Source organism: Macaca mulatta, chromosome 7 (genome assembly GCF_049350105.2).
Source record: "Macaca mulatta isolate MMU2019108-1 chromosome 7, T2T-MMU8v2.0, whole genome shotgun sequence".
In the NCBI taxonomy this organism is placed as follows: Eukaryota; Metazoa; Chordata; class Mammalia; order Primates; family Cercopithecidae; genus Macaca; species Macaca mulatta.
This window is the reverse complement of record NC_133412.1, coordinates 2,411,404-3,564,836: the sequence shown is the minus strand read 5'-3', so window position 1 is coordinate 3,564,836 and position 1,153,433 is coordinate 2,411,404. Positions and strand designations below refer to the sequence as shown.

General features: G+C 42.2%; 3 protein-coding genes, 1 long non-coding RNA gene and 1 pseudogene across 12 annotated transcripts; 3 read left to right on the top strand and 2 right to left on the bottom strand.

Annotated features, from left to right (window-relative positions):
- Positions 1-145,315: 145,315 nt before the first annotated feature.
- GABRB3 (gamma-aminobutyric acid type A receptor subunit beta3) lies at positions 145,316-371,655 on the bottom strand. Of its 2 annotated transcripts, none has more exons than XM_015141717.3 (9): positions 371,576-371,655; positions 370,619-370,710; positions 370,340-370,407; positions 217,493-217,713; positions 186,009-186,091; positions 183,009-183,146; positions 169,563-169,715; positions 162,931-163,175; positions 145,316-149,921 (listed from the first exon to the last, which is right to left on the bottom strand). In XM_015141717.3, the coding sequence occupies exons 1-9, from the start codon at positions 371,653-371,655 to the stop codon at positions 149,580-149,582; spliced, it is 1,422 nt and encodes a 473-aa protein (XP_014997203.1). In that variant the 3' UTR covers positions 145,316-149,579.
- Positions 371,656-466,131: 94,476 nt separating this feature from the next.
- On the top strand, positions 466,132-546,967 carry GABRA5 (gamma-aminobutyric acid type A receptor subunit alpha5). 6 transcript variants are annotated; one of them, XM_015141721.3, is made up of 11 exons: positions 466,132-466,181; positions 467,797-467,856; positions 468,238-468,397; positions 480,019-480,140; positions 482,280-482,347; positions 482,451-482,671; positions 512,142-512,224; positions 535,053-535,196; positions 537,777-537,929; positions 541,018-541,229; positions 545,694-546,967. In XM_015141721.3, exons 3-11 carry the CDS (start codon positions 468,312-468,314, stop codon positions 545,991-545,993), a joined length of 1,389 nt encoding a protein of 462 aa, XP_014997207.1. In that variant the 5' UTR covers positions 466,132-466,181; positions 467,797-467,856; positions 468,238-468,311; the 3' UTR covers positions 545,994-546,967. The 6 variants fall into 6 exon arrangements, with proteins under 6 accessions (XP_014997207.1, XP_028706461.1, XP_001109231.2 ...); XM_001109231.5 differs by lacking the exon at positions 466,132-466,181 and adding an exon at positions 466,245-466,454; XM_015141720.3 differs by lacking the exon at positions 466,132-466,181 and adding an exon at positions 466,245-466,488.
- A 15,859-nt stretch (positions 546,968-562,826) lies between these two features.
- Positions 562,827-563,420, top strand: LOC144329713 (Golgi apparatus membrane protein TVP23 homolog B pseudogene; annotated as a pseudogene).
- Positions 563,421-568,920: 5,500 nt separating this feature from the next.
- Positions 568,921-1,131,638, top strand: GABRG3 (gamma-aminobutyric acid type A receptor subunit gamma3). Of its 3 annotated transcripts, XM_028850620.2 has the most exons (10): positions 568,921-569,094; positions 574,748-574,896; positions 624,122-624,189; positions 926,336-926,556; positions 928,306-928,388; positions 1,079,048-1,079,185; positions 1,117,198-1,117,350; positions 1,124,640-1,124,836; positions 1,125,136-1,125,195; positions 1,129,749-1,131,638. In XM_028850620.2, the coding sequence occupies exons 1-10, from the start codon at positions 569,042-569,044 to the stop codon at positions 1,130,028-1,130,030; spliced, it is 1,404 nt and encodes a 467-aa protein (XP_028706453.1). In that variant the 5' UTR covers positions 568,921-569,041; the 3' UTR covers positions 1,130,031-1,131,638. The 3 variants fall into 3 exon arrangements, with proteins under 3 accessions (XP_028706453.1, XP_077794799.1, XP_077794800.1); XM_077938673.1 differs by lacking the exons at positions 568,921-569,094; positions 574,748-574,896; positions 624,122-624,189 and adding an exon at positions 691,597-691,948; XM_077938674.1 differs by lacking the exons at positions 568,921-569,094; positions 574,748-574,896; positions 624,122-624,189 and adding an exon at positions 788,492-788,618.
- LOC106999098 (uncharacterized) lies at positions 760,730-765,318 on the bottom strand. The gene is made up of 3 exons (XR_013395245.1): positions 765,018-765,318; positions 762,237-762,374; positions 760,730-762,123 (listed from the first exon to the last, which is right to left on the bottom strand). It is a non-coding gene; the product is annotated as an uncharacterized LOC106999098 (long non-coding RNA).
- Positions 1,131,639-1,153,433: the final 21,795 nt, after the last annotated feature.

Sequence of the window (1,153,433 nt, the reverse complement as noted above, 5' to 3'; positions counted from 1 at the left end):
ACGTACCTGTGGTGTGGTTAGTTGATCATAAATTCCTTAAGAATTAAAGCATCTTTGACTAGAGTCTTTCTAAGTAGAAATACTCAAGTCTACTAGGCAGAAATGTGACATAAGTTGCTCTATAGGGATTTTTAGATTTATTATTATTTTTTTTTTGCCCAGTTCCTAAACCCAAGGACAGTTCACAAAATGAAAGTTCTCTGATTGAGGGAGACGCTTGTTTGTTTTGAAGGATGACCCTGACTGACAGCTACACATACACATGCGACTCTGTACCTTCCCCAGAAGGACTTGTTGCTATCTGCCAGAGTTACTGTGCACTGGAAAGGAAAATATTCACATGCTAATTTCTAGGTCCCCAGAAAGTCAGTGTGGTCCATGATTCAGAGTACGTGCCATAGTTCCTAGAAGGGAAATACAGTCTTTTTTTTTTTTTTTTTTTGAGACAGACTCTCGCTCTGTGGCCCAGGCTGGAGTGCAGTAGCGTGATCTCGGTTCACTGCAAGCTCCGCCTCCCGGGTTCACCCCATTCTCCTGCCTCAGCCTCCGGAGTAGCTGGGACTACAGGCGCCGCCACCACGCCAGGCTAATTTTTTGTATTTTTAGTACAGACGGGATTTCACTGTCTTAGCCAGGATAGTCTCGATCTCCTGACCTCGTGATCTGCCCATCTCAGCCTCCCAAAGTGCTGGGATTACAGGTGTGAGCCACTGCGCCCGGCCAGGAAATACAGTCTTAACTTGAATTCAACTCATACTGGCTTCTATGGTACACACACCTTGAGATAAGTTTCTGAGCCCAGAATGTAACTGGGACTTGTTATGCTTAGTAACATGCGGAGTTCTCACATTAGCTTCCTGGTGTGTAATGAATGTGATTTTAGTAGGAAAGACCTTTGAATGCCGACTCTCCAAGTTATTAACAAAGCAATACCACATTCCAGGGGAAATTTCGGAGATTAACGCCACCATAAAGCTCTTGAAAAATAAAGGTATTGTGATTCCCAGTATAGTCTATGTAACTCTCCTTTATGACTACCGCAATAAATTGTAAAGATCTTGGAGGGTGATCAGGGACTGCTGGACAATTAATCAGATAGAGATGCTGCTCAGAATATAATATTCTAGCTGGAGTAAATCAGTGAAGTCCCTGGTACCTGCCATTTAGCTATTGACCTAACGTTTCCCCGCCTAAGTCTTATCAGCAAAGATAATTGTTTTATGCAGTTTGCTTGTGACAAGAGCAGCAATATACCTTTGGTGTCTTAACTCCAGGCCAGGTTTGCTCTCCTATTCTCTTTTTGTGTATTGTTTTGAGGGACTCTGATTTTGCTAATTATCCACAAAACCTCACACTGATCCATTACAATAATGTCATCATACTACCTGGATCTTCAAAGTAGGAGGTAGCAAGCAGACTTGGTTAGACCCATGCATATCCCAGGCTGAGAAATAAGTCCTACAAAAGTTTAGGGGTATGACATATTAGTGAGATATCCAGGGACATATGAAAATAAGAATTAAAAGCAAAAATATTTTTTAAAAACTTTTTTTTTTTGCTTCTTTAAAGAAAAGGAAGTGCAAAAGAGTGAGGCTTCAGAAGACTCAGCAAATCAAAACATAACAGGTATTTAAATGGAAAAACTCCTCAAAATCTGTCAAGGTTAATGAGTTTTCACATAACCTGTTTATCATGGAGGAAGTAATTTTCTCACATATTATCATATCCACAAAGACAAGACTTATCTTCAGATATCTTTAGTTACATTAGGGGCCGAGGTTGGAATTATTTTTGTTAGAGAATCAGCAACTGACAGGGAATTCTGATGATTTTATTATTTCTGGTGTACATCAATGTACAACGTATTTTTTTGAAACTCTCTGTGGAATGCTTACCCATGGGGGACATCAGGGGAGATATCAGTTTTGCCCCAAATCGTCCACATCAGGAATTGCTTCCATCTCTGCTTTCTTGGCTTTACTAGGTTTGGAGGCTCTGGTGATAAGGGGAAATGCTTCCAGCAGAGAACAAAGTCATGGCGCTGTGAAACTGAGACCACCCACTTAGGGCTTTATGTGCCCCGGGAACCACATGCAGATGAGGTGGGTGGGTGAACCGTTCAAGGTGCTGTAGCTTTCAGGTAAGTATGACTGAATCGACATCTCCTTGTTATGATCCTGTAGCTGATGGGACTCAGTCATTCCCCTGGGACAGAACCTTGGTTTTTCGTACGAGCACAGAAATACTTGATGTTGACGAAGAAAAGTGGTGGGCTATGCTGGACCATCTGCTTTTGTCCTTCCAGACCCACCCTCCACCGTCAGCATGCGTCTGTCCCCAGGATGGGCTGGGCTTGTGGGTGGTGCAAGGAGAGAGTGGTATTACGCCACTGGACCCCTCCATGCCAGGCTCCTGGGGTGGCAGTGACTTCCTTTCTCTTCTGGAAGCACAGCTTCTTATGTCTTTCTTTTAGAACAGCAGTTTCCTTGCTGAAGTTTTGTGCCCCTCTTTCCAGCTGCTGGCCCTGGAAAAAGTGCCAGCAAACTTCCTCAGGTTCTTTGCTGTTTTCCATTACTGTGCCCGTGTTATTGTAAATTATCGTTGCATTTAAGCTTTTTCTTCAATGTGCCACCTATGTCCTGTCAGGAGACTGAAACAATATCAGAATATCAGAAAATACCAGAATATGAAAGTGACCGTTAACAACAACAATAACAAAACCACTTTCTGACAGCCTGGAATTTTCTGAGCTCTCCTTCACTGGAGGTTTTCATTAAGGTTGGTTTACATATGACCTCAAACCGTAGACGGACTACAGAACTAAATAAATCAGTTGAGCTGGGTGGTTGCCCCCAAGAGCTGCGCGGAGAAACTCAGGTAGCTGATGGTCCATGGACTAAATGAGTTTCACTGTTTTTCTAATGCCAGCACAGACTTTTATGGGTTCCCATCTGGCTCGCGGACTCAAATTTATGAGTTTTCTCTTAACCAAATATGTGTGCTGTAGTCACTTTTGAGACTCTGGTTTTGGTAGTAATAGGCTCTAGTATTTTTTGTAAGGCAGGTAAGACAATGCCATGTCACACCGTGATCCCAAGTCTGAATGAAGAGAATACAGATCCAGAAACAGACATAGCTGATTTATTCTATCTTCATTATAAAATACAGTGCAGAGATGCTGGTCAGGAATGAACAATAAGGCCAGGCACAGTGGCTTATGCCTATAATCCCAGCACTTTGGGAGGCCGAGGTGGGAGGATCGTTTGAGCCCAGGAGTTTGAGAGCAGCCCGGATGGCCTCGAGAGACCTCATCTCCACCAATAAAAAAGTATAATAATCAGCCAGGTACAGTGGCATGCACCTGTAGTTCCAGTTACTAGGGAGGCTGAGGACCCAGAAGTTAGACATTTCAGTGAGCTATGATCACGCCACTCCCCCCCCAGCCTGGGCAACAGAGTGAGACCCTGTCAGCAACAACAAAAAGAATGAATAATAACAGAAATTTAGAAATACATTTAGTAGAGGAGTAGAGACACAATAGCAGTGTGGAAGATGCAGGATGGATCAGACTGTTTGATATGTAATACTTCTATTCTTTCTCCTTAACGGCTTAGGATAAGATAGGGTGGAAGGGGCTAGAAGTGTATTGAAAAGAAAGATTAAGCAAAGCCAGGGTTAGAACCTGTAATACTACAAATCAGGAAGTGAATCTTACGTAATAATATAAGAGTTTGTTGTCTGACCTTTAGTTTTCTATGTCACAAACTATTTTTGCTATTTAGAGCAGTGTCTGATATATGGTAATTCTGAATAGCTATTTGTCTTGTGGAAGAATGATACTTCCACTTGAAATTACAGAAATGAGCTTAGCAATTCCTGTTGTGATCAGCATAGCTATGTCACATTATAGAAAATATTGGCCGGCCACAGTGGCTCACACCTGTAATCCCAGCACTTTGGGAGGCTGAGGCGGGTGGATCATGAGGTCAGGAGTTTGAGACCAGCCTGGCCAACATAGTGAAACACTGTCTCTACTGAAAATGCAAAAAATTAGCCAGGTGTGGTGGTGGGTGCCTGTAATCCCAGCTACTTGGGAGGCTGAAGCAGGAGAATTGCTGGAACCTGGGAGGCGGAGGTTGCAATGAACCCAGATGGCACCACTGCACTCCAGTCCAGGCGAGAGTGGGAGATTCTATCTCAAAAAGAAAGAAAGAAAGAAAGAAAATATTAATGAATATGTGAAGCAGTTGACTTCTGTTTATTATGGCAGAAAGGGTGTCAGAAAGAACTAAACCCTCTCACATGTGTAACCAAAACTCTGGCCCAGGCATATGAGAGGCTCTTCATGTATGCCAGGCACGTGGGGGGAGGGAGGCAGCCAGACAAGGACGGAAAGGTTTCCTCCTGGCTACTCAAAGCCAGATGACCAAGGGAGACTTGAATTTTCTCCAGCTCTTCGAAAGGCTATACTCAATTCCGTTTCTTATTTCATTATACTTTTTCATGCATTAGCCTCATCACCCTGGACAGCACAGTCATTAAGCACTTGTTCAGAGAGCCAAGCAAAGGTTCCTGCATCATACAAAGCCATTGTCTTTGGCCCCAGTGATTCTACAAGGTGGTGGATATTCCTTATTTTTACATTCCATTTGTGTATGTTTTATTTCCGTCATCGTGACTGTACACCATGATTTCACTGGAGCTGCAGGAACCTCTTGTGGATGAGAAGTGCAGCCCTGCAGTGGCTCTCCTCTTTCTCCAGGGAGAGTCGGGTGGCCCACACTGCTTGTCCTGAGATTCCAAGCAGAGCCCACCTCCTGCCGTGTGGTCACTAAGTAGCCTGCCAGGCTCTGCTGCCTTCTCAGTGGTCACACTCATGCGACGACATTTGAGAACAGAAGTGACTAAGCACATTATTTGCCCGCATAAAATTTATTTTGCAATGGGATTGGCAAAAATGTATCTAACTTGCCAAATTTTCTGAAATGGATCTCTTAATTTGAGATGTTTCTGAGTAGCCTGGGAGGTGCAGTTCTATCTGAATCTCAGAGGATTGCGTGCTTACGTCTGTTTTCAGATAAGTAGTAATAATGCCAGGCATTTTAATGGAAAGTCACCTGTCACTAATGAAATGGATGATTTACTCTTTTATCTTTAGCACTGGTAACCATGGCAGTACATCTCAATTCTTGTAGAACAGTATTTCTAAGATAATTCCTCAAGGCTACTTAGACTTAGCACATCTTCCAGACTACAATTTTGTACCATAGTCTTTTAGAGGAATCCGTGCTTAATCATTTTAAAATCCTCAGATCCAGGAGGTATATAGGACCAAACCATAGGAATTAGGGGAATGTCAATAAAAACTGTTGTACATATCTTTTCACAGTTAGAAAATTCTCAGCCATGACTCTGCAATGGACTCTCCTGGGAACTCTAAAAATGCTTACACCTGGGCCCTCACTGTATCAGAATGTCTGAGGTAGGGAGAAGTCTGCCTGTTTTCTCAAAGATCCCCTGGTGATTCTAATGCGCATCCAGGAATAGTACATTTAGCTTTTCTGCAACGAAATGGATCAAGAGATTAAATTGTAACACCCAAAAACCCTTGCCAGTTTTTCCTGAGCATACCACAGTCATCATCTCTTCCATTGTGTCTGTACGGAGACCAGGAGCCAGGCATTTTCTGACAAGCAGTTCCCTTCCACGGAGAAGATAAGGGTGTCAGTAGCGAGACGGTGATGAAGTGAAGGCCAGGGTATCGTGAACACCGTATCTTAGTTCATCTGCGTTCCTCGGCTGTAAGCAGAATGTCGTTCTGAAAATAGCACAATCAAGTGAGATACCTTGAGGGAAAAAAAAAAAAAAAAAAAAAGGAGACTGAACTGCCTTCTCAGCACATCGCCTTTCCTGTACATGATTGCTTTCTATTATCAACTATAAATCAGGTTTGATTTAGAGCTATGTTCTGCTTATATCAGGACTTTTCAGTTACTCCATCAGAATTCCCTAATATGATTTTATTTTTAAAAGTTAATTCAGAAAGTGTGTTTCTGGGAACCTACAGCAATCATTCTTGCTTTTATTGCAAATATGTTTATGTGTATATATATAATTTTTTTCAATTCAAAAGCTCATGGAACTCCCTTTAACTGTAACCACTAAAATGTCAGTAAATGCAGTAACTATCTGAATTGATGAGACTCTCAACGGAAACCCAGTCTTTCTGACATATAAGCTGTCCAATAACAGGACTGATTGACAGCTTTCATAAGAGGAGCTTCCACAACGGGAGCTTCCACATGCATTACCAGGCTGCGCACTTTGAATTGCAGCCTTGTCAAAAGATGCTCTCAAAAGACTGATTGGTTCTGATTCACCTAAAAAAGGAGACTTGCCAGCGTGCATCAAAATACAGAGAAAAGTGGAGTATCCTCACCCAGCACTCTCTATGCTCTATTTTGTAATATTAATACCAAGGAGAGTTTACCCAGAAACTGTCAAAAGTCAAACAGATTTCTTTCTTTTTCCGTTTTTTTTTTTTTTTTTTTTTTTGACTGAGTCTGACTTTGTCGCCCAGGCTGGAATGCAGTGGTGCAATCTCGGCTCACTGCAGCCTTCGCCTCCCGGGTTCAATCAATCCTCCTACCTCAGCCTCCCGAGTAGTTGGGATTACCGGCATGCACCGCCATGCCTGGCTAATTATTTTGTATATTTAGTAGAGATGGGTTTTCACCACATTGGCCAGGCTGGTCTTGAACTCCTGACCTTATGATCCGCCCACCTCAGCCTCCCAAAGTGCTGGGATTACAGGCATGAGCCACCACACTGGCCCTAGATTTCTTAAGACAGACAAGAGTCAGCCTCAGGAGAAAGATTAACCTTTTGAGAAGAACTGCTTGGACTTAACTTAAGGGACTATGGTTACATCCAAACCCCAGTAGAAATATTTCCACTCGATTTTAAAACAGGACTTATTTTGTTTCTTAATTAATCAATATATTCAAAAGAGAACAGGATTATCCTTCCACAAAGAATGAAACGGTGATGCCTCTTGCCTGGCGTTTTCCTCTGGCCTGACACCATGCTATGCAGCAGAGGCTTAAAAATGGTTGGGGCAACTCCTGCTTCAGTGAGAATGTCTGAAATTCATGTCCACAAAAAGGTATACAGACCAGGCATGTACTCTTCACAGAGAGTATGTTATCAAAAATGGGAGTGCCAGGTTTTTCTAAATGTTAATCCTATAAGAAGAAAAAGATTTGGCAGCACCGTGGGTAATATAAAATGAGCGGCGATAGGTGACCCTAGAATAAATGAAAGAAGCAACATTTTTTCCTTAGGGCGGAAGGAGAGTATGCAACTTAACGAATAACAGCAGGGTACCAAAGCAAAGCTCCAAGACCGCATGGAAAGACAGGCTACATTCTGCTTAACAACATTCAGCTCACAGGGCAGACCTATGCAGAGCAGGCAAACTGGGATTGTTTTATGTTCCCAAATTGCCAGGATCTTTGTGTTGTAAAAATAACAAAGATGATGAGGATGATAGTTAACATGTATTAGATACATAATATGCACAGGCTCTGTTCTAAGAACTTCACTGGTGATATCCCTATTTAATCCCATAACAACTGTAGGAGGCAGGTATTATTATCTCCATTTTACAGGTAACTGAGTCTCAGGGACATTAGCTTTTTTTCTTTCACTTTTTTTTTTTTTTCTATCAGAATGCTTTAGCCAAAGCATCGTGACTCACTCCTGTAATCCCAGCACTTTGGGAGGCCAAGGGGGGCAGATCACCTGAGGTTAGGAGTTTGAGACCAGTCTGGCCAACATGGTGAAACCCCATCTCTACTAAAATTCCAAAAATTAGCTGGCTGTGGTGGCACACGCCTGTAATTAGCTGGCTGTGGTGGCACACGCCTGTAATTAGCTGGCTGTGGTGGCACACTCCTCAGCTGCTGGGGAGGCTGAGGTGGGAGAATCACTTGAACCCCGGAGGTGGAGGTTGCAGTGAACCGAGATGGCGTCACTGCACTCCAGCCTGAGTGACAGAGTGAGACTTCATCTCAAAAAAAAAAAAAGAAAGAAAGAAAAAAAAAGGAATGCTTTATTAGTCAAAACCGCATACTATGAAAGTGCTTTAAAACGCAACAGGATGTGATGTGAAGACATAAAGAACAACTGCACAGTGACACATGGCTATCAGAACACACTAAGAATCCACACTGCCTCTACTCTTTACCTGGTAAAGGAAGGACTTAGGCCACCTCCTCCTCAGCACACTCCTCAGACTCTCCCTCCTCCTCAACTGTGGCATCCTGGAACTGTTGGTACACATTAATGTCCCTGAATCTCAGTTACCTGTAAAATACCTACCTGTCCTATCATATAACTAGTAACGATACGAATAGGAATAAAACTCAAATAGAAATCCTGCATCTATGCTAACCTAAATAGCAACTGTATTGTAAAATACCTGCAGTCTACCTTGCTTTCAGGAAATAGAGCAGGCTGGGCATGGTGGCTCATGCTTGTAATCCCAGCACTTTGGGAGGCCAAGACGGGCGGATCATGAGGTCAGGAGATCGAGACCATCCTGGCTAACACAGTGAAACCTCCATCTCTACTAAAAATGAAAAAAAAAAAAAAAAGCCAGGTGGCTGGCACCTGTAGTCCAAGTTACTCCAGAGGCTGAGGCAGGAGAATGGCGTGAACCCGGGAGGCAGAGCTTGCAGAGAGCCCAGATCGCACCACTGCACTCCAGCCTGGGCGACAGAGCGAGACTCCGTCTCAAAAAAAAAAAAAAAAGGAAAAAAGAAATAGAGCAAAATTGTGCACACAAACGAATGGCACTTTCCTGTATGTGCAGCCGGCGTGGCACCTGACCACACTCCCCACAAGTCCTGTCCTTGGCCACTTCTCCCGCCACGTGCCCACGAATCACACAACCTTCTACATAATCATTGTGATGTAAAGATAATCAGTTCCTGAAGCTCAAGTATTTTTCCTGAGAAATGTCTCTCTTGCAGTATTTAGACAGTAGTTATTATTTGTGATCGAATCTGGCATTCTGGTAAAAGTTACTTGACATGCCCCAAGAAGTAAGAAGCATGCGCAGATTAAAGTATTTCTCCTTTGTCCACATTTCAGGTGACGTTTTTCAGATGCCCCACTTAAAGGGACGTGATTAATGCTCTGTGGGTGTATCCTCTGCCTTTCCAGATCAAAAGAAAGGCTGTGCAATCTGTTGCCACCATTATTCTGGGGTCACAGATGTGGCACAGAGCAACGAACTAGATGACCGTGTCACAGAGTGAGGGAAAGAGACTGACCTGCCTGGTCTTCGTCCGTGCACTGCAGGCTGTGCAGGAAGCTGGAGAGCTGTGACCACCTCCAACGCATCAGGCCACGTGCCCCAGAGAGCAAGTGGCAGCTCCCCGGCACATTGTCATCACAGCCTCACTCCAGAGCTGCTTCCTGGGGATTTAAGTCAGGAAAAAAAGCAAACAAAATGATAATCCTATAAGAAGAAAAAGATTTGGCGGCACCATGGGTAATACAAAATGAGTGTCAGTAGGTGACCCTAGAATAAATGGAAGTGCTGTTTTCCCATTTATCCATCCATTCATTCTACAAATATTTACTGACCATGTACCATGAGCCCAGTAGACATAGCTCCTGTCCTCAATATGCTCAAAGATTACTGAGGGCGTAAATAAGAAAATCACCCATGTGATTTACGGGCACAGAAGGGGCACTCCTAACCCAATACCAACAAATCCATTCTTAAAGAGGCCACCTGAGAACTGAATCTTGAGGGACTGGTAGTGGTAGCCAGGACCCCAGGCAGAGGTGCTGTCCAGATGAGGATGGAGCAGGTGAAATGCTTGAACAAACACGGCCTGCTAAAGAAGCTTGTATGAGACTGAGGCTGAAGAGTCATGTGAGGCTGCGTTTGGGGGAGAAGAGAACAGTGGGACCAGATAGTGAAGAGCCTTGTGAAAGACGTCATCTTAAAAACAACCAGGTCGCAGTGAGCCGAGATCGTGCCGCTGCACTCCAGCCTCGGCGACAGAGCAAGACTCTGTCTAAAAAAAAAAAAAAAAAGTCCTGAAGAATATTACAAGGGAGAAGAGCACTATCTAATTTGTACAATTCTGAAATAACTGCAGAGCCTATGCAGAAGCGATTGACAAGTGAGAAACACATTTTAGAGGATTATTACTTTGGCACAGGGAAAAATCCTGTTGAGGGTTGAAACTGGAGAACGTAGTGGTGGTGACGGATTGGAACACGGCAACTGACATGATACGTGGGATCAAAGAGGAAGGTTGACTTACAGGTGGAGCTGGTACCTGAGTGGGAGATGGCGGTGCCAAGGGAAGAAGTATGTGGAGACTGAGGATAGGCAGGATAACACTACAACTTCAGTTTAGGGTAGGATGCTCAAATGGTTTGTAAGAGGTTGAGATGACTCTAAAATACTGTGTCTAAAATTAAAGAAGGAGGACAGAGTTAGAGAAATCTGGATTTTTTTGTTTTTTGCAATAAATCATGGATTAAGTCACGGGGGTGAATATGTTGGACGAAGTAAATGTTTTCTCACACTGTCAAGATCCAAACGCAGAACGCTGAGGAACACCAGCCTTTACGTGGCACCAAGAAAGATGAGGCAAAAGAAAGATTGGTTGAAAAATAATGGCCTGAGTGGTTGGAAGAAAGCCAGCAGAGTGTCACAAAAAGCAGGGGAGGCCTTCCAACTTTTGTTCAACCTTGTAAAGCACTGAGGTCACAAGAACAATCACCACTGCAAAATCAGGACAATCTGGAACATGCCAACAGATACAGGACTCAAGAGTTGCTTACTTGGAGTGAGGGCCTCAGATGCCAGACGCGAGTAGGAACACTTAATAACAATTCAGATGATTTCCCAGAGGCTGAGGCGCTCCCGGGGCCTGCAGTCTGAGGGGAGCTCCGGCACTTTCCCAGATTTTGCCTCTAGGACCTCCACCAGGTTTTCACAGGCGGATCCAAGAGAACTCTCAACGTGACCTGGCGGGGGTGGGAGGACTAGCCATCCTGAACCCTCCCAAATCCTTCCACAAACAAATGGCAGTTCTGAAACCTTGTTTTGGTTGGGGGAGGAAACCTCTTCCCCATCCGGGCTGCTCTAGCCTTCTTGTCACACCAAAGGGAAGAAAAAGCCACAGTCAGTAGAGGAGAGGACATAAAGAAAATAGCCTGGGGATGCTCAGTGCCTTGGGGGCCACTCCTAAGACACTTCTGAGGGACACATCCCTGAGTCGCAGGTCCACTGAAATACCGACATGTAATCAGAAGATGAGAGAACGCCTTTCTCCCTCACATATACCATCAAACCAACAATCCTCCATTAATAACAGTGGATTGCAGTTCAAAGAGCTGCAAGGCACAGAGTCTCTAAAGAGCAGTACGAAGAGAAACCCCAAAGCCAGAAGGAGAAAAAAAGCAAGCCCAGTAGAATCCTTGGAAGGCTCTGCTACTCTACCTACATCAGACATGAACCACAGCCCAGCAGATATTCAAATTACACACTAAAGGCATTCGTCTCCGTAACTGTTACTCTATAAAACATGGGCCAATTTCTGGGCCAGGTGCAGTGGCTCATGCCTGTAATCCCAGCGCTTTGGGAGGTCGAGGCGGGCAAATCACAAGGTTAAGAGATCGAGACCATGCTGGCCTACATGATGAAGCTCCGTCTCTACTAAAAATACAAAAAAAGTAGCCGGGTGCAGTGGTGGGTGCCTGGAGTCCCAGCTATTCAGGAGGCTGAGGCAGGAGAATCGCTTGAACCCGGGAGGCAGAGCTTGCAGTGAGCCGAGATTGTGCCACTGCACTCCAGTCTGGTGAAAGAGCGAGACTGTCTCAAAAAAAAAAAATAAAAAATAAAAATAAATGGGCCAATTTCTCTAAATATTAAAAGCCATGCCAATAGGCAAGAATAAACACAGTCTGATGGCTCTAAGTAATTATCAGAACAAGGCTCAGATAAGACACAGATGTCAGACTTATCAGACGAGGAATTTAAAATTCCTGTGACTGCTACAGTTGAGATACGGTTTGTGCCACCAAATCTCTGTGGAAACTTGATCCCAGACATCGGAGGTGTGGCCAGGTGGGAGGTGTTTGGGCCGTAGAAGCGGATCCCTCATGAATAGATTAGTGCTTTCTTTGAGGATGGGTGGATTGAGTGAGTTCTTTATTAGTTCTCTCAAGAATTGGTTGTTAAAAATACACTGGCCCTCAAAACAACAAAAATAGAGCTACCATATGATCCAGCCATCCCATTGCTAGATATGTAGCCTAAAGAGGAGAAATCAATACATCACAGAGGTATCTGTACTCCAGTGTTCATTGCAGCTCTATTTAGTATAGCCAAGATTTAAAGCAACCTGGCTGGGCACAGTGGCTTACGCCTGTAATCCCAGCACTTTGGGAGGCCAAGGCGGGCGGATCACCTGAGGTCAGGAGTTCGCCACCAGTCTGCCCCACATGGTGAAACCCCATCTCTACTAAAAATACAGAAAATTAGCCAGGTGCATTGGCATGTGCCTGTAATCCCAGCTACTCAGGGGACTGAGGCAGGAGAATCACTTGAACCCAGGAGGTGGAGGTTGCAGTGAGCGGAGATCATGCCATTGTACTCCATCCCAGGCGACAGGGTGAGACTCAGTCTCAAAAAAAAAAAAAAAAAAAAAAAGAAAAATTTAAAGCAACCTAAGTGCCTAAGTGTCCATTAACAGATGAATGGACAAAGAAAATGTGGTATATATACATAATGGAGTGCTATTCAGTCATAAAAAGGAATGAGAGTCTGTCATTTGCAACAACATGGAGGAAACTGGAGGTCATTATGTTAAGTGAAATAAGCCATGCACAGAAGGACAAACCTCACATGTTCTCACTTATTTGTGGGAGCTAAAAATTCAAACAATTGAACTCCTGGGGACAGAGTGTAGAAGGAAGGTTACCAGAGTTTGGGAAGGATAGTGAAGTTGGGGTAAGTGGTGGTGGGGAAAGTGGGGATAGTTAATAGGTATAAAAATATAGTGGCCAGGCGCAGTGACTCCCGCCTGTAATCCCAGCACTCTGGGAGGCCGAGACGGGTAGATCACGAAGTCAGGTCTTCGAGACCATCCTGGCTAACACGGTGAAAACCTGTCTCTACTAAAAAATGTGCCTGTAGTCCCAGCTACTCAGGAGGCTGAGGCAGGAGAATCGCTTGAACCCAGGAGGTGGAGGTTGCAGTGAACAGAGATCACGTCACCATACTCCAGCCCGGGCAACAGAGACTCTGTCCCACCCACCAAAAATATATATATATATATACATACATACATATATATATACACACACACATACATATATATACACACACACACATATATATATATATATATGCATGCATGTATAGTTAGAGGCTGGATGCGGTGGCTCATGCCTGTAATCCCAGCACTTTAGGAGGCCAAGGCGGGCAGTTCACAAGGTCAGGAGTTCAAGACCAACCTGGCCAACATGGTGAAACCCTGTCTCTACTAAAAAAAAAAAAAGAAAAATACAAAAAGATAGGCGTGGTGGCAGGCATCTGTAATCCTAGCTACTCAGGAGGCTGAGGCAGGAGAATCGCTTGAACCTGGGAGGCAGAGGTTGCAGTGAGCCGAGATTGCGCCACTGCACACCAGCCCTGGTGACAGTGAGAGACTCTGTCTCAAAAAAAAAAAAAAAAAATATATATATATATATATATATATATATAGAGAGAGAGAGAGAGAGAGAGAGAGAGAGAGAGAGAATAAGATCTAGTATTTAGTAGCACAATGGGGTGACTATAGTCAATAATAATAATTATATATTTTTAAATAACTGAAAGAGTATAATTCAATTGTTTGTAACACAAAGGATAAATGCTTCAGGTGGTGGATAGCTTATTTACACTGATGTGATTATTACACATTGTATGCCTATATCGAAATATCTCAGGTACCCCATAAATATATACACCTACTATGTACCTGCAAAAAATTAAAAATTAAAAAAATAGCCTGGCACCTCTCCCTCCCACACCAGGTGATCTCCAGATAGACCAGTTTCTATTTGCCTTCCACTATGAGTGGAAGCAGCCTGAGGCCTCGCCAGAAGCAGATGCTGGTGTCATGCTTCTTGTTCAACCTGCAGAACCATGGGCCAAATAAGCCTCTTTATAAATTACCCGGCCTCAGCTATTTCTTTATAGCAACACTAAATGAACTAAGACAAGGACTAATATGGTAAAGGTACTAATGGAAAAAGTAAATAACATAAAAGATGTGATAGGAATGGTAGCAGAGAGATGGAAGCTATAGAAATCAAAAAGAAATGCTAGGAATCAAAAGTAATAGAAATGAAGAATAACTTTGACAGGCTCATCTGCGGACTCAACACAGCTGGAGAAAAAAATCAGCGAACTTGAAGATAGGTCAATAGAAAGTTCACAAATGGAAACATACACACACATACAAATAACAAAAGAAAACTTCCCAGCGCTGTGGCACAATATGAAAAGGTGTGACATGCACATTTTTGGAGCACCAGAAGGAGCAGAAACAGAATGGGGCAGAAGAAATCTTTGAAGAAATTATGACGAAGGAGTTTCAAAATCAGTGACAGGTACCACATCACAGATTCAGGAAGCTCACAGAATAACAAGCACAGTACACAATTTTTTTAAAAAACTAGAAAATACATATTCAAGCCATAAAGAAATAGACAAAATTTTGAAAGAAGACAAGGGACAAAAGTCTACAGAGGAACAAGAATACAAATAACAGCAGACACCATCCAAGAAAGAAAAGATTGGAGTAAAATATTTAAGAAAATAAAAACCCTGCCAATATGGGATTTGATATCCAATAAATGTTATACCTTATTTTTTATTAAAAGCGAAGGAAAAATATTTCTCAGCAAAGAAAATCTGATCCAGTTCATTGAGAGTAGACCTGCCATATAACAGATGTTAAAATGTCTTCAGGCAGAAGGAAAATGATATAGGTCAGAAACTTCTTCTCACAAAAGAGGGAAAGTATCAAAGGAAAGAAATGAAGGTAAAATAAATTATTTCATTTTTCTATTCTTAATTGAGCTAGAAGATAACTGTCTGTTTGAGGCAATAATACTAACATATTAAAGTTGACAGCATATAGATAAGTGAAATGAATAACTTCATAAGGGATGGAAGGGAAATTGGAAATGCTCTGTTATAAGGCACTAGCACTACACATGAAATAATGCTATTTGAAGGTGGACTTAGATTATTTTAAAATGTATGCTATAAACCCTGGAACAATCAATGCAAGACATTTATAAAGAAAGTATCATTGATATATAAAGAAAGGAGGCAAAATGAAACTATATAAAATATGCAATTTAAACCCCTAAACGCAGAAAAATGGGGAGAAGAAAAAAGAACAATGTAATACAAAACAATTACTAAGATTCAGGTTTTAATCCAACTATATTCATTACTACTTTAAATGTTAATGGTGAAAATATACCAGATAAAGGATAGAAATTGTCAGATTGGATATATAAAAAAGACCCAACATGTACTGCTTAAGAAAACTCACATTAAATGTAAAACTCAAACAGGTTACAAGTAAGTGAATTGAGGAACATATACTATGCCAACACTAATCAAAAGAAAGCCAGAATAGTTATACTGCTTTAAGACACAGCTGAGTTTAGAACAATGAAGATTATCAGGGATGAAGAGTGACATTACATAATCATAAATGAGATCAATTCTGCAAGAAGACATAACAGTCCTAAAGTGTATGCACCTAAAAACAAGCACCAAAATATATGAGGCAAAAACTTTCACCACTAAAAAGAAAAACAGACCATTTCACAATTATATTTGGAGACTTCAGTCACTGATAAATCAAGAAAGCAGAAAATGAGTGAGGATGTAAATGATCTGAACAGTACTATTAATCAACTTGATCTAACTGACATTTATAGAAACTTCTTTCAACATCAGCAGCATACATATTCTTTACAAGTGCACCTAGGACATTCACCAAGATGGACCATACTCTGAGTTTAAAACACACCTTAATGCATTAAAAACAACAGAAATCATACAAAGTACAATCTAAGAGCTCAATAGAATTAAACTAGAAATCCACACCAGAAAGATATCTGGAGAATTCCCAAATTCTAGGAAGTTAAAAAATCTATGAGTCGAAGGGGTATCAAGAGAAATTTTTAAAAATATTTTGAACTAAATGAAAATGAAAATGTAGCTTATCAAAATTGATAAAATGCAGCTTAGACCATGATTAGAAGGGATTTGTAGCATTAAGGGTATATATTAGAAAACAGAGATCTAAAATAAATAATCCAAGCTTCTACCTTAGTAATAAGAGACAAAAAAGATCAAATTAAACCTAAAACAAGCAGAAGGAACTAAATAATAAATATTAGAGTTAAAAATCAAAAAACTTGAAAACAAAAGCAATCGAGAAATTCCACGAAACCAAAAGATGGTTGAAAAGATCAATAAAGGCCGGGCGCGGTGGCTCAAGCCTGTAATCCCAGCACTTTGGGAGGCCGAGACGGGTGGATCATTAGGTCAGGAGATCGAGACCATCCTGGCTAACGCGGCGAAACCCCGTCTCTACTAAAAACACAAAAAACTAGCCGGGCGCGGTGGCGGCGCCTGTGGTCCCAGCTACTCGGGAGGCTGAGGCAGGAGAATGGCGGGAACCCGGGAGGCGGAGCTTGCAGTGAGCTGAGATCCGGCCACTGCACTCCAGCCTGGGCGACAGAGCGAGACTCCGTCTCAAAAAAAAAAAAAAAAAAAAAAAGAAAAGATCAATAAAATTGACAGTTCTTTACCCGGACTAATCAAGAAGGAAAATAGAGAAGGCATTAATTACCAATTACTACTGATTCCAGTTATTAGAAGAATAATAATTAAAATAATAATAAAAGCTATCAACAACTTTCATCCCATAATGATAATTTAGATAAAAGGGGCCACTTCCCTAAAAGATGCAAACTACCAGACTCGCATGGAAATAGACAACCTGAATAGCCCACATCTCTCGATGAATTGAATAACCAACATAATGTTTAAAGAAAGGAAGAAAGTTGGAGGATTCACATTACTCGATTTCAATACTTACTGTAAAGCCACAGTAATAAGGACAGCAGGGTGTTGTTATAAAACTAGACGTGTTTATCAACGGAACATAACAGGGAGCCTGTGCAAACAGACCCACATAAATACAGTTAACTGATCTTTTTAGAAGGGCGCTAGAGCACTTCAATGGAAAGGACAGTGTTTTCAACAAATGGTGTTAGGGAAATTGAATGTCCATCTACAAAAATATGAGCCCTGACATGGACCCTATACCTTACACAAAAATCACCCAAAATGGATTATAGACCTAAATTAAAATTGAAAGCTGTAAAATTTATAGAAGAAAATACAGGAGAAAATTAGTATGACCTTGTGTTTGGTGACAAGTTTTTAGATTAGACAACAAATGCATAACCCATGGAAGAAAAAATTAATCAATTAGACTTTACTAAAATTAAAAACTTTTCCAGATTGTGGAGAAAAGAGAAGGCTTATACACTGTTTATGGGAGTGTAAATTAATTCAGCCATTGTGGAAAGCAGTATGGTGATTCCTCAAAAAGTTAAAAACAGGACTACCATTCAACCCAGCCTTCCCATTACTAGGTACATACCCAAAGGGATATAAATCCTTCTGTCATAAAGACACATGCACACGAATGTTCATTGCAGTGCTATTCATAATAGCAAAAACATGGAATCAGTCTAAATGCCCAACAATGATAGATTGGATAAGGAAAATTTGGTACATATACACCATGTAATACTATGCCGTCATAAAAAAGAACAAGATCATATCTTTTGCAGGAACATGGATGGAACTGGAGGTCATTATTCTCAGCAAACTGAGGCAGGAACAGAAAAGCAAATACCACATGTTCTCACTTATAAATGGGAGCTAAATGATAAGGGCACATGGACACAAGAGGGAAAACACAGACACTGGGGTCTAGTGATGAGGGTGGAGGATGGGAAGAGGGAGAGGAGCAGAAAAAAATAACTAATGAGTACTAGGCTTAGTACCTGGGTGATGAAATAATCTGTATAACAAACCCCCATGACACGAATTTACCTATATAACAAACTTGCACATGTACCCCTGAACCTAAAATAAAAGTTAAAAAAGAAAAAGTTTCCACTGCCAAAAGTACTGTTAAGAGAATAAGAAGATAAGGCACGCCGTTGGAGAATGTGTTTGCTAATCACATACCTGACAAAGGTCTTGTATCCAGAATAAATAAAATATCCTCAAAATTAACAATAAGAAAACAATTGAATTAAAAATGAGCTGAAGTCTAAATTATGATGTGTTTTTATATCGATTTCATTGGATTTATCCTATTTGGGATTCTCTAAGCTCCTTGAGTTTCTAGGTTTATGTCTTTTACCAAATTTGGGGAGTTTTCAGCTATTATTTCTTTAAATATTCTTTCAGTTCCACCCTTATTCTTTTCTTCTGCAATTCCAATGATACAAATGCTGGGATATTTATTATTATCTGACAAGCCCAGAGGCTCTACACCTTTTTTCCCAGTCTTTCTTTTGTTCAGATTGGGTGAATCTTTTGATCTTTTTTCATATATACTGTCATCTCCAGTCTACTTTTGAGCACATCTGCCAGCTTTAAAAACATTATTAAATTCTTCAGTTCTATAATTTCCACTTGGTTCTTTTTTATGACTTCTATTTCTCTGCTGACAAATTCTTATTTTTAAAATTTGCCCCAAGATAATTTTGTAATTGCTTATTGAAGCATTTTATGTTGGCTACTTTAAATTCCTTGCCAGATAATTCCAGCTTCTAAGTCGTCTTATTGCTGATATCAGCTGATTGTCTTCTTATTCCGGTTGTGACTTTCCTGGCTTTTGGCATGACAAGTGATCTTTAATTGTGTCCTGGCATTTGAGATTTTGTATTCTGAGACCATAGATGCTATCTTAGCTTCTTCACTGGCAGGCAGTCTCACTCACTGTTCGCTACAGAGGTCGCGGCCTATTTTGGTGGGCCGTGGTTCCAGTGAAAGTAACATTTTCAAAGCCTTTCCCGTGCTATTCCAGTTGGCTTGGTTTATGTGGTGCTGCTGTGGCTCCCATGGGCTCCCCTGGGGCTTCCTGAAGTCACAGAGAGCCCTTCCCAGGCAGGACTTCCTGGAGAAGAAGGGAGTCTCTGGCCTGAGGGAATAAATGGCTTCTGAGGCCACTTGCTCCAGTGGGATTCCCACTGCAGTGCTGCTCACCGTCCAGTGTCCCTGTGGGAGCAAGTGGAGTCTCAGGCCAGGATACAGAGGCTTTCAAGAGGACAGAGGCTTTCTCTTGGGTGATTGCTGTGGCTGAAATTTCTGTGCCAGCACTTCCTGGCCACCTGGTGTCTCTCCATGGCAGAGGGAAGTCTTAATTCTGCCACTGGCAGGAGGCAGGACTTCCTGGGCTGGGCACTTGTGGCAGAATCCCCTTCCCGGGACTTCCTGGCCGTCTGCCCAGAGTCTGCCAGTGGGGAAGGCCCTGTCTGAGAAGGCGTGTCCCCTGGCTGCTTTTTGTTAGCAGGGCTCTTTACAATTGCACCATTCTTACTCTTTATATATCCTATACACAATAAGGTGTTCAAAATAAAGGTAGCCGTTGTACTAACATTGTTCTAATTATCACAAAGTCAACACCTGTGGGAGCACAGGTCATGGATAGAATATTGCCACCAACCTGGAAACCACCAGTGTTTACTATCGATTACTCCTCCACCCCCCACCAGCCCCTCACCTATTTCTGCTAAAAGTTAACTGCTATCCTGATTTTCTGGTAATGACTTTCTTGTTCTTTTTTGTTTTACGGCCTAAGCGTGTATCCCTAAACACTTTATTTAATTTTGCCTGTGTTTTGAACTGCATGTACTCTCTTTTTTTCATGAGGTTTTTGTTCAACATTGTGTTAGTAAAAGGTATGCATATGGATGTTATACCATATATTTTCAGAGGGGATATATACATATTATATACATATATATAGACACACTATATATACGTATGTGAGTGTGTGCATGTGTTTAGAGAATGGTGTGAAAGGATTCATATCATATTGATGATAGTGATACCTCTAAAAAGGGAACTAGAAGTGTCAAAAGCTTTGGATGAACTTCAAGAGCTATGCTTTATCAGTTTTTTTTTTTTTTTTACTGAATGAACTGCTTTACAATACCCAGAAAGATAATAGAACTAAAGTTTAATCTCTTTAATTCTCTTTGAGAGTGTGTCGAGTCTTTGACTTCAGTTACACACCATATCACTGCTTTAAAAGCCGTATGAAACCTCGGCACACTGACGTAAGAGTAAGCTGGTTACTAGCTCTGTACAAGTGGAACCTTCTTCATTTTAATAAGGGTTTTGAGCTCTCCTCAGGCATGTACAGGTGCCAGGGAGAGAATCACATCAGAGAAGCGTCGGAAGAACTGGGAAAGAAGAGTGACACACATGAGCTGGCGTGCAGCCTTGTATTGGGGATGCAAGAGTGAGTAGTGGGCTCTCTGGCAAAGGGGAAAGGCCCTGCCCGTTTGAAGGAGCAGCAGCTACTCAGCTGCAGCCGACTTCGCCTTTAAGAACGTGGACCAATTGTTGCCTGAATCGGATTCTTCTTTCTCCTGATATTTTAGCTGCCAAGGAATCTTGGTACTGACCTGGACCCAGCGTTGCTGGCCCCCCACACTGCTTACTGTTGCTGTTGGCTCCATGGTTAGGTCAGTTTCCTGTGAATTCATTTCCTATCTTCCTCTTTTACGTGTTTCTCCAATAGCCAGGTCTTATCACATCCACAGCTAAGCCTAGTAAAATCCCACATAGGAAAGGGTGTACATATTTCTTTCTTTCCTCTTAAAACCTCCGTTGTACAGTAAAAGTGGGATTAACTACCCTGTCCAGGTGCTAATCTCAGGGCTGGAAGTACAAAGATGGAAACAGCACCCTTTAAGCATGTCATAGTTAACAGTCCTTTTGACAAAGTTTCTCCAGCCATGCTTTGGCTGGATGAACTCGGCTCCTTGGAGAGGGGGTTCATGAGTTCAGTATTCTCTGAGCGCCTACCTATTTAAAACCTTTCTTCTATAGCCTTACTGTTTAAAAGAAAGCTTGACTGGATATAAATCCTTTGTTCACACTTTATTTTCTGGGGTGTCTTAAAAATGCTTCACCTTTATTGCCTTGAGTTGCGTGTTGCTTTTGGAACATCTGGTGCCTGCCTCTTCTATCTTTGTAGGTTATTTGGTCTTTTTCCTGGAGGCCCTGAGATTTCTTTTCTTCTTCATTTTAAAGTCTGAGCATTTTAAAACATGTCTTACAGTTAATCGTCTGAGTTAGTTTTTCCACGTACCTTGAAGCTCTTTTCAGTATGTTGACTCCAGACCTCTTTCTTCTTTCTAAAAATGACCTTGGATTATAGTTTTAAATACTGATTCTATTCTATCTTTTTGTTTTTGATATTCAGGGATTGCAATTATAAGAAGGCAGGAGCTCCTGTACCCATTTTCTATTTCAACTCTTTTGTCTCTGATGCTTTTTACTCCCCCTTATTTTCTGAAATTGAAAATTGACAGATTATGGTTGTATATATTTATGAGGTACAAAGTGATGTTATGATTCATGACTATAATGTCGAATAATTGAATTAAGCTAATTAACATATCTACCACCTCAAATACTTACCATTGTTTGCAGTAAGAACTTTTGAAATGTATTCTCTTAGCAATTTTGTAAGGTAGGATACACTATTATTAGCTACATTTACCACACTACACACAATAAATCTCAACAAAAACCAGTTATTTCTCTTTTCTAACTGAAGTTTTGTACCCTTTGACCAATATCTCCCTATTCCTGCTACCCCCAGCCTCGGGTGACAACCATTCTACTCTCTGCTTGTGTGAGGTTGATTGTTTTAGACTCCACATGTAAGTGAAAGCAATGGGTATTTGTCTTTCTGTGCCTGGCTTATTTCCCTTAGCATAATGTTCTCCAGTTCCATCTATGTTATTGCAAATGACACAATTTATTTCTTTTTTAAGGGTGAATAGTATTCCCTTATGTATATATACCACCTTGTTTTTATCCATTCACCTGGGGATAGACAGAGGTTGATTCCTAACTTAGCTATTTTGAATAATGCTACAATGAAAATGGGAATGCAGAAATACCTTCAACATGCTGATTTCAAATCTTCTGGTTCAACACCCAAAAGTGAGATTGCTGGATCATATAGTAGTTCTAGTTTTATCTTTTTGAGGAACCTCCCTACTGTTTTCAGTAATGGCTATACTAGTTTATATTCTATCAACAGTGTCCAAGAGCTCCCTCTTCCCCATATTGTTGTCAACATTCCTTATCTTTTGTCTTTTGGATGACAGCCATTCTGACAAGTGTAAGGAAATATCTCATTGTGGGTTTAATTTGTATTTCCTTAATTATTAATGATGTTGAGCATTTTTCATATATCTGTTGGCCATTTAGATGTCTTCTTTTGGGAAATGTCTGTTCAGATCACTTGCCCACTTTTTAAGTTGGGTTTTCTTTATTTCTATACAGTTGTTTGCATTTTTTATATATTTGGATTTTTATTAGATGTATGACTTGCAAATATTTTCTTCAAATTCATAGATGGTCTCTTCATTCTGTTATTTTTTTGTTGTTGTACAGAATCTTTTTGTTTTGATGTAATTTCATTTGTCTATTTTTTGCTTTTGCTACTTGTACTTTTGAGGTCAAATCTAAAAACTCATTGCCCAGACCAATGTTGTATAGCTTTTCCCTCATGTTTTCTTCTAGTAGTTTTACAGTTTCAGGTATTTATGTTAAGTCTTTAATCCATTTTGAGTTGTTCAAATATAGGGTATGAGATAAGGATCCAATTTCATTCTTCTGCATATAGATGTGCAGTTTTCCCAATACCATTTATTGAAGAGACTGTTCTTTTTCTATCACATATTCTTGGCACCTTTGTTGAAAATCAATTGACTTCACAAGTGTGGGTTCATTTCTGGGCTCTCTATTCTGTTCCATTGGTTGATGTGTCTATTTTTATGCTAGTATCATGTTCTTTCAATTACAATCACTCTGTAATACAATTTTAAATAAGGTAGTATGATACCTCCAGCTTCGTTCTTTTTGCTCAAGATTATCTTGGCTAGTCAGGGTTTTTGCTGTTCCATACGGATTATAGGATTTTTTTATTTCTATGAAAAGTTACATTGGAATTTTCATGGAGATTGCATTAACTCTGTAGATTACTTTGGATACTATGGACAATTTACCAATATTAATTCTTCCAATACATGAACATGGAATCCTTTCCATTTATTTGAGTCTTCTTCAATTTCTTCAATTACTGTTTTATACTTTTCAATGTATTGGTCTTTCACCTTCTTGGTTAAATTTATTCATAACTATTTTATTTGCAGCTATTGTAAATGGGATTGTTCTCTTTATTATCTTTTCAGATCATTTGTCTTTAGTATATAGAAACATTACTGATTTTTATGTGTTGAATTTATATCCTGCAACTTCACTGTATTTTTTATTAGTTCTAACAGTTTTTTGAGGAATTCTTCAGTGGTCTCCAAATAAAAGATTATGTGTCAGCCATGATAATTTCACTTCTTCCTTTTCTATTTGGATGCCTTTTATTTCTTTTTCTCGCCTAATTGCTCTGCCAAAAACTTCTAATACTATGTTGAATAAAAGTCTTGAAAGTAGGCATCCTCTTGTTCTATATCTTAAAGGGTACCAACTTTTTACCATTGAATATAATGTCAGCTGTTGGTTTATCATATATGGCCTTTATTATGTTGAAGCACATTCCTTCTATTCCTAATTTGTTGAAAGTACTTATCCTGAAAGGATGTTGATACTTGTCAAATGCTTCTTCTGCATCTAGTGAGATGATCATATGGTTTTTGTCCTGGATTTTATTAATATGATATATTATGCTTATTGATTTGCATATGTTGAATCATCCTTGCATCCTTAGGATGAACCCACTTGATCACGGTGAATGATCTTTTTAATGTGTTGTTGAATTCAGTTTGCTGGCATTTTGTTGTTGAGGATTTTTGCATCTACATTCATCAAGGATATTGGCCTATAATTTTCTTTTTTTGTAATGCTCTTTTCTGGCTTTGATATCAGGGTAAAGATGGTCTTGTAAAAAGAGTTTGAAATTATTTCCTCTTTGATTTTTTGGAAGAGTTTGAGAAAGATTGGTATTAGTTCTTCCTTAAATGTTTGGTAGAATTCAGCAGTAAACTCATCAGGTCTGGGGCTTTTTTTAAATTGGAGACTTTGTTGATTCAATCTTTTTACCCATTATTGTTCTGTTCAGATTTTCTACTTTATGGTACAGTCTTGGTGGTTGTATGCATTCAGAAATGTATTTCTTTCTTCTATGTTATCTGTTTTTTGGCATGTAATTATTCTTAGTCATTTCTTATGATCCTTTAAATTTCTGTGGTATCAGTTACATGGTCTTCTCTTTTATTTCTGATTTCATTTATTTATCGTCTTCTCTCTTCTTAGTCTAGCCACATGTTTGTTACAGTTTAATAAAGCAAAATTATAGTTTAAAATTAACACAGGGAAAAGATGCTTGAGGAAAAGTCCAAGAGAAATCGAGTGCAAGCTTCCAGGTGTCCTTTCCAGTAAAGGCGTGCTGATGCAGCTAACTATTCCAGCAACGATGGGTGACAACCGGTACAAAGTGTACTGACCAGGGAACTTCACCTGAGCCTTGAGTTCAGTGTTGTTACTGGAGGTTAGTCATGTAGCCATGCAGCAACTGCATTACATATCTCTGCTACCCAGACTTCAGCCCCCCAGAGCAAAAACAGACAATCGCCCGAAAGCCACAGTTATTAGCATAAAATACCTGATCAAACTTACACAGTGTGGCACAAGGCCTCAGGCATACCAAATCACTCTTATTAGGCCAAATATTCCTAGGGCTCAGAGCTCATCTGCAAGGATATAGCCAAGGGCCAGTTCTTAAAACAGGGTTTTGTTTTTTGGGGTGGGGGCCAGTGAGAATGTGCAAGGTTTGAACAACCTGGGTCTGTTGAGTTAACTCTTGCCTGCACAGGAAGGAATGGACTGTGAGTCCTTTCTATTTTTTCTTTTGTCTGTCACATTCTTAAACTGTTCTTCTTTACCACCCAGTACCCACAGGGCTCATCTTCCTTTTCAACATTTTTATCCATTTCCTACCTCCAGAAGCAATGCATGCATGTTTGGGACTATTATCTCAGACCCCATGGACTTTTAAATCTCCTCCCTGAAATCAATTCTCTGATCTAGGACTGCCCTTCAGGCTGTGATTTCTGTTCCCTTTTAGGCTCTCTTTTGTTTTCTGTCCCCTTCACAGAGTTTAATCAGATTCCTCCTGTTTGCCCCAAATGCCTACAAGTGGAAGCTTCAGCCACAGCTCTGCTGAATTTGGTGTTTATGTTTGGCTTACAAGTACTTTAGAGTTTTTAGTGTTCCCAACCTTCTAGTTATGATTTTTGTGGAATTTTTTTAGTTGCATTTCTTTTTCTTATTGATCTGTATAATTATGTGTTAGTCGATTTTTGTTTGTTTGGGATTTTGAAGAGAGATGGGATAGAGATAGTTGCCATGGTCTTTCTTACTATTCTTTTAGTGGATACCCTCCTTCCTTTGTTTTTTGGTACACAGGCAAGATGTCTTAATTGGATTAGAAAATTAGGAAAATCAAAAATTAAAGAATGCAACACCAAAAATGTAGCATCATATGCATGCATTTATGTTCATGCTTCAGGCCTTCCTGTCCCTCTGTACATATAGATATGGATATAGATATAAATATACTTTTGTATTAAAATACTTTTTTTTTTTTTTTTGAGACAGAGTCTCTGTTGCCCAGGCTGGAGTGCAGTGGCGTGATCTCGGCTCACTGCAAGCTCCGCCTCCCAGGTTCATGCCATTCTCCTGCCTCAGCCTCCTTAGTAGCTGAGACTACAGAAGCCTGCCACCACACCCAGCTAATTTTTTGTAAAATACGTATTTTTAAGAATGGAATTCTTCTACATATCTTGTTTGGTAAAGTGATTATTTTCACTGATTATATTATAAAAACATTTTGCTGTTAAAAAAATGTATATATCCAAATAATCCCATTAAGTGTTTATCTTGTATAAATGCATTTAACATACCATTTGTGGTGGCATATTTACGTTTCCCCAATTTTTCTCAATATTTATTAAAAAATTATAGCTCCTTTAAGAGGTCCTATGTTCTCATAATTTTTATTCCTCTGGCAGGTAATAACATATATATAAAGCAAATGATAATATATTTAAATTTTCATTTAGACTTTGTTAATATGGCTATTAATATGACTTGCTTTCCATACCAGCTTTGTAAGATAACAGGGTAGGCCATTAATTATCACTGCCACTAGACAGTTTGAATAGCTCCTGTTCAGCTTACTCTGCAGTCTTTTTCCCTTGACTTCAGCACCAATGCGGGAGAAAGCAAAAAGCCAAAAGGATCTCTTCTTTGATTTCTGAAATTGAAACTTTAGTGGTTTTAGTAGAGTTCCTGTTAATTTTAGAGTTTTCACTTGTGAAAGAGACCTTATTCAGAAATTCATTTTGAATCTTTTGAGAGCTATTTCAGTAAATGCAAATCAGATAACAGGTAAGAATTTCGCTATTGCATTCAAAATAATGAAAATTATTGCTTGTGAAGTAGTTTCAGTGGCAGGTGCTGTTTTCATATAATTGGATCCTTTGAAAGGAAACAGAAATATGCACAAAGGAGTATATTTTAGAATTAAATAAAAAACTTCAATTCATTACTTATTTCATTTTTCATAATTGCTTATTCAGTTTTGAACTACTGATTGAAGGTTATACATTGTCTTTCTTTCCTTAGTGTTGCCTATAATTTGTTAGCATATGTATTTGAAAAAATAAACAATTAATCAATGTCCGTATCCTTCCAAACAAGGTAATAGTCTCAGTATGAAATCACGCCCTACCTCTGCCTCCACCATTGGTTATAACATTATAACCAATGTTATAATCTGGCATTTTATTGCTGGATTTAGATCGCAAAGTTGAAAAGCAACTCATTTAAGGAAAAATATCTTTCACTAATGTCATTGTTCATTATTTGTTTCTGTTCTGTTTCTTCCTCATGTTATTTTTTCTTGTTGAAATATAATTCTTCCTCATTTTCACAGAGAGAGTATGTCAGGATAAAAATTCTGAATTCTTGATGATCTAAAAGTCATCATTTGCTCTTACATTTGAATGCAATTTTACTGAATATAGAATTCTAGCTTAAAAGGACTTTTCTTCCAGCATCTTAAAAATAGTCTTTCATTATCTTCTTTGGTTCCCTGTTTTTCATGAGAGACTAATTCTTGCAACTTTGTCGGTTATCCTTTTTTCTCTCTCTCTTTGGTAGATTTTAGAATTCTTTGCATACTTTTTGTTAAATTTGATTCTGGAAAATTATCAGCCATTTAAAAATATATATCGACATATGACACACATACATAAAAGTTCAGAAAATATAAATACACAATTGGTGCCTTAGTACAAAGTTCAACAATTTGTGTAGCACTGTGTAACACTACCTAGGAGAAGAAAAAGAAAATGCCAAGACCCCAGAAGCATCACTTACGTCAGGGGTCAGTAAATCAACAAAGAGGAATTACCTCAACTTGACAAAGAAGAGTTACAAAAAACTATGGTGTATGTCATACTTAATGGTGAAAGACTGAATATTTTTCACCTAGATTGGGAATAAGGCAAAGATACCTACTCTCATCACTTTTATTCAACAAAGTACTGGAAGATCTAACCAGTGTAATAAGGCAAGAAAAAGAAATAGAAGGCATACAGATTGAAAAGGAAGAAATGAAACTGTCCTTATTTCAAATGACATAGTGGTGTACATAGAAAATCTCCAGAAATATACCAAAAAAAAACTTCCTTTTAAGTGTTTCAAGCACATCACAGGACACAAGATCAACACACAAAAGTCAATCACATATCTATATAATAGCAGGGAACATACAGAAACCAAAATTGAAAACACAATACCACTCACCATCACTTCAAATTAAATGATATACTTAGATATGCATGTAACAAAGCATGTACAGATCTGTATGATGAAAATCATAAAATGCTGATGAAAGAAATCAAAGACTTAAATAAATATAAAAACACTGTATTCATGGGCTGAAAGACTCAACATATTAAGAGGTCAATTCTCACGAAATTGATCTATAGTTTTCACATAAATACCCATCAAAGTCCTATAAAAGTTATTTATAGACATAGACCAGCTATTCTAATATGTATATGAAAAGAGCAGATCCTAGAATAGCTAAAACAATGTTGGACAAAGAGAAAAAAGCAAGAGGAATTGCTATACCTTGTGTTAAAGCTCACTATAAAGCTACACTGATCATGATAGTGTGGATGTGGATAGACACATAGACACATAGAACAATGGAATAAGATAGCAAACTCAGCAACAGACTCACAAAAGTAAGCTCCACTGATGGTTTTTAAGAGATGGAGTCTTGCTCTGCCACCCAGCCTGGAGTGCAGTAATGCAATCATAGCTCACTGCATCCTAGAACTCCAGGGCTCAAGTGATCCTCCAACCTCAGCCTCCTGAGTAGCTGGTACTACAGGCACACACCACCATGCCTGGCTATTTTTCTTTATTTTTTATTTATTTATTTATTTTTTGTAGAGATGGGTTCTCAGATTCTTGCTATGTTGCTCAGGCTGATCTCAAACTCCTGGGCTCAAGCATTCCTCCTGCCTCAGTCTCCCAAAGTGCTGAGATTGCAAATGCATCTCACTGTGCCTGGCCTTGATTGGTTTTTTAAAAGGTTAATTTTATTTATAATTGACACATAATACCTGTGTATACTTAGTTGATTTTTGACAAAGGTACAAAAGCAATTCAGTGAAGGAAGTATAACCTTTCAACCAATGGCCCTGGATCAATGGGACACCTACAGGCCAAAAAGGAACCTCAACCTAAACTTCACATCTTATACAAAAATTCACTCGAACCATAGACTTAAATTAAAATATAAATCCATAAAAGTCTTAGAAAACAAATACAGCATAAGATCTTTGGGTTCTCTCACCAGGTTGAGTTCCCAGACTTGACATAATAATACTATCTGCAAAAGGAAAAATCAATCCTACCTCATTTAAATGGAATATTTTGCTCTATCAACCCCCATGTGAAAAGGATGTAAAGATAAGCTACACACTGAGAGAAAATATTTGCAAACCACATGTTTGACAAAGGATTAGTATCTAGAACATACAAAGAGCTCTTAAAACTCAGCTCTTAAAACTCAATCAATGTAATTAGAAAATGGGCAAAAGTCATGAAGATAATTTTCACCAAAGAGCATATAGTACAAGTGGCAAATAAGATGAAAAGATGTTTAACTCATTGGGCATCAACAAAATGAAAATTAAAACCACAATGAGAAATCACTGCATATATATAGGAATGGCTAAAAGGAAAAAATCGCTAACGCCACCAAATGCTGGCAAGGATACACACACACGTTGCTAGTGGGAGTATAAATAATACGACCCATCTGAAAAATTGTTTGTCAGTTTCTTATAAAACTAAACATGCAATTACCATGTGAGCCAGCCATTGCACTCCTTGGCATTTATCCCAGAAAAATAAAAATTGTATTCACACCAAAACCTGTAGATGAAAGTAACTTTATCTGTAGTCACCTAAAACTAGAATCAGCCCACATGACCTCCAATAAGTACATTGATAAACAAGGTGTTCTATAAGAATGCCATGGAATCCTACTTGGAAATAAGGAACAAACTATTGATACATGCAACACCTTGGATGAATCTCCAGGGAATTATGCTTTGTGAAGAAGCCAATCCCAAAAAGTTACATACTGTATTTTTCAAGAATATAACATTCTTTTAAATGAAAACATTTTAGAAATGAAGAAAAGATTGTGGTTGCCAGGGAGTTGGGGGAAGGAAGTGGCTGTATTTATAAGAGGGCAACAACAAAAGGGGTCTTTGTGGTGTGGGAACCGTTTGGTGTATGTACTTTTGCAGTGGAGACACAAACCAACACAGGTGAGAATTTGTGTGCAGCCTAATAAACACACACACACACACGCACACACACAAATGAGTATCAGTAAAACTGAGGAAATCTGAATAAGATTGATGGATTACATCAATGTTAATATCCTGATTGTGAAATTATAATTTTGCAAAATGTTGTCATTGGGGAAATTGAGCGGCGTACAAAGGGTTTTTCTATATTCTTTCTACAGCTGCGTGTGAATCTACACTTACCGCAAGAAAATTTTCAATTAAAAAAATGAGTAAAATTGCCGGGCGTGGTGACTTACGCTTGTAATCCCAGTACTTTGGGAGACCGAGGTGGGCGGATCACGAGGTCAGGAGTTCGAGACCAGCCTGGCCAACATAGTGAAACCCCGTCTCTACTAAAAATACAAAAATTAGCCAGGTATTAGCTAAAAATTAGCACACGCCTGTAGTCCCAGCTGCTTGGGAGGCTGATGCAGGAGAATTGCTTGAACTCGGGAGGCAAAGGTTGCAGTGAGCTGAGACCATGTCATTCCACTCCAGCCTGGGTGACTGAGTAAGACTCTGTCTCAAAAAAAGAAAAAAAATTAGTAAAATTGTGCAGATCAGTGCATCCCTCCTAGAAACAACAACTTATTTCTCAGCGAAGGAGCTCTACCTTATGGCAATGCTAAAAAGGGACATTGAGTTAGTCAACCCTCAAGATGAAAACCATTTGTTATTTTCCAGTCGTGATGTACAATACCCTATAGACTAAATACCACATACTGAGCCACATTTCACTTTTGGGAAATGTCATGTCATTCATATGAGTTAAATGCTAAGGATATGTAATTATTTTCTCTCTAAAAGCCAGTCTAAAGCATGCATGGGGAAAGTTATTCTCGGAATGAACAAGCAAAGCAGACACAGAGGAAGGCTCCGGTGCACTTGGTTTTTTCAAGAATCAGACATTCTTGTCCGAGGATGTTCACAGTAAAAGGGGACTTCATTTCTCAATAGTCCAATTTGATTCTGTTAATATGTTAATATCGATCGTATTGGACTTCTTCTCAAATCTGTTAAATCTTTTCATTTTTCTGTCATTCCATAAACGTACTTTCTGTTTGGCATTGAGTCAATGATGTGCTGGACCTGCTGTGCCCACAGACCCCTTGGGAAACCCCTTGTACTTAGGTCACTTTGACTTTTGTGTCTGGACTCCACAGTCCTCATCACAGTCAAGCGGGCAGAGACGGGGACTAAGCCAGGAACTGCTGTCCAGCAACAGCTCCCTGCCCGTGACCACCACAGGCGGGGGTCAGCCTCCACGGGACTTGAGGAGCTGACTCATTCTGATGCCTCGGTGTGAGTCGTAAAAGTAAGCGCCAGATGCCCACGCACAGGTGTCTGCACATGCACAGAAAGCTCTAGAAGAACCCATGAGGCAGTGTGAGCCTGAGAAGCAAGACCACTAAGAGGAGAACAGAGGGAAGTTCACAGGCAATGGTGGGAGAAGCAGAGCCAGTGTGCACAGAGCAGTAGAGGGCAGAGCCAGGAGCCGAGAGGAGTCCTGAAGCCTCAGTGGGGCACCAGGGAGGTCTGCGGCTGGCAGGGAGGGGATCGGTGCCTCTATGGGCTTCCTGAGTTGTTGTGGAGACTGGAGCGGCTGGGGCCCCTCACTCTCACGTTTTCAGTCCTCTATGGGGCCTGAAGGTGTGGCTGCCATGTGGAAATGGACCCAAGTATTTTGGATCCTTGATCAAGGGAAGGTAACAAGGGTATTTGTTCTTGATTTCCCATATCTGCTAATACCGAGCCTCGGCCATGAGACTGACTACATATGTGTGGGTCATGCAGCCAGATGGTGCCCTGGAGTGGCCCCTAAATGAGGTGGTTATCACATCGCTCTTCCAGGGATTAGGAAAAACCTGGGGAAGGAAAGAAACGGGAGACTTTTCTTGGCCCTGCTGAGGTTGAACACTGAGTTGCCTGTGGCCAGCTGGGAAGTTGGAGTGAGCCAGGGAGCTGTGTTGAACAGACCCGAAGAGGACCGGGGCCTGGTCCACGGTGTCAGTCATTCTTCAGAGCACTTGCTTTATTGTTACCGAACTGAACCTGAGTCTGGGGCAGCAAAGCCAAACACTGACATTGGGTTTTGCAGCAAGAGAAAGTGAGGCATTAATGATAGGGCACCAAGCAAGGAGAATCAGGCAGCTCACACTTAAGACCCAAACAGTGGCTTCCAGGTAAGGGTTTTTAATGGCAGGAAATTCAGGAAAGCAGAAGTTACAGGCAAAATTGCAAATCAGTACATGGAGGTTCACTATTGGTTTGAACTGAAAAGGTGGGATATCTTGCCGTGGGGTTTACAGGTCACAGGTAGAAAGAAGGTTTTCTGATTTGCAGTTGGTTAAGGAGGGAAGCTTCGACTAAAGCCTTGGGGTCGGCAGAGAAGAATGTTAGGTCTGGCTTGTGAGCATGACTTCCTCTGGGCCCTCAGAAGAAATTAAGAACAGAGAACCATCCAGTCCTTGGTTGCCCCTCATCTGCCCCTTTGGTGGAGGTCTGGGTTTCTGAAAAACAACTCAGGGATATATGCTAACATGTTACCTTTAGTTTCTATAGGGAACCAAACATCTCCTGACTTTAATTTCCTTGACTATTGTTTTAGGCTTCAATTACCTTTCTGCTTACAAGGTTGCTTTTTAACTTCTCAAGGATAGCTCGGGCCTGGGATTTCCCTTGGAGGAATGCAGGGTTTTACTGTTTTTCCATGCTGTGGGCAGGAGTGGCAGGCCTCTAAGAGAGGTCCCTATGTGTCATACTATTCCTGACTCTTTCGTGATGATGATGATGATGACGACGACGATGATGATGATGATGATTTTGCTCTGTCACCCAGGCTGGAGTGCAGTAGCATGATCTCGGCTCACTGCAACCTCCGCCTTCCGGGTTCAAGTGATTTTCCTGCCTCAGCCTCCTGATGAGCTGGGACTGCAGATGCACACCACCACGCCCAGCTAATTTTTGTATTTTTGGTAGAGAAGGGGTTTTACCGTGTTGGGCGGGATGGTCTCAAGCTCCTGACCTTGTGATCCACCTGCCTCGGCCTCCCAAAGTGCTGGGACTACAGGCGTGAGCCACTGTGCCCGGCCTCGTTATTGTATTTTTAAGGGCAGCTTGTTCTCTCTTGTGCTTTGGGGGCCATGAATGGGTTCGTCCCTGTAAGCGAAGAATAGGGCCCTTGTTTGACTTGCTAGCTTGTCTCAGGCTGATGAGAGACATAATAATCCTACATTATTTTCCTTTCTGGTACTGTAGAATCACATTCACAAAAGTAGCTAGAGACTAACACAGTGGTGATTGTTCTCAACTCACATACATATTATTATGTGAATTTTAAGGGAAGTTTGAGTAAATTAAATCACAACTCAAATCTCATTATTCTTTAAAAACGATTTTTAATACAGATTAGGAAAGTGTTGCATCTGAATTACAAAACAGGTTTAGTAGTATCTTTCTTTGGGTGCTACTGATGTTTCATGATTTCTGTGCTGTTTTGTCTGTCTCTCCCCTAACTGAAAGGCCCTGGGCCCACCATTCATTCATACATGTATGACTTCATCAAAAGTTTTATGGAACACCTATCACGGGCCAGGCACTATTTCCTGTTGGAAAACATGAGCAAATTCTATTCTTGGCCTTTTCGCCATTAAGGCCTTTTGTGTCCATTCTAAACCATAAATTTCTTCAGCAGCATTTTTCTGAATTAAAAAAATGTAAATCACAAACTTGCATGTATCTTACATTTTACAAATGCTTTTTCCTTTGAAATGAGAGATGTGTTTAGCTTTCCTTCTCTCAAAGTTATTTATTGATTTTGTCAACCATTATAACTTGTATTTTTTTCCTTTTAATATCTTTCTGGGAAGATGATGGCTACTGTGCCCACTGAATATGTGTCACACTTCGGAGGGAGGAGTGCTGGAAGTCATGGGTGAACAGAAAGCATCTGAACCTTGGGTTCAGCCTGCATTGTATGTAAATGTTTGTATTACAGGAAAGAAAATAGTATATATCCATCCTGACAAATATATGTGCTAAATGCTGTACAAGAATAAACAGATTGAGGCAGGAGGATAGAAATAGACGGCTGAGTCTAAAGCTGGGAAGCAGAGTTTTCAAAATCCCTTAATACTTTATGGTTTTAAACTATGTGAGTGTTTATTTGCTTACAAATACAATACATTTTTAATTAAGAAAGCTTATGGACTCTTGGGCTCCACATTGCGAGGTGAATCAGAATTCCTCATGTACACAGGAGCTTGCTGTGCCCTGGATCTGAGGCAAAGGGAGGAGAGAGGCGAAGGGAGGAGAGAGGCGAAGGGAGGAGAGAGGCGAAGGGAGGAGGGAGGCGAAGGGAGGAGGGAGGCGAAGGGAGGAGGGAGGCGAAGGGAGGAGGGAGGCGAAGGGAGGAGGGAGGCGAAGGGAGGAGGGAGGCGAAGGGTGGAGGGAGGCGAAGGGAGGAGGGAGGCGAAGGGAGGAGGGAGGCGAAGGGAGGAGGGAGGCGAAGGGAGGAGGGAGGCGAAGGGAGGAGGGAGGCGAAGGGAGGAGGGAGGCGAAGGGAGGAGGGAGGCGAAGGGAGGAGGGAGGCGAAGGGAGGAGGGAGGCGAAGGGTGGAGGGAGGCGAAGGGAGGAGGGAGGCGAAGGGAGGAGGGAGGCGAAGGGAGGAGGGAGGCGAAGGGAGGAGGGAGGCTAAGAGAGGAGAGAGGCTAAGAGAGGAGAGAGGCTAAGAGAGGAGAGCCTGCTGGGCCGCACTAAACCCTTGGACTTCATACTGTGGGCAGAGGGGACAGTGCACACAGGACCCCAGCAGGGTGAGACTGAGCCATCGCCTGAGAGTGTGGAAACCATGTGATAGTGGGTCCGAGGAGCAGAAGACAGACAATGAATGCAAGGGGTATAACTAAGAGCTGTTGTAGACGTAGTCAAAATAGGAGATGATGCTCTGATGGAGGACGTTGGCAGCTCCGGCCTCCACAGCATTTCAGGAATCCATGGAGGAACTAGGCCACACTGATGAGCCCTCCAGCCCTCCCTGATGCCGAACCTGACACGGTGGGGCTCCGGGTTTGTCTCATCACGACACCGGTTCTAATACTTTGGTCCTTACCGGCTCTGCTTCTTCTGCCCCATGACTTTTCCTCTGTTCTCCTCTTTGTAACTGTTTCTCAGGCTCCCACTGCCTTGCAGGTTCTTCTAGAACTTTCTGTGCATGTGTGGACCCAAGTGTGCGTGTGGGTGTCTGACACTTATTTTAGGGCTCACGCTGAGGCATCAGAGTGAGTCAGCTCTTCCAGTCCTGTGCAGGCTGCTCCCTACCTGGGGTGGTGACCTCCAGGGAGCTGTTGCCGGACAGGCAGCTCCTGGCTCGGCCCCAGTCTCTGCCTCCTCATCTGTGATGAGGACTGTGGGTCCTGACAAAGGTCAAAGTGACCCAAGTGCAAGGAGTTCCTGAAGAGGCCGGTGGGCACAGCAGGTCCAGCACATCATTGACTCAACAACAAATGCAAAATCCATTTATGGAACGGCACCTGCACACACACAAAAATAAGATATAAAAATTGTAACATATTTGAGTGAGCTGGACGATTGGCTCTAAAGCTTCTAATTCCCTGCAGCTTGGTCCGTGCCTCTGCGTCTCTCACACATCACATCTTCCTTGCTCTCTCTGTTATAGTATTTATCACATTTTGCCTGGAATCAGGCTCATTTATGTATAGCTCCATTTCACCCACTAGACTGAAACTTTTTTGAGGTTCATAGTGTTGTCATTGTTCCTAGCACCTAGCAAAAGGCATACACACAGCATCAATTCCACAAATATAAATTACATTGAATTATCTTACTCCAGTTGATAGCATTTTGTTATAGCAGTCCAAATGGACTAAGACAATGGGGGAATCATGAAGATTTGGGGACAGGTGAAAGCAACTTCCATCTGCATGGGTTCACTAGCATGCTATCTTCTTTTTTTTTTTTTTTTTTTTTTTGAGACGGAGTCTTGCTCTGTCGCCCAGGCTGGAGTGCAGTGGCCGGATCTCAGCTCACTGCAAGCTCCGCCTCCCGGGTTCCCGCCATTCTCCTGCCTCAGCCTCCCGAGTAGCTGGGACCACAGGCGCCGCCACCTCGCCCGGCTAGTTTTTTGTGTGTTTTTTTTTAGTAGAGACGGGGTTTCACTATGTTAGCCAGGATGGTCTCGATCTCCTGACCTTGTGATCCGCCCGTCTCGGCCTCCCAAAGTGCTGGGATTACAGGCTTGAGCCACCGCGCCCGGCCGCTATCTTCTCTTAATTCTAGTATAGGGAAAGTCCTCGCCTACCCCACATGAAGGCAAGGTAAGGAACAAGGTGCTTCCTGGGCAGGGCCTTTCACATGCGCATAGTCCTTCTGGGACTGATTGCAGTATGTTCCAAAATGGGATTGGTCTGTGTCCACGGAGGGGGACCAGTTCTGTGTGGTTCTTTTATTTGCCGTGGAAACTGAGCAAGGCTCCTTTGTCTTTCCAGTCTTAGGGAAAGGGCACTCTTAGAGAGACCCAGAGACATGGACCTTGCAGGATGTAAACTGAGTGTGAAGGTGCTTTCTGCCTGGAGTGAGTGATAAGGCTCTGCTCTTCCACGGCCCTCTGCACTCTGAAGTGGGCTTAAGGGCTGGGAGTGTCACACATCGGATATCTGTGTGCGCTGAGTAGTAGCCATACATTCTCCTGGTCCTGGTATGCAGGTAGTGGGAGTTTATCCCTCATTCTACCAAAGGTGGATTCTGCCTCACTCCAGCTGGGCTGGCTGTGTGACCTGCTTAGACCAACAAAACGTGGTGGATGTGGTGTTCAAGACTCCTGGGCCTGGGCCTTAGGAGACCCTGCAGTGTCCACTTCTCCCTCGCTGTCCAGAGGTCACTGAAGCATCAGTGGATTTGGTGTCCAGTGAGGGCTCACGTCCCCATTCACAGAAGGGTCTTCATGTCCACATAACGAAAGGAGTGAGGGAGCTCTCTGGGACCTCTATTATAAGGGCACTAATCCCATCACAGGGGCTCCAGCCTCATGACTAATAACCTCCCAAAGGCCCCATCTGCTGACACCATCACACTGGTGATTAGGTTTCAATATATGAATTCGTGGCAGCCACAAGCATTTAGACCCTAGCACTCACAGTGCACAAAACAGCTTTAATGTGGCATTTGCAGACCTCTCCCGCACCCACGCCTCCAGCCCCAGCTCAATTTTCCAACTTATTGCCTGAGGCTTCCCTCATGAGCCTTTATTCAGCCTTAGAGGTTTTTCAACAAGACTTGCTCTGTGCTGTGCTGGTGCCTTCTACTAATTACTGTTTGCTTTTCTCATCCTGTACCAGCAAGAATGCCACCTCCCTGAACACTATAGAATGTATTGTGTACTTTTTCAGTACCCCCTGCCAGAGCTAATCTCTCTCCTCAGTGCCCCCACGCCAAGCCTAATCTTCTGTGTCCCCTCCCACCCAGCACAGTGACTTGAACACAAATTGTGGAAGAGACAGTCCAGGTGAGACTAGTGTCACAGCGAGACCAGGGTCATAGCACCAGGCAAATGAGCTGGGCGGTGTGATTAGACTCTGAAAGCCTTGGCTTCCTTGTGTGTAAAATGGGTCAACAGTAACTTCCTCTTGGGATCCTTATAAGGACTTAGCGAGGCAGTCCATGCAAAGCACACAGCCCAGCAAGCAGCAAGCATTCAGTCCACCGTAGCTGTTAGCAGCCGTCAGAGCAAGAGCAGTAGTACCAGTACAAGTAGTAGTGTTCAAATAGAATTCCGTCCCAGCAAATCTATTAGGGTTTCCCCGCTCCCTCCCCTCACCAGGAACTGGGAATACATGTCATTCCAATTTTTCTCAACGCATGCTTATTTCTTCCTTTGCACCCAAGTCATCTAGGATAGGAAGGCTGTGTAGATTAAAGCAGTTACACACTGAGCACTCCTGCATTCTGTTTATTTGGGTCTCCGGACATTGCATTTGATTTTTACCTGACTGCTGGGCCATGCACCCATCATTTGGAATGGATCGTTTGGATTCTAAGGAAGATGATCAGCCACTTGTAAAGTGACAGCTTCTCTCTTACGGTTTTTCTTTCATTACCCACGAACCTCACTTCTGTTCTTTTTCTTTCTTCCCTATTTTTTGTAAAGCATTGCAAGTAAAAAGGTTAGCATAGTTCTTTTTCTCTTCCTTGATTCTCCATCCTTACCACTTGTGCTTGTCATATATTTCACTTATGTGTATGTAATAAACTTACAGTGCATTGTCATTGGAAGCATATAAAGTTAATGTGTTAGCCGCCTGTTACCATGTAGGGAAACTTAAAATTATAAAAATATTTTATTTCACCTCTATTTATTTCACTTTTTCCTCAAATTTATTTATTTTTTAGAATGACATAAAATTTTTTGTATTTATTGTATATAGCATGATATTTTAAAGTACACATACATGGTGAAGTGGTTAAATCTAGTTCATTAACACAGGTACTGCCTCACAGTTATTTTTGGTTTTTTCGTGGTAAGAACACTTACTGTCCACTCTCCTAGCATTTTTTAACAATATCATATTACTATAGTCACCTTGCTGTATAACAGAGCTCTTGAACTCATTCCTCCTAACTGTATGTATTGTTTGACAAACATCTCCCCAACCACCCTCCACCGTACCCTTCCCAGCCTCTAGTTACCTCCTTCCTACCCTCTGCCTCTATGAGATCAGTATTTTTAGATTACACATATGGCGAGATCATGCGGTTTTTGTCTTTCACTTCTGATGTTCTTTATTTCTTTGTGTAGACCCAAGTTTCTAATCCACATCACCTACCTTCCACCTGAAAAACCTCCTTAACTTTCTCGTAGAATATACCTGGGTGCAGTGAATTCCCTGTGTTTGTCTGACAATATCTTCATTTCTCCACAACTTTTTGAAGCAACTTTATTGAGATATAATTTACATACCATAAGTTTCACCCATTGAAAATGTACAATAGTTTTGGGTATGTTGATAGAGTTTTGCAACCATCTCCATAATGTAATTTTCAAACATGTTCATTCCAAAATGTCCTAAAAGAAACAATGCAGAGTAACTCCCATCATCCCTGCCTTTGGCTCCCCCGACCAGTCACTGGCAACAACGTATTTATTTTCCTCTATGGATTAGCCTGTTCTAACTATTGCATATAAATTAGATCATAAGACAAGTAGTGTCTTGTGATTAGCTTCTTTTACTTAGCACAACATTTTGAGGGTTCATCTGAGTTGTAGCAGGTATCAGAACTTCCTTCCTTTTTTATTGCCAAATAATATTCCATTCTAGATATATTGCATTTTGTTCATCCATTCAAGAACTAATGGGCATTTGGTTTGTTACCACTTTTTGACTACCATGAATAACGCTGCTACAAGTATTCACGTTTAGATTTTTGTGTTGACATTTGTTTTTGTTTCTCTTGGGTGGATATTTAGAGGATAGAAATTACCAGTTTATATAGTACCTGTAGAGTCAACATTTTCAAGAACTACAAAAGAATTCTCCAAGGTTCCCGGACCATTTTACATTCCCATCACCAATGTATAAGAACTTCAATTTCTCCACATTCTCATCAGCACTTATTATTGTCTATCTGTTTTACTTTAGCTATCATAGTGTGTGCAAAACAGCATGGTACTGGCGTAAAAAAAAGACACACGAACCAACGCACTAGGTTAGAAAGCCCAAAAATAAACTCACGCGTTAATGGCCAGTTGATTTTCAACAAAGGTGCTAAGAACACACCGTGGGAAAGGGACAGCCTCTTTAATAAACGGTGTTGGGGAAACCGGAGATCCACAAGCAGAAGAATGAAATGTGACCTTTATCTCACGTCACAAGCAAGAATACACTCAAAGTGGATTAAATACTTACATGTAAGACCTAACACTGTAAAACCACTGAAAGAAAACATAGGGGAAAAGCTCCATGACACTGGTTTGGACAATGATTTTTTGGCTATGACCCCAAAAGCACAGGCAACAAAAGTGAAAATCAGACAAATTGGATTAGGTTGAGCTACAAAGCTTCTGCCTGGTGAAGAAAACAATCAACAGAGTGAAGTGACAACCTACAGAACAGGAGAATATATTAGGACATCAGACATCGGATACAGGGCTGATGACAAATATGTAATAGATAAAAGGCTAATGTCTAATATGTAAAAGAAACCCCAGCAGCTCGATAACAGGAAAATGGATTCTTTTACATGAGGATACCCAATTGCCCCAACAACATTTCTTGAAAAGACTATTCTTTCCACACTGAATTGTCTTGGCTCCTTTGTTGAAAATTAAACGAGTATAAATGTTAAGAGTTTATTTCTGGACTCTGAATTCTATTTATTTGATGTATCTATGTGTGTTTATACCAATGCCACACTGTCTTTGTTACCGCATCTTCATAGTAAATTTTGAAATTGGTAAGCGTGTGTCTACCTACTTCCTTCTTCCCATGATGGCCTGAACTTTTTCAGGTTAACATTGGAATACCCTTGTCAGAGAGGAGGGGTCCATTCAGATGACTGGACATGTGTGCCCAAGGTGGTTGGGCACATGGCAAAGTGGTCTTGATACATGTGCCCAAGGTGGTTGGGGCACGTGTGTAATCCGGCTGTAATCCCAGTATAGCCTCCTGAGTAGCTGGGACTATAGGTACATGCCACCATGAGGGGCCTTAGAATTTTATTTCTGGTTTACACTCAGTTAATTTTTGTATTTTTAATAGCGATGGGGTTTTGCCTTGTTATCCAAAATGGTCTTGAACTCCTGACCTCAGGTGATCCACCCGCCTTGGCCTCCCACAGTGCTGGAATTATAGGCGTGAGCCACTGCGCCTGGCCTGATTCATGTATTGTTTTTGACAATGCCCTGCAGTAGGAATTGTTCCAAAGTCTGATCCAATTGAACCCAGGCTCCTTGGCAAGGGCAAAGAATTAGCCTCCCTGGGGCAGCATCTCTGCACTGTGGCGCAGAACCTAGGTGGAGGGAGGACTTTGCCTTCTTCCAGCTTTCTGTGTGGCAGGAGCTGTGTGTGGCAGAGGCACTGGTGCTGTAACCCAGTTGTTGCCACACCATCCACTATGGATCTTCCACAACCTGGTCAGAGGAGGTGAAATGGGCTGGTGTCCACTGGCTGCCGCATCTGCCTGGAGCAGAGCTTCCACCTTAGGATGCTGGGAGAGACGGGAGGTGTCACTGACAGCCGTGCCTGCTGAAGCGGCTGTCCTGCCACACAGATGTGTGAGGGACGCAAGGGCTGTACCCTTTGCCAGATGCCTCTCCCAAATCCTCCCTACAGAGCAGGAGTTGGGCGTGGGAAACAGGCACCACCAGCTGCTGGTGCTCATGTGATATGGACCTTACTTTGCATGGAGCCGTGAAAAATGGTGTTTCTCATGTTCAAGGGCTGGCAAGACCACCTAAAGTAGCTCTGCCACCTCCAGGAGCTGGGGAGATGAGAACAGCTGCTCGTGTGCTGGGGACACACAGTGACTCCACGAGGCAGAGCTGAGGGAAATGGGTTTAATTCCTTCCCCATATGGCACAGCCTCCCACCGCTCTGTCATCTAAAAGACCATCAGGATGGCTAAATGGTAGAAAGAAGAGCTTGACTGGTGATGTTTATGGAAAGAGTCAAACTCTACCAATCTGAAGAGATTTATGGGTCACCTCAGGAGAACTTGAGAACATGTGCCCAAGGTGGTCAGGCACAGCCTAGTTTTAAACATTTTAGGAGACAATCAAATACATGTAAGATTTACATTGGTTCGATCTGGAAGGATGGGACAACTCAAAGGAAGGAGGGTTCCAGGTCATAGAAAGGAATGTCTGGATTATGATAAAGGGTTGTGGAGAATAAGGTTTTATCATGCAGATGAAGCCTTTAAGTAGCAGGCTTCAAAGGGAATAGATTGTACATGCTGGTTGAATTTTCCTGAATTCCAAAAGGGAGGATGGTGTAATGAGGTATGTTCAAACCTCCTTCCCATCAAGGCCTGAACTACTTTTTCAGGTTACCCGTGCAATGCCCTCGGCCAGGAGGAGGGGTCCTGTCAGATAATTGAGGGGCCTTAGAATGTTATTTCTGGTTTTTAGTGTTATCAGTTTGGAAACTGCGTGGGAAGCAGCAGTCTCAAGCGTGGACCATAGGTGCTCTCTCTTTGAATGGGGGAAGGATAGGTTGGGTTTTACACCTCACAGGTCCCGAATCACACAATAGAGACAAACGTCTTCCGGAGGTTTGGGGAAAAGCTGTACCTATTCCTGAGGGCACCCAAGCACATTTGCAATGGGTAAACATACGTCCCATGCTCACTTTGGGGTGGGTGTTCGCATTAAAGTGAGGTGGAATTTGGGTCTTTATTTAAAAAGGGGTGAACTGTAGACACGGAAAGTTTGTATGCAGTCTCTAAGAGCTGCTGCAGGTGGCTTAAGGTCTACAGTTGCTTATCAGGAAAGAGCATGGGTGAGGCCGGTCCTGTGTCCATTCAGAGCTGTAGTGACCTGGGTTGTAAATCAGGGTTAAGAGGGATCTGATCATTTGCCTGATGGCTCCCATTCTTGGAGAACTTAACACAAGTGCGGTGTCTTGTAGCCATAGGAATTTAGGAAGATGCCACGCCAGCCAGGCTGAACCCTCCAGCCAGCGGTGACCTTTGTGTCCTTAACCTTAGTGTCCATCATGGCTGATGAAGGGGAGTCTGTTTTGGTCTCTCAGATCAATTCTTACTGAGTTTCCATAAGTTTCATTGAATAAGTGGTTCTCAGCTTGCTATATATAGTCGTCAATTAGTTATAATCCCTTGATTAGACCTCCAATGATGTTGAATGATGTCTTTGCTAATTTTGCCAACTTAATATATGTCTCTCCATGGGAGAAGTTTCCCTGAGCCCCTCATACCATCATTGTGGACTGCATTTTGTCTTTATTATGATTTCCTTACGGCACCTTTTAATAGAGTAAGATTAATAAGAGCCAGAAGCATTTGCAAGAACATTTTTAATGTTACTATATAAAGCCTTTATCTCATCCATCTGGCCCACTGCTTCTGGCATTTATTATCCTAAATTGTTACAATTTCCCCCAATCCAACACACAAACCCACATCCACTCCTGATATTTGTAAGCCCTTGTGTTGTATTCCTTGTGTTGTGCGATGTGAATCTTCTCCAGCTCCAGCTGTGGTTTGTCTCTACTTGGGGTACAATTAATAGCAGAGGCAGTCATGTGCTGCCAGCATTCCTTTTATACAGGCTGGATATATGTGTGAGTGTAACCAACTTTTTATTTCATTTTATTTTTGCACAGTGCAGCATTGAGACCTTAGACTTTTTCTGCTAATAACTCTCAAGCCTTCTTTTCACAACTACTTTTAAGATAGCTAAACTATAATTTTTTATCTTTACTGTTATTATTTTTGATAGGATTTAGCATGACTCCCAAAATATATTTTACACTGGCCAAAAAGAAAAAAAATTCCCTCTAAATTGTTATTTTTTAAATATACTTTAAGTTCTAGGGTATATGTGCATAATGTGCAGGTTTGTTACATATGTATACTTGTGCCATGTTGGTGTGCTGCACCCATCAACTCGTCAGCCCCCATCAACTTGTCATTTACATCAGGTATAACTCCCAATGCAATCCCTCCCCCCTCCCCCCTCCCCGTGATAGGCCCCGGTGTGTGATGTTCCCCTTCCCGAGTCCAAGTGATCTCATTGTTCAGTTCCCACCTATGAGTGAGAACATGTGGTGTTTGGTTTTCTGTTCTTGCGATAGTTTGCTGAGAATGATGGTTTCCAGCTACATCCATGTCCCTACAAAGGACACAAACTCATCCTTTTTTATGGCTGCATAGTATTCCATGGTGTATATGTGCCACATTTTCTTAATCCAGTCTTCTAAATTATTTAAGGACAGACATATTTCTAAAAATTTATTTTTCAATTGTTACATTTCTCAGCGTATTCATTTGCTGGGGCTGCCGTACCAAAGTACCACAGACTGGGTGACTCAAACAACAGAACCACATTGTCTTACGGTCCAGACGCCCAAGATGAAGCCGTCCACAGGGTGGTGGTGCCCTCTCAAGACAGTGAGAGGGAATCTATTTCACGCCTGTCTCTCTATTTCTGGTGGTTTCCTGGCAATCTTTGGCATTACTTGGTTTGCAGAAGCATCATTCCCATTGTTGCCTTTATCTTTACATTGTGATCTCCCCTGTGTGGTGTCTGTGTCCAAATCATTTCCTCCTAAAAACACACCAGTCATGTTGGATTAGGGGCCCAGCCTACTCCAGTATGGCCTCATCTTAACTAAAAATGTATTTGCAACGACCCTGTTTCCAAAAAGATCACATTCTGAGGTACTGGGTGTTAGGATGTCAACACACGCATTTTGAAGGGATAAAAATCAAGCCATAAAAATCAGCAACTTCATATATCTATTTTCCTAATTTACTTTGTTTTGTTTTCCAGGTCATTGACTAATAACATCAACAATGAAATGAATCTAAGGAAACAGGAAATTGAGAGCAAGGGGGGGAAAAAAGTGTTAATTATACTGATTTTTTATAAGACCCCTTTGAACACATTTTTTAAAAATCAAATAGAAGGTGCCCAGGTCCACTGTGCCTGTGGGTATTTGTCTTGTGTATCCTAGAGAGCTATGCATTCATGTGGGAATTGAAAAGGACCCACGTTTTTTGCCTCAAAACAAACAATGCCCACATGTCAGAAGAACTTTCACAATTCACAGGAACAGCGACCTAATTCACCAACCATAAAATTGCCAAATCCCTGCTTCTCATTGTTTAATATGCTTAGAAAACCCATTCAGATTGTGAATTATCAAGTGAGCTTACACGGATAAATAGATCCAATATTCAGGAATTTAAAAATCTTCCATTCCTTTTTTCTTTGTCTTTTTAAAAATAGAACATTAGACTGTGTCCTCCAGGTTTTAGAGATGGGGGAGACATGCTTCCCTTTGTTTCTCAGTAACTCAGCCCAAAAAAATCTGGAGAGAATGCAAAGACACCTACTGGAAACTTTGAAAAGTAGACGTGAGCCCATCAGGGAAGAGCTAGAGAATCTGAAATCCACTCAAAAAAGTGAGTTTCATACTTAGTGGGTCTTGTGTTCCTATCCTAACTCAACACAGTCTGAAACTTGGAAATAAGCATGGTGGAGTGGATACAGTGAGATGCAGAAAAAATCCTCCAGTTTGGGCTGGCAGGGAAGAAAGAGACCCCTAAAACTCAGAGATCGTGGCAGAAGTTCCTGCAGCTTTTCCTTCTCTTTTTCTCTGTTCTTCCACGATTTAGTATTGACAATAGGCTCTCCATGTTACAACGATAGCACTGAAATGTTGTAACCATATGGGCTGCAAAGCCAACAATATTTATCTGACCATCTACAGGAAAAGTTTGCTGATCTGAATGAAATATTCTGATATTAAATATTCCATTGTGTGAGTATACCACAACTTCACAATCTACCTCTGGTTGGCTATTTAGGCTTTTGTGTCTTTGTTTGTTTTGTCTGTTTTCTGGTATTATACATTGTGCTGCTATAAGCTGATTTGTGTGTGTCTCTGGATGGATACGAGCAAAGTTTCCTAAGATTGTGTACCCTGAGAAATGCCAAGTCATAGGTATGGCTGTATTGCAGCTTTTCCAATTTTTAATTTCTCTTTTCACATTTTCTACAGTAACTTTTGATAAATAAAAGTTCCCAATTTTAACAGAATATACTTTTTTTTTTTTTTTTTTTTTTTTTTTTGTAAGTGCATTTTGTATCTTCCTTAAGAAATTCTTTTTTTTTGGTCACAAGATCGGGAAGACATTTTGGAATGGTTCATTTGATGTGTCAACTTGACCAGGTTAAGGCATAGCCAGGAAGCTAGTAAACATGATTTGTGGGCGAGGGTATTTCTGCAGCAGGTTAGCATCTGAATCTGGCTGAGTGAAGACAGTTACCCTCCCCAGTGTGGGCGGGGCGGACATCATCCAATTCGTTGAGGGCCTGAATAGAGCAAAAAGGCAGAGGAAGGGGAGATTGGTTCTCTCTGTTTGAGCAGAGACATCATCTTCTCTGGCCCTTGGACATCAGCACCCTTGGTTCTATACTACAGCCCCCTATTCACCCCGACCTCCACTCCCACCTCAGTTCTCAGGCCTCCAGACTTAGACTGAGTAACATGACCAGCCTTTCCCATTCTCCAGCTTGCAACCTGCAAACCCTGGGACTTCTCAACCTTCATACTCAAGTGAGCACATTCCTTTAACAGATCCCCTGTCGGTTCTCTTTCTCAGGAGAACCCTGACTAATATCTATTTATATTCTCATTTGTCACCAAAAATAAACAAGGCTTTGGTGTTCTGAATGGAATTGTTTTGAATTTTAGATTAATTTGGGGAAAATGGCATCATTAAATATTGATTGTTCTCATTCATAAATATGTGATATGTCTCCAATTATAGCTCTTCTTCTCTGCCTTTAACAAGTTTCTTTTTATAATTCAGTGAATATGGAGCTTGGATAGCTTTTGGAAGGTTTTGTAGTTTTACTCTGTCTACTAAAAAGCATAAGAAAATTTGTAAGCCTCAACGCAATTAGAAGAATTAAGCTACTAATGGTGCAACTCTATAAACAGAAGGCATAAAAAACAAGTGTTATGGCCAAGCCACACAGTGAAAGAGGTATGAATCACTGCAAACACCGGTTGAAGGGAAGCTGTCCTCCAAACAGAAGCATCCATTTTTGTACTTTATTTATTTATTTATTTTATTTATTTATTTTGAGACGGAGTCTTGGTCTGTCGCCCAGGCTGGAATGAGTGGCGCCATCTCGGCTCACTGCAAGCTCCGCCTCCCACGTTCGTGCCATTCTCCTGCCTCAGCCTCCCTAGTAGCTGGGACTACAGGCGCCGCCACCACGCCCGGCTACTTTTTTTGTATTTTTAGTAGAGACGGGGTTTCACCGTGTTAGCCAGGATGGTCTCGATCTCCTGACCTCGTGATCTGCCCGCCTCGGCCTCCCAAAATGCTGGGATTACAGGCGTGAGCCACCACGCCCGGCCCCATTTTTGTACTTTTAAGGGAGTGAAAAATAAACTACTTTTGCTTTTAAGCCATTATAAAATTTGGCATGAATTTGCCAAGCAACTCAACATTAATCTACTGTCCTTCAATTATAAAAGCTGCAGACAGTCTTGAACATTTAACAACACAGACACAATTATTCCTGAGGAATTAAAATTGAGAAAAGTTCTAATACTTTTTTTTTGTAAAACATTTTTACTGTTACCGATTTTAAAAAAAGTGGTCATTATAGATTAACTTGAAATCACAATGCAGAATTGTGTTATGCCATAGATCACTCAATAATTTGTTGTCAAATATATGCTTCTCTGCCAATCCTAGCAGACTTCACACCTTGTGCTAAATTATTAGTCTTCCTTTTATGAGGCAGGTAGTACCCATTTCATAAAATATGAAGACTATAGCTTCGGGCCAGAGGATTTGAATTTTCATACTAGAGGTTATAATATGTGATATCATGAGCTTGTTTTTATTGTCCTAGGAGGCTGATATTCCTAATCTATTGATAAGGATGACATATCTACCCAGTGGGCCTGCTGGGACTCCAGTTAACTAGTGCATATACATTGCTTGGGGGTCAGTAAATATTCTTTTGCTCTCTTCATTCCTTTGTGGAAAAATTTCAGGTAGAGAAGAAACCTGAAATAATTTGAAGACCTTTAAAATTTTTTTCACCTACTAATTTATATTCTCATTAGCAAAAAGAACCTAATATTGGTAGTGCTATACTTTAAATAAAGATGTGGAACTTCTCGATTACTCTTTCCTTCTTCTCCATTGACTCATTCTATCACTTAGTAATTCACTCAGGAGATGCTGATTGAGCAGCTCCTTTGTATAAATGTTACTAGCATGGTTGTTGCCATAGGTCAGAGAGGTTGGTTTGCTGAGCAGCTCTGAGAACCCATGTTTAAGTTCCCTGACTCTCCTATTCACTGGAATGGAATGTCTTGCTCTCTGGGCCCTCCTTGCTTCACCTTCCAACGAAGCGAAATCATCACACGGATCATACTGTACTGGAGAGTGTTGTGTTAAAACCACAACCATCACCCCCAGTCTTGAGACCAGCCTTAGCTCTGTCACTTTCTTATCTCCTTGGATGCAGCAGATAGTTACCTCTGACTTTTAGTTCGCCTCAGACATTAAGAATAAAATCATATTCAGCATAATTTAGGTGTCATTGTCCACGTTCCATTGGTGCTAACAAACATTTTTAAACTGTTCCCATGTGTCAACAACAGTAATCTGTGGCTCATTATAAATGGCAGCGACTGTCGACAAGCCTGCCTCCTGGAGATTGTTTGTAAAGAGTCTTTATCAGTGGTTGTTATTTATACCCCTGGCTTCTATACTCATTGATTATTCTATATATTTTCCTCCCTCAAGTGCATGTATAAAGAGACCAAGAAAACCTCAGTCAAACTTGGACATTTCCTTTGTAATATTCTTTTTAAAGTTAGTTATGGTAAGTTCCTTATTATCTGTCTGTTAAGAATTGGGATGCTGAGCTTGGTTTTCTGGTTTGGTTTTCTGGTTAACAAGGAATTAGCCAATCATCAAGAATATAAAGGAAACACTGGTTAGCGAAGAATTAAAATCACAAAAGCAATGAATTTTTACCTAAGTCCTTGAAAGTTACACGGTTTTGATTCACAGGGTGCATCATGCTTCTGGTGTCCAAGTGCAATATTCCAAACGTCAATTATCACCGTACATTGGTTTATCAAATATTTTCTGATTGATTTGCTTTATCTAGATTCTACATAATGCTTTGTACTAAACTATGAATACTTCACATTTATGGAAAAATGTCCAGTTTGAGATCACAGAGCAATTGAAGATTATCTTCCAGAGACTTATTTTTATCCTTAAACTTTTGTTTCCTTAATTTGGCAAACAAAGCTAGTCACTTTCTGTCGCATTTCTTTTTTTTTTTTTTTTGAGACAGAGTCTTGCTCTGTTGCCCAGGCTGGAGTGCAGTGGTGCAAATCTTGGCTCACTGCAAGCTCCGCCTCCCGGGTTCAAGCAATTCTTCTGCCTCAGCTTCCCGAGTAGCTGGGACTACAGGCGCCCACCACCACACCCGGCTAATTTTTGTACTTTTAGTAGAGACGGGATTTCACCATATTGGCCAGGCTGGTCCCAAACTCCTGACCTTGTGATCCACCCGCCTCGGCCTCCCAAAGTGCTGGGATTACAGGCATGAGCCACCGTCCCTGGCCTCTGTCACAAAATTTCTATCCCATCTCATTCTAACCCATATCATCCACTGCCATTGTACCACCAAACTCTACATTGCCCTCTCTCAGAATGTCCTCCTGTTCCTTGGAGATGGCACTATACTGCTGTTACCATAGAGGCAACCCTCAGGCTTCATGCCTGCACGGCTTCTGTACCTGGGTACGTCCTGGAGACCTTTGCAGCCACCTAAACAGACACGCTACCATCTGTTCCAGCACTCTGTGCTTGGTTCTGGTCTTGCTGGCATGTGCTAGTCTGTGTTTAATCTGTTGATATGTGTGTCGCTTCTAGTAAACGCTGAGCTCCTTGGCTTCAAAGTCTTATGTTGTGCCATTTCTTTCAATCGCCAGTATTTGACACATCACTTGGACACTTAAAGAATAAATGAAATAAATAAATGAAGCATTTCTTCCAATGTGCAAAACAATTGAATAAATGAATTAATTCTCAACTAACAAATAGAAGTGCCAAGGAAGTAGTTAGTTAAATGATTTGGTCCTGGTTAACACAGGGCTTGGGATGGCCACCAACTCTCACCTCATCATTCGATCTACTGACTAGTTGGCCTTGAATTTGTTAATCTAAAAAAATTTGAAGTTTCAATGTTCTTGCAGCAAACTCTAACATATATACTTAATGATTAAAGGCAAGACCTCAAGGGTAGCTTGGAAAACTAAGAACAATGCCAAAAAAAAAAAAAAAAAAATTACTTCCAGGGTTTTTACTACTTTCCAAAATTAAGTAACAAATCACTGACTTGAAATATTTTTCACAGCAGCAGTGATATCCTCTAGGTATGGTTTAAAACACAAATCTCAATTTTTCCTTTCCTTTAGCTGAAATAATAAATAAGATAGATTTTGCTATGATTTGAGAGGAAAGATATCAGTGCCTAGATTATCCCATGTAAAGGAGTTCACTCACTTTTAAGATGCAATCTATTTTTGCCTAAAACGTCTTCTGCAAACAGCCTTGCTGCTTCAGTGCTTGCGAGTTGATGTATGTGTCAAGAGGACTGAGCCAGGTCCCGGCTGTGCCGCAAATCATTCACATGGTGCAGCTGGACACATGTTCTGTTAGTCAAATAAGCATATTAGATTCAATGACTGAAACTCTCTTCCAGGTCAAATAGCCTGTTATTTGTGCATTCCAATATGATCACTGCCATTTATTTAAACTATCTCTGCCTATACGGATATTAGGTACTAGCAACTCAAGTACACGTTAGAATTGTTTAAAAGAGCAAATAAACCTTGCACTGCAATGGCAATTAAAGACGCCCGTCCTGCTGTGTGCTTTCTCCATTTGCTTCTAGTGGCAGTTTCATGTGAATTTTTGGTGATGATGCTCCATGGAACCTCTGCAGATGTGCTGTCAATTTGGACAGGTAAGATGGCTTTAGTAATTCAAGATGTCACAACAACTCCTTGACAGTTAATCTCAAGTGAAAAATGGGACAAGGATCTGAGGCCAACAGGAAGACTCATCTGCTTTGCAGGTTTTCTTAGCCAGGATACCCCATTTTGTCAAGATGACTTTGGTTTAGTGAACAGTTCTCATTATGTTTCTAAACAGAGGAATTTTTTAAAATCTACCATTATACCTGAGAAAAAGCAGATGAGAGATTTTATTCGAATACTATTTCATTAATTTTCTAAATTGAGATGGAGGAAAGAACCTAATTTTGACTTTATATTAATTGAAGAGTTTTTCATTATTGATGACTGCTCTTTAAAGATATTTTACATATGGTATTTTAAACACAGCTGAGTGCTTTTGTTATCTAGTTGAGAGAGTTGTATTTTTTTTCCTAATGTAGTTTTCAAAATATTGTCATTGACCGTGAACAACATTAAGAGTGGATAAGGGTAGAGAATAATGATAAAGATGAAGTATACAAGTCACTGAATTCTATTTTGAAAACACTGATATTTTTATTTTCCAAAAAGTCATTGCTCATACTAACATACGCATTACCTTGTTCTTTAATGCCAGCATCACTGCTTGGTTTTATGTTAGGCCCTTAAGGAACATAGTTTTTTCTAACAACTCGTATCAGTAAAGATCTGTAGCAGTGCTAGGTAAAATTGGGAAGATCATAAGATCTGGAGATGACAGTAAAATGTATATTAGGTTCAGCTATGAAGCAATTTATTTTTTCATAAATAATTTACAGTCTAAGTTTAGGCATATAAACGAAATGGAAAGTCCGTTGCGGTAGTCCTCTTTAAGGCTGTGTACCTGCTGTGAAATTGCTGCCTCTATTTACATCATTTTCAGAGGACTGCTTGTGTAATTACTATCTAATCCAGTGCCTACGCTGCACATAAAACAACGGGTCTCAGTCGTTTATTTTCAGATTATGTTTTGAGTAAAGAAAAAAAGAAGAAATGATTCAGATCGAAGAGCATAATTTCAAAACTCGTGTCTCTCAATGTGCAGGATGCTCTTAGAACCTCAAATATTTGCCACCATTAAATGTGACCAGGGCCCTGAAGTCCTCTCAGCTGCCCCAGTGGTACTAGTGCACATGTGTCCGACCATGTTGACCCTCAGGAGGGACAGCGCTTGTCTGGTTGAATGTGCTTGTTAAGTTGCCCAACGAGCAGCCACTAAGAAAAGCTGACACTTAGAACCACTATGCCATGGTTGTGGTGGAGAGAGGAATCTAAAGATTCGAGGTGCATGGCACCTCCAGTCCCTTCAGTAGCAACCCACTGAACCTATGCAGCCAGTAAATGTGTCTCAGATGAGCGCCAGGTGCTGGGCACCACGCTGGGTTCAGACGTACAGCAGTGAGAAGGAAAGACGGTCTCTGCTCTCATGGTGGTGGGAAAGAGACAGTATCCAATAATCCCTGTGACAGCAGCCAGGGCGGGCAATTGTGGAGAAAGAAAGCTGAGAAGTCAGAGATGCTCAGGTCGAGTGACATTCAAGCAGAGCCCCGAAGACAATGAGGGAAAGAACCACGCCAATGTGGGTATTGGAGAGGGGGTTGTGGGGGTCACCTGGGCCAGGTGCTCCCCGAAGATCAAGCAGGAAGAAGGCAGCGGGGTTGGGAAATATGGAGGTGATTGTTTGCTGTGACGAGGCCAGTTGTGGTGGACCGGTGGGGCTAACCCACATGGAGTGGTTCAAGGGAGGACAGGAGGGGGAGACAGAGAGAGTGGGGAGTGCAGACTGGGGAAGAATTCTGCTTCTGGGCCACCAAGCACTGCTACATACCCTGAGCAGCCGGCACAGCTGAACCAGAACCAGCACCCTTAGCAGAAGCAGCCAGAGGATCAGCCCCAAGGACACAGGGAGAATGACGTGGGGAGACAGGCGCAGACCCACCAGAGCCTGCCTTAAGGGCAGTGAAAGACCAGCCACCCCAGCCACATGATGTGTGTCTCCAGAGGCTTTAGATGCCCATGTGTACACAGCACCCTTGATATAGTGGCTCCGTCATCTTACAGTTCACAGGACACTCTGCCAACTGAGAGTTTGCCTAATAAATAAAGCTTGCCTCCAACCAGACAAGGATATAAACACACTCTTCCACTATCGGCCCTCCCCAGAGGACTCTGGCCAAAAAAAAAGAGCAGGACATGAGCTGCTCAAAACGGTCATGTTATTTGACTCCATCTTGCTGTCACTTGTGATAAGCACCCAACATCTGCCCACATCAAAGACTCTTCCTTGCAAGACTGAGGAATCGCTGGGGCCAGACGGGGAGATTCTTTTTATCTTTTTGTCACTCTCCCTGGACTGCCTTGTTAACCCTTTTTCCCATCTTCTTTTTCTTAACGCTAAACGTGACTTTGTTTGTTGTGGACTGTTTCATCTGTAACGTTTCTATATTGATTAACTATACCATTATGTATGGTTTGCAATATTGACTGCCTTATGGAGTGGCTTGAACCTGTGAGCCCGTGGCTGTGACTACTGAGTGAATGGGAAGTACTAAGGAGAACTGCCTGCTTGGGAACTCCATGAAGTTCGTGGCTTTTGTGATTACAATAAAAGGTTGACACTGTGGAACATGGACCTGGTTATCTCTGACCTTGCAGCACTCACAAGACCATACCTGAGCCCTTCTCTGCTTTGGCAGAACTGTTGCATGGCCTGTCTTCGTATAATACCTCTCCGTACACCGCAGCTCAGAGAAAGAACGTATGCTCCCTGTGAAGACGAACGGAACTGTCCCTCCCGGTCCTACAGACTTCCTCTGGCCTAATGCATGTGCCATTGCATTATATCTGCCATCTACATACACATACACCTTTCAACCCTGCACATTCTGAGATGGCTGGACTCATGCCTAAATAACTGATGCTGTCCCTAGTGTAAGGTAAGCACTCAATAGTTTATCAGGAAATGAATATGATACATATTTTGGCTGTTTAGAGGCTTTCCTTCACTTCCTTTATTTTCTGTGTCCCCTTATTTAAAAAGAAGTGCTCACCAGAGGTTACCCGAAGACATGTCTGATCCTTGAAACCTGCAGTAGTCTAACACAGAGGCCAAGACCACAGGTCCTCATAAAAGTAACACTTTCCTCATGACAATGAAGTCCCACAGGGCCAACTCAAAAATTGCGACTCAGCCTGGGAGGCCATGGGGGTCCTTGGCTTTGTGCAGGAAGGCATTCAAGAGCCAGCCAACAGAGTGAAGTGAAAGCAAGTTTACTAAGAAAGTAAAGGAATAACAGGGTGGCTACTCCATAGGCAGAGCAGCCTGAATGCTGCTGGTTGGCTATTTCTTTTTTTTTTTTTGAGACGGAGTCTCGCTGTCGCCCAGGCTGGAGTGCAGTGGTGCAATCTTGGCTCACTGCAAGCTCTGCCTCCCGGGATCACACCATTCTCCTGCCTCAGCCTCCTGATTAGCTGGGACTACAGGCGCCCGCCACCGTGCCCGGCTAATTTTTTGTATTTTTAGTGGAGACGGGGTTTCACCGTGTTAGCCAGGATGGTCTCTATCTCCTGACCTCGTGATCCACCCGCCTCGGCCTCCCAAAGTGCTGGGATTACAGGTGTGAGCCACCACGCCCAGCCCTGGTTGGCTATTTCTATGGTTATTTATTGATCATATGCTAAACAAGGGGTGGATTATTCATGAGTATTTGGGGAAAGGGGAGGACAGTTACGGGAACTAATGGTTCCTCCTCCTTTCAGACCATATAGGGTAATTCCTGGACATTGCCATGGCATTTGTAAATTGCCATGGCATTGGTAGGAGTTTCTTTGAGCAAGTTAATGTATTATAATTAGCATATAATGAGCAGTGAGGATGATCAGAGGTTGCTTGTGTAGCCATCTTGGTTTTGGTGGGTTTTGGCTGGCTTCTTTACTGCATCCTGTTTTATCAGCAGGCTTTTTTTTTTGGTTTTTTGCTTGTTTGTTTGTTTTTTGAGCTGGGTCTTGTAAAACAGTCCTGCCAACTTCCTGTCTCAGAAGCACATATCTCTCATTGTCCTAGCTCATGGTGATAGCACAGGAGGCATGCCAGGTTACTGGTCACCCAACATTCATTCTCCCGTTCTGAGTCAGAAATGAATGAGAGGCTTGGCTGTGATGTTCTCCTCTGGAAAGAGCCCCCACTTCGCAGCTAACTTGAAGCACGTGTGGCCTTGTGTCCAGGTGTGTGGCCAACAGAGATGTAAGTAGAAATCTTACCAATTATTCCAGGGAGTCTTCTCAAAGAGACACTGGATGGCCTTCTTTCTCTCTCCATCCTGATGCTTGGGAAAGGGATGTGACATCTGGGGTCCTGGCAGCCACCTTGGAGCACAAGATTGAAAGCCCCAGCTAAGGCAGGAAGAGCAGCAGGCAGAAGGGGGCAAGCGCCCCTGGGGAACTCACCGCTTACCCTGGGCTTCTTTAAAGTAAAAACAAAAAACAAACAAACAAAAAAAACATGAAATTCCACTTCCTATCAGCTCTTTTATTGTGGATGTCTCAGCCAAACACAACCAAACCCAATACTGACAAAAGTTGTCAGTATTGGCAAATATTTGTAAAGTCTTCACTTTTGAAATTACATATATTCACCGTGCTGCATAAAGTATAATATGAATGCTTTTTTAAAAGCTATTTGTTTACTGGGATTCTATTTGCCTGTGTGAGCCAAAAGAAGCATTTGTGCCCATTACTGTGGGAGTTTTCAGAGTATGGGTCTAAGTGGCGATATAGCCACTGAATCAAAAGGCAGACTCGGACGTGGTTTTACAAAGAGAAATGCGAACGCTTTTCTCATTGAGATAACCATTACATCTCAGTTTAAAGATCCAAAACTAATTTTGGAAATTATTTTTGAGGCACAGAGGAAAAACATCATGTGAGCTCACAGGTCTGACACAGTTGTGAACAGCTTGTTTTCTTATAGAAATGCTGCGGTGGCTGCCCAGGCGGGGGCATTTGCATTTCAACCAAATGTTCTTTCAAAGTCAGAGCCAGAGCAGCTAGAAGCTTCCTTAAAACCAGGTGAACCCTAAACATAGAAACAGGAAAAACAGTGGCCTCCACTGTGCCCTCTCACATCCCAGCCTCTGAACTTCGGCCTGAGACACTGGAAAGCTGCACCCTTCCTCTGTCTCCTCAAATCCTGCAAGACCCAAGGCACATCGCCTGACACCAAAAGGCCATACTCATTTCAGGTGGATGTCCCATTTGATTGACAGCAACTACTTGTGTTTCAGAACAAGATTTGCATAAAAATCACTCGGTATCCTTGTGAACAGGGAGTCTCCCAAGGCCTGACTCCATATTCTGCAGCATTAGGCGAGCACATGACCCAAGAATCTATGTCATTTATGACTTCCCAGGCACATTGACTCAGATGCTCCTTGGACCACTCTGAGGAGTATTGGTGTCAACATTACTGGTCTCAAAATGAAACCATCCCAATTTACCCATAGAAATGATGTTTACCAGGTTTGGAGGGTTCTTTTGAATAAACAGAAATTGATCCTCTGGTCTTAAAACTTGAAACTTACAGTTGTCTTATCTGAGTTCCTTTGTTGGGCAAGGTACTGAAACTCACTAGATCACCACATCGAAGCTCTAAGACACCAGACCCCTCATCCATCATGATTGCTTTCTTATCCCTCCTTAATTTCTGCTTTTCTGCATGTAGTTACATTCCTGCCCACTATATTAACCCCAAGTGTTGGTCAGGTGGGGAGACAGGTTTGAGAATTATCTCTTGTTTTCCTGGCTGACATTACTCAAATAGTGCTTTCTTCCTGGACAATATTTGTCGTCTCAGAGACTGTCTTTCTGTGCAGTGAGCAAAGAGACCTGGACCAAACCCCTGGTGTTTAGGCAACAGAAATTCAAATCTTAAAAGGTGTTATATGTCATACCTTCCTCTCCTATGTCTAAATTTGAGCTCAAAATTAAAGAAATCTTCCTTTGACTCGGTTGGGAGTCCACACTTCCTTGCATGCCCAAACTTTTGGTTGGCATTGGGTGTACTGAAGGGAGAACCCACTGCTGAGCCTGGCTTCCCTGAGGTCAGCTCACCCTCCAGGAATTTATAATCTACTTGGAAAATCAAATGATGGACTACCAAGCACAATCATTAACCTATTCTTAAGCAATTACTTAAAGGCTTGAAGTGTGCATTGAGCGTGTATGTAATTATAAGGCTCTATCACCTGACTTTGCTAGATTTTGATGCATTTTGTACACTATGCCTTAGATCCTAAACATTCTGGCTGTGGTCCTATGACTCCTTTCTCTTCTTGGTTTTGAATGTGGCTCTCCTGGCTGTACCTGAAGAGAGGCTAAGGGTGAAAAGACATAAATATACCATTTGTGAAATTAAATAATTTAAACTTTAAGATGTTGGGATTTTAAATCATTCTGAGCCTCGAGAGGAATGTGGCTATGCAGCCTGAGTCACATAGCAGACAGCCACAACTCCTTTTTTTTTTTCTATAAATTATTAAGATCAAACAGTGCCAGAGGTAAGAACCTCTTGGATCACTGTTCCTCCTCATGGAGGAATAATCCTCCTTGGAATATAGCAATCTGTAAGCAATCAATTGCTACAGTGTATGCACTAGTCTTGTCTGGAAAATGTTCTAATCCTGCTAATAATGTCTACCTACGTGATACTAACTTCTCCACTTCAGAATGCTAACGCCAGTCACGTGGGGTTAGTGTTTCCAGGTGGTTCTCCTCAAGTTTTGCCCTCAAATAAACTCTGTCATCAATCATATTTTCTGAATCTCATTATTTAAAGATGATGTGCTCATGCATGCCTACTCGCATACACGGTGTACTGTGTGTAGAATATTTCCCATTATGGATTCAGTTCTTCAGAGAAGAGATGGACTTGTGCATGCTTGAATTTAGTTCAGGAGAGCACATAACAATCACAAAGATCTCACTCAAATACCTACCTTCCACTGAGGTGGCTTCGTGTCTTTGAAATATGAAAAACAGGCCCAGTGCGATGGCATACACCCGTAATCCCAGTGCTTTGGGAGGCTGATGCAGGAGGGTCACTTGAAGCCAGGAGTTTGAGATCAGCATGGGCAACAATACAAGAGCCAGTCTCTAAAAAAAAAAAAAAAAAAAAAAAAAGATTTTTTTTTTAGTTTAGCTGAGCGTGGTGGCAAGCACCTGTAGATCCAGCTACTTGGGAGGCTGGGGCAGGAGGATGGTTTGAGCCCAGGAGTTTGAGGCTGCAGTGAGCTATGACCATGCCACTGCACTCCAGCCTAGAAAACAGAACAAGACCCTGTCTCTAAAAAAAAAAAAAGAAGGAAAATGAGAAGGAGGAGGAAGAGGAAGAGGAGGAAAGTAAAAGAAATATAAAAACAGAGAAATGAGAGCTGTTTTTACAAAGAGATGTTAAGAAGGTCAGTATTTTTTGGATTCACCCAATCTGGCAGAAGTCCTAGAGAAGGCTGGACATACAAATCATCCTTGGTAGGAGAATGGAGGCTGGTGCTGTGAGATGTAGGGAGTTCTGTTGCAGAGAGAGCCTCTACAGTGTTAAGGGGAAGAAGGTATCCAAGCTACTCCTCAGAGGTCAACCAAAAGGTACAAACAGAGCTTCTATATGGACCCAGAATGGGCATGGGCATGGCCAGTTTGATAGATGCCAGTAGGGACCATTGATCTTGAGAAAAGGTGGTAACTTTTATTTGAGGAATATGAGTCCTTTTAAATTATCAGGCCCAGAGAGACATAAAATGAGATAACAATCACATCCTACTTACACCATGAGCTATGTATTCATTTCTTGCAACTGCTTACTATTGCCACAGGTAGCTATAAATTAACCAAATAAAGCTGCACCAGACACAATGACCCACACTTCACTGTTATCTCAAATTCCTGGACTCAAGCGGTTCTCCCACCTCAGCCTTCTGAGTAGCTGGGACTACAGGCATGCGTCACCACACCTGGCTACTTTTTTTTTTTTTTAATTTTGTAGAGACAGGGTCTCACTGTGTTGCCCAGGCTGGTCTCACACTCCTAACCTCAGGCAGTCCTCCTGCCTCAGCCTCCCAAAGTGCTGGGATTACAGTTGTGAACCACTGTGCTCGGCCCTCTACTTATATTAATTTTGCCTCAGCTTTTTCCTTTTAGGTCAAAAATGTAAGAATGTCTATATAAAATTACCCAGCTGTCCTTTGGGTTTTACATATAAGTTTGTGAGGCTCCAATAGTGTTTTAGGGATGTTGAATGGTCCATAAAACCTCTGTAAATGAGGAGTCTGGATAAGCTATTATCCAAGACCCCTGGCAGCTCTAAAATGTTTTCATTCTAGTTAACAATACAATATACTCTCTCCTGGACTGCCCATCAAACAGTCTTGGCATTTCACTCCCCAGAACTGACTGGGTCCTCTCCCAGGTTGCTGACCTCTGCAGAAGGGTAGGTGGCGTGTTGTGCCGCTGAACTGTGTCAGCAAAGTCAAGCAGCCAAGTGTGCACAGAGATCTTGAGGGTAGTCCGGGTCCAGACACATCCCCTGTCCAGCACCCCACCCTACTCAGTTATCTGGAGAATGCCTACCACTATCCTATGCCTTTCTTCTTATGTTTTCTTTTCATATACTTTATTTTTTAGAGCAGTTTCAGGTTCCCAGCAAATCTGAGCAAAAGGTACCGCGGGTTCCCATCTGCCCACTACCCCTACACATACACAGCCCTCCCCCAGTCAACATCCTGCACCACAGTGGCACATTGGCTCCACTGGAAGAGCCTGCATTGACAGATCATTGTCACCCAGAGTTCATAGCTTACACTGAGGTTCACTCTTGGTGTTGTGCATCCTATGTGTTTGGACAAGTACATAATCACAGGTACCCGCCATTGTAGTATCATAAAGCAGTCTCATAGCCCCCCCAATCCTCTCTGCTCCTCCTGTTCATCCCTCCCTCCCTGTCTGCTCATCAGCTGGCTTTCAGGGACTCAAATGGGGACCCCATGATTTTGTTTTATACACTGCTTATTTGCAGTGCCAGTCCCTAAAACATGGTGTATTGGGAGGTACCACATAACAGTTTGCAGAAGGAATGAATGAATGGGTGAGTGAACAGGCAATGCCAAGCAAAGGTGTAGCCAGGAAGTCCCACTGACACCAACACAGAAGGCAGGGACTGGCAACACCTCAAACTCCTTCATCTCCCTCTTGCTGAGGTGTTGTAATAAAGAAAGCAGGAGACCATCTTGATTTCTGATATGGTTTGGATTTGAGTCATTGCCCAAATCTTATGTCAAATTGTAATCCCCCATGTTGGAGGAGGGGCCTGGTGGGAGGTAATTAGATCATGGGGGTGGACTTCCCCCTTGCTGTTTTCCTGAGAGTGAGTTCTGTTGTGATCTGGTTGTTTACAAATGTGTAGCACCTCCCCCTGCTCTCTCTTCTTCTTCTCTGGTCATGTAAGATGTGTCTGCTTCCCCTTTATTTTCCCCCATGATTGTAAGTTTCCTGAAGCCTCCTCAACAATGCTTCCTGTGCAGCCTACAGACTCATCCCTGGCCCCCAACAACTCTAGGGGAATTGGTAAGTTGGACTGGCAAGGAGCAACCCTGTCTCACCACGAGCCTCTGGAACCTTAGCAGGAGGAAACGCTTTGACCAGCACAGACAGTCCAGTTGGCAGAAAGCTGCTTACAGAAGTGGTAGCGGTGGCATGCCTACTAAAGCAGAGCTCAGAGGCTTTGGAGCTGGAGCATCTGTAGTGGAGCATGGCCAAGGAAGCCCATCCTTTTAGCCTCCACTTGCTCCCATAGGAGATGGTACCCTTAGGGGAACCGTCAGACCTCATCTCTGCAGGGCAGTCTTGTCCATCACATGGGGCCTGTCCAACCTGAGCATCCTTTGGTCTGTTTGTCTCTCCCAGGGCCCCTAACCTACTTGCAGGGCAGCTTTGGATACCCTGGGGACCCGCATCATATCTCCTGCACTGGTAGACTACGCCCATCCAGTGGAGAGCTCCATCAGGGCAGCCCCTATGACCACACACTATACTGCATGCCCCCTCCCCACACTGAAGCTTCCCATGGACCCACAGCCAGTCCCTACATTACTTATGCCAACATGTGTGTGTGCAGATGCATTTGCTTTCCTTGTCTCACCAGCACACACGTGTGTGTGTGCACCCTGCCCTGCCACTGCTGTGGTGGGAGTGCACTCCCTTCACCCTACCCCCACCAGACCAACATTGCAGTTGGAACTTTGACAGGCACAGAGCCAGCCAGCCACACCCCCACCAGCACCCCACCCTTGTGTCAACATTTCTGGGGGACTAAAACTGGACATAGAGAACAGTGGACCCTCCCCTTCCCTGAGTGACCACCCTGACTGCGGTGCACAGAGAACACACACAGACCTGTGCCCACCAGTGCCCCATCCCCTGCTAGTACCACTGCCAACACGACCACATGTACCATCAAGGGCCCCTCACCCTGGAGCTGTGCTGCTTCCCCCGCTGTGGTGAATACCCGCATGGAGGCAGGCATCCTGGCACACGCTAGCACCCCGCTGCAGTTAATGAGTGTGCACCCTGCCGTGTTGCCACTGCTGTTGCTGCTGGCACATGCAAACAAAGACGGATCCAGCTGTCTCCCCACTACAAACATTTTGGCTGACACCACCCACTGGAGTAGTGACCAATGGTCCAGAAGCACCTCGGTCGCCTAGTGCGGTGAATTCACAAACTCAGGGAGCCAGAGAACAAAGTCAGGACCCAATACGAGTCTCCCAGAGTTAGGGCACATAGTGCAAGAGTTGGGAGCTCAGCATTGGCCCCCTAAAATCTTGCAGAAACAAAGCCAGTTGGCTGAATCCACCTTATACCATAATCAAACCCTCAAGGGCATCAGATAGGATAAAAGAGAAAGAATTCCCTCCACAGGTCAGCAACTTCAAAGATGGAAGAAACATCAGTCACAGAGATAAGAACCAATGCAGGAACTCTGATAACTCAAAAAGCCAGAGTCTTCTTTCCTCTAAATGATCACACCACCTCTCCAGCAAAGGTTCTGAACCAGGTTGAGATGGCTAAAATGACAGAAAGAGAATTCAGGATACAGATAGAAATGAAGATAATTGAAATGCAGGAGTACATTGAAAACCAATTCAAGGAAGTTAAAAATCATAATAAAACAATACAGGAGCTGACAGACAAATAGCCAATATAGAAAAGGCTGTAACTGCCCTTATAGAGCTGAAAAACATACTATAAGAATTTCACAGCCGGGCATGGTGGCTCACGCCTGTAATCCCAGCACTTTGGGAGGCTGAGGTGGGTGGATTACCTGAGGTCAGGAGTTCAAGACCAGCCTGGCCAACATGGTGAAACCCCGTCTCTATTAAAAATACAAAAATTAGCTGGGCGTGGTGGCACACGCCTGTAATCCCAGCTACTTGGGAGGCTGAGGCAGGAGAATTGCTTGAGCTTGCGAGGCAGAGGTTGCAGTGAGCAGAGATCGTGCCACTGCACTCTAGCCTGGCCGACAGAGTGAGACTCTGTCTCATAATGCAGTCACAAGTATTAATAACAGATTAGAACAAGGTGAGGAAAGAATTTCAGATCTTGAAAGACTGACTTTCTGAAATAAGACAGACAAGAATATAGAAAAAAAAAAGAAAAACAATGAACAAACCCTGTGAGAAATATGGGATTATATGAAGAGACCAAATCTATGACTCACTGGTGTCCCTGAAAGAGAGGAAGAGAGTGTAAGCAACTTGGAAAGCATATTTCAGGATATCATCTATGAGAAATTCCCCCAACGTAGCTAGAAAGGCCAACACTCAAATTCAGGAAACTTCAAGAACCCCAGTAAAATACTTCACAAGAAAGTCATCCCCAAGACACATAATCATCAGATTCTCCAAGGTCAAAATGAAATAAAAATGTAAAAGGCAGCTAGACAGAAAGGTCAGGTCACCTACAAAGGGAAGCCCATCAGACTAATGGTGGACCTTTCAGCAGAAACCCCACAAGCCAGAAGAGATTAGGGGGCCAATATTCAACATTCTGAAAGAAAAGAAATTCCATCCCAGAATTTCATGTCTGACCAAATTAAGCTTCATAAATGAAGAGAAACATGATCCTTTTCAGAACAGCAAATGCTGAGGAAATTTATTACCACTAGATCTATCTTACGGGAGCTCCTAAAGGAAACAGTAAATATGAAAGACTGTTACCAGACACTACAGAAACACACTTAAGTATACAGACTGGTAACACTATAAGGTAACCATCTAAACAAGTCTGCAAAATAACCAGCTAACATCACAACAGGAACAAATCCACACATATCAATACGAACCTTGAATGTAAACAGGCTACATGCCCTAATTAAAAGGCACAGAGTGGAAAGCTGGATAAAACACCAAGATCCATTAATATGCTGTCTTCAGGAGACCCATCTCACATGCAATGATACCCATGGGCTTAAAATAAAGAGATGGAGGAAAATCTACCAAGCAAATGGAAAACAGAAAAAAGCAAGGGTTGCAATTGTAATTTCAAACAAAACAGACTTTAAACCAACAAAGATCAAAAAAGACAAAGAAGGGCATTACATAATAGTAAAGGGTTCAATTTAACAAGAAGACCTAAGTATTCTAAATATATATGCACCCAACACAGGATCACCCAGATGGATAAAGGAAGTTCTTAGTGACCTTCAAAGAGACTTAGACTCCCATACAGTAACAGTGGGAGACTTCAACACCCCACTGACAGTATTAGATAGATCATCAAGACAGAAAAACAACAAAGATATTCAGAACCTGACCTCAGCACAGGATCAAATGGACTGGATAGATATCTACAGAACTCTTTGCCCAAAAGCAACAGAATACACATTCTTCTCACCACCATGTGGCACATACTCTAAAACTGACCACATAATTGAACATAAAACACTCCTCAGCAAATACAAAAGAACTGAAATTATAACAATCTTTTGACCCACAGCACAAATTAGAAATCAAGACTAAGAAATGTGCTCAAAACCATACATTTACATGGAAATTAAATAATCTGCTCCTGAATGACTTTTGGGTAAATAATGAAATTCAGGCAGAAATCAAGAAGTTTTTTGAAACTAATGAGAACAAAGATACAGCATAATAGAATCTCTGGGACACAGGTAAAGCAGTGTTAAGAGGGAAATTTATAGCACTAAATGCCCACATCAAAAAGTTAGAAAGATCTCAATTTAACAATCTAACATCACAACTAAAAAAACCAGAGAACCACAAGCAAACCAATCCCAAAGCTAGCATAAGACAAGAAATAACCAAAATCAGAGCTGAACTGAAGGAGACTGAGACATACAAAAAAATACTCAAAAGATCAATGAATCCAGGAGTTGTTTTTATGAAAAAAAATAATAAAATACATAGACCACTAGCTAGTCAAATAAAGAAGAAAAGAGAGAAGATCCACATAAACACAATTAGAAACAAAAAAGCTGGCATTACCACTGACCCCACAGAAATACAAATAACCGTCATAGAATATTGTGAACACTTCTATGCACATCAACTAGAAAATATAGAAAAACATAGATAAATTCCTGCATACGTACACCTTCTTATGACTGAGCAAGGAAGAAATTGAATCCCTGAACAGACCAGTAACAAACTCTGAAATTGAATCAGTAATAAATAGCCTGTCAGCCAAAGAAGCCCAGGACAAGACTCATTCACAGCCAAATTCTACCAAATGTGCAAAGAAGAGTTGATACCATTCCAACTGAAACTATTCCAAAAAATTACGGAGAAGGGACTCCTCCCTAACTTCTTCTACAAGGTCAGGATCATCCTGATACCAAAATCTGGAAGGGACACAACAAAAAAAGAAATCTTCCAGCTGATATCCTTGATGAACATTGAAGCAAAATTCCTCAACAAAATATTGGCAAACTGAATCCAGCAGCACATCATAAAAACTTATCCGGCCAGGTAAGGTGGCTCACACCTGTAATCCCAGCATTTTGGGAGGGTGAGGCGGGCAGATCACGAGGTCAGAAGATCGAGACCATCCTGCTTAACACAGTGAAACCCTGTCTCTACTAAAAGAACAAAAAATTAGCCAGGCATGGTGGCGGCGCCTGTAGTCCCAGCTGCTTGGGAGGCTGAGGCAGGAGAATGGCATGAACCCGAAAGGTGGAGCTTGCAGTGAGCCCAGATTGCACCACTGCACTCCAGCCTGGACAACAGAGCAAGATTCTGTCTCAAAAACAAACAAACAAACTTATCCCCCACAATCAAGTAGGTTTTTTTTCCTGGGATGCAAGGTTGATTCAACATACACAAATCAATAAATGTGACTCATCATATAAACTAAATACAAAAAATCCATGATTATCTCAACAGACACAGAAAAGGCATTTGATGAAATGCAACACCCTCTCATGTTAAAAACTCTAAATAAACTAGGTATTGAATAAACATACCTCAAAATAATAAGAGCCATCTATGACAAACTTACAGTTAACATCACATTGAATGGGCAAAAGCTGGAAACATTCCCCTTGAAAACCAGCACAAGACAAGGATCCCCTTTCTCACCACACTCCTACTCAACATAGTAATGGAAGCCCTGGTCAGAGCAATCAGGCAAGAGAAAGGAATAGAGGGCAACCAAATAGTAAGAGAAGAAGTCAAACTATTCCTGTTAGCAGATGACATGATCACATATCTAGAAAATGCCATCGTCTCAGTCCAAAAGCCCCTTAAGCTCATAAACAACTTCAGCAAAGTCTTAGGATACAAAATCAATGTACAAAAATCACTAACATTCCTATACACCAATAACAGGCCAAGGCTGGGCACGGTGGCTCATGCCTGTAATCTCAGCACTTTGGGAGGCTGAGGTAGGCGGATCACTTGAGGCCAAGAGTTTGAGACCAGACTGGTCAACATGGCAAAAACTCATCGCTACTAAAAATACAAAAATTAGTCAGGCATGGTGGTACATGCCTATAATCCCAGCTACTTGGGAGGCTGAGGCATGAGAATCACTTGAGACCTGGAGGCAGAGGTGGCAGCGAGCCATGATTACACCACTGCACTCCAGCATAGGCGAGAGAACAAGACTCTGTCAAAAAAACAAAAAACAAACAAACAAAAAGGCCAAGAGCCAAATTAAGAATAAAATACCAAGAAATACTGCTAGCAGAAAACAAGAAATAAAGCTAGCAGAAGACCAGAAATAACCAGAATTAGAGCTTTCACCAGGGAGGTGAAAGGTCTCTACAAGGAGAACTACAAATACTGCTCAAAGAAATCAGAGATGACACAAACAAATGGAAAAACATACCATGCTCATGGGCAGAAAGAATCAATATTGTTAAAATGGCTATACTGCCCAAAGCAATTTACAGATTCAGTGTTATTCCTATCAAACTACCAATGACATTCTTCACAAAAGAAGAAAAATATATTTTAAAATTCATGTGGAACTGAAAGAGCCTGCAAAACCAAGGCAATCCTAAGTAAAAAGAAGAAAGCTGGAGACATCATGTTACTTGGCTTCAAAATATACTACAGTGTTACAATAACCAAAACAGCATGGTACTGGTACAAAAACAGACACACAGATCAATGGAACAGAAAAGAGAGTTCAAAAATAAGACCACACACCCAAAACCATCTGATCTTCAAAAGCTGACAAAAACAAGCAATGGGGAAAACACTCTCTTTTCAATAAATGATGCTAGGATAACTGGCTAGCCATATGCAGAAGATTGAAAATGGACCCCTTTCTTATACCAGATACAAACATCGACTCAAGATGGATTAAAGACTCAAATGTAAAACCTGAAACTATAAAAAGAGCCTAGAAGAAAACCTAGGCAATACTATTCTAGACATAGGGATAAGCAAAGATTTCATGATGACGACACCAAAAGCAATTGCCACAAAAGCAAAAACTGACAAAAAGGAGCTAATTAAACTAAAGAGCTTCTGCACAGCAAAAGAAACTATCAACAGCATAAACAGACAACCTACAGAATGGAAGAAAATTTTTACAAACTGTGTGTGTGACAAAGGTCTAATATCTGGCATCTATAAACAAATTTACAAGAAAAAACCTCATTAAAAAGGGGCAAAGGATATGAATAGACACTTTTCAAAAAAAAAAAAAAAGACATATGCAGCCAACAAGCATATGAAAAAAAAGCTCGACATCACTATCATTAGAGAAATGCAAATCAAAACCACAATGAGGTATCATCTCACACAAATCAGAATGGCTATAACTAAAAAGTCAAAAAACAAAAAATGACATGATCATGTATCTAGAAAATCCCACAGTCTCAGCCCAAAAGCCCCTAAGCCCATAAACAACTTCAGCAAAGTCTCAGGATATAAAATCAACATACAAAAATCACTAGTATTCCTATATATCAATAACAGTCAGGCCAAGGCTAGCAAGGTTCTGGAGAAAAAGGAATGTTTATACATTGTTGATGGAAGTGTAAATTAATTTAACCATTGTGGAAAACAATGTGGTGATTCCTTAAAGAGCTAAAAACAGAACTACCATTCAACCCAGAAATCCCATTACTGGGAATATACCCAAAGAAATATAAATCTTTCTATCATAAAAACAGATGCACGCATGTATATTCATTGCAGCACTATTCACAATAGCAAAAACATGGAATCAATCTAAATGCCCATCGATGGTAGACTGGATAAAGAAAATGTACCTGTACACCATGGAATACTATTCAGTCATTAAAAGGAACAAGATCACGTCCTTTGCAGTGACAGAGATGGACCTGGAGGCCATTATCCTTAGCAAACAAACATAAGAACAGAAAAGCAAATATCACATGTTCTCACTTATACCTGGAAGCTAAATGATAAGAACACATGGACACAGAGGGCAACCACACATTCTGGGGCCTACTGGAGTGTGGAGGTCGGAAAGAGGGAGAAGATCAGGAAAAATAGCTAATGGGTACTGGTCTTAATACCTAGGTGATGAGATAGTCTGTATAACAAATCCCCATGACACGAGTTTACCCATATAATAAAACTGCACATGTATCCCTGAACTGTCTTCAAGAAAGGGAGAGAGATGAAAGAAAAGAAAAGAAAAGAAAAGAAAAGGAAGGAAGGAAGGAAGGAGGAAGGAAAGGAAGGAAGGAAGGAAGGAGAAAAAGAAAGAAAGAAGGAAGGAAAGAGAAAAAGAAAGAAGGAAGGAAGGAGAAAAAGAAGGAAGGAAGGAGGAAGGAAAGGAAAGGAAGGAAGGAAGGAGAAAAAGAAAGAAAGAAGGAAGGAAAGAGAAAAAGAAAGAAGGAAGGAAGGAAAGAAAGAAAAAGGAAGAAAGAAAGAAAGAAAGAAAAGAGAAAAGAAGAAGAAGAAGAAAGGGAGGGAGGGAGGGAGGAAGGAAGGGAAAGAGAGAGAAGGAGAAAGAAAGTTACCTATAAGGGTTCAGAGCCCAGCTGGCATGGCAAATTTCTAAATTCCTAGGACTACAAGAAAGGCCACACGCTTGCTAAACTTCCTAATGCTACAAGGATAATTTAAACCGAGGTCAACAGAACTCTGTTAGACAGAGACTCGCCCTTACAGATGCTCTTTCCTGATAAGCAACTGCAGACCCTGAGCCAGTTCCCGCAGCTCCTAGAGACTGCATACAAACTGTCCAGTTCCCACAGCTCCTAGAGACTGCATACAAACTGTCCAGTTCCCACAGCTCCTAGAGACTGCATACAAACTGTCCAGTTCCCACAGCTCCTAGAGACTGCATACAAACTGTCCAGTTCCCACAGCTCCTAGAGACTGCATACAAACTGTCCAGTTCCCACAGCTTCTAGAGACTGCATACAAACTGTCCTTGTGTCTACCGTTCACCCCTTCGGAAATAAAGACCCAAATTCCACCTCACTTTAGTGCGAACACCCACCCCAAAGTGAGCATGGGACGTATGTTTACCCATTGCGAATGTGCTTGGCTCCCCTCGGCAACAGGTTCAGCTGTTCCCCAAACCTGCTGAATATGTTTGACTCTATTGTGTGAGTCAGGCCCTGTAAGTGATAAAATCCCTTCTTTGAAAAGAGAACACCTCCAGTATGCTTTGCACACATTTCTCTTCCCAGGTTCCAAACTGCTATCACCAAGAAAGCTTTCCATTTTTTACTATTTAGCCATCCTGGAAGTCTTTTGGATGACACTTAGATGTAATGTTGTTACAACGGGTAGCCAGACAGGCATGAGCAGGGCAGGAGAGGCCCCCATCCCACCAGGAATGTCAGGCGACCATCAGGTGATGGGCAGGCAATTATTAAGCTGTTTCTCCAAAATAATAATTGGTTGCAGCTGGTGCCAGGGAACGGCCATCTCTCAATAGAGAAAACACCTGAAACTGGTGATCGACGTCCAGATAGGATATCAGGATCTGGGGGAGTAGGCTTGAGCAAATGCCAGAGTCTACGTGGTCTATGACCTTCCTCTAGCAGCATTCGACTGGCAATGGGAAAATGCCTCAAGTGAGCATATACAAAATGCCAGTAACACACTGCACCTGCGCCCACTGCCAAGTGCTGGCAGGCCACTGCACATGCGAGAGTCCACCCCAAGGGAAGAATCGGGGGGCGGGGGGAGTGACAGAACCCCAGAAGCATGCCGACGTATGAGACCCCAGGTCAAGGTCAAACCACACGCTTGACACTCGGGTTGCCCATTTGGCCTGTTTCCAAGTGTACACTTCCTTTTGTTCCTATTCTGAAGATTTTTAACAAACGTTCATTCCTGCTATAAAACTTACCTCAGTCTCTCACTTCGGCTTATGCCCCTCAGTCAAATTCTTTCTTCTGGTGAGGACAGAACTGAGGTTGCTGAAGACCTGTACGGATTCGCCGCTGCTTACGATATCCTTGGGTAATTTTGTTTGGCCATTCCCTTAGCACCGGCAACCCACGTCTTTTATAAGGACCACAATGACCACAGCTGAGACTTGAAATCCCAAAGAGCAGGAGCAATAGGCTGCAGGCCTTTCCTCAGCATCTGCCACACTCACTAATTTCTTACCATCACTTAGTTGTTTGGGCACATCCTTATCTTTCTCTCCAGGGCTAGAAGTGGTTTGGAAAGCCCCTGCCAGGGGTGTCTTAAGTGGAGGTTATTTATTTCCAGCCTGTATAGAAGTCCAGGAAAAGCTTCCTCCTCACCCTCTGAAGGTTCAGTGAAAATCAATCCACAAAAGGCAGATTAATAGGAGAAAAAGCATCCAAAATGTCATTTTAATATACATAGCATGGGAGAACCGAAAGAGAACGATTACCCAACACCCCAGTGGGGGAAGAGAAGCATATATACCTTTTTTCATGGCAAAAGGGGCTATCGGGAGTGCAGGCATTCTTTTGAGGGGCAGCAAATCATTAGAGAGAATGAATGGACCCTGGAGATAGAAATTAATTTGTAAAATTTGTCTTTGGAATTTGAAAGCATCTGAGAGGCAGGCATTGTCTTGTGAAAAGTCCTCCCAGGTGTGGCTTCATTCCCCAGTCTTCTTTTCTGAGACAGATAATGAGATTTCAGCCAGAGAACTGAAGGCAACCAGGTTTCCCCTGGAAAGAAGCTTTCTTGGTCAGATAACAAAATCCCAGAGTCCCTCCCTGTGCTTGTGGGTGTGGGCATGGGCACAGGGAGGGACTCTGTTAGCTAATATTATGAAACCATGTTAGCTAAGATGAGAAGTGTTTACCTAAAAGGAAGAAGCAGAGGTGAAATTAATATAAGTAGAGAGTTTATTTGGGCTGAGCTTGAGGATTGCAACCCGGGAGCATAGATTCAAGTTGCCCTGAATCTCCACTGTGATGAGGAGTTTTTTTGGTTTTTTTTTTGAGACAGAGTCTTGTTCTGTTGCCAGGCTGGAGTGCAATGGCGCAATCTTGGCTCACTGCAACCTCCGCCTCCTGGTTTCAAGCAATTCTCCTGCCTCAGCCTCCCGAGTAGCTGGGACTACAGGTGTGTGTCACCACGCCTGGTTAATTTTTGTATTTTTAGTAGAGATGGTGTTTCACCATGTTGTCCAGGATGATCTTGATCTCTTGACCTCATGATCTGCCCACCTCAGTCTCCCAGAGTGCTGGGATTACAGGTGGGAGCCACAACACCTGGCCCCAAGTTGATGTTTAAAGGAAGAGAAGAAGCAGTTCCTGAGCTGTTTACTAAGGTTAGAGGGACTTTGGTTCTGAGGCAGCTCTTAAGGCCTCTTAGCATGGCAAAGCCTCAGCGTTTGGGATATTGCTTTCTGAGCCCCAGCACATGTAACCATTTGAGAAAGAAAAGTAGCTCTGGGCAGTCTGAGCTATGTGAAGTCTGCAAAATTTATCAGGCTCAGAGAGACATGAGCATGAAGCTGCAGTCAAACAGCCCCCATTCCCCAGGGCAATTGTTGAAAGGCATTTTGCTCTTTTTATCCTGCCCTGTAGTTCCCAGGCGAGCTGATAAATTACCCAAAATGTTATCACAATTTGCACAAAGTGACCCTCACCTATTATCTTAATGTTCCTGGAATTTGTGATACAAAGAATAATGTATACCAATCAGTAGCTTATGTTATTTTAATGAACCAGTGTAAGAACTGCCCGTTCGTTCTTCGTTTTAAAAACTCACTTACAATTGTTGCTAATCAGAGTATACATTCAGGGCAACTTGAATCTATGTCTCCCGGGTTGCAGTCCCCAAATAGGGCCTAAATAAACTCTCTACTTGTATTAATTTGCCTCAGTTTCTTCTTTCTTCTGGACCTCACATTTTAAAAATGCCATCGTCTTCCATTTGATAGCATTATATTTGTCTATGGCATCCTCTTCCATAAAACATGCATACACTCCCCCTGTGTTTGACAAAATCTTTCCTAGATGAAGCACAATAGTTTATCACTTATAAACCACATTATTAAGATAGAGGGCTGATGTTAAAGTCTGAAAAGGTCTGACTTCCATAGAATCTTGTTTTGCAAAAATAAAATTCATATTCTTTTCACTTAAATATAGAACAAGTATCCACACTTTAGATCTCATAGAGTGAAAAAAAAAATGTTGCTTTTGCCAAGATCTTTGAAATGAGTACTTTCTTTAACAACTCACAAGAGGATTTAAGTTTCTATTCTTTTTGAAGAATTACAGCTTTCATCAAATCAAATGAAAAGGATTCGTAAAACTGTGCTGGTACAGCACTGATTCAACCAAATGTAACGAAATGATTGAAAATTTCTGTTGACAAAGTGCCAGAGCTAGAGCTAATATTGTGAAACCATGTTACTTAAGATGAGAAGTGTTGACCTAAAAGGAAGAAGCAGAGGTGAAATTAATATAAGTAGAGAGTTTATTTGGACCAAGCTTGATGATTGCAACCTGGGAGCACAGATTCAAGTTGCCCTGAATCTCCACTCTGATTAGGAGTAGTTACTAGTTGATTTTTAAAGGAAAAGAAGAGGCAGTTCCTGAGTTGTTTACCAAGAATTTGCATTAAAATAATATAAGCTATTGATTGGCTGTACACTGTTCTTTGTATCACAAATTCGAGGAACATGAAGATACTACGTGAGGCAGACAGTCAAAAACAAAATGACTTTAAGCAGTTGTCTCCAAGGCAGGAGGAGCGTGATTGAAGTCCCACACTCAGGTTTCCCTGAGCCTGATAAATTTTACATACCTCACATAGCTCACACTGCCGGGAGCTATTTTTCTATTCTCAAAAGGTAGGGAGAAGAGGTTCTAAAATTAATGTGTTATTTAGAATTGTATATTAATTCTTTTCCAATGCCTATAACAACAAAGGATGAGGCATGAAGCCTTGTCAGTTGTCTAGGTGCTATCTAAATGGAGAGGCAAAAATACTTTTAACAGCTTTATAGAGGTGAATTTGATATGCAAAAAAACTGTGCCTATTTAATGTATGCAATTTGATGAGTTTGGACATTTGCAGACACCCGAATACCATCACCACAGCCAAGGTAATAAGCATATCCATCTCCTCCAAACGTTTCCTGTGTCTCTTTCCATGTTTTTTTCTCAGCACATAGTATTTTTCATCAGCACATAGAATTTACATAAATAAAGGGAAGAAAACATTAAAGACATGTGAAAAAATTCTTAGCATTCTATCATAGAAATACTCTTAGCAATCCCTGTCTTCTCATTTTGCATCTGAGTGAACAGGGCACAGGGTGGGAGGTTAAATGGCTTATTTTGGACCCACAGAGAAAGGGACCCAGGTGTTCTGGTTCCAAATGGCAGAGGCTGCTGCTCTTCTCACACGGTAATTTTCCCTCCAGATCACCCCTGCCTGGTCCAGCCTCTAACACAGATCCTCTTTGCCCATTTTATTTAGTTTTTATTCCTATTTACAGTGTTGTTTAAAACAGTGATGACAGAAATGTCCAAATTCTGCCAAAACATGTTCCAGAGGTTTATTCTAAGCCAATAGGAATGGCCGTGGCCCAAGTTACATAATCTCAGGAGGTCCTGAGAAAGCACACCCAAGGCAGTTGGGTTACTTCTTATTCAATCAGTCTTTGTGACTACAGAACAGCAACTAAACCCCAGGCAGTACTTACCATCTATCATCTGTCATCTACAACCTGTCTGTTCCACATGTGCTAAGGCACTGAGTGGGATAGGGCCCCAGTCCAGCACAGGGACCCATCAGGGTGACAATTTGAAGTCTGGTAGGATTGCAGTGATGGTCATCACTATACCCTCGTGACCCAGGGCTTCACTGAGGCCAAGCTCTAGTCCTCATTGGAGTGCTGGGTCAAGGGTCCTAAGGACTTTCCTTTGGTTTTGCTGTTCTGGACTCACTTGGACCAGCTCCCTGCCCATCTCAGCTGCAAGGTTTGCTTGAGAGTCTCTCACACTCATCAGGCCTTTCAGCTTCTTCATTCCCCAAACAGAAAAAGAACTAGATGCTGTGAACCAGTTTGTATCACTACCTTCCACTTGGAGAAGCTGGATAATTAAACACTCTTGTTTCCTGGAGTCTCTTGCAGCTAGGATCTAGGATGCTGATTAGTCCCTGCCAATTAAATTAACGTGCATTATGGTTTCTTTTTAATGTGGTCTGGGGGGGTCTCTCTCCTGAGAGGGCCATAAACCAAGATAGAACCACTTTCTAGGACGGGACTGACAGGGGAAAGTTAAGTTCATGTGAGTCGGTCAGGTAAAACACAATGAGGAAGTAAAACCAAAATGCAGGGAGCAGAAGAAATGTATTACTCCCAGTCCCAGAGAGGCTGGGGGTGGTGACAGGAAGTCTGGAGGGGGAGGGAGCTCAACCAGTGAGAGGAAGAGAGGCGGGAGCTGGGACTAGGCCTTCGTTAAGGTCCATGGGCATTTCCTCAGGCTTTTCCATGGAGTTTTGGGTTGGCTAGTTTTAAAAAAAAAACGCACAAAGCAGGAAGCCTCCTTAAATGATTCTGCTGTTATGGTGGTCAGCAGCTGCAGGTGTGTTGGGTTTTGGGTCAGTGGAACAAGAAGCCAGCAGACGATATTGCAGACAACCACACAGGGCAGGGAAGGCTGAGCTAGGTCAAAAGGGACAGATAGGACTGTTTCAAACAACTTATGTCAAGCCTAAAAATGGGTGCTGAGGCAGCAACTCTATTAAACCAATTCATGACAATTTGCTCAAGATTTGGAAGAGAGGATGCATGGAGGCTGGACTCCCGGACTCCTGTCTTCGTTAGTCGATTCTGTGCACAAGCAACGTCATGGGAACAGGAGGCTTTGGGCAGCAGCTTGCTCCCGGGGACCCTTCTCTTGCTCCCTGAGTGAAAGAGGCAGCCAGTGGGGGACATAGCTTTGTGATGGTTTGTCATCGTAGGAGAGATTTAGAGGCCACATTTCATAGCCTCAGGGGTAGGAACTTCCCTGTGGGTGGGACCTGTGTACTCAGGGCGTTTTCTGGAGGCCAGCATGTCCCCTCCTGCTTTTAGCTCTTCCACCAGCTGTGTGCATATCTACCTCTGTGTACTACATCATTTCCTGACTAATGGCCCTGGAGTGAGTCCTGCGTCCTGCAGTGAGCCCTGACCCCTGCAGGTGGGTCTGGAGGAAACCTGACCATCACCCGTCTTCACTGTGCTAGGCATGGTCTTAGGAAACGTTAAGGGCAGGATTTTTCTCATACATTGGACAGAAAAGACTCCGAGTGTGACAGTTTCTGAGTTAATTACACATAATAGCACACAAACCAGTAAATATCTTCTTCATGTAAAGATATGTTGGGAAATGAATTACAGAAGATTCTGGTCATCTGTTTATGATATACTGCCTAATTTGGCTGTACATATATAGAACTTCTTTAAGCATCTTTCAAGGACACGTTAGAATTTTGTGTTAAAGAAAAACCATAAGATCTACAGGCTCCTCAGGGGAAGTTAGAAGGAGTTTCCTTTCTTCCAGTATTCAGAACATTCAATCATTTTGTTCCAAAATCAGAGAGAAAGAATGGTTTTTACTGAATTCTAGTACTGGGTTTTAAAGCCTGCAAGAGGAGATTAAAGGACAGGCCTAAGCTTTTAAAAACTTGTTTCCTTCGAGGCAACTGGAGATGTTTAGAAGGAAAGACCAATCTGAAGGCCACAGGGGTGTTCAGAGGCCCGAGGCTGGCGGAGGGGCGCCAATGGGCACATACTGGTGGTGAAGCAGAGGCAGGCTGAAGAGAGGTCATTGCCTTGTCCCATGGCTGACACCTTCTAGTGCCCCTCATTAGTCATCTCTTCTCAGAGAGGACTCTGATCAATGGGCAACTTTTTCCCAGAAACTTGTTTCATGTCATGGTGCATTTTCCTCTTCCTGTCCAGATAAAAAGTCTTCTCATCTGTAAACTTAGAAATCTGGGTTCTATAAGAAGCTTTGAAAAGTAGCATAATGGATTTTACTCCGAAATAAAGTTGTCCCTTATTTCCAATGCTTTCTTTTGTCAAGCATGCCAGTGTTGGTAAATGATATGGATGACATGTTCCATCTTTTCTTTGCATCGAGTTCTTGTAAATATCGGTCCTAATCCCTCTGGGAGGGATCACTCTGATGAGAAAGGCACCTGTCTCAGCCCAGGAGTCTAAGTTAGCTGCCTGCTGGGCCAGTCTCCCTGCCACTCTCCCTCACCCCACACACCCTGTCTGCCCCTTGCTCTTCCGTAGAAGCAGTTGTGAGATTGGCCTCATCTGCCGGTGAGTGGAGAAAGAAGCAAATGACATTCTGAAATGGGCTTCAGTATCTGGAGACTTTCTGAGCTCGGGCCTTAAATCTCATTTCAGGCCATGATGAGGTTTCTGGTAGGTTTTCTAGTGAGACTAAACTGTGGCGGCTCCCTACGCTCCTGAGTTCCATTTCCTGGCACTGACACTGCCAAATTTCCTCCCATTTAGGTTTTTTTGAGGCAGAAGGGAAAATGTTCAAGATTATGCACTTTTGTTAAGATGTGCTAAATCCAACCAGGATGTTTTTAAAATGGAAAAGGTAATACAAACACCAAGGCCTGCCAAAGGATGAGCCCTCTTAAGCTCAAGTGAGAGAGCTTTACTAGGCACTATTTTTATCCTATGAGCAAGAGAAACTACATTTGAACCGAAGTAGAATCACATTCACTGCTTGGTATTTTACATATGTTTTTATTTCACTCCAATTAGCTATGTTACCTAACCTCTTGATCCTATGTGAAAATAGACAGTGAATTAGAGGTGCCTCTCGGAATTGGTGGTAACTATTCTTGACAGATGCTGAACAGCAAACCAGCTGCTAAGCGCAAGTGAAATATAGAAGTCCCTGCTGCTGGGCTAATTTAATCTAATTGGTACATTTGTCTTTATTCATGATTTTATGAGGAAAAAAAAGATAATTGACAACAGCATTTCAGATCAACTTTTTTCATTCCTTAGGGCCTTGGAAAGTTTTCCTTAATCTGTTACATTTGCATTGGCAAGCACCTGCACCCCTCTGCCCACACTTGGTGGGGTTCCATGCTATTTGACTAAAAGGAAAAAGTATTTGCTTACCTGCAATGAAGATTTTTCAAGCTTCTTCATCCTTGTTGGTCTGCTGTCCTCCCTTGACAATTTAATACAGTTGCCTTATTTCCTAGCTCTTGAAATAACCACAAAGGCATCTTCCTTTGCTCCTCCTAGCCCAAGACAGATGTTCTTCTTACATGAGCATGAGTTTATCTCCCATGAGGAAGCAGCAAGGAATTAGTCTACAAAGAGAAACAGAGTGAAAATGGACAAGGTACTGATAAGGGCAAGGTTTTAAAAGGAAACAGGTCAGGCAAATTAGAGAAGGGGTGAGGAAGAAGAGAAAATTGAAACGTAGGTTTTCAATCTTCTTCCTGCATCTGTGTGCTCTCCTAGGCTGGCAAGAGGGTTAAATTCATCGTCATGTCCAGCACAGACTTAACCATTCAATCAGTCGCCTGGCTTTCATTGTTTTAATCTACTTATGAGGACTAATTTTTAGTTGATTTCTTTAACTATCAGAATTCTCCAAGATGGAAGAAGAAGTAGCTCTAAATTTAATCCTAAACAATAAGAAATAAAGCCATGTTAAAAATATTTTGACATAATATGCAATTTGCATTTTTAAATGTCTGGAAAAATTGCAGTCATGATATCTCAAGTCCACAGTGAGATTTCTGAAAACCAACTGAGGCATTTAATATAGAAAGTTGTGTGCTTTGCTATATTTGGTTTGTAATTTCATCTAAGGTTGAAAGCTAAAACAACAGGAGAATCAGTTCTTCCCTCATTTATGTATTTGTTTTTCTTTTCTCTTTTTTTCCTTTTTTTGAGATGGAGTTTCACTCTTGTTGCCCAGACTGGAGTGCAATGGTGCAGTCTTGGCTCACCGCAACCTACGCCTCCTGGGTCCAAGCGATTCTCCTGCCTCAGCCTCCTGAGTAGCTGGGATTACAGGCATGTGCCACCATGCCTGGCTAATTTTGTATTTTTAGTAGAGACGGGGTTTCTCCATGTTGGTCAGGCTGGTCTCGGACTCCCGACCTCAGGTGATCCACCCACCTTGGTCTCCTGAAGTGCTGCCATTACAGGCATGAGCCACCACGCCCAGCCTTTTTGTTGTTGTTGTTGTTGTTGTTGGAGAACAGGGTCTTGCTGTGTTGCCCAGGCAGACCTTGAACTCCTGGGCTCAAACTGTCCTCCCGCTTCTGCCTCCCTAAATGCTGATATTGCAGGCATGAGCCACTGCACCTGGCCTTTTCTTTCCTGATTTACATTATTGATGGTAACCATTTGGATCCCTAAAGGGAAAAGAAGCAGCATGCTGAGGACCCAGATAATGCCATGGTTCTGATTAAATGAAGGTGCAAAACAGACACAGAGAGAATTAGAGTGCTCCTCAAGCCTCAGGTTCATCAAGTCCAAGCAGGAAGTGGTCCATACTCAGTCCTCATAAGTTCTTTGTTGGTCTTCCAAACAGTTTTTTTGTTTTTAATTCTATGGGTAGAATTCATTTCTTTTAGCCCTATATCAGATAAATCACATTCTGAAAGAAAGTAAAAAAGAATCTGACAGTAAAACAGCAGAACAGTTTCTTCTCAAAGAAAATAGGTTTACTCCATTATGTTTCTTGAGAAGGAAACTTTCTTTCTTGCAAATCCTTGTAAAATGATCTCTCTAGAGCATGGATCAAGATAGCATCAGTGATCACCTTCACAATTGGTGATCACCTTCACGATCGGTGATCACCTTCATGATCGGCAACGTATTCCGAGTATGACTCTGTGCCAGGTGATGTGAAATAAATATATAGAAACAATCCTGGCCCTGGTTATCATTTATTCATTCAGTCAGTCATTTTTCAACATCTCACACAACAGGACCCCTCTCAGCCCTCTTATGATGCCAGTGGGGTGACAGTCCAATGAAGCTAACATGTTGCAGATGCTACATCTACAGCAATACACATTGCCAAATACTGCAGGAATTCAGGGATGAGAGAGACCACAGTGCACGTTTCTAGGGATGTTTGGACTGAGGCTATGGAACTGGAGATTGGCCCTGAAGGGCAGGTAGGTCCTAGAAGAAAGGACCAAGAGTCAAGGTGGGACCTCAGCACATCAGGGCTCTACTCTCCCCCAAGAGGTTTCCAACACTCTGGATAGGCTATTTTGTCTCAGATTATACTTTGGATCTAAGTGGTCTTTCTCGATACAGGTTTACACAACCTCTAGGGATTTAAATTTTAGGGGATTTGTAAGTGGGGTAGCGGGTTAGGTGTGATTTAATGCATTTGCTTTTTGCCTTTCCTAGAAATTATCCTGGGACAAGCCATCGTGGGAAGTTGAATGACCTAGAACACAACTTCAAGCCAATCTTCATCCGATCTTCTACTCTATATCAGCACAAGGCTCCATGCTGGCACATAAAAAGCTATCGATGCAGGTTTGTTGTAATGTTTTTGAATGAAATTGTGGGCCAGATATAAAGACCTTTCAATGAAGTTGACGTGAAACATGTTAAGACAGCCTTTCTTACCGCTCCTCCCCACTTCTGAACTTCTTTACTTCAACTTTTCCAAAGCTTAATCTTGGCATCCAGTTACAGTTAATCCTATGACTATATTCCAATGATTCTGAGGGGAAACCTTCAACTGCGCATGACTTTTGGAGTGCAGGAATATACTGGCATCAGTAGAGTTAATGCTCCTGGTTTAGGTTACTTTAAAGTATAAATTGCAATATAGTGTCATGACTACCCCAAAAGATCTTTGGAAGCTTGGTGTGAAGGAAGGTGAACAACATGCTTAGAAAAGCTTGCCTTGAAGGTGCCAGTGTGGCTAGTATGCAGTCCAGTAAGTGACGCTCACTGCCTACTTGGAAGACTTCTCAAATGTGGACATTGTTGGAAAGTTCCATGTAACATGCCTAGCGAAGGATGCTTTCCTCTACTTTCATACACTCAAGGAGAATCTATTTACATCCAGGTCCCAGCAAAAAAACAAAAACAAAAACAAAAACAAACAAAAAAACTTAAAATACATATTCATACACATAGATTTTTGTGATTACTGGAGTACAACTTCATGAGTATTACATTAAGCTAACATCCCAATAAACCAGCATTTGTTGGGTATTTATTATTCTCTGCCTGGTGATTTTATACATAATTAGAAATACGATTCACATTTTATGATAGAAGAATCCCAGGCTTAAAGAAGTATGCTCAGAATAACACAATTAATAAATTGGCCAACTAATGAGTAGAGAAATTAGGATCCATTTCCTCAACCATTGTTCAAAATGTTTGTCTAGTACCTACTTTGAGTCAGGCACTGTGCCAGGCACTATATAATGATAAAGAAAATAGAGAAATTGCCCTTGATCTTAGGGACCATTGAGTAAAGGATATAGTTAGGAAGGATTGCAGAAGATTTGAAGAAAAAAGTAATAAAGCTTATTGGAAAAGGGATCAATTAGCAGAAACTAATTAAACCTGAAGCAAGGGAAAGCATCCTTAAGGCAATGACACAGGTAAGTAGAAATTAGCCAGAGGAGCAGTGGATGGGGTGGGGAGAGTGTGCTCTTGAGAAACTGCAGAGAATGTGTGACTAGACAGGCAATGCAGTGGCAGATGACCTAGAGATGCCACCAAACCCCATGTCTCCTTTGTCCTTCCTACCATGCTTCCATTGAGAAAATAAGAAGCTCTCAGCAGGACCATGCTGTCTCTGGCATCGCTGGAAAGATTCCGTTCTGCCTTTTTCTAGTTCCTGGTGCTTGTAGTTCTTTGGAGTTCTTTGGCTTGAGGAATTATCACTCTAGTCTGTGCCTCTGTCATCACATGGAATGATCTCTGTGTATCTGTCTGTCTGTGTCTATTTTCTCCTGTGAGGACACCAGTCACTGGACTAGGACCCATTCTCATCAAGTATGACATCATCTTAACTAATTACATGTGCAAATGTTCTGTATCCAAATGAGACCACATTCTGAGAAATATGAAAACTATAGACCAACATTTCTTCTGAATATGGACACAAAATTCTCAACAACAAAGTAGCAAAAAGTGAATAGAACAATATATAAAAAGAGTTATATACCATGACCAAATTGGATTTATCTTAGGAATTCAAGATTGATTTAACACCCACAAATCAATTAATGTAATACATTATATCAAAAGAATAAAAAACAAAAAAAGAACCTCAATTGACACAGAAAAATCATTTTACAAAATCTGACAGCCTTTCATGATATAAAAATACTGCACAAACTAGGAATCGATGGGACTTCCTCAACCTGATAAAGAAAGTCTATGAAAATCTCCAAGTTAATATCATGCTCAATGATGAAAGATTGGATATTTTCCTCTAACATTAGGAAAGAGACAAGCATGTATGTTCTCACCACCTCTATTCAACATTGTACTAGAGGTTCTAGCCACAGCAGTTCAGCAAGAAAAAAAAAAAAAAAAAAAAAAAAAACTAAAAGAAGAAAGAAAGATAAAAAAGAAAGAAAGAACATGTAGATTAGAAAGGAAGAAGTAAAACTATTTATTTGCAAATGACATAATCTTGTACATAGAAAATCCTGAGACATCTACTAAAAAACTGTAGAACTAAAAAACAAGTTCAGAAAGGTTGAAAAATATAAGATTAATATGCAAATATCAGTTGTATTTCTATACTCCTTTAATGAACAATCTAAAAATGAAATTAAGAAAGCAATTCCACTTACAATGGCATTTAAAAGAATATTTAAGAATAAATTAAACAAAATAAGTGAAATACATCTGCAAAACAATGTTGAAGAAGATCTGATTGGAAAAATATCTCATATTCATGAATTACATAACATTATTACTATGACGATACTCTTTAAATTGATCCATACATTGAATATAATTCCTATTAGAATTCCAGCTGAGTGCTGTATATAAATGACATGATGATTCCAAAATTCATGTGGAATTACAAGGGACCTAGAATATCCAAAACTATGTTGGAAAAGAAAGACAAAGTAGGAAGACTCACACTTTCCATTTTAAACATGTGCTACAAAAGCAATGTCAATTAAGACAGTGTTGCGCTGGTACGAAGATAGACATGAAAATCAGTGGAAGAGAAGTGAGAGTCCAGACATAAGCCCACACAGTTATGGTCAACTGATAAGGGTGCCAAGACCATCCAAGGGAGATAGGATTATCTGTTCAAAAAATTGTGCTGAAACAAGAGATAGCCATATGCAAAAGAATGAATTTTGACCCTACCTCACACTAAATATGGCTGAAAATTTTCCAGATTTGACACAAGCTAACAGATTCAAAAAGATGAGTGATTCTCAAACAAGAGAAAACCAAAGAAATTCACATGAGGACACAAGCTTCTGCAAATGAAAGACAATGCGCATATATTGGAAGCAGTGTGAGAGAAATGATACCTTATCTATTGGGGGAAAAGAGACTGAGTGACAGTGGGCTTCTTATTGGAAGCAGGGAAGCTAGGAAAAAGTGCCACAATATTTTTCAGTGCTTAAAGAAAAGACATGTCATCTCCAAATTTTATATTTGCCAAAATTATCTTTCAGGAATACAGGAAAAGTAAAGACATTTCCAGACCAAAAAAAACCTAAAAGAATTTGTCACCAGCAGATCTGTAAAAGCATGTCTAAGGGAAATCTTGACACATAAACAAAATAATAAAGGAAGAAAATGTGAACCATCAGGAAGGAAGGAAAAACAACAGAAAAAGCAAAAATATGATGGAGAAATACAGGCACCAATCAAGTGATCAAATTTATCAACAGTAAGTGAATAAACCAACATCCATACCTCCTGATAAGATCATTGGAGACGAATACAGCATTGCATCTGGGGCATTTCTGCCAAATGTAAGTGCCATCAATTAAATAATAAGAAAATATCAAACGAACTCAAACTAAGGAGCATTTGACAAAATATCTGATCTATATTCTTCAAAAATTCCAAGGTTGTAAAACACAAGGGAAGAGAAAAGCTAATGAAGGCTAAAGAAATAGTTAAGACTTACGAGATTTACGAAGAGATTGTGGCAATTCTATTACTGACTTGATACTGCCACATAATCTAATTTATTGATTGTCATGCATATAATTGAGTTTTCATATGAGAGTGTATAGTTATTTTTAGGAACTCTGCATGAAAATAATAAGGGATATTTGGGCATATCTGCAATTTACTCTCAAATAATTTTAGATAGATTAGATAGATGTCTACCTAGATGTAGATATCTTTACTGATACACATATATGTGTGTGGGGGGGAAGAGAGAGAGACAAAAAAAATGAAGGAATTATGGTAAATATGGTAATATTTAAGTATGTAAGTATTAAGAAAATGAGTTAAGGTATGTAATAGTTATCTATACTAATCTTGCAACTTTTCTGTAAGTTTGAAATTATTTCAAAATAAAAACGTAAAGACAAAAAAGTGGAGAAAAGATCTGAACAGATACCTTACCAAAGAAGATATACAGGTGACAAGCAAGCATATGAAAAGATGCTCAACTTCATTTATCACAGTAGAAATGCAAGTTAAAACAGTAACAAAATACCACTACACACCCATTAGAATGCCTGAAATAAAATAGAAAAAAATCTGAGCAGTTGTTAGCAAGGATGTAGAGCAATAGAACAATAATAGAATTCATTATTGGTGGGAATGCAAAATTATATAGCTACTTTGGAAGACAGTTTGGCAGCTTCTTCCAAAGCTAAACATAGTCTTACCATGTGATCTAACAATGACAGGTATTTACCCAACTGATTTAAAAACTTATGTTGACACAAAAATCCCATACATGAATATTCATAGCAGCTTTATCTATAATCACCAAAAATTGGAAGCAACCAAGATACCATTTCAATAGGTGAAAGATAAACAAACTAATAGAATATTATTCACTGATAAAGAGGAATAAGCTATTAATCTATGCAGTAACATGGATGAGTATTAAATGTGTATTGCTAAATAAAAGAAGCCAGTCTGAAAAGGCCACATACGATATGATTCATTCATATGACATTCTAGAAATGGCAAAACGACAGAAACAGAAAAGAGATGGGTGGTTCCTGGGCATTTAGGGAAAGAAGGGTTTTGATTATGTGAAGCACGGGAGATTTTATAGAGAGATGAGACTACCTGGTACTGTAATGCAGTGGTAGATAAACAACATTATGCATTCATCAAAACCCTAGAACTTTACAGAACAAAGAGTGAAGCTTAATGTTTACCTTTTTTTAAAAAGTTTTTGGATAAGTGGGGGACCTGCATGGACTACAAACTGATAAAATAATCCAGCAGTACCACAAATGCATATCATAACGTCACTGAAGAGGGTGAGGAAAAGTGATACGAATGTAAGTAACTTTGGAAAGGACCAGTCCACAAGACTGAAAACAAAAGGAACTGTAGAGTAGATTGTGCTAGTTGGTACGGATTTACAATATTGAAACTGCCATAAGTGCATGTGTACTGGGGTTGAACAAATAAGTAACTGAATGGTGGATGGTGGGCATAAGGTTTCTCACTGTTGGGGTGAAAGGTTACAGACATGCAATATAGAAAGACTAGAATGAGGCGTGTGGTACTGGGTTAGTCTGAGACATTAGCATGAACTCATGTTTAGCTTAATATTGATCCAGATGGTTACATATAGAAATGAGTGTGTGTGTACATGGGTTAGTTAGTATGCACACGCATGTCACCTAGCTATGTTCATTGAGAGGGTCTAGAAGCAAGGACATCCCAGTACCGATGAGCGCACCAGTATGCAGATCTCAGTTTTTTGTATTACTTTCCACAAAAAGGAATAAGGGCTCATTCTAGGATTGCAACAGGGAATATACGAGATAAGGCTGGAGGACTTTGTAGTGCCAGAAAATAGAGAAGTGCCCAAAACACAAAAGGATTGGGGCATGTCAAAGGGACACAAGAGTCGACTGAAAGACTCCCAGTGGCCGAAGTTTGGACAATTTGGACAAATAAGTAATGCACTATTGGATTATAATCCAAAGTACAAATTAAAAATGTGTGGACCCATACTGAGATAAATAAACTATTGAATAAATAAATAGGGGAGAAAAACAAATCTTACGGAGAGAGAACTTTGTATAATTTATGCAGGTATTTCCCCATCAAGGTGCTGGAACAGAACTCCCCAACTCTAGCATGGGCGGTGCATAGTGACTTGCTTCCAAAGAAGAGAATATGGAAGGAAGGAAAGCAACTTCGCAGTGGAGAAATCTGGCCAATCTCAGTCACCTGATCAAGGTTAACGTGGCATGTTACTAGTCTGCAGTCTTGGTATATGATGAAAATGGCACTTCACCTCTTTGGTCTTCCTCCAAAAAACCCATACTGTCATCCTGTTATAAGAAAATCATCAGACAAATCCAAACTGAAGGACATTCTGCAAAATGTTACCCAGTACGCCTCAAAATTTTCAGTCATTGAAAATAAGGAAAGGGAGTCACAGTCTACAGAAGCCTAAGGAGATATGGTCACTAATGTAATGTGGTATCCTGGATGGGATTCTGCAGCAGAAGAATGTACTTAATTTTTGTTTTTGCTGCAGTGTCTATAAATATATTGAAAATGCTATAATAGCATATAGTAAATGCAGGAAACTGGAAATAAAAAACATTCTCAATGAAGACCGGCTGCATTACTCAATTCTAAGGCCTCTGTGCAAAACCTTAAGATGTTCCTTAACAAATCTACCAAGATGGAAAAGGCTATATAATTACAACAAACTGTTAAGTCACATTTAAGTTGCAAACTGTTGCTGACTAGACACATCACTTAACTGCGTTTTTCAGAAAAATTTCACCGAAACAAGAGAAAAAAGGGTATTTTAAGTGGTACAGGTGGGTACCAGGACAAAGGGTATAGGACAAGAGACAACATTAATATAATTGCAAAAGAAAAAATGGAAACTTATTTGTAGAACTAAGAAAACTGAATCCTGAGCCTGCCGTGATGACAGCCAAGAAGAAAACCTTGTGTCAGCTCACAATTTCCAGAAATCCCAGGAATTAGAAGCACCCAGATGGCTTTGGAAATGAAAGCAGATTATGAATAGGATTAGTTAAAGGTTATTTGAGAAACTGTTACATTATCAGATATCCCTCCTCCACCATAATCTCACACACACACACACACACACACACACACACGGGCACAGAGAGAGAGAGAGAGAGAGAGCAAGCTGCATGATCCCAGCAGAACTCCTACAGTTTTATCCTCTCTGGAGAGTAACGTAAAGGTCAGTTGACACAGGGCACTCGGAAAAGCTGAGGTGCGGCGGGAAGATGGGTATAGTTCTAAATGCAGGGATATTAAGTGAAAATTTATTTACTGAATGTGAACCCCCTAGTCCTCTTCCCCCACTTGATACTCAGAAATCTACAAGGTACTCTCACAGCTCCAAGAAGGAGATGGGAAGGGACTTCTGCAGAAATCCTGAACAGACTGAGAAGAAGAACCTACAGTAAGATCAGGGCTCCCCAATGGCACTGTCCACCCCATTTGCAATTTGTGAAGCCCACTACTGAGCATTCCACCTGCAGATCTCCCACTCGTTACCCTGGGGGCCCGTCCTTACATCGGAACATCCAGAAAGAACGACTGGATTATCTTAGGGAAGCCTCTTCTATCAAAGTTAACGAGCAAAACCTACCAATGTGGAAAAGGCTACTTGAAGAAAGGAGACAGTATGCAGGGAAATAAAACCTTAATAACTATAAAGCTCTCATTATAGCATCTCCATACTATATTATTATAGTATTCCTATAAAGAAAATGAAAGGGAAGATACTGTATCCAGGAAATAAGAACAGGATGTTGTTTAAAAAATTATTAATTAAAAAAAAGCAATTGCCAATGTGAATGCACAATGATACAGTCACCTTGGAAGACAGTTTGATATTGTCTTACAAAAGGAAACATGCTCTTACCATGTAATCCAGCAATGATGCTCCTTCATATCTACTCGAAGAAGCTTAAAACATGTCCACAAAAACAATCTGTACATATGTCTATAGCAGTTTTATTTATAATTGCCAACCAATATGTTCTTCAGTAGTTGAATACTAAAAAAAGCGTGGAACATTCAGACAATGGAATATTATCCAGCACCAAAAGCTAAGCTATCAAGCTATAAAAAAAACAAGGAGGGAACTTAAAAGCATATTCCTAAGTAAAAGTAGCCAATTTGCAAAGGCCACGTACTGTATCACGACAACCATATAAGATGGTGGGAAATGCAAAACTATGGAGACCGTAAAAAGATCAGTGTTTGACAGGGATTGGTGGGGAATGAGTGGGGAATAGGTGGAGCACAGAGGATTTTAAGGGCAGTGCCATATTCTGCACGATATTGTTATGATGGATACTCGTCCATATAATTTGTCCAAACCCACACAGAATGTACAAGAGTGAACCCTCGTATAAACTACAGACTTTGATGGATAACCATGTAAATGATGGACTTGTATGGATTGTGTTGTGTCAACGTAGGTTCATCAATTGTAATAAACGTACCCGTTTGCTGGGGGATGTCGATAGTGAGGGAGGCTGGTGGAGGGCAGAGAGGGTGTATGTGAACTCTCTGTACCTTACCTTCAATTTTGCCATGAACTTAAAACCACTCTAAAAAAAAATAAAGGAAGGCCGGGCATGGTGGCTCATGCTTGTAATCTCAGCACTTTGGGAGGCTGAGGCGGGCAGATCACTTGAGGTCAGGAGTTTGAGACCAGCCTGGTCAACATGGCAAAACCCCGTCTCTACTAAAAACACAAAAATTAGCCAGGCATGGTGGGTGCCTATAACCCCAACTACTTGGGAGGCTGAGGTAGGAGAATCGCTTGAACCCAGGAGGTGGAGGTTGTAGTGAGCCGAGACCGTGCCACTGCACTCCAGCCTGGGCAACAGAGTGAGACTCCATCTCAAAAAAAAAAAAAAGCAAGGCAAGAAGTTCTGATAAACAAAAACTAAGATAAGATGCGTGCAAAATTCAGTAAATACATTGGAAGGTAAGGTTAGAAAAGTTCCCAAACATAGAACAAAAAGTCAAATACATGAGTAACAAAAAGAAAAGATAGAAAAAATAGAGAATCAGCTCAGGAGATCCAATACTCAAAGCTCGAAAAAGTCTTTCAGAAAGCAAAACACATTAAGAGAGTAAAAAATGATCTTTAAAATCTTCAAGGAGGTTTTCCAAAATTGAAGGACATAAATTTCAAATTTAAAAAGTGGATAGAGTAACTAACACAATACATTTTTTAAATAAAATCAAGCCTAACATTGTGAAATATCATAATTCTGAGAACAAGTATATCTGAAGGTTTAAAGGAAGAAAAACTGTCAGATACGAAAGAATGAGATTCGAAACGTCTTTGTATTTCTCAGTAGCAAAATTGAAAGCTGGAAGCAATGAAACAAAACTTTTAAAGTTCTGATGAGAAATTATTTCCAATCTTAAACCTAGAGAAAAGTTCTGTTAAATGTGAGGGTTGCATAAATGTGCCTCTCTTCTACCTTTTCTTAGGAAGCTGCCTGACGAGGAGCTGCACGGAAATAAGAGTAACTCAGTGATGGGACCCAGGCATCCTAAGCATAAGGGGTCCATGTCAAGAAAGACCCAAAGGGTGTCCTCAGGACATGGAAAAGGGGCATTCCAGGCTGGCAGCTGGGGAGGCCCAGAGAGCCCTGGAGAAGGTCTAAAGTCCCTTGCAGAGCTTTCTTTAAGACTATTGAATTGTACAGGAGAAGCAGAAATGAAAAAAAAAATTGAAACTACACAATTGATGTATTTTAATGAGATTCAAACATCTAGGGGAGAGTTTGGGGTGGGAATGCTGATAAGTTCATAGAAAACTAAGCAAATTTTTAAAAGACAAAAATAATAAAAGCAAAAAGGAAAAGTAATTACACTGTGCTAGTAGATTCAGTTCTGAGTAACATTTCATAATAGTAATAATGTAAACAGTAAATACTGATTTAAACTAAAATGTGTTATAATTATACTGAGAGTATTGAAGATGAGGAAATTTTGTGTGTGTGTGTGTGTGTGTGTGTGTGTGTGTGTGTGTGTGTGTGTGGTGTTGAAAGCAACAGGAACAAGAGATAAAATCTCTTCTCATAATGTCAAACACTGAAAAAATGAAGTGGCAAATATGAGTATCTATCTGGAAATATAAAAATAGAAACCAAAACAAACACTTCGAAATGTCAAAGGCTCTGTTGAAGAGGATTTGGGAAGGTGTTGGAGAGCACTTTTTCAATAATAAACTTTGAAAAACTGATTCTTTTAAAGGATTGAGATGCATTACATGAAAGAAGGTGAAAACTAAAATAGAAAGACTTCTAATGCCTTGCCATGTTTCTTAGATGATGCACCTGAGTGAGGTCACATCGCTCTGCAACTGCACAGCCCTCACCTGAGCGAGGTCACATCGCTCTGCAACTGCACAGCCCTCACCTGAGCGAGGTCACATCGCTCTGCAACTGCACAGCCCTCACCTGAGCGAGGTCACATCGCTCTGCAACTGCACAGCCCTCACCTGAGCGAGGTCACATCGCTCTGCAACTGCACAGCCCTCACCTGAGCGAGGTCACATCGCTCTGCAACTGCACAGCCCTCACCTGAGCGAGGTCACATCGCTCTGCAACTGCACAGCCCTCACCTGAGTGAGGTCACATCGCTCTGCAACTGCACAGCCCTCACCTGAGCGAGGTCACATCGCTCTGCAACTGCACAGCCCTCACCTGAGTGAGGTCACATCGCTCTGCAACCGCACAGCCCTCCAAAAGAAAAGATGAAGTTGTTTTTGCCAGAAGCAGTCCACCTGGAACCCAGTCAAGGGCACTAAGACTTTTTCTCTCTCTCTCTTTTTTTTTTTTTTTTTTTTTTTTTTTTTTTTTTTTTTTTTGAGACAGAGTCTTTGCTCTGTCGCCCAGGCTGGAGTGCAGTGGTGCAATCTCAGCTCACTGTAACTTCTGTCTCCCGGGTTCTAAGTGATTCTCCTTCCTCAGCCTTCAGAGTAGCTGGGATTACAGGTGCGTGCCACCAAGTCCTAGCCGGACATATTTTTAGTAGAAACAGGGTTTCACCGTGTTGGCCAGGCTGTTCTCAAACTCCTGGCCTCAGGTGATCCACTCACCGTGGCCCCCCAAAGTGCTGGGATTACAGGCGTGAACCACCACACCTGGCCTTTTCTCCCTCTTTCATGCCACACCAAATCCTGACTCCTAGAAGGATACCCAGTGTATGGTTAACATATTGGTGGTTGCAACAGACAAATTCTTTACCCAATTATGAAGACAATCACCTTTTCTTCCAAGCTAGTGCCTTCCTTTATATACACCATTATATTCATTTTCACTATAATTTATTAAGGGATATTTTTAATGCACAATCATATATCATCATGGAATAGTGGAAGGTGTAACTAGAAATCAGAATACCAACTTCTATAACAGCTTACTGTGGTTGTCAGTCAAAAGGGTGAAGCTTATACTGCTCTAACAAAGTGCTCTAACAAACTATTTCACAATCTCAGTTGCTTTAACCCATAAACATCTATTTTTCTCTCAAAGTATTCTCTAAAGAAACAGGGAAATTGGAGAATCATGAAAGATTCTTTCACTACTTTAGTTCAAAATTGTCTCTTTTGCAAAATCAAGGGATTAAACTAGCCAGTCACTAGTTTGCAAAAACTTCCAGCTCTATCAACCTCTCTTCTCCTCCTGTGGACTCTGGGATATGTCAGAGATGATGATGTTGATGATGATGATGGGCATTGTCACAAAGAATATAACAACTATAACAATCTGTTTGGCTCTTACTAGATGCCAGGTGCTGTTATGAGCCTTAGATACATTTGATCACAAGAGCATCATGATCAGGTGAATACTGTTAGGAAATAAAAAAGCAAAGGCTCTGATCCTTTTCCAGAACCTGCTCTACATAAAGCCTTTTGCATTTCAGTTGATGACAACTCTGTATTTCCAGCTGCTCAAACCAAAATCTCAATTCAATGTTTCACTTGCCCCACATCTCATCCAGCAAGAAGTGAGGTGCTGCTGGCTCTAAATCAAAATATCTAAAATATCCAGGTCTCTGTGATTACCTCCTTTGCTGCCACCTTAACCTGAACTGCCCTCATCTTTTGCTGGGGTTACTGCAGTCCCCTAACGGTCAACCAACATTTACCCTTGCCATCATACAGTCCATTCTCAATGCAGAAATAAAAAAGCAAAGGCTCTGATCCTTTTCCAGAACCTGCTCTACATAAAGCCTTTTGTGATACCTAAAAACCTACATCAGATCTGGCCATTCCTCTGCTCATAATCTCTGGGTTTACAATGACCTTTAGGGCCCTAAGTTATTTGGCCTTATGTGGTCCTGTCTCTCATCCTGCCTCTTGGGCCTCATCTCCTGCACCTTTTCCTCTAGTCACGTTGACCTATGTCATGTTCCTGGAGCACACAGGCTCTCTTAAGTCTAAAGGCTTTCCACAGACTTTGTCTTCCTTGAATGCACTTTATCCAGAGGTTTGGCAGTCAACTTCTGTAACAAACTGAATGTTTTTGTCCCCCCAAATTCATATGTTGAAGCCCTAACCCATGATGGGACTCATGATGAGATTGGTGCCCTTATTAGAAGAAGAAGATAGATCTCTCTCCACTTGAAGTAACCCCATGTGGGCACACAGTGACCTGGTGACCATCTGCAAGCCAAGGAGAGGGCCCTCACCAAGAACCAAGTAAGTCATCATATTGATCTTGGACTTTGCAGCCTCCAGAACTGTAAGAAACAAATGCCTGTTATTTAAGCCTCCCAGCCTATGGTATTTTGTTGTAGCGGCCCAGATCAATGAAGACAAGTTCTTTCCCCCCTCGAGTCTTTGCTCAAATGTTGCCTTTTCAATGAGGCTCGTCCTAATCTATTTAATTTTGCATTTTGATCTCCATCAGTCTTCCCATTGTCTCCAGCACTTCTTTTTCCTTTCTTCCTGCTGAATTTTACTCTTAGCACTTTGCACCTTCTTTCAAGGTAGATACATCGCTTATTTATTATCATACTGTTTATGCTCCCACACTAGAATGCAAGCTCCAGAAGTGACTGGATATTGGTCTGTTTGCTCACAATTAGTCATCACACTTCCAGAACAGAGCCTAGCACTTAATAAGTGCTCAATACTAGCACCTATATTTAAGTTTTTAATACCATTCTCCAATACAAGAAACTGGGGCTCCTTAGAGAAGTGGTTGATTCCAGGACTGGGACAGCAAAAATATAAGATGAGCTTTGGAGGACCTTGTGGTACCAGAAAGGAAGGAAGTGCTCGAAAAATGATGGTGGCATGTTGAAAGGATGGAGGGGCCAACTTGCAAACGTTCCCAATGGCCAAAGTTGAAACAATCTGATCAAGAAAATGAATAACCATAGCAGGTCATAAGATAAAATAAGAAATATGCTTGAGTTAATACTGATATACAAAAATGATTGGATAAATAAGAAGAGATAGCTCTTCCTTACAGAAGAATTCCAGATAACAAATGTAGAAAGAGTGAGGAAGACACAAAATTATCATTAAGCAAACACAACAGTGAAATTGTAAGCAAGATCCACTAGCAGACGCCAAAATCCATGGGAAAAAAAGGAAAAACTAGACATTTGCATATTTTCAAAGTATCGCTCCCAAAATATTTATTAATTACAAAAAGAAAAATAGTAGCTTTATAGTGAAGAAACCTAGCAGACACCATCCTAGCCAAGTGAGCAAGACATAATCAGACATGCACTGAGAAAAGCACAACACGATTGTCATATTCTTGAAGAAATCAAAAGGGGCAACCTCAATCCAGCCATGAGAAAACATAAATAAACCCAAATTGTCATCAGTCATGAGAGACCAGGGAAGACTAAGGAGCTTCTCCAGATGGGAGGAGACAAGACAACTAAAGGCAGATTGAGGCCCTAGTTGGGCCCTGGGACAGAAGAAGAACATTATGCAACACTGGCAAGGTGTGAATAAAGTATGGAGTTTAGTAATTCGTGATGTACTCTGTTGGTTTTGGTAGATTTACCATGGTCACGTATGAGAACATTCGGGAGAGCTGAGCAAAGGTATACAGGAATCCACTGCACTATCTTTGCAACTTTCTGTAAATCTAAAGCTATTTCAAAAAAGTATTTTAAAAATAGGTACATAATAAGCATGTGCGAATGTTCTCATTTATAAAATTTAAAAGTTGAATTTTAGATCTATTAAATGTTTAATAAATCCATGAAAAAATTACAACATATTATTTTATCGAAAAGAATATTAGGAGAATCAATCAGTCTGGAGAAAATCAGTAAGCACTGTCAGTATAAAATACAGTCAGTAATTGACAGTCTATCAAAATAATTTCACATATAGACAGCATTTGTGATTGTTTAGTCTAAGATGAGCAGCTACTTTGACAGTAAAAAGACAAATACATTGAATGAATCCATAGCTAGCCAAAAGGTTAACAAAATAAATGCTTGGGTAGTGAAATAACATACATTATGAATCTTAAGAACTTTTTGAAAATCATATTATCATCTCAGAGCTAGAAAAGTGTAGCTTGGTGGCTCTGGAAGTACTTGTCTTAATTGCTTAATGATAGCATTCTACAAAAAACACACCGTTTTCACTTGTAAAAGCTGAAGCTGGTCTAGATACGTGGAGAAAGAGGAGAGATGGCATGTACTCCTCTTCTGAACGTTGCAGTGTTTTGGGTTTGAGTCAGGATGTGGAATGGGAAGAGTTTCTTCTATATTTGCCACATACAGCAAGAGTCAGCTTGGGAAGACGGCGTGGTGGGCGTTCATTTGGTCCTGACAAACCTCCACTGTTTTGAATACTCCAGATTGCCAGTAACACATCTGCTAAATGTTTGCTTCTTTGGGGGCTTAGTGGTGAACAATGCATTCAGTTCAAAATGTTTCATTTTTAACGTTAAGATGTTAAAACCATTGAAATTCCCAATTCTATTTTACTTTTTCTCAAAACATTTGAAATTTGAATTTTCACAAAGTTTCAGCACACTTATCATTCTAAGTAGGCCTTTCTATTTGTATAATCCTTTACATTTGTTAGAATTTATAGCCTAGTAGACATAAATTCAGTAACATATGGGGAAATTTGTTAGGAGAGGCCAAGAGATAACTTAGAAGACGTCGCAGGAAAAACTCCTCCGTGTCTGTACATAGTGACTCTGGATTCGCAACTTCCTGAGGATTCTTGACTTCCATTGTTTCACTTCAAACGACCTTCCTCATTCAAGTGATTCAAGTTAGTAAAGAAGAAGAATTTTGAAATTTTACCTCTCGTGCTATATCATATTGAAACAGGTAATCTTGACAAATACAGCACAATCTTTCACAACATGAAACTCAATGTAACCCTTTATTTCTTCTTCATTTTACAGAACCTCACAGACACTGGGGTTTCACTGTGAGACATATGTGTACGTAATATTAACAATTCTAAAATACATTAATTTTTTACTTATGTGCACCAAAGTAGCTACTCGATATACATAATCTTATTATCCTCACAACATTTTTAGATAAAGAAACTGGGGTTGTAAAGGTTCAGTACCCAGTGCAAGGTAGCAATCCCAGATTCAAACAGAGGCGCGTTGATTCTAAGGCCAGAGTCATAAACCATTTAACATGACCACAACTGCCATACAAATATACGTTAAAAAACAGAGAAGAAATATAAAAGGCAGCATAACAACATGTATATTTCCTTTAAAACCCTAAAAGGAAATTAAAAAGATGGGTACACATATTTCTCATGTTTTTCTTGTTTATTTTGTTTTTTTAATATATTTTTTTTTGAGACAGGGTCTTGCTCTGTTGCCCAAATTGGAGGGCAATGGTGCAATCACAGCTCACTGCAACTTTAACCTCTTGGGCTCAAGCAATTCTTCTGCTTCCGCCTCCTGAGTAGCTGGGACCACAGACATGCACCACTGTGCCTGGTTAATTTTTTATTTTTTGTAGAGATGGTGGGTCTCTGTATGTTGCTGAGGCTGGTCTCATGTTCAGGCAATCCCCCTGCCTTGACTTCCCAAAGTGCTGGGATTACAGGGGTGAGTCACCACACTCAGCTTTTTAAAAATTTTTGTAGGTAAATAGTAAGTGTATACATTTATGGAGTACAGGAGTTTTTTTTTTGTTTGTTTGTTTGTTTTTTTGTTTTTTTTTTTTTGACAGGGTCTCGCTCTATCATCCAGGCTGGAGTGCAGTGGCATGACCATGGCTCACTGCAGCCTCAACCTCCTGGTATCAAGGGATCTTCCCCTCTCAGCTTCCCGAGTAGCTGGTACTACAGGACTGTGCCAGCACACCCAACTAATTTCTGTATTGTTTGGAGAGATGGGGCATTGCCATGTTGTCCAGGATGGTCTTGAACTACTGGCCTCAAGTGATCTTCCTGCCTCAGCCTTCCAAAGTGTTGGGACTACAGGCATGACCCACCACCCACCGGCCATGAGAAGTTTTAATACAGGTATGCAAAGCATAATAATCGCATCACGGAAAATGAGGTATCCATCCCCTCAAGCACTTATCCTTCGTGTTACAAACAATCCAGTTATACTCTTTAAGGTGTTTCTTTGTTTGTTTGTTTTTTGAGATGGAGTCTCACTCTGTCACCAGGCTGAAGTGCAGTGGTGCGATTTTGGCTCACTGCAACCTCTGACTCTGTGGTTCAAGCAATTCTCCTGCCTCAGTCTCCTGAGCAGCTGGGATTACAGGCATGCACCACCACGCCCAGCTAATTTCTATATTTTTGGTAGAGATGGAGTTTCACCATGTTGGCCAGGATGGTCTCCATCTCCTGACCTTGTGATCCGTCCCCCTCAGCCTCCCAAAGTGCTGGGATTACAGGCGTGAGCCACCACGCCCGGCCTCTTTAAGTTATTTTTAAATGTACAATGAAATTATTATTGACTATAGTTACCCTGTTGTGCTATCAAATAACTGGGTCTTATTCATTCTTTCTATCTACTTTTTGTACCCATTCCATCCCCACTTGCCTGCCAACTCCTCCTACTATTCTCACACTCTGGTCATCATTTTTTTACTGTCTATCTCCATGAGTACAGTTGTTTTGATTTTTAGATCCCACAAATAATTTACTTATGTGCACCAAAGTAGCTACTCTATATACATAATCTTATTATCCTCACAACATTGTTTAGATAAAGAAACTGGGGTTGTAAAGGTTCAGTACCCAGTGCAAGGTAGCAATCCTAAATTCATGCGATATTTGTCCTCTGTGCATGGCTTATTTCACTGAACATAATGACCTCCAGTTCCATCAATGTTGTTGCAAATAACAATCTCATTCATTTTTGCAGCTGAATTGTACCCCATTGTGTATTAGTACCACATTTTCTTTATACATTTATCTGTTGGTGAACACAGGTTACTTCCAAATCTTGGATATTGTAAACAGTGCTGCAGTGAACATGAGAGTGCAGACATCTCTTCTATATACTGATTTCCTTTGAATATATACCCAGTGGTGGAATTGCTGGATCATATGGTAGTTCTATTTTTAGTTTTTTGAAGAACCTCCAAACTGTTCTCCACAGTGATTGTGCTAATTTACATTCCCAAAAACAGGGTATGAGGGTTGCCTTTTCTCCACATCCTTGCCAGCTTTTATTATTGCCTGTCTTTTGGACCTAAGCCATTTTAACTGGGGTGAGATGATATCTCATTGTTGTTTTGATTTGCATTTTTCTGATGATCAGTGATGTTGAGCACCTCTTCATATGCCTGTTTGCCATTTGTATGCCTTCTTTTGAAAAATGTCTATTCAAGTATTTTGCCATTTTTTAATTAATTTTTTTCTATAGAGTTGTTTGAGCTCCTTATATATTCTGCTCATTAATATCTTGTCAGAACAGTAGTTTGCAAATATTTTCTCCCATTCTATAAATTGTTTTGTCACCTTGTTGATTGTATCCTTTGCTGTGCAGAAGCCTTTTAATTCGATGTGATCTCATTTCTCCATTTTTGCTTTAGTTGTCTGGCTTGTGGGGCATTACTCAAGAAATTTTTTCCCAGATCAGTATCCTGGAGAGTTTCCCGAATGTTTTCCTGTGGTGGTTTCATAGTTTGAGCCTTTAAGTCTTTAATCTATTTTGATTTAATTTTTGCATATGGTGAGAAATAGGGGTCTGGTTTCATTCTTCTGCATGTGAGTGTCAGTTTTCATAGCACCATTTGCTGAAGAGACTGTCTTTTCTCCAGTGTATGTTCTTGGCACCTTTCTCAAAATTGAGTTCACTGTAGATGTATGGGTTTATTTCTGGGTTCTATATTCTATACTATTTGTCTGTTTTTATGCCAGTACTATGCTGTTTTGGTTATTCTACCTCCATAGTATAATTTGAAGTCAGGTAGTGTGATTTCTCCAATTTTGTTCTTTTTGCTTAGGATAGCTTTGGCTATTCTGGGTCTCTTATGATTCCATATAAATTTTAGGATTTTTTTCTATTTCTGTGAAGAATGTCATTGGTATTTCAATTGAGATTGCTTAAGTCTGCAGATTGCTTTGGTAGTGTGGACATTTTAACAATATTGATTCTTCCAATCCATGAACATGGAATATCTTTCCATTTTTGTGTCCTCTTCAACTTCTTTCATCAGTGTTTTATAGTTTTCATTATACAGATCTTTTACTTCTTTGGTTAATTCTGAGTATTTTTATTTGTGGCTATTGTAAACAGAATTACTTTTTCAGATTGTTCACTGTTGGCATATAGAAATGGTACTGACTTTCCGTATGTTGATTTTGTATCCTGAAACTGTAGTGAATTTGTTCATCAGTTCTGATTTTTTTTTGTGTATATAGTCTTGAGGCTTTTCAAGATATAAGATCATATCACATGCTAACAAGGATCATTTGACTTCTTCCTTTCCAATTTGAATGCCCCTTATTTATTTCTGTTTGATTCCTCTAGCTAGGACCTCCAGCACTATGTTGAGTAACAGTGGTGAAAGTGGAAATCCTTGTTGTGTTCCAGATCTTAGAGGAAAAGCTTTCAGTGTTTCCCCATTCGGTATGACACTAAATGTTTGTCTGTCATATATGGGTTTCATTATATTGAGGTATGTTCCTTCTACACCCAGATTTTTGAGGGTTTTTATCATGAAGGGATGTTGAATTTTATTCAATGCTTTTTAAGCATCAATTGAAATGATAATATGGTTTTTGTCCTTCATCTTGTTGATATATGAAATTGATTGATTTGTATATGCTGAACTATTCTTACATCCCAGAGATAAATCCCATTTGTTTATGATGAATGATATTTTTAACATATTGTTGAATTTAGTTTGCTAGTATTTTGTTGAGAATTTTTGTTATTTTGCAAATAACAATCCCATTCATTTTTGCAGCTGAAGAGTACCCCATTGTGTATTAGTACCATATTTTATTTATACATTTATCTGTTGATGAACACAGGTTACTTCCAAATCTTGGATATTGTAAACAGTGCTCATTAGAGATATTGGCCTATAATTTTCTTTTTCTCATGTGTCTTTGTCTGGTTTTGGTATCGCAAAAGCACTGGCCTTGTAGAATTACTCTGGAAGTATTCTATCCTCCTCTATTTTAAAAAATAGTATGAGTAGGATTGGTATTTGTTCTTCTTTAAATATTTGGTAGATTTCAGCAGTTAAGTCATTGGATGCTGGGATTTTCTTTACTGGGAGACTTATTACAGCTTCAATCTCATTTCTTACTGTTCTATTCAGATTTTTGATTTCTTCATGGTTCAGTCTTGGTAGGTTGTATGAATCTAGGAATTTGTCCATTTAGTCTAGGTTTTCCAGTCTTTTGGCATATAGTTGCTCAAAGTAGCCGTAATGATCCTTTGAATTTTTGCAGTAACAGTTGTAATATCTCTTTTTCATCTCTGATTTTATTTATCTGGATCTTCTCTCTTTTTTCTTAGGCTGGCTAAAGGTTGTCAATTTTGTTTAACTTTTCAGAAAACCAACTTTTGTTTCATTGATCTTTTGTATTGTTTTCTTCATTTTCATTCATTTCTTATCATTATTATTTCTTTTATTCTACTAATTTTGGGTTTGGTTTGCTCTTGCTTTTCTAGTTCATTAAGATGTGTCATTAGGCTGTTTATTTGAAGTTTCATTCTTTTTTAAAGTAGGCACTTATAGCTACAGACTTCCCTCTTAATACTGATTTTGCTATATCCCATAGGTTTTAGTATGTTGTGTTTCCATTATCATTTGTTTCAAGAAGTTTTTCAATTTTCTTCTTAATTTCTTTATTGACCCATTGGTCACTCAGGAGCATATTATTTTATTTCCATGTGTTTGTATAGTTTCCAAAATTCCTCTTATTTCTAGTTTTATTCCATTTATGACCAAAGAAGATGCCTCATATTATTTCCATTTTTAAAGATGTTTTAAGACTTGTTTTCTGACCTAACATATGATCTATCCCTGAGAATGACAGAACAATCCATGCGCTGAGAAAAAGACTGTGAATTCTGCAGCTGTTAGATGAAATGCTCTGTAACTATCTAATAGGTTCATTTGTTCTACGTGCAGATGAAGTCCAATATTTCTTTGTTGATTTTCTGTCTGGAAGATCTGTCCAATGCTGAAAGTGGTGTGTTGATGATGTCTCCAGCTATTATTGTACTGGGTCCTATTTATCTCTTTAGTTCTAATAATATTTCCTTTATAATATATCTAAGTGCTCCAGTGCTGGGTGTATATGTATTTAAAATTCTCATATCCTCTTGTCGAATTGAGCCTTCATTATTTTATAGTGACATTCTTTGTCTCTTCTTACATGTTTTGTCTTGAAATCTATTTTGTCTGATATAAGTATAGCTACTCCTGCTCTTGATGGTTTTCATTGGCATGGAATATCTTTGTCCATCCTTTTATTTTCATTCTATGTGTGTCTTTATAGGTGAATTGCATTTATTGCAGGTAACCAATCACTGAGTCTTTTTTTTTTTTTTTAATCCATTTAGCCACTCTCTGTCTTTTGATTAGAGAGTTTAGTCCATTTACATTCAATGTTATTATCCATCAGTCAGGATTTACTCTTGACATTTGGTTATTTGTTTTCTGGTTGTTTTGTGGTCTTTTCTTCTTTCTTGCTTGCTTTCTTGTCTTCTTTAGTGAAGGTGATTTTCCCTGGTGATATGATTTATTCTCTTGCTTCTTATCTTTTTGTGTATCCATTTTGTGTTGTTTGATTTGAGGTTACCATGAGGCTTGCAAATTTTATCCTACAACTCATTATTTTAACCTCATAACACTGTTTGCAAAAACAAACAAACCAGCAAAAAGAAAACGAATAAAGCCTCTGTGCCGTAAATTCATCCCTCTGCTTTTTCACTTTCTGTTGTTTCTATTCAAATATTCTTGTGCTATGTCTTGAGAAGTTGTAGTTATTATTTTTTATTGGATTATCATTTACTACTTTCTACTTAAGTCAAGAGTAATTTACACACCACAGTTACAGTGTGATAATATTCTCTGTTTCTCTGTATATTTACTATTACTCGTGAGTTTTATTCCTCAGATTATTTTTTCTTGCTCATTAACATTCTTTTCTTTCTGATTGAAGAACTTCCTTTAGCATTTCTTGTAGGACAGGTCTGGTGTTCATCAAATTGCTCAGCTTTTGTTTGTCTTGAAAAGTCTTTACTTTTCCTTCATATTGGAAGAATATTTTTGCTGGATATACTATTCTAGAGTAAAAGTTTCTTCCTTGAGCACTTTAAATATGTCATGCTACTCTCTCCTGGCATGTAAGTTTCCACTAAAAAGTCTGCTGCCAGATGTATTGGAGCTTCTTTATATGTCTTTTTTTTTTCTTGCTGCTTTTAAGATTTTCTCTTTATCCTTGACCTTTGGGAGTCTGACTATTAAATACTTTGCAGCAGTCTTCTTAGGGTTAAATCTGCTTGGTGTTCTATAACCTTCTCAAATGTTGGTATCTTTCTCTAGGTTTGGGGAGTTCTCTGATGTTATCCCTTTGAATAAACTTTCCACCACTATCTTTTTCTCTACCTCTTCTTTAATACCAGTAACTTTTAGATTTGCTCTGTTGAGGCTATTTTCTAAGCTCCTGTAGGCATGCTTCATTGTTTTTCATTCTTTTATCTTTTGTCTCCTCTGACTATATTTTCAAAAAGTCTATCTTCAAACTCACTTTTTTTTTGCTGTATCAGTTCTGCTATTAAAAGACTCTGATAAATTCTTCATTATGACAACTACATTTTTCAGCTCCAGAATTTCTGCTTGATTCTTTTTATTTCAATCTTTTTGTTAAATTGACCTGACAGAATTCTGAATTCCTTCTCTATATTATCTTGAATTTCTTTGAGTTTCCTCAAAACAGCTATTCTGAATACTCTGCCTGAAAGATCACATATCACTGTTTCTCCAGGATTGGTCCCTGGTGCCTTACTTAGTTCATTTGGTGAGGTCATATTTTTCTGGGTGGCCTTGATACTTGTAGATGTTTGTCTGTGTCTGGGCATTGAAGAATTATTCATTTATTTTAGTCTTCACAGTCTGGGCTTGTTTGTACCCATCCTTTTGGGGAAGTCTTTCCAGATATTCCAAAGGGCTTAGGTGTGGTGATCTAAGCTGTATCTGCTTTAGGGGGAACCCAAAGTCCGCTAATGCTTCAGTTTTTGCAGACTTACAGAAGTACTGCCTTCATCTTCTTAGACAAGATCCAGCAGAATTCTCTGGATTACCAAGCAGAGACTCCTGTTCTCTTCTCTTACTTTCTCCTTTTCTTTCTTTCTTTCTCCTTTTCTTTTTCTTTCTTTCTTTCTTTCTTTCTTTCTTTCTTTCTTTCTTTCTTTCTTTCTTTCTTTCTTTCTCTTTCTTTCCTTCCTTTCTCTCTCTCTCTCTCTCTCTCTCCCCCTCCCTCTCTGTTCTGAGCCACCTGGAGCTGGGAATGGAGTGACACAAGCATTCCTATGGCCACCACCACTGGGACCGTACTGGGTTAGACCTGAAGCCAGCACAGCACTGGGTCTCACCCAAGGCCTGCTGTAACCACTCCCTGGCTATGCCTATGTTGTTCAAAGCCCTGGAGCTCTACCATTAGCAGGTGGCAAAGCCAGGCAGGCCTGTGTCCTTCCCTTCAGAGTGGTAAGTTCCCTCATGTCCTGAGTGGGTCCAGACGTGCCATCAGGGAGCCAGGGACCACAGTAAAAAGCTCTGGAAATCTTCATGGTGTTCTATTGTACTGACGCTGAGCTAGCCCTCAAACCACAAGATGCTGTCCTTTCCATAATTCCCTTCCCTTTCCAAAGGCAGAGGAGCCTTACCTCCTGGCCACCAGCACTATAGGCCTACAGGAAGTACTGCTAGACTACTGCTAGTGTTCCCTCAAGGCCCAAGGTTTCTTAAGTCAGGTTGTGATTAATGCTGTCTGGGCTGGGACTCACGCTTTGGGGCAGAAGGCTCCTCTCTGACCTAGCGCAGGCCCAGAAATGCCATTCAAGAGCTATGTCTTGTAATCAGGGACCCAAGAGCCTGCCTGTTGCTCTACCCCATGTGGCCATGTTGGTTTCTAAAGTGCAAGACAAAGTCTCTTTTACTTTTCTACTTTTCTCAAGCAGAAAGATTCTTGCCACATAACCACCACAGCTGGTAATGTGTTGAGTCTCACCTGAAGCCAGCAAGTGTCAGAGGCTCACCCAAGGCCCTTGACATAGTACCTGAGTATTGCCGATGGTTATTCAGGGCTCAGGTACTCTTCAGTTAGCAGGTGACTAATCATGCTAGGAATGGGTCTTTCCCTTCAAGGAAGCAGTTTCCCCTCCGGCTCAGGATATGTCTAGAAATGTCATCTGGGAGCTAGGACCTGGACCAGGGGCCTCATGACTCTGACCAGTACCCTATCATGCTGTGGCTGAGCTGATAGCCAAGATGCAAGACAAAATCCTCCCATCTCGCTTCTCCTCTCCTCAAGTGGAAGCAAGGCGTCTCTTTCGGAGCCGTGAGCTGTGCAGCCTGAGATTAGGGGAGGGGTAACGCCAGCACTCTCTTAGCTACCCTGACTGGTGTCTCAGTAGGTTGCATGCCCCCACCCCTCCACTAGCTCTGGGCCTGGTTCAGCCCTAGGACTCACCTAGTCCCTGTGGCCTAGATGACTTTTCAAATTTATTTAGCACCCCAGAGCACTTTGGCCCACAGTGGTGAGGCTTGTACAAACTGAAGTTACAACCACTGAGATCAACAATTCCCCTCTGACTAGGGCTAATTTAAATGCTCCCTCCTTGGGCAGGCATCAGCTGAGTTGGGTCCAGTTTTACTTTCTGCTGTAATGAGGCAGCACTGAGTTCAATGCCTCACTATTGCTGTGCTCTCCCTCTCTCACAACCACACAAAAATGCTCTCTGCATCACGCCGCTGTGGCTGGGGGATGGGAGGGAGTGACGCTGGTGATTCAAGATTGTTTTTTCTACCTCTTCAGTGCATCTTTTAGCAGTATAAAGTTAAAAACAGGTACTGTGAGGGCTCACCTGATTTTTGGTTCTTATGAAGGTACGTTTTTGTGTAGATAGTTGAATTCGTGTTTTTACAGGGAGGACAACTGGTGGAGCCTTCTATTCCACCATCTTGCTCTGCCCCTTCCTCTTCTTGTTTATTTTTATTTATTGGCAGGCAATAGGTAAATATGAGCTCAAATCATTCATTAGAAAAAAAAGTCAATCTATGTATTTATATCAGAAATTCTGACTTTGTGACACAATTATGTTCTAACAAAGTACTCTATAATACTCATTGTGATTCTGAGTGAAGGGAACTTGCATTTCACCTGATTTTACTGATTTTATGTGTCAAGATATCTGAAAAATAGAAAAAGTGGGAAAGTAAAGCAAGATCATATAAATGTTTCAGTGAAGAGGAATCTTAGAAAACCCATGAAGAAAAAATGAAGAATGCATAAATCTAAAAATGAGAAGAATGAGCAGGGCTGACAATTTTCAGTGCCATATTACAATTAGTAATGTCTTCTCCATTATAAAGTAGGTATACCCTCTGATTTTATTATGACCCATAACAACTTTATGAAATATGCATGGCTTTAGGGATTAATAGGATTATATAGCTAGGAAGTGGAGAAACTGAGTAGGATCCAAGTTTCTGATTTTTATGTGTACTTTCCACAAGGCAGGCAGTCCTGCTGAAACCCTTCGTGACTCAAACTTAATGGAGAAGCAAACAAACAAATCTTCCAACTTTTCCTTGTGCTGCATCTCTCTGACTCTAGCCAAAGAAGGTTCTCTGCTTTTAAGGGCTCATGTGATTAGATGGGCCCACTTGGATAATTCAAAATTCATAAAGTTGGTAACCACTTTTGCCATGTAGTGTAACATATCCACAGGGTCCAGGGTTTAGGGTGTAGATATCTTTGAGGGCTCATTCTGCCTGTCGCACTTCATTCTTCTACTTTCTTTTTCTTCTACAACTTTTGCAGCATAGTTGGGAATAATTAATGGGCAATGATGAGATAATTTCTATGATGGCTAAATATAAAAAATATTTCAAGATACAAAAATAACATCACTAAGATCTCATACTGTGTCTTAGGTTTATCAAAAGGTTCAATGGACCCATATAATTGTAAAATAAAATATATTTGATTTTATTTAAAATAAGTAAAATTACTCATTTTTAGAAGACTTCTAAGAAAGAATAAGAGTTTTATAAACATAAATCCTTATAAATAGTTTGAACTTCTTAAAAAAAGAAACTCAAAAACTAAAAGCAGGTCCAATGGAAACTGGTGATTTTCCGAAGACTAATCTTACTAAATTTTAGTACTCCCATCTTCAGCTAAAATAAGCTAGAATAAGCAGTGACTCCTACCTAAATATATTTCTACCTTTTAAGCCATACCATTTCCCACCACACTGATTTTTCAGTACACATACAACATCTCTTGCTACATGGAAGCATCTTTCGGTTTTCTCAGCAAGCCCAGTCCAGCAGAACCCTCTCACATGAGAACTTCCAACACTGTGTCATCTTAATTACCTCCATAGACCACTTTCATCAACATTACCATCTTATCTATGTTAGTGTTCCTAATCTTTTCCACCTGTAATGGATGTTAGCAGGTGTCATTCATGCAAAAGAAATGTTTACTATCAAATAAGCTTAGGCTATGATAGGATGGTAAATAGAGTAGATAGAGATGTCAGTCAACTCCTCTACACTCCAATTCCCATATTTTCCTTTTTTTTCTTCTTTAGAGACAGGGTCTCTCTATGTTGCCCAGGCTGGTTTTGAACTCCTGGGGTCCAGCAGTCCTCCTGTCCCCGCCTCCCAAAGTGCTGGGATAACAGGTGTAAGCCACCATGCCTGGCTTAAAATTCCCATCTTTGAAAACTGATCTTGCCTACAACCCTGAAAAGTCTCATGTTCCACCAGACCTATCAAGGGGAGACTTTGATCCGTGCTGGTATCTGCTGTCTCTGGAGTATCCGAGACAGTGAGAGAATAGGCCAGTTAAACTATGAGAGGAGTTGGAACTAAAATACAGCATATATACTGGGATGGAGTTGTTCTTTCAAAAACAAACTAAAATTCAGTCGAGATGAGCAGTCTAAATAGAAAAAGCCTGTCTGCACGAGGAACAGGAGAAGACAACAGACGAGCAACATGGAAAAGACGTCTCTACCAGAGATGGAAGAAGAGCTTGTTTTTCACTTTTCTGTCCAGTCTTATGTACAGTTTGGGTTTTCTGTAATATTGCCTTTTACATCTTCCCAATCCTTTTTTTTTTTTTGAGACGGAGTCTTGCTCTGTCACCCAGGCTAGAGTGCAGTGGCGAGATCTCTGCTCACCGCAAGCTCCACCTCCTGGGTCCATGCCATTCTCCTGCCTCAGCCTCCCGAGTAGCTGGGACTATAGGCGCCCGCCACCATGCCCAGCTAATTTTTTGTGTATTTAGTAGAGGTGGGGTTTAACCGTGTTAGCCAGGATGGTCTCGATCTCCTGACTTCGTGATCCACCAGCCTTGGCCTCCCAAAGTGCTGGGGTTACAGGCGTGAGCCACTGCACCCAATCCTTTTTTATTTGGACTAACTCAAGTGACAACGAAGTCAAACCACCAAACTGTCACCTAAGTTGTTGTAGCTCTGACAAATACAGTTCTATATTGCTGTGGTAGCTCTGACAAATACAGTTCTATATTGCTGCACCAAATAGAAAAAATTCAAGAAGTCTGCTCACTACAAGGTTTCTCACAGCCTTTATATGATAGTGTGGTTTCTTTACTGCCAATGGTTGATAAACAGAATTATGGACTTACAGGACCTTTCTGTTCCCAGACATAGAGCTCATAGTGGGAAATTCTGATCTAACTTAACTAGTAAATTCATCCTCAGTCTATGCTTATACATTAATGACAGAGTGCATGTATTGGGATTTCAATTTAAAATGTCATAAAGCTGAGAATTCCTGACCACAATCTATTGCTAATATACCTATGAATATCTAGAAACATTACTAAAATAATGTTTAATAAAACATTAATCTTTTTTTTTTTTTTTTTTTTTTTTGAGGTGGAGTCTTCACTCCGTCACCCAGGCTGGAGTGCAGTGGCACCATCTCGGCTCACTGCAAGCTCCGCCTCCCAGGTTCACGCCATTCTCCTGCCTCAGCCTCCTGAGTAGCTGGGACTACAGGCGCCCGCCACCGCGCCCGGCTAATATTAAAACATTAATCTTACTAAAATATTGAAAAATGAGATTGACAATAGAGTGTCAGATCTCCAAGAACTTTATGTTCAAACTATAGTGAAAGGGGAATTGAAAACTGTTAAATGTGCCAAGCTTGTTAAGATGCTGTCTGCCAGCCCTACTGAAAGTATTTAGAAAGTATCCTCTTAGATATGCTACGGAAAACCCAACTCATGCGTCTATATATCAATAGAACAATAGGTGGCTATTGATATGGTTTAGATTTGTGTCCCTGCCCAAATCTCAGTTGAATTATAATCCCCAATAGTGGGAGAAGGGCCTGGTGGGACGTGATTGGATCATGAGGGCAGATTTCCCTCTTGCTGTTCTTGTGATAATGAGCAATTCTTGTGAGAGCTGACTGTTTAAAAGTGTGTCGCACCTCCCCTTTTTCTCTTTTCCTCCTGCTCTAGTTACGTAAGAGGAGCCTGCCTCCCCTTTGCCTTCCACCATGATTGTAAGTTTCCTGAGGCCTCCCAGCCGTGCTTCCTACACAGCCTGAAGAACAGACAGCCAATTAAACCTCTTTTCTTTATAAATTACCCAGTCTCCGGTACTTCTTTATAACCGTGCAAGCACAGACCAATACAGCTGTCCATTTGATCATAAAATATCTCTCTCTCCCTCTCTCTCTGCTTTTTTTTTTTTTTTTGACCAGGAAAGTATTCTCATCCTTCCACCTTTATTATTCAGAGGTTGGGGAGAAGTGAGGGTACATTATACTCCAAAAAATGTAATCTTCACAAATACAATTCCTATAGGAAGGGTGAAGGTGAGGAGAGTGCTAGAGGCAATATATTATGTATCCTTCTATTCAGAGTAACTGAGAGCAAATATAATGCTGACCAGAAGAACTGTGTCAAAAGAAACCTTGCTGAACACTAGGAATCAAGCAAGATGCTGTCTAATTTGTCCTCCTCCTGATAAATCTGATGTGGATTGGACCAGTTTACAAATAGACAAAGAACCCTTAAGGAAGTCTAAAAACCCCTATTGGCAAACAGTGAGTTTGAGGTTTATTAGAGGAAAACAAGGAAAGAGATAGCCAAGAAGAGTCATCCTGGAGACTCCCTCATCCTTGAGGGGCCATAAGAGTGTGCACAGGCACTATCTTGTACCCACTCTGGAATATCAAAGCACAATGTGGTAAAGGCTTGAAAAAATCCCCTCAAGCCATTCACAGATCCCACAGCAAAAAAACTTTGAGCCCTAAAGTCTCCAGGAACTTAAAAACAACCTGTGACCAGACACTGGCAGAAAAATAAGCTACTTAGACCTGGGGCAGCTCATGGGAAGACAAGCTTAAAATGAAATCTCACTCATCCCTGGTCCTCAGGACAACGGTGCACAGACCTAAGGCTGTGCTCTCCCGGGTGTCCCTGGAGATGTCGCCTCAGAATGTTGTCTCTGGATGATCACTGAGGTAGGGGAAGACAAAAACTGTAAATTTCCCAAGCAGAGAAAGCAACCTCCAAGCTGCACTTATTACCAACAGCAAAGGGTGAAAACGTAACAGGTGAAGGGGAGTTAAGCACAACTTTTGACCAAGATGTAGTCAGTACAGACTCCAAGTATGACCCTTAGAAAGCCAGGCCAAAAACAGGAGTGTGGTGGTGCATGCCTGTGTCCCAGCTACTCAGGAGGCTCAGGAAGGGGAATTGCTTATATCAGGGAGGTGGAGGTTGCAGCGAGCAGAGATTCTACCACTGCACTATAACTTGGGTGACAGAATGAGACTCTGTCTAAAAAAGAGAAAAAAAAAAAAAGCCAGGCTAAAAATAAAAATAAAGAAAAAATCCCAAGCAATGACATCAGATTGCTGCATGCTGTGCAGACATCAAAGAGTTGGTCCAACCAAATCAGTAAACACAATGACTGAACAACAAAACCTAAAAACCCCAGGAGGAGGGTGCATGTCCTTATCCAAAATTGCTACAATATATTATCTAAAATTTCCAGTGTTTTTTTTTTTTGAGACGGAGTCTCGCTCTGTCGCCCAGGCTGGAGTGCAGTGGCCGGATCTCAGCTCACTGCAAGCTCCGCCTCCCGGGTTCTCGCCATTCTCCTGCCTCAGCCTCCCGAGTAGCTGGGACTACAGGCGCCTGCCACCTCGCCCGGCTAATTTTTTGTATTTTTTTAGTAGAGACGGGGTTTCACCGTGTTAGCCAGGATGGTCTCAATCTCCTGACCTCGTGATCCGCCCGTCTCGCCTCCCAAAGTGCTGCGATTACAGGCTTGAGCCACCGCGCCCGCCCTCCAAATAACTTCTTAGCTTCATAGTCCTATTGCTGGCCGGGCGCCAGGATGGTCTCGATCTCCTGACCTCGTGATCCACCCGTCTCGGCCTCCCAAAGTGCTGGGATTACAGGCTTGAGCCACCGCGCCCGGCCCAAATTTCCAGTTTTTAACCAAAAAATATGAGACACGGAAAGAACTAGGAAAGTGTAGACCATGCACAGGAAATAAAATAGCCACTAGAAATTACAGTAAAGTTCTGAATACTTTCCTCCTACTGTAGGAAACAAAATTACCAAGATCTTACCAGGGGCGAGATATTGAATTTAATACAGAGAGAGCTAAAAACAACTAAAGAAAATTATATTTACAAAGTCACATATAGATATGAGAACAATAATTCAACAAATAAATAATGTCAATAAAGATATAACAATTCTAAAAATAACCAAACATAAATTCTGGAATCAAAAAATACAATAACTGAGATATAAATTTTACTAGAAGGATTCAACAGTAGATTTTTTTTTTTTTTTTTTTTTTTGAGACGGAGTCTCGCTTTGTCGCCCAGACTGGAGTGCAGTGGCCGGATCTCAGCTCACTGCAAGCTCCGCCTCCTGGGTTCACGCCATTCTCCTGCCTCAGCCTCCCAAGTAGCTGGGACTACAGACACCCGCCACCTCGCCCAGCTAGGTTTTTGTATTTTTTAGTAGAGACGGGGTTTCACCGTGTTAGCCAGGATGGTCTCGATCTCCTGACCTTGTGATCCGCCCGTCTCGGCCTCCCAAAGTGCTGGGATTACGGGCTTGAGCCACCGCGCCCGGCCCTCAACAGTAGATTTAATTTGACAAAAAATATCACTACTGACCTTATGGAAATATAAAGGATTATAAGGGAATAATACGAATGACTGTATGCTGCAAAGTAGATGACAGAGATAAAATGAAAAAATCCTAGAAAGACCAAATTACTGAAACTGACTTAAGAAGAAATATAAAATATAAATAGACAATGAACAAGCAAATAAATAGAATACTTTTACAACTTCTCATTAAAAAAAAAAGCTCAGATGCAGATGGCTTTAGTGGTGAATGCTATGAAACATTTAAAGAACACCAATCCTTTACTAACTTTTCCAGAAAATAAAGGAAAGGAAACACTTTCCCACTTGTTCTTTGAGATCACTATTATCATAATAGCAAAACCAAAAATATATGTATTTTTAAAACTATAAACCAACATCTTTTAGGACTATAGATGCAAAAAATCCTCAATAAAATACAAGCAAACCAAATCTAGTAACATATAAAAAGACATATACAACATGACTGAGTAGGATTTACTAAGAAACGGAAGATTGGTTTAACATCCAAAATCAATGTACTATACGCCGTATTAATAAAGGACAAAATACATGACTATTTAAATAGATGAACAATAACAATTAGACTACCTCAGACACTCTTTCATGATTAAAACCTACCCTAGGAACTAGGACTAGAGGAAAATCTAACTCCAATGAACAGTATCCGTGAAAAGCCTACAGTGAACATCATACTAAACGGTGAAGTTCGGAATGCTTTCCCGCTAATGTAGGAAATACAACACGGATATCTCTTTCCTCTTGCATTCAACATTGCGCTGGAGGTTTTAATAAGGTCAAATGGATTAAAAAATTAAAGAAAAGGAATTTAGATTAGAAAGAAATAATTTTTTTTTTTTTTTATTGAGATGGAGTCTCACTCTGTTGCTCAGACTGGAGTGCAGTGGCACTATCTCGGCGCACTGCAATCTCTGCCTCCCGGGTTCAAGTGATTCTCCTGCCTCAGCCTCCCGAGTAGCTGGGATTACAGGTGTCCACCACCACGCCTGGCTAATTTTTGAATTTTTAGTACAGACGAAGTTTCACCATGTTGGCCAGCCTGGTCTTGAACTCCTGACCAGGTGATCGGCCCACCTCGACCTCCAAAGTCCTGAGATTACAGGTGTGAGCCACCACACCCAGCCTAAATTTTTCTTTATTCATAGATTAAATAATCTTGTTTAGAGAAAAATCCCAGTGAATACACATGTTGGTCCAGGCATTCATATGGAAATGCAGAGAACACAGAACAGTCAAAAAGTTAATGGATTCACATATTCTGATTTCAAAATTTACCATAAAATGTAGTAATCAAGCCAATTTGTACAGATTAATGAAACAAGATTGAGAGTCCAGAAATAAACTCTTAACATTTATGGCTAACTGCTTTTCAATAAAGAGGGCAAGGCAACTCAAAGGGAGAAAAAATAGTCTTTTTGACAAGTGTTTCTGTGACAACTGAATATAGTCATGGAAAAGAATGAGCCTAAGAAGAATGAGTAATCCAGTTTTGTTGGGCAGAGTATTTTAAAATATCAATTAGATTAAGTTGATTGTTAGTGCTTTTCAGGTCATCTTTACTGATTTTCTACCTGCTGGATGTATCAAATTACCGACAGAGATATACGAAAGTTTCCAACTATTATAGTGGATTTACTTATGTCTTCTTTTAGTTCTATCAATTTCTGCCTCATGTATTTTATTGCTCTGTTATCAGGTGCATACACAGGATTGCTTTCTATTCTTGAAGTACTGACCACTTTAACATTAGACAGTACCTTTCTTTACTATTGGTAAGTGTTTTTGTCCTAAAGTGTATTTTTTTCTGAAATTAGTATAGATATTCCAGTCTTCTTTTGATTAGTGTTAGTAGAGTATACCTTTATTCATTCCTTTATTTTTAATCTAGCTGTCTTTATATTGGAAATGAGTTCTTGTAGACAACATACAGTTGGGTCTTGGACTCTATCTATCTATAGATCTACCTTTATCTGTATCTATAAGAAATATATAAAACAGAATATATATATTCTGTTTTAATGGCTGCATTTAGATCATTCACATTTTAAGCAGTTATTTATGTGAATGAATTAAATTCTACCATGCTTCTAATTGTTCTATACTCACTGAATTTATTTTTTCCCTCTTTTTCTGCCTTCTCTGATTTAATTGAGCATTTCATATGATTTCATTTCATCAAAATAATTCATTGTGCTTCATTTAAAAATAATTGTTGCTTTAGAGTTTACAGTATACATTTTAACTAATTTAAGTCTAGCTTTAAATAATGTAAGATACTTACATAACATACTTTACATGAAGTAGTGCAAGTATCTTATGGCACAGTATTCCCAATTCTTCCTTCTCATTCCTTGTGACATTGCTGTCATTCATTTATCCAAATGCTACACTCGCTCAATGCATTGTACTATTATTTAACTATCATCTTTTAGATAAGTTAAGAATAGAAAACTTGAAAACTATTTGATCTACATTTATTCTACCTATGACATGCTTTCTTTATTTACATAGATCTAAATTTATGACTTACCATTTTCCTTCTGCATGGAGAAATTTTAACATTTATTACAGAGGAGGTCTGCTGGTGATGAATTCCCTTAGGCTTTGTATAAAAAGAGTCTTTGTTTCTCCTTCACTTTTGAAGAACCATTGCTCTGGATATAGAGTTATAAATTGGTCTTTTTATTCCTTCAATATCAAGTTTCACTCCACTTTCCTCGTTTGCTCGGTTTCTGATGATATGCTTGTTGTAATTCTAATTCTTGTTCTTCTGTATGTAAAGTGACTTTTTTTCCCTTGTGGCTTCTTTCAAGATTTTTCTCTTCGCTTTTCTGTGGTTTTCATATGATGATATTCCCTGCTGTGGTTTTCCTAAGGCATTTGTCCTCCTGCTTGGTATTCTCAGAGCTCTCTGGCACTGTGATTTGATATCTGTCATTAATTTTAGAAAGTTTTCAGCCATTATTACTTTAAATTTTTCCTCTACTGCATTCTCTATTTTTCTCTTTATGGATTCCAATTATGTATGTGTTGCACCTCTTAAATTTTTCATAGTTCTTGGATGGTCTATGGTGGGATTTTTTTTTTTTTCATTTTTTTTTTTCTCTTTGCTTTTCAGTTTAGGAAGTTACTGTTGACTAATTATCAAGCTCATTGATTCTATCCTTGGCTGTGTCCAGTCTTCTGATGAGCCCATCTAAAGCATTCTTTATTTCTCTTAGTGTGTTTTGATTTCTAGCATTTACTTTCATCTGTGCTTTCATTATGCATCCATTCTGGTATGGTGTCCACTTTTTCCATTACAACCTTTATATGTTAATTATTATTTGAGGTTCCTGCCTGATAATCCCAACATCTGTGTCATATCTGAGTCTGGTTCTGATGGCTATTTTAAAAATCTTTTTGCATGACTTAAATTTTTTTTTCTGAGGAAGCTGAACATGTATCCTGTTTTAGAAACTGAAATCAGCTTTTAGTACACATATTTATGTTACCTGGGCTAGGAGTTGGGATATGTTTAATGTTTGTGTACTTATATGGCACAGTTGCTCAAGTATCCTGGTTTTTTTTTTGTTGTTCGTTTGTTTTTGTTATTTTGTTTATTTTTTCTCAAGTAATCTGTCTTTTATTGGTAATGCCATTCAGACACATTTTTCTTTTGCTACACAACTGAAAATAGATTACAGAAATCATATTTTACCTCTAAATACTTCCGTATGTCATGCATCTTCTCAAGCAGAAGTATTCACTACACCTAAAAAAAAAAACATTATTTCAATATTGTTCATACTCAGATTGCCCCAATCATTCCTGAAATGTCCGTAGCAGTTTTTGTCTTTCCTACTGACTTTAGACTTCCCTAAGTATTCTTCCTAGAAAGAGTCTGTGCCTTGCAGATCTTTCAGCTATCACCCACTGTTATACTGGAACACTTTTGGTGTGGTGATAGGAAATGAACACGCAAAGCATTCTGTAATTTTACGATTAAATCTTAGTCTTTTAGGGAGACCATGTGTCTGGGCTGTGACTTTCACAAGTGTTTCTCCAGTGCCGCAGCTTTTCCCTCCTGGGTTACTTCCCTTCCTGGCTGCAGTGCTCCCCATCTATTTCTTTGCAGTGTTGACTATAGTTCCACCTTTCCCTGCTCCAACCTGCAGGTGAAACAGGAGAGCTAGGGGCATCTGAATAGAGAGAAATGCCTTTCTCCTGGCATTTCTTTCCCCTGGCTTATCACTGCTTCTCTCTGGAGAGCAAGCGTCATGGGGGAAAGGTCTGGGCGTATAACCCAGTGACTCCTCTTCCCCTTTCCATGACGGAGCCATGAGAGGGTCTTTCTGAGATCGTCACCATTCCTGGCAGGATTCCTACGGTGGTTCCTCTAAGACTACATTCCCCGGAGTTTCTCATTATTGGGCTGGTCCATCCTCAGTCTTACTCAATTTATCAAAATTTCCACTAAAGTATCCATACCAGTTTATGGCTCCAGTGGCTTGTTTTTCAGGTAAGAAGATCATGGCTGTGACTCTCTGTATTCACCTGGCTCTCCAGATTGTGGAGTTGTAGTTTGACTTGTGATCTCAGTTTTCTGATATGTGCAGGACATGTCATTGGATTTCAGTTGTCAGCTTTTTCTTGTTTTAAGTATGTGAGTTACAACTTCCAAGTTCTTTGCATAAAACTGGAAATCCCAGTATGGTCTAATTCATCAAATGCTGGCTTGAGAATGAAAGGTGAGGTTCAGTTCTTGCCTATACCAATGTGGGATTCTGGACAGAAAACATCAAGTAGTTTTGCTTTGTCAGAGCACAGCCCATGAGGCAGGAGTACTAAGGCAGGTGGGTCTAACTGCATATTAATCAAAACATATAAAATCACACTCTAAAAAGTGGGCAATAATTTACATTATAGAAGGTTATAATAATTCATTACATGGCTAAAATTCTAGTTTTTTTTTTTTTTAACTGGGTGTTGGTATATTGTATTAAGGAGATAAAAATCCAATAAAAGAAACTTACAATTTCACTTATTAATTCAAGTTGAAACAGAAAGGAAGACAAATTACTACTAAAGCACTGCAAGCTCTAGGCAAATAAAAGAGGTTACAAATGCTCAAATCCTTAGGATTCAAAGAGATGGGAGATTCTGTAATTAGTAATAGAACTAGGATAACTCCACACAAGAAGACTGGAAATTGTTCTAGTATGAATTTGAGTTGAATTTCAAATTTCACATAATTGCCCCATTACTAGTTTTCTTTTTCCAGCATGGGGCAGATGAAGTGTTTAATGAACTCAGTTTTGTTATACCACAGGTTAGATTTACCGAAGAATAAGAACCATGTGATTACTCCATTGGCAAACTACTTGATTTGAAGTACAGGGAGTGTTGACAATATTTTAGCTTCAAGTTAGATTGTGGAAAGTTCACCTAACTGGACATGGTTCTTTTACCTAGTTGGAAATCTAACAGGGAACCTATGAAACACTGAGAACACAGCAGAGAAAGAATAATAATTTTGTTAAAACCACTTTACAAATGGAGGTCTCTTCACATTTGTCTTTATACTTATTTTCCCCCAGCAAAGGGTTTTTCCTTATATTGCTATTGTTACAAAGCTGCTATTCAGAAGAGAAGTCACTGAGCTTTTATCATCAATGTTTGCCACTAGGAAAGAAAAGGAAAGAAAGTTGATATGGGTAGGGCTTGGGTAATCTTATTTTTTTTCCTTTTATGAGATTTGAATGTCTGTACTTATCTTAAAGAATAAAAAAATGGAGGGGAGGAGTTAAATAAAATCATATTCTAAATGCAACTAAATTAAATTACTTCTAATTCAATAAAATTAGAATATCAAAAGATGAAAACTGAAAATTTGTTCTTGTGACCTTTCATGATATTTAGGCATCTGGCTTCTTAGATCAAGTAATCAACACATTAATTAAAACTACATTTTTTTTCGAATGTCAAAACTGTCATCTGCATTTCAATGTTATCATTGTATAAGATTAAAAGAAAAAGAGGTTGCACATCAGTGAGCTCACCATTATAAATTTATCTCAATGACTATGTAGTGGAGACAAAGGCCTTGCAATCCAGGATATGTGGGTACATTTGAGGACGGCTCCAATTTACACATACAATGATCTAGGTCACTGCATTGAAAGTACCTGGTCAGCCTGCACAGCTGTGGGTAACTTAATCAGAAACCAAGAATCCCTACGGGGGACTCCATGCTTCACAAAGAACCACCTGATAGTTTGTTAAACCCATCCCCAGAGAGCCCTGTTCAGTAGGTCTGGGTGGGGCTTGGAGTTTGCCTAAGAGGCTGCAGACCATGCCTGTTGGAGGCAACTTTGCACGGTATTTCTGTGTGTCGTGGCAGCCTTCCTCCTAGGCTGTCTTTTCAAGGGTGACGTTATAGCAAACAGCCTTGGAAGACAGAGATGGTGTCTCCCTTCAGGCCAGAGAACATAGTTGTTTCCTGTCCAGGATAATATATAGTAAGTTCCCTTGGAACTCCCTTATAAGACTGAGGTTTCCTAAGCTCAGATTTGCTTAGCTGTGAAACAGACCCACCCAATATGCGACATCCTCCTGAACCACCCCCACTGCCCTTGAGATAGAGGGCAAGAGAAACTGTGCACATGAAGCTTTGACTTCTGGATTTTTTTTTTTCAGTCATTACTGTTTCGAGGTGAAAGCACTACCGACTGTGAACTCAAGACGTTTCAAACATTCAGATAAACTTAGTCCTTTAACTATAAAGGCACTACTCTCCAGAGGTATTTGGATATTAGACCTCTTAGATAACAAGACAATTCATTACTATGTGGTCTTAGCAACACATAAAGAAATACAAACCAGGAACTCTTCCTTGTCTCCCGGAGGCTGGCGTAGGTGTCCCTCACCTGTGTTCCTCTAATCTCTAACTTTCCAATTACATATGAAATCAGTAGTTAGTCTATAAACCACCTCTAGCCCCCTAGCACCAGCTGATTCAAGTTAAACCCACAGTTCCCTGAGCTCTGCCACTTACTACATAACTAGCACAGCAGCTGCAGTTTCTCCTTTGTCAAGGGGAGCTAGTAACGCTACCTTTCTCTAATTGTCTTAAGCATTTGAGGAAACAATAAAAATGCTTATGAAAGTATCCAGCACAGCATCCAGCCTACAAAAGTGATTATTTTCAAAATTGCTTTTTGACCTTTTGCAACTGAATTGGAAACTGCATCTGAGGCCAAGAAGTGCCCGGTTGCTGCCCCGGCTGGTGAGAGTGAAGCCAGAGCCACCGGGAGCAGTGACCCACATCCCGCTGTGGGATCCCCTGGCCGCTTGCAGAGCACGGGCAAAGCAGAAGGCTGGAGGCGGCTCCTGGAGAAGCAGCATCTGTGGATGTTTGAGTTTTGGCTCTCTGCACACCGGTGGGGATTGCCAGAGAAAGCATGAGGCTCCCTGGTCAGCACTGAGGGCAGCCACTTTGTAAAGATACCCCTTTTGTCTTTTAAAGCTGGGAGCCGAAGAGGATCTCCCCAGGCTGTTCGCTTTGTATTTTTTCAATGCTAATCTCTTCCTAGGAGAGGTTACATCACCTACAACACCAACCTTTATTTAGTGCCTGCTGTTGTCGAATGATGGGCCACATACCCCAGCTCTCCCCTGGAGTGCAGGCGGCCAGTGAAGGACTCAGGGAGCACCTTGGCACTTCTCACATGATGAGAGGAACGGATGCGAATCACACCAGACGAGGATGGGCGTCTGTGAGAAGCCAGGGTCTGGTGGCTCCTGCCCCGCCACTGCCACTGCCAGCATCCTTTCAGTTCTTCCCGCGGGACCTCCCAGGCTCCACAGCACCCTGCACTGAGGGGCCTTCAGAAACCTCCTGCAAGTCACCAGCTCCCCGTCACCTAGAGACGTGGTTTGGATCTGTGTCCCTGCCCAGCTCTCATGTCGAATTGTAATTCCCAACGGTGGGAGGTGGGGCCTGGTGGGGGGTGAATGGATCATGGGGGTGGTTTCTCATTGTTTAATACCATCCCCTTAGCGCTGTGCGAGCCATAGAGTTCTCACGAGATCTGGTGGTTTTAAAGTGGGTGGCACCTGCCGCCTCAATCTCTCTTCTCCAGCCCCTACTTCGCCTTGGGCCCTAAGTGGAAGCTCCCTGAGGCCATTCCAGAAGCAGATGCTGCCATGCTTCCTGCACAGCCTGGAGAACCGTGAGCCCATTAAACTTCGTTTCTTCATACATTGCCCAGTCTCAGCTTTTTATTTTTATTTATTCATTTTTGCGATCTGGGCTCACTGCAAGCTCTGCCTCCCGGGTTCACGCCATTCTCCTGCCTCAGCCTCGAAGGGACTAGCTGGGACCACAGGCGCCACCACCACGCCCGGATAATTTTTTTGTATTTTTAGTAGAGACGGGTTCCACCGTGTTAGCCAGGATGGTCTCGATCTCCTGACCTCGTGATCAGCCCGCCTCGGCCTCCCAATCAGGTATTTCTTCACAGCAGCATGAGAATGGGCTGATCCACCCAGCAAACCCGTTTGCAGTGGTGCTGAGGCCCCAGCCAGGCACATCAGCACTGCCATCTCTGCCTCACGAAACCAGCAGTACTGGGCCCAGCCAGGGACCAGAGAAGGCTGAATGGACCTCAATAGTTGACCCCATGCAGGTGTCCTAGGGAGGAGATGCTGTTTTAAGTGAATCCGTTGAAAATTTGGTGACTTTTTAAAAGCACGTTTTTGGGCAAATTCCTGTCTTGGAAATACGGGAGGCAGGAGTGCAGTGCGGAGTACCCCCCTCCTCTACCCCATCTGGAATTCTGGTTCTACAGTCGCTCCACCTGGTGATAACGTGATCTCCAGGCCCAGGAAACTGTGGAGGGAAACCCCCTTGGGCCTTCCAGGTGACGAGTCAGGGCGGTGGGTCTCTGCTTCCTCCCAACCCCAGAAAAGTGTCAGGTGTCCCCCAGCACCGCAGCTGGAGAACCTTTGCTCAGCAAATAGGGCAAGTTTTCTATGATTCAGGGGACTGAGTCACCTTTTTTCGGTGTTAAGCAATTCCTCCCCGTTTTTGTCATTCTCCTTTTCCCAGTAGTCTTAATTTATGCCCAGGTGTATCACACAAAAAGCTGGCAGGCTCCAGTTTCCCGTGGCTTTTCTGGCACCGTTGGTGTTCACCACCCTAATTGCATTTCTGCAGGCAGAACTTCTGTGGGAATCTCACTCGGGCCTGAACGTTTGTCACCCCACATGGATATGTTGAAATCTTCACCCCCAAAGTGATAATTTTAGGAGGTTGGGCCTTTGAGAGGTGGGTCATGAGGGTGGAACCCACATGAATGGTATTAGTCCTTATGACGGAAACCGCAGAGAGCTCCTTCATACCTACCACCACCTGAGGATGCAGCTACTGTGTCAGGAGTTGGTTCCTTCTGGTGGTTCATGGTCTGGCTGACTTCAAGAATGAAGCCCTGGACCTTCACAGTGTGTGTCACAGCTCTTAAACGTGGCACAGACCCAAAGAGGGAGCAGCAGCAAGATTTATTGTGAGGAGTGAAAGAACAACACTTCCACACCACAGCATAGAAAGGGACCCAAACACTTTGCAGCTGCTGGCTGGAGGTGGCCAGCTTTTATTCCCTTATTTGTCCCCACCCATGTCCTGCTGATTGGTCCATTTTACAGAGCACTGATTGGTCCATTTTACACTGTGCTGATTGATCCATTTTACAAAGCACTGATTGGTCCATTTTACAAACCTGTAGCTAGCCACAGAGAGATGATTGGTGCATTTTTACAGAGTGCTGATTGGCGCAGTTTACAAACCTCTAGCTAGCCTCAGAGCACTGATTGGTGCGTTTTATGATCCTAGCTACAAAGTGCTGATTGGTGCATTTTACAATCCTCTTGTAAGACAGAAAAGTTCTCCAAGTCCCCACCTGACCCAGAAATCCAGCTGGCTTTACCTCTCAACCTCATACCATCTTTGAAGATGACTGCCAGCTACAGCTACTGCTTGAATTCTGCTCACTTCCTGCAGCCAGAGTGACAGCCCAAGCTGTCGTTGGGAGGCTGGGTATCATGGCCAGCGATGACACCCCACTGCCCTTTGGTCTCCAGAGAACTGCCGACTTCCAAACAGGAGCTGTGTCCTCTCTGACCAGGGCCAGTGACTGACATGGGTGCAGAAGCTACCCCAGCAGGGTCCTTCACATGGCTCCCATGGGACAGGACAGAAGCCAGTTTGAGTGTAGACCACCCCCATTCCCCTTTACCTGAGAACATCCCCACTAAATCAGTTGAATTTGAATACCTGCTTCAGGCTCTGCTTCTAGGGCACCTAGCTCAAGACAAGGGCAAGATTATTTTTAAAGGAAAGTAATCTGGATGTGTTATGAGATTTTGTTTCTTTTTTTTTGTGTGTGTGTGTGTGTGGCTGTTTTTCTGCTTCATGTTAACTAATTCTGCAATGTGGGCAACTGGAAAACAAAGGCTGTCATTTTCAGCAGCACCGTGCCATTGTTTCAAAAATTATATTCCTAGCCTTTAACGTTCACTAACAAATAGAAGCTAATATGCTTTCCTGTTAACACAGCACTGATGTAATGACTTTGTTTGAAAAAAGTCATCTACACTAGATAATCACGTGTAAGTCAAATTAAAATGGGTGCATGTATCACATTATACTTACACAACAGTAACATGTTAAACATTTAAAGCAAGGGAAAAATATTGCAACAAACTATTTCAGATGGCATAGTTTGAGCTTTATATTCTGGTTTGAAAGATTTCATTTCTATAATGGAAAACCCCAATGTTAATATTTGTCTTGAAGAAATACGTTAAGTAATTCTCCCATTATCAACAGCAGTGAGAAGAACCTGACATCTGTCAGTCAGGAGGTAATGAGGATGCAGAGCCATTCATATGTCCAGGCTATGGTGATAGGTACACATCCTCTTCCCACTTACAATTCCATATTCAGAGAAATAAATCAGAAGGGAGACCAGACAAAGGCAAGGGAAAACATCCACAGGCGATTGAAAACACCGGTTTAGGCATGACTCCACACACCACCACCCACCTTACCAGCTTTCCCCTTTTCCCCAAGTGGGGGTTTTTCTTTTTTTCCTACCCTTTTGTTCAAAGCTTAAAAAATGACTTGCTTTTAGAAAAAAATTCTGAATGGTAAGGTCAGGTGGGGGGAGAACAAAGGGTTGTAGATTCACACAGGCACTGGATAGGTACAGGGAAAGATGACCTTTAAATTCCCTGGCCGGGCATGGTGACTCAGGCCTGTAATCCCAGCACTTTGGGAGGTTGAGGTGGGGCGGGTCACCCAAGGTCAGGAGTTCGAGACCAGCCTGGCTAACATGGTGAAACCCCATCTCTACTGAAAATACAACAAATTAGCCAGGCATGTGCCTGTAATCCCAGCTACTCAAGAGGCTGAGGCAGAAGAATTCCTTGAACCTGGAAGGTGGAGGTTGCAGGGAGCCAAGATTACACCATTGCACTCCAGCCTGGGCGACAGAGTGAAACTCCATGTAAAAAAAACCACACAATTCTCTTACCACTCAAAGATGCTTTGACTCCAAGAATTGTGTCTAGACAATGTATTTATGCCTCTCTAAATGGTTAGCTCTCTATACTCGTTTATTCTTAGTCATTTGCAGTAGTCATTAAAAAAATTATTAAATACAAATTTCATTATTCATTGAAAACATGAAATAAACACGAGGTGCTTAATATGATGGTAAAAAAATGCCAAGGAAATTTTTTTTATTAATGACATATTTATAGATCATACAAAACCTGAAGAGAATTAGTATTGGTTCAATTAAAAGGTAATTATTTTTGTTTAAAAACTAGGGTTTGCATTAAGAAAAACAGCTAAATTCTTTTCTGACAAGGGGATTTACAGATATTTTTAAACAACCATAAATAGAAATAATTAATATTTGTTGTTCAATGAGATACTATATATGAAAATTCGATACACAGAACCCTTTATTATCCCTTTTTAGGGTTGCTTAGATGGCAACCAAAGTAGCAACTATATCTTTCCTCCTGGGATAAGAGTAACAATCCAAATAGAACCTTTCCCTAGCAGCGTGAAATGTCTGAAATAATGAATCATGCAGATACAGGTCAATGATCTTGATTTGTTTAACATCGGAGTGTGAAATCAGGAGCCCCTGATATTTTGAGCGCACACAACATGTTACGTGAAAGAGGGAAACCACCACGGGCATAGGCTTCCGTAATCCCCCCTCTGTTGGAAACAGATCACAGCACCACTCCGAAAACTGACCTCAGAAGCCAAGGATTGCCCTGGCCTGTGTGTGGCCACTGCAGTGCCACTACACAGCCACCCTCCCAGGTTGTCAGCTGCACACACTCCGACCGCTGCCTCCAGGCCAAGCCCAAGTACCATCCTTTCCTCTGTTCAGTCTTGGATTCTGTAAGGCTGATTCAGACGTCTCCTCCTGTTCTCCACTGCACTTCCCACGAGATACATTTCTTTCTTTCTTATCATGTTTTGCATGTCTCTCTCTTCCTGGGGAGATGCTTGGGTTCCTAAGGTCAACAAATGTATTTTTTCATGTACGTGTGCCCAGCAGCACGTCTGTGGTATACGGGCACTCACTGACAGCTGGAGGAATGAATAACAAACCTACAGCCGAACAAAGATTTCTTGGCAAAGTTCTCCTTGATGTCTTCTGCAGAGCGGGAATGCTGTTATTTTGACTCTTCATGCTTCTGCTGAACTAGAGTAAACAAAGATCTTGTTCATTCCAATAAACTACTTAATTAAGAAGAGCTGTTGAAATGTCAATAAATATTCAAAAGAGAGGCTTTCTGGAGATCATTTGAAATTCAAATTATCTGGCTGTGATAAATGAGAGCTGATGGTGGAGAGATTATTAGTCATTCATCTGCATGTGCTTATTAGTTCCATGGCAGTACTTAGCGTCATGTAGAGAGAGGAAAAGGTGGATAGGAAGGCTCTTGTGAAGCTCATTCGGCCAATGGGCAGGAGAGGAAGGAAATCTGACTCCTGCCCTTCTAACCCAGTCTATTCACCACAAGCTTCCAGAAACCGATTAGATGTGCGTGCACTCAGGACTGGGCAAGAAGATGTGAAATGAAACATCCTGTGATGGATGGGCCAACACTCTGGGATCAGTGTCAGCTGAAAGCCCACTTTGATCATCGCATCTTATATCAGCTGTTGTCCTCAACCAACTTGTAACCTAAATACCAATTTGAGAACCAATTATGGAAAAAATAAATGTCAATGGCCTGTGTAACTGGGCCTTCCCATTTTTCCACTGCCCCACGCTTTATATTCCACTGATGATCTTGATGCGTTTCCATAAAGGAGGAAAGAGGAAGGGTGGGGTAGGGAATATCTCGTACCTAACATAGTCCAAGCACTTCAGTGATCTCTTGATATGAGGTGGGGATTACCATTCTGTACCAGAGGCAACTGAAGCTCAGTAAGGCTAATTAACTTACCCAGGGTAACACAGTTAGGAAGTGATATTAAACCCAGGTTTCTTAGGGTTCATCAAAGGTTCTTAAATGTAATTTCAGTAACATCTTTTTAAAGAAAAGTTGGGCAAATTTGGTTCTTTGTTTTTATGTACACACATTATTTATCTTCTTTTCCAATACACTTGCAAATAAGTTCTATCCATGAATGAGTTCCTTCAATTTCCAAGAATGTCTTTGTAAGCTATTATTTACAATGTTTATAATTATTTAAATTATAGTAGTTATTTTAAATTTATAAGTTTGAGGATACAAATGTATTGGTTTACTCAGTTTAGTGCACAATTAAAAATGTTACCACATTAAATATCAACACCTCCTCTGGCTACTAAATATTTCCTCATGTATTATTTACATTCCTTGACAGAAGTGAGGGCACTGCCAACTCCGCCATGTGAACTAAGATTTGAAGCTAAAGTAAACACCTCTGGCTGCTAAATTTCCTCAACACACCATCAATTGTGCTAATATTCAAAAGCAGGCAACAGTATGGGCTGCAGATTAAATTACCTTGCTGATGGCACTCATATCTGATTTGTTTTGGCTCTCATGCTCTTGTAATAAAAATATTTTGCTCCCAAATATCATCACCCATCAAAACTTTCCTTAATATACATTTCTATTTCATAATAACAAGACAAGGTATAAAAAGGAGACCACCCTTGAACTTTTAATTGATCTGCATGTGCTTTTCTTTACTTGCTTTTTGATGTTGACACTTCAGTAACTTAATTGTCTTGTCTTTCACGGAGAAGCCAAACTTCATCTATCTTCCTATTTCTTCAGTGCTGCCTTAAATCAGATGCTTTCTCGAAGCTTACACTTGGTTATTTGTAGTTTATACAACTTTTATATTTGATATTTGGTTATAAGGATTACATTGCCACTCAGAACCCTTAATACAGAATTTTGACATTATTTTTATATTTTTAGTTAAATATTATCTCTCTCCTCTCCTTCCTTCTCTCGATGCTCAGAATTAAGTCATTTTAGATTTTCATTGAGCATTGCTTTTTATAGCAACCTTGATAAAATTTATTTTATTAACATTGCAAAGATTGCTGATGTCCACTTACAAATGTTCCTCTTCTGTTTGATAAGAATAGTACTACTGGAATAAAGATTATATTTACGGGCCAGGTGCAGTGGCTCACGCCTGTAATCCCAGCACTTTAGGAGGCCGAGGCAGACAGATCACGAGGTTAAGAGTTCGAGACCAGCCTGGCCAATATGGTGAAACCCAGTCTCTACTAAAAATACAAAAACTAGCCGCACATGGTGGTGCATGCCTGTAGTCTCAGCTACTCGGGAGGCTGAGGCAGAAGAATCACTTGAACTCATGAGGCAGAGGTTGCAGTGAGCTGAGATTGCGCCACTGCACTCCAGTCTGGGTGTCAGAGCAAGACTCCGTCTCAAAATAATAATAATAATAAAATAAAAAGATTATATTTACCAGCTTCATTTTCATGCAAGTACAAACATGTGACCAGATTGTGGCCAATTATGATACATGTAATTTTTGGATGTGCCATTAAAAGGGGAGTTGTTTAACGTTCTCCCTTCTTCATTTTTCCTGTTGTTTAACAGTCAGGTTTATGGCTAGCACTCCAGAATCCATTTAGACCATGAGATACCTTGAGAATAATGAAACAGAGGAAGCCAAAGTTCCTGAAACTTTGGACTGCCATATTTGCCATAGGCTGGCAATTTCCAGACCTTCTGAATGTGAGAAAAATTAAACATATCTTATTAAAACCATTGTTTTAATTTTTTTACTACCAACCAACTCAATTTTTAACAGCTTTGTTAAGATATAATTAATATATCATAAAATTCATCAATTTAATGTGTACATTCCAACTTTTAAAATATATTCACAAATATCTGCAACCATGACAACAGTCAGCCCTGAGGAACCATTAATCAATCTACATTTTTTTCCTACAGATTTCCCCATTCTGGACTTCCAGTGAATGTAATCATATACTATGTGGTCTTTTGTATCTGGTTTCTTTCACTTGTCATGTTTTCTAGGTTAATTCATGTTGAAGCATGTATCAGTACTTCACTCCTTTTTATGGCCAAATAATATTCCATTCTATGGCTATATTCCATTTTATCTATTCATCGATGGACATTTGGGTTATTTTCACCTTTGGGCTATTAATGACTAACGCTGCTATAAATATTTATGTACAAGTTTTTGTGTGGGCAAATGTTTTCATATTTCTTGGGCCCATACCTGTGAGTAGAATTGCTGCATCAAATTTGAATTCTCTGTTTAACCACTTGAGAAACTGCCAGACTGCTTTCCAAAGTGGCTACACCACTTAACATTCCTACCAGTAGTGTGTATGGGTTCCGGTTCCCCACATCCTTGCCAGCACTTGCTCTGTGACTTTTTGCTTCTAACTATCCTAGTGCATATGAAGTGGTATTTCGTCGTGGTTTTAGTTTGCATTTCTCTGATGACTAATGATATTGAGCATCTTTTCAAGTGCTTATTGGTCATTTGTATTTCTCTGTAATAGAAGAGTCTATTGAAATGCTTTGTCCATTTTTAAATTAGTTCATTTGTGTTTTTATTATGGAGTTATGACAGCTCTTTATATATTCTGGATACAAGTCCTTTTAGATACAGTATTCGCAAATGTTTTCTTCCATTCTGTGGGTTGTCTATTCACTTTCTTGCTGATGTTCTTTGAGTCACAAGAGTTTTAAACTTAATAGTGCAATTTATCTAATTTTGTTGTTTGTGCTTTTGGTGTCATATCTAAAAATCCTTCAAATACAAGGTTGTAAATATTTATCCCATGTTTCTGCTAAGAGTTTTACAGCTTTAACTCTTATGTTTAGATCTTTGGTCTATTTTTGGTTCATTTTGGCACATGGTGTAAGGTAAGGGTCCATTTTCACTTTTTTTTCATGACAATTCAACTGTTCTCACGCCACTTACTGAAAAGACCATTCTAATTTTTCTAATTTTATTTTCTGAGTTGTTTGTTGCATATATAGAGACATAGAATTAATTTTTGTGTGTTGATCTTGTATCCTATAACCCTGCTGAACTAATTACTAGTTTTATTAATTTTTTAGTGAATTCATTAGGATTCTGGGCATATGATCATGTCATCTGCAAATAAAGTTGCTTTGCTTCTTCTTTTCCAAGCTGGATGTCTTTTATTTTTCACTTGGCTAATTGTCCTGGCTAAAACCTCCTTTACAGTGTTGAATATGTGTAGCAAAAGGAGACATCATAGACTTGCTCCTCATATTAGGGGAAAAGCACCCGCTCTTTTATCATTTAGTCTGATGTTAGCTGTGGGATTTTGTAGATATCGTTTGTCAGGTTGAGGGATTTTCCTTCTTTTTCCGTTTATTGAGTTTTTTTAATATCATGAATAAGTGTTGGATTTTGTCAAATGCTTTTTATACATTTGAGATAATCATGTGATTTTTAAAATTATATTGATATAATCTATTACATTAATTTATTTGTGGGTGTTAAACCAACCTTTGATTTCTGAGATAAATCCCACTTGGTCATGGTGCATTTTTTAAAATAAGCTGCTTGGTTTGGTTTATTAAAATTTTGTTGAGAAATTTTGAATCTATATTCATAAAATATGTTGGTCTATAGTTTTCTTTTAAAATATCTTTCATTTTGGCATCAGGGAAATACTGAAATCATACAATGATTTGGGAAGATTTTCTCCTCTTCTACTTTTTGGAAATGTTGGTAAAATTTTGACATTACTTTTTCTTTAAATGTTTGGTAGAATTCAGCAATGATATACCATCTGGGCCTGGGACTTTTTGTGGGTAATTTTTAAAATTAATAATACAATCTCTTTGCTTGTTATAGGTTTATTCAGATTGTCTGTTTCTTCTTGAGTCACTTTTGGCAGTTTGCTTCTAACAATTTGTCCATTTCATCTAAGTTATCTCATTTTTTAGTGTGCAATTATTCATGGTTTTCCTTTATAATTCTTTTATTTCTGTAAAATAAATAGTAACATCTCCTATTTCATTTCTGATTCTAGTCATTTAACTAGTCTCTCTTTTTTTCTTGGTAAATTCGTCTAAAGTTTTGTCAATTTTGTTGATCTTTTCATAGACCACCTTTTAGTTCCATTGATTTCCCGCATCCAAACTTAATTATTACTAGTGGAGACAATCAGCTTCATTTAATTATTTATAATTGCAGGAGACATATTCAGAGTGAAATCTGATGCTCTGTGAGCTATCTCCACAAATAACCATTTGTGTCTTTAATGGATGGGACAGGAAGCAGGACTTTATCTATCAAAGATGCAAGCTAAAGTTTGTTTCCCTTTAGTTCATGTTTACTTATTATTTGGAGAAATAATACCATTTTTTTCTGTGAAGGTAATGTATATAAAGCTTGTAAATCAGTCAACAGAGTAGATCCCACAAAACAGCTTTTTTTCTCTTTCCATTGGGAGGTTTATTCTTTTGTGAGTGAGGGATTACCAGTGGAATAAGTCCAGCACTGACTCGTGTGCTTTCAGGTCAGTAAGATAACTCCAGTTCCAAAGCACTGATACTAAATTGTTTTGACTTGGGTTATTTTAAAATGTAAAATTGGAATTTTGATTCTAAATCTTGCTTTTAAGCTTATCTTCTAAAGGAACTTTTGACTGCCCTAAAGGAGCTACCAGCTTTAGTTGGGTAAAGCTATGGCCAGATACAGATTTGATGGAAAAAGACCATTCTAACTCAATGTGGTATGGGGGAAAATTTTACTGTGCTCAGTCCACAGTAGTGAAAATAATAATAATTATTCAAAGAGAAAATCCTTTTGGGACTTAAGACTGGAATGTGATTTTACCTAAAAAGCTAGATTCTGAACCATTTGCTTCTGATTACAGGTTCATCTAAATATAGGATCTGAAATTTTTTTCTATAAATGCCAGAAAGTGAATATTTTAGGTTTTACAGGCCATACAATCTCTGAAACAAGTACTCAATTTTGCCATTGTAGCGTAAAGGCAGCTATAGACAAATACATAAATAAGTGAGTAAGGCTGTGTTCCAATAAAACTTTATTTTCAAAAACTGATACTGCTGGACTTGGCTCACTGGCTGTCGTTTGCCAAACCCTAATTTATTGAAATATATAACCAAGGCAAATGTATCAATAAGCCTTCTGGCTTATCCTCAAAAGATGTCTCTTTATAATTTTCTAAAAAATATGTCCAAAACAACCCCAAACAAACATGTAAAATTAAGAGTCTCATTCTCTACCCTTGAATTATGTTTTCTAAAAGTCTCAAATCAATTTGGCAGACCCAGCACAAGTACCTGGGTCCCCTCCTTCATAACACCTCATTAAACTGAGATTATTAAAAGGAATATGCACATCACAGTGAAGTTAACCATCAGTGGCCAACTGATTTCCACTAAACTTTTAGAGGAGAAAAGTGGATGGTAACCTGCTGATGACTAACATGAATAAAATACTCCCAGAACATAAAACAGAGCATTGCATCCAAGAAGAAAACTGATTCAGTCCAAGCATGAACATAAAGAATGTTAGCAGAATGAGAAAGAGGTGTGCAAAAAGCTGAGAAGTAATTGGAGACCTTTGTTTGGAACTATCAGTCCTGTTGGGTCTCCACACTCAACACCATCCTGTCCTCTTCCCTCCAACCCATGCATGATGTATTTTATTACCAGAATGAAAGAAGCAAACAAATAGATCAACAACAACAACAACAAAATCTTCAGACATTTTAAATAAAGACATTTAAATATAATTACCAATGAAGAACTAGCCTTCTAAAGAGGGCTTAAGGAGCCCAGAAAAGAAAGGCCTTTTTTATTCTGAGATAGGGGATCCCCACCACTTAGGTCAGCTTTCTGTTTACTAACCTTAAAATAAAACATGTCTGCTGAAATCCCAGAAACATATCCAGACCTTTTATTTACTCTTAGTAAATTATAAAAGATAACCACACGACATATGATAAAGATCACCACATGTGCTAACACAAAATTATGAGAAAACTACCACAAAAACTCCAACCAGTATGCACTTTAAAATACAAATGGATCACAAAGGTCACCATTCAGTCTTAGAATGAAAACCACTGACAGGAGGGGAATAAAAGACCACAGTGAATTAAATAAAAGAGAAAAATAGCATTAAAAATAAATCCTTTGTGGATAAAAAAAATTATTACTATTCTTGGAGACAGGTAAGAAAATATAGACTACATAAATCAAGAATAGGATAACATTAATTTAGGAGGCCAAGAAAGGAGGCTCACTTGAGGCTAGGAGTTTGAGACCAGCCTGAGCAACATAGCAAGACCCCATTTAGAAAAAAAAAAATTAGCCAGGCATGGTGGCACACCCCTGTCATCTCAGCTACTCAGGAGGCTGAGGTGGGAAAGTCACCTGAGCCCAGGAGTTCAAGGTTAGACAGTGAGCTCTGGTCATGCCACTGCACTCCAGCCAGGACAACAGAGTGAGACACTGCCTCTATAACAAAAGCAAACAAACAAGAACCTACAAAGGGCCACAAAGGATAGGCTGATATAACAACAGCATAATCAGAAAAAATAATTACCTGACCATATCAGCTTTAAATGTGAATGATCTACACATACCAATTAAAAGGCAGATATTGTCACATTGGATTAAAAAAAAAGCAACTGTATGTACCTATGAGACCCAACTGTATGTGCCTACAGGAAATGTACTTTAAAATAAAGACACATATAGCTTCACAGTAAATGGATAGAGACTGCTATAGTGGCTCATGCCTGTAATCCCAGCACTTTGGGAGGCTGAGGCAGGCAGATCACCTGAGGTCAGGAGTTTGAGACCAGCATGGCCAACATGGTGAAACACTGTCTCTACTAAAAATACAAAAATTAGCTAGGCATGGTGGCACACGCCTGTAGTCCCAGCTACCTGGGAGGCTGAGGTAGGAGAAGTGCTCGAAACCAGGAGGCGAAGGATGCAGTGAGCCGAGATCACACCACTGCACTCCAGCGTGGGTGACAGAAAGAGACTCTGTCAAAAAAAAAAAAAAAAAAAAAAGGAATGAATAGAAAAATATATATCATACTAACACTAAGCAAAAGAGAGCTGAAGTGGTCATATCAATATTAGACATTGTACAATTCAGAAAATTGGCAAAGATAAAGGGGGGCATTTTGTAATATTAAATAAGTAAGTCATTAAGAGGATATAATAATCCTAAATGTAAAGCACCTGGTAATAGGACTTCAAAATACATGAAACAAAACCTAATAGAAATGCAATAAGAAATAGCCAAATAAACAATTATAGGCAGAGATTTCAATACAACTCTCTCAACAGTCACAAAGATAAGTTGACAGAAAATCAATAAGGATATAGAAAACTTGAGCAATACTATCACCTAAGGTGACCAAATTGACATTTATAGAACACTCCATCCAACAACAGAATATACATTCTTCTCAAGGGCTGATGAAACATGACCAAGATAGGCCATATTCTGAGCCATAAGACAAACCTTGATACATCTAAAAGCATCCAAGCAATTTCCTGTGTGTTCTCTGACCAAGATGGAACCAAATTAGAAAGATCTGGAAAATGACCAAATATTTGTTAACTACTTAAAACCAATTCAAAATAACTGGTAGATCAATGAGGATGTCGAAAGGTAAATTGGAAAATATTCTGAACAGCATAGAGATGACAATACAACAAACAAAAATGTGTGGGATGCCACTAAAGTAGTACTGAGGGTGGTATTTATAGTCCTAAACATCTATATTAAAAAGGGAGAGAAGTCCCAAATTCAATGTCCTCTGCTTATACTTTAAGAAACTAGAAAAAGAAGAGCAAAATAAATTCAAATTTAAAAGAAAGGAAATAAAGATCAGAGTAGAAATGAATGAAATAGAATACAAAAAATAGAAAAATCAATAAAACCAAAACCTTTTTTGAAAAAAATAAGTAAAATGCTAAATCTTTAGCCAGACTAATCAGAATAAAAAGAGATAAGAGACAGATCACAACATCAATAATGAAAGTAGTAATATCATTACATATTTTATAGATATTTAAAGGATAATCAGGGAATCTTATGAACAACTTCACACCAACAAATTCAACAACCTCAATTAAATGGAAAGATTCCCTGAGAACTACAAACCAGCAAAGCTTATTCAAGAAGAAACAGATTACTTAAGTCGTCTTTTAGCTGTTTAAAAAATTTGAGTTTTGATTCCCTGGGAAAGATGGCTGAATCGGAACTGCTCTGGTCTGTGGCTCCCGGCAAGACCAACTCAGAAAGCAGGTGATTTCTGCCTTTCCAACTGAAGCATCTGGTTCATCTCATTGGGACTGGTTAGACAGTGGATGCAGTTCACAGAGGGCAAGCAGAAGCAGGGTGGGGCATCACCTCACCCAGGAAGTGCAAGGGGTTAGGGAACTTTCTCCCCTAGCCAAGGGAAGCCATGAGGGACTGTGCCTGTCATGAAAGATGGTGTTATCTGGCCCAGATACCAGGCTTTTCCCACAGTCTTCGCAACCCACAGACCCGGAGATTCCCTTGGGTGCCTACATCACCAGGACCCTGGGTTTCAAGCACAAAACTGGGCAGCCATTTGGGCAGATACCAAGCTAGCTGCAGGAGTTTATTTTCATACCCCGGTGGCAGCTGGAACACCAACAAGACAGAACCATTCACTCCCCTGGAAAGCATGTTGAAGCCAGGGAGCCAAGTGTTTTGCTCAGCAGATCCCACCCCCTAGGAGCCCAGCAAGCTAAGATCCACTGACCTGAAATTCTCGCTGCTAGCACAGTACTCTGAAGTTGACCTAGGATGCTCGAGCTTGGTGGGGGGAGGGGTATCTGCCATTACTGAGGCTTGAGTAGGTCGTTTTCCCCTTATAGTGTAAACAAAGCTGCCGGCAGTTTGGACTGGGCAGAGCCCACCGCAGTACCTCAAAGCCGCTGTAGTCAGACTGCCTCTATAGATTCCTCCTCTCTGGGCAGGGCACCTCCGAAAGAAAGGCAGCAACCCCAATCAGGGGCTTATAGATAAAACTCCCAACTCCCTGGGACAGAGCACCTGGGGGAAGGGGTGGCTGTGGGCACAGCTTTAGTAGACTTAAATGTTCCTGCCTGCTGGCTCTGAAGAGAGCAGCGGATATCCCAGCACAGCACTCGAGCTCTGCTAAGGGACAGACTGCTGACTGCCACCTCAAGTGGGTTGCTGACCCCTGTGCCTCCTGACAGGGAGACGCCTCCCAGCAGGGGTTGACAGACACCTCATATAGGAGAGCTCTGGCTGGCATCTGGCGGGTTCCCCTCTGGGATGAAGCTTCCATAGGAAGGAGCAGGCAGCAATCTTTGCTGTTCTGCAGCCTCCGCCGGTGACAGCAAGGCAAACAGGGTCTGGAGTGGACCCCCAGCAAACTCCAGCAGACCTGCAGAAGAGGGGCCTGTTAGAAGGAAAACTAACAGAAAGCAAGAGCATCAACATCAACAAAAAGGATGACCATGCAAAAACTCCATCCGAAGATCACCAACAGAAAAGACCAAAGGTAGATAAATCCACGAAGATGAGGAAAAACCAGCACAAAAAGGCTGAAAATTCCAAAACCAGAATGCTGCTTCTCCTCCAAAGGATCACAACTCCGTGCCAGCAAGGGAACAAAACTGGACAGAGAATGAGTTTGATGGATTGACAGATGTAGGCTTCTGAAGGTTGGTAATAACAAACTCCTTCAAGCTAAAGAAGCATGTTCTAACGCAGTGCAAGGAAGCTAAGGAACTTGATAAAAGGTTAGAGGAATTGCTAACTAGAATAACCAATTTAGAAAAGAACATAAATGACCTGATGAAGCTGAAAAACACAGCACAAGAACTTCATGAAGCATATACAAGTATCAATAGCCAAACTGATCAAGTGGAAGAAAGGATATCAAAGATTGAAAATCAACTTAATGAAATAAAGCATGAAGACAAGATTAGAGAAAAAAAGAACAAAAAGGAATGAACAAAGCCTCCAAGAAATATGGAACTATGTGAAAAGACCAAACCTACATTTGACTGTGTACCTGAAGGTGACGGGGAGAACGGAACCAAGTTGGAAAACACACTTCAGGATACTATTCAGGAAAACTTCCCCAACCTAGCAAGACAGGCCAACATTCAAATTCAGGAAACATGGAGAATACCACAAAGATACTCCTTGAGAAGAGCAACCCCAAGATACATAATCGTCCAATTCACCAAGGTTGAAATGAAACAAAAAATGTTAAGAGCAGCCAGACAGAAAGGTCGGGTTACCCACGGAGGGAAGCCCATCAGACTAACAGTGGATCTCTTGACAGAAACTCTACAAGCCAGAAGAGAGTGGGGGCCAATACTCAACATTCTTAAAGAAAAGAATTTTCGACCCAGAATTTCATATCCAGCCAAACTAAGCTTTACAAGTGAAGGAGAAATAAAATCCTTTACAGACAAGCAAATGCTGAGGGATTCTGTAACCACTAGGCCTGCCTTACAAGAGCTCCTGAAGAAAGCACTAAATACAGAAGGGAAAAACCGGTACCAGCCACTGCAAAACAAACCAAAATGTAAAAGCCATCAACACTATGAAGAAACTGCATCAACTAATGGGCAAAATAACCAGCTAGCATCATAATGACAGGATGGAATTCACACATAACAATACTAATCTTAAATGGAAACAGACTAAATGCCCCAATTAAAAGGTACAGATTGGCAAACTGGATAAAGAGTTAAGACCCATCATTGTGCTGTACTCAGGAGACGCATCTCACATGCAAAGACACACACAGGCTCAAAATAAAGAAATAGAGGAAGATTTACTAAGCACATGGAAAGAAAAAAAAAAGCAGGGGTTGCAATCCTAGTCTCTGATAAAACAGACTTTAAACCAACAAAGATCAAAATAGACAAAGAAGGGCATTACATAATGGTAAAGCAATCAATGCAACAAGAAGAGCTAACTGTCCTAAATATATATGCACCCAACACAGAGCATCCAGGTTCATAAAACAAGTTCGTAAGACCTACAAAGAAACTTAGACTCCCACACAATAATAGTGGGAGACTTTAATACCCCACTGTCAATATTAGATCAATGAGACAGAAAATTAACAAGGATATTCAGGACTTGAACTCATCTCTGGACCAAGCGGACCTAACAGACATCTACAGAGCTCTCCACCTCAAATCAACAGAATATACATTCTTCTCAGCACCACATAGCACTTATTCCAAAATCAACCATGTAATTGGAAGTAAAACACTCCTCAGCAAATGCAATAGAACAGAAATAATATCAGTTTCTTGGACCACAGGGCAATCAAATTAGAACTCAGGATTAAGAAACTCACTCAAAACTGCACAACTACATGGAAACTGAACAACCTCCTCCTGAATGGCTAGTGGGTAAATAATGAAATTAAGGCAGAAATAAATAAGTTCTTTGAAATCAATGACAACAAAGACACAAAGTACCAGAATCTCTGGGACACAGCTAAAGCAGTGTTTAGAGGGAAATTTATAGCACTAAATCCCACAGGAGAAAGTGGAAAAGATCTAAAATCAACACCTTAACATCACAATTAAAAGAACTAAAGAAGCAAGAGCAAACAAATTCAAAAGCTAGCAGAAGACAAGAAATAACTAAGATCAGAGCAGAACTGAAGGAGATAGAGATATGAAAAACCTTTCAAAAAAATCAATGAATCCATGAGCTGGTTTTTTGAAAAGATTAACAAAATAGACCACTAGCCAGAGAAAAGACAGAAAAGGAAGAAAAGAAGAGAATAAAAATAAAAGTAGAGAAAAAAAGAGAAGAAAAGAGAGAAGAATCAAATAGACACAATAAAAAATGATAAAGGGGAGATCACCACTGATCCCACAGAAATACAAACTGCCATCAGAGAATACTGTAAACACCTCCATGTAAATAAAGTAGAAAATCTCGAAGAAAATGGATAAATTCCTGGACTCACACATCCTCCCAAGCTAAACCAGGAAGAAGTCGAATCCCTGAATAGACCAATAACAAGTGAAATTGAGGCAGTAATTAATAGCCTAGCAACCAAAGAAAGCCCAGGACCAGATAGATTCACAGCCAAATTCTACCAGAGGTACAAACAGGAGATGGTACCATTCCTTCTGAAACTATTCCAAATAATAGAAAGAGAAAGACTCCTCCCTAACACATTTCATGAGGCCAGCATCATCCTGATACCAAAACCTGGCAGAGACACATACACAAAAAGAAAATTTCAGGCCAAAATCCCTGATGAACTTTGATGCAAAAATCCTCAATAAAATACTGGCAAACAAAATTCAGCAGCACATCAAAAAGCTTATCTATCCCAATCAAGTCAGCTTCATCCTTAGGATGCAAGGCTGGTTCAACATATGCAAATCAACAAATGTAATTCATCACATAAACAGAACCAGTGACAAAAACCATATGATTATTTCAATAGATGCAGAAAAGGCCTTCCATAAAATTCAACACCCCTTCATGCTAAAAACACTCAATAAACTAGGTATTGATGGAACATATCTCAAAATAATAAGAGCTGTTTATGACAACCCACAGTCAATATCATACTTAATGGGCAAAAGCTGGATGCATTCCCTTTGAAAACCAGCACAATGCTGGGCGCAGTGGTTCAAGCCTGTAATCCCAGCACTTTGGGAGGCAGAGGCGGGCGGATCACGAGGTCAGGAGATTGAGACCATCCTGGCTAACACGGTGAAACCCCGTCTCTACTAAAAAATACCAAAAAAAACACTAGCCGGGCAAGGTGGTGGGCGCCTGTAGTCCCAGCTACTTGGGAGGCTGAGGCAGGAGAATGGCATAAACCCAGGAGGCAGAGCTTGCAGTAAGCTGAGATCCGGCCACTGCACTCCAGCCTGGGTGACAGAGCGAGACTCCATCTCAAAAAAAAAAAAAAAAAAAAAAAAACTGGCACAAGACAAGCATGCCCTCTCTCACCACTCTTATTCAACATAGTATTGGACATTCTGGCCAGGGCATACAGGCATACAGGCAAGAGAAAGAAATAAAGCATATTCAAGTAGGAAGAGAGGAAGTCAAATTATCTTTGTTTGCAGATTACATGATTGTATATTTAGAAAGCTTCATCATCTCAGTCCCAAAACTCCATAAGCTGATAAGCAACTTCAGCAAAGTCTCTGGATACAAATCAATATGCAAAAATCACAAGCATTCCTGTACACCAATAATAGACAAACAGAGAGCCAAATCATGAGCAACCTCCCATTCACAACTGCTACAAAGAGAATAAAATACCTAAAAATACAACTTATGAGGGATGTGAAGGACCTCTTCAAGAACTACAAGCCACTGCTCAAGAAAATAAGAGAGGACACAAACGGAAAAACATTCCATGCTCATGCATAGGAATAATCAATATCGTGAAAATGGCCATACTGCCCAAAGTAATTTATGTATTCAATGCTATTCCCCTCAAGCTACCATTAACTTTCTTCACAGACCTAGAAAAACTACTTTAAATTTCATGTGGAACCAAAAGTTAACCCATATAGCCAAGACAATCTTAAGGAAAAAGAACAAAGCTGGAGACATCACGCTACCTGACTTCAAACTATGCTACAAGGCTACAGTAACCAAAACAGCATGGTACTGGTACCAAAACAGATATATAGACCAATGGAATAGAACAGAGGCCTCAGAAATAACACCACACATCTACAACCATCTGATATTTGACAAATGTGACAAAAACAAGCAATGGAGAAAGGATTCCCTATTTAATAAATGGTGTTGGGAAAACTGGCTAGCCATATGCAGAAAACTGAAACTAAACCCCTTCCTTACACCTTATACAAAAATTAACTCAAGACAGATTAAAGATTTAAATGTAAGACCTAAAACCATAAAAACAAAGAAGAAAACCTAGGCAGTACCATTTAGGACATAGGCATGGGCAAAGAATTCATGACTAACACTGAAAGCAATGGCAACAAAACCCAAATTTGACAAATGGAACCTAATTAAACTAAAGAGCTTCTGCACAGCAAAAGAAACTATCATCAGAGTGAACAGGCAACCTACAGAATTGGGAGAGAATTTTTGCAATCTATCATCCAACAAAGTGCTAATATCCAGAATCTACAAGAAACTTAAAGAAATTTACGAGAAAAAAAAAAAACAAAGAACTCCATCAAAAAGTGGGCAAAAGATATGAACGACACTTTTCAAAAGAGGACATTTGTGCGGCCAATAAGCATATGAGAAAAAGCTCACCAATGGTCATTAGAGAAATGCAAATCAAAACCAAAATGAGGTACCATCTCATGCCAGTTAGTATGGTGATCATTAAAAAGGAAACAACAGATGCTGGAGAGGATGTGGAGAAAGGAAAGCTTTTACACTGTTGGCGGGAGTGTAAATTAGTTCAACCATTGTGGAAGACAGTGTGGTGATTCCTCAAGGATCTAGAACTAGAAATACCATTTGACCCAGCAATTCCATTACTGTGTATATGCCCAAAGGATTATAAATCATTCTACTATAAAGACACATGCACATGTATGTTTATTGCAGCAGTATTCACAATAGCAAAGACTTGGAACCAACCCAAATGCCCATTATTGTTAGACTGGATAAAGAAAATGTGGCACATATGCACCATGGAATACTATGCAGCAATAAAAAACATGAGTTCATGTCCTTTGCAGGGACATGGATGAAGCTGGAAACCATCATTCTCAGCAAACTAACACAGGAACAGAAAGCCAAACACTGCATGTTCTTACTCATAAGTGGGTAAGGACACATGGACACAGGGAGGGGAACATCACACACCAGGGCCTGTCAGGGGGTTGGGGGCTAGTGGAGGGATAGCATTAGGAGAAATACCTAATGTAGATGACGGGTTGATGGGTGCAGCAAACCACCATGGCAAATGTATACCGATGTAACAAACCTGCATGTTCTGCACATGTATCCCAGAACTTAAAGTATATGTACGTGTATGTATATGTGTGTGTGTATATAATGTATATAAACCTTGAGTTTTTGGTTCAAAAGTTTGCCATAGGCTGGGCGCAGTGGCTCACACCTGTAATCCCAGTACTTTGGGAAGCTGAGGTGGGCAGATCACTTAAATTCATGAGTTCAAGACCAATCTGGGCAACATAGTGAAACCTGGTCTCTACCAAAAATACAAAAAATTAGCCAGGTGTGGTGGTGCATGCCTGTAGTCCCAGCTAGTTGGGGGGCTGAGGGAGGGGCATCACTTGAGCCCAGGATGTTGAGCCTGCAGTGAGCCATGATGGTGCCATTGTACTCCACCCTGAGTGATAGAGTGAGAATGTCTCAACAACAACAAAAAAGCTTCCTATAAAGAAAACCCAAGTGATGAGATGGCTTTAATCTACCAAATATTTAAGAAAAAAATACCAATTTTACACAAACATTTCATCAATATTGAAGAGAATTCTCATTGAGAATTCTCAATGCAGTATTTGAAGCCACCATCGGTTGATATTAAAACTGGATATAGACATCACAAGAAAAGAAGTTATAGACCACTGTCACTCATGGACAAGCATTTTTAAAATAAATTTTAACAAACCAAATCCAAAAATATGTAAAAAGGACAATACATCATGACCAACTGGGGTATAGCCCAAGAATGCAAGATGGGCTTTACATTCAAAAACCAATCAATATAATTCATCATATGAAAAAACAGAAAAACAGCTTTGCCATCAACTCATTAGGAGTAGAAGCATTTGAAAAAATCTAAGATGCATTCCTGATGAAATGCACTCAGAAAATTAAGATGAGAAGGGAACTTTCTCAATCTGATAAAGGGCGTGTATGAAAAACCTACAGCAAACACTAACTTAATTGTGGGAGGCAAAATGCTTTCTCTGTCAGGTCAGAAACCCGGCCAGAACATTATTGCCATTTCTATCCAGCATTGTACTGGAGGTTCTTGCTGATGAAATAAAGCAAGAAACAGAAATAAAAGGCATCCAGACTGGCAAGAAAAAATTAAAATTATCTTTATTTAGAGACAACAATACTGTCTTTGTAAAAAATCTGAGGGAGTCACTTTAAAGAGCTACTAGAACTAATTAGTGAGTTTAGTAATATTTCAAAATACAGGCCAATATAGAAAAGTCAACTGCATTTCTACATACCAGCAACAATGAGAAATTGAAATTTTAAAATTAGCATTTACAGTAACACTCCTAAATATAAAATAACAGGAATAAATCTGACAAAAGGTATACAAGGTCTCTACATTGAAAACTGAAAACTAGCTGGGCGCGGTGGCTCACGCCTGTAATCCCAGCACTTTGGGAGGCCAAGGCGGGCAGATCACCTGAGGTCGGGAGTTCGAGACCAGCCTGTCTTTACTAAAAATACAAAATTAACTGGGTGTGGTGGTGCATGCCTGTAATCCCAGCTACTTGAGAGGCTGAGGCAGGAGAATCACTTGAACCCAGGAGGCGGAAGTTGCGGTGAGCCGAGATCGTGCCATTGCACTCTAGTCTGGGCAACGAGAGCAAAACTCCGTCCAAAAAAAAAAAAAAAAAAGAACCCAAAAACTGTTGCTGAAAGAAATGTTAAAACACTTAAACTAGTGGTTTTCAGTCAGTTTTGTTTTTTTGTTTTTTTTTGCTTCAGGGGACATTTGGCAATGTCTGGAAACATTTTTGGTTGTCACACCTGGGGCTGGGGAAAACAAGTTATGCAGCTGGAATCTAATGAGTGGAGGCCAGGGATGCTGCTGAACAGTTCCCCTGAACAAACAGAAGGTTACTCAGTCCAAAATGTCAGCGTGCCACGGCTGAGAAACCCTGGCGTGGTGCCCAGTGGAGAGGTAAATAGTGTTTATGGGCCAGAAGACTTAACAGTGTTAGGGTGTCAGTTCTCCACAAATCTATACATCCAATCCAGTGCCAATCAAATTCCCAGAAGGCTTTTATTTGTGTGTGTATATTACCAAGCCAGTTCTAAATTTCATAGGGAAATGAAAAGGTCCTAAAATAGCTGAAACCGGTTTGAAAAAGAATAACAAATGGGATAAACTAAGACCACATGACTGTAAGCCTTATTCTAAAACCACAGAGGTCGAGACAGTGCGATCTTGACTGCAGCATAGCCATGCGGAACGGGAGAGTCTAGATATGAACCAACACATATATATGGACAATTGATTTCCAGCAACGATGCGAAGTCAATTCAGTAGGGAAAGGAAAGTTGTTTCTTTTTTAACAAATGGTGTTTAACAATTGGGTATGCATATGTCGAAAATGAACTTTCATTTATATCTCACAGTATATGCAAATGTTAACTCAAAATGTATAAGTCTAAATGTGATACCTAAAACTATAAAGCTTCTAGAATAAAACATAAGGAAAATTCTTGGGGACCTTTGGTCAGGAAAAGATTTCTTAAATACAATACCAAATGCATAACCCGTAAGAGAAAAATAATTTGGGCTTCATCAAAATTAAAAACTTATACTCTCTGAAAAACTGTTGAGAGAATAAAAAGAGAAGCCAAGGAACAGGAGGGAAAAGTCACAAAGCAAAGCATATATCTTATAATGGATTTGTATCCAAAATATGTAAAGAACTCTCAAAACACAGTAAGAAACAAACCAATTAAAATGGACAGAAGACGTAAACAGGCAAGTAAACATAAGGAAAGATGCTTAATATCCATTAATAATAAAACACCAATTGCAACTAAAAGAAATGCCACTACACAACTCTTAGAATGGCTAAAATTTGAAAGATTGACCACATCAAGTGTTGGAGAATATGTGGAGGAATTGACATTCTCATACACAAATGATAAAATGTGCAATGGTGAAACTAGTTTGAAAAACAGTTTGGTAGTTTCGTAAAAGGTTAAACATATACCACCATAAGATCCTTTCTTGTGCCTTTACCCTAGAAAAATGAAAGCATTTCACTTCTCAGCCTTTTAGCTAAGATCTAGTGAAAAATGAAAGCACAGAAGTATGCAAAGACTTGTGCATGGATGTTCATAGCAGCTTTATATTGAAGAGTCAAAAAGTAGAAACAACCCAAATGTCTGTCAACAAGTGAATGGGTAACAAATTGTTGTATAGTCATACAATGCAGACAACTCAGTGATAAAACTGAGCTGCTGATCACACAACAACATGGATGAATCTTGAGTGTGTACTATTTGATTTCATTTACATAAGGTTTTAGAAAATGCAAACTTATCCCTAGCGTATTAATTGTTGAAAGCACATGTGTTGTTGCTTGGAGACAGGATTGGGAGGCTTAGAGTGGGGTGGAGATATTATAAAGTGATGCTAGTAAAATTTTGGTGGAGACGAATGTTTTCTATTTTGATTGTGAGGATTGTTTAATGATGTCAAAGTTGATTAAATTGCACACTTTAAATATGTGTGGTTTTTGAGTGTCATTTATAATTTTAAAATGTCATTTAGAAAATAAAATAGAATTGTTGAAAGATAAAAACAATTTCCCAGAAAACATAGCTAACAGAAAAAAAATCTAGAACAGGACAGAAAGACTATGTATTAAGAATCAAACCATAAAGTGCAAAATCAGATTAGTAAGAGGCAGAAAAAATTTTCTAAAAAGTAATAGAAGAAAAATGTTTAGAGCTAAGAGATACAGATCTTTAGGCTGAGAGTTTCACCCAGGATCCAACACCATAAACAAAAGATTCATAGTAAATTCACCTTTATGAAATACCAGAAAAGGCTCACTCAGCCAGGGTCGGCTGGGTGGGGATAGTGAGGAAGTGAGAAGTTGGGGGTGAGTCACCTATAAGCAAATAAGATCATCTGACATCAAGCCTGTTATCAGCATCACTGAATGATAAAATACAATGGTACAATGATTTCAAAGTTCTAGGGAGATTACTTTCTAACACACAAGTCAATGCTTAGCTAATTACCAATTAAACATGAAGGACCAAAAGAAGAGTCAAGAGATGCATGAAGCCTCGAAACCTCTTGTCACCTATGCTCTTCCTGAGACATTAACTGAAGATGAACTTACGCAAAATGGGGACAAAACCAGAAAAAAGGAGAAACATGAACGATATTTAAAAATTATGGAATATGGGAGTTTAGTGAAAATAAGTCTCAGGATGAGATTTATAATGAGGAATTAGTTTGCAGCAATTCTAATTTGTATGGGAAGTTAGTCAATGCCAAGAAGAATATTTTCATGAAGGAAAATGGAAAAGATTCCCAACAATAAATTTAATGACTGAAGTGGTGGTAATATTATGCACACAGTCAAGAAAGCACATACGTCTTTCTTCATTAAAAAGAATGCAAATTAGAAACCCCAGAATATATATTTGTGGGTGATGGAGTGAAATGAAATCTAAGAAGGTCTTGATGCAAACATAAATGTTATGTGGTTTGGATCAATTGAAGGAATGTAAGAAAAACAATTCATTTGACTTGAATCTTAGGAATATTCTCCTTGAAATAGCCCAAAGTTGAGATATTGTACTTCTAAAGGTCAGAAAGAAACCCAAGCAAACTGCTTAGCTCTGCTTTGAATAATATTTATGTAATCTTAATAACATCACAGTTGTTAATTTGTTTTTAACTTTTAGAATTTATTTATAAGTAAACCCCTCAAGGCTGGAGTATAGTTAGAGTGCCAAATGTACAAGTTCTCAATCTTGACAATGAAGTAACAACTGACAGAACATCTCTTTTCTCACATGGCATCAACAAATTCCACTTTCCAGGCTAAAAGCACTACAGTATTTCTGTTATTCTTCTTCTTCTAATGTTTACTTTTACACATTCAAACAACATACTAAACCTTGAACCGTACTTACATAATATAGTTCAATAATGTGGGTTGTTTTTAAGTTTTCAACTTTTAGGATCAATCTGTAAACATAATCTTAAATACTGAAATATAATTTTATGATCCCAGTGTACATGCTTTCCACCTTGATAATGTAAAATTATAGTCACAGAAAACAGAAGATGGGAGGTGGAAAAGGAGAAAGAGAAACACATGGAAGGATGGGGGCATTGTATCTTCATCTAAGAAAATGGGGAGTCAAGAGATAAATGCCCATACCTAGTGAAATAAATGGAGATGTAAGTTGTGAAGACATTTTCCTAAAACTACCTGGCTATGAGAGCCACCAACTAGTTTCCTATTTGGTTTCAAGATGCACAGACCCACACCCACACCCAACATGCCATTTCAGTGAATTGCATTTTACTTACAAGTACCCTCTACACTGCTTGCCTGTTGATTTTAACTGTTTCTATAAAAACCAAGGGCCATGAAGCACAAGTCCCTCTAATGCCAGGAGTACCTCAAACAATAACCATTGCTGGTTTAGCAACATGGGGCTGTATGTCCTACCTTAAAAGTGGTATCACAGGTTCCAAAGTGTCTGTCTTCTTTGAAGAATAATGTTCTTATTCATAGTAGGGTTGATAATCCCTATCCTTTAGAAGCTGGTAAAAAGGAAGTTAGAGCAGGAATTGTAAGAAGGTGTCACACGTGGGTGTGGGCAGGGCAGCTATGAGACAGGAGGGAGGAGACCGTGCAGAGATGGTCTGGGTATCACTGGACCCCACATGCAGGGAGGCTTCCTCCACCAATTAAAAACAGAATACTCTTTAAAGAAAAAGCTTTAAGAAATCCAGTCCTTTGAAAATCCTTTCTTCTGTGGTTATGGCAATTTAAGATTGTCACCTGGGATGGATAAGGTTTTAACCTAGTGAAATGGGTAAGAACTGTCCCCATTCATGATGTGACAGCCTTAGAAGAATTAGTGTGGCATATGTCCAAGTTGCGGTCCCCAAGTAGACCAGAAATGTAAAAAACTTATCCAAACAATGGAAAAAAAAGAATGAAAACAGGACCTGTAAAGAATTCCTAAAGAATCTGCATTATATTGCTTGAGAGTAAGGAAATTTGGAGGTAAATCTGAGGGCATTTTGTGAGACTTAAACCACCATGGGGAACATTCCTTTTAAGGTGTCTGCAGGTGAACCAACAGCTTCTCTGGGGGCCTAGATATAATTTCTCAATAATAATTCTATCTAAAAGTGTCCAAGGATCTGAATTAATTAATTAACTAGTTCTGAGACATTGCTTGGTACTTTCTCACTGGAGAAAAAAAAAAACAAAGAAACTGCCTTATCATACTAAAGAACTCAAGATAAGGATCAATACCACCTTGGCCAGAGCTTATAGGTAGGTTGGCTCCCTGACCTTTAATGTAAAAATATTTCTTGCTTAAAATACCTACATGAAGACAGGGACAAGTTAGAGCTCTGTGTGTCTAGCTGTCCTTTGAAGTTCAGGGTAAATAGTGATTTTCATTTTTTAAAGTCATAGTTCAATTGATCTCACACGCAGTCAATTTCAGGTTTATTTCTTTTTACTTTCAGCATAACCCAAATGGGCATGTGCTACTAAGAATGACTAGAATTAAAATAACCACACCGTCTTCACAAGATAGCCAAGGAAGAAAAAAAAAATCAGCCTTCACATTTAAGTCAGTTAGTCCTTTTTTAATAAATTTGAATTCATTCATCAACAAGTTTCATATTGTATCTATCACTCAATTTTGCTGTTTTTTTCATGTCAAATAATACCAAAAAATTACATCAATGTGCTTAAGCAAAACTGGGTTTAAATTTATCTTTACAATAAAATGAAATCAACATGAGAATTGATTATGACAGCAATCGCCTATTCCTACTAGAATAATCCTGTACTTACCTTAAACACACTCAACTGACTTGTGAAGTAGAAACATGAGACAAGTGTGACAAAACATGTTCACGGGGTTGGTCCTAGGGAGAGGCACACGGGAGCCACTCTCTGGGAGGTCATTGTTTACCCAGGTGTTGGGAATTTAGTATTTCAGCAAAACATGGCACCTTTCAATGCAGTAGAAGAGGTAATCAATCCAAGGCACACTAGCTAGTGTCCTGGAAAAATTTAATTCACCTGGGCAGCTCTTTACCCCAAGATTCGATGTTACTCTAATGGCTCACACTGAGAGCCAGAGTCAATTCCAAGAGTAACAAAATATTTCACCAAGTGTTCGGTTTTGCTTACATAAAATGGCCAGAAATATGAACTGGTTTTCAGGTGGAGAGTTAAAATAAGAATTAAGTGATGGTTTATACTTTCAAGCCAGGAGATTCAAAGTCGGACACATTCTTGTTAGAACACACCACGGTGGGACAAACACCAATGGATTATCTACTAGATGCTGAAAACGAACATCTACAACTGCAATGTGCCTGTCCCCTTAAAACCAGCCCCAGACTTGTTCGGCATCACCTTTGAGATGATCCCCTTGGTGAAAATGTCAGTGCTGTGTTTGGACGAGAGAGACGTGCCTTTGAGGGAGTGACCGAACATGTCAAAGTTCTGGGTGCTGGCATTAAAAACACAAGATATTGCAGATGTACAGGTAGCTTCCACACCTAATGGAAATATTCTCATGACATACCTTCTAGTTCGTTTGAGATTCAGGGGGAAATGGATGTCGCATGGTATAGACAGTGGAACCCCTCCACAGTCCCGGGGTTGGTGAACAGGAGTAACACTTGTTTTAAGGAGCACTCAAGTCTATCAGTCTTTCTCTGTAGGGAGTTATGTAGCAGGGCTCTTCCATGATCTCAAGGATATCTGAATATGGGTAATAACAAACTGTCATAACAAGATTCTTCTGTAGATCTTGAGCCCCTGTGGCGCATTTTGGAAAGACAGGACTACTTAGAAAATTAACTTTTTATTACTTTCAGTTGTTAAGAAAGAAATCTCATTATATCCCCAATGATAATGTTTCTCTCCTTACGCAAGAGGTCTGGGTGTGGGTAGCAGCCACCTCCCAACAACGTCAGAGGTCCGGGTTCAGGATTCCTCAACGCGGCTCAGTCACTGGCTCAAATAACTACTGTGGAGTAATGAGAGGTCATTTGTACACAACAGAGACTCCAATTCAACTCTCTTCTGTTAACACAGAGTTCTCTTCTCAATGTTCTCACAAGTTTTAAAAATGGAGAAGCTATAAAATAATTTTGTTAGAAGAAAAGTAATTTTCTTCTGAAATGGAGTAAAGCAAACACATACCCAAGGATCTTAAAAAGTTTTCTCTTTTTGTTTTTACAGAATATATGTATGTATTTGTGTGTGTGTGTGTTTGTGTGTGTGTGTAGTTACAAACACTATTTATAGTATAGCTAATATGTTAACTTCATCACGGTGTCTACAAAGTTGTGGATCCCAGTCTTGGTGCCAAATGCATATAAAAAGCTCAAAAGCTATTATGACTATACCATGCAAATTTATATCCAGAAAACCTCGGGAAGGAGACTGCAGCTCCTTGGAGCCTCATGGGGTCTCTGCCTGTGATATTTGGGTACCTCAACTATGCATCAAAAAAGTTGTAAATCACTTTTCTCCCAGAAAGAATTAATGTCACAGTTCTGAACAGTATACATTATACACTTAAATAGACCATCGACTGTTTTTGTCCACATCCATGTACATTTTGGGGTCCCTCTTCCGCATGTGGACCTCACACCTTTAATTACTGGATACGGAAAAAGATATACCTGAAGTATTGAAAGGGATAAGGTCTTTGCAAATGTATTTTTTTCTTTAACATGATAATAATGATAAGGCCACTTACAAGGTTTTTCCCAATCTGTTTAACTTTTAGGATCCCCCATTGTTACCGATGGAAAAAACTGTCAGAGAAAAGCCAAAGCCAAAGGAATCCCTGGCTAGTCTCCAGATGAAAATAAAACCAGAGAGCAGTGATTAGGAGGAAAAAGATAGGAATGAAGGAGGGAAAAGGGCCTTAAAGGAGGTAAATGCCTCTAGCGTGAGATTTTGTGGATTATGTTTCGTCTGATGGTGGGTTTTGAACTGTTGCAGATGCCCACAAATTAAAGGTTGTTACAGCCACCAAAGAAAAATCAAGTAGTGGTCAGCTCATGGGGATAGTCCACACCACACGCATCCTCAGGGAAGGTGGTGCCCCTACCTATGTCGAGACAACTGGGGCCAGCCATTGGAGCACTGGGCTAGACTCTGGTCCTTGGTTTTGGATAGAACAGAGAGGGCGAGGCATACGTGGCATTTTGGGATAAAGTATTAATTTAGCAGTTCTTCCTGCAAATTTTGCTTTTTATTTTTTCTCCAAATGCTCAACTTCACTGTGACACCTGTTTGCACAACTGTAGTCATTTCAGTTTATGGATGCCTGTGATAGAAATATTGTTTACAAAAAATATATCATCTCTTTTTTTTTTTCTTTAGAAAGATCTCATCTAAATAGTAAGTTAAGGTTGCGTCTATGAAACCGGTGCACCTTGTCTTGTTTCTACGAGCTTTAAAAAGTCCAAATACTGATGAGGCTGTGGATCAGAAGGAAGCAACAGTGACTGTGTTTGCCGTCAGGTTGCCCTCCTTTGCCTCAGAGAACGGTCATGGGTCGTTGGGTGACGCGTGGTGTGTAGGGGTCATGTTCCTGCAGAATCCTAGTCAGTCTAGGAGTAGTTGGATGTGCTTATGAAGTATGTCAGATACAGAAATAAAGGCATGAGGATGTTTCTTAGTTTCCGAAATTGAACAGAAGTGTTTTAGCTTCAATCTTAATTTCTAGATAACAGAAAGTAGTTACATCACATAAAGGAAAATATGACATCGCATGCTGCCATGATAGCAAGCGTTAAGAAACAGAATCTTGGTAAATATACATATATATGCATATTATGCAAATATATTTTCTATTAACATACAATGTTATAAGAATGATTGATAACATAACTGCAAGGGGGAAAATCATCCTAGATGGTTTTACCTTAGAGTAACGAATAACCTGAGACGTCTATGCTTTCTGTTGGATATCAGGCCTAGAAATCCATACGAGATGTAGAGCACATTTTCAGTGATTGAAATGTCATTGGCAAAACGTGCCACTGTGTTCGCACATGACAGTGAAGCTGGATCCACTCCAAGTGAACAAGAGAAACAAACTACACACTGTATATTAGAGTACTTACAATGAGATGCCATTCACTCCCGATGGGTTTTCAAAAGACGGTCGTTCAGACATCAACGTGGGATCTATCTATGTTTAAGACAACAGGTAAGCACACTGCCAGTGGCTCACCCCAGCCACTAAACCATTACAGAAAACGTATGCCCGATGAAAACAAACCTCATCACCAGAAAAGCCAAGAAGCCTTCGCTTACTAAACTGAACGAGAGGATATGAAGTGAGTGACTCAGTTTAAACTAGCAATACCACTGTATGAGTTTTCAAAGATTAACTAAGAATGTCTTTCTGATTTTTAAACTAAAACATCTAACTTATGGTAATAAAAGACACATTTGGGGATGATATTGTGTTTCACGCCCTCATTCTCAAGGCATAATATTTAGATACTTGTCCCTTTCAATTAAAAAAGAAAAAAACTATGACTTTCTTTAATATGCATCCTGTGGTAAATTGTCCATAGCTGCAAAATGTATATATGTATGTGTATTTGTCTTCCATACACATGGGCACTGACTCCTGTGTGTATAAACATATACACATACATCCTCATATACACGTGTATTTTATATATATGCTGAGAAAGTTCACATATATATACAATTGCGTATGTATATATGTGTGTGTCTGCTTGTGTGTGTGTCTGTGTGTGTACAGGTATAAAAACTTGACAGGCAGAGTAATATTTCACTCGTGTTAAATGAAGTCTTTGAAAAATCAAGTACAGTCACTCAGTTAACATAGTACAGCCAGTAAACTAAGTTGAAAAGAGAAAAAGTGAATGGAAACACGATCCTGGACCATCTGTCTATGGCATTCACATCGGTTAGATCAGGTATTTTAATTTTGAGCTGCGAAGACCTCCTCCGTAGATGGGTCTTCTTGTGCGGGAGGCTTCTGTCCCCCAGGAATCGCCCATGCCCTTCTCGAGGCATGCTCTGTTTCCTGTACTGGATTCCTGAGTTGTCAAAGGATATTGCTGAATTCCTGGTATCGCCAACACCACCTGCGACCTCATTCATTTCGTTGTGAACTTCCAGCGATGTCAACAGAATGTTTCCATGAGCATCCACCTAATTGGAAGGAAAATGCACATGGTTAGACAGCCAGCAGGCCAATGAATCCGATTTCCCTATGCAGATCCCGGACAGAATGATGTCACGCCATCACCTTACGTGTTTTACGAGAAACTGTACATCTGTCAAACCCAGCACTCCGTTTTATTGGAAAATGTCATTTTGGAGGTTAATTGCAGTTGAGAGATTTTTATTTCCTTGATCTAAAAATGCTCGTGTAAGAGATTAGATGCAAGAAGGGGGAGCGGCTTTTTCAAATTGCAATTTCACATTACGGATACAAATCCTTACTGAAAAACTTAAAGTACAAATGACTTTCAAGCTGTTAACTTAGGTGCTCTAACCATTTTCACAACGATGCTTTGAATAAAAACTATATTCTCCCATTTGTCTTTGGAAATCATCTCGTTCCCTTTTCTGATGATCTAACACCCCCAAATTACTACAGAGAAACACATGAATAGTCCCAGGATCGAAAGGCATGCCTGATGACTTCCGTGGAGTAGATACACACACCCCCAACCCCAACTCAAGCAGGCACCCCTTGCCCAATACTGGTCCTGGCAGGAGACTTCCTTTTGAAGGGCTACATATAAAATAGACGAAATTCCCTTCCCACAATGGAGCCAGACTTTACAATGATAGCGTTTTATTCTGTGCCAAATGTAGCTTCAGACGTTTCATGATGATGCCAAAGGTCCACTCTGTTTGTGGGTTGGTCTGCCCTGGAACTTTGAGCCTTTCACAGAACATCCTGGGGCTGGCGGCCCCAGTGGAGTCCTTTCTGAAATGAACTATTAGCATCTGCTTTCTGAGCAGTTCCCATCCCTGCTACAGCGTCAAGGGCCATTCCACGGTCCCCTGGGCTTTCACTCCAGCAAGCCCCACACTTCTCTATTTCTCTTCTCTTTCTTTGCCTGGAGGGCCATTTTCTCTGTCCTGTTTTTGGCTGTGGAAAGCCTACCCCGTGTTCCAGTACTAGATTAAGTGTCTGTGGCTTCCTCCATAACTCTTTCACAAAACACAGTTATTTTGTGTAGGAATAATTTATTGCTGTATTAATTTGTGTCTTCCCGCCTTCTGCAATGTCATCAGTGGCATCCAGCTAGATGAGCAGGAGGTGAGGTGGTGAGAGGAGTCCTGCTCGAGAAGGCGCTGGGCCTGTGTGAAGTTCCAAGTGGGGATAGGACCACTGGTGGGATGACCTCAGACTTCAAGGGGGCTGGGACACAGGAAGGGCTGCACATCCAAGGACCACTCAGACTTTGGTGGAAAGGCACCAAAGAGGACTCTCAGATATCTACAGGTTTGGTAACACCATTCTAGGTCACTTCATTATGCTTGGGGAAAGTGAGGTGGACATCGGGGTAACGTCCCCCAGGGAGGTTGGAACCCTAGGATCAACCCAGTTTGGTTCAACCTTGTGTAATAAAATGGAGAGTTATTTTCAGTTGCCATGAACCCCCAGGTTGAAGGTCATGTAACCTGAGCATGCCCAGATGGACCAAGCACACAACCATAGGTGGAGCCTAACTGCTCAGCAAACACCACATGGCAGGATCCAGCATCCAATCAGATTGAGCCCTTGTGCCACCCCATGGCACGATGCAGCCAGACCACACCTCCCAGCATCACCTCATTGCAAGAGCCAATCAGAACATGCCTCATTACCCTATGCCTATAAAACCTGCCCCAAACCTCAGTTCCACGAAACAGATTTGAGCATTTCCTCCTATCTCCTTGCCAGCTGACTCGCAATAAAACTTTTATTTTCTCAAAATTCGGTGCCATCGTATTGTCTTCCAGCACATCAGGCAGTGAGCCCATTCATCGCTCGGCACCAAGCTCACAATCCTCACCAGATTCCGTGAGTATGTTACCCTATGCAAAAGTGACTTTGTGCTTGTCATTAAGGGCACATACCCCAAGATAGGAAGATGACCCGGGATTGTCCAGGTGGGCCCAATCTCATCACACCTTCAAAAGTAGAGAACTTTCTCCAACAGGAAGCAGGAGAAAAAGTCAGAGAGATAAAAGCAGAGGAACTCAAAGCCTGAGGACTTGAGTCACCCTCGATGGAAAGGCTGCAGGGAAAACATAAGAAGGAACAAGGCAGCTGATAGGAGCAAAGATGGCCCCAGCTGACAGCCCAAAATCAAATAATCCCATTAGAAAATGGACAAAGGATCTGAATACACATGTCTCAAAGGAAGACATACAAATGGCAAACAGGCACATGAAAGAAATACTCAACATCACTAGTCAGGAAAATGCAAATCAAAGCCACATGAGATATCTCACCCCAGTGAGAATGGCTACTATCAAAAAGACAAAAATAACAGGTGCTGGCAAGACAGCCAAGAAACAGGATCTCTTAGACACTGTTGGTGGGAATATAAATTCATACAGCCATTATGGAAACCAGTAGAGAGGTTTCTCAAATAACTAAAAACAGAACAACCGTAAGATCCAGCCAAGGCAATGGGGACCTCAATTCACAACCACAGGGAGTTGTACTTGACCAAGCACCTGAGTGATCCTGGAAGCACAGTTAACCCCAGAGCCTGCAGAAGGGAAAGGAACACAGACTGCCAGTACCTTAATTTCAGCCTCCTGACACCCTAAGGGTAGGACCCAGCCGAGTCTCACTGTACCTGCACGTCTGGCCTAACAGAATCATGAGATAAAACCAGGTGTCATTTAAAGCTACTACATTTGTGGTACTCTGTTACAATGGTAATCAACACTACTATAGGAGGTGAGAGGGAAGGTACATTTGCATTGTGCCTCAAAGAATGAGTAGAAATTTTTCAGACAAAATGCAGCAAAAACATCACAAGTGAAGCTTGAAGAGTACCTGAAATATTTTGAGAAAGGCAAACACTGTTCCCAGCACATACTAAGCCTGAGACAGATGAGGTCACGATCGTCACCGCCATGATCACCTTCGTATCCTCTTATCACAAGAGAAAAGTACACCTCGTGCTGGGTGGAAACAGATTAGATTCAGGCCAGTGAGGTTTTTGTTTTCTGTATGTCAGGTGAAAGGATTTCAATTTAACTCTTTAGGGAACAGGAAGAGTAATTTCTAGGTAGAAAGTCATAGATTTCTGAAGTGCAACTCAAGCTGTAAGAAATTGAATTCGAGAAGAGAGCGTGCAGAGCGGGGCCGCAGGGAGAGCGCCCTGCAATGGTCTGTTTCCTTTAGGGCGGTCCGGAATGGAAATGCCCGAAGCCCATGAATAACTGCTCCCCTGGCGACTGCAACCCATCTTGGGGTTTTCCCTAAGCCTTGAGCCACACACGGCATGCCCACAGCAGCAACGCTGGGCCTCCGCCTGCCCAGTGCTGAATCTCTGTAGCTCAGGGGCTGGGGAAGGAGTGGAGAGTCACTCAGCACCCCAATCCCATTCCGGCCCATGCACTCCTGTTCCCTGTGAGCTCCTAGCAGGAGCGTTCACACGGCAGCAAGTGTGCCATGAGTCCGGGTGGGGCCAGTGCTTCTAAACCAGTGCTACATCCTATAGTGCTAGGATAAACAGTGTCACTGTGGGTCTTCCCTGTCGTTTACGGCCAGCATTGGTTTAGAAGCGGTCAGAGAGTGACCTCATCTGTCCTCCACTGGATGGAGTGGTCTCCTTAGAATGGAGGACGGCCAGGATGAGAGCGCTTGGAGATGGGAATGGACCGAGATCACACCACCCGTGCTGGAAGGCCCTTCATGGAGACACATGATGTGGGAGGTGAGGAGGGCATTTTCTTATATTTTTTTATCCAGCAGAAGGAAAATTCTAATGGAGCTTGTATCTCAAAAGCACTTGGAATGTTAGACCTTGGTAAAATTTTGACTTTTTCTTTTTTTTTTTTTTTGAGGTGGAGTTTCACTCTTGTTGCCCAGACTGGAGTGCAATGGCGTGATCTCAGCTCACCGCAACCTCTTCCTCCTGGGTTCAAGCAATTCTCCTGCCTCAGCCTCCCGAGTAGCTGGGATTACAGGCGTGTGCCACCACGCCCAGCTAATTTTGTATTTTTAGTAGAGATGGGGTTTCTCCATGTTGGTCAGGCTGGTCTCAAACTCCCAATCTCAGGTGATCCTCTTGCCTCAGCCTCCCAAAGTGCTGGGATTACAGGTGTGCACCACCGCACCTGGCCTTCTGTTATATATCTGTCCTTTCTGTTTTCTTTCCATGGGATGATTAGCAGGAAAACTCTTTAAATGACAAAGTATGTCTGCATGTCTTTAAGACAAGGGAAGCATTCCTTGGTTTGGGAGACAGAGTTTCTCATTGTACCAAGAGAATATGGCAGGAGAAGCCCAACAGTTAAATTCAGGTGTGGCTGAAACAGGTGCCCATGGCAGTAGCATGTCCCCTGTGCAGGCCACCTAGGGCTAGCTGTGGGAGTGCTAGGGCCACATCCTCCTGGGGCAAGAGTAGCCATTCACTATCCCTGAGAAGGGGTAACCTGAACCTGCCCTGGATGCTGCAGGGAGGAGGGCTTGGCTGGGCAGCCCAGCTGGTCTTTGCAGGAAGAACGATTCACAGCAAGATTGTCCAGGACAGAAGCTTGTCCTCTGGTCTCTATCTCCTTCCAGCACCTTCTATGGTACCTTGTGCCACAAAGGAAAGACGTGGTGGGGAGAATGAGCTGCCTGGCTCACACTGGGAATCTTGTTGTGGGGAGGGCCTGGGAGGGGGGTTGGCCAGTGTGTTCCTGTTCATTTGGGGTGTTCCATTCATTCCATTTACTGCAACGAATACGCTTGGTACCCCACCAAATACGTCTGATTTTGAATCATGAATCAGAAAGTATATTAGGTTACCATGTAAAGGAATTTGATAAATTGAGGTCATTTATCAAACAAGCTCAATTTGATTTTATTAGAATGTCCAGCATTTTTTTTTTTTTTTTTTTTTTTTTTTTTTTTTTTGAGACAGAGTCTTGCTCTGTCGCCCAGGCTGGAGTGCTGTGGCCGGATCTCAGCTCACTGCAAGCTCCGCCTCCCGGGTTCCCGCCATTCTCCTGCCTCAGCCTCCCGAGTAGCTGGGACTACAGGCGCCCGCCACCTCGCCCGGCTAGTTTTTTGTATTTTTAGTAGAGACGGGGTTTCACCGTGTTAGCCAGGATGGTCTCGATCTCCTGACCTCCTGATCCGCCCGTCTCGGCCTCCCAAAGTGCTGGGATTACAGGCTTGAGCCACCGCGCCCGGCCTAGAATGTCCAGCATTTTAAACAGTTCTACTTAAATGGTAAGCTTATGTGTTTAAAATTTATCTGATGTTGAGTCAGAAGATAATCAAAGGTGGAAGATGCTTGTAGTATTTTTGTTTTGTTTTGTTTTGAGATGGAGTCTCGCTCTGTCGCCCAGGCTGGAGTGCGGTGGCGCGATCTCAGCTCACTGCAAGCTCCGCCTCCCGGGTTCACGCCATTCTCCTGCCTCAGCCTCCCGAGTAGCTGGGACTACAGTCGCCGCCACCACACAGGCTAATTTTTTGTATTTTTGGTAGAGACGGGGTTTCACTGGGTTAGCCAGGATGGTCTCGATCTCCTGACCTTGAGATCCACATGTCATGGCCTCCTAAAGTGCTGGGATTACAGGCGTGAGCCACTGCATAGTAATGCAGAATTTGTTCTTTTCAATAATACTAAGTGGTTTGGGAATTACAGTATCAGAAAAGTGAAATCATTTTCCTGAAGATGGAAAAAACCAGAAAGCATTACTTAGCTTTAGAAAAATGGTCTCTACAGACTATGCAATGTTTTAAATAACAAAACTGTGAGATGAAGAGCCCAGTCGTCCACTTCAGGACGTGGGACGCCTCACTGGAGAATGCACTTCCACGAAGGGGCCGGGATTGTTCAAGACCATTCGTTAAAACATTACCACACGGCTGCTCCGTGTCACCATCTTGCTCTGTCCTTAGGAGCACAAAGTGAACACAAGAAGGTCCTCACCCTCAAAGGCTCTAGCTGATGAGATCTTAAATAATCAACAAGTGCATTTGAAAAAATACTGCAGTTTGCCTTTTAAACACATTGATAATTATTACTTTTCAGAGACAGGGTCTTGCTCTGTTGCCTGGGCTTGAGTCCAGTGTTGGGACCACAGCTCCCTGCAGCCCCAGATTCCTGGGCTCAAGTGATCCTCTTGCTTTAGCCTCCCGAGTAGCTGGGACCACAGGAACTCGCCACACCTGGCTATTTTTTTAATTTTTTCCTTTTTTTTTTTTTTTTTTTTTTTTGTAGAAACAAGGTCTTTCTTTGTTGCCCAGGCTGATCTGGAATTCCCAGGCGTAAGGAATCCTTGTGCCTCTGCCTCCCAAAGTGCTGAGATTACAGGCTTGAGCCACCGCACCTGGCCTAAACACACTTTTAAATACCATCTCTTTCCTAGTTATAAATAACATATAAAAAGCTCCTTTTATCAAAATCTAGTAGACCAGAATTAACAAATTTGTGGAGTGAAATACCAAGGAGAGCAATGTCTTTTCTTAAAGGAAGAAAGGGGAGTATTTTGCAACCTGTTTAGTCAGATGAACTTTGACGATTCTAATGACTCAGTTTTACCCGGCTTTATAAAGATGACATTTATAAGCCTTGTCCTCTCTTCCCACTAGGAAAGTGGAAAAAATACCCCTCCAGTGCGACCAAATCCATGACAACTAGCGCTCATTGATGGACACATGTTACAAGAGCAGGTGTACCACGTCCGTGTCATGGGTGTGCATATTTTGGAAGATGCAGTGAGTCAGATGCTGTCTAGCAGGCAAGGCTTGCTGGGCACATGGGATGTGAGTGATCTGCCATTTTCACAAGCATAAAGCATGTGCCCTGTAAGTTGGCAGAAGAGAAACAAAACCAACTGCTTAGAGCAGGGAGTGATGGGGGCAGGATGCAGATACATGGGAGGCCAAAAAAATCAAGGAAAATGTTGGCCGGGCGCAGTGGCTCACACCTGTAATCCCAGCACTTTGGGAGGCTGAGGGGGGCGGATTACAAGGTCGGGAGATCAAGACCATCCTGGCCAACACGGTGAAACCCTGTCTCTACTAAAAATATATATATAAAACTTAGCCGGGCATGGTGGCTGTAATCCCAGCTACTTGGGATGAAGCAGGAGAATCGCTTAAACCTGGGAGGCAGAGGTTGCAGTGAGCTGAGATCGTGCCACTGCACTCCAGCCTGGGGGACAGAGCGAGACTCCATCTCAAAAAACAAACAAACAAAAAAAGCAATCAAGGAAAATGTCATGGAGGAAAACATCTGGCTTAGATCTTGGAGGGAAATGTGGACCCAGAAGAAAAGCATCCTAGGTAGAGAGGACAGGACAATGGAAAGGGAATGGGTCACCATGTAGGTGGGGACTTCAGGAACTGCACAGGTAGAGTGAAGACGACACAAGACATCGGGTCAAATGAATGTTGAGTTGAGTTTTCAAGATTGAGATACAAATCTGTATGAATCCATGTCCTGTCTTCCCCAGCCCTGTCGCCAGTGTTGTGTCTGGGAAACGATCTCACGAAGGTGGGTCTCTAAGGCTGTGCCCTTGAACTCTAGTGAAGAAAACTTAGCCTGAGAGAAGTCAAACCCACCTCCCCACCTATGTTGTTAATAATTTACAAAACTACAGTGCTCTTGGGGGCTTTGGACATGTATGACTAACTGGTAGCTGTCTCAGGATACAGTGCATGTGAGAAAGAATTCGAGAACCAATACAATTTTACAGTATTCTTATTTCAGAGTGGGTGAACAGTTGTAATGGAAATAACAGTGCAGGTACCTCTCATTCTAGTGTGAAAAGGAACCTGAATATATATTGAATTAATAAGATCTTAGCTTGAAATAGTCTGGCTGCTTTATTTATGGTTTTACATTTGTATGGTTTTCATTTAAGCATGAACCAGTATGTAGAAAATTTCCACCAAAATTACTCATGGATTTTTTTTTCTGAAAGAACTAAAGGGTTATTAAAAATCTGTTAAATCTTAGGAGCCAAATAAACAAATATTTCCAAAAGAGAAAGTCTTTTTCTATTATCTAGAATTTAAGTCTTAAAGTAGAAAGAAGCGATTGTGGGTGAAATCCAAGGCTGAAATGCCCTTCATAGAATGACAGATGACTTGCAATTTTTAAAACATTTCATGAATACTCTTTATTTTGAAGGGTTCATCTCATCTCTACTATAATTAGAACCATTGATTTCAATGAAGTTTTTCTTCCTGCTCTATAACCTTGACAGGTGCAAACATTCAAAGACTAAAAACATCTCATTCAGAATATAGCACAGAGAGATTTTTTGTTTTTTCCTAAAATATGTCACCAGATTGGCACACAGTTGATATCTCATTCTCTAATTTTCTTCCAGCTTCTAGTTAAGTAAAATACTGTCGTTTTAGAGGAATGAGAAAGGACTTGCCACAGGAAGAATGAAATCTTGCTCTTTAATAAGAATGATGTTGAGTCTGCAGCTCTGATTCCTTGCCAAGAATTATGACTCTCTACCACCTCATGAAATTCAAATACTAATTGGTCAACTTGTAAAATATCACAAGGCTTGTAACCATAATGCATGAATTACAACCAAAGATGAACTCTTGGGTATAGAAACAACTCAGGAACAGACGGTATGCACAGGCAAGTGAAGGTCAACGCTTACATGGTACCACTAGTCTGGGGAGATACTAAGTGAATATGCGAATGTCTTAAGTATTCATGAATCAACTACTAAGCTAAAATATGGCATAAATACTAAATATAAGGAAAATCTACTCATGGTTTTACAGTAGGGTCACTAAAACCACAGTATCAACAGGCAGTTGCTGGTGGCCTACAGTGTCCATAGGGTACTGTTTTCTTTTGAGATGCCTTACAGGACACAGAAAGTGGTCTCAGGAAAGACGGTGACAAGCCAAATCCCTGCTGTGGAGCCAGCAGCTGTCAGTCAGGGGAAAGCTGCAGGGTGTTGCTGGCCACACTGAGATGCAATCCCAGGTGCTATCCCTGACACGTCACAGCACTATTCACAATAGTAAAGACAGAGAATCAATCTAAATGCCCATCAGCAGTGGACCAGATAAAGAAAGTGGGGTACATATATACCATGGAATACTATGCAGCCATAAAAAGAAGATCACGTCCTCTGCAACAACATGTATGGAGCCGGAGGACATTATCCTAAGGTAACTAACACAGGAACAGAAACACAAATACTGCACACTCTCACTGACAAGTGGGAGCTAAACACCGAGTATGCATGGATGAAAAGAAGGAAAACAGCAGACACCAGGGACCACTTAGGTGTGAAGGGTGAGAGGAGGAAGAGGATGAAAAACATACCTTTTGGGCACTATGCTCATTACCTGGGTGAGGAAATAATCTGTACAACAAACCCTGTGACATGTACTTTAGCCATATAACAAACCTGCACATGTACCCTTGAAGCTAAAATAATAGTTAAAAAAAGAAACAAAGGACTACGTAAGCTGTTAGGTTGTGTATATAGTACCACTTCTGTTTCACATAAAATTTGATTCTTTTCTCATGTTCCTTTCATTCATCCACATTACTTGATATAAACTTTTTGGGAGGTACATTTCTATTTAAAAATTATCACTAAAGACTTAGGTGTGCTCAGGAACAATTTTTTAATGCTTATCTTTAGGAGCATCAAATATGCATTTAGAATTAGCATACACATAATCATATGTTGACTTCAAACCTTAAGTACGATCTATAATTACAGATTCTTAAACATATGAATATATAAAGGCCTTCCTAAGATTGTTGAGAAAACACAGAAACAGATTTTTGAAAAACCAAACAATAAACACAGACTCATGAATCAACTAAGAATTTCTTCTGCATTTAATTTATAATACACTTTTTCTATATCCCGCTCATTTTCTCTACGGATGCTCGAGTTTTTTTGTCTTTTTGTTTTTATCTTAGATTTTAAGCCTTGTACCCAGAAAGGTATTTCTGCAGCACCACAATTTGACTGTTTTAAACAGTCTCATTTAGAAGAAAAAATTTATGATCTGTTTAAATTAAGAGGAAATTTGGAAAGACAGCATTCGTTGTATGTGTATGTGTGGATACGTGTGCCTCTGTGATGGAAACAATAATGATGTGATGAATTCTAGTTTCCTTGGAAACAGCATGACCAAAGCGTACTGTGTGTTCCTAGTAGGATATGGACCTATTTGGAAATATAACAGTATGATACTAAGTATATTTTCCACTAAGAAATTTAAGATAGTTTTGTCTGTGAAAAACCTCGTTTTATTCACAGATCCTCAGTTTTCTGACCAACTCTATTTATGCTGTGCTGAAAGGAAGGAGCCACTGACATTCACTTAATGTGCTTCCATGGGTTCATGAATGTTGGTGGGCCTCGTACGGGCACAGACAGTCCTCCAAGGAGCTACTGTGTTCGCTGGGAGGTGTGGACCCATAAAGGCATGGAGGGCACAGGATAGAGGAACAAAACCTCCACAGGCTAGAGAAATACGTATGTGATATGGTTTGGATCTGTGTCCCTGCCCGAATCTCATGTTGAACTGTAATCCCCACTATTGGAGGTGGGGCTTGGTGGAAGGTGTATTAGGCCATTCTCCCATTGCTATAAAGAAATACCTGAGACTGAGCTGGGTGTGGTGGCTCATACCTGTAATCAAAGCACTTTGGGAGGCCAAGGCAGGTGGATCATCTGAGGTCAGGAGTTCAAGACCAACCTGGCCAACATGGAGAAACCCCGTCTCTACTAAAAATACAAAATTAGCCGGGTGTGGTGTTACATGCCTGTAACTCCAGCTACTCAGGAGGCTGAGGCAGGAGAATCATTTGAACCTGGGAGGCGGAAGCTGCAGTGAGTCAAGATCACACCATCACACTCCAGCCTGGGCAAGAAGAGCGAAACTCCATCTCAAAAAAAAAAAAGAAAAAGAAAAAAAAAAGAAAAAAGGAAATACCAGAGACTGGGTAATTCATAAAGAAAGAGGTAAGAGGTTTAATTGGCTTACAGTTCTGCAAGCTGTACAGGAAGCATGGTGCTGGCACCTCTCGGCTTCTGGGGAAGCCCCAGGAAACTTATAATCATGGCGGAAGGTAAGGGGGGAGCAGACACATCTCACGAGGACAGCACCAAGCGGGGTGGTGTGGTATTAAACCATTCGTGAGAAACTGCCCTCGTGATCCAATCATCTCCCACCAGGCCCCACCTCCAACAATTTGACACAGTTTCCTCATGAATTGTTTAGCACCATCCCTTTGGTGCTGTCTATGATAGTGAGTGACTTCTCATGAGATGATCTGGCTGTTTAAAAGTATGCGGTATCTTCCCCTCCTCCTTGTTCCTACTTTTGCCATGTAACGTGCCTGCAGCTCCCGATTTGACTTCCACCATGATTGTGAGCTTCCTGAAACCACCTCAGAAACCGAGCAGACATTATTGCCACACTTCCTGTAAAACCTGCAGAACCGTGAACCAATTAAACCTGTTTTCTTTGTAAATTTGCCACTCTCAGGTATTCCTTTATAGCAACACAAGAATGGCCTAACAGTATGTTTAACAAGAAGAATTAAAAAAAAATGTGGTAAGAAACCCAATATGTAAACAGGTAGAAATATATCCTTGAGGATCTGAGGGGATAGAAGACGTGGAAGGATACATTTTAAAAATTATATTGGAACTATAATGTGCTTTCATTCAAATGTTGTTTATAATCACAATAACATACCGCTTTTATATAAGCTGAAATGACATCTAAAGATCAAGTGGCTTTGTGGTTGGAAGGATGTAAGAGCATTGCTGAGTTGAGCTGGGCTGGAGGAGGGTGTGCGAAGTCCATGGACTTCCTAAAACAAAGTGCCTAGGTCTGCCCAACCCTGGCTTTTTGCAGAACACAACTGCGAGGGGCCAGGGCCATGGCAGATCTATGAGAGCTTCCAGAGACAGCACTGCCCGTCTTGTTCGTTCCTTTTGAACTTTGCTTTTTCCCTAGAGGACAGTGGCCAGTGGGCAGGTGGACAAGAGACTGTATGCCTACTCCAGTGCAAAGAATGGCAGCACGCTGGATCCTCAAACTGATAATTTTACAACTAAAGGAATATTGAAACATTTTGGAAAAACGCTTCTACAGATCAGATTCACACACTCCACCCCAGCGTTTCATTCATTCCAGACCCACAGGTTTTGTTCTCTTGATTTTGGCTTCTCCAGCATCAACACTAATGTTGGTTTTATAGGAAACCCGGTAACTTGCACGAGGAAATATTTCAGATTATGATCATCAAGTCTGCCCAAGTCCTACTCAAAGCTCATGCAAGTATATTGAAAAACTATGGCGCCCTGTTACTTCTGTAAGTGGAGAATTCAGAAAGGGCAAGGGAGTCTTTCACTGCCAGCTCCATGTTGATCCTCTCCCTTGTGTTCAACACCAGGCCAGAGATTAACCAGCCCCAGTTCAAATGCCCTCACCCAAATTCAAGAATGAGCTCCACTTCTCAATAGGCTGTCCATCCAGATAGTTGCTGTTTTAAGGGGCTTATTGGTGAGAGGAAGAAGGCCTAGGTCTGTGCCCTGAGGGTAGACTGGAATAATGGAAGCGACTGTTGGGGAATGCATTACCTGAGGGTAGACTGGAATAATGGAAGCGACCGTTGGGGAATGCATTACCTGGGCAAAAAGCAACTGGACCAGGGTCAATGTGCACGGAAACACCAAAAGTGAATTTCGTTGGCCAGGCCAATGGTTCTTTGTGTGTAAGCCTATATCCACTGGTTTCAGTCAACTCTGGCCAGTCCTAGCTAGATGGCCAGAACTCCACTGGACTGGTCTGAATAAAAAACAGCTGGGCACCATGTCATAAGGACTATATCACATGTACGAGAAGGGTGTGTGGCTTGACATACACTACTGGGGAAAAAACAAGGAAAGATCATGCAAGTAAATGCAGTAGCTGCTGAGCTGCAGGGCCCAGGTGGGGTCAAGGCGGTGGAGAGCCTACCCGGTTGCTTTCGCTCTTTGAACGGTCATTCTTTGCCTTGGCTGTCTTTTCCGCAAGCTTCTTCTGCCTTTGAGGGCCTCTTCCAAAGAAGATGTAGTTGACAAAGGCGTACTCCAGAAGGGCCAGGAACACAAAGACGAAGCAGCCCATAAGGTACATGTCGATGGCTTTGACGTAGGGGATTTTGGGCAAGGTCTCCCGAAGGTGGGTGTTGATGGTTGTCATTGTCAGCACAGTTGTGATCCCTAGAAAAGAAACAACGTGGTGAGAGGCTGCAGCTTTGCCACACTGGTCTTCACTGTTCACTGTTCTTTTACGTTTTCTCAAATAGCTTTAAGTAGTCGGAGATGATGGGCCGAATACGGCAGGGTGACTGGAATGCAACAGAGCATACATCGTGTCATCGGGGCCACGCGTCGCCGCTCAGAACAGCGAGCTGACATCTGTACTCTGGGGAAGTGAAGCTGTGCAGGGCATCTCCCTCCCCCACCCAACCCCTGCCCACTGCACCTTGCTATCACACAGGATGGAATTTTGAGAGCAGAAGAAGAGATATGGAGAGCAGAAAAAAAGAATGTGGTTTTTATGAATGCTGGAAAAAATAAAAAGAAACCCAGAATTTAGCATAAATGATGAGAAACCTCCAGGAAAAAGAATGAATTTGAGGGGTCCGTGGCTGCAGAGGCAAGGCTATGAGCGAGAGCTCAGTGAGACAGCCTGTGAGAAGAAAATAATTCCTACTACAATATTGGAAGCGAGAGGAATGAGGCAATGATTTTTAAAATTATTAGCCATGAGATCCAGCCCTGAGCTCAAAGAGAAAGAAATAGCTGAGCTATTCTTCTCAGGGAAGATGATCTCACAGAGCAACTTCCCTCCTCAACTAAGAAAGAATCTGTACAGAAGCTGCTTAGGAAATGTTTGCTCAAGTTAAGGGTTAGTGATTTCATTCATCTTATAGAATCTCACCATACTCCGGGGCAACTCGTCAGATCCTTTTTTTAAAAGTCGTTACGTTGAACTCTTTACATAGTATTGTATGAATGATCTCATTGTTTCCCAAACAGAGCTCAATGTAGTCTAGAACCATGTAAGGACCATATTGTGCAATTCTCCCTCCTATAGCAATAGACAAGATTCCACACTGAATCATCCGAGGCCACAGACACCGGGAGGCAAGTGAGTGACGTGCCCAGAGCTTGTTGAGTTAAGCTAAGCTGCGCTCACAGGAAAGGCACAGATCACTCCCATGCGGTAGGGTGGGATGTTAGTACTGCAGCTGACACGCTGTCTTGGAGACTGTATTTCTGAAATATTAATACGTCTCAAGGATGCAAGACAGCTTTGAGGGCTGAGCTCTTTTCTACCCATGCAACTGATGCCACTGAATATGAAGATGTGGCTTTCAGGACCCAATAAAGTGAACAGGTTTCTCTGCATTGCTTTCTCAGGCTTTCCTCAAAAACGAGACTTTAAAAGGAGACACTCTAACCATAATCCTTCATCCTCAGTCACCCAAAACCTACATGACATCACTGAGGCCAAGAAGTAGTGCCAGCCCTACAGTTCCACACTGCAGGATATGTACTGTGGGATGCAGCCCAGGCCATTCTGTACATGGTCCCAGCCCAGCCCTCCAGGGCAGGGTTTGAATTTACTAAGCATTCCAATTTCATCCCCCTCTGATTTCCCATCCTATCCTAGGAGGCAGCATCTCGAGGCCCACAGGGAGAAACTCGAGACTGCAGAGCTCAGCTGGCCTGGGAATGAGCTGGAGAGCAGGCTAGATAGCCCAGTCTTCCATCTCCAACACAAGCGCTCCCTCCACTGAGCTCTGAACTGCTACTAAAAGCTAAGAAGAGAACTGAAGAGTTGAGGAGCTCTTTTTACATAGAACTGCAAACCATGGTTGCTGATGGAATGTACCGAAATCCAAGATGTCAGAGTATTTTAAGATTCTCTTTTAACATCACATTCATGTGCACCTGGGGACTTTTTAAAATTGAAAATGGCAATGGGATAATTACTGTTTACAAATAAATGTGAAAACACTGTGCAAATGCTACAAAATTAGGCATTCTCACCATTATTCAAAAAGTTTGTAATGTTGTTGCCGCTACTGTGGTTCCCCCTTCAACGTGGATTTGGGAAGACTGAGCACTTTGCTTTAGTCACGGCTTTCCTGCTGGCTATTTTGAATGGACATGTATGACACAGGCCTCAGCAGATGTCCCAGACAATGGGCTGAAAGCACACAGGAATAGGTGCAGCCAGCACATCCCACAGGTACTCAGCCTGGTAAATGAGCTCCAGAAGGACCTGGGCTAGGACCCCGGACCCAGGCCCATCAGCACAGGCTCAGGAATCCCTGACAAAAAGATTCGCAGTGACTGCTCGGGCCTTTCTAGCTTGGACCCACAGGCCACATGAGTTCTTAGCTTAAGAGGCCAACACATTTACTAACTCCTTCTGTTGCTTTACCTCCTATGTAGGAGACCGTGGATGGTGGTGTATTGTGGTGGTCCACAGCCTGTAAAGGGGAGCCACACGGCCCACACCCAAAGCCCTGCTCTGCCTCTGTGGGTCTGTAGCCATCATTTGGAGCTGCTGGAAATCTGATGGCAATGTCTGAAAAGCTCTGATGTGCCAGTAAATAGTAACTGGCACTGTTAACACTAACAACAAATAATCATATGAGTATCATCATTACAGAAACATCATTCTTCGGTAGTCTCTGGGTTTCCTGGCCTTGCCTTGACCTTCTGCTCTCTAAAGGCAAATCATCCAGCTGCGGTACAGAAAATGGCTGGGTGGTGGCTTTCGTGTTGTTTTGTACATTCACTAGGCTTGTAAGTCTTTCTATAAATTGCCAGCCTCAATTTATTTGTCATTTAGATTGTGTATGAAATATTGTATTCGAAAATTGTATTTATAAAAATGAATACGAAATAAAATATAATTTCTTTGCATTGTTTAATCACAATATTTTGTTTCTCCTCCTCATGAAAAAAATAATCTGGCCTAAATTTTATCAGTATACATTTTTACCTTTAGAAGTACCAGTACTTTTGCAGATTGAGCATCCCTCACCTAAAAATCCAAAATCTGAAATGTTCCAAAATCTGGACCGTTTTGAGTGCTTACATGATGCTCAAAGGAAATGCTAATTGGAGCATTTCAGATTTTGAATTTTTGGATTAGAGATGCTCAAACTCTAAGTATAATGCAGATACTCCAAAATTAGAAAAAAATCTGATTTTCAAAACACTTCTGGTACCAGGCATTTTGGATAAGGGACACCAACCAGTATTCACCAAGGGTTTTGAGGGAGGCCATCTAATGACAACTTCCCACTTTAAAGTTTGGTGGTCGTTAACGCAAACAGTTCAACGTATCTGACGGTCAGACCCTGGGCAGCAGAAGCATATCATACTGAAGCCCACAGAGCAGCCGAGGAGCACGGCTGTCGGAAGAGCCAGCGGAACAGGCCCTGAGTCCCTCCCGCGTTGAGTCCAGGTCCAATAGTGCCCACAGCCCAAGGGTGAGCCCTCCACAGAGGCCTCTGCTGAGCCCCGCCCACCCTGTCTGTGCAGAGGCTGCACCTTTATCATGCATTTAGAAGCCATGCGTATTGATCACAGTGCAGCCCCTTCGGATGAATGCAAAAAGCACTGTGAGCATTTCAAAGCTGTGCTACAAGATGAGGTGCTTGGGAAGGGGTGGCAAGAAGGGGGATTTCTCCAGTGAAAGCTCTCCAAACTACAGCTGTATCCTATGGAGCTCGGTAGCATCTTAACAGTTATGAGGGTTTCCTCAATAATAAGAGTTCATAATATTTGGTTAGCTTTCTTCTTTTCTTAAAAAAATCCATGGCTTTTATAACATAGTAGACCAAGTAACTCTTTACTGAAGTTTTATTGACACTTTAGGAATTATATGTAGTAGTTAAGGGAGAAGGTCTGGAAGTTAGACTAACTGGATTGAAATCTTTCTTCTGAAACTTGGTAATTACATGACTTCGTACCAGCTACTGAGCTTCTCTGCATCTCATTTTCGTGCTCTGTAAAACTGGGGCGATAATCCTCCGTACCCTGCTGGAATCTTCTCCAGGACAGATGACTACGTGAATGGCCTTAGCAGAGAAAGTGGCGCCCAACTATGTGATAATTTTCAGCCTTTATTATCCTGGCTGTGGTATTGATGATGATGACGTCATTCAGTGCTCCTGACACTGCGTCATAATTGTCTGAATTCGCCAACTGACGTTTCCCAGTGACTGCAGATCTGGACTCAAGTCTTGTATTGGCAGAAGGGACAGAGGGAATGCATGTGCAGGTGTCATACTCTGAGAGCTGGATTTGTTGGGTTCTTGTCTGGCCAGACCCACAGCCCTAAGATCACAGCTGCCCTCTTGACCTCGGGGTCACGCTAACTCTAATGAATATCCCCTTCACTCTGGCTCTCATGCCTGCCTCCCAGAGCACAAGTGTCAATCCTCCAATGTTGAAGCCTCAGCAACCCTAGCCAGCCCATGCCTTCATCCCAGCAAAGCCACAGAGGCCCGAGTGGTTTATATTAAAAATGCTGTGTCATGAAGAAAAAGTGTGGAATCTACTTTCATATACCTTAATGAAACTGGGTTAAATGGAACTCACTTTCGGGGTAATAACAGTTTAACACCGTAGAAGGCAACACTTTACAATTAGGGCGGGACAGAATCTGTGATGGCTAGGAAATTCACATATGCACATTTTCAGTACACCCCACCCCTTGTGATGTCAGATAATCATGGCTCCTTGGTACTCATATTTCACTAATTATCGCAGTGACTGGCAAATTCTCTGCAGCAGATTCACGGCAAAGCAGTGAAATGTCAGCTTCAGCTCGGTCTCCACTTTCATAGGCCTTTTCTAGGCTTTGGAGGGGTCCCAGCAACTTTGCATTTGTATATTTCATATTATTTTTCTTAAAAGGGGGTGCTTGAAATTGTATACGCTAACAGCTCTGCATAATTTAGATCTGCCCCTACACATGTATTGTATCTCTGAATTTTCCAAGTGAAAAGAGAAAAGAGTTTAACAAAGAGTAATCTAGTAAAACATACATGTATTTTTAAAGTAAGAGCTACATAAAGACTGACATGACTGGGGAAGATCTGCAGGCTGTAGAAAGTCCTGGAGACTTTTTTTTTTTTTTTAAAGAGAACGGTGTTTATGATACCTATTAGAAATACATAACAATTAAAACAGCACTTTCAGTTTTTTGCAGCTTTACTCTTCATAGAGTGGTTTTTTAATCCACTTAACACCCTTAGGAAGAGCTACCTGATTTTCTCAAGTCATAGTTATGTGTTATTTCCTGGGAAATAAATCTAACCTTGATTACAACTATGCAAGTCACATGTTTGTCATGCATATACACACATGTACTCACATTTTATTAGAAAAGAAAACATGTTATTCAACTTAAAGTCCTGGGAAAAGTTGGTAAACAGAAAAAGGGCTGGGTGTGGTGGCTCACGCCTATAATCCTAGTACTCTGGGAGGCTAAGGTGGGCAGATGGCTTGAGGCCAAGAGTTCAAGACCAGTCTGGGAGACATGGCGAAACTCCATCTCTACAAAAAATTAAAACATTAGCCAAGTGTGGTGGTGTGTGTGTCTGTTGTCCCCCGTATCCAGGAGGTAGAGTTGAGAGGATCACTTGAGTTCAGGAGGTTGAGGCTGCAGTGAGCCGTAATCATAATTGTGCCACTGCACTCCAGCTTGGGTGACAGAGTGAGACCCTGTCTCAAAAAAAAAAAAAGAACAGGAAAGAAGGGATAACTGGAACCCTGAATTCTTATGTTTTTTTGTAAGGCGTTTTGCCAGATAATGCGTTGATAATTCTTTTCCATCAATTTTTATAAGTACTATTGACTTTCACTTTCAGGAAATAAATTCAACCCCACCCAAAGGGATGGACAGAAGATTGCCCAACAGCTCTGTACTTATGTAAATGTATTTAAATAATTATTTTGTCTATGCCGTTTCATATTAATCAGCTGAGTAGAGAATAATGTTTCTGAAAATACAAGCCTTCCCTTAATAACCAAAATGCTAAAAATAATATTGGAACCTATAGTACATATTGTACATCAGCTAATAATCCAGTTGTCAAATAACCAACGGTCAGAAAAGATCACCAGAGCCTTTGGGAACCATTCAGAATTGAATTCTACATTTTAGTGCTCATTACATTGTGCAATTCCAATTCTATGCTGTAATATTTGACTATTTTTCTGACTTATAAAAGAAGAATGCACAATTAATCAAGTCTTCTTTCTGGGCCATGGAATAATTTTGAACAGGAGATGTTAATCCTTGCTTTAAAATTAGTGTCAAAACTAGTTTTATCATGCAAATATTCTGCAAGCATATTTTCCCTTTCATGGGCATGAAAATTCACATTTGAGCCTTATAATTAAATTAACACATCAAGGGAATCGTGCGTGAAATTAGTGTTTCAAGATAAAAAGTGACTATATGGGCAACGCTTGTGTCACGATGTCAAAAAATGGTAGTTGAACTACAGCCTTTGAACTGTCTGAATCCTGTAATGATACGGTCACTTTACACTTAAAAATAGCACATACCGAGGGCGACTCTAGCGGCAGATGCATCATAATTGATCCAGAAGGACACCCACGACAGAATTGTTATCAGTATAGAGGGCATGTACGTCTGAAGAATGAAGTATCCAATGTTCCTCTTCAACCGAAAGCTCAGTGACAGTCGAGGATAGGCACCTACGGGAAACAGACAAGGATATTACACCAGAGGAACGACACGGCAGACTAAAGACTTTGCTTTGACTTCCACAGGTCAACAACATGCAATGGAAAAGTCTGTGAATGAAGGGGTGGTCCACCACCAAGCAGTTTGCTTCTGTCTGCTAGCGGTATTTATAGAAGAATCAGGAGGGGGGTGCTATTTGGTCTATTTATAAGATAGTGATGAGGATGCTCTTCTGAGGCTACATACTCAGTTGAGAACCTGGAAAAACTTAGAAGTTTTTAGCTTAGAATCCAGAATAACGCCAAATGTCTTGTTTATTCTTTAATGGATGACTATTCCCTTCTTCCTTGTAGACAGGGGAGATGTGGCTCAAGGCTTTACTGGGCAAGAAAGGCTTTGACCAGTTGTCCTTTCAGCCCACCTGGAGTTCAGCCCTGAACACACATGTTGGAGGCATGGTCCCTAGAGTGACTGGGCTGGCCCAGGGGCACCCTAAGAACAAGAGAGGCAGAGAAGCAAGTCCAGTCCCGGAGAAAGCAGCTGTGCACACTGACGGCGTCCGCTTCGGCCACAGAAAAGGCGTCAACGAGAGCGCGGAGGAGCGCCCATCTGCTTTCTTGTCCACGAGTCCCAGTATTAATTCTCAGATGTGAACATTCCACTCCACACACTTTGGAATCCTACCACACCACCAGGACAGAGTGAGAAAATATCCTGCCACATTCAGCACTGTATTTGCCTTTTCTCTCTTATTTCGTTTTTCTTTCCTTTTGTTTTTTTGAGATGGAGTCTCGCTCTGTCGCCCTGGCTGGAGTGCAGTGGCGTGATCTCGGCTCACTAAAACCTCCACCTCCCTGGTTCAAGCGATTCTCCTGCCTCAGCCTCCCAAGTAGCTGGGACTACGGGTGCCCACCACCATGCCCAGCTAGTTTTTTTGTTGTTGTTGTTTGTTTGTTTGTTTTTGGTATTTTTAGCAGAGACAGGGTTTCACCACATTGGCCAGGCTGGTCTTGAACTCCTGACCTTGTGATCCGCCTGCCTCGGCCTCTCAAAGTTCTGGGATTACAGGTGCGAGCCACTGCACCTGGCCTATTTTGTTTTTCTTAGAGCAAGGCAAGTGTGGCCTTTGTTTCCCCCTGTTCGTTTCAACAGGCCACTTTCTCAGTTCCAATCCTCCCGCTCCTTGTTTTCTGGATTCTGATGGAGCTGCCTGAGAGCCCGCCAGTGAGAACCCAATGACCCTCTCTAATCAGCTCCTCCGACTGCTCCCCGACACTGGCAGGTGCCTTCTTTCTGAAGCCGCCCACACCCTAAACTCCAAGAGGCCTCACCTTTCCTGATCTCCTCCTACTCCAAGCCTGGCAGGCTCCTATTCTCCTCCTGCCCCTAAGTATATGCATTCTTCAGACTTTATTCCACGTCCCTTTCTGTGTCTGTCCCTAGATTATTCTCTTTGGCAGTCTGATTCACTCGTATGACTATTACCATTATGCAGGAGATGAACGATTTTATCTCCAGGCCTCCTACCTTTAGCATCAACCACATTTGCAGCCAGGATTATATAAAAGAGAAAAGAAATCACCAAACATACCCAGCTCTTCAAGGCTGACAGTCTCGGAAATTTCCTCCAGTCTTTGTGTGTGTCTGTGTAGCATTTCTCATACACAGCTCTGATCAAATGCATATATCCCATGTCATCATAGCATACAATTTTTTGGTTTGCTACAAATTATTTGTAAACACAATTTTCGTTTCTTCCTAATGATCCATCAAATATCGACACAAGGACTCTATAAATATAAATTCCTGAATGCTGTAGATTTAGGTGTTTTCAATTTTTATAAAACTATAAATAGTACTCTTAAGGATATATTTGTGCAGAGCTATTTTTCTACATTGAGACTTATTTCTTGAGGATGAATATGCCAAAGGAGGGACTGGTAGGCCAAGGTTTAAAGCTTTTGATAAATATTGTCAAATTACTTTGCAAATGTATCACACCAAGGTATGCCACTGCCACTATCAGCAGATTAATAAAAGTACCTAGTGCACCTTGCAAATACGACAATATCATACATTATCTCTTATAAATGGGCTTTGCTAAATCCCTTGGGAAAACCTTGTGCTTTCAACGACTTTTTAAAAAATTGAATACTTCCTAAATGTTTGTTTGTTCTCTGTATTTAATCTTATAAATTATCTGATTACTCATTTATTTTTCTCATTTCTCTTTCCTCTGATGGCTTTTACCTTTTCATTGAAACACTTTATATGCTAATCCTTGCTTGTATTCTCTGCAAGCATTTTCCCAGTTGTCAGTTTGTAAAGCTTGTAACAGCTTTGAGTGGAGGACATACAGATCCCTAACTTTCTGTATGCAATTACATCTATCCATTTCACTTTTTCCCTCGTGACTGTTAAAACTTGCGTTTAGCCTTCGGTAAGTTCACAATACAGATCTACCTGCAAATCTATTTTTAGGGGTGGCAGTTATTTCAGTGTTTGACATGAGGTGAAAACATACATGGATTTTGGTTCCACAAACAGCAAACCGGTTTCTCCAACACCATCAGTAGAATGAGGCTTCCTTTCATAACACATTTCACACAGTTCTGTTGTTTTTAGACTCCGTTTCTTGTAAATGTGGATCATGGGCATGATGCACCACGCGCGGGTGCCAGACCCTCCTCGCGGGCCTCCTCCCAGTTCTGGGCCTTGTGCAACTTAGGCACATTCAGGAAACACGGAAACGATGCTCACTGTCATGCCACACTCAAAATCTCCTACGGCTCATTACTTCCCACAAACATCAAAACACGCATCCAGGAAATTTAGTTTCTCCATCTTTTCCCAATTTAACTTCAGTTTTATTTTCCACCATGTTTCTGCTTTAAGCATCACATTTCTTCAGTCAAAGAGGTTCTCACTGCCTCAAAATATTCGTCTCTATTTCCTGCCTCTGCTGACTCACATCCCGGTTTTGAAGACGTGTCTTTCCTTATCCACACCTCAAGGTCTTGGTCAAAGCCCCATCTTCCATGAATCCTTTCTTTTTCCTCCTTCCAAATGTAAGTAATCACCCTCTTGAATTTTTTTTCTCATTATTCATATTATTATAATTATAAACATTTACCAAGGTGAGATCTTCCTTAATAAGCCGTACAGTCCCCAGGGCAGAATTTGTGAGGTATTTTTTTTATATACTACAATGCCTAGGTAAATGTCAAAACCATCGTAGGTTCTGAATAAATACTTCTGAATGCTGAATGAATGAAAATAGGAGTATTTAGTTTCTCTATGTGAATCTTTAGTTGAGCTTAATACACAAAATGCTCAACATCGTTATTGAATTGTAGCTTGAAATCCCATGGCAACTTCAATATCTTTACTGAAGTAACTTCAATACTAGCTCTTAATTTGCAATTTCATGGCAACCTCAGACCTTTCTTAGCACTTATTTGCTTCTCTTTGCTTCAAGTACATCTTACTATAATCCACCATACATGGAACAGTCTCTGTATCAGTCAGAACATGATGGCTTATGCTACAGTAACAAATAGCCCCCAAATCTCTATAGTTTGTAACAAAAATTTTTCTTATAAACAATATATCCACTTAGCTCCCTCTGTTTGCAACTCTGTTGGCCTCTGTGGTAGAAGGGCTGTACACACTTCCCGTCATATTTCTGTGGCCAGAGCAAGTCTCATCGCCAACTGTTATGTCAGGAGAATGGGAACGTTTAATCCTCCCCCAGAGAAGAGCAGCAAATATTTTTGAATGATAATGCAATTTACTATATCCTCCAACTTTCCATTTGCCAAGTCAACTTTCTTAAACATTTTCCAAAGTACATCTTCAGGGAAACTGTGGGCAGTAGAAACCAATATTGACACCCATGCAATGCCATGACCATACAGTCAAACACACACTTGGAAGATCATTAGGGATCTTGAGGAAGAGAATACGAAACTGATTTCAAAAACACATTCATCTCTGGAAATTCACCAAGATACTCATTGACACAGAATTTGGAATTAAGAAAATATACCATTTTCTTTTGTATTTATTTAGCAAATACATTCTATTTGTTGAAAGTAAAATGCCTTTGGGAGGCCGAAGTGGGTGGATCGCGAGGTCAGGAGATCGAGACCATCTTGGCCAACATGGTGAAATCCTGTCTCTACTAATAATACAAAAATTAGCTGGGTGTGGTGGTGTATGCCTGTAATCCCAGCTACTCAGGAAGCTGAGGCAAGAGATTGCTTGAACCTGGGAGGCGGAGGTTGCAGTGAGCTGAGATAGAGCTACTGCACTCCAGCTTGGCGAAAGAGTGAGACTCCATCTCAAAAAGAAAAAAAAAAAAAAAAAAAGGAAAATGTCATTTCCAATTAGCAAAATGTTTAGGTATTCAGCATATGCCCCACACATCCCAGTCTCTGAAGTGGAAACAGTGAGTGGGGCAAACAACGAAGATGAATAAAAGCACAGTTCACCCTCCTAACTGTTAGTAGCTCCTGACCCATGTCAGACAGATTCATTCAGAACTGGCCTCCATAAAGCTGTGGCATGCACTATCCTGGAGGTATAAAGATATGCTAGGGCACATGACTTAGTGATTTAGGAGAGGTTTCACGGTGTAGGCACCTCTGGTGTATGAGACAGTCATGGGTGAATAGGACTCCTTCAGGCAGGGAGGAAGGAGAGCTGTCAAGGTAACGGACCCAGCAGAGCCGTCCAAGATGCCATGAGACAGAGACCTCAGAGGGTTAGTCAGCCTAGTAATTATCTGACGTAGTAGATCTACTCTGCTGGGCAAAGGCTCTTCCCATTTGATGTGCATCTTAAAGAGTGCATGAAAGTATTTCTGTAGCTCTGGTAGACAAGGTCCTTACACTGGCAGGATGGAATGCCATGAAATATGCTGTATCTATGTGGAAAACTCCCAAGTGATCACAGCCAGTGGCTAATATTTTAAAGTTGAGAAGTAATGAGTCAGCCGCACTACGACATCCCCTTTAAAACGAAACGGAAGCTTGAATTTACAACTGAAATGCGCTGAAGCCCTAATGTCTGCGTGCCAATGCAGATGTGGTCAGGTCCCCAGGCAGACGCTGAGCCAACAGATAGAGGCACAGTCCCCGGGCACAAGTGCATTGTTCCAACGCAGGGATTCCTTGGCAAAACTACCTAGTGAAGATGCTGATCCCAGCCCTTTCTCCCCATATGCAGTTACCGTTCTGCCAAAAACACGGCTCTGGACCTCTAATCCAGCCTGAATTTATATTATTCTCTAGGCATTAATGTTTTTGAAGAACTCATTAAAAATGCAGACACAGAGGGTCATGGCAGCTTTGTAGAGCGCTAAGAGCCACTCAAATGCATCTGTGAACTAAGAAGCTGGTATTTTAGCAGCTGCAGCAGAGTTCACTCATCACATGTTCCTCTTCCCAGCAAGGCCGCCATGGTGGGGCACTCCCACAGCAGCCCGGGAAGCTTTGTGAGCTCTCACTTAGAGGCTTTCTGGGCCCATTATCATGCTATATGATTCATTTATCATCTAGATGCAGCCTAAAATTTAAAATAGTCTTTCTAATTCTTACTCCCATTACTAGTCACCTTATTATATGTTGAAAAAATCCATTAAGAAAAGGAAATATATGAAATAGAAAAGAGAAAGAAGAAAAATGGGATTGGGGTTTTAAAAAAAAGTGTTTCAAATATTGTCTCAACCAGGCAATGAATCCTTTCTAACCCTCCACAGAAAAACCAGCATTGAACCATATAACAGTGCAGCAAAGAACAGGGATGGTTGTTTGAACAATCCAGCCCCACCGTTATTTGGGATACTCGTTTTTGAGAAGGTTACTATCCTCTCTTTCCTTGTGTGTAAAATCAAGGCAAGAATACCTTAAGTGGCAAAAAATTAAATTACACTTCATAAAAATTAAAAACAGTTAGTTGTGCTCCAAAGTGTACCATCAAGACAACCTACAGAATGGGAGAAAATATTTGCAAATCATGTATCTGATAAGGAACTTATATCCAAAATACATAAAGAATGTGGCTGGGTGGATGGCTCATGCCTGCAATCTCAGCATTTTGGGAGGCCAGGGCAGGAGGATTGCTTGAACCCAGGAGTTCAAGACCAGCCTGGGCAACATAGTGAGACCCCATCTTTACAAAAATAAAAATATAAAACTTAGCTGGGCATGGTGGCACACGCCTATAGTCCCAGGAAATTAGGAGGCTGAGATGAGAGGATCGCTTGAGCCCAGGAGATTGAGGCTGTAGTGAGCCAAGATTGTACCACTGCACTCCAGCCTGGGTGACAGACTAAGACCCTGTCTCGAAGAAAAGAATGCTTACAAAAAAGACAAATAACTGAATTTGTTTAATTGGGAAGAGGTTTTGAATAGATATTTTTCCAAAGATAGAGAAACAGCCAAAAAAGCATAAGAAAAGATGGTCAGCATCATTAGTCATTAGGGAAATGCAAGTCAAGACCACAGTGAGATACCATACCATACCCTCTAGGATGGTCACAATAAAAAAGACAGAAAATAACTAGTGTTTGTGAGGATATGGAGAAATAATTGGAACCCTCCTATACTTCCAGTAGGAATATTATCAGGCCACCACTTTAGAAAATAGTCTGACAGTTCCTCAAAAGGATGTTACCCTATATGACCCAGGAATTCCACTCCTAAGTATATGAGTTAATTTCCTAAAAGAAATGAAAACATATACATACACTAAAACTTATAACTGAATGTTCACAGCAGACTTATAGCTAGTAGCCCAAAGGGGAAACAAGCCAAATGTTCATAAGCTGATGAACGGATAAAGAAATTGCAGTGTATTTCTTCAGCAATAACATGGACTGGAGTACTGACTCATGACACAACACGGATGAACCTTGAAAATGTCATGCTAAGTGAAAGACCCAGACATGCAAGGCCACACGAATGATTCCGCTGACACGGAGTGGAAGAGACTGAAGAGACAAATCCAAAGCGACAGAAAGATTCGTGGTTGTCCAGGGCTGGGAGAAAGGGGAAGAGATTGCTAGTGGATACGGGGCCTTCTTTCTCGGGTGATAAAAATATTCTAAAATCGATTTTGGTCATGGTTGCACAACTCTGCAAATATACTAAACACCACTGAATCTGCCTTTCAAATGGGTGAATTGCATGGCATGTGAATTGTATCTCAATAGATCCGTTACAAGGAAAAAGATGTTTACTACGTGTATTTTTACCGGCAATCAAATTCACATCAACTATGAAACACACTATCTGACCCAAAGTACACACTCGATAAATACAAGTTACTTCTTTCTTTTCTTTTTCTCCTACTTTGGTGCCTTCTCTGTTCATGATTCTGTAATCGGGGCTTTCACCGTTGAGCACGGTTTTCAATGTTTGCTGGAGGTCTTAAAGGCAATTGAAAAGGATGAAGGTAGTTAAAAACTCTTTCTGCAAAAGGATTTAAGGTAATGAATTTCTGAAGAAATCTGTTTTCTGTAATGAGACATGCTTCATATGTCAGGAGCACTTGTAAAGAGTGATGTCACAGCAAAAAGAGTATACAGTTAAGCTCTGCTTTGGCCCTGGGAGTGAGCATGCTCTGGCCCAGCATTTTGGACTGAGAGACTAGGGATTGTAACTGGCCAGGAAGCACAGGTGAATTGTCTCTAAAGATGCCTGTAACCAAAGTCAGTGGGGAAAAAAGAAATAGAATTTTTTCTCTGGAATTTAAGGTCAAATTAAATTACAAATAAAAGACAGATAGTAATTCCTCCTTTTAATGTTTCATCTATCTTTTCTGTACCTCTAGTAGATGGTATTTGCAGACCGAATTGGCAATAATTGGATCCCAGGCTTTAGTTAAGCAGCCTAAAGCCTGGAGTTCACAAATGGACTCTTAAAGAGAAACCTGAGTGCATGTATCAACAAACACCGTGACAGGTGGACTTTTAAAAAAATTTATAATTTGTCATGATCATTAATAAGAAAGTAAAGCAATATTTTGAAAATTGAGTTTTGAAAAAAAAGAGAATTCACATGTCTTAGCTGAAATGCCTCATCATTATCCATTTTGCCTCCTCCTCTTTTTCTTCCAATCTTAGCCAAAGTATTCTGAAATAAAGTTAGAATGTATCACTGTCCAAATGTACCACAGAAAAAAGGAAGAGAAAGACAGACATCACAAAATTAAAGAAGCATACTAAATCATCTGTTCTCCACATATCTTGCGAAAATCTCTATCTTTCCGTTCAAAGACAACTCTGAAGTTACGAGTAAATTTCAGATTTGGCAAAAACCGTATATCCCAAATTTTGCTCGTGAGCACGACGCATTTTCAAGACCCGTACAAAAGCTGAAGTTTCAATCTGTTGATCAGTGTGTTCACAGCGGTATTTGAGGAGCTCTTTGGTTTTCAGCTGAATATGTTTGTTGAAATAAATTTAATTCAGTATTTCTTTTAACCTGATCCCATATCTGTCTGTTATGCAAGCGCTTGGCTCACGTTTTCACAGCTTGAAACTGTTACAGCCAAAGGCTCAAATATCCTGACTGAGCTTTATAGTGCTTTCTTCAACAACAGAGTATTCGAATAAATGTTTCCTCTTTATCATGTTTTCAGAAAATTACAGAATTTCCTGCAATGAAATTTTAAAAAAGGTTTCCTAAATTTTCTTTTTTTTTCACGCTCATGTATTAGTAGCCCAAACGAAGCCAGAATTACATATTGAAACAACTGGAAACTTTTCTGAAAAAAATAAAGAGGGGTGAAAAATAAACCACGGTGTTAGGGTATTATAGAATATACTGAAAATGACTGGAAAAAATGGACAGAATTTAAATAAATCTGCTTGAAGATTTATTTAAATCTGGAGAGATTTCAATGGAGAGATAACAAGCCAGTAAAGAGTCTGTATCAAGATGTGGGAGAGAAAGAAAACAGAGAGAAGAGCCCCATGTTTCACGTACCTGCAGTTTCCATAAGGGAAAGATGAGAAGCGAATTAGGACATCCAAGACTCAGGGGACTAAGGGGGCAGACGCTGGACACAGAGGCCATCAAGGAGGGGCCGCGTTAAACCTCCTACAGCTTGGGTTGGGTATTCTTACACAAAGAGTTTTGCTCAAGATGTGAAGATAAACCAGACGGACTCATGCATGCTCAAAGACTGAGCCTGAACTCAGAATTACTCATACCCCAGAAAGTAGATGAAGCTTATCCTAGATTGCTAATGCCTCCAGCTGTCTACTAGAAGCAAGCACAGATCCTCTCTAAAAGATACACCAAAAGAGCATTGCCAGCATGAAGCTTGAGAAGAAAATGAAAAGCAACATACGGAAAGAAATGAGCAAGATAGACAAGATAGGATGACAAGATCAGATATGTGTGTAATCAGGGTTCTAGAAGAAGAGAGAATGGGGCAGAGGCAGCCCTTGAAGAGATGATGGCCAGTGATGCTCCAAAACCTCCGACAGACATCAAACCAGAGACTCAAGAAGGTCCATAAACTCCAAGAATGGCCAGGTGCAGAGGCTCACGACTGCAATCCTAGCACTTTGGGAGGCTGAGGTGGGCAGATCACTTGAGGTCAGGAGTTCGAGACCAGCCTGGCCAACATGGTGAAACCCCGTCTCTACTAAAAGTACAAAATTTAGCCGGGCCTGGTGGCACATGCTTGCAATTCCAGTTACTAGGGAGGCTGAGGCAGGAGAATAGCTTGAACCCAGGAGGCGGAGTTTGCCGTGAGTGAAGATCATGCCACTGCACTCCAGCCTGAGTGACGGAGTGAGATTTTGTCTGAAAAAAAAAACAAACAAAAACACAAAACAAAACAAAACAAAACAAACAAAAAACTCCAAGAATAATAATCACAGAAAAAGCTGCAACTTGGTACATCATAATGATGCCCATGAAAACCAAAGGCAAAGAGAAAAATCACAAAGTCATCTGCAGGGGGAGAAAAACAAGTTACAGTCATGCCCCTCATAACAACCTGTAGGTCAATGGACGGGATCCCTTAAGATTATAGAGGAGCTGAAAACTTCCTACTGCCTAGTGACATCATAGTCTGGTCCTAATAAACTTTCAGAGTGTTCGTTCTTTTCTAGTTACCCCCCAGCTTTTTTTGGGGAGACAGCATCTTGCAGGCTGCAGTGCAGTGGTACAATCAGAGCTCACTGCAGCCTCAAACTCCTGGGTTCAAGCCGTCCTCCCACTTCAGCCTCCTGAATAGCTGGGACCACAGATGCTGCCACCATGGCCTGACTAATCTTTTATTATTTATTTATTTATTTATAGTTTTTGAGACAGAGTCTCGCTCTGTCGCCCAGGCTGGAGTGCAGTGGCACGATCTTGGCTCACTGCAACCTCCGCCTCCTGGGTTCACGCCATTCTCCTGCCTCAGCCTCCTGAGTAGCTGGGACTACAGGTGCCCGCCACCACGCCTGGCTAATTTTCTGTATTTTTAGTAGAGACGGGGTTTCACCGTGTTAGCCAGGATGGTCTTGATCTCCTGACCTCGTGATCTACCCACCTCAGCCTCCCAAGGTGCTGGGATTACAGGCGTGAGCCACCGTGCCCAGCCTAATCTTCTTTGTTTTTTTTCTAGAGGTGAGTCCTCACTGTGTTTCACAACCTGGGCAGGGTCACCTGTGGCCTCAGGTGACCCTCCTGCCTTGGCCTCCCAAAGCACTGGGATTACTGGTGTGAGCCACTGTGCCCAGCCTCTAATCTCTTTTCCTGGGAATACTCTGTCAGGCCAGAAAGTCCTTCAATCCTGTTTACTAGTCGCATTCTTATTAATTGAGAATACTTGTAGAAAGGAAAATAAATCAGGATAATATTTAACATTAAAATATTTTTAAAACATTGCAACTTAGGCCATTTCTTCATGCGTAGGTGAATTAGAATAATTTTAAAGTGCAAGCTTTTGAAAGTTGGGAGGTTTTGTAACTGACTGATTGGGACCCCTTGGGCTACACCCAGTAAATGCAGGACTCAGTCCGTGCTGGGAGGAAGACGCAATCCTGCATTCTGATGGCCCCATGGGTCTGTGAATAGTTAGGTATTCTGCCACATACCTGTAGTGTCTGTTTTCTCCAGACATTTTTAGGATGTGTTCTAACACATACAGGCTGAAAAGACACGGATTGCACCTGGAGAACGGTGGTTCTAAGTGCTTTCAAGTTAGTGGATTCAGGGTCATTCTAAGTGGCTGTCCCCCTTGGAAGCAGGACACCCTCTACAAACACCTCACCCAGCTTTCTAATGAGGCTGCATGAAAATGCAGTAAGAAATTCGCATGGCAGCACCCTCATGGCCATCTCTGCAACTTTCTAGGCAAAGGCTGCACGGACAGGACTACTCCACAGTGAGTATACTAGTCTCTGTTCTGAACAGACCCTCAGCTCACACCACCCAGGGCATGGAACACTTTGAAACCCAGTTTTCGAAGGAATACACCATTTTTTTCAATGCCTCACAGGCCAGCGTTCTTGGTTGTGGACACTATTTCTTAATGATAAGTCCATGTTCCTGCTGGCTCTCATTCCTCCCTGAGGTCAGCCTCTCAGTGCGTCTTCTCCGGAGAATGCAGGGACATCTGCAAGGCCTCCTGAGGCAGAGGATAAAGTGATGCTGCATTAAAAAAACGACCTGATCGGTGTCTTAAAAATTTGGGCTTTTACATCGACTTATCATGTACTTCGGCTCCTAGGGGCTGGGGTGGAGAGGGAACGCTGGTGACGGCCTTGACTGATCAATTACTTACTCACTGACAACGGCCACACACTCAGGACACACTGGGCATTACTCAAGAGGAGGGCGGGGAGCGGATGAACCACACATGACTGATACGGGTTCCTCCTCAGGGAGGTGTGTCCTTGCAGATGCAGGTGCCGTGAGCTGTGAGCAGAGCTGGAAGGTGGTCAGTACTGCCCTGCGGAGATGCACCCCAGCCACTTAACCCAGCCTGGGGGGCTGTGTGGGGCCAAGCAGGTCGAAAAGGCTTCCCAGAGGAAGTGGCATCAGATGAAGCCTAAGAATGAGTCGGAGCTATAGCCACATGAAGGCGAAGCTGGTGGCCATGGGTCAGGAGCATTCAAGGAGCATTCAAGGCACTCACTGGCTTCATGGCTGCCATCACAGGACTGGGATCAATTTTTATGCACTCTTTGTTCAAGCTACATGGATGGTTCTGCCTTCATTGAGCATTTTCAACCCAGAGTTTGCGGTCTCTGTAATGCTTTACATTTTACAAAGCACTTTCATTTATTATATCAATTACAAGGCACAGCATTCAGTAAGCACAGTCAGCACTGCACACTGCAAAATATACATTTAGTAAAACCTGTGCAAGAATAGACTGAGGAGCAGAAGACGCCGTCTCAATCTTTGGGCAGTTGATATAAAGATGACGAGGAAACCCAGGCTAAGGCAACCCTCATCATAAGGTAACGTCAGGAGAAGATGACCATGTCTAATGGGGCAAGGCAGACTGGAGGTGATGCAAGTTCCTGGACCACCAAGGCTGGCTGCTAACCCCAGTGGAACGAAGGCGGCTTACTCTTGGGAGGAGAACAGCACCTACCTCCTCTGGTCATCCTCTTTCCTTCCTCTTCCTTCCTGCCTCCAAGTTCATCAATGACCTGTTGTCTGCCCAAGGATGGGAGATTCTTATGTTATCAAACATTGATTGGTGAAATTCATCCTCAGTCTTTTCAATAATGTCCCAGAGAGCATCTTCTTCTCAGGTGAGCCTTCCTCCCCACCAAAGCCTACCACTCTCCTTTGATACAGAGAGCAGAGGGGTGTGTGACGTGTGAATGACGACAACACTCCTTCGGATGGTCCCGCGCCGGGGGTCTGCTGCAGCGTATTCTCTCACTCCAGTCACACCCACGGAGTGAATGACGACAACACTCCTTCGGATGATCCCGCGCCGGGGGTCTGCTGCAGCGTATTCTCTCACTCCAGTCACACCCACGGAGTGAATGACGACAACACTCCTTCGGATGATCCCGCGCCGGGAGTCTGCTGCAGCGTATTGTGTCACTCCAGTCACACCCACGGAGTGAATGACGACAACGCTCCTTCGGATGATCCCGCGCCGGGAGTCTGCTGCAGCGTATTGTCTCACTCCAGTCACACCCACGGAGTGAATGACGACAACGCTCCTTCGGAGGATCCCGCGCCGGGGGTCTGCTGCAGCGTATTCTCTCACTCCAGTCACACCCACGGAGCCAGTGCCCCTGAAGGGTCTATAACGGATGCAGGACTCACCTGTAGCGAAGACAACATTCCTCGAGACCAGACGGTGCTCCACGATGGAGAACTGCGGGAGCTCGATCCTTTCCACTCCGGTGACAGCCTTGTCCCCGCCTCGCCAGTAAAACTCAATGTCATCCGTGGTGTAGCCATCTGCCGAGAGAGAAGCAGGGAGACAGGAAACATCACCATTTCGTACAAATGCACGGCTAAATAAACTATCATTAACACGGAGGTTGCGGCTCTGCTATGTTTTGAGTAGATTTGCTTAATGTGCTTGTCTAGGGGAAGCGTCATCAAAGAACTACCTTTCCAGTATTCTCAGTTATCGCTGCCATTTCATGTGTACCGGGTTGGTATTGAGAAGCCGAGAAGCTGGGGAGAATGCGTGCTCTGACCAGAGTTCTGTCTGTGAAGTGCAACTTCAGAGCTGACCCAGACACCACACGGAGATGAATTTAAAATATATCTCAACTGCAATGAATAAGATAGTTTCAAGAGAAAATGACAATTGCAGTACGAAGAATTCTGGAAAGGAAAATCCTCTCGAGAGCTTTTGAGAGAGTTCAAAGACTGACGGTGAATTTCACCAATCGGTGATTGATTAAATGAGGTGAGCTCAGAGCAAAAGGAATGTTCTCCTTAGCATATTTGGATGGTTTTATCAGCTCTTCCTGGCCACAAAGTTTGCCAACCTTAGAAATGCCTGTTCTTGGGATATTCCTGACCCTTAGAGATGTGCACAGGTAGTCTCATCAGAAAGAACAGTGGTCGTTAGCTGGATTATAGCTGCAAATCCAGCTTTAGCGCAGTGTTCACGTTCACGTGGTGATTAATCACGGCTTCTCGAGAATGAGTAAGTGGGGCAATAGAGTCCACTGTTACTTGTAACACCAAGGAGTCTCCTAAAACATTAGGTCAACTTTGTCAATAAGATCAATTAAAACAGAGATTGGGAGAACAATATTATCTCAAGATAAAGGACTTTTTAATTTGAACATAAAATGTAAAAAAAAAATTCACTCAATATTGAATGTTAGTCAAACAAATGGACCAAAACCGTAGGGTGGGGAAGGGATGCTCCCCACAGCTAACGCCACCTTCCTGGTCCTACCTACTGTCCTCTCTTTAATAAAACATGCATCTTTCCACATGGTAAGTGGCATACTCTGCTTAAAACCTGCAAATGCTTCCCAGTGAAATTATTAATAGCAAAACAAGTACAAACTCCTTACAAGAACCTCAAGGACCTACAGACCTGGCCCCTGGGCCTTCGGCTCCCCTTCCTCCTTCACCCAGCCAGGCATCACTGGTCTCTTACTGCAGCTCAGACCAGCGTGCTGTGCCCAGGGCTTCTGGGTCCTGTGCAGGGGCACACCTCCAGATCTTCATGTAGCTCATTCTTTCCCACATTTGCATCTTGGCTGAAATCAAACCTCGCAGAAGCCTTCCCTGGCATTCCATCTCACAGGCAACCTCGCAATCTCTCACTATGCTTTTATCAGACTACTTTCTTCGAAGCACTACCACTAGTTGATTTTGGTCTAAGGGTTTCCTGCCTTCTGTGGACTATAAACTCCACGAAGGCAGGTGTTGTGTCTGTCATCTCTAACTATCCCTGTGCTTACAACCGTGCCTACGCAGAGTTAATGTCCAGTGAGTATTTGTTGGATAAACTTTGGGTTGATGAATTTGACCTCCCATGTGGAAATAAAGACACCACTTTTCTTTTGTCTATTCCCAACATGAAGACATGTGTGGTCAGACCACAAGAGAATCAGGAGAATCCCTTCTTCCACTCAAATGATTAAACCATGGATTCTTTGCAGAGCAGGGACCTCACACATGGCGAGGATCTCTTCTACAGCAGATCTTCCTGCTCATCAAACACCCCTGCCCATACACCACAGCGGCAGAGTCCTCTCCCTCAGGAGTCACTCACTGTGTGACCCGACAGTTGAAATAGGAGCTGCTGCCTTACTTAGATTCCAAATTGCCCTTCCTGAAACTTCCACTGACTCACTGGAGTTGTGCCCTCCGGCCACACTGAAGCCAGTTAACTTCTTCAGATCGTCCTTCAAATACTGGGAAATCATCTTTCCCCTGAGCCTTCTGTCCTCTAAGGTAAACGTCCCCAGAGAATTCAACTACGCATCATTTGACAAGGCTTTACGTCTTTCTTCTCCTGTAAAAGCACAGCTCTCGGAAAACATGACAGTGATGTAGGTGGAAGTGAGGGGCACCGTGGAGCCAGCCTCACCCAAGATCTACACTAGGCTCTACCACCAGGGCAGTTTCTCAACATGGTCATTCACAAAGACACTGGCTTCTTACCACAGTTGTATCAAGTGGGACTGCAAAGTCAAAGTCATTTATCCCCACAAAATTCAGTACAAATATTGACAAGCCTAAATCCAATTGAGACTAGTTATAAACCGGTTTATAATAGGCCAAGATGAGCAACAACGAAAACCGTATCCTGATATGCCAGGAGGTGTAGTTTAGGTAGCAGGAGGCACATTGTTAGATGTTATGGATGCAGCTCTCATCTCTCATATAGGAGTACTCAATGCTGAATTATCAATAAAGCAACTGAATACTACTCAAATTGAAGAAAATTGCCGAGATGCAGAAATAGCCTGCTTGTAAAGCCGAGTTCCTGATGGGAAATGAGTTTTACTCTGACCGCCAGGGTCCCAGCAGTGCAGCCACTCATGCGTGATGAAGCATATTGTAGAAAAATAGCATCTCGGTGTTTGCTCTCCTCTCACTGAATGGACCGAAATGAGGGGCATTTGTTTTCTTCTATTTCAGCACAGCAAACAGACTCTCTCAATCAGATTAGAATGAAGAACTCCTTTATACTGAGTCTCTCTCTCTGTCTTTCTCTCTCTCTGTCTTCCCCTCTTTCCATGTCAAAAAAATTATGGATACCTTGAAAAAAGATGCTAAATAATGACAACAGGATCTAAAATACAAATAGGAGGAGAAAGAAACACAGATACGGATACACACAGCTTTCAATTTCCAGAGTGCAGTTCTGCTCGTCCAGAGGGTATCTCCTGAGGTCCATCATGCATGCTGCTGTCGTGGTGATTCTGAAATACACAGGGTGAGGGAAGATATTAAAGAAGGGCTGAGAAATGTATCAGGGAGACTGCTCCTATATAAACAGCGAGTAAGCACCCCGTGGGACCCCTGCCCAAAGTACAACTGGCTAAACATCGTTCACTATATACAGAGAGAAACCTGAGTAAATAAGAAACTCTTTTCAGCATAATATACAAGAGATTTATCAAGGGAAAAACCACAAAACTTTATTATATATTTTTTAATCATTTATTTTTTGATTCACATAAAAATTGTATCCGTTTGTAATATACAGCATGATGTTTGGAAATATGTATAGACTGTGAAATAGTTAAATTGAGGTAATTAACAAAGGTATTGTATCACCTATTTAGCTCTTTTTATGTGTGATGAAAACGCAAAATCTACCCTCTTGCAATTTTTGAGTATCCAGCACTTTATTATTAGCTATAGTCACCATACTGTACCAAAAACCTTACCATGTCTTATTGACTTTGGATCATCAATGGCAGAGAAAGGGGGTTTCCAAGGAAGTTCTTACCTTCAATTTTTGCTTCTCTTCTTGTCTATAGGCTCTCTTGCCTCTCTAGTACAGAGAGATCCTATGTGTGGGACACCACCAACTAGGTTTTAAGACTGAGTCTTTGACTTTCCACGGGAAGTGTTAAAGTAGCTACAGATGCACTTTGGAACTCTAAACCTCACCTCTGCTTCTTTCAATGTTATTATCGCTGTTTGTTGGGCTGGATTCTAATATTACAGATTTTTTTTTTAACTGTGTAATCATCTCTCTTTTCAAAGAGAATATTTGGCTTCTATTTTATCAATCATGAACCAAACTTGGGTGGGTTAAGTTCCCTTGGGGCCAGCTAAAGCCATGGAAATAATTTCTTCCCCAAAACAGTTAAGGCTCCACCATGCAATGGTTAAACCAGCCCTACACTGACAAACAACACTTCTAGAAACGTCCAGTCCTTTTTCTACTCTGTCTGCAGCCTCCTCTTAGGGAGACCAACTTACTCAAAGCCGCTTCTTTGAAAACGCAACTATTAGGGTCATTATATTTTGCATTATATATCTCTAGAACCCCCCCCTTTTCCCCACCACTGTCAAAGGTGACTGGACTGGAGTGGGTTCCTGAGTCAGAGACAGCAAGCCATTAGTGGGCAAGAGATCCATGACATGGGCTGAGTTGGAAGGCAGAGTGGAGCTAAAGAGACTCTCTTCCATAGGAATGAATTGAACAGCAAAGATAAGAGTGGAAGTGCATCTGCAAGGCCATGGTTTACAGGCCTGTGATGTTGTTTTCAGACTGGAGAGCAAAGGATGAGAAAGCACCACAGAGGACAGAAGGTGCTGCAAGGAGAGTTGAGGATGCAGTCACAGCTGTGCCCTGGGCCGCAGCGGGGGGCCTTGCTGAATGTGTGCTCCACCTCTCCAGGGAGCAGCTTCTCAAAGCCTGTGCAGGCTCTCTGTAACCAGCAGTCCTGGCTATGCCCACTCAACGATGGGGAGGAAGAATGAAAATGTGAGAGTGCTTTCTCCTGAGATCCCTAGAGTCACCTTCAGTCCCCAGCTGTCCTTCAGGTTTCATCTTTCTTGAAGCTCAGTGTTGAGCTTTATCTGAATGGTCTTCATTATTAATATTCACAACAAACCTACTAATGCTGCAGGTAATGAGCAAGCCCGACTCTTACCAACAGATCCTAACCCAAACATCTGTAAAACACTAGACATGTGCCAATTCTGATGGATTTGGCTCACGTACCCTACACGCAGGTGATAAGGAAATAATGGAGTAAGGTATGTCCTTCTATTAGCATCTGGTTAAGCAAGCAGATAGAGCAACGTTCTGCTTTGCAATGATTGACAGAAGCAGTGAGGGAAAATGTCAACGTATTTAGCAAACAGGTCAATGCTTAATTTTTTATGCACACAGCACGCATGCACCATGCAGACAATCAGCAAAATCCATACCAATGGTGACAGTGTGTTCCTTCCAAATGTCGTAACACTTCCCTTTATCCTAGGAGTCAAGGAGTGCACTACGTTCTATGATCCCAAACCAACACATAGCTCTTTGCCACATTTTTCTACAGCATTTAACATTCTAGCCAACTGAAGTTCCAGACTCACACTTTTCAACTGTGGCATGTGTTATGGCAGATTGACAACCCAATGTCCATACAAGATGCCCATAATGCAAAATTAGAACAGAGTTCTGCTAAAATTATGAATCTTTATGAAGAAGAAAAAAACCTTCACTGACAATGTTCAAATTTTTAAATTTCCCCTTTTTTTTTTTTTTTTTTAAAAATACGGAGTCTTGCTCTGTTGCCCAGACTGGAGTGCAGTCGTGTGATCTTGGCTCATGGCAAGCGCCACCTCCCGGGTTCATGCCATTCTCCTGCCTCAGCCTCCTGAGTAGCTGGGATTACAGGCCCCCCACACCATGCCCAGCTAATTTTTTTGTATTTTTAGTAGAAATGGGTTTTCACCGTGTTAGCCAGGATGGTCTCAATCTCCCAACCTCGTGATCTGCCCACCTCGGCCTCCCAAAGTGCTGGGATTACAGGCATGAACTACCACGCCTGGCTTAACTGTCTTATATATTTTGGTACCTATTCACTTGAACTGAGTCAATGATTGAAATTTCTGTTTCTTACTGTTTGTTTTCTTATTCACTCTTCAAACCCCCCCCATACACACACACAGACGCACGCATACACACACATAAACATGCCCAAATTGTTTGGGGACGCCATGGGGATACATTATTGGAGGGAGAAGGGGAACCTGAGGCTAGAAGAACTGGTGACAGCACACCCTTGTCCCACCGAGTACACCAACTACAGCAGCTGTCCAGGTCTTCTCATTCTGTTATAATTCTGGCTATAAAATAGAGGCCTATTTCAGTGAGCTGAGATGGGGCCACTGCACTCCAGTCTGGGTGACAAAGTGAGTGAGACTCCATTTCAAAAAACAAAACAAACAAACAAAAAAAAACAAAAAGAGAAAAACAGAGAGAGAGAAGGGAATTCTGAAATTTGTGACAACATTGATGGAATTGGAGAACATTATGCTAAGTGAAATAAGTCAGGCCCAGAAAGACAAATACCACATGTTCTCACTTATATGTGGAATTAAAACAATTAACTTATAGAAATAGAGAGTAGAATGGTGGTGGCAGAAGCTGGAGGAGGGGAAATAGGGAGGTGATGAGCAAAGGGTAGACAATTTCAAATGGAGAATATGTTTTCTCTTTTTGTGCATTCTACTGCACAGCATGGTGAATACAGTTAGTAGTAGACTGTTGTACATTTCAAATTGCTAAGTAAATTTCAAATGTTCTTGCCACGAAAAAATGTTAATTATTTGAGGTGGTGGATATGTTAACTAGCTTGATTTAATTATTTCACATTGGATTCATAAATCGTAACATCATTTTGTACCCCATACATTTTTTCCCCACGCAACTCCCTCTTCACAGAACCCATAAATCTATACGATTATCATTGTCAATTTACAATAAGAAAAGAAAAAAAATGGAGCCACTTTTTTCTTTTTATGTGAGGAATAAGACAGACACATCTACTCACTACTCTTCCTCATTTGGAAGAAATCCTCAGAAAACACTCTCAGAGTGGAGAGTGAGGCCCAGGAGCTCGCTCTTGCTCATGCTACAAAAGGTAACCATCAAGATAGAAGAAGTAGCTGAATAGCTGGGACAAAAAGGCAAAAGGAGAGAGAGTGGAGGTGAGGGGCAGAGTGATGCAGCCAACTGTGGAGGAGAAGCACGCCCCAACCCCTCCCTAAGCCCCAAAATCCTCATCCAAGTTGACTCAACTCATCAGAGGCTGGCTAAGTGGGCCTTTTGAGTGAATCGATCCTGGGACATGGCAGAAATCATCGAATGTGCGCTCCACCTCTCCGGGGAGCAGCTTCTCAGAGCCTGTGCCGGAGTTGTGTTCGGGCTGACAAGGGTTACAGAAGGGCTGAGGAATTTCACAGATGGCAGAACTGAGTTCAAGCCAAGTGCACGGAGATCAACCAAGGGCAGAGAGGCCACAGTGACATCCGGGCTCCACCTGTGTAATCCCCAACACTCACACACGTGGTTTTATATTTTCCCCAACAAACGTATATATTTTTCGTCCTGACACAATAATTTAACCAACATCTAGCGCCACCTTGTCCAACCCTCTGCGATCTGAGAATTCCACTGTTATTCCTAAGGAATGGTGATGAAGCTCAGCAGTCGGAATCCAGTAGGACTGGGTGAGGCTCTCCCAGTATTACTCTTCAGCAGATTCCCTTTTTTTTCTTTTGGTTGTTTCTTTTTTGTTTTATGATTTGAGAGACAGCAGTGCTTAGGGTCTCTGTGACTACAAGGCATGTCTCTGATAGAGAAGCAGAGAAAGATAATGGCCAAGTGACAGAAGACGTGCCTGTGTCCAACCTATCCTTTCTTTACAGTCATACTTCAAGAACGCTGAAAGTAGAAAGAAAAAACAAACAAAAAAGTTGACGAAGAGACAGAGGAGTGAGGACTAGAGAACCGGACAACATTACAGGGATGGTGCTAAGTCATCATCTGAGTGCCCAGCACACCCACCAGTCACATCTGTACTTCATGGAACACTTGTGGAGCACTTGCTCAATGCCCAGTTCTGTGCCAAGCACTTTAATACACACATGTTTACTCTCACAACAACCATATTATAGAAGTATTATTATCGTTATATCCATTGTGCAGATGAGTGAACCAAGATTCGGAAAGAGTAGGCAGCTCGACCACGTTCCCAATGCCACTGGAAGGCAGACGTGGCATTCAAACCCAGGCAGTTTGAACCCTATGCTCTGCTACATCTGTATTACCTCTTTCACCTTAAACATACAAAATATATTCAACTTTTAAAGGCCTACTCAGGAAATGAGAATCTTGTTTTGAATGAAGAGCAAGAAGGTTGATAAATTTATGTAGACAGATATAAATATTGATACTTATACCCATAATATATACTTTTATACCCATAATATTCTCACTAAATATGTCAAATTGGAAATATAATGAGTAAATGCAGAAAATAAATATTCTACATGCTATTCCTGCGATAACTACAGTGACATTTAATCCAACAGTTTCTCACCCTTTGTGGAATAGGGTCATTTATTAGATCATTCCTGCTTTTACAAACAATATATGTCTAAAGATATGTTTAAGAACTAAAAGTATTAAAATGTAAGAAATAAACTTGAAGTTGTAAGGAGAGCACTATCTCTAGTAAGTGTAAAATCATATTTTGAGATTCTGGTGACACACCGTCTTTGAATGTTGTCTTCAACTACCCTTGGAGACCGTTCCCTGCACACCTAAGTGAGGAAGCCTGGGTCAAGGAGGTCAAGATACACGGATGTCAGTGTGTTGAAGGGTTTTCATTTTGTCTCACTTGTATTAAGCTTGTGAAATACTTTTTGGCATTAGCATTTCCATTTTTAAAATAGTCACACATTGATATAATAAGGGCAGACACAAACTCTTCATGAACTGCATAAATACAAACTTCTCTGCATATCACCTGGTAGGACTGCTGTGGAAATGTTGCTGTCTGATGGTCAAGGACATGCTCGCTTCTGTAAACATTTGTCTGAAATGTCCACCTGTTGACTTAGGTATACAAGTGCTCCTTGTCAGTGTTACTGGAAAAGGCTGGATATGGTCAAGGTCTGGGATTCACGCTTAGAGTGAATCCAGCAATGCACACAGTCTCTTCCTCCATTTGTATGAATAGCTTTGATTCACTGGAAACACTGGAGAGAACAGATTAAAATGTCCATTGCAAGCACCGATTCTGATGTCCCTGGCTGGTCACTGGATGTCAAGGTCCTGGACCAGCTTTCTCAGAGAAGCTTCTGGAACTAAACAATCTTGGTCTCTCTCTCTCCTCAGCTTCCTCCTTTTTAATGTTTTCATTACATTTCATTACACCTACAAATCAGAATGTCCATTATTTGCTAACTTGCTGGCCTTTCGCTCACCCCCAGGTGAGCCCACAAGAGCAGGACTTTATTGCTCCTGTCCACGGTTCTCTCCCCAGTACCTAGAACGGCAGCACCCCCGACCACACATGCAGAGTAAGTGTCCTGTAAATACTCTCAGAACAAATGACTTTCGAGATAAGAGGACCAGGCATGAGCTGAAGTGTGGGACTCGAGCAAAATGTGGAAAGGGAGTTGGTTTAGTCCTTCTTGGCTTTAATGTCCCAAATGTAAGAGTAAGTGGGGACACATGCCTGCTAACAGGCACTCCCAGCATGAGTCCTGGCTGTGCATGGTTATGGACTCTGAGAGCCTCCATGGGCTCACTGGTCAAGAGGCTTGGATAAGAATCCCCTATTTTTATGGTCAAGTGGTCTCGGTGAATCTTTATGTTGCAGAATTCAATTCTTACCTGCAGAATTCAATCCTGCAGAATTGAATCTAATGTTTGTGTGTGAGAGCTTTATGGCTTCAGGTGCAGTGAAGAACACGATGAAATGCTGCCTTCAGGGGAGTCCTAGAACTCTGATCACAATCTTGTTAAGCTGACAGGACCTGGAAGCAAGTTAGTAGCTCCTTTGGTGTGACTTCTGGCTTGCACTCAAGATGCCCAAACGTTCCAGAAATCTGCGCGTGAGTTGTATCTCTGGCCATGGTTAGCACCACAGCCAAGGCATTGCTTCACAGGTAACCATTTGGTCCTTTGCAGTCACCCTACAGCAACTCACTCGCATCTTCATTCCTCATTCCTCTGATGCAGGACGCACTGGCTGGCGGAGGCAGCTATCATGTTACCAAGAAAAGGAACTCAGATGCTAGGATGTAGGACCTAAATCGAATAATTCAGACCAAGAATTTTCCTTGAGCAAGTGCTTATTATTCAATGTGAAGAAGTCACAGGACATAGGTCAATGTTTTGGTTATCCTGATTTTCGTTTTGCTTTTCAAAATATATAAGAAAACACATTCATAGAAACGTCCAAAGGCTTTTGCTATGGGAACTTGTTGAGGATGTTGCTGGGAAAATTCTTGTGCTAAGTTGAGTGTGTTAGAGCCCATTCCTCTCCTCTTTCCAGAATCCACGCTCTAGCCATGTCATTACAACTCTTCTCACCAAAGAGGAGCTGGCTGTTTGCCTACCTCTTGAAGGTGCGCCGACTTTGTGACCTGCTTTATCTAATATAATGGCTGGAAGTGACCATGTGCCAGTCCATGCTTAAGCCCCAAGATGCGTTCTTTTCCTGGGCTTTTCTGCTTCTACCTCTGCTGTGAGAAAGCCATACCCAGAGGAGTCTGCTGGTTTCAGGAGAACGAACACAAAGAGCAGGACTGAGGTGACCATTCATCTTTTCAGAGACTGCCCTGGGTAAGCTAATGGGTCCCCGACACCCAGCCTGTGAGAGCGCCAGCCAGAACCAGCAGAGATGCTCATTAACAACCCAGACACACAGGCAATGAGCACTTTGGGGTTACCGAATGCATCGAGGCTTTCCAGCTGATTGTTACACCGCACTCTTGTGGCAACAGATAACTGATACAGTAGTCAACACAAGTTCACTGCAAACATACAAAAGCATAAATTATCTTATCAATATGTAGGAATCACAACCTGATACTTCTGAGGAGTGTCATAAGACAGCAAAGCCCTCAGCAAAGAGCATTTTTCTAAAATAGGGACATCTGTTTCGATATTGATGCGTAACTCCACCACCATTCAGGAATGCTCATTTCTGGGAGTGAGAAGTCCCATCAGGCGAAGGAGACAGGCCCAACGTACCTCCTCTTGATTTTCAAAGAATTTGGCAACACGCTACACAAAGCCACAAACTGGCAATAGTGCTCCAGCCAGAACAAAAGGTGTATGCCAGATTCTAGAATACCTGAAAGAAAGGAACTGCCCAGAGGGTGGAATGAGAAGTTCTTAAGGACTACACCACAGGTTCAACCCTCTGAAGAGGAACAGAGAAAACAGTTTGAAAGAATCACTAAAGTACCTTTGAGTCACTCCAACTACCTGGATCTAATTATGGCACTTGGGGGTTTCACAATCTAGAAATGCATTGTCCAAAACAGTAACCACCAGCTATGTGTGACTATTTATATCTACATTTAGAATTAATTATTTTAAATTAATTTAAATGAAATAATATTAAAAACGTAGCTCCTCCGATGTTCTCGTCACATACAAAGTGCTCAACAGCCCCCTGTGACTGACTGGTAGCTACTGTACTATGCGGATTATGGATACCCCCATTACCACAGAAAGCTCCATCAGACAGCACAAAAATAATAGCTTGCTATCTGTGTCTCTAGCCTCTGAGAACACGACTCCCTGGATGAATGTAGCTGGGGGGATATGTTCAAATGCATGGAACCCAGAGGCTTGAAGGAAAGCTGTCACAGCTGGAGGAAGCCATGCATGCCGGCGTAGAAAATGTCACTCAAGACTCTACCCAAAGTACCACAAAGTGTGTCTGACTTCATGGTTTAGCTATAACTCAGCAGCCGGACAGGAAGACCTACCCTAATTAACTGACAACTAGGCATAACAACCGGACCACCTTCGCCTGATCTTCACATTTATATCCTAGAGGCTACAGCCTCCAACATGAGAGGGAAACTCAAGTCAAGATCACCATATCCATATTGGCACCAGCAAGTCACTTTGTTTCTATGAGTCTGTCCCACCAAAGCATAAACATTCTGAATGACAGAAGAGATGTCCCATGAAAAGCAATGGAAGCATAGAAAATGAAAGTTGAAAAATTCACATGACATGTGTCTGGTTACTAAAAGGTATGAGTGGATACGGCCTCTTTTCAAGAAGAATGGGGAGGCAAAAGAACATTCTGAAATGAAGGCATAGATAGACAGAAGACGCCGCAACACTGAGAGATGAATGCAAGAAATCCTAGCCACAAATGCCAAATTGAAATCTGTACTGAAGACAAGGCGATAGAATTAACATGGCTGAAAATCCTTTAACAGCATGGAAAGCTTCTTACATTCTAATGGGCACATATGTTACTGAAGGACCTTGTTAAAATTCAGATTCTGTCCCAGCACTTTGGGAGGCCGAGGTGGGTGGATCACAAGGTCAGGAGTTTGAGACCACCCTGGCTAACACAGTGAAACCCCGTCTCTATTAAAAACACAAAAAATTAGTTGGGCGTGGTGGCACATGCCTGTAGTCCCAGCTACTTAGGAGGCTGAGGCAGAATTGCTCAAACCTGGGAGGTGGAGGTTGCAGTGAGCCGAGATCGTGCCACTGCACTCCAGCCTGGGCAACACAGCAAGACTCCGTCAAAAAGAAGAAGAAGAAAAAAAATTCAGATTCTGGAATTGGGCGAGTCTTTCATTCTGAAATTCCCAGATAATGTTCCCAGGTGATGCTGATGCTGGTCTCGGTGACCCTATTTTTAGTAGAAAGGAGAGGGCAAACTTGTAAAACCTACTCAAAGGCAGAGGTAGAAAAAAGAAGCATTGAAAACAGAGGAGATGATAGATATTGAGGGGATAAAATGGGCATGTAACTGAGATTTATTAGAGCAAGACCAAACAGCATCCAAATTAGCAAATTAAACTTAAACGTGAAAAAATAAAAAAACATTTTAAGTCAAATATAATATACACAATATCAATGTACCATTTTAGCTATTTCTTTTTTGTTTGTTTTTGTTTTGTTTTGTTTTGGTTTTTGAGATGGAGTCTCGCTCTGTCACCCAGGCTGGAGTGCAGTGGCGTGATCTCGGCTCACTGCAAGCTCCACCTCCCGGGTTCATGCCATTCTCCTGCCTCAGCCTCCCGAGTAGCTGGGACCACAGGCGCTCACCACCACGCCCGGCTAATTTTTTGTATTTTTGGTAGAGATGGGGTTTCACCGTGTTAGCCAGGATGGTCTCGATCTCCTGACCTCGTGATCCACCCACCTCAGTCTCCCAAAGTGCTGGGATTACAGGCGTGAGCCACCACGCCCGGCCTTTTTTAGCGATTTTTAAGTGTATAATTCAGCACATTCACATTGGTGCGCAACCATCACTACTATCCATTTCCAGAACTTTTTCATCATCTCAAACAGAAACTCTGTACCTTTTAAACAGTAACATTGATGACCCTAACCCCAGCCCCAGTAATCTCTAGTTCACACACTGTCTCTCTGAATTGACCTATTCGATAGGTCACCACATATAAGTGAAATCATATAAGTGAAATAGTTGTCTTTTTCTGCCTAGTTTAGTTCACTTACTATATTGTTTTCAAGGTTCATCCATGGTGTAGCATGTATAAGAATTTCATTACATTTTAAAACTGAAAAATATTCCATTATATGGATATACCATATTTTACTTATCCATTCATCTGTTGGTAGACATTTGGGTTGTTTCTACCTTTTGGTTACTATGAATAATCCTACTATAAACATTGGTGTAAAAATATCTGTTTGGGTCACTTCTTTTGTATCTACCTAGAACTGGAATTGTGGATCATATGTTAATTTTATGTTTAAATTTTGAGGAACCACCATACTGCTTTCCAGTGACTGAATCATTTTATATTCCCATCAGAAATCCCTAAGGTTCCTATTTTTTCTTGATTTTGACAACATTTGTTCTTTTCATTTAAAAAAATATATATATTAAAATGTTACATATATATATATATCTCAGCCATCTCTAACGTGTGTGATGTAGTGTCTCATTGCGGTTTAAGGAAATGCAAGTCAAAACCACAGTGAAGTACTACATCACACACATTAGGATGGCTATTATCTTTTTTCCTATTTCCTTTAGTTCTTTGTCCATATTTTCCTTTACATCTTTGAATAAAGAGATTTAAAGTCTTTATCAAGTAAGCCCAATAATTAGATTTCTGCCAATTTATTTTGTTCCTTTGACTAAGCCATGTTTTCCTCTTTCTTTGTATGCTTTGTGATTTTCTTCCCCTGAAAACTGGGCATTTCATTATTATAATGCGGTCACTCTGAAAATCAGATTCTTTCCTTTGCCCAGGGTTTGCTGCTTTTAACTTTATCAGTCCATTTGTTTTGAGTCATTTCTAAACTGTTTTTGAAAAGATTATTTCTTGTCAAGGTTAATCAGTGAAGTCTCTGTTGCTTTAGCTCATGTTTAGAGAATGTTTTACATTTATTTATCAATGTATGTATTTATTTATTAGAGATGGGATCCCACTCTATTGCGTAGGCTGAGTGTAGTGGCCTGACCATAGCTCACTGTAGCTTCAAACATCTGGGCTCAAGCGACCTTCCTGTGTCAGCCTCCCAAGTAGCTGGGACTACAGTCATGCACCAACATGCCTGGCTAGATTTTTTCTTTCTTTATTGTTATTTACTTATTTATTTGGTAGAGACAGGGTCTTGTTGCATTGCCCAGGCTGGTCTAAAACTCATGATCACGACTGATACTCCCACCTTGGCCTCCTAAAGCACTAAGATTACAGGCATGAGCCACCACGCCTGGAAAATGTTTTAACAAGCATTTCCTTAAGTGCCAAGAGCTGAAGCAAACAAACAAAAAACACACAAACGAAAAAGAGAACAGCATTCTTTCTCAGTCTTTGCAGACCAGCTATGTGCTGGGGTACACTTTCCTCTAAGCCTAGGGATTAACCAAAAGCAAAAACTGGAGGTTCCTAAGGACTTTTCTGTGCATACTTCTTATCTAGGCATGTGCATGGATTTTTAAGTATCTCTATATATGTGGCTGCTTCTGAATGACCTCATTTCTCTAAGAGTCTCATCCCAGCTTCTCTTTTGAGCCTTAGATGGTCTATTTTATGCTTCCATCCAACATCTCCCATCCCAGGCATCTTTAGGTTCGTCTTTACCCTGCAGCCTTAATGAGCACTGCCTGCCCCTTCTCTTACTTGCATTCTGAGTTAGGCAAAACTGAGATGAACATCTTGCTTCAATCCTTCAGGCATTCTCCAGACAGTTTAGAACATATGTACACAATAATTTGCAAATAAGATCTGCTCTGCTCCCTCTGGTAGGAGAGGGAGAACTGGGTATGAGGCTGCTGCCTGCTCAAAACCGAAACAATCCCTGCCCTAGGATGTGGGTGGGGGAAACGGCAAGTGAAAAATGCCACAAAACTTTCCTGTTGTTTTTAATATAGCCTTTTGCTAATTGGGCATTTGACTGATTACTGTGAACCTTAAACTGATTTCCAGAGCTTCTACAAGGTTGGTTCAGACAGCTTCTAGCTTTTGTTCTGTTTTGTTTGGATGTTTTTGTGAGGGGACAAGAGCTTGGAGCTTTTCAGTCTGCAACTTTGCTGATGGTACCATCCAAGTGGAGCCTAAAGCCACCCCATTCTGGATGGTCATCTGCCATTCTGGCTTCTGATTAACCCCTGTTCCAGGAATGCCTCTAAGATTTCTGCTTTTTCTACTGTCACCATAAATCTTGACTTTCGGTCAAAAGAGCCTTGACCATCAATCCTGCCCTTAAGCAGATTCACACAGCATTCTTGCCTCTCCCTGAGAGGTCAACGTCGATGGTCCTACGCATTCCCTCACTAAGGTGTAGAAGCCCTGGATCTTGAGGGTAATTGTGTGAGGATCCACCATCTTGTCTCAATGCTGCCTGAGACAAAGACACGGCGCCTGTTCTTAAGTTCTCATTAAATGTGTCTTTCTAAGAAACTGGATTTGTCAGCCTCCTTCTTTAGCCTCTCAGCTTCCGCAGCCTTTGGGGGTGGGTGCGTACAGACCTGCCCACTGCGGAACAACCCAACACGGGCTGATGGGGGTGGGTGCGGACAGACCTGCCCACTGCGGAACAAGCCAACACAGGAGCTGATGGGGGTGGGTGTGTACAGACCTGCCCACTGCGGAACAACCCAACACAGGGGCTGATGGGGGTGGGTGTGTACAGACCTGCCCACTGCGGAACAACCCAACACGGGCTGATGGGGGTGGGTGCGGACAGACCTGCCCACTGCAGAACAACCCAACACGGGCTGATCACAGCAGGAGAGGGTGGGTGTTTCCAAAGCAAGAGAAGGGTCTTTGCAGGCAAGAGAAGGAGGGTGTTTACAAAGATAGATAGGAAGTTAGTGAATAGAGTTACGATATAAAGTCAAAGCCTAGTTCTTTAAAAATATAAATAAAATAGATATTTCTTGATACAAACAAACACAGCTGTAAATGAAAAAGGTAATATAACAGTTATGTTCTAAAAAGCTTAAAACATAAGAAAAAGCAATGTACATGTGCCTGCTAATGATTAGAAAGGCCAAACAAAAATGACATCTTCCTGAAAAACATGAATTCTCAAGGTTAATGCAAGCAGAAAACGTCGAGACCCATAAGTACTGCGGAAACCGAAGCCCCGCGTGCCGGCGCGGAAACCGAAGCCCCGCGTGCCGGCGCGGAAACTGTTACTCAAGATCCTTTACAAAGCAGCATGTGTTTATAAAACATTCCCCCCAAAATATTTCATATAAATTATATATTTATGGGTAAACCTTTAAATGCTTAAAAGAACGTCAACCCTTTCAGATATAGAAATTTCCCATACAACATGGCACATGTAGACATATGTAATAAACCTGCACGTTGTGCACATGTACCCTAGAACTTAAAGTATAATTAAAAAAAAAAGATATCCGAAAAAATAAAAATTCTATACTGACAGAAAATAGAATGTTTGTTTAGGGATAAGGAGTAAGAGATAAACTGCAAATGAGCAACGGGGAATGTTTTGGGTAATAAAAACATTCTGTTTTGACTGTGGCAGTGATTACATGGGTATATGTATTAGACGAATCTTATCAACCTAGAAATTGGGTATATGTCATTTCATGTAAAATATACCTCAATAAAGTTGATTTTGAATGAATTAAATGATGACAGATTGTAGATTCTCTTAAAGGCTTTGAAAAAATAAAATCAATAAGCCTATCATTCTACAGAAAAAAAAAAAAAGAAATTTCCATACAATATAATCCACTGCAGAACATAAAAAAAGAGAGAAATCTACTTGATTCACGTGAGGACAAAACACACCAAAAAAGAAGACATATATAATCTGTTACTACATTTCAGAGACCGTATATGGTATATATCACAGATAAATGTGTGAGACAACCTTCATTAGTCCATTTTCTGTTGTTTGTAACAGAATACATGAAATTGGGTGATTTATAGGAAATGAAATTTCTTTCTTACAGTGACGGAGATTGGTAAGTCCAATGTAGAGAAGGCGCATTTGAACAAAGTGAGAACCTTGTTGCTGGAGGGAGCTCTCTGAAGAGTCTCAAGGCAGTGTAGTGTGTAATACGGCCGGGGGGGGCAGTATAGTGTGTCATACGGCGAGGGGGGCAGTATAGTATGTAATACGGCCAGGGGGGCAGTGTAGTGTATAATACGGCCGGGGGGGGCAGTATAGTGTGTCATACGGCGAGGGGGGCAGTATAGTATGTAATACGGCCAGGGGGGCAGTGTAGTGTATAATACGGCCGGGGGGGCAGTGTAGTGTGTAATACGGCCGGGGGGGGGCAGTGTAGTGTGTAATACGGCCGGGGGGGGGGTGGGCAGTGTAGTGTGTAATACGGCCGGGGGGGGCAGTGTAGTGTGTAATACGGCCAGGGGGGCAGTGTAGTGTGTAATACGGCCAGGGGGGCAGTGTAGTGTGTAATACGGCCAGGGGGGCAGTGTAGTGTGTAATACGGCCAGGGGGGCAGTGTAGTGTGTAATACGGCCAGGGGGGCAGTGTAGTGTGTAATACGGCCAGGGGGGCAGTGTAGTGTGTCATACGGCCGGGGGGGGGGGGGGGCAGTGTAGTGTGTCATACGGCCGGGGGGGGGGGGGCAGTGTAGTGTGTCATACAGCCAGGGGGCTGAGCAGGCTCACACGCTAGTTCAGATCTCCCTTCCTCTTCTTATAAAGCCACCAGTTCCTCTCCCATGAATGCCCATTACCCATTAATCTATAAATGGATTAATCCATTCATGAGGACAGAGCCATCACGACCCAATCGCCTCTGAAAGGCCCCACCTCTCCATGCTACCACACTGGGGATTCAGTGAGTTTTGGAGTTCAAGGAGTATTGGAGGGGACATTCAAACCATTGCAGGGCTTCCTACGACCACCTCTACACCGGATAGTTTATCTAGGAAACTTCAATAAATTGGCTCGTGTTTCTTGGAAACTTCAGCCAAGCCATGATGCTAGGTGAGAAAGAGGGAACTTGGAAATAGATTTCTTGGGAGAGTTTACACACATCTTGAAGAAAGGCTGGCACCTTCCAAGTGGCATACAAGGAGTAATGGTGCCTACTTTATACCTGAGAAAAGTGCTGTTAATGTGACAAGATACAGGAGACCGAATAGGAATTGGCCTTTCAGATGATGAAAACGCAGGCATATCTCCTGTTGCACACACACGGGCTACATGGATGAAATGGAGGTCCTGGATTTCTCATGGATCCTCTACAACAGGGCTGCCTAGATGAGTACAGCAATGGAAGATGACCATGAAGGATACAGTCCTAGAGCTAACAAAAGTCCCAGGAAATTCCATGGAACAGAAAACTAGTCTACCATCTTCACCACCAATACCCAATTTCAGTCAAGGAATTTGCTGGAAAGCTCTGAGAAGAGTTAATTTTCAATATCTTCCAGGTCAGAGTATGAAGCCACCAACAGTTAATGTAAAACTTATTATCCATTTTTCCCTCCACCCCCAAAATTAAATCTTTACATTAGGGAAGTCATATGTAATTTATCATACTGGGTAGGGGCAGGGAAAAGAGAAAGTAGAAGGCAGAGAGGTTGAGAAGCCCCAAGTCCCTGCTCTTTGCCACTGCAGGCTTCCAGTCTGAAGTACAAATGGGCTGTGTAAAGGGAAAATGTTAATGCTAAATCTGAATTTAGTATTAAACACCGAACTGAGAATACCTGTGTAACATAAAGACAGAAAACAACTTTTACTAAAACATTGGCAGAAAACCATGATATGTGCTCAAATTTCACAAAGGCAGAGAAATTTTATACTTCCCTGAACAAAGTTTAATAGTAGGGTATAACTGCATTATGACTAGATCACAGTTTTTTTTTTTTTAAGCAATAAACTCAAATAAGAATTTTTAAGGAAAAAAAAAAAGGTAAATTAACCAACAGCAAGGCAAAATTAAAAAAATTTTAAGAGGATTACCCATCATCATAAAATAGGACTTATCCCAGAAATTGAATGGATTGGGTCGGGGAAGTGATGTCACCGAGCTGGTGGAATAGGAAGTTAGACTCCACCTTCACCCCTCCACCCCACAAAGAAAGATCAAATAGCCACTGTCTACAGACCAGAACATCCTTTTGAAAATTTCAATATTGAAACAAGCCCGAGACATCCATTGGGTCTGCAGAACTGATTGAAATCCAAATTAGAAGAGTAAAAAGAATGGTCTGTCTTTGACTGCACTCCCCTTCCCCAAGACAGCAGGATGCCAGAAGAAAAGGATTTCTATGGGCACACATATTCTACATGGGGAAAAGAAAACTGGAGGTAGTCATCCAATTTTCCAAGCATTTGGAAAGGCTTCCCAGGAAGCCCACCCCAGTTTCACCTCACTTAGAACATTAGGGGGAAACAACACGGTAGATTGCCCAGGGTTAGATAGAAACAAAGAAAAGATGCAGAAGTCATAGTCACCAGCAAACAAATCTGGGTGGTACTTCTGTTTCTCCCAGCTGTGGCACCAAAATTGAAGGTACAAACCAATCTCACAAACCACCCACGAAGCTGATTCGGCTGCCTTCAGAAACAGAGTGGGAAGTTTCACCTAGCTCGAGTTTCCAGATGGATAGTGAACATGCTCAGCCTCAGGGCCTACCCAGTGACCCTGCCCAGGCAGGGAGACTCTCACCTCTGCACATTTTGGAGAAGTGTGGAAGCTAGACCAGCTTGACCCAGGAAGTCAAGATGATTCCACTCACCAAAGAGCCTGCACAATGACCTTGCCCAGGAAGGGAGACTCCCACTTCTATGCACTTTAGAAAAGTGAAGGGGCTAGACTAGCTTAGACCAGAAAGTCAAGCAGTGTTCCATTTAGCCAAAAGTCCACTCAATGACCCCACCCGGTAAGGAAACTTCTATCTTTGCACATTCCAGAGATGGAAAGGGGCTAAACCTGCTTGAGCTGGGAGGTCAAACAGCTACTGAATTCAACAAAAAGGTGATTCCACATCAGAATGGGCTCCACCCATCCTGAACAGTGACCCCACCTAACCTCAGGGCCTGGCCTGCAGCCCTGCTCAACTACAGATCCCAAATAGCAAAAGTGCCCAGCCAGGGAATATAGTCCATAACCAGCCTGACCAGGAACCATCATAGTACCTGGCCAGCAGCTCTGCCTGATAGCAGAGTCCAGCCAGTAGCCTCACCAGAGAGTAGAGCACAGTCAGCAGCTTCATTCAACATCAAAGCAAAGGCAGTGACCCATCAACCACAGAACTGAAAAGTTCTGCCTGTGCAAGGCTGTCATGAGCTGGCCTTTCAGAATGACAGGCTAGAAGGTAGAGAGGATGAGATAGTGAAGGTCTATCACTGTCAAACAGAAAAACAAACAAAACAACAACAAAAAGAAAAACATCTGTAAAGGCCAGAAGAAGAGCTATCTCCTCAAATGTGCAGACAACAATGGAAGGGCACAAAGATTAAAAAGAATCAGGAAATCATGACACCTCTAAAAGAACTAATAAAGCTCCAACAATGAACCCCCAAGAAATGGAGATTATAAAATGGACTAGTAAAGTATTAAGAATAATATTCAGAAAGAAGTTCAGTGAGCTAAAACAATATATAGAGATAAAATTTACTACAATATGAAAAACAATACTCAGAGCAAAACATTGACAAAGAAGTAGAATGAATAGAAAAGAACCAGATATAAATCTGCGAGATAAAGACTACAATGATTGAACTAAAAAATTTAATAGAAAATTTCAACAGCAGACTCTATCAAGCAGAAGAAAGGATCAGTGAACTGGAAGATAAAATATTTGAAATTATCCAGTCAGATAAACAAGAACAACAAAAGATTTAAAAAGAATGAAGAAAGCTTCTGAGTATCAGAGAACACCATCAAGAGACTAAACAGTCACATAATAGGTTTTGCAGAAGTAGAAGAGAAAAAAAAAGCCAGAAAGCATATTTTAAAAAATAGTGGCTGAAAACTTTCTTAATCTAGTAATAGATATCGATACCCAGTTAAAGGAAACACAGAAGTCATCAAATTCAACTCCAAACAAAAGTACACTAAGACATTAATAATCAAACTACCAATGATCAAACACAAAGAAAAAGAAGAGAAGCATCCGGAGATAAGAAACATATTGCATGTAAGAGGTGCCAATACAACTATCAGCAGACTTATCCACAGAAACCTTGCATTCCACGAAAGAGTGGTGTGATATATTCCAAATGATAAAGGAAGAAAACGGTTAACCAAGAATATTTATCCAGTTAAGCTGTCATTTAGAAATGACAAAGAAATAAAAACTTTCCCAGACAAACCAATGTAAAAGACATCACTGTTCTCTAGATCTGCCTTACAGAAATTGCTACAGCGAATTCTTTAAACTGAAACAACAAGCCAAAAATTAATAATATGCAACATACGAAGGAATAAAACTCAACCATATAAGTAAAACAGTATCAAATTCAGAATACTCTAGGTTAGTAATGATGATGTGTAAGATAATGTTATCTCTAGTATGAGGGTTAAATAAGAAAACTATTAACAACAAGTATAGCTACCATAAATTGTCAGGGAAAACACATCACAAAATGTGGTAACTTCCGACATTAAAATATAAAATGTGTGTGTGGGTGGTAAAAGTATACAGTTGTTGTATGTAATCAAAATTAGCTATTATCAGCTTGAAATGAGATGCTATAAGATGTTCTACATAAGGCTCATGGTAAGCACAAAGCAAAAAGCTTTAGAAGAAACTCAGAATAAAAATAGAAAGGATTCTGCCAGACGCAGTGACTCACACCTGTAATCTCAGCACTTTGGGAGGCCGAGGCGGGCAGATCACCTGAAGTCAAGAGTTTGAAACCAGCCTGACCAACATGGCGAAAACCCGTCCCCACTAAAAATACAAAAATTAGCTGGGTGCCTGTAATCCTAGCTACTCGGGAGTCTGAGGTAGGAGAATTGCTTGAACCCGGGAGGTGGAGGTTACAGTGAGCTGAGATCGCACCATTATACTCCAGCCTATACAAAGCGAAACTCCGCCTCAAAGAAAAAAAAAAATAGAAAGGATTCAAGGCATATTACTACAGAAAGCCGCCACAAAGGAGGACAACAAAAGAGGAAGAAACAAAGTATCCACAAAATAACCAGAAAATAACTAACATGATGATGGTAGTAACATCTTACCTATCAACCACTCAAAGACTGCTGAATGTTCAAACTGCATTCAAATAAGGCAAACGCCCAGCTGTAACCAATCTCGCTGTTTCTGTACCTCACTTCTGATTCCCGTACCTCACTTTACCTTTTTGGTCTATAAATTTGTTCCGACCACGGGGCACCCCTGGAGTCTCTGTGAATCTACTGTGATTCTAGGGGCTGCCCGATTCACGAATTGTTCATTGCTCAATTAAACTCTCTTATATTTAATTCGGCTTAAGTTTTTCTTTTATCTATGTATATATACAGACTCCACCAAAGAACTGATATAACTAATTTAAAAGTAAAATCAATGTGGCAAAAGGATTGTTAAAGGCCAGACATTCTACAGTAATCTGAGCAACATAACAAGACCCATCTCTACAAAAAGTCTTTTTAAGTTAGCCAGGTATGGTGGCACACACCTTTAGTGACAGCCACTATGGAGCCTGAGGTGGGCAGATCCCGTGTGCCCAGGAGTTTGAGGTCACAGTGAACTACGTTACTACGTTACAGCCTGGCTGACAAAGGGAGACCCTGTCTAAAAAAACACTCCCCAAACAAAAAAACAAAACAAAACAAACAAATAAAAAAAACTAGGTAAGTCATGGGATATAAAAACAACTTACAAAAAGCATTAATAGTAGTGTTTCTATAAATTAACACTAAACTATCTGAAAAAAATAAGGGAACAATCCCATTTACAATAGTTTCAAATAAAGTAAAATAAAATACTTAGGAATAAATTTAACCAAGGAAATGAAAGACCTACACACTGCAAACTATAACATTCATGAAAAAAAATTTTTTAAAGATACAAATGAAATATATCTGTATTAGAAGGATTACTATTGTTAAAATGTCCACATTACTCAAAATGATCTATAGATTCATTGTAATCCCTATCAAAATTCTGACGTAGTTTTCCATAGAAATAGAAACAAAAATTATAAAATTCATATGGAACCAAAAAAAAAAAAAAAAAAACCCAAAACCAAGTAATCATAGCAAAAGGAGCAAAGTTGGAGGTATCACACTACCTTATTTCAAATTATACTACAAAGCTATAGCAATTAAAACAGCATGGGACTGGCAAAAAAAAAAAAAAAAAAAAAAGAAAGACAAATCAGCCAATGAAATAGACTAGAGCCCAGAATAAACCCATTCATGTACTTTCAATTGATTTCTGACAACAGTGATAAGAATATGCAATGGGAAAAGGATAATCTCTTCCACAAATGATGTTAAGAAAACTAAATATCCACATTCAGAAGAATGAAATTGGACCCTTAACTCACACCATATACAGAAATCAGCTCAAAATTGATTGAAACTTAAATGTAACTAGGAACTGTTAAACTACTAAAAGAAAACATAGGGGGAAAACCACATGACATTAGGCTGGGTAATGATATTTTAAATTTGATTTGATGCAACAAATGCAAAAATAGACAAATGAGACTACATCAAGCTAAAAAGCTTCTGCACCAAAAACAATTAATACTATACAGAGACAACCAACAGATTGGAAGACATATGTGCAAGCAATCCATCCATTAAGGGGTTAATATCCAAAATATTTAAGGAAGTCAAACAACTCAACAGCAAGAAAACAAAAAAATATCAATTTAAAAAATGAAGAAGGGACCTAAAGAAACATTTCTCAAAAGGAGAAATGCAAACAGCCAACAAGACATGAAAAGAAGTTCAACATCACTAATCATTAGGGAAACACAAATGGAAACTACAATGAGATAACATCTAACACCTGTCAGAATGACTAGTATCAAAAAGATGAAAGATAAGTGTTGGCAAGGATGTGGGAAAAAGGGAACCTTTGTACACTGTTGGTGGGAATGCAAATTAGTGCAGTCATTATGGAAAACATTATGGAAAACTCAAAAAACTTAAAATAGAATTACCATATGCTACAGCAATCCCACTTCTGGGTATTTACCCAAAAGATTTGAAATAAAATTTACTGAAGGGATGTCAGCACCCCCAAGTTCACTGAAGCAGTATTAACAGTAGCCAAATTATGGAATCAACCTAAGTGTGCATCAACAGAAAAATTGATTTTTTAAATGATACACACACACAATGGAATACTATTCATTCTTAATAAAGAAAAAAATTTTGTCAGTTGTGACAACATTGATGGAATTGGAGAACATTATACTAAGTGAATTACGCCAGTCACAGAAAGAAACACCACATATTCTCAGTTATTTGTGGATTCTACAGTCGAACTCACATTAGCAGAGAACAGTGGTTACAGCGAACGGAGGATGGGGGGAATGGGGCAATGATTATCAAATGGTAATTTGTAAGCATGTCTTCGAAGGTAGATTCAGTCTGTGAACAAACTATATCTAGTTTATTTTTGGTTCAATACAATAATTCTTTTAAGAAACCATGAAACAAATCTACTCAATATAAAATGCATTTTAAAACTTCCGTAAATCAGTCAAAACTCATTCCTTTTATCATATAAAGCTAACTACTTGAGTCACTAGTACTGCTATTTCTGAGCCATTTTCCCTATTCATATCTACATTGTGTGGTTAGGCAGCTGCTATATGGTGTCACATAATAAAATAAAGGACTTCCCATATTATTTTTAAAAAATCTGTTAGGCAGGAAGAATATGTTCTTTTTAAGTTCCATTGAAGAGCATGGTGAATACAGTTAATAATAGAGTTTTATACATTTCAAAGTTGCTGAGAGAATACATTTGAAATGTGCTTACCATTAAAAAAAAAAAAGTTTAGTTCAAATACTAGCTAGCTAGATAAATACGTTAGCTCACTTGATTTAATTATTCTGAAACTGACCCAATTGTCCCATAGAACTGTTGTTTACAGTTTCTTTTGAGTGACCATAGAAATTAACCCTTCCCGTCTTCAAACTTGAGAAACTTACATTTGTCTTACCTGAGTTATTTTCTCTGGAAACCAACCATCAGGCCCCGCAGACAGTATCAAGGAACTGACACCTACTGGCTTACCACATCTGGACAATGAGACGCCAGACCCTCACCCATCATGATTGCCTGATCTGCCTCCTGTTGACCAACTCCTCTTCCTTATCCCTCCCTAATTCCTGTTTTCCCATATATAAATTTTTTTTTTCCCGGATAATACATTAGGTTGGTGCAAAAGTAATCGTGTTTTTTTCCGTTAAAGGTAATAGCAAAAACTGTATATAAACCCCTAATTTTTGTTGGTCGAAGAGATGGATTTGAGACTGACCTCCCGTGTCCTCAGCTGAAGCATCTGGAGAAAGCCTTCTTCCTTGGCAACACTCACCTCAGTGATTGGCTTTCTGTGTGGCTTGTAGCCAGACCTAGACCAAACCCCTGGTATTTCAGTAACAGATTTTGGTGCTGTGATCATAAATGTGTTGGTTGTTGCAGCAGTTGGATTGTGTTTTTGGTGACTGATTGTGTATGTATCGACATAGTAATGGGAAATCAGAATTTGATAAGCTGATACTCTTTTATAATACTGTTTGACCCCAGTAATTCTTTAGAATCTGGAGAAGTTTGGGCTCCCTATGGACCTCATTTTGCTGTTCAGTGGGAAAGTGGGATGGAGTTATGTGATGATCTTCTGTAGTGCTGTTTGGCCCCAGTGATCTCTGGAGCCTGGGGAAGTTTGGCCTTTAAAAATAAAACTGGAGGCTGGATGCGGTGGCTGACACCTGTAATTCCACCACTTTGGGAGGCTGAGGTGGACGGATCACGAGGTCAGGAGATCGAGACCATCCTGGCTAACACGGTGAAACCCCGTCTCTACTAAAAATACAAAAAATTAGCTGGGTGAGGTGGCGGGCACCTGTAGTCCCAGTTACTTGAGAGGCTGAGGCAGGAGAATGGCGTGAACCCAGGAGGTGGAGCTTGCAGTGAGCCGAGATCACGCCACTGCACTCCAGCCTGGGCGACAGAGCGAGACTCTGTCTCAAAAATAAATATATAAATAAAAAAATAAATAAATAAAAACTGGAAACTGCTTTACCTAAAACTGTGGTTCCCAGCCTTCATTGGATTACCTATCAGAACAAATTTTAAGCATGTAAACCTGTTCGTAAACTGGTGGGTTTGTATTGCTATCTCATTGCTAGAGTTTCAAAGTAAAAGATGAAAATAGAAATGTCTTCAGAATTGTCGGCATACATTTTTGTCTGGGTTTTATATTTGTCTCTGCTAGATATTTTGAGGTGTCAGGATTTCGCACAGAAGGTTATAAAATTATAACTCAGCCAAAACAAAATGATCTTTGTTTATGTGACATTGTTTGAGAAATGGCTAATTTAGGGTTGTTGGTTTAATGAAAACAGCTGTATCTTCTGAGTTACTGGCCAAAATACCCATGTATTTAACCTTAAGGTCCTTACACAGGTGAACACCTGATATTCACATTTTAAAAAATGGTGGACAAGGAAGTAACTGCAAATGATAAGTAGCTTTGTATAATCTCAGTTCTCAGAATGAATCTAGATAAACTCTTTAAAAAATGAAAGGCCTGAGTAGATGTAAATAGAATAAATCCTGGTAGGTGAACTTTTTGTGTAATTTAAAACCTTAAAATTCTTTTGATGTTCATTGGATGTCTGGGTCATTTCTAGTCAAATGAAAATTGTGAGGAAACATTTCTATAAATTACAGAATGGTTCTCATATGGAAAATGCTAACATTTGATAGGCAGTTCAGGATTTCTTGCTTCGTAGGTTTTCACAAAATTATTATTAACAATAAGAATTACAGTGAAAAGTTTTGTATATAAAATATGCCAAAGTAGATGTGTACTTATTGAATAAAAGAATGTTTTGCTAATTCAGATTTGATCTAAAAGTTGATTCAAATTACGGTCTATGCTAAATTTTTGTCCTAAAGTAAAATGACTGGTTATTTAAAAAACGGAAAATTTATGAAAACACAGAAAGTCCAAGCATGTCTGTGTAAGGCATACATACTTTTTTTTGGTTTCTCTCTATGTCTATCTTCATGCACATGCAGAGGAACTAGCAAGTTGAAAAAATTTAGATAATAATTGTTTTAAAACTAGATAGAAAATTGGAGAAGCTGGTTTAATTAACATTGGTCATAGTTAAAGCTCTTAGCGGTGATTAAAGTAAAATAAGAAGTATTGTAATGAACTACACTGGCAGTTTGACAATTCCTTTTTAATAGAGTTAAGCCTAAAGCCAGATTTAGCATGAATATACATTTCACATAAATGTTTTCATTGCTTTATTTCATACTGTACTTGCTTCTCTGCATAGATAGTATTAGCACTAACATGCTTACTGGTCACATGCCTGAAGTGAATTTCTAAATTGCACAAAATGCATAGTGGTGTTGGTGGACTTACAGATATTAATGTATATATCAGGAACAAAAAATAATGGAAGTAAAAGAATAAGGAATAGTTACATTAAACTAAAAGTGCAGCTCATCCTTCATGGTGGGCCACAAGAAGCACCCATTACAATGAAAAATGTGCTGATATTAACACTGTTAGCACTGGTTATCATTGTTCTGGAAGGTGAAAATACAAAAAAACAGAAATAAGAATAAAAACAATTGAAAATGAAGATAAAAAATCATCCTTATAAGCAATATGACTGTAAGACTAAAATAGTCAGGATTAACTAAACTGTTAAAAATAATGAAACATTAGACTGGCTAGCTATATTATTTGATAGATGCATACTTAAAGATAGTTATGTACAAATTGACCAAGAGCCTTCCCACATACCAGGGAAAGCCAGCTAGAAAAATAAAGGAGCAATAATTCTACTTCTAACAGCATCACACTTTCAAAAAGTGGAGTAAGTTTAGCAAGAAATGTGAAGTTAAAAATGGAAAGTTTAGAAGTCAATGGAGTAAATGACAAAACTTTACTGAAAGCCATAAACAAAGACATGAATGCAAACGTGCCATGCTCATGCAGGAAACATTGAATATAGTGTAGCTTTTGCTCTTGCCGAAGTAGTGCTAAATGAGCATAATTCCAACAAACAACACAAGATATACGTTTAGGAATTTGATAAAATAAATGATTCTAAAGTTAATGTGGAAGAATAAACAAGTATTGGGACAAAGAGCTAAGCATTTAAGAACAAAAAATCGGACAGTGTATGGTGACTCATGCCTGTAATCCCAGCATTTTCGGAGGCCAAGGCCTCCTGGAGGATTGCTTGAAGCTAGAAGTTTGAGACCAGCCTGGGCAACATAATAAAACCCCATCTTTACAAAAAAAAAAAAATAGCTGGGTGTGGTGGCCTGCGCCTTTGGTCACAGCTACGCAGGAGGCTGAGGCAGGAGGATCATAAGAGCCTGGGAGTTGCAGTATCAATGCACCATGATTGTGCCACTCTACTCCAGCCTGAGCAACAGAGCAAGAACCTGTGTCAAAAGAAACAAACAGGCCGGGCGCGGTGGCTCACGCCTGTAATCCCAGCACTTTGGGAGGCCAAGGCGGGTGGATCACGAGGTCAGGAGTTCGAGAGCAGCCTGGTCAACGTAGTGAAACCCCATTTCTACTAAAAATACAAAAATTAGTCATACATGGTAGTGCACACCTGTAATCCCAGCTACTTGGGAGGCTGAGGCAGGAGAATCGCTTGAACCTGGGAGGTGGAGGTTGTGGTGAGCCAAGATCATGCCACTGCACTCCAGCCTGGGTGACAGAGCGAGACTCCGTCTCAAAAAGAAAGAAAGAACAAAGAAGAGGAAAGAAAGAAAGAAAGGAAGGAAGGAAAGAAGGAAAGAAGGGAGGGAGGGAGGGAGGGGATAGCTACATCACATCCTACACCAAGATAAATTCCAAGGGACTGAACACCTAAATGGAAAATATGAAAATATAAGTACTATGGAAAGGCTAAATGGAATTCAAAGTTAACGCTCAGGCCATACTTTTTTTTTTTTTTTTTTTTCCCCATGAAGCACTACTCTAGAATTTGGGGATGGAATAATGAACAAGACAGAAACCATTCTTTTCTCCTAGAGTTTATATTCTCATGGTGGCTTCCCCGTCATCATGGATGGGAACACTGAGTCAATAAATAAGAAATGCAATAAACTGACAGGATAATGTCAGCTCTGGGTAAGTGCTATGATAACAACCCAAAACGTAATGTAATAGAAAGTGAATGAATGATCAGCGAAGGGCTCTCCCTATGAGTGTGACAGCTGAGCAATCCTTAGTTACCTAATTACATTATCATGATGCTGAACACACAACCATCTAGACACAGAGGAGTCCGTGTCCCGCAAGGGCATGTGCAAAGGCCCGAGGATGGGGGCATGCCTGATGTTTCTAAGAGCAGAAGGGAAGTGTGCATACTGGAAGCATGATGAGGGAGGAGGAGAGGAGCAGAAAGGGAGAGGTCAGGACTGCAGGAGCCAAGTCCTCCAGCAGTGACAGGGTGCCAAGGCGAAGCTCATTTTGGAAATGGTCAGGACGCCGAGCTGCTCTCCATTTTGACAGGGGAGGCAAAGAGTGAGCAACAGATAGCTCAGGTGGGCTCTCTGTAACTCAAAGATGAAGTTTTCCAATTAAAGTGTGAAGTAATCTCATCAAATCCAAGTGAGGGGGGAGTCTGCGGAGAAGGTGAGAGAGTCCTTATAAGGAGGAGAAGAATAAAACATGCTGGGGGTGGGGAGCAGAGAAGTGTATGAGCCAGAACTTAAAGCAAGTCAGGCGATCTTCACCGGCCTTGAGAGATGAAGAAAATGGATAGATTACTTACAGTGGCCTCAGTAATAATAAATTCCAAAGCAGGTATCACAGTCCTAAAGCTAATATATACTTTATTGTTGGTGGGAGTGTAAACTGGCATAATCCCATCTGGTAAGAAATTTATCAATATGCTTTTTAGTTGGATAATTTGGGAGATGGTGACAAAACAAGGGTTTGGGAGTTAGGGACGGCTGCATAAAAATCATGCGAGCCCTAATAACTCTGTGCGTTGATATCTTTTCTGAGGAGAAAAGTATTTTAACAGAACCACTGTATAAAATAGTTACAGAATAAGATGCTAGTCAAACGAATTTGATGAGTTCATTTGAATCGTCTGATATAAGTTCTGGCTTCATCTTAATATTGCTTTCAATCTTTAAGTATAGAAATGGCAATTTTGCCAACTTAAAGCAATTTTTAGCCACAAGTGAGAACTTTATCATGTATGGTCCAACAGATTTTGCAATACACTTCTCAGGCAAAATATGGATTATGTTGTTTTGATGACTCAGCCTCAGATTCCCAGGTGCTTTTTGGAGCAAACTGAATACTATTTTGTGAACCCCCCTTGCCAACTCATAGCATCAGAGAAATGATAGGAAGATACAACATGTATGGCACGAAGAAAAGACCACATTACAAAGTATGCTTAATGATGCAAGGTGAAAAGGTCAATGACATACGAGGTCCAAGAGACTGAAAAAGAAAGTTAGGAAAAGGGATGATAATTCTGCCTTCTTACAGACAGAAGAAAACTTCAGTGCAGCATCAAAGAAAACAGAAAAGCTGTGACTGGGACAGGACAAAGGCCCATTAGTTTCTTAGTCAGCCAAGATCTTCCTAGTTCCTTAAAAGGTTTGACTGTCCAAAGGAAACTGTCAAGGATTTACGTTTTATTTTAGGATGGCATGCCCTGTCCAGAGCGTTCTCTCCCATCACATGCTGACTTCAGCTGGTGCAGGGATCTCAGTTCACCGTCGTATTCAGCTGAGCTCAAGCTGCTAAGAAGAGCAAGCTAGTGTTAGCCCATGTTTCAAGTTCAAGGGGCTACAAGAGTCATGGGGAAAATGGCTCATGATTTAAAACAACCTTTTATCACTACAAGAATGTGATCACTCTCAAGCATCTGCATGAGTGGTCAGTGACTACTTTTGCAGAGTCATCAGAGTTAAGGATTAATGATTTCCCAGAATAAGGCTGAGTTGACGTGCAAACCTACGTCATGGACAGCTCATCTACAGCCAAAGGTCTTCATCTAGCCTAGATAAAGCAAAAGCCCACTGATGCTGTTCCCATAACGGCTGGGCATGAGTAACGAAAGAAGCCTAGAGGAGCTAAGTGGTGACTGACCTACCAGTGTAGGCCACTGCTGGACAGACAAGGCGAGAGCCAATCCCAGTGTCCAGGGGTGAGAGAAATTCAAGCTGAAGGTCTCAGTGATACAGCCAGTCCAACCAGTATTTCACGCACATAATGAGTAGGAAAGCAATCTCTGTGGGCAGGACCTTCCCCAGCCGTACGTTACAAGCAGGAGAGCAGGAACAACCCCAGCTCTCTGCAAACCTTCCACCATGGGGAATTTAACTTCAGTGTTCTCAGCTGTGCCAGACCTCCTCCAGGCCAAGGCCATAGTACCCATTTACCGAAAGGATGCAAGGCATTGTTGGGTTACACACACTGGCCCACTCCTGGCCCGCCATGTCACCATCCAACCAGTGCAACAGTAAAAAGACGGGGAGGGAAGGTGGGCCTTGGGGCCAAAGAGAGGATGGAGGGTGGCTGATCCAAGTGAGCGCTCACACCTTGATTTTTATCAAAAGTCACATGTAAAATATATAAATGGTACTGAAGTTTACATAGGATAGCAAAGAATACGTGTATATGAGTTTAATGATCAGTGTTGAGACTTTTTAATTTGCTCTTTTGTCCAGAAGTTCAAATCAATCTCTAGAGCTACGTGTTTTTTAAATATCAAGGCAGAAATTTCTAGAATAGCCAATTTCTAATGAGCAGATGACATAAGTTTAGCTGCTAAACACATGAAGAATGTTGCAGTCAGTCTATACTTTGGAGATTTTCTTTATGATAGCTTATCCAGGTCTATGTAACTCCGAAGAACTGTTTCAAAAATATGATGCTGTAAATAAAGAGCTAAGGAGTATACCTATACCACGCTTGAAAAAAACCCAGCTACTTACTTAAAAATCCATTTCTTGATTTAAGAGACGTTTGAGAGGCATAATGGATATAAATTTGACTAAGGCTTTTTTAGGTTATTGTACAAAGTTTACTACTAAAGGTCCCCATGGCTTATTATTACATTATTATTTAACGTTTACATATAAACTTACAGACCAAGCAATTTTTTTTTCTTGGTTTATCTTATTCTTACCTAAAATCCAACATTTTCCAAGAGTTGGGGAATTTATGACAGAGTTTTTATGTGTATTACATAATTCTATTTTAACAGAGTTAAAGCTCTTTGCTTTTAACAAAGACATACACAGACTGACATACTCTACTTCTGGTAAAAAAAAGAAAAATAAAGAATGCAAAAATAAAGTGGAGAAAACCCAAATAGCACGTTTTGTTTAAAAAGTCAAAAATTCCTACATTAATTTTTATTGATATTTGCTTCTTTTTGCTCTTCCCCATCACACACACACGTGCACACACATACAATACACACATTACCACACAAAACACACACTACACACACATGCACAATGCACGCCAACACAATACATATCACACACACAACAAACCCAACACACACCACACACACACACACACACAAGTACACACCACACACGTCACATACCACACACATACAAAACTCAACCCACACCCACACACACAGACTCACACGCATTTACACACACAGAGCTTCTTTCACTTCAGTTTTTTTGGGGATGGGGGCAGGTAAATGGCTCCTCGTTCTACATTTCCAAGACGTCTGAAGAGTCGGTTCGTGCAGCTGATGCACTTACCAGAACCCGAACCTTCAGAGCCTTACAACCATAGGTCTCATTTTCAGGCAAAAACAGAAAACGCTGAGAACCTCCCAAAGAAACTCCAGGCTAGACTCTCTTTCAAGGAAGACCATGGCTTGGGTGACATGTGCCGCTTACCATTAAAAACATCTGATTTTGCCAAAACCCCAAATTCTACTCTCTAAACTGTGGTTCTGAGAAAATCACTCACACGTTTCTATTTGAGGCAATGTTAAATCATTCACTCTACCCGTCTTGAGGCATGACAGTCACAGGGATGTGGATTTAAATACATACGGTTATGATTTCGCTTATAGCTGTTAGGGTCTTAGCTCGAAGGCTCTGGGTTCACACACTTTCAGATACATCTTTTCTCCAAGCTACCCACAAGTGTCCCACTCAACACCGAGAGCCACGGCTAGAGGGTCTCAAGGGCACTTTTAGGCCAAGAGTTCCAGAAGCAGACACACATACACACAAAACACTGTTCTACAACAAAGCAAACCCCAAATCAGGCAAAATCTATGCAGGGGACAGAAGGTTTTTAAGGGCACCATTTAGCAAGGTGATATTCAAAATAGTTGACCACCAGCTGGGATGGAGCCCCATGGAAAGGCTTGGCGGTTTCCAAGCAACCAGGGAAGCCCAGGGCCTCCTCACTGGGAGTCAGGAAGGCAGCCTGGTTGCCTGATTTGAGTGATTATGAGCGCTGGAGAGAGATGTTTCTCATCAGGAAACCTCTCGCTTAGTCATTCCCATAAATATTCGTGGCACTACCTCAGTAAAGCTCCGTGGAGAGTAAACCCTACAATCTGCGCAACAGACGTTTTTTTTCAACTGTGCAGACAGCTTTGAAAAAAAACTTCGCTGAAGCCACTGCAGTGTCAGGGCGATATTAATTACAGGGCTCTGTGGCTATGATACGGAAAATCCATCCTGAGGGAATCTGTGTTCTTAGACGTGGCAATCCAATTATATACAATTGATCCAAAGGTGGCTGTTTTTCAACTGCTTGATGACTATTTATAGTAACAGTAATGCCCCAAATTTTATGGTTATGAGATTTTTTTGTTTTCTGCAAAGCTTAAAGTGCTTCATAGACGCTTCCTAATTAATCTGAGGTCATTGCCTCACTTACGATAATCATCTCAAGTGAGATATTCCACACCCATGCACCATGCAACAGCAAAATTGGCCCTGAAGAGGCACACAGACCTGAGCCCATACAGCACTGTCCCATCAGGGTGAAGGCGGATCATGCGGTTTTTCACTGTCACTCCATGCACAAATGACTTTTTGTCATTTAAGAAATATGTGTCGGGCACCCATAGCTGGTCAGCCACTCGATTGTCAAGCGTGAGGTTGAGAGGGATCCCAGAATAGGCGAGCCTTTTATCTCTCCAATATTGTTGAAAATACATGGTTAAGGTATAATCCTGGGGGGAAAAGAAAAGAAAGAAAGTTAGTTTGTACTCATCCACAGGCGTATTTCCTCCACGATCAGCCAAATTCAGGTTGCAATCTAGGCTCTACAGCCAATAACCAGGAGAAATGGATGTCATTTTTATGCAGGATAGGAAGCAATGGCTGCTTTCTTGTGAATGCAAATACCAGCTTTAATAGGGACACGAATCTGTGTGTGTCACGTATAGACGTCCTCTGTTTTACTTAGGTAAGAAGCAGACTAGACAAACTGGCATTTAACAGATAACAGCATAGAAATAAAGGGGAAAAAGTCATTGTAAAATCAGATTGCTGGCGGGGAACTAGATTGTTCCCATGGATGTTCCCTCTCCCAGCAGGCAGACAGGTGCTTTAACCACCCACGACAGATGAGCTCTGTCTACAAACTCTCTCTCTGCAATTTGAGCCACTTTCCTCTGGTGCTGCCCTCCACGAGGGTTATAAACACAAACCCGCCATAAACATCCTCCGCAGACGCCAGGGCCTGTGGGAGGTCTCCATGCCCTACCTATCGTACTTCTGTTTTCCTCCAGCTTGCCGTGGCCATTTCTACATTAAGCGGACCATAGAATCACCTGGAGATGATGAGCTATTCACCTGGGGAAAATGGGACCCTGAGGTCAAAGCAGGATATGGGAGGTGGAAGACAGACGGGGCCATGGTGTTGTCCACAGTCTTGCCCACAAAATTACCAAATGTCTACGTGATGGTTCTGCTTTTGTTTTGCCAAAGCAGTTAGTTCAGTGAGAACAAAGTGGAAAAAAAGACGAATCAGAGGCTAGACATGGGGGAACAAAAGAAATTCTCTTTTTGTTGGGGGCAATCACCATTCAGTTCTAGAATGACCAAGTCTAAAACTCTGGTGATATTCACAGGACATTTCGAACCACTCTGTGGAAGGATACAAGCTGGAAAATCAAAAGTTAGGAGGTAAATTCTCCAACCACGGAGGGAAAAAAATCGCTGCCATTCTGCACAAGCCGCGTTCTGAGTTCACACCCTCTAAGATCATGTCTGTAAACATCCTCATCACCTGTAGGCAGCGAGGGGTGGAGAGCTAATCAGCTGAAGAATCCAGCCTAGACACAGCCTCCTGACAACCCTTCCAGTGTTCTCTTTGCTTCTCACAGGGCAGTTCACGGTGTTGCTAACCGATGACTGTCTATGGCTGCTCTCGGTAGTGCTGGAATACAGAGGCTTAGAGACGGATAGGGGACATGGGTTTGTCTTCAGGTGCTTGCCACAAGAGGGGGAAACAAAACCAGCTTGTACTATAGCACTATAAACAAAATACATTTTTAAGCTTCGAGTCTCATAAAAATTAAGAGTAGAAGGAAAGGCAAGAAAGTCCAAATAGGCTGGACAGTCTTTAGAGAGGCCTTGTCTTCAACTGAAGGAGAGGCAGCATTGAAGCAGACGAAAAGAAGCAGGCATTTTTCTCCCCAGACACGGTTGTAGGCAGAGCTCTGTGCCTAGTAATAACCTGTGGGGGTCCTCACCACCACCACCAATGGAAGATTCTCACAGAGCAGATGGCACTAAAGATAAGCCTCGGCTAGGCAGACAGCACACAGGGCACATCGAAAACACACAGGCCGTTGCTTTTAAGGGCCTGATGAAAAAGCCTGTGGAGTGCAGTTTGGCTGGAATGCTGGGTTTATGGGGAGAAGAGAGCAGAGCGATGGGTCGGGCTAGACCCCAGGGCAGTGACCAGAAGGTGGAAACTAGAATGCCACCTTCGCAGCCAATGAAAGCCATGGACAGTTTCCATGGAGCAGAGAGTCATGACCAAGAGTATGAACCGTGTCTTTTATTTCTGTATTCTGATGCTTGGATCTGCGACCCTGTGGACCTTGGAGGGAGGGCCCCTTCCAGGGCTGGCTAACTCCTAGAGATGGTAAACAACTCTCCTAGGAATGTAGCTTTCACATACAAACCAACCAGTCCAGAACCCACACCCCAGCCACCTCTTTTGTTTGTTTTTACAGTCCAGAGGTCTTTTATTTTTTATACCTATTATGCCATAAATTCACAGGGCATAGATTTCAGCGGCTAAGACTCCAACCTCCTCTTTTACTGAGCTTGCACATTCTGGGGTCCCTATCACCTGCCTAAACTGCCCCAGGTCCAGGTACTGGACAACTAAAGACAGCCCCTGTGCCCCATGGGCCTGAAATTATTTAAACCGGCCAATTCTGAGCCTGCTCCCCCCGTGCCACCCATTCCTTCCCAGCAACCACAATAAAGGCATTTCCCCTCCCTCTGCTGCCTGACCCACCCTGGCGCCCCCAGAACAGCCCCCATGGCATGGTGTGGCTCCCCGCTGCCCCGGAACTGGGAGGAACACACTCTTCTCAATGGCAGTCGTCTCCTGATCTGTCGGCCTTGCCTGACCTAAATAATAATAAAACCTCCATCTTAAAACACAAAGCCACTTGTGAGGAAAACTAGCGTAGCAATGGTGAGTTCAAGGGGTAGAGGGGATGGCGTGCAGGGGCCTCTGAGGAGCGGACAGTGCTGAGTGGTGGGTAAAGCAAAGGCCTGAAAGGTTCTCGGACACTGGGCTGATGCGGAACATCAGGAAGAGAATGCACCTTCCCAGGGCATATTCCGCCCCTTCATCACCACTACCTTTCGCTGGTGTGGGTGGTGCGCTGGAACTGAGGCGTGCGAAGCTGTGGTTTCACAACAAAAGGACGCGTGTTAGCAGTGGCAACCACAGGGTTTCTCTACTATCACCCTCCATGTGACATTCGTGTTGAAATAGAAGTTTCCCTTGTTTCTTTCTTTACTCCTAACCCCGCATCCTTAACGCCTGAGTCGCGATGTCTGGCGCCCTTCTCAGAGCCCCTCTGGATGGGCTTGCACGAGGCTTGCCACGAGAAGGGAGAGAACTCGTCCGTCAGCCCTGGGAGCCAGCTGTCACTCACAGCCTGACAGCTTGGGCTCCGCGCCTTATTTTAGACTGTGTCGCTCTCCGCACCATCAGCGGCGCCTCTCAGTTTGGGTCTGGGTCTCGGGTGTTTGCTGAGGTGACTTGAGTGGACTAGGGGGTAAGAGCTTAGGTAACAGCAGGAGGGAAAAGCTGGTATGTAAATCCAAACCCGCTGCATGTGATCAGCCATGTATGGCAAGGACTATCACATCAGTGGGGGCACAAATCAGTGTCCTCCTCCTTTTCTGGGATACTTACTAGCTGGCAAAGAAAGAGAAGGGGATGGTGGAAAGGTCCAAGCCTCCCTCCACTCTCGTGCAGCTGTGAGTAGCAAATGCAGGGTTCTCCTGTTCTGGGGGCCACGGTGCCGCCCCTTGTGACACGCAGTGGTGAGCACTGAGCCAGGAACAGCGGGCAGCTGCTTGTGTGCATGATCCTTCAGCAAACTCCAGGCCCCGTGCTGCCTAGCACCTCATTTAACTACGAAGCAGGTATTATAATTATTATCCTATATCGATGAAGTAACAAAAATTGAAGAGCTGAAGTAACTTGCTCCTCATCCGCTCCCTCCACTCCCTCAAACACAAGTAACCCGGGACAGCGGGACTTGAAGTTCGGGCCACCTCCCTTCAGGGTCTGGCTCTCAATGTGGAAGCTCCAAGAGGTGGGAGCTAACCAGTTCCTCATAATAAAGGGGAGTGAGCTTGGCAGGGTGGCGCTTTGAAAGGATGTCCCTGAGCATGGACAGTCAGGTCATGCAGGGGTTCTTCAAAGAGAGTAATCAGAACTCCGGCACCACCAACTCCTCCTTCCACGCCCAACCCATCACCAAACATTTAGCATAGTTGCTACAGAAAAATGCTTTGTAAAAGTATCCTTTCCTTCAATGCATCCCATGCATCCCAGGGAAGTTACCAATTTTTACATTTGCAGTGATGTGGCATGAACCAAAGAGAAGAGCACAGTCACAAAGAGATGGAATTTGCATGGGATGCAGTGTCTGTCAGAATTTGAATTCCAAGCCCGTCTGCAGAAACGGAAGATCCTTTAGACTTTAAAAGCTCCAAGGATTAAAGGAATATTGGCTGTGGGGAGCAGAGGGGACACTGGACTCCTCACAGAACATGAAATGGAAATTAAGCCTTTGTTCTTTAACCTTAATTAAAGGCTCGAGGTGGACTCAGGTGATGTCTGGGTACAAAAATAAGAAATGACTGGGAAGGGTGGAGCTTCTCAAAGAAGAGCCAAGCTGGCCATTCTGGGGCAGGGTGGGCCCGTTGCTGTGGTTCCTGCTGGCTGACAAGGGGTTGGGGAGGTAGCAGTGGACACCAAATGAGACAGATAGTTGATACCATTTACAGAAGCAGCTTGCGTCCTCCACCAATTGAGTTGCTACCGTTCCCTCTTTTGCCAGACCCCCAGGATGCACAAGAAAGTATCTGTGTCACCAGATACAGGCTTGCCTTACTTTACGGTGCTTCACAGATATTGCATTTTTAACAAATCGAAGGCTTGTGGCAACCCAGCGTTGAGCATGTAAGTCGATCAGCACTGTTTTTCCAACAGCATATCCTCACTTCATGTCTCTGGGTCATATTTCAGTAATTTTCACAAGATTTCAATCTCAGTATTTCATTATTTTTATATTGGTTATGGTGACCTATAATCAGGGACATTTGATATTACTATTATTATCGCTGTGGGGCACCAGGAATAGCACCCACGTAAGACAGCAAACTTACCGTACAGATGTTGTGTGTCCTCTGACTGATCTACCAACTGAATCTTAACCCTGTATCTCTCCCTCTCTTTGGGCCTCCCTATTCCCTGAGACACAACGATATCAAAATGAGGCCAGTTAATAATCCTCCAATGGCCTCTAAGGCTTCAAGTGCAAGGAAGAGTCACCCATCTCTCACGGTAAATGAAAAACTAGAAATGATTAAGCTTAGTGAGGGAGCAGGTCAAATGATTGATGTGCAAAAACGTTTTATAGGCCTAATGTTAGGCCTTTTCTACCAGTTAGCCAAATTGTGAATGCAAATAAAAAGTTTTAGTAGGAAATTCAAAGTGCTACTCCAGTGAATGGTAAGAAAGTCAAACAGCCTTATTGCTGATATGGATAGAATATCAAACCCACCACAACATTCTCTTAAGTCAAAGTTTAATCTAGGGCAAAATCCTAACTCTCTTCAATTCTTTAAAGGCTGAAAGAGGTAAGGCAGCTGCAGAAGAAAAGTTAGAAGACAGGAGAGATTGATTCATGAGGTTTAAGCAAGGAAGCCATTTCCATAACATAAACGTGCAAGGTGAAGGAGCAAGTGCTGATGGAGAAGCTGCAGCAAGCTATCCAGAAGATCCTGCTAAGATCACTGATGAAGGTGGTTACACTCAACAAAAGGTTTTCGTGTAGACTTTGGAAGAAGTCTTTTCTAATGGAAGAAGATGCCATGTAGGGCTTTCATAGCAAGACAGAAGTCAATGTTTGGCTTCGGAGCTTCAAAGGACAGGCTGACTCTCTTGTTAGGGGCTAACTGTAGCTGCTGACTTTACGTTGAAGCCAATGCTCACCGACCCTTTTGAAAATCCTAGGGCCCTTAAGAATTATGCTAAGCTACTCTGCCTATGCTCAATAAATGCAACAATAAAACCTAGGTGTCAACACATATTTACAAAACTGAATATTTTCAACCCACAGTTGAGACCTTCTGCTCAGAAAAAAACATTCCTTTCAAAATGTTACTGCTCATTTTCAATGCCCCTGGTCACTCAAGAGCTCTAATGGATATGTACAAAGAGATGGATGCTGTTTTCAAGTCTGCTAACACAACATCCGTTCCGCAGCCCATAGATCAAGGAGAAGCTGACTTTCAAGCTTTATTATTTAAGAAATACATTTCATAAGGCTATAGCTGCCATAAACAGTGATTCTTTTGATGGATCTGGGCAAACCAAACTGAAAACGTTCTGGAAAGGACTCACCATTCCAGATGTCAGTAAGAACACTCATGATTTATCGGAGGAGGTCAAAATATCAACACCAACAGGAGTTTGGAAGATGTGGATTCCAGCCCTCATGGATGACTTTGAGGAGTTCGAGTCATTGCAGATGCGATGGGAACAGCAAGAGAACTAGAAGTGAAACTTGACGATGTCCCTGAATTTCTGGAATCTAATGATTAAACTTGAATGAATGAGGGGTTGCTTCCTATGGATGAGCAAAGCGTGGTTTCTTGAGATGGAATCTACTCCTGGTGAGGATGTTGTGAACATTGTTGTAATGACAACAAAGGATTTAGAATATTACATAAACTTAGTTGATAAAGCAGTGGCAGGGTTTGAGAGGATTGACTCCAATTTTGAAAGAAGTTCTACTGTGGGTAAAACGCTACCAAACAGCATCCAATGCTGCAGATAAATCTTTCATGAAATGGTCAAAGTAATACATTTCATTGTTGCCTTATTTAAAGAAACTGCCAGAGTTTTCAGCAACCACCACCCTGATCAGTCAGCAGCCATCAACACTGAGGCAAGACACTCCACCTGCAAAAAGATCATGACTCTCTGAAGGCTCAGATGATTGTTAGCATTTTTCGCAACACAGTATTTTTAATTAAGGTATGTACATTTTATAGACACGTTATTGGACAGTTAATAGACTACAATACAGTGTAAACATAACTTTTATATATCTTGGGAAACCAAAAAATTTGTGACTCACTTCATGATATTTGCTTTACAGCAGTGGTCTGGAACAGAACCTGAAGTATCTCTGGAGGTGTATTTACTGGAGGTATGTACCTGTATTTACCTGTACCTTACTTTATCTGGAGGTGTGTACCTGTATTTACTCAATTATTCAGAAAATGTTTATTGAGTGCTTACCGCCTGCTAGACAACTTGAGGGAGGCGAAGATGAACTACAGCCACTATGGGCCCTAAGGGACTGGCCATGTGGCAGACACAATAATTGCAGGTTCCAAGAATTCAAAAGCAATCTAGGTTAAGTGCCATCCTAAACTCGAAGGGATATGGTAATCAGAAAAAGCCACTTCTGGGAAGGATGACTACAGATGAATTCCTGGACAACCAACCATCTGCTCTGAACCTAGAAGTAAAAGATTCAGCTATGTGAAGGGCAGGGGGGCTGCCCCTGGAGGGCCAGTCGTGGGTATGGACATCTGGACGAAGCAGCTCCTGATATCAACTTACCCCACACAGCTATTTTCACAAAAAAGCAGTGCCACAGGGCGAGGCAGAGGAGACAGCTCCACAGGGTGAACCTCACCTTCTACCTAGGTTGGTGACCCCCTAGGGTAGCTGACGGAGCCCTAGAGAGAAGAAAGGGGTCCAGCAGAGGCCTGAAACGGCAGTCCTCAAACAGAGGCTCTGAGGCCTTGGAAATCAGAGCTGGGAGGTGTGGGGGATCAGGTGCAAGAGCGTCCCCACTCCTTGTTACTCTGCAGAGAGCCCGCGTCCCCGACTTTCACCGCTTGTCTGGTAGCTGGCCCACATGGGGACCCGAAGGAGTCTCCTGGTATCCCGGTGCTGAGGTCCCAAAGACCCCGAGAGCCTCCGCCAGGCTAACCCAAGTCGTAACTGTTGCTTCTTCTCCATCTCTGCTCTTTACAGGGGAGGCCAACGCTGGGGGAGGCACAGGGGTGCAGTGTGGGGAGCAGCAGCTGCCTGGAGGCGCAGGGCTTTGCGAAGCAGAGGCAACCAGGGGCGGGGCCTGCGGAGGAGGGCAGCTCCAGGACGCGGGCCCCGGGCGGGAGGAGGCATGGTCTGTGGCTCGAGGGGCGTGGCCCCTAGCGGAAATGACGTGGCCCAGCTCCCGTGCCTGGCCGGCAGGCTCCTCCCCCTGCGCGGTGCGCGGTGCGCCGTGCGGCTGCGTGGTGGGGAACCTCGTCCTGGGAGGGTGGACCTGATTAGCTCAGCACACACTCGGGAGACACAGGCTGAATCCTGGCACTGGCCCTTGGCTGTGGCACAGCCAGCATTATCAGCACCTCTAGACCGAATGTGTTGGCAGGAGGAGGAGGAGGAGCGGGTATTGGTGGAGAGGTCAGAGCTTGCGGAAATCGCTTCCAGTGGGGTTGCAGAGACACAGCCCCGTGTCCAGGGGATGCAGAAGCGTCCTGGGCTGTGGGTGGGCCCCACAGACCCAAGGTGGTAACACTCAACTTCTCACATCACCGAAATCTTCAGCCCTGGTGCAGCTTCTAAGCTCACCGAGCCCCTTCTGGTTATAATTCTATGTAACCTGACTTTAGCAAACTACACTGTTAGTAAGAGTTGAGATTTATAGCCATTCAAGCATTTATAAAATATCCCTCCTGTAAATTAAGACACAATGAATGTGTGTGCACCAATAGTCACTCAACTTATTTTGTTAGCAGGTGTCTCCACAGCCCTGGGCACCCTGAGAACGTTTGGCTTCTGGTTAAGGTGCAGCGCCAGTCCTGAGATGGGGCTGGCCCTGGATGGATACAGTACTCGGAAGGCTCTAGGTATAGGAAATCAGATGTCCCGGCGCCCACCAACCCTCCACGACCTCTGCCACCCCACTTACTCAGCGGTTCAACCCCAAACCCTCACCAGGGAAGGCCGCTGGGGAAGCCCATGTGGAGAAATTATCCCTGGACTCCTGCATTCCTAGGCCAGGCTCCCGGAGGTAAGGCTGTTTCCTCTGGGTGGGCAGGGGCCCAGGGCACCTGCAGAGACCTTCTGGGCCCCTGCTCTACCCAGTCCCTCCGTACCTGAAACAGCTGTCCACAGAAGGGAAAGCTGCCAGCACCTCCAGTTATACCGTGACAGGTTCCTGTGGACATGGAGGCCCTGGGATATGGGAGTTAATGGAGAGTGCTCAGGCAGTGAGGAGGAAAGCACAACGGAATCGTCCAGTCCACTGGGAACTGGACCTCTCTGGAGTATGCTGTATACATGTGAGTTGTTTTGCTGAATTATAGTTAGTTTGAACTATTGTAGTTTGTCAAAATCATTAGATAAGATGTCTTGAATACCTTTCTTTCTCTTATGAAAGCCTTCTGAAGAACTTAGAATCAGCATGAAGAAATATTCGAGTAAGAATTGCATTCACAACAAAGGGTCTTTCTTAAAAACAGGGTCTTTCTTAAAAACAGAACCTTTCTTTAAAAAAGGGGTCTTTCTTAGAAACTTTGCAAACAAAATCCCTTGAATTAAAAAGTTATTTATTCATCTTGGTTTATTTTAGGGATCATAAAGCCCTTTGATAATCTAATGAAATCAGGGGCCCTCTCCACAGACAATACAGTCTCTCGGGATTGGTGTGTGTATCAAACAGCACAAACCCTGAAGTTCATGGGATGCGTGTTTTACAAGCTCAAATTGCTTTCAATACTAGTGGGTAGAGTTCTGCAAATTTGTAATTCATTTGTTTAGGATGTGTGCAATGTTTTCCTATTGAAAAAAATATGACAAAAAGGGTTGTTAGGTTTCACTCCAGATTATCAATTTCACGCAAAGGTTAAGAGGCCATGGTTCCTGGTGAGACACCAGGACTAGCCCAGGCTCCCTGTTTTGGAGCCACAGTGCTGCTGGGAGGTGAGGAAAGTATTGCTGGACCTAGAAGCTGTAGAGGAAGCCCTGAGTGCTGGGAGCAGGCATTCTGGAATATGAGCCACCCACGAGTCAAGCATTTATACATAGTGACTGTCCTTTCAAATTCTCCTGAGAATATACAAGCAGCAGCAACAACCAACCAAAATGAAACCTCAGCTCATCTTTAGGTGTATAATTCAGGCAGCTCAGATGAACTGCAGTAAGACATATAAACAACAAAGTTTCTTCCTGCTTGTGCAAATCTCTTGGCACTTATCACATGAAAATGACAAGAATACACATTTGAAAGTGGAAATATTGCTCATTATTCTGCAATTAAGTAATTGACTACATTCCTTAGCACAGGAAATGAAGAAAAAATTTACTATCCCTGAGAAAGAAATGCAATTTCTAAACCAAATTTAAATATTTAACTGCAGCTGTGAAAACCACAGGACACCTGCATTTGCATCTGGTTCAGCAAGTTTATGATACAAAACCTTGCAGGTAAGTTGTTCTCAGGTCAGGGAAGATGGAAAATTGTTTTGAGAAGCTTACATAAGCCCTAGGTGGTGGTGACTTCCTTTGCAGTAATTCCTACAAGGAAGGTTAGGCTGAGGGAATTGGCACTTTTGTTAACAAAATTTATTTAGGAAATTCCAATCTATTCCATTTAATGACCAAGAACTGAGTATCTAACATTACAACCAACTCTCCTCTGACAACAGACTTCGATGGTATCTAGCTTTCCATTCGCTGACTCTATTTGATGTTTAATAATAAAACAGCTTCCTTCTCTGCCTCCCTCCATCTTGCTTTAAGCATTGATTATCTAGCATAAGCCAAGAACCACGCTTAGTGTTAGGGATCCAGAGATAAGGAAGACAGAATTGATACCTCCATAAAGCTCACTATCTAGTGGGGAGAAAGAAAAATGGATCCAAGTACATTTAGAGTGATTAGGAGAAGCAGCTTTGGAAGCAAACGTGCCCAAGTCTCAAGTCGGCCTCCCATTGGCCCAGCCAGTGACAGGCGACCTCACTGTCCTATGGCTGTCACTGGATGTGTGAAGCCTGCCAGCCACACAATCTGAAGTCCTTAGCAGGGGGAGGACATGGTGTGCTGAGTTAAGTGTACAGCAATACAAAAGAAGTGTGTATGTAAGGGTCCTCTCACTAAGCCTAGGGCTGGCAGGAGAGGAGTCCAGTTACTGAGGCTTTTCAGCCTTTATACCTGCCCAAAGGCAGAGTGTGCATTTATGCACCTCAATGCTGAATGTAGTCAGATGAAGTAGTCACCTCTGTATGAAATCTGAAAGGGCTCGTGAAAAGAGATGTAAGTCTCCCAGGCCCCTAAAGCCATCTGAGAAGCTGGCGTAGGATAGGAATTATTTTGAAAATGTTTTTCTTTATAAGTCTAAAAAGATACTTTTCTGGAGTCAAGTAAGTTTGAAAAGCAAAATGATTGCACTGACCTACATTCAAAGGACAAATAAATTGTACTGTGAGAAGAATCTGGAGAATTCAACCTAAGCCAGTGAGAACCAGGGAAATGTAAGAGAGATGCCCTTCACTAAATAAACTCTTTATGCAGGTGCTGGTTTGCCGATGGTGTGGGGTGTGGTGGAGCAAAATGTGTCAGACTCACTGGGTGACACCCTTGCCATGTGCCTTACTTGGGAAAGTTATCTAATTGTTCTGAGCCTCAGCAACCTCTTGTGTAAAAATGAAACTAAAAATGCTCCTTTTGCAAAAGTGCTGTAGCCATTAATTGATCTAACGATGCTTAACACAGTGCTGGACTCACAACAGGCATTTGGAAAATTCTACCTTCTCTTGTCTCAAAAGCAGGGCCAGTCACCCCTGAAAGAAGACTCTCCAGAACCGAATGAAAAAGGACCCTCTTCATTAGCTGCCCCCAGCCCCACTGTTCCACAGCAAGTACACACCAAACCACAAAGGAAAATGTGCTTGTTTTCCTGAGATGCGGGTGAAGAAATCTCAGTCCAATGGTGTAGAATTCCCAATCCTATCTGGAGCAGGCTTCACCCTTTGCTCTCAAATCCCAAGTTTCATCGACTACTCAATATCCAAATGTAATACAAGCTTGTTTCCTGAAATGTATCCGGTCACGAGCTTTTTTCCATAAAACATTTTTTTCTGCTGTGAATTACTTTGAAGTTACAAATTAAAATTAAACACAAATTTGTAAAATAGCTACAGTGCTAATCAAAATGAAAACACCACCAGCCATCCTACTGCCGCTGACCCTGACAGCCACCCTTCCAGTGCTCCAGGGCTCACCTCCCACCCACCCTCTCTTCCCTGTGCCTTTAGAAAACCCCATCCTATAATCAAGTGATTCCTCCATATAAGGAACTTTTCAATAAACATTCCCTCTGCAGCCCCCTTTAGTTGTAAGTTGGTGACCTACTGTAGCCTTTTTTTGGGGAGGTTACTTCTTCTACCAAACTGGGCACCAAGGAGCTAAGGGAGGGGAGCACCCTGTTTCCCACTCCTGATCAGCCTCTGGGTCTTCGTTCTTCCCCTGCTGTCCCTGGCCCATTCTGCTTCCCTGGGATTTGGATGCACTGATCCCACTGCCTTCTGAACCTTTCCATCCAGATGCTCCACATGCAACCCAAGATCGCCATGTCCAAAATTAACTCACTGTCTTCCTGCCTCAAATGTGTTCGCCCACCCACCCACCCACCCACTCAACCCCACCTACACCAGAAGCAGTATACCAGCCTCTTCTTTCATTCTCACCCTAACCTCCAACAGTCACTCAGCCACTGTGTTCTACTGTAACTAGTTCCTAAAAGTCTTCCATCTCTAGAATGGGATCATGAGGTCAGCTGCAGTGCTGAGGGCTGGAGGGTTTCCACTGATGTCGCCGTGGCAATGGATTAGCGGATGAGTGCCTAGACTCACAAATTGCATCCCAGAAGCAGGCTTACCCATGGTGGCTAGAGTATGGAGGTCAAATACCAGACCTCAGACATGTTCTGGGTTAAACAGAATAATATAGGGAATGACCAGATGTCTCACACTCTATAGGGGGGAAGATGTTCCAACCAACACAATATTATATGAATGAACTTCTGGAATGTGCTGGTAAACGACAGAGTCATTGCATACTCTCCTTTATGTATGTATACATTTAGAGAGAAAAAACTTTAAAAAATTATATATATATATAAAAAAGATAATCTCTAAAGATTAGATAATTTTCCCAAGTAAGAGAGAGGAAGAGAGAAAGACCTTATATGTTGAAACATATGGTTACTAATCAGAGCCATAGTTTTATTTTGCAGCAACTGTCTTCAGTTAAGAGAATTCCCAAAGGGAATGCAATGACTCCCAACGATATTCTTCCAAAGATGCTCTGAGAACTGGCTGTGAAAAACATCCATATTGCTTGGACAAGGCACCCTCAATCTCCATTTTCAAAGCTACTTGAACTGGGTGAACATTGCCCCTGGAGACTGGTGAGTGATTCATCCCCATTCTGACTGTGTGACGTGTATCAGGCTGGATGATCCATGCCTCTGTGCTCTTCCCCTGCTTAAGCAGAGCTCCTGCAGATGGCCATAAGGTTAAGAATTCTATGTTCTTAAATGGTGATGGTCCTCTCTTGGGTGGCATGGTTTATCGAGTTTGTGTTACTAGATTTGCTAAACTGAGTATCACTTAAAATTACTTCTCTGAATCCCTTCAAGAGAACAGACAAGGCAAAAAAAAATGCTGAAACAGAAAGAAGGACGTTTATTTATCAGGAGGAATGATTTCTGATATTTGGCACAAGTGAATGCCAGTGCCGTACCAGTCAACCTTTCTTAATGGGTTTTTTACTCCTTTTCATTTACAGAATGAGTATTTCTGTCTTAAGACTGCTCCCATACCCTTATACTGTGAAAACTGAATTGCCCTTTTATTTCATGTATGTGCATCTAGATCAGGATTTGTCAATGGATTTCCTTACCTCAAAGACAAATCATGTGGATGAGTGATGCCATGCATTTTAGAGTTCTTTCAATGTCTGAGATGTGCTATTTTTAGACAGCAAGGCTATTCATTTCTGAGATCATGCCTATTTCTAGTTTCTGTGCAGAACTTATTAGATTATTGCTGTTAGACAAATCACAATATCAACAGTACTGCACTTGATATAGCTGAGAAATACTAGTTTGATAGTTGTCTTTTCTGAATTGCTATTAATTGGAGAAATATTTGGATGGACGTCTCTGCAAGGCATTGCATAAAGCAGCCCTATCCTCTGGAATACTGTAATCAAAGCCAGGTAGCCAGACAGGAACTGCAATGCAGGTTTCATATACCCAATCAAGCACAGTGCCAAAGGAGGGAAAACACAAGTGTTAACCTTTAGATTGGAGAATAATAGCACCTTATTTCTACTTTTTGAACAAAGGACCTTGCACTTTCATTTTGCCTTAGGACCCTCAAATTATATAGCTGGCCCTGGCTGTGAGTAGTAAACTAACCTTGTCCTTTGTCTCCGACCATTGAGATCCATGTCTTCCTCCAGCATCCATGGCGCCAACCTGCTAGCTTGCAAGAAGGGCAAAACAGACTCTCCACCATTCTGGACACATGCTCTCCTGCATTTTCTCCTACCTAACTGGCTCGTCTTCTTTGCTACTCCCTCCAATGCTGCCTCTTCTTTTTAATGCTAGAGGGCCCCAGGGCTCCTCTTTTGATGCCACCATCCGCCCACTCATTCCACCAGACCTTGGTCTCTTCTCTATCGGCACTCCCTCCCTTAAGTGATTGCCTCTAGCTGCATGGCTGATCCTGATCTTTCCATCTATATGCTTAGAATTCCTCAATGTTGTCTCCAACCAAATTTCTAAATCAAACTCCAGAATCAACTCAACACATTCAAATGGAATTATTGATCTTACCCTCAAAACCAATCCACTTGTGGTTTCCCAGTTCACACAATGGCATTCTCTCCTTGCAGTTACTCAAGCCAACATTTCTGGAGTCATTTTTCACTCATCTCTTCTCTCACATTCTTCATCAATCTGTCTGAAATTCTGTTGACCCCATGTTAAACACAGACACAGGTTCCACCATACCTTACCATCACTGCTGCTACCACCCTTGTCAAACACGCCATCTCTCCCCATTCCTAGTCTAGAGGCCTCCTAACTGGGTCCTTGCACTCTTCTCTTCCACGGTCCTGTTCTCATCAGAGCAACCAGAGTGATTAATGAACAATTGAAGTCAGATCATTTGCTCTCCTGTTCAAAATCCTACAGTGGCTTCCTGCCTAAGTAAAGCCTAAGTCAACATGCTCTGGGCCCACTTAGCACCTCTCTGATCTCACCTCTTGTTATTGTCACCTTTGCTAGCTTAGTTCTGGCAACAATGCCTTCTATGTTGCTCCTCAAACAACCCAGGCATCCTTCCACCTTGCATTCGCTGTTCCTTCTGCCTTGAACTCTTTCCCCTAACAACCTTCTCCTGACTTCCTTACCTTAGTCAACTCTGCTCAGATTCACCCTCCTGACAGTGGCAACCTGCACCTTCTATACGCTCCCATCCTCTTAATCCTAATCATACTCTAGATGATAGTTCTTTCCTTTTTCTCCCTGCTAGAACATCAGCTGCATGAGTGCAGGAAATTCTGTCTCTTTGGTTCATAGATATCTCCACAGCATCTAGGATGGTGCTGAGCACAAATTAGGCATTGCATAAAAAATCTCCTGAACAGTGTGTAGAAGTTCTGTATAACCTGGCTGTTGGTATGTCCCTTCAGAAAAGAGCTATATGTTCTTTCACAGGTGTTCCAGATTGATTGATAGCCTTGGATTACTTCCAGTAAAAACTTCTCTGCAGCTTAAAGTTAAACCCCAAATCCAGATTAGTACAGGAATGTGATACAAATTCTTAGAGCAGATGTTGTCTTGGCCACCTGAAGCATTAGCAAGACACATACATTTCCTCGTTATCTCTCTTTGATAGCTGGGGACCATTGTTCTAGAACACCCTTTTACTATGTACCCCTTTGATTGCACCAGCTCTGTGAGGACTCCATTTCAACCCTCTGCTGGGAGGATTTGCCTAGTCCCTAGTCTCCTGTTTCTGCCTAGCCACTGACACCAAGCCACTTGTTTACCAAGGGCAAAAGACCACAGGCTTTCCATCCTCCAAGTGCAGCTTACAATGCTTTCACTCTTAGCTGGGGCTTCCTATTATTTTCTTATGAATTAAGTAATACATTTAAATACGTGCATTACAATTTATCTGCCATTTCTAGTGCTTTATATGGAGAGTTCTTTAGAATTGGTAGGCAATCATATTTCTGGACACTGAAGTCCCCATCCCTCATCAGCCCACCAGGGTTCTGAACCTGCCGCAAGCCTGGTCAGAGCAAGGTCACACAGTGACTTCCAAAGGGCACTCTTTTCTCTTCATCCTACTCAATATCTAGGCAGATGCAGCAGGGCTGAGAGCTTGTTCTCTTTATGCCTCTGTGCCCAGTCTCTGTGATACCCACTCCTCTTGCCTTTTTACTTCACTGGCTGGCTGCTCTGCTCAGGGCTCCCGGGATAGATGGCACCTGTGTTCTAGGTTTAAAGGTTAGATTACCTCAGTTGAGCCCTGCTCCTTCCTTCCTGTCTTCCAAGGTGATCTCAATCATTCCTAAGATGTTTGACAAAAACCACAGCTGATGACACCCATTTCTGGCTGAAGGCCGGAGAGCCCCCTGAGTGCCGAGTCCTCATCCAGCTGCTCTTCTGACAGCTCTACTTTGTAGTCTCTTTGTCATCTTTATTCCTTCTCTTTCCTTGTTTCCTAATCCAGTTCCAAGATCCACCCCAGCTGCCTTGAGTCAGAATCCCAGGAGGTAAAGCCCAAGGCTGGTATTTTGTTAAAGCTCCATTTGAAATTTTTATTTTTGCATGTAATCAGTCTTTATGACATTAATACATATTCTGGTCACTATTTTGATTTAAACCTTTCAACTTCACCCAAATCAGAAAACTCTATTTCCTAAAATCAACAGTCTATATTTAGAAACATGCACGTGTGTGCTGGGCCACTGGCAGAGGAACAGCCCCCACCACGCTCCGCCGGGAACCAGGAAGAGTCTGTTCCGGTGAGGTGAAAGAAAGAACACAGTCTTCCACTCGCTTCTGGGATTCTAGTGGATGTCAATATGGTCTTGCTGCAAACCGCTTCAAGCGGGTCTCCAAAAATCCATCAATGCCATGTCAACACCTGACATGACAGCAAGAAGACATGGGTCATGGCTCTAACATCACCGGTTTTCAGATGGCACTCCCTGCAACACAGGTGTCTGAGGACGGCCTCGGCATGAGAACCAGCCTTCGTCCAGGGCCTGATGCTATAATAATCATGGCCATCAACCCAATGCCCATTGTTAATTCCAAAATGATGAGGTGTTTCAGTAAAATTAAGAACAGAAATGAATACTTCAGAATACAGTAGACCCCCCGTATCTGTGAATTCTCATCTGTGGAGTCAAACCAAGCTCAGATGGAAAATATTTGAAAAAAAAAATGATGGTTGTGTCTGTACAAAACATGTACACTTTTTTTCTTGTAATTATTCCCTAAACAATACAGTATAACAACTATTTACATGGCATTTACATTTTATTAGGAATTATGAGGACAGAGATGATTTAATGCATACGAGAGGATATGTGTAGGATATATGCAAACACTACATCATTTTATATCAAGGACTTGAGCATCTGTGGGTTTTAGTATGCTCAAGGGGTCCTGGAACCAATCCTTCAAGGATATGGAGGGAAAACTGTACATATCCAGTACATGTTAACTTTGCTTGCTGGTCCCTATCATTTTGTAAAGGATACTTCCGTATCCTACAGCGTATTCACATAGTGTATTCATCTAGAAATCCCTTGCTCTTGTGAAATTCAGACATGCCGGTACATTCGATTTCTTTAAGCTGTTGGGTAATGATTGTGTTTGTTTTAATGCCTCTAATATCTGCTCCTGGTAAATGTAAACAGATGTTTCTAATTATTGCCTTTCAGTGGTGATGCACAGATATCAGGCAGGCACGTGGAAGATTTCGGTTTCACAAAGAGAAGGTGAAATGTCTACGATGCCAACAAGAGTCGTGAATGGATGATTTTCATTGTAAAAATCGCCATATTTTGGTTTGAAAGTTGGTAAACAAGAAGTATTAAATTACTCAAAGCAGACAGCATTGTTTTAATAAAGCAAGGCATTCCCTCAGCTACAAGCTGTAGTCCGGTTAAACTTTAACGTAACATCTTACACTATTCATATTCAAATGAGCTCGAGGGAGTTATGACAGAGGCATGGACCAGCCACGCCAACTTGAGGCCACTGAATGCAAACTTTCCTGTAGCATCCAGATGGTGATTTACAGTAGCAAAAGGTTGGCCGGGCGTGGTGGCTCACTCCTGTAATCCCAGCACTTTGGGAGGCCGAGGCGGGTGGATCACAAGGTCAGGAGATCGAGACCATCCTGGCTAACATGGTGAAAACCTGTCTCTACTAAAAATACAAAAAAAGTAGCTGGGCCTGGTGGCGGCGCCTGTAGTCCCAGCTACTCCAGAGGCTGAGGCAGGAGAATGGCAGGAACCCGGGAGACGGAGCTTGCAGTGAGCCGAGGTGTCTCTATTCACCATGGCACTGGTTAAAGCATCAACTATCAAGTTAATTGTACATTTTCCTGATTCTGTAAGTTGGATATTAAAATACAGGTTTTCCATATGTGAGAGTTGCCTCAAGTTGGATAGCAGCTAGACTATTTTTAGTGTGAGAACAATAATTCAAAGTGTCCTTTATGTTTCTCATTCCTTTGCAGGCCCTGCCCAGCCAGGATTCAGCCACTGCGGAGATGATTACACAGCTTAGAGATACACTGTCCAAACCTCCCATGAGCTTGGAGTTATGCATGCCAGATGCAGTTGTAACATAACCAGAGATGTCAATTCATTAGCTGCTGTGTTAATCAAAATTAGGTTTTATAATTTATAACTGGCAATATAATTAACAGATGGTAATTTAATCAGTCACGATTCACTTGCTTTACGTTCACCTTTAAAACTGTGAAACCGTTGTCGCTTATGATGTATAGGATGTGATGTCACAAAAGCTGCATCCTTTTCCAACGCCCTGTTCTAACCTTGTCCAGGAGCAAGGTTAAACAGAACAGCATGAGGAGTGGCGAACATCTGTAGACTCCCATCTCAGCCGCTACAGCCCATTATCAAATAGACCTTTAGGAACGACAGCCTGCAATGATCAGATCGCCTTCTGACGCAGGACGTGAGGTGGAGAAGTAACACCTAGAACTTGCTCACTGCATGCTACGACTTCCCAGAGCTGGAGCCAATGTTGGGAGGCTCTGCAGAGAAGACTTGTTTCAGCCAGCCGGCATCTCCCCTCACCTCTCTGGGATGCCTTGCCTCCGACACTGGCCAGAGGAAGGCAAGACAGTGAAGGGACAGGAAAGTGAATTGACTGGCATAGCTGACATTCAAAGATGACACTAAAGGAGAAGGGCACTGAGGTGCAGGAGCCAGCATTCCTATGGAATACAAACTTGGTTAGAATGAAGGTTTCCAGCATTCTATTCCACCTCTCAACTGTCCGTGATTGAAGCCTCTGCACCTGACAGGTAGATGACATCTGCCTCTGGTCATTTCCATCAGCACTGCCCGTGGGCCACACTTACCATGCCGACACCACTTTGCCAGTTCATGGCTGGGCCATGGCCAGATGCCCCTTGGCTTCCCTGGCTGTGACGGAGGACAGCTGACAGCAAGACCCGTATTGGTGTCCTGCAGTAATGAAGTGGCTTCAGGAATAAAGAACAGGGATAACAGACAGCCGACCCTTGAACAACACAGGTTCGAACCGTAGGGGCCCATTTATACATAGATTGTTTTATTTTTTCTTTTTTTTCTTCTTTTTTTTTAGAGACAAGGTCTCACTCTCACCCAAGCTGGAGTACAGTGACTGGATCACAGCGCACTGCAGCCTCAAACTCCTGGGTTCAAGCAATCCTCCCGACTCAGCCTCTCAAGTAGCTGGGACTAAAGGCACTCACCTCCATGCCCAGTTAATTTGTTAAAGAAATTTCTGTGAGACAGGGTCTCATCATGTTGCCCAGGCCAGTCTTGAACTCCTGGCTGCAAGCAATCCTTCTGCCTCGGCCTCCCAAAGCTCTGGGATTACAGGCATAAGCCACCAAGCCTGGCCCACAGAGTGTTTTCCGTAAATATAGTTGAACCTCCATATCCACGGGTTCTGAATCTGCAGCCAAATGTGAGTCAAAAATAGAGGATCGACTTTTCGTATATGGTATACTTGGGTTCCATGGGACTGACTGCGGGACTTGAGTATGTGTGGATTTTGGTGTACTTGGAAGTATGGGGGTGGTCCTGGAACCAATCCCCTGAATATACTGAGGGACAACTCAATACACACATTTTCAATCCCAAACTCCTGGAAAGGAAAAACAATGAATCTATAAGTCATGTTAGGTCCACAGTGGCTGAATCCTAGCTGTGCAGTTCCTGCATAGCCTGCAAAGAAATGAGAAACATGAAGGACACTTTGAATTACTGTTCTCTTGCTAAAAAATAGTCTAACTGCTACCCTACACATAATTCCCCCCTCCTCTCTATCTACCTGCATATATATGCATATATGTATGTGTACCCGCCCCGTGCACACACACCAAAGCAGCAATAGAGAGCTGCACTGATACACAATTTTTAAATATTGTGAGTTATTTGCAAGAAAGATTATCACTCAACAGATGAGCATTTATTAAATAAATTCATTTATTTATGAACTCAGTTATTGTGCTTATCCATTCAACATTTTCTATTCATTTATTCATTACATTTGCCTCACCAAGTTTATAAAGGAAATATGTTATGGACTCAGTCCACAGCTTCGGGCTTGATTTCCCTGCTACACCGGTATCGCCAGTCTGAGTCCCTCGGGGCTTCCCTGCTACTCTTCTCACGTGGCTCTCCTCTGTTTTCACCATCTCACAAGTCTTTCCCATCTGTCCCACCAGAGAGCCCTCAGCTGACACCTCCACCCTGACCTTCTTAGACTGTCTCCTCCACTCTGCACTCTGTCAGTTGTTCATCGAACATAAGAAGGTTATCCCTGATGGCCAGCAAGATCCTGTCCATGCGAAGATTTTACATTTCTCCACATCACAGGCCCTATGTAACAGTTCCCCGAGGAGCTGTTCTCCCCTGGTCTCATGCACTGCCCTGTGCCCCCATCCTGGGGGCTAGGTGCCTAACTGCAGTCATGGTGGGACACAGCCTCAGGGTGATGGGACTCCAGAAAGCAGAAGAGCAGGCCATGCAAATAGACAAGGAGCTGTCAGAGATGGCACAGCCCATTTTGACCACATCCACCAGGCAACCTTAAACCTTCAAGATCAGAGTCACTCCATACAGCAAACTCTGAAAACAACAGCTATGGGTACTGGCCAAAGGGTAGTTTTCAACTTCAGGCAGGAGCAATGTTGATGTTGTGGTGTCTTCAGTCTCCAACCCCCCACAACACAGAGGTCAACACTCCTATCATCAGCATTCTCTTTGAACAAGGAGAATGTAATAGAACCAACATGCACCCCAGCTTTCATGACACTGTGTGTGTGTGTGTGCGCGTGCACACGCGCATGCATGCACACACATACACACTGCGGGGGTTCACCCTACTGGTTCTGACACAGGAGCTGTCCCATGGGTGACCTCAGCCTGACCTCCAAAGTACAAACTTTCCTCCTCTTCTGTTACTTTTTCATTTATTCAACAAACACTACTGGTGACCCACCACCTGCCGTCATAGGGGAGACAGTAAGACACTGTGAAGATCTTGCTTATAGGCTAGCAAAGACCGAAACTGTGGATCCTTCCCTTTTCCATTCACTCAACGAGTACTTGTTTAGCACTTCCTATGTTGCAGACGCTGCCTTAGTGGGGCTTCGTGGAATTCAATGAGAGAGGCAGACACTGACAGACATCCACAGAACTATTACACCATGAGAAGTGACGGGGAGGTGGGCAGTGATGACTGAGGGTACCCAGGGCAGGAGGTGAGGGAGGGAATTCCAGGTTGACGGGCGCACCAGGGGTTGCAGGGATGGATGTTCAGACCAGAAGCAGAAGACAGGATTAGTCACTCCGAGATTAGAGGCTCTGGTACGGATTTTTGGTTTTGTTTGGAAAGCACTGAGAAGCTATTGCACATTTTTGGGTTTGCACTAAAAATCTCAGTCGCACTGCTGTACAGAAAACTGCCTTCTCTACAAATTCAATGGTGGGGTGCTGAGCCCTGGTATCTCAAGAATGTGACCTTATTTGGAGATGAAGTGTTTACAGAGATGATTAAATTAAAATGAGGTTGTGAGGGTGAGCCCTTATCCCAGACGACTGGTGTCCTGCTACAAAGAGGAGACTCGGAGACAGACACGCACACAGAGAGAAGGCCTTGTGAAGGAGGAGGCAGAGATCGGGATGATGTTCGTACAAGCCAAGAAACGCCAAAGATGGCCAGCCACCACCACAAGGAGGGGACAGGCCTGGGGCAGATTCTCCTCCAGGTCCTCAGAAGGAGCCAACCCTTCTGGCACCTTGATCTGGGGCTTCCAGCCTCCGGAACTGTGAGGGAATGAACTTCTGTTGTTGAAGACCACGGTCTGTGGTACGTTGCCATGGCAGCCCTAGCAGACGGATACACCGCTGCAGCCCACAAGGTGTGGTGACAACAGTCAGACATGGCTGTGTTGGGGAGAAGTTTAAGCTGCCAAACGACAGGGCCTTCCTGATGATTTGTCCATAGCCTGAGGCGCCGCGGCAAGTCCACGGTGAGTCCACATGAGAACAGTTCCACTCACGGACACGTGAGCATGTGCGGGAGACCCACAGAAAACCTGATAGATCTGTAGTGAAATTTTCAAATGAGCTAAAGGGAGAAAACAAAAAACACTTCCAATGTCTTCAATACAAAGCTACACTTAGTGGCTCACGCCTGTAATTTCAACACTTTTTCTAAGAGGCTAAGGAGGAAGGATGGCTTGAGGCATTTGAGACCAGCCTGGGAAACAGAGTGAGACCCCCTGTCTACAAAATGTGTAACGTGAGCCAGGCCTGGTGGTGTGTGCCCGTAGCCCCAGCGATCTGGAGGCTGAGGCGGGAGGCGCGCTTGAGCCCATGAGTTCCAGGTCACACTGAGCTATGACTGCACCATGCACTACAGCCTAGGTGAAGGAGTGAGACCATATCTCCCCCTCCAAAAAAACAAACAAACAAACAAAAAAAGCCACTTGTTCCTGCTCTGGTGAACTCTTTTGGTCATCTTCTGTGTGACAGTGACAGTGCATATCTGGATGTGTGTATCCAAAGATAGTGACTTGTTAACAGAAATGGAACTATCTTCACATGCCTCATGTTAAGAATATATGAAAAATAATTTTCCACATTTCAGTGATATTTTACCAAATAATGGGACCTATTTCTTAACAGTTTCAGTGAGGTATAATTTACACCCCAAAAATTTCAGTTGTTTTTAAGGGTACAATAAATCATGTATTGTAGCAAACTGATGGTCGTGCATCCATGGCTGCAGTCTAATTTTAGAACATATCCCTCACCCCAGAAATGAACCCGGTGCCCATGTGCAGTGACTCTCCCTTCACAGTCCATCACCCCAAGCAACCCCTAAGCCACTTTCTGGCTCTATGGATTTGCCTATTCTGGACATCTCAGATAAATGGAATCATATAGTACGTGGTATTTGGTGCCTGGCTTCTTTCACTGAGCATCATACTTTTGAGGCACATCCATACGGTAGCATGTATCAGTGTTTCATTTCTTTTTATTGCCAAGCATGATTAAATCGTATGAATAAACTAACTGGTTCATGCATTTACCAGTTAGTGAGCATGTGGGTTATTCCACTTCCGGGAAATTGTGAATACTGCTGCTATACAGACTCATGTCTGAGTCTTTGTGTGGAACAGTGTTCTCATTCTGCTTGGGTATACGCCTAGCAGTGGAATTTCCGGGTCATATGCTAAATAACATCAGAAACTGCCAACATGTTTTTCCAAAGTAGCTGCATTATTTCACCTTCACCCCAGCAACATGCGAAGTTTCCAATTTCCACACATTCTTATCAACACTTACTATTTTCTGTTTTTTAAAATTATGGTCATCCTAGCTGGCATTAAATGGTATCTCATTGTGGTTCTAATTTGCATTTCCCTAGTGACTAACGATGTTAACTGTCTTTTCCCTATCGGCCATCCATATAACTTCTTTTTTTTTGAGACGGAGTCTCGCTCTGTCGCCCAGGCTGGAGTGCAGTGGCCGGATGTCGGCTCACTGCAAGCTCCGCCTCCCGGATTCATGCCATTCACCTGCCTCAGCCAACCCAGTAGCTGGGACTACAGGCGCCCGCCATCACGCCCGGCTAATTTTTTGTATTTTTAGCAGAGACGGGGTTTCACCGTGTTAGCCAGGATGGTCTCGATCTCCTGACCTCGTGATCCGCCCACCTCGGCCTCCCAAAGTGCTGGGATTACAGGCGTGAGCCACCACGCCAGTCCTCATATAACTTCTTTGGAGAAGTATCTATTCAGAGTCTTTGCCCATATATGTTAAAATTTGTTTTTCTTATTTTTAAGTTGTGAGAGTTATTTATATAGTCTGAATACAAGTACCTTGTCAGTTATATGCTTTGCAAATATTTTATTCCTGGCTGTGAATTGTTTTTCAGTCTCTTAACGGTATTTCAAAGAACTGAAGTTTTAAATTTTGATGAAGTCCAAATTATCAATGTTTCCTTTCATCACTTGGGCTTTTGAAGTCATGTCTAAGAAATCTTTGCTGAGCCCAAGATCAGGAAGATTTAGTACTAGGGTTTTTTTCTCCAAATGTTTTATGGTTTTAGCTCTTACATTCAGGTGTAAGATGCATTTTGAGTTTGTTTCTGTGTGCAGATCATTGGTCTGTAAATCTGCTTGTCACAGAAAGGAGACAGTGCAATCAGGCCTGGTAAAGAGACAGCAGGTGCCAAGGCCAGGCATTCTACAGTACGGGGTACAATTTGAATTTTTTTTCAATTTGAAAAAAGACAATTTGGAATGCAGTCTGTAGACTCAACGGAAGTGGTAGACGTTCTCAAGAGATGAAAGCAAACCCAGGCCACAGCGGGACCTGTGGGACTGTTAGAAAAGGCAGGATAAGGCAGGATCCCAGAGTGGGGCTGCCTGGCCAGCACTAGGGATGATCTGAAGTATCCAGGGGCACAGCTGCCTCCCCCACTGCTAGTCAGGGAGGAGAAGCAGTGACCCACAGCCTTCTCAAAACAGACACAACTAACGGGTTCCCTGGTTAGCAAGCGGACAGATCAGAAGAGAAGGGGAAATACTTATTTTTTTTATCCAATTGTGGTAAAACACATCTAACAAGATTTACCACCCTAACCCGTCTGTAAGTGTTCAGTTCAGCGGCATGAAGTACATTCCCATTGTTGCGCTACCGTCATGACCGTCCATCTGCAGAACTCTCCACCTCCCCAACTGGAACTCTGTGCCCATTAAACACCAACCCCCTGCCCCCAGCCCCAGCCCCTGGCCACCTCCATTCTCCTTTCTGTCTCTGAATTTATTGCTCTGGGAACCTCATATGAGTGGAGTCACATAGCGTTTGTCCTTTGTGACTGCTTTTTTCACTTAGCATAATATCCTTAAGGTTCATCCATGTGGAACCATGTCTAAGACTTTTCCTTTTTAAGGCTCAACAATAATTTATCGTAAGAATGTTCTGTTTCGCACAGAGTAATCTGGAGGTGCCTGTGGGGCAAACTAGGGAGGAGCAATCACTGTGCATGTGGAAGAGAAGCGCTAAAGTTCTAAATTTAAAATAAGTGGAGGTTTTGGCATAGAAACACCATGGAGAGGGTGTACAGTGAGAACCTCATGATCCCGGAGAAAGCGGCGAAGAAAGGGTCATCAGTTAAAAATACTGAGGAGGAACAGGGAGCAGCAGGAGAACAAGGCAGCGGGAATCTCAGGTAGCCAAGAATAATGTGGCAAAAAGTTTGGGACAAGACATATGGAAGAGGCCAAGGTCTTGGGGACCCAAGAGGTCACAGGAGAGAAACAGGGTCTGTAAAACCACAGGCAGAAGCCCAGAGGTACCTCGGCAGGGCGAGGCAGGAGACAGAATCACTAGTGTGGAGACCGTGGTTCCTCTCTGATGGGGAAGGAAAGAACTGACAGTGGCTGGGATTTTTAGCAGCAGGTGGGTGGACAGAAGGGGGTGCCTTCAGAATGTGGATGACTGGTGGGGTTCCAGGGAGGCGCTGGAGCCTGTGGGGTGCCTGCAGAGCCGAGAAGCTGAGTCAGGGAGGAGGTAAGCAGAGATGCAAGTGTGGAAATAGCAAAGAGCTAAGAGGTGAGAAGATACAGAGGGTCTGGGCGAGCAAGGAGGCAGCAGAACCATCTACTTCTCTCGCGCTGTTTTCTTGGTGGATCCAGAAGCTGGGTCATTTGCTACGGTGAGAAGCATTGCTATGATCCGCATGTATGCATTTCTGCAAAATTCATATGCCGAAGCCTAATCACCTTGGTGATATGAAGTGGGGCCTTTCAAGGTGATTAGGTCATGAGGGCTTTGCCCTCACAAAAGGGATTAGTGCCCTTGTAAAAGAGCTAGAGGGACATGACATGCCCTTCTGTCTCTTCTTCCATATGAGGACACAGCATTCCTCTCTCTCCTCTCCCTGCACCATGTGAGGACCCAAAAGCAAGTCACCGCAGTCCTCACCAGACACTAAACATGCTGACACCTTGCTCCTGGACTTCCTAGTCTCCAGAACTGTGAGAAGTACATTGCTATTGTTTATAAATTACCTGGTCTGTGGTATTCTGTTATAGCAGCAGGAATGGACCAAGACAGGCATGAATGGAGGTACAGAGACATGTCAGGTTCTTGTAACAGCCACTACAGGGAAAGTGAGCTGATGAGGAGGAAGGAAAATGTGCTGAGCCCATAGAAGAGAGCAGGACAGATACAAGGCTGTGCGTGCATGTGTGTGTGTGTGTGTGTGTGTGTGTGTGTGTGTGTGTGTGTGTGTAATTAGAGAGGACAGGGAGAGAGAGAGAAGATAAGTCGATAAAAGAACGGACGGATGAATGCATAGATAGATGGTAGCTATGGAGACATCAATATCAAAATACACTAAAATATGGAAATATGGAATCATCGCTGTCTCGGGGGGTGGGATCGTGAGTTTTTAATTTCAGTCTTTAATAATGTTTTGTAATTTCCAAATCTCCTACAAAGGGGATATTTTATTAGTGAGATAAAACAGTCCAATTCTATGTTTAGAGATAATTGGGCACAAAACCAAAACAAAATTCTGAGCAGTTCTGAGTGTCCAACAGAGGCTGACACTATGCGTCTGTAGTGGAGCCAGCCAGCAAGTTTATGTGGCTTTGTCCAGCTCCCTCAGCAGCCCAGCAGCAACGAGCTTGGAATAATCACCACGCCAAGGCTGTGCCTCGCTGAAACACTCAGTTCCTGTCTAGAGCTCTGTCGCACGCTTCATGTACATCACCCTGCCGCCTTCCAAGGCTCACATGGCTATCACGCCATTTCTCAGGTGAGAAAGATGAGTATTGGGTTAATGAACTCCCTTAGGATTTCATAGCAGTACAAAAGTAGAGTCAAGTTGGCCTCACCCCAGCCCCACACATATCCTTAGCCCCATCTGAGCAGTGAAGGACTCAGACCTGGGTAACTGGGCTGGCGTGGGTGATGCTGAGAGAAGGACTTAACCTGTAAGAAGGAGAGGTCAGGCTGAAGACCCAGTAGGGCCAAAACAGAAGTAGATTTTCAGAGGATCCCTCTGACTTCAGAAGTAAATGGAAATAGTTCCTTTTGATAGCAACAGGAGGCAGCTAAATGCCTAGAGAGACGGGGCGAGTACCCAGTGAAACCCCACCTCCAAGCCGAAGACAACTGAAAGCCTGAAAGACAAGTTTTAAGTTAAATCCTCAGACTGGATTGAGAACTTGCCTTCCTTCTGATTGATCCCCACCCTTCACCTAGTTTACATATACCTACCCTTTCCTAATTGGTTTTCTACACTGTTGTGCCCACCTTTGAGTGGTGTCTTCGCCTTAACCTATTTTGCATGCTCACAAGCCAATCAGCAGGCACTTCCCATCCTGTGCCTATAAAGACCCCAGACTCAGTTGGTAGATGGGGAGACGGTCGGACTTTGAGGAGACGGACTTCAGAGAAGAGGCAGTCGGACTTCAGGGAAGATGGCCTGCCCGTCCTGTCCCCTCTCCAGCTCCACTCTCTGCTGAGAGCCATGTTCATCGCTTAAGAAAATTCTCCAGCTTCACCATCCTTCAACTGTCTGTGCCACCAACCTGACCTCATTCTTCTTGGATGCCAGACAAGGGCTAGGGACCTATGGAGTATGGGTACCCAGAAAGGCTGTGACACGGGCCCTTTGCCCTCGCTGACAGATGGCAACTGCTCTGGGCACTGCCACAAGGGGCCAGCTGAGCTGCTAACACACTGCCACCTGCAGACAGTGGAGCTAGGACAGCACCGGAACATCCCCTCTGGAGCTTCGGGGTCTCAGGCAACCCCACCTAGGTGCCACCGCAGGCCCCCCACAGAGCTTGCTCCTGCTGGCGCCCAGTGCAGCTGACTGGATCCCTCACCGGCTTGTTCACACACTCCCTCCCACAAGGGGTTGAGCGCATGGACTGAATAAACAGGGGACCCCTGTGGTGTGTCCAGCATGGACTGAATAAACAGGGGACCCCTGTCGTGTGTCCAGCATGGACTGAATAAACAGGGGACTGTGTCCAACATGGACTGAATAAACAGGGGACCCCTGTGGTGTGTCCAGCAAAGGAGCCAAGAAGAATCCTGCATCACTTTAACTTCAGCCTTAGTATCATCCTTCTGCATTCAGCTACTTGCTGATAAAAAACAGAGGGTGTACATAGTGACTTGTGGGAATATTCAACTACGTTCAGAGCTATAAAAATCAGGTGTAAATATCCCTTGTATTAGTGGTTTCTGACTGAGGAAAAATCAGTGGTTAGAGCCCATTCCTAAACGCTAAGAAGATCAGAAAGGGAAATAATTCTTATACATGGTTACTGCTCTCAAGTGAGAACTATACTCTGACCTTTTTTCCCTGGTCAAACTATACTTTGACCTTTTTTGCCAAAATTCATACCTAAGGCACCTGGGGAGTCACACCCTAAAAACCATAACATCTCATTTCGATGGGTTTTTTCTTAACCCGATACGATGTGGCTTGCTCTCCGGCCTCACTCCGATACAGCATCACATGGCACACAGGAGGCCCCAAACGAAATCAAACCATGTTATCCCAAAATATATTTCTTTGACATATTTTGAAATGGCTGCCAAAGGACGAACAGATTGAAATATCCCTTACAAAGCCATCTTTTGTGGTGAAAATTTTCATCTGTAGAGCATCTCCATTCATGCGGCCAGATCTTCCCTTTATGGGCCTTTCCCGGATCTAGGAGAGATTAACTGAGAGCCTGACACCTCTAAGGTCTGAGAAGAGACATTCACCATCTATTCTCTCTGAGGGCTGCCACCTGTGAGCCTTCCTCTACATAACAAAAGCCTTAGCCCTACAACCCCCTTATCTTAACTCAGGCGTTCCTTTCCCCAGGGACTTCAAGTCTTTAGATAACAGCTTAACTCTCAACCAACTGTCAACTAAGAAATCTCTAAAACCCACCTAAGACTTGCAAGCCCCAATGTCCCTCCTTTTGTGGTAGAACCTATGTATACCTTCCAGGTACTGACGATTTTATCTGCAATTCATGTCTTGAACCAAACTGTAAAACCAAACTAACTTAACGGCCTCAGGCACTCTTGCTCAGGACCTCTTCAGTTTGTGTAACCCAGGCCATGGTCACTCCTACTGGCTAAGAATAAACCTCTTTAAATGTATTTTGGCAGAATTTGGTTTTCTTATAATCATGAGGCTAACATCTTATCAGAAACAAAGATGACAAATACAACCAAAGAAAAATCACATGAATTATAACTGCACGATGCAATAGAAACAGCTGGAGCCATAATTCCATCAAAACATAAATGTGTCCTTAATAAAAATATATCAAAAATATAAATATATACGTAGAAGTATAAATAGAGGCCATAAACCTTTCCTGGAAATAGTCAACAGCAAGTTGAGCATTAGCTTAGATAACCCTTAATCCTTTCCAATTTATGGCTTCAAAAAACAAGGGAAGATTTGCAGTTTCCTAGACCACGGAGTTGTACCCTAAAAGGAGGGTAAATCTGTATTTTTGTACTGCAACAATGAAAATGTTTATTCATGCTGATTTATTCTATCTCCAGAATACAGGAAATTGAAAATGAATGATGTGGGGCAGAAAAGGGAGAGTCTGTCAGCCTAAAGTTTTAAGTCCTGCTTTCCTCCTCTTTAAAATAAGGATAACACGAGTATACACCTTAGTGGATTATTCTGAGTACCAAGTAAAACTGAAACTGCCTTTGCAAAAATTACAACAGGGACAAAAATTATGACAGTGAAAGAGTTCTGACCTAATTGCCTCCATCTTGCTTCCAACTTCCAACCTGCCTTCGTTCATTCCGGGGAGTAGGCAGAACTAACTTTGGAAGAAACTTAGTTTAGAGTTTAACTTTAAAATAAGGTGGATAACAGGCCTTTCCCAAAACAAACTCCCTTCTTGCCTGGAGACAAGATTGCCTTTGTAAAACTAGCACATTCACCACAAGATTAGAACACAGGGTTTAGGAGTCAGGCAGAAAGAAGCCAGAAGATTCTGAACCTCCCAATTGCTCTTACGGATAACATCACTATTGTAAAACCTAAGATTGATGTTCAAGATATTTTTCAAACCCTGCATTCTAATGCATCAGGTGGCACCGTCCATACCGGTAATCTGACTCAGCCAGTTCAGCAATCCCACCCAGGAACAGAAGACAGCAAGAACAATCCACTTCAATCACCTATGAGCTCATCTCCAAGCTGACCAATCAGCACTCCCCACTCTCTGGTCCCCTAACCACCAAATTATCCTTTAAAAACTCCAGACTCTGAGTTTTCAGGGAGACTGATTTGACTAATAAAACTCCAGTCTCCCATTTAGCTGGCTCTGCATGAGTTAAACTCTCTATGCAATTCCTCTGTCTTGATATATTGGCCGTATTGGGGCAGCAGGCAAAATGAACCCACTGGGTGGTTATAGTTACGTCAGATCTTTTTCACTGTCACAGTTTTCTTCCTGTCATAATTTTTGCAAAGGCAGTTTCAGAACTATGCATGTAAAGTTCTCAATACATCGAATAAATGTTGGCCTAAATATCTTTTACACAGGAAGCATGTAGAAACCGAGAAGGGATAAACCGCAGTGTTTGAATATTTAGATAAGTTCCTTTTTTCAAGGCTCATGGAAAATTTGGGAAGAAGCTTGGAAAAGTACTCAATCAGATCATGACTATAATGTTTATTCGGACTAATAAACTGCTTGAATGTTAAAACAATAAATCCCAAATGCAAAGAACACCAGGAAATAATACCATCATGAGGTCGGCCCTAGCTATTTCTTGCAATATACAGAAGATGCACTATAAATATAATATTCAAAGTTTGATGACTTCAAATTTTTTAATTTGTGGTAACTAAAGGTGTTTTTCTTTTCTTTTTTTTTTTTTCTGAGACGGAGTCTCACTCTGTCACCCAGGCTGGAGTGCAGTGGCACGATCTCGGCTCACTGCAAGCTCCGCCTCCCGGGTTCACGCCATTCTCCTGCCTCAGCCTCCCGAGTAGCTGGGACTACAGGTGCCCACCATCACGCCCAGCTAATTTTTTGCATTCTTTAGTAGAGACGGGGTTTCACCGTGTTAGCCAGGATGGTCTTGATCTCCTGACTTCGTGATCCGCCCGTCTCGGCCTCCCAAAGTGCTGAGATTACAGGCGTGAGTCACCGCGCCCAGCCAATAAAGGTGCTCTTAAAAATGGGTTTGGCCAAGTGCAGCAGCTCACACCTGTAATCCCAGCACTTTGGGAGGCCAAGGCAGGAGGCCTGCTTGAGGCCAGGAGTTTGTGACCATTCTGAGTAACACAGTGAGACTCCGTCTCTCTAAAAAATAAATTAAAAAAAAAAAATTAGCCAGCCGAGGCGGCACACACCTGTAGTCCCAGCTCCTGGGTAAGCTGATTTAAGAGAAGCATGTGACACCAGGAAGGCTGCAGTGATCTGTGACTGTGCCACTGCACTCCAGCCTGGGTGACAGAGTGAGACCTTGCCTCAAAAAAGGCAAAGGAGGTTCAATTTAATTTATCTTTGTAAATTATTTGTTTGTTTGTTTTTGGTTTTGGTTTTAGTTTTGCCTTTTCTGGAGATGGGGTCTCACTTCCGTTGCCCATGCTGGAGTACAATGGCACAATCACGGCTCACTGTAGCCTTGATTTCCCGGGGTTACGTTATCCTCCCACCTCACTCTCCCAAGTAGCTACGACTGTCGCCATGCTCTGCCTCGCAATTATTTTTAAATAAGTATATTCCTTTCTCTGATTATAACATAATTTCTGTTTATTGTAGAATGTTTATAAAAAATAAAGCAAACAAAACCCCACTATCTTGAGATAAGTATTGTGAATATTTTGGTGAATTGATTTACAAGTTTGTGTTGCACATACGGGTTAATTTAATATAGTAGAGATCATGCTTATATTGAATTTTGTGCTGCGTGCTTCACATTATGTAAAATGTCATGCTGAACATCTTTCCACATTCAAAATTCTTTAATAATCACTTCATTATGTGCAAATCTACTGTCTGATATATCATAATTTATTTAACCCACCTCTCTCTTTTAACTATTGTAAATAACATAATGATGAACACCTCCATAGACATAAAGGCAAGCTTCCACATTATTATTTTGTAGGATGCACACTGGAGGTGAATGCACATTTTATGGCTATGAGCACATGGAAAACCCCTCGGTTTCTGCATACCTGTGTACTTGTACCTGTCGGTGCCTATGTACCTGAACAGCCTCACAACTCAGGCACCTGCTAGTCAGCTCATCAGACAGACCAAAGAGGAAACTCATCATTGTTTTCATTTACATTTTTCATTTTCAAGCACAAGTCATCTGCATCACTGTTTTGTTCAGGGTTGGAGTTATTCCTATCATGGCACTCTTTTTATATTATGGTTATTAAACCTCTGACTAGCATATTTGGGCAAGTTAGTTTTCCATTTCTGTTATTTGCCTCTCATCTCTTCGTTACTTTGGGACATGCATGTTTTGTCAGCCGTCAGATATAGATGCATATTTTCACAGTGGTCAGAGAGCGCTTGCCTCCTCTGTCAGGCCGCGTGGTACAGGGGACAGCCCCAAGCTGAGCTTTGTCACTCTCAGCAGAACTCACCTACCTGGGCTTCCGCCTCCGCACCTGTAAAAAAGGGAGCCAGTTGTCGTCTCTCATTTCCCTCCAGCTCCGGAAAGATAAACTATCTAGTGACTCAGTGCAAGGCAAACTCAGTTCATCCTTCCCAAACTTCATAAATAGCAAATGTTGCCAATAAAGATTAGTTGACACATAAAATCAGAGTCTCTCAGAAAACCTGAGGGGCATGATTTGTTTGCTGCAAACTTACGATTTTTCCTTAAGTACCTTACACATGGCTAACCTTTGTTCATTTTACTCTGACGATCCTAGAACAGAGGTCTTCAGTCCCTGGGCTGTGGACTGGGACCAGTCCATGGCCTGTTAGGAACTGGGCCACACAGCAGCAGGACAGCTGCAGGGGAGTGAGCCTGACCGCCTGAGCCTGGCCTCCCGTCAGATCAGCAGCAGCATTAGATTCTCATAGGAGCGCAAACCCTACTGTGAACTGCACATGTGAGGGATCTAGGTTGCACACACCTTATGAGATCAAATGCCTGATGATCTGAGGTGGAATAGTTTCATCCCGAAACCATGCCCCACCCCCAATCCCCCATCTGCGGGAAAAACTGTCTTCCACGAAACCGGTCCCTGGTGCCCAAAAGATTGGGGGCCCCTGTCCTAAAACGCAGGATTAAAATAAAAAATTCTTGTCTGAGTTTTGAGATCCTTGTTAATCTAAGTCCCAGCAAATGATGTTTCAAACAGAGACTGAAACAGCAATAATGATGCTTTACCTCGTAGCTCCATCTGTCTCAGAGTGGAAAGTAACACCCTTCCTTTCTGTATGTAGGAAGAAGGGAAACGCAATTCACTATTTGGGGAACTTACAGTCTTGATTATGTTCTGCAGCTTTTTCACTGTGGTCTCTGGGAACCAATCCCCTCTCCATTCATCTTAACTCACACCAGAAGCGACCAGTTTCTCGTGAGCAGGAGATGACCTCAGGACCCGCAGCGTGGGCTTCATTAGGGGTTGGCCCTTTGTCTCCTGAGAAGAGGTTTATCTTCTTTAGTGCTTTATTTAATGGAATATTCTTCACCTTTGAGCGGTATCAAATGGTGAGTGGCTTCTCTTCACCAGTTTTCAGATTATTTCAGAGAAAACTGGTGATGAATGGTTGATAATTCTGACTTGAATCCTAACTGCCAAATGCAATCCAAAGTTATTCTGACAACGAAACACTAACATACTAATACTCACTTGCCCTAGTTTAGTAACAGAGACCTGTATGATCTAAATCTATGGATGGATGTTAGGCGACAAGCTAGCCACCCCATATGCTCAAGTGTGGGTAAAATTCTGTTTATTTTCTAAACACAGTGAGCTGAAGACCAGAAAAGGGAGTATTAGTGAGATCATGGCATGTCTCAGACACTGTGTTAGGTGCTTTATACGGGTGGCCTTATTAAATTCTCACAGCAAACATGAGAAGCGGAAGTGTCGTCTCTAGTTCATAGGTAACTGAATTTCAAAGGGTTTTATTCACTTAATGAAACTGCCTTTGGAAAAATTAGGACAGAAAAGTCTGACATAGGAAAATTATGACAGTGAAAGAAATCTGACCTAACTGACTCCATTTTGCTTCTCGGTTCCAAGTGGCCCTTGGTTCACTCCTGGGCCCAGCCATAAGTAACTGTGGGAGGAATTCAGCTTCGAGTTCAACTTTGAAACAAAGACGACAATAGCCCCTCCCCAAACAAACCCCGTCCTTACCTGGAGACCAGACTGCCTTCGCTAAACTAACAAGTTAGCCACAAGATTAGAATTTTTGGCTAGGGAGCCCTGCAGCCAGAGGCCACAGGTTCCAAACTTGCCCAATCGCTCCTATGGATAACGATTGCCATTGTAACACCTGAAACTCATGTTTGTGACATTTTTCAGACTATGCACTGTGATGGACCAGCTGGTGCCACCCAGACCAGTAAACTGGCTCAACTATTTACGTGATCCCACTCAGGAATGAAAAGCAAGAAGAAGACAGTTTTGGTCCCTATGATTTCATCCCCGACTTGACCAGTTAGCATTCCCCAGCCCCTTGCCCACCAAACTATCTCTAAAACACCCCAGCCTTCAAATTTTTTAATTTTGGGGGGAGGCTGATTTGAGGAAATAATAAAACTCTTGTCTCCCGTCTAGCAGGCTCTATGTGCATTAAATTATTTCTCCACTGCAATTCCCCTATCTCAATAAATCAGCTCTATCTAGGCAGCAGTCAAGAACTCGATGGGAGCTTACATTAAGTTATGGCCCTAATATGTACACACTCCAGCCCATACACATCTGTCTGATTCCAAAGAACGCCACTGACTATGGAAATAGTCATAGTTCTTGTAATCAACTGGATATCTGGAGGATCCCAGTGCTGCCACACATTCATCCGCACGTACATTTTCCCTTCTGATGGTCAGGCCTTCTGTTAGTTGCTGCTGCCTGAAGTGTACATTTTAAAGGGATTCCCCCATCATTCCTGACAATGCTGCCATACTATTTGCATGAGGTTTCTTGTCCAGCATTTGCAGGTTTTGTGTAGGTGCTCACACACCTGTGAGGTAATGCTGATTTCCTCATGCATAGTGATTGACATTTGAATGGAAATTGGCCATTTTGATTGCAAACATTCTGGAACTGCTATGTGGCCAGTTGAAATGGAACACTCAGAACCAGAATTCAATAACAAAGAAAGTCACGGCATACCCATTTGGACGACAGGTCACAGGTGAGAATCACCACAGTAAAATACATTGATCAAATTGCTCCTACAAGCAACTCCATTTCAGTCCCTGGAATTTGTTTTCACTTTCCCATTCAGCCACATGAATACAGAGGCTATGTCCACTCTATTTTGTTCTTGAGACCCAGGGGTGAAGATCGTGCCTTCAGATGCCTGCGATGGTTCAGGAAGGGGCCTGGGAGGCTGCTGGAGGCAGCCATGGGACCACTGTCAATGGTTCAAGTCATGCACTATTCTTTAGCTTGTTGAAGTTTCATTTTCTGTTTGAAAAATGAAACCAATAGTTTATTTAAAACAAGTTAAGGCCAGGCACAGTGGCTCATGCCTGTAATCCCAGCACTTCGGGAGGCCGAGGCAGGTGGATCACTTGAGGTCAGGAGTTTGAGACCAGCCTGGCCAACGTGGTGAAACTCCATCTCTATTAAAATACAAAAATTAGCCGGGCGTGGTGGGGAGCACCTTTAATCCCAGCTACTTGGGAGGCTGAGGCAGGACAATCACTTAAACCCGGGAGGCAGAGGTTGCAATGAGCCAAGATCGTGCCACGGCACTCCAGCCTAGGCGACAGAGAGAGACTCTGTCCCCACCCAAAAAAAAAAAAAAAAAAAAATAGTTAAATCTCATGATGATGGCAAATAGAAAGCTGAAAATCTTGAGACTCTTTTCAACAAACTTGACTGAAATATCCTGTTTTCCAAACAGATTCACCTGGTAGTCTGAATAGATAGTAGAAAGAAGAAGATGGAAATGAGGAAGAAATACATGTTCTTTGTCAAGATAGAGGTAGTTTATTAGCATAATCCAGCGCCTTCCTGGCGAGAAAGCACCACCCACCATGGGCGCCAGCCTGCACTGGGCCACCCATGGGGAGGCCCACACAGACAGCTACATTGTAAAAGCATCTTGTTGCCAGTATTGTCAGGAATCAGGCAGGAATCCCTTTAAAAGGCACACTTCAGGGAGTGGCCACTAACAGAAGGCCTGACCATCAGAAGGGAAAATGGGGCCGGGTGCGGTGGCTCACATCTATAATCTCAGCACTTTGGGAGGCCGAGGTGGGCGGATCACAAGGTCAGGAGTTTGAGACCAGCCTGGTCAACATGGTGAAACCCAGTCTCTACTAAAAATACAAAAATTAGCCAGACATGGTGGCGGGCACCTGTAATTCCAGCTACTCAGGAGGCTGAGGCGGGAGAATTGCTTGAACCCGGGAGGCGGAGCTTGCAGTGAGCTGAGATCGCGCCACTGCACTCCAGCCTGGGCGACAGAGCAAGACTCATCTCGAAAAAGAAAAAAGAAAAAGGGAAAATATACGTGTAAATGTGGTGGCACTAGGATCCTCTAGATATTCAGTTGATTAGGACAACTATGGCTATTTCCATAGCAACCAAATGTGTGTAATAAACATTTTGTTACATTGTAGGTAAAACCACAGATCTCAGATGGTGAGGGATTTTTGAAATCCCAAGTCAATTTCCTCGTTTCTCTCCTCTAAGCTTCTATATATAGAGGATAAATACATCAGAGTTAATAGTTGCCTAATTTAGAATGAAAAGCAACTGGCAACTGCCCAAAATGCTTTGACAGTAAGGACTATTCCCAAAATCTGGCAAAAGTCCAGGCCTGTTTATCATACAGAGAACCACCACCACAAAGCAGCCAGATTCTGTGGGATATTTTGGGGAAAGCACCCAGGATACAGACAACCTGGGTTGTAGATCTGGTTTTGCCTCTTCTGGTCACAACTCTTGTGAACCTGTTTCCCCACCTGCAAAGTGAGACAGAACCTGCTCGGTACACCACAAAGAGCTGTTATGACGTTAAAGCGAAATGCCAAGTGCCCACATCCAGAAATGATAATGAATTATAAACATATTTGTTTGGTTTGGTGGGGGCAAGGGGTTTTGAGACAGGGTCTCGCTCTCTCGCCCAGGCTGAAGTGCAGTAGCGTGTGCTCATGGCTCACCACATCCTCCACCTCCTAGGCTCAAATGATCCTCCTACCTCAGACTCCCAAGTAGCTGGGACCACAGGCTTGCATCAGTATACCTGGCTAATTTGTAAATTATTTGTAGCGGTGTGGGGGTCTCCTTATGTTGCCCAGGCTGGTCCCGAACTCCAGGACTCAAGTGATCCTCCCACTTTGGACTCCCAAAATGTTGGGATGAGACAGGTTGGAGCCACTGTGCCCAGCCAACAATAAAAAAAAAATTAAAAGAAATATTCCCTCACTGACAATTAGTGTAGGTAAAAACAGGCAAATTGAGTAGTCTGAGATAGTCACAGTGAAGGAGACTCATGATTCCTGATCACCAGTTGAATTCTCAACACTGATATGCTCAAGAGAAAACTATGACATACCCACATACCTGCACATGCCTACACATACACATACATACAAACCCACACGCAAAGCACATACCCACATACATGCACATGCCTACACATACACATACTCACACAGAGGCATACAAACCCACATGCAAAGCACATACCCACATACATGCACATGCCTACACATACACATACACACATGCATACAAACCCACACACAAAGCACATGCCCACATACATGCACATGCCTACACATGCACATACACACATGCATACAAACCCACAGGCAAAGCACATGTACATGCACACACACGCACACAATTCTTTGCCTCCCCTTAATTATTTGCAAACTCTTCAGTATCTAACACACTTGGCATCTAAGAGCTAAGTCAAATTAAAATTTCCTTTAATTCTCAGCACCTGTATGCAAGACCCCTGGGGGATGTCTACACGGGGTGTCCCTTTTCATCATCATATTCACTCGTCGGCCAGGGAACATTTGCGAGGTGCTTGGGGAACGCAGATAAAAGCAGCACCTCTGGCCTCTGGAGTGGAGCACAGTAGCAAGACGGGGTTTCAGGTGTGGCGAGGGAAATGCGTATGGGATGCAGAGAAGATGAGAGTGGCGATGGGAGGGGGTCTCGCAATGAAGTGAGGGGATACCCAAGGAGATGCAGAGCTCATCCCACTGGAAAGAGCCTGGCTGAGCAGGGGGAAAGCAAGCCAGGACGTGAACCTGGACCTGCACGGAACAGCGTCCTTCCAGTTCTCAGGCCGAAGTACTGCCTAGGAAGGAATTTGGCTACATGAGTGCTAAGCTCTTAATATGGTTGTTATGCCTGACGTGTAGCTCTGATTGCCACAAACCACATGAAAAAAATGCTGCATTATATAACAGACACTGAGTATTCAATTAAACTCAGCCGAGATAGTCAAATTAAAATATAACCCACGGATGACTCATCTCCACTGTACTTCCTAACTTTCCTCAGATGCCATCTTTAATAATCATCAAAACACAATCCCTCTGAATGAACGGAGGCTTCAGAACCTGTGCAGTGCATACAAAGGAAGTATGTTTACCACAAATATATCTTCCCCGCTGATCTATACTTATCCTCTTTCATCTTTATCCACATTTCATACAAAGAAAATAGGCACTGCTGTTACCATAGAAAAGCATGAATGTTACAATTTCCAAAGATTCTATGCTTTCAAAGATAGCTCTAAAAGAACCCTAACAGGATATAAAGTGTTAACTCTCTACTGGGTTGGGCAGAAAAGAAGATTTATCCAAGTTGGGGTAAGCTCAGTCGTCCTCCCCCCCCATCCACAGACACAGCCAACCACGACTTCCTCACTGGGTTACACTGCCCAGTTCACAGCCAGGGGCATTTCCACAGCTGTTACACCTGCATCAGGAAACAAACAGCCTTATTTTTAGCTTTCAATGGTTTGCGTAAAACCCCACAACAATTAGGCCTCATTACTGTGTGCGGCTCCATGCCACGGTGCCCCTGCACAGATGAACAGGGAGAGCCTTGGCCTTAGAAAAAAGGTGCCCACAACCCCGGTCCTCGCATGCACAGCTCGCCCCAGCAATCACAAGAGAAAGGCCCTTCTAGTGCACAGCGCACAGGAGTATGTTTCAGGGCAGTGTCATTACAACTGCAACCCAAATCGGGTCAGGAAAGGAAAACACACTGACATGAGGACAGGAAAAGCATTACCAGGAACACAGAGGCAACTCCAACAGACCCAGCACATCGTTTAGTGTTAGCATTCTTCATTTGCTTTACAGTCCTTTTAAAGTAATTATAGCTTTACAAGATGTTGCAAATGTTTGAAAGCCCGGGATGGTTCCACACGCCCCATGCCCAGTGTCCCCCAAGGCTGTCATCTGGCATAATTCTAGTACAATATCAAAAACCAGGAAATAGTCATTGGTACATTCCACAGACCACATTCAGGTTTCAGTAGCTTTACATATAAGCGTGTGTGTGTGTGTCTGTGTGTAGTTCTGTGCAATCCTATCATAGGTACAGGTGTGTGCAACCACCACAGTTGAGATACAGAACCAATCAGAATCGTTCACTGTGACAGGTCTCCCTCGTGACCCCCTTCAGGGCCACATCAGCCTCCCTCCTCTCTAATCCCAACCCTGGCAACGACTGATGTATTCAACTTTTCAATTGTGCTATTTTTATGAACATTATATGATTTTCTATCTAATAGCTCTACAAATTACTAAACGTAGGGTGCTGAAATCTCCACCTCTAATGGTGAATTTGTTTCTCCTTTAAGCTATTAGTTTTGGTGTCACAAAGTTCACGGTTTTGGTGCATGCGTATTTGGGACTGCTAAGTCTAATCGCTACACTGATGTTTTAAATTGTGATGTGATGTCCTTCTTGTCATTGCTCTTTAATCTCCATTATCTGACATAGTCATGCCTGCTTTTTTAAAAGTTTGTGCCTGCATAATATATCTTTTTTCATCACCTGACTTTCAACTTACCCGTGCTGTCACGTTTGATGTGAGTTTATTGGAAAGCATGCAATGAATCTGCATCCTAGTTTTTATTCATTCTGAAAATCCCTGTCTTTAAATTGCTATGTTTAGACCTTTTATATTTAAAATAGATATTAAGAGGTCAAGGCTAAAGCCTGCCAATTTACTTCTTGTTTTCTGTTTGTTCTGTTTTCTATACCTCTGTTTGCTTTTCCTCTTGCATTCTTATAGATCACATGAACATCTTTTGGAAGTCCATTTTAATTTATCTATAGTGTTTTCCAATGTATATTTTTGTATGATTTTTAGCGATTATTTTAAGTTTTAACATATATGTAAGTCATACATCAGAGCCTACTGGTATCAGCATTTTAACACTTTGAGCAAAATTTAAAAACTTGTCCTCTATTAAGTCTTTATTCTCCCATCTTTTAAAATAGAAATGACTTCAGATTTTCCTTTACATGTTTTTAATAGAGACAGGGTCTCACTCTATTGCCCAGGTGGAAGTGCAGTGGTGATCATAGCTCCCTATAACCTCGGACTCCTGGACTCAAGCAACCCTCACCTCAGCCTCCTGAGTAGCTGGGACTACAGGCACGTGCCACCATACCCAGCTCATTGTTTTTTTAGATTTTGTAGACATGGGGTCTTGCTATGTTGCCCAGGCCTCGTCTGCATTCACTGAGCACTACATCAGATAGTAACATTAATTTTTGTTTCAATCACAAGTTTTTAAAACTCTTGAGGAGAGGGGCAGCCTATTGTGTTTACCAGTCATGTGCTCATCCCACTGTTCTGTCTTCCTTCATGGTTGTCAACCCTCCTTTGTCAGCATTTCCTTTATGTCGAAGAGAACTTATTTTAGACATGCTTTCTAGGTAGGTCTACTGAGGACAAATTCTCTTACATTTCCCTTCATCTTAGAATATCTTGAAGGGAATATCCTTAGAATATCCTGAAAGATATTTTTGCTGGCTATAAAATTCACAGTTGATATTTCTTTCCTTTCAGCACTTGCCAAATTTGGGGAAATTTCCAGCTATTATACCTTGGATTTTTTTTCAGGCCCATACTCCTTTCTTCTAGGTGTCTGGTGATACAGACGTTAGATCTTTTGTGATTACTTTCTTTGTTTCTAAGTCAAGGTGGAGTTTAGCTCCCGACTGGACTTTACTGACACTACCCCACTGGGAGAATTGGATGGAAGATCAATCTCTACTAAGGCCCGTCAGCATGTGCTTGGCAGGAGAGGGATGGAGGATCAGCTCCCTGGTCAGCTCGTCAACACCGCCTGACAAGGGAATCTGAATTTTGCTGCTGTTCCTGCTGTGCTAGTGACAGGTGGATGATTAGTTCCCGGTTCAGCCCCAGGGAACTATGGGTGTGGGAGGGAGATGCAATGTTTCTGTTGGTGTTTGGCTGGACCAGGGCAGGTGTTGTCAAGAATGTCTTCCGTTCTGTTGGGGCGTCCTTTTCTTGGGTTTGCCTGGGAACCGGGCTTTGGTTGGAGCTCTCCATCAGTGCTTCCAGGATGCAACCTTCTCCAGCACCACGTCTGGAAAACAGAGCAGACAACAAAAATCCCGGGAAACCACCACCATGGTGGTCTTCTGTTCTGAGGTCTTATTTTTCCACCTGTCAGAATCCTCCCATGTTTTGTTGTACCACGTTCAGGGTGTTTCAGTTGTGGAAGGGGCATGGGAAGAAGAAGAATATGCCATGTTGGCCAGAATTGTAAGTCTCATCTTCATTTACAATTTCAATCAATCTTGATTGTGTATGTTTTGTGGTGGGAAGGAATCATTTTTTTGCATCTTAAAATCCATTTTTTTAGTATTTATTTTTAATGATTATGGGTACCTCATAGTTGCATATATTTATGGGGTACATGTGATGTTCTGATACAATCATACAGTGTGTAACGATTAAACCAGGGTAATGGGGTACCCATCACCTCAAGCTCTTATCATTTCTTTTTTTTTTTTTTTTTTTTTTTTGAGACGGAGTCTCGCTCTGTCGCCCAGGCTGGAGTGCAGTGGCCGGATCTCAGCTCACTGCAAGCTCCGCCTCCCGGGTTCACGCCATTCTCCTGCCTCAGCCTCCCAAGTAGCTGGGACTACAGGCGCCCGCCACCTCGCCCGGCTAGTTTTTTGTACTTTTTAGTAGAGACGGGGTTTCACCGTATTAACCAGGATGGTCTCGATCTCCTGACCTCGTGATCCGCCCGTCTCGGCCTCCCAAAGTGCTGGGATTACAGGCTTGAGCCACCGCGCCCGGCCCATCATTTCTTTTTGTTGTTGTTTTTTTTTTTAGATGGAGTTTTGCTCTTGCCACCCAGGCTGGAGTGTGATGGCGCAATCTCAGCTCACCACGACCTCCGCACCTCCACCTCCTGGGTTCAAGCAATTCTCCTGCCTCAGCCTCCCAAGTAGCTGGGGTTACAGGCATGTAACACCACGTCCAGCTAATTTTGTATTTTTAATAGAGATGGGGTTTCTCCATGTTGGTCAGGCTGGTCTTGTACTCCCAACCTTGGGTGATCCACCCGCCTTGGCCTCTCAAAGTGCTGGGATTACAGGCGTGAATGCCCTTGTCATTTCTTTGTGTTAAGAACTCTATGAACATTCCAATTCTACTGTTTTAGTTACTTTTTAAAAAACATTATATATATAATATATATATATTATATTTTAGCATTTTAATTATTTATACGTTATTTTAAACTATAGTCACCCTACTGTGCCACCTATCACTAGATCTTCTTCACTGTATCCATCTGTATATTAACCATGCCCACTTTATCCCTCACTCCCCATCACTCTTCCCAGCCTCACCATTCTACTCTCTCTCTCCATGAGTTCCATTTCGGGGGAAGAAATCTTCAAGATCACAGAATTAAATCCTCTCATTTAACACATGCAAAACAAAATCATCACACAAAATTGCAAAGGTAGCAGAGACTACCAAACTGCTATTTGTAAGGCTGGATGTAAACATAAAATTAAAGAATCAAGATTTAAAAACTAAAAGTATCTTTTAAACAGCCGTAGTAATGACAGTAATAATAGCAAATGAACGTTTTCTTTTTGATATTTACCCTCTGTTCCACCTAAAGTGACATTCCGTTTCCCAAGCATGACAAGAGGAGGAATAGGAAATAAGGGAGAAAGAGGAGCTCATGTCAGGCAAAAGGAGACCATCAGTGCTGATGTGGGCACTCATGTCGGAAGGGCTGGGCGCTCCTGACAAGTCATTTCATCTTACTGGGGCACCATTTCCTAATCTTCAAAATGGAAATGATAAAACCTCATCTAACTGCCGTACAGGCTTATGTGCTTTTTTTTTTTTTTTTTTTTTTTCTTTTAAAGTTGCTAATGGGCTACTTCACATGACAGCAATAGGAAAAACTATAAAGTTGTATGGAAGAAAAAGTATAAACCTGGCTATTTATAATGGATGATAGCAATAAAAAGCACGCATTTGTGTTGAAATGGCACATGTGGTAAGCCACCGAGACAAGTAGGTTTACAAGTATAAAACCTTTCTCCACCTCAGATAATTCACAGTGGAAACCCTCTGACCTTAGACTGTTATTTTACCCAGCACACGCACGAACACGCACACACAGAGCTGCTTTTTAGCCTGAAGCCACTGTCTACAGGAAAGCATGCTTACATAAGCGCACCAGCACTGAAAAAAACGGCCTCTGTGAAACTCCTCAATAATCCAGCCAAGTGTGATGCTATTTTTAGGTTTCAGGGGAAATGAATTGTTCAGATGAGAGCATTACTCCTTCATTCTACCCAAGTACCATATTACTTATGGTCAAACAGTTTTTAAGGCACCAACTGAGTAGTGTATTTCTATTACTTGGCAGATGGGAAGCAAGAACAGAATATTTTTATTGCGACTCTTTCTGAAAAGTAATTTGTCAGAGGTAATGTACTTTCCACTCACCAGCAGCATACCCGGCTTCTTGTACGCACTGGAGTCACTCAGGGTGGTGAAGCAGGGGGAGGCCGAGGGCTAAAGTGACCCTGCCAGGCTTGTCACGAGCCATTGGCCGCCTGTGTGAAGCAGTTCAGAAACTAAAGGCGAAGACGGAAGGATACGAAATGGTCTGCAAGCCACTGAGAGCCTGACAGTCATTACTTGTATTGTTAATCATGAGTGCATGTCAAATGCAGGGTAGGGCAGGAAGCAGGAAGGCAATCTAGTGCCTCTTGCCTCTTCAGGGATTCCTATGTTACCCACAGGACTCAGGGTATCTACGGGAATGGAGGTCTGAGGCGCCTCCTGCCTTGAAAGAGGAAGGATTTGTGCAGAAGCGACATTCCATGGTCCTAGGACACATTCAGACGGCCAGAGCTGCTCTCAAAAGGGAAGACGACGTGTCAGGAAGAAGAATCATGAAGCCAGTCACTTCACAGCCCAGACAGCATTGAGCAAGAAGGAACAGGGCTCTCTATTTCCACCACAGCCACCTCTAGATCTGAACACTCATCTCTGCCCTCTTCCCAGGAGGCAAGGGGTTATCCATCCCTTCTGAAAATGACCTCAGCCAGCACAGGAACTGGTGCCCATCCCAGTGCACACCAATTGCAGGGGTTAGGTGCTTTTGGTGTGAAAATAACAGGACAGGGATCGATTGAGAGCACACCACTCCATAATACGTGAATATCACCTCACTTCGGCCCCGAACGCATCCTGGATTACTGTCTCTGTTCTACAGTGAAGGAAAACAGAGGGTCACGGTTGCAGGTTTCACAGCTGGGTTATGGGGCAGCCAGATTCCAGCCAAAGTCTCCAATGCCAGAGCCCGCGGAGTGAACCGCCAAACAGGGGAGCCTTCCAGGACTTGTGGGGACCACAGGTGTTGGCAGCGGAGTTTTCTTATTTCTAGTAGGATCTGGGAGTGACAAAGTCCAGGACATTTTCACCCACCCCCTTTCATCTTAACTGCTCTGACTAAGGCGGCCACAGGATGCAGTGCACAAGAACCAGTTCAGGATGGTAAACTCCTAAAGTGTGACACAGTTCCCCCCGGAGCATGTGGACTCCAGAGGCGGGGTGCTAGCGCTGGCTGTTAGAAAATGCATCAGCCCCTACAAAAGGTGTGGTTTAATCAGGTTTATTTTAAATTCTTAAATTCATAATATGTTCTCTGTATTAAAAGGTGCCCTCCGCTAATCATTGAGTTAAAACAACCTAATGGTAATTCCTTCCGCTGTGGTCTCAGGCACTCATTCCCAGAGTAGGGTCTCCAGACCGGCGGTATCAGCGTCACCTGGGCACTTGTTAGAAATGCACATTCTTGGGCCTCATCCCAGACCAGTTTATTCAGAAACTCTGGGGGTGGGATGCAGCCAGCTGTGTCGAAACAAGCCCTCCACGTGACTCAGAGGCATGCTCAAGCATGAGAACCTTGGGTCTGCAAATCCCATATGAAGTAGGAAGTCCAGATGCAAGCTCAGGGCAGCAGGCCAAGGACTTGCATTTAATGCACTGTAGGGAGGGTGGCCAGAGAAATAAAACAACCAAAACGAGGTTTGAAAAATATAATTCCAGAAATAGGAAACAAGATTCCCTGCATAACACCCGGCATAACAGAGGTTTTAAGACCACAGTTTCTGGAGTCACCCAGACAAGAGTCAGAGTCTCAGCTTTGCTACTTCCTTATAATGCAGGCCATTCTCCATGAACCTCGATTATCTTCCCTGCAGAAAGGGAACAGTAACAGGACCTACCTCACAGGTTTCTTTGCAAGCAAGGAAACGAGGAATATGCCTATTTAAAATGAATGCAATTTACTTAACTTAGCAAAGTAAATTGGAATTAAGATATTTTAAGGTAAATGGTGTTAGCTATTTTAGTGTTTAATGTGGTCTTAAAAATATGAAAATAATATTTGATACTATGATTGGCAGAAAGTAAATAATCTACGACTATCATTTGTATAAACTCTTACATGAGGCTGGGAATGCCTGCAGCCCCTGCCTAGGGCCGAACTGACTCAATCACACCAAGGCTCACTCTTCTTTTCAGAACCCTCAGCCTCATACATATGGTTTTCCCTGTATCTTGGATGCTGTTTATGTGGTTTTTTTTTTTTTTTAATCAATTGGCATGTCAGCTCTTGCTAAGAGCATGTAGTCCATAAATACTCCCTCTTTTCTATCTTTTCTTGAGAAAGTTATTTAATCAGTGCTGTTGAAGAATCAATGTGTACTTGACAAAATAATACATAGCTAAGATTAACTCATATGTAAAGAGAGTTCCCTAATCAAGGGCAGTAAATTGTATGACCATAACATCTGAGGAAGGGAGCAGCAAAACCTCTCTATGCAAAAACTGTACACATTAGGCCCCAAAATACCAAGTCCATTACTCCCAAAGGTTGTAGAGGATTACGATTTAAGAAGCATAATCAACGTTTACATGAATGCATGGGTGATCGATTCATAAATGAACATATTCCCTGCAGAGTACCCTTGGGTGAAAAGCGAGGCTAAGGAGATTAATCACACCATGTCGAACACAACGAGGATGACTATGCGTCCAGATAACTACTGCACCTGCCCCTCCGTGACGGCAGCTGGAAAGTCCTGGTATCAAACTATCCAATTCCCCACAGCAAGGCTCACTGCTCTTCCATAAACAGTCTGTCTGTCTCCTTCTTCTTGTTCTGTCTCCTTTCTTGGTTTATCTCTTTTCCCACCTCTCAAACCCCTGGTGTATCTGCTCTGTGACCCCCCAACAGAATCCTGCCCTCTCCTTCCACAGGAATTTTATCTCTTTAGTTTCAATGATGTCCTTCCTACTTAGGGAAGTATCTTCCTACTTAGGGAAGTATCTCCAAAATTTAGACAGCTTGGATTAAGCCCTGGCTGCATGTTTGCTAAGTGTGTGGCATCCCAAAGCCGCATTTTCCTCATTTGCTTACTGGGGATTATGCTGGTATCTTCCTCATTGATGTGCTGTGAGCAGTGAATCGTATAATCTGTCCAAAGCACCTAGCACATTGTCTGCCATGGGGTAGGTGTTCAACACGTTAACATTATCATTTCACTTCCTTAATTATTGATAGTTCACACCACAACCTGCTTTTCCCTCCAAGAGGCAGTGGCCTATAATCTTGTGAAATCTTGTGATGTTCTCATCACCTGCGGCCTCTTTCCAAGACTCTCTCTCCCCCTGCGCCCCGCCTTCCCCTCTCCATTAACTTGCACTCCCTCAATAGTCCTCCTATTCTGACACAAACATGTCCTTCTCTTTGACCTTTTCTCTTGGCTACTTACATACTGGTCCAAGACTTCCTTTCTATTTCTGCTGTCTTTCCTTTGCTACCTTTTCATTTCTTTCCATCTTCTACAACCACCATCACCCACGCTCTCGAAGAGCTCTGAGTCGTTCCACGATTCTCCTTTTGATCCTGATTCTTTCTCTCCTTTGGGTCAAATTAACCTTTCCTGTGATTCCCTTTCTCAGGATTGAGTGTCACTGTCCTTTGGTCATTCTCCTGATGCTGCGCACTGCACCTGCAGTATGTGTGTCTGAATCCAGTGTCACTTCCAGAGAGGACCTGTCCATCCTCCAAGGCACTCCTCATGCTCTGCAGGAGGTCACAGTCATGATCACGGGCACAGAGCCATGCAAAGGGACCCGCTCGAGGCCACACAGCTGACTACAGGCTCAGCACAGAATAGAGAGAGCACAGACTTTCTAATCAAAGGAAGACACAGTGGACTGAAGCAACGTTACACTGAGTTTTGCAACCCAATATGCTATTAGAGTTTGTACATTATATTTGGAAGGTAGGTGAGGTAAAGTTTACACTTTCATAAACTGTATTATCGTAGCCTATAGCCCCCTTCACGAGCAGTCCTAGGTGAGATGCACATAAGTTTGAAGTATTTCCAAATGATATTTAAACTGAGTCTATGTAGGTGGACTTCTGCAAGTTTATCATAAAACCTAGTTTAAAATTCTCCAACCTAATGTAACCTTAGCCTTCAATGCCTAATATTTCTGACAAGATTTTATTTGGAGCCAAAAGATTAAATTTGTGTTGATTTTCCACATACAGATTTGAGATAATGCTACTGACCCACCTAAACTTCTAGGTTGACCTTGAAAACTTCTTCTAAAGCATATAGAAAAAGCAAAGTGAGCTAATTACAGAAGCAAACACAAGTGATACTCAAAACAATTTCCATTTGCCAGCCCTGAAGCCTCTAACATAAATGGTTTGTAGTTGCTATTGGTGATACTAGACATTAAGAAAAGCTCCAGTGAAGGATCTAGAACCAGAAATACCGTTTGTCCTGGCAATCCCATTGCTGAGTATATACCCAAAGGATTATAAATCATCATTCTACTATAAAGACACATGCACACATAAGTTTAATGCAGCACTGTTCACAATAGCAAAGGCTTGGAACCAACCCAAATGCCCATCAATGATAGACCAGATAAAGAAAATGTGGCACATATACACCATGGAATACTATGCAGCCACAAAAAAAGGATGAGTTCATGTCCTTTGCAGGGACATGGATGAAGCTTGAAATTATCATTCTCAGCAAACTAACACAAGAACAGAAAACCAAACACCACATGTTCTCACCCGTAAGTGGGAGTTGAACAATGAGAACACATGGACACAGGGAGGGGAACATCACACACTGGGGCCTGTCCGGGGATGGGGGATTAGGGGAGGGATAGCATTAGGAGAAATACCTAATGTAGATGATGGGGTGATAAGTTCAGCAAACCACCATGACACGTGTATACCTATGTAACAAACCTGCACGTTCTGCACATGTATCCCAGAACTTAAGGTATAATTTAAAAATATTTTAAAATAATAAACAAAAATTAATAAAGCAGAACAAACAAAACCTCCCTGAATGTTCTGGTGCAACTGAGTACGATCCAAGCTGATGCTACGGCCCCTAGAGAGGGACGTATCTGCTCTTCCTTCAGCATTACTGGTTATTATTTAACAGGCGCTTTATACACAGCCAGTGCTGGGTATATGGGAACAGCACTTGCAAGAACAAATAGCCAGAAGGCGGCTCAGGCAGGAACGATCATCCTAGCCGGCACGCAGCACACGCCCATAGTCCCAGCTACTCGAGAGGCTGAGAGGGGAGGACTCGAGGGGAGGATTCGGTGAGCCCAGGAGTCCCAGGCTGCAGTGAGCCCTGACCGCACCGCTGCACTCCGGCCTGCGCGACGGAGCGAGACCCCTCTCTAGATACATACATAAAAGAATGGCTATTTTTACTTTTTAAAAGAATCTTTAAGAGACGATTTCGCTTCTCTGGTTCATTCTGCGTGTCTGGCCGCAGCGGGAGCGCTCTTGCTTGGAGGAGCAGCCGGAGCGCCCCGAGCCTCACCTGGGAGCCTGCGGGGCTGAGCGCGGAGACCGCTGCGCCCCAACACGGGGTTCCAGCCCAGCGGGGAGCGGGGCGGGGCGGCAGCGGGAGGGAGGCCAGGCCGAGATGTCCAGGACGCCCGGGTGGGCACGGAGGGGCGGGAGAGCTCAGGGTCCAGGACGCCCCGGTGGGCACGGAGGGGCGGGAGAGCTCAGGGTCGGCGGGAAGAGGCCCGGGACGCAGTCTGCAGCGCAGGGCAGGGCAGGGCGCGGAACAGGCCGGTCTAGGCGGCAGCGTGGGCCCGGGAGGCGGCAGGTGCAGGTCTCAGGACGGCAGCGTCATGCTGCCCGCGGAGGGACCGGGAGGCTGGGCGCAGAGTCGGCCGCCAAGGCGCGGCTTCGGGGCGCGCCCGGGAAGGGAGGAAGCGAGGAGAAGAGGCGCCCAGGTCCGTGCCCGCCGCAGCTCCACGCTCCACGCTCCACCCCAGCTCTCCAGCCTCGGGCCGTCACAGGAGCTGACTCCGGCTGGGCCTTCCACACCCCGGCTGCAGCTTTTCCCATAAATATTGACATAGGAAAATTACAATTCTGAGATTTAGGAGGATGATACCATTGACACTGAAAAAATTATGAAGTGTAACTGTACTTTGAGCAATTCGATGAGATTCACATATGCATACAAAAGACACAGCTACAACTTGTAAAAATTTTAAAACTCGCTTTTCCTGTGCCTCTTTCTTTCTTCTTTGAAGCCCTTGCCTTTTCCAAAGACCATTCATAGCTAAACATCCTTATCACGCAGCTACTCTACAAGATATTTACTTTTTAAATAGTTTTCTTTTTGTTTATTTATTTATTTTTATTTTTTCAGAGAAACGTCGCTCAGGTTGGAGTGCAGTGGCACAATCACGGCATCAACATCCCGGTCTCAAGTGATCCTCCTGCCTCAGTCTCCCAAGTAGGTGGGATCACAGGTGTGCACCACCATGCCTGGCTAATCTATGAGATAGTTGACTGCTGAGGGATAAGCCCCAGGCCACTTAAAGAAGTAAGAAATACTGTGATGTATAAAGAAATGACAGTAACAATCTCCCCAACATTATGCCAATCAAGAAGAGAAATAAGGCCTTTTATTTCCAAAAATGTCCTCAGAACAGAATCTGAATAACTGGTCATTTTCCTTTCAGGTTCTTGATTGATTTAAAGTTTTTCCTGTAATAAAATAAATTAGGAGAAACTTCCATCATTAAGTGATTTGAAATAAACAGATTTCATTATGCTACGCAAGTATCTGGCAGACTTGTAGCAAACTCTAAATTCATTTTTCAAATACGTCTAAGAAGACGTGCTGGAGATGGCCTTAGTTGTACCACAGTTGTGCCCGAAGGACAGGAAGACCAGCTGAGGCTGGAGCAGGGACACATTCCTCCAAGTTCCCAGATGAAACCAGTGCCACTAAAAAGAGAATCTCTGGGTGGGGGCTTCCTGTTTCAAGAGTGCTTTAAACATTCATCAAGAGACCAACAGAATCGGTAAGAGAGTTGTGTGCTTTATAAATGCTGGGGGTGCTTTATGGATGAGTCGTATTAAAGAATTATGAATTTCTTATTTGATTAGTTGGGGTAGGCTTTCCTGCTAGAATCTCATTGCGCTTCATCAATTTTATGGTTGACATGTTTTCAATTTACTTTGTACTGTTAAGAAACTGAAATGAGTTTTAGAAGTACATACTCAACCCTTTCCTCCCCTCCCCAGTGCCATGGGGACAAGGTGGTGAGGACTCCGAGCCAGCTGAGCAGACCACACGCAGGGAATTCTGTTTTCTCTCCTAGTCACTGTCTCAAAGAGTTTGAGCTCATTTGATCCCAGGGAAAAAGTTACTTGTCATTTTCACATCTATAAGTTTGCTAATTCACTTTGATATATACCAACAAGTGGTTTCACTATGGAAACAATGGGTCTTATCGAGAAAAATCTGGAATAATTACCCTGTATCCTGCTTGTTTTTTCTTAGTGTTTTTCTCTTTTCCTACAGTTTTCTTTCCCCTCCCTCCTTTTCTTTGGGTGCTTAGAACTTTACTAACTGTAGGAAGGTCCAGAACGTGCCACAGTGACGTAGGGTCATTTTGAGCTGAAGACATTTGAGAATCAAGAAACGCAGGGAGAAGCTTTCTCTAAATTCTCATTTTTGCCCCAAAATAGGGCCCTTCAAAAAGAGCTCAACTGTCATAAATCCCACCTCAGGCGTTTCACAACCAGGGAAGACTGACCCTTATCGCAGGAGAGCAGAGAAGTCAGCACCACACCCAGACATGGTCACAAGCCACCACATGCCCCATTTGTCCTCCCAGGACCCACTTACAGCTCCTACAGATCATCTGCCCTTCTGTGAGGGTGTTTTTCCCTCTCTCTTTCCCCTATGAAGATTGGTATAAGCTCTCAAACCTCACTTCTCCTTTGCACACTTACTTCTTTCCATGATGCCCCTATGCACATAAAATTCAGCAGTAATAAATTAGTAGGCCTTTTCTTCTGTTCACCTGTCTGATGTCGCTTTAATTCGCAGCCCTCCACCCCCAGCCCCTGAACCTGAGTGGAGAAAAAAATATTTTCTTTCCTACACTGTCCAATATCATTGATTTATTTTATTGGCATAATTCTCCATGTACAAACACAAACTAAAGTTTTGATTACGGGAAAGTCTGTGGGCCTCAAATATCATGATCAGAGTGGATGCACGATGTTTATAAGGACAGATGAAAAACATGTGATGGAGGAAGAATGATAAAATGCCATTAAAGAAAGAAAAACGCCAAGAGAAGGGAGACAGCAAAAGAATATGTAGGCCTGTTGGGGTTCGGTAGCTACTTATTTCATGGAGTCAAACTCTATTTCATAAAAACATTAAAAGTGCATGTCATATTTACCTATCTAAAGCCAATGTACAAAATGCCTTTTAAGCAAAAATCCGTATATCATAATGGAGCTACAAATTGACCTCCTATCGTGTTTTCCTGGGGTCACTCTTTCTGGGACTAAATTCCAAACAAGCCAGGCACAGAAAGTGGGCATTTCTTAAAACTCAAGTAACTTCTGAAACTCAGCATTCATTAATTCTGCTAGAAAAAAGTTCCAATTGTAACTTCCTTTGCTCCTTCTTTCCTTCCTCCTTCCTTCCTTTCTTGGAGGCTGGATGCAGGTGACTTAGTAACAAGCCTTATTTTAACACATCATTTTAAACCATAGATGAGTGAGTAGCTGAGTTCAGACTTTCAGCCTGTTCATTTTCTTCACATTCTCTCTGGAAAGTGAGTTCTTGTGGCTACTGCATTTATCTCTATTACTTACCGGACGATGTCAGCAGCTGTACCTGTTCACCTAACATTTTGCTTCATCCCCTAAGGCACTTGGAGTATGTAATAAGATAGAACAGTAACCTCAAAATCCTGGCTACATAATGACACTAGTGATAGGAATTACTCTTCCATTCTTAGACACAGAGCAAAGACTGTATCCAGCATGCCTGCGAAAGCGGTGACTGTGAAAACCACCAGAAGCTCCCCCATTCCGAGCAAATCAGGCAGCTACGTGCATCACAAGACAAAGGTCCCAGGCAGGAGGGAGAGGCCAGCCCCAAACGCCACTCCTCACAGCAGATGCCCACCACACAGAAATCTAGAAATGCACCAGAGTGTTAAAAACTTTGTCCAAAGCTTTTATTCTTAGAATGGAATAGAGCTAGAATGTGACAAGTTAATTAATGACCCATTATGGGGAAAACTCCACATTAAAGCAGATTTCTGTTTCTATTTATATCTTTTACCTTAGCAGTATTGTTATGTAAGTCATCTCTTAAAGATATACACACCTAAAATTGTTAATCTTTAAAACATGTTATCTGGCAGCAAAAGCCAAACTGTTTCAGGAGTGGGTAGGTTAATGTATTAATTCACTCAATCAATCACTTATTCACCCTCCCCCCCCCCTTTTTTTTAGTATTTCCTGAGATGGTGTTTTAGAAACTATGGGCAGAGCTGGCAGAGGGCACAGTGGCTCACACCTGTAATCCCAGCACTTTGGGAGGCCAAGGTGGGCAGATCACCTGAGGTCAGTAGTTCGAGACCAGCCTGGCCAACATGATGAAACCCTGTCTCTACTAAAAATACAAAATTTGCCTGGCGTGGTGGCGGGTCCCTGTAATCCCAGCTTCTTGGGAGGCTGAGGCAGAAGAATCACTTGAACCCAGGAGGTGAACACTGCAGTGAGCCGAGATCGCGCCACTGCACTCCAGCCTGGGTGACAGAGCGACACTCAGACTCAAAAAAAAAAAAAAAAAGACAAGAAAAAGAAAAGGAAAAAAAAGAAACTATGCGCAGACAGAGAGGAGTATAAGACCCTGTACTTGCGACATTGAAATTCCAGAAAAAAATAACAAATCCATATACATTTAATGAAATGAGGGAGACGGATAAGATCCATGAGGAAAAACAGAGCCATGAGAAGGGACAAGAAGTGATGCCACAAGGCTCCTCTGGGGAGCGACGTTGAGCAGAGACCTGAGGGCGTGTGCCCAAACGCAGATCTGAAATCGTGAAATTAGAACCAGGGAGAGTGGCTGCAAAATTCTGGGAAAGGATTTCAACAGAAGATGACCGGTTTTGGGAAGGGCAAGGCTTACAGGGTCAGCAGGACAGTCCTGCGTAGATGGAAGGGATGGCTTGATTTCAGACGCACTGTTTTCTCCTTGAGGTCAAGGGAATAACATGCCAAATAAAACCAAGTTGCCACAAAGAGTTAACCTTATATAATCCAAGTATCTGCCTTCCTTCTCCCTGAGAAGGTAGGATCAAACTGATCAAGCTAGCGGGCCTTCCTATGAAATAATTACTTGTGGTTTCAAAAGTCTCAGGAGTCCCTGGGTCTCTTAATGAGGAACTGAATATTAAATTACACTCGAGAGCTCTGGGTCCAGTTGAGATTGTGGAGCTGATTTCTCATAGCACTGCTATTTCTTTTTCTCAATTTTCTGAACAGCAACAAAATACGTTAAAGATCTTTTGCAGCTTATAAAACCAAAGATTTGATTTGGAATCAGTGCCCTGTTCTACTCAAGAGTGGAGCACTGGCTCGAAAGAGGGAGCTCCACCACCTTCTGTTCATTTCACTTCCACGCTCGGGCCCTTCCAAGAGGACCTAACCCACCCGGGACCCCGCTTAAAGACTGGATGCCTCTGAACGCCCCCTACCTTGTGCGTCTGTGTGTGTGTGTGTGTTGGGAGTTGAGGTAAGCAGTGTTAAAAATTACGAACGACATTTGTTCAAGAAAATAAGGCAGTCTTTATTCAGAACCATTGAGATAGGTATAGGGACTACTGAGATAGTTATAGGGACCTGGGTTCAAGTGATTCTTCTGCCTCAGACTCCCAAGAAGCTGGGATTTTAGGAACCCGCCACCATACCAGGCAAATGTTGTATTTTTAGTGGAGATGGTGTTTCACCATATTGGCCAGGCTGGTCTCAGTGGGTCCTGCGGTTGGGGATGAAGGTCAGGCTCACTTCCCAATACAACAAGGAAAGCTAGGAAAAGAGCAGAGTGTGTTTATGCTGGAGGTGGGGAGGTCAGTCGATAGCAAAATCACTAGGAGGTAAAAGATCAAGGGTAAGGGAGGATCCTGGATAAACTGACCTCACCTTGCTTTTGCTGATGACATGCCAGGGTGATCAAACATTACCAGGCAGATGGTAAATGAGGAAACTGAACAGATACCGAGGAGTCAGATATCCAGCATTAGGGATTCTGGTCAAAATGACTTTGCAGGGTTCTTGCTAAAAGTTTCAATGCAGAGATGAACACTGACACCCAAAGTTCAGGGCCCAGTTGAGAAGTGAGTTCAGAAAGGCCTGATGAGAGTTTGGTCAATGAGAGACTCTTCGTCATCAGGCCTCATGCAGTATGCAAGTGTCCTTAAAAAAGGAACTGAGCTAATTAATCACAGTGCTTAAGGAGTCACCACTAGACCCTCATCTTTGCTTCCATAAGCACAGAGTACACCTTTCAAAGGACCTGAGTTGTTAAGCAATGAATTCTTTAGCACCTGCTTGCAACTATTTATTTTGTTTCAACAGACTTCTCTTTGTGACTAGTACTCGATTAAGTCACACGAAATCAAATTTCTGCAGCTCCCCCCAGGTGTTTTCCTCTCCTCTTTTCATTTCTGACTGTGGTCCTGCCAAGTCCCTGGGGGTGGAAGGTTGGCTCAGGGCATCATCCATCAATCTGTGAGATGGGAATGGACCAACAAGGAGTGGACAGGCTCCCAGACGCGAAACAGAACCCGGTAGGACTAAAACCACCACTTGGGAAGACCACAGAGACTTAAGGCACTGCACTGATGTGTGTGCGCGCACACACACACACACACATACACAAACACACACATACACACACACACACACATACACACAAACACACACAAACACACACACACAAACACACACACACAAACGCGCACACACATACACAAACACACACAAACACAAACGCACACACATACACAAACACACACACACAAACGCACACACATACACAAACACACACAAACACACACACAAACACACATACACACACATACACAAACACACACACAAACACACATATACACAAACACACACAAACGCACACAAACACACACACCCAAACGCAAACACACACACACAAACACACACACACGCACACACACACAAACGCACACACATACACAAATGCACACACATACACAAGCACACACACAAACGCACACACACAAACGCACACAAACACACACACAAACGCACACACATACACAAACGCACACACACACGTACACACACACACAAACACACATACACACACGTGTACAGGGGCAGAACTGCCATTTCTTTATACGTGTTCAATTTCTTATCAGAAATGGCTCAAGTTCAAGCTACTAACATAAGAAGAAAAGAACTTAGTGAGCTATTCTATCTTGCTATCTTAGATTTCAGTTTCTTAGGCATACATACACTCCTAAATTCTCCACGCTTAAACATCTCCATCAGGCTTAAAATAGATCAGTCTTAAATAAATCTTGTTAATTCCATCATTTGCATTACGCTCCCCCACTAGCAGACCTAAGCATGAATGACGTTAATCAAATAATACTTTCAAGATAAAATAAATGATTGATTTCCACATGATACCAGATATTATATATATTTTCTTTCTACGAATTTTTTCTCCCTTAGGTTTTTAAAAATTTACACAGTGACTTTGGTTAAAAAATCGATTTTAGCAATAATATAAACTAGAGAAGTGGCTCATGCCTGCTCATTTTAGGCTTGTCTTTTGAGTGACCTGGGTATGACAGGCCCGGGACCTGTGCTGGGAAGAACTCTTCCATGATTGAAATGGTCGCACATGGAATAACGGATTAGTTGGATCCCGGTTGCCTCTTTTAACTTCTATATTATTTTTATTCTTTGGCCTCGTCTAAAACATCTGAAATTTAAGTCCTTTAGATCAAAAGGGCCAGACTAAAAACAGTTGCAATTTCAGAGATAGGAAGGTTGTTCTGCCCCCCAAATATGTTCCCTGTTAGATGAAAGGTGCCCCAATTCCCAGTTAGAACACCTTTCCCTTCGCTGATTTGAAACACGGACTATTTAAATGCAAATATCCACAGAAGAGGTCATACAAATCTTGTTTATTCATTTGCAATGAGAACTTTTAAAGTCCTCTCATTCATGGACATCTTAGAGATTGAGTTTATCACAGCCTTTCCTAAAAGCTGGTTTCGGGGAGAGAAAATACAGGAAGCAAAGGGCTCTGGCATCCTCTTGGCCATCCCTCGCCACCCGGGAGACACCACGTATGCACTTTACAGAATTCCAGGGCCCAAGCTTGAAAAAAATACCACCCACTCAACTTCTGGGGATCCAGAAGAATAAAGCAAAGGTAGAACAGCCTTCCTTATGCATTCCAAGGAAGGGAAAAGAAAGACAATTTACGGTAAAGGGAACCAAAATTACAATACTACATTGCGATATGGAGGATCAGACTTCTTTTACTATCTCTTTGCTCTGACTTCCTGGTTATTTACTTTGAAGCTGACTCATGAAAATGCTTTAATAGTTTGGGTTCCTGTTTTGTTCATGTTTAGGGCTATCATGAAGTTCCCATAAGAATTTGTAAGTCAGGGAACTAAAACTGTCCTCCCAGTTTCACCAGAGATCAGCACACAGGAGGCGACGAGGGCCTCCAGAAACGCATGACGCAGCCTCCACTACATCTGTGAAAGAGAGGTCAGGGATTTATCTTCCAGTGAGGCGCTGGGGGCCAGCTCTATCTGAAACTACGCTGTGTGGGCATTTTAGCAATTCGACTCGTGCCAGTAACAAATCCAAAGAATAAAACAGAGTGGTGTCGCACCAAAGCAAGGAAAGCCCAAAACAAGAGTGAGAGCAGAACCGTGTGAGGGCTGGGATAGGGCTGCCCCCAAACGCTCCTGAGACGTTTTCATAAGATCCACTCGATCCTTTGTGATTTCCACCTTCACCGACCACGCAACATTCTCATTACGATTTGGCCTCTCAGGAGGCTGACTGCAGGGAGAGAATGAGCTGGCCCTGTGGACTTCTATGCTTAGGCCGCTGACAATTTCTTATTCTAAATTAATTGGTTCACATTCTAGGGCCTCCTTCAGGCTCCCGACAATGTTGTTTCCTGGCCTTCAGCAAGCACGGTGTTGCTAACGCATCTGACTGCACAGTGCAGGGAAGATCCTGGCAACAGCCTGCCCAGGCCCCGTGCTCTTCCATGCTTCTCTGTGAACCTTATTGTATGAGAAAGCACGAGAAAGAAAGCCAGAGGGAGAAAGACAGCAACACGGAGAGACAGAGAATGCGAGTGTGAGAGAGAGGCAAAGAGAGGGGGAGAGACACAGAGAGGAAGAAAAACAGATGGAAAGCCAGAGCAAGAGAAAGAGCAACAGCAAGAGAGATTCTAAAGGAAATACGGATGGATTGACTCTGAGATGACCACGGCTCTCAACCCACCCAGGAAGGTGAGTTCTGAAGGATGGCCAGGCACACACTGGGAAGCTGCTTTTCTGGAGCCCTGGTTGCTAGGAGCAAAAAGGCAGTTGGGGACTGGTGTTCCTCTGTCCCAGATGAATGTGCACCTCACTGAGGCAGGGTTCAGTTCAAGAACCCCAGAGGAGCCCAGTCATTGTACAATTTCCATTAAGTGGGAACCCATGAAATGTTAGTGTGAGTTTCTATGAAGAATGAGGCAAACCTCAACTATGGAGACAGAGTGGGCCAGCTCAAGGGAGGCTGTTTTCCGCGGAGACCCACAGGGCAAGGTCCCTCAAGGCAGATCTCTATGGAACAGGAGGCCCAGAACCTGCAGAATAGACCTCAGCATCCGCCCCGGGGGCACCAACAAGGTCTACCTCATTGGTGATGAAACCAACACTTCAGTCATACCTTATGGGACATGAGATGTGGGCTGTTTTCTTATTTGAATGTGTAAAATCAAAATAAAAACAGTAACTCTTTTTATGGGAAAGTCGCCCTGCCCTCTGGTACTTGCTTCTCAGCCCCTCACTCACTGAACAATGTGGCTACACTGTCCACTGAAATCTGTTTCTGACCTCCTTAGGGTAAGGACAGGCTGGCGTCTACCTTTCTAAAATATCCGCCCTGAACTTTCAGAAGAAAACAGTGAGAATCACACTCACCTGCTGTTGAGACGTCGCACACAGAGGTACGGGCACTTCGCTCTGATCCAGTCACACACATTGCTCTGTGATGGGGTGTGTACCGCACATTCACATCACAAACCCGCATGCTTGTCCCCACCTCACCCCACCTCCCCACTTCCAAGGTCAGGCTGACCATTTGTTTTGGAAAAGACATCATTTTTGATGATCACAGTATCTTAAGTTAAATATTATCTAATAGAGAATAGTACAGAATAGTAGAACTGGATCTAGGAGCACCCAGAGCCAGAAACAGTTCCCTCCACAAAAGCCCAGAGCCGATCTCACTGCTTCCAGAAAGCTTCCGGAGATGGGGGAGTCAGCCCGTCCCGGTGAGCAGGGCGACCTGCTCTCCCCTGCGTCAGACGAAAAGCTGCATCCAACGGCTGGGACCCACTGGATCCACAGCATAAATCTAACTTCTCGCTCTCTAAGGCGCCTGTCCATCATATGTGGAGAGACTTAGCCCTGATCTGTGGCCAGGTTACTCTACAGATTAACTATCTTAGCCTCTTCCCTCTATTTCTTTCATAATCTGGTGTGGTAGTTACTTTCACGTGTCATTCATTTTGTTGGGCAGGCTATGGTGCCCAGATGTTTGTTCAAACACAAGTCTAGATGTTGCTATGGAGCTATTTTTCAGATGGGATTAACAGTTAAATCAATAGACTCTGAGGAAGGCAGACTCCCCTCCACGATGCAGGTGGGCCTCATCCAATCAGTCGAAGGTCCTGAAGAAGCCTGAGGTCCTCCCAGGAGGAAGACTGCCTGTAGGCTAGGGCTGCAGCCTCAGCTCTTTCCTGGGTCTCCAGCCTGCCAGCCTGCACAGAAGATTTCAGAACTGCCGGCCTTCCCAATTGTGTGAGCCGGCTTCTTAAAACGAGTATCTCTCTATACACATCGTATTGGTTCTCTTTCTCTGGAGAAGCCTGACACGTGGTTTTCAGGCACTTGATCACTCCTGCTCCTTTCCTAACACTACACGTGAAGTGAATCCCCACCTTGGAAGAACTGGCCCCCTAGTCCTCCCTTGCTCACACCCTATATCCTACCCTATGGGCACCCTACAGCCTTGTTATGAAATGGACTCTTCTTGATGTAACAGTCAAGTTCTATCGTAGCCAAAAATGACACATGGGAACACTCTTCAACATGTCTTCCGGCATAGACGATGCTTACCTTTCAGAGCAAAAATTCCCAACCTTGTTCTTCTCTTCATTTACTGCATGATGAAAAGCAAAGGTGTGGTAGTCAGATTGACTGCAGTGTTAAGCATTTACTAGGCAGCTAATCTTTGCTAGCTACTGACTCCACAGTATTGGATATGAAAAACACCCAATAAGTAGGCATGGTTAGCCAACATCATCATTAAGAGATACACTACTTTAAACGGTGGCAGCAGTGAGTGGAGAACACAGCACGCTCCCTTTTTGAGGCCCCATAGAGGGGTTTGTTGTCAAACTCAGGTCAAGGAACACCACATTCTTATTGAATAACTACCCTGTCTCCTTTATGCTGCTTGCTAGAAAAAAGGAAGCAAGCTTGTGTCCTTCCTCTTGAAATTGTAGCAGCCATGAACGCATGCATTTTCTAAGATTAACCCTCCTCACGGCTTTATATTACTTCGTTCTAATCCTTGTTTTCCTTTAGGCCTGATTTCAAATCTCTTCCTTTTAAAAATCGTATTGCTCATTATGTATTTTTGTAAGCTGCCTTCAATCTTTTGGACGTAATGCGAAATAAACAAACCAACCAGCAGCATTTCTAATATTAGAAATGGATGTGATCATCCTGGATTCCTTCCTCATTTCATTCAGAACTTAGACTCAAAATGAGTTAAGGTGAAGGGATGATATAATTTGCCTTCCATTTCCTTCCTCAGGGAGAAAATCAATGCAAGTTTCTAAATACCTATTACTTTCCTTCAAAATCAGATTATTAAAAACATAAATAACATCCAAACCGATATTCTGCCCCCTAGTACGGGAAAGGGAACACTGTCAGAACCCAGGCGCTGCACCTGACCATGATGTGGTTCTGCTTCATGCTGTGTCTGTGCTAAGGTATGCAAAGTCAGAGCACCCAGGAAAAGTCCCTTTGTCCTTCCTCCAACAGGCTGTGGATTCCGATCCTTCTCTACGTTTTCGAGAATTGAGATGTATGTAATTTTCCATGTTACAAAACAGAAACTGTAAGTTTCTCTTGGTTCTAATTAATGCCAGACATTCCCAGCTTGGAAATGTATTTCTGGTGATGTAAGAGAATGTTTTTGGTCAGGCACAGTGGCTCGTGCCTGTAATCCCAGCACTTCAGAAGGCCAAGGTGGGTGCATAGCTTGAGGCTAGGAGTTTGAGACTAGCCTGGGAAACATAGTAAGATCCTGGCTCTACAAAAAAAAAGGTTTATAAGAAAAATTAGCCAGGCATGGTGGCCTCTAGTCCCAGCTATTTGGGAGGCGGAGATGGAAGGATCATTTGAGGATGCAGTGGGCTATGACTGAGCCATTGCACTCCAGCCTGGGTGACAGACGGAGTCCCTGTCTCAAAAAAAAAAATATATATATATATATAATCTCATAAAATTATCACAGCATTGCTAACTACTTGCTTCTGTTTACTCTGAATATTTTCTGAGTCTTTTCACTTTTTTTTTTTTTTTTTTTTGGAGGAAGATTACTAAATCTTTAACTCAAATGATTTACCCTTAGGTTTGTCCTTATAAGGCCTGGTGCTAATGTCTGACCATCAGTTTCTTGCATTTCTCAACGGTGCAGCGAGGGCAGTGGTGACTCATCCACAGTGCAGGCAGGTCTACTTTCACCTTCACGTTCACAACGTCCTCAACAAAGGCTGCGTGAAATCCTGGAGTGAGCACTTCAATACCTTCCTCCCTCTCCCTCTCCCTGTGCAACTGGCCCTTTTCACTGTTACATTGAAGGAAAATGCCCGAGCGGGTTTCCATAAGCTTCCCCAGTATTTGCTGGCACAGAGCACATAAAGCCTTATCACGGAACCAAATGAAATCTGAGCAGGGCCCATGAAAAGACCAGTACTGACCTAACCCTACGCAGGGTGTGCAGACACGGAGCCCGGCACAGGACAGCCTCGAGCTTACTGACCTAACCCCACGCAGGGTGTGCAGACACGGAGCCCGACACAGGACAGCCCCAAGCTCACTTAAATGAAACAGCTTCAACACAATGTTACAGAAAACTCACTCTTGTGCTGGAAGGAGCCTGATGCTGAAAGGGAGTTTGGAGTTCTGAGTCCCAGCTTTGCCCCTAACTAGCACGGTGACTTGGGGTAGGTCACATCCCTTGCACCTTAATGTCCTTTGACATAATGATGGATTTGTACCAACTCAGGGATTACACTCCCTCATGCCTGGAGGCCCAGTATTGTTAGACAATGAGGTGGGAGGACTTGAGGCTCTGAAAAGACATCCCTTGTCCTGAATGCATAGGGGGCACTGCCCCTCAGTTCAGGGCCGTCACTACCCTACAAATATATCCATCAGCCTCTCAGAATGCTCGGCAAGCTGGGGACACAGCCGGCCAGCCAGCCTGGAGCCCAAAGAGCAGCTCCTCTCACAGCGCCAGGAGCTCCTGCAGCTGCGGCCTGAACGGCTGTTGGCCACCAGAGTGTTTCCCCCGCCACTGTCCCCAGCAGCAGGCTCACTGGGTTCTAGGAACAAACTCAGGGCCTGCACTTCTGCCTCTGCTTCAAAACAGACTCCCCAGGCCAGCCAGGTGAGAGCTGCTCACAAAAAACTCTTCCATCAACAAGGCTGCTGGCTGCCAACGCTGGATGGTGCTGTGATACGGATTCTAAACACTCTTTTGTCAGCCCTCTAATATAAAATAATAAAAACATTTATAACAAAGGTTTAAGAGAATTGATAAAAGTAATAAATTATATTGTTACAAAATAATAAAAAAACAGCATATGTGAGCTGGAACTTCCCCTAGGTGTCTGAGGGTCAATTTTAATTCAAGACTAGGCACCCACCTGGAGTTTCAGTGCTCTCCCACCACTGGGTTTCCTGGTAGGAAATGGCTCATTGCCAGGTGGGGTGGGGAACAAGGGCTACCCAATTTGTCTGTTCTTTGCTCCATCACCAGCCCCTAGCCCAGTTCCTGATATATGGTAAATGCTTTAAAGGGTTGATGAATAAATCAATGGACGAGATTGAAAACTGTCCATTGACCTGTAGGTGCAGACATGACGGTCGTAGCAGAGAAGACCTAAGTGAACCTGATCTATGTGAGATGTTCTGCCACCCTCCTCTGCTGGAGCTGGAAGACAGGAGGAAACCCAACACAGATCATGAATTTAGACCTGAAAACACTTTGATGGCTTTTCCACCAAATGCTCCCGGAGTGTGGGGGGTGGGGGAGACCAGAACACAACCAACCTGTTAGCCACTCTAAAACTACATAGGATTATACACTCATGAGTGGGGACCTGGCTTGTGGAAAGGGAAGAATGGCATGAAGAATGTCTCCAATCAGAGGACTGGAGACCTCTCTAGGGAGGTAGGGAGATCGCTGTGATGCTTTCATCACCAACACAGGAGGAGGAGGGCACAAATCCACCTCCAGCTTTTCAGATGCTGCTGAGTTATTATAAGGAGAGTAATAGGTTCCCTTCATCCAAGCAATGGGAAAAACCACAGCAGAAGTTTTGAGAGTGAGATTTAGGCATAAGACTGACAGCAGGTGGCACTTCATGGTTAGGCTAATAGACTGACTTACCAAAGGAACAGCTCCACGCTCTCATTTTGCAACCTAGGAAGGGGGTGAGGAATTCTCTCAGGATGTCCCCTGAAGACCTAACGTTTTCTTCAGTCCGAAACGTACACACAAGGCTGGATCCAGCCAGGAGGATGGAAATTGACAACGAAGAGACAACAGGCACACCCCCACATTGCCACCTACACCCAGATGCAGGGTGGAGGTCTGGTGGCCACAGGTAGGGACGGAGAAATGCAGTTGAAGGCAGTCTGTCCAGGTGAGGAGAACAAACGATGGGGAGTACAAGAGAAATGTTCACATATGGGAGGAAAATGCACCGGAGTGCACCAGTGTGTAGCACTTGCAATTTCTTTCAATAACGTTTCCTTTGCACTCACAGCTTGGCTGTTTGGTGCAAGAAGCCTACCTTTCAGCCTGTTTTGGCTTTCAGCATGCCTTTCTTCTAAGCTTACTCATTTCCAGCTTCTGATTTACGGTGAGGCACATGCAACTCCTCCTTGCACTTGAACACTTACAGGCCATGGTAGGGTTATTAACTGGCCTATTTCCAATAGTGCTGGGCGTCAGGGAATAGGAAAGGGAAGCCCAGAAACAGGAGAGGAAAGAGAGAGAAAGAGAGAGGTGGTTGGTGGAGCAGTCAGAACACACACAACACTGACTGATTCTTCTCGCTGTCTTCTATGGGTGCTGTTCCTGGCGCCTCAAAACAATCGCAGTGGTCAGATTGAGGATCGCTGATCACAGGCCACCATGACAGACAGAATAATCACAGAGAAGTTTCAAATATTGCAAGAATTACCAAAATGTAACATGAAGACACTAGATGCGCACATGCTACTGAAAATCTGGCACCAACAGACTCGCTTGACGCGGGGTTGCCACATACCCTCAGTTTGTAAAAAACACAGCATCTACAGCAAAGTGTGATAAAGTCAGATGTGCCTGCACTGTGCCTCCTCCTTTTCTCAGGTGTCAGATGATGCTGAAGCATAGCCTTTTCCCGCAGGTCCCCGTGGGATGAAGCTCCAGGCGGTGACAAGTGAATTAACCATGGGGCGGGTCACTGCCCTACTTCTCCGCCAGCATTCACAACCCTCTCAGATGAAGCCCCTTCCTCTCAGCTCGTCTCCTCCGGGTCTGCTTCCAGGGGAGCCAACTAAGGCAATTCACAGCAGAGCTGAGGGATCTTGCAGCACAGAGGCTAATGCATCTCCCTGTGAGATGGAGCTGGTGATACAGGAATGGAGGCACGAACGGCTGATGATGAGAATGGGAAGACATAAAGATAGGATCCAAGTCTATAACAGCACAATTTCCAAGGGAAAAGAGAATTTGGATTTGTTTTCTATATTTCTGAAAATACTTCACCAAGTATTTGTGTTATGTGTTACCCCATAGATGAGTATAAAAAAGATATAATTTAGAAAAAAAAATGGTTTAGCTACCAGGCAGATGAGATTATCTCAAAAAGTAATGCAGGATGAAAGAAATAGAGATTCAAGAATACTTTCAATACAATTATGAAACAGTTTATTCAAAATACATTATTAAAGGGATGTAGTGATAGTTGGAGTGGGCCTCTTCCTTGTCAAAATGATGGCTATGAAAGACCCGCAACTGTACAGCCGATGGCAGGAATATCGGACTGGTCTCAGGAGGTAAGGTGGTCTTTTGTTTTCTTTTTTTCTAGAGACGGGGTCTCACCCTGTCACCCAGGCTGGAGTACAGTGGTGCCATCATAGCACACTGCAGCCTGAGACTCCTGGGTTCAGGCGTTCCTCCCGCTTCAGCCCCCAGGTAGCTGGGATAAAAGGTGTGCACCACCATGCCTGGCTAATTTTTTTTAATTTAATTTTTTGTAGAGTGGGATCTCTCTATGTTGCTCAGGCTGGTCTCGAATTCCTGGCCTCAGGCTATCTTCCCTCAGCCTCCTGAGTAGCTGGGATGACAAGAGTGTGCCACCACCCCTTACTAATTTTTTATTTTTCGCAGAAACATGGGGTCTTGCTGTGTTTCCTAGGCTAGTCTTGAACTCCTGGCCTCAAGGGATCTTCCTGACTCTACCTCTCAAGTTGCTGGGATTACAGGCGTGAGCCACTGCACCCAGCTCTAAAATGGTTCTTATGTTCCTAAAATATGAATGACTGTTATAAAAATGACTGTCAACTATTTTGAAAAAGGACTGGATATAAAAATAGATTTTCAACAAATGAAGATGAGATGTCATTGAAGTTTCCAGGGGGCATTCCCACCTCTTTGCTGCTTTGCTGTTGCTGAGAATATTCAGTACCCTCAGAAAGTGATACTGATAAATAACTAAGTGATATAAACAACAGTATGAGATCCATTACTACACACAAAGCTCTAAAAATCATGCAACTCCTATCAGACGGCAAGAATAGGTGTTGACAACTCAGAGACATTTTGCTGGTCATACTGTGTGGCTTTAACAATTAATTTGATAATAGTGTCATGGCTCATGGAAATATACCCCAGATCAAAGGGTTTTCACAAAGTTAAGGTAACAGGCCAGCAGTGTTGCCTTGCCTTGCCCTGACAGTGTCCCAGGGAAATGCTGAGACAGCATGAGCACAGCCTCCTTAGCACGCTGACACAGTGACGCTATTGGGCCACAGGGCGCCCGGCGTGGGATGCCATCCAGGAGTCGCTGTCAACGGCCAACTTGCACAAAGTCTGTTTTGGAAGGAATATATTTAACAGAACCTCTACCTAGAGCGTGATGGTTCTCCACAAAACGGAACTTCTTGTATTAATAGTAGCTGCATCTGGGAAAGTGCCAGGGTGAAACTGACAAGCTCAGCAAAACAGGCATAAGCTAGATGACCACGCAGCCACCCGCCAGCTCTGGTGCACACGGGGCTCCATGCCAAGAGGCGCAGAGGGATGGCGTGCTGGCTCTGGGACCTAGGGCCTTCCCCTGCCACTCTGGGAAGTGAGGGTGCCGGGAGAAACCTCTGGGTGTTCCGAACCTCCTCCTGACCCATGTCTTCCTCCTCATCCTACTGTCAGATGACTCTCCACTGCGCTCCAGGGGGCTGGATTGAACACTTACATATGCAGCTTTCTCTTGCAGTTTCATAATTTATTTTAAGGATATTTCACAAGAAATTTATCAATGCCACCTTTTCAAAGACCAAGATTATATATGTATATGTGAGATTTAGAATCTGGTGAAGATTTTAAAATTTCAAAGAGCTTTATTAAATCATAAGTTCACTCATACAAGTAACTGCGTACAGACGCAACTGCCTAGATACAAAAGAGGAGGCGATGCTAACAGGAGACATTTCCGTGCAGTGCCCTAAATCGGCAGGACCTGACACATCTCGACATCATGCTTCTCCTTCTCTTCCTCTTTTCCTCCGCCTGCCTGCCTCTCCCATCCCCTCCCTTCTCTCTTTTCTTCATTCCTTCCTCTCTTCCCTTTTCCCTCTCTCCCTTCCTTCCTTCTCAGTCATTTCTCAGAATGATGAACAATAGTATAATATAAAATATTTACAACCATCGCATTCCTTTTGTTTTTCACTTAATTGAGAAAAGTTTGACTGACAAGAGCAAAATGGGGCAGGTCTTGCATTTTCCACACCGATTGCTTCTGCTGCCCTGTAGCATATCTGGCCCCGTTTAATGACACCTGCTGACTGAGAGTTTTAATAAGTACTTCTGTGACGAACGTTCTTTTCACATCATTAGAAAATGTGTATTTAAAAAGAAGCCCAGCTTCAAACCAAATAACTACCTAGAACAAACACCTATTATTTTCATTTTTAGTCGGTTACAGTTACCGAATTTGAGTAACTTTCATCTTTTCCAGAGAACGCTTTTTGAGCCCAGCGGACAACCCATTACTGAGGAAGACACTCTGACTTTACGACATACCACCTTCAGCCAAAAAGTGTAAGAAACTAAAATTAGAACGTTTTCTCTACTTCATAACGACCACAAGACTGGTCATTTGAGTGGAAAGCTCCAAATCAGTCATTCATTACCATAAACATGGCATGGTTTGGAGTCAACGGCAAGTATATCCAATTTTTTCTCTCTCCAAGTCCTGGTTACTGGATAGATGACTGTGCTGGGCACAGCACAAACACTAAGTGGGAACATCAGCCCGTGATCAATGGGACAGGATGAGCAAATGCCAGCCATGTGCCCTGGAATGACCAGAGGGTGCCCACAACCCATCACCAGTCCTATGACCCCAGCCAGCCCTTCCCACTCTAAACCTCAGCAGGGGCGATGGCTGACTTGAGGCTGAACCAGCACTTTACAGTTATCTCTCCATGGAGTAAGCTTCCAGGACTCTATGCCAATACTGGTTTTGTGGTTGTTTTGTGTTTCTTTGGAGGTGGGGCATAAGGAAATCAGAGAAGCAGAGGACTCTTCGAACATGCTCTGAAGGAATCAATAAAAATGAGAGCCATAGGTGTGTCACTGATGCTATTTGTGGAGTTTCTGTGATCCATCTCCTAAGTTATTGCTTATGTCCATCTAGATTTCAATCATACTGGTTAGAGGCTTCCGTGATCCACATTCACTGCACTGGTTCTATTGGACAGGAATCATAGAAATCACTTTTGAGGAGTAGCTGAGAAATTCTGATGCTACATAAAGCTAGCCACTGACAGCTGGCTACCCAGGCTGAACACTTTAATATTCAAAGAATCCTACAAAGCTTTCCAAAGATGACTTCAGCTGTCTTAGGAGTGGCTGAGCTGTTGACAGGACTGTAAAGCACAAACCTGTGATAAAACTTCAGCTCCTCTTTATTCTGGTTTGTTTAAGCCTCATTTTCTTATGCAGATCCTAAAGCAGGAATAACGTTCCTGGAACAGCCTTTCTTTTCAAAGGTTCACAGAGATTTCAACTCCCATTTGTCTTCACCACGTTCCTGCAGAATAGAGATGGGGTGGTGGAATCACAAGGCCTCTTTATGAAAATAGTTCAGCAGTTTGTAATTTCAGGACTGACCCAGGATGGCCGGGGTTAGTCCCAGGTCCCCCAGCGCCCTGCCTGCGACTGTCTTGGTCTCCTGCACCTGGCTTCCTGAGACCTCCATCGCAGACTTGCCCTGGTGACTCAGAGGCTTCTACACACGCCCACAGGAAAAGCGAGGCCAAACGTGCCCTCAGTCACACCTGTCACCTGGAGAATGACGAGGTTCATAAACCTGAAAGAGAGAGCTTTATTTCTCACAAAGGGTCGCAGCCTGCGTGGCCATTCCGACAGGCTGGGAAGCTTGGCCACCACCAGAGGCTGGAAACAGACACTGCCAGGAAGGGGCAAAGGGAACTGGAATTTATCCAGAGCGAGGTGGGTGAGTAAACATGTTTCTTAAGCTATGAGGAGTCACGAATATTCATGCAAGGAGACACATTACACTTCATGCCACTTCTTGGGACCTACGTTCAGAACACGGTGGTGTTAGCACGATCCGAGAGCGGAGTTTTCAGCCCTCTGACATCAAAAGGTGAGGCAGAGGACACGAAACCCCTCTCTGTGCATCCGTGTGGACCGACCACAACCACTCTGTGCTGGGTGGTCCCCAGTCAGGAAGGAACGCTGGCCGGTTATTCTGCTGAAATGACGCACGAGAGAGGCCGCCTGGGGAGGCTGTGTGCCATCAGCGGTGAAGCCAGCCTTTCCAAAGGGATGGTCTGTTTAACTCTTAGGACAGAAGCCTAATCGTGGTTAGCAAGGGAGGCATGATAAGGAGGCGTGCCTGATCTCCCCTCCTGTCACGGCTGGAAACACAGTTTTCAAGGTGGCTCTAGGATCCTCTTGGCCAAGAGAGTGTCCATTCAGTCAGTTGGAGGGCTTAGAATTGCATTTTTATTTCTCTAACCTAAACCGACAGCTCTAAAATATGTCTAAAACAGGGTATTAGCCATACCCTACTAGATGCAGCTCTTATTTTTACCAATCTGGAGAATGAGAAGGTACATGGAATTTTTTTTTTTTTTTTTTGAGACAAGGTCTCACTCTGTCACCCAGGCTGGAGTGCAGTGGCATGATCATAGCTCAGCGATCCTCCTGCCACAGCATTCTGAGTAACTGGGAATACAGATGCATGCCACGACACCCAGCTTTTTTTTTTTAACTTTTTGTAGTGACAGGGTCTCACTATGTTGCCCAGACTGATCTTGAACTCCTGGCCTCAAGTGACACTCCCACCTAGGCTTCCCAAAGTGCTGGGATTACAGACATAAGCCACCAAGCCAGGACTGAAATTCTTGTACAAAAGCAGTTACAAAGACTTGGGGACAAATAAATTGGAGGCACTAACCATTTCTAGGCAAATAAGAAAGAAATGGTTTCTTGACTATCAATAAGATTAATCCTGAGCCAAGTCAAATTATTACTCAGCCCTGGCATGTTGGTGTCGGCATGAACATTAGTACAAAACGTAGATCAGGCGGGGTCATAGAGCTGGCGATGGGTAGTGGGCATTTGCTCATCCTGTCCCAGTGATCACGGGGCTGACATTCCCACTAGGTGTTTGTGCTGTGCCCAGCACAGTCGTCCATCCAGTAACCACGACTCGGAGGGAGAAAAAGGTATTGGATATACTTGTCATTGACTCCAAACCACGCCATGTTTATGGTAACTAATGGCAGGTTTTGCATAATTCCTTGTACCAGAGATCAAAATTCTTCTGTCTGATCTCTGGTGCAAGGAATTATGCAAAATCTGTCATCATTAGATGCATGATTATATCAGTGGTAATGCAAGATTTCTGCCACTCGCATTTGCTCTACAGATCTCCTCTTTCAAACCCCAGCACGATCCAGCCCTCTTCTCCCCTCCTCGCTCACTCTCCCTCCTCCTGTTAGCAATGCATCTTCCCCATTCCTGGTGCTTATTCCCTCCTCTCCCTCCCCTTCTTTTATTTTTTTCAGGATTCCTTTAGCACAGGTTGGACAGCAAATACCTTCTCAGCTGGTACTGAGACACTGAGACCGTCTTGCTCTCCCTGCTCTGTCTTTCAATTCTATCTTCTCAGACATCCCTTAGGTTCCTCTTGTTTTTTCCCTCTTTTCCCCTTTTTAATATATGAGTTTTATATATGAGTTTTTATGGTAATGTGAAGCAAAGAAATGATTTCTTTATAAATTTCCTAGTAGGGAAGGAAAGAACCATCAAGATGCAAAGATGGGGCAGGAAAAAGCAGCCTGAACAATAGAAAGTAAAAAAGATTAGAGGACTTCACATGGGTGAATCCCAAAAAGGCCACCCCAGGGAGCCTCTGGCCCTATTAGCATCCCTTCCATTCATTACATCCACTGCTTCTGGGCAGCTACCTCAGCTGAGCCAGCAGCCTCTCAGAGTGAGGAGGATAGATAGGAAGTAAATGATCCATGGCGAAGGGAATTTGCAAGCAGGTTCTTCGGGGAAGGGGAGGAAGAAAAAAAAATTGAACCACAATTTGTTTAATGACCTAATCTCATGAAAAAGGAATTACAAGAAATAAGGTTACTTATCTGTTCCTTCCCTTGGGGTTCTTCTCCTATACTTAATTTCCCACCTACTGGTATCAAAACCCAATTTGTAGGTCAATTTCAAAAATTCTCAACAAGTTGAAAAACAAAGAAAGAAAGAAAAGCCTTGCTAGTGACCCAATAATCTGCCCCACACCCCATTCCTTGTGTGCAGCTCATGGATCCTACAAATATATTGGTGTATCTTCCAGTTTTAGCATCCTTAATCAAAATGTATTATTTATATTGTGTCTTAACCAACCTGCTCACTGGAGACGAACACCAGGGTCATGTGTTGGCATAAGTGGCTGTGATTAGAATTTACTGATTCCTCTCAGTAGCTTGCCACAAATCAGTCTATAGTAAATTAGACTAAAGAGAACATAATTATAAAAAAATTAGAATTGAAAATAACCCAAAAGAACATATCAACCTCTGCTTGAATACCTCCTGCATTGATCAACTCAATATTGACTGGCTTCAAGCCAAGTGTCGTCTCTGCCATCCAAACATGAATTAATCTCATGCAGGTGATCTTTCTCTTCGCAGAAATGGTCCCTTTTCTGGTTTGTGGTTGTCTAAGAGACAGGCTATCCAACTGAAGTACACTTTAACATTACACAGAAATAAGAGGCCGAACAGATTGCATGCCGGAGGAAGGCAGTAACAGCTCAATTACCTTTTCTTGGTGGCAGCAGAAACCTTTTCAGATACAAAAGTTCCCATGTTTGAACATCACAAAACTCCCCTTTATATTTCTGTGAAATCTTTAGGTAACAGTTTACAATCAGTTATAAGCCAAAAGTAATTTTCTATCTCTCCAAGACTGTAATCAACTCAAAAAAGCAAGTATTTTGACTCTAGCTTGGACGCTAGGGATGGCATTAAATTGTGATTATTAATTCCCTAAGTTTTGCACTCAAAGGCTTATGTTCTGCATCATGCATGGCTGACTGCTATTTGGAGGTAGCTGACAAGGATACACGCATATTTACTTTAGTCACAAGTCTACATGCGATAATCCCAATAGCTTTTGCAATGAAGGCAGAGAAAAAAACTTTTTCGTATTATTTATACTGTTTTGATAATGGTATACTATAAATGCATGTAAACTAGGGTGCTTTGTGAATCACAACTACACACAATCAGAGTAAGAAATCTCGTGTTACTTAGCCTAGTTCTAATGTTTTCGATTTTGAGTAAAGTTCATTTCTTTTCTATTGGACAAAAATTTTCCCTAAAGAGCAAAGGATTTAGATCCGAACTTTAAGACAACTATAGGTTACACAAAGGATTGAGGGAGAATATATGCAAAAATTGGAGTCCATGAAGACCAGAACTGCACAGGAAGATCTCTCCGGCTCCCAGGCTCAGACGTCTTTCAAATGTTAAGGATCTAATGTCACAACAGTTCCCGCTGGCCAAAATAAATCCACACCGATAATCCAGGAACAGGGATTGCTCATTCTAAAGAGCCTTTGCACACTGTTTTACTTGACTCTGACAAGAATCAGGTGAAGAATACATGTCCCAGTAAATATTTTCACAAGTGAGAAAATCCAAAGCACAGAAAGATTATTGAGTCACCTGAATTCACTCAGCTGATGAATGGCAGAGCCCCAAGCTGGCTCAGTGTTCCTAGCGCAGTCTCCAAACGTCTCCAGAAAAATGAAACGGCAAGAGGAAGCATAAGAGAGGAAATGGAATTTCTCCAATGAGATCATGCTAAATACACGGGCACTTCCTGTGCCCTTGTTGGCCTGGTACGAGGAGCTCCACCAAAGCGGTATTTCCAGCACATGAGAGCTACACTTCACACTCCCAGAGGAGGTGATCGTGAAACCTCTGGCAGATATCTGCTTCCCCCTCCAACATGTAAAGAGCCTGAAGTTCATCACTCCTGTTCTCACAACAAGGGGAAAAAAAGCTGAACAAACAAAACAAAACAACTCTTAGATCCATCCAAGAACAGAATCCATAGGACAAAGCCCTGAAAACTGGAGAGAGAGAGAGACAGATACACACACAGAATCACGGCTCGTTAAGTGGAGAAACTGCCGCCGTAGCCAGCAACTGTTGGGAAAACACAGAGGGCATATTCTGAATACTCGCTGAGATTGTAGATGGAGCACAGTCTACCTTGAGACTTAAAAATTCCTGGGGGCCCAGTCTTAGCAGAGCCCCTATACTTTTGACAGTTTTTCCCAACAATAGGCCCACCAAGTTCTCAGATGAAGACTACAGAAAAATCCCTTTGTCCTTCCAGCAGAAAGAGGGGAAAAGAAACCATCTTCCACTGGGCTCAGTGGCTCACACCTGTTCTCCCAGCTACTCAGGAGGCTGAGGTAGGAGGATCATTTGAGGCCAGGAGTTTGAGAACAGCCTGGGCAACACAGTGAGATCTTGTCTCTTAAAAAAATTTTTATAAAAGAAATCATCTTAAAATTCACCCATTGAGCCTTCTTCCCTTAACAAAGGCCTATCTGCAAGGATAACTACTTTACCAGAGCCTAACCAATATGGGGGAAGGAAAATACCTGATTCCAGACAAATCTCTTCTTCTTGTCTCACTTAAGGGGGAGAAAAAGAGCTGAGAAGCACTTGTGAAGGTCACTGGCCAGGGGCACAGACTTACTAAAAACTGTGACCTAATCACGGAAATATAAAATACTTCTCCCCGATACCTCATTATGACCCCAACAGGGCTCTTGTATAGTAACAAGGAATCACCACTGAAGAACTGAAAGGCTCAGATTCTATTTAAGAAGGAATGTCTAGAGAAACCCAAAGACAAAAGAGAAGACAAAAATAAGAACACTACATGAAACTTTAACCTCTAACATCCATAGCTACAGCAAAGAGCAAATACACTTGAACTCCGAGCCAGATAAATATCAAGCCTCACTCTAAAGACTGATTTAACTTTGTTCTCTTTATCCAATACATCATGTCTGGTTTTCAACAAAAAAATTACAAGAGACACTAAAAGGCAACAAACACAGTCTGGAGACAGAGCCAGCATCAGAGTCAGATTTAGATACAGCAGAGATTTTGTAATTATCAGACAAAAAATAAAAAATAGCTATGACTAATATGCTTAGAGCTCTAACAGAAAAAATGTGCACAGTATGCAAGAACAGATGGGTTACGTAAGCAGAGGGATAGAAACACTAACTAAGGATTGAAAGAAAATGCTAGAAACCAAAAACGCTGTAACATCAATGAAGAATGCCTTTGATAGGCCCATCAGTAGATCAGACATAGCTGGGGAAAGAATCAGCGAGCTCACAAATATGTCAATAGAGACCTTCCATACTGAAAAATAAAGAGAAAAAAAGACACTGACAGAATATCCAAGAACCATGGGGCAGTTATAAAAGGTATAACGAACATATATGTAATGGTAATAACAGAAGAAAGACAGGAACTTAAGAAATAGTCAATGTAACAATGGCTAAGAATTTTCCAAAATTAATGACAGACCAAACAGAATAAATGACCCCCCGAAAATGTACACTTAGGCATATCATATTCAAACTGCAGAAAACCAAGGACCAAGAGAAGATCTTCAAGAAAGTCAAAAGGAAAAAACACTTTGTCTATAGAAGAACAAGGAGAAGATTTATACCAGACTTGCTTCCAGAAACTATGAGAACAAACATACAGTAGAGGGAAGAGCTGAAAAACAGTCAGAGGAAAAAGGGTAAGAACTACATCAAATTTTCTTTCAGAAACCATGAAAACATAGAGTAACGTATTTAAATTGTTGAAAGAAGAAAACTCACAACCTGGAATCTTTTATTCAGCAAAATTATCCCTGCAATGCAAAGGATAAATAGTTTCTCAGACAAACAGAAATTGAGGCAATTTGTTGACAGTAGTTCTGCTTTGCAAGAAATGTTAAAAGAAGTTCTTCAGAGAGAAAAAAAATTTACATAGGTCAGGAACGCAGATCTGTATAAAGAAAGGGAAAGCATTAAAGATAAAAATAAGTGATGGTAACGTAAAATATTTTATTTTCCTAATTCTTAATTGATCTAACAAATAACTGTTCAAACTGATAATAGCAACAATGGGTTTGGTGACTACAGCTTCTCGATAGGTGAAATAAGCAAAGCATCCTGGAAGTTCTTCCCAGATCCTGGAAGCCGACACAGACAACAGAGACGCTTTTCCTTGATACACCGACGGTAAATCCAGGGAAACTGTATCTTCAGTCATGGAGAGGCAATTTGTCTTTTCTTTCTGCCTATGAAAACTCCCAGAAGTCTTTTCTTTCTGCCTATGAAAACTCCCAGAAGTCTTTTCTTTCTGCCTATGAAAACTCCCAGAAGTCTTTTCTTTCTGCCTATGAAAACTCCCAGAAGTCTTTTCTTTCTGCCTATGAAAACTCCCAGAAGTCTTTTCTTTCTGCCTATGAAAACTCCCAGAAGTCTTTTCTTCCATGGTGTAGGTTTAAGTAAGAAATAGTATAAATTCTACATGGGGAACCATGAAACAATACAAAGCAAAACCAGAAACAAAAAGCAACAGGGTTTGGAAGCTGAAATTATTTCTCCCTAAGATGGAAATTTTATACTCTTTGAGGTCTCTTCCCATATTGAACTTACAGGAATCTGGGTTATAAGCATCCTCCTCCAGCTAATTCCCACAGGCGCACACATACTGATAGAGTAAACAGTGCGGTCTCTGTCACTCTGTCACATACTTCATTTATTTTTTTTTATTTTAATAACAGCCACCTGTTTTTAGTGCCTCCTGTGACTAGGCATGGTGTTTAGCATTTTGTATACATTTTCTCATCTAAACCCCACACACCTTTTTAAGATAGGTACTACTGCTATTACTATTACTATCTTATTATTATTATCATTCAAATAATGAATAAAATGAGGCCCAATTACGTACAGCAGAAAGGTGCAGGATTGCACTCCAAACTCTGGGACCTGCAATCTTACCTCCCATATACAGATAATCATCTTTTCTTGGGAATAGAGACATACTATGCCTGGTATAACCCCATGTACTCAGTCAGAATGGATTTTCCATACAGCAAACCTGTATACACTCTTAGCTTGGCACTGGATGAACAGTTACCTGAATCTAGACAGGGGTTTGTCTTCTCAGGGTCCCAAGCAATCTGACTCTTGTCTCCCCAGCAACCAGCAGCCACACTGCCTTTTGCCACATGGACCCATTCACCACACCCAGTCTGGAACCTGCAGAGGCCTCAGGGAGCCACGGTACAATTGAGAGTACCTGAACACCAGTGCGGGTGGGAGACTTTGATGCCAACACGCTCCCACAAAAAGCTCCCATATGAAGCATCTGTGCTCTGTGACCCCTGGCACTGCAACACCGGGCTACTTCTGACATTGCAATATTGCACCCCGATAATGGCCAACATGCAGTGAATTTGAGGGAACGTCAACAAGTGATAAAATCAAAAATTTAGGGAATTTTTTTAAAAAGATGATTTGGGAGGCCGAGACGGGCGGATCATGAGGTCAGGAGATCGACACCATCCTGGCTAACACGGTGAAACCCCGTCTCTACTAAAAAATACAAAAAAACTAGCCGGGCGAGGTCGCGGGCGCCTGTAGTCCCAGCTACTCGGGAGGCTGAGGCAGGAGAATGGCGTGAACCCGGGAGGCGGAGCTTGCAGTGAGCTGAGATCCGGCCACTGCACTCCAGCCTGGGCGACAGAGCGAGACTCCATCTCAAAAAAAAAAAAAAAAAAAAAAAGATGATACATTAAAACTTGTGCTTTAAACACATTTATATCCAAACCCACACAGCTGTTAAGAATCCTTGCAACATACAAGTCTCTTCTGGCTACTCCCACCTACTGGTGGCCTTGCAATTTCAGATCCGTGCAGATTCCTTAGAGTGCTAAATGCATGGAAAGTGTAATTCTAAGATTTCAATTATTTTTAAGCACAAGGTTATGAAAAATGTTTCTTAAGAAACACGTTACCCTAAGTAATGATCTATTCTTAAAGTGTAAGCTTTCCCTTATTATTAAAATAATGTGATTTTCCTTTGAATGCCTTGGAAATAAACATAACCTATATATGCTTTTCTTTTAAAAAGTAAATTACTAGATTTCTGCTTGAGAAAGAACATTTTCTGGAGAGAAGCAAAGGCTATCAGCACAATCTGTTCAATGACCAATGAATGTCTCGATCCCTGACCACCAACGGTAAGCCTCCTACCCCTGCTCAGAGCGGCCTCTCTCCTTCCCTCTGCCCTGGCACACTCTCTCAGGTCCTTCTCAAGTCCTCCCGGAAAGCAGGACCTCAGATAACGCAGGAAGAGGAAGCACATACGCCAATCCATACCCACATTCACCCTTAAAAGCTGCTTTTCAATTCTCAGCCCGTGGCTTCGGAGAGGGTGTGGAAAAGGCCAACCTGTTCCCTGTCCCCTGGGGTTGAAAAAAGGGACTGCAATATATCTTTATATCCCCCACCTCCAATCCAAACATTTTTGAGGTCACTGAGCTGGTAAATCCTGCAAGCCCTCACTGAAGAAAACTGGTCTTAAATACAAGCTTCTTGAGGACCAGCAACCATGCTCTGCTCTCATTTGTTTCTCCACGTTCACTGTTTCTCCCAGCAGAACTCAGGGCTCTTATCAAAAGAGATGCCACCAAATACTTTTATTTTTCCACTGAATTACAGATCCATGAAATAATTTAGAACTCATCTGGCATTTTAACTCACCCCACCTCCCTCATTACCTTAGAGCTGATCAAAGGAGTCCCAGCTCATCAACTAAGCAAGCCTCCGTGAATCATGCCCAGCAAAAGAGACACAACAGCTCCCGTGCAATCTGCACAAAAGACAGACGCAAAGGAAGCTGCCAGGTTAGCCTCCCGGACTGCCAAAGAAATGTCAACTGATTACACCCCAGGAGGAAAGGGGACAGATTTTCAAAGTGAAATCTATTAGAATTCAATGGATCATCGTGTGACCACACTCAGGGAATCACAATTATATACACATTTATAGGGTACTGCTCTGCAAACATAAACAACATTGTGACAAGGGACCTGGAACAAGAAAAAAAAGGAAGAGAGTCTTTAAATGTTCAAAAGGATAAAAACAGAAAAGAGAATAAAAATTAATGACAAAAAGTATACATCCAAGAGAGAAAACAAATGATCAAATAGAATGAAGAGGCAGGGAAGGGGCAATGTTAGGAGAGTTGATGGGAGATGAGCGATATTTATGGGGCTAATCCTCCCTCTTTCGGGCTCAATATTGCCTTTCTCCTGTCACTCCCCAAAGGCTCCCGCCATGTTTATTCTCCCTGCTCTCAGCTGTCAGAAACTACATCTGTTAAAATGTTAGTTTCAAAGACTGTGAAAAAGAAAGCTGATATAGTAAATCTAATTCATCAACCACAACAATGACAAAAACATAACACTTATTTTTGAGTGAGCTATGTCGAACCTCTATAATAGTGACAAAATTGCCCATTTTAGAATAAATAATTAGAATTTTAATAAAACTAAGAAAACCCCACACAACTTTCTAAATATGGTGTGACGAGTGTTTGAGTTCGCATTAAGCTAATGTTATGAGAACAGTGAAAAAAAGGAGAAACAGACACAAAAGTGCATTGAGAAGCAGGTATATAAATATTAGAGGAAAATCTGTCAGAGTTTAAGAAAAAGTTTCCAGAACTGGGAACAGTATCTGTTCCCACAAGAGCAGCATTCATAAGGCTTAACCAATATTAGCAAGACACAAAAGGATACAATGCTTCCAAGTAACTTAACTGCGTCCAAGAACAAAGCACAAGAATATTTCTAGGAAGGCAAAAATATCCAGCACTCAGCAAGTTAAAATTCACAATGTCTGGCATCCAAACAGAGATTACCAAACATGTAAGGAAGCATGAAAATATAACAAATAATACAGAAGTACATCGATGAATCCAAAAAAAACTCAACTTTTTTAAATGTCAGGATTAGCAAAGACATTTTAAAAGTTACTATAAGTCTATTCTCGATATTCAAAAGTTAACTAGATCCGTGAAAGATAACATAAAAGACTAAGATTGAGCTTCTAGAAATAAAATCAATAATATTTGACATGAAATGGAAGATGGAAGTAGCTATACACTAGACCTTGCAGGAGAAAATGTGAGTGTATTTGAGGACATTGCATTACAAACAACTCAAAATACAATACAGAGAGAAAAGGAAAGAAAAAAATAAAAGAGCATAAGTGAGATTTTTGAATTGAATAAAAACGGAAACACAACATTGTGGGCTGCTTAAATAAGAAATATTTAAGAAAATTTACAACCACTGAAAGTCTTTTTTTTTTTTTTTTTTTTTGAGACGGAGTCTCGCTCTGTCCCCGGGCTGGAGTGCAGTGGCCGGATCTCAGCTCACTGCAAGCTCTGCCTCCCGGGTTTACGCCATTCTCCTGCCTCAGCCTCCCGAGTAGCTGGGACTACAGGTGCCCGCCACGTCGCCCGGCTAGCTTTTTGTATTTTTTTTAGTAGAGACGGGGTTTCACCCTGTTAGCCAGGATGGTCTCGATCTCCTGACCTAGTGATCCGCCCGTCTCGGCCTCCCAAAGTGCTGGGATTACAGGCTTGAGCCACCGCGCCCGGCCTGAAAGTCTATTTTTAAAAAAGAAGGTTTCAAACCAATGTCCTTAGCTTCCACTTTATAAAACTGGAAAAATTAGATAATATTAAACCCAAAGTTAGTAGAGGAAAGAAAATAATAAAGATCAGATTAGAAGTCAATGAGAGAGAAAACAAAAACAATACAGAAAAATCAGTGAAACAAAAAGTTAGCTCTTCAAAGATATCAATAAACCTTTACCAGACTGATAAGGAAAAAAACAAACAAAACAGAGAACAAACAAAATTACTAACATTGGGAATAAAAGAAGAGACATCATTTCAGGGCCTACAGATGTCAAAAAGAAAACGAAGGGAATGTTATGAACAACTTTATGCTGATACCTTCTGCAATGCAGATGCAACAGACAAATTCTTCAAAGACGAACTATTGAAGCAAACTCAAGAAACAATAGATAACGTGAATCACCCTATATCTATCAAAGAAATTTAATTTTTAGATAAAAACCTTCCCCCAAACATAATTTCAAGGATAAATTCTACCAAGCATAAAAGGAAGAATTAATATCAATTCTATGTAAGTTCTTCCAGAATACTGACAAGTAGAGAATACTTTCCAGTTTATTCTCAGGTCAAAACTACTGTGACCCCTGAATCACAAGTAAATTTCAAGGAAGGAAAACTGCAGATCAGTATTCCTCATAAACATTTTGGCAGAAGTTTTCAAAAGAATTTTGTAAATCAAATCTAACTACATATAAAAGGATAACACATCTTGTCCAAGTTTCCAACAATTCAAGGAAAGTTTAACTTTTTTTAAGTAAATCAATGTAATTCAACATGCTAAGAAAAAAAATTTGGTTCATCCCAATAGGCTTGGGCAAAACATTTCACAAAAGTCAACATCCTTCCCTTGTTTTAAAAAACTCTGCAAACTAGGAAGAGGATTTTCTCAACTTGAGAAAAAGCATCTGAAACAACTATTACAAACATACCTAACGGTAAAAAGACTGCCCGCTTTCCTTCTAAATCAGGAACAAGACAAGAATATTGCTCTTGCCACTTCTTTTCAACACTTGAGAGATCCGGCCGGGGTGATAAGTTGGGGTGGGGAAGAAAACAGAGATGAAAATCATCTAGATTGGAAAGGATAAGGTAACACTGTCCTTATTCACAGATGACATGAAAATCCAGTGGTATCTAGAGAAAAGCTACTGAAATTAATAAACAATTTTAACAAGATTGTGGGGTATCAAGTCAATGCACAAAACCAATTTTATTTCTGTGTATTAGCAATAAACAATTGAAATTTCACATTAAATACTCCTTATATGATAGCCTACAAAAATAAGAGAGATGAATATGACAAAAGACGTGAATGACCTATGCAATGGAAACCAGCAAATATTTCAGAGAAATTTTAGGAGACCTAAATAAATGGAGAGATATGCCATGTTCACAGGTTAGAAAACTCATATTGTTAAGGCGTCAATTCTCCCCCAAGTTAACTGTATATTCAAATCAATTTTAATCAAAACCTTAACAGGCTTTTTAATGTAGAAATTGACAAACATTGCAAAACTCACATGTAAATGCAAAGAACCAAGCATAGCCAAAACAACATTTTAAAAAATGATACAACTAACATCACCTTATTTAAAGAGTTATTTTAAAGCTACAGTGATTATGATAGTGTGGTATTGGTATAAATATACATGGAGAGATCAATGAAACTGAATATAATGTCCAGAAATAGACTGAAACATACCTGCACAACAGATTTTGACAAAGGTAGGTAGTTCAATGAAAAAGAAACATCAATAAATACTGCTAGCCTAATTTGACATCTATATATCCATAGGTGAAAACATCCATACACCAAAAAATAACTTCAACCCATACCTTCTACTATACATAAAAATCAAGTGGAAAAGAATCACGGACCTAAATGTAAAACCTGAAACTATAAACTTCTAGAAATAAATATAGGAGGAAACCTTTATGACCTTATATTGGGAAAGCATTTCTTTGATTCAATACCAAAAGCACAATATGTAAAAAACACTTCACCACACTGAAAAACTTTTGCCTTTTGAAACATACAGTACACTGTTAAGAGGATGAAAAGACAGATTGGGAAACAATATTTGTATAGCATGTATCTGGTAAAGAGCTTATATCCAAATAGGTAAGAAACTCTCCAAATTCAGCAGTAAGGAAATAAACAACTCCATAAGACAATGGGTAAAAGAGTGGAACAGACACTTTGCTTAAGAAAATATTCAGCAACTAATCACATGAACAGATGTTCAACATCACTTGTCCTTAGGGACATACAAATCAGGAGCACTACACAGCTACTAGAGTGGCTAATTTTAAAGAGACTGACCGTATCGAGTGTTGCGAGAAATAAGGAGAACCTGAAACACTCACCCATTGCTGAGAGAACATAAAATGACACTATCCCAGTGGAAAATGTGTGGGTTATTTCAGAAAACGTTAAATGAACACTTACCATATGATCCAGCCAATACACTCCTGAGTATTAACCCAAGAGAAATGAAAGCACATGTCTACACAAAGACTTGTACATGAATGTTCATAGCAGCCTTTTTAATTTAATAGTCAAACCTGGAGACAGCCTGTCTTAATCCATTCAGGCAGCTATAACGAAATAGCTGTAACAAAATACCATAAATGCCATCTCTGGAATAGATGTGAGGAATACATTTCTGTCGTTTACAGCCTTTTGGAAGCTGGAAAGTCCAAAATCAAGTCTGCAGCAGATCTGGTGTCTGGTTAAGGGCCCCCTTCCTGGTTCATAAATGGCCGTTTTGCTTTAATCTCACATGGTGGAAGGGGCAAGGAATCTTTCTCCAGTCTCTCCCATGAGGACATCAATACCACTCAGGAGGCTGACATCAGGACCTAATCACCTCCCAAACGCCCCACCTCCTAGTAAGCATGGTTTTACTCCACTTTGTACTGCCATAACAGAATGCCTAAGGCTGGGAATGTATAAAGAACAGAAATTAATTTCCTCACAGTTCTAGAGGCTGGAAATTCTCAGGCACCGGCATCTGGTGGGGGCCTTTTTGCTGCGTCTTCACACAGTGGAAGGCGGAAAGGCAAGAGAAAACCAATCCCTCAGTCAAGGCCCTGTGCAAGGACACCTGATCCCATTTGCAAAGGAGGAGCTCTCATGGCCGAATTATCCCTGAAAAGCTCCACTTCTTAATCCTATCCATTGGCAGCGCCTGAGGACGCATTTAAACCACAACAATCTGATTCTGGCCCCGCAAACTCTGTCCTTTTCACATCCGGAATACATTCACTCCATGCCAATAGCCCAAAAGTATTAACTCATCTCAGCACCAACTTTAAAGTCTAAAGTCTAAAATCTCACCCAAACATTGTATGAGTGACATTCAAGGTGTAATTCATCCCAAGGCAAATTTCCCTCCAGCTGTGAGTCTGTGAAATCAAACAAGTTACATACTTTCAAAATACAATGGAGGGCCAGGCGTAGGATAGTGCCGAGAGATAGAGATAGAGATAGAGATAGAAATAGAGAGATAGAGAGATAGAGAGAGAGAGAGAGAGAGAGAGGGAGAGAGGGAGAGAGGAAAGAACAGGGTAACAGGTCCCAGGTAAGTCCAAAACCCAAAGGGGGCAAGCATTACATCTTAAGACTGAAGAACAATCTGACTCTATATACTACCTCCTGGACACACTGGGGTAGAGGATGAACCCCCAAAGCCCTGGGCAGCCCCACTTTGCTGGCTTTGCAGGACCCACACCTCAGCTCTCACACATTCAAGTCACATGCCTGTGGCTCTGCCAGGCTGGCGTTGCATACTGATGGCTCTACATTCTGGGGTCCTGGGGGCAGCCAGGCCCCAAGACTCCACTAAGTAATGCCCTGTGGAGGCTGTCTGTGATGGCTACACCCCGTGGCAGTTCTCTGCACAGGCCTTCTCTGAGACATGCTTTGCATCTGGGAGGAGGAAGGCATGCTGCCACCGCTCTTGCATTCTGTGCGCCCACAGAATCAGTGCTAAGTGTACACTGCCAAGGCCTAGAGCCACTGCCGGAGCCACGGTGCAGCCTGCTTCAGCACCAGCCAGGGTGTTTGGGGAGTGCTGTGCCAGAATGTGGGGAGAAGACTTAAAGTAGCCTTGGGAAGTAAGTCCTGAGGTCCCACAGGTACCCTGCATCCATTCTGCCCTCCCGGTTGTAGCATTTGGGGTCTGCAGTGGGAAGGCCTTGAACCTCTCTGAAGTGTCTTTGAGGTCATTCTCCCACTGTCTTAATGTGTATAGCCCCTGGCTTCCTTTTATCCACACTAATCTCCTTACCAAACAGTCACTTGGCCACACCCTTGGTTTTCTCTCCTAAACACATTTTTTTTTTAGTCTTTAAATGGCCAGGCTGAGAATTTTGCAAATCTTTACATTTTCCTTCCCTTTTAATTATAAATCGTCTTTAAATATTTCTCTCTTCTCATATTTTACTGTAAGCATGTAAGAGAAGCCACGTAGGATCCTGCACACCTTGCTGCTTTGAGATTTCATCTGCTAAATATCCTAGCCATTGTTTCAATTTCTGCCTTCCAGAAAGTCCTACAGCATGTATATAATTCTTAGCCGCCTTATAGCAAGGGTGACCTTTCCTTCGGTTTTCAATACCTTGTTCCTCATTCCCTCTGAGACTTCATCAAAATGATCATCACCGCCAAGACCACTCAGGTAATCCCTAAGGAGAATGAGGCTTATCCTGCACCTCTCTACTTCTGAGCTCTCACCAGAATCACTCAATGCTTCATTCACTGCAATATAGGCTTTTTTTCCAGCATTCTCTTCAGAACTGTCCCAAGCACTAACCACTGCCCAGTTCGAATCCCACTTCTACATTTTCTGGTATTTGTTACAGCAACACTGTCCCCCTCTGACTTACCCTACCAAGTTCTGCCCGAGTTCGGCTGTGCTGCTACAACAGAATGCCTGAGACTAGGCGATTTATGAAGAACAGAAATGTATTCCTTCACATTTCTGGAGGCTGGAAAGTACAAGACCAAGGTGCCAGCATCTGGTAAGGGCTTTCCTGCGGTGTCCTCACGTTGCAAAAGGCAGAAGGGTAAGAGGGAAACAACTCCCTTTATCAAGCACCTGTATAAAGACGCCTGATCTCATTCGCGGGGAAGGAGCCTCGCCACCTCTTAAAGCCTCCACCTCTTAACACTATCACACCGGCACACCTGAATTTTGAAAAGGAAACATTCAAACCACACACCATCATGTTGGGGGTTAGAATTTCAACATATAAATTTCGGGAGACGTAAACACAGTCCAGCCCAAATGACCATCAACAGATGAATGGGTAACAAACTCTGGCATATATATATAATGAAACGCCATTCACCAGTAAAACAGGGTCAAGTGTTGATACAACCCAAACGTGGATAGATCTCAAAAACCTACACTGAGCAAAAAGCAAAACAACAGAAACCAACAAAAAACTCAAACAAGAGTACATTCTATACAATTAGATGTATAGAACATTCTAGGAGACACCAATCAGTGCAGACAAAAGATGAGGGTGGACACGAGAGAGGAAGGAATCAAGAAGGAGAAGCAGGAAACATTTGGGGGTACATGAATATGTTCATTCCCTTGATCGTGGTGATGGTTTCCTGGGTTTTCACAGTTCACCATAGGGTATCATTTAAACGTGCAGTTCACGGACATAAAGATGGGAACAATAGATACTACAAATTCTGAATGGGGGGAGATAAGGAGGCAGGCAAGGGCTGAAAAGCTTCCTATTGAGTACCATATTCACTATCTGAGTTCCAGGATCCACGGAAGCCCCAACCTCAGCCTCATGCAATACATCCTTGTAATAAACCTGCACGTTTCCTCTGACTCTAAAGTTAAAATTAAAAAACAATACACAAACAGATAAAAATATGTGCAGTACATAGATGTTGATTGTGCCTCAAAAAACTAAACAAAACAAAGACTATCCCACTCCACTCAATGTTCGTTGACTTCAATCAGAAGATGCTTCAGGCTCTACCCACCTTCGAAACTCACGGGGGTCCCAGCGCAAAAATTGAACCTAGCACGGCGCCTGAGGCAACACCCGCCTCGTGCATACAGACAGCCAGGCACGACAAATCCACTATCCATAAAATCTTCCTACAAAAGAGTTCAGACAGAAGTGTTACAGGAGCCTAGAAATCCTTCCTTGGAAACTCACACTTACCTGTTATTTTCAAAACCCTAGGTAACAGTCACTTAGGGCTTTGGAATCAAATTGAGGGGTTTTTTTTTTTTTCCTGTTCCTTTTCATTTTATGGCATGTTATGCTTTGTTAAGGTATTCATTGCTTCATCAGACGTTTATTTAGCACCTAATGTGCACGAAGAAATGGACTAACTGCAGTTAAGGAGAAAAAAGGTTTGCTTCCTTTTCTGATAAAAACTGCACTCATCTGTTTTAAAACAACTTAGGTTTAAAAAATGAGAAAATCGGCCGGGCGCGGTAGCTCACGCCTGTCATTCCAGCACTTTGGGAGGCCGAGGCGGGCGGATCACGAGGTCAGGAGATCGAGACCATCCTGGCAAACATGGTGAAACCCCGTCTCTACTAAAAATACAAAAAAATTAGCCGGGCGAGGTGGCGGCGCCTGTAGTCCCAGCTACTCGGGAGGCTGAGGCAGGAGAACGGCGTGAACCCGGGAGTCGGAGCTTGCAGTGAGCCAAGATCGCGCCACTGCACTCCAGCCTGGGTGACAGAGCAAGACTCCGTCTCAAAAAAAAAAAAAAAAGAGAGAGAAAATAGAGGTAAATGCATGAATAGAGTAAAAAGGACCTCAAAGTAAAAGAGGAATGAGTGAAGCAGAGTCATCAACAAGGGTTTTCTGGGAGCAAGGGTGTGTTTTTTCATTCATTTATCCATGTGTTCATGTATTCATTCATTCAGCAAAAATTCTTTAAGCCATTTTGCCCTAAATGTGTGTACACAGATATTCTGCATGAAAATAAAAGGGAGTCTCAGGCCTCCCAGCCATCTTCCTTTACCCTCAGTGCTTCTGGGAGGAGTCAAGGTGGAGATGGAAGTTTGGACAGGAAGGAGGGTTTGTGTCTGAGAAGCAGTGCTGAAGCTGCAACTCTGGGCGAGCCAATGTGCTAGGTGTCGGGGTGCAGGAAGGATGAAACTGTGGTTTCCATCTTGGAGGCACTCACACAATCAACAGGAAAGAATCAGGGAAACACACGATTGCAAACACATGATAAATATTTTAACAAAACTCACCAGACGCTACAGGATCATAAAAGAGAAAGTATCTTTGGAGGCTGGAAAAGCTTCACAGAGAAGGAAGAAATGCACCGAGCACTGTGGATAAGGTTCCCAGTGAGAAGAGCAGGACAGGCATGTTCCCAGGAACTTTTTTGTCTGAAAGTTGTGAGGTAAGAGCGATATTAAAGGACCATCGTGTTGTCAGCGCAGGGGATGGAGAGCGAGACCAGTGGCAGGGGAACCAGTTGGGAAATGACTACGAAGTCCAGGCAAGAAATGGCAAGATGTTGAAAGAAAACGGTGGCATTTAGGATGGAAAGACGGCAGAGACTTGAGAAATATCTAGGATATTTGGAGTGAATGTTTAATTAGAAGGACAGGCTTAGGGCAAGAAAGGGTCACATGTGAAACTGAGTTTCCGCCATACGTCATGGAAAAAGCGAGAATATGGTCCAGGAAGAAGAGGGTGCATTCATTATTGGCAATGGTGCATTTGAGTTGTGGAAGGCATTGCCACACGGAGCAAGACACATTTCCTAGCTGCAGAGGTAATTAGGGTTCACTGCCCCAGGCTAAGTTGTCAAATGCTGCAAGAGGACCCAATCTTGTAAGTGTGAACAGTGTCACTCAGACTTGGCAAGTAGGTGGACATAGGCCTTGTAAACATGAAGTGTTCCAGCATAATGATGGGGCAGAAGTTACATGAAATGGGAAGACTGCAGAGGAGAGGAGGGAGAGAATGTCTCCCAAAATGATTCACAGGTGAGACTCTCTTATCAGAAATACTTGGGACCAGAAGTGTTTCAGATTTCAAATATTTTGTATTTTAGAATATTTGCATTATGCCAATTGATCAACCCTAATCCCGAAATTCAAAATCTTAAATGCTCCAGTGAGCATTTCCTTTGAGCATCATGTCAGCACAGAAAAAATTTCAAATTTTGGAGCATTTCAGATTTCAGGCTTTCAGATTAAAAATACTCGGCCTACAATACACGACCAGATCGGAACTTTCAAGAAAATTCTGGAAATGCTCGTTTTCCTAGAGATGTTCTATGAGAAATAAAAATGTTCATGTTCTTCTAGAGTGTGCATCTTTAAAAGGATGAGTACAATTGATTGTTCTACATGACAGTCACCCTCAAGAAATGTGTGCTATGTCCCAGTTGGCTCCCTAAGAAATGATGGTGCAGGAAGTGAGAACAGATCCACAGATGGCATTTACCAACTACTGTTCAGCTCACTTGTTGACTAACTCCTGCTCAATACAGGTGCAGATCAGATAGTGCCAAGACACGGGCAGTTACTAGGTGCAGGCACTGTACTAGGCAGTGTACTAGGCACGCCAGGGACAGGCAGTCAATGAGGGAATGAGGGCACAGGCAAAAGTGGCTGCTGCTTCTAGGTCCTGGGTACTAGGGCACTGCATGAGGAAAGGAGCTGTCCTGTATGGGAGGGGGTCAAAGAAGACCTCCAGAGAATAGGCAATGAAGCTCAACTCCAAAAAGAGCAGGAGTCAACACAGGGAAGAGAAGGTTCGCGAGTGTTTCCACAGAGGAATCAGCTTGTGAAAAGACCTGAAGTGGAAGACAGCGTGCCACTTCCATGGGCACATCCATGGGCATCAGCTTGCCCGTGATTGCTAGCCAAACTCCAAGGCTGTTGGAGTTTCAATCCTGGTTCCACCGATTAAAACTTGTGTGACCTTAAGCAAGGTATAGAACCAGCTTTTCCCTTCCTCAGCTCCCTTGTCTGTAAAACGGGGATCAGTACAGGACCTTTACGCAGGCCGTTTGGAAGGATCCAGAGAGCTACCACACAGAAGCACATAACTGGTAAGCGTTAGCTATTACTGTTAGTATTGCATATCTTATTTTGTGCTAGGTTTCTAAGAAAATTTAAATATTGATTATTATATTTTCTGCTAAGAGATCATATGGATATATTTTTTACTTTAATAAAGCAACTTATGGAGGTATAGTTTATAGATAAAACAAGCATCCATTCTAAGAGTGCTGCTCAATAATTTTTAGCAAATGTTTTATGGTCAAGCAATCATCACCACTGATACAGTTTGGACATGTGTCCCCTCCAAATCTTACGTTGAACTTTGATTCCCAGTGTTGGAAGCGGGGCCTGGTGGGAGCTGTCTGGGTCATGCGAGTGGAGACCTCATGAATGGCTTGGTGCCCGCCTCTGAGCAAAGAGTGAGTTCTCACTCTATTTGTTCACAGGAGAGTTGCTAAAAGGCCAGTACCCTCCCCCTCCTCTCTCTCATTCCCTCTCTCTCCATAGGACATGCTGACCCTCCTTCCACTTCTGCCACAATTGGAAGCTTCCTGAGGTCTTGCATAGCCTGCAGAACCATAAGCCAAGTAAACCTCTTTTCTTTTTTTTTTTTTTTTTTGAGACAGAGTCTTGCTCTGTCGCCCAGGCTGGAGTGCAGTGGTGCGATCTCGGCTAACGGCAAGCCCCACCTCCCAGGTTCACGCCATTCTCCTGCCTCAGCCTCCTGAATAGCTGGGACTACAGACGCCCGCCACCACACCCAGCTAATTTTTTGTCTGTTTAGTAGATACGGAGTTTCACTGTGTTAGCCAGGATGGTCTTGATCTCCTGACCTTGTGATCCGCCCGCCTCGGCCTCCCAAAGTGTTGGGATTACAGGCGTGAGCCACCGTGCCCGGCCATAAACCTCTTTTCTTTATAAATTACCCAGACTCCAGTGTTCCTTTATAGCAACGCAAACAGACTAAGGCAACCACAATCCAGTTTTAGAAAATTTCCATCGCCCCAAGAAGTTTCCTCATGCATTTTTGCAGTCATTCTCTACTTTCACCCCCAGGCAAGTACTGATCTATTCTCTCTAAATATAGGTTTGCCTTTCTTATATAAATGGAATCATAGACTATGTAGTCTTTGGTGTCTGGCTTATTTCAATTAGCATAATGTTCCTTGAGGTTCATCAATGCGGCTGCATTTACCTTCTGTGTATTGCCAAATAGTATTACATGGTACAGATAGGCCATATTTTGTTTATTCATTCAACAGTGTATGAACACTGGGGTTGTTTTTAGTTTGGGGCTGTTTTGAATGCCCTGCACAGAACGCACAGAAGTTGTGTAGCATATATTTTCTTTCTTTTTTCCTTTTTTTTTAGACGGAGTCTCACTCTTGTTACCCAGGCTGGAGTGCAGTGGCGCAGCCTCAGCTCATTGCAACCTCTGCCTCCCAGGTTCAAATGATTCTCCTGCCTCAACGTCTCCAGTAGCTGGGATTACAGGCACCTGCCACCACGCCCGGCTAATTTTTGTTTTTTTAGTAAAGACAGGGTTTCTCCATGTTGGCCAGGCTGGTCTCGAACTCCTAACCTCAAGTGATCACTTTGGCCTCCCAAAGTGCTGGGATGGCCTATATTTTCATTTCTGTTGGGCAGATACTTAAGAGGTAGAATTGCTGGGCCATACGGTAACTCTATGTCTAAGTTCTTAAGAAACCTTCAAATAGTTTTGCAGAGTGTCTACCATTGTACATTCCCACCAGCAATGTATAAAGACTCCAATTTCTCCAAATGCTTCCTAATACTTCGTATTGTCAATCTTCAAGGGAAATACTGATACAAAGACTGTGCCCATTTTTCAACTGGGTTGTGTCTTCTTATTATTGATTATAAGTGTTCTTTCTATATACCGGACAGATATGTACTTTAAAAATATTTTCTCCCAGTAAGTGGGTCGTCTTTTCATTTTCTGAATGAATAACACTTTGGTTTTTTCTTTTTTATTTTTATTTTTATATTTTATTTTTATTTTTTGCATCTCTCAGTTCTCTTGGGAGACTGTTTTTGACATCTCCTTTAATCTGAGCATGTACTATGCCTCATGAGCTCAGAAGTAGTCTGACGATACCTTATAATTTTTTGGTATTTTCTGTCAAGTTCAACACCGTCTATTCCAGAACAAATCTAGACAGATCATTCTACAGCCAATTCCTCTGGCAAATGGATTCCACCATCTTCCCTTTGGAATGATATCATTGGCCTCTATTAATGAGGAAAGGCCAGCAAAATGTATCACTGTGTTTATTTTAAAGATGTTTTTGAGGACACTGTCATATGGCAAAGAACTCCTCCTTTTCTAGGAGGATGTTGGCTGGTCTTGAAGACAGGAATGACTGTATTCACTAAGCAATAGGTTTGATTGCCCTGTAGACACCACCACATAACAGTAAGTTTCTCCTTCTGGGAAACTGGCCCTCTGACCCCCTTGGATGGTAATTTGTGGATCACACATATTACATCGCGATGGACGTGGCATATTCTAAACCCACTGCTCCACTCTGCCTCTTTTCCATTGGCTTTATATTCATTTTATGAATGTATTCTATTGTGTTTGCACGAGAGTGATTTTAACTGGCTCTTGTCTAGATTTGTCAACACTACCTCCCCCGCCCCAGGCTCCCCATCCCCCACCCTTCTCAGCCTCAGTGTACAAAGCCCACGATCACAGCAGGACACATCCGAGTGAACCCGGAAATGTGTGGAACCAACCTGAGCTCGTCCCTGGAACGGCTCTGGCTGCAGCTAGCAAAGGAGAAGCTTTTCCTTTCTTACAGCAGCAGCCAGCAGCATAAACCACCTGTCTGGGTATTGTAATGAAGTTGCGAACATAATGAAATAAACTAACGATTTAAAATTGCAATCGTAACACTTGTCAATTCCAGAAAAGTAAAACAAGTAAGGAGAGAGAGGGACTGCACAGACAGGAGAAGCTGCTTTGGAAACGGGAAGGGCTCTTTGAGGAGAAGGCATTTTAGCACCGATCTGAGTACCGAGAAGAAGAGAGCTTGGGGTGGATCCTGAGCAGAGCATGCTGAGCAGCTCAGACGCAACGGCAAGGACCCTGGGTGGGCACAGACGTCATGCACTGGTGAGACAGCGGGTGGGAGCCTAAGCAGGAGCCAGGGACATGGGCAGAGGGCAGACTGGGGAGGATGTGAAGGAGACGGAGAATGCTCACATCAGCGAACTCTTCATTTTTTTGTTTGTTTGTTTGTTTTGTGTTTGTTTTGTTATACAGACAGCATCTCTTTATGTTGCCCAGGCTGGTCTTGAACTCCTGACCTCAGGCAATTCTCTCGCCTCAGCCTTCCAAAATGCTGGGATTACAGACATGAGCCACCATGCCTGCCCATATCAGTGGGCTGTTTAAGGGAAGAGAAGGTGTGGTTTTCTCTGGTTACTCTGGCTACTATGTAAGAAGCACGGGAACCAGAAGAGCAGCAAGGAGGCAGGGAGAAGCATCCAGATGGAGATGCTGAAGCTGTGGGAAAGCAGGGCGGGCAGGAGTGGTGTGGGGGGGTTCAGTCCGTGCAGCTGCTGCAGGCAGCACACGACAGGACTCTCTGACGAACAAGGACGAGAGTGTGGGGAAGCCGAGAGCCCGTGACTCCAGAACCCTGTTGTGGACATTTTATATCTACGATGCTGAAACCTCCAAGTGGTCATTTAGGATGTGAGTCTGGCCCTTGGGAGAAGTGACGGCTCGTATTACATGTCAGTGCTGTTGCAGTGTGCGGATGGCACTGGAAAGGCGAGGAGGTGGAGAGAAAGTAGAAGTTGGGACCCTGTGCCCAGGACTACCTCAGGAAGGCGGAGAGGAGATGCCCCCGCGGAGACCACAGCAAACAGCTGAGAGGCCAGAGCAGAGGCTGAAGAGACGCGCAGGGAAGCTTCAAGGAACCCCGTGGTCTGGGAAACCCAAAGCCAGCCACAGGAGGCAGCACGCTGGCTGCACAGGGAAAGCAGACGGAGGGCGAGGTTGCTGGTCAGATGCAGCACGCCACCACGGGGGAGTTCCAGGGCCAGGTAGGGGTAGAAGAAAGGACAGCTTTTTAAGAAGTGGGAGAACCAGGCTCTGCTGGTTAAGGGGCCCATGAGGGCAAGGATGAGGAAAGGGTCGGGGTCCTCCTGACCCTGGTTTGGGCAATCGGGCGGCACTCAGCTCCTGAGAGTGGCTGAGGCAGGTGCGGCAGTGGGACAGGTGTCACAGGAGGCCGTGACTGTAGTGGAAGGGGCAGTGGTAGTCAGAGGACAGCCAAAGGAACTTCCTCTTGATAACCTTTTTATTACTTTTTCATGGTGTGAGGCCCTCTGCTGAGAATGTGGCAGGTAGAGAGAATGGTAGCAGAGGCAGAGGATGCACATGCAGAGAGTGACGCACAGGAGGGAGGAGACCCAGGCCCGATGGCAGAGGATGGACATGCAGAGAGTGACGCACAGGAGAGAGGAGACCCAGGCCCGATGGCAGAGGATGGACAGGCAGAGAGTGACGCACAGGAGAGAGGAGACCCAGGCCCGATGGCAGAGGATGGACATGCAGAGAGTGACGCACAGGAGAGAGGAGACCCAGGCCCGATGGCAGAGGATGGACAGGCAGAGAGTGGACGCACAGGAGAGAGGAGACCCAGGCCCGATGGCAGAGGATGGACATGCAGAGAGTGACGCACAGGAGAGAGGAGACCCAGGCCCGATGGCAGAGGATGGACATGCAGAGAGTGGACGCACAGGAGGGAGGAGACCCAGGCCCGATCAGCAACACTGGCAGCTCAGTCGCCTGGTGCCATCAGTCATCTCTGAGTGCCCCGAAATGCAGTGCTGGGCTCAGGAGCAAGGAGAGAGGATGAGGCCACCAGGATGATCCAGCCTGGAGATCTGCAGGGTACAGGCTGGAAAAACATCAGAGATGTGCATCAAAAAGGTTCTCCAAGAGGGGCCAATAGGGTGGGAAGAATGAATGCCGTGGACGGGCAATGCTGGCACACGAAGGAGTGAGAACTGGCGGCCGCAACATGCTGTTTCCATAAGATGCTGTGGGTGGGAGACAGCACGCTCCCCGTTTCCATCTGGGCACTGGTTGCACGAGCTTATGTGCAAGTGAGCATTCATCAGGCGGCACACTCCTGTGCCCGCGTCTGCCTCCTTACTGCAGGTGTGCTGTACCTCAGCAAACCACACGCCCTCAGGGGAGGAGACGCAAGAAGGAAGTGAAGCCGGCAGAGGAGCCAGGGATCAGAGACGGCAGGTGGAGGCTGAGCGGCCACACGTTGTGTGTGTCCAAAGTGCCTTCCCCAGGCACATTTGCCATGGTGGGGCTGAGGTGACCACCGTGGTAGAGACTCTGACCCAGAAGGAAACTCTAACACGTGCCAGCAACGAGGACAATAATAAGGAGAATGTGTTTGTCATTGCATTCAAACACACGGAAAACAGCCGAGGAAGGTGTGCAGAACATTTAGACATCTGAGCTACGACGGTTCACCTAGTTTCCCTAAGCCTCAGTTTCTTCCCTTGTAAAAAGAGCTTCATAAGTGCCCCTGCACTGGGGTCGGTGTGAGGATGAAGTGAGATGATACACGGAAACTGCCTGACACAGTGCCTAAAATACAACAACGTCCCCATAAACTACTGTGAACCCCAAAAATCTGAGACAGGTTTCAGTTAATTTAGGAAGTTTATTTGCCAAGGTTGAGGCTGCACGTCTGTGACACAGCCTCGTGAGGTCCTGATGACGTGTATCCAAGGTGGTCAGAGCAGTTCGATTTTATACATTCTAGGGAGACATGAGACATCAATCAACACATGTAAGATGAGCACTGGTTCGGTCTGGAAAGGCCAAACAACTCAGAGCAAAGGCAGGAAGACTGGAAGTGGGGTGAGGCTTCCAGGTCACAGGTAGATAAGAGACAAATGGCTGCATTTTTTTGAGTTTCTAACTAGCCTTTCCAAAGGAGGCGATCAGATATACATTTATCTCAGTGAGCAGAGGGGCAACTCTGAATAGAATGGGAGGTGGGTTGGCCCTAAGCAGTTCCCAGCTTGCCTTTTTCCCTTTAGCTTAGGGATTTAGGGGTCCCAAGTTTTCTTTTCCTTTCACACTATCTATGATTATTTTCATGATCACTGTTAGTAATTCTTAAAGGTGCATGGCAAATCACTCAGGACTGTCTCAGTGAACAGGAGGAGTTCAAGGAATAGGAGTGAAAGACAAATCTGAAGTCTATGGAGAACACCAAGTTCTCACAGGACACACCAAAAACAGAGAAACACAACCATCCCCTGCCTAAAGCACATCCCAAAAAGCCACATGCAAAAAAAAAAATTACAAAGCCACATAGCAGTCAGGCACAAAAAACAAGGTGCCAGGTAAATACATCCGTGCTGAGGGCACGCAGACAAGAAGGCAAGAGGGGTTCATGGGCAGCTCCTGGAGGACCTGGGGGGTCTGAGCTTGAAGCAGGAGGCAGGAGAGAGCAAGGAGAGCGCCTTCCTCACAAGGACCAGCGAGCTTTGCTAACCATCGAGGCCTTGGAACTAGGCAGGAACACACATGGTAGACTTGGGCTGGTGATTGAAGAGGTCAGAAAAATCTGAGAATCGGCAGAAAAACCAATTATTCGAAGTTACCATTTCCAGCCAGCAAAGTTAACTTTGGGTCTGGAGGGTCCTCAGAAGCCTCTCTAAGAACTGAGCAGGAAACAGAGCAACAGATATGATGGTGACAGAGAATTTTTCCCTGCAGCTGTGTGTGGGATGTGCTACATCCCAGAAGAGAGAGGAGAGAAAACCCACACGATGTAATAAGACTTGCACAAAAATGCCACATTATGACAATAAGTCCTTAAGCACCAAGGCAGGAACGAGAAGGACATGACTTAGCATTTGGTAATTATGTTGAACAAATTATGAAATAATAACTATTTATAAACGATTCTCTTACTAGTCCTGAGCACAGAGGATATGTTTTCAGATAAAAATAATAGATAATGAAATGCTAGAAAATGTTGTTAAGGTGCATGCGGTTGGTTGCCTTGTTCTGTGTAATATACTAACGACAGGCAGATTACTCTGATGCATCCAATGCCTGAATCATCAGTTGCCTTGTGTGCAAAATCCATTCTTTTGTTAGTAAACTATTAAAAACATCCATGGTCTGGCATTTATGGGCCTTCTTTATTGCAACTCATTTATAATGTATAGAATGTGACCTCAATATTCCATAGATTGCTCTAAAATTTCCAGACTTGCTACATCTTCCAAACACCAAAAGCAAAATACACAGAGAACAAGCCATGGTGAGAACACACACTGTTGTGAACTCAGCGCTGGTTTGCAATTAGAATGGAAAGCTGAGCCATGCAGGAATTCGCCACACCTTCTAAAACAAGTGCATCCAACTCAAACTATACATGAGTTGATCAATATCCTGACTCAAGGGAAAGAAACAGAAAAGTCTCATCTTCAAAATGTAAGACTGTATTGATTTTTTTTCTCCTAAAGGCCCAGAGGGTACAAACTGCAAAACAGCTCTCAGCAACTGAATGCTACATGCTGATCCTCTTCCCACTGAACGTGGTTCTGTGTGTGACGGGCGTGCGCTAGGAGTGGAGGTGGAAGCACATCCAACAAAGAGGTAGGATAATGCTCCCAATGTGGCTGATGATGCTGCATTCATATTTATAGAGAACCACAGGCTCCTAAAACCCCTATCTCAGCCCTTTGGTGTCATACCACAGCACATCCAAGTCGCTCAGAGGTAAGAGCTCCCCTCTGTATTTCACCATCCAGTACCTAACCCATCCTCACAATTGCCATGAAGAGATGACATCACGGGGGGTTTGAGCAATGTGTGCAAGTTCCCCAAACAGGTCACACCCATAAACCATCTTCACCAGCTTCTCACAGCCTGCCTCACATCAACTTGCGAACCCACTTACATCTCCTTAGAGGCCTCCTGTGGGTTCTCACTGCCATCAGCAAGTCTCTTCTATTTCTTTAAGAATCATCCAATTATTTTTATCACCAACTCCCTTTCTCTTTCACAGTCCATCCAGCTCACATGGCATATATCCAGTGACAGCCCGGCTCTGAGGACCTCCACCAAATGACAACCCAGCTCTGATGACATCCACCCAACCACAGCCCAGCTCTGAGGACCTCCACCCAATGACAGCCCAGCTCTGATGACCTCCACCCAATGACAGCCCAGCTCTGAGGACATCCACCCAATGGCAGCCCAGCTCTGATGACCTCCACCCAATGACAGCCCAGCTCTGATGACCTCCACCCAATGACAGCCCAGCTCTGAGGACATCCACCCAATGGCAGCCCAGCTCTGATGACCTCCACCCAATGACAGCCCAGCTCTGATGACCTCCACCCAATGACAGCCCGGCTCTGAGGACCTCCACCAAATGACAACCCAGCTCTGATGACATCCACCCAACCACAGCCCAGCTCTGAGGACCTCCACCCAACGACAGCCCAGCTCTGATGACCTCCACCCAATGACAGCCCAGCTCTGATGACCTCCACCCAATGACAGCCCAGCTCTGATGACCTCCACCCAATGACAGCCCAGCTCTGATGACCTCCACCCAATGACAGCCCAGCTCTGAGGACCTCCACCCAATGGCAGCCCAGCTCTGATGACCTCCACCCAATGGCAGCCCAGCTCTGATGACCTCCACCCAATGACAGCCCAGCTCTGAGGACATCCACCCAATGACAGCCCAGCTCTGATGACCTCCACCCAATGACAGCCCAGCTCTGAGGACATCCACCCAATGACAGCCCAGCTCCGATGACATCCACCCAACCACAGCCCAGCTCTGAGATCTCCACCAAATGACAGCCCAGTTCTGAAGACCTCTACCCAATGACAGCCCGGCTCTGAAGACCTCCACCCAATGACAGCCCAGCTCTGGGGACATCCACCCAATAACAGACAGCCCAGCTCTGGGGACATCCACCCAATAACAGACAGCCCAGCTCTTGGGCCCTCCACCCAATGACAGTCCAGCTCTGGGGACCTCCACCTGATGACAGCCCAGCTCTGGGGACTTCCACCCTATGACAGCCCAGCTCTGGGGACCTCCACCCAATGACAGTCCAGCTCTGGGGACCTCCACCCTATGACAGCCCAGCTCTGGGGACATCCACCCTATGACAGCCCAGCTCTAATGACATTGCTCTCCAGCTCTGAAGCTCCCAGGGACTGGATAATGTGGGCCATGTGTAAAGCTAAGACCACACATCCTAGCACTCAGATTACTTACCCATCACCAAAACAGTAACATGCTGTGGGTTCCAGGGAAGATGCTACCCTGAATTCTCCCCTTGTCCAAATTATGCCTACCCAAAAAGGCTCATCCAGAACTAGAACTCCACATTTTTTAAAGACAGCCCTTCAGATCTGATCATTGAATGGGATCTCTCTCTCCTCCTGGCTCCCTCCCTCACCCATCACATGTAATGCTTCATGCTTCTCTGGGGTGTACTGATTTTGTTTTCCCTTGCTCCATATTTTTCTTCTCTGAGATTGGAACAGACACCTCTTTATAAGCTGAGCTGGATCTTCGTCTTGTCAGTCTGGTATTTGGCGTTAACCAACAGAACCCAACAGATATTTACTGGATAGCTGTAACGAATCCAAGCATTCCAAAGACATTTGCCTCTTAGGCCAAAGGTAGAGATCCCTTGATCCTTGTAAATGATATTATCCTCTGTTAATCATTTTAAAGGCAGAAGAGTTCTCACTTCTGCATAGCCCAAGTATTTCCACAATCGGTTTAAGTTTACCTCCCATTCTGTCTCATTCTTTCTCTTTTGCCCACTTTGGCAAAGTAAAACAACAAAAAAAAAGTGTCATATAATTGTGTTTAGTGTTCTTTTCTGGGAGTTGTTGGTCCTACCCACACCTGAAAACAAAACAGAAACTTCCCCAAAGGCCTAGCCAAAGGCCAGAATTGGCAAAGGACAACTTGTGCAATTTAATAGCTTATTTCTATTAATACTTATAAAGAATCCGTACTAACACTGCAAAACATTTTGCATACAATCTTGAGATTAATATGATGCTCAGTGTGGCTTTTTTTCTTATTAGTACTCTCGTCTATTCCCCAGCTGACCCAGATAATCCACGTTTCCTCCTTAGCAGCCGGCTTTGGACGGCTGTAGCTATCTCAGATATTCAGAACACCACCCACCATCCATCATCCTCCACAAGGTGGCCAGAATGATTCTTCGAACATGCCAACTTAATCCTGTTACTCCTGAAGCTGTACACCTCAGTGCTTCCACACTGAACTGTGGCCCTCCTGGGCTCAGCTCACAAGCCTGATGTGATCAGATCCAACCCCTCTTCAGCCTGCCTCTCCCCACACTCACTGCTGACACGCTGTGGGGCCACTTCACCCTCTGGTGGCCTGGACGAGCTCTTCCTCTGCTGCAATGCTTCCTCCACTGCCCTTCACCAGGCCCCTCTGTGCATCTCCTCGTGGTCCCCACCGCCACCTGGCAAGTGGTGCTTCCTACAGGTTGCCTGCATGCACCACACTGACCTCTGGGCGGGCACATGCACATCGGTCTGAATTGTAATTATTCCTGCCATGTCCACAACAGCACGGCAAGCTCCTGCTCTTAGATCTGCATGCGAAGCATTTGGCACAGCGTGAGGCACGTGACAGGTGCTCGTGAGTGTTTGCTGCACAGATGTGGGACCCACTAAAGAGGGAAGGAACGACGCTGCTCAGTACGGACCGTTCCAGGACTCCGCACACACACTGACAGGTGTACCTTTCTTTCCAGGAGCTCAGGTTGGCACTCTCCACGGATGGAATATGCTGGTTTCAATTTCACACTTCAAACCAGGCATAAAATCATTATATGAAAATCCATGGCACAATGATTCAAACAATTGTCGATCGTTCCTAAAATTGTTCTTATTCAAATTTTATTCACACTTTAATAGGCTCAATTTTGCAATATCCATGGGTAAAAGCTAAGTTTTAAATATTCAGCTTTGAATGACTGACAGCACTACTTAGCAGATATTTATTATCATTCCAGCACAGTGTTTTAAAATGCCTCGAGGTGTGAACACATTGATCCCTGCATTGTAGCTATATTGACCACTGTTTCTGTCGTGAAATAGGTCAGAACGTCAGTTTGGACACAGCTATGCTAAGGACGGTCAGCTCTGAATATTAACTTCACAAGCTAGTTCAAGAAACCAGGACAACAAGAAAAAGACGAGAAAGAGTTAAATCCAAAAATTCACCCAGTAACTGACATCATAACCCAAAACTGGCAATTCCCAAACCTGACTGGTCATTAGAACCTGTCTTACCTGTCACTTCTATCAGCTGCTGTCAGTCATCATTTTTCTCCTGGCTCTCTGATCCCTGGCTCAATCGCACAGCATTGTAGAACTTAGTGTCTGAAATATCCATGTGATGAAGATTCAAAGGGGCTGTGACGTAGGAAGATGAGATTGGGACAAGCAGGCATCATTTCAGAGCATCCAGGGACCCAGACAGTCAGGTTTTTAAAAATTGGCAGTTGTACAATCTCTTCCCCCGCCCCACCGAAAGGAATTAGATTTTACTTAGACCACAAATATCTTCTCTTAGGATTACCAAGAGTTCTCTGATTCATGAGCTGTTACATTCTTTCTCTTTAAATCTTCTTTATACATGTACAGGGCCTTTACATATATGCAATCCCTGAGGATTTTCTAGCTACTTCAAAAGGGAGGAAGATTCCTCAAAAGGGAACCCAGAATCGAGGTTGAAAGATGAACTGCTGAGCAACAGAAACACCTTACTTCTGCAACATGGAGCCTATATTCTAGTGAAGTGCATTGTGTGGACATTCCCAAGATTCTGTTTATTTTATCAGAATGTGTTAAAAAAAAAAAAAAAAAAGTTAATATTATCATTGTCCCAAAAATAAGGCACTCAAAGGGGATGCAAACAAGATCCTGTGGGGGTTGTGTAGGGAGGAGAACGCTCCAACACTTCAAATGTCAGTAAATACTTCATTCTGCAAGGCTTTCACTCTCCTCCATCCACCCAGGGGTCCCCACCAGCTCTCCTGAGGGGACCTGAAATACGTGGCTGCTCCGGCTGTGGGAACGCAGGCAGTGCCGCTAGGTGCAGTAGGCAGGGACAGAGAAGCTGAACCTCCTGTAAGAGTCCAGAATATGCCACCCCAAAATATGCTTCTTTGGCATAATGATAATTTTAAGCTGGTAATTTTGAGAAACTGCAGGCAGGAAAAGCTCTGAAAACAGAGTAGAAGTGGCCCTTTGGAAGGGGAACTTGCATCTAAGAAGGAAATCTCCATTTGTAAGGGTGTCTCCCTGCGGGGTACCAGGAAGAGGAGGGCTCTGAGTCACTCATCAACGGAGAGGCACCCGCTGAAATCTACATAACAAGCCTTATTCTGGCTCCTCCTGGTCACCTCCCCAAGCCAGGCCTCTCCACTCCCTTCTTTCAGCAGAGGATGAGAGTTAAGCCTGAATTCAAAGCCACCTCTTTGAGATGTACTCATTTCTCTGGGTATCTCCCAGCTGCACATGGGCACGCATTAATCTTCTGCTTGTTTTTCTCTTGTTGATCTGTCTTTTGTTACAGAGCTCTGTCTCAACTAAGAACTGTAAAGGGTAAAAGGGAAATCATTTGTCCACCCCTGCACTCCTACCTAAGGGAAAGAGCCTGCACCACAAAATACAGACCCCACCTCAAATGTCCACAGTGTTCCCTGACAGGCATCATAAATCTGATGAGACAGGGCTCCCTGGTGAGTCAGTGGAGACACCAAGAAAGAGACAGGACCAGCAGATTTTAGCTGCACCTTCACTGCTCCCAGAGGATGTAGTGGCATCTGAGAACATCAAAGACAGACCAGCATCCATAATAGTTCAATTAAAGCTTCCCAATGTGGTCACAGGTTACTTTTCTAACTGTAGCTCCACACCAAGCTCAGTTTTCCATCTACTCAATATTGCTGAGAAAAAAGTTTTACATTCTTTAAATTGAAATGCATTCCATATTTTTTTTAATGAGCCCCCAGTATACGCAGGTTCCATGCAATAAATCTTGGCTTACCTCACCTAATTTCCTTTTTTTCTCTTTGCTCAGATACAGTTTGCCCCATCTAGGTCCTCAACAAGGGTGGCTCATTAGAACAACCTGGAGAGCTTCAGTTGGGCTGGGGTGCAGCATGGGTTATCCGGATTCATTCTAAGATGGTTTCAGGAATTGCCAAACTATCTCCCGAAAGGGAGACCTGAGCACCACACCACCAGGATCTCTGGATGGCTGTTTGGGTTGCTTGTGTATTAAAGAGAGAATTTGAGAATGCAGGACTAAACCATCTCACAAACACTGAGGCCCTCCAGTTCGTTATTCTTCTGGGCCAATTAGGGTCTTGGTGACATAGGCACTCAGATGGAAAACAAACCACATGACATGCTGTGACAATCAAAACTGCCTTCTCACCTTCATTTCTTCTTGGTGGCTGCAGTTGAAGGGGGAAATTCTAAGGCAATTTATTCACTGAGTTTTACGTTAATATTCAGTCCTCATAATCTGACAGAATTTCAAGCTTGGCAGCATTGGCGTCTTTAAGTATCTTCTTGGCAACACTTTGGATTTTATAGATAGAGAAACCAAGGCCCAAGGCAAAGACATTCATTCAGGAATACCACGGCTGGCCCGGGAAGCAGTCATAGAAATCAGGGTTTTCTGACTCCTCCCATATGCTCTTTCTGCTCCTTCAGATGTGAGTCACTGGATCTGAGGGCTGGGCATCCTTGTTCTGGCTCCCCGTGCCACAGCCAGCCCTGCCCTCCCCCTGGGTGCCTCTGCTCAGCTGCAACTGTGACTACCTCTCCATGCCCCCTGCTTTGCCTCAGGGACCTATCAGCTTCACACTACGTTAGATTGTATCATTCATTTCCCAGGAGAGTGACTTCATTTTAATAATAATACGAAAGCTCTCAACCTTAAGACATTTAGAGCAGCTTCCAAAATGTCACTCAAAAGGGTCTCTTTTCTTCCACTGAGAAGATTCCGAGTTCTGCAATCACGGTAAGCACATTAATAAAGGGGTAGAGGGTAGAGGTCCTGAAGTTTACACAAATCAGAGGGAAAAAATTCATAGAAACATTCCACTCAATTTGCAGAAGGTATCCGTCAAACTAATTTTATCATTAGAGTCTTTACAAGGGCACAATATAAATTGATGTGTGCTTTGAACAAGTTATACACATCTTTTAACTTTCCCTATGTGAAAATAATTTGAGTCTTTTGAATGTTGTATGCTGCTTAGTTGAAGGCATTCTTTCTAATTCCGCATCCTGGTAAGTGTGGAACTATCCTGGAATATAATCCCTCCCTACCTAGAGTAGTTATTTTCACACTAAGAAATCCTACATTTTGGCATTCATCAGCTGTAATTTTGCAAAGAATGAGCTACCCACATTTAATTTAAGCAAATCATTATCTTCACAAATATGAAGATAGAATGTGCCTGTGCCTGCAGACACAGAGTTGAGCACTCATGGGTGGAAAGTGCAGCCTCTGAAGGGGACACACCTGGCCTCCCCGCCATGGTCATTGTCCTGATGAATTCTCCTAGAAGTTCTAGTTCACCGACTGTCAGTTGGAAATTTGTATGATTTAACTCAGAAAATAATACAGGTCACCAGGAACGTGAAGAATACACAGGTAAACAGAAATGCTTGTTTTGTGAATGAGGATATCACTGCCTACCACATCTCCCTCTGATTATCCATGAGGCAAACCAAGCCCACGATTCCTGTGCACCATTGTTTTTTCACAAAGAAAAACTTATCAGACACGTGATGTAAAACAATTGTACCAGTGTTCCCTGAATTCCTTTTCTGTGAGAAAAAAAAAGAAGGTCATAAACAAGAATGGTAATTGGTTAGCCCCAAGGAATGGGCACATCCTGAGCAGGGCATCTCACAATTTGGGCAGATTCCTTTTTGGTGTTGTTTCCCACGTTTCATTGGCTGCTACAATCCATGTGTACATCACTCTGCTCTCCTGGTTCACAAGCCAAGCTTTTCATATTCATTTCTTGTTACTTATGCAGAGCTCTTCACCCACAACACCCTTCTGCCAGGGAACATCGTGCCCATCTTCTAGAAATGTCACTTGTTCCGAAACCCTTCTTTTCTCCTCCACGTAACATAAATCTAACAGTATCAGTGGATCCTCTCTCCTCCTGGGCCATCACAGCTGAGAAATAAAAATGAAACCCTGAAACCCCCAACCAACTGAATGCACCCCCTCTTGGCCAAGGATCCCCTAGAGAAACTGTGGAAGCTGAGTTCTTGGCCATCATGAGATGCAAGGTCAGAGATGCCTCATGATATACCCTTTCCCTTGCTAAGCACCTTTCTTCCCAGGGGCTAAACAGAAACCAGCCCTTCTGAAAGACTCCGGCCACTGACAGCAACCAACTGCCTGAGGCCGCCTCTCCCTTGTGCCATTCCAGCAAAACCACCAACCAGCATTCTTTCCTGGTAAAGACCACCAGCCACGGAGCGGCTGGGGCCGGTCTGCCGCGGGTGTACAGTGAGGGGAACTGCATCCTCTGCTTCACCTTTTGATGTCAGAGGGCTGAAAACTCCCCTGGGACGATGATAACCGATCGTTGAACGTAGGTCCCATGGAGAGGCATGAGGCTAACTGCATATGTGCCCGGTTCTCCTCTCTTCTTTTGTAAATATTCATGACTCCTCCTACAGTGTATTAAATATGCATATTCAGCTATCCCAGTCTGCATAAATTCCTGCTCCCTTTGCCCCTCCCTCAAAGTGTTTATTTCCAGCTTTTGATGGGAGGCTACACTTCCCAGCCTGTCAGAATGGCCATGCAGGCTGCAACCCTTTATAAGAAATAAAGCTCTCCTTTCCAAATGTATGCCCCTTGACATTCTTCAGTTGACAGAGCCCATGGAGCTCACAACACACTATGTGAATGTTGGCCAAGACTTGTCAAAGCAATCGGTACAGTGTCACTTTCTTGAAGACAGATGCCATTTCTAATTAACTGCTGTCCCTCCGTCACAGTGCCCCTCCTTGTACCTAGTGCATTCAACAGGTATCTGTAGAATGAATTGGTTCTTAGGAAAAGGTGCCCTATTCCCTCAAACACACACACAAAAGTCTGGATTTTCATAGCCTTGTGAGGAGTTTCAACTGACTGAATATTTTTCTGGGAAGGCACTAAGCAGCTATAACTTCAGCTGTCTTTTCAGGCTGATGCACAGTCTTAAAGTAAGTTTATAATTCCACCATCCCTCCCCAGAAGCTGTCCCCTCCACTTTTCGCTCCTCAGAGGCGCATGACCTAAGAAGGCTGGGGAGGACTGTGGTGCCCTTATTGATCCACCCACTGCCTGCCACCTCTCCATCATCCTCCACACACCACATTGGACAAAAGCGCCAATGTTACTTGCTATGAACATTGACCTCATAGCAAGTAACTGGTAATGATGCTTACATGCAAATTACTTCTAAATTCTTTAATTTTTAATTCTGTATTTTGAAATGATTTCAAACTTTTGAAAATGATGCAAATCTAGAACAAGTTGACTATCCCTTATTCAAAATGCTTGGGACCATAAGTGTTTCAGATTTGGAGTTTTTTTGTATTTGAGGATATCTGCAAATAGATAATGAGATATCCTGGGGATGGGACCCAAGTCTAAACACGAAATTCATTTATGTTTCATATACAACTTAGACACATAGCCTGAAGGCAATTTTGTGTAATATTTTTAATAATTTTGTCCACGAAACAAAGTTTGCATATGCTGAACCATCAAAAATCAAAGGTGTCACTATCTCAGCCACCCATGTAGACAATCGGTGGTTGTTCGGCATCACCATCAAAAAACACAGTGAGTAATGCTCATCAGTCTTGGTCCCATGCAGGAGCCGGCTTTGGCATGTCCGGCCTGCACGCGTGTCATTTTACTCCTCACTGCGGGTGTGCCAGTATGGGGGAATCTGGGTGTGCTGGGCATGCACAGAAAGGACATATCACAGCTGGAGGGAGCTGGGAGGGCCATTTATTCCCTTGGGGATACTGAATGAACTGTACGTTGTGTGCCCGCATTTTGACTGCAACCCATCACATGAGGTCAGACGTGAAATTTTCCGCTGGTTGGTATCATGTCAGCACTAAAAATGTTTCAGATTTTGGAACATTTCAAATTTTGGATTTTTGGATTAAGGATGCTCAACCTGTTTAAAGATTTCCCATATACCATTAGTCTAGCTTCTTCAAACGTTAACATCCTACATAACTGCAGTAAAATGATCAAAACTAGGACATCAACGATGGTCTCCTATTAACTAATTCACAAGTCTTATTCGAATGTCACTGATAGTTCCACATTAGTCCCTTTCTGGACCAGGTTCCAAACAAGGATGCACATTGCCTTTAGCAGTCTTCTTGAAGCTTGGACACTTCCTCAGTCTGTCTTTGTCTTTCATGATCTTGACACCACTGAGGACTTCTGACAAGGTATCCTACAGAATGTCTGCAGTTTAGGATAGCCTGACGTTTCCTCATGACTCAATTCAACTTACATATTTTTGGCAAATATATCACAGAGGTGATGCTGTGCCCTTCCTGGTGATCTTACAAGTAGGGACACAATGTCTCTCTGTGCCACTGTCAGCAAGGTTAACTTTTACCACCTGGTCAGGCTGGTATCTGCTGGGTTTTTACACTGCAAAGTCACTATTTTGCTTCTCCTTTGGCAATGAAGAGGCATCATGTGGGGAGATATCTTGAGATTGTGCAAATATTTTTTTTCTAATTAAAATTTCACACCCGGGAGTGGTGGCTCACACCTGTAGTCCCAGCACTTTGGGAGGCCGAGGCGGGCGGATCATGAGGTCAGGAGTTCAAGACCAGCCTGATCAACATGGTGAAACCTCGTCTCCACTAAAAATACAAATATTAGCTGGGTGTGGTCACACGCGCATGTAATCCCAGCTACTAGGGAGGCTGAGGCAGGAGAAATGCTTGAACCTGGGAGGTGGAGGTTGCAGTGAGTTGAGATCATGCCACTGTACTCCAGCCTGGGCGATAGAGCAAGACTCCATCTCAGGAAAAAAAAAAAATCACTCACCAGTTTTAGCAAGTACTAGTGACTCTCACCTGAAATTTTGGTTATTATGATTCCCATCAAATGATGACTTTCTAATTCCATCATCCTCTACAGTAAGGAAGAGACGACCCTCCGTCCTTAGGTATTTACTTATTACATATTTATCTATTTAATTATGTATTTGTATCAGTGTGGACTCATGAATAGTTTATTCCATGAGATACTTTTATTCTATAGGTTTTAGTACAAAACAAAGTCATTATTTTGTTGCTCAAACTGCCCCATATTTGGCCATCAGGAGACCTTTCAACTCTGTTCTATGCTGTTTCAATAGACTCCCAACATTTGTAAGCACTTTCTTACTTTCTGATACTAAAGGATTTTGTAAGCTTGCCTAGCACTTTCCCTACCCCAGCCTTGAAATCAGGGATTGCTCCTAGAAGCCCTGATTCATTTTATTGGAGGATATTAGAAACCAAGATCAGGAAGCCAGGTGTGCTCATGACTGCTCAAATAACACGCCCTGGCCGGAGCTGGGACCCCGAGTCCATTTACACACAGCCACATCCGCTTCTCTCTCTCTCTCTCTGCATGTGTATCATAACTTCATGTGCTCACACCAATACCACTGATTCCAGCTCAACATCACAAGGTTCATACGAGCCTTAATTATTTCCTTGTTTATCACTCTTTTCTTAGACAAGGAGAAACTTGCTTTTATTATTGAACACACTCACTTATTTACTCACATCTAGAATACAGATAATTTCAGAAACTCTATCACGTACCCCTGTGAGAAACTAACATCCTTACTAACTAGAATACAATACTTGAGAGGAGTTGTTATTCCCTTCGAGTCAATGGTCAAAACACTGTTTTTCAAAGTTACCGACACTGATTCTTGATTCTCCCATCCCAGCCCATCCAGATATACTGCAACTAAAGGTAACATTCAAACAGGAAGGCGAGACATTCCTCCAGGGGAACAACTGAGGGATTCTCTGTCAAATGGCTTATGATACCTCGCTCTACGAGGCGAGGCTCACAACTGCATCAATGAGACCAAAACCCCAAACACCATCAAAGTTTAAATCTTCCCCCTGTGACAGCACTAGACAGGGGAAACAAATGCCCAAAGTGTCACTCCGTCATCTACAGCACCTGCCCTCCACGGCTGGCCTAGGACTGTCCCATTCCAGCACGCACGGAGCCCTTATGGAAAGGAAAGACTGTGTGCTGGAGTGGAGGCAGTGACTCTAAGGACACACATCACTTCTGCTGAAATTCAAGCCCGAGGCCTCACCTGTAACTACAACAGAGACTGGAAGGGCGGGCTGGCTCCAGGCCCAAGGGAGAAGACACCATGGATGAGGTGAGCTGGCCACACGCCACACGCTGCCAACACAGAACATTCATAACGGAGAGATACACTTAAAAGTGCCTTTTCGAAAAGCTCTGATGGTGGTATTCTATGCAGTCACCATTAACGTATTTCATCTTTCATGACATATTTGTTCCAGGACTCTTCTCGGACTTTCAAACTCAAAGGACTCTCATGTTGTTACCTGTATGTTATTTTCCAAAAGATCTCTGGTCCTGTCTAGATATTTCAGCTCATATACCAGCAGCTAGCTTTTATTTCATCCCTTATATAGGCAAGGCTTTGTGCTAAGCAATTTAAATGCATATGGTTACATAAATTTGTTCACACAACACTAAAATGAGCAATGAAAATGTAGCTTCCTGATGCAATTTTCCTGAAGAAGGTCCTGGTTTTGGTGGTATAACAGAAACACCCTATACTGAGTAAACGTGAGTCAAGTCTGACTTAGTAACTTGTAAGATAGATACTTCAACTGTGTTAAAAATATATGTATCATTCAGATCCACTTGCTTTCCCCCACTGCTCTGCAAGTTGGCGTCTGCTGATCTTGCATCAGGAAAGAGGCCTGGGCAAGGGGCCGGGGGCCTCTGGGTTCTCAGTGGTCCTGGCTGCACGGTGTATTCAGACTGCTCAGCTCCCCGCCCTGGAGACCACTGAGCAACCCTGCCTCCGACTGGCCCTCGGGAGCGACATGTAGGTAACAAGCTTAGAACTTTAGTCTGGCAGACCGGTCCACCATCCCTCCCCAGAAGCTGTCCCCTCCACCTTCCACTCCTCAGAGGCTCATGAACCCAAGAAGGCTGGGGAGGACGGTGGTGCCCTTATTGATCCAGCCACCGACTGCCACCTCTCCATCATCCTCCGCACAGTACACTGGACAAAAGCGCCAAGCTAGTGGCTAGCCTTTTAGAAGGCCTGCAGACTTGCACACAACCCCTACAGACGAAGCCTTTAAGTTAATCTGGGTGTTTCTAAAGCCTCCATGGATCAGGCCCCCAAATTCTCTGTGGATGTGGAAGGTGGGGAACAAAATCTCACTTCTCCCTGTAACCCCTTGAGCCAAAAATAGATCATTCATGCTTTCCTTTTTCAGGGCAGAAAGGTTCACACCGTCTGTTCCCTACGCCCCCAGCAGCCTCCTTCACTTCCTCCAGGTGCACGCTGAGATTCCACCCAAGCAGCAGAGCCTTCCCTGATGACCACCGGCCCTGCACTCCCTACCTGCCAGGCTCTGCCATGCCCAGCAGCACATGTTACCATCCAACACAATAGATGTTTACCTGCGTGTTTGTTTGTAGTCTGTCTCTCTCTACAGAACATCTGTCCCAGCATGGCAGAGGCTTCATTCTATTCCCTGATGTAACCTCAGTACCTAGAACCAACTTAGGTGCATAAGAGGTATGCACTAACTATTGTCAAATGAATGCTGAACACATAAATGGCCTGGCCATGTCAGGCAGAAGCAGTATCATCTCCATACTTATAGGAAGAACACCAATATAGACAAAAGAAATTTAGAAGAAACCTGGCTTTCAAATATTCTAAATTCCTAAGACATCTAGCAAACATTTGTTTTTACAGTCCAAGTAGAGAAAAAGTACCATTCTTCTGTTGGTTACATCCCATTTCCTGAAGCCCTGTTGCCCCTGGATTAATTGATAAGACCAGGGCAATGAGACCTACAGGACGGAACGACAGTTTCCCGGTGCACAGGCACCTCCCCCCGCCCTGCGGATGAACGCGGCCACGTCCCACTGTGGGGAGAAAGAAGAGGAGCTGAAGAGAAGAGGCCAGAGCCTTCAGCCCAGGGCCACGGAGCGAAAGGCCAGGGTGGGGCTGGGTCCTTGGGACCATGATTTTTCTTTTACATTTTAAAGTCATTTTACCATTGTGGATTGTTTTCTAGGTTTGGCACATCTATTAATGAATTACCTAATGAAAAGTAGTATAATAGAGAAGATCAGAACGGAAGTCGGCGCCAGATGTCCAAGCTGAAATCCTCCATCTAGTTTTTGCTGGTTATGCTATATCGCACGAATTGCTCAATCCAAATACACTTCAGTTTCCTCACATGTGAAACAGGGTTAAGAGTGAACACTTTCCTCAGAGGAGCATTGTAAGCAGCCAATGAACTCACACATATGCAGCCCTTATAATAGAAGCTAACAGGTTACTTTTACCAAGCAATAATGAATACAATTGGGGTTCAACATTTCACCTCACAGGTGTGGTCTTTCCAGCCACTGCTGCAAAGTCTTATTTTCAGCAACACCAGTATTAATGACGCAGGCTCTCTCACTCGCTCTCTCTATTAATCTTTTCAACAAATCAATGACTATTTTCATACAAAGATTATAATTGACATTGATCTCACAGTCCTGTTTTAAAAATGAGATCACTTTATAGAACACATGTGACCTATTAAATAAAATAATGAAAGAAATCACCAAACAACAGTATAACAAAAATAAACATCACGAAGAAAACCAGCAGACATACATACTTACTACAATGGGCATTTTACCTGAAGTTTTCAAAAGACTGCTTCCCATCAGGGAGGCAGCTGCTTTTCACTGTATACAATTCTTGCCAGAATCAGATCCTTGTTGAATTCTTGAGTTGAGTAAAACCTTTTTGAGGCTGTGCCAGCTCCATGGACCTCACTTTGGAGTCCACGCACAGGAGGCTGCACCTCAGTGGTTCTTTCTGGCCCCCACATGCGAAGCAGAGTAGACACACACCCACACAGAAATGCCAGTGGGGGATGCAGGCCAGCAGGAGACCTATTTTTGCTCCCTCCTTTGAAATTCAGCTCAACCAGGAGACTGGAGTTCATAAGATAATGGCCTTCCCACCCTGCCATATTTGTATTCTCACGCTCTGCATTTTTATTTCTGCATGTAATGTTGCACACACTGATACTAACTGCAAATGGTTTATGCCAAAATTCAGTGAACAAACAAACACAGCAGAGATGCACAGCAGAGTTGTGAACACGAAAAGGAGACCCTGCATACCATTTAGCAGTGTTTTTAAAAAGATAACAAAACAACATTTGCCTCTTCAACAAGGTAAATGTGGCTAAAAATGAAGATCTAATGATATTTGGGTATCGATTATGTTTATTTCCTGGTAACAAAGTCAATATAAAATTTGGTTAGACAAGACCAACTTCTCACAGATCAAATGACAAAAGGCAGATGGATGGACAGAAGGACAGGTGGACGGATGGACAGATGAGTAGATGGATGGATAGATGATGGATGGATGAATGGAAGGATGGATGGATGGATGGATGGATGGACGGATGGATGGATGAGCAGATGGCGGGATAAATAAATAGCACATCTATGAGTCACACTTCTTATAGTCCAATTACCAGTATGATTATTCATTAACACAAAGACTTCCATCATGTTTAAAGATTCTTAAAAAACAGAAGCTACCTAATAGTAAACACCATATATGGGCAGGGAACAACACTTTGGGAGGCAGAGATGGGAAAATTGCTTGAGGCCAGGATTTCAAGACCAGCCTGAGCAACATAGTGAGACTCCTTTCTACCAAAAAAAAAAAAAATTTTTTTTGTTTGTTTGTTTTTTGAGATCGAGTGTTGCTCTGTTGCCAGGCTGGAGTGCAGTAGTGCGATCTTGGCTCACGGCAACCTCCACCTCCCGGGTTCAAGCAATTCCCCTGCCTCAGCCTCCTGAGTAGCTGAGACAACAGGCGCCGCCACCATGGCTGGCTGTAATCCCGGCACTTTAGGAGGCTGAGGCAGGTGGATCACAAAATCAGGAAATCGAGACCATCCTGGCCAACATGATGAAACCCTGTCTCTACTAAAATACAATTTTTTTTAATTAGCGGGGAGTGGTGGTATTGTGCCTGTCATCCCTGCTCTTCTGGAGGCTAAGATAGGAGGATTCCCTGAGCCCAGGAGTTTGAGGCTTCAGTGCACTCCAGCCTGAGTGACAGAGTAAGACCCTGTCTCTAACAGGAAAAAAAAAAAAGCCATATATGAAAAACTCACAGTGAACATCACACTCAATGCTGAAAAAATTGAATTTTTCTTCTAAGATCAGGAATGAGGCAAGAGGGCCTGCTTTCACCACTTCTATTCAGCATGGTACTGGAAGTTCTAGCCACAACAATCAGGCAAGAAAAATAAAGGGCTTTCAAATTGGAAAGAAGGAAGTAAAATTCTCTCCCTTTATGGATGATATGATCTTTTATGTAGAAAACACTAAAGACCACACACACACACACACACACACACACACACACACACACACAAATTGTTAGAACTAAAAGATATAAATTAAGCAAAGTAGCAGGATACAAAGTCAATACACAAATTACCTGCATTTCTATATTGTAACAATGAGCAACCTGAACAGAAAGTTACAAAAATAATTTTATTTATGATACAATAAAAAAGAATAATACTTGGGCATAAACTAAGGAGGTGAAAGACATGTATAATAAAAACTATGCAACACTGCTGAAAGACTACAAAGACATAAATAAATAAAAACAAAGTCCATGAATTTGAAGACTTAACATTATTAAGATGTCAATACTACAAACTGATCTACAGATTAAATTCAATTCTAAATCCCAATGACGTTTTATGCAGAAAAAGAAAGGCCCATCATAGAATTCACATGGAACCTCCAGGGACCCCTAATAGCCAAAACAATCTTGAAAAAGAACAAAGCTGGAGCACTCACACTTCCGGATTTCAAAACTTACTACAAAGCAACAGTAATCAAAACAATATGGTATTGATGCAAACACAGACACACAGACCAATGGAATAGAATAGAGGCCTTAGAACTAAATGCTGGAATATATGAACAAATGACTTTTGACAAGGGAGTCAACACTGCTCAATAGGGAAAGGACAGTCTTTTGAACAAATGGTACCGCATAAGCCAGATATCTACATGCAAAGAATGAAGGTGGACCTTCACCTAACACCATATACAAAAATTAACTCAAAATAGGTCAAAAACCTAAATATAAGCCCTAAAACTATAGGATCCTTTTTCTTTCTTTCTTTCTTTCTTTTTTTTTTTTTTTTTTTTGAGACAGAGTTTTGATCTTGTTGCCCAGGCTGGAGTACAATGGTGCAATCTCAGCTCAACATAACACAACCTCCACCTCCTAGGTTCAAGCAATTCTCCTACCTCAGCATCTTGAGTAGCTGGGATTACAGGCACGCACCACCACACCCAGCTAATTTTTTGTGTTTTTAGTAGAGACAGGGTTTCTCCACGTTGGTCAGGCTGGTCTCGAACTCCCGACCTCAAGTGATCCGCCTGCCTCGATGTCCCAAAGTGCTGGGATTACAGGTGTGAGCCGCCGGGCCCAGCCAAAACTACAGGACTCTTAGAAGAAAACCCATGGCAAAATCTTCCCAACATTGTATTTAGCAGTGACTTCCTGGATATGACATCAAAGGCACAAGCAACAAAAGAAAAAAACAGACAAACTGAATGTAATCAAAACTTTCAAAACACTGCACATCAAAAAACACTATCTGGCTGGGTAAGGTGGCTCATGCCTGCAATCTCAGGACTTTGGGAGGCTGGGGCTGGAGGACCACTTGAGTCTAGGAGTTTAAGGATACAATGAACTATGGTCACAACACTGCACTCCAGCCTGGGCAACAGAGTTAGACTCTGCCTCAATAACAAAAAACAAAAAACAAAACAAACAAAAAGCCTGGTGTAGTGGCTCATACCAGTAATCCCAACACTTTGGGAAGCCAAGAGAGGAGGATTGCTTGAATCCAGGAGTTCAGAACCAGCCTGGACAACATAGCAAGACCCCATCTCTACAAAAAATTATCTAGGAGTGGTGGTGTGTACCTGTGGTCCCAGCTACTTGGGAGGATGGCTTGAGCCTGGGAGGTTGAGGCTGCAGTGAGCTGTGATTGTGCCACTGCACTCCAGCCTGTACGACAGAGTAAGAACCTGTCTCAAAACAAAACAAAACCCTATCAGTAGAGTAATAAGGCAACCCACAAAATGGGAGAAAATGTTTGCAAGTCATATATCTGATAAAGGATTGATACCCACAATATATAGAAAACTCCTAAAACTCAACAACAAAAAACAAACAACCCATTTCAAAAATGAACAACAGACACAAACAAGCATTTTTCCAAAGAAGATACACAAATGGCCAATAAGCACATGAAAAGATGCTCAACATCATTCATCATTAGGGGACCACAAATCAAAACCGCAATGAAATACTACCTCACACCCAATAGAATGACTACTAACAGACAAAGAGAAAGTAACAAGTGTTGATCAGGATGTGAAGAAATTGGAATGCTTATGCACTGTTAGTGGGAATGTAAAATGGTACAGCCACTGTGGAAAACAGTGTGGCCTTTATAAAAAAATTAAAAGTAGCATTACCAAATGACGTAGCAATGCCACTTCTGGATAGAATTCCAGCAACTCCCCTTCTGGGACTTCTGGGAATCCCACCCAAAAGAACTGAAAGCAAGGTTGCAAAAAGATAGTTGTACACCCGTGTTCATAGCAGCACTATTTACAACAGCTGAAAGGTAGAAGTGACCCAGGAATCCATCCACAGATGAATGATAAACAAATTGTAATATATCTACAGAAGGGAATATTAGTCAGCCTTAAGCTGGAAGGAAACTCTGGCACAAGCTACAATGTGGATAAACCTTGAGGCCATCATTCTAGGTGAAAGAAGGCCGTCATGCTAGGCCCAGTGGCTCATGTCTGTTTAACACCAGCACTTTGGGAGGTCAAGGCAAAAGGATCAGTTGAGCCCAAAAGTTTGAGACCAGCCTGGGCAATATAGGGAGACTCCATTTCCACAAAACAATAAAAATAAAAAATTAGTGGGGGATGGTGGCACATGACTGTGGTCCCAACTACTCGGGAGGCTGAGGCAGGAGGATCATTTGAGCCCAGGAGGTTGAGGCTGCAGTGAGCTATGACCATACCACTGCACTCCAGCCTGGGCAACAGAGAGAGATCTTGTATCAAAAAAAAAAAAAAAAAGCTAGTTACAAAAAGACATATCCTATATAATTCCATTTATATGAGATCCTAGACAGTAAAAATCACAGAGACAAAGTTGGGTGATGGCTGCTAGGGACTGGGGGGAGAGGTGTGTGGAGTTATTATTTAATATACGCAGTTTCAGTTTTACAAGCTGAAAAGCATTATGGAGAAGGACAGTGGTAATTATTCCACAAAAGCACAAATGCATTTAATGCAACTAAACTGTACACTATAAAATGGTCAAGATGGTAAATTTTATGTGTTTTACCTCAATAAACGTAAATAATAATTTTTTAAAATAAGTTCCTTACATAAGGCACTATCACTGGCAGAGTTACATAAAGTTATTTTCCCATTAGCATAAAGCAGACAAGAAATACACTCTTCAATAACATGACAAAGTTATAAGGCATAACTTGTGCTTCCTTTTAACCTGAGGTAAATGGTTGACAGTTTACAGAGAAGGAAATAATAAAACATGACAGAAATTGCTGTGTCTTGAGGACTACTCCTTCCGAAGCTGTTAGCTAAATGCTTATATCGGGCAACTTCAATCCGGAGTCTGAGGAAAGCATACTGCAGTGTCACTCTGTGGGCCGCCCTCGGCACAGTGAGCCGGGCAGCGCGGAGGAGGCCGAGCTCCGGCAGGAGAGGCCCGCGTTCCAAATTCCATGGCGTGAGGCGCTGCCAGGCTGTGGATGTGGAGCACAGGGTAGCTTTGTGACCTAAGAAAGGAACTCACTAGAATGTGTTCCATTTCCACATCACACAACGGGGGTTCTTTTGAGGATGAGCAGGTAGCAAGTCCTCAAGGAACACTGACTGAATGAATCCCTAACTCAAGGGCCACAGGCCTGGACAGGGAGAGGGGCCAAAGGGGTCCGAAGTTACTGGGTGAATGGGAACATCCTTAGAGGCAAAAGTCACCGGCACTTCCCAGGTTAGGTCTGCAAAGAGTGCATTTTCCAATAAGGAGGGCGGCTGGCAAAGCACAGCCTTGTCCCTTTGGGTTTAACCTCCTTGATTTTCCCTCTTAGCCTCCTGTGGCACCATCAGGCCTCCAGGGACACCACGGCCCTCTGAAGTGCTGTTGCGATGAGAGAAACGCTCTAGGTCTGTTCCAGAGAACACAGCTGAGGCCACTGCAGCTTCCCCCTCCGTGATGTGTTAGTGAGATACTGGCTGGAAGAGCAGACCCCGTCTGTGTGATTCTGGTGCACGCTTCAAACGGCTGGGACCTCAAACGCAGCAATGACTCGACAGCCCAGGGAAGCAAGAACTCGCTGTGCAAAACAAGACTGAGCATGGAAAACAAGAGCGCTGCACAGTCAACCACTAAAGTGATTTGAAATCGGGTGTGTTTTGTTTCTTCGACTACATAAATGAAAACATTTTCACCAAGGTAAAAACAAACTAAAGAGGAATGTTGCAGGACAACGGAAAGAGACTCTTCGGGTCCGTTCTCAGGCCCCTGCTATGTGTGTGCTCACTGAACGTCTTCAGGACAGGGGCTGGAAAAACAGATTGTAGAAGACAGAACATTTGAAAAATAATAAAGAAGTACACAGAATAAACCAAAAGAACTTCCTGTAATCTATCCAGGTGGAAAGTCAGTATTTTAATTTACTACAGTGTGTGTGTGTGTGTGTGTGTGTGTGTGTGTGTGTGTGTGTGTGTGTACAAAAGGGGATAATGGGGTTAAAATAAAATTGACTATTTTATATATACAAGAGCTGACCCTGGGATGTGGACAGGGTACCACCGTCCAGCCTAATTTTTATATATACACACACTGGGGGATCATTCTGTTCATACACTTTCATATCATACTTTTTTACTTAATGTTATGTAAACATTCTCCCATAAGGAAATAGTTCTGAAGATGGGAATTTTTATTGGTGTGTAATATTCCATCATTTCAATATACAGTTACTTACTGGACATCGAGTTTGTTTCTCCTTTCTTGCTACTAAAACTACAATGTGGCACACGCCTTTGCCTAAGTTCCTGAGTGTTTCTGTGCGGTTGATTGCTGGAGGAGAAATCACTAGACAAAGGTTACCAACTTTTTGAAGAGTCTTCGGCTTATGTTGTGTTTTTTTTGTTGTTGTTGTTCTTGTTGTTGTTTTGTTTTTTGAGATGGAGTTGTCTCCCGGGCTGGAGTGCAATGGCGCGATCTCGGCTCAGCGCAACCTCTGCCTCCCAGGTTCCAGCAATTCTCCTGCCTCAGTCTCCCAAGTAGCCGGAATTACAGGCACCCACCACTATGGTTGCCTAATTTTTGTAGTTTTGGTAGAGACGGGGTTTCACAGTGTTGGCCAGGTTGGTCTAGAACTCCTGGCCTCAGGTGATTCACCTGCCTCAGCCTCCCAAAATGCTGGGAGTACAGGCATGAGCCACCGCACCTGGCCAGTCTTGGGCTTATTGACAAAAAGGACGGATTTCTCTTTCTACCAGCTGCACCTGAGAGAACCTTTGTCCCTGTCTCCTTGTCTTCTCTGAGAACTCTAATTCCTTTTTTGGCTGAAACTATTTAAAAGGACCTCAATAAACAACACAAAATATTGGCAGGAAAGCTAAGCTTGTGGTGGATGCTCTCACACACTGAGACTGCAAACCGCAAGGACTGGCTCTCACAGCGCCCCTGCCTGGTGGCCCCCTTCTTTGTACTTATCTTCCTTCTGTAACTGCACCTATTGTCACCACCTCCCATCCTACCTTGGAATTCCCTCCCAGACAACATGTAACTTTGCTGCAATCAGGAGAGAGGCTAAGTCTCATTTCCAGGAGGCTCAGGGCTCGCTCTCCGTCCACATTTCCTGGCTCCCTGAGCTATCTCAGCCTAAGGGTTAGACGGATTTATCCATGAGAAATTAGCCATATATCTTAATAAAACAGAAACAATTACATAACAGAGGAAGAGAAAGTGGGTTTTTCACATTTGATGAGGTAAACAGAAAAAAGGGGGAAGAAGGACCGAGGATGTATTCAGTATGTGCAGTTTTCTCTCCTAACAATATGTCTAATTTAATTCCAACAACAACCGTGACAGATAAGGTGAATGTGGGCTTAGAGAAGGTTCACCGTGGCCCACGGGGACCCAGCTCATCACTGCCTGGTGCTGATGCTCCACGGAGTCCTAGCACAGCGGACGCTGGAGGCGGATAGGGCACCTCTGTCCAGCCTCGCCCAGCCCAGCCCTGTCTGCTCTACTTGGCCGTCCTACATCACACTCAGTAAGGTCAGTGTCTACAGAAACCCACACCAGCTTGTTCTCAATCAACAGCGACGTCTGGCCAAGTAGATACCACTCTGCGCACCTTATTCCCGTTTCTGCTTGTGTCAGAAGTGCCGAGGAGAAGGAATAGTTCGCTTTCTTAAAAATCCAGACAGCTTTATCCTTATTGACAAAAATTACTTGTTGATGGCATATGGTTGGTCCGATCTGGCTGCTGGGAAATAGAAATCTATGAAGGGATCAGCAGGTGCTCAGTAAATATTTGCTGAGTGAATTAATGCATTAATTAATTCACCTTTCTATACCAAATATTCAGGATGCAAGGAGGGCCGATGCGGCAGGCAGGATGTGTGTTCCTTTTCTCATTGTCCAGGTATTTCTGAATAACAAATACGTGGTGTGCCTAGACTATAAATTTGGAAAAACGAAGCTTGAAAACTTATTAGAAAAAGATTTTTATTGATACATAATAGCTGTGCATATTTGGGGGGTATATGTGATATTTTGATATGTTCACATAATGTGTACAGATCAAATCGGGATAACTGGAATATTCATCACTTTTCTTAATTGGACTATCCATCGTTTATCTTTCCTTTATGCTAGGAAAAGAATTTATAAAAGAGAAAACGGGATAATGGGGTTAAGATAAAATCCATTCTTATCTTCAGAAAACGAAAGGGGCTGCACACAAGAGATTTTCTGGAGCCCGCCTCTTAACAGAGACCGTTCCACTTCCCGCCGTGCCACCTGCAGGAGCCGCTCATTTGTCTCTGTCTCCAAGACTCCTTTGCTTTTAAACAACTTGTCGACAAAATAATCTTCCTCCAAGCCGGTGTGGGTATCACCACGCTCTTGCTGAAATCGCAACAATCGGCAGCTTCCCAGGGCTGCTCAAGTGCCTGGAGACCCCTCCCACCATCCCCATCCTCAGTGTGCCGGCGTCAGGCTTGGTGAGCAGGCAGCGGAGCTAGGCTGCGGTCTCCGTTCTGCAGGAACAGGAAGCCCACAGGCCACACACTCCAATGAGCCAACACTCAGGATAAACTGTGAAAAGTGCAGCTGAAGTGAATGCAGGGCTCACAGGCCCAAGCGGGTAGGAGCAGTGATCAATTCACCCCGGCTGACTGGGAGAGGGGCTTTACTGTGAGAGGGAAGACAGGCTGGCTCCTGAAGGATCAAAGGATACCGCCAAGCAGATGACAAGCACGCTGCAGTGAGGACCTGGGGACTGGGCTGTGTTCCTGGCAGGAGAAATGGCTCAAGTATCACCTGCATCTGACGTCCACGGTGGCCCGAAAGCACCTGGTCCCCTCACTGGGTCTGTCTTCTCCTCCTCCTCTGGAGCACCCGAGGGACCAGGACAACCTCCCTCTGTCCCGTGGGTACCCCAGGAAGCCTCCCTCTCTCCACCACTGGGGCTTGGCTCTCCCTCCTTGGAATCCTCACAGGACTTTTCCTAATCTGTGCTGTGAAGCACATTCACGGTATCAGGCAATAGGAGCCACATCTAATGTGATGGCCAGTTTTGGTGGCCCCACGTTGTCCAGGACAGCCTCGGCCACTCCTGCTGGTCCCAGCAGAGTACTAAGAGCGTGCTCTTTCACTCTCAGAGTCTGCTGGTGTGCACAATGTGCTGTGAGACTCCCCCCAGGTTCCCCAACACACACAGGCACTGCTGGAAGTACGTGGATGGGGAGACGGTGAGAGCGGCACACAGCCAAGTTAGGGAGCCGACTCAGAATTTCAGATGGGCCAGGAGAACTCACAGAGTGCCTCGGTTTCCTCACCTGTAGAATGGCAGGATGGGCAAGGGAGGAATGAGTGTGTGTGTGTTTGTGTGGGTGTGTTGACACCAGTACTTTATACAAGCACATAGCAAAAACATTCCTATATGGACTTTATCTTGGGTTACTTCCTTCTCTTTTTAATCTTTCATTCCTTGAAGTACCAAGGTTAGGGTCAGAGTGGAAAATGTACAAGCCTTATACGAACTGAGTTACCCATTATATGATGAATAGTTGCTTTCAGCGATTTCTACACATTCTTCACAGAGAAGAAAAAAGGAAAATAAATATGGTAGCCTTTGCACTGGGTACAGTGACGTTACCAATGACATGAGACCTATCACAGTCTGCTGAGCCAGTATGTCTATCTCCATTAAAAAAAAAAAAAAGGATCTTACACACATACACACGTAAGCAACCTATAACTTCATCTCCCTGACACCTCCCGAAAGAGCTAAACGCACAATCCTTCTTGGCCATTTCCGGTTTACATACATTTACTTCTAAATTCACGTCCATCCTACGGACACTGGTTTTGCAAATATTTATGACTGCAGCACCATGTGGGTATATAACCTCATTTTTGTCTGTTTTTTGGAGCTAAGGTCTCACTCTGTCACCCAGGCTGGAGTGCCCTGGTAGGATCACTGCAGTCTCAAACTCCTGGGCTCAAGCGATCCTCCTGCCTCAGCCTCCCGAGGAGGTGAGCCTACAGGCATGCACCACCATGTCTGCTAATCTTTTTAATTTTTTGTAGAGATGGGGGTCTTGCTATGTTGCCCTGGCTGGTCTCAAACTCCTGGTCTCACGAGATGCTCCTGCCTTGGTCCTCCTTACTCTTCGGAGAGTTGTACCCAACTGTCTGAGAGTATTTATGCTAATTTAACCAGCCTTTCCTACTATGAGTATTTGCAGTTCTAAAGGACACAATTAGAATCCCTGTAACAATCATGTAAATATTTTCGGAGGAAAATCCTCACAATGCAATCTCTGGGTTAAAAGTATGCGGTTTTTTTATGCCAGCCCCTTATGCACTCCTATGTGACATTTTTCAGAAGCACATTTTCTCATATCCTTAGTAATGCTGCGTGAAAAGTGACTTATCCTTATGTCTCTCTAAGCATATGATCGATACTGCCTGCCTCCCCATTACCACTATCCATGTTTCTCCTCGAGTTTGCCTTTTGGGTCCTTCCCAGGACTGGCTCTCTGATGTCTCTGAAGCCTGGGAGTCCTTTTACCACATTGGATCTTTACCCTTTGGCATGAATATCGTCCCACCCATTCTTCAGCCAATTTTTAGTTTCAACTCTGTTCTTCCTTAGTTTCTGGTCTATGATGTATTGAAAACACAAAAATAAAATAAAAAGCCTCTCCTACTCTACGATTATAACCTATATTCAAGATGTGGTCCAAATATTCGTTTACGTTTTCTCCCAAGTCCTTTTAAACGTGCAAGCTTTTGCTCCCTCAGATATTTTATACACGGCATGAGATAGAAAATTGTGTCTAATGTTTTCACCCAACACCTTAAGGAGACTATCCCTTTGCCGAGGCTTGAAGCACCATCTTTGTTACCTGTCTAAATTCCCATATACGAATGTGTCTGCTACAAGACTGTCCTTTCTCTTCCGTTGATTCACCGCATCATCTTGCTGCGACTGACCTGCCCTCATCTCCAACTGCTTTTTAAATGCTTAAGGAAAGCCCCGTAATTCATCTTTTTCTCCCAAACCTTGTTATTCTCACCCATGTATTCTGTCCCGTGAACTTTATCAATTTATCAAGTTCTTGCCAAAAGTTATAATTCCAACTGGAATTTTATCTTCCATGTTAATTTGCAATGATTAGGATCTATACAACAAGCCTCCTCACCTTATCATTAGTCATTACAGTTTCTGTACTTTTTTTTTTTTTTGAGACAGTCGCCCAGGCTCTGTTGCCCAGGCGGGAGTACAGTGGCAGGATCTCGGCTCACTGCAACCTCCGCCTCCCAGGTTCAAGTGAGTCTCCTGCCTCAGCCTCCTGAGTAGCTGGGATTACAGGCATGTGCCACCACGCCCAGCAAATTTTTGTATTTTCATTAGAGATGGGGTTTCACCATGTTGGTCAGGCTGGTCTCGAACTCCTGACCTCGTGATCCGCCCACCTTGGCCTCCCAAAGTGCTGGGATTACAGGTGTGAGCCACCACACCCAGTTGGAATTTATCTTTCTCCATGAAAGCGGCACACATGAAATGGACAATACTCTTTTCTTCTGCCTCCCATCTCTACTCTTCCCACAGCCCCTAACACACCCCTCAGCTCTGCAGGAGAAAGATTTCAGGTAGGAGCTGAATCCCAGTTCCACACAGGCTACATGGCTTGGAGCAATTGACTTAGTCTCTGAGTGTTCTACTGTGACAGATGGCTGTTGTTATTTAACCATATAATCTTTTACTCGACATAAATTGTAGGCGTCTGGATATTGGTATTTATTATTGTAAATATTTTTCAAGTCAGAATGGTGCCAGAGTACAGCTAAGTGTTCACATAAAGGTTTCATTAGATCAGTGGACAGTCTACGGCGGAGTGAAGAAAATCCAACATTGTGCGGAAGGTGAACATCATTAGTTTTTCTGTATGTTTTGTTACTGAGCAAAATGTAATCCGACAGCCTTAATAGGAAAAGGCCATTTTCTGTCATTGCAGTGATTGTCTTCCCCATCTGCTGATCACCTCTCTTTATGAACACTTACCTTGCACCAGTGGCATTCCTACCGAGGAACTGACTCCAAGCTGTGATTAGACTGGTCACCAGAGATGAATGCATATGCACACAAATATCAACAGCAGTTTGTGTGCTTTGAGCACTCGTCTCTAAGAAATTCACTTCAGATTTCTTTAAAACAAATTTCTTTCTCAACTCTTGCCACTAAGTAGAAAGGAGAATGCATTTACAGATGGGGAAGGAAGCTAGGGAAAAAGAACGGGACCAGTCACCCCAAAACAAAGTCTTATGTACTTAATTCCCCTCCCAGTGTGACCAACATCGTGTCTCCCACTAAAACACCAGCCAAGCTTCACACAAACTAAAGAGAAGGAATTTCACACAGGGTGAGGTTTTCTGAGTGAGGCATATAAAAAGTAGCACAATCTACGTGCTCTTATCCACGCAATTCAGCATGGTTCAGGACACAGCAGTTGAGTAATTGCATTTGATATTAAAATCAAGCAGAAAATTCTCAGATATTTCACTTAAAAAATTAGATAGGCTGTATAAACATTTAACTAATTTTGTAACTACCATGCCTTTTGGTTTTGTAATTTTTAAAAATTTAAACTATGCTTCCTTATTGAAATAAAGAGTTATTAACTACAGCAGCAATCATTTTCAACTTAACTCATCAGCAATAACAGAAACTTTTTTTTTTTTTTTTTTTTGAGACAGAGTCTTGCTCTGTTGCCCAGGCTGGAGTGCACTGGCGCGATCTCAGCTCACTGCAACCTCGGCCTCCTGGGTTCAAGCAATTATCCTGCTTCAGCTTCCCGAGTAGCTGGGATTACAGGCGCCTGCCACCATGCCCAGCTAATTTTTGTATTTTTAGTAGAGACGAGGTTTCACCATGTTGGTCAGGCCGGTCTCGAACTCCTGACCTCAGGTAACCTGCCCACCTTGGCCTCCCAGAGTGCTGGGATTACAGGCATGAGCCACTGCGCCCGGCCAGTAACAGAAACTTTCATTAAAACTTGAATAATCAGTATCAAATTCATGACATCAAAAATCATATTTTCAATTTTCAAGTTATATCATCAAGAAAATTTTTATTTAGTGACATTTATTTATATAAGTGTATACGTGTGTGTGTTTGTGTATTACCATTCTTGCATTGTTATAAAGAAATACCTGACACTGGATAATTTATCAGGAAAAGAAGCTTAATTGGCTCACAGCTCCACAGTCTATGCAAGAAGCACGGTGCTACAGAGGCCTTGGGGAGCTGTTACTCATGGTGGATGCTGAAGTGGGAGCAGCACATCCCACAGCGAGAACAGGAGCAAGACAGTGAATGGCAGGGGGAGGTGCCACACGCTTCGTGTAAACACCCAGATCTCTGAGATCTCACTCACTCACAGCCATGAGGACAGCACCAAGTCATGAGGTAATTCGTCCCCGTGACCCAAACACCTTCCGCCAGGCCCCACCTCAACACTGGGGATTACAATTCCACGTGAGATTTGGCAGAAACATGTATTCAAACTATATCAATAGGTTTTCAGAAAGTTGAACATTTGTTTAATTTTGAAAAAAAATAAATTCATAAGAAGTTGTAAAAAAAAATTGTACTGGGAGGTTCCATACCCAGTTTTCTCAGTGTTTACATCGTGTATAACTATAGTACAGTATCAAAACCAGGAAAGTGATATGGTACAATCCACGACCTCATTCAGATTTCACCAGTATTTCACACGCTCAGGGGAGCATATGTATATGGGGGCAGGAATAGCTATAGGTCTATGCAATTTTATCATCGGCGTAGACTCCCTGCAGCCTTGACCTCCTGGGCTGAGTTTTTTTCTCACACCACAAGGCTCCCAGTGCCACCTTCTTTACCCACACCTCTCCTCCACTGGCCTCCACCATCTCTAATCACTGGCAACCACTAATGTGTCCTCCTTGTCTCTAATTGTATTATTTCATAATAACTATGTAAATAAAATACAGTGTGTAACCTTTACGCTTAATAAGCATAATTCCAAGAGCTCCATCCAAGGTGTGCCTGTATCAATAGTTTCTTTTGACAGCTGAATAGAATTCCACGGTGTGAATGCACCACAGTTTGTTAAATGATTCACAACGTTAGTTTGTTTCCAGTTTTTGGCTATTAAAGATGCTGTGAACATTTGTTTATGGGTTTTTGTGTGACTATTGGTTTTCATTTCTCTGGGATAAATGCCAAAGAGCGCAATTGCTGGGTTGTAAGGTAACTGCATATTTAATTTTATAAGAAACTGCCAACTTATTTTCCAGAGTGGCTGTATGATTTTCTAATTTCCACCAGCAATGTAGGAGTGATCGATCCAGTTTCTCTACGTTCTAGCCAGCCTTAAACAGTGTCACTTTTTTTTATTATTATTCTTACAGCCATTCTGATAGATGTTTAGGAATATCTCATTGTGGCTTTTTTTTTTTTTTTGCATTTTGCTAATGACTAATGATATTGGACATTTTTGCATGCGCTTATTAGCCATCTATATATACTCTCTCCTGAAATCTCAGCACATATATTTTGCCCATTTTCTGACTGGATTGTTTGTTACTGCTGAATTTTGACAATTTTTTATATACTCCAAGTTCTTTGTCAAATGCATGGTTTGCAGATATTTTTTCTAAGTGTACAGAGTCTTCAGAGTCTTTTGCAGAACAAATGTTTTAATTTGATGAGGTCCAGTCTACCAATTTTTCCTTTTATGAATCATGCTTCTGGTGTTAAATTTAAGAATTCTTCTAGCTCCATGTCCTAAAGACGTTTTTATGTTTTTTTCTGAAGTTTTACATTTTACATTTAAGTCCATTTTTTGTGTGGATTTTGTGTAAGTCCGAGGTTTAGGTCAAAGTCATCTGCCCATCACCATTCTTATAAAGTCACTCCGCTGAACTGCTTTGGAATCTTTGTTAAAAATCAGTTGGGCAGCATGGCAGGGTGGTTCACGTCTATAATCTCAGCACTTTGGGAGGCCAAGGCAGGTGGATCACGAGGTCACGAGATCAAGACCATCCTGGCTGACACAGTGAAACCCCATCGCTACTAAAAATACAAAAAATTAGCCAGGCGTGGTGGCGGGTGCCTATAGTCCAGCTAACTCGGGAGGCTGAGGCAGGAGAACTGCGTGAACCCAGGAGGCGGAGCTTGCAGTGAGCTGAGATCACGCTATTGCACTCCAGCCTGGGTGACAGAGCGAGGCTCCGTCTCAAAATAAATAAATAAATAAATAATAAATAAATAAATAAATAAATAAATAAATATCAGTTGGGCATATTTGTGCGGGTCTATTTCTGAATGGACTATTCTATTCCCTTGATTACTGTGGTTATATAGCAAGCATAACCATTGTGCGGAATGTTCCCCCACACTGTCCTCCCAGACTGGGCTTCTCCTCAAATTGATCTATAGCTTTCATGCAATCCCTGTCTTCAGACTTCAATATAAATCCCCTTCTCCCAGACTTCAATATAAATTTTAGAGTATGTTTGTCTATGGGCACAAAAATCTTTGCTAGGACTTTGATAGGGATTGCACAAAAGCTATAGATTTGAGGAGAACTGACATTTGCTATGGTGAGTCTTCCGATTCATGAAAATGGGAAGTGTCTCCATTTAGTTAGGTCTTCTTTCATTTCTTTTAACAGCATTTTGCAATTTTCAGCATACAGTTTCTATACTTGTTTTATTAAGTTTATACCTAAGTACTTCATTTTCTTACAGTGATTCTGAATGTTACGTCTTTATTTTAATCTCAGTTCCCAGGTTTGATTTTAGTATGTAGATATGATTGATTTTGTGTTGATCCTGTATCCTGTAATCTTGTTTAATTCACTTATCAGTTCCAGAAGTTTTTATATAAATTCTTCGGCATTTTTTATGTGGATAACCATGTCAATCAGAGACTGTTGTATTTCTTCCTTTCCAGTCTGTGTGCTTTCTATTTATCATCTGTGCTTTACTTAAGTAGCTAAAATAACAGAAGTGAAAATGGACATCTTTGCCTTGTTAACAATCAGGGGAAAGCATCCAGTCATTCACCTTTAGCTATAATGACAGCTGTAGGATTTTTGTAGATTCTCTTTAAAAACTAAGGAAATTCTCCCCTATTTCTAATTTGCTATCATGAATGGGTACTGTATTTTTCAAATGCTTTTTTCGTCTACAAATTTTCTTCTTTAGCCTATCAATATTGTGGACACACTGGTTGATTTTCAACTCTTGAACCAGCCTTGCACACCTAGAATAAATCACACTTGCTCATGGAATATAATTCCTTTGAGATATTGCTGGCTTTGATTTGCCAGTATTTTGCTCAGAATTTTTGTGCCATTGTTCTTGAGAGATTTTGTTCCCTGATTTCCTTTGTACACTGTCTTTCTTCCTGGTATCAGTGTAATACTTGTTTCATAAAATTAGTTGGGAATGGTTCCCTCCTCTTCCATTTTCTAGAGGAGACTGCATACAGCTAGTAATAATTCTTCTTTAAATGTACCACAGAATTCTCCAGCGAAATTATCTGGGTCCAGAGATTTCTTTTTTAGGAACTTCTAATTACAAATTCAATTTCTTTAGTCATTAATGGACTACTCAAATTCTCTACTTCATCTTGGGTATATTTTAGTAACTTCTGTTTTTTAAGGAATTGGTCTATTTTTTCTAAAGTGTTGAATTTACATGTATAAAATTACTCATGGTATTCCCTTATTTTCTTTTAAGTGTATGTGGGATGTGTAGTGATAGCTTCTGTTTCATTCCTGACATTGATGTCTTTCTCTTTTTATTTTTGTCCAACGTTTATCAAATTAATTGATTGTGGAGGGCAAGATAAAAATTTTTATTTGATTAACTTTCTCTATTGGTTTCTGTTTTCAATTTCATTTATTTCTTCTCTTATCTTTATAATGTTCTTACATCTGCTTAGTTTGGGCCGGGCACAGTGGCTCATGCCTGTAATCCCAGTACTTTGGGAGGCCAAGGTGGGCAGATCACTTGAGACCAGGAGTTTGAGACCAGCCTGGCCAACATGGTGAAACCTGGTCTCTACCAAAAATACAAAATTTAGCCTGGCGTGGTGGTGTGCACCCGGAGTCCCAGCTACTTGGGAGCCTGAGGCAGGAGAATCACTTGAACCCAGGTAGTGGAGGTTGAATGAGCGGAGATAACGTCACTGTACTCCAGCCTGGGCAACAGAGTGAGACTCCATCTCAAAATAAATAAATAAACAAATAAAAATAAGACAAAATCATCTGCTTGGTTTGGGTTTGTTTTGATCTTCCTTCAGAAGTTTTTGAGGACTTAAATTTGAGAAGTTTTTTTTTTTTCTTTCTTTCTTTCTTTTTAAGTGTTCAGTGCTACAATTTCCCCATCAGTACTGGTTTAACTGTGTACTACAAATTTTTATATGCTGCATTTTCATTTTCATTCAGTACTATGTATCATTTTATTTTCTTTGAGATTTTCTCTTTGACTTACAGATACTTAAAAGTTTATTGTTTAACTTCCAAGTGTTTAGTGATTTCGTGTTTTCTTTCTGTCATTGATTTCTAGTGTGACTTCACTATACTTAGAAAACATAAACTGTATAATACTAATATTTTAAACGTAGTAGGGTTTAAGACTCAGTATGGTTTATCTTGGGAAATGCTCTCTGGGCAGATGAAAAGAATGTTTATTCTGCTTTTGTTGTTTAAATGTTCTATAAATGTCAATCAAATCCTGTTGACTGATGATGCTGTTTGGTTCTTCTGTATGTTGGGAGCACATCCTCCTGTTTCTACTCAGTGGTGGGTGAAAGATCAGCTCCCAGCTTGACTGCCGCAACCACAAGGAGGAAGTGCACGCAGCTTTCAGTTGGTGTTTGGCTGGAGTAGGGTAGGCATTATCGAAAAGTTTTTTGTGCTCTTAGGCCATGTTTTTCCTGGTCCTTTGGTGGGGGCTTTTTTGTTGGGGGGTGTGTGTGTGTGTGTGTGTGTGTGTGTGTCTGCTTGTCAGCAGTGTCAGGCTGCAGCCTTCCCATAGCAGTGTCTGGCATATGTGAAAGGCAAAAAGAAAACCTAAGGAACTCAACGTAGCATCATTCCTCGAGTCCTGAGGTTCTCAGGCAAGCGGCCTTTCTTCAGATTCTTCCTGTGTGTATTTGTTGTGTTACGGCCAGAGTTTTGTGTTCCAGGAGGAAGGACCTGGGAGGAATGACACTACTCCATCTTGGCCAGAATTGGAAATCTGTTTAGAAACATTTTTTAACTGTTTCTATTCTGTCTTCCATTTCTTCTTCCCCTGTGCCTTCACGCCTTTTGATTGTATCCCTGCTTCTAAGCACCTCCAACAGAAAGAAGGCTGGGAAATTAAAGGAGTTGGAATTCAAATCAGTCCATGTTGCTACTCATTAGCAACTCTAGGAGAGGTTCAGTGAAGGAAGAAGTTAAAACTACTCACTAAAATGAGGTTTTCAATATACTGTGGGTGTTAATTATCCATTCAACCCAAGCCCTCAATCAGCAGGAGTGGAATAGGAAGGCTAGACCCCATTCACTCCCAAGATACTGTCCTTTCGTTGCTTTCCAGATGAACTGCTCAGAGGATAAGATACTCCCTACTCATGAGAAACTGTATGATATAATGGAAATGTGCATTTTTTTGTTAGGAAAGTATAAATTATGCTTTAAAAAATTTCTTTGTTGCATGTCAAGCACAGGGCCAGCTGACGTGGTGCCTATCTTCGAGGCATGCTCTTAAATAATAAGAACAAGGCAGAATACACAGAGACAACTGAATTATGATTAACTACAATGTGTTCACATAAAATTTAAGCTGATTATGAAGAGACAAGTTAATGCAAGAAGGTGCTTTAGAGTAAAATGGCTTTATTATTAAATTGAAAAAAAAAACAAAATTTCATAAAATGCTGAACTCACAAATGGTAGAAAACTGCCAGAGATATGAAAGCCTGTAAAAACCTGTGATGCAGGCTAGAAAGTGAAGAGGTCAAAGTAATGCTGTTACATTTAACAAGTACTTTTTTTTTGGCTAATTACTTAATGAAACTCAGAAATATCATGAATTATAGACATTTTGCCAAACTTATTTATTTTCAGATTTCATTATGATATAATGAGATGTGTTTATTCTTAAGTCCCTCAAGTAACAAATCCGTATTTGGCCCTTTTTTTTCTCTAAAATTATGTATTATAAAATACAATTCAATTTAGGAATAGTGAAATCTCTAGATTTTCATAATCTTTCCAGATAACAAAAGACTGAAGAACTGCTAATGCTGAAACGTATGTGATGTGTTTTTACAAAAGTTCTTCAGAATCTGAGCTTTTGTATTTTCCATTTTAATCAACTTGGGGAAAAAATGGTTTCTGATGATAAGGCTATCTAGAATTTACAGGATTCCCTCCTTTCTTTAACAAAGCATGTTTTACAATTCATGTTAATCAAATATTTAAAATACTAACCTTTTAAACATCAACCGGCAACAATTACATTGTGGAAATTCAAACCAGAGATGCTCAGGAATGTGTCCAGAACAATTGCAGAGGGAAAGCTGCATTATTCCAAAGGCTATGATTTCCAGCTCCTGGAAAACAGCCCAACAGTAATAACAGAGCAGTGATCAGATTTCCTTCCGTTAAAAAAGGGCTCTCTAGACACAGAAGGTCATGAGATAAAGGATCTGAAAGTAACCACCTCCACTGCCTCCTCCTGATTCAGAATTTGATGTTAGACTCCTGATTTTCATCATAGCCTATTATTTCCAAAGCATCCTTTAAAAAATCAATAATATATCTAATTCATTACTATTTTTAGTAATGAAGGGTCCTTTATGTTGGGGGACCCCTCGCAAGGGGGTCCCTTATGTGACTGTTGATTCAGCGTTCCAGTAAATAAATTTTGCTCCAAGTATTAAATCATGTCTTCATTTCTCTAGATTTCATTTTGTCAGATCTGCTCCTTTCCTAGCTAATTTCAGATTATTTTTTAGGAATAAAAGCCATGTTCTTGCACCACACTAGTAAACTACAAACGTTATATGCATTGCTGATTTTCAGACAAACTATGTAACATGGCTTTCAATGGGTGCTTGGCAAGGAGGAAACATAGGCTAATAAACGAAAAATATAAATTTATCTGAGGTGGCATGTCTGCCTCTCCCAAGAAATACATTGTTCTATATAAAAAACATGATTTAAAACATTTTTAAAACATCGACAACCTAGTGTTATTTAACTAGCGCACTGAGAGCCTCCTCGTGCACAGCTTCTGTCTGTCTTTTCTTTCTGGTTCTCCTTGCAACTGCAGTACCTAAGGCAAGGGTGACGAGCAATCCGCAGACACGGACAGACTTCCTGCAGACTCTCAAACTTTCAGAATTGATCACTTGCTCTATTTACTTATTTATTTAGAGATGGAGTCTCACTCTGTCGCCCAGGCTGGAGTGCAATGGTGCAATCTCGGCTGACTGCAACCTCCGCCTCCTGGGTTCAAGAGATTCTCCTGCCTCAGCCTCCCCAGTAGCTGGGACTACAGGCGTGCACCACCACGCTCACTTAATTTTTTGTATATTTAGTAGAGATGGGGTTTCACCAGGTTAGCCAGGATGGTCTCGATCTCCTGACCTCGTGATCCGCTCGCCTCAGCCTCCCAAAGTGCTGGGATTACAGGCATGAGCCACCGTGCCCGGCCCCTGTCTTTAATGTTTTTTCATTTGTATTCTTAATTTATGAATAAAATTGTACATATTTATGATGTACCACATCAGGCCTTGATGTGTGTACACGCTGTGAAATGATTCAATCAAGCAAATGAACGTATCCATCATCTCACATCCTTAGCATTTTTTGTGGTGAGAATATTTAAAATCCCCCCTCGGCAATGTTCACGTGTCCGTTATTATTAACTACAGTCAACGCACTGTACAGTAGCTCTCCAGAGCATCCTCCTTCCGAGGGACACTGCATGCCAGGACAACATCTGGCTCTGTCTGCACTGCTGCACTCTTTCTCTGGGTAATGCTTTCCTTGAAGATTAGGTCCTCTTCTGCCTCTGGTCACCTCGTCAATCAAAATAACATTACTACCAGTACATGCACTTAAAGTGTCTATTGTTCTTCTACTGTTCCAGCATTTTCTCAGAAAGAAAGCTAAATCTTGCTTCTTGTACTGACCAAATGGTGCAGGCTCTGATACCTCTTGCGAGCCTCAGAACTCCCTGCTCTACTCTTTACTAACTTCTGAGCTGCCCCAGGCACGGAGGGCTGCCTGGATGTCCACGGCCATAGTCCACAGGCACTCTCCCAAGATGGTGGAGCTGGTCCTTATTCTTAGTGTCCCGTCACTGCAGTCCCTGGCTCCAGTTACCCCTTCACTACACACATCAAGTGGGCACTCTAGAGCTGTGAGGGCTGCCTACGCTGGGAGTGGCAGGAAGAACCGACTCATAATACTGTGCAAGAGGAACCAGACCACAGGAGATTTACAGATGAAACACAGATCAGAGACCACTGCAGCTGAGGGCTCCACACTAAGGCACTGGGAAAAAATGAGCGGTCTTCACTATATTACCAAAAGTACTGGGTAAGACGGGGTGAATAATTACATACTGGAGAAAGAAGAAAGAGATACAGATGATCTTTGGGACCAAGTGACAAGTGAAGCACAATTCAGGAGTCCTGGCCAATCACCAGGGCATGGGCAAGGATACAGGTTGACGTTGGTCCCAGAAACTGTCCAGAAATACACGGTGGGAGGTGTTGTAAAAAAGAACTCAACTGTCAGAGGCAGTGCAGTCAAACAAACGGACTGGCCGGTCTCTTTTAAATACAGACACTTTCCGTTTCCCATATGAAGATTAAAGGAAAGAACCTAATGGAGAGGAAGCTCTCATTTTGGAAAGACGACAGCGAATGTCGGTACAGGAAAAGCCAAACACAGAGCGTGGGTGGAGAGGTGAATTCCGCGGGGAGCAGCATCTCTGCGAGAAATACACTAGTCTGGAGCGAGGGCAGGCTCCAGGTAAACCAATACTGTTGCTCTTCTGATGGAAACAAAACTTGATTTCCACAACTATCAGCAAAGATGGGATGGTAGGATGAAGGCCTTGAGGGCAGAGAACATTCTGGGTGGTGAAGACGAAGAAGACAAAATAACAAATGTATTTACTAGGAGACATTTTGTCATCAGAGACAATTTTCTCCTAGTGGGTGGGCTTGCTTCGGACACTTTCCCCAACATCTTTCTCAAGGCTGGAAAAAAGCAACATAAACCCATGATGTAAAGAAGCTAGAGAGCCTTGAAACAGATTTCTTTGCTGCCTAACATGGGAGGCACAACCAGGCAACTGAGGATGAGTCGAACTGAAATTTCTGACGGAGCAGAAGGAAGAGGAAGAATGGGGGAGAGGGAGACAAGACGACCAGCAACAAGGGTCTCTCAAAAGCGAAGAGCACCTGTGCTCAAATGCCTGGCAATGTAAAACAAGAACAGAGAGAGCTCAGAAGCAGTTGAGAAACTTGGAGAAACGTGGAGTCCCTTCTGAGTAGATTTCACCAAGGTGCTGCTTTTCTGGGCACGCTGGAAGGAGTAAGAATTAGGGTAGGGAGGAAAAACAGTTACTGATTCATTTCACAATCAATGTGGATAAATCCAAATTAGTCCAAATGCTCTTCCCAATTACATGTTAATAGCCACTTAACATTTTGTCTCTGCATCAGTAGACCAAACTTTGAATCATATTAAACGATGTCTGACTTTTTTTTCTCATTAACTACATGGAAAACAGTCCCCGAAAATGTTACTCATGTAGGCAAAGTAAACTACTGGTTCACTAAACAACACCTCCAACGAATCGGAGCTCGCTTGGCACACCCTCACCGCACTCCGACAAAGATCAAGGCAACAACACAGAGGAGGACTCCTTGCCCCAGAGGTGTGTGCAGGGATGATGTGGGCTCCTCCCAGTGCCAGGCCTGAGACCTCAGTTTCCCCACGCTTTATTTCACCCCGGTGCCATGCACTCAAATACCCAAGGGGTAGAGGCTCGGCTCAGTTGTGGAGATTAAACACAGGATTAAATGGAGACTTAAATCCCTTGGTGGAATCTGACCATATGGACCTCCAGATAAAAATCGTTAGAGACGCTAACAATTTTTTTTTTTTTTTGAGACGGAGTCTCGCTCTGTCGCCAGGCTGGAGTGCAGTGGTGCAATCTCAGCTCACTGCAAACTCCAACTCCCTGGTTCAAGCGATTCTCCTGCCTCAGCCTCCCAAGTAACTGGGATTACAGGCACCCGCCACCACGCCCAGCTAATTTTTTTTGTATTATTAGCAGAGACAGGATTTCACCATGTTAGCCAGGATGGTCTCGATCTCCTGACCTCATGATCCGCCCACCTCAACCTCCCAAAGTGCTGGGATTACAGGCCTGAGCCACCGCGCCCAGCCGCCCCAACAGGTTTTTTCCCAACTTCTTAAGCCTGACTTCTGAGAAACTTTTTATTTTCTTGTGTAAGATTTACTGTGGAAATTAGAATTAGTCTTAATGACTAAAACAAAACAATGACTTGAACATGTGTATTCTATTGTTCACCTATCAGAATACCAAATATATAATTAAAGTCAATTTTAGTGTAAAGCCAAATTATGTGTTATTTTTTACTATTATATGAGATCATGTTGGAATATTGGCAATATTAAGAATATTTGGGGATTTAACTCAATTTTACTTTGCATTGTAATGTTTTGTGGGCTGCGGTTGTCTTCCCATTTACTAACAGAAATTGATTCTAGAAGGACAGATATAGAACATTCTTGGATATTGCAATAGAAGCCCAGAGTGAAAGATCTTTTCGTGAAAGCTACTTGGTTACATGGATAAAAAAACCTTAAAACAATATTCATACCATTTGACTCAGTAATCTTATTTAATGAATTATATCTCAAAGAAATAATCCATAACACATACAGTAACTTGGGCACAAAGATATTCATCAAAACATTGTTTAGTCCAAATCAGAGCAAATAATCTAAATGTCCAACAACAAAACTACTAAGTAAAATATATTATTCAGCCAGTCAAGGGAATACTATACAGCCCTTAAAATAAATGTAAAACATATTTAATAGCACAAGAGTATCTATATAAAGCTATATATAAAAGTATGACAGTAACTTGTATGTACAGTGTGTAAATAATAGCGCATACATATTAAATGTGCATGAAAAGCTAAAAGAAATACATCCAAATGTATTCACATACTATAGTTTTCTTCATGAGGATTTTTTTTTAATTTTGGAAAATAATAGGTATTATAGAAGCAGTAAAAGTGTAATGAGTATCAAATTTCCTAAATAATGGTCTTATCAACTCCACATGGGTCTTCACTTCACAATTTAAACATACAGAACAGGCCGGGCATGGTGGCTCACACCTGTAATCCCAGCACTTTGGGAAACCGAGGTGGGCAAATCACCTGAGCCCAGGAGTTCAAGACCACCCCAGGCAACATGGTGAAGCCCCCTCTCTACTAAAAAAAAAAAATAGAAAAATTGGCCAGGTGTGGTGGTGCACACCTGTAGTCCCAGCTACTCGGGAGCCTGAGGTGGGAGGGTCACTTGAGCCCAGGAGGCAGAGGTTGCAGTGAGCCAAGATCACAGCACTGCACTCCAGCCTGGGTGACAGAGCAAGATCCCGTCTCGAAAACAAATTTTTTTAAGTACAGAACACTCCACACAGGTAAAAAGTTCCTGCACCTGACACGATGTTAAAAAAAAATAAAAGTGTAATCTCACGTATGTGTTATGTATAAAGTCACATATGTGCTACGTATAAAAACCCAGGGGTGTACAGATCATTTATAGAGTCCACAGCTAAGTGAAGGAGAATGTCTGCCTCACTTCTTTCCACTTAACCATCCTCCTACCTGCTTTCCTCCCTTTCATCACGTCTGAACAGAGCAGGTATCTAAGCATCCCAGACGTCTGCAGCTCTGGAAACCCCTGGAGATTCTTCTGCACCAGTTCCTTGCAGGCTGTTACCCTCTTAGAAACTATGTACCCAACGTGGCTGCCACCAGAGGGATGATGGTAGAAACACTGCAGGTAGTCAAAACCCCCAGCGGTTTCACTTGTATCAGGGGTAAACATTCTAAGAGCTAAGCTAAATAGAATTTAATTTTGGGCACAGTGGCAACTGGTGTATATCTACCTTCTGATGAAACATAGCAAGATATCCCAGTGTCCCAAGTATTTAAAGAAAGAAAACTCCTGTTTCTTATACCAATTGTACCATTTTTTGCTACTCGTATCCCACCACGGTTCCCTTGCGTCTTTCCATGCCTTCTAGTCTGCTGTGGACTGTGTCAGCTCCCCAGGCCAAGTGCCCAGAAACTCATCCCTTTCTTCATTCCTGCCCTGCAACCACGGCCCAACAGCGTCCCTAGGAGCTGTAATTACTCATTCCTCACACATTCCTTGCCCGGCACGCTCAATTGCTCACTCACTCCTGGGCTCAAATCAAACATTCTCTTCATAAGTTTCTTCAATAACTTTAATGTGGCCTTGAAGACTTAGGAGTGTCACAAGTCAAACTTGCAAAGCTTGAACGGAGGCACTAAAAAAGTGGAAAATCCCAAACTATCATCATTTGGATTTACGTCGCTGGACATTTCATTTAGTTACAAGAGCAGTTGTAACAGAGTTAAGCCGCCTCTTAAAGCTAAAGTATTTAGAAGGAAGGAGACAGTACAAGAACACGCTAATCAACACGGAGCAATCGAACTAAAAAGTCAAGTCATGGCAGAGAATACAAGAGGTCATTATTCAATGATATTATGTATTTTGAAAATTAAAAATGGCAAAGTTCACTGTTTTGCCTCCTTCCAGCTAGTTCCCACTGTTAACCTACAAAATGCAAAGTGCTTTGATCAGCCTAGAATTTAAAAAATCTCTCTCTCTATAGCTCACTTTGCACTAACCTGTTACAGTAAGTGTAAATTAGTTAACAGCACTTCACTGTGAAGCATCAAAACTAGTGTTTTGCCATACATATTCACAAAACCAGTCCCTTACAAGTCCTCTTCTCTACCATCTCAACAGGCTCCACCATCAGTGTAATGGAATTCTAACATGTTTTGTTTTACATTTCAGGGTTTTGTTCTGATGGTTGTTGTTTTCACAGTTTCCTTTATAATGCAAGTGGCCACACAGGAAAAAATCTCCATAGAGGTACAATCTAGACACACTCACGCTTTTGTGGTAATACACAGAAAATGGTTTAATCATATGTAAGTCTGATGTTGAGTCCCTCCTCCAGCTGACTGACAGTTCCTATTAATACAGCAGCATGAGCAGGTTCTGATTTTTCTGTTTGCACACTATTGCATAATCAAATAGAGTCTTGGGCAAAGGGTGGCATATCAGGAAATTAGATGTCAATTAACAGAGGCTTGCTTTCCTGTCAGCCTTTGTTTAACAAATTCCATCTGCTTTCCTCTGAAGGATGTTGGAGAAGAGAATTTTCCTTAATTATTTTAGAAACTCAGAGATGTGATAAAAGGAGAAAAAATACTGAGTCAAACAGACTCATGAGGTATCCAAACTTGGAGAAAGAAACCAGCAGGTAAAGCCATCACTGCTTATCTCCTAAGGAGAGGTAAATGTCATTCAGGCAGGCAGCTGAGAACCAGTGCAGGACAATCTGCCCCATTAATTGACCTTTTCTTCTTAATCTCAACAAACCAACCAAGGCCCACGATCTGTACCCACCCACCAATTCTCAGCGTTGATTCTACCCCAGGTGTGCTAATTAGCTTACATTTGGAACAAAGTGCATTCCCCTTGTAAGCATCTGAACTTTGCAAGAAGCAGCCATACTTTTAAAAGAGAAAAAGAAAAAACGAAAAAAAAACCAACCTTAAGTAACATATGTGACACCACCACTGTAGACAAATTATGTCAAGGTGGTAAATTAGCGTCAATCGCTTATTTACTCTCTTTACATTGTAATTTCCTCCACACAAACACTAAACCCATTACCAACAGGATTTCATCTACAGCAGAAAAACCTAAGTTGAACACTTGGAAATTTTTTGTGGGGGTCGCGGGCTACTTCCAAGTTTGAGACACACTCCACATTCGGATCGATATAATCCCAATCCTGACTGGGTAGTTTCCTAAAACTTAGCAATCTGCACGTCCACCTTTTTCCTATGACAGAATAAAATCAAGCAATTTTCCTGGTCTCTTTGCACGTCTCTGGTATAGGCAGACCGAAGTCTTCATCTCTACACCTGCAGCGGTTTCCTTGCTTGGACTTTATGTATATAAACTTTTTTTATTAATAAGACTAGGAATCAAAAACAGTAGAATATACCAATTTTTTTTTTTCTTTTTTGAGATGGAGTCTCGCTCTGTAGGCCAGGCTGGAGTGCAGCGGCGCAATCTCGGCTCACTGCAACCTCCGCCTCCCAGGTGCCTGTTCAAGCAATTCTCCTGCCTCAGCCTCCTGAGTAGCTAGGATTACAGGCACGTGCCACCATGCCCAGTTAAGTTTTGTATTTTTAGTAGAGACGAGGTTTCACCATGTTGACCAGGCTGGTCTTAAACTCCTGACCTCGTGATCCACCCGCCTCAGCTTCCCAAAGAGCTGGGATTACAGGGGTGAGCCACGGTGCCCAGTCCAAACATTATTTTTTGTAGAGATGCTATAATTGAGGTCCAAGCTTAAAATTATCTGCATGAAACGCTGGCTCCACACCCCACACTGGCCGAGTGCAGCACTGCAGACGATACTGACCACACCCCTGTCCTCTTCCTTTTGGTCTGGATTATGAACTCAAAGAATGTTAAGATTGTTACTAAAACACCACAAAAGATTCAAAAATGGTGCATGAATTAAATGTATGTAAAATGTTCTTAAAAACCTGAATACGGACAATTTGGAACCCAACAACAAAAACTAAGGTATTTCTCTACCGGATGGTTCTTCTTAGTAATAAGGGAAATATTATGCTTTGGATACAAGAGAAACATTTTAAGAGCTCACTGAACGTTTTATTCACAAACTAATAATTCTAAATTCAGACCAAAAAAACTAATGCAGCTATGTTTGAGACCTGAAAATTACTGAACATGGATTCGGATGTTAAATCCCAGCTGTTTATGTACAAAGTACCTGAGGCTCAACACACAGCAAAGAGAACCTGAAAAAGAGTTCCCGGGTTCTACACACACCACGCTTTGACAACACAGTTGCGAGCTGCCAGAGGAGATGGGCTCAGTGCCACTGACCACCACGTGGACAACCAATTAAACCACATACGGTATCAAATGACAAGAAGCTACGGTCTGTGTAAAGCAAATAGAAGGTCCCTCATGTTTCAAACAGCTCACGGACTCCAAGAAACACGGAAATCAGAGCTGCGAGGCAACGCAGAGAGCATCCATTCCATACCCTCATTAGAAAGATGATCAAATTGAGTCTGAACGACTTGCCAGAGTTCACAGGAACCCTTCCTTGGGATCTAAGCATTCTTACACCTCAGATTTTCCACTGCAGAGGGCGAGCTTGAAAGCTAAACCCCCTATGTTCTCTAAAGGCAAATTACCCTGAAGTATAGAAGAAATTGCCTAGACAATTAACATTCCAAACAGTTTATGATAATAAAGTAAAATCTTAAGCCTGGAGAACCATGTTTTATTTAGCATATTTCATATTGCTTCAAACTCTATCTTTATTTTATGATTGAAAAGTGGTTCTCCAGGCATAAGGAGAAAAAGAAGAATGGATAATGGATTGATTGATTGATATAGATATAGATATACATACATAAGCACTGTATTTCCAAAACAAGAATGCTTCTTTTAAAAACCGGTTTTTTCTGATTCTAAATGCCAACACACACACACAAGCAAACAAAAACCCACCACAATCAATTAACATTTTTGAATCTCTTTGGATTTCTGGATCTGCTTTCATTTACTCACCCATGATCACCAGTCTTTTACAATCCCTGAGCCAAGTACAGGTCAGGTCCCAGAGAGGCCTCTGCAGTGGTGGTTAATCAATATTGTCCTCTTATGAAAGTACTGTGCTTCACAGAACAGTCCAGAAAATGCATCTGCCCCCCAGCTACTGTTAGGGACTATTCCTGAACAGGTATACACTCTTCATAGAATTATACAAAATCAGGCCAGGTGCAGTGGCTCACACCTATAATCCTAGCACTTTGGAAGGCCACGGTGGGCGGATCACCAGGTCAGAAGTTCGAGACCAGCCTGGTCAACATAGTGAAACCCCGTCTCTACTAAAAATACAAAAAAAAAGGAGCCAGATGTGGTGGCACGCACTTGTAGACCCAGCTACTTGAGAGACTGAGGCAAGAGAATCACTTGAACCCGGGAGTCGGAGGTTGCAGTGAGCCAAGACCATGCCACTGCACTCCAGCCTGGGTGACAAAGCAAGACTCCATCTCAAAAAATAAAAAAATAAAAAAAGATTCAATATTAGTCATAAGAGAAATTTTAGAGGTGACTTCCTCCAGAGGAGGCCAAATACTTTCATCACTAGAATCTTTCATCCAAACAGAATTTCATTTTATATGGAAATATAACTGACACATAAATTATATACTATACTATATATTCTCATTGTATATAATATAAATTACATGTCACAATATCTGTGTATGTACCAGAATATATTCGGAGATGGAAGGGGGCTCTCCCTAGTGGGATGCAGCGTCAGAGCCCTGCCTGTTTCCCCTGCTGCTACAGCCCCCAGGAGCAATCTCCAGGTATCCAATGCTACAAATCACAGCCATGCCCAATAGCCTCAGGAATCCGTATTTTGTTCTCCAAATTAAGCTACTATTGTTGATGCCTCTTGCACTTTTTCCTCTTCAATACACACCTCTATCCCATTTATTTATTTATTTATTTATTTATTTATTTATTTTGAGACAGGGTCTCTCTCTGTCCCCCAGGCTGGAGTGCAGTGGCACAATCTCAGCTCACTGCAGCCTCTGCCTCCCGGGTTCAAGATTCTTGTGACTCAGCCTCCTGAGCAGCTGGGATTACAGGAGAGAGCAATCACGACCGGCTAATTTTTGTATTTTTAGTAGAAATGGGGTTTTGCCATGTTGGCCAGGCTGATCTTGAACTTCTGAGTTCAGGTGATCCGCCCCCCTTGGCCTCCCAAAGTGCTGGGATTACCAACATAAAACCCCACGCCCAGCCCCCTTTATCATTTATTCTTACTGTACGTACAAGAAAATAAAAAGGCTTAATACATACAAACCTCCCCTCAATATCACAGAGACTGTTATTGTAAAACAAAAAATCTTATTTTTTTCAATCAATTAATTATAACAAGTGCTTTAATCTTCATTTCTGGAAAATATCACTCATCTCTTTGTAAACCGTTATATTATTTGTCAAAATTTTGCCTTCCACGATGTGGGCCTGTCACTAAAAGAGGCTATGTTAATACAGCAACCTTCTCTGCTATCGTCATCAATACGGAAGACCATTCTGATTCAGTCCTTTAGCCCCATATTTCTTAAACTGTGTCCTACCAAAAACTTTGTGAAGAAGTTGCTAATAGGGCCCCTCCATCCCTTCACAAAGAAAAAAAATTCCGGTCAAACATATCTGGAAAACGTTGAACTCTTCACCCCCCATGAAGATTTACAAAATCATTAATGTATTAAAGAACCTGACAATTCCTGCCGCAGAGAAACCTATTTTATGTGTTTGCCATAATTTCCAATATTATTTGAGCAGAAACACTTTGACTACAGGACACACATTAACATTCTACAGGAAGGTGTTCTCTCAGCAACCGTTGTTTTAGTCCACGCCACAAGGAATGACATCTCACAGGGAATTTTGGTGCCCAGGGCCAAATCAAAAGAAAGATTCAGAAACGAAAACTCATTCAACAGCACAATCCAATACACCCTCATACCAATGAGTTACCCGAAGAATGTTTAACAGCCTCAACAAAGAACATCGCACAATCAACCCAGGTCTTCAGACAGGTATCCCCGCCCTCTTCCTAGCATGCAGACTGCCTTGAAGAGGCAAGACATTTTGCAGGCCCTGCCCTAATTGTGAACTCAGCGCCTTCAGCGTATACCAATGGTGAGAAATTATGCTTAGAGGGCACCTGGCAGTAACTCCAGCGCCTCCCAAGGGTTCTTGGCCCACAGCTTTGGAACCACTGGTCTGGGCCATAGGGATGGCCCTGTTTTCCATAACTCGGATATTTTTTCTGGGACAAGTTCACAGGGATCTTCATGTTTAAAGTTACAGTTAATTTTATGGGCTAAGCACCCAAAAAAGAGAATCTCTGCAATAAAACAGTTCAAAGATACACCTTTACTGCAAGGGCCACTGACTCCAAGAATTCACTCAACAAATATTTACCAAGCATATCCTACATGGCAAGAACTGTGCTCTGTGGCCATTCTAGTATATTTTTGACCTGATATGTGGACTTATCTCTCACATAGAGCATTACAGTCCGCATAATTGGCAAAAATTAATACTATTACAATAAATTATCCAAATTGGCTTTGTTCCTTCACAACCATTCTGGGTCTGCATAGATAACGCACACACACATACCATGGAATAATGGATGACCCAGAAAATTTGTTCCTTCTACTCATTAAAATTAATTATTGTAAAGTCTTATTCAAAACAATAAAATTTAAAAGAACAGTGATGTGATGTTGAGTTAACTGACAAATATTTTACACATACATAGCAAACAGTCAGGGTTATATCATTTTAGACTAGCAGATTTTGTAATCTTTAAAGTTAATACAAAATAACATAAAACAAACGGGCCAGGCACAGTGGCTCACATCTGTCATCCCAGCACTTTGGGAGGCTGAGGCGGGTGGATCACCTGAGGTCAGGAGTTCAAGACCAGCCTGGCCAACATGGTGAAACCCTGTCTCTACTAAAAATAAAAATTAAAACATTAGCCCGGCGTGGTGGCATGTTCCTGTAATCCCAGCTACTCGAGAGGCTGAGGCAGGAGAATCGCTTGAACCCAGGAGGCGGTGGTTGCAGTGAGCTGAGATCACACCATTGCATGCCAGCCTATTTCCTCACCTAAAAAATGGAAATGAGGTTAACACCTCTATTACCTACCTCACCAGCTGATGGATCAAATTTGATAATCAAATGTGACATAATACCTGAAGCATTTTATAAAGAGGGAAACTCAGTCTTTTTATATATATATATATATATATATATACACACACCGGGCTCATGCCTGTAATCCCAGCGCTTTGGGAGGCCGACGCAGGCAGATCATGAGGTCAGGAATTCAAGACCAGCCTGGCCAACATAGTGAAACCCTATCTCTACTAAAAATACAAAAAATTAGCCGGGCGTGGTGGCAGTTGCCTGTAATCCCAGCTACTTGGGAGGCTGAGGCAGGAGAATCGCTTGAACCAGGAGGCAGAGGATGCAGTGAGCTGAGATCGCACCATTGCACTCCAGCCTGGGCGACAGTGAGAGACTTGGTCTCAAAAAAAAAAAAAAAAAAAAAAAAAATATATATATATATATATATATATAGTGTCATGAATCATGGCATGTGGATTCAGCAGTTACATAAAAGGGATTCTTTTATTGTAGAACTGGGGTAAAACATGATGATGATGTAATCAATAAAATTCATATCCTCTTTTAAAAACAAATTAGGACACTTAAAGAACTGTGATGTTCTCAGATCTTAATCTTATTCTTATTTATGTGAAATGTTAGTACCACACATGCCAAAGTTTTTGATATCTGTAGTAAATGCTTCTGTGTGATGTTTAAATTCAGTGGAAAATTGCAAAAAGAGATACATTAGTTAATGTTTACACATGGCTTCTAATTCTGGATGTGGTCTCCTGACTACAAAGGAATGAGGGGCAATCTACATTTCAAGCTACAGAGATTAAGAGACTCACTCTCTGTCTTGATTGAATGGCACTGAGCGCATCGCCAAGAGATGAGAACTATCTTAGTCCTCTTCTTCCAAATTTTGCAGCTAGACAATCCTCTTAATGGCTGGCATAAATGGCCCAGAAGTAAGTTGCACCGGAAACTTGCAAACAAATGAAAACCACTTCTGCTCCACTGCACTGCTGAGTGGTCAGGGGGAAGGGAAGACAAAGCCCAAAGAATCCCTGTCTAAAAAGAACGTCAAAACTTCCCTATAATATATGAAAGCTCCACCCTCATATACTTTATAACGAGACACAAAACTTTCAGTGCACAAAGGCACCTGTGTTGGTGCTTAGAATATCCTCACCAGTGCTTACATAGGCTAAATTTTGAGAGAACACTGCAATCCTTTACTCTTCTTTCTGCTCTGAAATCAGCATAAAAGTTCCCCCAGTGAAAGGGGTACCTACCAACTACAGAATACTTGACAGACTTTGTGATCTTTGGTCGGTGGTATTATAATTGGTGCAATCACACAAATTATGGTTGAATTATGTCCTCTAAGGTAAACGCTGTATACATCACATTTAGCCTGCGAGATTCTTCCTGTCCTGAGCCCAAATTCCAAGATATAAAAGTATTTCATTGGAAATTGACTATCATTTTCTTCATGCACATATGTATTTATTCATTTGTTTATTCTTCATTCATATATTCCTTTCCACAAATATTGAAAAGGTACCTATCAGATACTGGATCCTATGCAAAGAACAGCTCATAGAAACAGCCCTGCCTCACGGAGTGTATGGTCTAATGGAGAGAGATGGAGGAGAAAGACTAAGCAAACAAACACACCAAAAGAATATTTAACACTATAATAAGCGTTGCAGGAAAGAATAAGTTTTCACAGAAATGCAGAATGGGAAATGTCTAATTTAGACAGCAGTGAAGGTCATGGAAGAAGATAAAGTCCCATGAGCCCCTAATGGAACATCTTTTGTTGTCCTGTAGCATGAGGAGGTAGAAAGACCAAAGGAGCAGAACCAGGTCCCAGCTTTGCCGTGAAGTAAGAGTGAGAAAGTCGGTGCTATTTCTGAACCTATTTCCTCACCTAAAAAACGGAAATGAGGTTAACACCTCTATTACCTACCTCACCAGCTGATGGATCAAATTTGATAATCAAATGTGACATAATACCTGAAGCATTTTATAAACTGCAGAATGGTGTAAAACTGTTAGTTACCAACTCCCTATGTCACACCTCAACATGAATGACTAAAGATTTTCAAATGTTTGATAGGCTTCATTTATTTATTCCAAATGTCTGATATAAATAAATGCAATCATCAGCATGCATAAGACACAGACCCCTATGAGAAAGAAAGCTTCAGCTACCCATAGAATAAAAAGAACAGCTGTCACCCATATTAGATTGTGGAAAGTCAGTTGATGAATTCAGATGGCTTTCCTTGTGAAAATTAAGAAGCCTGCAGTCCCAAACATGAGTCCTTCTTTCCAAGAGATGTGACATCCTAGGAGAACTCTACACCTCCTATTGACACTTCTCCATTTCTTTTGTTCCTGCATGCATTTCATTAAAAGAACACTGCCCTCCTCATTAACATCTATTCCATTCTTCATTTAAACGAAGACCAAATCTACAAGATACCCTCATTTGGCAAGTAGCCCAAGAAGCAACAGCTATCTTTTTGAACTCATTTTATTTACCATTATCCAAGGAAATATAAGTAGAATATTTTATCTTTGGAAAAACCAAATGTTGGAGTCAAAGACAGACACCAGTTGTAATTTGGCAACTGCAACTCAATTACCTACCAGACGTAATTCTTTAACTACACGTAAATAAGCAGATTTGCCCCATCACTTCAAACTAAAGACAACATACCATAAGATCCTAGAGCCCAGCACAGGCTCAAGCAAGAGGTCATCCGTAACAGGACGATGCATGTAAGATCCATTTATTCAAAGAGATGTAATATAAGTTTTACAATCCCCCTGAGAGGAAAGGCAAAAAGCATTCTCTTTTTGCTCTCTATGCTACACGTTTTAATATTAAACACAAGCCTCTCTTACTAAAGAGCATATTATGTCAGGTATTATTGTCATCCATCTCTGAAGTTCATTATATGCTTTCTTATCAGTGCCCCAGCATTGATGTATGATCATAACTTATGCATGAAACATACTGTCAGTGAAAAGTAATGTGCTCAATAAACACCCTCGCCTCCCAAATGGAGCAACCTAGAGCCACGCACAGACACACACCCTGGACCTTACCCCTGAAGTGCCTTCCATGTAAGCAGTTTTCCAACCCCAACTGGGTCAGGGAAACAGTCTTCCTTTCTGCTGAGTCATCCCCCAGCGTGCTCCGTAATAAGAGCATTAGCGCATTTCCTACCTTTAAACTGCTAATAGCAATAGCAATTCATATGCAAACTCTGAAAATGGCCCAGGCCTCTCCAGAAGCAAGGAGTAAAGGACAGCCTGCTAACACGTGACAGTGTGGGTGTCCTCACTGAGCTTTTCTCTGTAGACCTCAGCCCTTATGATATCACTTTGGTATCAATTGTGTCCCCACACAATGGGCATCTGGAAACCTCCGACTGAATTCCTGAGGATTAAGTGACTTGCCTGAGGCTAGATGGTCCCATGGACTTGGAAACAGAACCCCTAGCTCCCAATGCAATAAGGCTCTTGTTAAACACACTACATGGACCCCTGGGATTCAGCTCCTCCTGCCTGAGAACCTGGCCAGGGACTGGACATGCTGTGTTCTCATTCAGCACTCTCTGATGGCAAAGCAGCTTCTAGACCCTGAAATGGGGGGAAGGAGACTGAGTAACATAAATTTGGACAAAAGATGTCTAAAAGCTGCATTTTCCAAACCTCTAATCCTAGCTCACTCTAGCCTGAATCTGCCTCTCCTCTTTGCCTCTCTTCTAAAAAGAAGAAAGAAAAACATAAAATAATAGTGCAAATGTGTATGTGTGTGTGTCATTTTTGTACACAGGTCAGACTTTATCCGTTTAGTAGTGATATAGCTCCAAAGCTGCTTCTTGAAATGTGCTAAAATTATGTTCATATGCACCACACTTATTTCACACCTAGACATTAACAAATCGATTTTGAGAAGAAAATGCAACAAGTGAGAAATGAACACAAAACAGCTAGCATAATGAATGCGTATGTCTCATAACTAAAAATACACATTATAGGTTACCCAAAAGGAACTCTAATTTAAAAAAAATAATAATTTTTTATATGCACGAAATGAGAAAAAAAGTCCTGTAGTTACACTTTCATTAAGATTGAGTTAATTTTAATGGATTAGTTAAGGATGAAGTGATAACAAAGTGGAAGTTAAATTACAGGAATTATCACTATCGCTAGAGTCTGAATCTAGTTTTATGTTCCTAATACCACATAGTTAATGAAGTAAAAAGTAAGTACATGTGACTTCTCCAAATTAACAGATCAAAATAATGGCTCATTTTAATAAGTTTTTTAAAACTCTTATTTTAAAACACTGTGTTTAAATTTAAAATCCCTAATTGTTTTATTTTTCAATATTTTATGTTTCCTATACTTGCAATAATTTTTCCCATTTGTTGATCTCTTCATCTATCTACTCAACACATTTATTGTTCACTAGAACCACGGGTAAGCACCAAAATGATAACACACACAGTAATTTTCAGCAGACAGTGTTCTTGGACATACGCAATCTCACTTAAAGAAATATACAGACTAAATCTCAATAATTATCTAGCCATGCATAATTTTTTATAGATTACCTAAAATTTTAAACAGGGGCTAAGAGAAACAAGAGAGAAGTTACATAAAGCAAAATGTTCTTTGATGAGTATCAGGTCAGCTAATTAAAAAAAAAAAAGAGTGTATGAAAAGAAACATTAAAAGATTTAGGAAAAAATGGAAATGTAGAACTCCACTATCCATGAAGCAAGTTATGGCAAAACCAATGCTAAATATTAAAACACTCAAATCCTTTCCTAGATTGTTTCCACAAAACACCAAAATGAATGATGAGATATGCATTTACATGCATAACTAATCTATGCATGTGTTTATTTGAGGTCGGAGACATTTTTTGGAGGCATCATCGACACACGTTACCAGTAGATAAGGACTGGAATCTACAATTGTTTAAAGCAAAAAGCAACAACAGCATCATTCTTGAGTAGTATCTGTTATTGTTCTCCGCAATGACCCTAAAAAACTCATGAACAAATGCATACACATCTCTCCCCATTTTCAGATATACGTGTTTTTCAAAGTCTTTGTTTTGAACTTTGGTGAATTTGTATTTATTTCACTAAATACACGTTTTCAAAAATATATCTATCAAAACCTGAGGGGAAATTTTCAAGAAAGAATCTTCCAAGATCATTTATCCCTCATTGATTCTACCTCACTATCTCTAATCCTCTACTAAATTAACATTTTGGCCAAAATAATCATCTTATGCCACAATTCAAATCATGTCAGTTACCTGCTTTAAAACCTTTATCATTTATAGGCTCCTTATTTCCTGAAATTATCATGTGAAGTCCTTGGCCTCTGGCAGAACGGTCTAGGTGCACAGCGGTTTGTCTTGCTTTTCCAACTTCGTCTCTCCAATCTCCCCTTCTAAATCTCTGATCCTGTTCATCTATCCATTCAGAACTCTGTCATTTTCTTTCCTAACCCAGAATATCCTCCTTCAAGTAAACCAGTCAGAATTCTATTCATATCCCTCACATAATTTAAATATAATTTATTTCATGAAAGTTTCCACATCAAATACCTCCCTTCTCCCAGCCAGCTTCTCTCGTCCCTCCTCCTCCCTCCCTCTCTCTTCTGTGTGCCTGTCACTTGTTCCTCTAATGGGCCTTGCCACATTCTACCTGTGAACAACCGTTTGTCGTATCTGCTCTAAGAGTGACAACACACTTAAAGTGAGACCATTTCTTACTTAGTTTCATAACTTACCACACTTAGTTTTGTGTGACCAGTAAGGTGATTAATAAAGCTCATTAATAGATTTTACTGTTTTCAAACAACATAACTGAGTGGCAGCTCTAATCCTATGCTCATATATTTTCTGTTCTTTCCCTCTAAAACATGAGTCCCTAAATGATATTTAACCATTGCTCTATTTGAGGTTTCTTTAGGAACAGGTGAAATACCATAATTATCATGCACAAATATTTTAAGGAAAATCAGATTTTTCTAGAGCATGATGTGACCAATCTGCTTGTGGGAGGAAGATATTTTCAATGGCTGACATTCACATCTACCCAACAGCCTTCAGTCTCCAATTCTACTCATCCTCAATATTTGTTTACAATAAGTATGTGTTTACAGAGCCAGAAAAATTACTGTCCTAAGAATGCAAAAAAAAAAAAAATGCATACAAGTATATTTTGGCATGCTATATATACCTATTGGCTATGGAATATACACTTAAAGATTGTTCAGTACAATGGCCTGTATCTTCCATTTGTCTTTCTGTTACTGGGTTTGGAGAAAACTGAGACACTTCAAGTCACAGACTACGAATTAGACAAACATTGATGAAGTTTTTAAAGCTATCAACTAACAGCATGATGCCAGAACAACTGGAAAACTAAGTTTAAAAAATAACTCAAACAAATATGTGATGGTGTGCAACAGCACACTCTCCTCACTCCCCAAATTATTTTACTAATGTGTAGAGCTCTTGAAGGGCAAAATCAATACATTTTCTCTTCCACCTGCCATCCTCCGATACAATGGTTTTTGACATAATAATCCACTAAATAATCAATTAACTTCTGTACTAAATTGTCTTCTCTAGAGAATGTGAAGTCCCCAGTTGAGAAAATCACAGATCACAGAGTGTGGATCTTAAATGTATTAACTTGTTTCCTTAAAAGCACAAAACAAACACATTGAGTAAAATCACTTTTATAGTATTACATAAAAAGTAAAATACACATGTTAATTTTTATTGTAAGGTAATTTATGACTCACATTCCTTCTGTGTTTCTTGCTAATTACTGATATAATATTTGACTTACAAATGTCCTAAGTGATACACTTTGAAAAAAGGTACATTTTTAAATACATATGGTAAATTTAAAAGCTTTAGATTAAGAGTGAAAAATTAATGACAACACCTTGGCGTGGTTAAGTTTCTTCCTACAAGATCCTTAGTGGTAGGTATTTTAAAAGTACCTCACTAACATCTATTTTTAAAAATAGTTTTACTTTGTGTATGTGACTTACTGAAAAATTTCTCAAAATATTGTCCACAAAATACCCGCTTCAAAATATTTGAAGAAGCAGTTTTAAATGCAGAGACCCCAAGACTCCAGCCTACCTTGATCAGAGTCCCTTGGAGTGAGGAACTAACAAGCATGCATTTAAAGCAAGTTTGCCCACGTGATTCCGACGCACACCAGAGTTAAGAAGCCTACGGAGTGGATCTAAAACCACGTCTCACTGTAGTCTCAACGTCGTATGTCCGAAAGAAAAGTTGCAAACGATTCCTTCCAAAACATATATATATGTTGTTTATAAATGCTCCTTCTAGAGCGTCCCTCAGCAGAAAACTAAACTAGTTTTCAAATCCCAGGGCGTTTCAGCTCAATTAACAAATGAAAGAGCCATCCTTCTCCCGATTCCCCGGCGTCCTAACGGGCTCCTGGCAAAAGCCCGCTTCGCACCTCGGGGCACTGACCTCCGCTTCCCACAGTCAGAATACTGAATCCAGTCTGCATCCACAGAAGACCGAAGGGACCCCGGCTCACCGGCCTCCCACCCTCCCGGCAGAGCGGCTCCTCCGAGCCCAGGCGCGGCCTCCTGCTCTCCCAAGCAGCGGCAGCCGGTCAGCACCTCGGACAGAGACTGGCGGGGCCGGGCCCGGGTCAGCCGGTCCAGGAGGCGGCCTGGGAGGAACCGCAGAGACCACCCCTGGAACGCACAGACCCCCGTCTTCGTTCCCGTTTCCTGCAGCCAGCACCTCTTTCCAAACGACAACAAAGGAAACCTTAACTATCTTACCTAGAACACGGGAGCCACCCCCACATCTCGCCTCTCCCGGTTCCACAGCGCCTGTTGCTAGGGAGGCGAGACGGCGCTCGGGAAGCCCCGGGACCAGGCGGCAGAGCGCTGGCGGAGCTGCAGCGGCAGACGGGAGCGCCAGGCCGGCCGGACCCCTCCGCAGGAAGGCTGCGCCCTCGCGGCTCCGAAGCCAGCCAGGCCCCCGAGCGCCCCGGGCGGGTGCAGGGAGCCGGGCAAGCGAGGGGCCGGCGCCGGGGAGCGCGGCTCCCTCTGCGGGCGGGGGAAACTCGGCCCCGGCCGAAGAGGCCTCCGGCCCAGCCCTGTGGACGCCTGTGATCCCAGACAGCGGGCCGGGGGCGCGGGGACCGCCCTGGGAGGGCGGGCACTCACCATGTTGACTTCGGAAACCATGTCGATGCTGGCGATGTCAATGTTCATCCCCACGCAGACCGGGGGACCTGCGGGAAGCGCAGGACACGGCGATCAGCCCAGCTCCGACGCGGGGCGCGGGCGGTTCTGAGGACTGGGGGCTACCCCAGGAGGGGCGCGGGCAAAGGGCCCCCACCCCCACCCGCCGCGGCTCCGCGGCTGCGGCCCCCGCCTCCCTCCGCCCAGGCCGCCGCCGCCGTGGGTCGCGCTTCCCGCAGCGGCCGCGCGCAGCCCACTTACCCCCGAAGTCGGGTCTCAGGCGAATGTCGTAGCCTTTCAACAGCTTGTCCACCGTCTCCTTCACAAAGGACATGTTCCCGGGATCGTTCACACTGGGGGAGGGGCGGGGGGCACACAGAGCGGGTCAGGGGGGGCTCAGCCGCCCGCGCCCCGCGCACCCCGCGCCCTGCCCGCCCGCCGGCCCACCCGCCGACCCTACCTCTGGGCGCAGCACACCACAGCCACCAGCACCGGGGCCGAGAAGATGCCGAAAAGCCTCCCTCCCGCAAGGCCCCACATCCCTCCGCCGCGCCCCGGCACGGGGGAGGGGGCGCCCCGCCGCCGTCGCGACCCGCAGCCGGGGCTGCTCCTGCTGCTGCCGCCGCCGCCGCCGCCGCGCTGGCCCGGAGCGGAGGAGGGCGGAGGGGGAGGAGAGGAGGGGGAGGAGCGGGCGCTGGGAGGGGAGGGAGGAGCGGGGAGGAGAGCGGAGCGCGCGCGGGCGCGGGGCGGGGGAGGAGACCGGAGAGTCGGAGGCGGAGCCGGCGCGCCGCGCACCCTGCCCTCCCCCTCGCTCGCCGCGGCCCGAGGCCGGGGCCCTGGGCGCTCCCTCCCGCCTCGGCGGCCGCCGCACGGGACTCGGAGCTCCGGGACCGCGGAGTGCGGGGGCGGCCCGGGCCGGACGCTGCGAGCGGAGCCGCGGCTGCGCGGAGTCGGGCGGGGCTGGGGGTCGGCCACGGAGCCGGCTGCTCTGGGCTCTCGGCGGCCGGGCGAGTGCGGGGACTGTCCGCAGCCTCGACGCGGGCATAAGCGGCGGCGGAAACGCTGCCCGCCTACCCCAGCCCCCGAAGTGGGCCCCGCACGACGACCACCGCCCGCTGCGGCGCAGCCCCGGAGCCCCCGGGCCGCGCCTCTGCCCGCCGGACTGCGTGCTGCCGCCTCCCGACGGTGCCTGCAGACGCCGGGAAGCCCCCGCCTCACCTGCGGGGCTCAGAGCCTCGGGTCCCCAGGGTCCAGGAGAGCCAGATGGGCAGCAGGAGCGCCAGGAGCCCGGAGCACATGGCGCCGTTCCTTCGGCCTAACCTGCTGGGATCCGCTCTCCCCCACCGTCTCCGAGCATCCAAGCGGCGACGCGGGGATCCCCGCCCCTACCCCCACCCTCAGGCTTTCCCGCCTGACCCGTCTTCCAGCCCCTGGCGTGGCGGCCCGATTCTTCATTTATAAAATTGGACCATTTTTTTAAAAGCTGCTCCTTAAACTGCACCTCTTACCCTCACTCCTGAACATTTCTTAGGCGCACTGAGCGCTTTCTGCTCACATGTACACATATGTAATGGATGGTTAAGAGAGGCCTGAATATGTGTTTTGTTATCAGCAAACTAGATCCCAGCCAGACTTGGAGACTGGATTGTCATTCCAGGGATGGTAAAATGTCTGCCTCTTTTGGTGCCGCCCAGAGCTATCCGTGATCCTTAATATAAGGCAAGGATCCTTGCTTCCCTGTGACAGGCCTCCTTCGGCTGTCATTAGAAGGCCACTGGCGCAAGGACCCTGGTGTACCAGTGCACAGCGGGTGCACCCCGCCTCTGGACCACCACCACACACCTAAAGGGCCACTCACCCACAGCCACAGGTTTTATATTTTAGTGAATGATCCCCAATAAAGTTTCTCTGTACCTCGGATTTCTAATATTGAAAAAGATGGTTACACAATCCTACTTGTAGCCAACTAACAAAACCTACACATCAAACTCGTTTTTGTGTTCTGTAGACCTCTTCAAATTATTCCAGGACTTAATGGTTAATAATAGGTAACTACTTTATTGACTCTTTTTTTTTCTATGAAACTTAAACTTTTCTTTAACATCGTTGAGACTTTATATTAGTAAATATCTAAATCTAGATCCTAAATCTCACGTTGGCATGTTTCTGTGCATTAATTTTAAATATCACTGCCTTTTCTAAAAATCAGCTATTTTATTTTTGGAACAGAAAATGTGACCGCAGTACCTGGAAGATTCAGAGATAAATATAGCTCCCTAATTATTTTCTGGAAAAGTCTATTCACCACTGCTTTGCATTCAATGTCCTGTTAATGCACAATGGAATTATATGGAAAATTGTATCTGTTGTATCAGACACACATTCATAGTTCAGTTTATTTCTCCAATTTCCATGCAGTTCTTTTAGAGAAATGCCCTGCTGGAGATCGTGGCTATAAAAAGTAAACAATGAAGAGAAGTTGTTTGAATAAAACCAACAACATAGCAAGAATTAGCCCCCTTACTACCAGTTTATATGTTCTAAGACTTGCAGAACCACATTACAACATTATCCAACCGTGCATCACATCAGACCTTCTTGGCTTCCCCCTGTCTCTGGAGCTTTTGGCTTTAACACCCCAGCTGCTGCCTCAGCACCCACTTCTGCAAGAAGTCTGATCAGCTTTACATGGGAACAAGCCCACACGGGATATGCTCATATCCTCATATCACAAGGTCTAAGATGCCACGGGATTTGCTCAGTACTCACATATATGCAATCTGAAATTTCTGGCAAGTTAAAAATCTATGGGGCAGACCTTTGGCTAACGAACACATATTCATGGATCAAAGAGTCTCCCTTTATTGCCTCCTAAGAAATGTCCTGAGATGCAGTTGCTGTTGGCCTCTCAAAGATGATCTTGTGAGATGGATCCATCTTTTGTACTTCGTACTCAGCAGTGGGTGGTCTGCCTGATAATGAACCCTCCCTCCTATCTGCTCCCTCTCTTTCCATGCCTAAATTCCCTTTTCCTTTGCTCCTGTTTTCATTGGAATCAAACACCCTAGTAACATATCACCAACTAAATTTTGCCTCAGGATATGTTTTCTGGGGAACCTAGGCTGAGTTGTGAATTAATCCGCAAGTCATTAGAAGTGTCACCTAAAATGCAATCTCTTTCAAAAGGCAAAATCAAAGAGAAAGACTGCAGAGGTGTGATCAGGATGCATGGGCTATAAGGTTCTTACACACCCACACACTACTGCACATGACAGCCACTGCTCAGCTTGCACCTACACCCGCAAAAAAAGGTGGCCATGCAGCCCGCCACCCTTCCTCCTTTCTCAGCTCCCTCCAACATAGGCAGCCATCTGGGAGGGGAGGATAAGCACTGAACACCAGCACCCACATCCTTGTACTCTCTTGCTTAGATAGTAATTACGTATTAGCCAAATCAGCAGAAAATTATTAATTCAGTTCTTGCATTCATTTTAGACTGGAAGAAAAAAAGGCTCCAGGAGTCCCACAGAGGGTAATTTTTCATGGTAGTAGGAAAAGGAGGTGAATGCCGTTTTGTTCATAGGAAGATGGTTTTAAATGGTCTAGAAGAGTATTTGGAGACACTCAAGGTAGAAAGCAGATAGCTGGGAGGCATCAGGTGATCACATTACGTCATCCAACGTCTGTGCGTTCTGATTGACCCAAATGCCTTTTACCCAAACTGTTTTGTTCAGTCACTTTTCTTTCTTATAGAAAACTTGTTTTTTTAAACAGTATCAAAGTATTTTGGCACCAAATTTTAATGCTCTTCAAAAAAAAAATCATAACACATGAACTAAAATGTTGCATGTATAGTTAGCTAAGTCTCAACAAATGTATAAACTAGTATACATTTTCATCATTCCCAAAGTTCTCTTGTGACCCTTTGACCCATCTGCCACTGAAGGTTCCAGACAAGCTCTGAACAGCATACATTCTGTCATTATACTTGTTACTTTTTTTCTTGCCTGTTTTAAGCATTCTATGTAAGTAGAATGATGCACTATACGTTGTTTCACGTCTGGCGTCTTTCACTGGGTGTAATGTTTCTGAGATCTATTCATGTTGTTGCAGATCCATAGTTTATTCCTTTGCATTGCCAAGTAGTATTCCATTCACCTGTTGATGAGCCTTTCTAATTTTAGTGATTATGAATAACAATTCATATAGAGGTCTTTATGTGGACATGAGGTTTCATTTCTCTTGGACAAATACCTAGGAGTAAAATGGCTAAATCATGTGGTGAGTGTATGTTTAGTTTTATAAGGAACTGCCAAAATGGTCCCCAAAGTGCTTGGAGGATTTTGCATCTCACCCGCAACGCAAGAGAAATGCAGCTGCTCCACACCTCGGTGGGTGTATAGTGGCAACCCATTGTGGTTTTAATTTGCATTTGCCTGGTGATATATATAAGTAAGCATATTTCATTTACATATTGGCCACTCACATTTTCTTTTTGAAGATACAAGATTTTTGCCCATTTTAATTGCATTCTCTGTCTTTTTCATTGAGATGTGAGAGGCTTTTTTTTTATTGAGATGTAGTCTCCCACTGTCATCCTGGGTGGGGAGCAGTGACTCAATCTCAGCTCCCTGCAACTTCCACCTCCCAGGTTCAAGTGATTCTCTTGCCTCAGCCTCCTAAGCAGCTAGGATTACCATGCCTGGCTAATTTTTTGTATTTTTAGTAGAGACAGAGCTTCACTATGTTAGCCAGGCTGGTCTTGAACTCCTGACCTTGTGATCTGCCCGCCTTGGCCTCCCAAAGTGCTGGGATTACAGGCGTGAGCCACCATGCCCAGCTAGAGTTCTTTATATATTCTGGATATAAATCCTTTGTTAGATATATGTAATGTAAATGTTTTCTCCCAGTCTATAGCCTTGCTGTCTCATTTCTTTAATAGTATCTTTCAAAGAAAAGAAGAATTTAATTTAGATGAAATGCAACTTATTCATTTTTTTCTTCTAAGGTTCAGACTTTTGATATTCTACTTGAGAAATCATTGCCTAATTAAAAGTTAAGATTTTCTGGATGTTATCATTTAAAGATTAGCAATATTTAGACCTGTTACTTGTTAAGTTTTGTGGATGATGTAAGGATCAAGGTTCTTCCAAACGAAGTGTACTAGTCAGTTCTCACACTGCTATAAATACCTGAAACTGGGTAATTTATAAAGAAAAAATGGTTAATTGGTTCACAGTTCTGCAGGCTGTGTGGAAAGCATCTGGGGAGGCCTCAGGAAACTTATAATCACAGCGGAAGTCAAAGGGGAAGCAGGCATGTCACATGGCCAGAGCAGGAGGAGGAGAGAGAGGAGGGGAGGTGCTACACACTTTTAATCTATCTCACAATAACTCGCTATTGTCACAACACCAAGGGGGATGGTGTTAAACCAGGAGAAACCGCCCCCATGATCCAATCACCTCCCACCAGGCCCCACCTCCAACACCGGGGATTATAATTTAACATGAGATTTAGGCAGGGACATAGACTCAAACCATCTCATGAGCCATGATTTGTTGGAAATATTCTTTCCTTCAATCTGGTTACCTTTATATGTTTGTTGAGAATCAATTGATCTTATATGTGTGGCTGTGTTTATTCACTCTATTTTGTTTACCCTTTTCCATTAATTTATCTATATATCTGTATACTAATCCATACTGTTTTGACTAATATAGCTATAAAGTTAATATTGAAATAATGTAGCATAATCCATCCAATTTTGTTCTTTGCCAAAATTGTTTTAACTATGTGACGGCTTTGCATTTCATAAATATTTTAGAATGATCTTTTCAATTTCTAGCCTGATGGGATTTTAATTGGAATTACATAAAATCTGTAGATGAATCTAGGGAAAATTGACATCTTAACAACATGGAAAACTATCTTTCAGTTTATGAAAACTCTATATTTAGATCATCTCTAACTTCTTTTTGTAAGTACTTTGTGTATTTTAGTGGAGGTTCTGTATTTGATTCATTAAATTTATCACGATTTCATATTCTTATGCTAAGTGATTTTTAAATATTTAATTGCCAATTGCATATTGCTAGTACATATAAATATGATTAACTTTTCTATATCATTACATCCTACAACTCAATGTACTTATTATTTTAATAGTTTTGTAGATTCTTTAGGATTATATCCAAGAGATAATTACATCATCTGTGAATACAGTTTATTTCTTCCTGTCCTATATGTAGATGCTTTTAATTTCTTTTTTCTGCCTTACCTTTACTGGCTGGGGCTTCCAGTACAATGTGGAAAGGAAGTGGTAAGAGTGGACACCCTTGCCTTGTTCCAATATTACGGTTTTGTCATTGCTGTTTGGGATTTTTGTTGTTTTTTGTTTACCATTAAGTATGGTGTTGGTATCTTCCTCTTATTTTTCTTCTGTTCTCCCTCTTCTACCCTCTCTTCCTTTTCCTTCATCTCCTGGAAGAGTTTAGTCCTAAGAGTAGGGAAGTACATGGTGTGTACCTGGTATGGAGTAGGGGGCTCTCAGGCCAGAGTCCAGGCAGTGTGAGGAGGGTACGAAGCTTCATAGCTTGAGAAACTGAGAAAAGCACCATTTCACATAGAAGGCTTAGTTTGAAAATCACAGCCAAAGCAAAGGAAGGCAGGCCTGGAGAGGGAGAGCCAGCCATAGTTATCAGATCATAGAAGGTGGGCAAAGTAGCCTGTGTTTGAAATTATAGCCAAAGCAAAGCTAAGAGAACATCCCCATTGAAGCCTGGTCTGGTTTGGCAGTCTGTTTCAGAGGGTGAGGAGAGTCTACACATGAAAACTGCCTTGCATGAGGGTCTAAGCCCATGCAGGAGGAGGGCATGCACTGGGTGGGCCAGCCTGGCATACAGAGTTCGAGCTCACACAGTGCTAGGAGGGTTCCCCCACAGAAAGGCAGGCACAAGGTGAAGATGAGGGGGTCATTCATTTGATAAGGTGACCTGTCATGGAAAACCAGCCAAAGCAAGGTCAGGAGGGCATCCATGTACTGGGATGGCCCAAAATGGGGAGTCAGAACCTGAAAAGGAAGGGGAGAATGCCACAGGGAATGGAAGTAGTGGCAGCAATGGGAGACATAGTGGGGACTTAATCCAGTAAGTACATACACCAAGAGTAATGGAAGCCAAGTTTCTCTCTGTTGGAGATGAGAGTTACAAGAACAAAAAAAGGGAGAAACAATCCCTGTGGTGTGAGTGCAATTGAATGTATTAGTGTGAACTACTGGTTTTCTATAAATACAACTACAAATATATACATAAACATGTAGACATGTATATATATACTTACTGTAAACATACATATACACACATTTATATATATATATTCTCTGCTTCTACCCACCAAGAGGTCCTGGGAACAGTGACAGCACAATAGCAATGAGCACCCTCTGCACCCAGATCTTGGCTTCTCCATACTATTTTCTACAGAAAGGAACCAGAGCTACTTGGGAAAATGGATACTTCTAGAGACAGACAGGGAAAGTCTAAGATGGGATTGGAACATTTGTGACAGAGCAATGAGGTGTTCAAAGAATGATGAGAACATGTCAAAAAGACACAAAATCCAGCTTTAATGTTTTTATACTGCCTATTTCTGGGATGATTTGAGTAAAAATAAAAAATGATGATAATTGCAACCCAAAGGATAAAATAGGAAAATTAAGAGTTCATACACATTAATTGTCTGATCATGAATGATGTATTTGGATCTCAGCTCACTGCAAGCTCCGCCTCCCGGGTTCACGCCATTCTCCTGCCTCCGCCTCCCGAGTAGCTGGGACTACAGGCGCCCGCCACCTCGCCCGGCTAGTTTTTTGTAGTTTTTAGTAGAGACGGGGTTTCACAGTGTCAGCCAGGATGGTCTCGATCTCCTGACCTCGTGATCCGCCCGTCTCGGCCTCCCAAAGTGCTGGGATTACAGGCTTGAGCCACCGCGCCCGGCCTACATAGCTTTTAAGTATGTGTTTCACAAAATTACAAAATTAACTATGAAGTGAAAGTAGTAAATTTATAATTTAGCTGGGCAGATACTACCTTAATCAAAAGATCAATATGAACAAATTTAAAGACTGAGATATCTCAAAAGTATGCATCCCATGATATAATGCAGTGAGATTATATCAGTTTATGTCATTTCCACAAAAATACGCAAGCTAAATCCAATCATGAAGAAACATCAGACAAACCCAAATTAAGAGAGTTCCTACAGCATAATATCCCTATAATAATTCAAAACTGCAAATGCCATCAAAGTCCAGAAAAGACTGAAACTACTCCAAACTAAAGTAAACCAAAGAGACAGGAATTACTAATGCATGCATAATTCTGGACTCCATCGTTTTGCTGTAAAATATTTTAATGAGGCAATTGGTTGATCTTAACTGAGGTGTAAAGACTGAATGGCAATAATTTAACAATATCTATTTCCTGATATTTTGATGGTTGTATTGTAATAACACTGAAAGGCTCTTTGTATGTATGAAACCACACTAAGATATGTGAGAAAAGTTTTCCGTGATTTTTTGATGACTTCAAACTAAAAAAAAAAGGTGTAAGGAAATTCTGCACATGCCCTTGAGCAGATTAAGGAAATTGCCTGCTATTCCTAGTTTAATGGAGAGTTTTTATCAAGAAAGGTATGGAATTTCATCAGATGCTTTTTTTTGTATCTGTGGGATAATCATTCATTTTCTCCTTTATTCTTTTAACATGATAAATGACATTGATTTTTCAAATGTTAAGCAATATTTGTATTCCTAGGATAAACATTGCTTGGTCATTTTGCTTATACTTTTTACCTGTTGCTGCATTTGATTGCCCAATATTATTAAAAGCATGTGTGCCTATGGTCGTATTTTGGTGTATGTTTGCCTTTTCTTGCCTAGTTTTTGTATTAGTGCGATGCTGACCTCAGAAAGCAAGGTTCCATATGTGTTCCCTTCTCCAGTAATTTTTGAAAGATTTTTCTGTAGGATTGTCATTGTATCTTCCTTAAATAGGCTCCTAGAATTTGCCAATGAAGTTTGAAGATTTCCTTAATTTTTAAATAATAAATACAGTATCTTCAGCAGACACAGGCTAGATTTCTATTTCTTCTTGTGATCGTTTTGTTACATAATTGAAGTTTATTTCATTTAAGTTGTCAAATTTATTAAAGAAACGTATTTACAACACTCCCTTGTAATTTTTGTAAGTTTGTAGTACATGTAGTTATGCTCCCACTTTCTTTTCTGATAGTAGTAGTTTGTGTTCTCTTTTTTATATTGATGATTCTGGCTTAAAGTTGCTTACTTTCATTCATCGTTTCAAATAATCTGTTTTTGGTTGTACCACTTTGCTCTATTATTCGCCTGTTTTGTATCTTATTGATTTCTGCTTTTGTTTTCACTATTTCCTTTCTTCTAACTTTCTTTGGGCTTACTTTGCCTTTTCCTTTTCTAGTTTCTGAGGATTGAAGCTTAGATTAATGATTTTTAGGACTTTTCTAATATGGGCATTTAAAGCTATATATTTCTAAGCTTCAGTGGTATTCCAAAAGTTTTACTATGCTATATTTTAATTTTAACTTACTTCATAGTATTTTCTCATTTATTTTGATTTTTATTAGCCATAGGTATTTAGAAGTATGTTCTCTAATTTCAAAACATTAAACTATACTAGATTTTATTTTATTTTTAATTTAATTTTGTTATAATCAGAGCATATATTTTCTATAGATTCAGCTTTTTTTAATTTGCTGTGATAAAATTTCTGACCTGTGCATGGTTTAGGTCAGTGAGTATACCATGCACACTTGAGCAGATAGTGCATTCTGTTCTTTGGGGATGGAGTATTGTATAGATGTCAATGAGGTTAATTTAGCTGACAGTGATGTTTGGGTTTTACGTGTCCTTACTGATTTTCTGTGTACTTGTTCAGTCAATTACTGAGAGGCGAATGTTGATGGCTTTAAATAATTTTTGTCTATTACTTCTTTCAATTTTTTGAGTTTCTGCTACCTGTCTTCCTGTCTTTTCAAACTGTTATTTGGTGCATAAGCATGCAGGAATTTTATGTCTTCTTTTATGAGACGGATTCTTGTTCTCTTGCTCAGGCCAGAAAGCAGTGGCACAATCTTGGCTCACTGCAACCTCTGCCTCCAGAGTTCAAGCGATTCTCCTGCCTCAGACTCCTGAGTAGCTGGGACTACAGGCGCGCGCTACCACACCCAGCTAGTTTTTTGTATTTTTAGTAGAGATGGGGTTTCACCATCTTGACCAGGCTGGTCTCCAATTCCTGAGTTTGTGATCCACCCGCTGAATGTCTCTTTTACTATTTGAAATGACCCTCTTTGTTGCTGGTAGTATTCTTTGCCTGGAGTCTGTCTTATCTTAGCAACTACTCCAACTCTTTTGTAATTTTTCCTTTCATTGCAACCTATTTGCTGAGAGTTAAAATCTCTTTTTTGTGGGCTTCATTTCATCAGGCCAAGCTTCTTTATCGATAATGTCTGATAATTCCTGCCTTTTAGTTGGACTGTCCAGTTCAGATCTGTTTAATAGAAATGAAATGTAAGCCACACACTGAAATTTTCAAAAAATTCTGTAGCCATATTAAAAAGAGGAAACAAGTGGAATAATTTTAGTAATATATCTTATTTAACCCAATATATCCAAAATATATGTCAACCTATAATCGATGTAAAAATATAAATGAGAAAAAGTATCACACTAAGTATTCAAAATCTGGTTTTTTTTGGCACTTGCAGTGCATCTTAATTTGGGATAGGTCCATTTAGGGTGCTCAATAGTCGCAAGTGGCTACCAGCTACCATTTTGCACAATGCAAATCTAAACTACCTGTATTTAATGTCATTATTGAAGTGGTAGAGTTTATGCCAAGCACCATTTTTTTGTTTTGTTTTCTGTTTGTCTTATCTGTTTATTGCTCCTCCCACCTTTTCCTGCCTTTTAAAAAACTCAGTTTGGCTGGGTGCAGTGGCTCACACCTGTAATCCCAGCACTTTGGGAGGCCCAGACGGGCGGATCATGAGGTCAAGAGATCAAGACCATCCTGGTCAACTTGGTGAAACTCCATCTCTACTAAAAATACAAAAATTAGCTGGGCATGGTGGCGCATGCCTGTAGTCCCAGCTACTTGGGAGACAAACAGGAGAATCACTTGAACCCAGCAGGCGGAGGTTGCAGTGAGCCGAGATCATGCCACTGCACTTCCAGCATGAGGACAGAATGAGACTCCATCTCAAACAAACAACAACAAAAAAAACCCTCAAATCATTGTATTTTTTTAGCATTCAATTCCGTATTTACTGTGAGGTTATAAATTATGCCTTTTTTCTGGTGTTTAAGGTTTACAACGTTTACCTTCAAGTACAGTCTAGTCTCAAATACTGTAATTCTATTTAATGTTTAATGCAAAAACCTTACCACAGTGCAATTCTACCACCCCCAAATTGTGTGCTATTTTCTATTTTACTTTTATATATATTAAAATACCATCACATTGATATTGCTATAAATACCTTTCAAGAAATATTTTAAAATAAAATAATTCTCTATATATTTGCTGTTTATAGCACTCTTTAGTACTTTGTAGTTATAGATATGTTTTCATCTGATATTTTCATTTTGTCAAAGGAACTTACTGTATTATTCTAGAGCACGTCTACTAGTGACAATTCTCCTAGCTTTTGTTGACTGAAAATCTTGTTTGCCTACATTTTCATGAGATTATTTTGCTAGATATAAAAGTCAAAGTTGACAAGCTCTCCTTTAGCACTTTAAAAATAGTAGTCCCTTGTTATTTCATAAGAAATTAACAATTTATGTATTTCAACAAATAATTAATAAAAATATATTATCTCTGTCCTCATGTACATACTTTGTTTTCCAGAGACAGGGTCCTGCTCTGTCACCCAGGATGGAATACAGTGGTGCAATCATAGCTCATCAGAGTCTCAAACTCCTGGGCTCAAGCGATCCTCCTGGCTCAGCTTCCCTAGTAGCTGGGACTTAGAGGTGTATGCCACTGAGACCAGCTAAGTTATTTTTTACTTTTTAATTTTTTTTTGTAGAGATGGGGTATCGCTTTGTTGTTCAAGCTGCTTTCAACCTCCTCTTCAAGTGATCCTCCCAAAGTGCTGGGATTATAGACATGAGCCACTGCACCCAGCCCATAATATCTTAATATGCACCACCTGGGTTGCCTTTAAGTTTTTCCGTCTATCAATACTCATCACCAATTTTATCTTGATGTTCCTAGATGTACTTTTTTTGTTTACCCTTCTTGGAATTCATTGAGCTTCTCAGGTCTGTGTGTTTATAGCTTTCATCTCATTTGGATAATTTCCAGCTCCTATTTTCAAAAACATTTCTCCTCCCTTCTTCTGAAACTCCAATTACACACGTGTGACACTTTGATATACTCTCACAGGCATCTGAATACTTTTTTTCAGCCTGTTTTTCCACTGTGCTTTAGTTCAGATAACCATATTACTGTGTTTTCAAGTTCTCTTTTTAAACCCTTTATATTTTTACGTTTACATAGTAGGTGTGTATATTTATGTGGTACATGAGATATTTTGGTACAGGCATACAACGCATACTGATTACATCAAGGTAAATGAGGTATTCATCTCCTCAAGCATTTAACATTTCTTTGTGTCACAAACATTCCAGTTATACTTTCAGTTATTTTTGAATGTACAATAGTTTATTGTAGTCATCCTAATGTGCCATCAAATACTACATCTTCTGCATTCTAACTATATTTTGTTAGAATTATGTAATTATGTAATCGTGTAATTTTCCAACATACGTAATTGTTAGAAAAACCGCAATTTGCACCAACCTAATTTTTTTTGTGTGAAATCTCTAAGGTTTTTCCAAATATAATACTGCATTATCTGCAAAGACAATTTGACTTCCTTTCTGATTTGGATGCCCTTTCTCTCCTCCTCGTCTGACTGCTCTAGGTAGAACTTTCACGTACTGTGTTGAACAACAGTGGTGAAAGTGGGCATCCCAACTTCTCTTGTCTGCATTGTCCAATTTGCTTTGAGTCATGTCTTTCAGAAATTGTATTTGAGCTATAATAATTTCATTTGGTTCTTCTTATATATCCCATTATTGCCTTCATTGTGTTCATTTTTTCTTTAAACCATTAAGCTCATCAACGGTAGTTTATCATTTTCTTGTCTGGTTATTCAATCATCTCTCATTTCTTGCGCTGTTATTATTATAATGAGTGACTTTTTTTCGGGTTATGCGTTACATCTTCCTGAATCTTGGTATGCTAATAATTCTTTTCAGACTCTGCACGTTGTGAATTTTATGTTGTTCTGTGCTGTATTTTGCCATCTTCTTTTAAAGGGTATTTGTCTTTATTCCAGCAGTAAAGTTATGTACTGATCAGTTTGATGTTTTCAAGAGTAGTTTTAAAGTTCTTTAAGGGGAAAGTCTAAGGTGGCCTTTAACCTAAGGCTATTTTGGTCCTACTACTAAAGCATTACCCTTCTGGGATACCTACTTAATATGCCCATTTAATCTGTATGTTTGATAAAGATCCTCCATTCTTGCTGGTTAGAAATAGAAAGTCATCTAGTCTTGCGTAACCTCCGATAATCATGTAGGTTGTAGGTCCCGGCTTATTGTCTATTTAGCTCTGTGGAGACTCACTCTATGCACGTGCAGCTTAATACTCATCAACAAATGCAAGACAACCCACATGTCCTGAGCGCTCTCTGCATAGCACCCTCCTCTCTCATTCTATATTCTGCAAATTTAAGTTGCTGCATTTTCTCAGAACACTGATCTCTGTATTCTCAATCTAGTGATCTGCCATGTCCTGCTTAGGATTGTTTTCACTACACTGTAGTCTATCATGGTCTCTAGGCGAGCCAAGTCCATTGTAGCGGTCTTGTTTCCTTTCTCTAAGGGATGACAGTACCAAACGGCCTATTGTTTAATGACTACATACAGTTGTTTCACAGGTTTTCTTCAGCTTTTCTAGTGACTTATGATAGAAAAGCAAGTCTAGTCACACTCACTTCATTATTGCTGGAAGGAGAATTCATAAGCTGATTTTGATTACAGAGAAATGACTACTGATGTTACTAAGAGCAATTATTGAGAGTGTCATTGTTCTCAGAACAGTGATCTAAAAGCAGCAAAGGTTCTTGAACATCTCAGTATCTCATTAAACCCATAACTCTACTAGCAAAATACGTTTATACATCCTATTAAGTATATTTATGCCTATGACAAAATCCCAATCAAAAGGCTAATTTAAAACCTTTGTCCCAGGAATAGTAGTCGCTGAAATGCCAATGGGAAGAGGAGAAAAGATGTGGCCTGCTTGGTTAATTTTTAACTAATCAAAGAAATAGAAGACAAGAATTGCCCTGAAAAAAATGATTACTAGTGTTAACTCAAAGTATTTTTCAATAATAAATCATACAGTTTGTCTTCCTGCATCTGGAACATTTTATTACCCAAGGTTTCCAGAGATACTCTTACACCAGCAACACCACAAGAAAAGATATTAATCCAATGATGACATAATTTGCATTTCCGAGATATTACTCTAGATTCTAAGATATTCAATAACAATGGACTTAGAAGTCTATCAATCAGTGTTTTCCAAAACATCATTAATTTCCTTTAATATTGATGCCATGGTCCCCTTTTTCTTCTTCTCCTGAGTCATTCTTTGTGTGGGTCTCCCTCCTAACCTGACTAAATAGCAATGATGATCAGAAATAGTGAAGAGATGACCTAATACAAGCATAAGCTGGGTACAACGAGAGACACATAAAACTAAGAACTGTTTTCGTGTTTTAAGATCATACAAATAGGAAATTGACGCAAGCTTAAAAGTCTAACTCCAGCATAGGGCTGCATCTTAATGAAAACTGTAAATCAAAACACAGCTAAAAATAAAGGAAAAAATCTTGCACCATTTCAATACATCTGAAATTTTGGGTAGTCTCTTTAGTTTGAGAAGAAACACCCTTGTCCTTTCTTTTAGGAAGTACACACTGAATTATCAGAGGTAAAAAACGTGATATATGCAAGTTAAGTCAAGAGAGATTGGGAAAAATAATTGTGTGTTTATATTTGTTGAGACAGATAGAGAAGAACCAATGTGGAACAATGTTTGAAATTGCTAAATCTGAGTAGCGTGTATGGTAGCTCTGTGAATGATTTTTGCAACTTTTCTGTAGGTTTGAAGTAATTTCAAAATAAGGTTTTTTTAAAAAACGCATTAACATCTGTTAATATGTTAATGTATGTTGTTATATTACATGTAAGTACATAATAGTTTAAATCAAATATATAAATGATAAACTACGGATTTTAACATTCTATTATATAGTGAAAGTAATAAATTGTAAAACTTAAAATAATGTAGTCTAAATTCTAGTCTACATTATGTCTTAACCATATATATACTATGTAACTTGAGAACATTTAAGCTTCACCATTACTCTACATAGAATGTTGGAATACGTAATGTGTAATTTAAGCAAATAGGTTTATGTTATCTCAAGTGTTTATTGAGAAGGAAGTCTGAAATGCTTTCAGAGTTGTCTCCTTTTCATATTTAAGCATCCATTTAAGTTAGACAATTTTTGAGAACTACCTTATCCTAGACATTTTGCTAACAAATTAATCAGACAAAAATATAAATGCAATACAGTTCTTGCCTTCTAGCAACTTGTCACATAGGAGAATTTCAAAGCCTACGTAAGAACTCTAAGAGATTATCCGTTTCTTTCCATGAGATTTAACAACAAAGAGACAGATACAATATGAGGCTTCATCGAGAAAGAAATGGGAGTCCCTTTAGAGAAGCATTAACACTAGGACCTAAGGAAGACAAAAGGAGGACTTAGCAGGTGGAACAAGAAAGAAGAACTTGAGGACTCCCATACCTATTACTGTGTCCGGAATTTATTCCTTCCGGTGGGTTCTTGGTCTGGCTGACTTCCAAGAACAAAGCCGCGGACCCTCCCAGCGAGTATTACAGGTCTTAAGGATGGTGTCTCTGGAGTCTGTTCCTTCAGATGTTCGGATGTGTCTGGAGTTTCTTTCCTCCGGTGGGCTCGTGGTCTGGTTTGACTCCAGGAGGGAGCCGCAGACCTTCACAGCCAGTGTCACAGCTTTTAAAGGTGGCGCGTCCGGAGTTGTTTCTCCCGGTGGATCCGTGGTTTTTCTGACTTCCAGAGTGAAACTGCAGACCTCCCCAGTGAGTGTAACAGTTCATAAATGTAGTGCGGACCCAAAGAGCAATCAGCAGCAAGATTTACTGTGAAGAGCCAAAGAACACATCACCACCAACTCGCAAGCAGACCCCAGCACGTAGCTACTGCTTGCTTGGATGGCCAGCTTTTATTCCCTCTTTTGGTCCCGCCATGTCCTGCTGATTGGTCCATTTTACAGAGCGCTGATTGGTCCATCTTACAGAGCGCCGATTGGTCCATTTTACAGAGCGCTGATTGGTCCATTTTACAGAGTGCTGATTGGTCCATTTTACAGAGTGCTGATTGGTCCATTTTTACAGAGTACTGATTGGTGTGTTTACAAACCTTTAGCTAGACACAGAGCGCTGATTGGTGTGTTTACAATCCTTTAGCTAGACGGAAAAGTTCTCCAAATCCCCACCCGACCCAGGAGCCCAGCCAGGTTCACTTCTCAGTACTAAAGACAATTACTTATCTGCTAAGAAAAGTCATGGAGTGGTGACAGAAGAAGAAGATACAAACTTTATTCTATCAGATCAGCTGAATTTAGCCTGCACAGTGGTAGAATAGCAAACATTTCAGCCATCCATATGACTTGAATTGTGTTCTTTGACTATCATTTGGAGACGTACATAGAGCCACAAAAGTCCACTTGTTAAATAGTAGCTTCAGTTATCAGCTGAAGACAAGTGCAATGTGCTAGTTAAATGATTGGTAACACCACCAAGAGGGAAGGAAGTGGAGGAGGGAAGACTCTACTCTCCTCGTGCAAAGGACTTCTACTGACATAATAATGTGTATAGATGGCCCCCAGATACCCAAATGCTTGTGCTTATCAGTAGACTTGCGGCTCTTGTGATGTAACTAGCTTTTATTCCTTAAGATTGTGATTTTTAGATTTATCCCTATTAATAAATGTGGCTCCAGTAAATTTGCACAAACACACATATAAATACGTCTTATCAAAGGATACACACATCTTCGTATTTACTAAATATTGACAAAAATTCTTTTCCAAATTGGCTCTATCAATTTACAGTTACAATAGCAGAGCTTGAAACTTCTCTTTGATCTATGTATTCAATAATTCTCTGTAATACCAAGACTTACATTTTTGTCAATTTGTTCTAAAATGAAATAGCAGTGTGGTGATAATTTGCAGTTCCCTGTTTATTTGTAACTTTAAAAATCTTTTCAAATTTTCTGACCATTTATATTTGCTTGTACCTCTGACAAACTTTATTTTTCTTACTGAATCATAGGTTATGGATTGTCACATGCTAATTTTTTGTATAAGTGCTTCACATGCTAAGAATGTCAACTCCTTTGAATTTTGTTTATTCACAGGATTTTGCAAGCAACACCACGATCCTTTTTTTATAACCTTTTCATCCATCTAAAAGAAGCCCTGTAACCATTAGCAATCAAACCCAGCCTCACTACCCACTGCTCCCACACCAACCTTCCTCACCCCGAAGCTTCTTATTGTATTTTGGACCTATTTTTATTTTATTTTTTATTTACTATTTTTGAAACAGAGTCTGCTCTGTTGCCCAGGCTGGAGTGCAGTGACACCATCATGGCTCACCGCAACCTCTGCTTCCCAGGCTCAGGTAATCTTCCCACCTCAGTCTCCCTCAACTCACCTCAGATGGAGCAACAGGCACACGCCACCTTGCCTGGATAATTTTATTTTATTTTTCTAGAGACAGGTTTCACCTGTTTGCCAGGCTGGTCTGGAACTCCTGGGTTCAAGTAATCCACCCGCCTGGGCCTCCCAAAATTGTGGGATTACAGGCCTGAGCCACTGCACCCAGCTCCTCATTGTTTGTTTTGTTTTGTTTTGTTTTTTTGAGATGGAGTCTCGCTGTGTCGCCCGGGCTGGAGTGCAGTGGTGAGATCTTGGCTCACTGCAAGCTCCGCCTCCCGTGTTCACGCCATTCTCCTGCCTCAGCCTCCCGAGTATCTGGGACTACAGGCGCCGCCACCACGCCCAGCTAATTTTTTGTGTTTTTAGTAGAGACGGGGTTTCACCGCGTTAGCCAGGATGGTCTCGATCTCCTGACCTCGTGATCCGCCTGTCTCGGCCTCCCGAAGTGCTGGGATTACAGGCCTGAGCCACCGCGCCCGGCCTCCTCATTGTATTTTTTAATGACTGTTAGAAACATACCGAGACCATTCTGGCTAACACGGTGAAACCCCGTCTCTACTAAAAATAAAAAAAAAAATAAAAAATAAAAAAAAGCCGGGCATGGTGGGGGCGCCTGTAGTTCCAGCTACTCAGGAGGCGGAGGCAGGAGAATGGCGTGAACCCGGGAAGCGGAGCTTGCAGTGAGCCGAGATGGTGCCACTGCACTCCAGCCTGGGCGACAGAGAGAGACTCCATCTCAAAAAAAAAAAAGAAAAGAAAAAATTGCAGGAAAACTACTAACTTTATGCTAATTTTGAGGTGCAAGACTCACTGAATATTTTTCTTTTGGTTCTAAATACTTTAAAACTTTATTTTCTTGGTATTTTAGGTGAATATAACATCTGAAATAAGACGAATGTGTGTTCTCTTCTCAATTGCTAATATCACATTAATTTAGCCATTAGTGCATTGCCTCTAATATACAAAACAATGTTAAACATTGATTATTGTAGATATTCTTGTCATCTCACTTTAATAGTTCCTTGATGATTACTTGTTCACAATAAAATATGACACGGAAAACATATTATTCTTCATATTGATTAGTTATCATATAATAAGTAAAAATGGGTATTTTTTAACATGCTAAGGAGTATTAGTCTACTCATCACTATGAATTTTCTTTTTTAAGTCTTTGATAACGAATCTTGAGTTATAGTTTTGAGATTGTATACATATTATGTATCTTCACTGATTTATGAATTTACAGATTTCTATCTAAAAACCACATTGGCAGTATTTCTATATGCAATTTCATGGATCTTTTGCCTTTTCTTTTCTTAAAATTAGAATATCATCATTGCCTTTTACTCTTTTTCCCAAAAAGAGATATTGGATTCATACATCATTTCTATTATTTGCTTTCTAAATTACTGATATATATTTTCATTAATTTCTTCTATATTTATGTGTATTTGTTATTACATATCATCTCCCTTCCTGACTTAAATGTTAAAATCATGAAATTTTTTATTTCTTGTTTGTTTGTTTGTTTGCTTAAGGCTATAAATTTTCTTCTGAATCAGCTTTGGCTACAGTAGTGGATTTCAGTATACAATGATACTCCATGATTGCCAATTTTATTTCATCTTTGACCCAAAATACTTTTTAAAGTTTCCAAGTAATAAGGTTTTTACTTTATTTTTTGTTTTAATTTTTAAAAATATGATGTTGTGATTATTTCCAGAGTTTTGCAGTGTAATCAGAACACTGGTCAATATTTTTCTGTTATTTTTAGTTTGCTGGTGTGTTGCAATATATAAACAATTGTTGTAAGTGCCTCATAAGCATTTAGAGAGGAGTTTGTAGTGCTTCTCTATTATTAATGTTGGTAAGTTTAGACAAAAAGCCATTGATTATATGATTCAGATATATATTTTAGAAATCTTTATTTTTGCCACCTTGTTTTGCAAAGATATGAGAAACATTTGTTAAACATTTTTATTGCTATTACATTATCATTAATTTTTTTCTAGGCTGTAGAATTTTTATCACATCACTTCCTAAGCACCAAACAAGAAGTAATCGTTTTTAACTAACAGCTACTTTGCACTCAGCAACATGATATCGCTCTGATACTCCCTTTTTTTCTTTTTTAAATAATAATTTTAAAAATTATTTATTTAAGGGATTTGGTCTTGCTGTGCTGTCCAGCCTGGACTTGAACTTTTGGCTCAAACCATCCTCCCATCTCAGCCTCCTGATAAGCTGGAACTATACAGATGGGTACCACTGTGCCTGGCTGGTTTTTTATTCCTGACACTCTTTCAAAACATCTGTGTATGATTCTAGCATTCTGTCTATTGTAACAGGAATATCACTTAAGAAGTTTACCACACATCATTTCATTTAAAAATATACAGCTCTTGGAATCATGAGTCTATTTCCCCTTATGCAAACAGCAACAGAAAAGCATTCTTTCAACAGATAAGCATGTCGAATCCAGCTCCTGGCCAATATCTTGTGTGTGATTTTTCAGGCCAACCACAGACAATTACAGATGCTTTATCTGGCAGGCCTCATGGGGGAAGCTGCCCTCCCCACAGCAGACCTGGTGCACAGTCAGCACACTGCAGTCTCTCATGGGAGCCGCTACAACTACCAGGCGCCGGCCAGCCATGCTGTCAGGCACCTCTCCATTCCTATCTCCCAGGCCTGTTGACTGGGGACCCTCAGCTGAGAGCTCCCCTTGGAGCCTCCCTTCTTATCAGGCATAGGTGACTTTGAAGGCACGTTCTCCACTGCGACTCAGGGTTTAGTACTTTTCCACTCCTAGCCTTTGCCCTGACCCCTCCTCATAGCCCCCAGGTTCATGAATGTGAGCAGCCGTTTGGAGAAGAGCTATGATCCCTACCTCTGAGCTGATCCACCTGCCCCACACCTCACACTGTTCTGTAGGGAAAATGGAACTGGGCTGGTGAGTGATGGTTAGGACTGGCACTTTGTCCTAAGTAGCCTCTTGCTTATACTCTCACAATTGGTGACCCAAGGTTTGGCCATTACCTTCATTTTGGCTTGTCTTACACAACGACTTCCAACAACTGGCAGCTCAGCTCTCCAGCTCAGCTCTTAGAATATGAAGAACGAAGTGGCCTTCTCCTAGGAAACTGTTAGCTGTATAGACATTATACAAGACACATTCTATTTAATATGCAATATTATAAGTCAATGTCCTTTCTGACATCTTGAGGCCAAAACCTTTGCTTCCATTTTGACACTTGCCTTCTAAAACATTTCAAGAAATGAATGATTTAGTCAAATGGTGTGGAACTTATAAAAAGGATATTGTAACATTTTCAATTATTTTTTCCAAAGTTTATAAGTTGAATTCACGTGAGGAGTATGACACTCATTAATTCAGAATACCCACCTAGATGTTCGTTTCATCTCATCTGTGAGCATTTGATGATGAGTGAAAAATAGCAACTCAAGGTTTTTAATACAGCACTTTTATTATTAAGGTAAAATGTTTTAAACACACGAGACATTGTTACTTTTTCTTAAATTGTGTAGTCATGCATTTCTCTAAGGGGATACACACAGACACACACACACAATTTATTTTAAAACAGTTTTAGATTTACAGAGAAACTGCGGAAAAGGTACAGAAAATTAATGTGTAAACCACACTCAGTTTCCCCTGTTACTAACACCTAACATAACAGGCATATTTGTTACAACGAATTAACCAATATTGATACCTTACATAAGTAAAGTTTATCCTTTATCTAGGTTTTCTTCGTTTTATCTAATGTCCTTTTTCTGTTCCAGGATACTACTCAGGATACCCTGTTATTTTTAGTAGTCATGTCTTCTTAGGCTACTCTTGGTAGTGAGGATTGTAATGTCTTCTTGGAAGGTTGACCCCTTTATCATCATGCAGTCTCCCTCTTTTTTCTTTTTTCTTTTTTTTTTTTTGCAATTTCGCTGGAGTACAGTGGCACGATCTTGGCTCACTGCAACCTCTGCCTTCTGGTTTCAAGTGATTCTCCTGCCTCAGCAGGAGAATTAGCTGGGATTACAGGCACCCGCCACCACACCTAGCTAATTTTTGTATTTTTAGTAGAGACAGGGTTTCACCATGTTGTTCTGGTCTTGAACTCCTGACCTCGTGATCCACCTGCCTCAGCCTCCCAAAGTGCTGGGATCAAAGGTGTGAGTCACCGCGACCAGCCACAATTTCCCTCTTTACCCTGATAATCTTCCTTCTTGTAAAGTCTGCTGTGTCTGAAACGACTGTGGCGACTCTAGCTTTGCTTTCATAGTGTCAACACAGTACCAGTTTTCCAGGGCTGTGGTCATAAACCACCAGTTGGGTGGTTAAAATCAACAGAAGTGGATTCTTTCATGGTTCTGGGGCTGGAAGTCTGAAATCAACATGCAGGCAGGGCCATGCTCCCTCTGAAGGCTCTTGAGAAGAATCCTTGCTTGCCTCTCCCTGGCTTCTGGTGGTGGCTGGAATCCATGGCACTCCTTCCCCGTCAGCTAAGTGACTTTAGCCTCTGCCTTCCTCATCACCTGCTGTTCTTCCTGAGTGTCTCTGTGTCCTGTGCATCCACGTTCTTTCTCATAAGGATGCCAGTCTTTCGATTTAGAACCACTCAAATCCATCTTGACTAATTCCATCTGCAAACACCCCATTTCCAAGCAAGGCCATATTCTGAGGTTCTGGTTCTGAGGTTCCATGCGGACATGATTTAGGGAGCACACTACTCAACCCAGCACAACATCGCTACGTTTTTTTCCCACTTTTTTTTTTCTAAAGAGATGGGGTCTCACTATGTTGTCCAGGTTGCAGTGCAGTGACCTGATCTAAGCTTATTGTGGCCTCAAACTCCTGGGCTCAAGCAATCCTCCCTTGTCAGCCTCTTGAGTAGCTGGAATTTCAGGTGTATGCCACCACACTTGGTGTCACATCCTTATTTTTTTAACCTGTGATTTTTATCTTTATCATGGGTTTCTTTTAGAAAACATTTATTTGGGTATGGGTTTTTGATCTAGTCTTGTTCTCTGTGTTTTAATTGTTGTACTTATACCATTTCATTTAAAGTAATTATTAATATACAGTAGTTAAATTAATCTCCATCATCTTGGTAACTATTTTCTGTTCATTCATTAGTTCTTTGTTTCTTCTCTCTTGTGTGCTTTAATTGAGCATTTTATGTGGTTTGATTTGTTGCCTTTATTGACATATTATTTTTATTTATTATAAATATAATAAGTTATAATGTTTTTAAGGGTTTCCCTAGAGTTTACAATATATATTTTAATAAATCCAAATTCACCTTAAAACAACAATACACTTCATTACACATAATGCAAGGACCTTAAAACTATTTCCAGTTCCCTTATGATATTGCTGTCATTCATTTCAATGATCTGTGTGCTATGATCACTCAATACATGGTGATGACACCTACTTTAAAGAAATAATTATATTTTAGATTCATTTAATCTACATTCTAACTTCTCTGATCTCTTCCTGTCACTCCAAATCTGACCTATAACATTTTCCTCCTCAGTGAAGAAAGTCTTTTCATATTTCTTGCAAGTCAGGTCTACTGATTTTGAATTTTTTATTTTTGTTTGTCTTAAAAGAATTTATCTCTGCTTCACATTGGAAGGACAATTTCAGTGGATGTAGAATCGTGGGTTGGTTTTTGTTTGTTTGTTCAATACGTTAAATATTTTATTTCACTCCTTTTGCTTGCATGGTTTCTGAACAGCAGTAGACTGTAACCCTTATCCTTGTTTCTCTAGAGGTGAAGCTCTCCCCAGCTCCACACTGCCGGCTTCTTTCAAGTTTCTCTTTGTTTTTTGTCCACTGAAGTTTAAATAGGATATGCCTGGGTGTTGTCTGTTAGTTCTGCTGTTGCTGGTTTTTCGTTTTGGTATTCATTCTTCTTGGTGTTCTCTGAACTTCCTGCATCTGTTGTTTGGTGTTTGCCATCAATTTAGGGAAATTCTCAGACACTCTCAGTTCAAATATTTCTCCTGCCTCTGCTTTCTCTTTCTTCTGTTTCTGGTATGCCAATTATGTGAATGTACACCTTTTAAAATTGTCCCAGTGGCCAGGTACGGTGGCTCATGACTAACCGCAGCACCTCGGGAGTCTGAGGCAGGAGGATCATTTGAGGCCAGGAGCTGGAGACCAGCCTGAGCAACACGGTGAGACAGCATCTTGACAAAAATTTTTAAAAATTAGCTGGGCGTGATGGTGTGAGCCTGTAGACCCCGCTGGCCTGGAGGCTGGGGCAGGAGAATCACTTGAGCCCAGGAGTCAGAGGCTGCAGTGAGGTGTGATTGCGCCACTGCACTCCAGCCTGGGCAACAGAGCGAGACCTTGCCTCTTAAAAAATAATAAAGAAAGAAAGAAATAAAATTGTGCCATAGTTCCTGAACATTCTGCTGATTTTCGTTCTCTTTGCATTTCAGCTTGAGAAGCTTCTATGCCCTCCCTCTGCTGACTTTTCCCTGCCCATCCCCAGGGTCCTGAGAAGCCCATGGAAATCATGCTCGGTTTTGTTCGATTTTCAATTCTGTTCTCGCCATTTTGAGTTCTAGCATTTCCTTTTGAATTTTTCTTAGAGTTTCCATCTCTCTGCTTAGATGATCCATCTGTCCAGGCATGTTTCTACCTTTCCCACGAGGGCTCTAATGGAAACACATTAATCACAGTGATTTAAAGTCCCTCTCTGATAATGCCAACATCTGTGTCCTATCTGCGGCTAGTTTTGTTGTTTACTTCAGACTATTCTGTAATTCTTGCTTTTTGGCATTCTTTGTAGTTTTTTGTTGAAAGTCAAACTCGTATCAGGTAATGGAGGCTGCGGTAAAGAGGCCTTAGTGTGAGTGTTTGTGTGAGCCTGGGTGGGAGTTGGCCTTTACTGAATGTGTGCGGTGGCTTTAGTTGCCAGGGGTTTCCAGTTCCTCCAGTGTTCGTGTTTTTGTCTCCTCTCTTGATTTTGGGCTCCCCTAATTACTCTTTCTTAGAGAGACTCTGTGCTTTTCATATTTTTCCATTGCAATTCCTTGTTATTCTACAGAAGCTCTGCCAGTGTAGTGGCCAGGTATGGGAAAGGAGAATAGTCTATAATGTTATGATTAAGGCTGGACGCGGCGGCTCATGCCTGTAATCTCAGTGCTTTGGAATGCTGAGGCAGGAGGCTCGCTGGAGCCCAGGAGTTCAAGACGAGCCTGGCAGAATAGTGGGACCCCATCTCTACAAAAACAAAAAATTAGCTCTGCATGGTGGCGTATGCCTGCAGTCCCAGCTATTCAGGAGGCTGAGATAGGAGGATCCATTGAGCCCAGGAAGTCGAGGCTGCAGTGAGTCCTGATCACACAAGTGCACTGGGTGACAAAGACCCTGCCTTAAGTAAATAAAATTGTGCCATGGTTCCTGAACATTCTGCTATACACACACACACACACACACACACACACACACATATACACACACACATTTTATTTCCTTTTCTTTATGTATATATTTCCTATATATATGTATATGTGTGTATGCATACATATACACATATTAAGTATATATAAAATACTTAAATCTCAGCATTTTACCAGCCTGTGTAAAGGCTATGACCTTCACAATTGCATTTTTTTCTCCAGAGTAGTAAAACCCTTTAACAATTTTTTAAAGAAAGCCCTTACCGTGAGGCAGGTAGGCTAGAGGTGTCTGGTGTGGGAAGAATATCTTTCACCAGCTGGGATAGGGCTCAGGGGAATCCTTTTCCCTGGAGTGTAGGCTTTTGTGGCAGAGAAAATAATAATTAATTCCCCCCTTCTCCTGCCAGAACACTAGGGACTGTTCCTCAGATCTTCCCCATGAGAACCTGGTGGCATTTTTCCAGGTAAAATCCACACAAGTGTGGGCCACGTCCCAAGACTGCGGTCCCCCAGGATTTTCACACCCTGCCTCGCCAGTGCTCAGCCTCCATCAGGTCATCAGAATCACCCTGTAAGTGTTCCCACACATGGATGTTAATTTTAAGATCTTACAATTAATTCCTAGAAGTAGAGGATAAAGCGTTTTTATACCCTTGCATGAAAACTGAAGTACATTTTCGGCTGTCCATGAGGAATCTTCCTAGGGTGCGCTCCAGCAGCCCCCACAGCACCCCCGGCTCTCTGCTCTGCCCTCTGAATTGCCCTGTGTCTCTAGATTTCTGGGAGGCGATTTGCCTTGTGACTCCAGTGCTCTCATAGCCTAGAAAAGCTGTTCATTTTCAATGTGTTGGGACTTTTCTTGTTGTAAGGACGGCAGTGACTACTCCAAGTTCCTTTACACAGTAAGGATAAAATATGAAGCCTTAAATACATTGTTTAATTAAAAGCAATTGACAAATTGGCTTATACTCATGTACGATAGCCTTCTTACATTTTTCTTTCTGGGTATAATCCCCAGGTGAGCTCATGAAATTAATGTTTTCATATAAGGCATTAACCGATAACAGGTATTATGTGCTGGGGTATGATAAAAATAATGAGCTTTCAAATTATTGGCCATCAATATGACTGTTTAGTATTACTGTAGGCTTCTTCATGTAGTTCATGCCAGTACCCTAAGCATGATCAAATATTAAAATATATATCACTTTATTTATAATTCAAAGACAAGAAGTGAAATGCAAAATATTATCCATTAAAACTAATTATTAACAATGCATATGGTTCCCCTATCATTTTACATAACCTTGCCCTTATTTAGTCTTTTTAAAAGTATGCAAATAATATGTATCATTTTGGAAAATAAAAAAGAATATAAAATTGCTCTTGTTCCCAACACAAAACAATATCATTATCATTTTAGTATATATTCTTGATTTTTTCAATGTACACTGTTGATATACAAATTACTCTTTTTTTATTTTTATTTTTATTTTTTTCTGGAGATGAGGTCTTGCTCTGGCGCCCAGGCCAGAGTGCACTGGCACAATCACAGCTCGCTGCAACCTGAAACTCCTGGGCTCAGGGAATCCTCCCATCTCAGCCTCCTGAGTAGTTGGTATTACAGGCACATGCCACCATACACACCAAGCTCATTTTAAAAATTATTTGTAGAGATGTACAGATGGGATCTCACTATGTTGCCCAGGCAGCTCTCAAACCCCTGGGCTCAAGCCATCCTCCCACTTTGGCCTCCCAAAGTGCTGGGATTACAGGCATGAGCCACTATGCCCAGCCACTTTTATTATGTTTAAATCTGGATAATTTTATGCCTTATTTCCAAGATCACTAATGGTCTTTCTAAAACATAAGCAATATATGGACATATTGGAAATGGGTAATCTGCAACATACTCTTGTAATGCGGGTTCTATTTCCTCTTTTATTTCTCTAATGATGTTAATATATGTGTATAAAGTAAATGATAAAGATAAATAGTAATGTAAGGAGAAATTGACGAACCCACAAAATTAGTGAGAGACATTAATACAACTCTTTCAGAATAAATAAGAATATAAGAGATGTATATGACAAGTTTAACTAGCTTGGAGAAAAAAAACTAATATGATAATGTACATATATATAACCAACAGAAATTTTGCAAACACACACGACCAGTCACAGGAATTGACCATGTATTATGCAAAAGCAAACGTCTACAGATTTTTTTAAAGCAGAAATCAATGTGCTCTAACCAATGTAATACGATTCCGTATTAACAACTAAAGGATAGCCAGAGTATCTCTTCACCTAAAAATTAAATCACTAGGAGAAAGGAAAACTATATATAATATTCACACATATATATATTCTGGATATTATTTATGACTTACTGAAGGTTGCACACATATTTGAATTTTGGGCTTATATTTTCACATTTTTCCTACAGAAGTTGTAATTTTTGGCAAAGTCAATTTATCAGTCTTCTCTTTTGTAATATGTGCTTATGTGTGTGTGTGTGTGTGTGTGAGTGTGTGTGTGAGTGTGTGTGTGTGAGTGTGTGTGTGTGTGTGTGAGTGTGTGTGTGAGTGTGTGTGTGTGAGTGTGTGTGTGAGTGTGTGTGTGTGAGTGTGTGTGTGTGTAGTTCAAGAAAGGCATCTCTTCCACCACTATCATCGAGATACTCTCTCGTGTTTTGTTCTATTCAAGTTTTACAATTTATTTCCTCATTTTTTGCCTTTTGTCCATCTGGTGCCAATTCTGTGTAAAGGATGAGGTACAGACCTGGCTTTACCTATGTGGTGCTAATTCTGTGTAAGGGACGAGGTACGGACCTGGCTTTATCCATCTGGTGCCAATTCCGTGTAAGGGACGAGATACGAACCTGGCTTTATTGCTTTTGCATGTACGGTCCGTTATCCTAGTGTCATGAATGAGTAAATCCACACTTTCCTCTCTGATTTATGACACCACCTCTCTCACACTCCATACTCATGTGCTTCTGTTGCTTTATTTTTGGGATTTCTGGTCTAGTCCATTACCTAGTGACCTTCCTGGAACCACATTTTCTTTACCATAGCTTTGCTGTAACATACAAAATGTGGTCGAATGGGTCCCTACCTACTTCTCTTCTTCAGTTGTCTTATCTGCCCTTGAATTTTAATATCACCAGGTCAGGTTTTAGAAAGAGCCCTGTTGAATAATTAGAATTATGTTGAATTTACTATCACTTTGAGAAGAAATGCCACCTTTACAATAATGCCATCCATGAACATAACATATTTCTGCATTTATTTAGGTCTTCTCTATGCCTTTCAATAAAATTTTCATCTTCTCCCCTAGGCCTTCATATATGCTTAGGAACGATATACAACTCAATTGTAAAAAGTTGGAGTTCTTGGTTACTATAAAGGGTAACTTTTCTTAAAAAGTCAATTTTCTAATTAGTTTCGCTATTATATATATGACTCTATACGCAGCTTAGTAACTATGTAAGAAGTTCTAATTCTTTATTTCCCTCTATTTTAAATTTTGTTCTATTGTCTTATTTTGCTGGTCAGCACCTCCAGTATTCTGATAAATACAAATGCTGATAGCAGATGTTAAAGATTGAAAGGGTTTGTGCTTCATGCTTCCTTATTAACTCTGATGTTAATAGAGCCTGATGCCCCATCATAGCCTTTAAGATGCTGTCTCCTATTGCTAGCTTGCTAAATGATTTTTTGCCTTTTAATGAGCTGGTATTAAGTTTTACTAATTTTTTAATGTGTCTGTTGAGATGAAAATATTTGATTTCTTTAAAGTCAACTTTTATGGAGGATAATTTACATACAGTGAAATGCCACGTATTGTGAACGTTACATCTTTTAGTTTGGGCTTTGCTGTATGCCTGCAAAGGTTCCTGTGACCGTTCTGGCTGGCCTCAGTGGATAAGTCTGATGTTTTCAAGACTGGCTTTTGGGTTTTTTTCATGATGGATTCAGGCAGATATTCCTGTAGGTCTAGTTTAGCCTCATTACTAAGACATCTTTCTGAGGCCTACTGAAAACCTCAGGTATTCAAGTTTTCTCCAGTCTGGATTTGGGGAATTCAAATGATTCTTGGCCTTGTGTGATCTCTGAGGATTTCTTTTCTTTTTTAATTTTGATTTCCCAGTAGTTAGTCTTTCCTGCACATTTTTCTTTGCCTGTCCATGTGGAGCTTTACCCTAGGCACATGCAGATGGATGTTGAGTCTAAGTTGCACCCAAGCCTGTGTCTGCAGCTCCTTCTCTGTGTCTCTGCCTCCACTCTGAGAGTCTTGTACCATGTGATGATGACCTCAGCCTCTGAGGACCCTCTCCCGCTCCTCAGCTCAACCAGGCTGCCGGACTGGGATTCCCCTCTCCTGCGCCAAGTTCTGGAAATTACGTCCAGGCAGAAATCTCAGTGACCAGAAGCCTTATCTCATTTGCTGCTCCTTTCACAGGATCACAGCCCTGAGCTCATTAAAGTCCCTGGGTGGAACGTGCAGACAGCTGCCACTCAGCACAGCCCTGACTGCCTCTGTGTGGGAAAGGCTTTTGCAGCTGTCCCACCGCACATTCCTGAGACAGCAGAGGCCAGACGATAAAAGGAGGCTGACTGTAGGCCCACGAAAACCCTGATCATTTTGTGACTAGTTTCCTAATGCTCTCAAATATATAAACAGAACTCTTCCTTTCTTTTTCTTTCTTCTTTCTTTCTCTTCTCTTTCTTTTCTTTCTTTCTTTCTTTCCTTCCTTCCTTTCTTTCTTTCCTTCCTTCCTTTCTTTTCTTTTTTCCTGCTATCTTTCTTGCTTTCTTTCTGCTTTCTCGCTTTCTCGCTTTCTTTCTCCTTCTTTCTTCTCTTCCCCTTCCCCTTCCCTCCTTCCTTCCTTCTTTCTTTTCTTTCTTTTCCACAGGGTCTTGCTCTGTCATCCAGGCTGGAGGGCAGTGGCACAATCATAGCTCATAGCAGCCTGGGCTCAGGCGATCCTCCTGCCTCAGCTTTCCCAGCAGCTATCACCACAGGTGTGTACTACCACACCTGGCTAATTTTATTTTATTTTATTTTATTTTATTTTTTTATTTATTTTTTTTGAGATGGAGTCTTGCTCTGTCGCCCAGGCTGGAGTGCAGTGGCCGGATCTCAGCTCACTGCAAGCTCCGCCTCCCGGGTTTACGCCATTCTTCTGCCTCAGCCTCCCGAGTAGCTGGGACTACAGGCGCCCACCACCTCGCCTGGCTAGTTTTTTGTATTTTTAGTAGAGACGGGGTTTCACCGTATTAGCCAGGATGGTCTCGATCTCCTGACCTCGTGATCCGCCCGTCTCGGCCTCCCAAAGTGCTGGGATTACAGGCTTGGGCCACCGCGCCCGGCCACACCTGGCTAATTAAAAAAAAAAATGTTTGCACAGTTGAGGGTCTCACTAGGTTGCTCCGGGTGTTCTCAAATTACTGGCCTCAATTGATCCTCCTGCATGGACCCTAAAGTGCTAGAATTACAGGCATGAGCCACTGCACCCTGCCAGAACTCTTATTTTCAAACTTATTGGTGCCAAATTTATAGGTGGACAGAAAGTGGAAAAAAACCAGATACAAAAATGATGATAATCACTTTTTTTGCCTAATATTCATAACATATTTGCATACCAGCTTCCAAGGAAAGGGAAAGCAGACACTCCTAGGACAAAACATCCTCTCCTAAGGTGGAGTCAGACTTTCTCTCGGATCTTGTCACGATGGGTCAGATGCACACGACTGTGAATGGAGCAGAGGCCACTTTCTCTTGGCTCCAGTGCCCTGGTTGGGGAATAATTGCAGGTGTTCTCACTCCAGGAGCTCGGGGCTGTCAACCTGTCAGGTGTGTGGTATTAACAGATAAGCACCAGGAATAAAGATACGTAAGTCGGAAGCTACCCAGTGCTCTCCATTTGATGAGAAGGAGGGTCAGGTGGCAGCACGCAGCATGGTGCCTCCCCTCTGCACGAAGATTGACAAGGAGCCTTGTAACATCTCCTACGGGGATCCTGCACTGGGTTCTGACTTTGGTCAAAAGGAACACAAATATTGGCGGCACCTTCACAGTCCTAGTCACATTTTTACTACCGCTGCCAAATATAGATGGTGTGAGAAACACTGGACCGCAGAGGCGTCCGTGCAAGGCTCCCCTGCAAATCTCTGCTAGCATTTACAACTACCATCCGTGGCTTCGTTTTCTTTCCCAATGCAACAGTAACTGCAAAAGCCAATATCAGATTTTGACTCATTCAATTTAAACGATGGGACATAAAAGTTATGCTATACTTACTTCTGCTGTAAGTCAAAAGAGATTGAATTGCACCCCAACAGATAGAAAATCCACCCTGATGTTCCGTGTTGGAAAACAGATACAAATATATCTGCGCAGTGGAATATATATTGCATTGAATGTAAGGTTTCGAAGGCAAAGAAACTAACTCAGTGCAAGCTCAGGATCTCTTTGGCTTTGCTCCCTGGAAACAACACTAATTCTCTACACATTCCACTTCAACTGGAAGCTGCTCATTAACCATTCTGCTTACGGGGCTTAGTTAAGCTCCTCTGAAATTGGATTCTGTCCTGGGGGAAGCTAGTTCAGTGATTGCATCCTGTGGAACTTGGCACACATTGGTCTCTCAGCCTGTTGTCACTTCTACCCCAAGGACTGACCTTGGGCTGCCTTACAATGGCACTTTTCCAGTTGCAGTGCCTTTGGGTTTCCTGGTACCTGGCTTTCCTCTTGTCTACGTTAATGGTTTCCCCAAGAGGTCATCAAAATGGTCCACTGGAGGTAGGAAATGAGAGCTTTTTCCTTTTTTTTTTTTTTTTTTTTGAACATTAAAAAAACTCATTTGCATTAGTGCATTTTATAAAAAGCATAATGTATATATGGGTAGAATTGAATTATATTTTACTGTTAGTATGTATGACCAAAAATGCTTGGTGGAAGCTGTTCCTCCAAATTCCTCCTTCCTTAGTCCACATTCCCTGAACTTGCTATGAAGGTGGCTGCTGGTCTGTTGCCCAGTGGCCTCTGACAGTCCACAGAAACTCTCTACTTATGGTCCCTGATGCACATCCAGCTGCTCGGCATGGTCTGTGCTGATAGAATTTTGCACAGAGCATGGGGCGGGAGGTGGGGGCAGCCCGTCTGGGGAACAAGGAAGTACCTAAGTGGGGAGTTCCAGGGATGCCAAGAGAAGATGTACATTGGCAGTTGTCAATCAGTAGTAAAACACAGCCAAGATGTGGTAGATGCTTCAGAGAGCATGAGAACTGACACCAACAGCAGTACCCAAAAGGGAAACTGAGCTCTCAGCACGTTAGAGGCCAGGATCTCTCAGCAACAGGGCCTGACTATGGCCTGGCAGCAAGCCCAGGACCATTACAATTGTGCAAGCATAAACACCACACATCAGGGAGGACTCTCCCCGCACTTAGCAATTGCCATTTTGTTCTCAAAGTGATTCCATCAATGAACTGTGTGGAAGGATGATATTGGAAGATTTTAACTCTGTTTCTTTAATTTTTCATAGACAATCACATATGAAAAAATAAACAAATACAGTAGGAGACACAGTTAATTGGAAGGGACGTACATCAGTAGGTCACTGAAATGAGGAAGTGGGTTTCCAGTGGGTCCGTGTTTGTTGAGAATTGCTTGATGGTCTTTAAAATACTCTCATTTCACTGGTACAAATTGGATAACAGTTATCCAAATTCCAAATCAATAAAAAGATATTTTAGTGTTCAGGCCCATAAATCATTCAGTAAAATACTTTTAGTGTCCAAAATATAACAACCTAGCTTTCCACTTGTCAGCTATGACTGACTAGCTTTCAGGAGACCCATCTTCCCACTTAGAACAAGCAGAAAATAAATGGATAAAAATAGAACACAAAAAAACTATATATGTATGAGGGCGTTTTAGAGCTCTTAAAGTATGCAGGACTGAAGGGACTGAAATCCTGGAAGGAAAACAAATTCATTGAGGTGAACCTGACCTTCCATGTCACGTTTGCTCTGCTGCAGCTGGCAGCCTTTGGGTATGCTCCAGCAGACCTCCAATGTCTGTGTGTGCATCTCAGTGCCTGACAATTTGGGGTTTGAGGAAGCTCAGAAGGCTCTTCTAAGTGGTGGCAGGCTGGACCTGAGGTGGAGGTAGGGTGGGGGATTCAGACACCACCCCCCTCCCAACGCAGCCCTTGGGAGTCGGTGCAAAAACCCCCTAGATCCCTCAAAAATGAAGTAAGACAAATGTGAGACAGGTGTTTTGAGCCATTTTCCAGAGTTTTCCTGAAGGGTTCAGCCCCAGTTGCTTCCTGTGGTAGCTGGCTTAATAAAATAAATTTATTAGCTGCCCTCCCATCTCTATCACTTCCCCATGCCATGACCAGTGTCCCTTGCAGCCTCCAAATAAATGACTTTTACTGTAACATTTATCTCAGGGTCTGCACTAAGGCCGCCCAGTTGATGATTCCTGAGCCGTGTGGGGCAGAGGCTGTGAAGCTGAACAGGAAGCAGCTGTGGAGGGCTCCAGGCTGAGAAGAGCTTTCATTAGGCTGGCAGACCTAATGAGATGAAAATGGAGGATCAGGGCTGCCTGATCCTCACGGCCAGGGCCTGCGAGGCCAAGATCCTGGAAAAAAGAAGTGCAGAAAAGTGATTTCAAGAGTTTGACCCGTTACTCTCCTAAGCCCTTTGCCGGTTCCTGAGCAGCACAGGCCAAGAGGCAGAGAAGCTGAGCAGCCGGCAGGTCGTGGCAGGCTGGCAGGCTGAGGAGAGCCACCAGGGTTCCCATCATTCCAGGAAACAAAAACTGGGATTCGGAACTGGGCAAAGTGGAGAGGCCCAGGTTCTCACACTGGGCTTTCGTGCATGACCCTGGGGAACCACAAACTAAGAGGCAGGGTAACCGAAGAGAGAGCAAAGACATGCTGGACCGCAGCTCGGGGCTTGATCACGTTAAAGTGATCTTCTCCCGTTCTACCTCCTGCTGCGAGCTAAACACTATGCTCTCTGGTAGAAGAAATATCACCCAGAGCATGTGCAACATTTACTACACAGTGCCAGGCAAGGAACTTCATCTAGAACCATGCTGACCAACGTCAGCCCCAAGCCACATGTGGCTATTCACATTTAAATTTACTAAAAGTAAATAAAATTAAAAATTACTTCCTCCATCACACTAATCACAATTCAACTGTTCAAATGCTCCGTGTGGGTAATAGTTACCATATCGGACGATATACACATAGAACATTTCCATCTTCATAGAAAGTTCTATTGCACAGTATTGATCTAGGATTTTTGTATTTTAAAGCACATCTCTGGCAGTAAATCAAATTTTAAAAACACACCAGGACCTGGAACCTAAAAAACTAGTGATAAAATCATAACGATGGTGATCCAGATATTAGCGTTATCATATGCAGACTTTAACAAAACTTTGATTAATGTACTTGACATAGATGACAAGATAGAAAGACTTCAGAGAATGAAAAATCTATATGAGCTAATTAAATGGAAAATAAAAAATTCAATGGCAAATAAAGAACCCAAAATATGGGCCAAATGGCAGATAGGATCCAGTGAAGAGAGAAATGGTTATGTGGAAGATAGGTCAGTAAGAGATAACCAGACAGAAGCCCGGGAAAAAATGAAGTACAGAAACACAGAAAAGAGAATAAAAGACTAAGACTGTGGTGAAATAGGCATAAGATAGTTCTAGTTAAAGTTCCAGAAGGAGAGAAGAGATCGAATGGTGTGGAAGCGATATTTGAAGAGATAATGGCTAAGAAGGCATTTCTAAAATTGGTAAAAAGAGATTAAGCCACAAATTCACAGGAACTATGAAACCAAAGCATCTTTAAAAAAAAAAAAGAAAATGACACCATAGTAAAAGTTTTGGAAATCAGAATCAAAGGAAAAATTGTACACACATCCCCAAAATGCACAAATTAACTTCAAAGAGCAGCAATAAGACTGACGGTGATTGACTTCTTAACAGAAAAAGGACTACAAAGGCGGCACTGGAAGCTGATCTTTAAAGTGATGAAAGAAAGTACATGCCAACAAATAATTCTATTCTCAGTGAAAACATGCTTCACTTTGGAAGGAAAAATAAAGACATATCAGGCAAAAAACTTAGAGAAATTGCTGTCAGTACACTTGCATTAAGAGATACTGAAAGGAATCCTTCCCATAGATAATATAATTGCTAAGAGAAACATGGTAGTGTATAAAAAAATTAAGAACTACATGAGTGGTAAATATGTCAGTAAATCTAAATGAATATTGAATGTGTAAAACATACTTCTATGCTAATTATAACAACTTGTAGGGTTTTAAATGTATGTAGAGTTAAAATTAATGATAATTATGAAGTAGGACAATTATAATACATATTAGACTCTACTAAAAGAATGCCTACTATAATATCTATGGTAAACAATAAAAGAATAATATAACTTAAAACTATTCAATCATTGGCAGAAAAATGAAATACTTAGGAATAAATCTAACCTATAGAAGATCTATGTGAGGAAAACTACAAAATTACAACCTCGATGAAATAAATCAAAAATCTAAATAGAGAGATATTTCCGGTGCATGAACAGGAAAACTCAACACTCCCAAGACGTCAGTTCTTTCTAACTTGATCTATAGATTAAACATAATACCAATCAAAATTCCAGCAAATTGTTCTCTAAATGTTGACTAACTAATTCTAAAGTTTATATGGAAAGGCAAGAGGGCCAAACTAGCCAACAAAAGGCTGAAGGAGAAAAACAAAGTCAGAGGACTGAGGACTGACACTACCCAACTTCAAGACTTCTTATAAAGCATTCCCCTTGAAAACCAGCCCAAGACAAGGAAGTCCGCTCTCACCACTCCTATTCAACATAGCATTGGAAGTCCTGGCCAGGGCCATCAGGCAAGAGAAAGAAATCAGGGGCATCTAAATAAGAAGAGAGGAAGTCAAACTATCCCTGTTTGCAGATGATATGATCCTATATCTAGGAAACCCCATAGTCTCAGCCCAGAAGCTCCTAGGCAATATCATTCTTGACACAGGAATCAGCAGATTTCATGATAAAGGCACCAAAAGCAATCACGACAAAAGCAAAAATTAAGAAATGGAATCTAATTAAACTCAAGAGCTTCTGCACAGCAAAAGGAACCATTAACAGAGTAAACAGACAACCTACAGAATAGGAAAAAATTTTGCAAACTATGTATCTGATAAAGGTCTAATATTCAGAATCTGTAAGGAACTTAAACAAATTGACAAAAAAAAAACCAAAACAAAAAAAAACCAACCCCATTAAAAAGTGGGCAAAGCACATGAATAGACACTTTTCAGAAGAAGACATACATGCAGCCAACAAGCATGTGATAAAAAGCTCAATATCAGTGATCATTAGAGAAATGCAAATAAAAACCACAGTGAGATACTGTCTCACACCAGTCAGAATGGCTCTGAATCAAAAAATAATGGTGGTGAGGTTGCAGAGAAAAGGGGTTATTTATACACTGTTGGTGGGAGTATAAACTACTTCAACCATTGTGGAAATCAGTATGGTGATTTCTCAATGAGCTAAAAACAGAACTACTATTTGACCCAGTAACCCCATTACATTATAAATCATTCTATCATAAAGTCACATGAACTTGTGTATTCACTGTAGCACTATTACAGTAGTGCTATACAATACAAAGAACATGCAATCAACCTAAATACCCATCAATGGTAGTTTGGATTAAAAAAAAACGTGGTACACATACACCACGGAATACTATCCAGCCATAAGAGCATGTCCTTTGCAGGAACGTGGATAGAGCTGGAGGTCATTATCCTTAGCAAACTAATGCAGGAAGGAAAATCAAGTACCATGTGTTCTCACTTATAAGTGGGAGCTAAATGATGAGAACATGTGAACACATAGAGAGGACCAAGAGACAGTGGGGACCTACCTGAGAGTGGAGGGTGGGAGGAGAGAGGACCAAGAAAAATAACTACTGGGTACTAGGTTTAGTACCTGGGTGATGAAACTCCATGACATGAGTTTCCCTTTACAACAAACCTGCACATGTACCTCTGAACCTAAAATAAAAGTTAAAAATAAAAGACTGCCCATAAAGCTACAATTATCAAGAGGGTGTGGTATTGGTGAAATAATACACAAGTGTATATAGGGAACAGAACAATGAGCTGAGAAACAGACTCACACAAGTGGAGTTGACAGATATTTGGCAAAATAGCAAAGGCCATTCAATGCAGAAATGATAGAATTTTTAACAAATGGTGCTGAAACAATTGGACATCCACATGCAAATATATGTGTGTATATATATATGCCTCATATGTATACGTGCCTCATATATATATATGTATATATGCATACCTCATAGATATAGATGTAGATATGGAGAGAGAGGGGGAGGGATCTCATACCTTCATAAAAATTCATAAAAATTAACTAAAAATGGATCATACACCTAAATGTAAAATGCTAAAATATAAACATTTAGAAGATAATATAGGAGAAAACCTAGGCAACCTTAGGTTTGGTGTTGACTTTTTAGATACAACAAAAAAAAGCACTATTAATGACAAAAAATTAGTAAGTAGAACTTCATTAAAATTAAAAACTTCTGCCCTGTGAAAGACATTGTTCAGAGAATGAAAAGACAAGTCACAGACTGGCAGAAAATCTTTGCAAAACACATGTGATAAAGTACTGATTTTCAAACTATTAAATAAACAAAAAAACCCTTAAACTCAACAACAGAAAAACAAATGTCCCAATTAAAAATTGGACAAAAACCAAAGTAATTTATAGATTCAGTGCTATTCCCATGAAACTACCACTGACATTCTTCACAGAATTAGACATTCACAAGCAAAAAGACCAAAGCTGGAGGCATCATGCTACCCAACTTTAAACTATTCTACAAGGCTACAGTAAGCAAAATAACATGGTGCTGGTACAAAAACAGACACATAGACCAATGGAATAGAATAGAGAGCTCAGAAATAAGACCGCACACCTACAACCATCTGATCTTTGACAAGCTTGACAAAACAAGCAATGGAGAAAGGGTCTTTCATTTAATAAATGGTATTGGGGGAACTGGCTAGCCGCATGCAGAGGATTGAAACTGGACCCCTTACTTACACTTTGCACAAAAATTAACTGAAGGTGGATTTAAGACTTAAATGTAAAACCCTAGGAGGAAATCTAGGCAATACCATTCAAGACATAAGCATGGGCAAAGATTTCATAATGAAAATGTCCAAAGCAATTGCAAGTAAAAGCAAAAATTGACAAATGGGATTTAATTAAACTAAAGAGCTTATGCACAGCAAAAGAAACTATCATCAGAGTGAACAGACAACCTACAGAATGGGAGAAAATTTTTGCAATCTATCCATTTGACAAAGGTCTAATATCCAGAATCTACAAGGAACTTAAACAAATTTACAGGAAAAAATCAAATGACACCATTAAAAAGTGGGGAAAAGATATGAACAGACGCTTCTCAAAAGAAGACATTTATGTGGCCAACAAACATGTGAAAAAAAGCTCAACATCACTGAGCATTACAGAAATGTAAATTAAAACCACAATGAGATACCATCTCATGCCAGGCAGAATGGCAATTATTAAAAAGTCAAGAAACAACAGATACTGATGAGGCTATGGAGAGATAGGAACAATTTTTACACTGTTGTTAGGAATGTAAGTTAGTTAAACCATTGTGGAAGACAGTCTGGCAATTCCTCAAAGACCTAGAACAAGAAATACCATTTGACCCAAGAATCCCATTTTCTGTTTTATATACCCAAAGGAATACAAATTATTCTGTTATAAAGATACATGCACATGTATGTTCACTGCAGCACTATTCACAATAGCAAAGACATAAGATCAACCCAAATGCCCCTCAACGATAGACTGGATAAAGGAAATGTGGTACATATACACCATAGAATACTATGCAGCCATAAAAAGGAGTGAGATTACATCCTTTGCAGGGACATAGATCAGCTGGAAGCCACTATCCTCAGCAAACTAATGCAGGAACAGAAAACCAAACACCACATGTTCTCACTTGTAAGTGGGAGCAAACAATGTGAACACATAGACACAGAGAGGGGAACAACACATACTGGGGAGTATCTCGGGGAGGGGGTAGGAGGGACAGCATAAAAAATAGCTAGTTGATGGGTTGATAGGTGCAGCAAACCACCATGGCTAACATTTACCTTTGTAACAAATGTGGACATCTTATATATCCCAGAATTTAAAATAAAACAAAAATAAAAATAAATAAAATTGGGCAAAAGACCTGAATAGACACCACACCAAAGAAGAAACACAGATGGCAAATAAGCATATGAAAAGATGCTCAGCATCACATGTCCTCGTGGAATTACAAATAAAACATCAATGCTATGCCCCTACACACCTGTGAGATTGGCTACATCGAAAACACGGGCAACACCAAATGCTGACTGAAATATAGAGCAACAGAAACTCTCATTCATTGCTGGCTGGGAGGCAAAGTGGTCCAGCCACTTTGAAAGACAGTTTGGCAGTTTCTTATAAAACTGAAGATACTCTTACCATTTGATATGGTTTGGCTGTGTCCCCACCCAAATCTCATCTTGAACTGTAGTAATCCCCATGTACCAAGGGTTTTGCCAGGTGGAGATAATTGAATCATGGGGGTGGTTTCCCCCATACTATTCTCATGGTAGTGAATAAGTCTCATGAGATCTGATGATTTTATAAATGGGAGTTTCCCTGCACAAGCTCTTTCGCCTGCCACCATGTAAGACATGACTTTGTTCCTTATTTGCCTTCCGCCATGATTATGAGCCCTACCCAGCCATATGGAACAGAGTCAATGAAATCTCTTTCCTTTATAAATGACCTGGTCTCAGGTGTGTCTTTATTAGCAGCATGAAAACAGACTAATACACCGTTTAATCTACAATCATGCTTCTTGGTATTTATTAATTTGAGTTGAAAATGTATGTCCACACAAAAATCTGCACACGAATGTTTATAGTAGCTATATCCATAACTGTCAAAACTTGAAAGCAGCCAAGATATCCTTCAATAATTGAGTGTCTAAACATACTGTGGCACATTCATACTATGATAAAAAGGGATAAGTTATCAAGTCACAGAAATTCATGGAATGTTCTTAAATGCATACTGCTTAGCACAAGAAGCCAGTTTTAGCAGGGTACAGAATGTCAACTATATGACATTCTGGAAAGGCAAAATGATGGAGACGGTAAGAAGAGATTAATGGTTCTCAAAGCTTCATGGGGAGGGAAGGAGGCATGAATAGATTAAGAACAGGAGGAGTTTAGGGCAGTGACACTACTCTGTATGATACTATAATACACACAGAATATGTTACTATTATACTATACTTGTTCTCAAGTACAGATATGTCATTGTACATTTTTCAAATGCCATAGAATTTGCAACACAAAGTGTGAACCTTAATGTTAACAGTGAATAATAAAAAAATCAGTATTTTGGGTATACTTGTCCTGGTTCTCAGAAAAAGGACACTCCCACAAGTAGGCACATTAATAACCTCAATAACAGTAAAGCTGTTGTTGCTTGGTCACTTTGGGTTTCTCATGCCAGTAAACCTGATGGCTAAAACTGGAGTTGCCATATGGTCAGGGAAGTTGACCCACATCATTATGAGGAGGCAGATTACAGATAGGAATGTGTTTGATTTTCAGATATCCATTGGAGCATTTCTTGATGCTCACATATGGATGAATGAATAAAATTATATATATGCAAAATGATAAATTATAATTATGTTTAATAATAAATTATGAATTCTACCAATAATATTTAACAACTACTGTAGTTCATATTACAGTACTGAGACTGGGTATATGAAAGGAAGGAAGGAAGGAAAGAAAATAGGAAGGAAGGAGGGGTTATATTTTTACATAGAAAAGCTTTAAACATTAAAAAGGAATGGACGCAGAGGAGAATAAACTTTGGCTGGAATGCTGGCTGATTTGGTTTGGAGGTTGGGAGGGGTTGGTATCTAGAGAAGTCTTAACTGTGAAGTTGTAGTGTAGATGAATCTTTAAAGATTAAAGAAAAGTATTACACGATTAGTTTTCTTTAAGTGTATGACTTCTAAACAGTTACTGCAAGATTTTGTTGTCAGTTTGTTTCTTTCTAAGAGAATATCAGTTGGAGAACATGATTTTATATGCACAAAATAATTACATGGGCTTTTTTTTTTTTTTTTTTTTTTTTGGCCAGTCATTGTGAAGCAATGTGAGAGCATGGTGATAAAGGTAAGGAACATATTTTCTTTTTTTAACTCCTCTTCTGAGTAGCTGTGTGATCTTGGGCAAGCCTAAACTTCATGGGCTACCTCTCCAAACATGGCAAATGAGGATGTCTGAAGCTCCTTCCCACGTGAAATCACTCGATATTAAACTTGCATACACCTAGTCCTAGAATCAGATGCCCTGATGGAATTCAACAAAACTTTCATTTAAACTTATAGCAACATTACACAAGTTAAGGTGATACTATTTCATCACTGTATTCTTTTAGTCTCTATCTGTTCCTTAACATAATTTAGACCAGCATTTCAAAAACAAAATACGTAAAATAAGTTATACACTCATACTGCAATCACTACTAATACTCATAGCATTAGTAAGAAGTGAAAACCTTTCATTGATAAAATGCAGGTATAATGGACATACCTGGTTTCATAAATGGCATAAAATCTTCTGTGTTCTTTGACTGCGTTCCTGAAAAAAAAACACAAAAAAGGATAAAATGTAACCTTCATGATTATTGCTGAGGTCTAAAAGTCTTTCAATAAGCATGTTCCCAAACTGTCTATTGAAGATATCTTGACTAGCATTTTGTGGAAATTAAGAAATAACATTTAAAGAAATGTACACACATTTTAAAAAAGTAATACACATTGTATTAGATAAGCTTAGGCCCTGGTTTTTGCTCCAACAGTAGCTAACGTGGTTACTGAACCACTGTTTAAATTTTACTGAAGGAGACAGGAAACAAACAATAAAGATAATTTCTAATTGTGGTATATCCAGTAACAAAATTAAAATAAAATATTATAATAGAAAATTATGTGAGAGAAGCCATATTAAATAGGATGCAAAAAACCAAGTTTCATTGGTTAGGCTCGGTGGCTCATGCCTGTAATCCCAGCACTTAGAATGGCCTAGGTGGGAATATCGCTTGAGTCCAGGAGTCCGAGACCAGCCTGGGCAACATAGTGAGATACTGTCTCTACAAAAAATACAAAAATTAGCTAGGTTTGGTAGTGCAGGTCTGGTTCCAGCTACTCGGGAGACTGAGGTGGGAGGATCACTTGAGCCCAGGAGGCCGAGGCTGCAGTAAGCCAAGATAGCACCACTGCACTCCAGCTTAGGCAACAGAGTAAGATCCTGTCTCAAAAAAGAATAAAGTAAAATAAACAAAATGAACAGGGCATAGTGGCATATGCCTGTAGTTCCAGCTACTCAGAAGGCTGAGGTGGGAGGATTGCTTGAGCCCAGAAGGTCAAGGCTGCTTTGAGCCAAGATTGTGCCACTGCACTTTAGCCTTGGTGACACTGTAAGACCCTGTATTTAAAAAAAAAAAAAAAAAAAAATTTCCTTAGAAAACAAATTTTCAGTTGGAATCTGAGTCATGGAAGAAGTTAACCATGAGATTTGTAGGAAAACAGAGGCAATACAAAGTTCAAAGTTCCCAAGGTATAAATGCATCAAGTATGTTTTGAGAAAAAAATCTTCACCCTTCAGCATCGTCATACAATGGTGAATGATGACTCACCACTACATTTTTAGAATTACCGTAAATCCACAGTAAACTAACCTAGACAGTATGGTATTGGTGAAAGGGCAAGACATACAGGTCAACTGAATAAAACAGTGACTCCAGAAAGTCAGCAAATGATTCTTGACAAAGAACAAGCTTTTCAGCAAATGGTGTTGGAACAACTGGATATTCATGTGCAGAATTAAACCTTACTATTAATGGTAACAATGGAAATCATAATTATGTATCGATTACTGTGTACAAGGCACTGTATTTGTTATGCTGAAAGTCATTTAAAATAAGAAAAATAATGCAAATAAACAAGTGAAAGACAAATACATAACTGAAGGTAAGAAAACTATAACTGACAGTAAAAAAAAAAAAAAAAAAATGTGCCAATGATGTGGAAGGACACAACCTGAGACCTGGCCTTTAACCTTCCTCCAACACCTGTCACCAGGCAAGTCAGCTGCTGCCTCACACAGAATTACCAGACATCTAAAAAGTACTTCTAGAATTAAAAAGGAAAAACCAGACACTTTTGACATGAAGTGAAATTATTGAAAAAGATGGAGCAATAAAGTAAAAGAGGCAAAATCAATATATCAAAGAAGCAAGAGAACGTTAGTAGCATGAGGTAAAACGACATAAAAAAGAATATGATAAAATATCAGTTATAAAATATGAAACTGTTTTAGGAAAGAACATGTGGAAAGGAATAAATAGAATGTAAATGACTGAAGAACAAGTGAGTGGCCTGGAAGATCATACTGGAGTCTCAAAGGCAGCACCGAAGAATCAGAAGTTAGGAATAGCAAAGAGAGAGAAAATATATAAGTGACAACATCTGGAAAATAGGAAGTAACAGAAGTGCAAAAAAAGAAAACGTCCCAGGAAATAACTTCTGTGATAAAATTAGAACAAATTTCCCAGAATTCGGTAAGAAATATTTTAGATTAAATGAGTCTGTACAACACAGAAAATATATGCGCTAACATACCAAAAAGAAAAACGAGTTTAAAGGGACCTATAAAGGTTTCTATATTGCACTTAGGCAGGTACAATTTTTATTCTAAATAGACTTTTAAAGATTCAGTATGTATATTGTAATCCCTAGAGCAAACACAAAAATAACTATACAAAGAGTTGCATTTAAAATTAAAATATCACTTAAAATGAAAACTTGAGCCAATCTGAACACTATACCTGGGATAGAGACATTAAATGATCTGGTAACATACGAATTATTTACGCCATAAAGGAAAATCTTCCACCAATTCCAACGAACGAGTATCATACAGACTGTTTTTAAAATATAATACAATATGTTCCTGCTAAAATTTTACATATTTTGGAAAAATGATTCTTAAATTTAAAATAATTCTGAGGATTATAAATACTTAGAAATGGATGGCAATGAATACACTACAGGCCAAAATTCTGTTTAACTAAGAACTGCATGGAGAATTCACATTAGAAAATCTGTCAGTCTCCAGTCTCCAACTCCCAGCGCGAGCGACACAGAAGACCGGTGATCTCTGCATTTTCAACTGAGGTACTGGGTTCATCTCACTGGGGAGTGCCGGACGATCGGTGCTGGTCAGCTGCTGCAGCCCGACCAGCGAGAGCTGAAGCAGGGCGAGGCATCGCCTCACCTGGGAAGCGCAAGGGGGAAGGGAATCCCTTTTCCTAGCCAGGGGAACTGAGACACACAACACCTGGAAAATCGGGTAACTCCCACCCCAATACTGCGCTTTAAGCAAACAGGCACACCAGGAGATCATATCCCACACCTGGCCGGGAGGGTCCCACACCCACGGAGCCTCCCTCATTGCTAGCACAGCAGTCTGTGATCTACCAGCAAGGCAGCAGTGAGGCTGGGGAGGGGCGCCCGCCATTGCTGAGGCTTAAGTAGGTAAACAAAGCTGCTGGGAAGCTCGAACTGGGTGGAGCTCACAGCAGCTCAAGGAAACCTGCCTGTCTCTGTAGACTCCACCTCTGGGGACAGGGCAATAACAAACACAGCCGAAACCTCTGCAGACGCAAACGACTCTGACAGCTTTGAAGAGAGCAGTGGATCTCCCAACACTGAGGTTGAGATCTGAGAAGGGACAGACTCCCTGCTGAAGTGGGTCCCTGACCCCTGAGTAGCCTAACTGGGAGACATCCCCCACTAGGGGCAGTCTGACACCCCACACCTCACAGGGTGGAGTACACCCCTGAGAGGAAGCTTCCAAAGCAAGAATCAGACAGGTACACTCGCTGTTCAGAAATATTCTATCTTCTGCAGCCTCTGCTGCTGATACCCAGGCAAACAGGGTCTGGAGTGGACCTCAAGCAATCTCCAGCAGACCTACAGCTGAGGGTCCTGACTGTTAGAAGGAAAACTATCAAACAGGAAGGACACCTACACCAAAACCCCATCAGTACATCACCATCATCAAAGACCAGAGGCAGATAAAACCACAAAGATGGGGAAAAAGCAGGGCAGAAAAGCTGGAAATTCAAAAAATAAGAGTGCATCTCCCCCGGCAAAGGAGCGCAGCTCATCGCCAGCAACGGATCAAAGCTGGACGGAGAATGACTTTGACGAGATGAGAGAAGAAGGCTTCAGTTCATCAAATTTCTCAGAGCTAAAGGAGGAATTACGTACCCAGCGCAAAGAAACTAAAAATCTTGAAAAAAAAGTGGAAGAATTGATGGCTAGAGTAATTAATGCAGAGAAGGTCATAAACGAAATGAAAGAGATGAAAACCATGACACGAGAAATACGTGACAAATGCACAAGCTTCAGTAACCGACTCGATCAACTGGAAGAAAGAGTATCTGCGATTGAGGATCAAATGAATGAAATGAAGCGAGAAGAGAAACCAAAAGAAAAAAGAAGAAAAAGAAATGAACAAAGCCTGCAAGAAGTATGGGATTATGTAAAACGACCAAATCTGCGTCTGATTGGGGTGCCTGAAAGTGAGGGGGAAAATGGAACCAAGTTGGAAAACACTCTTCAGGATATCATCCAGGAGAACTTCCCCAACCTAGTAGGGCAGGCCAACATTCAAATCCAGGAAATACAGAGATCGCCACAAAGATACTCCTCGAGAAGAGCAACTCCAAGACACATAATTGCCAGATTCACCAAAGTTGAAATGAAGGAAAAAATCTTAAAGGCAGCCAGAGAGAAAGGTCGGGTTACCCACAAAGGGAAGCCCATCAGACTAACAGCAGATCTCTCGGCAGAAAGAAAATCTGTCAGTGGAACATACCATGTTGGAATGCAGAAAAAAATAAATGCTTATCTCAACAGATTCAAAGAAAGCTTCCAAAGAGTTCAAAACATTTTTATGATATTAAAAAGTAACTCAACTATTGGAAAACCTAAAGACTCCACAACACAACTATTAGAACGGGTAAACTAATTCAGTAAAGTTGCAGGATACAAAATTCACATGCAAAAATCAGTAGCTTTTCTAAATGACAACAGTAAGCAATCTGAAAAGAAATTTAAAAAGTAATCCCATTTACAATAGCCACAAATAAAATTAAATACCTAGGAATTAACTAAAGAAGTGAAAAAAATAAAAAACTACAATGGAAACCATAAAACACCAAGGAAATAAAGAAGACAACAGAAAAATGGAAAATATTTCATGCTCATGGATTGAAAGAATATTTTTAAAGTGACCATACTACCAAAAGCCATTGCAAAGATTCAGTGTAATTTTTATTAAAATATCAATGACATTCTTCACAGAAATAGAAAAAACAAACCTAAAATTTATATGAAATCACAAAGACCCAGAACAGCCAAGCTATCCTAAGCAAAAAGAACAAAACTAGAGGAATCACATTACCTGACTTCAAATTATATTACAGAGTCATAGTAACCAAAATAGCATGGTACTGGCATAAAAACAGACAAATAGACCAATGGAATAGGATAGAGAACCCAGAAATAAATTCACACACCTATAGTGAACTCATTTTCAACAAAGTTGCCTAGAGCATATGCTGGGGGAAAAGACAGTCTCTTCAATAATTGGTGCTGGGAAAACTGGATAACCATATGCAGAAAAATAAAACTAGACAACTATCTTTCACCACATACAAAAATCAAATCAAAATGGATTAAAGACTTCAGTCTAAGACCTTAAACTATGAAACTACTGCAAAAAAAATTGGGGGAAAATCTCCAGGACATTGGTCTGGGCAAAAATTTCTTGAGCAATAGGCAAGCACAGGCAACCCAAGCAAAAATGGACAAATGGATCACATTAAGTTAAGGAGCCTCTGCACAGCAAAGGACACAGACAACAAAGTGAAGAGACAACCCACAGAATGGGAGAAAATATTTGCAAACCACCCATCTGACAAGAGATTAATAACCAGAATATACAAGAAGGTCAAACAATTCTATAGGAAAAAAACCCCCAAAACTAATAATCCAATCAAAAAATGGGCAAAAAGTTTGAATAGACATTTCCCAAAAGAAGACATACAAATGTCAAACGGGTATATGAAAAAGTGCTCCCCATCACTAGTCATCAGAGAAATGCAAATCAAAACTACAATGAGATATCATCTCACCCCAGATAAAATGGCTTATACCCAAAAGACAGTCAATAACAAATGCTGGCAAGGATGTGGAGAAAAGGTGACTCTTGTGCATTGTTGAAGTGAATATAAATTAGTTCAACTACTATGGAGAGCAGTTTGGAGGTTCCTCAAAAAACTAAAAATAGAGCTGCCATAGGATCCAGCAATCCCACTGCTGGGCATTCCCAAAAGAGAGGAAATCAGTATGCAGAAGAGGTATCTGCACTCCCATGTTTGTTACGGCTCTGTTCACAATAGCTATGGTTTGCAAGGAACCTAAGTGTCCATCAACAGCTTAATGGATAAAGAAAACATGGCACATATACACAGTGGAATACTACAGAGCCATAAAAACAAATGAGATTCTGTTATTTGCAGCAACACGCATGGAACTGGAGATCATTACGTTAAGTGAAATAAGCCAGGCACGGAAAGACAAACATCACGTTCTCAATTATTTGTGGGATTTAAACATCAAAACAGTTGAACTCATGGACATAGAGTGGAAGATGGTTACCAAAAGCTGGGAAGGGGAGTGGGGAGTTGTAGGGTAGGTAAAAACGGTTAATGGGTACAAAGAATAGAAAGAATGAACAAGACCTACTATTTGATAGCACAACAAGGTGACTATAGTCAATAATAATTGTACATCTTAAAATAACTAAAACAATGTAATTGGAGTTTTTGTGACACAAAGGATAAACGCTTGAGGGGATGCACACCCCGTTCCCACGATGTGGTCACTGCACATTGCATGCTTGTATCCAAACATCTCATGCACCTACTATGTACCCACAAAAATTAAACATAAAAGAAGATTTAAAACGGAACTCAGTGAATTAGAAATAGAACGAAACTTCTTCATCTTGGAAGATGTTACATTCCAAAAATATATATAGCATATAAAATCTACAGGATACACACACTTAACAGATAACCTTTAGATGCCTTCTCTTTAAGATCAGGGTAAGGGCCGGGTGCGGGGGCTCACGCCTGTCATCCCAGCACTTTGGGAAGTCGAGGCGGGCGGATCACGAGATCAGGAGATCGAGACCATCCTGGCTAACACCGTGAAACCCCATCTCTACTAAAAGATACAAAAAAATTAGCCAGGCGAGGTGGCGGCGTCTGTAGCCCCAGCTACTCGGGAGGCTGAGGCAGGAGAACAGCCTGAACCTGAGAGGCAGAGGTTGCAGTGAGCTGAGATCCGGCCACTGGACTCCAGCCTGGACGACAGAGCGAGACTCCGAAGGAAAAAAAACAAAGATCAGGATAAGGTGAAAATCCCCACTAGAGCCATATTAATTTAACGTTGTTTTGGAGCTTCTAGATAATAATCTAGGAAAAGAATAGAATTATCAGGTGTCAGGATTAGAAAGGAACAGATAAATCTATTGTTATGTATAGATCACATGATAATTTGAATAGAAAAAATAAGAGAATACACAAATACATTATTAAAACAACAAGAGGTTGGCAAAGTGTCAGATTCTGGTCAATTTCCAAAACCAAATATTTCTCTACAAAAGTAAAACTACTAAAAAATATAATACTTTACAAAATATAAGACCATAATAAAAATAAAATATAATTAAATATCGTTGCTGTTCCTCTGCAGAAAGAAGATGGACCCTCATCCAAAATCTGGTTTGGCTGTTGCCACACTCACACTGAGAGGGTGTGAAATGTCGATCGCTCGCATAGCAGGGCTCCTGCGGGAGAGCATGGCAGCTTCCCAAGCTGGACTAAAAGTGGCTTGAGAGAGTGGGGAAAGGGAGGAGACTGGCTAGCTTATTTTTGTTGTTGTTGTTTTGTTTTGTTTTGTTTTGTTTTAATACCGACAGGGTCTCACTATGTTGCCCAGGCTAGCCTGGAACTCCTGGGCTCACGCAATCCTCCTGCCTCAGCTGCTGAGTAGTTGGGACAACAGGCACACACCACTCACTGCACCTGGCTTGGCTAGGGTTGTGTATTGCACACAGGGAGTGGGGCCTGGGTGAGGAATTGTGTACATCAGTAGGTGGTTGCATGGTTTGAAACCCCAACTGGTGACAAAGGAGAGAGCACCAGGTTTTTTTCTCAGCTTGCCAAGAAATGAGGCACAAGGGTAAGAAGAAGGAATGAGGCTTAAAAAGCTGTCTCAGGAGTCAACCATTAAGCCATTAGGGTCAGACACTTTATTACAAACAGCGAAAAAATAAACACACAATCACTGTTAAAAGTAACTTTTTAAAGTGACTTACAGTTTTCTAAAACAAACGACATTTCTTGCACATGATTAGGATGAGCTAAAAATATAAACATGTTAGTTATTCCCAAATTAATCTATAGATTCAAGTCATTTCAATCAAAATTCCCACTGGAGTTTTTGAGAAAGTCAATACATTGATTCAAAAATTTATGAGATACAGAGTGTTTTGAATAATTAAGATTTTATTTTAAAAAAGAGCAAAGAAGAATGATTAAGCATATCAGATACTTAGATATACCACAAAGTTATAAAAATAAGACCAGTAGGCCGGGTGCGGTGGCTCATGCCTGCAATCTCAGCCCTTTGGGAGGCCGAGACGGGCGGATCACGAGGTCAGGAGATCGAGACCATCCTGGCTAACACCGTGAAACCCCGTCTCTACTAAAAATACAAAAAAAATTAGCCAGGCATGGTGGTGGACGCCTGTAGTCCCAGCTACTCAGGAGGCTGAGGCAGGAGAATGGTGTGAACCCGGGAGGTGGAGCTTGCAGTGAGCTGAGATCTGGCCACTGCACTCCAGCCTGGGTGACAGAGCAAGACTCCGTCTCAAAAAAAAATAAAAATAAATAAATAAACAAATAAATAAATAAGACCAGTATGGTGCTGGCTCAACAACAATCTGCAAGGCTAATGTGACACAATAGAGATCTCAATGACATATTTAAGCCTAGATAGGCTCATAAAATCTGGAAAAGTTGGCACTAAAACCCAATAGCCAAAGGAACATTTTAGCACAAGGTTTTGGAAAAACTGAGTCACTACATAAAGAAAAATATAAAAATACAATTTCATGATTGCCTTGAAGTTAGTCTGATACACACCCCCCCCCCCGCCCACGCACACACATATATAGTTACATATATGGGCAACGTTATGGGTAGTTTATTTGCCATTATTCTAGGACAATATATATTGTGTTTCAAATAACCCGGTAAGTTGGAAAACTAATCAATTCACTTTTTCAAGATATTATACATAATAACACAGTGTAGTCTGAAAGAAACAAAGTAATACATAGATTTTGCTTTTAATAAACATATCTGTAGCATTTGGTTCCAGGTATCTTAAAAACTAAATGTGAAAGGAAAAGAATTGAATAGATGACAATGTAGGAAAATACAATTGTAACCTAAGAGCAGGGATGGTCTTCATAACCTAAATGCCAAAAGCACAAATCACAAGATATAATATTGCTATACTTGATATGTGATTATATCAAAAGAAAAAATTATGTTCCTTAGGGAATATGACATAGTTTACTGACAGATCACAGATTGGGGTGAACTATTTTCCAAGTCTAATACTGAAAAGCATCCATACCCAGATTATGCAAAGACTCTTCAAATAAACAAGAGGAAATATAGGCACATCGGTTGAAATACTAAGCAAAGGATATGAACAGATAAAGTAATTCAGAAAAGAAGCCAGAAAGCAAAAGAGCATTTGGAGAGTTGTTCAAACATTATAGTAATTAAAGGAATGCAAATTAAAACAATAATCGGATATCATTTTACTCATAAGAGATTGGCAAAAACAGCTGGGTAATGCAGTGTTAGTAAAATTCTGTGGATGGAGGAAACCTAATCCGCAGCCAATAAGCATACACACAGGTGCAGCCGTTCTGCAGAGAGCCTGGGGGCCCTGGTCCAATTAAATATGCCCAGACGTTGTGACCATCAGTCCTGCTGCTGTGACCATATAGAGAGCAGTTCTCACACTGTTTGATGATGGGATGTGTACAATTACATTCATCAGAACATTGTCTTTGGGAGTGGTGGTTAGAGGCAATCAAGTTGTCCATAAGTTGGGGAAATTTATTTATTTATTTAGAGACAAAGTCTCGCTCTGTTGCCCAGGCTGGAGTGCAGTGGCATGACCTCGGCTCACTGCAAGTTCCTCCTCCCGGGTTCATGCCATTCTCCTGCCTCAGCTTCCCAAGTAGCTGGGACTACAGGTGCCCGCCACCACATCTGGCTAATTTTTTGTATTTTTAGTAGAGATGGGATTTCACCATGTTAGCCAGGATGGTCTTGATCTCCTGACCTTGTGATCCACCCGCCTCGGCCTCCCAAAGTGCTGGGATGACAGGCGTGAGCCACCACGCCCGGCCAACTTGGGGAAATTTAAGACGTAATGGATTCATACTGGAAATATAATGTAAAAATAATAGGTCACAAAGTAGTTGTAAGCACTGAAATAGAAAATAGATTTTAAAAAAACAAACAATTAGCTGGGCGTGGTGGCGGATGCCTGTAATCCCAGGTACTCAGGAGGCTGAGGCAGGAGAATTGCTTGAACCCAGGAGGCAGAGGTAGCAGTGAGCCGAGATCGCACCATTGCACTCCAGCCTGGGTGACAAGAGCGAAATTCTGTCTCAAAAACAAAACAAAACAAAATAGAAACATAGGTTGGAGTGGAAAATGAGAAATAGATTAAAGTCTATATCAAAAGCTATTTATTTAACGTAGAAGTACATGTTCAGAAAGCAATATTACGAACTGCATTAAGAACGAATACAAATGAGAGAATATGTATCAATGATGTTTGAATGGCTGCCTATGGCAAGGGAATGGAATTAGGGTATGAAAGAGAGAGAAAGCAAAATGCCATTTATATATATAAGTCAAGAAAGAGGGGCTTTGCAAGGGCAATAAAGGGCACGATGACCTTGAAGTTAGCCTGAAGTTAACAAATGTGGTGGAAAACTACCTTCCACGAGCTCTAAGTGTGGAAAACTTCATGGGAAATCTTTTTGCAATGATTCTAGGACACTATATACTGTGTTTCAAAGCATGCAGTAAATTAGAAGGTTAATCAACTCGCTATATTAAGACAGGTTACACACAATAACCCAGTGTAGTTCCAAAGAAAAAGCTATCAATGTTTTTGCTTCTCTGGACAAAAATCCCAGAAAGAATTAAATCAATCTCAACAATAATTTTAAAAGAAAATTTTCAATAACCAAATAGTACTTACTGGAATGAATGACTTTCTTTCCCATTTTTAAAATCTTACAATAGATCACGTTGCTTCAAAATAACCAATGTACTAGGCTATGGCACCCCATCAATAGCTGCAGAAGTGATATTTAATAAAAACCAACACTTCTTTTCTTTTATTTTTAAAACACAATTTTAATAAACTAAGAATAGGAGTTCTTATTATTATTTTAACATAATAAATACTTGGCACGTTCTTCAATGAACCTTGTGTACATCCTCATGGTACTTCCTGCATAGTCCAAGCACTATTATGATTAGCGAATGACATGTAAATGTCTTAAACTGTTAATATCTTCAAACTAACATATAGTAAAATTAAACAATGAATAGTTGGGTAGTAATTACAAATGTGGGAATCTGCCTGTAGAAAATAACATGTGCTTATTTCTGATTATAAAAAAAGCTGATGGCCAAAAAGCTGATTATAAAAAAAGCTGATATTTCTCTCAGTACATTTTACTACTAAACTGTTAGAAGCAGAATGTGTCCACCAATACAGAAATCATTCAATAAAATATGGTAACAGACTTTTAAAGGAATATTAATCAGGCATATCATCTATTTCAATAATCTTTAATGATACAAGAAAACACAGGCCGGGCGCAGTGGCTCACACCTGGAATTCCAGCACTTTGGGAGGCCAAGGCGGGCAGATCACGAGGTCAGGAGATCGAGACCATCCTGGCTAATACTGTGAAACCCCCAACTCTACTAAAAAATAGAAAAAATAAGCCGGGCGTGGTGGCGGGTGCCTGTAGTCCCAGCTACTCGGGAGGCTGAGGCAGGAGAATGGTGTGAACCCAGGAGGTGGAGCTTGCTGTGAGCTGAGATCCTGCCACTGCACTCCAGCCTGGGTGACAGAGGGAGACTCCATCTCAAAAAAAAAAAAAAAAAGAAAAGAAAAGAAAAAAAAATGCTCACAATATAATATTAAATGACATCCTAATACAAAACTTTGCCTGTGTATGTTTAGTAAATAGATGAACTTTAAATAATGCATAACTGAGTATTGAACTAATGAGTTAATTTTTGTAGTGTCCAAATTCATATACCATTTCATAATCATAAGTGACTATAAATTATAGATGAATTTAAAAACCAGAATTGAGATTATAGGAAAATATCTTTCAAAAAATTTTCAAATCTCTTATAATTTTAAACATAATATATATTTTAGAAAAATTAAAACACTTAGGAGGATATATGTTACATAACGATTATCTCCAAAAAATGAATGAAGCTCAAAACAAGTATGTGAGCAGTTGTGCTGGTATTTCTTTTTCCCAGAACCTGCCAAGCCTTGAGTAGTGTCAGGCAATCAACGGTCATTAGAAGATGAAAAAACCTCAATGACGGTTACAGAATTGCTCTTCAATAATGTAGTTTCTGACTGTTTGACCAGCCTCTTTTTACATTTTCTCCTGAGGCTCTGAAACTTTCTTAATCTTCTTAGTGATGAGAAATCTTTTGCTTTCTTTCTTGCTCAGAAAAATCTCTTTGAAGTAAATGGCTAGCAAATTGAATTTCTCTGCCTTGCAAAGCCCTTTTAATGCAATCAATTTCTATGTAAGTGGAAGCTGCCATTGCAAGTCTAGCAACACCAGTAATATTCACAGGAAAAGCTACAAAATCAATCTCGGTATGGAAATATTTGTTGTAAAATCAAACTGGAGCTTACTGCCAAGGAAATTACTATGACTGATCAAATGGGTATCAAGCCTTCCTACAACACATTTAATGGAAGCACATAATGGCTTTACCATCTTCATCTGCAAAAAGTCAGCATCTCTCTCCAGCTCCACGACTAGCTCTGCTTTCTGCATACCTCTTGCTACTTATTTATTTCATTTTTTTTGAGACAGAGTCTTGCTCTGTTGCTCAGGCTGGAGTGCAGTGGAACGATCTCGGCTCACTGCAACCTCCGCCTCCCGGGTTCAAAAGATTCTCCGGCCTCAGCCTCCCAAGTAGCTGGGATTATAGACACAGGCCATCATGCCAGCTAATTTTTGTATTTTTAGTAGAGGCAAGGTTTCACCATGTTGGCCAGGTTAGTCTTGAACTCCCAACCTCAGGTGACCCGCCCACCTCAGCCTCCGAAAGTGCTGGGATTACAGGCGTGAGCCACTGTGCCCAGCTACCTCTTACTACTTGTAAAACATGACCTTTTTCTGATTATAAAATTAGTTCAGGCTCATTACAAAAGTAGCGTGAATTTTACAGTCACAGACTCTGGTGTGCAAACACAACCGTTTAATTCAAATAATTGTACTTACCAAGCCCCCACCGCCAAGTGCAGACAATTTTTGCACCTATGTAATTTCCTCAGGCATTTTGTAACTTCCACTTGGATCTAAGTCTACTGCTTCCCTTCTCTGTCCTGCCTCCTGGGGTGACCTAAGATTTGGGGATGTTGTTGTCCTGGCATTGTGGGAAGGTGAGACTCTGGGCCCAAGTTTGCAGTCTTTTCTCATGAGTTGGTGAAATGCTACCGTGGAAAGTGTTGATTTCCCCACTTACTTTCTTCATGACAGAAGATATCTATTTGGGGGTGTGCAGAGTCCCATAAAGTTCAAAGGATGTTGGCCTTTTACTTAATAATGATGTCTCCCTGCCTGTGGCATGTGGAAGCTTATGACCCAGTCCTGGCCAACGCAATCTCAGCAGACGGTCTTTGGGTATCTTCTGCAAAACATTTGGTTTCTACTGACTTTATTTACTCTGCATAATGCTTTTGCCGTTATCAAACCCTGGGCATAATATCTAATCCATAACATCTTGCCTCACCCAGATAGCCCAGATAGCTACCTCCTGCCTCAGCTCACACCAGCTATTTTTCTTGCTTGCTGCATAGCAGCTATGATCTGAGTGTCAGAGGCTTTCGAACCAGAGCGACTCCATTTTGAGTGAGGGCTGGGAAAATGAGGCTGGGACTTGCTGGGCTGCATTCTCAGAAAGTTAGGTATCCTCAGCCTCTAGATGTTTAGGGTGAGGGGGACAAATTAATAATGTTTACTAAACAGACTCAGACTTGGGAGTGTCTAGATATCACAATATCTGGAGAACAAAGGCATTCCTAATATTGCTTTAAAGATAATAATATTGATTCTTGCAAAATATAGTAAGTAAAAAAATTAATCCTTAACACAAATCCTTGTAGCAGAGCACATTTCCCCATATATACAAGCATTGTACCCAGGGTGAACGCGTTCCTCCTCTTACCTTCAGGAATGTCCCACTCTGTCTATGGAGTAGCTGTTCTTTCTCCACTTTACTCTCTTCATAAACTTGCTTTTACTTTGCACTAAGGACTCTCCCTGAATTGTTTCTTGCAATAGATCCAAGAACCTTCTTTGGGGTCTGGATCGGGGCCCCTTTCCTGTAACACCAGAACTTCCAATCATTGCATTCATTTGTTGGATATAGTTTCCTGAATCTCAGGGTTTTTTTTTTTAATTTTGATTTCCTCACCAACTGTACAGAAGCACATGCTGGAGTAAATTCCTCAACATGGTACACAGAAGGTACATCCCATAGGATGGCTCAGATTACCAGTAACAAAATTTGTTGAAGGAAAAAAAAAGGGAATGTAATAATTATTTACCTGAAGAGTCTGTAAGTGGAGTAGGTGGGAGACACGTTTGGATCCAGACTCTGAGCTGTCCCACTGTTGCAGGAAAGCGTCCCGATCCAGACTCCAAGAGAGGGTTCTTGGACCTCACACAAGAAATAATTCAGGGGGAGTCCACAGTGCAAAGCAAAAGCAAGTTTATTAATAAAGTAAAGTGGTAAAAGTACAGCTACTCCATAGACAGAGTAGGACATTTCTGAAAGTAAGAGGAGGAAATGTGTCCACCCTCGGTACAATGCTCGTATGTGTATGTATATAGAATAAAAAAAGATCATGGGGAGATGTGCTCTGGTACAAAGATTTGTGATAAAGAATTAATTTTCTTAATTGCTATATTTTGAAACAATATTATTATCTTTAAAGAAAAATTAGGAATGCGTTTGTTCTCCAGATATCAGGATATCTGGGCATTCCCAAGTCTGGGTCTATTTAATAAACATTATCAGTCGTTCCCTTAACAGTAAACATTTAGAGGCTAGGAATACCTCTTCTGGGAATGTAGCCCAGGAAGTCCCAGCCTTACTTTCCTAGCCCTCGCTCAAATGGAGTCACTGTGGTTCAAACGTCTCTGACGTCCCTGGGATCCTCTCTACTCCATCCTTCTTTCTTCAAGCATTCTGATATTTTAGTTAGGCTGACTGTCTGCATGAGAGCAAACTGAATGAATGAAGCCCTTCGGGCCGAACATACAAGTCGGGCCATCCTGAAAGGGACTGAAAAGGTTTCTTCTCAGCGTTCTAAGGGTCCTCACACCTGAGTCAATCAATGCAGCCTTTTCCTTCAACGTGACTATAACATTTATGTGTAACAGAGTTAGATTCATTGGTCACAGTTTGCATCGATCTTGGCTTCTGTCAATATTCTCTTCGATTTTAAAAATTGGAATAAAATATGCACTTAACCCTTTGTGGTGTATAGTTCCATGGGTTTTTGCAGATGCCTAGGGTTATACATCCATCAGCAAAGTACCAGACAGAATAGACAATTCAACACACACACACACACACACACAATTATAACTGCATAACCTCTTGGCTGTCATTGATCCTTCATCTTCAGCCGCAAACAAGCACTGATCAGTTCTCTGGTATAGTACTACCTGCTCCAAAACACTGTGTCCATTGAATCAAACAACATACAGTCAGTGGGTTTGGCTTCATTCACTAAGCAAAATTCACTCCAGATTCGTCCATGTTGCATGAATGAATTTCTTACGACTGAATAGTGCTCCACGTCATGGATGCACTAGAGACTGTTTATCCGTTCATTTGCTGAAGGCTGTCTGGGTTGTTTCAGTCTTTGGAAAGCAAGAAAAAGGCTACTATATATTCATGTTCAGCAGGGGTCCCCAACCCCTGGCCATGGACCAGGCCATGGTTACAAACTGGGCCACACAGCTGATGAGTGGCCAGCGATCCAGGGAGTGAAGCTTCATCTGTATTTACAGCCATCCCCCATCGCTCGCATTGCCACCAGAGCTCTGCCTCCTGTATATCAGTGGGGGCATTAGATTCCTGTGGGAGCATGAACCCCGTTGTGAGCTGCATATGCAAGGGATCTACTTTGTGTGCTCCTTATGAAAATCTAATGCCTGATGATCTGTCACTGTCTCCCGTCACCCCCAGACAGGACCGTCTAGTTGCAGGAAAACAAGCTCAGGGCTCCCACTGATTCTACATGATGGTGAGCTGTATAATTATTCCATTACTATTACAAGGTAATAATAATATAAATAAAGTGCACAATAACTGTAATGTGCTTGAATCATCCTGAAACCATCCTCCCCACCCCGTCCTGCCCTAGACGGTGGAAAAATTGTCTTCTATGAAACCAGTCCCTGGTGCCAAAAAGGTTGTGTGAATGTAAATTTTCATTCCATTTGTATCAATACTTGGAAGTGGCTTTCCTGGGTTAGATGGTAAATGTGTGTTTAATTTTAAATGACTCTGCCAAACTGACTTCCAAAGTGGCATTAGATTAGAGTCTAATGCAGCTGCTGATGTGACAGGAGGTGGAGCTCAGGTGGTAATGTGAGCGAAGCAGGGCAGGTGTTAAGTACAAAGTTGTCTTGCTGACTGCTCACCTCCTGCTGCGTGGCCCAGTTTGGATGCGAACAGCAATGTGTGAGAGATCCAGTTTCTCTGCATCCTCACCAGGACTTTATGGTTTCAGTTCTTGTTTTTGTTGTTGTGGTTTTTTTTTTTTTTTTAAGTTTTAGCCAGTCTAGTAGATGTGTAATTGTATCACGTTGTAGGTTACCATATATTTCTCCAATAACTAGTGATGTCGAACATCTTTTCCTATGCTTACCTGCCATTTATGTATCCTCTGTTCAGATCATTTGTCCATTTAAAAAAGTGGGTTGTTTTCTTATTTTTCGGTTTTGAGAGCTTCTTACATATTCTGGGTAGATTCTGTATCTGATAAATTCCATTATCAGATATGTGGCTTAAAAATATCTTCTTCCAGCTTGTCTTTTCATTTTAACAGTATATTTCAAAGGGCAAAAATTGCTGAAGGCCAATTTATCATTTTTTCCTTTTATGACTCGTGCTTTCAATGTCATATCTATAATTAACTTCTTCCAAAGCCGGACTTTTATTGATGTTTTTCATTCCTTCTGCTAGAAGTTTTACCATCTAATGTTTTATATTTAGATCCATGATCATTTTTAATTATATCATTTTATGTAAGGTGTGATATATGTGTCAAGGTGTTTTTATTAAAATATGAATATTCTATTGTTTCAGCACCATTTGTAGAAAATCCCATTTTTTCTCAATTGAATTGTTTTTGCACTATTTTATAAGTCAGTTGACCTGATTTGTGTTGGTATATTTCTAGACTCTATTCTGTTTCATTGATCTGTGTCTCTAAATTTTCATCAATTCCACTCTCTCTTGATTATTGTGACTTTGTTGTGAATCTTGAAATCAGGTACTGTGAATCTTCCAAATTTGTTCTTTTTAATGTTTATATTAGCTGTTCTATTTTCTTTGACTTTCCTTATATTTAAGCATCAGCTTAATATCACTAGAATATCACTAGAAATATCACTGGAAACCTTGCTCAGATTTCAATTGAAATTGCTTTGCATCTATTGATCAAGTTGGGGAAAATTGACATTTTAACATATCGAAACTTCTAATCCACAAACATGATATATCTTCCTTTATTTAGGTATTCTTTGATTTCTTCCATTACCTCTTCATAAACGTACAGACTTTGCATGCATTTTGTTAAATATATACCTAAGAATTTAAAAATACAAAATATATTTTTAAAATAAAAAATCCTGTTGTCAATAGCTAACCTGTAGAAATTATGTGGACTTTTGTATACTGACCATGTTTCTTAAGATCTGATTAAACTCACCTTTTCTTGAAGTTTTTCCGTAGATCCTTTTCAGTTTTCTAGACAATTATGTCACATGAGTACAGACAGGATTTACCTTTTCATTTACAATATGTAGGTCTGTTTTTTACTTACTGCACTGGGTACAACTTCCAGGAAAATGTCAATTAGCAGTATAATGGGGGAGCCTCCTAGGGTGGTCCACTAAGGGTGGAAACATTCATTCTTTCACCATTTAGATTGATGATACCTGTAGATGTTTTGTAGATGCCCTGGAACAGGTTAAGGAGGTCCCTTTCTAGTAGTTTACTAAGAGTTTTGTATTTGTTTCTTTTATTCATATAAAATTCCCATAACAGAAAATTCATCCTTTCAACTATTTTAAAGTTTATGACTCAGTGAGTTTTAGTATTTTCATATTGTTGTAAAACCATAGCTACTGTCTAATTCCAGAATATTTCCACACTCCAAAAGAAACCGGTATTTCCAAAATCCCCTCTCTCCCACTCCCTAGCAACCACTAATCTACTTCCTGTCTCTATAGATTTGCGTATTATGAACATTTCATATAAATGAAATCATAAAGGAGTGGTTTTTTTTGTGTGTGTCTGTCTTCTTTTACTTAGTGCAATGTTTTTGAGATCCATCCTTACTCTACCATGTAGCAGTAATTCATTACTTTTTGTGGCTGAAACAAATACTCCATGATATGGATGGACTACATTTTGTTTATCCTTTCCTCAGTTGATGAGCATTTGGGTTGTTGTCACCTTTTGGCTGTTACAAATAATGTGGCTATGAAAAGTCCTATATGTTCAAATATGTTTGTATGAACATAAGGTTGCAATTATTTTATGTAAATCCCGAAGAGTGGAGTTGCTGAATCACATGATAAATTCTATCTTTTTATTTATTTATTTTTTTTGAGATGGAGTCTCACTCTGTCGCCAGGCTGGAGTGCAGTGGCATGATCTCAGCTCACTGCAACCTCCACCCCCTGGGTTCAAGCGATTCTCCTGCCTCAGCCTCCCGAGTAGCTAGGATTACAGGCGCCCGCCACCATGCCCAGCTAATTCTTTATATTTTTAGTAGAGACGGGGTTTCACCATGTCAGCCAGAATGGTCTCGATCTCCTGACCTCGTGATCTGCCCTCCTCGTCCTCACAAAGGGTCGGGATTACAGGCGTGAGCCATGGTGCCTGGCCGCTTTTCACTTTCTTAATAATGTCCATTGATACACAAAAGTTCTTGAGTTTGATGAAACTCAATTTAGCTATTTTTTTCCTTTGATTACTTGTGCTTTTCATGTCATATTTAAGAGACTGTTGCATAATCCAAAGTCACAAATATTTACACCTACATTTATTTGAAGGAATTTTATAGTTTTATCGCCTATATTTATACATGCTATATTTTGAATTAAATGTTGCATATGGTGTGACATGGATATCCATCCTTTTGCATGTGGAGATCTATTTTTCTAGTGCCATTTATTTAAAAGACTGTTCTTTCCTCACAGAATGCTCTTGGCACCCTTGCCAAAAATCAGTTGACCAGAGATACATGGATTGAATTCTGCACTCTCAATCTGGTTCCATTGATCTATATGCCTATCTTTGTGACAATATCACACAATTCTGATTATTGTAGCTCTGTAGTAAGTTTTGAAACCAGAATATTTGAGTCCTCAATCTTTGTTCCTCTTCTTCAAGGTTATTTTCACTACTTGAGGTCCCTTGCATTTCCATATGAATTTTAGGATGGATGCATACATGTCTGAAAAATGAGGCAGTTGAAATTTTTATAGGGATTGCACTGAATCTGTAGTGAATATGGGGAGAAATCCATCTTAATGGTATTAAAATTTCCAATCCATGAACATGGAATATCTTCTTATTTATTTATGTCCTCTTTACTTTCTTTCAACAATGTTCTGTAGTTTTCAGTGTGTAAGACTTACACTTCCTTGATTTAACATATTGCTAAGTATTTTATCACATTCAATGCTATTGTGAATGAAATTGTTTTTAATATATCATTTTCAGATTGTTCATTGCTAATGTATAGAGATACATGTGATTTTTCATATTGATTTGTATCCTGAAACTTTGCTAAACTAGTTTATTAGTTGTAATAGGTTTTTGAGTACGTGTGTGGATTCTTTACAATTTTCTATATAAAAGATATTGCCATCTGTGAATAGAGATAGTTTTATTTCCTTTCCAGTCTAGGTGCTTTTTATTTCTTTTTTCTTGTTTAATTGCCTTGGCTAGAAATTCCAGTACACTGTCAAATAGAAGCAGTGAAAAGGGATATGCTTATCTTGCTCCTGATGTTAGCAGATGTTAGGTATGGCTTTTTCACACATGCCCTTGATCAAGTTGAGGAAGTTCCCTTCCACTATTAGCTTGTTGAGTGTTTTATTTTTAGTCATGTAAAACTGTCAAATCTTTCCAAATGCTTTTCTGGATCTACTGAAATAATTATATGGTTTATTTTATCTTTATTAATATGGTTTTTTAAATCATTTAATTTTAACTAAGAGTTTTTATCATGAATGACTTTTGAATTTTGCCTAATTTTTTCCTGCACCTATTGAGATTATCATTTGATTTCCTCCTTAGTCTGTTATACAGTAAACTACATTGATTGATATTTAAATATTGAACTAGGCTTCTATCTTTGAGATAAGAACATGATTGTCGTGTAAATTTTTTATATGCTTCTGAACTTGATTTGCTATTATTTTGTCAAGGATTATTTCTATTAGTTTTTTTGGGATATTGAACTGTAGTTTTCTTTTGATATCATTATCTGATATTGTTATTAGGGCAATTCTGGCTGAAAATATGACTGGGAAGTGTTCTGTTTTCTATTTACTGGAGAAAGTATAATAGAGTTTATACTTTCTTCCTTAAATGTTTATAGGATCTGTCAATGAAACCATGTGGCCTTGGAATTTTTTTATTGAAGGTTTTGAGCTATAAATTCAGCTTATCTAAATGACATAGAACCATTCATTTACATACTTCTCTTTGAGCAAGTTTTGATAGCCTGTATCATTCAAATCATTTTTAGGTTTCATCTAATTTTGTGAATCGATGGGCATGGAGTTTTTGCTATCATTTCTTTGTTATCTTTTTAATGTCTGGAGAGAAGTAGTAATATCCACATGCCTGCTATTGTTGACTATAGTGTTCTATATAACGCTGATTCAGTCAAGTTGTTAGATAGTATTGTTCAGGTTGGCTAGATCCTTACAAGTTTTCAGCCTACTGTTCTATTATTACTGAAACAACAGTGGTTCCATCTAGGTCCTGCTGCCCACCACACAGAAAGCCAATCACCGAGGCAACAAGTATTGCCAAGGAAGAAGGGTTTAATCAGGTGCTGCAGCCAAGGAGATATAAGCTCAGTCTCAAATCCATCTCCCTGATGGAATAAAACTAGGGGTTTGTATAGCAGTGAAGAAATGTAACCATGTGTAAGAAAAAAACTAGGGAGTGGCAAAGACACAATCATGGTAAATGAGGGTTCTGGCATCTGGTGTGATGATTTGGTGTGTTTCTGTTCTTTTATACTTTTTTTGAGAAGACTGATCTGGTGAGTTTCAGTTCTTTGATACTTTTTTTTAAGAAGCCTGAAGGTCCTTTCCTGGGGAAGGAACTCAGATAAAGCAAATATAAGTTCCAAGCTTTAAGACCAGAAAGATACATTTCTATGTATATCAGAAAGGACAGTCTGTGGGACTATTGGGTTGGTTTCACTGTTAATTACTGAAGAAGGAGTGTTGAAGTCTCAAGTATAATTGTGTATGTACACATTTTATCTTTAATCTCATCACTTTTTGCTCCATGTATTTTGAAGCTCTACTGCTAGGTACATACACATTTTGGACTGGGTGTCTTCCTGGAGACATATGCCACTTTTATGTAAGTCTCTCTTACTAGTATTTTTTCTATCTCTTCCCACTCATTTTTGTTTTTTCTTCTTGTTTTACCTTTTCTTGGGTTACCTGAACATTTTATTATTCATTTAATCTTCTCTATTGACTGTTTTTGTCTTTTCCATTTTTATAGCTTACCACAAAGTTTTCCATGTATATTTTAATTATTCATATGTTCTCTTCATATATTATGCCACTTTATAAACAGGGAAAAAATATGCAGTATTTTTCCAATTTATTTCTCATATTCTTTGTGTTATTGTAGTAAATTTTACTTTTTCATAGGCTATAATCATATGATATGCATTTTTCCTTCTTTTGATTTAGGCCATTAGTAATCTTTTAGAACAATTTGAATAGGAAAAGAATGTAATAAATAATTTTATTTTTACCTTCACTTATTACATATTAGTGTTCTTTATTTCTTTGTGTTTATTGACTTCTATCTGGTATCATCTTTGTCTTCCTGAAGACCTTCCTTAAATTGTCTTTAGGGGAAGTGCTGGTAATAAATTCTTACAATTTTTGTTTGTCCAACAAAGTCTTTATACCCACTTCATTTTTTAATGATACTTTCACTGAATACATAATAGAGGGTTTTCCTTCCTTTCTTCCTTCCGGCACTTTAACAGTGTCACTCTGTTGTCTATTAACTGCATGGATTCTGAAGTCAGCTGTAATGCTTATCTTTGTTCCTCTGAATATATTATACTATACTGGTGCAGAAGTCATTGTGGTTTTTGCCATTTGAAAATAATGGCAAAAACCACAATGACTTAAATGGCAAAAACCACAATGACTTCTGCACCAACCTAATAGTGTATATTTTTCCTTCCAGTTGCTTTGAAGATTTTCTTAGTCTTACATACATATCACTTTGGCTCTCATATGCCTAGCTGTTTGTTTATTTCTGTTTTTATCTTGTTTGATGTTCTCTGAACTTCTTAGATCTGTACTTCAGTGTCTTTCATTTATTTTGTAAATAACTTGTCCATTATTTCTTGTGTTTCATTCTTGCCACTTCTCCTTCTGATATTCCAATTATGACCATGTTAGGACATTTGATAATATCTTACGGCCTTTGTTTCTCCTATGTACACAATCATTATTTCTTCCTCTGCAGTCCTTACATCTTTTATTGCTATAGTCAGAGCTTCTAGTAGAGTGTTGAATATAAGTAGAGATAAGGAATGTCTTTGCATCTTATTCTCAAGGCTGGATCGCATGGTATGGGTATGCTTAATTGGATAAGAAACTGTACTGTAAAGTGATTTACAATTTTACATTTCTAACCATGATATATGAGCATTCCAATTCTTTCACACTCTCACTGACACTTGATATAGCCAGTCTTTTTAATGTTAACCATTCTAATTGATGCATCTCATTGTGGTTTTAGTTTGCATTTATTTAATATCCATAATGTTGAGTACGTTTTCATGTGCTTATTTGCCATATGTGTATCTTCTTTGGTAAAGTACTTCTATAAATATTTTACCCATTATTTCATTTGATTGTTCTCTTATTACTAATTTTAAAAGGTCCTTATATATATATCCTCGATGTAAGTCCTTTATAAGACATATGCTTTGAAAATATTTTCATATTTTTCTGATTTGCCTTTGTTTTAGGTAGGAGGTTAAATTCAGTTTCTGAAACTCCATCTTACTTGGAAGCAGAAGTTCCCTGACAGGATTATTAATCTTTAGCCTTTCTTATTTTTTATGATATGTATTTAAGATTGCAAATTTCTGCGTAAGCATAACTTTAACTACATATCATGAGATTTGATACCCTTCATATTCTTACTTGGTTCATTATATTTTCTTTGTTCCATTGTGATTTTTAATTTTCCCCATGCATTGTTTAAAAGCATTATTTTAATTCCCAAACATATAACTATTTTCTAGAAATTTGGGAGACTAGGCGGAGTATTGATACCTAATTTAATTCCACAAGAGGTATGGGTTTAATTCTTTGAAATTTATTGATACTTTCCTTCTCTGCCACCATATGGCCAATTTTAATAAATGTTCCATGTGTCCCTGAAAATAACATATATGCTGGAATTTTTACTTGCAGTGCTTTCTGCATGTGAATCTGGCTATTTTGCTTCAAATCTGATAGATTCTTCCTGACTTATTTTTCACTACTTCCATCAGTGCTTTATGGCCTAGCATATGATCAATTTTAGGAAATACTCATTCTTTCAACAACTCTGTGGCAGGTATCTGTCTGCATATTTGTGCATTTTCCTCCGAGAATGGCCCTCCCAAGTTGTGCCTCTGTGCACAGGTCTGGTTGTGGGCTATACACATTACCTCTACGTGCAGGTCTGGCTGTGGGGTCTCTTGCGTGGCTTCCTCACAGACATAACTAACCTCCTGGTTTCTGTCCCGCTTGGCCATCTTGCCTGGTGTTTCTCCCGCTCTCTGAGTCCGGAGCTCCCCTCGGGATGCATCCGGCAGTCAGCTTCTCCAGGGTTTCCCTCTCTCGGCAGCCAGGTGTTTGCTGCTTCTACTGTCATCACTCAAACGTTTTCATCTATTTTGCGTTATCCAGATCTTTAAGTGTGTGATACATGTCCTCTGATACGTCTCCTCGTTCAGCTCTTTTGCTAGCACTTAAGGAGTTACTGGGTCACACCGCAGGAAGACTGGAGCCCGGAGGCCCCACGCTGCTTTGTTGACAGCTCTGGCCTCCTTATGGTCACAAGAGGGTGAAGAGGAGCTCGCCCTGCCCTTCCGAGGAGGCCCAGGCCAGCCCTCCAGCCTCCTTCAGAAAACTGAGGCTCCCACCTCCACGGAAACGGCGCAGAGGCGTGAGATGCAGCCGGAGAGCACGGAGGACAGAGTGGAGACAGGGGCGAGATTATGTAGGGCCTGCGTGGCTCTCTGGTGTCACTGTCATTTCATTCTAAGTGTGAGGAGGAGCCATTGAGCTGGGGCTGATGGGATTCCTTTTGTTTGTTTTGTTTTTGTAAAGATCACGCTGGATTCTCCACGGAAGAGAGATGGGGCTTGGAGAGGTGTAGGAGGCAATAGAGGGAGAGTTAGGGCTCCGCGGAACCCAGCGAGCGGAGACTAGAACTGAGCCCTAGCTCAGACCCTTTGAATGTCAGTTAACTACAATCAAAAGAAGGTGAAATTTTGCAACTTTCATTCGTTCTCCAAAAGGACAGGTTTTCTGTATGTGTGCATTTCTCCTTCACCTTCTTTTTTATTTTTTATGTTTTGTTATAATAAAAGTCAAATATAAAAGCAATGTATAAAAACAGACACATATGTGAAAGCTCCAATGTTAGTGCTTTAGAGTAAGCCTGTGTGATGCACAAAATATTAAAAGCAGGCCTTTCCCCCTATTAACTAACATGTAGTTTGATACATGCTATCCTTCACTGCAGTGTGCATACATTAGAGATGAAAGCAGAATGTGCTATACCGGTACTAATAATTCTAGAATTTAGTGCTTGCTCTCATATTTGGACATAGTAACGTAAAACCTATGGAAATTGGCATGTGTTCAGTGGGTTTCTCCAGCCAGATATTTGCACTCCTATCCTTTTATTCAACTCTTTTTTACATCTTTCAATGACTTTTTGTGATTATATTCATTAAAATCTTAGTGGACTTACATTTACTCTGAGGTGTTTTGTCAACTGTGTTTAATATGAAAGAGATTATCTCTGTATTTTTACATGCTTCTTGATGATTTATAAGGCTTCACTTAGAACACATATGAATTAAGTAGCCAGCCACCTTTGTAAACTGTTAAAAACAATTTCTAGTATTTATTTCAGTGTTTGGGCTTTCTCTGTATATAATGACAGCACTTGAAGATAACGACGCACATGCCCTTTCTTTCCTCTCTTGCCCTTTTGCTTTGGATACGGCATCCTAAATAGTACTAAAAGACAAGGGAGGTAACTTTAACAGAAATGCATGAAAATGGTGATTTCATATATGGTTCAAAATTAAATTTAAAAATTGTCAATAAATATGAGTAAAATTATATAATCCACTTAAAACCATTCTCAGATTGGCTGGATGTTTTTCAAACAGCAAAATTCAACCACATGGTTTACAATAGACACGTCTACCACAGGATACATTGCTTGTGACTCACATTTACTTACAAAATGTCTATTTCAACTATGATCCAACTCAATAGAAAGATTAAAAATAGAGAATGCAGAGAGATATACTAGAAATAATTACTCTAAAGGAAACTGATGTGGCTGCAGACTTTAAAGCAATCAAAGTAGACTTTAATGCAAAATAATTACTGGAAATCAAATGGATAGTTTAGAATTTAAAAAAAGGCCAATTCACTGAAAAGATAAACTGTTTGAAATTCATATTCATATACCAATGTATTCTTTTAACTTTTAAAGAAAACATTTATGGAATATGAGGGAAAACATTAATCTACAATAACAATATAAGAATTTCAATATGCATATCTATTAATAATAGACAAAATATTAGTGAAGCTATAGAAAACTTGAGCACTATGATTCACAAAATTGACCTTAGGAACACATATAGAACACTCTACCCACTACATGTGAAATACATGCTCTCTGCAAGGTCAGGTGGAATATTTACTAATGTTATTCCACTGTACAGCCTGTCTCAATAAATTTCAAAAGGAGAAAGTAGTGAACTACTTTCCTTAAATAAAATGCAATTAATTTCAAAACCAACAGCAAAAGATAAATACAAAATTGCTATTTGCTTGGTAATCAACCCATGGATCAAAGAAGAAATGAAGATTTCTTTTTTTTTTTTTTGAGACGGAGTCTCACGCTGTTGCCCAGGCTGGAGTGCAGTGGCGCGATCTCGGCTCACTGCAAGCTCCGCCTCCTGGGTTCACGCCATTCTCCTGCCTCAGCCTCCTGAGTAGCTAGGACTACAGGCGCCCGCCACCGCGCCCGGCTAATTTTTTTGTATTTTTAGTAGAGACGGGGTTTCACTGTGGTCTCGATCTCCTGACCTTGTGATCCGCCCGCCTCGGCCTCCCAAAGTGCTGGGATTACAGGCTTGAGCCACCGCGCCCGGCCAGAAATGAAGATTTTTAAAAATTCAAAATGAACTATATTTTTAAAACTATTCTGAAATTCCGGAATACAACTAAAAACTATTTCAAAGAAATTTGTAGCCATAGATGCTTATTTTGGAAGAGAAAAGATGTCCAAAGACTCCCTGAAGGCAGGCAAAGAAAACTAAATTCTTAAAAAATAGAAGACAAGAACAATGAATAAATAAAATAGCAGAGATTAAATAAAAAGAAAACACACCTATAACAAAGATAAAGCCAAAAGTCGGTTCTTTGAAAAGACAAAAAATAATGACATCCCTGGTGAAATTCCAACAAGAATGAAAAAACAACACACTTAATCAATATTAGGAATAAAACATGAGCACCACTACAGAAGTCACAAAAATAATAAGAGGATATTGTGAAAATATTTGTTCTAATATTCTTTGAAAATGTAGATAAAATGATCACTTTCAGACAAAAATAAATCTTACCAAGACAGACCCAAAAAAGAACAGAGAAAGTCTAGCAGCAAAAATATGGTTGCAACATAGGTTTATTGATTATTGTTTGTTCCTTTTCTGTCTGAGGGTACAGTCACAAAAGCAAAGAAAGCAAGTAGGATAGCCAAGGTGAGGGTTGGGGCTGGCAGCATCTTCAGCAGAACCAGGTAAGAAAGAGTCCCCGTGACGCCCATGGTAGAGGAAGGCACAGGCAAGCACTGGAGAACTGCAAGTCTCCGTGGGACCAGCAGCTACTCTGCAGTGGCGGGAAAGATGGAAGCATGGCCTGGGCCTAGGAGTCCAGGAAGGAAAACCAAATACTCACTCGCCCACCACCGCCTCAATAAGAAGACTGTAGGCTGCGCAAAAATCTAAAGGAGTGAATCCCAGAAAAACCAGAACAGCCCCAAAGGCTTCTCTCAGTTAGAAGTAAGTTTAACGGATGGGTGAACATTAAATGGGAAACTCACATCACTTGGCATCCCAGGAAGAGCAAACAAACACTTTCTCTCCAAAGGACAAGGATCCACCTGAAAGAAAAACGAATGGCAACAAAACCTAAAGTGGGCACCCTGGGATCCTAGGAAAATGAAGGCCCCAAGATTGGGGCAGGGGCAGGGGCTGCAGGCGGCCCTACGGAGCCGGTAAAGGGGAAGGCAGCACAGAGCACCGCCTGCAGTGGGGACGGGAAGCTGCCCCGATCAGACTGCATCCTGAGGGACAGGAGTGGACACACGAGGGTATTTTTAATAGTTTGAGACAGCTGTCCTTTTAAAAGGGTGTCCTAGAGCCATGAGTTGAGAGAGACCCTGGACAGTCGCTGCTGTCATAGAGTTGTCCTGATAAAACAAAAAAGGATTACAAAACACGTATTTGGACAAATGTTTAAATTCCAACAAATATTGAAACCTACCAGGGTAAAAAATGTGATGAAAATAAACTTGAAGATGAGAACTGCAGCTGGTGCTGTGAGCACCCCTCTCATGTTCAGGGCAGCCAGCCCACTCCTGGCGTCTGCTTGTCATTGCTAGGGCATTTTCTGTGGCTGCACTCCTAGAGCCACTGGGTCCACCTTAGAAGTAAACCCTCCTGTAGCGCCCCTCCCCCGGTGGTGGGGGTTGCTAAGTACCTCGCTGGAGTACTCTTCCCCTGGTGGTGGGGGTTGCTGAGTACCCAGCTGGAGCACTCTTCCCCTCCTAGTGGGGGTTGCTGAGTACCTAGCTGGAGCACCCTTCCTCCTGTGGTGGTGGGGATTGCTGTGTACCTAGCTGGAGCACCCTTCCTCCTGTGGTGGGGGTTGCTGAGTACCCAGCTGGAGCACCCTTCCCCCTGTGGTGGGGGTTGTTCAGTACCCAGCTGGAGTATCCTTCCCCCTGTGGTGGGGGTTGTTCAGTACCCAGCTGGAGCACCCTTCCCCCTCCTGGTGGGGGTTGCTCAGTACCCAGCTGGAGTATCCTTCCCCCTGTGGTGGGGGTTGTTCAGTACCCAGCTGGAGTATCCTTCCCCCTGTGGTGGGGGTTGTTCAGTACCCAGCTGGAGCACCCTTCCCCCTCCTGGTGGGGGTTGCTCAGTACCCAGCTGGAGTATCCTTCCCCCTGTGGTGGGGGTTGTTCAGTACCCAGCTGGAGTATCCTTCCCCCTGTGGTGGGGGTTGTTCAGTACCCAGCTGGAGCACCCTTCCCCCTCCTGGTGGGGGTTGCTCAGTACCCAGCTGGAGTATCCTTCCCCCTGTGGTGGGGGTTGTTCAGTACCCAGCTGGAGCACCCTTCCCCCTGTGGTGGGGGTTGCTGAGTACCCAGCTGGAGCACCCTTCCCCCTCCTGGTGGGGGTTGCTCAGTACCCAGCTGGAGCACCCTTCCCCTGGGGGTGGGGGTTGCTCAGTACCCAGCTGGAGTATCCTTCCCCCTGTGGTGGGGGTTGTTCAGTACCCAGCTGGAGCACCCTTCCCCCTGTGGTGGGGGTTGCTGAGTACCCAGTTGGAGCACCCTTCCCCCTCCTGGTGGGGGTTGCTCAGTACCCAGCTGGAGCACCCTTCCCCTGGGGGTGGGGGTTGCTCAGTACCCAGCTGGAGCACCCTTCCCCTGGGGGTGGGGGTTGCTCAGTACCCAGCTGGAGCACCCTTCCCCTGGGGGTGGGGGTTGCTCAGTACCCAGCTGGAGCATGCTGTGGGTGGCTCGTCCAGGAGAGCACTTTTACCTCAGCTTTCTGAGTTCCCCAGGGGAAGATGCTGTGATTATGCAGAAATGAAACTTTCTTGACAATGGAGCCTTAATTGGTTATCGTCCTTTCCAAAAAACACTTCACAATCATCCAAATTAAAGACAAAATCTCTAATTTGATATTTCAGAATGATTGAAAATTTAAAAAACCATAAGACTGATACATACCATAAAAAATACACCAAGAAATATAAAAAACAAAAAGAAGAGTGAAACTGTTCAACAATAAACAGAAAAAACTATAAAAAGGGCATGAGAGAGACTGGTACGTGTAAGACAGGCAAGGGAGATCTAACAGGTGTAAACTGAAATTCCCAAACCAGTACACCAGAGCTGTGAAACAGAACAAATATTTAAAATTAGAATTCTAGAAAACTTTAACAAAATAAAAACATTGTATTGAAATATTGAAGACACATTGCATAAATGAAAGAACCCAGGCTCCAAAGGACATATATTGTGTGATGGTACCTCTATGACATTCTGGAAAAGGCAAAGCAGGGGACATTATACATTTGTCAAAACTCATCAAATGTACAGCGAACTCTAGTATAAACTATAGAGTTTAGTTAATAATAACCTGTCAATATTGGTTCATCAACTGAAGCACATGTATCATACCTATGCAAGATGTAAACAACAGGGGAAACTGTTTGGAGGGAGAAGGGGTGTGTGGGGGTGCTGTGGACTCTGCACTCTGCTCAATTTTTGTATAAACTGAGAACTTCTTTTAAAAATTCTCCATTAACTTTAAAAAGTGGAGGAATCATGATTTTTATATTAGGAAAGGTATGTAATGTAATAAAAAGTATGAAATGAGAAAAAAGATGGGTATTTTTATAAAAGGCTACCTTCCCATGTGAATATATAGAAGGTACAAATATCTATGCCCCAAATAAAAAATAAACAACTTTTGGACCCAGAATATGAAAGAGATCCTAGGAGGAATAGAAACTCATAACAAGAGGCATTAACATGCCTCCCTCAGACAACGCCAGATCAAAGAGTCAAAACATTCGTTAGAATTCAGAAGATCTAAAATTATTCAACGAAGCAACTCTAATGGAAATAAATTAACCTCAAAACTCTGCCATAAGGGAATATACCTTCTTTTCAAGCGCAAATAAAAATTCATAAAAATCGACACTGTATTAGGCCCCAAAGAAAAAATAACTCTATAAATCACAATGAAAGAAATAATGCACCATACAATAAAACTACGAAAGAAATAAACAAATAGCAACAACACTGTATTTCTCTACCTATTCCCTAATAATCTTTCCATTTAAAAAGTCTTGGTTTAAAGGGAAAATGCAAATTCTTCATAAAGTTACACTGTTAAAAAACATGACAAGGCCGGGTGCAGTGGCTCACACCTGTAATCTCAGCACTTTAGGAGGCCGAGGCAGGCAGATCACTTGAGGTCAGGAGTCTAAGGCCAGCCTGGCCAGTATGGTGAAACTCTGTCTCTACTAAAAATACAAAAATTGCTTGGGTGTGGTGGTGTGCCCCTGTAATCCCAGCTACTTGGGAGACTGAAGCAGGAGAGTCACCTGAACCTGGAGGCAAGATTGCACCACTGCACTCCAGCCTGGGTGACAGAGTGAGATTCTGTCTCAAAAGCAAACAAACAAGCAAACAAAAACCCATGACATAGGAGAACCACAAAATTGTGATATAAAGTATATGGCTGAGAAAAAAATAATGTTTAATTTGTTATTAAATTAATATTAAAACTATTACTTATATTAGGTATTAAAATAATTTAATATTATAATGCTTTAAATATTAATAATGTACATTTAAAATATAAAATTATAAATTGATAATTATTAAGATTATTGATTATTAAATTTTAATTAATTTTGCATTAGCAAAAAATGATAATAAGTGGATTAAACATCCAATTCCAAAGAGTCAGAGGTTGACGATTGTTTCCAAACCATGTGTGTAAGTGAAGCCAGCCTTGGGGATAGAAAAAAATAGAGGCCAACTCCCCTTATGATTTGGGGACATGAAGAAAGACCCTACTATCTAAACATACTTCTTTTCCCTAGCTTAGATACGACGAACACATTAAATTCTACCCTTAGAAAGTATTTCCTTTAGTTTCCCTTTCATATTGCATAATACCAGGCAAAATTAAAGCATATTAAAGTTCATTGGTTAAGAACGAACTGGATAAATATTCCCTTAGCAAGAATGACCTGGGTGAAAACGAACAGGTAGAAATATATAATGGGAAAGAATCAAAGCAGAAGGGTGAAAAGCCAAAATTAAAACCCAAAGTAATCAATAAATGCAAGCTACTGCTTACTAGTATTCACATCACACATTCCAGCATTTCCACTGGGAAGTGCTGAATTCCACTGAAAAATGACCTATTCCAGCATCCGGAAGTGCAGAACGTTGTCTGAGGGCAGTACAGATGTGCATGTGAAATGCTGCATAGCGCTGCAAGTCCTAATGTCCAGCCCAAGACAGTCACACACTCGCCCCTGCAGAGCTGGATCCCGAGTGGGAATGAGTTTGCCGTCCCTTTTAGGATGGGTTGGATTCACACTGAGCGCATACAGAACTCAGTCCTCCCGCTTTCTGAGCATGAGAGCATGCTTTCAGATCAGTTACTTCTGAGCCTTAGTTTCCTTGTGCATCAAAAGGAATAGTTAGGGAACCCACTTCAGGAGGGGTTTGTGATGACTAATAATAAAAGCAGGCCAGGTGCAGTGGCTCGTGCCTGTAATCCTAGCACTTCGGGAGGCCGAGGCGGGCGGATAACCAGACGCCAGGAGTTGGAGACCAGCCTGGCCAACATGGTGAAACCATGTTTCCACTGAAAATACAAAAATTAGTCTGGCGTGGTGGCGCGTGCCTGTAATCCCAGCTACTCGGGAGGCTGAGGCAGGAAAATCGCTTGAACCCTGGAGGCGGATGTTGCAGTGAGCCAACATCACGCCACTGCACTTCAGCGAAACTCTGTCTCAAAAAACAAACAAAACAAAAACAACAAACAAAACAACGGTTGTGCAGCGCTCCGTGCAGCGGGTACGGGACAAATGCTGTCAATCTTTAGCTCGCAGACTCCTCACTACACTCTAAACATCAGGCACTGGTGTCACCTCCAATGTAAAGAAGAGGGACAGCTGAGGCACCTGTTTGAAAAGGGAAAGCCGAAGCACACCGTTGACACACCTGTCTGACTCGGAGGCCCGCACCTAATGGTCATGCTGGCCCAGGAGACAGTCAATACATGTTAACTTCAGCTAACAGGATTATGATCACAGTCACTTGGCATTTCTGTTGGGCGTGCAGCAAAAAATAACCGAATATGGTCTGTGAAATGCTCTTTGAAAGAGGGATTTTGGTGCTGAGTTACTTCGGGAATCATTGCATTTTTCTTTTAGACGGTCATAAAACTGATTAGCATATGAAAAGCTCTGAGAAGCCTCAAAATCATGCATCTCTTTAAACCAGAATTTGATGAACTTAGTTGAACCAAAACCCCGCTGATTTTGCTTTTCATATAGTTGCTGTTGTCCTAAATATCCTAAATAATACTTTCACTCGCATGTTGGGGGAGAGCGTGGCACACTGACCTAATTGCGTTATAATAGCTCTCACTTGCATCGTATTTACATATTTCCAAACAACTTGCTGTGCATTTCTTTCATTTCGCCAGAACAGATGTTTTCCTTATACTGGAAGAAGCTGAGGCAGAGAAAGCTTTGGAAACTTTGCAAGTTCACTCAGGTCCAGAACTCCTACAGGAACCCACTTCTTGTCACTTTCTTTTGAGTTCTTTAGCTCATCACAGACATGGGAGGACACTTGATAGGATGACGGGTGTGCTGCAGAAACAATGGAGTGCATCCAACTTAAATTTGTCTCGTATTCTGGAAATAAGGGAGGGCCCTAAGAGAGGACCCTTTCAAGGGTCCAACAGAGATACACAAATGGTATAGTAAAGAAATGAAGAGAATCATAGTGATAATTCAGTTTAGTGTGTGTGTGTGTGTGTGTGAGAGTGTGTGTGTGTGTGTGTGAATAAATGAGGAGACCGAGGCCCGGTGACCTTCAGTGATCTGTCAGCTTTGCAGGAGTGCATAGGCTGGTTTGAGTCCAGTAGGCATCGGTGCCCTCAGCCACCTCTGCACTCCACCTGGCTTCCTCCCCCGAGATGGCTGCTCCTCCCCTGAGATGATCACTGTAGTCTCCCTTGTGAATCTTCTTTTGAGCCTTTTTTTTTTTTTAATTGTTGGAAGACCCATTGTTCAGCCATGGAACATCTCATTTCTTTCTATGCATGTTCCCTACGTGATTCACAGTGTCTGCTATTCTCATTTTGCCTCTCGATACTCCCTCTCCACCCCTCGCTGCCACCTCTGTGTCTTGGATGTTCAATCTGTGGGCTATACCAAGTGGGCTTGCTTGCCCTCATTTGGCTCAGTCAATGACAAACATCGGCAGTTGATCGGTGAGCAGGTGGAGGAGATGCTGGGAGTGCTCTTGCTTCAGCTCCCATACTGCCAGGACGCGGTCTGTCCGTGGCATTGTCCTCTTACCAGTGACACAGCCCTTTCTGGTGGTCCTGCTCCCATGGCTACAGACCGCTCTCCCCAGAGTCTACACCAGCTTCCTACCATTTTTATGCTCTGAGTGCTAATGCTGACTGTTGTTGGTGCCCTACAGGAAACCTTTTTCAATTGCCCCTTAGTCTATACCATCTTTTTCTTAACAGCATTTCTATGTCTATAGACAACATTGTTTAAGTAGAAGGACCCTATATGTGCATCTTCATCTCAGACATTTCCCAAGAACTCAAGATTCATGTTTAATAAGCATTTCAAACTTAAAATGCTTAAGACTAAGCTGATATTTCTTTCTCCCTTTCAAATTTGATCTTTTCACAGTCTTCCATGTTTTAGGTTCTGGAAATCCTTCCAGATGTTCAGAATTTACCTTCTCTGTTTCCCACACACCTCCTGTCTGAATGGCAGCATAGTCTGTGGCTCTGCCTTCAACCATCTCTTAACACCTCTGCTGCTACTACTTTGGCTAAAACTATCATCATCTCTTATCTCAATTATTGCAACTGGACTCCACCATTCTGCCCTGGCCCACAGGCATCCCCTTCTGTTAAATTAAATTAAATGTGGCCTGAAACTGCCTTCATACTTTGAGTTCCTGGATAGAGGGCTGTAACCCAAATTAGTATACAAAAAACAACTGCAACCTAACTTAAGTGTGTTATTCTTGTAACAAATATCTTAGTTTCAACCAGTCACAGCCACTGAGCTTCAGCCAATCACATGCTGCCAACTCATCAGACCACACCCGTACAAGGCAAATGCCTCACACCACACAATGCCCCAATAAGGCAAACGCCCAGCTGTGACTCATCCAGCTGCTTCTGTACGGCACTTCCCTTTTTAATATGTAAATACTGCCTGCCGTGTAGCTGGGTGGAGCTCTCTGAAACTCTGCCTGTCAGGGTGCTGCCCAATTCATGAATCAAATCATTCTTTGCTCCATTAAACTGTTTAATTTAATTTGTCTAAAGTTTTTCTTTTAACACTTCCCAACACAGAGCTTGCTAAAAGAACATCAGACCAAGTCACTGCTCTGCCCAAACCTTCTGGTGGTTTCACTTTTTTCATGAAACCTCCCAGGTGGTTTCATTTCACTCTGGTAAATAGCCAGAGGTCTTGCTGTGGCCCATAAGGTCACACGGCTGGCCCTAGGACTCCTCTGCCCTCACTGCCTCAAGCCTCAGTCACCCACCCTTCCCACCACACTGGCCTCAGCTCCAAACTTTGAGTGTATCCCAGTGTCCTCCTGCTGACTGCTGTGCTTTTCTCCTTGATGTTCTTGTCCTGGATTTCTGAAGGACTCACTGCTTCACTTTCTTCAAGTCATATGTCATTTTTCTCTGGACACTGTAGGTAACATCTCAAACTGTTCCTCCACCAATACTTCCTGTCTACTTTCATTTTATTTTTCTCCTTATCTTTTATCACTAGCTAACATACCATACCTGCCTTCTTTTGTGTTTGACATCTCTCCGCTGGAACATAAGCTCCGTAAAGTAAACATTGTTTTCCATTTTACAAACAGCAAGGCTGGGACTTAGGGAGTTGAAATGACTTGAACAACATGGCAGGGTTAGCAAGTGAATACACCTGGGTCCAAGTGATGATCTTTCTAGGATTTCCACTAAGCAGAGTTGCCTTAGAAATGTGATGAAGAACTGGATAAAACGTATGTGGATGTGGACACACGGGACATGGGAGAATGTTTTAAGGGGACATTAAAAATGATACTTTATAACAATTCATGCTTTTTGGGGAAGCAGAGAGTGTTGTTTGTTTTCATTTTATGCCCGAACTTTACCTTCTGTGTCAAAGTGTATCCCCCTTACTTGGATGAACACAGAGTGTCAAGCGAGCAAAAGAGTGGTCTGAGAGCTGAGAGTTTCTGGGCACTTGGACTAGGTGGGCACACCATCTTCACATGCATTATCTCAGTTTCTCCTCATCTCCCTCCTAGGAGGCAACTGTCATCATCCTATTTAGAGATGAAAGACCAAAGGGCCCAAATCCCTTGTGCAAGGTCACCCAAATGGTAAGGCGCAATGTCAGTACTTGGACCCAGATCCATCGGACCCCAAAATCTGTATTCAGAACTGTTACTCCTGCCTGCCAGTATTGTTTTTGGTAGAACAGAGTCCCGGGATTCTCAGTTTCCAGTCACTCAGCAGCAGCTTCCTCTGTTGAGTGTATATTGGAAGGCTTCTTTGCTTACGTTAGGAGAAATCATTATGTTTCTTTTAAAACTATGTGGCTCGTTGATGTTAATTTCTTCTAAGCGCTTAAGAAGTATTTTAATTTATGCTGGCATCTGAATTAGTATGGCATTATTTCAAAAGATGACAGTAATTCAAAATTCCGAAGGCTGGAAAACATCCAATCAAAACAAAACCCAAAGCTAACAAAGCCAACAACATCATAGCAGGCAGCACCTTTCCCTGAGGAAGGCAAAGTGTTCTGCAGGCACATGCCCATCCGGAGATGTCTCTGCTATTTTGACAAAGTGGGGATTTTAACCACATTTAGCAAGTGCCGCGATAGTCTGCGAATGTGAACGATTTAACTCAAATGGAAGTTTAGTGTGAGACTGCGTTTCCCGAGTACTTGCCACCTCTTTTGTATCACATTCTCAATTCAGATCAGTGTACTGCAGTCTATTTTTACCTCTCCCAACTCAACATACCGTTGGTTCTGTACAACTATGTATCGGGTGTTCCATTCATCAATAAAATAGTTCTATTGTTCTTACAAATATACGACAAACTGGTCTTAGGTATCACTCAGCATCTTGTTTCAATGAAGAACTTCTGTATTTTATTCCTCAGCTTTCTTTCTCACAGAAATAGATACCATTCCAAATCTTCTGGTATTTATTTTATTTAATTAATTAATTTTTTTGAGACAGAGTCTCACTCTGTTGCCCAGGTTGGAGTGCTGTGGTTCGATCTTGGCTCACTGCAATATCTGCCTCCCAGGTTCAAGCGATTCTCCTGCCTCAGCCTCCCAGGTAACTGCGATTACGGATGCCTGCCACCATGCTCACCTAATTTTTTTTTTTTTTTGGTATTTTTAGTTGAGACGGGGTTTCACCATGTTGGCCAGGCTGGTCTTGAACTCCCGACCTCAGGTAACCCACCCACCTTGGCCTCCCAAAGTGCTGAGATTACAGGCGTAAGCCACCGCACCCAGCTTCTTCTTTTAATTTTTTTAACCTGTCATGGCTTGCTAAATCAACGCAGCTGAATTTGATACAAGTTCCATGCTATTTCACTTAGGAATTAACTTGTTTTCCTGGGCTTAAAATATCAAGCAAGCAACACCTGACCTCATCCAAACTCTGCAGATATATTTTTTATCCAAAAAGTTGTGAATGTCAGCAAAAATCCTGGTCTCCTGAATGATAACTTTGTCGGGAAGGTGGATGCAGGCAACCTCATTTTGTAGTGGAGATCCTTGATCATGTTCGGTCAATGACAATATGGAGTGCAAAAAAGAGCTGATTTCTTTCTTTTTCCTACCATTCATCAACCCAGGGTTGCTTGTTTTTCTTTCCAGGGAAGCTGAGTTTCACCTTGATGTGATTGAGGTTCCTCTGCAGGACTCTTCCGGGGTCCTTCATAAAATGTGGATGTCCCTTCTAAGTGATGTTGACATTTTGTGAGAGGTCAACTGTCTGGTTGTTGAGAATGATGATCATTCTCACCATAGACGCTGCAAGAATGGACCACATGCTGTTATTCCCACACTCTCCTCTGTTACTTGTTCAGAGCCTTACCGATGGTGTGTGGTCAAGGTATGTTAAACTTTTACATTGGACCTGTTGTCTCTGCCCTTCCCAGCACTTCTACCCTCTTATCTATTTTATTTATCTAAAATGAACTATTCCTGGTGTGTGTGTGTGTGTGTGTGTGTGTGTGTGTATTTAAGCTACCAGACATGGATATTTCCTCTCCTTCTTGGCAAATATGTGGTCAACTCAACTCTAGATATATTTGAAGTCCTATTTTTAAATACAGGCTGAAACGGGTATCATGCGGTGCAACATTTGTGTACAGGGGAAGCAAACAGGGTGTGAAGCACTATATCCTGAAAGAAAATCATCTTACAATTCCTTTTAGAGAAGCAAAACATATTTATATCCTGACTTGATATGTAAGTTTCCAAGGCTTTCTATATGTGCACCCAGATTAGGCTACAAACACCCAAACCTTTAAAAATAGCATCATGGTACAAGCATTGTTGTGCAATTTGCTTTTTTAAAATTTAAGAATATGTGTATTGAAACAAAATGAATTATTTATAGATAAAAAGATATGATATCTTAGGTTTGATTAGAAGTAATTCTGGCTGGGAGCAGTGGCTCACGCCTGTAATCCCTGCACTTTGGGAGGCCGAGGCGGGTGGATCACGAGGTCAGGAGATGAAGATCATCCTGGCTAACATGGTGAAACCCCATCTCTATTAAAAATACAAAAAATTAGCCAGGCGTTGTGGCGGGTGTCTGTAATCCCAGCTACTCGGGAGGCTGAGGCAGGAGAATGGCATGAACCTGGGAGGCGGAGATTGCAGTGAGCTGAGATGATGCCACTGCACTCCAGCCTGGGGGACAGGGTGAGACTCTGTCTCAAAAAAAAAAAAAAGGAATTCTGAGGGGATGAGCGAGTGAGGGTAGAGATGTCACAGGACTGGCCGTGAGCTGAGCTGACAATAGTTGTGGCCGGGCCACGTGTGCAAGACAGCACATGTTTGATACTAGTACCAAATGACCATGGTTATCCTCATAGAAATAGCGGTATGCATATGCATGATTATTTCTTTTTTTATTTTGAAAATATTTGTATTGTAAAACAAAATCACATGCAAAGTGCACACAACAAAATATTTAGGAAAACAATTTATCATCAAGCGAACATCTGTGGAGAAATGGTGGCAATTTGTGCTCTTGCTCTCTTGCTTCTCTGTGAGCTTAGTGATTTACATGAATCTTTTCTTCAGAAAGAACTTTTGGCTTAATTTTTCTGTTTCGTCTTCCATTTCATTGATTTCTGGCCTTATATTTAGTATTGTCTTTTTACTTGTTTGGCAGATACTGCCCTTTTTAAAAAAAATTATCTTCTTAAGGTAAAATCTTGGGAAGCTGAATTTAGATTCTGTTTCTTATCTAATAGAACCATTTAAAGTTATAAGTTTTCCCCTACACACTGCTTTATCTTTACCACATAAATTTTCATATATTGCATTTTCGTTATTACATTTAAAATATTTTCTAATTTTTCTTTTGTGTTCTTTTTTTTGTGATCAGTAGGTTATATAGAAATGTGTTATTAATTTCCAAAAACTTAGGGGACTTTTTCAGAAAGCTTTTAATTATTAATTTCTAACTTAATTACATGTGGTCAGAGAACATACTCTATATGATTCAGTTCTTTAAAATTATTGAGACTTGCTTACTGCTGCAGCATACGCTCTATTTTGGTGAAAGTATCATGCATACTTGAAGAAAACAAAAAAGAATATTTTGCAATTGTTGAGGGTGACCTTATGTAATATCAGCAAGTCCAGGAGGGCAGTTAGTGTTTGCCACTTGCGTGTTGCATATATATGTGTATATGAAAATTGGTTTTATACATGAACCTTGTATTCAGCAATCTACTAAACACGTGTATTAATACTAATAATTTGTCTCTTGACACTTGGTTTTTCTATGGACATAATAATATAATCCAGTTATAATGAAAGTTGTATTTCTCATTTTGTTTACTTTTTTTTTTTTTGAGTTGGAGTCTCTGTTGCCCAGGCTGGAGTGTAGTGGTACCATCTTGGCTCACTGCAACCTCTGCCTCCTAGGCTCAAATGATTCTCACGCCCCTGCCTCCTGGGTAGCTCAGATTACAGGTGCCCGCCACCATGCCCGGCTAATATTTTCAGTACAGACGGGGTTTCACCATGTTGGCCAGGCCGGTCTCGAACTCCTGACCTCAGGTTATCTGCCCAGCTTGGCCTCCCGAAGTGCTGGGATTACAGGTGTGAGCCACTGCGCCCGGCCTTCTGATGCTCTTTCTTAAGTTTCTGTTTATTTTAACTGATGCGTTGATAACAGATCTTTCATCAGATTAAATATATTCCTTTAGATACTTCATGTGGTATTTTAATTACGAAAGATAATTTAATTTTTTCTATATTTACTAAAAGAGAATAAAGTTTTTTGGTTGTTGTTACTTGTGAGCTGTAAGAATTGTGCAAATGTTAAACTAACTTCAGATTCCAGAAATGAATCCCAAGTTGGTCATGATATTTAGAATTCTTATAAATTGCTGGATATTATCTGATATATATTTAATTGTACCTCTTTTTATCAGAGGGATTGTCCAGAACATTTTCTTTCTTATAATTTCCATTTAGATTTTGGTATTGCAGTTTGGCTTTAGAAAAATGTTAGAAAATATTTCTTTATTCTTTGAAGAATATGTGAAATAATTGTTTTATGTCTTTCTAAAATGTTTTATGGAATCTAGGCCTAGAGTTTTCTCCACTAATTTTAATTATGGATCCAATTTTGTTAGTAGTAATGGTATTCATATTTGTATTTTTAGTGCATCAGTTATGAGAAGTGTGTTTATCTAGGAACTTGTTCATTTCACCTAAACTGTCAAATGTTGACATTAACTTTTATAATTTTTAAAATTATATTTTAATATTTGTAGGATCTGTAGTGATTACCCTTTTAAAATTCATATTAGCAATTATTTGTACCTTGCCTACCTTCCCTCCTTTGTTCCTGATCAATCTGGTCAGGAGTGAATCATTTTTATTTATCTTTTCATACCAACTTTTGGCCTTTTTTATTGGATGTTGCTATAGTTTGAACATTTGACCCTCCAAACCTCTGTTGAAACGTGAGCCCCAGTTTTCGAGGTGGAGCCTAATGGACAGTGTTTGGGTTATGGGGGCGGAGTTCTTGTGAAAAGATTAATGCCCACCCTAGGAGGGAGGGAGAGAGGCAGTTCTCCCTCTGTTTGTTCCCTGGAAAGCTTGTTAGAAAGAGCCTGGTGCCTCCCTCTCCTCTCTCTTGCTTTCTTTCTCACCATGTGATCTCATCACACAGGGGCTCCCCTTCCCGGCCCACCTTGAGTGGATGCAGCCTGAGCCCTCCCCAAATGCAGATGCTGGCGCTCTGCTTCTTATACAGCCTCCAGAACCATGAGCCAAATAAACCTCTTTTCTTTATAAATTACCCAACTTCAAGTATTCCTTTATAGCAACACGAATAAAGACAGCTGTTATTTTAAATTTATTTCTGCTCTCATTTTTATTTTTAAGAGCCAAGTTCTCACTCTTGTCTCCTAGGCTGGAGTGCAGTGCTGTGATCACAGCTCAGTACAACTTGAACTCCTGGGCTCAAGAAATCCTCCTGCCTCAGTCTCCTGGGTAGCAAGGACTACAGGTGCATAATACTGTGCCCAGACAGTTTTTCTATTTTTCGTACTGACAGGGTCTCACTATGTTGTCCATGCTGGTCTTGAACTCCTGGCCTCAAGTGATCTTTCCACCTTAGCCTCCCAAAGTGCTGGGATTACAGCTGTGAGCCACTGTGCCTGGCCTCTTAGTTTTGTATATATTTCTTTTTACTTTCTTTGTATTTAATATGTTTTCCTTTTTGCAAAATTTTTTTATTATTAGCCTTTTTCTGTATATATGTAATTTTCAATTCCCATCAGATCATAACTTTGGCTGTCTCCTGAAGTATTGATGTGGCATATTTTTTTATCATTCAGTTTAAAATATTTTAAAATTTCTTTTGTGCATCCTTCTTTAACTCAAGAGTTATTTAGAAGTATGCTTTCTAACTTTCAATTATTTTGAGATTTTACAGGTTTCTTTTTTCTTATTCTGTGAGGCTTTTGCTTGTATGATTTTTGTTTTTGATTTTCAGCTTAATTCACTATACTCTGAGATCATACTCTTTATTTCTTTGTTACCCAATCGATGTGTTTTCTACCTTGTTGGGTACAATTGATGTGTATTCTACCTTGTAGGGGACAGTGTTTTCAGTGTGTGGCCGTGTAACTTTAAACAGTGTTAAAAACAGGGAATTATTTAACTCTTCTGTATAGGTACTTGTTCTTTTCAGTTGCTTTCTAAAAATCACTGCTGAGAGAAGTGAGTAAAACCCTTCCATGATGATTGGAGATTTTTCTGTTTCCTCTTAAGTTCTGATAATTCTGACAATTTATATACATTTGAGTCTAATATTAAAAGATACTACAACTTTGGAATTATTCAGAAATTTGGAATTATTAATTATTTGAAATATGAAATTACTATATCTTCTTAGTAAATTATGGGATACCTCTCTTTATCACTAGCAAATCTTTTTGCTTTAAAGTCTAGTTTATCTGATATTAATATGACCATACTGGCATTCTTTTGGTTAGTGGCTAAATGGTCTATCTTTTCTCATCCTCTACTCTCAAACTTTCTAGATCCTTGCTTTTACTGTGTATTTCCTTCCACAGAACATATGGAAGTTATCTTTAGCACCTTTGCAGGGTTACTTTAGAATTTTATGTATCATGCAATATCAAAGTCTAAGATAAATAATTACTTTTACAAATTTCTAGACAAATGTTGAACTTCATGTTGTGACTTCAGTCTCACATGAGTCTCACTTTTCCCAAAACAATTAGTTGAGAACTGAGAAGTAACCCTAGTCCACAAGTGATTTGTAGGAATTACCGGCTTGATGTAATGGGCCATAAGACCTGCTTTTGGAGGGTGATCATGACCCTGCTTCTACTGAGCTTTCTACGGAGCTGGATAAGCTCCCCATTGTGTTTATTCACAGCTAAAACGTAAATGCTCACCCGCTTTACACAGAACTGGCCAGCTGGAGCTCATAAAACACAGAGGATGTGGTGCACACTCCTCGTTTATCATCAGAATACAGATGCATCTATTAAAGGTCAATTCACTGTCTTTCTTGGTCTCACAGTCACATAAAGAAAACATTAAAACATTTCTAAATGCAAGCTGCATTAGAATACGTATAAAACTAGAATAGAAACTTCTATTTCTGGAAATGTAATGGGATTCTTTAAATGGCTACCTACACAATGAAAGTAAATCAGGGATAAATTATGACAGACCTATTCCATGTAGTGATGTGCTTCTTAGAAAGTAAGTGACATTCCCAAGGGTGAATAACGAAGGAAACAACAAGCCGGATCTGCTGAGCGGTTACCTTGGAGAAACGGAAGATTATGCATTGGACCCAAAGAAAGAGGGGGCCCAACCGGATATTTCTACGTTGAATTAGGACACGTAAACTCCTACAATCGCAGTGAAGGGGAGGGCCAGCTAAAAAGCTGCTTTCCAGAAAAGGCAGCGTTTTAGGAAACTTGTTTCTGCTGTGGCTTCTGAAGAAAAGAAGAAAAAGGAGAAGAGAAGGAGGAGAAGAGAAGGAGGAGGAGGAGAGTCTATTATGAATATGTGAGGCTGTAGAACTGCCTTGGAGTTTGGAAATCAACACTCTACAACCTCTTGGCCAGAGAAAAATCCAAAACAACAACAAAAAATTAGATTAAAGTAAATCCAGGTCGGTAAACCCAACACAAGTAGAAAAAAACCCCAGAAGTCCTCATGGAAGAAAAGTATTCCCAATTACCAGTTGCAGAATTTACACACATAAGTACACAATTACCCAACACTAAGTAAACGAGACATCATCACACAGGCAGTCAACGGGAGAAAGAAATTAGGCCGACAAAGACATCAGGTACTGGAATATTCAGACATCTGTATACAATAGCCATGCTGACATTACTATATATTTTAAATACAAAATTATATATATGATTTATGTGTACATGCACATAATTATTGTGTTTAGAATATATATAAATGTTAGAGGCCAGTGCGGTGGCTCATGTCTGTAATCCCAGCACTTTGGGAGACCGGGTGGACAGATCACTTAAGGTCAAGAGTTCGAGACCAGCCTGGGCAATATGGTGAAACCCTGTCTCTACTAAAAACACAAAAAGACCTATCAGGGTGAGGTGGTTCATGCCTATAATCCCAGCTATTCAGGAGGCTGAAGCATGAGAATCCCTTGAACCTGGGAGGCAGAGGTTGCAGTGAGCTGCACTCCAGCCTGGGGGACAGAGTGAGACTCCATCTCTAAACAAACAAACAAACAAACAAACAAATAAATAGAAAAGTCAGCAAGGAACAGGAAACTATCAAAATGAGAAGGCACATTTGACAAATAAACCAAATACAACTTTTGGAAAATAAATGCTGTCATTAAGACTAGATTCTTATCCATAGCTTAAATAAATGAGGCAGCATGAAGGAAAATTCACAAACCGGCAAATAAAAATAAATGTAGCACGCAAAAGGAAGTTGAAAATATGTGAAGTTAAGAAATACGGATGACAGAGCGAGAAGTCTTAATGATAGCTCGTTAATATGCTGGAATGAGAAAATAAGTAAAACAAGGGAGCAGTCCGGATTTTTAAAACTGTATTAGAAACCACAAAATCATAGAATAGAAAAGCATCTAAAAATGTACACTGAGACACACTGAGTATACTCAAAAAACACTGAAAGAGAGAGGAAGAAAGAGAGAAGGGGAGGGTCTTACCAAGATATTTTTCAGATTGAAAAAATTCCCACACACACACATGCGCGCGTGCACACACACACACACACACACACACACACTGAAGCATGTAATCCAACAGACATATACTAAGGAAATCTAAATAATGAACTTCACCAGAGAAGAGGAAGAAAAAAGACTCCAGGAAAAAGATATTCAACAGTAAAAATAGTGAAAGAAAAGGTAAAATTTTAAAAAATACTGTGTAGAAATCACAGTAATAATAGTGTCTAATCCATGGTGTTATAAAAAAGAGGGATTTAAAATAGTGACTGGAAATGGCATGTGTGTCTGGTCAGGGATGATAGGTGTTCAGATTTTAAAAGCACTTAATCAGACAGAGGGTGGACTCTTGACGAATTTTAGACTCTTGAAATTTATTTATTTATTTTTATTTTTTGAAATGGAGCCTTGCTCTGTCACCCAGTCTGGAGTGCAGTGGCATGATCTCAGCTCACTGCAACCTCCGCCTCCTGGGTTCAAGGGATTCTTGTGCCTCAGCCTCCGGAGTAGCTGGGACTACAGGCACCCGCCACCATGCCCAGGTAATTTTTTTTTTTTTTTTGTATTTTTAATAGAGAGGTGGTTTCATCATGTTGGCCAGGCTGGTCTCGAACTCCTGATCTCAAGTGATCCACCTGCCTCAGCCTCCCAAAGTGCTGGGATTACAGGCGTGAGCCACCGTGCCCAGCTAGACTCTGAAAATTTAAATGGAAAAACACTTAGAGAGTAGAGAAAACATTCTTCAATTCATTAGAGGAAAAATAAGTGGAATCAGGAAAAAGATAAGAAGGGAAGAATAAAAACGACAGAGCAAATAAAAACATGAAATAAGACAGGAGAAAGTATAAAAATGAATGCAAATGTATACCTGATCATTATTACTGCAAATAGTGTAAACCAGGGGTCAGAACTTTTTTTTCTGTAAAGAACCAGGGAATAAGTATTTTACGTTTTGCAGACCAGTTGGTTTCTGTCACAATCACGCACCTTTGTCATTGCAGAAAGAAAGCATCCGTGGACAATGTAAAAATGGACATCTGTCTTCCAATAAAACCTTGTTTATAAAACTAAGCAGTAGGCTGGATTTCAACAATGGGCCATGATTTACTGACTCCTATTCTTAACTTATTTTAAAAATGCAGAAGTTAAGATTGGGAACAAGGCAAGGATGTCCTCTTTTACCACTTCCATTTAATTTCCTACTGAAAGTCCTAGCAAGTGCAATATGACAAAACAGGGAAATAAAAGGTATGCAGATTGTGAAAGAAGAAATAAAATAGTCTTTGTACATAGATTCCACATTGCAACTGATACTTGAGAAGCTATCAGTTTCTTAAATCTTAAATGTTCTAATCACACACACACGCATACACCCTGTAACCATGTGAGGTGATGGACAGGTCAATTTGATAGATTGTGGTAATTATTTCACAATATATATTTATATCACATTGGGCTGGGGGCAGCAGCATGTTCCTATAGTCCCAGTTACTCAGGAGACTGAGGTGGGAGGATCACTGGAGACCAGGAGTTCAAGGTTGCAGAGAGCTATGATGGTGCCACTACACTCCAACCTGGGAGGCAGAATGAGGATGTGTCTCTCAAAAAAAAAAAAAAAAAAAAATGAGGCTGAGGCGGGTGGATCATGAGGTCAGGAGTTCGAGACCATCCTGACCCACATGGTGAAAACCTGTCTCTACTAAAAGTACGAAACTTAGACAGATGTGGTGGCATGCCCCTGTAATCCTAGCTACTCAGGAGGCTCACGCAGGAGAATCACTTGAACCTGGGAGGCAGAGGTTGCTGTGAGCCAAGATCATGCCACTGTACTCCACCCTGGGTGACAGCGCAAAACTTCATCTCAAAAAAAAAAAAAAAAAAAAAAGAGAATCAAGTGGAACGTCCTTGTTGAATGCCTGGGACATTCAATGGAGTCACCACAGGAGACACAAATTAGAGTGGGCTAAACTGGTTCTAGAATAAAGCTACTATAAATCTTCTGTAACAAAGCTTAAAAACAAGCTTCCAAAAGATCCACTTGAACTTCAAGTAATTTAAATTTCTGCCAGCATGAGGTACAACCTTCTTGAAAGGAAGACAACCAAACCTAGACACTCAACAACAGGATATGAACAATGCGTAACCTCCAATACGAAAAAGTAGCAGACATGACAAGAAGCAGAAAAATGTAGTTCATAATCAGAAGAAAAATCAGTCAAGCAGTCTACATAAATAGAACCAAAAGATGACAAAGTTAGCAGGCAATGGCTTTAAAATGCTATGATAAATATGCTCTTAGATTTAACTATGAAAATAACAAGGAGAGACATGAAAGATATTAAGGAAAAAAACAAAACTTCCACAGATGAAAAATGCAATGCCTAAAGTGAAAAATACATTGAATAGACTCAATAGCAGTCCAGACACTGCAAAAGAAAAGATCAATGAACTTGAAGAAAGAGAAATAAAAAGTATCTAAAGTGAAGCACAGAGAAAAAAAAAAAAAAAGCTGACCAAACTTCAGTGGCCTATGGGGACAGTAAAAGGCAGAAAAGGAAGATGCAGAAAGAAAGATGTAAAAAAAAAAAAAAAAGTAAAAAAAATTTCCAAATTTGATGAAAACTATAAGCTAACATATCCAAGACTCAAAGAATTCCAAAACAGAATAGAAAAAAGAAAGAATAAAGGAAAGAAAAATACACCCAAGTCACAAATTCTAACTGAAATACTAAAAAAAAAAAAAAAAAGATGAACATCTTGAAATCAGACACAAAAAAAGACATATTGTTTATAGAGAAATAAAGAGGAGAATGACAGCAGTCTTCATGTTAGAAAAAATGCAAGCCAGAAGACAGTGGAACAGGGCTTTGAGTACAGTCATGGGTCACTTAATGATAGAAATACGTTCTGAGAAATACATCATTAGGTGATTGGTGTCATTGTGTGACTATCACAGTGTATTTACACAAACCTAGATGGTATAGCCTACTACATACCTGGGCTGTATGGCATAGCCTATTGGCATTAAAGATAAAAAATGCAACATCTGTTTAAGGCACTTGCCATGAGTGGAGCTTGTAGACTGGAAATTGCTCTGGGTGATTCAGTGAGTGAGTGGTGAGTGAATGTGAAGACCTGTGACACTACTGTAGACTTTTTAAAAACACTGACTATACACTTAGGCTACACTAAATTAAAAAACAATTAAGTAATTGTGTTGTGACATTACAATGGCTATGATGTCACTAGCTAATAGGAATTTTTCAGCTTCATTATAATGTGATAGGACCACCATTGAATATTCATTCCATCATTGACTGAAATGTCATTACACATTGTATGACTGTATGTGTTTCTTGACTTACAGTGGGCTCACATCCTGATAAATCCATTGCAAGCTGAAACTATTGTAAGTCGAAAATGCATTTAATAAACCTAACCTAGGAAACATCATAGCTTAGCCTAGCCCACCACAAACGTGTGCAGAACAGTTACATTAGCTTATAATTGGGCAAAATAATCGAAAACAACTCCTATTTTATAACAAAGTGTTGAATATCTCATGCAATTTATTGACTACTTACTGAAAGTCAAAGACGGAATGGTTGGTGGGTACTTAAAGTGTAGTTTCTCCTGAAGCATCACTTTTACTCTATCATAAAGTCAAAAATCATAAGTTGAACCATTGTAAGTTGGTGAACATCTGTACATATAAAAATATCTGTACATACAGACACATTCAAAAATTTTCAGAATTTTGGAATTCTATGCTGAGAAAAAAGTATCTTTAAAAAGTGAAAACGAAAGAAAAACGTTTTCAGAGAAATAAGTTTGTAGAACTCACCACAGAACACCTGCGCTGCAGGAAGTAACGAAGGGTTTTCTATGAGCAGAATTAAAGTCACACCCCCCAAAATTTTTTTCTCATTTGAAAACCTATTTTAAAAATAATTGACTGTTCTACAAGGAACTCAAACAAAACAGCAAGAAAAACAAAGTGTCCCATTAATATGAGGGCAAATGACATAAAGAGACGTGTTTTAAAAGAAGATGTAAAAATGGACAATAAACATATGAAAAAATGCTCAACATAATTAATCATCAAAGAAATGAAAATTAAAGGTGCAATAAGATACCACTTTACTCCTGCAGGAATAGTCATTATTAAAAAGTCAGCAAACAACAGATGTTGGCATGCATGTGATGAAAAGCGAATGCTTATACATTGTTGGTGGGAATGTGAATTAGTACAACCTCTATAGAAAATAGGACAAAGGTTTCTCTGAGAACTAAAAGTAGATCTACAATTCCATCCAGCAACCCCATGCTGTACATCTACCCAAAGGAAAAGAAGTCACTAAATGAAAAAGACCTGCACATGTATGTTTATCACAGCACAATTCACAATTGCAAACATATGGAAACAACCTAAGTGCCCATCAACTGAGTGGATAAAGAAAATCTGGTGCATATATACACCACGGAATACTGCTTATCCATAAAAACGGATAAAATAACATTCTTTGCAGCAGCTTGGATGGAACTGGGGGGCCATTATCCTAAGTAACTCAGGAACAGATAAATAAATACTGCACGTTCTCACTGATAAGTGGGAGCAAAGCTCTGGATATGCAGGGACTTCCAGAGTAATGAATACTGGAGACTCAGAAGGGAGAAGGATGGGCGGGAGGTGAAAGATTACCTACAGATGAAAAATTACCTACTGGGCACAATGTACACTATTTGGGTGAAAGATACACTAGAAGCCTTGACGTCACCACTGCACGATTCATCCATGTAACCAAAAACAACTTGTGTCCTTAAATCTATTGAATTTTTTTTTAAAAAGAAAAGACATGTCAACAAGACTTGGCACCTTGATATTCTACATTCACAAACTGAAAAAAAGAAAAGAAATTGTTAAAGCGAAATATAAGTCACTGAATGCAGAAGTCATATGTGTGACAACAAGAGTGAACAGGACAGGAAGTAAAAAAGAAGTATATTATTGTAAGTTTCATACACTATACTGTACATGAAGTGGTATTAATTAAAGGTAGACTGTAGGCTGGGCGTGGTGGCTCACACCTGTAATCCCAACACTTTGGGAGGCTGAGGTGGGAGGATTCCTTGAATCCAGGAGTTCCCTTGAACCCAGCCTGGGCAACATAGTGAGACCTGGTCTCTAATAAAAATTCAAAAATTAGCTGGGTGTGGTGGTGCATGCCCATAGATCCAACTAGTTGAGAGGTTAAGGTGGGAGGATCACTTGAACCCAGGAGTTCGAGGTTGCAGTGAGCTGAGATTTCACCACTGCATTCCAATCTGGGCAAGAGAGCAAGACTCTGTCTCAAAAAAAAAAAAAAAAGAAAAAAAAGAAAAAAAAAGATAGGTTATGCTAAGTTAAAGATGCCTGCTGTAAACCCTAGGGCCATCACAAAATAAAATTAAATAATGGCATAATAGGGATATAAATACAACACTAATGAAGATAAAATAGATACAATGAAATTAGAAAAAAAATTAGTATCTTTTAAAAAGCCCCATTTGCCTCTATTTTCCTAGTTACACAAAGGAGGCAAAGTGTGAAAAAGAATAGACCATGTTCTTCTAAGGACCTATGTCAGGTGTCAGTAGAATGGAGGTGATGCAGGAGGGTGGGAATGGATGCCCAATGTTGCTAAAGCTGTGGGGTGTCTTCTCTTTTCATTTTTTAAAATCCAGAAATGTAGATATGTTCATCCATTCACTGATGTAAAACCTGGTTTCTGAGGTGTTCAGCTTGCTGACTGATCTATGTATACGTCACCATCACAATCACACTCACTCACATTTCCATCACCTCGCAGAGCTGCCCTCTTTTGTGTGTGTGATGAGAACACATGAGATCTACCCTCTTAGCATGTGTCAAGTATACATCGCAGTGTTGTTAGCTATAGTCACAGTGTTGTACAGTGGATCTCCAGAACTTACTCATCTTGCATAACTGAAGTTTTGTATCCTTTGACCAACATCTCCCCGTCTCTCCTTCTCCCAGCCCCTGGCAACCACTATATACCCAGTAATCCCCTTTCTGGGGATATAGTCAAAGGAAATAAAATCAATATCTGAAACAGGTATCTGAACTGTCATGTTCATTTTGGCATTTTTTACAATAGCCAGATAATGGAACAATCTAAATGTCTGCCAATGGATAAATGAATAAAGAAACTGTGACATATACACACACACATATATATATCTATGTATATATACACACACACATATATACACACACACGCATACACACACACGTATAGGTATATGTATATACATACATATATGGCAGAATATTATTTAGCCCTAACAAGGAAATCCTGCCATTTTTGACCACATGGATGAACTTGGAGAACATGCTTGGTGAAATAAGCCAAGCACAGAAAGACAAATAGCACATGATCTCGCTTATACGACGGCACTGTGTTCATGTCTCAGCCACATCTACCACATCCACCCATGCAAACACAGCCACTGTCTCAATTCCCGCCCCTGACTGGGGTACAGGTGGGTGCTCTGTGAACACATGCTCTACTCCTGGCCCAGCTTCCTCATCTGCAGCTATTTCAGGCTGTCACACTGGAAATGAAATTCTTATCAAGACTGGGCCAAGACCGACGTTGTGTGGAACTAGGGTGCCCTCTACTGTCTTCCACAACGATCACGTCATTGCTTAATTTCATTCAATAAAGAGAAAATGCTAATGGAACAAATGGGAATTCAACGGATAGCCCATTATTTCTCAGCACAAATACAGAATTCCATAGTAAAACAAAAATCATTGAAATGGTAGTAAGTACTCTTCTAGCAATGTGAGTTTCTATAAGGTTCTGATAGGCCTTACGATTTCACTGTCCCCTCAGAGCAGTCCATCTAAAGTGAGGCTATGTTATGTTACATAAACACTAGGAGGAGAGAGAGTGGCATAGCATTTCATTACAGGGAAGAGAAAAGAATGTAAGCAACATGCTGAAATACAATGTTAAAGAATGACTCTAGCTTAAGATGATTTTTATATATTCAATAATATGTGTTGTGTGGACATAAAGCTGATAGAAAGTGTACCAAAAAAATGGAAGTTTTAAAGATAATCCATCAAAAGAACATATTTACTTACAGCTGACATTTCTTTTATTGTTAAGAATTAATGTCTATAACCCTCACTAATACAAAAGTCATCCCTTGTTTATATACATTTATTTTTGCAAACTCACACTGAACGACTTTGTGTGACAAACTGTGAAGTTTTAAATTGACCAATTCTTCCAACTCTTTGATTTGCATTATGCTGTTTAATCCTGAGAGAAGAGCAGCTGTCGCTGGTATTAGGTGTTAGAATTCCAACACCTAATAGGTGAAAATTATATTAGGCTGATCATAAAACCATGTTGTTAACTTTCTAAAATTTAATGTCTACCAAGGAATTTCACCCTAGTGGTACATCTTTTGAGAAATTAGAAAACGAAGAAATGCATGCGTTCAATGGTCCATTTCAGCATTAGAAAATTCAAATTAGCATCTTATTTCATTCATATTTCCTGAAGAACCACTGGAAACAGTTATTTAATAGTGTGGCTAAATGTATAGTCAGAGAAACACTTCCTGTATATTTGCACATTTATGTATATTTATGTCCTATTCCTGGAATAGATTTACAAGTTCTGTTTTTCAGAAAATTTCAGAGTTTCTGGAATGTGCAGAAGTATTAGTAGGTAACTTAGATTTGGAATACACTGTATTAGAGATAATTGGAAAAATGAAAGGCTTCCTACACTGGAAGGTCAAAGATCTTTCCCGGAGGGGAGCTAAGAATTTGCCTTTACTTACCATTATTCTGTTAAAAGAGACCATGAACAACGCAGTTTCACAAAAGGAATGGGAGAATGGTGTAAGTAAACCTCCCCATCACGTTTTCAGTGGCTTTCCTTTAAGTCTTGAACGTTTTCCACTGGGTGTTACAGTCGAGAGTCCCCCAACTCCTGAGGAAGCAAGAGCCCGCAACCCCTGGACGATGCGCTCTTGCTTGTGTTGTTTGAAGGGTCCCTGCTGCCCCGCAGTTGTTATTAATGCCACCCTCACCTCCCAGGGACTGCACCACTAGGACCGACGACACACCGACGGAATGACCATAGTAAGACCCCATGTACATGGCTAACGAGGCAGTGACCCCATGTGGCTCGGAAGCCCTGCTGGGAAGATCCCGCCCGGTCACCCCAGACGCGCTCTCCGACCTGCACCCCCAGGGCCCTTTCCCGTTGCTTGTTGTCAAGGAACAGAACTTCAGAAAACCCCCAGATAAACACTGCATTAGGTGAGGATTTCATTCTAATCCAGTCCAGTGTGACCCTGGCTGTCCCTCCCTTAGCAATGCATACCTGTCTATGAGGGAGATGGAAAGAATGTCCAAGGCAGGGAGGCGCTGGGGCCGACTCTAGGGAGCAAAGCTCTCCAAGTCCCGACCTCCGTCACCCGACTGCTGACCCTGCCTTCCCATCCCTGCTGCACAAGGGAGCGGTGGTGACTACTCGAGGCGCTGAAGATACTGTTGAGGGCCCTGAAGAAACTTCGGCAGGGCAGGGCCTCTCCCCTTGCAGGCCGAGCGCGGGCCCTGCGCCCTCCCCCTCCGCCGAGCCCGGCCGAGGGCGCGTTTGCGAGAGTCTGGCGGCCTCTACCGGAGCGCTCCGCAGAGGGCCGATGCTCCAGCCCGGAGACGACATGTGGCGCTCGGGCGAGGTGAGAGCGGGCGTGAGTGCGCCGGGGGCGCGGGGGGCTCTGCGGCGGGCGGCGCGCGGCCCCGGGCGCGGCGCGGAGCGGAGCTGCAGGGCGGCGGCGGGAGCGCGGGGCGCAGGAGCCGCTCCGCCCGGGAGCGCCGGGGAAGTTCGCGCTGGCAGCATGGGGCGGTGACGCCGCACCGGCCTTCCGCGCCTGCCAGCCGGGCGAGAGCAGGCGGAGGAGAAGGAGGATGCACCCTCACCGACGGCTCGCCTCCCGGGGCCGGCGCGCAGGGTGAGCCCTGGGCGCGCCGGGCCGGGGCAGTGGGGTAAGAGGACGCGAGCGGGGAAGAGAACCGGCGGCCCCGGCTCGGTCCGCACCCCTTCTCCTCGGGGCGCCGGAGCGGCAGGCTGCGTGGCCGGGGAGGAGAGGTGCAGAGCAGGCGGGGCGCGCGGCCAGGCCAGAGCGCAAACTTTACCCCGGCGACTGCGGGGCTGAAGCCGGGCACGGAAGGGCGCGGGGTCCGGGCGGCTCAGCCCTGCCGGACGGGGCACCGGGGTGCAGTGACCAATTGGGGGTGGGGGACACCCGCTGCCACCATCGCAGGAGCCGGAGGGGAGAGATCGCCCACCTGGAAGGCCAGCGTCAGCCCCGGGGCTCTGAGGCGCGCGGCGTCCCGGCGCTGCTCGCGGGGTGGACTCGGACCCCGCGGGGGTGGCGCGCGCGAGTCGCGCGGGGTGCTCGAGGCCAGGGGACTCGGAGCCGCCGCTGCACCGCACGCTCCCAGCCCAGGAGGAAGGCGCTGCCCGGCGGAGCGCTCGACTCGGACCCGGGGCAGGACCCGGGGAGGTCTGCGAAAGCCGGGAGCGAGCAGGGGAGGGCCCGGGAGCTGGAGACCCTCGGCGCGCCGCTGCGGACCGGGCGGGTGGCAGACCGCGGGTGCCAGGGCGACCGAGGCTGCGGCTCCGCAGTGCAGCCCCCGCGCCCACCTGCCCTGGCGCGCCGGCCCTGGTGAGCCTCTGTGGGGGTCGGGAGGGTCGTGAGAGCGCAGCCTCTCCTGGGGGTCCCTGGCTCGGGGCTGAGGGGCGGCTGGAGGCGCCGCCTGGGTTTCCCGCATGCAGCGCCGCGTGCTCGCCGCCTGGCTCTGGCCCGGGCCCCGCGACGAGCCCCAGGACGCGCCCAGGCGACCACCGCATGGCACCCTGCCCTTCTTGGCAGGAGTCGCAGAAGGCCTTCGCTTCCGAGGTGGAAGTACCTGTTGTGCCTCCCAATTCCGGAGTTTGCGGGGGTTGGGGGTGGGTGGGCTTGTTGGGAAAACGCTCTTTTCGAAGCATTCTGTTCGGATGCCATGAGCACCTATTTGCGTTATGCGCATACTGAGAAATGCGCGTTTTCGCGAAGGTTGGTCGTTGAGCCCAGGGACAATGTCTGCCTGGATCTCAAATGCATTAATTAGGGTCCAGCACTGAGCGGAGAGACTTCCACAGATGCAGTGGTTAAGTTATGTAGTCACGGGGACCGAATGCCGGGAAAGTAGCCACACTCTTTTATAGGCAGTTGTTACAGTATTGTGATCCTGCAGAAAACCTGTTTCTTAAATGTGCTTTTCCCCACTTCTTTCCACATACTTTCTCAGTGCCTTGCAGAGAGAGGAGTAGCTTGCTGGCTTTGAACGCGTGGCAGATATTTCAGAAAGGTAAAATTATTGCACTTGTGGATTTGACGGATACAAAATACAGTCGCTCAGATAACTAAAGCGTTTATTTTAATAATTGGACTAATGGTTTATTTGATAGCATACTGAAAGACAAAACAGACTATTTGAGTGGAAAACAATAAATTAGGATGATTCTGCACCCTGACTAGAAGCAAAAATAAGCCTTTTGTTACTTATTTTTATGTTCCAACTTACTGCCCAGTGAGGGTGGTGGAAAATACCTGGTATGCAGCTGTCCTGGGGAAGGACAGCAGGCTCCTTTCTTTGCAAATTGTTGTGATAGCAGTGTGATTTCATTCCAGGAACTGTGACACAACAGCATTGATGTTCACGTGCTTCCCCGCTTTGTGTGCTTTTCAGCTTCAAGATCAGGCTGGAGAAGGGAAGAGTTATTCCCCCATATTCACCTGCTTCAACTACTATTCTTATTGGGAATGGACAATGGAATGTTCTCTGGTTTTATCATGATCAAAAACCTCCTTCTCTTTTGTATTTCCATGAACTTATCCAGTCACTTTGGGTAAGTTACCATCTGTGCTTTTATTTTATGATGTGAGGGACACTGGTGCCTTTCAGACATGTTGCAGGAGCAGCACATCCGTTGAGCAAGCCCTCGCCTGCCACCATTGCAGCCCCAAGCCCTTCACTTGTTGTAAATAAATGGAGTCCTTGCCCTGACCCACGCTTTCTTCCTGAGCAAGGCTGCTCCTCGCGTGGGGTCTCTGAAGTGAGTCAGAGAAAAAAAGGCAGATTATGTTTTCAGAAATGGAGCTGAAGATGAGATCCGAGTCAGCTGTGATTCTTCCTACTCAGGTTAAAACAAGATTCAGGAGTTCACGTGCATGAAGGATAGTCACTGCTTGTTAGACAAGGCAGTGCCAATATTTCAGTTGCCCTCCGCAGTTCCATTATGCAATCGAAGTTGCCTTGAAAGCTAGGCCCATGCTACTTGGCATTGAAAAGGACTCACAATGGTCCTGGCCTGAGCCAAGGCCCTAGAACTGTGACCATCTGAATGCAGGTGCAGACACTGTAAACCACAGGTGCCCGAAGATCTGAAAGACATCCCCGAGGTTCTGGCATTATCATTTCCAGTAACCCCTCTTTCATTTTAGCCTTTAGTATCCATATACCAACTCTAACCTTTTTTTTCATGAAACTAGTGATAACCGACATGGTGGATGAATGTTCTTAGGAGGCTGCTGTTCCTGTTCTGACCTGTGCCCCAGAATTGTTCTGGTTAATCAAAAGGATTGTAACTTGAAGTTGATGGCGTATAATTAAGAAATTAAATGTCAGGATGAAAGTTGCCAAGCATTAGTGCTGCAAAAATGGGGTCCAGAGGTTTCACAGCCTATCCGCATTTATGTTAATCATCACGGATGGAGAGTAGACAGTGGCTTGGCAACAGCCTGTAGACAGCCTTTCCATCCAGGGGAGAAAGAGGACATCCCCAGGGCCACGATGTTTTTTGTCTGTCCTCTGTACACTTTCTGCTCTTCTGACTCTTCTATGCAGAGGAAGGGGTGGATGTGGGGGCCTTGCTCAGGTGCAGTGGCTGGTAGAAGACCGCACTGGGACTGTAGTCCAGGTCCACCCGGGTGCAAGCCTGAGCCATCAGCTCAGACTTTGTCCAGCGGAGCTGAGCTAAGGAAGATGCCTGTCCCTCAGCAGCAGAAGCCAGGCAGCGTGTGCACTCTGACCCCACTGGCGGGAACAGGTGTGTGGCTAACCCCACTGACGGGGACAGGTGTGTGCACTCTGACCCCACTGACGGGGACAGGTGTGTGGCATGTCTCAGCGCTTTGAGCCATTCTAAGTATTCCCTTGGGAAAGAGCATGGGCTGTGAATATTGCCTTGCTTATCTTGAGTGGACGCCTCCCTTCCTATGCCTTGGGACTTTTTTTATCTGTTAAATGAAGGTTTTCCTTTACAAGTTCTCTGCAGCTGTCAAAGCCTGTAAACTAGCATGTTCACAATGTTCTTCTGAATGAAATGTCTGTACATAAGTGAAATCACACAGAATATTCAAATTTGTCAGCTAATGCATTAGGTAGTTGGTTTTTTTTGATAGACCACATATATTTGGTAGCATTTTGGAGGTGAAGAGTATGTCAGGATTGGAAACTTATATTTTCTTGTATTTTTTATATTTTCATATATTTTCTTTAAAAGGTCTTGGCTAGTGCAGGCGCAGTGGCTCATGCTTGTAATCCCAGCACTTTGGGAGGCCAAGCAAGGGGCGAATCGAGATCAGCCTGGCTAACATGGTGAAACCCCATCTCTACTAAAAATACAAAAAATAGCCAGGCATGGTGGCACATGCCTGTAATCCCAGCCACTCAGGAGGCTGAGGCAGGAGAATCGCTTGAACCCAGGAGGTAGAGCTTGCCGTGAGCCGAGATCATGCCACTGTACTCCAGCCTGGGCGACAGAGCAAGACTTTGTCTCAAAAACAAAACAAAACAAAACAAACAAACAAACAAAATCTTGGCCAAATGTATTACGAATTTTCATTGAATAAGCATGAAATGGTTTCACTCCCTGGTAGATGCAGGTCTGGAATAGGAAGTAATGTCTATAAGGACTTTAGCGCCAAGAAGCAGTTATGCTTTCTTCTTTAGTTCTGTAGCTTTCTGAGGTCATCTTCAAAATAGAGGGGTATCTTAGTCTCTGAAAGCTAACACTGAGTAAGTGGTAGAATACTCCTCAAATTTTCCAGAAAATTAACTGTTGGAGCAGCTTTTAATCTTTTAGGTATATGGCCAGTAGTCCATCATAAAACAGCACCTACTAACTGCAGCAAATACATGAGATACAGAAAACGATAATAAAAGGAATCTCTTTAATTCCGCCACCCAGAGACAACCATGCCTCCCATTTGGTGCACTGACTTCCCCTTGCTTCTGCGCATGTTTTTATACAGTGGGATCAGGCTGTGCAGTTTGGTACTGTGCTTTTTTCATATCCAATCCATTTTTACAGTTTCTTTAAATGTACTAGTTTAAGTGGCTGCATATTTGACAGGGCAAGAGTGCCTTGTGTTAGCTTCTTCCCTAATTGGGGATGTTTACGTAGTGAATGATTTTGCTGTTATAACTTTTCCTGTAGTGAACGTATTTGGCTTGCAAGTTTTCTTAGGTATTTGAGATTATTTATATTAGAAGATATTTTCGTAAGAGGAATTTTACATCAGGTTCTTTGAGCACTTTTCACTCTTGACCCTGCGCGCCCAGTTGCTTTTGAAGAAATGGGGTTTCTAGCAAAGCGGGAAGCCAGTTTCACACATTCTGGCCAGCAGGGCATGTTTTTCAACAGCCACAAAAGACATCATAAAATACATCAAGCCCCTATTTATTTCTCTTCCTATAGGAGGCTCCTCTCACTTGTATATTATCTAAATGGACTTAAGAATAATTGTGTCAAATCCCAATTGAAGTTTCCTAATATTGAGTTAACTTTAAATCTTGAAAAAGTAGCTACCACAACGTGGAACACCTGTCTTTATGTTTCGTGTTTTGGTTTTGGATGAATCCTGGGAGCCACTGTATGAGCTAAGCACCGTTAGCCCATCTTCTGGCTGGGAAGGAGGGAGGATGAATGCCTGACCTCGGAAGTCAGGAGTCCTTACTCGGAGCTTCCTGTGTGACTGTGCCCCCTGTTACTTCTTGGGCTCCCTGACTTGAATGCACACAGTTTGCAGGGTAGCTCTGGATCAAACCAGTCTAGACAAGAGGGGATGGATATAATTCTAAAAGGTAGTCCCTGCTTCAGAGTGGAGAGAGTTTTCAGTACTTGGGGATTAGGGGGAAAAAGAGTGTGGGTCAGCTCTGTTTATTTTCCCTCCAAAGAAAGAGTTTATGCGATTGGGTTCAAAAGAAAGGGGAAAGAAGAAACATCAAAGGGTTTAATTTGAACCTGATTCTAGGACAAGAGAAGTGCTCACTCCTGAGAGACCAGAGAGCTGGCACAGGGTGAGGAGGGCTACAGAGAATCAGGCAGGGGAGAAGAAGGAAAAAGAAAAAGTGTAGGGCTATGTGCGTGGACCAAGTCGAGATGCAGTGTTTGTGAAATGTGTGTGGCACTGGCAGTTGGAAAATTTACAGATGTGATAAGTGCAATGTACTTGGTGATTATATGGGATAACTGATGTGAAATCACCTTGAAAATACATGAGTGTTCTTCTTCTTCTCGTGGTCATATTCTGAATTTGATTGGAGTCACCAGCAGCTCATTTTCAGTAGTCTTTCTAATTCTTCTGTTAGTTTTAACTTATAGAACAGAGCCCGAGTCAAGCACACAATACAATAAGGCCCTTTTTGGACACTCAGCCCTGTGCTAAGGTACTTTTGATGACCTGGGATTATTTGAGGCATTCTATTTATTTTAGTAAGACCAGTAAACAAAAGTACATAGTATAGAAAAACCAGTACAGAAACAATATTGGCACCAATATAATGTCAAAATACATAATATTAAATTTAAAGTGGAATTAATTTATCATGATTAAGAAAATCATACTTTATCAGACCTGATAGACCAGTGACAATTGTGAGATAAAATTGAGGATTATCAGCTTTAATAATAAAGTCTGAGTCCATTGATTTTATTGTCTTAAATATATTTTGGAGGTTTACTGATTGATAACAAATCTGCTGAACAATTTTATTATGTGGGAGCTGCAATTCAAATAGACTTTGGAAAACAATATTTTATAAGCAGCAATTAAAAGTGTAGGTTCTTGCAGAAGTGGCTTTTGAACATGAACAGATAGAGTCTTCTTTATCTGTCTACACAAGTGTGCCAGTGTGGACCTTTGGTTCTGTGAAGAGAGCCATTTCATACGCGCATTCAAGGACAGTTCCCTTCTTTTAAGTAGAGCAGAAAGTACATTGTCTCTGAATCATGCAGGTAGTCACGATATCTTTTTAAATGGAAAGTTCTCCCTTATGAATCCTCAGTTGACAAATTCTTCCTGCACCATAGCTGCAGGTTCATGAGGCCTGGGACAAACAGTCATGGTAACAATCCTAAAGGCACTCAGAAAGCCCACTGAAGCAGGTAGCGGGAACACAAGTGGTGGTGCGCCTACAGACTTCAGCGACCCTCAGAAAGCCAAAAGGCAGTTCTTGCATGTGGCAAAAAAAAGTAGGTGGTTAAAACAGGGCTCTAGGGGAATGTCCAACATTTTTTTAAAGGTACCCAAAGAAAATAATTCCCAGTTGTCTGCTTTATAAAGGAAACTTTCCGCGTGTTCAGCAGGCACTGAGCAGGCAGGAGAGTCGGCCAGCGCAGCGCTCCGCCAAGACCGTCTGGCAGTCAGCTCAGGAGTGAGTCACCGGCTCCCTTCAAGGGGAGAAGGAGCTTGTGGGCTTTGGGTTTTTACAAAGGTTCAAATTGCATAAGATGCTCATTTTAATTAATGAGAAATTTCAGAGGAAAGTACTAGAAGCAAAAATAAAAAAATATCTCATCAGAGAAGTCTGGTGGTAGCAACGATAATTATCAGCATGTATATGAGTGTATCTCCTTAATATTCAGAATGCATTTTTTAAAAAAATGCACCCTTTAATTTACACATAATTCTTGATTTTCAGGTGAAAAGAGCTCAGGCATTAGAGCTTAGAGAAGTGTGTCCAAGTTTCACCTTCTGAAAGTGGTAAAAGCAAGGGCTCCCTGAGAATGCAGGCTGGGCTAGCGCGCTCCACTGCAGGGCCTGCTCCAGAATGTCCTAATTTCTATTATAGCGCCCTGAAATGGGAAGGAATGAGGGGAGGACTATATATGGGAAACCAAAGAATATCCTAATCTAGAACTCACATGTTTACCACTATGAAAACATTGTCTGCTGCAGCCCGAATAAACTCCACCACGGAATATAGATTGTGAACTGGAATGCTGTAGACAAAGATCATTTGCTAGTGAGAGTAAGACCTGCAGTGAAACAGCCTTCAGCGGTTCATTGAAAACTCCATTTTATTTGTATTTATTTAACAACCTATTTTAAAATCAAAGGCCAGTCTAAAAGTGAATGAAGCACAGAACCAGTTAATTTTCAGTTTTAATAAGAACAATTGGGCCGTCACTGTACTGTCAGTTCGGTTCCTGTTTCAGGACCGACGGTGAATATTTAGGATGGCATTAAGTGTCATTTTGACAGCAGGCAGTCTAGCTGCCCGGCTTCCATCTCTGTCCACGCGCTCTCTGTGTGATGTCAGAAGAGTTACTTCTCCTGCCTGCAACTCAGTTTCTAATCTCAATGTGGGATTAATCATAGGTCCAGGAACACAAGGCTGGTATGAAGGATCCATTGTCAACCTATGCCAAATGCTTACGCAAGCCCAGGTCTGTCAGGGGAAGGTGTGCTAAGTGCACCAAGCCATTCTGGGTACTGTGACCAGGAGATTCCTGGGGTTTACTGGACCCAGAGTGTGAGATGGCGCCTGGCCTCAGCCTGAGCACAGCAAGGTCATTGCCTTGCCCACATCTGCAATGTCTCCCTCACAGGGGCATCCTGGGGGACATTGACCTTCAACTACACCAACGTGGATGGTGCCCTCACCATGCACCAGGCACTGTTCCAGGTGCTGAGATGCACAGAGCAGAGCAGGGGCAGAGTGGGGCCTGCCTTCCAGGAGGGTGCACTCTGGTGTGCACGGAATAAGTGTCAGTAGGTTATGGTGATTGCTATGAAGAGTGATTCAGAGTAAGAGACAGTGCATGTGCTGGAAAGAGATGCTTGAGCAGAGATCTGAGGGAGGTGAGGATGTGAGCAAAGCTGTTGGCAGAGAAACCTGAACTGGCAGGAGGAATGGCGGGTGAATCCCAGGCTGTGTGGCAGGTGCATGCTTGACGTGTTAGGTACAGCGGAGGGGCAGGCATGAGGAAGTGAGAGATGGGGAGAGAGCATCATCAGGGAGGAAGGGCTGGGGTCAGGATCACGTTCGGAAAGTAGGCCATACAGGGGAACATCAGGAAGGACAGTTGACTTTTATCTGGAAGGGCAGAGAGGGCCACTGAGTGGTTTCGAGTAGGTTTGAAACATGATCCAATTTAGACGTGACAATGATGTGACTTAAACATTGAAACTCACTCTGGGTGCAGAGTGAAAGAATAGAATGGAATCTGGAGTGAGGTGAGAGGGGGTTAACCCAAGACACAGTGGGGACAGTGAAGAGGTGATTGCAGGGGCCCAGGGGAATGGCTGTTTTGGCCAGCAGCATTAGTTGATGGGTTATTGTGGGCATGAAGGAAAGAGAGAAGTCAGGGATGACCCCTAGGTATTTTACTAGAAAACCTGACAGGTTCACCTGCCTATGATTGAGCTGGAGAGGGCAGTAGGGAAGAGGTTTGGGTACAGAAGGCCACAGGTGCAGTGGTGGTATGGGAAGCCCCTGGAGATACTGCTAGGTCTCCCAGTGGATGTAGAGGTCTGGAAGACAGAGAGGGACTGGGCTGGAGGTGTGGACCTGAGGTGTTTCCATACATTGGGAAGTATTTAAGCCACTGGATTGGATGAGACAGTCAGAGGTTAAGTGTAGACAGAAAGGAAAGGGTGTCTGGATGGTGCCATGGAGCATGCTTGTGTTCTGAGGTCAGGAAGGTAAGGGCGGCAGCAAGACGGAGGGGAAGAGGCAAGTAGAGAGAAAGACAGAGCTGCGCCCTGAGGTCAAGCGGAAAGGGGTTGTAGGAATGTTGCCCACAGGTCAACTAAGCTGAGGACCAAGACTTGATCTTCAGATTTGGCCATGTGGAGTTCATTCCTGGCCTCCCGAAGAGAAGCTTCCTTGGGATGCAGGCAGTGAAGGCCTGGCAAAGTGATTGCAAGAGAAGGGAGGGGAGGCAGCGGGGTTTGCTCATACGGACAAACCTCCCAGTGAGTTTTCATGAGAAGACGGGCAGAGAATGGAGCAGTGACTGGAAGGGAATGTGGGGTGAATGAAAGGCTCTTTTAAAGAGTGGTGATATTAGAGCAGATGTGCTTGCTGATGGCCATGGCGAGAGAATGGGGAGAACGTGTGTAAGGACTGGGATGGAGCATCACTGTGTCATCACCTATGCAGGACCCCCAGTGTGTCTGGAAGGAGGGATGGGGCTGAGTCGAGGAAGGAGGGCAGGGTGGGAGAGGTGGCTCTGGCCTGTGGGACCAGAGGACTTGGGTTTTACCTTGTGGGCAGCAGGATTCTAAGCCGGGCAGCAGTGTCAAGGGCAAGAATGCAGAACCTCCATGAAGAGTGAGGCATGCACTTCAGCAGGGTTTTGGGAGCTGCAGGGAGAACTGGGGGATTTTAGGATTTGGCAGGAATATCGGAGAGTTCTAGCATGGTGTTCCATGGCACAGACTCAGAGCTTCATAAAACAATGTGGCGTCTGTCCATGTTTTCTACCTTAAGAGGGGAAAGCTGTTATTTGGAACCCTAGGATTGACCCTCACTGTCCAGCCAGTGTGCATCTTGGTTTTGTTTTTCTGTTGCATTGCTGTTATTTTTCTAATATGATGCTTAAGTGATGGGTAATGGGCATTTGAGGAAAACATCACACAATGGTGCCATTTAGAGGTACTCATTTAATGACCTGAAAGCAACGGACAAGTAAACGGAAGAGACCTTTTTTTAGAAGTCATTGAATACTGGGGAAGAACAAAATTTAAGAAGACGGATAAGCTGCAGCTTAAAACAAACAAACCCAGTTCAACGTCCAAAGTAATTTCCAATCAAAATACGTCTGCAGTTGCCATTATCGAACTCACTCTACGTAAGTCAGAAGCGGTCATCCATATAAGGAAGATTACATCACAAAGAAGCACATCACACACTGCCTTCACTAGCACCCGTCGTGGAATGACAATACCGAAATGACTTTTTCTTCTCCAGAAGTGACGTCACGACTTGTACTCTTTCAAGTACCAAATAAGGAAAATGTTGGAACTGAGAATATGGCATAAGTGGGACATGTTTTGTAGAGAATATGCATTCAATATAAGGAACTAATTCCTATTTTAAGAGAACCTAGTGAATTAACCCAGACTAAAATTGAAGGGTAAGTCACCAAATTTTCAAGTATTTCTATTATGTCCAAGACTGTTGTTAGTAATAGGGATATAATCTCAGCTCACAAAAATTCGCTTCCCCAAAGAGCGGAGACTTGACTTGTCCTTGAAGCATTCGTGGACTCTGGTGGTCTCTGGTCGACCTCAGGATGAGCAGAGCTCCTGGGCTGTACTCAGTGCAGTTAAGCAAAGCAGAAGTGGAGTGTCGGCGAGTCCAGGCTGCCTGCTGACCCTAAACGGGGTGAGCGCTTCCTGGGCCGAGGACATCTCAGTTTCCACCCGTAGGACTCATCCGTCACACACTGCACAGAAGTGGCGTGTCGGCGAGTCCAGGCTGCCTGCTGACCCTAAATGGAGTGAGCGCTTCCTGGGCCGAGGACATCTCGGTTTCCACCTGTAGGACTCATCCGTCACAGGCTGCACATTATTGCTCACCAAAGGCGTAGCCCTGGATTTCTGTTTTTTTTTCCAGTGCTTTCAATGAGCCAAAATGTAACAAAGCCAGCTGAAGTTCCTCCTCAGCTTAGCAGCAGTTCTTAAAGATCATGTAGCTTGATAGAGGCCCTAGCCATTTCCCCAGGCATCTGTGAAGGTCTCCTGTATGAAGGCACTTACACACCAGGGGCTGAGAAAACATAGCATTTGCCTTCTATGATACAGCAAGGGCCTTTCTCTCCATGGCTGTGGAAGCGGCGTATTTCATAACCACGCACTGCAGATGAAGCATTTTTGAGGATGGTCTATGGACAGAGGAGGGCCCCCAGTTCATGAAAAAACAAAAAACAAACAAACAAAACCCTCTGCTGCTACCCTGACAGGCATCGTCAGAGCTTTTTAAGAATCTGTTTCTTCCCTCCCAGCAGCTATCTTCAGTTAGTACAGCAAGGACAACACTGCAAATCCCCTGCCGTGGCCCCTGTCATACAAAGAAAGGTCTACAGGTAAATGCAAAAGGCGGTTATGACAGGAAAGGGCAGACACCGAAATTCCTCCACGAAAAGTGTAATTATGTGCAGATGTGTGTGGATATACCGAAACTAATGAAAATAATTTTCATCAAGAAGTAGAATCCGAGCTTTGAAATTCTTAAGCATAGCATTCTGTTCCACCACTGTGGGAACTGATTAGGGTATTTGTGAGTGGGAATCAGAGCCTGGTGGGATGGTGTTTCCCTAAAACTGGCAGAGCAGTGTGTCTTTATCTCCGCTTCTGGAGAGAGCCACGGAAAACAATGTTCACAGAGACATGACGACGGCTGCACAGCCTCCGAATGGTCAGTCATGAAGTCAAGCCCTTGTCTCTGGATAGCCAGGGCTGTTACCATCTAACACAGTTTAGGAACATTTTCACAACAGAGAATGGAGTAGCTTAGAAAACTTTAATTTCAACATTAAGATTTGCTTTTTCTACTACTACCTCAATTGGTACGATAAAGAGACAACAAGGACCTTCCAAAAATTGAGCACCTGGACATGGCCTAAAATTGAGTTGCAAACTCGACGATAATTATGAAGTCCATCATGAGGCCAGATCTGGTTTGACCAATAGTTACACAACTGGGCAGGTACAAAATATAACCTTCTTTCTTCCTCCCACAAAACCCTGAAGAAGAAAGCTGTTCACTGGAAGGAGCTATGCTAGGCTTAGTGCTTTGTCTTTCCGAAGTGTGCAACTAACGGAATGTTAGAGAAAGGGGAATTTAATGTCTTCAAATATGAAATCACAGAGTTAAAAAAGTATACGTCTGTGGGCTCCATACTAACAGGAATGAATTTTAGCTTGTTAGAGCTTCAACTATATGCATTTTTATGGGGATGTGAAAATTAGATCAAAAGAACTTTATTCTTTTATTCTTTATTCTCTTATTCTATTCAAAAGGGAATAGCTTTAGGGCTAGCAAAGAATTGATCTGTTTAGATGCAATCAATGAAAATGACTGACTTTTAAGAACAGGGTGGAGCAGACCGGCATCTATTCTGACCTCAGCATCTCTCCACGTCTGGTGGCTCTCAGCCTGGATTTCAGCCCTTTCATGGGAGAGAAAGCGCCTTAAGCAGAGCTAGGGCCCCACAGCCAGGCACTTCAGGGAAGTACCAGGAATCACGTGTTCTTCTCCCAAGTGCCCAGGGCGCTCACTTCTTGGGAACCACAGCTGGCTTTCAGTTTGGTAAGTCCCCTTGAAGCCAAATTTGCAGTCAAGTGCTCAGTAATTCAAAACCGGTTGCTCTTTGAACATCTGAAAGCAGCTGTGGAAACCTGAGGTGGGATCCATGCTCTTCAGCTGTGGGTCTGTCTTCTGGGCCTGTGGTCTCTCTGTCCCCCCAGATACCATCCTCAGTTTGTCTAGATCTGCTAAGGCAGTTTCTAGTTTTGTTCTGTTCATACTACATAAGCTTTTGGAATCTGGATAACTTAATTGAACAAACAAAAAATGTTCTTGTGTCTTCCCTGAGGCTCAGCCCACTCTTCTCGAGGGTTTATTGTGACGCTGGGTCCCACAGAATGTGCTGGGAGCTGGCCCACTGAAGGGGCAGGACCCCAGAGATGACACAAACTCCATCATGTCTGTCACTCACTCCCCAGTCCTGGCATATCATTCACAGCACAAATGCTCCCAGTCCAACTAAGGATGCAGTGAGGTTTGGGCACAGTGTCGCCACCACGCCCCAGTGCCCAGTTGCAGGTGACTCTAGCAATACCAGAACTCGGTTTTTGTGTGTTTAAACCACACTTCTGAAATCCCCTGTGAGTGGATTAGGCTCTGCCAGTCCATGCGCAGTGGCTAATCGCTAATTGGTTGTTTAAAACGGCTAAAATATTGACATAAACCAACTCCTCAGAATCACAGAATGATAGACTTTGAGCCTCAGGTTAGGTGGTTGGATAACTAGCCCCAAGCAGAGTATCCTTGGATGTTCGAGAACTGAGGTGTATCGAGGCCAAATAATCCCCTAGGCAGTGTGGGAGCTGTGTTCTCAGATCCTGGTCTCAGGAGACAAGCCTCCACGTGACTCCCTGGTTTCTGTATCTTGAGAAGAATTTGTAAGAGATAATATGTTTTAATGCTTTCTCTTGTTTCTCTTTTTAAAAGCTTTTCACAGATGCCAACCAGTTCAGTGAAAGATGAGACCAATGACAACATCACGATATTTACCAGGATCTTGGATGGGCTCTTGGATGGCTATGACAACAGACTTCGGCCCGGGCTGGGAGGTGAGTGTGCTGTCCTCGGCTGAGCCCGGCGAGGATCTAGGAAGGGCTTACGCCTCATCTCAAGCTTGTGTTTGCGCTGATTCAAACGATTTCTGAAAGAGCTTCCCTGCCAGGATTTTGGTTTGATGGCTGTTCCACTCTTGCCAAGGATCATGCCTCCTCTGTTATTTTCTAGACGCAAGAACCTGGGGGAAGTGGTCTCCCCCAAGCATCTTTGCAAAATCCCCTCTTCCCAGATAATCTGAATGTCTAGTCTGGTTAACTTAAGGAGGAACCGGCTTTTAGCTGTTACTAACGCTGAGATTACCCTATGTTAAGAAATAATATAAAATCAACCTCATACTCTTGTATCTATGCGAGTCCTTTTCAGAAATCCACTGTGGAACGCAGTCATCCTTTATAGTTTTATGGGTTATACATTTAATGCTTCACTGTGGCCACAGTCCTAGTATTTACTTTGACTTTATGGAATTCAATAAAAATGAACTGATGTAGATTGCTCTCGGTAGGGCACACCTGGCACAGCTTCACTGCTGCGCTAAGAATTGTGTGCAGTTTCCAGTTTAGATGTGGAGTCTGAACTTGTTGGGTTAGGTGAGGTAGATACTTTCCAGTGAATACATTCTTGGAGGAAAAAATTTAGTTCTTTAGTATTTGCTTTTTTTTTTTTTTTTTTTTTTTTGAGATGGAGTTTCGTTTTTGTTGCCCAGGCTGGAGTGCAATGGCATGATCTCAGCTCACTGCAGCCTCCACCTCCCAGGTTTAAGCGATTCTCCTGCCTCAGCCTCCAGAGTAGCTGGGATTACAGGCATGCACCACCAGGCCCGGCTAATTTTAGTAGTTTTAGTAGAGATGGGGTTTCACCATGTTGGCTAGGCTGGTCTCAAACTCCAGACCGCAGGCGATCCACCCTGCCTCAGCCTCCCAAAGTGCTGGGATTACAGGCACGAGCCACCGTGCCCTGCCTAGTATTTGCATTTTTAACAGGGAGATCCACTTAAAGCATGAGTGGCTACTCTTTGCCTTTTGGGCACAGGCTCCTTGACAGTCTGTTACTCTGCCCTCTGAATTATGTTCCTAGGCCTCTGTGCCCAGCGATCCAGTCCCTTGAACACACTCAGAAGGGTCAGAGCATCTAGAGGAGCCCTAAGCTGCCGTCAGTGCTTGTGGTATTCTGTCATCCTCCCTGCCTTCCAGTCCTGCAGAGTGGGAGGAGACCACGGAGAGCCTCTCAGGCCACCCTGCTGGGGCTGGCATCTCAATGAGGAGACAGGCACACTGCATCATACAACACACAGCATCACGTAGACACCTGCCCGCGCACAGATGCACTCCATGCAGACGGACGATCATCACACCGCCAGCTGCTGGAGAGGCAGCCCCACAGTGTGGCTGGAAGTTACTCGGTGTGGGCTGGGGTGCACTTAGAATTGCTTCATACTCATGACCTCGGGGACTTACAGGGCCCTGGTAGTACCCAGGGAACCACACAGGTTTTCCCCCAAATATTATTAGCCACTTTTATCACTTTACCTATTTGCAATAATTTTGTTTGAAATCATTGTCTCCCACGATAGGGCTTTCTATAATAATAATTCAAAATGCTGCCTAAGGAGAAGTGGGTCTTCCTTCCTGTCTCAGGGCACACTGGGCACATTCTCATCATCCTCTCCCAGAGACCACCCAGGACCTCCAGCTTTGATTGGAAATTCAGCTCCCCTCATCCTGAATTGTCTGACCCTTTTTAAAGCCCCTCTCTGTGGTGATGGCATGGCTCTAAGCTGCCCGGCTGGCATCATTGTTCCAAGTTTACAGAGGAGGAAATGGAAGCTCAGGTGTTTGCAGAACCCCAAGGCCCCATAGCCAGGCCTCAGCCCAGCTGTTCCCAGGACTGCTCCCCAGGGGGCAGAAGGAGGAGGAGAGCCAAGCCGTGTTCTGTAGGATGGGAATTTCGTTTCATGGTATAGTGGGGAGCAGCTTGGTTTCATCCGGCGATTGTCAAGTCCTCCAGGTTTACGAAACGCACTGCAAAAGCCCCCGGTTGCAGAGGGTGGCACTGGTTGATGGACTGCGGGCACGAGCGTGTGACAGACGCGCAGGTGAGTCGCTGCAGCCGAGGGACCTGTGTCTGTGTTTCAGAGCGCATCACCCAGGTGAGGACCGACATCTACGTCACCAGCTTCGGCCCGGTGTCCGACACGGAAATGGTAAGTCCCGGGGCATGGCTGGGCGGACAATGCTTCCTCCGCCCCGCGGACCCCACCCCAGCCCCGTGCCCTCTGACCTGCCTCGTGCCTTCCTTTGCACTAGGAGTACACCATAGACGTGTTTTTCCGACAAAGCTGGAAAGATGAAAGGCTCCGGTTTAAGGGGCCCATGCAGCGCCTCCCTCTCAACAACCTCCTTGCCAGCAAGATCTGGACCCCAGACACGTTCTTCCACAACGGGAAGAAGTCCATAGCGCACAACATGACCACGCCCAACAAGCTGCTGCGGCTGGAGGACGACGGCACCCTGCTCTACACCATGCGGTGAGCGCCGGGCGGGAGCGGGCGGGGCAGGGGACGGTGCGGGGCAGGTGTGGGGCAGGTGCGGCAGGTGCGGGGCAGGTGCGGGGCAGGTGCGGGGCAGGTGCGGCAGGTGCGGGGGCAGGTGCGGCAGGTGCGGGGCAGGTGCGGGGGCAGGTGCAGCAGGTGCGGCAGGTGCGGGGGCAGGTGCGGGGCAGGTGCGGGGGCAGGTGCGGCAGGTGCGGCAGGTGCGGGGGCAGGCGCGGGGCAGGTGCGGGGCAGGTGCGGGGGCAGGTGCGGGGCAGGCGCGGCAGGTGCGGGGGCAGGCGCGGCAGGTGCGGGGCAGGTGCGGGGCAGGTGCGGGGCAGGTGCGGCAGGTGCGGGGCAGGTGCGGGGGCAGGTGCGGGGGCAGGTGTGGCTGCCCATCCTGCGGCGAGAGCGGCGCCGCGGAGCTGTTCTGACGGCAGGTCTGAGACGGCAGCGCGTGTGTGCTGGGGGCTCCCCGTTGCCATCTGCCCACACCAGCGCTCTTGGACGTTCTTTTCCTGGGCTGCCATAGGTCCGTGGCCGTTTGTTGTTAGGACTCGTTTATTCGGTTCAAGCTCAAGAGCATCTTTGGAACCATGGCCCAGATAATGTCAGACAGGGAAAAATTATTATATAAAAAACATCTAAGGAGGACAGGGCGTGGTGGCTCATGCCTGTACACCTGTAATCCCAACACCCTGGGAGGCTGAGGTGGGAGGATTGCTTGAGGCCAGAAGTTCGAGATTAGCCTGGGCAATATAGTGAGACCCTGTTTCTACAAAAAAAAAAAATCGCCCAGGCGAGGAGGCATGCACCTGTGGTCCTAGCTACTTGGGAGGCTGAGGTGGGAGGATCGCCTGAGGCCAAGAGTTTGAGGTTGCAGTGAGCCATGATTGTACCACTGTGCTCCAGCCTGGGTGACAGAGATCCTGTCTCGAAAAAAGAAAAAGAAAAAAAAAGGAATTTTTTCTTTTCTTTTGTTGCAATTGTGTAGCCTTTGAAAGTTTTAAAAGCCCATTTCTCACATGCTTGGATAACATTCCAATGTTGAGGTTAAGTTTTAGTGTTTATAATTTAAATGGACTGTTAGTCATTTTTAAAATTTTGAATTATTCATTGCCTTGGGTAAATCAATAAATTGATCAATGAGAAAGGCTCCTTTAGAGTTTTTCAAAGTTTCCAAAGTGAGTCTACGGAAGTAGGCTTCAGAAATTTTTTTTTTTTTTTTTTTTTTGAGACGGAGTCTCGCTCTGTGGCCCAGGCTGGAGTGAGTGGCGCGATCTCGGCTCACTGCAAGCTCCGCCTCCCGGGTTCCCGCCATTCTCCTGCCTCAGCCTCCCGAGTAGCTGGGACTACAGGCGCCGCCACCTCGCCCGGCTAGTTTTTTGTATTTTTTAGTAGAGACGGGATTACACCGTGTTAGCCAGGATGGTCTCGATCTCCTGACTTCGTGATCTGCCCGCCTCGGCCTCCCAAAGTGCTGGGATTACAGGCTTGAGCCACCGCGCCTGGCCCAGAAAATATTTTTTAAATTGAAAAAAACAGCATTAAAGTCAAGTTAAAAAAAGGAAGCACATTCCTTTTGCGTAGGTATTGGAATTTCTCTATCTTGCTACAATTTTTCACAGTAAACTTTATATTTAAAAGTGTAATCATAGTAGAAACTAATATTGATGCTTTCGTCTTTGGAGGATCTGTGTTTCCTAGTATATGCTCTGGTGAATACTCTGACACACTGTGTCCTGTTGATTAAAGGGGAATAAAATCAAGCTTTTAAGGAACTAAAGTTAATTTTGTTCAGAGGTCGTAGAGGGGACTGCAGCCTGAGGCCTGTAGCCTGGGAGCCGCCCTTTGGAGAGGGTTTACCAGGGGCTCCTCGCAGTGTTTCATCCCGCTGCTGTGCACAGGTGGTGGATGATCAGCCTGTGTAACATCTCATCACAGCTTGGGTGCAAGGGCACATCTGGTTATGGTTTGCAGAGGCATAATCACTAACCCCCTCAGACCTTACTTCTGTGTAGGAAAAGGCAAGGACTGGTGCTTTTATCTTGTAAAGAGTGTAATGACTCAGGCAAGAGATGTGGGGGCTGTGTGCTCTATCCTGTTTGGGCTTCAAGGGTCTTTCTGGAGACACAATCAGGGGCTTTGTGAAATGATGCTGGCAGGTGGAAATGAGCAAAGGTGACTTCTCTCACATTTGTTGCCTCGTCTCACAGTTCTAAATCTATTTGGCAGCAGGACTGTCCTGGTAACAGCCCGATAAGGAGCTGTGATGAGGGAGCCTAGAGCACACATCTTGGCATTTTGTCTTTCCTTGCATTGATCTTCAACGTGTTTGCCCAAAGATGGAGATGTGAGTTTTGAGCATCAGTGTCCTTGGACATCTCCTTGTTGATGTAGAGAGGTTTGTTGAAAAGCTGAGAAATGTTGCAAGCGTTGAGAATAAGTCCTTAGCCATCAGTCCATGGAAAAAGGAAGGGTTTGGAGAGAAGCGAGTGTAGTCTTAGCCCTGTGTGTAGACAGCAGGTGTGGAGACAGAGGCCAAGGTGTTGGAAGATGTCTGAGAGTTGGAGGATGTCTGGGAGGAATGCTGGATTTGGTTACTATGGGGATGCCTGTGTTCTGATCATGGAATGAAAATACACTCCCGGTCCTCATCGGACTAGTGCTCTTGATTCTCATCCTAATTAAATCTAAATCAAATCTTTGGATCCAAAGCCTGAAAGGTGTATCACAAGATATGCAGTTTGCTGTTGTTGTTGTTGTTGTTGTTGTTTTTGAGATGGAGTCTCACTGTGTCACCCAGGCTGGAGTGCAATGGTGCGATCTTGGCTCACTGCAACCTCCGCCTCCCAGGTTCAAGCAAGTCTCCTGCCTCAGCCTCCCAAGTAGCTGGGGTTACAGGTGTGCGCCACCATGACCGGCTAATTTTTGTATTTTTAGTAGGGAGGAGGTTTCACTACATTGGCCAGGCTGGTCTTGAACTCCTGACCTCAGGTGATCCACTGGCCTCAGCCTCCCAAAGTGCTGGGATCACAGGCGTGAGCCACCGTGCCCAGCCAAGGTATGAAGTTTTAATTCTAGGAGACAATGGGGCACACTCTCTCCTCTGAAACATTGTTGCCTGAATGGGATGGGGAGTTAGTGTCATTCCTTACAAGGGGGAGAGGCAGGAAGGGGGCCTCATACTGAGTCTGTATAGCAGGCAACTTCACAGACACAGCGTCCTTCAGCCCTCAGACAGCCCTGCCAGCCAGGTGACACTGTGACCATAATGAACAGGGAAAGTAAGGCTTAGGGGTGTTTGATAACCAGCCCAGGATCACACAGCCAGTGAGGAGGTCACAGGAATTTCAGCTCAGGTCTGAGCAGCGTTCTTGTCTAATCCACCACATCTGAAAATTCGAGGGACACAGCATCATTAGATCAGGAGTGGTTTTTTGGGAGTGTCATGCCCAGAAGGGAGCCAAGGAGAGGTGAGAACCAGAGCGACTTGCCAGTGGTAATTAGTGGCTGTTTGTGCGGAGGAAGAGTCTGCTAATGAGCTGCAAGGTTGATAATGAGTTTTCTTTTTCAGTCATATACAACATTTGGAAAGTGGAAATAGTTCCACTTCCAAGTGTTATGAATTTTAATATGATAGAGCTCTAGCTAGAATGCCACAGCAGTTTTACCCATGGATTTCGCAAAGCTGGTGAAACGGCTATGCAAACTACTGGTGAACTAGGAATCACTAAACCACTAGCTAGAATGCCACAGCAGTTTTACCCATGGATTTTGCAAAGCTGGTGAAACGGCTATGCAAACTACTGGTGAACTAGGAATCACTAAACCACTAGCTAGAATGCCACAGCAGTTTTACCCATGGATTTCGCAAAGCTGGTGAAACGGCTGTGCAAACTACTGGTGAACTAGGAATCACTAAACCACTAGCTAGAATGCCACAGCAGTTTTACCCATGGATTTCAAAACTGGTGAAACGGCTGTGCAAACTACTGGTGAACTAGGAATCACTAAACCACGAATCACCCCATGGTCGAGCACTTCAGTGCCAGGGCCCTTCTGGTCGGGAAGACGCCACACTGTCAAGTCATGGAAAGCCGACGGTATACTTTGATCCAGTCATGCCCACATAGTATCCATCTCAAGGAAATAATTAGGACTACGGAATAAGATTTATGCACAAAGGTGTCTACTATATTACTTATGATACCAAACATCGGAATAAATATGAAAATTTGGTTAATTTTTCAAATAAAAATGTATCTTTAATTTTTTTCAGATGTTGGACCTAAGTAAAAAGACAAAATATGAAAGTGGAGAACAAACTAGGTTCCCATGAGGCCATTTATTTATTTATTTATTTATTTTTGAGACGGAGTTTTGCTGTCATCCAGGCTGGAGTGCAGTGGCGTGATCTCGGCTCACTGCAGCCTCCACCTCCTGAGTTCAAGTGATTCTCCTGCCTCAGCCTCCCAAGTAGCTGGGATTACAGGTGCTTGCCACCATGCCCAGCTGATTTTTGTATTTTTAAAGTAGAGACAGAGTTTCACCATATTGGCCAGGCTGATCTTGAACTCCTAACCTCAGGTGATTCACCCACCTCAGACTCCTAAAGTGCTGGGATTACAGGTGTAAGCCACCATGCCCAGCTCCCATGATGCCCTTTTAACCTGAGACAAACATCTAGAAATGTTTGCAGGAGTTCAGTTACCATTTTCTTAAAATTGACTCCATACAGGTTATTGTACTTAAATACAATTGCTTTTAAAAAATTCCCTTTTATTTTTATTTGACCCATAAGAATTGTACATTTAGATGAAATACAGACCGATACATGTATTCAGTGTATAATGATCAAATCAGGGTGATTAGCATATCCATCACCTCAAACATGTACCATTTCTTTGTGTTGTAAACATTCAAAATCCTCTCCCTCTCTTCTACCTTCTTGCAAATATACAATAAATTATGGTTAACCATATTGAATAAGATTTTTAAATGGGAAATCCCTGCCATGCTTCAGAATTCCTTTAAATTAGTATTCAGAGATACACACAATTGAGTGAGCTGGAATTCTTTACAAAAGAGATTCGAAAGAGGCTGAGGGAATGTATGCTGTTTGCTCCCCAAATGTCTGGCAGGGAGCCTGAGGCATTTTTCTGGAACTTATCCATGATATTGGCTCTGAAGAACTTCCTACCACGAGTGGGTCATGCATTCACTGAATTTTACCAGTGAAATTCAGCAGCTTCTCAGAATCAGCCCAAAGACAGCCGCAAACATCTCCTATTGCATCCTCTAGAGGCTGCCTATAAAGTACTGAACAATTTCTTTGAGGACCATCTTTCAGCAAATGGAATGAGCCATTTTACAGAGCCATGCCCAGAGTTAGGCTTCCAGCATCAGGCAGGGCAGTCAGATCACTCCAAGGAAGCGCAGAGCAGTTCTTCCCCACCACACCTTCCTCTGTAGGGCTGGAGAAGTTAGGGAGCTGAACCCCGTGACTGGCCTGAGGTCATCTAGGGTCCAGATGGATGACCGTCCCTTAATTATTTTCTTGGGTGAGGGGAGGTAGAACTTCTGGTTGTCATTGTGTAGCAGCAGGTCCCTAGTCCCCCCCAGATAAGTGCCTGAAGTACAGGGTGGCCACCTGTCTCAGACCACACCAGATCTGACCATACATACACCACTATGTAAGTTATAAAGAGCATATAGAGATAATAACCAAGTGAGTTGGGAGGCAGTGGCTCCCTTTCAGCTCCCATCTTCCCACACCTTCTAAAAGTGCCAACTCATGTGAGAACACACAGTGAGGGTCACCTTAGGGAATGTCCCCCTGGTCTTTGGGCCCCTGGCAGGAGAGCAAGTCCCCTCCGTAGGCTCTTGTGACTGCAACAGGCAAGGAGGGAGTCCCTAGAAGGCTAGCTCTGTCTGCACCACGTGGTTCTGCCTGTCTCAGAGAACCTGGCCGCTGCTCCACCCAAGCTCACTTGCCCGTGCCTGTTTAATAGAAAGATCTGGGCAAACATTGTAGCGTGTTGACAGTTTTACCATTGTAGTAGAATCCACTGCACCAAGTAAAACAACACTAGACAGTCGTGCACTGAATACCACGCTGCATCATCTCTTTTGCACACTATGCTGCTTTTACTTTAAGGAAGACATATTTTTATGATTGCTTACACTCCATTTAGATTTTCCCCATGAATGGAAACCACTGCTTAATTCATGAATTGGGGAAATATATAGTGAAAAGATTGTGGACTTTGGAGTTAGGCTGACTTAAATTCAGGTCCTGATTGTCATTTAGTAGTCATGAGTCCTTGGCAATTATATTTTAATCTCCTAGAGCCACTGTCTTTTTTTTTTTTTTTTTTTTTTTTTGATTGGTTGGTTTTGGTTTTTTCTCTTTTCCAGTGCAGTATAGCCAGCTGCGGGGTCTGTTTCGTTCTTATTTGAAAACGGCTAGTAAATATACATATTCCTTGAATGGCCTCTTGGGGGCAGCATTGTCACATTTTTGCTTCATGATTGGTATCAAAGAGCATATAGGTAAATATCAAATAGCATAATAGGTAACTTGGATACATATATATCTGGAAGTTTTGAACTAGACACTGAGATGTGTTTGTATATATATACAAGCATGCATAGCTATACATTGTCAAGTTCAAAGCTTCTTTCATGAAACCAGATGTATTGGCTGACTTGCAATTTTTAAGGTAACACATTTTATATGGACAAGAATCAAAATATGATTTAAAAATTTGTAAAACATAGAAAATTACAAAGTGTGGAATATGGTTATGATAACACCAAGACCAAAGAGAATTAATTTTGGTGTGTATCATGTTTATATGTCTCTGCATATAGACATACATGAATACATATGTGTATGCCTGTGTATGCGCACATAGTCTCCTGTAGTTTTTGAGTGGCCTCATTCACTGAAAACTTTTGTGAATAGCTTTACAACTTAAAATACGCAGCATTGAAAAAACATTTTCCCATGTCATTAAACATTGTTATGAAACTTTGTGTTATAGCACATCCCATCATGTGGTTATACTGTGTTTATATGATTTCTGTAAAAAATTCATGATACATCTATTTTTTTTCTCTGTGATAACATTCTGATCCAAGCACCTACATATATCCTTTAAACAAATCCCAGGAATTGGACAAAACATAAATTTTTGATATTAATACAAATTTTCAAACTGTTCTCTAGAAAAATAGTACCAGTTTCACTTCCATGAACAGTGACAGTAGAGACCATGTAGTACTTCCTCTCTGGCACCTTATATATAAAAATGAAAATGAAGTTTCTGCCTGTTTTGCTACATGAGATCCAATTAGCCAGTCCATTAAAAACCATACATAACATTTACTCATCTCAAGATTTGTAGTCACTTCAATTTTTTTTTTTTTTTTGCTTTGGGACATGCACAGTGCTCCCTTGCTCAGACTTAATTTGGAATGAGCCTTGTTCCCAAGATTGGAGATACGGAGCCTGCCTGGGACACCACTGTCCTTTCCTCTGTCTAGTCCCGCTGAGCTCCCCATAGGCACACACCCACACCCTCCCTCATGTCCTCAGGCACTGAAGACAGAGACTTTGCACCAGCCTGCTGTGGAGGCAGGCAGTGGGGCCAGGGGGTGGCACGTTGGGCACACTGCCTTTGACTTCCCAGCTGAAGTTCTGTGTTCCCTGCAGAGCGTCTTTTGGACATATATGTCTCAATCATGTATGACATATGTATGACACACATGTCTTCTGTGTCATTCCATATATTCCATGTCATTCCAGCACTGGGCATTCGGGAGGAACTTATGTGTGCTTGTGAATGAATGAACCATAATGGAATGAATGACATCTCCTTTTCCTATATGAGGCCATCTCACCACCCAGACCCTAGTATGAGGGACTTGGAAAGAGATCCAGAGAATGTCTGGTTCACAGACGTGTTCTGTGCTTAGGTTTTTGCCACTTTAATAAAGAGTCAGATTTATTTTTGCTAAAATTGTACTTGCAGCATACAAATAAGGACATTTCAACACACATTTCTTGCATATTTGGTTTGAAAACGTGACCAGACACACTCTGGGCCTGTTGAGAAGGCCATCAGTCTGCAGCCACTGCAGGCAGTTCCGTCTGGCCAGGCCATGCTTTGGACTGTCGGGCACACATCTCACACAGGACCACATCACCCTTTGCAAATGGACCATCTCCAGCACATATTTGCTTTCTTAGGTCCTGACCCCACAAAGGCTGCAGACATCCTCGTCCTAGTGGGAGAGGAACCTCAACTTCAGAAATATAAACCCATTTAAACTGCGTAACACCTTAACATTTGGTAGTATGTTTATCCCCCTTCACAGATGAGATAAACGAAACAGGTAAAATGAACACATGGTAATTAACCCATTGATAACGTCCAAATGCCAAACCTCCTGGCCTCTCCCTATTTTCATAGATATTTTCATAGATAGAATATACATCAAGCCTGCAACAGGAAGCTGTGCGCGCTATTCAGCCACGGGGATTGAAAATAACGTCCACGAGGTGGCGCCGTGGCCTCGTGCATCGCGGGGAAGACAGGCAGGAGGGCGTTCTAGAGCCCCGTTAAAGCCCCGGATTCCCGGAAGCACGTCCCGGGAAGACAAAGTGCTGCGCGTCTGCAGCGTGTTCCCGAGCTGCTTGGCGGGTCTGCGCGGCCTTGAGTTTGCTCAGAGCCAGGGAGCCCGCGCTCAGCCCCAGGTCCTCCCTAGTGTGCAGCCAGCCTGCACCTCCACTACGCTTCTGGACCCCAGAGCCCCGAGTCCGGGCCGCAGCGCTGCCGCAGGCATCCCTCCCGTCCCGGCCAGCGGGGAAAGGTGAGCCCGGTGACCCGCTCTACTCGTTTCCCTCTGACGGCGGTCCCCGCAGCAGGCCGAAGCTGCTGGTCTCATCTCCTGCACGCTCTCCGTTTGGCCTTGGGCTCAAATGCCCCATAAACGCCGGCCAAGCGCCCCGGGTGGTGGAAAATTCGGAGCAGCCGCCGCCTGGCAGGAGTGAGGCTGATGCAACTGGGATTTCCATGTTTACCCTGAGAGCAGTTAGGCGTTTGCCCCGTGCTGCTGGAGAAGGGAGACTTGGCAGAGGCCTCCGGGCCCAACGTGGTTCCCGGTTGGCCCGGAATCCGGCGTTGCTGTGGTCTTCCCTCCTATAATTTGTGCTGTCTGAAGCGGTGACTAGACGTTTATCACCCTTTAAAATTAAGGTCGAAAAACATTAATAATCCGGGTTCCCCGTCGTGCCAGCCACATTGCCCGCAGTGGGTAGCCGGCTGTGAACGGTGGCTTCCGCGCTGGCGGGCAGTGTGGACAGCGCAGTCGGCTACCCAGCCCCGGGAAAATGCAGCCCCGTGGCAGCCCCAGGCGCCCTTCTCCGGGCCCTGCCCAGCCCGCGCCCCGGGGCCCCGCAGTGGAGGCCGCCTTCCCCCGGCGCGCACGTGACCTGCGAGTCCGCGGACACAGGGAGGATTTAAAAGATTTCGAGGCACGTTAGAGCATTTATGCTACAATCTTTTAACGGAGGCGATTTTTCTAGAGCATTTTAGAAGTTTGAATGAGTCCCAGCTACTCAGGGGGCTGAGGCAGGAGCATCGATTGAACCCGGGAGGCAGAGCTTGCAGTGAGCCGAGATGACGCCCCTGCACTCCAGGCTGGGCGACACAGCCAGGCTCCATCTCAAAAAAAAAAAAAAAAAAAAAAAAAAAAATATATATATATATATATATATATATATATATGAATGAAAAGAGTTTTTCACAGCATCCAGGCCAGAGATATTCATGTAGCCCCTGTTGGCCATGCTGGGTACAGCCTCCCTGAGAGCTGGACCAGCCTCCCCCTGCCTCCATGCACAATGGCCCGGATCCCCTTCCACCCTTCCCTGCACCCTGTGGTCACACATTCTTCCTTCGGGTTATCAGTGCCCGTTGCTCCCACGCTTCAGTCATTCCCCAGCCTCAAGTTGTCCTGGAACCAGGCACCCTCTGACCACTCCTTTGCCCTACATCATACAGAGTTTTCAATGATTTGGAATGTTTTTTCTTCCTTTTTAAGGGCTCTGAAGTATCTTTGTGTCAGTGTGTTCATGTTGTCTCCAAAGAAACAAACATTTATTGGTGTCTCTGCAAGGTAGCCAAAAATAGCTTTTCAGGCCGGGCGCGGTGGCTCACGCCTGTAATCCCGGTGCTTTGGGAGGCCGAGGCGGGCGGATCACGAGGTCAGGAGATCGAGACCATCCTGGCTAACGCGGTGAAACCCTGTCTCTACTAAAAATACAGAAAACTAGCCGGGCGTGGTGGTGGGCGCCTGTAGTCCCAGCTACTTGGGGAGGCTGAGGCAGGAGAATGGCGGGAACCCAGGAGGCAGAGCTTGCAGTGAGCTGAGATCGCACCACTGCACTCCAGCCTGGGTGACAGAGCGAGACTCAGTCTCAAAAAAAAAAACAAAAAACAAAAAAATAGCTTTATAAAAGAGGTGTATGAAATAGGACATAATTTCTCTCAGAAATTCAAATGTTTTAACCCTGCTTTAAAATCTCGCTGACCAGCAATCACGATTTAAGTAATTGGAATAGATTTCCTCATGGTCTGTGTCAGTCTCTCTCTCCCATCATATGTCAGATTTGTCAGGCCGGAAACCCAGTGGGTTTTAATTAATTAAATGAAAATTAATTGGATATGACTATGGACTGAATTCTGTTGCTTCCAATTTTTTTTTTCCAGGGGAAGAACAAATAATGTTTACTAGAAATAAACAATCACAAGACTTTCTCCATCTTTTAATTTAACCAGGTCCATGTGTTAGGCAATTACTACTTTGCAATAATTATTATTATTTCAATTTATAGTACTCCAAAATAGGAGTTGGTAGGTCTGTTTTTACAATGAGAACTGCTAGTGTGATTATACACACTGGCCTAAAGATGTTGAGAGAGTATATGAAGGAAAAAAGAAATTGCTGTAGTAATGAGTGTGAATTAAACATCAGAAGGACACTAATGTACCACCTGGTTAACTCAGTCATCACCAAGTTGGCCAAAGGTGATACAGCAAGTACTTCTATCACTGTTCCATTCCCTCAGGTGATTTATTTTTCTGTATGTTTTCAAAAAGTTTTGTTATGTGAATTTAAGCAGTGTAAATTAATATGTAGAGAAAAAAATCTCTACACCTGAGAGATGTAGAGGTGTAGATTTTTACATCTCTAGATGTAAACACATTTACAACACACCCCTTATGACAGCACCTACTGACAGAGAGTTCCCTTCACTGCCATTATCATAGCGAATACATGAGCGTCAATTTTAACCAGCCAAAGCAGCTATGTGACATGCCTTTGTTGCTTCCAGATTCTTAAGTCCTAACCTCTCAGTTGTCAGAATGTGACTGCATTTGGAGATGGGGTTTGAAAGAGGTAATTAATGAATTTGAGGTCATTAGGAAGGGCCCTTATCCAATATGATCAGATTCTTATACGATGAGGAGAAGATTAGGACACAGGCACACACAGAAGGAAGACCACGCGAGGACACAGGGAGAGGACGGCCATCTGCAAGCCAAGCACAGAGGCCTCAGAAGGAACCATCCCTGCCGACACCTTGATCTCAGATTTCTGCCTCCAGAATGTGGGAAAATACATCTGTAGGTTAAGCCACCCAGCCTGTGGTACTTTGTAATGGCAGCCCCAGCCGAGTACCACAGAAGCAATGAGAAGCTCCAGTGCTGTGCGAAGGAAGAGCCCTGACTCGGCGGATCTGCTGCACCAGCTTCACCCTCAAGGTGTCAATCCATTTCTTTACAAACTCAACAGGAGTACAGGTTCCTCCTTGGTAACTCTTAAAGTTTCAAGAGTCAAATGTCTTTCAATCTTAAAGAGGGTGGAACAAGATACCTCTCGTTACTTTCCCTGTTACACGTCAGCTCCTCCATCACAAGTCTCTGATTCTTTGCTGCACTGACTTAAAAGAAGTAGACCAGTCAACATCACTTGTCAAATATCCCGTGTCCCGGGGATGCAACTGGCCCACCGGGAAGCTTTTTAGTGCCCATTTTATCACACTGTTTTCTAAAAAAAATGTATCTCTTCCAAGATCATGACACTTGGGCACTGGTAACCCTGAGCTCAATAATTTAAACGACGGCAAGAACAACCTGAAACCTTTCCTCATTCACAGAAACTCCAGATGGTCCCAGAATATTTGCCTGGCCACTTAGGGGGAATGAGAAACTGACATAAAACGAGTTGCCATGGTAGAAAATAGAGCATTTTTAGATGTTCAGTGGAAAGAAGAGATTTAGGGTCAGATCACTTTAATAGAAATTGAGAAGAACGCTACTGATTGGCAGATAGGTGGAAAATTGCTGTCAAGTCTCCAAGTATGGAAAAACGAATCCTCTGCTCAGTGATTCAAGGCCCATGGGAAACTTAACCCAAATATTTGCACAGTGGAGGATGCTGTACAGCTGTGCTGGTGAGGCTACCCTCAGGTGGGCTTCTGAGTGTCACTTTATACATCAAATATCTATCCACCCACCCATACGCTTCAACAAGCACCCTTTCTCTCCACTCCCCAGAGGGGGATGTGGTGCCATCATTTGAAAGAGTCTGGGTTGTTAAAACAAAGTGCTTAAATGGCATTAAAAATATCAGCTCGGGCCGGGCGCGGTGGCTCATGTCTGTAATCCCAGCACTTTGGGAGGCCGAGGCGGGTGGATCATGAGGTCAGGAGTTCGAGACCATCCTGGCTAACGTGGTGAAACCCCGTCTCTACTAAAATTACAAAAAATTAGCCGGGCGTGGTGGCGTGCACCTGTAGTCCCAGCTACTTGGGAAGCTGAGGCAGGAGAATGGCGTGAACCCAGGAGGCGGAGCGGAGCTTGCAGTGAGCCGAGATTGTGCCACTGCACTCCAGCCTGGGCGACAGAGCGAGACTCCGTCTCAAAAAAAAAAAAAAAAAAAAAAAAATCAGCTCAAATTATTCATTCATTGTCAGAGGCATTCAGAATTGTGGAAGAGGAGATCCAGGGATTGAAAGCTGCAACACCTGTAGGGTGGAAGACTGGCACCTGTGGGCAGGGACCCTGTGGGCCTTCACATCCCCAGTCAGCATTCCCTCTGACCTGCCTGTAAGCCCAACAAGCTATGGGCTTTCTCGTTTCCATTTCATTTACCCAATTTTTACTTCCTTTTTTCAGTTACCTTTGGGCTTAGTGTGCTCTTTTATTTTTCTAGTTCCTTAATGTGTAAAGTTCAGTTATCAGTTGAAATCTTTTTTCTTTTTTAATGTAGGCATTCAGAGCTATAAATTTGACTCCAAGCACTGCTTTTGCTAGTCCCATAAGTATTGATAACTTGGGTTTTTGTTTTCATTTATCTAAACATTTTTTTCTTTTTTTAGGGACAGGGTGCCAGCATAGCTCACTGCAGCCTAAACTCCTGGGCTCAAGTGATCCTCCCACCTCAGCCTTCCAAGTAGTTAGGCACATGCCACCATGCCCAGCTAATTTATTTTTATTTTTGTAGAGACAGGGTCTTGCTATATTGCCTAGGCTTGTTAGGAACTGCTGGTTTCAAGCAATTCTCCTGCCTTGGCTTCTTAAAGTGCTGGGATTACAGGTGTGAGCCACCATTCCCGGCCTCAAAAGTTTTTAAATTTCTCTTATAATGTATTCTTTGACCCATTTGTTATTTAGAAATGTGTTTAATTTCCACGTATTTGTGAATGTTTCAATTTTCCTTCTGTTATTGATTTCTAGTTTCATTACATTTGGTCAGAAGAGATACTTTGTATGATTTTAGATTTTTTAAGTATGAGATTTGTTTTGTAGTTGAACAGATTGTCTATCCTGGGCATGCTCCCTGTGCGCTTGAGAAGAATGTGTATTCTGCTTTTGTTGGATGGAGTGTTCTATATATGCCTGTTAAGTCCAGTTGGTTTATAGTATAGCCAAAATCTTCTTGTCAGTGTTCTCTCTAGATATTCTACTCATTATTGAAAATGGGATATTGAGGTCTCCAACTGATATTGCAGAATAGTGTATTTTTATTTGAAGTCTATTAGTTTTGTCTGATATATTTTTGAGTTTCCATTTTGAGTTTCATATATGTTTATAATTTCTCTATATTTTGATGAATAGAGCCACTTTTTATCATGTCATATCTTTGTCTTTTGCAACAAATTTTGTCTTAAAGTTCTCTTTGGTTTTGATTTCAATGGAATGCCTTCTTCATCCTTTCACTTTTGACTTTTTTATGGTTTGGAACTAAAATGAGTCTCTTGTACATGATAAAGAATTATTTTATATATCTATATTGATTCTGCCAATACCTGCCTTTTAATTGAAGTATTTAGTCCATTTACATTTAATATAATTGCTGAAAGGAAGGACTTTCTACCTTTTTCCTATTTGCTTTCTATATTTCTTATTCATTTCTTGTTCTACAATTCTTCCATTTCTTCCTTCTTTTTTGTTTGTTTTTTTTTAGTGTACGACTTTAATTTTCATCTAATTTTTTACTGATATTTTAAAATTTTTCACTTAGTACTTATCCTGCAGAATAAAATTAACATCTAAATTTATAACAACATAGTTTGGGCTAAAACCAACTTAGTTTCAGTCATATGTAAAAAACTTTGCTCCAATAGCTCTGTCCTCCCATTGTTATTGTCATAAATTGTATCTTTTCACATAGTTTGTATAACATAGATTTATAATTGTATATTAACATAGATTTACAATTATTATTTTACACATTTGTATTTTTAAAATCATATTGGATAAAAATGGGTTACAAATCAAAAATATCATCACACTGATTTTATATTTACCTATGTCATTACCGTTACTGCTGTTCTTGATACGGTTTTGAGTTATCCTCTTGTGTCCTTTTATCTCTGCCTAAAGGATTCCTTTGGCATTTATTATATGGCAAGTCTTATAGCAACAAACTCCCTCAGTTTTTAAAGAATGTATTTTTAAAAAAATTTCATTTTTGGAGCAGTTTTAGGTTTACAGACAAATTAAGAATATGGTACAGAGATTTTCCATAAACCCCTGTCCCCACACATGCATAGCTTCCCTCCTTACACATCCCCAACCAGAGTGGCACATATGTTACAATTGATGAACCTAAATTGACACATCATTATTGCCCAAAGTCCATACTTTACATTAGGGTTCACTCTTGGTGGTGTACGTTCTGTGTGTTCAGACAAAATTATAATGACATGTACTCACCGTTATGATATCACGGAGTATTTTTGCTGCTCTAAACATTGTCTGTGCTCCGCTTATTTTTATCCCTCCCTCCCCTGAGCCCCTGACAACTACTGACCTTTTTTACTCTTTTTTAGTTTTGCCTTTTCCCAGAATGTCAAATAGTTAGAATCATATCGTGTGTCATATTTTCAAACTGGCTCACTTCACTTGGTAAAATGCATTTAAGTTTCCTTGGCATAACTCTGTATTATTTGCATATACTATAGTTTATCCATTCATCTATGGAAGGACATCTTGATTGCTTCTGAGTTTTGGTAGTTATGAATAAGGCTGGTATAAACATTCTTGTGAAGGCTTTTGTGTAGACATAAGTTTTCAATTTCTTTGGGTAAATACCAAGAGCACAATTGCTGGATCATACAGTACGGGTTTGTTTAGTTTTGTAAGAAGTTGCCAAGCTGCCTTCCAAAGTGGCTGAGACAATTTGCATTCACGTCAGCAGTTAATGAGCAAGCTTCTCTTGCTCCACATCCTCTCCAGTGTTTGCTATTGGCAGTGTTCTGGATTTTGGCCATTTTAGTAGATGTGTAGTGATATCTCAATGTTGCTTTAACTTGTATTTTTCTGATGACATCTGTCTTGGAGCATCTTTTCATATGCTTATTTGTCATCTGTATCTTTTTTAGTAAGATGTTTGTTATGGTCTTTTATCATTTTTTAATTGGGTTGTTTTCTTATGATTGAGTTTTATGAGTTCTTTGAATATTTTGGATAACAGCCCTTTGTCATATATGCCTTCTGCAAATATTTTCTCCTACTGTGTAACTTGTCTTTTCATTCTTTTCACAGTGTCTGTCACAGAACAGAAATGTTTAATTTTAATGAAGTTCGACTTATGAATTCTTACTTTCACAGATTGTGCCTTTGGTATCTCATCTAAAAAGTCATTACCAATCCCAAAGTCATTTAGATTTTCTCTTGTGTTATAGGAGTTTTATAGTTTTGCATTTACCATTTAGATCTGTGATCCTTTTGAATTAATTCTTGTGAAGCGTGTAAGGTTAGTGTCTAGATTCATCTTTATACACGTGCATGCATGCCCATTTGGTCCAGCACTTGTTGAAAAGACTGTCTTGTCTTCAGTGTATGGTCTTTTGCTCCTTTGTCAAATATCAGTTGACTGTATTTTTGGGTGTCTATTTCTGGACTCTTTTCTATTTATCTGGTTGTCTATTCTTTCACCACTTCTACATTGTTTTGATTACTATAGCTTTTTAAGTCTTGAATTGGGTGGTGTCGGTCCTCTGACTTTGTTCTTTTCCCTCAATATCATTATGGCTGTTCTGGATCTTTTGCCTCTCCATATCAATATTAGAATCAGTTTGTTAATATCCACAAAACAACGTGCTTGAATTTTGATTGGCATTGCATAGCATCTGTAGATCGAGTTGAGAGGAAGTGAAATCTTGACAATATTGAGTCTTCCTATGAATGAACATGGAATTTCTCTCTATTTAGTTCTTTAATTTATTTATCAGAGTTTTCTTGTTTTTCTCCTAAATATTATATACCAATTTTGTTAGATTTATACCTAAAGATTTCACTTTGGGGTGCTAATGTAAGTTGTATTGTGTCTTTAAAATTTCATTTATTCATTGCTGATAGATAATAAAATAATCGACTTACATACATTGACCTTGTATCTGCAAGCTTACTCTATTCATGTATTAGTTCCAGGACTTTTCTGTTGTTGATTTTTTCAGATTTTCTTTTTTTCTTTCCTTTCTTTTTTTTTTTTTTTGAGATGGAGTCTCGCTCTGTTGCCTAGGCTGGAGTGCAGTGGGGAGATCTCGGCTCACTGCAACCTCCACCTCCCGGGTTCACGCCATTCTCCTGCCTCAGCCTCCCGAGTAGCTAGTAGCTGGGACTACACCCAGCTAATTTTTTGTATTTTTAGTAGAGATGAGGTTTCACTGTGTTAGCCAGAATGGTCTCGATCTCCTGACCTTGTGAGCCGCCCCCCTTGCTTCCGAAAGTGCTGGGATTACAGGCGTGAGCCAATGCACCCGACCCTCTTTCAGATTTTCTACATAGACGAGCATGTCATCTGTGCTCAAGGGCAATTTTGTTTCTTTTTTTCTTTAATCTATATAACTTTTACTTCCTTTACTTGTCTTATTACATTAGCTAGAACTTTCAGTATGATGTGGAAAGGGTAGTGAGAGTAGACATCCTTGCCTTGTTCCTGATCTTAGTGAGAAAGCTTTTAATTCCTCACTATTATGATGTTAGCTGTAGGTTTATGGTAGATTTAAAAAAAATCAAGTTGAGGAAGTCCCCCTATGTTCCCAGTTTACTGAAAGTTTGTATCATGAACACGTATTAGATTTTTGTTAAATGCTTTTTCTGCATCTATTAATATGAACATGTGATTCTTCTTGTTTAGTCTGTTGATGTAATGGATTAATTGATTTTTGTTTTTTTAAAACCTTCATATGAGGTTCAGGGGTACATGTGCAGGTTTGTTGTATAGATAAACTGTGTCACAGTGGTTTGTTTACATATTATTTTGTCACCCTGGTATTAAGCCTAGTAGCCAACAGTTATTTTTCCTGATCCTCTCCCTCATCCCACCCTTCACCCTCAAGTAGGCCCCAGTGTCTGCTGTTCCCCTCATTGCATCCATGTGTTCTCATCATTTAGCTCCCACTTATAAGTGAGAACATGAACATGTGGTATTTGATTTTCTGTTGCTGCATCAGTTTGCTAAGGATAATGGCCTCCAGCTCCATCCATGTCCCCACAGAGGACATGATCTTCTTTTTGTCACTGCATAGTATTCCATGGTGTATATGTACCACATTTTCTTCATCCATTCTAACTTTGATGGGCATTTAGGTTGGTTCCATGTCTTTATATTGTGAATCATGCTGTAATGAATGTAAGTGTGCATGTGTCTTTATAATAGACTGGTTTATATTCCTCTGAGTATATACTCAGTAACAGAATTGCTGGGTCAATTATATTTCTGCCTCTAGGTCTTTGAGGAATTGCCCCACTGCTTTCCACAATGGTTGAACTAATTTACACTCCCACCAACAGTGTATCAGCATGCCCCTTTCTCCACAACCTCACCAGCATCTGTTATTTTTTGACCTTTTAGTAATAGCCATTTGACTGGTGTGAGAGGGCATCTCATTGTGGTTTTGATTTGCATTTCTCTAATGATCAGTGATATTTAGCTTTTTTTCATATACTCGTTGGTAACATGTATGTCTTCTTTTGAAAAGTGTCTGTTCACATACTTTGTCCACTTTTTAACAGGATGTTTTGTTTTTTTTCTTGTAAATTTGTTTAAGTTCCTTATAGACTCTGGATATTAGACTTTTGTCAGATGCATATTAGACTTTTGCAGATATTTTCTCCCATTCTGTAGGTTGTCTGCCTGCTCTGTTGATAGTTCCCTTTGCTGTACAGAAGCTCTTTAGTTTAATTAGATCCCATTTGTTCATTTTTGCTTTTTGTTGCAATTGCTTTTGGTGTCTTTGTCATGAAATCGTTGCCAATTCCTATGTCTAGAATGGTATTGCCTAGGTTGTCTTCTAGGGTTTTTAGATGGTTGTAGGTGTGTGGCCTTATTTCTGGGCTCTCTGTTCTGTTCCATTGATCTATGCATCTATTTTTGTACCAGTACCATGCTGTTTTGGTTACTGTACATCTGTAGTATAGTTTGAAGTTTGGTAGTATGATGTCTCCTGCTTTGTTCTTTTTGCTTAGTATTGCCTTGGCTATTCAGGCTCTTTTTTGATTCCATATGAGTTTTAAAATAGTTTTTCTAGTGCTGTGAAGAATGTCATTGGTTGGTTGATAGGAAATAGTGTTGAATCTGTAAACTGCTTTCAGCAGTATGGCCATTTTAGTGATATCGATTTTTCCTATCCATGAGTGTGGAATGTTTTTCCATTTGTTTGTATTGTTTCTTATGTCTTTCAGCAGTGTTGTGTAGTTTTCATTGTAGAGATCTTTCACCTCCTGGGTGAGCTGTATTCCTAGGTATTTCATTTTTTTTGTGGTAATCATGAATGGGATTACATTCCTGATTTGGCTCTTGGTGTGACTGTTCCTGATGTATAGGAAGGCTACTGATTTTTTATGTTGATTTTGTATCCTGAAACTTTGTTAAAGTTATTTATCAGCTGAAGGTGCTTTGGGCTGAGACTATGGGGTTTTCTAGATGTAGGATCATGTCATCTGCAAACAGGGATAGTTTGACTTCCTCTCTTCCTATTAGGATGTCCTTTATTTCTTTCCCTTGCCTGATTGCTCTGGCCAGGACTTCCAGTATTATATTGAATAGGAGTAGTGAGAGAGGGCATTTTTGTCTTGTGCCAGTTTTCAAGGAGAATTCTGGCAGCTTTTGCCCATTCAGAATTATGTTGACTGTGGGTTTGTCATAGGTGGCTCTTATTATTTTAAGGTATGTTCCTTCAATACATAGTTTATTGAGAGCTTTTAACATGAAGGGTACATTAATTGATTTTGGAAAGCTCCCTCAGCAGCTATTTATCTGAAATATCATAATTTCTTCTTCATTTTGAAGGATCATTTTGTTAGAAATAGAATTCTTGGTTGACAAGTTTTTTTTTCAGCACATTTAGTATTTCCTCCCACTACCTCTGGGCTTCTGTAGTTTCTGATAGAAATCACCTATTAATGTTACTTAGGATCCCTTGTGCATAAATTGCTTCTATCTTGCTGCTCTAAAGAGTCTCTCTTCATCTTTGGCTTTTGAAAGTTTGATTATAATGCATCTCAGTCTGGATTTCTTAAATTTGTACTACTGGAAGTTCATTGAGTTTCTTTTCCTTCATAAAATTTGGGACATTTTCAGCCATATTTTTTTTCAAATATTCTTTCTGTCCCTTTCTTCTTTTTCTCTTGTTCTGGAACTCCCATTATGCATAATTTAATACTGTTGATGAGGTCTTGTTAAGTCTGTTAGACTCTGTTCATTTTTCTTCAGTGTTTTCTTTCTGCTCCTCAGAATGGATAATTTCATTTGACTTATCTTCAAATTTGCTGAATCTTCATCTTTATTCTACCTGAACAATCCACTGTTGAAACCTTCTAGTGATTTATTTACTTCAGTTGTTGTTTTTTTTTTCATCTCCTGAAGTTTTTTGGTTCTTTTCATAACTTCTTTTTATTTATATTCTCTATTTGTTGAGACATTTTTCTCCAGGTTTCCTTTATTTTCTTATTTCTTGTTTCTTTTAGATCTTTGATATTTAAGACAGTTGATTTAACATGTTTTCTAGTAAGTCTAATGCCTGTGTGTTCTCAGAGACAGTTTTCATTCATTTATTTTTCCCTTTGAACAGGCCATTGTTTCTTTGATGTCTTTTTTTTTTTTTTCTTGAAAACAGGACATTTTGATTATTATAATGTGGTGACTCTGGATGTTATATTCTCCCATGTCCATAGTGTTTTTTGTTTGTTTGTTTGTTTATGCCTGTTGTGATTATTGTTGTTTGCTTGGTTGGTGTGTTTTTGAGCTAATATTGTAAAATCTGTATTGTTTGTTCTATGGGGCTACTCTTTCCTTAGTTCATTGGTCAGCTAATGATTTGACAGACATATTTTTAATGCCTGAAACCAAAATTTAAAAACCAAAACAATTAAAGCCTCTCTCAGTCTTTGCAGATAGGGTCTGCATGCATGTTGAAACACTCTTTCAGTGCCTAGCCAGATAGTTTACAACATTGCTATAACTTCACTTTCTTCTTATGTGGAGTTTGAAGGTCAGCCAGACGTGAAAACTTTGGGTCTTTTTAGGTATTTTTTTAGTATGTGTCCAGCCCTGGGCATGCACGTGACCGCTTAGATTTCCTGGTATAAGTGGGAATTTTACAGCCCTTGTTCTTTATGTATACCTTTCCCCAGTCTCTTCTTTCCTAGCTTTTTGATGAAATAAATGCTTTTATTTCTTAAAGTTAAACTTTGAATTTTATTTTGAGAAAGAACCTTTCTTGTGGATTTGTGCTATTTCTCTTTTGTAGTAATTTTAAAAAAATCGTTCAGGCTTATGTGTATTTTCCTACATTTGATCTGTTAAGAAGATTTATTGTGGGGTGTGTAGATGCACATAACAAATTAAACAAAAATATTTCCATTTCTTGTCAATTGTTATGATGTCCTCCTGAGAAACATGAGCATTAGAAAAAAGCAACAGCTATGTTAATCAAAATAGATCAATATACTTTATACCTCTTTTGGATAAGAAATATATTAACATCTCAAAATTATCAAACTTATGCTGATTTTCCCAACATAAATAGGAATTGCTGACATCTTATTTTCAGTGGCCAAAAAGGAATGAGACTCCTAATAGTGAAAAGCACAGTGAAAAGTTCTAGCCCAGTATAATTCTGGTGGTTGGTCTCGTGTATCTCCTTACTACATGCAGGGATACAAAAGAAATCCATTAGCCTTAAAATAATTCATGAAATATGTAATTCAAACTCAAAGTAAGTTGTAGAATTTGGATCTATTTTTAAAAAGGAGACAGTCACTTTGTTATCTCAATAGCAGATTTTTTTAAAGCGAGGAAGTCTACAGTCTATAAACCAACACGTGGATCATTTTAGTGTATTCTTATTTGAAAGTTTTAAAATTTCAGTAATACATTAAGCTGATTTTTACAAGCTTGCCCTTCACTGAGTTTTAATTCTATTACGTATAAAATAGGTCGCTGTGCACTTTATTCTTCTAGCTCTCTGCTGCCTACTCCCCATTCCCGCCCCACAGCAGGACTTGATGTCTCATCTATTTCTTATCACAGGCAAAACCCTGCTTTGGATTTGATGGGGTCAGGCTTAGTGCTAAGGTAAAGATCCCTTAGGAGATTGGTGAACCAGGACAATCACAATGGCCAGGCCCTGAAAGAAACTAGGTCTGCAGTTCTTGTGTGGATCAAACACAACTGCAGTGGATCTACAACCGTCACAGAATGGGACCAGTACACACGTCACAGTCAGAAAAAAAGGCGAGGGAATTGCTGAACCTGGCAGTGACCTTTGGGTTCCAACATACACTGTTCCTGACTTACCAACGTTTCTGTTCCCAAAGTTCAGTTTTCATTTGGTTGACTGAGCTTCAGAATCCTTTTTTCCTTGAAATATTGTAAGCTGAAGCTAGGTTCCTAGAAAATCAAGCAATGCCTAACTACAGGTATACAAATAACACATATGGTTCATCATGATACTGATTGCATATAATAAAACAAATACATCGTGCATTCTGTTCCTTAGTAAACAAGTTTGGAGTTATTTTTATGAGCACAGCAGTACAGGGGAGAAAGGTCTAGCCAGGCAGGATTTAGGCATCAGGCAGGGCTCATGGGAAAGTTTCTGAAGGAGAAATAGGCCACCTGTATTGCTAGCATCAGTAAATTATTAAATATATATGCATGTATGTATGTATATATGTATATATTTGTATGTATGCCTATGTATGCCAGTTCTTTTTAATTGAATATTTGGATCAGTATCTCTTCATTTGCCAATCTTGATCTGAGTCAGTTGTAGGGAAACAGGCCTATAATCCTTACAGCTGGGTTTCCTTTCCAAGACGTCCCAGTCATAGCACACACTGTGCTCCCTGTGCATGCTGTGAATCTCCTCTTCCATCCTTTCCAAGGATGTGACTCAGGTGTAGAGTGAAAATTCACCAGCAGCATCCCTGCTGGCGTGCTGAATAAGCCCTGCACAGATCTGCAGCTATGAGTACACCAGAGGCACCAGAGTCAGGCTGCAGCCCAATAGAAGAATAGTGCCTACCGTCATGCCAGCTGCAGAGTGCCAAACCCTGTGTCTCCAAACCCTGCAGGCTTTCCGATGGCCACAGCTCTGGTGCACAGGAAGTTTTCTCTATTAAGCACGGGTGTGTTTTTTACAAGGCCTCTCAGGACTAGACAAAGATCGTGATGAAAGTAAGCCTTATTTCTTTTCTGTGACATCAATCTTTAGACACTGTGTCGATACTGAATTTCAAGGGTCTCTAAATAAATTCCCTATATTGCCTGAGAGTCACGGGTAGCATCTTCACAGGGAGGTCATGTTTCCAGTAATTCCGGCTGAGGCACAGCATGCTGTTCAGTAACCGACCCAGCTAGGACGCCTCGCATGAGACGTCTGTTTCATTATCAAAGTTGGAATTTTCACTGCAGTGAACGTGGTGTCAGCTACTTACAAATTGGCTAATATTACTACATTTATTTGTCAACTTTGTGAAAATGATTTCAAAATATGCATGGGGCTGCTCTTCAGCACAATAACTGCTGGTCATTAGACTTGTATGAGTTTCCTGTTGCTGCTTAACAAATTACTACAAACTTAGTGGCTTTTCAACACCAATTGATTCTCTCACAGCACTGGAGACCAGAAGTCTGCAATGGGTCTTGTGTGTCTAAAATCCAGCTGTGGGCAGGATGGCCTCTCTTCTAGCTTCTCTAGGGGACAGTCTGTGTCCTTGCCTCTCCCAGCCTCTGGATGGGCCAGATTCCTTGGTTCATGGCCCTGCATCACTCTTGCTTCCGCTCCTGCCATCAGATTTCCTGCTCTGATTCTGACACTCCTATCTTCCTCTTCTACGTGGCCTCATGATGACATTTATCCCACCCAGATAAACCAGGAAAACCTCCCATCTCTAAAGCTTTAACTTCACCACATCTGAACAGTCCTTTGTGCTATGAGGGAAACATATTGACAGGTAGGAAGGGTTAGGACATGCACATCTTTGAGTACCACCATTTTGTCATTGCATCAATAGGAAATACAAATTTTGGCTTAAAACACAACAAAGTTATTGTCTTATAGTTCCAAAAAGGGTCCCAGGAGGGTACAGTCAAGCTGTTGGCAGGATTGCATTTCTTTCGGACCCTCTAGGGGAGAGGATGTTTCTTGCCTCTTCCGGTTTCTAGAGGACACTTGTATTACTAGACTCTTGGCCACTTTACACTGGCCTCTGCTTCCTCATCACATGTCTTTCTCTGAATCTGACACTCTTGCTTCCTTCTTAGAAGGAGCCTTGTGATTATATTGGGCTCCCATGGAGAATCCAAGATTATCTCTCCATCCCAAGATCCTTCAATGAATCCCATCTGCGAAGCCCTTCTGCTGAGTGAGGTAGCACACTCACAGGTTTGGGGTTTTGTGCATTGGCACACGGACATATTTGCAGTGCCATAATTTTGCCTGCCACTGTCACACCTACTGCACCGATGCAGGATTTCCATGAGAATGAAAAAGGCTTTCATTTGAAGAAGATTTTAGTAGAATTTTGGAGATTTTCTTCAGTCACCTCATTGTCATCGAACTGGTCATAGCCAAAGCCATTTTACCCTTTTTATACCTATCATTTATTTATTTCAGAGAATAAAAGAATTTTTTTTTCTTTTTTTCACACTCTGGTCCAGAAGACTGGACCAGAGATATTAGGCAGTTTTACAAAGGTCACACAATTAGATAATAGCAAAGCTACTCTAGAATTTGGCCGTTTTACCCATCATAAAGTACTCTTCAGCCATGAGCTGCTCCTGACCAAGCAGAGAGCACTTTCGTGAGTTTAGGACCCTAAGCCCTCAATTATGATGATATAAATCCGAGTTGAAGCAATTATCTTAAATTATAAAAATGCGCGACTGGGCATGGCGGCTCTTAATCCCAGCACTTTGGGAGGCCGAGGTGGGTGGATCATAAGTTCAGGAGTTCAAGACCAACCTGGCCAACATGGTGAAAGCCCGTCTCTACTAAAAATACAAAAATGAGCTGGGCGTGGTTGCGGGTACCTGTAGTCCCAGCTACTCGGGAGGCTGAGGCAGAGAATAGCTTGAACCCGAGAGGTGGAGGTTGCAGTGAGCCGAGATCATGCCACTCTACTCCAGCCTGGGTGACAGAGTGAGACTCCATCTCAAAAAGCAAACAAAACAAAAACAAGCAAGCAAGCAAACAAACAAAAAAACCCTTCTTCTTATCCTAAAATCAAGATGCTCTTCAAAAATGGGACATTATGCTTCAATAAGTGAATGCTTGAATGTCTTAACAGAAATTGGAAGTAAAACAGAAATGGGACCTTTGGAAAACTGGATTCCTGGGTCTTCCAGTAATTCAGTGAAGTCTTTCCACAGTCAAGTTTCTGAACCTTTTGGGCTTGATTTTCTTTATCTAAAAAGTGAGGGTTTCAAGCAGGTGACCTGGCTGTCTCTCTCGCACTGTGACGGTCACCTACAGCACAGCGGCCTTGATCTCAGCTCTGTGTGGAGGCGGCTGGTTCCACATCAAGGCATTCCACGTTTCAAGAGCCCCATGAATACAAGGCCTTCTTTCACAGAGAGATCCTTTGTGAGTGTTATAAAAGCATAGGCCATTTTTGAAATGTGTAGAGGGATCGAAAATTTAAATTTATTTCCTGACTGAGGCTGAAACAGTTCTTATTGAGAGATTTATCTGAATAAAACATTCATGTGTTAGAGGAGAGAAACTATCATAGATGAAGTATACTTTCCTGAGGTTTAGAATTCTAATTCTAAGGCGCTCTATAAAATTGGGAGAAGTCACAAGGCTCTAATAATAACATTTATTGAGATGGTAATGTAAAAAAAACTGTCTTTTTTACATTTTTACTGGAATTATTTTTTCTTTAAAACTGGCCTTTTTTGTAGATCCAGGTAAATGCTGTCCACCTGTGTTTGTGTACCCTCACTGTCCCCGCCCTTGCACGCACACACACACACACACACACACACGCTCCTGCAACATGCTAAAAGCCACCTCCTTGGTGTACATTCCTTGTTAAAATGCCATCTTTCAACATTGTCAGTGCAGTGATTTTCGGAAGGTGGGCAGTTCTCAGGGCCAAACAGCTAGAATGAAGCTCACCGTGGCAGAAAGAGTGGCTCTGGTCCCTTTGTAAACACATGGTGTTGGCCAGGAAAGGAGGAGGAACAAACCAGGAGCTGGCAGAGTGCCTCATGGGCCATTTGGGATGAGGTTTCCCTGGGGTCTGCTCTGAGAGTAGGGGCATGCAACAGAAACGTCAGGTCTGGTGCCTGCAGTGGCCTAGTGGATTGGAGCTGGACACCAGCACAGAGCAAGGGGGCGAGGGTAACTCAGACTCTCCAAGTTGTCAAGAACTCAGCCCATAGACTGGCTTCTAGGCAGCCTCCAGACCCAGTGGGAAAGTGAGTGCCTGCTGGGGGCTGGCAGACATGTTTGTGTCTGGAGAGAAGACAACCATCTCCACATCCACCTTGATGATGGCGTAGACCATGTGGGGTTGTCAGTATCGTTGTCGGGAGACTCAGAGAGTAGAGCTAGGGCTGCTGGTTGAAGTCTTCAGTAGCGCAGCTGGGCTAAGACAGTCGGGTCACTTGAAACGCCCTCCCCTCCACCCCACCTCAGACTGCTCCCGTGCGGGCCCCACGTGCTCCTGTTAGAGCCGAGGCCACAGGCCAGCGCAAAGCATGCCTCTCCTGATCAGAAGTGTTCTCTAAGCTCCCGCAGTGCTGTTTCCTCGCGTGCTCATCTTCACATTTACTGCTATGTATCTAATCTTACAGCTTTGTATACACTTCCTATTTCCCGACTAAAGTCTTCCTCCTTAAGGAAATTCTAGATATTTTGAACTCATTGTGATTTTGTCCCCAAGAACACATCTGACCCCTTGAGATTCTCTGCTCCAATAACTGCATCACTTGACAAATTGCTTGAATTTGCTCACCACCATATAAAGTAACCTGTTTTCCTTTGTGTTGGCTGAATACCGTCTGTATAGGCATTTTTTTTGAAGTTCTAATTTTCCTAATTCCAATAAGTTTTTTCTTTATTTACCTTACCAATTTCATAGTCTCTAATAACAGTCCTTTTTGATAATTTATGATTGAAGTGGTCAATTGCAGGCTATTTATCAGGTAAAATAATATAAAAGTCCAGCAACAGCTAATTGAAAATTACACATACAGACAGAAACACACACATGCATGCACGCTAGAATCAAATATTTAACCTTTTAATGTCACGATTATATAAAGATTTTGGTGATGGGGAAAGTACTTCTGCTCTAATGTTAGGTGTAAAGAAGACTGACTTATATACCAAGAATGAAAAGAAAATATATGTACATGTCGAAAAACTCAGGGCTAAATGAAGGTGAAATCATAAGTGAGGTGGTAGATGTTTATAATTTTCTTGTTATTCTAGGGATATGTGTGGAATATCATTTAAAAAATCCTCTCCCAGCCAGGTGCAGTGGCTCACACCTATAATCCCAGCACTTTGGGAAGCTGAGGCTGGCAGATCACCTGAGATCAGGAATTCGAGATCAACCTGGCCAACATGGTGAAACCATGATCCCTACTAAAAATACAAAATTTAGCCAGGTGTGGTGTTGGGCGTCTATAATCCCAGCTACTCAGGAGGCTGAGGCAGGAGAATTGCTTGAACCTGGGAAGTGGAGATTGTGGTGTGGCAAGATAGCACCAGTGCACTCCAGCCTGGGCAACAGAGCAAGACTCTGTCTCAAAAAAAAAAAAAAAAAAAAAAAAATCCTCTCCCTGCCTGAATGTGAGACTTTTGTGTTGTGTTCTAGGTTATCTAACACACAGGCCTCTGTGAGTTACTCTATCTTTGGGGAAACTGTCCGTCAAAAGTTTTGGCAACAGAAGATTTCCTATCTTTGAAGGACACGGATCTTCCTTCCACTGACATGTATTTTAGTTTCATTCAGAGAATGCACACATTGACTTCTCAGTCTGCAATTACCGTGTGAATTATGTGCCCAATTTAACAGCAAAAGGTTAATCTATTTCACAGAAGGAAGTAGTAAAAGCAAAAATGGATGTTTACGTTTTGATTCTCACCCTAGGCTAATCGGGGACATTCAGTCTTAAATAACAAGGAATGAACAATAGCACTAATGTAACCTTGAATTATTATTTGCTCTAAAAACAGAATTATAACATGCACTCGAAGTTGAGCGTTTTGTATCTCCATCTTTCATTGTATGTAATCTCATTTATTTTAAATAATGGAAAGAAGAACTAAGGAACAGAAGATGGACTCATTAATAAAATTTAGAATCATCCCTAATTGGCGAAGGTGGTAGAGAAATGAAAGCACCACGGTGTGGCAGCTCTGGGAGTGCACTGGCTTCCTACAGAACAGAGCCCTGCCTATGCCGCATGTGGTGGTGCCTTTCAGGGACCTCTGCAGCCAGGGCCAGGCAGCCTGGGTGATTGTCATGGCTCCACCACTGAGCAACTCTGCGTTCTTGGCCCCAAACTCCTTAATATCCACACCTCACTTTTCTTCTTTGTATACTGAGATGGTCATAGCACCAGATTCTCCCCGTGCTGTTAGGGTGAGATGAGTCAATGCAGGTAGAATCCCTTACAGGCTGCCTGGCACAGACATGCCAGCACTTGTTACCATCACTATTGTAGTTACCGGTGACAGTGGTAGTGCTTGGTGATATTAGAATTTGGAAGACTAGGCCTGGATTAAAAAATAATAATTTGGGTGTACCAGAAGATTGTTATTACGGGTTCACTTACTATACAGTTTCATATTGGCCCATTACACAATGGTTATAGCCAGGTTCTGGTCAAAATTTGGGCATGTAGGAAAACTCTGCGCTAAATGTACCACGTGAAGTTATAAGTGAAATGGTAGATATTTGTAATTTTATTAAACTTTTTCTGTATTTTCCCATATTCTACGAATATATGTGCATTTATTCTACATTTATATTTTTTGAGCTTATAAGCCATTTTAGAAAATGCGTATGTTTTCAGTCCTGTCAAGGAAAGCTTTATGATAATGCTCAATAAGGGATAGGAAACAAGGAATAAATAACTTTTAAGGGCATCTTAAATTGTTTTACAGGCAGTAATGTATGTATAGACACACACCCTAAGCCACTGAACTGCTGAGTAGATTTGATTTAAGCGTTGTTTTTGAATGATACTCACCTACAACACAAACTTATGCAATTTGGTGGGGTAGTTCAGATAATCTCATAAAAGACATTAAATTTCAAAAGTACTTAATAATGGCTTTCTGGGACATGATGGTGGCTCAGTGAATGGCTAGAGTGAGAGAGTCATTGAAAGGTCTTGATCTTTTATTTTTCAGCTTGACCATCTCTGCCGAGTGCCCCATGCAGCTTGAGGACTTCCCGATGGATGCTCACGCTTGCCCTCTGAAATTTGGCAGCTGTAAGTTATTTTCACAAGTAAGAGCCTTGGACATATACTTTGGGTATCAATTCCACATTTATTCAGAGGAATTTAGGTTCTGCATATACATAAGCACAGTAGGATGCAGTCTGTTTAAGAAGCCTGGAGAGTGTTTTGCTCTCCCCAGACTAGCTTTCTTGTTTGTAAAATGGGGTCATTAACACCTGCCACACATCACAGATTAGGATAAACTATGACAATGCCAGTGACATCACTGAACAATCTGGGATGTGCCCCTCTGGGGGTGTTTCTCCTCAGATCTCCAGCAGGCAGTTCTTTTTTGTTTTTGCATCTCAGACTACAGGTCACCTCGTCAATGGTGACCAGTACCCAGTACCCAGCCAGTGGTATTTTTTATTGTGCTGTAATCATTGCTGTGTTGACTCACTTCTTCTAGAATGTTTCACAAGAGTAACAGCCTCATCTGTCATGTTCATAGTCAGTGCTCACCCAGAACGCTCAGCATTTTAGGAAATTTGTGTTGCTTGAACAAATAAACAAATTATCTGTATCACAATACTATAGATATATACTTACACAATTCAAATAGGAATTCCTGGATTCCAGCCATTCCAGACAGAGGAATTGACAGTTGAGACAGTTGAAAAGTTCTGTGTCTTATGGGAAAATGTAATCTATTTTCTTTACTGTGACAATTAGAATGTTTTAAAATATTCTTGAAATATTTATTTCTCCAGATGTTAAATTTTGTTACACTTATTGTTTCAGCATCATCCCCACATGTGAGATATTTGGAGCAGACTTGAAATTGATCTAGTTCCCATCTTTCTTTTTACTCTTCACTTGCGCACATGCTATATGAAGTTTTCACTTTGAAAGCACAATGTTCTCGTTGAGATGAAGCATGAAAACTATGGGTTTGAATCCTGGCTCTCCCACTCCTCTGCTGAGTAACTGTGGGCAAGTTAATTAGACTCTCTGAGCCTCTCTCCTCATTTGTAAAATAGATGAGAGCTGTTGTAATATGTTTGAAACTGGCAGAGTAACACCAGTTAAAGTGTTCAATAAATGCCCATCATCATCATTACTATAAAAGTTCATTATATTTATAGCTTCTTGACAGGATGCATGTCTCATCACTATAAATCATCTCTCTTTGAACATATAATGCCTATGCAACTAAATTTTGTCTAATATTAATATTGCCACACTAGTTTCTTTAATTCTTGCCTGGGATATCTTCTATCCTTTTTTTTTTCCTGTTTCCTGTTTCATTATATATCCAAGTTGAAAAGTTCTATGCCTTACTGGAAAATGTAATCCATTTTCCTTACTGTGAAAATTAGAATGTTTAAAAATATTTCTGAAATATTTATTTCTCCAAGTATTAATTTTTTTACACTTATTGTTACAGTTATTTTTCCCTTCCTCTTTAAAAAGAAACATCACTTGTTGAAGAGACTATCTTTTCCTCATTTTTGTATTCTTGGCACTCTTGTCAAAGATCAGTTGACTGTGTATGCATGGATTGATTTCTGGACCTTCTATTTTGTTCCATTGGTCTCTATGTCTGTCTTTATGCCCATGCCATACTGTTTTAATTGCTGTAGCTTTGTAACATATTTTGGAATGCCTCCAGCTCTCTTTTTTCCCCAAGATTGTTTTGGATATTTGGGGATTTTTGTTATTTCATATGATTTTAAACATTGCTTTTTCTATTTCTATAAAAACTGCTGCTGGAATTTTGATGGGCATTGTATTGAATCTACAAATCACTTGGAGAGTGTGGACATTTTAATAACATTAAGTTTTTCATCCATGAATGAGTGGTGTATTTCCATTTGTTTGTGTTTTCTTTAATTTATTTCATCACTATTTTGTAGTTTTCAGTGTACAGATTTTTCAACTCCTTGGTTAAGTTCATTAATAAGTATTTTGTTCTATTTCATGCTGTTTTAAGTGGGATTGTTTTTCTAATTTCTTGTTCAGATACTTCATTGTTAATATATAGAAATGGAACTGATTTTTGATGTTGATTTTGTATTGTGCAACTTTAATGAATTTATTGACTAATTCTAACAGTCTTTTGGTGGAGTTTTTAGGGTTTTCTGTATGTAAGATCATGTCATCTATAGATAGGGAGAGTTTCTTCCTTTATGATTTGTATGTCTTTTAGTTCCTTTTTTTGTGGAATCGTCCTGGATAGGTTCTAAAGTATTATACTGAATAGAGGTGGTAATGGTGAGTGGGCATCTTTGCCTTGTCCTGATGCTAGAGAAAAAGTTTTCAGTTTTCCACCATTGAGTATGCAATTCACTGTGAGATTTTCATATGTGGCATTCATCATATTGAGGTAATTTTTTGCTATTCCTTGTGTACCAAGAATTTTTATCATGAAAGGGTGTGGAATTTTGCCAAACACTTTTTCTGCATCTACTGAGATGATCAAATGATTTTTGTTCTTCATTCTCTTAATTGTATTACATTTTGTTCTTCATTCTCTTAATTGTAATGTATTACATTAATTGATTTTCATGTGTTGGACCTTCTTTGCATCCCAGAGATAAATTCTGCTTGATATAAACCTCTTAATGTATTGTTGAATTCAGTTTGTTGAGACTTTATTGAGGAGGTTGGCATCTATATTCATCAAGGACATTGGCCTCTTGTTTTCTTTTCTTGGAATATTTTTGACTGCTTTTCATATAAGAGTAATGCAGGACTCATGAGTGTGAGTTTTGTTCCTCTTTAGTTGTTTTGAAGAATTTGAGAAGGACTGGATTAAATTCTTCCTTAAATGTTTGGTAGAATTCACTAGTGAACTATCTGGTCCTGGGCTTTTCTTTGTTGGGAGGTTTTGATTATAGATTCAACTTCCTTACTAGTTATTGATCTATTTAGACTTCCTGTTTCTTCGTGATTCAGTCTTAGTAGATTGTATGTATTTAGGAATTTACCCATTTCTTCTAGATTATCCATTTTATTGGCATATAATTGTTCATTGTTGTCTTTTACAAATCTTTTCATTTCTGTGGCATCAGTTGCAATGTCTCCTTTTATTTCTAATTTATTTATTTGACTTTTCTTTTTTCTTAGTTTACATAAAAGTTTGTCAATTTTATTTTTTTTTCAAGGGTCAAACTCTTTGCTGATTCTCTGATTCTTTTTTATTGTTTTTATATTCCCTACTTCGTTTATTTCTGCTCTAATTATTATCTTCCTCCTTCTACTACATTCAGACTTAGTTTGTGCTTCATTTTCTAATTCCTTGAGGAGTTGTTTATAAATTTCCCTGTTGGTGCTGCTTTTCTTATATCCCATAAGTTTTGATATGCTGCATTTTCAGTTTTTGTCTGTTTCAAGATATCTTCTAAGTTCCCCTTTGATTTCTTCTTTGGCCCATTAGTTGTACAAATGTGTGTTGTTAAATTTCCACATATGTATGAATTTTCTAGTTTTTCTTCTGCTGTTGATTTCTGGTTTCATTCCATAGTGGTAGGAAATTTCTGTCTTCTTAAATTTATTACATTTGTTTTGTGACATAAAATGTGAATGTTCTGTGTGTGCTTTAGAAGAATGTGTATTCTGTTGCGGTTAAAGTGTTTTGTGTATGTCTGGTGTTGTTCCAGCCCACTGTACCTCTTTGTTGATGTTCTGTCTGGTTTTTCTATCCATAACTGAGAGAGAGGTATTGAAATCTCCTACTATTATTGCACTGCTATTTCTCCCTTCTGTCCTGTCAATGTTCGCATTATATTTTCAGTTGTTCTTACGTTGGGTGCGTATTTACTTATAATTGTTATATCTCTCTGGTGAATCAGTCTTTTTATCATTATATATTGTTCTTATCTCTTGTGACAGTTTTTAACCTAAATTTATCTTGCCTTATGTAAATATAGCCACCCCTGCTCTCTTTTCATGGCCCTTTGTCATGAGATATCCTTTTCCATCCCTTCATTTTCAGTCTATGTGTGTCCTTAAATCTACTGTGAGTTTCTTGTAGACAGAATAGAGTTGTGTAATCCCAGTACTTTGGGAGGCCGAGGTGAGTGGATCGCTTGAGCCCAGGAGTTCAAGACCAGCCTGGGCAATGTGAGAAAACACCATCTCTACAAAAAAAAAAAAAAAAAAAAGTTTTAAATTAGCTGGACATGGTGGTGCATGCCTGTAGTCACAGCTACTTGGGAGGTGGAGGTAGAAGGCTCACCTGAACCTAGGAGGCAGAGGCTGAGGTGAGCAATATTTACCCCACTGCACTCCAACCTGGGCAATAGTGTGACACCCTGTCTCAAGAAAGAAAGAAAAAAACCACAAAAAACAGAGTTGGATCTTGTTTTCTTATCCATTCAAACTCTCTTGTGTCTTTTGATTGAGGAGTTTAATTCATTTACATTTAAAGTAAATACTGATTGGGAAGGATTCACTATTGCCATTTTGGTAATTGTTTCTATTTGTCTTTTATTTCTATTGCTCCTCTTTAACTCTCCTGCTGTCTTTGTGCTTCATTAATTTTTTTTTGTATTGATATGCTTTGATTCCTTTCTCTTCTGTAACTTCTATAGTTATTAACTTTGTGGTTACTGTGTAGCTTACATAAAATACCTTAAACATGGCTGAGTGTGGCAGTTCACACCTGTAATCCCAGCACTTTGGGAGGCTGAGGCGAGCGGATCACGAGGTCAGGAGATCGAGACCATCCTGGCTAACAGTGAAACCCCATCTCTACTAAAAATATAGAAAAAAAATTAGCCAGGCATGGTGGCAAGCACCTGTAGTCCCAGCTACTTGGGAAGCTGAGGCAGGAAAATGGCGTGAACGTGGGAGGTGGAGCTTGCAGTGAGCCAAGATCGCACCACTGCACTCCAGCCTCAGCGATAGAGCAAGACTCAATCTCAAAAAAAAAAAAACATCTTAAACGTGTAACAGTCTATCTTATGATAATATCTGAACTTCAATCACATATAAAGACTACACATTCACTACTATTTCCCACACACTTATTTACATCCATTTATATTGTGCATCATTAAAATTTTTAGTTATAATTATTTCTAATACTTTTGCCTTTTGACTTTTATATGAGAATTAATAGTGACTTATTCATCATTGTACAATAATACAGTATTCTTTATTTATCTGTGTATTTACCTTTCCCAACAAGTTTTATACTTTCTTATGCTATTGTGTTGCCATTTAGCATTCTTTTAACTTGAAAAAACTCTCTTTAGTATTTCTTGCAAGTCAAGTCTAGTGGTGATGTGTACTTTCTGCTTTTGTTTTTCTGGAAAAGTTTTTGTCTTGCCTTCATTTTTGAAGGAGAGTTCTTCCAGGTATACTGTTTTTCAGCACTTTGAATATGTTTTATCATTCCCTGCTGTCCTGCAAGATTTCTGATGAAAGAAATCCACTCATAATCTTATGACATGACTGTAACAAGTGGCTTCTTTCTGGCAGCTTTGAAAATTCTTTGCCTTTGACTTTTGACAATGTGTTTATAATGTGTCTTGGTATGGATTTCTTTGGGTTTGCCTTATTTGGAATCCTCTGTACTTCCCAGATCTGTTTCTCTATTTCCTTTCCCAGATTTGGAAAATTTCAGCCATTATTTCTTTAAATAAGCTTTGTTGTTGTTGTTGTTGTTCTTTCTCTCTCTCTTCTCCTTTTAAAACTCAGTATACTTATTAGTCACTTGATGGTGTCCCATAAGTCTCTTAAGCTTTCTTTTCTCTTCTTCGTTCTTCTTTTTGCTCCTCTGACTGAATAATTTCTGCTGACTTATCGTTAAATTCATTGATCTTTCCTTCTACTTGATCTAGTCTGCTGTTGAATCCCTCTGAGGAATTTTTCAGTTCTGTTATTGTATTCTTTAGCTCCATGATTTCTTTCTGGTAATTTAAAAATATTTGCTGTCTTTTTATTGAAAATTCACTTTGCTCATATATTGTTTTCAGTAAGTATCTTTATAATGGTTATTTTAAATTCTCATCAGGTGAATTATATAACTCCATTTCATTAGGATCAGTTTCTGAAGATTCGTCTTGTTTCATTTTATTGAACATATACCCCTGTTCCTCATTTCTTTATATTCTGTATTTGGTGTGCACATTAAGTAAAACGTTCACCTCTCCCAATTTCACAAACTGGCATTGTACAGGGAAAGACCTTCACCAGTCCACCTTTGCCAGAGATTCTGGAGGCCTCTCCAACCTTGGCGCTGGTCAAACTCACTTCCTTTATTCTAAGCAGCTCCTAGGCATCTAGGGTATGCTGGATCCCACTAGCACTCAGAGACAAGCAAGACTGAAACCAGTTCCTCAGACAGCCCTCAGAAAAGCTGTCTTTCCGTGTTTTCTGCATCAGGTCATATAATCATGTGAGTTTTCTTTAGCCAGTTAAAATGGTGGGTTACATTCCTGCCTTGCAGCCCTGGAATAAACTTTATTTGGTTATCACATATAATTATTTTTATGTATTGTTGAATTCAATTTGATAATATTTTGTAAATGAGTTTTTGCATATATATTCTTTTTTATAATATCTTTTGTTTTGGCGCCAGGGTAATCTTGGCTTCATAAAGTGGAAAGTATTCCCACCTATTTTATTTTCTAGAAAATACTGTATAGAATAGGTGTTGATTTTTTTTTTTTTTTTTTTTTTGAGACGGAGTCTCGCTCTGTCACCCAGGCTGGAGTGCAGTGGCCGGATCTCAGCTCACTGCAAGCTCCGCCTCCCGGGTTCACGCCATTCTCCTGCCTCAGCCTCCTGAGTAGCTGGGACTACAGGCGCCTGCCACCTCGCCCGGCTAAGTTTTTGTATTTTTAGTAGAGACGGGGTTTCACTGTGTTAGCCAGGATGGTCTCGATCTCCTGACCTCGTGATCCGCCCGTCTCGGCCTCCCAAAGTGCTGGGATTACAGGCTTGAGCCACCGCGCCCGGCCTAGGTGTTGATTATTTATTTGTTACAATTCTTCATTGAAACCACCAGGGCTTGAAGGTAACTGTTTAGGGAGATATTTATGCTTTAAATTTTCTTAGTGTTTAAGACTGTTTGAATTGGGTACCTCTTATTAGGTGAGTTTGGGTAAATTGTGTTTTCTGAGAAATTGGTTCATTTTATCTAAGTTATATTAAATTTGTGTAGAGTTATTCATAGTTGTTATATTACTGTCTTGATGTCTGCAGTGTCTCTAGTGTTATCTCTTATTTCTGACGTTGGTAATTTGTGTTACTCTCTCAGCAAGATTGATAGAGGTTTGCAGTTTTATTGATCTTATTATTTGTAGCTTTTTGTTTCATTGATTTCTCTATTGCTTTTCTATTTTTTATTTCACTGATTTCTGCTTTCATCTTTTTATTTTCTTTCTTTTGCTTACTTTGCATTTAGTTCGCATTTCTTTTTTGTAGATTCTTAAGGTGGGAACTTATGTTATGATTTGAGATTTTTTTCTCTTCTAATGTATGCATTTAATGCTATAAATGTTTCTATAGCACTGCCTTAACTGTTTTGCTAGAATTTTTAGTCGTCGTATTTTCCTTTCATTCCATTAAATGTATTTCTAAATTTCCCTTAAGACTTTCCCTTTGACCCGCATATTGTTTAGATATATGTTATTTAGTTTCCAACTGTTTGTAGATTTTTCTGTTATCTGTCATTGACTTCTAGTTTAATTCCACCATATCCAGAGAATGCCCTCTGTGTAATTAGAATTCTTTTAAATTTTTGAGGATTGTTTTATGCACAATATGGCCTACCTGATATTTATTCTGTGAACATTTGAAAAGTATGTGTAGCTTGTGGTTGCTGGGTGGATTGTCTACAAATTTTGATTAGATTATCATGATTATGATGGCGCTGAGTTCACCTCTATCCTTGATGATTCTGTCTCATTGTTATGGATCAGTTCTTAAGAAAGGGGCACTGAAATCTTTAGCTGTAATTGTCTGTTTGTCTATTTCCACTTTCAAGTTAATCAATTTTTGTTACACATATTTTTTAGCTGTGTTATTTGGTGCATACACATATACAATTGTTGGTGTCCACTATTTAATATTTCTCTCTGTCTCTGGAAAATTTTCTCTGCTTTGAATTCCATATAACTTGATTCAATGTGGCCAGTCTTGCTTTCTTTTGATTAATATTTGAATGATAAATATTTTTTCATTTTTTTACTTTCAGCCTCTATATATCATTATATAAAAAGTGAATTTCTTGTAAATAGCATAGCTCAGATTTTTAAATTTACTTTTTCTATCTTTTAATTGATATATTTACACTCTTTATATTTAATGTAACTATTGAGATGTTAAGGCTTAAATCTGCCATTTCTTTGGCTTTCTGCTTTTTCTGTGTTTTTATTTCTTTGTTTTCTTTTGTCTCTCTTACTGTGGACATTTTTTACTCTTCCATTTTGATTTATTTATAATGTTATCATGTGCACATTGCTGTATAGCTTTTTCAGTGGTTCTTCTAGGTGTTACTTTATTAATTAATTAGTTAATTAAAGAGACAGGGTCTTGCTTTGTTGCCCAGACTGGAGTGCAGTGGGGTGATCATAGCACACTGCAGCCTCAAACTCTTTGCCTCATGCAGTCCTCTAGACTCAGCTTCCCAAAGTTCTGGGATTATAGGCATGAGCCACTGTGCCTGGCCAGCATTACTTTATATATACAAAATTTATAGCTGTCTACTGTATACTCATTTTGCCAGTTCAAGTGAAATAAGAAAACCGTACCTCCCTTTATATCCCTTTACCTTTCCCTAATTATAACACAGTTGCCTTAAACATTTCCTCTACATACATCTTGAACCACATCAGAGACTGTTGCAATTTTTGCTTGAACTTTCAAACTTAATTTTGAAAACTCAATAGACAAAGGAAGTTTTATTATATTTATCCATATTTTTACTTACTGTGTTTTTTTTTTCCTTCTCGGTGTTCTAAGATTCATTCTTTTATGGTTATCTTTCTGTTAAGCAAACTTTCTCTAGCCATTATTTCAGGGTAGGTGTGCTGGCAATAAATTGTCTTAGTTTTTATTCATCTAAGCATGTCTTGACTTCTGCCCTTGATTACTGAAGGATATTTCACTGGATATAGGATTAAGCTTTGACAGTTCTTTTGGCACTTGAAAAATGTGCCACTTCCTTCTCCAGGTTTCTGATGAGAAATCTGCTGTCTTTCAGATCTTTTTTTCTTTATAAGTAAGGTCTCATTTCTGCCTTAAAGACTTGTTTTTTCTTTGTTTTTAGTGTTCAGAAGTTTGACTATGATGTTTATTGGTATAGGCATATGATATTTATAGGTTTATTGGTCTACACCAGTAACCTTTTTGGTGTGCTTGTTTGTTTCTGTAGGTTTCCGTCAAGTTTGGGAAGTTTTATGAATTAATTATTTGAACACTCTTTCTGGCCCAGCCTGTTTCTGTTCTTCCCTGACCTCCAAGGCGTGGATCTTAGCTTTTTTGTTATACTCTCACAAGTACTTGAGGACCTTTTCATTTCATCTATTTTCTTTCTGTTTTACAGATTGGACAATTTCTGTTGTTCTCTCTTCAATTCTCTGATTGTTTCCTTTTTCCCCTCCATCTTATTTTGTTCCTCTAAGGAACTTTTTATCATGGATATTTTATTTTTTAATTCTGAAACTTCCTTTTTTTTTTTCCCTATAGCTTCTGTTTCTGTGTTGAGACTTTCAGTTTTTTAAAAGTTTGTTGCAAGCATGTTTGTACTTGGTCATTGCATCATTTTACAATGGCTGCTTTAAAAACGCCTTTGTCCAGTAATTCTGACATCTCTGTCATCTCTGCTTTGGCATCCATTGATTTATTTTTATTCAGTTTGATCTCCCTCACTCTTGGTTTGACGAATAATTTTCTATCATAACCTGGTTATTCTGTATGTTATAATACAAGGCTTTTTTTTTTTTTCTCACTGTTTTGTCAGGGGAAGGTGCGGTACAGCCTCATTACCACTGGTTCAGGGTGAAATCAGGTTCCAGCTTAGCCTCTATTGATCCAAGAGTGCCTGGGTTTCCTTGTTAATGCTGGTGTGTACAGGACTTCCAGATCCATGCTAGGCCTCGACTGATACTTCCCTAGATGAGAGGAGCTGGGGTGACTTCCGCTTTCCACACAGCTTCCACTGACGCCATATGCATGGCCTCATTACTGCCAAGCGGTGGAGAAAATTGGAACATCTACTAATCCTTTGTCATGATTCCCATAAAGAGCAGGAGGGAGTTGCACCTACTGGTTTAGATGAAACTCCAGGCTTCCCACATGGCTTTTATTATCACTGGGGGATGGGATGGGCCTCACTGCAGCTTGGCAGGAATGAGTGTCCTGGCCCCTTACTATGTGGCCTTCTCTGGTGTCACTCCGTCAGTGGGTTGGGCCCCTGGTGAGGGCAGGAGTCTTAGCTGTCTGTTCAGCATTTGCTGGCCTGGAATGGAGTAGGGCCACGGTTTTTTTCTGGGATGCTTGGTTGGAGTACACTGGCCAGTGTCTAAAAGTTTCTCGTCCTACTAGGTTGCACCCTTTCTGGTCCTGTGGTTAGACACACAGGCGTCAGTTTTCGTTTGGCCCATTGGTGTTTCCAAGTTGCCAGTTTCTTTAGCTTCCAAACCTGGGATGTGTAAGACACTGTTTGCAGCTACCACTGGGCCATCCCTTTGGTCCCAAGGCCTATCTGCCTGCTTCTTTCTACCATTCAGATTTTTCCTACATTTATTTTATATATAATATGCACTTTTATTTATAAACATAAATATGTGATATTTATTTTTAGTGGGAGGAGTAGAGGAAAATGCATTTTCATCTTTCTGAAAGTGGCAATCCCCCTAGATTTGTTTTCATTTTAATTTATACTTCTTGTGGTTTGCTGAGCCTCTTGACTCTAAATTTGTCTTTCACCAAATTTGAGGCATTTTGACCATTATTTTCTTCTAATATTTTTTTTTTCTGTCTCATCTTCTTTCTCTTTTTTATGTGAGGTTCTAATCACATGTACTGTTCCTTTTGGTGTAATCCTATAGATCACTAGGGGTGTGTCCATGTTTTTCACCATTGTCTTCCCTCTCTATTTTTTATATTGGATAATTTATATTTAGTGCCTCAAGTTCACTGACTCTTTCTTCAGTCATTTCCAATCTGCTCTTAAGCCTAAACAGTAAATTCATTATTCAGTATATAATATGTGTCAGGTTTAGAATTTGTATTGGATTCTTTTAAAGTTTCAATTTCTCTACTAGGATTTACTGTTAGTTTTTTATTACAGCAATTTTTTATTATAAAGTATTACATATTCTCTTTTGTATTCTGAAGCATATTTGTAATCGCTACTTTGAAATTCTCATATGCTAAATCCATCATCTGAATCCTGTTGGGATTAGTCTGCACTGATTGCATTTTCTCTTCAGCATAGGTCCTTTTTTCCTTTTTCTTTTACGTATAATAATTTTGAATTGTCTCCTGGATATTTTATTGTTACATTGCACAGGCTCTGGATTCTGTTAAATTTAAAGTGTTCATTTTATTTATTTGTTTTTAAGCCAGTTAACTTGGCTGAGTGTGAACTCCCAGCTCTGTCTTTCCTGTGGCAGGTAAGCCCTGAAACGCAGGTGGTTCTTGCTCTGGAGTTGGGCTCATAGAGGCTTATGCTCCCCGCGTGCATATGCATAACTGAGAGGCGAGTCAGAGATCTGGGGAGAGATTGTGTACATCTGTATACATCACTGTGGGCCTCCCTTGTGGCTCTTTCCCTTCTAGGATTTTGCACCTCACTCTCCAGCTGCTGCTTTGATAGTTCCAGCCTCTTTAGGTTCTTCAAGCTAGGGAGACGGAGGGATCCTATCTGAGCATCAGCTGCCTTACAGCGCTGACCCACAGCGTCTTAAGTGAAAAGCCGTTCCTTCGTCTAAGTGGCAACTCCCGTCCGTTTCTGCTTGTCTTTGCGTCTCTCTGGGGCTTTCAGGGAATAGTTTTTAATCTGACATCCAGAGATAATGGATGTTACCTAATAGCAGGCGTTCTGCCATTCCTGGACGCGGAAGCTGTTTTGATTTCAAGAATTTCGTTTTATATTACTTCCATCATTACAAAGAGAGTTTTGGAATTAGGAGATGAAGTATACGTGATGAGCCAAAAGTTAGGTTAGATGGAAATAATTCAACATTTTTCAAACTATGATCTTTAAATGTATACAGAGATTAAGATACACATTTATTTGAGGGGACCAGTATAATGGAAAGGGACTATCTCTGGGATTTATTGAAATCATTTGCTCCCATTGGGTGGCTGGGAACATCATTACTTGGAACAAAGGACCTCTGAAGATCCCTGAGGCCTTTCATTTGGGAATCACTGATTGATGTCTTTGAAAGAAAATTACTTGTTTACATCCTCAGAGGAAGTGGAGTTGTACAACTTGAAATTATGCCACTTTTTGTATATGAAAATTATGCTTTTGATGTGATCAAAAACAAAACACTCAAAGTCAAAGATGATTATCTTTTTGATCATTGGTTAAGTTCAAGTCAGCATGATACCCAGATGTAATGCTCATGGTGAGCAGGGCAGGTAGAACAAAAGTAAGTTTTGGTAAAGAAAAACTACGTGATGACCTGATTATTTCCTAAATTATCATATTTAACAACGCACCAACTGCAGTTAAATCATTTATCACACTCAAAGTTAAAATACTCATTGAATGAGAACTCTTCACTTTCTATATTCAATCACATAAAATAAGATTTATATTATATATAAGAAATAAAACCAATAGAAGTGTTTCTTGCACTCAGTAGGAGTTTTGAACTCTTATGTCAAATTTATTTTTATCTGCCTGCTACTTTTTTTTCTTTTTTGAGACGGAGTCTCGCACTATCACCCTGGCTGGAGTGCAGTGGCGTGATCTCCGCTCACTGCAGCCTCTCCTTCCCGGGTTCAAGGGATTCTCCTGCCTCAGCCTCCCAACTAGCTGGGATTACAGGTGCCCGCCACCATGCCCAGCTAATTTTTTGTTTGTTTGTTTGTATTTTTAGTAGAGTCAAGTTTTCACTATGTTGGGCAGCCTGGTCTTGAACTCCTGACCTCGTGATCTACCCACCTTGGCCTCTCAAAGTGCTGGGATTTCAGGTTTGCACCACTGTGCCCGGCCTGTCTGCCTGCTCTTAAGATTGATTTGATTTGCTTCAGAGGTTGATAATTCATTTATATTTACTGTTAATATTATTACTATGAAAAACAATAAGAATGATTTTATTCATATGTCATGTATTGTGTGTATACTGTTGACCAAGAACTAGAAAACTGTACACACTTCACCTTCCCTCAGTTATATGATTTCAACTCAGTACATGATAATTTTAAGAGAAGAATTGCTATTCAACAAAGATTTTTTCTTTCTTGTCTTTCATCTTTTCGATTTACTAAAAATAGATGCTTGGCCAACTTGTTCACTTATACCATTGGCATCTGAGCATGCAGAGGCTAAATGTGATAGTATAATGAGTTTCAAATTACTCAATTCAACAGTTCTCTGCTATTAGGAGACAAAGGAACGCAATATGTGTCATTATTCTCATGAGCCACGTGCTCCGGTTTCTCTAATGCAGAGCTGAATTAACAGACATTTCTGTTATTGCTATCTCTACGCTCAAGAATGCCAGCAAGTCTTGAAATTAGTCTCAGCTTACAAAAGGATGTTTCTCAGTCCATAAGGAAATTCCTTAAAGATAATGGCATGGTGTCCATTTGGAAGCAAATACTTAAACACGACAAGACTATTTAGGAAAAGAATATATTTAGACTATGTCATTCATTTTATTTGTGGAGTGATTCATTAAATATTAGCTTAAGTCATGAGATGACATCTGGATTCACGAAAATACATACTAAATTAGAACTGGAAGCTTCTTTGGTAGTTATCCAGTGGAGAGAATTTCAGGAAATGAGGGGTGAATCTCACTGGAGTGAGCTGCTATTCCATTCAGACACATGAATTATGCCTGCTGTTGCATTCATCATCCCCAGTTTCTACTGACTCAGGATGAGCGTGGATGACCCAGAACTCAGGTTTCTGAATGCCTCGTGTGAACATGTTACAGTCTCAACACTTGTAGAAACACACTGAAGTTTGAACTGTGTGGTGTCTGAATTTAGATTGTTTCAACAATCACGTTGATGTGCTAGTTACCCTTGGTTGTCACTGGAATCTGAATGTTTGTCTCCTCCCCAAATCATGTGTTGAAACCCAATCCCCAGTGTAGGAAGAAATGTGGCCCTTACAAGGTGATTAGGACATGAGGGTGGGGTCCTCCTGTGTGGGATTAGTGCTTTTATAAAAGAGGCCCAGAGAGCTCTCCCGTCCCTTCTGCCATGTGAGGACAATGAGAAGGCACCCAAGCAGACTAAGACAGTTACCATCTAAGAGGTACTCTGAGTGTTGCTTTAGTCTGGTCTGGCTGTTATAACAGAATACCATAAATTGAGGGACTTAAAAACACCAGAAACTTATTTCTCACAGTTCCAGAGGCTGGGAGGTTTTGGATCAAGTTGCCAACAGTTTCAGTGTCTGGTGAGGGCCTGCTTCCTGGTTAAGACAGCACCATCTCACTGTGCCCTCACATGGTGGAATTCCCAGGGGCACCTTTTATAAGGGCATTAATCCCATTCATGAGGGCTCCATCCTTATAAACTAATCACCTCCAAATGCCCCACCTGCTAATGCCATCATCTTGCAGCTGAGGGTTTCAACATATGAATTTTGGGGGGACACAGTTATTTAGTCTATCACATTCTTCCCTTGGACACCCAACATTCATGCTCTTCTCACATGGTTTCAATCCAAAAGTCTAAAGCCCAAAGTCTTAGCTGAATGTCATCTAAACCAGATATGGGTGAGACCCAAAGTACGATTTATCTTTGGGCAGAATTCTTTTCAAGCTGTGAAACTGTGACCAGACGAGTTGTATGCTTCCAAATACAATGGGGGCAGGCAGAGGATAGACATTCCCATTCCAAAAGGAAGAAGTAAGAAGGAAGAGGGGAGGGAGAGGTGCAGAGAAAGACCAGAACCCAGCAGGACAAGTTCCATCAGACCTTAAAACTTGAGAATAGCCCTCCTTGGCCCACGCTCTGCCCTGCAGACCCATGGGGAAAGAGGTCCCTATCTTCCAGTCACACTGGGGCAGCAGCTGTGTCCCAGCACTTATGCCAGGCAAGGATTGGGCTGCATGACTTTGGGGATCCCCTGCCCCTGTAGCAGCTTGTGCCTGTGCCTGTGCCCCACAGCTCTCTGGGACTGGGGTTCTAATGGCTGTGCTTGGAACCCCGGTGCTTTGACATCTAGGTGGAGGCCATCGTGCCCCCTCTGCTCTGTTGAGTGCAGCCCTCACCACACCAGGGTCCCCAAGAACCCCTGCTGGGGTGGCTGAGGAGTGTGGTGCTGGAGAGCAGGGAGCGGAGCCCAAGAGGTAAGGCAGTGCACATCAGGGCAGGGCAGGGCGCCTCTCCGTCCTGCAGGTACCAGCATCCCTCCTTTGCCTTCTCCCATTGTCTTGCACAGCAGCTCCTGGCTTCTGTTGGGATAGCTGACTAATGAATGTCTTTATTAAATGGTCCTTTGGCCACACCCCACCCCTGGTATTCTCTCCCAAACAGGCTTTCTCATTCCTTTCAAAATAGATAGGTTGAACATTTCCCAAATCTTTAAATTCTGCTTCCTTCCTTTTTCTTTTTTTTTTGTCTTTTGTTGTTGTTGTTTTTTGAGACAGAGTTTCACTCTTGTGACCCCGGCTGGAGTGCAATGGCACGATCACTGCAACCTCCACCTCCCAGGTTCAAGCGATTCTCCTGCTTCAGCCTCCCGAGTAGCTGAGATTACAGGTGCCCACCACTATGCCTGGCTAATTTTTGCATTTTTAGTAGAGAAGGGGTTTCACCATATTGGCCAAGCTGGTCACAAACTCCTGACCTCAGGTGATCTGCCCGCCTAGGCCTCCCAAAGTGCTGGGATTACAGGCGTGAGCCACCATGCCCGGCCTGCTTCCTTCTTAACTAACAATTCCATCTTTAAGTCATTTCCCTCTTCTCCCATTTTACAATAAACTATTAGAGAAACAGGCCACTTCAACACTTCGTTTAGCGTATTTCCTCAGCCAATTTTCAACTTCATTACTCCCAGTTTCACCTTCCACAAAAACTGTGAACAGAACATGAACATGGTGCAGTCAAGCTCTCTGCCACTTGGTAACGAGGATCACCTGTCCTCCAGCTTCCAGTAACATGTTTCTCATTTTTTATCTGAGACCTCATTGGAATGACCTTTACTGTCCATATTCCAACCAACATTCTGCTCAGGATTGCTTAGATATTCTCAAAGAAAATGGAGACTTTCTCTACAACTCTCCTCTTTTCTTTCTGGGCCCTCACCAGAGTTGCTGTAAACAGTCCATTCATGAAAATGTAGGCTTCTTCGAGCACACATCTCTTCCAGCCTCTACCCATAACCTGGTCCCAAGGCCACTTCCATATTTCGAGGTATTTGTTACAGCAGCACCCCACTCTTGGTGCCAATTTCTTTTTCTTTCCTTCTTCTTTTTTTTGAGACAGATTCTCACTCTGTTGCTCAGGCTGGAGTGTGGCGGCATGATCTTGGCTCACTGCAACCTACACCTCCCAGGTTCAAGCAATTCTCCTGCCTCAGCCTCCCAAGTAGCTGGGATTACAGGCACCTGCCACAATGCCCAGCTAATTTTTGTATTTTTTTGGTAGAAACGGGGTTTCACCATCTTGGCCAGGCTGGTCTCGAACTCCTGACCTCAAGTGATCACCGCAGCCTCCCAGAGTGCTGGGATTACAGGTGCTAGCCACCGTGCCCAGCTGCCAACTTCTATCTGTGTTCATTCAGGCTGCTATAACAGAATACCAAATGTTGGGTAACTCATACATAACAGGAATGTGTTTCTCACAGTTCTGCAGGCTGAGAAGTTCAAGACCAAGATGCTAGCAGATTTGATGTCTGATCAGAGTGTGCTTCCTGGTTCACAGACAGCCATGTTCTCATGTGCCCTCACATGGTGGTAGGAGTGGGGGGTCTCTCTGAGACCTCTTTTATGAGGTCTCCCCCTTCATGACCTAATCACCTCCCAAAGGCTCTTACGACCAATCCCATTTAGGATTAGATTTTAACATAAGAATTTTGTGAAAGACACAAACATTCATTCTATAGCAGGTGTGTTAAGCATTCAGCACTCAGCTAGGTGCAGTGAGGATCACAAGCGTGAACCATGGTCTGTTTCCAAGGAGCTCATTATGGGCACATTTGGAAAATTGGGTTAAATGCCTTTGTGCAGTTGAAACCATTTGGAATTCATAGATGGGAATATTTATTATGAGGACCATGCTTTGAGCTGAACCTGGTAGGACTGGAATAGAAAGAGGTATAACGGAAAACAGAACAAAACACAAATGACCACCAATCAGTTGTTAAGGTATTGAAACAGAAGAGAAGCCTTATCTGGGGAAATGACAGGGTAGCATTACCACTCAAACAGGAAGGGTCTTCACTATGAAAGAGTCAAAGTAGCAGGCAGGATATGCAGAAAATTGAGAGTGGACCCCTCCCTTACACCTTATACAAAAATCAAATCAAGATGGATTAAAGACTTAAATGTAAAACTCAAAACTATAAAAACCCTAGAAGAAAATCTAGGCAATGCTTGTCAGGATATAGGCATGGGCAAAGATTTTGTGAGAAAAATGTCAAAAGCAGTTTCAAAAAATGCAAAAATTGACAAATGGGATCTAATTAAACTAAATAGCTTCTGCACAGCAAAAGACACGATCATCAGTGTGAACAGACAGCCTACAGAATGGGAGAACATTTTTGCAAGCTCTCCATCTGACAATTGTCTAATATCCAGAATCTACAAGGAACTTAAACAAATTTACAAGGAAAAAACAACCCCATTAAAAAGTGGGCAAAGGACAGGAACAGATAATTCTCAGAAGAAGACATTCATGCAGCCAACAAACATGAAAAAAGCTTAACATCACTGATCATTAGTGAAATGCAAATTAAAACCACGATGAGATACCATCTCACACCAGTCAGAATGGTGACTATTACAAAGTCGAGAAACAACAGATGCTGGCGAGACTGTGGAGAAACAGGAACGCTTTTACACTGTTGGTGGGAAGGTAAACTAGTTCAGCCATTGTGGAAGACAGTATGGTGATTCCTCAAAGACCTAGAACTAGAAATACCATTTGACCCAGCAATCGCATAACTGGGTATATACAAAGGAATATAAATCATTCTATTATAAAGATACATGCATACATATGTTCACTGCAGCACTATTCACAATAGCAAAGACATGGAATCAACACAAATGCCCATCAATGATAGACTGGATAAGGAAAATGTGGTACATATACACCATGGAATACTGTGCAGCCATAAAAAGGAACAAGATCATGTCCTTTGCTGAAACCATCATCCTCAGCAAACTAACACAGGAACAGAAAATTAAACACTGCATGTTCTCACTTATAAGTGGGAGCTGAACAATGAGAACAGATGGACACAGGGTGGGGAATAACACACATTGAGGCCTGTGGCAGGGTAGTGTGGGGAGGGAAAGCATCAGGAAAATTAGCTAATGAATGCTGGGCTTAATACCTAGGCGATGGGTTGATAGATGCAGCAAACCACCATGGCACGCGTGTACCTTTGTAACAAACATGCACATCCTGCACATGTATCCCGGAACTTAAAAAAAAAAAGGTAGCAGGCAGGGTGAGTGATGTTTGTTGAAGCAGAGGAAGAATATGCAAAAATCACTATTTGTGGAGCTGAAACCAAAAGCTGGGAATTCCCGTGAAGTCTTTAGAAGTGAGGGAGCAGAGAGCAGGGTGGTGGCCAGATATGAAAAGTGGATGTAGAGGGGAAAAGAGGGATGTAATTCAAAGACAGCAGCTTGATTTTAAGATCAGATGACTTGGGAAATACTGCTTTCCATGAGGAAATTGGAAATAATTGGAAGGAGCTGGTGAATTGAAGGTAAAAAAGCCAATTGGCGAATGAGGGAGGGGTAAGCAATTGTTACATGAGGGATTTCTTCCTAAACACTGCTGGCCTCCTGCCTTGCTTCTCACTGCTGTCTGCAAGGCAGACAGTCTTTTCTGCTGGCAGAGCGACAGTTCTTTTTCTTCTTTCCTGATCTGGGCCCATTAAGTTCATAAACAGTAACAGCATGGTGTCTGACTCTCCGTCAGGCCAGTCATGGCCATAACCCTGTGTGATTCTGCAAGGTCTTACTGTGGCGCAGTGATGAGAGTGTATCTTCATTGGTACCTGGGCAGACATGTTATCTGGTAACATGGCTTATTCCTCTTACCTTCCATTTGATCTTGGGCAAGGCAAAGGGTGTGGCCAAACCCCACTGATGTCATTTTTACTGTCAAATTTAAAGCAGAGATATTGGGTATCCAGTAGGCCATCTTTATCCATTTGTGTTTTTCAAAGTTTTACAATTGACGTGTTAGGTGCCGACCTGTTGTTCAGCTCAGGAGGCTGCAGATGGTCTCACTGGGGTGCTGTGACAAGGTCTTGTGCTGTTGTTACTCTGCTCATTCCCGCCCAGGCTTTCAAAGAAGGGGAGGCCGAGGCGGGTGTATCGCTTGAGGCCAGGACTTCAAGACCAGCCTGGCCAACATGGCAAAACCTGTCTCTACAAAACATACAAAATGATCCGGGCATGGTGGCATGTGCCTGTAATCCCAGCTACTCAGAAGGCTGAGGTGGGAGAATCGCTTGAACCCAGGAGACAGAGGTTGCAGTGAGCCAAGATCGTGCCACTGCACTCCAGCCTGGGCGACAGAGAGAGACTGTCTCAAAAAAAAAAAAAAAAAAAAAAAAAGAAAAAAGAAAAAAGGAAAGAAAAGAAAAAGAAAGAAAGAATGGGAAGCCTAGAGATATGCGTTTAGGTAACTCAAACCCTGTACATTTTCAAATCCCAAAAATTCTAAGAACCTGTTACATTCTAATCTGCATTGTCATAGGCAGCGAACACACAGAGTCACACAGTTGCCTGAGCTTACCAGAGACTGACAAACTGAGTTTGCTTTGGACCAACAATAAGAAAGTAAATTAAAGTAAAAAGACCTTTTCAGATTTGACACCAAGCAAAAATCATTGCCCACACAGTTATGTCCGTTATAGCTGCTGTTGATGACGTACCTATTGTGAGTCAGGTGTGTGCTAAATACTCGACATTCACATACCCACTTTGTCACGAACTAGTGAACTAGCAGATGGAGATTATTTTGCCCAATCTACAGATGGGGAAATTGAGGCCGAGAGCTCAAAGAGGTTGCTCAAGGCCACCCTAGTAATGAGTGTCAGGCCCACGCTGCCTTACTTCCTTTGTAGTTATTCAGAAGACCCACGGTTTCTGAAAGACCTCGAGAATTTGCGCCACTGCTACCTCCCAGTCAGGATTCGCAAGGCTAGGAGAGGACAGGCAGGGTCAACCCAGGGGAAGAAGCCTTGAGGAAATCGGTAATGAATTTCCAAGTTCGATGCGAGTGAAAATGTTTCAGACCGTCTTCCTGGCTCTGCTGATGTGTGGTCAGAGGCGGGTGAGCTCTATGTTTCCCAGAGCTCTAAATCAAGACAAATGCTGGCACTGCAACCCTGATTGCCTCATTTACTCTTGTCCCCGCAAAAAGATTGAACGCCACACTGCTGACACAGAGAAGGAATTTAGTGTTGGTTGCTGAACAGTGGAGCTGAAATGGACACGAGAGGTCATTTATTCCCAGCCTTAATGTGATGAGGAGAGCAGAACTTGGTGATGTCAGCTGACGCACTGCAAGCACACTGTCTCTTGCTGCTGTCATTATTAATGCTATTGGCATCATCAATATCCATAGGCCATTTAATAGTCACTAGTAGTTTGAAAAACAAGATCATGTGAATTATGATGATGCGTTATATGTCACTCAGTGATTCTAGGTATCTTTCATCCTTACAATGATAATTTCACTGGATTCATTGGTAAGGATTATCATCCAAGCTCTGCCCCCTAACCGTGGAGAAAGGGGCTCACGGGATTTGCTCCCAGCGAGGCCTCAGGTCAGGCTGGCCTCGGCCCCAGCCGGCCTCCCCACAGCTCTCCCTGCTGGCAGTGCTCAGGCACGTGCCCCTGGTCCCGGGTTAGTATGCCACTTGGCCTTGAGCCCAGGAGGAGCCATCAATGACTGTATGCCGTCCCCAGTCCCACCAAGGAAAGTGATGGGTGGGCCGCAGCCTCCACACTCCACGAATCCCATCGCGTCTCACGTCCTCAGTCTGCCTCCCTCCAGGCCTTTGCAGGAGGCACCTCCACCCTCAGACCTCTACCACTCCCAGAGGACCCCTATGTCCTCCTCCCTGCATCTCTCCTTCTCTTCCCTCCCTGCTTCCCTTTCATCCTTGAGCAGATTTGGCACTGAGTTGTCAGGTCCTCATCAGCTGATGAGGGAAGCAGTGTTTCCTGTGCTCTGCACGCTGTGTAGATGAACGTTTGTGTTCTCAGGTGGCCCCTGATATGGTTTGGCTGTGTGTCCCCACCCAGATCTCACCTTCGATTATAATAATCCCTACATGTCAAGGGCAGGACTAGTAGAGGTAATTGGATTATGGGGGCAATTCCTCCATGCTGTTCTCGTGATCGTGAGTGAGTCTCACGAGATCTGATGGTTTTATAAGCGTCTGGCATGTCCCCTGCTGGCACTCCTCTCTCCTGTCACCCTGTGAAGAGATGCCTTCTGCCATGATTGTAAGTTTCCTGAGGCCTCCCCAGCCATGTGGAACTGTGAGTCCATTCAACCTCTTTTCTTGATAAATTACCCAGTCTTGGGTATTTCTTCATAGCAGCATGAGAACGGACTACTACGGTCCCTGACTGTCAGAACTGCCCTAAGCTTTGGGCTCCTTTGCAAGCTTCCAGATTCGTATATTCCAGCCTAGTCACATCTTCTAGAGGCTGCCCACTCTCCTTGGCTTATGGCCCCCCTTACCCCATCCTCAAGCCAGCAGTGGTGAGTGGAGCCCTTTTGTCATGCTTCTAATCTCTCTGATTAGGGAAGTTCTCTGTTTTTAAGGGGGCAAGTGATTAGATTGCACCCCCTGGGAAAATCATATATAATCTTCTGATATTGAGGTCCAGAACCTGAATTCCATGTGCATAGTGTCTTTTGCCAAGTAAGGTACCATATTCACAGGTGTGACACCAGGGGTGCAGGTCCTGCTTGCCACAGCACCTTCACACCCAGGATGGCACGGACAGCAGGTGCCTGCTGGAGAGTGGAAGGCTTGGAGTAGGGAATGCGGCCTGGTGCTGCTTCAGGCACTCCATGCTTGTAAATCTTGATGTAGGTCATGCAGTCATAGCCAGGGCCCTCAGACATGGTTGCTGTTTTAATCCCATTCTATGATGAAGGCACTGAGGCACAGAGAAGAAGTGACCTGACAAAGTCACAGAGCTGGAGGGACCCAGGCAGTCTGGTCTCAGAGCCCACATTCTCACCTGCTGCACCATCGTGCGCTCTGCAGAGAAGCACCACGTACTAGGAAGTGCCAGACAGCAGCCTGGCACCCAGGCCTTTAGACATGGGAAGAAGCTGAACTGCAGTGTCATCTGCCCTGGTCCAACCACCCTATGCATTCTTTAGGTCGTGGAACCTTGACTTTTCAAACGTTCTCATCCTCTCTCTTGCTACTTTAGTAAAAGCTTCTGTGTTTTCCAGGCTGGGAATGATTTCATGTTTATGTCACTTCTGCCCCCTCCTCATACAGATGCCTACCCTAATTCTGAAGTCGTCTACGTCTGGACCAACGGCTCCACCAAGTCTGTGGTGGTGGCGGAAGATGGCTCCAGACTGAACCAGTACCACCTGATGGGGCAGACAGTGGGCACTGAGAACATCAGCACCAGCACAGGTGAGGGCTCCCAGGTGCACTCCGGACACCACACCCCCGGAGAGCTCGCTGCTCCCAGCACCCCTCTGCAGGGCCCACGTGGGAGGTGGCACAGCAGCCAAGCACACCCTGTCCTGGACAGCTGTGCTCTCCCTGGGCCACAGCTGTGTGAGAGCTGGCCAAGGGAGTCCTCCCAGCCCGCCCCTCCCTGCAGTGCACAGAGGCACCAGCTGTGGCCGGCAGTTGCAGTGGACCTGCTTATATAACACACCCCTAGGCAGGAAAGGTAGACAGCTTCCTACAAATACCCCCAGTTACCTGCTGCCCCACCTCCGGCTTTAAACAGCGCAGAGATTTCCCTGGAGTTGAAGTTGGGAAAGCACAACCAGGCAGCCTACAAAGAAGAGCTGAAATGTACACGAAGGAAGCAGACACTCTCAATGCCAGGTGCCCTGGGCTGGCCTGAGCCCTGCAGGGTCAATATCCCAGCCTGGCTTCCCCGAAAAAAAGTTGGTGGGGAGACCAAAGGAACAGGACACATTGCATCTCCAGAGCCTGCAAGTTCTGTGGCCAGATATCTCCAGGGCAGGCAGGCCCAGCCATAGGGGTCAAGGTCACCAGAGAGTGCCGTGAGCAAAGGAGGGGGTTTTGAGCTCCAAAAAGCTTCTGCAGCCTTGGAGAAAAGCCTAAAGGGAGGCAGGGAGCCCTGATGGCAGAATGAGCTCTAAGCCCCAGAGGATATTTTCAGGGGAGCGCTCTGTCAGCACGGCTGATTGTCAGCACCGCTATCCTTGCAGCTGGCCGAGCACACAGGCCGTTGAGTGCATAGCCTGTTCTGGGTGCACACACAGGCAGTCAGCACCCTGTTGACCCACAGGCCTGCGCACTGGGCATCCCTGGGGGATATGAGAGTCTGGGAGGATGGCTTCACCGTTTGATTACCACGCTAAAGGGAAAGGCAGAGGGAATGGGCCGGTTTTATGGAAACCAGTGGAAGGTAGCGTAGCAAGAGTTTGGTGTAAGCAATTGCGATGCTGAGGGAGGATATTCCAGTTTGGAACTGTTTCATATAGTTCTTTGAATATTAATAACTGGGATTTCTACTCCTGTTTGCATTCTACAATCTTTTAAAACAAACACGATCGAGTTTTCCTACCCTCAACTCAAAAATATAACAAAATGAAAAGAACTACCAGCAAAAGAATTAGAAGTAGGAGAGTAATTTCAAGCCCTACTGTAAAACAGAATCCCATTTCACTTCTTCAAGTGCTAAGAAGACACAGACTTGGATCACTGGTAGAGATCCAGTCCTTGCTACCAACATACCCTTTGCCTGTTCTTTGCCCATTTCTCTCTCTGGTCTTCGAGCCGGCTCTGCTCCCTCACCTGCTGCGGACTACGGGAAAAGTGCACCCGTAGTGCATTGCCGGCCTGTCCAGGCACGGCTGAGATTGTTGGCTCCTCTTGTGTTAGAGGGCAGATTTTGCCACATGTGATTGCTATGGTTCCTTCATCTCCTACATACGACATGTTTTGAGTTGACACTCAGTGAAGCAGCCACAGTGGGCCTTGCTGAGCTGTGGGCTTCCATCCCAATAGTAAACACTGCAACTGTGATGTCAGACTCTTAATGTCCCAACACGCAGTCCCTGCAGCCGCAGACCACTACTGTAACAGACCGGGGCCTGGGCTGATGGAGTCCCCAAGCCTATTCTCCCCACGTTCACAGTGCATCGCAGCTCTCCGGCCACACCATCCACTCCTCACAATTCAGCCAAAGTTTTTTGAATTGCTCTTCCTCCACCCCTCAAAGAACACTTCCCATCTCCCCAGGGAGAGGCAAATCCAGGCAGCAAGAAGACTGGCCCAGCAGGGCTCACACTCCCTGACCACAGCCCCCGACCTCAGCTCCTTACCAGTTCACCATGAGGACGGCATCATTCTCAGCAATGAATGGGAGGTCTCCTCGTGCCTCCCACACAGCCAGGCAAATCCAGAGAAGGCACTGGGGCATCGCCAAGGAAATGCCCCCAATTTCAGAGAACAGGTGACACAACTCTGGTAGGTGGCAGAAGGGATGAGCTGCCAGGACCCAGGGCCTCCTGAGCTGCTGCATCTCACTCTGCACCTGGGACGCAGCCAGCACAGGGCCTGCTGCTGGTGGGAATGGTCGTCTCACCTCCCTGGAGCCTGTAGACTGGAAACAAGAAGGACTCTGTCCACCCTCTGCAGGGCTCTGTGAAATCCTGAGTTATATCCGGGGAGGCTAAATCCTGAAATCCTAATTGCAGAAGCAGGCGAGCGAGTAGGGGGGAGAGAGGCACAGATTGTGACCGGAGATTAGTAAAACAGACAAATCTGATTTCCCCCAGGAAGAGCATCCGTCAGCAAAGGCTCTTCAGAGACCAGGGGTCGAAAGACTTATAAAATGACTGAGAAAAAATTCAGGCATCCTCCTGTGTCCTCTCCTTAACCCAGATCATACAAATGAATGCTTGTCCAGCCTGACAGGGGAGTGGAAGGGAGGCTCCTGGTGAACTCCCTGGATGCAGCAAGCAGAGACTCTAGGGGACTGATGTGCAGTCATTTGCTTATTTGCAGGCGAATACACAATCATGACAGCTCACTTCCACCTGAAAAGGAAGATTGGCTACTTTGTCATCCAGACCTACCTTCCCTGCATAATGACCGTGATCTTATCACAGGTGTCCTTTTGGCTGAACCGGGAATCAGTCCCAGCCAGGACAGTTTTTGGTGAGTGTCCCCAAGCCAGGCCTGGACACTGGTGTTTTGCCACTGACCCTAACCACCCCAAAGCAATAGCAACAACCTCCATGAAACTTCTAGTGCTGCCTCTGTGTTGTGTGACCTGGAAAACAAATTGACCAATTCATTAAGAATTTAATGTTAAGGATTAGGGTTTAGGATTTCTCTCCAAAGAAGGATTTAAGGAATATCACATGGTCTATTTATAGTTATTTCCTTGCTGAAAAGCCTTTTTGCGTGGTTTGACCTTGCAAGCATGTATCTGTTTTATGTGAGATTTTGCTATTCAGGTTGAGCGTCATTTATCCCAAATGCTTGGAACCAAAAGTATTTCGGATGTCAGTTTTTTTTAAATTTTGGAGGAATTGCATGATACCAGTTGAGTATCTCTAATCTGAAAATCTGAAATGAGCTCCACGGAGCATTGTCTTTCAGCGTTATGTCAGTGCCCAAAAAGTTTTGGATTTTGTAGCATTTCAGGTTTCGGATTTTTGAAATAGGGATACTCAGTCTGTAGTATTTTTGGTTCTCATCAAGTATGACTTTGTAAGTTATCAGGCAGTTTTCTTTGAAATGTGCATGCCACTTTAAAATTAATCACCAAATAACAATCAAAGAGATGCAATAGGAATAAATTAAATCTGTATACCTGATGCAAACCTAGAGCAGCATCATTTTACGTCCCTAAGACATCAGCTAATTTGGGAGAACTCTAACTCAGGAGGTACCGTGGCTCAGCAGACACAGTTGATTGTCTGAGTCTTAATTACCTCGAAGCTCAGCTGCCTCTGATTCAGGAAGATACGAAAGGCACTTTTGCCAGTCAGTTGTGATCCTAGATGCTCACATCTCTGTAGACTGTAAAGTACGATTCACACATCAGCATTTGCTATTGCAGTTTCCTTTCCAAAGCAGGAAAACGTTAGCATGCGTTTTATCTTAATGCTCCCCCAGAGTGTAGGCTGACCAAGAGCTCAGGGAGTTCAGGAGTGAGGGGCGCAGGGGTGCTCCCGTCTCCTCATCACTCTGCCTCCAGCCAAGAGTCCAGCTTCACTTGCCAAGCCCGAGCGAGCGTCAGGATTGTTTCAGGAGGGTGTGGAGGTTGGCTGGTGACCAGGCTGTGCTCCCCAAGTTAATGTGCCTCATGAACTCTTTAGGGGAATTTAGTTGGTAGGCAGAAAGCAAGCGGGCAGGGGATTGCCTGTTACTGTCGGGGTTTTTTGGCAGGGAGTGGAGGGAGATGCATGTTAAGATATTAAAGGCCCAAGAAGAAGACTCAAGAGGCTCATTTAAGATCCTGCACAGAGCTCTTCCCCCTCAACACAGTGATTAACTGGATTTCTAAAAAAAATCAAAGATCTCTATTGATTCCTTTGGCAGTGTTGATTTCATGCAGGGAATGACGTTCACTGTGTACTTGTATTGCTGTGAAGGATGGCGTTGAATGAAACCCCAGGCATACTACGTGTCCTTGGTGCTGTGCTGGTCTCCTGGGACTGCCCTAACCAAGTCCCACACACTGGGGGCTTAAACAGCAGAAATGTATCAGCTCACACTTCCGGAGGCTGGAAGGCTGGGATCAGGGCGTTGGCAGGGCTGGCTTCTCCTGGGGCATGCAAGGGAAGGATCTGTTCCCGGCCTGTCTCTTGGCCTCTGGTAGCTCTTTAGCTCATGGCAGCATCACTCCAGCCCTCCCACGGCATGCTGCCTGTGTGCATGTCTGTCTCCAAGGTTCCCCATTTTATAAGGGCGTCAGTCATAGCAGATGAGGGTCCACCCCAGTGACCTCATTTTAACTTAATTACTTCTTTAAATACTGCATCTCCAAATAAGGCCATAATGTAGAGTACTGGAGGTTAGGACTTCAACATACGAATTTTACAGGCCCACAGTTTTTAGTTACACCCCCATCGCCCACACAGGTGCATGCTTCTGCAGAAGGCAGGGCTAGCAGGTGGAAGCTTTGTGAACCGCGAGAGTCCACAGGCCTGGCTCCCAGTGTGGGCAGTCTCACCTCCTTGCTGGCAAGCTTGGGCACCTTGCTAACTACTTCCAAATCTTCAGGCTCCCCAACCTGCCAATCAAGGATACTGACACCCATCCAGAATGCAGCTTAGACCAGAGTCTGACACTCAGCGGACCCAGTAGCTGGTGCATAGTCTGCCAGTCCTAAGGAACGTCCTCTTCCAGGGATACAGCCTGGCTGTGTGGTCACTGCAGAGTTTTCCTAGTGGCCACAGGCTCCAGGCACAGCAGCCTCCAGGGGACACTGTTCCTGCTTTGAGGGACTGACATGCCCAGACCCAGATTCAGATATGGCGCTTCTGACAAGTCTGCAGTCAGGTGAAGGTCTGTCTTCCCTGTTTGCAGGGAGCCGTCTGCTTCCGGGTGCCTAGTAAATCACTGGGAGGCACCTGCTGGCTGCGGTGTGAATGTGACTGTCATTCTGCCTTGGATCTTGCCTTCGTGCTACAGAAACACATCACTCGCTCTACGTGTCTTTGTGGAGCAATGGCTGTTTGCCTGGCTTTGTTCATGGCAGTGGGAGCCAAAATCAGACCGCAATCCCTGCCCTCCTCAGTTCATATTCTAAAGGGAAGGGACAGTCAAGACACGGAGCGTCAGCAGTTGTCTGTCTAAGTGCTGTGAATCTGTTAGGTGTTAGCAAAACAGTAGAGGAAAGCGCAGGCTGGGATTAAAATCATCAGTCCCTTGGGAGGCCGAGGCGGGCGGATGGCATGAGGCCAGGAATTCGAGACCAGCCTGGCCAACGTGGCGAAACCCCGTCTCTACTAAAAATACAAAAATTAGCCAGGTGTGGGGATGCCTGCCTGTAATCCCAGCTACTCAGGCAGCTGAGGCACGAGAATTGCTTGAACCCCGGAGGCAGAGCTTGCAGTGAGCCAAGATCACGTCACTGCACTCCAGCCTGGGCAAGACTCTGTCTCAAAAAAATAAAAAAAAAAATCACTGGTCCCCTTTGTGTCTATCATTTTGGGCATGTTGTACTGGGGTCCTGGGTGCCGGCACTGAACCCTGTTTCCGTTTTCCACTCTGCCCCGCCTGACCCCCGCAGGGGTCACCACGGTGCTGACCATGACGACCCTCAGCATCAGCGCCCGGAACTCTCTGCCCAAAGTGGCCTACGCCACCGCCATGGACTGGTTCATAGCCGTGTGCTATGCCTTCGTCTTCTCGGCGCTGATAGAGTTTGCCACGGTCAATTACTTCACCAAGAGAGGCTGGGCCTGGGATGGCAAAAAGGCCTTGGAAGCAGCTAAGATCAAGGTACTGACTGTTTCTCCTCCCTTCTTCCAGGTCCCCTTGACAGAGAAAGTGTGCCCGATTCTATCCAAACATAAGACAAGGCGCTGCTCTTTCCTCCCCGGCAGCTCCCAAAAGCTCCTTCCCTTATACTCAAGGCCCTCACCAAGTCTTACTGACAACAAGTCCAATTTCACTCCAGCAAAAGGCGACAGGATGTGAATGGCTTGGGCCTGTTTCTATTCAAGCCCGTTATTTTGGCAGAAGTAACTCCTGTCTCTTAAGGGATGACACGTCTGGTTTTAATTGTGGAATCTGTTCTTCTGCTCGTTTTTCCCCCTTCACCACGCAGGCTGTCCTCTTCAGGTGGCCTCAGGTCGAGAAGGGGGCGCCGACGTAATGGAAGGAGTTCATCAGCAAAGCACACCCAAGCCCCGCTGAGTCCATGATTTGACCCCCTTTTACCAGGCACATAAATTGTTGTGAAAGCATTACTCTGTTCAAAGCAAAGCACCATCAAGTATTGAAAGGGTGATTTATGCCCAAATCTTAAGAACATTTGAAGAAAAAAGATTTACCAAGATTCCAAGCTGCATTGTTTCCTTGGGGAGATAAGAATAGCATTCATGGACAGTAAATAAAGCAGCATATGGTGAACTGCTAATTTCACCACACAGAAAACAAACACACACATCTCTGTGAGGAGAGAACAGGAGGTCAGAGCCATCGGGGTGACCTGAAAGTAAAACTTAATCTGTCCTTTGGAAAATCAGCATGAAGGGAGTCTTGGAAGGCATTAGAGAGGCCTCGAAGTGTAAGTCCCGACCTCCCAGCCAGGGACCACAAGCCAGTTACAGCAGAGCAGGAGGCCCTGGTTCTACCGGGAGAACTGCTTCCATCCCATCCACAGCCCTGTGCTTGCTCTGAGGGTTGGACTCTGCTGTCAGGAGTTCTGGCCTGACCTCGCCATTGTGCCTTCACTATTTCCACGTGCCAGGAGTCCCTCCCCTGCTGGAGTTTCAGCATAGAAGCCGCACTTCCGAGCCTAGCTCCCTGGCTGCGGGAAGGCCTGGCAGGACCCCTGCTGGGTGCTCTCATGGAGGGAGGAAAGGAGGAGCTGGAGGAAGGGCCTCGGGCGTGGGTGTGCTTTGAGGGCTGGGAGGAGGGACAGGAGTGATCTGACCACACTGGGTGATAGGGACTGGGGAGCTGGGAGCAGGCTGTTCTCAGATGATGGAAGTTCTTGGCCGACACGTTTGAACTTGTTCCTGCAGACCAGGGGGCCAGAGAAGGTGCTGTGCGGGGAGGAATGAGAATGGAGTTTGGGGAGATGGGGCTTCCCAACACTCCGCACTGTGTTGCTGGAAGGTGCGTGTGTGTCACCTGCCTGGGACATAGACGGTGCGTGAAGGATAGTGGGCTGGAGCCTGGTATGAAGTCAGGGAGCAGCCAGAAGTTCCTGACAGTCACCAAGGTTGTCGGGCTTATGCCTGTGAGTCCAGGAGGAACATGAACCCCCGGTGAACGGAGAGAGCACGCATGTGGTTGGGTGGTGTTGTTGGGTGTCGCCATCACTGGCTAATCTAATCGCCGTAGATCTGAATTCTGAATGGAGGGTTGGAGGGAAGAGAGAGGATGAGGGTGACCTGCATTGTCTCATTCACGAGAGTGAGGGTCTTCTAGAATAAGCAGCATGCCTCAGGCTGGCTTGTGGAATGTCAAGACTCTCTCGTTCCGGAAGGCAGTGACGCTAGGGGTTCCACCCCTGCCGCCAGGAAGGGTCTGTGCCTGGAAGGCATGGAGCATGTGCAGGCAGCACACCCCGCGGTCAGACTCCGGCCGCGAGCGTGAATTCCACAGCCTGGGGTCAGCCTACACCCGAGTAAACTGTTCCCTGGAAGTAGAGAGGAGTTTAAAAAAATAGACTGTGTTCACCATTGTTCCAAGTTGGGATCTCCAGAAGCAAACACTGGGTCAGCGTTTGGGGTGTGGCAGATTTTAGGAGGGAAGGTTTGGGAAAGGAAACAGGGGGCAGTGAGATTCGGAGAGGAAGAAATCAAACCGTGACGCAGGCCTAGCAAAGCCCAGGCTCACCCGCTGGGGCGTGTGGAGCAGGTGGCCAGTGGAGGTGCCCCGTGTCAGGGATGTGGCCAGGGCTTTAGACTCCTGCGTCGCTGCCCAACAGATGTGTCTGGTTTCCCCAGGAAGGGCATGAGTCTGGCCAGACCGCCCTCTGCAACTCAGGCTACCGGAAGAGCTGACACCCGGCCGCACTGCCTGCAGCTGGGGAGCACGTCCTTCCGGACAGGCGGATTCCGGGGCGCGTGTACATCTCCACCACCAGCGCTGTGACTGTGCTGAGTCCCAGGCGGGTGTTCCCTGCCACCTGCCCCCACCCCACTGCACATTCCTTCCCAGTAAAAACGCGCACCCTCAGGACAGAGCGGTATCTTCTCAAGGGCTTGCCCTTCACTTGGTTCCACCCAGAGCTAGAACCATTCTAAGCAGTAACTCACATGTATGGGTTTCTTCTGGCGGATCTGCATGAGCGCTCACATGACGGTGGGGAAGGCGGGGCTGGCAAAACTGCCATCGCATTTCTGAGGTGTGGCCCGCCTCCCTCAGGCTCCGGCACGGTTTCCCCAGGAGGTCCTCATGCCCCTGCCCCTGGCCTGGTTTTGGTTCACCTGTTTCACCTGTTTCCCCTGACTCGTGCTCTATGCTTGGCCTTTCTGCTTTTTATCTTTTCTTTATTCTTAATGGTTGATTTATTTTCTTTACTCTCTTGTGTTTTTCAAGTTTTAATTAATGAGACTGTATTACTTTAGTAGTGGAACACAGGTTGTCTAACATTTTATTGTGCACATTTTTAAACATACAGCAATGTTTAAAGAGGTTTACAGTGAAACCGTCTGCTGTTAACATTACCTGTGGCTGTGTCCTCACCACCTGTCACCTCTCCCTCTGTCTGTCCACCAATACACCCATCCTCAATCTGTGATTTTTTTTGCTACATTTCAAAATAAATTTCAGGTGGCAATGCATTTCCCACTCCATATGTCAGCATGCATGTCATTATAACTACAGTCCAATACTAGCTTACTGTTTTATTCCTTTGAAGCAAAATTTGTAGTGTGAAATGCTCAAGTATTAATGGCACCTTTGTTGCGTGTGCCCAAATATGTACATTGTGTGTAACTCGAATCCCTGCCACAGTAGAGGACATCTCCAGCCTCCAGAAAACTCACCATGCCTCTTCCCAGGCAGGGCTTGACTCCACCTGTCCAAACATATCCACTATTTTTATTTCTTCCACCATAATGTAACTTACCTGTTTAGAATTTTATATCCAAAAAAAAAAATCTTCACAAAAAACGTATACAAGAATGTTCATAACTGCTTAATCCATAAGAGTTAAGATTAGAAACAGTCTAGGTGTCCATCGATTGGAGAGTAAGCAAACGGTGGCACATTCGTGCAAAGATACATCACTCAGCCATGAAAAGGAGAGGATGACTGATAGACACAGCAAATGGGCGAGTCTCAAAAGTCTTGTGCTGGGTGGAAGGCACCTTGTCAAAAGAGTGCATTCTGTACCATGAGGTTTAATTGCGTCCTTTCCTCCTTCCCCGCAGGCTACACCTTAGGGCTTCCCTTATATCCACACACCTTATTCCCTCCCGCTGGTGCACTCGAAGGTAAAGAAGTGATGGCTGCCTTTGCAGGGGGGAAGTCCTAATTCCGTTTATGCCAAGATCTTGAGAAATGCCAGACTTTAATTTTTTTTTACTTTTATTTTAGGTTTAGAGGTATATGTGCAGGTTTGTTGTAGGAAAATCAAGTCACAGGAGTTTGTTATATAGATCATTTTGTCACCCAGGTACTAAGCCTGGTATCTAATGGTTATTTTTTTCTGCTCCTCTTCCTCCTCCCACCTTCCACCCCAATGTCTGTTGTTTCCCTCTTTGTGTTCATAAGTTCTTATCATTCAGCTTCCACTTGTGGTATTTGGTTTTCTGTTCCTGTGTTAGTTTGCTAAAGATAATGGCCTCCAGTTCCATCCATGTTCCTGCAAAAGACAAGATCTCATTCTTTTTATCATTCTTTTTTTATGGCTGCACCATTCCATGGTGTATATGTACCACACTTTCTTTATCCAATCTGTCATTGATGGGTGTTTAGGTTGATTCCATGTCTTTGCTATGTGAGCAGTGTTGCAATGAACATTCTCATGCATGTGTCTTTATGGTAGAATGATCTGTATTCCTCTGGGAATATATCCAGTAATGAGATTGCCAGACTTACATAGCAATCATAGCTCTCATGTGTGCCCTGTCTGCAGGCTACCTGGAGACATCAATGGAGGAGGGCCCTCTCCCAGGCTAAGCAGGTGTTTCTCTCTTTTGAAAGGTGCACCTTTAGAACTCCAAGGTGAGCTGACCATTGCCTGTAAGCGGCGCGTCCTTACATTCCTATTATATTTTGCAGAAAAAGCGTGAAGTCATGCTCAATAAGTCAACAAATGCTTTTACAGCTGGGAAGATGTCTCACCCCCCAAACATTCCGAAGGAACAGACTCCAGCAGGGACGTCGAATACAACCTCGGTCTCAGTAAAACCCTCCGAAGAGAAGACTCCTGAAAGCAAAAAGACTTACAACAGTATCAGCAAAATTGACAAAATGTCCCGAATCGTATTCCCAGTCTTGTTCGGCACTTTCAACTTAGTGTACTGGGCCACGTATTTGAATAGGGAGCCGGTGATAAAAGGAGCTGCCTCTCCAAAATAACCGGCCGCACTCCCAAACTCCAAGACTTCCAGCGAAATGGTATCAAGGGGAGGGCTTGCTCGCAGGGGCGTTCCATATGTGAGCACTATCTTTCAGGAAATTTTTGCATGTTTAATAATATGTACAAATAATATTGCCTTGATGTTTCTATATGTAACTTCAGATGTTTCCAAGACGTCCCATTGATAAATCAAGCAAACACCTTTCTAGGAAAACGGGATACAATGACCGACACTCAGATGCCCAGTATCATACGTTGATAGTTTACCAACAAGATACGTATATTTTTAACTGCTTCAAGTGTTACCTAACAATGTTTTTTATACTTCAAATGTCATTTCATACAAAATTTCCCAGCGAATAAATATTTTAGGAAACTCTCCATGATTATGACTTGACCAACTCTATTGTGAGAAACAGGGATCATAAAGAGCACGTTTTTCATGACCAGGAAACTTGGACATTTACGTACAAAATGAACTGCCTGTGATAATTCTTACTGTTCTGAAATTAGGAAAGTGCTGCATGATCTTACATGAAGAAATAGAGTCGGCAAACATTTATGCAGGCAGATTAATAACAGAAACACATCATATGTTAGACACACAAATACAGTATTTCCCTGAGGAAAAAAAATTAACTGCTTAAATTTTTTGGGAGGAAAAAGACACATTTCTTACCCCACCCCACACCACCCACTACCTGAACAACAGCCAAGGAAAGAAAGGAGATGTTCAAACAAACCACAAACAGTGTGTTGACGGCACTCTCAGCCCTTGGCCCGTGTGATCGCTGTCTCTGAAACACCGACCACCTCCCTCTGCAGCCAGCGTGTAGCGCTTCAGTGGTGAGAAATTGTCCTTGAGTTATTTTCCATTTTATTTCCTTGTATGTATTTCATGACTGGACTTCCTGCTCTGTCAGCTTTTGTATATGAATCTTAAATGTTCATTAAAAAATAAAAAATGAACCGATCTTGTGGACATATATGACTCTTTTTTAAAAATTTCGTGTTTTGGTGGACTCATTTCCTGAAAGTGACATAAATGGAACCCGTCATGAAATTGCTTGGGAACGAAGCAGAACAAAACAAAACGTTTACTTGGTGGCTTGTCTCTGGTCCAACCTAATTCCATAGAGTAGCACCTGGAGAGAAAACTTGTTGAAACCACGGTGAGGGTAGACAGGTGAAAGCAGGTACAGCCCATCACAAATTTCTCAGTGGTGCAATGCCGCTTGGGCCTCGACTTGATAGAGTCTTCTCTGAGTGTATTTCAGGGTGGGTGTTGTGGGCATGGTGACTACCTGGTTCTTTACATATGGGAAGATTTAATTATCCCCCCACCCCCCTTTATTTTTTTGAGCCAAGGTCTTGCTCTGTTACCCGAACTGGCGTGCAGTGGCTCAATAATGGCTCACTGCAGACTCAGCCTCATAGGCTAAAGCAATTCTGCCACCTCAGCCCCCTAAGTAGCTGGGACTACAGGCGTGTACCACCATGCCTGGCTTATTTTTAAATTTTTCATAGAGACCAGGGTCTCACTATATTGCCCAGGTTAGTCCTGAACTCCTGCATTGCCCCTTCGTTGGTTTTAGGGTCTCACAAATGGAAGGGTAAAGGCCAGCAGAGAAGGCCTCTTCAGTGTTCACATGAGGAAGCATTTCCCTATTCTAAACGATGATGATATTTGTATAATGAGAGTGCTCTCTGTTATACCACAGCAAAAATCCCAGCAAAACAAAAAACAAACTTAAGGCTCAATAGAAGATCCTGTTTTCATATACTATGTAGTTACATTTCTCTCCTATAGTCTGTAGAGTTTAGCTTTGTGCTGTAGTTTGGAGAAAAATATACTGTAAGTTATGTCCAAATGGCTACATGCATGAACACCCTCTTTGAACATCTCAGTCCATCGATAGAAGAGTAAGCAACAGGTGACCTCACCACCTGTCACCTCTCCCTCTATCTGTCCACCAATACACCCATCCTCAATCTATGTTTTTTTTTTTTTTGCTACATTTCAAAATAAATTTCAGATGGCAATGCGTTTCCCATTCCATATGTCAGTATGCATGTCATTGTAACTAGAGTCCAATACTAGCTTACTGTTTTATTCCTTTGAAGCAAAATTTGTAGTGTGAAATGCACAAGTATTAACAGCATCTTTGCTGAGTGTGGCCAAATATGTACATTGTGTGTAACTCAAATCCCTGCCACAGTAGAAAACAATGTCTTCCATATCAGGTTGCAGGAACTTTCTTGACAAGGTCTAGCCTTCATTACAGAAAACCTCCAATGAGCTCCAGTTTGAAGATAGGCTAACCACATTTACAAGCTGCTGAACCTTAATTCTGATGAATGTTTAGTGAAAAAGGTCACATTCGTTTTCTACTTTCTGATTTTGTATTGTAGATATTTCAGTGTTTGTTATTTTTAATGAGAACATAATAAGAATCACCTTGGGGATAATGATAATAAGGCAAAAAATAAAAACTTCGGAAAATAATTATAAATTACAGTACCCTACTTTTAGAGCAAGGATATTTAAATGTATCTCTTTTGACATCACCACAAATAGAGAGAATATTCTAATATGTTGTTAATCAGTATTACTTCTGGACTTTCTTTGGAATCTAAAGACCTATCCAGGAAAAGCCTTGACTAATGTTGGCCTAAAAGTGTGTGTCTGTCTACAATAATTGGGTTCAAATGCCTCTGGAGTAACTATCAAACTTAAAATAGCACAGCAAACATCCTCTGTTGAAGATTGACAAGGAAGTTGTAAATCTTCTGACCTACTTGTCATGCTCATGTCTTAGAAATAATGCTTTATGTCTCTCATGGGACTGTGAAAATAAAATAAATCTCGAGACCCCAAAATCACTAAAGCAAGGGAAAAGTGAAACTGGGAACTATGTCAGGCAAACCTGCCTCCCATTTTATTTCTAAATAAGATAGCTACAAAGATAAGCTACATACCTCCCTCACAGTTTGCCCACAAGGAAGTTCCTTGTGAACAAAGGACAGGCAAAACTCAAAATCATCCCTCTGCTCACATGAGACAAACACATATCTGATTGCTTCCTTTGCTTTACTGTTTCACTAAGCCAGGTTGTCTAGCTGTGACCTGGAAGCCCCCTCCCCACTTTGAGTTGTCCCACCTTTCCAGACTAAACCAGTGTATATCTTACATATATTGATTGATGTCTCCTGTTTCCCAAATATTTATAAAGCCAAGCTGTGCCCCAACCACCTTGGGCACATGTTGTCGGGTCCTCTGGAGGCTGTGTCATGGGTGCATCCATAACCTTGGCAAAATAAACTTCCTAAATTGATGAAGACCTGTCTCAGACACTCTTGGTTTATAGGACAAATTATGAGAAGCAGGTACACTAAATAAGTAACCTCTATTTTATAAACAGGAATACTGCCGCCCAAAGAGGTTAATCCATTGGCTCAGAATCGTATCAAAAGTTAGGAAGACACGCAGGCCTAGATCCTAGTCCTCATAATTTCTAACCCAGGGCTCACAACACCATGCAATTGCTTCCAGATGGAAGGTGATTTAGAACAAAAATGTAACCTAAAATGAAAAATCTTGCTTCAAACCCTGGTTGAATTATTATCTATTAACAATGCCCTAGAGAAACTTTTTTTGTTTTGTTTTGTTTTTTTGCACTGAAAACATGACCTTTAAGTTTGCCCCTTCTTATATAAAACGTGTGCTTCTGTGATCTTCAAAACCTGTCTTGACGGAATGGATCTGTGTTAGGGTAGCACTCCCCCCAGCTACCCTTCAAGGAGAGAGAGAGAGAGAGAGAGAAGCACTGATTGACTAGAGCCAAGGATCTTGATGTGATTTCTCCTCCCAGAGCTCCCACCTGAATGATGATGTGACTGCCTTGGGAGGGGTCTGCCTCCAGGGAAAGCATAACTGACTGTGACACTGAGTCTTCAATCAACATCATCCTTCATTGTAAGAACTAACTTCAAATCAAAAAGAACCCTTTCTTTGGAAAATTGGAAATGCCACAGTTTACTCAGGGAAAACAGTATTTTAAATATTTAAAAATTAGTCTTAATGTCTTTTTACCATATACTAGCACATCTGGGACAATCAGTGCCCTGAGCAAACACATTGAGCATTTGAATATGAATTACTCTGATCACTGAAATTACTTGCCAGGTTTGCAGTGATATAAGGTAATGATTTTGAAGTCTGCGAAAAGGTTCATTTCATCAAAGATTTACATGATTATCTGTTTGTCACTGTCATTTTCAATAGACTGTCTCAACTCTAAATTCAAATGCTCTGTAGCCTGTTTTGAAATGAGTATGGGTTCTTTATGGAAACTTGTGATTTGAAAAATATTTACTGCTCACAATTTCCCTAATATAAAAGTCTGAAGAGATATTTAAGGAAAAAAAAAAGTCTGAAGAAATGTTTGCTTAGCTTTTCTGAGTTATTTGAAAATCAAATAAACCAAGGATCAGGCACTCTATTTTGCAATGTGAGACCTCAGAAGGAAAAATTTGAAGTGAGCTCTAATTGATCCAATATACTCATTTAAGTCCAATTTATTCTGCATTCTTCATGTTGCTATCGTCTCCTCACCAGCCAGCATTATTCCAGGCCAGTAGCAGAAGCTAGATGAATGTGAACTGACGGAATAAATCAGTCCTGATAAGTGGGTGGACTGGATCTGATGAAACTCCTTCAGTTAAGGATTGCAAATTGGTGGTAATATTACACCTGATGGAAATCCTTTCTTAAGAATTTATAAAATAAGAATTTCAAAGATTTGTATAAACCTATCCATAGCTGACCTAACAACACTAGGAACACAATCCCACAGGGTGACAGTTGTCTGGGCTTGAGTGACAGGCTGCTCCTTTAGGTCAGGTGACCATGTAAATTTATCACCCAGACATGAGACTTGCAGAGTGTTGGACTGAGGTCCTCTGTAAATCCTCTCCCCACAAAAAGCAATGAAAACACTGGCAAGATTATATCGAAGCAATTTCAGAACTCTGGAAATAAAATCAAAGGCATACAACACATTAAAAGAGTTTATTGAAGAAACAGTACTGAACTTCAATAAGAACAGTGAGGTCTATGCCATTTTAACTTAGAGATTTCCCTGTCTCCCTATCAGCTCCTTGGCATGGTACCATGAAGACCAGAAGCCTTGTTGCCACCCGAGGGGGATGATTTAATTTGGAACTCTACAAAATGCCCCATCCCCAGAGTTTTGCCACTATTTGACCTGACCTGGAGCCCCATGGGAAAGTTTTATTCCCAAAGCATTGTTGATGATAATGATGATCGGCATCACTTGAGGAAGGTGAACACTAAAGCCTTCAAGGCAGTGATGCCACAGCTAAGGCAAGAAAGAAACCAGCCAAACATGTACAAGGAAGGTCTGGGGAATCAGATCTAGTTCACAGTGGACTATAAACATCTCAGACATATTCCTGAGGATCTGAAAGTCTGTGTGTATGTGCAGGGTCGTGTGAACAGTCAAGAAAGGGCAGAGAGAGTCTTAGTTACTTACTCATCCCTGGCTGACCCTGATGTCCTGTGAAAGCAAAAAGTGAAAGACAAGGAAGACTTAATCTGCCTAAACTTTGAAAGCGTGCTCCAAACTACACATAGATCCTCACGGCAAAGGGTGAAAAACGTATCACCATAAAGCATTCAAGAGAATTAAAGACCAATCATTGACTGCCCTAAGCTGTGCTGACATAGGGGTGACCCCTGTAAAGCCAGGACTAAAAATGAAAACAGACAGAGACTTCAGTCTAGGGAATGCAAACACTAGCATACTTGTCCGGGAAAGTAATTAAACAAACAAAGCCTAACCCCAACAACAACAAAATACAACAACAATAAACAGTGGGAGAAAGGGATGATCAGATTTCAAAGGTATAAAAATATATGGCTAGTGTTTCCAGTTTATTAGGAAGCATGCAAAGAAATTGGGATGTGCAGCCGGTATACAAGAAACAAAACCGTCAAAACGTACTGGTCCTGAGGGTGCCCAGAAGTTGGATTTAGTAAATAGACTTTAAATCAGCTATTTGATAATAAGAATAAATAATATAATATATAATGAGAAGAAGTAATGGTTGAACATCCCATAATTTATTAAAAACATTAATTTACACCTCCAAGAGGCTCAACTAAGTCTTAGTATAGTAAGCTTAAAGAAATATACACCCGGATACAATGTAATTATTCTGTTGAAAGCCAAAGGCAGAGAGAGAATCTTGAAAGCAAGAGAGAAGAGACTCATCATATACAAGGATCCTCAATAAGAATAACAGCTGACTTCTCATAAAAAACCATGGAGGCCAGGAGGCAGTGAGATAACATATTCAAAGTGCTGAAAGAAAGCGGGGAACCCCCCACCATCAACCAAAACTTCTATGTTGAGCAACATTACTCTTCAAAACGGCAAGTGAAATAAGACAGGCCCAGGTAAATAAAAATGGAGAGAATATATCTATAGCAGCCCTACTCTACAAGAAATGCCAAAGGAAGTCTTTGAAGGTGTATAGGAATGATAGTTGATGTTAACTTGAACTCATACAAGGAAAGGAAGATCACCATAAAGGAAATTACATGGGTAAATATAAAATGTAAATAAAGCTTTTACTCTTTTCTTCTTTCAACCAATTTAAAAGACAACTGTATGAAACAATAATCACGAAGCTATATTGATGAGTTTATAAGCATAATTTGTATAACAATAGTATCACCTTGGAGAAAGACAAGTCATTATATTGGAAGGACATTTGTGTATACTTTTGAAATTAAGTTAGTAATAGTTGGCTCTAAATTGTTTTAAGGTAGGATGCATATTTAATCCCCAGAGCAGCCATAAAGAAAATAAGTTAAAGAAAAGGTAGTGAACAATCCAAAGGAATTAAAATAGTGTGCTAGAAAATAACACAAAAGAAAACAAAGAGCAAAACAGCAGCTGTAAATTCAACCACATCAATAATTAAATGAAAACGCATTACATAGTCCAATCAAAAGGCAGAGAATGTCAGACTGGATTAATTGAAAAGGACATAACCATATAGTTTCAATAAGAGGTATGTTCTAGATTCAAAGACACAAATAAGTGGAAAGTAAAAGGATGGAAAAGATATACTATGCAGATAGTAACTGAAAGACTGCTAGAACTATTATACCAATATCAGAAAAAATTACCTTAATGCAGATAATATTACTAGAGACAAAGAAGTACATTTTATAGTGGTAGAACAGTTAATTTATCTGGAAGATATAACAATTAAAAACAGATATGTATCTGTGTACCTAACAACAGAGCCCAAAATACATGAAGTAAAAACTGATGGAATTGAAAGGGGAAATATACAGTACAACATTCGTAGTTGGAAACTTTATTCTCCACTCTTAGTAGTTGGTGGGACAACAAGACGGAGAATCAGCTAGTATGTAGAAGACCAGAACAACACTATCAGCCAACTTGATCTGCTCACATCTAAGGAACACTGCACCCAACAGCAGCAGAATCCATATCCTTTTCAAGGCCATTCTCCCGAATAGAGCATTTTGTGTGCAATAATACAAGGCTTAATAATTTTTTTTTATTTTCATTTTTTTGAGTCAGGGTTGTTCTCTGTCACCAAAGCTGGAGTGCAGTGGCATGATGAGGGCTTACTGCAGCCTTGACCTCCCAGGCTCAAGTGACTACAGGCATGCACCACCACGCCCAGCTGATTTTTAAATTTTTATTAAATTAGAAAATATAGTGAGACAAGGTCTCACTGTATTGCTCAGTCTGGTCTCGAACTCCTGAACTCAAGTAATCCACCCGCCTCGGCCTCCCAAAGTGCTAGGATTAAAGGCATAAGCCACTGTGCCTGACCAAGTCTTAATAATTTTAAAGAGATTGAGATCATACAAAGTATGTTCTCAAAAAACAATGGAATTAAATTAGGAGTTTGTTTTTCAAACCAGGACACTTTTAACAAGCATAACAATAATAATTACATCAGAACAACAGGCATACATTAAAATGCTCTTGAGCAAATCAGAACCTGTGCTCATCCTGCCTTTAGCAAGGAATCCGTTATACAGTTCCCATCCGATCCATGCTTTAGTCATCTCCAGTGTGAAACCTGCCTCACCCTGTAGGCCTTTGAGTTTGCAATGCCTCGGTTAGACCAGTATGAATTGGGTCATTGTAGGAAACATGCACTTTATTTTCCAATGAATTAGTCTTAAATTCTACCATGCCCCATTCCTATTTTATCTTTTACATTTGTATTGATATTAGGCGTAGTGTGTGTATATATTTATGGGGTATATGAGATATTTTGATAGAGGCATTGAGTGCATAGTAATCATGTAAGAGTAAATGGGGCATCCATCACCTCAAGCATTTATCATTCTCAAGTACACATGAAAAATCTACAAAATTAATCACATACTGGGTCATATATCAATATTAAAAATATTGGTACATTCATAATATAGACTATATATATATTTGAGACCAGGTTATGAAACTGGCTAGTTTTTGTATTTTGGTAGAGACAGGGTTTTACTACATTACCTAGGCTGGTCTCAAACTCCTGGTGTCAAGCGATCCATCCACCTCAGCCTCCCAAAGTGCTCGATAACAGGCATGAGCCACCATGCAGGCCAATAATATAGAAATTTTATAAAATAACACTTTGGTCATAAGTAATAATATTGAAAATGGAAACAACTTTTTAAAAAAGTATCTTCCAACTAGAAATTTAGAATTTCTTCTATTAAACAGCAAAAGGATGAAAATAAAGATTTTAAAATATTAAATTTCTAAAAGTCAAATTTAAATTACACATAAAAATTTACGAGATACAAGAAATCATTGCTCAGACTAAGGTAGCAAAGGTTTTCCCCTATATTTTTTTTTTAGTGGTTTTATAGTTTCAGGTCTTATGTTTAAGTCTTTTATCTACTTTGAGTTGATTTTTATATGTAGTGTGAAATAAGAGCCCAATTTCATTCCTCTGCATGTGACGTCTAGTTTTTCCAACACAATATATTGCAGAGACTGTCCTTTCCTCGTTGTGTGTTCCTGATATCTTCATGGAAAATTTATTGGTTCTACATGTGTGAGTATATTCCTAGGCTCTCTATCTCTATCATCTCTATCCACTGGTCTATGTATCCATTCTTATGTGAGTGCCATATTGCTTAAATTACTGTAGTCTAGCAGTGTATTGCAAGTATGATGCTACCAGCTTCATTCTTTTTGTTCAAGATTGCTTTGGTTATGTGGGATCTGTTGTGGTTCCATAAAAATTTTAGAATTTTTTTCTACTTCTGTAAAAAATCATTGGAATTTTGATAGGGATTGCATTGAATCTTTGATGGCTTTGGGTAGTATGGAGATCTAAATAATATTAATTCCTCCAATCCATGGTCACAGGATCTCTTTCCTTTTATTTGTGTCATTCACAATTTCTTTCATTAATGTATTATAGATTTCAGTATATAGATCATTCACCTCTTTGATTAAATTTACTCCTAAGTATTTTATTTTATTTTATTATGGTACAGTAAATGAGATTGTTTCATTAATTATTTTAGGATAGTCTGTTGTTAGTATATAGATATGCTACTGATTTTTTATGTTGATTTTGTATCCTGTAACTTTACTGAATTTATCAGTTCTAACACCTTTTGGTGGAGTCTTTTGGGTTTTCTACATAGAAGATCTTTCATAAAAAAGACAATTTTATTTCTGCTTTTACTTTTTGGATGTCTTTATTTCCTTTACTTCCTTAATTGGTATGGCTAGAACTTCCAGAATTATACTGAATAGAAGTGATAAGAGAGAGCATCCGTGTCTTATTTATGAACTTAGAGGAAAAGCCTTGAACTTTTCACTGTTGAGTATGATATTAGCTATGGGCTTGTCATATAGGCCTTGACTGTATACAGCACAAGAAAATTTAAGGGAATTGCTCTGTGACCGTGGTCTGGGCAATAATTTTTTGGATAGGACCCCAAAAGCACAGGCAATGAAAAACAAAAATGGACACATGGGATCGTATCATACTAAAAAGCCTCTGCACAGCAAGGGAAAAAACTAGCAGAGTGAAGATAAAATCCATGGACAGGGAGAAAAGATTTGCAAATAAAATATTTTCTTTTCTTTTTTTTTTTTTTGAGCCAGAGTCTCGCTCTGTCACCCAGGCTGGAGTGCAGTGGTGCAATCTCAGCTCACTGCAACCTCCACCTCCCTGGTTCAAGCAATTCTCCTGCCTCAGCCTCCCAAGTAGCTGGGACTATAGGCGCCTGCCACCACACCTGGCTAATTTTTGTATTTTCTAGTAGAGATGGGGTTTCACCATGTTGGCCAGGCTGGTCTTGAACTCCTGGCCTCAAGTGATTCACCCACCTCTGCCTTCCCAGCATTATAGGCCTGAGCCACCACACCCACCCCAAATATTTTCTATAGGGGTTAGTATTGAAAATATATGAGGAACTCAAACACCTCGATAGCAAGAAAACAAATAACCTGATTAAAAAATCGACAGAGGACTTGAACAGACATTTCTCAAAAGAAGACACACAAATGACCAACAGATATATGAAAAAATGCTCAACATCTCTCATTATCAAGGAAATTCAAATTAAAACGATGAGATATCATTTACACCTGTTAGAATGAGTGTTATCAAAAAGACGAAAGATAATAAGTGTTAGGGTGTGGAGAAAAGGGAATCCTGGTACACTGTGGGTAGGAATGTTACTTAGTACAGCTCTTTTGGGAAAACAGTATGGAAGCTCCTCAAAAAACTAAAAATAAAATCACAATATCATCCAGCAATCTTACTTCTGGGTGTATATGCAAAGAAACTGAAATCAGTCTGCCTGAGAGCTCACTGCACTTCCATGTTCACCGCAGCATTACTTTCAATAGCTGAAAAATGAATGCAGCCTAAGTGTCCGTTAGTGGATAAATGGATTAAAAACTGTTGTCTGTATATATAGTGGAATACTATGCAGCCTTTAAAAGAAGGAAACGCTGTCATTTGCAACAACATGAATGAACCCAAAGGACACTATGTTAACGAAAGCCAGACGGAGAAAGGCAAATACCGCTTGTTTTCACTTACATATGGAACCTAAAAGAGACAGATTCACAGAAGCTGAGAGTAGATCAGCAGTTACCAGAGGCTGGGGGTGAACGTAGAGAAGGGGGAGACGTTCGTCAAAGGATGCAAAGTTTCGGACAGGAGAAATAAAGTTGTAGTGATCTATTGCACAGCACGGTGACCATAGTTAATAATAATGTATTGACTATTTTAAAACTGCTAAAGTAGTTTTTAAATGTTCTTACTACAAAAAATGATAAGCAGGTGAGGTAGTACAAAGGCTAATGAGCTTGATTCAACCTTTTTACAATGTGTATACAAATGGAAACATCACATTTTATCCTAAATATATGTACAATTATTATTTCTCAATTTTTAAAAAGTGGAATTACAAACAAAAAGTAGAATAGTACTTGATTTTAAAAGTTTATGAGATATATTTAAACCATATTAGAAGAATATTCATATTGTTAAGCATATGTCAATATAAATAAAAATATAAGAAAATGAACTAACTTCCCACTCAAAACTAGAAAAAAACCAAAAGAAAGCACAAAGTAAATTAAAAAAAAGATAAAAGCAGAATTTGATCAGATAGAGAATACAAAGACAAGAGATATAATGAATGACTCAAAACTCTGGTGATTAATAAAATGAAATACACAAACCATTTAAGAAAAAATGGGGAATATAAATAAAATAATAAATGACACAGTAAAAATAAAAGTCATAACAGATGACCTACCCACCTTTATTAAAAAAATTCAGAACATATATGTGTTGGAGAATTTCTTGGGGACATATAATTTACTACCAAAATTGACCCTATTAGGGGTAGAATGCTTAAGAAGGCCATTTTCTATGGAAAAAAGGGAAAATTACCAAGGAACTTCTACTCGCCAACACACACACACACACACACACACACACACACACACACAGAGAGAGAGAGAGAGAGAGAGAGAGAGAGAGAGAGAGAGAGAGGGCTCAGGTGCCTTCACAGGGAAATTCTACCAAACATATAAAGATCATGGATCATGCCACTCTGATGCCAAATAAAGTTTTCCAAAACATACAAAATGAAGGAAAACTTACAAATTTAGTTTTAGAAGTAGAAGAATGATTCAACAGAAAGAAATTCAATAATGCAATTTACTGTGGAGAAGAAATTGATGCTCCCCATTGGGTCTGACAAGTTTCAACACCCATTCTTGATTTTTTAATAAAAACCCTGAAAATAGTAAGGTATGGGCATCTCCTCTGTTTTCTCCTTCTGTCAGTCTGTCTGTCTCCACAGGAGACTTTTCCAGGATGATCTGGAATAGGAAGAGGGTGCCTATTATCTCCGGCCTTTACCATTTTTACAGAAGGCATTAGCCACTGCAGTTAGACACAAGACACTTATTGGGGGCATAAAAATTGGGTATGATGAAGTACATCTATTTCTGCTTGCAGATAATATGATAGTAAAACTGGAAAACACTGGAGAACCAGTGATAAAACTAACACAACATTAAGAGAATTCAGAAAGCAAGCAGGATATAAAAATTACATGAAATAATGGAAATGCTTATATTCATGATTAATAAGCAATTAGAGGACACTGGAAGAGAAAATACAATTTAAAATGTATCAAAAAAATAGATAATAGTCTCACAAATGAACTTAATAAGAAGTATGAAAACCCTGTGCGAAGTACCAATGAACAAATAGAAAATGTAATCCTTGTTCTTATATAGGATAACTCAATATTATAAAGATGCAGATTCTCCCTCAGTTAATTTAATAGAACCCCAATAAAATATGAAAAAGTTTTTTTCTGAAGCTATATATGTTGAGATTAAAGTTAATTTGGAAGAATACATATGCAAGAATACATGAAAATACTGAATAAGATGAACAGCTAGCCCTAGCCCAACCAGATACTAAAACACACACAAAGTGTTTATAATTAACACAATGGTACAAGCAGATTACTCGTTAATTAGCTATCGAAAGGAAATACAAAAATAGATCCAGGTATACATGGAAACTTAGCAGATGATAATTATGGTATTTCAAATTAGAGTGACAAAGTTGAACTTTTGAATAAGTAGTATGGGAAGACCTGGATGGTTATATGGAAAATACTTAAGTTACATCAATACTTTATGTATTACTTAAGACTGTGATTCAAATGGATCAGAGATGTAAGTGTAGAAGATGAAATCACCGAGATACCAGAATAAATCCTGGGTGAACCCTTTTATAACTTAGGTGAAAGTTATCGGGAAAGGTTCTAATTATTTCCCCAAATCCAGATGCAAAAAATATTGATAAATTTGACTAGAGAAACGTGTAAAAATTTCATGATCAGTAACATGTAACCAAAATCAAAAGACAAAGGATAAATGGGAAGAAATTATTTGCAACTTATGCCACAGAAAAATGCCTGTGACATGTAAAATTTGAGGATAAGATATGAAAAAATTTGATAGAAAATTGTGCAAAGGACAAAAAAGATAATTTGCTAAAATATAAGATGGTCCTAAATATTTCTTTTTTTTTTTTTTTGAGACAGTCTCTCACCCTATTGCCCAGGTTGGGGTGCAATGGCACAATCTCAGCTCACTGCAACCTCCATCTCCCAGGTTCAAATGATTCTCTTGCCTCAGCCTCCTGAGTAGCTGGGATTACAGGTGCCCACCACCATGCCCAGCTAATTTTTGTATTTTTAGTACAGATGGGGTTTTACCATGTTGGCCAGGCTGCTCTTGAACTCCTGACCTCATGATCCGCCTGCCTTAGCCTCCCAAAGTGCTGGGATTACAGGCATGAGCCACCATGCCCAGCTGGTTCTAAATATTTTTAAATGTTCAATATACTCATAATTAACAAAACACAAATTAGAACCATGTTGTGATATCACTTTTACCCCTTAGCTTGGTAAAATCTAGCAAATTTGAAAATTCACTATCGACAAGACTATTGAAAAATAGGTATCATTTTTCATTGATAGTGGGAATGAGAAATGGAGAAAACTTCCCTATGAGAAGGAAATTTGACAATATATGATAAAATTACACATGTTCCCTTTGACCTAGAAATCTTACTTCTGGAAATTTACCCTGAAAATACACCTTCAACAGCATAAAAATTGGCATGCACAAAGTTGTATGATTCAGTATTATATGTATTTGCAAAATATTGGAAGCTGTGAAAATACCCCAACAAAGTAGATTAATTTAAACATTATGATATTTACATGCAATAGAATACTATGCAGTTATGTAAAAAGGATGCAGTTATGTAAAAAGAGCTGCATTAACTGTTGTATTTCCAAGGTGCAATATTGAAGAAGTTAAAGAATCAGAATGCAAAAGTTTTGTATAGCATGTGATGTTTGATGTCAGAAAGGAAGTAGAATTAGAAAATAGTTATTTGTCTGTTTATTTATGGAAAAAGAAAAATAAACCAGAAATTGATGAAATGTATTATTATGTAGAGGAGGTGTCTGTGTATGTGTATGGCAGAAACAAGTAGAAGCAATGGGGTGGGATGGCACTTCTCGTGATATTTCTTGTTTCATCTTGTACAGTGTTGATTTTTGGGATCATGTTAAAACTTCACGTATTCAAAAATAGAATTAAATCCATAATAATGAGGAAAAGCCCTAAAGTGTAATACAAATAGAAACAAATGAACTCAGCTCCACTTTAAATTAATAGCATAACCACATTGGAGAAAAAAAAACTAAACCAAATAACTTTTGAGCATAGCATTTTGATTACTCTCTTGTATTCTTAGCTTAAAGGGGGAGAGCAGAAACATCTGAAAACACATTCTGAACTCAACCTAGAGATCTTCTTTTCATTGTAGCCTGGTTACTGTAATTCTGAAACTATATCGTGTATACTGCACTTTGAGCAAATTTAAAAATATATTAATTTTGTTAAAAATTGGAGGGAAAGTTCGAAGACAAGGAAGGATTTTATGGGTGACATCAGTACATGCTCATTAATTTCTAGTGTGTAATGAAATAGTATTATTATATCATAATATAATGTCCTCTAAAAGGTCTCAAAGCAATAATACTTCAGAGCAACTAGATTTGTTTTCTAAATATCATTCTCTATTAAAAGAAACCAAGGGGGCCGGGCACGGTGGCTCATGCCTGTAATCCCAGCGCTTTGGGAGGCCAAGGCAGGCGAATCACGAGGTCAGGAGATCGAGACCATCCTGGCTAACATGGTGAAACCCCGTCTCTACTAAATATACAAAAAAGTAGCCGGGGGTGGTGGCGGAGCTTGTAGTCCCAGCTACTCGGGAGGCTGAGGCAGGAGAATGGCTTGAACCCGGGAGGCGGAGTTTGCAGTGAGCCCAGATCAGACCACTGCACTCCAGCCTGGGCGACAGAGCGAGACTCCGTCTCAAAAAAAAAAAAGGGAACCAAGGGGAAATTTTGAATTCAAGGGTAGGGAAAAAGAAAATATGAGTGGCAATCCTGTTGCTTCAGAAAGTAAGTGGGGAAAGAAAGGTAACTAAGTGAGGTGAAGGCTCTGCTAACCAGTTCATATGGGAACCAGTTCCCAATGTACGCTTATATCGAATCATCCCCTTGTATGCCTTCAATGCATACTATTTTGTTTGTCTCTTATCCCTCAATAAACCTGGGGAAAATTTAAAATTTTTTCAAGGTAAAAAAATTGAGACAAATGTCAAACAATAAATATTGGGGACATGCTAAATACAGGAGTCAGCTTGAAGAGGCTCCTATTGTCGAAATCTTGAATGATTTGAGAATAACAATAAATAATGACAGTAATGGGTTAAAGTACATTGAATAAAACAAGAAACCATGAGTCTCTACAGAAAGTAATACTAGAAAAAGAGGAGGAGTGCTTCCTATGATATGATACCAACTAATAAACGTAGAGGAACAGTGAAATTAGAAAATCACCATTTTACAAGCAGCAAGCAAGAATCATCAATGCATGTTAAAACTAAGATAGTTAAACATTTTCAAATAATTTCCCCAAAGAACAGTCAGCCATTTGAAAAGAAAAATAAGTAGCTTGACAGTGGAGACACTGGCAGATTCTAGCTCCACTAAGTGATCAGTGTGACCCACGGTGAGATAAACCGACGTCGTGCATTTCCTACAATAACGCACCAAGAAAAGCAACATCGCTTATGTCATATATCTTCCCAAAATACATAACCTGCATCTGATCAGGAGAAAGACTCACACAGAGGTGCATGCTACAAAATACTTTTGTCTACGGAAACTACTGTGCGGTGAAACATCAAGAACGGCCACAACCTGTTCTGGACTAAAAACAGACCAAGTGGACACAGTAACTAGCAAAACATGTGATCCTGAAAGGGTTCTTGGGCTATATGGGAAAAATGCTATTGAAGGTGTTATCAGATCAGTTAGAAAAATTAGACTATGTGCTATAGATTAGATAATATTATAGAAACTTACAGGATTAGTTTTACAAATTTATTTGTAAACTTGTGAATATTTCCAAAAGAACAGTTTTAAAAATTGGGGGACAATTTAAAAGCTGATCTATCTGGAGATGCAAACAACCTAGAACAGCAATAAATAAACAAATAAATGAACAAATTCAGAGAAGTAACAATAATAGATGTTAAGAAAATAAAAGGCCATAGTAATTTTTTTTTAAGTGATACTGGGGGGCTGGCACAGGGCTGCCATGTTGCATCAGGACAGTAATGATGACACTGAAGACATTTCAATGTTGGATGCAGAAGAGACAACTAACAAAACAAAACAATCCAAAATCAGATACCCAGCAGCCTCACTTTTCCAGTTATTCTTTCGAGTCAGTGCAGTTGTGGTCTCTCTTCTTTGCAAATTGGTCAGCAGCAGTTTTACTGCTTGTATGGTGACAATTATCTTGTCGTGTGACTTTAGGGCAGTGATGAATGTCACAGGTGGACTAGTGGTGGGTCTATGGTGTTGGAATCACGTGATGAAGATGGAAAGAGCCACTGGGTGCTTGAGTCCAGAAAGGCATACTCTCGGGAGGACGAAACTGTTTCAGAGGCTGAATCAAATCTTTTGGTTGGGACTTAATGCCTGTCCAGTGCTGTGGGTGATATATTTCTCTTGTGGCCTCTTCTCCTTCAGGGTAGCTAGCCATGGTTATCATGGGTGTGGTGCTACAAGGTGCCAACCTATATGGCCACATCAGGTGTAAAGTAGGCAACAGAAAGAACGTAACAGCGTGGGTCCCTCATACTTGGAAAGCAGTTTTTAAGACAAAATGCTGAAGATGATCAGACTTTGTGAACGGAGAGAGAATGCGTATGTGCTTTGTTACACTGGGGAACAACCAAAGAGATTGTTGACTCTGAACATTTTAGACCTCAGTCCAAGATGCAACAAGGAGTGTTGGCTTTGTTTTTCACTTAAAAACTTTAGTTAAAGCAAAGCAAAGCAGTTTCCTTATTAAGGTTTTATACCCTTTCCAGTAGTTGTGGCTAGAATGCATGTTGTCACTGGAGACACTGTCAACAATTGTTTTATGGTGTACATAAAATATACACATAGTCATGTAATATCAATATATTCCAAACTAATGAAAGTGTGTTTATTTACATATGTAATGGAGAACTTTGTATTTTGGTCCATAGAACATAGAAGGATGTTCTTAGTCTATCTCAAGCTCTATGTGTTTACATATTATTTCTGTAGATTATTTTCAGAAGTTAGTTTTGCTTCCACAGTAAGAGTGAGGAGCTTGGCTCATGTATACCTCAGAAATTATTGCTAATTTTTAATATATACTTCATGTTGAAATTTCTTAGACATACACAAGAAAGTAAATACCACATTCGGCCCAGTGATGTTAACTAGTTTCTAAAATGTTATTTATTTTTATTTGTAACAAGCCATTTACTTAAGTTTATGTAAAGGGATACTTTATGCTTGAGGGATAGCAGAGGTTGTTGCTGTTCTATTTATTGTATAGAAAACATGGCCAGATTTTACTTTCCAACTTACTGGAAGCTCTTCCGTGGACCTTGAGCTAATACAATATATCTTTTGTCACCAAAAGAGTATTATTCTTATGTCATAATGAGAACAATAATTTATGTGCTTGGCATAATAAATGCCTAAAAGACATTTTATTTTATGACTGTATTCTTTGTCTTGCTATAATGGGGATATTGTAAATCATGTATTTGTATAATATTGACAGTATGTATTAAAGCAATAGGTGTAACGGTAAACAAAAACATAAAAACACAAAAAGAGCTTCTACAAATAAAAAGGCCAACAGTCTAGTTTCAAAATGAGCAAAAGACTTAAACGACGCTTCATAAAAGAAGATATTCCAATGGCTGGTAAAAATTTGAAAGAAGTTCTATGAAATCAAAACCAGAATGAAATACCAGAATGGCAGGCTGGGCACTGTGGCTCATGCCTGTAATCCCAGCACTTTGGGAGGGCCGAGGCGGTGGATCACGAAGTCAAGAGATCAAGACCATCCTGGCCGATATGAAGAAATCCCATCTCTACTAAAAATACAAAAAAAAAAAAAAAAAAAACAAAAAAAAAAAAAAAAAAACATAGCTGGGCATGGTGATGTAGGCCTGTAGTCCCAGCTACTTGGGAGGCTGAGGCAGGAGGGTTGCTCAAACTCAGGAGGCGGAGGTTGCGGTGAGCCAAGATCGTCGAGACTCCGTCTAATAATAATAATAATAAAGAAATATCAGAATGGTGACAAAAAGAATGGCAAGGCCACATTTCATCAAGGGTATACACCAGAACTCATTCATGGCCAATGTGTGATAAACATAACTGCTTTAGAAATCTCTGTAGTAATATTTATTATCACTAAACGCATTGCCTTCCTTGTGATCTGGATATTCTGTTTTCAGTCAGATAACCAAGAGAAATGAACACATATGTCCATCAAAAGACAAGAGTATTCATGTCAGCTTTATTCATAACATCCCAAAGTTTCAAACAACCCAAATATCCATTGGCATAGGAACAAATAAATAGCGTGTGGTGTATTCACACAAAGAACTATCATGCACAGCAGTAAAAAGTAATGAATGACTGGTAATGTAGCAATAAGGGTACATCTCACAGACACTGCACTGCGTGAGAGAAGCCGGAGGTTAAATGGATAGTACTGCATGACCACATCTATGCAAGACTAGGCAAAACTAGGCTTCTGTGGCCAAAGGCTGAATAGTTGGTTACCCAGTATCGGTACTGACTTGAAGATGGCCCAGCCACTGGGAATTACATAATTATGTATTTGTTATATATAATAATCCAGGTGCTATACATATGCTATTCATATACATACGGTATACACATGCCAAATAGTTCACTGAGCCATACTTTTAAGATTGGTGCATTTTTGTTGTGTGTGCATTATCCTTTGACAGTGCTGTTTTGATTGACAAGGGAAGGGCGCTTTTTCAAAATATGAAACCACGAAACATGTAGCCCAGAAGTACAGTTTTGGGAGTGGGAGGGATGTTTCTCAAAGCAGAACTCGGGGCAGCCACGGAGCAGCGGATGCGCGGTGAAGGGCGCGTGGGCAGCCGGGCGGCTCCGTGGCCTGGGAACTGAAGGGCGCTTCCTGGCAACGCTGCCAGGGTCCCGCCGCCCCCGCCGAGGTGCAGCCCGACCCCCCACTGCGCGGGCAGCCCAGGTCTTCCCCAGAACCTCCAGAGCCGAGGACCCAGCGCCAAGCCAGGAGCAAAGCAGCGCGCCAGGCTGGAGCTGTTCGTCACTACGGCCGCGTCTGCGCTTCGGTTTTGAGCACCGATCGGTTACCTAACCTCTTAGGACTAACAGCCAGTCTTCTGGTGGCGCTCGCTTTCACCTACTTTTTATTTCCCTTTCTATTCCTGCGAGCTAGGGGGAGCAAGTGTAAATCCCGCCCGCTTCTCCCGGGCTGAAGATGGAGAGGCTGAGGCGGGTTGGAGAGTGCGCACTGCGCATGCTCCGCAGAGCATCCCCGCAGGTCGACCGGGGCGAGGGAGCTACATGAAAGCCTGTGGCTTCTGCTTTGAACAGTCTTAACCTTGCATTTTGCTTTCACACTTAACGCCTAGAAAGCTTGCTTTGATTTTTCCCCAACCTTCCAGTTCATTTAGCTTTAAAAAACAAAATCTCCTTCCAGGAAGAGGGGAGGGGCTTTCCAAGGTAAAATGCTCAGACGTATCAAGTTGAGCTACTCAGTCTAATAAATGAAGCAAAGCATTCCAAAGGCCAGAGGGGATCACCTTGCATTCATCCATAATAGCACGTTGAAATATGCAAGAAAGGAAAAGAATAAAGAGCACAGGGATGTAAAAACAGTATTGCATTTTCTTGTCCACTCATTGAATTGTAAAAATAATAATAACAAATCTTAGGACACTTCTTATTTACTGATATTTTACAAAATCACTCAAGTAACAGTCTATTTCTATTATAAACAACGTGTGAATATTTTAACTCATGCTCAAAAAATAAATAATACGGTAAGGAGTCCAAAACTTTCATCAACTAGCCAAACAACAAATGTCTGCTGAGCTCCTCCTCAGGAAGGCAGTATGGTATCGTGATTAGGACTGAAACATTGGAGCCAACTGCCTGGCTTTTAACATCCTCAGTCTACTAGCTGTGTGACCTTGGGGTAAGTGACTTAACTTCTCTGTGCTTTTTCTCTAGATGCGAAACGGAAATAATGTTATGAGAGTTGCCCTGGCCCATCTTATGTGATCAATGTCGGATGATTATTTTTGCTTATGTTCCTATTACTGCGTTAAGAAGGCAAGCACAAAAGAATTGTTTCTATTTGCAGCATTCTTGCAGTACACTCAGGCGCGGTGGCTTACGTCTGTAATCTCAGCAGTTTGGGAGGCCGAGGCGAGCAGATCAGTTGAAGTCAGGAGTTCCAGAAGAGCCTGGCCAACATGGTGAAACCCTATTTCTACTAAAAATACAAAAATTAGCCAGGTGTGGTGGTGGGTGCCTATAATCCCAGGTACTCAGGAGGATGAGGCACGAGAATCGCTTGAACCTGGGAGGTGGAGGTTGCAGTGAGTCCAGATGACACCACTGCACTCCAGCCTGGGCGACAGAGTGAGACGCGTCTCTTATGTGGAGACGACATATTTCTATAAGCAATGAAGGAACAATAAATCATCATCTAATTGATTTTTAAAGTACTCAGATTTCGGCACAGAAAATTAGAGATTAGGGCAGAGTATGATAAATGCTCATATTCCCCTGAAGCCTACAGGTGTGGTACAGGTGTTGGAGGTGGAAGAATGCAAGCGTCAGAGTCTTCATGAAAGAGGGGACCTTATAGGCCATGTGCACCTGAGTAGGAGGGATGTGCTGGGCAGAGGAAGATAAGAATGCCAGAAAGAGTCCTGGAAAGGGGGGAGCTGGGCGAGTTCAGCACCTCACAGAGACACAAAGGTGATGCCAGGGAGATGACAGCTCCACTGTTGAAAAACAATATTGTCATTAACAACTGCACTCCACTCCACTTCATGCCTATCCAGAAACGAGGGGGAACACACCAGAGGAATACAGGCCCATGCCACCATGCTCAGCTAATTCTTTAGTATTTTTTGTAGAGACAGCATTTTTGCATACTACCCAGGCTGGTCTTGAACTCTTGGGCTCAAGTGATCCGCCTGCCTCGGCCTCCCAAAGTGCTGGGGTTACCGGCGTGGGCCACTGTGCCTGGACGAACAAAGCTATTTGACAATATTAAAGAAACAGTTATCACACCCTTACATAAATCTATGAATAGCACTTACAAAATATTTTCTAAGAATTTTTTGGGAGTGATAGAAATGTAAGATTCTTAGTGGATTTGCTACACTGTTGAGATTGCAGTACTTACATGGTGTAAGACTAACTTTCTGAATGATTATGACAAATCAAATCGTAAGTGCCATTTTTGGTTTTCGGAATATGAAAATACATGGGATGAGGCGCACCTTATGCTTCCGCCAAACGGAATGTCTTTGGTTTCTTGCCTTAGGATCTACCTAGCTCCTACCTTTAATATTCCTTTCCACCTCTACTGTTTATTGCTATGTGTTAGTCTCTCTTTTCTGTAAGAAAGGCATAAATCTGGAGTGCTTTTTTCCAAATATTCCCGCAGAAAGCCACCTTTCCAAGCACAGAATCTTATCAGTGCCAGGAGTTCAGCCGACTTAACACGAAGAGTGCGCTGAAAGGGCTGCTTTCAGCAAACCGTCTCAACCCCGGGCGACGGCGGCCACGGGAGGTCAGGGAGCGCTGGAGGAAACCTGCACGGGGTAGAAACGGCCGGAGGAAGGCGGAGCGCGGGCTGGCTCTCAAGGTGCCCACCCCGGGGACCTCTCTTCAGGCTCCCTGCGGGATCCCCAGCCTCCCCTCCCCCTCGGAGCTCCGCCCCCTTCCTGGCCTCAAACTCCGAGTCCATTCAAACCTCGCCTTCCTGGCCCTGCGCGTTGTCAGGCGTGTAATTGGGGAAACTCCTCCCCGCCGGGACCGCCTCAGAGGCGCTGCCAGAGGACAGCCGCCCGCCTGCCCCCGCCTCTCAGCGCGGCGACCGCACAGCGCTCACAGCCCGGCCTGGGCACCCGCGCCCGCTCGCTGCTCCAGGCGGGCTGGGCGGCGCCGCGCCAGGGGGTCCCCGGCGCCCATTGCTCCCCCACCCGGCTGCGCGGACCGGCGCCACTGTGCGGGCGGGGGCGGCGCGCCGCGGGGGGCCGGCGTCCCGTGTGCGTCCCGTGTGCGCCCCGCGGGGGCGCGGCCAGCGCCGGAGTAGACTCCTGTCCCGCCCGCCGCCAGCAGCCTCGGAAGAAGCCGGGGCAGAGAGGGCCGGCGGGGACGAGGTCCGCGCTGCAGGAAGCCGCGCCCGGCCGAGGCCCCGAGCTCCACGGCACCATGGCCCCGAAGCTGCTGCTCCTCCTCTGCCTGTTCTCGGGCTTGCACGCGCGGTAAGTGGCGCGGGGGCCGCATCCCCGGAGGCCCCGAGCTGGGCGACAGGGCGGCGGGGGGCGCTGTCTGTCGGAGTCCCTGGCGCGCCAGCCGTCGGCTGGGCTGCGGCACGGCGGGCCGGGAGGGGACGGGGAAGTCGGCCCACACCTCACCTGTCCCAGCTCCCTTAGACTGCTTTCTCCTCTGCAGCCGGGAGTGTGGAGACTCACATTAATGGCTCGTCTCCTGAGGCTTTTAGGATCTGGTGATTTTAAGGGGTTTTGAAAACCAGGATCATGGGGCAGGGGCCATTTCTGGCTCCTTACCGACCCCTAATTCCCACCTCAGCTGTTTCAGGAGCTCTCACACACACACACTTTGGCTGACATTCTCTGTCATTTCCATCACTCTGAAATTTCCAAGAACCCGGGAACCGTGGTTCTAACTGCCCAGTTTAGACCGGGCTGGAAAGAGCTAATGCATTGGAGGCAGGTGCGGGGGGATTGGGACCAGGTGGGCAGCAGAAAGCCCTGCTTGTCTGAGAGGACTCCCCTGCCAGGTCCTGCAAACACACACACACACGCACACCTACCTACCTTCCAGATCAGCCACTTTCACACACAGGAACACACGCACTCCCACCCCCATAAAGCACGCATGTTGAAATGGATAATAAGGCTTCTGCCTGGTAATGTAAGACATTATCTCACCATAAATTCCGCAACCTTCCTCCCAGCACACCAGCCAGCTAATGGGAGCTTAGAATCACTCCAGAGGAGACTAAGAGGGCGCATGAGGATACGAAGACAGTGGGACCCAAAGGGTTAAACCCTGTTGCTGTAAACACAACTGGAGATTCTGGGTTTAGTTTCTTTAATTCTGTCTCTCTGGCTGGATCTCTGGCTAGAACTTGCCGATTGCCCTGTGATTTAAAAATCGGAGCAGTGTCTGGCCTTCCCCTTTCCCCACCCTAGGAAGCTCAGCGTGCCCCTAGCCCCTAAACCCTCTTGTTTTGACGCTTCTCCATTTCCTGGCTCTGGGAGCCAGAGAATCAGAGGGCGTCCTTGCGCGCACAAGCCTGGCCACCATCAGGCCTTTTCATTCATATTTGTGAACTCTCCAGGAGCTAGGAAGACACATGAATAAATCCTACTAAACATGAAGGGGCCCCCAGTTCTCACTCCTGAACTGGGCAGAGGAGCTTACCCTGAGGGAGGAAGCCCTGGCCCTCCCCCTTACCACTGTTCCTCTTTGCTGAGTTGAGTGTGGAAGCCGACTCCACCGGTGACTCACCGGCAACTCTTTCAAAGAGACAGAGCACTCCTTGGGCCTTTCAGCTGAAGTTTCTTTCTATCTAAAGAGGCAGCTGGTGAAAGAGATGGAAATATGCTTTCTGAGGTTGCTTATTCCTGGTTGTGTCTCTGTTTAGAGGCAGAGAGGGAGGTAGACAGCACCAGGCATAGCGTTGAGGCCAGCAGTCACATCTCTGCCACCTTTCTATTGTCACCAACTCAAACGAGTGACCAGCCCTTCGGGTTCAGTAATCAACTGTTTAGATCTCTGGATTCTTAACATTCTAAAAGAAACACAGACTATCGTCCTCACTACTGCATGTGCTTAGGAAAATACCTTAGCCTCTGCCTTAAAACAGTCCGGTTACTGGGGATTCCCAAATATACGCAGAATCTCTTGGGATTCTTCATCCTTCCATTCTGCGAAGACAGACATAATGATTTTCATTTGTTCTGTATTTGGGTTGGTTTCCCAGCTTTCATAATAGAGCTTGCAGATCAGTTAAAAAATCCAAATTTTATACTAACTTTATTGCTATATGCCTCTTCTTTGAGAGTGTCTTTGTTCTCTGAATGGGTTGTACAGACATGTGAAGCAATCTGATGTGCAGTGTCATCTTTCAAAACTGTTTTGAATTCGGAGGGGATTCTCATTTGCACTCTGAGTTCCTTCCTGCTGTGGAAGTTCCTTGGATGAGGGTCTGATGTCTGTGCTTTGTGGTGATGGCTCAGCAGCTCCCCAGGAGGGGGCCTCCCCATTTTGACACCCATGGGCTTCATAAAACGCACCGATTCCCACTCAGACCTTGGTGATGCCTTAACTGCTTTCTGAGGTTTAGGAACTCCTTTTAATGTTTAAAAATACTTCAGACTTTTTCTCGGTCCTTCTGCTTTAAGCAAAGGTGTAAGACATGAAGATAAGATCTGAGGGTTGAGTTGTTTTTTGACAATGACAATACATCACTGATTTATTTTTAAGAAAAAGCTAATTGCAGTAATGGTGTTTAGGATCCAACAATGCAAGTAACAGTGCTCATAAAGACTATATATAATTCACTTAGAATTTAGGGAAAGAAAATATTTCTGTATTATCCACATTCTAATGGGTCCTCTGAGATGAGATTTCGTTTTCATGAAAGCAAGGATTTTCCTGTGGGCCTGGTGGTCTGGCACTAGCAATGCGAGGCTTCTATTTCATTTTCAGGATTTGAGGGAGAAGGGTGCTCACAGCCCAGGGACCTAGAGCATCTCGGCCTCACTCTTCCCACTGCCTACCCAACCAGGTTACACAGCTGGGGCCCTGATATGCCTCCTGAAGGGGTGGAAGAGAACGTTTCTGCTTTCTTTTTCTTGGTCCCCCTCACTGCCACCTGTACTGGCCTCTAAGGAGGAAGCTCTTGCAATTTCAGGAAAACCCTCTCATCACCACTAGAGGGAGAATTAGGCTTATTAGAATACCTGTAAGTAGCTGGAAGTAGTTTTCAAAAACGAAGGCTGCGTATACAGAGAATGATGAAAAGCTGGTTACCGTGCTCGGTTTGTGTGTATGTGACTATCAGGGCCATAGACAATAACAGACTGTGGAGTCTGTGGTCTGGCTCTGTAGTGGTGGGGGTAGGAGAGGGGAGGCGGAGGGGAGGGGAAGAAGAGAGAGGGGAAGAGACAGAGACAGCAGAGAGAGGGAGGAAGGCACCTGGGCTGAATCGCCAAGTGTCCTGAGCATGTTGTGCCAGATTCTGCTGAGATGAGCTACCAGCCTCTCCTCACTGCTGCAGATGCCCTTGCTCTGTAGTGATTTGCCCTATCCTGTGGGCAGTGCTTGATTCCCAGCTATCTAAATGCTTCAACCTGCTCTTTAAGTTTTAAAAAAATTTTGCAAGATGATAAGATTAACATTTCTGATAATACTCCTGATGACACAAAATATTTAAAATTTAAAATTTATTATTATTATTATTGTTTGAGATGGAGTCTTGCTCTGTTGCCCAGGTTGGAGTGCAGTGGCACTATCTCAGCTCACTGCAACCTCTGCCTCCTGGGTTCAAGCAATTCTCCTGCCTCAGCCTCCCGAATAGCCAGGACTACAGGCATGTGCCACCATGCCCAGCTACTTTTTTTGTATTTTTAGTAGAGACAGGGTTGCACGCTGTTGTCCAGGCTGGTCTCGAACTCCTGACCTCAGATGACCCACCCACCTCAGCTTCCCAAAGTGTTGGGATTAGAGGCGTGAACCACCATGCCCGGCCAGATGACATGAAATATTTTTGAGTAACATTTAAAATTCTGTAGTATTACTTGTAAATGTTCACTTTTATAAATAATGAAATGCAACATATTCCTTACTGAATATGTGCCCCACATTTAAAAGTTCCTATCGATCATGAATATCAAATGTGCATAAAAATCAACAGCAATTTATAGTTTCTGTGGATGATTTAATTTAACCTTCTAGCCAATAGGTACTCAGGAAATAGAATTACAGTTTAAGATCAGCCTAGGAAAAACGTAAGTGGGGAAGTCATTCTTTGAGACATACACCGTATATTCATTGTCAAGATCTCTCGTTTATGTACATGTTCATCCAGGTTTAGACTATCTGGCCAACACTCTAGTCTACATTATGGCTAGTTAACACACTTTAAAAGGCTCATGTATATATTACATAAGTATGCATATGTGTATATATGAAGACCTAAATTCAGTAGCAAAAATGAACGTGAAAGTTTATTTTTTTAATTAACATCTTGTTAATTATAGATAATTTAGACAATTCTCAAAATTAAGTTCAAGAAACTTACATCCCAGAGCACAAGTATCCTGACATGACACTGACATTCTGGCTCCCATGTGGGAAGCTAAACAGAAAAGAGTTCGTATCCAGTCAGGACAAATCTGCCTCCGTGCAGTTTTCGATTCTTTTTATTATTCTCTTCTGTGAAGAGAAAGTTACTAAAGCATGCACACTGACAAACTAGAAAGGAAAAGGTTGGTTTACTTCACATGCTTTCTTGCTGGGGCCAATGGTAGTCTGCCTGGAAGTGCTGCTTTAAGGCAGAAAGAGACTGTCCGCTCTCTAAGCCCATGTGACTATAGTGTTGAGATGGCCTCACTCACTGAGAAAACCAGCTTGTCAAGTACAAGTGTGTGTCAATTATAAACCAATTTTTTTTTTTTTTAAACCGAAAACTGAGCTGGGCACAGTGGCTCATGCCTGTAATCCCAGCACTTTGGGAGGCCGAGGCGGGCGGATCACAAGGTCAGGAGATTGAGACCATCCTGGCTAACACGGTGAAACCCCGTCTCTACTAAAAATACAAAAAATTGAGCCAGGAGAATGGCGTGAACCCGGGAGGCGGAGTCTGCAGTGAGCCGACATTGTGCCACTGCACTCCAGCCTGGGCGATAGAGCGAGACTCCATCTCAAAAAAAAAACAAAACAAACAAACAAACAAACAAAAAAACCGAAAACTGCAGAACCAAAAAAATAAAAAATAAAAATAAAAAAATTAAAAAGTAAAACTAGCTGATCATCCTGAGGCCTCTCCATTCAGGCACTCCTGTCAGTGCGTGTCACCCGGGAGAGGAGGCTGTCCAGCTCCTCTCTGCACAAAACAAGCTCAGAGATGCCCAGGCGTTCACTGAGACTCATTTACTAAGAAGTCAGAATGTTGAAGATATATTCGAAAGCTTAGTTTTTCATGTCTATGTTAGCCTGCTGTGCAGAAGATGAATCAGTTTGTGTTGACCGAGGCGTGTAAGATTGCCAGAGGGTCTTCACTAGTCACTAGCAGACATTTCTGTCCTTGCTTCCAACCTGAGTGCCGGCAAAGCAGACCCCCTCACAATGTCCAAGTGTCTAGACCCCCAGATTCCCGCCTCCAAGAGAGAAGCACAGAGTCAGACTCAACTATTTTGAATGAGTCCAGTCTGCAAAAGCTAATCTCACCTTCAACTAAAATGAGGTCTTGGTGGTCAGGGGTGGAAACAACGTGATACAGTCATCGTATGGAAAACCTCTAGGTTTGTGCCTTGGCCTTCACAGTCTCTCAGGGTGGATTCAAGGGTCGTGTTGCCTGCTGGTTAGCCCTCTGGTATTGTTTACCTGCCACGTTGTCTGTAGTTTAACTGGGATGGGGGATGGTCTTGTGACATTTAATGAAAACATACCTTGTTAATAGCAGTAGCATTCTTCCTATGGAATCATTCCTATTTTGTGTTTCTTTCTTTTTTAAAAAAATTTTTCGGGGTTTCATGTGTGTGGTTGGGCTGTGGGTACTGGGGACTTTCTACCCCTTTCATGGTACTTGGATAGGACAAACTTAGGCTCTTCCTAGAGCCATTGCTGCCACTTACTTGTCACATTTTTGTGCTATAACTCCAGGTCCAGAAAGGTGGAAGAGGATGAATATGAAGATTCGTCATCAAACCAAAAGTGGGTCTTGGCTCCAAAATCCCAAGACACTGACGTGACTCTTATTCTCAACAAGCTGCTAAGAGAATATGATAAAAAGCTGAGGCCGGATATTGGAAGTGAGTGTTGTTTCTTGTTCTTCTGATAGAAAAATATTCTGTAGTGATAGGTTTTAAAGTTTTAACTTTTGAGTAATTGTAAATTCCAAGAGGATGGCAAAGACAGTACAGAAAGGTCTGCTGTACTTGTCACACAATAGATAACTTAGTGGGATACCAAACCAGGAAACTGACGTTGGTGCCATGCAGGAGCATGGCTCTGTGTCATTTTACCCCATGTAGGCTTATGTGACGATCCTTGAAATCAAGATACAGAACCCTCATCAAGCAAAAGTGGATCTTGTATTCCCCTTGCTATCCCTTTACTGTCACATCTGCTTCCTTCCCCCCAATTTCTAACCATTGTCAGCCTCAAATTTGTTCAATTTGTTCTTTATTTACTTTTTATTTATTTACTTTTTGCCACTTTGAGAATGTTACATATATGGAATCATTGGCCTTTTGAGACTGGCTTTTTTTTTTTTTTCCAGCAAAATGATTTTGAGATTCATTCAAGTTGTTACACCTGTCAGTAGTTTGTTCTTTTTTACTGCGGAATATTTGTTCGTGGTATGAGTGTATCACAGCGTCTTTAGCCATTCATCTATTGGGGTACATTTTGATTGTTTCCTGTTTTTGTCTATTGCAAATAAAATGACTGAGCACATTTGTATGCAGGTTTCTACGTGAGCATAAGATTATATTTTCTGGGATAACTGCCCAGGAGTATGATTGCTGGGTTGTATGGCAGAGTATGTTTAATTGCTTAAGGCACCGTCTTATACACTATTTTTCGTTTCCACCAGCAATATCTGAGAGATCCAGTTTCTCACCAGCAACTAGTATTTCAACTGTTTTTTATGTTAGCTGTTCTAATAGGTGTATATTTAATAGGTTGATATCTCATTGTTGTCTTAATTTGCATTTCCCTAATTGTTAGTGATACTGAACTCCTCTTTTATTTATGTTTTTGCCATCAGTATATCCTTCTCATTGAATTGTCTCTTCATCTTATTTGCCCTTTTAAAAATTGGATTATTTGGTCTTATTTTATTTTTTTACTGCTGAGATTGAGAGTTCTCTATATATCCTAGGTATGATCCTTTATGTCAGATCCATAGCTTGCTTTTAATCCTTTTAATAGCATCTTTCACAGAGGAAAAGTTTTTAATATTGACAAAATCCAATTTTATTGATTTTTCTTTTATGGAGCATGCTGTTAGAGTATTGTCTAAGAATTCTGTATGAAGCCCTAGCTCTTGAAGATTTTCTCCTTTGTGTTCTTCTGAAAGTTTTATAATTTCATCCCTTACAGCTTAATTTGTTAACTGTTTTGATTTTTATATAAAATCAAAATGTAATATTTAGATCTAATTTATTTTCCCCCACCCTCCATGGATGCCCAATTACTCCAGCACCATTTGTTGGAGAGACTATCCTTCCTTGACTGAATTGCTTTTATGAAGTTGTCAAAAATCAGCTGACTTGACTGGTGTGGGTTATTCCTGGTTCTTTGTTTCGTTCTGTTTTATCTGTGTGTCTGTCACTTTATCTATACCCACATTTTTTATTACCATAGCTGTATTATGTCTTCAAATTTTATCAAGTAATTCAACCTCTTTATTCTTCCTTTTCAACATTAACTCATCTTAACTTCTTATAGTTCATATGCTTTTCGATATAAATTTTAGAATAATTTTTTCTGTAACTACAGAAAAATCCTGCTGGGATTTGGTAGGAGTTTGTTAAGTGTAGGTATCAATCTGGAAAGAACTGGCGTCTCCACTATGTTGCATCTTCCAATCCGTGCATATGATAGGTCTTTTCATTATTTAAACCTTCTTTATGTTCTTACATCATTATATCAGTGGTTTCTAGTTTTCAAGAGATATGTCCTGAATGTATTTTGTTAGATTTATGACAAAGTATTGTTTTTTGGAGTGATTGTGAATAGTACTGTATTTTCACATTTCATTTTGCCTGTGTTAGTCTAGTATAGTAAATACAATTGATTTTGGTATGTTGATGTGTTCTCTGACTTGCTGAACTTATTAGTAATAGAAGTTTGGGACTTTTTTTTGGTTTTGTTTTGGTAGGTTCCTTGGCATTTTCTATGTAAACCATCATTGTCATCTGCAAATAGGGAGAGTGTTCATTCTTGCTCTCCAATCTGGGTATCTTTTATTTATTTTTTCTTGCCTGCTGCCCTGGCTAGAACTCCCAGCACTATGTTGAGCAGCAGTGGTGTGAATGGACATCTCTGTCTTGTTCCAGATCTTGGGGCAAAGCCTTCAGTCTTTTCCCATGAAGTGTGGTGTTAGCTGGTGGTATTTTGTACATGTTCTTTATCCACTTGAGAAAGTTCTGTCTATTCCTAGTTTTCTGATACATTAAAAAAAAGTTTCACGATACTTAAAAAATCATGAATGGGCCTTGAATTTCACCAAAGGCTTCCTTTTACTGCATCAGTTGGTATGATTATATGATTATTTCTTCAGTCTGTCAATACGGTGGATTATATTAATTGATTTTCAAATATTGAATCAGTATGGTATCCCTGGAGTAAATCCCACTTAGTCATGGTGTTTAATAATACTCTTTTAAGGCCGGGCGCGGTGGCTCAAGCCTGTAATCCCAGCACTTTGGGAGGCCGAGACAGGCGGATCACAAGGTCAGGAGATAGAGACCATCCTGGCTAACACAGCGAAACCCCGTCTCTACTAAAAATACAAAGAACTAGCCGGGCAAGGTGGTGGCGCCTGTAGTCCCAGCTACTCAGGTGGCTGAGGCAGGAGAATGGCGTAAATCCGGGAGGTGGAGCTTGCAGTGAACTGAGATCCGGCCACTGCACTCCAGCCTGGGCAACAGAGCAAGACTCCGTCTCAAAAAAAAAAAAAACAAAAAACCTGTTTTAAAAACCTCCTTTTGTATATTGCTGAATTCTATTTGCTAATATTTTGTTAAGGATTTTTGCATTTCCATGTTTAAGGGACTATTTTTTCTGTCTTGGGTAATAGGAGCTTTATACAATGGGTTGGGAAGTACTCCCTCATCTTCGGTTTTCTAGAAGAGATTATATAAGGGTTTGTGTCGATTCTTTAAATGTTTGATAAAATTCTCCAGTGATACCCTCTGGGCCAGGAGATTTCTTTTCTGGGAGTTTTTTTCATTTCCTTAATAAGTCTATTCAAATGATCACTTTCATATTAAAGTTGTGGTGATTTTTTCAAGAAATTGATCCATTTCTTTTAAGTTGTCAAATTTATGTGTTTAGCATTGTTCATGATATTCCCTCATCATCTTTTGTGATGTCTGTAGGACCTATAATAATATCCCTGCTTCATTTCTGATACTGGTAACTGGTGTCATCTTCCTTTTTTTGTCAGTCTTGCTAGAGGTTTATTTTATTGACCTTTTTAAAGAACCAACTTTTTGTGTGGTACTTTTTCTGTTATTTTTGTTCCCAATGATATCAGTTTTGCTTTTATACTTATTATTTCCTTTATTTTTCTTGCTTTGGGCTTATTTTGGTTTTCTTCTTTTTGAAGTAGAACTTAGAGTCTTTGATTTGAGACTATTATTTTCTTATGTAAGGAACTTTTCCTTTCTGTAATTCTTTAACTTCATCCCATGAATTTTGTTATGTCATATTTTCATTTTCATTCAGTTCAATGTGTTTTTAAATTTCCCTTGAAATTTTTTGCTTTAACTCATGAATTATTTAGAAGCCTGTTTCGTAGGGGAACAGCAGACACTGGGGCCTATTTGAGGGTGGAGGATTGGAGGAGGGAAAGGATCAGGAAATATAACTAATGGGTACTTGGCTAATTACCTGAGTGATAAAATAATGTGTACAACAAACCTCCATGACATGAGTTTATCTATATAAGAAATCTGCACATGTACCCCTGAAGTTAAAATAAAAGTTAGGCCGGGCGCGGTGGCTCAAGCCTGTAATCCCAGCACTTTGGGAGGCCGAGACGGGTGGATCACGAGGTCAGGAGATCGAGACCATCCTGGTGAACACAGTGAAACCCCGTCTCTACTAAAACTACAAAAAACTAGCCGGGCGAGGTGGCGGGCGCCTGTAGTCCCAGCTACTCGGGAGGCTGAGGCAGGAGAATGGCGTGAACCCGGGAGGCGGAGCTTGCAGTGAGCTGAGACCCGGCCACTGCACTCCAGCCTGGGCGACAGAGCGAGACTCCGTCTCAAAAAAGAAAAAAAAAAAAAAAAAAAAAGTTAAAAACAAAAAAAACAAAAAAAACAAGCTTGGTCTCATAGAGAACTTACATCCCAATAAGGATGTGATTTTTCAACTGAAAAACATTCCCAAATTTTACTCTTGAAGAGGGAGATCGATCATTGTGTTTTAGGTTTTGAAATGGAATTGTTTCCAAATTTTGACTTTTGTGACTAAAACTGCTGTGAACATTTCTGCACAAAAAAAGAGAAGTGTGTTTTTAGTTTCCAAGTACTTGGACATATTCCTATTGTATGTTATGGATTTCTAGCCTGATTCCACTATGATCAGAGAATATACTCTATATGAGTTTAATTCTTTTAAATGTGTTAATGTTTGATTTGCCATCCAGGATATGGTCTATCTTGGCAAATGCTCCATGGCCTTGAAAAGAGTATGTATCCTGCCATCAGTGGATGGACTGGATCCTGTTGTCTGAATGTGTTGTTCAGTTCTATATCCTTGCCTATTTTCTGTCTAGTTTTCTATGGATTATTTGAATAGATTGACAATTGATAGATCAAAAAGTAGATTCTGACCCAAGAGAGCAGTGGTATATTTGGCCAGGAGGGCAGTGGCACATACAATTGCTGGTACAGGCACTCACAGGCCTTGTGGTGACCGTAAGGGGAAGGGGGGATTGCAGCAGACACACCATCGGTGGGATGTGCTGACCGTGGCTTGCTGTTTCTCTTCCGGGAGGCTCCACTGCCTGACAGCTTGCTAGTGCTCACACTGCCCAGGCACACTGTCCCTCCATTTTCCCAAGCCCAGGACTCCAGCATGTCTGTAGCAGGATCTAGAACTATGCTGGTTCCAATAGCCATAGAATTTCAAAATCCACGTGTGTAGTGTGGGAGACTGTGAAGATGCGTGTCTAGTGCAGTGTTGGAGAAATGTCATCCTTCATGCCTCAGTCGCCTCTCCCATGCGATGAAGGAGAGGGACTAAAATGACTCTTAACTTTCCTTCCAGCTTTAAAATATTTCGTCAGAGTGATATATCTAAATTCCCATTGCACAAGTTCACAAATTCAATTGTCATCATGGTGTTTGCATCCTAATGAGATAGAAAATCTTTCCAGTGTGAAAAGTGTGTGGCAATTCTGCATTTATATGGAAAGAGATGCTTTAGAATATGTTACCAGTTTCCTCCTTGATTGTCAGATGCTGCTCAGTCAGAGAGCAAAGATACACAAGACTGGTTCCTTGCCTCTCTGGATAAGCTAAGTCCAGTTGGAAGTTCATGTATCCTGTGGTAGGCTACAGGGAAGCATCTTCCTTGGGGTATCACTGGACACCCCGTGGGTCCCCTGAGGTAGAAAATTGCAAATGGGGGGACAGTGGGGGAGCTCCAACCCACTGTCTTCAAACCCAGATCTCTCTGGCTCTACAGCAAGATGATTTGACCATTGCATTATTTGTAGAAAACTCAAGGCAAGCCTATTCAAAAATATTCCCCGCACCCCGGCAATGCAGCGCTTGCAAGAAGATATACCAAGGTGCTGCCATGTGCAACAGGCAAGCGAAATTCACAGTCCTAGAGATTTTATTTTTCCATTGTGTACACAAGGAATTGTGAATTTCCCAAATAAAACAGCGTATGTATACACCAAGAGCAAGTGTTCATTTCAAAGAAGGCAACTCCCCTAAAGCATCCTGTCGTTTAGTCCTCATAAGTCATCATCACAGGTGAGAACATGCTCTGTGCTTTGTGAGTGGAAAGATTTTTAACAAACAACTAAACATAAAGTCAGGAGGCAGGATGCTCCTCTTTGGTTTCGTGACTTTAACGTTCCACAGTGAACACTGTCCGGTCCTTGGGGCAGCAGAGGGGGCTGATGAAAGCACCCATGATCACTGGGACAAATTACGACTTGTCTTCCTGTCTCATTTAAATGCTAAATCACAACTGATTGGCAGAACCCAGCAACTTGATGATATTCAATCAGAAAACAGAGTCACTGCCCGAGAACAGCTCTTCTCGTAAAAGATGCTGAATTAGAAACCATTTTCTTTCATGGCTCAGAAGGGCTCTGCTTTAAAAGAGAACTTCCTATAAACATCTGAATCCCTTTTCTTTTCTCATGACTTTCTTTTCTTCCCAATCTAGCCAATTTCATTTGCTGTAACCATCAGGCCTTCTCATCCCTCATCAAGGTGCCGTGAACTCATATGTACATGATGTGCTGTACATGGATTCACTGTTAGTTTGTGGGAGAGGCCAGCTCATCGCTCACCTCCTTTACATCCCCGTCCCTGGCACACCTTGGGAGCCCCCGAGAGGCTCCCCATATTTGCGTTCTTCTGATGGCGAGAGACGAGAGAGGGGGCACTTAGGAGTAGATAGTAGAAAGTAGACTCCCACTTTCGTCTAAATTAACCTCTTTAATTTGAAACTCTTGAAAGTTGCACTTTGCTTCTCAGATAAAAGACCAAGCCCCTTAAAATGACATAAAGATGGAAGGCTGAGGCAGGAAGATTACTTGAGCCCAGGAGTTCGAGACCAGCCTGATCAACATAGAGACCTTGTCTCTACAGGAAAAAAAAAAAAAAAGAAAGAAAGAAAGAAAAAGAAAAAAAAAAATTAGCCAGGTGTGGTGGCACACGCCTGTGGTCCCAGCTACTTGGGAGGCTGAGGCAGGAGCATGGCTTGAGTCCAGGAGTTCAAGGCTGCAGTGAGCGATGACTGCACCACTGCACTCCAGCCTGGGAGATGGTGCAAGAACCTGTCTCTAAAAGGAAAATAATTTTAAAAAGACATAAAGAGACAAGCCTGAAGCCTCAAACTATTATCTGTTTCTTTTCTGCTTCTTCACTACCGTTTCCTGACTCTGTGAATCACGTGCCCAGTACTTCAGGGACACTAGACCTCCTGTTTTCTCCTTCTGGACCCTTGATTTTGCTGCCGTCCTGGCCCGTTACCCCCTCTCCCCGCCCCTGCCCCCGCCCCCGTCTGTGCTGAGCTCATACCATGCTTGTCTTCGAGCCTCGTTGTCGCCCCCTACAGGAAGCCCTCCCTCATTTCGTGTCCCTTCCCCGCCTCCCCACTGCGGTGCTGAGTTTCTCCTAGCATCAGTGTTTTCATCTTTGAAATGAGGATAATACATTTTGAAGGACTGTCTTGAGGCTAATGTGGTATGGTGTGACCGTGAACAGTTTCTACAACATTGTTGTGTACTTTCCACAGTGTACAGCTGAGGACTGGTCTTTTTTTCCCTCTAGGGTGCCGTTTCCAATTCCTATCTATGGAGGCATCCATGTATGTTGGCATCTCCCAGCGTACGTGGTCCAGCTCCTGCACAGCGATCCGTCATCAGGAAACAATTGTGCATCACTGTTATTTTTAACAACAAATAGATGGGATTTAATAGACTCGTTCGTTCATGTTGCATGGAAGTAAGAAATCTGCATGGAATCCTCTAATTAGTTTTCATAATCTGAATTCTGATCATTATGTTTTAAAAATAATGACTACTCTCCTAGACGTTATTTCTTCTCAACTAACTTCTAAACTATGGATGTATCTGTTTTAGTTCCCCTTCTTTATCCATCACTTTAAGTAATGCTTCAGTCCTGTCCTTAGCTGGTTCAGGGTGATGTAGGGTATCATTTATCTCGGAACAGATCTTGTCACATGAGCTGGGAAAGGCTGGTGGAGGATAAACCTTTTAATAAGAAAATCGCGAAAAGGAAGAGAAATGACCTAAGTGAATTTCACTTCCTTTGGGGTTTCAAGAAAGTTGAACCACTCTCCTGAAAACAGATGATTAGAGAATACAGATTCTATCCCCAGTATGTGGGCAATCAATCTGTGCCAAATATGGTCGTGCCGGGAAAAATAAAAGGTTACATATTGGCTTTTAAAGGTGGATAGACACTTTGTGGAGTCCTGGGCGATGCTGACCGATGGGTTTGCCGAATCCAGCAAAACATCTGAATCATCTTCTCTTGGCTGTATCAATGACTAGAGGGCTTCTTCGGGTGTTTGCATATCTGAACTTCTGTTCCAGGCTTTTCTAAAATGCATTTTCCCTGTTCAGTTGAAACTTCTGCTAAATATGGCATAAGAATATTCAGTATGTGCTGAAGCTGGTTGCATGGTGAGGAGGTGAGGTGTGTTATGGCTGCAGCATGGCAGGAGACCCCAGCCTCCTCCGCTGCTGTGGCTGCCCACACACCCAACCTGGGCAGGGGCACTGGAGGAAGGTGCCACCAGGGCTTGCTTTCTTCCAGCTTTCCAGGCTGGACATGACACCAGGCACTGACTCAGGATAGCTGAGGTGATGCAGACAACTCCCTGCTGGGCAGTGCGAGAGGAATCCCTGCCCGTTCCTGGAGGAGGAAGGGAAAACAGAAAATGACCGAAGAGTGGGGCTGTGTCCCCCAAATGGGTCAGGAGTTAGTTTTGTTGCAGATACTAGGTTTTAAGACAACTAAAAGCAATAAAGTGTGGGCCTTGAAGGATAATTTTTAAAGGAGTCTTTTTGTGCAGCTCCTTGATGTCTTTCAGTGAAAAATTATAAGCACGGTTGAATTGCCATAGAACTCTAGGCTGGGAGCTGAAGGAGCACCGGTCACAGGTGGGCCACCTCCGAGAGGACTGGATTAGCCAGCGGAAAGCAGACGAAGCCCCCCTACCTGCATTTTTCTGAGCTGGTCTTGGTGTAAATGGAATAACCTCGCCATGCCCCGCCACAGGGTTTTGAGAGATTAGATTGGGACGCCCTGTTTGAGTGAATTTCGGAGTGTGTGAAGGGCCATACAAAGAACCAGATGTATGATTAAGATATTATGATAATTAAGGCATACAACAGCCCTTCATCCTGATTGTTTCCGTATTTTAAGAAAAATAGGAGACACAGTGTTTTAATCCAAAGGAGTAAAGTACAAATGCCGCAGGGTAGGTGAAGGAAGTGGGAGTTGGAGGTAGAGTGTGGGATATTTTGAGGTCCCTCAATCCACTGTGTCCTGATGACTCACCATCTAGGTGCTCCAGGCTGGTGGCTGCTTTCTGGACCACATTCTGACTCAGTGAGTCAAACCAACCTTTTCCTTCTCCATGCACATCTGGTAACTGTGTCAGCTGTTCAAGTAGTTCAGCCTGGCCAGTCCTCACCTGAAATCCACAGCCCACCGTGCAGACCAATGACTTGTCATTTACCAGCAATTACTGTATATCCAGAAAATAATTCAAATGTATTCACTCCACTCTCGGAACAGATGTAGGAGGAGAGGAAACAGACATTCTTAATTGCTGTGCTTGAAGTAAAAGCTATTACTGTAGAGTTGGTTAACTGATTCTCTCACAAAGTTAATTCAAATGCATAAGGGAGGTGGAGAATAAATTCTGTTCAGAAATTATACCTGTCATCTCCAGGAGAGACTAAGTAGACATCCAGAGGCCGCCGGGTTAAGACCTCAGCTTGACACAGGTTGGCGGCTGAACTTTCCCCGCATCTTCCTCACCACGTTGGACAGTTGACCCTTCACACACACACCTGAGTACCTGGGATTGCACCATGCCCCTCCTATCGCGGTAGGGGCTCCGTGAGACAGTGCTGTGTTGGAGCCCACCCATGCACTTCACAGTTCATTAAAAATATGTGCTGGTTTTCAAAAATAGGGAATATATAATGAGGTTTCAGCATGTAAGTATTTTATTTTTTCTTATATGCTGTTTGGCAAATAACTCAGGTGACATGTCCTGAAGTATAATCTAGTGACTGGTCTTGATTTGAATATTCAGCTCAGTTCATAGAATAACAAATGGTCTGTTTCTTATGTTTATTCATTACTGCTCCAGGAATTGAGCAGTGTGGATTAGAAAGTGTTTGAGTGGGAAGAGATCTGGACTCACATAATGAGTTCTGCCACCAGTTACCAGCAGGTTTCAGAGTGAAAGACACAGCCTCACTGGCCCATAGGTTTCTGTCTCTAAATGAGATGATTAAACCTATATCCAAGTCCTGCTGTAAGAATTACAGGTAATGCACTTTGGGAGACCTAGGCGGGTGGATCACAAGGTCAGGAGACCGAGACCATCCCGGCTAACACAGTGAAACCCCGTCTTTACTAAAAATACAAAAAAATTGGCTGGGTGTGGTGGTGGACACCTGTAGTCCCAGCTGCTTGGGAGGCTGAGGCAGGAGAATGGCTGAACCCGGGAGGCGGAGCTTGCAGTGAGCCGAGATCGCGCCCCTGCACTCCAGCCTGGGCGACAGAGTGAGACTCTGTCTCACAAAAAAAATAAAAAGAAAAAAGAAAAAAAAAGAATTCCAGGTGATAGTACCTGGCCCATAATTCATAAGGTGGCAGGGGGTGGCAGGTGCCTTCCATACTTCCCAGTGCCACACACTGCTTTTTCGGGTTGGTTTACGTGTACCGGAATAGAGCCCTTAGAGGACTGTCCTAAACGCTTTGTCTTACTGTTTAAAAGTCAGCTGTCTGACTTTCATCAGTCCGTTATTAACATCCCTATCCAAGACATCTTACAGATACTCTGATGAAGTATTACTGTGCCTATACTGATCAGATTATTGTTCTCATAACCCATAGTTCAAGGACCAATGTAGACAAAGAGATCGTAGTTTCCTAGGATATCATGGTTTGAAGGGATTCTAAAGGACATCTAGTCCAACAGTTCACAAACCCGGCATTGCGTCGGATCCACCCGAAGAGCTAGAAGTCAGAGCCCAACCCCAAGAATTACTGAATCGGAATAGTTATTCCGTTTTCTAGTTCCTTAATTTCCACTTTGATACACTGTTCTTCTGCTTACTTTGTGTTTCATGCATTGTTTTTCTAGTTTTTAGGTAGAAGATGAAGGCATTGATTTGAGATGTTCTTTTCTAGTTTTCATATTTAGTGTCATTAATTTTCTCCTGTGTATTACCTTATTAGCATCCTACAGATTTCAGTGTTTTAATTTCACTTACATTCAATAAAAAATAGCTCCTAATTTTCCTTTTGATGTCTTCTTTCACCAATGGAGTATTTAGATGTGTGGTATTTATGTTTCAAATACTTGAGGTTATTCCAGATATCATTCAGTTATTGATTTCTAATTTAATTACACTGTGCTCAAAGAACATACTCTGAATAACATAAATCCTTTTAAGCTTATTGAGAGCTGTTTTATGGCACAGACTATGGTCGCTCATGCTGTGTACTTGGAAAGAATGTATATTCCACCGTTGTTAGCCTGAGTGTTTCATAAATTAGACAAATTAGGTGAAGTTGGTTTGTACTTTAGTTGAAGTCTACTTGCTGCTTTTCTATTTCTATTAGTTATTGAGAGTGAGATTTTGATATTTCTAGCAATAACTGTAGCTGTATTTTTTTTTCGTTCTATCGGTGTTTGAGTCATGAATTTTGAAGCCTTGTTACGAGGGGTAAATGCATTTAGGATTTTTATGTTTTCTTAATTAATTGACCACTTTATCATTGTATAATGAAAGTCTTTATACCTAGCAATATTCTTTGCTATGAAATCTCCTTTGTCAGATGTTAAAATAGCCACTTCAGCTTTTCTTTGACTAGTGTTAGTATGGTATATACATCTTTCCATCCTTTTACTTTTAACCTACGTTTGTCTTTATGTTTAAAATGCGTTTCTTGCAGATGACATATCGGTGAATCTTGCCTTTAAAAAAAAAACCCAATCTAACAATCTCTGCCTTTAAATTGGAGTCTTTAGAGCATTTATATTTACTGTTGCTATTGATGTAGTTCGATTTCAGTTTACGATCTTTTTATTTGTTTTCTGTTGGTCCTGTCTCTTTTTTTGCTCCTTTCCCCCCTTTTTATGATTGTCTTCCTTTATTTTCCTAATAGCCATAACTACAATTTTATATTGTTATTTTAGTGGTTGCATTAAAGATTTATAGTATTGTGTACGTTTTTAACTTATAACAGTCTCCCTTCAATTACTATTATACCCTTTCAATATGGCTGAAAATATTTTTGCCTGTGTGAAAACACCTTCATTGAAATATAATTTGTATGCCATAAAATTCATCCAATTATAGTGCACAATCCAGCGGCTTTTAGTATATTCACAATATTGTGCAGCCATAATTTAGGCTTAGAACATCTTCATCTCTGCAAAAAGGAGAAAGCTACTCACTTAGGGGTAGTCACTCCACATTATCCTTGCCACTCCTCTTTGAGCCCTTGGTAACCAATAACCTAATTTCTGTCACTATAAATTTGCCTGTAATGTACTTTTGATATAAATGGAACCATTAGAATATGTGACAGGTTTCTTAAATGTTTTCAAGGTTTATTAATGTGATAGCCTGTATCAGTACTTCTTTCATCTTATTCTCTTAGTTGCCAAATCATATTCTATTATATGGCTGCGTTTTGTTTGTCTCTTCATCAGTTAATACTGATAACATTAAATAGGCATTTTGATTGTTTTTCACTAGTGGATATTTGGAATAATGATGCCATGAATATATATGTATAAGTTTTACATGGATAAATGTTCTTGTTTTTCTTAGATAGACATGTAAGAGTGGAATTGCTGTTTAGTTTTTGACCAATTTTATTTAACTTTTTTATTTTTAATTTTTGTGGGTACATAGTAGGTATTTATGCTTACGAGGTACATGAGACATTTTGGTACAAGCATGCAGTGCATAATAATCACATCAAGGAAAATTGGGTATCCATCCCCTCAAGCATTTATCTTTTGTGTAACAAACAATTCAGTTATATGCTTTTAGTTATTTTAAAATGTAAAATTAAATTATTTTTGACCATAGTTCCCCTACTGTGCTATCAGATACTAGGTCTTGTTCATTCTTTCTAACTATTCTTTTCTATTCATTAACCATCTCCACCTCCCCACACCGTCCTCACTACCCTTCCCAGCCTCTGGTAACCATCCTTCTAGTATCTATGTCCATGAATTCAATCGTTTTGATTTTAGATCCCACAAATGAGAGCCTGCAATGTTTGTCTTTCTGTGCCTGACTTTATTTCACTTAATGATCTCCAGTTCTGTCTATGGCATTGCAAATGACAGGATCTCATTTTTCAATAGCTGAATAGTATTCCATTATGTATATGCACTGCACTTTCTTTATCCATTCATCTGTTGATGGACACTTAGGTTGCTACCACATCTTGGCTGTTGTGAACTGTGCTGCAATGCAATGAACATCAGAATGAAGATATATCTCTTCCATATACTGATTTCCTTTATTCTGGGTGTACACCCAGCAGTAGAATTGCTGGCTCATATGGTAGCTCTGTTTTAGTTTTTTGAAGCACTTCCAAAATGTTCTTTATAGTGATTTATTAATCTACATTTCCACCAACACTGTACAAAGGTTCCCTTTCCTCTACATCCTTGCCAGCATTTGTTATTGCCTGATTTTTGGATAAAAGCCGTTTTAACTGGGGTGAGATGATATCTCATAGTTTTGATTTGCATTTCTCTGATGATCAGTGATGTTGAGCATCTTCTCATATGCCTGTTTGCCATTTGTATATCTTCTTTTGAGATATGTCTATTCGAATATTTTGCCCATTTAAAAATCAGATTATTACATTTTTTTTCCTATAAATTGTGCGAACTCATTATATATTCTGGTTATTAATCTCTTGTCAGATGGGTAGTTTGCAAATATTTTCTCACATCCTTGAGTTGTCTGTTTACTTTGTTCATTGTTGATTCTTTCTTTTACTATGCAGAAGCTTTTTATTTTTATTTTTATTAGTTTTTTTATGCAGCTTTTTAATGTGACATGATCTTATTTGTCCATTTTTGTTTTGGTTGCCTTGTTTGTGGGCTGTTAATCAGGAAACTTTTGTTCAGACCAGTGTCCTGGAGAGTTTCCCCTGTGTTTTCTTGTAGTACTTTTAGTAATTTTGTATTTTGAGGTCTCAGATTTAAGCCTTTAATCCATTGTGATTTTTTTCTTTTTTTAGACAGAGTCTCACTCTGTCACCCAGGCTGGAGTGCAGTGGTATGATCTTGGCTCACTGAAACTTCTGCCTCCTGGGTTCAAGCAATTCTTTTGCCTCTCCTGAATAGCTGGGACTACAGGCGTGCGCCACTATGTCTGGCTAATTTTTGTATTTTCAGTAGAGACAGGGTTTCATCGTGTTGGCCAGGCTGATCTTGAACTCCTGACTTCATGATCCGCCCACCTCGGCCTCTCACAGTGCTGGGATTACATTATGTGATTTTTGTTAAGGCAAGCGATGGGGCCAAGTTTCATTCTTCTGCATATGATTATCGAGTTTTCATAGCACCATTTATTGAAGACACTCTTTCTCCCAGTGTATATTCTCAGCATCTTTGTCAAAAGTGAGTTCACTGTAGGTGTATGGATTTGTTTCCAGGCCCTCTATTCTGTTCCATTGGTCTATGTGTCTGTTTTGTATGCCATTGCCATTCTGTTTTGGCTACTGTAGCCTTGTAATGTAATTTGAAGTCAGGTAATATGATTTGTTCTTTTTTTTTTTTTTTTTTTTTTTTTGCCCAAGAGAGCTTTTACTGTTTTGGGTCTTCTGTGATTCCATATACATTTTAGGATAGTTTTTTTTGTTGTTGTTTCTGTGAAAACTGTCATTGGTATTTTGATAGGGATTGCATTGAATTTGTATAGACATTTTAACAATATTGATTCTTCCAATCCATGAACATAAAATATCTTTCCATTTTTTGGTATCCTCTTCAATTTTTTCATCAGTGTTTTATAGTTTTTATTACAGAGATCTTTCACATCTTTCGTTAATTCCTGGTTATTTAATTTTATGTGTAGCTATTGTAAGTGGGATTATTTTTAAAATTTCTTTTTTATATTGTTCACTTGGCATATAGAGATGCTACTGATTTTTGTATGTCAAACTGTATCCTGCAACTTAACTGAACTTGTCAGTTCTGATAGTTTTCTTGTGGAATCTTTAGTTTTTTTCCAAATATAAGGTCATATCATCTTTACACAAGGATAATTTGATGACTTCTTTTGTAATTTGGATGTTTTTATTTCTTTCTCTTCTCTGATTGCTTTAGGTAGGACTTCAGGTACTATGTAGAATAACAGCGGTATAAGTAGGCATTGTTGTTGTGTTCCAGATCTTAGAGAAAAGGCTATCAGTTTTTTCCCCATTCAGTATGATACTAGCTGTGGGTCTGTCATATACAGCTTTTATTATGTTGAGATATGTTCCTTCTACACCCCGTTTTTTGAGGGTTATCATGTAGTGATATTAAACTTTATCAAAAGCTTTTTTCAGCATGAAGTGATCATATGTTTTTTGTCATTTGTTCTGTTGATATGATATATCACACTGATTGATTTGTGTATGTTGAACCCTCCTTGCATTCCTGGGACAAATCCCACTTGGACATGATGAATGATCTTTTAAAATTATTGTTGAATTCTGTTTGTTTGTATTTTGTTGAGTATTTTTGCATCAATATCCATCAGATATTGCCTGTAGTTTTCTTTTTTTATATTTCTTTATCTGGTTTTGGTATCAGGGTAATATTGACTTCATAGAGTGAACTTCAAAGTATCCCTTCCTCTATTTTTAGGAACAGTTTGAGTAGGATTGCTATTAGTTATTTGAATATTTGGTAGAATTCAGCAGTAAAGACATCAGTTCCCAGGCTTTTAGTTACTGGGATAATTTTTATTATGGCTTTGATCTTATTAATTGTTATGGGTCTGTTCAGGTTTTGGATTTCTTCATGGTTCAATCTTGGTAGGTTGTATGTATCTAGGAATTTATTCATTTCTTCTAGATTTTCAAATTTATTCACATATAGTTGATCATAGTAGCTAGTAATGATCCTTTAAATTTCTGCATTATCGGTTGTAATGTCTCCTTCTTCATTTCCAGTGTTACTTATTTGAGTCATCTCTTTTTTTCTTAGTCTGGCTAAAGATTTGCCAATTTTGTTTATCTTTTCAAAGAAACCCAACTTTTTGTTTCATTGATTTTTTTTTGTATTGTTTTCACTTCAAATTCTTTTATATCTGCTCTGACCTTTGTTATTTCTTTTCTTCTACTCATTTTGAGTTTGGCTTGCTTTTGATTTTCTAGTTGTTTAGAGACACATCTCTAGGTTACATATTTGAAATTTTTCTTCCTTTTCAATATAGGCACTTATAGCTATAAATTTCCTTCTTGGTACTACTTTTGCTGTTTCCCATAGACTTTGGTATGTTGTGTTTCCATTCTCATTTGGTTCAAGAAGTTTTTCAATTTTCTTCTTAATTTTCTCATTGACCCACTAGTCATTCAGGGCCATATTGTTTCATTTCCATTTGTTTATATAGTTTTCAAAATTCCTCTTATTATTATTTATAGTTTTATTTCATTGCAGTTAGAAAACATGTTTGATATTATTTTAATTTTTTTGAATGTTTTAAGACATGTTTTGTGACATAACATATGGTATACCCTTGAGCATGATCCATATGTTGAGGGGAAAAATGTGTTTTCTGCCGCCATTGCACGTAATGTTCTGTAAATATCTATTAGGTCCATTTGTTCTATAGTGCAGATTAGGATGAGCGTTTCTTTGTTGATTTTCTGTCTGGGAGATCTTTCAAGTGTTGAAAGTGGGGCGTTGAAGTCTCCAGCTGTTGTTGTGCTATTGACTGTTTCTCTCTTTAGCTCTAATAATATTTGCTGTATTTATCTGTGCGCACCAGTGTTGGGTGTATACTTATTTAAAATTATTATATCCTCTTGCTGAATTGAACCTTTATCATTGATAATGATCCTTTTTTTCTCTTCTTAAAGTTTTTGTCTTGAAATCTGTTTTGTCTGAGATAGCTACTCCTGCTGCTTTTTAGGTTTCCATTGGCATGGAATATCTTTTCCCATCCCTTTAGTTTCAACCTATGTGTGTCTTTATAGGTGAAGTGCATTTCTTGTAGGCAACAGATCAGATCATTGAGTCTTTTTTTTTTTTTCATCCATTCAGCCCTCTGTGTCTTTTGATTGGAAAGTTTAGTCCGTTTACAGTAAATGTGATTATTGCTAAGTAGGGACTTACTTCTGTTTTGTTATTGGTATTCTCGGTTTTTTGCAGTCTTCCTTTCCTTCCTGTATTTCTTTTAGTGAGTGTGACTGTCTCTGGTGGTTTGCTTTAATTTCTTTCTGTGTATTTATGTTTTTTGATTTGAGGTTACCATGAGGCTTGCAAATACTCTTATAGCTGATTATCTGAAACTGATGATAACTTACCACTGGTTGTAAAAAAGTGCATGTGAAAAGAAAACTAATAAAAACTCTACACTTTAACCTTGCCCACTTTTTAATGTTTGTTTCTCTTTATGTCTTATTGTACTATCTATGTCTTGAAAGGTTGTAGTTATTATTTTTTATTGGTTCATCATTTATTCTTTCTATTTAAGAGCAGGAGTGGTTTCCACACCACAGTTAGTGGTGTTATACTATTCTGTGTTTTTCTGTGTGCTTGCTATTATCAGTGAGGTTTGTACCTTTAGATGGTGTCTTCTTGCTCATTGATTGTTTATTTGTGTTCTTCATTTTCCATACTTTTGTTAATTTAGCAAATTTCCTTCTGTTATTGATTTCTAATATAACTCCATTGTGGCTGGAGAATAGACTTCACATGATTTCAGTCTTTTAGAATTTATTGAGGCTTGTTTTATGGCTTAGCGTATGCTCTGTCCCCTAAAATGTTCTATGTGCACTTAAGAAAAATGTTTATTTGGCTCTTATTGGATGGAGGGTTCTATAGAAGTCTGGTAAGTCTCATTGTTTTATAGTTTTGTTAAATCTTCTGTTTTCTTGCTGATCTTCTGTCTAATTGCTCTATTACTGAAAGTGGAGAATTGAAGTCTCCAATTATTGCATATTGAATTATCTGTTTCTCCTTTCAATTATGTCAGCTTTTTCTTTATGTTATTTTGGGTTGAGTTGTTAGGTACATAAGTATTTACATTTATTATATATCCCAATACATAGACTGTTTATCATTATGAAATATTTCTCTTTATTTCTAGTAGCATTTTCAATTTAAGGTGTATTTTATCTAATATTAGTATAGCTACTTTGTATCTTTTATGTTTGGTGTTTGCATTTTATATCTTTTTCAATCTTTTGTATTTTAAACTATTTGTATCTTTGAATTTAGAATTTGTCTCCCCTAGACAACATGGTGTTGGATCTTGTTTTTTATACCCATTCTCATAATTTCTGCCCATTGTATTATTTAATCAATTTATCTTGAATATTATTGCTAATATGATTAGACTTAATCTGATGTTTTTCTTTTTTGTCTCCATATGTCTCAAATCTTTTTGTCCCTCTGTTTCTCATTTAACATCTTTTTTATGTTGTTTTTAAGTGGATGTTTTCTAGTAGAAAATTTTGGTTTAATGATTAAAAGCTCTTTTGGAATCAGCAAGGGAAGCCTACAACAGTAGGCTTGTCATTAGCAAGCCTATAGCAATATATATGTCACTGAAATTTTTGCTACTCTTAATATATATCTTAGATTATACAAACTTAATTACAATTGAACATAGAAATTTACTCTAGATACCTCTGTTAATTCACCCCTTTTATGCTTTCATACATATTACATCTCAATATATTACAAACCTAAAAATTTATTTTCACATTAGTTATACAACCTTATGTCTTTTTTATATGTACCATTTAAATAGCATATTTATTTATCATTTATGGTATATCATGTCTTCCTATGAATTAGAGTTACCATCTGGGGTCATTATCTGCTCCAATGCAGCTGTATTCCTACTCACATCCTTGAGCCGTTATTATTAAATATGTTACTTGTCTTTTGTTATTGTTAGATATATGTAGTTAAATATATTTTATTATTATTAAATATATTAGTTGTTATAGGCCCAACAATATAATTATATATAATTATATATATACTTTATAATGCAATTGCCTTTTAATTTATGCAATTATATTATCTTTTATGACAATCTATATAGTTATCTTTATTAGGGATTTTTGGGTTTTTTGTGTGTAAATTTGTATTATTGTTTGTGGTCACTGGCTTTCAGCATAAAGAACTTCCTTAGTGTTTCTTGTAATGCAGGTGCATTAGCAACACATTCTCTGTGTTTCCTTTCTTTTTTTTAATGTGGGAATTTTATATTTTTGAGAGATAGTTTTTTTATATTAATCACTTTCAATATGCAGTCACATTGTCTTCTGGCTTCCATCGTTTTGATAATAAGTCAGCTGAACCTCTCTTGTATGTCATCAATTGTTTTTCTCTTGTGGCTTCCAAGATTTTCTCTTTGAGTTTCAACATCTTGACTGTGTTGTATCTGGGCATGAGTTTCTTTGTGTTTTTCTTCCCTTGGAATTTTTGACCCTTTATTTAACCTCCTTCCTCTGGTAGGCCAATTATGTATATATAGGTGTATTTAATAGCACCGCACATCTCTCTGAATCTCTGTTAGTTTTTCATCCTTCTTTTTTCTCTCTGTTTCAGATTTCACTCTGTCTATTGATTTATCCACACGTTTGATGATCCTTTCTTCAGCCAGCTCAAATCTACTGTTGAATCTCTCCTGTGAACTTTTCATTTTGATTATTGTACTTTTTCATTCTGGAATTTCCATTTGGTTCTTCTTATTATTTCTCTCTCTTTACTGATATTATCTATGTCATAAGATTTTGTTATCATATGTTCATTTAATTCTTTAGATATGGTTTCATTGAGTTCTTTGAACCCATTTAATTTATAATGGCTCTTTTGACATCTTTATTAAGGGCAACATCTGGGACCCCCAAGAGTAGTTTCTGTTGCCTGCTGTCCTTTTTTCCTGTGTATGAATCATACTTCCCCATTTATTTGCATTTCTCATATTTCAAAAAAACTTTGACATTTGAAAAAATATATCATAACAATTCTAGATGATAATTCTCCATCCTTACAACATTTACATTGATTTGTTTGCTCGTTGCTTTATTTGTTTAATAACTTACCTGTATTAATTCCAAGAAGTCTGCTTCCCCCAGAGAAGGCAACTTTAGATGTATTTGCTCAAATTTCTTCCTCCTTATATTTATTTTTTAGCCTACTTACCTAGTGTTGCCTCTTGCCTAAGGCAGCATTATCTTCTGCTTATTGGCCAATGTTTGTCCATAAGTCGCTTTAGCCAGTTAGATTTTTCTCTTTTTCAGTGGATATCTGTGTGTCTTGGAGTCTGTTATCACAATTTAGGAATTTTACATTTTGTCCCATGTTCAGCTAGGGACTAGTAGCTTGGATTTTTCCTCTTTCTAATTCCTGGCACATTGCAGCCTTAGTTACGTATAGTCTCTCAGACCATGAGAGATGCAAGTAATTGTATTTAAAGCCTAGTTCCCTTAGGAATTGCATCTGGGTCAGGGTAACTTATTGTTCATCCAGTATTTGGTCAGCAGTTGTGTTTAAGCCCTAGTGAGATTTACAGTCTTTATTGATGTATTTGTGGCTTAGGAAATGTGTTCAGCCTACCTTGTGTTTTTCTCCGACTGCTCCTGGGTGAGTATAACTTAGTGCTTGTGCACGGAATTTCTGATGCCTAGTGTTGACTGTGATTCCAGGAGAGCTTTTTTGTAGTTGCTTCTTTCTCTGGTTCTGTCTGTTAAATTTCTGGTTACTCTACTGCTTTGTTTTTTGTTACTAGTATTGTAAATCTAAGAGCGGCTTCTCGATTGCTCTTCATCAAGAGCTTCGTTGCTTTCAACAACAGATTTAGGCATGGAATTCTCCACACTTTGTTCCAAATGATGCCATCCTCCTTGTGAGGAGTTCTTAATCCTTATGGCATTCTTCTTCTTCTGGGAAGAATCCCCACGCCGGTATGTAATGCTGGGGTCTGGGACAGCAGCCCCTACTCCCGGAGTGATATCTCTGCTGCAACAGGCACTGGGGTGGTGCGGGGGGTAACCCCTGATCTTGGCTTGTTCTTTCTGGCATGGAGCCGCCAAGGTGAGAGCACCTCGAATAAACTCCCCCTAACTATGAGGAAGGCCTTGGTGGAAAAAAGGGACATCAGTTCTCTAGAACATGCCTGGCTGGAATAGAACTTCTGAAAAATGGGGCTGGAGAGAGTGAGAAGCACTGGTGACCTTCCCCTTCTAGAGTGAAACCAATATCTTAGCCTCAGAGAGCCCAGAGAAGTGGGAGCCTCTGCTGTCTTGACCTAACTTACCCAGCATAGAGTATCGGATTCAAGTTTTACAAAATGAATCTAGGGTTAAGAAAGAGGGAGTATTTTGTGGCTCAAATGCTACAGGCTCTCATTGTCTTGACAGTGATTTAGTAAAGTTTTTTGATTGAATGTTTCTTCCTTTGCTGTGTACCCTTAAAACAATTTCCAGGGATTTTAAATGCTTTAAAAAATAATCTTCTTCAGTTAAATGACTTTATTTAAAATAGAGTCTGCCAAGCTCCTCATTTTGCTCTTCTGTAAGTCCTGTCCCTTGCCTTTGTTTTTGATGTGGAATTCTGGGTTAACCACCTTTTTTGACCTGTCAGTTGGCCCTTCCATATCCATGGGTTCTGCATCCATGGATTAAACCAACCATGGGTAGAAAATAGTTGAAAAAAAAAATGGAATGAAAAATCACAATATACAATAAAATAATACAAATAAAAAAGCAATAGAATGTAGTGACTATTTACATAGCATTTATATAGTATTAGGTATTATAAGTAATCTAGAAATAATTTCTATAATAGATGATGTGCATAGTTTATATTCAGATACCATATCATTTTATATATGAGACTTAAGAACTCAAGGATTTTTGATATAGATCTAGGGGTTCAGGAACCAATCCCCTGCCAATACCGAAGGATGGTTATACTTTAAGGACATTGAAATCCACTGTATTTCACCTGTGTTGTTTCTGATGAAGAATCTGCTGTCGTGGTTATCTTTGTTCCTTTGTGTTTCATGGGTTTTTTTCCCCCTGTGAATTATTTTAAGTTCTTCTCCTTACTACTGGATTTGAACATTTCGATTATAATGTGCCTTGGGGTAGTATTCTTGGTATTTTCCCAAAGTATGAAAAATACTTAGGGACCTTGAGCTGCTTAGATTTTTGGGTTCATACTTTTCATTAAATATTAACAATTTCAATCATTATTTCTTCAAATGCATATTTTTCCGGTTCTTCCATCTGTTTCTTCTTCAAAAGCCCCAATTGCACATATTTTATGGTGTCTGAAGTTGACCTGCAGCTTGTTGATGCTCTTTCCGTTAAATATTTTTCTTTTATTTAAGTTTTATTTTAGATTTTATTGCTGTATGTTCAAGTTCACTATTGTTTTCTACTGTCAAGTCTAACCTACAGTTAATCTTTTCTAGTATATTTTTTATCTTATATATCTTAGTTTTTATCTCTAGAAGTTTGATTTAGGTCTTGTTTATATCTTTTCATGTCTCTACTATTTGAATATCCCTGTTTTTAAAATGTTTTCAACATGTAGAATACAGTTAATGACTCTAATTATCTTTGCTTCTAATTCTAATGTTTGCTTCACTTCTGTTTTGCTGATCTAATTCTAGCATTTGTATCAGCCTGGATCAATTTTGATTGATTGATTATTCTTCTCATTATGATTGTGTTTTTCCAGCTTCTTTGCATGCCTACTAATCTTTGTTGCCATTTCAGACATTGTGAGTTTTATCTTGTTGACTGCTTGATATTTTTATATTCCTATAGATGTTCTTGAGTATCGTTTTGGTGTATAGTTGAGTTACTTGCAAGCAACTTGATTCTTTGAATCTTGTGATTTAAGTTTGTTAGGCAGCTCTGGAAAAGTGTTCTGGCAAACTGTAGGACTAATTTACTCCTCACTACCGAGTGAAGATTTTCCTGAGTACTCTACCCAAAGCTGGTATGCCTTGGTTCTGTATCTCCACCCAAATCTCATGTTCAATTGTAATTCCCAGTGTTGGAGGTGGGGCCTGATGGGAGGTGAATGGATCAAGGGGGCCGTTGCTCATGAATGGTTTGACACTATCCCCATTTGTACTGCTGCTGTGATAGTGAGTGTGTTCTCATGTGATCCAGCTGTTTACAAGTGTGTAGCACCTCCCCCCCCACCACCTTGCTCCTGCTCTGGCCGTGTGACAGTGCTTGCTCCCCTTTGCCTTCTTCCATGATTGTAAGTTTCCTGAGGCTTCCTTAGAATCTGAGCAGATGCCAGCCCCATGCTTCCAGTACAGCCTGCAGAACCATTAAACCATTAAATGTTTAACCGTGAGCCAGTTGAACCTCTTTTCTTCATAAATTGCCCAGTCTCAGGTATTTCTTTATAGCAATGCAAAAATGGACTAATATAAAAGCCCTGTGAATTTTGACTATTTCCACTCTGGCTGTTGGGAACAGATCCTATTCCCAGTCATACGGGGAGACTGGAAGCCATACTTCATCCTTGTGGATGGTTTTTGGATGGTTTTGGGTAGTCTTCTCACACACATGCACTGATTACCCAAGCGAGGACCTTTATAGGTTTTCATGTCATGAGCCATAGGCTAGAAACTCTTTCAAGGCCCTAAGCTGGGGCAATTATAGGGCTAATTTTGCATGTTTGCAGCTTCAGTAACCACTGTTCTTCATTGCCTGATATACAGTATCTTGAAAAACATTGTTTCATATAGTTTGTCTGATTTGTGATTGTTTCAAGTGAAAAAGTAAACCCAGTTCCAGTTACTGCACCTTGAACGTGGAGCAGAAGTTCTTCCTTCTGGCTGAGTTTGATGTCGCAAGCTCTTCTTGCCTTTCCTGTCACTCCTCTGAAGCCCAGGTAGACCAATGGAGTCACTGAGCAGTGGCCATCCAGCTAGTCCTCCAACTGTCTGTAGAAGCATTAGTTGTGTCCAGCCCAGCTGACTCCTGCACACAATGCCAGTCCACACAATCATCAGTTGTAGGCCAGTGATGGCTGCTTCTCTGCAGGTTAGCATTTGTGGATTTTGAATTTCTTCTAGACACTGAGTCTGAGGAACTACTTCTTAGACTGGGAATAGCAGGAGGACTTACGTGCTTCCCTTTAGCCATGGTTTCACTGGGATACTCTTTATTAGGTCATGTTTGTCCCAGGACAGGGATGTGCAGTTGTTAGGAGTATAGGTAGAGTCCTAATAGCTTTGTGCTCACCACTGTGTGTTTGCAGAGCAGCCACTGCTAGGTTGTGGAAAGAATGGAAATAGTGAGGTCATAGGACCATTCCCCAGTGGTTTGTTTCCTCCAAGGCAGTCCTTGAATCTGGATTAATCAATTGACCACTGGCTGATTTTAGGAACAGATAGCAGAAGAGGATTTCTCTTGAAGAGAGGTTCCCATAACTCACTCAGTTTTTATTTTTAAGATATGGTCAGGGAAAGCTAGAGTGTTTAGGGACTGTTTGGGTATTATGATGTAGGTAGAGATACAGTGTGATAACTACTGTGTGTGTGGTTATATACATTTTAAAGCGATTACCTAGGAAACCATTTTTACCTGAGTCAACCGTAACAATGACAAGCTTCGACTTTTAAAATATCCCTACCAGTAAACTCAACCTTCTTCCAACAACAAACAGACTTCGAAAATAGTCAGCATTTTACTAAACCATTTAAAACTTTCCAGCCATTGCACCACTCATTGTATAACTGTAATATGATTTGCTGAAGGCTGCTGACTGAACTCGCACTCTAAGGACACACAGTGGCGTTTTCTGTCAGGGCTCATTGGCCCACAGGGGGATTTTCCAGTGTTGTCCAGGACACCAGTTCAGTGCCTGAATCATCCACACTTTCCTGGCAGCCAGCAAGCCTTCAAAGATAGCACTTCCTCCCTCAGCATACATTCTGATTTCACAAACAGTTTTGGAAATTTTAGCAGCAGGATCATGGCGGTATTTGTCTAAACTATTTAACATTTTCCCTCAACATTTTAATTGGTTAAGTATCTTAATGAAGCAGATCTGCTTTTAGTGCAACATTTTATTTTTTTCTTTAGATATTATTTTTATTTTTAAGCTAAGAAATTATGCTGTAAAAAATGTGGTATGTGTGGAATAGTATAAAAATTAGAAATAAAAGCAGTGCAGCTGGGCATGGTGGCTCATGTCTATCATCTCAGCACTTTGGGAGGCCAGGGCAGCAGAATTGCTTAAGGCCAGGAGTTTGAGAGCAGCCTGGGTAACTTAGTGAGACCATGTCTCTCCAATAATAATAATAATAATAATAATAATAATAAAAAGGAAAGAAAGAAAGACACAACCAGATCATCTGGTGGTGTGTGCCTGTAGTCCCTGCTACTTGGGAGGCTGAGGTGGGAGGATTGCCTGAACCCAGGAGTTTGAGGTTACAGTGAGCTATGATTGCATCACTGCATTCCAGCCTGGGTAGCAGAATGAGACCCTGACTCGAAAATTAAATAAAATAATACAATAAAACCAGCAAACAAACAAACAAAAATCACATGCCCCTACCCAGAAGCTATCATATGTGAATATTTTAACATGTTGTCTTCAAGCTTCTATTACATTTATACATCACAGAATTTAGTAGTTTTACACACATAACATTATATCATTGGTATTCAAGTGTCATGAAATCGTTTTTAAACTGCATCTTGATTGTTTTATGTTTCCCAGTTGTTGGACATTTATTTGGTCTTAACATTTTCATTATGATAATCAACACCAATGCATAAATTTTTTACCTGCTTTCGACATTTGTATTAGTTACATATTGCTGTAAAATAAACCTCCTTAAGATTCACTGGCCTACGACTGATGATTGTGTGGACTGGCATTGTGAGAGGGAGTCAGCCACGTTGGACACACCTAATGTGTCTACAGGCAGTTGGAGGACTGGCTGGATGGTGCTCAGTGGTTTTGTTGGCCCATCTGGGCCTCAGCGGGCTGACTGTAAAGGCAAGAAGAGCTGGGCCCCTCCAGGTGGTCATTCAAAGATACCACTTCCTAATTAAACATACCATTCTGATTTCTATTTTATTTTGTTTTATTCTGTTTTTATTTTTCCATAAGTTATTGGGGATACAGGTGGTATAACTGTTTTAGAAATTTTAGTAGCAGGATCATGGCAGTATTTGTCCAAACTATTTAATATTTTCCCTCAACATTTAAATTGTTAAATATCTTATTTTATTTTTTTTATTTATTTTTGAGACTGAGTCTCTCTCTGTCGCCAGGCTGGAGTGCAGTGGTGTGATCTTGGCCCACTGCAACCTCCGCCTCCAGGGTTCAAGCAATTTTTCTGCCTCAGCCTCCCAAGTAGCTGGGACTACAGGAGCCCACCACCATGCCCAGCTATAAATTGTTAAATATTTTAATGTAGCAGTGTGCTTTAAGTGCAGCATTTCATTTTTTTCTTTAGATATTATTTTTATTTTTAAGTTAAAAAGAAATTGTGAGACCTTGAACATTTAAGTTTGAGTCAATTACTACATAGGAGACCAAATGATGTTATCCTCTTTTACCCTTTCTCTTATTTGTTATGCTCAAGGCTTTGATCTAGAACTGGGAAAAGCTTCAGCTCTATCCATATTGCTGCAAAGGACAGAATCTCACTCTTTTAATTTTGAGACAGGGGCTTGCTGTGTCTCAGAGTGTCTAGTGTGAGCTTATTCATATAGGAGCAGTCGGAATTTGGATGAGACTAGAAGTACGTCTTTTCCAGAATTCATACAGCATCACTTTTATGATATTCTGTTAGTCAAAGCAAGCTGCAAGTCTGACCTAGATCAAGTAGACTCTACCCTTGGTGGTAGAGTTTGTGGCCAATTTCAATTTACCATGACAGTTTTTCCTGAATTTATACCTTTGGAAGTGGAACTACTTGTCCAAAGGATGCAAACTTTCCATAAAAATTAACTTGATATATACATTCACCGGCAGTACTTCAGAGTGACCATCTCAAAATCTTACCAGCTTTTTACCAGTTGTAGGCAAAGCTTTGAACATAATGAATAAGAGAAAGGGTAAATGAGAATAACATCATTTGGTCTCATGTATAGTTATTGACTCTTATCTGGACCAGTGTTTGCGGACTTTATCTAGACATATATTTTCTCAAAGCAAACTCTGGAAAAAGTTTCTTTAATAAAACTTTTTTTACATTTCTACTTTTTTTTTGTCTTCCAACTTTTTTTTTTTTTTTTTTTTTTTTGAGACAGGGTCTCGTTTTGTTGTCTGGGTTGGAGTGTAGTGGCGCTATCTCAGCTCGTTGCAACCTCTGCCTCCTGAGTTCAAGCAATTCTCGTGCCTCAGCCTCCTGAGTAGCGGGGACTACAGGTGCCCGCCACCATGCCTGGCTAATTTTTGTATTTTTAGAAAAGATGGGGTCTTGCCATGTTGCCCAGGCTGGTCTCAAACTCTTGGGCTCAAGTGATCCACCCACTCCCAAAGTGCTGGGATTACAGGCGTGAGCCACTGCTCCCGGCCCTCTTCCAACTTTTATTTTAGCTTCAGGGGTACAGATGTAGGTTTGTCATACAGGTAAATTTCATGTCATGGGGATTTGGTGTGTCCAGGTTATTTCATCACCCAGGTAATAGGCATAGTAGCAGATAGGTAGTTTTTTGATTCTCACCTTCCTTTCACCTCCACCTTCAAATAGGCCTGGTGTTTGTTGTTCCTTTCTTTTTGTCTACGTGTACTCAGTGTTTAGCTCCCACTTGTAAGTGAAAACATGCAATATTTGGTTTTCTGTTCATGCATTAGTTCACTTAGGATAATGGCCTCCAACTCTATTTATGTTGTTGTAAAGGACATGATCTCGTTCTTTTTTTTTTTTTTTTGAGACAGGATCTTGCTCTGTTGCCCAGACTGGAGTGCTGGAGTGTAGTGGTGCAATCTGGCTTACTGCAGCCTCGAACTCCTGGGCTCGGGTAATCCTCCCAGCTCAGCCTCCTGAGTTGCTGAGACCACATGAGCCAATCCAGAGTTGATGGACATTTCGTTTGATTCCATCCATATCTTTGCCATTGTGAATAGTGCTGCAGTGAACATAACATGTGCATGTGGGTTTTTTGTTGTTGTTGTTGTTTGTTTGTTTGCTTGTTTTGAGACAGGGTCTTATTCTGTCATCCTGGCTGCAGTGCAGTGGCATAATCTTGGCTCACTGCAACCTCTGCTCTCCAGGCTCACGCGATCTTCCCATCTCAGCCTCTTGAGTAGTTGGGATCACAGGTGTGCACCACCATCCCTGGCTAATTTTTCATATTTTTAGTAGGGAAGGGGTCTCACCATGTTCCTCAGGCTGGTCTCGAACTCCTGAGCTCGAGTGATCAGCCTGCGTCAGCCTCTCAAAGTGTTAGGATTATAGACGTGAACCACTGTGCCCGGCCCACGTGCATGTGTCTTTATAGTAGAATGATTTCTGTTCCTTTGGGTATATACCCAATAATAGGATTGTTGGGTCAAATGTTTGCTCTGTTTTAAGTTCTTTGAGAAATCGCCATACTACTTTCCACAGTGGCTGAACTAATTTACATTCCCATCAGCAGTGGATAAGCGTTCCTTTTCCTCTACAACCTCACCAGCATCTGTTATTTTTTGGCTTCCTAATAATAGCCATTCTGACTGGTGTGAGATGGTATCTCATTGTGGTTTTGATTTGCATTTCTCTAAAGACCAGTGATGTTGAGCATTTTTTCATATGCTTGTTGGCTGCATATATATCTTCTTTTGAGAAGTGTCTGTTTCATGTCCTTTACCCATTATTGATGGGGTTGTTTGTTTTTTGCTGGTTGATTTATTTAATTTCCTTATGGATTCTAGATATTGGATTTTTATTGGATGCATAGTTTGCAAATATTTTCATCCATTCTGTAGGTTGTTTACTCTGTTGATAGTTTCTCTTACTATGCAGAAGCTCTTTAGTTTAATTAGTTCTCTTTTGTCAATTTTTGCTTTTTTTGCAATTTCTTTTGATGTATTCATCATGAAATCTTTGTTCAGTATATGCTATCCACTGTCCATCTTCTCTTTCTGGAGCGTAATACAAACTATTACTAAACATACTACAGCTACTGTTACATATGATAGGTAACTGGTATTGAATTGAAATTAGCCTTAAGTGTTCCCAGCATATGGGCCTTTTAAAATTAATTCAGCTAAATAATTATATTTTATGTGCATTAAAATAACAGAAAAAATTCACATCCAGAATCAGTGTTGAAAATATGTAAGTATGTATTAACCTACTCAAATGCATTAGAACATAATCACTAAATATTTGGCATTAGTTTATACTGTTAATCTGGAGGGTTAAACATGAGCCCACATGGCTAAAAAGAGTGACTCACTCTCAATTGTCTCATATTCTGAATATTTGTATTGCAGGTTCAGGTGACTTTTTCTTATCACTCAAAAAATGTGCACATGCCCTTAATTTTCATTCCAAAAATGTGATGAACAGTTCTTCCAAATATAGATGGGATAGGAATCTTTTGGCTGACAATTACTCAGAGATTCAGTCGAGAATTGAATCTGGGGTACTCTGCTGTGCTAGAAGTTGGCAGGCCTGTGTGGCCTCCATAAATAAAACTAATCAATCTGGCTGTTTTTTAAAATTCCCATATTGCTTGTCTAAACATTGGGTGCTGGTAGCTTTTTTTTTTAACATTCTTCCCTCACCACTCCACTCCCTACTATCCCCCTGCAGAAGGGCACACACCTCAATTTTGTAAGTTGGAAGGAAAGGAAAAGAGAGAACATTAATCTGGTAAGTGGCACCAGCAGAGCAGCCACTGCTCACTTTCAGGGTCACCGTGAGTGGACGTCTCTGCAGCGCTGCCCTGGGGTAAAGCTCAGCTGAGGCCATGATGGGTGTCAGTCGGCCTTTTCAATGGCACCTCGCTAGGGGCTGGGTCAGAAGAAAATCCAAGATCTGTTCCCATTCTCAGTTCACCTGCAGCCCCCATGGGTGAGGAATGTTCCCAGAGAAGAGAGGTAGGGGTGGGACAGGGCGAGGATGTAGAGCAAGGAGAGGGAAGGAAGTGCAGGGGACAGTATGGCAGGCTCTGACAGTCCTCGGTTGAACTCAGACTCTGCTCATGGTGCTGTCTGGAAGACACTGCGTCCCCAGCTCACTCTTCAGCTGCCCTGGGCGTGGACACATACTCCACAGGTGCACACTGGACTGCTGTGGGCTCCTCTAGGCTGACATAAAGAATTCCAAGTTGAGAGAGCTTGAATACCGATAGCAAACTGTGTAGAACGAGCCGTCAGTGTTGTAATAGGGTGGGTTGGTCCTGGGTGTCTTTTTGCTTTTCTTCTCAGTTTTGTTCTGATGTCCCCTTACTGAGCTGGCTATATAGGCTGGAAAGTACTAGTCCTACCAAGATATTTGCATTTTTATCAGAGGACACATGACGATTGAAAAAACTGTTAGGATCCAATATATACATACATACATACTTACGTATTTAGATAAACAAACAAGCAACCGTTCTAGCCAGGTAAAGAAGAAATTTGGGGAAGGCTGAGAAAGGTTTCCAGTATTTGTCAGCTTCTAATATGTATTTGTTTGCCTAGGACTTTACCTCGTGAGCCTACTGCTAAGACCAGAGTCATGTTCTAAGTGCTCAGGGAAAGCTAACAATGCTTACGTTAGGACAATTCTCATCCTCAAGGCAATGAGAGCCTTTTGAGGCCCAAACAGCATCATCAATCCAAATTTGTAGCCAGATTCAAAAGGGCAGCCAGGAAGGGCTGGCCATCCTACAGTGATACCACGCATGCCTCAGCACAGAACTCGCCATCTCCTAAGATGTAAAGCGTTCTTAAAGTAGGAGTCCTAGATTCCTCAGGCAACTTCTTCCTCTTCCTCTTCCTGGCTTTCCTCCTCCTCCTCCTCCTCCTCCTCCTGCTCCTCCTCCTCCTCCTCCTCCTCCTCCTCCTCCTCCTGCTTCTGCTTCTTCTTCTTTCTTCTTTTTTTGGACAGGCTCTCACTCCGTCCTCCAGGCTGGAGTGCAGTGGTGCGATCATGGCTTACTGCAGCCTCTGCCTCCAAGGCTCAGGTGATCCTCCCACCTCAGCCTCCCAAGTGGCTGGAACTACAGGTGCATACTACCAAGCCCGGCTAAGTTTTGTAGTTTTTGTGGAGCTGGGGTTACATACCTAAGCTAAGGTGTTGCACACAAGGCTGATGTGTCACATACCTAGGCTAGTAGCTTGGGATCTAGGGTAGTTTGTTGGATCCCCAGAGCTGCATGCCACTGCTCCTCCATCGGCGCCTTCCTAGGAATCTTGTACTTTCTCTGTTTGTGCTTTCGCCTGAAGGAAAGATTCTTCATCAAGGAACGCCCAGGCCCCAGAATGAACAAGGTGATAACTCTAGCAATCAGGGCAAGCAGCTAATTAAATATTCTAGAAATGTAGTAACTTTGCTTGGTTCTTTTACCTAGAACAACTGAGATAGCGTCACTGTAGTCAAAACAATAGCCCCAGGCATTTCTAAATTTAAGAGAAGATCGAGGGTAACATCAGTTTGGCTCTTGGAAAATAGCAGGGTTAGATTAAGTTGGGACTGGCCAGCTTCATGTTCTCAAGTCATTTCCACACCATTTTCCACCTTCTCTCTTGAAGCCCTTGCCTCCCTTGAGCTTCACTTTCACACATTTCCCCCTCCCCTTTCTCATCTCTGTTCTTCTCTATTTAAAAACAGACCCATATCCCAAACTCCTTGTTGTTGTAGATGCGGGACCTGCTCGGTTTGAAAGAGCTTAATCTCCATTGCCTTTGCTGTTCCACTATCCCCAGATCTGGTCCTTGACATAATTCAGAGCGGCTTAAACACTGAGGTTTTTTTTTTGTTTGATTGTTTTGTTTTGTTTCTTTGTTTTGTTTTTGATATGGAGTCTCACTTTGTCACCCAGGGTGGAGTGCAATGGCACAATCTTGGCTTGCCACAAGCTCCTCCTCCTGGGTTCCAGCGATTCTCCTGCCTCAGCCTCTGGAGTAGCTGAGATTACAGGCCCGCACCACCATGCCTGGCTAATTCTTGTATTTTTAGTAGAGACAGGGTTTCGCCACTGTTGGCCAGGCTGGACTTGAACTGGCTGGTCTCGAACTCTTGACCTCAAGTGATCTGCCCGCCTTGGCCTCTCAAAGTGCTGGGATTACAAGTGTGAGCCACTGCACCTGGGCAAACACTGAGATTCTTTTTTTTTTTTTTTTTTTTTTTTTTTGAGACGGAGTCTCACGCTGTTGCCCAGGCTGGAGTGCAGTGGCGCGATCTCGGCTCACTGCAAGCTCCGCCTCCCGGGTTCCCGCCGTTCTCCTGCCTCAGCCTCCCGAGTAGCTGGGACTACAGGTGCCGCCACCGCGCCCAGCTAATTTTTTGTATTTTTAGTAGAGACGGGGTTTCACTGTGGTCTCGATCTCCTGACCTTGTGATCCGCCCGCCTCGGCCTCCCAAAGTGCTGGGATTACAGGCTTGAGCCACCACGCCCGGCCAACACTGAGATTCTTATTCTTATTCTTTAAATTCTGACCACAGCATCTACTTTTTCAATTCTGCAACTCTCTTAGGACTTTTGGAAATGTTCTTTATCTTTATTGTGCTGTGTACGACTTTGACACTTTCTTCAGAAGAGCGCGTCTCTCTCTGCTTCAATGAAGCATCTTCTCCTTTCTCACTGTCCCCTTCCTAGTTTCTCTTCCTCCTTCCATCACCCAGATTCCTGGCCTTTCAGTAAGTTATCTTTCAGTCTCTTCTCTTCATTTTAGACAGTATTTTATTTGATAGTAACACCAGCCTTTGTGGCTTCAACCCCCATCCTCGTGTATTAAAATGTGTTTTCCAATCTGCTACTTTAGCCTAGATCAGGATACTACTTAAATCTACAATTCTAATTTACTTCTGGAAAATTGAGGTGCATGGCTATTCTGTCAGGTTCTAGAAGTTCTCACATATAGAATCTTAACACATTTTCATTGAGTTCAGTAGTGGTGGGTAACTAAATAGCTTACTTTTTCTGCTGCTCTTTGTTCCTTCTCGTAGATCCAAGCTTCCATATGCTATAATTTATTAATAGTGTAAAGAATATTTTAAAGTATTTTGAATACTGCAGATCAGATGGAGATGAATTCTCTAATATTTTTCTGTGTGAAGATGTTTATTTCATCTTGATTTTTGAAGGTAATTTTTTGGGGTACAGAATTATAGGCTAATATTTTTTTCTTTCAGTACTTGAAAAAAATCTCACACCACTTTTATTTATTTATATTGCTTCTTATATCAGCCATGATCTTAACTATTTTTATTATTTATGCAATGTACTTTTTGTTGACTCATCTTAAGACTTTTTTTTAATTAACTTTTCAGCAGTTTGATAATGATGTGCCCAGGCATGGTTTTCATAATGTTTATCATTCTTGGAGTTTGATGAAGTGCTCAGATCTGTGATTTGATGTATTTCATCACTTTTGGGAAATTCTTGACTGTAATCTTTACAGATATATTTTAAAATCTCAATATATTTTTGCGGGATGAATTACATATATATTCTCTTTGTAACACATTAGATGTTACTGAGTTCTGTGCTTTTTCAAGGCTGTATTAACTCTATAGGAAGGAATGGATATGGGGAGTGAATCACCATATCCAAGGTAGGCTCTCTTTCCCACACCATAGTCAATCTTTATCTCAGTATCTGGTTTTATTCCTTTCATAGTACTCATAACTATAAAAAACAGTTGGTTTATTGATTAGCTTACTTGTTTAATCTCTGTTTTATTCACTGTGATTTAAATGCTATGAAAGTGGGGACTTTATGTCTTGATTATGCTCTATCCTCAGACATTAGAACTCTGTGTAGCTCAGCAGTCTTCCACTAATTATTTGTCGAATGAATAGTGGTAAGCAGAAAGGCAAAAACAAGATTTACTTACCACTTACACTAGAAGGGAGGCTGTTAAAAGGTACGTATTAATAAAACTCTTCAAACAATTTATGATACTGAAAGTGTTTGAATTGTAAAAATAGATTGGAAGGTGAAAAATTTGGAGATAAAAATAAAATATTTTGTAGTAGTTAGGCTTATTGGCTGTAATAGAATCATAGGACTTCACATCTGGATTTTTGACTACTTTAAGACACTTCATATGAGTGGAATCTTAACATAGTTGTCCTTTTATGATTGGCTTATTTCACTTAACATGATGTATTCAAAGTTCATCCACCTAGTAGAACATGACAGGATTTCTTTATTTTTTAAGGCTGAAAAATATTGTATGTATATGCCACATATTCTTTTTTCATTCACATGTTGATTGACATTTATTTTCCTTCTATGTCTTGGCTGTTGTGATGTGCAGGAGTTTTTAAGTTTAATGTAGTCCATTTGTCTATTTTTGCTTCTGTTTCCTGAGCTTTTACTGTCATATCCAAGAAATGATTACCAAATTCAACGTAATTAATCTTTTCCACTGTTTTCTCATAGACGTTTTATAGTTTTTGGTCTCATATTTAGGCTTTTGACCCATTTTCAGTTAAATTTTGTATATGATATATAGTAAGAGTGCTAACCTCATTCTTCTGCATATGGAGATACAATTGTCCCTGAATCATTTATAGATGCTGTCCTTTTCTCCTTTTGTAGTCTTGGCATCATTGTTGAAATTCAGTTAGCTACTTTATGCAAGGATTGAAGTATGGGCTGTCTATTCTGTTCCATTGGTCTATATATCTGTCTTTATACCAGTATCACGCTGTTTGATTTTGTAGTAAGTTTTCAAACTAGGAAGTGTCAGACCTCCAACTTTCTTTTTTACCCCCAAGATTGTTTTAGTTATTTGGGGTCCCTTGAGACGCTATATAATTTTAGAATTGGCTTTTCTATTTCTGCCAAAAATGCTTTGGTATTTATACTGGAATTATATTGAATCTGTAGATTGCTTTGAATAGGATTGACATCTTAACAATATTAGGCCTTCAGTCTGTGAAAGCAAGATGTCTTTGTATTACTGGTGTTTTCCTTAATTTCTACAAACAATGTTTTGTAGTTTTTCATGTATAAGTCCTTTGCCTCTTTAGTTGAGTTTATTCCAAAGTATTTTATTGTTTTTAATGCTCTTGTAAATGGAATTGTTTCATTAACTTCTTTTTTGTTTGTTGTTAATGTATGTAAACAACAACTGTCTTTTGAGTGTTGATTTTATATTCAGCAACTTTGCTGAATTTATTAGTTTTAACATTTGTGTGTGCATGTGCAATTTTTACAGTCATCTACATCTAAGATCATGTTGTCTGTGACTAGAGAAAATATTACTTCTTTCCAAAGTTGGATGGTTTTATTTCTTTTTGAGCAGAATTTCTTCCAGTACTATGTTGAATAGAAGCAGTGAATGCAAGCATTCATCTCTTGTTCCTAATCTTAGAAAAAAGCTTTTAGCCATCGAGGATGAGGTTAGCTGTGGGCTTTTTATGTACGGCCTTTATTATGTTGAGGTAGTTTTCCTCTATTCCTATGGTATTGAGTGCTTTTTATAATGAAAGGCTGTTGAATTTTGTCAGATACTTTTTCGGGATCAATTGAGAATGTGCATTTTTAAAAATTCATTCTGTTAATATAGAATAATATATTGATTGATTTTTTTTTTGTATGTTGAACCGTCCTTGCATTTCAGGAATAAATCCCACTTAGCCATGATGTATGACAGTTTTAAAGTGCTATTGAATTCTGTTTTCTAGTATTTTGTTGAAGGTTTGTCATCAAAATTGTCAAGGATATTGGCCTATACTTTTCTTTTGACTTTGCCTGCCTTTGCTATCAGGGTAATGCTGTCCTTATAGAATGAGTTTGGAAGTATTCCTCCTCTTTATTTGTCTTGGCAGAGTTTAAGAAAGGATTAGTGTTTTTTCTTCTTTAAATGTTTGGTAGAATCCCTGGTGAAGCCACCTGGTCTTGAGCTTTTCAGTGACAGGAAGTTTTTGTTACTGATTCAGTCTCCTTACTAGTCAGAGATTGCTTAAGATTTTTTTTTTTTCTCCTGAGACAGGGTCTCACTCTGTCACCTAGACTGGAGTGCAGTGACGTGATCATGGCTCACTGTAGTCTTGACCTCACTGGGCTCATGTGATCTTTCCACCTCAATCTTCTAAGTAGCTGGGACCACAGGTGTGCACTACCTCTCCTGGCTAATTTTTGTATTTTTTGTAGCTAGAGAGTTTTGCCATGTTGTTCAGGCTGATCTTTAACTCCTAGGCTCGAGCAATTCACCTGCCTTGGCCTCCCAAAGTGCTGGGATTACAGATGTGAGCCACTGTGCCTGGCCAAGATTTTTTATTGTTTCATGAATGAGTCTTGATAGGTTATATGCTTCTAAGAATATTTTTTTCTTCTAGTTTATCAAGTTTGTTGGCATACAATTATTCATAATAGTCTCACAACTCTTATTTTTGTGACATTGGTTGTAACATTCTTCCATTTTTAAGTATAGTTATTTGAGTCTTCTCTCATTTTTTCTTAGTCTAGCTAAGGGTTTATATATTTCATTGATCTTTTTGAAGAATCAGCTCTTGGTTTTGTTGATTTTTTTCTATTTTCTATTTCCTATTTCATTTATCCCTGTACAGTCTGTATTATTTGCTTTCTTCAGCTACATTTCTTTAATTATATTTTTTTCTAGTTTTTTGAGGGTGTAAACTTAGATTGTTGATTTGAAGTTTTTCCTCCTTTTTAAATGTAAGTCTTTACTGCTATAAATTTCTTCCTTTGTACTGCTGTTGTTGTAGGCCATAAGTTTTGATATGTTGTGTTTTCTTTATTTGTCTCCATGTATTTTCTAAGTTTCCTTGTGATTTCTCCTTTGACCCTTTGGTTGTTTAAGAGTAAATTATTCAATTTCCATATCTTTGTGAATTTTCCTGTTTTGCTTTCCTGTTGATTTGTTTCATTCTATTGTACTTTGAGTGATTAAATCTTAAATGTGTTAAAACTTGTTTTGTAGGCTAACATGTCTTCTATCTTTGAGAATGTCTATTTGCGCTTGAGGAGAAGGTGTATTTTGCTTTTGTTGGGTGGAGTGTTCAGAATATGTCTGTCAGGTCCAGTTGGTTTGTAGTGTTGTTCAAGTCCTCTGTTTCTTTGCTTACCTTCTGTCTGGTTCTTTATATAGCTGAAAGTGAAATATTGAAGTCTCCTACTATTATTGTGCTGCTGTCTAGTTGTCTCTTCAGCTCTGCCAATGTTTACCTTATAAATTGGGGAACTCTAATGTTAGGTGTATATATATTTATGGTTGTTATGTCTTTCTTGTGAATGGACCCTTTTATTACTGGATAACAATCTTCTTTATGTCTTGTGACATAAAATCTTTTGACTTAAAATCTCTTTTGTCCAATACAAATGTAGTCACGCTTACTTTCTTCAGATTCCCATTTGTGAATCCTTTCACTTTTAACCTGTGTATGTCCTTAGATCTAAAGTGAGTCTCTTGCAGACAGCATGTTCTTTGATCTTTTTAAAATCCATTTAGTCAATCTATATATTTTAATTAGGGTTGTAATCCATTTACTTAGAAAGTAATTACTGATAGGGAAGGACTTACTGTTGCCATTTTGTTAATTTTTTTTTTCCTGGATGTGTTACAGCTTTCTGCCCCTCCTTTCCTCTCTTGCTGCTCACTTTCTTTTGTGTTTGATTTTCTTCTTCTTTTTTTCTTTCTTTCTTTTTTTTTTTTTTTTTGAGATGGAGTCTTGCTTTGTTGCCCAGGCTGGAGTGCAGTGGTGCAATCTCGGCTCACTGCAAGCTCTGCCTCCCGGGTTCATGCCATTCTCCTGCCTCAGCCTCCGGAGTAGCTGGGACTACAGGCGCCGCCACCATGCCTGGCTAATTTTGTTTTTGTATTTTTAGTACAGACAGGGTTTCACCATGTTAGCCAGGATGGTCTCGATCTCCTGACCTCATGATCCGCCTGCCTCGGCCTCCCAAAGTGTTGGGATTACAGGTGTGAGCTGCCATGCCTGGCCGTGTTTGATTTTTTTGAGTGACGTGTTTTGATTCCCTTTTGATTTTCCTTTGTGTATATTCTATAGATATTTTCTTCCTGGTTACCATTACAATTACATGAAATATAACAATCTCTTTTAAACTGATAATTTCAGTTGCATGTAAAAATTATACTTCTGCTGTTGATTTCTTGTTTCATCCCATTGTGGTCAAATACAATACTTTGAATAATTTAAATCTTCTTAATGTGTTAAAACTTGTCTTAACAAGTCTTAAATCTTGACTTGTCTTTAAGACTTGTCTTCCCACACTTTATGTTGTTGATGACTTCAGTTACCTCTTTGTATACTGTATATGTATTAACATAGTTTTCTGATTACTTTTTACACTTTGGTTTTTTAAATTCTATACCTGATTTAAAAGTAATTTCTATCTATTTATATGGTTTAAGGTTGCTGTTTATCATTCTTCCACTTCAATTTGAAGGACTACTTTCAGTATTTCTTACATGGCAGCTCTAGTCATGATGAACTCTCTTGGCTTTCCTTTCCTTTTCTTTTTTCTTTCTTTCTTTCTTTTTTTTTATTTTTTATTTTTTGAGACAAAGTCTCACTCTGTCACCTAGGCTGGAGTGCAGTGGCTCTGTCACTTCAGCTTTAATTTGTCTGAGAATGTCTTACATTCTTTTTCATTTTTGAAAGAGAGTTTTTACCATATATAGTATTCTTGGTTGATTTTTTTTCCTTTCAGCATTTTGAATATATTATCCAACTTCATTCTGTCCTGTAAGGTTGCTGCTGAGAAAGGAGGTTATAATCTAATACAAGCTCCCTTGTACAAGATGAGTCACTTTTCTCTTTTTGCTTTCAAGATTCTCACTGTCTGTGACTTTTGACAGTTGGATTATGATGTGTCTCTTTGTAGATCTCTTTATTTTTATTCTACTTATGGTTATTTTAGCTTGTTGATTATGTATGTCCATTTCATTCCTCAGATTTGGGAAGTTTTCAGCCATTATTTCTTCAAATAGTCTCTTTCCCCATTTGTTCCTTTTAAATTCCATAATGCATATGTCGTTCTGCTTGACACTCTACCATAAGTCTGTTAGGCTTTCTCTGCTTCGCTTCACTCTTTTTTTGTTTTTGCTTCTTTGTCTTGATAATTTAAAAAGTCCTGTTCTTGAATTTACTGGTTCTTTTTTCTATCTGATCAAGTCTGCTATCGAGTACTTCTTGTGAATTTTTAAATTCACTTAATTCATTCCTCACTTCTGGTAATTATGTTTGGTTCTTCTTAGTTTCTGTCTCTTTTCTGATATTATCACTTTGTTCATTTTTTTAAAATTTCATTAGTTTTTTCCATCTGCACCTTCTTTTATGTCCTTGAGCATCCTTACGACAGTTATTTTGAATTATCTATATGCTAATTCATATATTCCCATGCCTTTAGGGTTAGTTTCAGGATATTTAATTTGTGACCTTGGGCCCAGTCTTTGTGGTCAGGTTTCATGCAGGAAGGACTTTCACCAATCAGCATGGCCAGAGATCCTGGAGACGTCTAAGGCCTTTTCTGGGGATGCATACTCTTCAGACTTGCGCACTTAAATGTATTAGGTTGGTGCAAAAGTAATTTCCAACAACCGCAATTACTTTTGCACCAAGTTAATGATGGAAGGGTGGGTTGCTTTCTACTCAGGGGCTCCCTCTGATGTCTGTCTGTGGTACTGCAGTTTCTTTGGTGGTGTAGCAAACTGAGGTACTGGCACTCCCCCTACTGTCTTTCTATGGAACTGCAGACTCCGGTGGTAAAACAAGCCATGTCCATTGCCTGTTCTGAGTCCACCAACCTGCCACCCTGTTCCTGTAAGCATTTAAATTCAGAGAACACAGAAACCAGTCCCTTGGCAGCCCCACGAAAAGTCAGAATGTTGAAAATATTCTACTCTTTTCCTTCTTTCCTCAGAGAGAAATTGGGAATGTTCTCCTGAACACCCCCCGTGGTACTTGCGGGGAGGCACTCGGGTGTGGGCCAGGAATTTTCCTACGGGGACTTCTGTGTGGCTGGCTTTGCACTGGCCGGGGGTGCTGCAGAGACCTCTGAATTGTATGCGAGATCTCTCACAGAGGCAGCTGGTCTGTATCGTGTGGTTAAGTCAGCGGCTTCACGTGGAAAGTAGGGTCTGGGGTTTCCTACTCTGCCGTCTTGCTGATGTCACTTCGTTCATGTCACTCAGGTGCAGTGAGGTTTGTCAGGCACTGAGGATTTTCATACCATCCTCAGTTAAAGGCATAGTGCAGTTAGCCCTTCACATCTGCTCTGAACTGACAGCTCTGCTGGTCAGCGCAATTCTGCATTCCCTGCCAGACGGTGGAAGCGAGAAGCTGCTATTACGAAGGGAGTTGTTAAAAACTTATCTTTCCTGTTATAACGAACAGAATTCGTGGCTGGAAAAAGATCTTACTTCACATATTCAGTTGATAGATGGAGAAAATGAGCCCCATCAAATTTAAGTGACTTTCTCAAGGCCATATGGCTACTTTAGAGTCAAATTTATAACATTACTAGACTTGGCATTTGCCTTCCTCAATTCTCTTGCATTCTTACCCTCAAACCCTTTCAGGAGGTGGAAATTTAGATCTGAGCCTTTGAGCACCTGCCCATCAGAGCTCTGAAGGATTTGTGGTTCTGAACTTAACAGCAGTGGTTTTATTCTTTTGAGAACAGGAATTCTCAAGATCTGTTAGTAGTATATTTTACATGGATGCACAAAAATGTAGAATGTCACTGTTCGCCTCCTTCCATGTTACTTGTCGTATCTGACCCACATGACAATAACCTTATCTTGATCTTTGTCACCTCTTGCTGGCCTCCTTGGGATCACATATTTAAAGGGTGTTTGGGAAAGGAGTGAGGGCTTTGGAGTTGACGTCTATAGTTCTGGGATTAATGGAAATAGGATTAGCTGTAAACCCTATATTTAAGGGTCTGAACCAAGTAAATTGGCCAAATAGGACCTTAACTGGGCTGGAATGGGACCTGCGATAGTGACTTTACCATCTCGGGGCTCCAATACTAAGTTATGGAAAACATTTTTGCAAGGACTCAGAGTATTGGCAAAACTGCAATGTTGATCAAGTTTGCTTATCCCATGTGCTTTTTACCCAAATTCTTCCACTTACTCCCCATAACGGTATTCTCCAAGTTAGAAGAAAAGCATTTGAAAACAAATCTTCACTGAGATGCTGTCGATAGGTTTAATATAATCCTCAGAGACAGAGAATTTGTGTTTAAAAAATTCTTGAAAGATTATTTGTCACGATAATCATGATAATGATGATGATGATGATAAAAAACAGTACTAATCCCATTGAAGTATTTGTTCTCTAGGTCTGTCTCTCTCTCTCTCTTTTTTTTTTTTTTTGAGACGGAGTCTCACTCTGTCGCCCAGGCTGGAAGGCAGTGGTGCGATCTCGGCTCACTGCAAGCTCCGCCTCCGGGTTCATGCCATTCTCCTGCCTCAGCCTCCCGAGTAGCTGGGACTACAGGCGCCACCACTGCGCCCGGCTAATTTTTTTTGTATTTTTAGTAGAGACGGGGTTTCACCGTGTTAGCCAGGATGGTCTCGATCTCCTCACCTTGTGATCCTCCTGCCTCAGCCTCCCAAAGTGCTGGGATTACAGGCGTGAGCCACCGCGCCTGGCCTAGAGTCTCTTTAAGCCTCACTACCAAAACAGAAAACTGCAGGAGGTTGAGGGTGGAGCCCTGGATTCTCTGCTTTGGTGAAGCTGCAGATTCCCAGTTAAGTCACTCCTCACTCATAGTTTAACTTCCTCTCTGTAAAATGGGAACAAGAGTGCTACTGCGTACTGATTAAATGCAAAGTGCTGATCACAGAGACATGTGATAAATCTTACCGTCCTTCGTCTGTGGACGTTAGCAGAGGGAGAGAAGGCAGAACTGAAAGGAAGGTTGGTGATGGGTGCAGGGGAGCCTCTACCTAATGCATCATTGTGCTCAGTGGGACTCTTAGTTTAGGAAAAGGAAAGGGACGGATGAGCCCGGTTCCCCACCCTTGTCCCCAAAGGTGGGAAGGATGGAAGGGAGGTTCCCAGCTATTGGGAGAGCCTTTTATACCGTGGGGGCATGAGAGTTAATGCTATTTATTCATCTTCTGAAAATTCATGGGCTGATATTTAAATACTTAAGTCATGTTTACTCTTTTCATGAAAAAGTAAAAACTTAAGTGCCTAGGGTGACTTTTAAACATAAACATTATTTGAAAAGAAGCAAATGCAATATTTTGGCATTCTATTCCACATTTAATTCCAGGGGCCTCAACAACCATAGCTAAAAATTTGCTGAGTGCCCGCTGCTTACTGTGTAACAGCCCAGCCCTCTGCCCTCATCGTGAATTAGGTTCTGCCATCAGCCTGTCTTCCACCTAGGGGAACTGAGGCACAGACACGTGAAGAAACTTTTCGAGATGATAGAACCGGTGAGCAGCTGAGCCCCTCTGCATCCAGGCTGCGCCCTCCCGGGGTATGTTGCCTCACTTGACACGTCTGCTCAGAATTCCTTAGTGTCTCCGCGCCTCATCCCCACTGCTGGTCTGGGACAGCTCTTTAGGGATTCCCTTGCATGGACAGCTGTAAACACCCAGACTTCTTCCCCCTCCACCTTTTTGTCCCTGTCAACACCTGTTGGTCCTGTAGCTTGTCTGTTGGAATCTCTGTTTCTGGTTTTTTTTTTTTTGAGACGGAGTCTCGCTCTGTCGCCCAGGCTGGAGTGCGGTGGCCGGATCTCGGCTCACTGCAAGCTCCACCTCCCAGGTTCACGCCATTCTCCTGCCTCAGCCTCCCGAGTAGCTGGGACTACAGGTGCCGCCACCACGCCCGGCTAATTTTTCTGTATTTTTAGTGGAGACGGAGTTTCACCGCGTTAGCCAGGATGGTCTCCATCTTCTTGACCTCGTGATCCACCCGCCTCGGCCTCCCAAAGTGCTGGGATGACAGGCGTGGGCCACTGCGCCTGGCCTGTTGATTTCTGTCTCTCGCTTGTTTATGAATGAATATTCATGGTTTCATTTGCTCTCGCAATGTCACTCTCTACTTTTTCCTCTCCATGGAGGTAATGTAATTTTTGTTGTAACAGATGATTATTTTCAGGAACATCTTTGTCTCCGATGATCTTTTATTAGCCACTTGCCCGCTCGACTACTTTGGTCCAGCTTGTAATCGCCATCATGTTCTAGGGGATATTTAAAAATTATTCTCTTTCAAAAGTAAGACAGCGCTAGATAATCAGTAAGGTGACTGTTGTTTATAATGATCTATTGTATATTTCAAAATAACTGAAAAAGAATAATTCAGATGTTCCTAGCACAAAGAAAGGACAAATGTTTAAGGCAATGGATATTCCAGTTACGCTGATGTGATCTTTATAGACTATGTAAATGTATTAAATTAACACGTGTATCCCAAAAATATGTTCGTCTGTTATGTATCAATAAAAAAAGAACATTAAAAGAGAAAAGAACGTATTTTTTCGTGTTGCAGTTGGCAAGCTCGTGAGCATTTAACATGTAAAGTTAAGTAATTATAACTTTACAACTGCAATTTTTACGCACCATAGTTACACAACATCCGGGGGTCACCTACTGTGCCAGATGCTGTGGGAAGGGTGAGGGCGAATCACACAGACCTGCCTTCCAACGGCCAGCTTTCCTTGTGGAGGGTGCTAAAAGGTGCCCGTGACCTAAAAATAGGGAGTAATCATATAATGTAGGGATTCAGAGAAAGGAAATACATCTTTTCTTCTCCACTCCTGTATGTTAACTTAATTTCCCTAAAAGACCCCAGACACTTACTCGAAGTTTATGTGAGTGGCTGAGCCCAGTGGCCTATGCCTGTAATCATGGCACTTTGGGAGGCCCACGTGAGAAGGCTGTTTGAATCTGGAAGTTCAAGACCAGCCTAGGCAACATAGCGAGACCCTGTTTCTATAAAAATATTTAAAAATTAGCCTGATATGTTGGTGTGTGCCTGTAGTCCTAGTTACTTAGGAGGCTGAGACGGGAGGATTGCCTGAGCCCAGGAGGTCCAGGCTGCAGTGAGCCATGATTGCATTACTGCACTCCAGTGTGGGCAACAGAGCAAGCCCTTCCTCGAAATAAATGAGTAATAAATAAAATAAGTTAAAAATCTGCATGGGAACTATCTTATGTAAGAGGTATTAATCAAAAGACTCAGCTCAGAAAGAACTAAGTGACTGTGACTACTGGTCCTTGTGGCCCTGGACGCCTGCCATCTCCCTGCTCTGGGGTTCTGTGTAAATCCATAGGCTCTTTCCTTCTGAGATGCCCTCCTGCCATGCCACCTTCCCCTGGTAGATGACTGCAGAACCATGCCCTGTGAACCCTGCTGAGCCAAGCACAACTCCTCTGTCTTTTTTTCTACCCTTTTCTTTTCCTCTCCTTAATTTTTCTAAAGTAAATCATGCTGTCATAAGTCTGGTTTTAGAGAGAACCTTCTTGGGATTTTGAGAAGCCAGCTCAATACAACTTGCCATTTCACGTTGGAAAAGTTAGGAGAACATCTAGAATCAGACCAGCCAGGCTTCCTCTCTTCTTGTTATGAACCACGCCAGGAATTAACCCCATTTTAAAAGGACACAACTTACTTATTAACCCACCTGACTTATTAAATAACATCTGTGCCCACCTCAGGGGGCCCAGGGCCAAAGAAGGAACCATCAAAGTTAGCAAAATAAGACGTTTATTACCATATGAAGACCATCAGGAGAGGGGCTGAGGTGAGTTTAGCAGGAATCTTGTACTATATTAAATGTGATTTTTAGATGTCAAGTCCCAAAGGATTTGATGTTGGGAACTTTCTTCAAATAAAATACAATTTATTCCCTTTTGACCATGACAGGATTCCTTTAACTTCCACAATAAGCAAAGCAAAGCATCTGCTCACCGCTAGTTTTTGGCACGTGCCTCTAGGTCCATCCACAGACCCCCCGACCCTGCATTCCTTCCCCAGCAAGGCCGCTGCCAGGTCCCCCTTCCCACTGGGGCTGTCCCCTCAGCTCGTCATGATGGTTCAGAGAGTCCTCCACAAGCTCTCCTCTCTGGCTTCTTCCAGGGTGCAGACGACCGTGGAGAGTGGAGAAAAACAACCAAGCCTAGATCTGCTTTGGTTTTGTAACAGAGGCAAAGAGAAAAGGCAGCCCATGTACTCCCCTTAGGACCACCTCAGTCCATCAGTGGAGCAAATGTGGCTGATGCTTGTCGAGGCCTAGCCAGGGTATCTTTGCAAGGTTCACGTTTGCCGCACAACTTATGAGTTTATGATTCTTCTCAGACATACTAATTCTCAATTCTTAGGAAATGAAAGCAACCAGAGAAGGAAGGTAGAATTCAAAGGAAGAATCCATTTTAACCCAAATGTATGGGACTCAGTTCCATCCTCCCTATTTTATTCTTTAAAAAAATAGAACCTGCTTTCTTTCACTCAGAAAATTGCTCCCCACCACCCCATTTCTGGCTTTCCTACCTTCGTATCCCCATCCTTCTCTTGGTTACTTAGGGTTTATTATATGGTAGTAAAATACACATGACACAAAATTTACCATCTTAACCATTGTTAAATATACAGTTGAGTGGCAGTAGGTCCGTTCGCATCGCTGTGTAGCCACCACCGCCGTCCATCTCCAGAACTCTCTTCATCTTGCAGACCTGAAACTCTGTACCCATTAAACAGCTCCCATTTCCCTTTCTCTAGTCACTGGAAACCAACATTGTACTTTCTGTCTCTCTGAATTTGACTACTGTAGGAGGCTTATATAAGTGGAATCATGGTATTTGCTCTTTTGTGACTATCTTATTTCACTTAGCATAATGTCCTCAAGGTTTATGCGTGTTGTGGCACGTATCACAATATCCTTCCTCTTTAAGGCGAAATAATATTCCATTGTCTATGTGTACGACATTTTTAAAATCCGTTCATTTGTTGATAAGCACGTGAGTTGTTTCTACCTTTTGGCTATTGTGAGTAATATTATTAGCATGGCTGTTCCATCTGTTTGAACCCCTCCTTTTAATTCCTTTGGGTGCATACCCAGACGTGGAACTACTGGATCCTACGGTAATTCTAGTTTTAGCTTTTTGAGGAATCACTCTACTATTTTCCACAGTGGGTATATCATTTTTCTTCCCATAAACAGTGCACAAGGATTATAATGTCTTCATATCCTGGCTGGCACTTGTTATTTTCTGTTATTGTTGTTTGTTTGTTCGTTTGTTTTTGTTTGTAATAGTAGCCATCCGAATGGGTGTGAGGCGTTATTTTGTGGTTTTGATTTTTCATTTCCCTAATAACTGATGATGTTTTCATGTGCTTATTATCCGTTTCTATATTTTCTTGGGCGAAATGTCTGTTTAAGTTTTTTGGCCGTTTAAATCAGGTTCGTTTGTTGTTGTTGTTGAGTTGTAGGAGTTATTTATGTATTCCGGATATTAACCACTTAGCAGAGATACCATTTGCAAATATTTTCTCCCACTCAGTGGGTTGCCTTTTTACTCTGTTGTGCCCTCTATGCGCAGAAGTTTTAAATTTTGTTACAGTCAAGTTCATTTGTTTTTCTTTTGTTGCCTGATCTTCTGGTGTTATATCCCAGAGACTGTTGTTAAATCCAATGTCAAGCTTTCCCTCATGCTTTCTTCTGATAGTTTTGTAGTTTTAGGCCTTACAGTTAGGTCTCAAATCCATTTCGAGTTAATTTTTGTATATGGCATAAGGTAAGGGTCCAAATTCGTTCTTTTGCCTGTAGATATCCAGTTTTCCCTGCACTGTTGGTTGAAAAGACCGTCCATTCCCCCATTGAACGGTCTTGGCAACTTTGTGGAAGATCATTTGTCAGGGCTTAGTCTTGAGTCTTTGAATTATAAACCTTGAGCTGCCTGAGGCCAGTCTCCTTCCTGGCTTCTATTGTCAGAGCCACTATTCTAGTGCTTCATTTACGTTAGCATGACGCTGCTTAAAAGAGCATCTACGGGCACGGTGGCCCACACCTGTATTCCCAGCACTTTGGGAGGCCGAGGTGGGCAGATCACTTGAGGTCGGGAGTTCGAGACCAACGTGGCTAACATGGTGAAACCTTATCTCTGCTAAAAATGCAAAATTAGCTGGGTGTGGTGGCAGGTGCCTGTAATCCCAGCTACTTGGAAGACTAAGTCAGGAGAATCGCTTGAACCTGGGAGGTGGGTTTGCGGTGAGCTGAGATTGCGCCATTGCACTCCACCATGGGAGACAAAGCAAGACCCTGTCTCAAAGAAAGAAGCTTCTACTAAAAGCTCTTCATTTTCCTTGGCGTTTTGCGAGTGTGTGTGTGTGTGTGTACACTTATTGCAAACTCTTATCTCTTACACTCTTCATTGCACTGTTGCACTTGCTATATTTGCTGCTTCTCACTGCAAGCAGTTAAGGCTTTATGTTTGTTGGTTCTTTTAATTTAATGATATAAAAAGCTCTGGAAGCCCAAAGTCTAATAACTTGTATGAAACAACCAGAAAACTCTCTTGCTGAAAGTAGGTCCGTAACCAACTGACTTAACACCCTTTGGTATAGCACAGTCAAAGGTTCTGCAGTGTTTGGAGATGGAACACTTGTTGAATCCAATAATTTGAAGAAAGATGCTACGTAATTTCCATAGCAGTTAGCAAAGCTTAGTCTAAAATGAAGAATACTCCTTTTATGAAACTTAAGCACTGTATATTTAGTGTGTGAAATTGTGTTGGGGCGTTTTCCAAAATGCCAACCGCTCTTGCAGCTCACATGACTTGGCTGTACTGACAGATGTTGTAGGAGTTGGTTCAAATTCATTATCATTGCTTTCATTACGTGAAGGTCTGGGGATCACTGCCCAGGGCACAGACCAGTGGATGTGCAATTTTACAAGAGACTGAGAGCTCAGAGCTGCCATTCATTGTTTCAGAAGTAGAGTGTGGAATTCCATTTGTGAATGTTGAGTCCTTCAGCACAATTGAAGGAAATGCATTGACATAATTGCATAGACGACACTCTTGTTTCTATAGAAACGGTCTGTATCATGGGGAGAGGTTCAGGAGTCTTGTTCATATTCCTCCCGGGCAGAAATTTTCTGGAATTGGCTCTGCCCCATCCTTTGTCAGTCGCTGAGTGCAGAGTGAAGGGAATGTCCTCCTTTCAGAGGACACCAGCCTCTGACTCAGAGGTCCGTGGACTCAGCTGTCTCATGATCAGGCTTGCTCAGTTCTTTTGCTGCCATAAAAACAGAAACTGGTTTCCCTTAAAGCCAAATGAGCCAGGGCAGCCTCTGACAAAAGGCATTAGAGAGATCAACCTGTGATTATATAAATGTTATGCCTTCACAGTTGAAACAGTAATTGTTTGACTTACTAACATTCTGTCGTGTTTTGAGTTGGATTTAAACTCTGTGATGTCTGTGCGTATATGTATCTTTAAGTCATATTGATAACAGTAAATAATATTTCTCATTTTTTATTGGTGTATAGACTCACCAGAATGTTGCCTTGAGTTGCTTTGCTTTGGAAGGATAGCTAGACAGCTACGTGGTGGACACATAACCCAACAACGTTACTGACATTGCTCCTGTCTTGTGTCGAGCTTTATAGCAAAACTTTGACATTAAATTACTCCTGCAGTAGCTCACCGTGTATCTCCTATCTTTGCCATAAAAATCAGCAAGTAATGTTACGGTATATCTTTATAGTCTTCTATGACTGGCAACTTGCAGTGTATAAATATTCTATTTTCCTGGAACTGAAAAGATACAAGTAAGAATCTCTCGTCCTTGGAGACTTTTGAAAAGAAAGGCAGGCAGGGCTTGAATTATAATTACAAGAGAAGTCCCAAAGAAAGCCCTGCCCATGTGTGTTTCCAACATGTCCTTGTGTTGCTACGTATGAGACTTTGGGACTTGAATATGCTCCCCTGTCTTTCTCCGGCACGAAGTATTAACATCCATGTATTTTTCTCCACAGTAAAACCGACCGTAATTGACGTTGACATTTATGTTAACAGCATTGGCCCCGTGTCATCAATAAACATGGTAAGAAGCTCCTTTATTTTCTGATCTAACGGCTGTTGCACCTCTTCTTGTTACATTCTCATTGTGGATTTCTGTTTGAGATTTATCATGCAGGTTTAAAATTCACACTGACTTCTTAAATCTGTAGCACTTAGTGGAATATTGAAAGTGGTAAAAAAAAAAAATGAAGAAATAGAGCTTGTGACAGTAGTACATTTCCACTTTTAGTTTCTTCTTTCATGATCCAAGAGACCTGTCTTGTATACTGTTTCTTAGGAAAGGATTCTAGATCACTCAGATTTTACTTTCGTCTTCAGTGTGGACTTTGAGAGTAAATAAACTGCCTCTGCTTTTCAGTATGGGATCAAATATGTGCTTTCCCCGAGTAGGCTATTCCCACAGGCTTATAAGCAAATTAAGCTCAAGAACTATTGGATGTGAAAGAAGTCCTTCCCTGTGCGAAAGTGCCTGGCCATGAAGCAAGTGTGGGGATACTGGAATACATTAGGGTGAGAGCCTTCCCTGGTGGGCTGAAGGCCACAGTCCACCTGCCAGCAAAGGGTTACTAGGAGTCCCTAGGATCCCCGAGCAGGCCTGGCAATTGCAGCCCGAAGCGTTATCAGGAACTGCCGCCTGCAGAGGTCCTGCCTGTGCTCCCTGGTGCACATTTGCTCCTGATCCGGGGAGACATATGAGGCCGAGGGAGGGGAATTGCCAAAATGCTGACTTAAATGTCTTCTTTTCATTGCAGTGTTCTGTGGATGGAAATAACCCCTCCAAAATTAGTAGCAAAATCATTTCTTTTCATTGCCAGATTTTAAAAGTGTTCTTTTCTCTGGTGATATAAGGGTTCCATGCAGGGGTAAAGTTATATTTATGGGCGATTCACTTAAAAAATCTCCATATCATCCCTAAACTGGAGCAAAGAAGTGGAATGGATAAAGGAGAATTATTTCACACAACCTATGTGCTGCAGATGGCTGTATATTAAAATCAAGTTGTGGATGTAATATTCCCTTTTCCTGATACACCATTATTCAGTTGACTGCATAGAGTAACCCTTCCTTATGTATGTTTCTTGTGCTGGAGTTTTATTTTCTTGCATTTGTTCCACAGCCGTGTATTCAACACCTTTATGTCTAACATGTATCTATGTTTAACACTCGAAGAAGAAGTGCCTTCCTGGATATATGGTTACAGAATTATTTCAGGAATAGTCAATTGCATTTGCACATAGAGGGATTTTCATGCAGGTCTTTAGCTTTAGAATTTACTTTGTGCCTTGTGTTAGGCTTTGTTATTGGAATCGACGGGAATTTTCGTGTGGAAATCGCGGGCTGCGGAGAAGGAGCGTAGTGAATGACAGGTTCCTTCAGGGTGATATGGCTGCAGGAGTGGAAGGGACGTCTCCAGGGAGGTCCTCTTCATCTGAAACTTCATGGATAGGCGAGAGTTTGCCATGTGGGATAGAGTGTGAAGGTCCTTGGTGACGCAGGAGGACAGACTGCATCACACAGCTGGGGAAGAGGGAGTGGTGTGTGGAGAGATGCCTGGAGGGGCACACAGAGGGAGCCGTGACCGAGGCCCTGAAGCTGCAGTTGATAGTCGGACCTCAGCCTTCTCTCTGTCCAAAACAGATCCCTGCATTTGGAAACCCTGAAAACCTTTTCCCATCAGAGATCTGAGCAGGTCATATTTCATGAGATTGGTTCAAATCCAGCCCGGGTGCGTTGGCTCACGCCTGTAATCCCAGCACTTTGGGAGGCTGAGACAGGTGGATCATGAGGTCAGGAGTTCGAGACCAGCCTGGTCAACATGGTGAAACCCCGTCTCTACTAAAAATACAAAAAATTAGCTGGGCGTGGTGGTGGGCACCTGTAGTCTCAGCTACTCAGGAGGCTGAGGCAGAAGAATCACTTGAACCCAGGAGGCGGAGGTTGCAGTGAGCCAAGATCGAGCCACTACACTCCAGCCTGGGTGACAGAGCTAGATTCCATCTTAAAAAAAAAAAAATCAATAAGATCACTAGTCAGACCCCTCTGTCCCTTAAAAAAAAAAAAACAAAAACTACACGATGACACAGAGCTCACATTAGGGACTTGAAATCATGAACTCTGATCCTTCCCTGTGGGGCGAGAAACGACCTTAGAATGGCCGGGGGCATCGTAAGCCCTGGGCCCCAGAGAAGAGCACGTGTGCACCAGCGTCCTGCTCATCTGGAGGCTGACACAGCAGGTTTCCCAGGCTGAGCTGTGGCAGGATGTGGAGTAGAAAGCTTTCTTCTATTAACTGTCTCGTTTGTAAAACTTGCCCTGAATATTTTGAAACATCGTGTCATCCAGTTGGTTTTCTTTCTAGCATGGCTCTCTACCCTACTGGAGGGGTGGGGAGCCAATGTGGCTGCCTGCTCCTGTGTGAGTCGGAAGCAGCTGACGCTTGCAGCCCTGGGGAAACCGAATGCTAACGAGTGCTTTCCTCTGCAAACAGCGCCGAGGCTGTAGTCAGTGCTCAGCAGGGATGGCACTGTCTGGACCATTCTGGAGTCTGACTTCCTGAGGAAGACACAGCGCACTACTAGCCTACCTTGGCTCAGCAAAGCATAGAGGGCAGGCAAGGATTTGTTTAAAATGCACACACACAGGCACACATACACGTATGCGTGCACACATGCAGCACACGCACACACACAGGCACACACACGCTAGCACATTCACAGGTTTAATTCCCATGTTCTCCTTGCGTGAGTTGCTCTGTGTCTCTCTCTGTTCCTTCACACACATGACCCATGTGAAGGCCCCGTGCTGGGTGAAGGTGAGACACGATGAACCAAGGCCTGCTTTGGTGGGGCGAGTCTGTGGATGGGCTGAGTGCCAGAGTGGAGGTAGGTTCCCTTCTAAGCAGCCTGGATGGAGCTGGCAGGCTCTGGCTGGCCTGGGGGAAGTTTCAAAGCCCTCAGGAGGCGGGGGCCTCGAGGACCACTTCTGGAAGAACCTTTGCACTGGGAACGCTTTGCTGGGAGACCGGAATGATAAGGGCGTCTCACATTGCCGAGCGCATCGCATAGACCCGCTGTGTCTGTGAAACCAAACAACATAATTTTCAAAGAAGTAAAGGACTTAAAAATGAAACGCAGATCTTAGAAAAAACAATAAAAATGCAAAAGTAGAGAACTGACTGTGTAGGTGGGTATTGGGGATTGAGTTAGCCGTAAAAAGGAATATAAGAAAGACTAAAACAATCGAAGAACACAAGATGGGAAGAAGCACACTCTAGAGATGCAGACAGGGTTTAAGGATGTAAATTTGCATTGGGGGTTTGACCACAAAGGCAAAGCCTGGTAAAATTATGGCTTCTTGTCCACATAGTCATTTAACAATCAATGAAACAGGGAGCAATGACTATTTCATCTCCTTCCTCCTCTTCCTCCTCCTTCTCTCACACTTTCTGCTTTTTATTGATATTGTGAACACTGAAGATTCTGCCTCAGACATTCCTTCTGCTGAGTGGAAATGAAGTTGCATCTCAATCTATTGTTTGATAGTTTATCTTTGTCTTGTTTACACTGGAGCTGCGTATGCTTTTTCTAGTTATGGAGATTAGAAGCGGGACCGGGGTATACTCTTTTACATGAAGCTTTCCTAGCCCTCTGCCTTTGTCGCTGCCGCACACCTCGATGTGCAGCATTCGTCATAGGAAGTGTGCAGGGTTTGTTTCCACACGGGAAGGCTGCATGCAAGGGAGCTTGTGAGTTTATTTTTGAGAATATCCACTTCAAGCAGCCTTTTAGGAAAGCGAAGAAGAAAACCAGCATTCTGACACTTACTCTGTGCTGTTGACCCCAAATCCTTTAAACTTGACAGGACCATAGTGGAGAAGGTATTGACCTTTCTGCTTGTTTGTGTCCAGTAAGCGGAAGCTTGTGGCGGAGATCTTAGGGCAAGGTTCTGAGTGTGACCTGCTTGGCAGCAAAGCCCTGGCTTCGTTTCCTAGTCGACGTGGACACACAGCAGCTGGACGTACCTGTAGGGTCCCAGCCTTAACATGGAACTCAAGACACAAAGGGCTCAGTGTGATCCAGTGTTAGGATTGCTTTTCTGTGTTCCTTTTAAAATAATTAAATTAATAAATTTTATTTTTTGAGCATTTTTAGGTTTACATAAAAATTGAGCAGAAAGTAGAGTTCCCCCATATATTTTCCTCTACACACACACACACACACACACACACACACCACGTTATTTAACATCATGAATTAGTGTATTGTGTTTGTTACAATAAATGAATGCACCTTAATCCATCTTTATCATCCAAAGCCTGTGGTTTACATTAAGATTCACTCTTGGTGTTGTTTTATGGATTTCGGCAAATGTGTAATGCTGTGTATCTGCCCCTGTTGTATCTTACAGAGTAGTGTCACTGCCCTTGAATTCTCTGTGCTCCAGCTGTTTATCCCTTCCTCTCCCCAGACACTGGCAACCACTGATATTTTTACTGCTTCCATAGTTTTGCTTTTTCCAAAATGTCGTATACTTCAAATTATACAGTAGGCAGCCTTGTAAGATGGCTTTTTTCCTTCATTTAAAAAAGTACTGATACTAATTCATCTGAGGAAATCTAAGACTTGTAGTCAGTCAGTGTGATGTAACTACAACGTGACCATGTGTTACCAGAAATTAATGGGATGGCTCTGTGGATTGGGGGACAGGTCCAACATCACCACGATATGTTCCATTATATGATACGTAACCTACACATTTGAAACTTAAAAGATGACATGCCGCCAGAGAAATCATAAGAGAACACATGAAGCCTCTCAAACCTTATCTCTGCTCCATTCCACTTGTGGCTGGAGCTTTAAGAAGTGAAGCCAGGACACCAAGTCCTGATTAAGGCCTGTGGAAGATAAATTCCATTTGGTCATTACTGGAGGATGAGCTATTGCTTTGTGGAACTCTTTTGGAGTCATCTAAACTCAGGAAAGTTTAAAATAAGTGACAGCTAAAGCACTATGGTGCCCCTGACCTTGTTTTGTTTTTCTTTGCATTTCTCCTGCATAAAGTTCATAGCAGTTTTTGCATCTGTAGTTTGATACCTTTCATCAGTGTTTGATAAAGAATGGACATTATTTCTTAAAATATTGTTTTGGCACCATTCTAGGACTCTGGTCATGTGAAGGTTACATGCTTCTCCCAGGACCCACTTGCTTTTATGCTTGTGCTATTTTTTTTTCTTCCTTTGCACTCCATCTTTCAGCATACAAAGTCACTCTTCATCTCTGTCCTGTGATCTTTTAAAGCTGTCTATTGAGTTCTTGGTTTCAATTACTATATTTTCAGTTCCAAAATTTTAATTTGATTCTTTCTAATGTATGTCAGTTCTCTGGTGAGATTCTCCATCTTGCAATCTGTTTTCTGGAACACATTAACCATTAAGTCCCTGCTGCCGTCTCTGGTTCCATTTCTAATGTCCGTTTTCTTGCTTCTTTCTATTACTTGATATGCCTGATATATTAGTCTGTTTGTATTGCTGGAAAGGAATATCTGAGACTGGGTAATTTATACAGAAAAGCGGTGTATTTGGTTCACAGTTCTGCTGGCTGTACAAGCGTTGCACCAGCCTCTGCTTCTGATGAGAGCATCAGGAAGCATCCAATCATGGCAGAGGTGAAGGGGGAGCCAGCTTGTCAGTGGTGAGAGGGAGCAAGAGAGAGAGGGAGGAGGTGCCAGGCTCTTTTAAACAACTAGATCTCTTGTGAACTAACAGTGAGAACTCACTCATTACCATGAGGACAGCACCAAGCCATTCATGAGGGATCCATGTCTATGACCCAAACACCGCCCACCAGGCCCCACATCCAACAAGGGAATCACATTTTAACATGAGATTTGGAGGGGATGAAACATCCAAACCATATCACCTGGCGATTTTCATTGTGTACAGAGATTTGTAGAGGTGTTGGGTGGTTTTCTCTTGCCTCTCTGGAGGTCTGAGCTGGCACGGGGCTGGCCTGCAGTCTTGCTGAGGCTCCACTGGGCTCTGGTTCTCCCACCTTTCTGCATAGCTCCCCAGAGATCCCAACTGAGGGCCTGGAATGTGTCAACACCAAAAAAATGCTGAAAATACAGCCCTTCTTTTTAAGCCATTTTTACAATTGTTTTTAAACCTCTTGTGTTGTACAACTTAGTCAGGAAATGTGTCGAGGACATAACCAGCGTTGGTTGGGTTTCTTCTCTGACATTCATATTCCCTGAAATTGTGGCCCCTCCTTTTTTGACTCCTTGGCTAGTTTTTTCCTCAAGCTCTCCTGGGTTCTTTATTCTCTCTGTCCAGGTTTTCACATTATGTACCCTGTCAGAAGAAGACAAGTTCTGGGGGGAAGTGGCGTGCAGGAAAAGTTTACCACAGTTAGCCTGCTGCCTCTGTTTGTGGCTTCTTCAAATGGATTTTTGCTTAGCTTTCTCGCTAGCTCTTAGTGAGAGTGCCAGTCTACTGCGAGCTGTCCCATCCTAGCCATGCATCACTGGTTTGGAAATTTAAGTTTAGGTGGAATAAGGGTTGATTCTGGATAGCTAGCAAGGAAGTAAGTTGGAGCAGAGTCAAAGCAGATACAATCTGACTGGGAGATTTTTGTTGTTGCTTTGGTAACCTCCTGAACTGCCTTCAGATTAGCAAATAAAAGGATTTTCTAGGGTCCAGTGTTTTCAGGTTTTTCCTATAAAATAATGAGGCTTTGAAGGACAGTAAGGGATATTAATTATGTATTTCTTTTAGCAATATTAGCTTTAGATGAAAAAAGCATGTGTCCCTTGTCAGTTGTTTAAGAGAATGGTCTTATATGTGGTTTTAATATTATTTTATGCAATGAAAACTATTTCATTTTCCACTTGAAAAGTGAAAAAATCTTATTGCTGTCATAGATTTTTTGTAGTTTTATGCGTTAATATAGTATATAGTAGATGTTCAAAAAGGATTGTTGTTGCTATTCTTGCTATTATATTACATCCTGTAAATTTTGTGAAACTTTCAGTTTTGTGTCATCCATGAATTCTCCCTTCAGTGTTCTACCTCTTTGCTATTCACAAGTGCGGCCTTTGGACCTGAGGAATTGGCATTACTGGCAAGCTTGTTAGAAATACAGAGAATCGTGCCAAACCCCAGATCTCCTTGAATCAGAATCTGCATTTTAACAGGATCTCCAGATCATTGTCATCCACCTTAAACTCTGAGAGATACCATCTAACTCACCATGACTTCTCAATATGAAAAGCAGACACAAGTCACCCGGCATGAAAACATATATGCCTGTTTTGGTGCCTTAATTTGATGTTTTCTGTTCCTGAAAAGCATACACCTCCTCTGACTTTGTGGATCTCCTGCCATCCTCTCTCTGCAGAGTTAGAGAATAGTCCGTCGCTGAAGAGTTCAGGCCGCGCATGTCACTCAGGGCCAGTTTTCTTAATGCTCTCCTTTCATCTTGGGTCAAATTAAGAACTCTGCCCATGGCCACATGGTCAGTGTGTTATTTATTTTATTTTAAAAAAGAAGTGAAAAATAATACCTTTGCACATTAAGTGTGTGTGTTCAAGATTTGGTTCATCCCTGGAAGAATAACTCTTTCCACACTAATGACAGTAGGAACAATAATAGTTAAGATGTACATGTTAGTCAGTACAGCAGTCGGGTAATACCACCGATGACAATAGGAACAATAATAGTTAAGATGTACATGTTAGTCAGTACAACCGTCGAGTAATACCACCGATGACAATAGGAACAATAATAGTTAAGATGTACGTGTTAGTCAGTACAGCAGTCGAGTAATACCACCGATGACAATAGGAACAATAATAGTTAAGATGTACGTGTTAGTCAGTACAGCAGTCGGGTAATACCACCGATGACAATAGGAACAATAATAGTTAAGATGTACATGTTAGTCAGTACAGCAGTCGGGTAATACCACCGATGACAATAGGAACAATAATAGTTAAGATGTACATGTTAGTCAGTACAGCAGTCGAGTAATACCACCGATGACAATGGGAACAATAATAGTTAAGATGTACGTGTTAGTCAGTACAGCAGTCGGGTAATACCACCGATGACAATAGGAACAATAATAGTTAAGATGTACGTGTTAGTCAGTACAACAGTCGGGTAATACCACCAATGACAATAGGAACAATAATAGTTAAGATGTACATGTTAGTCAGCAAAACAGTCGAGTAATACCCTGGAGGAGCCACACAAGGTGTGTGGGAATGATCTCTGCAAATTAAAAAAAAATCTACAAGAACAAGAAAGAAGATAACATTTAAAGGCTTTCGAGCCTGAGATCCACCGAGTCTTGCTGTGTGGCAGATGCCCATGAGCCCTGGACCAAGGTCCACATGTCTTTTTGATCACTCACCTACCCAAAGTATCCAGTCCAAAGGCCCTTGTAAATATGTGTCAAGTGAGTGAACGGATAACAATCCTTGTCTCCCTCTACCTGTCACGTGCATGCCCGCTGGGCTGTTTTTCTGTGTGAACATATACCTGCTCTATGTGCCTGCACGCCACTGTCTTCAGGTCACAGTTTCCTTAGTTCATGGACATCCCTTGCTCCAGTGTCTTGGCTAACACTGGGTCCAGGGCTTCTGCTGTTTGGAGGATGTAATCCTGACCTTAAACCTATGAGGCCATGGCTGTCAGCACCTAAGCTCACAGGTAATGGAGCGACACAGCTTAGGAGACTCCTGTGAGAGTCCACAGGCCGTCCGTCTGGAAGATGAAGGGACCACCACGCACACGTCTCCATCCCTGGAAGCAGACGGGAACCTGGGTGGGGTTGGCTAAAAGGCACGTCTGACGTGTAAAACTGCTGAATTTTAAACTCACACTCCGTGTCCTCTTTTCTCTGCCCTCTGGTGTCTTAGAACTTCTCACCATTTTATACAAAATGTCATTAGAGATGCCACCTGGTAGGATGGGGCGTTGTCCATTGTAGGAATGAATGGGAACTTTTCAGTGATTTAGGGACACTGAGATGTCGGCAATCATGATAAGATATCGGATCTTTGTTAGCAGCGATCTCATGCACTGAGTCCTTCAATTGTGTGAATAGCTTCTTATGTTCCTTTCATCTTGAGCTTTTGCACTTCGATTGGATATTTCACAATTGATTTTCTTCCTTCTTCACAATGTGAGCTACATAATGTACCTCTGACTAGAGAACCATCTTTATGTTCCACAAAACGCCTTTTGCGGAAAGGTGGGGCTGTTGGATTGGGTCCCCTATTAGCACATTTGAAGAAACTCTCCCATTTCACCTTGACAGGTTTGCTGCAAGCCCCTGCACAGGCCCTGCTTGCCTAGAGACAGGAGGCCACGTGGATTTTGCCATGGCTGGGTGTGCGCGGACAGCGGGATTGGAGAAGGACAGGACGAGGCACCGTTATGGGCCCTATGGGGCGGGGGCTGGCGTGCATCTTTCACAGAAGCCCCTCGGGCAGCTCCGTGGAGGATGGCAGTGGGGGCTGGAGAGGCTGAGTTACGGAGATGTGAGGGGAAATGTGGAACTCTAGGGTGAGAAATGGTGAGTTCTGGGTCTGAAGATTTGCAGCGGGCTGCAAAAGAGGGTGTGGCTTCGAGAAATAGAACCTCCAAGACATGAATGAATGCACATAGGCATTGAGGAGTGGGAGAAGTCAAGGGTGACTCACATCCTAACAGCATTTGCTAATCCAATAAATAAGACTGAGCGCCTGCTCTGTGCGAGATGCTGGAGTGCACAATGGGAACACAGCAGGGGAGGGAGTGAATCAAGCTGTGCTGCTCGTGAGGCTTCAGTTTCTTTGAGGTGAGACATCGAATAAACACACACACACACACTCACACTGTTGTTTCAAACTGTGGACACTTCTATAAAGAAATTGAACTCCTGGGTGTGGCCACCCCATGCAGGTTTCCTTGCATGGGATTTGGGCCGGGCAGGAGAGGGGAGGAAGCTTAGACGTGAGAGCTCCCAGGTGCCAGATCACAGGGGAGCCCTGCAGATCATTGTGAGGGGACTGCATTCTGTTCTGGGCTCAGGAAGAAGCCTACGCAAGGTACTAAACAGGGAAATTGTGTAATGTGTTTCACTTTTAAAAATAATGCCAGCCGGGTGCGGTGGCTCACGCCTGTAATCCCAGCACTTTGGGAGGCTGAGGCGGGTGGATCACCTGAGGTCAGGAGTTTGAGACCAGCCTGACCAATATGGTGAAAGCCCATCTCTACTAAAAATACAAAAATTAGCTGGGCATGATGGCACACACCTGTAATCTCAGCTACTCAGGAGGCTGAGGCAGGAGAATCACTTGAACCCAGGAGGCGGAGGTTGCAGTGAGCCAAGATTGTACCATTGCACTCCAGCCTGGGCGACAGAACAAGATTCTGTCTCAAAAAAAAAAAAAAAATAATACTAATAATGCCATACACTGCCTATATGAGGGCCTGAAAGGCCAGCCTTCCCTGACCTCAGTTCCTTGGAGACAGCAAAATACAGCTATGAATCTTGTTGACAGAGCCCTTCATGGGTTGAATTATGTCCCCCACAAAATGTATAGGTTGAGTCCCATCCTCCAATTCCTTAGAATGTGACTTTATTTGGAAATAGGGTCATTGCAGATTTAATTCATTAAGGTCATTCTGGAGAAGGGTGGCCCCTACTGCAGTGTGACTGATGTCCTTGTGAAGAGGGGAGATTTGGAGACGACTCACACGCTCACAGGGAGAACGCCATGTGAAAAAGGAGGCAGAGATCAGGGTAATCCTCTATAAGCCAAGGAACACCAAAGATACCAGCAAATACCAGAAGCCAGGGCAGAGCCCTGGAGCAGCTTCTCCCTCACAGCCCCCAGAAAGTACCAGCCCTGCCGACACCTTGATCTCGGCCTTCCACCCTCCAGAACCTGGAGAGAATACACATCTGTTGTGTGAGCCCTGGGCAGTGGAGCTGCCTTAAGCAGTCTGGCATTAGCACTAACACAGGCCTAGCCTACATTTTGCAGGTCTTGTCCGTATATGAGAGATTCTGTAAGAATTGAAGAAAGAGGAGAGAAACACAAAGGGTGGCTTGACAGTCAACAGGGACAGGTTTATTTTAAATAAACCTGAGAGGGGCGACTGAGTTAGGTCAGAGGCACTCTCTTATAGACTAAGAGTTTGTAAGGATTCAGGGTGGGAAAGTTTATCAGAGGCTTGGGCTGCTTCTGTGTCTCTTTGTTGTGCCTATCTGGGAGGCAGAGTTGTATGTCTCTTCCTGTACATCTTTCTGCAGCTGCAGGCATATCCCCTGAGTCTGCTTTTAGCTTTCCTATCTTAGTGCACCTGAAGGGAAAGGAAGGTGCTTATTAAGGGCCACTGTTTTACTGGGGCCAATTGAATGAGGGTGAAATTTGGCAGTTCTGCAAGAGACTTTCCTCCCACCTCCCTCTGTGCCTGAGCTGTCTTATCTGTGTTTTACCGTTTGCTCTTTCTGGCTGTTTGTGGTTAGAAGAGAAGTGATTTCCTTGAAATGCAGGAGTCTAGAAGGGAGCTGGAGTTTAAAGTGATGGTGTTTTTCTGAGATGACGGTGCTCCTCCTCTGTCAGGTTCCTGCTTTCCACATGCCACTGACCTGCTGCTTGCTTGGGAGGTTGCATTTCACCCTTGCCCTCACTCCGTCCCCAGCATGCAGGGTCCCAGCCAGGCTCTGGCCAGCAGATGCGGGGAAGAGCCCGCAACATCCCTCTGTGTACAGCTGCTTAGCAAGGTCGAGAGCTGTCCCAGTCGGGTCCTGGTCCGTGCTACGTGACTAGTCCCAGAACAGCCCCGTCTCAGTCCAGTTGGCTACTGTAACAAATACCTTAGACTGGGTAATTACGTACTGCAGACATTTATTGCACACAGTTCTAAGACTGGAAATTCCAAGATCAAGGCGCTGACAGGTGCAGTGTAGGGTGAGGGCTGCTCTCTGCTTCTATGGTACTTTCTGTGTGTCCTCACATGGTGCAGGGGACATAAATGTGAGGGACAATCTTCCTTCATGTCTTCAGGGTCTCTCAGTTGTGTCATTCTGTACCAAGGTCTTGTTACTCCCCAAACCCAGGCATTCTTTTGAGGCATCCAGTTCGAGGCTGGGAGTTCGATGAGTTTCTCGCCTCTCCTGTCCAGTGGCAGGTGTGCCCACCACCCTGGTGCTGCTCACCACACTCTTCCCTGGCACCATGCTCTTCTCCTGGACACCGCCGTCTTCCCTGCCCTGTGTTAGGGATGGCAGAGCCTGAAAAGCTGGGAAAGTGGCACAGACTGTGTCGATCCCTTTCCCACTTTGTGAATGACCTCCTCACATTCTCCAGGATCGACCAGGCTCTCGGGGCCTGGGGCACGTGGGAACCATGCAGTGTGACCTCTTAGGGGTGCAGGGAACCCTGCCCCAGAAAGGCACAGGGTAGGGGGCAAGTGCAGTGGGGAGTTGGGGATGTCAGAGTGACAGTGGAAGAGCCGGAGCTCGGCCATGGGAACGTCAGCAAAGAGCCGTCAGGAGGAAACTGACCTCCCGAGAGGGAAAGGTGTGCCACTCTCCCCTCCTGGTGGGGCCTGAGGAGATGTGGGCCGTGAGCAAGGTGGCGCCTTAGCAAAGAAAAGCAGAGCCAGCAGAAATCAAACCAGTGATGGCACATTTTATTCAGGACTATTGCAAAGGGAAAAAGAGACTCCAGTGAAGAGCTGGGCTGGGTTCTGTTCCAATACAGCAGGGACGAGTGGGCGTTGGTGGCCAAGGAGCAGAGGGTCAGCGGGTGGAAAGTTACTCAGAGGAGATGCCAAGTCTGTGGGCAGTTCTGGCCGAACCAGCCTACAGGGGTTCCTGCTGACGGCAGGTCAGCATGGTTCCGCGTGGAATTCCTGCCAGACTGGCTTAGCCAGGATTCTTGCTAATGGGTCTAGAGGAAGGACCAGGGCCTGACTAAAGACTGGCCAAGCACAGGATCTTTGTCACCCTGAGGACAGGATGTGACTAGAACAGGATCTTTGTCACCCTGAGGACAGGATGTGACTGGAACAGGATCTTTGTCACCCTGAGGACAGGATGTGACTGGAACAGGATCTTTGTCACCCTGAGGACAGGATGTGACTAGAACAGGATCTTTGTCACCCTGAGGACAGGATGTGACTAGAGCAGGATCTTTGTCACCCTGAGGACAGGATGTGACTAGGACAGGATCTTTGTCACCCTGAGGACAGGATGTGAACTAGACTGAGCTAGACCATGGGGCTTCCTGCACCGAGTAAGAGAGGAAGGTCCAGGAGTGCAGCCGGCCTGGTGGCCCTGTCATTTCTTTGCCGGCTGCACCACGGAGTGGCCCTAGGTCCCCGCGTGCTGCTCAGCAGTTGTGTGTAAGGAATCCCTGCACTGGGAGGAAGCTGAATCCAGTGACCGCCAGCTCCACAAACATGAAGTGTTATGAGGACGCCCCAAGGAGAGAGCTTCGCAGCCTCGTTTCATTCTTCAGCTCCCAGGTCCATTTTCCAGCTCAACTCTAAGTGGGGCCCACTGTTTCCTGACAGTGCAGGCAGCTTTTATGAGGCAGAACTGTATTCCTGAGGCCTGTGTTAAACACCAGACCCTGTCGGTGTGAAGGAGGCACCCCTCGCTGTCACCTCTCGGTCCGCCATGGAGGTTGCGTTGATGAGCCGTCCACCCCTAGTGCCCCTGGAATCTTACCATGGAGCTGCCCTAGACTTATGCAGCCACTCACCGAGGAGATTCCGCCTCTTATTTCATCTTCCCAGGAAGTTCTTCCTTGCTGGGACACTTTTCTTCCCTTTTCTGCTCCCTCCATCCCGCTTAATTCTTGGTTCTTTCCTCACCTTCCCCAAGTCTCCATTGGCCTGGGCAGCTGCCCGTTGGCCCACACCTTAGCAGTTGGTGGTGCCTCGCAGCACGGATGGCAGAGAAGGGCTGGGCCTGCCAGGACGAGGCGAGTGTCCCGGGCGGGTGGGGGTCCAGGGGACGCACTTCCACTTGCTGTGTTCAGGGTGGCCCATGACAGGTGCTGAGCTGCCAGGCTTCCGTCCACAGAAACCTCCCTGCCTGTCGCTGCTTTGTCCCTTGAAGAGCCCTTGAAATGCAGCCAGGGTGCAGAGCAGGCAAATCAAATGGCTGGTCATTGCAAGCAGGCGGGTAGCTCCTGTGCTCCCACAGCATAGCTGACTGCTCCCGTCACTGGGAGTGTCCAGAGGAAAGTGAGTTGCTGGGGGTTGGATGGGGTGGGGAAATACACACGTGGGGTGGCCTCTCTGGTCTCATCCAAGGTGAACGTCCTATGATTCCGTGAGTCTGTGACACAAAAGGAAAATTTGATTTTATAATACAGAAGAAACTCTTTTAAAATTTCCTACCAACAATTAATTTTGCCACTGATTTGCAATCACTCACCTTTTGCTTCTTGATGCTCTCGTCTCTCCCATCCTCTCTCATGATACAGCAGTCTAAAGATAGATGCGTCCTTGGAACTGTGCGGGGAAAATGAATTGGAGTTATCAAAGAAAGTATTAAAGTACTGTTTTCCTTTCTCTTTTCTCTCTCTTTTGGCTGCGAAGTTATATGTTAGAGATTTTGAGACAGACATTTAAATGAGGAAAGCAATTAAGGTTTAAGCATTGGAAAGGAATTTACGTGCGATAAGAAGGGACCATGTGAAGTTGGTTCTCCTTTCTTCTGCTTCTGAAATTGTTCTGAACGACTCTGTCCTGATAAAACTGACCAGCAAGACCCTGTTTCTGTGAAGAGTAGGCTCTGGCCTCTCTGTGAAATGTGCTCGTGCGTGGAGAAAACTCTTCCAATATCCAACATTCAGACAGCATTTGTGGACCGTATTTACTGAATTTTTTTTCTCTCTTTTGCAATGTTGAATGAACCAAAAATCACTGAAAAGAGACAGATTTAGATGTTATGTGCACCATTCACAATGCTTATTATAAAACTATAATTTTAGCATCTTGTTTGGTTTATGTGTGCTTTCTAACCTAAACTTTTTGTTTTGTTTTGTTTTGTTTTGTTTTTTGAGGCAGGGTCTCTTTCTGTCACCCAGGCTGGAGCGCAGTGGTGCAATCTTGGCTTGTTGCAACCTCCTCCTCCCAGGCTCAAGAGATCCTCTTGCCTCAGCCTCCCAAGTAGCTGGGACCACAGGTACACGCCACCATTCCCAGCTAATTTTTGTATTTTTGGTAGAGATGGGGTTTTCCCATGTTGCGCAGCTGGTCTCAAACTCCTGAGCTCAGCAATCTTCCCGCCTCGGCCTCTCAAAGTGCTGGGATCACCCGTGTGAGCCACCACGCCCAGCCAACCTAAACCTTTTTAAACCTATGCTGCAGACATAATTTCTGTCATCTTCCTAGATCTCATGGTGTGGCTGTCCAGTAAATACTTCTCACTCAGTACATTCTTTCTTGAACATCCTAACTCATTCTTCTAAATAAACTTCCCCTTTTGGGTTTCCGTATTGTTCGTAGTGTGTTCATTTACTACATTTGCCAATCATCAAAGCCCGAAACACTGGAAATCATCTTTGATCTTGTGTCTCCGACTTTCTGCATGTGTCCGGTCACCGGATGTGTTGACCAGGTGATCCTCCCAGCATGCAGTCTGAGCTCTGAACTCCTGTCTAAGCCTCCAGGCAGACACAGCACGAGGAAAGGCGCCGTCGGTCCCAGGACTTCGGGGCCTGCATGGGGAGGGCTTTGCCGTCCCTCCCTGGTTGAGGTGTTCTGGTACTTGAGGTGGGGGTGAGACCTCTGAGAGGTCTTCATGCGGATGAAGGAAGGGTGGCATCCTTCCAAACATTCCTGTTCTACGTGCATTGCAGGTCTCCTCTTTTAGGCCTTGTTTCGTGTGATTTGATTTCTTCAGTGGAAACTAAGGCAGGGAGCCCAAGCTGACCTCAGTGAACGAGGTTCTTCAAAGGCCAGATCTGCATGTGAGGACACAGGACACTGTGGCCTGGCAGGATGCAAGCGGCTGCCCATGTGGGTCCTGTCTGCATCCCCTCTCAGCAGCCTTTGTCCCCTAGACCAGAGAATTCCGGTTGAGAAGCTCCCGTATCTCCACGCTTCGTTCCTCTAAAGACTTACACGGGAGCCAAGTATATGAAATGAATGAAAGTTGGAGCTTCAGGGATGCGAGTGGGAGGAGGGAGCTGGGGCCTCCCCCTGCCACCTGAGGGCCCTCACCCGAAAGCTGCAGCCCTCCTGCTGCAGCCCTCCTGCTGCTCGCTGACTTGGATGCATCATCCTCCATCCCCCTTCCACGCTGCTGCCAAGCCGCCCTCCAGAACGGGCCAAGGGGCCTGGCGGCCCTCTGCTGCCAGCCTCAGAGGATGCCCGTTGCCTCCCTGGTGCAGTGCTGTGGTTGCAGCTGGCTCAGCCTCCCAGGGTGGTGGTCCTGGCTCCTCCCCTGCCCTCCACCGTGCCGCACACATCACCACACTCACTGGTGCAATTCTGCGGGAGCCGCCCCTTGCTTCATGCTCCCTTGGCCCCAGGCTCAACTCCAAACTCCCGGTGCCTGGGTGTCAGTCTCTCCGCATGCCCTTGGGGCTCTGCCCCTGGGAGGTGCTGCTCCGTTCCATGGAAATACTCAGCTCCTGTCAGCCTGGATGACTCTCACCGTCTGGTCTGACAGCCTGAGTCAGGCTGGCCTGTCCTGGGAAGCTTTCTGCATCACTCTTGGCGGGGCCAGCGCCTCCCCGTGGTGTGGCCAGGAAGCGCGTGCAGACAGGTGCTAGACGGTTGGAGATGCTGTTGTCGCTGCCCTGTCTTGAGGCTTTCATGTTGCTCTCAGTAATAAACTGTCAAGGGTAGGGGCCTTGTGTCCCCTTCTCCAGCCATGGACTCAACGACCAGCCCTGATCAGATGCTCAATAACCGTCTTATTCCATATGAACCTAACTTGCTCGTGCTCTTTCCTGTGTCTGGCAGCTCTTCCCCACCTGGTGAAGTGACTCCCGTCTTTCCAGCCCCGTGCTAACACCCTCCATCTCTTCAGGAAAGCGTTCCTTCACAAAGCCCAGGCAAAATTGTTGATTAGATGGAATTTGGTGGGGCCCTCAGTTTTTCTACAACTCAAAACAAGACCACATTCTCCCACTGTTGCTTTGATGTAAATATTGTATTTATCCATCAGGCTAGGAGTGTGCAATTAAGAATTGTTAAAGAGTTTCTAGGAGACCGTGGTTTTAGACCGAGCTCCTGCACTAGGCATTGGCAGACCAGAACAGCTCAGAACCAACTCACTCATGTTCTACGTCAGCAAATGGAACTCTGAAACAGGCATTTTCCAAGGCAGAGAAGCACAGCAGCCCCTCAGAAGGGGCCAGCTCACCTGAGCTGGGATCACAGGAAGTCCCCTCTGTTTTATCCCGACAAGGAGGGTGACTTTGAGATAGCCGACCTGCTGTTTGTCCCATGCTTCTCTTCCTTCAGCCCTTTTCTGCCTGCAGAGCCCCGTCCTGTGCTCATCTCGCTGGAACACTCATTCTATCTCATGGAATGAGGCATTGCTTGATTCTAGAATTGTCCTCATCTTTGTCTTTTCACAGTGTGAGTTAGTTACCTATTGCTGTGTAACGAAGTACCCCAGTGTTTTGTGGCGTCAGATGACACATGTTTTACCCGCCGTTTATATGGTCAGGAATTTGGGCAGAGCGTGGCTGGCTCCTCCACTTCAGGGTCCCTCCCAGTCTGCAGCCGTGCTGGGCCCGCCCCCTCCCGAGGCTGGGCCGGAAGAAGCTGCTTCCAGAGCCGTCTCCTGGCTGCCAGCAGGATGCAGCTCCTCTCCAGCTGTGGGGCTGAGTCTCAACTCCTCCCTGGCCGTTGCCTTGCCTGGCTCAGTTCCCGCCACATGGGCCCCTCCCCTGGGAAACTGGTTCTATGAGAGAGAGGGAGAGAGGGAGGAAGGATCAGGGGAGGCGAGAGAAGAGAGGGGAGGCGAGAGAGGAGAGGGGAGGCGAGAGAGGAGAGGGGAGGCGAGAGAGGAGAGGGGAGGCGAGAGAGGAGAGGGGAGGCGAGAGAGGAGAGGGGAGGGGAGAGAGGAGAGGGGAGGCGAGAGAGGAGAGGGGAGGCGAGAGAGGAGAGGGGAGGCGAGAGAGGAGAGGGGAGGGGAGAGAGGAGAGGGGAGGCGAGAGAGGAGAGGGGAGGCGAGAGAGGAGAGGGGAGGCGAGAGAGGAGAGGGGAGGGGAGAGAGGAGAGGGGAGGCGAGAGAGGAGAGGGGAGGGGAGGAGGTTTTTATAATCTAACCGCGGAAGTGACGTCCTGTCACTTTGGCCATATCTGTGGGTTGGGAACACATCCCGAGGCCCAGCCCTCGCGCGCTGGGAGGATCTACTCAAAGCCTGAATGTCAGGAGGGGAGATATTCAGGAGCTGTTTTGGAAGCTGAAGACCACACACCTATTTTGTACCAGCCACTGTTCTAGAAGTAAAGCCAGACATGGTTTCTGAAATTAAGGTGATTTCTGTTCTTGCCCTAAACGCGGTTTTGATATTTTTAGGCAAATTGAAGCTATCAATAGGCATTGACTAAAAGAAAATAAAAATAGATGTCAAAATGCAAACTTGTTGATATCCATTGTTGTCAAAATACTTACAATGTTCACATTATGAAATCAAATGTTAATATTAAATATACCATTGCAAAAATATTAAGATAAAATATTTGCCTGAATAAAGAAAAGCAAAACCTTTTGATACGTAATGATAAAGTACAATGCCAGTGTTAAAAGAAAACCTTTAGACAAATTAAATTAACAGAGTTTAACTGAGCAAAGGGTGAATCATAAAGGGGGCAGGCCCTAGCGTCAGAATAGGTTCAGAAAGTCTGTTGCTACAACCAAAAGTAGTCAAACAACGTTAATGGACAGAGAAAAGGAAATGAGGTACAGAAACAGCTCCACTGGTCGCCACTCAGTGTGGCCTTATTTGAACCTGGTTTAAACAGTCGGCCGCCTGTGACTGGTTGAAGCTTGGCGGCTGTGATTGGCTGAGACTCAGTTATTCGTTACAAAAGCATACTCGTAAGTTAGGCTCTCAATTTGTTTACATACTGAGTTAGATTGGAGCTTATTACACACAGCTGGTATGGAGGCTGCTAAAGCCCAAATTTAGTTTGCTTTAACACCAGTAAACAATCAATACTAAAAAGTAATCCCATAAAATAAAGCCTAGAATACCCATAAAATAAAGCCTAGAAGATGCAGGTAGTCATTAATTCACATAACTTACTGAGACAGATAATTATAGAAGTCAGAGGAGTTATTTTAGAAGTGGAATGAGAAGCTCTGAAGCTGCGTCATGAAGGAGCATGGCCTAGATCAGACTTACTGGAGAATTCCATGAGGAGCTTATGAGCCCAGAGGGCTGAGCGGAGGTCAGCCAGGCGAAGGGGTGATTTCAGGTTGTCCTGAACAGGACAGAGTGGCAGGTGCAAAGGCCTTGTGCTGGGTGCCGCACAGCACACCCCAAAACTGACATGAGGGTAGAACATATCCCACTTCTGTAACCGGGGGAACAGACCCCAGAAGGTCACTGCCTGATGCTCTGTCATTGGTTTGCACACAACCCAATAGTGTCTCTTTATCTGTTTCCCCTTTCTGGTGTGCGCCCAGCATCTCCTGCGAGATAAACTATCTAGAACGAAGGAATTGATATATGCTTTGGCAGCAATCAATTTAAGCAGCTCTCAGCTAGAGCACAAAACCATAAATCTGCTGAAATTGCTGGGCATCAAGGGGCGGCAGCAGTTGCTCTGCCTCACTTTATCAGAAGCAGGTGCACACTCATGGAAGGCGAAAGAGAAAGGAACTAGTATCCACTGAGTTTCAGTGTGTGCCGGTTTGCACACATTACCTCATTTTGTCCTCACGGAGCCCACGATGTCTTTTTGGAGACAGGGAACCAAGCGGTGAGACAGTGGCCAAGGCCCATGCCTGGGTCTCTCCTCCAAAGGCAGCATGGTCTCTGTAGGGCCACTTGTCTTCACTTTGCAGCAAAACCAAGTCCTCATGCAGGGGCCAATTCATTCTAAGTGTGTGGAGAAACACTGGCTCAGCCTCTTCACCTGCACATGGTGATACTAATTATGTTTACTGTGCCAGAGGAGAATGTGGGCAGACGTGAGAACTGCAGAGAGCTCCGAGTTCCAAGGGAAGCGTCACGGAAGTGTGAAGGGGGGAGGGAAGGGATGTCCTTGAATCCTTACATACTTTTTTTTTTTTTTTTGAGATGGAGTTTCACTCTTGTTGCCCAGGCTGTCGAGTACAATGGGGTGATCTCAGCTCACTGCAACCTCCGTCTCCCGGGTTCAAGCGATTCTCCTGCCCCAGCCTCCCGAGTAGCTGGGATTACAGGCATGCGTCACTACACCTAGCTAATTTTTGTATTTTTAGTAGAGACTGGTTTCTCCATGTTGGTCAGGCTGGTCTAGAACTCCTGACCTCAGGTGATCCGCCTGCCTCAGCCTCCCGAAGTGCTGGGATTACTGGCATGAGCCACCGTGCCTGGCCCCTTATATAGTTCTTAAACTTGTTTCCGCTTATTTAGTGTCTCCTGGCTCACTCTTGTATTCTCCAACTGCATGAAGACAGCCGTGGGTCTTCCCTCGCCTGTGCCGATCTCTGTGTGGTCGGTCTCCCGTACCGTTAGCTCTGTGCGCGTTCCCTACTGCCTCGTCCATCTTTCATTCACAGCTTTGTATCGCAAGAGAAATCCCATCCTGCCCACTTCTGTCGCTCTGTCATGTATTGATGGCAAATTCATTCAACTCCAGTTTCAAAGTCACGGCGTGTTGGTGTTGCATCCCTTTTGGATGCGCGAGGTATCTTTTTTGGAGGTCTGAAAATGGGCACACACCTTTAAAACGTCAGTCCACTCTTGGAGAGGAAGAGAATGTTCATTTTGCCATTGTCTTTCAGCTTTTTCTTTTGGAGGTAGAATATAATCAGGCACATCTGCGGCTCTCAGACACTTAGTGGAGTTTGATGTTTTCAGACAAAGTGGTATCAAATGAAGTGTTATTGCCACCGTACTTGTTTCTTGTTTTATCTTGTTTTACCGTACTTATTTATTTAAAATCTCTCTTGAATGACTCTGTTCTTTAATACTCTGGGAGAGTGAAAGACGATGTAAGATAACGTCTGCAGTGGGAACATATGGTGTCAGTTGCTTGCTCAGCTAGTTGTTGCATAATTTTTCCTGCTGGTTTCCTCTCCGGAGATAAACCACCACGTACTCGTTTTAAATCCAACATATAGGGTATCTTCAGGCTGCTGTGTTCTGAGGGAACATTCTGGCCAAATGTTCCACATTCCCTGAGACTTCCCAGCCTTACAGTTGTCATACTGCTGACATGATTGGGGAATTAGCAGTCCAGGGTGCACTATGCATGTTTGGGAACGGAAACAGATCACCCTCGCAGGTCTCATCATTATCTGTAGAATCACTGAATAGGATGCGGCCCAGCACCTTCATTACTGTAATTCCTGTTCACTGACTATCATTTTGATTAAAAATGTGTACCCCATAGCCTGGCTTATAGGGAGCCCTAATGTCATATCATAGTTAATTGTGAAAATCAGATACGTGTTCATGATTCTTGGTTCTCACAAATCTGTGACATATGAAAACTTCAGCTAAAAGTCAAGGGCTGTTCCCTTTGTATCAACTTTGTTTGTTGAGTAAGAAAGGGAATGTTTAATACTTGAGACCTATTTGGCAATGCACAGTTTAACATTTTTCAAATTTATACCTCGCAAGCATCCTTATAAACCAGTTAATTTTTAGTGTCTGAGACTCACAGTCAGGTCGATGTTAAAAGGACAAGCTGAAAATGATACTGTCTTTGCTGTCGGGCGGCTGCCGACTTTGCTAATCTGGGAGAGGCAGTGTGAATCTATTTCTGGGCTAAAAATGGAATCAGGATGGATTACCTCAGTCTAGGAGACAACCTTTAATTGTGTACTTTATCTTTATTTGGATCTATTAAGTTCTAACTGGTGGTCATTTTGCTAAATGTTTTGAATCTGGATAAAAATTTAATTTGTGAAGTAACTGAATTACAGAAAACGGGAGACTCTGATGAGCAAGGGTCCCAGAAAATGCATTGAGAGTAGGTCGTTTGCATCCAGGCAAGTTGGAACAGATAGTCGGTGAGGGAGGGCTGCTGTGGCTCAGGGAGTCTGGAGAGGGCTCCATCCTTCTCCGGCCTAGAGAGAGGCCCCAGCAAGGGGTGCTGCAGCGGGTGAGTACAAGGGCCCCGTGCCTGCCGGAGGACCGCACCTCACTGTCCCGTGAGCCTCTCATATGCTCGTTTACTCTGAAGAGGGTGTGGAGGCCCAGGCTTCCTTTCCCTGAGAGGTGCCCCTGACACGGTTTGTGTGCCAGCCCACCCTCTGATCCAGAACGTCCAGACAGAATCTCTGGGGAAATGCAAGCTCTAGGTGCCAGGCTCGCGGCCCACCTCATGAGCAGACTAGGTAGACATGGATCTGTTCTGCAACGGGGAGTTCATCTGGCCCCTGCAGCAGGAGCCAGCTGGGAGCTCGGCAGAGGAGCCCACGGTCCCAGCAGCTGACCTCAGTCCTCCAGAGGGCCTGCAGGCAGGTGGGTGGGGCTTCACTCTTCCACCCGTCCCCCATGGTCTTAGGAAGATCTTAGGTGTCTGAGAAAAACAGGCAGGTTTCGATCCCCCGAAACCACCATTGGAACTAACAGCATCAGATCATCAAATCATAACATCAGTCAGCTGCCCACGGGAGGGCAGGCATTGTCAATTTCCTTCAAAAAGAAAAATGTCTCCAATGACCATTCGAAATTTCCTTAAACTTAAATCTCTCCCGCGAGATGTGGGGGATTAACTATGTCACCATCATGGGGCTTCTGTGCCAGGTCGTGGCAACCTCAGCTCAGAGTCCAAGGCACCGGGCCCTGGTCCTCCTAACCCTGACCATCTCTGACTGTATCTCCCTCTCCTTCCCTCCCTCCCCCTGCAAGTGGATGGAAGTTGGATTCTTCTGCGACAGCCAGGTCCTGACTTTCCTCTGTGTGTTTGAGGGCTACCCTGGGGCCTGCTGCCCACCAAGCTAGGGTGCTCTGTGAGCCTCGGATGTGTAGCCTGTTAGAGGAAGTCAGTTCTCGGACACTAGAGAAAGATGCAGCTTTGCAAGCTCAGAGATTCCCAGGAAGTGCTGAGCTGCCTTCGGGCAGGGTGGCTGCGTGAGCGTGCGTCTCCTGCACACGCAGCGTTGGCTTTAATGCTCTGGTGTCTCTCTCTTGATGTTCATGACAGTTTTGGATTAAGGAGCATTTTCATTTTGTGCTGGACCCCACCAATTATGTAGGCAGCCCAGCTGCTGAGGCATCTTTGCCTTCAGGTAGTTCCTGCTTTCGCGTTACATGGGTCCACAGACTACAGTCACACAAATCCGAGCTTCATTTATTTAAACCCTCATACGGTCTTAGAATTTCACTATCTTCCTGGAGCACCTGCTAGCTGTCTGTGCTTCACACTGTTTGTATTAGTTTCTTCCAGTTTCTAATCTTATAGCTTCTAACTTGGGAGCTCAATTCCTTCCCAGCAGCCTTACCGATCATTCCCCCGAGCTGGGGACCGACCGTAGTAATGAAAGCCACACACCCAGCGGGGCCGGTGATCGTGGTCACGGAATAAGCCAAACCCGGGGGAAATGCTCCCTCCCAAGTATTGAACATGACACTTTTCGTTTCCCTTATTTGAAAAGCGGGCACAATAAAAACACCCATCAAATATATTTAAGAATTACATCAGAAATGCATAAACGGGTAGATGTGTTTAGTGCAATAGCTCATAGTTAACTCCCTGAGAGGAGTAAGAAAGAATGAGTGATGTGTGCACGCTGCTAGCCCAGGAGAAGAGCAGGGCTCTGGGAGGGGCACAGTGAGAGGGATGAAAGGTCGTGTCCACCTGTGTGCCCTCCCTGGGCCTCTGTTTTTGTATTTGTTAAACCCTATTGTAGACGGGTCGATTGTGGATTAATTAGATAATACATCAGATGCCTGTGATGTTGTCTGAAATATGTTGAATAAGACCGATTATAAGTGGGTTTCTCTATTCTGTTCCGAGACGGGCCTTTCCAAAAGCAGAGAGGAAACACACGTCTTTTTGGTAGCGGAAAAAGATTTAAATTTAATCTCTGGTACATGCAGTTCTGATACCTATGTATATGCAGATTCTGAAGTGAGATTTAGTCTCTATATTGGGCATGGACTGAGATAGTCTCCGCATGTTCTTTGATGACACACAAAGAGATTAGCTGTAGAGAAAAGACACAATATTTTACTTCCTGTATGAAGAAAGGCGTTTGCTTTGAGCTGTTTCCTCCTCCTTCTGTGCTCATGCCTGAAACTCTGTCCCCGGGGCCCCCGGCGATCCCAAACTGCATTCTCCCCTGCTTCCCGAGGGTGGGTGAAATTACTGTCCCTTCCTCGCAGAAACAGTGGGGCTGTTCAGGTCTCCAGCCAACGCCCTCCACCTGGGAGGTGGCAGGGCAGCCACACGCCATTGCCTTGCCCGTTGTCCTGCTGTTCCTAGGATGAGACAGCGCCTCAGGGGATCTTAGGAGGATCTCTGGGTTTTGCTAACAGTAAAGCTGTGAAGCCCTCATTTGCCCGGGAGAATGAGATTCCCTCGAATACCTGAACACAGTACTGTGGAAGCAGCTGAGTTATTAAGATTCAGACGTCCTGAAGGGGGCTGTTTGTTTTTCTTGGGTATTTTGTTTCCAAGTGGATGACAATACGTTATTTTCATCAACTTTTAAAATTTAATTATAATACTATTGTTTCTTACGTTATAAACTAATGCTCTATAATTACAATGAAATTACTTATAGTCGTCATACAGTGTTACCGCTGATTACTATATATTAAGCGTTACAATTTATTACCAATAGCTGTACGTATTTTGCTTATAATATGATGTTTAATATCATGGTCCTGCTATTGCAAATTATGTAGTTTTTAAACTCATGAGAGGAAGAGGTTTATCCATTATATATGGTAAGGGGAAAATGATCCAAATATGGTCAGATTTATACTGCTGTTAACTCTAGCACATAAATGTCAATACAATGCCAGGTGTAACCAGATAAATTGAGGCAGTAGGACTCAGTCCACAAATTCTGTGTATTTATTAGATGACCATAGCGCAGTTGCTTTTTACATTTGCCTTAAATTCTATAGACTTTCATTCCAAAGCGAAAGACTCTAGACAAGCTACAATTGTTGACTCTCCTGATTTCAGTCACTAGGTAATGATTAAACCTGACCTAAATGTACTGGCCATTTAGAATTTCAGAAGAAATATTGTTTTATTGATTTTTTTTTTTTTATTGAGGTCATGTCCCTCTAAAATGCATCTGGATGGATATCAATGTCCATCCAGAAGACAAACTATAGTGAATTCGCCGTTATTTATAATGGATACATGTTTTGATGAATAGTATATGTTGCGGACTGAATTTTGTGTCTCCCCCAAAATTCATCAGTTGAAATCCTAACTCCCAAGGTGGTGATATTAGGAAGTGTGTCCTTTGGAAAGGGGATTAAGTAATGAGGGTGGAGGCCCCACACATGGGATTAGTGTCTTTATAAAAGGGACCTCAGAAAACTGTCTTGTCCCTTCCTCTGTGTGGGGGCGCAGTAGGAAGATATCATCTAAGACGGCAGTCCCCAACCTTTTTGGCACCGGGGACCAGTTTCATGGAAGACAGTTTTTCCACGGACCGGGGCGGGGGATTTCAGGATGATTCAAGTCCATTACATGTGTTGTGCAGTCTACTTCCATCACTACTATATTGTAATATACAGTGAAATAATTATACAACTCACCATCGTGTTGAATCAGTGGGACCCTGAGCTTGTTTTCCTGCAACAAGATGGTCCAATCTGGGGGTGATGGGAGACAGTGACAGATCATCAGGCATTAGATTCTCATAGGGAGTGTGCAGCCTCCATCTTTCACATGTGCAGTTCACAAAGGGCTCATGCTCCTGTGAGAATCTAATGTCACTGCTGATCTGACAGGAGGCAGAGCTCAAGTGGTCATGTGAGTGATGGGGAGATGAAGCTTCTCTTGCTTTGCCTGCCTCTCACCTCCTGCTGTGTGGCCCAGTTCCTAACAGGCCATAGACCAATAACCTGCCACAGTTCGGGGAGTGGGGCCCCCTGATCTAAGTGGAAGAACACTATGTCTGGTAGAAGGACAGTGTGTTCCCTGTCCCGCCCCCATGAAATTCCTGGTGTGGACCGGTCTCTTGAGAGTGCTGAGTTGTGTCTTTCGAGAGTGCTGAGTTATGCTGATCACGACACCTCTGATCACCTTGAGGGGTGCTCTCACTCCCGTGCCTCACATGGCGACCAGATCAGAGAAAGGACTCAGCCCTCAGGTGCTGGCACCATAGCCAGTGGCCAGTGGCGCCTCGGGGTGTGGCACGGGAGGTAGAAAAACTTGGCATTCTGTGGGCCAATGTGGAGCATTAGGCCTGGAAACTCACAGAAAATCTAAGCATAAGGCCCTTCATTCCTCCTGTAACTCCTTGACGAAAGTGCCATGGTGCCCGTGAGTTTCCATAATGGCAGGCCACTTCCCTCCTACTGCCTCTCAAACACACGAAATCTAGTATCAAGACAAACAAAAATCAATGAGCAAGAAGATTCAGCAAATGGATTAGCAGATGATTAAAATACCTAATGTATAACTATGCTCATAGTTTAGAAAGTCTAGATAAGTGGACAATTTGAGGGAAAGATTAACCTGGGTCAAAAGAAGAGGGAAACACAATTTCATACTATACTGCAAGACTCCACGAACCAAAACAGCATGGTACTGGCACAAAAATAGGCAGACGGACAAGTGGAATAGAGTGGATAACCCAGAAATGAAGCAGCACATATGTAAGAAACTGATCTTTGATAAAATTGATAAAAATAAACAGTAGGGAAAGGACTCTCTGTTCGGCAAATAGTGCTGGGAAAACAGGCCAGCCACATGAAGAATGAAACTGGACCCTCCATATCACCATATACAAAAATTAACTCAAGGTGGATTAAAGACTTAAATGTAAGACATCAAAATAACAAAATCCTAGAAGAAAACCTAGGAAATACCCTTCTGGATATTGGCTTTGGCAAGGAATTTATGGCTAAGTCCTCAAAAGCAATTGCAACAAAAACAAAAATTGACAGTGGGACCAAACTAAAGAACTTCTGCACAGCAACAGAAATTATCAGTAAAGTAAATGGACAACCTGCAGAATGGAGTAAAATATTCACTATGCTTCTCATAGAGGTCTCATGTCCAGAATCTACAAGAAACTTACATCAAGAAACAAAAACAACCCCGTTAGAAAGTGGATAAAGGACATGGACAGATACTTCTCAAAGAAGACGTACAAGTGACCAACAAATGAAAAAATCCTCAACATCACTCATCATCAGAAAAGTGCAAATCAGAACCATAGTGAGAAACCATCTCACTCCAGTCAGAATAGTTATTACTAAAAAGTTAGAAGCTAACAGGGTTGGAGAGGCTGCAGAGAAAAGGGAACACTATACACTGTTGGTGAGAATGTAAATTGGTTCAGCCATTGTGGAGAGCATTTTGGAGATTTCTCAAAGAAGTAAAAACAGAACTACCATTCGATCTCGCAATCCCATTACCTAGTATATACCCAGTGGAAAACATATCATTCTATCAAAAAGACATATGCACTTGTATGTTCCCTGCAGCACTATTCACAATAGCAAAGACACGGAATCAACCCAAGTGCCCATAAATGGTTGACAAAAAAAAGAAAATGTGGTAAATATACACCATGAAATACCATGCGGCCGTTAAAAAAGAATGAAGGCATATTGTGTGCAGCAACATCGATGGGAAGGTGGAGGCCATGATCCTAAGTGAATTAATGCAGAAACAAAAATGAAATACTGCATGTCATCACTTATAAGTGGAAGCTAAATTTTGGATACACATGGACATAAAGATGGGAATAGACACTGAGGACTTCAAAAGGAGGGAGGAGCCGGGCGCAGCGGCTCACGCCTCCGATCCCAGCACTCTGGCTGAGGCAGGCGGATCACCTGCAGTCAGGAGTTCAAGACCAGCCTGGCCAGCCTGGTGAAACCCTGTCTCTACTGAAAAAATAGCGTGCACCTGTAATCCCAGCTACTCAGGAGGCTGAGGCGGGAGAATCTCTGGAGTCCAGGAGGTGGAGACTGCAGTGAGCCAAGATCGCACCACTACACTGGACGAAAGAGCGAAACTCCATCTCAAAAAGAAAAAAGAAAAAAGGAGGGAGGGTGTAAGGAGGCCAAGAACTGAAAAACTATCTGTTGGATTCTGTGCTCACTACCTGGGAGATGGAACCAATCAAAGCCCAGACCTCAGCATCATGAAATATATCCAGGGAACAAACCTGCCCGTGTACCCCCTGAATCTAAAATAAAAATAGAAATAAACAAGGAAGACAGAAATAAGCAACACTGGAAAAAATTGTAAAAGTTCTCAAAGATTTTCCTCCAAAAAAGGTTCCAGAGCCAAAGTCACATTTTTCGGATTTTTTCAGAGGCAACACTCCCAAGGCTGTAAGACTCGACTGAGTGTTACAGGAAAGGTGGAAACACATCCGTTTATTTTGTGGTGCTGCCCTGACTCCCTTACAGAAACCTGGCCGGGACAGCGCAGAGCTGCAGACCCGTCAGACGGAACGGATACACATCAGTCTGGATGCCACGGACGGTGCTCCCAAAGCAGCTCTCACTCTGAAAGGACACTCAGCAGATCTGGGGGCTTCGGGTGTGAGATGAACTCTGTGTTGAGTGGGGAGGAACAGCTGCCGTGCACCACACTGAAACTCTGAGACCGGCGGGGAACTACCTGTCATCATTCAGATCGACACCAGAGCAGCCTGTAATAGAGACTCCGCGTCCCACACCAGAGCGGCCTGTAATAGAGACTCCGTGTCCCACACCAGAGCGGCCTGCTGGCACATCCCGGGCTTTCACCCCTGTAACATCTTAAGAAGGATGGAAAGACCAATCAGTACAAAAAATAACCTGAACATGTTACATCTGTAACTTGGGGAAATTAGTTCTAAAGCTATCATTATTTGCTAATGATACGAGTATTTATTCAGGAAGTCAGAAGGAGACAATGGAAGACTTAGATACAGGCGGAGCATCCCAAATCTGAAAGTCAGAAATCCAGAAGGCTCCAAAATCCAAAGCTTTGTGAGCACTGACCTGATGCGACAAATAGAACATCCCACACCTGACCTCACATGGCAGGTCACAGTCGAATGCCGGCACAGAACACATGGTGTTTTCAGTGCTCCCATGGGAATAATAAAATTACCTTCCGGCTATGCGCATAAGGTGTGTATGAAACATAAATGAATTCCTGTTTATACTTGGTTTCCATTTTTAAGATATTTCATTATATATATGGAAATATTTTCAACTGTGAAATAATCTGAAATCTGAAACACTTCTGGTCCCTTGCATTTCAGATAACGGATACCCAACCAGTAATGACGGAGATAATCAAGGATTTGAGAACAAAGCAAAAGCATTCTCAAAAGTCATTGAAAAAAAAAAATCATCCCAGAAATACCAGGGAAATAGATGGTTTTTAATTTTTAAAGAGTTTTGTATTATTTTAATTGGCAAATCATAATTGTACATGTTGATGAGGTACAATGTGACATTTTGATACATGTATACATTCTGCAATGATCAACTCAAGGTAATGTTTTTTAAAAATTTGCAGGAGAAGAAGAATCACAAATAGTCACAAATAGAAAACAAATGTACAGGCTGGGTGCAGTGGCTCAAGCCTGTAATCCTAGCACTGTGGGAGGCTGAGATGGTGGGTTACTTGAGTCCAGGAGCTCAAGATAAGCCTGGGCAACATGGAGAAAACCTGTGTCTACAAAAACTACGAAATAATTATCCAGGTGTGGTGGTGCATGCCTGTAGTCCCAGCTACTTGGGAGGCTGAGGTGGGAGGATCACTTGAGCCTGGGGGACCTGAGGCTGCAGTGAGCTGTGATTGTGCCACTGCACTCCAGCCTGGTTGACAGAGTGAGACCTTCTTTCCAAAAAAAAAAAAAAAAAAAAAAAGGAAAGGAAAAAGAAAATAAACATACAAAACAGTGATAAAATCAGTGACGAAAGAAAGTCATTCATTTAGCAAATACATGTTGAGATATTGAACCCCTTTGAGTCAGGCATGGTTTTAGGCCCTGAAATGAAAATTAACACCAGACCTCCAGCCTGAGAATTTGCAGGAATGTTCTAAAAGTGATGATGTAGTGATGGAAAAAGCTGTGGAAAAAAGTGAGAAGTGCTGTCCAGTGTTGGTGGGAGAATGAAACGGGGGTGTGTGGAGAGCGTTTGTGAGGAGCCTCCGCCTGGAAGGAGCTCAGATCCTGCCGTTGGTGCTCCAAGCTCAGACTGAGTGGGAAGTTCGCGAGACCCCCCCAGTGGCTTCCACTGCAAACAGAAAACCGGTGGACATGAGGATGGGAAAGGTGGTGGATCAGCGTTTTCATTAGAGGTTTTGATTTATTCTGCAATAAATGGAACTCGTTCGTAGGGTAGCTTTTTAAGAATGGCTCCAGCAATTATTCTGGATTATTCACTGATTTCTCCTGAGACCCAAGGCTGCGATCGGGAAGAAGCACCTGCTCGTCTTCTAGTTCCTCTGTGTACAGTATGTGCTCGGGTCGTCCTTAACGAACGTCCCTGTCTCCTGTCTCCTCTTGTCCAGACTCTATACTCTTCCCTGCTTATTACCAAGGGAAGGATTCAGAGACAGGGTGTGGAATAGACATTGCTCTCATGTCCATTGTCCAGGTGGAGAAATAAACCTTTCCACATAGCCAGGACCCCTAACCCCAATCCCTTCTTTTGGTCACCAGATTTTTAGCTGGTGGTTTCTTCCAAGGGTGGATCTTCCTTCCTAACTCGCACGCATGAAACTCCTCTGCTTCTTGTGCCCATCATGGCTGACAACTTCAATGAAGAAGTTTTCCAATCTGGCCAGGACAAAAGTCACAGAACATAATTTTTATGGGATTAAACCTTTTCTGCTCTTGTAGTTTCAGTAGATAATGTTTTCTGAAACCAGCTAACAAGAAGATGTCAACACTTACGGTGATTTATGCCTCTGATTTTTAGGAGAAAATGGTAAATGACAAGTACCATGTCTGAGATTTATTAAAACAAAAGAATTTCAGAGAATGTCATGGGGTGGTTTGAGGTCTGCTTAGTTTCCTGTGTCTTGTACATCTGCAGGGCTGCATGACCCTAGAAGTTGTGTCTGAGCCCCCTGGAAAGGCCTCTGGGCTGTGGATTGTGCCTGTGATGGAGAGAGGTGTCCTGGCCACCAGGTCCCCTGAGGGGCTCCCATTGCTCATGTCCTTCAGGCATTTCCTAAGAAAAAACTGATGTTCTTTTCCAGGAATCTTACCATGGACTTTTTCTTTGGAAATTTATCATGCTGGCAGGTGGAATGGGTGTCGTTCAGGACATTTGCCATTTAATCGAGACATAGAAAAGCCATGTTTACTTGCCTCAAAGAAGGCCCAGTGATGAAGAAAGAAACGAAGTTTCCTTGCACGTCCACGACCAGAAGGAAAGTCATGACAACCCGCTCCTGTTGCACCTCGAGAGGACATGTGCTCTGGCCTCTGCTTACCAGACATGAGAGTGGCTCGTCCATCCACTGGGAGGCGGCTTGCACGCTCACACTCGCAGTGAATCTGCCAACAGTTCTCAAAGCTGAGGAAGCATACGGGCTCTGCCAGCGGCTGGGTGGCGAGGCTGCATTCCGTGCTCATCTGCTCCATCTGCAGAGACAGCCTTGAATTTTAAAGTCCTGTCTTCCTGGACTCCTGTGATGACTCACTGTGATAACGCATCAGACTACAGGGATCTTATATACGCAGGGACAAAATAAGAGAAGCGCTGATTTCGCCAAGGAAGTCCAGGTGTTCCCATTGACGCCGCATCTGAGAACGGAGATGATAGGGACAAGAGTCCACACCAGGCTATCTCCACACAGCGGCGCTCGGTAGAATTACAGATGGTGGAGTCTTGCTGAGCAGTGTGGACGAGGGTAAAGATTTCTGAGTATGCTTTTCATTGTAAGTTTTGGAGGCGTCCATTAGGGCCACTCAGCAGAGGTCTGAATCATCTGATTGCTCTGTTTGACTCAGTGTTGGAAGCCTGTTGAACAGGAAATGAGCTATTTCTTGCTCAACCAGAAATTGCAGCATCTTTGAAGTTTGGGAAGTTAATTTATGAATTCCCAACTTTCCAGCTACATGTCCAGTGTCTGGTCATTGTTTTGATTTGTTGCAATCTGTGAAAGTACTTTTTTTTTTTTTTTCAAAGTCAAATTGCCATATTGGAAACCAAGAGCCACCATTTTTAAACAATTAGAGAGTAGAGATTTGCTGCGACTTTAGCTGTACGGTGCTTAAGATCGATTTAGTCTATTAGAAACCACTATGTTCATGGGCCTCATCAAAATTGATAAGTGATTGGCACTGTCTATAAAATTATGCCATATTGTATAAAGTAAAATTGCTTCTTAACTATTTTTGTGTTGCTATAGTACATATTTCTGAAAAGCTCTTAGACTTAATGCAGCCATTGTCATTGATAAAACCATTAATGAACCCTATACACAAATGAACTTTGAATCCTGTGGTCACTGTTAAAACAATTTTCGACCTTGATTTGCCATGTGGGGATTGTTAAACTAAGCTGCTGTAACAGGAGACTCAGACTAATTCAATGAATTGGAAAATACGGAATTTCTTCATACAGGAACTCTGAAGTGAACATTTCAGGCTGGTAGGCTGCCCTGGTGCCCTCTGCCACTCAGGGAACCGGAATGACAGTGGAGGCTCTGTCACTTCCAACGCGAGGCTGCAAAGGTTGCTGTACGTGCTCTTTCTAGCCAGCAAGAAGGCCTGAAGGGCAGGCACCCCTACTGCTCTCTACGTTTCCCTTGAGGAGAGCCAACTCTTGGGGCCACAGCCAGCGACAAGTGGTTTGGAAGCGGGGTTCCCATCTGGCAGACACCATACTCCTACCTGCAACCCTTCTGTTGTAGAAAATTGGCAAAACGGATTTGGGTGGACAACTATCAGTCTCGATCACCGTTCTGTTATGTTATAAGCTGAATCCCAGTTATGAGATCCTAAGTTGGCTATAATTTCCAAGTGTCTATTGACAGCTGGTATAACATCTTTATTCCAATTTGAAAATTTGGATCAATAAATATTGGAGATATATTTCCAAATCAAGACTATAACTCTGTTCACCTCTTACCCTGTTAAGAAACCTAAAGGCATTTGACATATACTCTTTTTCATTAGATGTCCAAGAGAGGAGACGTGTGTTCCAGGACTGTGGTCCTGAGATGGCATGAAGGCGAGTGACGGGGTTTGCGGCCGTGGGCGAAGGTCTGGGTCCCGGCGGACAATGGTGCTTCTCTCTGAACTAAGATGCAGTTAGATTATTGACCGCCAGGTGGCACCACGGAGAACAGAAAGGTCTGCGCCAATCACAGGGAGTTGGGAGTGCTGTTTGCTCAGGGATCTATATTCCATTGTCGCAAAAGGTGGCCATTCCTGCCACCTCTGTGCAGTCAAAGCTGATTGAAGAAAGAACAATGTTCTCTTTCTAGATTTTCTTCTCTTAAGTAGAAATGAATTATAACCTGTAGTAATGCTATCAAGTTAGACATTAGACTATCCACAATGTGGTCATAAACCAAGAGATGCGGACAAATGGCAACTACATTATTTTAAAATGTGCATTTTAATTTATGTGACAGGAAGTTTAAAATCCAGTTGGATTTTAACATTTTTGTGTCTAACTGCTTGTTGTCAAGAGCTTTCCCAGGAGGAGAGATTGTCTAAGACCATTGTGCATCTTTGTCCACCGTGAACTTTGGTTTCATTTTGCAGCGAGAAAGGGTGGGGTGGCACCGATTTGAATGCAGCCCACTGGCCTGTCGGTGCGATTCCTCATTGGCCACCCTGGCCCCTGAGCGGGGTTGGAGCTTCCCTTTGCAGGTTGGTGCACAAAGACGTGGCGTGCTGCTCCGGAAACTGCTCTGGGAAACTGCTCATGGCCTCACAGGCTAACGGACTGTGTCATTGTCACATGCCGCAAAACAATCTGCACTTGTAGGACTCAGCTTAGCTTTAGAAGTTCCCTGAGACTTTGAGAATGCCAACGGATGCATGCTTTCGTGAGCCCATGCCATTGAGTAAACTTGGTGGAATCATTCTGTGTGAAGCGTTAGGTGGCGTGGGGATGATGCAGAGACTATTTCTGATGAGTCCCTGCCCAAAAGGAAAATCGAATGATGAGGCAGCAGGAGTCACGTCTAAGTGAAAATACAGAGACCGAGCTGTAGGGGGTGAGGAAGGAGGGACTTTTCTTCCTTTGCCACTTTCACTGGTTATTTTATGTGCTTGAAAATAGCCACAACACTTTCTTCCCTCCATAAAGGGAATGATAGCTTTGGTCTAGTTTGTATATTTCTCTCTTCAGCTCTTATGTCTCCTAGCAGGTCTGACTATATAGATGGTTCCATTGTTTCTTCTGTATGGTCCTAATAGGTCTCTGAGGTTTTTTTGGGAATCACTAAATGTCACCAAATACTCTCTAGTTTACTTAATAGGGCGATGGCCATACCTCCACACAATTTGCCTGAGGGAAGCCATCAGTAACACAGTTTGAATGTAAAAGACGAGAAGGTCATCATACAAAACGGGAGTCTATGAAGAACGAGGCAATTGCCATTGCTTGCCTGTGTTTAATATTTTCTTCTCCCAGTAAGGTAAACATATAGACGGGTGTTGTCTATGCTGGTAAGAAGTGAAAGGCCAGTTCGTTGAGAGTTCATTGTGGACTTTTAGGACCGTGGCAGTGTTCACCAGGCGTCTGCTCTCACGTCGCTGGAGCAGTGAACGGTGTCCTCGCATCATTGGATGGAAGACACCCCAGTGGCTCACGGCATGAGAACACCGCGCTGTCTGCTCTCACGCTGTGTACGGGGCTGGGTGGATTCTGAACCCTGGCCATCCAGCTGATTAGAGTTTTTAATAAGTCCATTGTAACAAAACAATGCTCCACTGAGGTAACTGCTCTTTTTTTTGGTTAAAATTAAATGTCATATTTTGCCCTTTCACTAGAAAACAAACTGTTCAGCTGCATAAAACCCTCCAGATGATGATTTAAACTGTCTCCAGTTTCATCCACGTACTTACGTGTGATGTTCCTGCATGCCAGTCACAAGCACTAGAGATTTATGGGCAATGCTGGTTTCAAAGAAAATGCTCAAGTTGATGGATGGGGCACGTCTCCGTATCTTCTGTCTCCCTGCTCCCCACCAAAGAGAATAAAAAGTCTTTTCCCTGCTGATGGCAGTGCCAGCTTGGACCCCAACTTTGTCGATAACCTTGAATAAATTGCATTCCAGTAGCAAGCCAGATGGATTGTAAAGGGTATCCGGGCCTGGAGGAAGCCTCGGCACCGCTCTCCTGCCCCGTGCGGAAATCCTGCTGCACTCCCGAGAGGCGCTGCCTGCCCTCCGCTCTGGCATTTTCCCCGGGAGGCACTTCCATGTTTGAACAGTTCCGATGACTAACAGATGCTTCTCAGGAAGCTGAAATCAGCCTCCTCCTTCCTTCTGTCCACTGACCCTGTACTTTGCCTTCTGGAGTGCTGCAGAATCTCTCTCGTCCACCATCACGGGCTGCCTTCCGGGCAGCTGAAGGCAGCTGTCATGTTCTCTGAGTCCTCCTGTCCCACGAGAGTGCCTATGATGGAGTTTCCAGACCTGGCCATCCCAGGGGACTATTGGCTGTGCACACGGGGGCTCCCCTTTGGAGCCAGAGTCTGGGGATGTGGGGTCACGGGAGAGGGAGCTGGCTCCGCTGTGCTTGACATGCACGTGGGCACGCGGGTGCTCGTGAGTTCACCCTGACCACTTTTAAAAGACTGAGTGTGGGCTGGGCATGGTGGCTCGTGCCTGTAATCCCAGCACTGCGGGAAGCTGAGGCAGGCAGATCACCTGAGGTCAGCAATTCAAGACCAGCCTGGCCAACGTGGTGAAACTCCGTCTTTACTAAAAAAAAAAAAAAAAAAATTACCCGGGCATGATTGCAGGTGCCTGTAATCCCAGCTACTTAGGAGGCTGAGGCGGGAGAATCGCTGGAACCTGGGAGGCAGAGGGTGCAGTGAGCTAAGATCCTGCCATTACACTGAAGCCTGGGTGACAGAGAGAGACTCTGTTTCAAAAAACAAACAAAAACAAAAAACAAACAAAAAACAAAAAACACTGAGTATGTCAGTCTTTAGCTTGAGAGCAGGAGTAGTTTTTACTAAGTGTGAACAATCCTTTAACCAGTTGTTTTATATTCGTGTGTAGGTGCCACAAGGGCCAGGTGTAGAGAGTTAGTACTTACTAGTCAATGCTCCATTAACTTTTATTGAACTGTAAAGGATGTGTTTAAAACATAAAGTAAATCCTACAAGAGAAATTTAACACGTTAATTTCTTTGCAGCTATTACTTTATTTGTAAAATAAGTGGATTTGGCCAAAATACATCTGGGATCTTTTTGGCACTGATATTCGCTGATGCCTTCAGTAGAAAAGAATTCCTGTATCACGGTTCAATGTTCTGAGATGTCATTTTGCACCGCAAAATGTAAACAGCAGGTGACGCGTGATACGTTTTGTCCCCGCAATGAGGAACAAGCTCAAAGGATGAAATGTGTAGTTTTAATTACTCCCTTGCCGAAGCCCGACTAAAACCCTGCATAAAACCCTCCAGATGATGATTTAAACTGTCTCCAGTTTCATCCACGTACTTACGAGTGATGTTCCCGCATGCCAGTCACAAGCAGTAGAGATTTATGGGCAATGCTGGTTTCAAAGAAAATGCTCAAGTTGATGGATGGGGCAAGTCTCCATATCTTCTGTCTCCCTGCTCCCCACCAAAGAGAAAAAAAGTATTTTCCTTGCTGACGGCAGTGCCAGCTTGGACCCCGACTTTGTCGATAACCTTGAATAAATTGCATTCCAGTAGCAAGCCAGATGGATTGTAAAGGGTATCCGGGCCTGGAGGAAGCCTCGGCACCGCTCTCCTGCCCTGTGCGGAAATCCTGCTGCACTCCCGAGAGGCGCCTGTTGCAAGGTGAGGACGAAGTTGGAACAGTGACAAAAGTGGAAACCAGCCGACCAACACACGTTCCCTTTCAGTGTGATCCCTGCCTGTGCCGCAGGGACACACCGGAGTGTCTTCGGGTGGACGTTTTCAGGGGGAGCTCCGGGTCTGCAGGTGTGTTTGGTAAACCTTGTGGAGTGCCTGATACAGTTTGGATTTTTGTCCCCTCCAGATCTCTGTTAAAATGCGGTGAGTCCTCAGTCTCAGAGGTAGGGCCTGGCGGGAGGTATCGGGATCGTGGGGCGGGTCCCTCACGAGTGGCTTGGGCCACGCCCTTGCTCATGAGTGAGCTCTGGCTCTGAGTTTGCACCAGATCCGGTTAAGATTGTGTGGCCTCCTGCTTCCCCGGCTTGCTCATCTCTCACCATGTGATGCGCCTTCTGCCCACGACTGAAAGGAAGCTTCCTGAGGCCTCCGCAGAAGCAGATGCTTCCTGTACAGCCTGCAGAACTGTGAGCAGTTAAACCTCTTTCTTATAAATCACCCAGCCTCAGATATTTCTTTATAGCCATGCGAGAATGGCCTAAGACAGCACCTGAGGAATGAGCCAGCTCAGACCAGGGGGGGCTGCCCTGCAGCCTGGCATCAACCACTGCCGTCTTTGCAGGGAGCACAGAGTCCGCCCCTGTGGAGCCCCCCGGGTCAGAATGAGCAACGCAGCTGTTCTGAGAGGCAGGAAAGGCCTGCTGGCCCCCGGCCTGCTCACCCGCTTCCCCTCACCCCTTCCCCCCCCGGCCTGCTCACCCGCTTCCCCTCACCCCTTCCCCCTGGCCCGCTCACCCGCTTCCCCTCACCCCTTCCCCCCCCCCCGCCTGCTCACCCGCTTCCCCTCACCCCTTCCCCCCGTCCCGCTCACCCGCTTCCCCTCACCCCTTCCCCCCGGCCTGCACACCCGCTTCCCCTCACCCCTTCCCCCCCCCCCGGCCTGCTCACCCGCTTCCCCTCACCCCTTCCCCCCCTGGCCTGCTCACCCGCTTCCCCTCACCCCTTCCCCCCCTGGCCTGCTCACCCGCTTCCCCTCACCCCTTCCCCTCGTCCCGCTCACCCGCTTCCCCTCACCCCTTTCCCCCCCCGCCTGCTCACCCGCTTCCCCTCACCCCTTTCCCCCCTGGCCTGCTCACCCGCTTCCCCTCACCCCTTCCCCCCGGCCTGCTCACCCGCTTCCCCTCACCCCTTCCCCCCGGCCTGCTCACCCGCTTCCCCTCACCCCTTCCCCCCGGCCTGCTCACCCGCTTCCCCTCACCCCTTCCCCCTGGCCCGCTCACCCGCTTCCCCTCACCCCTTTCCCCCCCCAGCCTGCTCACCCGCTTCCCCTCACCCCTTTCCCCCCTGGCCTGCTCACCCGCTTCCCCTCACCCCTTCCCCCCGGCCTGCTCACCCGCTTCCCCTCACCCCTTCCCCCCGGCCTGCTCACCCGCTTCCCCTCACCCCTTCCCCCCGGCCTGCTCACCCGCTTCCCCTCACCCCTTCCCCCCGCCCGCTCACCCGCTTCCCCTCACCCCTTCCCCCCGGCCCGCTCACCCGCTTCCCCTCACCCCTTCCCCCGGCCCGCTCACCCGCTTCCCCTCACCCCTTCCCCCCACCCCCCCCCCGGCCTGCTCACCCGCTTCCCCTCACCCATTCCCCTCGTCCCGCTCACCCGCTTCCCCTCACCCCTTCCCCCCCGCCCCCGGCCTGCTCACCCGCTTCCCCTCACCCCTTCCCCCCGTCCCGCTCACCCGCTTCCCCTCACCCCTTTCCCCCCCCCGGCCTGCTCACCCGCTTCCCCTCACCCCTTCCCCCCGGCCTGCTCACCCGCTTCCCCTCACCCCTTCCCCCTGGCCCGCTCACCCGCTTCCCCTCACCCCTTTCCCCCCCCAGCCTGCTCACCCGCTTCCCCTCACCCCTTTCCCCCCTGGCCTGCTCACCCGCTTCCCCTCACCCCTTCCCCCCGGCCTGCTCACCCGCTTCCCCTCACCCCTTCCCCCCGGCCTGCTCACCCGCTTCCCCTCACCCCTTCCCCCCGGCCTGCTCACCCGCTTCCCCTCACCCCTTCCCCCCGTCCCGCTCACCCGCTTCCCCTCACCCCTTTCCCCCCTGGCCTGCTCACCCGCTTCCCCTCACCCCTTCCCCCTGGCCTGCTCACCCGCTTCCCCTCACCCCTTCCCCCCCCGGCCTGCTCACCCGCTTCCCGTCACCCCTTCCCCCTGGCCCGCTCACCCGATTCCCCTCACCCCTTCCCCCCCGGCCTGCTCACCCGCTTCCCCTCACCCCTTCCCCCTGGCCCGCTCACCCGCTTCCCCTCACCCCTTTCCCCCCCCAGCCTGCTCACCCGCTTCCCCTCACCCCTTTCCCCCCTGGCCTGCTCACCCGCTTCCCCTCACCCCTTCCCCCCGGCCTGCTCACCCGCTTCCCCTCACCCCTTCCCCCTGGCCTGCTCACCCGCTTCCCCTCACCCCTTCCCCCCGGCCTGCTCACCCGCTTCCCCTCACCCCTTCCCCCCGGCCTGCTCACCCGCTTCCCCTCACCCCTTCCCCCTGGCCCGCTCACCCGCTTCCCCTCACCCCTTTCCCCCCCCAGCCTGCTCACCCGCTTCCCCTCACCCCTTTCCCCCCTGGCCTGCTCACCCGCTTCCCCTCACCCCTTCCCCCCGGCCTGCTCACCCGCTTCCCCTCACCCCTTCCCCCCGGCCTGCTCACCCGCTTCCCCTCACCCCTTCCCCCTGGCCCGCTCACCCGCTTCCCCTCACCCCTTTCCCCCCCCAGCCTGCTCACCCGCTTCCCCTCACCCCTTTCCCCCCTGGCCTGCTCACCCGCTTCCCCTCACCCCTTCCCCCCGGCCTGCTCACCCGCTTCCCCTCACCCCTTCCCCCTGGCCTGCTCACCCGCTTCCCCTCACCCCTCCCCCCGGCCCGCTCACCCGCTTCCCCTCACCCCTTCCCCCCGGCCCGCTCACCCGCTTCCCCTCACCCCTTCCCCCGGCCCGCTCACCCGCTTCCCCTCACCCCTTCCCCCCACACCCCCCCCCCGGCCTGCTCACCCGCTTCCCCTCACCCCTTCCCCTCGTCCCGCTCACCCGCTTCCCCTCACCCCTTCCCCCCCCCGCCCCCGGCCTGCTCACCCGCTTCCCCTCACCCCTTCCCCCCGTCCCGCTCACCCGCTTCCCCTCACCCCTTTCCCCCCCCGGCCTGCTCACCCGCTTCCCCTCACCCCTTCCCCCCGGCCTGCTCACCCGCTTCCCCTCACCCCTTCCCCCTGGCCCGCTCACCCGCTTCCCCTCACCCCTTTCCCTCCCCAGCCTGCTCACCCGCTTCCCCTCACCCCTTTCCCCCCTGGCCTGCTCACCCGCTTCCCCTCACCCCTTCCCCCCGGCCTGCTCACCCGCTTCCCCTCACCCCTTCCCCCCGGCCTGCTCACCCGCTTCCCCTCACCCCTTCCCCCCGGCCTGCTCACCCGCTTCCCCTCACCCCTTCCCCCCGTCCCGCTCACCCGCTTCCCCTCACCCCTTTCCCCCCTGGCCTGCTCACCCGCTTCCCCTCACCCCTTCCCCCTGGCCTGCTCACCCGCTTCCCCTCACCCCTTCCCCCCCCGGCCTGCTCACCCGCTTCCCGTCACCCCTTCCCCCTGGCCCGCTCACCCGCTTCCCCTCACCCCTTCCCCCCCGGCCTGCTCACCCGCTTCCCCTCACCCCTTCCCCCTGGCCCGCTCACCCGCTTCCCCTCACCCCTTTCCCCCCCCAGCCTGCTCACCCGCTTCCCCTCACCCCTTTCCCCCCTGGCCTGCTCACCCGCTTCCCCTCACCCCTTCCCCCCGGCCTGCTCACCCGCTTCCCCTCACCCCTTCCCCCCGGCCTGCTCACCCGCTTCCCCTCACCCCTTCCCCCCGGCCTGCTCACCCGCTTCCCCTCACCCCTTCCCCCCGTCCCGCTCACCCGCTTCCCCTCACCCCTTTCCCCCCTGGCCTGCTCACCCGCTTCCCCTCACCCCTTCCCCCTGGCCCGCTCACCCGCTTCCCCTCACCCCTTCCCCCCCCGGCCTGCTCACCCGCTTCCCGTCACCCCTTCCCCCTGGCCCGCTCACCCGCTTCCCCTCACCCCTTCCCCCCCGGCCTGCTCACCCGCTTCCCCTCACCCCTTCCCCCTGGCCCGCTCACCCGCTTCCCCTCACCCCTTTCCCCCCCCAGCCTGCTCACCCGCTTCCCCTCACCCCTTTCCCCCCCCGGCCTGCTCACCCGCTTCCCCTCACCCCTTCCCCCTGGCCTGCTCACCCGCTTCCCCTCACCCCTTCCCCCCCCGGCCTGCTCACCCGCTTCCCGTCACCCCTTCCCCCTGGCCCGCTCACCCGCTTCCCCTCACCCCTTCCCCCCCGGCCTGCTCACCCGCTTCCCCTCACCCCTTCCCCCTGGCCCGCTCACCCGCTTCCCCTCACCCCTTTCCCCCCCCGGCCTGCTCACCCGCTTCCCCTCACCCCTTCCCCCTGGCCCGCTCACCCGGTTCCCTTCACCCCTTCCCCCTGGCCCGCTCACCCGCTTCCCCTCATCCCTTTCCCCCCCCCGGCCTGCTCACCCGCTTCCCCTCACCCCTTTCCCCCCACCCGGCCTGCTCACCCGCTTCCCCTCACCCCTTCCCCCTGGCCCGCTCACCCGGTTCCCTTCACCCCTTCCCCCTGGCCCGCTCACCCGCTTCCCCTCACCCCTTCTCCCCTCACCCCTTCCCCCCCCACCCCGGCCTGCTCACCCGCTTCCCCTCACCCCTTCTCCTTTTGCCTCCTTTCCTGACATGGCTGTCCTTTCAGGGTTGACGTGAAACCCACACAGTCCATCCCTTACTGCCCTCTAGGTGCTGTGCCTGATCAGAGAAATGGTCAACCAAGCAACTGTTTCTACAGACACAATAGATTCATTTAATGTATTTATCTCAAGAAGCAAATGATCCCTTGGGTTTGGAGAGAGATATGGAAGGGACTGGACACAGGGTGGCGTGGCAGAGGGTGCAGGGCGGAGGTACAGAGGAGGCACGCAGCCTCTCCCCAGGAGGGCGCAGGGTGGAAAACACGCTTTCGGTACTCGACACTCGCAGTGTTGGCTAGGATGAGGTGTGAGAAGCAGATGGCCACATGTCACTCTGGTTAGAGAAGTGAAATGTTTCAGCCCGCATCAGGTCTTGACTGTCAGGTGTGAGAGTCCCTCCAGGCCCGGCGGTAAGGCCTGTGGTTGCGTTGGAGTCTTCATCTGAAACTGGAGCTTGGTGCCGCCGTTTCTGACCCTTCTCTTCATCCGTGAATCTCACCCGTTCTTAGGAGCCCCAGCCCACTGGCTCCCCAGGAAAGGGACGGCTGGGCTTTCTGGCCTTCGCCTGGCTTGGTGGGGTGGTCTTGTTCAGGGGTTAGGGCTCAGGTGGGCAGCTGCCTCTTTGTTCGCTGTCCTCTAGCCCCCGTGTTTCCGGAAGCGTGCTAAATAATGGGGTGGGGGTTGCCATCATCCTCCATCCACTCTCCTTTCATCTCAGCTGGGGGCCCAAAGCATTATTTAAAGAATGAGCGTGCAGCACGCAACCCACAGAAGGGGCTCATTTGGGCCTTCTCATCAGAGCAGGGTGTCCACAGGTGCTTTCAGGACTCAGGGCCTCTGCACTCCATCCTGTGTGTTTGCAATACTTTATGATTTTCTAGCCGTACATAACTGGTTATTGATGGTGCACTGAAAAATCAGGACTGAGTCCCGCCTTCTTTTCATGACCATCTAAACATCTTTAAAAGTGTATCAAATGGCATTCCTTTTTTAACTAATATACAATTGAGACACTAATTTTAGTCAGTTAAATTTTGTTCCTCCAGTAGAGTCACCAGTAAAAAGGCTGACGCCATCATTTCTCCTGAGAGCGTGCAGGTGCCGTGTGGTGGGTTCCTGCACCCTCTCTTTGAGGCACCCCATTGCTTCCTCGGCAGCTGGTAGATAGTTTCACGTTGGCTGCCACTCTCAGTGGGGACACGCAGGAGGAGAGGCTGTTTGCGCAGGTCTGCTTTTCACTCACCATAACGAGTGGATTAAAGAATGAAGCAATGAATGAACGCTAAGTGGACAAATGGATACAGGAATTTGGTTCTGCTTCCTGATCTGCACAACAAAACCTTTAAGTAGGACTTGGCTGTTGCTTCTGTGCTGGGGATTCAGCAAAACCTGCTGCTAGACAGGCATCTTTATGTCTAAAAACTGGAGAGGATCTGAGGCCGTTACATTATTATTGCAAGAATTGAAGGCAGAATTCCAGGAATGTGTTTTTCCCTGGTTGGTCGGATGTTTCCCGGTGGTGAGGACACAGGAGCCCAGTTTCTCTCCTCGCCCTCGGTCCCCGGAGAAGCTGCTGTGAGTAGCTGGTGGGTCTCTGTTCCTTCCATTTCCAATATCCCCTGGGTTTGGACCAGAACATTTACAAGGACATGTGGAGTCAACTCCAGTTATCTCTGTGTGCCTTGCGTTGTTTTGATAAAAGATGTGTAGCATTAAGACTTTAGTTTGCAAAGAACTTACAAGAGGAGATCTTAGCTGCCTCCTGAACAGCCTTCCGGCAGTCACTGGGGTCACCTTGCCACCACCGCACAACCAAAATGCTGCCCAATAGGACGTAGCACTTTACTTGCTGCTTTTTGAAAAATAATGGAAAAATAACCTGAGCGTCCTTTCAGGAATCCAGTCTCCACTGGATTCGTCTCCGGGGAATTTAACTAGACAGCTGCAACCCTGTGTGGACTTTGGTTTCCATACAGAGAAAATCTTGGTCAATTTAGACATGTCAACTTGGATTTATACTTTTAATGGGAAAAACAGTCTCTGCAGGAAGATGACATTTGCCTCCTATTCTGAGAAAATGACCGATTTTGCATGATCATGCTCCTGTATTGTTGCTCAATGATAGCTGGAATAAATCAGCTAAAGTGACGTTGGCTGTTTGCAAGGATTAGAAATTAGGTTTCTGGAAAACATCCTTTGGTCATTTATATTCAGGATATTTCAGACATCTCTGATACTCCTTTTTTTCGCTAAGCCGTGATAGAGCTAACAGTACTTACTATGGTATAGTTACGTTCATACACACCTCGCTCAGTACTAACAGTGTGTCTTTTAAGCATCGAAGTCATCACCGGTTGTAGTTATTCCATCCTTTTCTGCATATTCTCGAAGTGGTGGTGGCCCTGTTTTCTGTGTCTGTGTTTTGGAGGGATAGGGCTGGTTGAGTGTTGCTGTTGAATGGTCTAGAAGACTGGCTGGTCCAAACCTGAGACAAGGAAGAGCTCCTCACTGACACTGGAAACAACTGGAACTGCTTTCAATGAGATGCCCACACATGGTTTATGCTACGATTTTAAATATGCCTGGAAGAAAAAGAAAAATATTTATTTTTCCCATTTAAATGGAAGCATTTAAAAGTAGGCCTCAGGCCACCAGAAGGACTTTCGGAAAAACAAGTGGCATCCACAGCTGCAGGGAAAGAGCTTAGTCTGAGAGCGGGCATTACGGAATGTGTGGGCCGACCACAGAGAGGCCAGAGCCTGATTGGCATTCAGGAGGTCACACGGGGGTCACTTTTCCTGGACGCCCGTTCCGTTCTATCTTGAAAAGTGATATCTTGTTCATTTGTGTGCTTCCGGAATAATCCTTTTCCTGATTTTGTCCCATTAAATCCTTCAAGTTCTAGGAGTGAAGAAATCTGTATTTCTCTAGAGTATCACATAGATACACTGCTGCTATCTGAAATGTTGAGAAATAGAATGTCAAGGGTGAGGCAAACAGAAACCACAACTACATACTGCTTCAGCAGCAACAGGACTTGGAGGTGCGCGGTGGGCTCACCTGACTGCTAGCTGCTCTCTAGCCAAGGAAAATACAAATATAAGTGAGTACAGGAGTGCACTATTTTAAATCACATGTACACATGAAAATGTAGCACAGCCCCGCCCGGCCTCCCAGCAGCCACACCTTTGCTGTGGAGGGAGGATTTTGTCGTGTGCTGTTCTCCCGTTCCTCCAGTGGGAGCATCTGAGGCTGGTGAAGACTTGGCACACCAGGAGCCGAGTGGACCTGGGGTCACCCCGATAAAAGCCACCAGGCAGGTCTTCAGCTGTCTGCCTTCTTCTGGAAGTCCGTGTCTGTGTTTCACCACACAGCTGGTGGGGCAGGGCTGGGTGTTACGTGGACTTCGCCTCACTCCCCACCCACCCGCCCCCTTCTGTGTCCCCTCTGGCGATGTATGAGGGAGGGAGCCATAGTCATGTTCCTGCCAAGGGCTCACCACTGCCCCTCTCCAGATAACATGGAGCCACCTTACCCAGCAGGTTTTGACCCACGCTCCCTGGGATGATGGACAGCCGGGCAGACCCAGGGCCTTTGCTGCCAATGGCGGTGATTCTGTGACCCTTGGTGCTTCAGAGCACCCCTGTGGGCCAGGCGGCAGCTGCCTCCAGCTGAGACTGTATCCTTAGCTTTTCCTCCTTTCTCCACTCCCCTTCCCTTTCCTGACCCATCCCATTTCAGGCCCTAAATCCCAAGGAAGAGAAACAACTAAGAGAAGGCATGTATACTCCGGGTCAAATCCTTTTGCCCTTGTTCTTGTTTTGTGAGCTTGCGGTTCTGTGCCACAAGGTAACTGCGTGGGTGCAGTGTGCCCTTGAGCCACGGGCCTGCTCACAGAACCCTCAAGCTGCTCAATGCTTCTTTACAATGGGTAATACTTCCAGGGTTTTATATCTGTGAATTTTCTAAGGTCAAGTATAAATTTGGGATTAGACACTTGTTCCAGACGTTCATGGCATAGTGGAGGGAGCACTGGACATAGAGGCAGGCTACATCCCTCTAGGCAGCTGGGCTACCCTGAAAGCCTCTCTGTGTCTCCTGTCTCAATTGCTGTGTGCCCACAATGAATGAGTTACATGGAAAAGCTCTAAAATGTCCTGTACTTCTACAGTTCTACCATGTGTCAAGTAACCATATACTGTCAGACACTCGCGCAGAAATCGAAACTGTGCGTACACATCCGTCTCCTCTCTTTCACTGTGTGCATGTAAGGGTCTGAGTGTGTTTATGTGTAAATATGAAAGGGAAAGGCTAGCAGAGTGTGAACTAAAATGTTAACTGCCGTTATTATAAGAAACAGGATTATTATTTAAACTATGATTTAAATTTCCACCTGTATACTGGATCTTCCAAATGTTACACAATCTGGAATCATCACTAGTATTATCAGGAAAAGTAGAACTTATTTAGAAGTAATATTCTGCTCTTTTTTTAGAGTATAAATACACATGTTGAAACACGTGCAAAAATAAAATGCCTTGGTAATTAACATCCACTGGAGAAATGGGCACAGAGAGCTTGCGGTAGTGCCTGTGGATCTTGCAACAGTATGTTGTGGAACAGTGCTTTTTCCAAATACCGTTCTGTCTCTGCTCATGTTGGTAATTCTCTCATTTCCACTGGACGACAACGCAAGCTGCACTTCCCAGAAGAGGCAGGAAGAGAAGTGAGTTAGAGAAAGGAAGGAGAGAATTGTGTGTTGTGAAAAAAGTGGAAAACCAAGGAAGAAGACGACGGTTATCCAATGCTCCTGGAGGGGAGTCCTCCCCCAAGGGAGGAGAGGGCAAGTGCCCAGATTCCACTGATGTCATCTTGTCTGCAAAACAAAACCTTCTGCAATTTGGACCTTTCTCTGTATCTTTAGTGCCATATACAAAGAGACAATCAAATAGGGATATTGCTTCCTGTTGGTAAGATGTGCATTCGGCGTGACCCAGGAACTGTTCTGGAACATTATCAAGAGGTTATGACCATATGCCAAGTTGAGAATGTCTGTTTTCATCATTCAGAGGGACTGTGACCACATAGAACTTTCCATTATGCCAGGCTTCCCTTCTCTGTGCAATCTGACTGCACCCCACAGGATGAGTGAAACGCATTGAAGAATCTTGTGAATATAAGTTTCACATCAATAAAATTTCTTCTCTTGCACCTGTAAGAATGAAATTAGGCTTGTCACCAACATTTGGAAGAATATTTGGTCAGTTCATATTTTTGCCCTTTTTGTTTTAGAGATTGAAGTAGAGGATTTGATGAAATGTTAAGGTTTATGACAATTTGTATAAATGAAAAACCTGGAATGTATTTCTTTTTGGCCCTGAGCAAGCAGTGACCCTAAATGCATTTGGGAAGCCAGAAATGGAGTGCACTGGTAGGGTGATTTATTCAGAAAATAGGAATCTTGGAAATAAATCACTAAAGTAAGTGTTTCAGGGATGGATGGTCACATCTTACTCTGAGTTTAGAAAATGAGAACTACCCAATTCACTCCTTTGTGTACAAAGGTAGCCCCTCAGAGCCTCCCCATGGCTGGCTGAACCCAGCTCCGCTTTGCAGGTGCAGATGGGACCGCGAGGTCCTCTCCAGCCTAAGGACCTCCTGAAATGCTGGGAGAACCTGCTTGGCGACTGCTTTCTAATCCCCGGTTCATCTGAATAACTAGGAGGAAGTCTGAGCTTGCATTCAGCGTCTGTGTTGCTTTTCAAAATCTGGGCTCCCTCGTATCCAAGGCAACCATTTAGAGGAGAGAGAATGCAAAGTGGGAGGTGTCCTGTGTGTTTAAGTCACAACCCCTGGTCCCTGGGTAGTAACTGTTGATATTGTCATTTTGACCCTTTGGGGCCAAAGCTACCAGGAGCCAGTGGTGTTTGGTGGCATTGCATGTAGAGGCCAAGGAGGGGGCATTTCTAGCCTTTTGCCACTCTACCCCCTTCTCCCTCCCTTCCCTCTGAGTCCAGTCGCCTCTGACAGCACTGATTCGAGGTGAAGCCAGAGGAGGGCCCGTGCTAATGGCACACTCGCTCACATACCTGCCCCACACCTGCTTTGTTGCTTTTGCTGGTAAATGCAGCAATGACACAGCAAACCCGAGTGCTCCCATTAGGGAAGCCGGTGCACCTGTCCTGATAGAGCTCTCCAGCCTTTCACTACCGTGTCCATAGACGTGACCATTCTTCCTGACTGGGGTGGTCTGCACACCGCGGGAAGGCCAGCACAGGTGCAGCAGACGCACCTCGCGGCTCTCTCCAGCTGTAGTACAGTGAGACGGGTTTTCACACCTGGCGGCTCTCTCCGGCTGTAGTACAGTGAGACGGGTTTTCACACCTGGCGGCTCTCTCCGGCTGTAGTACAGTGAGACGGGTTTTCACACCTCGCGGCTCTCTCCGGCTGTAGTACAGTGAGACGGATTTTCACACCTCGCGGCTCTCTCTGGCTGTAGTACAGTGAGACGGGTTTTCACACCTCGCGGCTCTCTCTGGCTGTAGTACAGTGAGACGGGTTTTCACACCTGGCGGCTCTCTCTGGCTGTAGTACAGTGAGACGGGTTTTCACACCTGGCGGCTCTCTCCGGCTGTAGTACAGTGAGATGGGTTTTCACACCTGGCAGCTCTCCGGCTGTAGTACAGTGAGACGGGTTTTCACACCTGGCGGCTCTCTCCGGCTGTAGTACAGTGAGACGGGTTTTCACACCTGGCGGCTCTCTCCGGCTGTAGTACAGTGAGACGGGTTTTCACACCTGGCGGCTCTCTCCGGCTGTAGTACAGTGAGATGGGTTTTCACACCTCGCGGCTCTCTCCGGCTGTAGTAACAGTGAGACGGGTTTTCACACCTGGCGGCTCTCTCTGGTTGTAGTACAGTGAGACGGGTTTTCACACCTCGTGGCTCTCTCCGGCTGTAGTAACAGTGAGACGGGTTTTCACACCTCGCGGCTCTCTCCGGTTGTAGTACAGTGAGACAGGTTTTCACACCTCGCGGCTCTCTCCAGTTGTAGTACAGTGAGACGGGTTTTCACACCTCGCGGCTCTCTCTGGCTGTAGTACAGTGAGACGGGTTTTCTCCCTGAGCAACAAAGCAATATCAACTGGAGATATGCTGAAGACCTACTTTCTAGAGATGTCAAAATTGTAATGTTTGCAGCCAGATATGGATATTCACTCTGAATTTGGGTTGTTAAGGTATCACCTTCTTAAAGTGTATCTTAAGCTCGAACATTGTGTTCAAGTGTACTAAGACAGCTTTTCTGGGGAGCAGTTATTACTTGATTAGTTGATTACTTTCCTGTTTCACAGTGGTGGGGATAAGAAAAGAACAGTCTCCACAGCTCCTCTCAGGCTGTACCATTCACACAAAGGAAACCTCAGAATCTTCTCCACCCATTGGCCAGCGTTAAGGTCTGGACGATAGATCAGGTCATTTTCTACTAAATCAGGACAGTATTTATGCTGTAAGCAAAGCAACACAAAGAGCTCACCCGATTAGTTAGCGATTGCAGTTCCTACAGCCCTGATTTTCTCATCCCGCCCTTAAAAGCAAGAGCCTTTCACAGTACCCCACCTCCAATCATGCTTTCGTATTGACAGCTTCCTCCTGCTCCCGAGGGTCCTGAAGGCTGCATGCTCTCCATGTGAGTCTTCTCATGGTCTCAAAACTCAAGCCTGCAAAGAAATACATTATTTTTCTTTTCATATTACGAATGGAATTTCTCTCTGTGCCCCCAGTCCACTCGGTAACATTGTGAGGTAGATCAACTCTGTCTTCAGCGTCCTACCTCCTTGTCTATGAACACTCTCTTTTTCTTCATTCCTTCGTTTCCTTTTCTTCATTCCTTCATTTCCTTTTTCCTTCATTCCTAACCACCCAGGTATTCATCTTAGTCCTGGATTCTACAGTACACTCAAAATAGCTTCAGATACCACCTCTCTCGGGACATTTCAGCTCACTTCGTATCAGCCTGTAGGATTCATTTTAGTTAGGGTAAGCGAATTGTTGTGACAAATAGACTCCAGAGGGTGCAATGACTCAAACGACACCAGTCCGTTTCTTGTGCAAGTGACTTACTGGGGAAGGAACAGGTCGGGGCAACGTGTCTCCAAGCTGGTGTGAGGAGAAGGCTGACAAGGACTTTGCCTTCCTCAGTCCCTGGCTCCCAAGGCACCCAGTGGTTGTTTCCATGCCACCCACCACAAGGAGGAAGAGGTGTTTGCCAGAGGCACTGGGGGCCAGGCTCAGAAGTGCCACACTTCTGTCTGCCTGTGGACTCACTCAACTGCAAGGCAGCCCAGAAAGTTAATTCCCGGGGGCAGTGGTTCCCTGTGGAGAGGAAAAGGTGGAATTCTGGGATATGGCTGGCCATCCCCGCCACAGCCCACCACTCTGGCCAGCAGATACTCAGGCTGACCCTGTTTTCCAAATGGAGGCCAAGTACATTTACTACCAAACTAGCAACAAACAAACAACAAACAAACAAACACAAGTTCCTATCCAGTGCTGCATCCAGTTTAGGGTCCGGGATACCTGAGCAGTCTGTTGAATGTGGGGTGACTTGATATGTCCAGGGATTGAGGGCTCCCAGTACCCCCATCCAAATCGTGATAGGGAAGCAGAGGCAGAATCCTCCCCAAAAACTCCCTTCTGGAAAGGGAATAGAAGGGATCCCACAGCCTTCAGGAATGCAGCCTCATGAGATCCCGCCTGGCAGATGTCCTGCAGCATGTCTGCCTGGAAGAGGAGGGGACCCCTGGTGCCGGCTGTACTCCTGCAAGGTCTTTCTTGTCCCTGGTCCTCCGTGACGTGTGTCAGCAGCATGCCTTGGGGGTGCCACCCCATGTGCCATTTGCTTCTGCTTCACAGTGGCTGTGTCCAAGGCAGATGAAACAAGAAGCTTGGCTTAAAGATGACATCTTCACCTGGTCATTAATGAAGTGCTGCCACCAGCTTCGACTGGGACTTCTCAACAGGCTTTTGTAGCTTGACGTCCTTTATAATTCTGCCTCCTATCAGGTAGCTTCAGATGCACATTCCTGGATTCCCTTTTGTTCTACTGTTTATTTCTGCTTTTGCACAAATCCATGTTTGACTGAGCTCACCTTGTGAACGGGTTAGCTATTGCTATTTAATAATGTCACCACAGGCTAACACAGTGAAACCCCGTCTCTACTAAAAAATACAAAAAACTAGCCGGTGAGGTGGCGGGCGCCTGTAGTCCCAGCTACTCGGGAGGCTGAGGCAGGAGAATGGCGTAAACCCGGGAGGCGGAGCTTGCAGTGAGCTGAGATCCGGCCACTGCACTCCAGCCTGGGCGACAGAGCGAGACTCCGTCTCCAAAAAAAAAAAAAATGTCACCACAAACTCAGTGGCTAAGATAACACACATGGATTAACTCATATATTCCAAGGGACAGGAGTCCAGGCTTGGCTTGGCTGGGCCCTCTGCAAGGTGGAGATCAGGCTCTCAGCCCCGGCTGGATTTCCATCTGAAGGCTCAACCGAGGAAGGACCACTGCTAAGCCCTCGTGGTGGTTGTTCACATGCATTTCCTCACATCAACAGATGGCCTTGGTTTCTGTATTAGTTCGTTTTCATGTTGCTGATAAAGCTGGGGCAATTTACAAAAGAAAGTAGTTTAATTGGACTTACAGTTCCACGTGGCTGGGGAAGCCTCACAATCATGGTGGAAGGCAAGGAGGAGCCAGTCCCACCTTACGTGGATGGCAGCAGGCAGAGAGAATGAGGAGGACACAAAAGGGGAAGCCCTAATAAAACCATCAGATCTCTTGAGACTTAATCCACTACCAGGAGAACAGTATTGAGGAAGCCGCCCCCATGGTTCAGTTATCTGCCACTGGGTCCCTCCCATGACACGGGGGAATTATGGAAGTACAATTCACGAGAGATCTGGGTGAGGGCACAGAGCCAAACCATATCAGTTTCCTACTGACTGTTGGCCAGAGATGACCACGTGGGCTTTTCTAACAAGGCCGTGTTTCCTCAGATCCAGCAAGAGAGAGAGTGTTCCAGCAAGGTGGATGTCACAGTCACAATCACAGGAGTGGCCTGTGGCCACTTCCTGCTGTGCTGCTGGCTAGAAGCATGTCTCACACGCTGCCCACGCTCAGTGCAAGGGACAAGAATCCAAGCTCGGCGTGGCTGGGCCCTCTGCAAGCCAAGCTTGGACTCTTGTCCCTTGCTCAGAGGATGGGACTGCCCAAGGGCTTGAGTACCAGGAGGTGGCTCTAATTTCAGCCCATCCTGGAACCTTTATCAAGAACCTACTGTGTGCGAATATATTCCACAGCATTTACTTTTTTTTTTTTTTTTTTTTTTTTTTTTTTTTTTTTAAATTGAAACGGAGTCTCGCTCTGCCGCCCAGGCTGGAGTGCAGTGGCCAGATCTCAGCTCACTGCAAGCTCCGTCTCCCGGGTTCACGCCATTCTCCTGCCTCAGCCTCCAAAGTAGCTGGGGTTACAGGTGCCCACCACCACGCCCGGATAATTTTTTGTATTTTGAGTAGAGACGGGGTTTCCCTGCGTTAGCCAGGATGGCCTCGATCCCCTGACCTCGTGATCTGCCCGTCTCGGCCTCCCAAAGTGCTGGGATTACAGATGTGAGCCACCGCGCCCGGCCTTTTTTTTTTTTTTTTTTTTTACAAGATTGAAGCAACTATTGTTATCCTCACCTCACAAATAATAAAATTGAAGTTCAGATCCATTAGTGTCTGACACTAACTGGTGTAGTGGGTGTTCAAATGTAGGATTTAGCGTAACACATCAGGAGTGTGTGTGTAGGGAGTGAATGGATGGCACAGGTGGAAAGCGAATAGAAGGAGAAAGGAAATGTTGGGGTTGGTTTTTAAAGAGTTTGGACATGACACGGAGGCTTTATTTCAAAGTTCCTGGAGGAGCCACTGTGTTTGAATGACGAGAATGTGTACTCATCTTCATCAGTTTTAAGTAATAGTTGTGGTCAGACCTAACAGCTTACATTCGAAGGTGAGGTTGAAGGACATTTTTATTGATACTAATATATGAATAAAAGCCAATCCACTTCAAGCAAAATGTGAACACGATTTTCAAAAACAATTTTTTAGAATTTCACTTAGCTACTGGCGATTTTTTTTCTCATCTGTTTAGACTAATATAACTGACTATTAATAATTCTTGAGATTAGGTGAAGATTATTTAACTGAAAGTCTTCCCTCTTTTATTGAGCAAAACATCTCATGGTATTTAGTGGAATAGGTTTATGCTAATTTTAAGGCATACTGAAGCTTTTTAAACAAAGACATTTTATTTGCAAATGGTTATGTGTGGAGGCTTTACATTGGTTTACGCTGTGGTTTCTTGAGGAAGGGAAATGAAATCTTGGTTTATTTTGGCATCCTGGCATCAGGGATGGTGCTTACCACATTGTGGGAGCTCAGTGCTGGACTGTGCAATGAATAAGTTATAAAATTTATCCTCAATCTAGTGTAAAAGTGAAGGCAAACCCTAGAGCTGAAGGTTTTTTGCAGTCGGCAGAGAACTCTTTCCATATTGTTTGTATAAGAAATTCATTCTGCCCTCTGATTAATTCATCCTGAAAGAGTCAATCCAAAACCCAGAAAGTAAGCTAGAGGAGATGTTCAAAGTCATATCATTTAGACCATTTAAAAAAATCCATGTCACAAGGCAATATGAGTTTTGCACTTCAGAGGGTGCATAAGTCATTTTGCTGAGGAAGAGGTGGATTTTCTACGGAGGTATCAGGGTGGCTCCCTGGTGGGGGTGATATCTGTGCTTGAAGGACAAGTCCTCTGTCAGATCATGAGGAGTGTGAAGGATTCCAGTCCAGGGGGAACCCAGTGTAAAGGTCCTGATTTAAGGAACTGTCATCCACATGCTATATGTGTGTTCTACCATGTGCTGGTCCTTTCCACAATGAGAGTCATGGAACGGAAGTGCTGCTAGTGTTCGCGCAGCACGTGAGTTTCTGTGAGTCCCTGTATTGAGGGTTGCAGAGTCATTTTGGGGGCTTCCTCACAGTCTTGAGCTTGCAGGTGTTTGGCGCTGAGTGTTCGTCTTGTAGACTGATGCATTCTTTTCTGTCATCAGTGGTTTCAGCAAGAGCCCTGGCACCAAGCACTTTGTTCTCACTAGTTGACAGAATGACAGGTCTAGACCTTCTCCCTGTCTTTTGGCAGGTGGAAAAGTGAAGACGTTGGTTTCTGAGCATTCAGGTGACCTGCCCCAACCCAAGGCTACCCTCTGATGATCCCTCAATAGCCTTTGAGTTTGGATTCTGTAATGCTGCCAAAGTTTCACGCTTGACCTGTTGGTCTTCCTCTGCAGTTTTCCAGAACAGACCACACAGTGAGGCCAAGCCATGGGCAGTCTTGGCAAGATAGTGGCTGGATGTTCGTGGAGGAGAGAGTTTTTAGGGAGCACCCTGCATGCCTGGCCTCTCTGGGGATCACTGTGTTGCAGCGCGTTTGTGGTTATGTTTCATGAGCAGAGCAGTTCCAGCCGTGCTTGCCTGTCTCTGTTTCATACAGACTTTCCTCAGATGACAATTAGGGTTACCAGGTCCTCACGCACCCGGGGTTTGTGAACCACACACCGGCTTGCTAGGATCCTTCCAGCCAGCTGCATTTTCCAGAGCAGCTGGACTCTTATTCTCTATTTTTTTTTCACTGTTCTGTTCTATTCTGGGGTGCATTATCTTTAGAAATGCCAAGACAAATGGAGACTAATTTGCAAATGCCCCTTATGGCTTAATTGATTGCTTTCTGTGCTGATCTTTGTGGGTAAAAGGCAGCCAGCAGGAAAGGGAACATCTTCCCCAGACCCCGTGCGAGCCTTCTTCCCCATCACTCTGTCGATTTCCAGAATGTTCTGAGAAAATTGGGTAAAGATGAAAGCAACCATTTTTTGGGATGGCAAGTGATTTGCCAGGTTTTGTAACGCTCCCCTGATCTCTCTCCTCGTATTCAGCTGCGGATTACTCTGGAAATGAATGGAAGGACTTTTTTCTCTCTTGTCCTAAACAGTATTTAAGGCTGAGTCCTACGAGGGCTGAAAAGTTAGCACTAAGATTGGGCCACTGTGGAGGGCGGTTCTGAGCATCACATCCCAGCAAATGTCAGGGGAGGTGCTGTGCGCCCCAGCCACGCCGCAGCCTCCCCGCCAGCGGTTCCGGGGAAGTGGCTTCAGGTTCTGGAACACGCGCCGTGTTTCTCTTTCCCTGGCACCCCCCGTGATGCTGGGCACACAGACCGGGCTTTTCTTGCGTGATGGCCAGTGTTATGTGTCAGCTTCACTGGGCCATGGAGTGCCGGATAGTTGGTCAAATGTTATTCCAGAGGTGTTCGTGAGGGTGTTTTTGTATGAGATTAACATTGGAGTCAGTAGACGAGGCTTCCCCAGTGTGAGTGGACTTCATTTGATCTGTTGAAGGGCCGGATGGAAAAGTGAAAGGCTGACCTCCTCCTAACGACACTGTCGGTCGGATGCCAGCTTTATAACTGTGTGAGCCAGTTCCTTCCAATAAATCTCTTTATCGACGTCCTTTTGGTTCCATTTCTTTGGGCGACCCTAATACACCTTGTTCTACTTTATTATTTGGGGTTTTGATCACTTACTTCTTTTTTTTTTTTTTTAGACGGAGTCTTGCTCTGTCCCCCAGGCCGGAGTGCAGTGGCACGATCTCGGCTCACTGCAAGCTCCGCCTCCCAGGTTCACGCCATTCTCCTGCCTCAGCCTCCCGAGTAGCTGGGACCACAGGCGCCCGCCACCACCCCCAGCTATTTTTTTTGTATATTTAGTAGAGACGGGTTTTCACCGTGTTAGCCAGGATAGTCTTGATCTCCTGACCTCCTGATCCGCCTGCCTTGGCCTCCCAAAGTGCTGGGATTACAGGCGTGAGCCACTGCTCCCGGCCAATCACTTACCGCTAACTTTGAAAAACCAAGTTTTTAGCTCTTCTATATGCTATGGAAAAATTTGTTTTTGGGAAAGGAAAAACATGCTTTAACCACAGCATGTCAGGAAGCCTGTAGATGTCAGATGAAAGTGCAGTAGAGAAATGGAAACATACGCCAGACACAGGGCACCGAGGCTATGAGAGGGAAGCGCCTCTCTGTAGATGTAACGCCAGCTCTCACTGGTCACCACCCAGGGGCTCCTTGTCTGTAAAGAGGGGATAATAAGAGTGTCTTCTTGACTCCTTTGTTTTCAGGATGAAAGGAGACCATGCTTGAAGTGTCTTTTGCATGAGGACCATATTAAGGGCTCAGTAAACATTGGCTGGCCAGTAAAGTGGTCAGTGTTGGGTTGGAGGCTGCCCCCCTGCCATGCATATCCCTCCTGGAACCTCAGAATGTGACCTTATTTGGAAATAGGGTCATTGCAGATGCACTTACTTGAGATGAGGTCACATAGGACTAGTAGGGTGAGGCCTTAATCCATTTTAACTCCTCTTATAAGAAGAGAAGAGATAGAGAAAAACATCCAGGGTAGAAGGACTCATGTCCATGGGGGCAGAGACTGGAGTGATGCATCTGTGGGCCAAGAAGTGCAAGGATTGCTGGCAATGCCAGAAGCTGAGAGAAGGCACAGAACTGTTTCCCCCAGACCCTGCAGAAAGAACATGGCCCAGCTGATGACTTGTTTTGGACTGCAGGCGTGGCTGGGTATGAGCAAGGCTGCGGCACCTCGGGAGACATGTACGGTGCTCAGGGGAGGCTTCATGAATATCCCTAATCAGAGAGCCAGGAGTTGCTAAAGGAGCCTGCATATGTAAAGAGTAGAGAAGCAACAAGATAGTGCCAGAGAAAGGCAAATAATTTTGTTTTTATACCATATTGAGGAACTTTTGGAAGTCAGAATACTTTAAAAAATTAAGTATAATAGGATTTAAAGGACAACAGGGCAGGGAAGCACACGTGTTTGCAGAAACAGAAGATCATTGTGATTTTGATACCGAAGCCACGAGTAGAGTGAATTTAGAAGATGCCGTGTGGAGTGTGTGTGTTGGGAGCGGGTGAGATTTCACGGCAGGATTGATGTAAGTCTTGGCGAGGGCTAACAATCTATCAAGCAGCTTGGATAAAGGGCCAAATGGAAGTGGAACCGTTTCAAGAACCCTTGAGGGAGTCTGGCAGGAAGCTTGACGTTTCTCAGCAGTGAGACCCAGCCTCGGGGCCTTCTATTCATGGGCAGAATCTAGAAAAATGATAACATTGCCATCACTTTGCTATAAAGCAAAGTAAATTGAACATACAGTCTCCAACAAACAGCTCTGAAAACTGGATCACGCGAACCCCGGACATAGCGTCATTAAGACCTCTAATGGCTAAGGATGAGTTAGCGGAGAATTAAATAAAAATCGACCCTCACTGTCTCAGGTTTGCTTTTCTTTTGACTGTCTTCCCGGAAGAAAGGTACCCTCCCAACATCACTCCCAGCTCACTCAGTATGCAGAGGGGGAGCTTTTGAGGGCTGGCTTCAGGCTGAGCGTCATCTCTAGGGATCAGGTGAAATGCCTGCTGGTCCTGCCAGTATCCCCAAGAAGCCAAGTTCATTTGGAAGAAAATCATCTTCCTAGAGTAGACGCCCCTCTAAGGCTGCCTCAGGCTCCCCGAACCACTTCTGTAGCAAGGGGCCATCTTGCTACAGAAATAGTCTAGAAAGTCAGGCATGGTGGCACGCACCTATAGTCCCAGCTACTGGGGAAGCTGAGACAGGAGGACCACTTGAGCCCAAGAGTTCAAGGCCAGCCTGAACAACATAGCAAGAACCTGCCTCTAATAAGTAAATACATAAATTAAAATAAATTAGCTGAATATGGTGGTACGTGCCTGTAATCCCAACTACTTGGGAGACTGAGGTGGCAGGATCACTTAAGCCCAGGAGTTCAAGTGTGCAGGGAGCCCCTCCAGCCTGGGTGACAGAACAAGAGTTCATCTCTAAAAAACCCAAAAACCAGAAAACAAAACATGATTTATAGTCTTTCTGATTAAGCTGGGCATGATGGCTTGCACATGTATTCCCAACTGTTCAGGAGACCAAGGTGGAAGGATCACTTGAGACTAGGAGTTTGAGACCAGCCTGGGCAACATAGCGAGACCCTGTCTCTAAAAATAAAATGAAATGAAACAAAAAAGTTTTAAAAAAGAAACAGTCCAGGAACACACACTGGAGAACGAGTGATAAGACACTGTAAGAGATTTTGCTTATACGCAGTGGTCACAGTTACGGCCCTCTGTGTGTCCACATTCTTTTATAGTGTGATTTTCCAGTTTCTCCCATCCAGAGGCAAGTCTCTTTCTGGCCTTGGGACTTGCTTCCAGCAAGAGAAGCTGGTACTAGTTAGCCCTCACCAAACCTGGGAGGCAAAAGGCCTTGTGGTTCCCAGTGACTTGCTTGGAACCCTAACCACCATGGAAACCAGGCAAGCTAGCCTGCTGGTGGGGTGGCGGTGGGGAGGGGGATAGAGACCTCGTGGAGAAGAGGCAGGCCACCCCACTCAGGTCCCCTTAGGTGAAATGGTCCCTAACGGGTGGCTGAGGGCACACAGCTGAGTGAGTAGAGCCCATGTTGGCTAAGCCTGGCGCACATAGCAGGACCACGAGTTGACCTGGAGACTCCTGAGCAGTAATAAATGGTTGTTGCTTTAAGCCAGTGAATGTTGGTTACAGTAAAAGCTAACAGGTATAGATGCTGTCCCCCACAAACAGATAGCTTGCAAATTAGAAAGGGGGGGCCCGGAGGCTACAAGGATGCTAGATGCGTACTGATAGAACCTGGGTCTTCTTATTCTCATGTTTTGTTGAGGGCTTCTCCTACTAGATCAGACTGCTTTGGGTGGGGAAACTGATGAATTATAATACATCTTCTGGTAGAATTAGTAGTTTCCTTAACTATTGTATTTTTATTAAACATTCATTTGAAATTTATTATTCACTCATTGATTCTTGAATAAAGACACATTCATTGATTGAAAAATATGTTTATTGATTGAGGGGTTCTTGGCAGCACAGCTCTGTCTTATCAAAGTGTGGGTACAGCAGAGGAGACTGGCCCCAAACGGGTGTCAGAGCACGTAGTACGAATCACTGACCTACTCCATGGGCCAGGAGGGAAGGGAGCTGGAGTAAATGCTGAGTGGCAGGCAGGACTGAGTCCCCTCCCATGCCAGCGCGACACCAACAACACGGGCTTCCCAGAGCCGGTGGCTGAGAGCCCGTGGCTGAACCCGGCTGCTGTGGTCGACCCCACTCCCCAGGAGACATACTGCAGATGCTCATGCCTTTCGCATATGGGTATGACATCGATTTTCAATAGTAAAGAAGGCTCTTGGAGCTATATTTCCAGGTGTGGTAGATCCCTCCAGTGACTATTAACTGGTTACGTTTCACTGAATTGAATTTTAATCCTCAAGAGAGTTCTCTTGGGGTCCCAGAGAGTGCTTCAGTTAGAGTGTTTATCTCAACACATCCTGGTGCATATTTAGTGGTGAAGCAACGCACACAGTCACATCACATTACAAATAAAATGGTTCGCTGTCATCACGAGAAGCTCTGTGGTCGAGATTCCCTTGCCTGCTTCTCGGGGAGGTGTGTTCAGACACGGCCCTGAGCCTGCGGCTGTGTCCTCCCTGGGATGACGGAGGCAGTCCTCTCTGCTGAGTCACAGGGGCAACAAGTGTCAGGCCCCAAAACCCTGTGGAAAACCAGGTCACAGTGCATTTGGCCTCTGACCTGAAGAACCACCCAATCAATCACATGAAGCCTCTCTCCTGCTTTATCATGAAAGGGAATGAAGCTGCAGGTGTAATTGTAGAAGAAAGAATCCAGAATGCCACGAACGCATTACCTTGCATTTATCCGGGGGACACATGCGCTTGTATGACATTCATCAGCATTCATAGCTGAATTTTAAACATAAGACAAGAAAACTTCTGCAGGCAAGGTTTCAGATCAGAAAGGTTACGAGAGGAATCATGACACGCGGTGCCCTGCGTTAAATGGAACCTGATTAGAAGGCACTTGGGCAAGGACTGGGTGTGCGTCCCACCCCCACAACTGAAGAAGGATGTTGTGGAGTAAAACCACAGAGTCGTTCCGCAGTTGCAGAACGTGATTGATGTGGAAAGGATAGAGAAAGCAAATTCATTTAGTTTACAAACAGGAGGATAAGAAATGACTGCCAGGAACCACAGATGCCTTTCAAGTCCCCTGCAGTGAGAGCCGCAGTAGACCCTGGCTGGGTGAGTGAAGACCAGCCAGGACAGCAGCAGGAATGTTGATGCCTGTGAGAGCTCTGTTCCCTGAGGGACCTGCTCTCTGTCACTCGTGCCTGCTCCGCCACAAGAGGCGAGCTTCCCCGAACTCCCTGCATCTTGGCTTCTACTACAGAACTCTCAGGACTACAGGTTTTCCCCGTTAACCATTTATTTTGTGCTTTGTAAAGCCTGTCTGTGTGTCTGTGCAGTGCAGTTTGTTTCATCATCGTATTTTATCATATAAAGATCAAACCAGCCTAAACTGTGTAAAATATATTTTCAAGTTTTTAATGATAACTTATAAGCTCTAGGCTGCTTAGCATAACACAAATGAGGCAGGGAAAAATAGAGGCAGTTTTTATGACTCAAATGATACCTGTGGACAAGCATTAACAAATGCTGTATTAATAAAGGCTAAGACCATTTTTTCCTGACTTTCATCAGAAAGGAAGCGGCATCAAGATTTTAGTCATCTGAGCTGACAAATGGCAAAATTTGGATTCCTGAAAAGTAAGAGCTATTGACATTTTTTTTTGTTTTTGAGCTCCGTCACCAAGGCTGGAGTGTAGTGGCATGATCTCTGTTCACTGCGACCTCCGCCACCCGGGTTCAAGCGATTCTCCTGCCTCAGCTTCCCGAGTAGCTGGGATTACAGGCCCACACCATGAAGCCTGGCTAATTTTTATACTTTTAGTAGAGATGGGATTTCACCACGTTAGCCAGGATGGTCTCGATCTCCTGACCTCATGATATGCCTGTCTCGGCCTCCCAAAGGGCTGGGTTACAGGCGTGAGCCACCGCGCCCTGCCAACTTTCCTATTTTCAATTAATTCTCATGACTTCCAAGTGCATGAATTATGTACAAAGGCCAAAAAACCATGGCCTCATGAAGGATGTCAAAATCTACATATGGATCATTCCTTCCAGAAAGTACCACAAAGCCCCAGGTACCATCTGCAGTGTGTGTTCACCATGTACGCGGGGCACGGGTGTTTTAAATATCCATGAGCAGTGTTTAAATAAGTGATTGTTTCCCACACTTCTCTTTCTTTGTTTATTCAATAAGCCTCCTCGTTGACATGCTGTGAAGGTAAGCTGCCACCCTCTCCCTGTCTACATGACCACAGTCCACCTCTGACTTGTCACCACATCATCCACAGCAAAAGTGTGTGCAGGGAATCCTGGTTTGGTGTCTGGGCTGGGGGCACAGTGGAGAGACTCAGCCTCAGGCCTCACCCCACCTGAGAACCCTGAGTCCCAGTGGGCTCACATTTCATCTCATCCAGGCCCCGTCTTGCCTCAGCCTCCATCCTCCAGCTGAACTGCTCAAATAAACTGATGGAATGTTGATTCTTTCATTCCAGACTCAAATACCCATCTTGTCCTTGAGCCTTTTGGGATTATCCCAGGCGCCTCTGAAATCCTGCCGTTCTGTGTCTCTCTTAGACTTTTGGTTACAACCTCTTTTTTATTTTTCCTTCTGAGTTTTCCAGGCGTATTTCTTATTTTTTAGAAAAGACAAAATTCTTAGTGTCTGTGTCTCTACCTGGCAAGGTGCCTCCGAATGGGAAATGGAGGTTATTCTGCTCTGACCCTCAGCCAGAATGTTGAGATATGATGGAGACTGACTTAGTCTTTAGCCCAAGGTGCTTTTGTAGTGAGACAAATGAGCGAACACTGAGAAGACTGGTCCTGGTGGTACAACAGTGAATGTGAACCTGGGCACTTCAGGCTAGCCTGGGGCTGCATGGCACAAGAGTCAGAGAACCTTCTGGAAAGACGGATCAGTCTTTAACCATTATAGTCAGTAGTTAACTAAGTATGTCTGTTTTAGTCATGGGGACCAAAGAATTAGCAAGTTGGGTACCGTGTAGGAAAACGATCCTCAGCCACATGGAGCAGACTCCACGCTAGTTTTACCTGGATTCAGCAACTGACCACTGACCTCCATCGCTGCGGAGGCCACGAGGCCAGCGTCTCCAGGAGGGTACCACTCTGAAGAGCTGCTTTCTGGGCTGCCACAAACAGATGAGACCAACACAAAACGTGGCTGTCCTTCTGACACTGCGTCTTCTTCATTGTCTGTGTGAGTGCCAGCCCTAGGAGCCACTTCCACAGGCCCTGGGACTTTTACAGTGGTTAAGGGCCTCTGATCTCAGCAATTCATAGAAGTGACTTTTGGCAGAATTATTCAAGAAGCACTTCAGGTGGCCGGGCGCAGTGGCTCACGCCTGTAATCCCAGCACTTTGGGAGGCTGAGGCGGGCGGATCATGAGGTCAGGAGATCGAGACCATCCTGGTTAACACAGTGAAACCCCGTCTCTACTAAATATACAAAAAAAAAAATTAGCCGGGCGTGGTGGCGGGCACCTGTTGTCCCAGCTACTCGGGAGGCTGAGGCAGGAGAATGGCATGAACCTGGGAGGCGGAGCTTGCAGTGAGCCGAGATTGCGCCATTGCACTCCAGCCTGGGTGACAGAGAGAGACTCCGTCTCAAAAAAAAAAAAGCACTTCAGGTTTATTTGATACTCAGCAGGTGCGTGTTTGAATGAGAGCAGCATGCACTGCGTAAGAGGGCAAATAAGGATTTAGTTTCAAGGCTGCTGTGAACGGTCATTCTGTCATCTGTATGAGAACCCAGGAGGAAGTGCTGGGGAGGAGGGGGTCTGACCTCATGGGATGTCACATCTCCAGGCTGTAATTTTGTTATCTGTATTTTTTTGCATCATAATAGATCACCTTTCACAGACATAATAGATCAGCCTCAGTTTGATTGATGCAAATAACCTACAGCACTGGTACACCAGCTAGTTCGTAACCAGTGTGCTGCTGATGGTGTCTTCAGCGCTTCTCCAAGCAAATCAGTTGGAAATAAATTTACACAGGCAGCCCTAGATACTTTTAGGAATATTTCTCTGGTATGTGTACCTAGAAATTCAATTGCTGTTTTCAAGGTCTATGCACTTATATTTGTATAGTTACTGCAAAATTTCATTTTAAAATTTTGAAAACCGTTGTCTCAAATGACTCCCATCAACAGTATAGAAGGTTGCTGCTTTCCCTCTGACAATCACTGCCTAACATCCCTTGTTTTAACTTAAAAATTGATAATCTGGTGATCAATCACAAACTTTTTTTTGTTTATGACCTATGACAGGGAGAAATTGAATGAAACAACACAGGCCTGCATTGGAGGGAGGTAGCCGCAAGGTTCAGTTAATTTAAAAATATTAAAATGCTAATTTTAAAATACTATAAAAATTGTTCAGCTTTTTTCTCCCTAGCATATTATTTTGGTATATTGAAATCCTTCCGATGATCTGCAAATCTACAATGATCGTCTATGCTGTTTGGATATGTCCTGCTTTTAGATTCAGAATAGTGACCCATGTACTTTATGGTAACTAACATTTTAAACATTGCATTGAAGAACTTAAAACCAACTCCAAATTTGCGTTATACATGGCAGAGCTCAACGTAAGAACTTCCTGTTTTATCAGCTTCTAAACTTTCCTTGGTTTTTAAGATTAAATACTACATACAGTTTAACAAAATTGAACCTTTTGGAGTTTTGACTTTTTTTTTTTTTTTTTTTTTTTGTAAAGGACATGGAGTAGAGAGAGTAAGGAGTCAGATAAATGAATATTTGTGGATCTGACATGCCAGGCAACAGTTCATAAAATATTCCCTAGGAGCAGGAGGTGGAGGGTCACCGGTGGAAGAAAGATCCTCCCTTCATGTGTGAGGAACCTGTTCCTGCTGGGGACTCTGCAGGTCAGAGTTCTGCGCGTTTACAAAGGCAGCATTGGTCGTGGGAGAGGTGCAGTTCCAGGTCCCTGTCTGTGTCACTCGGGCACGCCACTGAGCTTAGACTGGGAACCCCAGCTTTATCTCTGAAAATGAGGGCTGTCGTTACTACCCTGCCTTCCCTGCCAGCATGTATTGAAAATCCAAAGAACACTATGTATGACAGCACTTTTCAAATTGGAAAGTCCTATATGATGGAAAGTTGTCCAAACTGTAATTAATGTCAACATGGAAAGGAAATCGAACAAAAATGAAGTTATTGTATGAAAAGCTTTATAACATATACATTTAGGTTAGTTCCACACTCATTTTTTCAATGGTTTATTTGAATTGCTGTTTCTTAGGTAAAGCATGCAAAAAACATTCGGGTTTGTCTGGATTTGATTTATTTCTGTCAGATTGAAAATGTCTTGTTTGTAGCAGTTTCTGGTGGGGAGAGTTTTGAGTTCTGGAGGCTGTCTCTGAGATGCTGTCCTGGCTTCTCCAAGGCCTGCTGGGTGAAGCACTTGCCTTCGGGTCGTGCCTGTGGGCCACTGTGTCTGTGGTTCTGTCCATAGCTGGGTGCAGGACAAGGGCAGGGACAGGGAAAGGAACCCCTCCGGGGAGGCCGGACCTCCGTTTCCGGAAAGTGTCTGCAGGCCAAAGAAAACACGCAGTGCCCAAATCACATCTTTGGGTTATTGCTTCATGAGCTGTCATGGTAACACATTGCACGGGGCCAGCCCCTGTGCTTGGCTCGAGTGACTGAGAGATGGGTGACGTGACCTGGGAGGCCCCTTCCAGTCTGTGTTTTCAGCAGTGAGGGAGTTTGAGCTGACTGAAACTACACTTGACATCGGGCGAGGCTGCTGCTCAGTGAGGTGCAGCGGGCATGTCTGTGCCACGCCAGGGCATGGGAGCCTTGACCTCTGGGGACGGGAGGCGCCATGGGGCCGGGGCAAGGGCCTGAGTGGAATCCTGGCCTGCACGCTTCACTCCGGGGTCCAGAGTTCGTGTTCTTCTGAACTCTGCAGGACGAGTGACTCACTGAGCATTTATTGACGGCTACTTGTGTCAGACCACCTGGGGGTGCTGGCCGCAGAGCCGTTCACAGAACAGTATCTGTGCACTCACAGGGTTGACACTTGAACGTGTGGGCCAAGATGACTTTGAAAAAGGACATGTAAACATGCCACATGGTGCTAAAGTCTTTGTGGAAAAGTAAAGCAGGAAGAAATGAGGGCCTGAGGTGTGTGCCTGTCAGGGTGAACGTGTGTATGCATGTGTGTGAGTGCGTGAGATTGTGCTGTGCATGCGTCTGTGTGTGCATATGTGGTGTGCTGTGGAGAGTGTGTATGTGTGTGGGTGTGTACATGTATGTGTGTGGTGTGTACATGTACTTGTGCCTGTGATTGTGGTGTGCTGTAGTGTGTGGTGTGTGTATATGTAGGTACGTGTGTGTATGAATGTGTGATGTGTGTATATGAGTGTGATTATGTGGTGTGTGTGCATGTGTATGTCAGTGTATGTGTGGGTTATACATGCGTGTATGTGTATGTGTTGTGGAATGTGTATGTGAATGTGAGTGCGTGTGTGAGATTGCAGTGTGCCGTGGAGTGCATGTGTATGTGTGTGGGGTGCTGTGGAGTGTGTGTGCATGTGTATGTTTGTGTGTAATGTGCGGTGTGCATGGTGCACTGTGGGGTGTGTATGCATGTGTGAGTGTGGTGTGCTATGGTGTGTGTGTGTGATGTGCTGTGGTGTGCTGTGGAGTGTGTGTGCATGTGCGTGAGGTGCCATGGTTGTGTGTGTGCATGTGTATATAAGTGTGTGTGATATGCTGTGTATGTGTGTGTGTATGATATGCTGTGTATATGTGATATGTGTGTGCATGTGTATATAAGTGTGTGTGGGTGTGATATGCTGTGTATATGTGATGTGTGTGCATGTGTATATGTGTGTGTGGTGTGCCGTGGTTGTGTGTGTGCATGTGTATATAAGTGTGTGTGAGTGTGATATGCTGTGTATATGTGTATGTGTGATATGCTGTGTATGTGATATGTGTGTGCATGTGTGTGTGTTATGCTGTGTATATGTGTGTGATATGCTGTGTATATGTGATATGTGTCTGCGTGTGGTGTGCTGCAGTGTATGTGTGTGATGTGCCGTGGTTGTGTGTGCATGTGTATATAAGTGTGTGTGGGTGTGATATGCTGTGTATGTAAGTGTGTATGTATATGCTGTGTATATGTGATGTGTGTGCATGTGTATATTTGTGTGGTGTGCTGCAGTGTATGTGTGATGTGCCGTGGTTGTGTGTGCATGTGTATATAAGTGTGTGTGGGTGTGATATGCTGTGTATATAAGTGTGTATGTATATGCTGTGTATATGTGATATGTGTGTGCATGTGTATATTTGTGTGGTGTGCTGCAGTGTATGTGTGTGATGTGCCATGGTTGTGTGTGCATGTGTATATAAGTGTGTGTGGGTGTGATATGCTGTGTATATAAGTGTGTATGTATATGCTGTGTATATGTGTGTATGATATGCTGTGTATATGTGAGATGTGTGTGCATGTGTATATATGTGTGTGTGAGATATGCTGTGTATATGTGATACGTGTGTGCATGTGTATATGTGTGTGTGGTGTGCTGCAGTGTATGTGTGTGTGATGTGCCATGGTTGTGTGTGCATGTGTATATAAGTGTGGGTGTGATATGCTGTGTATGTGTGTGTGATATGCTGTGTATATGTGATACGTGTGTGCATGTGTATATATGTGTGTGTGATATGCTGTGTATAGGTGATGTGTGTGCAGGTGTATATTTGTGTGGTGTGCTGCAGTGTGTGTGATGTGCCGTGGTTGTGTGTGCATGTGTATATAAGTGTGGGTGTGATATGCTGTGTATGTGTGTGTGATATGCTGTGTATATGTGATACGTGTGTGCATGTGTATATATGTGTGTGTGATATGCTGTGTATAGGTGATATGTGTGTGCAGGTGTATATTTGTGTGGTGTGCTGCAGTGTATGTGTGTGATGTGCCGTGGTTGTGTGTGCATGCATGTGTGTGGCGAGGCCTGAAGCAGCCGAGGCCGTGGGAGGGTCTGGAGAGGCAGCCTTGCCGCCGGCGTGCGTTTCTTAGACGGGGCGCGGTGCGTTCTGGGAACGCTGGGGGCGGGGTGGCGCGGGGGCCGACGGGAGACGGGGGAGAGGCCGCAGTGGGAGGTGGTGGATAAAGCTGGGTTCCTGGTTCCGGCGCCTGGAGGGCCGGGGGAAGCCCTAGGAGAAGGAAAGGGTGCGCTCTTCAGAGGCAGACGCTGGTGGGAGGCAGGGCCGGGGGCCTTCCTCTGGCGGGGGCCGCATGCCGGGCAGGCTGGGGGTGACCGCGGCCTGTGTGAGGGCGTCACGCTGCTGTGAAGAACTGAGACGGGGCAACCGACGCGGGAAAGGGGTTTCGTTGGCTCCCAGCGCGCAGGCCGGACTCGGAGGCCTCGGGAAACTCCGTCGTGGCGGAAAAAGGCGGTCACGTGGCGGGAGAGCGCGAGCCCCGGAGAAGGTAAACAACCCGAGGACGCACTATGGCGAGCGGCGTGGGGGGAGGGGGAGACGGCCGCCACGTTCCAGGAACCTCCCACCCGGCCCCTCGCAGTTTGGGTGTGGGTGAGATTTGGGTGGGGACCCGGAGCCAAGCCCTGTGAGTGCCGGACGCGGCCGGGCTGCACTTTGCCGTGGAGGACTCTGAGGGTAGACGGGGTGAGCCGTGGGGGGGGCGCACGGGGAGAATCACAGCCTTGGCTGGGGTGGAGGGGAGCGGGGCTGTGCCGGGTCCAGGGCAGCGAAGCCGGATGAACACGGGAGAGCCTGGGGGTCTCAGGCTGGCTGGTGCCGGGCTCTGGAGCCCCGAGCAGGGCGTCTGAGAGCAGAATGTCGGTTCTCAAGGCCTGGGCAATGACCAGGAGCAAGGCACATCCTCGGGAAGATAAGAGCGGGGGCCATAGGGCAGGAAGGACCCTGGAAGGACCAGACTTGTGGGTGCAAAGAATGGACAGGAAGCAGGGCCTTGGGGTCAGGAGGAGCCGCAGGGAAGGCGGAACGGTGGCCAAGCGTTGGGGAATCAGCTGCGGAACCCACAGAGCGCGAGATTCCCTTGGATTGGAGAGGGCAGCCCGTCTGCAGGCAACCGGGAAAAGCGAGGTGGACGTGCTGCCTGCAGTCCCTATGGTATAGACACTTTGGGAAGAGGGTGCAGGCTGCTGTGTCCTCTGTGGGGAGCACACCAGAGGCTTCTTGTCCACATTCTGAGTCTAGTCTCTAGGGCAGCCTGGCATTAGCATGGTTCGGTCACCTCCCCAGGTGACTCTAGGGTACAGCCGGGGTCCATAGCCCTGGAACTAGACTCAGAGTTGAAGGCAGTTCCGAGACATGTGTTTGCACAGGACTCTACCGTGTGTGACCGTAGTAGCAGCCCCTGCCAGGCCTCAGGGTGGGAGGGGGAGAGAGGCTCTTGGATTGGAGACCCCCGAGGGTAGGGCACAGTGGCAGATCATGCAAGAAGGCTGTGGACATGTGGAGGGAGGACATCTTGCCAGGAGGGCAAACACTCGTCTGCTTTCTGCCTCTGTGCATTTGTTCGTTCTGAATATTGCATGTGAATGAAATCCTATGCCATGTGGCTTCCCTCTTGTGACTGGCTTCTTTCACTCAGCATCATATTCTGAAAGATCATTCATGCTGTACCCCGTGTCAGTACTTCATTCCTTTTCATGGCTTCATAGTATTCCACTGTATGGATATGCCACATTGTGTGTGTCCATTCATCTGTTGATGGACGTTTTAGTTGTTGTCACCTTTTGGCCGTTTTAAATAGAACTGCTGTGAACATCAGTGTACAAGTTTTTGTTTGAACACCTGTTTTTTCAGTTCTTTCGTGTATAGACAGGTAGTCCCTGACTTAAGATTTTTTGACTTTACAATGGAGGGAAAGCACTACACACTCAGTAGAAACTGTACTTTTGAGTACCCATGTAACCATTCTGTTTTTCACTTTCAATAAATTACATGTGATATTCAACACTTTATTATAAAGTAGGTTTTATGTTAGATTATTTTGCCCAACTATAGGCTAATAAAGTGCTCTGAGCATGTTTAAGGTAGGCTAGACTAAGCTATGATGTTTGGTAGGTTAGTTGTGTTAAATGCATATTTTGCTTACAGTATTTTCAGCATATGGTGGGTTATCAGTAGGTGACCCCAGTGTAAGCTGAGCAGCACCTGCGTTTAGGAGTGGAATTGTGGGTCATATGGGAATTCTATGTTTCACTGATTGAGAGACTGCCAAAGTGTTTTCTATAGCAGCTGCAGCATTTTACAGTTCCACCAACAACCCATGAGGGTTCCGATTCCTCCACATCCTCTACAACACTTATTTAATTTTAGTTTCGTGGTCATCCTAGTGGCTGTAGAGGTGGTATGTGATTGTGTTTTTGATTTGCATTTTACTAATGAATCTAGGATGTCTTTCTATTTATTTGTGTTTTAAAAAAAGTTTCAACATTTGATAATTTTCAGTATACAAGACTTGTACTTCTTTGGCTAAAATTATTTGCGAAGTATTTTTGACTCTATTGTAAATGAAATAGTTTTCCTACTTTTGCTTATTGCTAGTGTGTTTCCTCTTCAGGCTTTTTATTGCTGGCATATGAAATCGGTGCAACTGATTTTTGATGAGTTGATTTTGTATCCTGCAACACTGCTGAATTTGTCTATTAGCTCTAACTGTGGGTGTGTTCTTATATTTTGTACATATGAGGGCATATGATATGTAAGCAAAGATAGTTTTATTTCTTCCTTTAAAATTTAGATGCCTTTTACTTATTTTTCTTGCCTGATTGCTCTGGCTGGAACTTCCTATAAAATGTTGCAAAAGAGGGCACACTTGTCTGGGTTCCTGCTCTTAAGGGAGAAAGGGTGCAGTCTTGTCATTGAGTATGATGTCAGCTGCAGATTTCTCATACATACTTTTTATCATGTTGGGGAAGTTCTGTTTCTAGTTTATTGAGTTAATTTTTCATCAACAGATACTGTATTTTGTGAGTTCCTTTTATGTATCAATTGATCATTTTTTTCCTCTTCATTCTGTTAATGTGATGTATTGCATTAATTTTTGTATATTGAATGACTGTTGCGTTTCTGGGATAAATCCCACTTGATCATGACATGTAATCCCTTAAATGCTCCTGGATTCAGTTTGCTAGCATTGTGTTAAAGATTTTTGCATATATATTCATAGGGGATATTGTTCTGTAGTTTTCTTTTCTTGCGATGTCTTTGCCTGGCTTTGTAATGATGACCTCATAGAAAGAGAAGTTTCCTTCTCTCCTATTTTTGGAAGAGTTTGAGAAGGACTGGTGTTGATTCTTCGTTAAATAGTTGGTAGGATTCCCAGAAAAGCTATCTGATCGTGGGCTTTTCTTTGCTGGAAAGTTTTGATCACTGATTCAACCTCGTTGCTTGCTCTAGATCTGTTCAGATTTTCCATTTTCTTTGTGAGTCAGTTCCCTGCAAACGTCTTTCCAGGGAAACCCCTGTCAGGTCGAAACCAACAAACGTGATTCCTTGGGTGTAAGATTCACTCTGCTGTTTCCAGAAATGTCCACGTGGAAACTCGGCCTGCCGTATTCCAGACGGCTGCTGCACTGTGTCGCGGGGCAGAGCTACTACAAGCTGAAGTTCTGCAGTGTTCTCCTGCCCGGTTTCAGTGGCACATATTCCTTGGTTATTACCCCGTGACGGTCTTTCAGCATGCTGGTAAGGTTGATTCTGCCAGCTTTTGTCAAGTTTTCCAGCATTTCTTAGCAGGAACACCTCAGAGGTCCCTGCCTCACCACTTTTGCTGATGTCACACCTATTAAGTAAACTTTTCTTACACACTCGCGGTTTTATGAAACGATACTTCTTTTACTGTGGAGTTTAAAGATTCTCACCATTTTCTTCTCTCACCTGACCCTCTGATGTCCCATTCACCCCGGGCTTCTGTGTCTGGATCACACCAGCCATGTCCTTCTGTTATGACTTGGTTTACTAGTTTTTGACTTCCTTTCTGACAGAACTGGGGAATCTTTAGGGGGGATGGTCTCCCAGATTTGAGTCTTATAAATAATGTTTCTTTGTGTGCGTGCATTTCCAAATAAATGCAACTGAGGCAGGGCGTGTCTTTCACATTTTATTTCTCTGTTGTCTTATTTTTATGTGTCCATGTTCATCTCTCTGCTCTCCTCTCCCACTGTCTGAGACCTCACTGTGTAGCCCTGCCTGCCTTGGACGGTGGTTTGCTGTCAGGTAGCTGCTGTGTAAGGACCCACAGCACTCACACCTAATGGTTGTTCCTGTGTCTACAGCAACCAGCAGATGCTCTGGAGGCTCCATGTGGTGCTGTCCCGGGCTGCCGTGCAGCTGACCGTGCTTAATCTCGGGTGATTTAGTGCTGGAGAAAACAACAGGCAGGCCGGCCACTGAAAAATAGATGTGCTTATCAAATACTTGTTTTCTTTGTGTGCAAGTTGAATTACGGAGTTTTCAGAACAGGAAGGGCAGGACCTTTGAGATGACTTGCTCAATGTCTTCGTTTTACAAAATTAGGGAATTAAATTCACAAAAATCCATCAAGCAGCAGCTCTCTCCCTCCCAGGAGAGCATCCACCCTGCAGCCCCACATAATTGCCAGGATCTCCATCCACACGGTCTTCTCCTTGGGTTTTCACTAGACCTGGTCTGGCAGCTGAGTTTGTAGATTCCTGCATGGTGCAGTCAAAGGAAACTGAGAAGGGGCCTCGTTCTCTAATGTGTGTTCCTGGCACACATCCCCAATCTGAACCCTACCCCATGGACTCCTCTAGACAGGCAGCCATTGGGATGAGAGAGAAGATCGCCTCTGGAACGGGTGGTCACTCAGAGAGTGCCTGAGCATTGTGTCCCTGGCACCTGGGGCTTGAAGCCAGCGAGGAAAGGAGTGTAAAATGAGAAGGGAACAGACCAGTGTCACATGTGGCTGGATTGGTGAGGTGGAGGCAGGAAAGCTGTGATGAAGTGGAGGGCTGTAGCCAGGCTGATTCAGCCACAGTCTGGCTCTGACACTGTGTGACAGTGGGCAGACCCTCACATGCCCTCCTCCTTGGTTTTCCCGTCTGTGCAATGGTGGTGATGATGATAATAGTCAGGAGTCCTGAGAAAAGCGTATGAAGCACTGAACAGTCCACTGGTGCTCTCTGAGAGTCAACTGTCATGACATTGTAAGTACTATTTGTTATGAGCTGCTAAGCCCTGTGGCTCCCTGCTGGAGTCGAGCACTCTGCTGTTCATATACACAAGGTCCAGTCCTGAGTGTGCGTTCTCTTGACCTCTAATGTTGATCCTCTGTTGGACATACAGAAAGATTGTGCATGGTCGTAGTTTTGATGTTTTTGTAAAAAGAAAGGTCCTTAAAATTTTTATTTTTAAAAATTTTAGAAAAATAACAGGCTGGAAAATTTTGGCAACAATATTTGGGCACTCAAGATAGAAACCCAATTTCCAGTGTGGTGGATGCTCTGTATGTCAAAGAGTGACATAAAGAGCCCCCAAAAAGGAACTTCAGAAGGCATTGACACTATTGCACCTTTTTAAATATCAAGGTCACTTCAGCGTGTAAATGGCCTCATGCCATACTTCATGCTGGGAGGCACACAGCACAGTGGCTCACAGTTTGGTCAGAATACCTGGTTTCAAAGACAGTGCCATGGGACACCTTCTCAGCCCCATGACCCTGCACTTAAAAACTAAAGATGGTAATAGCAATATTAGTCCTCCTGCCGCTGTTCTATCACCTGACGTTGGTTTTATGCATGCAGATCACATTGCACAGTCTTTGGCACATGGGAGACACACAGTTACCCATAGTGGCTGTGAGTGTTTACTCCATACAGCCCGCAGACCTGTATTAAGCTGGCTGCTTCCATGAGTCCCATCCTGGGTTCTGTGCCAAGGACTCAGGTGCTTGCCTTTTCCATTTTAGAGTGAAGGCCGCAGCAGTCAAGCCTTCAGAAGCTGCAGGGGTGAGCATTATTTCCTCATTACTCCTTTGGAGACCAGGGTCCAGAGAGCCTGAGGGCATCGTCCAAGGCATTTGGGGTGATGAGGGTTTCCAGATGAGGACTTTCAGGCTCTGCAGCTTTTTACTGCACCAGCTGCCTTCTTAAAAAGTTGTCTGCCTCCATGTTTGCAGTGTGCTTAGTCTAGAAAGCAGCGTCTCCCAGTCTCAGCCCCAGATAATAGATGATCTTGGTTTAATGTGTTTGGAGTGTGGCCGTACAGATGGGATTGACCTTCCTGGATTCTAAGAAAAGCTTCTGGGCCTAAGGAGGCCCAGATTCCTGGGACTCAGGAAACGTAAGTAGAGGGAAGCAGTTCTGCAGGGAGCAGGGAGAGCCTTCCCTCGGAACTGGGCCTGAGAGCAGTTATGTCACGTTGTGTTTATGCTGCACTCAAAAGATTTTTTTTTCTGGTTACAGAAAGATATTTATTGTTGAAATTTAAAAATATAGAAAAGCACAAGGAAGAAAAAATCCTAGATATTACCATTTACATTTTAGTATATAGTTTTCCCAATATACACATTATGACAACACACATACACAAAATTTACACAGAAAATAGCATTTTTCTAGCCTATTTTATATATAAGACACATCACAATTATCTGTGTCTACACCATGGTTTCTTTTCTTTACAGCTATGCCTCAAAGTTCTGCCTCAGTCTCTAAGCCTAATACGCTGTCCACCCTCTGAGAGGCAGCATCTCTGCAATTGAACAGGGCTGGATTGTCACCACGTTGATGTCTCCCATTGTCAGTTTTCTAAAAAAAATCACATTTCAGTAACAAATTCCACAAGGTCTTTGGACTTAGACTGTCTTGTCACCGTCATGTCAGCAGCGAACGGCTCAGGCCCCTGTGTGGCTGACTCTTGGCAAACTCTGTTGAGTGAAGGCATTTATATGGTTGTTTTGGCAAAAGTGCCTGGATTACAGAACTTTGCTATGGTATAAGAATTGGTAAATGCGTATGCAGACACACACATGCTTCTGTGATGATAAAGGAGAGTTCGGGAAATCAAGACACACCCCATCTACTTTCTTGAGACAGGTGTGGGAAACACACGGTTTCTCATCACAGTGATTTCCCGTGGGTAGGTCTCTGTCTCCATGTAGATGCTGGCGAGTGTGCTGGAAGGTGTGGTATCTCACAGCGAACTCCTTCCTCGTGGCATCACATGTGGTTGTCTCTCATAATTTAATTATTTGTAAAATTGTCCCACAATTTTTATAACCGAGTGTATACTCATCACTTTCTAGCAGAGAATGATGCCACAGCATGGGAGAGGAGACAAGTATCATCTGCTCCCCATTCTCTCACTGAACTTAGGTTTTTCTGTTGGGGTGTTTTGCTTCAAGCAGCGAGAGACTGGGAATTTAGTGTCCTCCCAGCGGAGCGGAGCGCAGGAGGAGAGACCTGGTCTGGGAAGCACGTGCCTTCCTCCTGGCTCTGCCTGTTCTGACTTCCTCTTCCTCACCAACCCCAGTTTTCAGACATGGACGCCTGATCCCTTCTCTGCATGCAGAAACTGAGCTCCTCCTGGCTGCAGGATTTCCCTCAGGACCCTCCTTCCCTTCCTGGGCACCCACGACAACTCTCCCATTTCCAGCAGTTCAGCCCAACCTGGATTGTCGCATCTCATCAACAGCCACCATATGGTCAGCCTGGCAGGCTGCAGATCCTTGCGTTCGGAAATGCTCCAATTCATCACGTACAGTTCCCAGCAAAATAGAGCCAGTCAGCTCATACTAACTCATGACAAATTGTTCTTTCACGATTCACAGTGGGCACCATCACACAGAGCCGGCTCCTGGTTTCCGCGTGTCTTTTCCTCGTGTTTGTCATTTAGCTTAGCAAATATTTATTGAGCACAACTGCGTAGGGGCTCCAGGCTCAGCACTGCTGAGCATCCTGAGTGGAATCAGAGCAAGTCTCTGCCGCTCAGAAGCATCTAGTGCAGTAAAGGGGTGAAACATGTCCACAGATATCTGGGCAGCCAGATGAATCATTGTGCCTCTGCTGTGTTTTGCAGATCAGAGACAACTGTATCTTCCAGCAGAGAGATGATTCGCTAATTGCTCACCTTTGTTTGTGCTCACAGCTCATTCATCTTTGGTCTTTGAAGCCAGGGCTGCTGAGCTGGAAACTCAAATTGTCTTAGGACAAGGATCTCTGCACAAGGCATGAAATTGGAACCAGCATTTACCTTCTCATTGTCAGTAGCTCTGTGTAGCTACTTTTTTTAGTAGCTCATTTCATTTTTGTATCTTCCGGGAGGGACCAATAACTATAAGATACTAACTTCTGTTTGCATGTTTTTCAAATCTGGAACCAGTTTCCAATAATTAATACATTCACACTGGGTCAGAAAAGGGACAAGTTTTGGATCCTGTCCACCTTCTTTTTGCACTTGTTACTGTTTTTCTATTGCTGATGTGTCCAGCTCTACATGAAAGCACTTGGGAACCACACAAATGTGTTTCTTTTCTTTTTCTTTTCTTTTCTTTTTTCTTTTTCTTTTTGAGAACAAGTCTCACTCTGTTGCTCAAGACTGGAGTCCAGTGGCCCGATCTCGGCTCACTGCAACCTCTGCCTTCTGGGTTCAAGCAATACTCCTGCCTCAGCCTCCCAAGTAGCTGGGATTAAAGGAACGTGCCACCATACCTGGCTTTTTTTTTTTTTTGTATTTTTAGTAGAGACAGGGTTTCACCATGTTTGCCAGGCCGGTCTCAGACTCCTGACCTCAGGTGATCCTCCTTGCTTTGGCCTCCCAAAGTGCTGGGGTTACAGGTGTGAGCCACCGCGCCCGACCTTGAATGCGTTTCTAGTGTCAGTTCCTTCTACCAGACTTTGAGCTCTGGTGGGCAGATACTTGGAGATGCTGTCCTGCCGCCTGGCATGTAAGAAATGGAAGGGCAGAGGCAGCTGCCCAGAAAGGCTGCAGATGCTTTAAGGCAAGAGTGTGGGTTCCTGGGGACCCTGGGCACTTGGGGCTTAGACCGACCTGTTTTTCTGGGATTAGGAAGAAAGAGTATCTTCCCTGTAGACACAGCTCACCTCATTCACAACTTTTCCTGAGGCATGGAAAAATTTTAGTTATTTTTACTTCTTCCCTCCTTCCTTCCCTCCTTCCTTCCCTCCCTCTTTTACTTCCTTTCTTTTTTCTCTCTCTTTTTCTTTCTTTCTTTCTTTCTCCTTATCTCTCCTTCCTTTTGCCAACACCTCCCAATCATTTTTGTCTTTCAGGATTGCAGCTTTAATTATAATATTCTCTAAATTTTCTGTTCACCCTACCGCAGAGATACTTAACTGGCGCGATTCTGTCTCCCACCTACCTAGTCCCCACTGCGAAGACTTTGGCAGTGACTGCAGGTGTTCTGCTGCTGCAGCCGTGGGGAGGTGTGCTACTGGCAGTGAGTGGGTCAAGGCCAGGCAGGCCACTCAGCAGCCTCAATATGCAGGAAAGGTCCCTCCCTAAGGATTATCTGGCCCAAAATGTCATACCGTCAAGGATTTGAGAAATGCTGCCCTGGAGAATAAGGATATCCACGATAAATTACATTATGATAATATTGTGAGCCTGCTGTCATTATTAGCTAATTTTTTTTCTTCTTAAATCTATTATCCTTTTTTTTAATCAGATGTGTTATAAGAAGAGAAGGAATTAAAAGAAAAAAGAAAGAAACTGTAGCAATAAAGTCCTGGGTAACATAAAGAGTTAGGCCTGAATGATTTGGAGTTATCACAATTTTAGTGTTTTAAATTTTTGTTAATATGCTCTGAAAACATAGGAAGAGAAGATTCAGTCTTTTAAAAAATACTGTATGTTGGCCAGGCATGGTGGCTTATATCTGTAATGCCAGCACTTTGAGAGGCCAAGGCGAGTGGGTCAGCTGAAGTCAAGAGTTCAAGACCAGCCTCACCAACATGGTGAAACACCATCTCTACTAAAAATACAAAAACTAGCCAGGCATGGTGACAGGCGCCTGTAGTCCTAGCTACTCAGGAGGAGACGGGAGAATTGCTTGACCCTGGGAGGCAGAGGTTGCGGTGAGCTGAGAGTGCACCACTGCACTCCAGCCAGTGTGACAGACAGAGACTCTGGCTCAAAAAACCAAACCAAACCAAACACACACACACACACACACACACACACAAAACTGAATGTCAGTATCTCAGGACCTAATTTTGAAGATATATTTTCCTTTTTTTAAAGCCAACTTGATTTGGGCATTAGGAAGAGGAAATATTTTGTTAGTTTTTAAATAAGAAGTTTGACTAAGTTGTCATCAAAATTATTTTAGAAAGAGTTTGAGCCTTCCCTAAACCTGTTCCAGGATTTAGTACTAAAAGTCTCCTAAGTCTAGTAGGACAAGCAAAGTCTCTACTTGTTCAAGTAAATTAGAAATTCTTGCAGAATTCATATGTGGCAAATTACCATATGGGAAATGACAAAAAGAAATGATTCAAGAAACCTAAAAATCCTCCATATACTAGATAAAATGTGTCATACTTTTATCTAGCGTGGCACAGAGTCTTCTAGTGCCAGTCAAGATGGAGCTGCCCCTTTGCTCTTGGTTTCCTCTTAGGACCAGAAGTCCCTGGTCATGATGAAACAAGCCAGCACAGGAAAAGAAGAAGGTGGATTGCCTGGGGACCTTGGGACTTAAGGGACAACATAGGATGAGTTAGCCCCAGTCCCGTAATATGTCTGAAGTGCCAAGGATGTGATCAAAACTCACTTGACAAACAGCAGAACAGGAAAGACACCCTTGAATAAGAGAATGAAATGAGCTTTGCCAACAGCAAGATGAATGAGTTGTTGATTATCGGGCAAAATATGTAGTATGCAGAGAAAATACTTAGACAATAACATCTGAATAATGAGACGGTGAAAGGATCTAAATGGAAGTAGGTTTTCTACACTTCACTCAAAGTGCTAAGCCACTCTGATGACAGTAGACTGTGGTAAGTTGTTGTGTTACTTGCTTGGGCTGCCATAACCAAGTACCACAGACTGGGCGCTTTATTTTCTCACTGTTCTGGAGGCTGGAAGTTCAAGATCATCAGATTTGGTGCCTTCTGAGGTCTCTCTCCTTGGCTCATAGCTGGCTGTTGTCTTCTTATGTCTTCGCGTGGTTTCCCCTGTTTGTTTGTGCCTGTGTTCAAATTTTCTCTTCTTACAATTTTTCTTTTCATATTAGATTAGAACCTACCCTAGTGGCCTCATTTTAACATCATCACCTCTTTAAAGACCCAATTTCCAAATTCATGACATTCTAAAGTGCTGGGGGTAGGACTTCAACATTTGAATTTTGAAGGGACACAATTCAGCCCCTACCATTTATGTATTCATATTGTAATATCCAGAGCAACCACAAAGAAAACTGTATAAGTCATATACTAAAAACACTATAAATAAAACAAAAAATCCCATAAAATGTTTAAGAATCCCTGGAAAGATAAGAAAAGAGAAATAGAATGAGAAACAAAGGGGAAGAAAACACAAAAAACACCAGCCAACAATATGAGCAATGAAACCTGGTATATCCCAGTACGGGGCGGAGCAAGATGGCCGAATAGGAACAGCTCCAGTCTCCAACTCCCAGCGCGAGCGACACAGAAGACGGGTGATTTCTGCATTTTCAACTGAGGTACTGGGTTCATCTCACTAGGGAGTGCCGGACAATCGGTGCTGGTCAGCTGCTGCAGCCCGACCAGCGAGAGCTGAAGCAGGGCGAGGCATCGCCTCACCTGGGAAGCGCAAGGGGAAAGGGACTCCCTTTTCCTAGCCAGGGGAAGAGAGACACACAACACCTGGAAAATCGGGTAACTCCCACCCCAATACTGCGCTTTAAGCAAATAGGCACACCAGGAGATTATATCCCACACCTGGCTGGGAGAGTCCCACGCCCACGGAGCCTCCCTCATTGCTAGCACAGCAGTCTGTGATCTAACCACAAGGCAGCAGCGAGGCTGGGGGAGGGGCGCCCGCCATTGCTGAGGCTTAAGTAGGTAAACAAAGCCGCTGGGAAGCTCGAACTGGGTGGAGCTCACAGCAGCTCAAGGAAACCTGCCTGTCTCTGTAGACTCCACCTCTGGGGACAGGGCACAGATAAACAACAAAAGCAGCAGAAACCTCTGCAGACCTAAATGACTCTGTCTGACAGCTTTGAAGAGAGCAGTGGATCTCCCAACACGGAGGTTGAGATCTGAGAAGGGACAGACTACCTGCTCATGTGGGTCCCTGACCCCTGAGTAGCCTAACTGGGAGACATCCCCCACTAGGGGCAGTCTGACACCCCACACCTCACAGGGGGGAGTACACCCCTGAGAGGAAGCCTCCAAAGCAAGAATCAGACAGGTACACTCGCTGTTCAGCAATATTCTATCTTCTGCAGCCTCTGCTGCTGACACCCAGGCAAACAGGGTCTGGAGTGGACCTCAAGCAATCTCCAGCAGACCTACAGCTGAGGGTCCTGACTGTTAGAAGGAAAACTATCAAACAGGAAGGACACCTACACCAAAACCCCATCAGTATGTCACCATCATCACCAAAGACCAGAGGCAGATAAAACCACAAAGATGGGGGAAAAGCAGGGCAGAAAAGCTGGAAATTCAAAAAATAAGAGCACAACTCCCCTGGCAAAGGAGCGCAGCTCATCGCCAGCAACGGATCAAAGCTTGACGGAGAATGACTTTGACGAGATGAGAGAAGAAGGCTTTAGTCCATCAAACTTCTCAGAGCTAAAGGAGGAATTACGTACCCAGCGCAAAGAAACTAAAAATCTTGAAAAAAATGTGGAAGAATTGATGGCTAGAGTAATTAATGCAGAGAAGGTCATAAACGAAATGAAAGAGATGAAAACCATGACACGAGAAATACGTGACAAATGCACAAGCTTCAGTAACCGACTCGATCAACTGGAAGAAAGAGTATCAGCGATGGAGGATCAAATGAATGAAATGAAGCGAGAAGAGAAACCAAAAGAAAAAAGAAGAAAAAGAAATGAACAAAGCCTGCAAGAAGTATGGGATTATGTAAAAAGACCAAATCTACTTCTGATTGGGGTGCCTGAAAGTGAGGGGGAAAATGGAACCAAGCTTCAGGATATCATCCAGGAGAACTTCCCCAACCTAGTAGGGCAGGCCAACATTCAAATCCAGGAAATACAGAGAACGCCACAAAGATACTCCTCGAGAAGAGCAGCTCCAAGACACATAATTGTCAGATTCACCAAAGTTGAAATGAAGGAAAAAATCTTAAGGGCAGCCAGAGAGAAAGGTCGGGTTACCCACAAAACACAAAGGGAAGCCCATCAGACTAACAGCAGATCTCTCGGCAGAAACTCTACAAGCCAGAAGAGAGTGGGGGCCAATATTCAACATTCTTAAAGAAAAGAATTTTAAACCCAGAATTTCATATCCAGCCAAACTAAGTTTCATAAGTGAAGGAGAAATAAAATCCTTTACAGATAAGCAAATGCTTAGAGATTTTGTCACCACTAGGCCTGCCTTACAAGAGACCCTGAAGGAAGCACTCAACATGGAAAGGAACAACTGGTACCAGCCATTGCAAAAACATGCCAAAATGTAAAGACCATCGAGGCTAGGAAGAAACTGCATCAACTAACGAGCAAAATAACCAGTTAATATCATAATGACAGGATCAAGTTCACACATAACAATATTAACCTTAAATGTAAATGGATTAAATGCTCCAATTAAAAGACACAGACTGGCAAACTGGATAAAGAGTCAAGACCCATCAGTCTGCTGTATTCAGGAGACCCATCTCACACGCAGAGACATACATAGACTCAAAATAAAGGGATGGAGGAAGATTTACCAAGCAAATGGAGAACAAAAAAAAGCAGGGGTTGCAATACTAGTCTCTGATAAAACAGACTTTAAACCATCAAAGATCAAAAGAGACAAAGAAGGCCATTACATAATGGAAAAGGGATCAATTCAACAGGAAGAGCTAACTATCCTAAATATATATGCACCCAATACAGGAGCACCCAGATTCATCAAGCAAGTCCTTAGAGACTTACAAAGAGACTTAGACTCCCATACAATAATAATGGGAGACTTCAGCACTCCACTGTCAACATTAGACAGATCAACGAGACAGAAAGTTAACAAGGATATCCAGGAATTGAACTCATCTCTGCAGCAAGCAGACCTAATAGACATCTATAGAACTCTCCACCCCAAATCAACAGAATATACATTCTTCTCAGCACCACATCACACTTATTCCAAAATTGACCACATAATTGGAAGTAAAGCACTCCTCAGCAAATGTACAAGAACAGAAATTATAATAAACTGTCTCTCAGACCACAGTGCAATCAAACTAGAACTCAGGACTAAGAAACTCAATCAAAACCGCTCAACTACATGGAAACTGAACAACCTGCTCCTGAATGACTACTGGGTACATAACGAAATGAAGGCAGAAATAAAGATGTTCTTTGAAACCAATGAGAACAAAGATACAACATACCAGAATCTCTGGTACACATTTAAAGCAGTGTGTAGAAGGAAATTTATAGCACTAAATGCCCACAAGAGAAAGCAGGAAAGATCTAAAATTGACACTCTAACATCACAATTAAAAGAACTAGAGAAGCAAGAGCAAACACATTCGAAAGCTAGCAGAAGGCAAGAAATAACTAAGATCAGAGCAGAACTGAAGGAGATAGAGACACAAAAAACCCTCCAAAAAATCAGTGAATCCAGGAGTTGGTTTTTTTAAAAGATCAACAAAATTGACAGACCGCTAGCAAGACTAATAAAGAAGAAAAGAGAGAAGAATCAAACAGACGCAATAAAAAATGATAAAGGGGATATCACCACCGACCCCACAGAAATACAGACTACCATCAGAGAATACTATAAACACCTCTACGCAAATAAACTGGAAAATCTAGAAGAAATGGATAATTTCCTGGACACTTACACTCTTCCAAGACTAAACCAGGAAGAAGTTGAATCCCTGAATAGACCAATAGCAGGCTCTGAAATTGAGGCAATAATTAATAGCCTACCAACGAAAAAAAGTCCAGGACCAGATGGATTCACAGCTGAATTCTACCAGAGGTACAAGGAGGAGCTGGTACCATTCCTTCTGAAACTATTCCAATCAATAGAAAAAGAGGGAATCCTCCCTAACTCATTTTATGAGGCCAACATCATCCTGATACCAAAGCCTGGCAGAGACACAACAAAAAAAGAGAATTTTAGACCAATATCCCTGATGAACATCGATGCAAAAATCCTCAATAAAATACTGGCAAACTGGATTCAGCAGCACATCAAAAAGCTTATCCACCATGATCAAGTGGGCTTCATCCCTGGGATGCAAGGCTGGTTCAACATTCGCAAATCAATAAACAATCCAGCATATAAACAGAACCAAAGACAAGAACCACATGATTATCTCAATAGATGCAGAAAAGGCTTTTGACAAAATTCAACAGCCCTTCATGCTAAAAACGCTCAATAAATTCGGTATTGATGGAACGTACCTCAAAATAATAAGAGCTATTTATGTCAAATGCACAGCCAATATCATACTGAATGGGCAAAAACTGGAAAAATTCCCTTTGAAAACTGGCACAAGACAGGGATGCCCTCTCTCACCACTCCTATTCAACATAGTGTTGGAAGTTCTGGCTAGGGCAATCAGGCAAGAGAAAGAAATCAAGGGTATTCAGTTAGGAAAAGAAGGTCAAATTGTCCCTCTTTGCAGATGACATGATTGTATATTTAGAAAACCCCATTGTCTCAGCCCAAAATCTCCTTAAGCTGATAAACAACTTCAGCAAAGTCTCAGGATACAAAATTAATGTGCAAAAATCACAAGCATTCTTATACACCAGTAACAGACAAACAGAGAGCCAAATCAGGAATGAACTTCCGTTCACAATTGCTTCAAAGAGAATCAAATACCTAGGAATCCAACTTACAAGGGATGTAAAGGACCTCTTCAAGGAGAACTACAAACCACTGCTCAGTGAAATCAAAGAGGACACAAACAAATGGAAGAACATACCATGCTCATGGATAGGAAGAATCCATATTGTGAAAATGGCCATACTGCCCAAGGTTATTTATAGATTCAATGCCATCCCCATCAAGCTACCAATGAGTTTCTTCACAGAATTGGAAAAAACTGCTTTAAAGTTCATATGGAACGAAAAAAGAGCCCACATCTCCAAGACAATCCTAAGTCAAAAGAACAAAGCTGGAGGCATCACGCTACCTGACTTCAAACTATACTACAAGGCTACAGTAACCAAAACAGCATGGTACTGGTACCAAAACAGAGATATAGACCAACGGAACAGAACAGAGTCCTCAGAAATAATACCACACATCTACAGCCATCTGATCTTTGACAAACCTGAGAGAAACAAGAAATGGGGAAAGGATTCCCTATTTAATAAATGGTGCTGGGAAAATTGGCTAGCCATAAGTAGAAAGCTGAAACTGGATCCTTTCCTTACTCCTTATACGAAAATTAATTCAAGATGGATTAGAGACTTAAATGTTAGACCTAATACCATAAAAATCCTAGAGGAAAACCTAGGTAGTACCATTCAGGACATAGGCGTGGGCAAAGACTTCATGTCTAAAACACCAAAAGCAATGGCAGCAAAAGCCAAAATTGACAAATGGGATCTCATTAAACTGAAAAGCTTCTGCACAGCAAAAGAAACTACCATCAGAGTGAACAGGCAACCTACAGAATGGGAGAAAATTTTTGCAATCTACTCATCTGACAAAGGGCTAATATCCAGAACCTACAAAGAACTCAAACAAATTTACAAGAAAAAAACAAACAACCCCACCAAAAAGTGGGCAAAGGATATGAACAGACATTTCTCAAAAGAAGACATTCATACAGCCAACAGACACATGAAAAAATGCTCTTCATCACTGGCCATCAGAGAAATGCAAATCAAAACCACAATGAGATACCATCTCACACCAGTTAGAATGGCGATCATTAAAAAGTCAGGAAACAACAGGTGCTGGGGAGGATGTGGAGAAATAGGAACACTTTTACACTGTTGGTGGGAACATGTAAACTAGTTCAACCATTATGGAAAACAGTATGGCGATTCCTCAAGGATCTAGAACTAGATGTACCATATGACCCAGCCATCCCATTACTGGGTATATACCCAAAGGATTATAAATCATGCTGCTATAAAGACACATGCACACGTATGTTTATTGCGGCACTATTCACAATAGCAAAGACTTGGAATCAACCCAGATGTCCATCAGTGACAGACTGGATTAAGAAAATGTGGCACATATACACCATGGAATACTATGCAGCCATAAAAAAGGATGAGTTTGTGTCCTTTGTAGAGACATGGATGCAGCTGGAAACCATCATTCTTAGCAAACTGTCACAAGAACAGAAAACCAAACACTGCATGTTCTCACTCATAGGTGGGAACTGAACAATGAGATCACTTGGACTTAGGAAGGGGAACATCACACACTGGGGCCTATCATGGGGAGGGGGGAGGGGGGAGGGATTGCATTGGGAGTTATACCTGATGTAAATGACGAGTTGATGGGTGCAGCACAGCAACATGGCACAAGTATACATATGTAACAAACCTGCACGTTATGCACATGTACCCTAGAACTTAAAGTATAAAAAAAAAAAAAAAAAACCTGGTATATCACTATAGATTTTACAGCCACTAAAGGGATACTTTGAGAATACTGGAAGACTTTTAACTTATACATTTGATACTATTCTAAAAATCAGAATTGGCCAGGCACGGTGGCTGATGTCTGTAATCCCAGCACTTTGGGAGGATGAAGCGGGCAGATCATGACATCAAGAGTTCGAGACCAGCCTGGTTAACAGGGTGAAACCCTGTCTCTACTAAAAATACAAAAAAAATTAGCTGGATGTGGTGATGCGTGCCTGTAGTCTCAGCTACTGGGGAGAATGGCTTGAACCCAGAAAGTGGAGGTTGGAGTGAACTGAGATTGTGGTACTGCACTCCAGCCTGGGTGACAGAGCAAGACCTTGTCTCAGAAAATAAAAAAGAAAGAAAAAAAAAAAGTCAGAATTAATGAACCAGTTTTAAAAAATCCACTATTCACCAAAAAAAAGAAAGAAAAGTAGAAACCTGAATATTCTTATAACGATTAAGTAATTGAATTAGTAATTAATGTTCCCAAAAAAGAAATCTTGAGTTTTATATGGTGTAACTGGAGAATTTTACCAGTCAGCTAAGAAGAATTAACACCAATTTTACAAAATATCTTCTAGAGAGCAGAAGAAACATTCCCCATCATTTTCTTATGAAGCTAATATTACCTGATACCAAAACCAGATAAAGAGAGTATAAAAAAGAAAAACAACAGAGCAGTTTCTTTCGTGAACTTACATCCAAAAATCCTCAACAAATATTAGCAAATAGAATCCTGCAAAGTATAAAAGAATTACACATCATGACCAGGTGGGATTTATTTCTGATATAGAAGGTTGATTTAGCTTTCAAAGTCCATCTGTGTGATCCACTATATTACAAGCAAAAGAAAAAAAAGTCATACAACTATAGCATTTGATGCGAAAATGTGTTTGACAAAATGTAATACTTATTCATGATTAAAAAAAAAAAAAACCTCTCAGGAAACTAAGAATAGGGAAAACTTCCTCAGCTTGATACTAAGCATCTACAAAAGGCACACAGGCTACAGCTAGCATCAAACTTGATGTGAAAGACTGAGGACCGGGAACAAGGCGGGGATGTGTGGCTTCACTGTCGCTTTCCATGTCGCAGTGGAGTCCCAGCACCTGCATGTGGCGAGAAGAAGCCATAAAAAGCATGTAAATTGGCAAGAGTAAAATAAGTGTCCCAATTTACAGATAACCTGATTGTCTACATGAAAATCACGAGGAATCTACCAGATACTCCTAGGACTCATGAGTTCAGCAAGGTCTCTGGATAAAAGGTTATCACCCAAATTCAGTTGCATTTGTATATAATAGCAAAAATCATGTGAAAACTAAAATTAAAAATTTAATAGTTTTTATAGTTGCTTCAGAAAATGAAATGCTTAAATATAAATCTAACAAATAGGTACAGAATCTATTAATATATGCTGAAAATTATAAAATGCAAATGAAAGAAAGCAGAGAAGCCCTAGGTAAATGGAGAGATATATTTGTTCATGGATTGGAAGATTTAACATAGTAAAGACGTCAATTTTTCCTTACTTGATCTGCAGGTTTAATGCAACTCCTACCAAAATCCAGACAAGCTTATTTGAAAATTTTCACAGAACAGTACAAGACCTAGAATAGCTGAAACAATTTTGAAAAAGAAGAATGAAATTGGAAGAATTAGTGTGCCTGATTTCAAGCTATATTATATAGCTACATAATCAAGACAGTGTGGTGTATGGCAGAGGAATAGACACATAGATCTGAATGGAGAATCCAGAAATAAACCCATGCAGTTACATCAACCTGTTTTCTGACAAAAGTGCAAGAGTAATTCAATGGAGGAAGAACGCACTGGAACAACTGGGCTTCCACAGACAAAACAAAAACAAAACAACACCCTAGACCAGGGTGTCCAATCTCGGCTTCCCTGGGCCACACTGGAAGACCACACACTGTCTTAGACCACACATAAAATGCACTAATAGTAACGATAACAGATGAGCTAAAAAAATGAAAAAAAATCTCATAATGTTTTAAGAAAGTTTATGAATTTGTGTTGGGCTGCATTCAAAGCCATCGTGGGCTGCATGCGGCCTATGGGCCGCCAGTGGGACAAGCTTGCCCGAGACTTTAACCTGACGCCCTATACAAAAATCAACCAAAAATGAAATGTAAAAGATGTACCGTGTCTGACTTCTCTACACCCATGTGACCCAAGCCACGCCATCATGGACCCCGCTGATGTGGGATATCTTCCAAAGTGGATCAGCAGTCCTGAGCTCCGTGTGTCAGCACGGCCCGGGAGTCCCACGATACACATGGGCGGCTGCCAGCACTCCTGAGCTCTGTGTGTCAGCACGGCCCGGGAGTCCCACGATACACATGGGCGGCTGCCAGCGTTAGGAGCTGGGAGAGCCAGTCAATTCATTTCGGTCTTAAGAACATAAAATTCTGAAAATTGCCGTGTTCTACACAGTTTTAGAAATGAGTGGTTTTTGTTGTGACTTGCTTCTTTCTTTGAGGATTTGGAAATAACTAACCAGGATTTCCATGAGGGAGGTAGAAACTCAAACTGGGCTCTGAAAACGGATTAGGAGGCCTCTTCCTTCTGAGGAGAGGTGTTCAGATAAATGCCTGGGCTCCATGATAACAATAATAACAACAGGTCATAATACTAATATTACATTTTTATATAATCGTGCTTGGTGACAACCTCTGTGCTTTTGGCTCACTGGGAGAGAGGATTTTCTATTATGGTCAAGGGGACTGCATTTGTTACTTAAAGTCTATTTGATAAATGTATGGAATCTTTGGCTGAGGATTATTCCGTGGTCACATAACTATAAAGAAACTGCTTTCTTCACTATGTGCTTCAGAAATATGATGCTATGGGTTGAATTACAGTATTTCCACCATACAACTATGAGCTTACTTCTTCTAATAAAAGTACTAAGAAGTAATATATTTTAATACCCACTAAGTGTCATATGTATGATTAATATCTTATTCATCGACATAAGTATATAATTTGTGTGTGTTGGTACTTTGTCTTCCATAGTACTCCCCCAAGTACTACCTGCATTAAAAACTAACCATGTCTTAACTATTGAAAACTCCAGGAAGAACACATAAAACCACCACTGATAAAAATGATGTAGCTCTATTTCTAATGAATGCTTTGTTTAATTGTTTTGGATTGTTACCCTGTAAAAAGTTTAACATGGGGATTATGCCTTCAGCATTCAGGTTTGTGAATTATGAAACTAGTCTTAGTCATAATCTTTCTTAGTTCTCAGATTTAAAAGGTATTGTGATCTGTATGAAATTGATGCTGGAGCAACACACTCCACCATGCTCCACAGGTGCTCTTGGAAGGTTCTGGGCCTGCCCAGAAGCCTTACCTCTTCTTTGATGTATACATATTTTCCCTGTACCGACAACCCACTCCTCAGGAATGGCTCCCTATTTTGTTCAGGTGTTAATAATGTTGGAAAGGTAAACCCTTTGCAGTTGAATGCTCAAGTAAATGCCACTCCCCAGGCACAGTTAAAGTAGGAGAGTCTGAACCATGGACCTCTGGGTATCCCCGCAGCAAGTCCACTCAGGGTCCACAGCAGGTCCAGCTAGGGTGGCCAGTCTGCTGGCTCCAGACCGTACAGGGTTGCCCCCGCAGCTGCAGGGAGTCGGAAGCAACAGAACCACCTTTATAAATACCAAAGCTTGGTTAGGGAGCATGGAGAAGAGAAAAGCAAAATTAATCCCTCCCCTTTCCCTTTAAGTGGTTTTTTTCACTTTTAAGATTACAAACATTTTACACGTCCATTGTAACAAGCATACCATACAGTGGTCTATTAAAGACAGTGAATTTACCTTTCCATTCCTTGTTCTCTCTCACCCACCCAAGGTGACTGATATCAATAGCTTGGGGTGTATCCACGCACAGTTTTCTAGCTGCTCTTATAAATGCCTTCAGCTATAGAATTATACACCTTTCAAATGACTGCCTTCTAAATGCTCTTTTGACGTATCTGTTTCCTATGGTGAGGATTTTCTTTAATAGTTAGTGGGAAGATAAATAAGTACTTGTATTAATGAACAAAAGGCTGACCCAACCAGAACCCTATGGAACTGTGCTGCCCGATATTTGGAAATTACCAAGGTGAGGTAGTTTCATTGTACCTTACTTGCTTATCGAGGTCATAGAAAATGAAACGTCCCTTGCCTTTTAGTGTTTCAAGAAGAGAAAATTTACTCTTAATGACATGTGAAGTCACTTAAAAAATATTAGCTTCTATTTTTAGGATGTTTAGCTATTCTACCTCAAAACAATTTCACTAATTTTATTTCTATTTCACATTTTCTCATTTCTGCTCATGGCAATTGGCTGAATCAGTGGTACCAGCCAGGACAGATGAATTTAAATCGACCAAGTGCTGTTGCCTTCCAGAGGCGTGGCATGGGTCAGTCATGGCCAAAGTGGCGCTGTGATTTTGAGTATGAATGTAGATGCTACCTGTCCAGTCTTAGTAGGATGTGGACTTTAAGATTTTGTGTTTGTTTATTGGTTGGTTTGTTGTAGTTTTGTGTATGGATTTTATTGAAACTATTCTCTCATTCACTCACTCCCACGGAAACACTGTTATGTGGTATGTCTAGTGGCGTGCTATGCATTTGTTCCACAGACACCAACGAGGCATGGTTTAGGTCGCCTGGCTTCAGTGGGTGTCCTGCTCATAACTTTTTCTTTTGCCTCATGATACTTTAAATGAGCTGATCTGCCTAGGTAGGAACAAAAGCCCTGGGTACTGTTCGTTTCCTTAGTTGAATCAAAGACAGACTGCAGTGCACTGAAATACAACTGCCTGGGATCACACAAGACAGAGAAAGCCGTGGTAACAAATCAGAGAATTTTCCTCCACTGTTGTCTACATGGAACTATACATTTTTCAAACCTTTTAAAAGAATTGGGAGAACCAGAGGAAACAGATAGAATAATTTGATATTAAATGGCAGACATAAGCCCTAACATGTCAATAATCACTTTAAGTGTAAATAATCAAAATACACCAATCAAAAAGTAGAGATTGGCAGAGTGGATTAAAACATTCAAAAAATTTCAAATGACAACTATATGCTGTTTACAAGAAGCCCACTAAAATTTAAATAATATAGGTAGGTTGAAAGTAAAAGAATGGAAAAAGATATGCCATGTAAATATTAATTAAAATTTTAAAAATAGGAGAGGCTATGGTAATATTCAGTGATATGAAATTCAGAGTAAAGAAACAGAGATGAAGAGGAACATTACATAATGATAAAAGGATCGATTCACCAGGAAGACACAATGATCCTAAATGTGTATACATCAAGCAACAGAGCCTCAAAATACATGAAGCAAAAACTGATTAAACTGAAAGAAGAAATTTATAAATATATAATTATACTTGGAAAAGGTATAGTAGTGTATACTTGACAATTCTACAGAATTGTCAAGCAGATTTGATCAGCCAATCAGCCAACAAGATCTAGGTTACATGTCTGTAATACTCCACCCAGCAACAGCAGAATACGCATTTTTCAAGTGCTTATAGAATATTCATTGAGATATACTGTATCTTGGGTCACAAAACAAATCTCGGAAAATTTAAGGTAACTGAAATCATAAAGAATTTGTTCTGCAGCCATCATGTAATCAGACTAGAAATCATTAACAAGAATGTTTTAGGATGGCGGTTATCAAAAAGCCAAAAGACAACAAATATTGGTGGGGGTATGGAGAAAAGGGAAACTTGTACACTGTTGGTGAAATGTAGATTGGTGCAGTCATTATGGAAAGCAGTATGCTGATTTTTAACAAAATTAAAAATAGAATTACTATATGACCTCTCTTCTGGGACAAAATGAAATCACCACTTTATAATATATATCTGCTTTCCCATGTTCGTTATAGCGTATTCACAATAGACAAGATGTGGAAACAACCTAAGTGTCTGTGGATGGACAAATGGATAAATAAACTGTGCTGCATATATACAATGGACTATTACTCAGACTTTAAAAAAGAAGAGATCCTGCCATTTGCCACAACGTTGAACCCGGAGGTTCACAAGTTTGCATGATCTCACTTATATGTGCAATGCATAAAATCAGTCAACTATACAGAAATAGAAAATAAAGCAATGGTTACCAGTGGTGGGTCCTGAGGAGGAAATAGGGATGTGTAGAGGATACAAAGTAGAAATATGTAGGATGAACAAGTTTCTAGACATCTAGTGCATAACATGAGATAATAAAATTGTACTGTTTTTGGCATTCCTTGGAAATGAGTAGATTTTAGCTGCTCTTGCTACAAAAACAAAACAAAGGGTAATTATGTAAGATGATAGATTTGTTAATTTGCTTTACTATAATAACCATTTTATTATCTATATGTATCTCATAACATCACATTATATATATTAAGTATATACAATAAAATTATTTTAAAAATATGCTGAGCAGTCCTGCAGGAAAGAAAGGAAAAAAAGAAGGAATGAAGGGAAGAAAGAAATGAGGAAAGATTTCAAAGGTATCTAAGTTCTTAACTTCCAGAAAATAGAAAAAGCAAGATGAATCCAAAGCAGGCAGAAGGAAGACAATACTAAAGATATGAGCAGAAATTAGTGCAAGTGAAAATAGAACCATAGAGAAAATAAATGAAACAAAAAGCTGGATCTTCAAAAAGTCAATACAATTGATAAGATTTAGCAGGACTGACAAAAATGAAAGGAGAGATGATGCAAATCACCATTATTGGAATGAAATGAGGGATATCACTATAGGTCTGCAGCTACTGAAAAAAAATTTCTTCAAACTACTGAGTTCATGAACATAAAATTACTCAGTGTTCCCCTTTTGAGGCTAGTGCCTCAAAAACTGCCAACTACCAAAACTCTATCAGGGTTCAATAAACAATCTAGCTCTATAGTCTTTAAAGGAATTTAATTTATAATTATAGTAGTCTGCCAGGGAAGTATCCTGGCCAGATAGTGTCACAAAACAATTCCATACAGTCTCTTCAATTTTACACTTTCCTTTTAGAAACGAGAACTAGCACTAGCTAGGCTTTCCAGTAAGATACTGGAGAGAGGTAGAGAAAAAAATCATCCTCGCCATATTCTTAGTCTTAGGGGAAAAGCTTTCAATCTCTTACCATTAAATATTCCTAGTCTTAGGGGAAAAGCTTTCAGTCTCTTACCATTAAATATGATGTTAGGTGTAGGATTTTGATATAGTACTTTTATTATATTGAGAAGTTTCCCTGTATTTCTGGTTTCTTGAGGTGATCTTCATGAATAAGTGTTCAGTGTTGTCAAGGGGCTTGTCGGCATCAGTGGGTAGAATCATACGGTTTTTCTTATTTGACTTATTCATATGGTGATTTACACTGATAGATTTATAAATATTGAACCAGCTATGCATTTGGGGAATGAACCCTCTTTGCTTGTGATGACATTTATGTATTCCTGGATTTAATATTTGTAATGATTTTGGCATGTATCTTTATGAAAAACACGGATCTCTAGTTTTCTTTTTTGTAGTATTTTTATTTTTATATTTTTGGTATTAGGGTAATGCTGGCCTCACCAAATTAACTGGGAAAGTTCTGTCTCATTCATTTTTCTGGGACAGTTTATAGAGTATTAGTATTATTTCTTCCCAATAGATGTTTGGTAGAATTTGCCAGTGAAATAATCTGGGCTTTCTTGTTTTTTTCTCTGTGGATGGCATTTAATCACTAATGCAATATCTTCAATAAGTATAATGCTGTTCAGGTTGACTATTTCCTATTGAGTGAGTTTTAGTAGTTTATGTCTTTAAAAGAATTGGTTCATTTCAACTAATTATTAAATTTGTTGATGTAGTTTTATCAACAACTTATCAAATTTGCATAGAATTTTATATAGTATTCTCTTATTCTTTTAATGTTTGTGAGTGATTAGTTATCACCCCTCTTTCATTTCTGATGTTGATAATTTATGTCTTCTTCATTTTTTTTCTTGGTTCAACTGGCAAGAAGTTCATCAATTTTATTGATCTTTTCAAAGAACTAGCTTTTGGTTATGCTGATTTTCTCTATTTTCTTTTCAGTTTCATTGTTTTTTACTCTAATTTTTATCATCTTCTTTCATCTGCTTGTTTGAGGCCTAATTTTCTTTTCATTCTCTAGTTCTCTAAAGTAAGAGCTTAGGAATTTTGATTCTTTTCTAATACATTCGTTTAATGCTACCAGTTTTCCTCTCAGCATTGCTTTAATTTTGACTGACAAATTTTGATCTTTATTTTGTTTTTAATTAGTTCAAATTACTTTTAAATTTCTCCTGAGACTTATTCTGTGATTTATGGGTTATTGCAGAGTATGTTGTTTAATTTTGAAATATTAATTTGCCAGCTACCTATTAGTCATTTATTTTTATTTTAATTCCATCATAGACTGAGAATACACTTTGTATGATTTCTGTTCTTGTAAGTGTGTTAAGATGTACATTATGGTTCAGTGCATGGTCTATTAAGATGTACATTATGGTCCAGTGCATGGTCTCTGCTGCTGAATGTTGCAGGAGACTTGGGAAGAGGGCTTGTTCTGTGGTCGGATGGAGTATTCAATAACTGTCAGTCAGATCAAATTGGTGGATAGTGCTCTCCAGGTCATTTATATCCTTACTGGTTTTCTGCCTGCTTTGTCTGTCAGGTTAGTGATGCAGTAAAATCTACCAAGAATAGTGGATTTCTCCTTTCATTACTATCAGTTTTTCCTTCATTTATTTTGATACCCTGGTATTTAGGTTTCTGCACATGTAAGATAATTCTGTCTCCTTGGAGAATTGACCCCTTCATTTTGGAAGCACAGTTTCACTGGATGTAGAATTTTAAGTTGGTGGGTTTTTTTTTCTTTGAACAATTTAAATATTTTCCTTCACTCTGTTCTTGCTTGCATAATTTCTGATGAGGCATCCACTGTAATTCCTAAGCTCATACTTCTGTGGATGTGGTGTTCCCCACCCCAACCCATTCGTGGCTTCTATCAAGATATTCCATTTGCCTTTGTGTTTTGCAGTTTGAGTATGATATGTTCAAGTGGGATATTTTTGGTATTTTTCCTGCTTGGTGTTTGATGAGCTTTCTGGATCTGTGATTTGGTGTCTGTCACTACTTTTGGAAAGTTCTTACCATTATTACTTCAAATATTCCTTCTTCATTCTCTCTTTATTCTCCTACTGGTGTTCAAATGATGCATATGTTATATTAATATATGTATGATATTGCCTCATAGTTCTTGGGTGTTCTATTCCAGTTTTAATTTTTTTGTTTTTCCTCTTTGTTTCATTTTGTGAAGTTTCTATTTATTTATGTTAATGTTCACTGATTCTTTCCTCTTCTGTTTTGAGTCTACTCATGAACTTTTCAAAAGCATTCTTCATTTTGCTCATGCATGTGCTTTTTTAGTATGTGCTTTTGATTCATTTTTAGAATTTTCATTTTGCTTCTTTTGCTCCTATATGTCCTCTGCTTTTTCCCTGAGAGTCCTTAGCATAATCATAGTTACTTCAAATTCACTACTATTCCCAACATTTCTGTCATGTTTGATTCTGGTTCTGATGATGGTTTGTCCTTTCAGACTGTGCTTTTCTTGCCTATTGACGTGCCTTGTACTTTTTTACTGAAATCCAGACATGATGTGTTGGGTAATAGGATCCAAGGTCAGTAGGCCTGTAGGTTGAGGTTTCTCGCTAGACTGCTGGCAGTGGGCTTTGTTTCCTGTGTGCTGTATCTGTAAGTAGCAGAAGTTCACAGCCCTCTGGTGTCCTCGCTTTTGTCTTCCCCTTTGGCTTTGGGTCTCTCCTAGTGCTGTTCTTTAGAGAGCGTCTACGCCTTGTAGCTTTCAGCTGGAACCCGCTGCTGTAGTGGCTGCCTTGGTCCAGGGGCTGTGTATGGGGTGGAGGGAGCATTCTGTACTTTTCTGCTTAAATTTCTCTTGTTGCAAGTCTGCATGTCAGGGCTGTGATCTTCCTAAGTGTTTCTGTCTCTACTCCAGTGATAGTTTTACTCGCAACCTCCATTCCCCTGGTGGGATGGATTTTCACAGTTCAGCTCTTGCAGAGTGATTTCCCCAGGAGAGTAGGCCTTTTCATGGAGAAGGTTCTGTGAGTGTTTCACAACAGTTACTTTCCTCACTCCTCGGCCAGGACCAAGAGGGGATCTATTTTGGATCCTTACCGTGAGAATCTGGTAGAACACTTGAAGAGAAGTTGTAAAGTGTAGGTTCTCCCTTAAGGCAGGGACGCACAGTGTTTTCTGACTCTCAAGCTAGTCCACAGTCAGCCTCCAGCAAGTCATCATTTCAATTCCCATCATTTTATGGCCCCTGTGGATTCTGCTCCAAGCAAGCAGATCTTTGCAATGTCTCTCAGGATGAACCCATCTCCCCAGATTTTAGGGTGACAGTATTTTCCTGTAGACTTCAGTTCTCTGATGGATTTAGAAAGGTCATTGATTTTCAATTTGTCCAGCTTTTTCTTGTTGTAAAGCAGGAGTGACCACATCCTAGCTCTCAATATATGTATGAGCAGATTCTGGATGCCCTCTTTAATTTCTTTTTTATTTTCCCCTTAACCTTGTATCTTCAGCATTTACTTATTTCATTGATTTTTTTTTTTTTTTTTTTTTTGATCTGGGGTCTCACTCTGTAGCCAGGCTGGGGTACAGTGGCACGATCTTGGCTCACTTCAACCTCCACCTCCCGGGTTCAAGCAATTCTCCTGCCTCAGCTTCCCGAGTAGCTGGGACTACAGGCGCCCACTTCATCATACCCGCTAATTTTTGTATTTTCAGTAGAGATGGGATTTCACCATGTTGGCCAAGGCTGGTCTTGAACTCCTGAGCTCAAGTGATCTTCCCTCCTCGGCCTTCCAAAGTGCTGGGATTACAGATGTGAGCCACCGTGCCCAGCCACATTGATTACTTTTTAAAACATAATTTTGTGATGCCTTTGTGTCCATTGTGTGGACACCCTATCAGTCAGTCAGCTAACCCCTTATGAGTGATTAACTTGCTAGTTTACAGCACTGTGGTTTGTTTACAGACTTTTTCCCCATTGTATTATATTTACAGCTAGCTATCCCTTACAACATGGAAACTTTGTCCTTCAGTTCTAAGAATAAAGTCTAGAAATGTTTCTTTAATTTTCTGTAGCACATTTCCTCAGATCTTCCTTTCTAGAATTCCTGCGATTCAGATGACTTCTGGAGGGAATCATTTATTTTGCATGTATTTTCTCCACTACTTTTCAGCTCTGTTTTCCTAATCATTGGGCCTGTATTTCTTCAACTTCATCTTCCTTTCATTCTATTTGGACTTATTTTTTTTTCCAACAGTTTTTTTTTTTCTGAACTTTTTTGTCTCTTTACTGTAATAATGATGATCTCTTTGAGATCATTAATAATGATTTATTGTGTATTATTTCTCTGTACATTGTTTCTGTTTCCTCCAAGTTCCCCTTTCTTCCTGTTGTTTTGGTTTCTGTTTTTGTGTTAATTTTTTCTTTTCAGTTCTCTGGTGGCCCCCTTTCTGGTCTGGTCATAGACTTACTTGATAGCCATGTATGTGACAAGTGGATCCAAATCATGTCATGACAAAGAAAGAGTTACTGGATGGCGAATGCAGAAACTGCAGTGGTGTATTGACCCAGGTGGAGGGCTGGGGGTGATGCTTTGGTCTTTGTCCATCAGGGCTTTCATGCCTGTAGAGGATATACACTGTGGAGCTTAAAGGCCTCAGCACAGTCATTACACAGTTTAGCGCAGTGCCCCTAACTTCTTCACTGGTCACCCAAGGACCCCAGCTTCCTGCTTTGAGCAATGGGTCTCTTCAGGTATTCACTTTTAAGCAAAATAAGTTTTATTAAAAATTTAGGCCAGGTGCGGTGGCTCACACCTGTAATTCCAGCGCTTTGGGAGGCTGAGACGGGCAGATCACAAGGTCAGGAGATCAAGACCATCCCGGCTAACACGGTGAAACTCCGTCTCTACTAAAAAAAAATACAAAAAATTAGCCGGGCATTGTGGTGGGCGCCTGTAGTCCCAGCTACTCGGGAGGCTGAGCAGGAGAATGGCGTGAACCGAGGAGGCGGAACTTGCAGTGAGCAGAGATCGCGCCACTGCACTCCAGCCTGGGCGACACAGTGAGACTCTGACTCAAAATAAATAAATAAGTAAAAATTTGAAATCTGACCTAGAACATAGCTTCCTACATGACTGAAGTATGCTAATCTCAGGTGGGGATGTGATACTTCTATAGGGATAAACCTAGGACTGCTTGATTGCCTGGATGCCCTTAGGTGTAATTTGTAGAGGAAAAGGTAGACAAATGCTTGAGTCTTTCCCCTTTACTTACCAGTTTGAGTGATGCTAGGGAACCAGCTCATTATTTTGCAAAAGTGACCAACATATTTAAAAAATACCTTTCTAAAGGCAAAGGATAAACATATTTGATAGATTTCAGTCCATTGCATTTATTCTTACTAAACCTTATTATTTCTTATCTTTGGCCAGTGGGCAGAAATTAAAATTTATTTCCAAGACCTTTGGATATACTTTCAATAATTTTTAATAGAGTATTTGCATTCTGTTGTAAAAGATGCTCTAGGCTTATCTTGTACACTCCTTGACTCAAACATAGAATGACCACTTATTCAAAGCTCCCTGGTTTCCTTTTCTACCAAATAGTATTTAGAGACAGCTTTCTGGATCCTCTAGGGGTACTGATTGCCATCACAGAAGACATTATTTCTAGGATTTTTCAGTGGAATGTTGTAGAAAATATATATTTTTAATCTATAATACATCGTGAACTCACCATGATACTTTAATTCAAATTCAGGGCTACCTGATCTTACCTAACTCCATCAGTCTTATAGTTGTGCATTCTTTCTCCCATGGTTGGAAATTCCAGTTCACTGACTTGATTCTTTATTTGCTTTAATCCATAACACATGCATAACAGTCCCAGTATAACCATACCAAGAAGTAGTGATTGTTTGAATTCTGAAGTGCTCTTCAGAATTCTCTGTATTCTCTGCAAAAATTCCGTATTCTCTGCAAAAAGAGGAGAATATTTGTAAAATGTTGACTTGAAAAACAGTCATGAAAGTAACTGAGTGAGCATTAATTAAACATCCTGCTGTGTTTTCTGCATAGTTTTAGCTCATGAATGAAGACAGTGATTTAAAATTGAAAGAAGACAAAGTTAACTGACTAGATAATGAAAGGTGCAGACTTATTGAAGGCATAAGAGAATGCTTACCCAAAGGAGTTATCATTCTTTTTTTTTATTCATTAAACCCCTTCCATTCTAGCACAGAAGGATTATTCTATTTGTTGATGGAAATATACCATCACATGGAACTCGCGGATGTAACTAGCATTTGCAGGTTTCATTGCAAAGATATTTATTATCATTATTACCTGAGCTAAGTCTCTCAATAGATGCTATTGCTCCTTGAATTCTGGAAATACTAATTTTTAGATAAATGTTGATAACTTTCTTGCTGTTAAAATTTATCTTTAGTTTACTTTCATATTATCATAGCCAAGAAATCGTTGTAAATAAAAATGAATTAAAGGGAAGTGAGCTACTTCTGTATTTTTTTTTTGTAAGTAGGCTATCCTTTTTCACTAATGGTGGCAGTTAGGCAGGATTCTATTGCTAAGAAGCCTCAGAGGACCCCAAACGACCATGCTTACAAAGCCATGGTTTATCGCAGGAAAAAGGTTCAGCTCAGCAGCAGCGTTAAAGAAAGAATATCCACGGCAGTTAAAGGCTCCCTCTGGGTCCAGCCGCGCGCTCCATTTGGCCTTATGGAAACACCACTGCTCCCAGATCAGGAACCGCTGACCAGTGCACAGAACGTGCTGAACCCAGGGAGCTCAGGACAGAATGTGCTCAGGATGTTTTAATACTCTCCTGCTTACGTGGGCATTTTCCTGCCGCACATCCAAGCCGAAGAGCAGATACTTCTGCATTTCTCATCTTTATGGATTATCAGTAAACAATGCTGAAAAGCTGGCATGAATCCCCCAAAACTCCTTGGATCTGTGTTTGCCATCAGTATTGCCAGTGATTATGTTTCATGCTTTCACTAGGTGCTGCGACTGTGCAGGCATATTTCTTATTTCAGTCCAACAGCTCACGCTAATTACAGGCCTGCTGGAACCAGTCCTCACAACATACCTTTGAACTTCATATTATCTCAATGTATATATTCTAAATCAACATTTATTTTTCACTAGAATTTCCCAAAATTCTTCCATGCATTTATGAACAGAGTAAAACCTTCAAAATTCTCAGTTTTCAAATCAAGGTAGTTACACATATCTTGTAAACAGGATTTAATGATGACTCCTGTCAAATGAAAATCAGAGCTAGACAATGAAGGGGTAAAATCAGATTTTACTCAGACACCGTTGCAGTAGGAGAATGAAACCCTTGGTACAGAACTTGGGCTCAACTCCAGATATAACAAGGAAAAGTGAGAATTTATATCCAAGGAACCGAGGGTGGGATCCAGTGGAGGGAAAATTACTAAGGGGAAACATCAGGGTTCAAGAGATTCTGGCTAAATCAACCTCAACTAACCTGCTAAAGGCAGGCCAGGGTGGTCAGACATCACCTAGGGGATGGAGGAGGATAGAGAATGTCATCAGATATCAAGGGTGGGGAGTGCTGGCCAAACTGGCTTAGCAGGATTCATGTTACACTTGGGCCCCTGGAGGATATGCCCAAAGATGGAGCCTAGCTGGACTGAGAGGAGCCTGCCTAACGTTTGATTAAAGAGAGAGTCGTCATTGTTGCTTCTTCATTTTTTTCCATAAAGATACAATAATATCCTTTACAATTTGACTTTTAGTATTTTTTTTCTCATATATGCCTGGTATTTGTTCTATATCAGTTTATCTTGCATTCCTTAATGTCAAAAACGCTAGAAACATCCACTATCTACCTATGTCATCCAAAATGCTAGGAATAAGGGAAGATTCTAGCAAAATAATGCTGGTACTACCACTTCTACTATGACTACTACTTTTCTACTAAGAAAAAGAAGGAGAAGAAAAGTGAGGAGGAAAAGAAGAAACATAGCCACCATTTACTATGGTTTCGGTGTTTGTGTTTCTCTAAAATTCATGTTGAAACTTAATCTCCAATGCAATAGTATTAAGAGGGGGGCCTTGAGGAGGTGCTTGGATCCTGAGGGCTCCTTTCTTGTGAATGGGATTAAGGTTCTTAGAAAAGAGGCTTCACCCAGCATTTGGCCTTTTTTCCCTTCCACCTCTTCTGTCATGTGAAGACAGACACAGCATTCATGCCTTCCTCTCTGTGAGGTGCATCAAGAGACGCCATCTTGGAAGCGCAGAGCTGCCCTCACCAGACATTGAATCCACCAGCACCTTGATCTTGGACTTCCCCGCCTGCAGAACCATGAGAAATACATTTATGTCATTCATAAATTACCCAGTCTCAGGTATCGTGTTCTATCAGCACACACAAAAAGACACCATTTAATCCTCACAACAGCCATCTGAGATAGGTTCTATTACTGTCCTGAATTTTGGTTAAGCAAATTCAGGCAGAAGAATGTTAAACAATAGCTCAAGGTCACAAAGCTAATAAGGGAAGGAAACAATTTCAACCCAGACAGTTTGGCTTTAGAGCCCAAAGCCTTTGTTTCTTACCTTGAACTTCCTTTTTAAAAAGAAATCTCATTTCATTGAAGTATTTTCTTTGAAACTTTATTCTTGTCTTACATATGTAAATGTCTTTCCCACCCCCTACTCTGTGAATCTGAGCACTGAATTTCAGTTTGAAGTCTTCTCCCCTGAAGCAGAACAATACTCAAAGTTTCTTAGGTGCAGATATTAGTAGACCACAGAGAAGTGAGTCTTCTTTGTGTAGCCTAAACGAGTCATATTATCCCAGCCTTTTCCCAAGACACACACAGTGGTCCGCCTGTCCCATTTTGGGGTCAGGTTGGGTAAAAGGTACTCCCATGAGGAGCACTTGCATTGTTGAGTGATTGAGACAAATAAAATATGTTTTCATATGAACTCCCTCAAAAACATCGTAGAAAATGATTGGCAGATTTCCAGGGGTGAGGTGTTCTTCAAAACAACCCATTCCCATTTCAGGGCTGCTCAGATTATTAGAAAGGTTTTCTTTATCCACTAATACCATTTCTGACCTCAGGAATAATTCAGACTAAGCCTACTTCTTATTAGCTCTTTAACTAATGAAAAATAATTTAACAAATAATGACAACAATAATAACCAATAATGCCGATAAGTGCTGCTGTGTCCTGTACATCTTTCTAAGCCCAGTGAATGTGCTTATACATTGTCTCTTCAAGAATACCCTCTAGAAATGGGGCTGATATTCTGATCTTTGTTTTACAAATAAGGAAACTTAAGTGTAAAGGGGGTAAGTAACACAACATGCAGGTGTAGGACCTGGATTTGAACCCAAGCAGTCTGCCTCCTGTATTTAGCCAATGTACGGAACCAGAAGGACACACTGGCACGCTGTCCCTCTTACGACCTCTTCTCTCACAAGTTTCAAGGCGTCATCTTTCCAGACCGTTCTTCAACACTTTAGTTTATGGTCTATCCATTAAGTCAGTCCGTAATGTAATTCTTCAATAATAATTTACTGAGTGCCAAACTTACCGCCATGCTTGGTCGAATTCTCCAGATGACTCTAATTTGTGTGTGGTACTTCTTAAAATTGACCATGGTTCTCCAAGGCCTAGAACAGAGAGGGAAGGGACTGCTGGCAGCATGGCTTACGTGTACGTGTTATGTGGTACACGAACAAGGATGATGGCATTGACCAACATGGCATTTCACCCAACTTGGTTTCCCTCCAAACAACATGGCACTCATGAGTTTGTTATCCAGGCCCTCTGTTTTAAGTTACTAATTCTGATATTGCAAAAAGAACAGCACCGGGGCAGATGCCTGAGATGTGCCATGGTAGCACTGTCCATTAATGTCATTTGTGCATGTACTTAACATACATTTTGCAACTACTTTGCATTTGACTTAGTTCAATTTGTGAATCACCTAGTGCCTGAAGAGTTCCACTCTGAAGCTGTTTGTCTTTTCATGTAGACCACACTGGTGCAGTCTGAATATAAATGATAACAGAAAATTTTACCAAATGTCATAGGAAAATCCAGGGTTATGTCTCAGTCATTCTGCTGATTCACTAATGAGGATATGAAATTTAAAAACCATACCCTTCATGTACTATTTACTATATTTACCCTTCATGTATTATTAGGACTTTCCGAGTTCTTCTGTTTTCTTTAGATGCTTTGGAGTCTCGGCCCAGAAAGTTTTATAATTTTGGCAAATATTGATGTCAGGTTTTATGGAATACACCAAATGTTGCAACCTAGTTGCAGCCTTGTTGACTGAGGTGATCAGTACACACTGCCCCAAAATATGGCACCCTGGCCTTTGAGGGAACAGCAGAAGCAGGAAGGTCACTTACAGACATTCTCCTACCATTCTTCCCTGAAGCAGGCCATAAAATAATTTTCTAATCTTCCACTCTCATAAGACCCTCATCCCAGCGGTGTTCTCCCTGTACCCTGAGGAAAGGTATGAAACGTAGACACCAAGAAAAATCTGAACAAATAGACCTTACTAAGTTCTCCCTGTTTCCTCATCGTCAGATCACACCTCCTTTCATCCAATCACACCTCTATGCAGCTGTCCACTCTTCATCAGACTCAAGCATAAACATATACCATTTTCCCTATTTGTTTGGGTCTTCATTTATGAAGGCTCCAGTGTAACATAAATCTTATACTAAATACATTTGTATGTTTTTCTTGATAATGTGTCTTTTGTTATAAGAGTTTCAGGCATGAACCTTGCAATGGTTAAGGAAAAGATATAACTTTTTCAGTCCTACATGTTTATGGTGAAATATGCCCTGTAGATGTGGTCAGTTTGGTTTGCGTGATGATAGTTATCTACTGCTGTGTAACGGGAGCACAGTGGTATAAAGCCACATACGCTTACTGCCTCATGATTTCTGCAGGTCAGGAGTCTCGACATGTCTTCAGTTAGTTCTTTGGTTAAGGTCTAATGAGGCTGAAGTTATGGTGTCCTTGGGCTGTGTTGTCATCTAGAGTCTCAAATGCGGACGAATGTGCTTTACTCAGGTCATTCATAGAATTCATATTCTTGTGATTTCAGGACTGAGGTCCTTGGGTTCGTATGGAAAGTCACCTGGAGACTTATCACAGCTCCCGGCCACTGCCCTCAGCTCCCAGAGGTGCCACAGTTCCAAGAAGCCATCTCCATTTCCTTGGCACATGGGCATTCCTAGCACAGCTGCTCACTTCATTAAGGCAGCAAGGAGAGCCCCCAGAGCACATCTGCTAGCGAGGCAGAGTCCTGTGCAATGTGCTAGCGAGGCAGAGTCCTGTGCAATGTGCTAGTGAGGCAGGGTCCTGTGCAATGTGCTAGCGAGACAGAGTCCTGTGCAATGTGCTAGCGAGGCAGAGTCCTGTGCAATGTAACGGGATCATGGAAGTGACGTCTGCCACCTTGCTGTACTTTATTGGTTGGAAGCAAGCCACAGGTCCTGCTCATACTCAAGGGTTGGGGATTAAATGAATATGTGAACACCAGGAGGTGGGGATCATGGAAGGTTTCTTTGAGTCTGTTGGTGACACATAATGTTTAAACAACTGAATTCACTGCTAACGGGAAATGTCAGGAAATTTCATATTAAAACTCTATGTCCCCAGATCTTAAGAAGCCTGATGCCAGATCTGCTTTTACATGACCAGTGTCAGTGTGGGCTGAGAAATAGCGGCTTGCTCTGAGCAGGTTCATTGTTACTCATCTCATCACAATCCTTTCTTGCTTATTGTGTGTTGCTGCTGATTATTGTCTTGCATGCATAGGCGCTTTTCACACATCTAGGTGCTTCAATGATTTGTGTTATCTGGCTGGCCTCTGGTCACATTTGTGTTTTTATAGCTCCTGGTCTATGTGTGATATTACTTCTTTCCTTGGGGATGCGTGCTCTTGTTGACTGTTGTCATTGCTTGTAGAATGCCAGTGATTGTAGGGAAGGTCATGATATTTTATCTTTGGCCCCTGATAAAGTAATTAGTAATTATGGAGTGATAAAAAGTAATAGGTAATTATCAAGGTCTAGTTTCGTGTGGGCCTTCTGCTTGTCTGTGGGCCCTCCCAGATTGGGCTCCCAGTAAGCCGACTGCTGGTCGTCATTGCCAACCAATATTCCTCTGGCTGAGGCCGATTCTTGAAGGCCATCTTCTTGTTATCAGAAGGTTGACTTATAGGAAACGTATTAAAATCTCCAAGTTATCTGTGTCTCACATAATACAGATATTCACCTGGGTCAAAGGCAGCCTGAGATTATAGCTTCATTGTCATAAAAATGTCAGCTAATCTCCCCAGTTGTTAATATCTCAGTACTCTTGGGAGACTTTGTTCATTTTAAAAATCAATTTTTGCTCAGTGTAAGCCAAACTTAGTTGACCTTAAAATAACACAGTAAGTAATCTGAGGTCATCCACAGCCTGGCATTCAGGGAGTCTGCTGCCTTGGGGAAGGAATGCCATTCAATATTTAGATTACATTTTCACTTCATTTATTATCTCTAGCTAGCAAAAGTCTTTTAGACAATGAGAAGGTGGCATTCTTAGAGAGTAGCTTATGTCTCTGGTGCACTGCACACGTCAGCCCCGTGACGGGAACCAGGTAAGGAATCAAATGTCTGGTGATTCTGGAAGCTGGTTAATTTTCTCACCAGTGGAATGGAGCTTGTGTTTGGGGTCAGTCTTTGAAGATGTTCATGATTGCTCTAAGGCAGATGTTCACAAGCTCCAGATGCCTTTGCCCTTGGAGAGTGCTCATATTCGTACCAGCTTCGGAGATGAGAGCCTTCAAGAGGGGCTCAGCTTTCCTTCGGTGATACCACCCTGATTCCATCATGTCTAATTTCCCTTTGAGCAGATGGCACCTAAGTTATTCAGTCAATAGCTATATGCACAGCCACATAGTGGCTCCGGGTTGTGCAGCTAATGTGACTCATAGTGACTGTGTAGAGGCTGTGCCTGGGGCTGTTCAGCCAGTCACCACCACAGTGATGCTGTGCACCCCTCTAAATGCTGTGCCACCTACTGTTCCAAGCTCTTTACATACTTAGAAAGGATCTGTAATTTGCCCAAGGTCATAACAATAGAAAATAGTCGAGCCAGTGTATGAACCCAGGCAGTGAGTTTCCACCACAATATTATACATAACCTTAAAAGGTTGAGTCTATAAGATCTGTTTGGCTAATAAAAAAGACTGAGATTCTGTTATTTGCAACAACACGGATAGAACTGGAGATCATTATGTTAAATGAAATAAGCCAGAAAGACAAACACCACATGTTCTCACTTATTTGTGGGATCTAAACATCAAAACAGTTGAACTCATGGAGATAGAGTAGAAGGATGGTTACCAGAGGCCGGGAAGAGTCATGGGGGATGGAGGGACGGGTGTGGGGATGGTTAATGGATACAAAAGATAGTTAGAAAGAATGAACAAGACCTAATATTTGATAGCACAAGAAGGTAACTATAGTCAAAATAATAGTAAATTTTAAAATAACTAAAAGAGTGTTAATTGGATTGTTTGTAGCACAAAGGATAAAGGCTTGACGGGATGGATACCCCATTCTCCATGATGTGATTATTATATATCGCATGCTCAAAACATCTCATGTGCTCCATAAATATATACACCTACTGTATACCCACAGAAATTAAAAGTGAAAAAATATTTTAAAGATCTGTTGGCCAAATAATATAGATACAAACATTTATGTGCTCAACACGGTACTGTTTTATATGCGATGTGCCACAGGATAATCAGAGCAACTCTGTGGCAGAAGCCATTATTATCTTCTTTGACAGATGAAGAAAGTGAAGCAAAGAAATGTGATATAACTTGTTTAGGTTCCCACAGCTAGGAGTGGGTTCAAACCCAGCATCTGCACTGTTGTTAACCAGTCTGCCACAAATTATTCCACGTGTGGAGGAATTTTGCTTATGAGTCTGCTTTGCACTTGGTAAAAAATAAAAGCAATTGAGAGAGAAAAGCAATGCAACATGATTTCAGGGAAACCCCTCTCCTACAGAATGGAGGCGCAGACAGCCTGTGCCCTGGAGAAGGTCACTGCACTGCACACAAGGCTGGGCTGGCTCCATGGCCTCCTGTTGAAAGCTTTACACCAATGGTGTCAGTAGATGGCCTGGTACAACTTTAGCTACTGTCTCGTACTCCACAAAGTAGATAAGTAGGTGACAATTGCACTTGAAGCTTAGTAAAGCAGCGGAGACCCCATTCACCCAGAGAGCTTCACTCACTTCCCCATGTAGCTCATTTTGGTATTTGGAAAAGATGCTGTGTTTAGCATGGAAAGCAAGCAGGGAAATTATTTCAGGAATGTGATGGTGGTCCCCAAAGCCAATCTGGCCCACCTCTAGTAAGATGAAGAGCAAAGATGGGCCTGGCTGGCAGCGGTGGTGTGAAGCTCAGGGGAACCCCTTTTTCCCTCTCCCTTTCCATCTTTTTCTGAGAAGCATATTACCCTCACATGCTGATTTTGCCTAATAGGGCATCTGTGAAGTCACTCTTTGTCAGTGAAACTTTAATGGAAGGTTGGAATATGCTAATGGGTAAAATAGGTGTGCCAATATGTTAGTGAAAAGAAATAGATGAGTTCTCATTCTTGTAGGTATCAGATATCTTTTTGGCTATTGGACACTGTTATGGTCTGAATGTCTGTGTCCCTGCAAAATTAGTATGTTGCAACCTAACCTCCAAGATGATACTACTAGGAAGTGGGGCCTTTGGGAGGTGATTAGGTCCTGATGTTGGAGCCATTATGAATGGGATTAGTGCGCTTATAAAAGAGGCCTGTGGAGCTCCCTCACCCCTTCCAGCATGAGAGGACACAGCAGGTACTGTCTATGAGGACATCTGGAGCAGAGCCCTTTTTCCATGCAGGTGAGACGGATGGCTTTGCCCTAATTTACAGTGTGAGCCGGGGAAATGGAGGGAGAGACTAGGATGCCAATGACAGAGTCCTGACACAATGGGTGATTGCTGAAGTCTTCTTATCATTGATTAATCATCACGGCTTCCTGGCATTGCCTCCGTCTTTCAGAGCCTGACTCAGCACCTCTTGGCTTTAGATAACAGCTCTACCAGGGAAGCAGGGGACCCTGGGGGCAACAGATGTGGGTGCTTGAGCCAGCTTAGCCCCGCTCCCCAACCAGCTTGTTGGCTCAGGCAGGGCCCCGTAAAGGTTGTCTCTGCTTATAAAACCCTGGAGGAGCTGTTCTGGTTCCTTTGAAAAAATAGCCTTCGAAAACTTGCCCAACCTTTTTCTTTTTCAGCAGTGCTGCTCAGACTACCTGTCTGATGCGTTATAATTGCGTTCACTCTAATTATGGCTACTGATTTCTTAAAAACCTCAGCGCACTCTGGTACTATTCTTCCTGCTTGCTTACTACTGTGTGGGATTATTTCTCTCCAGATGTTCATCAGACTTTGGCTTTTAATGACAGCAGCCAGTCGCATTTCCAAAACATCTTAATTTAATTATATTTCTCAAACCAAAGAGATGTAGTGTAATGATATGCCGAAAGACTTTTTATTAGTAAAAAAAGAAATATTTCAAATGAAATCTATCACTGTTTTTTGTAGACACTGTTGTACAGTGGAAGGTAATTCAAAGATAGGTAAAGAAATAGTGTCACACAAAGATAAATATCGCATGGTCTCACTTATATGTGGGAGCTAAAGAAAAGCAGAGAGGAGAATAGAGGTTATTAGAGGCTGAGAAGGGAAGGGAGGAGGAGAGGGTGGGGAGAGGTTGGTTAATGCGCACAAAGTTATAGCCAAGTAGGAATGAGTGCTGCGGGGCAAGTATTGTTAGCAGTAATTTATTGCATATTTTCAAGAAGCTAAAAGAGAGAATTTTGAGTGTTCACAACACAACTGATAAGTATTTGAGGTGATGGATATGCTGCTTACCAGGATTTGATCATTACATATTATATACCTGTATTGAAGTATCACTCTGTATTCCATGAACATGTACAATTTTGTGTGTCAACCAAAGATAAAAGAAAAAACATAATAGCGTTGTTAGACATTAGCTTTTAACATTGTTCAATATTAGCGTTAGGTATTAGATATTAGTATTCTTTGTGGGAGCACTGTGTGCCTGAAAGGAAGACTATCTCTCAGAGGGAAACAGAGACAGCAGCCACGCACCACATAGCAACCGGCCGCTGTCTGCCGCAAGGGTAGGCCGTGTGTGCTGTGGCACTCATGCTCAAGTCTGCTTGGGACCATTACAAACACCATATGGAACACCATCTTCAACTGTGTAGCCAAATGCCTCTTAATAGAATGAGGGCAGATAATATGACCTATTAGGAGCTTCCAAAGGGCATGTTCCAGTAAAAAAGGAAGAACTGCCTTATGCCAGCAACTCAGCAGAGATGATGGTTAGACGCAGCAATTGCTGATCACAGTGCAGTTAAATGTGTCTTCCCTTAGCCCAGATCCACTGGGAGATCGGAGAGACACAATCACATGCTTACAGCAACCAGTGGCGTGACATAAAACCAGTGAGTAGCAAGTTGAGAGAACAGGGCTTCTTTATTTTACACTTTCCTTACTAAATGCTTTCTGTACATTGTCTTATTGGAGCCTCACAAATATCCTAAAGTTAAATCATATTATCACCCTAATTTACAGATGAGAAAACTGGGGCATGGGGAGGCTCACTAACCTAGTCAAAGTTACCCAGCAGATAGGCAGGGGAGGAACTCCCGATTAGGTCTTGTCTGACTTGGTGAATCCGCCAGAACAGTTGACTTGCGTTCAGTCCTCAATCTTTCCCACTGACAGTAGCATCAGTACTGTTCTCAGAGTGCTTCTAGGCCTCTGACATCCGACCGTCTTCAGGAGAGCACTTCCTGGCTGTGGCTGTGGCTGCACTGTGGTGTGCCATGGCCACCTGGCTGGGGGAGGCCGTGGGTTTCCCATGGAAGCGATGGGTGTCACTTCCAGGCCTGAGCACTGAATGCTGGGGCGAGGCCTTTCCAGGCTCCCCTGCCCTCTGTGGTGGTGAGTCATCTCCCCAAAGTGGAGCAAATCCAGCGTTGGGATGGAACAGCACTGAGCCACTGGGCAATAATGCTGTTGGCTGAGGCCACTGACCTTGCAGCCCCACCTCCTGCCGTAGTTTAGTTTAGTCCGCCATGATGGATTTGAGACAGGTGCTAGGGGTGGATGGCATAATGACCCAAACCCTGAAATGCAGCATTGGCTTCAGGTGACAGCGACGGTGAGGGAGCCCCGCGTAGGTGGAGGACACGGTGACCCTGGCATGTAGTGAGGTAGCGTTTGGCCTCAGGGGCAGTAACTTGGAAGTCAGGTCAGGCGCCTACAGACCTCATGGCCAGCGGAGAGATTGGAAAATAGATTTTCAATAGTATACATTGCTTGGTATTGACTGCATTTGGCAGGACATGAAAAGAAAAAGATGATCCTAAAAATCAAGTGGTTTCAGCAATTCCACTTGTAAGTGTATACACAAAAGAATTAAAAACAGGGTCCTGAACAGATCTGTGTATACCCATGTTCCTAGCAGCACTGTTCACAGTAATTAAAACTTGGATGCAACCCAAGTGCTCACTGATGGATGAATAGATAAAATATGATAGATAAATAGAATGGAATATGATTCAGCCAGGAAAAGGAAATTCCTGCACATGCTATAATATGCATGAACCTTGAGGATATTATGCTAAGTAAAATAAGCCAGTCAGAAAGACAAATTCTGTATGATTCTACTTAGATGAAATACTTAGAGTGGTCAAATTCTTAGAGACAGAAAGTAGAATGTTGGTTGCCAGGGGCTGAGGGTGGGGGGTGGGAGCTGTTTAATGTGGACAAGGTTTCACTTGGGGAAAGTGAAAAATCTCTGGGGTCTCCTTGGAAGTCATGTCTGCTTTTAGGCAGAAAGCACAGCTTCTTCTGTAAATTCTAATTTCTGCACTTCAGGTTGGAGGGAGAAATTAAAGATATCAACGAACAGAGTGCCAGCCCCTACACCTTTATACCTGCATGGCCAACATGTACTTAAGCAGTGTTTGTTTGGTGACCCTATTATTCAGTTTTTCCCCGAGTCATCAATTTATTATTTTAAATAATACACATGTTTACAACAAAAATAGCCTTTGGCCTTGACAGGTCTGGACAGCACACAGTGGGCAGTGAGAATAGAGACCCCCTACTGGTGGGTGTGGAGGGTGGAGATGAGCCTGCTTTGTCTTGTGACCTGGCCACGTGGGTGCTGGTGATAAAGTATCTCATCAGTGGAAAATAGATTACAGAATGAGAAGTAGGAGATATGACCTGGGTATGGAAAGCAATAAAATGGACACATCTCATGCCATATAAAGGGAAACCTTTCATCCTTTAACATGTGGTTTGAGGCCAGGGATGGCGGCTCCCACCTGTAATCCCAGCACTTGGGGAGGCCCAGGAGGGAGGATGGCTTGAGGCCGGGAATTCAAAATCAGCCTGGGCAACATAGTGAGACCCTGTCTCTACAAAAAAGATAAAATGTGGTTCGTTTGCGACTAGTGCTTGGCCTCCGTATCTGGTGGAGGAGAGCTCCTGGCTGCTGTGATGCTGTGTGCTGTGTGTTGCTCTACCTTGTGGAGGGTGCTGGATGCCACAGATTTTCCACACATGTCTCGCTTCATGCATGATCAACCCATGAGTCAGTGCTTTAAGACATATCGGGTACAGGAATTATTTAAAATAATTGTCCAGAAGGCTTACTTTTGGGGAGATCCATTGAGTGAGTCATGTACCCTTGCCTTGAAGCCCATAATCCTGAGGTTGAGCTGCAGCCAGCATGGCTTCCCTTCTAGTGTGTGAATGTTTCACAGAGTATGTTGTCACTTGCATTGACACGTTGCTGATATTTTATATATTTGGATGCGGTGTTGATTAAGTAAGTGTAACGCTGAGCATTTGTAAAGCAGAACAATTTGACACAGTTGTTTTGTTAGAACTTGTCCACAACCATGGCAAGAAGGCAGAGATAGAAAGCCGAGTCCAGAACTGAAGTGACTTCTTCGCAGAGCCCTCTGGCTCCAGACAATTTCTGGAGTTCTCCTACTGTTCCTGTTGCAGGCTGTAGTTACCTGCCGGCAGAACGATACCGTGTGTCTCATTATTTGAGTGAGGTCAATTGGATATTTTTAATTGATTTTCAGTTTTGAATTTTATTTATAAAATGTAATTTATAGTGATGTGAGAATTAGAAGATACGGAATTTATATCTTAAGTTCCCACATACTTAGATAAAATTAAAAATAATTTAAGTCAATATTGGAGGTTTGGAGAATTTGGGGAGGGTAAAAATATACATAACATAGAACATGTATGCATATAACATAAAATGTATCATTTTGAAGGTATAGTTCAGTATCATTAAGAACATTCAGATTGTTGTGCTATTATCACCACTGTTCAGCTAAAGAAATTTTCATCTTCTAAAACTGAAATTTTACCTCCTTTAAACAGTAACTTCCCGGTCCTTGCATCTTCCAGTCCCTGGCAACCACATTCTACTTTCTGTCTCTGTGAATCTGATTACTCAAGGTGCTTTATATAGTGGAATCATATAGCATCTGTCCTTTTGCTACTGTTTAATTACATTTAGCATTAATGTCTTCAAGGTTCATTCGTGTCTTAGCATGTGTCAGAATTTCCTTCCTTTTTCAGGATGAATAATATTCATTATATGTATATGGCATATTGTATTTAACCATTCAATCTTAGTGGACACCTGGGTTGCTTCCGCCTTCTGGTTATTGTGAATAATGCTACTATGTGTACACAAATGTCTGCCTGAGTCCCTGGTTTCAGTTCTTTTGGGTGTACACCTGGAATTAAATTGCTAGGTCATATGATAATTTATATTTTTCTGAGGAACTCCCATACTGTTTTCTGTAGTGGCTATGCCATTTTACATTGTTATCAGCAGTGCAAAGAAATGCCTATTCTCCACATCCTCACCAACACTCGTTAGTTTCTGTTTTTGTTTTTTGTTTTTGTTTTTGTTTTCATAACAGCCATCATAATGGGTGTGAAGTGGTGTCCCATTGTGGTTTTGATTTGCATTTTCCTAATAACTAGTGATACTGTACAACCTTACATGTATTTATTGGCCCTTTGTATATCTTCTTTGGAGAAATACCTATTCAAGTCCTTTGCCCAGTTTAAATCAGGTTAGTATTGTTGTTTTAAATAGTTGTTCTGTTGTGGTTCTTTATATATTCTGGATGCTAACCCATTGTCAAATATGTAATAATATGTAAATATTTTCTCACATTCTATATGTTGTCTTTTCAATTTGTTGATAGGGACTTTTGATGCATAAAAGTTAATTTTGATATAGTCGAAAGTATCTATTTTTTTCTTTTGTCGCTTTTGTTATGATGTCATATTCAAGAAATAATTGCCAAGTTTAATGTCATGAAGCTTTTCCCCGACGTTTTCATCTAACAGTTAAGTTTTAGCTGGTATATGTAGGTCTTTGTTAAAATTTGAATTAATTTTTGTATGTGATATAACTCCCAACTTCATTCTTTTGCTTCTGGATATCCAGTTTTTTCATCACGCTTGTGGGAAGACTGTCCATTCTGCATTTAATGGTCTTGGCACCTTTGTCAAAAATCATTTGACAATATTTGTGTGGCTTTATTTCGGGGCTCTTTGTTCCACTGGTCTAGATGTCTGTCTTTATATAATTACCATACTTTTTTGATTACAGTAACTTTGTAGTAAGTTTTGAAGTCAGGAAGTATGAGACCTCCAGCTTTGTTCTTCTTCAAGACTGTTTTGGATATTTAGAGTCTTTTGAATTTCTATATTCTAGGATTTTCTTTTCAATTTATGCAAAAAAAATCATTGGAATTTTAATAGGTTACATTGAGTCTGTAGATCACTTTGGGTAGTATTGACATCTTAATATTAGATCTTTTGATCTGTAAACACAGAATCTTTCCATTTGTTGGTATCTTCCTTAATTTCTTTCAGCATACATATCTGTTGTCCATTGGTTCAGTTTATTTCTGAGTGTCTTATTCTTTCTGGTACTATTGTAAATGGAATTGTTTCCTTAATTTTCTTTACAGATTGTTCTTTGTTATATGAAAATATAACTGATTTGGGGGTGTTGACTTTGTATCCTGTCCTCTAACTTTGCTGAATTCATTTGTTAGTCCTAGCAAGTTTTTGTCTTTGTTATTATTACTATTTTTTGGTGTGAAGTCTTTAGGCTTTTCTGCATATAAAATCACGTCTGTGAAAAGAGATAATTTTACATTTTCCTTTCCAATTTGTATACCTTTTAATTTTCTTTTGTTTCCTAATTACTCTGGCTAGAAATTCCAATACTACATTTAATAAAAGTGGTAAAATGGGCATTCTTGTCCTGTCCCTGATTTCAGAGGAAAAGCTTTCAATCATTCACTATTGAATGTGATGTTGGCAATGGGTTTTTATACATGGCTTTTTATACATGGCTTTTATTGTGGTACATTAGTTATCTTCTATTCTGAGTCTTTGAGTGCTTTTTTTCATGAAAGGGTGTTGAAGTTTGTCATATACTTTTTCTGCATCAATTGAGATGATCATGTGCTTTTTTCCCTTCATTCTGTTAGTTTGGTTTATTGCATTGATTCATTTTTATATGTCAAACTATCCTTGCTTTCCAAGAATAAACCATACTTTTTCATGCTCTATGGTCCTTTTAAAGTGTTACTTAATTCTGTTTGATAGCATTTCATTCAGGATTCTTGTATCAATATTCATAAAGGATATTGGTTTGTAGTTTTCTCTTTTTAGAGTGTCTTTGTCTGGTGTTGGTATCAGGATAAACCCAACCTCGTATAATGAGTTTGTAAGTATTCCCTCCTCTTCAATATTTTGAAGCATCTGAGGATAATTGGTGTTAATTCTTCTTTAATTTTTAAAAAAATTTTGTTTAATATTTTTGATGGACATGTAATTGTTATACATACAGGGTAAAATGCAGTTCTATATTTATTTGTTTTGAGGAACATCCATACTGTTTTCCATTATTCCTGTACTAATTTACATTTCCACCCCATCAGCAGTTCTCCTTTCTCCATATCCTCACCAGTATTTGTTATTTTTCATCTTTTTGATAATTGGGGTAAGGTGATATCTTACTGTGGTTTTGATTTTCATTTCACTGATTAGAGATGTTGAGCATTTTAAAAATATGTATTTTGGGCTGGGCACAGTGGCTCACACCTGTAATCCCAGCACTTTGGGAGACTGAGGTGGGTGGATCACGAGGTCAAGAGATTGAGACCATCCTGGCCAACATGGTGAAACCCTGTCTCTAATAAAAATACAAAAAATTAGCTGGGCGTGGTGGCTTGTGCCTGTTATCCCAGCTACTTGGGAGGCTGAGGCAGGAGAATCACTTGAAACCAGAAGGTGGAGCTTGCAGTGAGCTCAAATGGCACCACTGCACTGCAGCCTGGGCAACAAGAGTGAAACTCCATCTCAAAAAAACAAAAAACAAACAAACATATACATATATATATATATAGAGAGAGGCCATTTTCATATCTTCTTTTGAGAAATGTATATTCAGGTCTTTTCACCAATTTTAAGTTGGATTACTTTTATTTTTGTTACTGAGTTGTTCAAGTTTCTTATAAATTCTGGATATTAGCCCCTTGTCAGATGTATAATTTGCAGATATTTTCTTCCATTCTGTAGGTTGTCTCTTCACTCTGTTAATTGTTTCCTTTGTTGTACAAATCTTTTTAGTTTGATATAATCCAGTTTGTCTATTTTTGCCTTTATTGCCTGTACTTTTGAAATTTTATCCAAAAAAAGTCCTTCCCTAGACTGATGTCATGTAGCATTTCCCCTATATTTTCTTCTAGTAGTTTCATAGTTTCAGGTTTATGTTTAAATGTTTAATCCATTTCAGTTGTTTGTTGTATAAGGTGGGAGATAGGGGTCTAGTTTTATTATTCTGCCGGTGATTATCCAGTTTTAAGAGCAGAATCCTGTGAAGCCATCTGGTCCTGGGCATTTCCTTGTTTGGAGGTTTGTGATTACTGATTCAATCTTCCCAGTAGTTACAGGGGTTTTTTTTTTTGTTTCTTTTTTAAATTTTTGTTGTTGTTGTTGTTGCTGCTGTCATATTTTCTTTTTCTTCCTAATTCAACTTTGAAAGGTTGTATGTTTCCAGAAGTTTTCTATTTCACCTGGATTTTCTATTTATTGGTGTGCATTTTTTTAGTACTTTCTTATAATCCTTTTTATTTCATTAAAATTGGTTGTAATGTCTCTTCTTTCATCTTTCATTTCTGAGTTTAGTTGCATTTTCTTCATTTATTAGTCAGTATAGACAAAAGTTTATCAATTTTGTTGATTTTTTCAAAGAAACAGCTCTTATTTTGTTGAGTTTTTTTTCTATTTCTTCTTTCATTTATCTCTGTTCTAATCTTTATTATTTTCTTCCTTTGCTGTCTTTGGGGTTAGTTAATTTTTCTTTTTCCAGTTCCTTAGAGTGTAAACTTAGATTATTGATTTGAGATCTTTCTTCTTCTTCTTCTTCTTTTTTTTTTTTTTTTTTTGAGACGGAGTCTTGCTCTGTCGCCCTGGCTGGCGTGCAGTGGTGCCATCTCGGCTCATTGCAAGCTCCACCTACCGGGTTCATGCCATTCTCCTGCCTCAGCCTCCTGAGTAGCTGGGACTATAGGCGCCGCCACCACCCATGGCTAATTTTTTTTTTTTTTTTTTTTGTATTTTTAGTAGAGACGTGGTTTCACTGTGTTAGCCAGGATGGTCTCGATCTCTTGACCTCGTGATCCGCCTGCCTGGGCCTCCCAAAGTGCTGGGATTACAGGCGTGAGCCACTGCGCCCGGCCTAGATCTTTCTTCTTTTTAATGTAAGCATTTACATCTCTATGTTTCCTCTTTAGTATTGCTTTTATTTTGTTCTGTAATTTTTTGTATGTGGTGTTTTAGTTTTCATTTACCTCAAGATATTTTCTAATTTCTCTTGTGATTTTTTTTTTCTGGGAACTGTTGGTTGTTTAAAAGTATGTTGTTTATTTCCACATATTTGCGATTTTTTTTTTAGTTTTATTTCTGCTTCAGATTTATAGTTTTCTATTATTGAGATTTTTTCCCTAAACCATAGAGAAGAGAAAAGTGAATATGATCATCCTTTCATCTTAACATACAGCTGGCTTTCTATTAGAAAGTACTACTTTTTTTCTACCAGCCTATTGAGAAGTTAAGATGTTTTTAAATAACAGATTCATGTTTTAAACATGCATCCTGAATTAATACCTGTGAATGTTCCGGTTCTCCACTTCCACATGCCTTTTCTAGTCAATTATGTATTATTAATGGAGACTCCCACTCCTGTGTGGTATTACACTCCCATTTCAGAATCACGGAGTGACTTCCTGTAGCCATTGCCCAAGGGGCTGGTGAGGCAGCCTGTGGATTACTTATGGCTCGATCCTGAGCTATGAATTCTCCCCCTCCTCTTTTTTTTTTTTTCTGTTTTATGTATTTCCACCTTTAAAACAGGCTCCTACTGACATGTTTTTATCCTGACAAAAGGCTAGTTGCTCTGCTTCCAAGTATTTAATTTGCTTTCTAAAATCCAAATATGAATTTCTCTGGGAGAGCTTTTTATTAGTTCTACGACAATGAAGTTTTTCTTGATTAGGCAATTTGTGACAAGTTAATTGAATTTGTCACGTGCAAAGATGGAGACCAAATTGTTACAAGCTGCAAATGCAATTGGACTGTTAACTTCAACATGATAAATCATTTTTGTTGGTGTAAATGTCTAGGTTCATCTTACAGTACATACTTTTCAGATTTCATAGTTCAACAAGATCCACACACCTTAGTGGGTAAAACGGTTCTCACAGAGGATTAAACATTTGAAGTTCTTTGGACTTCTTGAACTTTATAATTGCAGAAAAATCAGTAATATTTTACTTATGAACCAAAGAGATTATCATGTAGCACCGTGGCTCCGGATTCTTAAGGTCTCTGTTCTCATAAGCAACGAGGGGAATTCTGTGCCCAGTCCTGATTTGTTTAGCAGATCTTTCAAAGTAGCTCCCCTGTCCAGTACTTAGTGTAGATATTTAAGGGTAATCATTGGGATGGATCATGTCTCAAAGCACGCTTTGAGGTTGTATGAGCTAGAGCAAATAATGTCAAATTTTTAGCACTGACTTGAGGGTTCTTGTGAGAGTTAAAGGAGATAAGGGAGGCCAGGTGCGGTGGCTCAGGCCTGTAATCCTAGCACTTTGGGAGCCCGAGGCAGGTGGGTCACGAGGTCAGGAGTTTGAGACCAGCCTGACCAATATGGTGAAACCCCATCTCTACTAAAAATACAGAAATTAGCCAGGCATGGTGGTGTGCGCGTATAATCCCAGCTACTCAGGAGGCTGAGGCAGGAGAATCAATCAGACCTGGGAGGAGGAGGTTGCAGTGAGTTGAGGTCATGCCACTGCACTCCAGCCTGGACGACACAGCCAGACTTTGTCTCAAAAACAAAACAAAACAAAAAACAGTTAAGGGAGAGAAAGCACAGGGTTGTACCCAAAGCGGATGCTCAGAAAGCCCAGTTCCTCCCTTCCCTCTAATGGGAGCCTTGAAGAGCTGACAGCATCACGAGGGGTGGCAGGGAGTCCACAGCTCCGTAATGTCCTGAAGGAAGAGTAGTGGGAGGCTCCATCCTTTGAGCTCCAGCATGCCTTGCGAAAGGGGTGCTGTGCACACGAATTAAATATGAATGCAGTGATTAAACATTTTATTCTTTTTAAGGCTCTGAAGAGCTATACTCGTCAGAATGATTTCTGCACCAGGGAATCATTTAGATTGGTCTTCAAAGAGTGAAAATTTGGAACTGAGTTCTATAATGGCCAACATGGAATGTAAAATTGACATATATAAGCTTTGAAAGAGTAATTTTCAAGAGATTTTTTGACTGCATGTTCTAGTACCCCTAAATTATGTCTGAACATAATTGAAAGCAGGTTCAGATAAAGTGTAGGTTTTAACTTTGGAGGGTGGGAGGTGGCTGTGCTTAATCCATGTATCTTCTGTGTCTTACCAGCCTCCATTTAAAAGTGTGAGGGCTGGGGTGATCCTGTTTCAGGGATGGGATCAGCTGTGGATGACCGAGACCATTTCTCCAGCGGATGATCTCCCGTAATGTGATTGCAGGGCAGCCGCCTTGAATTCTGATTATGTGGAAATGGGCAAACTTTTTTTTTGAGAATGAAAAATAGCATTTCCCAATTATGTTCTCTTGGATATAGTATTCTAAATTTACTCTCCAGCCTAGAAAGTATGAATTAATCCTGGATTCCTCCTCAGCCAGCTCAAGTGATAGGTCCCAACATGTCCCAATTCCAGCCCCCGAATGCTCCCAGGGAGCCCACCCTCCCGACCTTCCCTTTCTCTGATGACTGCCACGGCCCTAACCTAGGGGGCTCCCTTCTGTCACCCCCCCTCCAGGTCACTCCTCTGATTAAATACTGTAACGACTCCCACTTGCCTCTTCTCCAAGAGCCCACGCCCACCAGGATGGACGAGATGCTTCCTTACCTGAATCAAGCTCCAGCTCTCACTGCTCCAGCCCAGCATCCTGAGGAGGTGGCTGACTCGCACCTGCCTATAAAAGGTTCCCTGTTATCTTATCGCCCTGGGTCTTTGCCTGGGCAGCCGCCCTGCTTTTCGTCCTCAAGATGCAGCCATCAATACCCCAGGAAGCCTTCTTTGAGCCCTGGCGCCACACTCCGGCTGTTAGTCTTTCAGTACTCCTCCAGAGCATCTATTGAGAGCTGCCGTTGCGTCTCTCTCCTACGCCGTGAACTCAGCAGATTCATCCCTACCACTGTCTCCAGTGAATTACACGTGGCCTAGCACATGGTGGGTGCCAAATCAAGGCTCCTGGACAAACAAAGGAACCTTTCTCTATAAGAACAGAGCTTGAGGAAACTCGTGATAGAATTGTGACCAAGAGAAGCAGTTGATGAAAAAGTCTCCAAATAAATACTGGCAAGATTCCCTTTCCAAATGTGAAAATACACCTGTGAAAAATCACATGATGTGATTTTTCTTTTAAGAACTAGATCAGTGTCCTTTTCATATTAGGTCTTCCACATGCCCTGCGTACATCCTCTCTGGACAATGAACCCTAATATATAACATACCTTAATGCTGAGAGAAGTCATGTGACCAACTGTTTCAGAACACCGACTCCCTAATTTATCTCTGTTTTCAAACACGGAGTTCACAGGACTTGTCTCTAATTGTAGGGTTTTGTGGCTACATCCAAGGCACATGTGGTTTTTCCTTTCGTAAAGTGATAGATACTCGGTGGCAAATGCTCAGGTGACTTCTTGTCTTTCTCCCCTTTCTTTTGGTGGTGGTGGGTGGGCAAAGGATATTTTTGTTTTTAAGGTAAGTAAAGGTTTTCCCTTCTACTTGTTGATCTGCCTCTCCAGGGGCTGTGACAAAGTCTTTTGTTAGGATTTGACACCTGTGCACCCATCAAGGAAGGTGATGCAACAGCACTTTCAAAAATATCTTTACGTTTTCTAAATTTTACTTTGTGCTCATTTGTTATTCCTACCCTGTATTATTGTAAGTATTTTAAAGCATAACAACAACAAGAATATTATAATTTCCTTAATCCTGTGTCCCAGTGGCAACCACTTTCAACCTTTTCAGCTATTCTGATATTTATGTCTGTAGTTCAGAATAATCTGCATATCCTACTCTTCTAATCCAACTTTAGACACAAGCAGTTTGTCTTCTTATAAGGGTTGCTGGGGACTGTGGGTTAATCACACCGCTTTTCACACCCCCCTAGTAACTGCATCTAAACTGGGTAAACACAAATAAAGGCTTTTTCTTCTGACCGTGTAAATATGGTTCACTCTTGGGCTGTGATATAATATGTAGCCCAAGTGTAATATAATATCCTTTCTCATCCAACTGTTTTTCCTTGGACTCAAAATGGGCACTTTTTTCCCAATGTTCTTGGAATGCATCACTAAATCTTCCTACAGCCTCCAAGAGTTTGTAAAATACAAAGTTCTTTACACGTGAGTTCTGCGTGCGGATTATCCTTCCACCTTTTAAGTGTGTCCTGCTTCCTGTGCACTTGGAGTGCCCCCTTGGATGCCTTCATCTGGACACCTTCCTTCACCCTGAGGTGCTGGACACCCTTGGTGCTAATCTCAGGCTTTCCTCATCCTTGGTTATGCTCCATTGTAGGGTGGAAAATTATTATCCCTCAGGATTCTGAAGGCATAGTCCCATTGTCTTTTGGTTTTGCCTGTTGTGAGTCCTATATCATTCTGATTCATTATCCATTGTCTTGTTTTTCTTCTCTCTGGAGGCTTTGGGAACTTTTCTTAATTCCTGGTGTTGCAAAATTTTACTACAATGTGGATAGAAATTGTTTTTTCTCATTCACTTTCTCTAGCGTTTTAGGAGCTTTTTTCTGTCTTGAGTGCTGTATAACTCAGGGCTCTCCAGAGAGGAAGACCTAATAGGGGATGGATGGATGGATGATAGATAGACAGATAGAGAGGTATCTGAGAACTGGTTCACAGGATTATGGAGGCTGAGAAGTCCCGTGATGTGCTGCCTGCAAGCTGGAGGCCTGGGGAGGCCTGGAGTATGGCTCAGTCCAAGCCTGAAGGCCTCAGACCTAGGGAAGCTGATCGTGTTACTCTTAGTCAAGGCTGCAGGCTTGAGAAACTGGCGGGCTTGGTGGGGCAGAGGGGGCATGGTGCAAGTCCTGAAGTCCACAGGCTGGAGAACCTGCCATGCTAATGTTCAACTGCAAGAAAAGGAGCTTCAGGAGAGAGAGAAAGAGAGAGAGAATGAATTTGCTTTTCCTCTGCCTTTTGGTTCTCTATGGGCCCTCAGCAGAATGGATGGTGCCTGCCCACATTAGGTGGTGAGGATCTTCCTTTCTCTCTTCACTGATTCAAATGCCCATTTCTTTCAGAAACACCCTCACAGACACACTCAGAAGGAATGCTTTCCCAGCTCTCTGGGCATCAGTAAGCCAGTCAAGTTGACACGTAAAATTAACTCTCACAGGTACTTACTTTTTCTGAAAATTTTTTCCAGAAATTCTCTATCTGCATTTTTAAACATTATTTGTGATACTGTAAAATACATATTTGGTCTATGACCCCGTTTCCTGGCATACAACTTCCCAAATCCTTAGAATCTCCCAAGAAATGTCTTTTGTATGCTGATGAGCTGACTGATGGCTGGCAGTCCCTAGGTAGGTTTAGGATGGGGCTGGTGACCAGAAAGATCAAGGCAGTACTAGAGGGTTGGGACTTTTAGCCCCACCCCGAACCACCGGGGAGCAGAAAGGGGCTGAAGGTTAAGCTGATCGCCAATGGCCAATGGTTTAATCAATCATACCCACATAGTGAAGTTTCCATAAAAACCCAAAAGGATTGGGTTCAGAGAACTTCTGGATAGGTGAGCATATGTAGGGCCCCGGAGGGAGGCGCCAGGGAGGGCTCGGAAGCTCCACCCCATCTCAGGCCTTGCCATGTGCATCACTTTATCTATATGTTTTGTAATATCCTTTATAATAAGCCAGTAAAGGTAAGTTGCACGGAGTTCTGTGAGCTGTTTTGGCACATTAACCAAACACAAATAGGGGGTTGTGGGACTCCTAACTTGAAACTGACTGGGGGCCTGGACTTGTGACTGGTGGCAGGTGGGGGGCAGTCTTGGGGACTGAGCCCTCAACCTGTGAGGTCTGACGCTGTCTCCAGATGGACAGTGTGCATAATTGAATTAGAGGACACCCAGATGGTGTCCATTGTGGGTTGCTTGCATGCTTGTTGAGGGGGAGAAATCCCTACACATTTGGGCAGAGAAGTCTTCTTGTTGTTGTGGAGTTAGAGAATATAAAAAGAAATTTGAGTTCAAGTGTTTTTATCTCAGTATTTAATTGATAGTTTTATTATTTTATTCCCATTTTCCCCTCCTTTCTAGAACTGATATGAACTGGGAATTGGACCATCAGCTAATATTCTTTTTATTAGTCCTTTAGCTTTTTTTAAATTTTGTTTTACCTTCTGTGGAATTTCCCCAACTTTAATTTACAAATTTCTATTGAACTTTAATAATTTTTCTTATTATATACATTCTAAGACTTATTTTCTTGCTGATTGTTCCTTCACAGTAGTATCTTATTCTTGTTTTATGTATGCATTGACTTTCATCTTTTTGAGATTGTTAATTTTAGTTATTTTAATATTCTGTGCTGTATGTTTATTCATCTGTTGATTTTGTTGTCTGTTTCATGGTTCTGATTCTCTGATTTTTGACATCTCGTTTATATTTAAGAGTGAGGGACTGAAAAGGTTAAAATGCCCGTGTGTGAGAGCTTTACTGTAAGGTTAGCTGTCGCCATTCAGATTTTCTCGGGGTGGAGTCCAAGACTGTCAGCCTTTGTGTGGTTGCTTCTTTGTTATTGATGTTCTGTGGTTCCCTGTGCAGAAAAGTGGGTTCAGATGCCCTGCCTGAGAGGTGGCGTTTTGGGTGGAATAGTGGTGGATAGAAGCTTAGCTTCTGACGTTAGCCCTTGTGGTTGTGGGAGAATAGATTATTATTCCTGTAAAAAGCCCTAGTTTACTGAGAAGCAGCCCTCACACACCATAAGAATTAGACCTCTTTGTCTAGTTATTTGCTTTGATCTCAATAGACAGTAAGACATCTCTTATTTCCACAAAAAGGGCCAGATTGTTACAGCCCAGACTAGATCCTAGGTTCAGCTCTAAGGTGCCGGGAAGATTGGGGTGTCTGTTTTTTTAGGTATTCACATTTCAAGGAGGTAGGAGCTGGTGACATTGGAGATATTTCCAGGGCCCTCTGGCTCCTGTGAGATTTTATTCACACATCAGAAGATTGGATTTAGGACTCAGGTCTACTGCATCTTCTAGGAGACTCCTTCAGGAGGTGCAAAGGAAAACTGCCCCCTTCCTGTTCATAAGCAAAGAAAAATCAGTTTTCTCGTCCTGTACCTCTGAGGTGTCCAGGTACTCATGTAGGACAGATGACTTGGTGTCACTCTAGGGATAAGGTCTATGTCAGAAAGGGAGGGGAGTGGCAGTTAACAAACTTCTTCTTTACCATAAAGTATTAAATAAAAAATGTGTCTCTCTGATCCTGCTGGTCCTGAACAACATGTAGCACATTCAGGATACGGTGAGTGAAGACCCGACTGAAAACCCAGCAAGAGGACTGCAGAGGAACCAGTCTTGTATTCTCTTTTGGAGATCTGTGTCGCCAATGCACTGCCTTTCCTGGGCTTGTTGGCCATTTCTGCTGTGTGCTCACCCATCTCTCATCTGTCTTTGCCATTGCTTTCTGTTTTCATATACTTTAATGGGTTTTAAATATTTCTAGTTTTATTTGTTTATAATCCTTTTTCTTTTCTTTTTTTTTTTTTTTTTTGAGAAAAGGAGTGAGTGAGTGGAAAAGTTTTTACACGTTCACCTTGATTTTAAAAGTATTTCAGATGTCCTCTTTTTAATTTGAATTTACGTTCAGTATTTCGCAATTTATAATTTCATAATGGAACTCGAGTTTAACTCATTATATAAAATCCATATAATTTTTCCATTTTTCTTTGATAATTTATTCATTTATTATATTTTGCTCTGATAAATACCACCCCCATGATTCAGTTATCTCCCACCAGGTCCCTCCCACAACATGTGGGAATTGTGGGAGTACAATTCAAGATGAGATTTGGGTGGGGACACAGAGCCAAACCGTGAGCACTTCAAATGAGTTTACTGTGCATGACTTTCCCCTTGGTCAAATTTAAATGGCAGTATTTTGGGCAAGTCAGTCTTCCCTACATACCAGTGTGCTTTACCACTTCAGTTTATCCCTTCATGTTCACAGGGAAGGGTTACTGAGGATGTGTTTGTTTATTTGTTTTGTTTTTTTTTTGAGACAGTGTCTTGTCTGTTGCCCAGACTGGAGCGCAGTGGTATGACCTTCCCAGTAGCTGGGACTACAGGTGTGTGCTACCACATCTGGCTGATTTTTGTAGCTTTTGTAGAGATGAGGTTTTGCCGTGTTGCCCAGGCTAGTCTCAAACTCCTGGGCTCAAGTGACCTGCCTGCCTCAGCCTCCCAAAATGCGAAGATTACAAGCATGAGCTGCTGCAGCTGGTAGGATGAGTATTGGGATTTATTTATGTATTTGTTTATTTATTTTACAGTCAGTGTCTCACTCTGTCTCACTGCTGCACTAAAGTACAGTGGCACAATCATAGCTCACTGCAGCCTTGGTCTTCTGGGCTCAAGTGATCCTCCCACTCTAGCCTCCCCGGTAGCTGGGACTGCAGGCATGTGCCACCACGCCTGGATAATTTTTAAAATTTTGTAGAGATGGGGGTCTCACTGTGTTGTGTAGGCTGGTCTAGAACTCTTGGCCTCAAGGAATACTCCTGCCTGAACCTTTCTAAGCACTGGGATAACAGGTGTGAGCTACCTTATCTGGCCGGGTTTTTTTTATAAGAAGCAACAAGAGAGTGTAGTGCAACCCTGCCGTAAAGATTAGATTTGTCTCAGCAATGCTTGTCAGTTATTCTCACAGGTTGACATTTATTTTATTTATCAAATGAAAATTTTACCAAAGAATGCTAGCAGAGAAAAGCAAATCAAGTCATACATTCTCAATTCTCAATAAATGGAAAAGCCCAGGTGACAGGGTGATATTTCTCAATAGCATTTGAGACGATGCTGTGGAAAGCTGCGAGTATATATTTTCTATAGACTTGAAAAATGACATTCTGCTAAAGCTGGAAGGATGTTTTGGGGGGAGTGACCATAAGAATAATGTAAAATGTTACATGATTCACTTTGAAATGACTGTTTCTAAAATAACAAGTTGGGTTGCTAACCAGCATTGGGTTCTTCTAAAAAACTGATTTGGATGTTTTTGTGTCCCTCTCTCAATCAATTCATAAATTTGTTGACCTTGAGGTTTGGTGTGATGAAGATAAATACACCTTCGTAGTGTAGAGAAATAACTAGAAAAGGGGAAATTTATTTCTCAGATGAAAGATAAGACAATATTTTGTTACTTTTTGGAAGATATTTTAACACAACCCAGATTGCCATTAACAAGCTTTATGAAATATTAAGAACCCTAACAGTTGGTAAGAAGAATAGAGGAGTCAAGACCCACATAATTAAGATACTCTTCCAAAAAAAGCAATGACAATGCTAACGACAATTGGCAAATCATCCTTTCAAAAATTTGGAAATTAACTACAGGCTTGCGATAATCTAAGTAGCATTTATTCAAGTAAAACATCTCAGTCTTGGGAAGAACAGTGGCTGTGTGGCATCTTAACTTCCCTCACTTTCATGACCCCCTCCCCAGCTCTGAGATATCCTTGAAAACCAGCAGCCCACAAATCATGCTGAAAATCAGCAGCCTAGTAGCCCCTGGAGGAGGCAGCATGGGTCTGTAGTTCCCCTAAAGCAACATTCTTAGAGAATTGTCATTATTCAAACTGTCTGGTAGTTCCCAGGAAGCCACCATTCAAAGGGCATGTCTTTATTTGACCTGAATCAGCGCTCTCCAAGTACAAACAGTCTTTTCTTCAGGAGTACTTGTTGAAAACAATTATTTGTCACAACACCTGCCTTAGATGGCAATACAAGTTGGGGGAGAGAAAGCTAACCAAAAAAATTCAAAGGAAAAGCTGAGGAGTGAGATGTGCATAAGGGGTCTTTGAAAATAGAGAACATATTCCTGGGGATCTAGAAGTTTACGTGTGTGGCATATATGCAGGGCTTTGGGCATGCCCCGTGTTACTTGCACACCCAGAAAATCCCTAAGAAGGCCCTGTGCTCTCACTTATGACTGACCTTGGAATGCTGAGTGAATGCTAATACAGAATTGTAACATACCTATGTGAGAATTGAAGGTGTATTCCCGAAAAGGGTACACAGAGCAACTTGGCAAAGGCTGGGAGATTTATTACTTCTAGGCATTTAAGAAAATTTCTGCCCAACCACTAACTTAGTTAGCTAAGGTGTCAATAGCCACACATAACAAAGAATACGACCTTTACGGAATTAGTTCAGAAAAGCTATTAACAAACAAACAGAAACAAATACAGCAACAAGAAACAGGAACAACAAACCCTGGGAGAAAAAGGAATTTGATACCACAAGATTTGCCACATTATGTTACTTGAAATGCTCTGTTTCCAACCAAACATTGTGAGACAAACTAAGGAAAAATGAGGAATGAACCATATGCATGGAAAACACAGTCAATAGAAACAGTCCCTAAGGAAGTTCAGTCATTGGACTCCCTAGACAAGGACTTTAAATCAGCCCTTAAGAACATTCTACAAACTAAGAAAACCACGTATAAAGAACTAAAAAGGACCGGGCGCAGTGGCTCACGCCTGTAATTCCAGCACTTTGGGAGGCTGAGGCAGGCAGATCACGAGGTCGAGGGATCGAGACCATCCTGGCTAACACAGTGAAACCCCATCTCTACAAAAAAATACAAAAAAGTAGCTGGGTGTGGTGGCGGGCACCTGTAGTCCCAGCTACTTGGGAGGCTGAGGCAGGAGAATGGCTTGAACCCAGGAGACGGAGCTTGCAGTGAGCTGAGATCGCGCCACTGCACTTCAGCCTGGGCAACAGAGCAAGGCTCTGTCTCAAACAAACAAACAAAAACAACAATGACAAAAACTAGTAAAGGTAACTAAAAAAGGTAAATACAATTCCCCCCCATATGAATTTATTCTTATTTGTTTTATTTTTTCTCCTATCAAAATTAAAAACAGCTGCATAAAGCAACAATTACATTCTCTGTTGATGGACATCATAATGTAAAATGATTGAGTTGGTATCATAACAGCAGAAAAGTAAAGAGGGATGGAGCTGTATAATGCAAAGTTTTTATAAATTGTTAAAATTAAGTTGATTATGCGAGCTAGGTTATTGTAAATTAAGATGTTATTTGTAATTCCCAGGGCAGCAACTAAGAAAATAACTAAAAAATAATGTAGTAAAATGAAGTACAAGGGGATTAAAATGATACACTATAAAATATTAATTTAACACAAAAGAAGGCAATAGTAAAGGAATAGAACAAAAAAGACATGACATATAATAAATGGCAAAATGCAGATATAAATTCTACCTTATTCATAATTACATTAAATGTAAATAGTTTAAATGTTGCAGTGAAAAGGCAGAGATTGGCAGAACGGCTTTTAAAAAATATGACCCATATATATGTTGTTTATGAATGACAGTTTCAATTCAAAGACACAAATAAGTTGTAAATGAAAGGACAGAAGGAAGATGTACCTTGGCAACAGTACTAAAAGAGAGCTGGGGTTGCTCTATTAATATTGGACAAAGTAGACTTTAACACTACAGGAGGCAAAAAAGATATACATATATCTTATATGTGTGTATAATGTTAATGTATATAAGTTAATGTATATAATGAGAAATGAGTCAATTCATCAAGAACACATAATAAATATAAACTTACAAGCACCTAAACAAGAGACCCTTAAAATATATGAAGCAAAAATGGACAGAATTGAAGGGAGAAATAGATAATGCTAAAATTGTGGTTGACTTGTTCAATACCTCAATTTCAATACTAGTAAGAACAAGTAAAAGATTAACAAGGATAGAATATTTGAACAACACTCTAAAACAACTAGACCTAACAGACATCTGTACAACCCAATGACAGTGGAATACATATTCTTTTCAAGTGTATTGTAATTCTCCTTTATTCTCTGGGTGAGTGGGGGACATAATTGTATATTATGCCATTAAATAAGTTTTAAGAAATTTGAAATAATTGAAAACATACTAAGTGTCTTTCCCATTCAAAATGGAATGAAATGGGAAATCAACAACAGAAAGAAATTTGGAGAATTCACAAATATGTGAAAATTAAACAGTATACACCAAAATAACAAGTGGGTCAAATCAGAAACCATAAGGAAATTGGAAAACACTTTGAAATTTAAAAATACAGAAACACAGTATGCTAGAACTTATGAGATGCTGCAATGGAAGTGCTTAATAAATAGATAGTTGCAAATGCCTATTTTTAAAAAGTAAGATTTCAAATAAATAACTTTACCTTTCTCCTTAAGCAACTAGAAAAAGAAGAGAAAAATAATCCAAAGCAAGCAGAAAAAAGAAATAATAAAGATTACGTGAGAAATAAATGAAAAAAGAACAGAAAGCAATAAAAAATTAACAAAACCAAAAGTTGGTTTTTTGAAAAGATCAACAAAATTAGACAAACTCTTCGCTACACCGATCAAGAGAAAAAGAGAGTAGATGCACATTACTTAATTAGGGAATGAAAGAGGAGACACTACTACTAACTTCATGGAGGGGGGTGAAAGAATTACAAAGGAATATTTTGATTATTAGATTATAATCTATAATATTTAGATTATCACCTAAATTAGATGCAATTATTAATCTTAATTAGATGCAATAAACAAATTTCTAGAAAGACACAAACTACCAAAACTGAATGGAGAAAAAGTAAAATCTAGAAAGGCTCATAACATAAAAAGAGGTTTATTTTAGTAACCAGAAATCTTACCATTGAGTAAACTGTAGACCTAAATGGCTTTGCTAGTGAATTTTACCAAACCTTTTAACAAAGCTTAACACTATTCTTTGACAAGCTTTTCCTAAAAATTGAAGAGAAAGGAATGCTTCCAAGCTAATTGTATGAGGCCAATATTATCTTGATCTCCAAGCCAAAGATATCACAAAAAATGAAAACTACAAATCAACACCTCATACAAATACAAATACTGTTGCAGAGATTCTCAACAAAACACAAGCAGTCTGAATCCAGCAACGTACAATATTGATTATACACCTGTGACCAAGTAGTATCTAAAAAATGCAAGGATGGTTCAACATAAAAAAATCATTCTATGTAATACTCTGTATTCATAGAATAGGCACAAAAATAACAATCATCGCTATGGGTAGAAAAAAACATTTGACAAAATTAAGCATTCTTCCGTGATATAAATATCCAACATACTAAGAACAGAAGGTAACTTCCTCAACCCAATAAATGTAATCTATGAAAAATCTACAACTAACATCATACTTAATAATAAAAGACTAAAAGTGTCCATCCTAAGATCAGGAACAAGGTAAGAATGTTGCTGTCACCATTTCTATTCATAATTTTATTGGAGGTTCTACCTAGTGCAGTTAGGCATCTATTAATAATTAAAATTATAAAAGTCATATTTTTGGAAAGAAGGAAGTAAATTTATCTTTATTTGCAGATGACATGCTCTTGCATATAAAAAATTAAAAGGATCTACCCACTCCAAAAGACATTAAAATAATGAATGAGTTCAGCAAAGTTGCAGGATACAAGATCAATATAAACAAAACATATTGAATTTTATACATTTGCAATGAACACTGAAAATTAAGAGAATAATTTCATTTATAGTAGTATCAAAAATGTTAAAATATTCAGGAATAAATTTAACAAAGTAAGCATAAAAGATTTATATACTAGGAACTAAAATATTATTGAAACAAATTAAAAATCTAAATAAATGGAAAGACAACTCATGTTCATGGATTGGAAGACTTAACATTGTGAAGATGGTAATAGCTCCAAATTGATCTAGATTCAGTAGAATCCCCGTCAAAATCTCAGCCTCCTTTTTTTGCACAAATTGACAAGCTACTCCAAAAATGTGTATGGAAATTGTAAGCAATCCATAATAGCAAAAACAGTCTTGCAAAATAACAAAGTTGGAGGATTGGCAATTTGCATTTTCTGAATCTACTGCAAAACTACTGCAGTTGAGACAATGTGATGCTGGTAGAAGGATAGGCATATGCATAAATGGAATAGAATTGAACATCCAGAAATAAACTCTTACATTTATGGTTGTATCACATCTCAGATTCTCTTGTAGAACCTCTGGAAGGAGGACAGCCCTGCCAACACCTTGATTTTTGACAAGGGCTCAAGATAATTTACTGGGGAAAAGTGGTCTGGCTTTCCTCTAGGCTTTTGTTTCATTTGAAACAAGGATAAGCACCATCCGGACAGCACCTACCTGAGAAGCTAGCCGTAAATACTCAAAAGGATAAAGTTTTAAGTGCTTGGTTTAGAATTTAACATATACTAAGCAGACATTTATTACTACTGTGTGATCTTGGGCAAGTAGATTAATCTCTGATTTTCAGATTTACTGTGCGTAAAGTAAGTGTAATATCTTTCTTACAAGAGTAACCTGAGATAATGTTAGAAACTCAATAACTACCCCTTAGTCTTCCTTCCTAAAGGTGTCCAGATGTGATATAACCATCATTTAGATGTTTCTTTTGGGAATAGGAAGAGTTGACCTTCTTTCTTTCCCTTTTATCACATTTATTTTTTGTTCTAATTATAAAAGTGATATATTTTTAAATACAGAGGAAAAAATATGAACCTGTTTACACCAAACCATTAAAGTCATTTTCCTTTGGGGAGTGGAAGTGGCAAAATGGGTGTTTTCATTTTGAACCTTATTGTGCTTGTGTAGTGTTTGAATATTTTACAACCAAGTATTACTTTAAGAATTAAAAAATGCCTGTATACTATAAAGCAATATTAACACATTTTTATTTTATCTAGTTCAGCATTTCTCAAAATGTATTCCATAGGCAATAGTTAAAAAGATGTTTCCATAAAAAAAATGTGAAGGTGGGCTGGCTGGCTTCCATTGTCAAATAATTTTGGAAATGCTGTTAAAACACATTTGTTCTTCTCTAGGGCACTCGCAACAACTTCTATCAACTACACTAATCCCAGTGAAAATACAAAATGATTTTGCTACTAACCCTTGCCATTTTTCCATGTAACTCCTACTCACTTATGAGAAGGCACTTTGTGAATTACCTGTGCACTTCACCATTCGTAAGTACCTCACACAATTTGTTACCGGCAGAGTGCAGATGAGGGACCTGAGTTTTCAGCCTGACTACTTACAGCCCACTCTTCTGACTCTGTTAAGTGCAGTCTTTAGTAGCAGGGGGATGGGGGATACCTGGAAAGGAACAGGCATTTCAGAGAAGAGGGAGTTTGGTCAAGCTGCTGAATTGACTGTGAGTTCTCAGAGGGAGGAGTTGAGCAGGGATTTTACTGGGTGCTCAGGTGATGATGAAGAAATCCTGCAAAACATCTCATTTCCAGATTTACTGATTTTCCCAAGATAGCTGAGATGGGTTTGTAAAAATTAAACATTTTATTTTGGGATAGCTATAGCTTTATATACAGAAGCGAAAAATGATACAGGGATTCCTCTGCAGCCTTTACCCACTTCCTCTCAGTGATGACATCTTTCAAAACTACACTACGGTATCACAACGAAGATGTTGACGTTGGTGAAGTCAAGATAGACAGATCCTGTTCACTGCAGGGTCTGTCATGTTGCCCTTTTATGACCACAAACATTTCCTTTATGCTCTCACTCCCTACTTAACTCCTGGCAACCACTAATCTGTCCTCCATTTTTAAATTTTGTTAATTAAAGAATATGACACAAAGGGAATTACACAGACTGCCACCGTTTCTTTTTAATCAACATCTTTCTCTGGAGCTTGATCCAGGTTATTGTGAATATCAATAGATGGTTACTTTTTATTGCTGAGTAGTATTCCATAATGTGGTGGGCAGAATAATAGCCTACCTAAAGATGTTCATGATCTGATCATCAGAACCTGTGAATGTCTTGTGTTACATGGAAAAAAAGACTTTGATGGTGTGATTTGGTTAAGAATCTTGAGATGGAAACATGACCCTGAATTTCTTGGTTGACCTAACGTATCACAAGGGTCTTTATCAGGGAAAGAGAGTAAAAGGAGAGTCAGAAAAATCAATGTGAAAGGAAAGCAGAGGCCAGAGTGATTCTGTGTTAGATTAACTGGACCCAAATGGAAGAAGGAGACCCTGACTCAAGGACTGCAGGAGGCCTCTAAAACCAGAAAAGGCAAGGAAACAGATTTTCCCCTAGCACCTCCAGAAGGAACACGGTCTAGACGACACCTTGGTTGAAGCCCTTTTGGGCGCTGTGTTAAGTTCTGAGAACACTTTATCTATTCTAGGTACCTAGTCCTTTGTTGGATATGTGGTTTGCAAATATCTCCAGTCTGTAGCTTGTCTTGACATCCTCTTAGCAAAGTTTTTCATACAGCAAATTTTCTAATTTTGATGAAGTCTAACCTGTTAACTGATCTTTTTATGGGTCGTGCTTTTAGAGACAGTAGACTTTTTCTTATAGGCCTAAATTGCAAATATTTTCTCCCGTAGTTTTCCTAAAGGTTTTGTAGTTTTATTAATTCTGTGATACATTTTGAATTACTTTTTGATGTAGGTCAAGGTTAATTTTTTTAAAAATGAATGTCCAGTTTTTCCAGCACCATTTGTTTCCTCCATGAATCCCTTTTATGCCTTTGTCAAAAATGAGTTGGGCATATATTTGTGGATGGAGGTCTTTTTGGGTTCTCTATTCTGTTTTATTTATCCATTGTTTTCCTCCACCAGTACCACAAGCTTTTGTTTACCATAGTTATTTATAATTCTTGAATTAGGTAAATTAATTCCTCCAACCTTACTTTTTAAAAATTTTTAAAAATTGGTTTTGCTATTCCTGTTCTTTTGCATCTCCATTTAGCGTGATCGTCTCTGTTTCTACAAAAAGCTTGCTGGAATTTTGATAGAATTTTTATTAAACCTGTCTATCAATTTGCAGAGAATTCAGATCTGTCTTATGTTGAGTTGTTGAAGTCATAAAAACCATCTGTCTTTCAGTGATTTTAGATCTTCTTTGATTTTTCATCAGCATTAAATGTCTTTTCATATCTTTTGTCCTTTTTCTAACTGGATTTTTTACAACATGAAAAATCATTTTGTTCTTTGCATATTCTAGATATGATTTCCATAAGTGCTTTTCAGCAATTATTTGACACCAGTGGAGTGTCTTACAATTCAATTTTTCTTTTATAGTTTTACATTTAAATCTATGATCCTTTTTGAGTTAATTTTTGTATAAGATCTGAGGTGTAAGTCAAGTTTCACATTTTTGCTTATGAATATCTGATTATTTCAGATAGTTATTAAGATTATCTTTTTTTCATTGAGTTGTCTTTGCCTCTTTATAAAAAATCACTTAGCTATTTTTGTGTGGGCAATTTCTAGGTTCTCTGTTCTGTTCCATTGATCTATGTGTCTGTCCCTCTGATAATACCACACAGTGTCGGTTACTGTAGCTATACAATAGGCTATAATATCTGGTAGGGTGATTCTTCCCACACTCTTCTTTTTCAGCATTGTTTTAGGTACTTTGCTTTTACCTATAAGTTTTAGAATAATTGTAGCTCTAGATACACAATATTTTGAAATAATTTTATACAATTTGTGTTAAACTTAACACATTAGTTTGGAAAGACATCTTTACTATATTTAGTCTTCTAATCCGTGAACATGGAATATCTTTTTATTTAGATCTTCTTTGATTTCTTTCATCAGCATTTTGTAATTTTCAACATATATATTCTCGACATTTTTTTTTTCGGTTTTCTGGCTTCTTTCAGTATTTTCTCTTATTCTTTGGTGTTCTGAAGTTTGCTTACATTACCCATCTGTTCTAGTATGTTGTGTACTTCTTTAATTAGAGTCCCTTATATTAATTGTAGCTATTTTAAATTCTCTGATAATTCCAAAATCTGTGTCATATCTGAATCAATCTACTCTGATGCTTGCTTTCTGTCTTCAGATTGTGTTTTCTCTTGCATTTTGACATCACTTGTAAATTTTAGGTGAAAGGAAGACATGATACACCAGTAATAGGAAGTGAGGCAAATAGGCCATTTGTGCGAGGCTTTATGTTAACCTTACTAGGAGTTGGGCTGTGCTTAGTATTTGCTGCAGTATAGGTAACAGGGACTCCTAGTTCTTTATTTTTGCCTCCCTTTCCTGTGGCTTCCTTAAGAATCCCTCCTCATATAGAATCTGTACCTTGCAGGTCTTTTAGCTGCAAATTAATGTCATTTATTATATTGGAGCCCTGTTGATATGTGGTATGGTATGGTGAGGGGGAAAGTTCTATTATCTTATGACCAAATTTGTCTTTTAGTGGCCCTGTATCTTCAGGCTGACTAAATTTTGGTCAAGCAGAGAATCTTTTTCAGTGCCTTTTATTTCTTTCTGTTGCCTTATTGCACTGGCTAGATCTTCTAGTACTATGATGAATGAGAGTTGAGAGTGGACATCCCTGAATTGCTACTGATCTCAAGGGGGGAAATATTCAGTAACTCACCATTACCTGGAATGTTAACTGTATGTTGCAGATGTTTATCAAATTGAGGAACTTCTCCTCTGTTCAGTTTGCTGAGAAGTTTTACTAAGAATGGGTGTTGTATGTTTGATACTTGCTCTGCGTTGTGACTGATCCAATCAGAAAGCCTGTTAATGTGGAAGATTATATTGATTGATTTTTTTAATATTGAACTGGCCAGGAATCCTTGGAATAAACCCCATGTGATCATTGTATATAATTATTTTTATATGTTGCTGAATTCTGTTTGTTAATATGTATCTTTAAGGTTTATGCACATATATTCATGAGGAATATTGGTTTATACTTTTTTTTTGTCCTTGTCTATATTGTTTTGATACCAGGATGATGGGGCTTCATAAAATTAATTAAATTTAGCAATGTTCCTTCCTTATCTGTTTTCTGGAAGAGATTGTATATAATTTGTATTAATTATATTTTTAATGTTTGGTAGAATTCTCCTGTAATTGACACACTTTCTGTCAATTTGTTAGTACTTTTTCACCCTTCCTCTCTTTCCATTCTTCCTGGACTTCCATGACATGAATACTAGATCTTTTGTCTGACTGGTCTCTGAGACTCTGTTTAGTTTTTCAGTCTATTTTCTTGCTGTTTTTTCAGATTGTGCAGTTTCTGTTGTTTTATATTAAGTTCCACTGCTTCTTTCCTCTTTCCTCAGTTCTGCTGCTGAATGCACCAGTGAAAGTTTTTAAAAATTATTTTTGTCACCAACTGTTTTAGTGCTAAGATTTTCATTGGGGTCTTTTTTGCATCTTCTATTGAGAATTTGTTTCTTTGCTGAGCCTTTTTATTTTTTCTTTTGTCTCAAGCATATTAGTAATTGATTGTTGAAGCATTTTTATGATGACTGCTTTTATCTTTTATTATTTTTAAAAATCTTTGCCACATAATTCTAACATCTCTGTCTTCTTGTAGATGTCAACTGATTGTCTTTTTGCCTTCAGTTTGAGATCTTTCTGGTTCTTGGTAGAATGAGCTGAATGTTTTTCAGTTGAAACCTGAATATTTCAGATACTATTTTATGCAACAGTGTGTCTTATTTAAGCTGTCTGTTTTGGCTTTCTTCACCAGCACTCTGGTGAAAAGGGGGTTGGAGTTCATCACTTCCAGGTGGCTATAGAAGTCCAGGTTCCATCCTTGTGTCTATTGACCCTTGGAGGCTGTCTCCTAATCATTGCTGGATAGGGAGGGAGTTCTAGCTTCCCTCTAGGCTCCTGCAGATAGTGCACTGGCTGGACAGGTATGAGTACCTGTTCCCATGGTCTCCAACTATATCATTAGGACAGGAAGCTCATTATTGTTTAGAGGAAATCAAACTCCTGTCTCCCTCATCAGCACTCTGAAACCACCTTAGTTGAGGGATGGGTGCCTTATTGTAGCCCAGTAAGGGTAGAATTCAGGGCTCCTTGCTGAGCCTCTGTGAGCAAGGCAGGTCCACCATTTTATCTATTCTGTTCAGCTAGAAAAGAGTGATTATTGTTTAAAAGTATTCTGTCTTGTTAGGATGCCCCTTTTCTTGTCCTTTAACTAGAGAGAGTAGGCTTCTTTTGAGAATTTTTAAAATTCACATGCATTAGTGTGTCTGAGTTTTTAGCTTCTTCAGTTCCAAATCTGGGATGAAAAGAAAAGAAAAGAAAACCCAAGATACTCATTACCATGTCATCCCTTGGGTCCTGATGCCCTAGCTGGTCTGCCTCTTCTCTAATTCTCACAGTCCTTTTATGATTGTTTTACATATAATATCCAGGGATTTTAGTTGCACTTAGCAAGAAAAGTAGAGACAGGTATCCAAAATATTTGGGTCATGAACATTTGGAACTTACAGATATGATTACAGATAGAATTCAGTGGCGTGGAGTGTTTTCCTGTCTTTTACAGGCTTATTTGCCACAACTGATTTCTAAGCAGTTCATGCTTTGAAGAAGTCCACACCTGACAAGTCATTTCTTCCCATCATTTTCCTGCCTGCCTCTGACATATGTGCAGAATGACATTATTTTCTAAAAGCATGCTGCAGGAGATGAAGACTGCCTCCCCCAGCCTCAAGTCCAACAGAGAATCATATTTCTGAAGTGGAAGAGAAGAATATGTTATTGGAAAAATTATTTGCACTTGCAGGTAGAGAGTATTGCACCATAAAGAATGAAGCACAGGTAACTCGAATTCAGTTGCTGCGTGTCTGGAATGGAAGAGTGGAAACTTATATTTGGGAGGAGAAAAAGACTGAATTCTTTTTAAAAATTATAGTTTGCAAACTCATAAGATCTATCTAGGGTTAAAAAAATCCTTAGGGCACTGAAGTTTTATTCCCTTGTGATAGTTTTCCCCATAATAGTTGGTAATATATGAAATATAAGTTTCTCATGATTCGAATACAGGAATCACAAGCTAAAGAAAAGCCAGTAATAGTTTGCCATTTGACAACAGTGGATTAAAAATAATAGACTTGAATTCTTTTAGGCTCATCCCGTATTTCACATGTCCCCTGTTGTCTATACCCCTGCCTTTCACATATTTTGTTACCAACCTGAACTTTACAAAGCACATGAGATACTTACCTTTGTGCTCAAGTCAATCCCGAGCTTGGAGAATAGACAGACAGGTTCCAACTCTAGTCTGGCCATTACTACCTATGTGAGACCAGGTAAGTTATCAGTCTAAGCTCCTTACCTATACACTGAGGGAAATAATATCACCTGCCTTAGCGATAGTTCTTATGCAGACATATTGCAATATCGATGCGTAAGTGCTCGCCATCATAATCATTACTGTAGTGAGATATCACAACAGACAGGGCAGAATATTAGACTGTGCACAGTGTCAGAAGTTCTGATGTTTGATAGCAGCTCCCCACATGTCCTGTCCATGGAGGTCCCTTGCTGAATATAAATGACAACCAGCTTGTTCCATGTGCACTCATTCATGCTGCATGGAATCCTGCCTCACTTTCCTGAGTGAAGTGGGTGGTGGTCTTACCTTCTTAGTCAGCTCACAAGTACTTCCTGGGCATCCACTTCTATACACAGGCTCTGGCTCCTGGCTGTTACACAGTGAACCAGACCATGAGCTGGCTCTTCGGGTTTTTTCCTTTGCTTTCTTGGGTCAGGTGAAGTTTTCAGGTGGGAGGAACTTCAGGGACGCAGGTGGAAGGGGAAATACAGCTGCGAGGAATAAGACCTGAGCTGAAAGCTATTTAATACATGGAAAACGGTCTGATTGATTTAGGGTAGTAGATTACACCAGGACAGAGAGAGAGGAGGGAGATGAAATATACCTGGATCTGTAAGTCAGACACTGAAGGACATTGTGCAACAGTGGATGGACCGCACCCATGGTGGGGGGGGAGGTGGTGTGTGTCAAGTCTGTCCTCTGGTGCTGAGCCCGTCAATTAAAACCCAAACTGATCCTGTACCTGAGAATCCATGAAGAAGTGACTGTTATCTAAAGATGATTTTCCCTTATTCCATGTTTGTTTTGAAGTGATTTTTCATTTACTCTCAAATTATACCTGTAAATACTGTTTACATTTGCTTTATGTTAAAGATTTTGTGCAATTATAGCAGTAATTAAAAGGAATTACAATAATCATCCCTGTTTTCATAAGATTTCTATGTGAGAGAGACAAATTATTTTATCTTCACCATGGACCTGGGGTGAGTTTCTTTGTAAATAATGTGCCAAGGGTAAGAATAAACTGCTATGTAGCTAAATTAAAAATTTAATAACAAATAAATGACATTATTGTCAAATATTAAAAAAGGGAAACTAAAACCTTCATTATTTCCATGATAAACCATGTCATTTGGGGAATACCTCCATGTTAGGTGAACATATCTTACAGCTGAAATTTTTCATATGGCAAATTACTACCTGAATACTTATTTAGAGAATGGTCTCTCGTTTCACTCTAGTTTGAAAGGTGTTGTCTTTAAAGCCATCATGTTTCTCACCCATACACACTGCCCACCTGTTTCCACCAAAGTGCTGTACTTCATCAGCCACAGGCCATTGTAGTAAGGAAGTCACGTGCAGTGTTCTTTCCACACTGCTCACTTTGCTATGGCACCTACCAAGGACTTTATTTTTTATTTCCTCCTCCTCCTTCCTCCTCCACGCCCTCCTCCTCCATGTTCTACTATAAAGTTTATATTTATCTAAGCAATTTAATTTTTATGGTTAAAATAATAAGATAATACTGAAAGACTTAAAAGAAAAATACAGGCCAGGCATGGTGGTTCATGCCTGTAATCCCAGCACTTTGGAAGTACGAGGCAGGTGAATCACTTGAGCTCAGGAGTTCAAGATGAACCTGGCCAACGTGATGAAACCCTGTCTCTACTAAAATTACAAAATTTGGCCAAGTGTGCTGGCGTGCACCTGTAAACCTAGCTACTGAGGAGGCTGAGGCATAAGAATCGCTTGAACCTAGGAGGTAGATTGCAGTGATCTGAGATTGCACCACTGCACTTCAGCCTGAGTGACAGAGTGAGACTCTGTCTCCAAGGGGAAAAAAAAAAAATCTCCCTCCATCCTGCCTGAACCTGGGTCACTTTCCATTTCCATTCTTTAAGGAATTTCTTCTCTTATTTCCGTGATGTTCCTAGTAATACCCTTATATGAACACTTGATTATTCATTCTCAGCTACATTGATGCCCCTCCTTGAAACATTAGACTTTCCCTCTCTTACACTCTACGCTTCCTCCCCTTGTGTTCCCCCCGCCCACCTCCCAAAGCAATCCTGAACCAAGATTTGGTCAGATACACATTCCCTGCTTACAGTGTTACAGTCATATAATTACTGAACTTTGCAGAATGTCCCAGTGTGACCTGCTTACCTTTTGGGGAGGAGGTCGCATAGATTATGTTTGTCCAGAAGGCAATTAACTCCCTTTGAAAGAAAATAATGTCTGACATCCAAGCACTGTAGTGTTTTTTTGGCAGCTTGGATGGAAGCACACAGCCCTCTCCATGGGTTGGATGGCTTTAACCAGCCTCCATGGCCACAGCCCCTGATCTCGCGCTCCCTCCCATTCCCACAGGGCTGCCTGCCACGGCAGCCCACCTGAACCCCTCACTGTCATCCTGCAAGACCCTCCTGCTCTTTCTGGGTGGACTCCCTGGTTTCCTGGACCAGGTCTTCCCAGTCTCGGTCATTCTGCTTCCTTCCTTTGGTGGAGAATATTCTCCAGGAATCTTCTGAGGAATGTTGCATGGACGGTAACTTTGTGAATGGGTAGAAAATAATTTCCCCCGAGAGTTGTGCAAACATTGATCCACTGCTTGTGGGTGAGTTCTGGGCCATCTTTCCTTAGGTCAGTCTGATTGTGAGCTGCTTCTTGTTCCAGCCACCTTTATCCTCAGCCACAACCAGAAAGGTCTTCTCCCTTTTATTCTGGAATTTCAAATGGTAGTATTTCTGATTTTCTTTTCATTATGCCAAGGACTAGGCAAGTCTTAACTATATGTAAAGTGAAGTCGTTTTATTGTTCAGATTGTTTCATAATTCTTTTATGTTACTATTCTCTTTTATAAGGCTTCTCTTTTTGGTTTTATATTGGGTTTTGGGAAATCCCTTCAAATTTACCTTCTAACTACTGATTTTTTTTTTTTTTTAATTTCTGAAGGATCTTTCTAATACTTAGGATGTTTCTTTTTTACAGCATCCTCCCATTATTTCAATGACCCAGTAACTTTTTTTTCCTCTTTCGGAGGATCTTAACCATAGTTTCTGGAAGTATTCTTCTGGTCTCACGTTGCTTCCATTTGTTCTGGAGTACATCATTCATGATACTGCGTTTCCCCACTGGCCTCTCATTATAAGTACATATGAAACACTCATGGCTGGTTGGAAGTTCTCTGTGGGCCTCATATTAGGATGAAGACTGGGATTTCAGACAGGTACTGCTTGTTAGGATTTCCAGGTCTTTTTACTTTGGCTTGTTAATTTCTGCAGATGGAAGATTTTTTTTTTTCTATTAATTTGTTGCCTGGGAAGTTGCAAACCTACAGACAAAATGCTGGGAGCCTATCAAGGAAAGGGGCTGGTGCACCCACCTGTTGTCTCTGTATGTCACTGAATCCAGGGTCTCTCTGAGTCCGCCTCCAGTCACCAGCTCTGTGGCTTGGGAATCTTGAGTTCTAACCCTTTCTTCTGTTTTGGACCCATTGTATGTAACTACTTAGAGATACATGGAACCTCCAACTCCTGTGGTGCTTCAGAGTTTCCCCTGTCAAAACCTGTGGTGGTCTGAGATGTTACCTTACTTGAAAGCTAGTAAGTTGGCCTGCCATAGTGTCATGGGTTCTGGAAGAAGACAAGAGATGCCTAGGTCAGAGACAAAGGGCATTGTTACACAGCAGGCATTGTGAGCTTCATGTTTGCCTCCGTTCTCCTTGCCCCCCAAGTTCTATGGGGGCAGTGTGAAACAGTCAACAGTTTGTGCCACAGCAGAGGAACCCTGAACTTAGGAAACCTCCATCTTTTATAATGTCTGTTTCATTTTTTAATGATGCTTTTTAATGAAGAAAAGCTCTTAAAGAAGTTCAATTTGCATGCCAATGTTTTTTCTTTTATGTTTAGTGTTTTTGATGTCCTATTTACAAGATATTTGCTTATTTAAAAGTCATATACATTTGTATTTGCTTTTTTCTTAAAATTTGAATATGGTAGCATTTTGAGTATGTTAGCATTCACATTTTGGTCTATAATTCACTTCAAATTAATTTTTACTTGTGGTATGAGGTAAGAGTCAGGGTTCGTGTTTTTCTCTTTGTATTGATACCTAGTTACTACAGGAACATGTATTAGAAAAATTAGTTTAAAGCATGTGCAGAATCTTAAAGACCAGGAGGGTGATACTGTAGTTAATATATCACTGCTTCTATAAACTAAAGGATGTGAAACCTAATGCAGCTGCCATTATTGTGTGCTACCAAATGACAGGCTCCTCAAGGGAAACAAAGATAAAAGATATCCTCCTTATCTTTAAGGAACTTAAAAATATATGCATAGAGATAAACTTTACCCATACACTGTAATGTTATTTGTAAAAGTGAAGGGAAAAGTTATGCAGTAAAACTGATTACATGATTCTCTAAGACTGTTTACAGCTTATTAGTACTGAAGTTGTCCCATCTGACCCAAAATATCTGGGGATGCTTAGGAAAAATTAAGGATATAGGAAGAATTGTGTATTATGACATATTGAGGAATTTCCTGGGAGAGAGCCCAACCCAAGGAAAGCTGTGCCCAGGAAAGATGAACTTGATTCATTAGCAAAGCTTTGGTCCACGGAGTTAGGGATCATTCTGAGTGTCGCATTTGGTACTCTGTTCTTTCCTTGGGTGCCTGAGAAGGAGGTGGTAAGGGGAAAGCTAAAGTTATTTCACTGAAATCATGGTAAGGTATTGGTGTGGTAAAGCAGCCATACTTTTGGCCTTCTTACATACGGGTCTGTACAAAAGGATAAAGTGAATGTCTCCTCCCCGTGTCACTGGCCACTGGGCAGCTTTGGTCCTCGTGGGCTACATGGAATGGTAGTGGCACCTTTTCGACGTGGTAGGCAGGTGCCAGATTGGATGCAGTACCTGGCGGTAATGGATATCAGTGGTATCCAATGGAGAAACACGCCAAATGGAAAAGGCAGTGCCTAGCGTTTTCTGGAATAGGAATAGAGAAAGAAAATGGGCATCGCATGGTGACTGGTCAGAGACTGGACTGGGCTTGCTCCTTAGCATGTGGGACGCATCCTCTGATGCCCTGAGATACAGCTGATGAGCTGAAGAAACATTGGCAGGAGGTATGAGGGTTCTGCATTCACAGTTGGGATAAGGGACCAGCAGAAAAGTAGCTTGCACACTTGAGGGTAAGGCAACATCATCGTTTTTAGAATTTAAAACATTGACATCCTCCTCCTTATTTGATCTTAGTAACAACCCCAGGGACTGCAGCTGTTTTCTAAAATGAAGAGCTCCACGTGATTACATGGAGGTTATGAGATTCACCTGTAATCTTAGTAGGTGACCCAGCTCTGGAGCCTGGGCTGGTGGCCATCACTTTCGCTCTATTCTTCTTGCCCTCGCCAGTCTCAGTGTCCCATGTGGCTGCTCTCCCCATTACCTCTCAGCTCCCCGGATCCACCTGCCTACCAAGCCCCGTCCCAGACGAGCTCTACTGAAACACACCTCTCACCACGTCTCATTTCTGCTCAGTGTCCTCAGATATTCCTGCTGCCCTCTAAATTAAATCCAGGCTGGGCACCGTGGCTCATGCCTGTAGTTCCAACACTTTGGAAAACCAAGGAGGGAGGATTTCTTGAGGGCAGGACTTGAGTTCAGCCTGGGCAGCTTAGCCTCAGCCTCCCAGTAGCTAGGACTGCAGGCGCATATCACTCTGCCCAGCTAATTTTCCTGTTTTTTGTATAGACGGGCCTTGCTCTGCTGCCCTGGCTCCAGAGTGGGGTCACCTACTAAGATTGTAGGCAAATCTCATAACCTCCGTGTGATCACGTGGAGCATTTCGTTTTAGAAAACGGCTGCAATCTCTTGGGCTGTTAGTAGGATCAAATAGTTAATAAGAGGCCGAGACCAGAAGATCGGTTGAACCCAGGAGTTTGAGGTTACAGTGAGCCTGGGATTGTACCACTGCACCCCAGTGAGACCCCATCTCATAAATACGTAAGTCAGTGCTTCTCAGCATGGTGGCCATATCCACACACCATTTTTTAATCTCTGACTCTCTCTTATTCTCCAGCCAAACTGAGTGATTTCAATTTTCCAAACCTCTTGAGCGTCCCCAAAACTTTTGTGAACTTACCTCTCCTAATGCAAGCATCACTCTCTACCATGCGTGAGTGGGCTTGCTTGTCTTAACCATTCCACGAAGTGAACGGTTCTGTGTGGCAGGGAACGCGCAGGTCTTCTGGGCACTTCTCCCCTGCAGGGGCTGGGAGGGCCTGTGAGGGGGGCCGCTGTCGCTCAGCTGCACTTAGGAGCGGACCAATTCAGTTACGGGGGGATGGAAAGAAGGAAATGTCAGAGGGACCTATGTCCACGTCCACAGGCAAATTTTGTTGGCATTACACAGAATAAATTAGAATGCTTCACACATAAACATTCCAAAATTATTTTCCCACTTTTACTTTGAAAATGTTCAAATGTAAAGAAAAGCTGAAAGAATAGTATAATAGACACCTATTTACCCTTTACCTAGATTCACTGATTGTTATCCTTTACCACATTTACTGTCTCTCCAAACACACACACACACACACACACACACACACACACACACACACAGCTTCTCTGTTGCTAATTCTTTGAAAGTAAGTTGCGGACATTACATGTCAGCCCTGAATATTTCACATGTACCACCTAAGAATGAAAACATTCCCCTGCATCTTCATGATACAGTAAATCAAAGTTGTCATTTAGTATCGAATCCACAGTCCAAAAATACTGCCACCCCTAATATTACTATTAATTGGTATTAGCACATTGGTGTTAGTATTAGCACACAGGACAAATACTGCTACTGGGTTCTCAGTTGCAGCTGAAAGATCTTTCATAGCTGTGTTGGTTTGATCCAGGAATCAAAGCTTCACCCTTGACATTTTTACTTGTTGTGTCTCTTCAGGCTCTTTTGATCTAGATGGGCGCCCTCCTATTCAATTTGATGTATTTGTCATGGCATTTACTTTCCTGAAGATTCCCAGGCAGTGATCTGTTAGACGGGTAAAATGTCCGGCATTCTGCAGTGTCTCATTCCTCTATCATGATGAGGTTTACGTGGAACCTTTTGTGGCAGTAATATCACATTGGTGAAATCATTTTAAACATTATCAAGTATTGCACTGACCACCGTTTTGAAAGGGGGTCTTTGCGTCGTAATCTGTACACATTCGTTAGTTCTTTACAAACTAGGGAAGTGATGTTAACACAGGTGGGCTTTCTCTCAGTGGAAAGTGATGTGTCTCGTGTCAAGCGACGTTGCTTCATCAGGTGTTTAGAAGGGCAGGTCCAAAAGCAGATCAGTAGTCAATCTTGGATAAGAACTTTTTTCAAACCATTCATATGCGTCTTCTCCAAGACATCTAGGATGGCAAAAGTGCTTCTAAATATTTTTACTGGCGACACTTGAAAAAATACAGAATTTAGAATTTGACATACCAAAAACTGATGGTTCTTGAGATCAACCATTCAGGGCTATTTAGTTGCTTCTCCTAGATAATTTTCTTTCCTTTTTGCCTGATGTGAGGCAGGTGGAGTAGGGCTTCATGCCAGAATACCTTGTGACAGGTATTAGACAGCAGTGCTGGGGAGGTCACCTAACCCAGCATTCCAACTCCGCCCAGCCGCTAGTCCCCACCAAGCGCATGATGACCTCCATGACACAGCCTCTGTGTCAGAGCGTCTTTGACCATTGAAATGCTGGAAAATTCTGTGTGAAAGTGTCTTGACTCTTTCACTGGTCAGTCCAGGTTCTAATTCTTGTCATGCTTTGTCCACCTTAAAACCTTCAAATATCTGAAGATTGCTCTTACATTCTCCAAAGATGTTCTTCTCCAGTGTCAGCATCCTGAGCTCCTTCTGCCTTTCCTCCTCAATCTCCCAAGTGCATGCTTTCTGCTTACTTTCTCCTTAACATGTGTGCTCTAGCATTCTGTCTCCCCTCTCTTCCTTTCTCTCTACAGTTCTTTCCTCACACGTTTATTTAAGTCTGCCATGCACACGTCATGCCTGTGAAAACCGAGACAAACTGCTGGTCCTTAGGGAGCTCACCAGTCAGTGAGGGGAGGATCAGGCCAGCAGAGGATGCTAATGACAGCGAGATGGCACCTGTCTGGGGCACCTGTCACACCTGTCGCAAAGGAGGAGGTGGTCGCTAGCCCTAGAGGAAGAAAAGGCAACCTCAGTATTGGAGGAGTGGCTGTTTTCTAGGGAGGGGTGGGCATGGCATAAGTCCAAGGAGGGGGAGATAGAAGAAGACGTGCAAAACTACAAAGCTGGGGAGAGCAAGATACCAGAGAGGGGGATGGGGTGGGACGCAGCAAACCAGCACAGTGAGCCTTCTGAGCCTTTCTCGGTGGCTCTGACTACGTCTTTAGGCAATGCGAAGCTTGCAGAATGAGATTCACATTAGAGAGTAGTAACAGGGACAGACACACCTTTTATTTTAGAAGGAAATTGGATGGAAAATGCACCCATATCTGTCTCCATATGAGACAGTGAACTTTCTCAGCTAATGTTCACTTATAACAGAGGGGGAAAAGTACAAAAAGAAGTGTATTCTTCTTTTCTTTGAACAGTTTTTCTTATAGTATCTCAGCTGATTGCAAATAGAATATCACCATTAATTCCATTTTATTATTGATTTGCTCTTTTGAAAAATCAATTTAAGAAATGCCCTAGTGTGGACAACACCTGTCTTCTTTTTGGGTTTTAGAGTGGTTTGTTATTTTGTAGGAAGAGTAAAGGTGTTTTTGTCTCCTTCTTCCTGGTTTGAGGACTCTTCAGGGGAGCCTCTAGGGTAATAAAGGTCTTGCAGGGAGGCCCCTGCCTGCGCCCCTGGCTTGGCCCATACATGAAGGCCCTGTGTGGAATAATGCCTTTCAGCCCCCATGACTCACAGCCCACCCCTTACACCAACAGGCACCAGCCACACCTGTGATGTTGCAGCTTCCTGCAAGGAACTGGGATTGGAGTGGCAAAGCAAACAGCTCCTGCTGTGTCCTGGGGAATGAAGACACTCCACTTATTATTACAAATAGATTATGCAAATAAAATCACAGTGTTACCCAGTGCAGCAAAGAAATCCATTATACTGCAGGGTGCATGTCTCAACGCAAAGAAGAAGCACTGAGTTCCTTAGCACATATTTTAAAGAGGTGATAGGATGTCTCTTGTGGCCTGAAAACCCACTCCCTTGTCACCTCCGGGGACTTCATGTTGCAACAAGACTATTGAAAACCGAAGAGAAGCAGAGCCTTATTCTCCCTGGGTTTAACTCTCTTGCTCTGTGTGACCTGCATTAATTTTGCTCAGCTCTTCTGAGTAAATACTTCTTCAGCGATCAGCCCCTCTCTCCAGGCCGTCTCACGTAGAGCAGGGGCTGTCTTCTCATGGCTGTGTCCCCAGCTCCTGCACACCCAAAGCTTAGTCTCTGTGCTTCGTGCCTGTTGGCTGGGTGAATGGCTGAAGGGATGACTGCAGATAGCCCATGCCCGAGGTCCCGTGGGCCTCGTCTGTCATGGGCCCCCTGATTCTTTTCCTCTCTTTCCTCGTCTGCTAAAGTAAGAAGTACATTTGTCTTTTGTCCTTTAGAGCACTTGGCCATTTGAAAAGTGCTTTCTCTCCCTGGACTTATCTGACTATAGCTCCCGTGAGAAAGGCAGGGTGGACATTGTCATCCCATGTAGAGAAAGAGCACCCGAGGTGCAAAAACCAAAATTAAAACCAAGACATCCTGGCTGGGCTCAGCTTAGCCGTGCTCACTGTCTGCTTCAGCACTGCCCACATATGGTGGGTGGCTCAGAGTGAGGCTATTGTCCTTAGTTAACAGAGGCTAAAACTCATCAGATTTTTTAAATAACATAAATCCTTCCACCTACTACTAGTTGGAGTTCAAAAATGAGAACCCTCTCAAGGGTGCCCACCTGGAGTGCTCCAGAGGAAAGACAAAGCGGAAGAAACGGCTGCTCCTCCTCCGATGTCCTCACTCCAGCTTGACCTCCCAGCTGTGCAGGCCTCCCCTCCGTCCTCAAGCCTGGTGAGGTGTGCACTGGGAGAAAAGCTTCCACCCGGAAAGAAAGTGACTCCCTCTGACTGCACTGCTTCGGCTGCCAGGGTCTGTAGGGAAGGAGCGGCTGCACCCCATGGCAGCGCTCAAGGTGGTGCGATCAGGGCGATCCCTGGTACTGTTAACCCTGCACAGTGTGCAGGAGCACAGGCCCTGGCACCTGGGACTGCAGAAGAGGCTCCCTCGCAGTCAGATGCCCACTAGGAGAGCAGGAGCGATGGAGGGACCCGGCCCGACCCTCACTCTAACACCAGCTGTGTAGCCATAGGAAGGTGACTCAGGGGACTATGGGGAAAGCAGCACTTGGTCATAAAGCTGTTGTGAGTGATCTCTGAGAGCCTTTCTAAAGAAGCTCAGTTAAAAAAAAAAAAAAAAGGAAAACAGACATCTCCCAATACATGGCTCGATGTCCAAAACCGCTTGCTGTCACGGGGGAGCAGCTGGAGTTGAGAATGTGCTCATGCGGTGTGAGCCTTTGAAGGCTGCAGCTCTCGTTTCCTCAGGTGGAAGCTGTCACTCAGTCAATCATGCCGAAACTCTCATTCAATACCTAAGTTCCCTCCACCACTCCCCAGCAGGTCTGAACACACTCTGTGATTAGGCAAGTCCCCCTGTGAAAGGCACAAAGTTCAGTTGTTTAGGTAAGAAGTTTCCCCTTGTTTTTTCTTAGGACCCCTGTATAGTCTGAATGTTTGTGACACCTCCCCCAAGAAAGTTCACGCCATAAAGCCTATCGACAGAATGAACTATCACCCCAGAATCAGCTCATCAACACAGTATCACCTAAGGTGGTGTGGTAGGAGGTGGGAACTTTGGGAGGTGGTAGGTCCCGGGGGGAGCCTTCGTGAACGGGATTATTTCCCTCAAAAAGAAACTTCTAAAAGACACCTTACCCCTTCCACTGTGCGGGGACACAGCAAGAAGATGTGGTCTGTGAACCAGGAAGTGGGCACTCACCAGACACCAAATCTGCTGATAGCTTGATCTTGGGCTTTGCAGCCTTCAGAGTGATGAGGAATAAATTTCTGTTGTTTATAAGTCCCCCAGTCCATGTTATTCTGTCATAGCAGACTGCACGGACTAAGAAAACCATTCTAGCCAAGTTCTTGCAGAGGAATTAAGCCCAGGCCTGAGGAGAGAGCCGTGCAGCCATGACCTAATGTGTTTGGCAGTCAGGTCCTTCTTACCCTTTGTTAATGAGTCTATTAGAATAGATAACTGAGCACGCAATAGGCATGTGGGCCAAGTACTGTGCCAAGGGCTGGGAGTGCAATGGTGACAAATAGACATGGCCCCTTGTCATTGTGGAGCAAGACAAGGGCAGGGAAGAGCCACTAGTCTCATATTCACAGAAAACATACTTGTAGATATTGGTCAGTGCTATATACAGATGTCAAGAAATGCACAATGGGAGAATTTATCTGATAAGTAAAGGCAGAGTAGCCTTCCCTGGATAAGTGCTGGGTGTGTTGGAACCTGGAGGAGTATCAGGAGTTGAGCAAGTGAATTGTACTTGGGAGTGGAAGGGCGCTTCCTGGGGAGGGAGGAGGAATACCTTGCAAAGGTGCGAGACTGGGGAAGCTGGGCCCATTGGAGGAACTGATTGAAGACCAGTGAGTGAAAGGAGTTGAGGGACGAGAAGCTTGTTGGTTGATGGGTCTGGAAAGGTAGGTTAGGGATAGATCATTTGGGCCTGGTGAGTGCCGAGGGCTATGGGAACCATCTGAGGGAAGGGCATGGTGATGCAATGTGATCAAAACTGTGCTGCCAACATTTCCCATGGAGGTCACACACGAGAGGAGCTGCAGCTGATGACCAGCAACAGCATATGCTCCCATCCCTGTGGGACAGCGCAGGCTTTTTAGATAGCCACCCTCTCGGCCACTCCATCTCGGCAGGTTCAGGCTGCCATAACAGAATACCATGGGCTGGGAGGCTTGGACAAAGGACATTTATTTCTCACAGTTCTTGAAATCTGGGAAAATCATACTTAAATTACTGAAAGACAAAGATCCAAAAGCAGCCAGAGTCCTGGGGAAGAAAGATGTTACACAGAGGAAAGGGAATGTTAGTGAAAATGCTTCTGCTATCATAGACACTGCAGACCAAAAACAATGGAAAAAAATATGCGAAGTACTGATGGAAGAGGAAGAGAGAGAGGAAAGAAATCTTACGAACAAAAATCCTATATCCGGGAAAATACCTTTTAAAAATAAAGGTCAGATCAAGCTATTTTATGATTAACAAGTGAGGGAGTTCATTTCTAGCAGAATTGCATTGCAAGAAACAGTCCAGCTTCTTCAGACTGAAGGACAGTTATACCTTGGATGGAAACTGGAGTCTACTGAAGCAGTGGAGAGCTCAGACAGATGCCGACGTGTGGGTAAATATGAAGCGCTTTCTCCATTCCTTCATTTCTTTAAAAGATGTTTGGCCATCTAAAGCAAAAATAGTTGAGTTTATAACATATATAGAAATGACATATGTGACAGCAATAGCCCGGAGGACAAGAGAGGGAAAATGAAAGTATACTGTTGTAAATCACGCAGACCATATAATGTACACACAAGGTATTCTTTTATAGTAGATACTGATAAACACATACACATGTATATTGATATATATATGTGTGTGTGTATATGTATATATACTATGAACCCTAGAGCCACCATTACAAACAACACTGTGAGGTAAAGCTTAAGAGTCAATAAGGGAGATGCAATAGAAACTCTAAAAGGCTCAGTTGATCCCAAGGAAAACAAGAGAAGAAGACAGAACAAAAAACAGATGGAACAAAGAAAAAAAGTAGCAGGATGAAAGACAGAAACATATCAGTAATCACATCAAGTGTGAACAGACCAAAGGCCTCAGTTATATAAGTTCCGTCCATCGGTTTCCCAGTGGAGGTATCAGTGCTCTTGATTATTTTGAGAACATGACAGTGGAGGTATGTTCCATGAATCATGTGAATCATGTAAAGAATGTAACAAATAAGATGTGGGCAAGAAATATATGATCTCATTTTCATTTTCGTGGCACTTTTCCTTAGTTGTCCTGAGTGTTTAAAATGGAAAGGCTGATGTAAAAATGTGCCAATTACCAGTGTATTATTTATGCGTCCCCAAATAGATTTTGAATCTCTCATCTCAAGCAATTTTCAAATTGAAAATATATAATTACTACTTTCAAGTCTGTCCCTTCCAGATTGGGCTTTTAGCACTCGCTCTTAGCTGACTCAGACGATTCATCAGGTGACAGAAAAGCAGGGAGTGGGGCACTGTCTGGTGCTGGCTGAGGATGCTGGGGACGAGAGGAGAGGACCGGTGTCTCACAGCCATGATGCTCAGGTTCACTGCTCAGTAGGGGTTGGGGGTGGGGTGGGAGCCTGGGCATCAAATGTTTCTGCTAAAATATAGTCCATACACCTGGTAGGACTAATAAAACATCAGGCTTGTAGAATCCAGGCTTCTAGTTAAGAAATGAATTATAGCTTTGAATATCTGCATCAAATTTTTAATCATGGAATCCTTTCACTTTATTTCACCTTGTCTCTTAGTAGTAAATGAAAATTATGTTTTTCTTTCCTCTGGCCTACCAATGTGAAAGCTAGAAATAAAGGAACAGTGTTGTACATAGATGCTCTCATTCAGTCACTACAGCTGATGGAAATGCCCAAGACATATGCCCTGTTATCACTTTTCTCCCCAAAATGTGTGTATGTGTGTAATCTATCTATCTATCTATCTATCTATCTATCTATCTATCTATCTATCTATCTATATACACACACATATATATACACACACATATATACATAATATAATATATATGGAGAGAGAGAGATGCTATACCAACAATTAGGAAAATAATAGAAAGAAAAATATATTCCTTCTCCTGTCACCTGACACCATAGCTTTTGTCTGTTTCTGTCTGGTATGTGCCTGTATTCTTAGAGATGTTACCTAGGTCTTAGGCCAGCCAAGGTACATATATGTGGTGCCTGCTTGAGCCGGGCGCTGCCTTTCTATGTGCAGTGAAGAACTATGAATAAGGGAGATTTTAGCTTCCAAGGTGTCTGTCTTACCTAATTTTCTACGACTATAATGGAATATGCAGACTGGGTAATTTATAAAGAAAAGCTGTTTATTTGGCTTTTGGATTTTGGAGGCTGGAAAGTCCAAGAGCATGGTGCTGGCATCTGGTGAGAGTCCTCATGAGATGGAAAGTGTCACATGCCAAATAAACATGCAAGACAGAAAAACAGGGCCAAACTTTAATCAGGAGCTCGCTCCTGTGATAATTGACCTGTTGATCATGGCATGAATCCATTTGCCTGATAACCTCTTAAAAGCTATGCCTCTTAATCCCATTACAATGGGAATTAAATTTCAACATGAGTTTTGACAGGACATTCAACCCATAGCAGTGCTCAAAGGAGAAGAGTATGTATGTGGAGCAACAATGTGATATGATGAGGCTAGGACAGTGTGGACAGGTGCATGGGAGGAAGTGTCATGGTAAGTGAAGCTTTGCACAGGATATGAAGGGGCTAGGACAGTGTGGGCGGGTGCATGGAAGGAAGTGTCGTGAGAAGTGAAGCTTTGCACAGGTCCTTGGAGTAGCCCTTTTGAAATCTTGGAAGGCTCCTTAGTTCTTAGCGTGCTTGTCACTTGGTGACTTTCTTGGCTCTAGAATTCCTCTGGGGATTGTCAGGACTGGACTCTACACTGATCCCGCCCCTGTCTCCCGCCACCACCCTTTCTTTCTCCCTTGGCTCTGAGTCCTTCACTTGACGTGTATGAATGGGATTGTTTATCCTCAAATTTGTGTACCGCACTTTTACAAATTAAACTCCCCTGCGACGCTCTGCTGCCCACTTCCACTGGCTGTTGGGCACTCAGAACATCATTACCTGATCTCCTCTCTCCTCTAGCTGCAGGAAGAGACCTGGTCACCACCTCCTGCAGTGTCCAGGTAGTTAATACATACGGCCAGCATGCACTTGCAACCTTAGTCCACAGGGAGCCACAAGTGGCCACTGAATCCCTTTTAGTCAAGTTAAATGTGACTGCAGACCCCGTTACCCAGGGCAGGTGCCTTCCTGCCCTTCCAGGTATCCAGGGTTAGTCTTGGTATTCTCCACTTCTGAGAAGGGCCTCCACTCCATAGACAGCGTCATCGGCCAGGTCTGTGCACCTGGAAGGAGGGGGCTCATTCCTCTCGGGCCAACTGTGATCCGGGATTAATTAGTGGGTCTGAGAACAGCCACCCTGAGTGAACCACACAAATGAGGCCACCAGCAGCAATTTGTACCCTGCGTCATTTGGGTGGCCTGAATTCCACTCATTCATCTGTGAATGCACTTAAAGAAACACTCCTTCTTCCCGCAAACCTCACTCTGGGGTTGGGAGGGCTATACTTCATCAAATGGTTAGGTTCATCTGCTGTGACAGTGCATCTTAACACTCCATTCTAAAAGTCTAGAATCATTTTCTAGCTCTAAAGTTGATCTGTCAGGGCTTCCTTCTTGTATTTTACCTACCTAACATTTCAAAATGTTCTGGATGTGATCTACTTTATCGATGCAGAGAAATGGATGCGATTAGAGTCCGTTAGCAGTACAGCAAAGAACTATTGCATCCGAACAGGGCTGCGGCACTGAGAGAGTAACTCAAACTTACATGCCCATTATACCTCCTCCTCGGTTAATTATTCTAAGCCATCTGGGTATGGGTTGATTAGTTTTATTGAGAAAGACAGATTCTGAATAGCATTCCTTGCTCCAAAATATTTTAAGAGTTTACTTTTCACCTGTACCTAATTATAAATATGTATATTTGGAGTACTTTTCCCTTACTCTAACACTTGTAAGAAAAATTCATTGGGAAACATTTAGACCAGACGTGGTACCTCATGTCTGTAATCCCAGTGCTTTGAGAGGTCAAAGCAGGAGGATCACTGGAAAAGAATTCAGGAGAAGCCTGAGCAACAGAGCAAGACACTATTGCTACAAAAAAAAAAAAAAAAAAAAAAATTAAACATTAGTTTGGCATGGTGACTTGCACCTGTAGTACCAGCTCCTCAAGAGGTTGAGGCAGGAGCATCAACTGAATTAGAAGTTACAGTGATCTATGATCATGACTCTGCACTCCATCCTGGGCAGCAGAGTGAGACCCTGTCTCTGAAAATAAAAAAAGATGATAAAATGTTTAAACACCTACAACATCAAAGAAAACAGTATAATAAAACTCTGTTTATCCATCATCTGATTCAATAGCTATCAAGATTTTTTTGCACCTTTTGATATTTTTGATGGTGAAATATTTTAATGCAAACTCAGGCCTCTTATTATTTTGCTCCTACATACTTGAGAATTCATTGCTAAAAAATACAGACTTCAAAACAAAAAAAAAAAAAAAAAAAAAAAAAAGAATGGCAATGTTATTATACTACCAACACAATTAGTAGTATTTTTCTGGCATGTCATACCCAGCCCATATCCAAAAACGACTGTGTGGTTGCTTTGTTTAAATTAGTATCAGACTGTCCAGTGCATTTGGTGATACCCACATGTCTTTTGAGACATGTCCTTGATTCTCAAGCATTGATTTGTTCAAAAGATTTGTCTGCTTGCTTTCTCATGGTGTCATTTAACTTGTTCTGTTCCCCACATTTTCTGCATTTCGTATGTTGTAACTCATCACAGGCCATTTCTTCGTCTTTTAATAGCTAGAATCCTTGGTACAAAGCAGCTTTCCCTCATCAGTTAGAACTATTTGGTTCCCCCAGAAAGCCTGTTGTACAGGAAAGGGAGGATAAATGCTGAAATCTCTCCCTTTAATTGCTAATTTGTTGAGTGGGTAGTGCCCTAGTTATCTCCAGTGTGGACCAGTAACTGCCTCTCTTTCTCTTACACCTTGTTGACTCTCATTATAAACTTGTAGGTCCTTATGTGTTCAATGCGTTTTAATCAGATACCATCATTACTCTATGTGATTCTCAGATTGTCCTATCTTTGGCTAACGGAAGCCCCTGCAAGTTGGCTCTCATGACTTTTGACCTCTCCTTAGTGGTCCTTAGGCATCACACGGTGTCCTAGCATTTCTGTACATTTCTTTACCAAACCCTAGAGTAGGTTGATCCTGTAAGGGGCTCTGCCCCTCTCAGTGGGGAATGGCATTTAGAAAACACCATCTGGCACCTTGGGCGTCACCATGTGGGCACTGGGCATTGCTATTAGGTCGTCACAGTTTCTAGAACCTTCCATTGCTCAGAGCTAGGAAATACGTATTGTTTAAAACCAGTCAGGACCAAGGTTGGCCCCTAATTCTGTCTCTCTCGGTCTTCCATGGGGCCTTCTTCTGAGGATGATGGGCTTTGCTCTTGTGAGCTCTCCCTGGCATGTGCTTCCTGTGCACCCCTCCCACCTAGGGCACTGGCTGCCTCCCTTACCCCAGGGCTTCTGCCCTGCTCGAGGAAGGTTCTACCTCCACCTGCAATGTGGAGCCTGCAGGACTCCCCCAGCCTTGTCACCACATGCTGTCGTATTGCCCCTGGTTTGGGGGGTATGTGTTTGTGGACATCCTGTGGGGTTCACGTGTCCCTTGCATCATCCATAGCCTTTACACTTTGGTGCTAACCCCTTGCCAGGCTCACTGAAGTAAGTGCTATGGCCACACTACCAGTATTTGCGGGATCAGGGGGTTTCCTGATACTTGTTTGTCTGTTTGTTTGTTTGTTTCTAAATATATCATCCATAGGTTTTTCATGTTATCCTGTTAATCTGTTTGGCTTGCAGTAAGAATCTGGGAAGATTCAGAAACACTGCAGCCACCCTGATTCCATTGCCCAGTAATAATGTCTTTAACTAAAATCGTCTGATTAGACAAGAGCTAGACATGAGCCTCTCACGGGGACATTACTGGCATTCCCAATGGAGACGATAAAACAAAACAAATGGTAAATGGTAGGAAGCACGGCCGATGGGCCCACAGTGCTCCAGACATCCCTTGAGATTGCCCTGGAGAACAGACGCATGCATTCTTTCTCCTGCACAATGCATTCTGACTTTTGTGCTAATAATAATTTAGTTGTTGCTTTAAACATTCTAGTTCACCTGTAAGTGCTGGTTACAGTGAAGGAAAAGAAACATTGTTCTTTCCTCTGATCAGCCTGCAGAGCCTCCTCAGAGAGGCCTGGGCAGCAGGCCCAGGGCAAATTATGTACCAAAAAAGGCTTAGAGAGTCAAATCAGCTACTTTACTTTAAAAAGGCATAGGGCATCAAGTTGGGATTCTGGCCTATGTAACCAGTATGCTGGGGAAAAAAAAAAAATAGAAAACAAGTCAAAAATGCATTCGGTAGCTCACATTTGCATGCTAATGAAAATTAAACCAGTTCCTTTTTTTAACTTTAAGAGACCATATAGCTTTTACTATGCTAATGTGTAATGTGACTTTCTCGAAGAGCTAGCCTTCAGCATTTCCCAAGCTAACTTAAACCCCTCATCCGTTTTTATGCCGTTATTTTAAGAGCTCCACCTCTTTCTAAATCCATGCTCCCAGGAAGCACTACTGCAGGATGAGTGCTGTGGGGTCTATTGTGCTTATTAGCACCAAAAACCTGAGTTCCATAAAAGTAATAGTATTTCTTTTCTAACCACTTATTTTCTAAACCGGTGTTTACTGAATAGCTTAGTGTTGTTCTAGGTTATGCCAAAGGATCTTAAGCTTAGGACTCTGCTTTCAAGGAGACACAAGTGTTAATGAATCATGATAATAAAACATGAGGAGTACTAGCAGTTATGGTGTATAAGGAACTGCAAGTGAAGGCATGAGTGATCTTTTGTTAAGAATAATTCAGTTGTCACTTTAAACATTTCTAGTGATTGACTCTGCCTTAGAAAGTCAGGAAGACTGCCCAGAAGAGGTGACCAGAAGGTCCAAGTTCCACAACTTGCATGAAGGTCCTGGGCTTTGTTACCCTTGCCCTAGCCAGGCATCATAGGACATAGGACAGTAGCATTGATAGAGGCTGGCATGGTGGCTTTTGAAGAAAGTGTCTAGAGTGGAAAAAGACTTAGGGCATGCCATAGGGTGGGAAGCAGGGAGCTGGGGATGGGCAGCCCAGCTATCTGGATTTACTATTGTGTGCTGGAAACAGAGCTTGGAAAATGCTAGAGATGAGATGCTGAACTCACTGAACCCAACAGGTTCTTGCTCACCTCATAGAAAACCCAATACACTGAGACAGCAGTGTTGCAATAGAGAGAGAGAGTGTTTAATTATTGCAAAGCTATTCAGTGGGAGAACAAGAGACATTTTTATCATCTTTCTCCCCGAGAACTCAGAGGCTAGGGTTTTTAAGGGTAACTTGATGTGCAGGGGGCTAGAGAATAGGTACTGCTGATTGGTTGGGGATGAAGTCACAGGAGTGGCAACGCTGTCTTCGTGTGCTGAGTCAGTTTCTTGGGCAGCAGGTCATAGGACTGGTTGAGTCAGATCCTTGGTATGAGTCACATGTCCAGGGGGGTCAGTTGGTTGCCAAAATGCAAAAGTCTGAGAAATATCTCAAAACCAGTCTCAGGTTTTACAATAGTGTTGTTATCTAAAGGAGCAATTGGGAAAGCTAAAAATCTTGTGGCCTCCAGCTCCATGACTCTTGAGTGGTAAGCAATTATAGAATAGCAAGCTAGGGGGCAGTGGCGGCGTATCGTCTTACTATGCCTGTTTTAGCAGGATTCAAGCCCCTCCCATAATCCTGACCTCGGCCTTTCGCTAGTCTTACAAAGGTGGTTTTAACCCCCAGAGGGGGTCAGTTTTGGGAATTATCAAAACTGGGTCAATTATCATTCTTGCTTCAAAGTTAAGTTATAAACTAAGTTCCTCTCATAGTTAGTTTGGCCTGTGCTCAGGAATGAACAAGGGCAGTTATCTTGTGAGGTTAGAAGCAAGATGGAGTTCACTGAGTTTGATTTCTCTTGCCTTATAATTTTTCCAAAGACAATTTCAACTGTTTAATTTTAAATAAGGTAGCAAAATAGCATCAGAGACTGTGTCAAAGAAAACCAGAGCTGGGCAGTAGTGAAAGCAATAAAACCAGATTTTATTTAGGACTATTGCAGTAAGGGAAGAGAAGCCTCAGAGTAGAACTGGGCTCAACTCTGGGCACAGCATGGGCACAGCATGGGCATGTAGGAATTTATAGCCAGTGAGCAGAGTGGTGGTCAGAGGATGGAAAAATGACTAAGAAGAAACATCAAGTGGAAGGGAGATCCTGCCCAAACCCACTTAACAGGACTCTTGCTGGAAGCAGGCCAGGGTGATAAGACATCCCTGGGGGACAGTGGGTGAGGAGCCCAGTCAGGTATTGAGGGAGGTCAGATACCCAGATGGAGGATTCTTGTTAATACTGGATTGCACAGGGATGTGCACAGCTGGGCCCTGTTGGAGAAAAGGTTCAGGAGCCTGACTAAAGTTTGGTCAAGAAGAGAATTTTTGTCAGCTGTATCTAGGTTACTAACTCTTGGACTAATGGAGTATTGTGTGGAAAGAGTTGGTGGTTTGGTTGTGTGAGTCACACCTACCTGGTTGTCTGACTAGTTTTTATAGTTCACTCGTTGTGGGATACTCCCTAACAACTCTGATGTGCATGTTAATCTCTTGACAAAAACTCTGAAGGATGCTGGAAAGACTGGCTTCAACAAATCATGGAAAGCCATGTTTGGCGTATCACAGGTGCTCCACAAGTGATGAGTATTATTGACTCATTTAATACTCTTGGTAAATGAACTCTAGGGGCCAAGGCAGAGCTTTCCCTTTGGCTCTCTGAAGGTTTGCTGAAAAGTCGGTTCACAAACGGAAGGTTAATAGGAGAAAAGACGTACACATTTATTTAACATGTACACATGATAACCTTCAGACTGAAGACCCAGAGATATGGGGGAGGTTGTCTGTTTTTATAATTAGTGTCAACGAAATATGGACAGTTGTGTAGAAATATGATTAAACAAAAAGGGTGTGATCTAATGGTCATAGACTGAGTGGGAAAATACAGCAAGGCCTATCGGTCTAGATTCTTCTTGGGTTCTCTGAAAACATATTCCTCTTTTCTGGGTATGAGGCAGGCCTCTCTCTGGAATGGAGGTCTGTTGACCAATAGTCAAACAAGGTAGGGCAGATAATTTCTTTATGGCCAGGTTTTACACAGACAGGGCAGAGCTAAGGATAGGTACATAATACTTTTTAGGGTTTATGGCTGGCTTTGTAGGAAAACAGGTTCTGGTTTCTGTGACCTGCCTTGGGGAAGAGGGATTCTTATTTCTCTGGCAACCTCAGAGGAGAATGGGACTGAGAAGAGGTCAGGAGAAGGTCAGAGAAAAACTTTTCTTTTGGGGGCCTTCATTTTGGGGTATTGTTTTCTATCCCCAACAAAATAAATAAACAAAGTCATGGAAGCTTACAAGTCAGAAATTATGAAAATTTCATCCTCTTCAGAAATTCAAAACAATGCCTGTATCAGAAATACTGCTAACTCCTATCATCAATGCACTGCTGTGATTTGCCATTTCAAACACGCCCCACGTGGCAATCCGCCTTCCCCTCAGGAGCAGCTGTAGCGATTTCCCACACGTGGCTGATGCACACTTTATCAATGTGTCCGTGAGAAGAGCACACTGGCCACATTCAGATCGTACGTGTCCGTGAGAACAGCACACTGGCCACATTGAGATCGTATGTGTCCGTGAGAACAGCACACTGGCCACATTCAGAATAAGGCATGTTGTGCTCTTTGCGTTTTGTTGATAATGATGCCCTCAGTTTTGTAATTGCTTGTTTACCTTGTTTGCGTAAAATCTTCCTCTGATTTTTGTGATAAAATTTTGCTGGCTTTATGCTTAGTCTGACTCTAAGAAATTTATCATTTTCTCCATTGGTAGAGTATGAAACTTTAAGCAAGAACTACCCAAGTGAGCAGTTTCCAGTTTCAAATTGTTCAAAATTCACTCATTTCCAGACTACAAAGACACACAGAACCCTCGAGTTCTGTTGTCCTGCCAGAGGTCCATTCATCTTGTATCTTCAGAAGTTTTGTTTGATTCTCTATTTGTTGCCATCTGTTCTGTGCCTTTTCATGGTGTGCATTTTGAATGCTATGGTAAAAATGGAAGCCAAAGATGCACTGGGTCTTTGGAAAAGAAAACTATAGTGATTAAAGGGAGGAGAGCTGGGCAGAAGAGAGACGATGAGGTCCTTTTGGACCGTGTGTGTATAAAATATGCTGAATGTTTGTGCCCTGTTACCAGAGTGTTCTCTTGATTCACAGTTCTCACCTCCTTGCTGAGGCTGGACGTGGCTCTGAAGAGCCGCAGCACTTCTCTCTGGCAGTGTGTTTTGCATACCCACGGGTACGTGGAAGTGACTGAACGGCTTTCTGTAGAGCCACTGCCTGATTGAACATCTCCGTGAGCGTCGGCCTTCCCCAGGAGACTGCGGGGCTCATTGTACTTGTTTTACCAATCACAGAGCTCACCAAGAGGTTGTCCAGGCCCTGGGGGTGAGAGACATAAATTGAGCCTGCCCATCATGAACACACACTTTTTCTGAAGGGTGTTAGCATGGTCTAAGTGAAGTTTGTAAACCACTGATGTAGAAGAGGGAGTAGATGTACATTCTGGTCACAATAGCAACTAGAGTAAATGGGCAAATGGCTTGAGTGAAAGGGAAAAAAATGAGATTGAACAAGAAGAGCAACTGTGGAATTCTTCAGGTTATGACTGCCGTGTGCTTTGAGGCAGTGTGTTTGCATCCTGAGGTCACGTTGTGCATCCATCGTCACACTCGGGACTCTCTGCCTACCCTGTGTTTGCACCAGATTCATCACAAAGCATCAACTGCTGTGCTTCCCTCAACAAACACTGCTCCATGTATACCCACAGGCCCAACTCATTGCTCTAACCATGTCATCCTGACTCACTCAAATTTACCTCGACTCAGATTCTGTTTCTAGGTGAACCTACACATTGTGTGCATGTGTGTGTCTGTGTGTGTGTGTTCATGTGGGCACACGTGTGCACCCCAGGTCAGTTCTAGCAATAATCAAAGAACAGAAACCTATTTTCTCTCATTATTTTCCTAATTTCTACTTGATACCTCCTGGCCATAAATCCACCGACGAATGCTCTTATCCACTCACATTTTGTCACTATCAGCATATATATCCCGTGTGGCCACTGAAAAGGGTCTATCTTATGTCTGCTTAGGGCTGAGGCTTGGAGTCACCAACCTAACACAGGATTATTGTTCCGGTTTAGTATTTTAGAGCTGAAATCCCCTCTCACTTTGGGTGTTACGTTTAGCTGCTGAATTGTGCTGACTTCTTCGGAGGGGCAGTTCACAACTTCATGAGATGGCACAGGGCAGTAAAGGCCTAAAGGGTTGAAGGGCCGACCTTGAATAAATATGTGTCCATGAAAGCTCTGTGGCTCCCAGCACGCAGGGCCGGAGGCATTGCATGCAGGCACCTGTGGGGAGGAGCAGTTTGTGGCAAGCAGACTTTCTACATGGGGAAGGACCAATGGTAGCTGCTCACAAGCACAGGCAGTAGGTTAATTGTCTGCAGAGGTTGTAGAATCAACACTCCCCAGGCTGTCTCTCATCAAACCCCAAAGTCCTTCATTCTAGAGATTTGCCACCAGGGAGAGAAAAACGAGGTAGTTCTCTTACCCATGAACACCTTTGTTTGGTAGAGGCTCCACCAAGACTCTTGTTTTGGGGTAAGATTTGTATGAGATTTCTATCCTAATACAAATGGCTGGGGATGACGCGATGGGGAAGGCGGTAATACCGACTTGTGGCTGCACAGAGCCACCATACTGAGGGCATCAGGCTGATGTTAGGCCTGGAAAACAGGTTTGAAGATTTCAATCTGAATGAATTTCTCACTCTATTTGTTCTATGCTATATGCAAAGCCATCTGACTCTACACGTACATCCTGCCCATGTCTTTGTGGAAGCAGTTGTTTCTCTTTCTCCTATATATCTATGGCAAATACTTACTCCTCCACTTAATACACACACTTTGAGTGGCTGCTGCATGCAAGCATTCCTGTAAGTGATGGTCGGAAAACAGCAGTGAACAAAAGATCCCAATGCTCAGAAGTGAGGAGTCTGGTCATGTTCAGATTATAAGGTCATAGCTAAGATGTTTCCGGGTTTTTTTTTTATTCCTGTCAAACTCTACCAGATACTTAGTGATCTTTCTCATCCAGTTCTGTACACGAGAAATCATTGTGAATTCTTCAAACTACCAAACACCACTGTAACCTAGCATATACTATAATAGAATTTCTACTGTAATATGCTATATTGTATATAATACAATAATATCATATGGATGTAACTGAAAACAAAATGCAACCCCACTGCGGGTTAGTAGTAAGTAGAAAGCATCCAAGGTGATTGTAGACCCGGATGTTAGAGTGGTGTGCTGGAGCCAGGGAAAGGTGCAGATTCCAAGACATCAATTTCATATCGGCTCTGGGGATAACAGTGCCTGGTGGAAGGCACTGTCTGCAGTTTCTCCAGCTGAGTTTTAGGCCATGTGTTCTATGCTGAAATGCAGGCAGGTGCCTGGGAAGCAGGGGTGGCTGGACTAGGTAATTCACTCTCACTCACTCGTCATGTGAGGTTGTTATCCGAATGTGTGCATTATTTATTCAAAATTACAGGTGATAAAATGCCACGGACCTAAGAAATTACTCTCAAATGCTAAAGACTTTGGCAGCTGCATCCATGGATTGTCCAGGTTTGGCTGGGCTGTATGATTTTTGTAAATGATGTTTAAGAGCATGTAGCAGGAAATCAAGCCAACTGTGTTTGAATGTGAACCTGCCACGTGAAAGCAGTGACTTTAGAATTGGACACCCCTGGGCTTCTGTTCCTGTTCTATGAAATGGAGGTAATGATTCTCTGTGCCCAGTGTGGTCCTGAGAGTTGAATGAGATGACAGGAGGGGGTGCTTAGCTGAGAGGCTGATGCATAGAAAAGCACTCCCCACAGGGCCGCCAAGCAAAGAGATTTGTGCTGAAGTCAAGTGCTCCATTGGATGTGCTGTACACTCGCTGCATTTGCAGCTGCTGGGAATCGAAAAGGGCTTCTGCTGGGGGCCAGGCGGTGTGGAGGCTCAATGACCTAATGAACAGGATGTCCATTTGGCCGAGATGAGCTGCTCCTGGTGCAGGCCACTAATGGGAAACCAGTGTTTACCGGAAACCTGCAAAATCATCCTTTGATAGCTGAGGATGTTGTCTGAGGGTGAGATCAAGCCAAATAGAGCGAAAACAATAGCAAGAACATAAAACTTCCACTTTTATGAATCATTTTTAGCTTTCAACGAAGAGTGATCAATTCATCTTAGCGAGAAGAGCCTTAGGTGGTTGTTTTCTTTAAATCCTTGATGTCTAATTTGTGAAATATTATTTTACAGATGACTTTTTTTTTCAATATTTTTTCCTATGAACAGGCAGTGAAATAATCAGCCAGAGTTTAGTGGGTGACAAACATGCTTTATTTTCTTTCTAATGTGTATCTGATCATGTTGTTGTATATCTGAATACAATATAAAAAAGCTATCTTACTCTCCCTGGGCCACAGAACAACTGGAAAGGAGAAAATAAAACAAAGCATTAGGCTTGGCTTTGCAGCTTATGTTTAGCTCCTGGCCATGAGCTGATGGCAGTGAAAAAGGAGGGAAGGAGTGATGGAGTAGCCTGCCTGAGGTTGCACAGCTGTGTCAGGAGCTGATTGAAAGCCGGGCAGCCTGGATCCAGACTCCATGATTTCATCCACCACACTGCACATTTAATTAACAAAAGTATTACTGTGAAGGGGGTGAAGAGGTGATTGAAATAGCACTGGACCTTAAAAAACTGTTGAAGGCTGTTTTATTTGCCTATTGAAGCATGCATTATATTCTTCTTTGAATTATTTAAAAAAACAAACATTGGAGTTCCAGAAGTAATGCACAAATATAGTTCCAATTAAAAATAAGTATAAAGAGCAGAGAGGTTCTATTATGCAAGAGGAATTTTTCCCTCTGTTACTCATCCACATAATCTTGTTCCTTTCCTTTCAGGCAAGCTCTGTTAACAATTTTAAGTATATTAATCAGACAAATGTAATATATATTTAATCTATGTGTTTTAAATGCATATGTTTGCACATATTACTCTAAGATGTTCTCTGAGGGATTTTCCTATGCATGATTATTCATCACCTCACATTTATTCATCACTAACTCTATGCCAGGCACTTTCCCGGTACCATTCTGAGTAATTAACTCTTACCTGGGGACTACTGTAACAAAAGACATTCACAAGAGAAAAACAAACAGGAGTTTATTAACATGCGTATTTCATAGACACATGGGAGATAGCCAGGGAGCGAGTCATTGTCACTGAGGTGGCTTAGAACTCCAGCTTATATAACATCTTCACAATGAACAATAAAGTTTTAGAGAAGTGACAAGACAAAGATAAAGGACCTTGAATTGTTAGGGAATGAAAACAAATGGGAAACTAATGATAGATCAAGGCTGGTAAGGTTTGCCGTGCGCATTCCTCTGCTGCGGTCTCCAGGCTGAGAAGGACATCTAGTTGTTGTCAGTGGTTGCCCTTTTCTCTCCCTGACAGAAAGGGGAACAGGGACGTTTCTGAACATTTACATCCTGTTTTCAGGCAAAGAGGGCGAGGGCAGAGAGTTTTTCTCTGGCCTCTGTATCTGGATTCTCCTCGATTGCCTTCAGTTCAGAGTAATCTTTATGCCAAAACAGCTTATTCTGCACTGGCAACTGAAAATATAGGTATGGTCATTGGTCTCATGAAGCTTATGCTCTGGTGGAGGAGGCAGAATTTTTAGTTTAAAGAAAGCAGCAAACACAAATAATGAAAGAAATTGTATAAAATTGTTGTTGTTAATACATTTGAAATGTTTGGTAAAATTCTCCAGTGAAACCATCTGAGTTCAAACACTTATTTTGAGGAAGCTTTTAAATTATGGATCCAATTTATTTAATGGTTAGAGGACCATACAGGTTGTGTTTAATGTAGTTTGAATTTTGGCAGTTTGTGGATTTTGAAGAATTGGTCCACTTCTTTTTAATTGGCAAATTTCTGAGTGTAATATTTTTTATGGTCTCTACCATTATCCTTTTAATGGCTGCAAGAGGTGTAGCAAGATCCTCTGTTTCACTCCTGATATTTGGCGATTTGTGTCTTATTTTTTTTCCTTTGTCATTCTTGTTCAATGTTTACTGTTTGCATTGACTTGAAGAACCAGCATTTTGTTTATTTGATTTTTCCTCTATTGTTTTCTGTTTTCAGTTTCATTAATTTTTGTTCTTATTTTCGTTATTTCCTTCCTTTTGCTGACTTTAGGTTTATTTTGCTTTTCTTTTTCGTGTTGCTTGACATAATAATTTAAATTATTGATTTGAGACCTTTCCTCTTTCCTAATGTAAGCCTTTGCAGCTATGAATTTCTCTCTCAACAATGCCTTAGCTGCATCCCACATATTTTGATATGTTATGTATTCACTTTCATTCAGTTCTGTGTACTTTTAAAATTTTTCCTTTGACATATGTTCTTCACCCATAGATTATTTTGAAGTGTGTTATTTAATTTTCATGTGTTTGGATACTTCCCTTTTGTCTTTCTCTTTTTTATTTCTCTTTTGACTTGTTGTGGTCAAAGAACATACTTCCTTCGTGTGTTTTCAATTATTTTAAAATTCTTGAGATTTATTTTATGCTGCAGGATATGGAATATCTTGGTAAATATTTTACATATGTTGGGAGAAAATGTGGATTCCAATGTTATTGGGTAGAGTTTTCTGTATATGTCAATTAGATTCTGTTGGTGGATCGAGTTGGTCAGATTAATGTTCTTGATAATTTTCTGTCTAATGGTTCTATCAGTTGTTTAAGGTTTCGATGTTCTCAATGATAGCTATAAATTTGTATCTTTCTTCTTCAGGCCTATTAGTTTTTGCTTCATGTATTTTGATGCTTTTGTTTGGTACATACGTATTTGAGATTGTTATGTCTTCCTAGTGGAACAGTCTTTTATCATTATTTAATGTCCTTTTGTGTCACTAGTAATTTTTTTCTCTGAAGTCTACTTCATGAAATATTAATATAGACACTACTGCTTTTTCTTAAAATTAATTTTATTTATTTTTTCATACTTTTACTTTCAACCTACCTACCCTGTGAAGATTCTGTGCTGTTGAATTTGATGTGAATTTCTTATAAACAATATGCAGTTGCATCAAGATTTTTAAAAGGTGTGTCTTTTAAATGTATTTAAATCTTTTTTTTTTTTTTCAAATTTTATTGTAGAATCAGGATACATGTGCAGGTTGGTAACAAAGGTATATGGTGTCATGCTGGGTTGGAGTATGAATGAATCTGTCACCCAGGTAGTGAGCACAGTACCCAATAGGTAGCTTTCAGCTCTTGGCCCGCTCCCTGTCTCCTCTAGTAGTCCCCAGAGTCTATTGACCCCATCTGTACGTCCATGTGTCCTCTTACTTACATGTAAGAACATGTGGTATTTGATTTTCTGTTTCTGCCTTAGGTCACTTAGGATAATGATTTCCAGCTGCATCCATGTTGTTTAAGGGACACGACTTCATTATTTTTTATGGTTGCATATTATTATATGGTATATATGTACCACATTTTCTTTATCCGATCTAGGTGTTGATGGATACGTAAGTTGACTCCCTGTCATTGCTATTGTGAATAGTGCTGCGATAAACATATGGGTGCATCATATGTCTTTTTCGTAGAATGATTTATTTTCCTTTGGGTATATATCCCGTAATGGGATTGCTGGGTATAATGGTAGTTCTGTTTTTAGTCCTTTGAGAAATCTCTAAACTGCCCTTCACAGTGGCTGAACTAACATTTTCACCAACAGTGTTCCCTTTTCTCTCCAGCCTTGCTAACATCTGTTATTTTTTGACTTTTTAACAAAAGTCATTCTGATTGGTATAAGATAGTATCTCATTGTGGTTTTGATTTGCATTTCTTTGATTACTAGCGATGCTGAGCATTTTTTCACATGTTGTCTTCTTTTAAGAAGTGTCTGTTCTTAACCTTTGCCCATTTTTTCATGGGGTTATTTGTTTTTTGCTTGTTGATTTGTTTAAGTTACTTATAGATTCTGGATATCAAGCCTTTGTCAGATGTATAGTTTGTGAATGTTTTCTCCCATTCCGTAGGTTGTCTGTTTACTCTCTGAAACTATCAAGAGAAACTTGATAGTTTCTCTTGCTATGCAGAAAGTCTTTAATTAGGTTTCACTTGTCAATTTTATTTTGTTGTTGCAATTGCTTTTCAGGACTAAGCCATTCAATTCTTTGCCTTGGCTAATATTGAGAAGGGCATTTCCTAGGTTTTCCTGTTGGATTTTTATAGTTTGAGGTCTTATATTTAAGTCTTTAATCCATCTTGAGTTGATTTTTATATATGGTGATAAATAGGGGTCCAGTTTCAGTCTGCTGCATGCGGCTGGCTGACCAGTTATCCCAGCATTATTTATTGAATAGAGAGTCCTTTTTCCATTGCTTGTTATTGTTGGCTTTGTCGAAGATTAAATGGTTGTAGGTGAGAAAACAACACCTAGTTTTCTGTTCTATAGGTCTATGAGTCTGTTTTCATACCAGTACCATGCATTTTGGTTACTGTAGCCTTGTAATATAGTTTAAAGTTGGGTGATGTGATTTTTGCTTAGGATTGCTTTGACTGTTTAGGCTCTTTTTTGATTCCATATGAATTTTAGAATTATTTATTTAATTCTGTGGAGAAAATGGCATTGGTAGTTTGATAGGAATAGTGTTGAATCTGTAAATCGCTTTGATCAATATGGCCGTTTTAATGATACTGATTTTTCCTTTGTCCATTTGTTTGTGTCATCTTTGATTTCTTTCATCAGTGTTTTGTTGTTCTCCTTATAAAGCTCTATTCCCTCCCTAGTTAGCTATTTTCCTACATATTTTATTCTTTTTGTGGCTACTGTAAATGGGATTGTGATATTGATTTGGCTCTCAGCTTTGATGTTATTTAAGCCATTTACATTTAAGGTAATTATTAGTATATTAGGAGATACTAGCATTCTAGTTTGCATTATAATATTTATTTTCTCTGTCTCTCATTCCTATGTTTCTTTTTACTTGTTTTCACATGGATTACTTGAATAGTTTTTAGAATTTAATCTTAATTTATTTATAATGTTTTTCAATATCTTGTTTTGTATGATTTTCTTAATGGTTACTGTAAGAATAAATACATACGTAATTAACTTATAACAGTCTCAATGTTTTACCACATTGAGTAATGTATGGAAACTACTTTCATTCAGTTCCCTAGTCTCTCCTTGCCTTTTGAATATAATTATCTTAGGTATTTCCTATATATACATTGAGCACAACATCAGATGGTGTTATGATTCAACCATCAAATACTGTTTAAGAAACTCATGAAAAGATGGATTGTCAATTATATTTTTATTCTTACTCTTACATATTTCCATACTCCTCTTTCTTTTCTGAAGTTCCAGACTTTCCTTTGTTGTCATGTCCTTTCAATTTAGAGAACTTCCTTTAACAACTCCTTAAGGGATATTTCCTAGGCACAAATTTGCTTGATAGTTCTTTAGCTGAGAGTGTTTTTATTTGTCCTTCATTTCTAGAGGTATTTCTACTGAATGTAGAATTCATAGTTGACAGCTCTTTACTTTCAGCACTTGAAATACATTGTCCAATTTCCTTCTAGCATTCATGGTTTTAGATGAGAAGTGTGTTATCATTTGCATTTTTAAAAACTATATGCAATGTGTTATTTGTCTCTGGCTGTTTTTAAGATTTTTTACCTTATTTTTTATGATGATATTTCTGGGTATGGATTTTGTTGGGTTTATTTTACTCGAGGTTTGTTTAGCCTCTTGAATCTGTAGGCTTACATCTTTGACCAAGTTTCAGAAGTTTTCAGCCATTATTTCTTCCAGTACTTTCAATAGTGTTTCAATCCTGTCTCTCTCTTCTCCTTCCAAGATTCTGATAGTGTAAAAATTGACTCTTTTGAAATTGTCATATTAGTTCCCTGAGAATGTTTGTTTATTTATTTATTTTAGAATCTACTTACTTTTTGTGGTTTAGATTAGGTAAAATAATTTTAATCTGTCCTCAATTATATACAGTCTGTCTTGTGGCATCCTCACTATTAAGCTCATTCAGTGAATTTTTAAAAATTGTGTTTACCATATTTTACTACAATTTTCATTTAGTTATTTTCTGAGCTTTTTCTTCTTTTAGGAATTTCTTTCAAGAGGATGAATAACTGCTTGTTGAAGCATTTTCATGACAACTGCGTTAAAATCCTTGTCCAACAATTTCAGCATCTGTATCATCTTGATGTTGGCATCTGTCGATCTTCTTTTCCATACATCTTGTGACTTTCTGGTTCTGAACATGATGAGTAATTTGTTTTTTCTTTCTCTTTCCCTCCCTCCCTCCTTTCCTCCCTCCCTCTCTCTCTTTCTCTCTTTCTCTCTCTTTCTCTTTCTCTTTCCCTCTCTCTCTCTCTCTGTCTCTGTCTCCCTTTCTTCCTTGTCTTCTCATCTTGTCTCACCTCACCTCACTCTGTCACCAGGCTGGAGTGCACTGGTGCAGTCTCAGCTCATTGCAACCTTTGCTTCCCAGGTTCATCCGATTCTCCTGCCTCGGCCTCCTGAGTATCTGGGACTACAGGCATGCACCACCACGCCCAGCTAATTTTGTATTTTTAGTAGAGACAGGTTTTCACCATGTTGGCCAGGATGGTCTCTATCTGTTGACCTCATGATCTGCCCACTTGGCCTCCCAAATAGCTGGGATTACAGACGTGAGCCACCGTGCCTGGCCATGTTTTTTTGTTTGTTTTTCTTTCTTTTTTTTTTTTTTTGAGACAGAGTCTCACACTATTCTCCAGGCTGCAGTGTGGTGGCGTGATCTCAGCTCACAGCAACCTCCACCTCCCAGGTTAAAGTGATTCTCCTGCCTCAGCCACCTGTGTTGCTGGAATTACAGGTGCCCACCACTGTGCCTGGCTAATTTTTGTATTTTTAGTAGAGACGGGGTTTCACTGTTTTGGCCAGGCTGGTCTCAAACTCCGGGGCCTCTTGTGATCTGCCCATCTCAGCCTCCCAGGGTCCTGGGATTACGGCCATCAGCCGCCGCACCCAGCCAGCATGATGAGTAATTTTCTATTGTAGACTGAAGGTTTGGATATTACATTGTGAGACTCTGGTTCTGTGTATTCTTTTTTCACAGGCATCTCCCTGTGGAGGTGTAGTTGGAAGGCCACATGACGCTGAATGCTCAGCGTCCCTTCAGTCCCATGGACACCAGCCTTGCAAGAGTGGAGCAGCAACCCGATGTCTCACTGCAGATGGGGGCAGTGGCATTTCAGCTCCATCCTAGCCCTGCTAATACATTCCTGACATTCCTGGTCACTTCTTTTGTCTGATTTCTTCCTCTTATAAATAACACCCTCTTCCTTATACCACTGTTAGGCATCCTTTATGTTTGAGTGTCACCAAGACTTTGCTCCCTGCTCCCCTCAGCCTCCATCACCAAGACTTTGCTCCCCTCAGCCTCCATCACCAAGACCTTGCTCCCCTTCTCCCCTCAGCCCTCCATCACCAAGACCTTGCTCCCCTTCTCCCCTCAGCCCTCCATCACCAAGACCTTGCTCTCTGCTCCCCTCAGCCTCCCAGAGCCCTCCTGCTCCTGCTCTTTCTCTCCAGGCCCTGGCCCAACTTGCTGTCTGCTCAAACTGTGCACACTGTGAGCTGCTGGGAGCTCTCTCAGGGCTCAGCCTTGCCATTTCTTTGCTTAAAATGCCAAAGTGTCTTCCTATTGCCTATCAAATTATGTATAACCTCCTTCCTAGGGAATTAAGGGCTCTTGTTTCTAAAATATGCTCTAAACTGCCTCTCTGCCTTTTCTCTTTTAAAGTGAAAACCTCACAGATCAGTATATTTATAGGAAGACCTTATTATGTAATTTAATAATAATTCCTACTTGGATCCTCTGTGGCAGGTACTGTGTTATGTCCTAACAGACATCATTTAATTAATCTTCATAATAATCCAATGAAATAACAGACACAAAGAAGTTAAGACTTCGGGCTCTGCGGTTGTCAGCCCCCGGTGCAAATCCCGTCTGGACTGTAGCTCTTCCTCCTAAATATGGGCAGTAGCCTCAGGATTGTTGTGAAGCCTAAAGAAGGTAATGTGTAAGAGCTTCCAGCATGAGGTGCTGTGCACAGTGAGCATTCAGTAGGTAATGTGGTTGCTGCTGTTGCCAATGTTTAGCGTTATTGCCGTGCTTTAGAGTGAGGCCCAGTGAGGTGAAGCAAGTAGCCCAAGAACACACAGCTATGAAGTAATAAAAGGCGGATGTCACACTCTGCAGCGTTAAAAGCACAGCGTGTGAAAAGGAATGGATGGGACCATCCTTCACGTTCCTCCCAGGTATCTACAGACAGGCCCTGATTTATGCTGGTTTGAATTGTGATTTTTTAAATTTAATCTTGGGTTTATTGGTGTATTAAATGCATTTTGGATTCCTGATACTTTGGACTTATGATGGATTTATTGGGATGTATCTCCATCAGAAGTCAAGGAGCATCTGTACTTATATGAAAACTCTAGACCAAAGACTGAAATACACTTTTCATTTAAAATTCAATGTTAGCTATCCGCTTCTGCCCCAAGCAGCTTTCACGATGCAACTTGCCTTTTTGATCCATTATGTGAGCAAGAAGTTTGTGTTCACAGAAGGGCTTTTTGAGAATACTAATGGCGCTCTCCATCACAACTTAAGCAGCCACTCTATTTCCTTTAATATCATCAGTGCCATGTGAATGAGAGAGCCACTGCATGAGCTCTGGAGGCAGTGACCTTCAGGGTTGATGTGCTTAGGATTGGGGTGATGTTGAGCGGTGCATTTAGAAGTAAACATCACACTTGCATTTTTTTTTTTTTTTTGTAAACTGTCTCAAAAGAAAGAATTAAGGATAAATATTGCTTGGCACAGTTTTAGAAGGAATGGTACCAGCTCCTGTTTGTACCTCTGGTAGAATTCGGCTGTGAATCTGTCTAGTCCTGGGCTTTTTTTTGATTTGTGTAATTACTGCCTCAATTTCAGAACTTGTTATTGGTCTATTCAGGGATTCAGCTTCTTCCTGGTTTAGTCTTAGGACTTTAGTGTATGTGTCCAGGAATTTATCCATTTCTTCTAGGTTTTCTAGTTTATTTGTGTAGAAGTGTTTATAGTATTCTCTGATGGTAGTTTGTATTTCTGTGGGATTAGTGATATCCCCTTTATTATTTTTCTTGTGTCTATTTGATTCTTCTCTCTTTTAATCTTTGTTAGTCTGGCTAGCGGTCTATCTATTTTGTCAGTCTTTTCAAAAAGCCAGCTCCTAGGTATAGGACATAGGCATGGGCAAAGACTTCATGACTAAAACACCAAAAGCAATGGCAACAAAAGCCAACATTGACAAATGGGATCTAATTAAACTAAAGAGCTTTTGCACAGCAAAAGAAACTATCATTAGAGTGAACAGGCAATCTACAGAATGGGAGAAAAATTTTGCAATCTATCCATCGGACAAAGGGCTAATATCCAGAATCTACAAGGAATTTAAACAAATTTACAAGAAAAAAACAACCCCATCAAAAAGTGGGCAAAGGATATGAACTGACATTTATCAAAAGAAGACATTTATGCAGCCAAAAAACATATGAAAAAAGATCATCATCACTGGTCATTAGAGAAATGCAAATCCAAACCACAATGAGATGCCATCTCATGCCAGTTAGAATGGTGATCATTCAAAAGTCAGGAAACAACAGATGCTGGAGAGGATGTGGAGAAATAGGAACGCTTTGACACTGTTGGTGGCAGTGTAAATTAGTTCAACCATTGTGGTGATGTGTGGTGATTCCTCAAGGATCTAGAAGCAGAAATACCATTTGACCCAGCAATCCCATTACTGGGTATATACCCAAAGTATTATAAATCGTTCTGCTATAAAGATACATGCACACGTGTGTTTATTGCAGCACTATTCACAATAGCAAAGACTTGGAACCAATCCGAATGCCCATCAATGATAGACTGGATAAATAAAATGTGGCACATATATACCATGGAATACTGTGCAGCCATAGAAAGAATGAGTTTATGTCCTTTGCAGGGACATGGATGAAGCTGGAAACCAACATTCTTAGCAGACTAACACAGGAACAGAAAACTAAACAGCACATGTTCTCACTCATGAGTGGGAGTTGAACAATGAGAACCCATGGGCACAGAGAGGGGGATATCACACACTGGGGCCTTTTGGGGGTTGGGGGACAAGGGGAGGATAGCTTAAGAGAAATACCTGATGTAGGTGATGGATTGGTGGATGCAGCAAACCACCATAGCATATATATACTAAACCTGCACGTTCTGTACACGTATCCCAGAACTTAAGTATTTAAAAAGAAAAGAATTAAAGATAAATAGAGCCAAAGGTTACTGGAACAAAGGAACCACATGTTGACAGACTGCTTGGTTTTTTATTGTGGTGTTAGGAGAGCCATTATATGAGTCTGGTCCTGGAAGTGATGTACTCTTCTTTTAAATGAATTTGTTCCTTACTGCAACAAAACAAGATTTCCCAGAATATTTCTCAATGTTAGGATTAACTTGATTCCCATTTGATGGAATGCGAGTGGAAGAGAATGTGTTCCCCAGTGGGAGGGTGAGGACTCTCGCCCAGAGTGAAATAGCCACTGGAGTAGTTTGGATATTGGTCCCTTCCAAATCTCAAGCTGAACGTGATCCCCAGGGGCCTCGCGGGGGGTGTTTGGGTCATGGAGGTGGATCCCTCATGAAGGGCTTGGTGTCCTCCCAGTGGTAATTGGTGAATTCTTGTTCTATGAGTTTACGAGAGCCTGGCGTCTGTCTTGCTCCCTCTCTCGCCAGGTGATGTGCCTGCTCCCCCTTCCTTTCCACCATGAGTAAAAGCTTCCCAAGGCCTCACCAGAAGCCAAGCAGATGCCAGGCAGATGCCAAGCAGAAGCCAATGCCTTGTAGAACCATAAACCAAATAAACCTTTTTTCATATTAATTACCCAGTCTCAGATATTTCTTTATAGCAATGCAAAATAGACTAAGAAACTTACCCTTTAAAGTTTTTTGTCTGGTTTGTATTTTGTTTTGTCTTTTCTTTTTTCCTTCTTCCTTCCTCCCTCCCTCCCTCCTTCCTTCCTTCCCTCTCTCCCTTCCTTCCCTCTTTCCCTTCACCCATTTCTCTTCCCTTCGTCCTTCTCTCTTTCCCTTCGTCCTTCTCTCTTTCCCTTCGTCCTTCTCTCTTTCCCTTCATCCTTCTCTCTTTCCCTTCATCCTTCTGTTTCCCTTCATCCTTCTCTCTCTCCTTTCCTTCCTCCCTCTATTCCTCTCTTCCTGGATTTCTCCTTTCCTTCCTCCCTTACGTTCTCCCTCCCTTCCTCCTTCCTTCTTTCCTTCCTTTCCTTCCAGAATCCTAAAGCTTTGCCTCTGCCTCTGCCAAACAAAAAGTAAAACAAAGCAACAAGTGGGATTAATGTTTACCCGCTGCTCTGTGGCCACTAAAATAAGTTGCAGTGGGTATAGAACAGTAATGTTTGTTGACTGGCATTGCCTATGTGCGGTTACTGACCTGTGAACTTTAAATTTAGTTTACGTGGGGGCAGGCATGGCTGTCACACTCACCCTAAATCTTCTGGCTATAACAGAGGTGGAATTCCATGAGCCCTATTAGAAACACTGCCTTCTCATTCTTCACTCTTAAAATACATGCTTCCTTTTGGGAGTTTTACATGAAGTAAAATGAAAATATCATCTATGTATTTCCATGGTGGGCCTTTGAATCAAGAATGCAGGCTGTTCCTGCCCTGTGTTAGGTGCTGTGTGCAACCTCGCCTCTCCAGGTGCCCCAGACACATTACTGAATACAGCAGGGACAGACCCCTCCTTCGCAGAGCTCATTTTCTGGCACAGGCAAAGTTTACCCTTTTCACCTCTTAGAGGAGGAGGTTGGCAAAGTTTTTCTGTAAAGGGCCAGATAATAAATCCTTGAGATGTGTGGAGCAGTGGGTTTCCATGGCACCTACTGCGGCCAGCAGTGAAAGCAGCTGTAGCTTATGTGCAATGATGGGCATGGTGACGTCCCAATAACATTTTACTCACAAAAGCTGGCCTCAGGGTGAACTCAAGCCCAGGTGTGCTACCTGTAGGTTATAGTCTTCACTCCTGACAGAAGTCCTTATTTAAGGCCTCTAGATTTTCTTCACTATAAATGTTTATTGAGGCTGCCTACCCTCCCGACTGCTTTGAGCTGTCTCCAGCTTTTTGGCTCATCCATACTTCATGAGACACAAAGAACAGCATGTCTGCATTCTGTGTACAGATACTCAGCCTTCTCCATGCCCTGCCTCTGAAATAGTCTCCATTAATCTGAACGAATGTAGAGTAGGGGAAAGAAATAGAGCAGAATATTTGTGTTTAGCCCTTGTCTGCTTGGCTAACGGTGTCTGCTTTGATTTCTCAAGAAGACTTTAAAAAGAAACCATTCTCTGTTGAGCACCTGTTGAGTTCTGGGAGTGTGCTGAGTCCTCGGAATACACAGCTGCAGGACACAGCTTCCTAACCCTCAAGTATGGACGGGTCAGGGCGCGAGTTAGACAAGCAGATACTCAGCAGAGGTGAACACGGGGAGGTTGGCGGACAGAGCTCAACATCCAATGCCAGTGGGGCAAGGGGAGTGAGGGGAGGTGTGTGTGAGAGAGAGAACCACAGAGAGAGGGAGAAGAGAGGAGAAGAGGAGAGAGAGGAGAGAGAAGAGAGAGGCAGAAAGAGAAGGAAAAGTAGGATGAGGAGGAAAACAGAGGGAAATAAAGGAGGAGAAAGTGAGAGGGAGGGAGGAGGGAGTGTGCGCTGAGGAGAAGCAGTGGAGATTTCCATTAAGGGGCTGTAACACTTTCATCTTGAGAGCTGGATTAGTCCAGAGAGGAGGCGCTGTTACGTGGCATCCCTGTAGGGTGTGTAGGACCTGGCTTCAGCCAAGCCACGTGGGGTTTAGGTCACAGAGGATGTGGGTCTCTGGTCTTTTATCCTTTTATTCCCCTTTTAGTGCTGTTTAGAGTTGGAATAATAATGAACTTATAATTCTAAATAATTGTAGATATAAAAGTAAGTAATTTAGATACAGATAAAAATGTGATATTATGTGTTAAAATGATACAGAATATATCAAATTAAATTGAATGGCAGAGAGTAAACATGAAGTTAAAAGTAGCAATTTGCACATCAGGAAACAGAAAATCTAAGAGCTGAATTCTGTAAAATAGACAAGTTTGTTGTAAGTTTAATTCATTAAAAGAGCAAAAATGTAAACACAAATATACATGAATACCATCATACAAGTATATTCAGCATCATTTCATTGGCAGTTTTCATTTTGCTATCACCTTTTTACTTCCTTTCCCCATCTCCTCTCTGCTTCCATCTTCTAACTTTCTTTTCTCCAAGAGGACCAATGGAAGTAACCCAATGTATACCCTTTCATACATTTCTCTATAATCATATAATCCTACACAAAGACGTATACCCATATATATTTTTTGTTTCCTTTTTATAAGGTTAGATTCTTATTAAAGATATTTTTCTATACATTCATTTTATTTTGTTTCACTTAGCAATACATCTTGGTCAATCCTTCAGGTCAACAGACACAGAAATCATTCATTCTTTGTAACGGCTACCCGCTTTCAGTTTTCCCCACTACCAGTAATGCTACATGAAACATCTTTGTTTGTATTATACTATGTGTCTCTGTCGAAGGTATTTATGGCATTTGCATTGCTGGCTGGAAGCACGTTTGTCAATTTGAATAGATTGGCAGGTTGCTTTCCAGGAGAGATGCGGTAATTCACATTCCCACCTGCTCTGTGTAAATGTGACCATTTCCCTACATCTGCACCAGCAGTTGGCATTCTTATTTTAAGATGTTCCAGTTTTATCAGTGAAAAACTGGTGTCTTATTATTGCTTTATTTTGAATTTTTTGGCTTCTTAGGTTCAGCATTATTTCTTATGTTAATTGGTCATTTGAATTCATCTTCCATGAATTGCATATCATATTCTTACCCATATACCTCTTTTCTCTTTTATATGGTTTTATTATCGAGGAAATGCTCTTTGACTATTATGAATATTTACTCTTTATCTGTTATGTATTTTATGAAGTTATTTCCTCAGTCTCTCATTTCCTTTATGATCATACACAATTTTTAGGTTTTATGTGGTAAAATATGTTCATTTCCCTCTGTATGTTCGTTCCCTTCAAGACATATATCCTGTCTTGGCTAATAGGATATCCCTCTCCTAATGGTTACACAGTACTTCTACCTGGTTGTCTTCCACAGTATTTATTGTTCTAACTTTTTACCACTAAGTCTTTAATCTAAATGGAACTGTTTTACCTTTCCAACTTTTAGGTTCAGAGGGTACATGTGCAGGTTTGTTACGCGGGTAAATTGCATGTTACAGGGATTTGGTGTACAAATAATTTTGTCACCCAAGGAATCAGCATAGTACCCAACAGGTAGTTTTCTACTTCTCACCTTCCTCCCACCCTCCACCCTCAAGTAAGCCCCAGTGTCTATGGTTCCCTTCTTTGTGTCCATGTGTTCTCAATGTTTAGCTCCCAATTTTAAGCGATAACATGCAGTATTTAGTTTTCTGTTCCTGAGTTAACTCACTTAGGATAATGGCCCCCAGCTCCATCCATGTTGCTGCAAAGGACATGATTTCATAGCTGCAGGTATTCCATGATATGTACATACCACTTTTTCTTTATCCAGTCCACTGTTAAGCATCTAGGTTGATTCCATGTTTTTGGCATTGAGAGTAGTGCTGTGATGAACAAGCACATGCATGTATCTTTATGGTAGAATGATTTATTTCTCTTTGGGTTTATACCCAGTAATGGGATTGTTGGGTCAAATGATAGTCTGTTTTAAGTTATTTGAGAAATCTCCAGAAAGCTCTCTATAGTGCCTGAACTAATTTACATTTCCCAGTAGTATGTGTTCTCTTTTCCTTGCAACCTCATCAGCATCTGTTACTTTTTTGACTTTTTAATAACAGCCATTCTGACGGGTGTGACTTGGTATCTCATTGTGGTTTTGATTTGCATTTCCCTAACAAGTAGTGATATTGAGCATTTTTTCTATATGCTTGTTGGCTGCGTGCATGTCTTCTTTTGAGAGGTGTCTGTTCATATCCTTTGAATATTTTTTAACGGAGTTGTTTGTTTTTTTTTTCTTGTTGATTTGATTAAGTTCCTAATTAAGGAACTTAAGCTTCTGAAAGTTCGGCCTTTGTCAGGTGTATAGTTTGTGAATATTTTTTCCCATTGTGTAGGTTGTCTGTTTACTCTGTTGATAGTTTCTTTTGCTGTGCATAAACTCTTTAGTTTTGTTAAGTCTCACTTGTCCATTTTTGTTTTTGTCGCAATTGCTTTTCAAGTCTTTGTCATGAAGTCTTTGCCACGGTCCATACAGTGTTTCTTGGATTTTCTTCTAGAGTTTATATAGTTTTGGGTTTTACATTTAAGTCTTTAATCCATCTTGAGTTGATTTTTATATGTGATGAAACAAAGGGATCCAGTTTCAATCTTCTGCATGTGGCTAGCCAGTCATCCCAGCACCATTTGTTGAATAGAGAGTACTTTCCCTATTGCTTGGTATTGTCAGCTTTGTTGAAGATCAGATGGTTGTAGGTGTGCAGCTTTATTTCTGGGTTCTCTAACCTGTTGCATTGGTCTGTCCGTTTTTGTACCAGTACCACGCTGCTTCACTTAGAGTTATAGTATAGTTTGGAGTGGTAGTGTGATGCTTCCAGCTTTGTTCTTTTTGCTTAGGATTGCTTTGGCTATTCAGACTCTTTTTCAGTTCCAAATGAATTTTAGAATTGTTTTTTCTAATTCTGTGAAAAAAAGTTTTATTGGTAGTTTGATAGGAATGACATTGAATCTGTAAATTGCTTTGGGCAGTATGGCCATTTTAACAATATTGATTCTTCCCATCCATGAGCATAGAATGTTTTTTCATTTGTTTGTGTCATCTCTGATTTCTTTCACCAGTGTTTTATGATTCTCATCGTAGAGATCTTTCACCTCCCTATCCAGCTGTATTTCTGCATATGTCATTCTTTTTGTGGCCGTTGTGAATGAGATTGCACTCTTTATTTGGCTCTCAGCATGAGTGTTATTGGTGTGTAGAAATGCTACTGATTTTTTGTACATTGAGTTTTGTATCCTGAAACTTTGATTAAGTTGTTTATCAGATCTAGGAGTCTTTGGGCAGAAACGATGGCATTTTCTAGGTATAGAATCATATAGTCTGTGAAAATGATAGTTCAACTTTTTTTCTTCCTATTTGTGTGTCTTTTTTTTTCTATGCCTTTTATTTCTTTCTTTTGCCAGATTGCTCTATCTGGCACTTCCAGTACTATGTTGAATAGCAGCGGTGAGAGAAGGCATCCTTGTCTTGTTCTGGTTTTCAAGAGGATTGCTTCCAGCTTTTACCCATTCGGTATGATTTTGGCTGTGGATTTGTCATAGATGGCTCTTATTATTTTGAGATATGTTCCTTCAATGCCTAGTTTGTTCAGGAGTTTTAACAAGAAGGGATGTTGAATTTTACAGAAGGTTTTTTTCTGTCTCTATTGAGATGATCATGTGCTTTTTTTTTTTTAGTTCTGTTTATGTGATGAATCACATTTATTGATTTGCATATGTTGAAGCAATGTTGCTTCCCAGGAATAAAGCATACTTGATTGTAGAGGATTCGCTTTTTGATGTGCTACTGGATTCGGTTTGCTAGTATTTTGTTGAAGATTTTTCATCTATGTTCATCAGGTGTATTGGCCTGAAGTGTTCTTTTTGTTGTTGTTGCTGTATCTCTGCCTGGTTTTGGTATCAGAATGATGCTGACCTCATAGAATGAGTTAGGGAGGAATCCTTCCTCCTTGATTTTTTTGGAATAATTTCCGTAGAGTTGGTACAAGCTATTCTTTACATATCTGGTAGAATTCAGCTCTGAATTCACTTGCACCAGGGCTTTTCCTGGTTGGTAGGGTTTTTTTTTTTTAATGACGGATTCAGTTTGGGAACTTGTTATTGGTCAATTCAGGTTTCAATTTCTTCCTGGTTCAATCTTGGGAGGCTGTATGTTTCCAGGAACGTATCCATTTCTTCTGGATTTCCTAGTTTGTGTACATAGAGGTGTTCATTACAGACTCTGAGGGTGTTTTTAATTTCTTTATGCTTGGTGGTAACGTCTCCTTTGTCATTTCTGATTGTGTGTTTTTGGATCTTCTCTTTTTAAAAATTAGTCTAGCTACTTGTCTGTCAATGTTGCTTATTCTTTCAAAGAACCACCTTTTATTTTTATCAATCTTTTGTAAGGTTTCTCTCACCTCCATTTCGTTCATTGCAGCTCTGACTTTGGTTATTTCTTGTCTTGTGCTAGCTTTGGAATTGGTTTACTCTTGTTTTTCTAGTTCCTCTAGTGTGATGTTAGGTTGTTAATTTGAGATCTTTCTAACTTTTTGACGTGCACATTTAGCACTATCAACTTTCCTCTTAACAGTGCTTTAGCTGCGTCCCAGAGATGTGGCATGTTGTGTTTTTATTTTCATTAGTTTCAAAGAATGTCTTGATTTCTGTCTTAATTTCCTTCTTTACCCAAAAGTCATTCCGGGGCAGATTATTTAATTTCCATTTAATTGTATGGTTTTGAGAGACTTTCTTGGTATTTATTTCTATTTTTATTGTGATGTGGTCTGAAAGTGTGGCTGGTATGATTTCGTTTTTTGGAATTTGTTGAGAATTGCTTTATGGGTTTAGCATATGGTAAATTTTAGAGTATGTGGCATGTGCATATGAGAAGAATGTATATTCTGTTATTGGCTGCAGTGTTCTGTACATGTCTTTTAGGTCCATTTGATCAAGTGTTGAATTTTTATCCCGAGTATCTTTGTTAGTATTCTGCCTTGATTATAGGTCTAATACTGTCAGATGGGGGTTGAATTATTTCACTATTATTTTGTGCGATTATCTAAGTGATTTTGTCAGTCTCTACAGACTTGTTTTATGAGTCTGGGTGCTCCAGTTTTGGGTGCATATATATTTAGGATAGTTAAGTGTTTTTATTGAATGGAACCCTTTATTATTAGGTAATACCCTTCTTTATCCTTTTGATCATTGTTGGTTTAAAGTCTGTTTTGTCTGAAATAAGAGTAGCAACCTGTGTTCTTTTGTTGTTTTCTGTTTGTCTGATAGATTTTTCTTCATCCCTTTACTTCGAGCCTGTGGGGGTCACTGTATGTGAGAGGCCTCTTGAAGTTGGCTTTTGCTTCTTTGTCAAAGACGCCACACTGTGCCTTTTGAGTGGGGTGTTGAGCCCATTTACGTTTAAGGTTAATAACAATATGTGCAGATTTGAGCCTGTCATCATGTTGTTAGCTGGTGGTTATGTAGACTTGATTGTGTAGTTGCTTTATAGTGTCAGTGGTTTATCTCCTCCTTCTGTTCTTGGACTAGCAACCAAGAAACAAAGCACCTAGCATGAGTGCCTTGGGCTCACCAACACTGTAATTCAGGACAAAACCCTTGTAATTTTGCAAATGGTGGGGTTTTTAAATAGGCTGGACTTCAACACCTTGTTTTCTAAAAAGGAAAAATATAACCATGTCCAAGACCTAGCTTTTCTCACAAGTGAAGTAACTGAGATAGGTCCAAGGGAAATATTCCAAAGCAGTGGATTCTGAAGTCAAGCCTTCCAAAGATTCACATTTTGAAAGCTCTACGAATTTAGGAGAGTCCTCCAGGAAAATTTGTTGCCCACCGAAGGGCTTCTTTGTGTAGGTACCATTAATCCTAAGGAAATAATTAAAATACAGCCTCTAGTGGAAAATTCTATCCACTGACAACTGATGGATTGTCAGTGGACAAGCTTCAGATCTTATGATGCGACAGCAGTATCTCTGCACAGCACGTGGACGGCTGTGGGGGCATCGGGGGCACAGATGTGGTAAGAAGAGCAGCCTGTGTTGGCACAGCTCCTTTGCTAGTGCTCAGGGTGCTGAGGTATTCACTCAGGGGAGGATCCAAGGGCTTGGGAAGGGCAATCATGAGGGGCCCCTGTGCACATCCCAGGCCTTGCATTTCTGCAGACCTCCTGCCCTGAGCCACTGAGAATCATGCAGGCTATAGGAGTTCCCTCTCTGAGTCTCCACTTTAGGGAAAAGACATCGTAAGTTACAGAAACAGGACAACCAGGGATGCCCTCCTTAGCAAGCTTCATGTAGGGAAGTGGCCCAGGACTTGTTGCGACAGACCTGAGGGCAAGTGCCTTGTGATGCTGGGATCAAGGTACAATGTCATGGGATACCTTCAACCAGGGCTTCTCCCACTGAACCTCTTGAGCAAAGGTGGTAGGGGCACCCCAGGGTTTCACCTTCCGCTCCTTGGCTAGTTTGTCATCGAAATGGCAAAGCTGAGCCAGGAACCCATCACTGGGGCTGATCTCATAGTTCTGCCTTATGATACTCAGGAGGGACTTGATGTCCAACTTCTGACACATCATGAGGTACATGATAACTAGAGCTGGAGATGGCTGTAACTTCCCAGCACTGGACGAGCACCTGACCATTCTTTTGAGCCAAGGCCTGGTTAGTGAAGTCTGTAGCCCTTTCAAAGTAGGTGCTGAGGTTGAACTCCTGCACCTCTTTGGCCTTGATGCCCAGGTAGGTGATGCCATGGTCCTTGGAGAAGTTGGCATTGTTTATGTGCATGAAAGACCTGCCCTCAGTGGTGTTCAGGACATGAATAATGCCCAGTTTCTGAAGCTTGGGGATCTCCCGAGCCACAGATGTGTTGCCCATGTAAATCCTCAGGGTGACCTCATTGCAGGGCTGGCCTGGGAGGCTGTAGCAGCCACTGCTGTCTGAGAGCGGGTCATTGAGATGCTTCATGGAGCGTTTCGAAAGGGCCAGGCACGCTGAGCAGGAGCCAGCAAGGGGGAGTCTGGCAGGCCCTTTTGTCCTTTTTAATTCACTGAAGTTTTCCTGCCAAATAAACGAATGCCTGGCACATCACAGGAGATCAATGTGTGTGAAGTGAATGAATGAATGAGTGCTGCTAAGAGCCAGAAATTAATCTAGAGGTCAGTGGGAAGCCACAGACAGATTCTGTGCAAAGAAACTAATATAATCTGGTCTGAATGTTTGGAGGACACCGCAGAGTAGCCCTGGCCACACGTACAATTCCACATCTGCATACAAAGAGACTGGAGAAAAAGAAGACAGGAAACTCACCCCGTTCAGAGCCATCGATGCCTGAGCCTGGCGGGCCTTGTTGCTGACGCTTCCTCCCCACATGCAAATGCAGACAGAGGCCAGCACGGCTGCTCAGAGCGCACACAGCTCACCGTGGCTGCAACGGAGATCCGTGTCTGGGAGGGACTTTGGAACATTTGTGTCATTGTCCTGATGACTGGCCATCACTCACAGCACCCACGTGCTGTCCAAGACAGAATGGAGGGTCCTGTCGTCCAAAGAAGGAGTTCAGGCCAAACAGAGTGGTTCTGAGCAGCGCGCAGATGAGGCCCCTTTCTGGGCAGTGGGAAGCAGTGTTCTTAAGCACTAGGAAATGCTTTCTCTTGCTTTTCTTCTTTCTTTTTCTTGTTTCTTTTCTTTTTTCTCTTTTCTTTTCTTTTCTTTTCTCCTTCCTTCCTTCCTTCCTTCCTCCCTCCCTCCCTCTCCTTCCTTTCTTTCCTTTCTCTCCTTTCTTTTTTTTTTTTGAGACAGAGTCTCCCTCTGTTGCCCAGACTGGAGTGCTGTGATGCTATCTCGGCCCGGCCGATATTTCTTAACAGTTTTGGTCTACACAAGCAATGTAAGAGGAAGAAGCCTCTGAGGCCAGAAACCTGGGTCAGGGCTGCCCTTAAGATAAGGAATGGCCCCAGCACCCAGCAGGGGCACCACACATGAGCCTGTTCCCTTGGATGCTGGGCCATGCCCAGGTGGGCGGGCCTCCCCGGTCCTACACAGGGCAGCTGTCTCTGGAGGCCACCAGAGCAAGGCCACAGGAACCCTAGGAGGGGGAGTTTTCTGGTGACTGGGGCAGCTGTAAGAGAATGCCACAGACTGGGGGCTCAAACAGCACACATCTCCTGTTTCACAGTGCTGGAGGCAGGAAGTCCAAGATCTAGATGTCAGCCGGATTGGTGTTTTCTGAGGCCTTTCTCCTTGGCCTGCAGACAGCCACCTTCCTGCTGTGTCCTCACACGCAGGTGCATCCCTGGCGTACCTCTGCATGTCCTGATCTCCTTCTCATAAGGACATCAGTTATATAGGGTCAGGGCCCACCCTGATGACCTCATTTAACCCAGATTACCTTTTTAAGGGCTTCACCTCCAAAGTCAGTCACTTTGGGGGGTTAGGATATCAACATATGGATTTGGGGGGACACAGTTTGGACCATAGCTATGGGGTGTTGAAGCAGGATGCTGAAAGTTTCCAAAGGAGGTGGCCTTCCTTTGAAGGGACCTCCAAGGCTCAGGTGAATGTGGACAGGTAGCCACCTCAGAGAAAAAGGCCCCCATTCCTCCTCAGCACCAAGAACACCTGTAACTCCTTTGGAACTTTTATCTCTGTATTTCAGATCACATGCACAGTCTCTGTTTTACAGACGCTAAAATAAGTGAGTTTAGATGAGTATTCATGAACACGTTTTCCCGCATGTGGGAGATTTTCTCCTTTTGACTCATGTAGTTTTCAAGGGCCCATCCTGCTATTGTCCTCCCGGCTTTGAGCTGCCTGCAGTGTGTGCATTCTCTGTCACACATGCACACCTGCGTGCACACATATATGCATGTGCACACACGTGCTCACATGACAACCCCAAATTGAAACACAATTGCACTTCCAGAGCATTGCCCACCCTGACGGACACCACGCCTGCTGCCCTGATAAATGGAGACCAGTGTGTATTCCCAGAGTGTATGCGGGCAGCAGAACGTGCACTCAGTGATGGTTTGTGGTGAATGTTTAAACACTGCCATTTTGGAAGTCAAGTGTCAGCAGCAGCAGGGTGGGAGGTGTGGCATTCCCACAGCTCTGAAAGGAACACCCCGTGAAGGTTCGAGGATGCCCCTTTGGGAACACAGCCTCCACTGGGAGGATCCAAGTGGGCTGGGGCTGTGGGAGCACTTTGCTTGACAAGGGTAGTTAGAGTGGACCAGAAGGCGTGTTTCCGGGAAATATTTTCTCCATTTCCTCTCTACGTAGGTCTCTCAGATTTCTTAGAAAGATACACAATTCAGGTGTCTCCTTAAGGACCATTTTATTATTTTCCAGAAAGTAGAAATAAAAGAGGGGGTAGAGAAATATCAGAATTCTCAGAGCATGTCTTAGCCTGCCAGGGAGTAGATTTTTGTCATTGTGGGAGCTAGAGGTAGAAAAAGATAAGGAAAGGAGTGAACCAATGAGGAAACACCGCTGCTTGGCAGGCCAGCATCTTGAATGTCCTCATCACACGAGTGTGTCCTGGATCCCATCCAAGGCCCTCCAGGAGTGGATCTGCCTCTAGATTTCCTGCTCTTATCCACTCTGTTGCTAGATCACAGAAGCAGCGCCATGATTTATTATTTAACAACCTACAAAACATTATTATAGAAATGAAACATTAAGCAGGAACTGTGAAGCCATTTACAGTGGAATCAACAAGACAGCAGGACGTTTGATGTGAGAGAGAAGGACTGCTCAGGAGACAAGTCATCCGTGAAGCATGGAACCGCCCCATCCTGAAAACAAACACGCTTTAGAGTAACTGAGTTTAAATACTCCTAAACCAGATACCGTTTATAAGAATGTATCCTTTTATATTATAGTCACGCCGAATTAAGTTTGAGGACTGTTGCTCTGCAGCTATACACAGATACATTGCAAAATCACTAACAGCTTAAGCTAAAATGGTTTCCCTTTTACTGAACTGATAGTACAATTTAGAATTACAACTTCTTTGAGGCTAGCTAGATTAGCGTGCTAAACACCCCTAAGCATTCTGTGCAGTGTGATGAGAGTTATCCACGTCCAAGTCCACCCCTCTGCAGAGCCTGTTCCATCCTCCCACCTAGAGTTGTGCTTTTCTGCAGGACTTACTATATATTCATGAGCTTGCATGAATTACTATCCTTTATCTGCAAAAACTACTACATTGAGTATATTCTCCTAGAGGGTGGAATCACATCTGACTTATTTCTAGATGAGTTACCGTGCCTAGCCCCCCAGCCCCTGAGAAACTAGTTTTGCTTTGCTGTCGCAGATCACCCGAGGGGCAGCCGTAAGAGCCTGGAGGCCGACCCAGCTGCGCTGAAGAAGAATTTCTTATTAGACTCAGAAAATATCCCTTCAGTTTTGGCTCTGATTCCTTTAAAAAACAGAGCAGAGGCTATGGTGGCTAGACCCAAGGGATGAAAGGAAAATTGGTCTATAAACTGCAGTTGTTTTCAAGCTGATGTCAAGTCTAGAGAAAACAAATCAGTGTAACTGTATACACCTGTCTTCCCAGGACCAAAATGGGAAGACAAGTGATTATGGAAGCAGTAGTGTCTAAGGACCACCAGGGAGGAGGTATCTAAAACACCTCAGTGACAAAAGAGAGGAGAAGTACAACTGCATGGTGTAGGACAAGAGACAACTAGTCACCACTAGTGGGAGGCTTCACGTAATTTCAGCTTCTCTGCACGGTTATGTCAAAAGAGAATTACCACCAATTTAGTTTAAAGATTAACTGGATTTTATTTGCAATTCTAGAGTTGGGAAGCTCCTCATTCTGTAAAACAGAGTAAGTGTTCAGATGAACTGACCTGATGAGCTTGGCTTTCTAGGAACAAAAGGGCTGAAGAAAGCGGAAACAGGGAGCGAAGAGTGGACTGGTCATTTCAGTTACTTTCCTCATAGCGTTAAAACACAGAGGACCTCGTTATTACGTTAACTCAGATAAACTAGAACCTCTTGGGGATTTTTGAAAACTGGCCTGTTTCAAAGTTCAATTGGATTATGTGGAACATGAGTGAGGCCATCCTAGTTTGTTCTGAGATGCTGGAGCCTGGTGCAGGGGCGCATCCAAAACAACAGCCTGCCATAAACTGTAACACTTACGCACAGAGCTTCTTAAAGGAAGTCATTCCCATGAAGTTATATTTCCAAAGTTCAGAGGGTGAGCACCTTTTGGAACTTCATTTCAACCAGGTCATGTTTCACCACTGTGCTGGCCTTCCAACACTGGCCTACGTACTCGACTGCTCCACATAGCCAGCCCCGCACTTGTGGTGAAAGCTGCACAGGCAGGATTGCGGAGGGGGCATGTGTGCTCGTTTGCAACCTGGGATTGGAGGTGAGTTTCAGCGAAGGGGGAAACTCAGAGTTTCCAAAGTTTATTATGGAGTGCTTCCAAGGAAACAGTCTAGTATTAACCATTGATTTGGTGAAGTAGAGCAGTATTTTTTAGAAGGTAAAATCAGAGACTTTGGCATCGCTAAGATGTGTGATTGAGCCTCAGTCTTGCTAACTGAGGCAGTCTGGAGAAGTCACCTCACCTCTCAGAGCCAACTTACCTCTGATGGGCTCAATGTCAGGATTCAGTCTATAGGGTTTTGCTGTGAAGACAAAGGCATCGTTATTGCTTGTTAAACAGTTGGGGAGTGCTAGTTATCTAGTAATGGTAGTCATAGCAACAGCAGTGTTTTTAACCGTGGAATGTGAAATGAACATTCTGATTAGATGCAAGGCTACTTAAGGAGATGGCCGTGAGATGCCAACAAGGCCCCTACAAGGGCCATGATGGCCGCTTCGAGTTTGCTGGGGACAGACCTTCCTCTCCTCCTGAGTCCTGGTCCCTTTTTCTAAAGGCAAGGTTTCCGGTTAAATCCTCAAACGAAAACAATGTAGGCATTTAGGGCGATGGCTACTGACTTAACTTTCCAGTTTTGGGTAAACTCCATATGAAGAAAAAAGCTGAATCTTGTTATTTAAAAAAATTCTATATACTTTGTATACATTTCTTTCTATACATTTCTAAGTGAATTCGAAGGTTAAATGCAGGTGCCTCATCTTCTTAACTAGCTTCCTTTAATTCAAAAATTTCTTTTTTTTTTTTTTTTTTTTTTTTTTGAGACGGAGTCTTGCTCTGCCGCCCAGGCTGGGGTGCAGTGGCCGGATCTCAGCTCACTGCAAGCTCCGCCTCCCAGGTTTACGCCATTCTCCTGCCTCAGCCTCCCGAGTAGCTGGGACTACAGGCGCCCGCCACCTCGCCCGGCTAGTTTTTTATATTTTTTAGTAGAGACGGGGTTTCACCATGTTAGCCAGGATGGTCTCGATCTCCTGACCTCGTGATCCGCCCGTCTCGGCCTCCCAAAGTGCTGGGATTACAGGCTTGAGCCACCGCGCCCGGCCTAATTCAAAAATTTCTAAACAGATTTAGCCACAAATCTAACTGAAACTCTCACATCCACATTTTTTTTTTTTTTTTTTGGTAGGAGACTTGACTCATTTCATCAAATAGCTTTTGAGAATCCTGGTCACTGGTATTGAAACAACATTGCAGGGTGCTGAGTGTTTGTGCAGGCCCTGCTGGCAAGGTGAGACTCATCTCCTCCTTTGGAGAGCTTCAGGGAGAGTAAAGCTCCTTCTCTGCCAGTCTGTTCTTCGAAAAACAAACTGAAACGTAACAAAACCCAAAAGGTCCAAAACCTGTGATTAGCTATTAAAATAAGTTGCATGGAACCCTATGGCTATTAGTATCATCGCTCATATTGTGTAAATGCATGGCCAGATCACAGATTTGTGTTTTGCATTTATTCCCATTGCCTTCTTTTCTTTTTCTTTTGTCCTAGATAAGTCTGCCAGTTTCTTAGCTGATTTTTACTCTATGCCATATTCCTCCAATACGCCTTTTAAAAGAAGCAGCTGGCATGTTTTAGACAACTCCTTGCAGGGGAAGTGAGAACTCTGAAGGAGGAAGGGGAGTCGGGGAGGCCCTTGGCAGGGTGACGGGGGCCCCTTGGTGAGAACTCTGAAAGAGGAAGAGAAGTCAGGGAGGCTCTTAGCAGGGTGATGGGGGCCCCTTAGAACTCTGAAGGAGGAAGAGGAGTCAGGGAAGCCCTTGGCAGGGTGATGGGGGCCCCTTGGTGAGAACTCTGAAGGAGGAAGAGGAGTCAGGGAGGCCCTTGGCAGGGTGACGGGCGCCCCTTGCCCTCACAGCCCCTGAGCTCCCTGGCTTCTCTTCCTCTTGATAACTTTTGGGTGCTCTGACTTTGCTGCCCTCAGAAACATGTTGCATCTCCCTTGGCAAGCCTTCCTCATGTACTTTCTGGTGCATTTCCTAAGGGCCAGGATTGGAGAGAAGGAAGGGGTCTCCCAGACGCACCCCGTTCTTGCCATTTAACCTTATCTGTGCTACCCTGCAGTTACACTCTCTGCAAGCTCTGACCCAGCTTAGGTTTTGCATCTAACCTTAATGGATTCTTCTAACCTCTTTCTGAACATTGCAAGGATCCTAAGACCCCTTTGTTATTATTAGCTGGCAAAGGCTCAGTTTTCCTCTTCTGAGCTGAACCCATTATTAAACACATTTGCAAAACTTGCATGGGAGGCTTGAAGTCCACGTCTCAGGTATGAGTGACAGGATGAAGACCAGGGCATTCCGATTGCTTGAGTCAGGGGTGTGGGTCATGCAGTGACCAGTTTGTGCTGGATGAATGTGGGCAGTGACCCTGTGTGAGGTCGTAAGCTTTGCTGTGCCTTTGTAATCCCAGGGATGGATTCGACTAAACCATGTCCTCTCTCTCCAAGTAGTTCTTTGGGCACTGGTGAATATGTGCGTGTTGTTACCTATTATTAGTTGTGCACATTACGAATAATCCATACACATGTCTTTTTCTGAGCTGTGCTTGCTGGCCCAGAAGAGGTGAAGGGTGGCTCCAGTCCCATTTATGTGTCGATTAATGAATGGAAGGAATTGGCTGGGATAAACCTGATGCTCTCAAGGAGACTCTGCAAAGACCTCTGCCTCACTGATGTGCTAATGGAGTATTTGCTCAGGGGCAGCATGTTGCCCGGAGCAGAGTAGCCGTCGTGTAGACAGCAAGAACTGAGGAGGTGGAGCCCGGGCTGCCTTTGTGGGCTTTGCAGACTAAATTCGGCTGCAAACTCAGGTGGAAAATGCAAATCAGGTAACGGAGTCAGTGATAAATCGATGAGTGAAGATGAAGTATACCTAGCTTTTAAAAAATGAAAGGGAGGATCTGCCACAGGTGGTAACCCTTAGAGACAGTGGACACGGGAAAGAGGCAGCTAGCCCAGCCCAGCACCTCTGCACACAGGGTTCACTCTGCAGAGCTGCTGGGAGTGGAGAGGGAGTGGGCATTCCACAGCTACACCTGCAAGACAGGGCCGTTTCCCTGGGTGCAGTGCAGAGGCAATGCATCCTCAGCTTATTCTGACATTTACCTCCATCCGCGTGTTTCCAAGGCAAATCCACCACACATTTCTGAAACACCCTCCCGGGAATCAGTCGTTCGTCACCACGTTTCAGCGGGACTCAAAGCTGAGCTCATGCTGTGATGAATGCCTTTTCTGTTTCTACCAGTGTGATCTTCCAGGCTTTAAACTTGCCGTTATTTCTGACCAATTCATTTCAGTTAAGGAATTTTTGAGTGTCTGCTATGGCCCTTTGTAATATGATCAGTGGACTGGAAGTGAAACCCCAGCCAGTGCTGCTCTGGGTATCTGATGGGAGCTTGATGTCTCTCTGTTTATTTTTACCCACCAGTGGGTATCATGATTCTGAGACACTGGCCCCACTGCCCTGGCTTCCTGGCCCTACCTGGGACCTTCTGATGGTCTTGTCCATTTTTATGGTCCTCCGGGATCTGCCCCAGGTTCTAGAAATGAAAGCCCTGCCCAGCCCAGCAGAGAGCCTCCAGGATCTGTGGAGGCTCTGTGCTCTGTGGCCTTACCGTCTTTAAAAATTTTGCATCTCACCCCTTCTTACTCCATATAGTGCTTTGTATTTTACAAACCAACAAGTATCATAGTAAAGTGCACTCTCACTATGATTTGAGTCACTGGCACACACACAGGGATGAAGGAAAGCAAAACATTCTACTCTCAACATAGACACACATAGTGTCAAAAAGAGGGCTTGGCTGTTCTCTCCTTGCAAGGCCATGTGTGGGCACCCCCTGAGGTTAGACACAGGCCAAGTCACCACAGGTGCCTTCTTCCCAGCGGGACAGCTGTCCTGCCTCTCCCTGAGCAGGTTATTGAGGGGAGAAGGGTGAACTGCAGACCTGCCACAGGGAGGTAGAGAGACGGAAGAGAACCAGGGCCAGTCTGTCACCTTCGGAGGTGACCTGAACTTGGGAACCTCCCCACCCCTCTGAACTGCGGAGGAGTTTCCCGCGCTGTCACCCAGGCTGGAGTGCCACGCTGCAATCACAGCTGCCTGTAGCCTGCACCCTCCAGGCTCGAGTGATCCTCCCACCTCAGCCTCCCAAACAGCTGTGACTACCTGCAGATGTGTGCTACCATGGCTGCCTAATTTTTTTTATGTTTAATATTTGTTAAAGATGGGGTCTCACCATGTTTCCCAGGCTGTCCAGCCTCAGCCTCCCAACGTGTTAGAGTCACAGGTATGACAAAAGCACCCTCCCTGTTGTCAACGTTCTGTCTTACTCGTGGCATAAAACTCCCTTAAGAGGGGATTTATGGCAATCCTCATTTCTCAGAATTTTATGCTCTTCCTCAGAACGGGAATTCCGAGAAGGCATCTTTCTGCACTTGTTGATTCTCAGTGACCTTTTGCTCAAAATAATCCACATCCCAAAGTGACACATTTTGGGGTGATGTCTTCTGAGCCACTTCACTCGGCATTGATGGAGGCTTATGTCCCAGGGCTGCTGCTGCTTGTGTTTCAGTTGCTCAGTGTCTCCACTTGGCTCTCATCTGTCTGACTCAGTTGAGTATGGTGTCCTGGCTGGATGCCTCCTGTCCCTGCTGAGGCCGAGCTCTGAGAGTGATTCTCACATCGCATTCCTACCCTCAGTGCAAATCTTATGTGCTGGGTTTTTCACGTAAGGAATTGAGGTTTAGCACAGTGCTCAGGAGTCAGACGTCATTGAGTTTGAACCGCTGCGACTGATGGTAACGGGTGGTGACCGTGGCCAGGTCACCTTCCAGAGGAGTCTGTGTTTCCCCACCCCACAGTATGATAAAGGCTCTGCATCCATTTGTGTTCACACACGGAGAGGAAGTTAGCTTCCATTATTGGGAATCGCAGAGTAATGAGGAAATGAACAAATGGATGCAAACCCTGTGGTCTCCTCTCTCCCTGACAACCCTGGCCATGCCGGGGTCTGGGTGGGCAGGCCATGCCGGGGTCTGGGTGGGCAGGCCATGCCGGGTCTGGGTGGGCAGGCCATGCCGGGTCTGGGTGGGCAGGCCATGCCGGGGTCTGGGTGGGCAGGCCATGCCGGGGTCTGGGTGGGCAGGCCATGCCGGGGTCTGGGTGGGCAGGCCATGCCGGGGTCTGGGTGGGCAGGCCATGCCGGGGTCTGGGTGGGCAGGCCATGCCGGGGTCTGGGTGGGCAGGCCATGCCGGGGTCTGGGTGGGCAGGCCATGCCGGGGTCTGGGTGGGCAGGCCATGCCGGGGTCTGGGTGGGCAGGCAGGCGTTCTCTCCACCAGTCTCCCAATGGAACCACGCGTACCCTGTCCTGGCCTTCGCTGGCTACAGCCCCAAGTCCTAGCTTCCTCCCCTGAGACTCCAGAGTCTTTGATATGCTGTCTCTTGGCTAGTTATCATTCTCTCTCACAGATTTCAAGTCCCTTCAGGGACCATGGAGGCCCAAGGGGACCCTGTGCCATATTATTTTCTGTTTCTATTGCTCTACACAAGGAAGAAGCCAGTGTTTTCGTGTGTGCAGTGCTCCTGGCCTCGGGGCGGGCTGGCCTCGGGGTGGGCTGGCCTCGGGGTGGGCTGGGTTTTAGTTTGGAACCATTGCTTCTTCTCCTCCAAGGTAGGCAGAGTCCAATTTGGGCTAAATCCCTCCCTTGCTCTGAGTCAAATAAGGTCTGGGTAAGAGAACTTCCATTCCCTTTATGGTTTTTAAGTTGTGGAACTGAGTGAGACAGACGCATTCTGTGGGTCTGTGTCTTTCCACCCCACATTCCAGCTCCTGCACCTGTGATGGGGTAGCTCAGGGTAGGAAGGATGAGGACAGTGCTCATATCCATGGATCCTGTGGCCCTGGATGCAGCATCCCTCCCTGTCCACACCCTCCTCAATCCTCCCCACCTGTGCCCAGCACCTCTGTGCCCACCAGGCAGACAACGCCCCTCCTGCCAGCTGCAGCCCCCGGACTCTTGCTGGCTGACCACTGTTGGGTTTGCCTAATGGGGAGTGCCACCAGGGACTGGAGCATCAGTGGTTACAGAGTCCAGAAAACTGAATGCCTGTTCCCTCCTCGCCTTGCCTATAAAACATCTGCCTACAATTAGTATGATTTACTTAACACATGTTTTCAGAAACGCATTAATTATATCAGTGTCTGTATTTGCAGGGACTTGTGCAACTGTTTTTCATAAGAACGACTCCTTATTCTTCACCAGCAATAGAGGAGGGTGGTCATTTTACTACTTAGTAGGGGATGCTTCTTCTTGTCACCAAACGGAACTTAGTTCGGCTTGCCAAGCATGCAGACAAGACCAAACACTGTCACTGGGATTCGCAGCAGGAGAGAGGCGTTTATCGCAGGGCACCCAACACTTAACCTGACCTCCTTGATGGCTTACAAGCAAGAGTTTTTAAAGGCGGGGTGCATTTCAGGAAAGCAGAAGTTACAGGTAAAATTGTACATCAATACATGGAGGTTATACATCGGTTTGGCCCAAAAAGGTGGGATATCTTGAAGTGGGAGTTTATAGGTCATAGATAGATTGAGATTATTTTATTTACAGTTGGTTGAGGAACCAAGGCTTTGTCTCAAAGATCTGCAGTCAGCAGAAAGGAATGTTAAGGGCTGACCTTAACATCGGGTAGTTAGGATAAGGAACCCTGGTGATTGTCATGTGGTGTTATACCAGAGTCAGGTCACCAGGGTAAGCCACAGTGTGCTGGGTCAGAGTGATGGGTTTGGCAAGAGTAATCGCCTGCAGGCATGACCTTCTTTAGGCTCCTCAGGAATAAATTTAGAACAAAGAAGGTGGTCAGAGTTCAGTCCCATTTCCCCATTATCTGAGGGCTGTGTGATGGCAGTGGGCGTTTTCCATCTGGTAGGGGCCTGGGTTTCTGAAAAACAACTCAAGAACATATGCTAAGATGTTCTGTAGCGTCCCTGGAACATCTGCAGCTCTGACCTGTTTGGAGACTGTTGTTTGAGTTCCTACTGTCTTCTTGCCTATTGGGTAGCCCCTTTACTTCTCTGGGGTCACTGGGTGCCTGCAATTTCCCTGGAAGGGACTCAGGACTTGGGGACTCAAGATTTTTCCTTTATTTCCATGCCAAGGGTGGGGTGGCAGGGCCCTAAGGGGGAATCTCTGCCCTGTTTCATCATCTTCATTAACTGTAATCAGAAATCGGAGATCAAGTATTTGGGTCAATCTTTAGAATGGACAATAAGGCAAAGCGTTATTCAGCCTTTCCATTGGATGAACCTGGAATTGTTTCTTTTTTTTCTTTTCTTTTCTTTCTTTTTTCTGTCTTTTACTCAACAAATATTATGATGTCCTTAATAAATGACATTCAGGTAGGAAACTGCTCAAGCGTATAGGATTAAGGGGAATCAGAACATGCTATAACTAGATGGGGCATTTTACAAAGCAGATGATTGAAATCTTATGAGACATTTGAGAGAGATCGACCTGTTGAGAGAGGCAGAAGCGTGATGCTTCTCCTTTCTTCAGTGGCCTTTATCGGAGACACTTGCTACGCTCCTTGATGGGCAATGTGCTGGCCTGGTGGAGTAAGGTTTTCTTCTCTTGCCATCTGCTTGCAAAAGAGTGCGAATCCAGCCAGTTCCCCATGCGTTCTTAGTTTATGTTACTGTACTTTCTATCTTTAAACAACAGAACTATTGATAACCACATGATTTGAAAAAGAGTTAAGGAAATTAGAAAACAAAGATGATCAACAACCACAAACTAAACTCAGGTAGACTGCATGGGTGCTAATTTTTAGTTTGAAAATACACAGAAAATAGGCCTGTTTTAAATGATGCCATTCTCAAGGTAGTCTCTCAGAGAGACCTGGAGAGTCCCTCGGGGTGCAAAGGCTGTGGGGGCTCCCATGGCTTACCTGTCAGACATTTTATCTAAATCATATTTCCAGTTGTCTCTGTGAATTTTGTCTTGTTACAGCCAAGTAACTGTTTTCTAGAATGTCTAAATGGCCCTTAATGATTTCTCCTTTATGTGCCTGTTTTATTTTCATACAATGTTTCTTCCCTGTGTTTCTCAAGAACTCAAAATTTAAGGTCAACAAAACCACCTTGCTCATCCAGATGGCAAATAAAGATGATGAAGATGCTGTTTTCTGTCTATATTTTTTTGGCAAAGCCGTGCACTAGGAGTTCGTATGATTGTCCCCAAATGGGTTACATGATTGAAATCCGTTTAGTTTGAGAAGAGCAGGTGCTTTTGGTTTTCCTGAGTTGAAGTTCTACATTATTTTAAAAAATTTTAATATATTCTTTCTGCCTTTCAAAAGGCCAATTTCCCTCAATCCCATTATCTCTTCCCTCCTCATTTTCTTCCTGGAGAACCTTAGTCCCTTAAATCTCTAGCACGTTCTTCCACGGAAGATGCCCCAAATGGCTCTCTGCTTTGTGAGTGCTGCACCTGGGTGGAATCACTCCTCTCCTCTTTCACTGTTGAGAGTCAGCAGCCAGAGACGTCCCAGCCAGCTGCACAGGCTTGAATGCTGGCTCCATCACTTGTTGGCGATGCCATCTGAGGCAGCAGTGCACCCACACGCAAAATCGGGGAACAGGAGAAGTTGTTTTACAGGGATCCAAAGTGCTTAGAAGAGTACCTGAGAGAGACTTAATACCAAATAAGTATTAGCTATAATTACTATTAATATGATTCCTCTTGAACCTTGGACTTCATGCTGGAACTTTCTGCAGAAGATCCACAAGCAAACTCCTTATTTTCTACAGTGAATTAGTAGAGGACATGGACTTTGGATTCCAAGTACTTCGATTCAGGCACTTGAGTCATGGGTGCATATTGCAGGAACTTAGTCATCTCTCAGTGTAAACAATGACCTAAGAACTAAAAATGGCAAAGGACAGAATGCACAACCCCAAGAGAGGAGCTCTGTGCCCATGAATGTGATTAAGACCTTAAGAAGTCTTGGAGTGAATTCTTACATTGCATTAGATGCTATACATGACCCATTACAAACTAGAGATCACGGTCCTCTGATTCCAGCCATGGCCACTGCGGTGTTCCTGGGAGACCACTGGCTGCAGTCCAGCAGGTGCACTCTCCTGGGAATGGCTCCCCACAGCCCTGGAACACACAGAGTGGCCATGCCTTAATTCTCCACACAGTCTCACGTCAGAATCCTGGCCATACTTGGACACCCAGAGGCCAGAGTGGAATGAAAACAATCAACTTTCAAGCATAAGAGATTCCCCTACTTCTTCTTTTGTTCGCATGTTTTTGTTGATTCTTTCTTACTTTTCTGAGGATAGATATGGTATAATCTAAAGTCATGATTCATTCGTTTTAAAAGGATGAAAAGTGGGGCTGTGAATAATTTAAAGATGTAACATCCATTTGTATCTTTATAGCATTTAATTTTAATCCAGTATTAATGTGGGTCAGCCCTGATGAAATTCTCTTATCAACAAATGGAATATTTTGTTTATTGTGTCAAAATCTGAGAGCAGTTGATAATTAGAATTTTTTTTTCTACTGAAATAATAGAAATGTTACCAAAAGGCCAGGGACTCTGTCTAGGTCCTTTGCTTGCTGCACAGAAAGCCAATCGCTGAGACAACAAGTATTGCCAGGGAGGAAGGCTTTATATTCAGGTGATTCCAACAGAGATAATGAATCTCAAATCCATCTTCCCCACCACTAAAATTGGGGGCTTATATATAAATCCTGGGGAAGGGATGTAGCTGTGTGGGGGGGTGGGGAAGCAATTAGGGGAGGGGCAAGGAAGCAGTCGTGATGGATGAAGGGTCTGGTGTCTCATTGCCTGGATAGGGCAGTCCGATGAGTTTCAGTTCTTTGCTAGAGAGTGGGTTTCCTGAAGAAGGAACTCAGATGAGGCAAATGTAAGCTTCAAGTTTTAAGACCAGAGAGTCAATTTCTATGTTTACTTAAAAACCCATAAATTTTTCTGTGGGACAATTGGGCCAGCTTCAGAAAGGCATTACAAAAAAAAAAAAAAAATGGAATAGGAAGAAAATAATATTTAAAAGATTCACAATCTTACTACCCTAACACAGCCACTTCTTGCATTTCTGCAGGGTTTGCAAAAATGTTTAAAATACTAGATGTGCAGATGATGATGCTAGACAGACAGATGGTTAGGTATGGAAAGGTGTCTAGTACCCTGTCCCCTGTGCCACACTTCACGCTCACTATGCTCTTGCCTCCCCTGCTGGGCAACACTCCAGCGAACCCAGTGAGTGCTGCCCCTGACGGGCCTGGCCCACGTCCTCGTTGCAGGCACACTGATCGTCCCCTCTTCGTGTTACAGAACACTTGCCTGTACCATCTCTTCTGTGTTTTGGATCATTTCTTTGAGATTAATTTCAGACTCCGTCTGGGTGTAAGGTGGGCTGTTCCTTAACACTGTATGTCTGCCTTCCCTTTAGTCCGTTTCTCCCACTGGAGCTGGAGAGGGGAAGGTGCAGGTGAGAAGCCGGGCACCTGGGTGGGGTGCCCAGAGGGTGTGAACTGAGCTCTGAGGAAGTATCAGGCGGGGTACATGGAGGCCGTGGACTGAGCTCCGAGTGGCCTCCATCCTCCCAGGCTGCTCTCTGCACAGCAGTATGGGCCTTGCCAAGGCCAGGGGTTTGGCGGTGCTGCATGTTTGCATCCCTGGTGCTCTCCGTGTGTGCCAGCACCTAAGAAGGAAAACATTTTTCAAAGAAAAAGATCATGTTTTCACCAAGCTGCTAAATTTAAATCTAGATTTTAGTTTCTCTAAGTGCAGAACCATTTTCTTAGAAGGCCTGAAATGCTGAGTAGTGTTAGCCAGCCTTACCAGCTGCGTAGGAAGTGGTTCTTTGAGAACCTAAATAATGTCTAGTGCTACTTGACCCTCACAGCTACCCAGGAAGCAGGTCCTCACCTGGGCCTGCCCTTTCTGTCACTTGCACTGGCAATGCTGGCTGATGGGGTAGCCTCGAGTTGTCAGTGTTAAAGCCCAGGGTGACGTCATGCAAGGCAGCCTCTCTGTGCCTCAGTTTCCTCACCTGAACGTGAGTTGACTGGATTTCAACAGGTTCTTCTTGCAATGCTTTTCACTGACCTAGCAAGGAATCGCCACAGTCACGGCTTATGATGAGAATGTATTTGATCTCTCAGGTATTTAAGATGGAAAGGTTAAGAAGTAACAGATTGGATTATTTTCACATCCCTGCAAGTGAAGCCTTCTTGCATGCTGTGCATGCAGGATAATGGTAGTGTATTCCATACATCATTCTGGCAGTGATATTTGTGAGCTTCATGGGGCTTCTCTTTCATTCAGAAGGCTAAGCATTTCATAGCCGTTTCTGTAGGAAGCATTATTTAATGGGACCGTAGGTTTCCTTCCAGGAGGGGAGCTGAACATGGCCGCTCTGTTGCTGGGAATGGTGGGTGCCTGTGTTGCCCCCCGCTGCCTGGCGTGAGAGGAGTCACGGCCGCTCTGTTGCTGGGAATGGTGGGTGCCTGTGTTGCCCCCCGCTGCCTGGGGTGAGAGGAGTCACGGCCGCTCTGTTGCTGGGAATGGTGGGTGCCTGTGTTGCCCCCCGCTGCCTGGGGTGAGAGGAGTCACGGCCGCTCTGTTGCTGGGAATGGTGGGTGCCTGTGTTGCCCCCGCTGCCTGGCGTGAGAGGAGTCACGGCCGCTCTGTTGCTGGGAATGGTGGGTGCCTGTGTTGCCCCCGCTGCCTGGGGTGGGAGGAGTCACGGCCGCTCTGTTGCTGGGAATGGTGGGTGCCTGTGTTGCCCCCGCTGCCTGGCGTGAGAGGAGTCACGGCCGCTCTGTTGCTGGGAATGGTGGGTGCCTGTGTTGCCCCCGCTGCCTGGCGTGAGAGGAGTCACGGCCGCTCTGTTGCTGGGAATGGTGGGTGCCTGTGTTGCCCCCGCTGCCTGGCGTGAGAGGAGTCTTCACCCTCCTTGGAAGCTCCCGCCTGATTCTGCTGCTCTGACAAAGACTAGGGTTCCTTCTTCCTTCCTCCGGGGTGTGGTCATCGTATTTACTTGGTGATTAATAATCAAACAATTGGTTCTTCCTAACTGAATTATCTTAATTCTGTTGACTGACTTAAAATAATCACAGTGTAATACACAGGCTTTTACAATTTTAATTGAAAACAACAGATATGCCTGAAAGCTGTCTCCTCTTGTCCTTCCCATGACCGTACCATAAACTAAAGCACAGGTGCCTTCGTGTCCCGGACACCACCCTGCACTGCGTGGAGAGGGGAAGGCAGCGGAACCGGAGCCCGTGCCTAGGGTGGGCTGCCGATTGCTGAGTCTGAGATTTTACTTACAAAGGCTGAATAAGTTTATCTGTAGATCAAGATTTATGATGTTTTCATTCCTGTCTGAAGAAGAATCTGAGCGAGAAATGCGGGGCGTTTGGGTTGCTCATTCCGTGTACACTTCCCACCTGCCTTCCGCCCAGAGGGCTGAAGAGGCAACCATGGAACCCTGCTTCCCTACCCACCACCAGGCTGTTGAGGGCACAGCCCAGGAGCGGTGTGAGGGACTTTGCAGCCTGTCTAGTAAAATGCATCTGGAGTTGGCAGCTGCCCTCTAACAGGCGCCCTCCACCTGCCCTGGTCTTTGAGAAGTCTTCCCTTAGAATAGGGTGCTGAGAGAGCTGGTGCCCAGAGGAAGTGCCTGTGGGCTGCTGTGGATGGAGAGGGAGCCCTGAGGACAGACTCCACATGGCCAGAGCTTCCCGGGGAGGAGGAGGAGCCCAGATGAGAGACCCAGAGCCTGTGACTGAGACGATCGGCAGATTAGGGGCTCCCTTTGGAAATGATGACCACTTTTGTGCATTTATTTCTCTGGATGTGTCCTGCAGGCAGGCACAGGCACAGAAATGGCAACATGGATGCATTTGGTGCTGGGATGTGCCAGGCAGGCATGAGTTCACACAAATAGGCAAAGGGTTGAGGCCACCGCAGAGAGGGGCTGAAGGTCAGGAGGGCCCTGAGCTGATGGAGGTGGGGAATAGAGCGCCCAGGCATGAGGACCCGGCACTCCTGGGTGTGGACAGGCAGGCGCCCTGGCGATGCCCTCAGGGGACTGTCAGGGCACACGCCCACACCTCTCACTGCAGCATCCGGGAACTCAAGGGACAGGGTCGGGGGCTGCTGACACGGACAACATGCTCTCAGGGACTGAGCGTGGTTAAGGAGGATGATGTGAGGATGACGTGAGCTTTGTGCTCTCGGCGAGCTTGGTCCAGGCCAAAGCAAATCACGGCCACTCGGTGGAGCGGGTGGGACCGCAGTGTCCTCACCCAACTTGAGAGACGATGTGGCCCCTGCTGACGCTGGACACTGGCTGGGCCCTGGGCAAGCTGGCCAAAGTGATGTGTGGAGAGGAGAACCCTGCACAGCTCCTGCTCCCGGCCTGAGCCACCATGCAGTGGCGCCTTGTGGGCCGCCATCCGGATGCCCTGGGCTTCAGAGGAGCCCCTGGTGCTTCCCCCAGCACACGGGCACTATGCGGGGCAGTTGGCTGCCGTTTTCAGCCAGTGCATTCACCGGGCCTCTGGTTCCTGGAGTGGCGGGCACGTAACTCTCCTGACCAGCAGATCCCCCTCTGACCCTGAGAAATGGGGACAGAGCAGTGCTGCCCACTTCCTGGCAGGCACATTGTTGACACCTTTGGCCACAGCCAGCATCTTATCTAGTACTCGCTTCACCCTCTGGAACAAACGAGGCCCAGAGGGACTTGGCCTAGGATGCATTGACCCTCACTTTCAGAAAAGAAATGAAAAGCCAGGCCTCTCCCTCCTCAAGCACTATTTATCCCCAAAGAACATTTTATTCTCCTTTAATAAGACATTGATATCAGGGGGAAAAAAAAAAAACTGAAAGAAAAAGGAAAGTAAACCATGTTTCCCATGAGGTGCAAAACCAGCTGCCTGTAAGGTGAGGGCTCTGCGTGTCCTTGGATGTTAACTTACGTAGAAGGTTGTTGGTTTAACACTAAGGTATCAAGTTCACTAACAGAAATTAGAACATGTAGTAATCACACAATTAAGAAATAAAAACAGGCGGGCTTGGTAGCTCACGCCTGTAATCCCAGGGCTTCAGGAGGCCAAGGTAGGAGGATCACTTGAACCCAGGAGTTCGGTTTGAGACAAGTCTGGACAACATGGTGAAACCCTGTCTCCTCAAAAAATCAGAAAAGTTACCTGGGTCTGGGCGTGGTGGTGTGCACCTGTAGTCCTGGCTGCTCGGGAGGTTGAGTGGGGAGGATCACCTGAGCCTTAGGACGTTGAGGCTGCAGGGAGTCATGATAGCGCCACTGCACTGCGGCCTGGTCAACAGAGTGAGACTCTGTCTCAAAAAAATAAAAAATGTAATAATTTTTTTTTAAATTAGCTGGCCGTGGTGGCATGCACCTGTAGTCCCAAATATTTGGAAGGTTGAGGCAGGAGGATTGCTTGAGCCCAGGAGTTCAAGACTCCAGTGAGCTGTGATTGCACCACTGAAATCTAGTCTGCGTGACAATGAGACTCTATTTCTAAAAAAAAAAAAAAAAAAATGAAAAAAAGAAAACCATGGCAATTTTCTTTTATCTACAAAATTTAATTACTAGATTTTACCCATGGAAATAAGGAAATTTGGGAAACCTTGTACCACCATAACTACTTTTGAAAAATAACAGATGCTAAGGCAATTATTTGAATATGCCAGCCTACCCAGCATGTTTTTCTTCATAATCTTGATACATCACATGAAACTGCTGGTTTTATTTTTGCTTATAATTAGGAACAAGTATTTTTAATTGTCTTAATGCATGTTTTAAAATTTGTAAATGCTCAAAAGGGTTAACTAAAGGATAATGCTTAGTGCCTGTGAAAACACACTAAATGTAAAATAAATAAAACATTTTAGCACCAATTAAATAATACATAATTTTGTTATTTTAATTTTTATTTCAGGTTTGATGGTACATGTGAAGGTTTGTTACATAGGTAAACACATGTCCTGGGGGTTTGTTGTACATATTAGTACATCACCCAGGTATTAAGCTCAGTTCCCAATAGTTATCTTTTCTGCTCCTCTCCCTCCTCCCTCCTGCCATAAGCAGACCCCAGTGTCTGTTGTTTCCTTCGTGTTCACGAGTTCTCATCGTTTAGCTCCCACTTATAAATGAGAATGTGGTATCTGGTTTTCTGTTCCTGTGCTCGTTTGCTAAGAATGGTAGCCTCCAGCTTCATCCATGTTTCCGCAAAAGACGTGTACTCATTCTTTTTTTATGGCTGCATAATATTCCATGGTGTATATGTACCACATTCTCTGTATCCAGTCTACCACTGATGGGCATTTAGGTTGATTCCATGTCTTTGCTGTTGTGAGCAGTGCTGCAATGAACATGCACATGCATGTGTCTTTACGGTAGAATGATTCATATTCCTCTGGGTGTATACCCAGTAGTGGGATTGCTGCGTTGAGTGGTCGTTCTGCTTTTAGCTCTCTGAGGAATCCCGCTATTGCTTTCCAGAATGCTTGAACTAATTTACACTCCCACCAACAGTATATAAGGGTTCCCTTTTCTCCACAACATTGCCAGTTTACTGATCGCCGTTCTTACTGGCGTGAGATGGTATCTCATTGTGGTTTTGATTTGCGTTTCTCTAATAATCAGTGATGTTGAGCTTTTTGTCATGTTTGTTGGCTGCATGTATGTCTTCTTTTGAGAAGTGTCTGTTCATGTCCATTGCCCACTTTTTAATGGTTTTTTTCTTGTTTTTCTCTTGTAAATTTGATTAAGTTCCTTAATTAGACCTTTGCCAGATGCATAGTTTGCAAATACTTTCTTCCATTCTGTAGGTTGTCCATTTAATGTGTTGATAGTTCCTTTTGCTGTGCAGAAGCCCTTAAGTTTAATCAGATCCCATTTGTCAATTTTTGCTTTTGTTGCGGTTGCTTTTGATGTCTTTGTCATGAACTCTTTGCCTGTTCCTGTGTCCAGGGTGGTATTGCCTCGGTTGTCTTCCAGGGTTTCTGTAGTTTTGGGTTTTACATTTAAGTCTTTAATCCATCTTGAGTTGATTCTTGTATATGATATAAGGAAGGGAGTTCAGCTTCAATCTTCTGCGTAAGGCTAGCCAGTTATCTCAGCACCGTTTATTGCATAGGGAGTTTTTCCCCATGGCTTGTTTTTTTCAGCTTTGTCAAAGATCAGATGCTGTAGATGCGCAGTTGGACTTAGTTCTGGCCTCTCTATTCTGTTTCATTGGTCTGTGTGCCTGGGTTTTGTTTGTTTGTTTGTTTTTTGAGAGGGGAGTCTCACTCTGTCACTCAGGCTGGAGTGCAGTGGCGTGATCTTGGCTCAGTGCAATTTCCACCTCCTGAGTTCAAGCAATTCTTCCACCTCAGCCTCCCGAGTAGCTGGTATTACAGGGGTGTGCCACCATGCCTGGCTAATTTTTGCATTTTTAGTAGAGATGGGGTTTCACTATGTTGGCCAGGCTGGTCTAAACTCCTGACCTCAGGTGATATGCCCGCCTTGGCCTCCCAAAGTGCTGGGGTTATAGGTCTCAGCCTCTGCGCCCGGCTATGTGCCTGTTTTTGTACCAGTACCATGCTGTTTTAGTTGCTGCGGCCTTGTAGTATAGTTTGAAGTCAGGTAACATGATTCCTCCAGCTTTGTTCTTTTTCCTCAGGATTGCCTTGGCTATTCAAGCTCTTTTTTGGTTCCATATATGTTTTAAAATATTTTTTTCTAGTTCTGTGAAGAATGTTGTTGTTAGTTTGATAAGAATAGCCTTGAATCTGTACATTGCTTAGGGCAATATAGACATTTTAATATTGATTCTTCCTATCTATGAGCATGGGATGTTTTTCATTTGTTTGTGTCTTCTCTGATTTCTTTAAACAGTGTTTTGTAGTTCTCATTGTAGAGATCTTTCACCTCCCTGGTTAGCTGTATTCCTAGGTATTTTATTTTGTGTGCATGTGGCAATTGTGAATGGGATTGCCTTTCTGATTTGACTCTCAGTTTGGTTGTAATAATATAAAATTCTGAACTTCATATAAATCGAACCAAACCTGTAGAATGAATTTGAGATGCACTATAATGGTAATCACCTGAACTTGATCTACAGCTCAAACTACCTGGTTTTTAAAAAATTGGTCACTTTATTTCCACATATTTTGACTATTTTCTACCTGTCAGAATGTCACTATAGACGGTTGAAGAGGGTTATGGAAGACATACCCTTTATGTGCTCAGACCCCAGAGAGCACAATTAATTCATTTCCGTTCTTACTTTCTGTATTGGATGTTACTCCTGTTACTGTTATTTTTTAACTATAGATTTTTTCATAGAAATATGTGTTCTATACGCAAAATGAAGCATCGGCTTTTATAATTTGTATGTGTTTCTTAAGTTCACATATGCCTTTTTTAAACCATTTGCTGATGGTTTTGGTGAACAGGTTTCCATTTCACCCTGTAAGAGTGAAGAAAATAATTATCCCATCCTCTTTGGAATAGCTGCCATTTGAAAATGGGAAACGCTTCTGTTGTGATCTACTTATTTATTTATTTTTACTTTTGGTATTAAACCACCAAATGACTTAGCTCAGAAAAAAAATTCAAGTGTCTAAAAATATATTTTACAAATTACAGCCCTGAGTTTACCATTCTGTTGTAGTGTGTCATTAAGAACTGGCTGCAAAGGACAATGCAGCAGGGTGAGGAGCAGCTAAAATCTGGGCTATTGTTTGGTCCTTTGAATAGTGAATGTAATTGTTAAACTCTATTTTAAGTGGTTGAGTCAAGTTTAAAACAGTAAACTGTGTGTGTGTGTGTGCGCGCACACACTTTCTAATATTAAAGGAAATTCAAGAACAGAGAAAAAATGTTTAAACCTTAAATATTCTATATGAAATATCAAATATCCACATCTCAAACCTACGTTTTTAGGCACATACACACTGGTGCTACACTGGTGCTATTGTATCGATAAACCAAGAACTTATAAAGTTACCTTTATATTTCAAAATATTTTCCAAACATTTACATTTTCAAAAAATCCTATAACAAACAGTTCTATATGTTCAGTGCCATATGCTCAACGTAATAATATAACTCTAGTTAAACTAATGATAACGAAGTCACACTAACATGGATGACTTGGGAGGCTGCTTGAGCAGCAAGGTTTTCTTTGCAGAACATTCCTTGAGGCTCTTCTGGTAACAGTGTTGTGAGTGGGGCAGGGAGAAGAGGAGCAGGAGGCAGAAGAGGGCTTGGTCCAATCCAGGAGATTTTAGGCCTGAGGGAAGTTACCTGTCAATTTCTGAATATCACTGGATTGTCTGCTATAATTCATGAATGTGGGTTTGAAAACCCAATGTTGGTGGCTCCCAGAAAATGTCTTGGAGTTGAAAGGCAGGGGCTGGTCAAGGCTGACATCCTAGAAAATCCCTCGTATCCTGGCTGTGGAATTGAAAATAGAGGATTTAACTTATTGTCATTTTCCTTTTTATTTATTCATTTGTTTGATATGGTAACACTTTTAGGTTTTGCTTGGTAGGCAGAGAATGTCTAAATAGTATTGATTCTTCCACAGTTATATAAAGGAAAGAATAGTCCAATTATCTAAACGTTGCGAAATGCATTAAATTTTTTTAACGTAAAGATTTTTTTCTACTTAATTATCTGATCTAAGCAATAGATGGAGAAACTGTAATGCCACTCTCATTTACCTGAGGTTCATCAGATTTTCTCATACAAAAATCCAATTTGTATCCAAGTAAATAATAAAGCTGGCTGCACAATAAATCGTATCAGACCAGTGAAGACATGAGTAGGCTCTCCCAGCTCTTCCAATTCTGGTAAAAATACGTTTTTAATATATGAAAATGATCTACAAGAAGTAGAACAATTTTAGATTAATTTTTTCAGGGAAAAATGGAAACATCAGATGTTTTATTATAATAATTGTACCGTGTTAAATGGAGTGAAATTCAATTTTATTGCAGGAAATTGTATGTCATAATTCAGTCTAAGTTTGAGCTTAAAAATGGTGTTTAACCACCTGGAATATGAATTGAGGGCAGATTACAATAACTCAGTACAATAAAAGAGAATGAACCTCACTCCTATTGAATTCAGTAGATGCTTAAAGTAACCCACTCTGCACGCGTCTGGTCTGAACTGCAGTCAGGGTGAGTGTGGTCTGAGCAGCTGTCATCTAACCCAGGCGTCCACCTGGAGCCTCCTTCTTGCCTCGTCACAGAACCCATGTCTCCATGAAAAAAGCTGCCACATGGCCAACTCACTGGGTTGAATCTAGCCATCAGTTAGGACCAAGGAGCCACATGGCCAACTCACTGGGTTGAATCTAGCCATCAGTTAGGACCAAGGAAGAGACCCGGGATACTTCAGAGCTTTGGGGTAAATTGGGGCAGCTGTTCTCCTGCCAGACCATGTTCTGAGTGCTGGGACTAGAGGCTCTTCCCTACAACTCTGCTTTTAATTATTCGGTCTTGACTTGGGGACAGGAGACAAGAAGGCCTGGCTGAAGAACGTGAGGCTGTTTATTCTCCTTGATGAATATGTTTGCAGTCAAAATACATTATGAATTAAAATAATTTTCTACTAATAAACATTTTTGGTGGAAAATGTTACCATTTATTAAACATTCCTTCCCAAAAATAGTCAGGCCCATGGTGGTTACATTCACTCCCATGATCTCTTCTACTGCCTGACCAGAGGAAATGAGCTGAGAGAGCCCCTCACATCCTCACTCCCTCGGGGGCTGTGGTCAGGAGGGGCAGGGCTGCCAGGAAGCACAGCCAGAAGCAGGCGGGTGGCTGTGGGCATCAGTCCAGCTGAATGGCACCCAGGCCTCAGGCACCTCCTCTTGTCTCTGGGGTGGAAGAGATGGGGGCTTGGGTTCCGGAGACCCCTGATCACTTGTGTTGGAGACCCCTGGGGCTTGGGTTCCGGAGACCCCTGATCACTGCTGCCAGCCAGAGGCAGAGGGGTTGGTCATGTGAGAGCCTTGGCTCGCTGGGGAGAGGGTAGGCAGGGCCTCCTGGAGGGCAGTGGCTGTGTGGATATTTTACTTTGTGCCCACACACCTGTGTGTTAGGCTTCTATTTTCTTTAAATTCCCAGTGGGTTTTTTTAGTGGTACCTTTCTAGCAAGCATGAAAACCTTTCTAGCGAGCCCACACACCTGTGTGTTAGGCTTCTATTTTCTTTAAATTTCCGGTGGTTTTATTTGGTGGAACCTTTCTAGCGAGCATGACAGAGTGGACCAGGGTGTCTGTCTTAGCCAGCTCAGGATACTCTAACAGAATACCTTGTCCCTGGAGTGGAAGAACATTCAGGATAGAGTGGGGGCTTTCAAGCAACAGACGTTGACTTCTCTTGGTTCTGGAGGCTGGAAGGCCAAGGTCAGTGGGCCAGCCTGGTTGGTTCTCGGTGAGGCCCCTCCGGGTGTGCAGAAGGCCACCTTCTTCTTGCGTCCTCTCAGGATGCGGGCATCTCTCTTTCTCTCTTCATGAGGCACGAATCTCATCACGAAGGCTCCACCCTCATGACCTAATTTCCTTCCAGAGGCCTCACCTCATAAAGCCATCACCTTGGGGAGTCAACTGTCAACACATGGATTTTGGGGGGACACGAACGTTCAATCGATAGCCGTATATGTGACTAAGTGAACCCACCACATGAACATTTTTCTACAAAAGATGCCAGACGCCTGTACAAACCACCAGGGAACCCAGGTTAGGATCCTGATAGAAAGTGGGGTTGAAAGTTCGTCCTCATTCAGGTTTTGTATGTTTTTTATAAACAGGGAAGCTATTATACATCATGTGAATTATGAATTCTATATCAATTCCATATTTTATACCTAATTACGTGGATCAAGTTATTTCAGTTTACAATATGACATTTTTTCCCTCTTTACATTTTGTGAACCAAGCATTTCTAATTCAGACAATCACCTATGGGGCAGGGGGCTTTAGAGAGAAATGTCCCCAAGACTTTCTTCCTTTTTCTTCTGTTAGTCTAAGGAGATTAAAAAATAAGGAATAAAATTCTACAATTATGTCGAAAAGGAAACCAAAAATCATTTAGAACCAACTGCCTCTATTCTGTCTAATTCTATTCTGTCTAGTCCTGTGACATTTGGTTGCTGGATTCTTATTTTTTAGCAGTAAAAACAAGCCTCCTACAGCCCACAGAAGCCAGTGCTGCAGACTCCCAGAGCAGGCTCCCTGGCCAGGACCGTAATCCAGAGAGCGGACGTGTAGCTTCGGGCCCTTCTCGGGAGCCCCGTCTCAGCCCTGCTGTGTGTTTGACTGGTGATCTTTGGAGGTGCATGTGGAGCCTCTGGGCCTCCGTCTTCCCATCTGTACAATGGAAATAACAGTAACACTTCCTTCCTAGGGTTGCTGTCATGTTTAGACATGTCAGCAGGTCCTGCAAGCTCAGCTCCCTGCCTGTCGTGTAATAGGCAAGCTGTGTGATCTGCCTTTCTCCTCTTCTTCGTCACACATGTGAGGAGGGGACACGTTCTCGGTTCTGGAGACCGCGGTGCTCCGAGCCTCCTGCTCCTGGGTACTGGTGCTGGACTGATGTGCTCTGGGATGTGCCCTCACCCTTTAGTTACTAAGTAGGTGTCTCTGTCACAGGGTTATTTGTTCAGCAGTGACGTAGCTTCTCTTATGGATGACTAAAGAGTCTGACTCCCGACCAGTGGCCCTCTCTCATGAGTGACATGATAATTAGGAAGCAAAGGGATCTACGCCAAAGCAGGCCTGTGCTGTGAAGGGCCTGCTGCCCAGACACTGAGAGGGGCCACCTGAGCTCCTGCAGCAGCCGAGGTACCCAGCGTGAGGGAAACGGGGGTGCTGTCAGGTGCAGGGAAATGAATAACAGTCCTCTGTGGTCTGCTCCACTCTCCAAATAGCCACATTTCTGGCCTGTTGGCTGAGGGCATGGGGGTTTGTTTTGATCCCCCTTCTACCCATGTAATGAGAGAGAAATGCCTTGATACCCCTAAGGAATCTAGTTGTAACTCGAAGAGGCCCCCACTGGAAGCTCCAGATGTCCTTGAAAGTCTTTTGTTTTGTCTTAAAAGCTTATTAAAAAATGAAATTGTAATTTAAACTATTTTTCACATTTTTTGTGAGAAATAAAACATAATGTCCCCCAAATCATGATAAAATGGATGCTCCAGAAAAAGGTGCAGTCAGTATACCTATCCCTGCACAGAGGATGCTTTGTTCACCTCTGAGAGACAGGAATTTAGAAGTCATACGTCATCGTAGTTCACAGGTGAACTGCCACAGCCCGGCAAATCCTCAGGCTTTCTTAGATGGTCAGGGGAGATTGCCAGGGTTATCTCTCAGTGACTCCATCATTTGCTCCACATGGCTCACTGTGTCTGTGAGATTATGTACTTATCTTTACAAACCGTCGTTCAATTTAGACTTGTTTCTTAAAACTGGCATGTGGAAAGCTGAGGTGTGGGTGGGAATTTTGTCTTCTGGGGCTGGGTTTGGATCCCTAAAGAAGGAAACATAATTTTCTCCTCCACCCTTCATGAGTTCTTAGCTGGGACTGCCTGTAACCAAAGACAGATTAATAAGAGAAAACAAACAGGAGTTTATTGACAGGTGTGCCTCCTGTATACATGGGCAATAAACCAGAGAAATGAAAGCAGATCTCAAGGGTAGAGCCCAAAGAAATATCTTAGACTTGAGGCTCAAATACCATTGTTCTCTGAAACAAAGAACATTGTAGAGGAAAAACCCAGTTAAGGTGGCTTGGGACAGCACTGGAAAAACGAGAAACAGGTGCAGAGGTTTGCCCTGCAGACCTTTTCACTGGTGAGTCTCTAGTGATGAAGGTGATGAAAAGTCCTCGTCCTCTTCCTGCTGCAGAGATGGACACACCCTTACTAATGGTTTTTCTTGACAGAAGTAAATTTCTCTACAAAAGATCACTTTGAAGAGCTTCTTCTGGGTCTGCAGTTGCTCAAAATAATCCTTATATGAAAGAGACATATTTTGGGGTAGCATATTCTGGTCTCCTAGTTGTATATATATTTTGGCTGGTGTGTCCTGAGCCCCATCAGATCCATGGTACAGACCCAGAACGCTTTTCTGTAAACCGTGTCTGGCGCACATGGAAGCATCTCAGGGGGAAGCTGCTCATCCCTGTCGGGACTCCGATGTGCTCAGGGCTGTGTGAGCCGCTCAGGGCTGCGTGAGCCACTCAGTCCCCCAGGGTCTACTTGCACAGCGTGGAGGGAGACTGGAGAGCAGAGCTGAGCTTCTGAGAAGTAAGCATCAAATCCTATGGTCCCCAGCCCACTGAATGGACCCCCTGACCCCCCGTTGGCCAAGAGAAACCTTAGAAACTGAGTTCCCAGCCATGACGGGACAGGAGGTGGGACATGCCTCAGTGTACCCTTCCTCAGTAACCTTTCACCAGAATTCTCTCTAAGGAGGAAGCAGAAACCAGCTCTGGAAAACAAGAAATGAACAACTTATCCCTTTATCGCCTTTAGCCAGTCACCTGAGGCCAGGATCGGATTCCCACTCCCTCTTTACAGCCTCAGCGTGACAGCCCACCAGTTTCACAGTGCACCCGTTCCTGATTAGAGACCACCAACCACAGAGTGGCTCTGGCCAGCCTAGGGAGGATGCACAGTGAGAGTTTCTCATCCTCTGCTTCACCGTTTGACATCAGAGGGCCAAAAACTGTATCCTCGGATCATGCGAACACTGCCATTGTTTTTAACATGGGTCTCACGAAGAGGCATGAAGCGCAATTGCACATGTGTTTGTTTTCTAAATATTCGTGATTCCTCCAATAGCTTATTGAATATACATATCCATCCCCCCACTCAGCAGACATTCCTGCTCCCTTTACCCCTCCCTTGAAGGACTTGCTCTGGGCTTGTGCTGGAGGTTATGCGTCCCAGCCTGCAGGATGGCCACCCGTATGAAATGAAGCTCTCCTTTCCAAATCTATGGACCTTGCGATTCTTCAGTTGACACTCATTTGACGCACTCTGAATCATTCAGCCATTTCCATTTTATTTCATAACCTGTGCAAATGAGAGATTTCAAGAGAACATGAAGCCTAGAATGGCTGTGAGGGTGAGAGCCTCCTTCAGACATATTTATCACTTCGCTGGAAGAGGAGATACAGAATGGGTTATTTAAATCCAGTGCTGACGCACAAGCGTTTCAGGACACCAGTATGAGTGAAGACCTAGAACACAGAGGGACTTAAAGAGGTCAGATATGTAAGTATGGATTTTAAAAAAAACATGACCCAATTCTTCTGGAGTCATGCAAACTAGAACAGATGGGAAATCATCCTTCATGTTTTTCCAAGACCTTTGAAACGTGTCCAGGCCTGGGCTGCAGGATCAGGATGCTGAGCTGAGAAGAGGCTGAGCTGGACCTCACACCAGCCGCCGGCAGTCGCCACTGCCACACAGCTGGGCAGCAGGACCTTGACCTGCCCCGAGAGGCACAGAAAACAGCTCCATGGGCTCAAAAGACACACAGGGACAGGGATAAGTTAGGAAGGTGACCGCGGCTACAAGAAACAAACGGCGTCGCAGAATAGGTGCAAAGTAGTGTATTAAACTGAATGTGATTTTCAAAAGAGAAGCAACAGTGTGTAGTTTCAAATCAGCTTAACAAGTTACTTCCTGCCAGCTGCACCCACAACATGAAGCTTTGTTAGGATGTCTGGCTGTGACAGGCACCTCTTCCCACCCAGCTTGTGTCCTTGTTTACTGGGACTTGAGATGCCACAGCCCATTCAACTGACTTTACAGCCAGGCAGGAAGCACCAAATTTATAGGGTCTCTACAAGGATTAAGTGGATAATATGTGTCTGTAAATTTAATTATATGTACACCTGTTATGCTTAGACTATGCATGCCCTGATGAACGCTGAAATACTGTTATTATGTCTGGGAAGAAGGAATGAAGGAGAGGGTGAGAAGAAGAGTTAATTCAGACCTTGTTTTCCTTCAGCGTTTAGAAGCTGAACGTTTAGTCCTTCATACTGGACCTAGTGTGATGGGATCATCTCGAGGTTCTGTGTCTCACAGACAGCAGCAGTGGCAGATTCTCACCCTTTTTTTCTTTCATTTCTGTTTCCTATCAGGTATGTGATAAATGAGACATCAGGATGAGGAATGTATGCTTCCCTAGGAAGCAGTCACTGAAGTTACAGTTGTTTGATGTGTTTAAGTGGATACAGTGGGGAGAGACAGTGTTGAATGACCGTGGGCCCTCGGAACGCCCACTGGCCGGAGGAGGAAGCCTGCCGGGCAGCCTGCCTCGCCCCCCAGCCCAGCTTGCGGGGCTGCCTTAGCTGGAGGGAGCCCGGGGGGCGCAGTGCGTCATCACCGCAGCTACTTCACGTTAGTAGGGAGGCCACGCGGGAGGCCCTGGAGGATGTTGTGGAGCTACGTGGATCTGGATAAGACTCTTACTAAATTATGTGCTGTGTCTCTCCTCCTCCAGTGAGGAAACTAAGAGGGCAAAGGATGGATGACAGCCCCCAAATTTCTATACAAACTCTGCCTAAGTTGTATAGACATGTCTTAGGTCTGCGTGTGACACATAATCAACTAAATAATTATTACTTGTTAATTCTGCATATGTTCCCTTTTTCTTTCTTGTTGCAAAGGAGTTGGATATTTTTGAACTTTTCAATCACTTAAGAGTTTGTTTTCTATGACAAGGCAAAGTAAAGTTCCCTAGAATTAGCAGTAACTTACATGAGTTTAATTTATCTGAATTTCCAAAGAACAGCCAGCATTGCTACTGTGCTGTACTAACCCAGAGTTAGGATTGCTTCAAAAGCTTCCACATATGTCACTATTGTTAGTATCCCAACATTCAAACAAAATAAACAGACAGAAACCAAAACTCAGCATGCGGAAGTGTCAACCTAAATAACAGAGAGAGTCTCTCTAAAAGAAAAGGCGTTTATGTGGGAATGAAGCATTACAATGGGAATACACTTGCCATAGTAAACTAGGTGTGTGTTCAGAGAGGAAAAGGAGGACAAAGACTTTTAAAGGAAAGAAATGAGGAAGATTACATAGTGATTTTGCATTAGTCATTTTTGGATGCAAAGATGAAGGAAAGGGTGACACCCGTCCGAGGTGTAGATGGGCAGTTGCTTGGCAGATGTCCTTGAAGAAGTATTTTTTGTCTAAAGTTGCAATGGCCTTCGTCCGAGGCTGTGTTTTGTATAGCGTCTTTTTTTGTTTTGAGGCAAACAAGTGTGAGAACCCTCTCTTCGTGGCCTTCCCTGGCTCTGTTTGTCAAGGTTTTCTTAACATTAGTGATTCTATTTTGATTCTGACAACTTTCACAGAAGAATATTCGCTAAATATTGATTCTTTCAAAGAAAGCATAAGCTCTTTAGTAGTGAAAGTCTTTATAAAGCTTAGGATTATCTTTGCATTTTCTAACCTTGTACCTCTGAACATGTATATACTTTTAAACACAAAGATGTGCCTGAATTTGATGGGCTAATTTTAAATATTTCTTTCTCTAGTACTAAATTTAGAGCATTGGTCTAAATAGTACTAAATTTAGAGCATTGGTTTAACATCTATTCAGTGTTCATGAGATGCTTCAGAAATTATCTATGTTATTGATAAAAATTTTGCCCAAGTTGTATAAAGATGTATTTACGTCTAAAGGATGAAAATTTTTCCCATCTGCTTCAATATATTGGTTTCTGCCATTTTTCTAAGAAAGTATTCTTAGTTATGCTCAAAAGTAAATGATAGTTGACAGCCATTTATCAGTTGCTGTAGGATAAGAACTGTCATTGCCTTAAGCTTTCACAGGAGTTATCTAAGATCTCTTAACATTATAAAGCAGTACTAATTTATATGCTTGGACCTCCAGCTAATTGTATTATGATAAATTTTCATACCCTTATTATAATACTAGTAATGATTGGTTATGCAGCAGATGTTAAATTCAGTCATTTAGTACTGATGCTTTGAAACATTTATGAAAATGCCTAATGAATTAGTGTCATCAATTACTTAGTAATTTCCCTGAAATTTAAACTTCAGTATGGCAGCCCAGACAAACCCACTGGGATCTCCCACTTGCTCTATTAAATGATCATCGTGACTTTCTTTCTGAGCCCCCTCAGTGTGGTTAAGATCGTTCTATAATTTTAAAAAATGAACTAGATTCAGCCCATCATCTTGCTATAGTGAAAGCAGGTGTGGTCCTTAGAGCGAAGGGCAGAGTTGGGGCACACATGTGAGCGCTCAGAACGATGGAGGTGGGAGCCAGTCCACAGTGCTGGAGGCTAAGACCAGCTGGAGAAGGTAGGACCCTTGCTTGCCGACTCAGTGGGGCATCATATCAAGTTCTGCAAATGACAGCTCCATCCAAGTTATTGATTGTATGACTTGGGGAAGTTACATCACAATTAGTAAATATAAGTCTCATACCATCTCATTACATGTGCATAAAAACAATGAAGTGATTTTGCTTTCCTTTGAATTACCAAAATAAATCCTTTACAATATTTATTATTCCTAACGTGTTAAAACATAAAAGGGAATTATGACTTGATTTTATCCACAAAGAACAACAAAACATCTGTTTAAATGCATTAATAGGAATCTAAGCTTAGATACTGGATACTTTTCAGATAGAACCCTGACCTATAACATTTTTTCTTTTAGATCTGATCAATAACTTTTCATGGAGACTTAAGCGTATTTTCTATTCTTATGATAAAATAATGTGTGAAATGTAGGTTTCAACACTTAACTGAACGTGATTAGTTGATACCATTGTGTGTCCCCAGGATCATGATGTGTGTTTGTTATGCATTTATTTTAGACCCTGAATCTTTTCTCAAATAAAATTTCACATTTCACGTGGAATCCTGATAAAAATTGAAATATTCTTACTGAAGTTGGAATAAGATAAAGCCCTACCATCTCCATCACCCCCTGCCTCCCTTCCTGCCACCCTCCAGAACCCCAAGAATTCCAGATTATCTCAAGCATCCATAGGAAAGGGCGTGAAAATAAGTGTTTTTAACACACAGTAAAAATTATTGGATGAGGTCTTCCTGAAGAGGCAAATATGAATTATGTCTTTTAAAGTCTTTTCAAGGTCAACAAATTTCCACATATTATACGGTACCTGAGGTCACAACAGGTCGTTGGTCATGAGGTGTCTGTGTCAGTGTGAGTGTGAGGGAATGGGAAACCTGTATCTCTACATGGAATAAAAGTTAGTGGCAACATTATTTTCTTTGTTTCCTCCTGTATTCTTACCTTCTTAATTGACCAAGTTTAGACATTTGGCAACAGTTTCTAGAACTATTACACAAAGCAGTAGAGGACTTACAGCAGCAGCGGCCTTATTTCCATCCTTATTTTGGGTAACAGAGTGCGCCTCCTTTCTAGGAAGTGTGCTATTTGTGTGGCGGTGAGTGTCACACTTCCCTGAGCAACAGGCTTTCAGCACACCCTCACATTCAGCAGGCAAACCAGGCGTTCGGCGACAGGACTGTGTTGTCATTAAGAATGTTTGGATGCTGCATCTAAAAATTCACTTTCCATTGAAATGTTCTCTTTCATGCACTATTTAATTTCTGACACACATCAGCCACTATTCTAGTGCATAGTTAGTAGTCCACAAACATCCTATAATTAAATTGAACATCTGTCTTTTCCAAGGTGAATAATTCAGGTGAGCCAGATTTCTTCTCACGCTCTGTCTCTTTCACTGTCATATGGTATTATTGACTTTGAATGTGTTCTTTTAGTTTTTCTCATAAAAGGTTTACTTTTGACAAGAGTTAAAACTAGATTCAATATTACTGTATATGAATTCTGTATATAAGTTAAGAATTGAGTTAGACAAATAGTAACACAGACTGAATATCAGTGGCTTAACCATACAAGTGGTTATTCTTCCAGAGGGCGTTCAGCTGATATGACAGCTTCATAAAACCATGGGGACCCAGGTTCCTCCCTCCGAGCTCTGCTGTGTCCTGAATTGCTTCCATCCTCCAGCACGAGATGCCTGGTTTGCCTGGCCCAACTGCTGCACCAGCATTTCAGACAGCAGGAGTGAGGAAGGGTGTGAGAATGACTCACAGAAATCCTCTACAGTAAGCAGTCTTTTTAGCAGAAGCTCAGACTTGTGGCTGCACCAAGCTGCAGAGGTGGCTGGGAGATGCTGTTCTCTAAGCTGGACATGTTTTATAAGAGTTCCCTTATAGGGACGGAGGGGTTAATGAGAGGCAACCAGGTGTCTCTACCGTGCTGTGACATTAGTTTAATTGCTCTGGGCACAGAATAGTTATTTTTAAAATATTTGAGTATTTGTGATTAAGACAGGTTGTCTCTAACCAAATTATTAATTAACTAGGGACAATCCAGTTAGGTTTTGCCTGAGTGGTCCCCTAATTTACGTAGAAATTAAAATTTACTCATATTACTTTGATTTTTTTTTAAAAAGAGCTTGACATTTCATTTATTGTGAAAGAATTCATTGCTAATAGTTCCCAATCAGGACAGAGGTACTTCCAGAATCCATGTACTTGTCAAGCCCAGGCTCAATTCACTTCCTATTCAGTTGAAACTGAGAGTGGGTATGTGTTAGGTCTTGATCTGACAAAGTAGGATGAACAGTAGTGCAGTTCAGGCCAGCATTTGCTAAGGAGTGGAGAAAGTGTCTCAACAGAAGAACGCATGGGTGACAAATATTTAATTTGGGGTAATTTGCTGTTTGATAACTATGAGATTATTCTAAATACTTAAAACAGAGTCATTTTTTCATGTCTTTCAGAGAGAGTGGCACATAAATATTGGTTGAGTTATAAATATTAATTGAAAGAATCCCTGAATGAATTGAAGCTCTTAGGACATATTTAATTTATTTGTGACTATGTTCGGATTTTTCCTCAACATCCATTAATAAGAGACATTGCAGCTGCATAAATCCAAGGCAGGGTGTACGATCAGAGTCGCCACAGATGAGTACGACCCCGTAGTGCTTTGATCTCTGAGAGGAGTTACAGGCTTCAGCAGCCAATCAGGTCAGCTTCACAAATATCTTCTGCCTCCAGTGATAAGGAAGACTCATAAGGCAACCCTCTTCTTATAATCACTAGAAAAATAAAATGCTAGATAAGAGGCAGGGTGTGTGTTTTCCATGTAGATGCAAGAAGGAAGACACTCTAATGTTAATTATCGTGAACACTGTGAAAATAAACAACACCCAAAAGAAAACAAGCAAATGTTATGTTTGATTGGGAACTTGCTGTATCAAGGGGTCAGCCAATCTCACTTGCATTTGTCAGAGACTCAAATGTAGGCAGGGGATGGGGAAGAAAGAAGGCATATCTTCAGGCACACCTGAACACATCATGCTTCAGGTGTGCCCTGCTTTCAGGGGACGCTGGAGGCAAACAGAAGAGGGCATTCCCATGGGATTGGTTAGGAGGTGTATTTGGCTTCCTGAGCTTGTTCTTAAATTGGAAGCAAAGGCAAAAATGATGGAAGCTGGCAGTTACTGACCAAGGTGAGAATATTTGCGGCTGACTGCTTGCAGGGCTTGTGGTTTTGCCTCCTGGGCTGGTTGCTGCAAAGGTTGTTGCTCAGAGTTCTGTCTTTCTATATGGTTTGGCCATTGTCTATTTGTATATTCATTCTGTTAATATCAATTCAACATCAGTTAATACTAATGAAGCTTAAAGGACATCTTCTTAAAATGCATGGCAGAAAATTTTAAGATGAAAAGACCCCAATCACAGCTTTTCCAGTAAATGTAAGTTTTTTGAACTTTACACAGTGTTTATTTGTTGTTTCTACTTGTTTATTTATTTTGGCTTTGCTTAATCTGAAATTGATCGATGGGGTTAAGGAAATCAGAAAGAAAAGCATTTAAAATATTTACTAAGTGTAGGGTGTGCAAATACTGGTTCCTGGTCACTTGGAAAGATTTAGAGGGAGTAGAAGGCATCTTCTCTTAGCCTGCTTGGAGATGAAGAGCATATGGTTATGAAGACATTTAAGAGGTAAGTTTGAAAATATAGCTTCTCCTATCCACCAATCACCTTTTTTTAAACATCATGAAGCTAGGCTGTGTCCCAGGGCTTGAAGAATGAAAATGAAAGACAGGTGGTCACTGAGCTGTAGGAGGTGTGGTTTACATGTGGAATGAAATATGCTAACAGGTCTATTACAGCCCACAGAGTCAGCACCATAGCAAGGTATGAGCAAGGATGGGTAGAGGGCAGAGGTCCCAGGAGACTCACTGCAAAGAAGGGGTAAAAAGACAGCAGAGCCTTGCCTGGTGAGCATGCTAGGAGCACCTCCCCCAGGAGGTGCTGAGGTTCAGGACATCTTCAGAACCACACAGCGCTTAGCTAACAGAGAACATATCATGCTCCATCAGATGACATGGCTTCAACCTAGATAGGTCTGTTGTGTTTACTCCATTTGATGCTTGTTTAACTTGCTGCACGTATGTGTTGAATATCTGCAGTATTTTTGAATTACAATATCATTTGAATAAAAATCTCTTTTAAATAAATATTTAAATCTTAGCTGGGCATTGTGGTTGTGGTGTGCTCCTGTGGTCCCAGCTACTTGGGAGGCTGAGGTGGAAGGATCGCTTGAGCCCAGGAGTTTGAGGCTGCAGTGAGCTGTGATTGTGCCAGTGCACTCTAGTCTGGCAACTGAGTGAGACCTTGCTCAAAATTAATTAATTAAATTAAATTAAAATATTTACATAAAATAATAACCTTAAATTTTTCTTTTAAATGAGGGTTATTTTTCTTTTTAAATTGTTTGTTTTCAAAATTAAAATTTCATTTTTAAAATTTAGCAACAGTGTGTATGGGGGCGGTCATGGCTGGTGTAGATGTATAAAAATTTCCACAGGCTCCTTGCTCCTGAAGAAGTGAGTGGAAGTTTGTGGGGTTTCTCCCTTCTGCAGACATCTCACAGGTCGTGCAGATGAGGTGATAGCTCTGGACCCTCCTCGTCAGTCCTGTGGGACGTCCTACAGGGATGCATTATCTGACTTAGGGAGCCCAGTCCCACAGAGGAGAACTGCCCTCCTCTGCTGCAGTGTGGGAGATGGGGAGGTGAGGCATGGCCACGCCTTGGAAGGTAATGATTCTGGGCAGGTAGCAGGTGCCAGGCAGAGTGCGTGACTGAAAAAGCTGGTGAAACAGCCCAGCCATTTGGAAACACCAAATTTTTCAAGGGGCCTGCTTTCTCACTTAAGAAATACCTCATAGAGCCATGTGGATTAGAGGAAATAAGACTGATAAAGTTGTAACATGAATGTCTAGTGCATAATTAATTTTTGATAAATGGTATTAGTTATGGGACAGCAAATATATTAATGAATTGTTGAAATTATTGAGAATCATTTAGCTAAAAATTAGATTTTCCTAAAATCTATCTTCAGAAGTCAGCCAAAATATGTGTTAGATATTGTGTTAGTCTGTTTTGCACCACTATTAAGGAATACCTGAGACTGGGTAATGTATAAAGAAAATAGATCGGGCACGGTCGCTGATGCCTGTAATCCCAGCACTTTGGGAGGCCGAGGCAGATGAATCACGAGGTCAGAAGTTCGAAACCAGCCTGGCCAACATGGTGAAACCCTGTCTCTACTAAAACCACAAAAAATTAGCCGGGCGTGGTGGCAACTGCCTGTAATCCCAGCTACTTAGGGGGCTGAGGCAGGAGAATCGCTTGAACTTGGGAGACGGAGGTTGCAGTGAGCCGAGATCACGCCACTGCACTCCAGCTTAGGCGACAGTGCGAGACTTCATCTCAAAAACCAAAAAAAAAGAAAATAGGTTTATATGGCTCACGGTTCTGTAGGTTGTATAAGGGAGACGCCAGCATCTGCTTCTGGTCAGGACCTCAGGAAGCACTTACTCTTGGTAGAGGTGGAGGGGGAGCAGCTGAGTTTCATGACAAAAAAGGGAGTGAGACGCCATGCTCTTGTAAACAGCCAGCTGCCCTGTGGACTCATCACTGCCAGGCACTTGTGAGGGACCCGCCCCACGACCCAAGCCCCTCCCACCGGCCTCGTGTCCAATACTGCAGATCACATTTCAACATGAGATTTGGAGGAGGCAGATATCCAAACCATGTTCGATATCCGGGAACCTAATGGCATGTGGATGCAGTCTCTTTTCTCTCTCTCTTTTTAAAATAAAATAAATATATAAATATAAGTATATTTAGGAAACTTTTAATCCCAAGACAATACGGTGTATTCTTTACATGGAGGAAACAAGTTGGACTAGAAAGGAGAGTGTTGCTGAATCATGTAGTCTTTTTATGAATAATTACTATCTACATATATACTTATTCCATTTCCAAATGGAAGTCAATGTGCAAGGATAAATTGGTAGGTCTAGTATAAGGTAGTTTTCATTCTCTAAATGTTGTGTATCATTTTGTTACATGTGTATAAGACATTCGTAAAATAAAACATTATCTACAAAACTTTTCTTTTAAGGAAAGTACCCAGAAAACCTTTCTTAGCTTACTTTTTTTTTTTTTATGTTGGCTTTAAGTAATATCAAGTTTGGGCAAATGTTTTAATTAAGGGATAACTCTGGCTCCTAACACTAGGATTTCTAATCTACCATCAGTTGTTGCCTTGAATTAAAATAACCACAGACCTATTTGGGTAAATATTGTGGTTCTCATGATCTAATTATTAAGCAGTAACTTGCAAGGACCTGCCATGGAAGAAAATTTCTCCTGTTTGTATAAATATTGAAAGGCAGCACCGTAAGAAAAACAGTGTGTCCTGAATGGAAGAGCATGTTAAGTAGCGTTGTGATTTGCAAATGTTTCTTGTGCTTGATGAATGCATGTGTGTTCATATTCGAATAAATGTACACATGTACATACTCCTATCTTTTTATTTTTATAAACAGGGTTCCTCTCTTTCACCCAGGCTGGAGTGCAGTGGCACAGTCTAGGTGCGAGCAATTCTCCTTTCTCAGCTTCCCAAGTAACTGGGACTGCAGGTGTGCACCACCATGCTGAGCTAATTTTTTAATTTTTACGTAGAGATGGTATCTCACTGTGTTCCCCAGGCTGGTCTCAAACTCCTGGCCTCAAGCAGTCCTCCCACTTTGGCCTCCCAAAGTGCTGGGACTGTAGGCATGAGCCACCGTGCCTCGCCCACTCATCTTTAAAACCCACTCATAGAGGTGACTGTTCTCCTTGTGAGTCCTTGCCCCTCTATCCCTCGGGCTTAGTGCTCCTGCCACTCTCTTCTAGCTCCAAGGGCAAAGCCCCTCTCAGGTGACTTTGCTTGACCACGTTTTCTCTCCTGGTGCCTCCAAGAGCAGTCATCTGTTTCTTAGACCTGACCTGGTGTGGCTGCAGCCACACTGTCCCCGGTAACATTTCCAGATGCCGTCTGAGGCAGAACACCCCTGAATGACGTGCTTATTCTGAGAGATCTTCTCCAAATGCTACCCCAGCTCTACCAGGAAAGGAAAGGTTGTGCATTTTAAGAGACAGAGAGGAGATCCCACTGCTGTAACATGGTGTATTAGTCCGCTTTCACGCTGCTGATAAAGACATGCTGGAGACTGGGTAAATTACAAAAGAAAGAGGTTTATTGGACTTACGGCCTCACGTGGCAGGGGAGGCCTCACAATCATGGCAGAGGATGAAAGGTACATCTCACATGGCGGCAGCAAGAGAGAGAATGAGATCTAAGTAAAACAAGATTCCCCTGATCAAACCATCAGATCTCGTGAGACTTATTCACTACCGTGAGAACAGTATGGTGGAAACTGCCTCCATGATCCAATTATCTCCCACTGGGTCCCTCTCACTACACGTGGGAATGATGGGAGCCACAATTCAGGATGAGATTTGGGTGGGGACACAGAGCCAAACCATAGCACATGGCTACACATAAGCAGATATCCAATACCAGACATGCAGAGAGAACGTAGACAGAAGTGACTCCACTGTCACTGTCTGTGTTTCTACTTATTTTTCCTCCCGTTAAGTCTGCTGAACACTTCTTCAGATAATTGGCCAAGGAGTTTCCACCTCCTTAGTTTCTAACTCTTATCGTGGCTGTGTGGTCCTCTGGATGGATGACCTGTCTTGCCTGCAGTTTCCCTCACATGTGGAAGTGCTGCTCTAGATACTAATTTAATCTCACGGCTTTCAAAAGGACCTCCCATCCTCCTAGGAGCAGGATCTACCCCATTTCGGTAGATCCCTGTTCCCAGGGCTCACAGCCACACGCTCTTTTCCAGTATGGCTGACGGGTCCGCAGGGCTGTCTGCCTCTGTTGACCTCTGGCCTCCCACCAGTCCTGTGGCTACATGGTCAGAGCTGAAAATACCATGTACAATGATTGGATTACTTATTACTCAGCCACTGGTATAAAAAGGCCAGGCAAAGAACTACAGTAAAATTCCAGGACACAGCACATACATCTCAGACACAAAATATGAGTATTTTCTGACATCTCATATTGGCAGAAGTGAAATGCTCTGTCATCCTGTGCACTTGCACTGTACTGCCCACATAAAGGTCTGGCATGTGGGTCTTGTCACCTTCTTGGTACTAAGAATGCCTTAAAATATTCAAATCAGTGATCTGTAAAGTGTTCATGATCCCAGCAATGACCTAAAAATGGAAGAGTTTTAGGTGAGAAGGACCCCCCTGCCCACACACACACAGACAGACACACAGACACACACACACAGACACACAGACACACACAGAGAGAGAAGCTTCTGTGGCTCTTGACGAGGGGAGGGGCTGTGGAAGCTGCCACCTGGGACTGCACAGTGAACCCGGGATCCTTTCAACATGGAGCCATCAGCAACTGGCCCGGGACCCTGAGGACCCCCAGACAGGCCCTGCCCTGGGCGGATGTCAAGCAAGGGAGAGACCCACTGTTTGCCCTGAGGAGAAAGGACACAGTTTAGTTAAATGGAGGGAATAACTAGTGACAATGCATACAAAGGAATATTCAGCACATGACCTGGTGATGTGGGCTGCTGAAGCGGCGGGAGGGACTCAGGTGCTGCGTCTGCGGGAGGTCGTGAGTGATGCTGGAACCTTGTCCCGGCCACCCAGATACCCTGGGAGTGCGCGGTGGGCGCTCCAGGGAGGCTGCTGCTCTGCATGGCCAGGAACAGGCCGAGGACCAAAACCAGGTGACAGCTGACATGAAAACGCGGGGCTGGGCACATCCCCTGTTCCTCACACGAATCTTAGCAGAAGCCCCCAGATTTCCACCGCAGTCCCGACTGTGCGCCCTTCCAGTTTGGGGACCCCGGCCTCACCTGGGCCTTACAGAGCATCAGGACCCCTGAGTCCCAAATGAGACCATCTCTGTTTTATCAATGACAGATAAAGTACCTTCTTAAACTTTCAGAGAGCACTGTCCCAGCCAAATGGGCAGCTGCCCACGGTTCCGACATGTGCTTCGTAAGGCTCTGTGCTCACCACTGGATGCACTGTAGCTTTGCTTGTTTCCTTGGCCCCCAGTTGAGTTAAGTAGGACCTGCTGCGCCCCGAGCCCCTCAACAGTGGTACAGAGTGTGAGGTCAGCCATGCACGAGGGATGAGTGAGTAGATGTATTAAAGAGATAATGTGACTTAAAAGGATATCACCTTATGAAAATCATTCCAATTCCTTCAACCCAAGCTGCAAAACCTTTTACCAGACACTGTGGGGGAGGACTGGCAAAAAGAAATCAATGATACTTCACTTAGCTAGCCATCCAGAAGGAAGTTTCTTCATAATTCAATTAGTGCATTAAGATAATTACATTATCATAAAGTGCGGAGGTGGAGTGGGTTGGGTGTAGAGGGGCAGGAAAGAGCTGGGAGCCTCAGTTCAGGGCAGCCTGGAGAAGGCGCTGAAGTCTATGGGGTGGGGCTGAGTCAGCATGCACAGGTGGGAGAGGAATGTCAACATTGTGTCTGTGTGTCCTCCATCCTCCTGTCTGTTCCTTCCCTCCTCTCCAAAGCCCCCTCACCAGCCCCCACCACGTGCTCCGTCGCCTCTGCCAGGCCGGCCGGCCACGTGTGAGTTCAGGAACTGTGACGGCTGTACACCTGCCACACCTCCCGCACCAGAACCCCTAGACTCTAGAGCACCATCACCTCCTCCCTTGAAAGCTGTTCCCTGTTCCCTGGCAGCCTAAGCTCTGATCACCTCCAGACCCGTGCTGTCTGGTGCCACCTGCTAGTCACAGGAGGCGCTTACATTTAATCAAGTTAAAAGTAAAGTCAAGCATTCACTTCCTCAGTGGCACTGGCTGCATTCCAAGTGCTAACCAGTCACATGTTTTACGTGCACATTTCTAGCCTTGCAGGAAGTGCTGCTTTTTTTTTTTTTTTTTGAAAAGGAGTCTCACTCTGTCGTCCAGGCTGGAGTGATGCAATCTTGGCTCACTGCAACCTTTGTCTCCCAGGCTCAAGCGATTCTCCTGCCTCAGCCTCCCGAGTAGCTGTAACTACAGGGGCCCACCACCACGCCTGGCTACTTTTTTTTTTGTATTTTTAGTAGACGCAGGATTTCACCATGTTGGCCAGGATGGTCTTGACCTCTTGACCTCGTGATCCACCTGCCTCAGCCTCCCAAAGTGCTGGGATTATAGGTGTGAGCCACTGCACCCAGTCAATTTTTGTCTTTTTAGTAAAGATGGGGTTTCACCATGTTGGCCAGGCTGGTCCCGAACTCCTGACCTCAAGTGATCTGCCCACCTCGGCCTCCCGAAGTGCTGGGATCACAGGCGTGAGCCACCGTGACTGGCCTCAGGAAGTGCTACTTCAGAAAGTGCCCATGACAAGAGATAAATATCTCACACATTTTCTTAGTCAAATCGGAGGTGGGAAGAGTGCAGAGGCTGAGGCCACCAGGCTGGCAAGGACAGGAGGTGGAGGGTAGCTGCTTCTCCTGGCCGGCGCCTGGGCACCACCTGCTGTGTGCAGCGCTTCTCTGTGTTGTTCCTTCTTCCCTGTCTTGCTGTCAGGAGGCCCAGGGAGAACTGGACCTTCAGCCACACTTTGCAAACTGCTCACTGTCACAGCACGGTCCACACTTGCAGGTTGCAGAGAACACGCCACTGATTTTCCATGCTAATAGCTCTGACACGAATCGACAGCCATGCCCGCTGCCTGGCTCGTTCTGTTATCCACGCACTAGTGACTGGGAAGGTCAGCCTCGTTGTTCTGATTCGCTCGGCTCTTTTCTCAAGTTCCCCTGAGAGAATGTCTTTCCTCGGCCCAGATTTCCTCACTGTGAGGTTTTGAACTTAGCTCCTGCCTCTCCTGTCCTCAGCTGTGCCTGTTTCATTTCAGCTTCTGCTTCCAGATCCTTCCTTCATGAACAGATCCCAAGCAGCAGACACCTGATTTCCAGGGCGATGGCCATCCAGGGTTTCCCAGACAGATTGGAAGAAGGAAAACACTCCTTCAGAAATGTTCCGCTCAGAGACACAAAGGGAGCCCAGGAAACCTGGACAGTGTAGAGTACGTGGGGAGTCCAATCTCCCTTGGACACACGTATTTGCATTTTTGTTTTATTTCATTGGCCATTTATTTAAAAAGTATATTCTTCATACATGTGAGTAGTACCATTTTGACTTGAAATCTACAGATAAATTACAGTGCATTTTAAAGAAATCCTAATAAAATATTGAATATTATTTAGTGCACTCTAAGTTTATTTGAATGGGCTTTTCTTCACAGTGCAAGGATTTGGGTGAGGTTTTGGTTTATTTCCTTCTAAAAAAGTAACACATAGAGTTAAAAGTAAGCACAAATAGAGTTGGTTCTGCAGGGGGAAATGTAGGCTCACCTGAGGGCACACAGGGTTCAGATGGAAACAAAGCCGGGACAGAGGTGGCTAGAGGCTTTCTCTGCTGGGTCCCCCTCCCGTCCCCTCTGCCTCTGCTGCCTCTGATAGCCCGGACCTGGGTCCCTGCCACGGTCAGATGTGGCTCCTCTGCTCGGCTGCTCAGTCAGAGCTCTGTGGGCCTGCGAGGACTCACCTGCCGGCCCTGGAGGCTGAGATGATGCAGATTCAGTGCGGACCTGCCCGCTGGAACAAGATGGCACTGAGGGGATCTGTCGTTATATGTTAAAATGAGACTCGATGTCTCCCTCACCCTCCCTAGTGCCCGACTCAGCTGTTTGTGAAATCAGGGGACATGAGGGTGATGTCTGAGAGACAGAGGGTGGCTGGGGGCCTGCCTGGCCTCCTCACCAGCCCTCATTCTCACCAATGTGTCCCTCTGTGTCCACAATGCCCTCCTGTCGTCATCTGAGCAGCACTGTCCGAGGAGCTGCAGTCAGAACTGGCCCCCAGAGTCTGGCTCTCCTGGGTCCTCCCCTGTCCCCAGACCCCAGGCTGGGTAGTCTTTCTGTGTCAGCACTACCTCCCCGTCTCCAAGCGGGACATCATATATGTGGGTGGCTGTGTGGATGCCATGCCAGGAGCCACACAGTGTCCTGTGAAGGTTCGAGGCTCAGCATAGAGGAGACCAGATTGTCCAGCTCTGTCAGGACATGATGCATCCGCCCCACCCCGGCCAGGGGATGCTGGTGATGTCTGTTAAACCCACTGGTCCTCTGAGGAATTTCTGCAGCTTCCTTAAACCCCAGGATTCTGAGTTACAGCAGAAACTGAAGACATCTGCGGGGCCTCCTGGGGCCAGCTTCCCTTTTGGCTGGGAATTTGACTTGGTGAGAGAGGGCACCTCCCACCTGCAGGTCTGAGCCCAGGCAGAATATTGAATCTGGAAGAGATTTCTGAGATAATCCAACCTCATCATCTTATGGATAAAGAAACTCAGGATCCAAAAGGTCCGTGTCTGGAGGATTTTGTTATAAATAATTGCACAGCACCCTGCTTAGTGATGTAAAATTCTAAACTGTGATCCGTGTGTTAGCCTCCAACACCGGCTTTGTTGTCATCGGGCCGTGTGTCTTCAAGGGTTGTGACAACTTAGTTGAGGAGCATTTGCTTCGACCGAAAAAGAGTCTTGGCCCCAACAACGGCCCAGGTCTCAGATGGTTTTGAGGTCACTGCTCCGGGCTGCACCTTGTGTGTTTCGACACCACGCCGAATTGATGCTGCCTGTGGCAGTCTCACAAAAGGAACACAGAACAGTGCTGGGTGTCACTCATGTAGTCCCCGGGCTCCTGGACCCACTGCTGGAGGGTGTGTCGGTCTCCCAGGAAGGGACTCCCTAAGAAGGCACTGCAAAGGCTGGATGCGTCAAATCATAGATCCGTCTTTTTCACCTGGGAGAGTTTGGGCATTTAGGGAATGGATTGACTTGAGCAAGAATGGCCAGAGCAGCTCCCCACCCCTGTCCTGGGGTGCTGGGAGGGGCCTGAGGCTGGATTGCGGGATCATGGTGGCTGCCACCCCTTTCCTGTCCCCTGTCCTTCTGCCTTAGGATGGAGGCTGCCGGCTCTTCCCTCCCCGAGCTGTCCACTCAGCCGGCCCATTTGTCTCCTTATGGCTTTGAGAGTCTGACTGCCACAGGAGAAATCCCCACCGGGTGAAACTCGCCTGAGGGTTTCTTGTCCCTGGGAGCATTGATGCCTTCTGCTGTAAGTTGTGAAATGCATTTTAAAGGCAAGAGCCTCCCTCTGGATTAAGCACCCGTGGGAAGCTGGGCACGGGGCAGAGCGCCCGCGTCAGGCTCTGTGAGGTCAGGCACCCACAGCCCTTTCCCATCCTGTGGGAGCTTCCCTCGGCGGAAAAGGCAGAACTCTCTTTTTGATCTCATTGACAAGTCGGGGGCTCAGGCCTTCATCTGCCACTGTGCCAGCAGGCTTGTCTTTTGCAATATAATGGAATGGGAAGGAATAATTTCCATTTTACCGTGAGCTGAGTTTTGGTTCCTTTATTTTCAGCTTCTCCCAGTAGCTCAATTTCACACTGAGGAGAGGAACAAATGACTGGCTGGTGATATTTTAAATTTCCTGGTTTAAATAGAGTCATCCTCAGAGGTTATGTTGCTTTCCAATTGATATTTCTTCCCCATAATGAGAGAAGTGACCTGATCTCATGCTTGAAATTAATTTTCCAAATTACTGACTATAATAACCTTCCTTTGAAAAATCTCTGAGTTTCTATGGAGAACTTGTTTTTCTGTAGTTTTCGGATTCTTCAAATAGCTGCAGAAACCCAGCCCTGGAACGCACTGGCGGCAGTGCGGGTCGCTGGCCTTCAGCAGCTGCTCACACCGGCAGGCGTCCCTGGAGATGTGTCAGGTGGGGACACGGGCTGCAAGGTTTCCAGAGGGAGGGAGACAGGGCTCGGGGGAGGCCAGGGACCCTCGAGAAGGCGCAGGGGAGAGACGCTGTCAGATGGAGCCTGTCACACGGGAGGGTTCTCGCCTGTTCTTCTGAGTACGCTGCTGTGGTGTTTAGTTAAGGGAGTTGCGTTTTCCAGCTTGTATGGATCTTCTCTGTGGTTGCTTCTCTTAGTCTGTTTGGGCTGCAGTAACAACATACTACAAATGAGGTATCTTATACACAACAGAAACTTACCTCTCACAGTTTTGGAAGTGGGGAGGTGCAAGATCAAGGTGCTGGCGATTGGGTGTGCGATGAGGGCCTGCCTCCTGGTTTATTGATGGCCGTGTTCTCACCCTCACCTCACATGATGGAAAGAACAAGCCGCTCTCAGGGGCCTCTTTCATACGAGTGCAGATCCCATTTGTGAGAACACCCAAAGGCCCTTCCTTCTTCCAAAACCATCACTTTGGGAGACAGGTTTCAGTGTATGAATTTGGGGGGGACACAGACACCCAGATCATAGCACTGCTCTGTGGAAATAGAGCACAGTTGGGTAGGCACAAAGTCAGGTAGCAGGGAGACAAATAGCTAGAGCTTTATTGAGAGAGAGAGAGAGAGAGATACAGACAGACAGACATGGAATGAGAGGTGAGCTGCCTGGGGGTGCTCTGAGACACAATTGGGAGGTGCACCCGCAGCTGGCCCTGATACCCCTGCACCAGATGCCTCCCACGGCCACTCTGGGCTCAGATCCCTCTGCTCAGGCCTTTGCACTTTGTCCAGGCCCAGCCTCTGCAAAGATCCTGGCTCCACACAGACTCCTCCCTGCTCCCAGGGGTGCCTGACAGCGGCTGTCTCCTGCTGGGCTTCACTGTGGATGCTGAGCAGGGAACAGGTCGCACTCCTCCCCACACAGCTCGTCCTCAGGCAAACCCGGGTGGCGGGAGCAGGAGCCTGTGGATCCACCCTTCTTCCTCTTACCCCCTGGGCTGGATTCCTCCTCGAGAGTGTCCTGTGAAATCAAGAGTCCCAAGCTGCAAACACCAAGGGTGGTATAATCAGTGCCCTTGGATGATTCTCTAACAGACCTTCATAGCGTGTAGAACCCTTGCTACATGCCGATTCTGTAGGACCCAGACCATGGCAGTGATCACAGTTGTTAGGATTCTCAGGTCTTGTTTGGCTCTTAGTTTACTCAGGGACAAAACAGAACTAAATAGGTGTGTGGGTGCTGCCTGTTCTCACAGCTACCTTTCTGTTTCAGACCATTCCTTTTACTGGTATCCTTTTCAAATGGCAACTTGTATTCCATTTTTGTCTTTCCTTTTTTTGGGGGGGGAAATGTATTGATGATCTGTCCTCACTCTTTTAAATCCTGGTACTTATTCAGCTCTGGGACGCAACTTATGTATTATATCACATGCATCGCCCCAGACCTTGGGAACACTGGCTTCTGAGCTTCAGCTCACAGGAGCAGGGGCTGGCGCATCTGCTGAGGGCAGAGCCAGGCTGGAAGCCAGGAGTGCTGCCCTCAGGGCGGGCGGGTTCCGGGGATGTGCAGCACCTTTCTTCCATATTGGCTTTGAAGATGCTGAAACTCCCTAGAAACTGGAAGAGCGTGTGTTTAGTGACTTTTTACCCGTTGTTAGTAAGTGTGGAAGGCAGAATAATGACCCTCTCTCTCCACCAAAGATGTTCGCTTCTTAATTCCCAAAACCTGTGTCTGTGTTATTTTACGTGGCAGAAGAGATTTTGCAAATGTGATCGACTTACAGATTTTGGGACGGGGAGATTATACTGGGTTCTTCACGTGGGCCCAATCTAATCACCAGGGTCTTTGTAAGAGGGAGGCAAGAGGGTCAGAGGAGATGTGACCTAGAAAGAGAGGACACAGGGGCCGGGTGCAGCGGCTCAAGCCTGTAATCCCAGCACTTTGGCCGGGCATGGTGGCTCACGCCTGTAATCCCAGCACTCTGGGAGGCCGAGGCAGGTGGATCACGAAGTCGGGAGATCGAGACCATCCTGGCTAACTCGGTGAAACCTTGTCCCTACTAAAAATACAAAAAATTAGCTGGGGGTGGTGGTGGGCGCCTGTAGTCCCAGCTACTCCAGAGGCTGAGGCAGGAGAATCGCTTGAACCTGGGAGGCAGAGGTTGCAGTGAGCCAAGATCGCGCCACTGCACTCCAGCCTGGGCAACAGAGCGAGATTCCATCTCAAAAAAAGAAAGAGAGGACAGAGGGATGTGGCCATGGGGCCAGGTGATGCAGGAGGCCTCTGGTGCTGGAAAGAAATAGTTCTCTCCTACAGCCTCCAGCAGGAGCCCAGCCCCGCAGGCCCGTTCTAGACCTCTGATCGCCAGCACCATAAGACAAGAAATTCGTGTTGTTTCAAGCCACTGAGTTCCTGGTATTTTTTAATAGCAGATATAGAAAACTAATACAATGATACAATGAGTTGGTGATTTTTTTCTAGACTGATTCTTTTTACAAAGTCGTATTTTTCAATTGGCGAAATTATATTGTTTTCAAGGAATTTTTTCCTGCAGAAAAATTTTTAGAATAGTATATTAAACACAATGGCACAGGTGTCTCTCTCTCTCCATCTCGCCCTCTGTATGCAGTTTGCCCCAACCAGTGATCAGTTTTCTACGGAGGGCTTTCTTTTTCTAATCTGCATTATCTCACATATTTATAATATATATATATATATATATATATATATGTATTTTTTTTTTTTTTTTTTTTTTTTTTGAGACGGAGTCTTGCTCTGTCGCCCAGGCTGGAGTGCTGTGGCCGGATCTCACCTCACTGCAAGCTCCGCCTCCCGGGTTTATGCCATTCTCCTGCCTCAGCCTCCCGAGTAGTTGGGACTACAGGCGCCCGCCACCTCGCCCGGCTAGTTTTTTGTATTTTTTAGTAGAGACGGGGTTTCACCGTGTTAGCCAGCCTGGTCTCGATCTCCTGACCTCGTGATCCGCCCATCTCGGCCTCCCAAAGTGCTGGGATTACAGGCTTGAGCCACCGCACCTGGCCATTTATAATATTTTTGTGGTGAGAACTCAAAATCTACTTTCTTAACAACTTTCAGGAATACAATACATTTTTATTTACTGTAGTCATCGTGTTTTACAATAGGGCTCTTGAATGTACTCCTTCTAACTGAAATTTGGTATCGTTTCATCTCTCCAACCCTACCTCTCCACATCTGCATCGGTCCAATCCTACTCTGCTGTCTACTTCTATGAGTTCAACTCTTTGATTCCTCATAAAAGTGAGATCATGACACATTTGTCTTTCTGTGCCTGGTGTATTTCACTTAGCCTGATGTTTTCCAGGTTCACTCATGTTGTTGCAAAAAACAGGATGCCCTTTTTTAAGGCTGAGTAGTATCCCATTTTGTATATACCACGTTTCTTTCTCTCTTCATCCTTTTGTGACTGAGTGCAGGTTCAGCTGTTTGCTGCTCAAAAGCCAAAACTCAAAAGACAAGAGATGGTGGGAGGAAAAGCAGGTTTATTTGGGGAACCAGCAAGTTAAGAAGATGCTGGACTAGTGTCTTGAAGTACCATCTGAAGTCAGTACAAATTTTAGGCTCTTATGTTAAGAGTAGGGGGGCGGGGAGAAGAGAAGGGGGCTGGGATCAAGATGTGGCATTTGGGGGTGCCAGCAAGATTCTGAGGAGGTCGGGAACTTCTTTGTCCTTGGTCAGGACAGTCCTTACTTCTACAAATCGTTGCCTAACGTGGTCAGTTGTTTACATACTTCTTTAATCCCAGGTTAGTTTTAAAAACTACATGATTGCTAGTTTTGCCTGTTACCTCAGTGCTCTAAGATTATCCTATCCTATGTGCAGGAATGGGTAAAGACCCTGTAAACAAAAATGGAGTGAGTTATGTTTTTCTTTTGCTGTTTCTCTACTACACTTTGAAGGGCACTTAGGTCCATGTCATATTGTGCTGCAAAGCACGGGACTGCAGACGTCTCCTGGACATACTGATGTCATTTCTTTGGACAGATACCCAGCAGTGGGATTGCTGGATCGTATGGCAGTTCCATTTTTAATTTGGTGAGGAACCTCCACGCTGTTTTTTCTAATGGCTGCACTAATTTACGTTCCCATCAGCAATGGATCGTATGGCAGTCCCATTTTGAATTGGGTGAGGAACCTCCACGCTGTTTTTTTCTAATGGCTGCAGTAATTTACGTTCCCATCAGCAATGGATCGTATGGCAGTCCCATTTTTAATTTGGTGAGGAACCTCCATGCTGTTTTTTTCTAATGGCTGTACTAATTTACATTCCCATCAGCAATGCACAAGGGTTCCCTTTGCTCCACATCCTTGCCAAGAATTGTCTTTTGTCGTTTGGATCATAGTCATTCTGTGAAGTGATACCTTGTTGCGGTTTTAATTTGCATTTCTTGGATGATTAGTGGTATGGATCATTTTTTAATAAACCTGTTGGCCATTTGTATTTTTTTTTTTTTGAGAGATGTCCCTTTAGGTTCTTTGTCCTTTTCTAAATCAGTTTGTTTTCTTGCTGTTGAATTGGGTTCCTTGTATATTTAGGGTATTAATCCCTTATCAGATGTACAATTTGCAAATATTTTCCCATGTTCTGTAGGTTGTTTCTTTGTTGATTGTAGCCTTTAGTTGGGTGCAGTCTCATTGGTCTATTTTTGCCTCTATTGTCTGTGCTTTTGGGATCATTTTCAAAAAAATCACTGCCCAGACCAATGTCGTGGAGCTTTTTGCCTGTTTTCTCCTAGAAGTGCTATAGTTTCCAGTTTTACATGGAAGACTTTAAGATACTCTGAGTTGATTTTCATTTATAGTATAAGGGTTCATCTAGTTTCATTCTTTGCATGGGGATATTTAGTTTTCCCAGCACCATTTATTAAAGAAGTTGTACCTTCCCATTATGTGTTCCGGAATACCGAGAGGATTTTGTAGTTAAAAAAAGTTTAGAGACATGGTTTTGCTCTGTTGCCCAGGCTGGGGTGCAGTGGCATGATCGTAGCTCACTGCAGGGCTCCAACCTCAGCCTCCCAAGTAGCTGGAACTGTGCACAGGCACCGCCACACCTGGCTCTTTGGTTTTGTTTTTAACTTTTTATAGAGATAAGGTCCTGCTACGTTCCTCAGACTCGTCTTGAACTCCTGAGCTCCAGCGGTCCTCCCACCTCTGTCTCTCAGAGTGTTGGGATTAGAAACACGAGCCCTGTGCCCAGCCTGAGGTCTTTCTTATTTCAGTTAATAAAGTTGTAAGACTTCAGAGTTCAAAACAGGAAATGCTATTTATATTTAAAGAACAACCAAGTGATTTGTGGATTCCCCACAGCTTCCTTGGAAACACCCTGCTGTCCTTGCTAACGGGTAACGATGGGCCAAGGGGTGGCCACAGCCTCACGAGGACACTGTAAGGGAAAATTGCGATTTCTGAGGGCAGCCTAAGCGGGGAGGTGACCTAAGGCACCCATGTTTAGAAGATGCAAACAGGATTAGCCATATAAAGATATACCTTATTACCTTATTTCAGTATCATGGTAATTTTAATGCCCAACATAAATAATAGTAATGAAAGCATGATACTCTAAAAAGTGCCTGCACCATCCACCTCTGTCTCTCCTCCCCTCTACAATTTCCAGGTTCACCTGTTCACAGCCTGAGAAACGGCTCCTCTGTAACTGCTGGTTCTGAGTGACCCACGCAGCATTGGGGACCGTTTTCCAGAGGCTCTGCACCCTCCTCATAGCTGAAGGTGAGCCGCGGGGCACACACTGCACCCTCCTGGCCTTCTCAGGGTGCACTCTGCCAGCCTGATGCTGCCTTTGGCTTGCTCTGCGACCTGTCTTCTTTTGCTGAGCACTTTCTTTGCCCTTTTATTTCTAGTGGACATGTAATTACTGTACATATTTACAGGACACAGCGTGATATTCCCGTATGTGCACACAGTACACAATGATCAAATCAGGGCAATTAGCATATCCACCGCCTCAAACATTTATCATATCTTTGTAGTAGGAACATTCACAATCCTGTCTTCTAGCTTTTTGAAAATATACAGTAAGTTATAGTTAACCGTCTTCACCCTACAGTGCTGCAGAACAGCGGAACTCATTCCTCCTATCTGGCCATAGTTTTCTATCCATTAGCCAACCTCTTCCCTCCGCAGCCTCCTCCAACACCCCTCCCAGCCTCTAATACTGTTTACATCCTACTTCTATCAGCTCAGATTTCCTTTCAGCTTCCACAGCTACGTGAAAACGTGGTATTCATCTGAGCCTGACATTTTGCTTAACATAATGAACTCCAGACTCATCCATGTTGCTGCAAATGATAGGGCTTTCTTCGTTTTACGGCTGAATAGTATTCCGTGTATACACCACATTTTCTTTATTCGTCTGTTTGGTCACTTAGGTTGATTCTGTCTTGACTGTTGTGAGTAGTGCTGCAGTAACCGTGGGGCTGAGGTACCGCTTTGATGTACTGATTTCCCTTCCTTTGGATAAAGGAAGTGGTGGCATTGCTGGGTCGTGTGGTGACTACTCAGCCTATCAGGGGCTTTAGCTTCCTGACATCGGCCACTCACTCCCCTGCCAGTTTGGAGGTGCAGCTTTGTGCCACTGGGCTCCGTCCTTCTCTGTCTTAGGGATGTCCTTTGGTAGGGTGAGCAGAGCAGAGGCTTTCTGCAGAGCCTCCTTGTTTCTACTTATTGCAGTCGGGACATAGCTTTACAGGCTCTCTTGAGAATGTGTCTACTTGAGATGCAAATAAATCTTTATTTCTTTCCTTTCACTAATTCCAGGGCAGCAAGGTCCTAGTCTCTTCGAGTTCCCAGCCCCTCCACACCCTTCCGTTGGTAGTAAGAGTTAAGTTGAGAGGCGCTCTTGGCCTTCTGGGGGTTAACTTGTCAGTAAGTCTCTTCACTGGGCACATAGGGAAGGTGCATATTCATCCCTCTTTCCGCCATCCTTTCCATTGAATGAGGTATTAAATGGCACTTCATTTACAGTGGAGACAAGATGTTACGTGAAATAATTTGGAAGGTGGAAGGCAGGTGGCATGGGGGATCCACATATGGGGAAGATCAAATGCCAAATGCAATGGCTGGAAAAACAGAAATTTGTACCGCAACACCTGTCTATCAAATTGTGCCACCCCAGGGATCAAAGTCAGCTGTGAATGGAAAGAGAATTGGATGGATTGAGAATCTTCCTCAGTGACACTGGATGTTGCAAGACAAAGGGCCTGGGAAGATGTGTTGAAACTTCTCCGGAAAAATAACGTTGTGTCCTAATTTCCATCCTCCGGACTCCTGTCTATCATGTGTTGTCTTAGTCTGCCCGGGCTGCTATAACTAAGCACCACAGACGGTGGGTCTTAAACCACGGAAATGTATTTTCTCTGTTCTAGAGGCTGGGAGTCCGGCATCAAAGTGTGGGCAGGGCTGGCTTCCCCTGAGGCCTCTCTCCTTGGCTTGCAGATGCTGCTTTCCTGCTGTGTCCTCACATGGCCTCTTACTCAGGCAGTCCCCATCTCTTTTTTCAGATGAGTACATCAGTCCTGTTGGATTAGGGCCCCGCTCTTACCACCTCATTTAACCTTAATCAATTTCTGAAAGGCTCTATCTCTAAACACAGTCCCTTGGGGGCATAGAACTTCAGCAAATGAATTTTAGGGGACAAAATTCAGTCTATAACATGGTGCATGGTAAAATAAAGACACCTGTAAACAGTAGGTCTTTATCTGCGAGTTCTGCATTCCAAGAATTCAACCAATCGTGAATCAAAAATATTTTAAAAAACAATAAATAAAACAGTACAATAAAACAACACAGTATAATAACTATTACGTAACATTCGCATTGTATTAGGTAGTGTAAGTAATCAAGAGATGTCTTAAATTATGCTGGAGGATGTGCATAGGTTAGATGCAAACACCATGCCATTTTATCTCAGGGACTTGAGCATCTGTAGATTTTGGTGGCTGTGGGGTCCTGGAACCCATCCACCACATATACTGAGGGACGATTGTATGTTCAAGGACTCAGACAGTTGGCCTCCTTCCAGCAAAACGGCATGATAAATCAAATGTCAAGAAAGACACTGGATCAGGAAACAGGGAGGCCAACATGGGGGCCTGATGATGGGGCCCCAGGTGTTGCTGGGTGGCAGGCTAGAGAATCTGTCCTGATGGGCTGATGTGGTCGGGAGCAGGGGGGAGGCTCTGAGACGAGGCAGGTGTGCGCTGAGAGGTGTGACATGGGGCAGCACAGGACAGAAAGAGGAAGTCACGGGGAAATGCACAGGATGCATGGAAATAGAAGGATGTAATGGTATTCTACAGTAGTATTCTACCTATTTTGTGAATTTAAAAAGGTATACATTGCATAGTCACAACCATGATAATTATTTATTGATTTTCAACTTTAAAAACAAATATGCAAACTTTAATTATGTTTATAAATGACAGAAATTAGGATCTGAGCAATGGGAGGAAAGGATGGGCGCAAAGGTCAGCTTATTCTATGGCACTAGGAATCAAGGTATCTCTAGAAGAAGGAAACGGTTGGAGGTAGATTATTTAAAGTTACAAAGGTAACCAATGTAACTAATAGTCTTACAGCCATATTGGGAAGACTGGTTTGATGTATTGGAGTCTAAAATTGATAAATCAAGATGTGTTTTAATGAGAAAGGTATTACCTAGGGATCTGGAGTTAACCACCAGGACTGGAAAGAGTGGAAAGAAAGAACCTCCCCCTAATCCCCCCAGTGCCACTGTCTCTGCTCAAGATGGAGGGATTTGGGTTGGTGAGATGGGCGGGGGGCTGTTGATCCCCATCACACACCCTTCTGTACTATGATATTCTATATATATATATATATACACACACACAGAGAGAGAGAGAGAGATTTAATATACATGTATATAATTGAATATGAAGGTGTGTAATTAAATATGGTATTTTTAAAACATATAAAGTATATTTGATATTCATCAAACTGACATTTTTGTTGACAAAGACTTATGAGTAAAAACTCTCCCTTTCCTTTCTCCTTCATATAAACCTTACCTGACGTATTTCCATCTGTGGGAGCAATTTCTTGCCTTGCAAGATTATTGAAAAGTTTATTTCAACCCAAACAACGCTTGCTATTACATTGTTCCACTTCTATTGGAATAAAAATGCCTCCACTCTCTATATTTGTAGCTGAGAGTTTAGGCCAATAATACTGTTTCTTCCGTTATTTTCCCTGTAAGCCCCCGGGTTCCACTTCGGCTGCGTCTTGTGTGTGCCCAAAGCCTCTTCACTCAATGGCTTGGCTCTTTATGGTTTCTTTCTCCCTCCCTTCCAACAAATCTCCCAGGAAAGATTCCATCATGCCTTCCAGCCAGCCACGCCCTCTCAAAGTCTTTCCCTTCCAGACTGCTTTCATTAGAACAGAAGGCAATGATAAAAGTCCTGCATCTGGGCCTCCTTGCTAAGGCAATGGAAGGAGACCGCGTGTCCCTGAAGGAGAAGGAAAGGTCACGTGCACCAGGCAAGGGGAGCTGAGTGCCTCGGCGTGTAATGGGCCCTCCGGCGCGTTTTCATCTGTTTGCTGTTTTGAGGTCTAAGCTGGAGGTAGTCTGTGGACTCTTCTACCCAGTGATCCTGGGTGTCTTTAAACAAGATCCCTCTCCATGTTGCTGATGGTAAGAGTGCTGTGTCCAAAGCAAGAATGCAACAGAATGTGTAGAGCTCGTCACCACTGAGGGCCTTAGTGATTCCTTTCTCCACCTCCACTTCCCTTCTTCAGTGAACAGTTTCTTCTCAGGACCCAGTTCGACAGCATCAGAGGATGATACTGGGTCACCTTTTTCATCGCCGCCCCAACTCCATGTGCGTATTGAAGAAGCTCACACATTTCCTTCACATGTTTGTCATTCTCACTCATTTGAAGTGGGACGGTGTCCTTACCTGGTGTAGATATTGTCTTTGACAGTTGGAGAACTTTGTAGGGAAGCATGGGTAGAATCAGAAGACAGTTACATGGCTTAGAAGAAATCTGCTGAATTAAAGTTCTTTTTAAAATTTGCAAATGATTTTGAGAAAATGGAGTCCACGTAATTATATGCCTTGTCTCTTTATTCTGCTTAGTGCCACTTTCTGCACAAAATAAATACATTTGTTTAATTAGCAAATAATTTTGAGATAACAGAGTCCACTAACTTACATGTTTTCTCTTTCTTGCTTCACTATGCCTAGTGCTATTTTCTACAAGAGAGAAACGCATATTTTCTCCATTGATTACTGTATTGATCTGGCACAGGTGAGAGCTAGTGGTTTTGAATCAAGCGGACTTTTATTCCCATTGTGGCCCAGGATAAATTTTAAATAAATTCCACTTTGGAAAGGGAGCCATCAAAACCCACTTAGGTCAGTGCCAGGGGCTGCCACAGACCATGCAGAACGCTGGTGCCACATCAGCAGTCTTGACAAGCTGACAGTGACCATACACTTCCCGGGAAGAAATCGATGAGAAATTTACCACTAGGGCTTACATGGAGAAACAAAGGTGATTTAAATTTAGCACTGAAATATGACGTTACAGCCAGAATCTTGTTTTCCAGAGTTTAGTGATACATTGATCTCAACCCCCATGGTCAGTCATCTGTAAACTGTTGAGTCCTGAGAAAATTAACCTGCAATATGTGATACTGTTTTTTGCTGTAGTCACCAGGTCCTAATTTCCTCTAGCTGTTCCTTCTGTGACAGAAACGACTGATACTAGGATATTTCCCGACATTAAGAGATTTGAACCTGTCAAAGACTTTCTCAACCAAGCAGATGAGACCTGTGATTAGCCATTTTCGGAGCAGATGGGAGCGTCTGATGCGCAGATGGAACCCAAAATATTTAAAACATTCGTTTTCTTTCCATCTATCTGTGGGAAAATTTTTAAACTTAAATTTATAAACCCCAAATGCTATGCCTAAGACTCATCTCTGCAAAGTTAATGGTGTTCAGTTATGATTTCTTTAACACATATTTGTGAATTCTTTTTATGCGTGGGGTCATGCTGCAGGCTGAGACAGTGCACATGGTCCCATGTTTAGACAAGCACCAGACGGACTATCGCTTAATAAATTGCAGTGGTAAAAAGTGCTGGAAAAGAAGTATGGGGTACTTTGAGAACATATACCGGGGAGATGTGCCAGACGTAGTGGGGGATGGAAAGGGCCGCTCCCTTGAGCTGAGAGACTGTTGGGCAAGGGAGGGGCACAGAGAAGAGGGCAGGATTCAAATCAGAAGTAACAGCGGAGGGAGGATCTAGAAGCCAGAAGAAACAGACAGCGGCCTCTAGAGAAACTGGAGAAATGGTTAGAGACTGTGAGATTAGCCCAAATACTAAACATAAAATAAAAATACCACGTCCCTTAGCATCCATCCTTTTCATAAAAGAAAAAAAAAATATCAAACTAAAAAGTCACCTAACCAAATTAGTCCTAAAAACCCAATTACCCTAAACTAAATGCCTCCCCATTGCCTTATTAAAAATCAAAACCACCCCTCAAAAAACATTAGTTTATCCCCTTATAAAATACTATATGAACTGCCTTATTTGCATTGTACTACTAATGGCCCTACATTTGAAACCAAATACCAGTTCCTCCAAAACTATATACTTAGTGTATCTTCTACTTTCTCTTCTCTTAAAACGAAAGTCTCCTAACACAAACACTACCCCTAAAGCTCCCAACACATCAACACCAACCTAAAAATCACGTCCTCATCAAAAAGTGTTTTTAAAACCCTCAAACCAGCTAAAAACAAACAAACAAAATACCTTACTAATATTCCTAACTACTAAAACTACAATCCAAACAACGAAAAAGTAAACTCACCACACCCAAGTCAAAAAACCATCACCATCCCCTTCAAAATTACAAGCCATTATTCCAAAGTCGAGCCCTACCAAATTAAAACCAAAAAAACCCTTAATTCTTAATTCCTTTGTACCTTTTATATTGTCTCTCCCTCTTTCCTCACTCTATTACTAATTCATTATTAATATAACTAAATCTAACTCAGCCCCAAACCATTATTCTTAATACTTATCTTGTTATACCTTATAAAAATTTAAAAAACCAAAAACAACCAACTTCTTCAAATGAATATCTCAACTCTATTCCTCTAATTTCTACAATTAACCCTAGTTCTCATCATTATAATCATCTACAACCAAAACACCGTTCCTTTACTCCCACAGCCTAACAACCATATAATAATTAAAACTACATCCTTTAAATCACCCAATACCAAAGTTAAACCTCTACAAAATAGTTTACATCAATCTAAAGCCCCTCCTCCATTTTACCAAAAAACACGCTCTCTCTAATTGCCAATCTCACCACTACAACCCTATCCTTATTTCTATTACTACATCTACCTCCATTGACCCTAAGCCTGCCCCCAGTCACTTCTGTAGTATAAAAGCCAATGTCAATTTAAAATAAAACACAAAAACAAAAGTCACATTAAAAATAAAAACCTCTACTCTCCTTTGTTCTAAATACTCTCATAACAACCAGCCATACAAAAAAACACCCTTCTATGCAAAACTAAATTTACTTTACTAAAAATCCTTTATCTAAATACTCATTTTTCCTTAAAACTCCAAGCCTTATTTCTAACAGACTGCAAAGGGTGGGCACCTGAGACACAGCAATAGAGACAGTTGGAAGATGACCCAGGTTCCCTGGGCTTCACATTGGAGCAAAGGGAAGCACTGAAAACGTTAGGCAGGGAGTTACATGAACAGACACAGGTCTTCAAGGACCGTGCTGGTCCCAGCTAGGAAACACAATTTAAGCCAGCACTTCCATTCCGGCTACCAGTGCTTTATCAAGTATGGACACTGCAAATACTTTCTCTCAGTCTGCAGCTTGTCTTTTCATTCTCTTAGCCGTGTCTTTTGAAAAGCAGAGGTTTTCAGTTTTGATGAAGTCCAGTTTACCAAGTTTTTTGTTTTCATGGATCATGCTTTTGGTGTTTTATCTAAAAACTCATCACCAAATACAAGGTCATGAAGATTTTCTCCCTCCTGTTTTTTTTTTTTTTTTTTTTTTTTTCTTTTTTGAGACTGACCTTTGCTTTTGTTGCCCAGGCTAGAGTGCAATGGCGCAATCTTAGCTCACCGCAACATCCGCCTCCTGGGTTCAAGCAATTCTCCTGCCTCAGCCTCCCGAGTAGCTGAGATTAGAGGCATGTGCCACCACGCCCGGCTAATTTTGTATTTTTAGTAGAGATGAGTTTTCTTCATGTTGTTCAGGCTGGTCTTGAACTGCCGACCTCAGGTGATCTGCCTGCCGCAGCCTCCCAAAATGCTGGGATTACAGGTGTGAGCCACTACCCCGGATCTGATTTTTTTCCAGAAGTTTTAGTTTTCAATTTTACATTCATATCAATCATTCATTTTGTGATAATATTTGTATGCAATATGAAGTATGGATTGGAATTCTTTTTTTTCTGCTTATGGATATCCATTTCAGTACTTTATGTTGAAGATTATCTTCTGCATTGGTTTTTACTTTTGTCAAAAAATTGATTTTATGGACTTTGTTCTGTTCCATTGATCAATCTGTTTGTCTTTATCACACTGTCTGGATTACTGTAGCTTTCTAATAAACCTTGAAATCAGATTTTGATCCTGCACATTTGTTCTTCTCTTTCAAAGTTACTTTGACTATTTTAGGTGCTTTGCATTCCTACAAAAATTTTAGGAATAGCCTGTCAATTTCTAAAAAATGTACTGCTGGGATTTTGATTAGGAATGCATCAAATCTGTGATTTGGGAGGATTAGCTCTCAATATTGAGTCTTCTGACATAGAAACACATTTCTCCATTTATTCCAATCTTTTAAAATTTCTCCCAGTAATTCTTTGTGGTTTCAATGTATGTATGTTTTACATCTTCTGCCAGATTTATGCTCATGTATTTTACATTTTTGATGGTATTGTAAATGGTATTTTTTTATGATTTGAACTTCTAATTGTTTGTTGCTCATATATAGACATTCAGTTTATTTTTGTATATTGATATTGTATCCTGAAACTTTGCTAATACCTTTCTTTATAGTTTGCATAAGTAATTATGTCATCTATAAATAACTATGCTTGTACTTCTTCCTGCCCAATCAATATGTCTTCTATTTCTTTATTTTTTCATGTGTTATTACATTGGCTAGAACTTTCAATATAAAAGTCCAACAGATGGAGAGCAGATATCCTTATATTGTTCCTAAATCTTAGGGGGAAAACACCTAGTCTTTTACCTTTTTTTTTTTTTTTTTGAGATAGAGTTTTGTTCTTTTCACCCAGACTGGAGTGCAATGGCATGATCTTGGCCCACTGCAACCTCCTCCTTCTGGGTTCAAGCGATTCTCTTGCTTCAGCCTCCCAAGTAGCTGAGATTACAGGCATGATCACCGTGCCCGGCTAATTTTTGTATTTTTAGTAGAGACGGGGTTTCACCCTGTTAGCCAGACTGGTCACGGACTGCCAACCTCAGGTGATCTGCTCGCCTCAGCCTCCCAGTGTTGGGATTACAGGCGTGAGCCACTGCGCCTGGCCATCTTTCACCTTTAAGTATCATGTTAGCTCAAGGATTTCTTTTTTCCTTTGAGACTGTGTCTTGCTCTTTTGCCCAGGCTGGAATGCAGTGATGCAATCATAGTTCACTGCAGTCCCAACCTCCCAGGCTCAAGCAAGCTTCCCATGTCAGTCTCCCAAGCAGCTGAGACTACAGAGGCCACCAAGTCCAGCTAATCTTAAGAATTTTTTGTAAAGAGGGGCTCTCACTATGTTGCCCAGGCTGAGCTCGAGGGATTTCTAGATGCCATTTATCTGATTAAGAAAGTTCTCTTCTATTTCTAGTTTACTGAGAGTTTTTTTTTTTTTAATACAAAAATAGATGAATTTTGACAAATTCTTTTTCTGCATCTATTGATATGATTATATGCTTTCCTTTTTTAGTTTATTAATATGGTTACTTAAATTATTGCTGTGAATTATATTAATTGATGAACAGATCCTAGGACAACCTTACATTCCTGCATTAAACCTCACTTGATCATGATGCATCTTCCTTTTTATATATTGCTGGATTCAATATACTATTTTAAAAAATTGCTTCTATCCCTAATGAGGCGTATTGCTGTGTAGTTTTCTTTTCTTGCAATGTCTTTTTCTGGTTTGGATATCAGGGTAGTCCTGGCCTCATATAATAAACTGGGATATAGTCCCTCCTTTGCAGTTTTCTGGAAGGTGTCTAGAGAGTAGGTTTTATTTTTTACTGATATGGTTAGTACGTTCACTAGTGAAGTCATCTTGACATGGAGTTTTTTATGGGGAGAATTTTTACTGAAATATCAATTTTAACATAGATATAAAGATACTCAGATTATCTATTTCTTCAGTGTGATTTGGCCATTTATGTCTTTTAAGGAATATGTCCATTTCACTTCAGATAACAATTTATTGTCATAAAGTTCTTTAAAATATGCTCGTATACTCCTCTTACTATGAGTAGAATCTATGGTAATGTCACCGCTTCTGTTTTTTGATACAACTAATTTGTCTTCTCTTTTTCCTGATCAGTCTGGATATAGATTTGTCAATTTTATTAATCTCAAATAACCAGCTTTTAGTTCAATTGATTTTCTCAATTTTTCTTTATTTCATTAATTTTTACCCTGATTTTTGTATTTCCTTTCTTCTATTTTTCGGAGGCAGATGTGGTATCAATTTGCTTTCTTTTTCGAGTTTCTTAAGGTGAAAGCTGAGGTGATTGTTTTGAGATCTGTCTTTAATATTTTCTTTAGTGCAATATATGTTCTACCAGTTCTGGTTTAGATACATTCTGCATATTTTGCTATGTTGCGTTTTTCAAATTCATTTCAAATATTTTATGTCTGTGCAGTTCTGTCTTCTAATACTCTGTCTTGCAAATTCTACCCAATTTGGTCTTCCCAGACTCTCAGCTTCATTTCTTTACCTCAAGGAGTCCTCTTGGCTTCCCCCTGGGTGTTCCTTTCTCACAGTAAGACCCAGAAACTCTTCTAAGCCAGTTAGCTGGGACAATTATAGGGGTCACCTCTTTTGATTTTATCTCTCAGGGATCACTGAACCTCGTACACTGTTGCCCAGTGTCTGTCCTGCAAATCTCTTGTTTCATTTATCTTGTTTGTTTATTGTAGTTATTTCAGGTGGGAGGGTATATCTAGTCCTTCTTCCTTCGTCTTGGCCAGAAGCATAAAGCACATCCTTCACTTCTGCCACTGTCTGGTCGGCATGCCTCTCAGCTGGACTACCGCATTGCCTCTCCACTGCCCCCTAACCAATCTGTCATCCTCCTGCCAGGGCAGTTGGCCTTACCCAGAACCCCTTAATGGTATCCATGATTTCAGTGTAAGATCTACACAACTTTAATTTATAACCAATACTTTTTTAAAAGTTTCTATTGGCCTGCTTTATCCTCTACCTCCCTTAGGCCCCTAGGACCTGCCCACTATCACCTGATTTACTAATTCCAAGTGACGTGTTGTTCTTATAACCTTGTGCTTTCTGTGTGTGCTCTTCTTTTCCTAGCATGGCCTCTAATTCCAGGTCTCCCAGAAAGTTCCTGTCCTCATTTCAAGCATCAGCCCCAAGTTGTATCCTCTAACCATCACCTCCCCACACTGTGTTCTCGCTCTTGTGTTTCCACTGCATTTTCTACATATCCCTCTCCCAGCAAGCTTCATGTTTTAAATGCATTTTCATGTATCTATGTTACTATAAGACTCAGAAGCCCTTGAAAGCAAGCCACAGCATTTATATTTCATCTTTTGTGTCTCAGGCCCTGCGTAGTCCTGACATTAGTATGTGACACGAGTACATTTATGGGCTAAAACGTAAGTCAACTTGAAATTGGCCTGAGGATCATGTGTCAGAAGACGTCACTGGGTCAGCGGGAGAGGTGATGGGCAGCCGAATGATCTTTCATTGTTAATTTTCATATATGTATCCATATCTATCTATCTACATGTCTGTTACAAATATATATGCCTATTTTAAGTTTTAAGAATCTTGGAAAGTATATTACTAATATAAACTAATATTAACTATACTATTCACTCATATTAGCTATGTTATTGAAACATTGAAATTTGAATACTTCTGTTATGTCCTGTTATAGAGAAGTGATTCCCTTTCTACCCAAAATTCAAAGAAATTCACGTCCATTGCAAAAAGGAAGTCAGGAATAGATAATGAGTGTTCTAGATAGAATCCAAAATAGCAGGGTGTAGCGTCATATAAAAATAGTGACAACAATAATACAACTCTTAGAAAAATGAATGAAGTTTTTCTCCATTAATATGATGAATGATCTGTGTTTGGGCTTAAGATAAAAATGAATGAAGTTTTTCTCCGTTAATATGATGAATGATCTGTGTTTGGGCTTAAGATCTAGCAGTGTCTCTGTTGCAGGAGAGAAAGCCATGAAGAGGAGGTGTGTAGATGTCTGGTAACTGATTTTTGTGTGTGTCCCTTATGTCTTTAAAGTACAAACGATGGTGTTGGTGTGGAGCTTGACCATGCCAGTTTGTTTAGTAGAGTCTCTCAACAGCTGGTCATGCGGCCCTGTTTGTTCAACTCAGAAGTCATAGCCAGACAGATGGAGAGGAAAAGTTCTATTGAAAGATGGTAAGTGAAATAAGCCCTGCATAGAAATATTAATACTGCCTGATGTCACTCATATGTGGAGCTGATTTCACAGAAGTTGAGAGAAGAGTCGTGGTTGTCAGAGGCTCGGGAGTGCAGGGAGAAATGGGATAGGTTGTTCCATAGGTACAAAGTTACAGTTAGAAGGAGTAAGTTCTGATGTTCTGTGACCCAGTGGTGTGACTATGGCAAATACCAATGGAGTGCATATTTCAAGAGCGTTAGAGATGTATCTCTGAGAGTTATCACCAAAAAGAAATGGCTACAGTGATAGATATGGTCACGATCCTGATTTGATCAATATACAGCTTATACGTGCACTGAAAGATCACCCTTACCTCATAAACATTTAACATTATTTTGTGTCAATTATAAATTAAAACGTAATTTTTAAAAAGGCGATGCACAATGATTCACTATCCAGAACCAAACATTATAAGGGGAATGGACTAACTCAGGCCATTCTTTGGGGGGATGGGTGGCCAGGAAGAAACAGTAGAGAAAATTCAAGGGATGAATTCAGGGTCCTGGGTGGTGAGGATTGTTATTGGTTGTGATTTTACAATAACTTTAAGGACTGAAGTGATATGGAAGCCTGAGCAGAGAGGTGAAGCGCTCACCCTGCAGGAGTTTAGCTCTCTGTCCCTCTGTCCTTCCAAGCCGGGAGGTCCTGCAGACAACAAGGACAAGGCAGGACAAGGGAGAAAGGCTCTACCTCAGAGCCTACCTAAGAGGACAAGGGAGAAAGGCTCTTCCACAAGTGAGGGCTCCCTCCATTTGCCCTGCGCACCGAAACGGCTTGTCTGGACATCCTGACCCATCCTCCAGCCCTGTGGACAGGCCTTTGAAGTGAGTGTGGTTCTTCCACCAGCACTGCCTCCGCGGGTGCCTCTCGCTGCCGTCGCACTCCGGCCTCCATGTGCTCACTGCTTTCCACGGGTCCTAATCAGGGAGCTGCGCAATCTGGTATGCCAGGTGCTGCAGATGAATGAGGCCTAGACCACACCCTCGGAGCTCAGGCCATGCCCTCGGAGCAACAGGCCACGCCATGGAGCCCCAGGCCACGCCCTCTAGGAGACTTCCCCAGTAGCTGGGGTGAGGGGTGCAGAAGAGGATGGCTGCTGGGTATGCAACCTAGAGTCAGTAACAAACATGGCAGGAAAATAAGCTATCTGGAAGTACCTACTCTTACAGCCTCCCCTGGGAACCGTGTGGGAGCGGGTGTGCAGTGCCTGGCACGGCGCCCGAGGGACCACCTGCACTAAAAGCCAATGCACCTTAGATCAAGAGAGAGGAGAGTGGACAGGGATGCATGGGCAGGTGCTGGGGAGGTCTGGAGGAAGCTTTGCTGTTGAAACCTGTGTTTGCCATCATATTAACTACTGTTGAGGTTTGCATCTAACTTAAACCGGGTGGCTTAATTGCATAAGGACGCCCTGGGAGCTTGTGCATTCTGGGGCCCCGGTGGTTCTGGTTAGCCAGTTTCCCCAGAGGTGACTCTTCCCCTTCCCTCTGACTCTCCTTGAGGGGAGTCTCAGGCCCCGCTTGGTGCACAGGCAGTTTGTTCGGTGGTACTCTTACAAGAGGGAAGTGGGGAGCAGCTGCTGGCACGGGCCAGATACAGTCAGGTGTCAGACGCCCTGGGCAGGGTTTCCATCCAGGCTGTCCTCAGAGACTGGTGGATTTTTTTCCCTTTTTCTTATACTGTATTCATTCCCCGTGGGTTGCCAGGTGTTTCCTTCACAAAAGGAGTTCTGGCTATTCTCACGAGGGTGAGCTTTATTTTAAGGTTCATGGAAGTTGCATCTGTGCTGAGGTGGCCTTGTCTCTTGGACACCCAGAGTGTTTAGTTTCCACTGTCACAAAGACTCAGTCATCACTGGACCAGGGTTGGAACCCCCAGGCCGGTTGTGTCATATTGCTAAGTGACACACAGTGTGAGCTCTGTGAGATACCTGAGCGAGCTTTATGCTGTCACTGATCTTAGAGCCATGGTATGCCTGAAACAGCATAGTACAGTGGTGTTTTCAAAGACTTCTGCAGAGAGCTGGCTATGACTCCACCTACTCTAAGCTGTTCCAAAGAGTGTTTTTGTATTTTTTTGAAAGTCTGGCTGCTAAGTCAGGGCTGAATCATCCACCCCAAGACAAGAGTTGGAGACTAATTAGAGCAGCTACAGCCCACAGCGCACCATCCCGGGCACCTCTGAAGGGAGCAGAACACTGGTGGGGGTATGCTTTGGTCTCATTCAGAAAGAAGAGTGCTTCAAAAAGACATTGCTTGTTTTATTTATTTTATTTTCCTTCAAGAAAGTAACAGAAAACAACCCTGGCTGCTCAGAGATTCAAAATGAATCAGGACAAGCAGACATTATGAGCTTGAATAATGAGCTAATAGTAACGTGTTTGCACGAAAATATTTTACCATTGAAACATACACCCTACAACAGGCGCTGAAAGATTCTGTTGTATAAAGAGTCATAAATATTTGGTCTGTTGCTGCCACTCATCCCTGCACTTGTGCAAAAGTAACCATTGACTACACATGAACAAATGAGTGTGGCTGTGTTCCAATAAAACTTCATCTACCCAAATAGGTGGTGAGCTAGATTTGGCCATAGTTTGTTGACTCTTATTCTACAATGATTAAAAAAAAAAAATACAAGGAGTAAAAATGACAGAGAAATGTGTCCTCTAAGCCCAAAGTAGAATTGTCTTGGGATTCTATTTGACACATGAAAGATGCTACATTTTTTGGAGTAACTGTATACAGTTTATTTCAATCATGTGTCTAATACATTTTCTTTTGGATTATAAATTTTGTCAGTCAGGTTCAGCCTACAGCAAAGAAACTGAACAGTCAAGGGCTTGAAAAACATAGAAGTTTGTTTTTATTATTTCATGTAATGGCCCTGCTTTGAGCCATCAGGTCAGGGGAGTGACTCTGCTCTTGTAACTCAGAAATCCAGGTTTCTAACATGTTTTGATCCATCACTACCAAGACGTTTTCATGTTCTGCATGGTTGAAACTAGGTCGAGTCTGTGTTCAGGTGGTAGCAAGAACAAAGGGAGCATAGAAGAGGAAGCTGATGGCTCGAGACACAGAAGTTGTATGAGCTGTTCCCAGTCCACTGGCAAGAAATGGTTAGTCCTATGCTGTGTTGCATGGGAGATAAGGAAGTACAGTCACCTGAACATAAGACAGATAACAGGATTATCTGCCTAGTCAACTGTTGTATCTCAGTGCCTGGGGCAGGGCCTGGTTCATAGTATCCGTGTAATACACATTTGTATGAATGAAACATTTTGCCCGGTATAATCCTAATCACATTTCCCAGACTTTCTTATCTGGTATATTTGTTATCTATTGTTGCATAATACATTGCACCCAAACTTAGCTTAAAACAACAAACAGGATCTTGCAATGTCTGAGGGTCAGGAATTCATGAGTAGCCTAGCGGGGTGGTTCTAGCTCATGGATTCTGAAGAGGTTACAGTCAAGCTGCCTTCTCAAGGTTCAACTGAAGGAGGATCTCCTCCCAGACTTGCCCACAGGGTGGTTGGTGTGAGACCTCAGCTCCTTACTGAGTGGATCCTTCCACAGGCTGCCTGAGCTTCCTCACAACATGGCGGTCATGATGCTCTGGAGAAAGAGACATAAGCATTCCAGGGGGACACAGCCTTCACTTATGTATTGTATAGGACCACAGACAGAGTAGTGACTGGAAGTGACAATCCACGTGCCGTTCCACGGTCTGACTGCTTGTCCTGCTGCTGAGCTACCGAAAGACTGTGGTACTTGCTTTTTTTGTCTCAAGTTTGTTTAGTGTTCCTATAACGTGACACCTGAGGCTGGGTAATTTATAAAGAAAGGAGGCTTGTTGAGCTTCCGCAGGCTGAGAAGTTCAAGGGTATGGTCCTGGCTTCTGGCAGGAGCTTTTGTGGCTTGTCATAACATGGCAGGGAAGGTCAAAGGGGAAGTGGACAGGTACAAAGAGGCACCAAATCCAAAGGCTGTCCTGCTTTACAACAACCTACTCTTCAAGAACCAGTCCAGCCTCACCACAGTAAGAACTCACTCACACCATGAGAACTGACCGAGCCCAGTGGCCCAAACACCTCCTGTGGGCCCCACCTCTCCACACCACCACATTGGGGATCGGATTTCAACATGAGTTTTGGTGGGGACCAACAAACCGTATCCAAGCCATAGCAGCCCCCGAGACTCACCTGCTCCTCCATGGAGAACTTCTGCCCTCGTCTGATTTACCGTCCTTCCTACTTATGTAACACAGATACTATACATGCACAGTGCTTTGCTTGCTTTTAATGCGTAAACAATTACTGTATCATCCTATCTAAAATGACACTGCAATGAGTCATGGCAAGTAATAGCATTTTCATTAAAATAATAAATTCGTCTTAAGGCACCACCTTACGAGAGATTTTTTAAAATTTAAATATTGTACCTTTTCCACCAGTTCTTAAGTTAGTAAAGTGATTTTGGTAGACATGAAGACCAACGCCGTAGAAATGCCGAGAGTTTCCAAACTGAAGTCTAGTAAGGGCAAGAGGATAGAATTAGAGCTGCAATAACCTGAACCTCGAGCCACACTGCGCTGCCTGAGCATGGTGAATTTGCTTAACCGTGACCTCCAGGATTTAAGCAACAATAAAACATAAAGATTTTATTCATAATGAGGGCATTAATGAATGCAGCCATGCATGTGACAATCTCAAATGTTAAGTTATTTGCAGTCTGTGCATTTTATAAGTCCCCAGGTTGTCCAGTAACCTTGAGCTTTTGGTGAATACCTAAGTATTATTGTTCAAAATCTCTTGGTTCTTTCTACATCTACCTGCTGTCCCTTTGAGTTATATATTTAGTTTCACCCCCTTCTGGGGGGTAAGACCAGCTTTCATATAGCAAATACTTTAAATATTGTAAAATAACAAGATTTTTAGTATCTTAAATATTTTGTTGAGATAGAGCTTTTAAACTGGTCCTACTGAGTCAGGACCTATGGGAATTGAATGGAGAAAATGGTGTTTTATGAGCAATGTCCAGGAAAGTTCATCCCCCTCTTGGGATGCTTGTCTCAGACTGCATCAGCCAGATCAGCCAGGTCAGTTCCCCCAAAGACTGGGCTGAATTTCTGATGGTTCCCCATGCTCATCACTCCTCCCCTGTCTGTCTTGGCATAGGAGAAAATGTGTCTTCTTATTCAGAACAGACAAATTATCAGTTGTCCTCAGCGTGTGGCCAGGTTTAGCATTCCTTTTCCTACGACAAAAGGAAAAACCCTAATCGTTTACATTAAAGTCACCAAGAGAAATAGAAACATTAGCCCCTGATTTCTGTGACTGCAGGTCCGATGGGGAGGCTTATGGCATTATTTAATAGAGCAAATGACAGCACAAGGAGGTAGGAGAAAGTGGGGGGCTCTGAGACTGGAGTGGCAGAGAGATCCTGTTGGGCAATATTGACCTTCTACAGGTCTGTTCACTGCACATCAGTCTCTGCATCTGCAAAAGATACGCATGATCCTGCAGGACCACAGGACTTGTGGGAACAAATAAGACCCCCCAAATGAGAACAAGCAGAGGCTGTTCATTCAGAGTTGCTTTAGTAAGGGAGATCAGCCACCATTACTTGCATTTGGCAGAGACTTAAGAGCAGGTGGGGTGGGAAGCCTCTGTGGTGGAAGAAGGGAAGGCTTTGGGTGGGCCCTGGTCGGAGGCTGTTGGCATGAGGAAGCTGGCACAGGCTAACAAAAAGCCAGGCATTCTTTGTGATGGGTTTGGGGAATATTTGTGGCTTTTTCGGGTTGGTTCTGAGTCGGAAGTGACAGCACACATTAGGGAAGCTTCAGTTATTGACAGGTCCTCGGTCTGCTGTGTCAGTGGTGCAGAAGTGGTGGTTTCGTTTCCCAGGCTGTTTGCTGCACAGGTGGTGACTCAGAGTTCTGTGGTCATCTGTGGTCTGGGCATTGTCCATTGTCTGTTCTTTCAGACTAGAGTATTTCATGGATTAAATAAGATGCTGCCAAGCACCCAGCACATCACTTCATGCACAGTCAAGCTTCGGTGGGCTGTATAATAATTTTAAATTATTAAGACATAAATAAGGCTGGGCTGAGTTACTAAGAGAGTTGGGAATGGGAATGATGAGCATTTTTTTTAAAGGAATTTTGTTTTGTAGTTCGTTAATCATAAGGGAACGAGAGTGGCATGGTGCAGATCTGTGTTGCCTTCTTGCTCTTAGCATCTCAAAACAGGAAATGCCTGGTCCACACAATGCATTAAAGAGTAAGGAAAACATCTGGACAAAGCAAAGCTGAAGCAGGCTCTGAATTTGGTTTGTGAGACACGTATTTTATGTAGCTTGTGTAGATGTCATTCCATGCCATTGGGATCACATGTTTTATGAAGGTAGTACAAATACTTCTATTCTCTACCACTTTTCCCCAGCTAAAATAGAAACGGGAGTTTGATTGGCTGTCTGGGAGAAGTTTGTGGTTTGTTTAGATGAGTGTAAAGGAAGAAAAAAATCAGAACTTGGTAACTAAGACTAATAAGATGCTCAAGAAGGGAAAGCCAGAGTGAGATAGAGGTCTGCAGCCAGGGGCTGACATCCTTGCCTGTGGCAAGGAAGAAGGAGAGAATCTGTTGGGAAGGTTGGCGATGAGGGCAGGTCCGTGTTCAGACTGGCAACAGAGAGACGCCCTGCAAACAACTTCATTTTCTTGATGAAATCCAAAAAGGCGGTTCTTTGAGAAAGAGGCAAAGAAAACAAACACTACAGAAGAGGATTTCTGTGAGCGGTCATGCAAAAGTGTGACAGATGGTCGCCTGCTGTTTTCCAGCCTTCTCTGCCTTATCCACTTTGTTCATTGTTTCCCTGCTCCCTAATAACTATGTAGTATTGCAGGGTGTAGACATTTGAGTACAAGCTAGTTTCTATTGCTTAATTATGAAGACAGAGCTTGTAATTAGTTACCTTAAATTCCTTGATGACTTCTGAGAATCAATGATGCCTAACTGGAGGAGATTGATAGCCTTAATTAGTGGAATCAGTATAAAAATATTCCCAGACGTTCATTATTCCAGGACATAAAACTCGTAATTATATAATGAGCTATTGATAACCTCTCATTGGTGACTGCAGTGGATTCAGCCTTTTTCTGTACTTTTTCTCCTTATTCTCTGCTTCACAACAGTACCTATAAAGATTACAAAAGACTTTGACCTTAATTCTAACTTCTGTAATTCTGAATAACTGCAATTATATCTGCTACTGTTCAACAATAAAAAGGAAGAAATTTAGAGGCCAGTAAACTATTATCTTTAATTTAACTTTAAATTTTTATATTATTATAGTTTAAGAGGAATTTGCGAAAATAGTATTGAAAGGTCTGGGTATGATTTACCCTGCTTTCCTCAGGGACCACATCTATCATAACTATAGTAACAGTATCCAAACCAGAACACTGGCACTGGCGCAGTTCACAAACGTCATTCAGATCTCACCAGCTTTTCACACAGTCATCTGTGTGTGTCTGTATGTAGTTCGGTGCAATTTTATTATATGTGTAGGTGCCTGTAATCACCACTACAGGGAAGACACAGAACTGTCCCATCACCGCAAGGATCTCAAGAGGAGTATCTTCTTGGCTGTCCCTTTACAGCCACACCCGTGCCACCTCCCATCCGTCATCCCAGTCACCACTAATGTGTGTTCCGAGAGTGGGTTTTGAATCAAATGGTAGAGTAGGTATTGCTCTGAGATTGCCTTTCCTCACTCAGCATAATTCTCTTGACATCCCTGCAACTTATGTGGATTAATAGTTTGTTCCTTTTTAATCCCAAAGAGTATTGCCTGGTATGGATGCCCCACAGTTGTTTAACCACTCACCCCTTTAAGGCCATTGGTGTTATTTTGGATATTATGATTATGAGAAAGCTGCTGTGTATAGGTTTTTGTGTGGGCATACGTTTTCGTTTCTCTGAGATAAAAGCCAAGAGTGTAATTTCTGTGTGGTATGGTAAGCGCGTGTTGAGTTTTGTGTGTTTGCTTTTGTTTTGTTTTGTTTTGTTTTTTTGCAGTAACCACCAAGCTGTTGCCCAGAGTGGCTGGATCATGTTACATTCCCAGTAGCAATGCAGGAGAAATCTGAGTTCTGTGCCTCTTCTCCACCATGTGCTGTTACTTTCTGTTTCTTTTCTAGGTTTATGGCTTTAATTTGCCTTTCCCTAAGGTTAATGAAGTTATATGCTTATTTGCCATCAGTATCTCCTCTTTTGTGAAATGTCTGTGAGTTTCTTCTGCCCATTTTCTAAGTGAATTATTTGTTTTTATACAGTTGGGTTTTGAGAGCTCCTTATATATTCTATATGTGGTCTTTGTCAACTGTTTTCTCTTAATTTGTGGACTGTCTTTTATTCTATTCCTCTTAACAGGGTTTTGGAGAGCAAAGATTTTAAATTTTGAAGTCCTGATTTATTGATTTTTTTTCTTTTATGCCTTGTGTTTTGGATTTCATGTAGAATAGCTCTTCACCTTGCTGAATGTCTTGAAGATTTTCTCTCAGGTTTTCTTCTCAAAGTTTTGTTTTTACATTTTGCTTTTAAGTCCATTAAAGAGATCAATTTTGAATTAATTTTTGTATTAAGTATGAGACTTAGCTTTAGGTTCATTTTTTTTTTCCCTGTGGATATCTAGGTACTCCAGCACCATAAATTGAAAAGATTCTCTTTCTTCAAACAAATTGCTTTTGCACTTTGGTTAAAAGTCAGGTGGTTATCCTTTCATGGATTTATTTCTGGGTTCTCTATTCTGTTTCATTGATCAATGTTTCTTTTCTTCTGCTAGTACCACACTGTCTTGATTACTGTAGTTGTATGTACAAGTCTTACAGTCAGGTAGAGTAATAAACTCCCACTTACTCTTCTCGTAAAATAATTTTTAGCTAGTCTGATTTCTTTGCCTTTCCATATAAATTTAAAATAAATTTTTATAGCTATGGGATTTGGGTAGATATTATATTAAACTAACAGGTTGGGGCTATGAATAGAGCAATGACATCTGAAATATTGAATCTTTCAATCCATGAAAAAAAGATATCTTTCTGTTTATTTATATCTTTGATTTTTAAAATTCATGTTTTATAGTTTCAGCATATAGATCCTATATAGATTTTGTCATTTTTAAAGCTATATATTTCATATTTTACAGTGATCAGAAACTGTAACAGGTTTGTTATTTATATTGCATTCCTGAAATGAAATTCCTTTGGTAGAACTAGTGATTTTTTAAATTAGTTCATTTTTCCCCTACTGATTTTTTTCTTTCTAATTTCATTGATTTCTGCTATGATTTTTATATTTTCTTTGGAAAAATTTTGCTGTTCTTTTTTCTTAAGGTGGGAGCTTAGATTATTGATATGAGAAGGTTTTCTTTCTTCTTTTAAAAAATGTTTTTATTTTTAAATAAAATGAATATGAAAGGTTAAAATGTTTTAGAAACAATTTTAAAATTTAAGCCTATAGCACCTAGTGTTCCCAGGAGTCTCCTATTCAAGGGCAGACCAGGCCAGGTCCTGCTTAGCTTCTGAGATCAGACTAGATTTGGAATGTTCAGGGTGGTATGGCCATAGAATCTTGTTTTTTAATGTGAACATTTTGTGCTACATTGTTCCCTCTCAGCACCGTGTTAGCTGCATCTCACACATTTTGATATGTTTTATATGTTTTATATTTATTTTATATTTATTTTCATTCAGTTGAATGTATTTTATTTTCTTTTGACCTCTACTTTGACCCCTAAGTTATTTAGAAGTATGTTTTATAATTTCCAAATGTTAGGAAACTTTCTTGTAATCTTTCTATAATTACATTTCAGTTTGAATCTGTTATGATCAGAAAACAAACTCTGTATGGTTTCAATTCTTTTAAATTTGTTGAGGTTTGTTTTATTGTTTAGGGTATGGTTTATGTGGGTAAATGTTTGATGGCTGCATGAAAAGAATGTCTGTTGTTGGTGATGGTAAATTCTACAATGCCAGTTTAAACCTGTTCATTAATCCTTTTATATTCTCACTCATTTTTTGACTAATTGTTCTGTCAAAGTTGGGAGAGGGGTGTTAAAGCCTCCAACTGTAACAGTGGATGAGTCTATTTCTCTTTTCAGTTTTATCAGTTTTGTTTCATATATTTGAATCTATGCTGTTTATGTATATACCTTAAGATTGCTGTGTCTTCTGGATAGTTTGACTGTTTTATCCTTAGGTAATGTTCCTCTCTGACCTTGGTAATTCTCTTTGCTTTGAAATCTACTTTATCTTATGGTTTTCTTTTGACTAATGCTTGCATGATATGTCCTTATCATCCTTTTACTTTCACCCTACCTATATTATTATATTTCATGGAATTTCTCGTAGACAACATGTTTTTAAACGCATTCTACCAATATCTTTGATTTGGTGTATTCAGATCATTGTATTTAATGTAGCTATATATGTGTCAAGCCTTCTCTCTCCTATTTTATCACTTGTTTCTTTGTTTTCCCCCTTTTGCCCCTTTTCCCAGATTAAAAATAAATAGACTTCATCTTTTCATGATAATTTTAGATATGTAGAAAAATTGTAAGGATAGCATCCCTCTGTTTTTTTATTTCTGTTTTATTTTCCTGACTTCTATGGTTGCTTAATTTTTTTTTTTTTTTTTTTTTTTTTTTACAGTTACACTTTGATTTACCTCTAGTTTTTAGGGGGTATATCTTTTTGTATAGTTTTTAAATGGTTTCTCTGGGTGATACATGATACATATACAACTTTTCAAAATCTGTTGGTACTTTGTATTTTTTGGACACTCTACTTTTCCTACTTTGATTTAAATATAGAAATACTACTTTAATTAGGATAAATTTGAATTTATTCCCTTCTTTTATAATATGTTTGTCTTAAATATATCCTCTACATGCGTGGGATAATACAGCAGACAATATTATAATTTTTAATAATCAAATATAATTTTTAAAAAACTGAAGAGGAAATAATAATCTATTATATTTACCCATATTTTTACTCTTTCTACTGTTGCTTAATTTTCATGTTCTAAATTTTTTACTTTTATTTTTCCCTTTCTGTTTGATACATTTTATTAAGCTAGTGAACAATTTTCTCACTATTCCTTCATTTGCAAATGTTTTGTTTTGACCTTCATTCCTAAAGACGTTACTTGCTGTGCACACGATGCTGGGTATGGGCATTTATTTTCTGTTAGCATTGGAAATGCTGTACCTTTTCTTTCTGGCCTTAGTGTTTCTGATGAGAAACCTGTTATCAGCCAAATCATTGCTCCCCGTATCTGTTTCTCTTCAGCTGCTTTCAATATTCTCCCTTGGTTTTGGTTTTCAGAAGCTTGATTTTAATGCGTCTTGGTATGGATTACTTTGGGTTGAGCCTGTTTGGGGTTTGCTCAGCTTCTTTAACCGTAGGTTAATGTCTGCTGCCTAAATTTGGAAGTTTAATTGAGTAACTTTCTGTTCTGTTTTCTTTCTTCTCTCCTTTCTTGACTCTAATGATGTCAATGTCATATCTTTTGTCACAGAGGCCACAAGTCCCCAAGGCTCTGCTCTTCTTATTTCCCCAGTGTCTTTCCTCTGTTGTTAACATTGGGTAATTCCTCTCGTTCTAGCTTCAGTTTACTGATTACTTCCTCTCTCGGACCCATTCTTCTATGAAGCCCATTTAGTAAGGTTTTAAAATAATAGTTATTGTCTTTTTCAGTTCTGACATTTCCGTGTGGTTCTACTTTGTGCCATAGGTTTCTTTGTGTGTGTGATTTTTCATTGTTTCGTTTGTGTCCATCGAGTTCTTAATTGCTCACTGGAGCCATTAAATATTCCCTCTACATACATGCTTTAAAATTCTTGTCGGATCATTCTAATGTCTTGTCATCTGGTTGTTGGCTTCTGTGGATTATCTTTTTCCCTCCAAGTTGAGATAGCATGAGACAGCATGCTACCTGGTTTGGTAGCATGAGTGATTTTCAGTTTTATCCTGAGTACTGTGTGATGACACTGGATCTTCTGCTTCATCAGTCCTCCGTTAAAGCCATGCCGGGTGGACACCCCCAGCCTCACTTGGCCCCAGGTGGGGAAGGGCGTTCCTACCAGAAGGTGGTGGAGGTGGTCCAGGCTACCCTTGACTCCCTCTGGCACCTGAGAAAGTCCTGCTATTCTCAAGTATATAGATGATATATCTTAAGTATATAGATGACACTCCACTGCAAGGGAGCGGGTGCTTTGTTGTGCTGAGTTACAGTGGAAATTCAGGCTGCCCACTCACCCCCCACCCACGTCATCCTCTTGCGGAGGTGGAGGGCTTCTCCTACTGCGGGATGGAGCTCCAAGTCCAAGATTCCCGCTTGGCCTCTGCCAGCACCATGAAGGGGTTGGGGCACTTTGTCACTGCCAAGCATTTGTTGATGGTGTTGGGGGGGGCGGGGCATGAGTTTTCTTCTGGTGTTTTGATGGAGTAGGATGTCTATTATCATCAAAAGTTGTCTATCTTGACTGGGTGTGGTGGCTCACACCTGTAATCCCAGCACTTTGAGAGGCCGAGGCAGGTGGATTACCTGAGGTCAGGAGTTCGAGACCAGCCTGGCCAACATGGCAAAACTCCATCTCTACTATAAATACAAAAATAAGCCGGGTTTGGTGGTGCATGCCTGTAATCCCAGCTATTTGGGAGGCTGAGGCAGGAGAATCGGATCCTTAGCCCATCTGCCTTCTTCTTACCTTTCGGAGTCATCTTTCACAAATTATGAGTGTAATATCCAGCATTTTAGCTGTACTTCATAGGAGATATAAAAATAGATGAGTCTATTTTGTCTTCTCCAGAATTAAAAGTTCTCCATCTCTTTTCTAAGAGAGGAAAACTCAGACTTGGAAGTAGAGACTTAGACTTTCTTCTTTGCCCAAAGAAGTCACCACATCTGGAGTCCAAGGGGGAGGCAGAGTACAGGCTCTGTAACCAAGGACCGGGAGAGAGGAAAACTCAGAGATGTAGAATTAGAAGTAGAGACTTAAATTATACTTCGACTCAGAATCAAAAGTTTGTGGTCTCATAAAATAAATGGCAAACTAAGCAGTACAGGTATTCTCTTCCTTTCTATTAACAACTGGGGCTTATTATAAAAGGTAAGTTACTTTATTTGATGTTATGAATCACAGAAAAAGTATTTAGAAGAAAATTTAGGATGTGCTTCATTGGGAATTAAACTTGTTTGCAAAAGTCTAAGACTTAATTTTAAAAATTCCCCAAATATTTGCTAAGTGACCCTTGATATCAGTGGCATGAAAAAAATAGAATTGTAGTCAAATTTGCTTGTCTACAGGATTTGATAGATAAGAAAAATAAAAGTATCATCTATACACTTAAGAATACCAGGATATTCTCTGTGTGTACCCTACCTCTCTCTCTCTCTCTCGATCACACACACACACACACACACACACACACACACACACACACACACACCATAGAACCAGAGGAAATGGCATCTTCACCCCTTTTTTATTGTTGAGAGAGCCTGGAAACTAGCAAGAATTCAAGACCAAGAGAAAGCTGTGTGCACTTGGAAAAGTCCTCAGAGTCCAGATAAGCAAGGTTGGACTGGAGTTTCCATGGAGACAGAGTATAGATTATTATTGGCCTAGAGACCAGATAATTTGACCAGCAATCTACAGACAGGACTGTTGCTTCTTTCCTTAACTTTGCTACAGGCCATAATGATGAAAGCAAAAACGCTTGTATCTGTGTTTCTAACAGCTTTGAGGAGAGAGGCTGCTCAAGAGAGAAATCAACCTATGGAAATTATATATGTATTTTCTTTCCTCTTTCGGAGGTAAGAAAGAGGAAAGAAACTTGTTGAAAGCAGAGATTAGATCTAGCTAGAGTTGAATCCCAGGCTTTTGGTCTAATGCCTATATTATTTCTTTAAATTTGTTCTGGTGGTTTCTTTTACTTTGGATATAATAAAGAGTGTTTCCACTGAAGCCTAAGAACTATGGTTTGTAGTTACCTTGGAGATTTCGTGATGGGTGAATGTCAGAGCAGAACAACCTGCTCCTTCCTACCAGCTCAGCTGATGTAGATTCCAGAATTTTAGACTGAAGTTTTTCTATAATATGTTTTGTATAATGTGGTAGCCACAGTTTGCATCTTCCCTAGATAAATTTGCTGAGCTTTCAGGGGTGTGTGTGTGTGTGTGTGTGTGTATGTGTGTGTGTGTGTATGTGTGTGTGTGTGTTTTCTTCTTTGTCCAAAAACGTCACCTTATCTGTAATCTTGGGTCCAAGGGGGAGGTAAAGGACCAGCTCTCTGCCCAAGGACCGAGAGAGAGGAAAAGTCGTTTAACTCCCTTGAACCTCATTGTTCCACCAGAAAAATGGAATTACGATGTCCTGACAAACATTTTGTCAGAATTCAGTGAACATTTTTGTAGTATCTGAAATTGTATATCATGCTTGAATTATCATAGACATTCAATAGAAGTTATAACAAATAGAAAAATAAGTGTAGTTATTATTAAGTGGGTAATATAAAATATCAAGTGACGTAGAAGGGATGTCAAGTCTGTTAACATAAGCTGTTAATATTAGGACGACAGCGGCACTAACATTAGACAGTGAGCTATTCCAGCTTTTTTCATGGTCCTGTTTCTGACTACAGAATCTTTATCTTCTTGGGTAAAATTAAGGCCTGTGGTGGGGAAATGGATCCCATTGTCTCTGACATCCACAAGGCAGACTGGCCCACACTGTGCGGGAAGGGAACTGTGTCCGCAAACCCTCACCTAACTTCTGCTCAGGTAGCAGTTCCTTCCTCTCTGTTACGCATTTGGTGTGTGATGACGGATGAGAGTGCATCTCACTCACCTCTGTATCAATGACACAGTGCTTGGCCCATCGTAGGATCTTCTTAAATATTTGATGAATTAATTAGGTTGGGATCTTACTTAGAAAGAATGAATTAAAAAATAAGTAGTCATAGGGATCGATCACAGAACATGAAATTAATCTTATACTTTACACACCAGGCAAAAGTGCAAAGGAAATGAGCTGTGCATTCAACTTTCATTCACTCATCAGGCATTTTCTGAATTCTTCCGTGGAAATGAACTGGTAAGTACGGATATGTACTGACACGTATGGAGCATCAACCCTTTACATGTAGGGCACTGTTTGACTTGCTGTAGGATTTACGAAGTTAAATGAGGTAGCCATTTCTCTCCAGCACGAAGTGGGTGATGATGGTTCAGTTTGGAAGGTCCTGGAATCTGGGCCATTTTTTTTTTTTCCAGGGCTGACTCCTTTGTCTCTTCCACTTTCCACTTGGAAAGCTTCAAACAGCTTCATCTTCTTCCTGCAAGGAGTGATACAGGGCCATTGCTTCTTGAGACTGTGACTTGGGATAGGGATAGAGACAAAGAAAATCCATCACATGTGGAGAGAAAGCAACGATGGAAGAGAAGGCATTGGTAGCAAAAGGAGAGTAGTGTTGGAATTAAATCTTCCCAATAATGAGAGAAATCAAATATAAACAACCTTACATAGAAATGGTACAATTTGTGTTTTTAGTGTTTGGGAAAATGGACAAGAAGCATCAATAATTCAGAGTCTAGAGAGCTCGAGTGCTTTTAGAAAAGAATTGAATTACTACTAATAAATATAAAATCTCACATCAAGTAATAGAAATATAAGGAGTACCTTGGTGAAGAACAGAAACATGTTATAATTTTGATGAGTGGACCAATTACCTATGGCAGGGAGAGCCCCGCCTTTCTAGGCGTGTCCCTGCAAGTCAGTTCCACGCCTGCTCCGGGCTGCCCCACAGATCCTTCCACAGTATCAGTCTAGAACTGGGTGTGTAAGAGGCGACTGAAGTGATCCATGGCTCCATGACATACAGGTCCATGGCATTGTATGCTGCTGTTGTTAAGTGGAGTGTTCTAGGACTAACATTTAAATCTTGTTGGTTGATGGTTTTGTCCAGTTATTCCATATCTTCATTTTTCTACTTAGTAGTTCTATCCTTTTTGAAAATGAGGTGTCAAAGCCCCCGGTTACCATTGTGAATATGCCTGTGTATCCTTCAGCACAGTTTTTGTGTATATTTTGCACCCCTGTTGCTTACATAAAATTTACATAGGAAGAATTATTATTCAGAAAATATTAAAAAGTCCTTTAAATCACCTAAGGAAACAAAACGACAGAACATCAGAAAGATGGTCCAAAGGTATGGACAAAGGATTTGGAGAAGAGTGAAATAGAACCAAAAAGAAAAAAGAAACCCATTACTAAACAGTGATCCAGTCTTCAGAGACTAATGGTGAAATAATAATTGGTTTATTAGATTGCAAATCCTAAAAATCTGACAGTACCAAATATTGGGTGAGGATATGCAAAAATAGGAATTCCTATATCTTCCTGAAAGAAATGAAATTTGGCAAATTACTTTGGAACATGATGTGATATACTTTTATACCTTATAATTATACCATTTCAACTAAATATTTTATTATGAATGAGTCTTAATATTTACTATGAAGGAAGGAAGGTTTTTCTTGAGCTGCTGAGGACCTCCCACAGCCTTTCTCCTTTATAATATAATTTCTGATGTTGAGTTAACCTGCACTCTTGGAATAATATCTATTCATTCAAGATGATTTGTTGTGTTTTTTTTTCTTTTCTTTTTTTTTTTTTTTTTTGAGATGGAGTCTCACTCTGTCACCCAGGCTGGAGTGCAGTGGTGCAATCTCAGCTCACTGCAAGCTCCGCCTCCTGGGTTCACACCATTCTTCTGCCTCAGCCTCCCGAGTAGCTGGGACTACAGGCGTCCGCCACCATGCCCGGCTAATTTTTTATATTTTTAGTAGAGACAGGTTTCACCATGTTAGCCAGGATGGTCTTGATCTCCTGACCTCATGATCCACCCACCTCGGCCTCCCAAAGTGCTGGGATTACAGGTGTGAGCCACCACGCCTGGCTGATTTGTTGTGTCTTAAACACTGTTAGTTTTGATAAAAGTATTTTATTTAGGAATTTTGCCTTTTTATCTGTAGAAGGCATAATAATGGGCCCCCAGAGATGTCTACTTCTCAATCTCCAGAACCTGTGAATATGTTACATCAGTGGTCTTCATGGTCTTCATCTTTTTTGGCACCAGGAACCCATTTTGTAGAAGACAATTTTTCCACAGACCAGGGGGCAAGGGATGGTTTCAGGATGATTCAAGCACATTACATTCATTGTGTACTTTATTTCGATTATTGTTATATTATAATATATAATGAAATAATTATACAACTCACCATCATGTAGAATCAGTGGGAGCCCTGAGTTTGTTTCCCTGCAACTAGATGGTCCCATCTGGAGGTGGTGGGAGACAGTGACAGATCATCAGGCATTAGATTCTCATAAGCAGTGTGCACCCTAGATCCCGTGTGTGTGCAGTTCACAATAGGGTTCATGCTCCTATGAGAATCTAATGCTGCCACTGATCTGACAGGAGGCGGAGCTCAGGCATTAATGTGAGTGATAAGGAGCAGCTGTAATCCCAGAGGCTGAGGCAGGAGAATCGCTTGAACCCAGGAGGCGGAGGTTGCAGTGAGTCAAGATCATGCCATTGCATTCCAGCCTGGGCGAGAAGAGCAAGACTCTATCTCAAAAAAAAAAAAAAAGAGGAAAAACTTAGAATAGTAATGATTTTATTTACCCAGTTATGTACCAGTTCTGAAGCTCTTCCAAGTTTCCACATAATGTCATTTTCCTTGAGCCTGAAGAACCTTCATGATTTCCTACAGTGCAAGTCTCTTGGCAATGAATTCTTTTAGTTCTCTTATCTGAAAGGCCTTTGTTTTACACTAACTTTAGAAGGATGTATTAATTGCATATAGAATTCTTGGTTAAGAGTTTTCTTCTGCACTTGAAAAATGTTCCAATGTCTTCTTCCATAAATTTGAGGTGAAATCAGTATTCAGTGAAACCATTACTCCTCTGTATATATATGTCTTTTCTTTGTTACTGTGTTTGAGATTTTATCTGAGGTTTTCACCAGTTTGGTTACGATATACCTAGACAAGATCTTCTTCATATTTTTCTTGCTTAGGTTTCCCGTGTATCTTAAATCTGTAACTGTTTTCCTTGATCCATTTAGGTTTGTATTTGTACATTATTTCTTCAGTTGCTTTCCGCCATTCTATGCCTCTACTCTTTTTTTCTGAGAAGGCAGTTACACAAATGTTTAAATCTAATAAGTCCCTGAGCCTCTGTATATTTTAATTTTAATTTTTTTTTTTGATTCTTCAAACTGGATGATCTATCTTTGAGTTTCTGGCACTTTACCTTGTCATCTATATTATTCTGTTAAGTCGCCCTATAATGAATGTGGAATATGACAAAATAATCTCACCTATTTACAAATGAAGCAATCTCAGTGATGGGGGCAGGGGAAAACCTGCTACCCTAACTCTCTGTAAATGAGTGGCATCTGTGCGACTCCAGACAAAGAACCTAGGACTGCACATAAGCACTGCACTCTAACTGATCAAGCTGTATCCATGGAGCTATGGCCTCACAATTCTGATGCCACCGTACAGTATACTAGAGCTAAGTGAATGGATGGAAGATGGTGGGAGCTGGGTTTCCCACAGTTGGAATGAGAGTTTACAGATAAACAAGGGGAGGAGACTGGAATTATGTATGTGCTAATGATTTAGAGTTGGAGACATCAGTATGAGCTCACATTTAGTTTAATATACAGATGATTACATATATAAATATTTATAGATATATGTATATACATGGTCTGCTACACACACATACATTTCCTTGTTTTGGCCGGGAATAGAGACTCCAGTAGTAACAAGCATACCTAGTTCCCAGATACTGTTTTATAGTCCCAATCTCTAGTAAAAGGAACTAGAACCCCTTGGAGAAAGAGCTGAATCTGTCCCTGGAGAAGGAAATATATCAGAAGACTCTTCAATACCTTCTAGTGCCAGAAAGCAAGAATGTGCTAAAACAAAACAAAACAGAAAATGCATTGATGGAGGTATGTCGGAGCCACCTGAGAGACCTCCCTTCAAAAAGCTTGAAGATTTTCAGCCATAAAATGCATAAAGTAATATTGGATTATGAGCCAAAATGTAAAATAAATATTGATGAGCAGATATAACTAAAAGATTGAATAAGACATGAGAAGAAGCAAATCTTCTATACAGAAAAATTTCAAATGATTTATGTAGGTATTTCCTGCTAAGAGATAGAGCTTAACTGCCCCATCCACACACACAGTTGAGTGTGGGCTCAGTATAATGGTTTTCTTTTAAAGAACAGAACATGTGAAAGGGGCAAAAAAGTGACTTTACGGTGGAGAAAGCTGGAAAATATGATCTTATCCAGGTGATCAAGGGTGACATCAGAAGTGCTAAGTCATCATGACCACTTGTACTCTTGCTATGCTATGATGAGAGCAGCACTGCACCTCTGTGTATCCCCCCAGGACCATAACACCAACCTAATCATGAGGCAACAACAGAAAGATCACAGTTGAAGGACATTCTACAAAAGTCCTAACTAGTACTCCTCAAAACTGTCAAGGTCATCAGAAACAAAATCTGAAAAACTGTCACAACCAAGAGGAGCCTAAGGGGGACGCGATGGCTAAATGTGATCTGGTGTCCTGGGCGAAATCCAAAAGTGAAAACAGTATTAGGGAAAAACTAAGGAAATCTGAATAAAGTATCCACTGTAGTTAATCATACTAGTATAGAAATACTGGTCCATCAATTGTAACACGTATACCATACTAATGTAATATGTTAATACGAAAAAGTAAGTGTGGAATACTTAACTGTTTAGCACCACTGCAATTTTTCTGTAAATCTAAAACACTTCTAAAAGTTTGTTTAATATTAAGAAAATAAATAATTGTTGCAGGCAGTCAGGGACCCCGAACAGAGGGACCAGCTGAAGCCACGGCAGAAGAACATAAATTGTGAAGATTTCATGGACATTTATTAGTTCCCCAAATTAATAATTTTATAATTTCTTATGCCTGTCCTTACTGTAGTCTCTGAACATAAATTGTGAAGATTTCATGGACACTTATCACTTCCCCAATCAATACCCTTGTGATTTCCTATGCCTTTCTTTAATCTCTTAATCCCATCATCTTCATAAGCTGAGGAGGATGTATGTTGCCTCAGGACCCTGTGATGATTGTGTTAACTGCACAGATTGTTTGTAGAGCCTGTGTGCTTGAACAATGTGAAATCTGGGCACCTTGAAAAAAGAACAGGATGACAGCGATGTTCAAGGAACAGGGGAGATAAACTTAAACTCTAACTGCCGGTGAGTCGGGCGGAACAGAGCCATATTTCTCTTCTTTCAAAAGCAAATAGGAGAAATATCACTGAATTGTTTTTCTCAGCAAGGAACATCCCTGAGAAAGAGAATGGCCCATGAGGGTAGGCTTCTGAAATGGCCGCTTGCAGGGCGGCTGTCTTTTATGGTCTAAGACAAAGGGATGAAATAAGCCCCTGTCTCCTGTAGCACTCTCAGCCTTATTAGGACAAGGAAATTCCCACCTAATAAATTTTGGTCAGACAGGTTGTCTGCTCTCAAACCCTGTCTCCTGATAAGATGTTATCAATGACAATGCGTGCCCGAAACTTCATTAGCAATTTTAATTTTGCCCCATCCTGTGGTCCTGTGATCTTGCCCTGCTTTGATTTGCTTTGTGATATTTTATTACCTTGTGAAGTATGTGATCTCTGTGACCCACACCCTATTCGTGCACTCCCTCCCCTTTTGAAAATCGCTAATAAAAACTTGCTGGTTTTACAGCTCGGGGAGCATCACAGAACCTGCCGACAGGTGATGTCTCCCCCAGACACCCAGCTTTAAAATTTCTCTATTGTACTCTTTCCCTTTATTTCTCAGACCAGCCGACACTTAGGGAAATAGAAAAGAACCCACGTTACATATCCGGGGTGGGGTTTCCCCAATAAATAATAAGGCATGGAAAATGCATTTAGAGTTTACTGAATCGTACAATGAATTGTAAGTGCCCCAATAACAATGGAAGTGCTCATGTTTTCTTGTAACACCTCTTTCAGTAATTATAGAAAGGATAATATTCACACATAATTTTATACATGGGGGGTGTGTGTATATTCTTTGCCAAGCTGCTGTACTAAACATTCCCAGGATGTTCAGCAACATTTCATAACTGAGTATTCTAAAGTTAGACATAACTCATGAAAGTAGATCAGTGGTTAATGGCTTTGGATTTGGGGATAAATAAGGCTTTCTATGTAACCTTAGATATCACTTATATCTTAAGAATGTTATTTTAAATTCACCGTAGGTTGTTCTTGAGTTATCATGCTTTGTATGTTAATATCTGTCCTGTGCTAGATGAAATAATTCACTTAGTCTTGGCTTTTGTGCTAACCATTAATCATGATAATCATTCCCATCTATGATCACTCCCCATGTAACTGAGTCCCACCGAAATCCATCAACATGGCAGCAGATGTGCTTATTTTAAAACACTATTTTCTATTTAATTTCAAGATGAAAAGCTGAACTATACAGTCCACTTCAGGAGTTTCTTATTTAATGAAAACATTTTAAAGAAAATGAGTGTATCTTGTCTTTTTAGAGTTCATATTCCAAATTTTGTCAAAATCATTGAATTTATTTAAAGTGAACTGAAGAACAAACATATGCATGCTCAGTGGCAGAGTGGAAATTGTGAACCCACATGGTTTGACTATACATATATGTGTCTACACACTGTTGGATCAGCTCTCCGATAGAGAGAAGAGCCTAGTGTTTTTCTTCTATGGTCAATAAATTTGGGTGTTCATCAGATGTATGTGTGTAAGAGAGAAAGGGTATGGTGGTGCCTCCCCACATTCAAGTGTCATTGAGACATTTGCACACAAGGATAGAACAGGTTACCTGCCCATACTTGTTGCCTAAATAATAATTCACTGTTCAACTCCCACTAATGAGTGAGAACATGTGGTGTTTGGTTTTCTGTTCTTGTATTAGTTTGCTGAGAGTGATGGTTTCCAGCTTCATCCATGTCCCTGCAAAGGACATGAACTCATCCTTTTTTACAGCTGCATAGTATTCCAGGGTATATATGTACCACATTTTCTTTATCCAGTCTATCATTGATGGGCATTTGGGTTGGTTTCAAGTCTTTGCTATTGTGAATAGTGCACATGGATCCAGGGAGGGGAACTTCACACACCAGGGTCTGTCAGGGGGTGGGGAGTAGGGGAGGGATAGCATTAGGAGAAATACTTACCATAGGCAACACGTTGATGGGTGCAGCAAACCACCACGGCACGTGTATACCTATGCAACAAAACCGCACGTTGTGCACAGGTTCCCCAGAACCTAAAGTATAATAAAAAAAGAAAAAAAACTCCTTCCCCTAATTCAGATATCCTGAATATAGCAACTCTTAAGAGTTTTTATGTATCATTCTGGAAATTTTCTATTTTAATTATGTATAAACACATATTATGTGCATATATCTAATCATACTATAGATGATACAAAAATAGAATTGTACCATAATTTTTTTTCTGGAACTTTCTCTATTCAAATAAAGTATAATGAGCATCTTTCTCTATTAGCATAAAACAAAACAAAACAAATAATAATTCACTTTAGTTAGCTGAAATGAGGACTGTGTCTGAGCGGACAGATGGGGGAGAAGCAACAATGTGAAAAGCAACTTTTCCCAAGTTGTTACTATAGCTACCAGGATGCAGACTATTTCTATCACAGCGGCAAACAGAAGAGATTTCAGACAAAGGACAAAGGGAAAAGAAATCAGGACTATTTCCATAGCAACTGGGAGATCTGCTAATCATGGGTAGACTACACTTTACTCTTCCTAACAATATCGATGTTAGTCATTAATAATATTATAGGAGGAGAGATATAGAAAGCCCTGATCCTGAACTAATAGCTTAAAGCATAAGATATGGAAACTGCCTTCATTGAAAATGCCACGAAGGTTCCCGGGGCGATGCAGTGAACTTGAATTCCTGACACCTTTGGAAGCTAAGGGGTTACTGACTGCTACTACTAATGTTGCCATTTGTTTGTTGTGACATTCAGAGGAAATTTCCTTAATTTATTTCTACCAAAGATGATGGTGGACGAGTGTGAGATGTAGAATAAGTAAAAATGTGATATAAATAGAATTAGATTTAGAATTAATGGAGGGAATCTGAATGGAATTGCAATACTACATAACAAAGATCTGATAAAAAAGAAAAAATATAATTGATGCAACAGCGTGTTTATTGGGAATAAATGCTGCAGTGAATGGAGAGAGAACAATTAGAGGTTAAGACTTGAGAGCTGGGGCCAGGTGTGGTGCCTCATGCCTCTAATCCCAGCACTTTGAGGGATCACTTGAGGCCAGGAATTGGAGACCCACCTGATCAACATGAAGAAACCCTGTCTCTACTAAAAATAAAAAATTTAAAAAAAAAAAAAAAAAAACATAGCCAGGTGTGGTAGCACTTGCCTGTAATCCCAGCTACTTGGGAGGCTGAAGCAGGAGAATCACTTGAACCTGGGAGGCGCGGAGGTTGCAGTGAGCCAAGATCACGCCACTGTACTCCAGCCTGGGCGACAGAGTGAGATTCTGTCTCAATAAAAACAAAACAAAACAAAACAAAAACTGGAGAGCTGGAAGGCACTTTAGGGATTATGCATATTCAACTTGCAAATGAAATGTTAAAAGGTATTCATTTGTGCACATATTTATTGAGTATCTACTACAGGCCAGATACTACTTTCCATTCTTGGGAAATACACATCAGTGATCTAAACAGACAAGAATCCCTATCTCCAGGGAGCTACATTCTCAAGGGGAAACATAGGCCATAAAAAGTAAAGATTGTATTCACAATAGCAAAGACTTGGAACCAACCCAAATGTCCACCAATGACAGACTGGATTAAGAAAATGTGGCACAGATACACCATGGAATACTATGCAGTTATAAGAAAGGATGAGTTCATGTCCATTGTAGGGACATGGATGCAGCTGTAAACCATCATTCTCAGCAAACTATCGCAAGGACAGAAAACCAAACAAACACCGCATGTTCTCACTCATAGGTGGGAATTGAACAGTGAGAACAGTTGGTCACAGGAAGGGGAACATCACACACTGGGACCTGTTGTGGGGTAGGGGAAGGGGGGAGGGATAGCATTAGGAGATATACCTAATGTAAGTGACGAGTTAATGGGTACAGCACACCAACATGGCACGTGTATACATATGTAACAAACCTGCACGTTGTGCACATGTACCCTAGAACTTGAAGTATAATTTAAAAAAAGAAAATTTGAACCAGCATTCCTAATATAGACCCTAATTCATTATAGTATATTAGCCTTTTTATATATTGATAGATTCAATTAGGTAATATTTTAGGATAAGAATTTATATCTATATTCATGAGGGATATTGTTTTGTAGTTTTTTTTATTTCAAGTTTTTAAAATGTATTTATTAGTGTAATGCTCAACTAATAAAATGAGTTCGTTAAGTGTCAAAAAAAAAGATTATAAATAAGAAAAGTATAGGGTGTGTCTGTGCATGTGACAAATGTTAAAACAAAATAAGCAGGATTTAGAGTGGGAGGGCAGGATTGCAGTTCAAATCAGGATATCAGAATTGGCCCCACTGAGCATGAAACATTTGAGGGATTAGCCATCCCAGTATTTTGGGAAGAGCATTCCAGTAAGAAGAGAGAGGACAATATCACATGCCCAGATTGCAGCAATTCCAGGCCAGAGCCCAGATCCCTGTCATCTGTATCCTGCGACCTTTTCTTTTCCCCATCTTTTTTTTTTTTTTATTTTGAGACAAGCTCTCACTGTCACCTAGGCTGGAGTGAAGTGGCTCCATCATGGCTCACTGCAGCCTCTGCCTCCTGGGCTCAAGCAATCCTCCCATCTCATCCTCCCGAGTAGCCGGGACTGCAGGTGTGCACCACCACGCTCAGCTAATTTTTGTATTTTGGGGTGAGACAGTGTTTAGCCATGTTGCCCAGGCTGGTCTCAAGCTCTTGGGTCAAAGAATCCTCCTGCGTCAGCCTCCCAAACTGCTGGGATTACAGACATGAGCCACCACACCTGGCCTCTTTTCCACATCTTGGACAGTTGTTCACCAATGTTGTTTTTTGCTCATTTGTTCCAGTGCAGTGGTTCTTACAGGGTTGTCTTTGGACTCAGCAGCACGGGCGTTACCAGGAAGCTTGTTAGAAAGCAGATTCTCAGGCCGTAGCTGGGACTTCCATAATCTAGCACTCTGGAGGTGAGGCACAGCAGCCTGTGTCTTAACACGCCCTCACGTCATTCTGAGAATCCCGTCTGTAAACTCGGGGCGCATTCCTTTCAGTGACCTCTCACTTCTGACTGCGGTCTGTAGAATCTTTCAGAAACCCGTCCCAATTTGCCAACCGCTATTCTAGCCCTCCTTCACCCTGATCTGGACATTTGTAAGAAGAAAATGTGCAACAGAGTTTATTCCGGAACGGAGAGGACACACCCTCAGGGCGTCCTCACCAGAACGGTTGGAATAGCTGCCCAAAGAGGAAGGAGACCTGGCCAGGTGCGATTCTCCAAGGACAAATGAAGCACTGGTCAGATTCCGGGGCATCAGTGCACCCAATCTTGAGAAAATTCTGGGGGAAAGAGTTCCATTCATGGTGAATGAAAGAAGAAACTTTCTAAAACTAATCTGAAATCCAAGTGCCCCTACAGAGAAACCCATCAAAAGTCACTGCTGGATTTTCACCCAAAAGTGAGGCAGAGTAAGTTTTAAAATTAAATTTTATTATTTCGCCTTCCTTTCCAGTTCTTAATGTTAGAATGATACTTCAGCTTGGGGTGGCAAAGTACATGGTTGCCTTGCATCTTCCTACTCCTCTCACTTTAATTGGTCTAAAGCCTTATTTAACATTCTTTGGATTCGGAGCTTTGCTAGACCTCAACTCTCCCATAACCATTTCGAAAGCACGGGCTGGGCTTCTGCTTCTGATAATGGCTAACGAGAGAGATCAGAACAAGGGACCCAGTGAAAGTAACCACAAGGGCTGGACAAAGTGTCAAAATCCTGCTTGAGATGAGAGACGGCTGTGAAAACTGTTGGAACAAAGATTCAAGTGACGAAAAAATACTCACAATGGGTAGCCAGGCAGTCGGGGCCATGCTATTTTAGGAGCATCTTCAGACTTTGAAAAGAAGCTGTTAACAATATGCTGAGACTCTCAGCAGAAGTCCTAGGCAGGCCTGCAGGCACGGGGCACGAAAATCAGAGTGCAGGCCCCTCCCAGAAGGGGTCTGGTAAAGTCTGCAGACTTCAGGTTGTGACTCCCAGAGTCTACAGCCAAGGAATAAAAGTGGAAGAGAAATAGATGCACCCTGAGTCCCACTTCTAAAACGGGGAGAGGTTGAGTGTGATCTACGCCACTCCACAGGAGCTGGGGTGGGGACGGTTGCATTCTGCTTTTCCCAGAATGACTGTCTGCTCTATGAGCTGGCACTGGGGGAAGTGGTAGCCCCTGATCTTCTAGCCTTTCCTCTCCTGGTGTGGAACCTTTGCCCTACGAGTGAATTGTGGCAGGGGTCAATGGGGCCCATTCTTGGCTTTCCATGCCAGGAGTAGAGCTCTTGCCCTTGGTGAGTGGGACCTGGGTGGAGAAGGAGCCTCTGTTGTCTCAGCTGCACCTGACTTGAAGACCTGCCTTATGAGAAATACTAAAGGACATTCTTCAAACTGAAAGCAAGTGACCCTAGACAGTAATTTAAGCCACATGAAAAAGGCAAAGGTATGAGTAAAGGTGATTATGTAATTATGAAATACAGAATACTGACCACGCATGGTGGCTCATGCCTGTAGTCCCAGCACTTTGGGAGGCCGAGGTGGGTGGATCACCTGAGGCCTAGAGTTTGAGACCAGCCTGACCAACTTGGAGAAATCCTGTCTCTACTAAAAATACAAAGTTAGCCGAGCATGGTGGCACATGCCTGTAATCCCAGCTGCTTTGGAAGCTAAGGCAGGAGAGTCCCTTGAACGCGGGAGGTGGAGGTTGCAGTGAGCTGAGATCGCACCGTTGCATTCCAGCCTGGGCAACAAGAGTGAAGCTCCAGCTCAAAAAAAAAAAAAAAAAAAAAAAGAAAGACAGGATACTTGCATATTTATTCTTTTTCTTTTAACTGACCTAAAAAGCAGTTGCATAAAACAATATATACATAATTGTATTGCTGTGGTTATAACATACAGAAATGTCATTTACAATAAGACAGGGAAGTGGCTGGGAACAACTGTATTTGAGTAGGATTATTGACACCGGGTGCTAACTTGACTCCATAGGAATAAATGAAAAGAATCAGAAATGGTAAGCAATATGGTTAATATAATAAATTCTTTAAGTATAAATATTCATGTGCTACATAACGATGTTTCAGTCAACAGTGGACCACATATGTGACGGTGGTCCCATAAGATTATAATGGAGATGAAGAATTCCTATCGCCTAGTGATATCGTAGTCATTGTAATGTTGTAGCTCAGAGCATTACACCATGTTGGTGGTGGTGCCGGTGCAAACAAACCTGCTGCGCTGCCAGTCATGTAAAAGTATAGCTCAGACAATTTTGCCCAGTACCTGAGACTTGATAATAATAATGAATGACTATGTTACTAGTTTAGGTATTTACTATACTTTTTATCTTTATTGTAAAAGGAACTCCTTCTACTTAAAAAAAAATTAATTATAAGACAGTCTCAGGCAGGTCCAGGTATCCAAAAGGTGCTGTTATCACAGGAGATGACGGGTCCATGTGTGTTATCGCCCCTGAAGACCTTCCAGTGGGACAAGGTGTGGAGCGGGAAGACAGTGATATGGAAAATCCTGACCCTGTGTAGGCCTAGGCTAATGAGTGTGTTTGTGTCTTCGTTTTTAACAAAAAAAGTTTAAAGGGTAAAAAAGCTTTAAGAATTTAAAATAGAAGAAAGCTTATAGAAAAAGGATTTAGAGAAATAAATGGTTTTTGTACAGTAGTACATATGTTTGCATTTTAAGCTAGATATTACAAAAGAGTCAAAAAGTCAAAAACAAAAGTTTATAAAGTAAAAGTGTTACAGTTAGCTAAGATTAATTTATTATTGAATAAAGAAAACGTATTTTATAGATTTAGTGTAGCCTAAGTGTACGGTGTTTCTGAAGTCTGCAGTAGTGTGCAGGGATGTCCTGGCCTTCACGTTCACTCACCACCCACCCAGGGCTACTTCCAGTTCTGTGAGCACCATTCTTGGTAAATGCCTTATGCAGGTGCAGCATTTTTTATCTTTTATACTGTATTCTTACCATATATTTTTTATGTCTACATATACAAATACTTAACATTGTGTTACAATTGCTTAGAATATTCAGGACAGAAACAGGCAATACAAGTTTGTAAGCTAGGAGCAACCACCTACACCACATAACCTAGGTTTGTAGAAGGCTATGTCATTCTAGGTTTGTGTAAGTACACTCTACGATGTTCACACAACAACAGATTTGCTGAACAATGCATTTCTTAGAATGTTAAGCAATGCGTGACTATATATAGTTGCTCTCCTTTCTTCTTTCAGATATTTAAAAACATAGGTTATATGAAATAATAGTTGTAACAATGTGTTGGGTTTGTAACATGTAAGTTTTATACTATAACAGTATAATAGCACAGAAAGTTGGGGAGAGGGAATAGTGTTACATAGGAGTAAAGTTCCGTATTCCACCCGAATAAATTGTAATAAATGTAAAATATATTTTAAAGGGTAACATGTATATTGAAATCCCAAAACAACTACTAATAGTATAATTTTTAAAACACATTAAAAATCATTTTAGATCCTCAAACGTTACATTAGAAAATATCCACTTAATCCAAAAGAAGTAAAGGAGCAAAAGAATAAAAGCCTGTGAATGACATAAAAAGCAAAAAGCAAATGGTAGATGTAAATTGAACCCTATCAAAAAGAAATGTGAATGAATTAATCCAGTCAAAGGCAGAGATTATCAGATTGAATAAAAATAAAAAGACCCTCTAAGATGTTGTCTATAGCAGGTACACGTTAGATTCAGGAATCTAAATAGGCTGAAAGTAAAGGATGAAGAAAGATATACCATGTGTAAACCAGAGAATATCTGAGGCAGGTCTCAGATCAGTTTAGAAGTTTATTTTGCCAAAGCCAAGGACATGCCTGGGAGAAAGGTTTATGCCTTTCTCCAAAGATGATTTTGAGGGCTTCAGCATTTGAAGAGGAAAAGTGGGCTGGAGGGGAGAGGGGGAGGTTATGGTAATCCATATGTCACAAGAGAAAAGGAGCAGGTAGGGGAAGAGTCAATTATGTATTCGTCGGATACTCAGTAAATCAGCACCTTACATAAGATAAGGTGAGCGTAGAGTGGCTACCTGTGGGGATATTTAACTTTTTATTTGTAGATACTTGCTTAGAAACAAACGGAAAGGCAGCTTCTTGCATGACTCAGTTTTCAGCTTAATTTTTAAATTAAATTAATTTTCTTTGTATTTCCAATCCTTTTATTTTTTAAATTATATTTAAGTTCTGGGGTACATGTGCAGAACGTGCAGGTTTGTTACATAGGTATACACGTGCCATGGTGGTTTGCTGCACCCATCAACCCATCATCTACATTAGGTATTTCTCCTAAAGCCATCCCTCCCCTAGCCCCCAACCTCCTGACAGGCCCCTGTGTATGATGCTCCCCTCCCTGTGTCCATGTGTTCTTGTTCAACTCCCACTTATGAGTGAGAACGTGTGGTGTTTGGTTTTCTGTTCTTGTGTTAGTTTGCTGAGAATGATGGTTTCCCACTTCATCCATGTCCCGCAAAGGACATTAACTCATCCTTTTCTTTTTTTTTTTTTTTTTTTTTTGAGATGGAGTCTTGCTCTGTTGCCCAGGCTGGAGTGCAGTGGTGCAATCTTGGTGCACTGCAAGCTCCACCTCCCAGGTTCACACCATTCTCCTGCCTCAGCCTCCTGAGTAGCTGGGACTACAGGCACCCGCCACCACACCTGGCTAATTTTTTGTATTTTTAGTAGAGATGGAGTTTCATCGTGTTAGCCAGGATGGTGTGATTCTCCTGACCTCATGATCTGCCTGCCTCAGCCTCCCAAAGTGGTGGGATTACAGGCGTGAGCCACTGCCCCTGGCCAAACTCATCCTTTTTTATGGCTGCATAGTATTCCATGGTGTATATATGCCACATTTATTTTATCCAGTCTGTCACTGATGGGCATTTGGGTTGGTTCCAAGTCTGCCATTGTGAACAGTGCTGCAATAAACATACATGTGCATGTGTCTTCACAGTAGAATGATTTATAATCCTTTGGGTGTATACCCAGTAGTGAGATTGCTATTTTCAGTTTAATTTATTTCCTTTTGGCAGTGTGAACTGGAGTCTTAAGTTTTTATTTCCTTTCACCTATGCAAACAGCAAGCATTAGGGAGCTGAAGTGACTATACTCATTCAAACAAAACAGACTTCAAGAAAAATAGATGTTACTGGAGATAAATGAAGATATTACATAATGATAAAAGGGTCAACCTGTCAAGAAGATCTAACTTACATGAGCCAAATAACACAGCCCTAAAATACCTAAAGCAAAAAATTAGAGAATTGAAGGGATAAGTAGACAATTCAACAATAATATGCACAGACTTTAATACCCTCACTTTCTAGAATGGATAGAAAAAACAGAAATTAATAAGGAAATAGAAGACTTGAACAACACTATAAACCAACTGTACCTAACAGTCATTACTAAAACACTCCACCCAACAACAGCAAAATGCACATTCTTCTTAGGTACATATGGAATATTCTATGGGAAAGTCCATGTGTTAGGCCATAAAATAGGCCTCAGTACATTTAAAAGGATTGAGAACATGCAATGCATAGTCTCCAAGCACAAGGGAATTACATTAGAAATTAATAATTGTGTACATGGAAAATCTACTAGACTCTGCTTTTAAAAAGGAATACGTTTTTCAGGTTCCTGACCATATAATTAATATGGTCAAGATCAGTGTTTTTTTTCCAGCAGCAAAAAATAAGTTCCTGTTCTGGGTTAAATGAACAACAACAACAAGTGCTTCATTTCTGTCTCCCAGTGTATAAGACATAAAACATGGCCAGATGGTGGCTCACATCTGTAATCCCAGCACTTTGAGAGGCCAAGGCAGGTGGACCACCTGATGTCAGGGGTTCGAGACCAGCCTGTCCAACATGGTGAAACCCCATCTCTACTGAAAATACAAAAATCAGCTGGGTGTGGTGGCAGGTGCCTGTAATCCCAGCTACTCAGGAGGCTGAGGTAGGAGAATCACTTGAACCCGGGAGGCAGAGGTTGTGTGAGCCAAGGTGGCACCACTGCATTCCACCCTGGGCAACAAGAGTGAAACTGCACCTCAGGAAAAAAAAAAAAAAAAAAAAAAAAACCATGGCCCATGGCCATAATGCCTGGAAAAGCTACACTAAAAATAAAACAGTAGCAGGTGGATTGGGGAAGAACACCAGAAATTGAAGTACTGCCAAATTATCAATGAATTTACATTGTTTCTCCTTTATTACTTCTGGATTTGAACTCAACACAGCTTGAAATCTAAAAGTTGGCACTGTTTTGCAAGCAGTGAGAGTTCTAATGTAATCCCTCTAGTTCTGGCTGGGGAGTTGGAACCGAACACTCCTAATGCTTAGAGGCTATTTAAATCTCCCATTTCCTCCTTGCTGTCAAAGTTGAGTCCCCAGGGAATCAGTTCCACTCAGGCGATACTGTTGCTGCGTCTGGAACCCAGAAGCACGGAACTCTGAGACAGAGGGACCTCCTCTCCAGTAGGTGGGGCTGCATTCCTAGGACTGCATTCTGGCTTTTCTCTCTGCATCTTTCCTCACTTGAGAAAGGATATGGGAGTGTGTGACAGAGAGGGAGTAACCAGAACCCCAAGTTTCTAGCCAGAGGCTCAAAACAACACATGCCAGAGAATCAAAAAGTACTAAGTAGCTTGCAGAAAGAAAAGAGATGAAGACAATGACTCCATAAAAATTGTTTATATATTCCAGGTTTATCTTGGCTTGTGTGTGTCTAGATCTAGTTATACTTAGCATATCAAAGACTTTGAGAACTAACATAATTGATAGAGAGCTGCCTGGGTTCCAGAAACTTGGAATAAATCTGAGGAGCACACAAAGCTTTCAAACTCTTCTATTGGAACCACAGAACACCACTGAACCTGCAGTGTGAACCAGATCAGTTAGTTGTTGACTGAAAACGAAAATATCAACATTTTCTACAGAATTTAAGAAAAACACAGTCTTATAATGTAATATTTAAAATGTGAAGAATACAATCCAAAATTACTTGGCATATGAAGACCCATGGACATTTCAACTCCTATGAGAACAGGCGATCAACAGACACCCATGCCAACATGAAATATATGTTTGAATTATCTTACAAAGAATGAAGGTACGTATTTTTAAAAACATGCAGGCCAGGCACGGTCACTCAAACCTGTAATATCAGCAATTTGGGAAGCTGAGACCAGCAGATGACTTGAGGTCAGGAGTTGGAGACCAGCCTGACCAACATGGTGAAACCCCATCTCTACTAAAAATACAAAAATTAGTGGTGATGCATGCCTGTAATCCCAGCTACTTGGGAGGCTGAGACAGGAGAATCGCTTGAACCTGGGAGGTGGAAGTTGCAGTGAGCTGAGGTCACGCCATTGCATTCCAACCTGGGCAACAAGAGCGAAACTCCATCTCAAATGAATAAATAAGCAAAAAAACAACCTGGATTATTATTTCAACAAATGTTAAAAACAGAAGTTATCAGCAAAGAAATTGAGATTAAGAAAAAAAGCAGCTGGAAATTTTAGAAATGAGAAGTAACTACAACAAAAACTTGTAGGGTATGCTGGGCGCAGTGGCTCACACCTGTAATCCCTGCTACTGGGGAGACTGAGGCAGGAGAATTGCTTGAACCTGGGAGGCGGAGGTTGTGGTGAGCTGAGATCGCACCATTGTACTCCAGCCTGGGCAACAAGAGGGAAACTCCATCTCAGAAAAAAACTTGTAGGATAACATCAGTGACATCAGTGGGGGAATGGAGATGACATATGACATATGATCAAGTTCAGTGAACTTTAAGATGGATGAGTAGAAATTATCAAAAGTGACAACAGAGAGAAAAATATTGAAGGAAAAAGAACAGAGGTAGAGGAACCTAAGGGAAAATGACAATCTAAAATGCTTGTCATTGAAGAAGGATAAGTGAATATGATGCTAAAGAAAACTGAAGTAATTATAGCTGAAAACTCCCAAACTTTGGCAGATTACTAAAACCTGAAGATTTCAGAAGCTAAGCAAACTTCCATAGGGTGATTCCACATTACATTTTTTACAAAAAATATAAAAGCAGTCAGATAAAAATGGCACATAACCTCTAGTGGAACAGTGATTCAATAATGGCGGCTTTCTCATCAGAAACCACGGAGGCCAGAAAGAAGAGGCATGGCATCTTTCAAGTGCTGAGTGGAAAGAACTGCCGGTCTAGACTTCTACATTCAGTAAGGATATCCTTCAGGGATAAAGGCACTCTCAGATGAAGGAAAACTAGGAATCTACTGCCAGCTGGCCATCCTTAAAAATTACACAAGGAAGCTGTTAAAACAGAAAGAGAATGATATTGATATCAGAAGGAAACTTGGAACATCAGAAATGAAGGAAAAGCAAAAGAAACAGTAGATGTATTAGAAAATAGAATATTCTCTTATACTTAAATTCTTCAAAATATGTTTGATATATACAAGGAAAAATATTAAAACATATAGACTATTGTCTATTTAAATTCTTAAAAATATGTTTGACATATAAAAGGAAAAAATACATAAAAGTGTCTGATTGACTTCTCCATGTATGTATAAGCAAGCTATGGAATAAAGTGGAGAGGGTAAAGGAATCTAAGATATTAACAGCTATACATTCCAAATGAAATGACAGAATAAGCGATTGTGAAGAGTTGACTTGCTTTATCAGAAGAGTAAACTTCAGAGCATAGAAAATTACCAGAGACAGAGTTACACTACATAATGAGAAATAGGGTAAATTTTCCAAGAAGATATAAGAGTTCTAAATACATACACACCAAACAACAGAGATGCAACATACATGAAGCAAAACCAGACAAAACTGAAAACAAATAGATATCTCCACAGTTAAAGTTGATGACTTCAACATGCACACCTCGGTAATATGTGAATCTACTAGGTAGAAAATCAACAAAGATACAGAAAAACTAGTCAGTGCCATGAACCAACCAGATTTAACTGATGTTTACAGAACATTCCACCTAAAAACAGCAGAAGGCACAAGTGCACATAGTTCATTCATAACAAAAATATATTCTGGGTCATAAAACAAACTCCAAAGTTTAAATCATTTGGAATTAATCAAAGTGTCATCTCAGATCATAATGCAATGAAACTAGAAATCAATATCAGAAAGACAACAAAAATCCAAATCCGTCGAAGTTAAACAACATACCTTTAAATATGCCATGAACCACGGAGGAAGTCTCAAGGGAAATTAGAAAATATTTTGAAATCAGTAAAAATAAAAAATACGGCATAATGAAAATTGTAGAATTCAGCTAAAAGACTGCTTGGAGATAAATTTATAGCATTAAGTGTTTATATTAGAAAAGAAGAAAGACCTCAAATCACTAACCTAAGCTTCCACCTTTAGGACTGGAAAGCAGAGTAAAACAAACTCGAATTGAGCCAAATTAAGGAAATAATAAAGAGTAAAATTCAATGAAATTGAAAACCAAAAACAGATGAAATTAGTGAAATCAAATCTAATTCTTTGAAAATATTTGTAAAATGCATTCAAGACTGACAAAGTAAAAAAAAAAAAGACACAAATTACCAATATCAGGAATTGAAAAGAAATGGGACTACAAGGCCTTCCAGGATAATAAGGGAGCACTAGAAACCACTCTATGGGAATAACTTCAACAACTTAGATGTAATGGACCAATTCTTCCAGAAACATCAACTATCAAAGCCTACCCAAGGTGAAATAAATCATAAGAATGGTCTTATGACCATTAAAGTAACTGATTTAATAGTTTAAAAAAATGTTTTAAAAACCTACCCCAAAATCTGGAAAATAAACTTCCAGGCCTAAATATGGTTTCACTGGTTAATTGAATTAAATATTTAAAGACATTAGACTAATTCCATAGAATCTTTTCTAGAAAATGGAAGAAAAGGAAACGTATCCCAACTCATTTTATGAGGCTGGCATCAACCTGATACCATAATCTGACAAGGAAAAAAAAAAACTACACAATATTCCATATATATATATACACACACACATATATATACACACACATACACATATATATACACACACACGGATATTCCATATATACACACACAGCTATGTATATACACACACGGATATTCCATATATATATATGGAATATGGCATATATATATATGGAATATCCGTGTGCGTGTATATCCGTGTGTGTATGTGTATATATATAGAAAATATATATATGGAATATCCGTGTTTGTGTGTATATATATACACGTGTGTGTATATATATCCATGTGTATATATATACACACATATATACATATGTCCATTTGTGTGTGTGTATATATACACAAATACAAACTATATTAACAAAGTGATTCCAGCAATATATAAAAAGTATAATACAAACCACCACGTGGAATTTACACTAGAAATAAAGACTAGTTCAATACTCTGAAAATAATTAATGTAATTGACCATATTAATAACCTAAAGAAGGAAAGCTGCATAGTCATATAAATTTAAACAGAAAAAACATTTGACAAACAGCGTCTATTCATGATAAAAACTCACAACAACCTAGGACCGAAGGGAACATCCTCAACCTAAAATTTGGCATCTAGGAAAATCTTATACCTAAGAGTATACTTAGTTATACAGTATTGAATGCTTTTCTCTTAAGCTTAGTGGCAAACTCAACATTCCTGTTAACCTAGTAGAAGTTCTGGTCAGTGGAAAAGGCAAGAAGAAAATAAAAAGTGTACGAATTGGAAAGGAAGACATAAAAGTACCATTTGTGAAAGATATAACACTCTGCATAAAAATCGCAAGAAATCTACAAAAAGTCTCCCAAAACTAATAAATGAAGTTAGTAAATCACAGGATACAAGATCAGCACTCATTAATCAAGTGTATTTCTTTTTTTTAAAAAATCGACTTATTATCTTATAGTTGTGAAGGTCATAAGTTCAAAATGGGTCTTTTAGACTCCAGTCAGTGTGTCAGTGGAGCAGAATTCGTTCTAGAATGGATGCTTGAAGAGGTTCTGGAGCTCAAAGAGAGAATTCATTCCTAGGCATTTTCTGCCTCTTAAAGCCACCCACATTCCCTGATCCATGACTACATGAGTCTGACCTCTGCTTCATTGTATAGTCTCCTTCTCTGCCTCTGATCTTACTGTTTTTCTCTTATATGGGCCTCAGTGATTACATTGAGCCCACCCAGATAATTCAAGATAATCTTCCCATCTCATGGTCTTCAACGTAATCATATCCTAAGTACCATTTGCCAAGTGATGTAAAGTATTCAGATTCCAGGGATTAGGACACAGATGTCTTTAGGGACCATTATTCTGTCTACCACAAGTTGAAAGAGTTCTTTACATACTCTGATATTATGAATACTAGAACCTGACAAACTGTATGATTTGCAATTTTTTTCTCCCATTCTGTAGGTTGTTTTTTCATTTATTATATGTCCTTTGATGCACCAAAAGTTAGAATTTTCATAAAGCCTAATTATCTATTTCTTCCTTTGGTGGCTTTGCTTTTGGTGTCATAACTATAAGAGTTTTATAGTACTATCTGTAACTTTTAGGTTTTTAATACATTTTGAGTTAATTTTCCATATGGTGTAAGGCAACAATTTTGAGTTAATTTTCCATATGGTGTAAGGCAACAATTTTGAGTTAATTTTCCATATGGTGTAAGGCAACAATTTTGAGTTAATTTTCCATATGGTGTAAGGCAACAGTCCAATATCGTTCCAATGTCTCTGCATCATTAGTTGAAGAGACGATTCTTCTCCATTGAATTATTTTGGTACTCTAATCAAGTATATTTCTATACAGTAGAAATGCAGACTGGAAACCAGAAAATTTTAAAAACATCATTTAAAATAACTCCAGAATTGAAGATTTATGTATAAATGTAACAAAACACATACAGTGTAAGTTTATAGAAAACTAAAAATTCTAATAAAGGATATATAAAAAAAGAAATAGTCATACTGTCTTCAAGGGATAGAAGACCCAACATAGTAAACATGTCAACATGTAAATTCTCCATAAATGTATGTATGGATTGTGTATGTGTGGTGTGGTGTGTGTGGGGGGTGTGTGTGTGTGTGTGTGTATTTATATATATACCAATTTAAACCTTAGCAGAATTTTGGTAGATATGGGTAAGATATTTCACAATGTATTTGTAAAGGCAGAGGGACTAGCCTATGCAAATCAGTTTTGAAAAAGAAGTAGATGTCTACATATAAGAAATGAAATTTGACTTAAATACTTTAAATGAAAAACTCGGTAAAAGGCATGAACAAACACTTCACTAAAGAGGGTACAAGGATGAGAAATAGGCACATTAAAAGATGCTTAACATTCTTAGCTATTAGGGAAATGCAAATTAAAACCATGACATGATAGTGCTACCCTCCTATTTTAACTTCAATAAAAATTGTTGACAAGAGCAGGGAAAGTAACAGATGTGGAATAACTTGAAATTTTGTAAATTCCAGGTTGAAATACAAAATTGTACAATCACTGTGGGAAATGGTTTGGCAGTTTCTTATAAATGCTGATTTGTTCTAAAATATAACCCAGTGTCCATTTCTGGATAAATATAACCCAGTGTCCATTTCTGGATATTCATACTAGAGAGATGAAAATTTATTTCCACATAAAAGCCTGTACATTAATATTTATAGCGGCTTTACTAATAAGTGCTAAAACCTGAACATCATCCAAATGTCCTTAATGTGATAGATGGATAAACAAACTGTGACACGTCTAAACAATGGCATAATATTTATAAAAAATAATGAACTTTTAATATACGTTAAGAACTTGGACAAATATCAGAGACATTACGCTCGGGAATGAAGCCACACGCAAAAGGTTGATACCATAGTATTCCATGTATATTCTATTCCCTCCCAACAAAAAGAATCCACTCGCACACAGAAAAGGACAAGGATGGAGAACTGCTCAGTGGTTGGCAGCAGTTATGGGTAGGGAAGGGGCAGTGACAGAAGGAGGGTAGGGAAGGGGCAGTGACAGAAGGAGGGTAGGGAAGGGGCAGTATCAGAAGGATAGCAGAAGGGAGTTTGGGGCGGGGGGTGATGGAACTATTGTGTTGATAGCTACACAAATATATACATGTGTGTAAAATTTATGGAATGTCGTGCATGATACATCAATGGAAAAAGTTAATGTATGATATAAAAATGAAACTTAAAAGACACTATTTTCACTAGCATCAAAAACATTAAATGTCTAAGATAAATTTAATAAAAGAGCATATTATTCTGTACAGTTAACTATAAACCATTAATGAGAGAATTAAAAGAGACCTAAATAAAGGTCAGCATATCTATATTTATGGTTTAGAAGACTCTGTATTGGAAACAAGACAATTATCCATAAACTGATCTGCAGAGTCAATGCAACTCCCTATCAAAATTTCAATGGTTTTTATTTTTTGTGAAAATTTACAACCTCATCCTAAATTGTATGTAGTATGTACATGACTGAAAATGGCTAATGCACTTCTAAATAAAAAGAAGTTTGAAGAACTTCCTTCACTGGATATCAATGTTTATTGGAAAGCTACAGTGAGAAGGATAGTGGTATTGAAACAAGGGTACAGTAAAAGTCAGTGCAACTGATTAGAGTCTAGAACAAAGCCAAGCATATATACACATTAGGTTGGTGACAAGCATGGCAGGCGGAGCAGTGAGGCAACATACTCCTGTGAATGAGTAGTGTTGGAGTCATTGGATGCTCATATGAGAAGAAAAGAAAACTTGTCCTCTACTTCACACAACACCCAACTGTAGTAGATTATAGATTTAAATATAAAAGGCAAGAGAATAAAACTTCTGAACATAAATAAGCAGGGCTATTTTCCTGACTTCAGAGATAGAATTTAATAGGATTTTAAAAGCACTATTCACATGAGTCTTTCCTGAGCAAGATGAGAGAAGAGGAAGCCCTGGACCCTCCTTCCACCCTGTGATCTCACCAATTCAGCAACAAAGCATGGACAAATTTCCTGTGATATCAAGAATGCAGAAACTAACTGAGAGGCTCCCGCACAAAACTACCCACATCAAAGTCAGTAGGGAAATTTAAGACACCCTCTTGCCATAATCCCTGCCCTTGACACTGTGCCTTATAATTGCAAGGAAACCCCCAGCTCCCAGATTTTCCTTGAGGAGGGAAAGAGATGGACTATGCATCCAGAACCCCACTTTGCTGGGAGATACCTGGAGGACGGGCTTTTGTCTAGCCTGTCTCAGAGTGCTGATGCACCTGCATAATCTAGTCACCCGCAAGTCAGTGAAAACAGAGATGAGAGTTTGATCTAATATGCAGCTGGTCGCACAGCCTTCCCTCCAGCTCGATGCAGACCAAATAGCTAAAAAACAAAGGAAAAAACAACAATAAAAACATACACAAAAAAACCCAAATGTCAGTTTCTCCCTGGAGAGGGGAAAAAACTTAGACAAGGAATTCAATGATTCAGCGTTTCTGGAGACAGCCTGAGGAACTGACTTAACGTCTTGCTTGTTCTCAGAGCACTGGTGGGACACAGTGTATTCTAGATGCCTGGGGGCTGCTTGAAACCCAGAAAACAGGTTGGACTAACACAAAGGTCGGAGAGGCTCCCAAAATCTCTGCTGGGGCTGATTATAAGGGTCTTCTGTATGAGGCTAGTCTCTGAATATTGGGAGAGGTAACTGTTTCATCTAATGTGCAGACACAACACAGAGAGTCAAGGAAAATGAAGAAACAGGGTCATATTTCCCATACAATGGAACAAAATAAATTTCCAAAAATTGACCTTAATGAAATGGAGGCGTATGATTTGCCTGAAAAAATTTTAGAGTAACTATTATAAAGATGCTCACAAGGGTAAGGAGAACAACTAATGAATAAAGTGAGAATTTCAGCACACAGAAAATATAAAGTATCAAATAGACATTATAGAGCTGAAGAATAATAACTGAATTGAGAAATTCACTGGAGGGGTTTAACAACAGACTAGATCAAGCTGAAGATAGAATCAGTGAACATGAAGACGGGTCACTGGAGATTATCCAGTCATAGGAGCAAAAATAAGAATAAAAAAGAGTAAAGCTTCAAAGATTTAAAAGACACTATCAAGCAGATCATGGATTATGGGAATCCTGGAAGAAGAGAGAAAGAGAAAGACCAGAAAGCATATTCAAAGAAACAGTAGCTAATTTTTTTCTAAATCTGAAGATGGACATGGTCTAGATCCAGGAAACCCAAGTAACACTAAATAAAATGAATCCCAAAAATGCATACTGAGATACATTATAATCAAATTGCCAAAAGTCAAAAAGCATTTTGAAAAACAGCAAGAGAAAAGCAAGTTGTCATACACAAGGGCACCCCCATAAAACTGAGTGGAGTTTCCAGCAGAATCCTTACAGGCCAAAAGGGATTCGCATGATATATTCAGAGTACTAAAAGAACTGGAAACCAAGAATTCTATACCTGGCAAAACTGCTTAGCAAACTATCACAAGAACAGAAAACCAAACACCGCATGCTCTCACTCATAGGTGGGAACTAAACAATGAGATCACTTGGACTCGGGAAGGGGAACATCACACACCGGGGCCTATCATGGGGAGGGGCGGGGGGGAGGGATTGCATTGGGAGTTATACCTGATGTAAATGACGAGTTGATGGGTGCTGACGAGTTGATGGGTGCAGCACACCAACATGGCACAAGTATACATATGTAACAAACCTGCACATTATGCACATGTACCCTAGAACTTAAAGTATAATAATAATAATAAATAAAATAAAATAAAATAAAAATGAGGGGGAGGTAAAGATGTTCAAAAGCTGAGAAAGCTCATCACTGCTAGGCCTGCCTTACAGGAAATGTTAATACCTTCAAGATGAAACCAAAGGACACTAAACAGCAACATTATAACATAAGAAAGTAAAAAAAATCTCATTAGTATAAATATATAGACAAATATAGACTATTATTGTAATAATGGTGAGTAAATCACTTTTAATTCTAGTCTAAAAGTTTAAAAAGTATAAAATAACTGTAACTAAAATTATATTAATGGGTGCACAATATAAATGGATATAATGGACCACTTCATATTTAAAGACATACATATAGGCTAAGAATGAAGGATGGGAAAAAAAAAAAACTTCCATGCAAATGGCAACCAAAAGAGAGGAGGGGTGGCTACCTTATATCAAGCAAAATAGGCTAATTCAAAAATGGCTGCACGACACAAAGATGGCCGTAATGTAATGATAAAAGAGTCAATTCATCAGAAATTTGTAATATATACACCCAACATCAGAGCACCGAAATACATGAAGCAAACATTGATGGAACTGAAGGGAGACACTGATAGAAATACGTAATAGTAAGAGACTTCAGCACCCCATTTTCAATACTGGATGGACCAACCAGACAGAAAATCAACAAAGGAATAGTAGACTTGAACACTGTAAATCAAATGGACCTAACACAAATGTACAGAACGTTCCACCCAACGGCAGCAGAATCTACATTTTTCTCAGGTGCACATAAAATATTCCCCAGGATAGATCACATGTTAGATCACAAAGCAAGTCTCAACAAATTAAGAAGAATGAAATCATACCAAATATATTTTCCAACCATAATGAAATGAAGTGGTATCAGTAGCAGAAAGAAAATGTAAAATCAGGCCGGGCGCGGTGGTTCAAGCCTGTAATCCCAGCACTTTGGGAGGCCGAGACGGTTGGATCATGAGGTCAGGAGATCGAGACCATCCTGGCTAACATAGTGAAACCCCGTCTCTACTAAAAAATACAAAAAAACTAGCCGGGCGTGGTGGCGGGCACCTGTAGTCCCGGCTACTCGGGAGGCTGAGGCAAGAGAATGGCGTAAACCCAGGAGATGGAGCTTGCAGTGAGCTGAGATCCAGCCACTGCACTCCATCCAGCCTGGGCGACAGAGTCTCAAAAAAAAAAAAAAAAAAAAGAAAATGTAAAATCATAAGTATATTAAAATGAATAATTTTGAACAACCAATAGGTCAAAAATATCTTGAGACCAATGAAAATGAAAGTATAACATACCAATACTTATGGGATATGGGGAAAGCAATACTGTGAGGGAAGTTTATAGTAATAAACAAATAAACACCTGCATTAAAAAGGAAGAAATATCTGAAGTAAACAACCTAACTTTACATCTCAAGGCACTAGAAGAAGAACAAACTAGGCCCAAAAATAGTAGAAGGAAGGAAATAAAGATGAGAGGATAAATAAAGAATAGAAAAACAATGGGAAAAATCCACAAAACTAAGAGTGTTTTAAAAAGATAAACAAAATTGGCAAACCCTTAGCTAGACTAAGAAAAGAAAGAAAAAAGAAACTCAAATAATGAAAATCAGAAATAGGTAAGTGGGATTACATCAAACTAAAAAGCTTTTGCACAACGAAGGAAATGATCAACAGAGTGAAAAGGCAACCTTTAGTGAAGTCCTACAATTTAATACGTACAATATTAATAAACTGATTTAAAAATGGGCTAAAGACTTGACTATACATTTCTCCCAAGAAGACATACACATCGTCAACAGGTATATGAAAAGATGTTCAACGTCACTAATTATCAGGGAAATGCAAATCAAGACCGCAAGGAGTTATCGCTTCACATCTTACAATGGCTATTATCAAAAATTCAGAAGTCAGCAAGGGTTGGCAGGGATTTGGAGAAATTGGAGCCCTTCTACACCGTTGGGGGAATGCAGAATAATACAGGCACTGCGGAAACCAGTATGGAGATTCCTCAAAGTTAAAAATAGAACTACCATATAATCCAGCAATTCCAGCTTTGGGTATTTATCCAGAAGCATTGAAATGAGGGTCTTTCAAAGATATCTTAGCACTCCAGTGGTTGTGGCACCAGTAGGAATGACCAAGATATGAAAACAACGTAATGTCCCTTGGCACATGGCTAAAGAGAATGTGGTATATACATTCAATGGAATTATTTAACCTTTAAAAAAGAAGAAAATTCTGCACTATGTGACAACACGGTGAGCCTTAAGAACATCATCTAAATGAAATAACACAGTCACAGAAAAATAGTTATAGCATGATTCCACTTATGTGAGTTACTGAAAATAATTAAACTCATGTAATCAGAGAGTACAATGGTGGTTGCCAGGGACTGCAGGGAGGGAGAAATGGAAAATTTCTAATCAATGAGCATAACGTCTCAATTATAAAAGATGAATAAGTTCTCTAGCTCTACTGTACAACACTGCCATTGTATTTAACAACACTTAAAAAGTGTATCGTACGCTTAAAATTTGTTAAGACAGTAGACCTTGTGTTAAGTGTACTTACCACAGTAAAATAAAAATTTTCAAAACCACTACCTATAAAGTGAATGAGTGAGAAATTGGACATTAAAATCAATAGTCTTGTTTTAAAAAGAATTAAAAGAGAGAAAAGGAAACTACAAGGTGAAGTTATGTGCAACATCTGTAAGTGATAACAGATTAGCATGCCATTGAGACCTTTCTTTTGGTGAACTACTTCAAACTTGTGCTGAGTGTTTACTTTAGAGTGTCTAGATAAATCATAGGTTAAATAATTCAATGCCTTTAGCAATCACAGAAGCCAGAACTCTCTTGAGAGGGACAAAATCTACATATCAAATACAGAACTACAAGTCTGGAGGACTCATTGCAGTTTTCGAAATATATGATCTTTCATGTATATGTAACCATTGCAGTAGAAGGTCCTGGTGCAAAATACAGTGATGTGTTTGGAGACACTTTAGAAAAAGGTATTATATAGACATATTCCCGTTACCATGAATGTTGGGTAATTGGACCTTGGCAAATTGGACCCTGAACGCTTAAGAATTTTCTTCAAAGGCATTCTTCCTCTTATGGTGACAGATACAAGCAACATTATTTTTATTCACAGTGTGAATACCCTATGAAATATTGCACTTTAAAATAATTTTGGTAATACCATTTTTATAAGATGCATTCATTATACAACTGTTCACTTTGCAAGTAATTAAAATGTTCTTAGATTTATGTGCTGATTTCCTATGAAGTCTATAGGTAGCTTATACAAGTATATATTCATTTACTTCTGTTTTTTGATGTTCATTTCTCCTTTTGTAGCTCAAGCTACTTTGTATCTTTGAAAATATCCATCTTTTGGTCTTTGTAGGTGCAGCATTCCACATTATTAACATAACCTGGGAAGAGTTCTTTTTGTAAGCGTTTGTCTGATACATCTTGACAACTCTGAATACTATTTTCCTTCTATTGTACTTGTAAATTTCTTTTCCTTATTCTGCTTTATAATTAAATGCTATTTCAGCAAACATAAAAAATGCAAAAATGGTTAAACTGTCTTCAAGTTGAAAAGAAAATGCATCTTTCTTGACACCACCTGTGGATAGAAAATTGGGAAATCACAAAGACTACCTCACAAGGTCATTGGTCAGATTAAAGAAATAATACCTGTCATAATATAGTAACTGCACAGTAAATGTGAACTGCTCATGATTTAAAGTGTTGAAGATTGTAGTCCAATAGTATACTCTTATGCTTTTAACTTACGAACATTTTTTTATGTGGGAGAAATTCCCCTGAATGATGAGGAATTTGGTCCATTTTAGGTGGATGGAGTTTCCAGCATGCCGTTCAATTTCTATCAAGGCTATGGCTGTGAAACTAAGAGTGTGGTTTCATTAAATGGTGCTTTTAATCTGCATTAGTTTATGTGAGAAAGTGGTGGATTTTGTTTTTTCTTTTATCATTCCAGTTTCCTTTCAGTTTCCAAATTAAATGCCCTTCTTAAATATTTGCAGAGAGTCTGAAAATTTCAGTGAGAGGAAGATTAACAAAGTCTCAGCAGTGTCTTGTGAGGTTACAAAGTAATGTCTGTTGTCTGTACAGAAAAAGCTTCTCACTTTTGCTAAGCCTAATCCCTGAATTTATGGTTTGCTCTGCTTTGATTGATTTATTTGTCTTTCTAGGTCAGAGGTGTTGAATTCTGGTGCCCTTTGGATCCCCTGCCCATCTTTATAATAATTTTCCTGGCCTCTCCTTGTGTATTTCCACCCCTCTTCCTTTCAGTCCATGCCAGCTCGCATTTCTTCTATGTTTCTGTCCTCTTAGCCTGGCATGGCAACTCTGACTTCTCCACCCTCTCCATGGTGACCTCCCGAGGGTGCCATGTCCCGTAAGTCTTGCAGCGAGTTGGCACTGCCCCCCAATTCCATGGCAGGGACTGCTGGGAAGAAATGTCAATGGCATCTCTTCTGATGACCAGCTCAAGCTAATCCTGTTTGTTTTTACCAATGTAGTCGTGGCCTGCTAGTATGCAAGCCTGGGAACCCGCTGCTGCCGTTTCCTGTGATGGCCACTGTTTCTCTTTATCTCAGTTTCTTCTTCATCAGCCAGACTCAGCCAGACTTCCTTCAGAGGGGCTTTGTGTTTGAGAGGCCTCGCTAGGAGGCCCATCCTCATCTTTGGAGAACTGGCAGCTGTCACAAGGCAAGGCGAAGAATGTTCCATCTACATATTTTTTTAAAAGAACATTTCAGTCTGAGGGTAAAACGTGACCATTCACTTGGGATGGTCCCCGACTGTGACCAACTTCACGCTGGTGAAGCATTTAGAATGACTTAAATCATTTTCTAATGGAAAAACCAAACCTTTTGGAGCTAAAAAAAATTAAAAAGTGATTAAGAGGTTTTTTCCAAGAAATCCCAGATAGGGCATCATTTTCCTGATTTAGACCCTGCAAGCAAGAAAGGCTTGGAAAGAAAGACCTCCGCACATCCACGGGGGACCTCTGCACATCCACGGAGAGACGTCCGCACATCCACGGAGACACCGCCGCACATCCGTGGAGAGACCTCTGCACATCCTTAGCTCACGCAGTTTAAATCGGCCACTGTTAACACATCCTGCAATACAGCAAACACTCACTGCGTTCAAAACACAAAACAGTCTAAAGTGTGGAATCCTGAGCTTTTGCCATTGTTGATAGGATAAAGAACCCATGCCCATTCTTCAAGGCTACAAAAGCCCTAAATTACTTACAATGCAAACCGTGCTCCCGTCAAGCAGCTGCTACAGCTTCCCTTACAGAGTATCAAGTAAACCAGCCCCGTTCTAATGCTCCACAGCTTCCCTTACAGAGTATCAAGTAAACCAGCCCCGTTCTAATGCTCCACAGCTTCCCTTACAGAGTATCAAGTAAACCAGCCCCGTTCTAATGCTCCACAGCTTCCCTTACAGAGTATCAGAGTAAACCAGCCCCGTTCTCATGCTCTCATGATTCCCTTCTGGGTGGCGGTGCACACTACGAGCACTCTGGAAGGGCGCTCAAAGCAGGGGCTCCTGGGAGCCTGTGTGTTTAAATATTAAAATATAACCCAGTGTGGAATTGGAATCATTTTCTTCAGGCACAGGAAAGCCACATCTTTGTTTTTCTCCTTCCACTATTACCTTTATAAGGCCTTGTGTAAAACTGTGTCCCAAAGAGGAGATTTACTTATTTAACCTCATCAGTAATACTCACCATTAATACAAAGGGTCCCCTCAGATGGGACTTGCACCTGCCGGGAAGGTGGGGCAAAGACTATGAGTCCCACCTCCTTCCAGTAGAGCTACCTTGGGACACCGTGTGATTATTACTCTGAATCACTAAGGGGAGGCCTGGGTCCAGCAGCTAAAACATCTGCTTCTGAGACAGTCAGAAATTCCACCCCATCCCTGGCTCACATCCTGAGCTGACTGTGCCCAGGGAATGTTGTGTTTCCTCAAGTCAGGTTTTGAATCAGTGCATTTACTGTGTTTTTGTTGTTGTTGTTGTTTTTAATCCTGGAGAGTATTCCAATATTTGCAATATGTCCTCTTCACACTGTTTGTAGCTGTGGCTCCCAGAAGAGTAGTTCCAGGAATGGGGGCTAGTACTAAGGGCAGAGCTCTGCCTCCTGCCTCCGTCCTCCTCTCTGGGGGTCTGAGGGTCCAAGGCTAGCCTCTCACTATTGCTGAATATAGTCGTTAGAAACCATTTGGACCAGAGCACAGAAGCGTGGTTACCAGGACCTGGGAACAGAGGAAATGAGGAGGTGTTGGTCAGTGGTCCAGACTTGCAGTTCAGCTCTGCAGGTCTAACGTACAGCAGGGAGCCTTGGATAATACCATATTGTGTACTTGAAATCTGCTAACAATATTGTATACTTGTAACTGGCTAAGAAGGTGAATCATAAATGTTCTCACCACCAAAAAAAAAAAGCAACTGTGAGGCGATGGATGTGTTAATTAGCTTGTACACGAATGTCAAATCACATCATACACCTTGAACATAGAGAATTTTTATTTGTCAATTATAGCTCAGTAAAGCCAGGGGGAAAAATATGTCTGAAACCAACCTGGGGTCCAGTGAGCCTCGGTCACTGCTCTCTTGATGATGCGGACGGATAGCGCTTCCTAGTTCCTATCTGTAGAATGGGGATATATTCATATTGTTGTGAACATCGGGTAGAGTGGGGATATGTCAGTTATTTGGAATGTGGACTGACTCCTAGTAATTTGTAATAAGTGTAAGTTATTACCAACACAGGTCACTGCTGGCCGGCACTGTGGCAGGGCAGGCTCTGTGCAGAATATGCAGATAATTGTTGAAGACATAGAGTGTTAACATAAGGAGAAAAAATAAAGAGTAATATACCACGAGGAGGGGCAGGCTGTCGGCAAAGGTGCCAATGCCACGGGAAGATGGGAGCCAGAAGGGCGGAGAGGACTGGAGGAGGCCGGATGAGAGGGCGTCGAGGCATGGGCAGAGCACCAACGGCACGGGGAGAAGGGAGGTCTGTGCCGGGATATTGCGCCAGTGCGTGCACCACGGGGGTACAGTAACGGGTTGGTTTGTAAGCAAGCACGATACATAGAGCCTTGAGTTTCATGCAAATAATACTAACCCTAATTCTGTAGGCTCTGGGTAGCCATGGTACATTTTTGAGTAACAGTAGTAGTTGGAGAATGCAGCATCCGATGGGATGCGAATCTGAAAGCAGGCAGTGGGTGGGGGAGGGCAGAGGCAGAACTGCTACGCAAGAAAGGAAACCGAGAAAAGGCTGGATGTCTCCAGCAACGTGCGAGGGGCACCTGCTTCCCCCGGGGGTCCTGGCCCAGATCTGCCAGCATCACCCAGTCCCCAGGGCCTCCTAGCCAGAGGCGAACTTATCGCAGAGCCTGTAAAGGTTAAGCCCGAGGACCCCTCACTAACAGAAGCCTTCTCCCAGGTCTTGGGGGAGGTCGTAGCTGTGTGTTCACTTGGTCTTTTACTGCCTGTGATATTTACAAGTGCAAGATGTTTTATACAAGGCTGCTGTCTTTCTCTCCTCTGACGTCCCCTGTCACCCGCTCCTTTTATTAAGGGCCGGTGATTATCACCCGGCTTAAGGGGACGCTTTCCAAACAAGGTTAGTGGAATATGGTGCACGGAGACTTCTGTCCAGGATGACGTCCACCCCGATGTTATTGTTCTCTAAGGTCCAGGGCTTCATGCCACTCCAGTGGGTGGCATGAAGGAGAAACCTGGAGCTCACGGCTCGCGTATGGGAGCCCCAAACTTTACACGACAGCAGCCTGAGGCTTTTTCCACGCTGCAGAATCCTAAACATGCAGGTCCTATTTCCAATAATGCTTCAAGTTTAAGTAAACATCTAAAACTGTTTATAATGTAATTCTGCTTCCCCGTGCTGGAGGAGATAAATATATTCTGAGCCTTGCTCCTAGAAAATAATGTTATTAAATCATTGTCATGGAAAGTCGTGATCAAAGAGCTTACAGCCAAAAGATGCAGGGCAGATGAGTATTATGAAGGAGGGCCAGTGATCAGATTAATAAAAATAAGATCTGTTCCTTTTAGATGTGATTTTTGTGGTATCTACAGTTTTAAAATATTTATGACATTTTTCTCATTAGAAACAAATATTGATTTTATAATAATTCATATTAATTTATATTAATGTTATAATTTTGCATTCTTTTCCTAAAAAGGGCCTAGGTTGCATTAACATCAGGTGACTGACATGGCCTCCTTAGGGGAGCCACGTGCCCCTCTGTGGCATCATGGCGTCACTCCCTGCTATGCTTCCCCGGGCCTGTCACTAACCCTTCACAACCTGCCCTGCTTGGAGCAGCCTTGGTCCTCTGGGCTCTGATGTGGCTCTCTGACTGCTGCACCCCTCACCTTTCCCACTTCAGCCTGGTGGTCTGGGGACCAGATCTCGCCCGGCCAACACAGAGCTCCCGTCTTGCCAACAGGGCCTCCTTGTCTGCAGGTGTCTGCCCTGCCCTGGTGTGGGGCCTTCACAGGACACACCAGACCCCACAGTGTACCTGTCCTCAGGGGTGTTAGTCTTTATATAAATCTAGCACAGTGCCCCACAAAGGACTCTTAATAAGGGAGGCGCCTGGGCTAAGCTGGGGAGAATGCTCAACCAGGCGGCCAGACCTTGGGAAAACCCTTGTGCCTGTGAAGCAGGGACAGGGCCCCAGGGAGAGAGGGAGGCCCACCGTCAAAACCATGTTTCCCAGGACAAATCCGAATAAATAACACATGCAAGAAACAAAAAACATGTATTTGAGTTATACTTCCATACCTGAGAAGGAAGACATAAAAATCGTTTTACTCTAATCACTGCATTATACATTGTTAGAGAAGAAATCTGAACAACCTTAAATTGGCAAGGGCCTGTTACTACCATTTTGTAAAGAAAACAGCCAGTGGCTTCTTTTCCTGATGTGTTTATCTAACTCAGGCTGACAAGCTGAGGCCCAATGGGGGAAAGAGGCTGTGTCCCCAGCAAGTGTCTCCTGCAACCAGAATCTGAAGGGTCCCATCCTGCGCTAATCTCCTTTTCTTCATTTGGCCCTCTTCTTTAATAAAGGAAGGGGCAAAAGTGTGAGGAAATAATTTCCAAATTTTCTAGAAGCTACAGATGGATATTGTGAAGAAGCATAATTTTTCTTCTGTTTTGTCAAAATGCTCCGCGTGTCGCAGTAATTGATGGCTTATTTGGAAATTATTGAGCTCTGCAGTGACTGAAACAAATCATGAACTTGGGCTGTTCAAACCTGATGGTTGACATTGGAGGGTCCACACGAGTTTCATCCGTTAGTATTTCAACACATTACTTTCATAGCATTAAGGAATTATATAGAATCTTTATTTTCAGATAGACATTGTAAGAATTTTTTTTCTTTGCAAAAAGGAAGGATGATTAATGCCATTACAAAGAAAGTTTATGAGAGAAATAAAAATATTTCTCTGTGGGTGGGAAGTGTTTCTTCAACATTCAGTCAAATGTAGACACAATAAAACATCCACACCATGCACAGCCTCACTCTGCCTTAAAGTGGCATTCATGGCAGGATTTCAGAATGAAGAAGAGCTTGCACCCCGAACACTGTAGGACGCTTCCCTCTGCTACGGGGAAAGAACACGGCCGTGTGTGGGATGGGGGTGGGGATTCCCGCCTCGCTCTGCAAGCCTCCACCTCATGGATGGTTCTCGAATACGTCATGCAGAATTCAGACCTGTGAAAGTCCTTCCAATAATGGAAGATGGGACATAGGAAGAAGTCATCCCATCATGTTCTTCTTGCAAAAGTAAGATGGAGAAATGAGAAAAAAATGGAAAATTAGTTTCAAGAGGGAAAGGCTAACTCTAGGCAGGGATACGGAAATGTAAAATTTCAGAGTCAGAAGGTTCCTTACCTTTGATTGAATCTGACACTTGCATTGTACGTATGAGGAGACTGAGGCTCAGGAAGGTAAAGCGTGTCACACAGTTTGTGAACAAGGTGAATGTGGAGGACACTTCTGCACTGACGTTCTTCCACACGTCCTGAATCTAACACCCAGACTCAGCTGCTGCGGCCCCTCTCAGTCGCATCCAGGGAAGTGGATTTGGGCTGCGAGTTTAGAATAATTGGTACTTAGTAGCTGTGTGACTGGATGAAGGTTACCCAATGTCTTAGGCCTCAGTTTACCCTTGGAAGGAAGGGTGGTCATTGTCTCTGTGTCAGGAACCCAGGCGCCTGTGCCTCCTGGGAGGGACGCTGGAACACGCCTTCCATCCAGCCCTGTGCTGTCCTGATCTCAAACTCCATCTTAAAGTGCTTTATGGGGAAGGGGCACCAAATGCCCCTTCATGGGGATGGAGAGAGAAGATAAGGAGAAAAAGGGCGAACAAGAGGGCCCCGTTTGCCAGTCACTCTCTGTCTTACCTTGTGTATGGAATGAAAAGGCCCGTTCAGAAATCGTTAGTGGAGGGTCCGGTAATTCAAAATGCTTTTGGTATATTGAGGAATGTTGGCAAAATTCTTCAAGTTTTCTGAGTTTCAGTTTCTCTGTTATACTTAGGTTAAACAAGCAAAAAGCTTTGAACAATTTCAGATTCTTTCCAAAATTCCGATGGGGCTTTTATAGAGAATATTGGTTACTTTGACATTATTGATCACATTGGCGGGCCCTGGATATGCTTGGGAGAACATTTTCATCCTTCTCTTCTCATTCCTCAATCCAGTAAACCTGTGTTCAAAGAAAGAAGGAAGTAAAACTTAAAAATGCCCATATATGCCTCCCTGACCATTAAATTCATAACTAACTGAATTTTAGTTACAGTATTGAATATGTTCTCTGTGCCAATATAGCCTGTTACACATTTTAGTCAGAAATCATCGTTAAGCCCAAATCCCACCAGGCTGGAGGGAAGGCGGCTGTCAGCTCACAGTCTGTTCTGCAGGGATGCCTTTGAACTTGCTGCTTCACCATCTATATGCCTGGCCCACGCTACACCTCACTGACGTCTTGGCTTCTGTATGGCCTTCCCATGTCCCCAGCACCTGCACACCCCAGCACCCTCTCCCGCCTTCCCCACTCTCGGTCTGGACGGGCTCCTCTGACAGACTGGACGCTTCTCCCCCAGGGCCCGTGGTTCACGTGAGTCAGCAGAGCTCTGCTCCACACGGTCCCTCCGGGCCTGAATGGGTGAGCAGGTCCCATGGGCTCTTCCAGGGCCCTCCTAGGAGTGGCACACACCACTCTTCCAGGGCCCTCTAGGAGTGGCACACACCACTCTGCCTGTGTTTCACCTTCTGGTGAGTGAGGTGGCCACACCCAGCCCCTAACGGGGAACAGTCCTATCACACGCCTGCAAGCAGGGAAGCTGCGGTATTTGGCAAACAGCACCAATGACTGTCATGATCTGTACCTAGCCGCTGAATATTAGCTTATCTCTTTCTCATCAGGGAAAAATACACTCTCCCATCTTCAAGGGAGGCAACTCAAAAGGTCAGCCTTGTCCTGGCCCAAGGTCAAGGTTGTGTATCCATGTATATATACCTGTCCTGGGAGAGACATCAGGTCTGGATGTGGTTTTCTTTGATCCACTGACCTGTCAACGAAGAAACCTATCTGACCTCCGTCCCGCTCCAAACACGCAGTGTGTGTTCTGAGGTGGAAAGGGCCAGCCTGAGCCCCCACTGGGCAGATCCTGATGGGCTGGGTTCCCGGAGGTGAGGCTTTTCTTAGATTCAGCCCTAATTCTTTTCCTAGGGTGGGGCCCCTGAGGTATGTTTTCTCTCGGACTCTTGCCTCCATTGTCTGGGAATGTATTCTTTTTCCATTAACCATTTTTGCCATGGTAAGGTGGGCATTGGATAATACACCTGCTTTGGGGTCCAAGCAGAGGCTGCCGTCTGCCCATGGAAGACAGGCAGGCAGCAGTACCATTCAATCTCAAGTAGTCATTCTTCTTCCTGACTTGTGGTTCCTTTGGCAGAACTTCCTTAAAACTGAGCCAACTTTCTACCTGAGGCCAGCTTCGCATGTGCACAGCCGCATCTGAGTTCTTTTCTCCGGGCAGTGCCAAGAGCTGCTGTGCATCTTTGCTTCTGCAGGCCAGTGCCACTCCCTCTCCCTGGCTTTACTCTGGCCCTTTCTCTCTGAAGTATAGGTATCTGGGCCCTACAGCCTTCAGTGGAAGGGCCACACCTTAGTTTCTTTTCCTTGAGCCATATTTGCATAGTTAAAGATGTTACAGGGTGGCAGCCTAATCCATTTAGAGGCTTTAGCAGTGGGGGTGATTATTTCTGCTACGTTGTTTCAGCAGGCTTTGGCACTGCAAGCTGTGCTCCATGTTCTGCTGTAGAGATGAGGACGAGAGGCACTTGCCTCTCCCAGCCCCGCCAGACCCCAAGTGTGCTTTGTCTTTCTTTCCTCTAACAGCTTTCAAATCACCGGGTTCTTTTGGAGATAATTTCCTTCCTGTGGTAACTTACCAAGCACAGAGAATAGCACTCAACGCATTCTAATAACCATTCCTTTTCCAACCTCTGCCCAGAGAGCTACCCACTCCTTAGACGGGTTCTGTCTCATTAGAGGTTTCGCCCATGCGAGGCACCGGGCGTCTGGCCTCCAGTCCCGCATTCCTGAGCCCTAAGCATCAATGCTACCTGCTTTCGTTTCGTTTTGAACCCCATTTTTGTATCAGTCAGCACATGCTAGGTTATATGACAGAAGCACACATGCACACACTCACGCACACACTAACACACACACGTTCACTGTGTGACTCTGGGTTCAGAGTCTGTCAGCGAGAGGCAGGCCACATTTTGGAAGGCGGGAACAAGGCTGAGGCCGTTCATCCCCAAGGGCACATTCAGACAGACACATGGACTTGGGAGGGTCCATCTGGTTGCTGAGATGCCACGCATGACCTGCCATGGCTGCTGAGCCTCAAGAGGCTTCTGGAAAAACTCTCTGAGAACCTGCTCCCAGCTGCTGCTTTCCTGCCGTTTGCTCCCCCAACTGCGCAAATGCTTACGCAAGACTCACATCGCCTGTTCCATAATTCCCTCTGTGCTGGATGCCTAGATACCTTTTGTTTCCTCTAACTTGAATCCTTAGTAATGCACCAGCCTTATTTCTGTGTGTGGCGTGAATGACCACCAGCCTATTTATTTAAGGCCTGTCTTCCCTGAATAGAATATAAACTCTAGGAGGGAGGGGGTTTCTTGTTGGCACAGTGCTGGGTCTTCCTTGGTTTGAAAAGTGTGGCATACTCAGAGAAGCAAGGAAATGATGAATGAATGCATTAGTTAATGAAAGACCAGTTGAATTATAAACCTGAAATTGAATTGCCTATCACAGAAAGATTCTAAAATGGGAAACTCAATGGAAATGGTAAATATGGGATTTGTTGAGAATCACAAAATTCAGACTCTGCAAAAGTGATACATTTATAATATCTAATGCATAACAAAAATTATGAAAGGTATAAAAATCCCTTACAATCAGCCTCTGCATCCCTCTTACCATGAACCTAAAATAATTCTTTAAACTGTGGTGAGGGGAATGGCCTCTGAGGCAGCCCAGTCTACCGACACTTCTGTGGGTCTCCTAGAGTGCCCCTAGGATAGAATCAGTCCTATTTGATGGCTGCAGTAAAGTCTTACTGGGCACCGTGAACATTGCAGTGGCTTCAACCCTGGGCCTTTGCCTCTGTAATTTGTACCTCTTCAGCCTGCACTTGGAATCAGCACTTGGCTTGGGTGGCTGTCCTCTCTACAGTTCTTGGTTGTATTTTATTTCTTACTTTTCTTTTTGTTTTGCTTTTTGTTGTTTGAGAAGACTCAAGGACAAATAGTCATAACTATTATATAAACGAATATGCATGGATCACTTGCTCTCTGCCAGGCACTAAGGGTGCTCATTTAATCACTTCCTTTTATCTTCATAACACCTTGAGGAGGTGGACACTATTGTGTCCCCCACTTTATAGATCAGAGAATCGAGGCTCCAGTAGGTCCTGCTACCTGTCAGGGCTTGGACTTGTGAGCCTAGGGTTTGCCTCCACACCCTGAAACAGATTCTACTGTCTCCCTTAGCTCTTCTTCACACTTCATCTATTTATTGCAACTTAAGGTTTACATTATGTCACATGATGTTACTATACTGTTGACGAATAATATTGGTCATCATTCACTGAGTGCTTGCCATGTTGAAGCAGTCTCTATCAGAAAGAGAACTGGGGAGGTGAGGATGTTGACATGGAGAGAACACAGAGCGTTTGACAAAGAGAACAAATTATACAGAACATTTATTAATAGAACTGCCTTGCCTCTCCTTCTGCTCTGTTTCAGGAATACCAAATTGACATATTTTTTGCTCAGACCTGGACAGATAGTCGCCTTCGATTCAATAGCACAATGAAAATTCTCACTCTGAACAGCAACATGGTGGGGTTGATCTGGATCCCAGACACCATCTTCCGCAATTCTAAAACCGCAGAGGCCCACTGGATCACCACCCCCAACCAGCTCCTCCGGATTTGGAATGACGGGAAAATCCTTTACACTCTGAGGTAAGATGCTGCATCGATCTCCGATTACTCCGGGTTTAAAATGGGATCCTTAATTTGAATCATTGTAGGAATGAGACCCGATTTTTGTCTCTAAGTCTGTTCTCTTTCACATGAGACATGCTACAGCATCCTGAGAAAGTTGGCCTTCATGCCACACGTGTAAAAATAAAAGCATACAGGTGATCCACAGAGAATATAAGCTCATTTCTTCAGAATCCATTTCTGCTGGAAGCAGGCTGTGAAAGTTATTCTTAATAGATTTACACCGTGGGTCCTCTCGCCTAGGAAAAGACAGATGTCGGCGCACTAACCAACAAATGCAGTTTGAGTGAATCTGAGACCACAAGGAAGATGGGGAGAGTAGGCCCCTTTCCCAAGCACATCCCTGAGGGAAGCAGCAGCTTCCCCGGAGCGTGTCCTCCTAGAGGCAGGGAAGTCTTCCAAGGAACCCAGAGAGGTGAGGGAAACTGAGCTTCCAAGAAGGAAACTGACTCGCCACAGTCACCACTGGGAGCCCGTCTCCCCCAGGTCTTTCTGCTGGGATGGTCAGAGTCTAACTGAACACACAGCAACACAGCACTAGCAATGTTGAGCCCTCCACACTCCTGTCTGCTCGCCCAGCACAGGGACTGGACGGTCCCTCCAGCAGTGTCCTTTGAGCGGTTGGTGCTGCTCCAGAGGGCACTGCACTCCCTTCTTCCTGATGGCTCAGAAGCCCTGGGTGCACCTAGCCTTTGCTCTCACCGGCTCGCTCTCACTGCCCCAGGGCACAGGGCTGCTTCTTGCACCTGCTCTGTGGCTACATCTCCCCGCTCTGCTCTTTCTGCCTCAGGGCTTGACCCCTGTCACTTTCCTCTCCTTACCCATCCTTACTGGCTTAGCTCATCCATCCTGAGAATGAAAGCTGTGTGCGTACTGAGATTTCCACAAGGAGAAATCTGATTCCTAACATTAAATAAATGTCCACAGCACACACATAGGCCCAGATGGACTTTAAAATAAGCAGACGGTGAGAGAGCATTAAAGTTTCAGGGAAATCCTCGTTTTGCCAGGGAGGGAACAATTACAGCAAAAAAAGAAAAAAAGCCACAGCTGGGAACTGTGCGGATGAAATATGTTGAGAGCTGGGGTTTGTAGAAGTTGTCTCCTCGTCAGTTGTACAGCCATACACCGGAGACTCTGACATGACATAAAGCCTCAGCAAGCCAGGGCCAAGACCCAGCCAGTTCTGGGACCCCGTGTAGACACTGAAGTATGAGGCTACTGCCCTGGGAGGAGGCAGGACCCCCATTTGGCAGAGCCACCACCTGCCTAGTGAAATATGGGGCAGTTGTCCAAACAGGAAATCCCCCCGATGCGTGCATTAATTTGGCATAATAGCTGTTTAGATAAACACACCATTTTCCAAATGGAGGAAGGATTTAATTCAAACAGATTGACAACAACAACTTATAAAACAACAGTTGGTTTTGTCTCCTCTCTGACTTGGCGTGTATTTCTAGACACAGTTGGAATTTTACTAACTGGAATTCTCTGTGCCACTGATAGTTAAAAGCAAAACAAAATAACCCAACATGGAAGCAACACAGCACAGTCTCACCGTGAATGGTTCCCTGGCCAAGAGTGAGCCGCGTGTGCTGCCCTGGGTGACGGAGCGGCCCTCCCCATCCCCACATGGGGTGCCGTAGCAGCCGCCAGCCTTGCCCTGTGCTGTTTGCTGACCTGGACTGACGCTTGGCTCTTCCGCAGGCTCACCATCAATGCCGAGTGCCAGCTGCAGCTGCACAACTTCCCCATGGACGAGCACTCCTGCCCGCTGATTTTCTCCAGCTGTGAGTACCAGTCCCGGCCCGGGGTGTGCATGCTGTGTGAGGGATGCCTAGCCTGGTGCTGCGTCTGTCAAACAGCCATGCGATTGATCACAGTGTCCCTGCACACACAGAGAAAACTGATGATGGTTTTGGTATTGACTACCTGGGCATTCTCACTCTAGACCTTGTCGCATAAGAGCCACGTTACAAAATAGGTGATCTCGATAAGGCTGTGAGCAACTTGACCATCCATAACATGGAAACATTCAGAAACTGATCAACGTTGATTTACCAAAAGACCCTTATGCTAATGAGCTGTGCATACTATTCGGACGTATACAAAATTCCTACGTAATATTTTAGATTTAACATTATCTTTTTTAAATTTATTTTTAATGTTTATTTATTTATTTATCTATTGAGACTGAGTTTTGCTCTTGTCGCCCAGGCTGGAGTGCAGTAGCACGGTCTTAGCTCACTGCAACCTCTGCCTCCCGGGGTTCAAGTGATTCACCTGCCTCAGCCTCCCGAGTAGCTGGAACTATAGGCACGTGCCACCACGCCCAGCTATTTTTGTATTTTGTATTTTAGTATATTTGTATTTTTGTATTTTGTATTTTTGTATTTTTAGTTGGGGTTTCACCATGTTGGTCAGGCTGATCTCGAACTCCTGACCTCAGGTGATCCACCCACCTCGGCCTCCCAAAGTGCTGGGATTACAGGCATGAGCCACCGTGCCTGGCCGATTTAACATTACCTTAAAGCAAGGTGATTTGTCTACTAAGTAGAAAGATACAAATTTTTCTTTAATTTTACTTACATTTGTCTCATTGAACCATTGTAAGATGATTTAATTTTTCATAGTATTTTATCTTCCAACGTTTTACTTATGGTAGATATCATAGTTACCAAGTAATCCTTTACAAGTTCCTAAAGACAACATCTACTGCTAAGTATAAGAGTGCATATAAAAGGAATATCAAATATCAAATCTCTACAATTTTTAAGTTAAAATCAAAATGGAAAGATATCTGGTGAATGAATTTACAATGGGGCATTTTAAATGAATTAATCACAAGTACTTATGTATGACTCATAGGAATTCAGTTTATTGTACTGGCTTTCTTTAAAATTGCATATGGGGCCAGGCGCAGTGGCTCATGCCTGTAATCCCAGCACTTTGGGAGGCTGAGGCATGTGGATCACAAGGTCAGGAGATCAAGACCATCCTGGCTAACACGGTGAAACCCCGTCTCTACTAAAAATACAAAAAATCAACTGAGGGTGGTGGCGGGTGCCTGTAGTCCCACCTACTCCAGAGGCTGAGGCAGCAGAATCGCTTGAACCCAGGAGGCAGAGGTTGCAGTGAGCTGAGATCGTACCACTGCACTCCAGCCTGGGTGACAGAGTGCGACTCTGTCTCTAAATAAATAAATAATAAATAAATAAATAAATAAATAAATAAATAAAATTGCATATGGAACATGACAAACAAATCTGATGAAATCTCATGTAGAAGTTTTTGTGGCTTTCTTCATTGAACATTATTGATCTTTCCCTGAACCTTCAAATGAACTGTAAAATATGTTCGTCCCTTATTTTACTTTTGCTTCTGTTCCTTGCATGTGTGGGGCCTGTGGAGGCCCAGGTCCAGGTCTGCAGAGATCAGCAGAGCTCTGCACACTATGCACGTGTTCTCACCAGAAACCTTATTTCTTTCTGTAATAGCTTCCCTCATTCTGTCATGCTGTAAAAATGTGTTTAAATCATTCACAGAGCCTTTTAAGTGCTCAGTTCCAGGAGGGGATTGTGTGCACATGGACTTACACAATACTGCCAGAAAGAAAAGCGCTTGTATAAATTGTTTTAAAAAGATATTTATAGCAATAACATAAATTCTTAAAGACAATTCACACATACTCGGGGAAATACGTGAAAGCGAATGCCTTTCTGGAATTAGTTGACAATGAGCATAAAGTACTAGGAAGAAATCTGGATAGTAGTAAAAATGGTTTGTGAGACCAGCCACATCTGTTTCCCTGTTTCTGGTGTGTCGTGGTAGTGATGGTGGTCAGAGTGAATGTGGGAGCCGGGGGTGGACAGTCTTATATATCGTGACAGAAAGTGGCACTTCCAATGCATGAGCAAAGAAAGGTTATTATATCTGAAAATCAGGGAGTGGCAGGATCAAATTTACATTCAGCAACCGTATAAGATCTTATAAGAGCAAAACTGGATGTGCACGGTTATATGGCAGAAAATCTGAAACACTGGCAACCATAAATGCGGTGGGGATGTGGGGCAGCAGGAACTCTCACTCACCGCTGGGGGAATGCACAATGTCACAGCCCTTTGGAAGACAGCTGGGTCGTCTCTCACAGAACTAGACATGCTGGTACTATATGATCCAGAATTTGTACTCCTTGGCATTTACCCAAATGAATTAAAACTTATGTCCACACCAAAACCTGCATACAGGTGTTTGTAGCAGCTTTATTCATAGTTGCCAAAATTTGGAAGCAACCAAGATGTCCTTTGGTAGGAGAATGGATAAACAGACCGTGGCACATTCATGCAGTGGAATATGATTCAGCACTACAAAGAAGGGAGCTCCCAAGCCATAAAGAGACATGTAGGAAACTTAAATGCCTGTTTACTAAGTAAAAGAAACCAATCTGAAAAGGCTGCATACTCTGATTCCAACTATATGACATTCTGGAAAAGGCAAAACTGTAAAAACAATAGAAAGGTCAGTGGTTGCCAGGGGTTGTGAGCAGAGGGAGGATTTTTAGGACAGTGAAACTATTATATATGATACTGTCATGTTGGACATATTTGTCAAACACATAGAATGTACAACGCTAAGGATGAATGCTAAAATCAGTCCCTGGACTTCAGGTGATAACGACACGTCAATGTAGGTTCATTGATTGTAACAAATGCACTGCTCTGGTGGGGGATGTTGATAGCTGGGGAAAGGAGTACTTGGGAGCTCTATACTTTCTGCTCAATTTTTCTGTGAACCTAAACCTGCTTCTTTTTTTTAAAGTCTAGTAAAAAAAAAATTATTGGAGGTAAATAAATCAATTAGGAATCTATTGCTGTCATAAGCCACAATGTTCCATAATATCAAATTAAAAAAATATCAAATTAAAAAAAAACTTGGTTTCCCGAAATACAAAAGAGTGCTTTAAAGTATAAGTTTTTGAACCACTTTACATGTGTAGCATTAATTCATATGTATAGGATTCACTATTCATAAATGAGAATAATAACACTCTCCTAATGAAAACACTCATTGGTAACTTGGAGTGATGGAGGATACTTGCATCTAAATCAGTTTGGTGCCTAAGTTGTTTCCACATGATGGGCGTCCATTTTCAGGGAGACGCCGATTCTAATACCAATAAGCAATTGAAAGTGAAGTGAGCCGGGTGCAGTGGCTCATGCCTGTAATCCCAGCACTTTGGGAGGCCGAGGCAAGCAGATCACGAGGTCAGGAGTTCAAGACCAGCCTGGCCATTATGGTGTATCTCTACTAAAAATACAAAAATTAGCCAGGTGTGGTGGCATGTACCTGTAATCCCAGCTACGTGGGAGGCTGAGGCAGGAGACTGGCTTGAACCCAGGAGGCAGAGGTTGCAGTGAGCCGAGATCATGCCACTGCACTCCAGCCTAGGCAATAGAGTGAGACTCCATCTCAAAAAAAAGAAAGGAAAGAAAGTGAAGTGGTGTCCATGTTTGTGAACAGTTAACCTTGCAGTGTCCTGATATTTTTCAATTAAATACACTCAGAAGCTGTATTTTTCCACTTAAAAATTTTACAATAACAAAGTTGAACAACTAGTTATATTCACTATCATACAAATAAAAGTTAGAAAAACTGCCCAAAAGGTACAGTAAGATATAAAGTGATCATAAAATTGACTAACAACTGTTAGGCTGGTCTTGGCTCTCTGAGTAGCAGAAGCAAAACCTCTCAAACAATGACAAGTATGTAAGATTTTCCAATATATGCACAGAGATGAGGCAATAACATTTGCTATATAACATGTTTGGGTAATGGCTTTAACTTTTATTTTTAAATAGTTGAGATTTTTGAAATAATATTTTAATTAATTAAAAATTTCCTATAGCACTTTCTGTAGTCATTGAGTTAAGGATCACGTTTTAAAAATTCCTAAAATGTACTTTAAGAGGTAATGTTATAAGTTTATTTAAACTTGTTAAAATTATTAAGACTACATTTTAAATTACTTATATGGATGAATTAAAAGTGAATTTGATATGGACTCTTGGACAAACATTTTTGGTGTCTAGAACTTGGCCATAATTGTGTAGTTAGTGCACTCATAGAAATTGAACCATAAAGAATATTCAATTGCAAACAGCATTGATTGTTTTATTCATTTCCTATTACTCCTGCAACAAATTACTGTCGCCTTAGTGACTTGAAACAACATAAATTTAATATCTTACATTTCTGTAGATTAGAAATCTGAACTGGGCTAAAATCAAGGTGTGGGCAGGGCAGCATTGCCACCTGGAGGCTCTGGGGGAGAATCTGTGTCCTGGCTTTTTTCAGGCTCCTAGAGGCTGCCCACATTCCTTGACGTGGGTCCCCTTCCTCTATCTTTGGAGCCAACAACAGCACCTCTCTCTGATCCCACTTTTGTCATCATCTCTCTCTTAAACCACAGACAGGAGAGCTCCCTGGGTTTTGAAGACCTGTGTGATTAGATTGGGCTCACCCACATGGGCCAAGATGATCTCCCATCTAAGATCTTTCACTTAATCACATCTTTGAAGTCCCTTCTGCCACATAAAGTGACATAGTAGCAGGTTCTAGGGTTCAGAGTGTGAACATCCTTGCTGGTTACTAGTTTGCCTGCCATAATTACTAGTGACTCAGAGCATTCCAAGACCTGTGAACCTGTCTGGTAGATGTGCCGTTCACAATTCTCAGATTGTGGGGAGAATCTACACAGCAGAACAAGCCCAAAATACATTTCACTAAAAGGAAAAATCATCTCCCGTGAATTATGGCAAACTGTCTTGTTTAATCTGTGTCTTGTTTTGGGAAGTCAGGGGCTCTGAATGGAGGGACCGGCTGGAGCCATGGCAGAGGAACATAATTTGTGAATATTTCATGGACATTTGTCACTTCCCAAATAATACTTTCATAATTTCTTATGCCTGTCTTACTTGAATCTCTTAATCCTGTTATCTTCGTAAGCTGAGGATGTACGTTACCTCAGGGCTACTACTATAATTGTGTTAACTGTACAAATTGATTGTAAAACGTGTGTTTGAATAATATGAAATCAGTGCACCTTGAAAAGGAACAGAATAACAGTGATTTTCAGGGAACAAGGGAAGACAACCTCAAGGTCTGACTGCCTGTGGGGTCGGGCAAAATAGAGCCATGTTTTTCTTCTTGCAGAGAGCCTATAAGTGGATGTGCAAGTAGGGAAGATACCACTAAATACTTTTCCTAGCAAGGAATATTAATTAATACCCTGGGGAAGGAATGCATTCCTGGGGGGAGGTCTATAAACGGCCACTCTGGGAATGTCTGTCTTATGTGGTTGAGATAAAGACTGAGATACGCCCTGGTCTCCTGCAGTACCCTCAGGCTTACTAGGGTGGGGAAAAACCCCACCCTGATAAATTTGAGGTCAGACCAGTTCTCTGCTCTCGAACCCTGTTTTCTGTTAAGATGTTTATCAAGACAATACATACACCGCTGAACATAGACCCTTATCAGGAGTTTCTGATTTTGCCCTAGTCGTGTTTCCTAAGAAGCATGTGATCTTTGTTCTCCTTTTTGCCCTTTGAAGCATATGATCTTGTGACCTACTCCCTGTTCTTGCACTCCCTCCCCTTTTAAATTTCTTAATAAAACTTGCGGTTTTGCGGCTTAGGTGGACATCATGGACCTACTGATATGTGATATCACCCCCAGTGGCCCAGCTGTAAAATTCCTCTCTGTACTCTTTCTCTCTATTTCTCAGCTGGCCGACACTTATGGAAAATAGAAAGAACCTACACTGAAATATTGAGGGCAGGTTCCCCCAATAGTGTCTTAATATATTTTATGAAAAAAATTAAATAAAAAGGCAAAATATAAATTTTGGGCATTTAATTCTTTACTTCTTAACTTGTTTTGAAAATAATTTGTTTTCTTCATGGTTTTCTTTTGATTAAATGTCAGCATTATGAAATAAATGTTTCTTTTTGTCCAGCTGATTGCTTAATATATGCTAGTATGAGCTTTATTTTACTCACGAGTTCACTTCCAAAAGTTATATTGCCTTTGAAAAATTAATGTGTCTAGCTTAGTGTAGCTACAGTATATACCTTTAGCTAAACAATGCAATATACATGGATGTCCTAATCTGTTTTAAGTCAAATACAAAATTAATGCCAAAATGTTAAGAATGCCAGTGTTACAACTCTATGCTATTATTTTTTCTGAAGAGAGGGATCTCTTCAAACACATACACACACAGGCACACACACGCATATACACTTCTATAAAATAATATGGGGTGCACCGGACCTCGACATAATCTCTTTCTGTTGCTTAGTTTGAGATGTAGAATATTATATATGCAAAATAAATGTTCATTGGCAATTGTTTAAATTATGTACTAGAATGAAATCTGAAAGGTGAGATGCCATTCCTTTAATTAAACTTTCAGTTAGTATCCCACTAAAATAATTAGTATCCCACTGTTGACTCTTTATTGTGCAACATTAAATCCTGGGACACCCATCACACTAATGCATGGCACTGCTGCTGTTAGCATGTCTTGAACCTTATCTTTAAAATGCTATATTATGAGAAGTATGCAAGTAGCATATATCATTACTCTGTCAAACAACAAGTAAAATGGTAATTGATTTCTGAAGTTCAATTGGATATCTATGAGCAAAAAAAAAAAAAAAAAAAAAAAAAAAAAAAAAAAAAAGCTTGACTTTATACAATAGTTAATTCCAAAGGAATTGAGGCCTTAAATAAAATAAACATAAAAACGCAATATATTAGAAAAAATACGTAGGAAAAAATATTCATGAACTAAGGCTAATGAAGAGTGTTTATACTTGGTACTGAAAGCATGATCCCCAAACGAAAAAGTGATCAATGGGACCTTGTCAAAAGTGAAAACGTTGGTCTACCAAGAACTTGTCATGAGGTCAAAAAGGCAAATTAGGCTGGGAGAGAACACTTTGCAAACCACAAATCTGATAAGGCTTGAATCTGTGATATATAAATAACTCTTAAATAATTTCATTTCTTTTTATGACTGAACAGTATTGTATCATATGCAGTACCATGATTTGTCTATTCATTTTCTGATGGGAACTTGGGTTGCTTTCACCTTTTGACTGTGGCGACTGCTGCACCCATTGGTAGACAAGGCCCTGCTTGAGTCTCAGCTTTCGGTTCTTACAGGTGCATACCTAGAAGTGGAATTTCTGGACCATATAATAATTCTGTATTTAATTCTCTGAGGAAATGACAGCCTGTTTTTCACAGCAGCGTACTACTTTACATTTTCACCAGCAAGGCACAAAGATTTTAGTTTCTTCACATCCTCACCGACACTTGTTATCTCTTCCCTTTTTATTGATAACAGCCATCCTAGTGGATGAGAAGTTGTAGCTCTTTATGGTTTTGATTTGCATTTCCCTAATGACTAAGGATGTTTTAATACATGCCATACCAAGGATGTTCAGATGCATGCTACGCCTTTGGAAACATCATTTAAGTCGAATAAGGCCAATGAAAAAGGAATGAGTACTCTATGCTTGCACCTCCATGAGGTGTCTAGAATAGGCAGATTCATAGGGAGAGAAAGCAGAGTGGAGGGGACCAGGGAATGTGGGGAGGAGAGAACAAGGGGAGCACAGATCTTCTGTGTGGGATGATGAGCAGGTTTTGGAAATAGAGCAGCAATTGCTGCCCAACACTGGGAATGTACTTACTACGACTGAGTTGTACACTGAAAATGGTTAAAATGACTCATTTTACATTATGGATTTTTAAATCACATTTTAAAAATGTATACTAAAAACTGAACAACAAAACAATACAGTTAGAAATGGGTAAAAGATAGGCCAGGTGTAGTGGTTCATGCCTGTAATCTCAGCACTTTGGGAGGCCAGGGTGGGCAAATCACCTGAGGTCAAGAGTTCGAGACCCACCTGACCAACATGGTGAAACCCCATCTCTACTAACAACCACAGCAAAAAAATTAGCCAGGTGTGGTGGTGCATGCCTGTAATCCCAACTACTCAGAAGGCTGAAGCAGGAGAATCGCTGGAACCCAGGAGTTAGAGTTTGCAGTGAGCCGAGATCATGCCATTGCACTCCAGCCTGGGAAACAAGAGTGAGATTCAGAAAAAAAAAAAAAAAAAAAAGAAAGAAAGAAAGAGAGAAAGAAAGAAAGAAAGAAAGAAGAAACTGGTGAGAGACATAGTCGTTTGACCAAAGGTGATATTTACATGGAAAATCTGTGTGCGAAAAGATGTTCAACGTCATCAGCTATTATTAATAGTAAATGTAAATTAAAATCACAGTGAGCTATCACTACATACCTATTAGAATGACTAAAATAAAAAAATAGTGAGAACACGAAATCCTGGCCAGGATGTGGAAAACCTGGATACCCTGCTGGTGGGGATGTAGAATGACACAGTCACTGTAGAAAATAGCACAGAAGTGTCTTATGAAACTAAAACTGTACTTATCATGTGACCTAGTGATTGCAAGTTTGGGCATTTGTCTTGGAGAAATGAATAGTTATGTTGACAAGAAAATCTGTCTATAAATATTCATAGTAGCACCATTCTTAATAGCCTCAAACCAGAAACAGCTCTCATGTTCTTCAGTGGTTAATGGTTAAGCAAACTGTTGGTACATCTTTAAAATGGACAACTACTCAGCAAGCAAAACCAACAAATTACTCATATATGCAACAACTTGGTCTGCAACAGCATTCGAAGCTGAGTGAAGAATGCCAGTCTCCAAAGGTCACATATGCGAGATCCCATTTATATAACATTCTCAAAATAAGCAGGAAGTGAGAGCTAAAGTGGAGTTGTTAACTGTCTTTTATTATTAAAAACATGAAAGAAGACCTAAATAAGTAGAAATCATTTTGTGTTTTTGAACTGAAATACTAAATATTATTAAAATGACAAAACTCTACAAGGTGATCTATATTGATTTTCCACTGTTCTGCTTCTCTTTCAAACTTGCAGACACTTTGCTCTTATTCCCTGAGTAGCATCATGGTCTGCTTAGTTCTGAATGTCTTCATTTTCAGATCAACACTTCTTGTACCTTTTACGATATTTCTTAAATCAGAGCTGGCTGATCGAAATACAATGCAAACCACTGATACAATTTTAGATTTTTTAGGAGTCTCATTTTAAAAAGCAAAAAGAAACAGGTGGAGTTAATTTTACTACTACATTTTATTCAATACAGTCTATACAGAATATTGTTTTGCTGTGCAATCAATACGAAAAATTACCAATGAGCTATTTTAATAAAATAGCCTGAGGTTTTTTATGCTAAGTCGTAGACACCAGTGTGCATTTTATGACAGCACCCTTCAGTGTGGAGTAGCCACATTTCACAGCTCAGTAGCCTATTGCAGCTCAAGGCCACCGTGCTGTTGGAAAGTACAGTCAGACCCACGCAGAGGTCTTCAAACAAGATGCACATCTTCAAAACCCTAGGTTTTGTTTAGTATTAGTCATGTTCTTCGTTCCTCTTTTCCCATTTTTTTTCCCGCTATTTATTTCCAGCACCTTTCTTGATACATGCTCTGCATTCTCTAGTCTCTCAGTTCTGGATTTGAAATCCAACTATGAGATGTCTTGACTAACCTAAAAAAAAGCCATAAAATCTATGCAAATATGCATATATTCGTATGTGCATAAACTAAATCTCTCTCACACAGAAATAAGCCTTGTGATTTAAAAAGTTGCAAATCACCCATGCTTCTCTAAACCCCTGCCTGTACATTCCCTATTGGAACACAGGCTAGAGAAGGGGAGGAAAATACCTTCAAACGCAGCGCTGTACTATGGTGTTCTCTGAATCAACTAGGACTGTTATTAATAGATAAATCAGCACTAAATATGGAGCGAGGGAAGTCTTAAAGCTAAGAAATACTAGTCATTGTTTGTTACTGTTCGGCTCCTCCTCAAGGGAGATTCTGCTATCAATTCATGTTCTCCAGCTGGTTGGGAACGTGGGGTCGGCGCTTCAGGCTGCCCTTGAGTGGGGCCAGTCTGAAAACAAGCCCTGTCCTCCTCGGGAAATGGAAACACATGTCCGCATCACCTGCTGCTTTCGATACCGATATCTTAAAAGTTATCCATCAACACAATTCTTGTATTCTTGTGGATGTGCTGTTAACCAGGAATGTGCTGGAAAGAACTTTGGTTGTTCCTTTTCCCTGCAGTGATGCCCCCCACCCCAGGCATCCTTTACATCCTTCTTTTTAAACATACTTACTGTAAAGAGATGCCAGAAAACCAAAGGGCAATGGAAACCGATTCAAGAGGATCCAGTTCCCCGATGCGGTGGTTCTGTGGCCCCGACGTTAAGTTCATTGCTGCTGAGTCTGATTCAGACGCTGGTTCACGGCACTCGCGTCTTTCCAGGGCACAGGTCTGTGCGGAGAGTTGACTTGGGGAAAGATTCTCGATGCATCGCAGGAGGACCATGCTCCTAGTTAGGTGCTCAGTGCCCTCAGAGTGGCACCATGTGCATTTCGTGGTCAGCTTTGTACCGTCCAGACAGAAAGGTGCCTGAACTGGACAGGACAACTGCATTTATCTGTGTTGCTACCAGGCTTTGCAATATTGACTGGCCGTGCAGAGGTACAAACAAACCAGCAAATGTATGTTTTTAGGAGGCACTAATACCTCCTTTCTTCCTGTTTGCAGAGCATATAGAGTACAGCAAGCTGTATTTCATTCTAAACCCTTGTTGATGTGACCTGAGGAGAGAATCAACCACTCTTTACTCGTCCAAATGCTTTGTATCTGGTGTGTGTGTATTAAAATAAGCCAGGTCAACATCTCCTTGTCTTCTGCCTGCTGCCCAAGTGCACTATTGAGGCGGGCCACTGCCAAATGGGGCATCCCAACACGTGGGGCCTTCCCCCATGCCTTTTGCTGTGGCAGGAAAGGAGCATACTGCTCCTTTAGGAGACTCCAACTAGGAGAGTCCTGTCTTCTAGTTGGAGGAGTTAATCTCTAAATGGCAGCTTCTGCAAGGTGTCCACAGAGGCCTCGTGTCCTGTCACACAGAGGTAAGCGGTGTGGACAGCCAAAAGGAAGCCCACCTTCCCAGGTGAGGGAGGAGCCTACCAGACATGTGGGCTTCAAGGTCCTAAACGCTCAAGCATCCTCTTAAATCCACAAACTCTGGAAGCAGCTAGAGGGAGCTGCGCGGCATGTCCAGCATCCTGGACCTGGGAGTAAGAATCAAGCTGTTGCCCTGGGAACCAGGTTTCCCATCAAGGACCAGGCCAGGCAGGCCTCTGCCACAGGTGAGGTGGACCTTTATCATCTCCTGCTTTTCCTGTTTCATATGCTCCGCCCCTTGCCTTGCTTGCTTCCCATTCCTGTAGACTTGCACACCTTGTGGAGTGGGTGGCTGCTGGATGCAGTCAGTCAGGCTGGCTGTGCATTCCTGCGAAGATGACAGTGAAGTAACAGGGTTTTAGTATCGTCCCCCAGTAACTGACATCCTCACTTTGGTGGAAACTCACTACAGTGGGCAAACCACTGGTGAACAGGATCGCGCTGGTTCCTTCTGCCCAGTCTTGAAGGCAGGTTATTTTATTCCAGCTTTAGTGACGTAATTTGTTCAGAGAGGTTGAGAACATGATCATAGCATTGATAAGAGAGGCCACCTTCTGAGGATAAGAAGAGGACTTCTCGTTTTGAAGGTCATGGCCTTCTCATTCCATTTGGGTGACCCTGCATGACTTGTAACAGTGAACCTGGAGGCATTGTGCCTCTTTCTCAAACATCCCAGAGCTGATGGAGGGAGGAGGCGCTGGGGCAGGAAAGCTGGGGAGGCCATCAGTGAGGGTGACTTTCAGCATCTCTCAGGTTCCATCACACAGCAGCTAGCCTCTCCTCTTGTGTCAGGGAACCTTCTTCATCTCTCTAAACCCCTCTAAGCCTCCCTTTCCCCATCTGCAAGGTGGGAATGATAGCAAGTTATACAATGATGGAAGGGACTCTAGGTGCAGGTGTTAGAAGTTCCCACTTAAGTTAGCCCAGAAAGCACACAACCATGGGAGTGTTGTGGCTACATGGGCAGGAGTGGGTGTGGGGGATAATTGCACAGTTTCTCTGTGGCCTCTGGAATTCCCAAGGGAAAGAAAGCCCTGTTGTGGTAGACACACTCTACACAGGCAAGGTCTTCAAGGGCAGAGAAAATAGCCAAACCCTCGCTAAGCCATCAGCCTTTCATACTGAGTTTCTTTCTTCTCCATTTTAAATAATCTGCCCAACAATGTACATGTGTCTGTGCCAAGATTGCTTACAAACACCAAGCTCTGTGTTGAGTTAAAAATGCAGCCGGGAATATGATCCGTCCTCTCCATAGTACAAACAACTTGAAGGAGCCACTGAGAGCTCTTGGCATTATTGAGATGTTTGCTCTATCAAAGGCAAATTTTGTAAAAATAACAAGGTCAGAAAAGCTTCATGTTTCTTACATCTTCCATAAAGGAAAAACTGAAGTCAATAAAAATGGAACCAAAGCTTCAGCAACAATTGTAATTCTCATCACACGGTTATCGCCTCCTTGGTTTATACTAGTCAGACGTTTTCTGTTTTTCATGCAACATAATCCGAAAGTGTTGTCTTACTCATGGGGCAGGCAAACCCTGGAGAGTGTACGAAAGAAGCCATGTAAAGCAAGGACGACTTTGCTAAGAAGGAAAAGGTCCTATGCTACATCTTTTATGGTTCTGTTACGTACTTTTGTGCAGCGTTTGCTTTTTGAAAGCTGTTTTTTAAGAACAGAGAGTCAACAATGCATGCTTTTGTTTTGGGGTGTGTTTTGGAGGGAAAGAAGGGCAAGATGGCTGGAACACTGTGCTGAGAAATAAACAGACTTCAGAGGCCTGAAAGCCTCTTCAAACTTCTGAAGAGTTAGCCAGGTCAGCAACTCTCCTGAGTATTTATTATCTAATTCTGGATTTTTGTTTTGTTTTGTTTTCATATGTGGCTTTCCAGAATTAATTTTACCAGTGCAGTGGTGTAGGAGAAGACATTTAATGATAGGTTACTTTTTTGTGATAAAAGTATTATTTGTCTTTTTAAGTATGTTTTTCTTTTTTGCCCTAGTCAAAGTCTTAACAGTTAACATTATTTGGGGGTAGAGAGTGAAAGAGCTAACCGCTAGCTTCTTTGTGTGTTTTTGTTGTAGTTTATGATGCATGTATTCACTCAAATAAAGTTTAGAAAACTTTTATAAACTTTAAAAATCAAACTTGAACCAAGCTGAGTGTCAGGGAAGCCCTGGGTCAGCCCAATGACTGCACCTGACCTGCAAGGAGCTCAGTGCTGGAACATGGAGCCTGCACACTTCCGTAGGTACATTCAGCCCATCAGCCCGTTTCATCCTTACCTTGACTTTGAAGTCCCTGTTCTTTTTCCGCACCCTTCACAGCTGGGACATCAGGCAGGAAGGGATGAGGTCGTCTGCCCCTGTCATGCAGGTGGTGAGGCTTTGAGCGGAGCAGAGTGGCCAGCAAGTCTGCTCTCAGGATCAATATATCACTCGCCAGAAAGGGGCTCGCAGTTTTTGTTACCACCATTGTTGTTGTTATTGGTGGAGGACAGTCAGAGCCAAAAGACACTCAGGCCATGGGGTGTGAGAGGCACATGGCTGCAGCATGCTCTGCCCTGGCTCGCCACTTGGGATGAAAATAAAAAACAAAAAATGTGGTGCTGTTTATCTCTGACAACTGTGTTGGCTGCAGCCATATTAGAGCCAGAAAAATTATTAGGAAAATGTCACTGCTGTTGCAGAGCTGTCGGAGATGTCTGAGAACGTTGACTGGCTTTCTGAGTTTTAAGAGACAATATTCCATTCTCCCAGGGTAATTAATTTGGAAGAGAAGTAAATGCCAGTGAGGGAAGCTCACTGAGAGCATGTCGGAGTCCTGCTGCTGCCATGTCACCGCAGTCCCAAGGCCGTGTCCTGCTTTCCCCCTGGGCTGACACAGGCCCAGCACCAAGCAGTGGCCAGAGAACAGTGAGGATCCCTCTTGTGTGCATGTGTTTCCTGCTGTCTTCAGGGAAGCACATTCTGACCCCGGTCCCCACCTACCAATTTCCTTTTACAGATGTAAAAACCGAGTCTTAGGGAAAGAATTCAAACGCTGGTGCAGGGTCACACAGCTGGTGTGTGGCTGAGCGGCAGTGTGCACTCAGCTCTCCTTCTCCAAGGGCAGGGTTCTGTCCACTACCCCAGCCTGTGTCTCTGGCTGCTGCTAGCACATCACCCCTTCCACAGCGTGCTCTATCATCTCCATTCATACTCAGGCCACTGCCTTCTCAATAAAGGAGTGAAAAACATGGACCCACAGGCCAGACAGGACAGCGCTGCTGCTTCCATTCCCACAGACCTGCAAGAAACTGGGATTAAAAGAATAGAAAGAAACGTGGAAATGCAAGGGTTCACAGATTCTCGGGGCATTCCTAAGGGATGGGAAGGATGTCTCTTTCAAGGGGAGAAGCTGCAACATTCTTCATCAGAGCATTGTGGACATTATTTGGAAACACCTTATTTAATTGCAGTAGCATTTCTTGGAGCTCCTTTCCCCTGTGCTTTGTCTTTGATCCACTGTGTGAACCAAGGTGGGGAGGCTGCCTCCTGGGTCCTGACTCCTTCGGTTCTACCTGGATCAGGGGCTCCTGGAGGCAGAGCGTTGCTCCCGCCTCCCCTGCCGCCGCCTCCCCTGCTCCCGCCTCCCAGTCTGGGCTCTTGAGAAGCTTCATGTTGTTGCCATTCTGCTCAGAGCTTAAAGCACAAGGTACAGGGCTGATTCCAGGATCACCCGGGCAGTGCCAAGAGCATGCGCTCAGCAAGTCACAACGAGATACAGTAAATTACCTCTCAAAACAGATTTGCTACCAAAACTATCTCCGAGACCCTACCTGTCTACTCCAAAACTTGACATTTTTCTCCTTTAAGCTCCCCTGCCCTTCACAGTGGCTCATGGACGGTACCGCTCAGTGCCTCGGGCTCATCTGACCATTCACAGTTAGAAACAGGAAGGCGAGGGAGGAGGGGGACTGGGAGGCAGCCCGCTGGACCTGCTCTAGCAGGGCGAGGCTGTCTTGGTGTGCACAAGTCCCTGTGGCTGGCCCTGCAGTGCCTCAGCCATGAGCCAGGAGTGTCTCACACAGACCTGTTCTTTGCTGCCGATTTAACAGCATGAAATGGTAGAAATAAGAAATCTGGAAGCGAAATAGTTTTCCCTGCTGGGCCGCTGCAGCCTTACTGTAATTGGGAAGAAAGCCTGTCAATGTATTTTGATTATAAGTTGCTACTTGCACTCAATCAATATTTTCAAAGAAGTTTGGCCCTGTTGATTGTGGAGGTTAGGGAGCATGTCTCCCATGGGCTACTAAACGCTTAGGCCACAGTAGGTGCTTAATAGATACATATCTGTGTAGGTGGCTGTCTAAGGTAAATCATTTGCATTAATACCTTCAGATGATGCAACTCATGCAATGCTTCATTTTGGGAAATGCAATTTAACTAACTGGGTGGTTAGCTCAGTTACCTATTCGGAACACGGTACATCAACAAATTCTAAAGCCGTGTCTCAAAGAAAAGAAAACAAAATACGAAAATAAAAAAGGTGTACTTGAGGCACTTTCTAGACTGATTGTTATTATCTGGGAATACAGCCAAACAATCCAATTATTATTTTTTATGGGAGCGTGAACAGAGGACTTGGGTAATGTTTAAATGTGCCAGATGGACTGCCTTCTATCCTTCTAGGCACCTTTCCTTTTTTTTTGGATGACCAGGATCTGGAAAAAATTCAGACAACTGTATGCATTTTCACCCCTTGTGTTGGAGCCATGCCAGCAAGGCAGAGACTATGGCTTTGAGGACGATGCTTGCATAAAAAGGAGGACATTCAATTCGTGTGGAAGGCTGTATTTCCAGAGAAACTAGCGAGGGTAGCATCTCGGTCCTCATCTTATGAATAATGTGATCTGTTCTGAGGAGTGTGGGGAGTGAGGAACAGCATGAATTTTCCCCCTAGTTAGGCTTATTCTGACCCCGCACCCTTTCTTGTATTAGCATATATGGGATATCAGAGACACTGGGGCCAAGGCCCAGGCCCGGTTTAGAGGAGGGATTTCCTTGATCATCTTCATACCTTAGCACTGTGAGGTGGTGACCTGTTTTTATTTTTGTCTCTGTAGACGTGATGTAGGTGATAAAGGTCAATATAAATATTTTTTGGCTATTTAGTATGTAGGCGAGCTCATTCTGTTGACTTGTCTTTCTAAAGAAGTTTCATTCAAGTGTCACTGCAGTGAAAAGTTAATATTGTATGGAAATTAGTATCTGAAATATTCTCTCAATTTAGCTAAATTAAATACTGAGAACCTTTGTAAGGATACGTAATTTTTATAATAAAATTATTTTGATCATTGTATCAAATTCTATAAAAATTAAGAAATTTGCATACCAACATTAAGCATCCCAAACTGCAAATTAGTGTATGCTTCTTTTTGATTGTAGGTTGATTAACTAATTGGGAAATTGCCAATTGATAAACCTTTTATTTAAATTTGAGTCTCGTCTCTGCCATTTGGTAGCTGAGTAAATTTCTGTGTTTACTCGGAGGGGTGTTTAAGTCTCTAACAGTGGATATATATATTTCTCTTTCCATTATTTCAGTTTTACCTCGTGTCTGTTAATGTACTTTGGTTAGGTACATGCACAATGAGGATTGTTTTGTCTTCTTGGAGAATTAACACCTCTATTATTGTGCAAGGCCCCTGTCTATTCTTGACAGACTTCCTTGTTCTGATGTCCACTTTGTCTGAAATTAATATAACTTTCTAACTTACTTTTGATTGGTGTTAGCATGGTATATATTTCCCCATCCCTTTCATTTTAACCTGCCTGAGTCTTTATGTTTAAAATGAGTTTCTTTAGACAACATAGAGTTGGGGCTTTTTAAGATTTTAATCTACTCTGACAAGCTCTGCCTTTTACTTGCCATATTTAGAGCATTCACATTTAAAGTGATTATTAACATAGCTGGATTAATATCTACCATGTTTTCTGTTGCTTACATTTGTTCTTTGTTTTCCTCTCCATTTTTTAACCTTTTCTGGTTTTAATTGAGCATTTTATGTGATTCCATTTCAACTTCTCTCTTTGCACATCAGTTGTACTTCTTATAAAAATATTAGTAGTTGCTTTAAAGTTCACATTTTACATTTTTAACGAAGCAAAGACTTCTTGCAAATAATATAATACTGCTTCTTATGTAGTACAGAAACCTGGATAGAGAATTCCTAATTATTTTATCCTGTGTCCTGCAACATTGCTGCCCTTTACTTTACTTATCCATGTGTTATAATCACACTGTTATAATTATTACTTTACACAGTTATCCTTTATAAAAATGAAGAAAAAGAAGAAATACAATATTTTGTTTCCTTTATACTATCTGTAGTACTCCTTTCTTCTCTATGCAGATCTGAGTTTCTGGCTTACCACTTTTCTTCTGCTTGATTAAATTCTTTTAACATTTCTTGCAGGGCAGGTCTGTTTTTGACGAATTCCCTTAGTTTTTGCTTGTATGAGGAACTCTTGGCTAGGTACTGTGGCTCACGCCTATAATCCCAGCACTTTGGGAGGCTGAGGCAGGCAGATCCCCTGAGGTCTGGAGTTCAAGACCAGCCTGACCAACATGGTGAAACCCCATCTCTACTAAAAATGCAAAAATTAGTAGGGCTTGGTGGTACACTCAGTAGTCCCAGCTACCCAGGAGGCTGAGGTGCAAGAATCACTTGGAACCCAGGAGGTGGAGGTTTCAGTGGGCCAAGATTGCACTGCTGCACTTCAACCTGGGTGACAGACTCCCTCTCAAAAAAAAAAAAAAAAAAAAGGAGAGAGAGAGAGGAAGAAAGAAAGAGAGAGAGAAAGAAGAAAAGAAAAGAAAAAGAAAAAGAAATTCTGTCTTTCACTTTTGAAGGATAATTTATCAGGATATTGAATTCTAGTCTGAAGTTTTATTCTTTCAACATTTAAAATATTTCACTCACTCTTCTTGCATAGTTTCTGAAGAGAAGTACATTTGAATTCTTGTTCTTCTTTCTCAAATGTTAAAATTTACACCCTTCATTCCCCAGCTTTTTCCAAAATTGACTGTTTTAGCTTCCTGCAGTGTGAATAGAGTATGCCCAAGTGATCTTTTTAATTGCATTTTACATTTGTCTCTTTATTTACTTTAATCTTGGTGTTATCTGGGCTTCCTGTTTTGTAGTTTTTTGTCTGTCATTAATTTTGGAAGGTTCTTGGCCATTATTTTTATACTTCAAATATTTCTTCTGCTTTTTTCTCCTCCTTTTGGTATTTCAATTATGTGTACGTTACACTTTTTGTAATTGTCCCGTGGTTCATGGATGTTCTAGTCTTGCTTTTTTTGATTTTTTTTTTTTTCTTATTTGTTTGAGAAGTTTAACTGACGTATTTTTATGTTCCCTGTTGTTTCCTTGGCTGTGTTGATTCTCCTGATAAGCACCCCTGCTCAAGGACATTCGTCTTTTATGTTATGGTGTTTTTCATTTATCTAATTTCCTTCTTCTTGTTTACATTATCTAACTGTTCTTGCATGTTATTTACTATTTCCATTCAAACTCTTGACATATTAATCACAGTAATTTTAAATTGGTTGTCTAATAATTCCAACAACTGTGGCATATAGGAATGTGACTCTAATGATTGCTGTGTCTCTTTACATTGATTTTTGTTTGTTTGTTTTTGTCTTTCTGGCATGCCTTATAGGTTTTTTTTTAAAGCTAGACACACCGTGAGGTAAATAGGCCGTTAGGATGAGAATTCCTGTTGGTCTGACTAGGAATTGGACTGTGGTTAATGTCTACTGTAGCTTTGGGTGCCAGAGGCTTAAAATTTTTCTAGCATCCTTGTGTTTGTCTCTTCTTTTGACTTTGGGCTTCCCTAGATACTTCTCCTCACATAGAGTCTGCACCTTGCAGTGCTTCCAGCATTAATCCGCTTTATTATCCTGGAGTCCTGTGGCTGTGGTGGTTTAGGGTGGAGCCAATGGAGAATTGTTCTGTAATCTTACAGTTGCACCCTGACCTTTAAGTGGAACTGTTTTCCTGGGCTGTGGCCTTCAGAAGTTTCCTCAGTGGCAAACTTTTCCTCCCTTACTCCTTTTCCCTTTCCCAGCTACAGTGCCCCCCAGTCTATTTCCCAGAAGCCCTAATCCCTGCTTACTGTAGCCACTCCCTTAAGTGGAACAGGAAGGCTAGAGGAGATTTGACTGGGAGGGATAAGGCTCTGGTAAGATCTTTCTCTGCTAGAGTAGGTCACTTTTATGGCAAATACTCTCGTGTATTTCACAATGATTAATTCTGAGATAGCCCTGCCAGAGAAAATATGGGATCTTTCTTGCCTTTTCACTTTGAGAACCTTGTAGGATTCCTGTAGGTAAAGCTCAGGAAAGTGTTGGGGGACCCCTTGAGGCGGTTGTCCCCCAGAAGCTTCTCAGTCTCATACCCCTTCACACTCAGCCTCCACTATTCATCAGAGTGATCATTTCAGTATTCCTACCAGCTTATGACTCCTGCAGCTTCTGTTCCAGGTAAACAGATACCTGCTGTGACTCTCTGTTAACCTGCCTCTGCAGATTTCAGGAGGGTTTGCCCTGCGGTTGCAGTTCTCTGATGGGTTCAAGAAAAGTCATTGATTTTCATTTAGTGCAGCTTTTTCTCATTGTAAGGATGAGTGTGACAACTTTCAAGCTTTTTTCATTTTGGATTTGATGCCGTAAGTCCTTGCATATGCCCCTTCAGTCACAGTTAATGTTTAAGAGCTGGGGATTTCGGGAGGCGGAGGTTGCATTGAGCCAAGATCATGCCATTGCACTCCAACCTGGGTGACAGAGCGAGGCTCCATCTCAAAAAAAAAAAAAAAAAAAGAGTTGGAGATTTTCAAAGGCAGGTGTCATTAAAACTTGAAACCAAAGATTGCTGCCTGAAATTGGTGTCATACACTCTACTCATTACTGGCAGCAGTAAGAATCTCACGTTGGTGCAATGAAGGAACCAGGCTCCTTGCTCTTTGACTTCAAGGACCAAACAGGGTCAAGAGAGTCACATACCTAACCAGGAGTTAAGAACAGTATCTAGCATTTATTGAACACTTACTAGTGTGAGACAGTTTTAAGTGCTATATTCGTGTATTGGTGAATTAATTTAGCCTTTAAAACAACCCACTGTGATAGGACTATGATTCTCTTCATTGTTTCAGGTAGAGATGCTGAGGTTCAGGGTGTATAAGTAACTTGTTCAAGGCTATGTGAGTCGTGGGGTGCAGTCAAGGTTCTAAAACAAACTCCAGACCTCATTCTTTTAACCACTGTACTTTGCCTGTTTCCAATGATTAAGTGCAGATAATCTACTAATCCTAACACATAATAATGCAAACCATGACAAGGGAAATAGAATTTCCTCTGGCATTTCAGATGGGAGGTATTACTCCTGTCATGAGAAATCAGAGAAGAGCTGCCATTTTAAGTTGTTAAAGTCAGGATTGGACCCACAGGAATGGTGGCAGGGGTTTTTGGAGGCAAGAAAATGATAGGCAGGCCCAGGAACTCCTCAGCAGTGCGCACTGGAAAATAGAGGAAAGGCAAACTGTGGAGCGCTTTTGAATTAAGAAGTGATGGGATCACAGATGTGTTTGAGAAAAACCAACGTGTAGTGGAACACAGGCAGAACTGGAGAGGGACTGTGTAGAGCCAGATCGACCAGTTAGATGGTTGGTGTCAGGTGGTGGTTGTAATGGGAGTGAGAGGGGAGCATGGGCAGGAATTGACAAGGAATCGTGAGCCACAGAATAGGAATTAAGGAAGAGGAAGGAGTTAAAATGACTCCAGTATTTGACGTTCGTGTGATTGGATAATGATAAAATAAATTGCTCATGACCAAATTTATACGTGTGTATCTTTTTTATACACATTTTATATATACTATATATAAAAATATGTATGAATTGCATATAATTGAATTAAAAAATGAAATAGGGGCTTGTAAAGAAGAACACATAAGATATTCCAGGCTTCTGGATTGTTATAATTAGTTGGGCTTGAAAGTAAAATGTAGCTAATTTCCCGGTAGCCAGAGAACAACGGGAAGTGATGTCGGCCTTAGCTGCTGCTCCTGGGTTGGGATTATGCCATTTCTTCCAAGAGACACACTTCTACTAGGGTTAAAATCTAGAGGGAATTTATTTAACTCAAATACAGAAAACCACAAAAGTCACAAAGGATGGTGTCCTTGGCTTCCACTCTCAGTGGGACATTGCAGAAGCTGCTGGGGCCGACCCTGTCTTTGAACCTTCCAGCAGGAGAGCATGCTCGCCAAGCATCTGCTCTATCTCCTTCCCCTTGCAAACCTCCTAAGGGCGTCTCTCTGTTGTTAGCTAGGATAACAGAGTCCTGTCTGCTTCCACAGCCACAGTTTATCAAGTACTTTCAGAGGAGAACTGAGAGGCCTCTAGAGCCTATGAATTTAGAGACACCTAGACTTTGGGATCCTCTCTCCCCAGGACATGTTCTTTCTGTCTGTCTGTAAAGTTGCAGAACCATGTGTATCCTTTTGTCATACCTGACTGTATCCTTTACTGCCCTAAATATTTTTTTTTTCTTCAGTGACAGTAACAAAAAACAAAAAACAAAAACAAAAACAACTTTCCCATCAGTACTTACTTTTGGCAACTTAAACTGTAACCAAAAGATCACCAGGTTAGGGTTGCAGTTTTCCCCTTTGTAAACACGAAATCTCTATTTAGAGAAACTGTCACTCTTATCACGTATTTTTCTTCCCTGCTCACTTTCCCAGACACCATCTTGGCCTTCAGATTGTCTCTTCATGCATATTGCTGATGTTTAAAAGTTTCATGCTTGGTAGCCAGGCATGGTGGCTCACGCCTGTAATCCCAGCACTTTGGGAGGCCAAGGCGAGCGGATCACGAGGTCAGGAGATCAAGACACTCCTGACTGACACGGTGGAACCCTGTCTCTGATAAAAATACAAAAAAATTAGCCAGGCGTGGTGGCGGGCGCCTGTAGTCCCAGTTACTCCGGAGGCTGAGGCAGAAGAATGGCATGAACGCGGGAGGTGGAGCTTGCAGTGAGCCGAGATCGCATCCCTGCACTCCACCTGGGTGACAAAGCGAGACTCCGTCTCAAAAAAAGAAAGAAAATTTCCAGCTGGATGATGTCTTACAGATCACCTCCTCGGAGACGGCTTCCATTCGTGGGGAAATGAAGGCCCAGAGAGGCTGCATGTGCCTCCACGGGGCCCACAGAGCTGGCCGGTGGTTACTGCGAGTTGGGAAACCACATCTTCTGACTTTTCATCCTGTGTTCTCACTACTCAACACTGGGAGGAACTATTGAATTAAAAGTTCAGAGTCAACTTGATATTTTCCAATTGTTTCTTTGTTTGTTTTTTCAAATGGATATCAGTAACTAAAAACGGACATATTGAATAGAAGCAGAAGCCTGCTGCCCTCAGGGAGTTCGCAGTGCGGTTGCAGGCAGGACAGATGGGGAGGGCGTGGGAGAGCAGTTACCCCCGATGACCAGATGGGTGTGGAAACCCCCTCCTCTCTACATCCAGGGAGCCTGGAGGGAGTCCAGGGCATCAACACCACCAGGGCCAGTGCTGGAGGATGGACGGTGCATGATGGGCGCAAGAGAGGGAGAGAGCCTGGTGAGGAAGTCCCCAGAGCCATGGGGAAGGCAGCCCCAGACCTGGCAGACACCTGGCACTGGCCTGGGGCGAGTGCTGAGATGGGGACAGACAGGCTTTGTGGCCTGGGCGGACAAAGGGTCTCCACAGCCCTTTATCAAGCCAAGTAGCCAGGTATTTGTCCTTGTGATTGGTGTGTGTGTGTGTGTGTCTCGTGTGTGTATGGTGTATGTGTGTATGGTGTGTGAATCCATTTGCTTGTGTGTTTGTGTGTGTGGCATATGTGCGTAGGGTGTGTGTGTTTGTGTGTATATTGTGTTTGTGTGGATGTTGTGTGTGTATGGTGCGTGTGTTTGTGTGTATGGTGTGTGTATGGTGTATGTGTGTATGGTGTGTGTTTGTATGGTTTGTATGTATGGTGTGTGTGTATGGTGTGTGTGTATGGTGCGTGTGTTTGTGTGAGCATGGTGTGTGTGTGTATGGTGTATGTGTGTATGATGTGTGTGTGTGGTGTGTGTGTATGGTGTGTGTGTTTGTGTATGGTGTGTGTGAGTGTGGTGTGTTTGTGTGTATGGCATATGTGCGTATGGTGTGTGTGTTTGTGTGTGTATTGTGTTTGTGTGTATGGTGTGTGTGCATGGTGTGTGTGTATGGTGTGTGTGTATGGTGTTTGTGTGTATGGTGTATTCGTGTATGCTTGTGTGTGTTGGTGTGTGTATGGTGTTTGTGTGTGTATTGTGTATGCGTGTATGGTGTGTGTGTTTGTATGGTGTGTTTGTGTGTATAGTGCATTTCTGTGTATGTGTGTGATATGTGTATGTGTGTTTGATGAGCGTTTATGGTGTATGTGTGTATAGTGTGTGTTTGTGTGTGCATGGTGTGTGTGTCTGTATATATGATGTGTGTGTTTATGGTGTATGTGTGTATAGTGTGTTCGTGAGTGTATGGTGTGTTTGTGTGTGTATGGTGTGTATGTATGGTGTATGTGTGTATAGTTTGTGTGCTTGTTTATGGTGTGTGTGTTTGTGTGTATCTTGGACCCTTTTAAGACTGTGTGGCATGTACAGATTCTGCCAGACCATTCAGCTAATTTCCGTCTCGCAGTCGTGGTTCGCAGCGTAAATCCAGACCCATCGTGGGAGGAAGAGGACCCAGGGAGAGCAGAGCACGTTTATCCCTCGCACACTTCACGGGGTGATGGGGTAGGATCTCTGCCAATTTCTCTTATTCATTTAGCTGAAGCTTAGAAAAATAACCCAGGAAATCCTACAAGATGTAAATCCAGGGTGAGCCAAGCAGATTGATAGTCTTCTAATTAGTACTAAAAAGATTTGAGAATTGGATCCTAGAAATGAGAACATGGGCCGGTGAGTGTGTCTGGATGAGGAACTGTGCCGCCTGCTGTTCAGATGCTATTTCTGTCCAACCTGTGGGACAGGCGCTCACACCGCCCGACACTGCCTGGGGGAGGCAGGCCAAGGAAGCCCCCTGCCCAAGGCAGCAGCCATATACCAAACCATTGGGTGACATGGTCTTGGCCATTGGTCCCCAGGATTGAGCTTGAGAAAGGAGCTCAGTGTCTTCCCCACACCCCACGTTTCACACAGATGCAGGGGGTGATATGGCACAAGGCGGAGGGTGCAATATGGGGCCCAGGGAAAGCAACACCTAACTCGGAGGACTGTGGGGGGCGTAAAGTAAGACTCCAGCACATGCTCAGTTGGTAAGTCATTGCTGTCTGCATTATCTTACTATCACAGTCGCTGACAACGAGCCATTGAAAGGGAGTGGATCATTTGACGGTCGGGTGTCCATTCGGTGTTTGAAGTGTCACGCCTACAAACCTCCTAACTTCTGTGTTCCTTCATGTTCTTTTCCCTACTTATTACACAAAAGCTCCTCCTTTGCAGACCTGAGAATTGTCCTTGATGTTTTTCCTCCCCTCCCGCACTGTCTTTATAGGGACCCTGGCAGTTCCCTCTTGCCCCTTCCTGGGCACCTACACAGTGTTCTCATCAGAGCAGCCAGACTGGTCAGCTGTGTCCCTGCAACCAGTCTCCATCTCACTGGGAACAAAACGCCAGTCCTAACCATGGCCCCAAGGCTTCCTTGAACCTGCCTAGCCACTCTGCTTGCTCCTGCATAGGCTCAGCCACAGGGCTCATGTGTGTTCCACACTTGCTGGGCATGCCTGCCTCAGGACCCTGCAGCAACTCTTCTCTTATACCGATGGAATCCTCTTCCCATAGGCGTGTGCATCGTTTCTTTCTCTTTCTTTCTATTTATTTATTTATTTATTTATTTATTGAGATGGAGTTTCACTCTGTTGCCCAGGCTGGAGTGCAATGGCACAATCTCAGCTCACCGCAACCCCTGCCTCCGGCAGCAATTTTCCTGCCTCAGCCTCCCGAGTAGCTGAGACACAGGTGTGCACCACCACATCTGGCTAGTTTTTGTATTTTTATTAGAGATGGGGTTTTGCCATGTTGGCCAGGCTGGTCTCGAACTCCTGACCTTAAGTGATCCACCCACCTCACCTCCTAAAGCGCTGGGATTACAGGGGTGAGCCATGGTGCCCAGCCGACATTTGCATAGTTTTCAATCATTCTCCAGATCTTGCCTTCAAAGTAACCATATCCAAGAAGTCTTCCCAGATTCTTCTGTGTAAACTAGTACCCACTGCTCAGCCCTGGACCTCATTTTCTCTGAGATGTTGTGCATGGTCTAGTTGCCGTGTTCATTGCCTCTCTCACCCCATGGGGCACCATAAGGACAAGGAGTTTTCTTTGCTGTCTCCTGCACCTCCAGCCCTTGGGACAATGCCTGGCTCTGGAAGGGCTCAGGAGGGAAGAAAAAAGGGAGGGAGGAAGGGTTTGATGAGGAAGCTGGCTGATTGCACAGTCAGATCACTTTGGCTCAGATCCAGGCTTGTACCGACTGAGAAGCTGGACGCCTTTGGGGAATTTACCTTTTAAGCCTTTGTCTCATAGCCTGAAAAATTATGGTAATACTAGGAGGATGAAGTTGATCAAGCCCAGGTAGCATGGTGAGCTACTCTTCACACATAGGAAACTGACAGCATTTGTGAGTTATCATTTGTGCAATTATTCACCGTGGGAATGCTGCAAGCCCCCGCGTACCTCCTCACCTTCTCAGAAGAGCAGGATGGAATTCAGTGGAGCGCAGGGCTTGCCACACCCTGAATCATTTCTAATCAACAAAAGCAAATCCTTCTCCAATATTTTGACTATGCTTAATGGAATATGACTTGACCCATGTCTACATGGCTATGGAACTGCAAGGACACCACCCATCCCCAATCTTAACAGTCCAAGTCCCCGTGTGGGTGGCACTGCCTGTGTGTGGAGGCAGGGCTTGAAAGCTGAGCATTCGCCAGGGGCCTGAGGAAGGACGGGAGCACTTAGCTGCACTGAGAAGCACCAGGAGGAGATTTAAGAAATGTTGATGCATTTTCTGATTTTTATGGGTTGCAGTAGCAGTATGCCACAACCAGAGAGACTACTGTAAGCAGGTTTACTGTAAGGTTCTGTTATGTGAGTGAATATCTCACATGCGTTTAAAGTATGATTCAATTCCCACAAGCTCGATGTCTTTCACAGTTTTATGGAAGAATCTCATTAACTAGGCAAAAACTCCCAAAGGTCAGTGACTGCACCTGCTGCATTCAGCACCACATGGTCTGTACAAAGTCTGGGTGATTTTTTAAAGATTTCTAAATGAACATTTGATGTCAGGCTGTTCTCTGTTCATGCCCAGGACCTGTGTAATGTGTGCTTTCTGGTTCTAATCAGAGGATCATTGAGAAGGAGAGAGCGCTGCCAATAATTATGAGAGGACAACAAAACTCAGTTGTGTGGTGCCAGGAAGACCCAGGGTGTTTGGCCACTTGCCAGCAGGTAAAGGTCTGTCTCAGCTGCCTTCTGAGGAGCACACCTGCTTATCTCTTAGACTGTGCATGTCTCAATCTGTACCACCAGATGAGAGCTGCTTAGTGATCTTTAGTCTGTAACCTCAAATGGATCTGTTTCCTGTAAATGAACAGACCACGAAAAGAGGGAGAATTAAAGCATGTGAGTGTGCAACTCAACAATAAAAACAAACATAAGCTCATTAAAAATGGGCAAAGGGTTTGAACTGACGTTTCTCCAAAGAAGTTATACAAATGACCAATCAGCACAAGCAAAAATGCCCAACACCATAGGTCATGAGGGAAATGTAAAATCAAACCCCCATGAGATGCCACTTCCCACCACTAGGAGGGCTGTAACACAAAAGGTATCATAACAACAAGTGCTGGTGATGATAGAGAGCAAGTAGGACCCTTGCACTTTGCTGGTGGAAATGTAAGGTGGTTCTGTTCGCTTTGGAAAACAGTTTGGCAGTTCCTCAAACAGTAAAGCATAGAGTTACCATGTAATCTAGCAATTCAAATGCTAGGTATATAGCAGGGAAAAAAATGAAAACATGTTTACACAGAAACTTGTACATGAATGTGCATAGCAGCATTATTCATAATATACAAAAAGTGGGGGAAAACCCAGGTGTCTATCGCTAATGAATGGGTAAATAGAATGTGGTCTGGACATACAATGACTATTATTCAGCCTTAAAAAGGAAGGAAATTCAAACAGAGGCTACAACATAGATAAACTTGGAAGCTGTGCAAAGTGAAAAAGCCAGACACAAAAGGACAGCTATTGTATTATTCCACTTACATGAAATGTCTAGAATAGACAAATTAATAGAGAAAAAAAGTATATTAGTGAATGCTGGGGGTTGGGATTAGGGAATGGGGAATAATACCTAAAAGGCACAGATAGGGTTGCTTTTGGGAGTGACGAAAAAGGTCTGGAATTAGATTGTTACCAAAACCCACCGAATTGTCTACTTTTAAAGGGTGAGCTTTATAGTATGTGAATTTCAGCTCAACAAAGCTGCTGTTTTTAAAAAGAGTATCAGTGATTCAGAAAGTATATTAATCATAGCTAATGTTACAGTCCTATAACAAATTACACTTTACCTTTGATTTCCACGATAATTTCAAAAAAGTGTCACCTGGAAGAAAAAAATACAGATATGATGGAAGGCAAGGAGGTGGGAAGGGAGGTCTTCGTGTAACCAAAGCTGACCTCTCACAACTCCAATTCTCATTCTTCCAATCAGCGATTCCAGGGAGAAGCCTGCGTCTCCCACTGTGCCTCAACATTTGTTATTTATTCCTTTGGCAGCTATTTTTTGAGAATGTCCTATATGGCAGGATATCAGAAAGGAGCTAACATGGTCCCTCGGCTCTTCTCTTCAGACTAATCTCCATCTTTTCCCCAACATCTACACGTGGGCTCAGTTTGCAAAGGAAAAGCTGTTGATGAAACTTGCCATGATACACAGGAGAAGCTCTAGAGGAATTCTGCTTCTTAGATTTAATCCTGTAAGTCTAGAAGGAAAATAAAGGATCATTGTTATGGAAAAACAGGTCCTTCTCAATGTTTATCAAATCAGTAGAGTTTAACCAACCCAAGTAGTCAACAGTCAGAAATGGGTTAAATAAATCCTGGCGTACCCACACAAAAACAATAGGCTGCCCACTTTGAACATGATGCTTAGGATTTGCATTTCATTGAAATGGAAGGGGTTTCTTGATATAGGGTTGAGTGATGCATGCAATTAGACCACAGCAAGAGTCACATAACCCCATGGGTTTATTTAATGTCTGCAGGTAAGTGATGAAGTAGATATTGCACCACATTAATTCTAGGTGATGTTCGTTCTATAATGAGTGTTCAGTATAAAATCCTTTCAACCTTTTGTGTACATTTGGAATTTTCATAATAGAATGTCATAAAAATAAATGATCACCAACAGTAGGAAGTTTGCCCAGTTTTCTAGACTCCTAAAAGGGGACTGCACTGGGCTGCACTCCAATATAAAAAATACCCTTGTGATCAGGGAATCTCTTATTGTATTTAACACCCATCCTGTCACTCTGTCTTCCCCAACACTGAGAAGAGACTAGCCCTTCATGCACTTTCTTCCTGTTCTGCCAGTGGAACCATTCCTAGTGAGTAAATGAATTTCTTAAGATCCACTGAGTCTCAACAGAATCTACATTAGCAGCCATGAAATTCAAGTGGGTAAATTGACATAGTGTAGGATATAAAGCTACAGGTCTATGGGCACACAAATACTGTGGAAATGCTCTCAGTCCTACACAAGACTCTTAAACATTATGGAACACCACCCAAAACTTTTATTTATGTAGATTATCTCTATCATTATTAGCTATTTTTAAACTGAGATGTTTAAAAATGTGTATTATTGATTAAAAATAATAAAAGCCTGCATAAGTGACACATTTCTATAAAAATAACTCTATTATACCCCCCAAAAAGAAAATTTAGGAAGGACAGTGACATTGTTTTACATTTCTGCAAATATCTTTGATGTCTGGCTCAATAAAAGACAGATGATTTTCATATCTACTTCCGCATTCATGTAATTTCGTGTTGCGACATGTAATTTCTGTGAAGGAAATTTACCCTGAGATGGATGTGTAGTTTGAAAATGGATGGGGATTTTATTAGACTTTTGAGATAATCATGCATACTCTTCCTTGACATCTCATCAAACTCAACAACTAGCGGTTTCTTGGAGTTTAGTTCTAATGTGGAACCTGAAACGATATCAAGGAACTGTTCATACCTCGTTACCTTTCAGAACATTGGTGTATCTTGTACTTTAAATGGACCTTTTACCCATGCATGACTTTGTAACTGCAGGCATTGGAAAATACTGGTTCACAGAGTTACACTGATCATCCAGATGTTGGCACGATATTACCAAACCACATGGATTAGTCTCCCAACCAATCGTGTTAGAAAACTGTTTAACTATTGAGAAGCAACCAGACTCATGAAGGTGGACACAAGTTTTCCAAAATTCCAATTTGCACTGGAAATCTCGACTTTTAATATTGGCAACGAATACTGCCCGTTGTTTTCTTAGAAGTGGCAGACTCCGTTCATTTTCAAGAAAATGGCTACCAAACACACCAGTCTGAAAATAGCCATAGTTTGTTGCTCTTACAAGTGAAAATGCTATTTCATACACGAAGCTTTGTCCTTCAGCACCCAAGATTTAAGGATAATTATGGATGAAGATTATGGACTCGTTTTAAATGGATTCGTTTGGCAAATCTCCTCTGGGGGCTTCTGTGTCAGAAGGGCTCTCCTTCCCAGCTCTCAGGAATGTTATTCCTGTGCAAATGCTGCTGAGTCCAGAGCGGGAGGGACGTGCAGACAGAAGGGCTGGTGGCATGGTCAGTAAGTCATGAGGGTGAGATTAAGGGTGACACACTCTCAACTTGCCAAGGTAGGAGGAGGCTCTGCCCTCACCTAGAGGTCTGATGGAAGCCCCTTACTCCGTCCTTCCTGCCAGGTTCCACCCAGATCCAAAAAGGAATGCTGTGTCGGAGCCATGCTATGTGATCAGTGAGAGACGGGTCAAACATTTCAGGAATGCCCAGAGAAATGGTGCGTTCCGTCCTCAAACACACAGATCAAGCTCTTCTACGGGCTAAGCGGTGTGCCCCTCAGCAGCAAGGGCTTTTGGTTTTTCTGCCTGTCTCCCTACGCAGGAGGGCCTGGTTGCTGCGTGCTCTGGGAGCTTGTTGGTTTGAGCGCCCTGAAGCTCCGTGCAAGGCCCGCCCCGTGGGCCCCGGCAGTGCAGAGCCCGCTTCTCCCGGGTCCTGGTGGGAGCCTCCAGATGCTGCTGCGCTGGCCTTTCCCTGGGGAGGACCCGCGGGGCCAACGCAGGCTCAGTGCAAGAGCCGCAGTGACACCTTCTGGTGGCTGCAGGCACTGCAGGCTCCTTTAATGGACACAAGTTTGGGGGTGAAGCTGCAGAGGGGTGCCCCTAAAGAGGCTTCTCCCTTCTCCTATCCAGGTTATTCCAGAGGCCACCCAGCCTCCGGCCCCGTCAGCTCTCCCGCTGCACCCAGGTTGACCACATGCAGTGCGGCTGAGCTGCCTGAGGCCAGGTGGGCACGGGGGTGCCCTCCCCGCTGCAGTGGGGAGACCTGCCCCGTCTCTGCTCCTCCAGCTCTCTTGCAGGCATAAGCTGCTTTGCTTAAAATGTTATGTCATTAAAAATGAAATATATTCCTTTTATTGCTTATTGTTCTATGTCCCTCTTTTTTGTGATGTGTTTGATTTTATTCAGATTTCAGTGTTTTCCACAATGGTCTGTGACTAAAACTTAATTTAACGAAAAGAGCTATATTTATTCAGTTCTTTATTTTGCAAGTGATTGAGTTAAACATAAAACAAAGCTAGGATGAACAGTACAATTATATATCATCCAGGATATAAATTCTGATTTGAAGTTACGGAAACAAACATTTGCAATCTAGCCCCATGATTAAGAACATAACAGAACATAAAATTAAATAAAAAGAAAAGCACCTTTATGACTGGCATACTCACTGTATACATTCCCTTCAAAATGTTTTTGTGAACGTTTCCGTAAAGTCGCTGTAGGCAAATGGCATGTTGCGGTTTTTGAACGTTTCATAGATATCTTCTATTTTCATGCATCTTCCTTGCTGTAAGACAGATTCAAAGCAGAAGCTTACATAACCCAGAGAAGTCATGCCAAGTTTATCTGAACATCTTTTTAAAACCTTCGAGTTCTCTGATTTAGTTCTGATACAAATATTTCCATATATGTTTTTCTTCTGTTGTTTGTTTGTTTGTTTGTTTGTTTAACTTACCTACTTTGTTCCTCAGTTGAACATGTGTTTTTGAGTGCCAACTACACATGGAGCCCTGAGTGAAGGTTTGGGGACAGAGGGACACTGAGCCCAGCCTCCAGGAGTCAGAATGGAGCATTTTCAGGCCACAGTGCACTGGGTCAGGAGTGCTACAGGAAGAGAAGCAAATACTGTGGACTTACTAGACACTCCCGACAGGGAGGTGGTGACATCCAGGCCCTGCGGAGGACAGGGAAGCTTCTCCAAGGACTATGGCTGGGGAGCCCCTGTAAACAGACTTAGACCCACACAGTGTTCATCCAGCACGAGTAGCCCTCTCAGGTGGCCCCACTCTGCCTGAAGCGTTGGCTTTTAAGCATGGACAGAAGGGAGGACTTGACAAGGTGTGGTGGAAGGGGCCACGACCCCGGCCTGTGTTGGAGATCCCCAGGGCAAAGAGAACCAGCCACTCTCCATCTGGGAGTTACGGAGCCTGTATTTTACCTGGGAACTCATGGGCCACCAGAAACACACTTCTCTGAATGTGCTTTAATGAGACTGCTGGAGGTGGAGATTTTATCAGCATGAATCGCCAATGGAGAATAATTCCTAATAGACAACTCACGGCTGTCCAAAGACCTCAAGAGCATTCCCCAGTCTGAGATGGGCCAGGATGAGGTGCCCAACCTCTGTCTGGGACATTGCCCTTGGGTGCGTCCTTGGGTTGGACACTCCCCTTCCAGCCTAGTCCTGCTTCCCTGCAGCCACTACGTAAGATCTGCAAGGGCAGCCTCTTTCTGCCAAAACTGGACTCCTGCTGCAAAGATGACCCTGAGAAGCTCAAGGGTTCCCACATCAGTGTTAACCTGTCTGCCTCAGGCAGGTTCTCAGCCCAGGAACCTTTGGCTCCCAGATGAGTTTTGGGATGCTCTCCGCATTCCTGTGAAACGGTGCCTGTCATACGGCACCGTGTGGCCATGAGTGGGGGACTTGAGTTCCAGCTCTCACAGTCACAGCTGAGCTCCACTTCTCATGAGCAGTGTGAGCCTGGCAGACTTATTCTGGGACTGACTGGAGGCCTTAATTTCCCCAGCCGAAAAAGGGAGATGGTAAAGGACTGAGGGGCCCATGTGAGGCTGAGATACAGTCAGCCATGACCACACACAGCACAGCCCTGGCAAGGGGCAGGCCCTCAGTGCCTGTGGTCCATCATGGCTGTGGCGTTTAGCTTTCCTGGCTGGATGGGACGCAGGAGAGCAGGGTACTTCTTAGTGACAGTGGGGCTGTGAAGGGAGGGTGTCTTGGTGACACTTTGAGCTGGAGGATTTAGCAGAGCACTTGGAGTTATAAATGCAGTGGTCACTGGAGCAAACCTTCTCGAGTGACCCGCCGTAACACATTTCTGGGTCCTGGGTGCTGTGGTCTCTTTACCCAGTGGTACCTTGGAGGCAGGACCAGGCCAATGTGGCCTTGGGATTCTGAATTAACTTCTTCCCAGGATGACGCTAAGGCCCTGAGACTCAGGACTGCCCTGGTATTCTCCTCAAACACCATTCTATTCCAGAGGACAGCATGAAAGGAATAGTATTATTTTCCTGGGTAAACTTCCCATGAAATTGAATTTAGCAACCACCAGAGGAGTAAGATGGGATGCCTTTCATCCCCTGGAGCTCCCCTGCCACAGAAGACTGGAGACCTCGCCTTTTGGCTCAGAGTCCAGGGCGAAGTTTCCCAGGACCGGGCATCAGCACGCTAACATTTAATGAGGACGGGTGGTCAACAGTCTGTAAGGATGAGAGGACGAGCAGCTATTTCAGGCTAATCTGTTCTCATAGAAATGTCACTTGCTTTCTGTTATGTTTCTGAATCTGGCTGTCAGCTGGAGTCAGGCTAACAGAACACGACGTGTCAATTAAGCCACATTACAAGATTTCCCATTAGGTCTGTAATTTCAACATTTCTGAAATGATTGTAATCCATGTCTTTAAATATTAGGATTTATTTAGCTGATTTTCAATAGTCCCTTTAAAGATAATTTGATAAACCTCCTTTTTATTCACTTTTGAGAAAAGACCGAGGTAAAAATTAATATATACATGTATATCTTGCCCACACATGCTCATGACATTTTCCTAGTTCTGGACTCAATGTATTTAATGATGATAGCCACACATGTTAATCATTCAGAATGATCTGTTATTTGCTCGCATGAATTTTGTGCTAGACTGAATGTTCTCCCAAGCTATTGAATGCTTTCAGGAGCTCAAATTGACTCAATTAAAATGTATGAACAGAATGTTAAAAGCACAGGAGCAAAGGTAGCAAAATGACACCTTTTACTATCGTCTGTCTGTTTTGCTCATGATCAGGCATAGCAGGAAGCTGATTTCGCTTCAATGACAGGATTAGGTGACCATGTAGAATCTAGATGGCAGGTTCTATGAGGAGTGAATTTCTGCATGCAGCAGGATTTGTCTGGGAGGTTCTGTTGTCTAATTAAACATGGTGCTGAGGTTTGAATCAGCCTGTGAAGATGTTCTTTGGAAGATACCAAGAATGAAAATCAAAATGCTGTGACCTTATAATTCTGCAAAAGCAGAGGTTTTCAAAGGACTCGTTTTTAGCAAAAAACTATGTTGAAAGCCCTTTGATGTAGCATTTTGGCTTTGTATCTAGTGTTTCAAAACATGAAAAATATGCACACGGTAAAAATGTTTTTCTCTGTGATTTCACCATATGAAAGGAAATGGGGTTTTTTTCACCAGGAGCGCTCCGCTCAGCATGCTGCGATGCTCCCCCAGGAGCCTTTCACTCAGAGACAACATCATGCTCAGGTTTAAGTTATTCTCATGGCTTCAAACTCTCTAGGGCTTACCTGTCCACCTGAGGTTTTAGAGCCAGATATCAGTTCTTCGAGGGAGCATCCCTCCAAACAATGGTATATCAGAAGTTGTTCATCTGCCAGACGTAATACTTCATTCTTCAGGATTCCCAGGGACGAGAAAGTACATAGGAGAAAAACAAGCAATTATATTGATAAACAACCACTTAGGAAAAGAATACCATACTGTAAATTGATATAAATTATAGAAACATTTGCAATAACTTCAATTTTAAGGGCTTAGAAACTGGTACATAATTCATTACAATTTGTATCCTCCTGAGTCTGTGCTCTTTCTGGCCCCCAAAAGGGGCTGTCCCTGTTTGATGGAAGGGGACTCCACATCCCCACATTTCAGACCTCCTCCACAAACACTGCAAAGGCACATTTCTGTCTGTCATGGAGGAGTCTGCCCTCCTTCTTACAGATGAAATAAGCAGGAATATCATGAGTTTCTCATGGTCTAAGTTGGGCAAGATCTTTATATGTTGAGGGATGAGAAATGGGGAAGGAGGCCAGTCCCTGCCACCAGGAAGTCCCACCCAGGAGGATTCCAGGTGCAACTGGCCACAGGAATCACGAAAATCTTCAGACTAGAATGGAGAGCAAAGAAAGGAAACACATCAAGATCAACAATAGAAGAAAGAACAGGGTGTGGCCAGAGGGACAGAAGCTACTGAGATCGAGTTCCCTGGAAATAGTAATGGACCGAGCTGCTGGGCTATATGGAGAGGACTGCTGGAGATCACCCTCGGGAGTCACCCGCTTAGGGAAGTGAGGATGCGGGATTCAGCAAAGGGAAAAACTGATCTACGGCATGCCTGGCACCAGGAGCCATGGCAGCCCTTCCGAAGAGACCAAAGTCGAGGCCGTGGGCAAGTCTGTACCCATCTCCTCCTGGGAGGGGTATCTTCTCCCCTCCCCTCTGCGCTTATCTAACCATGCACCTCTCAAAACAGCCATGCGTGAGTTATTAGTATTATTCTAGGGGATATCAGCATGGAAAGCTCTGACCTAGACTTAAATTGCGGGAGTGGCGCTATCTTTGAAATTTCAGATGTGAGCAAATGGAGAGACAGCCAGTTTACGGCAGTGTTTGACCCTCTGGCCATCCTGATCCGTGGCCTCCCTTCTGGAGCTGTTGAGTTTTGGTCCAGGAGTGTGAGATCTGATGGGCACATATGTTGCGTCCAAATAACCAAAGTGAACCTTCCTTTAGAAGAGCAGAGGACTAATGTTTGTACCAAAAAAGAGTGGGTTTGTGACAGAGGACAGTCACTGCTGAAACACAAGGTATCATGGTAGGTACATGTAATTGTGCAGTGACTTTAGTAAACATTTTAAAACTCACATTTTTGTTGTTACATCAAGCTTGCATTATGAAAACCTTCTGGTTTTATATATTTCAAAACAGAAGTGAAACAGACAAATTGCTTCAAATGAAAGGCAGCAGTTTTTGTCTCTAAAATTTAATTTGTGCAGCAGTCACATGGCCACATTATGCTTACGCACTGGGCATTAATGGGACCCCGCAGGGCAGGTGCACCTCTACATGACTCCAGGCTGGACTCTGGGCAATGATGGGCTTTCTTATGTTGCCTGATAACAGCTGGTTCAATTACAGGAGGCAAAAGTGTTTCTTCTTTGAGGACAGGATGGCACGTTGAAACATTTAGACAGGACAGTAAATGGAGATACTGTTCAAATACCATTTGGAAAGGCACAGCTCCGCAGATAAGAAAGTTACATATATCCTCTCTGCTCTAAGTGGCTGAGTGGTTTTGTGTCTCTCGTTTTTCACCAACACTGAGAGTAGCCTTCATAGTAAGTCACAGCAGTCGGTGGAGGGGAGGAGAGCAGACTGGTTTTTGTCAGCTTTCCTGGAGTAGGGTTGGTTTGGGGCAAATTATTAAAAAGATTTGTATAACCTGGCTACTTCATAATCGCTGATACATTACTGAAGGTTTACTGGTCTACTCAAAGGTAATTATAAAGGAGTAATGCAACTAGCACAAAGCAGCCAGCCTGCTACACAAGAAAGGTTATCCTATAATACATAGTATTGCTACTTATTTCAGATGTGTCGTGACTTTTTTAGCCTTTTTGTTTTAATTTTAGGTTTACCAGAAACTTGCAAGACTAGGACAAAGAATTTCTGTAGACACTTATATTCCTCAAATGTTGATATTTTACCACCCAAAGATGGTGAGAGAACTTGGGAGTTCCCTCTCTCTCTACACACACTCACACAGATAAGGTTTGGTTTGATTTTTGTTCTTGCTGATCCATTTGACAGCAAGTTGCAGACAGGGTACCTCTTTACCCCTAAATTCTTTAGCACGTATTTCCCAAAGCCAGAATATTCTTCTGTGTAATCCGAATACATTTACAAATGATCAGGGAACTATACTGATACAATACTACTAAGCATTCTATAGACCTTATTTAAATTTCACGATTTGTCCCAATTATGGCATTTATAGCTAAGTCTCTCTCTCTCGCTCTCTCCCTCTCTCTCTCTCTTCCTCTCTCTCTCTGTCTCTCTCTCACACACACACACACACACACACACACACACACACACATATTAACCTTCCACTCTTCCCTGTCTCCAGTGCAAGATTCAGACTAGGATAACAAGTCAGTCAGTGTTTTGCCTTTCTTTTAAATGTCCTTTAATCTGGACTGGTTCTTCAATCTCTTTAAGACACTGACATTTCGTAGTGGGCACACCAGATATTTTGCAGGATTTTCTTGATGTTTCCTCACAGTCAGAGCTGGGCTGTGCATTTTTAGCAGGAACACCCCAGAGGAGAGGTTGGCAGTGCTCATATCAGGGCACAGGTGACACCGACTCATCCCCTAACTGGTGATGTTAACTTTGATGACTCATTAGGGAGGTGGCCCAATTTCCCCACTACCATTATTTTCCTCTGTGTAATTGATTATTGCTATGAAGGTTGTGTGCAAAACACTCCTGTGAGGATGGAATTATTACTCCCATTAAAAAATAAAGAACCAGAGTCCAAAGTCCTATCTTCTGTTGGAGATGAAGCCAAGAATCAAATTCATGTCTCATGCTAAAGTTTAAGCTGCTTTCACTACACTGTGAAAGACAGTAGCATCAAATGCGAAAAAAAAAGAATAAAAGAATTCATTTTTGAATTGATTTATAGGGCTTGTTATTCCTCACATGTACAGATTCTGATTTTTCTAGGCATAAATGGAAGAAGGTTCCCCTTTATGGGAATTCCTTTTCAGTAGCATCAGATGAGAAGAGGAAGAAAAACGAAAACTTGCACATGATGTGGTCTCGTTTCCATCTGTAGTTTATGGAAACAAAGACATGAAACTTCTTTCAGGTTTAGGTATCAGAATCCAAAGACATCCGTGGAAGCACTATCATGAGACACTGATTTCTCTTCTAGTTTAAATCACGGACACACAGGCATGTGGGCTCAGGAGATGGCAGAAGGAGCCCCGGGACCATGATGAGCCCACGGTCGTGCAGCCAGCTGGGCTCCAGACTTCCAGCTCCGGGCTCTTTCCTGCATCATATGGAGAAAATCCTTCGGAGCGGGATAAAGACATATTCCCTAAAGCTCTTGGGTGAACATAATGAAAGAAAAAGGAATCCCATTATCTTTGATTTCCATGACTGGTCTAAACTTCACAGGGCATCATTCTCACGGATTCTTGTGTGTTAGGAACAGGCCTTTGATCTGCCAATAATTAAAAGTATCCAGTCCCGTGATCTGGCTTAGCTCCCTGTCTGTGGGGTAGGTCTTTCGAGGCTCTCCTCCCAGCCTCAGCCCTGCTCTTCTGGCTAAGATACATCTATGACCATCCTCGGTTAAGGCACCTGGACTGTGTCTTCACGGAGATGAGAGGAGTCCTGGTCCTCTCACAGGTCCAGGTTCGGGATGTCTCTGCTCATCTCTGCAACAACCACGCTTTTCTCCCCTCGTCATAAGCTTCTCCTGCATCCACTGTAGACCTGCGCGGCTGCTAAACTTGGAGTTTGCTATGGGCAGTAATGGAACCTCGTGCCCGTGTCCCCGGCCTACTTGGACCCTGACCTGGCCTCGCTGTTTCTGCGCATTCCGGTGTCTCTGCAAATCTGCACCTGCAGCAGCCTGCTCCTCGGTGTCACCTGTGTGATGCCCCCACTTACTACCACGGGAGCGTCGGGACCCTCTGTCGGCTCACTTCCCTGTCCCCTGGTGGCTCAGACAGTGGCTCCTCCAGAGGCACCAAGGAGGCTCCAGTGTGTCCCTTCCACCAATGAGGACTAAGCCTCCTCACATCCACTGCTTTCCGTGGGTCTCCCTGATTAGCCAGGACCCGCTGCCCCGGGATTCCTTCCCAGAGGTGGAGTTTCCATCCTCGTACCCTCCTGGGGCTGCACGCTACCTCCCTCCCCGACAAGAACACCCTGCACTCTTCCTGTCTGGTGAGAACACCCGGGATCTAGTTGTCCTAGATACTTATTTTAATCATTTAAGTGGAAGATCCCAGTCCTCCTTCATCTCTAGGCCAACACACCTCTTGACCTATCCTGGGTGGACCAAAGTCATAATAAAAGAAACCAGCCTACCAATAAAGGTATGTGGTGCCCAAAAGCAAAAAAAAAAAAAAAAAAAAAAAAAATAGTAGCTGCATTATTCAGAACAATTGACTAAATCTTGATGAGGTTAGGGAGGGAGAATACCACATTTTTTTTCCTGGAAAGTGTTTTATATTGCTTCATAGAGTCTACAGTTTTACAATTCTCTTTTAACACAGTGCCTTGGCCATTGTGTAGTGAGAGAGAGAGAGAATATTTCAGGATTGGGAAAGGGCTGTGCTTTCAAACAACCTTTGAAATGCTTCAAATACAAAGGGAGTATCTGTAAATATTAAAGTGAAATTAAATAACACTGCATGTAATATATATGGTGGCTTTTCTAAACTTTATATGGTTGATTATTTAAATCTGTCACCTAATTATGCATTAATTATAGTATCTACTCTGTGCCATGTGGTCCTTGCTGATTAACCTTGATAGCTGCCCATTTTCCTTCTGTTAACTGATGCAAAAAAGTCTCCGTGTGAGAGAAGACAAACTGGACCACTGTGATAAGGTGTGTTTTCACAGAAGGAAAAGTCAAAAGGGCCCAGGGGACATGTAGGGTCCTCTTCTGAAATCTCTCTTGTGTTTCCTTTCTAAGCATGCTGTTCTTCTTATCTCCCCTCCATCTCATTGGGGTACTTTCAGGATTGGGACTCTCACCTGCCACTGCAGCCCCAGAATGGCCAGGAATGGGACGGGAAAGCACTGCTGGGATGGGCCGTCCAGCTGTTGGTCTCGTAGAGAAGGACTGTTTCTTTTCTTCCTTTAATTTCTTCCACAATGGAGAAAGGTCAGAGCTCAATGGTCAAGATCAAGGTGTGAGTTTCAGGTAATGGAGACCAGGAGAAATAGTATGGGCAGCTGTCATCTAGAGTGTGAGCTCGCTCCTAAAGCTTGTCACCAGGAAACCAGATGGAGGTGTGTGTGTGGGCAAAACAGGTGGACATGCACACATACATGCACTCACGGAGTGCTAGGGCGGTTGATCAAAACTGTTGCAGGGTAGAAGGTCTAGATATGAGGAACATGGAACGGGGTATGGGCTGTCCTCACAGAACCTGTGGTCTCCCTCTTAAGACAATTACATCTCCATAAAGTTACTGCATAGCATGAATAATTACAATAAGAACACAATAATAGTAATTCTATCCGAGGTGCATAGTGTGGCACTGTCCCTGTCCTGGTCATTGTTGTCGTTTTCTGCAGCATTTCATCGACCCTCACGACACCATACAGGGTAGGTTCCATTATTGTTAACTCTGGTTCTGCAGGATGCTGAGCACAGGGGTGCAGTCACTTCCTCAGGGGCACACAGAGTGGAAACTAGGCTCACTCTGAACCTGGTGCATCATCCTTCAATTACTGAAAGTGACAAGTAGACATGCTTGGGAAGAAAGAAATCCATCTGCATGGGAATCTAGGAGGCTTTATGGTAGAGACACTGTGTAAATGGAGTCTGCTGGGTGGGGGAGGGTACAGGGGAATGGAAGGCATTGAGAGGAAAGTTTGATGTGCCTCCCGATGAAGCTCCAAGTCGAAGGAACTCCACATTCTGAAATGACCTTGGACAGATAGTCAAGGGCCAAGTAATAAGTCATCTGTCTTTTCCGAAACTTGAGTTTAAGTCGTGCTTTCTCATTCTTGGTTTTGAAAAGTATTATGTGTTCACCCTCCCCTCTGGCATTTTTGCTTTTTAGTTTTACTTTGCTTATGTGTAATACTAAAAATGCACTAAGCAACTTAATTACATGGATGATTTAAAGGATTTCTGAATTTTAGAAAGCTTCGAAAGTCACTTGATCCAACATCATAAGCTTTATACCATAGATGTTCAGAGTGCTAGTTGGCAGAAAGTTCTAGATAATGCAAGTGTGTTCAGCAAAATAACAGAATGATGAAAGAATACAAAAACAAGATCTCCCAGAGCAAATGCCATGCAAATGACCTTTCAATTAATGAGCCCATGCAGCATAAGGAGGAAAATTGCCTGACCAGAAAGCTCTGTTGGGAACAATGGTTGAACCAACCTGTAAACAATGCCATTGTAGAAGCTCTGCTTCAACCTGAAATGATGCAGCCATGCTGCCTAAAAATTGGATGGGATTCTAGGAATATCTTTCATGTATGAACATGGGCTCTCCACTATGAAATTATGGTATTGGCCAGGCGCTATGGCTCACGCCTCTAATCCCAGCACTTTGGGAGGCCGAGGCGGGCAGATCACGAGGTCAGGAGATCGAGACCATCCTGGCTGACACGATGAAACCCCGTCTCTACTAAAAATACAAAAACTAGCTGGGCGTGGTGGCGGCACCTGTAGTCCCAGCTACTTGGGAGGCTGAGGCAGGAGAATGGCAGGAACCCGGGAGGCGGAGCTTGCAGTGAGCCGAGATTGCGCCACTGCACTCCAGCCTGGGCAATAGAGCGAGACTCCATCTCAAAAAAAAAAAAAAAAATTATGGTATCATACTAAGAAAAACCCTTCAGATGTGGGCACAGACCCAGATCTCCGTGGTCCTCTTTTCTCACCTTGGGGAGGCTGAGGACAGATGTTCCCTCTGCCCCTTACTCACCAGTGTCTCGTGTGAGGCCATCAGTTCCAACGTGGAAGCATAGTGGGTTGGATGCTGATTGCATACCCCTTTTAGCACATCCTAATCAATTAAACTTTCGTTCTTGAAAAACAAAGCCGTTCTTTAAAATATGCCTTTAATGGAATTCAGCAGCAAATGCATTGAAAGCAGCGTGCTTCCATGGAATTGAATATTGGGCTTACTCACTTTCCTCAGGTCCTCTGTTTCCACATCTATCAAATGAAGCATCTGCCTGGGTGATCTTGAAGTATCTTTCAGCTTTGACAACCATGAGGCTTGAGCGAGGCATTTAGCAGAGTAGAAAGGGAATCTAAGGAGAGTAGCACAAGGGACAGGTTGCCAGGAAAGAATCCCTCACCAGATGGCCAGCTGGCCACTTAGCCTGCTCATGTAAGAGCCTGGAGTACTTGTCCTGCAGCTCTTGCTTGCTTTGTTTCAGCTGTCGACATCAGACAACCTAAGGCTGCCAGTCTCCTACCTGTTTGGATCACCTTCAGTTTGTTAATGGCCACTTGAGATCTGAACGGCAGAGTCTGGGACCAGCCTAGGAGCCTGGTCCAGCGGACTTGGTCTGTTAGTGGGAGGCACTGTGACATGCACCTGTTTTACCCTGGAATCTCAGGAGACCACCTCAGAGGAGGAGTAGGTTCCTCCAGCTTCATTAGCTGATTGTTTAAAGAAATCACATGGTCTTTTCCCCATCAGTTACATTTCAATAAAACAAGCCTGCAATGAATTGTGGTTTCCTGGAAAATAATGAGGAATGACACATGAAGTGAGCACTCTGGCACGTTCCTCTCTTGCTGTATGTAACGTAGAAAAATATCTGGGTTTCCCATGCATGCAGATGCTGTGCGTGGTGGTTTTTCCAGTAGTGGCAAAATATGGGTATAGATCCATGTCCACTTTATCAAAACTGACGAAGCTATGATTTAAATTGCACTGCACAAGTGGGATGCTCACTGCTCTCTCATGCTCCTTCTCAAACTGAAGGTCAAGATGATAGGGGAAACAGACATGCAAATGTAGTTGTATCCACTGTTGAATTTCAAAGTGAGTTGGGTACCCTCATTAATCTATACAATTACACCATCATCCCATAGTAACCAGCTTTGATGGCCAGTACACCAAGTTCCATTGTTGGAAATTCCTACCAGAATTCGAAACGACATTTTGTGGAAAAAAAAAAAAAAGGTATGCTGTTTAGACCACACGCTCTGAACAAGGTATGCGGTTTAGACCACACGTTCTGAACAAGGTATGCCGTTTAGACCACACACTGAACATATTTGCTCCCCAACTGAATTAGCAACCGTCGATAGAATATGCCGCCATTTTTCCTCCTCTTTTCCCTGAGACGGTGAACATTTTTTTTTCTGAATCGTATGTCATGTTTTCCCAGCCTCTCTGCAGTTCCCCAGTTGTGAATGTGTCACTAGTCTCTTTCAGCCTTGGTGGGGAGATGCATATAAATTCATAAAGGAAATTCCTGATCACATTCTGTAAAAAGAAGATTCTTGAGAAGCAGGAATCTATTTTGTGAGAAGGAAAATCTGACCCTTTTTATGACTGCTTCTCCCTTTCCTTGTAGTTTGTGGTATTGACGGTGGCCATCTCTAGTTGATAATGCAAATCACAATACGAGGGCACCATTTATAGTTGAGGTTAAATGATTTTCCAAGGCTACTAATAATTGGGTGCCACCGACAAGCTGTAAAGGCAAATCGTTTCTATGGATTCTGACTTTTCTTGTTTGCATCCAAGTCTGTATATGTGCGGGGGGAAGAAAGGATTACAGAGGGGTGATCTATTTTCCTAAACCTCAGTTCCGTGCAAATAATTATAATGAATTTGTCATCTCACATATGTTAATATTTCGTATAAACATATTTTAGAAAACACAAAGTAATGCTGAATATTCAAAAGTATCATATTATTTAAAATTAGAACATAAACGTGATGGGCAACTTGCAATTTAATAATGTTAATTCATTTAGATAGGTTAAAAACAAAGTGACATGCTGGATCTTTTTATAAAACAACAAAAAATAGTCCTAGAAATATCACTTCAATGTGGGCTTTAATTGCTTTTACACATATACTGTTCAGTATTAATTGCTTTAATTGACTTAGAATATAATTAGTAATATTTTATTAAGTTAATAAAAACCTCACATATTGCACAAAATTATACTTAAATATTAACTCAGCATTAAGCTTTAAGCGGTGGATATTTCATATGAGATATATATATATCACTATTATTCTACTTAATTTTTAATTTTAGGAAAAACCAATATTTAAAATAATATCAGAAGCTTAGATAGGGACTAAAGATAATATTTGTATGTGTTTTTCCTCTGTTTCATCAGTATAACCTAGTTGGATCAACAACTACACATTATTTACAAGAATGAGCTACTTACAGCCATAAAACACTTTTATTTTCATTTTAATTTTTTGCATTTACTTATTTATTTTTTAGAAACAGGGTCTCGCTCAGTCACCCAGGCTGGAGTGCAGGGGAGCAGTCATAGCTTACTGCAGTCTCAAACTCCCGGAGTCAGGCAATCCTCTCACTTCGGCCTCCCAAGTACCTGGGATTACAGGCACATGCCACCAGGTCCAAATCATTTCATATTTTTGTAGAGATGGAGCCTCGCTTTGCTGCCCAAGCTGTTTTCAAACGCCTGTTCTCAAGTGATCCTCTTGCCTTGGCCTTCCAGAGTACTAGGCCACCATGCCTGGCTTTAGTCCCCTTCTTACAATTTAAGTCTACCACCAGATGTAAAGAGTTACTGCCACTGTGCCTGTTTCAGTGGTCCAGCTCAAACTGTATCCTCTTTTTTTTTTTTTTTTTTTTTTTTTGGAGACGGAGTCTCGCTCTGTCGCCCAGGCTGGAGTGCAGTGGTGCCATCTCTACTTACTGCAAGCTCCGCCTCCCGGGTTCACGCCATTCTCTTGTCTCAGCCTCCCGAGTAACTGGCATTACAGGCACCTGCCACCACGCCCGGCTAATTTTTTGTATTTTTAGTAGAGACGGGGTTTCACCATGTTGGTCAGGATGATCTCAATCTCCTGACCTCGTGATCCGCCCGCCTCAGTCTCCCAAAGTGCTGGGATTACAGGCATGAGCCACTGTGCCTGGCCTCTGTATCCTCTTTGAATTCTTCGCTGGCCTCTTCATACTCACTTCCCTCCCAGTGCCTCTGTCTCTCTCCCAGTCCCAGAACACCGTCCCTTGAGTGGTTGTCACTGTACCTGTGACCTCCTTGTGGGCATTAGCCATAGGGTGGTGAGCTTTGCTTCTTCTCAGCTACATTACTTGGCAATGACTTCAGCCGTGGCCTCCAGCAGGATATTTTCCCAGCTGGTTCAGTTTTCTTCACCTACAAAATGGTCATGACTTCCCTTGCCTACCTTAAGGTATTGTAAAAGAGAAAGCACGCAAATGCCACGTCAAATACAGTGAGAGAAGGATGACCTGTACTAGAAAGACCCTAGCCTGGGATTTACGATGCTTGGGCTCCAACTGTTAGTCACGAAAAAGGTGCTTAATCTTTCTAAGTGTATTTCTACCTAGGAAATAATGAACTTGAATTATATGCTTCTAAATTACAATTTTCAAAAATTTAAAAAGATGATTCTTATGAATATAAAATAAATACATGTCAAGTGTTTTTATCAACTCATTAATAAATAAGGAACTCAGTAAAATGACAACACCAGTTAAAGGAGCATTTGAGAAACTAGGCATTTGTAGAAAATTGAATAAAGAAAAGTTAGGAGAAAAGATGGCTGTATTAGATACAAACCTAGTAAATCCCTACGGGGAAATAAACCACAATCTTCCAGGCTAGCTTTTCTGCCAGACAGAAATTACCTGGATCTCTGCTAGGCAAAAATTTACAAGTTAGCAAGTAACTTCACTATATTTGGGATGTTGAATTAATAGCTTTAACAATGTCTATTAAAAGGGCATTTCCAACTATAAAAACCCCTGAATCAATATTACTAGTACTTAATTATATTAATGGTAATTCAATTACTTTGAAAATCTGACCTTCAGCAACTTCTGGCCCTTACTTTGGTGTTTGTTTTTGTTAACCCTCGTATTACAAGAAAACAAGTTTTCTCTCCAAATGATTTATGATTAAAACATGGATACTTTTATTTATAAACATTCAAATTATCATGAAAACACCAGTAAAGGAGAATCCTCATCAGTTCTGATCAGGTCAGCTGATTTTTTTTCTTTTTTTCTTTTCTGAAACACTGTTACGTGTTGGCCGCAATCTCCATCTAATCTGCTACCATCTAATATCCACTTTCTAATACCATATAATATCTTCATGTTTCATTATTTTGTTATTTATTTTCTCAGAGTAGATTCCCAAGTCCTTTAGATTTTTTTAGAATTCTTATGATTTTGTAAATGCAATTTTAATTATCTTTGTCAAAAGGAGTTCAATTCTGATGTATCCTAGAATTTTCTTTTCTTTCCTTTTCTTCTTCTTTTTTTTTTTTTCAGTGTGTCACCCAGGCTGGTGTGCAGTGGCAAGAACATGGCTCATTGCAGCCTTGACCTCCTCAGGCTCAGGTGATCCTCCCACAACAGCCTCCTGAGTAACTAAGACTACAGGTTTGCTCCACCATGCCTGGCTAATTTTTGTATTTTTTTGTAGCGACTGTTTCACATGTTGCCCAGGCTAGTCTCAAACTCCTAGACTCAAGCAGTCCTCTTGCCTCAGCCTTCCAAAGTGCTGGGATTATAGGCGTGCACCACGACACCAGTGAATTTTCTATTGATATATCTCCATTTTGAAATTTAGGAATCTATCTAATATTTTATTTGCCTATTTTCAAGTTTGTTCTTGTTACACATAAACTAACATTTTATCCGTACACCCTAGTTGTATTGTCTATGCATTTCTGTTGTTTAAGTGTGGGTTTGTGCAGAGCAGAACCTGTAGCAAGCACCGAGTCCAACTAGTGTCTTTGGGAGGTGACCCAGGAAGCAGAGGTAGACAATGAGGAAATGAAACAGCCAGGCCAAGGTGTGTGTGGAGCAGGTTACCATGTTGTGGACTATACCTCAGAGTTATCCTGATGGAGGACGAGGATGCTGATGGTTTGTCCTCCAACTCAGTTTGTTATTGGCTGAGGTCCTGACACTTCTAGTGGGAGGAAACTGTATGAGAGAAGGGAAAACTTCCCTTTTACTCTTGGAAGGTTTGATGAACATCACCTGACAAAAGGCAGATGAATAGGAAAAATGGCATGCAAATTTATTAACATGCCCTGGGGACAATCTTAGACTGATGACCCCCAACACAATGGGGTACAGATGGTTATATACCCCTCTTCTTAGAGGAAAGGGACATGGGGAAAGGTGGATAATTTTGGCGGGGTGAGTAGTAAATGATTTTTAGGGGAATTCAATGGGCTTGAAGAACAAACAATGTCTTGGGACAAAATCTGTTGGGCCTGCAGAGCAGACAGTGATTTGTGACAAAAGTCTGTAGGTCTGTTGACAGACTTCAGTCTCCCTTCCCGAGATATGAGTTCAGTTAATGTAAATGCAGGGTAGGGATGAGAAATGACTGTTTTTCTTCTCTGTGGGACCTGGCCTTTAGGCAGACAAGGGAACTTCAGAGAACAACTTCATCCTGTGTTTGGGAGAAACAGAGGATTGAGAGACAGAAAAGCAGGGGAAGGTCAGAGAGAGCTTGAGGTATCTTCTTCAGTTCAGTATGTCAAAGCACCATACTTTGGGGTATTGGTTGATAAGTCCCAGCAAAGCATCAGACGGAGAGTTGCAGGGACAGCTGAGGACATAAGGCCTGGGGCCATGTATTAGTCTGTTTTTAGGCTGCTGATAAAGACATGCCTGAGACTGGGAAGAAAAAGAGATTTAATTGGACTCAGTTCCACGTGGCTGGGGAGGCCTCACGATTGTGGTGGAAGCTGAAAGGTACATCTCACATGGGAGCAGACAAGAGAACTTGTGCAGGGAGACTCCCATTTTTAAAACCATCGGTCATGTGAGACTTATTCATGAGAACAGCATGGGAAAGATCTACCCCCATGATACAATTACCTCCTGCCGGGTCCCTCTCACAACATGTGGGAATTCAGAATGAGATTTGGGTGGGGACACAGCCAAACCATATCATTCCACCCCTGGCCCCTTCAAAATCTCATATCTTCACATTTCAAAATCAATCATGCCTTCCCAACAGTCCCTGAAAGTCTCAACGCATTTCAGCATTAACTCAAAAGTCCACAGTTCAAAGTCTCATCCAAGACAAGGCAAGTTCCTTCTGCCTATGAGCCTGTAAAATGAAAAGCAAACTAGTTACTTCCTAGATACAACAGGGGTGCAGGCATTGGGTAAATACGGCCATTCCAAATGGTAGAAATTGACCAAAACAAAGGGGCTACAGGCCCTATGCAAGTGGGGCAGCCCAAAATCCAGTGGGGCAGTCAAACCTTAAGGCTCCAAAATAATCTCCTTTGACTCAATGTCTCACATCCAGGTCATGCTGATGCAAGAGGTAGACTCCCATGGCTTGGGCGGTTCTGCCTCTGTGGCTTTGCAGGATACAGCCTCCCTCCCGGTTGTCTTCACAGGCTGGCATTAAGTGTCTGAGGGTTTTCCTGGTGCACGGTGCAAGCTGTCAGTAGATCTTCCATCCTGGGATTTGGAGGATGATGGCCCTCTTCTCACAGCTCCACTAGGCAGTGCCCCAGTAGGGACCAACCCCACATTTCCCTTCTGCACTACCCTAGTAGAGGTTCTCCATGAGGGCCCCACCCCTACAGCAAACTTCTGCTTGGGCATCTGGGTGTTTCCATAGATCTTCTAAAATCTAGGCAGAGGTTTCCAAACCTCAGTTCTTCACTTCTGTGCCCTCACAGGCTCAACACCATGTGGAAGCTGCCAAGGATTGAGGCTTGCACCCTCTGAAGCCATGGCCTGAACTTTATGTTGGCCTCTTTCAGCCATGGCTGGAGCAGCTGGGATGCAGGGCACCAAGTCCCTAGGCTGCACACAGCATGGAGACCTTGGGCACAGCCCATGAAACCACTTTTTCCCTCTAGACTTCCAAGCCTATGATGGGAGGAGCTGCTTCAAAGGTCTCTGACATGCCCTGGAGACATTTTCCCCATTGTCTTGGGGATTAACATTTGACTCCTCATTACTTATGCAAATTTCTGCCACTGGGTTGAATTTCTCCTCAGAAAATGGGATTTTCTTTCCTATTGCATTGTCAGGCTGCAATTTTTCTGAACTTTTATGCTCTGTTTCCCTTTTGAAATTGAATGCCTTTAACAGCACCCAACTCACCTCTTGAATGCTTTGCTGCTTAGAAATTTCTTCACCAGCTACCCTAAATAATCTCTCTCAAGTTCAGAGTTCCATAAATCTCTAGGGCAGGAACAAAATGCTGCTAGTCTCTTTGCTAAAACATAACAGGAGTTACGTTTGCTCCAATACCCAACAAGTTTCTCATCTCCATCTGAAACCACCTCAGCCTGGACCTTATCGTTCGTATCACTATAAGCATTTTGTCAAAGCCATTCAACAAGTTTCCAGGAAGTTCCAAACTTTTTAACATTTTTCTGTCTTCTTCTGAGCCCTCCAAACTGTTCCAACCTCTGCCTGTTAACCCAGTTCCACAGTCACTTCTACCTTTTCGGGTATCTTTTCAGCAATGCCTCACTCTGCTGGTACCAATTTACTGTTTAGTCAGTGTTCATGCTGCTGATTAAGACATACCGAGACTGGGAAGAAAAAGAGGTTTAATTGGACTCACAGTTCCACGTGACTGGGGAGGCCTCACAATCGTGGTGGAAGGCGAAAGGCACGTCTCTTGTGGTGGCAGACAAGAGAAGAGAGCTTGTGCAGGGAGACTCCCATTTTTAAAACCATCAGATCTTGTGAGACTTATTCACTATCACAAGAACAGCACAGGAAAGACCTGCCCCCATTATTCAACCACCTCCCACTGGGTCCCTCCTACAACAGGTTGGAATTCAAGATGAGATTTGTGTAGGGACACGGCCAAATCGTATCAGGCCATGAATGCCAAAGGGAGCAGCACCATCTACGTGGATGTATCTGTAAAGGTGCCTTTGGTGAATATAACTCTTCGTAAAGCTTGTATATATGCAGTCTTCAGAATAATGCCTGTTCCTGGTTTTTCATGTCATATTCAACCAAATTTTAGTTGACTTTTACCCAGTTGTGAACTCCTTTGAGGCTTTTGTGCTAGAACAAGATTTGGGGAATTCAGATAGCAAGTAAGTGATCATATAAGCTCTGAAATGTTAAGAGCTGGGAAAGGGAACTTGGAAACCATTTAATACACTTTGAACTTTACAGAGGATTAACTGGCCCCAAAATACCCAGTGGTGTGTAGTAAGCTCTTATACTATGTGTGATATCCCTTCCTACAGAGAGGAAAAAAAAAACAAACATTTTAGCTGATGTCATGATTTTTCAGTATAGGCTCCAGGTGAGAGTTATGAGTTAGTGAAATTGCCTGGAGTTCTTCTATTTCCTTTTAAACAACTAATGCCAGGCATATCTAGAATAAAAGTTGAAATTTAAAAAAATTAAAAAATAAGCAACGTATTTCCTCTCCCTTCCCGCTTTCCCCAAATCACTCAATTTCCTCCTCTGCTTCTCCTGTGGGCCAGAGTAGGCCCAGATATGGAGTGACTGGGCCTTGATCACCTTCTCTGACCTCCTCTTACTTAGATAATCAGGACTTTTGATATCTGTCAGAGTGGGCAGTGGTGACTAATAGATACTCCAGGATTTAGCATGGATAAATCTACCCACTGAGAATAAATCAGATTTGAATAAGTGAAGGCATTTTATTATAACCGTATGATTCAGGTATGGATTCTGAAATTTCATGGTTTTGCAACTAAGTGACCTAATATGTCATGCATTTTAAAGGCTCGAGTCTGGTTATTTCTGATGGATGTTTTGGCTCCATAGTTTATTTGTGTGATGGCTTGAATATTGATTTATTTAAGTCATGATACATAGTCTAATTACTAATGTTTGGGCCAGGGCAACAATTTCACTTTCTTAATAAAAGAGATCTTGTTTCACTGGAAAACTGCAATCAGATCATGCAAACCTCTGTCCTCTGGAATTGATGTGTAAAGAAAAGAAAGTTATTTGTGAACAGATTGGAGAGGGGATTATGGGATTAAAAGAAAGGGAATTGGATGAAGTAGGTCTTCTCTGAATGCCCTCAGAAACAACAAATCATGTTGTGTGCGTTAGGAGAAGTGCTGTTTTATTTTGTCGCCCTGTGCATATGTGTGTGTATGAATGTCTGTGTGTGGACATGTGAATGTTTGTACGTGTGAATTTTTTACTGTGTTTGTTTCTAAATAAGCCCACTCATCCTAAAGTTCCTAAAGAAGAATTCAACCTTTCCCAGTCTCTCAAATATCATCTCTTCTTCATTTCTACCCTTTCTTTTCTGCCTTTTCTGGTTTTGAGAATTTTATAAGATTCAATTTTTTAATTCCTTCAGCATATCAATTATACTTATTTTTCCCCTTGTTAGGGGTTGTGCTTGAGTTTGCAATATACAGTGACAACTAATCCAAATCCACTTTCAAATAACACTATACCACTTCACAGGTAGTGTGAGTACCTTACAACAGTATTACCAATTTTCCTGTCCCATCCGTTACTACATTGCTGTCACTCAGTTTACTTATCCATAAGCTATAATCATCAAATTCTTTATTGTTATTAGTTTGAACAAACTATTATCTGTCAGATCAGTTAAGAACAAGAAAAATAAAATATTTTATTGTATGTTCATTTATCCCTTCTCTAGTGGTCTTCCTTCCTTCAGGTAGATTTGAGTTTCTGACCTATATCATTTTCCTTCTTTCTGAATAGGTTCTTTTAACATTTCCTGAAAGGCAGGTCTATTGCCAACATATTTTCTTAATTTTTGTTGAAGGCTTTTTTTCTCCTTCATTTTTGAAGGGTAGTTTTCCTGGATGCAGAATGCTAGATGGGTGGATTTTTTCTTTCAACACTATAAATATTTTACTCCATTCCCTTCTTACTGCCTTGATTTTTGAAGAGAAGTCCAGTGGAACTCTTATCCTTTGCTTCTCTGTGGTGAAGGTGGTTTTCCCTCTCAAGATATTCTTTGTGTCTTTGATATACTGCAGTTTAAATATCACGGGCCTGCTGCTCAGTGTTCTCTGAGATTCCCGAATCTGTGATTTGGTGTCTGTCATTAATTTTGGAAAATTCTCAGTTATTATAGTTGCAAATATTTCTCCTGTGTTTTTTTTATCTTTTTTTACTTCTGGTATTCCCATTTGTGTGTATACATTTTGTAATTATCCAATGGTTTTTTAATATTCTGTTCTGTCCTCTTAACTCTTTTGTTTTTCTCTACACTTCAGACTTGAAAATTTCTGTTGACATTTCTTCAAGCTGACTGTTTACTCAGCCATGTCCAGCCTATTAATGAACCTATCAAGGACATTTTCCATTTTTGATACAGTATTTTTGATCACAAGCCTTTCCTTTTAATCCTGTCTTAGAGTTATCAGGTTTCTGTTTGCATTATCCATCTGTTTTTACATGTTGTCCCCTGTTTCCGTTAGATCCTTTAACATATTAATCACAACTGTTTTAACTTTATGATCTGATAATCCCAACATCTCCACTTTATTTGAGTCTGGTTTGACTTTTCTCTTGATTTAAACTGTGTGGGTTTTCTTTGTCTTTTAGTATGCCTTATAATTTTTTTTTATTAAGAGACAGACATGGTGTATTTGTAAAAGGAGTGGAAGTAAATTAGTCTTTACTGTGAGGTTTTATGTTTACCTACCTAGGAATTAGGTTTTATTTTTGCGGTTAACTGCAGCTACAGGTGTCAGAGGCTAACATTTTCTCTGGTGTCCTTGTTTAGCCTCCCCTGTTGTCTTTGGGTTTCGCTAGAGAGTTGTTCTGAATAAGGTCTGAGTCATGTAATTCCTTCCATCATATCCCCTGTTTTTTTACAGGACGTGGTGGTCAGGGGTCGTGGGAGGAGAAGTGTTCTGTGGTCTTACCGGTAGGTCTCAGTCTTTTGTCACGCCTGCGTTGCTGGGCTGTGACCTTCACAAACCATTCTCCATTGTTCCCCCCAATCTTTAGATGAGACGGGAAGGCTAGAGGGGGCTGGAGTTGAGTATTTCTCTTTCTCCAACGTGGTTTGGCTCTGATAAAGCCCCAGCCAGTTAGATGATGGTGACACAGTTTACTTGAGGGTGGGCCTTGTTAAGAACAGAATGCTCTTGGCCTATTTCAGAATGGTTCCTTATTCCCTCCTCCTTCTGAAGGCATGATGGGATTTTTCTCTGATCTTTACCATAAGAACCACGTAGAGCTTGTAGAAGCAAACTTCATAAAGTAGGGGGACTCCCCCAAGACTGGACTCCTTGGAGTTTTTAACTCTGAGGTTTTTGTCCCCACTGAGTCTCCTGCAATTTGTCCATTACAGTTTAGGGTTTCTCGCCCCAGTGCTGGCTGCGGAAGAGTTTCCTGCTTGTGGGCTTCTGCTCCAGTAAGTTGTGATTCTCTGTATCTACCTATCTGGCTGTCCAGTTTTGGAAGCAGTGATTTGCCTTGTGACCTGAATTCTTTGATGGATCCAAGACGAGTTTTTGCTTTTTCCGTTTGTTCAGGTTTTTCCTTATTATGGGAATGAGAGTGAAGACTTTCAAACTCCATATATGCCAGGACTGCAAACCAGAAGTCCTTCTCCTTTTTTGTTTCCTGACACTTTCTTATATGTAGGATCCAAGCTGATGATTTCAACTTTTTCCCTCAACAATATGTCTACTTGGGTGTGGGGGTGAGAGAATGGGAGGCTGAGATGAATTTCAGGGTTCATAATTTGTGTTGAGTGGATGGAAGTATGATTAATTTATAAGCTTTTCACCTGTGTAAATCTGCCTCTTGCCTCTCCATGCCCCAATTACAAGAGTAGCATGAGGAACTTATCTCAGAACATAATTTATCAAATATTAAATGTAGTTGTTATTATTGCTTCCATATTCTGTGATTTTTGAAATTAGAGTTGCATTCATAAAACTTCATGAAAGATCAAGCAACAGCTAAATGATCCCTCTCTAAGCTTCTACACTCCATTCACTTCAAATTTATTGAGTATCTAATGTGCTAGATACTCTTCCAGGCATTAAAAATACAGCAGTAAACCAAATAGCCAAAAACTTCTAACTTCCTTGCATGTTCATGCCATATTCTAGGTTAGATAAAAATTAAAAGCAAGCATGTAAAATATACAGTCTACCAGATGGAGACAAGATGTATGGAGAAAAATTTAGGGAATATGTATTGAGATGTCAGTGAAAGGAGATGGCTCTTTGAAATAGGGCAGTGACAGCTAAGTTAATTAAGTGGCAAGAGCCTTCAGGGCGGACGAAAAAACAAGTAAAAGTTTTAAGGCAGAAAATACTTAGAAGAGTCAAGGAACAGCTGGAGGGCACCATATGGCTTTCACTCGGAGTGAAAATGGGAGCCCCTGGAGATCTTTGAACACAAAAGAGGCGTGACTTGATTCATGCTCGGAAAGGTTTACTCTGACAGTTGTATGGAAAATAAACGGGAGGAGAACAAGAGTACATGCAGGGAGACCAACAGAAGGAAGAGATGGTGGTGGTTTGCATTAGTGTGTTTCAGAAGGGGTGGGGTGTTTTTGGATTTTGGATGTGTTAAGCATATAGCGGACACTATTTGGTGAGGGACTGGATATGTGGTATGATCAGAGAGAGAAGTCATAGTATCAAGTTGTGGTTTACAGAGATGAGGGCCACCGTGGGAGGAGCTGATTTTGATGGAACGATTAGGGGAAGATCTGGAGCTCTGCTTGGGGAATAGTTGAAGTGTTTGGCAGACACCATTGGGAAAATGTTGAGTGTACTTGGATATATTAATCCTAAATTCAGTGCAGAGGTTCAAATATAAAGTTGGAAGTCATCAGCAAGGAATAGACTTTTAAAGCCTTGAACTGGATGAAATCACCTAGGGGTGAGTGAAGGGAGAAGAAAAGTGATTGATGGAACACTTCTGTATTAAGGGGCTAGTGAGATGAGAAGAAAGCGCCTGGAAGTCTGTGAGCTGTGCTGATGCGCTGGGGACTGAATCCTGGAAACAGCTGACCATGCTGTCTTTAAGATCTTCCTTAGCCAAGGTAGAACTGTCTTCATCTGAGGATAGTACCTTAATTTTGAGTTTGTACTATTACTTATTTGTCATGAGAATATTAAGTCTGTTCTATTTTTCTATCAAATTACCAAAGGCCATTCTTTTGCTTGTTGAATCTAGTTCACCAAGTAGGCTATGCTTATTTTTATAGAGCCCTGTCTTGTGCTCCTGTGATATGCCACATAGAAACTAGGAGACTGCACATCTAGGCTGTGGCTTTGGGCAACTCATTTATGCCTCAGTTTTCCTGTCTGAAAATTCATTCATTTAGTTTCCCAGAACAAATCCGATGTATGCTTGTTTCCCGGTCATCTGTCCAGTCCAGTATTTGTCTCACTTAAAAAAGCTGTCAGTGAAATACAACATTAAATGAAATATTTTCAGCCATCTGGTCAACAGTGGCAATTCAACCAGAACATGGGTCACCTAGTGTTTATGAGACGGAGATAAAAGTCTAAAGGAGAAAAAAAAATGACTTTTGCCTTGTAAAAGCTCACTGAGTGTGAAGCATTATACAAATGTGCATGTCATTTCCTTCATTGTTTATTTTCAGACAAACGTGTTAATTCCAAAAAATAATGTGTATCTTTTTATAATAGTGCTTAAAAGCTTGAAAATAAAGTAACTTGTATATAATAAAACAAAGTATATGATAACAGCAAAATTCCATGTTCACTTTCATAATGTCACAAAGCAGAGTGGTGCATTCCATGGTGGAATGTTGGTGGAGGCCAAACAACTGATATTTTCATTGACTATTCTTCTGGATTTCTTTAGAAGCAAGCTATAATTAAGGACTACACAACGGACTTTCCACAATAGATCTCTTCTGCTATTTTTCTGCCAATTAATTATAATCTGTTCAACAAATGGAAAGTGTTTAATTTTACTCAATAGAAGTGCAAACATGTCAGCTCAATGCTGTGTACACACCTAGTGGTGACTATATGTCTAAATTGTGAGACCCGAAGTCAAGTCATCCCTGCAACAGAAAATACCCAGGATGCAGCATCATTGCAAGCAGTGAGAAGATGGCTCAGGCTTCCAAGTTCTGTAGCTTTCCTTGATTAAATGCAAGTCATGTGTGGCTGGAAAAGATTCTCAGAACATTAAAATCTAGTACAAGCCTAGGAAATGAGACTCAGGAATTGCATTAAGTGAAATGATTCCAGTCGTCCCATCACAAACTCACCCTGCTTGCTGAGAAAGTAAAAGAGAGCGTTTTAATAGAAGGACTTTTGAAAACTACTAAGAACAAATGCAAGTAAAAAGTGAAATACACACACAAGTGCTTGAGAAAGGGGATGTCTGAGTCAAATTAATTGACAGAAGAGTTTAATTCATGTTCTAGATGAATTATGAATATTAGAGAATCATAAAATTGCCCTGATGCTTGGTCCTGATTAATTATTTAGTAATGTTCGGAGCCTTAGATCATCAACATAAGTCTGAATTACAGATTAGCGTTAAATAGGAAAAAGTGGTGCAAAAGAAAAGTCTTGTTGATGATACAAGTAATAAAAATGGCCCTAAAATATTAACTCGTAATATGTATCAAAGGCTTTACTGGAAACTTTCAATATGTGGTATTTGACCCTAATAATAACTTTCTGTTATAGATCTTATTTTTGTATCATACCATATTATCGCGGGATCTGGCCAGCAGCCCGCAATGCAACAGGGCTCTCTCTTTGTTCCCAGGTGGATTGGCCAGTCGAGAAATAATAGACACACACAAGATAGTGAAAGCTGGGTCCAGGGGGTCACCACCTTCTGGTCCCACGGTGCCAACAATGCACTGGATATACCAGCATTTATTATTAAGTTTAGTGAGGACAGGGGTAGGTTAATGAGGGATTTAGGGTCATTTGATTATGAGGTGAGATGGTCACATGGGGATGAAGTAGTTCTTTAACATAACATCTATATGCAGAAGTACAGTATACAGAGATAAGAATTTACAATATAGTGTGTGCATCAGCAATTTCTAACAGAGCCTTAAAACAGGAACACAGTCTATCCATAACCTATGATTAGCAAGATATTAATCAGCAGTAACAGTTGCAGCAAAAGCTGGTTACAAACAATCCATAGAAATAGGACGTGAAGCTAGACAACTGGTTAGACCAGAATTTCTCAGAAGGGAGTATGCTTTAACCCTAAAGAGGTCTGGAAGAGCTGTGGCGAGATGAGGGCATTTATAGCCCTATCTTATCCGTATGGACCAGTGCCCCCTGGTGCGTCCATTTATAGGCTCTCCACGAGGGTCACATTCCATTCCCAGAGCTATGAACATCTGCTTTTCTGGGATAGGAATCTTGGTGATGTGAAACCTCCCTGACTGCACGTCCATTCACAGGCTCTCTGCAGGGGGAAGCACATGACACGCTATTGGCTCATTCTGGCAGTCCAACCTGGCATTGTCTTTACACAATCCCGCCGGCGATTTTGTATTTACAATAATCAAGAGTGTTTCATCTTTTATTCCATAGCAATAGTTTCAGGGGGTCTCCCTACACTACATCAGATCACTTCTCTTGATTTATAGTTATATTTGTATCATATGTTTTGATTGGAGTGTAATTGGTATATAGCACAATGCACATATCTTAAATATTCAGTTTAATGTATATTCATACTTGCATACATCTGTGTAATCACCATCCAAAAAATATAAAGAATATTTTTATTATCCTGAAAATCTTCCTCCTGCGCTTTCATGCCACAGGTCTTTTCATTCTGATGCTTTGACATCATGGGGCCTTCCTGACAATGGGGTGGTCTCCCCTCCTAGGGTTATTTAGCTAATTCTTAAGAAAGCAAACAACGTTCTCAGGAACATGCTTCTCACATGCAGACCAACTAGTCAGAAGCCCACACCTCAACCCCCGTCTCTGTGGAGCTTTCACAGGGTTCTCCACTCGGGTCATTATTCAGTACTAATCATCCCAGGGAAACTGGGGACAGCCCCGTCCCAGAGCCCAGTGAAATTATTAAAACTGGGAATGATAAACCTGTTTATTCTTCTTTGCCTGTTCTCTCCCATGGAAACTGCAGTAAAGGGCCTTACCCATGTTTTCCTCCTCTCCTGTGACTGCCCAGTGTCATGGTGTGCCCTAGTCTCTTAAAAACCGTGAGTAGCAGTCTTTTCAGTGACAATCACATCTTGATTTATTGGTCTCATCATACCTGAATAATAGTAAAAGTTAACATTTTAAAACACTTTCTTTTTTTTTCTTGAGACAGTGTCTCGCTGTGTCACCCAGGCTGGTGTACAGTGGTGCGATCTTGGCTCACTGCAACCTCCGCCCCCTGGGTTCAAGCAATTCTCCTGCCTCAGCCTCCCAAGTGGCTGGGATTGCAGGTATTTGCCACCATGCCCGGCTAGATTTTGCATTTTTAGTAGAGATGGGACTTTGCTATGTTGGCCAGGCTGGTCTCGAACTCCTGGCCTCAGGTGATCCACCGACCTCAGCCTCCCAAAGTGCCAGGATTACAGGCATGAGCCACTGCGCTAGGCCACATTTTAAAACAGTTTACAGTCAAATTTCTCACAGCCCTGAGGCAACTGTATTATTTCTGTCATCGTAGATTACCTTTTTGTCTTTGGCTTTGAACAATTTGACTGTCATGTGTCTAGGTGTGGATTGTGTTGTGTTACTCCTACTTGGAGTTTCTTAAGCTTATTGGACATGCAGATTGAGGTTTGAATCAAATTTTGAAAGTTTTCAACCATTATTTTTTAGAACATATTTTCTCTCCTTCGCATCTCTTGTTCTGATACCATCTCACCGGTGGTGAAGCACTGACTGAAGCCCCACAGGTCTCTGAAGCTGTGTTTCTTTTTCTTCCTTCTTTTTTCTTTCTGCTGGTCTTGAGAGTGGATCATCTTTACCGAATGATCATTACGTTCACTGATGATTTCTTCTGTCAGCTCAAATCTGCTGTTGAGTCCCTCCGGTAAATGTCTAATTTTATTTACTGTCCTTTCAAATCCGGAATTTTCATTTGGTTCATTTTTATCATTCTGTTCTATATTGACAGTCTCTATCTGGTGAACCATCATCATATTTCCCTTAATTCTGCAAGCATAGTTTCCTTCGGTTCTTTGAGTATATTTATAATATCTTCTTTGTAGTCTTTGTCTGTTAAGCCCGACATCTGGACCTTCTCAAAGAGAGTTTCTATTGAATGACTTTCCCCCTAGGCATGGTTACACTTTCCTGTTTCTTTTAATGTTTCGTAAGTTTTTGTTGGAAACTGCATATTTTAGATAATATATTGTAGCAGCTCCGTATTCTGATGTCCCCAGGCTGTGTTATTGCAATGTTTTGTTTGTTTACTGACTTGCCCAGACTAAGTCTGTGGCGTGTTTACCTCCATAGGTATGGCCTCTGATGTTGTCTTCTCTGTCTCTGTCTTTTTTTACTGGGGTTTTCTATCTTTTTAAGTCAGGCTTCCTAAGTGTTCCCAGTGGATCTGGCACTTTACTGGTGACAACTGATTAGTCACAGCTTGTCTTTAAACTGCTTGAGCGAGTTCGTTTCCTGTCCTTTGCTGTTGGATTTTTAAAACTGAGGAAGTTAAGAAGTCTGCCCTGTATTCAGCCAGGGACTTTTAGTTCCAAAGGCCCTCTCCAGCCTCTTCTAAGTTGGTCCCAGATGAGTGACATCGTAGCAAGGCCCTCTTTGCTGTCTCTCTTGCTGGATCTTCATGTTAAATTTCTGTTTGATCAGCTTTTTCTTACTTTCCCCATGGTATCACAGCAACATTAGCCTCCCAAGATTGTCACTGAGATCTATATTGTTTGAACAATATCCCTGGGATTTTCCCATGGACTTTAGGGGATTTTTTTTCAGGAGGATTCTTCTGCGCTGTGCTCCAAATAAAGTCATCCTTATGTGGCAGGGCTGTGGCGCTGTCAGTACTCATGGGAGGCCCTGCTTTCCAGGGCAGAGTTTACATGTTATGGAGCTTGGATTGGATGTGAGCAACCCCTGGCTCAAATGCTACAGACTCCACTGTTTCTAACCAGATTCAATGGATTTTCTTCAACAAATCCTTTTAAATTTGTTGTGTGTCCTTTGGCCAATATCTAGACATTTTTAATTATAACTGAGAGAGGATTGGCCAAGTTCCTAACACAGATACTCTGCCACCATAGATCACTTTGTTCTTGGATTTCAGAAAAAAGGAATCACACAGGATGCACTTGTCTATGTGTGTGTATCTGGCTTCTTTTGACAATTTAAATAATTTTCCACGTTACGGTGCATATAAAAGTTGCTCTACTTTTTAAAACTTTTCATTTATCAATAATTTTGCCTTCACTTAGAAACTTCAATAATACTATAGAGAGTTACTTGTGTACCCTTTACCCAGAATCTCCCAATATGCTATGATCAGAGCAAGGAAACTGACTGTACAATATATTAACTAAGGTACAAACCTTATTTGAGCACTGCTTTAAAACCTTTGTTAGACAAGTCTACCATGTGTGATCTCTTGGTGTTGATGTCTGCTGATTTCTAATTCCTGTTGTAATTCACATTTTTTTTTAATTTGATGAGTCATTCTGTATTGTATTCTGGACATTCTGAGTATGAAATTATGAGACTCTGGTATTTAAATCTATTGTTTTAGCAAGAAATAAATGGATTAGTTTTTGAGTGCACATTCTGGCCTACTTTTGTGGGCTGTTATTTGAAGTTAATTTTATGTTCAAAGCCTATTCAACACTATTTTGGCCTGCCCTAGTTTGCACTACCCAGAGGCCATTTGTAATTAGGGGGTATTCCATGTTCTCGTTCATTTCTCCAAGAATTCTGGTTGGTTTCATTCACTTAATCATTTGGGTATATCTCCAGGACTTGATACACATATATGAATATGTTTCCTTCCAGATTACTCCTTTTTAGGTGGCAGCAAAGAGATGGAAGCAGAGATTCTTTGCTGTTATTTGCTTAGTTTAGTGTGCAGTGGGGATCACAGGCAGGCCTCTGTCCCCCAGTCTCCACAGACCCCAGCAGGGAGGGAGCCAAGTGTCACCTCTGCTTGTGACAGTGCAAAGTCAGTGCAATCTGCAGTGCTGAGAAAGAAGGAGGGAGGGAGAGAGGAAGGAAGGAAAGAAGGAAGGAAGGAAGGAAGGAAGGAAGGAAGGAAGGAAGGGAGGAAGGAAGGAAAGAAGGGAGGGAGGGAGGGAAGGGAAGGGAAGGGAGGAAGGGAAGGAGGGAGGAAGGGAGGGAGTGTGGGAGGGAAGGAGATAAGATGTAAATGCAGAATTGTTTTGACTGTGATTCAAACTGATGGATTTGTGGTGCAGGAAAGGCTAAGAAGGCTCATTTTTAACAAGGTTTCAGAAAAGCCCCAGTACCACTGATAGCATTCTCCAGGAGCAGGACCACAGAATCGGTCCTTGGCAATGCTTAGAAAAAGTGACTCAGAGAGCTATGGGGTGCTGGGGTGGTAGATGATTGGCTGTGGTGTCTTACCCCACAATGCATGAAAACGGGTCTGTTAATGACCTGTCTGCAGTAGAAGTGTGTGGAGTGAGTCTAGACAGACTCAGCAGAGAGTGCACCAACTAAATACCATGGGCCACAAGAAACAGATCAATGCACAACATAGAAAACCTTCCGGAGAGTCTGCCTGTGAGTTAAGACCCCATGGAAGAAAGCAGAGCTAAGAAATGAAGGGGGAGAGAGGAAGACAGAGAGAGAGAGACATAGAGAGAGAGAGAGAGACAGAGAGAGGGAGACCTGAATTTTTCCTCGCCTTAACCCATGCCTGGTTCTGATTTTGCTAGTTACACAATCCAATATATTAGCTTTTATTTTCCGCTTAAGTTTAATTTACATTTGATTGTATGACTTGTAACTGAAAGTACCCTAACACATAATGTTCCTGCTAAACAGAGCAGTCCCACAAATCGATACCAAAAACAGGAATCAATAAAGCACACAATGCAACAGGGAAGTGTGTATATAATGTGAATGGGAAATTTACACACAGGAAAGATCCAAATAGAAAGTTAACAGAAAAATCAATTTCATCTCATTAAAATAGAAAATACAAATGAAAGCCACAGAAGCTACAGAGTTGCCATATTAAACTATGAGATTAGCAGAAAATAAATGGTTTGAAATCATCCAGTGGTAAGTCTGTGTGGCAAGGGGTAGTTTTATGATAGCGTAGATCGATGTAATCTTTGTGAATGTAGCTTGATATCCAGTGCAGGTTTCATTTAAATTCTTCCTGCACCACAGAGAACACACCAGATGCTCATGTAAATAAAAGCTTTTTCGACAGGCTTCTTTCAACAAGCAAAATTTTTCGACCAAATTTTGTACCAGCGCCACCACTTTTACCTGTGGTGAACTGGGTTATTTTGATCAATAAAGTGTGTTGTTGGAATGTGTGTACTTCAGCATTTTGTACCAGCACCACCATTGTTATCTGCAGTGAAATGGGTGATTTTGATAAATAAAGTATGTTGTTGGAGTGTATGTAGTCCTCAGAAGAATGGTGTTCACTGCCAGCGTATTATCACTCAACATACATGCCTGATGTTTTCAAGTAACATCTTGTTTCTAGTACATCCCACAATCTAACTCTGATTGGTAAAATACACACACGTAATATCACCCTACAGAACAACGATCTGTCACAGCTACTCAGAGCACGTTATTCAAATGACCCTTGCAGTTAACACATCAACTTATATTTGGTAAAATGCTTAACAAACCAACAAGTATTTGCTTTTCATTGCTTCCTTTAACAATGTAAAAAAGTAAAATAATCGAAAAGAACATGTTGTGGTGTACTCTCTTTTATGGTTGAATTTAAAAGTAGCACAAAATATGTAGGCATAAAACTGCCTGCAGGGCATAAAAACTGTCATAAAGTTAAGGAAATAGGCAAATAATTATTTGAGAACAAAGAGTATATTCTATCTAACCTCTTAGGCTAAATTTTTGTGTGCCAAGAATTTATTAAAGAATGTTTACAAACATTAATGCCAATGTTAAGGGTATAAATTCCCCATGATGTTCCAAGCGAGGTGCTTGTTATTTGTTTTGTTAGAACTTTTAAAAAATCAAATGCACATTATGGTAAAATCAGAATAAATATTGAGCAATACATTTTTAAGTGAAAAATGCTTCACAAATCATAACACCTTAAATTGATTTTGCTTCTTTGATATATTACACCACTGAAAATTGAGAAAACCACATTTATTTACTGTTAACATTAGTTGTTCTGTAGAAATTAAATTTGACTTCACCAGAAATACGTGGTAAACTGTGAACAGCTTACAATTTATGCAAGTTAAGAATGAAGAAGCCAAAAAAAGTGTAATATTTTTTCTTCTGAAGGACTAGACTTCAAACTGCTGACATGATTTTGCTTGTTTGATGAAATACACAAGAACTTACCAGAATATTATTTAACAGCATAGCACTCCTCAGTGAGTCCAATAAACCCGTAGTGCCCAGGAATAGAAACATGGCTCATGGACCATGGGAGGTCATTTTGTCAGGGCAAGCCCAGGGAGCACTGGGGTGCACATTGTCTGCCCTCTTGACTCTCAGTACGTCCCTCCCACCTGTGTTGGTGTCCTATGGGGAGTCTGGTCAGAACCAGAGATCACTCCATCTTTTGCCTTCTAGGTAGCCCAGGAAGGAGAACTGAAGAAATTCTGTATCAGGGCTTTAGGGTCTGTGTGGAGAGTCTCTCATCACTTCAAGGCAGTCTGTGGATGGCATTCTGATTAAAAGACACAATCAGGCCGGGCATGGTGGCTCATGCCTGTAATCCCAGCACTTTGGGAGGCCGAGGCGGGTGAATCACTTGAGGTCAGGAGTCCGAGACCAGCCTGGCCAACATGGTGCAATGCCATCTCTACTAAAAATACAAAAATTAGCCAGGTGTGATGGCGCATGCCTGTAATCCCAGTTACTAGGAGGCTGAGGCAGGAGAATCGCTTGAGCCTGGGAGGCAGGGGTTGTGGTGAGCCAAGATCACGCCATTGCACTCTAGCCTGGGTGACAGATGGAGACTCCATCTCAAAAAAAAAAAAAAAAGACACAATCAGAAATCCCTTAGGTTACAATGACACCTGATGCAGATGTGGAGACTAAATGTTCATGTACTGTCCAGCAGCCTTTGTAAAATAGAAAAATGGCTTCTCTTTTAATATTTTATAGACTTTATTATAGTTCTACTGCACTTACGAAGTAATACGCTGTTACAGGAAATGGGTTTACATAAATGGCATCTAGACAACTGTAAATCGGAATGCTAAGACATCAGAGCAACTCCCTTAGTCCAGGAGACATCCCCAAGTGCAGGTTCAGGCTGCTTGTGATTTCGTATATTTAGAGAAGTGGTAATGCAGAGCTACAAAAGACTTCAGAGTTTACTTCCGCACTTCATTTTCAGTTAGTAACAGTAATAATAATATTTAATGCTGATATTAGAATACCTACTTACTAGGAACTGTTCTAACACCTTCCCTGTATTCATGCTAATATGCAACGGAAAGTACAGGCCCTGGCTGCCACTGATCAGATCTGTGACCCGGAAAACATGGGGGCCTCTGTGTTGCAAAAAATAGGATTAAAAACTCACCTGATTTCAGAGGATTGTTGTGAGGAAAAGGAAGATAAATAGTATTTTCTTTTCACCTTATACCTTTGATTTTTGGGTGTAAACACAATCAGAACTGGACCAGGCTTCTCTTTTCATGCCCACAGTAATTATTTTAAATTCTTTGTTTAAAACATGGTGATATGCTCTCAACCCATTCTCTTGGCAGTGTTGTTCACTAACCACATAGTCAACCCGCATGAACTTGGGAGAAGAGCAGGGGAGTGTGGACACTGTCCGTGCATTTACTACACACACATACGAGCAGCTTGGATGAGAATCATGTGCTGAAATTTGGTGTGAAAAATTAATTCTCAGTCCTGGTACACACATTTGCTATGACATGTACCACTGTCTTTAAATTTTTTAAAACTAATCTTTGTATTTTAAAATAGTTTCTGGTTTACAGAAACATTGTGAAGACAGCACGGCATTCCCGCATACCACATCCCCATTATCCCCACTGTTAACATCTTACATTTAGTACCAGACGTTTATCAAGATTCATAAACCAGTGTTGACATATTAACTAACCTCCACGCTTTCATATTTCCATCCTTTTCATCTACTACCCTTTCTCTGTTCTGGAATCCTTTCCAAGATGCCGCATTGCATTTAGCTGTCATGTTCTCCCAGGCTCTGCTTGGCTGCAACAGTTTCTCAGACTTACACTGTTTTGATGACCCTGACATTTTTGGGGATGACTGGTCACATATTTTTTAGAATGCACGTAAATTGGGAATTGTACAATGTTTTTATTATCCATAGACTGGGGTTATGGGTTTTTGAGAGGAAGACCACATAGGTCAAGTATAGGTCTCATCATACGATCAATGCAACTTGTCCGCTTTGATGAGAACCTTATTGTCTGGCTGAGGTGGTGTCTGCCACGTTGCTTCCCTGTAAAGTTATTCCCTTCTTCACGTAGTGCTCTGCATACCTTAGAAGGAAGTCACAATGTGCAACTCACACTTTAGGGACCAGGGCATTATTCTATACCTCCTGGAGGGAAAGCTACAGAAATCATTTGGAATTCTGAAAGGTAAATTTGCCCCTTACCTCATTTATCAGTTGACTCAATCATTTGCTTCTATCAGTAGAAACTCCTAGATATTTATTTTATACTCTGGGTTATAACCTGACATTACTATGTTTATTTTGTTACTCAAATTGCTCCAGCATTGGCCATTGGAAGCACATTGTGTTAGCTCCTTTGTTCCTTTGACATACCCAGCATGATTATATGTTTTTAATTACATTTTCTTTCTTACATTCTGGCACTACAAGATATTCCATACTCATAGGCTGTTTTTTGCTCCAGTCCTAGAACTAGCCATTTCTAAGAGCCCCGGTTCCTTTCAGTAGATAATGGTATTAGAAATCAGGACGTGGGTGTGAAGGAAGTTCATTTATATTGGAGTGCTATTGCTTCTAAGCCCTCTCAGCTTCCAAAGCAAGAGAATATATGTGTGTATAATGACCATACACATATACACATACATATAAACATTCTATAAATGTTTCTCTCTATACCCACTTATATCTGTATTTAATCAGTCACATCATAGCCTCCGCCCTTGTTTATCTATAAACTCTCACTTCAACGGATAGAATCCCGGCTTTCCATTTACCACCCACTTGCTTAATTTTTTCAAGGCCAGAAAATGTGTAGTGGTTTCAGATAGTACCAATATTACCAATGAAGCTGCAATTCATTCTTGATGGTATCTTCTTATTAATATAAACACTCCTTTCTGCTGTGCATCTGCCATGGAGAAGCACCTTCTGCCTCTGACAAGAGGGAATAGAGAGGAACGGAACGGCAGCCCTGCTGATACCTTGGTTTCAGCCCATTACGGAATGGGTTTATGACCTACGCCAGACTTTTGACCTACGAATCTGTAATATAATAAATTATCATTATTGGATTAGGGTTAGGGTTTCAGCCTAAGTATTTAAACCTATATGTATCTTTCAGTCTAAAGTGAATCTCCTGTAGACAGCATATAGTCTGATCATGTTGTTCTTGTTTTAATCCATTCTGCCAATCTGTGCCTTTCAACTGTATTATTTTATTTTTTAATATTTAATGTAATGACAGATAAGGTAAGATTTACAACTGGGGTTTTTATATTTGTTTTCTGTATGCCTTAGGTCATTTTTGTTCCTCTCACTGCCTTCTTGTGTATTAAATATGTGTTCTCTAGAGTACACTTTAATTCCCTTACTGTTTCTTTTACTACATTAAAAAATTATGCTCTTAGTATTTTCCCTGAAGATTATCATCATCGCCATAAACCAATCCAGTTCAAATTAATACTAACTTTATTTTAGTAGCTTACAGAAATATTGCTTCAAAGTTTATCCCTTTTTATGTTTATTATTGTCATATAAATTACATATTTATATATCATAAGTATATAAGCACAGTTTAATAACTTTTGATTTATTCAGTTGTATTTTGATCCCTATGGAAGTAGAAAATGTTTATTAAAGTACATTGGCATTGTCTTTTATATTTACCTATGTAATTACATTTACCAGAGCTCTTTATTTGTTATATGGCTTCTGATTACTCTGTCTATCCATTGTTTGTTTTTTCCTTTTAGCCAAAAGACTCTAGAATTTCTTGTAAAGCAGGTGTGTTAATGATGGATGCTCTCAGTTTTTAAAAGCTGGGAATGTCTTAATTTTCCCTTCGTTTTTGAAGGATAATTTTACTAAATACAAAATTCTTGGTTGACAATCTTTTTCTTAAGACGATGTTTAATACAACATCCCATTGCCTTTTGACTTCCATTATTTTTCATGACAAGTCAGCTGTTGATCTTGTTGTTGAGCCCTTGTACTATGAGATTTTTTTTGCTTGCTTGCTTTGAAGAGTTTCTCTTTGTCATTGTCTTCTGTCAGCTTGACTGTTAACGTGCTTAGGTGTGGAGTTCATTGAGTTTTTTATTTTATTTGGAATTTGTCAGGCCTCTTGGATATGCTGATTAACTTTTTGTATTATGTTTAGAAAGTATGAGGTCATTATTTCTTCCAGCTATCTTTGTGACCTTTCCCCTCTCCCCTCTGCTTCTGGAGTTCCCATTATGCATGTGTTTGTACAACTGATGGTGTCTCCCAGTCTCTGAGGCTCTGTTCATTTTTCTTATTCTTTTTATCTGTTTCCCCAGACTGGTAATCTCAATTGACCTATCTTAAAATTTACATTTCCCTGGTTCTTTATTCTGTCAGATCAAATGTGCTGTTGAATCCTTCTTGTGGATTTTCATTTGCTATATTATACTTTTCAATCGCAGAATTTCTATTTGGTTCTTGTATGTAATTTCTGTCTTTTTATTGCAATCCCTCATTTGATGAGACTTGAAGACTTGTACATATTAACAAGCTAATTCTAAAATTTAGCAGGAAAGCAGAGAGACTATAATATCTAAAACAATTTTGGAAAAAAAACAACAAGGCTTGAAGACTAACACTACCTACTTTTACCCATTACTACAAAGCTACAGTAATCATGACAATCTTATTGTCAATAGTGTAGATACATAGATCTATGGAACAGAATTGAGAATTTAGAAATTAACCCATACTAATACAGTCATCTGAATTTCAACCAAAGTTCGAGAGAAGAGATAGTCTTTTCAACAAATAGTCCTATAAGAATTGGACATCCATAATAAAAAAATGAACCTAGATGTATACCTAGCCCCTTACACAAGAGTAACTAAAAAGGGATTATGACCTAAATGTAAACCTTTAATATTTCTAGAGGAAAATATGGTACAAATTCTGCTTCATTTAGGTTGGGCAAACGTTTCTTAGTTACTGCACCAAAAACATGACCTATAAATAGAAAGACAATGGATAAATTGGACATTTTTTTTTGAGACAGGGTCACTGTCACCCAGGCTGGAGTGCAGTGGCATGATCATGGCTCACTGCAGCCTCAACCTCCCGGGTTCAAAGGGTCCTCCCACCTCAGCCTCCCAAGTAGCTGGGACCACAAGTGCACATCACCATGCCTGGCTAATTTTGGCTTTTTTTTTGTAGAGACAGGGTTTTGACATTTGCCCAGGCTGGTCTTGAACCCCTGGCCTCAAGCAAACTGTCTGCCTCGGCCTCCCAAAGTGCTGGGATTACAGGCATGAGCCACCGTGCTGAGCCTGTACTTCCTAAAGTCTTTTGCTCTGCTGTAGATACTGTTAAGAGATTATGAAGACAAATTACATACTGGAAGAAAATCATTGCAAATTTCATTTGAACAGAGTTTGTATCCATAAGGAACACTCAAAAGTCAACAATAAGAAAACAAATAACGCAATAAAAAAAATGGTAAAAGAGTTAAACAGATACTTTCCCAAAAAAGGTATATAAATGTCAGATATGCATATGAAAATATGCTCAACATATTCATTAGAGAATGGTGAATTAAAACTATATTGCAGTACAAATACACGCCTATTAGAATGTCTTTTGAAAAACTGCAGAACAAATGCTGGTGAGGATGTGGTGGAACAACTGAGCTCTTACACATTTCCTCTGGAAAGCAAATGATATAGCAACTTTAGAAAATAGTTTATCAGGTTACACAAAGTAAAACATACACCTACCGTATTACCAGCATTCTCATTTCTAGGAAACGGAAACTTATGTCTCACACACACAGACTTGTACATAAAAAGTGAGAGCTGCTTTATTCATAATTGCCAAAATTTGAAAGCCCTCCAGATTTCCTTCAGCTGATTGACAAACAAACTGCTGTACATCCATATAATGAGATGATTTAAAAAAAAAAAAAACCCTTGATTCATGCAACAAAAATAGATGAATCTAAAAATGAAGGAAGACCAAAAACTACATATTGTATGATTTTATTTACATTACTCTGAGAAAGGCAAAATTATAGGAGAAAAAAGAGATTGGTGGTTCCCTGGGGCTGGAAAATGGGGAGAGGTATTATCAATGAAGAGGTAGCATGGGAAAATGTAGGGAGTGATGGTATTGCAGTGGTGAACACAAGACTATGCATTTGTCAAACCCAATAGAACTGTACAACAAAAAAATACATTTTTACTCTACATAAACTTAAAAAAAATCAGCCAGGGTGTGAGCACAAAGATGAAGTTCATACTTCAGCAAATTAATCTGACTGTTACAAGTGAAACGTACACCTGCACAGAAGGGGCGGGGGTGCAAAGAGCTGGCCAGAGTAACAATATGCTGACTTGATTTTGTGAAGCTAAAGATCAGAATGACTGCAATTTTCGTTTTTACTATCCTGTTTATTTCTACAATCCTGATACGTAGGGAAATGATACCTATGGAAATCTACCCTTCTCTAACAATTTGTTATTTGATCTAGAACTTGTAATTTCTCTGTATTTTCTGATTTCCCATGTCCAACTGCCTCTACTTGGCTTTCAGGCAATATTCACCATCATTGTTACCCCCCTTATGTAATTAACTTTATTTTAGACTCTCTTATAACCTTCCTCTCTTAGTGCATTCATTTTGCCCCCTTCACATACCACACCATACTTCCTCTGCCAGGTCGAGGACATATTCCCTCTGATTTTTTAGTTCACCTTGCTCTTAAATTTACCTCTGCCTCTGCTCATCCATGGTTTGTCCATGACCATTTCTAAACTCTCCTCCAGCCTCCTACTTCTGCTGACAGTAATTGGCATATATCTAATATGAAGAGAGAATTAGAGGATTTTTGTGTGCAGGTATTTTTCTTGGTGTTTATAGTATCACACTTAATCCCCATCTCACATTCCAAAGCATTTTCTGCTCTGAATTTTTTTGTTTGTTTGTTTTTGTTTTTGAGACAGAGTCTTGCTCTGTTGCCCAGGCTGGAGTGCAGTGGTGCGATATCAGCTCACTGCAAGCTCCACCACCTGGGTTCACACCATTCTCCTCAGCCTCCCAAGTAGCTGGGACTATAGGTGCCCACCACCACGCCTGGCTAATTTTTTGTATTTTTAGTAGAGACGGGGTTTCACCGTGTTAGCCAGGATGGTCTCTGTCTCCTGACCTCGTGATCCTCCTGCCTCGGCCTCCCAAAGTGCTGGGAATACAGGCATGAGCTACTGCGCCCGGCTCTTCTCTGAAATTTTATTATATAATCTATACCATTTATAAATGTGGGTCAAAGACTTCATGTCTATATGTGTCAAAGTCATTTATAAAAAAGTCTGGGAATGACCTTTGCAGGAACAACAGTTTCTGGATGGCAAAGGCCTTACATCGTGCCTGATACATACATACTTAACAATTACATATTTCAATTTGTAAGTTTTCAGAGGTGGAGCTGAAGAAGCAGGTAATATGTTATTGCCATATTGAAAACCATGCTTATTAAATTGACTTATTTTCTCTCATATGACATACTGTACTTTTAGTTTATAAATATTTATTGGGAAATCACAGATATATGTATTTATACATGTGTCTTTGTGTGTGCCTGTGTGCAAACTATGATGTGCTTTGAAGAAAATATTAATATATACCTCTCTTGTTTTTTAAAAAGTAATTTGAGCTGAAAATCACACATATGTACTGATTTTCTACCAATGTGGTGTAGTGGAAGTGTAGAAGCTAAGGCTCCTGAATTCCAAGAAGTCTTTCCATCTGTTTGGGTAGGGGAGATGACAAGCAGGTGCGCGCGCACACACACACACACCCCCCTCTATTATAGCACAATGAAAGACATTGAATAATTAAGTAACATTTGAGCTCAGAAAAGGGCTTGCTGACTGGCCAACGTGTACCTGACTATTTGCTGAATTTTTCCAAAGACAGAACACAGCAGTCCTTGAACCACAGATAAAACCTGCGTCGTCAGAGGTAAACAAGGAAGGCAGATGAGGCAGAAGCACGCTGTTAGTAAGAGCCTGGAAGGGGAAGTCTGAACAGCAAGTGCATGGCTTGGACTCCTCACGGCAAGGCAGCAACTTGTTTTCTACATTGTGAGCTGCAGCTTCCCACCATCAGAGCAATTGTTGATGAGCTTTAGTCTTAACTTTGAAAATTTAGCATGGCAGACCTTTCCTCTCATCCGCAAATCTAAATGAAAAGAGAACAATGGGCTCAAAAGCTAAAACAATGGCATAATCCCTCATCAGCTAAAATGTGTTATTTATTACCTAAAATTATAGTAAGTTGATTTATTAATAACGGGCTTTCTACTGAACACTTCCTCGGAGTCCCTTCAGAAACTCTTTGAGAAGACCCTGAAAACAAAATGGAGCGATTCAACTAAAAAGGGAAAAATAAATGGATGTCAGTTCTGCCCGTTGAAACAGGAAAGGGCGGAGCCTGTGGCTGCTGCAGAAATGAATGCGTGCTTTCTCTGCTGGGCTCAAACCTGTGCTTAAGATGCGTAATAAAGGCCTCCAGTCCCTGTGGTTCATCAGTATTCAAGTGCCTTATTTAATTACATGGCAACGGTTCCTTTGTAATTCCTTAGCTTTCCCCAGACATACCTAGTAACATTTGTTCAGACCACAGTGCGTTTCCAATTAATATATCAAAAGGCACAAGCTTAAGCTTTGACATTCGTAGAAACCTTTGACTTGGAAGTATGTTTTCTAAAGAGACTGACTACTGTGCTTGACCTTGGGACCCTTAGTCAGGAAGGAGAGTATTTTACTTTAGATTCAACCTAAGCCGTTGTCTGTACTTGCTATTTGAGTGGCTGACTCTCAGCATTTGGTCCATTTTGTTTAAATGTCTTCAATTTTCTACCTCAAGACTATTAAAGTTATTTCCTCTGAATGAAGACAGTAGACCCAGATCTTCACACAAAGACGGAAAAGGTCGGCGTTGAGTCAGAAGTTAAATACCCGCATTTTACTAAGGTGCTCTTTGGAAACTCAAGTCCAGAACAGATGAATCTGGACTTGCCTGCTGGTGAAATATAAGCAAGAGTTACGTTCTTGTAAATATCAGTCTATGTGGGTGATCAAAACTGGTGTCTACTGCATGCTCATTTGGTTTTTGTTTTTATTTTCTATTTTCAAGACTACACATAAATTTTAAATCTTTTATCACTTTGCTATGAAGGGATTGTCTGAAGCTAATGCCTAATTCTTCAGATGATGTTTTTCTTCCATACAAAAGCCAGATATTGAGAGTTTTAACATTTCTTTTTCCTCCTCCTAATAATTGGTAGCTATTAGAACACTAAAATGAATACTCACCGTTACATTTTTTAAATGTTCTTTCAGGGCCTTCTTTCTTAAACTATATTGTGAGAATAAATAAGTTTATTTGAGAGTTCTACAATTTAAGATTTTTTTGCAAGATACCTCACATTTTGTATTTATTTTGCCATGCTTTAGCAAAGCACTTTACAATCATGTATGAAAGTTTCTAATTAATTTATCTGCTTTAAAATACTGTCTTAAAATGACTAAAATGCTGCCTTCCTTACCCATTGAATGAGATACTATTCTTTGATGTTAAAAATTGATTAGTTCCTTTCACTTTATTACTCTTCCATTCACATGTTTGTTTATTTGTTTTAAATATTTAGGAAAGCACTCAGTTTTCTTAGAACTAGTCATGTAGAGGAGACAAGTCCAGAATTTTAAATGGGTTTAGAACTGTATAACCCCATTATTCCTTACCACTAGATGAGGATGTGCAGATTTTGTGCTTTTTCAAAATAGCTATATGTGGAGTGTTCCAAACTCCAGATGAGCTTATCAGACTGAGAGGAAATTGACTGGCTCAAAGAGAACTTCCTATTCTAAATGTCACTGGCATTGTCGTCATTGTCTGTGGCTGGTTGATTTGGCGTGCATTAGTGTGGAGACGTGTGTCCTCTAAGCATCGAAGATGTATTTAATCTCAGCCTGGCTCACTCAGCTACAGAATTCACAACAGGAGTCAAAACAGTCTCCCGTTTCATGGCTCTTCTCTTCCGCAAGCAATCCATGGACAGAATTTGGAGGGAATCTTTGAACCCAGATGTGAAGAGAATTTCATTTTTATTTCCACTAACCTCTAACTGAAATTTCACATGACTTTCAATTTTGAATGAAGCGCAAACCACAGCAGTTCCTTAATAAAAATCACAGATTTTCTCACATCATATTACAATGATTGCAGGAATTTCCAGTGCCATTTTCATTCCTTACTACATCAAAATTCTAGTAAATATTTAGCTCACTGGTAGATGTTTTATTTAATGCATCACCAGAGAGGCGCATATGTTACTGGATTGGAAAAGTGTATTAGGATTATCGTTTACATCAATGTGATTTGATTCCTTAATTAACATATGTATTTTATTTTATTCTTTTAAAATCCAGGGTTCTATTGGCATTATCAGATTGCAAAAAGGCCCCAAGGTGCAAACAAAATTAAGCGCCTCATCCCTAAAGTATTTCACTGGTACTTGAATATTTTCAGGCTTTATCCAAAACAATATTTGAAAATGTGAACTCTTTCAATGTAGATTCTGGATCACATCCAACTTCTTTCCTAAGTTTACAGATAATTATGTAGATATTTAAATTTCTCCCACTCTTAGTTATTTTACTCCCTCACTCCCTTACCCCTGTGACATTCTAACTTTATTTCATGTCTCCTGGTAAGTAACACCAGGTCCATGTCTTGACCGTCTTCCATGCTCTCGTGACCATAGTTAGATTGTCCAACTGGACTGTAGATTAACTGTGTTCTCTAAGGAGTTGTACAACGCCAAGATTCATAAAGCTTAAGATGAGAAAATATCCCATATGGAATTTACAAATTCTTCTTCATTGTTGTGTTTTCATTATTGACTAAATAAAAATAAGCAAAGGATAACAATATTTTTTAAAGAGGAGAATCATGTATTTTCAACATATTGTATTCATTCTCTTGAATGAAATCTTAATATGTCTGTGTCTGCCTTAATGCAGACAATTGGCCATGAGCCCAAACACTGAGAAAGAAGAATTTTGACACTGTCAGGGATTTTTAAACACATAGCTGGTAACCCCATTATTACGTTGATAATTTTATTTTAAAATAGTCATACAGAAAAATGGCAATGCTTCATAAAGAAGAAAAAATACACAGTGGTGAAATTTTAGGCATTAATTTAAGTGCTTCCAATTGAATGAATAATATTAAAGCCAATCCCTCTTCCAATCTACTTACAAAAGCCAGCTAACCAAAGAAAATTTTTAGATGTGATGGGGCATCTCTGAGTCTGATAATAGTGGACTATATAATTCAGATAAACCTCTCTGAATAATACTGTATAATTTATATATATAGTATTACTCTGAATATACTATATAATTACATATAACTCTGAATATACTATATAATTCAGATAAACCTCTCTGAATAAAAAAAATACTTGAATGTTTTAGAGTGCTAAGAAGATACTGAAGACTGAAGGGGTCAAGTTCAGGGAAAGGAATAAACAGAAAGATGGCCATTTGGGGCCAGCCCTCCTCTAGGGATATCAGCACTTTAAGCATCTGAGAGGGTTAAGAGCTAAGGAGATCATTTGACAGCCTTGTGAATCTAAGGACAAAATGAGTCTAAGGCCCACCAGGGGGTCAGCCTGGCAAACACCACTTACTTGGCGTAGGAATCCTCAAGAAATATATCCTGGGAGTAAAGATAAACTAGAGATATCCTGGCCCTTCCAGGGTTGGAAGCCCGGCACCAAATTATGTCAATCTTAAAATCAGATTAGGTGGATCCAGGAGACCTGGTGCTCCTAGTTACCCAGAATGAAATGCAAATCCTTTCCAAAGAATTCTTGTCTTAAGCCTCAAATTATGTTTACAAATTTTCATATTCAATATCCGGAGTTAATAGAAAATGCACAGACAGAGAAGGAGAAAATATACCATGAGCAACTAACAAGAGGAGAGCAAGAAATAGAAACAGATTCATAAAGACAACTGTGATGGGATGCTGACATCGGGCCACTGGCTCTTTTCTTTCTATCCTCCTGCCTATACATGGGGTCAGCCAGTCACCTCACATAGGTCTAGAGCATGTACCTGTGTGATATCCTCCTGCCTATACATGGGGTCAGCCAGTCACCTCACATAGGTCTAGAGCGTGTACCTGTGTGATATCCTCCTGCCTATACATGGGGTCAGCCAGTCACCTCACATAGGTCTAGAGCGTGTACCTGTGTGATATCCTCCTGCCTATACATGGGGTCAGCCAGTCACCTCACATAGGTCTAGAGCGTGTACCTGTGTGATCATCCCGGGGTCTTGAGGTCTGGCCTGTTTGATAAAGCAATTCTCAATCAGACTGCCAAAGAACCATCATTAGAATATTCAAGTAAGTAAAAGATAAGATATATAATTTAAGCAGTGAACCAGAAACAATAAATCATAAACAGTGGACTAGAAAAAATAAAGTAAATTATAAAAGAAAACAATTAAGACTGAAATTTAAGAACTCTGAAGAGAGAACTAGTGAAGTAGAAGATTGGCCAGAATAAAATGACCAAAAAAAAAAAAGTTGAAAAGTTAAAGGATGGAAAATGTAGAAGCAGAAGTACCAATCAGGCAATGCTCTTTTAACCAAAGAGCCAGGCATATGTAATTGGAGTTCAGAAAAAGGAAGAAAATGAGAGAGAAGGAATGTCGAAAGCAATGAGAGCTGAGAAATTTTCAAAATGGATGAAAGACACCAAATCAAAAATTCCAAACCCCTATAACTCCAATCAGGGTGAATAAGAATGTGATTAAAGACACTTAAACACACCTAGGTAATCAGCTAAAAACCAGACTCAACAGAAAATTATTGAAAGCACCTAGAGACAAAACACTAATTTCCTTCCAAGGTGCAGTCATTACACTGAGAGTTACTTCTCAACTCAGAAGCTGGAATTCAGAAGACAACGGAGTGAATTCAAAATGCTTTAAAGAACTGCTGGCCGGGCTTGGTGGCTCACGTCTGTAAATCCCAGCACTTTGGGAGGCCAAGGTGGGCGGATCACAAGCTCAGGAGATTGAGACCAGCCTGGCCAACATGGTGAAACCCCATCTTTACTAAAAATCAAAAATTAGCTGGACGTGGTAGTGCGCACCTGTAATCCCAGCTACTCAGGAGGCTGAGGCAGGAGAATTGCTTGAACCCAGGAGGCGGAGGTTGCAGCGAGCTGAGATCACACCACTGCACTTAAGTCTGGTCACAAAGCCAGAGTCAGTTAAAAAAAAAAAAAAGGGGGCCAGGTGCGGTGAATCAAGCCTGTAATGCTAGCTCTTTGGGAGGCCCAGGCGGGTGGATCACGAGGTCAGGAGATTGAGACCATCCTGGCTAAAACGGTGAAACTCCATCTCTACTAAAAATACAAAAAATTAGCCGGGCGTGGTGGCAGGCACCTGTAGTCCCAGCTACTCGGGAGGCTGAGGCAGGAGAATGGCGTGAATCTGGGAGGCGGAGCTTGCAGTGAGCTGAGATGGTGCCACTGCACTCCAGTCTGGGCGACAGAGCAAGACTCCGTCTCAAAAAAAAAAAAAAAAAAAAAAAGACCTATCAGGCTCATACCCCAGGAGTCCGCATACTTTGGAGTGCTTTCTTCAAAACTTTTATGTCCTTCTCTGGTACCTAGGCTGGCTGGGCTGGCAATGCCTACCTTAAAATTGTCCAGGTTCCTCCCTAGTTCCTCCCTGGTAGTTGTGACCTGCAGCATGTCAGCGTTGTCTCACTGGGCTCCCTGAGCCTGGGATGCACCCATCTGGCCCCCGGCTCTTTGCTCTCTGACCTCCTGTTTGTACGTGGGGGGTCAACCAGACGCCCCACATAGCTCTGGAGCTTGTGCCTGTGTGGTCGTCTTGAGGCCTGGGGCCCAGCCTGGTCTGGGAGGGCTGTCTGGTTAATGGACATTTTCTGTTCACTGACATGAGCTTGGGCCACAAAAATGATGCTGACACAGGGGTAACAGTGGGCATTCTCTACTTGGGGCACCCACTGCTACTGGCCCTCAGGATGTTGGCTCTCCCCACTCGGGACTGTGTGACAGGTAGTCACCCAGGGTGGCCCTATATATCTTCTCTGAGGGCTTTTGAGACCACTGCCCAGCAAAGGCAACAAACCCTGCCCATCAGTGTCCTGTCCTGTCTGACTGGTGAGGAGTCCTTGTGCTGTTGGCCTGTCTCAGCCATGTGGGATGCCAGAGACACGTTCTCTGTGTAAATGGCATGGCTTTTTTTGCTCTGCCATGCCCCCTAGATTCTTATACTGGTATATTCTCACAAGTCAGGGTGTGGTTTGCATCAAAACAGACTCAAGGATAGTTTATACTTTGAGAGCAAAAGAGCAAGTGTGATATTGATAGAAGAATAAGCAAATGGACAAACCGAATGGAATAGAGATCCCAAAGACACAATGAGGATTCCCCAGAAACTTGGTGTTCTAAAGCTTGCATTCAAAACATGATGAAAGGATGCATTGTTTGGTACATAATTGTAGGACATTACTTTTTTGTGTATAGAATGTAAAATAAAATAAGCTCCCTATGCACTTACCTAGAAATCAATTCTGGGTTGATTAAAAACATAAATATGAATAAACTCGAAACACTAACACACACACATGTAAGAAAATATCTCTATGACCATTAAATCCATGATCAGTAGATAATGATATGTCGCTCAGCCTCATTTGTTATTAAGGAAATAATTATAAATTTACACAAAAATGAGATAGCATGCCATGCATGTTAGACTGGAAACATTTTAAAGATCCCACTCAATATGAAGTATTTGTTAATTATGGGGGATCAAGGGTTGCTTTACACTAACAGTTGGAAAATCATTGTGGGTAATTGGTAAAGCTGATGGCGTACATCCTCTATGTCCAAACAATTCTACTTTTAGACAAATATACAAGAACAATTTCACTTATGCATTCAAGAAGACCTTTCTAAAAATGTTCATTGCAATAACATCTTGTGCTAGTGAAGAACTGATGAGAATTCAAATGTTCATCTGTAGGTGAATTGATAAATAATGGTTGATGTTTTCTGTATGTGTGTGTTTGTGTGCTGAGAGAGTTTTGAAACAGCAACAGCCCAGTAGCAATGAGTACAGCCAGCACCCTCGTCTTGGTCTCTAAATATGATTTTCTAATAAAATAAACCAGGACTCCTTTAAGAACTGGCTGATTCTAGGACTGGGGTAGGGAATATGGGAAAATAGAGGAAAATGTAGGCAAATGGAGCATCCTGTAGTGCCAGGAAGTAAGAAAATGTTAAAAGACACAAGGATGGAGCATGTAAAAGAAATAAAGGAGCTCCCAGTGGCCAACAGTTTGAACAATAAATTAATAATGAAGCCAGCCCAGTGGTGTGCATGGGAAGCTGGGATTACAGGAGGATCACTTGAACCCATGAGTTTGAGACCAATCTGGGCAATGTGGTGAGACCCGATCTCAAAAATAGATCATTAAATTTATTGAAATTTAGCCCCCAAAATAAAATATACACGAGTCCATACAGATATAATGATTGGATATATAAATAAATGGGGAGGAGAAGAAAACCACAAATATTCCTGTCAGAAGAATTCAAAACAACTTCTGTAGCTACTTCTTGCTAGGAGGCAGAGCTTGCCCCACACCATTCCCACTGAGTGTAGGCTGGACTGAATGAGTTTTTTTAAGATTAGAATATGAAAGGGGGACATGAAGCATCTGCACAATGGAGAGACCTGACAAACCTGATGATGTCCAAGTGATCAAGGTGACCCTCGCCCGTGGTGAGCCATGTGGACAGCGTAACATGATGTGTTGAGAATAGCACATCACCTCTGTGGTGGCCCCAAAAAACTCATGCCCGTGTTTAGCCATAAGAAAACATCAGGCAAAACCAGACTGAGAATATTTAACAGGGGACCTGACCAGTACTCCTCAAAACTGTCAAGGTCATCAAAAACAAGGCATGAGTAAGAAACTGTCCCAGATTGGAGGAAAGTAAGGAGACATCACAGATCATCATAGTGGGATCCAAGGCTGAATTCTGGAACAGCAAGAGGGCATGAGCACAACTCAGTAAGTCTGGAGCTATTAAAGAGTAGTACACCAAGGTAGTTTGTTAGTTTTGTCAAGGTACCAGGGTAATGGAAGATTAACAATAGTGGGGAAAGGGTCAAACGTAGATGGGAACTACATACCATGTCTGAAACTTTTCTGTAAATCTGATGTTATTCTAAAGCAAAGTTTTTTTTCTTTCTTTCTTTTTTTTTTTTTTTTTGGTGGTTGTTGTTTTGAGACAGAATCTGGCTCTGTCACCCAGGCTGGAGTACAGTACAGTGGCACGATCAGCTCATTGCAACCTCTGCCTCCTAGGTTCAAATAATTCTCTTGCCTCACCCTCTGGGGTAGCTGTGATTACAGGTGCATGCAACCATGGCCGGCTAATTTGGTAGTTTTAGTGGAGACAGGGTTTCACCATGTTGGTCAGACTGGTCTTGAACTCCTAACCTCAAGTGATCCACCCAAGTTGGCCTCCCAAATTGCTGGGATTGCAAGAGTGAGCCACCACACTGGGCTCTAAAGCAAATATTTATTAAAAAAAATAATTGGCTGCCATTTACTACACACCTACTGCAATGGCCAAAATCCGGAACACTGACACCAGCAAATGCTGGGAAGGACGTGGAGCAGCAGGAACTCTCATGCATTGCTGGTGGAAATGCAGAATGGTAGCACACTTTGGAGACAGTTTGGCAACTTCTTACAAAACTAAACATACTTTTACCATGGCATCCAACAGTCACACTCCTTGGTATTTGCCCAAAGGAACTGAAAACATGTCTACCCAAAAACCTGCACATGGATGTTTGTGGCAACTTTATTCATAATTACCAACACTTGGAAACAACCAAGATGTTTTTCAGTAGGTAAATGAATAAGTCAGCTTTGGTACACCCAGACAGTGGAATATTATTCAGGGCTAGTAATAAATGAGCCATCAAGCCTTAGAAAAACATGGGTGAAAATTAGATGCATATTAATAAGCGAAAGAAGCCAACGGAAAGGGCTATAACTGTATGTTTCTAACTATATGACATTCTGGAAAAGGTAAAACTATGGAGACTGTATAGAGAACAGTGGTTGCCAGGGGATGGGAGCAAGGTAGGAGCAAAGTGGATGAATAGGTGGAGCCCTATTCATCCCTATTCATCTCAAAATCCCTCAGGAGAGGCAGGAATGGCTACTTTTTAGTTCCGAACTTATTTCTATTAATGGACCTATAATATAACTATTAATGGACCTATAGATCCTATTATCATGAAGAAATGAACATTGGCCCAAGCAAACTGGGGGCCAAAGCAGGTGAGAAGGTAAGAAATGAAGCATTAACAGCTGTGAGGGCCGTGGGTCTGCCAAGTTTTGGAATTCCAGAGATTTCCAGTGTGGTGTTTTCTACTTTGGGGTGACTGCAGAGGACAATAGAATTTCTCCTCCTCAAGGCACCTTCTGAGCCCTAATTGCCTTCAGACTTCCAGATGTCATTAAGTCTGTTTGCCTGCACATATTATAAGATAAACATTCAAAAAAGACAGGAGACTGGACCCATTGCCTTCTTTTCAGCTTCTGCTGATGATGTACTTGAAGACCTTGGGTAGTGCAGTGATTTTTGGCCCATCATCAAGCTTGAAGGTATTTTAAGGTTCCATAAATCATCTTGTACCGTATGTATTTTACAACTTTACAGAAACAATGTTTAAAGTATTAGGCCAGTTAAATGGATTTCTACACAATGAGTATATTTCCAGACCCACCTTTCTGATCCTTTCTCTATTTTTTCTAAATGTCTGTCACTTATCTTTTTATCCTAATACCAGGGTTTTTGACAGAGCAAAATTTTAATGATGAAATCCAACTTAATATTTTTTTCTTTTATGGATCTTTCTTTTGATATCATACCTAAAAACTCATTGTCTAGACTGTTATCTGAAAGATTTCTTCCCATGTTTTTCCAACATGTTTAAAGTTTTATATTTAAATCTATTTTGAATTAATTTTTGTGCATGGTATGCAATATAGATTAAAGTTTGGTGCAGGGGCTATGAATGTCCAATTTTTCAAGCACCGTTTGTTGAGAAAGCTATCCTTCCTCCATTGACTTGCTTTTGCTACTTTGTAAAAAAAAAAAAAAAAAAAAATCACTTAGACATATTTGAATCTACTTATGGAGTGTCTGTTCTGTTTCATTGATCTGTGTATGTGCCCTCCACCAACAGCAAACAGTCTCAATTACTGTAACTATATAAATAATCTTAACATCAGGTAGAGGGCTTCCCCCTATTTTAATGCTTTTTAAAATTGTTTCAGCTAGTCAAATTCCTCTACCTTTCCATATGACTTTTGGAATAGCTTATCTTATTTACCAAAAAAGCTCTAGCTGAAATTTTATAAAGAACCAGGGAGAATTGACATCTTTATTATACTGAGTCTTCCAAAACTGGAACACTGTGCATCTCTCCATTATTTATCTCTTCATTAGTATGTAGGAAAAAATGATTGATTTTTATGTGTTGATCTTGTATCTTATGACCTTGCTGAACTTACTCATTAGTTCTAGGAGTCAGTTTTTTTATATAGATTTTTGGGGGATTTTGTATGTAGACAATGAGTGTTTTCTTTCTTTCTTTCCAATCCATATGACTTTGATTTCCTTTTTATGCCTGATTATACGGCTAAAACTTCCAGTACTGTGCTAGAGTGGTAAGAATGGACATCCTTGCCTTGGTCCTGATATTGGGCATAAAACACTTAGTCTTCTACCATGAAGTATGATGTTAGATGAAATATTTTATTTATAAAATCAAGAAAGTTCTTCTCTATTCCTAATTTTCTAAGAGTTTCCGTTATAAGTAGATATTAAATCTTGTCAAAAGCATTTATATATCAAAGGATAAGATCATATTAGTTTTTCTGCTTTAGTCTGTTGTTATGGTGGATAATGTTGATATTTAGAACTGTTGCTAGAATAAATGCCATTTGGGGGTCGTATCGTCCTTTTTATAAATGACTAGATTCAATTTACTATTTTTTAAATCATTTTTCATCTCAATTTATAAAAGACACTGTAGTGTTTTTTTGTACTTTTTTTGTCTAGCTTGGTATTTAGGTGATACTGGCCTTATAAAATATTGTGGGAACTGTTTCATTCTTATTTATTTTTGACAAATACTGTTAGAATTGATGCTAATATTTGGTAAAAACCTCCATTAAAGCAGTCAGAGCATGAAGCCTTCCTTTCCAGAAGGTTTAAAAATTATATATTTAATTTCTGTAATAGAGTAGTATTCAGATTACTTATTTTATATTGACTGACACTTGACAGTTTCCTTCTGGTGAATCCAAGGTACTGTCTAGTGTCCTTTTATTTAACCTTTAGTATTTCCTGTAGAGAAGGTTTGCTAGTGACATTCTCTCAGTTTTAGTTTATCTAAGAATGTTTTAATTTCTCCTTCATTTTTTTCCAGGGATATATTTGCTGACAGTAGAATTCTTGGTTAGCAGTCTTTTTCCTTTAGTACTTTGTTGAGCAGGTTGATGAGACAGAGTGTGTGTTTGTGTATGTTTGTGTGTGTGTGTGTTTGTGTGTGTGTGTTTGTGTGTGTGTTTGTGTGTGTGTGTGTTTGTGTGTGTGTGTGTGTGTGTGTGTTTGTGTGTGTTTGTGTGTGTGTGTGTGTGTTTGTGTGTGTGTGTTTGTGTGTGTGTGCTGGAATGCTTTCAGTGCTCTGGCAGATAGTTTAAGGCCTGCCTTAACCTTCATTCTTCAGTTCGTCTTTCACAGAGATGGAAAATCCGCCAGAGATGAGACATTAGGACGGTTTGTGTCTTTTCTGGGCATGCCTACAGCCCTGCACATGAACATGCCCGTATAGATCTTCAGTTAGATGTTAGAGCTTTTCAAAGCACTGTATTTACAGTCTCATCTTCCATGGTATTTATTTAAAGATTTCCGCCCGCCTCTCGCTTACCCAACTAGCAACACCACCTCAGGCATCTAGGATGTTGAACGACTGTGGCTGGAAGTTTTGGACAAACACTCTGTGGATATGGCTTTCTTCACTGAACAAGCTCTGATTCAGGTCAAATAAATATACACCCTCTGAGTGAGGTTTTCTGACAGAGTAAAGAGGCCAGGCAATCCTCCAAAGCTCCTAGCCCATTCTGCCCCCTCTACTTGTTGCTAGGCTGCTGGTTTTCATGGCTACCATAGTTATAAAGTTCCTCAGTTTCAAGGCTGTCACAGAAATGAGCAACGGGGAATGAGAACTGGCCAACTTAAAATATTTAATACCATATAGCTTCCTTGTGTTATTGAGATCCAACCATTTTTCCTGAATGAACTGTACTTCAACTGCTGCAGGTGTTTGGTTAATTTTCAAAGTTCTGAATAATTTGATTTTAACTTTTGTTGCTGCTGTTGCCAGTATTCTTATTGCTTTTATGGAGGGGATTTTCAAAAGCTTTTATATGAGTCCATTTTTTGCTTCTCTTTTAGTATATGCCTGTGTTTGTAAGTGGTCACCACAGGATTTACAATATACATATTAAATAAACTAAGCTCCCCTTCAAATAACACCATACCATTTACCATGTAGTTCAGGTGCCTTTTCCGGCCTATCCTCAGCTTCTCCCTCTTGTTCTTTATGTACTGATGGCTAATCACCCAGTACATTGTTACTATTATCACTTTAAACAGTTACAGTTTAGATCAATTGTGAATAAGAAAAATAAAAGATTTTACTTTACCTTAATTTCTTCTTTCTCCAGTGCTCTTTCTTTCTTTATGTAGGTTTAATTTTGCATTATGTTATTTTTTTATTTTTCTTCTGCTTGAAGAACTTCTTATAATATTTATTTCTGAGGTCTGCTGCTATTTTATCCCCTTTTTATTTTTCTACGAGTCTGTATTTCTCCTTCACTTTTTTCAGTCACGCAAGTTTCCTAATTAAACTTTTTATTTTGAGATAACTGTAGAGTCACATGCAGCTGTAAGAAATAATACAGGGGCTTCCACGTTCCCTTTCCTCATTTCCCCCAGTGGTAACATCCTGCAAGAGGATAGTACGATACCAAAACACTGACGCGGACAGAGTCAGGACACAAAACATTTCCACCATCGTAAGGATCACTCGTGCTGCCCTTTTTTTAGCCACATTCACTCCCTCCTGTCCTTGACCCCTGGAAATCACTAATTTGTTCTCTATTTATGTAATTTTGGCATTTCAATTATATATAAATTGTATAATACCAGATGTAACGTTTTTGAATTGGCTTACTTTCAGTCAGCATAATTATCTGATTCTCATTCAGATTGTTCTTTAACTCTGTCCTAAACAAATAAAGCGTGTTTATATTGTGTTATCCATTCACATAACATAAATCAGTGAACCAGGCTCATGAATTAGAGGTAAGTGGTAACAATGGGAAGAGGAAATCAGATATTCTTGGCAGCTCTCACACACTTGAACATGGAGGAGGCAGAGGGTCTTAGACCTTGTGCTGAGCGTTGTCATGCAAAGCCACCCTGCAGTGCTTTGTATTTGCACTGGCTTTCATCTTTCCTCCTGTAACAGCGCAGTAAAGGACTAGGATTTTGTATCATAAATCATTTCTTTGAAGGAAAAAAAGAAATATTATGACTTCCCTTGAGAAAATAAAAAATTAATGTGTTATTTTTGTTTCAGTATTTTTTACTCCAAATTTTAACCTTACATGTCCGGTTACAAATGATATATTTGCTCTCTTAAAAAAATTCACAGTAACAGTTTTCTTTGCTTCCTGTTTATTGCAAATCACTGTGGAAACAAACATAATTAATTGCAAAGTTATTTTTAATGTTTTGTCTAAATTTGTTTTATATTTATTTTTTCAAGTCAAAGCAACCAAAAAAATGAAAAAATGCATAATCTCTTTAGAACAAACAGCAAATGAACCAATAAATAGATTATAAATCATACCTTATCCATTTTAGCAGTGTTTAGAAAAAAAGTTTATAGATAATAATGTACAGTTACAGGAGATTTTTATTTACAATAATTCATCCACGATTAAAGTATTTCCGATGAAGTAATTGCAAGTCTACCATATCATTTTATTTTAAGACTACACATCTCAAATTTGCCATTAGTTAAGGCAAAAAATGTAGAAGAAAAAGCTTGAGCAAAGTTAATAAGGTCAATTAGAAGACAACAAACTTCACTAGAATTAGAGATATTAGAGAAGGATTTACAATTATATGCAGATTGCATAGTTTAGGGGGAAAACAGGGTATTTTGAAAAGAAAAACAATTAATGTGTGTGATAACATTATAAATGAGCTGTCACCTGTGCTTAATGTAGCACACAAAAAATCATGATTTTCAAGTTGTGGTTAGAGCTTAAATCACATTTGAGTAGATAACTTAAATGCATACTTTCACATTTAATTGGGCCCTTATTTTTAAAAATGCATTCAGATCAGTGTGTATAAGTTGTGGCTGATTTTAAGACAGAGAATTGCAGAGGGAGCTGAGAATGTAAGTTGCAGCTGCTGAAGCTTGCTCACGGAATAAAATTATTTATTCATCCAAGGCTGTAATTTTGCAGTTATGTCTAACTCAAGATGCACCCTTTTCATCTTTCAAACAACTATTTCTTTGGTTTGGAAAGAAGGAATGAGATACCAATTTTTCTACATTCCTATTTTTCTCTCAAATATTTTCAGCTAATTCATGTTCATGTTTAGAAGGACTAATTTGAATAAAGTGCTCTATGAGGCATCTGTTAGGCCTCTGATTTATTCTAGAAAATTAAATTTGTGTGGATAAAATGTGCAAGGTGGAATTCCTTAGAGATGTTAATGCTCAGAGCCTTTCTTTTTAATTGTGAAGGAATTGTAGATATTTCAGGGCTTATGTGGAATTACTGATTCAAACACTAGGTAACGTATGCTGAACTGAAGTTTTATTCTCAAGCTACCTAAAGTTTATGGAATAAGTATGTGTCATATTTTTAAAACAAATGATGTAAACATTTTATTTCTACCTCTTCTCTCCCCTTGGGATCAGTTCATGTTATCTTTCTGGTTCATGAATGTCCCAAGCCCTCGTGGTTTCTCTCTTTCTGGCTCTTCTTGCTGTCACCTGCCTCTTTCCTCCATGCTGTTATTGTGCTGTCAGGTCACCTCTGTGGGCAGCCTCCTCTTTATTCTAGTGAGTCATGGCTTTCTCAAAGCCTGGAGGGGTTTCATTGGGAGATGGATGTCTTCCAAGTCTGGAAGAGGCCCAGACTCTACCTATTGTGATGCTTTAAGTGGGAAGGTCCTGCTGCTTATTTTAAACAAATGAAACAAGCATTTAGAGATGAGGAACTCAAAGGAAATCCAGGGACTAGGGAGGACTTGGTACTAAGGAAGCATTCACTTAATCCATTTCATACCTTGAATTTCTCGGCATGTTCTGCATAGTTTTTCTTAGCTGGGTGGTTGTGACTCAGTTATCTGGCATTACAGAGACCACACTCTCATGAGCTGTCATGTCTCATGTCAGAGACTCTGAACCTCTACTGTCCAGAGTGGCTCCGACATTCTTCTGCTGAAATGTCTTTGCTTTATCATCATTTTCCTCCCCCGTGTTTTTCAGAAGCTTGGGCAACCCTGCCCTCCCAGCTCTCTAAAGTGGGCGTCAAAGTCTTCAGAATAACAGCAATTCCCTTTCCTTTGGCTTCTTTCAGGATTTGTTCTTTATGTTTGTTTTTCGGGAGTGTGAAAGTGATCTGTTCAGGTGAAATTTTTATTTTTGGCATTTATCCTGCTTGAGGTCCTCTGAGCTTCCTGGATCTGTGGTTTCGTATCTGACATTAATTTGCGTACATTCTCCAGTCAATATTTTAATTTGATTATCAAAATTAGTATTAAAAAGTAAATTAATTTTAAGTAAGTATTAAAGATGTTGTCTTTTCTTTCTCTTTCTCCTCATATTCCCATGATGCATGTGTTTCCCCTTTTGTAGTTGTCCCATAGTTCTTGAGTATTCTGTTCCATTATTTCTGTTTTTTCTCTTTGCTTTGCGGTTGTAAAGTTTTCTGTTTCTATCTCCTCCAGCACAGAGATGTTGCTCCTGAGCTGTGTCCGTCTCCCAGCGAAGGCCTGAAGGCATTCCTCACGGCTCGGACAGTGCTTTGGGTCTGGAGCATTTCTTTTTGGTTCTTTCTTAGAATTCCCATCTCTTTGCTTACACTGCCCATCTGTTCTTGCATGTTGTCTACTTTATCCATTAGATCCCTTGGCATATTTATTATCATTGTTTGAAATTCCTAAATAAAAATGATATGGTGAACTCTGGGGACCAGGGGAAAGGGTGGGAGGGGACGCGTGTACACTGCTCAGGTGACGAATGCGCCACCATCTCAGAAATGCCCACTAAACAACTTGTCCATGTAACCAAACACCACCTGTTCCCCAAACACCTGCTGACATTTAAAAAAATAAATAAATCCCTGGTCTGGCAACTCTAATAGCCCTTCCATAGCTGAGTCTCATTCTGATGTTTGCTCTGTTTGTTCTGTGAAAGGAAAGCTTAAGATCCCGATCCACTCTGCCAAAAGAAAGATTACGCTGAAAGTGGGACCATTGCAAGAAAGAGCCCTTCCTTTTGTCCTAAGCAGAGAGCCACAGCTGAAAGGTTAAAGATCTTCATAGTTACTAAGCGTGAGAGAAATACATCATTGAGCATTCCCCTACCTGCTCCTTTCCTCTTGCGACATACGGATTACCATGCCCTCCCTCTTTCCAGCCCACTTTTCCCATTCAAATGTTGAAGGCTTCAAAGTCATCTTTGAAGGCAGGCACAGGCACCTGTCTCAGGAATATCCTTAACTTGAGCAAAGTAAATCCTACATTGGTTGACACGTGTCTCAGGTGCTTTTTGGCTTACAAATCAAGCTGTGCCTATTAGAACGTCCTGTACTTTTCTCTTGATCGTCAGACAGAATGTCCCGGGTAGGAGAAACTGCTGTAAACAGGCCTGTAATCATGTGGTGGTAAGGGGTGGGTGGGGAAACTTCATCTAGTCCTGTGATTGGGTCTCACCCTTTTTTTTTTTTTTTTTGTGACGGAGTCTCACTGTGTCCCCCAGGCTGGAGTGCAGTGGCGTGATCTCAGCTCACTGCAAGCTCCCCTTACGGGTTCACGCCATTCTCCTGGCTCAGCCTCCAAGTAGCTGGGACTACAGGTGCCCACCACCTCGCCCGGCTAGTTTTTTGTATTTTTAGTAGAGACAGGGTTTCAACGTGTGAGCCAAGATGGTCTCAATCTCCTGACCTCGTGATCCACTGGTCTCGGCCTCCCGAAGTGCTGGGATGACAGGCGTGAGCCACCGCGCCGGGCCGGGTCTCAGCCTTTTAATGAGCCTGTGCCACTGGGTGGGCTGCAGTTGAGTATTTTCCTGCCCTCAGGTCAGTAGGGCTCTGATGAGACCCCAGCAGGTTAGGCTCTGTTTGAACAGTATCCGCTGAGGGCGGCCTTTGCTAAGAAGAACCTGATGTGATGGCACATTTCAAAATGGTTCCTTTTCCCCTCCTTCTGCTAGAGCCTGAGGGGCCTCCTATCTGATATTCACTGTAAGAATAAGGTAGAGCTTCGGGAGGTAAAACTCATGAAAGTGAGGTGGTTTCCACAGTGGAGTCCCCCTGGAGTTTCTCTCTCTCAGAATCTTCCACACTGAGCCTCCAGCAAGTCCATCAATTACGGTTCCGTTTTCCCTGTCCTGGCACTGGCTCCCACAGAGGTTTTAGCTTGTGGGTTTCTGCCCCAGTAAATTGTGATTCTTCCTATGTGCCCATCAGCCTATCCATTTCAGGGACGGTGGTTTTGCCCTGTGACCTCACTTCTCTTAGGAATCCAAGAAGAGTCACTGATTTTCAGTTTGCTCAGCCTTGTACCTGTTTTTCACAATTCTCTCTCTAGGAATGTATATAAATGACAAGAGGTATGTATATCCAAAGCTGCTAATCACAAAGAATCATTGGAAATGACTTAAATGTTCAATAAAGGGTGACTGTTTAATAAAATAAAGTAACCAACCCTTTAATGGAATCCTCTAGAGCAGTGGTTATCAGCTGGAGGTGATGTTACTGTGTCAAAGAACATATGGAAGTATGTGAAGATATTTTTGGTCGTCACAACTGGGAACTGTGGGTGCTGCTGGAATGCAGTGGGTGGAGCCCAGGCATGTTGCTGATTATCTTAAAATTGAGATTTCTGGCCCAGGAGCTGTGGGTGCTGCTGATATGCAGTGGGTGGAGCCCGGAAATGTTGCTAATTGTCTTAAAATGGAGATTTCTGGCCCCATCAGGATACTTCTTAGTTGATGTTCTTGAGATGACTTAATGTGGGTGACCCTCATTGCTCTTAAAATAGACAGCATCTGGCCTGTGTATTTGCAGTGACCTCTAGGTGACTGATGGCTCCTAAACTTCCTTCTCCTGCCCCTGTTGGTGTTTCTCTCTCCAGCTCCACAGCTTTGGCTGGGCGCTGGGTGCAGTTTTCTGCTAGCAGGTCACGTTTTCCGTTTCTAAAAGTCACTTCTGCTGCTCCCCACATCCATCCTTCCATCAGCCGGGGCCCAGGTGCCCTCAGGTCCACAGCTCATTGGCCTTCACAGTGTGTCCGCCTTCTCTCGTGTCAATCTGTATCCCCACAAGCTCCCTCGAATGCGCCTTCACTCTGGTCACTGCCACTGTCTCCGATGAGGTCTCTACCTCTGTCCTTTCAGCAACAAGACCATCTTGGGTCAAGTGTGTTTTTCCTTTTTCCCCTTCTCCCCATGAGAGGATTGGGCAGGGGTTCCCTTTGTATCAGACCTGCCAGGTGCCTGTCACTGATGTGCGGTGGCTGGTGGCTTGGTGCACGCTTGACAAGCTGTGGCATGGGCTAAAGCCATCTTCTCATCTCCTAGTGACTCCCCTTAGACTAGTCCCTTAGCTTCCTTGAGCCTAGGCTCTTGCCTATGCTCGAGTCATCCTGGATCAGACAATATGGTGAGTGGGAAAAGTCCATCACCTGCAGAGGCTCAGGAGACAGGCCTGAGATGCTGTGGACTGGCCTCCACTGAAGATCCACCGTGAGCAAAAGCAACTCCTGCAAAGCACTGAATGCTCATGGGAGAAACAGAAGAAGGTGGCAGCCCTGCCTCAGATGAATATGAAAGAAGGAGGCCTGATGACCGACCAGGGGACCCTGTGAGCCCCGTGCTGGCTCCAGCGGGAAGCACTCCAGGCCATAGCAGCAGAGCTGGAAGATGGTGTTGCTCTGACGTAGTGTGGGGGAAATGTGAACGGAGGGAGCAATCTCCTGGGAATCAATTTCACACTAAGAGACAAAACACAGCAAGCTGTCCAGGAGGATGGTGCATGGCCTCAGGAAGCAGGCCTGGCCACCCCGGCTCTTCCTTGACCCCTTTGTACCTGAGCTCCTCCATTCGTAATTTGAGGAGGGAGTTACCTGAAAGCAGCAAGAGTGCAGCAATGGTGCCCTCCGCAGAGACAGGCACCAGCCCTGACTCTGAGGTTGTCACTGATTCAGCTGCCACTGTGCGGCTGAGCCGCCCCCTGGCCACAGGCACACTCCAGGGGCTCCCACCGATGAGGCTTGCACCTGTGCAGCCGAGTGAGCCCCAGAGAGTCCCACAGCCCCCGTTAGCGTCTAGAGAAAGTGTGCATTAAGGAATCAGTTGGTAAACATATGAATAATAATTTTTAAAGGCATTGTTTTTACGTAAAACAAAATGTTTTCTTTCTCAACCTGGGGGAGGGGGAACCTCCAGGGCAATTGTAGCACAAATGGAAGCAATCTTTAAACCAGATTTTATTGCACTATCAATTTATGCCTTTTTTAAACATAAAATTATTTAAGTCAGGACCCAGAGTCTGCAGGCAAGAGTGTCAAGTCTCAGGAAGGGGTTGCCATGACAACTCGGGGCTTTGCAGACGTTGGGCGGGCTGGCAGCTCAGGCTGAGTGGACTGCGGCAGGAGACGCCTCTATCGACAGGAATGTCACACCTGCAGCTCCGATTCTGAGTGCACGGGTACTGCTCCTCTCCTAACGTGAATACATCTCATCGTTTTGCAATTCATTTTTCAACTGCCACATAGGTACGACAGGTCTTCATCCTCGGAAAGGGAGAAGGGCCCGTTTAATCATAGTCTGATTTGCCTTCCGCCTAAACACGAAGGGCCCCTGCACCTCCTGCGTCTTCCAGCTCTGGCCCTACAGTGCCCTCTGGCCTTCTCGGTGGTCCTGTCCTTGACCAATTCCCAACTTTCCAGGTACCCACGCCACAGCTTTCATGACCACCTGGCCCTCAGGCTTTTTGATATTTTGACCTTTGGTTCTTCTAACTTTGTTTTTCATGTTCTGTCCCCTCTTCCTTTAAAGCCCTCTCAATTGTCTAGCATAGTCTTTTTGTGTTAATGAGCATTAAGGAATAAATGGTTCCACGTGGTCTCTGGATGCTGCCCTTCACTCCTGGCTGCCTAGCCTAGAGTTATTTGCGCTCACAAGAGGAAATACAAGTTGCTGTTACCAAAGGATGGAGCCTCCGAGTGTCACAGGAAGCAAGGTAGTAAACAGGGAGAATTATTGAGACTTTCAGTTAACTCCTCCTTGGCCAAATCATGAATACCACATGGGCAGCTTTGTTCACTTAAACATAAAGATGGCCCCATTATGATTTTCACTAAATGAGAAAATACAGCTTTAAGGTAAGAGATGGTTAGCAGGTAGCAAGATTCCAGTCCCATTTCACACTCAAGTAACGGAAGGTGGCTCAAAACCATGTTGAACTTCGATCACTGATGTTTAGAACTACAACGTAACAAGTTGCTCTTCTGACAAATGGGTTGGAAACTTGCTGACAACAATTTATAGGATAGACTGGAAGAACAAAATTTCTTTGATGTATTTAAAACACTCTAAGAGACATGTATTTCAAATGTTTGATTAAAAAAGAAAATCATGATCTGTTTTCCACTAACTTAAACAGTGGAGTGTTACCATTCTGGGTGCAATAGCCAAGGCTGTCAAGAACACCAAGAGTTGTTTTCTATCCTTGAAAACAAAAGAAAAACAATCAACTACTTCAATGCAGCATTTCTGTAGAGGGTAGACCCTGCCGTGCAAATCCTTATTTTTAGAATACTCCTTCTCTCAACTTCTTTCTTTTTCCTCTGAATAGCCTTTCAGTTAGATTTCTCAGACAGAATGAAAGACAGATTTTTAAATTATTAAAATAAGATAAATCTCACTAAGAAAATGTGGGAAAAAGAAGAAAATATGCTATCAAGTGTAGCCAAATAAGTGAAATAATCCAGACACAGAAAGACAAATACTGTACAATCTCATTTATAAGTGAGATGTAGAACAGTTGAACTTGGGGTGTGAAAGAAAAGGGGAGATGTTTGTTGAAGAGTTCAACGTTTCAGTTATGCGACATGAGTAAGTTCTGGAGACCCAGTGACTATGGTTAATAGTCTGGAGAGCCAAATTCCCAGGCCTTGGGCAAGAATCAGTCATGCTTTCAGGCTTCCTTAAAGACACACAAATACAGGGAAATGAGACCTGCTCTGTTAACTCTTTCCTTAAGCTTGTGTTATCAGTGATGCTTTTGACATCAGTTCACGGTGAGTTCCTGTGTGTAGGGAAAGGAGCGTTATGCAGTCTCATATCAAATCTGGACTCAACATTTTATTATGCTCTGTGAGAATTTGAGCAACCTATTTAGTGTATTTGCATCTCCATTTTCTTGGGTGTTTGTGAGATGGGGTTTTAGGGTCTTGTTCTGTCACCCAAGCTGAGTACAGTGGCACAATCATGACTCACTGCAGCCTCGACCTTCTGGGTTCAAAGGATCCTCCCACTTCAGCCTCCCGAGTAGCGGAGACTACAGTCTTGCACCACCACACCTGGCATTTTTTTTTTTTTTTTGGTAGAGATGAGGTCTCACTATGTTACCCTGTCTGGTCTCAAACTCCTGGACTCAAGCAATCCTCCCACCTGGCCCGAAAAAGTACTGAAATTACAAGTGCGAGCCACCACACCTAGCTTCCATTTTCTTATTTGCAAAATAGGATTGATGATAGTAGCTAGCATATGCAGTTAAGTGCTAAGTGAGTTAACTGGTATGAATTATTCAGCGTAAAGTTGAAACCTCATATGCAGACAATAAATGTCAGTAGTGCTCAACTTGCTATGCTAATAGATTCTCCCGCAGGAAGGAGTTAATTTTGCCCAAAGAAAGGAGCAAACCTTTGCCCCCAGCTCCTGGAAGGTAATCTCTAAACTTTTGGAATGTCCTGCTTGATGAGAATGTCTTTGCTTACCTGGGGTCCCTGGGCTATTTTAGCTAGTTTATGCTAACAATGTGATCCATGGTGGGGCCTTGGGTCACACCATATAGTCTATGCAAATAGTGTGATTTGTAACTAGGGCTGCCTTGGTTCATTTGTACTGCTGTAACAAAATACCCAAGACTGGGTGGTTTATAAGTAACAGAATTCTTTCTCATAGCTAAGGACATAGTTAACTACGTCCAAGATCAAGGCGACAGCAGGTTCAGTGTCTACTGAGGGCTGCCATCTCCACTTGTGGATGGTGTCTTGCTGTTGTGTCCTCACGTGGCAGAGGCGGATGGCAGATGGGAGGGAGACAGCGCCCTCGTACCTCTTCCGTAAGGGCATTAATCCCATTCATGAGAGATCTACTCTCATGACTTAATCACCTGTTAAGTTTTCACCTTTTTTTTTTTTTGAGGCAAAGTCTCACTCTTGTCACCCAGGCTGGAGTGCAGTGGCATGATCTCATCTCACTGCAAACTCCACCTCCCAGGTTCAAGCAATTCTCCTGCCTCAGCCTCCCGAGTAGCTGGGACTACAGGCGCCCACCACCACACCTGGCTAATTTTTGTATTTTTAGTAGAGACAGGGTCTCACCATGTTGGCCAGGCTGGTCTCGAACTCCTGACCTTGGGTGATCTGCCCACCTTGGCCTCCCAAAGTGCTGGGATTATGGGGGTGAGCCACCGCGCCTGGCCAGGTTTCATCTCTTACTAGTATCACATTGGTGATACATTTCAGCATATGAACTATGTGGCCACATTCAGAGCATAGCAGGGTCCCAGGGCTGTGCAGTATCAGCTTGATCTCTGGAGGGGCTAAGACTAAAGCAGTCACATTTGCACTTGACCATGTCTCCAAGACAAATCTCCAGTGGAATCTGTGGACATCAGGGCCCAGGTGAGCTTCCCTGACTGGCAGTACTCCAGCTGTCTTTTCATGCATCTTGCTGAGAGGAGTCAGAACTGTCCACACGACTCCCCTGGGAGAGGACAGCTGGAGGCCCCTGGCTTGTTGACTGCTGGACCCTGCCATATGTACTTGTCCGCTGGGCTGATTGTGGTCTGCATTTTTTGCTATATAGACTCTAACCATAAGTATAAGTGGCTTGACTGAGTTCTGAGTCTTCCTAGTGAGTTGTAAACCTGGGGATGGCCTTGGGGATCCCTGACCTTGCAGTTAGTGTCAGAAGTGGTGATGGTCATTGGGAGGCAGAGGCAGGTAGATCATGAGGTCAGGAGATCAAGACCATTCTGGCCAACATGGTGAAATGGTGTCTACTAAACACACACACACACACACACACACACACACACACACACAAATTAGCCGGGTGTGGTGGCAGCGCCTGTAGTCCCAGCTACTGGGGAGGCTGAGGCAGGAGAATGGTGTGAACCCAGGAAGTGGAGCTTGCAGTGAGCCGAGATCGCGCCACTGCACTCCAGCCTGGGCGACAGAGCGAGATTCTGTCTCAAAAAAAAAAAAAAAAAAAAAAGTGATGTGGTCATAGGAACCCTCACACTTTGTATTTCATAAAGCCTAAAATATATTTATTCTTGCATCAGCTACTTAAAAGTTGTTCCTAAGTTGGTGCAAATAAGGCTTTTGAGAGAATCTTTTCTTATTACTTCTCCTTGGAGAATGTAATTATTATTGTGTAATCGGTATGAAGGTTTAGGCCTGGAATGGACTATTTTTAGTAACTTAGATATAACGCTCTTCTAAATTTTCTTCTTTTATTCAATGGTTGAAACTTTAATTTGTTAAACACACAAGAAAGTGCTTCACTTTTTGAAAAGAGCTTGACTTAACAGTGAAGAAGCTGATAGAGTGTGGTGAGGACACTCTCCCATCTGGCTACAGTGGCAGTGGAGAATGTTACAGAACAGTCACCCATTAGCACAGTCTGAGTTTGTACCAATTTGAATACTGAATTCAAATACTCAGATACACCTGAAGATTCCTCTCCTAGAGTAAAAATGTCAGAATTTCTGCAAGGAACTAAGGATATCAGAGCTCTGGTCCAAGAAGAAGAATCCATCACCAAGTGCCTCCTCCCCACAGAAAGAGAAGAGGTGATGATGAAAATGCACGGCGGAAAAAAAAGAGAAAAACTCCTCTCCTTTGACCCTGCACACCTGATAAAGCAGCCTCATTCTGTTAAACCTTGTCTACAGTGTGCCTAGCTGGGTTTGCCCACACAAAAGGGCATGAAGAAAAAAAGAGTTAGTTATTTTAACATTTCAAAAGACATAACCTTGCACAAGCCTGGTGTCCAAGCTGAGGACGTATGCCAGGCAGTCCCATGAGAAATCCAATGACAACCTCTAACTCAGTCAAAGCCATGAGGTGTGAAACACACGTGCTGAATTATAAAAATGACAGAAAGAAAAGAAAAAGCCTTTCTTGGCCAGGCATGGTGTCTCATGCCAGTAATCTCAGCACTTTGGGAGTCAAGAAGGTGGATAGCTTGAGGCTAGGAGTTCAAGATCAGCCTGGACAACAAAATGAGACCTCATCTCTACCAAAATAAATAAATAAATAAATAAAATTTAGTTGGGCACAGTGGTGCACCCCTATAGTCCCAGTTACTCAGGAGGCTGAGGCAGGAGGATCATTTGAGCCCAAGGCTACAGGGAGGTATGATGGTACCCCCGCACGCCATTCTGGGTCACAGAGCCTGACTCTGTCCCTAAAAGAAATTTCGAAAGAAAGCCTTTCTGAAGGTTCTCAAGGGTTCCTCTGCTGCTTCTCTGGGTGTGGCTCGCACTGCACGATGCTTTCAGTTCCATAAATTTTCCAGGCCATCTGGAATCAGGCCTGTTATATTAGCATTTAGTAGCATTCATGTTTTCTGAAGAGCTCTGAATGACAACCAAACATCTGATGTCTGGACTCCACGAGAAAAGGAAATAAAATTCTATTGTTTCAATACTCTCTCTTCTGGGAAATGATCCAAATGTGCAATGCTAAATATGTTCCTTTATTTAGGATTTATGATGGTATTATGCAACAATATCATTTTATAATTGTGTTTTATAGTAATTGAATTTTAATCCTTTAATATTTAATGTGCAGTAATTTTAAATGCCTCATCCTAATTCATCCAAAAGCACTTTCTGTATACACAATCTTATCTGATCTTTAAAAATTTGAGGTATATATTTTCCAGTCCATTTTGTAGATGAGGAACCTAAAGCCTAATGAAGTTGGCAATAAGCAGTGCAGTGTGGCTGCCAAGAGTTTGCTATTAGAAAGTCTGTGTTCAGGTTCCGCCTTCTCCATTTGGATCAGATATTTCACTTTTCTAAGCCCTTTGTAAAATGGGGATAATTATCCTACCTTCTGCTATGATGTAGTTTAAACACAGTACACCATATAAACAGCTCCATGTAGGCCTGACACAGTAAGTATGTAATTAATGCTTCTATTATTTTTCTTATTATTACTAGGCATGTGGCAAGCAGCTGGCCCCAGATCCATATCTAACAAATGTCATTTACAAGATTTGGATTCAAAGCCCTACCTCTGTGTTCAGTTCCCATTTAATCATTTGTTCCAAATTACAAGTTCTTGCAGAGCAAATTGGAATCAAGCACAGGGATTAAGTAGTTCATTTTTTCTCTTCAGTATGTTGGAAATTTTATTCTTGTCATATGTGCCTGAATATTTTCAGAAATCAAGATACATCCTTCCCATCCTCTGGAGTGGCTTGTTAATTTCAGCTTCTCTGCAATTTTTTGTATTTTACTTATTTATTTATTTTTGAGACAGGGACTCGCTTTGTCTCCCAGGCTGGACTGCAGTGGTGCAATCATCACTTACTCCACCCTTGAACTCCTGGGCTCAAGCAATCCTTCTCCTCAGCCTCCTAAAGTGCTGAGATTACAGGCACATGCCACCATGCCTGGCTAATTTTTTTAATTTTTCTTTTGCAGAGATGGGGTCTTGCTATGTTGCCCAGGCTGGTTTCAAACTCCTGGCCTCAAGCAATCCTCCCGCAGTGGCCTCCCAAAGTGCTGGGATTACAGGCATGAGACACTGCACCGGGCCTGTGCAATTTTAAAGACTTGAGCAAATAAACCCTTAAAATGTGAGGTTTGGGATGGTGGGTAGGGCTTCGGTTTGAAAACCGCTACCAGTGAATGTGATTATAACATGCACAGTTCCCACTAAGTGTGAAAATATAGCTGAGAAGCATGATTAAAGTACTGTCATGTAATTCACACCAGAGATATATCGCTAAGGGTTATTTTCATCCTGAATGTATTATTTCCCTGTCTGGAACTATTTAACAGAATATAAGCTGAGCCCCAGCTCCCACCTGTTTTCACATGAATGTGAATTAAGTGGGCAAGAGAAGGAGCTAACCTTCAGTGAGACCATGCACAATCTTCTGCCGATTTATTGACACTTTTTTGTTATTTAGGGAATTTGTGTAATTTTCAAAAATAAAATATGTAAGAAGCTGAACCCTTATTGTTCATTTTTATGGGGTTGTCCCTACCAGTTTAACCTGATATTTTCAAATATGTCCACCAGACAAAAATGAAGCAGAGACAAATGTAATGGGGTGAGGTCTTCCTTCACAACAGGCCTAGTTCATTTTGCTAGCTGACAGCAAGGAGGGCGTGTGGTATTAGGTGTTTTGACTGACTAAGCACACACAAACACACACGAATCTGGAGCTGAGGAAAAAAATTAGGTCAATTTAAATTTGTGTCAGTTTGCAAATGGATTTCCTATGACTAAATGGTGACATGCTTACATTCTGTCGAAACCTCTCAGAGTTTACAATTCAGGGAGGAGAGTCGGGCATGAATCTGTGAAGCCAAATTCTTTGCCATGTTCAGAAAACATACTGATGAATATTTTTAAAGGATATAGTTTCATACACATAGATAAGGGTCAAATAGATCTTTGCAATCTGGAATGACAGATCTCACTGAGTCTCCTAATTGTTTCATTTACTTAGAAATTGAAATCTAGGAGTGAGAATTACTTGCCCACACTTAACAGTTTCAAAACACAACTATTGTATGTGTTGTGTATTGTAAAGATTTGGAAATAACTCAATTCATATTATTATATTCTTGAGAAATGGAAGGAATGGAGATGCCCTTGCCTGACCCTTCCATGTTCTACATGAAGACAGTATATTCATGACTGACCTTGGGTAGGCTTACATGGCGATGAGTCCTTCAGAGTTAGCAGCAGAGCTTGGACTGGGCTCTAAGTCTCCCATAACCTGGTGGTCTGATGACTCATTTTCAAGTCACAACTTTAATGAGATATAATTCACATGCCATAAATTTCATCATTTTAAAGTATGCAGTTCAGTAATTTTTAGCATATTCACAGAATTGTGCAACTGTCACCACTGTCTAACTTTAGAATATTTTCATCACCCTAAAAATAAGCCCAGTACACATATTAACTTCCCATTCTCCTTCCCCAGATCCTGGCAGTCACGCTCAGTACTTGAATGGCTTCCTTCAGATACTTTGTCTAAATGGATGATGTGATATATGGCCTTTCGTGACTGGCCTCTTTCACTTAGAATAACGTTTTCATGGTTTGTCCACCTCATAGCTTATATTAGTACCGCATTCCTTTGTATTGCTGAGTGATATTTCGTGGCATGGATATACCACAATGTGTATTAGTACCGCATTCCTTTGTATTGCTGAGTGATATTCCGTGGCATGGATATACCACAATGTGTATTAGTACCGCATTCCTTTGTATTGCTGAGTGATATTCCGTGGCATGGACATACCACAATGTGATTAGCCATGTGTGTGTTCTTTGTCTGATGGACATTTGGATTGTTTTTACATTTTGGTCATATAAATAATGTTGCTATGAAAATTCATGTGCAGGTTTTGATTATTTATTTAGTGCTGTTGTGTTTATCCATAACAGGAGAATTCTGTGGTCATATGGAAACTCTATGTCTACATTTTGAGAAGCTACCAGTGGCTTCACCATTTTGCAAGGCTATGAGCAGTGTAAGGGGGTTTCAGTTTCTCCACGTCCTCACCACTTTGGTATTGCTTATTGTTTCTATTTTAGGCATTCCAGTGAGTGTGCAGTGGTACTTATTTCATGGTGATTGATTTTCATGTATCTAATGACTAATGATGTTGGGCATCTTTTTACATGCTTATTGGCCATTCATATATATTCTTTGAAGAGATGTCTACTCAAATCCTCTGCCCATTTTTCAATTGGGTTATCATTTTTATTGTTGTAAAATATCTTACACATTCTGGATGCAACTCCCTTATCATACTGTATGGTAAATAAATAGTTTCTTGCATTCTGTGTGTTGACTTTCCAGTTACTAATGATATCCTTTGAATCATGAAAACATAAATTTTAAATTAAATTTAATTTGACCTTTTTTCCTCTTGTTTTTGCTTTTGGTGTATCATCTAAAATTCCATTGCCTGGTGAATGTCATGAAGTTTTATTTCTAATTTTTCTTCTAAGGGTTTTATATTTTAACACTGGCATATAGGCATATGATCCATTTTGAATAACTTTTTGTATATGGTGAGGGGAAGGGATATAACTTCATTTGTTTGCATGTGCATATCCCACTGTCCCAGCAACATTTGTTTAAATTACTGCTCTTTTGCCCAATTAGTTGTCTTGGCACCCTTGTCAAAAATGAATTGACTAGGCTAGGCGTGGTGGCTCACACCTGTAATCCCAGCACTTTGGGAGGCTGAGGCAGGTGAATCGCCTGAGGCCAGGAGTTCGTGACCAGCCTGGCCAACATGCCGAAATCCCGTCTCTACTAAAAATACAAAAATTAGTTGGGTATGGTGGCAGGCCCCTGTAATCCCAGCTACTCAGGAAGTTTAAGCAGGAAGATCATTTGAACCCGAGAGGCAGAGGTTGCAGTGAGCCAAGATCACTGCACTGTGCTCCAGTCTGGGTGACAGAGCAAGACCCTGTCTAAATAAATAAATAAATAAATAAATAAATAAATAAATGAATCAGAAGTATAAGGGTTTATTTCTGGACTCTCAGTTCTGTTTTACTTGTCTGTCCATCTATCCTTATGAGAGTAGCACACTATTTTTATTACTGAAGCTCGTTAGTAAGATTTGAAATTGGGATGTTTGAGTCCTCCAATGTTATTTTTCTTTTTCAAGATTGTTTTGGCTAATCTGGGTCCTTTGAATTTCCATATGAACTTTGGAATAAGACTTCCAATTTCTGGAAAGTGAGTGCCATCTGGAAGTTTTAAAAACTGAATCATTTTTGTGACTTGCCTTTCAGATTTTTTCCTTGCTACTATGTAGAAATACAATTTATTTTTGTATTTTGACCTTGCGAACTGCAGCTTTACTGAACTTTTTTATTCTAATCGTTTTTCTGTGGATTCATTAGGAATTTCTATATATAATATTATGCTATCTATAAATAGAGATTGTTTTACTTCTTCCTTTCCATATGCATGTCTCTTATTTCATTCTCATGCTTAATTGCCTTGTATTAAACCTGTTTTTCAATTTTGAATGAAAGTGTTGAGAGCAGGCATTTTGCCTTGTTGGAAGAGGAAAGGATTCTGTTTTGCACCGTTCCATTTTCTGCTAGCTGTGAGGTTTTATAGACACGCTTTATCACTGTGAGGAACGTATCTTCTATTCCATATCTCCTGGCTGCTTTTTTCATGAATGTGTGTTTGTTTTGCTGAGCTTGCTGTGACTCTCTTGAGATGATAATGTTATTTTTATTCTTTATTCTATTAAGAGTGTGTTATAGCAGCTGATTTTCATATATTAAACCAACCTTGCATTCACGCTCTTGCTTAAAAGTATTTTCTTTTTCCCCTTGGGATTTCTTCTTTGATCTTTTATTCTTTAGGAGTGTATTGTTTAATTTCCACATGTTTGTGTATTTCCCAAATTTATTCCTATTATTAACTTCTAATTTCATTCCATTGTGGTTGGAGAACATACATAGCTGGTCTCAATAATTTTACATTCATGGAAGCTTATTTTATGACCTAGTCTATGGCTTATCCTGCAGGATATTCCATGTGTGCCTGAGAATGACGTGTATTGTGTTATTATTGTTTAGTGATGATTTCTATATATGTCTGTTAGGCTAATTAACATCTTAACTAAAACAATGTAGTTGGGATTAATATTGACTTAATTTTGACAGTATAGTATATAAAAGCTTTGTTTTGATATGGCTAGCTGCTTTCCTTCACTCTACCTTCGTGCTATTAATTATATGGAAATCACTTATCTGTACATTATAAGCCCATAAACACATTTACGTAATTATTACTTTATGTAGTTGCCTTTCAAGTTAGACAGGAAAAGAGAAGTGTTACAAACAGAATACATTCACACTGTCTTTTACATTTATCCCTCAGAGAGCCTTTGCTGCTCTGTATTTCCCTGTGTGGATTTGAATTTCTGTCTAGTGTTCTTTGATTCGCTGAGGTGGCTGAGTGGATCCAGGAGCCACATGCTGATCGCCTTAGAGAGGCTTCTATGTGACTGGCTGTTCTACTTTTTCATGTTTAGAAGGTACAAAGGATAGTCCAGCCACAGGCTCAGTTTTTCCCAGAACACATTTTTCTGACTGAATTTCCTAAATTTAACATCTTTAGCAATCTGGATGTGCTGAAAATTTCTCGGATCCTGAAATTCTGGTTCATTTTTGCTTAGCAGTTTATCTCCTCAATGTATCTCTTTCTATCACATTTTGCTATTGGCATCAAGAAGAATCCAGGTTGCTCCTTCAACAGGTTGCTTCTTTCCAACTGTGCTTGGAAGTCTCCTCACCTAAATATACAACTCATTGTTTACAAATTCTGCATTCCACATGCCAGTCGAACACAGTCTGCGAAGCTTCCTGCCACTGTATGGCAAGAAGTCTTGTCCTCCGGTTTCCAAGAACATGTTCTTCATCTCTCTCTGCACCCTCACCACCAACATTTTTACCAAGAATGTGTTTACGATGATTTATGTATACTCCAAGATGATGGAGATTTTCTCCACTGCACTCCTCACTTCCTCTGAGTCCTCGTTACCAGAGTTGCTAGTGACCATATTGGTACTAAAAAATCTTTCCAGGCCAATCTAGGCTTTTTCTAACATGGTCCTCAAAATGCTTCTAGTTTTTGCCCATGTCCAAAGGCAGAACCCCACTCCAGGTACTCATATGTGTTAATTTCATGTTACTGCTGCAACAAACTACCAAAAACTTAGTGGCTTAAAACAACACAAATTTATTGTCTTACAGTTCGGGTGGCCAGGAGTCGAAAATGGCTCTTACCAGGCTAAAATCAACATGTCAGCAAACCTGTGCTTCTTCAACAGGTTCCAGGAGATGCCTTTCCTTGCCAGCTCTTAGAGGCTGTCCACATTCCCCTGGACATTCTCCTTCAGCTGTTGCCTGGCCTTGGCTAATTTTCAGAGTTCCGAAAAGGTTGATTTTGATATTTTTTGCCAGCGTTCTCTTCACCTTTATGGAGGAGTGGATTTTCAGAGGTCCTTACTCTGCCATTCTGGAAGAGCTTCCCTGCTGGTGGCTTTTTAAATCTAATTAATCAAAATGATCCCCTAATTCAAGAGATGCCATGGAGCCCTCCTCGAGTTTAGGACAAGTATTGTATGTGTGTTGAGATGGTTCATATGGCAAACAATGGTTCTGGCAGAATGGAAAGTGGCTGCTGAATAAATCAGTACAGCGCATGTGGAAATCCTCACAGGCCACCTTGCCTCCAAAGATGCTGACTCTGAACTTTCTGGGGAATCACAGTCATAAATCATTCACTAGACTCTCAAACTTTCTGAAAAAGGTGAATTTCAAGTTGACCTTGTCTCGTCTTTACAAACACTAAAAAGCTAAGATTAATAATTTTCTAGCAAATGTTTACTTCCCCCAAATGTTTAGGCAACACGATTCTTATAGGACTTTTCACGAGCCTTTTTATTTGTAGCATTTTTCCTCATTAGTTATCCATGTCAGTGCTGCTATGGAAAGGCCGTGATCTGACCCAGGAAATATATTTGTATAGCAAATTTCATGCAGTTGATTTTTGGCTTCACTAAAGCTTTTTAATAAACATGGAAATTGCTGGAGTAACACTATATTCACACACATTATAAGCAGCCCAGGATAATGCGCCGCATATTGATGCAGATGTTAACGGCAGATACATTTAGTGTGGTTTAAATTTGTGTTTGTGGCCATGAAAATGGTGGGACAATGAACATGTATGGATAATCATTTTGTCAAATAAAATTCTAAAAAATAACTTGTCCTTTGAGAACCGGCAGAATTCAAGCACAGAGCAAAAGAAACATTTACCTTACACGAAGAGGTCTGTCCTATACCATCGATCACCTGGGTTCCACCTCTTCAGCCTGTTTGGCCTTTGTAATATATAGTGAACAGTGAATGACTGGAAACATTTCATCTTTTACATAAAATAATCCAAATAAATAATTATACATTGTATATGTAATTAGCAAATCCAGAATGCAGAAATAATCTAATTCATGTTGACTACCTCTTAAAATGAAAACAAATGATAGCACATAATAGAACTTACCCAAATAAAGTATAAGTCCGTGGAAATGAGAACAGTCCCTTCATATTCCATCAGAGCCGGTGCCACTGGCCGTTGAGGGCAGCGAACGCCTGGCCAGCGCCGCAGTATGAGGCGTAGACTCGGCAGGGGTGGAAGGAGCAGCGCCTCGCTCTGGCGGCTTTGGTCCGGAGGGTCTTCTTTGACGTCTAACAGGAGGAAGGATATCTTCCTGCATCCTGCCTCAATAATCTCCCTTTGGCAAGTAGCTGGAGTCCAGCTGAAGGTTAGCCATGTGTCCATCTATGCATTTACTTCAGTTTCCTTCCCACACTCATCTTTCCATTTCTCTCCAATCCAACAGGCCAAGGAGCCCTGATACCCGGCTGTTCACGCAACATGCCAAGCTCTCTCTGTGCCAGGCCTTTGTGCTCACTCCCCTCTCTTTCTGAACCACTCTTCCCTTGCATATGCAGGACCTGTGCCCCACTTTTGCAGGTCTCTCTGAAAGTTTTCCTTGGCTTAAGGGCCTTCCCCATCACCCTATATGACACATCAGTATCCTGCCGTGACCCCACAGTATAGTCTCTTCCCCCTTTTATACTGTTTTATTTTTCTCTGTAGCAGAGTTTTGCGAATGTCTACAAATGGTAAAGTAGTAAATATTATTATTTAGAGTTTTAAGGATTTTGGGCCATATGGTCTCTCTTACAACTACTCAACTCTGCCATCGTAGTGCATGTGTAAATAAATAAATGTGTTGCTGTGTTTTAATAAAACTTTATTTACAAAAAATGAGTGGAGACCAGATTTTGCACACAGCATAGTGCACTGGCCCTGCTCTGGGCTTGCACTTTCTACCACTGCAGATTATTGCTGTTTTTAAATTCTCTGTCTCTGACCACCAGAATATAGGTGCTCAATAAATAGGTTGAGTGTATGAGGAATGAATAAAGGGCGTAGTTTAAATATTAAAGTATTTATGCTAGTCTCTCCTTATCTGGGTCAAGGATCTTAAGTTTACGGGATTGGAATCACCACTGAGGCCTACTAAAGTGATTATTCTAAACCTGGAGAGAGGCTAGTATCCAGAATTTACAGACTCCATGCCTCTAAGCTATGTCCATTAGCCATTCTTTAAACATTTATTAGAAATTCCATAAACAGTCCTGTGACACCTCCCCTGAATCAGGTATGAGGTGGGGAAAGCAGGAGCCAACTTTCCTCTGGCCGCTGTATTCCCTGGGCTCTGGGAGTGGGACAGGGCCAGGGAGAGGCCCGAGTGGTGTTACCAGTACCAGGTGATGGTACATTGTGCACCTACATAGTGCAGTAGAGATGGAGAGAAGTGACAGGATTCAGTATAGATGCGGGGGTCAGTCCTGATGGCAATTGCTGATGAGTGTCTTCATCAGCTTGGGCTGCTACAGTAGAATACCACAGACTGGGGGACTTAAACTACAAACATTCGTTTCTCACTGTTCTGGAGGCTGGGAAGTTCAAGATCAAGGCAGCAGAAGACCAGATGTCCGGTGAGGGCCCACTTCCTGGTTTGCTAATGGCTGTCTTCAGAGAAAGGAAGCAAGCTCTTTCTGTCTCTTCTTATAATAAGGGACCAATCCCATTCAGGGGGAAGGGGCTGCATCCTCATGACTTTGTCACCTCCCAAAGGTAACACCTCCAAATACCCCTGCGAATTTGGGTTTCAGCAGATGAATTTTGGAGGGATGCAAACATTCAGTCCATGGCAAATAAGGGATGGGTGTTACAGAGATGAATTAAACACTGCACATTCAGTTTTGGCTTCAACACTGGACTTGTGCGGTTACCATCTACTGAGATGGTAGACAGGTTTGAGGGGCAATGTCAAACATGTTGGACATAGTAACATGGTTACTCTTGTTAAACATACAAGTGGAGATGCTGAGTTACTCACTGGTAGATTAGCCTGGAGAGCTGGAAGAGTCTGAAGGAAAAATATAAATGTGACGATTATCCACACGTCCTTAGGAATTAAAGCCATGGGACTGAATGTGGCCCCCAGTGCAGATCAGAGCAACCGGGACCATGGCTGGGCTCCCCAGCATGGACTGGCCAAAAAGACCAGAAGAGGGGATGGCAAGAAAGGAACAGAGAACATTCAGAGGGTTGGGAGAAAAAGCCCAGGGGCAAGCCAGGCTTGGTGGCGTACGCCTATGGTCCTAGCTACACAGAAGGCTGAGCGGGGAGGGTTGCTTGAGCCCAGAAGTTCAATGCTGCAGTGAGCTATGATCGTGCCACTGCACTCCAGCCTGGGTGACAAAGTGAGACTCCTTCTCTGAAAGAGAGAGAGAGACAGAGAGAGAGAGAGAGAGAGACAGACCAACAGACAGACATAGAAAGACAGCCCACATTCTCATCAGGACATCAGCAGTGATATTTGTTTGTTTCCATGTTCTAATGGCTTAGCTTGGGTAATGTTGGTTATCACCAAGCATCTTTTAAATTTGTCACACACACATGCTAACCTGTTAAAATTGTGACTGCCTAGAAAAGTTGAAAACAAAAATCAAAAATCAAACGTGTAAAATGAACCTGCTCTCTGCTCACGTGATTCAATTTATTTGACAAACAAGGTTATGTTTTGGAGTCGCTGAACACAGAACCCCTAAACGTGTCTCTCATTTTAACAAACGAAGTAAAATTAAATTTTATTTCATGTTGGTATTTCTGGTACAAACAAATTTCTTTATTATCTGGAAAATAGATTGGTTGGAATTCCATTTCAGTTAGAACAGAGGAAAATGGCTTTTTCTTCCACAAATCTTTTTCTACTTTCAGATTCCCTCTACTCCTTGTCCTTGCTCACTTCCAGTAGAAGCATTTTTTTCCTGTCACTCCTTTGTTCTGTGTTTACGTGTAGAGCACCCATTGTGTCCCGGCCCACAACAAAAACTAGACACACGGTGGAGAAAACTGGACATGGTCACTGCCACTCAGCGAAGCTGCCAGGCTGGAGAAGACGCAGAAATAAACACAGGATCTGGGCCTACGTAGCTGTTTTCGTCCATTCGTGTTGCTGTAAGAGAATACCTGAGGCTGGGTGATTTATTTTTTAAGAAGGTTTATTTGGCTCATGGTTACGCAGGCTGTACAGGAAGCATGGCACCAGCATCTGCCTCTGCTGAGGACCTCAGGGAGCTTCCACTCATAGCAGAAGGTAAGAGGGGTCCATGTGTGCAGAGATCCCATGGTGAGAAAAGAAGCAAGAGAGAGGAGGAGGTTCCAGGCTCTTTAAACAGCCAGCTCTCTCCAGAACAAGTATAGCCAGAACTCGCTCACCACTGCCAGCAGGCGCCAAGACGTTCATGAGGCATCCATCCCACGACCCGAACGTCTGCCAGCAGGCCCCAACCTTGGGGATCAGATTTCAACCTGAGATTTAGAGGGGACAAATACCCAAACGATATCAGAAGCTCCAGGGATCCAAGATGGGCCCCTGAAGGAGACAGTCTTCCTGCATGAACAGGATTTCAGTACAGTAAGTCAGAAGCCAGTCAGGTTCCACTCTCCTGAAAATAGCCATGGGATTATTTATCTGGCACTGGAATCTTTCACTTCTAATAAACGTATCATTCACCAGAGACCTGTTCAGAATTTTCTTAATAGCTTAGCTAAATTTAAAGCTGCTTGCTGACCATTTTATGTGCATTTCACATTTTTATGAAGCTTTTCATAAAAAGTAAGTAATACTTACAAGTCAAAGTAAATAAATACCTTGAAGTCCTGTGCTAACTTTCTAATGGCAATACATAGGCTGGCATTGCCTACGAAGTCGGAGTCAACTTGGGAAAACGACGAAATGCTTCCAGCTCTGGAGCAGTCACCCCACATCTCTGCTTGAGGCAGGGGAGGGCGCCGTCTGCTCAGAGCCCACATTTGTGCAAACACGTCTGTCTGCATGCCAGCATCACCTTCAGAACAGGAGACTGCCGGGAGCCCGCCTCCTGCTCCTCCGGGCCTCCTTCTGTCTTGGAGATCTCTTTTACCGCCTGATGCACACTTCCAGAAGATGAATCACCAAGAGAACGTCAAGAGCCACGTTTTTCTTCAAAATAGCCACTATTGAATCTCAAAAGCCATCAGGAGTACATTATGATTTTCCGTAACGAGTGTGGACCGGGACACTCAGTCAGGTGCTTGGCTGCATGCACCATGCAGCTCTCTCAGCCTCACCTGGAGGAGGCAGGTGTCTGTCGTCTCCCTGGTGGCTGCTGGCTCTGCTCTGCTGCGGGGAGCACTTCCCAGCTCGGTGCTGGAATTTCAGACTGAGTGCTGGGAGCGTGTTCAGAGTGCACAAAGCATCCAGTGGAGAAAGCCTGGGGAGAGCTGAATACCTGGGGAAAGAGGCCAACAGGAAAAGCCACCATTTGTACTGGTGACTTTCTCCTCCTCCTCTCTACTTCTAATGGAAGGGCCTCCTCCGAGGTCAGAACCAGCGGTCTCCATTTCCCGCGGTTGATCTTGATGCTAACGGGAACTTCTCCAAACAGGAGATGAATCACAGTAATCACAATACTCCCCCAAGTCAGGCCCCTGGCATGCGACTTTCTTCTCAACAGCATGAGAGGAAAAGTGCATTTTCTGGTTAAAAAGTAAAGTTGGACAAAGGAGAGATGGGTGGATCGTGGAAGTGAAAAGTCTCATTGAAAACACTTGATCATATGATTACGTTGGATTATATGATTACGTTGGATTATATGATTACGTTGGATTGTATGATTACATTGGGTTCTTTCCGGTAGATGATACACTATTTGAAATGAGAAACCAAAACACAGGTCATCTTACTGCAGATTGATATTGATCATCTGTCTCCTACAGCCAAACACGACCTCAGAATCCTTCCCTATGCCGTTCTTCAGGTGCCCACATGTACCAGAATAATGTGTTTATGAAATAGCACCAAAAAGAGTGATTCCCACAGAGGTCCATGTCCCATGTGGTCCATGATCCTCCTGGGGCTGGCCGGACAGTGGCAGTCTTTTGCCCCAGGACTTTGCGGCCTCTGGACCCTCTGCTGGCTGTGCTGTTTCCACGTGGTCTTGCTCAAGACAGTGTACACAGCACACAACACGGTTCTAGCCATTGTAGCTGCAAGCACATTGTATTTTTTTCCCTCTGAGATTGCAACTGGAATTTGGGATCTCCCAACTCTATTTCCAGACAGATCACTGGGTTATTAGTCCAGATGATAAATATCATCATTTAGGGGTAGATGACACCAGTATAACCCACAGGGCATAACATGTGTGATGTGGCACCAGAGACCTTATTGCATTCCCATGCCTCTACATCCCCCACTGCATGTGGTGACACAGCACGTGTCAGACCTCTGTCGTGTATGAATTGTGCCTGTCTGTGGCCTGTGTGCACATCCCTGAATGGTGCACTTTGTGACTGAAGTTTCTCCCTCTGCCTGTCCCACTTCTCTCCAGATCCCCGCCCGTCCTGGGCATCTGCACACACAGTGCTTCAAGGTGCTGATCTTCCCAGGCACCGGCCCTGCCACCCTTTCCTCCATCCCCAGCAATCTCAAAAATTCCTCTGGGCTTTCCCTGACAGGGCAATGCACTGTCTCAACTGACAGAATAACCATGAAAGATCTTTCCGCATTGTACACGGGAACAAACCAACTGCGGAGGATATTCCTGAGCCACTGTGATCCTTTACGCTAAAAAGCTCTACCTGCCTAGACAACATTTTTGTGACCCCTGCGATTCATGTGTATATATTTCAGGTCTTCATCAGTGAGACGTTTTTCTCCACCAAGCTAGGCATATTGGTGAACCATTCTCGCCTTCTGGCTCCCAGATTCCTTTTCAGTAGTACTCATCACTAGCTTTTTCATGGGCATTGGAATGTACCCAGTGCCATCCAGAATATCAGAGTCCATCTGTTGGTGGCACTTCTCTTGGCTAAACATTCATAGGCCTGTGTGAATCTGCATTACTATAACAGCTAATATTGAGGCAGGGCCTTTCCTGGGCCACGCACGATCAACCGTACTAAATATTCATTGTCACCTAATCCTTGTATCACACTGATGAGGTCTGCATTTGTAATATTCCTTCCCTATTTTGCAGTTAAAGAAGCTGAGATGAGAGATTCATTATTTTGTCCAAGGCAAGGATGGAATTAGAGTTACTCCTTAAAGGCAATATAAATGGAACATAGTTAAGACTAGATCATAATTATTCGATTAATTATTCCATTACTGAAAGCTGTTCTACAATGGAAGTTAAGTGCTAATGTAAATAGTATACCCATGGGGTAAACCATAGATTTTAGCACTGAGGGCATGAGATTAGAGATAATCCTGTCTTGGTGTAAAGGACCTCAACTTTTAAGTTGCTACTCATCACAGAGAGGGATCTCCACAGTCTGTTTAGTTCAGAACATGCCGTCCCACCCCACGCTCCGTCTCAGAGGCCCAAGTGGGAAAAAAAGATCAGGGGGTTGTTGTTTATTTTTAAAATTACGATATGAAGGTATAGCAAAAAAATGGGGCAGATACTTCTAATTTGTCTTGAGCATTTATTTCAAGCATCCACTTTGCATGACTTCTGAAATATTGCTGCAATTTTCTTTTTCAAAGGAATGGAATACTTTAGAACATTTGTGCATTGTCAATTTCCTGTACCCGCTGTAGGCTTAAATCTCTTGTGGAGAATGTATTGTGTCATCCTAAATTTATCATGTGAAGTTATTGATCCTGGTAAACCATATGGCAGGTATTTTATTGCTTGGCTCTAGAATTAGCCAGCAAAGCACGGAACAGCTTTGGAGATGGTTTCGTTTCTTCATGTTTGGCATGAAGAGCGGCCCTGGAAAGATCCCTAACTGTCTGTGTCCCTGAATCTCCCGCTGCAGAGCAATCAGGTATTCCCAACACACAGTCCCAGGAGGAGCATGGCAATCAGTCATGTCTCTTCTCCTCTCCTGGCATCACAGAGCAATTTCCTGCAGACCCATCTTCATTCGCTCTGATGAGAACCAAAACCTGATCTGGAAAATCTTGAGGTCTTCCAATCTACCCTGAGAGCTTGTTCAAACGGGGGGGATTGGGGGAGGCAGGGCAGGCCAGCCAGAGCCACCCCTGAGACCCTTCCCCTGTGCTTTCTTCTCTGCGCCTGTGGCCTCCGTGGGGGAAGCGGGCATGCCCACACGGTCTACAGAGTGGTTCCCATGACACTCACAGATTTAATGTTATGCTTTTTTTAAAGCTTCTGGTCAGGCTTGGCAACCACTGGATTAAACACATTTCAACAAGGTTTGCTACTTCAGGATTACTCGCACCAGCTGTGAATGTCAGAGAGCATAATGTGCAGATTTCCCAACTTGTGTCACCACAGACCCCTTTACTTAAAAGCAGTGGTGGGGCTTACACTAGGGGACACCTTGAACCCAAAGCTGAGACCTACTCAAGCACGGCCAGGCTCAGAGGAGCCCAGTCTCCAGTGATCCTCCCTGCCCTAGACCTGCTGGGAGCTGAGGGTTTGGGAGATCTGAGTTCCTGGGGCTGCTGGGAGCTTGGGGGCAAGTCCACACCCAGCGTTGGCAGAGGGCACAGGTGATGCACCAGGCCGGACTCTTGGTCTCAGCCTCCTACTCCCTAGCCAGGCCCCATAGCCAGGATTCAGCCAGGTCAGCTCCCCTTCATCTGAAAGTGGCTTATACACATCACTTTCCCCGGACAGCTCCACAAGAGGGATCCTTGCCATACCCACAGCCTCAGTGGGCAATGCCTGGGCAGTACTGAGGAGAAGCTGGCTGAGAGACGGACCGAAGGAGTGACAGAATACACTCCCGTGCACATGTCCACCTTATAGCACCTGCAGATGTGTGCCCCACGGCTCTGGGGAGAGGCGCCCCGCACACACGCATCGTAGTCCAGGCTTCTCTTCAAGCCCCTGGACACACCCAGGCACCCTGGCGGCTGGAGCCCACACGTAGTCCCCTTATGCAAAGCGCACTTTGAAAACCAGTCGAGTGATCTCTTCCACATACTCTGCCTTGGCTTCTAGTTTCCTTCCTCCCACAAGGAACTTCAAAGTTATTTTTTCAGCTTTTTCTGCAATCTGACCCCTTTATACAGAGAAGTTGAAATGGTGAGGGTGTCAATTCTAATAACATTTTTCTATTTCAGAGGAATAGAGAAAAATAGTCCATACATACAATCATTTTCTTCCAAGGGGTAGAACTCCAATAGATCAGTGCATCAGCTCAGCAAGGCAGACCAGCTGCCCAATGCCAGAGCCTTCCAACGAGGCTGCGCTGTGTGCTGCAGAGGGGACGCAGCCCTTTATGGCACCAGAGTTTGGCCCTCCCCAGATAAAGTCAGTTATGGGCTGCCATGCAGTCTGTCTCGCAAATCCCTGTGTTGAAGCCCTAACCCCCAGTACCTCAGAATGTGACTGTGTTTGGAGGTAGAGTCTTTAAAGAGGAAATAAAGTTAAAATGAGGTGATAAGCATGGGCCCTAATCCAATAAAACTGGTGTCCTTCTAAGAAGAGATTAGGACAGAGATATACCCAAAGGGAAGACCCTGTGAGGACCTAAGAGGAAGACAGCCGTCTTCAAGCCAAGGAGAGAGACCTCAGAAAGAACCAGCATTAAATTAATAGGCCAATTTGCAAAGAATTGAGAACTCAAAAGCAGTGAGTCTTTCCACATACTATGTTGGTTTATCTCTTTATTTAGTTAGGTCTTTAATTTTTCTAAACAGCATTCAGTGTACAGGTCTTGCACCATATATTTTGTTAAAATTATCCATAAAATGTTCATGCGTATTACAACTATAAGTGGTATTGCACTTTAAATTTCATTTTAAATCATGTATTGCTAATATTCTGTTTACTGACCTTGTACCTGTGACATTGCTAAGCTGTCACGTAAATTTAAGTAGCCTTTTATAGATAAATATGATCTACATACAGGATTATGTTTTGCTTCTTCTTTTCCAAAATGCCTGCATCTTATTTCTTCTCCTTGTCTGACTGAACTTTCTAGAATGTCCAGCGTATAACACTGAATAAGAGTGGCAGGAGAAGATAGCCCTTCTCTTATTCATGATCTTAGAGGGAACGTTGGGAGCCTTTCATCATTAAATGTGATATTAGTTGGAGAGTTTTGTTAGGTACGCTTTATCAAGTTGAAGAAATGTCTTCTATTTAAAATTTCCCTAGAGGTTTTATAATGAACTGGTGTCAAACTTCGGGAAATGCTTTTACCTCATTGGGATGATCATACTGTTTTCTCTTTTACTCTGTTAATAAGGTAAAACATATCTATTAATCTACAAATGTTATGATAATTTCTTGGGGTAATCACCAAGTGATTATATGTTATCCTTTATCACTATCATTTATTGCTAGATTCAGATAGTTACTATTTTGTTGAAGTGTTCATGTCAAGTTTCCTTTCTTGAAATACCATTATCTGGTTCTAGTGTCATGGCAATGCTATCCTCAAAAAATTTGTTGGAAACAATTGACTTTTCATGTTAACCTTCCGAGTGAAAGAATTTATTGTTATTTTTCTGAATTATTAGGAAGTGAGATCAACTTCATCAATCATGTTCAAATCTTCTGACTACGTAGTGATTTTTTGTCTGTTTATTCAAAAAGTATATAAGAATCTTCCAAAATGATTGAGGATTTCTCTATTTCTACATGTGATTTTGTCTGTTGAGGTTTATGCAAATTTAGAATTATCATTAACTCCCCCAAATTAAAATATTTAAGCACTATTAAATATTATTCATTTTCTCTTAAAGTCTATATATTATAATATGCTAATATGGGTACACATGCTTTATTTTGGTTAATGATGTCATGATATATTTTTTACCTTCACTGGACTTCCAAGTTTCTGTATCTTTATGTTTTAAATATGTTTTCTGAAAATAGTATATAGTTGATTTTCAGGATTTCTCAAAGTTCAGTCTGATAATCTTTGTCTTTTAATTATACTATTAGTCCTTCTTCATATGTCTAATATGTTTGGACTTCAATCTGCCAGCTTACTATCAATTGCTCCACTTTGCTTTTTCTCCTCCTTTATTCTCTTCCTATTTTCTTTTGAATAGATTATATTTCATCAGTCTACTTTCACTCTCTATTGGGAGTTATACATTGTCTTTTATACTTTTGAAGTTTGCTCATTCATCAACTGATGCACATTTCCAAAGCCAACTTTAATCCTATATGAATAATATTGTTAAGAACATTCTTTTCTTTTTTTTTTTTTTTTTGAGACAGAGTCGCCCGGGCTGCAGTGCAATGGTGCAATCTCAGCTCACTGCAACCTCTGTCTCCCGGGTTCAAGCAATTCTCCTGCCTCAGCCTCCCAAGTAGCTTGGGATTACAGGCGCCTGCCACCATGCCCAGCTAATTTTTTGTATTTTTAGTAGAAATGAGGTTTTGCCATGTTGGCCAGGCTGGTCTCGAACTCCTGACCTCAGGTGATCCATCTGCCTTGGCCTCCCAAAGTGCTGGGATTACAGGTGTGAGCCACTGTGCCCGGCCACATTCAAGATTTTATGTAGACATGTTTTTATTTCACCTTGGCTAGAAGTGAAACTACTGGGTCATATAGTGTCTCCTTGGTTAATCTCTTGAGGAACTGCCAGACTGTCTTCCAAAGTAGCTATACGATTTTACTTCCCCACCAGCAATTTATCCACCTCCTCATGAGCACTTCTCAGTTTTGATTTTTATTAGAGCCATCCTGGTAAGTGTGAAGTGGCATCACTTTGTGGTTTTGATTTAAATTCCCTATGTAGTCATTGATGTTGAGCATCTTTTTATGTGTTTATTGGCCACCTGTATACCTTCTTTGGAAAAATTATCTATTCCCATCTGTTGACCATTTTAAAATTGTACTATTTGTCTTTTATTACTAAATTGTAGTGGTTAAAAGTATGTCCTGTATAGCAGTCCCTTATCAGATTATGTGGTTTGCAAACATTTGCTCCCATTCTAAGCATCATTTTTTCTCTTTCTTAATGATAATTTTTGAGGTGCAAAAGTTTTAAATTTAATGAAGTGTATTTTTATATTTATATCTTTGGTGTCATATCTAAGAGGCATTTTTAAACCTGAGACTTATTGCTGTGTTTTCTTCAGAAAGTTTTGCAGTACCAGTTATGTCCCATTTTGAGTTAATATTTGCATATGGTAAGATGAAGTAGCCCAATTTCATTCTTTTTAGCATGTGGATACCCAATTATGCCAGCACCATTTGTTGAAAAGGCTTTTTTTTTTTTCCTACTGAATAGTCTTGGGACCCTTTTTAGGAACTAATTGACTATAAATATGAGGATTTCTATGTGAACTCTCAATTCTATTTTGTTGATCTATATTTCTATCCTGATTTCAGTACCACTTTCTTAATTACGCTAACTTTGCCACTAGGTTTGGAAATAAGAGAATTGTGAATTCTTCAACTTCATTCTTCTTTTTCAAGATTGTTTTAGCTATTCTGGGTCTCTTGCATTTTCATATGAATTTTAGAATAATCTTGTCCATTTCTACACAAGAGTCAGCTAAGCTTTTCATAGAAATTGCATTGCATCTATAGACTACTTTGAGTAGTATTGCCAGCTTAACAGTATTAAATCTTCTGATCAATGAACAGAGTATACCTTTTCATTTATTTAGGTCCATAATTTCTTTAAAAATATTCTGTAGTTTCCAGAGTATAAAATTTTTACTTATTTTATTTAATTTATCTTATGTATTTTATTCTTTTTGAGGTTATTGTAACTGGAATTGTTTTCTTAATTTTATTTTTGGAATGGTATTGTCATTTATATAAATATAATTTGGGGATTCTTGTTGATCTCATTGGACAGATGTGCTCAGGTACGACAAGGATGGATGACTCTTTCAGAGACAGAAAGACTTTCTGAATCCAGGGGAATCAGTGGCCCTCCACTGAGGCTCAGTTTAAAAAGGCACAGAGGAAGCTAGAAATATGGCATTCTGTGAGAATACACACACCCCCCACACACATTCACACATATATACTCATGCCCCCACTGACTCACACACATTGTGCCTTACTCCCCCACACAGCGTTAGCTTTCCCACCCTCTCTGATGCTCCTCCCATGCACCAGGGGCAGTACTAGGCATTGAGGGGCTAGGGATGAACCCCACACAAAGCCTACGTGGGAAGACGCACCTGCAAAACAGTGACATCTGGGAGACAAGGGCAGCAATCCCCATGTGCACACAATGTTCCAGCAGCACAGAGGACGCAGCGGTGAATTCTATGTGGAGGAGTGAGGCGAGGCTTGGGAAGAAGGTTCCCATTCCAACCAGAGACGTAATTATAGGCAAAATCAGAGTCCAAAGAGACGGGCATGTCCCAGAAGCATCCGCCTAACCTGCGGCACCCCAGGGAAAGGAGTCAAGCATGGCTGAGACTGGGCATATAGGCAGACATACTCACAGGCCTGGTGGCCTCACTTAGTGGGGGGAACTTTATGCTATGGGAAATGGGGAGTCACTGAAGGTTTTACTCAGAAAAATTGTATAATCAGGATTTTTTAAGGGGAATAAACCTGAAGTGTCCAAGTGGGGAGACGCCATAATTATAGTGAGAAATTAGAAGACTGCTGCTGTCCAGAGTAGAGTTGGGGGGGTCTGAACTAGGCCAGAGACGACAGGGCTGAGCAGATGGGGACAGATTCGACACAGACCTACACATGCTGATGATGAGATAAAATGACTGGATAAAGAAAATGTGGCACATATACACCATGGAATACTATGCAGCCATAAAAAAGGATGAGTTCGTGTCCTCTGCAGGGACATGGATGAAGCCATCATTCTCAGCAAACTAACACAAAAACAGAAAACAAAACACTACATGTTCTCACTCATAATTGGGAGTTGAACAGTGAGAACACATGGACACAGGGAGGGGAACATCACACACCAGGGCCTGTCGGGGGGAGGAGAGGCTGGGGGAGAGGTAGCATTAGGAGAAATACCTAATGTAGATGGCAGGTTGATGGGTGCAGCAAACCACCATGGCACGTGTATACCTATGTAACAAACCTGCATGTTCTGCACATGTGTCCCAGAACTTAAAGTATAATAAAGTAAATAAATAAATAAACATTAAAAAAAAAACAAAGCTAGGTCTCTGGTAACAGAGAAAGAGAGGGGAACTTACATTTGTTATTAAGGTGCCATGTATTTAATAAAACACCAAACATGTTTAAAAAACAAAAGGACAAATGGGCGACAACTGATATTTTTTACTGCATGTCTGAGAAAATTGTAATGTGTTTACCCAAGGGATAGTGAAAGAAAGACGATTGTATTATAAAAGAGAACAAACTTGGTTTTAGACACACTGAAATAATTGTCCATCCCCTTTCCCAATGGACATGGAGGGCACAAATGAGATCTGGAATTCACGTGACTGGGGCTGGATCTTCAAGGCACCATTTCCCAGGAAGTAGAAGACATGGCATGGAAGAACACAAGGAAGAATCATGTGTAAATGTAACTCATTTCACGTGAATACCACTCATGACAGAATTATTCTCATAATTATGCCTGAAAACAAGAGTATGAGCATACTTACATGGCACTGGGATGTGATGATACTATATTCTATGTTTTAAAGAACCTTGATTCAAATCAGTTTGGCAAGTTTTGATGAATGCACACTATGTAATCCCTGCCAGGGAAAGTATTACAAAGAAAAGGTAGGGATTTCTGGTATGCCCTATGTCATAGATTCCACAAGGAAGATATTCAGAAAATGTATGTTTGTTGGTTGAAAGGCATCAAAGAACCTACAAAACTACACAAAAAGCAGAAAATACATAACTACAGAAAGTATTTCCCATGGGAGTGCCGTGCCTGTACATGTGTGCATGTGCGCACGCACACACACACACACACACACAAAATAAGTTGCAAAGTTATTTTAAAAAAAAAACAGGTAAAAATTATTTTAAAGTAGCCAAATTATTGTACAGTCTAGGTCAGGGATTTCCCGAATTGTGTCTTTCACAGTTCTTTCGGACAGACTCAGGAAACAGCTGGATGATAAATTTAGTACATTTCTTTACTATCAGTCTTTTAAGAGCCTCCAGTGTAATAGTGTGTTGAGATCTCCAAGAGGGGAGTAGAGTGGGTGCCCTGTCCAAAATGTGTTTGTGACAGACACCTGGTCTGACTTCCTTTCTTTTCATGCTAATTCCTCATCCTTGCCCTGCTTTTCTTCTGAAATAGGTGCCTCCCTGCACCAATAAGTGAAGGAAAGGAGTGTTCTGGGAGCTGTAGCCTTTCCAACAGAGCTCTGCCTGTGCATACCCGCACTGGAATGTTACAGCTCCCCACACTTCCTCATGCTCCAGCCAAGCCCCGTCCTCCCACATCCAGGCACCTCTCTAGCATGACCTCTCTCAGGAAGGCTAGTGAAGCCTGGAGAATTCAGTCAGCAAGAGCCCAGCTCTGCAGAAGGTTTCCTTATCATCTGACCCTATTTTGGACAAGCCATTCTATAAAGGTTGTAAAAATGAAATCTAATCTTTAATAAAAATCTCCATTTTGAAGTTAAGATGATAAATGCCATGAAAATAGGAAGATGTAAAAAATGTTTACATTTTGTGATGGTAGTTAAGTCAGAAAAGAGTTTCATTATTTTGAGATTCCTCCATGTTGCCCAAGGTGAGTCAGACAATCTGGTTAAAATAGTGAAAAACAAAATGAGAAATATTTAATTGCTATGTTGGCTCCAACTCCAAAAGAATGAGTCTGTTTATGTGAGTAGTACAGAAAAAGTTATCCACATGTACTAGGGTGTTGGCATGGTTAATGACGATGAAGGCTGACTCTAAGAATATTAAAACACCTACATAGTCAATCGTACAGCAGTCATCAATTCAATTTGTGTAAAGTTCAATTAGAAATAATTTTGTGTTCTCAAATGCTTGCCACAGTCTCTCAGTAGAAAATGAGGTGCACTTCTTAAGGTATATGGAAGTGCTGGTAAGTTTATGTACTTTTTCTGTAAGTGTACATATGTCAGTCTTTTAAAATATTCAAAATATATGAAACATGATTTTGTAAACTCACCCTGCTATCAGTCATTTTGCACTGGAGAAAGCCTGGATTCATGTTCAGTTTATAAATGGAGATTCCAGAGAAACTGCCCGCTCCCCAAGAGCAGAGTTGTTTCCAGCAGACACACACTTGTGGGGTAGAGTTTCATAGGCCTGACACCCCCCACACACAAGAAAAACCCATGTCTTTTGCAACTTCCTCTCCTGCTGTCATTCTTTTCATGTTTAATCTACCACATATGTTGCTTCAAAATATGCAAATATAAAGAAAAACTGACAGGCCAACATCCCCGATGAACACAGATGAAAAAATCCTCAACAAAAGACGAGCCAAATGAATTTCACAGCACCTTAAAGAGATCGCACACCATGAGTAAGTGGGACTTATCCCAGGGCTGCAAGCATGGTTCAGTACATGCAAATCAATCCACGTGATACATCACATTAACAGAACAAAGGACAAAAACCTTGTGATCATCTCAACAGATACAGAAAAAGCATTTGCCAAAAATTCAACATATTTTCATGAAAGACTCAAAAATTAGGTATAGAAAAATGTACCTCAAAATACTAAAGACCATATATCACTAGCCCACAGTTATTACATTCAATGGTGAAAGGCTGAAGCCTTTTCTTGTAATATCAGGAATAAGACAAGGATGTCCACTCTTGCCACTTCAGTTCAACATAGGAAGTCCTAGCCAGAGCAACAAGGCACAAAAAAAAAGGAGGGAGGGTCATGCAAATCTTATGAAAAAAAGAACTTAAAATGTCTCAGGTAGCAAATGACATGATCTTATAGATAGAAAACCCTACTCTCCAAAATTGTTAGAACTAATAAACAAATTCAGTACAGTCGTGAGACAGAAAATCAACATGCAAAAATCAGTTGCCTTTTTATACATTAACAATGGACTATCTGAAAAGATATTAAGAAAACAATTTTGTTTAAAATAGCATCAAAAATATTAGGAATAAATTTAACCAAACTGAAAACTGTAAAATATTCATGAAAGAATTAAAGAAGACACAAATAAATGAAAAAATACCCCATGTTCATGGATTGGAAGCATTAATATTGTCAAAACGTTCATACTACCCGAAGTGATCACCCAAAGTGATTCAGTGTAATCCCAACCAAAATTTTAATGACATGTTTCTCAGAAATAGAAAAAAAAATCCTAAAACTTATGTGGAACCACAAAAGATCCCAAATATCCAGAACAATTCTGGTAAAGAAAAACAAAGTTGGAGGCATCACACTTCTTGATTTCAAGTTATATGATAAAGTTACATTTCAAAAAATAGCATACTACTGACACAAAAACAGAAACATAAACCAATGGTACAGAATAGAGAACCCAGAAATAAATTTATGCGTTTGTGTTCAATTAATTTTTTACAAAGATGACAAGAACATGAAATGGGGAAAGGACAGTCTCTTCAATAAATGATGTTGGGAAAACTGTATAGACATACGCAAAAGAATGAAATTGGACCCTTATCTCACACCATATGCAAAAATTAACTCAAAATGGATTAAAATATTAAAGGTAAGAACTGAAACTATAAATTTCTGGAAGAAAACATATGAGGAAAGCTCCATGACATTAATCTGTGTGATAATTTTTTAGATATGAACCCAAAAGCACAGGCAACAAAAGCAACTATAAACAACTGGGATTATATCAAACTAAAAACCTGCACAGCAAAGGAAACAATCAACAGAGTCAAAGACAATCTATGGATTGGGGGAAAATATCTGCAAACTACACACCCCATAAGAAGTTGATATCCAAAACATAAAAGGAACTCAACAACAAAAACAATTAAAAATGGGCCAAGGGGCACATGGCTGCAACTTGACTGATGGAGAAAATGTAAGTGTATTTGGTGGAGAGAGATTGAGAGAGAAAGGGATAATACAAATGTAGTAAAATGTTGTAATAATATTTGGTGATCTGCTTGTTATCTGAGAGATCTTTGTACTATTCTTATAACTTTTCTTAGAGCCTAAAATAATGTCAAATTGAAAGAAAATTTTTAAGTTGAACAAAAGAGCACAGGACCTAAACATTTCTCAAAAGCAGACATCCAAATGACCAACAGGCATATGAAAAACAGTCAACATCACTAATTGTCAAGGAAATGCAAATCTAAACCTCAATGAGATATCACCTCACATTAAAAATCAATGGATTTTGTAATAACGTTGCTTCTCACACCTGTTAGAATGACTGTTATCCAAAAGGCAAAAGATAACAAGTGTTGGTGAGGATGTGAAGAAAAGGGAACCACTGCATGCTGTTGGTGGGATTGTAAATTGACACAGCCGTGATGGAAAACAGTATGGTGGCTCCTCAAAATACTAAAAATAGAACTGTCATATGATCCGGCAATCCCAATATAGAGTTGACGCTTGAACAACATGGGGATTGCGGGGGCCAATACCCTCACAGTGGAGAATCCACGTATAGCTCTTGACTCCCCAGAAACTTAACTACTAACAGCCTACTGTTGACTGAGAGCCCTACCTATAATAAAAATAGTCATTTAACACATTTCATTTGTTATATGCATTATATACTGTATTCTTACCATAAAATAAGCTAGAGAAAATAAAATGTTGTTAAGAAAATCAGAAAGTGGAAGTAAGTAGATCATCATAGAGGTCTTCATCCTCATTGTCTTCCCATTGAGTAGGCTGAGGGGGAGGAGGAAGAGGAAGGGTTGGTCTGGCTGTCTCAGGGATAACTGAGACAGACTAAAATCCACGTGTAAGTGCACTTGTGCAGTTCCAACCCATGTTGTGCAAGAGTCCGCTTTATATCCAAGGCAGTGCAATCGGTATGCTGAAAAGATACCTGCAATTCCATGTTGATTGCAGCATTATTCACAATAAGCAAGGTCACCCTAAGCGTTCATACACATATGAATGGATGAAGAAATGTCTGTGCACACACAGACACAGGAATACTATTCAGTCTTAAAAAGGAAGGAAATCCAGCACAAGGTCTTGCACAAGGTCAATTTGGGGCAGTACCTTTGTTTATGTGACTCCAGGGTGTGCCTGTCTTTAAGATATGCTTTTTGGTGTGCCTTTGATATTTTCACAAGAATTATACACCATTTCCTTGAACACTTGAGAAAAATGAAGCATGTGGTCCAGCATGGACCTGAATGGATTCCGTAGTCTGTCCCTCTGCCGGCACAGAAATGGGAGAAAAGCCACGCAGCATCATAAGCCCAGGCCTTACCTAAGCATTTACAAGGCTGTCCTGGGAGATTTGATAGTAGAGGTCTACATGCAGGAAAGTTGAGTAATGGATTTTTAATAACGTTGCTTCTAAACAAAGAAACATGGTAGAAAGGTCACTGACCACCCTGGTGACACGGGTGTGAGTCTCTCTCCAGCAGAGTGAATGATACGGTCCCAGAGCCCACGGCACCTCATGACTCAGTCATGCATCACCACCCTGACGCCCAGCTGCTGCTGATGTAATGCCATGTCTTTCGTGCTGGGAGGATTCAGAAAGGTGAAACCCACACATCACATTTTGTTGTTTAGTTACCTGGAACAAACAGGCCACAGAAACAAAGCAGCTGCGGTATTAGGATGGGTATTCCATTCACGCATTTCAGTCCTTAGCAAGTCATCCCTGTCCACATTTGGAAAAGCGCTCATTTCTGCCTCTTGCAAAGAAGCTTTAGTGTCAACACATACGTATATTGACAAAGTGGAAGATTGCGAGCAGTAACCCCCGCAGGAAGCAATAATGAGTTCATTCAGTTCTGTACCAAATCTCGTATGAACCACAATGCCTGGAATGTTACACGGTCATTATTCATCTCTTTTTCTCTCCCTTCGGGCAGTTGGCTCTATGTGCATTCTCTTTGACTTCAATAAACATAGGCGTCATTCCTATTTACTGTGGTATCTTAAGGTAGCTCAGTAAATATTTTCCATTATCATCTTAATAATGTTCTTCCTGAGGCCTGAAACTGTCTAAAGAGAATATTCTTTTCATTGAAGTAATTTTCCCTTAACAGAATCTTGACTTTGTGGGTCTTAGAAGGTGATACACTGCTGACACTCCTGCCTGTCACCGTCCTGTGGGCTAGCAGCATGGGGGGCTGATAAACAGCCCCAAGACTAAGTCAGCTCTGGCTGCTGCCAAACCTTACACCTTCCTCCCTTTAATCTACTGGTGTGTATGTGTGCTGTGCACCTGCACATTTGCGTATATGTGCATGGTGTGTGTATGCCATGTGTGGTCTGTGAGTTTGCGTGAGGTGTGTGTGCTGTGTGTGTGCATTTGTGTATATGTGCATGGTGTGTGTATGCTGTGTGTGGTTTGTGAGTTCGTGTGGTGTGTATGTGTACTGTGTGTGTGCATTTGTGTATATGTGCATGGTGTGTGTATGCTGTGTGTGGTTTGTGAGTTCGTGTGGTGTGTATGTGTACTGTGTGTGTGCATTTGTGTATATGTGCATGGTGTGTGTATGCTGTGTGTGGTTTGTGAGTTCGTGTGGTGTGTATATGTGCATGGTGTGTGTATGCTGTGTGTGGTTTTTGATTTTGTGTGGTATGTATGTGTACTGTGTGTGTGCATTTGTGTATATGTGCATGGTGTGTGTATGCTGTGGGTGGTCTGTGAGTTTGCGTGGGGTGTGTGTGCTGTGTGCATTTGTGTATATGTGCATGGTGTGTGTATGCTGTGTGTGATTTGTGAGTTCGTGTGGTGTGTATGTGTGCTGTGTGTGTGCATTTGTGTATATGTGCATGGTGTGTGTATGCTGTGTGTGGTTTGTGAGTTCGTGTGGTGTGTATGTGTACTGTGTGTGTGCATTTGTGTATATGTGCATGATATGTGTATCCTGTGGGTGGCTTGTGTGTGTGGTGTGTGTAAACACTTTCTGAAGGTGCTTTGCCTCCAATTCTGGGACCCCTGGGGCTCCGGTCACTGTCCCATTTTGCCTGGGTCCAGACTCTAGGATAAGCCTGGTCACTGGACACGGATTGGAGAAGCCTGTGGTTGAGAGTCCACAGCCATCTTACCCCAGTGTGTTCTGACATCTGGGGCCCACCCTTCGCTTTCTGTGATTGAGACCTGCCCTGAACTGGGTGACTATGGTCCTGCACTGTTTCTGGTCCTGCAGGTGACTCTGTTTTCTGACTCACTATGACGAGGTGCCAGTACTGCTGTTGGGCCTCCCAGTGGTCACCTCCCTGCCTGCTTGGGCCTGGGCTGTCACGTCTACTGCCCTGGACAGGTAGAAACCCAGGCCTCAAGTCTTACCCCTTCCCATGACAGCTGCCATCCTCTGTAGGTCTCAAGAACTGTAGGACAGTAGTTGGTCATGACACCCACAGATGAGAGAATGTCTGAAAACATTGGGTCAACTGCTAATTCCCGAGAGTCGCTGAGTGACCAGCATGGTGTGCAGGAGGTGAAGTATGAGTCCCCTGGCATCCTTAGAGGCCCCGTGAGAACCTTCACACCCCAAATAAAGGCACTGGACTCCCCCGGAAGGACTCACAGAGGGACTGTGATGCATGTAGTTCATCTCCTGCTGCACATTATACAGGAAGAGCCAAGAGTCCACCGGTGGGTCAAGAATGCAGAGGTGAAGCATTCCCTCCCCTCCCACGGACAAAGGAAGGAGGGTATCTTCCCAAGGAACGGCCAATCTGGAAACAGTGACAGGGCTGCCCTGGAGTTTGGGGACTGCCGGGCTCATAGCAGGGGAGATAGGCTGGCTGTACTGGGCGATGGGACCCACCATCTCCTAGGTCTGAGATACTTGTGGGCCTAGAAGAGAGCCTACTCCTTAATCCTTGATCAGGGCCCCTCCCTAGGAGGCTTGCTGCCTGTGCCAGGAGGAACCCAAAGTCCTCAGATGGGCTGCCACCTGCAGCAGCAGGAAGAAGGGCCCTCCACACCACAGGCACCTGCAGTGCTGCCTAGAGGTTAAGGAGCCAGCCCCAAGGCACAGGCACAGTGGCCGTCCTACCAGTCCTAGAGGAGCTCCCCACTTTCCCAAGCCCCACCCACCACGCCGACCTCAGAAGGACCTGAAACAGCAAGGGCATGGAGGTGGAAGGAGCTGGAGGAGGGGAGCCGCAGGCCTCTCCTTCTCCAGCAGCTTGACACCAACGCAGTGGGTGTGAGTGGAGGGTGGGGAGTTGTAGTGTTCATTAGAGACCACAGTGGTGGCATGCAGCTGGGCTGGGAGTGACTGCAAAGCTGCAAGAACTGCGCACGCTGCTACAGATGTACAGTGCAGGGCCGGCGGGGTGACGGAGAGAAAAGAGGCGTTTCCTTTCTACTTGCATTTCACAGGAAGGCGGCTTGGAAGATACTTGGACTAAGTCCCTGCTAGCATTTGACGTTTTGTCTCTTGCCTTTGTAGAAATATCACCTTCAGACCTACATCCATCCAAAGGCTACCTGTTCCATTTTCCCTACATCCCTCTCTTATCTTTGTTCACTGACCATCTTCTTGGGCACCTTTCTTTCTTGAGATAAACAATCTTTTAACACAGCAATGGGTCTGGGCTTTCAATGAAGAGATTCACACTAGGCAGAGGAAGACATGTGATTAGATACGGACACATTCCCTGCCCCGTATCTAAAGTGGCTTGGCCAGGATTAATCCACTGTACCAGCCCTGCCCTCTCCAGGACAAGCTGCCTCCTTGGAGTCTGCAGCCTCACGTCCGCCCAGACGCCTGGTCCAGTCTTCCTGACTCTGACCTGGCAGTTGTTGTCGCTGTGTTTTCTGGCCAGTGGCCTAAGGAGTACCATTGCTTTCTCTGCCTGTGCTTCACAAGGGGCTCTAAAGGACAGAGTGTATTTATCAAAGCATCTGTGCAGTGACTCCCACTCAGGGAGATCTTCAGCTTTCCATTGGAGGGTTCTCCTGACTCCACATCTTCAAACAAAGCTTCCAGGTCAGGGCTTTGGGGTCTCTCGTGGGACCTTATTGATGTAGCTGAAAGACATGACCAGCTGCTTGTGTCATGAACTCCTGGGACACTGCAGGAACTATGCTCAGGCCCTCCCACCCCGGGTTCTCTCCTCTCCTCTGAGTCCCCACCTGTCTCAGTCCCCCTCCCTGTATTGGTCAGCTGTGTGGCACACGCCGGACACTGGGGCACACACAGCGCGCACATCCAGGCCGCATCTTTACCGAAAGCACCTGCAGATCGTGACAAGTGTGGCCACCAAAAGGCGGCTTATAGGAGAAGTGTCTCTCCTGTTCTTCAAAGCTGCTGACATGTACGATGACATCGCTGCTGACATGTACGATGACATCGCTGCTGACATGTACGATGACATCGCTGCTGACATGTACGATGACATCGCTGCTGACATGTACGATGACATCGCTGCTGACATGTACGATGACATCGCTGCTGACATGTACGATGGCATCGCTCATCCTCGTGAATTGTATTGGCCTTGATGCTGTTTATCTTCATCGCACTTCAGGGGAAGGAAATGCAAGGCCATTTAATAATAGTACTTTTTGACTGGTGACGTGCATGTGTCTAACCAATTCTCACCCTGATTGAAACAGTCGAAATGGCCTAATTTAATACAGCCTTGGTTACTGGGAATGTAATCATCTTTCCCTGAAATTGCATCCCCGTTCACAAGCTCGTCAAGTCTGGAGAGGTATCCACAGCTGCCTCGCAATTTGAGGAGATGCAAGCTCCATCTCATTATCCGGCTGAGAGGCAATCAATGCCTGGTGGCACCTTCGAATCAGAGATTGGGTGGCAATAACGTGTCCCTCTAGGAAAGGCTCTGTGAGCTGAGCAGGGCTCACTTTCTCCATATGCCTCTGACAAAAAAATAACCAACAGGAGAAAAATCCAGGCTTATTTTCCAGAGGCAATTTCTAATGTGAGCTAGCTAGATGGAAATGGCAGCAGGTTACTACAGCAGAGGCTGCAATTGCAATGACAAGAGCCTCATCTGCCCAGTCTTCTAGATGAGCTCGGGCTCCTGTGGCCCGGGGCATGTAGGAGTGGGTGCAGCTGGCATCAGGCCCTGGGCCCATTGGTCAGTGTCTGTGTCCCATCTCTGGCACATTCTCTTCCTCTCTGGCTCTGGTGTGCCCCATCCTCTGCATGCATCATTGCTTGATTCTTCCAGCACCCTTAAGTCTTCCCTCTCCACCTTTCCCCAAAAATACTTCCCCCTTCAGCATGTGTTTGTGAACCTCAAAAGCCAATTGTTTCCTGCCCTCTGTCTCAACAAGGTTTAGATGTGATGTGTGACGCCTTAGAAGACTATGTCTTTCCAAAATACTGCTCTCCTGGTGAGAAAGGGAGCCTTGGCAGGCTCCGTCCCACACAGTAGAGTCTTGTGTTCCTGCTGCTGGGGGGTCCCTGAGCATCAAGGTGAGCACACATCACCGCACGCATGGACAGCTGTGCGTCTCAAGTGGCACAGGTGACAATTCAGGAGTTTTCCAAAAGGAAAGAAAAATTCATCTCTAGGGTATCATCACGCAAACCATGTCATCCTCCACCTCCATAGAGGCAGAATGGAACTGGGAAACAGCATCGTGCCTGTCGGTAACACTACTGTATTACACACTTAACGGTCTGCTAAGAGGCAGATCTCGTGCTCATGTTAAGTGTTCTTACTGCAGTAAAATAAATTTTTTTTTAAAATATCTAATTGTATACCTGAAAAGGATGATTACACGAATGTAAATTGTATCTCAATAAACCTGACAAAATATTTTTTAAAAAAGAAAAAGGAAACTATAAAAAATATAATTAGCATAGTAAAACTTGATCAGAGTGAAATTTTCAACACTGGTCATTAGATGGTCTTTGCAATTTCAGAGTTGCACGCACGTGCGCACGTGCACACACACACTTCTTGTAAGTAAAATTAAATACCTCAGACTGATACACATTTCCTTTTGGTTCAATTTTCAGAAGTTTTTCCCTCTCATTTCTTCCTAACAAGTGTAACTTTTCATTATCATCCAAGAGTGGAACTTGCATTTTTCTTCATTTATTTATAGTTGGTTGTTTCTGGATTTTGAGAGCGAGGGAAAGGTGAGTGTGGCTGGCTGACTTACAGGAGCCCCTCTCTCTCGTAATGGTGGTCCTTTGAATGGGATTGGACTGCAGTATTACTGTTGTCATTACTCTGAAGGCCACGTCTCTGAAGCCACAGCTGCATTCCTGAAGATTGAGTTTATCTAAATGCTAACCTTTGGATAAATTTAAATATTATAACAGTATTATAACTATAACCAGAAGCACCTCAAATACATCACAGTTGTTAATATTTTTGTCCAACAACAACAAAAAAAAACAAGATTTCAAGTCTGACTTTTTATGGTAAGTTGCATACCCCAACCATTCAAACAAAGTCTAAATGTAGAGTAAAAACTTCCCACTCCTCTTCATGCCACCTGTATCCCAGCTGCAGGTTGAGCCCTGGTTGGGGTGACTGATCCAAACTGGGGTCTGCTTCACAGGTGCAGTGAGGCCAAACACAAACATCGAAATTTTGAGCAGGAGAAAGGAGGGTGTTTATTTGCAGGGCATCATCCAAGGAGAACCAGGGAGCTCACACTGAAGACCTGACCTCCTCAATAGATTGTGAGCAAGAGTTTTTAAAGGCAGGGGTAAATTTCAGGAAAGTAGAATGTGCAGGCAAAACTGCAAGTCAGTACATAATACATGGAAATTATATGCTGGTTTGGCCTAAACAGGCAGGAGGATATCTTGAACCAGAGGCTTACAGGTCAGAGGTGGATTCAGAGACTCTGATTTGCGACTGGCTATGGAAGTGAAACTTTGTCTAAAATATCTGGGGTGGACAGAAAGGAATGTTAAGATCTGGCCCGAGGACATGACTACCTCCAGGCCCCTCAAGAAGAAATTGAGAACGAAGAGCCCAGTCAAAGTGCAGCCCTCCACTCCTGTGCCTGAGGTCTGCCTTCCAGCCCACCCACTTGGTGGGGGTCTAGGTTCCTTCCAGCTATCAGGTTGCCTATTTACTTCTCAGGGATAGGTAGCTAGTCCTGGAATTTCCCGCAAAGGGACTCAAGATTTTTATTTCTATGCTTTGCGGATTTGGCAGACCCTAAAAGGGGTCTCTCCTCCTTCCTGTACATCTGTTTGCTTATGCAGACTTACACAAACATATCTACTCTCACACTTGCACACATAAGATTGTTTTTGCTAAGATGAACTCACTCCCTCCTCACCAGTCGGGGTCCCACAGTTCATGAAGTGTGGCGGACGCCTTTCCCCTTAGTGCAGTGCTGCTTCCTTATTAATAGCGGTGTCCTCTCCCAAAGGATGGAGAATTCGTGCCTTCCTGCAAGCTGTCAAAAATAGCACAGCAACCCACGTGTGTGTTGTTCTCAATTTTTTTTTTCTTTTTTGCTGGCACTGTATTTCTGTCAAGCAGATTTCACAAATTAAAGTTTTTAAACATTGAATAGTTTGATAGTACTGCATTCCATGCCACTGCGTCCAGAATTGGTTCCTTCTGGTGGGTTGGTGCTCTCACTGATTTCAAGAATGAAGCCGTGGACCCTCACCATGAGTGTTACAGCTCTTAAAGGTACTACGGGCCCAGAGTTAGTAATAGCGAGATTTATTGCCAGGAGAAAGAAGAAACCTTCCCACACACAGACGGTTACTCCAACAGCTTGCTGCTACTGGCTCAGGTGGCCAGCTTTTATTCCCTTATTTGGCCCCACCCACAACCTGCTGATAGGTCCGTTTTACAGAGCGCTGATTGGTCCGTTTTTACAGAGTGCTGATTGGTGCATTTACAAACCTTTAGCTAGATCCAGAGCCCTGATTGGTGCATTTATAATCCTTTAGCTAGACAGAAAAGTTCCCCAAGTCCTCAGGGACATAGAAGCCCTGTGGGTTTCACCTCTCACCATGATTTTGCATTCAATACCAGAGCCAAAAACGGTATATAGAGACTTGTTTTTCACCACTTTTGTCTACAGTGGATGTTTTTGATACATGTGTTAAAAATTGCCCATCTCATGAGAAAAGTGAACCTCAGTTGTTTTTATTTTCATTTCCCTGACTCTTGGACTCTTGGTGAACATGCCCATTGTCTGCCGTGCTTCTTGGCCAGTTGCTGCTTCCAGAACCAGTTCTCCTAACTCACCCCTTTCCCTCGTGCAGTTGTCTTCCTTGTTCTTCCTGAAACACCCGCAGCCCGTTGCTCACAGCCTTCGAGGGTTTCCTGGAGAGGTCCTCATCTCCTTCCGAGTCCTACAGGGAATTTTCGGATCACCTCCCCTCTGAGCCCGCTCCTCACTCCCACCCCCATCATCCCCTGCCTGCACTCCAAGCTTATCAGCATATGCCTGTGTGCAATCTTGTCCCTGAGGATAAGCCCAGGAGAGCAGGGACCTTGCTATGTCCGTGTTGTTTCTGCAGCATTTAGAAATGTGCCAGGAACTGAATAAAATGGAAACAAAGAGCAAAACCAAAAAATAACTAGAACTCTGGGTTTGGAAGGATGCTAAGTAAAAGCCAAGCCCCAGCAGATTTGATAGAGAAAAGTAAAACAGAAATGTCTAAAATACGAAAGAACACAGAAATGACACTCATTTAAAAACCACAAAAGAAATAATGTAAGAACCTTAGAAGAATGTTTTTGAAAATGGAAGGACTGGTTAGTCAGGCTGTTGGTTATCTGTGGCACAGGACTGTGATTCAGAGGAAGGAGCAGGCTGGAGGGCTCCTGTCTTATCAGGGCGGTTCATGTGGCTGAGAGTAAGATTCTGGTTTCTCTTGGGAGGAGGTAATTAAGGTGGATGGGATCTAAGGGGCTTGTGGGGTCTGTAGTGTTCTGCTGCTGACTAGAGTGCTGAGTATGTGGACATATCACACTTTGTGAATAAATCAAGCTGACTACTTTTGATTCGTGTTCTTTTCTGTGTACATATAAGTGCACTTCAATAAAAAGTGCTTTTCTGTGTATATATAATATATGATACTCTGCGTATATTATTTCAAGGCCCTAGTCTTATATATATTATTAGAGATAAAGCCTACCAAACTTTTAAGAAACCAATGTTTATTATTCTAATTAAAATTATAAGTTGAAATAATGTGTTTTATTCCAATGTTAACTTCTCCTATCACCTGATATGGAGGGTTTTTAAATAACCTTTGTGCTACAATGTGAAATACATGCCACACCACAATTTAGTATCCTACTAAATCTACAAAGATTAATGTATTATCTGCTTAATTCAGCATTTATTGCAAAACTGGCATACTGTAATTCCAGAAAGATGACAATAATGCAACATTAGAATATCTTTCAAAGTAATTTGTTAAATAAACACATTGAAATTTTAAAAATATGATTCATTGACCTATTTCAATAAAAACACTAAATATGTATTAAAGAAAGAAACATTGAACGTAAAACACATGGCAGGTATCAGGAACGTTGTCTCTGCTTTAGTGATATATGAAGGAAATAAAACTAAGCACCACAAATGTTGTAAAAGTTAATGTTACTGTTTACAGATGATGTGATCAGATATCTTGAAAAAATAATGCATGCTACTAAAATTATTAAAATGAATATATGTTCTGAAGTGAACTTGATTCAAAATTAATACATAAGGTTTAACAGATTTTATTTGCATTACAAACATCTGTATAAAACTGTAAATGAAAAACACCTCTTTATATTAGACAAAAAAAGGAAAGCAAAAGCAAACATGTTCTAAGACTCATGATATATAGAGAGAAAATTATTAAAATTCTATTGAAGAATATGAAACAAGTCCTTTAAGATAGGCATATATTATTGACAGGAAAGATTTGATATTGCAAAGATGTCTGACCTCCCATCACTAATTTGGTAAGTAAATATTTCAATCAGAATTCCAATTTTTCTTTAAAATTATTTGTGTAATTTTTTGGTATCACTGAAGGATGGATCTTCAACAGTGAGCCAGAAGCAGATGACTGTGAAGATGAAAGCTGAAACTCCCTGGCCCTCATTCACACAGCTGATTCCAAGACCCTGGGAGAGGCCCTAGCACAGTTAGCAAAAGTGAGATATTAAAACCATGCTGTGTGACCAGTCCTGCCCCTTCCCCAGTGGCCTCCCTAGCACCTTCTTCTGTGGGGGTGTGCTGTGGCCACGTTTAGGATGTGAGGTGTGTACATTTCACAGCTGTGCCTTCTCCTGGAGACATGGAGCCGAGTCCAGACACTGCTCCTTTGGGGGTGCCGTGAAATGCCTGGCACTTTAGACGTGTTGTGCAGAGGGAGGCTGACAGCTGTTCTGTTGCTCCTTAAAGCTAGATGTTCACTACATCACTCCAGCTTTCTCTCTGCTCTTCTCTCAGGGAGTGGGCTCAGTTCAGACAGGACCAGGAAACCCACGTGCCCCTCCCATAGGGCATCACTGTTCATGTCACACATGAGCAGCTGTGTGTGGGTGTGCAAGTGACAAAATAAGCTGGTGTCACCCATGCATCGTGGCCCCCTAAACAGCTGTGGGAGCACCAGCACTCCGCATTGTCATACTACTACAGGTTTTTTTAAATGACTGCTTTATTGAGATATATTTCACATACCATAAAATGCACCAATTTTATACCTTGCCAGAAAGGTGTGCAGTTCAGTGGTGTTCAGTATATTCACAGAATTGCTCAGCCATTATCACTTCCTAATTTTATAACATTGTCATCACCCCAAAATGAAACCCTGTACCCATTAAGCAGTTACTCCCTATCCCCTTCCTCCCAGTCCCAGGCAACCACTGATCTATTTTCTGCTCCTCCAAACTTGCCTATTCTGGACATTTTATATAAAGTGAATTTTACAGCATGTGGTTTTCTTTACCCGTTCTTTACCCATTCTTCCATTGGTACCTATTGGTACTTATTGGCCCCACAATGCAGCATCCGTTCCAAGGACACACTTTGCTTGTTTTTTTAAAAGACGAGTCAGTGGCCAACATTTGAAAGTCAAGAGATTTTATACAGAATTCCCTATTTCTGCCTCTTTTTAAAAGGCCAGATGATTTGGTGACCACAGGCCGATTCTTGCCAGAGAGGAGGGACACTTCTTTGCCTAGGGCGGTGGCTCCAGGTCCCTGTGGCGCTTACACTTCATTCCAGTCACCCAGTCTCTCATTTATCCTCCCTGCACTGAGTTTGCAAATTCACCTCTAGGTAGTCTCTCTCAATGGCTCACACCAAGTCTCTCTGGAAAATACATTTTCCATTCCAGAACAAGGATACGTACAGTTATATACACATACTGAAAATAACACAAACTAATATTTACTAGCACTCTGCATGATGCCTTCGGATATGTTCTACTGTATTCTACTGTATTTGTATTCTACTGTATTTCATTTTAAAATGCTGGACATGATCCACTGAGCTGATTCTAAAGATCCAGTGTTTCAAAAATACTGTTGTAGACCACCCTGTTATATTTTAAAAAGATAAAGCCCCAAGAGATTGAGTGACTTGGTTAATATCTAGAAACCTGGTAAACAAGGAGCTGAGGCTAAACAACCTGTAGGCTTCAATTCAAGGCCCCTTATTTCATAATGAAAAACACTGAATGCCAGACCGCACTGAGTTGAGAAATCTCTGAAGAAATTTAAAGAAGAGTCTGGCATAGTTTCTAAACAGTGGGCGAAGGGCTTGTTACCCAGCAGCAGACTCTACAAGATTCCATAGAAGACCACAGAATATTCAGTAGAATCTACAATGTCTCTTAATCTCTAGAACCTTCTAGCCCAAACAGTGGTAAATGTGTAACTGATGATTCCCCGGAGTCAGTTCCAAGCCCTGGGCATTAGTGTGACGTTTGCATGGGAAAATAGCATTGTTCATAGCATCAGTAAAATTATTGTTATACTTGGACACATTAACAACTACAGACAAGAAAATGATCCCAATTTCCAAAGCTGAATTTATTTCTTATTGCACAGAAACAAAAATGAATTTGAAACAGCTTCATATTGCATCTTTTAAATCAATGCTTGTCTTTTTTTCGTTCTAAACATTTCTCAAAGTAGGTCAAAAGCATCAGACCGGGAAGCTACCACTTAACACTCATCATTCAAAACAAATATCACTCTTCTCTAGACAAAAGGCTGTGCACAGTGTAATTTTTCTCTGAGGCTGCTGCTCCTCTTAAACCGTTGTATCCTAGTTGAAAGCACAGAAAGAGGAGGGAAGTGGCAGAGAACAGGAGGGGACCCCCAAGGGTAAGCATGGTGACAGTGGGGTGACTGCTGCTCTCCAAGTCTCCCCACCAACCTCTTTAGCAGTCAAGGGCTGGAGACCCGTAGAGGGAGAGTTTTCCAGAGAGCCCAGTGAAAAAAGAACCTTTTAGTGTGGTATTTTGAATAAGGGATGTAATTTTTATATTTTTTGGAAGCATAATAAACACTACAGTTAACATCAGCTCAGCAATGACTGGCCTGGAACACTGCTGTGCGTTTTATATAGTGTCATAGTCATCCGGGGCTGTTAGAACAAAAACCCAAAGACTGGGTGGCTTAAACCACCAGTATGCATGTCTTACAGTTCTGGAGGCTGGTAAGTACCATCATCTGGGTGTCAGCAGACCCGGTGTCTGGTGAGGGCCCTCTTCCTGGCCTGCAGTTGTGCACCCTGGCTGGGTCCTCACACGGAGAGAGAAACATCATCTCTTTCCTATCTCTTATTATAAGGGCGCTAATCCCATCTGGTCACTCTCATGACCTCATTAACCTCCCAAAGGCCCCACCTTCAAATACCATCCCATTGAGGATTAAGACTTCAATAGATGAATTTGTTGGGGGGACACAGATGTTGAGACCATAGCGTATAGTTACGTGCCATCTTTCAGCACCACTGCAGTATTAGGAGGTGGGAGTCCCGTCCACATTCTCTACAGTTCACAGATAGGGGGCCTGAGATCTGGAAAGGGCTTGAATTACTAATGGAATCATAGTCTTACAACATGTGAGTACAGGACAGAGTGAATTCAGGGCCTAAGATGACAAGTACTGATGTTTGGGGCCTACCTATGTTGTTTTATGTTGATAAACTTCTTGAGCATCAAAACAACTATTTCATTGGCTAAATATAGCCTTTAGTTCTATTTTTCATGGATAAAAGAGTGCAATGAAACCTCATGTGCCAGTTATTTAGCATCAACTTTCTTCTGTTTTGGCTGTATGTATCTCCTCTCATATGTGTTAAAGAATACTTCAAAGGAAATGGTACATTGTATGGATTTTCCTAGAAATGTGGTAGTCTCCCCTAATCCAGGTTTTTCTTTCTGCAGTTTCACTTACCTTCAGTCAACCTGGGTCCAAAGATGCTAAAGGAAAATTCCAGAAATAAACAATTCATAAGTTTTACATTGGGCACCACACTGAGTAGTGTGATGAAGTCTCTTACCGTCCAGCTCCATCCTATACAGGATGCGAATCGTCCCTTTCTCCAGGGTATCCACAGTGTACACACTGCCCACCCATTAGTCACTTTGGTTCAGTTATCAAATCAGTGGTCACAGTATTGATACCAGTGGGCCGGTATACCCCATACGCCTGTGGGACCTCCACCCTTGCTGGTGTCCGGTCTCTTGACACCGTTGTGCGAAGGAATTCAAAGATGAGTCAGAATACAGTGAAAGTACAGAGATTTATCACAAGGTGAAAAGTACACACTCAAGAAAGGGGAGTGTGGCATGCTCAAGAGAGAGTCATGCCATGGGATTTGCAGCTTTTATCTTTATGAGTTTCTTTAACCAAGTGGTGGAATATTCCTCGAAAAAGGTGGAGACTTCTCAGAACTGTGGTACCACCCATTTTTACACCAAATATGGGTGTTCCTGGAACTGTCATGGGGTTGGTGGATGTGTGGTTTACTGTGTTAATGAGTTGATAATGAGGCCCTAGGAGAAACCTACGTCAAATTCAGGGCCATGTTGACTCCAGTTGGTCTTAGCCAGCTTGGTCCACCTCCTGGTATTACAGGGTCTTATCAGCTCATAGCATCTGCAGCTATTGCACGTTTCCTTTTGCTCATGATGTGAAACTACTGCTGGGATTTTCTATTCTCCTGTGACCACACCGTATTATTCCTCACTGTACTATTATGTCTCAGTATCACAGTGCTTGTGTTCAAGTACAATGTTTATTTGACTTAATGACCCCAAAGTTCAAGAGTAGTGATGCTGGCAATTTGGATATGTCAAAGAGAAACCATGAAGTGCTTCCTTTAAGAGAAAAAATGAAAGTTATCAGCTTAATGAGAAAAGAAAAAAGTCATATGCTATGGTTGTTAATATCTACAGTGAGAATCTTCTATTCATGAAATTGTGAACAATGAAAAAGAAATTTGTGATAGTATTGCTCTTGCACCTCAAACTGCAAAAGTTACAGCCATAGTGCATGATAATTTCTTAGTTGAGATGAATAAGGCATTAAATGTGTAGGCAGAAGATATAAATAGAAACACCTTCCAACCAACGGCAGTAGATTCAGCACTATCCACAGTTTCCAGCATCCACTGAGGGTATTAGAACATAGGCCCCATGGACGCTACTGCAGGAGACTGCTGTGCTTCATTAGCTACATCTAACAGACATGCCTCTCTTAATCCAATGTCATTATTACACAAAGTTAGTATGGGTTCCGTACTATCATAGAACACTCAGCCCCCGTGCCATTTCTGCAGTTGTCTTTTTTATAGTTGGCTTGTTTGAAGCAGTATCAGTCAAGATCTACACATGACATCCTGCTAATAGTTCTCTCAAGTCTCTCTTCTTTTTTATCTTATTTTTTTAGAGACAGAGTCTTGCTCTGTTGCACAGGCTAGAGTGCAGTGGCATGATCTCGGCTCTCTGCAACTGCTGCCTCTTAGGTTCAAGCGATTCTCCTGCCTCAGCCTCCCAAGTATCTGGGATTACAGGTACCCACCACCACACTGGACTAATTTTTGTATTTTTAGTAGAGACGGGGTTTTACCATGTTGTTCAGGCTGGTGTTGAACTGACCTCAGGTGATCTGCCTGCCTCGGCCTCCCAAAGTGCTGGGATTACAGGCGTGAGCCACCGCACCTGGCCTCAAGTCTCTTTTAATAAATAAAAATTCCTTCTATTCATTTGGGCAGAAAATAGGCCATTTTGCCCATCAAATCTCACACATCCTAGGTTTGGCTGACTATATTCTTATGGTGTCATGTAAGGTGTTTATGCCCCATATTTTCTGTAAACCAGTAGTTAATTCTAGAACTTTGCTTAGCTTCAAGTTGAACTCTTTGGATAAGAACATCATAGGCATCCCCGTATAATTCTTTGCCTTACAATGGAAAGGACATAATGTCTGGTCCTGCTGCCTTGGCAATGTAAGACAGACTCTTCAGTGGGTAATAGCCTTGGCCTCTGTTGCTCCCAGATTCACTGGAGGCTGTGAAGTGGCATATTTTTATTACATCATTCCTCCTGCATTTGTTAGTGGCTTGTCTACTGAAAAAACTTGCCCATCACTACTTATTTAGCCTGAAATTCAGTATATACAGGAAAGACAGGGAAAATGCTTAATTCTTTCCCTTTATCAAACTTCAGTGTGATTTGTTGGTGCCCATTACCTTGCATTTCTCTTATTAGGAGTGAATTTGGGTGTCTTTTATTGTTTTTCCTTTTTTTTGACAGCATCTCACTTTTTCACCTGGGCTGGAGTGCAATGGCACAATCTCAGCTCACTGCAACCTCTGCCTCCTGGGTTCAAGCCATTCTCTTGCCTCAGCCTCCCAAGTAACTGGGATTACAGGCACATGCCGCCAAGCCCAGCTAAATTTTTTTTCGTATTTTAGTAGAGATGGGGTTTCATCGTGTTGCCCATGCTGGTCTCGAACTCCTGAGCTCAGGCAATCCACTCGCCTCAGCCTCCCAAAGTGCTAGGATTACAGGTGTGAGGGTATCTTTTTAATTGGCTTATGGGCCATTTTTATGTCTTCCTTTGTTAACTGATTATTCACCATTTTTACCTTTTCATCCTATTGGATTTTGGGTCTTATTTTTCTTGTGTCTATAAATCATTCTTTATTAGCATAATTAGTCCTTTTCCTGTGACATATTAATTCCGTTTTCCCCAAATTGTTATTTGCCATTTTTACTTTTCTTGTACAGTACCTTTTTTCCATGCTTTTTTTAAATCATTTTTTCATGTAGACAATTTTGTTAGCATAGTTTTTAATTGTCTCTAGATTTTTGAGTCATTGCTAGAAAAGTTTTTCCAAAGCCAAAGCTATAAAGGAATTTATTCACATTTCTCAAATCCTAGTATATGGCTGTTTTTTCTTTTTTAATACTTAGATCCCTGATCCATTTGGAATTGTAACTGCCCAATGGGTTCATCTTGTCTGCATCCCACATACAGTCAATTTATCAAGACAGAGGAATTGCATTAGAGTAAGAGTTTAATTTTAATCCACACAAAGCCAGCTGAACAAGAGACTAGAGTTTTATTATTACTCAGGTCAGCCTCTCCCAAAATTTAAGAGGCCAGGGTTTTTAAACATAGTTTGAGGGGTGGGAGCTAGGGAATGGGTGCCGCTGATTAGTTGGGAATGAAATCAGTATCCAGAATTGGTGGATTCTTGGTCTCGCCAACTTCAAGAATGAAGCCGCGACCCTCGCAGTTGAGTATTACAGTTCTTAAAAATGGTGTGTCGGGAGTTTGTTCCTTCAGAGGTTGACATGTGTCTGGAGCTGCTTCTTTCTGGCAGGTACATGGTCTCACTGGTTTCAGAAATAAAACTGCAGACCTTCCAGGAGAGTGTTACAGCTGTTAAAAACAGTATGGACCCAAAGAGTGAGCAGCAACAAGATTTATTGCAAAAAGCAAAAGAACAAAGCCTCCACAAGTGTGGAAGGGGACCCCACTAGGTTGCCACTGCTGGCTTGGGCAGCCTGACTTTATTCCCTTATCTGGCCCCACCCACATCCTACTGATTGGTTCCTTTTACAGAGAGCTGATTGGTCCATTTTAAAGAGAGCTGATTGGTCAGTTTTGACAGAGTGCTGATTGGTGCATTTACAATCCCTGAGCTAGACACAGAGTGCTGATTGGTGCATTTATGATCCCTTAGCTAGACATAAAAGTTCCCCAAGTCCCCACCAGACTCATGAGCCCAGTTGGCTTCATCTCGTGGATCCGGCATGTGGGCTGCAGGTGGAGCTGCCCGCCAGTCTAGAGTTGTGCCTGCACTCCTCAGCCATTGGGTGGCCAATAGGACCGGGCTCACGGAGCAGGGGCGGCGCCCGCCGGGGGGGTTGGGCCTCCTGGAGCCCACTGGCCGAGGGAGGGCTTGGGCATGAGGGGCTGGAGGTCCTGAGCCCTGCCCTGCAGGGAGGCATAAGGCCAGGCCAGAACTCGAGTGCAGTGCCAGCCAGCCAGCACCCTCTGCAGCTGCTGGCCCGGGTGCTAAGCCTTTCACTGCCCTGGGCCGGCAGTGCTCGCTGGCTGCTCCGTGTGCAGGGCCCTCCAAGCCCGCACCATGCCCGCCGGAACTGGCACTGGCCTGTGAGTGCCCCCGCCCGCAGCCCCAGTTCCCGCCCGTGCCTCTCCCTCCACACCTCCCAGGGAGCAGAGGGAGGCGGCTCCGGCCCAGAGGGGGGCTCCCACAGTGCCTGGTGGGCTGCAGGGCTCCTCAAGCACGGCCAGAATGGGTGCCCAGGCCGAGGGGGCGCCGGGAGCGAGGGCTGCTAGCACGTTGTCACCTCTCAATAGGGGTGTGGAAACTGGTCGTCTTAGGCTGAGTCTGCTTCTGGGTGTGGGCACCGGAGGAGTGGCTGGTCCCAGTGGAGTCATCCAGGCATTGGAAATGCAAAAGTCTGAGAAGACATCTCAGAGGGCCAATCATAGGTTCCACCGTAGAGATGTTATTTACAGCAGTACTTGAAGTTACAAATCTTGTGACCTCCAGACAATGGCTGGTTATCATTTAACTACACGTACATCTTATCAGAATTCAGGCCCCTCTCACAATCCTAAACCTGTAGTCTTTTATTAGTTTCATAAAGGAAGTTTAGTTTTGGGAAAGGTTATTATCATTTAAACTATAAACCAAATTTCCCCCAAAGTTATTTTGGCCCATACCCAGGTGAACAAAGGTAGCTTGGAAGTTAAACGCAAAATGGAGTCAGTTAGGTCATATCTGTTTCCCTATCATAATGTTTTTGCTGTTACAATTTTTGCAAATGTGGTTTCAGAATTTATTCTCATGTGTGATATAATAGATCCAAATTGGTTTTTTCTCATATGGCTTCCACTGATCATAAATACCTTCTTCCTCCTAATTTAAATAACCACCTTCATCATAAATCCTAAGAGAATTTTCATCTTTCCTGTTTCTTTGATCAGTCAAGTACCAATGCACAATAGGTTTAGTGTAGAGCGTTTATAATAGTTAATAACCTGTGAAAAGCTAGCCCCAGTCACTGTACTTCTCCTGGCCATTCCTGCTTGGTTGTTCTTATGAATAAAATTTATCGTCAACTTTTGAAACAAAAAAAGTTAATAATCTTCTTATTGAGGTCACATGAAATTCATAATTAAACTTGGAGAGAATCACCATCTTTCTGTTGTATGTCATACAGTCTTCCTATGCAAGAATATGGTGTGTCTTTACATTTATTTAGTCTATGTTTGGCACAGTAGTAACTTATGAACTTCCTCTCATAGGATTTGACTGTTTTTTGTTAAGTTTATGCCTGGGTATTTTATGATAATTTAGGAAAATATTTCTACTAGTTTATTCCTTTCTGTCTTCTGGATACGTAAATATTTATTTATTTATTTATTTGAAAATGGAGTCTTGCTCTGTTGCCCAGGCTGGAGTGCAGTGGCACAATTTCAGCTCACTGCAACTTCTGCCTCCCAGGTTCAAGCGATTCTCCAGCCTCAACCTCCCAAGTAGCTGGGACTACAGGCACACACCACCATGCCCTGCTAATTTTTGTATTTTTAGTGGAGATGGTGTTTCACCATGTAGGCCAGGCTGGTCTTGAACTCCTGACCTCAAGTGACCTGCCCACCTTGGCCTCCCAAAGCCCTGGGATTACAGGTGTGAGCCACCACCCCTGGCAACATATATTGCTTTCTAGTCTGTATGCCTCTAATTGTTTTATATATTTATTTATTTACTTTCCTAAGAGTATGTTAACTAATATATAAAATGTAATGACAAATAGGAAGGCAATGGATATTATCTTGCTTTCAATTTTAAAAGGAAAAGGAACTCTATTTTCCTATTAATTTAAGTTATTGGATCTTAGGAATATATGTACTCTCTCTCTCTCTCTCTCTGTCTCATATATATGTGTATATATAAAATATCTTTTAAATTTTAGCTTAATCAGTGTTCTTAACACAAACATACACTGCATTTTATCAAATATGTTTTGCTTTCTATGGAGATGAATGTATGATGGATTATATTCATGAATTTCTACTCTCATTCTTGCATAAATCCTATTGGATCATAATGTATTAATGTATTAAAATAAATGTGCTGATGGATTCTGTTCACTATCATTTTATGTGAGATTTTACATTCATATTTTTAAGCAAGAATGCTTTTCTTGTGCATTCATTATTAGGTTGTATATCATTGTAATACTCACTATATAAAAATATAATTAGATATTTTTCTTGCATTTCCTACTCTCTGGGCTGAAATGGCACTAATAGCATCTGAATGTTAAAGGTTTGGTAGAATTCCCTGCATACCCATCGGCCTGGTGCTTTCTCATACTTGCCCTCTTTTTGCAGCCCTTATATGTTTCTTCTATAGAACCCAAGTTGATTTGCAAGGAAATTTGAAACTATGGAAAAGGGGAGAAATACACCTGTCATCGAGAAGTAGAACTTGTAAAGTGCAGTTTTTTACAGGGGAAAATGCTATGTAATTGTGCAGTAGTATGTTGACTAAGGCTGACTGTGTTAGAAGATAGTTAGTAATGATTACCTTTGTGACAGATTTGACCAGCCACTGAAATTATAAATGTCTGGTCCAAAAATCATTGATATTTTTACTTAATCTATGAAGTATTAAATCTAATAAGCTGGCTAATCAGTTTTTAGTTTTCTTTTTTCAAATGCCTAACTTTGCATATTTTATTGTTATTTAAGAACAAAGAAACGGCTTTCATATTTTTATCATAGGTTGATAAGTCAGGTAATAAATGAAATTCATCAGGTTTCCAAAAGAATCTGTGATTATGACTAGAATTGTGATTTCTCTGGGATGCTGTAGTGAATGTTACACTCAAACGGATAATTTGTGTATTAGGCTATATCTCATGATGTGTGTGAAAGAACTGATAGTTAAAAACAGTATCCCTTCACTTTCATGAAAATGCAGGGCAACCATGAAGTTAACACAAAGTATATGTAAGAGTTAAACTCTGTCTTGTCTGTCTTAAAGTTTTCTTAATATTGGTTTCTAGGTTCAAAAATCAGGAAATGCCTCTTGTTTCATAGGCTTTGCACAGAGGCCCTGAAGAGGGACTTCTCCATCCCAGGAGCCAGGGAATGGACCTGAACAGGTCCAGCCATCACGGTCATGCCCTGAGGGCTGACTGCAGCCACACCGCCACCACATGAGGTCAGACAGACAGATGGAGCAGATTAGGAATTACTTCTGCTGATATGAAGACTGCATTTTCCTAACCACGGGCATTTTCTTCTTTAAACATTTGGTGACAAGTAGTATTTGTTAATATCACAAAAATATACAACTGGCAGTCAGTAGAAAGGGCCAGACAAAAATAATTTCAGAATGACTAACAAATGAAATATAAAACTATCTGAGCATGTTTCAGGGAAGTATTACTTTACAAACATAGAGATTAATGATGAATTTAATATAAGAATGTTAAAATTCAGTATGTTGAACATCCAACAAAAAATACCAAGAGGAAACAAATGGGACAGGAGATCTTTTCTAATGATTCAAAATTATCCACAAAAAAGCTGCTGTGTCCCTCCAGTGCTTTGGAAGGGCCCTTGCAAGCAAGGGCTGTGTGGTCCCAGCTTCATTAGCTGAGTGGCATGTCAATCTCTGATCAAAAGCATTCACGACCTTAATTTGGGGATCCGGAAGCCTTCTCAAGAGTAGGAAGTGTTTTATAAAAAGCCCTGCAAAGAACAAAAGTGTTTCTATTAAGTCTTGGAGAAAACTATGGAAGACAGACTGTTTTTTAAATGATTGATGATTCTTAATGTTGTTTTGAAGCATTACCTGTATTTCCATAAAGGTCAAGACAATAAGCAGTTTGGAAATGATCACCCCTCTACTCTTGAGAAAAGTGGATTTATAAAAAGGGTGGCTGGCTGGGCGCAGTGGTTCACGCCTGTAATCCCAGCACTTTGGGAGGCTGAAGCGAGTGGATCATGAGGTCAGGAGTTCAAGACCAGCCTGACCAACATGGTGAAGCCCCATCTCTACTAAAAATACAAACATTAGCCAGGCATGGTGGCAGGCATCTGTAATCCCAGCTACTCAGGAGGCTGAGGCAGGAGAATCGCTTGAACCTGGAAGGCAGAAGTTGCAGTGAGCTGAGATCGTGCCACTGCACTCCAGCCTGGGCTACACAGTGAGACTCCGTCTCAAAAAAAATCTAAGTTGAGGAACTTGAATTTGGGGAACATGACAATCAGAAGAACAGATGGAGACCAGAGTTGTGCAGAGGGTGAAGGAATGGACACTAGAGTCATACATCCTAACCTTATACTCTGCCTCTTCATTATATACATTGTTTAGTGTCTCAGTGCCTCAGCTTTCTTATCTGTAAAGTGGGGACAGTAATGTGTATGTCATTAGAATTGTTGTGAGACTTACTATATAGAAAGCTCTTGGAACAGTTCATAGACTATAGTTACAGTTGTATGGACAGTGATATGATCATGATGACCGTGATGATGATGGTGATGATAGTAGTGGTGATGGTGATGATGATATTGTTGATGATGGTAGTCATGATGATGGTGATAGTGGTGATGATGATGATAGTAACGGTGGTGATGGTGATGATGGTAATGATGATTGTGATGGTGATTGTGATGATGTTGGTGATAGTAATCATGTTGGTGGTGATGGTGATGATGGTGATAGTAATAATGGTAGTGGTGATGGTGATGATGATATTGTTGATGATGGTAGTCATGATGGTGATAGTGGTGATGATGATGATGATAGTAACGGTGGTGGTAATGATGATTGTGATGGTGATGGTGATGATAGTAGTCGTGATGGTGGTGATAATATTGTTGATGGTGGTGGTCATGATGATGGTGATAGTAGTGATGATGATGATGATAGTAATGGTGGTGGTGATGGTGATGATGGTGATGGTAATGATGGTGATGGTGATGATGGTAATGATGATTGTGATGGTGATGGTGATGATGTTGGTGATAGTAATCATGGTGGTGATGGTGATGATGATGGTGATAGTAATAATAATGGTAGTGGTGATGGTGATGATGATATTGATGATTGTGGTGGTGACAATGATGGTGATAGTAATGGTGGTGGTGATGGCGATGATGGTAATGACAATTATGATGGTGATGGTGATGGTGATGATGGTACTGATGATTGTGATGGTGATGATGGTGGTAGTGGTGATAATGTTAATAGTGATGTGGTGGTGGTGAGTATAGTGATGATGACAGTGATGTTGGCAAAGGTAGGAAGAAGTAGCGGCAAGGAGTTCAAGGAAATATTGTGGCTGATTATTGGATGACCACTACATTACAATGAACCAACGTGAACCAAAGAAGATCAGGCTCAAAAATTAAAATAAGAATATAAAAACAATAACAACCACCACAAAAAACCAGCAAAAAACTCAGTGGCTACTACAGCAAATACATAATCTATAAAATTAGTCCAGGAGAGTCACTTAGCAAATAAGTGGCAAGAAGAGAAACAACAGAAACAGGGACAACAACAAACTCTGGAGTGGAGGAAGGTATCTGATATCAGAGTTGTTCCAATATGTTGTCTAAAAACAACAAAAAAAAATCACAAAACCTTAAAAGAACAGAAAAAGCATGACACACACAAAGGAAAAAGCTATTAATAGAAATTATCATGGAAGAATTCTAGATATTGGATGTGTCAGACAAATACTTTAAAAATATGTGTAAAGAACTTAAGGAAATCATGCCTAAAAAAAATCAAAGGAAAGTATGACAACTAGATATCACCAAATAGACAATATCAGTGAAAAGGTAGAAATTGTTGAAAAAGAACCCAGTAGAAATGCTAGAGTTGAAAAGTACAATTACTGCAATAAAAATAATCACTGGGTCGGCATAATAACAGATCTGAGTATAAAGAAGAAAGGATCAGCAAACTTGAAGATAAACCAATGGAGATTATCAAGTGAGTGGAATAAAATGAAAAATGAATGAAGAAAAATACAGAGAAATGAATATACCTGTGATACATCATGAAGAATACCAACAAACACATAATGGGAATCTCAGAGAGAAGACAAGAGAAACAGGGACAAAATTACTTGAAAAAATAGTGGCCAAAAATTTGACAAAAACAATTCATTTATACATCTAAGACTGTCAACAAACCCCAACGAACTTAATGAGATTGACATCTATACACATCATAGTGAAACTAACAATGTTAAAGACAAAGAGAACATTTTGAAAACAGCAAGAGCAAAGCAATATTTACTTACAAGTGAATCACAATATGATTAGCAGCAGATTTCTAATGAGAAATCATGGAAGCCATTAAGAATATTAGATCACACCTTCAGAATGTTGAAAGAAATGACTGTCAACAAATAATTATATTCCTAGCAAAATTATCCTCAAAAACAAAGAAGGAAAAATCAAAAGACAAGTCACATCCACATAAAAACTTGCACCTGTATGTTTATAGCAAAGCTTTATTCATAAATGCCCAAACTTAGAAGCAACGAAGATGGCTTTCAGTAGGTGAATTGATAAATAAAATGTGATACATCTAGATAATGGAATATTATTCAGCAAATGAAATGAGCTATTAAGCCAGGAAGACAGGGAAAAACTTAAATGCACATTACTAATAAGCAAACCTGAAATACCTACATACTATATGAGTCCAACCTTAAGACACTCTAGAAAAGAAAAACCATGGAGACAGTAAAAGGATCAGTAGTTGCTAAGGGGAAGGATGGCAGGGAGGGATGAATAGGTGGAGCACTGGGGATTTGTAGGGCAGGAAAGATACTCTGTACAATACCGTAGTTGTGGATACAGGTCATTATACATTTGTCCAAACCCATAGAACATGTAACACCGAAAGTGAACCCTAAGGTAAACGATGGACTCTTAGTAATAACGACATAATTGATCAATTGTAACCAATGTACCATTCTGCAGCAGGATATTGATAATGAGGGAGGCTGTGCATGTGTGGGGCGGGGGATATACAGGAAATCTCTGAACTTTCCACTCAGTTTTGCTGTAAACCTAGAAGTACACTCAAAAATAAATTCTATTAAAAAGAAAACGAAGCTGGACACAGTGGCTCACACCTGTAATCCCAGCACTTTGGAAGGCCAACGCAGGCGGATCACGAGGTCAGGAGATCGAGAGCATCCTGGCTAACATGGTGAAACCCCCATCTCCACTAAAAATACCAAAAAAAAAAAAAAAAGAAAAACCAAACATAGCCAGGTGTGGTAGTGGGCGCCTATAGTCCCAGCTACTCGGGAGGCTGAGGCAGGAGAATGGTGTGAACCCAGGAGGTGGAGGTTGCAGTGAGCTCAGACTGTGCCACTGCACTCCAGCCTGGGTGACAGAGCGAGACTCCATCTCAAAAAAAGAAAGAAAAAAAGAAAAAGAAAAGAAAGGAATTCTGGAGGCGGATGCTGGTGGCGGTTGCACACCATTGTGAATGTACTTTATGCCACCAAATTGTGTCCTCAAAAATGATTCAAATGATACACTTTACATTATGTATATATTACTACAATTAAAAAATTCCAGTGGCTGCAAAAGAAAAGATGAACCACAGAAAGGGAGAAAATATTTTAAAATATGTATCTGATAAAGGACTTGTACCCAAAATATACAAATTCTCTTAAAACTCAACAATATAAAAACCACCCAATTAAGAAACCAGCGAAAGATCTGAACAAACATCTCACCAAAGAAAACATACATATGGCCAATAAAAGCATGAGAATATGCTCAGTATTATCAGTCATTGGAGAAATACAAATCCAAACAATGAGGAAATGCCACGTCACACCTGCTGCAATTGTTATCACTGAAAAGACAGAAACTAACAAGTGTTGCAGAGGATATGGAGAAATTGAAACCCTGGTACATTTCTATGGATTTTAAGTTCCAGCCACATTGGAAGACAATCTGGCAGTTCCTCAACATGTTAAATGTAGTTACCCAGACTCAGCAATTCCACTGCTAGGTGTATAACCAAGAGAACTGAAAACATGTATCAACACAAAATCCTGTACACAAATGCCCATAACAACATTCATAATCATGAAAAAATGGACTCAACCAAAAGGTCTACCAACTGATTAATGGATAAACAAAGTATGGTATATCTGTACAATGAAATATTATTTGGCAATAAATAAGAATGGAGGGCCAGGGGCAGTGGCTCATGCCTGTAATCCCAGCACTTCGGGAGGCCGAAGCAGGTGGATCACGAGGTCAGGAGATCGAGACCATCCTGACTAACGCAGTGAAACCCCGTCTCCACTAAAAATACAAAAAATTAGCTGAGCTTGGTGGTGAGTGCCTGTAGTCCCAGCTACTCGGGAGGCTGAGGCAGGAGAATGGCGGGAACCCGGGAGGCAGAGCTTGCAGTGAGCCGAGATCGCACCACTGCACTCCAGCCTGGGCGACAGAGCAAGACTCCGTCTCAAGAGAAAAAAAAAAAAATGAATGAAGTACTGATATGTGCTGCGATAGGAGTGAACCTTGAACATATTTTGCTAAGTGAAATAAGCTATTTGCAGAAGCTCACATATCATATGATTCCATTTATATAAAATGTCCAGAATAGACCAAACTGTAGAGACAGACAATATATAAGTGACTACCTAGGACTAGGTGAGATGGGTAGTGGGTGTGGGGAGGAAAAGGGGAGTGACCACTACTTGGTCAGGTGGTTCATTTTGGTGATAAAAATATTCTAAAATTAGATTAGGGTGATGGTTCCACCATTCAGAGAATATGGGATAACCCTCTGATTTGGGCACATTGAATGTGTGAATTTATGTATGTGCATTATATCTCAAATAAAGGTGATTTAAAAACAAAGTTGAAAAGGAAGAATTATAGCATAGAGCACCTTTTGTAATTATGACAGCCTAATGGGGATAGAAGGCAATTGGGACATGGCCAATGGCCAAGTACAGTGTTTGATTCCTTCACAGAAATGCTTCAGACTGGCTCTGGGTCCCTTGAGCTTAGCATTTTCAAGTGCGAGGAGAGCGTGTGTCCCTGCTGTGTTAACAATAATTTCACCGGGCAACCCACAATCAGAAAGCGGGACATGCCTGGGCTTTATTTTCGTCTTTCAATGATGGAGCCAAGCCAGCAACGTCAGGCAAAGAGGGAAAAAACTCAAGAAGGCAGATTGCCTTTAAGAATTTTGCAAACTGATTTAAATGTGTAATCAGCACATTTCAACCACTTTATTAATATGTTTGCATACATATGTGTGCACGAAGGCAGGGCTTTTAGTATTCAGGATAACTCATCAAGATGGTGCATAGGTTTCTTCCAGAGTCATGCCATCAGTGTCTGTATGAATCAGCGAAGGCGGAGAATGCTAATGCTGTCGCGTGTTCCCGATGACACAAGGCCTAGACCTGTTCTTGAGAGTAGGGCACGCCCCGTGGGGCGGACACAGCGGCAGAGCCTGCAGATCAGGCGGGAAAAAGAGGGCAGGTGCACCAGGCCATAGAGCTCCAGCAGAGAGGGGGTGGTGTTATTCCAAGCATGGTTCAGAAGTGGGGAATTCAGGAGTACAGATGCAGGCAGAAAAGCAGCCATCTGGCAAATATCCAGCTCTGGCTCAGGGAGCCAGGGACCCCTGGTGACAGTGCCCACAGGGCGGGACAGAGCCCCTGCCCGATGCCATGGTCTAGGCAGTCACCAGTCTGGGCCCCAGGCAGCAGAAGCCACCAGGTTCCTGGAGTCAGTAACCACCTGAGAAAGGGTCCCTGAAGCAGGTCAGTATTCACCTATCAAAGCTGGAGACTGAAAGGAAAAAGGGTCTATCGAATCCTGGAGTGATTACCTTACTGAGTTCCTCTTTCCTGAGATCTGGATGGAATACATTCTGGGGAAGGGTAGAAGGTGTATGGGCATGGGCCATGTAGTTAGATCTGCATGGCGAGGACTCAGAGTCTGGGAGCCATTGACAAGCACCTCCACTCCTTGAAGGCCGACGGCAGCTGCGGCTCTCCAAGGTTAAAGAAATGAACCACCCCCTGTGTGTTGTCAGTGGCCAGGCCTATGTGGTGGAGCGCCTGGCCGTTCGTGAAAATCTGCAGTGGGATTAGGTGGCATTTGGCCGTTCATTTTTCGAGTTTCTGTGTCTTGGAGTAAAATTGAGAGAGCACATATGGCCTAAAAGTTTAACTCCTATTCATTGATCAGAATTATAATTTTCACTTTAATGATTTATAAATGTGTACCTTCAAGCGCTAATGTTTGCTCTGTATTTTTAGATGGCTATCCCAAAGAAGAAATGATTTATAGATGGAGAAAAAATTCAGTGGAGGCGGCTGACCAGAAATCATGGCGGCTTTATCAGTTTGACTTCATGGGCCTCAGAAACACCACAGAAATCGTGACAACGTCTGCAGGTAGGAATTTACTGAAAGAGGCATAGCTCTCAAAATTCAGCGAGGCCTAAGGCCATATGTAGTCATATCCTTAATGTCCCAGCCTTTCGGGTAACCATGATACATTAGTGATTCTGGAGACAAAACAAGTGATTCAAAGTGAAACTGTGTTGTAATGTTTTAATTGGTATGGGAGAGGGATGATTAGAATTAATTCATATTTTTGAATCCAGGCTGTGTTTGCATAATGTCTATAAACCTAGCTATAAACTTAACCTAACTCACTACTGACCATATTTACACAAACCAATTTTACTGATGGGGAGAATTCTGCAAATTTCCATGCACAAGAAGAATCAGATATTATTGAGAATCCACACATAAAAGAAGCTGGTTTGACATGTCCTTTGAGTTTCAATTCTTTTTATTTACTCTAAGTTTTATCTTTAACTTTGAGTTTCTTTTTCAATGATGGAGTGCAATAATTACCTACCAATTTGATTTTATGAAGTGATTATTACATGCATATTCAAAATCCTGTAATTAAATAGAAAGACTTCTTCTGCCTATGAATATATGTGAATGTGTTTTGTTTTGCTTTTTGTCTTATGTCTTATGTTGTTGTTTTCTGGTTTGGGTATTTCATTATTCCTAGGGTCTACTTTTTCACAACTGATTTTCCTTTGGCAGGGTGTGGGGTGCAGATGGGGGTAGAGTCAGCTTTTCTACTGATATTATTTGTTAGTATGAAGAATTTGTTGGCTCTTAAAATTATCTAATAATTTATTTTATTGGTGAGTAGATTAAGATGCCAGTTTTGAGAATTAATGGTAAATATCTTTAAAGCCCAGTCTTAATTCTTGATACCACTGTAAAATAGAGAGTTATTGACACATCAAGAAAAGTCCTGAAAAAGTTACCTGATTAAGGGAGAAAAACAAAAGATTCTCTATGGGTGTCATGGTGGAAAATGTAAGAAATGGGATCTGTGTTTAAATGTTAAACAATGACAATGTTAAATAATGGAACACCACAATTTATGTAAATGAACTGCGGAGGCAGTGCAAAGGGAAATGTTTTGGGATGCTTGCTGCCAATTAAGAGGCACCTACCTTGGTCATGTAATTCCCTGTCTTAAAGGCTGCAATGCACCAGCAGACCTTTGGGGTCTAAGGCTGCCTGAAGGGAGTTACCAAGCAGCAGGGAGGACTGCTCTAGCATTTACATCCCAAAGGTCACTGCTTCTCCTTTCCTGGTGTTCTCAAAACAAAAGGAAATGCAAAGTTAAGCTGAACCCATCTAACTCAGGGGATTTTGAAATTGATTGCAAGCAAATACTAGCTCAGAAAAGTGACAAATAGAAGGAGACAACAGATTTGAGGCAACAGTCTGGGCAATTCTTGTGCTAGGTGTTACTGTGGCTCTTAAAGAAATTATAATCGATCTCTAAAGTCATATTTTTAGTAAGTTTTACAACCATATTCGATCTTCTGTATAATTACACTTGTAAGGAAAATGTCCTTAGGATAATAAAAAAAATTCCCATTTCTTATGCTCGTGACGGACGCATGGTAGCTGGAGCCCACAAGCATGAGAAGTCACACTCTGCCTGCAACTGGGGTGTGTTGTTGCGTGTTTTCAGGCCATATCCAGCGTCAATTCAGGTGTCAACAGTTCACTGTTTAATGAATATTCATGAAACACCATTGCTTGCTAAATGTGATTGACATTTTCACAATGTGGAGGATCACCCATGGGGCTGTGATGGCATTTGAAAGGATCCCTGTCAGATAAATGCCTTTTTATAGGCAAATGTTATTCCTTGTTTCTCAATCTCCTAACTCAAAATTATGACTACAGCAATAACACACTTACTTACATAATCCCTTTTTTCCAAGAAAACGAAAGCATTTGCAACACTGTCTACTTGGTTCTCACAAGTCGTTGTAAAGTTTGAAAAGGATGGACATGATTGTGCCAAGTTTTCAAGCTTATGTAAATAATTCTACTAGGGAACTTATCTGTGAAATGGAAACACTTTGGGAAACCTCAGAATCAGGATAACGAGATGTGAAGCCTGCAGGTGCATTGCCAAGTCCAGGCCCTGGGAGGTGGTCTGTGTCTCTTATTGCCTCCCACCATCCTCTCACTGTAGCTACTGTGGCCCGCCATGCTTTGGGCAGAGCCCTAAACAGCTGCGTTTATTTGACTGGACCCACTTTTCTCTGTTGGGATAACATGAATATCAAAAAATATTATTTATGACATTCTGAGACTTGAATGTAATATATTAAATATGTTTATTTAAAATGCACAAAGACTGTTCAAAAACATTAGTCACTGAATTAGTTTCCTGGAGCTGCTTTCGCAGTTCTACCAACTGTGGCTCAAACGACAGAAACGTGTCTCTCAGCTCTGGAGGCTGGAAGTCTAAAATCAAGATGGCAGGCCTGGCATCTTCCGAGTGCCGTGAGGGAAGGATCGGCTCCAGCCTCTCTTGTTGGCTTGCAGGTAGTATTCTCTCCATGTCCTTCTAATGTGCAGCGAATGCAAGAAGTGAATTCTGTTCTTTTGTCTTCTCCCTGGAGGTGTCGATCTCTGTGTCTGCATTTCCTCTTTCTATAGAAACACCGGTCATATTGGATTAGGCCTGCCTTCATGACCTCAACCATTTTCAGAGGCTCTATTTCCAAATAAGGTCATGTTCACGGTACTGTGGGTTAGGACTCTAACATCTTTGGGTGAATACAATTTAACCCATGGCAGTAACCCAGAAAGTTTAGCACACTATGAAGAGTAGCATTTCAATTGCATTGGGAAATGAGATGTTCTCTTTATCCCAGACACATCCATTTTACTTGGACTTCCTAGTAAGTCCAAGTGTCTTGGACTTCTGACTGGCACAACAGTGTGCTTGGTTAGGTTACTGATGGTCTTGAACAGTGTCTGTGCAGTGTTTGTGCCTTCCTTAACTATTCTCCAAGGACAATTGCAGCTGACCTTTCCTTTGCACTAGCCAAAGGCCACCGTGCATAATAAAAATCAGAGACTTGTTTTTTCTTTTTTTGTTGTTGAGACGGAGTTTCACTCTTGCTACCCACGCTGTAGTGCAATGGCATGATCTCGGCTCACTGCGACCACCACCTCCTAGGTTCAAGCAATTCTCCTGCCTCAGCCTCTCAAGTAGCTGGGATTACAGGCTCCTGCCACCACGCCCGGCTAATTTTTTGTATTTTTAGTAGAGACAAGGTTTCACCATGTTGGCCAGGCTGGTCTTGAACTCCTGACCTCAGGTGGTCCACCCTTATGGGCCTCCCAAAGTGCTAAGATTACAGGTGTGAGCCACTGTGCCCAGCAAATCAGAAACTTTTTGTTATCTCTTCTATATATCTATATCTATCTACCAATTGCAATAAGAAGTAAACCTCTTACTTTTTTTATTCTAATAATTTAAAATATCTGTAGGCATACCATCACTGAGAATAACCTGCAGCGATTTCAAGGAAGTATATATCTTGGAATTATTGGAAACAGGCTGATGGTAAAACGTTCAGCTTTGGTTTTCAATAAATGTTGTTAATTAAAAAGAAGCTCAATATATATGGATATGCATACATGCATGAGTTGATACACACACACATATTTCCTGCTGTGTCAGCTGAGAAGTCCTAGGAGCAACAACACTGCAGGAGCAATAAGCACCCTTAGTGCCCAGATCTTGGCTTCTCATATCATTCTCCAGTTAAAGGAACCAGGGCTCCTTGGAAAAGTGGCAGATTGTGAGGCTGCAGCAGGGAATATACAAGATGAGCCTAGAGAATCTTGCAGTTCCAGAAATTAAGACACGCTAACCACTCACCTCACCCCCACCCACCTACACACAAAATCATGGGGCTATATCAACAGATGCAACTAAAAGATACTACAACGGTCAAAGCCAAAAAATGTGAGCAGCAAGATAAATACAGTAGTATTGGATTATAACCCAAGAAGAAAAATCAATATCTATGAGGCCACACTGATGCAAATAAATGATTGAATAAATACATACATACCTACATGGGAGAACCCAGACAAATCCCCCATGCAGAATTTCACATGATTTATGTAGATGTTATTCTCTCAGGGAGGCAGGGCACAGCTCCCACTCTTCACTTGTGGGCTGCACCTGGTGACTTTCTTCCAAAGAGCACAGGAGGAGACAAAGGAAGAAGATGCACAGGGGATACGTCTGGTGAGCACCACTCAGCCAGGTGATCGGTGAACATGGTCAGTGATTACACATGGTGATCCTGTGTACCCTGCATATGATGCGATGAAAATCCACTTTACGAGTCTGGAAAGAAGGTGGCTATGGAAAGTTATCCTCTTGGGTTGGTGCATCAGTGAGTCAATCGTTACAATACCCATGAGCCATTATCTCAGAGAGAAAGGAAGGAAAGATAAGTGGACTCTATACTCCAGACATTTTCTGAATTTCAAAACTGTGAAAAGAAGAAAGTGAAGAAAACAAGGAGAAGGGGTCTGAAAAGCAGACTCTGTCAGGGAGGGCAAGATAAGGAAAGCGCACCACTGAGGATGCACCGGGAAGGGGGTCGCGGTGAACATGCCGCTGGAGCTACAGCCCCCGGAGTTACCTGTACAGCGAGTGCAAAAGAGACTAAAAAGCCTGTGAAACTGCAGCTCAGCCTTCAGTCACCCCAGCCCCTGATGGTATTAAGGTGATTAGTCCCAATCTTTGGCCTGGAAAAGAGAATGAAGAGCCCCCGCTTGAAGGATAATAAAATTTTTTTTTTTACAGATGTTCATACAAAAAGTGCACTGTGGCCAAATGATCAAAACCCAAAAATAACACAGGTATCTGACTTTTTACCAGAAATCATGGCAACCAGAAGACAGTGGAATTCCAAATGTGAAAAGAAACAGAGAATATTCTATTAAAAAGCCAATAAAAATAATGGTGAACTAATGACGTGTTCGGGCTAAAGAAAAACAGGAAAAGAGAAGGAGATTGACTCTATGCTCTCTCTAGCAAGCTGCTTCTCTCCCTGTGTAAAACCTTTATGGCATTTGCAGGTTAATCCATATCTTTGCCATATCAAGGCTGCCGTAATGCCCGTTTGAACCTGAGTCCAGTTGTCTACAATAATTCGGGTAGAATGCGCGACGCTTTTTTCTCACCCACAGCAGGTTTGTGAGGTAGGACTGGAAATATGAAGGCGGCTTTGCAGTGGGCATACCTCCTGCCAGCTGAGGGCGCTCAGGTCAGGCTCAGAGCACGCTCGGAGCGGCTTTGTAGTGGAAGTGATCCTAGCAAAGGCTCCCCGAGGTCACAGGAAGAGATCAAGGAAGAAGCCTGGGGCTCCAGACTCATTGCACTAGGAGCTTTCCCTCTGGTGCCTGGTTTATTCTACGACCACGAAGAGGCTCCCCCACCCAGAGACTAGTTATTACGGTCAAAACGTCAAAACGGTCAGGAGAAAGGCTGCTCTCCCATGGCTGTGGCAAAAGCCACATGGCTTGATGTGGACATCTGATGTTTTGGAAGTTGATTCAGTCTTTATGTGTAGAAGCTTCTGTAAGGAGTTCTCCAAACTCCAAAAAATGATTCTCTATATAAAGTGTTTGATATTGTGTGTTTAATATTCCAGCTAATTAAAAAGTACATATATTTCCCCAGGCAGTGCCCACTGGGAGGGAGGGAGCGCAGAGGGCAGGAGCTCCGGTGCTAGAGTCAGACCGCACTGCTTGTACGAAGCCGCACCACTTACCTGCTCTGTGACCCTGGGCAACTCCTCTGACCCGTCCCTGCACTCCCCTCATAAGCGAGGGGCAAACTGCCTCCTCCTTTATATGGGTATTGTGAATTTCAGTGAATGAAGGCATGCCGAGCACATAATTGCCGGTATAGATACACAAATATTGCCTATGATTATTGACTCAATGTTGTTCCTGTGAGGGAGACTTGAGAGATTTACGCATTGTCTTTCTTCAGTAATCATCCACTAAGTCAGCTGCCAGCACTGTATTCAATGAGACTGCTCCAGCAGGATGCTATAGTGAGATTACATCTTGAATGCAAATAGGAATATATGTTTAAATAGCTCTTGTAGAAGAAACTCAAAAAGTGGTTTCTTCTTGGCTTTTTGTCATATTTTTCTGAATGCAATCTGGGTAATGTATCAGTCTGGGTTTGAAAGTCATAATTTTAAAAATAGCGTCAGTATCTTTGTTCACAGGATTGAGTGAAAAATCTTTCAAACCCGCTGTGAGTCATCCTCCATCTCTAATTCAGACAGGAAATGCGGAGAAAACCTCTTCTTGGTCTAATGAACTGCTCGTCCGCTAAGAAAATTTTTTTTTTTTTTTTTTTTTTTTTGAGACGGGGTCTTGCTCTGTCGCCCAGGCTGGAGTGCAGTGGCCGGATCTCAGCTCACTGCAAGCCCCGCCTCCCGGGTTCACGCCATTCTCCTGCCTCAGCCTCCCGAGTAGCTGGGACCACAGGCGCCCGCCACCTCGCCCAGCTAGTTTTTTGTATTTTTTAGTAGAGACGGGGTTTCACCGTGTTAGCCAGGATGGTCTCGATCTTCTGACCTCGTGATCCACCCGTCTCGGCCTCCCAAAGTGCTGGGATTACAGGCTTGAGCCACCGCGCCCGGCCTCACTAAGAAAATTGAAATCCTGTGATACAAATCATATCTGAATATGTCTGTTTTTTTTTAAATCAGATTTAATTAATTACTCCTTCCATGGGACCTGAATAAATTATAGCATTTAATATATGATGACAGTAATACGTCTGCATAAGAGCATTTTATGGTTTTCATTTGGCTCTTGCTCTGTACTTTGAGCAAGGTAGGACACGGGCCAATAGCTTTATTTATAGATGAGGAACCAGTCTCAGCAAGATCTCAGGCACGGCCTTCAGTGGTGCACCCAATATGTGCTGTGGCTGGCGTTAGACCCTCTCATTCTGAGTCCAGTGGCTTTTCCACGATGTCAGTGCCACAAAGAGTTAACTTGACTTCCGGTATCTCACCCCCGGTTTCCAGAACATTTTATTTACCTCCCCGGTGTTGGACTGTATATACCAAACAAGATATCCCCTGGCATGGAAGATATTTTATATCATTTTTCCACTGTAGAATCATATTACTGCTTCCAATACTTGATTGGAAGGAAAGTCTTAAATCTGTATCATGACATAAGCGAGTATGATGATTTAAAATTATAAAAGTACATTCTGGTTGAGATTTAGGGCTCTGGAAAGTATTTCTCTGGAATATCGCCACGCTTAAGATGCTCAGGCACACTCATTGTTTCACATGCTCTTTTGATGATACTACAGCCCTTTAAGGTAGCCAGGCCACTATCCCATGACACAAATGGCAATCTGAACCTTAAAAGTATCTTTGTTCATGAAATGCGAGGGCGAGCCGTCCTGTAGCCTCGAGATAGCTGTAGAGCACAGCACTCTAGGAAACCTGCACTGGATAAAAGCCAAACAGCCCTTGACACCTGAGCTGAAGCTCCTGGAGCACTCCCTGCCCACGTCCTAGCAAGCACTCATGCCACACTCCCATACCCTCCGAGCCCACCCGGATAACTCAGTAGTCCCTGGGCTTTTAAGCATTGATGTCATTCCTCCAGGAGGCCATTTTCAGGAGCTGCTCCCACACCCCTCAAAGCCCAGGACGGGTTGACAGCCATTTACTTCCAGAATGCCCTGACTTTGCCCCATGGTGACATTTAGCACATAGCATCGTACCGTGATTGTAACCAAGGAGGACTTGGAAGACAGAGGCTGAGAATATGATGCTGGAGCCATCCTACCTGGGTTTAAATTCCAGGCCTGCACTCATAAGATACATCGTCTTGGATCACTGTCTTACTTCTGAGACTCAGTTTCCTCATCTGCAAAATGGGCAGGACAATTCTCATGCTGGCCTCAGAGATAAGGACTTTGTGAGGATTAATGAGCTTGAAAGCAGACAGCAGTCATTGTCTGGCATTCATTTTATACCTTTCCCAATGAATCCACCTGTTGGTGTCCCAGGGAGCTAGCAAAGTAATTAGCTCAAAGAAAGTACGTGAATGTTTGGAAGAGAAAATAACCCTTAATTTGTTTAGCAAATGAGTCTAAAGGATAAATATATCCCATTGCAAACATTTAGTTGTCATCTTAGAAAAATTAATATGGAAGCATTAAGGAGACATAGGAGTGAATATATTGTTTTGATATTTTAGTAGCTACATTTCACTCCTGTTTGTATTAATAGTTTCATTATTTAAAATTTATCCAACAAGGCACTTTTTAAATTTTTTTTATTATACTTTAAGTTCTGGGATACATGTGCAGAACATGCAGGTTTGTTACATAGGTATACACGTGCTATGGTGGTTCGCTGCGCCCATCAACCTGCCATCTACGTTAGGTATTTCTCCTAGTGCTATCCCTCCCCCATCCACCCACCCCCCTCCAGGCTCTGGTGTGTGATGTTCCCTGCCCTGTGTCCATGTGTTCTCATTGTTCAGCTCCCACTTATGAGAACATGCGGTGTTTGGTTTTCTGTTCTTATGCTAGTTTGCTGAGAATAATGGTTTGCAGCTTCATCCATGTCCCTGCAAAGGACATGAACTCATCATTTTTTATGACTGCATAGTATTCCATGGTGTATATGTGCCACATTTTCTTTATCCAGTCTATCATTGATGGGCCTTTGGGTTGGTTTCAGGTCTTTGCTATTGTGAATTGTGCTACTACAAATGTATGTGTGCAAGTGTCTTCATAGTAGAATGATTTATAATCCTTTGGGCATATACCCAGTTATGGGATTGCTGGGTCAAATGATATTTCTGGTTCTAGATCCTTGAGGAATCATCACAGCTTTCCACAATGGTTGAACTAATTTACACTCCCACCAACAGTGTAAAAGCTTTCCTATTTCTCCACATCCTCTCCAGCATCTGTTGTTTCCTGACTTTTTAAGGATCGCTTTTCTAACTGACATGAGAGGGTATCTCATTGTGGCTTTGATTTGCATTTCTCTAATGACCAGTGATGATGAGCTTTTTTTTCATATATTTGTTGGCTGCATAAATGTCTTCTTTTGAGAAGTGTCTGTTAATATCCTTTGCCCACTTTTTGATGAGGTTGTTTGTTTTTTTCCTGTAAATTTGTTTAAGTTCTTTGTGGATTCTGGATATTAGCCCTTTGTCCGATGGATAGATTGCAAAACTTTTCTCCCATTCTGTAGGTTGCCTGTTCACTCTGATGATAGTTTCTTTTGCTGTGCAGAAGCTCTTTAGTTTAATTACATCCCATTTGTCTATTTTGGCTTTTGTTGCCATTGCTTTTGGTGTTTTGGTCATGAAGTCCTTGCCCATGCCTGAATGGTATTGCCTAGGTTTTCTTCTAGGGTTTTTAATGGTTTTAGGTCTTACATTTAAGTCTTTAATGTATCTTGAGTTAATTTTTGTGTAAGGTATAAGGAAGGGGTCTATTTTCAGTTTTCTGTGTATGGCTAGCCAGTTTTCCCAACACCATTTATGTACTTTTCAGATAAGCCTAGTTTTGCCATATGGATACAAATATATGAACCAAAATTTTTGAAAGGGGCAGAGCAGATTGATTTTAGTTGGTTGATATTTATTTTTAATAAATATCACATATTAAAGGCATGTAGCTTACCACAAATTCGTTTTCTATGAAAATACTGTAAGCTTTCAGCAGGATTCAGATTTTAACAGTCCACACGGCTTCTGTGCAGACAAGGGATGCCATGGACCTATTTGGAGGCTGGCTGCCTAGGTGAGGAATTGATTCCTTAGGAGTCCCCTGGGGACTCAGGAGCCTACATAGGTGACGTCCATCCAGCTCACGTGAAGACTCTTGGCCAGACGTCCATTTTCCGTCTTAATCAACATAGAATCTGAAGAAATGCAGGCCCGTTTCCTGAGATAATGAAGCCTTTGCCAGCCAGGGTCAATCTCTCTTTGCCATTATTGTCATGGTAGCCATCAATCAGATAACCTGGGTGATTATCCTCTTTGTCCAATGAAACTTTTCTTAATGGTTCTATTTCAACTGGTTGTCACTGATCAGACACTTCTGTGCGGGAAATTTTGAATTTACCCAAAATAGTTCCCTCCAGACCCCAACTTTCCTTGGACAACAGCACTGCTCTTTGGATGTTGCTCGGTTCTCACTTCGCTCTCCATAACAAATAAAGATATATTTATCTTTTAGACTCTATTGCTAAACAACTGACAGAGACAGGAGCATGGGAATTGTGTGGCCGTTGTCCTGCCGCTGCCCCCCCCACCCCCCCAACACGCGGCTCTTGCGCCTTTTCTGTGGCCATTGAAGATGTCTGTCGTCAGAGTCGTACTACATTGGACTTAGTAGTTCACCTTCTCCTTCTGATTTGCTCTAAACCAGAAGGAGACTCGCTCCATTTATCAGAACACCACACATGAGAGGAATGCAGGAATGCTGTTGTTTCGCAAGCACCTGGCTCTTGGCAGGGGCACTCTCATGCCCTCCTTCCTGGCTGTGCTGCTGAGATGCCCACGCTGGTCTGGATGGACTCATGCAAGCCCCACGCCCTTAGCCCCCATTGGCATAGCTTCAGCCCCACACTGAGGCCCCTGCCTTCAAAGGCCTGGGGGCTCCCCTTCCCAGAGGGTATCCAAACTGTCATTCAGTCAACCTATTGACTCTTCCCAGGGAAGAAAAAATCATAATTCAAGAAGCCATGCCGTCAGCTCTGCTGGCAGCCAAGCACCTCCCAGTCTCAGACAGGCAGCCCGGTCCAGTCCTGGCTAATGTTTTCCTTGCAATCACAACTCAAAATTCACATCTATTTTCCTGTCCATAGGGGTTTTCCTTGAGTATCACCTCATGTGTCATCATACAGAAACCAAAAAATTCTACTACCACCTAGATTCTACAGTTGATATTTGTTTTCTTACTTCCTTTAAGCTATCCATGCATGAATCTTTGGATTTCAAACATCTGCTGATTGGCAGTAAGACCAGTATATACTTGTGTTCAGTTAGTATTTTATGGTAAAAATCAAGTGTAAGGACAATAAAGTGTAAAAATTATAGGTCCATGTAATGCTTAAGTGTCTACTCCTCAAAGAAGTAATTACCAGTAAAAAAGTGCGATCAGGGCCGGGCGCGGTGGCTCACTCCTGTAATCCCAGGACTTTGGGAGGCCGAGGCAGGTGGATCACAAGGTCAGGAGATCGAGACCATCCTGGCTAACACAGTGAAACCCCGTCTCTACTAAAAAATACAAAAAACTAGCCGGGCGAGGTGGTGGCGCCTGTGGTCCCAGCTACTCGGGAGGCTGAGGCAGGAGAATGGCGTGAACCCGGGAGGCAGAGCTTGCAGTGAGCTGAGATCGCGCCACCGCACTCCAGCCTGGGCTGCAGAGCGAGACTCTGTCTCAAAAAAAAAAAAAAAAAAAAAGTTCGATCAGAACAAACAACAGATGAACACAAAGAAGCCGCAGAGTCTGAGGACGAGCCTCACTGAAGTAAGAATGACAAGGACGTTCGAAAGTCACTCTGTTACTCCCTGTGTTCATACTTCAAATATGTGGGCTGTTTGGGCCGTTTGCATGGCTCTACATTTTCTTCTTATTACCCCATGTGCCCAATGCTACTGTTATTTACAGAATTTATTTTTTAGTCATATCCCATATGACTTGTGTAATTTTATTTATCAAAGCCTTGTTATCAAACCATGTTGGGGTAATTTATTGGTCTTTTATACCAAAAGCCTTTGTTTCGTCAATACAAAACATAAAGCTCTAGCGGTTTGGAGTTCATCCAGAGTTGCACAGCATTGTGATTAGCCCATTTGTCAGGACTAATTACGCTCAAGTTAGAACAAAGTCTTTTTAAAAAGTAGCTAGCCAGCCCCCAATTTTAATGAGGACTTAGAGTCATAGACTTGGCTTGGAATTCATCATCGCTCCCTGAGTATGTGTCAAGTAGAAAGAGAGGGCACATTCCAATGGCTCTTTATTTCTTCTGTAATAAAGCCACAGATAAAAGGAGCATAAAAAGCATGCTTTGGTCTCGGTTTAAGTCTGACTTCAAAAGAATCTGAAGATGATGTGAAGTTAATGCGCTGCTCCCAGGACATCATAAGCTGGCTAAGCATGCAGCCCAGGGTGACTGCAGCAGCTGCCAGCCCTGGCTGTGGGATCCGGGGCAAGTCTAAGGAGAGAGAGCAGTTGGGCCTGGAAGCCCTATCCCAGCCCCTGCCTAGCACAGGGTTCTTTTTCTTTCTGCCATTTTAACTAAGCTGGAGGCCCCAGTATATTTTAGGGAATCAGTCTTCAAAATAACTGCTGATTCCATGCAGTGATATTGTTTGTTTCACAAGTAGATTTGCTTTTATAAAGTAGAATATTTATTTGTTCAAGACATATATTCATGTTGTTGTTTATATTGATGAGAGAACCACTCACAGACAGCTGTGCACTCACTCTGTGCATGTAAAGGCCGGCCTTAGGCCCTGCACTTCCTGTTTAACTTGTCTGCCATCTATGAGATTCTGTGTCTTCAATTCATAAGCTGTTCAACAACCCCTAAGAAAAAGGGCAATTTGTATTGAATAAGAAGACTAACAAAGATTTAGTCCTTTTGAAAAAGAAAATGCTGATAATATAATGTTAGGTAAAAATAGTTATATAAAATCTTCTATATTGTTTTATGTGTTTGTACTGGGGTGTGGATATGCATCAAAATAAAAAATACCCTTGTGACAAAATTGTAGTGGTGGCTTTTCTCTCATATCTTCATAATGTTTCTCTTTCTTCTCAAAATATTGATGCATATTCCAAATGATTTAAAATTTTGCTTTAAAAATCTTTAAAATCACAGAAAAATATGTAGAAGAAAACAACAAATCTCCATCTCCACCAGTCTTTGTTAATATCTTGGTATATATGTTTCCAGAGTTTTGTTTTACCATGAGACATACTCTTTTTCATACAATAGACTTGATTTCATATTTTTAAAAAAACTTCAAAAATGGAGAAAAGGATAAACATGATAGTATTTTTTAAAAAAAACTTAAATTCTATCTCCTAGTAAAAATCACAGCTAATATCAGGTAGATGCCTTTCAAAAACGATCTTCATTGAATTCACACAGACAGATTCATAGGCCAATATGCAGACAGAAAATGTAGCAATGTTTGATAACAATTTTGTACGACTGATGTTATTTTAAAAAGTAACTGGGATTTTTCTGGATTCTATTAGAATAAAAAAAGAAAATAGAGGAATTAAAACTTCAAACAAGTGGGTTTTTTTTTTTATCAACGAATATATTACTTTCTGAAAGATTGCTCTGAAGTTAAGAAAAACAATTTTAAAGATTCAGAGATAGAAATATATTATTATCTGAAAGATTGCTCTGAAGTTAAGAAAAACATTTTCAAAAGATTCAGAGATAGAGTGGATTATTAGCTATATTCTTCAATTTTAGACAGAATCAATAGTCTCAACACTATGAAAAATGAAGTAACGCCAATACCTTCCAGCCAGAGATTGTTAAGAACACTCTGACAGTTGATTGATTGGGATGATTACTTGTTGCAGTGAAAGAACACATATCATGGGGAACCATGGGGCACCTCAGTAAGAGGGAAATAAAGGAATTATTGTAGGTCTTAGGTGTTTGGATGGAAGGTTTGAGGGACTAAGGCTTGGCTCTCGAGTGGATTTTATCAGGAAGCCATGGTTATTTGCTTTTATAAAAGAATGGATGTTGAATTTTGTCTGCTTTTTCTTTACCATTTCATGTGATCATATGATTTTTTCTTCATTAATATTATGGGTTGCATTGATTGATTTTCAAATATTGAACCAACCTCAAATCCCTGGAATAAATCTCAGTTGGTCAGTGTAAATAATTATGTCTATAAGTTACTGAGGGTATAATTACTCTCATAAATATTAATGCAAATTTCTTAACAAAATATTAATATTGTTAATATTATTAACAGTACAATATTAATATTATTAATTTGGTATTAATATTGCATAAATTTGATAATATTTGTTAATATTTTGTTAAGAGTTTTAAATATTTATGAGAGTAACTCTGGCCTCATAAAATGAAGAGAGAAGTGTTCCCTCCTCTCATACGTCCTGGAAGAGTTTGTGTAGAGTTGGTGTTAATTCTTCTTTAAACATTTGGTAGAATTCTCTAGGAAGTAATATGGGACTGAAGATTTTTTGTTCAGGAATTTTTAAATTATGAATTCAATTTATTAATGATTATAAGACTATCCAAATGCCTTATTTTATGTTGGGTGAACGAGGGCAGTTTGTCCTTTCCTAGAAATTGGTTTATTTCATCTAAGTTACCACATTTATGTTTCAGAAGTTGTTACACTATTCCTGATTATCCCTCTGATGTCCTTACAAGATCGGTAGTTTTATGTTTTACTTCCAGTATTGGTAATTTGCTATTATCTTTTTGGGGGGGGCCAGTTATCCTAGTGGTTTGTTAATCTTATTGATACGTTTGGAGAATTATCTCTTTGTTTCTTGTTTTTCTTCTATATCATTCTGAGTCATCAATTCCATTAATTTCTATTCTTTATTGTTTCCCTCATTCTACTTGATTTGGGTTTATTTTGCTCTTGTTTTTCCGATTTCTTAAAGTGGGAGTTTAGATTATTGATTTCAGACTTTTCTTCTTTCCTGAAGTGTACATTTAGTGCTATAAAACCCTCATTAAGCACAACGTTAGCTGTATCCCACACGTTTTGATGCCTTTTATTTCACACTCTACTAGTACGGACATTTTATCAGTTTAAATGTAGTATAGAAGCCACATCTCATTTTACATCTTCTATAGCCACTAAACACTAATTCCTCCTCCCCCAGCCCAGGGAACCACCTTACTACCTTCTCTTTCTATGACTTTGACTGCTTTAGAAACTTCATGTAAGTGGCATCATACAATATTTGTCCCTTTGTGGCTGGCTTATTTCACTTAGCATAACGTCCTGGAGGTTCATCCATGTTGTAGCCATGTGACAGGATTTGCTTCTTTTCTAAGGTTGCATAATATTCCATTGTAAGTATATGCCATATTTAAAAATTCATTCATGCTTTGATGGATATTTGAGATGATTCCACTTGGCTATTGTGAATGATGCTGTTGTGAACATGAGTATGCAAATATCTCTCTGAGACCCTGATTTGAATTCTCTTGGATACACATACGTTTAGAACCACATTGAACAGTTTTACAATATTTGCTTCAACTATCAACATAAATTAGAAGACTCAAGACAAGGAAAGTCTGTTGTATAATTCTTTCCACTGATCTCCCGTGTGTTCTGTTGATCTCATCCATGGAATTTTTAATTTTGTTTATCATACATTTCAGTTTCAAATTTTCGTTTGATTCTTTTTGTGTCTCCTCTACCTTTGCTGAGACTTTCTATTTGTTTCCAAAGTGTGTGTAATCACTTGTGAAAGCATTTTGTGATGGCAACTTTAAAAATTCATGTAAAATTCCTCACATCTTTGTCACCCTGGTGCTGGCATCTGTTGATTGTCTCTTTCTTATACTCTGTGTAGCAAACTGTTTTTTATTGAAAGCTGGACATTTTGGATGTTTTACTATTAGGCTCTGAATCTTTCTAAAATGTTGTATGAAGCCTCTTTTGACACTGCTCTAGTGAGGAGGGAAGGACATTGCCTCCTTACTTGCGGGGTGGGGTAGAAGTCCAGGTGACCTACTTGGCCTTCAGCGATATTCCATGGGTGAGGTGCTCCTTGGTCTTTCTAGGCAGAGGTAGGAATTTGATTTCTGCACTAGGCCTCCTCTGCTACCACCCTGGCTTGGAGGGGTTTGGATTTGACACTGTGCCAGAAGCGCTTGTGGCCACCTAGAAGGTATGGAAGTCTTGGGTCCTCTCTTGACCTTCTCTCATGCTGCCCTAGTGGAGGAGTTGGGGATCCCATTACAACAGAACACTGGGCAGGCCTAGCTTCCTTATTTGGCCTTGGCAGGAGTGAGTGAGGCTGGGGCCACAGGCTTTTTCTGGGATGTGTGGCTGGAATCGGGTAGTTACTGTCTAAAAGTGTTCTGTTGTGTGAGGCTGCCACTTTCTTGTGTTTTTACCTAAAGAGAATCAGCCTTTGTTGGGTATTGCTTTTTGGTCTGTAGTTGCTGCTGCTTCCAGGTTGCTGGCTTTTTCAGCCCCTATTCTGGGTTATGTGATGCAAAAAGACAACCCTGGGAAATAATTTTCATGTCTTTCCTCAAGTCCTGAAGTCCCTAGCTGGTCTTCTCCGGATTTCAAAGCATTATGCTTATTTCATATCAACGTGTGGGTTTATTGGTTTTATTTAGCTTAGTGGATAGGGTAAAGTATGTAGACTTCATCTTTTCAGAAGGAAATGTCCAGAAAAGAGGTAATTGTATGCTTGGGTATCATAATAAATCATATCTAAAAGGGAAGACGAGGCTGAGGCTGAGTCTGTCATCAGTAGAGGAGCAGTAGCCACTTACATAGGGGATGTAGAAAAATGTTTGGTGATTCTTGTGGCTTAGACAATGTTTATGCTTTGTCTCTGTTTAGATAAAGTGGTCTTCTTTTGGTCTTGATATATCATGGTCACAAAATATCCTTGTCTGATGATGATGTTCTCTGAAAATGTTATGCTCAAAAGGAAAACACCAAGTCTGTGAGTGCCAAGCCGGGTCTGAGCAGCACCACGCCCTGGCCCATTGCACCAGTCCAGCACCCAGACGCAGGAGGCTGCTGTTCTCTCTCTCACGGACATGGTCACTTTCAGATTTCCTCTCATCAATATCCCCCTCATGACTAGTTAGTGCTTACATTATTAGTTTTCATTGTTAGGTTCTATAAATGCCAAGTTATCTTTTAAAATTCTGTTTTCCAAGGTTGTTTTGCACTGGTTTATATTTAAGTGAATTCAGTGATTACTGTGCTTTCCTGATATAATACTTCCTTCCTCTCTGAGTTCTTAACTTGGGTGGGATTTATTTTTAAGTAATTTCTCTTACGAAAGACTCACGGGTGCTCTATTCCAGAATTTGTTTCCTTTTGAGAATGTCTGCCCATGTATTGATTCTTTAATTATACCTTGACTGAGTCACAGTGTCTTTCCCGCAATATTTGATAGACATTGTTCTGGTGTCTTCAGGCCTTGATTACTGTTTTGGAGAACTTGGCCGAAGTCATGTTTTCACCTTGGAAAAAATTTGCCTTATTTTACTGAATGCCTAAATTTCTTTATTCTTAATTGAGAAAAGTTTATTTTTAAAAAGCTTAAATGTGAAAATGATTTGTAGTTCAGAAAAGTACGTATTATTTTAATTGGCAGATTTGGTGGTGTTCTTTCTTTGATTAAGGTAGAGTTTCATGTATGATATTTTTTGATATGTTGTGTGTTTTATGTGAGTGTTTCCTACCTTATGAACACCAGGTAATTTAGATTGGATTGCCTTTCTGGCTTTCATATTTTTGTCTTACCTCTAATGGCTTTAATTCCATTTTCCCCTGTGTGTGCTACATTCACTGTGATTTCTTCCAAGTCCATTATTGAAACTTCACTGTTGTCTTTTTCGTTCCTCAATGTTTCTGACAAAAGTCATCATCTGCAATCGGTTTTTGGTTCTAAGTTTGTTTACTTAGGTCTGCAATCAGGATATCCTGTTTGTCTCATTATATTGTTTCATTATCTCATTTTAAATTATTTTTATAAATTATTCATTTCTTATGCTACTGTGTGAATAAACTCAAGGAAGTCACTTTCCTTTTCTCTGAGTTGTGTTTTCTTTGGATTTATGTCTTGACTTGTCATTTATGTGATATGCCTATCCATGTTCCCTTCCTTCTGTTTCTTTCCTTCTCCCTCTTTCCCTCCCTCCTTCCCTCCACCACCTGGCATGGAGTGTCTGTTCCTGTCTTCCCTCAGACTGCGAGACTAGTGTTTGCTGCTTTTACACTACCCTTTGCCTTTCCATAGCTAGTCTGGCTTCTGGGGAGAAGGCTGGGAACTCTCCTCTCTGCTTCCAAATTCTTTGTTTCTTTCTGATTTTAAAGCTTTGTGATTGATTGTAACATTTGTTTTTATTTTCTTCTGCATAACATTTTCTCCTTTACTTCTTTGGTCATTGTGTGCAACATCCAACTCCAATTCCATTAGATGTGGATTTATCTTTTTTTTTTTTTAATTAATTTATTTTTTGAGACAAAGTCCCACTCTGTCTCCCAGGCTGGAGTGCAGTGGTGTGATGTTGGCTCACTGCAACCTCCGCCTCCCAGGTTCAAGTGATTTTCCCGCCCCAGCCTCTCGACTAGCTGGGACTACAGGTGCGAACCACCACGCCTGGCTAATTGTTTGTTTTTAGTAGAGACGGGGTTTCACCATGAGGCCAGGCTATTTGAGGCCAGACTGGTCTCAAACTCCTGACCTCAGGCGATCCACCCACCTCGGCCTCCCAAAGTGCTGGGATTACAGGTGTGAGCCACCGCGCTTAGCCAGAGGTGGGTTCATCTTTGACTCCAACTCCCTGGAAAGCCGAAGCCTAGGTCTTACCAGAAAGATGGCAGCTTCACAGTTTTCGCGGCGATCACTGTGAGTGTCCGCCTCCCTGTCCAGAAGGCTCGTCTCTGACTCCCACGACAAGCGTCACCTTTTGCATGATGTGGCTGCGCTTAGTCCGGCCTTGGCTGTAACTTGGGAAGAAGATACTGCTCATCAGCCCCTCCTCACGGAGCAGACCTCGCCAGCTGCAGTGGTGCCGAGTGCAGAGTTTTCAGCATCCCAAGACAACCAAGCCCATGTGCCTTGGGGTATGCGCTTGTCATATTTATAATTACAAATTAAAACAGTTCTTAGAATGTTCAGGATTTAATTTGATACGAAGTTATGAGACTGATTCTAGGATATTGAAAACCCAGATCAGTGAAGTGGTTCTTTGTTCTTATTCTAAGCACTAATCGATCTCAGACAAAAAACTCCCCAGGAAGAGTCTCAGGAAACAAAACACAATGCATGGGGAGACTGGCCTCCTGACGCCCTCCTGTCCATTCAGATCTCCCATTATTGAAACACTAGCGCCACACAGCAAGACAAATCACTGACTATAAACGATGCAGTCCCTGGCGAGAGGACTCTCAATTTAAAAAAATGTCCAGCCCCAGTGCAAGGATTAGGCTTGCATTTGTTTTCAACAGCCAACTCCCTTTTGATATAAAGCTATTGTTTTAATGGAAATGTTTATGTCGGAGTAAGAGGCAGTGCAGTTCTGAGAATTTGTGATAAGCGGTAAGCATGAGCATCAATTAAGCTTGTAGCTCTTATTGAAGGAATTCGATACAAATCATGAATTTCACTCACCTCATTCTGAAAAGCCTGAAAAGTGTCACACAATGTCTACAACTTCAGCACATTTTAAAAACGAAGCTAACACGCGCTGATACTTTCCATGGCTTAGGCTCTGTTCTGGGGGCTTTACGTTTAAGATTTCTTCTCAAAAACCATAAGAGACATGGATACTATTATTAGTCCCCTTTCACTGATGAGGAAAGTGGAACAGAAATTGGACACAGCCAAAATCCAGACAGTGCAGTCCCTATGGCTGTGCGTCTTTATCGTGCTAGACTGCTGCTTTACAGAATATGCGTTTTGATGATGGGCGACTAAACAAACAGGCAATTCTGATAGGCACGGAGAACAATACAGTTGTATTGGAATCTGCAAGGCACATCAGAAAGTCAGCAGGTGCTGAGAATATGCGAAAGGGTGAGAAAGGCAGGGAGACCGGAGTTCACAGCAGTTCCTACTTAGGTCATATCTCCCTTAACCTACTTATCCATGTGGCTGCCAGCTGAAGCGGGGATCCAGCATTCCATTCATTTATGCCTGACATTGCATAATCATCTGGTATCGGTAATATCTCTTGCTAGGCACTGACAATGAAACAGTGACTGAAGGAAACACAGGCCCAGCTCTCACTGTCGGGAGGATGAACATTAATCGCACAGTGTCACAGATAGGTACAAAGTCACAATTGTGATGAGCTGAGGGAAGCCCACAGGCAGAATTCTCCACAAGTGGATGTGGATACGGGAGCCTGAGCTCACCCCAGAAGTCCAGAAAGAGACCTTGAAACCGAGACCCAAAGGACGGGAGGAGCTCACCAGGCAAAGGCTGCATCGGACCTGATGGAACAGGTGACTCTGGGCAGCTGGGCTGCTCGAGAGCCAAGGTCCCTGGCAGAGGATGCACAGTGTGTCCCTGCTGCAAAAAGAGGGTCAGTGTCTGGGACACACAGAGCAAGGAGGCACGGAAGAGCAGCACTTGGAGAAGCAAGCTCACGTCTCTCTGCGTGGGGAGTGGACCTTACACATCAGCTGATTTGAGCTGGGCAGAGCGTGACCAGGAAATGAGCACGAGGGAACTGAATGCAGGGAATTCAAGGATGAACTGAAGGGCAGGGAAGACAAACAGGGAATCGTGAGATAACCCAGAGATGAGCAAGGATGGAAGCACCCTCATGCCCAGCCTGGTAGGACAGAGGCAGCGGGCACTGTTGCTAGAGGCCTGGTTCACAGCATCTCCCAGAAGCCAAGACAGCACCCGACACACAGCCTGAGGCAGACGGGGAGGAGAACCGCCCTCACTTCCCTCCTGCTCCACCCTGCCGGCTACATTTCCCACTGGGACTCCTCTCAGCCATGCACCGGGGAGCTGCAGAAACAGCTGTACCTGTCAGTCTTCGAAAGGTACAAAGTGGTGCGAGAGAGGTGAGAAATGGATCTGTGGGCAAAGGCCCAGCACCAGCCAGACGTTACATAAACGTGCTAAATAAAGCCAGCCCTTAGATTCCCAGCCCCTAAGACGCCTTTCCTGTTGGGATCTTCCCTAAGCCCCACCTGCTAATTTAGTCCTAAAAATGTACCCAGCCTACTCCATGTTCTCATTTATTTTTATTTTAGGATACATTCCCCCGTTGTATCGGTTAAGTGAGTGCACACTTTGCAGTGTTCAGTACCACAGTCTGATCATCTGCATGCACCGTATCATTACATTTCTGATATTTCTGATGACCTGCAGGTGTAATTTGTATTTGCTGTTAAAAAAAAAAATAAAATAACCCAGGAATCTTACGTAAGGGGGAATGGAAAGGTAAAAGATGACCTTAGATTTAGCCTGGGGAGGCTGTCTGAGGAAAATAAGAAGAAATGTATGTTTCTTTTTTTTTTTTTTTGAGACGGAGTCTCGCTCTGTCGCCCAGGCTGGAGTGCAGTGGTGCAATCTCGGCTCACTGCAAGCTCCACCTCCCGGGTTCACACCATTCTCCTGCCTCAGCCTCTAGAGTAGCTGGGACTACGGGCGCCCGCCACCACGCCCAGCTAATTTTTTTGTATTTTTAGTAGAGACGGATTTTCACCGTGTTAGCCAGGATGGTCTCGATCTCTTGACCTCATGATCTGCTCATCTTGGCCTCCCAAAGTGCTGGGATTACAGGCGTGAGCCACTGCGCCCGGCCAAAGTAATGTGTGTTTCTAAATGTTGAACTAGGTGGTAGAAGCAGATTAGCACCTTTGTCCCTGAAGAGCACAGACATCAACCACAGTGATGTAACCAGAACAGACTCTTTTCTAAGCAAGCTCTACAAGTCTTCCTGGAATGTTCCCTGCAGACAGTTATGGGATGAAACGAGCATCAGGCTAGTCCTCGAGGCTGCCTTTTAGAGCCTCAATGTCAGTCACCTCAGAGACGTTTTAAACCCTTCTCCCAGACAGAATGAGTTCCATCCCAAGTGAGGCTCATTCTCCTGCAATCTACTGTATTTAAGTCAGGCCTCCTACCTGACAGCTCATCTCTCACCCTGGGGTTGAACGGATTCCATCACCTGTGAAAAATCCCGAAGCCTTAGGACACAAGGTCGGAACGGATTTATACAAAGGAAAATATGCTTATGAAACATCTCAGCCTGGCTCTCCTCATCTTCTGCATCCTTCTGATATTGAGAGCTGAGTCCGAGTTCTGCCTCATTTGGTTGTGTGCAAACACCTTTGAACACTTAGGGATGAGAAACAAAGAGTTTTCATTTCAGGTACACCTCTGGTTTATTTTACTGGAATCACCTACAAGCAGGAGAAGAGTGTGATGCGATATTGAGACAATGACAGCTTTTAGGGGACAACACTTGCTTCCTTCCCCATAAGTCTTGCATACCCATGTTGAAGCATTCTCAAACATTGGCTTTCAGGGATCTCAACCCATAGGGGCCAAGTAACAAGGTGAGCCCTTCCAGGACCGAAGCCACAATCACCAGCATCAGAGCACTCTAAAAGGAAGGTCAAGCTCAAGGTAGGAGAGGGTGTAACATGTAGATAATAAAAATTAGATGGCTTAGGTCAAAGAAGCTAATCAAATTTAACATGAAGTCTAAATTACAACCACTGATCATGTAAACTAAGTTTATTTTCATTCAGTGTTATATGCAGTATCATTTTTATTCAATGAATAATACTTTGTAGCTTGTATTTTGATTTATTGATTGATCCACAGGCTGTTTAATGATTTTATTTAGAAATGATTTTATATTGAAATTTAGTTGTAAGAAAAAATACTGAGATCCCATGCACCCTGTATTCAGTTGCCCCAGTGGTAACTGTGTCTGGAAAAACACACACACTCAAAGTGCTTTCTCCTATTCTCTCACTCAACAGCAACAGTCAATACAGATTTCTGTGACCAAATGTGTGGCTCTTTCCCCCACACCTCAAGCTTGCAGTCAGTTCTGCAGGGGACACCGGCTGGGGGTCCTCCTATTCAATTCTGACACTATCCACCTGGAGACAGCATCAAATCCTAAAGGTGGAGGGCTCAATCCTTAAAACCACCCCACACTCAAGACACCCATGGCAAGTCCAGGCCTCCGGAGCTTCTGACCAATGGGCTCCAAGTTGGGGTTCTCACAACCCCCTCTTTGGGACTGATCAATTTTCTGGAACGGCTCACAGAACTCAGGGAAATACTTATTTCAGATTACTAATTTATTACAAAGGATATTTTACAGGATACAGATAACCAGGCTGATGAAGAGATAATATGTAGGGCGAGGTCTGGAAGGGTCTCAGGGCAGGAGCCTCCCCGCCATGGAGTTGGGGTGCATCCACACGTGGGTGAGCTCTCGTTCCCGTTCCCGTCAGCCTCCCCACATTCAGCCATCTGGAAGTGCTCAGAACCCTGTCCTTTGGGACCTCTCACAGAGACTTGATTACACAGGCATGGTTGGTTAAACCTCTGGCCATTGGTGATCAACTTAACTTTCAGGTTTCTCCTCTCCCTCGAGGCTGGGGAGTGAGGCTGAAAGTCCCAGCCTTCTAATCCTGCCTCGGTCTTTCAAGTGACCAGCCCCATCCTGAAGGCGCCTACAGGCTGCCAGCCATCAGTCAATTATTAGCACACAAAACAGGCGTCACCTGGGAGATGCCAAGGATTTTTTTGGAGTTGCATGCCAGAAAACGGGGATGAAGCCGAATATATATTTCACAATGTGATAGTAATGCTTTGGGGAAAAGACGACCACCACAACCGTATTACAGGCACGAATCCAGTCAAGATGAGAACATTTCGATCACCACGTGGGCCTCTCACTGAGACCTTTTTATACCACACCCACTGTGCTCCCACCCGCACCCCCTCTGTAGCTCGCTTCAACCCCTCATCTGCTCTCCATTTCGGGAATCCTGTATCAGTGGAATCATATAAAACGGAACTTTTGGATTTGACTTTTCTTCTTTCTTTTCTTTCACTCAGCATAATCCTCTGGAGATTTGTCCAAGTTATTGCGTGTACAATAATTTGACTTATCCCAGGGCTCAGAATACGGTCTATTTTACGTGCACATACCAAGGATGTGTACTCTACTGACACTGGGCGGAGTGTTCTATAAATGCAAATTAGGTCAAGTTGATTGCTAGTGTTGTTCAAATCTTTTGTATTCTCACTTATTTCCTGTCTGCATGTTCAAGCATTTATTGAGAGCGAAGTACTGAAATCACTAAGCATAATTGTAGATTCATCTATTTCTCCTTGCAATTCTGTCCATTTTTATTTCATGAAATCGGAAGCTCTGTTATTAGGTGCATGAATGTTTAGGGTGATTATTTCTCTTGTGGCACTGACCCTTTTTCGTTAGGAAATGAACTTCTTTATCTCTCACGATGTTCTTTGCCCTAAAATCTACTTTGAGATTAATATAGGCTCTTGAGCTTCCTTTGATTATTATTACTATGGTAAAACTTTTATTTAATCTTTCACTTTTAATCTATTGTCTTTATTATTAAATTCTTTTTCTTATAGGTAACCTGTAGTTGGGTCTTGCTTATATATCCAAATCAAAAAACTATGACTTAATTGGAGTATTTGCACAATTTAAATTTGATGTAATTATTGACACTTCTGGTTTTAATCTGTGATCTTGCTTTTTTGTTCTATTTCTCCTTTTTCTCATCTTTTGTTCTTTTTCTTCTCTACTTGTCTATTTTTTGTTCACATTTTTCCTCTTCTTCTACCTTCTTTCATATTGATTGAACATATTTTATGATGCCATTTTATGTTCATAGTTACCTTTTGAGCTATAACTTTTTGACTTGTTATTTTAGCAGTTTATTTTAGAGCTTATTGTATACACCTTGAACTTATTACAGGGTACCCTTAAATATTTTGCCACTTTATGTGTGATGTAAGAATTTTATCAGAGTACACTTATATTTTTCCATTCCCAAACTTTATGCTATTGTGATTATATATTTTACTTTTGCATATGTTAAATATCATACTACATAATTAATATTTTTGTTAAGGAGATTTAAATAGAATGAAAATAAACTTTATTTCCCTCTGTAGTTACCATTTCCAGGACTGACATTTCATTTGTGTGGATCCAGATTTCCATTTGGTATCTTTTTTTTCCTTCCCCCACCCCCAAAGATTTCCTCTAACATTGATTGTAGTGTGGGTTTGCTAATGATCAATTCAGCTTTCATGTCTAGGAAAGTCTTTATTTTGCCTTCATTCTGTGAACATATATTTGCTGAGTATAAGCTTACAAGTTAACAGGTTTTTAAAAATTTCTCCTTCAAAATAATTTTTGATTTACAAGAGAATTTATTTACATTTTGCTCACTTTCCCTTAATGTTAATATTTTACTTTGCCATTGCTAGGTTATCAAAACTAAAAAATTAGCATGGGCACAATACTCTTAGCTAAACTACAGTCTCTATTCAGACTTGACCAGTTTTTCCACTAATGTATTTTTTCTGTTCTAGGATCCAATTCTCGATACCATGTTGCATTTAGTGTTCATATCTCTTTAGTCTCTTCAAATCTATGGTAATTTGTTTTTTATGACCTTGACACTTTTGATCCCTACTGGTGAAATATTTTGTAGAATGTCCTCAACTTGGTCTCGTCTGTTTTCTCATGTTAGGCGCTTCTCATCGTATCACACAGGGATTACATGATGCCAATATAGCTTATTACTGGTGGCGTTAACCTTGATCGCTTGGTGAAATTTCTGTCTGCCAGATTTCGCCACTGTGAAGTTACAATATTTTCTTTGCAATTTTCTACTTGTTAGTAGTGAGTCACTAAGTCTAGCCTGTAATCAGTTAAGGAGATAATGTTAGCTGTAGTGTTTCTGTAGATGTGCTTCATTGGTTAATGACATTCCTTTCTATTCCTAGTTTGCTAGAAGCTTTTAATTATAAATTGATGTTTCAATTTATCAAAATTTTTTTTACATTTTCTAAATAATCGTGTTTCCCATTTAGTGTGTTAATATGTTGAGTTATCGTGATTGATTTTCGAATGTCACCAGCCTTGTATTCCTGTCATGTGGTGTGTGTGTGTGTAGCTAGATTCAATTTGCTATTATTCTGTTGATGGTTTTTGTGTCTGCATTAATTAAGTATGTTAGCCTGTAGTTTTCAGAAAATACCTGTGTCTGGTTTCGCTATTAAGGCCTAATAGAGTAAGCTGGGTATAGTTCCCTTTTGTTCTATTTTCTGAGAAAAAAAAAAATTGTATAGAATTGGTGCTATTTCTTTCTTAGAGCCTCGGTATAACTTGCTAGTGAAGCCTGCCGTGATTTGAATGGTATCTTTAGAATGATTAAAATTTAACTTAATAGATATAGGTTTATTCAGGTTATTTATTTCTTCTTGAGTGAGTCTTAATAGTTTGTGTTTTTCAGAGGATATGTTCATTTCACCGAAGTTGCAGAATTATTGGCATAGTGTTATACATTCAGCACTGTTCCCTTACCATCCCGTAATGTTGCCGCCACACCCCCTTCATTCCTGATATTGGTAATTTGTGTCTTATCTCTTTCTCTTGCTTGGACTCTCTAGAGGTTTATCAGTTGCAATGGGGAGAATTCTAAAATGGCCTCCAGGATTTCCCACCTGCTGCATAATCTTCAATACTATGAACTTGATGGATTTGACTCCCATAACTAAGTTATTTATACGACACAGTTGAATTTAAGGCATGGAAATTATCTGGGTGGGCTTTACTTGATTATACAAGCCCTTTACAAATGGAGTTTTCTCTGACTGGTTCCAGAAGGGGAACTCAGAGAGTTGAGACACCAGAAGAATTGGACATGGTCTTGCTGGCTTATATATGGAAAGGAAAGGGGGAGCTGAGTGCAACCACTGGCTAACAGACAGTGGGGAAACAAAGGACTCCATCTTGTAGCCACAAGGAGCTGAATTGATCTTAGGCCAAACCTGCTTGATCTTAGGAGATTTTTCACTAGAGCCCCCAGAAAAGAATGCAGCCCTGCTGGTATGTGGATTTCACTCTTTTGCGACCCTAAGGAGAGAGTGTAGTAATATCATGCCTGGACGACTGACCCACGGAACTGTGACACAATAATGGGTGTTTTCTTAAAACACTACATCTGCAATCAGTTGTTAATATAGCAATAGAAAAACTAATATATTAATTTTATTTACTTTTGGAAAAAGTAACTTTTGGGTTTTTTTCTTTTAAATTTTACTAACTTCTTTTATAATCTTAATTGTTTTCATTTCTCTGATTTTTTTTCACTAAAGTTGCTATTTTTTCTAGTTTCTTAAGGTGGTAGCTTAGATACTGACTCAAGGGTCTTTTTTTCTTTGCAATGTAAGTATTTAATGCTATAAATGTCCATCTAAGCAGTTTTTACTTGTATTACACAATTTTCATAGATTGTATTTTAGTTCAAAATATTTTTAATTTCCCCTAAGATTTTCTTCCTGACCTATAAAAACCTACAAACATGTTGTTTAATTTTAAAATATTTGGAAAACCTCTAGTTGTCTTTCTGTTATTTATTTTTAGTTTATTTGTACTATAGTCTAAGGACTTACTTTGTCTGACTTATATTCTTTTAAATATGTTAAGCTTTGGCCCAGCACGATAGCTCACACCTGTAATCCCAGCACTTTTCAGGCTGAGGCAGGTGAATCACCTGAGGTCAGGAGTTCAAGACCTGCCTGGCCAACATGGTGAAACCCCATATCTACTAAAAATACAAAAATTAGCTGGGCATGGTGGTGTGAGCCTATAGTTTCAGCTACTCAGGATGCTGAGGTAGGAGAATAGCTTGACCCCAAGAGGCAGAGGCTGCAGTGAGCCAAGATCCCGCCACTGCACTACAGCTTGGGTGATAGAGTAAGACTTTGTCTCAAAAAATAAAAATGAGAAATAAAATAAATAAATATGTTAGGCTTTGGTTTGCAACCCAGAATATGTTCTGTTTTGCTGAACGTTCTAGATGTGTTTCAGAAGAATATATATTCTGCTGTTTTGCTGCCTGGAGTATTATATAATTATAAATAATGTCAAACTGGTTGATAGGATTGTTCGAGTCTTCCATATCCTTACATATTTTCTGTTTATTTGTCCTTTCAATCACTTAGAAAAGATTATTAAATTTTCCAACTATATTTATTTCTCTGTGTCTGTTTCTCTTTTCAGATCTGTCAGTTTTTGCATCATATATTTTGAATCTCTGTTGATAAGTACGTACACATTAAAAGTTATGTTCTATTAGAGAATCCATCCCTTTATCATTATGTAGCATTCCTCTTTATTCCTAAAAATAACCTTTGTTCTGAAATCTACGCTGTTCAAAATTCATATAACTACTCCAGCTTTCTTTTGCTTAGTGTTGCACGGTATTACTTTCTCTGTTTTTTTACTTTTAACCTAAATATGCCTTATACTTAAAGTGGCTTTTATGCAGCATATAGTTTAGTCTTGATTTTTATCCAAGCTGACAACCTGTGTATTTCATCTGGGATGTTTAGATCATTAACATATAAAGTGGTTATTGATAAGGTCAGATTAAAATATACGATCTCACTCTCATTTTTAAAAATGTCTTCCAGCTGTCGTTTCCTTTTCCCTCTTGCTGTTTTCATTACATTTAATTACCAATGCTCCCATTTTGTTTTCTGTTTAGACTTACTGTGTATAACAATCTTTTAAAACTTTTTAGTTTTAAATAATCTGAGTTGACCTCCAAATAGTATTATGCTGATACCTATGTAGTATAAAAACCTTTTAACAGTATATTCCCTATTACTTTCTACCATCTCTTGTATAATTGCTATTATACATTTCATTTTTTCTTATGCTATAAACATAAAATATATTGTATATTTTTGCTTTAAACAGTTAACTTTTAAAGTCAATATTACCAAAGCATAAATACACTCATTCATTACATTTCCAACACTCATCATTTCTTTTCATGGATGAAAATTTCTGAATATATTATATTCCCTATCTCTGAAGAACTTCCTTTCCATTTCTCATTGATTAGATCTGCCACCAATGAATTCCCTTTTTTTTTTTTTTTGAGATGGAGTCTTGCTGTGTCACTCAGGTTGGAGTGCAGGGGCATGATCTCGGCTCACTGCAAGCTCCGCCTCCTGGGTTCATGCCATTCTCCTGCCTCAGCCTCCTGAGTAGCTGGGACCACAGGAACCCACCACCACGTCCAGCTAATTTTTTTTTTTTTTTTTTTTTTTTTTGTATTTTTAGTAGAGACGGGGTTTCACCATGTCAGCCAGGATGCTCTCAATCTCCTGACCTCATGATCTGCCTGCCTTGGCCTCCCAAAGTGCTGGGATTACAGGCGTGAGCCACTGAGCCCAGCTGAATTCCCTCAGTTTTTATTTTTCTGAGAAAGTGTTTATGTCTGTTTCACTTTTGGAAAGTGTTTTTACTGAGTTTCATTGTGGGTTGACTTTTTTCTTTCAGAAACTTAAAGATTTCATTCCATTGTTTTCTTTCTTGCATGATTTCTGAAGAGAAGTCTTCTGTGAATCTTACCCTTTTGCTCGTCTGGTGGGGGGAAAAGCAAAAAACAAAAATGTATCTTTTTTCCCTTTGGCTGCTTCCAAAATGTTCCCTTTGTATCTGGTCTTCAACACTTAATATGATATACGTAGGTGGAGGTTTTTGTTTTTTGTTTGTTTTCTTTTGATTCTGGCTGATGTTTGAGCTTCTTGGATTTGTACTTTGGTGTCTGTCATTATTTTGCAAAATTCTTAGCCATTATTTCTTCAAATATATCGTTTTCTCTTCTTTTTAGATTCAAATAATATGCATATTAGACAGTTCCTTATTTTTTTCACAGCTCTTGGTTTATCTGTCCCGATTTTTAAACTCGTATTTCTCTTTGTGTTTTAGATTGGATAATTTCTAGTCACCTATAGTAAAGCTCACTGCGTCTTTCTTTGGCTGTGATAAGTTTACTAATGTGCCTATCAAAAGCATGCTTAACCTCTGTTACTACATTTTTTATTTCTTGCACTTCCATTAGGTTCTTTCTTATAATTTCCATTGATCTGCTAATTTCCATTATGCTAATTTCCATTGATGAACCAAATCACCTGTTTGGTCTTGCATGTTGTCTATTTCTCCATTAGAGCCATTAACATATTAAATAATTATTTAAATACCCTCTTTCCTATCTTGTTCTGTTCTTAGTAATTATTTTGCCTTTCCAGGCTGCTATTTTTGGTTTTTGTATGTCCCATAATTTTATTTGGAAGCCAGACATGTTTTATAGAGTAGTAGATACTCAGATAAATTTTATGTATGCTTAGAAATAAGCATGCCTTTCATTTTGCTCTGCTTTTAGTGTGAGGGTTCTTGCTTATTTACTTGGAAGTTAAGCCAGGTTTGAAGTTGACTATCTGCTTGACTGCAGGTCCTGTGGCTCAGTTTTGACTCTTCCCCTTGCACTCTTCCCAGGGAACATCTGTCTCTTGCAGTTACCACCTGGACTACACTGCTGTTTTCATTCTACGCTTGTTGTGTGTGGGTGGTTGGACCAAGGGAGGGTGAGATGTTATCAATGTTTGGAGTAAGGCTCAGTCTTAGGCATGATTTGTAAACCTAGTTTTTAGAGTGTGACCTTCACAAGTGTTCCTGTTCCTTCTCCAGATGTAATGCTGGGTCTAACGGTGCTGCCATCTCTCCCCAAGGGGTAGTGCGTGCGTGATTTTCCAGTTGCACATGCACAGCTGCAGATTTCCACCATTTCCCTATTGCACCAGTTTTTGTTGCCCTTCTCCCTGTGTACTGAGACATTTGCTTCGCAGGGGACACAGTGACGTGGACGTGGGTGGAGTCCTCACAATGAGTTCTGTCATCCTCTCTCAGCGACCCCATGGGGAGGCTTTCTCAGGATTCTCCTTGATCCTCCCTTAGAAACATGGTGGTGTTGCTGGATGAGAAATTGGCAAGAGCATGAGAAACCCTTATCCCTGTGGCAACCAGACGCTTCATATTCTCATGCCATCCCAGACTCAGCATGTAGTGATTAGGTAGAAATTTCTAGCTGAATAAAGTTACTGAGCAACAACACAAGCAACACTTAAACATTCTGCGATGCAAAAACTGGGTTCAATTTTGTTTCCTAAAATAATTAAACTGATTTTTGTCACCAATTTGGGAGCAGTTGTATTGAAACGATTGCTCCCTGGATTCCAAGTGAACCCAGAATGCCTGTTGCCTGTTTCTTTCCAGTGAGGATGATGAGTTGGTGAAAACAGCCATCCTGGATCCTAATAAAAAGTCATGTCCCAGATAGTCTGAATTTTATCAACCAGACATTTCAACTAGTGAATGTTCTGGAAGTTCCTCTGCTTCACCTCTTAGATGGCAGTCACCATGTGTTGAACTTGGAATGAGAAGATGCAAGTTCAGATCCTGATTCTGCCACTTAGAAATAGTCCAAACTTAAGGCCAGGCATGGTGGCTCATGCCTGCAATCCCAGCACTTTGGGAGGCCAAGGCGAGCAGATCATGAGGTCAGGAGATCGAGAGCATCCTGGCTAACACGGTGAAACCCCATCTCTGCTAAAAAAAAAAAAAAATACAAAAAAATTAGCCAGGCATGGTGGTGGGCACCTGTAGTCCCAGCTACTCAGGAAGCTGAGGCAGGAGAATGGTGTGGACCTGGGAGGCGGAGCTTGCCCTGAGCCGAGATCACACCACTGCACTCCAGCCTGGGTGACAGTGCAAGACTCCATCTCAAAAAATAACAATAACAATAATAATAATAATAATAATAATAAATAAATAAATGAAAGCCACATTACAAGTAGCTGTTCCAGAATCTAATCTGCTGATAATATTGTCAGGAACATGACGAACAGGCTTACTAATACTGAGGAATGCACTCAAACAGTGAATAGTAAGAAAACAAGACAGATGTGTAAATCAAATAGAGTGCTCACAAACACATAATTAATGTTTGTGAGACGAGGAAAAGAATAAAGCAAATAGAACAAAATATTTCAAGGCCGTATTGGAAAAAAAAAAAATCCTGAAATGAAGGAAGACATGAATCTGCCAACCAGGTCCCAGGAAAACAGGACATGAGACACATGTTAATACAGTTATAACAAATCAGGAAGACAGAAAAAAATTAAAACACGAACTTAAATATAAATGTAATTTTAATTTAAATATATCATCCATAGCAACAGAAATATACATGTATCAAGAACTAAATCTAACAAAAGACTTGCCAGAGCTTTATGGAAGTAATTCAACATTTCATTGAAGGATATTCAAATCGAAATAGATAAAACTTCACGATGACAAATACTTTTTCTTAACTGCTGTACTTTCAGGTAGCTACACTGATTATCTAAATAAATGAGGATGCATAATTTATTCCAATCAAAATACCAACAGTGTTTGTGAAAAATTTTCAAACAGATTCTACAATTTTTATGGAAGCACAAAGACCCAAGAAAAGCCAAGGCATCCATGGAGAAGAATACAAAGATTGGCAGCTTCTCTACTTGTGACCAGTGCTATTGTATTAGTTTTCCATTTCAGTTTAACAAATTGCCACAAACTCAGTAGTTTAAAACAAAACACATTTATGACCCTGTAATTTCTATGAATTAGGTGTGGCTTGGCTGGGAACTTTGCTTAGGCTCTTAGGGCTGCAATTAAGGAGTTGGCTGAGCTTCAGTCTCATCTGGAGACTTGACTGTGGAAGAATCAAATTTCCAAACTCAAGTTGTTGACAGAATTATTATTTGCAGCTGTAGAGACCAGAGGACAGTCTCTCTCTTCATGAAAGGCTCAGTCTTTCTTTTAACATCTTTCGCCTGATTAAGTCAGGGTCCCCCAGGATAATCTTTCTTTGATTAACTTGAAATCAACAGATTTTTGGGTCTTAATTACATTTGCAAAATTTATTCATCTTTGCCGTATAAAGAAATTCAATCAAGGGAGTTGATCCATTAAGTGAAACCAAATCAGGTTTTGCCCACACTCACGAGGAGGGAACGATACGACTGTATGACTAACTGGGGGTCACTTTAGCCTGTGTCTGCCACGGTTATGCTGATTAAGTCAGTGTGGTTATGTGTCGGAATCAAAACACACGCACAGATTCGTACAGATACGAACACACAAATAAAAGAGAGGTGGGCCTGCAGATGACCAGAGGTCACAATAAATGATGGTACAGCCACTAATCATGGAATTCAGAGAACTTGAATTGGAGAAGTAGTAATCGCATGGAAGGGAAACTGGAAGAAAAGCAAAACTTGTATAAGGAAACTTGATGGTCCTGGGTTAAGGAACAAATTCTCAAGAATGACACAAATGGTATGAATGGTAAAATAAAAGGTTGATAAATTTAATTTCCCTAAAATGAGAAACTTCTTTTTAAATGTTTCTTAATTTTTTTTTTTTGAGACAGAGTTTTGCTCTCATTGCCCAGGCTGGAATAGAGTGGCACTATCTCGGCTCACTGCAACCTCTGCCTCCCAGGTTCAAGAGATTCTCCTGCCTCAGCCTCCCAAGTAGCTGGGATTACAGGCGTCCACCACCACACCCAACTAACTTTTGTATTTTTAGTAGAGATGGAGTTTCACCACGTTGGCCAGGTGGGTTTTGAACTGCTGACCTCGGGTGATCCACCCAACTCGGCTTTCCAAATTGCTGGAATTACAGGCTTGAGTCACTGTGACCGGCTGGAACTTCTTTTTATAAATAAATGTAATAAAGAGAAGAAAAAGACAAGTTACCTCAGGGTGAACTTGAAGAATAAGATGGAGAACATTAGGCTTTTTGACTGAGCATTGCTTGCTAATCTGTAGGCCTCAGGTGGCTTTTCAGAGAGTATTAAGCTTAGGCAATTTTGAAAGGAAACCAGGCTGGGTGTATCTGTAATGGGCGGGGGAAGTGATGGCCATGAGAAGGAGAGGAGATGGAGGGAAATAACAACATTTAAAGGAGACTCAAAGGTTGTTTTTGGTGCCAGAGATGCAATAAAGAAATGTGGTATCTATGACATGAGTTAGGAATGGTTTTGAGATAGTATATATCCTCTGAGGATAATGCTGGGGTAAATTACAGAAGATTCACCTAGTCCGTGTAGGAGTTGGAGTATTGAAAATATCTATATGAACTTCCAAACTTACCGATTAAATGGGATGATAAATTCAGGTGATAAATTCAGGGGGGAACATCTTTAGAGCTCAGACATTAGAAATACATTCTGTAAAGGGGTTTTCCTTTTTTTAATTTTCTGTGAAGATCTCTTCCTGAAACACGATTGGACTTTTAAAGCACAAGATACTATGTTGCTAGCAAATTCCAAAACAGAAACCTAGAATTTAAAAATTGTAAATTTGCTTATATATTTGGTAATTTACTAATGTGGCTCACAAGACATTATCTAGCAGCTGGTTAGCATTTTCAGAAAAAAAAAAACAACACCCCTGCCAACTTCCTTTTTCAATAATAAATTATCTACCTAATGATTCATTAAAATAATAATTTTACAAACATAAAGTTTAGTAAAATAAAGAAAAAGGTCTTTAAATGTACCATGTCCTTTGATTTTACAAGAAACTAATTGTGTGAAGTGTGAATAAAGAATAATTTTATGTTCTCTGAGAAACATGGAAATATACTTCAATATAGAGTCATTAATGATGTGACAAAGAAAATTTGTACATTTACTTCCTTTGGTGTTTCCAAGCCAGATTTCCTCTGTTGTCCCTACCCATCAACCTGTCTTTCTTCTGGGGATAAAGCCCCATCTTCGGGGAACTGCTCCTCCTTCCACAGCCAACCTGGGAGCTGCCATGGTCTTACCTGAACCTGCCTTAGTTGAAGTCGATGTGTCCAAGATGGGCAGCGATCTAACCTAAGCCAATACAATCTTCTACACCACGGGTTTTATTTATCTGATTCTGACCTGTCTGAAATTGACCCTGTCAGAGGCTTTCTGAGAATGTGAACTTGGAATCACTGAGAGCAAATAAATGCGTGTCAGTCTCTCTCTGGTGGTGGGAACTACCAGGTATGGAACTTACTAACTCTGAAATAAATGAATAATTAAGGAAATAGAAAAGCCGCAACTAGTCCACTATGGTGTTTCAAAACATCATCCTGGGGCAAATTGTATTTCTACGTTTAATGCTAAAAAGCAATTATTGAGAATGGATTGCTGCCTAATGAAATAAATAAAACAAGTATTTGGGATTGGAAATAACTAGCTTCAGGTCCTGCCTTTCCTCTGAATATGCGCCGAGGAAGGAGTCATCTTCATGGGTCATTCTGCCGCCTCCTCCATCACTGACAGCATAGTGCACACCTCCCAGCACTGGGACTTTGACTGGTGCCGCCTCCTCCATCACTGACAGCATGGTGCACACCTCCAGTCATGCTCCCAGCACTGGGACTTTGACTGGTGCCACCTCCTCCGTCATTGCCAGTATCTTGCACACCTCCATATTGTGCATACCTCCAGTCATGCACCCAGCACTGGGACTTTCACTGGTGCTGCTGCCTCCCTCCTGCAAAGCACCCATGTCTGGGAAAGGCAGAGCCTCAGTAGGATGCCCATGGATGCCCAGGTAGACTTCTGAATTAGGCAAGGGAGTATGCTGAGGACAGGCATGGGGAGCCCCTCTCACCCCAGGCAGGGAGAAAGCAGGTGGATTTGCTGTAATAAATTGTGCGTCTTGTCTGGAGTTGTCTTTCTGTTTATCTTGTCAGTAATCTGCAATGGTGATAATTGAAATTATTCAACTCTTTGGATGTTCCATTTGGACTGTGCATAACTCCTAGGGTGATTTATTATGCTTTGTTTTTCTGTATATTAGCTTGTTTGTTTATTCCTCTAGGGTTTTGATTGCAATTTTATGCAAAAAATTAATAGGCATTAAGAATCACACATAATTCAAATCACATTTCCTTAGGAAATGATGTAATTTTGGCATTCACATTACTTTAAAATATATACTTGTGCTCTTTTACTGCTTCAGGCTAATCATCATAATTCCTTTGTACTGAAATACTAATTTGTTTAAATTTTTAAATGTTTCTTGGTAAATGGTATCAAAGTTGATGTTTCTATCAACAACTCTAAATATTGCCACAACAGAATATTTCATCCTGCAAAAAATTCTAATTTATTGGAAGCATAGTTTTCATCTGAGCCCAATACCGTCTCCCTATCAATCTTTTAAGTAAAAACTGAACTTCGGGTTGGGCGTGGTGGCTCACGCCTATAATCCCAGCATTTTGGGAGGCCAAGGCAGGTGGATCACCTGAGGTCAGGAGTTCAAGACCAGCCTGGCCAACATGGTGAAACCCCGTCTCTACTAAAAATACAACAACAACAAAAAGAATTAGCCAGACGTGGTGGCACATGCCTGTAGTCCCAGCTACTTGGGAGGCTGAGGCAAGAGAATTGCTTGAACCTGGGAGGCAGAGGTTGCAGTGAGCCAAGATTGCACCATTTTCACTCTAGCCTGGGTGACAAGAGTGAAACTCTGTCTCAAAAAAAAAAAAAAAAAAAAAAGGACTTCAGTGATAGTCTTTTCATTCAGCAAATATTAATTAATTTATTATGGTTAGCCAACACTGGTAAACAAGAGAGACATATTCTACAAACCAACCAGTTTATTGGTTTTAAGATAGATATTCTATCAGTAATTATAGAAACAAATCCATCAATTTATGGGAAGTTGTCAGGGAAGAGTTCCTGGGGCACTAATAGAGTTTTAAGCTTAATGAGTGAATAGGAACTATGTAGATATTGGGGAAAGAAAAAAAAAGAGCATATATGCTGATGGGAAGGGATTCAGAGGCATGTGGGGAAGGGTTTTGGCAAGTCTGAGGGCCTGGGCAGACCACATGCCAAGAGTGTAGAGAGCACAGGGCAAGGAGTGTCTAATGCAGAATGATGTGGACCACATAAAAATGTCAGAGTTGTACAAGGGCAGCTAATAAGGAGAAGGCTAAAATGATACTTGTGTTTTAGAAAGTTCCCTTTGACGGCAGTAGGTAGAATGATTTAGAGCCAGAAGAACTGGTCATTAGGAGACAAGCTTGGATCTACGGGCAGAAGGTGGTAGCTTGGACTAGATGGGGAAATGATTTGAGAGCAATGGATCAGATAGAACCATTGAGAAGAGAAAAGGAGGAGTCAGAGGTGGCTTTTTGGTTTCTTCCTTGAACAAGTGAGAGACCTGAAAGAAGAGCAGTATTGGCATGGGGAAGGTGATAGTTCAGTTCTGGACATGGTGGATTTCAGGCACTGGATGGCTGAATCCAGCAGGCTAAAGGGGTGGAGGATTCAAATGGGGAGGATGAGGATGAGGAGATAATCTCGGCAAGAGCTGGCCTAGACAAGAATGAATGGAGATGCTTTGGGGACAAAATGTACAATGTTAAGCATGCACCCTCTTTCAAGCCCCTAGGGGGTCTTATGGAATCTCCAATAACATCTACATTGCTCCCAACTTCTTTATGGTGTGGCTCTGCTTTGGTAGAAGAGAGTGGAATGTCAGGAAAGGATCACTTCTGTTTGTTTCTGGGTTGGCACAACTTAAATCCTGGAGTTACAAAAGGATAAGATAAACATACATACATTAAGTAAAACAAAGTGCAAAGTTGATAAGCAAAACTTAATGATATAAATAAATAAAAATATCAAATGGTTACACAAGTTTATGTAAGATATGATAGCTTTGTTATTATTGGAAAAGCATCCCTTAAAATAACCCTGGGTCTCTTTGAGGGTTGAGTTTACCTATTACTCTTGAATTTAATCATACAACCTATGGAAGGACCCAAGCAATGATAGCTCATCAAGTCATGGCCTGTCATGGAAAAGATATGCATGTGTTTTCACTGTATCCATGAATATGTTCGTTTTGTGCCCTTTACACTGACCGATTAAATGCCTGGTACAGCCATGGATACTATGAAAATTAAATTTAAGAAAACCAGAATTTTGACCATTTCTTGATTTGATATTGTTGTAGTTGTGCATTTTTATCCAAGTCATTCATTTAACAAAATAAATTATAAAATTATTTTCCTGAATTATTTTTGATCCATCAAAGTTGTCTTATTTTTGGCAATATTTTATTACAGGTGATTATGTTGTCATGACTATATATTTTGAATTGAGTAGAAGAATGGGATACTTCACTATTCAGACATACATTCCCTGTATACTGACTGTGGTTTTATCCTGGGTGTCATTTTGGATCAAAAAAGATGCTACACCAGCAAGAACAGCATTAGGTGAGTTTCAAAAAATCTCTTCCATAAATTTGCATAATTTTAATATAGAAGCATTCATAAAAATGCCTTCAATGTAAAAAACTATTTAAATGTGAATGATCTAATTTGAGGGTTACTTGAACTGTGCTTAGACTTTTCTTTTAAGAAGCCAGGTGAGGCTATTCTTTCTCACAATGGGATTCTATGTGTGCTACATAAATCAAGATGGGGTAGGAGATTCAGAGTAAATAAATTGTGATAGTATCCTGTATCACAGGCTGATATGATCACCAAAACATAGGCACATCCCAGAACCTGTCAACTCAAAAGTCCCCCTACATTAATGTCAGGAAGCAGAATTTACCACACACCTCTGAGGACTGAGGACATAATATTGGTAAAAACAGTTTATCAATAATTGAAGCTCTGCTTATATATAGCAACTTTACCAGCAAACGAGAAAATGATCATTTTTTTTCAGCTGTAAGCCACACACTAAAACTCAGTCTTTTCATGAATTTTTCTCTGGTTCCCAAAGTCTTCTTAATAAAACACTAACTTTCAGTAGTTTTAGAACTGTGCAACATATATTATGTCAGTTTTTCTTTCTGATAGGAAACTTTCAATGTTTTGATTTTTTGAAGACAGGTAATATATAAGACTGAATATAGAGATTGTTTTCCCCAAAAATAATTCCTATAGAAAAGAGGAAGCTGCCTCAATTTCAAATTTCTGCAACATCTCTCATATCTGCATTGTTATTTCTCTGTTTTTTTTTTTTTTTTAAATTTATGTGTTCAAGAACAAAGCACTGGGCCTGGGTAGACCAGAGGCCAAGAGATTAATTAGCCTGTAATATCCTCTACCTATACTAGTTTTGCATGCTCATAGAAAATACATGATAGAACTGTAGGTGAATCAACACAGATTTTGTGACTAACCCTTGGGGTTATGGCTTCATGGTTACATGTATTAGATGTCACTGTACATAAGACATCTAAAGATAAACTTCAAAGTGATATAATATATAACTATGCTTGTACAACTTGAGACTATGAAAATCCTACAGAGAATAGTTGTTCTGGGCTCAAGATACAGAAGCTAGAATTTCACAGTGCAGTCAGATAATAAATTTATAGCCAGAAGAACTGAGGAACTTTATTTAATAAGATGGTTAGTGTCTAGTTGAGACACCAAAAAGTCTGCACCTAGAAGTAAAGGGGGTACTCTAAATGTCATTTGATGAAGCTTGAACCAAGCAATAACAAGATCAAGGAGAACCATCAGTAAATTTACTGTTTGTCATAAGAATTCAAAGGGCTTCTTAAAAAGATAATATCATGCAGACTCTTTAAATTATAAGGAGTTATAATAAGAACTTATTAGACACTCTAAGATGTAGAAAAATGTGACCCATGATCACAAAGAAAGAAGGATTAATAAAAAGCAAAGAGAAGTCTAATGCTGACTCAGTAGGCATGGACTTTAACAATAGCTATTATAACAATGTCTGAGGACTTAGAGGACAATATGATTTTAATTAATGAACAGATGAGTCATCTCATCACAGAAAGTATATAAAAAGAAATTCTAGAATGAAATATATAATATCTTGATTGAAAAATTCACTAAACTTAAGAGCAGATTGAAGATGGCAGAAATAAAAGGTTATATAAAATTGAAGACCATCAGATGAAAATTATGTAATCTGAAGAGCAAGGGAATAAAAAGATTAAAAGAAAGAATGTACCAGTGATCTGTGGTACAATACGAATATATATAACAAAACTATAAGTGACTATAACTGAGGCGATAGTTAAAATCAGAATAATAAGAAAAAAAGAATAAGGAAAAATATTTTTGAAAAAATGTGGTTAAGAAATTCCAATGTTTGGTGAAAAATACCAGCCTATAAATTCAAACAGCTTAGTGAGATACAAGCAGGAGAAATACAAAGAAAAGCATCATAGTCTAAATGATGACAATCAAAAATAAAGGTAATGCTTGCAAGTAGATAAACAAAAATGTCCTGTCGTATGTGGAGGAGCAAAAATATGACTAACTGATTCTTCATATGCAATAATGGAGACCAGAAGATGTTTAATTGCTGGCTTTAAAGTATTGAAATTCTATATCCAGAGAAAATGTACTTCAAAAATTTCATCAGAATGAAGTGTTTTTAGATAAACAAAATCTGTGTTAATTTGTCACAGAAAATCTAAAACCATAGTAAAAATTCTAAAACAAACAAATTAGGTAATAGAAATAATAAACAGAAAAATGGATTTATAAGAAGTAATGAAAAACATCAGAAATGGTAAGCATGTGGTGAAATTTTTAAAAACTAGTTTTCTATTTTTATTCTTTCAATTAAAGTCAAAATAATAACAATGCAAGATGAGACTTATGACATAAGAAAAAATAAAATATAGGCCATAAATAGCAATGAGGTTAGGGGACATATGGAACCATGTTCCTATGTGGTGCAAAAACGAGTGATGTAATACTAAAAAAATTCTAAGTAGATATGTTAAGAAATCTTATTGTAATCTGTTGAAAAAATATGAAAATATAATAAAAGGCATAGCTAAGAATTCAACATAGAAATAAGTAAGAGCATATAATAATAATAAAAGGGTAAATTCAACAGAGAGACAAGACTTTCATAAATGCACCCGTATTACAGCTTCATATTAAAATAAACAAAAACTGAGAAGAGGATAAATTTTAAAAATCAATCACAGTTTGATATTTAAATATACTTCTATCAGCAGTGTACACAAACAAGCACATTTGTCCACTTATTTAAGTGATTAAACCAGTCAACAACCAAAAAGCCAGTAAAGGAATGGAGGAGCTGAACAACAATATCAATGTCTTTGAGCTACTGGATATTATAGAACTCTAAACCTAATAATTACATCATGAAAGTGAATTTCAATATCCACCTCCTGCCATACACAAAAATTTACTTAAAATGGATTATACTAAAATGGTAAAACTAGAAATGTTAAATTTCTAGAAAAATGTTAGGATTATAATGTTAGATTAGATCAAGATTTCTCAGATCAGAAAGTGAATCTTAGGTTAGGAAAACTTTGAAACATTTCTGACATGAGAATAAACCTGAATAGATATTTCATGTTGTTAGATAATATGAAACATCCTGAAGATCCATTGGTTATGTAAAATAAATACATTTTTCCAATGGATAGCATCTTTCTCCTCTTATGCATTTGATGTGCAGAAATTTTAATTTCTTTTATTAATCTTTAATGTTTTTGTTCTAAATATGTTGTAAGTATGGCTACTTTAAAGATTTTCTGTGTAATATTTTAGTCTGATAAAATAATACAAGAAATGTCCAGCATACAGTAAAATATCATTCATCATATCAAAAAGAAAATGCCAGTATCAAGATGACACAGTTGTTGGAATTATCTGATTAGGATTTTAACATATCAGTCATAAATGTGCTTCAATGAGCAAATGCACACATGCTTCAACTAAATGAAAAAATAGAAAAGCTCCACAAAGAAATAGAGTATATAAAGAAGAACTCAGTGGAATTTTTAGCACTGAAAAATACAATGCCAAAATGAAAAGCTCACTGGATATGCTTAACAAAAGAAGAAAAGACAGAGGAAAGAATCAGTGAACCGTGAGACAGAACAACAAAAATTAATCAATCTGAGCAACAGAGAGGAAATATATTGAAAATAATAATCAACTGAGTTTAGGGATATCTCCAAATGTTGACATATGTTAGAGAGGGAAATGATCCAACATTTGTGTTATTGAAGTTCCAGAAAAAGAGAGATAGAATGAGGCTAAAAAAAAGTATTCAAAGAAACAATGGATAAAAAATACTCAAATTTGCCAAAAGGCATAAATCTAGAGATCCAAGAAGCTGAATTAATCCCAAATAGGTTAAATCCAAAGAATGTTAGGTAAAGACACATCATAATCAAACTCTTAAAAACTGAAGAAAAATTATTGAGAGTAGCAAAGAAACATGTCGCCTTGCCTATTAAAAAAAAAAAAAGTTGGATAACAATGGATTCTCATCCAAACTATGGACGCAAGGAGGAAGTGGCACAGCATTTTTTAATGCTGAATAGAAAGAACAGTCAACCCAGAATTCTATACCCAATGAGAGTATCTTTTAAGAATAAAGGAGAAATTCATTCTCATGCGAAGAAGAACAAAGAGAATTTGTCACTAACAGATGTCCCCTAAAATAATGGCTAATGGAATTTCTTGAAATAGAAAATGATAAGAGAAGAATTTTTAACAAAAGAAAGAAAGAAAAAAACACAAAAAGTGAAAATGTGGGTAAGTAAAATGGACTTTCCTTTGCCTTTTGAGTTTTCTAAATTACTTATAATGGTTGAAGCAAAAAATCATAATGCTACTTGATGTAATTATTAAACTAATTAAAGGAAATATTTAAGACAATTATGTTAAAATCAAGGAAGAGTAAGGGAAAATAAAGTTTCTACATTTCATTCAAACTGGTAAAATGTTAAATATGATAAATTATGTATTTGTAATACTGGAGGAATCACTAAAAAGGCCACAAAGAGTGATGTGCCTCAAAAACACTGTAGATAAAGCAAAATAAAATTCTAAAATATGTTGAGATAACCCATATGAAGGCAGGAAAAAGAAAACAAGATATTATAAAGGAACAAACAAACAGGAAACACAATATAATTACATCTTAAATATTAATAATTACTTTCAATGTAAATTGCTGGAACATACCAGAGAAAAAAACAGAAGTTAGCAGAGAGGATTAAAAAAATAAAGCATGACCCAGCTACAATGTGTCTCCAAGAAAGTCACTTGAAATAGGATGATATTGTTACACTGACATGAATGTTCATGTAATCACCAAGAACTGGACACAACCAAAATATCCCTCAACAAGTGAATGGCTAACGAAACTATGGAACACCCAAGCCATGATATCAGCAGTAGGAAAGAACAAACTATTAATGCAGCAGCGGTTAAATGTGTCAATGGCATTGTGCTGAGTGAAAAAAAAAAGCCAATGTCAAAAAGTGTTATTATAGTTTGTGTTTAAATTAGGAGGTTTACTTCTGACTGTGGTAAGATGCCAGCATTTATATTCACTCATCCCTCCAAGGTCAAGAAGAAAGTTTTTCTAGGATTCTGTGAGACCAGGATCATCCCCAAAGCATCCTATATGTAATAGACTCAGCTGAGATAACCTTCCTGAACTCCCTTGGGCTTTCCCCGAAGAGGAAGTCATGCCAACAGGTGTTTGTGCAGAGCACCCTTCTTTACTAGGTAGCTTAGACCCCTGAACTAAACAGAAATGCCTAAGCTTTATTTTTCTTCAGGGTGTATAGTTTCAGGGTGGGTGTGGAAGTGGGGAGGATAAAGCACACGGCCACTGTCTACCTCTGGAATACAGGCCACTCATGAAAACTGATGGACAAGGTCTATGGAAATTGCAGACACAAACAATTGTATTTCTATTGAAATAGAAACTAAGATTTTGAACTTCTTAGACATGATGTGATCACATTTTTAAAAGTTGAATTGGATGTTTATTAAAGGAGGATAATGGCTTCCAGCTTCATCCATGTCCCTGCAAAGGACATGACCTCATTCTTTTTTATGGTTGCATAGTATTCCCTGGGGGAGAACATTAGGGAAAACAGCTAATGCATGCTGGGCTTAATACCTAGATGATGGGTTGATAGGTGCAGCAAATCACCATGGCACACGTTTATCTCTCTAATAAACATGCACATTCTGCACATGTACCCTGGAACTTAAAAAATATAAATAAAATAAAATAATTTTTTCAAAAGATCTTTTTCCATAAAACTACATCTGATGTAAGTATAGACTTTTCCGGTTTACATAGCATTTTTACATGAAATTTTACCATCTATATTAAAGAGTACCTAGCATTCTGTTTTCACTGCACAAGTTAAGGAAACTGATTCAAGATGGTAGGTGGCTTCTCATGGTCAAATGCTGAGAAGGCCCAGAGCAAGGTGGAGGGCTTGGACTTTCAGGTGATATTCTTTACACCTCAACAAGCTGTCCACCCTGTGCTTTGAGACTCATTCTCCACCTGGCCCTGGCAGAACCGCCTTGAGCAGGTGCAGGGAGGAACTAAACAGAGGCTGTAATGCTGCAACAAAGGTGTAAAGTAATGTGTCCTCATCTGTCCTGTGTACCTATTCTCTGACTAGTACTGCGATGCAGATATTTTACTGTATTCCCATTGAGCTACAGAGGTGGTGACTATTAAAATTCAGATTCCTGTGATTCAGGGGTTCATGAATCTGGGGTCACTAACCTGCCCTGTCTAGTAGTTCTGACAGGTCCTGATTTCTTGGGGAGTTCACCCACGGGAGAGTCAGTCTTAGCCTGTTTCACATGATAATCGCTCTTCTTCATTTTATTCTTATGTTCAACAGTCTCTATGTCTTTTTTCACGTTTTCCCTTCTAAGCCATCCATCTCATGTGTGTCTGTGTCTCTTTTCTGAATGTTTTCCACAATATTTGATTAAACATCCAGTGTTGACCCATGCATATGGAATAGTCGAAGTCAAACCAACATTGAGTGTTACCAATTAATTGCTTCATTTGATGTAAAGCATTCATTTAAATGCCTCAAATGTGCTAGCGTCTGTGCTGGGGGACAGGCAAAGATGAGTAAGGGACTGTTTTTGTCTTAAAGACCACACTATTTAGGAGACAGATACGTAAAGACATATGTGATTCCCTGTGATAATGAAAACAAACAAAAAAAAAGCTGCGATACGTAGAAGGTACAGGGATACTGCAGACGTGCATGTTGTCAGCTCTGCCGGGAGGACAAGAGTGGAGCTGGGTCTTCAAGAATAGTGAGGGTTTTCAAACTGGGGAGGTGAGGAGAAGAAAGAAATAAAAGGATTTAGCTGCACAGAAGTGTGAGATGTGGAACAGCAGGGAATAGATAGGACTGCAAAAAGAGCATCGATGTTAAAAATTGCTTAAAAGGCAAAATGTCCAACAATGAGAGAATTACTGAATAAATTGAAAGGTGTTCACTTGATTCAGGCACTTTAGTGTTATTGTGAAGACTCTAATCAGAAATTTCATGGAAACATTGCTTATGAAATTGTGTGGACATTAAAATTCAAAGTAACATTACATGAGGTATGCAGCATCAGAGATTCCTGTAAGGCAGCCGTGCTGGGGTGGAGGGATGTGGGTGACGGTCTGGGATTCCTGTTGCATGTTGCATCCTTTTACAACATGCTACCTGTCCCCTGTGCAGGCATCACCACGGTGCTGACCATGACCACCCTGAGCACCATCGCCAGGAAGTCCTTGCCACGTGTGTCCTACGTGACCGCCATGGACCTCTTTGTGACCGTGTGCTTCCTGTTTGTCTTCGCCGCACTGATGGAGTATGCTACCCTCAACTACTATTCCAGCTGTAGAAAACCAACCACCACGAAGAAGACGACATCGGTGAGCTGCAGTAGCAAAGGTTCTCTGGGAGGTAATGGGGACGCTGTTTGAGATGAGTGTGTGCCTAAATGCAGTTGTATTCCTAAGGATCGTATAAAGCATGATATACATACCCAATTCAACAAGACTTTTCCAAACCAGACGGGATTCTGAAGATGTGAATGTGACTCTACAAGCTCTCTTGTGTCACCTACCGGTGATGTGGTTTGGTTTAGTCATACCCTAAAGGTTTCTCTTGAGTGATTTTGGATGCAAATGTTCATGACAGTTTCCTAGTTATTTTTCTTCTTTTCTTGTAGTTACTACATTCAGATTCCTCAAGATGGATTCCTGAGCGAATAAGCCTACAAGCCCCCTCCGTATGTATAGCATTGCAGGTGTCAATATTTCTGAGAACTTTCACTAAACATTGCATTTGAAAGGTAGATTGCTGTTGATGCATGCATGTATTGAAGACCAAGGAGTGATGCACATGCTGGCTTCAAAAATGTGTTTAGTATTAGGTTAAAAATCCAACTCTGACAAGTTGGAAATTAGAGGAGAAAAGTAATCATAATCCTTCTACATGGGGATTAGTGTATGGCATATATAGTTCTTTTTTAGCCATTCAAATAATATATGTTCATGCATTTTAGCAAAACTGAATTATGATCTTTATATTGTTTTATAGCCTCTTTGATAACTCAAAAATAGGTACTTACATGTACTTAAGTTTTGTGCCACAAATATTATTTTATAGGATCATTGTAATGATCATATCCTACGTTCATGATTGATGCACAGGCAGTCTTGGCAGGACACTGACTGGGCTTATCCACATTTTTCACTTGCATTTACGTTCTTATCATTACCAATTTGTATTTACCTGTGACGATTTGCTTGGTTATAAATTCCTAGGAGCAGAACGTTTGGGCAGAGGGGTTGCATGGTCTTTGGTCTTTGCCAAATGGTGCTCCACCAGCTCCATCAGCAATGCCAGACACCTCATCCTGAACTTTCCGTGCATTCAGTTTGATAGTCAAGCAGGAAAATGAGCTCTGCAAACTTTTCTTACTGGCATTTATTTGACTATTGACAATATTGTCACTTGTTTATTTTTGATTTGCATTTCTATTTTCGTGAATTGCTTTTGAATTTTTTAAACTTTTACTAGTATTTTAAAGTAGAAATCTGATGGTGGTATATATGTTACATATTATATAAATTGTATTTTATAAAATATATAATTTAGATAGTCACATATAGAATATATTCATGATATTGTTTGTCATGTAGTTTTTATTTCAACTTGAATTGGCAACATTGGCCCTATCCTATTTTGTGCCTTTTTCTGTGTGTGTTATTTTGTTTCATGTGGTCAAATCTGTCACTGTTTTCTTTTCTAGTTTCTGCTTCTTGTGTTCTGCTTTGGAAGGTCCTTCCTCCTCTCAAAATGACGACCCCCCTCACTTTCTTTTGAGCACTATGCTTGACATTATGTTTCTGTGCTTTCATGTATCAACTCACTTTATTCTCATAACAAACCTTTCTACAAATCAGAAAATTGAAGTGTGGATAAATTAAGCCCTATAAATATTGACCAAGGTTTGACAATTTAAAAACAAATTTGTTACATTTAACTATTAACAAGTCTGAATTTCTTTTGGCTAGAGATAAGAATGGAGCTTTATTGAAAAATCCAAGAAATATATTTTTAAATTAATGATGAGAACAACTTTTATCATATAACAATTTTTATTTACAATCATGACTTTTATTCCTTTATACATATGTATACTAATTACAATTTACTAATTACATCAAATGTTTCAAACCCACCCATACGCTGCAGGTGGTTTGCTACTTGCTAATTGAGACCTCATATGCAGCGCACTTCCAGCCCGTTGTCAGGAGACTACATAGTTCTCTGCACTCTGCAAGTGTGGATCATGATAGTTCTTCCAAAACGTTTGTGGGCAAATCACTGTTACAGCTGCGGGAAGCCACAGCGAACATACAGATTTTGCCAGCAAATGCTTCCAAATGGCATGGGACCAAAACAGAGGGGAGAGGGGAAGGGTGCAATCATCACACATAGCCAGGACCTGGGTGTTGAAAGGAGGAAATATTGACATCTTTAGTACAGAAGTGATGTTGCCAAAAAAAGAAAAAAATCCTTTAACACACAGAGAAAAAGATATCACAAAATGAACAGAAAAAATATTTTTAAAGAAAGAAAAAGTTGGAAAGTTTAATGACCTTAAAGAAAGTACAAAGAAAAATAATTCGCAGACAGAAAGGGTGCCAGGCCTGGTGAGAAGACACAACCAGAGACCTGCAACAAGAATAATGCTAAGCCAAAGAAAAAGCAAGTCTGTCCTCTGCTGAGTGAGAACTGTCAACTTCCCAACTGTATTCTGAAAGGTCAGTCTGCAAACTGTATGCTAGTGAAGGAGCCTCCATTACCAACACGAAGCAGCAGTGATGGGGGACAGGGGCAGGCTCCGTGAACAGTCACATGTGTGGCTTGGGGTGAGCTGTTCCAGTTGCTCAGTTCCCCTTTCCTAACGTGTCAAATGCAAGGCTGAGGAACTCCACGTGTGCCCAGGAAGCACGGTGCTCCGTGACACTCACAGGGCTGTGCTACACACACAGACAAAAGAGGAGGGAGTCAGGGACCCAGCTAGGCCAAGGAGGACTTGGGGGAATTGTTAATTAAAATCTCTCTCTTGGACATCGTTTGAAATTTTCATGACTAATGAGACGGAGGCAGGTAAAGAAGTTCTTAAGCTATTTAGGGCTCTTAACATCTTACATTTTGCTTCAACCTTATAAAATGGAATTTGTTTCATTTCAAAGCAGTGAACTATGGAGACATAATGGGAACCATTTTTAATATTGTAAATATGATCTCTAGGTGTTTTTTGGTTTCCTAAATGAAGTGAAATGGAGGTTTCTCTTCTCCAGAAACCATCCTGCTGCCCTGCCTGTGGCCTCCAAGGGTTGCCCTTTAGACCTCTGGTGAGCCATCCCCACATCAGCAGAGCCTTCTGCCTCCCGGTCTGAGCCAGAATCTTGCTGTGGGGCTGCCCTGCCTTGTGACGACCGGGCTTCTCCTCTCTTGTCTCCGGTAGCCCCCAGTCCCATCCACACAGCAAGAGACTACATAGAGGAATGGGGTTGAAGCAATGAGTGGATGAATGTCTGGCTGATCACTGTCAAGTATACGTGTAGGAAACTTTTATTGCAATTGTTTGTTCATAAAGGCAGATATTTCCACTGGAGCTTGTCAAAAAGAGGCAGATCCCTTCAATGCAGTGGGATAGAGGCAGGGAATTGCTATGTTTTAGCAAACCCCTGGTGATGTTTACACCTACTCGGGACAAAGAACATTAACCTAGAAGAGACGTGTCCACATGAGGCCCATAGAGACAGCGGGACTTTTATTTCTGCCTGTTCATCAGGATTGCGGATGAGGAGGAGGGTGGGCAGCCGCACCATGAGGCCCCACTGGTAGCAGAAGGAGGTGGCCACATGTGAGGAGCAAGCAACGCCCTGTGAACATGTGGTCCAGGCCATCCTGCTTTAGGTCTGTCCTCACACACAGATGCTTCCCATGGACAAGAGCACACCAAAGGCTGCAAGAACCGACTCTGAGTGACCGACGGACACTTTCACCTGTCTCCAGTTTATGATCCCACGATTATGAGCATGTCCAATCAAACTGAGGCCCAAAAACAGGAGGGAAGCAATACCATGTCTTCATGTAATCGTATTTTGGGTTGAAAGTATAAGAGGTTGTCACGATGCTTTCTAATGAATTCCGAATGGCCTCTGTCCCAGCAGTGTGCCACACCCAGGCAAAGGCCCTCGCCAGGAAGCCCACTGAGAAGGGTTCCCTCTCCACCTCCTCCTCGGCATCAGTCTCCACGGCTGCCAGTGGCACATGCCCATCTCCGATCCACCAGCACAGATAAACCAAAGCAGACAGGCAAACATGCTGTTTAGTTCTCTTCCATTATTCAGTCCAGTTTAGAAACGGGTCCCCTTAACGGAATTCAATGTAGTGCACACTTCATCGTTTTTCAGAAGAGCTCAGCCTCTGTCTGAAAAATTGACAAGTCTATTTGCAGCCATGTCTCAGGGTTAGGAATGATTCTTCTCATTGAGGAGTGAAGAGTATGTTGTTCTCTCTCCTTTATCTGCCCCATTTGGACTTTTCCATGTCAGGAGAAGGGCTTGGGAGGTAGAAAAGAAAGCATTGTAGGTGGGCACATTTTTGGTTATGCTTCTTAAGATGGTAAGCAGTATCCAGCCCCCTCACACTGAAAGCCCACTTTCACCAGAATCACATGGGACATGAAGATCCTCTCATCATTCCTGCACGTCATACCTTTTACTATTCACTAATTGGAAAAAAAGTAACCTATTTGTCCCTCCCCACTTCAGTATATGTACTGTTTCACATATAAGGGATAAATATATAATACGTCCATACTTACTACAAATCCACAGAAAAGTAGGCAGAATAGGGACTTCAAATGACTAATACACATTTTAAAATATGTTTAACCTTCTTCATTAATAATCCGGGAAACACAAGATTTGAAACTGCAATGCAATTTTCCTTGCATTTGAATTGAAGACGGGGGTCTCCTCTCTCGGCTTTTGAGCCCCTCTCCCTCTGTCTCTGCACAGGGAAGCTTCTTCCTTTCTTCCTTCTTGCCTATTAAACTCTCTGCTCCTTAAAACCAAAAAAAAAAAAAAAGGGACCGAGTCTCTCCAGCGTTGGGGGGAGTGTGAGGGATGGGCAGGCCCACTCATCCTCTTTATCTGTAGGAGACAGATGTGATACGAACCGATTGCTTCATACACCTCAGGGTGTTTTTATTGCATTTTATGATGGTTGTTGTGTCATTCTTGTTGCCTGCAGAACTATTCCCTCCTGGACATGAGGCCACCACCACCTGCGATGACCACGTTAAACAATTCCGTTTACTGGCAGGAATTTGAAGATACCTGTGTCTATGAGTGTCTGGATGGCAAAGACTGTCAGAGCTTCTTCTGCTGCTACGAAGAATGTAAATCAGGATCCTGGAGAAAAGGGCGTATTCACATAGACATCTTGGAGCTGGACTCGTACTCCCGGGTCTTTTTCCCCACGTCCTTCCTGCTCTTTAACCTGGTCTACTGGGTTGGATACCTGTATCTCTAAGCATTGCTCATCGTGAAGAGTGGAGAGCATTTGGTACACACTTGACCTTCCGTCGCCCCCAGACCAGTAGTGACCAATCGGGAGCAGCAAGGAAGGACACTGCTCCGTGTATCTTGTTATAAATGACCTTTCAGCAACACAGGAAGTACCTGGCAAAGGTTTCTATTATGTATTTTACACACACACACACACATGCTAATTGAGTTTTAAAGTAATATTCTTGCTGATCCCTACTGAATTGTAGCTTGGTGTTGTTTCTGAATGGTTTATGGATATTGGAAGCAGCTGCTGATTACCCTTGCCAAGAAATCTGTAAAACGTGCAAGTGAATGTCTAAGATGCTCTCTCAGGCCCCTAGTCCTTCTGTATCTTTCCTTCGCAGCCCTGGGTGTAGTAGCGCTCACGAGTGTTGAATCACCCCTGGCCGAGACCCACTCCTGCTGGCTCAGCCTGGGCTCTCTGTGCTCCAGTGTGAACAGCAGCGGGTTCCAACCCCAGTCTCCTTTCTCTGTGGCCTCTCTGGTTCCAGCACCATTGCCGTTAGCTGGCACCCCTTTACCTAATAACCTCGTTCTAGGCCTGGGGAGAGTACACTCGCATTGTCCACGGTTTCCATTGGAGGTGAAAATAAGATTTTCAAAATGCTCATGTTGTTGGGGTCAAAAATGACTATCTCTGAACATCAGAAGGTTATTACTTTAATCCAACTTACTGAGAGTCAACAATATTTGAACCTTGGGTTCTTGGACTAGTTCAACAACATTTCACCTTAAGAGCTGTTTTTAACTAGACCGAGGCTCAACCCAAGTACGTGTCCAGCTTATGTTACATTATTATAGGTTCAGTAATTGTCTTCATTTTGCAAAGAAAGGTGTACAGTGAACACAACCTGTTATCTTGAAGACACACGCCAGAGTGTGAAAGACGTAGATACAATTTTATTTTTATTTTCTTTTTTTGAGACAGAGTCACGCTTTGTCGCCTGGCCAGGCTGGAGTACAGTGGCACCATCTTGGCTCACTACAACCTCCACCTCCCATGTGCAAGCGATTCTCCTGCCTCAGCTTCCCGAGTAGTTGGACTACAGGTGCGCACTACCACACCCAGCTAATTTTTTTTTTTTTTTTAGTAGAGACAGGGTGGTTTCACCATGTTGGCCTGGCTGGTCTCGAACTCCTGACCTCAGGTGATCTGCCCGCCTCAGCCTCCCAAAGTGCTAGGATTACACACATGAGCCACCATGCCTGGCCAAAATTTAAAAAAAAAAAAATTAGTGAATATTAATTTTCAACTCAAACCAACTTTAGATGCAAAAAAAATGGGCAATGGTGATCATCAAGTACATATTTTGATGAACAAGATTATTTTATACTTTGAAATATGGATACATAGCAAAATCCCAAAGAAAAAATATCCCCCAATCAATACTCTTTTGATATTTTTATAACACAAAACCAACTTGCTTCTTGCTGTTAGTTCTTTGTTATAACTGGACGCCAGTGTGAACTGCAGAAGACTCTGTTGAAACTTCTCCTCACCAATAGGCAAAACACAAGTCCTATCAGTTAGTCAATAATGCTTTGGCATTATTAAAATTCTGAACCAGAATCTCTGTGCCTCTCATCTTTCTCACACAGAAAACTGAATCCATTTCACGTAGAAACCATAATTTTAAAGATTATCGATTGTGCATACCATAATTACTCAGAAAAATAAAATATTTTGCAGAGAAAGTATAGAAAAGTATCAATTTCACACAATTTCCTGGATGTACACCAGACACAGAAGAGGATGGGAGCAGAAGAGACCAGAGAAAGTGAAATTAGATTCATCTGCTTATTCCTATTAAGATTGTTGCACATTAAATGGATGCAAAGATATCAACATATGATGACCCAATTTCCAAAGATGGAGTCTATACAGCGTGAGACATTCAAGCCCATTGTTTCTCTCTGCCTTTCGGGTTGGTAGTTACTACATAAGCCACAAGCCAATTGGCTTCAGTTTAGCGAATTCAGTTTAAAAATCCAAGAATATGTGTGGAGAAACAGGTTGACAATACTGTCTTAGATGAAATGTCTCCTCCATTGGACAGTTTCACTCTCTGGTACTCTAGTTCTGTCTCTCGGGCATAAGCAGCCCCCAGCCTTGGCAGAGGTAGTCTGCAGGGACCCTGACCCTGACCAAAGGAATCCAGGTCACACCAGGGCACTGAGCGCCAAGGGAAGGTGGCCCCAGGGCAGTCTTAAGACACAGTGTCCAACCTTATGAATGGGTAATTTCTAACACGCTGAAGAACTGCAGCCCGCTACATTATAATAAAAGTAGTTCTGGAGAGAACTGAATTTTCTAGAAAAATTCTTACTGGGAGGAAAATAACCTAAAACAACTTTTTATAACATGGATTTGTTCGATTTTACCTTAAAAGAATTTTACTGATGCCTTGTGTTTCAAAACCACTCAATATTTGGATATTGTTAGCAATCCTCCTGAAATTTTACACATAGGATAAATACACCAATAACCTCAGTTTTCTGAATCCAGCCATTCTCTTCTTCCCAACCCCAGCAGCCCTCCTGATCAAAACAAATGAGTTCAGCACTCCTTTTCTAGGAAGGAGAACCTTCAGCTCAAGAAAGTCCAAAGGATTTCACTAACTGAGCATCACAGTGTGGATTCCTGCATATATAGCAGGCTTCCCACTAGGGGGTCTGAATGAAAAGAGCTAAAGCACCCCCTAAGAGCATGTCCATGCCAGGTTCTCCGCAGGCTTGCGTAATTCAAGTTCTCTATATCAGTCTCAGCTCCTGAGATGAGCCTTTTCAGTCCACAATGAGGGAGAGATGCGTGTGCCTTGTGAGGTGCAGAGCTCAGGGGCTTTTAAATCACGTACGTGTTTACCGTCTAGAGGAAGGAGAGGAGCAGTGTGGGGACAGTGGGAGGGAAGTACACTTTCTTTCATTAAAGACTCTCCTTTGCCAGGACACCTGATCAGGAGGGATGCGATTGCACAGGGTGTAAGGCTGTTCTGCACAGCTAAGCCCCAGCTTGCTCTGCATGTAGAACTGGGAAATATTTGGCGTGGAAGTCTGAGTGATCTGCATTCCAAAGGTGCTACTGTGTTCCTCACTTTCAGAAATACTCTAAGTTGAGGAGATGACAGTTCTGTATTTTGACATGGAATCCAAATTTCTGACCACTGTGGATCACGCTTAAAACTGTGACTGTCTTTTAAGCTGCATACTGGGTGAGGGGGAAAGCAAAGAAAAGGCATTTCACATTAATGGAACTGGAGAAAAATGTCTCTTCAGAGTCTAGAAAGCTTCAGCTTCTGCAAAGTCCGAACGCCACCTACCAGAACAGAGCCTCCCTACATACCAGACAGAGAAGGACAAAGTTAGTACAATTTACTCTGGACCCAGCCAATACTGCCCCCAATTTACCCAAAATATGCCTTAAAATGAAACAGAAAGCTCAAATAATACGCATCTTGTAAGATTTTCCATTTCCTGCAGTCAGCTATATACTTCATGCCAAGTTTTATTTATCTTTTATGAATGGATGGAAATAGGATTTCATTTCTCTATATGCCAGTCTCACCCTCAATTTTACATCAAATCAGTTAAGTACCAAGATTTTGCAGGTTCTGTGACTGAGAAAATGCTTGTCCTCAAGAGCAAAGCATTTTCACTCTACGTAAGGGAAACGGGGGCCAATCTAAAATGTCAGCAACACAGTCCTTCTGGTGGGGTGAGTGTCTCTATAGAAGCTTCACACCGAATCATTTTACCTGCTGGTCGCTTGCTACAGTAAAAGGACGTTGGCAGGCATGTTGCTTCGTTGTTCTGCAGTAGAACCACACTCTGGAAGCAACAGGAGAGGGGCCGGTAACCCACTCTGCATTGACTCCAGCTCCCCCCGACTAGGAAGCAATGGGCCACTCTATCTAAAGGGCTAGAACACGAAACAGACGAAACCTCTTCTTCCTTGATCATTTTTATCTCAGCTGCCAAAATAGAAATTTTCTGTGATTTCCTTTGAGACTTGAAGAATTATACCTGGTCTCCAACCATTATTCTTATCACTGTATCAGTTCAGTGCTCTTAAGGCACAAAGCGCTTTGAATTCACCCCATGATCTTGCAACTCTTTTCGAGTGCTTTTCCTGAGCGATTTTCAACTCGACACATAAGAAATTTCATCTGCAATTTCTGTTAAAAAAAAAATTGGCTTGAGATCCACGTAATCTGATGTAAATATACATTGAAATGTTAAGTTCTATTTGTACTCAAACACTGTCCACCTTAGACTTTAGAACACTATCATTTAACAGATATTCAGAAAGGTTCTGGAAATAAGGGGGAAGAACCAGACTATGAATACATTGGAAATGTTAATTTTACAATATTCTGCTGAACCCCCCTTCAAATTTCCCAAAATTGAGAAAGTGTGTAATCTGTACCTATATTCTTTTTTCACAAATTGGCCTGGAGGAAACATTCAGGTTCAGAGAGTTTAGCAATGCCTCTGTGTTTGTGTTCTCTGTACAATCACATCAAAGAACTAACAAATAACTCTTCAGGATAAATGACACCCCCATCGCTGGTCCCTTGTTGACTTATCTTTTATTATAAAAATAGATCTCTATCATTATGGGGAGAGAATGTGTATGTTTTGAGATGATCGGGTAAGAACTCAGCCATTCAGTATTTCTGGAAGAATAAAAACTTGACTTTCTTTTTCTTAATGTCCAATCGTTTTGAAGACTAGAGATTAGGGCATTTCCATTCCTCCTTTTAAAATTTCTACTGATTACAAGCTAGCGATTTCAGGATATCAGCTTGATCTAGTTGTATTAAGGCCAAAAGGGAGACGTTCTTTACAGTTACCTTTATTTATTTATTTACTTATTTATTTATTTATTTTGAGACGAAGTTTTACTCTTGTTGCCCAGGCTGGAGTACAATGGCGTGATCTTGGTTCACTGCAACCTACACCTCCCGGATTCACGCAATTCTCCTGCCTCAGCTTCCCGAGTAGCTGGGATTACAGGCGCCCACCGCCACGTCCAGCTAATTTTTTATATTTTTAGTAGAGATGGGCTTTCACCATGTTGGCCAGGCTGGTCTCAAACTCCTGACCTTCAGGTGATTCACCCGCCTCGGCCTCCTAAAGTGCTGGGATTACAGGCGTGAGCCACCGCGCCCAGCCTATATTTACTTTTTTAATGCCACTTAGCTGAATAATGCTTTGGGTTTTACTGTTGTCAATAAAATCCCTTATACCTTTTCTTGCCCTGCTTACTTATAAAAGTCAAATTTTAGACGAACTTAAATAAATCAGTGCTGAAAAACTAGTCGAACAATCAGTCACTGACAAGTTTTCAATGTTTTGAGTTAACCAAGTGGGCTTTTCAGATTAGGTTATACAAGAGCATGAGCTAGAAAATAATTAGGCAGACAAAACATGTTCACACACACACACCACTTCCAAAACAAACATGATCTGACTGTAGCATTCAGGTTATTGAGGGGAACGTAAATTCCTTTGCTTGAACAATTGAGATAATCACCTACTTTCACCACTTCACTTTTCACATTTGTAAACACACACAGGGTTTTCCAGCCCAGTGGGCAGGCTCCACAATGTGGAGACGATAATGGTTCCTGCCGGGAAGCCAGAGCCTCTGTGTCTACTGAACAGTTTAAAATTGAACAGGTTGGAAAGAACATGGATTGCCAATAATTAAATCCCCCAGACTGAGCAGGTAGCTGCTACATTTTCTCTTCTCTTTTCTAGTTATTCAGGTTCCTTCTTTGATTTTCATGAGAAAGGAACATTTACACTTCCCGTGAAGGGCTTAGACCCTGATTTCTCCCAGTTGCCTCACTTATTGAAGTTCGATCCCAGTGAATGATGTGTATCTACCCAACACATCCAATTTGTATTTTCTTAAAGATGTGTTTCTTAGGTATCTAAGGATACATGAGCGAGCCCACAGCACAATTATTGCAGTCCCTGAGATGTCAGTCTTCTCAAAATGACAGCATTGTCACTAAACACTTTTTAAAGAAGATTTGAAATTTCCATTTCTCGTTGAACGTTTTTCAAATACATAGCAATGTGTAAAGAAGATTCCCAGCTCTCCTTAGGAAAAAGAACCTGTGGACTCTGGAGCTAAGCTGTCACTCTAGGGACATGGTGATAAAGAACCTGTGGGCTCTGGAGCTAAGCTGTCACTCTAGGGACATGGTGAGAATCAGGACTGATGCCAGTAAGTGGGAAGTTCATTATGGCAAGGCAGTGGGAAGGTGCCAGCATCCCCTTTCCACCCGAGACAGGCTGAGTTTTCACCCGGGAAGTCCGAAGCCTCCGGAGGGGCAGGTGGAATCGCTCCTGGCAAGGGCATGACTGTACACAGGCTGACATGATTTTCCTTTTGGGTGGACTGGAGTTTCACAACTTGATTCATTAGCACACATGTGTGGGAACACGTGCCTGTGCCTGCCCATAGCACTTTCTTGGAACTGAAAGCTGCTTCCCTAATCTAAGGAGGTCTATTTGAAAGGACAGTGCTTGACTTTGAGTTTATAAAAGATTATTGGAGACACCTTAAGTAGAAGTCTTAGCCCACTATCAGCTTCTAATTTTCAGGAGCAAATAATGAGTGCTTTGATTTGGTTAGGCTTTCTTACAATAGGTTTTTATAAAATACTATTTATATTTGTAATAGGAAGGATTTTCAATGTCAATTTTGTCAATGAGGGAAGACCCCGCCCCCCACTGCACAGAGCAGCACTTCTCTCCCGCTAGTGGGGAGAGCAGGGTGCCCACTCCTCTACACAGCCTTGGCAGACCCAGTCCCCCCTCAGCCAGCCTGCCATGTCCACTAGTCCATGCACCTCCAGGGTGGCCTTGGGAGCTACAGAGAGGAAAAAAAGAAAAAATGTTGCATTCTTAAACAATTAAAGATTGCTTCCAATGTAATTAAAAAATAAGTAATGTGGTAGAAGATGCGCATGACAACTTGCTCCCTCAAGTTCTAAGTTGTCACCAAATATGAAAGGTTTTTAGATGAAGAAAACGATGCTACATCCACCATCACCACCCTGGTTGTTCCCTTCCGTGTTTCTACTAGTACTCAGCTATTGATTCAACACAAAGGCTTAGAGCCTTTTCTGAACTATAACAAAATCAGAACTTATGTTGTGGAAAAAGTGAAAAAGTTTCATTTGAGTTTAAACATTAAGTATACAGATCCTACTCCAAAATTTTGCTTGCCTAAAACATTTCCAGACCTGCTGTCTTCCCCAGCAGTTCTGCCTGCCCTGCCTCAATCAGAATTTGAAATTACTATTTAGAAGAACATTCCACTCAATTGTTGTTTGCTGATTGCTTTCTCTTTTTTTTTTCATTTTTACCTCAGTCGGCTATTTTATTACTTTTCGTAAAGATAACATTTGAATTGTCTAAGAACTATCTTTTTTCACTAAAATACATGCATCTTTGGAAACTGCAAATTTTGTGAGCTCAAAAAGACAATCACTGTGTGCTTCTTAACATCTAATTTGAGTCTAGGCTTTGGTTCCCTAACTTATCCTGGCATTTTTACTTTGAATAGACATAAGCACAGGCAAAATATATTCATGAAATGTACAGTGCTGACTATTATATGATCTCTGTTTAGAATAACTTTTATTAAAACATTCTAAAAGACACTGTCCATCATTCTTGACATTTGAAATGGCTAATTTTATGCTAGTGAACCAAGTTTACCTGCTAACACGTTTGTACAACTACACAAGGTGTTTTCCTTTGTGTGCAGCTCCTGTACTGAGCAAAAGGTTCGTTGTTTAGGAGTAAATGTTTTGTGAAAGCTTTAGGAAAGTAATTATTTTCAGGGATCAGACCTGTGTGTTGTTAGGAGCAAGAGGCCATCTTGTGTTTACATGCAGTGGTCCGTGTATTTGTGTCTGTACGTACAGTGGTAAAACTGAAAACAACTTATTAATAATGTGTGTCACTCTACCCATCACCCCAAATTTAGCTGAAACAAGTAGAAAGGAGCGCAGTTCTCTAGCGATAGCGTATTAGCTTACTAAGCCTCTGGTTAGGATAAAAAGGAGCAAGGGAGAGGGGGAGAGAGAGAGGACAGGGAGAGAGAGAAAGTGGCAACATGTGCATTTCCTGACAAAGTGGGATCACGTTCTTGCCAAGAAAAGAAAAGAAAAATCCAGCTTCACTACCTGATCAGGAGTCCCTCCGGCGTCCACACAAGCCTGCCTCCTTTGGAGAGCCCTTGGGCATCACTGCTGTGACCTGCGTGCGCACCTGGGCGACTCCCTGATCATTCCTGCATTCTGGTCAAGTCGATCAGATAAGTAGTTTTCAAGAATTAGATGGCCAACAGCCATCCCCACCCTTGTCTAGGAAGTCAGTCGCATTCGCAGGTCACAGGAAGGCGTCAGGTCGGACTTGAAGCAGCCCGGTGCGGGCAGGGTCCTCTCTCTCTGAAGCCTGTGTGGGAAGTGAAACTGCCAGGGCTCCAGGGAGATGCCCCAGGCAGGAAGGGATGGAGAGGGGCGCGCACTGCTCTCTGTTCCCATGGAGTCCTTCCTGTGAAGCCATTGTCCAGATGGGAGGTAGGCCCAGAGATTCCAGAATCCCAGGGCATTCTGGAATCATCTTGGAGCACCGGTGTGGACGCGCTTGGCCCCGAGGGGGCCCCGGCTCCGGCCCCAGCAGGGTCCCCGCCCTCACCAAGTGGCCTCCGGCAGCCCCTGCGTCCCTGTCCCGCGAGGGATTGGAGGCCCTGGCTCCGGCGTCGAGGTCCCGCCGCCCTCCTCCCCTCCGCTGGGACGTGGCTCCCGCGCTCCGTGCGGCTCGCGGTGTCCTAGTGAAATGAGGGCGCACCTGCGCCCACGTGCCTTGGCGACACGGGCGGCCCCGCGCCCCGCTTCGTGCGTCCCGTCCCCGCCGCGCCCTCCGCTGGGCCTCGTGGCTGGGCCGCCCTCTGTATTTGTATTTGGATTCCTACGTTTGTACTTCTAATACAAATAAACGCACATGTTGTCAGAAATCCCTGACCGCAGTGGATGTCTCTGGTGTGGGTGGCGGGGCTGGGAGCCGGGATGGGGTCGGGGGCGCTGATGCCCGCAGGGGTGTGACCGCACTGCCCCTCTCAGATGCCCACCTCCGGGGAGCCCGGCCGGGAATTCCACAAAGGGGGTGGAGGAGTGACTTTTCTCCCGCAGGAAGGGCACAAGCGGCTTTTCTAAGGGAAACACCCTCCTCCAGTCTGTAAAACTCCATGAACAGAGACCCCCAACCCTTGGAGAGGCGGACACTGCCCAGCCAAGCCAGGTGGCAGGTGCCAGCGTCCCGGCCGCACCTGCAGCTGCGGAGTGGATTAAATGGTGGGGGGACGGTTCTGAGACCCGCCATTAGTTTATCTGGAAGCAGAGCTGGACACCCTGGAGTCCTGACAGTGGCTCCTGAAGACGCCGCAGTCCCACGTTAAAGTAAGGGCAGGGCCGTCACAGACACACGGAAAATCCACGGGGCCGCGACCACCGCAGACAGTACACATTAGAGAATTGCATGTACTGTCCTTTGGTCTATTGTTTTTTCTCTTTTTTTAGAGGGAGTCTCCCTTTGTCGCCCAGGCTGGAGTGCAATGGCCCAATCTCGGCTCACTGCAACCTCCGCCTCCCGGGTTCAAGCAATTCTCTGCCTCCCAAGTAGCTGGGATTACAGGCACCCGCCACCACGCCTGGCTAATTTTTGTATTTTTAGTAGAGACGAGGTTTCACCATCTTGGCCAGGCTGCTCTTGAACTCCTGACCTCATGATCCACCAGCCTCGGCCTCCCAAAGTGCTGGGATTACAGGGGTGAGCCACCGTGCCCGGCCAAAACATATTTTAATAAAAACAAACAATTCCAGGTCCCCTAGTTCACCCATGACTTCAACACAATCACCCCTCCCGGATGGGGGTGGCACTTACACAAGGGTGGGGGCAGGGATGGGGGTGGGGGTGGGGGGACTAGGAGACACTCTTTGCAGCCTCTGACTGATTCTGTGGGAGCCCTAAGCCCTAAAAGAGGGTTTTCTGACATCAGGCCACTGTGAAGTATCTATTTTGGCGCTCACAGCAATTCCTTCTTGGATTGCTTTAACCTGGGCTTGAACAACAGTAACAGTTTATGTTCATTCATTCCCTCCCCTCGCGAGAACTGCCACCTTTACCCTGCTTTGGGACCAAAGCCGCAGGCCCCTCCAGAGGCACATTAAACAACAGCTGACGCTTACTGAGGGCTGACCTAGTGCTAAGAACTTGGCACACACAGAATCATTCGGCCCTGAGAGCACGGTATAAAGGGGGTATTTGTCTTACCACAATTTTATTAATGAGAAAATGGAGACTTGCCCAATATTCTAAACCTAGAAAAAAGCAGCAAACGGATTGAAACGTTGGAAATGTGACTTCAAACACCTCAAGACTCCTGTGCTGAGCTGCTACCCTCTGCCAGTGCGTGTCTCCAAAACCTTGGGACTGCGAACTTTGGAGAAAATTAATATGGCAGACATTCACTTTTTAGTTAACTTAAACCCACTATTTTTTGGCAGAGGGAAGATATCACTTCCAAAGTGATATCTTACAAATGTGCACAAATGGCACAATGAGGTCAGCTGTGTGTGTTCGGGACCTACAGAAATCAGCAAGCTACTGTCAAGGAAAAGTCTCACACAGAAGGCTCTCTGGCTGGGCTGCTTGATTTGTAGGTGAGGAATGGGGTGATCTCTTGCACAGAAGTAGAGCAGTGGAGACTGCAAATCATGCCAAAGGCCTGACTGTACTCATTGCCAGGTTGGAACTGAAACTGTGCCCCAAAGAGTTAAAGAAACCAGTAACTAACCAGGAAAACCAGAAATTCTTGAGCTTGCAGGCTGGCAGGTAAGAAAAGAAACAGCCTGCTGAAACGCTCATGAGATAAAACTTGCTGAAGTCCACTGGAACCAATATGGCCAACTAGAGTCTGCACAGAATGAGGCTGGCGACACAGCAGCCTCATTCCATCAAATGTTTCATACTAACTCCCCCCAGATGTGCACATGTGACCCATGGGGTAACATGAAGAGATAACTACCCATGTCCAGGGACTTCCCAGACCTCCTCTTTCCTTCTACAGTCACCTCCTAACCTCAGAAACCAGCCCCTGAAACGTTCGTATTAAAAATACTGTCTTGAAGCCAACACACGGAGAGAGATTTGAGCTTGACTTCCAAGGTACACTATTTCCAAGAACGGGACCATGCACCCATTACCTCAGGCCCCAAACAAGGTCACATCCATGCACAGCCTGGAAGGAAGCACCTCAAGCTCTGTCCCCCAGGAGGTGCACTGAAGAGGATGCAGGATCTGTAATATCTGCATTGGCAAGAGCCTGGGGGCATGCATGGCAATTTATTTTAAGGGTGTTAGAACCAGGAAGGACCAACTTTAAAGCTGATGTGACTGCATTTATATATAAAGGGATTAAACAGCACTGGAATCTTGAAAACTAAAGCAAACTATCGCAGGGACAGAAAACCAAACACCACATGTTCTCACTCATAGGTGGGAACTGAACAATGAGATCACTTGGACACAGGGTGGGCAACCTCACACATCGGGGCCTGTTGTGGGGAGGGGGAGGGGGGAGGGATAGCATTAGGAGATACACCTAATGTAAATGACGAGTTAATGGGTGAAGCACACCAACATGGCACATGTATACCTATGTAACAAACCTGCACGTTGTGCACATGTACCCTAGAACTTAAAGTATAACAAAGTTAAAAAAAAGAAAACCTTTGTTTTCAAGGTTATGATGAACTGTTTGTTCAGGTAAAGTGACTGCTGAAACCTGGATTTCCAGTTGCCTACAGCCAAAGAAAATGAAGTGCCAATCCCTCAGATACACTGTAAGGGGGAAAAGCTAAGTCCGTGGAAAAGGGGGATGTCAGAGTGGGCTTCCCATGTGCAACTCATTTGAACATAGGTGGGGGACTCAGGAGTATCCCCCCCCCCCCAACCTGGAGTCTGAGAAAGACATTCACAAGCGAGTCCCGGCAACCACCAGAGCTCTGTAGCAGGTGATGCCACCATGGGAGGGGCCACCATGAACCTGGGATCTGTGGTTCCAGCGGGAATCATCCAATCCGAGAGTCGCAGGGCCAGGCCGCATGACGTGACCTTCAGTGACACGCTCAGGGCCAGGCTGCATGACCTGACCTTCAATGACTATCATAAGCCCTAGGGACCGAGGAGAGACCAGAGCGTGTTCACCCAGAGGCATGAGTGCTGTGGCTCTGACGCCGCCCCATTCCCTAGGACACTAGCTATCTGCCCGGCTGCAGTTTCATCGCACTGAGCACTTTGCATCCTTGCTCTGGCAGTTAAGTGGTCTTTCCTCCTCAGAACAGGTAAGTATTCCAGGTATAAATTTGCCTTTCCTGTCCACACAGCACATGTACGTTTACAGAGGGCCTCTTCATTGCCATGGCAGACCGCATAACATCGCCAATGAAACCAAAATTTCGGGTGTTCTCATAGATTTCTTAATGACCTAGAAAAATGTGCTTCTACTGGAGGTGAATGTTTAAATAGCAATGTACAATCCACACAAAAATACACCCACAACTCTCCAGTCAGTAACTCATATTTTCTCATAGTGACGGCTGTAATCCACTCAGGACCAACAGAATGGAAATAAAAGGCCAAAACGTAAGTGTCAGAGGAGTTGCAGTGTTAACAAAGGGTGACTCATCAAAAAGAGAGCTGCCAAGGTTTCTGGACACCCACTTGAGTCTGACCTGTCACACCCCCCACCTTCAACCACGCCACACAAATTTGAATAAAGCGTGAGTGTCCTCACCACGTATACCCAAAAGGGAGCAGAAAACCACTGCAGGCGGGTGAAGCAGCAAACGTGGCTATCAGCAGCCAACTGCACACACCTGTTAAAAAGGTAAACCGAGGCACAAGAATTTTAGAATTTTAGAGTTTATTTGAGTGGGTAGTGTTTCATGAATCAGACAACTTCGAACCAGAAGTGGTTTGGGAGCTCCACTGAGGAACCCAAGGGGGAGGCTTTTATGAGACCAACAGGGAGATAAAAGAAAGGAAATGTTTGATTAACTACAGTTACAAGGCTATCCCATTGGAAAGTTCCTAGTTATTTAATGATAAGTGAGTTTGATCCTTGTTAAGGTTTGAGCTTAAGTTTGTTTTTTTTTTTAACATTTATTTTAGAAACAGGGTCTCACTCTGTCACCCAGACTGGAGTGCAGTGGCACCTTCTTAGCTCAGTGCAGCCTTGAGCTCCTGGGCTCAAGCCATCCTTCTGCATCAGCCTCCTGAGTTGCTGGGGTTACAGGTGTGCACCTGTAAAATTAGCACAGCTGGCTGATTTTTTGTTTGTTTGTTTTTATGTTTATTTTCTTTTTTTTTTTTTAGACGGAGTCTTGCTCTGCCTCCTGGGTTCACACCATTCTCCTGCCTCAGCCTCCCAAGTAGCTGGGACTACAGATGCCCGCCACCACGCCCGGCTAATTTTTTGTATTTTTAGTAGAGATGAGGTTTCACCGTGTTAGCCAGGATGGTCTCGATCTCCTGACCTCATGATCTGCCTGCCTTGGCCTGTTTTTATGTTCGTAGAGATGAGGTGTCTCTATGTTGCCCAGGCTGGTCTTGAGTTCCTGGCCTCCCAGCCTCAGCCTCCAAAACTGCCGGGATTACAGAGAGGAACTGCCACACTTGGCCAGATTCCTTTTTTCTTTAACACAGAATTAGCCCGAGTTAAGTTTTCCTTGTGTTTCTGAAATCAAGCAGGGTTAGGGTCACGTATGAGGCTTGACCTAATTTGTCTGCTCAGGGATCCTTCAGGCCTGGTTTTCATTTTATTTTCCTTCAACACACCAAGCCCAAGAAGAAGCAGTATTAGGCATTTTTAAAGCAAAATGCAAAAATGTTCAAATTACTTGGTGATATAAAGTTAAATTTTAAAGGAGTTTAACTCTGGCAGAGCGGTGGCTCACGCCTGTAATCCCAGCACTTTGGGAGGCTGAGGCAGACAGATCACAAGGTCAGGAGTTCAAGACCAGCCTGAGCAACATGGTGAAACCTCGACTCTACCAAAAATGCAAAAATTAGCCAGGCATGGTGGTGCATACCTCTAATCCCAGCTACTCAGGAGGCTGAGATGGGAGAATAGCTTGAACCCAAGAGGCAGAGGTTGCAATGAGCCGAGATCACGCTACTGCACTCCAGCCTGGGCAACAGAGCAAGACACTGTCTCAAAAATAAAAATAAAAATAAAAGCTTTACTCCTACACGTATTTTTCCAAAGGGGAAAAATAATTGAATAGACCAAATGAGAGAGAAAATTCAAACCTGAGGGGAATAATTTTTCCATAAAAGAAAAGCCCTTTTAAAAACAAAAAGTTTAAAAAACTAGTCATTTCCAATCCATTTTTTCCTTCCATTACACAGCCATTGTGCCTGATCTCTCATTTTCAAAACCTGCTTGCTGAAAAGCCTGATGCCTGCAGCTAAGGTAGGTTCCGAAGCGCTTCTCCGGAGAGAGTCCGATTTGTTAGGTCTGGAGCAGGACCCAGGAACACGCACCCGGGAACCATGGGCCGGACCGGACCGGGAGGAAGCGGGAACCACGGGGAGGACCCGACCGGGAGGAAGCGGGAACCACTGGGAGGACCCGACCGGGAGGAAGCGGGAACCACGGGGAGGACCCGACCGGGAGGAAGCGGGAACCACGGGGAGGACCCGACCGGGAGGAAGCGGGAACCACGGGGAGGACCCGACCGGGAGGAAGGGAGGAAGCGGGAACCACGGGGAGGACCCGACCGGGAGGAAGCGGGAACCACGGGGGGGACCCGACCGGGAGGAAGCGGGAACCACGGGGGGGACCCGACCGGGAGGAAGCGGGAACCACCGGCGGACTGGACCGGGAGGAAGTGGGAACCACGGGCGGGACCGGACCGGGAGGAAGTGGGAACCACGGGCGGGACCGGACCGGGAGGAAGTGGGAACCACGGGCGGGACCGGACCGGGAGGAAGTGGGAACCAGGGCCGGACTGGACTGGACCGGGAGGAAGTGGGAACCACCTGGACTGGACCAGGAGGAAGTGAAGGGAGAGCCCAAGGGAGGCGTGAATCTGAGCAAATCTCTAAGCTCCTCCCCTTGAAATGAGGGTACACATCAGTCAACTAGACAGGTAACTGAGAGAGCATTTTGAAGTGAGACTGAAATAAGCAGTGTTCTCGGTAACCAATACCATCCCGGAATTCAGCAGTCTGGCCTTGCATGCTGTACTGGCCCGGGTAGGCTGATACAACAGATAAACTCTGAAATCTCAAGGGGTTCACATAATCCAGTTTTCTCACCCCACAGTCCAGAACTTATCAGCAGACAGCCCAGGCCCACCCACCATGCAGACTCAGGTTGCCCTTTCTTTGCTGTGTCCAGCGGATGGGGAAGGGAGGACGAGAGGGTTCCTTGTGGAAGGAGCATGTGGGCTGGGCCTGAAAAGGCAACTTTTCATCAGCCAGAACCGAGGAGTCTGGCCACAGTCACTCCCGGCTCACCAGACAGGAGGCTGGAAAACGGCATCCCCAGGAAGAAGAGAAGGTAGATTTTGGTGAGCGAAGGCCCCTGCCATGTAGGTGCACAGGATTCAAAGGTGAACCTCTGCAATTCAAATGTCAGAAGGGAGTATCAGAAATCCCTGTAGGTCATACGCACACTGCCTGGTCTCTGGGGGATCTGCAGCATCTCAGTGCCTGACACTGGAAATGCAAACTGGGCCCATCCAGATGCTCTGAAGTCAATCGACATTTGCAGAAACAATAAAATGTGAGAGGCACTGCTTGTGCCAATTTAAAGTTGTCTTCAAATAGTTTAGTCTTAGGGTAACTTTCAAGGTCAGTGGAAATAAAAAGACTCCAATTTGAATAAATTTTGCCAGACATTTCCATGCATGTCACCTCAAATTTAACTGATTAAAATAATGATTTCATAGCACGATGACACATGTCAAATTCAGATCCCCTGGTTCCTGTACACGTCTCAAGTTCCAAGTCCTAAGAACGATCTTGAAAATTCTGTAAGCACACAAGGAATACGTAAACCTTGGAAGGCATATAAGACAGCCCCGTTTACAGAGAATTGAGGCTGTTTGAGATGAAATTCAGATCACACTCAGCACTTGCATCACCTGCACCAATACATTAGGAAGCCCAGGCAGTAACTGTTACATTGACGACTGATTGGGTGAAAGTCCAGGGTTACTAAGAGACCCGAGCACCTGTGAGTGTGGGCCTAATCTGATTTTCATTCACACACCAAGCTCTGTTAGGCAGCATTGGCAGGATTGAGGATCTGCATTATTTCTCGAGGGAAAACTTTTCCATCTATCAAACAACAAGCTCGCTGACGAACTCACTGCCACCGGATCCAGAAGACACAGAACATCGTGTGCTCCACACGAGAGGCACGGGGAAAAATTATCCCAGAAGGTAAGAGAAAGGTGTTCTGGAACTTCAAATACCTTCCCCAAAGCAGGTTGCTTTTTGCCTTGTTTCTAAATTATCCACCACACATATTCTCTAGAAAAAAAATACAATTTCATACCTTGGTTGTTGTAATTCTCCCTTAAAAACAAATGTGATAGGGCCGGGCACGGTGGCTCACACCTGTAATCCCAGCACTTTGGGAGGCTGAGGCAGGCGGATCACGAGGTCAGGAGATCAGGACCATCCTGGCTAACACGGTGAAACCCTGTCTCTACTAAAAATACAAAAAATTAGCCAGGCAAGGTGGCGGGCGCCTGTAGTCCCAGCTGCTGGGGAGGCTGAGGCAGGAGAATGGCGTGAATCCGGGAGGCGGAGCTTGCAGTGAGCCGAGATCACAGCACTGCACTCCAGCCTGGGCGACAGAGCAAGACTTTGTCTCAGAAAAAAAAAAAGGGGGGGGGGGAAACACACAAAACACAAATGTGATAGAGAGAAGTCCCACAGCCAGAAGTAGGTGCAACAGATAATAAACTCTTCCAGGCTTAAGACACATATCAATGGAATCAGTTTTATGATTCTCAGTGCCTCCTTTCCTAGTCGTTTTATTTGTGAACTATCAGGAAAGTAAACACATAAGAAGGAAAAAAATGGAAATTCATATTAAAAATCAACCTAGCTAGGGCTAATAACACACACCATGACTCAGGACAAGGGTGCTCAGGGCCTCAGTAAAGCTATGGTATTCGATGTGGGGATGTCAGTTATGTCTCTGAGCTCTCAAAAATCTTCAGCAAAAATCATACTGCATTTAGAACACATCTGACCTGAATTGTTATGAGCCCAAACTTGTCACTGGTTCATGGGTGCTCCATGGGTAATGAGAAACAGACTAGCTGATCTCATTCCAAACCTCCTGCAAGCTAGGTGCAAAGAGGCATGTAAATATTAACCATTTCACCTAAAAACATCATTCAGTGTTTTTTATTTGTTGGGGGAAGTTCCCGCAGAATACTTCTATAATGGATATTATACATTGGTGAAATTTTGGCTTCACTCTGTACAAATGAGATGAGGATTTCTCTAATAAGTGAGGAGGCATAAAAATATTTAGCCTGGGCATGGTGGCTTATGGCTATAATCCCAGCACTTTGGAAGGTCAAGAGGGGAGAATCTCTTGAAGCCAGGAGTTCAAGACCAGCCTGGGCAACAACATAGGGAGAACCTGCCTTTACAAAAATAAAAACAAAAACAGCCAGACGTGGTAGTGCGCACCTCCAGTCCCAACTTCTCAGGAGGCTGAGGCGGGAGGCTCACTTGAGCACAGAAGTGTGAGGCTATCGTGAGCTAAGAAGGTACCACTGCTCTCTAGGCTGGGCCACGAAGCAAGGCTCTGTCTCTAAAATATAAATAAATAATATATTTAGACATATATAAGAGAAGAGAAAGATGCTGAGAGCTGAGAGTTCCATAGTTTTCAAACTGTGTGGGGAGCATCAGGGACGAGCACCAGCGGCTGCCTCCGCCTGAGAAGGTCTGCTAAGGATTTAACGGATATGCTCCTTTACAGGATGGGAAAACTGAACAGACAAGGGTTGGGAACTGGGGGTGCTATTTAAGTTGGCCTCTCTGTCCTTCTGCCAATGTGATGAATGGGCACGGTAACAGTAGAAACCCTGGATGACAAGAAGTAACACACGTTGGGTCCACAGGACAGGGCCTCACACACGGAAAGCACACCATGTATGTTGGACACCGCGGTTACTGCCCCTGCCATTGTTGACTGACAGGGCTAGGCAGCGTTCCAGAGGAAACACACCCTCCCCTGCGGTGTGACTATGGGGCGTGTACCTGATACCTCTGGTACTTTTTTTGGTTCTTTTTACTTTTCTCTCCAAATGTAAAGGTTGGCAGTCACAAACTCAGACACTAGGTAAAATATACTAGGCACAGAGTTTGGAAATACTAAATTCCTTCACTCATGAAATATTCTATGGAGCTGTCTCATGAAAAAAATACACATGCACACATGTGTACACATACACCAGCCTTAAGAATAATTTTTCCTCCTTTTTGCTTTTGACTTGATGGCTGAGTGGTGGAATTTAAACAGAGGACACCTGAGAACTGCAAAAGAACTGGACACATAGTGACTCCATCCAAACCTCTGCACGAAACCATTTCACCAAATGCCAGTGTGGCTTTTAGCAGCATGAGGCAATGTCCCTGGGATGTTCACAGCCACCCCTTAAAATACCTGCAAGTGAAAATTCAATGCTTCCAGCATTTATTTGTCCCAACAAAAATGTAGTATTTGTTCCAGCCAAAACCTAGTGATAGGCAGAGAGGCCCCCAAACCTCACCATGGGGCAGTTACTTTAGAAAGCTTGCAATTCTTCATCTGCCCTTGAGAATGCAAATCTTCTATCACCCAGAACTGTCTCTACAAGGACCTGGAAGCCATCTCTTTGAAATGGCAACTTCCAGGGAATGCCTTTGCCCTGGCTTTGCTCCTAGTCACCAGGGGAGAGGATGGCCTGACAGCTGAGTGGAGGAGAGGACGGCCCTCCCTCTAACCTGCCCCATTGCCTCCTGTCAGGAGGACATGAGGAGTTTGCTTCTCCTCCATGAGCCCCAATTAGCAGGCCCAGGTGGCCTAGACACACGGACTGACCCTCCTTAACACCCTCAGTGCCCTTCCCTGAGCACAGCCTTTACGTATCCTCTGCCTTCGTTTTGGTGACGATGAGCTTAGTTCACACTGGACCCTCTTCCCTACTGTGATAGTTATTACTCTACTGTGATAGTTATTACTCAATAAAGTCTGTCCTTTTTGCTTTGTGTCTGGCTTTATCTTTGACAAACCTAGACTATAAAATCATCATAATCATCATAAATGTGGCATCCTTCAAATTTTTGCTATAAACAACTTTTTTTTTTTTCTGAGACAGAGTCTCACTCTGTCACCCAGACTGAAGTGCAAAGGCAGGATCTCGGCACACTGCAACCTCCACCTCCCAGGTGGTTCAAGTGATTCTCCCACTTCAGCCTCCTGAGTAGCTGGGATTACAGGCACGCGCCATCACGCCTGGGTAATTTTTGTATTTTTAGTAAAGAAGGGGTTTCATCATGTTGCCCAGGCTGATCTCGAACTCCTGACCTCAAGTGATCCACCCACCCTGGCCTACCAAAGTGCTGGGACTACCAGCCCATGAGCCACTGCGCCTGATGTATAAACAACCTTCATATTTCATCTATTTTTAAAAATGAAAAAGATTAACTGAAGTCAACTCCTAAAAAAGAATTGTGCAGTTTACTTAACTAAAACAGTCAGTTTTGTTAACCCCTGTGCATCCAGCATGAGCCATCCTTTTGTACATTACGCAGTTCTAGAATCATTCCACTTGTCAGAAAATATTGACTAGAAAGTTTATAACAATACCAATCCAAACATAGGCAGGTATGTTCATTTAAAAGCAAAAACAAAACAAAAAGTACATGACACTTTTAGAAACAGTATGAGCCTCTGAAGCTGGTGCCTGTTTATCCCCAGGCTCTCTGGAGCCTGTCTCCTGGAACCGCGGGGTGAAGACTGAAGACCAGAAGTTCCTGGAGGAGCACTCAGCACGGGGACCAAGGCCCGCAGAGCCCAGGGACATCAGGCAGGGAAGCAGCCGGGCTGGGCAGCCTCGGGAGTGAGGGGCAGCTGGGCGAGCTAGCCCCAGCCTGGCAGATGATCACTGCTGGGGGAGGCAGGGCACAGGGGAGGCTGGCAGCCCACCAGTTACGGGGAGACAGGACCTGGGACTGTAGCTAGCAGCCTCTGACGGATGAATGAATGTATCGATATGGTTTGGATCTGTGTCCCCCCAAATCTCATGTCACATTGTAATCCCCAGGGTTGGCGAGACAGGTGGGAGGTGATTGGATCATGGGGGCAGAGTTCTCATGAGTGGGTTAGCAGCATCTCCTAGGTGCTATGGTCGTGACCGTAACTGAGTGAGTTTTCATGAGATCTGCTTGTTTAAAGGTGTGCGGCACCAGCTGCCTCTCTCTCTTCCTCCTGCTCCAGCCATGTGAAGTGCTGGCTCCCTCTTCATCTTTTCACCAAGACTGTAGTTTCCTGAGGCTTCCCCAGAAGCAGAAGCCACAACGCTTCCTGCACAGCCTGCAGAACCGTGAGCTGGTTCAACCCTTTTCCGTATAACTTACCCAGTCTCAGGCATTTCTTTACAGCAATGCAAGAATGGACTAATACATATGTCAGTCAGCACTGCTCATTGCCCCAGACCCCGGCCTGCAGGCCTGGAGTGAAACCTCACATTTATAGGGAAGGTCCTTTGACCTTTTCTCACCACAGGTGCCCAGGCTGGACTAGGTTCTTATTACAAGTCCTCCACACCACCGTCCCCCTTCCATGGAAGCCATTCATTCATAATTACATGTTGTTGTTTATTTCCCCCGTAAGACTGTTGGTGCTGTTCCCTGACTTAAAAATATGTGTGCAGGCCAGAGAACAGTTCATTAGTTCCAGAAAAAAACACGGAAGCAACATATGGGTGAGCCCTACCTTTGAGAAAGTCAGTTTTTATAAGACTGTGAGATAATAATAAGCAACCTATTTGTTGTCTTTACTTTTTAAAAGGCTTCCCTATACACCGTGGTCATAGCAGCAATATTAGTAAAAACCAAAAGGTGGAACAATACAAGTGTCCACCTTTGTGAATGAATGGTTGGACAAAATGTGGTGTATATATACAGTGGAATCCAATTCAGCCGCCAAGAGGAAGGAAATTCTGACACGTGCTGCTACATGGATGAAATTTGAAAACATGACGCTAAGTGAAAGAACCCAGTTATGAAAGGACTATTTCTATATGATTCCACTTATGCGAGGTCCCTGGAGTAGCCCAATTCATAGAGAAAGTAGCATTCGGGTTACCAGGGCCTGGGAGTTAGTGGTTAATGGGCACAGAGTTTTCGTTTTGCAAGGTGAAGAGTTATGGAGATCGGTTGCACAACAATGTTAACACGACTGAACTGTACACTTAAAAATGGTTAAGATGGTACGTTTTAGGCTTTGTATATTTTACCATGATTTTTTTAAAGACCAAAATAAGTAAATTAAATGTTTCCCTGCATTAGCTCATTTGTACCATGCACCAACTTGGATAGGTTAGGAAGAAGGAACAAAAGATCCTCTGTCCTACTCAGGCAGCTCCCCCAGTCAGGCCCCCCTGGGCCTCTGCACAGGTCCACACATGGGAACGCCTCTGCCGCCACCGGCCACACTGCTCCCGTGCTGGGACCCAGGAAAAGCAGGGTGGTTTCTTAGGCATCACTGACTTCTCAGGACCTCTCGCGGGACAGGCACAGGTCTGGCTCTGCATAAATGTGTGCTGAATAAGTGATAGATCCCAATGTTACGTGTGGGGCATCTCAGCCAAGGAGAGCTCAGCGGCTGACCTGAGCCTGCTCAGCTAGTCAGAGAGTCAGAGCTCACACCTCCTTTCTTTGCCTCCAAAATATAAACTAGATAAATCAAGGAGAAAAAATTTATGTTTGTACAGATGGAGCTCATGGCACTTCCTAACACTTGTCCAAGTTTTTCACACAAGCTGCAAGAGTGTATTAAAAATACATCATCTAATTCAAGAAAAATGAGAATGAAAACTAATATTCCTAGCTAGTTTTTGAGGTATGAAAAGGTGGTACTCCTGTATTATTTATATCATTCATTAATATCTCTCAGTTCTGATTCTGAGACATCAAATTGTCATCCCCCAGACAGTGACGGAACAACGCCAGGCAGCTGGTCCCCTGCAATCACCCACAGGACTCATAAAGCTGAGGGCCTCCAGCAGCTGTGTGTGAATCACGCCAGCACTGCAGCAACCTTACATGAGGTGCACTGCTTTAGCCTCCAAGACTCAATTCACAGAGCCCACCTAGAACGCAGACGACTGGCAGGAGCTCCCTTAGGAAACGTGCGCAGCCCTCCTCTGAGCACCCCGAGGGGGTGGGACAGTCCTGCACGCCAGAGCTGTCCAGCCTGACCACAGGGCTGAGAGAATGCACCTAGAGAGATGCTTCATGGATGAGAAGGAAGACAGTTCACTGCACCAGGGGCCCTGAGACCACAGCGCATCCTCCTCGTGGCAGGATCCCAGAAGCAGCACCTGGCACATCCGCAGCACCCAGTACCTTGAGTGAGCAGGAGCTTGAGTGGATGAGACCATCAAGATCAAGGCCTCTGATCTAGACGTCCTGCTTCTTCCCAACAACTGCACATATACACTTTTGGAAGCAAGACTCAAGGCTGGAGAGCGCTGTTTTCTGTGGAAATGGGGAATGTTCTTTTTTCAAAGGTGTCCATTGGGTACATCCCACAAATACATGCACAGCAGTTCTAGACGGACGCTGCTTAAGAGAATGGGGTCTTTATGAAGAAGGCTTAGGAGAAAGGCAAAGTGGACACAAAACTGATTTTGTGGGTCTTATTTGCAGAAGGAGAAAAGGATCCGGGGAGCCCAGTTATTCTCCTAGTGCACTGGCTGTTCCACATACCCCAGAAATGGGGGAATGACACATCTACCAGCTCTCCCCGTCTGCTCTTGCCCTGACCTGGAAGCAGGTGTGCAAAGCAGAGCAGGTGTGAGTGGACAACGTGCACCCCTTGTCTTCCACTCTGATGACTCTACTCACAGAGCAACCATTGGCGGCCTCTTCTGACTGATCCTGAAGGATGGAGACCTCAACATTCAGCTTAAGCCACTAAGTTTAATTTGTATTTTGGAAATAGTTTGTCTAAGACTTGTGACTTACAATCACC

Coding starts and splice junctions, on each gene's coding strand:
- GABRA5 (XM_015141721.3), top strand. CDS start 468,312: ATGGACAATGGAATGTTCTCTGGTTTTATCATGATCAAAAACCTCCTT. Junction 482,348..482,450: donor CGGTGTCCGACACGGAAATG/GTAAGTCCCGGG, acceptor CCTTTGCACTAG/GAGTACACCATAGACGTGTT. Junction 482,672..512,141: donor ACCCTGCTCTACACCATGCG/GTGAGCGCCGGG, acceptor TTTATTTTTCAG/CTTGACCATCTCTGCCGAGT.
- GABRG3 (XM_028850620.2), top strand. CDS start 569,042: ATGGCCCCGAAGCTGCTGCTCCTCCTCTGCCTGTTCTCGGGCTTGCAC. Junction 624,190..926,335: donor CCGTGTCATCAATAAACATG/GTAAGAAGCTCC, acceptor GCTCTGTTTCAG/GAATACCAAATTGACATATT. Junction 926,557..928,305: donor AAAATCCTTTACACTCTGAG/GTAAGATGCTGC, acceptor GCTCTTCCGCAG/GCTCACCATCAATGCCGAGT.
- GABRB3 (XM_015141717.3), bottom strand. CDS start 371,655: ATGTGCTCCGGGCTCCTGGCGCTCCTGCTGCCCATCTGGCTCTCCTGG. Junction 186,092..217,492: donor ACAGTGCTGTATGGGCTCAG/GTCTGTGTGCCT, acceptor TGTGTATTTCAG/AATCACCACGACAGCAGCAT. Junction 183,147..186,008: donor CACTCTGGAAATTGAAAGCT/GTGTGTATCCGT, acceptor CTCTCTCGGCAG/ATGGCTACACCACGGATGAC.